Genomic DNA, 1,079,203 nt, shown 5'->3' with positions numbered 1-1,079,203 from the left:
GCTTGTTCTTCACCTCTTTTTCTGTTTGTATCTATTTTGAATTTGCTTGCATCGGTACCAAAATTACTTCTATTGTATTTTCTCCTGCATTTCAGTTACTAGCGTGCTTACTTACATCTCTTCACAGTATAGACTGCTTAAGGACAGAAACTACTTGACTCATTACCATCCCTTGGGGCATCTAGCAGTGGCTTCCTGTGCGTGATTTAACAATTCATATTTGTTGAGGTCTACACATCAAAACTCAAAGACTTTCCATATTATTCCCATTTTTTTCCACAAAAAGTATCTCACAATTAACCCAGTGGGGCAATTTTATTTCCCAGAATGCTCTTGGCAATGTCAAGAGACATTTTTGGTTGTCACGGCTTGAGGGTGGTGGGTGCCACTGAATCAAGTGCGCAGGTGCAAGGGAAGCACCTTCACAACAGAGAATCATCCGGCACAAAGTGTCAACAGTGCTGAGGCTGGGGATTGTTGTTGCACAACTTTTTAATGTGGCTAAGATTGCCTGTTACTTAAACTTGAATAGTGAGTCCTTGAGCAATTTGTGGCAATGACATTAGGATTCTAATCCCTGCTGAATGTGTGTGAATATTGCCTCCCAAAACAAATGCAACTTTGTGCAGATAATCTCCTTTCTCTCACTTTGCTTTTAAGATTTGCATCCTCCAGCCCTGGCTTGTTGACTCAGTGGTAGAGCGTCAGCCTGGCATGTACAAGTTCTGGGTTCGATTCCCAGTTAGGGCATACAGGAGATGCGCCCATCTGCTTCTCCACCATTCCCCCTCTCCTTCCTCTCTTTCTCTTCCCCTCCTGCAGCCAAAGTTGCATGGGAGCATAGTTGGCCCAGGCGCTGAGAATGGCTCCGTGGCCTCTGCCTCAGGTGCTAGGATGGCTCCAGCTGCAACAGAGCAACATCCCAGATGGGCAGAGCATCGCCCCCGGTGGGCATGCCAGGTGGATCCGGTCGGGTGCACACAGGAGTCTGTCTGACTGCCTCTCCGCTTCTAACTTCAGAAAAATACCCCCCCCCCAAAAAAAGAAAAGATTTGCATTCTCTAAAAGACTATATATACATATATTTAAATATATAACACAACATATATAATCAGCCATAAGAAATGATGACATAGTATCATTTACAACAACATGGATGGACCTTGATAACATTATACTGAGTGAAATAAGTAAATCAGAAAAAGCTAAGAATGGTATGATACCATACATAGGTGGGACACAAAATTGAGACTTATGGACATAGATAAAAGAGAGGTGGTTACCAGGGGGAGGGGAAAAGAGGAGAGGGAGGGGAAGGGGGAAGGGGAGGGGCTTAAAGAGAAACAAAATATAGGGTGACAGAAGATGATTTGACTTTGGGTGATGGGTATACAGCATAATCGACTGTCCAAATGATGTGGAGATGTTTTCTTTAAATCTACTCTGGTTGACTAATATCACTGTTAAATTTGTTCAAATTAAAAACATATATATATATATATATCACATACCTATATATAGCACATACATTCTAAAAGAAAAACAGATCAATTAATTGATAGACAAAGGCAGACAGAAAAACTGCTTCAATCAATGAGCACACAGGTGGAATGGCAAACATTTAATCTAATGAATTCTTTGCTTCATTTCCTTTAGGACACTTATACTTAGGCATAAAGCCAGATTCCTAAGTCTTTATCAATCAATATATAAAACACAAACAAATTTAGCTTTCTTTTGTCAGATAGTAGAATCACACTATGTTCTCTTACTCAATTAGCAATCACATCCGTCTCCTCGGTAGACCTGCATTCCTTGGAATGATAATACATTTTCAAACTGCCTTGAGAAAGCTGCACAATTTGGCTTATTTCTTTCCTTTGAAAATGTAATCACAATTCAGTCATCCATTTTTATTTTCAGAAAAGCTACTTTGAAATTTTTACAGCATCAAATTTGCTTCCTAAAAATTAATGTTCTGTTATGGGGGATGGGAGGGAGGAAGGTTTTGTCCTGTCACTTTATTTTTTTTTCAACAATTTTTTTAAAGACTTTATTTATTTATTCATTTTAGAGAGGAGAGAGAGAGAAAGAGAGAGAGAGAGAGAGAGAGAGAGAGAGAGAGAGAAGGGAGCAGGAAGCATCAACTCCCATATGTGCCTTGACCAGGCAAGCCCAGGGTTTTGAACCAGCGACCTCAGCATTTCCAGGTCGATGCTTTACCCACTGCGCCACCACAGGTCAGGCTGTCCTGTCACTTTAATGAAGGCTGGCATTCATTTAGCTCATCTGAGTGATAAGAAAGAAACATTCTTTGACAGTTTGGTTCTTTGGTCATGTGTATATCACATAAAGTCAAAAGATGACATCTATATCTAAACCATATGATCTCTGATATATTAGCTTCATTTTTTCTTGTTCTCAACAAGATAACCAGATTCTTCTTTAAACATTTAAGAATGACAGTTGGTAAAGTGCAAACATCTTTTGGCACACTTGAGAAACCCCTTCTAGAAAACAGTCATTTTTCATGTTAAAGATAAATACATAAATGCTTCAAAAACAGAAATATAAATTTTGATAAATTCTGATAAAATACAGCAGGAAGCCATACTAAAACTTTCTGCTAACTAGTTATATTAGTAAAATCATTATAATGAACCAACTCATATTCCTGTTACTTAGACATCTCTCTGCCTGACTCCTCGTTTGCATTGACCTAGAAAGCTTTTTGAAAATAACTTGGTACCTATTACAATTGCTCACATTTTCAACATGGAGGGCCTCTCTACTGGGGTAGATTTAACAATGCAAAAAAAAAATTAAAATATGACTATTGCATTTCCCCTTAATTGATGTTAAACTTGTAAATGTTTTAAGTTAGGCCACTATTAGAGACTAGCAATGATACACTTTGCTGAGGAAAACTGTTCTTATTCTTTCACATAGGCAATTAGGAACGGGGAATGAGAGTAAGTAACGTGCATGCAAGTATGAGCATCTCCCACCCTCACTTCCCACACTGGTTTCAGAACCGGTATAAGCAGCAGAAAAAGGAATGGTTATGTCTTTTTTGCCATCAGTAAAGAAACTAAAAAGTGGCTCTGAATTAACTAAAAACTGAATCATGTCTCTGCAGAATTTATTAAAAAATTTAATTTCTTTCAAGTAAACAAAGTCTCTAGTAATTTATTGATATTGACTTACAAGGTATACATACATGGCTTATTACTTTTAAATGTAAATGGCCAGAGGTGGTACACCTCTTTCTTTTGTCAAACTTTGATGAAAATGACAAAAAAAATCCTGAAACCAGTTCATCACATTAAACTTTAACTTCCTTCTCTCTGGCAGAGTCAAATCATGAATATTAATATCCTGGGTCAGAAATTACAATCTGCTTGAGTAATTTAGATTTTATCATCTAAATAAGGAAATCTAAAAATCTTGATTAGCAATTCTAATTTGTAGAGTTTCAAAAACTGGGAGAAGCCTGACCAGGCAGGCGGTGGCGCAGTGGATAGAGCGTTGGACTGGGATGCAGAGGACCCAGGTTCAAGACCCTGAGATCACCAGCTTGAGCGTGGGCTCATCTGGTTTGAGCAAAAGCCCACCAGCTTGAACCCAAGGTCACTGGGTCGAGCAAGGGGTTACTTGGTCTGCTGAAGGCCCGCGGTCAAGGCACATATGAGAAAGTAATCAATGAACAACTAAGGTGTTGCAACGCGCAATGAAAAACTAATGATTGATACTTCTCATCTCTCTCCATTCCTGTTTGTCTGTTCCTGTCTATCCCTCTCTCTGACTCACTGTCTCTGTAAAAAAATAAAAATAAAAAAAACAAAACAAAAAAAAACGGGAAAAAAGATTCAGCTTAAATTTAGAATTTTAAAAAAATTTTTTGTCTGGTGTGTGGATGTTCCAGGTTTGATTCCCAGTGAGGAGGACACACAGGAGAAGCAACCATCTGCTACTCCATCCCCCTTCTCCTTCTCTCTCTCTTCTTCTCCCACAGCCATGGCTTGATTGGTTCAAGCACATTGGTCACAGACACTGAGGATAGCCACATGAAGCCACCAGCTCAGGCACTACAAATAGCTTGGTTGTGAGCATGGCCCCAGATGGGTAGAGAATTGGCCCCAGACAGGGGGTGCCGGGTGGATCCTGGTCAAGGCGCATGTGGGAGTTAATCTGCTTATCTCCCCTCCTCTCACTTGGAAAATAAAAAAAAATTTTTTCAAGTTATAAACTAATTAACTTTGTCATCCTGTTTTATAATCTTAATTTAAACAGTGCTATGATTTGATTTAACTGTTAAAATAATAAGTGTATTTAACCAACAAGTCAATGTCACCACTATTCCAATTAACAAACAATTTCATGGTGCAGCATAAAATGTTCTTCATGATTAGACTGTTGCTCAGCCTATGGCTTCGTTCTCTAACATATATCTCTCTAACTCATTCCTGATTACTTTGAAGTCCCCAGAATGTATGTGGCTTTTGGACCCATGTCGTCTGCCTTGAAAACCTTCCCTGCTTATATGTCTTGAAGAATCAGTTCAAATGAAATCTATGTCAAGTCTTCCAGTGTTTCTAGAGTGCTTTGTATATGCCTACATAAGATGTATCAAAATACTGCAACTGTTTGTTAACATGTATCCTTCCAGCTACCCATACACACACACACACACTCCTTCATTTCTATATTCTCACATTTAGGTACATGTTTTTAAAATTATAAACATTTTTGAGGGTACATTTTTTCATAAAGGCCATCTGTTAAAAGATTTTTTAAACATGTGAGAGATTAATGTCTATATTCTATAATGTCTATAACATTCAAGGAGTATCTTATACCTTACACCTCTAATATTGAAATAATTACTCAATTAGCTCAAGAAGACCGTTTACGAGGTCTAAGGACAAATGGCATTAAGGTTACACAAGCCTAAGATTGTTAAAAATCAAAAATACATGGAATTTACTTTGAAGGAGAAAAGAGCAAAAAAAATTATCTGCCCTACAAAGGAATGATTGTATGTTTATGAAATACTCAGCTTTATTTAGGCATTTAATTAAGCCATTTATTGCTTCAAGTGTGTCTCCATGAACATTGTAATATAAACTCAACAGGATTAAGGCCTCTATTTTCACCACCTATAAATTTTGAACCCACATTTGTATCTTTTTGTGACACCAATTGTTACACGAGTTTTGTACAGCAAAGATTTTGAATGTGTATATTATAATACCAGAAATGCGCATTATACCGCCTGGTGTAAATGTCAGAAATAATATGAATAGTTGGCCATATATTTTTTTGATGAGGTAGTTCCATGTCTGGCTATATGAGATATTAATAGCTTCCACCCATGATTAAATAATTGCACAAAGTTTTGGTTTACTTCGTTATACACACTTCATATAATATGCACTGTGTGCATTTAAGATTTATCAGATGTTTTCCGAGTGATGTGGTGAGCGGTGGAATTAACACAGTGACAAAGGCTGCCGCAGCTGGAAACAGGGATGTTCCTAACTCTGACAAGGGACTTTTGCTTAAAATAAGACTGTGCATAGGTTTTCCTTTGACCAATTCCTACGATATAAATAAGTTTGGAAAAATCACTATATGTAATTAGAACATTAAACAATATCACTAAGCATCTCCAGTCAACATGCTGATAAGCTAACTGAATACTTTATATATTATTTCTTAACGGTTTATAAAATCTCCATGAAAATACCGAGTGCCACTAATCATGGTACAGTGAAACCATGAGTACCTGAATGAACCTAGCTTAGCTTCATGGGCTGTCCAGTTATAAAATCAGACTGTGGCAGCTCAGGATCCTGGCGAAGCTGGAAGCAACCTCTGAAATCCCCTATCCAACCCACCTCCTTTGGGTAGCCCTGCAAAGTTTTCTGAGTAAGTTCTAAGAGGCTCATAATGGTTTTCATTAAAGCAAACATCTGATGGACCCAGTAAGTGTTCATATAAAAAAATATGACATAAGTATTTTAAAAGCTTCAAGGATTTTTCTACAGAGCAGATTCGATAGAATGCAAAATTTATACTTTAGACAGCTCCTATAGAATATAACCTCAGAAGTGCCTTAGAAACTTCCATAGTGGGCATCACCCTAGCTTAATAAGGCCCAGAGTGATTCAAAATCTGAATTAACTGTCATTCCAGTATGTAGTAAAATAAAAAATAGAAATGAATTTTAAGCTCCAATCCAAGGGGTCACTTTACTCAAACTGGTCACACTGCCTCAAATCAAAACATCTATAACCATTATTTTTACTTTATGTGCTGTCGTTAGACTTCTTTTATGTCCCTCCAACTGAAGGAAGAGCCAGAGAGATGCTCTAGAAAAATACATTTCAAATTTATATTAAAAATGTCTTCCCCTTCTTCTCACATCACAAACGCCAAGCATTAGTAAAGAGAACACCGCTTTCTGTGTCCTGGGCCACTGTCCTTCTTAGAATATGAAAATTGGAGTAGAATTAGAATTAAGAAATTTCCATTATTAAGTGTATCAAGTATAAATACAAGGAATTTTTTTAAAACTTTATTTTAACACCTAATACAATTCCAATTTTAAGGATTACTTGCACAAAAAAATAAACACATTTGGTATAAAAATGTATCACTTTAATACCCTTTCCCCTCCGGCCCCTCCCCGCCCCTGTCGTGAACGGCACTCGGTCTGGATGCAGAAACATAGAGAGGCTAATGGCACAGATCAGTGTTCCCTACAGGTGCTTCTGTTCATGTACCCAGGTACTCGAGAGGGCACCAGCTTACTTGATCACATGAACCATTTCCTTCAGCCTGCTGAATGTAGTTCCACAAAGAAACAACTCTTATTATAAAGGCATTTAAAAAACCATTATCTTCAATCCTTTTTAGAAGCACTAACTGTTTTTTTGCAACCATTTATATACAGTGTTTACATAACAGCTCTGGAGTACAGTACATGCAGCAGAACATACCTGTTGAATATAAAATTCTTTCCTTAAAATCTTCATCGTTGGAATTCTCTGAAGTCTAAATGACAGAATATCCATTGCTTTGAGAAAATGGCTGAGGAATACAAAGGTCTGCATATGTTGGCCACTCAATCCAAGGCTAACTGGAATAATATTCATAGCACACCAGGAGTGCATAAATAATTTACTTACATTATTAAAATACAACCCATAAAATTCAAGTTCAAGATCTTACAGGATTGTCTATGTAAATCCTTTAAGTGGTTGCCTGGAAATGCATCGTTTTTCGTTCCTCTTTGCTTCTGTTTCAGAGTCTGATATAAAATGTATAGTTGGCATTCTTTCTTCTGCAAGGCCACAGCTACCTTTATTTGTGCCGACTGCCCCTCCGCTTCATGGCGGCCGTGCACTGTGGACAGTACCACTTGCCCTTCGGGGCTTCCGTCAGCCCCACGCAGCCGTAATGGAACCATTCGATCGGGCACTGGAAGCAGAAGGGCAAAGAAATTACTTCTAGTGCCTCTACAGATGGCAGGGCCAGAGGAGATGAAGGAATCCACCCAAATCAAATAGAGGGGTCCTAGGGTTAAGACACAGTTTCCTTCCTATGACAGTGACAACCCGAATTTCGGTGTAAATCGAAACACACCTTAGGTTAAGTCACTTACCTGGCCTAACACAGTTGTAAAATCATAATCTAGAACACAGAAACACAACACAACCAAGCCACAGAAGAAGGAAAAAGACACAAATATACCGAACTGTACACTCTACTGCGTATTATTCCGCCACGCACAACCAAATTACAATAGTTCACCCACGTAGAAACTATGATGCTAACGGTGTAAGCCAAAACACTCGTCTCAATTTTTTTAAGTTTTTATGGGAGTGAGCACCGTAATCTTGAAACATCCTATGTTGACACTGTCCTAACCCGAGGCCCCCCATAGATGTAACATGCATATAGAGACAACAGGGTAGTAGCAGCCAGAGGGAAAGGGAAGTGAGGTGGGTGGGGTGGGGGGAGAAGAGGGAGGAATGGGGGTGGAGAGAGACTCTGCTTGGGACATGGGGGGCATGATGTGCTGTGTAGGGGGTTCTATCTAGTGGAACACTTGAAATCATGTCAACACAATACATTAAAAACAAAAATTAAGAAAATAATTAAGATATTTTAAAAATTAAATACGCCCATAGCCTGAATTTTAGTTAGATAAATGGAAATAGTGTCAAGCTCTAGAAGCTGATTTACAAGTCAGATGGTCCAACTGATAAGCTTCAGAGAAGAGGAAATGGAAGCACAGAAAAATCATGCATCTTTGCTAACGCTGAGATTACTCTGATCTACTCACATAACCCAAAATAAGGAACTAAAAGTCATTAGTTTTAGTTATCTTGCAAAGTGAGCTGGTACCAACTTTCAAAGACAAGAAGTGGGATGGGTCTCTTGTACATTTTAAAGATTTTATCAGTGTTCAGCCTTACTTGCTCCCACACAGAGTGGAATAAGCGACTTGCAATTACAGACATGAAGGAGTGCCCTGTCTTTGCTTTCCGGATGTACCCACTCCTAGTCCTGTAGAAGACAGGACTAGTCTGCAGCCTATGAGGCAGTCCTACACTTCCACAGAACACCCTAGCGTTCAGAAGAGTGTAGCTGTGAATGAGAGATCAGAGGGTGACGGCATTCAGAGCTCCACTCGTCATTCCCACTAGGTGCCCAGGAGACACTTCCCAGTGGTGTGTTGAAGTGTCCCGGCAGCACGCACAGCGGCCACAGTGGTGCTCGAGAGAGGGGGTCTCTCTCCCTGTGTGAACAAGTGCTGGCACCCTGTCAGGGCAGCAAGAGTCCAGTTTAAAGCACCAAGCCTGTTCTGCTCAATCTTCACACCGTTTAAGAATGTAGATCTCTTATTATTAACCTTAAGATCCTGAGGTTACTGAGAAGGATTTCTGTGGATTCAGTTGTTACCCCTCTGGAGTGAAATGTGAAAAAAGAGCTATATGAAAATGAGGAGGGAGTAAAAATGACTGAACAAACATACTCTCAGCATTCAATAAAAGCGTATCTCTGACCAAAATTAAGCTCCCAACCGAAAGAGCAATGCCAAACCTCCATTACTTTTTTTTATACTGGAAGTGGCTCTTATGAGCCGACAGCTGCAGAGAACAGCAGGAAATACTACACTAATGGGGGAACATAATCACACATTAGATCCTCAGCATCCACCCTTCGCCTGAGCATCATGCTTCTTGAAAGAACGTATTGTTTCCGAACTTCAATTCTTCACTGTGATAAGTGAATTGGATTCTAGTAAACACAATATTCTTTAGCAAAGGGGGAGGGGTGCTTATAATTTTCATACAACCTAATACCTTTTTGAGAAATATAATTTGCATCAAAACATAAAATTAGCTTTAAAAGTTAAAATAGGGACTACAATAAGGGACACTACTCTATTTTGGAGAGCACCATTCTAGCATTAATATGACATAATTAACATAACTGCAAACTGTTTTCTTAGACTGAATGACAGAGTAAATAAAAACAGTCAAATAATAACAGGGGATTTTTTTCATTCCCAAGTAGAAAAATTTAACACTTACATCTTGGTTATCACAGCCCACCATCTCACCATAGGATACCTAGTTAAAAAAAAATCAAATATTCTTATGACTACATAACAAACATCTTAATTCAAATTGTTTAGGATACTGTTAGAAAATAGAGAGAAATCCAGTGAATATACAATTGCATTAAGGAACAGGGTATATACCTTCATACCGTTTACAGATTTTTTTCTAAAAGACTTTACAGGGACACAGGGAAGAGAGGCAGAAACCCTGTGCTATTTGAAAGTCTGGAAGAGCGTGCTCTGGAAATCACTTCGACATGGGAGTCACCTTTGTGGTGGCTTTTGGTAAAGATGTCAAGTTTCTTTTTTGGTTACTTATCTACTTAGGTTTTTATTTTTTCTCAGGTCAAGTTAGGTCATTTCTATTCCAGCAGTCAACAGTCTGTTTCATTGAAACTTCTAAACTTCTTACCTTTTGTATGTCCTTTCTCATTTCTGTTTTTGCTGGTCATTACTAGCACTTTTTAAGGATAACCTCCTAATTACTGAGTTCTTTGAAATTCCCTTTAGACTGAATACTTTTCCACAAAGAGGTAACTAGATAGCAAACTTTCTGATTCGAGGCATTTGAACAATCACTTCACTGGGTAAACAATTTTGGGGGGATACTCAGATTTCTCCCTCAAAGCTCTGCAGACATATTTCACCAACTTCTAGTTTTAAGTGTCATGGAGGAGAAATCATGGGTGAATCTGATTTTGTTTTGCAGATAACCTATACTTTTTTTTTTTTTAAGAGAGAGAGACAAACAGGAAAGGAGAAAGATGAGATGCATCAACTGGTAGTGGCAGCACCTTAGTTGCTCATTGACTTGCTTCTCATATGTGCATTGACTGGGGGGCTCCAGCAGAGCCAGTGACCCCTTGCTCAAGCTAGGGACCTTGGGCTCAAGCCAGTAACCATGGAGTCATGTCTATGATCCAACGCTCAAGCTGTTGACTCCATGCTCAAGCCAGCGACCTTGGGGTTTTGAACCTAGGCCCTCAGCATTCAAGGTTGACACTCTATCCACTTCACCACCACCAGGTTAGGCAGTAACCTATACTTCTATTACCAAGACATTTACAAGATTCACTTCTCTTAACCCAGGAATGGAATCTGTCAGCATCTTAATCTTAGACTACCCAGTCTCCAGAATTGTGAAAAAAATATGTTCTTTAACCCACCCAGTCTGTGGTATAGTCACATGGTAACATGAGCAGACTAGGACAATACACACGGGGTATACAGCGGTGATACATCCAAATGTGTAATTACAGGTTATATCTGAAAGCTGAGATCATGGATGGCTTACATGTTTCCTTATACTCCTCGTATTTACAACAAATATGTCATTTTTATAAGAAGCAAGAGAAAATTGTACAAAAAAAAAAGCAAGGATATTTTACCTGGAATAAACATAGCACTTGAAAAAAAATGAAATCATTCTTTTTCCTAGTTTATTCAGATTATGCTTTTATAGGCACATGCCAGACTTTTACCTGATTACAAATGCAATATCGTGGTTCATTGGGGTCGTAAGTCCAATCAACTTGACTGTTGGATTCCGATTCTGGAACCACTGTTGTTTGTTGAGCGATTTCTTGCACAACGGCTGATGAGGAGGAACATGACGACAAGGAAGAGGAAGAGGAGGAAGAGGAGGACTGCTGGCTTGAAGACTTGTTGTTGTTTCTGAAAAAAACAGTATTGGTTTTACTTGCTCAGCATCCAGAAATTACCTGAGAATAACTCCTAAATAAAAGTGCTATGCAATAAATTTAAATGTATAAATTAATGCTTAAGACCAAATTAAAGTAACCTGAAAATCAGATTTAAAAGCACAATTTTTAGAACAACAAAGAGCAACATTTTTCATAATGGTTTACTTTTGTTTGAGGGGTTTTTTTTTTGTTATCTGGAAAATAAAGGTATTCAAAAGGAAAGTTTTTCAAAATATTTCAAAGTTTTCAAATAATTTTTTAACCAGTTACTATTTAAACTTAAATTGCAGGTAATAACCTTTAAGAATTAGTATTAGTTATGACGACCTTACAGATACTCTTTGAATTTTTAAGCAAACTCTTCACCCGAATCTAAAATACAAATATGTATACAGAAGCATATGGGGAAAATGATCATGACCATCAGCAGATGTGTGACTTACCTGTGCAGGACAGGAATCCAAGAGTTTTAAAATTTAGAAGTATTTTACCATTATCTTGATGCTAATTAAGTTTTAAAAATATAGAAATTTATCACCAGCAGTTATAGTACATTTGGGTCAATAAGATGAATTAATTTTTAAAATACTCAGCACTTTATGGTAATTCTACATTGATCATTCTTTTAGGGATTTACTCACAAAAACAGAATACATTAAAAATATTATAATATAAATATTAGATAACTATTTCTTTTGGCCTAGCAGTTGAACTTCCATTATGCACGAACACCTAGCATATACAGGTAGCATACAGACATTGTCAAATACCATTAAGTTATCATATTTAAAGTTCATATAATCATCCTCAAGTATCATATACAAAATCTAGGGATATTTTCATAATTTCAAGTTTGGGGACATAAGACCAAGAATTAAAACACTGTGTTCTTTTTTATTCTTATTTTTTTGTGACAGAGACAGAGAGAGAGAGAGAGAGAGAGACAGATAGGGACAGACAGGAAGGGGAGAGATGAGAAGCATCAATTCTTCGTTGCAGCTCCTTAGTCTTCTTAGTTATTTACTGATTGCTTTCTCATATGTGCCCTGGCTGGTTGGCTTAGCAGTAGAGTTTTGGCCTGGCATGTGGAAGTCCCAGGTTCGATTCCTGGCCAGGGCACACAGGAGAAGCGCCCACCTGCTTCTCCACCCCTCCCCCTCTCCTTTCTCTCTGTCTCTCTCTTCCCCTCCCACAGCCAAGGTTCCATTGGAGCAAAGTTGGCCCAGGCACTGAGGATGGCTCCATGGCCTCCACCTCAGGTGCTAAAATAGCTCCAACTGCAACAGAGCAATGCCCCAGATGGGCAGAGCATTGCCCCCTGGTGGGCATGCCGGGTGGGTCCGGGTCGGGCACATGCTGGAGTCTGTCTCTGCCTCCCTGATTCTCACTTAAGAATCATACCAAAAAAAAAAAGTTTTCATATTTAAAGTTCATATAATCATCCTCAGAATATCATATACAAAACCCAGGGATATTTTCATAATTTCAAGTTTGGGGACACAAGACCAAAAATTAAGACACTGTGTTCTTTTTTATTTTATTTTTTTAGTGACAAAGACAGGGGGGAGGGACACATAGGAACAGACAGATAGGAAGGGAGAGAGATGAGAAGCATCAATTCTTTGTTGCGGCTCCTTAGTCTCCTTACTTGTTTACTGATTGCTTTCTCATATGTGTCTTGACTGGGGGGCTACAGCAGAGTGAGTGACCGTTTGCTCAAGCCAGCAACCTTTGGGTTCAAGCCAGCGACCATGAGGTCATATCTATGATCCCACACTGAACCCAGCGATCCTGTGCTCAAGCTGGTGAGCCCACCCTCAAGCCAGATGAGCCCAAGCTAAAGCCGGTGACCTCGAGGTTTCAAATCTGGGTCCTCTGTGTCCTAGTCTGACTCTCTATCCACTGTGCTACCACCTGCTCAGGCAAGACACTGTGTTCTTAATCAAAATGAAGTATCTTATTTAAAAACAAAAAACTCCCAGGATAAATTTGTATTTTATGTATTAAATAACCTAAAACCCATGACAAAATAAGAAGTTATAAAGGAAGGAAGTTTCATAAAACTGTTCATCTTAATGAACAAAAGAAAGTAAACATAAGTCATTCTTTAACAAACCCAATGAAAAACTCGTAACACTTTTTAAAGACTTTACCCCATCAAAGTATGGCAGTGTGAATGACAAGGTCACGTCTCTCCAAGGTTCAGCCGATCCCTTATATTCTGCCTCGGTTTCCACATGAAGGCCCAGCAGATGCCACCCGACTGCACACCCGGGAGGTAACGTACGGGGCTCCTGTGACGCTAAGACTTACTTGCTCTTTCTCCCGCTGCGCGAGTCCGCTGCTGAGGAACTCGCGTTCTGCGTTAACGTCGTCATGAGTGCCGAGGATGAAGAATAGCTTGCCGCTTCCCTGGGCATCGAAAATTCTTTTCCCAGCTGAAAGTCATTATTTTTAAATGCTTCATAGCTGGCTTTTAAACTTGACGTCCTTCGCCCCTCTTTCATCTTGAATAGACATTTGTTGACAGTGTTAATATACATAAACATGTAGATTTTCTTTTTTTAGTGCTACTAGTTACTGCAATATACTGGTTTAAACCAATTCTACTTTATTCTGTTTAAATCATTATCTCTATCATTTAAGCTATTTTATGTAAAGAATTTAAAATCAGCTTTTACACAGTTATGAAGTAACTATGGTAACTTAATTTGAATAGAGACAAACTGTAGAGAAGTGAGTCGCCTCAAGGCAACCCACGTTCTCAGAAAGCCTGGAACTGGAAGAGCGACCAAGGTACTGTGGGTTCCAGTCAAGAACACGGACATCCTGAGCAATTATGAAGACGCCACATGAAATTGTATGAATCTATTTTTTTTAACTTTTCATTATCAACCAAGTAATTTCTGCAAATTCATTTTATTAAATGTCAGATTTAAAAATGAAACTATGCAATTAAGGAAACTCCTTTTGTTCACACCCGGTTGTTTCTATTGGAGTTTGCCAGAAATTCAGACAAAACAGCGCGCCCTGCTTCCCGGCCTTTGCCTCTACCTGTGCGGTGGCTTGGACGGCCTGAGCGGCGGCCATGGTGATGGCCCCGGCACCGGTCCCTGAGGACAGCGAGCCGATGTTATAGGACGCCAGAGGCTGGGAGGAGTTCACATTGTAAGCATTGTTGGAAGAGGCTGTAGAATTATTGTTTCGACAACCTATGTAGAATTAAAGAAGAAATAAAGTGGTCAGAGAGAACACGTTAGTGCACTTAAAATACATTATTTCTCATCACAGACATAATCATTAGTTTAAAAATTTTAAATCATATTTTTCCTTTTTCTTCTTTCTCATAGGTGGACTTTAACCAGGTAGAGAATTTGTATGCTTCATTAATCCTGAACTCCCCCTTATTTTAACATGAACAAACCAAAGCAACCAATCCTATTTAAGAAATGAGCTTACCGCCCTGGCCGGTTGGCTCAACGGTAGAGCGTCAGCCTGGCGTGCGGGGGACCCAGGTTCGATTCCCGGCCAGGGCACATAGGAGAAGCGCCCATTTGCTTCTCCACCCCCCCCCCCTCCTTACTCTCTGTCTCTCTCTTCCCCTCCCGCAGCCAAGGCTCCATTGGAGCAAAGATGGCCCAGACGCTGGGGATGGCTCCTTGGCCTCTGCCCCAGGCACTAGAGTGGCTCTGGTCGCGACAGAGCGACGCCCCGGAGAGGAAGAGCATCGCCCCCTGGTGGGCAGAGCGTCGCCCCTGGTGGGCGTGCTGGGTGGATCCCGGTCGGGCGCATGCGGGAGTCTGTCTGACTGTCTCTCCCGTTTCCAGCTTCAGAAAAATACAAAAAAAAAAAAAAAAAAGAAATGAGCTTACCTAGTGTATTTTCCTTAGAGGCATCTGATGTTAGGGTAGATAGAAGCGCTTCAGATTTAAACTTCTTTTCAGGAATATGATCTGTGGTCGTATGGTGAGACGTTGGATTATATTTCCTTTCTGCATGTAAATAAAGAATCCATGTTTTTAAACTTTAAAGAACTATAGACAAGGTATAATACTTCCATCTGAGTTCCTAATGAAATACAGAACGTTATATTTTCTTAGAACACAGGACAAAGAGAACTCTCTGTGTTGCATGTTTTATCAAGACTGCTCATTTAAAAAAACTTCAGTAGCTAAGTATGAAGATATCCCATGATGCATGATTGTACATGTAGTATGAGGAAAACTCTGTTTTAAAAACATAATCTATAATTTAGATATTTAGATAAGTTTTTATTTTATTTTTTTAATTGATTTTAGAGAAAGAGGAAGGTAGGAGAGAGAAACATTGATTTGTTGCTCCATTTATTCATGCGTTTGTTGATTATATCTTGTGTGTGCCCTGACCAGAGATTGAACTGGCCACTTCGGTGTATCGGGACAATGCTCTAACCAACTAAGCTACTTGGCAAGGCCTAGATAAGTTTTCAATCAACCTTTCTATTGTGTCAAATTGATCTGTCAAAAAATGCACAGATAAACTAATTTAGTCAAATGACTAACCATTTGTTTAGCCACTAAGTGAAACTTTTATTATATGCCAAACAGCAGGCCCAGCACTGGAGGAGCAAGAATGAAAAGGACAGACTGACTAGGCGGTGGTGCAGTGGACAGAGCATCAGACTGGGACGCGGAGGACCCAGGTTTGAGACCCCAAGGTCGTCAGCTTGAGCGTGGGCTCATCTGGTTTGAGCAAGGTTCACCAGCTTGAGCCCAAGGTCGCTGGCTTGAGCAAGGGGTCACTCAGTCTGCTGTAGCCCCACGGTCAAGGCACATATGAGAAAGCAATCAATGAACAACTAAGGTGCCGCAACAAAGAGTTGATGCTTCTCTATCTCTCTCCTTTCCTGTATGCCTGTCCCTAACTGTTCCTCTCTCTGTCTCTCTCCCTGTCACACACACACACACACAAAAAGGAATGAAAAGAACAGAGTCTGCCATCAAGTCGTTTATTTCCTGGCTCAGCTGTAACGCTCCGCAGAGAGACTCAGGTATCTGTATGTGGAAAGTACATGCTACTATTAGTACCAGACATTCTTCCCATATGGGTTCCTGGGAAAAACAGATTCCCTGTTCCCAAGTCAAAAATGCTTTTGCCAAGTGCAGAAGAGAAGTCGGCCAACAACTGCAAAGAAAAGTACACATCTAACAAAATAAAAGGAAGGAAAAGATACTTATTTCTCAATCAGCTGTGTAGATCTAATAAAAGAGAATATACAGGTAATATGTGTTTTTAAATTTTATTTAAAATTTTATTTGCACTAAACCAAACTTACTTTCCACTGGAGTATGTGAATGAGCGTGGTGATTGTTCACTGGCTGTGAAGGAGTATCCAATTCCAAAGATCCTAAAAAAAAAGAGGCACAGACATTCACTGCCATTACCTGTCACCAAAGAACTTCTCATGTCAATCAACTACAGGTACTGTGTACCCTTACCCAGCAGAGGACTAGCTCACTTTGATGCATTTCCCTGTATCATTTTAATCAGACATATTAGGGCACCACTGCCCATTCCACCCTGAGCCAATTTCATACATTCTGTAGACAGTAAGTAATGCATGTCTCAATATTCACCTGAAGAACAAAATAGGGTAAGGCATGTTAATGTCTAACAAGGGAATTCACGATAGTAGGTAGCACATAAGAGGATAAATGGGTATTATAACTCCAGTATTGGTAAGAGTTAAAAAAGTCAACCTAGTTTTACTGAGTTGAAGACTCTTCTATGGAAGATCCTGAAGTATTTGGCAATGGGACATTACTATATGAAAGAAAATTCTTTGATCATTAAAAAGACATAAAATAGTAAAAACTTCCTAAAAGAAGGTGGGGTTTTGCTTGTGGAAAGTGAAGCACAGACTCTTTAGCACCAAGCTTCAAAATATTGTACTTCTAAAGAAATATTCTGGGTTTGTTTTGATGCCCTGAGATTTAAACTGTGGCAGGGCAGAGGGTGGAGGAGTTTTTATATCTTGGTCTGGTTTAAATGTCTGCGTCCTTATGAGGCTGGTTCATGCACCTTCCTGTAGTACTGAATAGACAGGAATTACTGTTACTACAACTATTAGCAGCATTTCAAAAAAAAAAAATCAATGCAGCTACAGGATATTTTATTTTGTTTCAAAATACTTAACTATCCTCAGGGTTCCTCCAGAATAAAAGTATCACAAATAAATTGGACCATTGCAAGTGATGGATCTACTTTTGAATATAAAATACAACTAACTATAATGAATTCATGTCTGGCTGTTCTCTCGCTGACTTTTAGAGAGTATATAAACAGGTAAATAACCTAACACTGTAAGGAAACCTTTTATCTGTGTGTTGAAATATGTTTGTTCTCTTTTTTGAAATGAACCAAAAAAAAATGATATTTAAATCCCTTAACTAAATTCTACTAGAAGTCAGCCATAATACAGCTAGTGAATACTTTTATTCACTAGCATTTAGCTAGAGCCTACTCTGGATTGAGCATCTAACTGTAGCTTTCATGGTCATTATCTATATAGGTCGGAAGAAATGCTAAATTAGTTAAAGAAACAAAGCTCATGTCTCCATTTTAGGGACCTCCTTAGTTAAACCCAGGGAGTGATAAGGGTAAACCACAGCAAGAGATCTAGGCGGGCCTTGCTTAGGAATATTAAAATGGTTTCTTGCTGATACGAGAAAGTTCAGGAAGACTTATTTGAGAAAAGAGAGACAGTATTATGGAAACCAATCAAATCTTTCTAGTAATGCAATTGAGGAAAAAGATTTAAGAGAGTTCTTAAAAACAAATAATAACCTTCCTCAAAACTTACAGTTTATACAAAACGTAAACAGGCAGGGCAAAGTCAGTACTCTTACTGACAGATGGCTGACTTGTTTCTAGATGGTTTTCGTTAAATCTTTGCTCTTCCCACTCACCTGACTAGCATATGTACATATTTAAAAATGGAATGATATTTAATATGTTATTTTCAGTGAGTGAATGAACATCCTGTGTTATCTCTGTCAGTTTCCCAACTGCCCAGGTCCAAGCTCTCCGACCCAGCTGCCTCCATCCGCCAAAGCGCTGGAGCTGAGAAGTCAGGTGGGTCAAGTGTCCTCAAGTGATTTGCACACATACTGTCTGAAATCGATGGAACACTGTGCATTCTACTTACGCCTCTCTAGTATTTCTGTAATCCCCGCGTTATCAGCTTCCAGCTCCATTTTAAACTTAGCCAGCTCCTGGTCCAGCTTTCTCAGGTGTCGGTCTACCTGTTTCAAAGAAGATCAACGATAACCAACAAAATCTGGGGCACCATTAATGTGTTCATTTAATGAGGAAAGCTCCATCTTTGTTTCTATTCGTGAATCTGTTTCGTATCCTTGAGCAGATCAATTAATTTAAACCTCAGGTTTTTTAATCTGTAAAATGAGGATGCTGGCTAAATAATCTCCAAAGGCCCCTTTAATAAAGTTTAAGTTTTAAGAAAACAGAATCACAACTTGTTAGTCCTAGTATGACCTGGAATAGTTCTGGCCCAACTCGTCCTGCTTATGACAAGGCCATGCACATTGCCATACCATAATCAGTTACTCAGAGTGAGTAATGAAAGATCCTCAGTCCACAAACAAAGAAGCCACTATATTCTACACATACAACTCTCTACGGCGCGAAAGTGGACCATTATGTTTATGAACGTTTATGTAAAGGGTTGAATGAAACAAAAGGGGTTTTTAGCCAGAAAACTCCATTCCCCAAAGAGCTTGGTTAAAATGGTTTTATTGTAAAACTACTGCCCTTATAAAGGGAGCGAGTTTTATTTTCTCATTCACCTACAGGTCTTTTGGCAGATTTCAGAAATCTATTGAAATAACACCTCAAATTAGCAACAAGTCTTAATTTATATATTTTTAAGCTTAATATTAAATAACTTTTCAAATTTACTACTTTGAAGTGAAACAAAGTCATGAAATCTTTGAGAAACATTCATGTTCCTTCAGCATCTTTTTTTCAAACTCTAATTTCCCACAGGATCACTGTTATAATTAAGAATAACTTTCTTAAAAATATCAAAGTGTCTATGAATATAATACAAGAGCAAAAGTTTAAGAATTTCAATTAAATAATGTTTATACAAAATAAGGGGGAAAGGGATAAAAGTAGCAAAAGATAATTTGTGTCTAACCCCTCTAATCTTCCGAGATAGTTACTGTTTTCCATCACATAAGAAGAAACCAACGCGCACAGGGGCTAAGTAAGCAACCTGCCCAAAGTCAGTAACTAATGCATTACAGAAATGACATTTCACTCTGATCTGTTTATAATAAATTGTGCTTCACCATTTATACCTAACGTCGCCCTTGGAACTTGTACACATAAAAGCCAATTTTTTTTTTTAACTCAGAGTAATTCAAGTTAAAAAAAGTAAGAATATTTTCTTATTATTTGTATTTTGTATATTAACAGCAACCGCTGGGGTGTTGGGTTTGTGATTTCTCAATAATTTAAAGCCCAATTTTCCCTCCATCTCACACACAGTTATTTTTCAGAGCTTAGGAGAAGCTATAATTACAATATTTAAAATCCTACAGGGTCATGGACACTTGCTCCTATTCAAAGAACCTGCAGGTAACTGAGCATCCTTAAAAGCAACTCCCTTCCAAAAAGAAAGTGTGAACACTGACCTCAGTTATTCAAGAACATATTTTATATTGTCAAAATCAAATCTCATGGGAAATCAGAAAAAATACTCATGTTTAAATTTCAAGACACCTTAATGCAATGAAAATACTCCACCGCCTTCCTTACCTACAATTATGCTACTAATATATATTGAGTTATTATTATGCTTGGTGCAGGGTTACTCGAAGGACACATGATGACAGAATCCCTGTCTTCAGAGTAATTAGAATTTAGCTAACAAATCAAGATTTATGTAAGATTTTTAATATAAAAGTTTTAAGTATATTTATATCCTAGATATAACAAACAACAGTTGGAAAAGGGTCAGAAGTACCACTTAAAGAATGATATCCACATTTTCACGTGTAACTGGTGGACTCAAATTAAACGGAACACATTTGGCTTTCTAAGTTTCTACATGACTTATAGCTCCTAATACAGTCAAATTCTAACATTTAGATGTCTAGCTTACCCTTTCAGAATGAGCCCTCAGTCTAGATGGTGCTAAGTTGAAATCTAGGCAGTAAGAGATAAATTTCTATCCACGAAACGATCAGGTTATAGCGGATAAGGAGAGGAAGGAAAAGGAGCCGTGATGGCAAATCGTTTCTCCGATTAAGTCATGAAAGCGATTCTTTCCATCTCTGAACTCTATTTGAACTAGATGAAAATTTGATCCACCTTTAGGCTGAATCAAGTACTTGAGGCGTTAGCACATAAACTACATCTAATCATCTTCCTAAAAGACGGTAAGGACAGGAGACAGATCAAAAGGTCAAACTTACATATTTCCTTAATTAGAGGATTAGATGAAGAACTCTCCAAATTTACATGTAAAATGTGGGCCTGAAATATAATCATCTCTCAGGAATAGGCCAGGATATAAAAAAAGAAGCCAGTTAGAGGGTACTGGACACTGTAACAGACTGCTAAAATCATGTGAGCATTAGCTGAAAGCTCAAATTTTATCAGAGTATCCATAAATTAACTTTACTAGGCATTGTAATCTCATGCAGCCTTATGACACTGACATCTGGTGAGGAACACCGATAAGTATATAATGATTGTGAGTTATTGGGATTCTAGAAAAAAATTATTATACTAGCGATAGATATTTTTGTTGGTAAAATTTCACTAAAATGCTACTGAAATAAATTTTTAGTTTGTTCTATTGAACCCAAATTCCACAAAGTTCTACATTTGTTGATATTTACAGTCTGGTTTCTTTTATTAATATATGAGTCCACCTGCACAGTTCAGGTCATAGGAATAAAAAGTTTAGAACTGATTTAAAAACTAAACAAAATGTCTCAATAAAAAATCACTGAGGGCAAAATCAAACACAATTATATACTCAACTGTTATATCTTAAAATCTGTCAAAATAATATTTATACATGCTTACTTAACTCTTTGAGTAGTGAGGTGTTTTTTTTTTTCATTCTTGCTGACCCCCGGGAGTGAGGTGTTTTTTTTTTTTTTTTTCAAAAAATGAAATTAGCGACAGTTTTATTAATTTAAAATCATGTTTGTTTGATAACCAATTTATGGAAACAAGAAGAACATACATTTGTTTTTATGTTGCCTTACACATTTTTAAAATAAAAATTTTTGTACAATCATCCTCTAGAATGAGGCACGAGGACGTACATGAACATTCATAAGGGTTAAAGTAACCATAAAAAATGTTTAAGCAAAGGCATATAGCATCTCTTCTAAGGTGTACTTCACTCCTGTCTTTAGAATCCTGCATTGGCCTCCCATCGCTTTTAAAGATTTTGAAATTTATTGATTGATTTTAGAGAGGAGAGAGAGAAGGGGGAGCAGGAAGCATCAAGTTGTAGTTGCTTCCTATAGGTGCCTTAACCGGGCAAGCCCAGGGTTCCGAACTGGCGACCTCAGCCTTCCAGGTCAAGGCTTTGTCCACTGCGCCACCACAGGACAGGCCCGTTGCTTTTAGAATAAAACTCGCACTCTCCACTGACGTGCAGACCCTGCACATGCTGGCCCTTCCCACCCCCTCGCACCCCACTCCTCCTTCCTCACTCTACTTCAACCACAGTGGCCCTTTCCCTGGCTCAATCACTCAAGCCTTTCCCCCCTTCTGACTTTGCACTTGGTACATCATCTGCCTGAAATGTTCTTCCTTAAGCTTTTCATGGGCCATTCCTTTCTCATTTTCTAAGCAGCCCTCCACCGTTATCTCCTGAGAGATGACATTCATCCTGACTACACTCTCCACAGCCTCTCCCAGTTACTCATTCTTTCCCCTCTCTCCACATGTTTATATCCTTCATGGCACTTGGCAAAATCTAAAATAATCTTTATTTACAAGTTTGCTTACATTCATTGCTTTTCTGTGTCATTACCGCCCACCTAGCACCAGTAACTGCTCCGAGCTGGAGCTCTGAACGCAAGCTACTCTCGGCCCTCTACAGCTGAACCGTGGAAGCACCACTGGCTACTGCACGAGTGATCTATGGGTAAGAAGTACTGCAGTTTCACACTGCCACTGTGTCCCAGCTACTCACTTCTCATGTATATAGCATTCGAAGCTCTCAAATGTTAAATGTTACTGGAATTTAATTTCACTTTAATATCTATAAAAACATTCACTTGTTTACTGTTGATATTTTGGGGAGTACAATTAATTTGAGATGGTAAATCCATTGAGTGACCTCCCAACTAAACAAGTCAACAATTCCCTGATGTTTGATTACAATTACCTGCAAGGCTAATACAGTACATTTCTTGGCCTCAAGCATAAAGTGTACAAATACCGCAAGCCACCCTGGGAACATGGTGAGGAGGAGGTGTGATTGGTGTGCACATTTTAATAATTATTTATTTGTGACAAGTAATGCTGGTTTTCATTTATGAAAGTAATACCAAATTTTTAAGTAAGTTTATCTCTTAAATAAATACTAACTTGCAGATGCTGTGGAAATACTATAAAACCCTTAAAGGATTAATATGCATTAATCATGGAATGCATATGATTAAGGTTTGGAAAATACTGGATTAGATCCTCAAAAACACTGCTTTTGTCCTTTTGTGTATCATCCAACTAAACTATTGCACCAGGCTCTGAAGGTACAGAATGATCAAGAACCTCAGAGGCCCTGGTTGCAGCTAATGTTTTTTATTATATGAAAATAATAAAATAAGAGTTTATTGGGAATGAAACTAAATGTCCAATATCTATGTTATTAGACTTACTTTGTACAGTAAAGTCTAATAACATTTAATAAATGTTTTGTGCCTGACCAGGCGGTGGCGCAGTAGATAGAGCGTCGGACTGGGATGTGGAGGACCCAGGTTTGAGACCCTGAGGTAGCCAGCCTGAGCGCAGGCTCATCAGCTTGAGTGTGGGGTAAATGGCTTTAGCGTGGGGTCATAGACATGACCCCAAGGTCGCTGGCTTGAGCAAGGGGTCACTCACTCTGCTGTAGCCAGCCCAGATCAAGGCACATATGAGAAAGCAATCAATAAACAACTAAGGAGCTGCAACGAAGAATTGATGCTTCTCATCTCTCTCCCTTCCTATCTGTCCCTCTATCTCTCTCTGTGCCTCTGTCTCACACACACACACACACACAAATCCAAGGAATTGAAAAGAGCAAAAAATTTAGATACAATGCATAATTATTTATTGGAAGATATTTTTTACTTTAAACACCAAAATATATATATCGCAGTAAGTTTTAATATTTTTTAAAAAGCCCCTTCTGCCAAAGGCACATCTATAAATCTGTTTTAGAAGAAATTTCAAAATGAGCTTATATGATCAGAGAAGGAAATCTGTTCCAATTGATGAAGCTAATAAAATTGATAGGAATTTAAAAAGAGGGATACCAAAAAAGGTTTGGGCAAAGACCTGGATCATAAGATTGTATGGTCTCCAAAATGACTCCATAAAGGAAACCAAATTTATCTGAACTATTTTATTTTCGCTTTTTCTGTTTTAAAGTCATACTGTGAAAAGAAGTGGCTATTTGCACTGCAGTATAGTAAGCGAAGCTCAGCATATAAAATGTAACTGTATTACCTTTTGAGAAACTGTTACCAACTAAAATATATCTGACACGAACAATGGCACCATTAAACTCTATCTATCCTTAAGACTCATGTCTCAGAGTCATGTTACTGTTCTTTTTCCTCCATCAACTTATTCAGGGGATTTTGTTCAACAAATAAACTGCTCACAAAAGTTAGGAGATATTTCAAAATGAATATGAAGCAATAAAATATTCTCTAATTTTTGTGAGCAGTTATTTATTGAGGAATACCTATGCTAGACCCTGAGACACACACACACACAGCATAGTTTTAGCAGGAAAAAGACAAACATACCAGCAAAAGGTAAATAAAAAATTACATGATTTTGTAGCCCCATGTTCATTGCAGCACTGTTCACAGTGGCCAAGACATGGAAACAACCAAAAAGCCCTTCAATAGAAGACTGGATAAAGAAGATGTGGCACATATACACTATGGAATACTACTCAGCCATAAGAAATGATGACATCAGATCATTTACAGCAAAATGGTGGGATCTTGATAACATTATAAGGAGTGAAATAAGTAAATCAGAAAAAAACAAGAACTACATGATTCCATACATTGGTGGAACATAAAAATGAGACTAAGAGACATGGACAAGTGTGTGGTGGTTACCAGGGGTGGGGGGAGGGAGGACAGGGGGAGAGTTAGGGGGAGGGGGAGGGGCACAGAGAACTAGATAGAGGGTGGCGAAGGACAATCTGACTTTGGGCGAGGGGTATGCAACATAATTTAATGACAAGGTAACCTAGACATGTTTTCTTTGAATATATGTACCCTGATTTATTAATGTCATCCCATTACCATTAATAAAAATTTATTTAAAAAAAAAAAAAATTACATGATTTGAGTAATAATAAATTCACATAATTAACAGTGATTGCGAGGCAGGCATGATTATGTCGAGGGGCAGGGCAACGCACAAACTGCTAATTACCTACTCAATATGCATTCTCGCCTTTCTCCTTGCTGACAGAACCCCACACACCTGGGCTGGCAGTGTGCCACGTTAAACATGGTTCACCACCCCAGCCCCCCTGCAGCTGGAAGTCAGTAGGAAGTAGACTTCCACAAAGGCTCTTTAAAGAAGCTGACTGACTACGATATGCCCTTTCCAGTAATCCCGCCCTGCAATTCTTCCAATTGTCCAGAAGGGGGACCAGATGGGAAGCAGCCTGGGATGCTGAGGTCGGAGTTGCCACCCAAGCCCTGGCCTGTCTCCTCCAACAGCTATTTTACAAGAGAGGAAAATAAATCTCTTGTTTAATCACTCTTGCGTGGCTTTTCTGTTGTAAGTTGTCAAGTCTCTTCTAGATATAAATGACACAAATATCAAGGTTACTGAGATGACTTTAATAAAGAAGCAATGCCTGTGCAGGATTCTGGGAGATGGATGACGTTTACCAAGCAAAGATGGAAAGGAAAGGCATCCTAGTCCATTTTTCCTTTTCAAAGTACTTGAACTGTGGCAGGCTGGGTGGAGAGGAAGGGATAGAGAGCTACACAGCTAGAAGGTAGGATGAACAAGACCTGGTGATGCTCAATGCGGAAGTGAGGGCAAGGAGGAGTATAGGACAACATCCATATTCCAATGCGAAGGCCAGGAGGTCAGTGATTCTCCTGAGAGTATGAAAGAAAATGTGGTGGTGGGGGGGCACAGAGAGGGAGTGAGAAAGAAAAAGGAAAGGCTAAGAGGGTTTTTAAAATTGATTTGAGAGAGAGAGGAAGGGAGACAGATAGGAACATTGATCTGTTCCTGTATGTGCCCTGACTAGAGATCAAATCACCAACCTCTGCGCTTTGGGATGACGCTCTAACCAACTGAGCCACTCAGCCAGGGTAGGAGTTAAGTTTTAATATACTGAGTTCCAGGGCCTGGGAACTCTCAGATAAGATGAACAGACTCGAAGAGAAGTCTGAGCTTGAGTGATGTATAATTGTCAAAACTAAGAGAACACATGGAAAAGTAATGGAGGAATATTTGTCAAGTTGGGTGGTGGGTATGGGGACAAAGGAGGCCAAACTGGCCCTTGATAAAACAAGTCTTCACCATGTGGCTTTTGGTCTTCCTGGTCTTGGGTAGGAGATGGGAAGAGAGTTACCTCTATATAACAGAGTAAGGAAAAATGTAGGTCAAGGACCGAACTCTGAAAAACAGCAACCATTATGAACGATATCCGAGAAGGAAGAAAAAGGACATAAAGGTGAGAGGGTAATACTGATCCTTAAGTCTCAAAGAAAAATGGATTTTTATATTACTAATATGATGGTCAATTGAAATAGCAATGGAGGATTAAAAAAGGAAGGGAAAGAGAGAATGGGAAAAAAATAAAAAGGGAGCAAAGGAAGGAGGAGGAAAGGGAAGGAGAGGAGGGAGGAAAAGAACAAAGACGAAGACAGCGCCAGGAATACTGGGGAGTCGGAATGAGAGGCTCAGCTCAGCAGAGCGAGAAGACGGGGATGGCGAGGAAGCAGAGAGCGGAGTCACAGCAGGGAGATCGGTGAGGATTTAAAGCAGGAGTGCGCATCCACTATCTGCCACACTACGAGCATTACATATACATGTGATAAATACTCCTGTGGGCACAAATTAATACTAAGAAGACTGAGGTCCCAGGACTAAACAACTTTTCCAAAGTCCTGCTATAAGTGAAACAGCCGAACTCATGCCTATATGCATCTGTTATGGATACTTGCCTCTCATTACATTTTACTAAATTTATTACGTCACCATTTATTATTACCCTACTCTCTAGTCTCAGTAATCTATCCCCCCTCAAAGAATTTAGTTTTAATTTTCATTCTTTGTTTACCTATTATTTCAGAGTAAAATATTTTCCCCTCAGAACAATAACAAATGCAGACCCCTGAGCCTCTGAATAAATTCTTTTCAAAACTCATCTCATACTCTCCAAGAAATCAACAATAACTCCCTGTGACTTAGTTCAGTCTTTTACCAGATACTCCTTTTTTTTTTTTTTTGTATTTTTCTGAAGCTAGAAACCGGGAGAGACAGTCAGACAGACTCCCGCATGCGCCCGACTGGGATCCACCCGGCACGCCCACCAGGGGGCGACGCTCTGCCCACCAGGGGGCGATGCTCTGCCCCTCCAGGGCGTCGCTCTGCCGCGACCAGAGCCACTCTAGCGCCTGGGGCAGAGGCCAAGGAGCCATCCCCAGCGCCCGGGCCATCTTTGCTCCAATGGAGCCTCAGCTGCGGGAGGGGAAGAGAGAGACAGAAAGGAAGGAGAAGGGGAGGGGTGGAGAAGCAAATGGGCGCTTCTCCTGTGTGCCCTGGCCGGGAATCGAACCCGGGACTTCTACACGCCAGGCTGACGCTCTACCACTGAGCCAACCGGCCAGGGCCCCAGATACTCCTTAATACTCAATGGCATTAATCTTTATTTCTTACATGGTTCTATTCAGGCTCTTCACTTCACTCTGTGAACATGTCTTCTCAACCAGTTTACCTTGAGGACAGAAGCCATTTCTACTTTACTCCTCCATTATACCCGGGTAAGCTCCACTATACTAAGCACAGAGTGGATGAACACTGTGGTCCATAAGCAACAGATGGATACATACACAAACACACACACATTTGAAAAGCATATATTTGTGTCCTACATTTTTTTGTAAATGTATGAGTTATTTTTAATAAGGGTATAAAAAGAAGCAAAATTATTAAAGTATAAACAAAACAGAGTAGAAGCAAAGAGCTATATGATTTAAAGAGCAGGTAGTTTCTAAATAAAGATTGACACATACAGTGTTTAAATATGAGGATGTTACTAAGACAACTAGTCTTTGGTTCAAATAAAAATGTGTTTTTCTATGTTTACAAACATAAATCAAGACCAAAACAACTAAGAACTTTCTTTCATTCCACAGTAAATCAAGCTATGGTCCCCTCAACCTTTCTTTAGGTAGTATCTTTTATGAAATTGTTTTCAAAATAACTAAAAACAAACAAGCCTAGGTTATTATAGATATAAAATATTTCCACTTAGGAAAAAAAGTGACCATTTCTATGGCTTTAAATGACAAACGTTTTCTAGTTTAATAGAAGTATTTACAATGTACACCACATGTGGGATGCATTTTTCTTGTATCTTGCTCACCAATGGTATTTATATTTACATGCATTCGTTCAGTGATAAGATTGTGTCCAGACAAGACTACAAGATATAAAACTTGTATGCTCAAGTTCACCAAATGTGTACATGTTTTCAGCTTCAACTTACTCTGCGGCAAAACCAGAAATGAGTATTAATTACCTAAAGTGTTTATTGTAGGAGAAGATGCTTTAGATAAAAAAGAGCATAATATTTATTCCTGTTGGAGAAATAATGCATATACTCATCTTCTTAGTGATTTCAATTTTTTACAAGCACTGCTGCAAAAAAAACCCTTTTCTTCAAGTTTATTTAGTCTACTGTTTCCCATTTCCACCATCTAAGCTGTCTGTGTACTATCTACTGACATCACTGAATAGACAGCTGAGTTCGATCTATTCACACTGATTCAAACGATTCTCCTCTTCATTTAATCAGACTACCAAGAACTTTTGTCAACACAATAACCTTAAGTGTATTTTACCAGAGAAACAATCTCAATAGAATTTATTAAGAAAGTAAACACACTACCTTAGGAAGATAAGGATTACTAAAATAAACTAAACACATCTTATTTCTAAAAAAAAAAAAAATTTAAGTCTATCGTCATATACAATTTAAAAGCAATGTAGATTTGGCTAAAATGTAAAGATCTTTACTGTTAACTAACACTGTGGACACTCCAAGGACCTTTTTCCAGAAAAAAAACAAATAGACACTGAACTCTCTGTTCTTCCAATGACAAGCCGATAAAATTTAGAAGAACCACAATTCAAGCATTGCTGGCGTAGCATGCACAATGATTTTACTTACCAAATCATAGATCTGGTTTGCCAACTGTACCTTCTCATCTGCATCTTCCAAAGCCTTATAGTAATCCTAAGTAGAAACATGTTCATTTCAAGAATAAATTAATAATCTTAAAATGTGTGTATCTAAGACAAATAACCGCATTTTCATTATCATACCTTATTATCACTGTCAGTCATCCTAAATTAGCAATAAAAACCTAGTTAAGAAAAGGTAGAGATGAGGTGGGATCAGAAATTATGCACAATGGCCAAAAAAGAAAGAAAGATGTTCAAAATTCCTAGAAAATATATAAATAAAAATAAATACTATTTCAAGTCTAGCCTCTATGATAACAAAAGTTATATAAACTAATAATGAATAGATCTTTTCCTTAAAAAAATTGTTTTAAGATTTATCTAATTTGTAAAGAACATTTAAGTTCCCCATGTTTAAAACTATTTTTAAATAAGAGTACAACCACTAAAAAAGCTCTGACCTGCCTATCCCTATTTTCCAATTGCTCTATAACTCTCATTTTAAGTGATAATTCAACCTACACTTTGCATTTCTCCTCAGTATAAAGCAAATTATTGTTCAAAAAAAGAAGGATTCTATGAATTTCCATGGAGTACCAAACTTTTCAGAGTATATCCAACCTGCATTACACCAAATACTTGACAGGTTAAAGTGATGGTGAATGACTTCAGGATCTATATAATGTGGTGTCTATATTCAAGCACAACTAAGCTGCAAGGTGGGCTCTAAGCCAGGGCCAATTCTGTCATAAAATCGAAAATTTTTTTCCCCTGACAGAAATAATATTCCCCCAATTGGTAAAATAAATGACACGACTACTCCAAATTTGTAGTTTTCAAATTTATTAGTTGATCCTTGAATAATTCTATGAAGGTTGGGGTTGGGGGAGCCATTATTACTCAGATATATTAAAAGATCTATATTCAATGTCATAGAGCTAAATGGCAGTCATGAACAAAGCCAGGTGTCTTAAGCCATTCTTCCAATGTATCTAAGATAGACTAGATCATACCTTTAAAGCAAACCTTTGAGGGAGAGTTGATGTCCACTCTAATCTAAAAGAGAGCTATAAGTACTATACAACTAATTAAGACTCAAAGAAGTCTTTATTTTAGGCTTAATTCATGTATAAATTTAGTTTTAAATGAAAAGACTTTTTAAGGATCCTTTCAACTCTTAAGATTCTGGAACTTAGGTTCCTAGTGATAAAAAAGATATGCTTCAGGGTCTGCCAATTAAAAATGTACTTTGTAATGGTTCTGTGCCTCTCTAATAAAGTCACTTATTACTGCACAATTTTTAAATTACCAAAATGCTTCAATGATTAAAAATTCTTACACCTAAAGCTCTGAAACACTGATAACAAATTATTTAAAATCTAAGGAGCCACTGGTAACTTTCCCTCATTTTGACAGCCAGAAAACTATTTAATTTTAAAATATCGTTCTCAGAGGATCCCAGTTGTAACTGACATATCACCCAGAGTGTTAAACATACTTTTTTGATGGATGCCATTTGTTCTTCTCTCCACTCTGGTTTATTTTTCTTTGCATTCATAAAGAATTCACTGACTCTTTGTTCTAGTTGATCCATTGCATCTATGACATAATAAAAACATTTCATGTTTAGACGACTAAAGTCATACACTTTGTACATGCTTTGACCTGGGGAAAGAAATAGGTATCTGCCAGCATCCTCTCACCTGGTCACTAACTTTAATACTTTAATTCTGTACACATGTAATGCCTTAATTACCTTAGTAAAAAAGAAAGTTACAATATCCTTACTGACAAGTTATTTTTGTTATTTCAATACTTTTTCCAGTAGTCAGAGTAGTTGACAACACAGATAGCTCTATAATGTACAGTAGTTTCTGAACAGCCTTGGGGGCAAAAGCTAATGGTATCAAATCAGCCAAATGTGCTGAAATATGATTTACTCTAAGCACCACTAGATGACTGACTGTCACATTTCTTTTAATAAGAAAAAGTGATGAGCGCTAGCTGGATAGCTCTGTTGGTTGGAACATTGTCGCGATATACAAAGGTTGTGGGTTTGATCCCCAGTCAGGGCACATACAGGAACAGATTGAAGTTTCTGTCTCTCTCCTTCCCTCTCTCTAAAATTAATTTTAAAAAATTTTGAAAAAGTGATGAAAAGATTGTCCCTCTTGCTATATGGCCTTAAACACACAATCATCTCATCTTATATCACTATTAAAAGCAGTAACTATAATCATTTATTCATTTAATACACTGTATTATTTATTCTAGATAAATTTCTTCCTAAAAGTGTGCCAAGAATAGTCATTTCATGCCATGACTGCTAAAAAAGAAAAAATAAATAAAAGGGATTTTGTTACCATGTAAATTGAGGAAAACCTTTTTACTTTATCCCTTTTTTGTAGATTTTTTCAGTGAACAGAGATTCTGAGAAGTCTTATGGTTAATTTTTCAAAGGAATTTTTCTTTAAATAAACATTTACAAATTTATTTGCTAAACAGGTCTGTCTCTTTTGTTAACCCATACCTATTAACTTTAGAAAATTCTGTTATAAAAAATACAAGTTTAAAAACCCTAATTTATATAATCTAAGTCCAAATTACAAGAGAATTTAAAATTTGTAATCATTTTAAAAAGCATAAAATAAATTTCTCCTTATTTAATGCCTACTTGTGTCAGGTACTATATGTTCTAATTTATCTGTATTTTCTTAATCTTCAAGATGATTCTGATTTTACAGATGATGAAAACCAATCAGAAGTGGTAATGAGGCCCTGGCCGGTTGGCTCAGTGGTAGAGCGTCGGCCTGGTGTGCGGGGGACCCGGTTTCGATTCCCGGCCAGAGCACATAGGAGAAGCGCCCATTTGCTTCTCCACCGCCCCCCCCCTCCTTCCTCTCTGTCTCTCTCTTCCCCTCCCGCAGCCAAGGCTCCATTGGAGCAAAGATGGCCCGGGCGCTGGGGATGGCTCCTTGGCCTCTGCCCCAGGCGCTAGAGTGGCTCTGGTCGCGGCAGAGCGACACCCCGGAGGGGCAGAGCATCGCCCCTGGTGGGCGTGCCGGGTGGATCCCAGTCGGGCGCATGCGGGAGTCTGTCTGACTGTCTCTCCCCGTTTCCAGCTTCAGAAAAAAAAAAATACAAAAAAAACAAAGAAGTGGTAATGAAGTCAAGGTCAATGAGTAAGTCAGTCAAGCCTTCAAATGAAGACAAACTTGACATCAAAAACCTGTGCTCAAACCTATAAATAACACAATTACTTTAGCAAATCCTTAGCATTTCAACCATATTAAAGTTAAAATGGACTTTGTGAACAAGCTGGACAAACACACAATTCAGACTTTCACAACACAACACATTAAATAAAGGAAGGTGGCTTGTATAGCACATCACCTTGTATTATGTGCCACACAAAACTGAGAACAGGCTGAAAAAGTGTATTTCTGAACAATGGTAGGGGTGTGGTGGTGATGGGGCAGAGGCAAGGGGGCGGGGGGAAGAACGGGTTCTCAGCTACCTCAAGACTCCCACACTCTGGAGTGTTTGGTTCTCTGATCTCTTTCCATGGTCTCCTTTCCTCCTATCACACCCCAAATCCCAGAACTTCCTCCACCCCTAATTTTCTAAGAATACCTGGCAGCAGGAGAAACACTGTAGGTAGAACCTACCCACAGATGGAGTAAATGCGATCAAGAAACATATCTTATGCAGATTATACCCCATGAAAACCAGCCATTAATATCATTTAAGTAATTTAATAAAAGAGTATCTACAGCTAGACCAGGTGGTGGCATAATAGATGGAGCATCAACCTGGGACACTGAAGACCCAGGTTGAAACCCCAAGATCACCGGCTTGAACGCAGGCTCATCTGGCTTGAGCACGGGGTCACCAGCTTGAGTATGGGATCATAGACACGACCCTATGGTCACTGGCTTGAGCCCAAAGGTCACTGATTTGAGCCCAAGGTCACTGGCTTAAGCAAGGGGTCCCTGGCTCAGCTGGAGAGCCCCCCCTTAAGGCACGTATGAGAAGTAAGCAATGAACAAGAGTGCAGCACCTACGATTTGATGCTTCACATCTCTCTCCCTTCCTGTTTGTCTGTCTTTGTTGTCTGTCTTTCGCTAAAAAAAAGAAAAAAAAAAAAAAAAGAAGTACCTACATTTCTCTTAAGAAAGGGAGTGACACATGGCCAATCAGTACACTTGATTATACTCTTTCATTATGTAGTATATAATTTATTTCATTCTTAATTTTTATTCTAGTACCTATGCCACACAGTAAACAGCTATATTATAAACATTTCACAAAGAGGGAAGGTTTGTGGGGTTCTTTCAAAACATGCTGAACATATATTTGGTACTCATCACTGTTTTCTGTTTTAGGTGTAATTTTGCTCTAAGTATTTTACCTTCTTATCTGTAGAGGCTCCGATTCTCTACCTTCTCTGTCATAAACGCTTTTAAGAAACTTCACAGAAAAAAAAAAAAATGATCATATAAACCAAATACTGCTCAATGGAAGAGCAAGGTTAATTTTGGGGAAAATCAACAAAATTACCAAGCTGTCACGGACAGAAGAAGAGCCAAAACTTTTATTACAGCATACAAGAAAGTTTACGGTAAAATCTATTCCCCTCACTCATTTTGACTAACAAAATACCCTGCTGTTGACAGCTGAGATGTACTCTATACTGTGTAATTTTTGAAATTTGACATTCCAAGGGTCTCTTAAAAACTCGTGCGTGCAATGTGTTTTCTACTCTTGAAAAATGTTGACTAGGATGAAGTTTAACAAAAGTAAAAATGCTAAAATCTACGTTCACTGCATAAAGGCTCAAAGTCAAAATTTCAACATTTATGCCGACGTTCATTAAAACATACATCTACATTTTAATGAAGGTATAGGAACTTTTATTGCACAGTCCCAAATTCGAGAAACGAACACACACGTGCTCTAATGTCTCCTTCCCCTTGTCAAAGCCAGGAGAGAGGTAGCAAGATTTGGTACTGGGAGTTCTTTTTTGACAATTCCTGTGTACTAGTCAGTGAGCCGGAGAAGAATCAAATGGCAGAGGCGCTGGAGTCGATGGCCAGTGAGTCTGGCACTGAACGTGCACAGCAAACAAGGGCAAACGCGCCGACTTACTCTGCACCTGCAGGTCCATCTCGCGCATCTCGGTGAAGCGGTCTCGCAGGTCCATAGGCAGCTGCTCAATCACTGTCAAACGGAGAGTCCGTCAGCGGGGTGGGGCCAACAGCGAAAGTACGCGCCGACGTCACTGCGTGCGTGCGTGCGTCGGGGGGTGGAGGGAGCCGGCAGCCCAGAACGAGGCTGCCAGTTACCGTGAGAAAGAAACATCCCCCGCCTCCCCCTCCCTCCCGCCATCCCGCTCGCCCGTCCACTCGCGCTCCCGTCCGCCCGCGGGTCCCACAGACCGCCCCGGCCAGCGCCGCCCACTCACTTTCCAGATAGTCCTCTAGGTACAACATCGCGGCCTTTAGCGCTTGGGGGACGAGGGGGTCCAGGGGTTTATTTGTGTCACTCGCTGTCGCCGGAGTTTTGTCCCTTCCAATATGGCGCCTCCGCTAGCAGCGCCCGCTCGGCTTCGGCGGAAAAAAAAAAAAGAAAAGAAAAAAAAAAAAAAACCACTTTGGCGCCTGACGGCGCTTGCCTCACTGCCGGCCAGAGCTGCTATTGGCTGGCTGGGGCGGTGACGTAGGCCGCCCGAAGCCCTTCCGCGCGCCTTTGTGGGAAGTGTAGTTTCACCGCCTTCGCAGCAGGCGTGGACGTGCGGACAGTTTTCACTTGGAAACTACAAGTACCAGGCGCCGCGGCGAAGGCTGCGCCACAGAGTCTGAAATGCGGTGCCTCTGTTTATTTGTTGGGGTTTTTTTACAGGGGACGACGGGAGTTGTATGCGCCTGTAGAAAGCGAGTAGGAACAACTTTTCACCTGTTCTCTCTGCTGTGATTACAAGCTCCGCGTTAGTGAGTCATGGGTTTCAACTAGTGCTGGAGAAAGGGCGAAGGTTCTGACGCTGGAATACCCAGCAAAGTTCGGGCAGTTTGAACTCTTTCAAAAGAACTCGCTGCTGGAATTGATCTTTGGTATCCATTCCTAAAAATGTAAATGGGACGTCTGATTGGCTTACCTGTAACTAAAATAGTTCATATTAAATACGGAGTGAATATTTCCCGTATTAAAAAAATACACAAATAGTTCTCAATAGTCTCGTATACGCTCTTTTGCGTCCGTCTTGTCATTGTAATGAAATTGATCACCCGCAAAAAATAAATAAATAAATAAATAAAATAACGAATAGACCCTCAATATCTAATGATCTGTGCTAGGAATAACTTCAGATTGTGGTGAGTAAAGAGCCAGTAAAAGACGTCTGTAGACCTGTGCGATGTCTTTTTCTACCTTTTGACTCCATCTCGCAAATGTTTACCCTTGATAGTCCTTCACTGTTCATTGTTTCTGTTTTTTAAAAACGTTTGCATTCAATAAAGGTTGGCTGTTATTTTCCACCTGTCTTAATTTGTCTTTAGTTAATAATTTAATGTTAACGTATTTTTTCAGTGAAGTTGAGACAGTATGCATTTGTGTTTCTTGATTTCCCTCTCCTTGACATTTTCTTGTAGTCCAGACTTTTTCACCTCAATCAGCATACTTGCCTGTCATATGCATGAACCCCAAAGAAAATTTACCTCAATCCTGATAACAATTACTTATTTTCTGTACTTTTATCTAAAATTCGGTCTTCCTTCCTCCCTCCTTTTCTTTCTTCTGGCTGCTTTTAAAATCTCTGATACTTTCTCAGTTTCAAAGCGATGAATATAGGTATGATTTATTTATTCCTTCCTTCTTTCCTTCCCTTCCTTAAAACCATGTTTTAACCATGCTCAGGATTTGAGAGGGTTTCTGAACTTCAGAATTAATGTCCTGCAACAATTGTAGAAAATTCTCAACAATTTTATCTTCAGTGGTGCATGTTTCCTATTTACTTTATTGTCTCAGACAATCTATTGCAGTGTTTTTCAACCTTTTTATGTTTGGGGATGAGTGGAAATAGAAGAATTACCGGTATTTCGGGGACTGCTAAGGTAGAAATCACCCTGAGCATAAGCAAATACTACTAGATCACTGGGTCTATAATCTTCATACAACATTGGGATGGTTAACTCTTGCCGCCCAAAGGTTGAAAAATATCAATCTGTAGGAAGGACATCTCTGAGGCAGATGTCGCATTTTATCCTCCATTTCTCTTACTTTTTATTGCATATAGTCCATCTCAAAATTTTTGATTACTTTTCATTTCTAGAAGTTTAGTTTGTTTTTTTATTTTCTAGCCAAATTAAGCATAGTCTATATTCTGGGTCTTTTAAGTCCAATATTGAAAATTGTGTGGGTCTTCTGTGCTGTCTGTTGTTTCTTCTTGTTTTTGCACATGGAGCCTGTTTTCATGTGGCTTTTGATTTTGGACTCTGCACTCATGTTTTTGGTGTTGTAACTATGGGAATTCTTTGAGACGTGAGTTAAAAGCAAGTTTTCCTAGAGATTATTAGAATTTGCTTCTGCCAGTTGCTTGAAGTCACCGAAAACCCTAGGACCAGATTAAATTCTTCACTTGAGAATTAATGGATTGCCCAGGTTAAATTAAATTTGGGCCTTAAGTCCAAATAGCTTTTTTTACGTCCTCAGGGAAGACTTTTTCTTGTTAAGAAATAATAGATGATTCCCAATTCTCTTATTTTTGGACAATATATCAGCTGCAGAAAATCGAGATAGCTTCTTGCACCATTAGGTCACAAAGTAGACTCCACTTGGAGTAGCAGCCACTTACAGCCTGTACTGCATTTCTAGACTGTACCCCTTGTATATGGGGTTGACCATAATCTGTATTACATTATGATGTTCCCTAATCATTGCCCACTAATTTAACAGGACCAGGCCAAAGCTTTGCATATTAAATACACTCTCTTGGGATTTGAAACTGGGAGTGAAGAAAGTAGGAGACTGAAGGAATTTTGGCAGATTTGCATTAACCACAGCACAATAGATATATTGTCTATCAGTTTCTCCTGCTGAGATGTCCCAGAGCATCTCTAGTTTTATCCTTGGCTTTTTTTCCTTTCTATGTTACTTTCTTCATTGCATCACCTTGAGAAAGATACTTTAACACTTGGTGCCTCTGTTTCCTTATCTGTAAACTGGAAAGAACAGTAGCAGCTAAATCACAGGGGTGTTAGATTATGTAAGGCACTAGGTTAATTCCTGTTAAATATCATGATACAATAAATGTCAGCTTCTGTCACCATCTTCATTAAACCATTAAATCCCCTCCTAAATTATCCATATTGCATATGCTACTTGAGGCCTCTTTAGCTTTACTCTCTGCCCCTGTTTATTTTGAGGCTTTGAGGCTGGCCACCACCTAGAATACACTCAAGATCATCTTATCTCCAACTGTTGTACTGCTACTGTTATTAAATTCAAAGGGGAAGTGATGCAGGGAAGACTATGGAAAAGTTGTGCACTGAAGGCACTGACTGGCTAAGTAGAAAGAGTTAGGATGTAGGGAAACAGTTTAAAAGTAAATGCAAAATGTGACTTACCAGGAGTCCAAGAGAAAGGAAATTTTCAATGCTTCATATATGCCCTTAAGGCAGGGGTCTCAAACTCGCAGCCCGCGGGCCGCATACGGCCCGCCGAACAATTTTGTGTGGCCCGCAGACTAATCCATGAAGTTCAAAATATTTTGGATAAAATTAAGTAAGCCTAGGGGCCTACTTGTATTTTTCATTTCTCTAGCATCCTAGCTAGATATTAGCTTAGTTAACAGCAGTTGCGATGCGAACTACAGTTTCTGGTCGTTTTGTGACACTGAGTAAACTGCATGTACGATTGTGCTTGTTGTACTGATTTTTTTTTGTTTTCAACTGCAGTGAGAAAAGTGTTGCGTAACAGTTGCCTTTTGTAGACCTAGTGCGGCCCGCCGAATGGCTGTGATCTTGCTCTGCGGCCCACATGCTGAGTTGAGTTTGAGACCCCTGCCTTAAGGGGACCTTTGACCTTCTGTTTTAAGGTTCTACCACTTTCTATATTGCAAAGAAAACTACCATCTTGAAACCTTGGTTGTAAAACTTTGAAATGAAATATTTTCTTAACTTTGTGCCAAGCAGTGTATCCCTCCTGACAGACCTCTAAATCAGGAGATGAAAACAATAAAATGCTGTTACATCTTTAAAGTCCATCCAGGCACTCACTAGGTCAGCTACAAGCAACAGGATAATAGCTTTCACTTTAAAATCTATGAGTGTTCCTAATCTTTTCCCCTCCCAGCGCCTTTCCCACTTAAAAGAACCCTCTAAGGAAGGCTGTATTTTCCTGACCTGGTTCTGAGTGATTGTCATGAATAATCTGGAGGACAGAGAAGGGAGGAAAACAAGTGTCTAAAGAGGAGAGAGTTCAAGAGATTTTTGCAGAGGGGATTATTGTTTGGGGGTTCTGTGGATGTGAGAGGAAAAATACTAAGGAAGGTGGGTCACTGGATGTAAAGCTATTCCAAAACCCTTCTCTCAAAGCAAATGGAAATTCTGGATAAAGCATAAGAAAAAGCTTGAAACTAAGAGGATAAAATCACCAGATTCCAGAAATAAAGACTGTGCACAAACTCCTGGTGGGAACAGAGTCAGAGCTGCAAGAGCTGGAGGGCTAGTGCGCCTTCACTGTGGGGTCTTGGGAATCTGTGCTAGAATGAAAGGATTACAAATGTTGAAATGTATTTCTAGGCCCAAGTTGGAGCTGCTCCTACCTGGGACGCCACATCAGCAACCAAAATTTGTCTTAATTTTCATATTCTTGTAAATATTCCACTTGAGCAGAAATGCAGTCTGTGCGGTCAGCCAATCCCCAAACTCAAGTCCAAATCTGGGCTCTATACTTCTGTCCTTGTTCTTATTCACCCCAAACAAGCTTGACCATGTGATGCCAGCTGCCAGTAGGTGTGGAGTCCAAATTCAGACTTCTCATGAGAGGAGTGCAGGAACACTTGGCTGAATTTGCTCTGGCTCAGAGAAACATGAGGAGCCCATACAGAGACAAATACACTGCTACCCACGAGAGTGGCTGCTGGGGCTAACAAAAACAAGAGCAACTTCTGTTGGAAATGAGCTCGTGTTCAAATATTACAAATCACTTTCAAAAATAAAAATTCTGAGACTGTTAGCAGCTAGAATAAATGAGAATTCTAAAAAAATGGAAGTATTTGAAGTCACAATTGATAAAATTAACCCAGAAAGTAGAACAAGCAAGAAAAAAGGTAGGTAGAAAATGAGATATAAAAGTTGGAGGGTCAAACTTGAAGCTGATAGCTGATTAACAGGAGTTCCAGGATGAGAGGACAGAAAAAAGTGGAGAAACTGAAGAGTGCATACTAGTCCACAGTATCACTGAGATGAGGTTTCTAAAAAGGTAAAACAAATTTGTGTAATAGATATAGGAGCGTGGCCACCAAGAGGATGCTCGACTAATCTCAACTAATCTTAGAAGCCTTTTCTGACAGGGACTGGGATTTTTGGTTTGTTTTTTAGAAAGAGAGAGAGAGGGAGGGAGAGACAGGAAGGGAGAGAGATGAGAAGCATCAACTCATAGTTGCGGCACTTTAGTTGTTCATTGCTTGCTCTTCAAACGTGCCTTGACCCGGGGATTCAAGCATAGCCAATGACTCCCTTGCTCAAGCCAGTGACCTTGGACTTCAAGCCAGTGATCTTTGGGCTCAAGCCAGCGACCATGGCATCATGTCCTATGACTCCACGCTCAAGCCGGCAACCTCAGGGTTTTGAACCTGAGACCTCAGCATCCCAGGTCGATGCTCGATCCACCGCACCACCATTGATCAGGCTGTCAGAGACTGTTTCTTAGATACTGCTCTATTACTGCATACAGAAGGCACTCAGTTCCTATTCATTGCATAAATAAATGGAAAAAGTACTGGGTAGATTAGGGCTTTTGAGCCAGGCAGACCTGAGTCTGAGCGCCGCCTGTGTTTTTTGTCATATGACCTGAACCAAATTACTCAGTGGCCCAACGATTGTTTCTCCTTTCATGAAATGAGAATAAGGAAGAGTGCTTGCACTGTTAAATTGCAGTGAGGCTCAAAAGAGGTAATGTATTAAGAGTCCCTGGTACAGTGTTCGGCATAGAAACGTAATCATGAGACATTATTACTTGTAGACTTGACAGTACCTGTAGGTAAATGGTACAGTAAGTGCCATTCCAGGAGCATCACCACAGGCCTGGAGACTTCACAGCAGGCGAATAAGGGGAGCTTTGTCTTCAGAGTATTTAGAAACAGTAATAAAACTGATTTTTACTGTCAGGTTTTTATTATTACTAACTGCCAGCAATTTTAAACTATGTCAGTGATAAAATATTTCTCCCTGAAAAAATATTTTGCTGGTCTTAAGTTCTAAACAATCTCTAAAGTTATGGTTCAGTTTTAGTAACTGATACTGCATATTTTTTGTTAAATCTTGGCTTGAAATAAACATGGAAAGCACAATGATTATAAAGACAAAGACTCAGGACTTGAATTATTTTGATCATATAACTCCGTAGGATCATTTGAAGTTTTCCTTTGGATTTAAAATTTAAAATAGTGACTGTAACTATGAGCTCTTAGGTGTATTATTTTTACTTAACAAAGCAAATTTTAGTTCATACATGAAAGATATTACTAAATATGAGTAATACCTTGAAAATTAAAATGTATTCTTTTAAAATTGTTATTTTTGTTGAATTGGTATTTAATTTTCATTTATTCATTAGTGCAACAAATTAATGTTTTTCCTCAAATATAGTTTAAAAAGATTAATCCATTACTTTTTTCTTTCCTGTTCATTTAAAATTAATAATTCATTACAAGCTTGATTATATCATAAAGTTTAATAAAATAAAATATATAGTGAGTTTCTTTGCTGACCATTATCATTATTTCATTTGGTGATTATTTTTGAAAATAATTTTCATGTAAGGAGAAAGCATATATTCGGGAAATGATCTGCTCTAGGTACCAAATACTGTAGGCATGCTATTTAAAGGCTTCTCACAGAAGAAAAGTGTAACTTTATTAATACACAATGGAATCACTGTTAAAAACTATTTCTTGTGTTTGCTTTTGAAAGCCTATGGCTGTCTAACATCCATTTTCCTGAGACTGGAATGGAAAGATAAATTATCAGTTACTTGTTACCAATGAGAAGTCTTTGTGATGCAATATGAAAACACTTTAGTGACTGAGAATGGTTAGTATTGCTGGAAAATCTTTAAAAATACTACTTTTCTTTTTCTTCTCTCCTTTATCACTCAGATTCTCTGATAGTCACAGAAAGTGGTGCTTAGAAAACTTTTTCTTATTTTTATTTAAAACTTGCTTTATCATCAATACAAATCATTAAAGGCTTAGGAAGCCTTATTTTGCTAGGAGAGGTAAAATATTTTTCTAAACTTGGTTAAGGTATTTCTACCACTGAGGAAATAGAGTATTAAAACTTGACAAAATACAGTAGTGCTTTTTTACACTCTGTACATAAATATCTTATGAGACTTACTAAATTATAGTGCAGAGCCTCCTCCCCTACTAATCTGGAATTTCTCAAGGGCAGAGACAATGTTTTATTCATCTGTTGACCCACAGATCTGGCAGGTAATATGAGTTCAATAAAGAAGTAGAGAAGTGGCCCTGGCCGGTTGGCTCAGCGCTAGAGCGTCGGCCTGGCATGCGGGGGACCCGGGTTCGATTCCTGGCCAGAGCACACAGGAGAAGCACCCATTTGCTTCTCCACCCCCCCTCCTTCCTCTCTGTCTCTCTCTTCCCCTCCCACAGCCAAGGCTCCATTGGAGCAAAGATGGCCCGGGCGCTGGGGATGGCTCCTTGGCCTCTGCCCCAGGCGCTAGAGTGGCTCTGGTCGCGACAGAGTGACGCCCCAGAGGGGCAGAGCATCGCCCCCTGGTGGGCGTGCCGGGTGGATACCGGTCGGGAGCATGCGGGAGTCTGTCTGACTGTCTCTCCCCGTTTCCAGCTTCAGAAAAAAAAAAAAGAAGTAGAGAAGTAGTGAATTATTGAATGAATGAATGAATGCACGAGCATCAAGCATAAGTGCATAAATTTCCAAGTTCAGACCTCAGAGGGCAAGAGGAAATTATCATGATTGCTAACTATTAAACTGTGAAGAAAATAGGATTCCAGTGGTCATTCAAGTAACTGGACTGGAATCCTAAGAAGAATTTTCTAAACAGAATGCTTTGAAAAATTCCCAGATATAGCAGTAAATTGACTTCCAAAGCGCTTCTTAATTAAGCTAGCCTAGAAGAGTTAGGCAGAGGCAGTAATTCATGATAGTGTATATTTTTGTAAAATCTTATATTTTGAAATTCTAAATCTTAATTTATATGAATAAATATGCATGACTTCTAGGGAACAACAGAAAGAATATTACTATAGTTAGGTTTAGTAAATATTTATTGAACAGCAAATACCACCAATGCAAAACACTACTAAGACGCAGTCTCTGTTCTTGCAGGATGCACAGCTTGATAAGAGGGGCAGAGGTTTTGGAGATCATTTCAATATAATATGGTAGGTGCTATAATATGGTAACATTCTGAGGAAGGGACTAAGAAATTTACCTAAACTATCAGAAAGTGATAGTTTCTTTGATGAATAATGAACATATAAATTCAACAAAAGGATCAAGTGCTGGAACCAATGTAAAGATACAATGGATAAAATATCCACAAATTCAAGTACTTTGAAGCAATTAAATATTATGCTTTTTATTACTATTTAAGTAGATATTGAAATACAATGTATTAGGAATGCTAATCAGAGAAAATTAAAGATACAACCATAACCAGTTGTTAAAAATTTGAGATATTTGACATCATATGTCATCAGGGAATTGCAAATTAAAAGGAAATAACACTATACCTCTGTTAGAATGGCCAAAATCTGAAACAATGACAAATATTGATTGGGAGGTAGAGTGAAGCAATGGGAATTCTCATTAATTGTTAATGGAAATGCAAAATGGTACAAACATTCTAGAAGACAGTTTGGCCATTTCTTACAAAACTTAACATATTCTTCCCAGATGATCCAGTAATTACACTCCTTGGCGGTTTTAGGACTGAACTGATGGAGTAAACAAGTCTATACTGTATGTCATCCAGACATAGATTATAAGTGTATCCTTAGGAACAGATAACATGCTCAATGCCTAGGGCCTTGACTACATTACAGATATGATTGTTAACCTCTAGACCAGTGGTTCTCAAGCAGAGTTGATTTTGCCTGCGCAAGGGCATATCTGGAGACATTTTCAGTTGTTACAACTAGCATCTAGTGCAGAGGCCACGGCCACTGCTGCTAAACATCGTGCACTCCACAGACAGCCCTGCAAAAATTGTTATCCTGTCCAAATGTCAACAATGCCAAGACTGAGACAACCTGTTGCAGAAAGAGGTTGTAGTGGAAAAGTACCCAGCGTTCTTGGGTCAATGTTTCCTGCTTCTCAATAACATTGTCATTTCCTTAACCAAACAGTGCTGGTTTGAGAAAATCATACTGCAGAAGGCAGTGGTAAATTACTTTTTATGTTATATTATCACTTCACTTGTCTTTTAGAGTTTTCTTTCTTTTTCTATTTCTCTAATCCCTAAAACAAAAACAACAGAAGCAGAGCAATTAAACTAAAAAAGGTCATTTTGTATTTTGGGGGAAAATATCCACCACATTTTATACAAAAGTATAGATTAAAGATTTTAGAACTTACACAAATACTGTATAGGAACTGTGACATTTTTGTCTTCTTAGTGTTTACTTTGAGCATTGACCTGTGCAACTTTACTCATAAAACACCCAACTACCATGATGTCTAAGTATTAAGAAAATAAAATACATCACCTAATACTAATGTATAATTTATGATACCTTTTTAGATAGACTATTCTAGTATTTAATAACTTCTTTCTAGGAACTTCTGCACCCAACACTGTACTAAAATTATATATTCCTTTGTACATGATTTAATACATTTCAGAGACATTTATTCTTACATTAGATTCAACATCCCCAAAAAACTTTTAAAATATCTTGTTCTTTTACCAAATTAAATTGTCATAAAAATACCAAAAAGTCAAAGAGAACTTGAGATAGGCTGTTTTTAATATTGCCCCCCTTTTTTTGTAAAAGCAATAATAATACTTATTGTTCATAATAAGAAAAATTATGAAAAAATGAAAGACTAGAGAGCTGCCCAATCTGAATCAAATCTATATAATGTTTTCATAATTTTATGCCAGGTTACAATAAAAAACCTTTACTATTTTAAGTGCTCACTCCATTTTTTTCTAGCATTTTAGGGTTTCTTTCTTTTATTAATATTTTTAAACAATTTGAAATTAGGCTTTGACTTATTATATGAGATTTGGTTTTTTCCCCCCCATTTGTTTCCTTTGCTTAAGGAGCTTTATCAGAAAAAAATGTTACTAAGAGTCATGTCAGAGAGTTTACTGCCTATGTTTTTTTCTAGGAATTCTATGGTTTCAAGTCTTACACTGAAGTCTTTTTTTCCATTTTGGGCTTATTCTTGTACATGGTGTAAGATGGTGATCTAGTTGTTTTTCCTCCTCCTCCTCCTCCTCTTCTTCTTCCTCCTCCTCCTTCTTCTTCTTGCATGTGTCTGTTCCATTTTCCCAACACTATTGAATAGTCTGTCTTTGCCCTGTTGTATATTCTTGCCTCCTTTGTCAAATATTAATTGACCATGTAGTCATGGGTTTATTTCTGGGTTCCCTGTTCTGTTCCATTGATCTCTGTGCTTGTTTTTATGTCAGTACCATAGTGTTTTGATTACTATGGCTTTGTCATATAGTTTGCCATCAGGCAGCATGATACTTCCAACTCCGTTCTTCTTTCTCTAGGCTGAAACGGCTGTTTGGGGTCTTTTGTGGTCTCATATAAACTTTAAGTTCTGTGAAGAATGCCATCGGTATTTTGATAGGAATTGCAATTGCATTGAATCTATAGATTTCTTTGGGTAGTACAAACGTTATAATTCTGTCAATTTTTTCTAGCCATGAGCACAGTATATGCTTTCATTTATTTATCTGTATCTTCAATTTAATTTTTCATGACTTATAATTTCTGAGTTATGAGTTTTTTTACCTAGGTTTTTATTTTGATGCAATTGTAAATGGGATTGTTTCCTTAATTTATTTTCATGGTATTCTGTTATTGGTTTATAAATATGCAATGGATTTCTGAATATTAATTTTGTATCCCACTACTTTACTGAATTCATTGATCAATTTTAATGATTGATGAAATCTTTAGGGTTCTCTCTCTATAGTGTCATGCCTATCTGCAAATAAGGAGAGTTCTTCTTCATCCTTTCCAATTTGAATGCCTTTTATTTCTATTTCTGATCTGATTGGTGTGGCTTGGACTTCCAGTACTAATTGAATAAAAGTGATGACAGTGGACATTCTTGTTATGTTCCTGATATTGGGGAAAATACATTTAGCTTTTCAACATTGATTATGATGTTAGCTGTAGAGTTGTCATATATGGCCTTTATTATGTTCAGTTATGTTCCCTCTACTCTCACTTTTTAAAGGGTTTTTTATTATAAATGGATGCTGAGTTAAGTAAAATACTTTTTCTGCGTCTTTTGGTATGATTGTGTGATTTTTATCCTTTGTTTTGTTTATGTAGTATATCTTTTTATTGATTTGTGGATATTAAACCAACATTGCATTCTGGGTAAAACCTCACTTGATTGTGATATATGATCTTTTAATGTATTGCTGAAATCAGTTGGCTAATATTTTTCAATAATTTTTTGCATTTGTGTTCATTAGTATTATAATATAGGCTTATAATTTTTCTTTTTTTGAAATATCTTGGTCAAGTTTTAGAATTAGGGTAATGCTCACCTTGTAAAATAGGTTTGGGAGCCTTTCCTACTCTTCAAATTTTTGAAATAGTTTGAGAAGGATAGGTGTAGGCGTTAATTCATTTTTAAATTTTTGGTAAAATTTACCTGTGAAACCATATGGTTCAGGACTTCTGTTTCATGGGAGTTTATTTTATTTTATTACTGATTTGATTTTCTTAGTAGTTGTCAGTCTGTTTAGATATTTTTTTTCTTCATGATTCAGTCTTGGAAAAGTGCATGGTTTGAGGAATTTATCCATTTCTTTCGAACTGTCCAATGTGTTGGCATATAATTTTTTATAGCATTTTCTTATAATCCTTTGTATTTCTTCGTGTCAGTTGGCACTTCTCTTTCTTCTCTGAGTTTATTTATTTGAGTCCTCTCTCTTTTTTTCTTAATGAATTTTATTAAAGGTTTATCAATTTTGTTTATCTTTCCAAAGAACCAGTTCTTGGTGTTATTGATCTTTTGTATTTTTGTTTGTTTGTTTTTAATTTGAATGGTATACATTTTTCCATCTTTTCACTTTTGGTTTGAATGTGTCTTTCTGTGAAGTGGGTCTATTATAAACAGCATATGTATGGGTTCTGTCTTCTTATTCATTCAGTTACCCTATACTTTTTAATTAATTATTTTTTCTTTTTTTTTTTTTTTTTTTTTTTTTTTTTTTTTGGTGGGCCATTAGCTTTAATCCTAGCTTGCACCCAGCGGGTAAGTAAAAACACACACTGGGCTCCAAAACCCACTCATTCATTGCTCACAAAGCTACTGACTTATCTGAGTTTTCTTAGGATCAAAAGTTTGTACCTCACCAGCCTTGTTTACCTCTGTTTCCCATCTCCTTCTCTCTGCACAAACTCTACACAAACTGGCTTCTCCTACAGCACTCCACCATTTTGGCTGCTTCTCCTGGGCCTCCTCCATGTGGCCTTACTCTGCTCTCCTCTCTAATACTAATCTCAGGAACCAAGAGCCCTTTTTTATTTTTAAAAGTATATGTATTGATATTTTTTGAGACAGAGTAAGAGGGAGAGAGAGAAAAGGGTTAAGAGAGGGAGGGAGCATGAGAGAGGATACATCAATTTGTTGTTCTACTAATTTATGAATTCATTGGTTGATTCTGGTATGTGCCCTGACCAGAGTTTGAACCAGCAACCTTGATTTATCAAGATCATATTCTAAATAATTGAGCTACCTGGCCAGGGCCTTACTCTGTTTTTTTAATTGGAGCATTCAATCCATTTACATGTAAAGTGATTATTGATAAGTATATATTTATTGCTATTTTTTCTTTTCTTCTTTGAGAAGTCCCTTTAACCTTTTTTTTTTTTTTTTTTTTTTTTTGTATTACTGGTTTGGTGGTGACAAACTCCTTTAGCTTTTTTGTTTGGGAAGCTCTTTATCTCTTTTTCAGTTTTCAGAGTTAGCCCTGGTGGGTAGAGTAATCTTGGTTATAGGTCCTTTCTTTTCATCATTTAAAATATTTCATGCCAATCCCTGCTGGTCCACATAGTTTCTGTTGAGAAATCTGCTGACAGTCTTATGGGAGCTGCCTTGTAGGTAACCAACTGCCTTTCTCTTGCTGCACTTAAAATTTTTTCTTTATCTTTAATCTTTGTCATTTCAATTATAGTGTTTCTTGATATGGACCTCTGTGGGTTCATCTTGTTTGGGACTCTGTGCTTCTTGGAATTGGATGTCTATTTACTTCACCAGATGATGGAAAGTTTTTAGTCATTATTTCTTCAAATAAGTTCTCGACCCCTTGTTTTCTCTTTTCTCCTAGTACCCCTAGATGTGAAATTGTTATGTTTGATATTGTGCCAGAGGTCTGTTAAAGTATTTTCATTAAAACAATTTTGTTTACTGTTCTAATTTTTTTCTGCTCCCTTTTTTTAAAAATTAGTTTTATCCTCTATTTCTTCTAATCTGCTGTCATTTTTTCTATTTTTTTTATTTCAGTTATTGTATTCTTAATTTCTGGCTCATTATTTTTTATGGTTTCTATGCCCTTTTGTATGCTTCCTATCTCTTTGTTGAAGTTCTCACTGAGTTTATCTGTTCTTTCCCTAAGTTTATTGAACATTGTTATAATCAGTGTTTTGAACTCTGTATCTGGTAGACTGCTTGCCACCATTTTTCAAAGTTATTTTTCTGAAGTTTTGTTCTGTTCTTTCATTTGAAACATGTTCTTTGTCTCCTCATTTTTACTGTGTTTGTTCTATATATTAGGTAGATCCACTATGGCTCCCAGTCTTGGCAGGGTGACCTTCTGTAGTAGATGTCCTGGTGGCCCCAGAAGCACAGTCTGCTTGATCACCATAGCTCGATGCTCAGGAGAGTTTCCTGTGCAGGTGAGTGTGACCTGCTGTTTTTGCTGAGCCTGACTGCTTTTGTATGTTAGTGGATAAGTTTGACCCTCAGGCTGCCTGGCTGTGAAGATTGACCATGACCATGGCATACATGTTTCTGTGCAAGGACCGACTTCACTGAGCAGGAATTGCCTCAGTGGATCTCTGGTGCCTGCTGAGACCACCTTTTAGGTGTGCTGCTTTTGGGGGCTAATTGGGTGATTCTCTGTTGTGGTCCAAAGCCAACCACCAGGTATGTTGTTTCTAGGGCCTTTGGAAGGGGCTCCCGTACAACCCGAGATCTGCTGCCTGTGATCAGCCTGGGACCACCTGTTAGGACCTAAAGAACAATTCACATTTGGTATCTACTCGTGCTGGACCTAGATAGTGCTGGGCCTAGGGTCACTCAGCCAAAGGCACTGGGCATCCCAAGTCCAGCCACCACCCACTGGCTGCTTCCGAAGTCACAGCTACTGAAAATACCTTGGGTAGTAGGTGAGTTGGATGGGGCTGTGTTTCAGAGTCGTGGGGTGGGGTGAGTGGTGGCACAGCCTAGCCTGAGGCCACTCAGTAAGAGACACAGAGCACACCAGGCTAGCTGCTGCCTGCCTGGGCCTGACGGCCTCTGAGAGTTGTTTTAGAAAGATTGCAGTGCTGGATCAGGTTGGCTGCTTGCCTTGCAAAAGCCTCTAGCAATGGTGAGGTTCTAGCTGGCTGCCGGCTGCTACAAGTGTCCCTGGAAGTTCAGGGGCCGAGGTCAGCTGCCTGCCATTGAAAGAGCCTCTGGGGAGACATGTTAGAGGGAGTGGAGTCTCAGGGAGTCATGCAATCCAGCCCTTGTCCTGAAGCCTTATAATTCAGTCTTTTCCTGTATGTGAACTGCGGTCCCAGCCCTGGAGCTCAGGGTATAATGACTGTGAGCCAGTGAGTCTGTGTTTAGACACCTGAGGGGGGGGAGGGTTCCAGCAGCTTTTTATCTCACCTGGATTGATGGCATCTTCACTGATTTTTGCTGCCAGCTATACTGGGGTTCCTCTTCCCGGCACTGGTGCTCTGGGTTGGGTAGCCTGGTGTGGGGCTGGGACCCTTCACTTCTCAGTGGGGTCCTCTGCACCTAAGATACCCCTCTCGATTCTCAATTGCCACACAGGTATTGGATCAGCCAGTTTTGCATCTCTGCCCCTCCAACCAGTTTTGTCATGGCTTTTTTTTTTTAAATATCCTTATTTATAGAATTTCTGTTCAGATGAAACTCCAGGTTGATTTTTCTATCATTTATTTGCAATTTTGATGTAGTCCTGGGAGAAGACAAGCACACTATTTACCTATTTAACCATTTTGACCTAAGTGTATTATCTTTGTTTTTAATTTTTCTACCAGTTGCCTTCAGCACTTACAATGTAGGTTTATAAAGTTCTTAAATTATTAATTTTGAATAAGACCTATTGCTTCTTCAATACAAAAGATGAAAATATAGATCAATTACACTACCTGCTTGCTTCCAGGGTTTGATATATAATTGTTCTTCCATTGATCAACTCTGTAATATTAATTATATGCATATAAAATGTGTTACTCTTTCTCTCACACTAACCCTAAGTCCATCAACATGAGACAGCATCTCTTGACTTCTCCCTTGGAAGATGAAGTTACTAGAGTGCCTACCTTGTTTTCTAACTCACCTCCTCCCCTTCAGTTTCTACCTCCTGTAGCTATGCTTTCACACTGTCAAGCATTTGGCTGACCTTACTAATGCGCAACCAGGCGGGTGCCTTGCATCCTCTCATACAATGTGCTTCTTCCCCTTGGCATATTTCATGAAATTCTTACCTTCAGCCCACAATGCATGCCTCTTATTTCCTGCCTCTGTTCTGTGGTATGCCTACGCATGCATAGCTGGAATTTCAGAGCATTTAACACACTATAGGGCAAAACTCTGACCACTGGAGAATGCTAGCCAATGAATATTTCCACACTTCCACTCACCAAGTGATTACCTGGAAACTCACTTTGTACATTTCTTGAAAATAAGCAGCAGTGCTAAGCAGTGGCCAGGTCAAAACTCACCCTACTGTTCACGCTCCCTCCTTCCCTCATATACTTTTCCCCTCACCTCTGCTGTCTTGAACTTTTTCCCCTAATAGTATAATTCCATCTAAGCCAGCAAGTTTCGATCTTTTTTATCTCTTGGCTCACATAAAGTAATTACTAAAATTCTGCAATGCACCAAAAAGTATATTATGTTTTTTGCTGATCTGACAAAAAAAAAGATATAATTTTGATTGACTTGCACAAAATAATAATAACAGTAATTATCTACTTTTTTTGCTCCAAAGTGACTTTTTAAAAAATACTTGTATATAAGGTTTTCTGGTACCAAGGATTAACCAATCAGATGCAACTGTGTTATTATATGACCTATGTATTTATGGTTCAAGACAGAGCATTTACACTAGGCGGTTATTATTGTGTTGGCTGTTGTCATTTTTTTTAAAATTTGACAATCTAAGGAAAAGAGGTCAGTTACCCCTGACAAAATAGTCATATATAGCATGTTTTTAAAATCCTTGCATCACACTGGTTGAAAGTCACTGATCTAGGCCATAAGCTATGTTTTCTGGGAAACTCAGGCTAAGATAGTTGAGACCAGAAAAACCCTAAATAGCATGTTCCTAGTAGCTTTTAGAGTTTGTTATTACCTGGGCAGAGGGTGATAAGTGGGATGGTGAAATCACCAGCCATAGAGTGCATCATACTTACTGAGACTTACTCCTGTGATAAAGGCCAATGAAAGGTAAACCGTGAGGCTGGATTGTGGCTGGGGATACTGAACAGCAGGGAAGCAATGCTCATTGTAAGAACTGTGGAGAGGGATGACTCGAGTCAAGCACCTAGATATACTGATTTGTGGATATATATAGTTAATGGTTTGACCAAATGATCTGAAAGTAGTAAAAAGCCAGACTGGAAGATAGATATTAGGCACTTGGGGTAATAGATCCAAGTGTGAGAATATCTGTGTCTCATAAATGTTCACAAAAACAGACCTCCTTAGAAAAATAAGCTCTATAAACAGGTGAGCAAAATGCCTAATTCTGTGGATGTCAGTCAGTTACTTTTCATATTCAATCCCAAGGCTTGCTCAATGGCCATTGTGGCAAAAAGAAAAGTTTTTCTTGGTTTCACTAATAAGAATCTTTCCTCATAAAGATTGACTTGGTACTGCCACTACTATGGTCCAAGTTACATAGAAGCAACATCCAGCTCTTAGGCTGTGAGGCCCAGTTAGCTTTATAGAGCATATACGTTGGAAATATTTCAAATTAGAAGGGAAGATGATTTTTTTTCCTTAGGGAATATAGTCAATTTTGAATTGCCATGCTTCTGCTAACACCACTATCTATGGATTGACTGTATACTTAATTATAGTCATTGCACCTGCTTCAGTAATTTATTTTACAATGAAATAAGTCAAGTAATGAGATAATGTTTATAGAATTCACAAGTCTTACCATATAAGAGTCCTAATAGAATATGTCCCTATAGTAGAATGGTCAATTGAAGATTTGAATTTAGTGTGCTGCTTCTGTATGCTCTAAACCAGGGACTACTACGTAGAGCAATATATGAGTCCTGGAATGTAAGGGTTTAAGTGGGAGTGAACCACCTCCCAAATATTTGATTTCCAACCTCCTGACTCTGCTGGTTTAGATGTAGTAATTTATAAGACTTCAGGTCATCTCTATTTAAGTAGAGGGCAACCTTGTTTTCATTCATGATGGGATAATGAAATTACACTAATTATGTTAGGTTGTTTTGATTGATGTCACTTTTAGAAGTTTGGCTTTGGAAAAAAGAGGGTGTATAATGTTGAGCAGCTGATGCCGTGGGCTGTGATTGTATTTGTCATATTTTTGAGCTATCATTGAATACACAGCCCATATTTGGGGAACTCTGTATTTTATGGGAATAAAAGCCAGATGGATGATTGCTTTCCTAGATTTCCTTACAACATGTGACCTCAGTTCCATGAATCAGATAGAGCCACAGCAAATAGGATGAGAAATCAGAAACTAGTGATAAATCTGACTGCATGAAAAATTCATTCTGATAAAGGCAGCGGTATCTACATGCAGTGCCTGGGATGTGCACAGCTGATGGTACAATCACCATTCTCCACACCTAACAATGGTGATGGTGTGTTCAATTCAGTGCTGTGATTTTTTAAAATATTGCTCTTAGCTGTGGAGCTTGTAAGCCTGGCTTGTGGGTCCTGCCAGAGTGTCAGCTGCTTAAATCTCCTCTGATACATTTATTAACTTCCTGAATTTATCAAACCTAGTAGTTATTGGTTTCCATCAAAAAACCTTTCTGAAATAATGCCTTCTTTTTCATTTTTTTGATTGTTGTTTTTCAAATTCTCAAGTTTACTACTTATTTTAATTCATTCTCAAATAGTGATATATGTGCACAAGGTTAACATTTCCTTTAGACATTGTTTTATTTTTTATTGTCATTACTATGCATTACAAATATTGTATAATTTTGATTTTGATATTCTTTCATTCCTCTCACCCCCCCCCCCCAAGCTTCTTAACCAAAATATTTTGACTTTCTAGGTGGCTGTGAGGATATTATGTTGTTGTTTTCTATTTTTGTTGACTTATTTTTTTCTTCTTTTCCAAGTGAGAAGAGAGGAGATAGCAGGACAGACTCCCACATGCGCCCTGACTGGTATCCACCCGGCGACCCGTCTGGGGCTGGTGCTCTGCCTGTCGAGGGCCATGCTCGTAACTGAGATATTTTTAGTGCCTAAGGTGGAGGCTCCACGGAGCCATCCTCTGCACCAGGGGCCAACACGCTGGAACCAATTGAGCCATGGCTGCGGGAGAGGAAGAGAGAGAAAGAGAGAGAGAAAGGAGAGGGGAAGAAGGAGGGGTGGAGAAGCAGATGGTTGCTTTTCTGTGGGCCCTGACTGGGAGTTGAACCTGGGACATCCACACACCAGGCTGATGCTCTACCACTGAGCCAACCAGCCAGGGCCTTTTTGTAGACTTCCAATTTTACTGTATTGTGATCAGACAATATGTTCAGTGTTGTTTCTATATTTTAGAATTTATTGACTTTTTGTGGCTTCACATATAGCAAATTTTTACAAATGCTTAAAGGTATCTTTATAAAATTATTGCTTTATTTTGGGGATATTAAATTTAATATCTACCTCTAAGTTTTACAGTATTGTTACGGTATTGTTATTTAAGGTCTTTATATGCTTACTTATTTTTCTATCTACTTCATTGATCATTAGTGAGGTAGGTATTGTTTTTCTGTGTCAACTTGTGTTTTCTACAGAATTGCTTTCTTCAATTTGGAGCTATTGTTTTGGTGCATAAAGATCCTTGAGAAATATTTATTGTAGGTTGCATTTTCTTATTATTTTAAAGGATTCATTTTTTAAAATACCTTTTTCTTTGACTTAATAATTGCCGATACTAATATTAGAAACCTCCTTTCTCCTATATGATTAGTATTTGTGTACACCTTTACTTTCAAACTTTTAAAAGTCATTTTATTGTAAATATGTTTTTTGTATCTTGGTGATTATTTTACTGCCAATCTAATAAATTAGTGCATTCTCTTTCCCTTATTATATGACAGATATACTGCGATTTAGTTCTGATCACATATTCTTTTCTGTTTTTAGTGTTTCCATTCTTCTATAATTTGCCAAGAGAGAGAGATTTAGGGTATAATTTAAAGAAGCATAAAAATACTGAAAAATTGTTTTCTGTCTAGCCATTAGTTGCACCAATTACTACTTAACTCTGACTTTCTCTTTTCCATTAAGGAGCACACCGAGCCTTTCCTAGTGTCACATCCCCAGAGTCGTGTATAATCTCTGACTTCCTAGCTCCAGCTTTTGATTTAGCATTTTGGACACATTTCTGCTGACATACCATATATAAGACATTATTTTTCCTATGGGTGCTCCCAACTAACCTCACTGTGCGGAAGGAACAGCTTTCTTTCTCTTTTCCTTTCACAGAACTTTCTCCTTTAAAACCATGTAATATAATCTGGTAGGAAAGTAATTCACGATGACCTATGTATGTTCACAACTCTCAGAGTCTCTATCTTTCCCTAGTTAATTATATATAGATAGTCTTTTTTTATTGATTTTTAGAGAGAGGAAGGGAGAGAGACAAGGGCATTCAGAGAAAGAGAGAAACACCGATTTTGTTGTTTCACTTATTCATGCCATCATTGGTTGATTCTTGTATGTGGCCTGGTCAGGGATCAAACCGAAAACCTAGGCATGTCAGGATGATGATCTAACCAACTGAGCTACCCAGTCAGAGCCCCCCTAGTTTTGTTTTTTGGGGTTTATTTTTATTTTTATTTTTATTTTTTTCTTTTTCTGAAGCTGGAAACGGGGAGAGACAGTCAGACAGACTCCCGCATGCGCCCGACCGGGATCCACCCGGCACGCCCACCAGGGGCGAACGCTCTGCCCACCAGGGGGCGATGCTCTGCCCCTCCGGGGCATCGCTCTGCCGCAACCAGAGCCACTCTAGCGCCTAGGGCAGAGACCAAAGAGCCATCCCCAGCGCCCGGGCCATCTTTGCTCGGGAGCCTTGGCTGCGGGAGGGGAAGAGAGAGACAGAGAGGAAGGAGGGGGGGTGGAGAAGCAAATGGGCACTTCTCCTATATGCCCTGGCCGGGAATCGAACCCAGGTCCCCCGCACGCCAGGCCGATGCTCTACTGCTGAGCCAACTGGCCAGGGCCTGTTTTTGTTTTTTTTGAGTTATTTGTTCAGATGAGTACTCTCTCTCATTCCTAAAAACCTTAATTTCTCTCAAAATCTTAGGACTGACATAAACTTCTAATAGAAACTGTATCTCTCTTTTCTCCTCCTACCTTCCTTTCCCAGTCTACATATGAATACACTCTAATTTATGGCTTGCTTTTTTTTTCTTTTCTTTTTTCTTTTTCTTTTTATTTTTTGTATTTTTCTGAAGTTAGACGCTGGGAGGCAGTCAGACAAACTCCCGCATGCATCCGACTGGGATCCACCCGGCATGCCCACCAGGGGGGATGCTCTGTCATTCTAGGGCGGGGCGTTGCTGCATTACAACCGGAGCCATTCTAGTGCTTGAGGCGGAAGCCATGGAGCCATCGCCAGTGCCGGGGCCAACTTTACTCCATTGGAGCCTCGGCTGCAGGAGGGGAAGAGAGAGACAGAGAGGAAGGAGGGGGGGTGGGGGGGGAGAAGCAGATGGGCGCCTCTCCTGTGTGCCCTAACTGGGGATGGAACCCAGGAGTTCCACACCGGGTGGACACTCTACCCCTGAGCCAATTGGCCAGGGCCTGGCTTTTAAAATCATGAAATCACACGTTCTTTTCTCAGTAGTAAGTTTGAGTGTAAATGCCTAGACATAGCTATGTCAATAAATGCAGTTTGATGATAAATATTGAATAAACAGTGCTTTACCATGAACATGTCACTATTATTAAAATATTTACTTTAAACTATGCTTATTTTTTCAACTGAATGAATACATTTTCAGTGGAAACTTATCTATTTTAAGGTTAAGATCATTAGTTACTCGGTTCATCAACAGGAAAATGGAATTTCCGTATATCTTCAAACTTGACTTTTAGTCCAGATGTGGACAAATATGCACCTTCTCTGTAAGTTCATTTCATTTACAGACGAATTAGTCAGAGTTTCCTTTTTGTTTCCTTACACTCTGAAAAAGAAATCATCAGCTATTAACCACTTAATTTCCAGTTTCTCAAAAATCTGTTTGAATTGATTTACATTCTCATCTACTCCTGTTAGCACACAAACCTTTAAAAAGGAGTAATACTTAAACAAATGAAATTTTAATGATCAATGTTAACATTGTGTGTGCAGTAAAAACTATAAGTTTTGAAAGCCCATCTTTGTATTGGTTTAAAATGAATTAAAATATAATGTAACTTTGAAAGGTTGCTTTTGGATCATTAAAATATGAAAATGTCTCCAAAATCTGATTCTTATTCAAAGTTGTTGATTAGATATAGTTCATTGTTTTTAATGCTATGTCAATATTAAATATACATTTTGACTTTAATTTTTCTTACAACTTTTTATAGTGCAATATCTTCAAAATACATGTGCTTTAAAAAAACTTTTACTGGTATATTGATTAGTAGTGTGTGCTTATTAATTGGACAATAGGGGATCAAATGCCTTCTTTATAGTTTCTGCAAACCTCTTCTTGCCTTAGTTTACTTATCTGTATAATAAGGATAACAGTAGTCTTTAACTCATAGGGCTGTTGTGAAGATTAATAGAGCAGACATACATAAAGTTCTCAGAAAAGAAGGTCTGACATTTGTAAGCACTGCATTAGAGGAAAGGCTTAGCGTAATACCTAACATGGGGTAAACTCAATTGCATTCAGAAATTTCAAATAGATTTTAGAAAGACTTTTCTTTTTTTTTTGTATTTTTCTGAAGCTGGAAACAGGGAGAGACAGTCAGACAGACTCCCGCATGCACCCGACCGGGATCCACCCGGCACGCCCACCAGGGGGCGTCGCTCTGTCACAACCAGAGCCACTCTAGCGCCTGGGGCAGAGGCCAAGGAGCCATCCCCAGCGCCCGGGCCATCTTTGCTCCAATGGAGCCTTGGCTGCGGGAGGGGAAGAGAGAGACAGAGAGGAAGGAGAGGGGGAGGGGTGGAGAAGCAGATGGACGCTTCTCCTGTGTGCCCTGGCCGGGAATCGAACCCAGGACTTCGGTACGCCAGGCCGATGCTCTACCACTGAGCCAGCTGGCCAGGGCTACTTTTCATTTTTTTTTGACAGAAATCAAATAACAAATTTTTTATTAAGGTGAAGAGAGGCAAAAGTAATAGATAAAGATACTTAGATGGAAGGAAGGAAGGAAGGAAGGAAGGAAGGAAGGAAGGAAGGAAGGAAGGAAGGAAGGAAGGAAGGAAGGAAGGAAACAGGGAGATTGGTAGGAAGTAAATAACTTAGTCGATATTTCACGGTTTTTTTGAAAAAATATCACTCCCTTAAGCATCTGTCTATGGACGTAGACAGGATGAACATCCCTGGCTCTTGAAAGAACACGACTCTGTACCCCTCTTTTCTTACTCCAAAGCCCAATTAGTCTAAGCGTCCTCACTGACCTGCATGCTAATCCCATGCTGATGGCCATGCCCGGGATGAGTTCCTGCAGGGCTGGCAAATGTCCATGAGAAAAAAATTTTCCTAAAGGAGTTTCTTCACAAACAAGGCACTGTTAATAGCATTACTTTTTATACAATGCCTACTTCTTGGAATTGTCAAAAATGAGTTTATTTTTTCTTTTTAACAGCTAAGTGAGGAGTAGGGCACCACAGAATGAGTTTGAGTCCAGAACAGCATAAGGAGTATTTTTATAATCTGCTTGATTTTCTGGAGGGTGCAAGCAGTTGAGCGGGTCCTGGGAAGCTCAGAAAGGAATAACCTTTGAAGAATGCTCGGGGGAATTTTCTTTACATTTCAAATACAAAATAAAATGATTTCACAAATACTCATAGTTTATAAATGCAGCAGAAAGAAAAATCAGTAAACACAATTTTAGAATTATTGTAAATTAAAAAAATTATAGATCAAGAAATCATAACTTTAAAATAGTTCCTGTTTTACCCTGGCTAAAAATAACCTCTTGGAAAAAAAGTACAAATTCAGGACTAGAGGTCAGTACAAATAGGAGAATGACTCACATAAGACACATTAAAGTTGCATCTGAAATAGCAAGAGGAAGAATTTGCATTCACAGTTATTCTATATACATATTAGAAACGTTCTTACAGTCACAATGCTGAGCCTTAGATTTCTTCCTCACTATGAATTGGACTATTAATCCCTCATCTGTATTCTCCCTCCCCTTTTAGAACCTAGATTGAAATATATTTTCCATAAGATGTGTTTTGTGCCTTTCTTTTCCTTGAAAGCTCTCACTGATCATGTAACTCTGACCCTGTGCCACAGATCTGCATCCCCATCATAGGAATGCTGTGCTTTGAATATTGAATGTCCCTTATTTACCCTGTTGTTCTGCTTGCCTCTTTACTGTCTTAATGATGGCAATATGCAGTGTTTATCTATTTCTTCAAAACAAATGAAAAGTTAGGGACTTAACACACCAAAAACATTTATTATCTCTTATCATTTCTGTGGCAGGGTTTCAGAAGCTTGTTGGTTGAGCAGATATTTTGGCTCAGGGTCTTGCATGAGATTGTAGTCAAGATGTCTGGCCAGGCAACAGTCACCTGAAGGCTTGACTGGGATTAAAAAGATCTGTTTCCCCCCTGATGATGGATAGAACATGATCCTGGGATGTTGAGGACCCAGGTTCAAACCCTGGGGTTGCTGGCTTGAGCATGGGCTCACCAGCTTGAGCTCAGGGTCACAGGCTTGAGTGTTGGATCATAGACGTGACCCCATGGTCGCTGGCTTGAGTCCAAGGCTGCTGGTTTGAGCAAGGGATCACTGGCTTAGCTGGTCAAGGCACATATGAGAAAGCAATCAATGAACAACTAAGGTGCTACAACTGTGAGTTGATGCTTCTCATCTCTCTCCCTTCCTCTCTCTTTCTCTCTCTTTCTAAAAACAGGAAGGCTCTTTCACGTGGATGGTAAATTGGTGTCAACTTTTGACAGCAAGCCTGTTTCTCTCCACATGGATCTTTCCATGGAATGGCTGAGTGTCCCTACTGCATGGTGGCTGGCTCCCTTTAGCACAAGCAATTCAACAGAACAAAGCAGAGGCCACAGGGCTCTTGATAAACTTAGGTCAGAAATCACACACTCTCATCCTTGCCTATCTCTGTTGTAGCACAGAGCCCCCCTGATTCAGTGCAGGAGGAGAATATACAAATGTGTGAATACCAGGAGGGGAGTGAGGATCATTAGGAGCCCTCTTGAAAGCAGCCTACCACACAATATAAGAGTATGATCTGTTGTCCAATATTAAATGCTCTTTTTGTCTCCTGAACTAAGGTTTTCTATTTTCTAATAACTGTAGGCGAACCTGTGCTTGACTTGTTGACCTAAGTGATTTATTATAAATTTAAGTTGTGGTCACTCTTAGTCTTCACGACTCATCTAGTGAGTCCAACTAGAAATATACTTCTAGAAATATACTTCTAGAAATATGCTTCTCAATTTAATCATCCAACTAGAATATATACTTCTCAATTTAATAATCCAGGAAGTCGTAACCAGTTTTGACTCTCAGTGAGTCATTAATTTGTAAACTTAGAGTATCCTTTTTCTTTCAAGCTTAATAACACTATACGTACTATGTAGTTAGTATGAACCTTTTCAGAGTCAGTAGGAGTTTTATCCAATTAATTTCTTTTTGATAAAATATGTAAAGACATAAGAGAGAGAATATTAACTTCATTTAAATGCGCATTGTCTTTTTAACCATAATAATGAAACTTTCTGTGACTCCCTACTCTGAATTTACCCTTGAAGACAAGCCTTACCTAAGAAGGGTATTGCTTGCTTTTGCTAAAAGTTTTTTGGAATTCTTATTGATTCAAGTATGAGTTTTCTTCCATAATAAGAAATTTTACTTAAAAGTGGTATGATTAATGGCACATAGCTCTATAACCAAGGTAGTTATAAAAGAATGTGATAAATTGTATAACTGATTTCACCAAGGAGTGTCATGATTAATGAGAGAATTCTATAAGCAGAAGTATTTATACAAATAACATGGAAATTTATACAGTAATTTTAGAACAGAAGATTTTTTTAATGCAAAACAAAATATTAGCAAACAAGATCCAGCAATACATTAAAAAGATCATACTCCATGATCAAGTGAGATTTATTCTGGGGATGCAAGGTTGGTACAACATCTACAAATCAATAAATAAACATGGGGGGATAAATTGTGGTAGAAGAAGACTTGACTTGAGGTGAACACACAACATAGTGTAGATAGAGGTGATGTGTTATGGAATTGTGTACCTGAAACCTACATAATTTGTTAAGTAGTTTCACCCCAATAAATTCAATAAAAAAGGAAATAAAAAGGAATATCTCTGCCTTAAAGTTGAAATCCTTAGAAGATATTATTACACTATATATCAGTGACTCAGTACAATTCACAGGAGATATGATTTCCCATTAAAACTTCTTGAAACAGTTCATTGGGCAAGCTATATGAATTTACTTTCTTGTAATACCTATAAAGTACTCTTGAAGCCCATAGAATTAGAATCGAAAATGCTGGGACAAAGGAAATAAAGTATTTCCCCCTTTCCTTCCACTAGTCCTAAATTCAGTCTGTACCCTGCTGGCCTTTACTCATTCACCAGGGAGACTTAGGAAGGGATAAACAAAAGATCATATGAAAATGCTGGAAACAAGAAAATCAAGGAAAATGAAGGCAAGAGGTTCACTTTGAGCAATGAGAAGCTGCTTAGTTCTGCCGTAGACGGAATGTTTGTGTCCCCTTAAATTTCCTATGTTGAAGCCCTAATCCTAAATGTAATGTACTTTGGAGGTATGGTTTGGGGGAGGCAATTATTAGATAAATTCATGAGGGTGGAGCCCCATGATGAGATTAGCGCCCTTATCAGAAGAGGAGGAAACGAGAATCCCCTCTCTCTCCACGTGAGGACACAGCAAGAAGCTGACTGCCAGCTTACTGGATAGAGAGCTCTCACCAGACACCCAGTCTGTTGACATGTGATCTTGGACTTCCCAGCCTCTAGAACTGTGAGAAATAAATGTCTATTGTTCGAGTACCCAGTCTATGGTATTTTGTTATAGCAACTCTAGGTAGGCAGAAACCTCTGGGAAGAATATTCTACGTTGAAAAAAAAGACAGTAAAAAGTCCTGAGGGGAAAGCATGCCAGGAGTGTTATATAAGAACAGCAAGGAGCCTACTGTAGAACAGTGTGGAAAGAGTACATCAACCAATATAATATCCTTAAACTTGATAAGCCAAAGTGGCATTTTTTAATCTTCTCTAACCCATTAGCCTCAATGGTGGGATTCAGCTGGTTTGCACCGGTTTGGGAGAACCGATATCTAATTTTTTGCTGAGTTTGGCGGGCCAGTTGTTTAAATGGCACTTGTAATCAGGGTTCTCTCTGAGGTGGGTGCCTGGGCAGCCGCCCAATGTGAAAATCACAAATTTACACTCCTTACTCTTTTTAAATGTTCATCTGTGTAACAATATATTTTAACAGCCCATAGTAATATTCATTCCCTCCCTAGGTGAAAAAATTGCAAGTGAAGACACCAATCAAGAAGCAATATGAAAATATCTTAGATAACAATTTTATTTTTTGTCAGGTATTATTTAATCTTTTCTTATTAATATTTTAAAATCCTTTCTTATAACATAATCTAGTTTTGTGTACTTTTTTTATTGTTCTTATTTAAGTATTAAATGCATGAAATAATAAACTACCTTTTGGTATATTGTTTTTTTATACTTAAAACAGTCATTAGGGCAGAGAACCGGTTGTTAAGTTATTTGTATCCCACTACTGATTGGGCTTATTATAAATCTATAACCCAAACAAGGGTGTGCCTATCACTTTGGGAGAAGGAGATTTGGGGATTATCAGGGAAACTGTCCACATCATTCTGGGACACTTTTCCTAGAGGCCATTATGTCTCAATAACAACCACAGTAATTTTATTTATTTATTTATTTGGTTTTTCGTTTATTTATTTATTTTATTTTTCTGAAGTTAGAAGCTGGGAGGCAATCAGATAGACTCTCGCATGCACCCATCCAGGCTCCTCCCCGGCATGCCCACCAAGGGGCGATACTCTGCCCATCTGGGGCATTGCTCTGTTGCAGCCAGAGCCATTCTAGTGCCTGAAGCAGAGGCCAGGAGGCCACGAAGCCGTCCTCAGCACCTGGGCAAACTTTTGCTCCAATGGAGCTTTCGCTGCAGGAGGAAGGAGAAGGGGAAGGGTGGAGAAGCAGATGGCTGCTTCACCTGTGTGCTCTAATCAGGAATCAAACTCAGGACTTGCACATGCCATGCTGACATTCTACTGCTGAGCCAACCGGCCAGGGCCAGTAATTTTATTCTTAGCAGCTCTGTTTCATATAATGCCTTGTTCATTCCAAAACAACCTCTCCTCTTTTCTCTTGAAGGAAAACATTCAGTCTACATTCTAGTACGGACTACATAGTTATATGGTAGTTATGTACTGTATTTTCCCATGTATAAGATGCACCTTTTTTTCAAAAAATTTGGGGTCTAAAAACTGGGTGTGTTTTATACAGCGGCTGTAGAAGTGTGGCATTTCAAATGCCATAGATGGAACTGAGGACGAGGCAATATATGAAGACAGTGATTCGTCATCAGACATAGATAAGAACAAGCTAATGGATGGGAGTTTTGACAGTGATGAGGAGTTGTATGAATTTTATGGTGAATAAAACTTGAGTTCGATAACTTTATGTAATATATTTTTTTTTTCAAACTTTGGGCCTCAAAATTAAGGTGTGTCTTATACATGGGAGTGTCTTATACATAGGGAAATACAGTATGTGGCTATTAGCTCAGCAAGCTGGTAAAATCTGTGTGCTTTACTTTCCCTGGACAAACACACTGTGGCTGCTTTTAAAGTGTACTGTCAGCAATCTTTTAAATAACTCTAACTTTGCTAACCTCTCATAAATTAGCATAAATGCCATGGTCAGTTTGCTTTATGAATTAATATATGCAAAGAAAATACTTTGAATTTTTATTTTAGAATATAAATTTTGTACCTAAAGAACATACTTTGACTCTCTGTCTCTTTCTCTTTTTCTTTAAATATAAATTCCACCTCTAACAAGTCCAGTTAAGGAGCAATGTTTATTTTGCTTAACAGTCACATTGAACTTGTGTGTGTGCCTTTCATTTTTGCATCCTTGTAACTGATGAAGTCCAGCTGTAAGATTTGAGTCTGTCATCTAATTTTCCACCACAATTTGGTGAAGACTGGGAGGATCAGTGGATCCTGAGAACAGCAGGGGGAACATCAGGATCAGGATTAGGTGTGAAAGATAAAACTCCCTACTGTCTTCCTTTTGTTTCTTTCTCCTAGCTTCCCCTTTACTGAAGAGGGTTGTTGAGGTCATTTTCATTCTAGATCTGGTTTTCATTCAAAGTTTTTGCTGCTGTAGCAAAAGATTATAAACTAATTCTGTGTGTCCAGCTCCTGGGAGACCCAGTCATCACAACTCTGAGGTCTCTCTGACACCAAGCAATTCCACAATTCTCTGACACCAGCTGAGATTCTTACAATTCAACTCTATTCTGACACTGACTAGCCAAATTCATGTCTGACTCCAAAGATTTAAGGGCTCAGTCCCACAAGACTCACCTCAGTTCAGATTCTGTCACATCCTGATCCCCACGCTAACCGCACTTCTGTCTGACTTGGTTACAAACTGTGGGACTCATACTATTCCACACCCCCACTCCACAAGGCTCAGTAATTTATTAGAATGACTGGCAGAACTCAGGAAACCAGTTTATTTATATTTACATGTAAGGGATACAAGTCAAGAACATCCATATGGAAGAGATCCACAGGGCAAGATAGAATTGGAAGTGGCAGGAGCTTCTGTGTATCTCAGGGCACATCAGCCTCTTAGGACCATTTTTTCTTTTTTCTTTTCTAAGTGACAGGAGCGGAGAAAGAGAGACTGACTCCCAAATGTGCCACAATTGGGATCCACTGGCAACCCCCATCGGGGGCCATGCTCTCAACTGAGCTATTTTTAGCACCTGAGGTGGAGGCTCCATGGAGCCATCCTTAGTGCTCCCCAGGGCCAATGCACTCAATCTAATTGAGCCATGGCCGCAGGAGGGGAGATGAGAAAAGGGGGAGGGGTGGAGAAGCAGATGGTTGCTTCTCCTGTGTGCCCTGACCTGGAATTGAACCCAGGACAACTACACTCCAGGCCAATACTCTACCACTGAGCCAACTAGCCAGGGCCACCCTCCCAGCACCTTAATGCGTTCACTGACCTGGAAGATCTTCAAATTGTGTTTTAAGTTTATTTTTAATTGAAATTTAATTACATAGACATGACATTAAATCATTGGCCATTGTTACTGAACTCAATCTGAAACCCTCCTCTGCTTCCCAGAGTTTGAGGAGAAAAATTTCAACCCTCTAACTACCCGGTTGGTTTTTCTAGTGATCAGCTGTATCCTGAAGCTCTCTGGGGACCCACTACATCGTCTTATTAGCAAAAGTCAGAGATAGTTGAAAGGGTTTTTTTTTTTTTTTAATGAATAACAAAAGACATCCGTACCACTTAAAAAACCCAAGAATTTCAGGACTTCTGTGTCAGAAACCGTAACATATTTTTATAATATCACACCTCCTTATCTCGTGTCTTTCTTCTTGGATACCATAAAAAAATTAAGATGTCCTTATAAATCAGTTTAAAGTGGATCCCATTAGCCAGATCTGGGAAAGATAAATGACAGAGGAGGAAAAATACTTTAGTAGAATCTCAACTATTAAATGTTGGAGGAACAATGGTGTTTGAAAGTAACACTTTGGCAAGAATCAGTTCAGGCAACAATCATCAAAGAATGCTAGAATAAATACAAGTGTGATGAGAAATAAGATATTTAAGTCTTAAAGAATCTCCTCTCAAATACTTACTGGTTAAAAAAGAAATATAGTAATTTTACAATGAGGAAATCTGGCAGAAGCTACCTAAACACAAGTGAGTATTATCAACAAAAATGGGACAAATCAGTATCATGTGCTTTCTGACACGACGCTCTGGAAGAATCCAACATTATTTGAATCGATCATGGGGGATCATCAGACAAGCCCAAATTGAAGATATTCTTCAAAATAACTAACAGTTAGTCTTAGAAACCTGTCAAACACATGGAAGACCAAAAAATATTTAAAATGCCAGAGGAACTGTTTCATATTAAAGGGGACTAAGACTTGACAACTAATAAGATCACATGTACAACATGTGATCTTTGGTTACACTAGAATGGGTTTTTATTTTTTCTTTAAAGACATTATTGAGCCTGACCAGGCAGTGACACAGTGGATAGAGCATTAGCCTGGGATGCTGAGCACCCAAATTTGAAACCCCAAGGTTGCCAGCTTGAGCACAGGCTCATCCGGCTTGAGCATGAGATTATAGACATGACCCCATGGTCTTTGGCTTGAGCCCAAGGTCACTGGCTTGAGCAAAGGATCACTGTCTCAGCTGTAGCCCCTGGTCAAGGCATGTATAAGAAAGCAATCAATGAACAACTAAGATGCCACAACCGTAAGTTGATGCTTTTCATCCCTCTCCCTTCCTGTCTGTCTGTCCCTATCTGTCCCCACCCCACTAAAAATAAATAAATAAATAAATACATTATTGGAACAATGAAAAAATTAAAAAAGATTTTTAGATAGTAGTATTGAATCACTATTACTTTTCTGATTTTCAAAACTCTAGTATAGACAAATAAGTGATCCTTTTTCCTTAAAAAGTAAATGCATGCTGCATGCTACATGCTGAGGTATTTGGGGCAAAACCTGGTTTCATATCTGTAACTATTCCTAAATTGACATATGTATGTATTAAAATTGAATTGTAGCAATTGAGGGGTCTGAGTGAAAGATACATTTACAGTTATTTCAAAATGTAAAGTTAGGCACAGAACTCTGGTTGTCCTGCTTTTATTTGAAGCAGAGGAAATCTATTGTCTTACCTGAACCTCTTGTAAGGCCCTGGAACAAGCTCTAGTGATGCCATAATAAGAACTAAGTCCCTTAAAATCAGAGAACCTTACTGTCTCATATTTATGGAGGCCGGAAGTGGGAAATCAAGGTGTGGGCAAGGCTGTGCTTTTTCTGGAGCTTTTGGGGTCTGTGGGATCTGTTTATGGTTGCACCCAACCTCCAGTCTCTGCCTCTGTCTTCACATGGTCTCCTCCTCTGTGTTTGTGTCTTTCTTTCTCTTATAAAAATGCTTGTCATTTGATCTAGCCTCTCCCGGAATAATCCAGACTGATCTCAAGATCCTTAACTACATCTGCAAAGACTCTTCCCAAATAAGGCCATAGTCACAAGTTTGGGGGTCAAGATATTGCGATATTGTTTGGAGACCACCATTCAATCAACTACTACTTATGGTAATATTATTTTAATTTGCATATAAAGATGTTTTTAAATGCACTTGAATAAGACATATTTCTTTACATTTCAATGTTTTGTCATATTTTTCCTTGTTTTAGGGGCTTTAGGGTTGTAAGGAATTTGATGTGAACATACATTTACTGTGAATTTAGAAGGATATATGTATGGATTTGTAGTCACCTGTAAGTACAGTTAAGTTATAGCTAAGAGCAGGTGTAGGGTGGCCCCCAGGAATACTTCTGTACCCACTATACTGACACACAGTTCCATGATACCAAGGTGCGGGGTCATACCTACATCATCAGACGAGTGTGTCCCTCAGCATCCAGCACTGGAAGTATGTAGGCCTAAAAGGGGAGAGGGGGCCTTAAATGTATAAACAAGAAGTTAATATGTGAAAACTTTTGTCAATCATATAGTGTATAAAACTGTGAGCAAAAGATTCAGTTCTTATTAATGCTTTTTCCAAAAAAGACGTCTCTCTGATCAGGAATATACTTGGCGATACAACATATAGAATTAGAAATAATGTATATTTTTTCAGTATGGAAATTGAGCAAAATTGTGTGTATCAGTACTGATGTTCTCAGGGTGTCAAATTTTAGTAGCACTATAAGCAATTAGTGTCACACATTTTATGCTTTCCAACGCACTAGACTGTATCTTAGCATATCTGCTGTATCGTGAACTGAAGAAGTCTGGCTGTTACAACCTAAGCAGGAAGCAAATGCCTACTGATGCGGTGAAATGATCTGAAGTGATAGTAGTTCCAGGGACCAAAGTTTATATACATCCAGAAGTCAATGTGGGTATAATATAGTGATTTAATTATACAATAATATAGCTCAATATAATGTAATGGATATTTTAAAATTAGACTTTTCCCTAACTTTTGGATTAATTGTGTTTCTTTTTTCAGAATTCTTGATCCAACCAAAATTCAAATATAATTTTTGGGAAGTTTCCTAGTTGAGGTAAAATAGGAATGTAACCTGAAACAATGAAGAATAGAAGAAAATACTTTAAAATGCCAGATATTATCTCACAGTAGAAATCTGATTATCTTAATCACAAAGAGAAGGCAAAGAATCAGGATATCAAAAGAAATATGGAGAAGGAATATGAAACAACATTAAAAAAAAAAGAAAATTATGAGAACCACTAAGGTTTTAAATGGGAACTTTAAAGATTGATTTGGGAAATAATGATGAAAAACAATTTGTATGAATAACAGTGACAAACTGGTTAATGAGTATTATCAATATGAGGAGCATTTACGACGAGTAACTACGTAAGATATGACCTTTCTTGAAATTGTACAGCTCATTTATAAAATTGTAAGCTTGAGAGAGGTTTTCTCAAATTTTATAAAAAGCCAAAATATTTACATGACATTAACAATAAAGTACTGTGAAGCTTCAAGATTTCTATCTACAGTACTAATTTTAAAAACAAATTTTGACCAACCATTTGAGAAGAGAGTAAATTATATCATTCTATCTTTTCTATGGAAAAAATATTATCAAATTATCATCATATGAAAAGTCAATCAAAAGCATAAATACCCTTTTTATATTAAAAAAAAAGTGTAATTCTAAGTTGGATCAGACTAATCAATAGAAAATATTTACCCATCTTTTTGGTTTTTATAATATTTGTAGGTTTTGACACTTTAAAATACTGTAAACTTGTGGTCTTTTTCATTCTAAATAAATATTGATTTTTTTACTCACTAATAATAATTTTTATTATCAAAGGGGGTCTCAAAACACTACATACCTTGTTGTCACTCCCCCAGGCTAAGATTTCAGTAAATAGACACTGAAATTTGAATATGTAAAAATGTTGTTGATTCTATTTTAATACATGAAATTATCGTTATAGATGCAGGATTTATTGTTGCAAAAGAGCCTTCTAACACTATGATGCATAATGACCTAGTTTGTAAAATTAAAATGATATTCAGAAATCTCAAGTTCTTAAATCAACCAATTAGAAAGTACTTAATTTTAAAAAATTAAACACCTGATGGTAGAAATACAAAAATTTGGAGTTTGAATTTTTTTTTCTGAATGACCATATATATATATATATATATTGGCATGTAGTTAAGATACATATAATTTATATATAATTTACTATATATATTAATTAAATAGTTTTGATCTAAAACTATATCTTCTAGTATAGTTTTAAGCTCAAAAATAAATTTAATATTTAGTTTTATAAAAACAGGCCACAGGTCAAATAATAAATAAGTGGCTTATTTATTACAAATATTTTTTTAAGATGACAGTGTTAAATATTGCCTAATAGCAAAGGGCCTGTTTGTAAAACAATAAAAATTACAAGCAGGAGATTATTCAAACCAGCCTTATCCACTATCCACCTCTGTCCTGATCTTGTTTTAGTTCGTACAACATTTTGAATGCATTTAATGCTACAGATTGTACACTTAAAAATGATTGAAATAGTAAACTTTAGTTTTATACATAATTTAGCACAAAACTTCACAAGTAGAATGTAAATATTTCATTTTAGAAAGCTTTATTATTTGGAAAAAAACATTTCTTAAGTTCACATTACAGATGTTGCTTTACTCACTGTGCTTTGTGACACAGTATCTATCTTCTTTTTGGTGGGTACAAAACATAATCACTAAGAAGTCCAGGCAGGGAACCTCAGCTTATAGTTGCCTCTTTATCTCTTTCTACCTGAAGACTTAGTAAATGACAAAGTCTTTATTTAAACTTTGACTGTGAATCCCAACTCCCAAATGCTTTGTTGTTATTACTTCTGTTGCACACATGTCTGATTCTATTGTTGCAGCCTCTTCGTAGCATTCATGGTCTCAAAAAAAGGAGTCATGTTAAAACATGACACTAGTACAAAAACAGACACATGGATCATGGAACAGAACAGAGAGCCCAGAAATAAACCCTTGCTTATGTAGTCAACTAATCTATGACAAAGGAGGTAAGAAGATACATTGAGAAATAACAGTCTCTTCAATCAGTGGTGTTGGGTAAACTGGACAGATAAAAGAAAGAAAGAAGGAAAGAAAGAGGAAAGAAAGGAAAGAAAGAAGGAAGGAAAGAAAGAAGGAAAGAGAAAGAAAGAAAGAAAGAAAGAAAGAAAGAAAGAAAGAAAGAAAGAAAGAAAGAAAGAAAGAAAGAAAAGAAAAGAAAAGAAAAGAAAAGAAAAAAAGAAAAGAAAAGAAAAGAAAAGGAAGGGAGAGGAGAGGAGAGGAGAGGAAAGGAACATTTTTACACCACATAGAAAAATTCAAAATGAATAAAAGACTTAAATGTAAGGCCTGAAACTATAAAACTCCTAGAAGAAAACATAGGTTGTAAACTATACTGCCAACAAAAATTAGGGGATATTTTATAGCTTCATATTCATTTTGAAATATCCCCTAATTTGGGGGGGACAGACAGAGACAGAGAGAAGCTGCAGTACATTTGCCATCAGTCTGAGCATTATCTTTTGAATATGTCCCCTTGAGCAAGGGATACAAAAGAAACAATAATCAAGTAGGACTTCTTCATCAAACTAAAAAGCTTTTGTACAGCAAAGGAAACCACCAACAAAACAAAAAGAAAGCCCACTGAATGAGAGAACATATTCACAAATGATATATCTGTAAGGAGTTGATAGCCAAAATATGTAAGAAACTCACACAACTCAAAACAAAAAAAATAAGCAACCTGATCAAAAAGATCAGTGGAGCACATGAAAAGAAATCTCCAAAGAAGACAAAACAGATAGTTGCCAGAAGGAAGGGTGTGTGTGTGAAAGAATGTGTAAAAAGGAGAGGTAATATAGTCAATAAATTTGTGATAAGTTCACATGGTGACAGAAGATTACTAGAATTAGAGAGGTGATCTCCTTGTAAGGTATAAAAATATCAAACAACTATGTTGTATACCTAAAACTAATGTAACTAATGTGATATTGTATCCCAATTATACTTAAATTTTTAAAAATGTGAGTCACATGATCATGGTTACTATCTATCAAAACTACAGTTTTTGTAACTGGTAGAATTCTTAGAAGTTGCTGGGCCATGTATTCTTGGCTCAGCATTGATCTGTGCACATTTCAATGCGTTTTGATCAAGTTTTTAGCGTCATGTGACCTAAAGCACGACAATAACTATACAAAGAGTAGTTCAGGCTATTTTAGCACTAAACAACAACTTTAAAGGGTTAATGTAGCACGCATTGGATACAGGGACACATTTCATGCATTGATCACCTGTATCAGCTAAATTGGAATTGAGGCTCTTATTACTACATACATGCCTAGGCAGAACACATTGTGAAATTGGGCACTAACTGAAACAGTCGATTAAAATCGGCTGGGCTGGGAGGCAGAGTAGTCTAGGATATGGGCTTCAGATTCCTAACTAAAATACAGGTTTAAAGAACAGTGGCAGGTTATGGCCTGCTGCATATTTGTGAGATCTCATCCATCATAATTATAATATCTTATTCTCAGTATACTTCATCACCATCAATTGAAGACATATTTTATCTAAAACGACCAGATAATATCACCACTCCCAAGATCCTGGACCACTGCCAGTCTTCTGGAATTTCAGCGATCCTTAATGCAACCCAACACCACTGTGAACAGGATGTTGAAGCAGCTGTTGCAGTAAGCCGAAAGGGGCATTTGCAACTATTGAGCAGGAGACACACATAGCACATTGTACAAGCCAAGTTCAAGTAATGCAGTAAGACCTTGAACAACACATGTTCTTGGTGAAGAGTTTACATGTATAAACTAAAGCAGACCTGGAAATATCACGGTATTTTCCTGACAGAAAGTTCTCCTCTGGTAAAATATGAGAATTCGTTAAATTACTTACGTATACATTTGTGTCAGTTACCCAACTTGGGATTTTATAGTATGCAATTTTTCAAATCGCTCTTGTTGACAGTTAAAGAGGAAAGAACTAGGGTTAGGAACAGAAAAAGGAAGGAAATGAATTAGTAGCAAAAGAGTGCTGTCTTTTGCAGTTAAGGCTTGGAAAAGGTAAAGAATGTTAAAAGGAAGAAAACTTAGTCCTTAGGAGAACATGCATGAGCTGGGTCGTGTACAGAAAAGAGCTGATGGAGATGAACTAACTAGGGCTGTGGGAACAGGGAAGCAGGGAGAAAGGGATTGGAATGCAGATGTCAGCATCTCTAAGCCATCAAATCAGAAAGGCATTAGCATGTGGATAAAGAAGCAAAAAGTCTTCTCCATGTCACATGGCGAACATAGTAAACAATAAGTAATACTGACCTTTCTCCTCCCCCTTATCTGTTAAAATAAATTTTGGTCTCATCCTTCTGATGTCCAAAAAAGGTCCTGTTTTCTTCCACTTATCTTTGCAGTTTTCATGATGAACTTTTCAAAGAAGGAACGTGGGCTGAAAGAGAACAATCTGAGTACTAGAATGAGTTGAGGATTAAAACTTCATGCAAGTTTTCCAGAAGAATTTTGGTTGGAATGTATGGAAGTGAGAAGCTGATGAATGAGGGAAGGAGAAATATAAGCACTAAAATAAAAACATGCTTCTTTTATGGACTTTGAAAAATACATATCAAGAGTTTAAATTATTTAAATTATTTTCTTTGTTGTGTTCAACTGCACTATAGAACTCAGCCCGGACCTCATGGATTATGATTTTATAAAATTACATTCGTTTAGCTTGACCAGTGGTGGTGCACTGGATAGAGTATTGTCCTGGGACTCTGAGGTCCCAGGTTTGAAACCCTGAGGTAACTGGCTTGAATGCATACTCATCAGCTTGAACGCAGGGTTGTGGGCTTGAGCATGGGATCATCAACATGATTCCATGGTCACTGTCTTGAGCCCAATGTCTCTGGCTTGAGCCCAAGGTTGCTAACTTGAGCAAGGGGTCACTGGCTCAGCTGGAGCACCCTGGGCAAAGCACATATGAAAAGCAATCAATGAACAACTAAGGTGATACAACTATGAGTTGATGCTTCTCATCTCTCTCCCTTCCTCTCTTTCTCTCTCTTTTGCTAAAAAACAAACAAATAAAAAATGTTACATAATCCTCACTTCAATCCAACAGCTGTGCATATATCATGTTAAAGCTGCAGTGGAGAGAAGGAGCTTTGATAGTGACTTAGATGGTAAACAAAAAATAATAATACAGGACAAATTATTACTTGCTCTCATTAATCATCATGGGTCTTATCCTAAGTGATAACAGTCTCTTTTCTGTGTTATATAGTGAACATAAAAAGCTTTAATTAATTAATTTCTGAGTTTAGTTTTTATTTTATTTTTTTCCACCATAAATTCCTTCAGGAAATTTCCAAGGCCTGACCTCTATGGTTAGAAGGCTGCTATTATAGTTTGGAAATTTTTATTTTTTATAAATGTTATTGTTCAGCTCAACCATGCATTTTCTTTTTTCTTTTTTTGTTACAGACAGAGAGACAGACAGAGGACAGATAGGGAAAGACAGACAGGAAAGGAGAAAGATGAGAAACATCAATTTTTCATTGTGACACCTTAGTTGCTCATTGATTGCTTTCTCATATATGCCTTGACCAGGGGACTACAGCAGACCGAGTAACCCCTTGTTCAAGCCAGCGACATTGGGCTCAAGCTGTTGAGCCTTGCTCAAACCAGATGAGTCCACACTCAAGACAGAGACCTTGAGGTTTCGAACCTGGGTCTTCTGCATCCCAGTCCAACGTTCCATCCACTGCACCATCACCTGGTCAAGCTCAACCATACATTTTTCTCTCACCTTGCACAGAGATTTCAGATGTACAAATGCAACAACATACAAATAAGCAGACATGTATACAGATATACTTGCCTGGACCTCTCTCTTTCTCCTTCTCCCTCCTCTATCTCTGTTTTTCTCTCTCTCTTACACACATGTGTGTGTGCACACACACTATTGGGACAACTAAAAAGATGGCAATAAGAAAGGTTAATAACACATTACCCTTGGCCTAAACCAAAGAGCTGATGGCAGGGTTTCCTTAAGCCACATAGTTTTAGCCACTAAGGAAAGGATCCTGTGGTTTAAAATACAATTAGTGAAGGCCTTGATGTCCTGTCAAAATGCAAATTGAACATTGCTGTAGTCTGAGCTGATTAAGTTTATAAGAGACCTAGCTTTAGCTAAAAAGCCTAGCTTCCAATGGCTATATTTATGATTACTTGGATAGAAAACATACTATTCACAAAATTTAGGGGATATTTCAAAGTGAACATGAAGCTATAAAATATTCCCTAATTTTTGTGAGCAATGTATATAACAAACATGCCATAAAATTCTACAGAGGAACCACAGCAGTGGATTATCATGAACTGAGCCCTGTTGGAGTGCAAACTTCCTTTGGGCTTTTGATAACAAGTACAAAAGTTTTTCTAAATTCTGTCTCAAATATATGTTATGAACATATAATTTATTATTGGAAATTTCTTCTCCCTTCAATTGTCTTATGCAGTGAACCTTCTTGGAGATGGTGAGACCAAGTGATCTGCACTATGAGAAATAGTGAAGAATGCTAGTCTCCCAAGTGTTTTTTTCTACAAGAGTAATCAGCCAGGTTGAACTGCTCTCTGACATATCAGCCTTTTTTTAAGAGAGAGACAGAGGGACAGACAGAGACAGACAGACAGACAGAAGGGAGACAGATGAGAAGCATCAACTTGTGTTGCGACAATTTAGTTGTTCATTGATTATTTTCTCATATGTGCCTTGACCGGGGGCTAAAGCTGAGCCAATGACCTCTTGCTCAAGCCAGCAACTTTGGGCTTCAAGTCAGTAGTAACCTTTGGGCTCAAGTCAGCGACCATGGGGTCATGTCTATGATTACACACTTAAGCTGGCAACCCTGTGCTCAACCTGGTGAGCTTGTGCTCAAGTCAGCTACCTCGGGGTTTTGAACCTTGGTCCTCAGCATTCCAGGTGACACTCTATCCATTGCACTGCCACTTGGTCAGGCAACATCAGCCTTTCTCTATACTCAAACTCCTCACTCTCTTTGGAAAGCCCCTTTGCAGCCTCTATTACAAAGTTGCAGAGCACACAAAAGGTGTGCTCTATAGACTCAGTTCTATTTTATTCACCATATATGCTCACATATACAATCTTTTGCCTCAGCCTTAATTGTAATTCAGATTTTCTACCTTGAGTATTAAGAATTAGTGAAATAGCTTTAGATAGCATTCTAGTTCTGTTCTCAGATGTGGGCAGGGGCAGAGAACTGACTCTGGTCCTGTGATTAGTGTATCACAACAGCAGCATCACAGCTGTTAGCATATTTGGTGATAGAGAGATATAGATCACAAATGATACTCTTCCCTCCTGAAAAGTACAGAGTTCAAACTTCTGAGAACCCTTCCCCCAACAAAACCGTTGGTGGGTTGGGCCACCTTTGTCCAGCTAAGGTAGAAACATGATCTCCTATTCTTTGGTCATTTCTCTAATGGAAGTGGGCTTGTTTACCTTTGCTTCCCAAGGCAACTTCACCTGTCCATTGGCCTTCCCATTTCCCCCCATCTCCAAGTTCCTTCTGTATATGATATTTTTGGGAAGAAAAGTAAATTGTCACCATGACATTGAATTATGATTTTCACACCTCTATCTAACAGAGAGCCACGCCACTCAGAAGTTCGTGTTTTCTTACACTGAATTGGGCTGCCCCATGTTATCACTTTTCACTTCTTGCAAGGGTTTAAGACCATGGCATTCCACTTATGTTGAGTGGGATTTGAGTATGAGCACTTAATCTGCTGGATGGCATCTTCCCCTCACCTTCTGTGTTGAGGTCAAAGTCTTCAGACTTTTTCGGTTGTGTTAGGTCTTGCAAGCCTTGAGAGACTTTAGACATTCTGCAGATTCCACTTACATGTGCACCACGAGTTACTCAGGTCTAAATTATAGTCACCACAGAATAAAAGACTAACCCTCCTCTCTGTGATTAACATGGCATTGGGAAGTCTCTGACAATAATCCTATTTTTACTATGTTGTTAAACTTAAAACCGTTACACAAGACAGAACATCCATATCAGCACATTCTCCATCATCTCCCTAAGTATCATTCCCTAATATTTTACATACCATGCTCTTTATTGCCAATGAAAAGATTGTTGCTTTACACAGAAACCTAAATGTAGGCTTAAAAAGCCATAAAATAAGAATTAAAATTCTATATATTTATTTTTAGAGAAATTTAAAACTTCATGAATTAATTCAATTTATATTCATTTTATCCCATAGTCTAGGTTTGGGTGCAATTCCCTTAACAATCAGCTTGTTAATGGAGAAACAGATTCATGCTAATTTAACTTGACCTATACTCATTTGAAATAGATTGTATAATTTTTGAAAGTCACAACTGGAAATAAATAAAAAATAAATCTACATGCTAGCAATATTCTAGTTTATTTCACTTTAATCCATTGATATATTGCTTAAAAACATGCTCAAATAATAGTAATGCATGTGTAGGTATTATTTTTAATAATATCAATGTGATAAATCATGAAAGTATAGATGTTTAGGGGGGGTTTGTGTGTGTGTGAGGTTGCATTTTTCCGAAGTGGGAAGTGAGGGAAGCAGAAAGACAGATTCCTGCATGCATCCAACTGGGATCCACTCGGCAAGCCCACCAGGGGACGATGCTCTGTCCATCCTGGGCGTTGCTCCTCTGCAACTGGAGCCATTCTGGCACCTGAGGCGGAGGCCATGGAGCCATCCTCAGCGCCCAGGCCAACTTTGTACCCATGGAGATTTGGCTGTGGGAGGAGAAGAGAGAGATAGAGAGAAATAAGAGGGGGATAGGTGGAGAAGCAGATGGGCTCTTCTGTGTGCACTGGCCAGGAATCGAACCCGGGACTTCCATACACCGGGTCGACGCTCTACCACTGAACCAATTGGCCAGGGTGAAAGTATTTTTTAAAGGTGTTTTGATAGCAAGAAATTATGCTGGATAGGCTCTGGCCAGCTGCTTAGTCTCTCTGCCACCCCTCATCTCACTTTGGAAAAATACAAAAAAGAAAAAAATTATACTGGATAGAATTTGATATTATCTGCTCTATGTTTGTTTGAATTCAACCCTAGCTGACAATGGATCTCATATCAGTTTAAGAAAAGAGTAAAAAATTCCAGAAATTTAATAAATGTCTATTCTTGATGGCCTTATGTCATGTTATTTCTTTCTAAAGTGATACTTCTATTTTCCTAACAGATTTAAAGAACAAAATGCTTTTTTAAATATATATCTTTTGTATTTTACAATTGTTTTATTATTTTATTTCTTCTAAATGTTTGAATTTTATGTCATTAAAATTGTCATGTGTGCTATATTTAAATACAATTTTAATTTAATTTCTTTATTTTAAAAACCATGACACAAGTCTGTTTGCTCTTTCCAATTTGAAAAATATGACTTAAACTTATTTTGTAATAAAAAACCGAAACCTTTTCGCTACTTCTTTTTTTTTTTTTTGTATTTTTCTGAAGCTGGAAACAGGGAGAGACAGTCAGACAGACTCCCGCATGCGCCCCACCGGGATCCACCCGGCACGCCCACCAGGGGCGAAGCTCCGCCCACCAGGGGGCGTCGCTCTGCCGTGACCAGAGCCACTCCAGCGCCTGGGGCAGAGGCCAACGGGCCATCCCCAGCGCCCAGGCCATCTCCGCTCCAATGGGGCCCCGGCTGCGGCTGCGGGAGGGGGAGAGACAGAGAGGAAGGAGGGGGAAGGGTGGAGAAGCAAATGGGCGCTTCTCCTATGTGCCCTGTCCGGGAATCGAAACTGGGTCCCCCGCACGCCAGGCCGACGCTCCACCGCTGAGCCAACCGGCCAGGGCCCCTTTTCGCTACTTCTGACAAAAGAATAGAATTATTTCTCATGTACATCAAATAATGAAAACTGAACAAATGCTAACGGCTGCCAACGCATCAACGTTCTGCTTATGTTGTATAAAAAAATACATTTTTAAGGGGCAGACATATGGGCTATAGATCATGTTCATGTAAGTATTCGTGAATTAAATGCCAAAATAATGTTCTGTCCCAAACCATAGATGCATCTTTCATCTTGAGGAAATCCACAAAAGTTAATATATACATCAGATTTTGGTAGAATTAACATACTCTACTTAACCACAGTATGTTTTATAATTCATAAGAAAATATTTTACATTTTGTTGTTGGTGGTGTTTTTTTTCAATTGAGGTATAATTTGCATAGAATGTAAGCCATTCGTTTTGTATTTTGAAAAAGGTACCACAATGAAGATAGAGTGGAGTTTCACTATCCTTCCAATTTCACTTATGTTCCTTTTGTCATTATCCTCTCTCCCCACATTCAGTCCCTGGCATACAAACACCCTCACTGATTTGTATTTTGTTCCTATAGTTTTGCCATTTTCAGAATGTCCTATAAATAGAGTCAGACATTATGTAACTTTCTGTCAGATTCTTTTTAGTTAGTATAATGCATTTGAGATTAATCAATGTTTTTATGTGTATCAGAAGTATATTCTTTGAATAGCTGAGTACAATTACATTGATGGATGTATTGTATTTGTTAATCCATTTATCAGCTAAAAGTCATGTTGCTTGTTTCCAATATTTGGTAGTTATATAAAACTGCTATAAAAATTTTGTTTTAGTGGGGTTTTTTTTTACTCTATTCTTAAATCTTCATTTGAAGTGAGATGTTTTCATAGAAATGGGAATAATGTAACAATTCACTTCTATCAAAGCATCACAATATACTTTTTGAAGACATTTTCCTGACAAAGCAATATGTTACCCATGATCAAGATACAGGTACTTCTTGTCTTGTATTTTTATTATCTAGGAATTCTTTACCACTGTGGCTTAGGCCTATAGGATGATCCTATATTCGTTTGTGATTCAGTTGTCCTCAGATTATGTAAGTGATGATAGGTGCATGAAATAAAATAAAGATAGCATATTTTTTTTCTAAGTGGAGCTGACCAAGACTAAAATAAATCAGTGTTATGTAAGACAATGGAAGAGACATTTAACTATATATGTGTAACCCAAATATGGCACTGAGTCTGTGTCTTCTATGCTACATAATATCCTATATAATCTAACATAGAACTTTGTGCAAATGCTTCAGTAAATGGTTTTCTAAAAAATAATGTCAAATGCCTATATATATATATGTGTGTGTGTGTGTGTGTGTGTATATATATATATATATATACACACACACACACACACACAATCACACACACACATATTGACATACACACAAGGCCCCAAGGAAGAAACATCAGTGTACCTATTATATTTCATTCTACTTCATTTCCCATATTAATAAGTCATACCTTTGACTTACTATTTTTTTTTTTTTTGTATTTTTCTTAAGCTGGAAACGGGGAGAGACAGTCACACAGACTCCCCCGCATGCGCCCGACCAGGATCCACCCGGCACGCCCACCAGGGGCGACGCTCTGCCCACCAGGGGGCGATGCTCTGCCCCTCCGGGGCATCGCTCTGCCGCGACCAGAGCCACTCTAGCGCCTGGGGCAGAGGCCAAGGAGCCATCCCCAGCGCCCGGGCCATCTTTGCTCCAATGGAGCCTTGGCTGCGGGAGGGGAATAGAGAGAAAGAGAGGAAGGGGGGGGTGGGGGGGGGGAAGCAAATGGGCGCTTCTCCTATGTGCCCTGGCCGGGAATTGTACCCGGGTCCCCGCACGCCAGGCCAACCGGCCAGGGCCTTACTATTTTTTTATCTTCTTCCTATTATTTATGCTCTAATTCTTCAGACACACAATATATCCAGGAACAAGTGATTCATTTTATTATTTAAACTTAAAACCTTTAAAATCCTTCCTGAAAAGTTAATTATATTGGGAAATTCTTTCACAATAAAAGAAAAATACAATTACAAGAATATTTGGAAAGAAACATAGAAATGTGTTTTTCCCACGAATACTTAAAGATGGACAGCAAGTGATGAGCTTACATGATATACCATGTGCTTCAACCTGACCATATTGTAAAAAAATTGATCATTGAGGAAAATACTTATAGGCAAACTAGCTATAGGGGAATTACTTAGAACCATGAGTTCCACAAAACTAAGATAAATAGTGGGAGTATTTATTACAAAAGTATTTATTAGGCTGAAATCACCTCAAGGAATATATTATATAGAAATAAATCAATATAAAGATAATTAGTTTGTAAATATTTGCACGTAAAAATATTTACTGAGACATTTTTAATGGTAAAAATCTATAAAAATAATTTAGTGTTATTCGGAAGAATGAGTAAATAAACCTTATACTTCCACATAATGAAGCTATTCAAAAGTTTAAATTCTATTTATATTATTGACTTAGAATAATGCATATGATGTATTTTTAAAGAAAAAAATTGTCTATTAATGTATTCAATGGTTCTCCAACTTTGTAAAACGAAAAAAACCTATAAGAAAGAGAGTCAGAGAAAGAGAGAGAGTCAGAGAGAGACAGAGAAATAGGAGGCAGAGAGAGAGAATGTATGTATGCATTGTTTGTATGACCATGTGAAAATGCAGGTTATCTCTGTTAGGTGGACAGAAGTGTATTCAAAACATAGGGTAGTGTGTTATCTTTTACCTTTCGACTACTTTTGCATGGTTCAATTGCTATAATGAGCATGTTATAATTAGCACTGTTATAATTTAGGGTCATTTAGCAAGATTAAAATTTAAAATTTCTGTCTGAGGAAAGCTCAGTGTATCTCCACTCCATCTCTAGCTCTTCTCCTTGTAGCAATTTATATCTAATCAAACAAAAGTTTGCAATAACTATCCACATTTGATCATTTAAGAACCTCCCACTCTCATCTCAAATTCTTTCTGTCTCTACATGTATACGTACATTCATATGAACATGTATTCATTCATATTAAATTAAATAAAACTCTATGGAACATTTTAGCCTTTTTATTTTATTTTTATTTTATTGATTTTAGTGAAGGGGAGGGAGAAAGAGACAGACAGACAGACAGGAACATTGATCTGTTCCTGTATGTGCCCTGACCAGGGATCGAACCAGCAGTTTCTGTGCTTCGGGCAATGCTCTAACCAACTGAGCTATTGCCCAGGGCCCTTATGGCATATTTTAAGCCTATATATTTTTTCTTCCATATAAGTCTGTATGTATCTAGAATTACAGAGTTACAGAATGGGTCAAAAGTAGGTTTACAGTCATTCATATGGAAAATAATACAATAATAAATAAATACCATATTTCCCTATGTATAAGACGCTCCTATGTATAAGATGCATCTTAATTTTGGGGCCCGAAATTTGAAAAAAATGCACTACATAAAATTATTGAACTCAAATTTTATTCATCATAAAATTCACTCCTCATTACTGTCAAAACTCCCATCTATTAGCTTGTCTTCATCTGTGTGTGATGATGAATCACTGTCTTCATATATTGCCTTGTCCTCAGTTCCATCTATGACATTTGAAATGCCACACTTTCTACAACCACTGTATAAGATGCACCCAGTTTTTAGACCCAAAATATTTTGGAAAAGGGTGTGTCTTATACATGGGGAAAAACAGTAATAATACACATATTAATACCAGAATAAACTCTTGTGTTTTGCATACTAACAATCGTAAACCTACTTTTGCCCCAGCCTTTATATACTGGATTTTTTCCTTCTCTTTTTTCCTCTAATCTTGTGCATTAAAAAAAAGAGTCTGACCAGGTGGTAGCACAGTGGATAGAGCATCAAATTGAGATGCGAAGGACCCAGGTTCAAAACTTCAAGGTCGCCAGCTCGAGCATGGGCTAATCTGGGTTGAGCAAGGCTCACCAGCTTGAGCCCAAGGTCGCTGACTTGAGCAAGAGGTCGCTCGGTCTGTTGTAGCCCCACGGTCAAGGCACACATGGGAAAGCAATCAATGAACAACTAAGGTGCCACAATAAAGAATTGATGCTTCTCATCTCTCTCCCTTCCTGTTGTCTGTTCCTATCTGTCCTTCTCTCTGTCTCTGTCTCTCTCTCTCTCTCTGTTACAAAATAAGTCTGCTCTTATAAGCTTACATCAGTATAAAGTCCATATAGTGTCCCCTATACCCCTTCCGTCCTCTTCTATTTCCTTTGTACCTATCCTGCCTCTTTCCCTGGGCCATGGCAACCAGCTATGCTAGGGAGACATAAAAATGTATTTTATAACCGTTTCCTCACCCCTCACAATGGTGGTCGTCAGAAGAAGAATTTAAAGATTGGTTAAAATCACCTGGAATTGCCATCCCCCGCCTCTCTCAGGAGCTACAAGGACAGCCTTCCCTGGGATACCTTCCTTTGGTGCCGTCAGCTTTGACTGTTTTCCAGGAACTGTGGCAGTTCTGAAGAGTATCTCCCAAGCTGGTTACATTGGGGTCACAATTTCCCTCAGTCTCATTGGTTGGGGAATTAGCTAGATTTCTGTTTAACTTGCTTTGGTTTTAAATTGGTTTTCTTAAATTCACTGAAAGACCTCGAAAATGGAAACAAACAGAAATGGAACAAAACAATATTTCTAGTTCAGCAGATGCAAGAAATGTCCCTGAACATGCTTAATATCATTAATGGCTAATACATACAGGGTGGGGAAAAGATAGGGTTCAGTTGTCAGTATGGGCAATAGCGTAATCATTAATAAATGATAATACAAAAATAAACTTTGTGTTTCACATACTTACAACTGAAAACCTACTGTTACCCCTCCCCCCCCCCACCCTGCATTAATCAATTAATATGTTCTAAGTGCTCAGCTAGGGGCTTTATTTTTACTATTTCACTTAATCCTTTCATTAATTCTTCAAGAATATTCAGTCAGAGTAAGGTAGGTTACCCTGGGATAATAACTCCCAGTGGCTTAAAACAGCAAGATGTAAGATCCAAGTAATTCTCAAAGACAGCTCTTCTTCATGTGGGGACTCAGGCTTCCATTCCCCTCTTGTTTCAACATACGCTTCCAAGACTGCCCCAGAAAAAGAAGATAATTCTGTAAGGTTTCATAGCGGCAATGAATGCTACTTCCCAGAAATGTCATGTTACTTCCACTCACATTTCATTGGTCAGAATAAGTTACAGCATTACAAGCATTGCCCATTATAATCTTAATGGGCAAGAGAATGCAATTTCTTTATGTGTTCCAAAGCATGGAAGCTAGAAATTCTGGTGAGCAGCACTGATACCTATCCCAAAGGGGAACTTTTTAGTTTGAAGATGTGGAATTTGAGATTCAGAGACATTAACAACTTAGATAAAATCACCGTTTCTCCTGTATAGTGTACTGGAATGTAAAACTCCAAAATCTAGACTCTTTCCATTGTATCATTTTGCTTCCCATACACACAGAATATTTCCCACTTAGATCAATGTTGTTGTTTTTATTTTCTTTTAGCAAGAGAGAGAGACAGACAGGAAGAAAGAGAGATGAAAAGCATCAACTCACAGTTGTGGCACCTTAGTTGTTCATTGATTGCTTTCTCATATGTGCCTTGACTGGGGTGCTCCAGCTGAGCCAGTGACCCCTTGCTCAAGCCAACAACCTTGGGTTTCAAGCCAGTGGCCCTTGGGCTCAAGCCAGCAACTATGGGGTCATGTCTATAATCTCACACTTAAATCAGTGACCCTGCATTCAAATTGGTATGCCCACGCTCAAGCTGGGGACCTCAGGTTTTCCAATATGCACCCCCAGTGTCCCAGGCCAACACTCTATCCATTGTGCTACTGCTGGTCAGGCTCACTTAGATCAATATTGAAGTGAGCCTTATAAGCCATTCCATAGTTAGATAAACACAGATAAGTGGGTCAATTATTATAAAAAACAAACAAACAAAAAAAACTAATACCGTGATCATGTTCTTCAGGATGAGTTTTTCTTATCTGTTGATATTGAGATGAAATAGTTTCACCTTTGAGGAGTTGGTGTAGTTTTTATTTGCTGGCTTTTGCTTCCTAAGGGACTTTAGCATTCATGTGTCCTGAAGAGACCTCTGCTGTGCCCTTGCCCTTCTAGCACAGTAAAACCCATGGCATGCAGTTCAAAGAAAGTACACCAATTAGGCTCAAGACATTTTCCAGATTGAAGGAAGCCTTCTCCCTGTTTAAGCATTGCCTACGATCAGCGAAGAGAGTAGTTCAAAGGGACTAGTCAGTTTAGTAAAATAATACCATATTTACCCATTTAATTTGCCTTTGTAAATAAAGTATGTCCAGTTTCCCTTTGATCTCGTGAAGCCCGTTCAGCATGCTATGCATAGCACAGAGATGAAAGTCGATGAGGCTGCTTAAAATGAAATATGCCACGGAGTGATAGAAAGATTTCAAGTGCTTCTGAGGAGAAGCAGAAGTAATCTGGTAAGTCATGTTTTGCTTTGCAGTATTTTCACAGGGCATTTGGCATTAATTTCAGGTTATTTTTGACTAATACAATAAACAATAGGCACTACAGGGAAAACGTTATAAAACACTAGGCATAAATATGATTGATGATTATAGGCTACACGTATTTGTTTCCATTTCCTGAAAAATTACATCTAGCTTTCACATTATTTCATCAAGGATTCCTTGTCACTCTCCTCCTTGGCCAGGCCATCAAATTTTAAACATGTATTCAAAATGCCTCTAGGTCTTTACATTTTTATCATCTTCTAGCTGGTTGCCATGACTTGTCTTATTATTGGTAGAGAATGGTGCATTAAAAGTAGAAAACAGGAAAAGTTAGATTGCTGTAGTTTCCATTTTAATGACACACTTTATTGCTTCCAGTAGATTTCTCCTGGTGAGCTCCCTTCCTCAAATGTCAAGTTTTATTCTAGTTTTTGAGAAACTCAGGCCACAGTTTTTTCTAGTATTCTGAGAACCAGCATTTTAATAGAGGTTTTGAACCCAGAAGAATGAATCCCCGTTGGAGGGATCTCTGACACAGGTAACAGATGGGGTGTAAGAAGTGGCCGGAATAGTGTGTATCAAGGGCTTCCACCGGCATTATTGTCGCCTGTTTGGAAAGCTGACCCTGGTGGAGCAACTGTCATACTCTGGACAATAATTCCTACTCCTGCTTAGTGGCAGTCTGGTTTCCTTGTCTATTCAAAAGTCTGTTGAAGAAACCTTATTTTTTCAAGTCCCTACATTACCTACAAAGTTTAGGCTTCCAGTATTCACATGTCTGCATTTTTCTTTAACAATTAAAAAGAGTACCTAGTTTTCAACTGGGTCATTGTCCTAACCCTTCTTCCCCTGATTTATTTCTTCCCAGAGAGGAGAAATGTCTTATTTACCACGTGTAATTTGGAAAAGAGATATCCCTCTGTGCCACCTTCTCTGCCTTTGTTTCTGCCTCATCCTCCCTTTAGTAAACCAATCTTTCTATGGGATGCTATGTTTTGGTCCGTCCACTGCCCTGTCATCAGAAGCCTGGCTGTGGGGGTCACAGGGATCAAGTATCTGTACCAGTGACAATGTCAGTTGGTCTAATCCAGTGGAGAAATATTATCAAGTGCTTTTAGTAGCTAGCTGTGTCTCTAATCTGGCCTTTGTCAGTGACAGAGGTGGCATTTTAAGCTCCATCTGTTTGACTCCACATTGGCCTTATAGTTAGCATCAAACTTCTGGGTAGGAAGGGACCTTACCTGGGAGGCTCTTCCGAATCAGATCATCTCATGCTGGAGTCATTCACTAGCTAAATCATTTATTTAACTGCCCCTGTTCTGATTCCACACTCACCGAGCAGCCTTCAGATGATAACTCACCATTATATAAAACTTCTTTGTATGAAAATAATGTGTGCACCAGAAGATTGTAAGGGCCTGGATTCTTCACCAGTTATAGTTCCTTTCTGTGAACTAAAATACTGAAATTTTAGCTCAGGTAGTTTGGCTCAGTGGATAGAGCATTGGCCCGGCATGCGGATGTGCCAGTCAGGGCACACATGAGAAGAGACCTTCTGCTTCTCTTCCTCTCCCTCTCCCCCTTCTGTCCTTCTTGCCCTCCCACAGCCAGTGACTCCATTGGTCCAAGCGTCAGCCTCAGCTACTGAGGATAACTCGATTGATTCAAACATCAGCGGGTGGATCCCGGTTGGGGCACATGCAAGAGTCTTTTTCTCTATCTCCCCTCCTCTCATTTAAAAAAAAAATTCTGAAATTTTGTTTTGATACTTTACTTTTGTAAGCTAGTTTGTTAATGTTCATTTGCCCTTAAGAAAAGAGTCTGTCAATAAAATTACTTCGGAAGTTGTGAGCCAAATAGACAAAGCTCCAAGACATTTCAGAATTCAATCCAATGTGGTTCTAATGCTAGGAAGAGTTAGGCCCTTTCATTAATATGCAAAAATGCATATTGCCTTACACTAAAATGTCTTTACACCTAGATGTGACTACATTAAGGGTCTTAAGAATGAAGAAAGCAAAACTAAGGAAAGAAAATCCAATTAAGAGGTATGGCTACCTGGGTGAATGTTAGAGATTCTAACCTGACTTGAATATAAGATAATGATGTGATTCACTTCCAATGGATGTGAACCACAGGGAATTCTCTTCTTTCACTTTTGGCGTGCTTATTACAGTCTGCTATAATTTGCAGGGTTTGATGTGTCCCACCTTGGTCGCAGACAGGACCCAGTCTTATTCTAGGAGTAGCTTCAGGTCATTGAGAAGCTGAGAAGGCAGCTTTGAAAATTACATGAAGATAGAACCCTTAAAACTTTGTGAGATGGTATATTTTCTTTTTGGAAAAGAATTGCTCATACCTGGGAAGATTAAAATTAATTATAGAAATTTTTAAGAGGGACAAAATGTAATGATATTTTACATTAATTATGTATACATACATGCTATATTAAGTATCTATAATGTATAAGAGACATGAACTTGCTAGAACAAATCAACCTTGTAACACCATTTTAAAATGTGTTATTGAGAACTGATCTGAAATTGTGTGTCTAGACTGGACATAGTTAATTTTATGTATAATACCTGAAGATTTAAGAAAACTTAAACCATTTTTTTGTTTCATTTATTAATTTTATAAGTATTGCTCAAATACTTGAGAAAGTTTCTTAGATAATTTTTTTATGTGTAAAAAAAATTGAGTATGTTAATGTGTTAATGCAATTTAAAATGTGAAAAAAGTTTAATTAACAAGGTTTATAACTGGTTCCAGATAGTAATTAAAGGCCACCTTTAAAATAACTGAAAACTTGCTAGCTTTATAATGGGATCATGAGGTTTATAATATGAACTGAAAATAAAAAAGAACAATTTTTTTTAATTTTTAACTGTAATAAATCAAATATTTTAAAACTAACAATCTATTAATAATTTTTTCACATAAAAACGAAACTGGAGGAACCAAATCTCTTACTTAATAGAAATCACTTTTAATATTAGGCACAAATCAAGCTTCTGATATCAAAGAGTTGAGGGCCATGTCTAGATTAGGCCTTGGTGAACTGGAGAACTCAATGTAGGATGGCCCCTTGGGAGATAGGCAACTGATCTTTAACATACTCCTTTCTTTTTTTTTTTTTTTGTATTTTTCTGAAGCTGGAAACGGGGAGAGACAGTCAGACAGACTCCCGTATGCGCCCGACCGGGATCCACCCGGCACGATGCTCTACCCCTCCGGGGCGTCACTCTGTTGCGACCAGAGCCACTCTACCACCTGGGGCAGAGGCCAAGGAGCCATCCCCAGCGCCCGGGCCATCTTTGCTCCAATGGGCTGCGGGAGGGGAAGAGAGAGACAGAGAGGAAGGAGGAGGGGGGGTGGAGAAGCAAATGGGCGCTTCTCCTATGTGCCTTGGCCGGGAATCGAACCCGGGTCCCCCGCACGCCAGGCTGACGCTCTACCGCTGAGCCAACCGGCCAGGGCCAACATACTGCATTCTGACCACATTATTGGTCATTCCTTTCTTTTTTTGGAACTTCTACTACTTTTTAGTGCTTTATTAAAATGTTATTTCCCTAAAGTACTGAATATTTAAAATATAACTCATCAAAATTAAAGAACACACTTTAAGTAATTATAGGTTTTTATGGTTCTCAAGCAAGTCAGATCTGGTAATAATGAAGACAGGCTTGTAACTTTAACAATAAAATTTTCCTCAATTCCTTTTTTTTTTTTTTTTAAGTAAGAGGAGGGGAGAGAGAGAGACAGACTCAAGCACACGCCCTGACTGGGATCCACTCAGCAACACTGTCTGAAGTCGATGCTCAGACCAACTGAGCTATCCTCAGTGTCTGAGGCTGATGCTCAGACCAATCAAGCCACTGGCTGTGAGAAGGGAAGAGAGAGAGAGAAGCAGATGGTCACTTCTTCTGTGTGCCCTGACTGGGAATTGAACCCTGGATGGCCACATGGCTGGCGGACGCTTTATCAACTAGAGCTAATTGTACTTCGATTCTTTTTTTTTTTTTTTTTTTTTTTAATTTTTTTCTGAAGCTGGAAACAGGGAGAGACAGTCAGACAGACTCCCGCATGCGCCGGACCGGGATCCACCCGGCACTCCCACCAGGGGCGATGCTCTGCCCACCAGGGGGCGATGCTCTGCCCATCCTGGGCGTCGCCATGTTGCGACCAGAGCCACTCTAGCGCCTGAGGCAAAGGCCACAGAGCCATCCCCAGCGCCTGGGCCATCTTTGCTCCAATGGAGCCTTGGCTGCGGGAGGGGAAGAGAGAGACAGAGAGGAAAACGCGGCGGAGGGGTGGAGAAGCAAATGGGCACTTCTCCTGTGTGCCCTGGCCGGGAATCGAACCCGGGTCCTCCGCACGCTAGGCCGACGCTCTACCGCTGAGCCAACCGGCCAGGGCTATACTTCAATTCTTAATGAGTTTGTGTTTCAAAATAGCTTTTGCCCTTCTCTAGGCCCTACTTTGGTGCATAACCAGAGCACTAGTTATCAATGGCAGGAGAGTTTAGGAAGCAGACAGAGCTTTGTTTGAATTATAGTTCTGGCTTGCACTAGTCTGAGTCCTTGAGCAAGATGCTCAACCTCTTAGTTTCCTCATCTGTAAATTGGGGATCATAACACCTATCATATAAGGTTGCTGTAAAGCTTAGAGATACTATATACAGAGAGAGTTGGCACACAACTGGTCCTCAATGAATCAGATATGTTTCTTATGGGTAGTGTGAAAAGAAGACTGTGTGCATTTGGGACGTGAGAACGGGTTAACTTCTGCAGCGGGTGAGTATGTGTGTATGTGGATGTGTGGGTGAAGGAGCAGCTGCCTGAACAGTATGTGGCTGCAGTCAATCATGGCTGACTGCCAGATGGAAGCTCCAAAGACTCTTGTGCTGAGTTAGGCGATGATGTATAGAGCGTAAATGATACCATACAAGAATGTTAACTTCAGACTTTATGAAGTTGAAGACCTAACCTTATACAAACTGTAAAATGGTTGCCTTCTACACTCTGTTGTGGTTGATAAAATTCTGAAAATGGCATTTTATATCAAGCTCCAAGTCTAACCAATTTTAAAGGAATCAAGTAGGATGATCTAGGAGAGAGAGAGAGAGAGAGAGAGAGAGAATGAGATCAAAGGTGCTGACAATAATTAAAGGTCAAAAAGTGAGGATTTATTTTTAGAGAGCTATATAAAAGGAAAGGGATCTCTTCCATTGACAACTTTACTGAATTTCACTATTTTTCAATGACTTTTTTGTACATCTAAAGACACCTTTTATTTTTATTTTAATTTTATTTTTATTTATTTATTTAGTATTTTTCTGAAGCTGGAAACGGGGAGAGACAGTCACACAGACTCCCGCATGCGCCCCACTGGGATCCACCCGGCACGCCCACCAGGGGCGACGCTCTGCCCACCAGGGGGCAATGCTCTGCCCCTCCGGGGCATCACTCTGCCGCGACCAGAGCCACTCTAGCGCCTGGGGCAGAGGCCAAGGAGCCATCCCCAGCGCCCGGGCCATCTTTGCTCCAATGGAGCCTTGGCTGCGGGAGGGGAAGAGAGAGACAGAGAGGAAGGGGGGGGGGAGATGGAGAAGCAAATGGGCGCTTCTCCTATGTGCCATGGCCAGGAATCGAACCCGGATACCCCGCACGCCAGGCCGACGCTCTACCGCTGAGCCAACCGGCCAGGGCCAAGACACCTTTTAAACGAAATAACAGAGATGGGATCTAATGAATAACAGAAGAAAACTGATGGACAATTTCATGAAGTAAAGAACATTGAAATCAAATATTTTGCTATCATCCAAATACGCATTGTTAATACCTTCTGTTTGGTATGCCAAAAGTCAAAATTGTGTGGTTGACAAATTGTTCAATGGAACTTTTCCCAATCTAGCCTAGAGGAAACTGAATTATTTAGGCATTAAAATTTATGTCAATTGATTAACTTTTAATTGCCTTCTAGAATTAGTTACACTTCTTATCATGATGTAGACTTTAATTGGGTAAAACAATAACTTTTTATTTACTATTTTAGAGATGTTACCTTTTTAATTTGAAAAATATAGTTACAAAATACATATAGAATGTTCTTAGACACTGAGGAGATGAACAATGGAGACTGCTTTTAAGAAGGGTACTGTCTGCCCTGGCCGGTTGGCTCAGTGGTAGAGCGTTGGCCTAGCGTGCGGAGGACCCGGGTTCGATTCCCGGCCAGGGCACACAGGAGAAGCGCCCATTTGCTTCTCCACCCCTCCGCCGCGCTTTCCTCTCTGTCTCTCTCTTCCCCTCCCGCAGCCGAGGCTCCATTGGAGCAAAGATGGCCCGGGCGCTGGGGATGGCTCCTTGGCCGCTGCCTCAGGTGCTAGAGTGGCTCTGGTCGCAACATGGCAACGCCCAGGATGGGCAGAGCATCGCCCCCTGGTGGGCAGAGCATCACCCCATGGTGGGCGTGCCGGGTGGATCCCGGTCGGGCGCATGCGGGAGTCTGTCTGACTGTCTCTCCCTGTTTCCAGCTTCAGAAAAATGAAAACAAACAAACAAACAAAAAAAACAAAAAAAAAGAAGGGTACTGTCTAACAGAGAATATATACAGTAGAGAATAGACTAACAAATAATTATGATACACAATTTACATGTTAAAGGGGGTTACTCAAGGTGTTATGGGAGCATCAATGAGGGGCACTTAATTCAGCTTGGGTCTGTCAGAGTTCAGCTTAAGCCCTATCATATGGAAATGGGAATGAGCTGTCTATGGAAGCTGGGTGTATAGTAGCACTATACATTTTGGAGCACATAACAGCTCCAATGAAGCTCTAGAATTATTTGCAATTGTGAAAAAAATCAAATGTCTCTGAGAAACATTTGTCACTCATGTTTAAATGCTATGTCATGCCTTGTGATTAATTCCAAGTGTACATGAAAATATAGTCTTTAAATGTAAATATTATTTCGGAGGCTTAGAATTAAGAAAAAGCGACATTTGATGATAGATTTGGTCAGGAAAATATAGAGAAAGCATAGTCTCGGAAGAGTATAATTTCTAAGTTGCAAAGAACCTTTTATTCTTTCTTGTTCAAAAAATTTATGATTTATTTTTTAAAAGAATATTTTGATTAATTCCTATAAAATTAATGTATACAATTAATAAAAATCAATTAAGTTATACAAATTTTTAAGGTCATGCTAATTTGGTCTTTAAATTAACATAAAGGGATAAAATTGAGAGACTGCCATTTTGTTGACTAGGATGGGTTTGATGTGCATTTTGCAGTAGAGTCATTAGAACTTCCTACAGGAGTGAATACAGAGTAGAGGTAAGAGAAAAATACTAATCAAGAATAAAATGTAGGTTTTATAAAATCAGGTTTAAAATTAATGAGTGGTGATTCTACTCCCTAATCGATTTCACTTACTAATGGAGTGCTGCTCCTTTGGTGGGTGTTCCATTTTGCACACATGAAGCTTGAGATATCTTGTAGGTTGGATACTAGAATCTGGAGTTCCCCGTAGAGAGAGTTTGGGCTAAGGATGTACTTATGAACGTCAAGATATAATGTAATTTAAAGCCTGAGAACTAATTAAGATTGTATAAGGGAAGGGGAGAGGTTGTTGGAGGGAAAGAAAAGGAAGAAAAATAACTAAAAGGGACAGAATGGCTCAGAAAATGCATGCAGCTGCTTCCCACTCCATCATTTCTCAGTGCCCTGCAGGCAGAAAGAGCTCTTGAAATTAATCCTGCTGTCTGTTTCTTGGGTTAACTTGGAGCAGAGAGGGGACAGTGGGGACATATATGAATGTCTTAAATAGAAGCAGCTGCTGACTCCTCTGGGTAGTAATTTGATGACTATTTATTTAGCTTCAGTGGAATAATTTTGTTGAGTAGATGAAATAGTTTAAAATATTCTTATGCTGATTGTATATAACTTTATGTCTTACAATTTAAAAAAAATTACATGGGTAGATTTACAGAAGGGCATTTACAGGCACAATTGAAATGTTGTTAAGGTACAAAGGACTTGGCCATGCCCTATGTTCAGTTTGAGTTAGTCCAGGAGTAAATATTAGTGTTAAAATTCCAAAGCACTATATACCTGTCAATGAGGAAGGACCATTTCATTTGTATTTTCATGTTGTTATTAAATAAGCTAAAATTATATTGCCAATTTAAATATATCTTTCTGTAATAGTGATTTGTAGGTTGTTAGTAAATGGAAAGTAATAATTTAATAAATGAATGAGAGTTTAAAAATTGTTATTTTATGTACTAAGAAACTTTTCTTCATTCTCTTTATTTAGCTTGTAAGCATGGGTACTGTTTTCTCCTTTCTTTTTTTCCTTAGGAATGAAAGAGATGAAAATCTAAAACATCTCTATTATGGTCTGCACTGAAGTTACTAAGTTAAAAAACAAGTTCAGCAAGTTTTAAAGAAAAGACCTGTTAGTTAAGTAGAAGCCAAATATTGTCATTAGTGCTGAGTGGAAAAGGGAAAGTTTCATGTGACACATCAATGTTCTATCACTTCTCCTTTGAACCCCTTTTAACTCAGAGGAGAGGGAGAAAACAAAACGATGAATTTGCAATGAGGAAAGTTTACATCAGCAAAATATTTTTTTTTTCTCCCAGCTTGCAGAAAGAAGAGATGGTGTTATTTTATTCAACACCTCTGTACATTTTCACATGAAACAGAAATTCATACAATTATTTTGGATATGTTGTTGACTCAGATGGAACAATTAAAGATAAAAACTAAAAAGAAAATGCTAAATGTAGGAAGAAAGATTGGGAAAGGAGACAGGTTCTTGTAGCCCACCCCATTGTGGGCGTGGGGGGATCACACGGATTTCATCTCCTGAGATCATCTCACATCTAGATGGTGCTCAAAGGCTTTATTTACCTCCTGGAGGAAATGTGATTTCTGAGACAAGATCTCTGGAGCAGAGAGGAATTTCTTCCAACAGTGGTCTTAGTCCCAGGAATTCAACTTGAAAAGGGGAGAGTATAGGTGTTCTATTTTAGACCTCTGAATGTCATTTTTATTTTCACACCTGAAACATATATAATTTTATTACCTAATGCTACCCCAATAAATTCAATAAATAAATTTAAAATACAGTAGGACCAAAAATAATCATTACTTCTAAAATCATTATCTCTCAGATTAGTAGGAAATTTTAAGCTATCTGCTCAAAGCAGAAGTAATCAAACCCTCTGGTCTGTAAATTAAAATCTGTCATATTAATCCAAAGTCTAGTTCACCTTTGTATTCTTCATGTACCCCAATTTCTTCTTTTTGATCCTTTAATGAAACAATAACCATTATCTTATGCCTCTTACAACTCTACTTAACATGGTCATGAACCTTGATCTTGTCCATTGGGACCCATCTCACTATCTCCAGCTTTCAGCTTGGAATAAGCAATTTGGTTTTTTTCTCCATGTCATTGTCCTAAAGTCTTAAGTCTTCATCTTTAAAAGTATAGGTCTTAAAAGTCTTAAGTCTTGGGTTTTAAAGTCTTAATTTCAGAAACTCTGGCCACAAACTGAGGTCGCCGGTTCGAAACCCTGGGCTTGCCTGGTCAAGGCACATATGGGAGTTGATGCTTCCAGCTCCTCCCCCCTTCTCTCTCTCTGTCTCTCCCCTCTCTCTCTCTCTCTCTCTCTCTCTCTCTATGTCTCTCCGTCTCCTCTCTAAAATGAATAAATTAAAAAAAAAAAAAGAAACTCTGGCCACAAAGCTAACAGTTCAGACATGATAGCTGCAGATAACTGGGCTGTGTGTGACTGCGAGCCCGCTGTGGAACAACATGTGATCTCTGACCATTTCTTCATTAGCTCTCATCATTTGCCAGTCTTTTTTTTTTAATTGATTTTAATTTATTGTGTTTACGTAGATTCTAGTGAACATAATTATTAATGAAGAGAGTTGATTTCTGTTAGTTGTGGTGCCTTCTATCCAACTCCAAAGGAAGTTTGCTCCAGGATGTTCATCAAGAACTCACATGAAAAATTTGTACAGGAAAGAGTGGGATGCCAAAGCACTTTGATCATGAACCTTTTGAAAGAACTGTTTTATACCAGCTGGAAAAGGACCAGCTCACTCCTCCACATACACATCCTTCCTCTTCAACCAAAAGAGGAGTGGAAAAAAACCATGGAAAGAAAGGAGGCAATTCAGTCATGCCATGGTTTGCTTACATCACCAGGAGCAACAGTAGACCTGAAATGGATGTCAACAGTGACAACGGAAGTAGAGTCAATTTATTGGCACCTGAGTCTGAGTCTGTAGAATACATTTCTAATGATATTCAGAAATTGGATATAGACATTGTTGAAGGGAAGAAGAGTCTAAAAGCTTGCAGTTGAAAAACAAGCAGACAAAACATAATGGTTATTATACCACCCATCTCCCTGCAAATGTATTTTCTCATGTTGGTGAAAACAGGGGGCACATGCGTCAGTCAGATGTTATACTTAAAATATTTGATACCATTATAGTCCAGGCACCAACAATAGCACATGTTCCAATGTCTTGGCATGAATCCTGGGGATTATTGTTTCTATTCAATTGAGAATCTCAAATACTTGCACTGAGCTGTTATTGATTATTGCTGTACTAATTATTTTGTGAAGACTGTCAAGTCATAAAATCATAAAACATTATCATTTTTATCTTGTAAATGAAAGAATAATAAGATAAGTGTATCATGATATATGGTTTTGCTTTTGAATTAAAATACAAAATTAGAATAAATTAATAAAACCAATTATGTCAATACTGTGAAAGTCCAATATATGAAAAATTACAGGACTGAGTATAACTATGGATGCATAATGCAACTGTATGTTTTAATCATGGCCATATTCAGAGTTGAAAGACAAAAGAATAATAAGAAGGAAAGCAATTTTAACATCTCTAATGCTTAGGTACACCTAAGACATGATTATTTAATTATAAAATACAAGGACCATATCTAAAGCTGTCTTAGAAACAAATTTTTTTTAGCCAAAGATAATATGTAAACTAATGCTGTAAACCTAACTTTGAACCTTAACAATTGATATGTAACTTGCCATAATAATATCAAAACCCTGAAGTATTGTCAATAGAATTGAAGCACATTCCACATATTGATATTTAGTCTTTAAATGGAAGAGAAGAATGTTAGGTCATGAATACTTTACCTCTAAAAATATTACTATGGGTAGTAATTTTTGTCCTAACTAAAAAATATAGAATTGTAAATATGTAGTCAAATTGCTCAAAGTTAGAATTATAATATTAAAATTATAATATTACAATATTTAAAAGTTATAGAATGTTAGAGATTAAAATCTCTTTCTTATCACTCCAGATAGAGAGCTAGATTAGAGCCCCAGTCTTCTGCTTCTCAGTCACTGTCCATTTCACTTACTATACAGGCTTAAGCAAGCTCAGATATAAAATCAAACTTGATCTGCTAAAAGTAAAATTCTTTTCAAACACTTTTTCAGTATCCTTCTTTTTCAAAAGGTTAGTTCAATAATACTTTCATGACCAGAGGTCACTGATCTCAGAACTTTAACTACACAGAACATAGACAAGTAAAAAACCACATACACACACACACACACACAGTCCTCACATTAAATCCTTACGCAAGAACAGAGAGTACAAAGTCCTTACACTAAAGCTCATGGATTTTTCTAGACTCTCATCAGAGTATATTTCCTCTGACTTTGAGTTCTTGTTCTATCATCTTGATTTTCCTGAATTTATGCCCAGAATAGAATACAAAGTTTGTTGCCTTGCCTCTGACAGAAAAGAGAACAGAAAGCAGGCAAGAGGCAAGCTGGTAGCTTGATGCAAGCACACTAAGACCAGCAAAAATAACAGACAGACCAGCAAAGCCCAGCTAGACAGTGAGGAGACAGATGTTACATCACAGACTCAGTAGAGAAGCTAATAACCTGCTTGCCTCCCTAAGTTGTGAGATCAAGCCTGAAAAGAGATTTTAATGTATTTGCCCTTAAAATTCAAGCATGTCTAGGCAGAACAAAAAGAAATATACAAATAACATACAAATCCCTACAGGTCAATATAGGAAAGGGCTGGGGACAGTGTCTCGGGCTTGAGGTACATGTCTGAAGAGTCAGGTTAGACCCAGACTTGCTTTCTGCAGGTTTTAGTATCCAAGGAGTTCCAGCACTGTGTGTTGGAAGTGTGTGTGCGTGTGATGGAGGGTGATCATGGTGTGTGTATTAGGAAAGTGGTACTGATAGCTCACAACATCACGGAGATTCCAAGTTAAGCACATTGTATCTTGTGGTGGTTTAAAGCTCTAGTCCTAACAGGTCCCAGAAAAGTAAGAAAGCAAGTCAACTATAGGGAGCAAGGTCTACCCTGTGAAGGGGAAGCTTAGGAATAATATTAAGGCATAGCCAGAAAATGGGACTTGGGGAAAGACTTCTGATTCTAAATGGGATTTTAAAGTTGAATGTGAGACAAGGAAAGCAGAGGAGGAACCCAAGAGTAGTACTGGATGAATAGTGTCGGGCCAATAGGAGGCTGTGGAGGAGGGCAGAGGGATTCTCGGAAGCTCTGGCAACCAATAGGCTTGCCTCTGCTGTTATACCATCTGCACTGCAACATCAGGATTGTTTCAGCACCAGAGTGGGGTTGAGCATGCAGGAGAAGGGCATTGGGAATTCAGTAAGTAACTGCTAAGGAAGACAGGGGCTAGTATCCTCTTTGATGAGGAAGGCTTGTGACATCTTCCTCTCCTCCCTTCCCTTCTGCCTTCCTTCCTTCCTTCCTTCCTTCCTTCCTTCCTTCCTTCCTTCCTTCCTTCCTTCCTTCCTTCCTTCCTTCCTCCCTTCCTTCCTGTGGGTGGAGCACAGAGCACATTCCTAGCAGCTGTGGCTGACACAATGCTGTGAGAATACTCCAGCTCCCAGAAGCCTCCTGGGCATGCCCAGGAAGGAAGTTCACCCGCTATAAGGAAGTGACTGAGTGCCCGCCACGCAGGTCCCTGATCTTTTCAGCCATTGGCTTTGAGGAACATGTTGTAACACCCTATAAGCTGACCCCATGTATATAAGCTAGTTTACTTGCTAAATAAAGTGGATCTGTATCACTGAACCTGGTCCCTAGAGTCGGGTCTTTGCGTCTCTGTCGTCCTCACCCCCGGCAGGACTTGTCCACAACTGGCGCCCAATGTCAGGCAGGGATCTAACCGGCATCCAAGGGATGGGTGAGTGACCTTCTGCAATGGGAAATCTTCTCTCCCACGTTTGAGCCCCGCAGGCTCGAGCCCAAATGCCCTATTGCAGAGTAGGCGAGTTAAAGTTAGTGAAAAGGATCTCTGTACTTACTGGGAGATCCTCTCTTGTCTCAATCCCTGGATTGAGGATGCGCCCCTCTGGGACCCAGACACTTGGGCCCGAGCTCTCTGACGCATCCGTTTGGCCGAGGTACATGAGGGACAGGCCTTCCTTCTTGGCCTCACTCCTGCCTTATTGGCAATACGCGGTTGCTTGACCGGTGCTCCTGCTGGGGACCCTCCGCCGGTCCCTAAGGTCCTACACGCTACTCCTCTTTTGGAGGAGCCCCTACCTCCCTATTCACCCCCCTCCACTGAGGAGGAAAGTAGTTTGGCCTCCGAGTTTGACAAAATCACGGCTGAGTGTGCAGAAACGAAACCAACAGAATTGCTAACTTCGCCATCAGCTCTGCCACTGGGAAAAGTGGAAGTCACTACTTCCACATTCCCTGCCGGGGCTCAGTGCCCCACCCACCCCAGCCTCTCAGACGCCATTTTCTCCAACATGTGTTCCTGCTGCAGACCCATGGGCCAGCCTATACGCCCCCATGTGTCTTTTTTCTTTTTGTCTTTCTGCCTGTCTTGTATCTCTTGCTCTCTCTCTCACCCGCCCCTCTCTCTGAAATGACGCTGGAAGGACCCAGCCATGGCACAGTGGTGGGCATCACACCCTCTTCTAATGCAAGGGAGAGGTTATGCTTGTGTTTTTCAGCCAATTTGGATCCCAGGAACCACCCAACCTGCTTGACAGGCTTTCTTGGGCACCCACTAAGTGGTTCAGTCTTCACCCGTCCAAAGCCACAGCCCTGGACTTCTCCACACTGACTACGCCTGAGGTGAGGAGGTCCTCAGCGTTCCAGAAAAAGACCTCGTGGCTGGCATGCGCACCCCATCACGTGGGGGGATGTGGAGGTTTTGGCAGGGCAGGCCCAGAGAATTGCCCCTCACGGGCCCCCATGCCCTGCTGCTCTGTTCTTGCTTGTGTGCGCTATAGTAACCGCTGATCCCATACTCAGGTGGTGGCAGCCCAGGGCTCGGGCCCTGCAGCACGAGCTGGTGTTTTCAGTTCATCTTTGGAGGATGAGAATTGGGCTGGAGTTGCGATTTGGGCGGCAGCTGCGGCAGGAGGATGAATGGAAGCCAGGCTTGCATCAACGAGTGACCGCTGGAATGGCAGGGAGTGCCGGCTAAGCCACTGGTGGATTTGCTGACATTTTGGGACATAGAGGTTGATGCCATCATGCTCTCCAGAGCAGAGATGGAAATGCTGACTGCCATTGCCACGTGCTCCTCTTTGGGACAGTGTAAGACCTGCCAGGACTGCAGGGATGAGGGGGGTGGCTGAGGCCCCATGTGCGTGGACTGATTCCTGGACTATGACCAGAGTGAGCATTGACTCCTTTGTTGGATGGACTTACAGATTTTGAATAGTGTGAAATACCCTGATGGGGGTGGGGGGCGGCTTTGCTGGAGGCCCTTCCCCTGCCCTGGGAAGCTTTTCCCTTGGCTAGAAAGAAGGCCGAGGACATTTTGTGCTTTTGGCAAAGTGCTCAGAGACTGGTGAAATGTACCTTTGTAATTGTTGAAATTGTATGATTTGTCATGTTGTAATTTGTGTACTGTGCCTTGCAACCATATGCAGTACGCAGCCTTCTGCAAGCCATTTGTTTCGTGTTTGGATGCTGGGACCTTTGTGGGAAGGGGCATGCATGGACCTACGTCCATTTTTTACAATCAAAATGGAACTGTGTTTAACGGCATCTAGAAGGTCTCTGTAACACAGTAGGAGGGAAATGACATCCTGACCCCTAGGAGGAATCCCCTGTTTAAGACCCCTATTCTATTTCCTAACTAGTCAAACATTGCAGAAGCTTGCTTCATCGTTTAATCCAGCTAATCTATTAGCATATAGTATAATAGGTATTGTAGTTGTTTTAGTTCTACTAGGGTTCTGTTGCATAATGCTTAGCATTCAGAAGCTGCAACAGCAAGCTGTCATTCATCAAGTCCAATTGGCCTTAATTAAAAGAGAAGAGAGAGATATCGGTGGAGTGCAGAGCACATTCCTAGCAGCTGTGGCTGATGCAATGCTGTGAGAATACTCCAGCTCCCAGAAGCCTCCTGGGCATACCCAGGAAGGAAGCTCGCCCACTATAAGGAAGTGACTTAGCGCCAACCACGCAGCTCCCCGATCTTTTCAGCCATTGGCTTTGAGGAACATGCTGTAACACCTTATAGGCTGAACCTGTGTATATAAGCTAGCTTACTTCCTGAATAAAGTGGATCTGTGTCACTGAACCTGGTCCCCGAAGTCAGGTCTTTGCGTCTCCGTCATCCTCAGCCCCGACAGGACTTGTCCACCCTTCCTTCCTTCCTTCCTTCCTTCCTTCCTTCCTTCCTTCCTTCCTTCCATCCTTCCTTCCTTCCTTCCTTCCTTCCTTCCTTCCTTCCTTCCTTCCTTCCTTCCTTCCTTCCTTCCTTCCTTCTCCTCTCTCCCTCCATCCCTTCCTTCCTTTCATACAATTATTACTTGATCACCTACAGTCATTTTCTTAGCCCATTACAGCCTTGCTCCGACCCACTCCTTTGTGTTATTATTAGCAAATATACTACATTTCTATATGTTATAAGTGCACCATACATTATATACAATGTATATCATATATGTATATATATATCATTATTATGTTTAGAGTATTCATATATTAATATAAACATAAAATGTATTATTGGGTCTGGAACACATAGAAACATTTGGTTCTCATTTATACATACCTTTTTATTGATATTATCTATGTGATGCAACATTGCCAGCACATCTTCCTTTCGGCCTTTAGTCATGCTGTCCTTTGTGCTGTGAAAATATTTGGTCCTGGCCGGTTGGCTCAGTGGTAGAGTGTCGGCCTGGCGTGCAGGAGTCCCAGGTTCGATTCCTGGCCAGGGCACACAGGAGAAGTGCTCATCTGCTTCTCCACCCCTCCCCCTCTCCTTCCTCTCTGTCTCTCTCTTCCCCTCCTGCAGCCAAGGCTCCGTTGGAGCAAAGTTGGCCCAGACTCTGAGGATGGCTCCATGGTCTCTGCCTCAGGTGCTAGAATGGATCTGGATGCAGCAGAACAGCACCCCAGATGGGCAGAGCATCGCCCCCTGGTGGGCGTGCCGGGTGGATCCTGGTCGGGCACATGCGGGAGTCTGTCTGACTTCCTTCCTGTTTCCAACTTCAGAAAAATACAAAAAAGAAAAAAAAAGAAAATATTTATAATGGCTACTCTGAAATAGCATTCTGTTAGATTGCACATCGGGTCATTGTCACAGGCAGTTTCTGCTGTTGGCTGTGTGTGTGTGTGTGTGTGTGTGTGTGTGTGTGTGTATGAGTCATACCTTTCTATTTCTTTTCAGGCCTCAACATTTTTTTGTTGTTGTTGGATATAAGACATTTTAGATAATATATTGCAACAATGCTAGGTACTGGTCACCCCCTCCTCCTTTAGGACTTGTTTTTGTTATTTGCTTCTTTAGTGATCAGAAGGGTTATTTTAATGGTCTCTTTCTCCCAGGGTGTTAAGTTTCTGATGCTGTTCCTCAGGAAGGCACAGCTGTGGCGATGCCACTGCCACCATGCGATGACAGTGACAGTCTGCTCTAGGATGTCTCTTCTCTCCTCTTTCCTTGGCTGCAGGCAGCTGATGAACTCCAGCAATTGCCTGCTGATTCTTGTATTGTTTTCAACAACACCCCTGGGCACATATTCCTCTACAAACAAATCCAATCAAAGCGTAGCTTAAAAACAAAATGAGAAGTTTCTGAGGTGAGTGTTTGATATTTGTTCAGGTCCCAGAAGGGCTCCTCCCAGCTTTCTGAATCTCAGGTTGTTGTCCTCTGACTCACCATCTACACACTAGGGCTGTGTCTGCCTTAGACCCATGAATCTCGTCCCCACTGCCTGTCTCTTAGGGACAACACTGTGCGAAAGCCGAAACCTTTGGGGCATAGTTTGAGAGAAGCCTATAAAGGAGAAAGGATAGCCGTGTCATCTACATGAGAAATTACCAGGAATTTGGGATTGGAGTGTACGGGAGTGTGAGAGAGAAAAGGGGTGTGTGAGTCGGGTTGAGGGGAGTACAGTCAATGTGGAAACCACAGGGAAGGAGAACCAAGAAGACGGGAGCAGTCCTAGAGCAGCCAGAGGATTTCTAATGTTTGCTTTTTAGTTAAATGTGGTGCTGGTACGGAAATCCCTTCGGATGCTCTGAGACTTCAGCCAAAGGCAGCTGCAAGTGTTGGCTTGATCCTTTGAGAGGGAAGGACTCTTTTCCTAAGGTGGTCATCCTTCAGAGAAGAGAATAGCATGCAGGAGATGACAAGATGGTCTGTACATTGCTTCAGGACTCCAGAAGAATTGTTTCCCCTCTCTTGCCATCCCAACAATCCCCGGAGTGAATACAAGGGGACAGCAAGCTTACCCGCTGCTTTCAGAACAGAGGTGCTGGCTATGCTATTTAAACCTCAAAGGAGTGAGACTCCAGCTAAATTTAGGCCACTCACATGTTCTACAATCACCATGAATGCTTGAGAAGGCTGGTATGCAGATAAGGAAACTGAGGCTTACAGAGGTGAGGAGGTGCAATCGTTTGCTCATTATCACATAGCCAGCAAGTGGCAAGGATGGCGCTCAAATCTAGGTCTGACTTTGTAATCCCTGCTGTTTGTCGTGTCATTCTTCTGCTCCTGTCAAAACCCACCCGTGGCTGCCGTTGCTTCTGCATAAAGTGCAAACTCTGCCCAGCATTTAGATCCTCCTTAATCTGGAAGCCACAAACTGTTCTAATCTTAACAGTATGACTCCTAAAACTCGTGACTAAAGGCATTTCTCTGGGACTGTGACTCTTGTTCTAGAATCTCTTTTCATTTCCCTGGACCAGCCTGGCCAACTAAGTCTTGGACAGTGGTTAGATCACCTTGACATGGAGGGAGTCTTGTCTCCCTTTTCTTTCTTCTACTTTTTCTGTCGCCTACAGTGACATGGAGTTCTGTCTGTCTGCCAGGGCACCTGCCTGTCATCCTTTACCGGGCCCCTCTGATGCTGCCATCTGTCTTCCTGCTGAGACTCCCACCTCATACTTGCCAACACATTCCCCTCATACCTGGTTCCGCTCAACTGCCTGAATTTACTTAGCCTTTTGATGGGTCTTCACTCAAATTACAGTCACGCCCTAATTGATTGGTCTAGTTTTTAGGTTCTGGCCATCCCTGTCTGCTCCCAGAACTGAATGAGGAGTGTTTGTGAAACTTTGGATGGATAGCAAACATGGTAAGTTCACCGGGATTATTGGCAATACTGGCCTGAATCAGAAAGCTTGTAGAATGGAGAGAAGACAGGACATGATTTTCAATATTCTTAGTAGAGTGCAAGTTGGAGACAGTAAAAAAAAAAAAAAAAAAAAAAATTCAAGAGAGTAAACTTAAGTAACATAACTTTTTGATTGCTATATTTTCTGTTTTTGCATTTGATGTAAGGAGTGGCTGCAGGGACCTATTTAATTAATTTAACATATGTTCAGCCTTATACTTGCAGTCAAACTGGCTGTTGCCACATTTGAGGCCACTATCACTGAAATGAGAAGCAACTCATCTCCACTTGACAGACTTGGAAAAGTTCTTCTCTGTGACCCAGGGCTAAGGTGACAATGACTCACAAAACACCATTAGTGTAAAACTGCCACCAAAAAACACATAATTTAATTTCATTGGTCATTTTGGAAAATATGCGTAAATTTCCTAAGCCAAACGCATCACATCCCAAGTATTTTTTTTCTAGTCATTTACAGTGAATAATTTTACTGTTAAAGCTAAGAAATGTATTAAAATAACACAAATGCTTGTAAATTGTTAAAATCGACTCATGAGTTACATAGAGATGTCTTATGCTCTTGACATGATATCTCTTCCTTTATTTCTGTGAATAGTAATCATTAGTACTGTTTCCTAAAGAAGAATAATGACAATACAGAGATTGTAAAACATAATGGCAATTGTTAGTTCTTTGCAATGAAAAAATGGAAACATCATCGCTGACAGAAAGCAGGAACACTAGCTTTATTTTCTCATTCATCAGTCAATCACTGATGCATTCATAACATGAAATAAGAAATGAAAAGTTCACTACAGCTCTAGTTCGCCTTACACACGAATGGCTAATCCACGCACACACACACACACACACACACTGATAATGTCATAGGAAAAGAAAGTCTAAGTTGCAATGACAAAACTTTTTTAAAGGCTAAATTGTCACCACAGAGTTGCCATGTTTTTGTTCATAAAAAGATTGGTTTATATGTGGTAGAATGAAGACACTTGTGAGCTTGAATTAGCTACACAAGCTATTATATATATATATCTAATATATATATTATATATTGAAATTATATATTATACATATAACACAACATTATAGATAGTAGAAAAGCAAATCCTGGAGGGAAGGGGGGAGGGCGCTGTGGAGAGGGGGGCAAGAGGGATGTTGAGGGGAACACGGTGGGGGGGACACTAGAATCTATGTAAACACAATACATTAAAATAAAAAAAAAAGTAGTTACTCTTTTTCTGGTGTAAATAAATAAATGTGTAGTTAATGTGCCTGGGAATAAGTTTTAAAGCACAGCAAGTGAATTGAAGGGGCAGCCAGTAAAGATGAATGACTAATATTCATGATAACTATTTGTTTATCTTTTTCCTACTGTTGTACTGTGGGCAGGACAAGAAGCTAATGTTGTAGTATCATGGGATCGTTCCTGAGGGATCCTTCTAAGAGAAGCAGAGTTTGACAGCTGTTTGTAAATGAAGCCTGTATTTCTTTGTTTCCTTTAGTTTGTTTAAAGAACTGTAAGTTAAGACTTTTTGCTAAGACCGGGTTCTCCCTTTCTGAAGAGTATGTGTGCTAATAAAGTTATAAATTCTATAAAAGTTAAAATTATTTTAGAACGTTCGGCATCTCCTAGTAAATAACAATCCAATAAATATTTATTGAACAGGACTGGATTATTTGTATCAATATCAGCTGGCGAAATGAGTGCAAATCTCTGAATTTTGTACAGAGGCTGGGTTTGGGTAAACTTGAACAAGAAAGTGTTCTGGGAATTTCTAGAGGATGCTGCTCTGGGCAAGCCTTTACTCAATAGTATGGTGTACAAACGCAAATGTAGTGCAGGATCAAGTTTACGGGAGGGATGAAAATAATGCGAGCTGAGTTTTCCCAGGGTCCTTTGCTGTTGCCAGTCAGTTCTAGCTCCACTGGTTCTCTGAGTAACTTCGGGGCACTTGCTGACCAGCGCCACTGAGCAGCAGTTGGCTGAGAGCTGGGTTGTAGAAGAGAGAGGATGGTAGCATCCATTCCTTTACACCCCAAAACTCAAGCGCAATTCTGTGTTCAGTTATCTACCCTCCTCTGTTTGGCCATGTGCTTCAGAGGAGGTTTGCTCTAGGTACAGGGGATGAGTCTTGATTGTTTTAAACCAGTCACGGCAGACCCATACTCCTTGCCAGTAACTGCTGCATATATCCACACATTAGTGCCAGCTAATGAATCACAAGGAATAACCTGCTGTAATACTTCTGAGAGAGGTTTCCTTGATCTTAAAGGAGATCCACAGAAAGGGTTAGTTTCTTTTAGAAAAAGTAGTAATTGGATGCAGTAACCAGATTCGCACAGCCATCTTGTGATCATGAGAACAGGTAGCCCAAGGACATTAGCAGACACATTGTGCATGTCGGAAGGGTAAAGGAGAAAAAGACCGATTCCTTGATGTCATTGTTGAATGGATGAATTGTTATTTGGGGACTATTGTCACATAAATAATGCATTTACTTCTATCCTTACTGTTGTGGCACTTTGATTTGAATTTTCTAGTTTTTATAAGGTTGCCTCAATTAGCAAATAAAAATGTAGAACGTGCAGTTAAATTTGAATTTCCAATAAACAATGAATAATTTTTTAGTACATGTGTGTCCAATGTGATATCCGTCTCATGCAATATTTGGGATATCCTAATACCAAAAAATTATTTGCTGTTTATCTGAATTTCTAATCTAAATGGAAGTCCTGTATTTTATTTGCCAACCTTAAACCTGTTGTAGAGGGAAGTTTACCTAATTCAGTGATGAAAGGATTTTTTCAGGTCCTACTGGGTGTAGTCTTTTACAAATAAAAGGTAAAAATAGATTAACCAGGCATAGTTTGAGTACACGTATTTGAAATTTAATCTCATGTTTGGAAGGATTAATAAAAAAATGTTGAGAATATTTTTCTTCTTGAGGCTTGTCAATGATTTCCTACCCAGATTTGAAATACTATTTTAATGCAGATTAACATTGCAAAGAATCAGAGACATCTTAGAATCTTAGTTTCTTTTTTTTTTTCTTTACAGGGACAGAGAGAGAGAGTCAGAGAGAGGGATAGATAGGGACAGACAGAAAGGAACGGAGAGAGATGAGAAGCATCAATCATCAGTTTTTCGTTGCAACACCTTAGTTGTTCATTGACTGCTTTCTCATACGTGCCTTGACCGTGGGCCTTCAGCCGACTGAGTAACCCCTTGCTTGAGCCAGCGACTTTGGGTCTAAGCTGGTGAGCATTTTTTATTTTGCTCAAGCCAGATGAGCCCGTGCTCAAGCTGGCGACCTCGGGGTCTTGAACCTGGGTCCTCGGCATCCCAGTCCAACGCTCTATCTACTGCGCCACTGCCTGGTCAGGCTAGAATCTTAGTTTCTAATCTTACTTCTTACTATCTGATGACCATGGAGAAATCAGCTGAGTCTCAGTATCTCACTGTGTAGTTATATGAATTATAAGATACATTATGAGAAGAATCTAACATGTCGGATACATTTTATGTCTCTTTCTTGCACTGATTGCGAAGAAGTGTCTTAAGTGTACTATATACTAAGAAACAGTAGAAACTCATTCATTCTACCAAATACCTCTGCTGCTTCTTCCCACTGTACAACTTGAACAGAATCAGAGGAATAAATATGGACAAATGGGTCGCTTTTGTGGAGTGAGGAACTTATAGTACCTTACTGCATAGCTGAGTTTTAGTTCTGATTCTACGACTGACACAAATGAGATTTGTTCATAAATAGCAGCTATTATCATCTAAACTGAAAAGAATAGTTTCATCTTTTCTTGGAAGATAGGAACCTGTCTTATTCTTAGTATTTTCAGCATGTGGCACAGTAGGTACCACACATTCAAACGGTATGTAATGATACGGAATTGGGTGTCTGCTTCATGGGCAATGAATAGACCGTATTCTACATTCAAATTTTCATGCCCATTTTGGGATTTTTCTAGCTTCATTTTTTTTTTTTTTTTTTTTTTAGAGCGAGAGAGAGATGAGAAGCATCAACCCGAAGCATCAACTTGTGGCATTTTAGTTGTTCATTGATTGCTTCTCTGACATGGCTTGACTGGGGTCAGAGAGCTCCAGACAGGCCAGTGACCCCTTCTTGCTCAAGCTAGCGACCTTTTGGCTCAAGCCAATGACCATGGGATGATGTTGATTATCCCATGCTCAAGCCTGTGACCATGTGCTCAAGCTGGTAAGACCCTGCTGGGACCTCAGCGTACCAGGCTGACCTTTTATCTACTGCACCACCATTGGTAATAACCTTATTTCTTTATGCACAGAAAAAAAATGTTATTCCCACAGAGAAAAATGTAGAGCCCCTGAAATGACAGCTGTGTGGTATCAAGTCTTACTGTACTGCTGTAATTCTAGCGAAACAAGAATTGGAGAGGGAGGGAATAGCACTGCCCTCAACGAGCTGAACTGCTGCAGGTAGGAGGAGGGTTGCTCAACTGTGGACTCCTAAAGGCAGTGGAAGGGTAGAAGGTAAAGGGAGGGGTGGCCAGGCCAAAACAATCAAGACTGCCCAGTCCCGCAATGTCTTATATGTGGTGAGAGTTCCTCTACTGAAATTTTGATTTACATACTCCGATGATGGTTTATCAGGAATATTATAGCACTGACTACAGCTCTGTTTTCTTCTTAACTTGTAAAATGAGGATATTAATTTTAATTTATCAACTCACAAGTGTGGGATTTGATCCAGCTAAACCTAAAGGGATCCTTGTGCTAGTTTTCTGGCATCGGAAAGGCGTTAGTTGCAGTGATTTTCAAACTTTAGCTGCAGATTAGAATTAATTTGGGAACTTTGCAAAATCTGGATGTCTAGACCACGTCTGTAGAGACTCTGGTTTAATTGGTGTGGAATATGGCTTGAACATTAGAATTTTTTTCAAAACTTTTACAGTGATTCTAATATACAGCAATTTTGAGAATCACTGAACTAGTATAGTAGTTTGAGAACATGATTCTGGAGTTTAGTTTAGAGTCTGATTGAACTAGAGGTATAGTGTGGAGTAACTCCTTTAACTTCTATGGTTCCATATCAGTTGCTGAAAAGGGGGGGTCATATATGCTTCCAAAGCATTCTAAGATTGTATTATTCTAGGGCCCTTAAAAGTTTGTGAATTATGGAAAGGCATTAACTGAGTTCCAGAAACAGAAGAGGATCTCTGTTCAGTGACAGGGAAAGTATTTGCACTCTTTTTGTCAGTTTTGATGGTAGTCACACTCTGACAGAGTGGGGACATTTCTATCTCTTTGAGGAATATATGGTGCCAACTGCATTCAGGTGGTAGGTTGTCTCAGCAATTCTCTAATTTGAGGAGAAACTGATAGGGGATAAAAGTCTGTTTCTTTGCTTTTCTCCATGTTTCTATAAGATACTTTGCTGCCAGAGTTAGTCATCTAACAAACGCCTGACTGGACATTCTTGTTGGTGTTTGAGTGAATGGCTATCTCTGTGCTTGTTGGATGCTGCCGTGCATTCAGCTTAGTGACTTACTTACCCAGAATGGACCTGACTCTAACTCAAAACACTGGTTCTCTTGCTATCTTGATTTTGGTTCTACCCAAATGAGTGTATGGCTCATTATCATTTTGGTTATGCAGCAACTGACCCTAGACTGACAATGATAGACACAAAACTCTATTTTTTTTCCCTTATAAAGATGTAAGAAAGACTACCATTTTTAGGTTTTCTCAAAGATGTTGCTTGAAAAATGAAAAGACAACCTATTGAATGATAGAACATATTTATCAATGATACTTGCGATAAGGGGTCAATTTCCAAAATTTATAAAGAACACAACACCAAAAAAAACAAAACAAAACAAAACACAATTCAGTTAAAAAAAGGCCAGAGGACCTGAATAGATACTTCTCCAAAGAGGACATACAGATGACCAATAGGCATATGAAAAGATGTTCAACATCACTAATCATCAGAGAAAAGCAAATTATAACTTCAGTGAGATAACACCTCACACCTGTTACAATGGTTATCATCAATAAATCAACAAACAAGTGTTGGTAAAGGAGTGGAGGGGAGGGAACCCTTGTGCACTATTGATAGAAATATAGATTGGTGCAGCCACTGTGAAAAACAGTATGAAAGGCCTCAAAAATTAAAACTGGAAGTGTCTTACAACCCAACAATTTCAATTCTGAGTATATATCCAAAGAAACCCAAAACACAAATTGGAAAGAATATACGCACCCCTATGTTCTCTGCAGTATTATTTACAATAGCCAAGATATGGAAGCAAACCAAATGCTCATCAATGAACAAATGGATAAAAAAATGATTACATATGTACAATGAAATATTACTCAGCCATAAAAAAGAATGAAATCTTACTATATGTGACAACATTGATGGCCCTAGAGGGTATTGTGCTAAGTGAAATAAGTCAGTGAGAGAAGGACAAATACCATATGATTTTACTTATAAGTGGAATCTAAAGAACAAATAAATGAATAAACAAAATAAAAACGACTTATAGATACAAACAACAGCTGATGGTTGCAGAGGGGAGGGGATTAAGGGACTGAGTGAAGAAGGTGATGGAGTCAAGAAGTACACACTGGTTGTTACAAAGCAGTCTCAGAGAGGTAAAGTATAGCAGAAGGAATATAGTCAGCAATATTGCAGTTACTATGTGCAATGCCAGGTAAGTATTGGAAATATATGGGGGAGCATTTTGTGAAGGGTGATTGACCAGTGTAATGTACACCTGAAACTACTACAAAATAACATTATATATAAACTATGCTGCTCACAAAAATTAGGGTATATTTTAAAATGAACATTAAGCGATAAAAAAAGCATTTGATTTTATTAAACAAGAACGTCAGAAAAGCAAATGACAAGTCAAAGAAAACTATTTGATTATGCAAATGAGATGCAAAAGAAACTTTTCTTTCATTGGTGAAAATGCACTATACAAAAGGCTGAAAGTGCTGGAGTATCTGCACATTCACTGATCCCCTATTTTTTGTGAACAGTTTATAATAAAATAAAATGAAATAAGCTGCGAAACTGCATTATACAGAGCATTTTCTCAAATCACTGAGATTTTGCTTCCTGGTAATTGTGGTCAGTTTGTCTGAAATAAACTCATAAAAATTCTCTTAAAAACTGTTGCTTTTATTTCATGGATTTCAGATTTGGTAGTGTAGATCTATTTGCCACACAATGTGCACAAAAATAATTATAGAAATGTGAGCTATCATGAGTCATAAACATCAAAATTTTTATGAAGATATATATTTTTTAGCAAAATGGGATTTTTAAAAAATTTTTTACTTATTGATTTTTAGCCAGAGAGGAAGGAGTGAAAGACAGTAACATCAGTCCACTCCTGCGTATGCCCTGACCGGGATCCAACCCGCAACTCCTGCGCTTGGGCCCATGCTCCAACCAACGCAGCTATCTGGCTGAGGGAGTGATTTTTAAGCGTGAAACTTCTTACTTCCAAAGAGACTTATTTATTTATTTTTGGAGGAACAGTCTCCCATTATTATTTTAATACTTCCTGAATCCTTAGTTTAAAAAAAATTTTATTCTTATTACTATATACACATTTTAAGGTAAATCACCTAATTACAATTCACTTTTACTGGGAGAAAATTTTGGAGACTCTGGATTGCTTGTGAAAGAGTTAAAAATAATTTCTTCCTATTCTGGATGCCAGAGGGGACACGTTTACTCTTGTGTTCACGGACATGCTAGTAATGCATTTTGGAAGTAGGAAAAAACTGCTTTTGTTTGTTTTAAATCAGGCAGGGCAACAAAGCAATAAAAAGGATCACAGCGCACCAAGTTAGTGACAAATCACAGGAGGTGGTTCCCTAAAGGTTGTGAAAAACGGGTTTCTCGTTGCAGGAATCGGGTTGGTCCACTCCTTCGCCCCCCTTCCCAAACACAAATATTTTCATATAATAAAAGCCCGTTTCCCTAAGGTTATAACCAGTCTCCCCTCCTCGGGCACCACCATTTTAAAGGATTTTCTGTGCGGACTCCCCCAAAGTCCTTAGGCTTTATCTCTTCCCGGAGGGTCTCGTAGAGGTGAGGTGTCCCTCTAGGGGCTCCCGCCGGGTGACGGGACAAGAAACACCCACTAGGATCCGAGCCGGCAGCTGCGGCCCGAGCATGCGCTAAGAGTTAATGCTGCGAGCCCTGGCTGCCGCCGCTGCCTCGTCCGGACTTCGCGAGGACTTGGGAGGGACAGCGGCGCTGGGAGGTGGCTTAGCTGAGACTTTCCAGCAACTGCTGCCCAGGACTCTTTTTTTTTTTTTTTTTTTTTCTTTTTCCCAGGAGGCGGCGACGGCGGCGGCGCGGGGAGAGGAAGAGAAGGAAGCGTCTCCAGCTTGAACCAATGCAGCCGTCCGGCTGTGCGGGAGCAGCGCCCCTGCCTCGATGAGCCCCCTTCGTGCGTCCCCGACGGCTCTCGGGCGGGAGCGGGGCTCGGGGCCCGGCGCGGACGGTGAGTGGCCGCGCGCCCCTGTCTTTCCTGCCGGCTGTCCGCCCACCCGCCCGCCCGCCGCGGCTGCCCCGGGAGCGGTGTGCCGAACTACTAGAGGTCGCCCGAGCTTCCCCTCGCGCCCTGTCGGGGGCGCGCGGACGCGGTGGCGGGCGAGGGACCGCGCTCGGCTTTGTGCTCCGCGGGCGGCTGGGAGCGCGGGGTCGCGGCGGCGGCCGGGCCGGGGGAGGGGACGTGAATGACTAACCCGGTGTCTGCACAGCTGCACCGGCCCTAATTCCCCTGCGCCCCTCCCCGCCCCGCCCCCGGCTAATCCATCATTCCGGGGCCGAAACATCATTTCTCACGTTCTCCCAAAGAAACTCAAGTCGCCGGCGGAATCCCAGCTCGGTGCTGCGCCCCCTTCGTGCGGCGCGTTCACACTGAGAGCTGCGGGACGGGGTGGGGGGTGCGGAGTTGGGGGGCCCGGGAACTAGGTAACTGTCCTGATGACAGGGTCACTCGAACCCGCGCCCTCGCGGGCGGCGCCAGTGTTGTCTCTAGGGGTAGTGAGGCTTAGAGCGGGGCTGTCCCCGGGGAGGGGCGTGGACTGGGGAAGGTTTTAAAGAACGTCTCATCAGAATGCAGAGGACACCTCGGCGAGTCCCCTGAGCACGGAGTTTGCAGTGCGCATTCATTCATCCGGACAGTCAGCTTTACTCGTCTCAGCAGGTGCTAGCTGAAGCCAGTTTGAAACTTTGGGGATTTAGGTTAAGATTATAACTTTAACAAATGATTTTCGGTGAAGTGGTGTCTCTAATGAACGAGGTTTCGAACCAGACTCCGGACCCAGCCGAGGGCTGGCAGGGAGGGATGGGTAGGGTGCGGAGCTCGTTGGTAAATCCCCTGTGCTTCCCCGTCCCTTTCAGATCGCTGCTGCCTTGCCCCTGGGGGTAGGATGTGGTAAAAGAATGGGGTTTCACCCTCTCGGGGTTCACCATGGCCAGAGAAGATTCCGTCAAGTGCTTGCGCTGCCTACTCTACGCCCTCAATCTGCTCTTTTGGGTAAGTCCAACAGTTCCACCGCACCAACAGGTGGGGACGGCTGGCTGGACCGGCTTTCTACAGCCGCCACAGAATGCGCCAAAAGGGCACAGCTAAGCCTTAATTAATGACGGGGTGATCACACCCTCTATTTTTCAGAGAAGTAGATTTTGTCCTTAAAATGTCTTTGATCTAGCTCAAGGTCCATTTGGAAAAAAGGAATCCACCCCTGGATACTGGTGGCAGTAAAATTAGACTTGAAGTTAATCCTGGGATATAAATAAATGCACGTGCTTGTGCTTGTAGATAAGAAAATTATGACATACTACTTAGGGAACTGCTTGATTTCTGAAATTTCAGATAACTGTACAAGCCATGAATTGTTTCCCTATGTCATCCTTGTCTATGAATTTTGGTTGTGATAAGCAGTCTATGTTTTCGTGGGAATTCATAAGACATCTTCTCAAAAGACTTCGTAGATTTTTCTAGAAGATGCCAATTGGTCTGAAAAGGTGGTTTACATGTTACTAAGTTGGCAAAGTTTTAAGGAATTTTGTGTATGCTTCTGGAAAATCCCATAACCATTTAAGGAAAGCAAATGACATTAAATTTAACAAACACATGGAAATCTTTATGTCCGATGAACCTAGTGACTTTTTATGCTTTGCACCTAGGCATAAATTTTCATTAAATGTTATTAATAATCACATTATTTATAAAACTTCTAAGGAGAAGTTTTATAAAAATTAAAACTGTTGCTTTAGGAAGCTGTCATGCTTAAGCAGGCATTTCTTTGACAATTTTATATTCTATTATTAACATTCAAAATTTTCTGTCAGAAATTATAATGTGTACTTTTTTTATTTGGTTGACTGGCAGGCTTGACTATCCTTTTCTTTGTAAGGCTATTTTGTAGCGGATGACATTTTGAACTACTCCCCATAGATGGCTTCATGTTAAGGTGACAAATTTAGCCTTACTTCAGTGAGGAGTCTGAAATACAGCTAAACTGGCAACTTTTTTTCCCCTCCACATGAAAATGAAAGGGTTGAGTACTTAAATTCACCACTTGAAACTGTGAAATCACTAGTTGAAATTACTGCAGTTTTTAGTTCTAAAAATGTACAGTTTTAAATGGGTTGTTAAATGACCTGCTTAGCTATAAAGCAGTGGTTCTCAAAGCATGCACCAGGGCGCACTGGTGCACCCTAGAATATTTCCAGGTGTGCCCTATGGTATTTCAGCGAAATATGTGCCTGTTGGGGACCAACAAACCAACAGGGATTTTAGAGTTTAGATTTTTGGGGGACAGAGGTGTGGGGAATTGGCTGTAAGCTGACAGTCTGCCCAACCCCTCACCTCACTTGCCTGATTAGGTTGCAAAAGGCTGTTAAGCTGTGGTGCTGGATTGTTTACCCCCCATGTTCCCCGGAAAGACTGGAGGCAAGTTTCTTCTATCCTTTGTTTGGTGTAAAGTTAAGATGATATGTATGGTGGGGGTTTTCTGCACTCAACACAATTAAGAGTAAAAGGAGAGGAATTCTTCAATGTATTGACGAGGAAATGAAAGTTTTTCTTTCAAATACATGTCCAAACATTGAAGAAATCACCAGGACGTATCAGGCTCATGTTTCTCATAAACACGAGAATGAAAAAACTTAACACATTCGTGCTGGGACCTGCCGAATTTACTAAATCTTACTAAGAATGTATCTCTATATATTAAAAAGATAACTATTTTGTCATCTTTTTATTTTTTAACCCCTCTTTTTTACAAATTCTAAAAAGCATAACTCAAAAAATGTAACATAAAAATGTTTTTAATATCAGAATAAATTTAATTTTGTCATATTTTCTTTGTTTAATTACCATAAAAGCATACTTGGACTTTATGTTTTTTTCTTTAATATTTGACTTAATTATTATAACATATTTCTCAGAAATTTGTATATAATGTGCCTACAATTATTTATAGGATTTTAAATGCACACTGACTTCAAATCGTTTGAGAACCACTGCTATCAGGGATTAAGTTTTTGAACATTTTTTTCCCTTAAAATGTTAATAATTTTCACTCCTTCTTGCTAGTTTTTCCCTTTTCTACTTTATGCTTTTTAATTATAGAATCATCACCCTTTTATAACTAAAAAGGTATTTGAAGATCACCTAGTTGAACTCTCTTAATTTGTGGCTGAGAAAACTAAGTGTAGAGTATTGACTAGCCAAAGGTCAGATAGCCCAAAGATAGTGCAGGAGCAGACCCAGCTTTCCTGACTTTAGACAGTGCCTTTACATGGATGATCACGGGATCCCAGTCTTGGAATTACTGGATTTTTTTTTTTGTTGTTGAACAAAGAATAATGTTTTGGAAATTTTCTTAATAATTTATATTACATGGGGGAAAAAGCAAAATCATTTAACAAAAATATTGCTTTTCTGAGTAAAGAAGTTTGCTTGGAAACACCTATTTTCTTTTTTTTCAAAGATCTTGTCTCCAGCTCTGATGGTCTTAGTTTATTTATTTTTTATTTTTTTATTTTTTTAGGTGGGGAGGCAGAGACAGACTCTTTTTTATTTTTTATTTTATTTTTTACAGAGACAGTGAGTCAGAGAAAGGGATAGAGAGGGACAGACAGACAGGAGCGGAGAGAGATGAGAAGCATCAATCATTAGTTTTTTGTTGAGCATTGCAACACCTTAGTTGTTCATTGATTGCTTTCTCATATGTGCCTTGACCGCGGGCCTTCAGTAGACCAAGTAACCCCTTGCTGGGGCCAGTGACCTTGGGCTCAAGGTGGTGGGCTTTTGCTCAAACCAGATGAGCCCGCGCTCAAACTGGGGACCTCGGGGTCTCGAACCTGGGTCTTCCGCATCCCAGTCCGACGTTCTATCCACTGCGCCACCGCCTGGTCAGGCGAAAACACCTATTTCTCAAACTCCTCTTTGTGTCCCCACAGACTGTGAAATGTTGTTCTTGTTTTTTTTCCTGAACTTCAGCTTTCTTGTTCTGTGTGTGTTCTGATCATTCCGATTGCTGCCCCTTCTACATCCCTCTTCTTCTCTCAACATCACCTTCTCTCCAACAAAATAATCCATGTGGACAGGCTAGTGTGGGTCCTTTTGCATTTTTCTTTATTTCATACGAACATATGTTTACTCTGACCTGTCCAAATGTTCCCATTTGTGTTCAGATGTACATACTCGATATTTGTTTATTGAATTGTTTATTTTTATTTGGGTTAGATGGCAGGAGTGGAATTGCTGTCAGAAGATATATAACAACAGCAGCAAGATAACTTTTATTTAAGTTCTAATGTTTACTAGGCACATTTATACCTCAGTTTCTTAGTCTGTAAAATGGGAATAATAGTTTCTACTTTTTAGAGTTGTTATGAGGATTAGAGTTAATATGTATATGTAAAGTGCTTGAACAGTGGCATTTAAATACAATCTATGTAGTGCTTGCTTCGGCAGCACGTATAATAAAATTGGAATGATACAGAGAAGATTAGCATGGCCCCTGCACAAGGATGACATGCAAATACACAAAGTGTTTCATATTAAAAAAAAAAAATACAATCTATGTAGCAATAGTAGTAATATATACTTATAGGAGTTTACTTACAGATACTTATAGGAGATCATTATTAATAATGAGGAGGTGATTATTAATCATTATTAATAATCAGGAGTCCTCTGCTTGCCAAGGTAATGTTGATAATTGTTATTGTTGTGATGAATACTGCTGCTATTGTTACCACTGTTACATTCCTTTGACTCTGCGATGCTGTCCTGGGAATCTGGCCCCTAGAAATAAGAGCACCACTACACCCCATTATATGTACACACGTATTTGTTGTCATCATGTTGGTATTATGGCACTTATTACTTTTTGCCAGTCTGAAAGGTTTAAAGCAGAGATTTTCAACCTTTTTCATCTCATGGCACACATAAACTAATTACTCAAATTCTGTGGCACACCAAAATATCTATTTTATGCCAATCTGACAAAAAAAAGAGGTATAAGTTTGGTTCTTTCACACCAGACTGCTGTTGTTGTGTTGGCTGTTGTCTTTTATAAAATTTTTTTTTACACTATAAGGGGAAAGAAGTCAGTGCCCCTGACTAAATAATCAGGTATTGTATGCTTTTTGTTTTGTTTTGTTTTAAGTGAGAGGAAGGGAGATAGACAGACTCTTGCATGCACCCCGACCGGGATCCACCCATCAACCCCCATCTGGGGCCAATGTCGAATCAACCAAACTGTTTTTTAGCATCTGAGACTGATGCTTGGAGCAATCAAGCCACCGCTGTGGGAAGGGGGGGAGAGAGAGAAGGAGTAGAAGAAGGCCAGAGAAGCAGATGGTCGCTTCTCATGTGTACCCTGACTGGGGATCGAACCTGGGGTGTCTGTACGCTGGGTTGACACTATCCACTGAGCAAACCAGCCAGGGCCCAGGTATTGCATGTTTTAAAAATTCTTGTAGCACACCTGATGAAAATCACTGATATAAAGTGTTGTCTCACTGTTACTTTATTTTTTACTTCCTCCACTACCAGTGAGCATAGCATCATCATCATACATCATTTCATAATTCATATTTATTAAATATTTGATATTTAAATTTAAGTTTGTGCTATTTGTTGATTTAGTTTATGCTAGCTGTTACTGCATAAGAATTTGCTTTAGTAGAATTTTTATCAAGAATTTTATGCATTCTCTTATAGTCTTCTGTTCTTTTAAAGCGGTAGTTTTTAACCTTTTTACACTTGGGGATGGGTGAAAATAGGAAAATTATTTTGGAAACTGCTAAGGCAGAAATCACCATGAGCATAAGCAAATTCCACCAAGATCTTAGGTCTATACTCTTCATAACATCAGGGTGGTTAACTCTTTCCTCCACCGGCACCAGTCTGCTGATGGATGGTTGAAAAACACAGTTCTAAAGCACTTGTCTTGGTTAAAATTTCTTTTTCCATAATGACTTTAAGATTGTTGTATACAATTAAAATATTTATGGGAGTTTTGTTGGAATTGTGTGAAATGTATGTGCTAGCTTTGGGGAAACTGGCATTATTCTCTCAATGTTAAAGCAGTGTTTGCTGACCCATTATTTCCTTCCGCTCCTGAATCAGAAGCTGTTTTCTGCCTTCTGCCGAACACGTGCCTGGCCATCCTTATACTCTTCTTTAATCTAATTCTCCTAACAGCTCTGGAAGAGCTGTAGTTTGTGTGTGTTTGTTTTCACCCAAAGAGAATTACTCAGAGAAGCCCAGTAACTTGCTAGTAAGTAACAGGGATACAAACAGAACAGGGATACAAACCCATTTTCTTTTTTTTCCTCCAGGTGTGGGCAAAGTCACACTTCTGTCTTTGCAGCAAAGAAGTAACATCCTCAGTAGAAAGGGATTAGTTGTGCACTGTTCACTGCAAGTCCTCTAGCAGTGCTTCTCACTCCCACCCCCCTGTGTGGACAAGTCACCCTGGACTCGGATGTGTTAAGATGCAGGTGCTGACTCAGAATGTGTGGGGTTGGGCCCCAGAGCCTGCATTTCCCAAGAGCTCCTCTGCGGTGCTGATGCCGCTGGTCTGAGTGCCACATCTGGAGGAGCTAGGCTTTTGTCTTTGCTTTTCGTTCTCATTAGAATTAGAAGCAGAACCAACCCGTGTGCCCTAGGAATCCCACTCTTTAAACCAGACTTCACATCCTGGGTATGGACTGGGGCTGGGCGATTGTTCCTGCCTCTAGTTTTTGCAAAATTGAGAAAACTATCTTCATTTTCTCGGAGATCAACAGCTGTGGTCTTTGACTCTTCGTTCTATTTTAAATAGACTTTTCCTGACTTATGTCTGCTACACCAGTACCCTCTCCCCTTCTCTACCCCACAGGGATATTAGAGAAAAAATAAATACATCTAAATCGGGAAAACACTGAGACCCCATTCAATTTTGTGTTGCTGTTACTGAGTTAATTTTTTTTTTTAGTAAAAACGTCTGTCTTGAATATTAATGTTTGAGGTAGGAGGCATAGACATGTCTGCGAGGAAGTGATGCATACAGTTCAGAACCACAGGCACAAGTGTTCCCCTCCTGGTCCTGTGTCCGGGCTCCTCTACTTGCCATCTGCTCAGTGGCTTTTCTTATTAGAAAAAGTGTGATCCCTGAACGGCTCTACTGGGTTTGACAGACAGACGCTGGCCCTTCTAGGTTTGTTATAGTGCGTGGTGTGTTTGTAGGGACGTGTTGCACATGAACAAACTGCCCCTGGAAGTCTTTTTTTTTTTTTTCATTTTTCCGAAGCTGGAAACAGGGAGGCAGTCAGACAGACTCCTGCATGCACTCGACCGGGATCCACTGGCATGCCCACCAGGGGGCGATGCTCTGCTCATCTGGGGCGTTGCTCTGTTGTGACCAGAGCCATTCTAGCGCCTGAGGCAGAGGCCATGGAGCCATCCTCAGCACCCGGGCCAACTTTGCTCCAATGGAGCCTCGGCTGTGGGAAAGGAAGAGAGAGAAAGAGAGGAAGGAGAGGGGGAGGGGTGGAGAAGCAGATGGGCGCTTCTCCTGTGTGCCCTGGCCGGGAATCAAACCCAGGACTCCTGCATGCCAGGCTGATGCTCTACCACTGAGCCAACCGGCCAGGGCCTTGGAAATCTTTTGAGACTGTGATTCACATTCTGGCCAAGATGGAGCAAGAAACAGGGTTATCTTTAAACTTATCACAATATTACTATTTAGATGGCATTGTATTTCAATAAATGAAAGCTCCCTTCCATTTTAAAGACTACTTCTGTGGATTTATGATATGGGGCTGATGATAATTTTCTGCTATTACTAATCTGGATAAATATGGTTCTCTTGGAAAATCCAGAAACTGGTGAACACTTAACATTCATAAAATATGTTTATTATTTTCTTTCTTTTTTTGTGACAGAGACAGAGAGAGGGACAGATAAGGACAGACAGACAGGAAGGGAGAGAGATGAGAAGCATCAATTCTTCATTGCAGCATCTTACTTTCTCATTGATTGCTTTCTCATATGTACCTTGATCGGGTGGGGGCTACAGCAGACCGAGTGACCCTTTTCCCAAGCCAGAGACCTTGGGTCCAAGCTGGTGAGCCTTGCTCAAACCATATGAGCCTGTGCTCAGCTGGCAACCTCGGGGTCTTGAACCTGGGTCCTCTGCATCCCAGTTCGACGCTTTATCCACTGTGCCACCACCTAATCAGGCTGTTCATTATTTTCTAAAAGTATATCACATTTGTAGTTTTAAGCTCTCATTAGTAGATAAGAACTGTTGTTTTTCCAGTTACCATTACTAAAGATAGAAGCAAGTGAGGGGAACTATTCTGATGAAAAATGAAAAGAAACAGAAAAGAAAGCCTAGAAAGTAGACAGGAAATCTAGTCCTCCCTTTCTGGAATATAAAAAAGTAGAAGAAACAAACAGAAACAATGTTCTGTTTCTTTTTCACTGCCATCTGTAGCAAGCCTCGGGTGTGTGACTCATGCAGACCCCCAAAGGCCTTCTTGGTGAGGGGGTGTTTGCAGTCCCATAGCTTTTATATAGTCCCATTTAAGTGCTACTTTTTAAATTGATGTCCCCCAGCTTGACACTATGACAGGCTTCCAGTTTTCTTTAACTCTTCCTAAGGACTAGTTAATGTTAGTACTTTTTAAAAATAAACTTTAAATAAACTTTAGTCTCAGGGGTAGTCCTGATATTTTTTTTTTATAGGGTGGGTCAGCAGGGCAAAGATGGGCAAACTGCATGCGGAGTGCCTTTGAGAAGCTGAGGGAGGATTCTTGGGACACATCTCCCTGCAGACTAGTGCAGTGGCCCCTCCCTCATTTGTCCCCTCTGAGAAGACTCACAAAGCCGGGCTGTGGGGGGAGTAAGTCGGAGTTTATTTTCACTGGTCTACACAGAAACTCAATGCAGAGTGAGGCCTTACCCTTCTTTTCCTTGCAGTTCCTGTAGGGTGACCACCAGATCACTTGTCAGGGAACCAGGACAATTTTGAGAGCGAAGAGAAGGGGGTGTTGCTACTAATAATTACGTCGGCAACAGAGATTTCCAGTGTGGTCAGAGCAGGATGTGTGGTCACCCTGTCTACAGGGCAGCATGAAGATCTATAAAAATCGTTAGTTGGAGCAGCTCCAGGGTGCTATTGATTTATTCAGCTCTAATTAATAGATATTGATGATGAAATGACCCCCACAGGTAATCTCTGGAGCTCGTTTCAGCCATCGTTTACAAGTGCCTGTTTTCCGCAGCACTCAGAAAGCATTACCTGTTTGCCCTTCCCGCTGCCCATCCTCTGGTAGAAGGGAAGCAGTTAGGTGCCCACTGACTAAAACGCAGAGGGGCGCAGGCTTGAGGCAGGCAGGTTACTGGGAAGTACTGGCATGGGGTGCCAGCCTCCAAGTAATCGAGAATTGACTTACCTTTACATTTCAATAAAGCACAATTTGATTTTTTTAAGAAAACAAGGGAATTTAAAATGCACCCAGATCATTTTCTCCATTTCTAAGATAAGCAAACAGAAATTTGGAACGCTTGTATTGCTTCTCTGTGGAGGTAGGACTGTAACTAAGTCCCATGGCTCTCTCTCTCTCTCTATTGCATTTTGTTCTTTGCTGACAATTTGACATAAAAAAGTTCTAATAGGTGGTTTCAGATGTCCATTAGCCTTGAACAGAAGTGATTGGTGTCATTGTCACCTTATATGAGACTATATATTCTGTATGGCAGACAGTAGAAGGATTTAAAAATGTTTTTTGACTGTGACCTTGCTGTTTGGTGGACATTGGAGATATACATTTCATAATAAGCTTAGGGAATGTGAATATATGTAAAATTCAGATTTAGAAAACAACTCAATTTAACACTTGTTTCTACAGAATTAGATTCAAGCAGAACCAGAATATATCTCCTACACAGAAATTTTTATACTTATATCTATTTGGTGAGACCTGACATTTTCTAAATGTTTTGTAAGACAGAATGTGGCAAATGTCTTGCCAAGTAGTATAGTAAATATATCTCTCTAAAGTAATATTTGTGTTATTTGCTAAATATTTCCTTGACCTATAAATAATATTTTACAATATAGGAGAAAATGAAAGGAGTTAAAACCTAGTTACATATGATAACTATAATGTTCCTAATAATTTAATCATTGTGAATGAGAGTTGAAAATTTTATTTTATTTTCATTTGGAAAATTAATAGTAAATACCATGATTAGTAAGGAGTCCTGAATTACTTGCATAGTTTGTTCTTCTAGATCTAATACATCAGGATTAGTCATCAAGGTGACCTTGTCTCGTTTGAGCTTAGTTACTTGCCAAAGCTTACACTGTATTTGTTGTTACTATTATTATTTTCTCAACCTTAGTGAATAAAATCACTCTTTGAGAGCGAAACTGTTCTCAGACATTTAATGGGTATGGACATAATGTCATAATAAAAAGTAGTTTATTCTCAGAGTTGCTTGTTTACTATAAGATAAGGCTTTGGGTTGATACCATTTATTTTGACTAATGTTCTGTACACAGCAACAGTGCTTGCATAACTGCTGTGAAAAATACGTTAGGGCCAAGTAGGGCACAAAGTTTGGAGTTTAAAGGATTTTGAGGACACTGAAACCAGCTTCTGACCCAATATATAAATCATTGATCTTGTAATTCAGCAAGCATCTCTCTGCTGGCAAACTTCCAGTGATAGCAAGCTTCATTTTTCTTAAAGCATCTCCTAACTTTGCTAAAGCTTTCTAATAGTTAGCTCATCCAGCAAGTTGAAATCATCTCCCTTTACTTTTTTCTCATTCATTCCTTTATTCATCTAATCTCTATTAGGTCTCACTGTGTGGCCTGGTACTCTTTGATGGGGCAGTATGCAGTGGGCTGGGTCCTCTAGAGAAGGAGGCAGGTGGGTAAAGATAGGAAACAGTAGATAACTGCTGTGTGAAGTCTGTATACCAGCCCTGACTGGGAAAGGAGGGAGGAGGGAGAACAGAACATCTTCACCTTCTAGCTGATATTAGAGCTGGTCTTTCAGCATAAGGTTGCTTTGTCCGTGGGGCTGGCAAGGACAGGACAAGGTAGCATTTCAGGCAGAAGGAACTGCCTGGGCAAGACATGGAGACTGTAGGAGATGTGTGTGGTGCACGTTGGACACGTGCAAGCAGGTTTTTTGTCATTAAGTACAGAATGGATGAAAGGAGCTGGCAGGGAACAGGTTGAAGAGGTAAGTCAAAGGGTGACTGCAGAGGTCCTGTGTGCCCTGCTAGCGATTGAACTTCATTCTCTAGGAGAGAGTTGGGAGAGTGAAAATGAGAGTTGGGGAAGAACCGCAAGGGGCAGCTGTTCAGACTTTCCAAGCAGAAGAACTTGATCTTTGTTTTGTAAGGCTACCAGAAGGGTGATTTTGAGGTGCAGTCTGTGAGCTGGAGAGTTCTATTATAAGATGACTGTAATTGCCTGGCAAGAGACTGAGGGCCTGAACTAGCCAGAAATGGCAGGAAAGGGGGAGGGATCCACGAGACACGCTGCAGGGAAAATCTGTAGGACTTGAAAGCAATTAGTTGTAGGATTGAGAAATAGAGAGAGGGTCAGGCTTCCTGCCAAGTGGCCAGTTTATGTGATTGAAGCATTGATGACACCATTTCCTGAGATGGGAAGAATGGTAGGAAGGACACATTGGTTTCCAAAGGAATGGACATAAGTTCAGTTTCAAGGATATGGGAATTGAGAATGGCCCTAGAGGGCCAATATGTAGTTATGTAGTTACTCTGCTTCTGCTCTTAGCCATCTGGTAGACCTCCAACTACATGAAGATTTGTTTTCTGGAGTGATTTTGCAATTGACTTGTCTCTTAAGCTGACTGAGGAAGATGAAGAGAAGGCCCTGAGGTCAAAAGTGACTTGAGATAATAACAGTTAATATATGTAAGAATCCTACTCTGTTTTTCATCATATAAATCCTCCTATAAAGTTAGACTCATTGTTATACCATTTTTATATGAGGAAACTGAGGCTTAGGAAAGATTAAATGATGATCCAAAGTCGTAAAGCTGAAAAGGAGCAGAGTTGGAATTCAAACCAAGGCTTTTTTTTTTAAAAAACTCAATGGCTTTGTCCTTATGGTCAAGTTTATATGCCTTAAAATGAAGCCTAGGACTTTGTGATCTGGCTCCTGTTCTTGTACCATGTGCCCGTCTCCCTTCTTTAATCTCATTCACGATGCCTTCCACCCTGGGACCTTCACTGTTCTTTCTCACTGGAATGTTCTTTTTAACTTTCCTCTTCCTAATGAACTTGATAATTATCCTTCGGATCTCAGCTCTTTCAGAGAAGTCCCTATGGCCCCATGAACTGGACTAGGTCAATCACCCCAAAAGGAGTTCTTACAGCAACTTGTATTATTCCTTCCCCAGTACTTATTATAGTTTATAGTTAACGCAGTAATATCTCTGATGAGTTGATTATGTGTGTGTGTTCTTGAGTCAGTAAATTTCACCATAGAATAGATTGGTGTCTGTTATTGCCCATGAGTGCGTCTCCATCACATCGTACAGTGCCGGGCAAAGAGCAAGCAGCTCCTCAATACCTATATTCTGGATGGAAGAATGACTTCAAAATCCATGTGCTTAGCCACTCTATCATCCTAGAAATATTTGGGACTATGCCATTTATAATAAATAGATTTTTTGTTATAAATGGAAAGACTGTATATAATGATAACCACTGACAATGTATTACACAAAATGAAGACTCTAGTAATTTTTTGATACCTCAGAGCTGTGATCTTGAAAATTGGCTAAACAGCCTTTAAAAAATGAGAGGATGGAAAAACCAAGGTCAGTTATTACTTTGAAGAATGATAAAGAGAGGAGAGAATTATTTATAACTGCAAGAGAATGAGGTATTTAAATAAAAGAGTACATTCATTGACTTTCTTGTCACTATGAAACTTAAAGGTGTTTAAAGGCCCATGTATATCCAGGTAGAGAGAGAAGACATAGCCTCAGATTTAATTAAGTGGCCCATGGTCCCCTGCTAGCCCTGTGTGTTTCAATAGGTTCTATTATTATCTACATGTAGTAAGGCCAACACATCAGGAGATGACTGACATTGAAAAGATAGTTTATTATACTCACAGATCCTAAGAGAGTACCATCTCATCACAGTGGTCCAAGAGGGGCCAACTGAGATCCGTCACAAGGCAGAGAGGTGGTGGGACCAGGCAGGTACTTTTATTGTGGCTTCTTTGAGAAGGAATAGGCAAGGCAGGGTAAATAGGTTTTGGATTGGCTAGTTCAAATAGTTTCAGCAGCTTCTGGAGTATAGGGACTGTCTCTGGTTGTTTGACTCTGGACCTTGGAGTGATTAGGGCAGGTGTAGGTGGTCAGGAGTGAGAGAACTCAGTTAAGGAGATGGTTGAGGGTGTGTGTTCTGGGTCGGTTGGTTTGTATTTGAAAATGAAAGGCTCATTCTTGGAGAAGGACTTCTCCCAAGTGCCGGAGGAGGAAGGGAGGAGGTGGCCAAGGCAAGGTAACTCAGGTGTATTACTGGTTTGTCTATTCCAGAGTGTGCCCAGCATAAGCATATAGAACAGATGTTAAAGCATCAAATGTACAGAAGTTAGACTCATAGTTAATACACTGTGGCTGACCCACTGGGTATCTTTTATTAGGTTTGCAGTCTGTTCTTCATTCCCAACAGAAATGAGGATAGTGATAACTGGCCTGACTCTCTGAACTGTGGTCCCAGGGCTCCTAACCTGTACTCCCCCGAACCCCCATTCACCAGTGACTATAGTTCAGACATTCAGTCTGATGTGCAGGTGCCACTCTCAACAATTGGTCCCGGGTAGATCTGGGCTCAGTAAACTTTTTTAGAGCCCTAGATGATTTTGATGTACAGACAGTATTCAGAACCACTAACCTAATAACTTCGACAGCCATTGAGGATCTTGACCTAGAAATTCATTATTCAGAAAGTGTTGTTCAATAGGGATATTTTATCATGCTTTCTTCACATAGGAGCAGAAGTTCATCTATACAATTGTTCATTAAGTCTTTGGTTCTTCTGTTGTTATAGTAAAAGTAGGATAAATACTGGATCTTATCAGTTCCCTGAATAATGAGTATTGAGCATTCTACAGAGGTGACCAGTGAATATTAAGTGTGATTATAAATTCATAGATTCTTAGCATATTTGATGTTTCAACCTCCTATGTTCATTATTATCATTGCTATTATTTTGATGCTCACATTATTCAAACTTCAGGTAATGAAAGCTCTCCTAAGTTAGCTCCTGGGACTTTTTGTGACAATATCAGTAATATTCGATTGCTTCCTTGCTTTTACATATGGCATATTTTAGGCTCATCTCGTACACTTGATAATTTAGTTGTTCTGTGGCCTCTTCATCTTGGGCAGTTTCTGCCTGGACCTGGAATCAGTCATTGAATAGTTTAGCTATGCGTCTCCTGGTCAGTGACATTCTATTTAGTGTCTGCGTCATGATTACAACATGAGATGGCAGATATTTAAAGTAAAAGTAAATTTCAACAGGTAGTCGATAGTAATTAAGAAAAAGCATAATGATTATGTAATGAAATCCTTACTATTATTTTTTTTACTGTTAATCTGGTAGAGAGTGTTGCATAAATTCGTGGTAACCAATTTGTATTTTTTCTTTTCCAGTTAATGTCCATCAGTGTGTTGGCAGTTTCCGCTTGGATGAGGGACTACCTAAATAATGTTCTGACTCTGACTGCGGAAACAAGGTAGGCTTCCCAAGTAATGATTGATTTCTTCCCTCAGCTTTCCTCCAGTGCTAGTTTCTAGGTAACTTTGCCCTCAGCTGTTTAGAAGACATTCTTCTCCAGTTCATTTGGAAAGTTTTTCCTGCCCCTGGTGACCTTTGTTATAGCTGCTTGCATTTTCCAGCCTTCTCATTAAGTTGTGCCACCATCCTTAGAGAACATTCCTGTCCTCCGGACAGGGTGTCAGCTATGTCATATTTGCATATAAAGGACAGTGGAGCTACTTTTCTCTATTTGGATCACTGCCGACCTTGCTACTTTCATACTCCTGAGCTAATGAAAACCAAACCCAGCAATGCCATTTTCTGTTAAAATTTCAAAGGTTTGGTCCACTAACCTCGGAAAGAGCATATTACTCAACTTCTCCTAGCCTGATTTTTTTCATCGCTGAATGGGGAATGCAATATATTCCACTTTGCAATGTCCTCGGGATTAACGGAGATATATTCTTGTAAAGTCTTTAACACTGTGTAGTGCAGTAAGGGTGATTTTTTGTTATTCTCACGACTCTTTGTATAATGGTGGTAGTTAATGATTTTTTTCCCTTGTTTTCTAGGAAAAAATCATCTCTCCCCTTCCTTTTTCTTTTAATGTGAACCAACTTGCCTTTGCCATTTGGGATAGAGGAGCTATTGGGGAGCAGGTGCTATGAACAGAGCTGAGGGTCAGGGACGAAGAGGAGGGCATTCCTCTCAGCTAGGAAATAGTGAAGAGTCCGAAGGGTCTGTGTGGTTTCCTCGGCCTAAGGCTTCAGAGCCAATAGTAGATTGACTTCTTATTAAACACTCCTATCTTGTATTTTAAATGAGTTGAGGTTAGAATGTACCACTTGTATAAAAACCTAAACAGAACAAAACAAATATAAAATAAGCAAGCACATTAGTGATAGCACAGTAGTTTTGAAACCAACAGTACAGCTCTGGCTGGGTGGGTCAGTGGATAGAGTGTCAACCTGGCACACTGAGATCACAGGTTCGATCCCCAGTCAGGGCACATAGGAGAAGCCATCAATGAGTACAAAACTAAAGGGAACAAGAAAGCAGAACAATGAGTTGATGCTTCTCTCTCTCTCTCTGTGTGTGTGTCTGTCTTAAATCAATGGAAAACTTTTTTAAAAAATTCTCTAAAAAAAGAAAATAGCAATATAGCCGTTAGCTTTGGAGGCATGATGATTTTAAGATTAATAAAGCAGCCTGACTAGGCAGTAACACAGTGGATGGAGTGTTGGACTGAGTCACAGAGGACCCAGATTCCAAACCCCAAGGTCTCCGGCTTGAGCGCAGGCTTGTCTGGTTTGAGCAAGGCTCACCAGCTTGAGCCCAAGGTCACTGGCTTGAGCAAGGGGTCACTCAGTCTGCTGTAGCCCCTCGGTCAAGGCACATATGAGAAAGCAATCAATTAACAGCTAAGATGCTGTAACAAAGAATTGATGCTTCTTATCTCTCTCCCTTCCTGTCTGTCCCTATCTGTCCCTCTCTCTGTCTCTCTTTCTCTGTCTCTGTCACACACACACAAAAGATTAGTAAAGCAATCACAATGTGTCTTATACCATGTCTCAGGTGCCTGGGGTTGTATTTTCTTTGTAATGTGACATCATTGTTCTTTCAGAGTGGAGGAGGCTGTCATCTTGACTTACTTCCCTGTGGTCCATCCGGTTATGATTGCTGTCTGCTGTTTCCTCATCATAGTGGGGATGTTAGGATACTGCGGGACCGTGAAGAGAAACCTGTTGCTTCTTGCATGGGTATGATGTTTCTGTCCTCTCTTTATCATGGTTACAAAGGCCAGCCAGTAATGTGTTATTTTTTCATCAGTGCCCAAGATTCCATGCTTAGGGAGCTGTGACAGCCGTTCTGTAATCTGTGGTCATGGTTCAACATCCTGTGGGGAGGGGGTCTTTTTTCCGGTAGAAAAGATTTTAATACTAGTACACTGCTCACAAAAATTAGGGGATCAGGGAACGTGCTGATACTCCAGTACTTTCAGCCTTTTGTACAGTGCCTTTTCACCAATGAAATAAAAGTTGGTTTAGCATCTCATTTGCATAATCAAACAACTTTCTTTGACTTGTCATTTGCTTTTCTGATGTTCTTGTTTAATAAAAAAAAATAAAAAATCAAATGCTTCTTTTTTTATCACTTCATTTTCATTTTGAAATACCCCTAATTTTTGTGAGCGGTATATAGGTATGTGCTTTACTCTTAACGAGGAGGTCTGGAAATATATGCTCTCCTTAATTATTTCACTTAGGCTGTGTGTTGACATTTTCATTGAAATGTATGAATTTTTTCTAGTGTCTTGTACCTCTTTACTACTCTTAGCAGCTCGCTCGGAATTAGAACGGAGAAGTCATAATGGAACTCTCTTTCTTTTTCTCTTCTTTTAAAAAACAAACCCGCCCCATGAACTCATGTAGAAGTTCAGGTGTTCAGACAGCAGACTTTACAATCCTGTCACTGCCTTTCCATGGGTTAGTCTCGGTTTCTGTGCTTGAGTTCTTTTTTCATGTTTTATTTCTGAGAGTTGGGCTAGATTCCTTCTTAAATTCCCATCAGCATTCAAAACTATGACAAAATCTGTGCTTAAACTTTTAATTAAAAAATTAGCAGGCTCTCTTAACATTAAAAACCCAAGTCAATTAATACAGCTCATACAGAGATGTTCCGAAGCGCATTAAAGGTGGAGAGTTTCATTACCTTAGTGGCACCAGGTATTGAAGCTGCCAGTGTAATTATAGACATTTCACATGCCTCCTGAATTGACTCACTGAGCATATTCCTTTCTGTGCAGGAGTTCTCAAGGCTAGTTATGCGTTAATTCCTTGTAGGGAACATATGTATTTCTGTGTGCCGATGTGTGGGTTTCCGGGCAGAGAAGAAGCCTCGATTTGTAGCATTTGCAGGCTTCTGTTAGATAAATACTCCCAGCATGGTGGAATTTAGCTGGTATGTGGTATCATGAATGCAGAATTGGGGAGAGATGAGCACAAATTAGCTCTCAGGGGCTGTGTCGAGCGCCAGGGCTGGCCTGGCTCCCATCCCAAGCCAATTAAAACAGAACCTTAGTGTGAAGCTCAACTAAACCTCGAATTTCTCAGGGACAACCTGCGCTAATGTATTCCTTGGCTTCTTGGAGGATAACTGTAGGCTCATGAATAGAAAGCAGAATAAGCTGCAGAAAGTAAACCGCATCCGAGAAGAGACAATCTCTCTGCTTTGCTCAGAAGAACGGCAGAAGGGTTTGGAACCTCATTTTGCTGTTTAAGATATTTGGGCACTACTTTAAACATAAACTAAAAGACTTACTTTATGTGATAGGTATTTTAAACTTAAAATAACTCAGGATCCTTTTCTAAAAGCACAATCTCACAATGATATTTTATTTATATACAACCAATACGACTGTTAATTTCCCCTTCCCCCCAACTTGTGTGACTGGCTGGTCCCTGAACTGTGGGGTGGGCTGGGGTGGGGTAGTATATTTCATGGACCCCAAAGGCTTCCAGGAACACTTGTTGAAAACCATTTATGCATCCATTAGTCTCTTTGAATGCTGGCGAAACAAGTGGGCAAAGAACAAAGTAATTTGTTTTCTGCTTGAGGCAGAGATTTTTGTACATGAGAGTCTGGTGTGTGAAGCTGGAAAGAAGAGACTTTTGGTGCCAAAGTGACATGGTGGACTGAGGTCCTAAAGGCCATTAACTTGTATACTCATTTAGTCCTCAAATGTTTATTGAGAATATAAGCACTACTAGTTGCTGCTGTGAGACCAGTGTGCGTGATGGACAATTCCACTACTCGTGATAAGACCTCAAATAGGGTTTGTCCCAGGTGCTCCGAGGCAGAAAAGGGCACACTGAGCTCAGCCCCAAGGGCTCTGCACCTCCTCCAGGAGGGTGACGGGCATAGACTGATCCGGCTCTGTCCCATCCCCCTTCACTTGTTGGCGGTGCTCCTATCCACAAAGCAGCTTCTGGTGCATTGCCGTTCAGTGTATGTATTTGGTTGCTCCTTCCCATTGACTGCCCGTGGTGTCTCACTGCCCACTCCCATGGGGCTGCTTCTGTTGTCCCAGCTAGTTGCCAGGCTTTACCTTGTCTGGACCCTCCACAGCTTTTTCCTTGCTAAAAAGTGATCTGTGGTCTCAACTCCCAGTTAGCTGTCATCATAACCAGTCTGCCTCTGACCAGTTGCTCAGACAGCATCTTCTTTGCTTTCCTATGTGGAGCTGACTCTAAACACTTGCCAAGTCGTGTAAGTTCTGGACCTACAAGCTCAGGAAACTGTCTCCTCTTTTCTACTCTTGTTCGGAATGCCCAGACCAGGCACTACTGATTTCTTACAGACATAGTGCAGAGCCCCTAACAAAACTTCCTGCCTCTTTTTCCATCTGATTTCCCCCAAACCAATGCACCAGGTTAATAGAATGCAATGGAACCTTACTCCTCTGTCCCGAAACCTTGAATGACTCTTGGCTGGATAATGAAGTGCTTAGTGATGCCTCCATCTTGCATCAGTCTCTTCTGCAATCAAGCTTTTGTCTTCCATTTTTAGCTTTCTTACCTACTTCATGATTCTCTGGTCAAACTGTATATTCTGAGACAGGAACAAACTTGTTTTTGCTCCATTCATCCTTGCTGTTACTCTTGTTATCCTCTTAGCTGGGAATTTCTTCTTAATACTTTTGTTTCAATACTTCCAGCCCATTCAGAAAGGGGAAGGGATTACCATATTTCCCCATGTATAAGACGTGCCTTAATTTTGGGGCCTGACATTTGAAAAAAAAAATGTATTACATAAAGTTATTGAATTTAAGTTTTATTCAACATAAAATTCATACAACTCATCACTATCACAACTTGCATCCATTAGCTTGTCCTCATCTGTGTCTGATGATGAATCACTGTCTTCAACAGTGAGTACAAAAACAAGTGTGAAAAAGTGGGAAATGCAAGTAAAAAAAAATATCTACTACCACTATATAAGAAGTACCCGGTTTTTAGACCTCAAATTTTTTGAAAATAGGTGCATCTTACATATGGGGAAATTCGATAATCAAAAACAAAACAAAACAAAACAAAAAACTCCCCCAAAACCTATAGACGCACAACAGTATGACAATTATCAGGGAAAGGGGAGTGGTAAAAGTAGGAGACAGTAACAGGGATATTGAAGGAGAGTTGACGTGAGGTAGTGAACACACAATACAATACACAGGTAATGTACATGTTATAGAAGTGTATCCCTGAAACCGAGGTAATTTTACTAACCAATGTCACCCTAGAAAATTCAATAAAAAGTAAATAAATAAAAGAAAAAAAAGAAAGAATAAAATACCCAACAAGCAAATGTAAAAAAAAAGAAAAGACTTGTTCAAAATATTACCTCCTAAAATCATAATAATGACAAAGATGATGATAATGAAAGTTGTGAATATTTCTCAGGTGCTTACAGATACTGCAGAAGTTTACATGAAATATTTTTTTTTTCTGAAGTGAGAAGCGGGGAGGCAGAGAGACAGACACCCGCATGCACCTGACCGAGATCCACCCGGCATGCCTACTAGGGGGCAATGCTCTGCCCATCTGGGGCGTTGCTCCATTGCAGCTGGGGGCATTCCAGCACCTGAGGTGGAGGCCATGAAGCCATCCTCAGTGCCTGGCCAACTTTGTTCCAATGGAACCTTGGCTGCGGGAGGGGAAGAGAGAGAGAGAAAGAAAAGAGAGGGGCACAGGATGTAGAAGCAGATGGCTGCTTCTCCTGTGTGCCTGGCCAGGAATCAAACCGGGAACTTCCACACACTGGGCCAACACTCTACCACTGAGCCAACCGGCCAGGGCCTACATGAAATTTTTTATATGAGGAATTTTCCATGAACTGATCAATTTGGTCTTCTGCATAGATCTAATGAGATAGATGAGGAAATGAGGCCCAGGATGACTAAGTATCTGTCTTAAGTATGCACAGCAAGTAAGTGGAGATTCTGGTAAGCAGATCATGGCTTTGCAGTTACAACGATGTATTTGCAACCACATTTGCAACCATATCACTCCTTTGCTCTATAATTGCTGCCTTTTCCTAAGTGCTTAAATATGTACCTCAAAGTATATAAAACATTTTCCCTTTGATCTTTCATTTTAAACATGACAGCAATAATCTAATAAAGAAATGCTGTTCAGAGAGGTTCAGTAATATGTCCAAGGTCACTCAGTAATAACGGTTAGAGCTTTGATTCAGACCTTAGTGTTTCTGACTGCCACGCCCGTTCCCTTTGGGCTTTTACTGACATTTCTAATAGATGCTTCTCAACCTTTGTAGTCTGGTGCATTTCCCTTATTATGCATTGCGTTTTCTGTAACCAGATCAAACTACCAGACTACAAATAACTTGATAATATGGACCATTCGCCTTGCCTTTTAGTTTCATAAGTATTTACAAAATGGAACAGTGGACAGAAAATGAGGCCAGTGTGAGTAGCAGTGACCAGCGAATCGGGTGGAGGATGGTGCTTGGAAAGCAGTGAGGAGGGTGAGATTTCTAAGGGAGGAGCCTGGCTGTTCCATGAGTTTGGACTATGAAGGGAACTGCTGGTTGAAGGGAGACAAACTGAAACATGACATGATGTTATATAAGGTCTTTGGCAAATATATATTTGCGAGGCAACTCTTATGGTTTCTTTCTTTGTGCCCTGTCGCTTTTTATCCTTAGTTAAAAAGAGAAAACCAATTGAAGAAGTTTCTTGCTTTTGTTTACTTATTTCCAATACAAGCAGAAGTTTATTTAGAAAGTAACAGAGGTAGAAGAAGTGAGCCAGCTGAGCTGCGTGGGCTCAGTGAACAAAGACAGTGACAGAAGGGCCCTTGCAGCTTAGGGGAGGGGAGGAGAGGCAAGGACGGGTGCCTGGGGGAGGGGAGTGGGAAGGGTGGGGGTGCCATAAAGAGAGCTGCCTCTTTTATTTTGGATATAAATATTTAAACAAGCAGAACGCATTCAATACAACTTGTCCATTTTCCTGTGATCAAAGTCGTGTTTCATGTATGAAACCTGTGAACCAGATTCTCTGGAAAAAAATTTTTTAAGACAACCAATATCTCTGAGAATCACTATATCTCTGGAATGATTACTGAACAAGAGCCAGCACTGGGCTGTGGTGCTTTGCAGTGGAAATCAGGATGCCATTATTCAGCAGACTGATCAAGAAAAAGTGAGGAAGCTTCCAAACAGAACTTTATAACCCACCTGTCCTCCCATCCCCTTCAGTCCCCAAAAAGCAACTCTTCAGAATTGGTCTTGAATTTGACCATCATAGATGCAAGTTGTTAAAACACGTAAATTTAAGGTTTCCAAGTAACATGTAAGACATCCAGTTAAATTTGAATTCCAGGTAAACAATGAATAATATTTTAGTATAAATATGTCTCATGTAATAAATAGTAAGAGATAATGTACTAGAACATTCTTAATTGTTTATCTGAAACTCAAATTTAAATGAGCATCCTGTATTTCTTATTTGCTGAATTTGACAACCCGACTCTGACTAGATTTGTCCTTAATAAATGTGAAATTGTCATAGAGAGAAATTTTTATATATTTATATGAGGAGATGAGGAATAATTAAATTCTAATTATATTGGGAAAACGAGACAACAATGACGAGGAAAAGAAACTTGATTATGCCGTGACTTTCAGTAATTTCAGTAGCAGAAATTCTTCTCTCTTTAAAAGAGAAATTGAAGCTAAATGGAAATTGGTTTTAAGCCTTAGATGGGTGCTTCTCAAGGCTTTTATCTATAGAGCAAATGAAATTCACTTGTTATTGCAGTTCTACCTTGCTATTAACACAGGCATTAGGAAAGCAGTGACAGCTCAGGGGGAGTGTAAACAGATTGAACAGACATGGTTACAATATTGACAGCAACTGAATGTCACCATCAAGAGGCTGGCATTTGTCAGAGCAGGATGCTAATAATCTGTGTTAAATTGCCAGCAAATCACAAATAGTCAAGTACTGGTCAGAAATTAAGGTGGATGCATGTCACGTGTTTAAGAGCAGTATCTGTGTTTAAAGGGGAAGGTTTCTTTTAAGTTTTTGATTTTATCTTCAGGAGAATTTTCATAAGGCTATTGACTGTGTGGAAGCTTTTCGAGAGCTGTCTTAAAATAGAGATTGAACCAGATTTGAAATGATTCTCTTAATGGGAATCAAATACATTTTTAATGGTCATGGAGAAATTAACTGGAGTATCTTTAAATAGTAATTTTCTACAGACTGTTTAAGGCCTTCTCTTAAGTCGTTATAAGTTTTATAATTAGCCCTGGTCAGATAGCTTGGTTGGTTAGAGAATTGTCCCAAAGCACAGAGGTTGCTGGTGTGATCCCCAGTTGCAGCACACACAGGAACAGATCTATGCTCCTGTCTCTCTCTCTCCGCCTTCCTCTCTTTAAAATCAATAAATAAAAATTAAAAATATTTTATAATTATTTAGCTAGTTCATTAAGTTAAAATTACACTATTACATTATTACCTTTATTATTTCCTGTTCATAATTTTGGTTGATGGCTTAGCACCTTTATTTCTAAATCAGGGTTCATTGCATCATTGACTGCTTGTTGAGCACATGCCCCGTGTTTTACGCTTGTTTTCTAACAAAGGGTAAACAGGAACTACATGTGGTCAGACTTATTTCACAGATGAGGGAAAGGAGGGTGCTCAGAGATACGCAGCCACAAGCTGCTCCAGTTGCTGTCAGCAGCATGCAGACACGCTTTTATGCTCAAAGCCCACACATGCCTCACCCCTATACAGGGGTCCTCGGGTTACGACAGCCTCAACATACGACGTTTCGAGTTTATGACGCTCACTCCCATAAAAACTTTAAAAAATTGAGACATGTTTCGGTTTACGCCATTAGTATTGTACTTACGGACTATGTGGGCGAACTAGTTTGGTTGCATGTGGTGAAAGAATACTCAGTAATGTGACATATGAGTGAGGGAGTGGCATCCCCAGTACGCTTACCTATGCCGTTTCAGACTTTTAGAAGTACAAGTGTTCCGTTTGGGTTAGGTTAGGGTGTGTTTCAACTTACACCAAAATTTGGGTTACTTCACTGTTGTAGGAACGGAACTGTGTCCTAACCTGAGGAACCATTGTACTGCTATTATAATATGTTTAATTAATTGCTGTCATTATTTCTGTGAGACTTACCTGTGTTTCATTTATAATGCCAAGGCATTCAGTAGTCATGTAAGTTTTTAAAATATAATCTTTTAATGTCCTTATTATAAAAGGAACTTCCAATTTCTGCCATGGTTCTCTCTCTTCCTGTCAAAGAGGGAAGCCATTTCTCTTTTCCATTCTGTTTTTCCCTCCCATTCCCTCTTTCTTTACTCTCCCCTTTTCTCCTCACCCTTTAAATGTATAGTGAGTACTCAGTCTGTGAGGGACAAAATGAGAGGGGAGAATACAAAGAAAATGCCAAAGAAAACTGAAATTAGAGTTCTGAATGAGTCGCTGTGGGAACACAGAAGAAGGAGCAAGTGTAGACTTCTGGCAGGTTTTACAGGAGAGTCTATGTGAGCTGGAGAGGAGAGTGTGTAAGCGCTTCCTGGTGGAGAAGGGGAGGGGAGGGCTGTAGAGCAATGAGAAGATTGTGTTCAAAGACTTAGAGGTGTAAATAACATGTCAAGTCAGGCAAAACTCAGAAATTCAGCGTGGCCATATGGTCCGGTGCACAGTGAGGAACAGGTGACATGGTCCAATTGGGAAGGTTGTTCTAGGGAAGGCTGATGTTCTGCTTGGGTTATAGAGAGCCAGTGGGTGTTACCAGCATCAGATGAAATGATAATGTTTAGGACAGGAGGCACTGGGAAGTCCCATTAGTAGTCACACTATCTTTTTCAGAAGCCATGGGTAGAATTAAGACTTTGTGAAGTTGAGGAAGGCAGTTGCATTTGGTAGACCTTGCTGAAATAAAATTGTGGATAACGAATTGCACATGATAGGAATTTTGGAAGTCACAAAAATAGTACCAGGTGTTATACCACTGGCGTCAGGCCAGACTTTGGTTCAGCAATGTCAGTACTTGAGAGTTCTGGCTAAGAGAGAATTCAGAGCCAAGACTCAAACTATAAGAGAAAGTTTATTTAGAAAGCCACAGAGGGAGAAGAAGTGAGCTATAGAAGAAATGGGCTCAGGAAACAAGTCACAGAGGCAAAAGAAGGACCCTTATAGCTCAGGAGAAAGAGAGAGGCAAGGTAAACTCACCTAAGGGAAGGTGGTGGGAAAGGCATGGGCATGGTCCATAGGGAGCACTGCACTGGGCCCTCCGTCTGAGCGTGTTCATCTGGAGGTCAGGAGAGTCGTGGTCTTTACTGAATGGTGGCTGCCAGGGCAAGGGGTCATCAGTCAGTGCAGCTGGTCCTGACGTCAGCCATGGCATCGCTTGCCTGGTTTTGCTGCTTTTCTGATCCCGGAGCTGAAACACAACTCAGGCCTAGATGTTATCTCTAGAAGGTAATGCTTAAAGTGGCGGTCACAAGGGCTGCATGGGAGTCGCATGAGGCCACTTTTGGTCTCCTTGTTTCTCCTCCAAGGGGGTCTGACTAGCATGAACAGAACCATGCCAGGGGAAGAAAGGTGAGGGAAAGGTCTGAGTTGCATAACCAGTGATATGAAAGGTGGCGGGGGGGGGGGGAGGGGGGAGGTCTAACCTATGTGACTAGCAAATGCCAGGGGAAGAAAGGTCACCCTGGGGGTGAGGTCCATGTTTTCCTAGTTTTGCCTATTGTTAGGCACCGGAACTTTCCTCCCTGGTGGCCTTCTATACCTGGCCTATCATTCTTGCTCTGCTCGTGTCTAACTGCTGCCACAGTAATGTTTATATTACTTGACGTTAGGCAATAAAGTATTCAATATTTATGCATTTTTCATATAACAGAAACATACCTTCTCAATGTATGCATTTTATTTTGCATCTTAATTCACATTTTTTTTAAAAAAAAATCATACCTGTTAAACTCACAAAATTCTTAAGCAGAGGAAATGGAAGATGGTTTAGGCATTTCTGGATGTAGAGGCTCAGTTTGTGTATTCATGAGAACCTAAACCCAACTCCATGACCACTCCTGTTTCTTTTTTTTTTTTTTTTGCATTTTTCTGAAGCTGGAAACAGGGAGAGACAGTCAGACAGACTCCCGCATGCGCCCGACTGGGATCCACCTGGCACGCCCACCAGGGGGGCGATGCTCTGCCCATCCTGGGCGTCGCCATGTTGCGACCAGAGCCACTCTAGCGCCTGAGGCAGAGGCCACAGAGCCATCCCCAGCGCCCGGGCCATCCCTGCTCCAATGGAGCCCTGGCTGCGGGAGGGGAAGAGAGAGACAGAGAGGAAGGAGGGGGGGGGGGGTGGAGAAGCAAATGGGCGCTTCTCCTATGTGCCCTGGCCAGGAATCAAACCCGGGTCCTCCACACACTAGGCCAACGCTCTACCGCTGAGCCAACCGGCCAGGGCCCACTCCTGTTTTTTAAGTCATATTGGTATGTCTGCTTCTAATTATGCTCCAGAAAAGCAGGTGAGCAGATATCTTTAACAATAAATGTTGTGCCAGGGACTGTGACCCAAGACAGTTGTGTTAAATTTCCAGCCTCAGTGTTTGGGTCTTTGTGACAGGGTTTTGAGTGCTCATTGGAGTTTTTTTCCTACTTCAGAATTTGTAGTCTGAATGGTCAAGCCGTTTGTATTTCTGTGGTTTGCATAATTTAGTGTACTCTGTCATGGTAAGTATTTTAAGCTTTATTATATACTTTTCTTAATATACACCTTTGAGATAGCTTTGATTAAATGTAAGCCGTATACATCTATATCCATTCATTTGGTGACTGTCCGTCTGTGCAGAGTTCAAAGCCAGGGATTTCTTTGTCAGCTGTTGAAAGGCTTGGCCAGATGTAAATGCTGGCCATGAGTTCAGGAGCTACCCTGAGGCAAATTCAGCAGTTGTGCAGTGGTTGTGCACTTACCTGCCTCCACATTGTTGGTCTGTTGACTTTCTTGGGCAGACATGGAACCTAGACATTAATTTCAAATCATGTAGTTGTCTAGATGACTCAGGACAGAGTGTCCCTACATGTACGAGAGTTTAAAATAAGAGAGCAATAACACATGTAGAAGATGACAAAATTAAGTCATTTAAGCCGGTAAGGAACATCGCTTTCAGATAAATGTTTTAGAAAAATGATGTTTAATATTTACTTTTGGTGCAGTGTCTAATGAAGTTGATGATGAAACAATAACTTATGAATTAAAGTTAAGCTTTTTTCCTGAAATTGTATAAATCTACATTTTCAGAATTGTCATCTATATACCTTTCTTCTTTTTCAGATAAAGGGAGATAACAGGCCCTGATTATGTGCTCAGATTAAGATGAATCTTTTTTTTTTTTCCAAGCTCAGAGGATAGAAACACTCATTTAAATTTTATTTAAAATGTGTAACCATTTTAAATAAATGTTTATCACTTAGTATTCCTGTTAAGCAATACATTTGAATTAGTCTAAAATAAGTGTTTATCTCTGAATTTTCTTTAGGTTGCCATTATTTTAGTTTTAAACTTTAAAATTTGAAAACTACAAATTTCCTCAAAATGATTACAAGTAGGAAGACATTTTAGAAACACTGCCTTTATGACACAGGAATTTTATTAGGTGATAATTGCCAATGAAAGAACTTTTCTTAATAATATGAATTTTTTGGTGTTTAGTCTATGAAACAAGAATTTAAATATTTTAAAATCCCAAGTTCTGGGCAGGGTTGGCTTAGCTAGCTGAAGACATGGACTGGTAACTTTTAAATGAGACAAAGGAGGCTTGCCTTTTATAATTAAAATATCTTAATTTTAAAGATTTTCTTTATGTTATTGAAATTATCTTGAAAAAATAGGCTTGTTCGATTGAGAACATTTAATGAAAGGACATGGGGAAGTGTTTGAGCTGAGATCCGAGGGGGAATCTGATGAGGGTGGGGTAGGGGTGGGGGGGGTAAAGTGTGGACGGTTGGTGAATTGTGGTCAGTCAAGAATAAGGCAGCAGTTTACAGCAGGGCCCTTGCTGGAGGACCAAAGTTTTTTGAAAGAATTGAAAGGCTAGTGGAGAAAAATTAGTAATAAGACTGGGAAGCTCAGGGTGTGTTTGGCCAAAGGCATGTGGAGGTCATGGGTGGATCTGTGCTAAGTGGGCGGGGCTGAGAGTTGGCTCTGTGACCAAGGACCAAATAACGAAGAATCTTAATGCTATGCGTAAGTCCTCTGCAGTTTGAAGCTTTGTGAGCTGAAGAGTGATGTGCACTAATCTATCTTTGCTGCATCACCCTAGTAGCAGTGTCTGTTCTTGCTTGCTTCTGGGCCTTTTGCTTGTTTATCTGGGAGAAAATAGCTACCTGGTCTTGCTACTTTGGGCTAAGGGGGCTTGACATTTAAGAACCATTATTTTGTTTGTTTGTTTTGTTTTTTGATAATAGGAGAGAGAATAGAAGATATACTTTTATTCTAACAATGTGCCTTTTCTGATGAAGGAATATAGGTAGTCAGGGAAGTCTATGTAATGTTTTAAAATTTTTTCAGATCTACATTATGAACAAACTTCCATTGATCTGGGTGTGTTTAGGTTTCATGGCAGAAGTATAATTATCAAGCTGAAGTGGTCACCAGGAAGCTGTGTGCTGGACTAAGATGCCCTTAGGGAAACATGCCAACAGCCAAGGCCTCCTGTGCGCGAGTCAGAACAGTAGTCTTTGGAACGCTACCGCAGTTGTCCAGGCTGGGGGAATGTTCCGTAAACAATCCAGTAGTATCAGAGCATGGTCACAGCACTGCTTAACTTGTTTGAGAACAAACTTTCCCAGCATGTTGAAGCATTTACCTGCAGAGAATAGATATGATCCCTTCAGGTCATCATTGACCTGTTTATAAAAGCAGGTCTTCAAAGATATCTACTTTTCAACATTGTTATAATTCAAACATTTGTCGTAACAAAAGTACATTTCTTTAAAAATCATTGTAATCCATTCTATTTAATTCAAGCTGTTTCTTTTATCAGGTAACCCCAATTACTGATGCTTGGGAAACTTTGGTGAGAATTTAATGCTTTCATCATTATTCACACAAGGTGTCCTTTGCCTGACATTAAGTGTGACTGTGAATTGGGTTGTGTTCTTATTCTTTCTTCTTTTAAGGAAGAAAATAGATTTTTGGTTCAAGAAAAAAGTGTTTCTGCTTGAATAGATTTATCAAACAACATCAACAACAAAAACAAAAGAACAAACCTCTCCACTTGTAATAAATATTTGTATACATGGATTTTTCAAATTTAAAGGAAGCATTTTTTAAAATACTTTCAACAAATAGGTCTTTGGTTATGCAAATATAAGTTCAAATGTATATCTTGTCTGGAAATAAAGGCAAAATAATTAAAAGAATATGATTTAGAAGAAGATGCTTTCACAGGCATAGAGCTATAGATAGATGCAGAAGTTACTGGCAGATAGTAAAGTATGAGTTCCCTTTCTACGTAATAAAACATCTTTTAAAACATTGTCCGTTTCCTCACCTTTTGTCTCGTAAAAGGTGTCATAAAGCTACCTGCAGTAATGAAGCCATGCCCCCTTCTGTTTGGGAGGGATCTGGCCACATTTGGCCAGTTGGGTCTGAGTGAGAGGTGTGTTCTGGATCAAAATTAAGTCTGGTGTTAACTTTGGCTTTGTTTCTGAGGGTATTTCTATTGGCACTTTCCTGTCCAGGTTCTGGTGATGGGGACCCCTGCCTTGCATTCTGAGGAATGGCCCAATAATAGGGAGAGACAGCCTCTTCTGAGACCAGCAACACCAGTGGTGGGATTCAAACAACTTAACTGCTGGTCTCTGCCCTAATGACCGTCTTAAGTATAAAAAACTGATATTCTGAAATATAGTTTATTATTTCATCCTTTTAATACTTAAATAAGAACAATGAAAGAGGTATACAAAACTAGATTACCCATATTCCCCATGTATAGGACACACCCTTTTTCAAAAAATTTAGGGTCTAAAAACTGGGTGTGTCTTATACAGTGGTTGTGGCATTGCAAATGCCATAGATGGAACTGAGGACGAGGCAGTATATGAAGACAGTGATTTGTCAGCAGACACAGATGAGGACAAGCTATTAGATGGGAGTTTTGACAGTGATGAGGAGGTGAGGAGTGTATGAATTTTATAATGAATAAAACTTGAGTTCAATAACTTTATGTAATACATTTTTTTTTGAAAATTTTGGGCCCCAAAATTAAGGTGCAGCTTATATACATGGGTGCATCTTATACATGGGGAAATATGGTAAGTTATCAAAAAGGGTTTTAAAATATTAACAAAATATATTACATAATACCTGACAAAAAAATAAAACTGTTATTTAAAATATTTCCATATTACTTCTTGATTGGCGCCCTCACTTGCAATTTTTTTCACCTATGGATGAAATGAACATTACTACGGGCACTTAGATGAACATTAAAAAAGAGTAAGGAATGTAAATGTGTGATTTCCAATTTGTGCGGCTGCCCAGGCGCCTACTTTAGAGAGAACCCTGATTACAAGTGCCGTTTTAACAACTGGTTCACTAAACTCAACAAAAAATTAGGTATTGGATTTGCCGAACTGGTGCAAACTGGCTAAATCCCACCACTGAGCAACACCTTGTAAATCTTTTGAGATGGAGCTGAGAATACAGACCTGGCTTACAGAGAAAGCAACAGAAACCACATACGTGGAGACCAGTCTAGCATGGTCAGCTACTTTATTGCCTCAGGCTTAATGCTGTATTTCTCATGATAAAGGTCTTAGACCCTGGCACTTCGGAGCCCTTGACTAAGTCCTTAGATCTTGGTATAATACAGTTCTCAGTCACCCATATCTTTGATGAAGATATTAGCTGAGCAATAACCAGTGTAAATTAAAAAAAAAAAAGGAGAGTGAATTAAGATGCATTATTAGAAATCCTCTCCTATATTTATTTAAATATAAGCAGGAACAAAGGACGACAGCATACTGATACTTTCTCACTCGGTTTTGGCAAGGGCTCAGGAGTTACAAGATGTTTCTTCAAAAGCTGTTTTATAGTTCTAGCTTTTTCTACATTTTAATTTCAAGAAGAAGTATATTTAATGCTGCTTTTTCTTTAAGAAATGTGTAGAGACATAGAACATGGTGAATTCTTAGCCTTCAGAAAGTACCGAGCCTGGCACTGGCCAGGTAGCTCAGCTGTTTAGAGTATCATCCAATAGGCTAAGGTTGCAAGTTTGATTCCCAGTCAGGATGCATACAAGAGTCAACCAAAGAATGTATAAATAAATGGACCAACAAATTGATGTTTCTCTCTCTTTCTCTTTCTCTCTCTCTGTCTCAAATCAATCAATAAGTAACAATTAAAGAAAAGAAAGTAACAAGCCTGTGTCTGCTATGACATTTTGAGACAAGGCTTAAACAGAGGCTCTGGGTGTATGTATGTTATAAGCAGCAAGGGTGCTTGGACTGTTAGTTTAGTCCTAGGGGACCCTTAACAGACTGTCGGCTGTTCCATTATCTTGTACAAATATTTGGCACTGGAATTCTCTTATTTACTAACTCTAAGTAATATAATATTTTTAAACCTCCAATCACCGGGAAAGGCAAAATAAACAACTGACAAAGACATACTTAGCATTGAAAGCTTGCAGAGTTTAGCATTTGACAGGAGAGCGACTGGAGTTTATCATTTATCATTCAGTGAGTGCAGGCCTTTAATCAAACTTCTTGTTTATTAAAAGTCTTGGTTACCGAGCATGTAGATAGGAGTAAAAAGGCACTGTGTTTTAAAGTATTAAAATACTCAGTAAAGAATGTTTTATTTTGAAATAGTTTTTATTTGGGTGAGGTGAATCCCTGGTTGAATTAATTTTCCAGGATAAGCAAATCTGACTTTTGTGTTTTTAAAATATGTTGAATGTTAGTTATGGAAAAAAGTATCTGAGTTCTTAGTCATAAATTCAGAGAGTACCAGGTTAAAACAAGCTTTTAGTGTTTACGATTTTTACTTTTCTCTCGGTGAAATATATTCTGTGACATTGGATTGATTTTCTACTTGCTTGCACAGGGAAACTTACATAAAAGTATTCAAGAAAGATATTGCAACTTTGTTTTAATGTAAAAATTCTCTTCTAGTTGACATTTATATAGAAAAAGTTTGAAACATAACTTTTGTCTGTTGGTGGTAGGTTGGATATAGAATTTTTTGTTTCCTTTAGGAAGTATATATCTCAGAGTCTTCTCCCAATGAAACTGGCTAGAATCAGGCTGTTTTATATTAAAAGAATGTATTTTTGGTAGAAATATTCTTACTAATCAAATGTATCTTCTTATATTTCTCTGTAGCTTATTAAGTTTAATATTCTCAGCTAAACATAAGCTCTCAATAAAGTAAGTGGCTTTTAAAGGGTAGATTGCTTTTTTTGTATTCATTAGATTGAAAAGTTAGAAACGAATATTTAAAAATTATCCTTCTAAAAGTGGAAATTATTTGAAATATTTTATGCAAAATCAAATTTAATAACTTTCTTAGAAGTGTTATTAATATTGTTATATAGTGAAGATATAAAAAGAAAATAAATCACTTTAACTTGTTAGTGCTTTTATGAATGTTCAACTTAATGATCTGTTAAAGCACTCATTGGCTACATAATACTATATAATTCATGATAAAGCTGTAAAATATGAATAAGAACTAACATTAATTTTATAGTCATTTTTAAAAGAAGCTGATCTGACTGACAATATAAGTTCAAAACCAAAGAACAGAAGATGGAATTTTGGATACAGTTTGTCAAGGATTTTGACAGAGTGATTAAAGTAGCATTTGTGCCCTTAACTACTCACATTAGTGGAAGGAAAAAGAAAGGAATTTTTTTTTAGCTATTCTTAAATTTTTGATATTATTAGTCATCTTTTTTTTTTCCTTGCTAGAAAAGGCCAAAGAGGCCTCCTTTGTTCAAAGACAAGAGAGGTTTTGTATATATACACATGTGAGCATGTACTTGTGTGCAAGTGTGACAAGAAGATGGAGGTCTGGTCATCCCTCGCCTTATGGCAGTTCACTTTTTGCGATCTCACTGTATTGCAGATTTTGTATCTAATTTTGTATCGCCGATTTTTTGCTATATTGCAGGATTTTGCAGTATATAGGGATTTTTATATATTTATTATTTTAATTATTTTTGTGGTAAAATAAGCAAAATAAGTGTGGGAAAGGTTAACAGTGTGGGAAAGGTTTATAAGAGCATGGGGAGGGGTTTATATAGTCTTAAAATATATATAAATAATAAAAGAAATATAAGGTCACTACTTCACGGATTTTCGCCTGTCACAGGGGATTTGGGATCCTAACCCCCATGATAGATGAGGGACCACTGTATATACAATGAATTGTGAGGTATTGCTAACATCACCACCAACATCCTTAATATAATACCTACTCTGTGCCAGCCAATATTGTGTGTGTTCTAATGTAGTGGTTCATCGAGTTCTACCCACTTTGCTATCAGGTGGTACTGCTGTTATTCCCGTTTCAGAGATGAGAGGCAGAGAGGTGGAGTGGTCTGCCCAGCTGTTCAGTGGTAGAGCTGGAGTCTGAATCCATGGTGCTTGGCTCCAAAACCTGTTCTCTGAAAAACTTAGTATTCTCTTGTCCTAGATCCGTTTTCTCTTTTTCAAAAATGGAGTTGATGATATTTTTGTAATATGCATATTTTGAGGAGTAAATTATGTAATATATGTAAATCTCTGGAACAATAGATGATTTGTGCATTCATACCTGTGTGTATATTCATTCATGCATATGATTGCACATGCATTTATATAAGTATATTGATATTTTATATATTTCTTACATACTTTTTATATAGCCATAATACTTGATTATATACTGGGTAGAGCAAAAGTTGTTAGTATACCAAACAACTTACTCTTTTTTTGTCTGTTATTATTTTTAAAAAATGATTTATTTATTGATTTTTAGACAGAGAGAAGAAGGGAGAGGGAGAGAGAAATAGAGAGAAACACCAATTTCTTGTTCTTATTTGTGCACTGGTTGTGCATGGGTTGATTCTTGTATGTGTCCTGACCAGGGATCAAACCGTACACCTTGACATACCAGGATGATGCTCTAACCAACTGAACTAACTGGCCATATTATTATTTATTAATTATCATATTATTTTCCATACCAACAACTGTAAACCTACTTTTTCTCAACCCTTGTATACACACATATAGCTCTTTTCTGCAGAAAAATAAAATTTAGGCCTTCATTCTTCATTGAATGCAATTGCCCATAGCATAGAATTCTAAGCTTCATAATTTAGTGGTTTAAAAGGACTATCCTGGAAAATAATTCATTCCACAGTGATTTGAGCAGCTGTATGTGTGGTTTTAATGAGCAGTATTGCAGGGGAGATCGAAATTTCTGAACAGAGTCCAGTGAAAGAGCCCTCTGGGTGGGGTCTATAATTACGTTTCAGTGTACACTGCTTTATTGTTACAGCACACCTACTTTGAGCTATTGAAGGAGCATTTAACATAAGGATGACGGTTTCTGAGTAACCAGTTTCCAGTAATCACTCACCCACTTTAATCCTAATAACCAGAAAGTGAAATTGGGCTACTTACAATTTTCAGCAATTTTGAATAACTTTTTCTACTTAAAACATATGTAAAGTCCTTTGGCTACCAACCTTGCTCTTGGGTGTGAAGGCTTCAGGGAGACTGTTATTTGTTTTAATTTTGTTTTACCTTTATCAGTGTGGTTTATACACATAATTTACTCTTAATTTCATCCTAAAAGGGTTAAGAGAAAGAGTGGTCCTTCACCCCTACCATTTCTACTCTTAAGAGATAACAACTTTCAATTTTTGTTTTAGAGTCCCTCTAAACTCTAAATCACATATTTAGGTAACTCTTCTTATTAATTTAGTTTTCATTTTTAAGCACTATGTTTTGACTTCTTTTCTTTTTATTGATTTTAATTTATTGTGTTTACATAGATTCTAGTGTTGCCCCAAATGCATCCCCCCTCCCCCGTATTCCCCTCAACATCTCCCTTGCCCCCGTCCCCATAGTGCCCCCACACCTTCCCTTCAGGTTTATCCCATCCTATCATCCCCTTTCCCTCTGTCCTCTTTTCCTCTGTTCTCTTTGATCTCTCCTCTGTCTCAATTCAGTTCCTCAGTTCACATTGTTTGTTGGATTCCTTAAATGAGTGAAGTCATATGATATTTTTCTTTTCTACCTGGCTTATTTCACTTAACATAATAGTTTCCAGGTCCTCCATGTTGTTGCAAAAGGTAAGATTTCCTTCGTTTCCATAGCCCCATAGTATTCCACTGTATATATGTACCACAGCTTTTTAATCCACTCATCCACTGATAAACACTTGGGCTGTTTCCAGATCTTTGCTATTGTGAACAATGCTGCCATAAACATGGGGGTGCATTTCTCCTTTTGAAAGAGTGCCTTGGTGTTCTTGGGGTATATTCCTAAAAGTGGGATAGCTGGATCAAAAGCAGTTCGATTTTTAATTTTTTGAGGAATCTCCATATTGTTTTCCACAGCAGCTGCACCAGCCTGCATTCACATCAGCAGTGCAGGAGGGTTCCCTTTTCTCCACATCCCTCGCAGCACTTATTCTGTGTTGTTTTGTTGATGAGCGCCATTCTGACTGTTGTGAGGTGATATCTCATTTCATTGGTTTTAATTTGCATTTCTCTAATGATTAGTGATGTTGAGCATTTTTTCATATGCCTATTGGCCCTTTGTATGTTCTCTTTGGGGAAGTGTCTATCCATTTCTTTTTCCCATTTTTTGATTGGATTGTTTATCTTCCTGGTGTTGAGTTTTACAAGTTCTGTATAAATTTTGGTTATTAATCCCATATCACATGTATTGTCGAATATGTTCTCCCATTGTGTGGTTTGTCTTTTTATTCTGTTCTTATTGTATTTAGCTGTGCAAAAGCTTTTTAGCATATAGTCCCATTTGTTTATCCTGTCTTTTATTTCCCTTGCCTGTGGAGATAAATCAGCAAATATATTGCTGCAAGAGATGTCAGAGAACTTACTGCCTATGTTTTCTTCTAAGATGCTTATGGTTTCACGGCTTACATTTAAATCTTTTATCCATTTTGAGTTTATTTTTGAGAATGGTGTAAGTTGGTAGTTTCATTTTTTTGCAGGTAGCTGTCCAATTTTTCCAACACCATTTGTTGAAGAGGCTGTTTTTAACTCCATTGTATGTTCTTACCTCTTTTGTCAAATATCAGTTGTCTGTAAAGGTGTGGGTTTATTTCTGGGTTCTCTGTTCTGTTCCATTGATCTATATACCTGTTCTTATGCCAGTACCAAGCTGTTTTGAGTACAATGGCCTTGTAGTATATAACTTGATATCAGGAAGTGTGATACCTCCCAGTTTATTCTTCCTTTTCAATATTGCTGAGGCTATTTATGTTATTTTTTGGTTCCATACACATTTTTGGAATATGTGTTCTATATCTTTAAAGTATGTCATTGGTATTTTAATTGGTATTGCATTGAATTTATAAATTGCTTTGGGTAATATAGACATTTAATGATGTTTATTCTTCCTAACCATGAGCACGGAATGTGCTTCCACTTGTTTGTATTTTCCTTGATTTCTTTGGTCAATGTTTTATAATTTTCCAAGTAAAGTCTTTAATCTCCTTAATTTAAATTTACTCCTAGGTACTTTATTTTTTTGGTTGCAATAGTGAAGGGGATTGTTTCCTTAATTTCTCTTTCTGATGGTTTATTGTTGGTGTATAAAAATGCCTCTGATTTCTGAGTATTAATTTTATATCCTGCCACCTTGCTGAATTTATTTATCAGGTCCAGTGCTTCGTTGACTGAGACTTTACAGTTTTCTGTATACATTATCATATCATTTGCAAATAATGATAGTTTTACTTCTTCTTTTCCAATTTGGGTGCCTTTTATTTCTTCTTCTTGTCTGATTGCTGTGGCTAGGACTTCCAAGACTATGTTGAATAGGGGTGGTGAAAGGGGGCACCCCTGCCTTGTTCCTGATCTTAAGGGGATTGCTTTTAATTTTTGCCCATTGAGTATGATGTTGGCTGTGGGTTTGTCATAGATGGCCTTTATCATGTTAAGGTATGTTCCCTGTATTCCCACCTTGCTGAGAGTTTTGATCAAGAATGGGTGCTGGATTTTATCAAATACTTTTTCTGCATCTATTTCAATTATCATGTGGTTTTACTCCTTCCTTTTGTTTATGTGATGAATCACATTGTTTCATTTGTGAATATTGTACCAGCCTTTCCTCCCCAGAATAAATCCCACTTGATCATGGTGTGTGCTTTTTTTCATATAATGCTGGATCCAGTTGGCTAATATTTTTTGAGGATTTTAGCATCTAGAGTCATCAAGGATATTGGACTATAATTTTCTTTTTTGTGTTTTCATTACCTGATTTTGGAATCAGAATTATGCTCCCATCATAAAAGGAGTTTGGAAGTCTTCCTTCCTCTTGAATTTTTTGAAATAGCTTGAGAAGGATAGGAGTTAGTTCGTCTTTGAATATTTGATAGAATTCACTTGTGAAGCCTTTGGGCCCCAGGCTTTTGTTTGTTGGGAGATTTTTGATACCTGTTTCAATCTCATTTGTTGTAATTGGTCTGTTTAGGTTTTCTGATTCTTCCAGATTGATTTTTAAAGTATTGTATGTTTCAAGGAATTTGTCCATTTCATGTAGCTTATCTAATTTTTTGGCATACAGTTCTTCATAGTATTTTCTTACAACTCTTTTTATTTCTGTTGTGTCAGCTGTTATTTCTCTACTCTCATTTCTAATTTTATTTATTTGCATCCTCTCTTTTTCTTGGTGAGTCTGGTTAAAGGTTCATCAATCTTGTTTACCTTTTCAAAGAACCAGTTCCTGGTTTCACTGATCCTCTGTATTGTTTCTTTAGCCTCTATGTCATTTATTTCCATTCTGGTCTTTATTATTTCCTTCCTTCTACTACCTCTGGGCTTTACTTGCTGTTCTTTTTCTAGTTCTTTTAGATGCAGGGTTAAGTTGTTTATTTGAGCTTTTCTAGCTTCTAAGCCATGCCTGTAATGCTATGAACATCCCTCTCAGTACTGCTTTTGCTGTGTCCCATAAATTTTGAGTTGTTGTATGATCATTATCATTCATTTCTAGGAATTCTTTATTTCTTCTTTGATCTCGTTGTTAACCCATTTGTTATTCAATAACATGCTATTTAGTTTCCAATTGTTTGAGTATTTTTCAGGTTTTCTGTTGTGGTTTATTTCTAGTTTCATGCTATTGTGATCAGAGAAAACGCTTGATATGATTTCAATCTTCTTAAATTTGTTGAGACTGCTTTTGTGCCCTAACATTTGGTCTATCCTAGAGAATGTACCATGAGCACTTGAAAAAAATGTATATTCTGCTGCTTTAGGGTAAAAGGTTCTGAAGATATCTATTAAATCAAGTTGATCTAGTGGTCCTTTAAGTCTGCTGTTTCTTTGTTAATTTTCTTTCTTGAGGATCTACCCAGTGATGTTAGTGGGGTATTGAAATCACCTACTATTATAGTTTTGCTGTTGATCTCACCCTTTATATCTATCAAAGGCTGCTTTATATATTTAGGTCCGCCTATATTAGGTGTGTAGATATTTATAATGGGTATATTTTCCTGTTGGATTGCTCTGTCATTATGTAGTGACCTTATTTATCTCTTACTATAGCCTTTGTTTTAAAGTCCATTTTGTCTAATATAAGTATTGCTAAACCAGCTTTTTATTCATTTCTATTTTCTTGAAATATTTTTTCCATCCTTTTACCTTCAGTCTATGTGCATCTTTTGACAGTCTATGTACTGTCTCTTGTAGACAGCATATGTATGGGTCCTGTTTTCTTATCCACGCAGCTACCCTATATCTTTTGATTGGATCATTTAATCCATTTACATTTAAGGTTATTATTGATATATAGTTGTTTCTTGCCATTTTGTTCTTTAAAGCTGTATTCCTCTTTTGCTATATTCTTTTCCTCCTTTGATCTATTTACAACAGGCCCCTTAACATTTCCTGCAGCATTGGTTTGGTTGTAATGAATTCCTTGATTTTTTATTTAGTTTGGGAAGCTTTTTATTTCTCTTTCAATTTTAAACGATAGCATTGCTGGATAAAGTAGTCTTGGTTGTAGGCTCTTGTTCTGCATTACTTTGAATATTTCTTGCCATTTCCTTCTGGCCTCAAGTGTTTCTGTTGAGAAGTCAGATGTCATCCTTATGGGGGCTCCTTTGTAGGTGATAGCCTTTTTTTCTCTAGCAGCTTTTAATATTTTCTCTTTATCACTTAGCTTTGGTATTTATAATTATGATGTGTCTTGGTGTTGATTTCTTTGGGTTTCTCTTTAATGGAATTTTCTGTGCTTCTTGAACTTGTGTTACTTTTTCCTGCATCAATTTAGGGAAGTTTTCAGCTATGATTTGAATGAACAAAGTTTCTATCCCTTGTTCTTTCTTTTCTTCTTCAGGGACCCCTATGATGCAGATGTTATTTCTCTTCATGCTGTCACAGAGCTCTCTGAGAGTTTCCTCAGTGTTTTTGAGTCTCTTTTCTTTTTGCTGCTCTACCTTTGTTATCTTTGTTTATCTCATCCTCTAATTTGCTGATTCAATCTACAGCTTCAACCATCCTGCTTTTAATTCCTTCCATTGTGTTCTTCATTTCTGATATTGTATTTGTCATTTCTGACTGATTCTTTTATTATTATAATGTCCTTTTTTATACTTGCTATCTCTTTATTTAGTTGTTTGTTATGACTATCTATTGTTCTAAGATCTTGAGCATCCTAACAATCATTATTTTAAACTCTGCATCTGGTAATTTGGTTATATCTGACTCATTCAAGTCCTTTTCTGGGAATTTCTCTTGATTCAATTGGGTTGCATTTCTCTACCTTCCCATTTTGTCTGTATATAAGAAGGGTGTGGCCACTGGAGTCCAGTGGATGTGGCCTCTGTGTTTGCTAGGTGTGGTCTGTCTGCAGGCCCATCACCCCCTCTGCTGCTACCTCTGGAATTCAGGTATGGGCATTGCTGCTGTTTCTGCCACTCCTCCACAGAAGGGGCTGTTAGACCCCTGCCGGGGTCTATAAGCCTTGGCTTTTGCCCCACCCCATGGGTGGGGCTGTGTGCCATGCCCAGGGCCACAAGCCTCAGCACTACTGCTCAGCTGCAGGTTTCTGCCTGTTCCCGGGCTTTAGCCCCGTCCCTGTGTGCAGAGCTGTGCTCACACGTTGGACCTTTGACTGCAAGCCTTTGCCTGGGAAGGGGGGGCAGAGATGAGCACGTTTGCTCAGCCGCGGGTCTCTGCCTATTCCTGAGCTTTCCCCTGCCCCCCCCCCCCCCAGGCAGAGCTGCATTTGTGCATCAGGCAGTAAGCCCTGGCTCTGTGGGCTGGGCTGGCTACATGCTGGTGCTCAGCTGTGGGTCTTTGCTTTTCCCAGGCTTTCGCCTTTCCCCTGCGGGTGGGATTGCAGGCGGGCCCACAGACAGTGGGACTGCTTTTTTGCACCACTTCCACCCCGCCAGCTGAGACTGAGCTTACGCCCAGTCTCCGTCTGGCCTATCCAGCTTCTGCCCCCGTTGACCGGACTGCGCTTCCATGTCACGGTGCCGCCAACCCTCTGGCAAACCCGCAGTAGTGTGGTTGGGGGCACTGCAGCTCAGACCCTAACACTCAATACTGTAGTCCTGAAAGCTTCCTCCTTCTAAGTGATTCTGCTCTGAGTACCCAGGGAGAGCTTGTTTTGCTGGTTTCCTGCTTCCTTTGCTGGTATTGCTGGTTCCAAGGGAAATATTCACTTCAGTTTTGGGGAGTGACTCAGCCCAGGGGTTAGGGTGGCTGTCCCTCAAAGTGTTTCTCCCTGTGCCTCCTAGATTACACTATCTTCCTGCTACTGTGGTCCTCTCCTGTCTCCCCACCCCCTGGAGTCCCGGGTGAGTGGTTGTGAAGAGGTCTTCTGTGCAGTCCCTTTAAGAAGAATCCTGGGTCTGAGAAATCTGTCTCTTTCTCACAAACAGTATCCTTACTTGTTTTGTAGCTAAATACTGTCCATACGCTTCTTCTAGGCTCTGGGTCTTCAGGCTGGGGCTTTGTTCCTGGGACTCAGGACCCTCCCCTCTCTGCTAAACTCAATTCCCAGCTCACAAGTCTCTCCCGGCTGCTGTTTGCTACCAGGAGCTGAGCAGCCCTCTCTGCATTTCAGCTTTTCCTACCAGTCTCTGTGGCTTCTTCAGTGTTCCTTGGTTAAAGAGTCCTCTTAGTTTAGTCCAAAGTTGGCTTTTCCAGATGATGGTTCTTAAAATTAAGTTGTAATCCACTTTTGTTCTGGGAGGTGGAAGTTGGTATGTCCACCTATTCCATCACCATTTTGCCGCCCCCTTGCTTTGACTTCTTATAAAATATGAAGAACTGGCCCCCTTTTTTTGCCTTCATTCCCTTTCCCCTCCCCCTGATACTTCCTATATCACATCATCATGGACATATAAAAATTTTGATTAGATCAGTGTTTACATGATCATTACTATATAAATGCTGTTCACAGTTGGACCAGGTAAAGGACTGGATATATTTTTTCTTTGTGGAAGAATTTTATTTTTCTTGGAATTAATAACACTCTTGTTTTCTGTGTATTTCTCTTTAATTCAGCTCTCCTGGTGTAATTTTTCTTCATATATTTTTAAATATTTGGCGAATTTTATTGATGATTTTTAAAAAAGATATCTCTCTCAGAACATTCTAGACCTGCTCCAATGTGGACCTGCTGAAGCTGTTGCTGTTATGGGCTTGTCCTTGACTACTGTTGGTGGCAAAATGGCACCAGAATGTTACCACTGCTCCTATCTCAGTTCTGCAACCTTGGTGCATGAGTTCTGGATAAGAAAGAATTCAGAGGCAAGACTCAAAAGTATAAGAAAAAATTTATTTAGAAAGTCACAGAGGTAGAAAAGTGAGTTGTAGGAGAAATGTGCTCCAGAAACAAGTTTTAGAGACAAAAGAAGGGCCCTTGAAGCTTAGGAGAAAGAGAGAGGGAGGGAAAACTCCCCTGGGGGAGGGGTGGGAAAAGGGAAAGGTGCCGGGTACAGGCGTGCTCCATAGAAAGAACCGTCTGTGTCCTGTGTCCTATGGGCTTTTATCTGGGGTCTTGGGAGGATAGAGTATTCAATAGAATTCTCATCAGCTTTCTAGCTGTGTTCTTTTAGGGTCATGGTCTCCACTGATTGGTGAGTGCCAGGGCAGGATAGTCATAGTGAATGTAGCTGGTCCTAAGGTCAGCCATGGCATCACTTGTCTGGTTCTGCCGCTGGGCCTGGAGCTGAAACACAACTGAGGTGTAGATGTTACCTAAGGGTTAATGCTTAAGGGAGTGGCCGAGCAGAGGCTGCATGGTAGTTGCATGAGGCCACTCTTTGGTCCTTTGTTCCTCTTCCAAGGAAGCCTACCACATGACCGGTGATACAAAAGGTCAGGAGTATTTGAACCACATGACCAGTGAAGTGCTAGGGGAGAGAGGGTCACCTGGGGACTAGGTCCTTGTTTTCCTGGTTTTTCCCGTTGCTAGGCACCCAGGGCTTTTTGCTCTGTTGACCTGCTGTACCTGGCCCATCGTCCTTGTTCTGTTCATGTCTGTCTGACTGCTACCTTAGTACCATTCTGGGATTTCCTTTTCCTCCCTCCTGTTTTAAGTCCCGTGTTTCCTGGAATCCAGTCATTATTATCCTTCACTGTTTTAACCTCTCATTTTAGGGAGACACCTTCCAGTAGTTTCCTGAGAAAGCAAATAGAAAAAGTAGATTTAAAAAAAAATCTGAATGCCTAAAAATGGCTTTAAATACTCTTATTTGTTAATATTGATGGCTATAGAATTATAGGTGAAAAATCACTTTTTCCTCAGACTTTTGAAGAACCTCTTTCACTGTCCTCTAGCTTCCAGTACTCTGTTGAGGAATCTGATGCTATTCTAGTTTGATTTGAGTTCTGAGGATTTGGGGAAAAATTATGTAAATTTGAAGTTCAGTTCTGTTTCCAGTACTGTGCTTTATCCTCTCCTGTATCTTCTGTCCCAGTCCTGACACTGTTTTACTGTTTCCAAAGAACAACGACCCCTCCAACTTCCGTGTTGCTGGGGGTGGGTGCTCACTCAACTATATATATAGCTTGGGAATGGACCTGAGGGTCCATAGTTCTTTGTGAACAGGTTTCAGCAAGTCACCGTCTTTTAGCCCTACCTTTGTGCTGATCATCCGGGGGCTCTGCAGTGTGAATGAGGTTGTTCCAGAATTCCCCCACTGCTGGTTAAACATTCTGCACTTGAAGACTGCTGAACACTCTTCCGTCTTCTTTGCACTTTCTCAAATATACTTACTGCTGTCTTCTTTTCCTTTATCTCTGGGTTTATACCTTTTTAAAATATCCCTTTATTCTCCTTCTTGTGAAGTTTCAAGAGGGAGGAGGGAGAGGGGCACGTGCTTAATCTGCTCTCTTTATTAGGATATCCTGGGGCTGGGGGGTGTCAGGGAACCCAATTATATAAACAAATGTTGCTGTCAGGAAAGACTTCCTTGAGATTTTACTACACTGCTCACAAAAATTAGGGGATCAGGAATGAGCAGATACTCCAGTGCTTTTAGTCATTTGTATAAGGCATTTTCACCAATGAAATAAAAGTTGGTTTTGCATAATCAAACAGCTTTCTTTGACTTGTTGTTTGCTTTTTTGATGTTCTTGTTTAATTAAAAAAAAAGCAAATGCTTTTTTTTATTGCTTCATATTCATTTTGAAATATCTTTCAATTTTTGTGAGCAGTATATTTTGTCTGTATACATATAATGAGATGAAACATTTAATAGAGGGGATGAGTTTCCTTTATTTCTACTGGCAGATAAATTGACACATGAGTCACCAGGGGCTTATGTGGGAAAGGGGGATGTTATGCCCCTTCCTTCCTCCTCAGACACTTCCCAGTGACAAAAGGACCACTAACTTTGCTGTCCTGGCTGTTCTGTGGTCAGCCTTAGTTTAAAATAACAGACACATTGATTTCAGTATTTTAATAAAAGAAGTTGGATTCCCCACCCTCCACACCCTTCCTGCTTTAGTTTCCTAATAAAGATGTTTTGAAAAATACCAAGTATATTTGTACTGGACAGAGATTTTATTTGAGGGGTTTATATCCTTTGTGGGAGTGACACTAATAGTCTGAGGAGGAGATAAAGAGTTTTACTCCCCACCTCCAATCATGGTTATATCTATGCAGGTAATGTACATTGGGTATGTGCTCTAGGTCAGGCAGTATGCTGAGTGCCTAAAAAGTTCTGATGCCTCTTGTCCTCATGGAGTCCATATTCTAACAGACTAGCATCTTGTTAAGAATGGCTACAATTTAGGTAGTGCATACTACAAAACAGCGCTTCACCTGATCATGGCCTTGGCACAACACTGCAAGGCAATTCTGGCATTCTTGTTTTACATTGGAGGAAACAGAGACTTAGTGATGCTCAAGGTCGTCCAGTGTAGTGAAGGAGCCAGCATCTGAAGCCAGGTCTGTGTTAGTTCACACAGCATGTTTTCCCATTTGCATAGTTAAAGAAAAATCAACAAAGCAATTTCACAGTGTTTTATCCAATCTTCTGATCTCTAACCCAATGAGGACACCTTTTTTAAAAAGTAATTTCAGTTATTCTCAACTTGAGAGATTTGGTTAAAAAAAAATCAGGCCTGACCTGTGGTGGCGCAGTGGATAAAGCGTCAACCTGGAAATTCTGAGGTCGCCGGTTCAAAACCCTGGGCTTGCCTGGTCAAGGCACATATGGGAGTTGATGCTTCCAGCTCCTCCCTCCTTCTCTCTCTCTGTCTCTCTCTCCCCTCTCTTCCTCTCTGTCTCTCTCTCCTCTCTAAAAATGAATAAATAAAATAAATTTCTTTTTTAAAAAAATCATTAATGAATTACATCATTTTGGTGGAGCTATGTTCTATTATCAGCTTGCCTTACTTGAATTTTTTTTTTTTATGTTTAGGGATAAAACTTATTTGTAGAACACCAACTTTAGTTTAATTACAGTAGAACTTAGCTCTTTTAAGGAACTCTGTATTGAATCATATTTAAAGCAAATAAAATAGTTTGTAATGCATATAATTGCCTTCTAATTTCCTTGTATAAACACACACTTTCCCAGTCTTCATTTGTTGAAGATGTTTAGTTAATAGTAACCTGGAGAAGGTGGGGAGTGTCTGCTTATTGTTTTTTTTCTTTAGTTATGTAAGTTGTCTTAAATACTTAAAGGTACACTAAATTATCATAGCATATTCCACATAAACCACAGAAGCAATACTTAGAATAGAAGTGTATAAGCAGAAGTCAAGGGGGTCAGATGTTAACAAGGAACTCTGGCTTTAGAGAAATTCCAGGAAGTCTGAAGCTGTTTTTTCCCATTGGTGAGCTGATCATTATTTCCATCGACGTTGATTGGATACCTGCAGTGTGACATATACTATTTAGGCGCCAGGGATGAAATAATGTTTAATGGCAAGGTCTCTGCCATCAGAACTGATGGTCTAGTGGGTCGTGCGCACAGTGACTTAGGGAGGCCACCACCGGGTCACACAGCACAGCGTCTGAGGATGGCTGTGCAGCAGCCAGAGAAACCCTGACACACTGAGGGAGGGAGGGAAACATGTAAAATAGTCCAGAACAAGAAGTGAAATGCTGGAAATGAGGAGGAAGACCCTGTGGCTCAGGGCAGGGAGTGAAGCCTGCACCTGGGAGGAACGGAGCCATCGGTACAGGATTGTATTTCACAAACTAGTTCAGAATAGCATTTGTACAGTGCTTTGCAAATTTGAAATAAAAAATGTTTCAGACTACTTTCTCATATAGCAAACCAACCTTGGTGACAGTAAAGAAGGCCTTACTTTTATCTTCATGATACAGATGAGCAAGCTGATGCCAACGCAGTTTGATGAATTTGCCAAAAGCTTGCACAGAGCATGTTTTAGGGCTGTATTTGAACTTCAGCCTTCTGACTCCAGATTCAGGGCTCTCTCCATCATTCTAGAAGGATAGCACTCAAGGACAGGAGAGAAGAGAATAGCTTTGCACACTAGGTCAGTATAGATTTGTTGTGAACCCACGTGCATTAAGAAAGTGCAAAGCATGAGTGACACATGCTGACACCATTACAGGAGATACAGATACGTGTCCCTGATACTGTTGAGGGCAGCAGATGGTTTTGTAGTGGAATGCAATGTATATGTGCACTTTTGACCATAACAAAGCTCATTGGGAGCCGTTGCTTAATTCTTCACTAGTTTTGTTTCATTGAAACTATGAGTTAACACCATGCTTTATAGATGTCTCACCCAGATCAGTTCTTAAACTGAATAATGGCAGAGTGATTTTTTGTGCAAGAATTAACATGAGGATGACTTTATCTAGGACTCAGAGCTCAGTGAAAAAGAAAATGTAAGTGTAAAAGCAGTTGATGTAGGTATATTATATTAAGGATGGATTTGACATTTAAAGTTCTCCTTGGAATTAATTAGGAGGCTGGATGTTTGTAGCTAATGCAGTGACAGCAAAGCAGAGACAGCTGACCATGAAACTACAGCATTATTTGCAAAACTTCCTGTATTTCAGGGGTCAGAAACCTATGGCTCGCGAGCCAGATGTGGCTCTTTTGATGGCTGCATCTGGCTCTCAGACAAATCTTTGATAAAAAAAATAATAATGTTAAAAATGTAAAACATTCTTATGTATTACAATTCATTCATTTCCTACCGCTCATGTTCATGGCTGTGGGTGGCTGGAGCCAATCACAGCTGGCTGGAGCCAATCACAGCTGTCCTCCGGGACAACACCAAATTTTTATTGGATAATGCTTAACGTACATGGGTCATGGTGAGGTCAGGAACTAAACTTCCCTCCTTTTAATCAAGTAGTCAGCTAGCTAATTGCAGAAACCCTTTTGACGAAGAAGACGGCTAAAAGAAAAAAAATGAAGAGTATTGTACTTTTCAGAAGGAATGGACAGAGGAATTCGCCTTTGTGGAGAGAGCAGGTTCTGCAGTGTGTCTAATATGCAATGATAAAATTGCATCGATGAAACAGTCAAATATAAAGCGGCACTCAACACACACCATACTACATTTGCATAGAAATATCCAATGGGGCACAGCAAGAAGAAAGCATGTCAAGAGCTACTGTGCAGAGTGCAAGCTAGTCAGCAGCAATTCCGTGTTTGGACCCAACAAGGTGACTGGAATTTGGCTAGCTTTGCTGGTGCTTTAGCAATTGTGAGAAACAGAAAGCCATTCACAGATGGGGAGTATGCCAAAACACTCATGCTTGATGTTGCCAATGAACTTTTTGATGACGTTTTGGATAAAGACAAGATAATCAAATGAATAAAAGACATGCTTCTGTTGGCAAGAATTGTTCATGATCGTACCATCATGATGGCAAATCAAATTGAGGCAACACAAGTGAAGGACATAAATGCAGTCCATTCTTTTCTCTCGCTTTGGATGAGTCAACAGATGTAAGCCATTTATCCCAGTTCAGTGTGATTGCAAGGTGTGCTGTGGTGACACACTACGTGAGGAAAATCTCGCTGTTTTGCCTATGAAAGAGACAAGAGGGGAAGATTTATTCAAGTCTTTCACTGAGTTCGCTAAAGAAAAAAATCTACCGACAGATAAACTTATTTCGGTGTCTACTGATGGTGCTCCGTGCATGGTGGGGAGAAACAGGATTTGTAGCGCTTCTTCATGAACATGAAAAGAGACCCATCCTAAGTTTTCACTGCATCCTACATCAGGAGGCGCTTTGTGCTCAGATGTGTGGTGAGCAGCTTGGTGAGGTGATGTCGCTGGTCATTTGGGTGGTCAACTTTATTGTTGCCCGAGCTTTAAATGATTGCTAGTTTAAAACACTGCTGGATGACATTGGGAATAATTATCCTGGTCTGCTTCTGCATAGCAACGTGCATTGGTTGTCAAGAGGGAAGGTGCTCAGCCATTTTGCTGCTTGTCTGAGTGAAATCGGACTTTTCTTGAAATGAAAAATGTCGAGCATCCTGAGTTAGCTAACACTGAGTGGCTCCTGAAGTTCTATCTCGTGGACATGACTGAACATCTGAACCAGCTCAATGTAAAAATGCAAGGCATTGGAAATACAGTCTTATCCCTTCAACAAGCAGTGTTTGCATTTGAAACAAGCTGGAACTCTTCATTGCCAATATTGAAACAGGTCATTTACTACACTTTGAAAAACTGGGAGAGTTTAAAGATGCATGTACAGCAAGTGACCCTGCTCAACATCTTGATCTCCAGCAGCTATTGGGCTTCACATCTAATCTCCTGCGGTCATTCAAAGCGTGCTTTGGAGAATTTCATGAGCACACTCATCTTTTTAAGTTCATCACCCATCCACACGAGTGTGCAGTGGACAGCGCCGACCTGAGTTACATCCCCGGTGTCTCTGTCAGAGAGAGACCTCAGAAATGTGGGTGAGTAAGTTCAAGTCACTGAATAAAGATTTGGAAAGACTTGCACGACAGCAAGCAGAGTTGGTGAGCAAACACAAGTGGGGAGAAATGAAAAAACTTTAACCCACGAACCAGCTGATTGTCAAAACTTGGAACTCGCTTCCCATCACATACCACACACTGCAGTGTGTGAGTATTGCTGTACTGACAATGTTTGGCTCTATGTATGCATGTGAGCAGTCTTTCCCACATCTAAAGAACTTTAAGACCAACCTACAATCACGTTTAATGGATGGAAGTCTCAACGCCTGCATGAAGCTTAACCTTACCACATATCAACCAGACTACAAAGCCATCAGCAAAACCATGCAGCACCAGAAGTTAATGGTAAGAAGTACTTTATTCATCATTAGTTAGCAACAGCATAACAACATTATTAAAAAGAATTCAGAGACTTATTGTACTTTAAAAGTTTTGGTCTTACATAAAATGTACACATTTACTTGTATTTAGTGTTAGACATATTGTATGGCTCTCACAGAATTATATTTTAAAATATGTGGTGTTCAGGGCTCTCTCAGCCAAAAAGGTTCCTGACCCCTGCTGTATTTGAATTAAATTTTAGGTTTAATTTGTTTTCAAGGTCAAATAAATCTGTGCAAGTGGAATAAAAACAGAGGAATTGTTTAATATGGGGGAAACTACATCAAGTGAGAACACTGGAAATCAGAAAGATACAGTCACTTTAGAGTTTTCCCAGAGTTAAGACTTTACCCTCTACCTCCCATGATTGGCAATTTTGGTTTTGAGTTTGTAAAGAGATTGTTTTAGATATTACATGCTGTATACATGCAACCCTGGGGATGCTTAAACTATGGTTTTAATAATGTATTGTAAAGCTCACTTTAAGAAGTCAAAGGTGGCCCTGGCCGGTTGGCTCAGTGGTAGAGCGTCGGCCTGGCATGCGGAAGTCCTGGGTTCGATTCCCAGCCAGGGCACACAGGAGAAGTGCCCATCTGCTTCTCCACCCCTCCCCCTCTCCTTCCTCTCTTCCCCTCCTGCAGCCGAGGCTCCACTGGAGCAAAGATGGCCCGGGCGCTGGGGATGGCTCCTCGGCCTCTGCCCCAGGCACTAGAGTGGCTCTGGTCGTGACGCCCCGAAGGGGCAGAGCATCGCCCCCTGGTGGGCATGCCAGGTGGATCCCGGTCGGGCGCATGCGGGAGTCTGTCTGACTGTCTCTCCCCATTTCCAGCTTCAGAAAAATACAGAAAAAAATTTTAAAAAAAAGAAGTCAAAAGTGGTTACTAATTGCTACTGGTTTTATGCATGTCATGCCTATGGTTATTACAATGTTGTTTGGATCCATAAGCCTGACATACTCCAATATTGCATGTATTGCATACTTCTGGGTGTTATCTTTTGCTCTGGTGCAGCACTGATGTCCTACGTTGGTCAATAACTCCAGGAGGCAAGAAATGTGATAACTCAAATAGGATGTAAAAGGACATGAACTTAATCCAAAAATCTGCATGGTCATCTCCAAGTCTAAGTCTGGGCATATACAATTCTCTGTCTACCAACAGCACCTGTAATTCTCGTCCGTGTCCATTTATTTGTCTTCAGAAACTTCTTGGTTTTTCAAGGCTGCTTTGGTTTTCATTGTAACTATCAACTTTGAAAAGAGTCTAGATCAGGGATCTATGGAAGCGAAAGTGGAGTAGTCCCCCTTATCCGTGGATAAGTCCCCTCCCTCAGAGGATGCCTGAAATTACAGACAGTACTGAACCCCATATATCATGTTTTCTCCTATACATACATACACCCCAGTGATGAAGTTTAATTTATAAATTAAGCACAGTAAGTGATTGTTGGGCAGATAAAATATATTATGCTCACTTTGTTAAAGATGGCGCTGCCCACATGGAAGCCTGTCACCCAGGGGATAGTATTAATTGCCCTTCTTGCTTGGGATGGGCATGATTGTATTAATGTGTGTTGGGGGAGGGCTTTCTCCCTAAAAGGTTTTAAAAAGGGGAGATGACGTTGTTCGGGAGAAGAGTTAAGTTCTAGGAGGAGAGCAGAGAGAAGGAGATGGGAAACAGAGGTGAATAAAGCTGGTGAGCTAGAAACCTTTTGATTCTAGGAAACTCGGATGAGTCTCTGGATATGGGAGCCCTGAATGGAAAGGGAAGTGTTTTCCCACTGTGTGTATTTCTTGCCCGTCGGGTGTAAGGTAGGATTAAAGCTAATGGCCCACCAGTTCTTGGCTCCATTGTTTCGTTACTGTCTGTCCGAATCTAATGAGAACCTGCATGGGCTAGGTGGCTGTGATGGTGGCCGTGGCTACTGGCTTTACTGTGATTCATGACAATAATGAAATAGAGCAATTAAGTCGAGAACTTCCAGCTTTTCACTGGAGGAAGCTCTTTACAGCTTCTCTTTGGCATATCCAAAGTGCCAGCATCACTGTTCTTACATTTGGGGGCCATTATTAAAGGTAAAATAAGGGTGACTTGAACACAAGCACTGCGACGTGACAACAATTGATCTGATAACTGAGATGACTACTGTGTGACTAACAGATAGGGATATGCTGGACAAAGGGATGAGTCTCGTGTCAGCTGAGCTGAGCGGGACAACATGGAATTTCACCACGCTTCTCAGAATGGTGCACAATTTCAAACTTAGGAATTTTTTGTTTCTGGAATTTTCCAGTTAACATTTTCAGACCATAGTTGATTACTGAAACCATAAAAAATGAAACCAGGGAGAATGGGGGCTACTGTATCCTTGAGTGTAATTTTTCTCTGTAGTCGTCTCACTATTTCCTAGGGTTTTAGCAAAGATAAGAAATGACCTAGCATATATGTCGTTATTGAACTTTGGGTCTCAGTCTTGTTCATGCCTGGAAATCTTTTTAATTAAAGCTTTAAAGAGAGTTTGGTGCAAACTAAATTGGAATACTATGTTCACCAAATTTTGTCTAATCGTCATTTCAGGGCTAAAATCTATAAATAAGGCAACACGTGGAATGAGACCAGAGTAGTTTGAAACTGACTATGAGTACGATCTATGCTGAAAACAACAGTGCTTGCAAAATGGGATCCCTAAAGGAAATGTTACTTTATCTTTTGAACTAATAGTTTTTAATCTACATTATTGAATAAGAGGTTATGTGGCTATTATCTTAATTTTTTTATATGAAAGAAGCAAATTAAAACTAATTGCAGTGATTTATATTTTTAAGTCATAAGCGATATATCATGGCAGTAGTAGACAGCTTAATTTTAAATTTTTTTCACGCTCCCCTTCTGTGGCAAAAACTATGAAGAAAGAAATTCAAAGTTCACATCGTGGTTGCTCACCATCCTTAGTCCACTCTTTTTTATTTTCCTGTTACCCTTTTAGTTCATCAATCTCTTCTTCAGTTGCTATGTTCACTCTCGTTTCTACAAGTTCTTTTTTGCAAAATAGCCAGATTTATGTTTTTATAATGTACATCAGATCATCTCACCTGCTAATGTCTCGTGATTACACTTAGAATAAAATGCAGAATTCCCTCCATAGCCCACAAGGATCTGAGTCTTTGTACTTCTCAGCATCATCTGCTTGCACCCCTGGCCGGTTTCTGCTGCTCTGGGTATTGCTGAGTTCTTCACCAACTAGCTCACTGGTTCAACTAGCCTTGCTTCTGATATTTCCTCTTCCTGAATTGCTTTGCAAATCTTCACAGCATCACCTGCTTCTTGTCATTGCTGACTCGTCTTAAAGACTCCCTTTGTAGAGAGGCCTTTTCTGATCACTCAGCTCCAGGAAGTCTCTACCTCTCACTGTCACAGCACACTCCTTTGTTGTCATTTATGCTCTACGTAACACAAACTTACTGAACACCTACTTTGTGATGAGGACCCCTATAAAGTTCCTGCCCTTAATGGAGTTGTCACTGCATTGATAGGACATAATCACAAACCATCCCTACCCAGCACCCCCATAAACAGAGTAGGGGATTCGAGAGCATCTCGAGCCATCCTCTTTCTGCTGGGATCAGGGAAGAGAGCTTTTGGAGAGCCCGTTCTTCCTCACACTTTTACTATTTAACCTCTGTCAAGTTCCCTCCACACCTGGCGAGGTGACAAGTTGAAGCGTGGAGAACATGGCTGCAGTGGTCCAGCCCTCCAGGATTGACTGTGCACATTCTGGAGCAACTCACATAACCTACTTTAAGCATTAATTTTAGTATTTGGAAAATGAGGTAGTTTTTGAATGAATGAATTATGAAAGTACTTGATAAGTAGAACACTGTCCAAATGGCCCATTGAGGCGAGTATTCAGTATTGTCTGCAGATGTCTCTAAATTTTCTGAAAATTTCTCCATTTGTCCTTGGCTGAGGGGGGGGGGAGAGGGGCTTCCTGAATTCATGCCAGTTTCCTTGTTCATTGGATAAACAATGCTGAGTACTAGCATGTCTCAGATGACGATATGTTACTTTGATTTAATTCTAACAGCATTAATTTTTTGTTTTTCTACAGTACTTTGGAAGTTTACTTGTCATTTTCTGTGTGGAACTGGCTTGTGGTGTTTGGACATATGAGCAGGAAATTATGGTGAGTTCACAACGGAATGCAGTGACAATCTGAAGCGATGCCCAGTCCAGCTTCATAAATTTGAGTGCTTATACTATGTGAGAACGTATTGTCCCAGCACTTCTGAAAAATAACATTTTCTTTTGTATCTAAAGCATAGTTGTAATATTTTATTTGGTGTAGGATAATATGTGTCTTTAATTCCACATATTGCTTTAACACAGATACAATAGACTGAAAAGAATGTATGTCGTAAAATAATTTTACCAAGTTCTGAGTATATAATACGAGAGATTCACATTTTCCAAAAAGAGTTGAGAAAGTTTGAAAATATGCCTGAGAGCCTTAGAAAAAGCTATCCACCAATGACTAGGAAGTGTGTATCTCAAGTGTGTGACACGCTGAACCGTCTTCCGCCTTACGAAGCGTATTTGCAGAGTTGCTGTGTGTCCACCCCAGTCTAGAAACACTCTCACAGTTTGGCAGCCGGCTGCAGGAAAACAGGTCTTCCCCTTTTCTTCTCTTCTTTTTGCAGTTGAAACCATGGGACCAACTTTTATAGTTAAGTTAGAATGGATGAGAATAAGTTTCTTACTCTGAAGATTTCAGCAGGTGTGTCTGACTTACCATTTGTGCTTTACCTTTCCGTGCTCATCACGTTGGGCATTGTTAGTTATTTAATGTGTGTTCATTTCATTGGTGAGAATTGGTGGGTTTTTCGGCATGAGACTGAGCGCCTCAGCATGTCCGTGATTGCTGTCATGGTGTCCAGTTAGATTTTCCTGCTGAAAGTGTCATAGGATAATTTTTTCAGTAAGAAGATGCTTTCTGCATGTAGTCCTTGGACTTTCTAGCAGCTGTCACCCAAGGTGATTCTCCAAAATATGCATTGTAAGGGCCCTGGCCAGATAGATGAGTTGGTTAGAGTGTTGTTCCTATAGCCAGGTTGAGGGTTTGATCCCCAGTCAGGCCTCGTACAAGAATCAACTAATGAATGTATAAATAAGTGGAACAACAAATCGTTTCTCTTTCTTTCTCTTTCTCTCTCACTATCTCCAAAAAAAATCAATCAATAAAAAAAATTAAATGCATTGATTATAGGACTCTAGGCCAGATGTGTTAAGTCTGAATGGAGGAAAAGGCAAGAGGGAGAAAGGGCAGGGGGCGTGGGCATGTGCATTTGTGACAGTTTCCCCTGGGAAGTCTTCGAGTCTTTAGAATTTAAGAGTGCTTTAGCAGAGACAGAGATTTTTTTGTATTTGTTTCAGAGAGGCATTTCGGCAGCTGTGTAAGGAAATTGAAGTTGTTTACGGTACTGATGCAGTTATTAAAAATTTGATGGTGAATCTGCCACTGTACTGTGCCACTCTTTTGAATAGTAAGTGGTAATTGCAGACCAGTGGGTACTCTGCATACTGCAATTTATATGTAAATGATGCGTTGGCACTGCCACAGGTCTGAGCCCCTCTGAACAGCCTCTGAAACCTACCCCCACCAGTAGGCTGCCAATATGTGACCACTCTCAGGAAGGAGAGGGTTTGTAATTATTTGTTTCTCTATTAAAAATGGAAAAATCAAGGATGGTTCTAAGAAATTTAATTTAAACTTAAGAACACTCTTCAAAATTAAATCTCCTATTCAGTAGAAACACTCTTGTTGTCGGAGAATCATCTTTTCCCTTCATGCCCTACACACATTGTATGTGTAGGGAGGTGAGACATTGACTGTGTCCAGGGGCTCAGTTTCTGAGTTTTAGTGATAAAGAGATGGTCTCTGAATTTTTTTTCTGATTTAAAAAAATACGTGTATCTCCTTGACATTCAAGCAAACGATAGTAAATTGTATAATTCATTCTTGATCCCCTTGCCTCAGCTTTTGATTGTCTTCCTTTTGCTAATGTAAAGGTTTTTTTTTTTTAGAAATGTGTTTACCTTCTGTGGATCTTTAAAATGGTTTCTGTGGTGTTTGTGTCCTAGTAATAATATTCAGTAAATCTTTGAAATTAAAACAAGTTTGAAATGAATGAATTTAAGGTGCTTGACTGGAAATATTTTGATTCTAATATAATCTAAGCAACTTGAGGTAATTGAAAGGAATTTATACCTGTTTCGATGCTGTCTCCTGTCCTGTTGAGGGGCCATCTGCAAACATGTAAGTATCACGGTGGCACTGGATGGGTGCACGCTGTCATCTAGGTTGCTGGCATTCATCACTGTTTGGCTTGTGGAAATCGTCCCCATTAAATTATCAGGATAGAGCAAGCCCTGTTTTTTTTTTTTGTTGTTGTTGTTGTTTTAAAAAAAGATATGGAAAGCAGGCCCTGGCCGGTTGGCTCAGTGGTAGAGCGTCGGCCTGGCGTGCGGGGGACCCGGGTTTGATTCCCGGCTAGGGCACACAGGAGAAGCGCCCATTTGCTTCTCCACCCCCCCCTCCTTCCTCTCTGTCTCTCTCTTCCCCTCCCGCAGCCAAGGCTCCATTGGAGCAAAGATGGCCCGGGCGCTGGGGATGGCTCCTTGGCCTCTGCCCCAGGCGCTAGAGTGGCTCTGGTCGCGGCAGAGCGATGCCCTGGAGGGGCAGAGCATCGCCCCCTGGTGGGCGTGCCGGGTGGATCCTGGTCGGGCGCATGCGGGAGTCTGTCTGACTGTCTCTCCCCGTTTCCAGCTATAGAAAAATACAAAAAAAAAAAAAAAAAAAAAAAAAGATATGGAAAGCAGTTTGTTAGAAAAAAGTTTAGTGGGTTTTTTTTTTATTGCTTTTGCGCTAACAGTGGTGTGAGTGAAAAGTGCCATTAAAGTTTATTAGCTGCCAAATTGTGCAGAACCCAGCCTTCCCATAGAATGGGCTTTGTGCGCTTAGCTGTTTCATGCAGGGAGCCAGGACATGTGTGTTCCCTTTACGGCCAGATCACAGTGTTTCGTGCCAGAACCTCAGTGATCTCTGTTCTCGCCACATTTGGTCTCAGATTGATTGTGGTCAGAGGGGAGAAACAACTTGTATTTCTTTTGGAAAATACTGTTAAAAATAAAACCGTTATATTAACCAAATCAAAAGACTTGACATCAGACAGTCTGTTACCCCTTTACTTCTGTTGTTTATACACAGTCATCTCTTATTCATTATTTCTTCTCTCCAAAAAAAAAAAATCTGTCAATGATATTGTAATAGATTATAAATTTCTAGAAAGTTTATGTCACTTTCCTGTATTTTACGCTCAAAAAGAGGAGATAATAATAATTCATAGTGAGTAGTTTGAACTTCGGTTAGTTCCCTGGGCTTTGTTGAAACCACATGGACACTGAGTCAGCCCCTTATGTAGGGAACAAAGTTGTGTGCCCAAGCACTGGGGTGATTTTTTTTTTTTTTTTTTTTTGGTATTGTGCATTTCCAAGTAATAAAAAATAAAACTAAGAAAGGGGAAAAAGGGAAGAATTTCTGTGGTCAGGAATCTTTAAACTGCTCCATCAATTACTATTTAAAAAAAAAAAGATTTCTAAATAATCCAATTCTTGAGTTAGTGTCGAGCTTGATTGTCTAAGGCTGGTCTGTATTTCTCCATAGCTCTCGTCTCCCGGGAGTCACTGTAATACTGCGCTTGTCGCGCGGCTAGGGTTTGTGTGCCTCGTGTTCCCTCGTGCCGCTGTCAGTAAGACGGGCAGTGTTGTACTGACTGGATGTCTGCCCAGCTGCTGTGTTCTGTACCCGAAGCTCTGTCATGATTAAGCGTTCTGTTAGGGGACGTGGTGCTAGGTGACTTGAGAATAGAAACACAGCAGTACTGTAATTTGGGAACTAATCTTTCTAGAATCTCTAGCGTGCTTCTAGAAAAAAGTGTTTATAAACTTATTCCAGTGTGAGGCTTGAGTTGAGCTCTTTTTTTTTTCTTTCTTAATTCTTCTCCCTTTATTTTAGTACCATAATCTGAAGTAACTTCAAAAACAACCACTTTCTGAAATGAAATCAAAGAACATTTCTCTGCAGGGGTCGTTTGCTACTAGGAGATCTGCAGGTGTATATGTAGAATACATAGTTTACTTGTCTGGTGATGTCCTCGAGCTTGATATTGGCATTGAATGAGTTTGCATTACTTTGCTTAATAGGACATACCTCATCATTTAGTACAAAAATCTACATGTAGAGATTATTCAATAAGTATTTAGTAACTCTGAGTTAACTTAGGCCACAAACAAATTTAAAGTATTTGTCAGTTAAGACACCGTCTAAGTATATATCTGTAAATGGGATGAGTGATTGAGTTTGTGAATATGTGAATGTATGTGCATCTGAGCATGTGTGTGTCTGTGTCTTTGTGTGTTACTGTTGTTGATATTTTGTTTTTTATCTTCAGGTTCCGGTACAGTGGTCAGACATGGTCACTTTGAAAGGCAGAATGACAAATTATGGCTTACCTAGATACCGGTGGCTTACTCACGCTTGGAATTTTTTTCAGAGAGAGGTAAATGCTACAATTTCTGAGGTAAAGAGCATGGAATAAATGGTACATGTCCAAAACAAATGTTGGGAGCTTTGGCTTTGGCCATGTTCTCTGTGCTGAAAAGTGAAGCCTGGGGTTCAGTTACCACTGGAGTAACTCTTTACTGAGAAATACTTTAAGGGGCCTCAGGTCCGCATTCTTCCCTTGTGTACCATTTTTGCTACATTTCATGTGTGTGCTTTACATATAGTTTAGGCTTTTTTAAAAAGCCTTTTTTCTAAGCTACTATGAAGTTTCCTTTTAATGAGAGTTAATAAATACCCAAATTCTATTTGAATAGATATTTTTTCATAACTTTTAGAGCTATTTGCATTTTAAGCATTTAACATTTTTAGATGATCTTCTCATTTGAGAGTTAGGAGCCAGTATGTCATAACAGGCATGAGCTTTCTCGTCAAAAATTTCTGGCTCTGCTGCTTCCTGTTGCATGAACTTCTATAATTTATTTAACTTTCTTAAGCCTCAGTCTCACCTGTAAAATGGGGATGATAAAATACTTCCTTGAGTTCTTGAGATTAAATAATTTTGATTTGATTTAACATCCAGTTATTAACATTACAAAGTAAAGGTACTTGTAGCTTCTCTTAGGTAACTTCTATATAGCACTGTACCTATGTATTATCTTTTTAAATGAAGACTATATTTAAAGTCTAAAATCCGGTAACTTGAAGTTAATCATTGATCTTGCTTCTAACCAGGCTTCTCTCCCAAGCAGTTTCCTTGTGGTTGGAGTGACATTTCCAGATGACCAACAATATCCATTTCCTTGAATTTTATTTAGAGCTGGGCCACAAAGCATTTGAGAGCCAGTGTCTTCCAGGATAGATAACTAGCTCTCTGTGCAGTTGCTCTGGCTTGGGTATGGGCAGAGGTTCAAGTCCAAGATAATCTCCAGATCTGGCCCTTCGTGTTCCAGTTGTTGAGATGGTGAAAATCATCATTGTAACACAGATTTCCTGTTTACTTCAGTGCTTCCTGACTTTGTTTGTTTACTGTTCATTTGTACTAGAAACAACACGCAAGGAAAATAAGTAAAGCATCAAGGAATTTACTGGAAGTTGTTGTGTTTAGCTTCTGCCTTAGGTAGAAGATGCTGGGGTTCTTTATTTTCTGGGGTTTGTGATGTAGACCATGATAATCCAGATTAAAAAAAGGAAAAAAAAGTTTTGTGGGTTTTTTTTCTGTGTGTCTTTTTTTTTTTTTTTTTTTTTAAATAATGGTAGGAAGAGGAGCTCCACCTAGATAGAGCCTGTACAAGCATTACAAAGGATAGCACCCATATTTTTAGATTTGTTGCATGCTGGATTTCCTCCTCCATATCACAGGCCTATTTCACCCCTGAGGAGGTGGGGAAGACCTCTGGATATGCTGAAAGAGTTTGTAAGACCTCCTTGGACAAGTTTTCTAGGGCTGTGGCTATAACAAAGGACCCCAGGCTGAGGGCTTATCAGAAGTGTGTCGTCTCACAGTTCTGGAAGCTCAGAGTCTGAAATCAGTAGTACAGGGTTGGTTTCTTCGGATGCCACTCTCCTGGGCTAATAGATGGTTGTCTTCTCCTTGGGTCTTCCTGTCGGCTTCCCTCTGTATGTGTTTGTGTTTAAGTCCCGTCCGCTGATAAGGACATCAGTCATATGGGAGTAGGGCCCACCCCAGTGACCTTAATTTAATTACCTCTGTAAAAACTGTCTTCAAACCTAGTCACATTTTTGGGATGATAACTTCAACAAGAACTTAGGGTGGCACACAGGTCAGCCCATGCTGCTTCTCTTACAAAATAAATGGTAGTGCTGAGAGCGACCTCGCTGGGCCCACTGGTCCTGACTTCTCATTCAGTGATGTTCTGTGCCTGGCCCTCAACTTAGTGAACTCCCACTTTTGCCCTAGTGATGTTTGTTTAATACCTTAAAAGAAACATGCCTCTTAAAAATGTGTTTATTTTTTTTCACACAATGGTTAGAGAAGAATCTTTGGAGTACAGAGACTCTGCCGGCAAGTAGCCTGTGGTCTTGGGAAGTTACTTGACCCATCAGAGCCTCCTTTTCATTTGATTTTTTTTCTTCTTCTTTTCCAAGTGAGAGGAGGGGAGATAGACAGATTCCTACATGCACCCTGACCAGGATTCACCAAGCAACCCCCCTCTGGGGCTGATGCTCTGCCCATCTGCAGCCATGCTTGCAACCGAGCTATTTTTAGCACCTGAGGTGGAGGCTCCACAGAGCCATCCTCAGCACCTGGGGCTGATGTGCTCAAACCAACTGAACCATGGCTGTGGGAGGTGAAGAGAGAGAGAGAAAAGGGGGAGGGGAAGGGATGTAGAGACAGATGGTTGCTTCTGCTGTGTGCCCTGACCAGTAATTGAACCCTGGACATCCACACACTGGGCTGATGCTCTACCACTGAACCAACTGGCCTGGGCCCCTTCCTCTTCTTTATATATAAAATGATGATGGTATTTTCTTGAATATGTTATCATGTTAGCGGGAGTGGTCCTATCTCACCATGTGAACTTAAAGGAGACAGGAAGCCTATAAGGAGATGTAGACAACAGTCATCTGTGGCACAAAATAGGTTTACTTTAAGGTAGTTATCAGAAAAAGTTTCAAAATGTTCAGTATCTTTTGTTAACAAAGAAATATAGCTATGAAAAAGGAAAAAAAGTATCTCATGATTACTTATGAAACTGAAAAAAAAAATGCTTGGCACTGAACGTGACATGCTTAAGTTATTTGGAAAGAGTCATTTCTGTGGAGCTTCTTGTTTCCTGATGGGGCCAGACGAATGGGCTGTTCTATTGTGGATGGGGTTAGAATGTTCCAAGAACTATTCTTCTGTCATCAACCCAGGAAAACACAGGTCATTAGGAAGTGAGCGAGGTGCATTTTCTCTGAGTGCAAGGATTTTGAAAACTGACTTTGAAATGTAGTCGTGTATGATGTTTAGAAAGTAAAATATTTTCACTATTTAGGATTTTTGTGGAATCTCAAGGACATGAAATATGAGATGTCAAATAATGTTTGACTTAATTTGTGATGCCTAAGCTATATTTGTGGCTTTTAGAACAAGTTTATAAAAGGAAATTACTAAAAATATTTTTCAAGTTTCTTGGAAGAGTTTAGCATTACTCATAGTATTTGGTAATTCATCATTTGTAATACTCTTAAGGTGATTTTTGCTTTCTTAAAATTAGATATTTAGGCAATCGAGAAATATAAAATTATTTTTAGTGTTTTCCTTGTTTCATTTTATGTGGGAAGGTCAGAATTCTTCAGAGTGGATTTTAGTTGTATTTTGAAACGGTGGATTGTGGTATTTTAGAATTCAGTGTTAATTCTGGGCATAGACTGCTTTGTTGGGTTACACAAATGGCAGAGACCGTCACTCTTGGCAGAGTTCTTCTCAGGGACTGCCCACAGTCTTTGCTTGTCACTGTATGTAGAGTAAACCTCGCTGTACCCAAGGGCAGAAAATCACCATAGTTAATTAATCTGCACTTTTATCTACATACATCCTTAAGCAGTGTATCTAAACCTTGGTCAAAGAAACTTTTTACCAATCCTTGGTGAAATGAGACAAAAAGAATAGAAAACAAAATAGTTTTTCTTAAAATAGAACTTTATGCAAGCTAAAGGACCATTATATCTTCTGAGATTAAGGTGATAGGATATGGTAATTTATTTCACGAATCTTATTTGGTTGGATAAAAATTTATTGGCCCTATTTATGTTTACATCTCAAAAAGTTTAGGAAATTTTTCTGGTTAATTAATCCAAGTCTGGTATTCTTTCTGATGGGAGCTTTGGTCAAAAATCTTTCTATTGAGATTATAGAAATTTGTAATATAATGTTCTAATTTATTAAGCAGTTAAACTGGGAGCTACACATACACATATAGATTGATCAACTGTTCTTTAGTGCCTAGAGGGTTGATGATAAATTTAAGATCTGAGCTATTTGTTTTGCTACTTGTGTAATGAACTCTGTTGCTGTATATGACCGCTTGCGGAGTCTCTTCAAGTGGGGAGCGAGTCAGTCCTGCCTGATCTGTTTCCCTGTGTTATGGGCATTCTTCAGAATTGTTCCATCCTGGACTCCCTCACTACATTTCTGTCATCAACATAAAATGTACACATATCATTAGGTGATGACAGAAATAGGGCGAGCGCTGGCTAGAAAAATTTAAGAAATCTCATGTTTAATCTCCTATAAATTAAGAAAATATTTTTGTAGTTTCTGAGCCTGACCAGTCGTTCTTTTGCAGTTCAAGTGCTGCGGAGTGATGTATTTCACCGACTGGTTGGAAATGACAGAGATGGACTGGCCCCCAGACTCCTGCTGCGTTCGGGAATTCCCCGGATGCTCCAAACAGGCTGACCGGCACGATCTCAGTGACCTTTATCAAGAGGTAAGGCCGTGTGTGTTTAACTTTTTGTGAGGAAATGTGTCCTTTGACACGTGAACGATGAACAGCATGCCAATGACAGTTTTCTCTTCTATCCAAAGAGAAAGACCCTTAAACTTTTCTCAGCTATATAGAGTAATGAGACAAAGCTAAAAGTCAATATAAAAATCTGAACACTTATCACACATTATCCAAGGAAGTCAGGAAAGCCTAGGTTTTAGAATTAATTGGATTTTAAAATGTGTTGTTTAAGAATCCAGTTGTTCTGCTTCCTCCTGGGGCCCTGTGAAAAAAGACACATTCAGAGTGTGTAGCTGACTCCCATGGTCAGGAAAACACAGTGTGGAGTCCTGTGCAGATTGTGGTGTGGAGCCTCTATGTGGATTAGGACATGCAGGGAAAATCCCACTGCCAGAGATAATACTGGCCTCTGCTCTTCAGTTCCCCCTGCTGGAGAATAACCAGCAATGTGAGTGTTCGTGAGCTGTTTTTATGAAGTTGACTGTCTCTGGAGTTAAGATTACTTGTCCCATGCTCAAAAAACATGCATTATTTGTGTTTTCTTGAAGAGCTGATCAGAATCATCAATTATTTTTTTGTTAGCAGATGTGTTCCTATCTCTTCATTTTTAGCGGTGATTTTCAGATTTTTTTTTTTTTGGAACAAAATTTTATTTTTTAATTAAAATTTAGAACTGGATTATCATGGTCTACATCACAAACCCCAGAAAATAGCTACATATGATTATTTACCTTAAAATGAAACAAAAGTGTCATTTTATTAGTTGCACTAGCCACATTTCAAATACTCAACCGTGTCTGGGGATTAGCTGCTCCTGTATCTTACAAGAAAGGTGTAGGATATCTCATCATCATGGAAGGTTGTACTGCAGGCTTGATGTGGAAGAGAAGCTCAGAGTGGAAGGGAGGCTGCTCGGGCTGAGGTGCTGGAGTCACTTCCCAGATGCGTCTCTAGTCGAGGACCGGGTGCTACAAAGCCCTATGGAAAACATCTGGCTTAGCAGATTCATGATACACACACACATGCACGCACGCATGCACGTGCAGTATGGCTATAAAGAATGAGACTGTGAAAAACAAATCAGTATTTATAAAACATGCCTTTTTATATATTTCAAGATGGTGACCTTTTCCTAGGAATACTAATATCATTCAAAACATCTTTTAGGCTGTCTGCCAAAGTCAGATGGGGAGATGCACAGGAATCCGCTTTATTAATTTATTGTGTGAATTAACTAATTTGAAGAAGGTGCTACATTACTTACACAAATGATCTGTTACATTTATGTCTTAGATATGAGTCACTTCGGGCTGTTAAAAATGTCATCCTGGAGGACAAGTGTCCGCCACATGTAAGGGTACCCAAAGTCAGGTGCTCTGGTCTCGGAAGGCACACACCAGGAAGGGTGCCAAGTGTGTTTTCAGAGAATTGGGTTGGTTTCCTAGGGCTTCCATAACAAAGTGGCACAAAGAAGTGGCTTAAACAAAAAATACTGATAGTCTCTCAGTTCTGAAGATTGTAAATTTGAGAAAAGGCGTCAACAAGGTTGATCCTCCTGACAGGTGTGAGGAAGCACCTGTTTCCTGCCTCTCCCTCAGCTCAGTGGTTGACTGGCCATCACTGGTGTTCCTTGGCTTGTAGAAGCATCACCCCGATCACTGCCTTCATCTTCACATGGTCTTCTTGTTTGTGTCTGTCTCCAAATTTCCCTTTTTATAAGGACACTTACTTTTCTCCGGCATGACCTCATCTGCAACAACTTTATTTCTAAATAAGATCAGACTCTGAGTTAGTGGGGATGAGGACCTCAGCATACGCATTTAGAGGGGACACAGTTCAACTTTATAACAAGAAGTGTTGAAACAGCTGAGTAACTCAGGTCGTTTATTTTAAAAGGTAATCAAAATACTTTGTCATGCTTCAGATACTGAGAAGCATTGTGTTTGGATGTTACCACTTTAAACACATTATGTTTAGTAGCATTTTGGCTTTGAATAAAAAAGGAAATACAAGGTATTATATATCAAACAAAGGATGGCTGGGCCAGTGTCTGTGGGTGCCCCGGTGATTAAGTAGGGGTGACCAGCTAACAAGTGCAGCAGTTACAGTCCTGTTCATGCCACAACGCAGAGACAGTGTTTAATGTTTCTAAGATAATAATAAATTCAGGCACAGTTGTGGATATTCAAACACATTGTAACTCACCAGTAAGTTTTTAAAAAACCCAGATGATTACAGTATAGCTACAAGTATAAACATGCAAATTGAAACCTATTAACTTTACTAGTGTAAACTTAATTCAGTTCTTAGTTTTTAGGAGTGGCAAGCTGGTATGGAAAGTTCTTGGACAACAACTGCATATGCAATAATTTCTACTTTCTTTAGTGATCCATACTGATAATGTGATTACAATCAATATTAATCATGAGAACGGAAAAACATGAACTGGTTTTCCAGATATTCCCACAAAATCTTCACTTCAGTGTTGCTTCATTTGGTTGAAATGGATGCACTTAAATATTTAGTAAAATTTTCTTATAAATTTATAGTTCTGTTTCTATTAACTTATCTTAATCGTTTCCACTAGTAATATTTATAATGGGATGCTTTACTTCCAGGATGTCTATAATTGCTTGCTCCATGAACTTTAGGAAGGAAAGAGGCCACACTGTTGTGCATAGGCAAGTCTGATGGCCCGGATTATGTTAAAAGTTTTTGTTTTTATTTTCATCAAAAGACTTTCAATGACGTTATCAGTTACAAGGTATTTCTTTAGACAGAATTTCAACAGAGAAGGAGGCTCATTGTATCAGTGTAATCTGCTTTTGTATTTTACAATTAATAATAGATGATGATATTTGTAATGAGATAATGCATAGTTATATGCATAATTGACTTACAAAAGTGGATCACTTAGTAACTTTATGGCACAAGTACAGTTAAATCCATCGTTAAAAATAAGACTTAATTTCACTTTGCCCTGGAGAACGTATGTTTCCTAATTTGCAACATGCCCATAGATCATTCCCCTGGAAGCTGAGGGGTCTAGAATGAGGATCAAGGGAAGGATAGCTGGAGATATTGAGGATGTTTATTCTGAAGTTGCAAGTACTAAGGGGAGATAGTTCAGATGTCTTCAAATATATCCAAGTTCATCATTCAGAACAGGAACTGCACTTACCCACTGTTGCTCCAACGGTCAGCGTCACAGGAAGGAAATTTTTACTCAATAGAAGGAAGACCCTTGCTCGTCAAAATCCGTCCAATTGTGATAGAAGTTCTCTTGCAAAATAATGAGTGTGAGTGTCTCATCTCTAAAAATATTAAAGTCAAGGGCAGATAGCCATGTCATTGTTGAGCAGAATGGGTTTTTAAATTAAGAGTAAATCTGGACTAGATGTAATTTAAGGTCCCTTTTATCTTTCATAATCTGGAAGCTCAGAGGTAAGATCTGGCTTTCTTCCTGCAGTTTTTCTTCAGTGGTCTGAAATCAGGGAAATAAATCATTCTCAACCATCTGGTGACCCGCTTGGTCCATGACCCAATAATATTTTATGACATATTTGAAACTGGTGAAAAATGACAGAGCAGAAATATCACAACAATTGCACATTTTACAAACATTCCCATCAGGGTTATTGTTGGGTCTAGCATACAGCTCCTCAGATATCCACGTTAAGCTATACACATCCATAAAAAGTATGCATTTTAAAAAATCAAAGTTGAAAATACCTCTGACTGTCAATTTGGTTCCATCACATTCATTCATTCAAAATGTTTTGTGAGTACCTACTGGGTTCCAGGTGGTGTTGTAAGCACTGAGGATGCAGTAGAGAATGTCGCATAAAGAAATCTCTCTTCTTATATAACTCACTTATATTCTAGTTAGGGATATAAACAATTAACAAGAAAAAAACCCCAGCAATACAAAATAATTTCAGGTGGTGGCAAGCTCTTTGAAAACTCCAAACAGGGTCATATGCTGGAGAATTGCTTTATTGGTGATGGAGCTACTTCAGATGGAACAGGTGGGATCAGGCTCTCTGAGGTGACATTTGAACTGCAGCCAGTTGATGAGAAAGGCCCAGCCATGCCAAGATCTGCTGAAGAGTCTTTTTTTTTTTTTTTTGCCTAAGGAACTGCAAGCACAAAAGCCTACCCTGGGATGGCTGGGGCCAGGAGTACTGACTGCTTACTACCCTGTTCTTGGGATTGTTTGTGCAGCCACACTTTCCAAATACCAGGTGTGAGACTTGGCGTCTGCAAAACATCAGACTCGGAGGTTAAGTTGGTGAAATGCAGGGCTAGGACACCTGTCTTCCCTCTCTCACTTGCTGAGTGTTCCATCATCTGAGTTACTAGATTTCTGTGTCTGTCCTTGGTATGGAGAAGGAGAAAAGAGAGAAAGAAGAATGAAAAAGGCTGGTAGAGCAAAGAACCATTTATATGTGTAACCCATAGACACAGACAACCGTGTGGTGACAGACGGAGGGAAAGGGCGCGGGGGGTGAGTGGAGGTGGGCAAGGGGGGCAGAAATGGGGGCGGAAAGAGACTTTGCCTGGGTGATGGGCGCATGATGCAGTATGCAGGTGTTTTATTTGGTTGGACACTCGAAACCTGTACCCCAATAAATTCAATAAATAAGTAACTTTGTTAAAGGCTGGTAGAGGAAAAGTCTCTGTAGAGCAAGGACTCCCAACCTCTTGTCCATGGACCCGTGCTCTCTTTGGGTGGTTCTCAAGGCGAAAGCGATGCGCTGAAATTGTGATATTTTTATGCATATGTTTCAGTGACTAGGATCTGTAGCTTTTGTTAACTTCCCTTAGTGTCCTAAAACTGTGAAGTGCCACAGATGTGGAGGACAGTGGCAGTGTCTGCTGTCTCAGATAGTAAGTGCAGCATGGACATCTCTTCCAAGGGGCAGAGGTGGCATTTTCTTCCCCGGTGTGCCATCTCAAAAAACAAGTAAATGGAAGTCAACAGGCTCACACAGGCCCTACTTCAAATGGACTGACTCAAAGTGTTAAACAAATAGGGACAGAGAGTCAAGTAAGAAGTAGCCTCAGAGACATGTTACTTGTGTTCTGTAATTAGGAGAAGGACCACTGTGAGAGATAGTGACTGCTTTGAGGAAAATAGTCCTCACAGAAGTTTGCATAAGGGCTGGGCTGGACAGAGAGATGTTCTTCACATGTCGTATGCCTTTGAGACACTTTCCTTTAGACCAGGGGTAGTCAACCTTTTTATACCTACCGCCCACTTTTGTATCTCTGTTAGTAGTAAAATTTTCTAACCTCCCACTGGTTCCACAGTAATGGTGATTTATAAAGTAGGGAAGTAACTTTACTTTATAAAATTTATAAAGCAGAGTTACAGCAAGTTAAAGCATATAATAATAATTACCAAGTACTTTATGTCGGATTTTGCTAAGTTTGGCAGAATAAATCTTTATAAAACAACTTACTATATCGTTAAATCTATCTTTTTATTTATACTTTGGTTGCTCCGCTACCGCCCACCATGAAAGCTGGAACGCCCACTAGTGGGCGGTAGGGACCAGGTTGATTACCACTGATATAAACTCTCCGTCTTTGTACGTTTCATGAGGTTTTAGGTTTGAAGATCAAATACTTTTAATAATTTCTTTTGTGACAAGTCATTTGAACCAAACCATTTCTGCCTCTTTAGATGGTTGTTTCTTCTGTGAATAACAGGAAACATTGACAAACGGGGAGCCAGAGAAGGGAAGGGCATGTGGATGTGAAGAGGTGTGGTATTTCTCTCTGGCTCGTGGGACCAAGAACCCAGACAGGACAAGTAGTATGGATTCCCAGTCCTCACAGTGGTAAATGGATATGTAGGGGTGTTCTCTCACTTTAAAAGGTAGGGGCAGCTCATGGTGAACCACCGGGGGTGGGTTGGTTGAGGCTTTTATTCTTTCAGTTAAGTGTGACCTGCTCTGTGAGCTAAGAGTCATGATTCATGCTCTCAGCCCTGGCCCCGACTGGAGGTCCTGTCTTCTTCCCCCCTCCCATCTTCTTTGTACTCAGCTGTCCTTGACAAGTAGTTTCTATTTTATAATCTATGTCTTTTCCTTTTCTTTTTTTTTTTTTTTTTCTTTCTGGGAAGTATCTAAGCCCTTGGCAGTTTTTGTTAATACTCTTCTCTTACTAACATTTTTAACCAGTTAGAAAAGTGAGTCAAACTCTATATCTGTTTTGACTAATAGAAACCACTTTTATTTCTTAATTTTCACATGCAACATCTTAAACGCATAAATATTTTCTCAGCACTTCTGAGCCAGAGGTAGAGACTTGACAGAGGGCTGCGGATGCAAAAGGAGATGGTGTGGGGGCGGGGGGATTGTTACCGGCAAAGCAATGAGACCTCGATTCTTGTCTTCTTGAAGGAAAGAATACAGTGAAGAGACAAAGTTGTAGCAAGCAAAGCAAGGGTTAATTGACCATGCAGGGACACACCTAGGAGGGACTGAGCAGGTGGGCACTTGTGAGAATGAGTTACTCTGATCAGTTACAGAGCTTAGGGATTTATGAGCTTTTACTTCCTGGACTTTACTGTTCCCGTTTTTCCAGCTTCTCCCTCTGGTGTATCTGTCTTCTCTGTGCTGCTGTGTGGCAGAGACTGTATCAGGGAACTGGAGACGAGTCTGGGTGTGGTGAGGCCTGTTCCGGCTTAAAGATTCATCTAGACCCTGCGGACGTGCAGGAATGCACAGGGGCAAACATTTCTCCCTTCCCCACCTTTGCCTGTCCCGGCTTATTTCTAACTAGCTCCTTAACCTGACAGAGTGGGAGTGTCTCTCTCTGGCAAGCTCACATAGTTACAGGATCGATCATTTTTCTCCCAGGTAAACCTGCTCTTAAGTTATTAGAGGGATTCTTTTTAGAACCAAGTAAATGGTCACAAGTGGGAACAAACACGGGTCAGTGTTGAACGAGAAGTCCAGGGTAGGAAGTCAGAGGGAGCAGCTTAGGGTCCTGGCAAGGTATGGCCATTGCACTCACCTAGAGTCAGTCAAGTCGGCATAGAAATGATTCTCATGCCAGTGGCTAGAGTAAGAGGTAGGAATGACAGGATCTTGAATTGGAGCACAAAGAGAGCTTTGACCTAGGGTGCACAGTCCTTACTTGCCATTGTGTTTATGTGTGAGATATGCTGGGAAAGCACATACAGGGGGTAGAAATTCACTGGGCTTCCAATCTTAATAGATAAGCAGGCGTTAGCCAGGTGCAGAGATATTTGGGTGGCGAGGGGCTGGAAATGGTGCAGAGTTAGAGCCTGAAGCCAGGCAGACAGTGGGATTAGGGGGTGTGAGGACAGCAGTACAGACAGGGCTGGTCAGGACACGCTCTGGATCGGGAAGAGCCCTGGCTGACCCGACAGCACGGGCCATTTTCCGCAGGAGTCTGCATGTAGCTGCAAAGCTGCAAAGTGAAAAAGGCGAATGTGTTTACAAAATTGAGGTATTATTGTGAAAGGACGGCTTAGGCCAGAGTCATGGCGGGATTCTGATTTATTCATAAGGAAGCTCCCTTCTCAGATAAACACTTAGAATCTCCTGCCCAGATAATACACGATAGGCAGCTTTCAGGCTCAGTGGTTATTTAGATGGAATATTCCCAAGAAGTTCCGTTCTCAGGGTTCTTTTCTGTGAAGTCAAAGACACTCCCTCCTGCCTCTCTGCTGAATTCATTATCTCCACAGCGGCTGCTGGCAGGGATGGCTGGACCTGATGTGGGAGAGGTCTGTTTTATCACCCCAGCCCTGCAGGGCCTGTGTGGGCTCCATGGGGGGAGAATCCTTTTATCACCAGGCTTTGCTTGATCTAATCAGGCCTTGAACTATCCTGCCAGTTTTGCTCCAGGTATGCAAATGCATCCTTTTTTCTTCATCCTTTCTCTCAACGCAGTTCAGTTGTGGGTTTCCTGTTACCTATTCACTACTCAGACAGCGTGTCCCCTTGTGCTTTATTGGAAGAGACTGGCACATTTTGCCTTTAGAATTTATTAATACGAAATCCATTAAAATATTTTGACCTGAAATCGTACCTCACAAAGTAACAATTTTAGACCAGTGCTTAAAAACTGTTTTATGAGTATTGCAGAGAATGAGTTGAGGTGAGGATGGGGTCTTGTTTGAGGCAGGGACATCTGGAGAAAGCTTGCGGGTCAGTCGTTGTGTGATCGTAAGGGCTGGGAGTCCGTTGTGCCATTCAGGACGGAGGGGGGATGAAATGAAGGATAAGAAAGAGGGAGGATGAACAGGACCAGGTGATGAACTGCCTGTGGGGAGTGAGTGACAGGGAAGCTGCAAGGATGCAACTTGGACTTGCACCCTGATGGCTGAAGAAGCCATTTTTGGAGGAAAGAGGCTGGCTTTGACTATTCCACTTTGGAAATTCTGGGTGTAAGGTCCTTTCAGGTACTCCATATGGTTCTTAGTGGGAAATAAGATGCTTAGGGGACAGAACTTAGCCAGAGATATGCATTTTGTGTGTATAAATTCAGGCAAGAGCTAAATCAAACTACAATAGCTTGAAAAAGGTAGGAGTCTGTTTCTCTCTCACAGGCTGGTCAGCTGGTCCAATCTCTCAGCTAGGTCTGCTGCATGAGTTCTTTCAGGGGCCCTGGATGGTGAGACAGCTTCACTCTTTTTTAATACCCACCTTCCAAAGTTGCTGTTCTTCTCCAGTTCCATTTTGTGGGGAAAGGAGGAAGTGGGAAGGAGCACATCCCATGTATTAAGCTCTGCACTCATCACCTCTGCTCACAGGCCACTGGAGAGGGCTCACATGGCTGTGCTTCGCTGCAAGGGAGGCTAGGAAATGTGGTCTCTGGTTAGTAGTCACATCATTATGAAGAGATGGGGAACAGACTAGGGTGAGTTGGTGGACTAACATGTTACAGGTGTTGTCCGAGGCAATGAATACATGGGTGAAAAGAAGACCTCACAAAGAGATGATGTGATGTTTGCAGCCAAGGACAGAAATTTGAGAATGGTAGCAACACTTAAGGGCAGAGGAGGAGTCACCAGCTATAAGCAGAGAATAAATGGAAAGCAGTGTCCTAGAAGTCAAAGGATGAAGTTTTTAGGAATGAGTTTTCCTAAGTGAGGAAGCATTATTCAGTAGTTAGGACTAGGCTCCGAGGCTGGACTGCTTGGGTTAAATATTTGATCTGCTCCTTACTAATGGTGTACCCTTGGGCAAGTTTTAAACTTTTCTGTGCTTCATTTTCTTCACCTCTTTTGGTGAAGTCCAACCTATAAAATAAGGATTACTGGAGTACTTACCTCATTGGCATATTTGGAGAGTTAGGTAATTAACCTATTTAAAACCCTTCAAACAGTGCCTGCTTGTATTATACCATATACTACCAGTAATAGCTGAGAGTTAAATCAAATGGAAAAGTACACATTGCATTTTTCAAATAGGATACATATTTAGATAGATCTTTGAGCAAATATTTTACATGTTGTTTCCTTTAAGCCCTAACACAAGGCTAAAGTATGATTATCTCCATTTTACAGATGAGAAAAATGAAGTCCAATGAGAGTAAGTAAGTGACTTAGCTAGTTGTAAAGCTAGACCGTGATGGAGCTCAGATCTATGGACTCCAAAGCCCACACTTTTAGACACTAAAATTTTGAGATGTGGAATACATGCTGAGGAGCAAACTGGGTGATTATAGGTTTTTTTTTTTTCACTTTTAAACCTCACTTTCCTTATCTATTAAATGAAATCATAATAACCCCTACCTCATCGTCTTATGAAGATAAATCGAGCTGCTTAATGAGAATCCCTTAGTAAACCACTTGGCATAATAAATAGAAATCTTCAGTGTGTGGTGGTGGCTGATAACAATAACAGTCCTTTATTAACATATTTATTGAAGTAAACAGAAAAATTTGCAACCTATGCTTAGAGTTTTCACTAACCAAATTGCTCCTAGTTTTGTCTGTAAGGACCGGAAAGTATGAGTTTTCTGGTTTCATATATTTGTGCTGGTGGAAGGAAGGTTAGTTGGTCAAGGTTTTGGGGACTTCATGCGGTATCCCGCGTTGCTTGTTTTAACACCTTCCCGCTTCTTACAAAGGAGCATTTCGGTGGACAAAAGGGCCCAATGAAAGGCAGCGCTTGAAGGAGCAGTTTGTGAAAGGGTTCTGCTCAGTCAGGTGGGGACCCCCTGCTGCTGGAACTGGCCCCTCACCAGGGAGGAGAGCACCTCTGGGTTTTCTGACTCTAGTCTCTTTATAACCACATTTTTTTTTTCATAAAAATGAGAAATATATAGTCAGTACAGTCTTTTCAGTTTGATGGTTCTGCCAATCTAATGGCGATATACTGTGAAAGTTAAATGAGATGTGAGGGATTATTATTATTAAGAAATAAGACATTTTCTACTGCATTTCCTGTGCATGGGTTTGGTTAACCTTGCTCTTCAGAGAACAAAAAGCCCTGCAGTGAATTTTATTACTTGCTGTGTAATATTTTCTTGAAGGACGCATTTATTTCCCTGCGGAGCTCACGATTCTCAGTGGAGAACTTGTGGTCCAACCTGTTTAAAGCTCATGAACTGCTATCATTCTTTTTTTTTTTTTTTAATTTTAGAAAATATAGAGCAGAAGATGATATATTTGTACCTGATAATGAACACAGTCATTTCAAACTTGACAGTCATATTTATTATCAAAAATCAATTATAAAAATACCATACCGACATTTAGATTTTATTTATACTTCTTAATTTCATAAGCACATAAGATCAGTCTCATTCTCTGATGGGGCGGTGAAAGCCACGGGTGCTTTGCTAATTTTAGAAACTCATTTTGGAGATAGATGAGAGAAGAATTTCCAGTGTATAATTTCCTCAAGTGAAATGAAGCATTCTGACACGCCTTCAAATGGATTCCAGGAAATGGAAGGATTAGTAATTTTTTATCTGATAAAAAGGTGATGTTGTTATTTACAGCTGATAGTTGATCAGAATTTTAATGTTGCAGCAAGTCAAGTGGGTTAGCCAATGTGTCTTATTTGTAGCTTTGAATCATCTGAGGTTATTAATGTAGGGGTGGCATGGCTTTATTTAGCAAGAAAACAGATTCAAGGTACATCAACTCAAGAGTATTTTATTTTGAGAAAAACCAATAAGTGCAATTTAGTTCTTTCCTAGTCTGAACAAAACACCCTTTGTGAAATGGAATGCAAATTTGAACTCTTAATGTTTTTATTTCCTTTTTTCACTCGCTTAACAGGAATGTTCATTTATTGCAACTAAATATCTATGAATAGATTATATAGAGACATATCTATGTTTTTTTCTATAGACTTAGTGTTTTGCTTTTCAATGAAAGTGTCCACGTTTGCATTGAAAAGTGTAAACATCATGCATGATTATTTGATTGGCTTAAAATAAGTTCACAACTAGTGTTCAGACTGAATGACTTCAACGGGGATAATGCAGAAAGCACCATAAACGTGCAGCTGTTTCTATGAAGGATTTAGAGAATGGCTGAGGAGGACAGTTATTTTATGCAAAGAAATCTGATAAAATACTTTCTTGTCAAGAAGAGGAATATTCTGTTGGAAAGTTAGTTCTTAACATTAAGTGATTGTGTAAGTGAGTCACTAATCTTGAGCATGATGCTGCAAGTTTCTACAATGCCTTCTAAATCATCAAATATTAAATTGTGTCTGTAAAGATTTGTGCTTTTATTTGTATATTTACAACCTATCTCTTTTTATTAAAAAAAACAATTTAATGTACACAACAAGAAAGATACAGTGAATTAATAATAAAATATAAATAACATTGAAAAGTTGGGGTTAAGAACTTCTCATGAGGACTAATGAGGTTGTAGAGTTTCTTATTTGTCTCTGAGCTTTCTGAAAGCCCAGATGAAAAGGGGACACAGTCATTTACATGATTTTATGTTAGAATCAAATTGTCCACATTTTCAAAGGGAGCAAAATTATAAAGTATTTTTTTCAAGTGAGGTGTTTTTTTTTTTTTTTTTTACTACTCTAAGTTACCTAGGAAAATATCTTCAATATGATTTTTTACTAATTTTATTGAACAATTTTTTATGTTGTGCTTCAGTACACCTTAGTGGAGATTAATTTGCAAGGGCACAGGCTAATATATCCCTATGTAGCAGATTTTGGTTATCTGATTTGATACTTGGACATAATTTAAAATGCACAAAGATGTCAATTGATTTTATCTTTTAAGTAATTTGTAAATAGCGCCTTTTTCTGAGGGGTTCTTAATAGAGAAACATAAATTATAATTGATGAATTCTGATGACAAACTTAAGTACCTAAATTTTGTCTTATTTTGAGGGGTTATGTATGTATTTTATAAACTTAGTGAAGGAGGATTTGAACTAGGATCTTTGCTTTGAATAGACAATTCTTGCTTGCCTTGGTGTAGACATAATCTTCAGGGCCTAGTGACCAGGTCCTGACTGTGAGTCTTGTGATACAATCCCATGTCTACTCTTCTGGGGTACCTGAAAAGCTTTGTTCATAGGATCCAAACCCATTCACAACTTCTTTGGTAGTCTTAATACTTTATTGCATTTTCTAGGTTTTTGTTTTGTTTTGTTTTGTCTTTTTTTAAGGTGAGAGGATGGGAGATGGTAAGGCAGACTCCCACATGTGCCCCAATCAAGATCCACCTGGCAACCCCATCTAGGTCTTATGTTCAAGTACCAAGCTATTTTTAGTGCCTGAGGCTGACATGCTCGGACCAGTTAAGCAATACTCAGCACCTGGGGCCATGCTCAGACCAATGGAGCCACTGATGCAGGAGGAGAAGAGGAAGAGAAGGGGGTGGGGGAGAGAAGCAGATGGTTGCTTCTCCTGTGTGTCCTGACCCGACTGGAATTGAACCCTGGATATCCATATATTGGGCTTATGCTGTATATCCACTGATCTATGGCAAGTTCTTTTAAAGTTAAAAATCAGTGTTATTTTCCAAGAAACATTGATAAAATCAGCACAATTCAGAAAGAGATCAACAGGATGGTGAAGTGTGTATTTTCCAAATGTCTGAAGTTAACCTTTTCATTTGAACTATTTGTGTGTGTGTGTGTGTGTGTGACAGAGACAGAGAGAGACAGAGAGAGGGACAGATCGTGACAGACAGACAGAAAGGGAGAGTGATGAGAAACATCTATTCTTCCTTGTAGCACCTTAGTTGTTTATTGATTGCTTTCTTATATGTGCCTCGATGGGGGGGTGGCCTACAGCAGACCGAATGACCCCTTGCTCAAGCCAGCAACCTTGGGCTCAAGCTGGTAAGCCTTGCTCAAACCAGATGAGCCCCTGCTCAAGCTGGCAACCTCAGGGTTTCGAACCTGGGTCCTCCACGTCCCAGTTCCACGCTCTGTCCACTGCACCACCTCCTGGTCAGGCCATTTGAACTATTTTTTTTTTTTCATTTTTCTGAAGCTGGAAACAGGGAGAGACAGTCAGACAGACTCCCGCATGCGCCCGATCGGGATCCACCCGGCACGCCCACCAGGGGCGACGCTCTGCCCACCAGGGGGCGATGCTCTGCCCATCCTGGGCATCGCCATGTTGCGACCAGAGCCACTCGAGCACCTGAGGCAGAGGCCACAGAGCCATCCCCAGCGCCTGGGCCCTCTTTGCTCCAATGGAGCCTTGGCTGCGGGAGGGGAAGAGAGAGACAGAGAGGAAAGCGCGGCGGAGGGGTGGAGAAGCAAATGGGAGCTTCTCCTGTGTGCCCTGGCCGGGAATCGAACCCGGGTCCTCCGCACGCTAGGCCGACGCTCTACCGCTGAGCCAACAGGCCAGGGCTTGAACTGTTTTTAATATGACTCTTTCCAAACTATATGAACTACTTCTCTGCTTAATGAGAGAGCTAGTGATCTAATATTTTATTGGCAGATAATCATTTTGGATCATTTCTTCACTATCCTGAAAAACAATAACAGTCACCTTGGGCAAGGGCTGTTGTGTCAGTACTCAGATGGTGGCACAGTGCTTGGTTTGGGTAATTTCCTATGTTTTAAGTGTTGAACCTCATATTTGTTCATTAATACCTGTTTTCCATAGATTTTCTATCTATTTTAATTTGAATTTTCTAATCTTCTATAATTAACACTTACTGAAATCTTACCATGTACCAAACTCCATTCTAAATGTTTCAATGTGTTTATTCATTTACTTCTCCCAAAATCTCAAACAGGTAGGCACTATTATTATATACTGCTCACAAAAATTAGGGGATGTTTCAAAATGAATATGAAGTAATAAAAAATAAACTTTTGATTTTTTTTATTAAACAAGAACATCAGAAAAGCATATGACATATCAAAGAAAGTTGTTTGATTATGCAAATGAGGCACAAAACCAACTTTTATTTCATTGGTGAAAATGTACTATATACAAAAGGCTGAAAGTACTGGTGTATCTGCATGTTCCCTGATCCCCTAATTTTTGTGAACGTATGTTTTCAGATGAAAAAAATGAAGCATTGAAGATTGAGTAACTTGCCCAAAGTCACATAGCTTATAAGTAACAGAGTAGGGATTTAAAATTCAAAATTTAGGCTCTGCAGTTCATGATCTTAACCGTTATTCTATACTGTGTCACATAAGGATGCTTGTTAGAATTATATGTAAGCATAAGTGTGAATAGATTCTGATACACTAGCTGAGTGGAACTCTTTGAAAAATATTTGAACATTGCTGAATTGTCTTTGTGACATCTATTTTGGTTTTCCACAAGAGCGTGTATGTGTACACTCATATATGTGTGCACAGGCGTATTTGTATGTATTAAATAGATAAGATGGCCAGAGAAGTGACCTTATTAAACTAATGTCAAGTCATATTCAATGATAAATATTTAAATTCCACTTTTGGTTAAATTGATGAAACTTTAGTAATTTTTTGCTGTTACTTTGCATTACATTGTATACCGGAATAAAAGGTAGTTAATAAAATGTGTCTATGACTAGTTTTACATGACTTTTTAGTTCTGAAGAACAAAGACAAAAAAATTAATAAAAAGTAAAAAGAATAATGACTTATTGGAATATAATTACTGATTACTATCTTTAGAAATCTAAGAGTTATGTATTATTTAATCCTTTCCTTCCTCCAATGTAAAACACAAGTTAACTGATTCTTGCTTTTCTTTATTTAACTATTTTTTTGTGTGTAACCTAGAGAAGAAAAAACAAGGAGGCAGTTATTTAAATACTAATTTCTTTTTGTTCAAGTAGCTACTCAATAGGATAAGTGCCAACTCACTTTTACCCCAAACTCAGACTAAAAGCTTTGAAAAGTCAAGTTCTTGCTGTTGGGAGATAGTTTTCCATGTGTCTCTTGTACTTTTCTGCATGTCATGTGAGCAGAGTCACCAGCTGCTTCAGTCTGGGCTATCTTTTTTAGGGTTTTTGCATAGAAAACAGCCTTAAAGATGAAGGAAATGTGTCTGTCCACAGAAAATGGCAGGTTTATTTACCGTCCAGTAGAATGAAGATAACATTTCCCCCCAGTGTAAAAGACAAGTATTCTTCCTACCCATTATAAAATACTTGGGTTCTGCTCCAATAATGCAACCCACTGTGTATGCTGGGGTCATCTCGTGTTCTTCATATTGCCCTGGGACTCGGGGAGCTGGCACGAATGTACTCTGGCTATTGCTATTGCTATTAGAGATAAAGATTTTGTCTCTGTACTGTGCCAGCATCCATGAAAACTTAGCAAGGTATTTGTTAGCTTCCAAGTAGAGTGACATCTTAGAATCTTCAAAGGTTTTTTTTTCCTCTTCTTTCTGAATTCTTTTCTATAGTTACCATAGTATTCTTTAGCCTTCTGAATTAAAACTAAACACAAACAAAAACCTTGCTAATCCTTTTTAAGTCAGCTGACCAATTCTTACCTGGCATAACTAGAACTCGGTGTCATGGAAGAAAGTCCCTTACATGTCTTTTTGCTGAAAGTAGTGGTTAGAGGTGTGTATGCATGTGGAGGGTAGGGATAAAGGAAGACATTTATTTTCCATCCATCAGAATGTTCAGCAGCAGACTAGAGACATATCCCTAATTCTTGGAGGAAAGTTTCTCACCCAATGAACAATAATAAAATAGTGAATACAAATAATAATGATGAAACATGATTTTTAAAAATTTTGAATCAGTCTGTATCAGGAGTTGACATTCCAAGGCCTGTGTTGCCTCTGTTGTTCATGAAATTTCATTAGAACACAGCGACAGTCATTTATTTATATACAGTATTGTGTATGGCTGCTATGGTATCAATCACAGTGGCAGAGTTGGGTAGTTGGAAGAGAGACCATGTGGCCTGTAAAACCTAAGACATTTACTATTTGGTCCTTTACCCCTGCTCTTGATGTGTTTTATATCAGTGGTTCTCAATTTCTGGTTGTAAGACAAATTAAGGAGTAAATTCCTCAGCATTGCCTGGGCAAGCTTTTCAAAAAGTTTCCTTCTCCATCTCTTCTCTGGTGTCTCACAGGCATCCCCTGTTGAGAATCATTGTCTTAAATTTCATGGTTCAGTCGTCTGGTTCCATTACCTGAGACAGGTTCTTTGTTCTCAGCATTTTGACTCTCTGTAATACATTCAAAGTAATGTTGACTGTGATATTTCTTTTACAGGGATGTGGGAAAAAAATGTATTCCTTTTTGAGAGGAACCAAACAACTGCAGGTGCTAAGGTTTCTGGGGATCTCCATTGGAGTGACACAAATCCTGGCCATGATTCTCACCATTACTCTCCTCTGGGCTCTCTATTATGATCGACGAGAGCCTGGGACAGACCAAATGATGTCCCTGAAGAATGACACAACTCAGCATCTGTCGTGTCACTCAGTGGAACTGTTGAAACCAAGCCTGACGAGGATCTTTGAACACACATCCATGGCCAACAGCTTTAATACACACTTTGAGATGGAGGAATTATAGAGGACATCAAAGAAGGAAGCCACAAATTTATTTTATTGGACTTGTGAATTTTTGAGCATTCACTTAGATGTTTCAGAAATGTGTAGAAATAAAAATGCTGCCATAAAACGGTGCCTAAGCATATCATGTTGTACCCATTAAAATGAAGTGAGAAAAGTTTCATATGTTGTCAGTCACCACCTAGACAATAGTTGATGCCCTTTATAATGCTGAGGACAGGTCTGATACCCACTTTTGAGCTTTTGTAAGATTTTTACTAATCACAGTGTTGTTTTGAGGTTTAGTTTGTAGAGACTGTCCAACATTCTGCACTCATGTAAATGAGTCACGCATAGTGGGATTGGAGCTCCTGTAAAGTTCCATTTACTTCAGCAAGCTTGCTAGTATATAAAGTGCCAATTAACTGCTAACATAGGAAGTTAGTACTAATCATTGTTATTACTTGGTGATATATTCTTATGACGGTAAAAAAGACTAGATTTAAGAAAACAGAAGATTGGTGACTACCTAAATGTGATTTTTGCTAGTTACTAAAATATCGATACTGCTTACAAGAAAGAGCAAACTAACACTGATCAGGGAACTATATGTATATGAGAGTCTGTGTTAAGTCTGTGTCATTCAGTAGATTTCAGTTCTTATAATGTTAATAACAATCATGAAAAGGATAAATTTGTCCTGTATAACACCATTATTTTAACCTTTCCTGTTAATAGAGTTTTAAAATTCTGTCTTGGGTATATATTACATACATAACTGTTAATTTAAATACTTAACCACTAATTTTGAAAAATTGCTAGTGTGATTCAAAGGAGTCATAATTCAGAATGTAGTCTAGTCTGGGGAGTGTTAATCAGAAAGTTTACACATAACTTAGTTCATTCAGCAAAGAGTTGGATTCTATCTTTCTCCCAAACTAGGATTCTTTTTGACACTAAACACTTTTTAATGAAGCTTATCTTTGCCTTCTCCGAACAAGAAGTAACAGTGTCCAAATCTGAATATAACTCTACAGAGACTAGCATTCTTTTTCTCCAACAAAATGCTGTGAGAATCATAAAAATAGGTGACAACTTAACTAGGGAATTTCTTTGCTTTATTTCATTGGTTAAGCTATTATGGTGAGTTACACAGATTATTAAATTTTTTACAAGAGTAAAATTATTTATTTGCAATGGGAAAAGTGCATTTTACTGTATTTTGTGTATTATGTTTATTTTCTCAGAAAATGGAGAGAATAGTAAAACTTGTCAATAAATATTTTCTGGAGAGTAATGATTTGTCTAATTTTTATATAGTGTAAGCACTTTTACCACCCAGGAAGATTAACAAAAGGAGAAAAACATGAGAAGAAATGATGGATTACAGTAATAACCATGATTTCCAAACCCGAGCCTAGCACTGAAAAAAGAGAAAAAGATGCCCATTTCTTTTTCAAGTTTGATTTTGAGCTAAATGAACAAAATATAATTGATATAATATAAAAATGTGCCCATTTATGTTCATTTATCTCCTCAATAATTTCATATCTCAGTTTTTAAAAGTAATTGTAAGAGAAAATGATCCTAAGGAATACAGTATTTGAAATCAACAGCTAGATTTTATCTTTCCCTTAGATTTAGATTAGGGGTCCCCAAACTTTTTACACAGGGGGCCAGTTCACTGTCCCTCAGACCATTGGAGGGCCAGACTATAAAAAAACTATGAACAAATCCTTATGCACACTGCACATATCTTATTTTAAAGTAAAAACAAAACAAAACAGGTACAAATACAATACTTAAAATAAAGAACAAGTAAATTTAAATCAACAAACTGACCAGTATTTCAATGGGAACTATGGGCCTGCTTTTGGCTAATGAGATGGTCAATGGGCTCCTCTCACTGACCACCAATGAAAGAGGTGCCCCTTCTGGAAGTGCAGCAGGGGCCGGATAAATGGCCTCAGGGGGCCGCATGTGGCCCGCGGGCCGTAGTTTGGGGACCCCTGATTTAGATGAAAGCTGAGTAAATAACTTGCTTAATCAGAACCCAAAGCAACCCTTTCTATAATTTCCTTAACACCCCAGTTTTCCATAATTTCACCTCCAATGCTCAAGTAATTGAAACAGCTATGAGTGTTCCTTGAATTATTTGGGTGATGGTCGGATTTGGCTGCTTCTCTTGATGTCCCAGAACAAACATACATATATTGTGTTGAACTCGGCAAAACATTTTTTCCAATTTATAAAATAAAAGTCAATCTCTAGATTTTTAGACTTCAAATATTTTGATATATTACCTGATTTAATAGTCTCTAGGATAGTCGACATAAATCTAGACTATTATCTTCTATACTTACGCTCATGCTTAATGGGAATAAATGACATTTATAGCAGAGGTCTACAAAGGCCTCACGGTGGCAGTGCATCTGGAAGAATAAACTACAATGTGTATTTACAATGTGTATTTAATGTGGCGGAGCTGAGGGAGTTCACTGTTTGGGTACGTGCAAACACAAGCGCTAACTGCTTCTCTGGGAATTTTTAAAAGCTTTCTGTTGTGAAAAGCCCCGTTTTTGAAAAGTAACATTTAAGAAGATTATTTTTAGACTGGATAATAGTTCAAAGTGCTCTGGGGAGTCAGAGAGAACAATAAGGAATTGTGTGCATCTTCTAGTACAGTAAAATACAAACTTAATACACACAGGAATACGCAGTCAGTGGGGCCGTGCTCAGCAATAGGAGGTGGAAGAGAGTAGAATGAAGGCAACTCCACAGAGGAGATGCCTTCAGGCTGAGTCAGGAAGGAACTGGAGAACATGCTATGAGCTGCTGTGCTGAGGTAAAAAAAAAAGTATATGTTGTTTTGGGGCAGGACCCATTTCTAAATGTAATTAGAGCCTAGAACTCTTGAAGAGATGCTATGGGGAAGGAAATGGGTGGAATTTGGGTTTTTGAACTTCATTCCAAATTGAAGTCGTTTCAGAAAGAGAAGTGATTGGTGTTTTAGAAATTTAATTGGATTAGTCAAGTGAGGAACCAGGGGCAGGGAGATAGGTGTACCTATGACAGGATGCCCAGGGTGGGCCGTTCTTCTGCTAGTCTACGTATGGTGCACTTTAGGCTGTAGATGCCGGAGACCCCAGAGTGGGCTGGCTGTTATGGTCCTCGGGGGAGAGAAGAACCCCCACGGCACAGTGGGAGTCAGAAACATGGTGCCTAAAACAGGTTTCTGCAGGGAAAATCAACACAGTGGGCAGCAGATGGATCTTGGAGCATATGGGATGAGAAGTGAATAAAGTGAACTCTCTAGATTGTGTACCTGTTGGTTGGCAGTGGCTTTAACCTTGATAGAAGACTTCAGGGGGACCGGGTGTGCGGGAGGGTGATTTCATTTAGTTTGGACACACAGAGTTGGATATGCCTGCAGGACACACAGATGGAGATGTCTGCTGGCAGCTGTGGCTTCAGGTCTGGAGAGCCCAGGAGAGCTCCCTGTCCAGCCTGAGATCCAAGCCTTGCTTTTTGATCTTGGGAAGCTTGACAGAAAATGGGCTGAGAACCAGATTTTCGATGAGAATCTTGAGCAGGGTGCTGCAAGAGCTTCCCTTTGAACTCCCACTCCTGCAAATGAGTCAAAGGAGGTGAAAAAAAAAAAAAACACCACCAATACACCACAGAAACTTCTGTGACACAAGGAGCCGACCCTCTTTAAAACAATGCTGCCAACTGCTGTGTGACTTCACCCAGCCCCACTTCCTGTTACCATATTGTAACTTATTATAAGTGGATTTGTCTTTCCTATTAACTGAATTCTTATTTCCTCATATCCAAGCACCTCCTAGAAACATGTATGGGAGAGTTTTTGATATCATCCTGAAAGTGCATTTATTTTCTATTCTAACGTGCTATTAGGGTCATTCTTTATCTCATGCATTTATGGGTGCCTACGAGGTGCCAGGCCATAGGATGCTAGATATATTACAAAGATGTTTTTTCTGCTCTTTACAACTGTTTTGCAACCTATAGGCATCATTAACCCCACTTTGCAAATGAACAAAAAGGACTTGGTGAGACTGGGGAATTAATTTAACTAGCAAGTGGCAGTATCTGTGTCCTTCCCCCACCATTTTGAGGTGTGACATTTTCATCAGCCTGTGAGGCAACTCAGCGTTGCCTTCCCTAGAAAAGCCAGTTCCTTCTACACGCAAATCAACATCTCTATGTTTGATTTGTCTCCAAGTCTGTTACTTTTCTCCTCAACAGGATTCTTTTCTCTCTAATTTCATTCTTCTTATGTTCCACAAACAGGTCCTAATTATCTAAAACTTTGATGGGAACCATAAATTGCTCTTCCCCTGACTCACCTCTTGTCTCCTCCCATTGATCTATCTTTCATATAAACACAGTCAAATTAATTCCTTTAATCAATTCTATTGATTAAAAGGGGTAGAAGAGTCTTTGTTCCAACACCCATGTATCCAGTTACATCAGTAAATTCTGTGACCACAGAAAAAGGGGAAAATGGATATTTGTGCTAAGTAACAGTCTCTGCCACTTTTCCTCCATACCTGCAGAATAAAATCTACTTGAACTTATTTTTCCAAGCCCAAACCCTCATACTTTCCTACATGTCACTCCAAACCAGCTGGGAGGGCCAACCTTGGTCTACTCATTGCCTCTAGCTTCCCACATAGCCCAGGCCTTCTTGATTTTGCTCACATTGTGGTGTCTGTCTGGAATACCTTCATTTCACAGGTTCACTTTGCACTCAACCTTCAAGTTTCAGCTCAGTGGCCACTTCCTACAGGAAGCTCTCCCTGACTATTCCATTCACAGTGTTTCTTCTTATTCTGAGTTCAGCATTGATTTGTTGCTAGTTCAGTTCCTGTATTTTCTGTTTCATAATATTATATAGTTTTAGCCTTATATTTATTACTTTATAATATTATTTTTACTCATATTATTTTTATTTTCTCTTTATTTGTATGCCTGGTCTTTCATCAGAACAAATACACTGGGTTTTTGGTGTTTGGGGTTTTTTTTTGTATCCCAGTCAACATTTTGCATAAGGCTAGGTAATGTTTCTTATCTATTAGTTGCATATTTATTCACCATATGTATGAATTAATAAAATGCATGAATTATGAGTGGTGTTTAATGAATCAAAAGCCATTATCCAAAATTACTCCAATAAGGAGACACTGTGCTTAAAGAAGGTCATTTATTCTTGACTAGGGTAGAGGACACTGGGTCATCATAGGCTTAATACTCCTTTAGCTACAAATGGATGTAGATTGGATCTGCAGACCATGTTTAAAGCTCAGTCAAGTCTTATAAATGTCTGAGTGAACTATTAAATTATATTTGTGGTCTAATAATATAACAGTGTCTTAGAGTTATAAAATGCTTTTATGCCTGACTCCAAATCCTTTGACTTTTCAATCTACATTTGTTGACCTGGTAGAATGCTGAGTAAAAGCTGAGCTCACATTGCTGAAGAACTCATTTCTCAACATTTTCATCTTGGATGGCTTTAGGGTTCATTATTCCAATGAGAGCCACTTTTCAAATTTTCAGAAGACTCCATTCTCACTTTTTCCTGCAGCAGCTGTGGACTGACTTCTCACTGATGATCTCCTGCCTGTGAGCAATCACTTCTGGATTTCTGGCCACCTTCTGGACTAACTTTTGCTTCTGCCAGCCCTAAAGTGCTATATGATTCTAATCCCCTGTATTAAACCATTTTCTATGCAAAATTCCTAGAATGGAGTCCTCTTTCCTCATGGATCCTGACACAAAAACATATTCCATGATGGTGATGAGCAGTGACTGAGACTAAGCTACATTCTTGTGTGTGTGCGTGTGTGTGTGTGTGTGTGTGTGTGTGCTGGAGAAGAAATACAACCAATGAAAGACAAAAGGCATAGTCAGGACAAATTTTAACAATGGCATATCATATAAGGGAAGCCATTTAAGGGGAAATCGTGAGGAAAGACTATTTTTATCAGCAACAGTGACAAAACCAAGAAAAGGAGATGCACGCTGGGAAAAGGTGCAGTATCTGCCGGGGGAAGGATGGCTTGCTGGAATTCAGTTTCAGTGTAAGAATAATCCCACACACGTGATTTCAGGGTCAATTAGAATGATGCTCCCAAAATAGTGGTTCAGCATAATGTCTGGCCGGATGGTAAGATAAGACTTCAAAGTCCTGAGTCAATACAAGGACTCTCTCGTACTGTCCCTGCTACAGAAGACGAACTGCTTCCTGGTCTTTTACTAAGTAGTCTAGAAAAAAAAAAGTCATTTGCCAGATTTAACAGTGGCATACTGTTAACCACATCTTGAACAACTGTGCAAGTGGCAATGCTACCTGATTATATTTATGGTAATCATATATACTTTGGCATAGACTTTATAGGTGAATTAAATGGGAGAATTGATAGAAATCTTTACTCCTTACCTTTCAAATTTGAGAGTGGCACTAATCTCTGAAATATTTTTGGTGATTTTCTGTTTTTGAAGGGAGGGGCTATTCCAGCCACTTTCATTTGATCTTTCCTGTGCCATTGATCAAAGAACTAAAGTGAGTATACTTCCTGTTGCTTAATGTATGATTTGCTTTCAGATTCTGCATAGTTAAGCACAGGTAAGTTCACAGGCCCATTCAGTTCATTTAATGTAAGTAATTGACTTTTGTAAGCTCCTGCTCTGATTACCAGAATACACTAACATATAGGATTTCCCTGGGTTACCCAGGAGCCATTTCGATAATCTCTGAAAAGTCTGAGTATGTCTCTTTTCCCTGGGGCACAGCCACAGTAAATGACTGCAGATGCTTTGGGAAACTGAAGGAAGATTTACACAACCTTCTCATGGTAGTGTGGCAGGAGTTAGTCTTAGGGAATCTGGTCTTTCTTTCATTTAACGGGCTCCTGTTTATGAACTGGCTCATCTGGGCATTGACTGAGAAGTTTTGACTCTATCATATCAATTCAAGACAAGACTGTTCACAATATATAAAGACTTAAAATTATTTTTATATTATAGATTATTCAATATTTTTTCTAGGAACACCATCATCAATTAGCTACTGCCCAAGATCTCTGTGGGCTACCCAATTTTTATTACTGCTCTAGTCCCGGTGCACATTTTTATGATCACCTCCAGCTGTCCCTTAGGATGGCAGAGCAAGGAGCCCATATCAAAGGGAGCAGTTCTCAACATCATCACTGGCTTGAAGCACCCAGAGCCTTTTAGGATATTGGTCCATTCCTTACTGTGTGTTTCTCAATGTATTGGTGCAGGTAGTGTTTTCTGAGTATTTCCTTTGGACAGGTTATAGGTCAGATGAGTGGGTCACACATTATAAATTCACTCCAAATTTCTATGCCCTTAAGCCTTTGAATCCTTTTGTCAACAATATGCCAAAGCCACTCTGTCACCTCAACTTTAATTGGCATACAAACATACATAGTACAGTTATTGAAACATAAATGAACAATATAAGTACCAATCTCAAGGTAACTTTTATGTATGGGAAGGGAAGAAAAAAATCAAAATCTGGAAAACTGTACCTGTAATTTTAATCTTTTATTTCTTTAAAATAACAAATATCTGAAACAGACAAAATATGAACATGTGTTGGCTCTTGGTGAGGACACAAATGCTTGTTTGTTCCTCCTACTTTTCAGTGTTTTTAAAGTATTTTATATTGAAAATATTTTAAAATCTCAAACAATTGAGGTGAATCTCAAACAATATTTTTAAATCTCAACAGTTACAATTGCACATGTTTATAGTACAGCTCATATTGGGAAATGTTTGCTAAAGTTTGGAAATAAGAACTCTTAAAAAGAATTATTTACAAAAAAATTAACTTCTAAGAAGACAAGGACAGAAATGGGTAAAATTTATGCTCTAATTTAACTTTTTTTATGGAGAGGTACTAATTCTCTGTGTTTCTTTGATTAGTTAGGTGGCTCGATCTTGACATTATAATGTTCTTATGCATTTATTTCTAGAGACCAGCAGCTTCTCCTTGGAATGCTATTCTTTATGAGAGGATGAGAGAAGAGGAAGCTAAAAAAGATATTTAAGTCTGAAGCCACAGTTATCTCGATAACCCTTCATGAGCACGTATATTTCATTTATACACATTTCATCTGTAAGACATTTCTCAACATGTGGGCTTTACGAGTCAGTGATTTTTAAAATGATTGTGTGCTTACAAGTGACTGCTGTGAGTAATATGGTTCATTCAGTGGTTTCAACAGAGAGAAATGAGAGTAGAGACTGAAGCTGAGAGGGCTAGCTAACTTGACTTGGGCTCTACAGCTCCTCCCTGACACCTTCTGTCTTTAATTCAGATTAAACAGCTCATACCAGGAATTGCCAAAGAGCAGAAGGAACAAGTTCTTAATCATCACATGTAACTGTCAAGTAGAAGAATAGCTGAATCAGGTGTGCGGGGATATTTGGGGACATAGGTAGGAAGGTGTGCTTTGGGGTGAAATGTGCTGAGCTCACAAAAAATATGAACAATGTGCCGGAGGAACACTCAGGGTCACCTGAATAAATGTATTCTATCCTCTGCTGAGCCATTGACCTCTATCCTGCTTTTCCCATCAACATATTAATAGCAGACAGAGTAGAAGGCGATGGCCTCTGTGATCATCCTAAGCCTGGTCACATAAAAGAGCTTCTCACACGCTTTATTTTATTTAACCCTTCCATCCATTTGTGAGCTGGGCAGACCTTCATTGGAGAGATGCGGACATTGTGGCACAAAAGGTTGGAAAATTTTCCAAGTGTCGCAGCTGGGAGGTGGCAGAGGCTGGGTGTTTGTGCCTGTCTTTGCCATCTTACTGTGTCCTCACTCTCCTCACCCCTCTGTATGTTCTTTTGGTCTTGACCCTCCAATTTGAGGGGGATTGGAGAGGGTTTAAAGTAATTCCTTTGGGAAACTCTTTGTGAAGTCCACAGCGCATTGACACTGGCCTCTAGGGGCTGGGTTTCATCACCAGAACCACCGATTGAGGCAGGCAGTGCTCTGACCAAACGCTGGAGGTTGAAGTTGTTAAACACAGGGTTCCTGCCACAAGATGACATTTCTTCTGGTCTCCCTAATACACTGAGCAGATTTGATTTCTTTTTCCAGGAGCAAAGCAATAAGAAAATTTGAAGGGAAGGCTATTACACATAGTTACATAGCATTTTCTGCCTTCATTGTTGTGATAAATTAATTTCTCTCTTGCTTCCTAACATGTTACTCCCAAATTTAGTGGCTTAAAACAGCAAACATTATTTCACAGCTTCTGAGAGAAACAACTTGGCTGGTGGTTCTGGTTTCAGGTCTCTGATGATGATATTGGATGAGGATGAAGCCGTCCGGAGGTTTGGCTGGGCATGAAGGATTCACTTCTGAGTCAGTGCGTTCACGGGGCTGGCAAGCTGAGGCCAGCTTGACTGGCACTCCTAGTACCATGCCATATGGGTCACCTTACTGCACAGTGGCCAGCAGGCCTCAGAGCAAGTGACCCCAGATAGTGGGAAGGAGCGCCCAAGATAAAAGTGACAGCCTTTTTATAATCTAATCTTGAAGGGTTAGTCCATTGCTATTGCAGATTCAACTAACTAGGAGTGATTCATTAAATGAGGCCCATGGTGGAGAGGGGTTTGGATGTAAACAGAGGGACATTTCGCTCCACTCCTTGGAGGGAGGAGTAGCAAAGAATTTGGAGTAGCTACTCCACCACGATGACTTGTCCAAATTCTTAGCTTTTGCAAGAGGAAGCACATAAAGTGAATTTATTCCTTTTCAGCTGTTTCCCATACTGGTAGAACTGATAAAAACTGATTTTAAAAGAAAAAATGGTCTCTCTTGCTATATCTCATCCTTCACTGAAAGTATCTTCTATTTTCTTTGTTGCCCCTCCTCCTCTGTTTGCCTTAAAAATTGGAGGGTCCCTAGCTGCCCAGGGTTCCTTATTTATGTGCACGCTCACCTTGCTAACCCCTCCAGGACCATCCCTTATCCACCATCTTTATTCTCACAATGCTTACATTTCTGGTCAGCCCTGACCTTCCCCTGTAACCCCGCTCTTCTCCATTCAGTTGCTCTGCTCTTTGACATCTCCACTCAGGTTATGTGAATTTAAATGCACCGTCGTGCACAGAACTCTGGATCCCCCTGCTCCTCCATAACCTTCTGTTTCCTAGTAAGTCCACCCGGTCATTTAAGCACCTCTTTGTCTCAAGTCTGCCAGCACTTCCTTCAATATCCTTCTGGGATCCACCAAACTTTCTCTGTCTCCACTGCCGCCACTCTGGTTCAAGCTACCTCTTCTCATGTGGACCATGGAAGCTACCTCCTAAGGGGCTCTCTAACTTCTCAGGTCATTGTAAGTATTCTCTAACATACAGCTATGGTGGCATTTTGCAAATGAAATCAGTTCTTGTCAGTCCTCTGTTTAAAACTCTTTATGGTTTTCTACTTTACTAAGAATGATAACCTAAACTCTTTGCTCTAACTTAGAATGTTTTTACATATTCTTATTCCTGCCTACTTGCCAGCCGCATGGTCTCTCTCTCTCTCTCTCTCTCTCTCTCTCATACACACACACACACACACACACACACACACACACACACACACACACACACAATAATCGGAATGTAAACCTTATTTCAAGTGTAATTAAAAAATCAGAACACATAGCTCTTTGCCTCAACTACAGGGAGGATGAAGGCCATTCTCAGCAGTTAGAAAATGCGGACAGACATCACTCCGAAGGGATGCACAGTTTTTGTAAAGGGCCCCAGAGGCACCCTGCAGAGAGACTTCAATCACATCAGTGTGGGTCTCAGTCTCCTGGGAAAGAAAAAGAAGAGGCTCTGGGCTGACAAATGGTGGGGAAGCAGAATGGAACTGGCCACCGTTCCCACTGTCTGCAGTCCTGTACAGAACATGATCAAGGGTATTACAGCGAGCTTCCATCACAAGATGAGGTCTGTGCATGCTCACTTCCCCACCAACATTATTTATTCAAGAGAAAGGTTCTCTTGTTGAAATCAGAAACTTCCTGGGCAAAAAAACATATCCGCAGGGTTTGGATGAAGTGAGGCGTTGCTTGTTCAGCATCTCAAGCCCAGAAAGACCAGAAAGATGAATTAGTTCTTGAAGGAAACGACACTGAGGTTATTAAATTCAGCTGCTTTGATTAAGCAAGCTACAACAGTTAAAAACAAGAATATCCGAAAAATCGTGATGGTATCTATGTTTCTGAATAAGGGACCAGTTCAGCCATCTGGTGAATAAGATTTAAGTTGTTTGGCTACAGAAACAGCAAGATGCCAGATGATTCCCCAGACTTATTGGTGATATTTTAAAGATGCAATAAAAGCTGTGTATTGATTTGGGGGAAAAAATTAGAACACGTAGTTTGAGTAGTGATTATGGCCAGAATAACTGAAGTCAAAAGTATCCCATAAAAGCGAAAGTGATTATCCATTGTGCACGCTGTGTGAAATTAAAACAAACACTACAATTGGGATCAGTAAGTGAGGCACTCCACTGATGTTCTGATTTAGTGAATGATGGGTAGGCTGAAAAATTCAGTGTACAAAGAGCTGATATATAAAGATGGCATTATAAGTGTTATTTGAAAAGATAGACTTGATATAAAAAATACACTGTAGTTAGGTATATTAGCACAAACTGTGTACACATGTGTTTGTGTTCTGTGTGTTTGCATGCATATGTGTGTTTACGTGCATGCTGTGTGGGTGTGTATAACTTATGTGTGTCTGAGTGTGTTAGTATATGTCTGAGTATATGCACGCGTGTGTGTGTGTGTGTGTGTGTGTGTGTGTGTGTGTCCCTCTGTGTATAGAGGGCCATCCTGATTGATAGGCAGAGTGGGCAGAATAGACAGCTCCCCCAAGGATACTCAGGGACCACAGATATCTTCTCTCTCAATATTAATATTTCTCTAATGATTCATTAACTTTAATTTGTCTATTTTCAAGTGCAAATATCCTGGGAGTTACATCCCTCATCTATGTCTTCTGTGAGTTACAATAATTAGATTGTGTGGTCCCAGCTCTTGCTGACACCAATCATAGATCCAAACCAATGCAAGGGTCTCAGGGAAAGGTCTAGGGACACTTAGGTGGTGGGCAGTGGCTTGCTGGCTGAGGAGACATCTCCTGAATTGTCTCCCTGGATCACAGGGATTCCTTCTCATTCATAGGATTGGCCAAGCCAGGGGAATGAGAAGAGAGTACATAAGGAATTCAGAGGAAACCTATGAAAGAGTTAGTTGTTTCCACATTTTGCTGGGTGCTACATGCACCGGGTACAGTTCTGTGCTTCGGGTTTCCAGCTGCTCTTTAGAGTCAGGATCATTCCTTCTTTATTCAGAACCATGGCAGGGCATATGTGTTCCAGCAAACTCAGTCACCCCTTCGTGAGCACAAGCGGAGGACACTGCTCGGTTGCACAAAGCCACACAGGGCACCTTTCAGAGAGGGGCTCGGGGCCCGCATCCTGGGCCTCTTCCTCCTCCCACTCTTAAATCCCATGCCTCCCTTTCCTTCACTCTTTCTGTTCTCTTCTTTTCTGAAACTTCAACTTTTCCTCTTCTATCCACCAGATCCTTTTTACCCACATGGGAACATGCCCTATTACCTCCTATCAAGTCATGAGAATAAAAACCCACTGCCTTTCACCCATAAGCCCTTAGAAATCTCATCTAGAGGCTGTACTTCAGGGCAGGCAGCTTGAGAATGTTTTCTACCCTGAGTCTCTAATCCAACCTAGGTTTTCTGCTCACCACATGGTATCATGTGCTTTTGCTCAGTTGAATAGTGACCACTCTGGTGCCCGATGGCCCCAACACTTTCAGTTTGTATTACCAGGCATTTCAGCAGCACTCACAGAGTTGAGCCTTCCCTTTTCTGATATACTGACACGTGTCAGAAATATATGCCGCAGTCTCACACCGCCCCAGTCTCCTGGCTCCCACCCACCTATCTGACATCTCTGGCTACTCTTTCTCCAACTTCTTTTTAGCCCTTCCTGAACTGTTCCAGAAATCCTTCTCTTATTCTACACTCTATTCCATTCCCTTGGATGTAAGACCTCTTAAATGATGTTGATTCCCAAAAAGAGTAACTCTCAAATCCTCTCCTGTGCTGTGTATTCCGATTGTTAAGTGTTTACTTAACGACCACAGAGAGAGATCTCTGGGATGGGCCAGTTTTTAGGTTTCAGAGTTGGAGTCAGAAACATGGGGCTCAACCACCCTCTTGTGTGACTATAGGTAAGTTATGTGACATTATATTTATAGATTAAATGTCTCTGTCTATAAACCAGAAAAGCTAGTAATATATATTTTATAGGGCAGTGGTCCTCAACATTTTTTGGGCCATGGACCGGTTTAATGTCAGAAAATATTTTCACGGACTGGCCTTGAGGGTGGGACGGATAAATGTATCACGTGACCGAGACAAGCATCAAGAGTGAGTCTTAGATTAATGTAACAGAGGGAATCTGGTCATTTTTTAAAAATAAAACATCGTTCAGACTTAAATATAAGTAAAATAGAAATAATGTAAGTTATTTATTCTTTCTCTGTGGACCGGTACCAAATGGCCCATGGACCGGTACCGGTCTGTGGCCTGGGGGTTGGGGACCACTGTTATAGGGTATTTCTGATAATAAATGAGTTAATACATGTTAGGTCTTTAAAACTGTGGCCTCCTGAATGGTGGCTCAGTGGATAGAGATTTGGCCTGGCATATAGATATCCAGGTCAGGATACCCAGGAGAAGCAACCAGCTGTTCCTCTACCCCTACATCTCCCCTTTCTCTCTCTCTTCTTTTCCCACAGCCAGTGGCTGAATTGGTTTGAGGTTGGTCCCAGGCAATGAGGATAGTTCTGTTGGAGTGCATCAGCCTCAGGCACTAAAAATAGCTTGATACTTGAACATCGGTCCAAAATGGGGTTGCCTGGGATTGCCGGGTGGATCCTGGTTGGGGCACATGTGGGAGTCTGCCTCACTATCTTCCCTCCTTTCACCTTAAAAAATCAGAGAACAAACAAACAAAAAAATATGGCTGGCTGTTACATATTTAATGAATTTTAATAGTAAGCATTGAATAAATATTTACTAACCCTATTATTATTTCTTTATTTTCCCCCCTTCTCTCAGATGATTCATGACATGTTCAAAACAGAACTCCTGATCTCAGCAAATGACTTTTCCATTCAGCTACTTAAATCAGAAATCAACAACATTTCTAGAATTTTCTCATGCTCGCACCAATTACCACCAAGTCTCCTTTACTTTAACTTCAAAGTGTCCCTAAAATTGTCCAGGTCTCTCAGGCACCACTCTAAATCAGCCATCTCTCGTCTTTCACTTGAGTTACTGAAATGGTGACCTAATTGATCTCCCTGCTTCCTCTTGTGTCCTTTTTCCTAACTTGTTTTTCAGCCCAACAACTGGAGTGATTTAAAAGCATAAACTGAACCATGTTACTTCTTGGCCCAAAATTCTTCATGGTTTCCTACTGGACTGAGGAAAAAGTCACAAATTCTTAAGTGAAAGGGTCTATAATAAGTTCATATGTGTCCTTAGCCTTGTCCACACTCACTGTGGCTCAATGGCACAGGCTGTATAATGGGTTTGCAAATGTTTCCAAGGGCTTTCCTGTCTTGTGAATTATCATTTTTATCTAGAGTCTGCTGTCTTAAGTGTTTTTCTCCAATTTTAGATAATTCCAGCTTCTCATTTAAGACCTAATAAATGTCAATTCCTCAAAGAGAAGTTCTTTGGACCCTAAATCTTAATGTGAACTCCTCTGTTATTTCTTTTGTAGTACCCTAGCATTTTTCATTATGGCACTGACCACAATTTGTAATTATGTATTATTTATATGTTTATTCGCTTAATGATAGCCTTTTCAATAATGCAAACATTACAACGATGGGGGATCATATAATTTTTCCATTGTCTTATTTCAAATGTCTAGTAAACCAGTGCCTAATCAGTATTTGTTGAATAATAAAGTGAATGACTATTTCAAATGAATTTTATAAAAATACTTAGTAGTCATTTTAGTGATAAAAACATAACAATGCCGATGTAAGAAAGTCACAAGATGTTCTTAAACTTTCGGTCTTTAACTGGTGAAATTTAGAATTATGTGTTGTATGCAGGTTTAATATTATCTAATTTTATTGTTAAGAAAATGAGAGACTCTTTAGGAGAGGAAAGTGCTTGGACTTTGCAGGGAAGTAAATGGCTGCTGTTAGTTGCTTAATAAATAAATGTTAGCTGTCATTTTCACTGGAAGGCTTTTATTTTGGCACTTAACTATGAAAGGAAAGGAAATAGGAATCAAGAATGATAAACTATCTATTTTTTAAAAATATCTGGAAAAATTTTGCCCCCAAATCACATTAAAGCCTGAAATAGCAGGCAACAGAAGGAAAAAAATTAAAATCCAGGAATTTTACTGAAATTGGATAGATTGGTCCTTTACAATCCAAGAGAAAACCTGTGTGTGCTTCTTGGGACGCTCTCTGCATGGCTGGCTCTTCCTTGCGCAGGTCTCACCTGTCTCTACCTAGAGGCCTTTCCTTCAGCACCATATTAAGTACCTCTCACTCTCTATGCACACCATATCATTGGTAGTCCGAATACTGCATTTTCCCCGGAATGTATCTCACTCTAAAGTTAGGTTCCTTAGTTGTGTTTCTACCTGTTTGGGATCTGAGTCAACAAGTAGACTATAACTACTGAAGGGTAGCAGACCACGCCATCCCAAAAGATTCCTCTTTGGTGTGTTGAATATTTTGAGCTGTAGGCACTTGAAAAATAGCAAATCAGGGAGACCTACATCCTGCAAAAGGAACTCAATTGTAATAAATCCCCTCCCAAGAATGTTCATCAACTCTTATTACAGGAGAGGAGACAGGCAGCACCACACTAGACAAACTTTGCCATAAACTATCAAAACTTCCATCTATTCCTCTACGGGTCCATCCACCTTCCCTAAAAATCATTTGCACTCTCTTAAGAGACCTAAATTTCCCTACCCTTTCCTTATTAAGGCGCTATCTAATCCTGAATTCTAGACTACCTTGGAGGGTTAGTTTTCCTGGGTATCTCCCTGTGTACATGAGGTATATGCATTAATAGATTTGTTTTCCTCTTGCTAAAATCTATGCTTTGTATAGAGGGTCTCAGCTGAGAACTCAGAAGAGTACAGGGAAATTCACTGTTCTTCTACTACAGCACCGACCGGGCAGGATCTTATTACCATTTTATCCCAGCACCTAGCACAGTGCCTGGAACAACAATGTGCTCACAATGGAAACGAATGACTAGAATGGCTCCCTCTTCAGCACGAGGGTCCTTTGTTCCTCTGCAATGCTGTTTTAGTCATATCTGATGTGTATATAGTGCAAGAGCCATTCCTTTAAAAGAAATCCCTTTCTTATTAGGAATCTCTTCAAATTTACATAATTTGAAGCTACAGGCAATATACTAGCCAACAACTTTTTTGAGTTGCATCTCACACTGTTTCATATCCAGGAAGCACTGGACATTCTGTTTGAGTGAGGAGGCTTCGCTTCCTTCCCCTGGTGTGTCCCCAGTTCTCCACATGGTGTCACATCCAGTGATCACACCTTTATAAATTACAAAGCCCAAAGAAAGTGGTTTAGCCACTTGAAAAGTAGAAAATAGAATGGGACATAAGCTCAAAGATACATTTTGAAAATGAAATTTTAAAGAAGTGCTTGGTGTCTTTTTTTACTTTTCTAGTAATAAAATAGACAGTTTGCTTTTCACAATCCCACTATCAGATATGATTACTATAAAGTTTAGAACAAATTTAGTTAAGAAATGGATTTAAGAAACAAAACAAAACAAACAAAGAAAAAAGCCTCTGGTCATTTTGTCTTTCTCTCTCTCTCTCACCCCCCCAAAACAAACAAACAAAAAACAAACAACAACAACAAAAGCCCTCTGGGTTGCTTTACTTAAAAGGAACTAAAAAGGCACTAATTCTCAATACATTTGCAAGTTAATAAGCAATGTGTTTTCTTTTCATGTGTGCACTCTTATTCCTTGTATCAGCTAAAGCGGGGATTTTGGCACTCTGTGCATTTAAGCTATAGAAAAAAAAGACAATGCTGTTTGGTAATCCTAAGAATGCTATTTTCAATAGTTCTTTTCAGGGAGATTCATTTAAAAAGCCTATCCATAGCTACATTATAATTTTGTATAATCAGCAAAGAAAAAACTACCAGAAGATACGCTGTCAAGAAAGGGTTTCCTTCCATATTTCATTAAGATCCATCAGGTAGTAACGCGAATGGGACTCCAAGTCCTGTCTGTCTCGCGTGTGCGCGTCCACTCCCTCCCTTTCTCCAACATTTCTCCCCTCTTATCTGAATCATGAAAGTGATTTCATATGAAAACCACTGGATAAATCATATGGTAAACTGTGATTTAAAAATACAAATGTATGTACAAGAACTTTCCTAAAAACTTGTATTTTTATAGCAATATTTTATATTATTTTATATGTGTTGGTAAAATAAGTTTGTAAATATAATATATATGTTTGCTCACTTATAGTTTGCATTGAGTGTGGGGGACAGGCTGTAAGCAGGCAGGGTCCTTATAGCCTAAGGCTTAGTTTTAAGACTAAGCTTTTCCCCACACCCTTGACTGTTGCATGATGTGGGGTGGTGCACTCTCATGAGGAATCGCATTACGCCTCAGATAAGTGACTTTGTATCAGAGACGTCCGTGTTTGTATATTGGATTAAAGGTTTTGATTTCTACACCACGGGTAGTCAACCTTTTTATACCTACTGCCCACTTTTGTATCTCTGTTAGTAGTAAAATTTTCTAACCGCCCACCGGTTCCATAGTAATGGTGATTTATAAAGTAGGGAAGTAACTTTACTTTATAAAATTTATAAAGCAGAGTTAGAGCAAATTAAAGCATATAATAATAATTACTTACTAAGTAAGTACTTTATGTCGAATTTTTGCTAAGTTTCGCAGAATAAATCTTTATAAAACAACTTATTATAGTTAAATCTATCTTTTTATTTATACTTTGGTTGCTCTGCTACCACCCACCATGAAAGCTGAAATGCCCACTAGTAGGTAGTAAGGACTAGGTTGACTACCACTAGTCTACACCATAAAATGGGGCAGAGGAGCCCATGCTGGAAGAGAGCAGAGAAAGGCCACATGGAGGAGAGGAGAAGCAGCCAAGATGGCGGAGTGCTGAAGGAGAAGCCAGTTTGTGCAGAGAGAAGGAGATGGGGAGCAGAGATGAATAAGGCTGGTGAAGTAGAACTCTTTGATTTTAGGAAACTTGGATAAGTCAGTGGCTTTGGGAGTCCTGAATGGAAAGGGAAGTGTTTTCCCACTGTGTGTATTTCTTGCCCACTGGATGCAAGCTAGGATTAAAGATAATGGCCTACCAGTTCTTGGCTCCATTGTTTCATTACCGTCTGTCCGAATCAAATGAGAACCTTCATGGGCCAGGTGGCTGTGATGGTTGCCGGTGGCTACTGGCTTTACAACATGCTTTTAGTATGAGAAGTACACTAGAAGCTTAAGTTAATTTGTTTGGCTTTCTCTTGTAGTATGTAAACCATTTGTTGAGGCTGTGCTCTTAAAATACACATAGGGCATCAAATATATTTTTCTCTATTATAAGAAAAAATGAAGAAGGGAAGAATAAATATTTAAAAATATGCAATAGTCATTCCAAAGTTCATTTGTATTTAAATTTTGAGTATGGTCGGGGATTATTGTAGAAATACACTTATCAGAATCAGAGATATACAGACACATAAAGTGAGGTATTTACACCCTCACTTCTTGATTTATGGATCTACTTCTATTCTCTTAACTTGAATTGAGTATAATAATTTTACCTTTAATCTAAATTTAGGTTTATGTACTTATAATTTGAAGCTAGAGGTGATGGGGGGAAATGTCTTGGAATAATTTCAAATAATCCTCCAAAGTTTATCATCTATATTAACTACAGCGTAATCAAACTAAGTTTTCAGAATCTTTGCCAATGAACTGAATTCTAGATAAACTATCAAAGAAACTGCGGTGATGTTGACTTCTTCCAGCCTTCCAAACTCTTTATCTTTCAAAGGATTTTTGTTTCCAAGTTCTTCCAGTCACTCATGGCTACATTTCTCTCTTAGTCTCTCATTAGTGGCCTTGAGCATTTTGTTTTACATACTGGTGGAGTTGTTGGGTATTATATATGCTTCCTTTGAAATATACAGTGTGATATTTATATTGGAGTTACCTACTTTGGATAAAAAGTAGAAATGAGAATTTTTATCCTCTATAAGACAATTTGAAGAAGCTTTATTTCATTGAGGTAAATATTTATAAGTTATCTTTATGTTCAATAGGATTCAACAATGATAAACCATATACAGGGTATATATACTAAATTTTATGCATTTCTTTTAAATCATAATTATACCTTAATTTTTCACATGAAAGAAGTTTTAGAAACAACATTAATACTTATGGTGAATAACACATTTACATTAGAAGTAAGAAAAAAAAATTAAGTTGGAAGATAAAAGGATATTATTAAGAGGCCAATGCTATCTTGGAACATAAAACAAGCAAATGATGAAACCCAAGGAAAAAGTTGTATGACAAGTAGTTATATCCCAAGTACCATTTTAAAAGGTACATTAAATTTTCTATAGGTCTGTATAAATCAAATGTCTGTTTGTACCTTTCTTGAAGCTTTCTATTTTGTAAGGAACAAATAAAAAATATCAACAGCCTAAAGAAAAAAAAACTGGAATTCTTTGTGAGGATGAAAAAAATCCAAGAATTTCTCAAATTGCATCCTATTAATTTAGGAGACTGAATTATGCACTTATGTTGCCCATTTGAGTCTCCCTGCACTTTATTTGGCATGTGTTATTAACTGCCAATAGGCACTTCATTGTTGTGCTCTGGAATTTTTGCTTGTAATAATTTGAGGAAGATACAAAAGATAATTAAGGGTGGGAATTGTGGTTTTGACCTTAATTCCAAAATATTTCTTTTCTGTTACTATGAGCCTCCAGGACTTGGTCTATGGGCCAACTAAGGGCTGCAAGCTAAACCTGTAGCCCTGATCAACTACCTATACATTTCAGCAGGTCCTGTTCAAACAGAGGAGTGAGTGAGAGAGGAAAATCGGAAGAAAAATTGATCATCCTTGATAATGATGTTGCAGCCAACAGAGCACAAATATAACCTGGCTTTCTCCTGTCCCCACTTTCTTTCATCAATATGTCTACAAAGTAGAACAATACAGAAATATGTGATTCAATTGAAAAATGTATATTATCTGAATTGGGAAAAATTTAGACCCTTCATTCATTTTACATGTTAGAGTGTTCTCAACAGAAACATGGCAAATGGACTGATTACATATATTTATAAGATTAGCATAGTTCCTGAGCGTCTGTTTAAGACCCAGTAAATGTTACCAGGCACTGTTATTGTTATTGTTGAAACAGTACGCTGGTTCTTCTTCCTTAAAGCACATTGGTGGTTAATGGAATCCTTCTTTAAAGAGACAGCACTGCACATCTGCTGACCTTGCTGTGCATTTGCTGACCTTGTCCACTGGTTGACCCAGGGACCTAGACTATCAGAATATAGCATTTGAGAAAGAGAAGTGTGGCACCCAGAGCCCTGTGTGAAGAGAAAGTTCCTTCAATGAGGGAGATCCCATGCTAGACAAAAAAAAAAAAAAAAAAAAAAGAAAAGAAAAGAAAAGAAAAGGACAAATATAGAACTGACCAATCAAAAACCCTGCTGGATTGGAATTCCTTTGTGCTTTCTCTTATCATTCCACTCTATACCATAACTGGCCAAGTTCTGAAACCCTCCAATAAAACTTGCTCTGCCAAGCTATTCTCCTTAACCCTTAAAACTTGTCCAGACCCCAGTTCAGGAAGAAAGATTTAGTGGTGCCTTATGTCTCTGGTGTGGAGTCTCTTCTCAAAAGCCAAGGTCACCGTTCTGGCTCCTACATGAGTGAGGCAGCAGGTCCTCACTCAGTACATTGTTACTTTTTCATGGTTGCAACAATCACTGTTACTTTGTGTTCACTGTGAATCTGAGAAAAAAGAAGTTGTGTATTGAAAGGCTGCATTAGGATATTACTTTTGTGGTTTGGACATTGGGTTTTTTTTTTACCAGGTTTTCTGGGAATAAAATAATGCTGATTGAATCCAGAGTCAGTCCTGTGTAACATTGGGATGTGCATGACATTTTTTACTTTTGAAATTTTTATATCCAGTGCCTTTTATGGAAATTTAATAGATTCATCTATCCTGGGTCAAGGTCTATGCTTTGGTTGTTTCAATTCTCTTTTCCATTTCTCAGTACTTGTTCCTTATTCTGCTATTTCAGAGTTTTGTCCTCCGTTGTACAAGGAGCCTGGGAGATCTCAGAGCAATTATCAGTGCTTGCCTATTGAAACTGAATAAGTTAAGATAAGTAACTTTTGGTGTTACAATTTTTAGCTCTAATAAAAGAATGAACTTGATTGAACAAAAACTGCTTTTGTCAATTATAATATAAGCTCAAGGATGCCTCTCATTCGCCTTAGCCCTGGTCAACCTCCTAACCTTGTCCTCTAGGATTCCTCCAAACCTCCCTCCGTGTCTTTGACACTCACCCTTCAGTACCCTTCTCCAGCCAGCCCCAGACTGGGAAACACACATAGACCACTAAGGCCCCCATTTTGGTGAGTGCTCTGATGATGAACACACTTTTTTTTTTATTCTAGACTTCCTGCTCTGTTGTCCCATTCCTTCACACAGCTCAGTGGGATTAATCAGGTGAAATAATTTGAGGTGTGTTATTAGGATTCACAGCAGCATTGCGTGCTACTCCTACCACAGAACTACTTTAATAGCTTTCTTCCTGTCCTCTGAGACATGGTGGGAAGGACAGAGTGGATGCTTAGAAAAAAATTTTTTTTCTTTTTATCATGCTCCAATCATGATTGTGAAGTTCTACCTCCTTTTCTGCTTTGCTTTGTGTTGGATTGCTTTCTAGTCCTTCCTCATGCAGGTAGGTCAAGATCTGTGCTCTTTTCTGCAGCCTCTCCCCCAGTGGAAAGAGGAGTATGGCCTACAGAAAGAGAATTTCAATGATGTGATGGGAAGATTTTAGAAAATACTTTAAAGAACACTATTTTTTCTTTCTTTTTATTTTATTTTCTTTCTTTTTATTTTATTTATTTTTATTCTTTTGAAAGAGAGAGAGAAGGGAAGATGAGGAGCATCAATTCATAGTTGTGTCACTTTAGTTGTTCATTGATTGCTTCTTATATGGGCCTTGAATAGGGGAGGGAGGCTCCAGCCAAGCCAGTGACCTTGGGCTTCAGGCCAGCAACCCTTGGGCTCAAGCCAGTGACCTTGAGTTCATGTTGATGATCCCACACTCAAGCTGGTGACCCCTTGCTCAAGCCTGCAAACTTGGATTTGAAACTTGGGACCTTAGTGTTCCAGGTTTATGCTCTATCCACTGCGCCACCACCGGTCAAGCTGAAGAACACTATGTTGATGCAGCCTTTTTTGAAGAGATGTCTTCAGGAGATTGAAGTGTTAAAATGACTGTCAATATGGCAGAAGGGAAAATACTTGTAGTATAAAATTAAGAGTGCGAAGCAGAGAATACTCCAAGCTATTTCCTATATAACTGCTTGAGGTGGACTTGGTCTGGAATCTTAATCTCTATTTCTCTAGCACCTATTACAGTGTCTGGTCTCTACTATACACTCAAAAATTTGAGTTACATGTAGAATAAAGAGTAGTTATTTAGTGAATTTCCATAGAAAAACCAGAGGAAAAATGATTAGATTAAAAAGGAGAATAATCTAATAAAAGAATTATTAGTCTTTTAATGAAAAAAAGGAAAAGGTAAGGCTGACAGTAGAGAGAAAAGTATTATAAGTTGTAAGATAGATCTAATATTATTTGTTTTTTTTTCTTTTACAGAGAGAGAGAGAGAGTCAGAGAGAGGGATAGATAGAGACAGATAGACAGGAATGGAGAGAGATGAGAAGCATCAATCATCAGTTTTTCGTTGTGGCACTTTAGTTGTTCATTGATTGCTTTCTCATATGTGCCTTTACCATGGGGCTACGGCAGACCAAATAACCCCTTGCTTAAGCCAATGACCTTGGGTCCAAGCTGGTGAGCTTTGCTCAAACCAGATGAGCCCGCGCTCAAGCTGGTGAGCTCGGGTCTCCACCTGTGTCTTCTGCAACTCAGTCTAACACTCTATCCACTGCGCCACTGCCTGGCTAGGCAGATCTAATATTATTTACACTAAAAACTTTTTGCAATAAATATATTTTATAATTATCTTAAACAAATGTGCTATCCAAAAGTAATAATTACAAAAATGTAATAACTCCTTATAAGTAAAGAAATATTTTCTTTTGAGTTATAAAAATCTTTCTCTTTAGAGAAAATTTTACTATCCTGAATACAACTAGCTCAAGTAGATAGACATTTAAACTAATTTTTCAAATACATAGTGTCTGTACCATTGTGTTGAAAATTCAGATGAAGTTTACACAGTACAGAGCAATAATCCTTTTTGTACTTGTGGGTTATTAAAATAAACACCTAATAATACCCTAGGAAGATGAGAGCCCTTTCTTATGAAGCTCTGAGGAATCATTTATTTGATATCAAGAACCATTTTTTATTCTTTTGAGCAATGTTGCTGGCAGACATTGATATAACTCTCTGGAGGTTATTTCCAAGCGCACATTGTAACTAAGTTGACAGAATAAGGAGGTGTATTGAACCTTTTTAATGCAAGATTGACATCTCAATAAATCAAGTCCTGTAAAGAAGAAGAATGAATAAGAAAGAATATAGAGACTATCTTCCAAGAGGATCACTAGTCATCACTAGTTAAAATTGCTCTCTGTACTAAATGATTTACTCTGTTCTATTCTTCTAAGAATCTCTTAACATTTTCTTGCTTTTTGTCCCTTATTGAACAGAAACTGTCATAAATAAAAATCTATGAATAAATGTAAGAATAAATATATATATATAAATATATACATAGACACATACATATAACTAGACAAATAAATCACCCTGCCTATTTTCATAGGTAGAAAAGAATCTTTGACTAAGAATCTATTGAGTTCTGACCAAAGTTATTACTTCCAAATGTCTGTTTGTTTAGCTTAAGTAGCAGTGGTCAAGAAGTTTGTAAGGCTCAGGTAGCAGCCTCCACACTGTGCAAAAAGCGAGAGGCATATAGGGTACAGGCTAATAAACTGTGGGTCACGCACTGCAGAGAGCACTCTATTTGAAAGTATCACATACAATAAACTGATTTTAACCATACTACATCTTTTTAAGACCACTAAAAGCTTGCAATATAGTTAAATTATCATAATTAGCAGCTATGCAGTTGGAGGTGCCAAGATATTTCCAAAAATGACCATTTATCTTTTATCTTTAAATGATATGAACTTTTCTCTTAAAGCCTCTACCTAGTTTCCCATTGTTGGCAGAACTACTATCTCTGCTGGTTTGCACTAGATGTGTTACAATTGATGGGTTCTTTGAGTCTTCCAGATTTGTATTAGGAGTTGAGCACATGCTTGATTTGGGAAAAGAAGAAAGTCTAAGAATAAAGGACAATAGCCAACCATGTTATCCTGCTCAAGCATGCACAGGTTTTATTTAAGTATTCTCCAAAGGTCTATTTTTTTTCCAGCATAATGCAGATATTATGCTATCCTTTAAAATAAGATACATGGATTTCAAACAAAATTGTCAAAAACAATGACCTTGGTTACTACATATGGTACACAGAAATAATTACATTTCACTTACAATACAGATGCACTTGACAGAGTCATCAATAGTCATTCACCACCAACACAGTATATTTTAAATCACCTAAAACACCAAAAAGGTTTTTGTTTCCCAAAAGTTTAAACAAAGTAATAGTTTCAGATAAATGATAAGTTGGAAAGAGGCAGAACTTATATAATCTAATTGAACTGCATTTTTTAAATGTTATATTCAGAACTTGAAAATAGGACTTCTCATTGGGAGGATTCAAAAATCTAAGTATTCCTGATTGTGGATTCTTTAGTCTACTTTTAAAAAAGTTTTTCAACAAATGCCATCAAAGAAGTTTCACTATATATCTGCCATAGAAGCATAAAGTGATATGAGGCAGGTGTTAATATAATTGTTAATATTCACACTTCAGGAAGGTTAGTACCTTTTTAAAAGACATACTAGAAATAAAGCCAGTTCTTCCCAAGAGAGAGAAAAGTTTATCTTACTTTCACTCAGCAAATGTTTATTAAAATCTACTGTGTACACAGCATTGATCTAAAAGCTATTCTGTAAATGGGAAGCAAGATTTTCTGGCTTTACTTAAAAATAGTTGGATTAATTCTTTTTTATGATAAATTATGATAAGCATTTTAAAATCTCTACAGGAGAGGGATCATTATTAACTCTTTCCATGTATGGACGCTAAACTTATTTCTTACACTGGTGGCTTAGAATGAACAAAACTTTTCATTTGACAGAAAACTTTTTTACACTGTCTCGTGCAGACATGTCTGCTGATATATTTTAAAGGTGAAAAGTTATCGAGACTTTTCACTTGAATGTACATAGAGATCAACTTTGCATCATCAAACTCCTATCCTCCTGATTTAGTGGAGAGGATTGCTCCTTATAACATATGGGAACCTTTCCAAGATAAATTTGTGCCGCCTTCTCCAATGGCATAGAAAGCATCCTTTCATCAAATAGTGTTCCATAGAGCACTTCAGTTTATCTCTGCATTTCAAGTCACATTAGTTATTCTCAAAATCTACTTGAGATCAAGAGCAAAATAAATAATACTTCAAGTGAGATTCTGGGAGGACTGATCCTGTGACAGTAGTCCCAGCCAATCCCAGCCAACTCCTTTTATGAAACACCCGGTACTATGTCCAGGATCTGGGCTTCTCCACGACAGCAAAGAGGCTAGCGATAATTTATGGATGTCGACTCCTTTTCCTTTACTAATTCTTTGACAAGGGGATTGAGGATGATAATCTACTTACAAGATGCTTTGGTGGGGAATACAAAAGTAGGAAAGTCATTTGAACTACAAAACGTTAGTCCAGTTGGTGACAATAAATAGAAACGTGCTACAGAAGCACGGGGGACAGGACACATACTGTTGCGGGAACACAGTGGACCAACAAATATTCCTGAAAACAGTTATGACACAAGAGTTTTGGATTAAAAAGTTATCTAAAACTGGCCACACTAGAATGTCTATGAATGTGGCTCGTACTGTATTTCTGAAGAGCTGGAAAGTAAAACAACGAAAATCCTGATTCCTGGTACAACAGGTGTACAATGAATTATTGCAGTTGTAACAGTATCTAGGTGCAAGGTCAAATGATAATTAACACTGAACTATCTGAACACTTGAGATTGACTAGTGAGCATCCTCAGAAAAAATGCTGTAGTTCTAGAAGGAGTTTATTTGCACAGCCCACCATGGAACATGAACAATCAGCTTGTTGTAAGCACACAGAAGTTTCCCCTTTCTACAAGTATAGTTTATCATGCCTATTCTGAAGACAACATAAGGAAACTGAGATCACTGCTCCAAAGAATTCTAGCATGCATTATGATGGTTTCCTTCAGTCAATACAAATGTTGCATGAGTTTTTTTGTAATATGCAATAATCTTCATCATAGCCAATGTTCATGATTTTAACAGGAAAAATTTTTATCAAAATGTTTTCCATATTTTTTTTTGTTTTGTTTTGCATTCAACTGGAACATTAGGTCAAAGATTTATTTTATTTTATTAAAAAAGAGTTCTGGTCATAAGAAGCATCATTAGGCGGCATTCCATTGTGCTCATTCACAAAGCTGAAGGTCCACAGGCTCTTCCTCTGTCCAACAAACAGGTCAAACGCTAAAGAAATGCCATATGGTGGTTGGATTTCCATCTTCTGGTTTGGGAGCTTGGTTTTTGTTTCACTACCAACCTTCTTGCTCTGCCGTTTTCATCTGTGAAAGGTTTATGTATTTTTCTTTCTTCCACATGGGTATTCTTTCCACAGCCAGGGATCAGGTTCTCCAAGACCTGATTCCAATTGTCTTACAGAGCCGACACTCTGACAATGTTTCCCCCTGAGTACTCGGGAGACTCTGGCCTGTCATCTCCTTCAGGCGTGGTTACTGGAGGTGTTGGGATGCTTATTATTGCTGTAGTCACATAAGGTTGTTCACAGTTTAGTTTAACACACTCTTCCATTTTGGCGTTTAAACTGGATCGGCTGATGAGGAAAAAAATAGATTTAACAAGGTAAGTTGTTGACTTAAATTTTCTTTTCTTTTTTTTCATTCAGTGAAAGGAGGGGAAGCAGAGAGACAGATTCTCCCTCATGCGCTTGGACCAAGATCCACCCGGCAAGACACTAGGGGGCGATGCTTTGCCCATTTGGAGCATTGCTCCATTGCTTAGCAACTGAGCCCTTCTTAGCACCTGAGGCAGGCCATGGAACCATCCTCAGGGCCTGAGGCCAACTTGGTTTAATCGAGCCATGGCTGCAAGAGGGGAAGAGAGAGAGAGGGAGAGGGAGAGAGAAGCGAGATGGGGTGGGGTGGAGAAGCATGGGTGCTTCTCCTGTGTGCCCTGTCTGGGAATCAAACCTGGGACATCTACGTATCGGGCTGATACTCTACCATTGAGCCAATAGGCCAGGGCAATGTCTTCTCCCTTAGAATTGACATATACATATACATATACACAATATGTATATATTATGAGTAATATATTAAATGTTATATATTATGAGTATATATAATATATATAAATATAATATATAAGGTCTACAGGAAAGTTCTGTCCGTTTCTATCACAACAAGTTCCGACATGTAAGCAAAGCACATGTTTATTTGGCGCATGTGTGCCTCTCTATTTTTATCATTTAATGTATACATACTGATGTAGCAAATTAACTAAAACAAAGTTGATTCACGTTAGTCTTATGTGTGAAATGATAGTGTACCTATGGATACTAATAAAGTTCATTTATGCCACTGTAATTTTTACGAATTTCAACAAGGAAGAAATGCTACAGAAGCATGTCTGTTGCATCCACCATATTCCCCGGACTTAGGACCCTCTGACTATCACTTGGTTTTGTCCGTACAAAATTTTTTGAAGAGCAAAAAATTCAAAAATGAAGAAGATATCAAACAAGCACTGGTTCAACTTTTCGTATCAAAAGATAAACATTTTTCAAAATGGGATATACAAATTGTTCTCACGCTGGCAAGAAATTATTAATAATAATGGCAATTATATTATTTAATAAAGTTTATTGACGGTAAGAAAAATTTGTATTTTGTTTTATTCCAAAAGCGGACAGAACTTTCCGGTAGACCTTATGAGTAATATATTAAATGTCTAAGAACAATCACCAGAATTATAAATAATGAAGCACCAAACCTTAATGGTCAGGTAAAAATAGGTTTACAGTTATTCATATGGAAAATAATATAATAATGACACAAGAATAAACTCTGTTTCACATACTCACAACTGTAAATCTACATTTGTCCCACTCTGTTAAGTGAACATTAGTGAATAAATGTGTAAAAACCAGCTCAATTTGGTTCTATCAGCATTTTTCAGAGTTTTCTATAAAAATGTAAGGAAGAGGATCAGGTAAGTTTTTGAAACACTGGGTTGAGCAAAGTGAAGTAGTTTTCTCTATGACAGAACTTGTGAGGGGTTAGAGAATCCATTATGAAAGGGATATATCCTGTAGATATGCTTCAATTCTTTGAACACAGAATCATTTAGCTATCTTGCCTGTTTGGGCTATATAGGGTGCCCTCAAAGCTCTCAATTTAGTGACACTCAACTATTAATCCCAAAGAAATTGGAGTAGTATTAATTTTTTTTTTATTTTTTAGCAAGAGAGAGACAGGGACAAATGGACAGAAAGGGAGAGAGATGACAGGCATCGATTCTTTGCTGCAGCACCCTAGTTGTTCAGATTGCTTTCTCTTATGTGCCTTGATTGGGGGGGGCAGCTACAGCCAAGCCAGTAACCCCTTGCTCAAGCCAGCGACCTTAGGCTTCAAGCCAGCAACCATGGGTTAATGTCTATGAATTCATGCTCAAGCCAGGGACCCCGTGCTCAAGCTGGTAAGCCCGCACTCAAGCCTGATGAGCCCACATTCGAGCCTGTGACCTGGGGATTTCAAACCTGGGTCCTCTGTGTCCCAGGCTGAGACTCTATCCATTGTACCACCACCTGGTCAGGCCTGAGTGGTATTTTTTTTTAATGATTTTAATTTGTGTTTACATAGATTCAAGTGTCCCACTGAATATCTCTCCCCCACCCCCTTATTCCCCTTGGCCTCCCCATATGCCCCCTCTCCCCAATGCCTTCCCCCCTTCCTTTCAGGATTTGCTGGTCCCTTTGATCCCGCCTCTGCCTCTGTTCCTTTGCTTAGTTCACATTGTTCCCGAGTGGTATTCTTGCATGAGTTTTATACTCTATCTAAGTGGGAGGGGGAAGAGGGAAAAGAGAAAGAGGGTATACATAGCAACTTCAAACTATCTTCTTTTCATGGAAAGCTTAACTTAAATGCTTATGTCCTAAGATTTTTCTTCCTAAAAACTTCTCCATTTTCTACTTTGGAGTGGTAGAATGTCTTTGAGACAGAAATTTGTCATTGCTCCAACATTTAATATTCTGGTCCCAGAGATCTCTGATTTATACAAATCAACAGAGCTTGAATTCAAAATCTCATCCAGGTTTTCCTCAAAGACTGTTAGATCCCAGGAAAGAAGCAGCACTGAATTCATGGTTGTTAATCTAAAAATATAAGTGATTTCATTTGAAGAGCAAAGTAAAATTATTTGGGCAAAATTGATCTCTAATGACTTGTGGAAACAGGCAGATAAAGAGAAGCAAAGGGAAAACACCAATAGAAAAACTTTATATACAATGTCTATTAACTCACTAGAGGTAAACCATTTTAGTATTTCACTTATCTTTCTTGGAATTGGGTTGATTTTTGTATTCAATGTGGCCAAAATACATTTTTTTGGTCAAAATTCTATATTGATTCAGAAGATCTGTGTAGGCATAATTTTATTTTTCACTGTCACATTGACCGTGTTGATTCATTTATAGGTGCTGTTGAATACTTTTTAATCATATCAATATCAATTTAATTTGTCTCTTTCAGCAGTGTTGACTATTATTTCAGGCTATTTGTGTTTACCTGGGTGCACAGGTGTCTGTTCAAATAAGAAACAGCTGCGGAATTGAAGAGGCAGAAATACATTTGTGGTTGCCTGACTGTTTTATCTTCTCTCTGCTCTTCTAATATTGCTACAACTACACTTTGACTCTTTTTTTTTTTTTTTTTTTACTTTTCTGAAGCTGGAAACGGGGAGGCAGTCAGGCAGTCAGACAGACTCCCGCATGTGCCCAACCGGGATCCACCTGGCATGCCCACCAGGGGGCGATGCTCTGCCCATCTTGGGGCATCGCTCTGCAGCAATCAGAGCCATTCTAGCGCCTGAGGCAGAGGCCACAGAGCCATCCTCAGTGCCCGGGCAAACTTTGCTCCAATGGAGCCTTGGCAGCAGGAGGGGAAGAAAGAGACAGAGAGGAAGGAGAGGGGGAGGGGTGGAGAAGCAGATGGGCGCTTCTCCTGTGTGTCCTGGCCGGGAATCGAACCTGGGACTCCTGCATGCCAGTCTGACGCTCTACCACTGAGCCAACTGGCCAGGGCTACACTTTGACTCTTAATGAATATCACAGTAGATTTATTTCCCTATTTGTTGTAATCTAAGTTTTGCTTCATTCTAAACTCCAGAGAATAGGATTTAGATGCCACAAATGTAGCAACAAGCTGGTGGAGATAGGCTCTGGGAACCAGCACAGGTGTGGGTCCACACAGCTTAATCTACCTGTTAGATAGCGGGTTTCTCTCCACACATCTGATCTGAATTGTACTGAGTTCTTGCACACTGCCTCGGTGGCTTCCCGACACATTGGCATTCGGGATACGGAAAGTTTTTTTGTGTCGTCGTGAACAGCAAGTGCTGGTGACTCCTTGTTGAGAAGAGAGGGAGGGACTGTGACTTGAAGGACGATTAACAGTCGAAACCTCCATGCAGCTTTCTTCAAAGACTTGTTCATCCACAAACTCATGGTTCTGTTCCAAGGCGTAAGAAAATGTGGAGAAAGATAGAAACACACTTTAACTTTGGAAAAGAGAATGAATAGCTTTATTTTTAAAACTCAGAAATGTCCACATATACTTAGACTGTCCAGTGGGTAACTAATACCATTTTGTTAAGATTAGAATATCAAAGCCAACTCATCCTGGCATTTGTAGGAAAATAAAATCTCTCTAGTTAGACCTTGAGATTGGCACTTGCAAGCTGATTTAGTATTTATTTGTAGGTTTAGTTTATCTTGAAATGCCATTTTATTAATTTAAATATTAAACTTGGAAGTTCTAAGCTAAATTTTAAAAAAAACCTTGAAAATTAGTATAGATAATACCCACTAAGTTGTGGAAATTCACATTGACTTTTATTTTTAAAAAGCTTGGAATTATAGGAAAGAGATGATTTTTAATCCAAATTAGATCATCTAGTATATAATAGGAAATATTTTCATGTGGAATTGAAAATATTTTTGAATTAGTGACGTATTTAAGACATTTCCCATTTCTATGGATGTTCCTAAAAATTCTCAGTAGAGAGAAAAATAGAACTTGTTAGTTAAATAAGTACAATACATTTATCTGCAAAATGTGTCACTTTCTGTTCGAACCAAAAGGGGTTAGGGCTAAAACTTCTCAGGTTTTCCTTCTCATCTTTGTGACACGTCACTGGCCTTGTTGAGAATCTCTACCTGTGTTAAGAGTTCTAACCAAGAAGCAAACAGTGACGGACATCCTTTTCTATACTTCATCTCTGAGAAACAAGGCGTTAAATTTACTTTTAAAATAGTTAAAAAATTATCTCCTGAAATGCCTATGAAAGACTTTTACTTCAATAACATAAGGAAAAACATTTTCGGTCTCAGCTACTAAAAATGACTTCAATTACTATTTTATTTTCTTTGTGTCGGTAGGAACAGTCTTATAAAGGAGGCTTTGCACATGCAGAATTCCATTTTAACTATCCCTCATCCTAAACATTAGCAAAACAACTGAAGCAGTTCACTGGCTAATAGGAAATAGATTGTTTTAGTTACTCATTTTGTCATTTCTTTGCTGAGATGAGCATTTTGAAGTCAATGAAATTTAACATTCTATAGTTGAAAGTCTGGAGAAAAATATGTTTAGATAAGATGGAATGTTAGATTAAATATTAAATGTTATAGAAAAAATATAGTTCACTAAGGATTCACATTCTGTTTTCTTTTCTTGCAATGCACATTTCACACTCATAATACAAGTTATGACGCATGAGGTTCTAATTTATCTTCTTGGTGACTGAAAGTGAGGAAGGCTCTTTGCTGCTGGTTACCATATCTTTTTGTCAGTAGCTCAGTTTAAACTGTATCAATCGATATGAAGTAATTTTTGATTAAGGAGAGCCCTTAATGGTAAAACAGTGAAAAAGTAAAAATAAAATGAAAGAAAAAGATAGGCCTAAATGCATTCTATTATTAATGTTATTATTTAAATCTCAAAGTTATCCTAGTAAGTTATAGACCTGTCCCTATTTTTATTTAAAATGCAGCTACAATCTTGTATCTTTCCTGTTTACAGGCCTCAAATAATTCTCCATTTGAGATAAAGATAAAAATTTATCACATGCCTCAAAAACCTAGCATAAGCTAGCAGTGGTGGGCAGTTAGACAGACATGAGCAGAGCAAGGACTATGGGCCAGGTCTGGAAGTGGTGGCAAGCTCTGGGTGCCTAGCAACAAGCAAAACTGGAAAAAGCACCTCACCTTCAGGGTAATCTTTCCTTCTTTAGTATATCACTGGTCACACTGTTTAGAACCCCTGGCTTTTCATATCGATGGTCATGTGGTTCAGACCTCCCTGGCCTGTCCTTCCCTGGCATGTTGGAAGCCTTGTGGATTAAACCCCCATAGAGGGGGAACAAACAAGGGATGGAAGAGTGGTCTCACGGGACTCCCATGTGGGCCCTTGCACAACCATTCCCTTAAGTGTTAACCTCCAGGGATAACATCTAGTCCTCAGTTGCATTTCAGCCCCAGGACCAGAAAAGCAGCAAAACCAGACAAGTGATGCCACGGCTGATGTCATGAACAGCAGCACTGACTGATGACCCCTTGGCACAGACCTTTCAGTAGAAACCATGACCATGAAAGAACGTACCTTAGAAAGCTGATGAATATTCTATTGGGAGCCTCCCCTGAGATCTCCAGATAAATACCCGCAACCCCAGGACCCAGCATGGCGTTCTCTATGGAGCACACCTGTGCCTTCCTGCAGGTGCATTTTCCTTGCCTCTCTCTTCCTCCTAACCTCCAAGGACCCTTATTTTGCTTTTGTATCTTATTTCCTGAGCCCATTTCTTCTATGGAATACTTCTACCTCTGTGACTTTCTAAATAAACTTTCTCTTATAGTTTGGCTCTTGACTCTGAATTATTTCTTAGAACTCAAGTGTAGAGGTTGCTGAATGGAAGGCTGGTCTACTCTGATAGTCTAACAGCTGGCACCAGTTTGGCTGCTGCATACATAGCCAGTGCCTTTTGCTCTGTCTCCTCTTGTGCTCTGCTTGTACATTCTCCCCCTTCTGACCAACCTCCAATTCCCTCAAGTACTCTTAGACCAAGTTCTAGCCTCCCTCAGGTTTTATCACCTTTTAGCACCTTCATTTCTTTGTCTACCTAGCTCTTAGTCATCCTATGGGTCTCAACTAAGGTTCCTCCAGAAAGCCTTGCCTGCTCTTGTACCCTCTGGCTCCACCCTCTTTGCCAATCCACTGGGGACCTAATTGTTGCTTCACTGCTCATTGACCTTCCCAAGTAATATCTGCTGCATTTTGTCCCCCACAAAGAGGTTGCTGGGGACAGAGACCTCACCTGACTGACCTCCTGGCATATCTAGAGTCTTGACTCACTATCTGACACGTAGTAAGTACATACTTGTTGAAAGACTATATAGGTAAATGAAAGTAAATGAATAAACGAATGGGCAATATGCTGGAATTGAGAATACAAATAAGCATCTCTGGTGAGTGAGTGAGAAGAGTGGATCCGGATATGGTGAAAGTTCTGTTTTGCTCTGAGGTTGCAGACTGTGATGTCTTTTGACAAACTAGCTAGACTTTGCTAAAGGGGAGGTCCACTTGGGAGCGTAGAAATGGAGAAATGCACATTCAGTCCTCAGCCAAAGGGTCATGACACTTGAGTAAATGCCATTTTCTCTTATAAAAAAAGATAATTTTATTATCTCTGTTCATTATAACTGTGAATTAGAAAAAATGCTTATATTCAGTCATTCTCTACTTTTTATTATCTTTATTGATATGCCCTTGATCCAGATTACAGGAACATGTGAACTTCATTATTTCTTTTTCTGTTTAATCAGCATTTTAAGAATCAGGGTAAAATGATATTTTCTAGAACTTGCAATCAGCTATTGGAAAACAACTTCCAATTTGCACTAAACTGGTTTTAGAGAGGGAGGATAGTAATTATAGATAAAAACATTTTAAATAGTAAGTCTCTAAAATACTTTCCAAATTGAAACGTCACAATGCTCTTTCAAAGTACAGGGGGTCCTCAGGTTATGACAGTCTTAACATACAACGTTTTGAGTTTACAACGCTCACTCTCATAAAAACTTAAAAAAAATTGAGACACAAGTGTTTTGGCTTGCGCTGTTAGCGTTGTCCTTACTGACTATGTGGGTGAACTAGTTTGGCTTCATGCACAGAACACTACGCAGCACAGCATACAGCACAGTATATTGATGTCCTTTTCCTTTTTCTGTGGTTCAGTTGTGTTTTTCTGTCTGAGATTATGACTTTAAAACTGTGCTGGGATAGGTAAGTGACTTAAGCTAGGGTGTGTTTTGACTTACACCCAAATTTGGGTTATGTCACTATTGTAGGAACAGAACTGTGTTCCTACAAGGAACCCGAGGAACCCTTGTAATTTCAAATACTGTGGCTTTATTTTGCGTGCTAGTATATTTCCCAGGGCTGCAGACAGCAAAATCCTGCCTGGAAGGACCAAGCAGTCACAAAAGGGGACAGGATCACGGTTAGTAGGGCGGCGGTCAGGCGGTCCTTACCGTGGTCTTTTCCAGGCAGTGAAGCAGGTGGTGATGCTGGGTTTCAAAGCTGGAGCCTGATTTGCTGAGAAAGGCCTGCTCCTCCTCAGGGGACTGTGAACACAGAAAAGACAGAAGTGCTTTCTGTTTTATTTACAAACCATGAGAACCTCAGCTACACACTTCCATGGAGAGATCTGGCCTATTTCCTGAGATTAAGCGGCAATATTTTAGTTTATTTTTGTTTAGCTAGAAAGAGACAACCAAGCAGTTGCTTTTAAGTTTAATAATCAGTATTTGCATTTTTATCAAATTAGCAGTCTGGTCTTTTAAACTTGCTTCCCTGAACAGAAAATTTAAATCTCTTTTACTAATTCAACTACCAAACTGCCTTTGAAAGCCTGATAGTCATTCTTTTTGGATAATAAAATTTAATCTAATACTTAGATAATATTAAAATGATATTATGCTCACCCAAATAAAAGCTAATTTGTAAGTAAAGGAGGTTGGAATCCTACATATTAAAGGAAAGTTTTGAGCTAAAAGTGGTTTCTCAAATTGTATTTCATACAGTGTGACTTTTATAACACTAAATGATGTTCCCTTTTCATTAAAATTTAAAGGTGACATCATGTCACCTTCCTACTCCCACTCAAATCAACTTTAAGTAACAAATAATTTTGAAATAAGATATAAGTAGGTATTTGAGTTGTTGAGCATTTTTGACATTTTCCATGTAAAAAGGTTCTCAACCCAACTGCAATGTGGCAGGGGTTCTCTTCTCCTACACCCTCCATCAAGCAATGCAATCTTCTGGACACTAGCAGGCATCCTACAATTCAACTCAGTTTGAGCACCATCTACCTGGAGACAGCATCAAATTACACAGGTTGAGGGCACAGTCCTGCAAGACTGCGCTTCCCACACTTTGGATTTCAGTTGCAATCTTCAGTTATCAGCTGTGCTTCTGGCCATTTAGCTATACATTGGAGGTTTCAGTGACCCCCTCCTTGGACTTTACATGCCAGCTGCAAGTGGCACATTTACCTGTGCTTCTGACCAACTGGCTAGAAATCAGATTCCAATCAGCTCCTCCTGGTGTTTGATTAATGTGCTAGAGTGGCTCACCAAACCCAGAGAAACATTTTACTTACTAGATTAACAACTTTTTACAAAAGGGTATAATATAACTCAGAAACAGCTAAATTGGAGAGATGCTTAGGGCAAGGTTTGTGGAAAGGGGTGAGGGTTTTCGTGCTGAGTTTGCCAATCTCTCAAATCTCCACCTGTTCACTAATCAGGAGGCTCTCCAAAGTCGCTTCTTTTGAGTCTTGATGGAGGTTTCATTACCTAGGCATGACTGACTACATCATTGGTCATTGGTGATTGAACTTCAATTTCTAACCTCTCTCCCTTCCCAAGATGTTGGGGCGGGGACTGAAAGTTCCAACCTTCCAATTAGTTGGTTCCCCTGGCAACCAGTCCCCAACCTTAGGCACCATCCAAAAGTCACTACATTAACATAACAAAACACATCTTTTTAACTCTCCTCCCCTAGGAAATTCTAGGGACCTAGGAGCTCAGTGCCAGAAACAGGAATAAGACCAAATATATGTTTCTTATTAGAAATCACAATATCACACCGTGTTTACATGATAGTGTGTAAATTCTTGCCCAATCACAAATGAGAGCCGTGCTTCACTGGCAATATTTCATAGCGCAGTTTCTAACCTGTTACCGCCAATAGGACTGCATTGCGTAACGTAATAAAAAAGTGACACTTGTTTTTTCAGTAGTCATTTTCATAATTACCCTCAATAAAATGGTATGGTTTAAGTAGAAATAAATCATCATTACACAAATAAATAGAGCATAAAATAAAAGAGAGGTGCTCGACTGTACCTGCAGTTGATTGCTGAGTAAACCGTTCCGTTTGCTTTGCATGTAAGCGTTTGCACTGCCACTTTTGGCCGCCCGGATCCTGGCGAGTCTGGCTTTCTATAGAAGAAAAATAAATGTCATGTTAACACTTACAATTTTTTTTTTTTTAAATGAAAGGACTCATGTTTCTACATAGCAACAAACTGTGGGCTACTCAGGCCACCATGTCCCACTCGATCCATTTTTTCCCATTCCCCCAGTGATCCAAGTCTGCCCCTACAGGTCGGGGTGAAGAGTAGACACTTCTCGAAACGGGGCATACCCTTTTGTATAATCCCAATGTCAGCATACACATGTTTAGTAATGTGCCAGTTTTTGTAACTGTGGAAAATTATATTTTCATCCTGTGGAGGCAGGTTAGTAAGAAACTGGAAAAATTCCCTGGAAGTGGAAGGAAGAAATTGAGACAAATGGTTGACCAGGCAGACAAATGATTGAACAAATGTCAAGAATGGCTGAGCAATGGACAGCCAGCTAATATAAAGTATAAGACCCCATTCTCCCTCACTGAAGATGCCTAAGAGCAGATGGTTTAAATCACCATAATCAGGGAGGTAGGTAACAAAAACCAGTTATATCCAGCTTAATCCAAGATAAAGGTAAAACTAACTGGAAAATGATCTTGGAAACTATAATACGCTTATTTTATTTTTTTAATTTTTATTTTATTTTAATTTTTTTTTTTTTTACAGAGAAAGAGAGAGAGTCAGAGAAAGGGATAGATAGGGACAGACAGAAACGAAGAGAGATGAGAAGCATCAATCTTTAGTTTTTCATTGCAACACCTTAGTTGTTCATTGATTGCTTTCTCATATGTGCCTTGACCATGGGGCTACAGCAGACTGAGTAACCCCTTGCTCGAGCCAGCAACCTTGGGTCCAAGCTGGTGAATTTTTGCTCAAACCAGATGAGCCGGCGCTCAAGCTGGCGACCTTGGGGTCTCGAACCTGGGTCCTCCGCTTCCCAGTCCTACTCTCTATTCTCTGCGCCACCGCCTGGTCAGGCTAATACGCTTATTTTAATGCATCAACATACTAAATAGCACACCTGGAAACCTACTGAGTATTCTGTTGAGATCCTCCCCTGGGATCTCCCTTAAAATTCTTGCCTATAGAAAACAGAGAAAACCCTCAGGACAAAGGACGCCCTCAGCCCCCTTTCCTGAGATTGATACTTTGCTGTCTCATGTTTTAATAAACTTACTCTCACTTTCACCTAGACTCATGTCTTGAAATTTTTCCCCAAAGGAATAAAAAATCTGGAGGTCACTTGACATGTGAAAGGTCCCAGACTGTGCTAGGGCAGGGCCAGCCCCCGTTGTAGAAGCAGGCCAGTAATAATATTAGTGTTTTATTTTAGTTAACATGTCCATAACATCAATTAACTACTTTGGGGATGGATTATGCACTTCAGAATTGTAATGAAGTCTTTACAGTAATATCAAGTTATTATATTATTGTTTCTGTCAATTGCGATAGGAGAAAAATAGTATTATTACTTTACTTATACTGTATTTTCCCTTTCTCCAATCTGAGTAACTTAATGAAATAAAAACCCAGCAAACCAGCTGCCAATTCATCTTCATTTAAATTAATGTCTTTTTAAAAATTAGTGATTAATTTCCAGAAACCAATTACCTGTCTTTCTTCTTCCCTCCAACCCTTAAAAAACAAACAAACAAACAAACAAACAAAAAACAAGCAAGCTATTCAGTTGCATCTGTGCCCTCAAATATAAACTTTTGTTTTTGCAATCAATTTGCTAAATTGGCCAATGTGGAACCCATGACGAGCTATAGGGGATCCTAAAAAAACCCCTAAATTTATCCACTTCAAATTGGCACAGGCCCACGCAAAGACACACTTGTCTGATTTTTACTTCACTCTTACATTTGTTGAAATGAAAATAGTGCTCCACTCTGGAGAGATTCATAACATTTTTCATTTTTAAAGCATTTATTCATAGAGAGTGTTCTTCAGTTTAGAGGGTTTATAGTGGTCAGTTATATTGTTCACATTAAAAGAGGTCACTAACGTGGTATTACTGAGTGAGCTGACTATTCCACCAGATTTCCGGTTTCCATTTGACTTCAGAACTGCTGTTGCACATCTGCTCCAGACTGTCCTGGAATGAGTCTGGTTTTCACTTCCTGCTGAGCGCTGTTTTGGTGACCATTCTATTTATATCACGTGTATCTAGCATGTGTGTGTAAGAAAACAACTGGGATATCTTGAATAAGAACTTTTTTTGTAAAATTATGCTATAAAGACTCCCCTTCCCTTTCTACACGTTCCCAAAATACCATCTATTTAGTTTCTAGGCCTGGAATATTCTTTTTAATAACAATTAAAAATTATCTAAATTTTAAAAATGAAAAATGAATCTACACATGTGACAAAAATTTAAATACCACAAATTGGCGTGAAAAACAAGCCAGTCTCTTTGGTCCCTGGAACAGCCCTACTGCTATGCTCCCAAGTCAACCACCAACAATAATTTTAGAGAATCTTGCCAGGAGGTTTCTAGGTATCTAAAAGCTAGTATGTGTACATTCATATGTATATGCACATATATTTCACTCAGTTGGAAGAATACGCTTCACGCTTCACATGTTGACACTCAAATGTTTTCATTTAATACAGCTTGAGAATCATTGCATAGTGACACATATAGATCCACCTCATTTGTTTATGGATATGTAATATACCACTGTATGAATGAAGCATCATTTATTTAGCCAGACAACTACAATTTATTTTTTTAAGTGACTTTTGCTACTCCAAGCAATGTTGATTATTTTGAGTGTCATAAGGAGTTTATCTGCAAGACAAATTTCTAAGAGCAGAATGATTCCTGGACCAAAATGTGTGTGTGTGTATGTATTTTGTTTGATAAGTTTTACCCAACTTCCTTCAAAGTTGTTGTACCAAGATGCCCTTTCACCCACAGCTTTTAAGAGTAATGAGCTGTGAGAAGCTCTCAAAATACCACTAAGATACTGTTTGGTTTCAACATCATTCCTTCTCTTTTCCTTCATGAAATTATTCTCATGTGCTGATTCCAGGTTACAATAATTCATTGTAAAAAGATCACACTTAGAAGGGTTGGCAAAAATAGACAAATTTTACTCTTTGTTGACAGTATAATGTTCACATCACTCAAAATACTGAGTCAATATGACGCAATGAAGTTGGAAGTTAGAAAATGTTTAACTTCAAAGCTGTGCTGCTCAGCCAAGATTTCAGGCTAGCTCAATAAAACAATGGCAAGTGACAAGCACATTTGGAAATGACTTAGAACAGTGGTTTTCAACCTTTTTACACTTGGGAACTAGTGAAAATAGGAGAATTATTTTGGGGACCGCTAAGGCAGAAATTACCCTGAGCATAAGTGAATTTGACTAAGATCATTGGGTTTATAAACTTCATACAACATCAGGGTGGTTAACTCTTTTGTGACCATGAAATTTCTGGTGGATTGGCAATTGGATAACACTGACTTAGAAATGATGGTAGAAATTCAGAAATAAGTAAGTTAAAAACTCATTTAATTTCCCAAAAGGTGTATTGTTGAAATTTCAGTCCTTAGGTCTCATTGGTCTCCTGAAACATTTAATGCCTTTTTTGATTCCCTTCATCTCCCTTCCTCTTTCTTTTTCCCTTCCCCCCTCTTTCTGCAACTATTGAGTTTAATTCTATATCATAATTACATATATCATAGTTACTAGTTACTATTTCATAGTTACTAGTCTCATCCATGTCATTCTCTTAGCATTTAGCAGCAGTATTAGCACACACTATATCTATCATAAAGGAGACAAATAAATTAGCCAACAGTACTGCCCAGCAAAGGAAAATGATATATCTTTTTCATGGAAAGCCAACATACAGTGTCAACCACTACCATAGAAGTAGTTCTAAAGCTTAGGGGAAAAAAAAGGAGTTGTTAGAGACAGAATACTCATTTTGTACTGTGTTATTGAAAATAAAAAACCCTCCTATCTCAATTTCAATCATAAATTATCTTTCATTTTGGGTTAATTGGTGTAACTGGTCTTGTGGAGCACCACACCAAGTGGCTATTGAATGTTAGCCTTTTTATGATCTGTGATTACATCTTTGTATCCAGTAGGTAATTGAGAGAAATTCTTTTACAAAGATATTTTAGAAAATCACTTTACTTCTGATCCACTTATAATGACAACCTTGGCAACTCTGGCTGTGTAATTGGGAGGTTAAAAGAATACCATAGTGAGAGGTAATATAGCCCTTCCAACCCACCATCCCCAGCCCTATAAGAAAAAGAACTTTGAATGGTCAAGTACTAATAAATATTATGGAAGTTATAGTAAGGTTTCAATAAATATTTAGCCTATATGAAAAAACAGGAGGCTTCCAAAATTTAATTTAAAATAAGGTGTACACATTTCAGCATAAAAAATAGCTTTGTACTTATTTTCAAATTCTTTATCTGCCTTGAGAAATATTGATGGGGTTGGGGAAAAAATGTCTTATGAAAATAATTTTTCTAAGCATCCAAATTCTTCTTCTTCTTCTTCTTCTTCTTATTATTATTATTATTATTATTATCATTATTAACTGAGAGGCAGGAAGGCAGAGAAAGACTGCCTGCTCTGCCCATCTGGGGCCATTGCTCCATTGCTCTACAACTGAGCTATTTTAGTGCCTGAGGCGAGGCCACAGTGCCATCCTCAGCCCCCAGGGCCAACTTGCAGAAATTAGCCATGGCTGTGGAAGGGGGGAGGGGGAGAGAGAGAGAGAGAGAGAGAGAGAGAGAGAGAGAGAAGGGGGAGGGGCAGAGAAGCAGATGGTCACTCCTCCTGTGTGGCTCTGACTGGGAACTGAACCTGGCTGGGACCTCCATACATCAGGCCAACACTCAACTGCAGAGCCTACTGGCCAGGGTCCAAATTCTTCTTAAATTCCATGTTTTATGTAATTCTCTAAACTTGGCAGATTTCTCAAAATTAGTTTCATAAAACTAGTAAGTGTTATAGGTGAAATCCAAACTAGCTGAATGAAGCAGACTGGTTCTATGGTCAAGGAAAGTTTAGGAGATGCTGAAAGGTTAAGTGGGTTTCTTTGAGGTTGGATTCCTCACAAAGATCATACTGTGGATGCTCGTCTTGAAGATGAAAGGGGGAATCATATGCAAGTTTTATCAAACTAATTTGACATGGAACCCTTTTATTGTGAAGCATTCAGAGAGGCTAGTGTGCAGTGGGTTTCAGCAAGTTGATTGTTTTTCTATTGCACCAAATTGCATTACATAGACTTTACAATGTATTCTCAGAAACAGAGACTGGAATGCCAATCAGAGAAAGATGTATAAGGCCCAAACTATTGAGATAGCAACTTCCTTAAGTGGGTTCCATCTTCTCAATGAGGCAGATTGTTGACTGAGAACATTGTATTAGATCATCTTCTTACCAAATCATTATCTGTACTTTTAAAGAACAAAGGTATTGTAGGTATAGAGGCATTCTCCTTTGTATTGAGGCATTTCCTTAGTTTTCAAATATCACACCACCTACTTTCCGTACCATTTATTAAGAAATTTTACTTACACTTGAAAACCTTAAACTTTCATTTAAGGTTTTAGTAAAGTGCCTTATGTGGAGGTACCCTATTAAACTTCATCAACTTTTAAAAATTTAAGAAATTAATTAAAATCTTCCCTTTTGTTAAGGACAATTACTCCCCTAGAAATGAGACAAGTTAGTACCAAATAATAATAAACAGAGAGAAAGAGGAAGGAAGTCGGTGGGACACAGAGTATGATTCCAAGCTCTAGAGTTTGGTTAATCCTGGAGGCGGCAGGGCTGGGCAGAAGCAATGCTGGGATTTAGGTCAGTGCAAGTTAATTTTGAAATTATAAATAACAGATATGAAGCACCTGGGACATACTAGAAACTCTAGAGAGGGTTGTTGTCATTGCTATTAGCATTATTGAATTATAATTACTATTACTATTGTACATGATAATTGCTCACCAGTTAGCCTTCTAAGTATGCAGACGATTAAGTGGTGTGATTTGTATTTTAAAACAGGGTAAACTCTTTGCTTCAAAATCACAACCCTGCCACCTGTCATTGCATCATCTCAGCTTCACTTTGGCTAATATATTCTATTCAATAGATGCTTATAGAATGACTGAGTAAATAAATAAATCTATTAAAATATAATTAAAATGATGGGGGTGGGGAAGAGATGTTACAGTTTTAGTCTGTATTCATTCACATATCAGTGTTCTTTTTGTTTGTTTGTTTATATTTTTCAGTGAGGAGCGGGTGGGGGGAGGCAGAGACAGACTCCTACATGTGTCCTGACTAGGATCCACCAGCAAGCTCACTAGGGGGCAAAGCCCATCTGGGCCCTTGCTTTACTGCAACCAGAGTCATTTTTTAGTGCCTGAGGCGGAGGCCATGGAGCCATCCTCAGCGCCTGGGTCAACTCACTCCAATGGAGCCTTGGCTGCGGGAGGGGAAGAGAAGAGAGATAGAAGCAAGAGGGGGAAGGGTGGAGAAGCAGAAGGGACCTTCTCCTGTGTGCCCTGACTGGGAATCAATTCAGGACATCCACATGCAGGGCTGATGCTCTACCACTGAGCCAACTAGCCAGGGCTGTTTCTTTAAGAATTTACGAAAGGCTGATAGAAATGTGGTAAATGACCCATTCTCTTTGAAGAGTGGGCACAGGGTGTGAGAGCTAGCAGAGTACTTGCTGTTGGGAAGAACCTAGAAGAGGGGCAGTATCCCTGAGTGATGACGGGGATGCTCTCAAGTGCATATTGTGTATATGTCATGCCTTTGCTTGAGCTTGCTGTTGGCAATAGAACTAACACCACAAATCTGATCTGAAAAATCCATTCTGTAATATTGCTTATAATTTCTCTTAACGGATGTTTTTTAATGAGTGAACTCCTTACTTGGTTGAGGCTGGTTATTTTAGCATAACTTTGGTATTTGTCAAATCACCCAATTCCAGATAAATCTAAACTATTTTAGCCTAATGAATATTTATTCTGTTTCTTTTATTATTTTTAATTTCTTTGGGTAGAAAATAAGAAGTATCCCTTGATAACTTATTTAGTTTCATATCCACTGCACTTTCTTAGAAGACGATGTTCAGTTTACTGGTCACCGAGGATTTAGGGGACATATCACACCAGGTGATTACACTTGGCTTTATAAAGCCAACTTTTCCAGTAGTCATGAAACACAAAATACATTGTTTTATAAGAGACACTTAGAATAGAGGAGACATTTTAAAGATCTCAAAAAACATTCATAAAGCATACTTTTCAATTTGGTGTACTTGTTTACATCACAGTAATACATTTTGCATTCTAAATTTCTATAGGCAAAAAGGCTTCTAAAATATTCTAAGATTTGTTTGCTGATTTAATTGTAATTGATGCCAATGTTTGAAAAAAAGTACATCTGTTTTGGAGATTGATGTATTTGAAAATCAGATTTGTAGTTCTTACAGATTTCCTATAGGTAACTTTTTTAGGCATTGGAAAAATTGTTTATAGCTAGTTCTTATATTAAAGGAGGAATTTCTAGGCCAGAGATTGATGGGTACTGGGGAGCTAGGGTTTTCATGAGATTTCTGTAATTGTCAACGATGCACCAGTAGAGGGATTTTAAAGTGTAGCCCGAGTCATGATTGGGGAGCATGAACGTCCCTGATGGAAATTCCTCCATGTCCTGTGGCCAAAATTGTGTCCAGAATGAGACTACAATTGCCCAGAGGGTGCCTTTTTCTAACCTTCCCTGTGTATTGGATTATATAATCATGGTAACTGGACTATATATTACTATTCTCCACAATAATTAGTTAAAGGTTAGATACTTGTCAAAAATGGAAGCAAGAAACTATAAAGCTTAAAGAGTAATTCTTTTGTAGAGGAAAGTGATCTCTGACAATGGACATGAATAATTTTTCTGAACAACATTCTAGGTGACTATACTTATTAACTTAAACTTTCCAAAGAGTTACTTTATAGGATTTTATACTTTACTGAAGAGACAGACCTTGTTCAAAAGCATATTTAAAATCCTATTCTGGAATTACCTTTGTGTCAGTTATGAACTGCATGAAAAGATATTTTACAGTTAGCCCTGACCGGGCAGTGGCGCAGTGAATAGAGTTTCGGACTGGGGAGCGGAAGACCCAAGTTTGAGACCTCAGGGTTGCCATCTTGAGCGCGAGTTCATCTGGTTTGAGCAAAGCTCACCAGCTTGAGCCCAAGGTCGCTGGCTTGAGCAAGGAGTCATTTGGTCTGCTATAGCCCCACGGTCAAGGCACATATGAGAAATCAATCAATGAACAACTAAGGTGCCGCAACAAAAAATTGATGCTTCTCATCTCTCTCCCTTCTTGTCTGTCTATCCCTATCTGTCCCTCTCTCTGACTCTATCTCTCTGTATCTGTCAAAAAAAAATTTTACAGTTAGACTAGGTTGTGCATATCCTTTGGTCATGGTTATGAATGGTACTTGGTTATTAAAAATAGTGAATCTATCCTTAGAGGACCAAGATATATTGTCTGTGAAGAATGCTGGAAATCTAGCATTATAGTCCTGAGGAAATAGTAAGGGACTTTCCAAAATTACTTCTAAGCAACCAGGGTCTTGGTTCTCAAGGCGATTATTTTGACAAAGAACGGGGAAGGGAAGTACGCTAACTCTTAGTCCCTCTGAGAGGCAGTCTATCGTTGTGTGTGAGTGTATGACTTGGAGTCTGAATTGGCTTGGATTGAACTGAATGATGATTCTCCGATTTACTATATTTGTGACCTTAGAATTTCTTATTGTTTGAATACCTTAGGATTCTTATCCATCAAATAGGAATAATGTTGGTAGTTAACTCCTATACTTGTGAGATTTTATGAATTATTTTTTTTGAAAAATGTTAAGCCAACATCTGGCATAATGAGCTATTAGTAAAAGTTTAAATTGTTAATATTATGAAATGCTTATATACATTTGCATATAATCTCAGTCTTATTGTGAGGTAGGTATTGTTTTCCCCATTTTGTAGATGAGGATGCATGTTGCTTACTCTTAGAGGGATTAATTAACTGGTGTGAAGCTCAGAGAAACAGTAAACTGCTGAGCCCGGAATAGAACGTAGCTGTAGGTGATCAGATTTTATTTTAACTTCCTGTGTCTACTTTATAAAATAATGAAGGTTCATTCTGGTGTCTTTTAATAGCTCTTGTCTGCTGGAATCAGCTTGACCCCTGATGGAGATAGACTAAATGAATCAGACTTGGAAATCTGATTCTAATAAAACTTGCTAAGAATCTATCTTTGATTTTGCAACTGTCAGTAGTGTTGTTCACTACTTAGTTTTTTTTTTCTGCCTCTGGTTGCATAGTGGGATTGTATTTCCCTGCCCACTTAGAAATTACACGTGGCTATGTGACTTGCTTTGGTGAATGCAATAGAGATGGAAGTAACTTAACCCACTTCCAGCAGGAGGTTTTAGGAGTCAGTGTGTGATTCATCATGTCCTTTTATTTCCTCTTAAATGATTGCAGAAGCACATTGTTAATATGGAGTTTCCATCACTGGACCAGTAATTGACTTGTAGCATGACTGAGAAATATTCCTTATTGTGTTAAGTCACTAAGATATTAAGAGGTTTTTTTTGTTGTTGTTGTAGTTTAACCTAGCTCATGCTGACTGATGCAACTATCAACCAAATCTGGAACGCTGAATGACCAGTAAGGGATTTTAAAGCTCACTCTGAAAAGTGAAAGATGCTAAATCATGATTACATAGAGCTGAATACACACCTTTTGTGCTCTCCGTTTGTCTGCTCGCTGGTTTTGGTGGTAGATCCGACTGAAGTTGGATACAATCACTGGGACAGGTAGAGCAATGACCAAGACCCCACTCAAAGAACAGATGGATCCAAAAATCTTCCCTGCTATGGTTTTTGGCACCATGTCACCATACCTGAGTTAGAAAAAAATATATAAATATATGTTGTGTTAAGTCACAGAAAGTTATTTCCACCTGCTACAAATAGCTTTTTTACTTTAATCCAAATGATTTTTTTTTTGGAGTAACCAATCTCTACTTCATGACTACAGTATACATGGCTTAAGGCTTTATAAAACCAGAAATTACAAATACGTGGATATAAAAACACATCTTTTAACTTTGCAGAAATTAAGTCTAACATTTAGAAATCTCTATGATTGGAAAATATTTTGTCAGATGATTTAATGATAGTTTTTTTTTAATTTGTCCTTTCTATAATATGGCATAATTCTTTATATTGATTTAATCATAAATATTTCTATGCTGAAGTTTAGAATCTAGATAATACCCTCTTCCACTTAATTTTTTTCAACATTGAATCAGTTAATAAAATTTAGGTATTAAAAGTGGTATATCACATTCCTTTCATCAGGTATTATTACTTAAAAATAAACTTTCCAAGTTCCCATTAACCTTATGGAATCCAATGACCATTTCTACATGATAATCTTACTCTCTCATTTGTACTAGTTAGTTGACTTCTCTCTTCAGTATTAGAACATTCTCTTCACTAGTGTTTTTACCTCATTGGCTGCTTTCTATCTTCTTTCTGACTCCTTTTCCCTTAACTGATTTCTACATCTTGGGGTAATTTAGGTCTCAAGCTGAGTCATCTGATTTTCTCCACATAAACCTTTTTTTCAATGTAATTTTATCCAATCTCATGGTTTATTATCTACATCCCCTAATTTACATTGATAGCCCTGATGTACATCTTGAAAATCAGACTCACATCTTCAATGATCTTGTCTGAAAAATTTTTACCTCCGCACGTTTAAGAGCCAATTAAGACTTAAATTAACCAAAAAGGAACTTTCATCTCCGTAGCTTCCTCTGCTCTCCTCAAATCTGTCCCTCCCACACAGTTTGTCGCCTCTAATTAAACGGAACTGCAAACCACTCAACTGCCTCTATCAACATTGAAACAGCCACCCAGTGTTAAGTCCTCTCATCTCATTTCTCAGCTAGCCTTGTTGTCTCTGGCTAAGCGCAGTATGTTCTATTTGGGTTTCTTTCCTCAACCTCCACTTCCCCACCAGCATTGAAGCCATCATCTGTCGCCAGAACCATGGATACAGCTTCTTACCCAAACTCTCTCTTCCACATTCAGCACGTTACAACTCATGCCAACAGAGCCACCAGATTGAACGGCTTTAAAAATGAGATCAGACTGAAAATGAGGTGAGGTTACTTTGCCTCACCTTCTAATAGACTTGAAAGTAAATCAGGACTTCTTGCTTTTGTCTCTGAGGGCCTATGTTGTTTAGTTCTTGCCTGTATTTCACACTAGCCTTCACCAAGCTTGCTGCCCTCTGGCCACGCTTGCCATCTGGCTTTCTGTCACGTGTGCTGCCCCCAGACCATCATTACTCAGGTTGAGCCTCAGAGGTCTCCATTCGAGAATTTCTTTTCCGGTTGCCTTATCCATAATGGTCTTACTCTTTCCCCATCATGTTCCCACTTGATGACCTCCACAGCATTTAACACATGCTATTTCTTAATTTCTGACTCCCCACCTGCTCTACCAATATACCCAGGAGCTCTTGTTTTGTGTTTTACTAGCCCAAAGCAGGCTTTTAGCAAATATTAGCTGAATGAATACATTTTCCCTGCTTTACTGACACAGGGTTCTCCTAAGAGTTCATTCCTAGGGGTGGGGCAGGGAGGAGGTCCTTAGATTCTATTATTGCAGAAGTTACCCTCCCCCCTCACCCATGTACCTCCACGCACCCTCTGTTCACCCCGAGGCTCTGAGATTCTCAGCTTTCTCAGGGTTTAGTCCTTAGAAACAGGGCTCAAGGAGCGCGGGTATTGGAATCCAGACTCAAGGGGGCTTTAGGAGTATTTGGGGAGGCATTATATCCTGAAGAGCGATCTAGGAAATCATTGTTTTTGTGGGAAAACTTCTGTGTGTCAGTATGAAGATGGAGGCGACTGAGGAGTCGGCCTGAAAAGGCTACAGAGTGACGGCAGGCTCTGTGACTATCCTGCCTTTGGTGACCCCTGGAAGGCTCTGGTCTTCCGCTTTGAAGGCTTAGTTACTCATTCTTGTCAGCATTTATGGGTGACCAGCAGCTGGGCTAATTCACCCTAACTAAAATCCCCACAAGTTTTGGCATCAGAATGCCAGTATTAATTTACAGTATAAAAGAATAATAACTCAAGAAGTGAAATGCTGTGTTTATATGAAACATTGCAACTTTTTGTGGTCCACGGGGGAAGTGAAACTCTAATCTGATTATGTTAGGGAGGAAATGGTGGTCAAAAGTAAAGGAATTTACAAGGTGAGAAAAAAAAAAGACTTGAAAAATTTCTTACTATAGAGATATGTCAGTAGAATTTGGAAGAGAAGATCAATTTTTTATATACCGCTGTGTGGTCATGAGCCAATTTCTGTTTTACCACAGTTCACACTGAGTGCCCAGCCCTATTTTATAAACAACTTTCAGTTTGCTCTGATTATGCAGTAGGCTCTGGAGAAATCTAAAACACACATAAACCCCTGTATGCACACACTAAAAGCAGCTTTTCAGAAGCTTTTCCCTTTTATTTTAAAGTTTATCAATTAGGATATAGAAAGTGTTTCTCAAAAGGGAAAGCGAATAAAACTCAACTATTTGTGATGGCCACAGAAGACAAGCATTGAGTCCATGCAATTAAAATAAGCCTGTTAAAACACAAATACAGCCCTGGCAGGCTGGCTCAGTGGTAGAACATTGACATTGGAGTGTGGATGTCCTGGGTATGATTCCTGGCCAGGGCACACAGGAGAGGCGACCATCTGCTTCTCTACTCTCTCCATCCCCCTTCTCTCTCTTCCTCTTCCCCTTCCGCGGCCATGGCTTGATTGGTTCAAGCACATTGGCCTTGGGTGCTTGGAGCCTCTGCCTCAGACACTAAAAATAGCCTGCTTGCTAGCATGGCCCCAGATGGACAAGACATCAGCCTCAGATGGGGGTTGCTGGGTGGATCCTGGTAAGGGTGCATGTGGGAGTCTGTCTTCCTATCTCCCCTCATCTCACTTAAAAAAAACCACAAATACATAAAATAAAATAGCTAAATGAATCCATCATATATAGTCTTCCTGCCTCTAAGATAATTTAAAAATTAATATTTATTAACTACTTTTTTTGTATTCTAGGTTTACTATGTCAAAAAGTAGGCAAGGCCAGCATACTTGTAATCATTAAAATTAAGAGCTTGATTGTATGCTATGAACTCAAAGCTCTAAGAGATTTGAAGAAGACAGAAGACTGGTAAGTCCAGGTAGCAGGCGGTGGTGAGAATAGAGAAGGGAGTTTCATGCACTCAGAATGGCTGTACTTAAACTAAGGGAGAAAATCGAGTCTGAGGGCTTTTCCCAAAGGGATTCTGGGCCAGCTGATAAAGCAAGCTTCCCAGGGAAAGTAATTTTTGATGCGGTACCCAGGATTCAACTAGAGAAAAAAATCACTGTAGATCCTTTTTGAATGTAAACAAAGATGATGATATAAATAAATAAAGCATAAAGTGCACTTATTCAGGGAGGAAAAAATGGGTAGAGTCAGTTCTCTTGTTTGTTCTGTGATGAAATGGTAGAAAGTAAGGATATGAACCAGGCAGCACATTCATAGCCCAGAAGGATCTGTAAGGAAAAAGCAGTAACAGATATCAATACTTAAGGGTGGTTTGATGTTGTAAAGCCATGCTAATCTGCATCAAATGCAATTACAGTTATTTTTTTATATTTTTTTATATTTTTTTGAGGTTAGAAGTGGGGAGGCAGTCAGACAGACTCCCTCATGCTCCCGACTGGGATCCACCGGCATGCCCACCAGGGGGCAATGCTCTGCTCATCTGGGGTGTTGCTCCATTGCAACCGAGGCCATTCTAGCATCTGAGGTGGAGGCCAGGGAGCCGTCTTCAGCACCTGCCTGGGGCCAACTTTGCTCCAATGGAGCCTTGGCTGTGGGAGGGGAAGAGAGATACAGAAAGGAAGGAGAGGGAGAAGGGTGGAGAAGCAGATGGCTGCTTCTCCTGTGTGCCCTGACCTGGAATTGAACTGGGACTTCCACATGCCGGGTCGACACTCCACCGCTGAGCCAACCGGCCAGGACCTACAGTTATAATTTACCTCTACCATATTTGCTTGGTAATCCAAAATTCCTTCTCAATCAAGAAATCAAAGAGGAGCGCTGGAGGTGATTGGTCAATGCCACAATGATGATGGGGGGATGAGGAAAAGAGAAGAAATTGCTCATTGGTTGGGACATCCTCTCTTATATTTCTACTCTAGGGCAGAAAGCCAGAGCTTTCTCAAGTTATAGCAAAATAGGATAGTCTCTAAGGCTCAGCCAATAAAAGGTTAAGGCAGATGGACAGGGCACAAGGGAGGAGAATGGGCAGGGTGTTTATGGGCATGCAGGCTGTCCTGTGGTTATTAGTAGAGCCAACCTGAGCCCTGCTGATCCCTAAGGAGCACCTGGCTCTTCTTTCTACCCCTTGATTATGGATATATCACCCCTTTGGTTTTTCTCTGTGCTCTCCTCCCCTTTTTAAAATAGGATGCTGTTGATACTTGTAATGCTTTAAGTATATTTTACTGGGTTGAATATGTTGGAGAATCATGAGAAATACACAGTGTGACTTGTCTGTTCTTACAGTGTCTGTTTTGTTTCTCTTTGTCCTTGGGAAATGGAAGCAGGTCATTTTTATCTGTGTAGATGTACCTGGGCACAGACCCTGCTTGGGAAGGGGAGTATCTACCTCTCTGGTAAAACTGGCTGCTTTCTTTTCTTTAACAAAGCACCTTTTAACTAGTATTCAAAATCTTAGTAAGAAGCAAAATAGCATTATAGTCCTCAAGTGCCATATCTTTTCGAAACTCAGTGGAGGAAAGACTTTAAATAGGAAGCTATAATGAGAAGTGATACTTATTTTGGCTAAAAGATTATTTAATAAAACATTGCCTACTATACTGTCATCTTTTAATGATTATTTCTATCTTAGGCAACTTATGTACCAGTTGGTATTTTATTCCTCATATTCCATATGAAGACACACTGTATTTTACCTGGCTCCTTATTCTTAAATTTATGCTAAGCCCAGCAGTATTATATATTCGGTTCTTTTCCATAGTTTTCAGGGTTTAATATGTCTCCAGTCTTCAAAAATCCATTTCCCAAAGAGTTACAATAAAACATTATATAGATGAGGTCTTTTCTTTCATAAAAAACATTTAAAATATTTAAATACAATGGATTCAAAGGCTATAGAGTTTTCTAAGGTCAAATAAGATGAATATTGAGCCCTGGCCTGGTTGAAGAGAGTATTACCCCTATATGTCAAAGGTGCAGGTTTGATCCCTGGTCAGGGCACATGCAAAAATCAGCCTATAAATACATAAATAAGTGAAACAGCAAATCGATGTTTCTCTCTCACCTTTCATCTCTCTCTGAAAAATCAATAGAAAAACAATAAATATCAAATTCTTAAAAGATAGGAGAGAACAGGAGAGAAGATAGCATATTATAAAAGAATAACTACCAGTAAGTTGTACATAATAAGAAATGAGCAGGCTTGAACTTTGTTTATTGGAGGGAAGCCTTCCTCATACTTCTATTTTCGTCTGCTTTTTCTAAGTTTTCCCTCCTGCTCTTACATCACCATGTGGAGCAACTCCAGCTTCTTTCTGATCCTTCCCTATCCTGGACTGACTGCTCCCTTCCCTCCAAACATCTGTGAAAAGGTACAGCACGGAGGTATCATTCCCATAAAAAAGTTACGTTTGTATTTGTACACATTACCCCCCAAACACTTCGTTATAATTACAATCTTTTACCACAAATTAAAGACCATAGTGAGTGGAGGGCCAGGTCTTCAGAAAGATTCAATTGCTGGTTTTGAAGACTATAATCTCAACTATTATCCAAAAATTTCATGCAAAGTACTTAAATTTTGGCATGCACTCAGTGCCACAAAAGTGACTAAATTTGATTATTTCAGACAAATAAGTAGAATCCATCTATCTATCTATCATCTATCTATCCTCTATTTATCTTTTTATCCATTCATCTTCCCAATTGATCAAGTAATATTGAAATAGCTTGAAAGGTGTGCATGATATTTATTTATTTATTTATTTATTTATTTATTTATTTATTTATTACAGAGACAGAGAGTGAGTCAGAGAGAGGGATAGGCAGGGACAGACAGACAGGAATGGAGAGAGATGAGAAGCATCAATCATTAGTTTTTTATTGTGCGTTGCGACACGTTAGTTGTTCACTGATTGCTTTCTCATATGTGCCTTGACCGTGGGCCTCCAGCGGATCGAGTAACCCCTTGCTGGAGCCAGTGACCTTGGGTTCCAGCTGGTGGGCTTTTTGCTCAAACCAGATGAGCCCACGCTCAAGCTGGCGACCTCGGGGTCTGGACCCTGGGTCTTCCGCATCCCAGTCTTATGCTCTATCCAGACCCTGGGTCTTCCGCATCCCAGTTCAACGCTCTATCCACTGCGCCACCGCCTGGTCAGGCAGGTGTGCATGATTTTTAGAAATAATACATTATAAGCAAATTTTATCACTATTCACTCAGTTTTCCCCTTTTTGTCATTTCTCCAGAAATTATATGGCTAGAGTGTGGTTATCTCTAGATCTCAAATGAAAAACTATTTCCATGAAGTTTCTTACATAGTGTTTGAACACAATACAGCTAAATTCTTGGACCTCTTCATATAGTTTCAATTTATTCTTCAAAGAATAAAAATATAGGCTAATTTGATAAGTAGAAACATTCTATAAGGCAAACCTCCCCAGCTAAAGCATGACTGTCTAGTTATGCAACTATTTCCCACTGATACTGACAGAGAAAACAAAAACTACATCTTTTATTATATTTACAATGATGAAAGTAGAAAAGATCTTCATTTAATTAGAAGGAAATGTTGATTTGAAAATAAACCTCAGTGCTCACTTAATCTTAATCTCTCTCCCTTTTTCTTTTTTACAATAATAAGTCTTAAATTTCTAGGTGTAAGAAACAGAAATACTAGACCCTGCGCAGCTTCGCAGAAGTCTGGGAGCATCCTGTACATTATACACGGCAGGTGCTGGCTCAGTAAGAGCTGTATATATTTCAACGAATACATTAGTTAAAGAAAAACTCAACAACTTCTCATGGAGCATAAACTAGCATTTAGAGGTGTATTTGAAATATAAACATCTGCTATGGTATGTCTGAATGTATCTCCCGCAAATGTAGATGTTGAAATCCTAATGCTCAGTGTGATACTATTAGGAGGCGGGGCCTTTGGAAGATGATTAGCTCATGAGAGGTGGGTTCTCATAAATGGAATTAGTTGGCTTATAAAAAGAGAACCTACAGAGCTCCTCAACCCCTTCCATCATCTGAGGACAGAGTGAAAAACGTAGTCTATGAACTAGGGAATGGGCACTTAACCAGCCACCATACCAAGTTTATGGTGTTTTGTCGTAGCAGCCCAAACAGACTAAGAGAGTATCCTTAAAAAAATAGGATGAAAGTGATACGTACAATAATAGCCTGGTGAAAGCTATTAGCTAGCTGATTGTGGGTGGGTGTTGTAATTACTGATGTTATGTTTGCTTTTTTTCTCCTAGACCTGACTGCTAGTCAGAGAGCTCTGAGAAATGATTTTTTCTTACCCGTAAACTGGATCACTTCTCAATTAATTTTATGCCTTAAGGTCTCACTGGCTATGTTATTCATGGATTTTCTGCCATCAACTTGGTATTCTAGAAAGATCATAGTTTGATGAGTAATTTTTATAGTAGCTGCAATGTTTGCGAATAGCAAATTACCTTTTCTTAGGGTGTTGCTATGTAACACCTGCTTGTGATACAAATCTTGTTGGCCAGAGGGGCTCTGGTATTTGATTTCTACTTTACATTTTATTTTATTTTATTTTTATTGATTAAGTTTAGAGAAACAGAGAAAGGGGGAGAAAGAAAGAAAGCGAGAGAAAGAAGCATTCATTTTTTGTTCCACTTATCTGTCCATTCATTGGTCACTTCTGGTATGTGCCCTGGCTGGGGCTCGAAACTGCAACCTTGGTGTTTCCAGATGACGCTCTGACTGAGCTAACTGGCCAGGGCCTCTGTTTCACATTTTAAAATTAATGTTTGCCTTAAAAGCTGCCTTGATTTTGTTTTCATATCTCTTGCCTGTGGAATCAATCACTAACCTATTTTACCTGTATTAAAAGCTTGAGATTATTTTTTTGTGGTATGCTGAGTATATAATTATTTGAAATATTCTGTGTTTTCATTTCTTTAAACCTAAGCCAAAATCTGAGCTACAGTTTAAAATTATATTTTTTCTTTATGTTTTCCCATTTGTTCACAAAATTAGTAACCTTAGCATTTATGAAATGAAGCGGGCAGCTATAGGATCTCTCATCTTAATTAGTAGTTCTTAGCCTGTAGTCCATGGCCTCTTAAGGAATTCATGAATAAAATTCAGGTGGGTCAGGGAACTCTATTAATAATTATAATTTCTTAGGCACTTTCCTGAAAGTTTTGAAAGCTTTTATTAAGTTATCAAATGTTTTGTGGCCCAGATAATGTTAAACCACTATGGTTTGAATATTTAGGGGGTATATTGATGTCATATATTGTTGAAATTAACAGTTGAACACACGAAAATGAAAAAAATGTCAGCTGCAGAAGTACCAAATATCCACTAGGGGGCATAAAAACCTAAATGTAAGTTTGAAAACAAACCTGGATCCTTCCTGGTTTTCACAAGCTCAGAGAGGATTTCCAGTAAATTACCTGCACTGATTCCTTATCTTTGCCTTCACACATTTAATATCTAGGATATATTTCAGGCATTTTATTCCTCTAAAAATAGTTGAATAAGACCAAACCTCACCATTTAATAGAGTGTCTATTTTCACGGTGTTTCCAAAAAGATGCAAAATAATTCTGAAAGCATTTCAGATTTCTTTTGGAATGGTAAGTAAATTTTTATAATGTGAGCTATAACTAAAGCACAATTTTAAACATAGAGCCTTTTAACTAAGACTCTTAGGGTGAAAATCAGGGGAAATTAAAGGACTTGGTTTGTGTATAGAAAAGGGGGAAATCAAGGGAAGGATTAATTAAGATGCTTCTGGTACATCTACTCACATTTATACTTTAAGATCAACATTAGATTTCAGCAGGGCTTACTGTCATCCTCTAGCTTGTGTCTTTTCAAAAAAACTAACTTTTTTGTTTTCTATTTTTTTCTCTTGCTTTTTAAAAGCTTATTATTATATGACTAAATGAAGCTTTAAAGATTATACATGAAAAAAAAAAGATTATACATAAAAACATATGATTATAACCTGATAACCTAAGAAAATGTTTTTACCTAAATCAGTAAAAGTCTTTATCATGTCTTCTAAAGATGTTTTCAAAGTATGTTTTTCAGAGCTTACATCTGTAACACTTTATTCTTCATTAAAAAATGTTACAAATATCTACATACAATTGATTATTGTGAGACACACATTAAAAAAAAAAACATGAGGGGCTGACTTTGCCAGCTGTGGAACCACCGGAAGTATTTTCTCTTGCTTTGGGTTCCTGGTTTCTGTCGCCTGGGGCTGTCCTTTCACCCTCACATATCTTAGAGTCTGATCATGTCAGTCTCCTCTATAAAAGCCTCCATTGTCTCTCCATCACCTGCAGAATAAAGCTCCTGCTTCTTAGCATGACACACACAGCCCTTTAGGACTTGGCTGTCCTCCACTGCTCACCCCCACACACTCCAGGTTCTAATTGGAACTTTCTATTACTGGAAGGTGCTATACTCTTCCATTCCTTGATGCCTTTGTATATATTGTTCTTAATAGAATATTCCCCTTTGTGTAAGTCCTTTGGGTGAACTCATTTATGTTGATAAAGCTCAAGCATCGATTCCTCTCTGAAGAACTTCTGGACTCTTTTATTTCTATCCAAGAAAAGTAATACCCTCCCTCTGCAATGCCACCAATGCTGCTTGCGACTAATAGAGTACAATTAGTTTTTTACAGATCTATTTTCTCCCATTCAACTGTGAGGTCCCCGAGGTCAAGGACCATGTCATCATTGCAAACCCAAAGCTAGCACAGACCTTGCCCACTGCTGAGCAAATAGCTGAGACTCAATAAATGTTTATTGCTTAAATAAATCCTCTGGGCAGGGAGAGGTTGATGGTAAACAATAAATGTGGGAGAAGGAAGGGGAATATACACGGCTCTTCTCTTCCTCCGCTTTCCCTTTCTCCCTGGCCAGCACCATCTCATCTGCACCACAATTTGTCCAAATTCCTCTCCGTATCTCTAGATAATATGCCCAGAATAACCTAGTTCTCCAGTCAATTAATCTTACTTTTTATACCCAGAGAAACCATTTTTAACTTACACGGTTTTAAATGGACAGAGAAGCTGAGAGACGGGGCAATTTTCCAGTTTCTACCTGCCCTTCATTGTCACATGCTTAAGCAACATGTATCCAGACAGAGTTTCAAAATACAAATCCCCTAAATTTGATGGATTTGGCAATCCTTTAACGCCAGGCAATTTGGATGAATATGACTTCCGGTTCTCTGACTCTTACATCTTATCCTGGGTCTTGCCATAGCTCTCCTATCTTCTTGCAGATGCTGCTAATCTTCCATAGTGAGCACCAGCAATTCTCTGAAAATTTCATTGTTTGGTACCCACGGTTCTTCACCAGGCCCTTACTAGTTATGCCCCAAGGGTATATTGGAGGAGGTACCCTTGTCTTCCACCAGAAGAATTTTTTTTTCTTTTTTTAAAGAAAGAGAGACAGGGACAGACAGACAGGAAAAGAGAAAGGAGAGCAATGGTGAGAAGCATTGATTCTTCATTGTGACACCTTAGTTGTTCATTCATTGCTTTCTCATATGTGCCTTGACTGGGAGATTCCAGCCAAGCCAGTGACCCCTTGCTCAAGCCAGTTACCTTGGGCCCAAACCAGTGACTTTGGGCTTTAAGCCAGGGACTTTCAGGGTCACGTCTATGAGTCCATGCTCAAGTCAGCGACTCCGCTCTCAAGGTGGTGAGCCCACACTCAAGCCAGATGAGCCTGCACTCAAGCCAGTGACGTCGGGGTTTTGAACCTGGGTCCTCTGTGTCCAAGGCCTACGCTCTATCTACTGCACCACTGCCCGGTCAGGCATCCATGAGAAGAATGTTAATCCATCAACACATCGAAGTCCCAGGAAATGCCTGGTCACTGGCTGTGAACTGATGGCACCAGCTGCACAGGGTGTATGTTTTGGTTTTGCATCCAAGGGGTTTCATCTCCAATGCTGCTGGCTGCTCTCACACTGCTAGCTTTCCAGTTACTGCTGCTGTTGCTTCTGTCACTTGTGGTCCTTTGAAAAGTCACTCTGTTGGTGGAAACTCCTTGCTATGCATGTTTCCAAATCATCACTGCTGTCATCCAAGGGACCAAATAAATCCCAGTACCATTTGGACAGTCCTGTACCAGTCGGATTTCCTATAACCAGCCATGTGTTGCACTTGCCAGCACCACCAACATTCTCCACTGTTTACAATCCATTCATAGGTGCCGAGGGGCCTTTGCCAGAAGGAAAGAGGAGTTGGGCCCCAGGGTTGTGCCTGCAGAGCCAGTCTTAGAAGAGGATTCATAAAGGCACTGTAAAAGCGAAATGGAGATGCTTATCCTAAAAGTTCCCATTTTTTTCCACCTGAGTTTACACAGCCCCAAACCTATTAGCTATCACAGGCCTCATGAAATCTTTAAAATGCCTTAAGAACTTATGTATTTTATTTTGAACGGTGCTTTTAAACTTGCTATGGAACATCCAGTAATGACCTAACATAGCTCTCATATCTAATTCTGCCCAGGGAGGCCTGGTAACTTCACTCCACCCGTTACCTACACCTTAAGTTTTATTGAAAAGAAGGCACAACATTCTCATTGTTCGGGAGATAAGATGATGCTCAAACAAGACAGGGCTGCCCTGGCCAGTTGGCTCAGCGGTAGAGCATCGGCCTAGCGTGCGGAGGACCCGGGTTCGATTCCCGGCCAGGGCACACAGGAGAAGCGCCCACTTGCTTCTCCACCCCTCCGCCGCGCTTTCCTCTCTGTCTCTCTCTTCCCCTCCCGCAGCCAAGGCTCCATTGGAGCAAAGATGGCCCGGGCGCTGGGGATGGCTCTGTGGCCTCTGCCTCAGGCACTAGAGTGGCTCTGGTCGCAACATGGCGACGCCCAGGATGTGCAGAGCATCGCCCCCTGGTGGGCAGAGCATCGCCCCTCGTGGGCGTGCCGGGTGGATCCCGGTCGGGCGCATGCGGGAGTCTGTCTGACTGTCTCTCCCTGTTTCCAGCTTCAGAAAAATGAAAAAACAAAACAAAACAAAACAAAAAAAACAAGACAGGGCTTAGGTCCCGTTTTGGTGGCAGCAGGGTCTGGTTGAGAAGGCTGAAATGCAAGTTGTATTCCTCCTGCAGATCTGGAGGCTGGCAGTCCAAGGTCAAGGTGCTGACAGGTTCCATATCTGGTGAGGGCCCACTTCCAGGTTCAGAGCTCGCTGTCTTCTCACTTTGTCCGCACATGGTTGCAGAAGGGAGGGAGCTCTCTGGGGCACTAATGCCATTCATGAGGGCTCCACCCTCATGACCTAGTCACCTCCCAAAGGCCCCACCTCTGAATACCATCACATGGAGGGGTAGTAAGATTTAACATATTAAATTTTTTTGGAAGGCGGAAGACACAAACATTTGGTGTATAGCATGGTCTAATAGCAGTCTCATTGATGGACTGACACTCTCTCACTCAGCTGCCCACCGCTGCAGGGCCTGGTCAACTCCTGCTCTGTGGTGGAAGTGATCTCCTGTATGGAATTGCCGTCACAGAGCAGTTTCCTCAACCACACAGCCAGGACTGAGGCCTGCCTTGTCCCGCCCTCAGGCCCCGCGCCTGCCTTGTCCCGCCCTCACCTATGCAACATCTGCCCAATCACAGAACAGGGATGGTTTTCCTGCTAAACATTCCAAAATTCTTTAAGCATAAATCATTTAATATAATTTTGCTTCATGTAAAATTCACAGTTGTTTAAATAAAAAATGGAGTTTAGAGGAGCTGTGATTTAACTTCCCAAAGTCAGCCAGGCATTTCTACTAAAATTCTAGTCTTCAATTAACCTGGAAAGTTCCGATATCCTTAAACAAACGTTGTTTTTGATGAAAATCCAAGGGCCGGTGTTTACATTAGAGATGCTTTTGGAGAACAATTCTATTGCAATCAATGTGACACAGAGTTATTTCCTTAAATTAAATGAAAGCAATATATACATTTTGTGTTTAGATTCATTTACTTCTTCTTAGGAGATTAAAGCATTGATTGAATGGTCATTCCTTCTATTAACTATGTAAATTAGAGTACATCTTGAATAAACACAAATGAAGAAAGTCTTAAATGAATTCATGTTTTTATAGTTTTAACTGGTCAGATTTCTACATGAAAATGCTACTCTGGTGCATTCTGATTGTATCTAGTTAGAATAACAATAACACAAAACACAACAATAAAAATGAAAGAAAAAAAGTACTTCTGCTTAAACATAACCCAACTGAAAGAACCTTCTATAAAAAACCCAAAAACTATTTTCCTGAAGTTTTATTGTAAGGAATAAAGGTAAACAAATTATGGAAAAACAAGTGAAACTAGAAATAAAAAATTTAAACAAAAATCTACAATATACTCCACATTCTATGGACACTGAAGTTTTCTGGAAATGAGATTAGATTATGAAATTACTTTACAAATAGTATTGCTGGTATTCAGAGTCTAAGCAGGCAAAGAGAGACCGCCTCAAGTACTTAGCACAGAACAGACTTAATGAACAGAATGCAGGGGGTGGACTATGGAGTTGTTGAGGCCCAAACACACGACAAGACCGGAAATGACCCAGGAGACAGCCGTGGAAGCTACCACTAAAGTGAGGATGGAGGTGCAGACAAGGAGAAAGTTTGCTGAGTCTGAGGATCCTTGCCGGGCCTTTAAAGACTAAACCAGAAGCACCAAAGAGGGTCAGCTGCTGTCTTAGAAGGTGCAAAGAAGGGGGACAAATACACTGACTTCTTTGCCATCCCTTTCTAATCTTCTGCCAGTGATCTTATTGGCCAAACAGGAAGCCAATCAGATGACAAACTAGACTTGGAACGAAGCACTTGGTAGCTAGCAAGAGGCGTAACCAAACCAGAATCCAGGGCTTTCCCCCCAAAGCCGTGCTCTGCTCACCCTACCATGGCTCATGGTTAAGGTTGATTGTGGTTCCAAGATGTTATGACCCAGCTGCAGAGCTGTTGTTTTTTTGATTGACTCCAGCCCTCCCGCCTAAAAGCAGAGAATTGCACTTACCAGAATTAGAATTGTGGCAGTGAGACCCAAAGGACCTTTCTGGGTAGCAGTGCCATGCGTCATGTTATTCTGATTTTTGAAACATCACAAGCATATCTGCCTTCCTAAACTTAAGTATTAAGGGAAAGTTGGGTCTTCTTCTAGGGGTAGGCTCTAGGTTTTTCAGTTTTTGTCAAAGATGTATCCATTAATCCATTATAAATTGAGACTAAGCTAAAAAATCAAAATATCTGTTTTGACAGAATGAGGGGGAAAAATGCCAAACATGAAGCGACATTATCAAGATGTCTAATTAGATTTGAGGTTGTAAAATGTTCTATTTGTATGAAATGGGCACAATGTGTCATAAGTGCAGCCCCTGGGGCTTCCAAGCCCTGTGGTAACTCAGTGCTGGCAAGAAGCTCTTAATTAGATGAATCATTTCCGAGTTGTATTCTTCAACAGATCATCAAGGATGCCATAGTAATAAATTAAACATATTTTAAGGGCAGCTGAATATATGTAAAACCAAGTTGCCTTTAAAAATGAATATAATTCCACAGTTAGTTGAGTAGCTTATGAGCCTTTTTGTTGATGGAGTTCTTGTTTTGTTGTTGCTGTTTTTTTTTTTATTATCCTAATAATGAAAGTTGATAGTTAAACATGTCAAAACCTGGCTGTTACTTATAAATTGAAATAAAGAAAAAATATTCGTATGTATAAAAGAGAATAGGATTGTGGATGAAGGATTGGCAATAAAAAGAAAATATATGACGTGTGTTTTAAATTAAAAACAAGAATGAACGTAGTGGTTCCATTATAGATGTCATTACCATAGATAGCTAGAATACTTTTTAAAGATTTGTTTGACAACTTGATGTTTCTACCACTAATGAGGGTTTATGATAACAGCTTATTTACACTTGTAGAGTAAAGCCTTCATGACACAATGCTTTAACCTCTAAAGAGCAGTCGCTATGTGAGCAAGGATGATGGATTTTCATTATCAGAAAACGAGGGCTGAACTTCAAATAGTAGAAGTTAACATTCCTTGAGATATTTCTTGATACACTTGCTAGTGGTTTTAAAAATACAAATAAAATCACTTAGATAAAAGCACTTAAAATAGAAAACATCTACCCTGTGCAAAGAAGAAAAAAAGCTAAACAAATGATAACACTAAAAGCAAATGTTTCTGCTAAATGTATTTTCCTTCTTTGACCTCTTCCTTTCTTCTTTCCTCAAATATTTACCCGTTTCTTACAGTAAGTGGGGTACTTTGATACTTCCAATAAGTTTATCGGTATTCCCTTCCCCACAAAAGAGCTCACATTTAAGGAAGGAAGTTGGAGTAATAAACAAATAATCAAAACCTCATTATGTCAGGAATATATATATATATATATATATATATATATATATATTCTCTTATATCCAAGATATCTCAGGTTATTATCTGCAGTCATGACTTACCTGTTCTAACTTCTACTAGAAATACCTCTGCTATTCACACAAGGGAGGAATGCCTAGTGGCTAATTCTCCTCATACCTAAGCTAAGAGCCTTTCCTCATTCTCAGTTGTTTCTCAATTATTTTTAAAAAGAGATGTAAAAAAATGAAATAAAATAAAAAGAGATGTAAATAAGGTCATTAGGTTGTCTCAGTGGTTCCTACCGTACTCAATTAGAATCCCCCTTTAAGGGCTACATGGCAAGTATTTTAGGCTTTGCAGGACATAGGGCTTCTTTTTCAACTACTCGACTTTGTTGTCATAGTGCAAAAACAGCCCTAGATAATCCATTAATGAACAAGGGTGACTATCAGCCAATAAAAATATCAATGTTCATAAATAAATAAACATTTTTTATGGACACTGAAATCTGAATTTTATATAATTTGATATGTCAAGAACTATTTCCTTCTTTTGATTGTTTTCTAACCACTTAAACACATAGATCATAGGCCCAACACAAACAGGGAATTGGGTAGTATTTAATCCACAGGTAGTGGTTCGCCAACCTCTGATTTAGAGAGAACCTCTTTGCATAACAGTTTACCGGGAAAGATTAAGTGCTTTCCTGCAGAAGAGTTAGAAATCATTCAACAAAACATTACCTCAATACTGCTAAACATGTCTTTTCAAACATTTTTTTTATGACAGAGACAGAGAGACAGAGAGAGGGACATATAGGGACAGACAGACAGGAAGGGAGAGAGATGAGAAGCATCAACTCTTCATTGACCTTAGTTTTTCATTGATTGCTTTTTCATGTTCTTTGATGTGGGGGGGGGGGCTACAGCAGACTGAGTGACTCCTTGCTCAAGCCAGCAACCATGGGCTCAAGCCAGTGACCTTGGGTTTTAAGCCAGTGACCTTTGCGCTCAAGCCAGCAACCATGGAGTCATATCTATGATCCTATGCTCAAGCCAGTGAGCCCACACTTAAGCTGGTGATCTCACGTTCAAGCCGGATGAGCCTGCGCTCAAGCCGGCGACGTTGGGGTTTCAAACCTGGGTTCTCTGCATCCCAATAGACTCTCTATCCACTGGGCTGCTGCCTGGTCAGGCATTTCAAACATTTTGTAATTCTCGACTTTAAGAAATGTAACTTCTAGGGGATGAGAGTCAAGGAGCCTCACTCCCACTCCTTGACTTATTTGCTTCTTTCCCACTACTGCCTCTGTATGGCCAGTGGTGAGCAGAGAGAATGCAGAGTGCTGAAGAAGAAGCCAGTTTGTGCAGAGAGAGAAATGTGCAGATGAGGAACCAGAGCTGAGGGGCTTTGGGAGCCCTACTAAGGGTTGTGGGGGCCTTTGATTCCAAGAGGAATCAGAGAAGATTATTTGGGTTGTGAAACTAAAGAATGCGTGAGGGCTTTGGGAGCTCTGAATGAGAGGGAAGCCATCTCCCCTGCCTGTTTGCTCGTCCGCCAGTGCGAGACTTTAATAAATGGAACAACCCACCATTTTTTGGCTCCACTGTTTCTTTATCGTGTGAACCTGCATGTGAATAGCTATGTCAGGGGCAGCCACTGGTTATATAGCCTCCTATTGGACACCTGGTGTTGCTGGCTGTGCAGTAGGTGAAGAGGAGAATGAGCTGATTGCACGGCTGCTGTTTACTGTTTACAGAATATTGGTACAAGGGTCTGGGGAGGATGTATTAAGTCCCAAACATTGTCAAGTGTGGGAAGGCAGAAATTAAAAACAGCAGTCCTTGCTCTTAGTGACCTCTGGTAGGTAGAGAGGCAACATAGGGATAAGTTACGTGTAGTAACTGCCATAATAGAAATGATGGTGGGATTCCTTGAGAGTTGAGTGTTATTGGAAACACTTCCACAAGGAGGCAAGACTTAAACTGAATCTAGAAGCATAGAAAGGAGTTAGCGAAGCAGTAAAGAGAAGGGATATGTGGTTATGAGACTGCCAGCCCACTCCTAGCAGCAAGGATGGTTTTATGAGCAGGTGGAGTAAGTTTCCGTAATGATACTGAGATGACTTTCTGCTCCATTTTTCTCTCGCACTCTTTGAATTACTAAATTCCACAATTAGAGACTTATCTGCCCAAGAATTCTTGTCTTTGCTAAAATACAACTTTTCTGAGAGTAGTAACATATTAAGCCTTAGGACTCATGTATATTTCTTTGGGATTGAATGTGTATATCAGATTGTTCCTTGAAGGCAGGTTTTAATGGGGGAAAGTTGGAGAGGAATCAACGTTCAAAGGGAGAAAGACCCAGGCAGAAAGACTGCAGCACTGAAATTCAAACTTGGACTGTTGAAAAATTTTACCCAGTGCTGGTTTTGCCTAGAAAAAAACTTTCTTTATGAACTGACTTTTAAAAGGGTGTTTGTTTGCCTAGTAAGAGTGAATGGAGCCAGCCTTTATGTCTTAGAGACCCTGTATTGATCTTTGCAGTCAAACCTCTAAATAGAACTTGACTGCTACACAATGGAGGATTAATTCTCCTTCCGCATAAGCCTGTAGTGAGCATGTCAATCTGCATTTATAAAACCGCCCTTTGTTTGAGAAGAGAGCAGAGAACCCAATAAACAAATTAATGTAAGTAAGTCCAAAGGGGAATGTGGCCAACATGTTCTGTTTTTTAAAAAGTCTATTACACAGAATCAGAGATAAAGCAAGTATTTGTCACTTCCTAACTATGTTTTTTTTTTTTTTGATCTACTGTTTCTATATAGTGTAATGTAAACTATTTTATATTTTAAGAGAAATAAATATGAGTAAATGTTTTGCTTTGCTTTTTCTCTTAGTGAGGCTTTCTTGTTGAAACATCTCAGGAGTTTATAGAAAATCTGAAGTCAAAACAGCTCTAGGTAATTATGAGCTCTTGCTAGCATAGACATATAGTGATTTTGAATGGAATTTTACTCAAGCTTACTAAGTGAATGGAGAAGTAAGCAAGTTCTCTTAGTCAGCAAATTATTTGTGAGTGAATTCAAACTTCATGTTAAAAAGAAGTAGTTTTTCTGTAAACTAGACTGATAACGTGTGTATAGCAATTTAACTCCCTAATAAGTAAGTAAGGGCAAAAGTAAAATGAGTCTTCAACTTATTTTCATAAAAGATTGCAAGTGGAAGTCCTGGCAGGCTGGCTCAGTGGATAGAGTGTTGGCCCATCATATGGACGTCCCTGGTTCAATTCCTGGTCAAGGCACACAGAGAAGTAAGTGACCATCTGCTTCTCTTCCCCTCCCTCTCCCCCTTCTCTCCCTCTTTTCTCCTGCAGCCAGTGGCCCAATTTGTTTGAGCATTGGCCCCAGGCACTGAGGACAGCTCGATTGGTTCCAGCACATCATCCTCATGTGCTAAAAATAGCTCGGCTGATTTGAGCATCAGCATCGGCCTCAGATGGGGATGCAGGGTGGATTCCATTTGGAGTGCTTATGGGAGTCTGTCTTTCTATTTCCCCTCCTGTCACTTAAAAACAAAAAAGATTGCCAGTAGAGAACTTACACAGATAATTATATGTTGGATTTAATAAAGTCAGAGAAAAGTTTGACTTCTATAAAAAGTTATTATTGTATACTCACTGAAATATGTCACCATTTAAAAAAAGAAGGTGTGGGACTGTTTTGGTGTTAATATTAAATTCTATCATCTTCCTTACTGTATGTGTGATGTGTTGTTTTAACCTCCTTTCAATTTTTTTACTAAAAAAAAAATTCCAGCAGTAATTATAATTCTAAAATGCTAAAATAAGTCACTTTGAAAATAATTTTAATGAGTGGGGGTCTTTTTAAATCTGTTTTTATGGTGTATATGTCTTCATTTCAAGAGCTATTTAGTATTTCCCAAAAGTTTCTTTTGTGATTTAATTTATACTTAATTCCATTGCAAAGTATATATGGCATTCTGATCTTTAATAAAAAAAAAATGGGTGCATGTTATAAAGTCAAAACAAGACAGAAAGGGCATCTTAATTCCCACAGGCTAGGAATGGCTACTGAAATGAGATTTTCCATGCTTTATGTTTTATTTTGTTATACAATACTGCCTCCCTCCCTGCGAAGGTAAATGCCATAGATATTAAATATGAGCAAAAAAGGATGATACAGAAAGAATAGACAACATGTATTTGAATATTGTTAAATTTTTATGACTGCTAATTAATATACCATTCTGGGAACAAGAGTTCAAAGATAGGAAATAATAACTGATAACCTACATCAATGTGATTAGTTGTTTCTGTGGATAGTTATTTGCAAGCACAATGCTGGCTCATCCTGTGTTGTGATACAAGAAGATTTATTAATTATAGCTGAACACTTATTAAAATTTTTCTATTGATTTGAGAGAGAGGAAGGAAAAGAGAGAAAAACATCAACTCGTTTCACTTAGTTGTTCCATGTAGTTGTGCTCTCGTGTGCTTCTCCTACGTGCCCTGATTGGGGATTGAACCAGCGACCTCAGTGCTCTGGGACAAGGTTCCACCCACTGAGCCACCTGGCCAAGGCTTTGCTGAGCACTCTTTATCTGTGAATTGCATTGTGTTCTGTAACCAATACATTTCTACTTACATTATCAGATAAAAACAATAATTTATTTTCTTTGTCAGAACTTCCTTATCAAGTAAAGGAAGTGTGGTCTGATTAACTTTCTATGCTAAATTAAAATTCAAAATGATTGAACATATTAATACCATTCCCAGTAAAGCATGTAGGAAGGAAATGACTACTTTTTTAGGATGAAAAGAAGTAAACTTGTTTTTGAGAAACTGAAAGATTGCAGGACTGAGAATTATATATCAAAAGTTTGATTTTTTATATTAATTGTATGCCTATTAGCACTAGAGATTAAATAACAATCGATGTGCTCAAGAAAGCACTGTAAAAAATGTGCTACCCTCCAGGTATGAGCAAAAACCTTTTTTAAAATGTTGCATTTCTCGTGGGATGTGCTATGGCACCGAAGAAGATGCTTGCTATCAAGTCAATATTATCACTGGGCTTTAAATATTTGTTATTTCTGGATTAGCTTCTGATATTCCAGAAAATTAAAAGCAAACGAAAGCAAGAATAGTTTGTCACTGCAAACCAGAACTTCTGAAGTCTTTACCCTCACATGTAAGATTGCGCAGCTCAATAACAACATTATAACAAAACCTCCTGAGGACAATGAAGTTGGCAAGCTCAGTTGGAACTTTAGTTTATTTCAGGAAAAATCTGATGCAACTGAATTCATATTCTCAAAAGGTGACAGGATCATTTGAATGAATGAGACTTTTACTGGAAAGCACTGTCACTATCCATATCACCCTTGGTTGGCACATTTACCCAGATTTGTGACTTGAATGGGTTTTTCTAAAAAACAAAATAGCTTAGATTATCAAACACTAGTGTACTATGCCCCTTGTTACTGTTTCCCAGTTGATGGCTTTTAATTTGAAACAACACGATTGTGAATTATTTCATTTGAATCCTTGCAAGACGTGGAGTCAGAAGGTCTGTGGTCCAGTTCAGCTCTGTTTGGTAACGGCCCTCTGACGTTGAGTAAATAACTTCTCTGAGACTGTTTCCTAATCTTTAAAATGTGGGAAGAATGTATTCACTCTTTCTGTTCCCGTTTATGATGGAGATTATTACTCCAAACTGTCACATCCAAGTGGACTCTTTGCTATTGGGGATGGTTTGGTGCATGGAGCCAGTATCAGCTTCCCAGGAGCTTCCCTGATGAAAGGCTGAGTTCCTGCAATTCTGGGAAGCCTTAGTCTCCCTTGGCTCAAACATAAATAACATTTATTGGGCACTATGTTAAGCATCTTTTATGGAAAATGCATTTGTAATAGGTTCATAGCCCCACAGTGAGGTTGGTACTGTTATTACCCTGCTTTACAGATAAGGGAAGGGAGACTTTGAGGGGTGAACTGCCTAAAAAGACAATCACAGGAGAGGTGAGAGGGCTAGGTGGGCCTGACCATGCAGTCAGTCTTTGGACCTTATTTGCCAATGATGCTACGCAGACAGATTGCATAATTCTTTATGGCAGAGCTGAAATCAACCAGGCATCCTAGCCCATGCAGATGAAATATGTCTTTCAGGAAGCAAGTCTTTCTTTTTGGGAAATTTTGGTTCAGTGATACCTTCAGGAACCTGGAGCTAGTTTCTGAACTTCCAAGTTCAGATTAGGCTTTCTTTTAGTTTCCTTCTGCTTCAAAATACAATAAAATTCATACTCTTAGCTGGAACTGTTTTATGCTATTCATTATGAGTTTCTGTTTGCCCTCTCTATCTAATATTCTTTTGTTCATTTACATTCTTCCTAGCCTATAAAGCCAAGTTAAAAAAAATGTAGTTCAAACATCCAAAATTCAAAGGAAAACCACAAAATGGGAGGTTTAATAGGCTCCACAGATACAAGTAGACATTTGTCCGACCATATCAACAAAGAAATAGCTTTCTGGTCTCAGTCCTTTTAGGGTCCGTGATGACAGAGAGTAGATGAAGAAGCATCAGCTAAGCTTGATCACAGCAATTATTCATCTTTTCAATTGAGAGAAAGCACCTGAGACATCAGCTACGGTGCACAGCATAAATATTCTATCTTTTAAATTTTTCTTAACATTATTTAGAGTTTTTTACACAATAAGCTCTTTTACTGTCTACTTAAATTGTGTATTTTGATTTCTTCACTTATTGAGATACTTGACTATAACCTGGTTCTTAAATAAAAGTGATGACCCTAACTATGAATACACATTTTAGCAAATTTTCATATTCAAATGAATCAAGATAAAAAATTAAACTCACTCCTATAAATCTGTTACAAATTACTTTTGTCCAGGAACCAAAGTCTCAAGGAATATAACCAGAATGTACTCTGAACTAAATATGAACAGAATTTATATAAATGATAAGACCCATTTAAAGTTTTTTGCTTATTTCTAAAGAAATACAAGAATTCATGTCAAATTTTCAGTGACTTGAATGGCTCTTTCATTATGTGGCCTACCTCAGGGAATCCTGGTGAGTGTCATTCTTCACACGACCCTCTCTGTAGCCTGTCTGATTATAGTTGTTTTCCTAAGAGAACACTGTTTCTTTTTTTCTTTTTTACGGAGACAGAGTGTCAGAGAGAGGGATAGATAGGGACAGACAGACAGGAATGGAGAGAGATGAGAAGCATCAATCATCAGTTTTTCATTGTGACATCTTAGTTGTTCATTGATTTGCTTTCTTATATGTGCCTTGACTGTGGGCCTTCAGCAGACCCAGTAACCCCTTGCTCAAGCCAGCAACCTTGGGTACAAGCTGGTAGATTTGCTCAAACCAAATGAGCCCGCTCTCAAGCTGGTGACCTCGAGGACTCAAACCTGGGTCTTCTGCATCCCAGTTCAATGCTCTATCCACTGCATCACTGCCTGGTCAGCCTGTTTCTTTCTTTTTTAAAAAATTTTATTTTCCTGGCCAGTTGGCTTAGCGGTAGTGCATTGGCCCGGTGTGTGGATGTCCCAAGTTCAATTCCCAATCAGGGCACACAGGAGAAGCGGCCATTTGCTTCTCTACTCCTTACCCTTCTCTCTCACTTTCCTCTCCTCCCACAGCCATGGCTCAAATGGTTTGAGCAAGCTGGCCCCATGCAATGAGGATGTTGTTGCCAAACAACAGAGCAGTGGCCCCAGATGGAGAGAGCATCGCCCTTTAGGGGGCTTGCCAGGTGGATCCTGGTTGGGACACATGAAAGTCTGTCTCTCTGCCTCCCTACCTCTCAGTTAATTTTAAAAACATTTAGAAAATTAAATTTAATACGGTGAAATTGACCAATAAGAGTACATAGGTTTTTATGGCTTAGTAGTAGTAGTATTCCACTGTATATATGTACCATATCTTTTTTATCCAATCCTCTAGTGAGGGACACATTGGTTGTGTTTATGTCTTGGCCACTGTGAATAATGCTGAGATGAAAGTGTTGACATTATGACAAGATGAATGGACCTTGAGAACATTATATTGAGTGAAATAGCAAATCCGAGAAAGCTTAGAACTCTATGATTTCACACATAGGTGGGATATAAAACTGAGACTCATGGACACAGATAAAAGTAAAGTGTTTAGCAGGGGGAGGGGAGTGGTGAGAAGGGAGTAAAGAGAGACAAATACATGGTGATGGAAAACGATTTGACTTTGGATGCTGAGCACACAACATAATCAACAGTTCAAATGCTATAGAAAAGTTTATCTGGAACCCATGTACTCTTATTGATCAATGTCACCTTGTTAAATTTAATTTTCTAAATAAAATCACCAGAAAAAGAAGTATACAGCTTTTAGGTAAACATTTAACACTGTTTCTTTTGATGTGGGCCTTTGGTACCTTTATATGAAGTTTGGAAATGAACATCTATGAGATGTTGAACTGTTTTAGGCATCCTGGTAAAGTAAATGCAAGTCCTTCAAATACAATATTGAATCAATGCTTTGCAAATGCCAACCTTCGGTTTTACTGAGTAAATAAGAAATGTGGTACAGGATGTGGAACATAAACTTAGAGATATAAATGCATATAGCCAGTATCATGAGGAAGCAGTGTCTTTGAATTTTTGATCAAAAGATAAAATCAGCATACATGGTATGAGAATATGACATCCTTCAGACAGTGTATAACTCTACTTTGTCATGTTTATTTTATCATTTGTAAATTATATATAAATATAAGTGTCTATAAAATGTGGTATATAATATACATTTTATACTTTTGTTTCTATATATATGAATGACTAAGGAAAAGTTTAGTGCAAACATATCTAACTATAGTCTAGTTCAAGGAAATGTCCTGTATTATTGATGACAGAGCTAAAATCTGAGCCAGGCATTCTGGACCTTGTGAATGAAATCAGTCTCTCAAGAAGCAAACTGGGATAGAGCCTAAACCTGTTTGGGAAATTGATGTTTAGCCATCACTACAGAGACCAGTAGCTGGGTTTAAACTGAATCGTGGCAGAGGAGAAAAAAACAAAAAACAAAAACCCTAAAAAAATGTGAGAAACAGTGGAGGAAGACTAAAAACAAAAAATGTACACCCTAGTGCATAAGAATATAAGAGAGTTGTCTGACCAGGCAGTGGCGCAGTGGATGGAGTGTTGGCCTGGGACTCAGAGGACCCAGCATGGAAACCCCAAGGTCACTGACTTGTGTGCGGGCTCATCCTGCTTGAGTCCAAGGTCGCTGGCTTGAGAAAGGGGTCACTCACTCTGCTGAAGCCCTCCTGCCAACGCACATATGAGAAAGGAATCCATGAACAACTAAGGTGCTGCAACGAAGAATTGATGCTTCTCATGTCTCTCCATTGCTGTCTGTCCCTATCTGTCCCTCTCGCTTTCTCCCATAAAAAAATAAAAAAGGAATATAACAAAGCCAACTGACCGATGTAATTGTAAAAATCAGAGTAGAGATAGGAATGTAATCAATCTAGTTTTGTAAAAGTGAACAGATATTTTCATAACCACATCTCTGAATTTAGTGAGCTTATTGTGCACGAACTCTGTAAGAACACGTAGTCTGCCAACCCTGTCTGGATGTTCTAATTTTGCTATTCACCAGTTGTGTGAGTTACTTATCCTTCATGAGACTAAGTTTTCTTATCTGTTAAACAGACTAGAAAACCTCAGATTCATGGCTCCTTAAGCCAAGGCAGTTCTAAGTTGTGATGGCAACAAAGAAAACTGGTTTTTGGTATAGTTGCTAGATCAGACGCCCTGAGAACTGGAGTTCATGTCAAGAGAGACTGCAGGGGGAAAAACACAAAATCAACCCAGAGCCAAAGAACTTCAAAGATGGTTGATCTTGTTTATTTATGTCTCTCCCTTCAAAAGAGGCTGAAAAGGACACTATCCTCCCGGCGAAAATATTTGCAGTTGCATTACTGTATAATTTAACTTTTACTCCATTTTAATAATAAAGCAGAGGAGAAAATATTGCTTCACTAAATTACCTGCTCCCTGCTCAGATTTGAATATTTAACAGCTCAGTCAATGGCAAAGCAACTATAAATGCCTGCAAATAAAAACAATTCCTTAGTCCTGGTGTGCAAACGTATGTATCTGCCTCCTGAGCCAGTTACGACAGAAGTTTGAAAAAGCCCTTGGGCCAAATTTGTCATCCTTCATTGTCCTCACCATGCACTGAAATCAGGTGTCTTTATGAGAAAGTGATTCACTCCTGTGTGTTTGTAGTTTGGATATAGCGCCATCAGGTACAAAGCAGCAGCACAGAGGACACAGGGCTGGCTTCAGGGGTGTGTGACCCGTGTAGTCACACAGAATCACGTGCTCACAAAGACCTTTGCTTGGTTTAATGCTCTGCTATTGAAATTCTTTTAAAAAATTCCATTGATGAGAGAAAGAGAAGAAGAAAGAAGAGAGAGAGAGAGTTAGAGAGAGAGAAGCATCAACTAGTTGTTACACTTACTTTAGTTGTGTATTCATTGATTGCTTCTTATATGTGCTGTGCCTGGAGATCGAACCCGCAACCATGGTGCATGAGGCTTTATCCACTGAGCTACTCAGCCAGGGCCACTGCTATTGAAATTCTTAATAATTGTAACTTTGATTTCATGTTTTGTAAGTGAAATCCTGTGGGACAATGACACATGTGCTTGATCAGAGGAGACACACATAGCGTGTAGGTCAGCTGTTACTTGCTGCTCGATTTGCAGGTAGGACTCAGTGTCACATTAGCACAAGAATTCGGGTACACTGACCACATGTGGGTGTTCAGCTAGACTCAAAGCAAGTGTAAGGCAAGTATGAGTAAGTAGGGGTGCTGACAGTCCTAAATAGCCACGCTGTCCTCTAGAACCAGAATTTGCTTCAGCAAAATAAGGAATAGCATTCAAACAAACAGGAACAACCAAAGAACCTATACCACATCCTTTCTTAGTCCTGCTAATTTCCTCTATTAGCCATCCACTTAATGCTGAAAGTGATGACCTAGAAATAAGGGAGGGGGATCAGGCAACCCATAGCTCCTTTGTCTGTGAGTTCTTCCTTGCTCATCAGCAAGCTGAAGGTAGACCCTGTTGGCAAAATGTGTTTATGATCACCAAGTGACATGAATACAATTGCATTAGTTTTGTGTAGTGTTGCCACGGTTCTTATCAGACCAAAATCCATATGCATGTTCGAGTTACAAAATATGAATTGTATAATTTTGGTGATTCTGCATTCAAGGTGAGTATTCCTATTTGCATTTAAAAGTGGTACTGCACAATAAAAAGATGAATGGTGAAATTCATGATAGTAATTTAAAGTGTTAAGTTTTCTTTACTCAGAACCACATTAAGTAGTAAATTAAAAATAGGACAAGTGAAGGGAAATTCTGAAAGAAACAATAAAGCTTTATATTTGAATACCTTTAATGATACTTTTCTCCTTTTTTTTTAGGGGCTCTTATTTTTATTTTAAATGAGTCCTGAAAATTATGCAGCTTTGCTGGCATTGATAGGGTAATATGTTACCCTAACCACTGTGGGGGTCCATTCTAAGGCTTTGAAGTTGCCCAGAGCTTGATTTAACTCATGTTCTGCCATTTAGCCATGACCTCACTTCACTTTACTAAGCCTCAGTTTTCTCACTATTTGGTTATTTCATCAACCTATATTTATTGAGCCTACTGACTGTGCTATGAAGAACACAATAGACTTTCTCTACCCTGTGGAACTTACACGGTAGACCAGAAGACAGAAATTAAACTGATAACAAAAAATAAATGCATAATTACACATGATGATACATGTTATGGAGACAGATAGGGATGTTCTAAAAAAGAAAACTTGGAAGGGTGTTGAGACTTCCTTTATTTCAGGTAGTGAAATATTTAACTACAGACATAGAAGATGAGCAGGAGATAACTGAGGAAGAGTTAGGAAAGGGAAGAAATGGCAATATCTGTCTCCCAAGGTATCATAGATTAGATGATTAAAGGAGACATAAAGAAAACGTTAGCACAGTCCTGGCCATAGTAAATAATGAACCCGTGAGTAGCTTTTATCATTATCAAAAGATTGACAGAAGTGATTTTTAGTGTTATCCTCACCACCCATTCATATTCGGCAATGAGCATGTAAATCCTTATGTAGAATGTTCGTTATCGACATAGTCACTCATTTAATAAAATTTAGCTGACGTTTGACTATGGAATACAATTCCATTCTGTTCATTCTCTCTCCTTGGAATAGCTCTTTCTTTTATACCCGTATCAGTTTCTGATACATTTACCTGGGATGCCTATAGTCCATAATCTGAATCTCTGCTTTCTGACTCAGTTGTGTTTCATTGTGTTGGGATAGCACACTTCTCCGTGGGCACAAAAGCATTTCAATTACAGAAAGCTGGTGAAAGCCTTTCCTTCCTGTCTTTAGTTTTCTTTTACTTGTCACTGATTTTAACAACTGTTATAAAAATGAAAAAAAAAGTGTCTCTTCAAGTTGTCACTGTTCCCTGTCCCTTTCTGCCAATCATGGAATTAGTGTCTCCCATTTGCCTCTTTTATCTGAAAATGGCCTTGTATATCAACTTGCCTAATGAGATCTCAGGTCTGAGGTCAAGGTAGCTAGGTTTTTTGTTGTTTTTTTTTTTTTGCTAAAGCAAAGACATCAGGGAGGAGCTAGTAAATGCAGAGTTATCCCTGAGCACAATATTGGAATAGGTAAAGCTGGTCTTGGCTGTCACTTTGTTTTTCTTATCAGTAATTTCTCTCACAGTTTTTTCTCCTTGATCACCCAGAACCTGCAGGTAAACTCCTTAGGAAAAATGTCCTTGTAGGCCAGCCTGGGTTGTTATCCCTCAGCAACATACTGAGTACTTGACAGTCCCTGATTGCCCCAACGGGAGGCAATTAACAAAGCATAAACTTCAGGGGTCTGAAAGGGGGTCTGCCAAGGTGTTTAGTGTCACATATATATTTGTTTTATTCTCCAGAAGAACACATTATAACCACTCTAGGTTAGTGCTACTGTCACCTGCCATGCATCTTTTCCTCCTTCCTGTTAGCCCTGTGGTCAGAGAACGGTGGAACATGTTGGGATCTGGCGGAAGGGGTAAGCGAGGCATATATTTAGTTCAAATTTATGGACTACATTTATGTGATTACAGTTACTTTCATGAATAGTTATCATTATACTTGTACTGGTGTAGAAAGAATTTCTAGGAATACACCTACCACCCTCTGCCACCTCCATATACCTGACCCAAAGTAGCAAAGCAAAACCTGTACCAATATATAAATGTGTTCACATCACCTGGCTCTGGGAACAGGTGGGTTTCTCCCAGACTAACCTGAAGCTAGTCTGAGAAATCTTCTAATCATCACATGTATAAACGGGCAAGCAAAATGTTCCATTCATATTAACACCAATACAAAAGACAAGTTCTCTCCTATCAGGAAGAGAATTGGTAATGCAGGGTACGCTGCATCCTACACTTTCAATGAAAATTTTAAAGTAGAATTGTATTGTGTTACATTCAGAAGACAAAATTTTTGTCTTGTTTGGAAACAAACCTGCAATAGCACTACAAACAACAAATATGTCCTTCTTATGCATTTCAAGTATCAATTAGATAAAAATTTTTATCTGAATTCTGTTTCTATTCTCTCTATAGAAAATATTTCAAATATTATTATTATGCAAAAAAATGAATAACAAGTATGCAACCTTAAAAGGTAGGAAAAATGTGTTATGAATGTGTGGTAAGCAATTAGTCTGTAGAAATATTTTCTGAATTTTGTGACATTTATGTTACTATTCAACATTCTTAAAATATATAATTTGTGTTTTCTTTTCTGTTTCTAGATAAATACTTTTCAATGGAATTTTATATTAATAACTTACTTTTTGTCTTAAAGAAGGGCCTCAAAATTATATAAGGTCAGGCTCCACAGAAGCTGTATTTCAACTCCAACTCTCTATGTGCTCCATCAGAAAATTAATTCTGGTTCTGATTTGTTGGCTCAGTGGTAGAGCATTGGTCTGGCATGTGGATGTTCCAGGTTTGAGTCCTGGTCAGGGCACACAAGATAAGCGGCCATCTGCTTCTCCATCCCTCCCTTCCTCTCTTATTTTTTCTTTCTGTAGCCATGGCTCAATTGGTTCGAGTGCATCACCCCAGGAACTGAGGAAGCTTCCTGGACCCTCCACCTCAGGTGCTAAAAAATGCTTGGTTATGAGCATGGCCCCAGATGAGCAAAGCAGCGTCCCCAGATGAGAATTTCCAGGTAGATTCCAGTTGGGGAGTGTGCACGAGTCTGTCTCTCTATTTCTACTCCTTTCACTTAGAAAACAAAGAAAAATATTTCATGTTAAAGTGGTAGCAAGCTTTCATGTTACCCTTTCTATGAATTTTATGTTGGGATACTAGCTTTTGATATGAGCCCATTCCAACTGTCTTCTTATAGTCTAAGTCTGTGAAATGGACAGTGGATTGCATGACCCCATATCTGCTTGGACTTCTGTTCCATAGCTGTCAGTCAAAAAAGTTAGTAAGGAAGGGATCGTCTATGGGGATAAGAGAGACCATAGGGGTCCAGGAACTGTGTATATTAAAGCTGGAATGAGAAAAAAAGGGGAGAAAATAGAGCAGATGCTCTGATAGAAGAACACATCACAGGAGCTGAGAAAGACCTTCCCTCCTTTTCAGTTCCCAGTTCTAGATCCTCGGTCTTGCAACCCATGGCATTTATATCTATGACATTATGGATATGTCTGCGTCACACATCTCATTTATTGGAATTGGCATGGCTCTCTTTTCTAGCAATCAAAAATGACCTGAAAAACCCTCCCTCCCAGTGAATTTGCATTTTACTCTGGAGAACAACAGCTATAATTAATTGAATGCCAGAAAATTATTGAATACCTATACCATCTCTAATCTTTGCAACTTCCTAGGCAGGTGGCTATCTTCAATATGTTATAAGTGAAAAAAACTGATAGCCTCAGAGAAGGTGAGAAAGTTGCTGAAGGTCGTGTGATGGGAAAGCAAAGCTGGATTGGAACTCAGGTCTGTCTGACTCTAACGCATGTGCTCCTTCTGCTATACCACATTGCACACCAATATCTAAATCCAAAGGAACTAGTTTCAGCTGATGGAACTTAGTACGTGACTTTGAACTCATGATTACTGGATATCGGAGGCCATGCATTATCTAATTCTGTCCTTCATTTTTGCATGAAGGTCATTGAGGTCTTAACAGGTGATGTGCTCAAGGTTCCAGAAAATATGTGTGAACACCGCTAAGAGCTTCGTTGTTTGGTTTTTTTTCCATTATATTTTTTCTATTCTGAGAGTGTACAAGGATCCTAGACATACCTAACACTGTTTCTATTGAATGAAAACTATTTGCCTCTGGTAAATTCAAATCAAAGTATTCACATTTTCTAATTCCAAAAGAGAACATTAATAGGCGATATTAAAGAAATTAAAATATTAATTCCTTTAAAAAAGGGTTTAAAATTTATTTCACATGTTCATTCCTTTTAAACGATTTACTCTTTATGTCATTTAGTATATTTTAAAACTAGAAAATGATGATAATATTTGCTACCAATAGCACCTGCTGTGCTTTACATATATTATTTCTAATCCATATACAATGTTGTATAATATATGTAAGGACAATAAAACTTAGATAAATTATGCAATTTACATAAGGTCACCTTAGTGTTAGGGGCAAACAGGATTTAACCAAGGCCTTGGTAAACTAAAGATAGCATATATTTTACCAATTTTCTTGACATTTAGGATATATAAGGTTCAAAATGTAGGTATTTAGATATAGTTTATATTATGACCTTCTTATATTGTGTTTCTTTTCTAACTGTCTATGAAATGATTATGGCTTGCCATTGAAGTAAACGATCTGGCCAATAGCTGCTAAATATTCCTTCAACAGAAAACTAGGTACATAAATCCTCAGGGCTGTGAATTTTCTCATTGAACAGGCATAAATACACTACAAGAAAAACAACATACCTGAGTAGGGCTTTAAGATTTAAGAACCATTTCTGCATTTTAAAATGAAGTTCAAGGATTTAAAAGATTTACTGAAGCCCCTAGAAAAAAAGATCTTGGGAATTCTACCATCCTGAATAATGCATCATCCAAAAATAAAACAGAATTTATTCTGAAACTCTGATATTTTAGAAATGTCTCTTTCTAAAAATTGCTTCTTGGCTATGGTATGGTTGATTACTCCATTATTGATTTTTTTCTTGAATAAACAGAGAGAGGTTATAAAAGGTAATATTCTTTATCTAGACTTTTTCAATCAGGATTCTATTAGAAGTAAAGTAGACAAAACTGGATAGTATTTGGCCAATGGCCATCATTATGTGAGATGAAATGAATATAAATTTAGCGCAGTGCCTGCATACAGTAAAAGCTCAATCAGCGTTAGCGATCGCTGTTTTTGTTATTGGTGAGAAAAAGATGCGCCAGGCCACTATCATGATGTGGATGGCTTCCTAAAATGAACGAAGCATTGTGTCAAATGTTTCACGAGACATCTGAGTATGTCAGGCTAGTGGGAAATAAAGCAGCTTTATGTAGCTGCAAGATGGGATTTGGTTCGCACCTGGCACGGCGCCAGCTGTGTCAGCCCCAGTCGATTGCTGTGGAAGTCTGATCTGACCTGCTGACGTGACACTGCTGACACCACAGGGCGGCCGGGGCCACTGGCAATGTGTCAGCACTTTCCTCCTTCAAGTGCCACATACCCCTAATAAATATCCAATTTCTCACTCTGGGGATGCACTTTCTTCCCTTGAACTTAGGGCAGTGCTGTAGTTTCACATGCTACATGATAACTGTTCCGGATGTTACAGCAGATGAGTAGGCTCTTGTCACTTTCCACTTGCACTTCTCTGAAAGGACAGATTGGCAGCCAAACACTTTCTCAAAGTAGCCGCATTACCCCCTCTTATTTTAACTATAAAGGGTGAAAAAAAAATCTGTTCAATATCAGGTAATTATTCTGCACTAGAGTTCACAGCTTTTGAAAGGCAGCGTGCCAACATCACGAACATTACCATCTGGAAGGTGATGTCTAAATGCTGACCCTTGTCATGAAGGATAAGAATGGAAGAACAGTGACCTTGGAGAATTTCTGGAGGAAGTTGCTGGTGAAGGGTAGGAGCTGTCTGATTTTGTTGTTAATTTAATAGTTAGTAGCCATGATGGTCGTATCCAGCTCCTGGGTCAGTGGAAATCCGCATGTGTGAAACTGACTCATGCTCAGATGCTTTCTCTGGTTGGCAGCAGTCATTCAAGAGTTTCTCAATGAGGCCAATTTAACCCTCCAATAACTGGACCAACTAGGACACCTAGATTACAGATTCTACACTTGAGGCTAAGTCTTCTATTTTTTTCATGGACATGTTAGAATTTTAGAAGTGGAGCTAAGACAGTGATCAATCATAAAGTGAACTAACCATTTCCTAGGCAACTGATTTAGAAAAATGAGCACTCCTTCGGATTATGACCAATCAGGCATGCTAAATTCTATCCAAAATTTGCCCAATGCCTACTTCTTGTCCCATTCCCTACAGGGCACGGAGGGAGTTTCGTAAGCTTTAAATCTTCTTTGTGAATGGAACCATGTAGCAGAAAGTGCTGCCATGTAGCAGAAATTGTTATTATAGCTAATATATACATGCGTAAGTGTTGGAAGCAATGTTTGGGAACTTTCCTTAAAAAGGAAAGAGAACATCTTTATTTTTCTAACATCTTGTGCCTGGAACATGAATATGTAGATGAAATTCTAGCAACTTTCTTTGGCCATGAGGACAAGAGCCACATATTAAGAATGGGGGAGCAGTGGTCTGGAAGGAATTTGGGTCCTTTCAGACTCTGAGAAGTCTTCATATCAGCCTTCTACTTCCTACCTTTCTTCTTCTTTTTTGTGAAGGTAAAATATATATTTAAGTGATATGGTCCAACTAATGTTGATACAGATCTTAATGAACTTTATAGAATTTTTTAACATTACATTTATTAACTACTGTCTTTATTAGCTATTGTGACTGTGAAGAAACCAATGATCTTTTTGTATTTATAAATATTTAATGAGCAAATGAACCTTAACCATATTAAGATAGTTTTGTGCTACATCTATAGAACTGAAAAAAATTGATTTCAAAATTTGTTTGCTTCATTAACAACCTTGCCAAATTGATTAAAATTGCCATCTTAACTGTTCAGAAATCAATTTTTTGCACTTTGTAAGTGCTCAAGTTTGCATGTTGATAGGGGCACTAATTTATTAATTATGACTTATGTCATAGTTGTAAGATCATATCTAAATGGAATATTCACTTCAAACAATAAAAAAAACAAGAAATAGCTAATTTATTATGTCATAGTTTTATATAATGAACACAAATAAAACTGTGGCCTTGAAAATTGAACAGGCTATCACTCAATTTGGTATAATACTTCATACAGCTTAAATAAGACACAGGATTACTTAGGGAAAAATAGGTAGCATGAATACAGATTACTTTGCAAGCTGTTCTTTTCAGAAAGAGTAATTACCTTATATGAATTTGCCATATGAGACAATTATTTCTACTGGTTTATTATTTGCATAAATACATGTGATAACAATATTTCCATTTGTGAAGTGGTTACCAGGGGGAAGGGATTGGGGGAGGAGAGTAAAGAGGGACAAACATACAGTGACAGAAAGTGACTTGACTTTGGGTGATGGGCACACAACACAATCAACAGTTCAAATGCTATAGAGATGCTCACCTGAAACCTATGTACCCTTTCTTTTTTTGTGTGTGTGACAGAGACAGAGAAAGAAAGAGAGAGGGACAGGTAGGGACAGACAGACAGGAAGGGAGAGAGATGAGAAACATTAATTCTTTGTTGAGGCACTTTAGTTTTCCATTGATTGCTTTCTCATATGTTCCTTGACTGGGGGGCTACAGCAGGAGTAACCCCTTGCTCAAGCCAGTGACCTTGGGCTCAAGCTAATGAGCCTTGCTCAAACCAGATGAGCCCATCCTCAAACCAGCGCTCTCTGGGTTTTGAAGCTGTGTCCTCTGCATCCCAGTCAGACATTCTATCCACTGCACCACCTCCTGGTCAGGCTGACACCTATATACTCTTGTTGATCAATGTCACCCCACTACATTTAATTTCTAAATTAAAAAAAAAATTTCCACTTAAAAAAACCTCTTCTCATTACCCAATGTACATCTTCTTTATTGTGCTATTTATCACCTTTTCTTTAGAGATAAACTTCATCAAGGATTAATCTAAACTCACTCTACACCTTCACTTTCATGAGGCTTCTCTAATCTAATTTTTCATTGCCAACCTTTGGCATTCACCACTGTCTCTAACATTATCCTTGAAGCTTTCTTAACTCCTAACTTCCATGAGAGTTTTTGTCATGGTTCTCCCAATTTAGCAGCCACCCCACATTCTCATTCGCTTGTGTCTTTTCTGCCACCATGCCTAACTATTGTTTTTCTTAGGATTCTATCTTGAATTCTTTCCTTTCTCATTTCATATACCTCCTATTTTCTGATGACTCATAATTGTACATTCTGTTTCCTGAAGTGTAGAATTGTATTTTTGTAGTTGTTAAAAAAAATCCACAAATATAAGTCTAAGCTCATCCACCTCCAATGTCAAGCTGTCGCCTCCACAGTAGTCTCTCCTTTGGGTGACAGCAGCATTGTTTTCCTTGTCTATCTCTCTTTGCCTTGGAAAACTCATTCATCTTTTAAGATTAATTTCAATTTTCACCTCTGCTTGGAAATACTCCTGAACTTAATGGTGTCTTTTCTCTTCTGTACTCTAGCTCTTTGACCTCATAACAACATTATTTTATTACTATTTAATATAATAACCCTATGTTGTCATTTTTAATTTACTTTAAGTTATCCACACTTAGTGTTAGTTGCTTTTGAGCCTGTATATTTCTGCATCTTTTTGATTTACCATAGTGATTTATACAAATTAGGAGTTCAAGAAATGCTTTTGAATGAATAATGAATATTCTCTCTACCTTTGCAAATAGAGCCATAGTTTAGATATATTATTCATTGATGTCATCCCATTTTATCACTTGCTAATCTTTAATCATCTCCCATCTAAACTAGTCTTTTTTCATAAGATAATTCTTATTTTAGAGACATTTTAATTTTATTTATTTATTATTAATTTATTTATTTCCTTACTTAAAGCTTTTATTTTTTTATTTTACAGGGTGTGAGAAATATCAGCTCATAGTTGCTTGACTTTAGTTGTTCATTGCTTGCTTGTTGTATGTGCCTTGACGTGGCAAACCCAGGATTTTGAACTGGTGACCTCAGTGTTCCAGGTCAGTGCTCTCACCACTATGCCTCTACAGGCCAGGCATAGTTTTTAATTATTGATTCTAGTGAGAGAGGAAGGGAGAGAGATAGAGAGACAGAAATATTGATTTATTCCTGTATGTGCCCTGACCAAGGATTGAACCAGCAATCTCTGCACTTCTGAAAGATGCTCTAACCAACCAAGCTATCAGGCCAGGGCAAGACATTTAAATTAAAAAAAAATTAAAAGAGATGATATTCTTTTATACATAACATAAAATTTACAATTTTATACTAGTGCCTTGCTGTTTTGAATACTGCGGCCTTGTAGAATAGTTTAATATCAGGTAGCATGATTCCTCCAACTTTGTTCATCTTTCTCAAGACTGCTGTTGCTATTTGGAGTCTTTTGTGGTTCCATTAAAATTTTAGAATATTTGTTCTAGTTCTATGAAATATACCATTGTTATCTTGATAGAAATTGTGTTGGATCTATAGTGTAGATTGTTGTGGGTAATATAAACATTTTAATTATGTTACTTCTTCTTATCCATGAACATGGCATATGCTTTCATATTTGTATCTTCTTCAATGTCTTTCTTCAGTGTCTTGCAATTTTCCCAGTACAGGTCTTTTACATCATTGGTTAAATTTATCTTTAGGTATTTTATTCTTATTGAGGCAATTGTGAATGGTATTGTTTTCTTAGTTTCCCTTTCTAATAGTTCATTATCGGTGTATAAAAATGCAACTGACTTATGGATATGTATTTGTATCCTACTTACTGAATTCATATATAAGTTCTAGTAGTTTTTTGGAGAAATCTTTAGAGTTCTTTATATACAGTGTCATGTCACCTTTATATAATGAGGTGCCTTTTATTTCTTTTTCTTGTCTGATTGCTGTGGCTAAGACTTCCAATAGTCATGAAAGCAGACATCCTTGTCTTGTTTCCAATCTTACAAGAAATGCTTGTAGTTTTTTCCCATTGAGTATGATGTTGACTGTGGGTTTGTCATATATGGCTTTTACTATGTTGGGCTATGTTCCCCCTATTTCTACTTTGCTGAGAGTTTTTATCATAAATGGGTGTGGATTTTATAAAATGCATTTTTCTGCATCTATTTATGTGATTATGTTTTACTGTTTTTTTGAGAGAGACAGTGAAAGAGTCAGAGAGAGGGAGGGACAACTAAGGACAGACAGACAGGAAGGAAGACAGATGAGAAGCATCAATTCTTTGTTGTGGCACCTTAGTTGTTCAATGATTGCTTTCTCATATGTGCTTTGGTGGGGGGCTACAGCAGAATGAGTGACCCCTTGCTCAAGCCAGTGACCCTGGGTTCAAACCAGTGATCTTGGGCTACAAGCCAGTGATCTTGGGCTACAAGCCAGTGATCTGGGCTCAAGCCAGCAACCATGGGGTCATGTCTATGGTCCCACACTCAAGCCAGTGACCCCATGCTCAAGCTGGTGAGCCTGTGCTCTAGGTGGCAACCTCAGGGTTTCGAACCTGGGTCCTCTGTGACCCTGTCCGATGCTTTATCTACTGCATCACCACCTGGTCAGGTGTGATCATGTTTATTTTTATCATGTGGTTTTTATCTTTCATTGTGTTTATGTGGTATATCACATGTACTGATTGTGGATATTGTACCAACCTTACATCCCCAGAATAAACTCCCCCTCATACACTGTTGGTAGAAATGCACACTGGTGCAGTCACTGTAGAAAGCAGAATAGAGTTACCTCCAAAAATTAAAAATAAAACTGCTTTAAGACCCAGTAATTCCACTTCTTGGAATTTATCTAAAGAAACTCAAAAGACTAATTTAAAAGAATATATGTATACCTATGTTGATTGCAATATTGTTTACAGTAGCCAGGATTAGAAGGTGCCCAAGTGTCTATCAGTAGATGAGTGGATAGATAAACTGTGGTATATTTACACAGTGGAAAATGACTTAGTTGTAAAAAGAAGGAGGTCTTATCCTTTGTGACAGCAAAATGGACCTGGAGAACATTATGCTGAAAGAAATAAGCCAGTGAGAAAGACAAGCACCATATAATTCCACTCATGTATGGAATCTAACGAACAAATGGACTAACAATTGAAATCAAAAAAGAAAAATAAAAGAGAAAGAAAATATGCATGAACACAGACAACAGTGTGGTGATTGCTAGGGGGAGAGTTGGTGGGAGAGGTGGAGGAGGTATGGGAGATAAGTGGTGATGAAGGAGAACTGACTTGGGGAGATGAACACAAAACACAATGTGTGAAGATAATGTATTGTAGAATTGTCCATGTGAAACATAATTTTGTTAACAAGCATAACCCCCAATAAATTCAATTCAATAAAATTTTAATATTTTTTTATAATTTTAATCATTTTAATTGTACATTCAGTGTCATTAAGAGCAACCTCAATGGCACGTAACCATCACCATTATTTAAGAACTTTTTCTCATCTCAAACAGAAACTCTGTGTCTTTAAGTTGTAACTCCTCAGTTCCTCCACCCCCTCCCTCCCAGCTCCTGAAAGTCTGTTACATATTCTGCCCATGAATTTGCCTATTCTAGAGAACTCCTATCATTGGGATCATACAATATTTGTCCTTTTGTGTCTGGCTTATTTCACCTAGCATAATGTTTTTAAAGTTCATTTCTCTTTAATGCTGAAAAATATTCCTTTGTGTGTGTATACTTCATTTTGTTTATTTAACATGCTTTTGTTTTTAATTCAACATTTTTTTCAATTACAGTTAGTAGTCAATATTATATTAGTTTCAGGTGCACAGCATTGTGGTTAGACATTTATGCAACTTACAAAGTGATCTGTCCCCAGATGATTCTAGTACCCAGCTGGCACTATACATAGCTATTATAATATTAGAGACTATATCCTCTATTCTGTACTTTAGATCCTGTGATTGCGCAAGCGCGCGCGCGTGTGTGTATGTGTGTGTGTGTGTGTGTATCCCACCTCTTCTGTATCTTGTTAACTATCTATGGACTCTCTCATTGCTTTCATCCGAAATTAACATATTTAGAGACATATTAACATATCTGATATATATATATATATATGTGTGTATATTTACATAAAGGAAATACCTCACACACTCTACCTCTTGGGATCATGCCTGCACACTTCCCTTCCCTGTATTCTCCCCATCCACGTGTGTTTCCCTTTCTTAAGCTCCAAGGGCCCTTCCTATGCCTCTATAATTTGTTTCTTGAGCCTACATAGCCCAACTGGTTCCCTACCTCTGTAACTTTCTAAATAAACTTTCTCTTATAATTTGAAAAAAAAAAATAAAAGCAATACCTAAGTGTATAAGAAAGAATTATTGAAGAATCATTGTAGTATTTTCTTGTTTCTCCATTTTTAAACCCAAAGAACACAATTGTGTTTTTGGTAATGAGAGAGAAATACACATCAGATTCCAATACCAAATTCCTGCTATAAGGTAATTGTGATTAGAAACCTAGTCCACTTACTGATGCAACATTAAGATTTACTCTACCGTCTAACCAATTAATCTATAATCTGGTACCAGTAGAGATGCAGTTAGTATTTGTTAAATGAATTTATGCAAGCATGACTTCATCGATTATTTCAAATTGACGTTGGATGTGTATTAGCTCATAACTCATGGCAATCATTTATAGCCGACATATACTGAGGGCATTATATGGGCCAGGGTTGTTTCTCACTGCTTAACATATAATATCTCATTTAATTCTCATAACAACCTTATACAGGAGATTTATTATAATAATAATTATTATTATCTTCATCATCATTTAATAAATTGGGAATAATGAGCCACAGAAGGATTTAATAATTGTCTAGAATCTCACCACTAACAAGCAGTAGAACTGAAAATTGAAGCCCAGCAGTCCAGCTCTGGCCTGCTTGCTCTTACGTAGTCTATAATAGCTGCTCTGTTATGGACAAGTGGCTCCAAATACATTTTTTAAGTAAATTATGTAAGCAAATATTCTTCCCTAAATTATGAGGGCTATGAGAAATCTAAGTAATTATTCATTGACATTTTTTTCAGGGTATAAATTTAGTGATATTTAAAAACTCAAAACCACGATTGAGTGAACAATAAATAAAACCTTTTTATTTTTTTCTAAAATGTTTGGTAATCTTATTTGAAAGTAGTTGATACATGACGGTAACAATATTTCTTCAATCTCAGGCAGTGCTGACGATATTTTATTATTTAATGGCCGGCCACTTCCACTTAACTATTTTTCACAGCTTTGTTGATTGTTGTTCTTACCATTTTCCTGTCATTAGCCTCTCAGCGTCTCCTGTTTATTCTCTTGCAGTTGGTCCGCCAGGTTAAATCTACTGCTTCCTTCCTTGCTTGCATTTTACAAGCTGTCACATTGTTACGAAATCTCTCTAAAGAATAATTGGCATATTTGTGCAAGCAGGACATACACACTAGAACAGAGGTCAGGAACCTATGGCTCGCGAGCCAGATGCGGCTCTTTTGATGGCTGCATCTGGCTCGCAGACAAATCTTTAATAAAAAAAATAATAATGTTAAAAATATAAAACATTCTCATGTATTACAATCCATTCATTTCCTACTGCTCATGTTCATGGTTGCGGGTGGCTGGAGCCAATCACAGCTGTCCTCTGGGACAACACCAAATTTTTATTAGATAATGTGTAATGTACATGGGTTGTTGTATGACTCTCATGGAATTACACTTTAAAATATGTGGTGTTCATGGCTCTCTCAGCCAAAAAGGTTCCCAACCCCTGCACTAGAGTATACAGCAAAAGTTCATACTCCAAACGCTATTGAAACCTGGTAGTGTATCAGACTAGGGACTCTTTGTTATGAGGTATCTTGGTGTTCTTTTTAAATATCCTTGAGCTCTTCATTAGGTTCTAAAACAATCATAATGAAAAAATTTCTCTCACACCTAGATAAGTATAAAAGGAAATTATTTTACCCATTCAAATAAAAACAATATCAACTTTTATTTCTTATTAACTTTTTAAAATTTGTTGATTTTTAAAGGGAGAGGAAGGGAAAGAGAGACAGATAGAGAGGTATAGGGATATCGAATTATTCCTATATGTCCTCTGACCGGGGATCAAATCGGCAACCTGTGCACTTTAGGATGATGCTCTAACCAACCAAGCTATCTGGCCAGGTTGAAACAATATCGAGCCCTGGCTGGTTGGCTCAGCGGTAGAGTGTCGGCCTAGCGTGCGGAGGACCCGGGTTCGATTCCCGGCCAGGGCACACAGGAGAAGCGCCCATTTGCTTCTCCACCCCTCCGCTGCGCTTTCCCTCTCTGTCTCTCTCTTCCCCTCCCGCAGCCAAGGCTCCATTGGAGCAAAGATGGCCCGGGCGCTGGGGATGGCTCTGTGGCCTCTGCCCCAGGCGCTAGAGTGGCTCTGGTCGCACCATGGCGACGCCCAGGATGGGCAGAGCATCGCCCCCTGGAGGGCAGAGCGTCGCCCCCGGTGGGCGTGCCGGGTGGATCCCGGTCGGGCGCATGCGGGAGTCTGTCTGACTGTCTCTCCCTGTTTCCAGCTTCAGAAAAATGAAACAAACAAACAAACAAACAAACAAAAAAACAATATCAACTTTTAGAGGTTGGTATTCTAAAAACCAACACTGCAAATAACTAGTTAAGTAATGCAAAAATGATCAGTTATAAGATAAAAAGTTGTCTTCTGATTACTTTTCCTCACAGTAATCTCATGGAAAGGAGAAAACACATAAACTGTATCAGTAATTAGAATGCAAACTCACTCATTTATCAGTGCTTAGTGAAGATTGATCCCCTCAACTCTCTCCACATAGGTGAAAAATGAGAGCACCAGCATGGCTTCAGCTGGTCAAAAGCTGTATAAATAGACTATTCTCAAGATTAAAAAAGAATATTGCCATTATTTACAAATGTATATTCCTCTAGGTTTTTCAAATACGTAAGCAGTTACACTTGCTTGATAATCTACAAGCATTTTACTTCCTCATAAAGCAAGACAATTTAGGCTTTAGGTTCAGTCCACACAGTTTTGTAACTTGGCCAACTCTAATACGGAAAAATGACTCAACAAGGTCATGATATGCTTCCATCAAAGGAATACATTTTGGGGTCTTTGCAGGCAATAGGAATGGCTAAATTAAACTTGACCTTGGAACTCAGCAAAATGCTAATTTAGCTTTTAGCTCAGCCAAATTTTTTTTTCTGTTGAGAAGAAAAAATATGTTGTAAAATGTTTTTCTTTTACCTGTTCAATACCAACAAAGAATGTCTATAAGCTATGTGGAAAATAACATTATACTGGATCGTCTATAAAAAATATAACCATATTTAAAAAAAAAACTGAATTACAGTGTGAGTTAGGTAGCTTCTTTATGCAATAGAAATTTTGCTTGGGATAATGACATTTCTGGCTGGTTGCCCTGTTTGATGCTCCCAGAATTGGTTTCCTTTGAGACTATTAAAGAAAAGGATTGATGTGATATGGAACTTGAGTCACTGGTGACCTTTGTATGAGGATTAGTTGACTCTTTGATTAATTTTGGCATTTCATTTTACACCTCTTTTTGAAATCAACTCATGGCAGTGTGGTCAATCAATTCCCATCTGTAAAACTACTCAGTGTACCTTGAGCTATTTTATATGTAGCCTGATTAGTGTTACATCATCCTAAACTTTATTAAAAATAAATGAATCGAGGCCATTAAATACAGGTGGAAGAAAGTGATGCATTCTGTGGATAAGTAGAAGAAAATGAAATTTCCATTTCCACTGCTGTCCATCATCATCATCATCATCATCATCATCATCATCAATGAATGTATTGATTAAGTTCACATACCTATTTGCCCTTTTCTTCCTTTTTTCCATTATAAGTCTCACTTGAAGGCATATACATTTTAGAATTATTAAAACCTTGCTAATTAAAACCTAGCCTAATTCCTCTCCTTAAAAATCAGCAGGTAGTATAGTAGAATACACTAGCACTCTATCACAAAATAAATCACATTGTCTTATCAACAGAGAAAAATATAAAACTTTAAACTCATCATACTTTCTAGTCCCAAATATCCCTGTCTGTAATAGGGTGAAGCACACTTTTTGTGTATACCATGATTGTTTCTTAAAATAAAAGTGGATCAATAAGGCTGAAAACTTCTGGGACATGATCTTTTTATTTTATTTTGATTGTTATAAAACAAAATGATGCTTTATTGTGCATTCAACACACTTGTACTCAATAATAGGCTAAGAACCAAACCCCTGAAGAATTTGCAAACATTGAGAGGCAAGAATCAGTCATCAGCACAGTTTACAAGTACTAAAAGGTGATGGGGAGATCAGAGGAAAAAGATAGGATTTAAACTAGATCTTAAAAGTTAGGTAGGGTTTGCCTGACTATGTGGTGGTGCAGTGGATAGAGCAGTCAATGAATAACTAAGGTGCTGTAATGAATAATTGATGCTTCTCATTTCTCTCCTTTCCTGTTTGTCTGTCCCTTTCTCTGTCTCTGTCTCTTTCATTAAAAAAAATAGTTAGGTAGGGTGTGAGTGAGATGACAGGGTTATTAAATGCTATTTCAGCGTGAGGCTGAAACAAAGGGAAAGAAACATAATAGAACATGAGCAGATTGGTACAATTGTACAGGCAGGTGGTTTGTGGAGCAGTGGAAGTTTAGATCTCATATTAAAACTGTATCTTACAGGGAGTTTCTTACATGGAACACTAAGTCATGTGTCTTCTGAGCATGTGCAGTGCTGAAGATTAGACTCAATTAGCTAGGGCAAATATCTCAGAGCATTGCAGGCATCAAGGTAGATAGTAACATGAGCATAAAGTAGAATTGCAAGGAGCCTTTTACCTCTTTTTGGATGTAGTCATTTCCATCACTGGAGGCAGTACAACATTATTGAGGGAAAGTAGCTATAGTTCCACTGACATATAGGGTAGCAGAGTTTGGACTTGTCATTATCTGCAGCCTAGCTGACATTAGAAGAAATAGGTTTTTTTCCACTTTGGTCTGTATCTGTCCCTTTCTGATAAAAGAATTTGAAAGTCATAATTATTTATTTATAAATTGTGCCTAACTTAATTAATTCTAGGCACCAACTGTACAGTCCATAGACACAAGACAATATTTTGTAAAGACCACACCTAGGAATAAGTGTTCCATATAAAGGACTGTTCCTTAAAGTATCAAGCTGGGAGGGACCTGCCCCACTAATAGGGAAAGATAAAAAACAGACAAAGTTTTAAAGTTGGAGAATATGTAGGTGATAATTTCAACAAGCTGAAGACTGGCACAGTGGGCTTAAGAAAGGAGGCATCAGAAGTAGTTGTCAAGGGTCGATTCTAAGCCTCATTTTTAGAAAGTAGCCAGAAAAGATCATTCTTGTTTATTTTTTTAAGTGTTTACACTTTTCATATCCTTTCTGGTCTTTCTCTGCCATATTGCAATCCCTGTTGTCCCAGCATAGTAGAAAAGAAGGAGACAGATGTCCCAGAGAGTTAGACGGGACTATGTTTTAGCTGCCATTTTCCAGTTGTGTGAACTTACCCACTCTAAGCCTCAGTTTTCTCTTCTGTAAAATAGAAATGTGAATATTTACATTTTTGTGAAGATTAAATTAAGGTAGCTTATATAAAACAGCCAACACGGAGCTACAAATGCAATAGCCCCACGTTGGGAGCTGTTTGACGTCCTACTTCCTTCTATTCTTCCCTCTTTCTCCATTTTACCTCTCCTCCCCTTTTCTCTGTTCTTTACCTCCTTCCTCTGATTCTTTATTCATTATCTATTGAAAAATACTTTTAAACCAATTCTCATTTGCAGAGTACTGAGGGTAAAGTGGTGTCTTGATGAGAAAGCTGTCCTTGCCCTCATCAGCTTACCATCTAATGAAAGACAATGAAAGAGAAACACTAATCAGAGTAGGACATAAATGAATGTAAAAATCACAACTGTTGCACTTAAAGCAGAAGAACATGGTGCTATGAGAGTGAATAATAAGGTTATTCATACCTTTTCCTTTTCCCATTCCTTAAGAATAAACAGAAGAATAAATTATCCTAGATTAGAATCTGGAAGATGACTAGAAAATGTGAATGTTCATATGTTCTTGGGTGGATTTCAAAAACACATAAAAATTGGTACTCCTGTATTTTGAAATTCTGAAATCAGGAAGATGAATAACAGACATTACAGCCTAACATGTTTACATTTTATGCTTGTTTTTTATGCTCCTTTTGCTCATTTGTTTTTGGATAGTAGTTGTTTTGGGAGATTTCATCAGTTTACTCTTCTTTTGATTAAATGAATAGAAATCCCTTTGTTCCTCTGGGGGGAAAATGTACTTTGAAGTTCAAGACAGTAGTTTACCCAGAAACTCTATGTTCAATCACATTACAATCACTCAATAGGAAATAAAGCTTAACCCCTTGCAGGAGTTTCACCGTAATGAATAGAATTGAGGCAACTTCCCAGTGTGGGATGCCCTGTAGGGCTGAGGCGTCTGCCAGGCTCTGTAACTTGGACAGAACAGAGAACTCAAAGTCCCCATCAACATAAGGATGCTTGGCACCAAGTGAAAAAAGTCAGTGGTCCCAAATAGCAAGATACTCTCTTATTGGCTAATAATTCTATTCTTGTTAATTCTAAAAGGGATGGGTCCTTTCAGGGGGCCTTGGAATCTGGGATAAAGATAACATTCTATTACAAGACTGTTCCTGGGAAAGCTCTTTCCCTCACTCACCCTGTCTGCCAAGGCTGAGGAATTTGGATCTTGTCAGTGTGTGTATGTCACCGAAACATAATCTAGTACAATATTTCCCCTCGTTATAGGAAGTGACATTTTTAGGGATAAAACTTGAAGACAGAAATAAAAGACGGCTACCAAAAATCTGTAGTAGAGAACTTGGAGTTAACTGATTCACAGAGTCACAGGCAAGACTTTCATTTAAGAAGTGGCCCTTGGTGCAGGGTATTCAGTGATGGTGATCTTTGTGGCACTGGGATTGACCTTTATCTAATATACCCTCCCCTCCCACAATATCTCTCCTCCCACTACCCATCACCTGACTCTATTTCCTTCTCTGGCTACCCCTTTATTTCTCTCCTTCCTTCCTTCCTTTTTTTTTTTTTTTTTTTTTTACCAAATATTCTTGAGAGGATTGCCACTGTATGCCAATCTCCTTGTATTCATTCTTTCCTTGTTGTATTCCAATAGTCTTTCTTTCCCACCACCTCACCAAAACTGCTTCTTTGATGATGCTCTTTGTTGTTAAATCTAAAGATTAATTCTTTGTTCTAAGATTAAAGTGTTGACCTTGCCTTGGTTTATTCACTGAATACAACACAGCTGACTGCAAGCTTTCTTTGAATACATTTTCCTCAGTTGGCCTCAGGGCCCTGCATTCTCCTGGTTTTCCTTCACACTGGAGTGACCCGGCTCTCTGCTCCTGCACCATTTCTTTTTTCTATTCTCTTGAAGATTCTATCTAGGACCAGCTTTCTAATAAAGATATGCGAATGAAGCCCAAATGCATATTCCTAGGCTAGATGTCTTCTTTGGATTTCAGGCTGACACATCCAATTGCCTCTGTGTCACGCCTACTTGCTGATGTCTAGTAAGCATCTCAACATTGACATACTCAAATCTCCACTTGTAATACTCCACTCTGGTCCTCATGCCCTCTGTCTACCCCAGTTAAGTTAAAGGTAGCATCATTACTCACGTTGCTCAGGCCAAAAACTTTAGAGCCATCCTAGCCTTCTTTCTCTTTTACTCACTGCCCAATATGTCAACTAAAAACATTTGAAATATACTTACTATCCAATCCTTTCTCTACATTTCCTGTGCCAGCACCCTGGGTCAAGTCACCATCTTCTCCTCCCTTAGATTATAGTATTTTCATTAATCCTGCTTCTGCCTTGCCCTATCACAGTCCAGTTTAGTCTAGTAACCAGAGATCCAGTTAAAGCAGATATTAGAAATGTCAGAGCTGTTACCTCTCTGCTTAAAACTTTGCCTTGGCCTCTAATCTCATTCTGGATAGCGCCAAAATCATTGGAATGGTCTACAAGTCCATAAACTATCTGACCCTTGCACTCACTCTGTGCCGATGCTGCTCACTGGCCTCCTTGCTGTTCCTCCTAGACCCACCAGATGTGCTCCTGCCTCAGGGTTTTGCACATGCCTGGAATTCTCTTAATGCTGTTAGTTCTTTTTTTATTTTATTTTATTTTTTTATTTTTTGTATTTTTCTGAAGCTGGAAACGGGGAGAGACAGTCAGACAGACTCCCGTATGCGCCCGAACAGGATCCACCCGGCACGCCCACCAGGGGCGACGCTCTGCCCACCATGGGGCGATGCTCTGCCCCTCCAGGGGGTCGCTCTGCCGCGACCAGAGCCACTCTAGCGCCTGGTGCAGAGGCCAAGGAGCCATCCCCAGCGCCCGGGCCATCTTTACTCCAATAGAGCCTTGGCTGCGGGAGGGGAAGAGAGAGACAGAGAGGAAGGAGGTGGGGGGTGGAGAAGCAAATGGGCGCTTCTCCTATGTGCCCTGGCCGGGAATTGAACCTGGGTCCCCCACACGCCAGGCCGACGCTCTACCGCTGAGCCAACCGGCCAGGGCCAATGCTGTTAGTTCTTAAATGTCATCTCAGTGTGTATTTTCTGGACTAAACTATTTAAAATTCTAACATTTATACCTCTACCTAACGGATTAAACTCATTCTTGTTTTCTTTTCCTCTGTATCTTGTATCAATCACCCTCAAACATATATATGTATTTTACTTATTTATTTGGACTCTCTGTTTCCCAGCCTTCCTTCCACTAAAATGCAAGCTCCTGGAAGGCCAAGGTCTTTGTCCCTTTTACCCACTGCTGCATTCCCATGACTTAGAGGCAGTCAGTAAATATTTCTTCATTGAATAAATATAATTGTCAAAAGTAGAACTTGTTATTTGTGACATGAAAATGCATCCTCACCCTGCCTGGTGTATTTGTAATTTACTTCCGACTCCCACCTGCCTCTTGTGCACTAGTTGGTGCAGGGTCCTACACTCACCGGTTGGGTGGTAGGCCAAGGATGACGGTGTGGGTGACGCCCCCAGAATGGTCACTAGGGCGGGGCTGGTGCTCTGGCGCCTCTGCCTGTCTGTGCAAGCACATGGTTCCCTCTGCACTGAGGACGCTCATTCAGTGACACTTGCAAATAACCAAATGTTGAGTGTCAGGACCTCTGTGTGTGTTTCTCTCCTTTCTAAGAATTATTACATTAAATGTTAAAATGATCTTTGAATGTATGAATGTTTTTATTTTAAAAAGAATAAAGCAAATTTAGGTCATTCTGAAGAAGGTATTATTTTTCTGCATGCCTTACACTTGCAGACTACATTAACTCTTCATGGACAAGTTCCAGGGCCCATACTTGTTTATTGAATGCTTGTCACTGAAAACAAATAATCTTTTCATTTCTTTGATAATAAAATCATGGTTGAAAAAAAGGAAACACTTTTTAATGGCAGAATCACGTCGAAAGCTTTGTGCTGTGATTGACAAGGTGCCAAGGAGAAAATCGGGAAGTATCTAGAAGTGCTGCTGATTTGACTAACTTCTACATGCCAATCAGCAGATTCTAAACAAGGTTTAAGAGATGGGCACTGGTAAAAGCTCTAATCTCTTTGTCTCTACAACACTGGTACAAAAGGCCAAGAGCCCTGCTGCTTAGCTGAAGGAGGCTCTGGGAACCTTCTTAATGGAGAATATTCCCAAGATAAATGTTTGTTTAGTTTCCTCCCGTGGTTTCATTTATTTCCTCTAAGGAGAAAAAAGACAGGGCTGCAAAATGAAGTTGACCTACACAAAATCCACGTTACAAAGAAGCACGTTATTGGAATCTGCACGTACATTAGCCAAGGAGTTTTAAAGAGAACGATCACGATGATTTACGACCAACATTTCATATAAATCATAATTACTAAACCAGAATATTGATCTCAAAATAAAATGAGGGGCAACCTGAATCATAAATTTTCCAATTTAGAGTTTATTATATATTTCAAGTAAATATTAGGTCTAAATTATACAGATGTGACTTGAGACTCAAACTCTTTATAAACAAAAATACAGCAAACTATGAAATCAGATTATTGAGCTGGAAATATTTTGGCTCAAAAACAAAATTCAACATCTATTTCAATGGATTTATCTAAGGGATAACATTTAAAAATGATCAAATTTTTATTGCAGTATTATTCACTGTGATGAAATTAGTGACAAGCAAAAAGAAAACAATGCCAGCATTGCCTGGTATTCTGTATTGCACTTGTTGAATACTTTTATTTTGTGTCCTGTGTTGCATTTTTCTTGTCCAGAGACAAAATTGCAAAGTGATATTGCAAGTGAATATCTGAGTAAGGCCCACTCCTATGCTTTTTTTAGATCATAGTCCCCTCATACCTGAGATAAGACTGTAATAATAATAACGTGGTATGTGTATTATAACTGTGATATGGTTCTCCAAAGCTTCTGGAAGAATGGGAAAGCAGAGGAAGTACCAATGGGAAGAGCAGATTGACTATGTGGAGTTTGACTCCATTGCTGAGTTATATCATCTGCAAAAAACATTTTTCTTTTCATATTCGGAATCTGGCTATTGGCACACAGAAACTTAGATTTCCCTTCCTTGTGCTCAGTCTTATAAGATGTTTTTTGAGAACATTAACACCAGGAAATATAGACAAAGGTATCTGCAGAGTAGTACAGGTAGCTATATTTTTAAAATCATAAACAGGCTTGAGTCTTATTAAAAAAATTATTTTTTTGCCTGACCAGGCGGTGGCACAGTGAATAGAGCATCGGACTGGGATGCGGAGGACCCAGGTTCAAGACCCCAAGGTTGCCAGCTTGAGCACCGGCTCATCTGGCTTGAGCAAAAAAAAAAAAAAAAAAAGCTTACCAGCTTGGACCCAAGGTTGCTGGCTCAAGCAAGGGGTTACTCTGTCTGCTAAAGGCCCGTGGTCAAGGCACATATGAGAAAGCAGTCAATGAACAACTAAGGTGTCACAACAAAAAACTGAGGATCAATGCTTCTCATCTCTCTCCGTTCCTGTCTGTCTGTCCCTATCTATCCCTCTCTCTGACTCTCTCTCTGTCCCTGTTAAAAAAATTTTTTTTTTCTTTGATGGTTAGGTTGTAGAACCAAGATGGAGTCTTGAAATAAACACTGAGGATGACAGATATGATTTTCCGAGGCTCAGAGATGAAGACAATGAATTATTCATTGCTATCCATAGGGTCTGCATGGCCTGTGAAGACCCTATCATAGCAAAGACCTACGGAGCAAGGTCTGTCAAAGTACAGATCATGGGTAATTCATTCATCCTAATGTTCTTGTATAGCCTGAAAGCTAAGGATGGCTCTTAAATTCTTAAGTGGTTAAAAAAAATTCAAAAAGAAATTCATGACAACTGAAAATAGTATGAAATCCAAATTTCAGTGCCCATAAAGTTTTATTTGAGTTACATGTATATACTTTGTCTGTTTTCTATGACTGCTGAGTCATTCTGACAGAAATCTGACAGCTTGTTTTTTTTGAGAAAGACAAGTACCATAAGATTTCACTCATATGTGGAATCTAATGAACAAAATGAACCAACAAGGAAATAGAGACAGTCTCATAGATAGACAACAGGCTGACAGCTACAGGGGCCGGTGCTTACCAAGGAGGGTAGAGAGGATGAACAAAAAAGGACAAAAAAAAAACAGATTTCATGGACACAGATAACAACAGTGTGGTGATTGATGCAATGGGTGGGGGGGGGGAGGTTGTAGGGAATTAATGGTGATGGACAAAGACTTGACCTGGGTGTGAACACATAATATGGTACACCAAGAAGTGTTGTAGAATTGGGCACCTGAAACCTGTAAGATAATCTTAACTAGTGTCACCTTAATAAATTCAATACAAACAACAACAACAAAAACCCAAGAAATCTTATGGCCTGCGAAGCTGAAATTAATTACTATCTTCTGCTTTATAAAAAATGTTTGTGGTCTCCTGGTATAAATTATATAACTTTTCTCTAAAATTGAGGGGTAAGTCATTTGCAATTTTTTACATGAGTTATAAACTCAGGGATCAATATGTCTGTTCCTCAGACAAGCTTTAGCTTTCGCAGCCCCAGCTGTTAGGAAGGCGCACTCCCCCATGCCCAGCTGAACTGACAGTCAGAAACGTGTTCTCCAAGTTGCAGTCAAGATTCAGCCTCGTGGTCCAGACACAATGCTTTCTGTATTTCCATATTGGAACTGGGGTCTGCATACTCTTATTTTACTGTTAAAATTGACTTAATGTTATAATTATTACTTATTATAGTAAATAATATAATTAAATAGCTGAACTTTAATCCCAACTTCACTAACTGTAAGGGTTATGCATTTATGTGCCCTTCATCTTGTGAAAACATCGTGATTCTGATTTAATTTTAATTTAGAATCCTGACGTTCTTATGTGTGACTCCAGAGGTGCACAGTTTGATGTAACGACTCTCTATCTATCTCCCTCATGGACTAATGTCTTGACCTTTGTTAGAGAGAAAGTCTTCTAACTGCTTTCTGCTCACTGTGCAGGAGTGAGTGCAGGGAGGAGAGGAACAGTTACTCTTCTCAGTCTCTGGAATATGCTCTTTGAAGTCTAGAAATTCTTGCTCCCTTCCCTTATAAGGGACTCAGAGGAAAGGCAGAAAGAGGTTCTGATAGGATGACTCTTGACCACGAAGGGAGAAAGGAAGAAAGAGGTATTCCCATCAGAATGGGTATCACTTTTTACTTTTTCTTAGTAGGGGAAGAATTTTTTTTTTTTTAACAGAGACAGAGAGAGAGTCAGAGAGAGGGATAGATAGGGACAAACAGACAGGAACGGAGAGAGATGAGAAGCATCAATCATTAGTTTTTTGCTGTGACACCTTAGTTGTTCATTGATTGCTTTCTCATATGTGCCTTGATGGGGGGGGGGGGGGAAGGGCTACAGCAGACTGAGTAACCCCTTGCTCGAGCCAGTGACCTTGGGTCCAAGCTGGTGAGCTTTGCTCAAATGAGATGAGCCTGCGCTCAAGCTGGTGATCTCAAGGTCTCAAACCTGGGTCCTCCGCATCCCAGTCCAAAGCTCTATCTACTGTGCCACCGCCTGGTCAGCAGTAAGGGAAGAATTCTTTAAAACAATTTGCTTGGTCAGAATGTCCCATAGAAATTGCTTCTTCAAAAAGCTTCCCCCCATATGTAGAACAAAATATATTTTATCAGGATCAAATAGAGCTGCAGATAAAAAATTGAACTGCTTTTGTGACAGCAGATAGGGCGTCAACACGGTGATGCTAAATGAAACCAGGTTCTGCGGTGACAAATAGCTCACCGAGCAGGGGTTGGCTACACTTGAATTTGGATATTCTTGCCTAGGTGATCATGCATTTATCTCAGACTTCCAAATTCTTCCAACTGACATGGTGGCATCTGATACCATCATATCAACTTTCAAGTGTTACAAACATATTGTCAAATGATTGTCCCTATACATGCAATCTGAAAAGAAGCATTTGTGAGAGCCTGGACAGGCTGCTGCAGTAGTATATATAATATATTGGACCACGACATGTCTAATGATGTTGAAGAAGAGCTTATGTGATCTTAGTGCTTAGGTGACTGCTCAATTTTTCACAGCCAAATCTGTATGGGTGATCTCCCTATTGTGGAGGGAGGGACTTTATCTGTCTCCTAGTTTTGCTTGGGATGTACACAGTGACTTTACCTTTATCAGCACTCATCTATATTGCTGTCTCTGCACCTTACTATATACTGCTTCTGAGCCTTAAGGTTTCCCAGCATCTACCCAGCCTAACTACCAACATATACATAATGTCCACCAGAATATGTAACTTCCTGTGTAGCTAAAATTCGGCTATATTGCAAAATCTCTGATTTCTTAAATCGAAAGCTGGTGGGAAGAGGTTAAGCTGTATTAACCAATCTGCTACAATTCTCATTATTTCAGAGGGAAATTCACATACCCACTTATTCCAAGAGAGCTTCTTATAATTTTTTTTATTAATCTTTACCTCCTTAAAAATAACTCTACTTGCATGAAGTTGCTTAAGCATTAAAATGAGTGTGCTAACTTGAACTTAATGAACTATATTTTAGCATAGACGAACGTGCTATATTTGAAGGCCCCAGGGGCAAAGCAATGCCATGCACACAAAGATTTCTATCCTCTGTGCAAAACGAGGCTTTGTCTTGACAGAGGCTTTCTAGTTAAGGAGCAGCAGCCCCATTGCTTCTAGGTGACAGTGAAGTACTCCGTTTTATTATTACAACTATTAGATAACGGCTCTGTTTGGAGATGGTCTCTTTTATCTCAATGGCTCAAGTAAGAAGCCAGAAAAACATAAAGGAAAATAAAAAGAGGAAGAACAAGGTTACTTTATATGAGCTGTAATGGGATCATCTGTGTTCATTCCCCCATTCCCACCATTACCCCACCTACATTTAAGCTCTCAGAACTCAAGTCTGTTGAATCCCTGAAAAGTTATTTCCACTTCCAATTTATTTGTCTCCTTGAAGAAATATCACAAGGAAATAAAATTTTGATTAGGCAGCGTTCTCATCCTCTCCCTTATTAAGTTTCCGTATTAGAACTTGCTTTTATCATAATTGTGCGTGTCTGATCTGGTCATCGACTAAAATGCTATCCTCAAATTTTTTATGCTCCTTAATCATCTTTTCTGTCTGAGTGTGGAACGTCCTAATTGTGTTATACACATTCAATTTGCACATATTATTTTCCAGTTATAATACTTATATACTTTAAATAATTATTCCTTTTGCTAAGTATCTTATAAAAGAGAACTTTTCACATTCGTTTTGAGTGTTTGCTACCACCAGCATCTTTCCAATTAGTTGTTCTGCTGTGCTTCATTTTCACAGAGGATAAAGTACTTCTGAGTTTCCCTGACATCTTTCAACACTGTACTCTACAGAGGCTCTGGGAAACTCATTATTACCAGTTTGTCCTCTTGCTGACTTGCTTAAGAAATGCCAACGAGTCATCTCCATTTGCAATGTCATCATCAGAGAAGGTAAATCAACAATTGAAGGCCTTTTTCCTTTATTCGTCAAACAGGCACTGAGTGACAGGTACTGTGCTTGGTGCTTGTTATGAAACTCACCTCCAATTGCTAGGAGGAAGGAGTCATTTCCTCAGTTAGCTTCTCTGCTTCCAGAATTGGTTAGAAGTCAGAATTTTAACAGATGTTTAAGATGAAAAATTGCACTCAAACTTAGTTTTTATGGCAAATATAGAGGATTTCTTTCTCCATAGTCACATCCCTTTTCTTAAAGAAAGACACGTTTTCTCAGGTGTGGGATAGTATTTTTTCTCTGAAAAAAGTGCACCCGATCAATGTTTTAAGAATTAAAACAAGAAATTCTTTATGTCAGTCATGTCTTTGCTGATAACTGGTTTGTTAATTGAATAAGTAGCTAAACCCGTTTTGGCCAACAGGATAGCTGAAGTCTGCTAAAAGTCTCTGACACATTAGAAAATGGACTTATTTATTCATTTGAAAGTTGTTTTTATGAAGATACGGTACTCACGGCTGCTATGGTCACCTTAATACCTTGATCAGGGATATCACCAACATCTCAAATGATGGCAGAGCAGAGGAGAGAAACAGACATTATTAAGCTACTAAATCAACCACAGGACTGCCTCATTGGAGTTCTTGTTAAAAGAGACAATAAATGACTATTTCCTAAATTACTTTTACCTGGGCATTGTGTTACATATAGCTAACAAATCTTAAATTATATATGTTGTAGCCACATACTCCAATCAAATAATCTAAGTCATTGCTATATTTCTGAAATTGCTTTCTTAACTTTAGCTGTATAACAAAAGCTTGCTGTGTCTTTCCATAACCATTGAAATGGCTGGTCAGCAGGACTGGTTTTTATACCGTTAGTGGAGAGCTGGGTAATTTTTGGCTGGTGCCATGGAATCTTTGTACTTCTTGTACATACTGGTGTCTAATAGAAAGAAGAGCACACCACAGGAATCCTAACCTATATATTTCACATTCTATTTCAACTTACAGCCTTAGATTTTAATTTACTCTGTATTTTATCAATGAGAAAAAGTGACCATTATTGAAAATGTCTCTGAAAGATTGCTAATTTTTAAATGTCCTGATAATATGTCTCTGTGTGTATGTGTGTGTAGCAACAGATGTATTATTACTTTCATACTTGTTGATATTATCTTTTATTCTTCCATATACCTTTGAGGAAACAATTAATATCATAAAAAGAAGCTTCACTTTGAGAAGACATAGAAAATTGTGAACTTATGTTTATATTTCTTACCTTGGAAAAAGAAAGATGAAGGAAGGTTACTATTGCATTGAGAAAGTGAATTATTTTAAGTTGTAACTTACGTTCTAGCAGAGTTATAGATTATATTTGTGAAAATGAGACAATAAACTGCAATTAAAGCTAATTTACATTCTATACACCATGTTGGATTTTATCATTTTCTTTTAAACGGTATCTTTTCTAATCCTTATATGCCCTCTTATATCCTTAGATCTCCATCAAGCGAGGAGGAAACTGAGACACAGAGATCCAAATCTCCTTAATTATTTAGTAGCAGTAGAGATCCTGGAACTTCTAATTTCAGTCCAGTTCTCAGAAATGAGTAGTCCTGAGGAGTCTCAACTTTTTAGGGCCATGTGTCCTATCCAAACTCCACTTTGACATAAGTCCCCTTTGGAAAATTACATATTTATATAACCTGAGATGCTCTGCAGGTGAATAAGTTGTTCAAAGAGTGAAACTAGTCTCAGTCCTTAGATGTGAACAATGGAATTTCACCTTAAGGCTCTAAGCAGCTACACCAACTGGTAGTATCATGTGAGCATATCTGTCAGGCACCTCAGAACCAGAGGGCACTTGCCTCTTTTGATCCAGTGTTTGGGTATCTCAATCTGGATAACTTGTCAGTGCCTGGAATCCATTTAATCTCAAATTAAACTCACCATTGTTCCCTATAACCTTAATTCCTCATTCAACAAATATTGAACTACTTCTTTGTGTCAGGCAGAGCTCTAAAATAAAGGGAATTTTAGGACAGTGGATAAAACAGACAAACTCCCTTTTCCCAAAGAGCTTACAAAGTATTGGGATAGACTAAAAATAAATTTATGCTTTATATAACAAAAGAATGCAATAAAGGCTTTGCAAATGAAGCAAAGTTAGCAGTGAGAGGGGTGGAGGGCTGGAAAATAATATGGACTGGGTGGCCAGAAAAGATCTCTCTAATATGACATTTCATCCAAGATCCCATGTATGTGACACTGTGTGTTATTGTGCCTTGTAAGTTGTTTTATTCATTCATTAAATATTTGTTATGTGCCCTCTGCTTTGGGGCATGCTACGTGGAATTATACTTGGATGAAACAGTCTCAAGTTGTTGCCCTGATAGGCTCACAGTCTAGTACAGGGGTCCCCACACTTTTTACACAGGGGGCCAGTTCACTGTCCCTCAGACCGTTGGAGGGCCGGACTATAAAAAAAAAAACTATGAACAAATCCCTATGCACACGGCACATATCTTATTTTAAAGTAAAAATACAAAATGAGAACAAATACAATATTTAAAATAAAGAACAAGTAAATTTAAATCAACAAACTGACCAGTATTTTAATGGGAACTATGCTCCTCTCACTGACCACCAATGAAAGAGGTGCCCCTTCCGGAAGTGCGGTGGGGGTCAGATAAATGGCGTCAGGGGGCCGCATGCGGCCTGCAGGCTGTAGTTTGGGGACCCTTGGTCTAGTATCAGAGATGTAAGGTGAATCTGTAGTGATGACTCAGACTGGCAGGTGGTGGGAAATGTAGAAGAGCAAAACTGGTAACGTGCAAGGGAACCCAGGAGACGGAAAGAGAATGAAGAGAATGCTTGTTTGGATTCATCTTGTCTTGCCGGCCACATTATGTATTAAGAAAGCAGCAATGATACATTTTTCTTCTTTGTATCTCAACTTCCTAGCACAGTACTCTTTCCTTGTTTGCCTGTTGTTTGGATTATGGAAGTTTGTATTGTTCTCTAAATAGCGTTTCTCAGTGACTGCTCTGCTTTAAATTGTTCTGTAGGAGATAAGTATTCATTCACACGTGAATGAATCCTATTTGAAATAAAATGCATCTTACTTTTTTAAATTCTTGTATCTATATTTATCCAAATTTAAATCATATTAGATTTCTTTTTCTATCTTAAGCTATCAGTTTCCACACTATGAAGAAATGACTGTGTGGCCAGCTCAATCTAAATAGGTATTAGGGATGGATGAGCAATACATGTTTAAGTGAGCAAGTGAATAAATGATAAACCCCTTTCTGGGTATTGAATTTGGCATTGTTTGAATCATTATTTAGATGAACTTTTCATGACTAACAAGGGAAGAAAAATGGAGATAATTTTAAGTTTAAAAAGAAGCTTTCAAAAGGCGTGTATAATAACTTGAACTTGGTGGTTATTCATATTAGAGCAGTCAAACCTCTGTTTCTAGAGCTTGGTTAGATAGCCATTTTCTTAAAGCAGGTAAAATATAATTAAAAGAACTAAAGTAATTATGTGCAGTAAATATTCTGTCTACAAATTGAAATACCTGCAGGATTGTCTTCTTTTGTGATCCCTTCCTGTCCCAAGTGTCTCGTTTTAGAAAGGAATCGTTTCAGTTTCTCTTTCAGTCAAAAGATTAAAACCACTTTAATGTTCTGAGGAAAGAAGCCCCCAAAGCCACATAGAAGTTTTTAATCCTACCCAAATATAAGCTGAATTCTCCAAAATGCCTGCCTCTAAGGTAAACAGAATCCATTAAAAAGTAGTTATTAAGCCCTGTGAACAGAAAACAATATTAGAAGCTTAAAAATGATAGCTTTGGGGCAATGAAACTCATTGGAAGTAGAGTACAGAGCAGGAACAGAAAAAAGAGGGAGATGTTTTAGTACCAAAAAAAGATGAGGATAAAAAATATAACTAATTAGCATTTTCATTGTTTCTTTCAATAAAAGAATCTCAAGACACTTTATGGGACAAGGAGAGTGATAACATGAAGCCTCAGGGTAGGCTACCAGATGGGATAATATATATAGGATGGAAATATACACAAATATGGGAGCTTCATTGTTTATGTAAGCCATGTAACTGCCTAATCCTGGTGTCTGTATATATGTATTTCCCAGCATATTTAATACTTTGGAAGGGCTTTATGTTAAACAGTAATATAAAATTTTTAGAACGTATTGCTACCTTACAAGTGTAACTCTAAATTCAAGTACAACAGGGTCAAGTTTCCAAAGTTTTATGTTGTGATCTAAAACACACACATACACACAAACACATACATACACCCCCAAAACTGAACTTTGCATTTTTGCATTCATAATATGAACTTGTTGACAAAGAATAATATATATATGTCAATATATATATATATACCTATATATATCTATATATATACTATAGATGCATACATACACACATACTCTATGTATACTCTCTATGTATACATAGAGAGCTATAAATGTAAAAGTAGACATACATGTATATGCATATTTGTATACACACATGTATATGTTATATATATGGTATAAGAATTCTAGGAAATAAAAAACACGCGTATTTTTGTAGTTCTAAATTCTGTGCAATCATATGCAACAGGGGTTTGTAAATGCATGATACTTAACTTTATTGGTATAAATGTGAGTGATGTTCTGGCTAAGGTCAGATTCCCCTACCCATCTTAGAGTTAATGTTCAAGACTCATAATGAGTTTAATGTAATCCATGTTAATAACACAGGGCATGTGTTCTGTTCAGATAAGGCTTATTTTCAATAAACAAAGTGAAGGATCAGCCTTGGTCTCAATTCATGAAAGCCACCTATTGCACTGACAATTCACCAAATTGCTCACAGAGTGATGATACTATTTTCAATAAAATATATAGATAGAACACTGATTAAACTATATGGACTACTGATTAATTTTATGAACCTTAAAATAACACTGTTGTACATATTCTTACTGACCTAGAGATAAGCTTAACTCTCCTTTTAAAGCATAAGCCTACATTAGTCAACTTAGGAATTTTTTTTTTTTTTTTACAGAGACAGAGAGAGAGAGTCAGAGAGAGGGATAGATAGGGACAGACAGACAGGAATGGAGAGAGATAAGAAGCATCAATTATTAGTTTTTTGTTGCGACACCTTAGTTGTTCATTGATTGCTTTCTCATATGTGTCTTAACCGTGGGGCTACAGCAGACCAAGTAACCCCTTGCTCAAGCCAGCGACTTTGGGTCCAAGCTGGTGAGCTTTTTCTTTTTGCTCAAACCAGATGAGCCTGCACTCAAGCTGGTGACCTCGGGGTCTCGAACCTGGGTCCTCCGCATCCCATTCCGACGCTCTACCCACTGTGCCACCGCCTGGTCAGGCAACTTAGGAATTATGGAGCTCATTCATATTGCAATTTTCTCCTATAGAAGTTAGTTTTGAGGGTATTTTAGTATTTTGAAAGCAAAGATTTAAGTACTAACACCACTTAGAAGCACTGGAGGGGATGTCCATATACTGACAGACCTCATCTAATTTATGCTTCTGACGTCTCTGGAAGTCGAGTTCCTATGCTTTATCTTTTGGGTATTCAAATTTCTGTTATTTAAAGTTTCATTTAGATTAGTACTGGATATTTTACAAGTTCTCACCACCAATTATAGATGGTCATAAAAACCTATCTACACACCACCTTCTGCCTTTATTCAATTTACAAAGACTGGCTGGATAAGGAGTCTTTGGAACTCAACAGTGATAAAAATGTCAATTTACTATATTGTACTCCTGAAACTAATATCACTAATATAATATTGTATACCAACTATACTGAAATTTGTGAAAAATAAAAGTGGCTTGTCACACCTTACTGTCATTAATCTTTCCTGGGTCTTATCTGTTTTTTGACTTACTCTTCCCTGGAACTGTTACTTTCTGAGTGACTGGCTACTCACAGATCCTCTGATGTCTGTCATGTAAAAATTCCCATTTGTTCACGGATGTCCTCTTTGCAATACTGTCTTTATTGCCAGTAAATATTGATTCTTTAAAAAAAAATTCTACAAGACCCTATACCTGTGATTTCTGCCTTTATACCTTTCCAAATACTTTGTGACAGTCACCTTCTGCTCATAGGTCCTGGCAGCCTGATCACCACTGCCTGAATCTCTTGAATAAGAAGAGAATAGAAGTTTTTAACTCACTGTGATCTTGAACTTCCTTGATTTCTCCATAATGATGGCTCATTGGATTAATGAAATGTTTATTTAATCAAGACTCAACTTTAGTAGTTACGATTTTAGGATCTCAGGTTTCTCTTCTTCCATAAAACAGCACATTTGATTACTTCAGATAAGCCCTTTATTTTATTTATTTGTTTATTATTTTGTATTTTTCTTAAGTAAGAAGTGGGGAAGCAGAGAGACAGACTCACACATATCCCTGATAGGGATCCACCCGGCAAGCCCACTAGGGGCTATGCTCTGCCCATCTGGGGCCACTGCTCCATTGCAACCAGAGCCATTTTAGTGCCTGAGGCAGAGGCCATAGAGCCATCCTCAGCACCTGGCTCAACTTGCTCCAGTAGAGCCTTGGCTGCAGGAGGGGAAGAGAGAGATAGATAGAAAGGAGAGGGGGAAGGGTGGAGAAGCAGATGGGTGCTTCTTCTGTGTGCCCTGACCAGGAATCAAACCCAGGGCATGCACACCATAGGCTGATGTTCTACCACTGAGCCAACTGGCCAGAGCCCAGAGCAAGGGCCCAGATAAGCCCTTTAAAAGAAGGTACCATTCTTAGTTCTTACATAGATTGCAGCACCCAGACTTCTCCTTTCTCTTTTCTATTCTGCCTCATCAACTAGTGGGATTTGTGAGCATGTTAGAGTCACCTATTTTAAAACAACTAGATGCCCTAGCCAGATAGCTTGGTTGGAGCATCATCCCAAAGCACAAAGGTTGTAGGTTCAGTCCACAGTCTAGGCACATACAGGAACAGACTGGTGTTCCTGTCTCTCTTCCCTTCCTCTTGCACTGAAGTCAATAAATAAATGTAAAAAAATAATAAAATAAAACAGCTAGAGACACAAGGGAAGAAAATACTATAAGAAAACTAGACAGATAAGACTGGTTACCATGGCAAATATATGTGTAGTTTTTCCCAAGAGAAATATAAATCAATGATCAGATTTCTGCTCACTTCTTAACTCATCTTTGATTTTTGTTAAGTACACCTATCTTCAAGTGAATCAGATTATAATAGTCAATATATTATTAAAGAAATATGAAATTTTAGCAAGTGTAAAATTCCTATAATATAAAATGAATAAATGTGGTTGTAAGCCAGAAACAGAAGCTACTATAAGTAACTCTACAACCTGAAAGGACAAGGACCCATACTAGTTAAAGACATCTAGAAACTAAAGTTGGTGTAGTTAAATTAATGATGCAATGCTGAGCACAGAGAGACAAAGTGATGCTAAACTTCAATCAAACAAAGTGAAATACATCCAAAATGTGTTTTCAGTTAATGACAAAATTCCATTTAATTGCAGAAAAAGAAAGAAAAATCATTCAAAAACAAGACTTCACACACACACACACACACACACACACACACACAAAGAAATCTTTTATCTTGGCAAAAGAAAAGTAACTAGAAAATACAATTTGGCCCTGGCTGGTTTGCTCAGTGGTAGAGCGTCAGCCTAGCATGTGGATGTCCTAGGTTCGATTTCTATTCAGGGCTGACTGGTGAGGCACTCATCTGCTTTTTCACTCCTCTGCCTCGCACTTTATTCTCTCTCTCTTATCCTCCTTCAGCCATAGCTCTATTGGAGAGAGTTGGCCCCAGGCACTGAGGATGACTCCATGGCCTCTGCCTCAGGCGCTAAGAAGAGTTCAGTTGCCGATCAATGGAACAACACCCCAGATGGGTAGAGCATCGCCCTCTTGTGGGCTTTCCAGGTGGATTCTGGTTGGGGCACATGCAGGAGTCTGTCTCTGCCTCCCTTCCTCTCACTGAATTAAAAACACACACACACAATTCAATAAAGCAATCATGATTGAACATGTCTAAATGCTAGGTTGTTTTGGTGCTGAGAATAGAAAAATAGTTAAGTGGATGGAACACTTCAAAAAGTTATCTAAGTTATCAAATTAGTCAAGAAACAACAGATATATGATTCATTATAATACTATGATAAATAAGTTCATTGAGGAATAAAGTAAAATGTGATGAGAGCATAATAACCTTTGAGATTGTTCTCATTCCTGGCATCTGCAGGTCTAGCTGCATGCACATTGGCTTGAGATGAAAATAGGTATGAGCAGATGGGAAAGGCTCCCAATTCATTCTTATACGTTTCCCAGAGACTCAGACATATGCTGCACATAAGCATGCATCCACCATAGGGAAACAATCAAAACTCAATAATGAACCGACAGTTAAAAGCCACGGGGTTAGCAAGTTCAGTTGTTGAAACAAAGTTGAACAATTTGTATTGATTCTAAATTACTATATAGATGAAAAATTGTGATTTGATGAGACACTAGTAAAAAGAGAGATAGGGAAAAAATTCATATTTTAAAAAGTGTTGTAGGTAGGAAAATATTTTTTTAACTTGTAATCAAGGCTGGGAAAACATTGTTTTAGGAAGTATCATAAAACTTCTGTAAAAATTAAAGAATTGCTTTCTAAAGTAATGTATATTGAAGGCATTGTTTATTTTAAATCAGCTTTATTATCAAGGCAGACTTTATTATTATTATTATTATTATTATTATTATTTTACAGAGACAGAGACAGAGGGAGAGTCTGAGAGAGGGATAGACAGGGACAGACAGGAACGGAGAGATGAGAAGCATCAATCATTAGTTTTTCATTGCGACACCTTAGTTGTTCATTGATTGCTTTCTCATATGTGCCTTGACCATGGGCCTTCAGCAGACTAAGTAACCCCTTGCTCGAGCCAGTGACCTTGGGTCCAAGCTGGTGAGTTTTGCTCAAACCAGATGAGCCCACGCTCAAGTTGGTGACCTCAGGGTCTCGAATCTGGGTCCTTGGCATCCCAGTCCGACGCTCTATCTACTGCACCACCGCCTGGTCAGGCCTATTATTTTACTTTTTTAAGAAAAGAAAAACTCTCCCATCACATAGACAACCCTGGTGGGATATAATTAAAATATAGTAATATTAAATTTGAGGATCTTCTGCCTTATGGGCACATGGTGGTTAACCATGAAGCTAGAAGTTTATGAAAATATAGAACTAGAAAGATATACCAATATGTCACCTTTTGGATGTTGTATTTTTTTAATCGAAGTAAAAAGAATTTAATAACTTGAGGTATTAGGTTGTTTATTTGAATATATTTATCTTAAAAAACTCTCAGACACATAGAATATAACTGGGTCTATTAATCTCTTTCCCTGAGGAAATTTTTAAGAAAATTTAACATGTCTAAACTTGCACTCATGTCCTCATTCCTTAATTTATTTTTCCATCAACTTATATTGATTGAACACATGAGAGATCCTTAGGATACAAAGACAGAATTTTTCAAAGACTTAAATGTAAGATCTATTATGGTAATAAAATACATAAACTATACTAATATACATAAAATGCTTTTGGATTTCATTAGAAGGGCACTTTTTAGATTAGGCTGGCCTGTGGCAGATCATGTAGGTGAGGCTCTTTCCTCTGATGAGAAAAGACAAATCAGTGAGGAGGCTGATGAAACATTTAAGAGAGACATAAAGATATGGAGAAGGAGGATAGGTTTTCGATCTGTGAAATGACATTATTTGGTAACCAAATGGAAATAATGGCTGCGGAAACTGAATGTATCATTGACAATTCCCAGATTTCTGGTTGGGCAATTGGCTAGATATAGATGCCTATCATTAGTATAGGAATAAAAGAGGAGAAGCCAATTTTGAGTAAAATAAAGTTAAAATTTAGTTTTTAACATGTTATGTTTGGGGAAGTTATGAAACATTTGATTTGAGATAACTAGAACGCTATTGTATTTATGATGGGGAGCTGAAGACAAGGATCTTGTATTAGTTTGCTAGGGCTGCCCTAACAAAGTAACAGAGATTGGGTGACATAAACAACCCAAATTGTTTCTCATTGTTCTGGAGGCAAGGAGTCCAAGATCAAGTTGTTGAGAAATTTGGTGTCTTCTGCGGTCTTTTTCCTTAGCTAGCAGATGGCCAGCTGCGCCCTGTTTCTTCCATGCACTCTTGTCTTTACTATCTCTCTGTGTGTTCAAATTTCCTGTTCTTTTAAGGACACCAGATTGGATTAAGCTTGGACAAATGTTTTAACTACATCACAGCTTTAAAGGTAATCTCTAATCTCTAAATATGTTACATTCTGAGGTATTGGGGTTAGGGCTTCGGCATGTCAATTTTGGAGGGACAAAATGCAGCCCATCACTGATCTGATCTGTAGATAGATTCTGGACTCACTGACTATACATGCTAATTGAAGAAGCACAGCAACAGATGGGATCACTGCGGAGAATGTAAACATTGTTTTCGTTTCTCCAGATTGACTTGGAAGATGAAGTCCAGAGGGCTATGTGTGAGTATGAAAAATGATGCACTAATCTGGATGGAGCAGCAAATTAAAAACATTTTAAGTCAAAATGCAATATTACCTGTGATTGTCTAAGCCTGGGAGGACTATGACTCCACAGAAATCCTTAAAGATTATTATGTGCATAGACAGTAGCCTCATCTTTTAAAACAGATTCCATTCAGAGCAGACGTGAACTTTTATCTTCACCTTTTATTATTGTTCTGCTGTTCCAGGTGTCTATGTGTCCTACTCTGGTTACTGTGGGGAAGGAAAATTCATGGGGGTTTACCAATGCAGCAGGCTTCACAGTTCATGGAGCCACTAGTGAAAAGACCTGGCCTTTGGTAGATGCTATTTCTATAGTCTACAACTAGAGCATCTCAGAGTTTGGGAAATCACTCAAGTTCTCCTTCTTTTCAACTTGGAGAAAGCAATCCTAGATGGCCTTCTACTGGGGTATCTCTTTGTACCTCCTCACCCAGAGAGAAGCCTAATAAGTGAGATGCATAGTCAAAGAGCTTCTGGGGTTTTTGTTGTTGTTGTTGTTGCCAGAGAACTAAGTCAGCAAATGGTGGAAACAATGTTTCTCTATATTCATTATTTTCTCTTCTAGTTCTATGAAATTATCTAAACCCACTGATGATAATATGCTAGCACCTTAGAAAATTCATGGGGTTACTTCAGAAGCCAAATAATTGTAAGTTTTATATTTCTGTTTGCAAGATAATTTGAATAACCTTGGAGAAAGACATGAATGAAACTCAAGAGATTTATTTATACCGTATACAGGATTCTACTCTTGGACAATTTATTATTATTTGGGCCTCCGTTTTACAAATATAAGAAAATGAGGTTAGATAACCATTATTATTTTCTTCTAGGCAAAAAAGAAAGATGAGTAAGTCCATTTATTAAATCCTATTTACTTGGTTCTGCTGAGATATATTTTGAATGTCTTAATATTTTACAATTATTATGGTTTCTCTAAAAGGCAAGAGCTTTACTAATCCTTTTATACACTGAACTAGAAAGAATGCCTGCTAAATTTCTTCTCTGAGAAGAAACGTTTAGAAACAAGATCATCTATAAAACACTTTTAAAAGGAACTGATCAAATTTTTGCAACTGATCTTAGATAACCAAGAAAAATGCCCATGTCCTGAAAAATAAAAATGAAGTGATTTGCTAGCTCTATCATCATAAATATCAACAAACACTGTAATTTTAATGTTGCTGAAATTGGCACTAGGACATTATTGATTTTCTGTATCATCTAATGGTTTCCTGCAAATATCTTTTATAAAAGTGCATTATATGTCTTCTTAATAATCTTTCTTCGAGTCGTATACTATCAAATTCTGGAGGGTACTTTTCATTCAGCAGTAAGTTAAAGCCCTCAAACATATTTCTATTAAAATTTCATTAGACTTGAACTAATATCCTGAAACTGATGCAATGTAATTTTACTACTCTTCCCAACCCACCACCTTGATTGTTTTATGTTAAACATTTTAAAAATCAGAAATGATTTCTTAGACAGACTATTAGAGTAGATTAGAGTTTTACTTTCTGGCATTTTTTGTGTAGGAATAATTATTTTAAAAGTCTATTGTTATAATAACTTTTTGTTCTGATGCAAGCCCTAATCCCCTACTCCACCCCAGGGTAAAATAGATATTCTTAGACATGACCTTTGTTAAATGTGTGTTAATTTTGTTTAATTCCCATATGCTTTACATCTTAGAATAGAAGAATTACTGCCTCATACAGTGTTAGAAAGATGGAAACCAAAAGATAATTACTAAACTTTTTGTTACCATTGGTGTGTGAAATTTTTCAAGGAAGAAAATCCATTCATTTTGAGAACATAAGCACACTGTTAAATGCACAACTTTGTCCCATAAAAATTTATTCTTAACACATTATTTTACCTCTAGTAAGCCATTATTTGAGAGTGCTTCAGTGAATCTTGATTTTATTTTGAGGAGATGAGATACATTTTAATGTCTACATTCTTCCTCTGGGTCAGTCAGGCATAGTAGTAAACTTTTTAGTTACTGATATATTTAAAGAATTTTTTGCTTTTATGGGGGCTGTCAGTATACAGCATGTTCACATAGGTATTGCATTTCACCTTCCCCTTCTCACTCCTGGGAAAAGGATTTGTGTTTTTGTGAGGGAGAGAGACTGAGGCCAAAGTGCAGTGACCTGTCTAGACCAAATGACTCCTTGGCCCTTTTTCATTTTGTTTCTTTTTTCTGAAGTTCAATAAAAAACCAAGTTTGGGCCCTGGCCTGTTGGCTCAGTTGTAGAGCATCAGCCTGGCATGCAGGAGTTCCAGGTTCAATTCCCAGCCAGGAGAAGCGCCCATCTGCTTCTCCACCCCTCCCCCCTCTCCTTCCTCTCTGCCTCTCTCTTCCCCTCCCGCAGCCAAGGCTCCATTGGAGCAAAGTTGGCCCGGGGTGCTGAGGATGGCTCTATGGCCTCTGCCTCAGGTGCTAGAATGGCTCTGGTTGCAACAGCAACAGCCCAGATGGGCGGAACATCGCCCCCTGGTGGGCATGCCGGGTAGATCCTGGTGGGGCACATGCAGGAGTCTATCTGACTGCCTCCCCGTTTCCAACTTCAGAAAAATACAAAAAAAAACAAACAAACCCAAAAACAAAAAACAAAAAACAAACCAAAAAAAACCTAACCAAGTTTGGACATATTCGTATCTGCGGAATAGAGATAGAAATTGGATTACTAAAAGAAGGTTAGATATATTTAGTTGAAGAACTCTAATCTAATATCTAATCTTTATTAATAACTCTAATAAAATATCTAATATTTTTAGATAATATAAGAATCATTAGGTATTTCTTATGCTCTAAAATTTTTCTTTTTGTTTTTATCATCTTTACTTTTTATTCATTTACTTTTTCAATTTATTAAGTTGATGTGGTTTGCCAAACTATACAAGATTTCAAATATACAACTTGATATAACATGTTCAACAAAAACTGCTTTTAGAGTGTGAATATGGGGATGGAAATCCATTGACATCACCCAGGATGGTGTTTCTTAGATTTTTATTACAATACATGCATTAATCTGATTCAGTATGCTGCTTCTTAGATTTTTATATAGGTGCACTACTGAGTTCCTGTTTTTCTTCTTTCTCATTACTGTAATTAACTGGAAATGCAATTAAGAGAGAAATACATTAACTCAAACCTGGATCCATGCATGACTGCATGGATTCTGAGACCAGCTTAAAGCTATATCAAATGACTTTGTCTGTTTGTGCTTTTCTGGGGAGATCCAAAGATTTTACTAGAATCTTAAATATCTCCCCAAATTAAGAATTTTGTAAATGGAATATATCACTCTAGGTTCTCTTTATTAAATTTAAAATGAGAAATCAAACCTATGCTTCTTGCATTGTTTTACTAGGGAAAAGAGAGACTAAGCTTAGAATTAGAGTGTTATTCTATGCCTGAGTAGTAGATTGTTGATCGAAGTCAGCTTGTAATGTATTATTTAATAGTCTTCTTTCTCTTTCTCTATTTATTTGTCTTTTCCTCCCTGTCCTTCTTCTTCTTCTTCTTCAAATCTTTGTTTTTCCCCCTGTGTAGCTAAACAAATAATTTATAAAACTGAGACCTGTTGGTTTGAGTCCAGATGTTTCTGCAGGAGCTTACACATATTTCACAATTGGACAATGAACAAGGAAATGGGAACATTCTTACTTGAATGTATGCTAATTTATCCTTGAGTAAAGAGGGAAGTAAAACTCCAAGCTGAAGTTACTAAGGGTATCTTTCCTTAGGTATCTCTTACATGTTGTGACCTTGTTTTTATCAGAATTGCACTATTCTAGTCCATACTAGACTGTATATTAAGTAAAATAACCACATCTGTTACCTTAGTATTTTTAGATAGTAGTTGAGCACCTGATACATAGTAGATATTCAAAACGGACCAACTGCATGCCTCAACCTTATGTGATAGTCATTCACTTTTTCTCTTTGTTGCTCTGATTGTGATCTTTTGGTTCATTCCTGATTTTCAATGCCATGGATCACAATGCTTTTTATGTCTTAAATGCATTGTGTCTTAAATGCACCCCCTTAAATGCATTTTATGTCTTAAATGCACCCCCAAACCCCAAATGACATTCTTATAATTTTGTCTAACAATTTACCAGATTGATCTAATATTAAAAATATTTCATAATATAATGGGGATTGGTATTATGCACCCTCATGTGAATAATTGTGAAACTGGCTAGACTTTTTAAATGAAAAAATTTTCAAATTTCTGAGACTTGTGTCCAACAATAGTTTTCTTAATAATTCTATCTTCTCTTCTCGGTTTATTATCTGGTTAATACAAAATTTTATTTGCTTAAACAAAAGCTTAATTTTTAATATATTCAGTTATGCAAAATAGTGTGGACCATATATGAAACACTTTCTATAAATACTAATGGAGCAATTGCAAATTTATATATATTTTTTTCTTCTTTTCCAACTGAGAGGAGGAGAGATAGAGAGATAGACACCCACATGTGTCCCAACTGGGATCCACTGGGCAATCCCCATCTAGAGCTGATGCTCTGCTCATCTGGGACCATGCTCACAACCAAACTTTTTTTAATGCCTGAGGCAGAGGCTCCATGGAGCCATCCTCAGCTCCTGGGCCCAGTGTACTCCAACCAATTGAACCTAGCTGCGGGAAGGGAAGAGAGAGAGAGAAAGGGGAGGGGGAGGGGTGGAGAAGCAGATGGTCACTTCCACTGTGTGCTTTGAAAGGGAATTGAACCCAGAACATCAACATGCTGGGTTGACATTCTACCACTAAGCCAACCTGCCAGGGCCTCAGATTTATATTTGATTGGGAGTACATGCTTACGGATGATTTTCCTATTTGTTATTTGAATAACTGTGGTTATACAATAAAAGACACAACCACAGAAAGATCCAATCTAGTTTGATTATTGCAGAACTATTTGAAGAAAAAGAGATTGGTTGTGTTAGTCAATTATCATAAAGAGAATGGAAAGTAAATGACTCCAGTAATTTCTTTTAGGTTAGTAAAAGCAGTATGAAAAACCTCCCAATTCCCCATCTTTCCTCCTTAACTAATTTTATGCTGGTCTTATTGCTAGCAAGTTCACCAGCATTTACAACACCTTTTCTCCACACCTTAAAGAAAGAAAGGTTATTGACTATTTGGAAGAAAATAGAAAACTTGAATCTGTTTTTTATCCTATACAGGCATTTTGGGTCTCTGGGTTTTAAAAATTGTCTAGTTAAAACATGACTTCATGGATCTTGAATTTTTTTTTCTTATTTCTTTTTTGTGACAGAGACAGAGAGAAACAGAAAGAGGGACCAATAGAGACAGGCAAACAGGAAGGGAGAGAGATGAGAAACATCAATTCTTTGTTGCGGCACCTTAGTTGTTTATTGATTGCTTTCTTATATGTGCTTTAACTGAGGGGCTTCAGCTGACCAAGTGACCTCTTGCTCAAGCTGGTGAGCCTTGCTCAAACCAGATGAGCCCGCACTTAAGCTGGTGACCTCAGGGTTTCGAACTTGGGTCCTCTGTGATCCAGTCCGATGCACTATCCACTGCGCCACTGGCTGGTCAGGCGATCTTGTAAAATTAAAAAAGTAATCCAGGACAAATTTTAATTAAATGTGATATTCAATATCTCTGAAGATAGATATCCTTATATATTTTCATGGGACAAGGCATGGGACTCTAAGATGCTAAAACTGGTAAATATTCCATTACTGTCTGGTGTGAGAGTTAGGGCCAACTTTATGAACCTCCAAATATCTCTCCTACAGAGTTCCTTGGCCTAGAATAGTCACTGGATCACTAATATGACACCAATGCATCTGGAAAGTCATAGGAGGAACTCAGAACCAAAGTTTTAGGGCTAGAAGAAAACCAGGAGTCTTCTCACTGATGCAATTGTCCTTGGCCCATGGTGATTGCACTTTTACTTGAAAACCTACAATGACCAGAAACTAGTATCTCAAATCATGGACTGTTCTATTCCTGGCCAGTGTTCATTAGATAATGATTATCTTTTAAATGTTGATGCTAAAATCATTTCTTTCAGCCTGACCTGTGGTGGCGCAGTGGATAAAGCGTCAACCCTGGAAACGCTGAGGTTGCCGGTTCAAAACCTTGGGCTTGCCTGGTCAGGGCACATATGGGAGTTGATGCTTCTTGCTCCTCCCCCTACACACTCTCCCTCTCTCTCTCTCTCTCTCTCTCTCTCTCTCTCCCCCCCCCTCTATAATGAATAAATAAAATCTTAAAAAAAATTTAAAATCTTATTTATATTTCTTTCTCATTTTCTTTTTTTTCCTCTTCCACTCTTTCTTTTCTCCATGCCCTCCTTCTCTCCTTCCTTTCTTTCTGTCAGTAAGTTACAGAAACTCTAGCATAAGCTTGACATATTAAATTCAAAACACAAAGATACACATTTGGGTCAGTCTGCTAAAGATTTAAAACGTTGGTATAATGACTATATTCCAGGGAGTTGACGGTTTGTTTATACAATATTGTGATCAAGGGGGGAGAATATGCCAGATAAGCAAAAGTAGCTATTTTTAAAGCAAAGCCATTTAATAAAGTAAGAAGGCTGAAAAATCAATCAACACTAACAATAAAAAATTAAAACACCAATGCAAACAATACAAATTGTCTAGAATTATTTCCCTAGGATCCAAAGTATGTGAGTGTGCATGTGAACACAAGCGTGCATGTGTGTGCTTGGACACAGGTGCCTACATTGGAAAGAACTTTAGCACTGAAACCACACTAGATCGGCAAAGGTCATGGAGACATTAACTCACACTCCTAGACTTCTGTTCTCCTATGCAAATACTCCACAACTCTAATTGGATCAGTGAACACAAATGCTCTAAAGTGCTCTGCAAGTGTTAATTGTAGTAGATAATGGCGAGAAACTAATTGCTGACTTTTCAAAGTTAGAAGAGCTGCATCTGAAGGTTAAGGGATGCTGCAAAGTTTGTGTTTTCACCACATCCTTCTTCATGGCCACATTGGTTTGGGATTTTGTTCACAATGTAGTAACAAGAAACACAGGTTCATCATGGAGAAACAGCACATACTTTGCAGCCTATGTACATACGTAAGCACATTCTTATGAGCAGAGAGAAAAGGGAAAAAATATAAATATGGATAAGTTAGTATTGGTTAAGTCAGGGAGATGAAACTGGAGAACGGTGGGGAGAATGATTACATTTTTCTCTATACATTATGTTTTTATTATTGTATCCAGTGTTTTGCTCTTATAATTTAAAAATTTGGTACATTTATAAAGTCAAAGTTTAAAAAATTTGCAGTCATTCTTAAAGTTTTATTTATCTGAGATAGGCAAAATCATTACCAAATTTGAAGACTGTGATGGGATTGTCATTTTTTAAATATTTTCTCATTATTTTGTAAAACTAAAAAGAAATTTAAAGATCAAAAAAATAGGCCCTGGCTAGTTGGCTCAGTGGTAGAGCATCTGCTGAGCATGTGAAAGTCCTGGGTTCAATGCCCAGTCAGGGTACACAGGAGAAGCGACCATCTGCTTCTTCATTTCTCCCCCTCCCTTTCTCTCGCTTTCCCTCTCTTCAACACCCGCAGCCATGGATTGATTAATTCAAGCACATTGGTCCTTGGTGCTGAGGATGGCTCCCTTGAGCCTTCATCTCAGGTGCTAAAAATAGCTCCGTTGGAAGCATGGCCTCAAATGGGCATCAGCCCCAGATGGGGTTGCCAGGTGGATCCTGGTCAGGGTGCACATGGAAGTCTGTCTCTGTGTCTCCCCTAATCTCTCTTAAAAAACAATTAAGCAAATAAAGATGACATAAAATCACTTTATGAAAAATCACATTCATCTCTTTTTATTTTAATTTTTTTAATTTTTATTTTTTTATATTATTCTGAAGTGAGAAACAGGGAGACAGAGAGACAAATTCCCACATGCACTGGTCCAGGACTGACCCATCATGCCCACTAAGAGGAGATGTTCTGCCCATCTGAGGCATTGCTCCATTGCATCCATAGCCATTCTAGTGCCTGAGATGGAGGCCAGGAAGCCATCCTCAGCGCCTGGGCCAACTTTGCTCCAATGGAGCCTTGGCTGCAGGAGGGGAAGAGAGAGAGTGAGAGAAAGGAGAGAGGAAGGGTAGAGAAGCAGATGGGTGCTTCTACTGTGTGCCCAGGCCAGGAATTGAACCTGGGAGTTCCACATGCTGGGCCAACGCTCTACTATTTTTATTTTTGATTAATAAAATTTGGTCATGCATTGATCTTACTTGCGACCTCTACTTTTGGTTAACTGACATGGACTGAAGGTATTATAGATTGCAGTAGTGAGACAAGTCATATATAATAATTTCTCTAAAACAAGTATTTGAAAAATGGTTCATGAAATTAGAAGAGGAAGAAATTAAATTACTTTCGATGTATCTTTTCAAATCATATTACATGTCAGTTACCTGTCCAGACAGATGGTTTAGAGAACTTCAAAAAATTCTTGATTATCAGTAAAATAGTGGTAGTTATCAACCTAGTTAGTCACCACTATAAACAAAGTTTGGCCATCTGTTAACACTTCTTTCTAGCTTGAAAGCATTCAGATGATTAGATCAATGTGTGGGCAGTCACTGCAAGTTAAAAGCCCTTGAAATCCATTGAAGAAAATGATGGGTGTCAGAAGTCATGATGAAGTTCAGATATTTCTAACCTTCGGGTTTTAAGTCTAAGTAGGTTCTTTTGTTTCAGTGAGTGATTTGGCGCATAGGTGAATTTTACTTAGGTAGCTGAACGATTTGTACTAGAAAGGGTAAAGTCTTTGAAGGATAATTTTATCTTCATTGTAGGAACAGCAACAACAGCAAAAGAGAAAATCTTCCTATTTTGTATGTAAGTTCAGTTTGCATCACCTCAGATGTTATAAATTACAGACTTTTTATTTATCTTTGCAAAGCATGGCTATTACAGGGACAAGCAATAGAAACAGCCATTGTGTAGAATTGTGTTGTTAGGAAAGAAATACAATCAGATCATTGAAGGATTGTTATTTGGAGAAAAGTGCTGGGATATAGATATGGCTTAGTTATTCAGAATTTTCTGATATCAAAATGGTACTTGTTTTAACTAAAAGTGACACTATTCTAAATTCTTGGAGGCATTTAGTAGAAGACTATAATGCTTATTCAATTAAATTTTGCAAAAGAAAAAAAGAAAAGAAATACAGGGAGTATTGACCAGTTCTCTGCATTTTACCAAACACTGTGTGGTAAGACAAGGATGATCACTCCACAGGCACCAGCAGATCGACAGGTAAGGGTTAAAGTCCAACCATAATAGGTTGTCATTAACAGATTCTTCATAATATTTCATTTTCTTAGTTATCGTCCAGTGTAGTGATTTGAAGTGCCATCATCAAAAGCAAGGGTGGACCTCCTTGATCTGCTGTCCTTTCTTCTTTCATAGTTTTGTGTTTCTCATTCTAAACTTCAAGAAGCTATGCCCATGTATGTTATTACCAATAGCACCTTAATAATTTCTCTACAAAATACTATAGTGAAATTGCTTCTTGATTGCAAATCTTTAGAGAAGTATAGGTTTTTGTTTCAGCTTTTTTTTTTTTTTGTATTTTTTTGAAGCTAGAAACGGGGAGAGACAGTCAGACAGACTCCCACATGCGCCCGACCGGGATCCACCTGGCACGCCCACCAGGGGGCGACGCTCTGCCCACCAGGGGGCAATGCTCTGCCCCTCCGGGGCGTTGCTCTGCCATGACCAGAGCCACTCTAGCGCCTGGGGCAGAGGCCAAGGAGCCATCCCCAGCGCCCAGGCCATCTTTTGCTCCAAAGGAGCCTCGGCTGCGGGAGGGGAAGAGAGAGACAGAGAGGAAGGAGAGGGGGAGGGGTGGAGAAGCAGATGGGCGCTTCTCCTGTGTGCCCTGGTCAGGAATCGAACCTGGGACTTCTGCACGCCTGGCCGACGCTCTACCACTGAGCCAACCGGCCAGGGCTGTTTCAGCTTTTAGGAATGCAATGACCCATTTTGAGCATCAGGAGAGTCACTGCTCTTTCTTTCCCCCTCCCCCCAAAATTATTTTGGGTTCATATATACTGCTCATAAAAATGAATGGATATTTCAAAATGAATATGAAGCAATAAAAGAGGAAGCATTTGATTCTTTTTATTAAACAAGAACAACAAAAAAAGCAAATGACGAGTCAAAGAAAGTTGTTCAATTATGCAAATGAGATGCAAAACCAACTTTGATTTCATTGTTGAAAATGCAGTGTACAAAAGGCTGAAAATACTGGAGTATCTGCATGTTCCCTGATTCCCTAATTTTTGTGAGCAGTATATTTTGAGCCCACTTGCCTTAATATACTATATTAAAGTTAAAAGGCTCATCTCATTTGAGAAAGTTTCCCATGTTATTAGGAGTTTAAAAAGTGATAGTTAAGACTCTTCTTACTCCTTCAAGTGTCTAAGAAAAAGGCTTATTGATGGTTTCTTTTTAATTCTAGGAGGAAAAAAGCTGTAATCTACAAATGCATATTTTATATAATAAATACATTATTAAATCATATCTAAGAACACTGTATTCCTTGACTGAAACTATGGAACTTATTACAACACATTTTTTCCTAAAAATATCTAATGAGTATGCTAATATTATTAATACATTTGTATGCAAGCAAGCCTCAGTTCATATTATAATGGTCTGGGTTTGCACATCTGCATATAATGGTTTTTCAAGGCCATACTGGAATCTTATCTTAGTCAATAATAATGGCATGGCTTATGTTTTATAGCATATTAAGGCTAAACAAACTTAATATGAAAGTTATTCCTATTGAAATCCAACCAACTGCAAAGAATAAGAGGTTATGATACATAAGGAAAAGAAATGATCCACACTTAATTAAAGATTCTTTTTTAAATTTACTTTTGGTTTATTTTAGGAAAAGACATTTTTCTTGATTAGGAAGCTTTCTTCACATGACTGGTCATTGTTTCTCTTTTAAAAATTTAAAAGAAAACCAAATGCACAATGATCACTGCCTTAAATTGGAAGAAAGACTTTAGAACTGCTGAGAATCAGAATTTGTTCTTGTCTTGGATACCAGTCACCAAATTAAGAAAAATTAGTAGAATCTAAATAATACAATTAAAGGTACCAGTATAGCAGCTTGTATGTTGTAGCAGGTGGAATTTATAACAAGTTATGTTCCTCATAACATGGAAACCATGACCCCTAAAATATCTTACCCTCATGAAACCTACAGAATCTCTCTCTGGGGAGGGATGATAATTTTTCCCACTGATCTCTGAAGCAACTAAAAAATTCAAAAGTAATCTTTCTTGCTAATTTTGCCTTGTGAAGTTAGTTTTTTCTTTAAATATAAATGACTCACTGGATTGATATGTAAGGACAGTTGCAAATTTACTTACTATTTTCTCCTTATGGTAAGCAATCAACACTACATCTTAATCAAGGAAGAGTTTCACAATTGCAATTTAAATGTATGAGGTAAGTATGCACTGGCCCATCATTTTCCACCATTATATATATATAATTTAAATGTAACAATTCTATACACAACTACTTTGCAGGCGGTGTTTTTGATATTATTGCTGTGTTTGTTGGGTTAAGAACTAGAATGAAGGAGACCACAGGGTGTGTCAATGACAGACAGTGGTAGTTGTGACTCAGAGTCAAGGTTAATAAAGAGTTTTAAAGAGGGAGCCAGCCCCTATCAGTTCTTTTATATGATATGTATTAGGTCAGATCCACCCATCTTTGAGGTATAGACCAAAGACAGACCGTCTATATATGTTTGCACAGATGAAGACATGTGTGGTCAGAGAACAGCTGTCAAGTCTCTCAAGTTTGAATGATCTTTCTCTGCTCCCTGCCCTCCATTTACTATTTTTTCCTTTCTGTCATTTACCTCTGAGTTTTAGGCACCCAGAGCTTTCCTGTTTAATAAATACCCAATCCTGGTAAAAATTACTGCTGTAGATAGAATGTTTATGTCCCCTCAAAATTCATAGGGTCAAGCTTCATAGGCAGTATGATGATATTTGGAAGTGGATCCTTGAGGAGGGGATTAGGTCACAGGACAGAACGCTCGTAGCATTAGTGACATTATAAAAGAGACCTCGGGGGGCTTCCTGGTCCTTCAGCCATGTTTGGACATAAAGAAAAGATGATCAATCTATGAACCAAGAAGAAGTTCTACCAAATGCCAAATCTGCTGGTACCTTGACCTTGGACTTCTTAGCCTCCAGAAATTTGAGAAATGCATTGCTGTTGTTTATAAGTCACTCTGTATTTTTTTTATTTTATGTTAGCAGCCTGAACAAAGACATCACTTCTTCCATTAGCCATATACTAAGGATGATTTCATCCAAAGTCAGGAGGGTTCCAACCTCTCTATACACTTTACCTCTCTTACTGGTGTTAAGTTTGAAGTCAGGGTTCAGTATTGTTCACCTTTGTATTTTTCCAGTGTTCAGCACATTCCTGCTGCTATAGATCCATCCCAAATGCCTATTATGTGTTCCACACTGTGCAATGAATGTGTGCATAAAGAGCACACCTTCAGTTAAGCATGTTAATGACTTGTAACGTAATATTTAATGCAAGGCAGTAAGAGGACTATAATAGTGGCATGAGGGGTCACTAGTCTTCAGTGTGTTGAGGCTGGGACCCTGCCTGTTTGCAGGTAAAGAATCAAGATCTCTATGTTTTACAGATTGAATATTGAAGTGTGTGATGGTGCTGCTGATATAGATAGTTACTTAATTTTTATATAATATCAGGAAAACCAGACAAGCTTGAAAATAGCCCTGTCCCTAAAGTGGTCAAATGAAGGGAGAATAAAAAACTAACAAATCTTAATTTGGTTATTTAAAATAATGCTAGTTATTCACATATGTGATGAATTACTTATCATTTATGCTTAACCCCATGTCACCCAGTAGACACTACACATATCATAAGTGTTTGCCAGATTAAGTCTGTTTGAGTAAAACAATAAAATCAGTCATCTGGTTTCATGGTTTGGAAATCCTTCAACATAGTGGTCTGCTTCTAAACCATGAAAGGCAACAGCTGCAGAAAATGTTCTTGGTGTTGTGGATATAGCAGGAACAAGGCAGACGCAAGTTTTCACTTGCTCAGTGCTAACAGTGATCACTAAGGATACCTCTTCTTTTTGAAAATAATTTGCCTCTTGTCTGAAATATCAAGAACCCATGTGCAGTTTTCTTCATTTGAGGTTGATTAGGTGTGCTGGTGAAATTCTAAACGAAAATATGGAATTGGTGTTAGGTTGGCCAATGTCCGGGCCAGTTAACTTCTCTTAGTTCCATATCATGTTTAAAGCACAGATACTAGCAAAGTCCACCAGTATCTGATTTACTGGTCATGAGTAAACCCAGGTAATATAAAGCTACATAAATCTATCCATTATTTTAAATCAGCCGCATGCCTAAAGAACGTAAATTAAGAGTAAAATCTTCCTACTTTCTTGGAGCCCGCTGTAGACTCAAATAAGCGTCAATCCTATAACAGCAGAGAAAATTCGATATATGTGTTTATCAAGGCCTGTTTGCACAGCTGTTCTCAGAAAAAATAACCTGTTTTTAATAACATGTTCAAATTATTCTTTACTGTTTTTGACAGTAGCCTATCCAGTTTTTATAAAACAGCCATTGTGTGTCAGAGATGAACAACCATTCCAGAATCAGCAGTGAGAATGCATGGAAGTGAATTCCATTTCTATGCATATCTGGTCCAGTAAAAATATCTCCTCTTGTCACATGGCTGCAGCTGTTTATTTCTCCTTCATGACAAAGTCCCAGAAAACGGAATGTTTTTTTCTCTCTCTCTTCTGTATAAGTTCTGTTAAAGAGCTATTTCTCGCTGACTTTTTGGCAGAAAGTGTTCTTGGAATGTGAGTTTGCTGCACTTGCATGTATGGCCCAGAGACCTCATGCAGTCTCAGCTGGATAGGTCCCTTAGAAAGGGAAATTGCTAACATATCATGTTTTATGATGAGGTTGCCAGATTGTTGTCCCCCTGTCTACACCTTCTCATTGTTCTGCACCAGGGGCTCCCTAGGGTGTATGGGAGAGATAAATGAAGTGTTAAGGGGAACAATAATTCTGTACGAGATGAAAGGATAAAAGGAAAGTGGAAAACATTCCTGCTTAGCCACAGGATCAGTCATATTAATTAATTAGTCCGCGTATGACACGACACCACAAGTGGAAATGAAATTTATGAAAGGAGAACCATAAAATGGATACACCTCATAGATAAATATCACTTGAATGCCACACTTCACAGCTTTTTCACATTGTATAAAATTACTTCATTATTCATGACCTTATTAAAACAAGTTAGAGATGCACTTGGATGCGAATTCTAAACACTTTATCTCAGTGCGCTCTGTGTATTTAAAAATTTCACGAGAGATTCATTTCTACCATTTCAGATTTAGACATTTGCCTTACAGTGACAAATTATGAAAGAAAATAGTTTTCTATGGTTCATTTGGTTAAATACCTATGACTCAAGTCTAGTCCACAGTAATGTGAAGAGACAATGAAGTGCATAATCTAAAAAGCACGAACCACAATTGCCTCTAAATATATCCTTAAGTGTTTTCTGCAAGTCATCTTCTGAATGTTTGGCTTAGAATACTAATAAAATTTGTATTTATAAGTATACTCCAGCTGATGGCCAGGATAGCCAGACTAGCCATGAAAAGAGATATGTATTAGTTTGGATCTACATTTAGTACTACATACACTTTATAGATAATCTACAAGAAATGACAGAATATTAAAAGAAACCCCCTTTGTTAAAATACTACAAAAGCATGAACTAAATATAATTTTTTTTTGTATTTTTCCAAAGTTAGAAGTGGAGAGGCAGCACACTGACTTCTACATGCGCCTGACTGGTATCCACCCAGCATACCCACCAGGGGGTGATGCTCTGCCCATCTGGGGCATTACTCCGTTATGGCCAGAGCCATTCTAGCACCTGAGGCAGAGGCCATGGAGCCATCCTCAGCAGCCAGGCCAACTTTGCTCCAATGAAGCCTTGGCTGTGGGAGGGGAAGAGAGAGACAGAGAGGAAGGAGATGGGGAAGAGTGGAGAAACAGATGGATTCTTCTCCTGTGTGCCCTGGCCAGGAATCGAACCTGGGACTTCTACATGCCAGGCTGATGCTCTACCACTGAGTCAACTGGCTAGGGCCTAAATATAATTTTAAATAAATGGAAAGCCAGGAATGTTTGTGGTTTGAGTATGTGCAATGAAAGCATAACGTCTCTTCTTTGATCTTGCTCTACATGATTATTAGATTGATAAAAAATATATAGACATAGATATAATCTTTATTATGATTGTAGGCAAATGATAATGGTTATGTTTTAGTCTTTTTATAACTAAAATGTAGATAATTATTCACACCAGAAAGGCACTGTTTTCTCCCCACTTTCTTGCTTCCAAATCTCCAATAATTTTTTTTTAATATTGTGGTTTAAAAACATAAAATTTACCATCTTAATTATATAGTTCAGTAGTATTCTTTTAATTAGTGGTTAAAGGTGCTTATTAATATCAGTGAGAAAGCTAGTATATTAAAAACAGTCTAGAACCTAGTATTAAATTGACTTTGTTTATCAACATTTTCCTAAGAATAGTTGAGCACACGAGTTGACTGAAAACCTCAATGTTCCTTTAAAAAATGCATTTTTGCTATTAAAACATTTCCTTTAAAATATTGTATGTAAATAATTTTTCAACAGACTAGAATTACATTTCTTTAAGATGTGCCTATATCAGCGTTCCCTTGTATGATGAAAGGAGCAATCACTACAGTGTAATAATTATCTCTTCTTCCTAAGGAGTAATTAGGAATGCAACCCTGAATAACTAATGGTGTGTAAATTACTGCTGGTGTCCCAAGGATCCAGTATCTCACACATTCTTCTTTTCAAAAGGTTTTTTTCTTTGATCACGATGCCTCATTTATGCCATCAAATATAGGATTCACCCCTTCTTTTACAGCTGATGCTGCTTGTTTGGAATAAAGTAACGGAAGTTTATTGACTTCTGGGGAAAGATCTAATTTAAAGAATTAAAAAAATATTCTCCCTCTAAAAAAATGTAAACTCTCCCCTACATGAATATAAAAATGAATTAATATATATAGCTCTTATGAATTTACATAAATACTTTCCACCATGACAATTATCATAAATATATTCTAGTTAGGAAGACATTTTGTGTTTTAGGTATTTTTTTAATTTATTTAATGTATTTTTGAATAAGTAATATATACAGATATTATGTTCAAAGAATATAATAAAATAAATGAATATTTCTATTTTCCCTTGTCCTATAACCACCATGACTATTTCTTGTATATTTTGCTGGTATAGTTATTCATATTCAAGGTGACATGGCTGTTTGTGTATATATCCACATCCATAGCTACAGCTACATTTATATCCATATATTTCTACACTGATGACTTTATGCTGTATGCACAATTGTGCACTTTGCTGTGTTACTTGACATTATATGAGTACACATTTTACCCCTGTCCATTTTTAACCATTGCATAGTATTCTAGTGCATGTAACTGTTGAATATACATTACATACAATATCTGAGATTTATTTAACAATTCAGTAGCCCAGTGCCTTACTGTGCTGAACACTTATGTTCTTTTTAATCTTTTGCTACTATAATCACTACAAGAGGTATTTTTATACAAATGTTACTTCACAAAATACCAATGTATCTGCAAGATGCATTCCTGAAATTAGTATTGTTGAGTCAAAGGTTCTGTGAATTATAAATTATGATGGATGTTTCCAAATCGCTCTCCACATAAATTATAACATTTAGCATGACAAACAGTAATTAATATATGTGTCTATTACTCTTCACATTCACAAACAGTATGTTTTATGTTAAAAGTACTGTATCTTTAGTCAAGTGCCTGCTTAATTAAGTATGATTATGATGTTTTGTATCTGTAAAAAATATTGCTTTTCTCATTAAAAATATCAACTGCCCTGCATTCTTGGAGTCATATTAGAATTTGAAGAAACAATTAAGCACAATTTGCTGTTAAATCTGGTGAAGAACTACATTAGAGATTTCAACTCTCTGACTTCTCTGGAATACAACAATACAATCATATGGAAAAGGGCATTAAAATAATTGCTAATTATAAACATTTGTTGAGCACTAACTATAAGAAACACTGTAAAAAAAACCCTCAGAATTGGACATGGTCTAAATACACTTAAGCCACAATTTAAAGCAGAGTAGAGAGAACATATATAAAAACACACCTATTAAATAATGCTTGTTAACTTTTTCTAAACAAAGTTAATGATTCCCTTTTCCATAGTGCTCTACTTATACAGGGTCAGACAAAAGTAGGTTTACAGTTGTTTGCCTGAAAAATAATACAATAATTAATGAATAATACAAGAATAAACTGTTTCATGTACCCACAACTATAAACCTACTTTTGCTCACCCTGTATTGCCCCCCTTCTCACTGTGTACTGTTTCTCTCTACTGACCTCTCAGAAACCCTTCTGGACTGTGCACCCTTGAGGTCAGGCCTTGAGTTTTCATGTATCCTCAACTTTACCATAAGAAATACTACCCAGTAAGGTGTAACTACTGCTTGCTTTATGAATAAATGCATACTGAGCAATGTCTCTTTTTAAACTCACAATAATTCTATAATGTAAATAATATAATTGCTTTAGATGAGTTCATTGACCTCTGTAATGAACAACTTATTCTAGGGCACTTAGTTAGTTGCAGAGGCAGAATTTATGTCTTAAGTTTTTCTGAGCACGATCAGGCGGTGGCACCGTGGATAGAGTATCGGATTGAGACACAGAGGACCCAGGTTCAAAACCCCGAGGTTGCCAGCTTGAGTGCTGGCTAATCTGGTTTGAGCAAGGCTCACCAGCTTGAGTCCAAGGTCGCTGGCTTGAGCAGGGGGGTCTCTCGATTTGCTGCAGCCTCCCAGTCAAGGCATATATGAGAAAGCAATCAATGAACAACTAAGGAGACTAAGGAGCCAAAAGAAAAAAATTGATGCTTCTCATTTCTCTCTCTTCCTGTCTGTCGGTCCCTATCTGTCCCTCTCTATCTCTCTCTCTGTCTCTGTCAAAAAAAAAAAAAAAATGTTTCTGGCACCAAACTCAAGCTTTGGATGAAAGGGGAGATACTAGTTGGTAGGGGACAAATGAACTAATGAAGACAGCTCTCAGGCCCAATTTCAATCACTGAGTGGCCCTTTTTCCAAGTTCTGCCAAGTCACTGAGATTTGGTCTTAAATCTTTCCCTTACTGAGCTTCGACTATTCCACTGTCCCTGGGGGTTTCTTCTCCATGAGAAAGGATTATAGAGATGGTGAGTTTCTTTAGCCATTTCTGTTTGCTGTTACCAAAAATACACCCTCTATATATGCTAATCACTAAGAGAAAGAAGATGGTATAAAAATTATAAGAAGGTGAGGAAATTACAAAGGATCTGGAAATCTTAAATGTTGTTTTTCTTTTGTGGTATATCTCTGTTTCTTCTGCTCTCTAAATTCAGCCCATGTCTAGTTCCTCCCTCCAAAAGAAAGAACTGAAATTATAATTAAAATGGACAATTGTTTTGAAGTGGTGAGTGTTTCCAAACACCAAACTTAAAAAACCACATAGGGTTCATCTCCATTTGCCTCAAACATAATCCAGTTACTATAATTTTCAGAAATGTCTTCAGGTTCTCAAGATCCAGTCTCCCAGACCACACAAGAAAAACTAGGTTTCTTTTTTTTTTTTTAAATATTTTATTTATTGATTTTTTTTTTTTTTTAGAGAGAGAGGAGTGAGAGAGAGAGAGAGAGAGAGAGAGAGAGAGAGAGAAGGGGGAGGAGCAGGAAGCATCAACTCCCATATGTGCCTTGACCAGGCAAGCCCAAGGTTTCGAACCGGCAACCTCAGTGTTCCAGGTCGACGCTTTCTCCCACTGCGCCACCACAGGTCAGGCCAAACTAGGTTTCTGATTAGCTATCTCCATTATCACAGTCTCTACATTGTGAATTAATAAGGAGTCTATCTCTCCATTTAAAAAAAATAATTTTAATCACTGAGGATTATAAACAGCTGATTCAAGAAGCATGGAGCTAGATCAGTGGTCAAGAAACTTTTTGGCTGAGAGAGCCATGAGTACCACATATTTTAAAATGTAATTTGGCCCTGGCCGGTTGGCTCAGCGGTAGAGCGTCGGCCTAGCGTGCGGAGGACCTGGGTTCAATTCCCGGCCAGGGCACACAGGAGAAGCGCCCATTTGCTTCTCCACCCCTCCCTCTCTCCTTTCTCTCTGTCTCTCTCTTCCCTTCCCGCAGCCAAGGCTCCATTGGAGCAAAGATGGCCCGGGCACTGGGGATGGCTCTGTGGCCTCTGCCTCAGGTGCTAGAGTGGCTCTGGTCGCAACATGGCGATGCCCAGGATGGGCAGAGCATCGCCTCCTGGTGGGCAGAGCGTCATCCCATGGTGGGCGTGCCAGGTGGATCTGGTCGGGCGCATGCGGGAGTCTGTCTGACTGTCTCTCCCTGTTTCCAGCTTCAGAAAATGCAAAAAAAAATTAAAAAAAATTAAAATGTAATTCTATGAGAGCCATATAACAACCCGTGTACGTTATGCATTATTCAATAAAAATTTGGTGTTGTCCCGGAGGACAGCTGTGATTGGCTGTAGCTACCCGCAACCATGAACATGAGCGGTAGGAAATGAATGGATTATAATACATGAGAATGTTTTATATTTTTGTTATTTTTTTAATTAAAATTTGTCTGCGAGCCAGATGCAGCCACCAAAAGAGCCACATCTGGCTCACGAGCCATAGGTTCCCAACCCCTGAGCTAGATGAACTCAACCAGAATATCAAAGTTAGAAGAAATCTTGAATAATTTCTACAAACAAAGAAATTTTACAAAATATTTTTGGCTCCCAAGTTCTTTCATTACTCTTATTATAATTTGCATTCAATATATAAAACTTTAAGTTGAGTTCTGACAATCCATTTGTCTTTATTTAATTTTTATGTACTCATAAACATGAAACCTAATTGAATCTAAACACAATGTCGATTAATATCCTTTATTTCTTAATGAAATATCTTTTCCTTTTGGAGAAAAGTTAGTTTCCTGTTCTGTCACTCTCTCGTTCTTTATCTTCTTCTCCCTCTCCTCCTCCTCCTCTTACTCCTTTTCTTCTTCCTCTTCCTTCTTCCTTTTCTCCTTTCTCTTTCCTGTCTCTCTCCCTCGCTGTGCCTCCTTCTTTCTCCATCTATTTACTTAAAATAGGCATTCATTGTCCTACTTATCTTAAAGAAATTTTCTTCTCTGTAATTAATTTCACTTTTTAGTATCTATTTATTACAAAAAATGCTATATGATTTAAAAAACAATCCTACTAGTTCTAACATGCAACTAATAATGAATTTCTTAGATAATAACCTAGGTCTATATTTTAAAAAAATCACAAGCCTACATATTTTGATTATATCTGAGAAAGAAAGTCTTCTTTAGACTTGTAATCCATAATTCTGCCCCTAATTAATTATAAGTGAATGAGAGAGTCCTTGAACATTTGTAAACTCATTTTCCTCAACATTTAAATAACATTAATATAACCTAATAATTTCTAAAAAATTAAAATACAATTCATAGTGACTTTGTAGTATTACTAAGAGATTTTTTTTTTTTTTTGTATTTTTCTGAAGCTGGAAATGAGGAGAGACAGTCAGACAGACTCCCGCATGCGCCCGACCGGGATCCACCTGGCACGCCCACCAGGGGCGACACTCTGCCCACCAGGGAGCGATGCTCTGCCCCTCCAGGGGGTTGCTCTGCCGTGACCAGAGCCACTCTAGCGCCTGGGGCAGAGGCCAAGGAGCCATCCCCAGCGCCCGGGCCATCTTTGCTCCAATGGAGCCTTGGCTGCGGGAGGGGAAGAGAGAGACAGAGAGGAAGGGAGGGGTGGAGAAGCAAATGGGCGCTTCTCCTATGTGCCCTGGCCGGGAATCGAACCTGGGTCCCCCGCACGCCAGGCCAACGCTCTACCGCTGAGCCAACCAGCCAGGGCTAGTATTACTAAGAGATTAAAAGTTAAATTATAAAAACACAGTAGTGACTTGTAAGAAACGCCATTCCAGTTGGAACACATGGACTTTTGTTCTGGAGCTGCTGTAATAGACTGTACGTACAAAGTTCATGAGAGTTTAATCCTTCCAGGTTTCAGGTCTTCTAATCTACATGGATTTCTGTTATTTTAAAAACCTTAGGGAAATATCAAAATTCAAATTCAAAACCAGCCAAAATTCATTAGTGTATACGGGAGGCACAGAGCGAACACAGTGGCCCAGGTCCTCTCCTCCTGCATCGGGCAACCTTTCCATATCCACACAGTCGCAGGTCCTCTCCACTGTGCCCACCAGGCTGCTGGGACTTGTCTGCCCCTCTCGGGATCCCTTCCTCTTCTCCATCGTGCAGTGACTGTGCTCTGGCTTTCCCCCCTCGTCTATCTGATCACATGCTTCTTCGCTATTTGGATGTGTTTCTATGAACTTACTATACATTCCTCCATCTTCTTCTTTCCCCTCACTTGCAGCTCTGCATTTAGTGTTCACTTCTATCTCTCCATAATTCAGCTCCCATTTCTCTTCATCTTTTAAATTTCTCTCCTGTCTTCTTTTTTTTAATTTTATCTGTACGATCCAAACTCATTTATCCTAATCTGTGCTTATTACCTTGGCTTATTCATTCTTTTAATTCTAAATGTTTATTGGGATTCTGCTATGGGCCATCAGGCTTTTATGTCTTCATGGGTACAAAATACTAGAGAAAAAACTATGCCAGAGAAAACAAAAGAGATTTTTAAATTATATCCTTTGCTAGAAATATAAAATTATTCATCCACTTATTCTTTCAATAAAAAATAAAAAACAACTAACAGCCATTGGTAATAATACAACTGAATATTAAAGAAACATGGACATGACTGCATAAGTAAGGCAAAATTCTTGTTATAACCCAGGGGTTGGGAACCTATGGCTCGTGAGCCAGATGTGGCTCTTTTGATGGCTGCATCTGGCTCACAGACAAATCTTTAATAAAAATAATAATAATGTTAAAAATATAAAACATTCTCGTGTATTACAATCCATTCATTTCCTACTGCTCATGTTCATGGTTGTGGGTGGCTGGAGCCAATCACAGCTGTCCTGTGGGACAACACCAAATTTTTATTGGATAATGCGTAATGTACACGGGTCGTTGTATGGCTCTCACGGAATTACATTTTAAAATATGTGGCATTCATGGCTCTCTCAGCCAAAAAGTTTCCTGACCCCTGTTATAACCTATATATATATATAAAAGAACCATATTCATATTTATGTGCATTCCTAAGTATCCCCATATATCATATACATGAGAATAAAATATATATGTTCTGGTCAATGTTGCCACTAAATTCATTAAAAGATGAGTATATTTCCATGTTAAGTGAGCATAGAACTATAAACATCATATAGAATACACACACAGAGGTGAGTGTTAAAACTAATGAAAATTTACAGGGAAATTAATCTGTAAAAGTGCATGACCAATATTGTGCTGAACAGCAATTAGACATGAAAAGAAACCCATTCCTGTAAATAAAAATAATTAGCATTTTTTTTTTTACCACATGCACATCTGTCGACAAATCCTTGCCTTATTAACTTGACTAGGAACAAAAAAAGCCTTAGTTTCAGTATGGTAATAAACTAATTAATTGCTTTTCTAACAAAACATAAACGTGTTTGTAAAAAGAGAGGTAAAGAGGAGAAGACTCGAGGAGGGCAGGCTGCACAGAAAACACTTTCTTTCAGCAGGAAAATAAGAATGATGGCTGTGATCCGTGGGTCACTGTGGAACGGTAGTACAGACAATGATTGTGATGATATATCCTCCACCTTCCGAAAGCCACAGCAGCTGTGATTTAACTCTTTGAGGGTACTGTCCTCACACCTCCAGCCAGTCACCGAGTGCTGTTTCAGGGCAGTGAGAGCTGTCAGGCATTCTGGGGCTAGCACAGTGACAGCAAACACTGAGTTCTGAATAGTGCTATGATGTTCACTTAAGGCAAATTATAATCACAGACTTCAAATTCAGATAGAGTGGTACCTTGACACACAAGCACTTTAAATCACGAGCATTTGAGAGATGAGCAGTCACTTGCAGGATTTTTTGCTTTAAGTCACGAGCAGATATTTGAATCATGAGTGTTGGGCAAATGAGTTTGTAAAATTTGGGTTTTTTTATTTTGCTCACTTTTACTGTTAAAAATGGCGCTGGGCAGCCACGTGTGTGTGTGTGTGTGTGTGTGTGTGTGTGTGTGTGTGTGTGCGCGCGCGCCGCGCGCACCCTTGCCCTCAGAGCAGGGCAGTTGATTGCAAATTGTGGATTACCTTCCTGCTTGGGGAAGACCATTCTTATGCTAATGTTTGCTGGAGAAGAGGTTTTGGCACCAGAAAAGTTTTAAAAAGGAGAGAAGAATAAGGAGGAAGAGAAGAAGCCATGATGGCAGAGGGAGAGCAGGGAGGATACAGAGTGCTGAAGGAGGAACCAAGATGGCAGGGAAAGAGAGAGAAGCCAAGATGGCAGGGTGCTGAAGGGGAAGCCAGTTTGTACAGAGAGGAGAAGGGAGAGGGTGTGCAGATGGGGAATCAGAAGTGGCTGAGACTGGTGGGGGCCTTTGATTCTAGGAAAAAATGAGAGAAGATTCTCCTGGTTGTGAAATCAGAGAATGTGTCAGTGGCTTTGGGACGCCTATGTATATTTGCTCGTTGGCCAGTACAAGTCTTGATTAAAGGAATGGCCCACCATTTTTTGGCCCACTGTTTCTTTACCATCTGCCTAAATCTAATAGGAACCTGCATGTGTACGGCCATGACGGCCGTGACTACTGGCCATACATTTGGCATAGTTTGTGGCAGGATTCAGATCAGATCAGTATGGAGTCATCACCACCCTTGAGGGGTGGGTTAGAGGACTGGTTGTTGTTATGGTTCCCCATGGCTGTCCTTTTGAGGACCATGGGCTGGCTGATTTTTACAGCCCTGCGGAGAAAACTGGGAGCTCTGTGCAAGAGCTTGCCTGAGGCCTGCTAACTGAGGAGTGAAAGGAGTTGGAATGGCCATGGGAGAAAGAGATGCAGATCCTGGAACTGGAACAAACGCTGGGGAAGGAGGCCTACTGGGTTTGCGAGTTACACCTAGAAATGGAGTAGTCTCTGGAGAAGAAATTACAGGTTTGTGATTTGCAGTTTGCCCTGGAAGTTGTGGAGAGCTGGCAGCCGCAGGAAACTAAGCTGGAGCCATTCTGGTGGAGTGGCTCTGAGTCAGCGGGAGCAGGCATTTCCAGCTCATCTTCTGAGGATGAGGAGATTGGGGCTAAAATTGCCATCTGAAAACTCCAGAAGGTAAAAGCCCAGTGACAAAGAGTATCTACTAAGCCCTGGTAGGTTTGCTATGATTATGGGACACAGGGGTGGATGGCAGCATGCTCTCTGGAGCAGAGGTGGAAATGTTGGCCACCATTGCCATGTGCTCCCCACTAGGATAGCAACTTAAGAGCTGCCAGGATGGCAGGGTTGAGGGGAAAGGCTTGAGGCCCCATATGTGTGAACTGACTCTTGGGCTGCAACCAGAGGGGGGCACCAGCTCTCTTGTTGGATAGACATGTGGCTTTTGGACAATATGAGAGACCCTGATGGAGGGGGGAGCAGGTCTGGTTAAAATGGTATGACTTATGCTGTTGCTGTAATTATTTTTGTGTGATGTACCTAATTCTTTGCACAAGAATACCTGTGGTGTGAACTGCAAAGTGAGTAAAAGGGTTGGAATGTTGGGCAAATGAGTTTGTAAAATTTGTGTTTTTTGAGTTTGCTCACTTTTATTGTTAAAAATGGTGCTGAGCAGCTGTGTTTGAAATTGCTTATTAGCTTCCTGCTTAGGAAGGGCCATTGTTATGCTAATGTCTTCTCCCCCTCTGCCAGCGTCTTCACCTGACCTTGAAGGTAAATACACTTCATAAACCAGTTTATTTCTTTATATTCTCTCTTATTATGTATATCTATATGTATTTGTTATTTATAAAGTACATTTTCTTATTTAAAAGCATGTAAAACAAAAAATTTGTGTGGTTTTGGGTCTGGAACAAATTAATTGCATTCCCAATAATTTAAATGGGGAAATTCAATTTGACACAAAAACAAATTGAGTCACGAACTCAGTCATGAAACAAATTAAACTTGTGTGTCAAGGTACCACTGTCTAGTTCATCAGTGGGGATAGTCACTATGTATAGAGTCACTGTGTATAAGAGTAGCGCTAACAGAAAAAAACTCAAAGCATACTAGAAGTCAAGTTCAATACGTAGTAGTATAGAGATTAAGACTTCATGATGCTTCAGATGAAATAAATATTCTCAGCTTAACATCATTTTCAGTGAACACTATCATTTAGGCCATTTCTTAAAACTCTGTGTATCAGAGAAAAAGCCCTGAAAGTTTAAGGAAAAAAACGGCTCTTCGAGTTTTCTTTCTGTAAGATCAAATACACTTTTAGAAATAACCTTAAGAGGGAAGGATAAAAAACCAAAGTGAGCCTTTATTTTTGTTAGCGGAAAATGCACTTTTCTTATGATTTATAGTCATTCTGTACTGAATCTCTTTGCTGAGACAAAAACAAAATTCCTCTTTTCTGCACAGGTAGGATTGCTGTAAACTGCCTTGAATTTGGTTCAAAATAGCTTCTTCATTTAGAAACTGAGCACTCTAGGTTCCTGCTCCCCATAAAATGGAAGCTGTGTGACAATTTATATATCTTGGAGTGGGGAAGGTCTTTCACTACATGTAAGTAGGGAAAGAAATCAGAAAGAAGGTTGATGAGAAATTTGACTTCATACAAAACAAATGTAAAGAGAGTCGACACAAATCACAATAAATAAAACTGAAGGAGGCCTGGCCGGTTGGCTCAGCGGTAGAGCGTCGGCCTGGCGTGAGGGGGACCCGGGTTCGATTCCCGGCCAGGGCACATAGGAGAAGCGCCCATTTGCTTCTCCACCCCCCCCCCTTCCTCTCTGTTTCTCTCTTCCCCTCCCGCAGCCAAGGCTTCATTGGAGCAGGGATGGCCCGGGCGCTGGGGATGGCTCCTTGGCCTCTGCCCCAGGCGCTGGAGTGGCTCTGGTCATGGCAGAGCATCGCCCCCTGGTGGGCAGAGCGTCACTCCTGGTGGGCCTGCCGGGTGGATCCTGGTCGGGCGCATGCGGGAGTTTGTCTGACTGTCTCTCCCAGTTTCCAGCTTCAGAAAAATACAAAAAAACAAACAAACAAACAAACAAAAAACTGAAGGACAGATATTTCATATTAAGTGTCATAATTGACAAAATCTCCAATAGAGAGATTATTTTTAAGTAAGATGTCTTCAGTCATGATTGCATCTCAGAGTGAAACAAGTCTGAGCTATTGGGAAAAGGGGGAAAGGAGCTATTGTGGAAGAAGAGGAACGAGTTAGGAGTCAGGCTATGGAGATCAAAGATGCTGAGCCCATAGTGTGGCTGTTGTGTGGCGAATGCTTTTCAAGTTTTTTTTCATTGTTCACTTAGAAAGAGAGAATCACGGTACTGGGTTGTATTAAATGTACCACATATGGTTGCAGGAAAATCTTAGGTCAGATAACCATAGGGAAAGGTTTGGACTGCAAAATAATTTCAGCAGATCTGCTAAAATTCCTAGTGCTATATTTTCATCTCTCTGAGGTGAAACGATTTCCTAGTCCAGATCTTCATAAAAATCTACAAGACTACAGATCCTGCTGGTGGGTGCTGACAACACAGATCTGTTTTCTCACCTCCGATCCTTCCTAAAGGAGAGGAAAACTGGAACATGCTATGTGTCTACTATACAAATAAACACTAAGATATCTGGCCACTGAAAATGAAACCCAACTTTAACGTGCCATTTATTGCATGACCAGCCTATAAGAAAACTTTTATAGCAGTGGGCACAGGGCTACAGTTCTGTTTAATCTCTTCAGTCAGTTAGGATGTCTGGAACTATTTCTAAATTTGTACCTGTTTTTACTAAACCAATTTCCAGAGCCATTTAACAGCATATAACAAACTCCCTTCTCAAAGCAGATCACTGCAGGAGGAAGAGAGAGATTCAGGGAAGTCATAGGACATAGACAATGTCTACAGAGAGGCAGAACAACTTCGTAGGAGAAAAACAAACTAGCAACCCAGAGAACAGAATAACTATTCCTTTTCTCTCCCTTTTCAGATAATGTTAATGACTGGTTATACCAATGTGACCAAAATAAGTCTGATTTTAACTTAGACATTTAGACAAGACCAAATCTCAGACAGCAAACACAACTGTTAGCATTTAGAAGAATTATTGACAAGTTATTTTTAGTTTAGGATGTATTAGGAGAAGGGGTATATATTAGACACACAAAACATTTCTGTAGAAGGCCTTGATTTTAAGCAAAAGTGTTCTAAATTAACTTCCAAATATAGGAGCTGGCTTCTGACAGAAATGAGTGTTTTCCAGTAAACAGAACTTACAGCCGTCATAAAATTAAGTTATTTGCTGTGATATGCATATCCCTCTCATTGTGGAAAGACAAACATTTTCTGACCATAAGAGACATTTAGTTTAGTTGAGACAAATCTGGATGCTGTCATCTAGACCAGAAATAAAATCTTTGCTAATAATTTCTTTGCTTTGATATATTTTATACAAACATAAAGTATTATAGAAATTAAAAATGGCCATTTCTAAATAAATAAATAAAAATAATTAAAATTTAGCCTGACCTGTGGTGGCGCAGTGGATAAAGCGTTGACCTGAAATGCTGAGGTTGCCAGTTCAAAACCCTGGGCTTGCCCGGTCAAGGCACATATGGGAGTTGAAGCTTCCTGCTCCTCCCCCCCTTCTCTCTCTCTCTCTCTCTCTCTCTCCTCTAAAATAAATAAATAAATAAAAATAATTAAAAATGGCCATTTCTGGTATTTTGTTCTTTTCTAGAAGTTTGGAAATTGATTTTTAAATCATTTATATTAACAGTTTTCTTGGTAAAGTTAACAGTTATATTATTTATAGTATCTACCCTTCTAGAATGGTCAAATTTGGTTTGACCATTAATATCTGGGCCTCAGAAATGAACTAAATTCTAGTATCTGACTAATACTATCCCAGTAGTGCTAAAACAGGATGTCCCTGATACAGATAGCTTTCTCACATACTGTATAGTGGTCATCTGATATTCTCATCATACTCTCTTTATATATACTATTCTGAAATTCTATCCTAACCTTTAACTATTACCCTACATTCTCAAACACCCTTATGAATTTTTCATTCTGTTTCTTACGAACTAGGACATAAGTTAGTTAATCTTTGAATGTATCTCACTTTAAAAACATATATATGTTCATTGAAGTTCACTTTGAGATGACTTTTAGTGGGATAGTATCAGAAAATAAACCTAGATGACATATGTTTTTCCTAGACTATGCCCTGAAAATAGCTAATAAAATAATAACATATAAAAATAATAAGATTATACAATAAAGTATTTTATTTTAAATATTTCTTGCATTCATATCATTAAAAATAAATATACCATGGAAACATTCTCTATTTTTGAAAGTAGGTAGTAATTATTTTTGTTTCACTCACAGTTAATGTATGTAAAGATTCTTGCATAATTAATAATTTTGTAGTGTGCTGTGTGTGTATAATATAGATTAAGAAGTATATTTAAAATCAATTTTTGAAAGAAGTTATTGTTCATATTTATCAGGTTATAAGCATGATTGGTCTTTAAAGGGACTTTGGCTTCTAATGTGATAGAATGATTCCCCCAAATTCTGAAATAGTGTGAGCCATTTATTTTCCTAAAGACCCCCCAAAGATATATTTAAAATGAAACACTATATAGTTTAAGATATAGCTTTCTATTACTTTGATCAAATCATGCACACCCGTGGCAACAGAGATTGCTTTTACAGTTGAGTATTATATACTTCTAAGTTAATAATTTTGAGAAAAATATGGAAACATAAACCGTATAATGAAGTTAACTCCTCAAATTAAAATATTTCTTATTCTATGTTGAGGGATAGAAAGTGCAACCTATATACAGAGCCCACTTTTACATTTTATTCTTATTATAATAATGTCAGTCACTTACAAGGCGAAAATTAATATTCTCAGTTCCTTGCTTAGGGACAAAAATATTGGTATGTGTAATAACAGACTGGCTTTATAAGGTCTCACCTTGTTTGGTGAAAGATTCCAATATTTGTTGCTCTAATTTTGTCATTCCTTTAATTAGTGAACTTTTCACCCCACACCTACTACATGCAGAACTTGGTCCCATTGCACCTGGAACGATTTTGTGACATATCTTATGAAATGACACGCTCTTGAACCTGAAGAGCACCATATATTAGATGTTATTGTTGTAGAGTAGAAAAATACATTAAAAAATTTCTGACACTTATTGTGGAAAAAAGCATGTGATCTGGTATTCAAAAGATATGATTAAATTCTTAGTTGTTTTGTTTTACAGAGGTGTAATCTTGGCAAATTCCTTAACCTCTTGGAAATACAGTTGTTTCATCTACAATTGACTACTTCATAGAGAAATAGTTAGATTTAAATAGATAATCATGTGAAAATGTTATTTAAATTTTGCAGTAGTTTCTAAAGTTTCACTGTTATAATAAATTATTATTCCTGCTTAAAGAGGTAGACTATCTAACAGAAGAGAAAATTAATCCCTTCAACTGCACTGACACATCTTTATTTCTCTTTAAAGTATTTCACAAAAGCCATGTAATGTATTTCATATCATTAAACATTTATATAAGGGAATGTTTTATAAAACTAAAAAATTGTATATATAAAATATTATAAATTATATGTTATATAATAAATTTTTTTTTGTATTTTTCTGAAGTTGGAAACAGGGAGGCAGCCAGACAGACTTTTGCATGTGCCCGACTGGGATCCACTGGGCATGCCCACCAGTGGGCAATGTTCTGCCCATCTGGGGCGTTGCTCTGTTGTAACCAGAGCCATTCTAGCACCTGAGGCAGAGGCCATGGACCCATCCTCAGCGCCCAGGCCAACTTTGCTCCAATGGAGCCTTGGCTGCGGGAGGGGAAGAGAAAGACAGAGAGGAAGGAGAGGAGGAGGGGTGGAGAAGCAGATGGGCGCTTCTCCTGTGTGTTCTGGCCGGGAATCGAACCCGGGACTCCTGCACACCAGGCCAACGCTCTACCACTGAGCCAACCAGCCAGGGCCTATAATAAAATTTTTATACAATGAAGTTTATGTTTTAAATATATAGAAAGTTCTGGATACAGAATTCTCTTTGAGGGCAATATCAATATCTTTGATCCTGGGATGTATTTGTGATATAATAGGGAAAAGATTAAAAAGAAAAAAGAAAAAAGGGTAAGAGCAGCTCTCATAAGAATATAGAGAAAATAAAGCACTTTAGAAAGAGGCTTCTAGGCCCTGGTCGATTGGCTCAGTGGTAGAGCGTCAGCCTGGCATTCAGGAGTCTCGGGTTCGATTTCCAGCCAGGGCACACAGGAGAAGCGCCCATCTGCTTCTCCACCCCTCCCCCTCTCCTTCCTCTCTGTCTCTCTCTACCCCTCCTGCAGCCAAGGCCCCATTGGAGCAAAGTTGGCCCAGGCGCTGAGGATGGCTCTGGTTGCAACAGAGTGATGCCCCAGATAGGCAGAGCATCGCCCCCTGGTGGGCATGCTGGGTGGATCCTGGTCAGGCAGATGCGGGAGTCTGTCTGACTGCCTCCCCGTTTCCAACTTCAGAAAAATACAAAAAAAAAAAAAAAAAAGAGGCTTCCACAGCAAAACTCCAGAATTATTTTAATTAGATTCTGAAGATAATATTTTTGTATAAACTTAAACTAAGCATCAAACCCCAGCACCCACGAGAACAAGGAAGTTCTAAGAGCTCATCTTACAAGGAGTGACAATGGCTGGTTTTCAGGACACGTGTGAGCAGGTAGGTATGACAGTGCGTGTTATTCTTTTCTTTCATTTTCTTTATCTTTTACCTTTATGCTTTATAACACAGAACACTGGCTATTCTTTCCAGAAAATTTTTTATACTAATTAGATTTTTAAGTATGAAATGTGCTGAAAAAAGAAAAAGAAAAATTCTCAGAAAAGTTTTAAAAAGATCCTCACATTAAAACAAGCATCTAGTTCAGTGATATAACAATGACATGAATAGTGTCTTATTACATTTCATGTCATTGCATGGGTATTATGCAATGACACTTTGAAGTTTTATCTATCAGTCCATTGCATCTGGGGGGCATTTCTCCCGGGGTGACCATGCAGAAGTCCAATTAAAGTCAGTAGGACTCAGGTGCCCAGAGGAAAAGAGAGGCAGATATTGGGAGAAACTGTCTATTATCCATGTGATTTGCACAAGGTCACAGATTATTTTGGTCTCTAAAAGCATGCCAGTGGAGGGAAAGCTTGGATGGAAAGCTTGTCTGCTCGTCTCTAGGGAATCTGGAGAGCACCGGGGCCTTTCGGAGCAGCCAAAGAGACAATCTCATTTCATTTCCCCCCTGTGTTCTCCTCGAGTTCAGCATTATGGGATTAACTGGGGACTGCCAAGAGACAGCCCCGGAATGAGCTGATGCCAAATCTACAGAGTGTAGGTAATTGGATCTGCTGGGTTAACGAAGCAGCTGGCCCACAGGACACCCTGAGGACTTCAATCGGATTCCATTGTAACTCTCTGGGTAATTGCCCGACACTGTTTGTAGAAAATATCATTCCTCCACTACCTCTTTCCCTTGTCTTCACTCCGCAGTCTTCCTAGGAGACGTGTAGCCCATGTAGCAAAAAATGAAAATCATATCATCAACCTGGTCCCCAGCTGATCTCTCCAATGTCTGGACGATATTTGTCAGAACAAGGAGCCAAAAGAAAGGTTTACACCGGGAGCTATCATATTAATAATAACCAAATTTCCCAAAACAACTAGCGTAGAACTTTTCCTCTTAGGACACATTTCTGAAGAATTTGCCTTAGAACTTTAGCCTGTTCTCCATGGAAATATACATTTATATAAATATAAATCATTTAAAAATGTGGAGCGATATAATGTTGATAAATAAGATTTATACAAGACCTCTTACGTTTATGAGGCATTTTTATTCAACACAACTATTTAATGAAACAGTTCCAGAAGCCTATAGACATTTACTTTTCTTCTTACCATATATATATTAAGTCCAAATATAACATTCACATTAACATCAAACACACATAAAATATGAAATTTCTGAAGAGGAATGATGACATTTTTTAGTACTTCGATGGTGGTGCCAACATTTCATTTAGGGTATTTATATGTGTCACCTAAAAAGGACAATAAATTTCAGTGAAGGCTCAATATATCACAGGACTTTTCATCAACATACTTCGCAGGGTAGGCTAAAACCACAGAGGGAAAGAAGAAATATTGCTGAATAATCAATCTTTGAAAGCATTCAATGTTATTAAAAAAGCTACATTTAAAATATCCATAAGTCTAAAATATGAATGTGTCGGAAGTAGTGTGATGCAGATGTGTGGCTGAGAGTTCTATGCAACCTCTATCTTTCTTTCTGTAATAATAATCACTATTCAGATTATTAGGTAAAATATATTTGTAATGATATAAAATGGGATATTAGTGATCCTAAGGCTTCAACAGGGACCTCAGTCCTGGGGGTAGTTAAACCTCTTTGTGGAAGCATTTGTTCCCAGAGGCGGCACAGGCTAGTTCAGGCAAAATAATTTCCTTCACAGCCAAACACACAATCAAACAAGGCACACAAAATTGTCAGTTTTAAGGATAGATGAGGTGGATTAGAAACATTCATTACTCTTATCTGCTACTGAAGACTGGAATAAAATTTGCTTATATTTCCTGTATCTTGAGTTGGATTGGACCTTGTCTAATAATTCAGCACGTTAGGCAAGTATTGACATGAATCTATAAAGAAACCACTGTGCTCATGGTGTTTTAAATGACCAGCAGTGTTGGGAAGAATGAGGTGGATACAGATTTTTTTCCTTGGTGCAGATTTGCACCAATCTCTGTTAGAGCTGGAAGTATCATATTTTAAAGTGAAAGGCCAGACACTGGAGTTGTGCCCCTTGTATCTTTTGTAAGGAATCTATTCACTCCAAAGGACCAACTTAACTCTTCGTTCTTAAGCTTTGCTGTCTGTTACTTAGAATATATTATATGGAAAGGAGTAGTTCCCTAAGATCCCACTATAAAAGAAGGTTTCCTGAGTCTGCTGCCTTTGAGATTATTCTTTTTCATTTCCTCTGTAAAAAAAAAAAAAAAAAAAAAAAAGGTAAATGTTTGATCTTCTACTGCCAAGTAGGAGATCTCTTCCCAAGATAAACACCATCAAAGCTATTGTGGTAGCTCTCTCTCCAGGCTTCAGTCAGTAATACCAAGGTGTGTATGCATGTGCATGCTAGCATCTGGAGTGCTCTCAGGTATAAATGAGGCACCAAAGGAAAACTGTTCTATGAAGTTCATTCTGGGAAAATGAGCTTAAAAACACTCTCAGTGGACTATCACTAAAGAGAAATTGGGCAAAGCGACAATGTCTATATTTTTGTTTTTGCTTTTATAAGTCACTCTCCACAAATACACACACACACACACACACACAGACTCTCTCTCACACACACTGTCAGCCCTCTCTCCCAACAGTAGGTATGACTTTAAATAATCTACACATCTTTAACACTCTTAATGGTCTCTTTCATTTCTATACAAGCCTAAAACATGTAGGAGGCACCTGCTGGGTGCAAGTAGTCTTTTGATTTCCAGAGAGAACTTTCTATTTTTAAGTAGAGGGAGGTATATAAGTGTCCTCAGTAGGAACACACTGTTTACAAATGGGACCTATTATTCTCAAAATCTTAGGGAGGAAATTATTTATCATCACACTGACATCTATACACATATCATCTTTACTCCTTTCCTATGGGGTAATATAATTCCATCCAAAGGATTCTTTTAGGATCTAGATGAAATCTAACCTCGAGAGAATAAGCTTAAAAATTGGTAAAGTGAATAGCTACTCAACAGGTAGAAAATCAAAATCCTTCCCTGAATGTCAGGAAAATGTCTCCTTTTTGCAAATTAGTTTTCTCTTGCATCTATAATGGAACTGGTCCCATCCCTAGAGACGCATGTAGGGGTTATCTCAAAGTTATGATACAAATGCATCTGCCCCTCAGTTGGCTTTTTGTTCTGTGTGTCCTGCAGATCACACTACCTGGAAGCTCAGAGTGTTAACCACAGACAGTCCACATTGGAGAGGTGTTTTAACACTTCATACCCCTTTTCAGACTTAAACAGTAAAATGTAAATGATGAAAACATTTAGAACATGTAAAAAAGGTCTTTTTCCAGTCTGGGTCTAAGGAATGCTGAGGGAAGACCTTCATGCTAAATTTACCTGTCAGACCTTTGGCTCTGACCTTGACTTTACTCCAGTCACTTTATTTCTTCTCTACCATTTAAGGCAATATAATCTAACATTTCAATTTTAATGTGTATTTTGTCCTGGTTTCTCGTTACTGTTTCCCATGCAAGTGGTGCTTGTGTTCTTCGAAAATGGTTACCACCCAGTGCCTGGTTTTTATACCTTCTTTTTGCTTTGATACATGTTTCCCACTGGGTTGTCATTTTCAAACTCTCAGCAAAAGCCATCCAGGAACCAATCTCTTCACATTAGATCCTAGAACTCTGGGATTGTTATCATAACTCAGGACCAACCACTTCAATCATCCCAACTCTGACTCAGTAGAAATGCACCATACATGGGTTCCTTTTTCACCTACACAGCAATAAACTCAAGTTAACCTACTTGTCCACATACAAAATAGGCACTGTATTTGCTAGAGAAATTGTGGCCTAGGTTAATGCTTTTATCAGAAATAGACAGGGTCACACTGAGCTGTGAGTGGCGTCAGAGGCATTGTGTCAGCAACGTGTCAGCAAAGTGGCAGAAGACATTAAGACCAAAATCAAGAAAAACCAGACAGACCCTTTTGACAGCCCAACCAGAACCAGTCCAAGAACTGTTGGCAGAGCTACTGGAACTCCAACACTAAGAGAAGGCAACAAATGCTAATGGGGGTGATATTTACATGTGTGAATAGTACCAGGGTGTATATAAGTCCCTTGGACTCATTTCCTGGGTGTCAGTCTGGGACAACCTCAGGGCAGAAGGCATGTTTCCTGGAAATATCTGGACTGGCTGCACCCCATCTGTCCTCTGTCCTCCATCCTTCTCCCAAGGAAGTGAATGTGGACCTGGGTACCTCCCACCCTGGGATCCAGAATCATGGCTTCACCAATAATAAATACTTGTTAGAAAGTGAAAAATAAAAGGAAAGAAGTGAACAAGAAAAGAAGCCTTTTCTGAGTTCATACAGTATTGTGATTTAACAATGAATCAAACTGAGTTATCCCTCAGTCTAGACTGTGTATTCCTCCAGGACAGACCCCATGTCTTACTTCCGGAACAGAAAATAAAGCCAAGTGCTGGCACAGGATGGGTCCTCAATGAATGCATGTTGAGTGACATTCCGTGGTGGATCTGGAGTCTGGATGAACTGTCTTCTCTCTACAGTGGGTTTCCATATGGAGTCACAAAGGTGAAATTTGTAAGTGTCAGTTTTATTGCTCATAGTTCTGCAAGTCCCTGACTGTAGAGGATTGTCAGTTGGCCCAAGGAATCACAGGCACCGTGTCAAAGAGTTGAGAAGTGGTGCTATTACCTGGTGGATGGTAGAGGAGTAATCTACCGATGAAATACCCTGCAAAATGCTTCTTCCTCCATGTATTTTTTTTTTGGTTTTGTATTTTTCTGAAGTGAGAAGTGGGAAGACAGAGAGACATAGTCCTGCATGCAACTGACTGGGATCCACCCAGCATGCCCAGTAGGGGGTGATGATCTGCCCATCTGGGGTGTCACTCTGTTGTAACCAGAGCCATTCTAGCACCTGAGGCGGAGGCCATGGAGGCATCCTTAGTTCCCGGGCCAACTTTTGCTCCAATGGAGCCTTGGTTGTGGGAGGAGAAGAGAGAGATAGAGAGAAAGGAGAGGGGAAAGGGTAGAGAAGAGGATGGGTGCTTCTCCTGTGTGTCCTGGCCAAGATTTTGAACCCAGGACTCCTGCACGCCAGGCCGATGCTATACCACTGAGCCAATCGGCCAGGGTCCATGTGTGTTTTTAACCTAAATGATGTTCTTAGTAGTTTACTTCACAGATTTTTCACAAACAGCTCTTCTATGCATGCCTTCATGCCATCAAGACATTTCACTGAGACTCATTTAGTTATATTATTATGCAGGTAAAGCTTCAAATATGTGGGAACTCAGTCTCTTCAGAGTGAAAAAAAAAGTGCAGCTTCATTTGGCAAGAAGCAGAATATTGGCAAAGAGAGTAAAAACTCTAGTTAATCACAATTTTAACCACTATCTAGTTGACATGTGCCTGCTGTGCTAATTGCTTCATTACTTAATTATGCAAAAAATAACAGCATTCACAGCAAATATAGCCCATGAAGCATTATTAAAATACAAAGAAACATGCTCTAGACTCTCTCATGCAAACATAAATATTTCATTATAAAGAAGAGTGCTTATTACATAATAGCAAAATGGATTTTGCAGCTAGTTTGAGTTCTTCCTTTAACTAAACTTCGATAATGCCCTTATGCACCATAACTTCTGCTGTCTGTGGTTACAATCTTAGACCTTGCCCTGACTCCCACCTCACAAGCCAAGATTTATTTAGGGCATTCTTATAGATGTCTTCTCTAACAGATAATTTATGACCACTAAGTATTTGTTAAATAAGAGAAAAATATGAATAAGTGAATAAATCAGCAAATAAATAAAGTCATAAATCAAGAGAACAACTGGAGAATTAGAAGTGAGGCTCAAGGACTACTTACTCAGACTTAAAATAGTAGATCCCAGAATGAAGCAAATATGTTTTGGAGCTTAGCAGTAGTGTACTCAGTCCAGAGATTGATTTTTAAATAAATATACCTATCCCTTGGCGAGAAAATTAATAGTGCCATTTGAAGTCTTCCTATTCCATTGCTTTAAAAGTTTTTTGAAAGTCTTTAAAGATTGTTCTTGGAGAGTATAAGACTCATCTGAGAAATTATTTCATTATTTTTCTTTTTTCCCCCCTCAAGCTCAAAAACAAGATTTCACCCATGCAATTATCTTCACCATGTGTAGCTCTTAAATTTGGATGGCTTAAAAACATCAAAGGTACACATGAAGGTCAAATATTTGTCATTGCTGAAAACAGTTTAGATAAAGTTTTTGTCACCATGAATATCATTTTTACAAAGGATCTTTGGGTATCTTAAAAGTTGGAGGCATCCTTGGAATAACTATTGGTGCTCCAAGTGTATTCTCTGAAGCAGGCAACAAACCGTCATCTGATTACATTATCTGTGTTTTATTTGAAATCTTTTACAGTTTAGCAAACAGTCTCACCCCTTCCCTTATATCTACCAACATCTGTGTAGTTCTTAACATGTTTTCAGTATATTCTAGGGTCTCAGGATAGAGGCAAGGAAATAAGGTCCTGTTCTCAAACTTTATCTGAAACACAAATATACTAGACACATTAGAGTAGCAACCAAAGCAAATGTTTAGTTCTCTCAGTGGGTTTCAAGATAAAATATATTGATTTCTGTTCTAGTCAACTGAATGATTAATATTATTTTATTTATTTGTTTCTCTGTTACATATAACAGTTCACTTTTGACTGTCCAGGTATTTATGTATGACCTGCTCTAAACTCTAGAGTTACAACTGTGAACAAGACAGACAAACCTCCAAAAAAAAATAAATAACAAAACACAAACAACAACTTACATGTCATGACTATTTTCAGAAGGAAATGAAAAGGTATTAGACTAGATTTTCACTAGCAGATGGGTCTAACCTCGTTCAAGGGGTTGAAAAAGCCTCCCTAAAAATGTCAACAAGTAGATTTTGAGGATCCATAGAAATCATTCAAGTGAAAAAGAAATAAGAAAATTCCAGAAAAAGAAATCAACACGACGTGTCTAAGACATGAGGAGAGGTGGTATGGGGTAGTTCTGCAGCCATTCCAAAATTGTTGACATCTGGACCTTATTTGAGGAGCAGCCTGAAGTGTAGATGGACTGAGAGGGATGGAGGATGGTGGTCAGGCAGAGTCATGGATTTGATTATTACCCTAAGGTCAGTGGGAAACTACGATAGGGTTTTAGACATGGAGGGGAGTTGGTTACTTTTGTAATTTTAAAATTTCACTTTGGCTGCAAAGTAGAGAACAAAGTGGAGGTGGGCAAGAGAAAACATGAGGGCTCCAGGAGTTACTGCAAGTGTCAAGTCAGAAATGAGGGAAGAAGTAGTTATGGTGGGAAATGGATGGCTTTGAGAGTTACCGGGTACATTTAAGAGACTTTGTGATGGATAAGATATGACAAGTAACTTAAGGGTGGTCACAAGGATAAAGCTCAGGGTTCTAGACTGTGTACAGAGTACTTGGTTGCACCAATTTCTGTGATGCGGAACATGGTGAATGGATCAGTTTGATGTTGGTCTTATTAAATATAAAATGCGTTTGAGACATTTTAGTAGAGAAGGCAGGAAGCAGTCTCTGAAATTGACAAATAATACTATCCAATTCTTGGATATAATTTTGTGTTTTTACAGCATGTTTTCTCTCTTAGAACTCTAAAGAAAATTCTGATATAAGAAGACATTATAATAAGTATTATTATTCACTTAATATAGTGGCTGCTGAATATTCCCATTTTATGAACAAAGCATCCAAGGCTGAAAGAGTTGAAAAATGTTTCTAACCCCGGGTTAGAATTTGTAGTTCTAAGTTTTATAGTTTATCTATTAGATCAATGTTACAGTATCTAAAATGAAAAGATTCTACAAATGTAAAGGATCATGGTGATATTAGATGGTATTTGGGGGAAGTTACCTTTGCTTCATAACCATATATAGTTCATGCATTTAATAAAATGTTTTCTTTATACTCAAATAGTTGCAAAATACTTGTCAGATGTTCAGATTTGAAAGTCTTGGTATACTACCCAATTTAAAACCATGCATTCTCTAAACAATATAATGTCAACATAAGTTGTGACTTATAAATTTAGTTAGCCATAATGCAAAACTTGCCATTTTGTAGGAAGAGATTACTAAGCCTTATCACTTGTATACCATGTGGTGAATCCAGAGTAGCAAAATGATTGAGAAGATGGACTATGAAATTAAATTCTTTCGATTCCCATCTTGGGCCCATAACTTGCAAATAATTTTTTGATAAAGCACCTAAATTTTCTTAACTCCACTTTCCTTATCTGTAAAATAAGAACTAATAATTCTCATGAGTTTTTCAAAGAGAATAAAATAAGTTCCCAAAACATAAGCTTACTTAAACCTGGCTCTTATTAATAGATGATGAGCTAACATTGTCTAGAAAACAACATGACTTTTTCTTCCAAATGTTTGTTCTTTCTTGACCTGCATTAAATGCTACCAATAGACCTGATTTCTCTCTGTATAAATCCATTGTAGATTCAGGTTGTGCCTCAATATTCTGGTCCTTGATTGAAAAGAGATTTTCTCTGCATCAATGAATAGCTTCCCCAAATAAAACAAGCTTTTTGCACCTACCTGCCAATTTGCTCAAATGGAAACTTTATAACTAGTAGCATTCTTCTTGTTTTAAACAGCTCTAGTCAGAGAGCAACCAGTAATAAGGGCAACAGTGAAGAAATTGGCAATTAATTTAAAAAGAAAGACAGATATCCTAATCCTACCTTCACTCAATTTCTTTTTCCTCTGAGAAGGAGAAAAGACTTTTCTTTCAATACTTGAAATGGCAAAAAGTGGATGTTTAATTTGAATGATTTACAATGGATAAGCTTGTGGGTAACTGTTTTGTTACCAACGGAACTATTTTTCTCCTAGCTTGGTGAACAGTGTAGCAATTGGAGATTGAGTGAGAGAAAGCAAGTAATGGTTAGTCATGGGACGTTCTGGGTGTGTCGACTCTAGGCAGCTAATCAGATAGCTGTCGACATGTGTGACATGGAGCCCCTCTAGGTTCAAAGGCTACCTCGAAAGGTAACAAAGCACGATATTAACCCAGGTCTTCCCTCTGTGATCTGTGGCAAGCTACCTAACCTCTCCATTCCCATTTCCTCATCTGTGAGATGGTAAAGAACACCTCCTGATGTTGTAAGATTTAGTGGGTTAATTTACATAGCCTGTATGTTATGTAAAGGGTAATGAATAAATCAGGCTTACTATTACTTAATACAATCAAATGAATAAAAATAAACAAACATAGGAAGTTTTGGTCAAACAATCTTTTTCTTATCTTATAATGAAAAGCAAAGACCTCCCTGTAGTGGTAGTAAAAAATACATTCAGAATGCTCCTCTCTCTTTGAATAATTACAGAGAGCCACTTTCTTATTCTGTAGATTGCATACTTCACCTCTTTAACAAAAAAGTATAGCTGTAATTTACAGGTTGCTGTCTCTGGCTTTAAAAATTCATTTCTTTTAACTACTTTCAATTTCTTAGAGGCAAGGCATATACATGAATGCAAGACATATGATTTTCTAGAATATGCCCTTGTTTCTCACTGTTTAGTGTATGTGCATATATACTGCCAAAATTATATCCTAATGATAGAAAATTGCAGAATTAGGAGATATTCTGTACCATTTCTTTTTAGAAATAGAAAATTGGAAGACTTTAATAGCAAATGCTGCATTATGAATATAATTTATGGGAATTGGGCTCCTCTAATCATATAGAAACCATGTTATGTCTCGGAGAGGTTATAAAAATATAGAGAAATCCACTTATCCTCTAAGAAAATTGAGGTCTTAAGAGTACTGACAAGAAGCTGAATTTGAGCGGGGAGGCCTCACATCATAGATTGAGACAGTGTCCTAATGATTTCATTTTGTGAGGCCACAACATACGGGGTACATGAATAAAATAGAGACAATGCTTAGCACATGAGATAGCTGCTATTTTAATCTTTCTCTGTTATTCCTAGTAAGAATTTTCAAAACAGAATTTGTACATTTGTATAATGAAAAGTTTAAAATCCCCATTTCTGGGTTAACTTGAAAATAATGAACTCTTTGCACTTGATGCTTTTATTATAAGCTGATAAATGAATTATGCATATAAAATTCTTTTCCATATTTTCTATTCATAGATATAAATGCCAGTCTAGGCAATGCAATATGTAAACCAAACAATAGTCATTTTTTTATTATATCACCCAGAATTTTAACTCCAGAAAACAGTTAAATATGCTGTTTGAGAAAGCACTGTGTCAAATAGGCTATGCAATTTTATTTCTTGCCAAAGCAAAAATCTAATGTTGATTATTTTGTGTATCCTCCTAAAAAGTAAAAAATACTCATATAAAAGCTTAAATTTTTAATGAGGTCTTTCACATTTGCATTATTTTAAGACTTTGCAAAGTAATGAGTTTCAGTAACTTCAGATACTAGTTTTGATTTTAAAAACTTCAGGGCCTCAAATGGAATTGTGACTATATAAGTGCTGGGTGACTTCATATAGTAGATTCATTTTTTAAATTCTAGACAAATCCAGTAGCATATCAGAAAAAAAGAGTTGGATAAATAATGACTCAATAGATAAATATTGTAGAATACTATTTAAACTTGAATAAGCAGTATTTTATAATATCTTACATTTGATTTAGGGCCATCTGAAAAGAAAGGATCAAAATATTACCTTGATAAAATGTTCAGTTGTTTCTCAAGATAATAGATATTTCTTCTTCTATGAACAGCTTTGGAAGCAATTGATAGAAATACATCTAGTTTCTCTTAAAAAGCAGATCCTTAAAGTGGATGTGATTGCTAAAGCCAAGATTTTCTAATTTATAGGTTTAGTTAGCACTATTCTCATAACATTAGCAGGCACATACACCTAACTTTAATTTTTTCCATAAAATATTGTTCTAGTCTGCTTATGGATAGAATAATTTTCTTATTAACAAAACAACAAATGAAAATGCAAAACTCTAACTTAGATATTTTAAAATTATGTGATTTATCTTAGAAAGCCATATTGTGAGCAGCATACATGACTTAACAGCTTTTGAGACACCACAGTTCTCATTCATTCAGTAGTTAGGGAATTTCCTAATGATATAAACAATAAAAAGACATTTTGTTAGTAATATGTGGATATTGGTATTGACTATGTTTTATCAATTGCTCCTTTATGAAAAAATATTTATAACAAGTTGTTATGAAATAAAAAGATCTAAGCTTTTGGTATAACAGTTTATCTACTATTCAGTCTGAAGACAGACTTGGTTGAATCATATCTAGATATTTCTATAGAGCAATGGAAATTGATATTTCTATAGAGCAATTGTTTTTTTTTAAAAAAACAAAACTATTTGCATACTAAAGAAATGCAACAGCAACTTTGTTTCTTTAACTCATTGTCTATGCACTAAGATTCTGTCCTAGACATTTTTTTTTTAAGATACTATAGTGCCTTGATCATTCCAAAATGTTAATGAATTTTTACAGGCCAAAGAGCAACTGCCTCAGTGTACTGGGTTTAATGATGCATGGGTCTACCACATCATTACGACGGTGACTTGTTAATTGTTTATCTACACGTGGGTCAATGTTAAGCATAGCAAAACCCTTGGTTTATTGTCTTTTCAGAACTTTCCCTTAATGAGTGCAATGCCAAGACTGTATGCTCATCTTATCTTTCTTAAATGTCAGCACTGGGACTTCTTTCCTTTGTTGTACTCACTCCACGGTCTTTAATTCTCATATCCATACTGATTCCTCCCAAATGTATAACTCCAGTCTCAACTTCTCCCCTAAACTTCAACAGCCTATTTAACATTGCTCCATAACATCTCAAAACTCATATATTTAAAGCCAAACTTAATTTCTAACCCCATGTTCCAACACAGCACCAATATTCCAGTTGTTCAGACTAGAAACTTTAGAATCATCCTTATTTCTCCTCTCTTCTACATGACACAGTCCATCCAGCAGGATCCAAATATAGCCCGAATCTTGTCTAGTCTGACCATATCAACTACCCACCTGATATAAGACCACAGGGTGCTCACCTGTGCTATTACAACAGCCTTCTAACCTACTTGCAGCTTCCATGTTGACCCTTTTACACTTTGTTCATAATTCAGCAGGCAGAAAAATTAATTAAAACCTAAGTCTGATTAGTTAAATTCCACCTCACTCAAAGTCAAATACAAAGTTCTACTCAAAGTTTACCACGTCAACATCATTTACTTTGTGTCCTCCCTCCCAACTTTGATTCGTCTTATTCTTGCTTACCCTAGACCAACTGCCGGAGCCTTCTTTCTGATACTCAAACAGGCTGAGCTGTTTCTTCCCTCAGGACACTGAACTTATTTCTACCTCTTTGAAGATTCTTATTGAAGGTAAGTGCATGATGCTTTCTTGTTGCTTATTTCAATCATTCCTGACTGATACCTTATCAGACAGCTCATCCATGAGCACCTGTATCATTCACTCCCTTACCCAGCCCATCTTTCTTAATAGCTTCATTACATTTTTATCACGTACTTACTATCTTCACCTTCTGACTAGAATATGAGTCCCTGAGTTCTGGGAATTTGTTTTTTAACTGTAATTTCATCAGCACATAAGTACAGAGCCTGGCACAAACTAGAAACACAGTAAGAATTTATTGAATTAATTCAGAAAGGCTGCATGAAGTAATGGTGTAAAGAATGTGGTAAGTATGGATTTAATTATAGCAGTTTCCAAGGATGCTATCCGTTTATGTAGTGACTAGAACTGGGCAGCTGGGCTTAAAAAATATCCTTCTTATATAACCACTAGAATTCCTAGGCACATAAGGGAAATACTTTTTTGCTTTTAGGGACATGGTTGATTGCGATTTTTATTAATATATTGTTTTTATTTTTAGTGAAAGGAGGAGCGATAGTGAGACAGACTCTCACATGTGCCCTGACCAAGATCTACCCTGCAACCCCGTCTGGGGCCAATGCTCAGGTACCAAGCTATTTTTAGCATCTGGGGCTGACATACTAAGACCAAACAAACTATCTTTAGTGCCCAGGGCTGCTGCTTGAACCAACTGAGCCACTGGCTGCAGGAGGGGAAGAGGGAGAGAAGGTGGGAGGGAGGAGGAGAGGAGCAGTTGGTCGCTTCTCCTGTGTGCCCTGACCGGTAATTGAACCTGGGAAGTCCATATGCTGGGCCAATGTTCTATCCACTGAGCCACTGGCCAAGACCTAATATATTCTTATTTAAGACAGTTATATGCTAAGGGAAATAGCATTCTTAGTCTTGTCAATTATAGATCTGAAGGTATACCTCTTCTCAAATCCTGACTTACTCACCTGGACATTAAAGAAATAAAATAATCTCAAAGGAGATTTCCTCTGAGGATAGTCACATTTGGGTGGTAGTATCATAGCCAACATTGCTTCCGTGTCTGATGTACATATTCCCTTGGTCCTTGCTGTGAAATGTCTACACTGGTTTTCCCACTGTGTCTGATGCAGAGACTATAAGAGTTCCTGAGCTCCACCTATAAGATGACTCGAAGGTGTTCAGAAATAGCATGTATATTTGTTTTTCCAATTTGTTTGATTTATACCTTTAACTTTATTGTAATTGTTCTCAACTCATAAAAGCAGACATTTAAAATCACTGTCTTAATTATTTGGGGACTTTTTTTACTTTTTTTTTGTTTGTTTGTATTTTTGTATTTTTCTGAAGTTGGCAACAGGGAGGCAGTCAGACAGACTCCCGCATGCACCTGACCGGGATCCACCCGGCATGCCCACCAGGGGGCAATGCTCTGCCCATCTGGGGCATTTCTCTGTTGCAACCAGAGCCATTCTAGTGCCTGAGGCAGAGACCATGGAGCCATCCTCAGTGCCCGGGCCAACTTTTTGCTCTGATGGAGCCTTGGCTGTGGGAGGGGAAGAGAGAGACAGAGAGAAAGGAGAGGGGGAGGGGTGGAGAAGCAGATGGGCGCTTCTCCTGTGTGCCCTGGCCGGGAATTGAACCCAGACTCCTGCACGCCAGGCCGATGCTCTACCACTGAGCCAACTAGCCAGGACCTTTTTTTTACTTTTTAATAACGCACTGATATTTTATAATCTGGTTTTTCTCCTTTCCATATTCTGGTACACATGCCACCATCAGTATCTCTTAGATTGATGCATATTTATAATTGTTTGTATATTTCCTCAGCGCCAATGAGCGCGGGAACCAGCAAGTATATTTCTTATATCAAACTTTGTTACTTCACAATTTTTTCTTTAATTTTTCAACTTACTATTTATTGTAGGTTAATTGAAGCCTTAACTTTGGATTCCTTAATGTCTTTCCAGCAGAGGCTCTGGAAATAACAATTATTATGTTTATGCAAATAAATGATGGTCTCTTCACTGACTATAATACATTAATAGATGGGTTTTATATTATTTATATGTATTTTAAATGCATTTGCACAGTGACTATATACAATTCTATAAGCATGAAAATCTTTGATCAAACAATTTGGGCCGTTTTCATAATCTTTCTACCTTAAATTGTGGTATAGACCAAAGCATATCACTTCAATAGATACAAAACTCATTGAGAGGCTTATAAATTTGACTGCTAGAAGGACATTTACAAGTGAATCAAAATAAGAAATTTGAGAGCTGAAATAAAATCTAATGGATAACCTTTAATAGCAATTTTTCTCTTCAAAATAGCATTTATTTGAAAAACTGACATAAACCAACATTTTGAATCATACTGCAAACTTTTAAATCACATACATTTCTGCTACAATAATAAACATTTCTCATACGTTCATTTTTAAATAATCATATTGAAAGTTGGATGTTATTATATGTTCATTTGCCTTTTGCTCCAACTAGGTGAAAAGTCATGAAAAGTAGGAACTGACTTTCTTCTCTGTGTTCCCAGGACAAGTACTATGCTGGACACACTGCAGATGTTTCATAAGGGTTTGTGGAAACAGTGAATTCAATTTCCAGTTTCACCGAGGTTCCTGCTATATAAAGTGCTCACTTGAAGCTATATTGAAGTATAATAGCTTTGTGGTACATGATGAAAATTGTACTGTACACAAACAGGAGTCGATGTTGACCAATTCTAGATAAAATATTAGACAAACTCAAGGAGACTGAGACTGTGTAGTACAAATCACTGGAAGGGAATTTAGGGCTCACGAGAAAGCAAGCATGAGGTTTTCTTTAGGATTCTTTTCTGAGCAATATATGTCTTTAGTGCATTGCACTTTTCAAACTTAATTTCATCTTCAAAACAACATTATGAGTTGCATGGGTCAGAGAATATAAACTCCCTTTTAAAATAGAAAGAAAATAATGATTTGCCTGACGTCACCCAGCAAATTAGCTTTCTTATCTCAAATACAATCACATCTGAATGTGCAGGGTAGGCTGTTGTTATATTCATTTTCAAATAAATTCCAGTATTACAGAAGACATTGGTGCTATTAATTATGGACTGATTTAGAGATATGCTATTTCTTTTGTTATTATTGGTGGATCAAATAGTGTCAACTGATAAAAGCATTTCTACAACAGCTATGTGTACTATGAAAAACTCATTAACCTTGGGAATTACCTGATATTAACTCAGGTTAGTATCACCATGATTACTCTTTATCTCATACTTCATTAAAATACATAAACTAATGCACACAGTGATAACTGGCGATTATTTCTTTGAATCTTGTTACATCTCAAAAGGATTATATGATATTTGAAAAAAAGAGGGCATGTCTATTTTTATGTATTCTGCACTGTAGTGCTTAATGGCAAAATAGGTTGTCAATAAATTTTTTATTATATCTAAAACAGTAACTTAATCTCCTTAGAGACCAGTTTTCTATGTAGAAACAAAATGGATCAGGCAGGTTTGCAAACTATTTTTATGAAGCAGTAAAACGGAAAATGCAAGAAAAATAAATGATTAAGTAATCATACAGACCACACACTGATAACAGTGATATTAAGTTTAAAACAAAAGCTAAAAGAAGTAAAAACATTATTAGACATTTAAAAATAAGTTCTTGTTTTCGAATGCAAACGTCCCAAAATTCGGAGTGTACCACTGCCTTTTCATAGGTCCTTGCCTATGAAATTTCTTACAGGTAGTTTAAAACTTCTCTGTTTCAATTTGCAAAGTTAAGACAAAATATTGAAGACTTATCATGATTAATGATAGTAAACTATAAAACTGAAATTAGCAATGAATCCCAAAATTTTCAAACTTCTTATATTTGTACTTTTTTTTCGGACACAGTCATGATTCCCTCAACTTCCTCATAAGAAAATTATTCTCGTAAATTTTTTGGCCAGATTTCACAGTATAAAAGCTTAGATATGCTTCTGAATATGACTATTTCCAAAAACCTTAAAATTTCTATATTGAGTTTTTCACAAAATATAATTTTCCCTCATATATAGTATAAATTAATGAACACAACTTGGAATTTTCTACTTAAATTAAGTGAATTACTTTATCTCAGATTAGAAAAGGAGAGAACACAAAATCATTTGAAATGTTGATATTGTATATGGAACACTGCAACATAAGTATGAAAGGTATAATAAAATTCTAAAATACAGTTTTATTTTACATGTGAAGTCAAGTTAAAATTATGTGATAGTAGATACTATATTTTTTAATTTATTTTATTTTATTTATTCATTTTTAGAGAAGAGAAAGAGACAGAGAGTGAGAGAGAGGAGAGAGAGATAGAAAGAGAGAAGGGGGGAGGAGCTGGAAGCATCAGCTCCCATATGTGCCTTGACCAGGCAAGCCCAGGGTTTCGAACCGGCGACCTCAGCATTCCAGGTCGACGCTTTATCCACTGTGCCACCACATGTCAGGCCAGTAGATGCTATTTTTGCAAAGCTTTGAGGAAAATCCAGAGACGTAAGAATTGGAATGAAGACTGCCCACAAAGTCTTTAATGAGGTCATTACATTTTTCTGTTTATAGGGATTGCCTTGCTTTGCTATCTTTTTACTGTTTTTAATTTTTCTGCCAATTACTTGCTGTGCTTCATTGGTCCTAAGTGATGCAATGCCCTAAATCACTTGATCTTAGACACCTGTGAGGGCTACTCTTCAGTTAATTTTATGGCAGTCATATACTATAGTTAGATGTTAATACCATCCAATATGGTACAAGTCTCATTCTATTTCCTGCCTGGAATTAAATCATCTAAAAGGCCAAACCGCAATTAGATGCTTTGAGGTGTATATTGGTGAGTAATTTTCTCAGCTGTGAACTTTATGCATTTGATCAAAATTTGTTGATTTTTTATAAGATATTATAAGAGCTGCTTTTCAAAAATATGACTATTTGTTTCTTTTATCATTAAATATACTGAAAATGCCATATTTTAGTTTTGCATTTTAATTTTTTGGGGGGATATCTGATTGGCTTACTTCCCTATGGGTTATTAATAATTTTATGTATAACTGTTTAATTGCAATATTACGTAATGAGAGAAAATAATGACAATGTGTGCTAAATATGACTATCTCCAAAAAAATGCAATAAATTATTTTTGTCGTTTTTCTTTCTGGTGGTAAAGTTGCTTAAGATGCTCAAATTCAGGAGAGTTGTGCCATAATTAATGTGTTCTGTTAGTAGAAGAATCCATGAAACAAATTTATCTTGACACTAAATTGTACTACTGTCTACTTGTTTTCAGGCTTAATTATAATGTGATTTAATATAAAAGGGAACAATATGTAAGCATGTCTTATATTTGATGTCAGTTTAGGTCCTGGATGCTTAACTGAATATATAGTTAGAAGCTAAATCTATGAGCTTATTGAACATCCCGTCTTCCATTTTTTCTTCACCATCAATCTTTTACACACCACCACCCAATATAACTTTTTTTAAAACATAGTAATCACTTCATGAACTTCTCAAAATTCTACATTTGCTTTTTGATTGTTAAACAAACAATTGTTTCAATCAATATTTTTCAACATCTGTTTAACTTACCTAAACCTTATGCTTTGGGCTCGATGGCTATACCAGCCCTTGAACATTCCTGTGCTTTTGCTCCCTCCACACTTTGGCTTATGCTTTTCTACAGATTTAGATTTGACTGCCCTCCACTCTAACCACTCACATTTGTAATTCTTGAGGATCTGGGTAAATTCTCACCTACTCCGTGAAGGTTTCTATAGATCTTTTCTCTGAATATCTTTAAAAATGATTGGTTTGTGTAATTAATTTGGCAATGTAAATCGTGGATTTTGTGTTATCTTCTTAATCAAGAAATATCATTGAATATCTTCCATATGCAAGGCAGAGTGCAGGTGCTACAGGTAGTTAAAGTGTGGTCTTAGGACCAGAAGCACTATCACTGATATAATGTTAAATTACTTTTGCAGGCCCTGGCGGGTTGGCTCAGTGGTAGAGCGTCATCCTGGCCTGTGGAAGTCCCAGGTTCGACTCCTGGCAAGGGCACACAAGAGAAGCGCCCATCTGCTTCTCCCCCCTCCCCCCTCTCCTTTCTCTCTATCTCTCTCTTCCCCTCCTGCAGCCAAGGCTCCAAGACTCCATGGAAGCAAAGTTGGCCCTGGTGCTGAGGATGGCTCCATGGCCTCCAGCCTCAGGTGCTAGAATGACCCCGATTGCAGCAGAGCAACGCCCCAGATGGGCAGAACATCACCTTCTGGTGGGCTTGCCAGGTGGACCCTGGTTGGGCGCTGTGGGAGTCTGCCACACCCCCGCTTCTCACTTTGGGGGTAAAAAATACTTTTGCAGCTGTTCTGTATTTTAGAAACACATTTAATATTCAGGGTTTATTATTATATAATGATTTTGATTACAATACCGAAATAAAAGAAAATCTATTTCTCAGTGAAAAGAAAAATGCAGACTCTCAGAGCCCAGCCTAAACCTACTGAGCCAGATTAATCTTAATGGTAACAAGATCCTTAGGTGAGTAATGGAAAAGCACCACTGCTCTGAAGAAAACAAACTTGAGAAAATCACGATACTTGACCTTATACAGTTACTACTATCAGATCATTTAATCTTGAAGGCAGAGGGAAAGTTAGGGTCATGAGAGAAGTGCAAAGTTTCTAGCAGGGAGATATTCAAGACAGAAAAGATAAAAACCAAATACAGTTATAACTATTATTGCCATGAAGAATCACTAATAAAAATAAATATTATTTGAAGATTCTAGTGAATGTACTTGGTCCAATACTAAGCTTTTTTTTTTTTGTACTTTTTCTGAAGTGAGAAGTGGGGAGAGGCACACAGACAGACTCCTGCATGTGCAGGAGATCCACCCGGCATGCCCACCAGGGGGAGTTGCTCTGCTGCAATCGGGGTATTCTAGCGCCTGAGGCTGGATGGAGGCCATAGAGCCATCCTCAGTGCCCGGAACCAACCTTGCTCCAATGGAGCCTTGGTCGTGGGAGGAGAAGAGAGATATAGAGAGAAAGGAGAGGGAGAAGGGTGGAGAAGCAGATGGGCGCTTCTCTCGTGTGCCCTGGCCAGGAATTGAACCTGGGACTTCCACACGTGGGGCCGATGGTCCAGTGCTGAGCCAACCGGCCAGGGCCCAATGCTAGACTTTAACAGGACCCACTTCACTTCTCCACAGTGATCATGTTATGGAGCTATTATTATCCATATTTCACATATTAAAAAAAAGTTTCAGGACCTGGCCGGTTGGCTCAGTGGTAGAGCGTCAGCCTGGCGTGCGGGAGTCCCTGGTTCGATTCCCAGCCAGGGCACACAGGAGAAGCCCTCATCTGCTTCTCCACCCCTCCCCCTCTCCTTCCTCTCTGTCTCTCTCTTCCCCTCCCGCAACCGAGGCTCCATTGGAGCAAAGTTGGCCCGGGCGCTGAGGATGGCTCTGTGGCCTCTGCCTCAGGCGCTAGAATGGCTCTGGTTGCGGCAGAGCGATGCCCCAGATGGGCAGAGCATCGCCCTTGGTGGGCATGCCGGGTGGATCCCGGTCGGGCGCATGCGGGAGTCTGTCTGACTGCCTCCCCGTTTCCAGCTTGGGAAAATACAAAAAAAAAAAAAAAAAAAAAAAGGAAAATACATAAATAAATAAAAAGTTTCAAAAGGTTATATATTAGCCAAATATTGTCCTGGTCAGAATTTAAATTTATGTCCATTTTCTCTGTTTTTCCAATTTTTGACACTCTTTTGCCTAAACTTATGATTTATAGTATTACTCATCTATTACTTTATACCTCAAATATGTATTTCTTTCATACTTGATTGCAAAGATTTTTAAATCTTCAACTTTATGCTTTTTTAACTTTCCTATATACTAATTGAACATCCTAAATAAATATTCCACTGATACCAGAAAATTAACATTTCTTCAAAAATGTTCTACTTCTGTCAAATTATTAAAGAAAATAGGTCCAGAGAATTTATTCCACATGTAAATTAACAACAACAAACACTTGACATTTACTGAGAATTTTTTATATTCCAGACAGCGTGTTAATTACTTTCTTGAACTATCCCTTTCATTTTACCCTAACAGTGGTTAAATACATTACATTGTATTCTTATCAATTTCTTTAAAGAAAAAAAAATTTACAGCTGTAAAATAATTTGTTCAAAATCATATCTATATAGTCACTATAGTTATTAAATAGTTTTTAAGTAGGCTGGAACAAAATTTCTGACAGATTTTTATAGAATAAAGTGTAAATAATTTAATACATAGTCAAATTAAAATGTTAAAGGGAAAAAAGCCAAATGTTTCACAGATACACTTACACACTAAATAGAAATGCATGGATGTTTGCTATAAACACTTTAGAAAATAATGTAGCATTATTTTTTAAAGGTGAATAGTCATATAAACTATGATTCAACAAATCCACTTGTAGGTATGTCCCTAGAGAAATTACATTTGTGCATGAAAATATGTACTTAATGTTCATAGCAGTACTTGGCATAGTAAAAGAAAATCATTAAAAATATCTCAAATTTCCACCAAAAACATGGAAAAATTAACTGAGGTACAGTTCTACAATGAAATGTTCATAGAAGGATAATATAATCTATCTACATGCATTCACAGGGAGTTTGATACATACAGTTGAGAGGAAATAATAAATCCAAGAAGAGGAATAAATTATAACATTTTAAGTATCCCACAAGCAGTTATGTACCATTCTGTATATGATACACTAAGTAAATGGGATGGTAAAAAAATACTGTAAATGCAAATATATTAGTTTTTATCTGTTTGTAAACTTTGATGTTGATGTCTTCAAAATTAAACCATTCTTCTAAAAAAAGTTTTACATATGTTGATTACATTAAAATGAACTCAGACAAATCAGTTTCTGGTTGTTTAAAATAAAATATAACATGGTAATCAAATAATTGCTTAAGTACAATATTACTTATTTTGGAAAAGGTTGCATTTTCTTTTTGCTTATACTCTAGCATAGTATGTATACATATATATATGTGTGTATATATATATGTATATATATATATAGTATTATAAAAGACTTTCTCTCAGAATTTAGTCTGGTTATAATGAATTGATTTAAAAAAACAGTCTTTGAGAAAAAGGCTAGTTTCATTCTATAAAAGAAAAAGAAAAAAGTAGACTCCCTGCAGTTTTTCTATCACTGAATGCCATACTTCACAGAGGTATCAGAGGTAGCTGGAGTCTTTCAGAAATAATCAACAAAGGAGGAAGAAACTTGATTGCAGCCCTTCCAGACTTTGCACCTTCAGCTCAGCAGTCAATGGCAATTGTAAAGGGAGCCAGTGAAATCTACACTTTGTTTTCTTGTTTTTCTTCTTGCGTTAAGCCATGCAAATTTTTTTTTTTTTTACTGAATCAAATGATTTTTTATTACCAACCATCTACACGTTTTGAATTATTTGTACTTGCAAGAACAAAGTTTTCCAAGTTTATTTTTTTATTAGGAAAATAACCCCTAACATTTAATATCAACATTATTTTTAAAAAGAAATTACATTTTTTAAATAAACTATTTTTTTTCTTCACGGAAAAATAAAATATTTTGAAGAAAAAAATATTTTAATGAAAAGCTCTGTTTACTGTCTATATTGATTATTTTTACTCCCATAGTAACTTAAATATATATTTAATGTAGACTTCAGAGTATTTCAACCTGTATTTTGGGAGCCTATGGGTTAAGACTGCAGTCTACATGCCCGGTCTTCAGAGGCACTGTCAAAATTGTCACCACATCCTGCAGGGTGTTTAATTTGACTTTGGGTGAGGGGTATGCAGCATAACCAAATGTCAAAATAATCTGGAGATGTTTTCTCTCAACATATGTACCCTGATTTATCAATGTCACTGCATTAAATTTAATAATAATAATAATAATAATAATAAAATAGTTTTGGCAATTTAATGTTATATCACAGGAAAAAAAATAAAAAAAAGAAAGGATAAGCAGTGACAAGATACCTTAGGGGTATGTTAAAAATCACTTTTTAAAATTTTACCCAAGATGAGTCTGAGTTTACTCAGCATCCCAACCTTTGTATATCAGGGTATTTACTGGCCCAAGATCACCCAATTCACTTGGATTAAGAAATTATGAATTGGCATATTGATTTTTGTTTTTATTCCAATCAGTAAAGTAGCCTAAGTCTTAAAGTCATGAGTTTTTACAAATTTGTACAATAAATGGATAAAATTTTCTTAGTTCTCCTAAGAAATTCAAAATCTTTTGTACTAGGAGAAATTTAAAGTCTTTTGTACCAGGACACTTCCAGAAAAAAGGAGAACCTGGTAGGAATTTTCGATCCTCCATATTAAAACCACAGATGATTTTGTCATGTTTCATTTTCCTGGATTTAGTTTTGTTTCTTCATTTCAAAATACATAAACAAAGTAGAGGAACTGAGCACCTACTACTAAACACGAGCTAAAGACACACAGTGATGAAGACCGTGTGGTCCCTTTTCTTCACTCCCACTCTGAACTCCAGATTACGTTCTTTCGTGAACTAAACATTATGGATTGTAAATGAGTGAAAATGATGGAGTGGCTTTCTTTAAGAGCAAGAGAGTTTTTTGCAGTTAGAATTCTGCCAGCTTCTCATATGAGAGAATGAATGACAGCATTTAAATGAAACCTTCACGAATGCCAATTTTTAAATATTACTTTATTGGGATTATTTACTTTTCATAATGAACAGACCTATTTCTGTTTAGAAAATTATTCTCTAGAATCTCATTTGAAGTAATATATAATAATTATTTTGTAATTAGAAAATTTTCATCTTAAGACATTAGAAGAGGTACCCTCATATTGCCTAAATATTAACTTTATAAATAAGTCCACCACTTGAATACTTATTTGCAAATCAAAATCGTTTTCAGCCTCCTCTTTCCCACATATCTGCCTGTAATATATAGGGCAGATATGAACCTTGCCTTTGTATTTCTGTTTCACAAATTTATAATTTGATATTTAGTTTCCGAAAAATCTCAATAAAGCCAAGAATAGTCATGACAATAAGGAAAATAAAATTAAGGCTTCCTGGCTGTGGGTTAATGCTCTTTAAGGAACCAGATTTTGTGACTATATCCTGGTTGTTTAGCTTCTGTTGCCATTGTTACAAATTCTATTTCATGCCCGTAAATTTTATTTTCTATGTTTGCATGCACAAAATACTATTTATTATGCCTGAGATTTGTTTTCCAGCTTCTTAAATACATGCATGAATAGCTAGCTACTTCATGCCTACTATTCACACAGTATATCTAAAATAACACATCTTGAATGTTTATGTTTTGAAGCTTATTGAAGATGTTTACATGAAACATTCATATATCCTTAGTCAATAGGCCAAGTAATGTTAGAAGAAAAAGTTTAGCTGTGTTTTAATTTCCTATTATGATAACCACTTTATGTTTTAGTCATACAACATCCAGGGTAAGAGAAAGTAAGTAAGTAAGGATTTTCAACTTCTGGGAGTCCTTTGGGGAAGCCTCTCAAAATTTCTAAAGTGAGAAGAGAGGACATCAGAAAGGAATACTTTGTTTATATGTTTAAGTGAGGCATCTAGTCTAAAATATAGCTAAATGTTGCACCCAGTAAACTGAAACTGAAATGGCCTTTCCTAGTTCAATGTAAATCAATGACTAATGTAATTATTAGATAAAATACATGCTTGGTGGGAGACAATACAAGCTTGCGTTTTTTTCTGAAATGAAGATATGTCTTTTTCTTGTGAAACAATGGCAGTCTTAAAAATACTAAACATTGTATTACTAATTGATAAACTATAATAAAAATGCATTTTATTTTGGGACCATAAGGTTAATATAGCTGTAATTCAGTTTAGACTCAATGAGAAATTACTTTTTAAGAGGCATTATTTTAGGAAGAAGACAATAATATTAATAATCTCTGAGACATATAGTTTAGATGATGCCTATATCATCTGCTGACTTTAGGCTATGGTCAACACAAGCTTTGGTATCTAAAATTCAATTAGAAAATGATGTAAATGTAGGTATGAAATTATGTTTTATAGAAGAGTCACTTCACTCTCACTTTGATTCTGGTTCTAAGGTAAGAAAGTAGATAAATTAGCTTAAAGCAGTTTCATTAAAAAAAGTCTGAAACCCATATGAATGCAACTTCAACACAGAGCATCATGTTATAGTGCAAAGTGTGGCAGAGAATCAGTACGTTGAACATTATTCTAAGGAATATAATTTCTAGCAGCGTTTTGCTATATCTGCTTTAATGTATAACATGCCCAGGTCAGAGCTGAAGGGCAGTATAACAGTGAAACTGAAACGTGAGTCATCCAAGTGTCACGCCTGCAATTTAGATGCATACAACATGTCTTCTGAACATGATATTTATGTTCCTGGTAGGAATAATAGGCAATGATTAATGTAATCACTGGAGTTAGTTCATTTTTTTTAAATTTATTTATTAAATTTAATGCAGTGACATTGATAAATCAGGGTACATATGTTCAGAGAAAACATCTCCAGATTATTTTGACATTTGGTTGTGCTGAATACCCCTCCCCCAAAGTCAAATTGTCTTTTGTCACCTTCTATCTGGTTTTCTTTGTGCCCTTCCTCTCCCCCTACCCCTCTCTCCTTCCTCGCCCCCTCCCCCCTCCCCCCACCCCCCACCCCCCGTTGCCATCACATTCTTGTTCATGTCTCTGAGTCTCATTTTTATGTCCCATCTATGTATGGATTCATATAGTTCTTAGTTTTTTTCTGATGTTTTTTTAAATTTTTAACCCTATGGTTAGTTGCTTGTTCAAATGGTGCCGTTGGGCTCAGGTGTTTGGAAAATCAAGTGGACAAGGTGGAACCAAAACAGAAAAGGCTAAGAATCAAGGAAACTGGATAGAACTAAGAACAGGAAGGGCTAAGAAGATGGTTAGACCTTAAGGTCTAAAGAACGCTCAAGTGTGATGCACCTTGTGAAATGCAAATTACAATATAACCACACACATACACATACACACACACACACACACACATACACACACCCCAAAATAAAGTTTCACTAAACTTTTGCCACTATTTACCTTAATTAAATGAGATGCAAGATGCATTTATTTTTTATTTTATTCTATTTTCTATCATTAAAAATATTACTGATTCCTACAAAGTAAGTAGATTTCACTTCACTAATGAGTCCTGACGTGTAGCTGGGGAAAGAAGTCTTTGATTTTAATAAATGGTTCCTAATATGGAGTACATGGGTAGGTTTAAAGAGCTTATTAAATTTATGAAATTATTTGAGGAGATAGTCCGTTTCCATCAGATTCTCACATGGATTTATGACATCCCTTCAAGATAATAAAAGACCCCTGATGGGCAGAGCATCGCCCCCTGGTGGGCGTGCCGGGTGGATCCCGGTCTGGAGCATGCAGGAGTCTGTCTGACTGCCTCCCCGTTTCCAGCTTCAGAAAAATACAAAAAAAAAAAAATATATATATATATATATATATATATATATATATATATATATATAATAAAAGACAAAATATATAGAATTGTTTACAGTTAGAACAGCACATGGTACACATGCACTACACTAATACATTTATATGCGTTGCCTCATTTAATCCTTACAACAATGCCTTTTTAGATTAGTACAAATTGCAACCCAATTTTTTAGTTGTGAAAATTAATGCTCAGTGGGAGAAAATAATTTTTCCTTAGATTAATTAATTAGTAAGTGGCAAATAAGATTTTTGTTAGGCAGGTTGACTTCAGACCATTTATTTTTTAATTTGTGAAATCCAGTGAAGTTAACTTTCTCCCTCCCTCCCTCCCTCCCTCCCTCCCTCCCTCCCTCCCTCCCTTCCTTCCTTCCTTCCTTCCTTCCTTCCTTCCTTCCTTCCTTCCTTCCTTCCTTCCTCCTTCTTGCCTTCCTTCCTTTCTTCTTTCCTTCGTTCCCTCCAAAGAAATTATTCATGACCTGCTCTATGCCAAACACGAGAACATACAAGCAGTTAAGTCTGCCTGGATAAACAGAGGTCAAGTCTGAGGGACATTTCAAAGCCACAGTAAGAGTCAACAAAACAGAAACAAACACAAGTTGAACATGAACCTAAGGCAACTTCTTTAGATTCTGTAAGTATTTTGTAAGTTTCATGATAAAGAAAATAAACACACAAACAAAAAACAATGTTAATTTTGGCAGATTCAAAATATGCACTCTAAGACAATGCTACTTCTTGTATATCCTGATATTTTTAATATTAGATGGGTACACCTCACACTGGGTCACTTTGGTGAGTCCTTGGTTAGGAATAAGATGTATTCCTTTGTATGTTCACATGTTAACTCTAGGGTTAAAGTTACAGTAATGAGATTAATTGCTGGTTGTTGTAACCCATCCAGAAATTTGTATAGTCACCGGTAGTGTCATGGTTGGGCAGAATGGGCTCAGGTGGTATGGAGCTGCAATTCTTTACCATGAAACTAATTTTAGCAAAGGTCAAATTCTCCAGGTCTGTGTGTAATGCCTGGAATTCACAACGTGCTCATCAGCTTCTCTGATAATATGTATAATGAAGATTTAGAACTAGAGCAAAGCAGGACCAAGTTGCTCATTACAATGGACAACAGAATTCAACCTAATAGCTAAGTGCTTACTTTCTCCATTTCACATAAACTGAACTAGAAACATCTTTGCAGTAAGTGGGGAGGTCTAACACTGGTTATAGTTGTTAGGAACATATGGAATGTAGGAGAAGACTCTCAGTAAGTGATTCCAGTTTGGGTTAAATGTTGAAATGTTTGCAATGATTTTAAAGTGTTAAGGTTTTAAGAAAATGTCAAACAATCTGTAGAAATCAAGAGTCAGTATTGAAAACTATAACTAGTTTCAATTATTCTGTAATTATTTAGGAACTGCCTTTTCATCCAGTTATGAACCATATGGGAAAATATGTCTACTTGATTTATAGTCTCTTTATCATCTTTGTGTAATTTTGATCCTCAATTTATATACCATACTTTGCTAATTGAGAATTTGGTTGTTTCTGAAAATTAATTAATCTTGAAGAAGAAAACATCATCATTTAAAATTATCCTCTAAGCGGAAATGCAAATTAAAACCACGAGATATCACCTCACACTTGTCAGAGTGGCTCTCATCAATAAATCCACAAATGACAAGTGCTGGCGAGGATGTGGAGAAAACAGAACCCTCGTGCACTGTTGGTGGGAATGCAGGTTGGTGCACCCATGGTGTAAAACAGTATTGATTTTTCTCAAAAAATTTAAAATAGAACTGCCTTTCAACCCAGCAATACCACTTCTGAAAATATATCATAAGAATCCCGAGACACTACTTTGAAAGACTATATGCACCTCCATGTTATTGCACCATTATTTATAATAGCCAAGAGCTGAAAATAGCCCGAGTGCCCTTCAGTAGATGAGTGAATAAAAAAAAAATCTATGGCACATTTACAAAATGGCACACTAATTGACTGCAGAGAAAGGAGGAAACCTTACCTTTTGCAATAGCATAGATAGACCTGGAGAGTATTATGCTAAGTGAAATAAGCCTGTCAGAAAAAGACAAATATTATATGATTTTATGGATACGTGGATTTTAATGAACACAATAAACTAACACATAAAATAGAAACAGACTCATAAACACTGAGAACAGACCGACAGTTGTCAGAGGGGTAGGGGGTTGAGGGGATGGGTGAAAAAGGTGAAAAGATTAAGCAAAATAAAAGGACATTGCCAACAGTTTGGTGATAGCCAGAGGGGAAGGGGGGTGGAGTAGGTGGAAGAGAGTAAAGGGGGGATAAAGAGCGGCCCAAGGAGACTCAACTGTGGGTGGTGAACACACGACACAGTGCACAGACGATGTGTTATACAGCTGTACACTTTAAACCAGTATGGTTTATTAACCAATGTCACCTTAATAAATTCAATTAAAATGTTCTATAAGCTCTGAAGGCAATTCTATAGCAAGCTGCCAAAAACATTGTGAACAAAGCTAGCATTTTCTGAGAAAATATGTAGCTTCCAAAAGAGGTTGCTTTGAAGGGAAAGCACTTATTTAGATGTGTAAGTTTTGATAATGCTGATAAAATTTTTGCTATAAAATTTCTGACATCACATGGTCAAAAAGTGAGCAATGATCAAAGAAAAGAAAAATACTTTACATTCATTGTGGTATATATATTTTTTGTTTTTGTTTTTTGGGTTTTTTTTTTTTTTCATTTTTCCGAAGCTGGAAACGGGGAGGCAGTCAGACAGACTCCCGCATGCGCCCGACTGGGATCCACCCGGCATGCCCACCAGGGGGCGATGCTTTGCCCATCTGGGGCTTTGCTCTGCTGCAACCAGAGCCATTCTAGCGCCTGAGGCAGAGGCCACAGAGCCATCCCCAGCGCCCGGGCCATCTTTGCTCCAATGGAACCTCTCTGCGGGAGGGGAAGAGAGAGAGAGGAAGGAGAGGGGGAGGGGTGGAGAAGCAGATGGGCGCCTCTCCTGTGTGCCCTGGCCGGGAATCGAACCGGGTACTCCCGCACGCCAGGCTTACGCTCTACCACTGAGCCAACTGGCCAGGGCCAGTATATTCTTTTTTTTTTTTTTTTTTTTTTTTTTTCATTTTTCTGAAGCTGGAAACAGGGAGAGACACAGTCAGACAGACTCCCGCATGCGCCCGACCGGGATCCACCCGGCACGCCCACCATGGGGCGGCGCTCTGCCCACCAGGGGGCGATGCTCTGCCCATCCTGGGCGTCGCCATATTGCGACCAGAGCCACTCTAGCGCCTGGGGCAGAGGCCGAGGAGCCATCCCCAGCGCCCGGGCTATCTTTGCTCCAATGGAGCCTTGGCTGCGGGAGGGGAAGAGAGAGACAGAGAGGAAAGCGCGGCGGAGAGGTGGAGAAGCAAATGGGCGCTTCTCCTGTGTGCCCTGGCCGGGAATCGAACCCGGGTCCTCCGCACGCTACAGTATATTCTTAATTATTCTGTAATGTTCATTTTAGTATAGTTTATTATGTCTTTAAAAATAGTATCCTTTTGGCTGGATAGCTCAGTTGGCTAGAGCATTGTTCTGAAGTGCAGAGGTTGCTGGTTCGATCCCTGGTCAGGACACATCTAGAACAGATCAATGTTCTTGTCTCTCTTCTCTTTCTCTCCCTACCTCTCTCCTAAAATCAATAAAATAAATAATAAGTAGTTTCTATCTATGCTTTCAATAAAGGTAATATTTCCTCCTTTTTATGGTTGCATAGTATTCTGTGGTATAAATGTACCACTCATCTATTGATGGGCACTTGGGATATTTGCAGCTATTGGCTATTGTAAATAATGTTGTAATGAACATAGGGGTGCATATATTCTTTTGAATTAATGTTTTTGGATTCTTAGGATATATTTCTGGAAGTGGGATCATTAGGTCAAAAAAGCAGTTCATTTTTAATTTTTGAGGTATCTCCATACTGCTTACATTATGCTATGTGGAAAACAGAGAAAGACAAGTACAATATGATTTCACTTGTATGTAGAATCTAATGAACAAAATGAACTAACAAGCAATATAGAGACAGACTCATAGAGAACAGGCTGACAGCTATAGGGAGAAGCACTGGATGTGGGGGTGTGTGGAGGTATTGAGCAAAAAAGAACAAAAAGAAAAAGAAAAACTAATGGTTCCATAAACTGTTCTTTATGCAATAACAAAGTTATCCTCCTAACAGGTAAATCTAAGCATGGGGCTCCTTGTAACAACTATGTCAACCGCAGTTTATTTCACTTCGAATTAAATCTAAAGTCTTTGCCATGCCCTGTGTGGCCTTGAATGGCTTTCCCCTCCTTGTTTTTCTCTCCAAAATCCTGTGAACTCTGACTGCACTGGTCCTTTCTGTTCTCTGAACAAGCAAAGCCTTTTTGTGTACTTTTGAAATATTTTCTTCTCATCGGTTGTGTTGAGATTCCCACTGTTTATGTTAACGAAAACATTAGCTGCTTAAAGAGTCCATTCCTCATCATCGTATTTATATTCCCTTAAGTTACCCTCTACTCTGTTTTTCTTCCCCAAATTTATTAGATTTTCTTTTTGTTTGTCCCTCAATATTAGAAAGTGAACTTTATAAGAACAAAAGTTATATCATCATATAACCAAAACACAGAATTTGGCACATGTTAAATACTAAAACAGTGGTGAATAAATATTGATTTTTTGTTTGTTTGTTTGTTGTTTTTTACAGAGACAGAGAGAGAGAGTCAGAGAGATAGATAGATAGGGACAGACAGGAATGGAGAGAAATGAGAAGTATCAATCATTAGTTTTTCCTTGCAACACCTTAGTTGTTCATTGATTGATTTCTCATATGTGCCTTGATGGGGGGGGGGGGGCGACAGCAGATCGAGTAACCCCTTGCTTGATCCAGCGACCTTGGGTCCAAGCTGGTGAGCTTTGCTCAAACCAGATGAGCCTGCGCTCAAGCTGGCGACCTCGGGGCCTCGAATCTGGATCCTCTGCATCCCAGTCCAACGCTCTATCCACTGCGCCACCACCTGGTCAGGCTAAATATTAATGTTTTACATATATTATTGTGAAGGCAAAACGCCCTCTTATTCTATGGTGTTGTTACCTCTCCACTCTTTTCTTTGTCACCAGGGTCATCTTAATTAAACCAACTACAGCAAATTATCATTTTGTTTTTTCCAAACTATGTAAGTTTCCCTAACCTGTAGAATGAAGTCAGAGGTACTTAGATGACAGTGACATTCAAGACCATTTAAAATTACCCAGAATCCTCTCTGTTATGCTATACCTCTTCGACACTAATGCACCTCACGTTCCAGCCGTACTGGCCTCCCGAACGGACTTGTGACCTAATATCACATTCCCAGATATCTCTCACCTTTGGAACAGAAATTGAGCTTCACCTCATTTCAGAGCAAAATTCAACCTACCTGATTGATTGAGAGCCAAAAGTCCAAAAAGTAATAACTCACTAAACTTCTAGTCAATGCAATTCCAGTCATTTTAACACATCATTCAGTCACTTCAAAGCAAAGGACTGAAGCTTGAGCGAGAGACACGGCTCCTTTCGAGAAGCTGCCCATTGAGTTTGGTGAAGTTTCCGATCCTGCCACAAAATTATAACACTTGGAAACCCAAGCCCTGGAGAAGCAATCATTTGCTGCATGTCCTCTCTCCCATTTTCTAGTACAATGCCAGGGCAGTTACAAGGGTGATTTATATAGAGCTAAATTCTAGAAACCACAGGCTGGATTTATAGGAGCGATGCCCAAGGAAACAGCGAGAAGCAGCATGATGAAAATCTTGGCTATTGGGAAGAAACTGCAGCAGTTTAACATCTTGTCACTTGAGATGGGGTTTCCCCTTGTCAGTGAAGAAAAGCTACAGGTGTCAGCTCCCGGAGGACAATGGGTTTTGAAAGAGTCAGTGTTTCTCGCTATTTATTTGTCTCTAAAAAGAATAATACATTGGACTTCTTTACTAATATTATCCTCCCAGGCGAGGTTGTTTGCAAACACTTTCTACATAACAGTATCTTATAATGAGACCATTTGGCCTTCAGAATCTAAGTCATGTTTAGTGGGGTTTTGCAAACTATCTATTTGTCCTTGGGGCCAGGTCCCAGTGGGGGACTCTCAATGGCAATGCCACTTTCCCTGGTGATTCTGTGAAGTCTTTCTGTTTACAAATTTCTAAAAAAAAAGCAAGGAATAACATATTCATGAGGCATTATGGTATAGTTGGAAGAATAGGAATTAGAGTCAGGGTTAGAAGGCCTCACATGGTTACCACAGCTATCTAGGTGTGTGAATTTGATTTTAAAAGTATGACTCAAAAGCCTCTGTTTCCTCTCCTGTGTCAGAAGGCTCATCTAGATGACCTTATGTGTCCCTGCTTCCTTTGAATTCCTTGACTCTATGATGCATGCACTTAAATTGTTAATGTAAAAAAATAAAAAATAAAAACGGTCATATTGTAACACGGTCAGCCTCGTAACTAATTAAACTTTCCTACTACGTTTTCTCCTAGGCAGATAAAAAGCTCCTCTTGAAATTTTTTTTGGAAGCCTCTTGTTTTATCTTGAAAATTATGCAAATGTGTTTTACGCCATAAGGTATCCTTGTTCATTTCAACACAAAATAATGAATATAATTACTTTACATTAAGAAAAATATCAACACATAAACATTTGTACCATACTTATCCTGTGATATTGACTATCTCCTGGCACACATCAGGTTAGTAATGAGGTTTCAATCCAATGCTCATCACATTTTAATTGGGTTTAGCTGCAAAACATAAAAATATAAATGGAAAGGAAGATGCGGTCGTGGAAAGATGATGTCGGGAAGGGGAATCTGGAAGATTATTAACAAAGGTATTGAATGAAGTAGCAGAGTTCTGCCATGGCAAATAAAACTCGACCTGGTGAATTTTTAATTATATAGACTTTATTACTAATGAAAAGGTACTGAGATTCAGATTAAGCAAACCTCAGATGATTCTTCATTGGAGCACTTTGTGTAGATTGTTGAAGGCAATGAGCTTTGAGTATAATCTTTTAAAATTATTATTCCAGCAAAGGTTAAATGATGTATTAGAGATTTGCTTATCTAGAAGACATTTTATATACAAAAATTTTAGAGTTTAACAATAATAAAAGTATAAGTTTCATTACATACAGGGATATGAAAGGTCGAATTTGACCTTGGTTAGTGTCTTCACCAGGAAGTAAAAGCAGCCTTTTAGGAATTTTAACAATCAAGAAAATATAGAGGACTGTAATTCTACTTTTAAAAATGACAAAAGACCTCATATGGAAAGTGAAGGACAGCCCTCGGCCAGAATTTCTTCCCTACATCAGGGATAAATTACACCATGATATAATTCAAGGACCAATTCAAGGCATAAAAATTCATTCATTCTAGAGGATAAAAAGGAAACAAATGCTGAGTCATAAGTGTCTTTAATTCGTAAATGGTTGCAATTTTCTTTCTTGAGGTTTTAGTTATCTATCTGCAGGCAGAGAGTTAGAACAAGTGACCATTTTTGTGAATTTCAGCAGTATACCATTTTTCTAAGTCACTGTATATTAGCTGGTAAATGTTCCCTAAAACTAGTCATTCAAAAAAGAAAAAAAGGAATTGAAAAGTAAGCTAAACATCTGGTTTTCTACTATACAAACTACTGAATACCTCTCCCAACTTCTGTGCTATTCTTCATGCTTTTTTTAGATTCATATGCATACATTTCTGTAATGAGCAGTTTACTTAAAATGTATTTGATTTTATAATTTAATATTTATTTTTAAATTTTATTAAAAAATGTTAATTTATTGTGTTGACATCGTTTCAAGTGTCCCACTCAATGTAACACCCTCTCCTTCCCACATCGTGCTCTCCACGCTCCATGCAGTCTCTTTCCCTTCCCATTTCATCCCTTCTGCCACCCCACTTCCATCTTCTTTTCTCCTCCGTGACTTGCTACCCTGTTATCTGTATCTATGTGGTGTTTCTATATAATTTGGCTAATCCCTTCCCCTTCTTTGATCCTATCCTCTCATTCCCTTCACTCTGAGGGCAGTCCTTCTGTTCCTTGTGACCCTGACTCTGTTTCTATTTTGTTCCTCTGTTTATTGTGTTCATTAGCTTCCACATAAAAGTGAGATAATATGGTATTTGTCTTTCTCTACCTGGATTACTTCACTTAGCATAATAATCTCCAGGTTCATTCATGCCATTGAAAAAGGTAAAATTTTCCTTCTTTTTCATGGATGCATAGTATTCCACTGTGTAAATATACTATAGCTTTTTTATCCACATGTGCACTGATGGATACCTGAGTTGTTTCCAGATCTTGGCTTATTTTATAATTTAAATTTATAAAATAATTTGTAAAACAACATCTACGAATAACCTGCAACCCTCTTCCAAACAATTAATGGAAATTCAATTATTTAAATATTTTTCATCAAATGCTTACAAAAGTAACTGAATGAGACCCATGGAACCCTAACACTCAGACTTTATTAAATTTATTGTAGATTAAAATTTATAAGGTTAGTAATCAGAGTTCCTTAAGCATACAATAAGAAGGGGCTCATTCTTTTAGGAGCTAACCTCTACAAATAGAATGCATATATTTCTTAAGACTTATGGTTTGCCAGTGAATTATGAAAGCCTGGGATCTTACTGTGTGCACCAATAAATTCTCTGAGCAGTCTATATAACATTATAAAAGGGATAAAAATTAATTATTTAAGAAATAATGTGAAAAAGTTTGTAAAAACAAATTGTATGTCTCACATGAAATGCAATATAATAAACATGGTTGTTTAATCTTTGAACATATTTTTTCATAATTTATTTTGCATATTAGCAGCACACCTTAAGTGTTATTTCCTTCACTGCTGAATGATTCTTAATTACTTTATTTAATGGGAAACACTACTTTACACAAAATGAGTGTTGTGAGGAGACATAGTTATGGAACCGAAGTACAACATTAGCTCTTTCTTTCGTGAAGTATAAGTTTAAGTGTTTGGGCATAGGGGATTTGAAACACAAATCACGGTGTTTTTTTCAGATATAGTTGCTTGTTCAAATTCAACCCGAGTTGTTTATAAACACTTCATATACAAATTCAGAGACAAATTAGCAATGGTGTAATAGCCCTCTATTTGCTCATTAGTAGTAAGTAATTCACAAAGGCCACATCTTGGGTGGAGAGAGTTATTGGCTTAACATTCTCTGGGGGTGGGCTGGGAAAGCAACAAGGATTGAGTCTTCAACCATCCTGGATGAGGCACATTTCAGAGTTTGGAGCGTTAGATTGGTTGTGCCAAAATGCATGTTTTCTGGTAAGAAAACACTCAGAGCTGTGATTGCAGAGGGCTACCCATGGAGCCTAAGGTATTTAAAAAATATATTCTTATTTATTGACTTCTTTTAGAGAGAAAGGAAGAAGGGGGAGGAATAAAGCATTCATTTGTTGTTCCACTTAGTTGTGTATGTGTTGACCGCTTCCTGTATGTGCCCTGACTGGGGATCAAACCTATAATCTTGGTGTATTGGGATGACGCTCTCTAACCCCTGAGTTTCCCAGCCAGGGCTCAAAGATTTATTTCTCTGACACATCTTTTTCTTGTCTAATCTCTGTTAGTGCTTTTCTCCAAGGAAGCACAGGCAAGAGCCTGTGATGACTCCAGGGTTCTATAACCTTTGATGATATTTTCAATATCATTAGAAGGAAGACTTGAAAGGTCATTTTGTCAGGAGACTCACACTGCAACAAAGTCTGTGTTTCTCTTTACTGTGGACAACAGAATATGACATTTTTTTATATTGGTATCTCTCAGGTTTTCTTCTCTGTATCCTTATCCATCTGTTCCTTTCAAATCTCAACAATTCCATCATGGCTCTTTGGACATAGATTAGAGTGTTAAGAACAATCCTTCCCACTGCCCCTCTTATCTTGTTCAACTCTAACTCTAACCAAAAAATATAACAAAGCCCACTCATATCCTTTCAACAAAAGTTCAATTTACCCCCTCCTCGGAAAATACAGGGCAGCAAATCACAGATCTTCCATGGATGGGTCAGAGGTATCTACAGACTGCTGAAAACTATCTTGAAAGGTCACATTCGATTATTTCAACTTTCTTTAAGACTCTTCTTCTTAAAATTTTTAGTTTATAACAAAACTGTGTGCAAGTTCACATTTTAGAAAAACACAAAAAGTACTATGACAGATGATGTGTACAATTGTTAACCACGATCTGCAAACTATTTGGAGTTTATCAAATGACAAAGCACATGGAGTGTAGAGGGAGCTTGAGATGAGTCATCAGGACAGTCCTATCTGTCACCAACTTTCATTTAATGGTTCAGTACTTTGAGAGGGCTGCTGTGGGCTGTAGGATATGGTGTTTAGTAAGCAATTATCCTCCCTTAATAATAGAAGTAGAACTTAGATCATTTGGGATTTCTTTGAGATTGCAAGATGGGCGTTTTTGGAACTAATGTGAGAATGGCTTTGGAAAGATGTGAAGTTGAAGTTGTTCTAAGAATGGCAGAGTGGGTGAAGAGAATAAAAGCACAGGCTGGCTCCTAGTCCTGGGAATACATGTTTATTGACATCACCAAGCAATAAGAACAAGGTGAACGGATGAGAAGCATGGTGTGAATGTCCCCTTTAGTGGAAACATATGCATTTCTTTTTTAACAAGAGAGAATGCCACTTCTTTAAGAATGATATAACTGTGGGATGACTACATAAAGCTTGGAAAGTCATTAGTGTCCTCACGAACAATAACACCTAGTCCATCTATTCTGTTCATGTTTTGGGGCAAGTGGTTTTATTCCTATGGGCCTGGCCTTTCATACAGTCTGCAGACCAATGATAGAGGCATCTCTTGAAACCTTGTTGGAAACTTAAACTCTCAGCCCCAATCCAGAGTGGAATCAGACTGCACTACATTGAGATTCTCTGTGATTTGTGTACATATGAGTGGGAGAAACGTGACTCCGGGAGATTCTTTATTTCTTCTTCACTTTGGGAGGGAGGTGGTTAAAACCAGCTTCTCTGCCTAAAATATCCAGTCCCAGCACTGTGAAATTTCCCATTATTAAAAAGGGATTCAGTTTCTTATGCTTAAAATGTTCCAGAGATGGTTCTGAACTCTTCAGAGATTCCAAGATAGCAGGTGGTTCACCTAACAGCTGCCATAGACACTTGGCGTGCCAACCTTCATCATCCTTTCTGTAGCTTCAGGGCAACAAAGTCAGATATTTCCTGCAGTGTGGTCACATGTACCACTGAGTCGTTGGATTTTGTAAGGAGAAAATATGATAGCACACCTGAAAGCACTCAGCACATCGTAGGCACTCAGACAGACATGTAGTGGGATGATTACTGTTAGTTTCAAACTATTGCAAAATGGCAGTTTATGTTTAAACACACAGTATTTCTGTGTATTTGTGCAGGATGTGGACTTAAAAGCCCAAGATGGATGATTTTCACTTTGTTTTTCATTTGCAGTTAAAGGGTACATGACTGAGGGGGCTTTAAATAGCCCCATGCTGGTTCAAAGCTCATCTATGACTGTCCTAAAATTTGAAAATAATTTTTCTAAGAGACCCTGAATTATCATTTTGAAAAGTACGTAGCTGGATCTGTGTGGAAGAGCTCTAGTGGTGAGCAGGGGCCGCTTCTCAAACTCCAGCCAGGCAACATGTCCTGAAGTTCCCTTTACTGCAAACACCTCAGATGGGAGCATTTTTCAGAAATGGCTTCGTACTGTAAAATCTGCATTGTTTTCAAGTTTTCCAAATCTACAAAACTCAAACACAAAAGTGTTTTTGCAGTTGTAGAGAAGAATGGCTAATGTCAAAATATACATATAATATGCATTAGCCTTCCCCAAAGCTGTGTGACTGCATCTGTGGATCAGTTTCTGGCAAAGTGTCAGGGGCTATGCCTAGCAATATTCAGTAAATTCCCATGGCTACTCCAAACCAGTGTGAACAGTTATGTGAGGGTGACAGAGCGCTGGGCAGCCCTCTTCTTCTTGTCAGTGTAATGAAAAATGTTGGCTAGCAATTTCAGTCAATCTCTACTCTAAGATATCACAGGGGAAATGGAAGCTTTTTTTTATTATAAGATCTTAGTCTCTCTCAACTTAATGGGCTATGAACATGATCAAAGTCCTCAAGAGAGTGATTCAGTAGCTGTTGTAGTATTGCAGTTTATCTGTGCAAGGAAAAATACCCAGAATATTATGAACTGCTTTGTACCAGCAGCGTGGTATTTTAAAAAGTAATTAACCAGCCGAAAATCAAGGTCATTTCCCACCTTAAGTAGGAAAAGAAATAGCACAACAAGCCTGATTTTCTCTGTCGGACAGATGAGTGAGTGGTAGGTATAAACCCAACTCCATTAAGGGCACATCATTGATCTAATCAGCCACTTTTTTTTTTCTTAATAAAGTGTACTTAATCATGAAAGCCAGTGTGGCCTTTGGAAGTGTGACAGACTGACTGTGGCTACCTCCACCACTAGTCCAAACTGTGAAGAAATTTTTCAACTTTAGGTGTTTTGATAAATGGGTGGCCATATTTAACTTTAACCAGCAAAGATGACTAGTCTTCCTGATGCTCTGGTTGAGTGAATAAGATACTGAAAATCTTGTAACTATCTAAGGCTGGGAGGAAACAACAGGAGATTGAGGGAAGCCCAAACAACTGAAGTAAAATAACAGAAGACTATGACAGTTAAACTGAAGTTGAAGTTAAGCCTTGGACTTCTGGAAATAAAAGAGGAGAGACATGTTAACCCACTGTGCTGGAATCAGAGGTACCATAGGTTAGACTAGAAAAACCAGAGGAAAGTACCTTAGCCAAGGCCTCTGGGAATAGAAAATGGAGCAACACCATTAAAACACTTTCTATATTCTTACAAATGGATCAAATACCTGGATAATTTATCTCAGCTCAGATTCCTTTTGCCTGGGACTTTCAGTTGGGTTAATACAATGTAATATAAGATAGTTGGTTGTAAGAACCTTTGAATAACACGTGTATCTAAAATAAGTTGTAAAATATTCAGGAGGCCGGACCTCCATCCCTTCTTCATCCTGCATTCTAGGCTAGTGTGTATGTTAATTTATAATTTTCCACCTTTTTACACTGCTATCTCTTATCTTGATGTTTGATTACATTTGATCACAGTATACACTTCAGTTAGATTTCTCAAATATTTAAGACATATAAAGATTATTTTTTCTAAATTACAGGTCTAGTCATGTAATCTTCAACAATTCTATGCTTCCTCTAGAAACACACACACAAATATACACAAACACACACATACATATTCTTTATACTGGCATTAAAGTTACTACTTGGTCTAGGCTTAATCTTTTTAACCTTATCTGTTGCTACTCTCTTTCAGTCAAATAGACCTACTTCTCTTTTCCTGGTAGTTCTCATGTTTTCTGAATGTCTACGTTGCCATTCCTACTGTTTCCTCGTCTATAATGTGCTTCCTCCACTGAACATGTTCCAAGTCACCTCACACCATGGTCAAAACAGCCACCACGGCCTCTGTGCGCCTTTTCTACTTACTCTCCAAGGACACAGCAATATTCCTTCACCTTTGTTTGAAATCCCATTATTGGTATCCCCCCCCTTTTTGGAACTTATCGTGTTTACTTATGTATTAGTTACACACATTTTATTTATCACATTGGGAATAATATGTATTTATTAATTTTGTGTCCATTAAAAGCCTATCACAATGCCTTAAGAATAGAAATCACTGAATAAGCATTTGAAGGAATAAATGTAATGGATAAATATTCACCTGGGGTAAACAGATAAACAGAGATAAATAATAACAAAGAGCAGATAGAACCGAAATATAAAATTGAGAATTTGGTGTTTTCTTACCTTATAAATGTTTTTGAACGGACTATTCAGAAATATTCCATACTATCCTTACGACTGAATTAATGAAAGGATTTCATTTGGAATAGCACACTTGGACCTCTGAAAACCTCACCTCTATGAAAGCAAAGACAACAGTGACAAAAATGGTCAAAGTATACTTTTTCAGAATCTGGAAATTAATAAGAGGCTTGTAACAACCTGGGGGTCCTTTATTATGAAATTCATGAAAAAAAGTAAGTGTTGTCATGTTGTAGCTTTCCCTGCTCCCGTTCTGTCCTCACAGCACCACTGGGGTATTTAAGATCAGCAGCCCTGTCACCACAGAGAAAGCCTGACTGGAAGGCAGGGCTGGTTTAACACACGACAGTCAATCACTGTAATGCACAGTATCAATGAATAAGGAAGAAGAATGCGTGATATCTCAATGGATGCAAAAAATTTGATGAAACCTAACATTCTTCCATCATAAAAACACCTATCAAACTAGGAATAAAAGGGAACTTGCTCAACCAAATTAAGAAAATTTATGAAAAACATTGTCCTTAATGGTGAAATACTGAAAGCTTCCCCCTCAGATCAAGAAAAGGATATTTTACTACAGTTTATAATCAGGACAATTAGGGGGAAAAAAGAAATATAAGTTATCTAGATTGGAAAGGAAGGAGTAAATATTTATAAATGACACAACCCTGTATAAAGAAAATTCCAAGGGAACATACACACACACACTGTTAGAACCAATATATATTATATCAAGTAAACAAACTCCATATGATTGCAGGAAACAATATAAATATGCAAAAATCTGTTGTATGTCTACACACTAGCAACAAACCAAAAACAAAACAAAACAAAATCCATTTACCATAGCCTCAAAAAGAATTAAATACTTAGGAATAAATTTAATAAAATAAGTGCAAGGTGCAAGGCTTATACACTAACTCTAAAGCATCACAGAGAGAAATTAAACAGCAAAGTGAATGGAAAGTTATCCTATATTGTTAAAATGGCAATATTCCCCAAATTAATCTATAGATTCAGCACAATTACTCTCCAAATCCCAGCTGGCTGAATTGCAGAAATTGACAAACTGTTGTAAACTTTATATGGAAATTCAAGGGACCTAGGATAGTCAAAACAATCCTGAAAATTAAGAACAAAGTTGTAGGACTCATGCTTTCTGAATTAAAACTTTACTATAGATCTACCATAATGAAGACAGTGGGTTACTGACATACAGATAGACATATGTAGAATAATGGAATATAATTATGATTCCAGGAATAAACATTCATATTTATAGTCAATTAATTTTCACATGACAATTATACCAGACTAGAATGATCTTTTAAGTGAGCAGTGGGACATCTGAGCATCAATATGTAGAAGAAGAATAAAGTTGAATCCCTCTGCATTCGGTATACAAAAATTTACTCAGTGTGGATCAAAATTTAAATGAAAGAATTAAAATATTTAAATGCACAGAAAAAAATGTAGGTGTGAAAATGTTTATGATCTTAGATTAAGTAATGGTTTCTTAGAATATCAAAAGAATAGACAACAACAAAAAAATTGAATTTTAATAAAATTAAACATATTTTGGCTTCAAAGAAGAGAAAAAACAGCTCATGGAATGGGAGGATATATTTGTAAATTATTTACTGGCTAAAAACCTTGTATCTAGAATAGGTAAAGAAGCCTTACAGTGCAATAATATAAACACAAATAACTCATAAATGGGCAAAGGATTTAAGTAGACATTTTTCAAAGAAAGGTATACTAATGACCAATAGTTACGTGAATAAATGCTCAACATCATTAACCAAAGAGAAATGAAAATCAATACCTCTTTTTTTTTTTTTTAATATTTTTTTCCTCATTTTCTTTTTTTTAAATATTTTATTTATTGATTTTTAGAGAGATAGGAGAGAGAGAGAGAGAGAGAGAGAGAGAAGGGGAGTAGCAGGAAGCATCAACTCCCATATGTGCCTTGACCAGGCAAGCCCAAGGTTTCAAACCGGCGACCTCAGTGTTCCAGGTCGATGCTTTATCCACTGCGCCACCACAGGTCAGGCAATACCTCTTTATACTTACTAGGCAGGTGTGGGCTTGTGGACCCTAAATCCTTAGACATTGCGAGAAGAAATGTAAAATGTTGTAGGCAGTTGAAAAAACTATTTGTCAGTCTCTCAAAATGTTTAACATTGAGTTAACATGTGACATGTCTGTTACACTCCTAATTCTATCTCCAAGAAAACTGAATTGATATGTTTATGTAAAACCAGTACCCAAGTTTTAATAGCAGAATTAATAACAAAGGCCACAAAGTAGAAGCAAGCCAAATGTTTGTCAATTGATAAATAAAATGTTATCTCTATATATGATGGGATATTATTGGTCTTAAAACTGAATGATGTGCTAATCAATTTATGCTATAACATGGGTGAACCTTGAAAACATTTTGCTTGGTGAAAGATGCTAAAGACAAAAGACACATATGGTATGACTCATTTACATGAAATGTACAAAAGAGGCTAAATCATAGAGACAGAAAGTAAGTAGTAGTTGCCAGGGTGTTGGGGAGAGGAGACTGTGGTATGCTTCTGTGGACCTCTATTACTGATAAAGAAAGATCTCAAAGATATTTTTCCAAAAAATTATAATCTTGGCCCTGGCCAGTTGGCTCAGTGGTGGAGCATTGGCCTGGCGTGCAGAAGTCCCGGGTTCGATTCCTGGCCAGGGCACACAGGAGAGGCGCCCACCTGCTTCTCCACCCTCCCCCTCTCCTTCCTCTCTGTCCCTCTCTTCCCCTCCCGCAGCTTGCAAGGCTCCATTGGAGCAAAAGATGACCCAGGAGCTGGGAATGGCTCCATGACCTCTGCCCCAGGCGCTAGAGTGGCTCTGGTCACGACAGAGCGATGCCCCAGATGGGCAGAGTATCGCCCCCCTGGTGGGCATGCCGGTTGGATCCCGGTCGGGTGCATGCGGGAGTCTGTCTGACTGCCTCCCCATTTCCAGCTTCAGAAAAATACAAAAAAACAAAACAAAACAAAAACAGACAAAAAATTTATAATATTAAAATTATAGAACAATAAAAATTTCATTATTGTCATTGCAAAATTGCTTGCAGTTTAGGAAAGAAGCAAATTTCAAATGCATAAGGTAAGAATAATCAGCCAGATAATTTTCTTATGTGATAAATAGGCGTTAATATTCTATCTACATCAAAGTTATGCTAGAATGATTAAGAAGTTACATTTATAAATGTCTTTTTTATAATTGCTAGATGAAGGAGAATCCACTATAAGAAGGTATTTTTCCTGTTATACTATGCACTTACTACAATACTGAAAAATATTGCTTTCCACAAAGATTAATAAAAATATAAATTATATAAATAAAAATAATTCAACTTCTCCACCTTCGAGACAAGAGACTGTAAGGGGCCGTTGTTTCTATTTTGATTGCCAAGCGAAACACTGAATTTAAACAGGGTTCTCTAAAAGAGAAGAGACTCCACCTTAGTTTAAAAGTACTAATGATAAAGGAAAGAAAAGGTAATGTATCCTTACCAAGACCGACTTAACAAGAAGAGCAGTAGAGAATTACAGTACTCACTGTAATTACTCACAGAGCAATAGTACCTACAGAAAGCTTACAGAGTAATAGTCATCTTTTGCATTTTAGAATTCGTTAAATGTCAGGCCTTTGATTCCTCTTTTAAATTATATTTAATTACATTATCTTATTAGATGTGGCTTAAGGAATTACTCCAATAGCTAATTAGGTAAGAAAATTGAGGTTTAATAAGATTCAGGGCATATAGGCAACAAGTGATAAGACTGGGTCTCAGAATTAGGTATAATTATTAAGCCCTTACATTGTTATACCAACTTTTCACAAAATTTAAAAAAATCTTTAAATCTTAAGAGTCCATGTAAGACAAAGGTTATGACTTATACTGCATTTCTTATTGTACAGAGCAGAATTTTCAAAGCTACCTTTGCCAGTAGAGATAAAAATCACTACAGTGAGCATCTAGCAGATCACGTCTTCACGTGACTGGTATACTACCGATATGAGAATTTGTGATAGGTCTGGAGAAAGCCAAGATGTGATAGCTGACTCTCCCCTAAATGTCAGGGCAGGGGGTTCAAAGTTAGAGATGCTTAACAGGTCTGGGGCCAAGATTTGACTCATACCAAACACAGAGCTTGACACCAACCCCAAACTCCAACAGTGTCCACAGAAGATGGGTATAGAACTCAGGACCACCTCTGCCCACTCACTGCTCAGGGAGCTGAGAGCCTGGCTCCTGAAAATGGTCTGGTCAGGGACTCTGACACACTTCAGTCTCTTTTTACTTTTAGTGAGAGAGGGGGAGAGAGAGGGACAGACAGGGACTGAGATGAGAATTATCAACTCATAGCTGTGGCATCTTAGTTCATCTATTGCTTTCTCATATGTGCCTTGACTGGGAGGCTTCAGCTGAGCCAGTGACCCCTTGCTCAAGCCAGCGACCTTGGGCTTCAGGCCAGCAACTGTGTGGTCATGTCTATAATCCCATACTCAAGCCGGTGACCCTGTGCTCAAACTGGATGAAAACTCATTCAAAGCAGCAACTTTGGGGTTTCGAACCTCGGTCCTCAGCTCTCCAGGCTGATACTCTGTTCACTGCACCACTATTTGGTCAGGCCAGTCTCCTTGGGATAGTGGAGAACTTGTGCTGTAGAAGAAGCACCCATCCTAGATTCCATCTGGGTGGAGAATCCATTAAAAGTGCTCCCACATTTAGTATTATACTTGAACTTCATAGAAACCCATTAAGTAGTAATCCGGATTCCATTATGATTTAATTTTATAAATGAAGAGATGGAGAGTCAGAGAATTGGAGTAACTTTTAGTAGGTCACATGTCAATAAGTGGAAAAACTCAAGCAGGTCTTTGAATCCCTTAAGTAGTGCTCTTTCTATTATACTTGCCTCCACATGCGGACTTCATACATTTTTTTCCAGGAAATTTTTTTTCCTTTAATAAAATATTTCAGTGCAGGTTAACAACAATGAAATCCTTCACATAATTCATATTGAGTTCCTTCTCTTCTTTCTCTCAGGAACAGAAAGGAACATTTCAGTAGTTTTTTAAGGGTAATATTTGCTCTCACAAACTGCCTCTGAATCGGAGTCTTTTATTTTTACCTGCTTGCTATACTTTATTTCAAGAATTCCTTTAAAATGTTTCCATAGAAACAAGTGGAGAAGGAAATGGTGAACTACGTAACATTGGCAGCGGATGTCTTTCTGAATTTTGGACATTCATTCCTAAAAAGATTGGATATGGTTGGTTTTTTTGAGGCAGGATATATTCTATACTCTGAAAGGAGAGTCTCTTTTTGTGGCTCCTGAATGTTTTGGGTTATAAACTCATACTCTGTAATGTTAAAGAAATATTCCAAAGTCTGTGAAATAGTCAAGTTTAATTAGTGTCGCTTTAAGAGGGGGGTGCCCTCAGCTCTTCTACCTGCACTAAGCTTTCTGTGCTAAGCATCTCCACAATCTTAATGCTGAGTTTCGGTTGTGGAATACTGGAAACCACATAGCTCTGCCCAGGCAGAGTCGATAGGTGATTGCAGCCAGAGTGAGATGACAAAGAGGAAAAGGAACAAGAAAAATGCACACTAAAGTTCCGTGGTGTACTTGTAGGGAAAAAAAAAAGTGACAGAGATTAATCCCAACGTTGGAAATTCTTCCCTGTTTAGATGATCACTGAGCTCCAACATTTTTCTATAACAACTCTTTTAACCACCCATGAATTCTCTCAAATGAGGAAATGTGATCAATGTAGAAGATGTTGAAATTTCCTCTTATTGAGGTTTACATGACTTTATTATTTACATCTGTACCACAAAAGGCTCAGTGGAGGCTATGTTTCTGTCAGTAAGTAAGGGCTCTGCAGCTTTTGTTCAGGGCATAGGGAAGACCAATAACTAACGCCGTCTGTGCCTCGTGTCCTAAATCATGTGCTCTTATCTACACCGGACAGTTTTATATTTGAAGAGTTCCCTTACCTATCTCTTCAAGCTGACCAAATTGCACAACTCACTCAATGGAATTCTATATTGGCCTCACACGTGAGCAGGCAGACCTATAAATTAGCTAAGTGAGAAGAGATTATGTATTCTAAGGGTTACTTACTATATTTCGTTGTTGGTGAGAAATTTTAATTCTTTCAGTAACGAACTATTGCAGGGACTTTTTGTGAGGAAAGGCTGTTTTACAGTACTAAAGGACTGTTGTAATGTACAATTATTGAATCATGTTATTATGCTAATGTACCATATGCTATACAACATAATGTAAAGTTAGATTTTTTTAGCTGCATTTTTCACGGAAAAGTGTATGTTAAGCAAGATGGCCCAATCTCCATTCTCTGATTACAAATTAGCACTTGTTACACCAGCTTCTGCAACCACTGCTCTACATGGTAGAGTCAACTGTGTCTTAGCAGCCACTTTACCTAGCACCAAAACGCCTATGCTTATGCCTTCCTATGGATGTCCTTCCTACGGGATTCAGTTCAAATGTCATTTTCTTTAAACAGACTTCGCTAGAAAGAATTAATTGGTCATTGGTCCTCTGTGTCTCTTCCACAATTTTTAAGTTTCAGTTCTGCAGTACTAGACATTCTATTCACTCAATAAAATACCATATAAACACAAAGAAGGTAGACACTTTGATTCACTTGTCTTTGTATTCTCAGCACCTAGCATAAAAACTTGAAGAGAAAAACCAAACTGCTTCAAGTGCTTATTAAATATTACAGTACTGAAAGCATATATCTGACTTATCCGATAAAAGGTGAATTTTAATGAAAATATAAAAAAGCAAAATTTAAATAAAACTGGACTAAAATTAAGGAATTCTATATAATATAATATTTACATTTTCAGTAAAAATGATACATGACATTGATGCAGTTGTTCAATCACCAAAAATTTATTGAAATAACATGCAATCCCTGTTAAGATATTTTCCCATTTCTACAAATTATACTAAATTTTAAAAATTACATGAAGTTATTTAGAACTAAGAACAAAGAAAATTTACAATCAATTTTCCAAATTTCTACTAAATAATGGCAACTGATACCTTATTATAAACAACTATGCTCACCTGATAATTATACACATTATTGCTTGTCCCTCTATTTTGAAAAATTAATTCACCATTTAATTTCACAGTGTACTTGATTTCTTTGAATGACTATTTCTTAGATTATCTGAAGTTAAAGGCTGATAAACTTTGAAGTCCATCTAAAAATGTCATTCTTAAATACCTAATACTCTGTCAATAAAAGTTAGATTTCAGTAGAACTTATTCTAATGAGCTGTATTTGAATACTTTATACATCCAGTAAAACTTGAGGAGGTAATGGGACTATATTTAAATTTAGTATTATAAATTTTGAGATTGAAAGAGTGGAACTAAATTATTAAAAATAATATTTAAGTAATGTCTTTAGGATTTACCAAGATTAAGAAGGCTTTTAAGTATCTGTTTTAAGTCTAATTTCATCCCATAAATGTGCAGTGTATAAACTTCCAGGAAGAAGGTCTGTCCTCTAACATGAAGCTTTCATGTTGTGATTATCCAAAATGAACTCTTACAAAGTTTTTAAGTGCAGAAATACAGTCTCAATAAACTAAAGAAGAAAAATAAAAACCTTATGATGATCTTAATATATATAGGAAAATAAATTGACAAAATTCATATCCACTCATAATAACAACTCTCCTCTCACAAGGTAAGAATAGGAGGTAATTTCCTTAGTCTAGGCAGGGTCATCTACTGAAAACCTAGATGTAACATCATGCTTAATTGTGAAAGGCTAAATTCTTTTCCATTATAATCAGAACCAAGCAAGTATGTATGCTCCTACCATTCCTATTTATTATTTTACAAACCAATGCAATGAGGCAAGAAAAATACATAAGCATGTAGATCAGATATAAAAAAAATTGACTCTGGTCACAATATGATTGCCTACACAATGTCAATGAATCTACACAAATGCTATTAGAACTGACACATGAGTTTAGTAAGATGGCAAGATGCAAAATCAATATACAAAAATAAAATTTATTTATATAGATTAGCAATTGGATATTTAAAAATATTATTATTTAATGTAGCACCAAAATCATGAAATATGTAAGTATAAATCTAGCAGAATGTGTAAGATTGGTATGCTAATTAATATAACACAATGATGAAAGAAATCAAAGAAGACCTAAATAAATGGAGAAATATTCTGAAGAAGACCCAATATTGTTAAAATGTTAATTGTCCCCAATACTTATCTAGAGATTCAGAGTAGTCTTAGTAAAAATATCAACAGATTCTTTTTGTAGAAAGGAATAAGTTCATTTAAAATTTATTTGGATATGCAAAGAATCCAGAATTTCCAAAAATAATTTTGAAGAAGAAGAGCAAAGTTAGAGGACTCATTGTCTGCTTTTGAGATCTAGTATAAAGCTACAGTTATCAAGATAGTGTCATTTTGGCAAAAGAGAGACAGATATATCAATATAACCAAAGAGAAAGTTTAGAAATAGACACACACATATATGGTCAATTGGTTTTCCATAAAAACATATAGACAGCTCTGTGGAAAATTATAACTTTAGAACAAATGGTGCTAGAACAAGTGGACATTAACATTTTAAAAAATGATCAACAAAACATATGTAACATCACATGCAAAAATAAACTAAGTCAAATGAGTTAGAGACTTAGATGTAAAACAATAAAACTTGTAAAATATAGAAAAAAATTTCATAATATCTACTTCATGCAGAGTGAAATATTTCATAAATATAACACTAACAGCATGACCATTAATGGAATAAAAGCTTATCTAAATTGATGTCTATAAAAATTAAAAATCATGGCACTTTGGAAGACTGTTAAGAAAATGAAAATGTGCCTGACCAGGCAGTGGCACAGTGGATAGAATGTTGGCCTGGGACTCAGAGGACTCAGGTTTGAAACCCCAGGGTCGCTGGCTGAAGCATGGGCTCATTCAGCTTGAGCACGGGGTCGCTGGCTTGAGCATGGATCATAGACATGACTCCATGGTCTCTGGCTTGAGCCCAAAGGCCTCTGGCTTGATGCCAAAGGTAGCTGGCTTGAGCAAGGCATCACTGGGTCTGCTGTAGCCTCCCAATCAAGGCACACACGAGAAAGCAATCAATGAACAACTAAGATGATGCAACGAAGAACTGATGCTTCTCATCTCTCTCCATTCCTGCCTATCTGTTCCTATCTGTCCTTCTGTCTGTCTCACTTTCTTTTGAAAAAAGAAAATGAAAACACAAGCAACAGCCTGGGAGAAAAATATTTGCAATAAAATATATTATAAAGGAATATATTCAGCATATACAAAGAACCATCAGTTCTCAGTATAAAAATATACAACTCAATAAAAAAAAAAACAAGCAAAAGGTCTCAATAACTATTTGACTAAAGTGAAAAAAAATTAAAATGAAATTACAATATCAAATACTGAGAAACATTGTAACAATTGAAACATTCATCCCTGGCTTTTGAGCATGCCACATATAAATATATAAAACTCTTTGGAGAACCGTTTGTATGTTTCTTAGCTTGAACAGACCACTATTAAATGGCACAGCAATCCCACATAAAGAACTACTGAAAACATTCTTCCTTGTATGAGATGATAACTTAACAATGAATCTGCCAAATAAGAGCATTAACTCATTGAGCAGTAAGATATTTACTTATTCAAAAGTAAGAGTAACTATCTTTTGGGGCTGGAGCTAAGATTCCCACAAATGTTACTGATTTTTTTTTTTTCAGAAAAATAAATAAAATTAAACTTTAGCTCATAAAGGACACATCAACTTACTTCAGTAAACTAACTTACTTTAGATGGTTCATGGGAAAAAATGTAAATAAATAAATAGTGCCTTTCCTGCAGAACTATTAGGTGTCGACGGTTTGGAGTAGGTGCACTCTCTCTGGAGGAAAATTCACATGTTTTTCAGGGGAGGCTAAATACTTCTGTGGAGGCAGTTTTTAGTGTCTGCAAACAAATCTTCCGTACCAAGCCCAGAATGCTCTCCTGACTTAAAGAAGCATGCCCTCGGGACGGGGGCTGATGCCTCCTCACTGAAATCACGGGGGCTGGCGACTGCACACAGGCCGTCCTCGAAGGAAACAAGGCAACTCGTGGACAAAACCAGACCGATGGGGCTTCAACGCATAAAACATAAAAACCTTTACAGTTCTCAAATAACCTTCTTTATCATGAAAATTTAAAGCAAAAAGAATAGTTAGATTTGGGAATACTTTCCCAGTACCTTTAGGGATGGAAAATTTTATTTATTTATGTATCAGATTTGATGGGGTGACACTGATTAATAGGATCATATAGGTTTTAGGTGTCCATCTCTATGATATGTGATCTGTATATTTCATTGTGTGCCCATTGCCCAAAGTCAAACCACCTTTTATCAACATATATTTGTCCTCTTTAACCTCTGCCGCCTCCTCTTCCCTTCCCCCTGACGCCCAGCATCCTATTATCTATGTCTATGAGTCACAGTTCTGTATGCCACACAGGAGTGAAGTCATATGGAAATGTTTTAGGTTGTCTCAGTTTCCTAAAGGGTGGCTCCTAGGTCTTTGTCCATCATATTAGAATGAGAATTGCAGGGTAAGGTCCAGGAAGTGCTGCCCACCTCGTGGTGGCACCCACTCTAAGTGGTGACAGCGTTTCATTAAAGGGAAACTTAACAACATATGCATCCTTCCATACTTGATATATAGCATTTTTATCAGCTGACTTCCGGCCCAGTCTTATTCCTGAGTGTTAACTGATTAGAAATCATATGGCATCTAGGAAATCTTTTATTTAAACATGTCTAAAGTTAAACTTATTTCTTCTCCCCACAAATCTCTCTTGATTCTATATTTTCTATTTTTGTTGAGGATATACCATTCTGGTCTTCATTTGGACTAGAATCCTTGATCTTTGACTCTTCCTTGTCTCTTATCAACACCCTTTCCTTCCTCCCCCACATCAAATCAGGGGTCAAGTGCTCTCATTTTCCCTCTCCAGTATCTCTTCTCTAATTCCTTTTCAATTCCACTGCCACCATGCTAGGTCAGGCCCTTCTCATCTTTCATGTGGATTATTTCAGCAGCCTGACTGATCTCCCTTATTCCACTCTCGCCTTCACTTTCTAACCTGGGAAGAAATACAGAATAGTAATTAATGTAGGAGTGCCAGAAATAGACTACCTGAGTTTGAACTTGAGTCTTGGATAAGTTACTTAGTGTCTCTAAGTCTCAGTTTCCTGTCGAATGACATAGAAGCCTTCATACAGTGCCTGGCACATAAAATTCTAGACACGTGTTAAATATGATTATTTACCTCCCTCTCAGTGTTAGCATGATGTAGTACAATCATATGAGCATTGTTTGGTCCTTCCAAGTAGAACATAGGCTTCTTAAGAATAGCACTGGATCTTACTGGGTTCTGGTTATGCAGTAAATACAGAGGAACTAACACATAGTAAACATAGTAGGCAATTGTAAGGCCTACATTAACAACTCATTCATTCACTTATTCTCTCAGAGTCCTTCCTCCTCCTCCCTCCCTCCCTCCCTCCCTCCCTCCCTCCCTCCCTCCCTCCCTTCCTTCCTCCCTTCTTTCCTTCCTTACTTCCTTTCTTCCTTTCTTGTTTCCTTCCTTCCTTCTTTCCCTCCTTTCTTTCCTTCTTTATCATAATCTTTCAGTGCCTTCTACATGCTGGTTGCTTTACCTTTTTAGGAAACTATCATGTCCTCTTAAGGGAAACTCAATTACTTTTAAAGTTCAGTTCGTTTTACACTCTGTCCTTTCAAAAAATGTGATAAAAATATAACTGAGATAGTTTTGACTTAACTATGTCTAAGACACAATGTATTCTTCGAGGTGTTGGCAATGCCACAATTTCTTTAAGAGGGATTTTTTAAGAGTACCAATTTTCATTATAAATTTTAGTGAAGACTGAAGTAGGACTGCTACGCTTGGGATGCAGGATACTTAGGTAACACCTTCCCTACAGGTGTGCTGTGGACCTCTGTCACTCAACCTCCAGCTTGTTGTTTAAATGTTTAAAGACTTCTTTAACTGTCTTTGTATATTTGGTGCAATCAAGTAGATATTCATGAAGAAGAGGGCTGTGGTGTAAACTGAGCTTTGCAAATGCTGATCTGTGCACTGGGGTTGTACTTTTTTGTACTTTCTGCCTAGGAATTAATTCAACAACTGCTTTTGTACCCTTGCAATATCCTTTTTTCTGGAATACTTTTTCAAAATACTTATTTCATGAGACCTACTAGTAGAGTGTTATATTAAGTTGGTTGAAGGGGAGATCCTCAAATTTATTTTTAAAAGGGTTTACTAGATGATCCTGATGTTCAATGGGGGCCCTGCGGAACATATGCTTATATAATAGAGTGCCAACAGCTCTGTCCTTTGAATTATCTGGTTGTGAGAAGGAGTTCCCATGACTCACAGAGAAGAGTGCCAAGACTGGCAGTTTGGTGGAGGCTGTCACCTGTGTGGGCAGCTATCCAGAGGCAGTAGCTAATCGTGGTCAATGGAGCATTCAAGTAGAGAAACTACTGTTCTGCAAAACTATAGGCAAAATGCTTAATTTCCTTCTAATGAAGTGGGCAAGAGATCTAAGAATCAACATTAGGTTTCTATGTGTTACATTTGTACTTTGGGAGTGGGTAATAGTCTGGTTTGCTTACTTACATCTGGTCATTTATATATATATATATATATATATATATAAATCAATGTCTTTTCACTTTGGGAATCAATAAATCTGTTGCTACAGAACATCATTAATAAGGCTTGTGGTAACAAGATCTCCTGCTGTCAACATTATTTGGATAAGTTTTTCTTACCTAGATATTGACAAGAATATTTGTGGCTAAGAAGTAGCTTTCTTATCACAATCACTTGGCCTGGTTTTAATAACAGTGGAAAGTAACAGAGAGTTTATATTTGAAAGGATTCTGTGACATTCTCATCCAATATATAGAAAGACAATGCCTCTGGACCTCATCTGGTAGAGCAATTTACTTAGCTCCTTGCTTGTGCATTTTAAAGTTAATTCTGTTTGGGGAATCAATCAGGCAGTTTTTCTACCCCAAATCAAGTATTCTTTAGGAACAACGAAGAGATAAATTAGTCTGTGATTGGATCTGCTGTCACATACTGCTTATTTGGGCTCCAATGCCAGCTCTGGGAGGGAATATCTGATGGGGAGGAGCTCTGCTCTCATTCCATCTTATTGCTTAGCTAAACCAAACAAAGTTTTCACAGAATAAATGTGAAACAATTTTATATTTGTCCTTATAGAGTCAAACTGTTTTTTTTTTCTGGGGTATAAGATGACCATATTTCATGAACACTGTAGCAAAACCTGTTTGCTTGTTGTAGTTGATGTTTCTCAGTGTGTTTTGACTATAGATAACTCTCTATTCTCCCAGGATATATGAGTATCAAGAATGTTCTTTAGGATCATGTTCTAATCCCACTGGACATTCCCTTCTCTTTTTAAAGTTCATAACTATCTCCAGAAAATACATTTATAAGAAATGAACACTGGGAGTGGGGCGAAGGGAGTAACGAGGGACAAATATATGGGTATAGAAAGTGATTTGACTTTGGGTGATGAGTACACAACATAATCAACAGTTCAAATGCTATAGAAATGTTTACTAGAAATTATGTGCTCTTTTTTTTTCAGAGACAGAGAGAGAGTCAGAGAGAGGGATAAATAGGGACAGATAGACAGGAATGGAGAGATATGAGAAGCATCAATCATCGTTTTTTCATTGTGGCACTTTAGTTGTTCATTGATTGCTTTCTCATATGTGCCTTGACCGTGGGGCTACAGCAGACCGAGTAACCCCTTGCTCAAGCCAGCGACCTTGGGTCCAAGATGATGAGCCTTGCTCAAATCAGATGAGCCCACACTCAAGCTGAGGACCTCGGGGTCTTGAACCTGGGTCCTCCACATCCCAGTCCGACACTCTATCCACAACACCACCACCTGGCCAGGCAAAGTATATGCTCTTATTCATCAATATCACCCCTTTAAATGTATTTTTTAAAATAAAATTAAAAACAAAAGAGAAATAAATACTAGTAAAATTTAGAGTGCCGGCCCTGGCCGGTTGGCTCAGTGGTGGTAGAGCATCGGCCTGGCGTGCAGAAGTCCTGGGTTCGATTCCCGGCCAGGGCACACAGGAGAAGCACCCATCTGCTTCTCCACCCCTCCCCCTCTCCTTCCTCTCTGTCTCTCTCTTCCCCTCCTGCAGCCGAGGCTCCATTGGAGCAAAAATGGCCCGGGCGCTGGGGATGGCTCCTTGGCCTCTGCCCAGGCGCTAGAGTGGCTCTGGTCACAACAGAGCGACGCCCCGGAGGGGCAGAGCATCGCCCCCTGGTGGGCAGAGCGTCGCCCCCTGGTGGGCGTGCCGGGTGGATCCCCGACAGGCGCATGCGGGAGTCTGTCTGTCTGTCTCTCCCCATTTCTATAGTAGCTTCAGAAAAATACAAAAAAAAAAAAAAATTGGAGTGCCACTACCAGTATCTGAGGACTGCATCTTAATTTTCTTCAAACCAAATGAAGCTGTTTTTGTTAGACTCAGATGTGCTAATACTTTCTAGCCTTTCAATTTGTGAATTGTTTCCAACTAGATGAAATGTGCAATGCAGGCAGTGTGAACCAAGGCTGTGGAGACCATACTAAAGCCAGAGGCTGGCAACATGTCTTTTGGATTTTACAGGAAACTTAGTTTACTTTTTGTAAAGTTGTGCACGTAATTAAAAGTATAATCAAGCATTCCACTCCATTTGCTTCTTTGCGTAAGAAGGGGACATGTTGCAGGATCACACTGTCAGAATTGTGTGTACAGCCAGATTGTGTATTGGAGACTGAACACACCCAACAACACTAGCATGTTAGCAAATGCCTTATTAAAGCCCTTCAACGGTATCCACTGTTTTCAACTAAAATTGGATGACTAGGATACTTTGAACAGCACTTTTTAAATTAAAACTTTTTCATTAAATTTTAATCAGTGCCTCAAATCTTGTTTAATGATTGTTTATAAAATTGTGTCAGCTACCAGCTGCTATTATATGAAACCACTTACACTTAGTGTATATATTTTAGAGTAATAAGAAAGTTTCATTTTGTAATGCCTATTAACTTTCAGGACAAGGCAAAGAAATTACATGGTAGTGACAAATGTTAAAATTTATTAAACTTCACACACAGTGGCAAATATTGAGTGGAGGGTTTTACTGGCTTTATCTCATTTATTTCTCTCCACAGCCTATGAGGAGACTGAGGGACAGGTGGGCTCAGAAACTTGCCCCATATCATATAACTAATAAATGGTGAATGCCAACCAAATAACAGAGTACATTTATTTATGTTGCTTGAGAGCTCTTAAAGCGCAGGTTAAAAGTATAAGGTTGAGCCCAGTGATAATTCTGTAGTAAGCAAGGAAGTTGGGTAAATACTTCTTCAAATTATGGTTTGTGCCAATACTTTGTATTTCTATAGTGTTTTCCCCAGCACTTTCCAATGTGTTGTTTTATATATCTTATCATAATCATCTGAGGTGTATAGGTGTAGTGTGTTGTCTTCTACTCCTGATGAGGATAAATTTCTGTCTGAAGCTGCAGAATCCGGAATCCAATCTAAGTCCACGAGAGGCAATTTCCATTGAACCTGACTGTCTCCCTTAGCAGGCCAGTTTGTTCTTTTATCACCTATGATATTCAGTGGACAATAACTCAGAATAAAGCAAGCTATAAAAGAGTATACTCTAATATTGTTTTATGATTTTAACCTAAAATTCCCAAATATCTCACAAGATTTCACTAAATTTTTAAAGAAGTGTTTAATTTGTAATCATAGCTACATGGTAGAAAGCTGAGGCATCACTTTACTGAAAGGCACTGAACATGGGTGATGGTGTATACCATGAAAAAGCCTATTCCTTTTCCAATTTTTCAAAGAAAATGTGTGAGTAATCACGTGATGCAGTATGATGCTAGGAAAGTAATCAATCCTTAATAAATTTAACATGGATATGTGAATTGCAGTATAGATTTTTCTGAAAGCCCAACCAAAACGTATTTACTTGTCTTTAAGATAAACACACACAACTTTCCAGAACACTTCACGACACCGAGGCATAAGTAAAATTTACCTTATCAAGTCCTCATAATAAGCCTTGTAAAAGGTTATTGTAAAAGTTATTCCAGACAATGATCTATACAAGAAATGCTACTTCAACCAGGTGACAGTGGCATAATGCCAACATTTAATTCAGTAAAAAAAACTCTCTAAAAGACCACTATAGTTTCCATATACGATTTCCTGAGGGTCTGGATTAATCTAAGAGTAAAATTAGAATATACAAAACATCTCACAGAAATGTAGCTTTGAGGCTGTAATATCCTTTTAAAAATCAGATGACAGCTGTGATGGTAACTTCTCCCTCTAAAATCACAGACATAAAATTATATCTGTAATGTATTTAATTTAAAACTTTGATGTAGAACTGAACAGCTGGACACATTCTTTAGTCCCAGAAGCCTGTTCATCACATCCAGAATCCCTTTAATAAATGCATGAAGAGTGTTAATCCCATTAATATTTGCCACAACCAGGCTTTTGGTAAGGGTTAATATGAAGGATTTGAAGGTTGGGACCTCCGACATGAATCTATGTTTTGTTTGCTGGCTGATAAATCTGCGAAGTAAGTGAAGTTAAGAGCCTTTATGAAAATTCAGGAGTACAACCAACCCCAGAACTTGAGAAGCCTTTCTGACTAGAAGTGTACAAAATGGCAAAAATAGTAATAAGTTAACAAAACAGTTTATTGAGCACTTGGACGTTCCCACACAGGTCTCCACTCAATTCTATGAAGTTAGTGCTATCATTATCTTCATTTAGGTACAAAGCAGCAGAGGAACAATGAAGGTAGGTGACTTGCTCAGGGTCTGACTCCAAATATGACACCTGGATTAATAGCATTCATTTAGAAAGATTTTAGTTCTTCAGTTAAAAAAAAATGTGGCACTTGTTTTCCCTATAAATAAAAAAAATTGAACTCAAAAAAGGCAAAATTTTGTATTAACATAGATGTTAAAATAGAAAAGTAACAATCATAAAAGTTATTTCTCTGCATGCTGCTTGTTGAGGATTTTAGACTCACTGAGCTGGAAAGCTCTTCAATAGTGACTCTCTCCTTGTCAATGCTTTCATCTGTAGTCTGTGGCTGTCAGATGTTATCGGTCTTTCAGTTTTAAAAATTCTACAGTTTTATCACCCTAAACAGTCTACCAAATTATTCAATATATTGGTGTATATTACATTATATATTAAATGTATATTTGGTGAGATTGGTAATAATTAAATTTTAAAGTCTAATGCAGCGGTTCTCAACCTGTGGGTCGCGACCCACAGGTTGAGAACCGCTGGTCTAATGTCTGTTTATTCTTGTGCTCTGCCTAGTCATCATTCACATCAGCTAATTACTTCACACAGTAAATGTTTTTTTCTTTTTTTTTTTCTTTTTCTTTTTAGCCTGGGTCACATAGAAAATTTATCATCTTAGTACACAGTTAGTTTAGTGCACACTTATAACCTATTATCCATTATTTATGTTAACTTGAATTCTAACCTTAGACAGAAGATTATCAGCTTTGCATGACTGAATTCAGCTATATGAAAATAAGCATTGTCCACACATGTGAGCTGGCTCCTCATTTTAGGGTTAACTTAATATCTGTCAGCTGTGACCTGTGACTTCAGAAGGGTGCTTCTGGGCAGGCTTCTGAGAATATGTTTTCTGAAGAATATGTTACTGTGTTGCTTAATGACACCACCCATACATATTATTTTTGGTTTTTCAAAATCAGTGCAAGAGGTAATGCTCTGAAACCCCAAGACATTATTATATGAACCATTTTTGAAAAAGATACTACCAGGTGAATAATTACATTTCAAACCTAAAGAAATGAGATAAGGAAAATTTAAAAATATACTTTAGGTGATGGGATAAAATAAACTCAGCCACTTTTGCCATCCACACCCATTTAAAGCTCTTATTGTAATTGAGGAGTGAATGTAGTTTTTCTTCACAGGCTGGTGCTCCCTCAGCCCACAGATGTCAGCAACTGGTGGGAGTGAACGCAGCTGGGAAACAGCATCCAGTTCCGGCCTCCTCAGTAAATCGTGGGTGAATGTTGCTCTGCTCTGCCTTTTATAAGCAGCTTCCTATTAAATTCCATTTCAAGATGATGGATCCAAAGTAAGTGGTCTTTAAGGTTCTCATCCTAGATTCTATGCTGAGGGACCTGTTGAGGAAAAACATGCTCATCACAGTTTCCACAAGGGCCCAGGGTAGAAGCTGGAGACATCTGAGAACTAAACAAACCCCTGAGTGCTTTTACTTGTAGGCATAGCATTCAGTCTCTTGCCATGTTGGGTTTCGTCTGGACCACTTCTGTTTTAACAGAGTGGTTGAGATCAGGAATCCTGTTTGTACTTTTTAAAATATATTATTTATTTATTTTGGAGAGAAGAAAGAGAGAGAGAATGGGGGGAGGGACAAGAAGCATCAACTCTCATATGTGCCTTGACCAGGCAAGCTCGAGGTTTTGAACTGGTGACCTCAGCATTCCAGATCAATACTTTATCCACTGTGTCACCACAGATCAGGCAATGTTTGTATTATAGAGTTATCTTCCTCTATTATTATTCTTTTTTTTTTAAACTTTTTATTTATTTATTTATTTTATTTATTCATTTTTAGAGAGGAGAGAGAGACAGAGAGGGAGAGAGAGGAAAGAGAGACAGAGAGAGAGAGAGAAGGGGGGAGGAGCTGGAAGCATCAACTCCCATATGTGCCTTGACCAGGCAAGCCCAGGGTTTCGAACCGGCGACCTCAGCATTTCCAGGTCGACGCTTTATCCACTGCGCCACCACAGGTGAGGCTTATTATTCTTTACTGTAGTAAAAATCAATGACCACTGGATATGCACTCACTTTACCTGGGTAAAAGTCTCATCAAATTTAATTTAAATTTTTATTGTAAAGGGGTCATAGAATCATGTCCTACAAATTATAACTATATAAACATTCAGCTGAGGAGAAGGGAATGTGTGCAAAATAAAACAGTTTTATTTAAACAACAAAATAATAAGTTTTGTTATTTACTGGGAAAAGAAAGGTCTTTTGACTTTATATTTTAGTACTAACAGATGTACATATACACAAACATATGACATATTTTAAAATTATATGCCAAATAACCGTGGCTTATAGACACAGGTTTCAGACTTTAGGGGATCTTAGAGTCTACCACAAAATCTATAACAGGTGTCTGTAGATCAGCATTTGTGCATACTGATGAATTATTTTGTCTATTATTTGAAACAATAAAACAATAAAGTGACAAGAATAAATACAATAGCACCCAGTAGAAGCATAATGGACCACTTGCATTATTATGAAGGAGGTGTAATGCTTCATGAAAATGGGACCTTGTGAAGATAAGAGCTTTTATAAAAGTGAAAATAATTGTTTTGCATCATTATATGGAGAGCACATGGTGACTGATGTACAAAAGATGGTGAAAGAGAAAGGTTATCTCATCTCTGATCCACTTAATTTTTTTTCCTCTAAAAGATAGATTTATCTGTTAGGAAATGAATTCACCCGGAAAAAAAATTCTGTAAGTCATTAAGATATGCATTCTCCTGTCACTGATAACCACACAAATATACTATTGTTACCCATCACGAAACACATCAGGAAGAATAGTATATTGCTGCCTGGAGGCTAAAATTTCAAAAAATTATGATATCGTTCGAGAAGTTAGTATGCTGGTTACTAATTGTCTAGAAATGAAATTTGGGAAAGATTTTTATTTCTAGTTTTTGAGCCTCTGACCTAATATATTTCTCTGCTAGATTTGGTGCCTCTAAAAAAGTATTCATGGTCTGAATTAAACATCTTAGTAGCTTTTGAAAAAACATACCATACTTATTACTAGTGTTTTACAAAATGTTTGACTAAAATTGCAAAACAAGATTATCAGCACCCTCTTTGCCTTTGTATAAAATGTCGAAGTGACAGAGCATCAGCCTGGCATGTGGATGTCCTGGGTTTGACTCCTGGTCAGTGCACACAGGAGAAGTGAATATGTGCTTCTCCATCCCTCCCCCTCTCTCTTCTCTTTCTCTCTCTTCCTCTTCCATAGCCGTGGCCCAATTTATTCAAGCAAGCTGGCCCCAGGTGCTGAGGATGGATCTTTGGAACCTCTCCTCAGGTGCTAAATATAACTCTGTTGCTGAGCAACATTCATGTATGAGCAGAGCATCGCTACGCAGCTGGGGGCTTGCCCTATCATGGCATATGTGGTAGTCTGTCTCTCCTTCTCACATGTATAAAAAAATGTTTACAGCACCCAGACATCTATAAATACAAATGTTGAATTTAAAGAGCTAAAGTAGTAGATGTATTAAAATATAGATATTCAAAGAGTGTCCCCTTTCCTCCTTAAAAAAACAAACGAAAGCCCAAAAAATCCATGTTTGGATTTGAAGTATAAATTTAAAGTTAATTTAGTAATAATGTATAGTATTGAAACTACTCCAAAATCAAAGAAACTGTCTATATTTAGGTACTATGAGGGCTTTTTAGGAAATTGTGCTTGATTCTTTAATGGAAAACAAAGTGTGATTTCACCAGAAAAAAGATCTTGAAGAGACTTGAAAAATAAGGGTAGTCCTTGTCTAAATGAAACCATTCAAGCAAGGTTATGAATGGGCTATTGGCAGAGATTTATAACATCTACTTAAAATGCTATCCTGGTAGGAAATGAGAAGAAAAAGAAAAAAGAAAAGTCCTCAGAAAGTCAGGAAACTATTGAGAAAGCAATGACAATTTTAAAAATAAAATACTGCAAATCACTAATAATATATCTTTGGTTATTCAACAGTCTACAAAATACAACACTTGTACTGACTTATACAGTAAAGAATATCAGAAAATAATTTCATAAAAATCTTAGAACATTTGTGCCTGACAATTTCTGATACAGGTTCAATTCATAGTAATATATATAACACCACCATATCTTACAAGTTTAATTGTAAATAAAGAATTTGAGAGTGTTAAGTATAAACAAGGATCTCTTTTGTCTTTTGATAAGAAATAAAGACAAAAAGAACAATCATGATGAGAATTTTGGTATTTAAATAGAGAAAATAAACATAAAAAGAATAAATGCAGGTCAACATCACTACTTTAACTTTAGAATATATGTGTGATTTTCACAGAAAGAAGGTACAATGTGATTATTTTATAATTACCTGGCTTTTATGCGTGCATATACATTGTGTATGTCTATAACCACTGTATATTTTATATGGTATGACACCTAAAGTATTTAGGAATCTGATCATATAACACTGTATTTGGAGAAAAACACACAGAGACATCAAGGAGGGTAGCCTTTAGCACTTTTCTTGAAAAAGAATCATGAGACTGAACTCAGGATTTATAGATTGAACTGGACTGAGTCATATGACTGTTAAAGAATCAATTTTTAAAAGTTGCCAATTCAGCCCAGTGAAACTTGGGGAATTTTCTTATTAATGTGGACTAAATGAATAGACAGTGATGGCTCATAGACACCAGGAAAGATCATCTACTTTACTAGAGATGAACAGTGAAGGCATTAAGATTCATTACCATGGCTATCAAGCATCACCTTGAGGACAGGTCCCTGGTTCAGACAGCTGAGCACAGTCCTGTTTCCCTGATTGCGTTTGTCTCTTCTCCCATGACCCCACTTCTTGGCACCTGCTCTGCTGCCTGGAATTCATTTTTAACCCACTTACAAAAATGGCATCTAACCTCTGCTTGCCTCCCACTGTCCTTTCTCCCCTCGGTGCCTAGTGTATGTGATCTATTACCTCCTTAACATCAGGTGCAAATTAATCCTCTTCTTGTCTACTTGAATTTCAAACCCTGGCCTCATCTACAATGTCCTGGCACAATATATATCTTTACATTTTGCATCCTCTCCTATCTTTATTCTGTCTGCCAAGAGAGCAAAATCACAAACCTCCCTTTTCCATCTATTTTAGAAATTTCAGATTGGACCACATGAAACTCCTCCTGCTTATGTTCTTCCATCCATGTTTCCTTGGAAGGGACAGATGTGGCTTCACCGAGAGTTTATGCTACTCTACTATTTCTCAGCATGTTTTCTGTTGTATTTCCCAATACTTTATGTGCAAGTATTAGTAAAGTCAGTATTGTATGTGGTCATTCCCAAGAAGAGAAGGATGCGTTTTTAGGAATTCCAGAGAGAGAGATAGAGAGAGAGAGAGAGAGAGAGAGAGAGAGTATACACACACACACACACACACACACACACACACACACACACACTTTGGTTATTCAACAGTCTACAAAATACACAACGCTTGTACTGACTTATACAGTAACGAATATCAGGAAATAATTGTGTAAAAGTCATAGAACATTTGTGCTTGACAATTTCTGATAAAGATTCAATTCATAGTAATATTTATAACACCACCTTATTTTAGAAGTTTAATTGTAAATAAAGAGTTTGTGAGTGTTAAGTATAAACAAAGGTCTCTTTTGTCCTTTGATAAGAAATAAAGACAAAAAATAATAATAATGAGAATTTTGTTTTTACAAAATATACATATGTATATACATACAAAATATATATATGTATATTTTAAGCTAGGCTTAATCAAAATCTCTCATTTGCTGCCATCCAAAAGAGGGTATACTCTCTTCAGGATTAGAAAAAGACACTGATTTTTTTTTAAAGATTTTGTTTTTTTAAAGATATTATTTATTTATTTTAGAGACAAGAGAGAGAAAGAGTGTGTGTGTGTGTGTGTGTGAGAGAGAGAGAGAGAGAGAGAGAGAGTGTGTGTGTGTGTGAGAGAGAGAGAGAGAGAGAGGAGGGAGGAGGAGCAGGAACATCAACTCCCATATTAAGGCACTGGTTTAATTCATACAAATACACCGAAAAATCTTGTCATTCTATGTACAGTTTTCTTCCTTTTCTACCACTGAGTTTTTTTTTTCTTTCATTTCAATGCTGATGATGAGAATTAAGATACTCTTTTTTAAAAAGCCAGATATAATTACACATTTTCATCTTTTTTTTTTCTTCTAGCTAATAGTTTATCTTTTACCCAAAGTGTGCATGTGTGTATCTGTGTGAGTATATGTGTTCATTCGCAGTCTGCCACATGTCATGTGAGGAGACATAAAGAAAGCTGGCCCACGTGTATAAAGCTCCCAGTACGGATTAGGATTATTGAGTCACACTATGCTTTTGTGAGAGTAAGGGGTGGGGGTGGGGCATTTAGGTGAGTCTTTCCGACCGGAGAGTGTCTGCAGGCAGCTAATTCCTAAACGTCCCCAGCTCCTTTATATTGCCCCCAGCGGTTTTGTTGAAAGTACTAACGTGTCCACTTTCTTTCACTGATAGTTTAGAATGGCACTGAACACAAGTCCATTTTAGCTGAGGGAATGCTATGCTCCTCACTGTTAATAGATTCGGTTTGCAAAATTACATGAGCCACTTAAGAGAAAGCAGCAAGGAGTACCAGCAAGAAAACTTTAAAATGTGCTGAAGAACCACCCAAGTATGAGACTTAAAATGATCAGAAAAAGCCATAACTGGACACAATCAATAAAAGAAAACACCTCAGGTCTAAGGACTAAGGAGTTTTGGGAAATGGATCTGCAGGAAAGGCTAAGCTATTGATACAAAAGAGTGGCATAGGTCTGTGATGTGATTCCAGAGCAACTTATGCTCCGAAGAGGACAGAAGCTTATTCATATTATTGAAACATGTGCTCCATATGTCTCTGCCGAGTGTGCATTCCAGATATTTACTGCAGTTTTGCGAGAATTTCTCAAGGGAATGAAAATTGATATGATTAACACACTGAAATTCTGCTGAAAGTGCTAGCTACTTTTCCCTTTACTGAGACGAGTGTGATGAACCGTATGACCTCCCTGATATCCAGAGGTTGACGTTTCCCCAGCTGAATTCTATGGACGCTAGGCTGGATGGCTGAGTCAGTTTTTCTATGGTTTTTTCTTTGTCCTCAAAGCTTAATACCTTTCTTAATATCTTTCTTGTTTTCAGAAAATTGTTTTTATTTGAATTTATATATATATATTTATTGTAAATATATATATAAATATATATTTATTTTTATATATATTTGAATTTATATATATATATATGAGAGAGAGAATAGGCTAATTTTTTTCCCAAAAAATTCATGTTAAAATTCTAATCTATAGTACTTTTGGCTGTTTGAAATAGCTTGAGAAGGATAGGAGTTAGTTCTTCTTTGAATATTATGTAGAATGTGCCTATGAAGCCATCTGGCCCAGGTCTTTTTTTTTTGTTAAAGTTTTTTGATAATTATTTCAATCTCATTTGTTGTAATCAGTCTGTTTAGGTTTTCTGATTCTTCCAGATTGATTTGTGAAAGATTATATGTTTCAAGAAATTTGTCCATTTCACCTAGGTTGTTTAATTTTTTGGCATACAGTTCTTCATAGTTTTTCTTACAATCTTTTTTATTTCTGCATTGTCAGTTGTTACTTCTCCACTCTCATTTCTAATTTTATTTATTTGAGTCCTCTCTCTTTTTTTCTTGGTGAGTCTGGTTAATGGTTCATCAATTTTGTTTACCTTTTCAAAGAACCAGCTCTTGGTTTCATTGATCCTCTGTATTGTTTTTTTAGCCTCTATGTCATTTATTCCCTCTTCAATCTTTATTATTTCTTCCTTCTACTTCCTCTGGGCTTTATTTGCTGTTCTTTTTCTAGTTCTTTTAGTTGCAGGGTTAAGTTGTTTATTTGAGCTTTTTCTAGCTTCTTAAGGTATGCCTGTAATGCTATGAACTTCCCTCTCAGGACTGCTTTTGTTGTGTCCCATAAATTTTAGGTTGTTGTATGATCATTTTCACTTGTTTCAAGAAAATTTTTTATTTCTTTCTTGATCTCATTGTTAACCCATTTGTTATTCAATAACATGCTATTTAGTCTCCAAGTGTTGAATCTTTTTCAGTTTATCTATTGTAGTTGATTTCTAGTTTCATGCCATTGTGATCCAAGAAGATGCTTGATATAATTTCAATCTTAAATTTGTTGAGATTCGTTTTATGCCCTAACATGTGGTTTATCCTAGAGAATGTACCATGAGCACTTGAAAAGAATGTGTATTCTGCTGCTTTAAGGTGAAAGGTTCTGGAGATATCTATTAAATCCAATTTATCTAGTATGTCCCTTAAGTCTGCTGTTTCTTTATTCATTTTCTTTCTTGAAGATCTATCCAGTGATGTTAGTAGAGTATTAAAATTCCCTAATATTATAGTATTGCTGTTGATCTTGCACTTTATGTCCATCAAAGTCTGCTTTATATATTTAGGTGCTCCAATATTAGGTGCATAAATATTTATAATGGTTATCTTTTCCTGTTGGATTGCTCCCTTTATCATTATGTAGTAACCTTCTTTATCCCTTACTATTGTCTTTGTTTTAACATCTATTTTGTCAGATATAAGTATTGCTAACCCAGTTTTTTTTTTAATTTCCACTTGCATGAAATATCTATTTTCATCCTTTTACTTTCAGTGTATGTGTATCTTTTGTTTTGAGGTGGGTCTTTTGTAGATAGCATATGTACGGGTCCTGTTTTCTTATCCATGTAGCTACTCTATGTTTTTTGATTGGATCATTTAGTCCATTTGCATTTAAGGTTATTATTGATATGTAGTTGTTTATTGCCATTTTATTATTTAAATCTCCATTCTTTTTTAAGTAGATTTTTTTCCAGCTTTGTTCTGTTTATAAGAGGCCTCTTTTTTTTTTTTTTAAATTATTTATTTATTCATTTTTTTAGAGAGGAGAGGGAGAGACAGAGAGAGAGAAGGGGGGGAGGAGCTGGAAGCATCAACTCCCATATGTGCCTTGACCAGGCAAGCCCAGGGTTTCGAACTGGTGACCTCAGCATTTCCAGGTCGACGCTTTATCCACTGCGCCACCACAGGTCAGGCTATAAGAGGCCTCTTAACATTTCTTGCAGCATTGGTTTGGTTTTCCTTGAGGAGGTTTTTTTTTTTTTTTGGTCTGGGAAGCTTTTTAATTCTTCTTCAATTTTAAATGATAGCCTTGCTGGATAAAGAAGTCTTGGTTGTAGGTTCTTGTTCTGTATTACTTTGAATATTTCTTGCCATTCCTTTCTAGCCTCAAGTGTTTCTGTTAAAAAGTTGGATGTCATCATATGGGGCTCCTTTGTAGGTGATTTACTGCTTTTCTCTTACAGATTTTAGAATTTTTTCTTTATATCTTAGCTTTGATATTTTGATTATGATATGTCTTGGTGTGGGTCTCTTTGGGTTCTTTTTTAATGGGGTTCTCTGTGCTTCTTGAACCTGTGTGACTTTCCTGCATCAATTTAGGGAAATATTCGGCTATGATTTCTTCAATCAGGTTCTCTATTCCTTGTTCTTTCCTCCTTCAGGAACCCCTAATATGTGGATATTATTTCCCTTCATGTTGTCATAGAGCTCTCTTAGAGTTTCCTCAGACTTTCTAATCCTCTTTTTTTTTTTTTTTGCTGTTTTGCTTCTGTGCTTTCACTTATCTTGTCTTCTAAGTTGCTGATTCAATCCTCTGCTTCATCCAGCCTGCTTTTAATTCCTTCTAGTGTAGTCTTCATTTCTGATATTGTGTTTGTCATTTCTGTTTGGTTCTTTTTTATGATTTCAGTGTCCTTTTTGATGCTTACATTTTCTTTATTTAGGTGCTCATTAAGTCCATCCATTGTAGCTTTAAGATCCTTAAGCATCCTAACAATCATTATTTTAAACTCTGCATCCAGTCATTTGATAACTTCTATTTCATCAAGTTCTTTTCCTGGGGATTTTTCTTGTTAATTCATGTATCTTACATTCCTCTGTCTTCCCATTGTTTCAGTGTGTGGTTTTCAGGCTTGTTTGAGTTGTGGTCTCTAACTAGTAGAGCCTCTTTAAAGTCTTGATTTGTCTGCTGTTTGCTCAACTCAGCAGGGATCTTGTTTGCTTCTCAAGCTATTTCAAAAAATTCAAGAGGAGGGAAGACTTTCAACTCCTTTTATGAGGTGACCATAATTCTGATTCCAAAACCAGGCAAAGACAATACAAAGAAAGAAAACTATAGGCCAATATCTCTAATGAATTTAGATGCTAAAATTCTCAACAAAATATTAGCAAACTGGATCCAGCAATACATGAAAAAAATCATACATCATGATCAAGTGGGATTTATTCTGAGGAGGCAAGGCTGGTACAATATTTGTAAAACAATCAATGTGATTCATCACATAAAGAAAAGGAAGAAGAAAAAATACATGATAATATCAATAGATGCAGAAAAAGCATTTGTTAAAATCCAGCACCCATTTATGATCAAAACTCTCCGCAAAGTGGTAATACAGAGAACATACCTCAACATAATAAAGGCCATTTATGGCAAACCCACAGCCAACATATATTGAATGGGCAAAAGTTAAAAGCACTCCTCTTAAGATCAGGAACAAGGCCAGTGTGCCCCCTTTCACCGCTCTTATTCAACATAGTTCTGGAAGTCCTAATCACAGCATCAGACAAGAAGACATAAAAAAGCATCCAAATTAGAAAAGAAGAAGTAAAACTATCATTATTTGCTGATGATATGATACTGTATATAGAAAACCCTAAAGTCTCAGTCAACAAACTACTGGACCTGATAAATGAATTCAGCAAGGTGGCAGGATATAAAATTAATACTCAGAAATCAGAGGCATTTTTTTTACACCAACAATGAACTGTCAGAAAGATAAATTAAGAAAATAATCCCCTTCACTATTGCAACAACAACAAAAAAATTAAGTACCTAGGAGTAAATTTAACCAAGGAGGTTAAAAACTTGTACTCAAAAAATTATAAAACACTGTTAAAAGAAATTAAGAAAGATACAGACAAGTGGAAGCATATACTATGTTCATGGATTGGAAAAATAAACATCATTAAAATGTCTATATTATCCAAAGCAATTTATAAATTCAGTGCAATTCCTATTAAAATACCAATGACATACTTCAAAGATATAGAACAGATATTCCAAAAATTCATATGGAACCGAAAAGAACATGAATAGCTTCAGCAATCTTGAAAAAGAAGAATAAAGTAGGTGGTATCACACTTCCTGATATCAAGTTATACTACAAGGCCATTGTACTCAAAACAGCTTGGTACTCACATAAGAACAGGCATATAGATTAATGGAACAGAACAGAGAATCCAAAAATAATCATGCACTTTTATGAACAATTGATATATGACAAAGGAGTTAAGAGCATACAATGGAGTAAAGACAGTCTCTTTAACAAATAGTGTTGGGAAAATTGGACAGCTACCTCCAAAAAAATGAAACTAGACTACCAACTTACATCACTTACAAAAATAATCTCAAAATGGATAAAAGACTTACGTAAAGGTTGTGAAACTATAAGCACCTTAGGAGAAAACATAGGCAGTAAGCTCTCCGACATCACTAGCAGCAATATATTTGCTGATTTATCTCCACGGGTCAGTGAAATAAAGGACAGGATAAACAAATGGGACTATATCAAATTAAAAAGCTTTTGCACAGCTAAAGATGATATGAACAAAATAAAAAGACAAACCACACACTGGGAGCACATATTCAACAATACGTCTGATAAGGGGTTAAAACTAAATAAAGAACTTGTAAAACTCAACACCAAGAAGATAAACAATCCAATAAACAAATGTGCAAAAGAAACGAATAGACACTTCTTTAAATAGGACATACAAAGGGCCAATAGGCATATGAAAAAATGTTCAACATCACTAATCATTAGAAAAATGCAAATTAAAATCACAATGAGGTATCACCTCACACCAGTCAGAATGGCGCTCATTAACAAAACAACACATAATAAGTGCTGGCAAGGATGTGGAGAAAAGAGAACCCTCCTGCATTGCTGGTGGGAATGCAGACTGGTGCAGCCACTGTGGAAAACAGTATGGAGATTCCTCAAAAAAAAAAAAAAATTTAAAATGAAACTGCCTTTTGACCCAGCCATCCCACTTTTAGGATATATCCCAAGAACACCAAGTCAATGATTCAAAATGAGAAATGCACGCCCATGTTTATTGCAGCATTGTTTACAATAGCCAAGATCTGGAAACAGCCCAAGTGTTTGTCAGTGGACAGGTGGATCAAAAAGCGGTGGTACATATACACAAAGGAATACTATGAGGCATTGAAAAAATTAAAATCTTACCTTTTGAGACAACATGGATAGACCTGGAAACTATTATATTAAGTGAAATAACCTAAGCAGAGAAAGAAAAAATATCATATGACCTCACTCATTTGAGGAATCCAATGAACAATATGAACTGAGGCATGGAATAGGGACAGAATCAGGATCAAAGGGACCAGAGGGAAAGCGGACAAAGGGAAAGGGGATGAGAGGATAGAATCGGAGAAGGGAAAGAGATTGGTGGAAATTATATACACATAACACAGCATTATAGAGAGCAGAAAACCAAATCCTGTAGGGATGGTGGGAGGGTGAGGGGAACACGGGGAAAGGAGAATGCATTCAGCAGGACACTGGAATCTACGTAAACAAATAAATAAATAAATAAAAGAATATGGCTGTTTGAAGACAGGGTCTTTAAGGAGGTAATAAGCTAAAATAAAAAAGTGAGGTCATTTTGATGGCCTTATTCCAAAATGATGTCCTAGTAAGAAGAATAGATTTGTACACAGGGAGGTTCAGAGGAAAGACCACGTGAATATACAGGGGGAAGATGGTCACCTACAAGCCAAAAAGAGAATCTTTACAAGAAAGTGAAGCTGCCAATACCTTAATCTCAGATCTCTAGTCTCAAGGACAGTGAGAAAGTAAACTGCTGGTGTGGAAGGCACTTGTGCTGGGCGACTAGAGCAGCATTGGAAGAGGCCAGCAGGAGAGGCCAAGAAGGACCCACAAGTGGTTACAGACTGATCAAGACTGATGTGCACACTGCAGACGGCTTACTATTTTAAAAAGATAAAAAGGGGCCTGACTGGCCCTGGCCGGTTGGCTCAGCGGTAGACCATTGGCCTGGTGTGTGGGGGACCCGGGTTCGATTCCTCGCCAGGGCACATAGGAGAAGCGCCCATTTGCTTCTCCACCCCCCCTCCTTCCTCTCTGTCTCTCTCTTCCCCTCCCGCAGCCAAGGCTCCATTGGAGCAAAGATGGCCCAGGCGCTGAGGATGGCTCCTTGGCCTCTGCCCCAGGCGCTAGAGTGGCTCTGGTCGCGGCAGAGCGATGATGCCCCGGAGGGGCAGAGCATCGCCCCTTGGTGGGCAGAGCCTCGCCCCTGGTGGGCGTGCCGGGTGGATCCCAGTCGGGCGCATGCGGGAGTCTGACTGTCTCTCCCCGTTTCCAGCTTCAGAAAAATACAAAAAAATAAAGGGGCCTGATCTGTGGTGGCGCAGTGGATAAAGCATCGACCTGGAATGCTGAGGTCGCTGGTTCAAACAAAACCCTGGGCTTGCCTGGTCAAGGCACATATGGGAGTTGATGCTTCCTGCTCCTCCCTCCCCCTTCTCTCTCTCTCTCTCTCTCTCTCTCTCTCTCTCTCTCTCTCCCTCTCTCTCTCTCTCTCTCCTCTCTAAAAGTTAATAAAAAAAGTAAAAAGAAAAAAAAGATAAAAAGGATCTCAGTCCCAATATTCTTATAAAGAATAGATAAAAATGCAATAATGATTTTTCATTTTAACATTGGGAGGTTTTAAGTGAACAGTTCCATACTTTAAAAATAGCTAAATGACAAACCTAGGAAGATAGAAGAGAATAGTAAAAGTATAGCTGGAAGGTCATTTTGCTTTTTTCCTTTTGATTGATACAAGTTTTTTTTTTTTTGTAATTTATTATGTATATGCCAATTGTGAAATACATCTTTCCTGGGACACACGTTATTTCTATTTCCACTGTTCTGTTAAGCGACGTCCTCATGACTGAAGGGATAAGAAAAAAGACCTACTTTCTTGCCTTTCAGTCTATTTTAAGTTACACTAAGTTAACTATGTCTTCCTGGACCTTTAAAAAAAACTTAATATTTTTAAGAAAAAAATTCATTTAAGTCTTTATTAAAAAAACATCGTCTTGTAAATCAATGAAACACCAACTTAAAATTCAACTCTATTACCGCAAAAACGCTAATGGAGCACACAGCTCTTATCACTTAGGGTTGCCCCACGAGCCAACTGGCTCCCAGTAATTGCTCTGTAATTAGTTTCTACCTTCAACAGGTGAATAAAAAGATATACCACTTAAGACATTAAGTTTATTAAATTTACATCTGTTCTTCTTATAAAATAAAAACTACCCTACAATGAAATTAAATGAAAACTATCTGCTCCAAAATAAATACTTTAATAAAGATTTTTTCCCCCAAAGATATACAGTGCATAGATTTCTTTAGACAATTGAATTTAACAGGTGATATTGGTCAATCAGAGTACATAGATTTAGAAAAAATATCTCCATATCCTTTGGACAGTCGATTATGTTGTATGTCCATCATACAAAGTCAAATCATCTTCTGTTACTCTATACTTTGTTTCTCTTTAAGCCTCTCCTGTTTCCCCTATTCCCCTCCCTCTCCATCTTTCTGTTCCCCCTGGTAACCACTGCACCCCTGTCTATGTCCATGAGTCTCAATTTTGTGTCCCACCTATGTATGGTATCATACAATTCTTAGCTTTCTTTGATTTACTTATTTTACTCAGTATAATGTTATCAAGGTCTATCCATGTTGTCATAAATGATACTATGTCATCATTTCTTATGGCTGAGTAGTATTCTATTGTATTATATATATATATATATATATATATATATATATATATATATATATATATATATATCACATCTTCTTTATCCAATCCTCTATTAAAGGGCATTTTGGCTGTTTCCATGTCTTGGCCACCGTAAACAATGCTGCCAAAACAGGTGATAACAAGTGCTGGAGAGGCTGTGGAGAAAAAGGAATCCTCATTCACCGTTGGTGGTAATGTAAATTAGTGCAGCCATTATGGAAGAAAGTATAGTGGTTCCTCAAAAAATTAAGAATAGAACTACCATATGACCTAGCAATTTCTCTACTGGGTATCTACCCACAAAACTTGAAAACATGGGTATGTAAAGACACATGCAGCCCCAGTGCATATATTTCTAATTACACTTCAAGTTAAATGAAGAGCTTTCATTTTAATCATAACAATCCAGAAATAAGCTACAGAAATAGTATAGTATAAAACTGGGCAATTTTCCTCTGTTCTAAGTATTCTAGAGCCAAAATAAAGTTAAACATGGAGAGTATAGTGGAGGGGACGTAGATTAGTGTCATGCCCGCAAATATGGAAAATCCTTGGTGGCCTAACACTGAACAACTGGCTTTCTCTTTGTTCTGAGAAGTATATGGTTGGAGACTGCGTCTTAGATACCCTAACTGTTCCCTGGATTATACATCTCTGGCCATAAATAGCATTTTTTTTTTGTATTTTTCTGAAGCTGGAAACGGGGAGGCAGTCAGATAGACTTCTGCATGCGCCCGACCGGGATCCACCCAGCATGCCCACCAGGGGGCGATGCTCTGCCCATCTGGGGCGTCGCTCTGTGGCAACCAGAGCCATTCTAGGGCCTGAGGCAGAGGCCACAAAGCCATCCTCAGCACCTGGGCCAACTTTGCTCCAATGGAGCCTTGGCTGTGAAAGGGGAAGAGAGAGACAGAGAGGAAGGAGAGGGGGAGGGGTGGAGAAGCAGATGGGCGCTTCTCCTGTGTGCCCTGGCTGGGAATCGAACCCAGAACTCCTGCATGCCAGGCTGATGCTCTACCACTGAGCCAACTGGCCAGGGCCATGGATAGCATTTTATATAAATATCTCACTGTCTCCATACCTTTGCTCACACACAATAATAATTTGTACTATTTGATCAGGGTTTATGTATTGATAGAGCATGGCCATTCTCAGTAGAGCAAGGCAAACAGCAATAGAGTGAATAAGAGGGGGTGAGATGAGATAGAAAACAAGTGGACTCCTCTTCCTCCGCTTCCCACTTCTCTTCCCTCCTTCTTCCTGTTGCTCTTCCCCATCCTGCTCCAGCAGAACTCCAAAGGGATAATTATTCAGACAGTCTTGTGTTGTTTACAAACACCTGCCGCTGTTCCAACTGTCTAATGTTTGTTTTTCTTTGCTTCTTGAACATATTTATAGTTTACCTTTTCTCAGAACTTGTGTTCTATTAATAAAGACAATCACGGCTGTCCTTTACATTATAAAAAGACATTTTTATGTCTGACAAACTACTTCAATACTTTATGTTCTTTATTTTGCAATATGCAGTCAGAATCTGAAAAATACCTTTTATAACTTCATTGTATGGGCTTGCTTTTTAAGACACAATGATCAACCCATAAAGGTAGTAAGCTCCCCAGTTCTAGAAGCACTCAAAGAAAAGACAAATGATCTTGTGTAAGGACAAGGGAGCCAGGTTCCTAAATTTGGTAGAAAACTGGACTAAATCAATTCTATTTCAACTTCCAGAATTTATATATGACACCTATTTCCAAAGTGATTTACAGTAAAATCTATACTCTAAGTCTGCTAAAATGAAATTTGAAACTAAAACTTCTTAGAACTCAATATTAGATGATCTCTAATGTAAAGTGTTACTAGAAAAGGTAACGACCTGGGATACTCACAAGGTAGAGTTTTCGAAGCTTACTCTGCAGTTCTGAACAAATTTGCTAAGTGTGACCAGTGTCCATAGTCTGTAGTTTTTAGAGCCAGTTTAATGTTTCTCTTTTTAATAGCAAGTTGATAGTTTGTTTCTCACTTGTCTATATACACTGTCTAGAAAATACTTAGTTTTTGAGTCTGTCAGAGTTTATGTTACAGGCAGTCCCACACACAGTACTACATAAAAGTGTATGACTTGAATTAAAGGGCTTTGGACAGAAAGACCTTATCCAATCCTGCCTTAAAATATCTGAACTCTCGCTAAAGAATGAAATATATATCCTGCTGGAGATCAAATTAGATTATAAAAGAGGAATAAAATAGAACAATAAGGAGCAGAAATAGCAACAATTCAGTCCCTCTGTGGGGAGAAAGGCAATCCTCTGCCTGCAGTTTTTCATCACAAAAGAAAAATGTAGCTTGCAGCTTTAGTAATCTGCTCAAATGGAGAGTAGGCAAGATACACTGGCAAGAGGCTATTTCCCTGCAATCTAAACTGATAGATTTTTAACAATTTATCAAAGTGTTACAGAAAAAGAAAAGCCCTTGATCCTCTTAATATTTAAGGATGATATAGATCACCCTTCATCTTTAAACTTCTCTCCACCTTTTCTCACTGGTTTTTTCAGAAGGTTGATCCATGACCTCCTCTGACCCCAGCACCACAGCGATGATCCTTCCTGCTCATTGAGCCTCGGATCCAAACTCCTCTTCGACCTGATTTTTTTTTTTTTTAAAGTCTGACTCATCTCCTAATAGCTCCTCTTTATTTTTTTATGATTTCTAGCAAATCTAAACTTTCCAAGGAAGGTGAGGTTTTTTGACATTGTGTTTACCCTCCTCATTCTAACCTTCTTCGGGTTAACCTCCATCCTCATCCTGTGCTGATACCATTTGAAAGACACAAATGATTGTCTGTTCATTAAGTTCATGTGTGTTCAGCTTCACTTTTCTGCTGTATTTCCTATTATTAAACCTTCCCTGCTTCTCCCACACCTTAGATTCCTCCCACTGCAAGGTCTGGAGTCTCCTTCTAAGCCCTCTGGCTTCTCCGCCTGGTTTGCTGTTCCTTTTCTACCCACCCCCTCCATAAAGTGTGCAGTCCCCTCACGGTGTGACCTTTGCCCTCATTTTTTTTCTTTTCACCTTCATCCTCAGAGAGCTTATCCATTCCCAAACTCCTAAGAATTAAAGTCATTGTACCAGAAAATCCTTAACAATATAAATACATATAATTAAATAAGTAATTTCCTCCTGAAAACATCTCTTCATCTTTTGGTCAACTGTTGTCTTATCTTTGGCTCTAATCCTACCCCAGCCACTATTTTATTCTTTCTATCTTTCATTTTCTTTACTTTTTTTCCCCCAGGCTTACTTTTAACTGTTATATAACCCAAGAATCTTTCAAAACAGCCTCCTGCGGTGCCTTCAGCTTTTACTCTATTTTCTCATCTCCTGTGGGTCTCAGGGCTCCCTCGCTCTGGACCTGTGCCCGTATCTTCTTTCTCAACTGCACTGTAAACTTGTGGAAAGAAGAAAGCATATTATATATTTGTACTATAACCTATGGACCTTGCGGAGGGTCTTCCCCATGGTTCATATGGAATACATATTTGTAATCACAATGATCACTATTAAGCACTCAGTCATTTTTAAGAGTATGGATAAAGAATTTAGTGCTCCCCTCCCTCCTCCACTCAGATGCCTATTCTGAGCAATACACCCACCACAGGGCATAGTCCATGGTCATCACCATTTTCACTGATTCTTCTTGACAACTAGTTTCATTTATTCCCGAGGTTGGTATTCAAAAACATAATTTTTGATGCATTTATATTATTGACGTTTATTTTTAAATATATAAATGTTTAACACAAGGTAAGTGCTAACTAAATACATACAACTGTGTAATGAAACATTATACAGTATTTAAAATATATTTTAAATTGTATGATGTTGAAAAATATTTTGAACATAATATGAAAGAAGAAAGAAATCCTCCAAATATCGATTCATTCTATTTCTTTTCTTTATCCAGCTCTATCACCATGAATATTATTACTGATATTTCTATGGCTCCTTAGTTCTCATTTCAAACTATTTTATTAGATTGCTTGTATAGGTGATGTCGACACTGTCCCAAGCTGCCGAACTGTGACAAACTATCATCCCATGTCCTACTGAGAGAGGCAGTGTATCGCCTGAGGAATGCGTAAGGCAAACAGTGCTGACAGAAACCACACTCCTCTGCACTGTTTTTCAAACAGTGACCATAGAAATGCATCGCCTTTGCAATCTCTTTCTAGTCCAACACCACAACCTACACACCTAGACATTGAACACTTTCATATTAACGTACAAAAATCTTTTTGAACAGATTGCCTTTAAACATTGTTTATGCAAGGTACTGTACTGTATTTTAATTTACTTAAAAAAAAAGCAGGAATTGTTTTGATGGGAAAAGTCAAGGAATACCTCCATCCTTAGCTTCTGTCTAAGCCTATAGATTAAGAATCGAAAATCACTCTTTTCATTTGACCAATCAAGCACAGAGAACGGTAAGGCTCATAAGCACCACCAATGAGATTTAGTCAGGAAACAAAGCTGGAGACGGTTAGCATTTCTGCTCACTGCTATTCTTCTGTCACCATTCCCTGGTTTCAACACTCTATTCAGATTCCAAGAGTAGAGATTAAGAGTGAAAATAAAAATAAAAAAGAGGAAAACCACTCTATGTAAAATATGAAACCTGCAAATCCACACAACTGTTTCTGAAATACAAATATTTGACTTTGAGGGAGACTGGGCTCGGGGAACATATTGCAGCAAATACTGGTTTATTTTTAATAGTTTAATTGGTTTTATTTAGCCAGATGTTTAGGAGATGTATATTACGGAAGATGGTTCATTGAAAAAGAGTTATGTAGCTTTTAAAGGGAAGACAGATGTTGAACAGGGAAAGGAACCCGAAGGAGAGGATTTTTTTGCCACGAAGCTTTATGTAAAATACAAACCTAAACCTAAATTGTTTCCTGCCCGTTTTTCTAGGAGAGCGTGAGAGAGGTATGAAAAGCTCTCTATTCTCAGGCCAGGAATTGTTCCCAACAAGATGGAGGCTGCTGTACCTTTTGCCTTTCTCTTTTTCTCCTTTACCTGCTCCCTCCTCCCCTCCCTCCCCCTCTCACCCTTCCCTATCCCTCTCTTTCATAAAATCATATTGAATGACGGCTCCATGCAAGGCACAAAGCTTACAAGACTGTGTACAAATAGAGCCAAGATTCCCTCCGTATTTCTTTTTCTGATTTCAATTTTAATTCATTTATTAAACCTAATACTGTTCTCTTTCAAAAGCCTTTTATCTCTCATATTCATATTTCAGCTCTTTCTTTAATTCTAAGTTGTAAAGATAGGTAGATTTATTGATCACAAATAAAGGGAAAAATATAGCAAATGCTGAGCTAAGAGAAGGTGTTTGGGACACAGCAGCCATATATCATATCAGCCATATCATAAATACCTGCATGTGAGGGGTGACACAGAGGAACTTACAAGCTTTATTTCGGTGAAACTGTTAGGTGGGGTGCAGGTGTGGGTGCTGGAGACATAGGAATGGCTATAGTCACAGGGATGGAAAGGAGGCAGAGAAATGAGCAGTGTGGTGTTGTCAGAACCCATGAAGTGGCTATAGTATTATTTGTAACACAGAGGCACTTCTATTTTTCCAAACTTTTCAACAATCCTAACACAGACATATTTAAGAAATACCAACTGTTCCTACAACTTTGAGTATTAGCCAAGAAAAGAAAACTTACACTTAGTTTCAAGAACCGGAGGACTGGTGGTGTTATATTTGTGAAGGAAATACTGCTTTGTAATTGGAATTTTAAGAAATCTGAAGATGAAAATAACACTGTGAAGAAACTATAGAAGAAATAAAATGATAACAAATAAAAGATTGACCAGATCCCTAACTGAGAAACATCTTTAGTGATAATGGTAATATGTAATTTTATACATAGATACCTAAGAAGATATCATGAGATTTAGTATAAGTTTAACTATTTTTGAGACAGCAAAGAGAATAAAAGCTAGGATCACAGGAAGATTATCTGAAATAAAATTATTAAAGGGGGACACTAAATATCACTAGAATTCAACCTCTAATTTAGAAACATCTAATTTCCTTATATTATGCAGCTATTCTGAAACTTTGTTCTCAAAACAAATTATTTACAAAATGTTAAGTAGTAGGAGGAACATCAATTAAAAGGGGTATTTACACAAAGAGGGTGTCTGAAACTTCTCTAAATGTCCTTCCTGTATTACCTAACAGAGGTGGTGTTGGACTGTTTCAGTTACCTTATTTCAACCATCATTAGTATTTGTCAAATAAAAATCAATCCTCATCGGAACGGTCCCCTGTCTCCATTGCAGCTCAATCAACCTGTCACTCTTGCGGTCTTGTGTAGACTGAGGTCCAATTACAAATCAACCTCTCTGTACTCTCTCTTAGAATATCAATTTATAAGCAGGAGTTTACAAAATCACCTTACAGCGATATTGTACTGTACTTTAATATAATATAAAGGTAATGTAAGCTAAAAGTGTTTATTTTTGTGATCTCAAACTATATTTTTGTTAGTAATATCTGCTGGGTATATACTTGGCAAACACAGAAATTTTCCCTCATGACAGTGTTTTGCGTTTATTGATGCAAAGTCAGTATTTATTTATTTATTTTTTTTAGGTGAGAGGCGGGGAGATAGTAAGGCAGACTCCCACATGTGCTCCAACAGGGATCAATCCGGCAACCCCTGACTGGGGCAGATGCTGGAGTACCAAGTTACACCTGAGGCTGATGTGCCCCAATGGAGTCAGCATACAAGGCCAACACTGACACCAATCAAGCCATTGGCTGCAAGAGGGGAAGAGGGAGAGAAGGGGGAGAGGGAGGGTGGGAGAAGTAGATGTTTGCTTTTCCTGTGTGCTCTGACCAGTAATTGAATTTGAGACATCTACATGTCGGGCTAACAGTTTATCTGCTGAACCAACTGGCCAGGGCCAGATTTTTTTTTTTTTTTTTTTTTTTTTATATACAAGGATATTTATTTCTTTTAATGTCAAAATTGAGAAAATATAAATGTATACTTAGAGGTTATATGTATACAATGTAATATAACAAACATTTAAAATTATTGTTTAATATATATATATATATATTTTTTTTTTATATATAATTTTATTTTTTTAATGGGGTGACATCAATAAATCAGGATACATATATTCAAAGATAACAAGTCCAGGTTATCTTGTCGTTCAATTATGTTGCATACCCACCACCCAAAGTCAGATTGTCCTCTGTCACCTTCTATCTTGTTTTCTTTGTGCCCCTCCCCACCCCCTATCCCTCTCCCATTCCCCCCTCCCCCCCATAACCACCACACTCTTATCAATGTCTCTTAGTTTCACTATTATGTCCCACCTACATATGGAATAATACAGTTCCTGGTTTTTTCTGATTTACTTATTTCGCTTCGTATCATGTTATCAAGATCCCACCATTTTGCTGTAAATGTTCCGATGTCATCATTTCTTATGGCTGAGTAGTATTCCATAGTGTATATGTGCCACATCTTCTTTATCCAGTCATCTATTGATGGGCTTTTTGGTTGTTTCCATGTCCTGGCCACTGTGAACAATGCTGCAATAAACATGGGGCTGCATGTGTCTTTACGTATCAATGTTTCTGAGTTTTTGGGATATATACCCAGTAGAGGGATTGCTGGGTCATAAGGTAGTTCTATTTTCAGTTTTTTGAGGAACCACCATACTTTCTTCCATAATGGTTGTACTACTTTACATTCCCACCAACAGTGTATGAGGGTTCCTTTTTCTCCACAGCCTCTCCAACATTTGCTGTTACCTGACTTGCTAATAACAGCTAATCGAACAGGTGTGAGGTGGTATCTCATTGCCGTTTTGATTTGCATTTCTCTAATAACTAATGAAGCTGAGCATCTTTTCATATATCTGTTGGCCATTTGTATTTCTTCCTGGGAGAAGTGTCTATTCATATCCTCTTCCCATTTTTTTATTGGATTGTTTGTTTGTTTGTTGTTGAGTTTTATGAGTTCTTTGTATATTTTGGATATTAGGCCCTTATCTGAGCTGTCGTTTGAAAAAATCATTTCCCATTTAGTTGGCTTTCTGTTTATTTTGTTATCAGTTTCTCTTGCTGAGCAAAAACTTCTTAGTCTGATGTAGTCCCATTCATTAATTTTTGCCTTCACTTCTCTTGCCATTGGAGTCAAATTCATAAAATGCTCTTTAAAACCCAGGTCCCTGAGTTGAGTACCTATGTCTTCTTCTATGTACTTAATTGTTTCAGGTCTTATGTTTAGATCTTTGATCCATTTTGAGTTAATTTTAGTACAGGGGGACAGACTGTAGTCCAGTTTCATTCTTTTGCATGTGGCTTTCCAGTTTTCCCAGCACCATTTATTGAAGAGGCTTTCTTTTCTCCATTGTGTGTTGTTGGCCCCTTTATCAAAAATTATTTGACTATATATATGTGGTTTTATTTCTGGACTTTCTATTCTGTTCCATTGGTCTGAGTGTCTATTTTTCTGCCAATACCATGCTGTTTTGATTGTCGTGGCCCTATAATAGAGTTTGAAGTCAGGTATTGAAATGCCCCCAGCTTCATTCTTTTTCTTTAGGATTGCTTTGGCTATTCGGGGTTTTTTATAGTTCCATATAAATCTGATGATTTTTTTTTTAATGTTGACTATATTTCTTTCTGGTGAGGGGGTGGGAGGGGGCAGATAGACTTGTAAACAAACAGAAAACTAAGGGCTTCTGTAGCCCAGAGTTCTTAATTTTGTTTTGTACTAATAATAACATTCCCCAAAGTGAAATAAGCAATTAAGGATATTGAGTTTTATTTATGAATAAGGGGATACAATCAGGAAATAATTAAATAATCATTTTTGGAGACAACAATTAACAATTAGCAATTATATTATTAGGAATACAGTCCTGGAGGTTATTTTGCTTTTCTTATCATTAACTGAGGACCTAGATTAATCAAGGAATCAAGTTTGGAATTAGAGCATCCACTTCTTTGTATACATTGTTTAGTAAATCCGTGGTTAAGGAAGATGCCACCTGGACCATACACGGTGGTGCCCTCAGAAATACCTTTTTGTATAAGGAATGCTCACAGCATGAGTAACTATAAAAAGAAATGTACTATTTAATACCAACTTCCTCCTGACTGAACTTGACGTCAAAACTGTGCCCAATGTCAACATTTTAAATTTTATCCGATCCCATTTGCTTACTTTCCGCATGCTGGTGCTGCTGGTGAGAAACAGAGTGGAGGACTCATTCACTCATTCACTCACATGCCCATCATTGAACATTTACCTAGGAAGTGCTAGGAAACAAACATTTAACAAAACAGACACCTTTTTCCTTTATGGACTAGATAAGAAATTTTACAATACCAAATAATTCATGATAATCATCATCTTCACTACAACAAACACTTATATAGCACTTACTAAATTAACCTGTTTTATACTCATAATAACCCTGAGAGGTAGTTCCTTTTATTACCTCAGTTTTATTGATAGGGGTATTGAAAATACAGAGAGCTTTAATAACTTGCTGAAGGTAACAAGACAAAGGCTGGGAGAGACTCTAAATCTTGGTGTTCTAATTGTGACTGCCAATTGTACATTAAAGCAGGATTTCCACAATGGAACATGGGCCACGCAGCTTCAGTCATTCTTTTGGAAATCCTGCACTTTGATTTTAATGAAACCTTTGCTCTCAAGTAAGATACAAATGCATTTTGAAAGGAACTGAAATCCCTTAATTTCTCATTCATTTATGGTCATTTTAATGAGTTGAAGTTCAGTAAGACTTTTTTTTTTCTGATTAGTTTATTATCCTAATAATGGGAACACACATTTTGCCAAGGATAAAGAAGGTGCTCATCATTCTCATTAAAAACTCAGTAGTTTTAAGAGTCAAATGATTTTTTTCATTCATGACAAAATACTTAGGGAGCTTTAGGCCTGAAATTTTTACTTTGCATATACAGCATGCAACCTCACTGAATTTTCTACAACATTAATCTTCAGAGTTAGAAAGGGGTTTCTTTGCTGCCTGCATCAGAAACATTAAATTTAGTTCACCCACTTATGTTGAGTTAAAGCTTATGTAAATACATGGTCTCGGATATTGTTGCAATGCTTTAAGTTAGAAAATGATGTATGTCAACCATTTTCCTTGTTGGTCTATTACCAGCAATCTACATAAAGAAGTGCTAATCCTTTATGGGTGTGTTGGTTAAACTCAAGAGCACTCCATACATCATTGATGCAATGTATCTGTAACCAGCAAGATGAGAGAAATTAGTACTTACCTGGTTTGATGCTCAAACTGTGATCTGATCTACAGATATCTCATTTCGTTCCCTAAGCTTTAGTGTTCTTTACTGGCATAATGCACCCACGAGGTCAGCGTGCCGGGTCTAAATCCGCCACCAGCGTTGCAGACAGATATATACTACTTCATGAGAACATTACACTGCATCCTTATCATGTCAGGAAGCAATTACAAGTGATGCTCTAGACTGGGAAGAGAAAAGCATGTACTCATTTTAGATATCTGTGTTTCTCCGAGAATATTTGCACAGGAAGACAAATGATGGCAGAACTTATGGGATGCCCTCACCTTGGCCGCTGAAATTTTATAAGTTCTCTACTATATTGCCCTTGGAAATCAGACCTGTAGCTCCACTTTGTAGTTATACCTGAAGGAAAATTAACGTCTAAGTGTTAAGTGGTGGTAAATTTATTTTCTTCTTAGATCCTGGGCCATTTTCAGATAGCAGGTACATGGATTTCAAAACAATGAATATACCTAGGCTGTCTTTTGTATCAAGTGGAGGGAATGATATAACAAATCGGAATTGAATACCACTTCTGTTGAAGTTTTGAATTGCTAGGGAATTATGTGCACTGCATACAGTTATACAGGGCTGGACAAAAGTGGGTGTGCAGTTGTGAGCACGTGAAACACAGCGTTTATTCTTGTTTTATTACTTATTAGTCATTGTATTCTTTTCCATATGAACTACTATAAACTTACTTTCCTTTTTCCTGTATATATATGGCTGTTCACAGATTGAAGAGCATAGTATGATTACATCTATTGTAGAATTTTTTTTTAATAAAGGAGGGCATTCATATTCTGGGTAAAAGCATAGCAATCACTGTGACTGCTGAAAGATACTAAGAGGGTCGGTTCCAGTGGTCTTTGGACATAGGTAAGCTCAACAGGAGCAAGACATGGCAGTTCTTTTACATGATTTTTTTTTCTCATTCAGAAAAATAAGCCTGACAATTGATGTTTTGATAAAAAATAATTTCCTATTTCTAAAAATGCAAAACAAAGATGTTTATATGCAAACAGAATGTTTGGAGTTTTTCATTGCACTCATTAGTAAAGTATAATCATGTACCTCATAAATGAGCTAACAATTTAGCCCATTGCTAGAGGTATAGTATGAATACAAATAGATTTACATTTATTTGTATAAAGTACTCTATGAAAATTATGTGTGCAAAATGTGAATAATTTAAACAGTAAGAAGAAGCAACATCTTAACAAAATATAAACAAAAAAAATATAAGAATGATATCTGGAAATCACTATATACGTTCCGTTCAGTTATGCTGACACAAAATTTAGAACAATAAAGAAGCTCTGATCAGTTGGCTCAGTGGATCGAGTGTTTGCCTGGTGTGCAGACATCCCGAGTTTAATCCCCAGTCAGGGCACAGAAGAGAAGCAACCATCTGCTTCTCTTCCTCTCCCTCTTCTCTCCCTCTTCCCCTCCCACAGCCAGTGGCTTGGTAAGCATTGGCCTCAGGCACTGATGATAGCTTGGTTGATTAGGGCGTTTGCCTCAGACGGGAGTTGCCAAGGTGCATGCGGGAATCTGTCTCTCTATCTCCCCTCTTCTCACTTAAAAAAAAAGAACAACAAAGCAATGACTCTTTTCCCAATTAATTTTTCCGCTTCCCTCTAATTCATGCATTGCTCTGCTATTTCAGAGTGCAGAGTAGAGAATACAAATGACAAAGAGGCACCTTCCACATATACATGTCAGTAAAAGAAAGACAAATGACAAGTCCCTGAAGCTTTTCAGTATGGGAAGTTTCCAGGGACACTTTCTATGCAGGACAATCGTCAGCTATCCCTTTTGGACAGGGGTTATGGTCTGCAAGCCTTCAACATTAAGTCCCTTAAGTTTGATTTAATGAATAGGATGGCTTGCACACTCAGGAACAAGAGAATAATTGTGTAATCCCTGTGTTAGATCACTGGAAAAGTGACTGATTATTCTTACAATGATGAAATTTCTGAAAGTTAAAATAGTTATAAGCAATTCAGTCTTTGGAACAGAAGCAGAGACTTGTAAATTCTTTCTCAGATATTCTGCAAGGTTACACAGTTTTATTTTCTATCACTCAAAGAAGGAACAGCTTAGAAAGAGAATTCTAAGTCTCTTTTTTTTCTGACTTAACAGACATACATTTCACTTGAAAATCATGGAATCTCAGGAAGCCTCAATCTTGGGCAGAGACTGATCTGTGAGTTCACACTCATGCAGAACGACTCTCACAAACAGAATTTCCTAAACAACTGTGTTAGGATTTTGGATCCTAAACAAGTTTTTTTCACAGAAAAGCTGTCAATACAACTATAGTATAAACTAATCATTTAGCCATTGACTGACTACCCAGTATGGTCTCACTATGACTCCCTCCACTGGAGAAGTAACCTTTGGGGCAGTCATAGTCCTAGAATTGTTTTCACTGAGTTTTAGTCCCTCTCTCATTTGTGACAGATAAACTGTAAGTAATGTATAAGGTATATACTATTTTATATAATGATGTGGCTGAAAATATCCATATTTCCTCCTTAAATTTAAATTAGCAACTATTGTCAGATTTTAAAAAATCAGTTTTTTGTATTCCTTTAAGACATTTTTAATACTATTTTAAAAAGTATTGATTGATTTTAGAGAGAAAGGAAGGGAGAGAGAGAGAGAGAGAGAGAGAGAGAGAGAGAGAAGCATCAATCTATTTCTGTATGTGCCCTGACTGGGGATCGAAACCACAACCTTTGTTTATGGGGATGACACGCTAACCAACCAACCTATCTGGCCAGGGCAAAAATGAGTTCTTGTCGATTAAAATTATTTAACATGCATGAGATTGTCATAGCCTTCAATCTGGAAAGCACTGTAAAGAGTAGTTCGTACAGTCTCCTTGCCCCAGATATGGACCTTGAAGTCCATAGCCAAACGGTACCTTGTCCAAGGTCACAGAGGGAGTGGCAAAGCCTGTCCTCATGTCCAATTTAGGACTTTCCATTCCACATTAAAAATATAATGCCAGTAATAAGTGAATAGTCACAAGAAAACACTATTATATTTGTCTATTCCGTGGGTACTTAGTCATAACAGATAGAGTCTTACTTAAAATGTAAGATAAATACATTATTTATATCATTGAAGGTTCAGTTGAGTATGAGTGAGTACAAGATTTGAAAACGAAAACTGTACTTCTGTTACAAGCATTTAAATCACTGGCTGGTTGGCTTAATTGATAGGGCTTCAGCCTGGCATAAGGATGTCCTGGGTTCGATTCCCAGTCAGGGCACACAAGAGAAGTGACCATCTGATTCTCTCCCTCTTCCTCTTCTCTCTCTCTTCCCCTCTCAAAGCTAGAGGCTCAGTTGGTACAAATGTGTCAGTCTGAAAATAGCTCAGTTTATTCGAGCAGCAGCCCCAGATGCGGGTTGCTGGGTAGATCCCAGTCGGGGTGCATGTGGAAGTCTGTCTCACTATCTCTTCTCTTCTCACTTAAAAATAAGTTACTCTACACAAATAAGTATGTTTGGCACTACATTAAGTATGATTTTAAAATACACTATTTTTTTGTAAGAAAATAAAAATGAAGATAGGCGTATTTCTTAGAGTGGATTTTAAAGGGTGAACTGTTTAAAATCCATATCAAAATCATTTGAGGTTCTCATTAAAATGCAAATTCCTCAGCCTTACACCAGAACACTGAATCAGAATTTCTAGCAGTGGGAACATTAATTATATATTTTAGTATAAATCTTAGGTAATAATTAGGCACAGAAAAATTGAGAATCACATGTTCAAGGCTTATACAACGACAGAAGGATTATTAGAGTTTCTTGACAGTTCTCATGTTTTATGAAACCTCTTAGGTTAAAGCCTCCAATCCACAAGAAATTCCATGGAGAGAACTCCAAAGAGTTAAATTAATTCTGATGTTTTTGAGGTTAAGTTTAATCCATTACACACTATCTGTTAAGAACTGTAGTGCTGATGTATATGTTTTTATATCCTTGTTGGGTAACATCTTTATTCCTCAAACAGCTCTAATTTATTGAAGCAAACTCTTAATAAACAGTCATTACTTCATGGGCTACTATTGTGGTTGTCTCCAAGGAATCCTTTGACTGATGGGCTGTCATAATGTGGATGGGAGAGCCCAGATCCGCAATGTGGAAGTCTGCACAAGAAGAAAATAGCGCACCATTTCAAGATGCTCGTAAAATAGCTGCATTCATGGCATCAATTTCATGGCCATTAACAAGAACAAAAATTGCAATGCAGCATGCATTATATATTTGCCCTTTATTATTAATGAGCACTAGGTTAATTATCCCTTCTGATATTTTCAGTAACACTGTATATTCATAGATGAGGAACAGAGACTTGCAAAGAGAAAGTTATTTGTCCAAATATCTTTGAATATTACATATATATTTATGTGTATGTATATATATGTGTGTGTGTGTATATACATACATACATATATGATGTCTTTTCTCATTCATTTATTTTTTCTGCTAAAAATAAAAAAGACACACTCTTTATTCCTAAGTAGCTTCAAGTAGAAACATAGATGAATAAGCAGTCAACTTCAACAGTTTTATGAATACCCCGGGGTAAGTAGTGGGTGCAATGGGAACATATAAGAGAGTCCTACCTCAGTTTTGGGCATTTTGAAAGAATTCCTGAAGGGGGAGACACTTTTGTGGACAAATTAACAAGTAAGAGTTAGCTAGGTAAAGAAGTGGGAAAGATGGAATTAAAGTATGATAGGCAGAGCGAACACTGTTTGCAAAGGCTTGGACATAAGAATTGTCTGCAGAATTTGAAGCTGCAGGAGGTTCAGTTTGGCCTGAATGTTGGCATGGAAGAAAACGTGAGTCAGATCGTTAAGGCTCTTGTTCAACATGTTGAGGTATTCAAACTTCAATCTGTTAGTAATTGCAAGACACTGAAAATATTTACATTTTAAAATAACCCTATGTGTGTGCAAAATAAATTGGGAAAGAATAGAACTGAAGACAGTGTGAGCAGTTTCAAGGCTTAAAAAATGATAACTCAAATCCGGGCAGGGACGATGCAACCCCAGATGATAGGTAGGCATAGCACGCAGGAAGGGTGAAGTGGAAGGGCTCAGTGACTGGTGTGAGTGATGGGGAAGTAGAGTACAGAATCGCATCTCATAAGTCAGGCACCTGGGGAAACAGTGGTGTCATCTGAGACAGAAATACAGGAGGAAGTCTTTGCTTCTAAGAGAAGAGGCCTTTACTACTGCAGTACTTTTCTTCTAAGTTAATCGAGAACTTATGGCATGATGGCATGAATATTCTTCCTAATAGTGAAAAGGGGGCAAGTTTAATTATGTTCTTAAGGGTAATCTGGCTGTAACTCTCATTATCACGTCATGTATGTCCTGACAGCATTTTCAGCTTTTAAGAGACAGCATTTTCATATAAAGAAAAGTGGTGTAACATACTCTTTGATTACTAGGGAAAATCATAATATTCAGCTTATTCTAGCAGATATGCCAGGATTCTATTTTAGAAGAAACACTGGTAACATTAGAACTTCTAATTATGATACAATAAATGGCTTGATTGGGGTCTAAGATAAACCAAAAATATAAAAACTTTGTATTGCTTGGTATTTCAAATTCAAATTTGTTTCTGTTGCAGATAGGCTGAAGGTTTTTCCTGAACATAATTATAGCTTTCTAACACTTTTTCACAAAGATACTTTATCTTGTGGAATCTACTAATGGCCTATAGTATTTTTCATTATCTTCTAGTATTTGACCTATTTACTTTTTTCAGCAAATCATTTTCTTACTGAATTTATTAGGGTGACACTAGTTAACATAATTATAGAGCTTTCAGGTGCCCAATTCCACAACACATCCCCATACACCATACTGTCTTCACACTTCCCCCAAAGTAAGTCCCGTCCACCAATATTTATTCCCCCAGGCCCTCCCCCACCATCCCCCCTCTTGGCAATCACTATACCATTGTGCGTGTCCATAAGTTTTTTGGGGGTCCATTTTTGCTCTATTCCTCCACATCCCACACTATCCGCCCTCCCATGACAGCTGCCAAATCATTTATTGATTGTGTCCATATTTGTTCATTATTGACCTTTGGAGCCAAGTGCAGTACCTGTTATTACATACATTTACTAAAATGCATCTGAGTTTTTATTTTATGGAATTAATCTTAGAGCTTGAAAATCATTTCTAAATGTCTCAAATGATGCCAGAAATTGTTCTTTAAGAGACTATTCCTTGGCCCTGGCCAGTTGGCTCAGCGGTAGAGCATCAGCCCAGTGTATGGAAGTCCTGGGTTTGATTTCCGGTCAGGGCACACAGTAGAAGCTACCATCTGCTACACTACCCTTCCCCCTCCCTTTTCTCTCTGTCTCTCTCTCCTCTTCCCACAGCCATGGCTCAAATGGTTTGAGCAAGTTGTCCCTGGGTGCTGAAGATGGCTCCATGGCCTGCCTTAGGTGCTAAAATAACTCAGTTGCTAAGCAACAGAGCAGTGCCCCAATGGGTAGAGCATCCCCCAGTAGGGGGATTGCCAGGTGGATCCCAGTTGGGGCACAGGCAGAGTCTGTCTCTCTGCCTCCCCGCTTCTCACTTAATTAAAAAAATAAAAAAGAAAGACTTCTTAAAAAATAAAATTAAAAAAATGTAAAACATTTAATAAGAGATTATATTATTTTTGAATGCAATTAAGAGCCTGTGATTTTAGAGTGGGAGATCAAATTAACTCTTTTTTATGTAAAAAACGATGTGATATCCAGGAAAACTCCTTTTTGCTTCCTCTAACCTGGACTTTTGCTCCACTTCACAATGAAGTTTCTACCACGAGGAATCCATCTCATCACTAATCTCTGACCAGCCCATATTCACAGTTCAACATACCACGCAATGGTTTCGGACTCTATCGTTTGAACAATCTCCTTGTTATCCATTCCAGTGGACATTTTCAGTCCTTTAACTCTTTGACTTTGAAGCTGACACTGTGGAACATGCTGCTGTCCTTACTGATGTTTGCGTGTCTTATTCCTTTTTCTTTCTTTTTCATCTCAATCAATGTTTTTGTTTATTTTCCAAAATATTTTCCTGAATATGGGTATTTGTACTTCAGAAAAACCTCACTTACCACTCAGTGTACTCTATGAGCAAATTTGGCCACACCTGTGTTTTCAGCTGCTCCTTTTGTGCTAATAACTCCCAAACAGATGTCTGCTGCCCGGACCATTGTAGATGAATGCTCAACTCTGTGAGAGATCCCTGAATCTGTACAAATAAAGAACTGGACTATCTTTCCCCCTTCCTTAGAAACCTTTTTTGTACTTCTTCACACCCAATTTACTTTAGGAATACTTCCATCTGCTTAGCCACTCAAGTCATCAAACTATTCTATAAAAGCTAGATAGCTTTGTTTTTAAGAATGTGTAATCTATGAATGAGCTGCCTGGGTTCATATCCCAGCTCTGTGGCTTTGGGAAAGAAGTGCAGCTTTTTCTAGGTGTCAGTTTCCTCATCTGTTACATAAAGGTGAGAACAGTTACACTTTATAGTGTTGGTTTGAGGAGTAGTGTTTATAAATGCTTTGAAAAATACCTGATACGGTATATGTATGTTTTTGTATTATTATTATTTTTTTTACAGAGACAGAGAGAGAGTCTGAGAGAAGGATAGATAGGGACAGACAGACAGGAATGGAGAGAGATGAGAAGCATCAATCATCAGTTTTTTCATTGCAACACCTTAGTTGTTTATTGATTGCTTTCTCAGATGTGCCTTGACTTGTGGGCCACAGCAGACTGAGTGACCCCTTGCTGGAGCCAGCGGTGAGTCCAAGCTGGTGAGCTTTGCTCAAACCAGATGAGCCCGCACTCAAGCTGGCGAACTCGGGGTCTCGAACCTGGGTCCTCTGCATCCCGCTCTATCCACTGCGCCACCACCTGGTCAGGCGGCATATGTATGTTGTTAATTTTTACCTCTGCACCTTCTCTTACATACCTTGACTCCAATGAATCTTCCAATTTTATTAGTTGAGTTTCCTACTCACTTTTCCTTTTGTCCATCTTGATTTCTACTGCCATCCTCAAGAACGAGGACATAGTGGCATTTACCTTTTATTTGCAGTGTCTGATGCACAGTAGGGTCTCAGTCATAGTAGGGTCTAAGTAATCACTAACCTAATGTATCTATATGCAAAGTCTGGCTCTGCCCATCGCCTCCAACACCCCTTTGGCAATACATAGAGGGATATTTGTATATTCTCTTAAGGTCATGTTTGGAAAGATTGATCATTTAGACACAAACATATTGGTGTGATATGACTCAGTCTTGCTGTTTGGGAAGCTGCTAGAACATGACAGTGCTAATGGCTGCCTTGCAGGGGAAGCAACATTTAGTGGGACAGTTGAACATGCACTCTCTGCTATTTATGCAACATTCGCATGTCACATATAGCTTCTCTGAGTCCTATTTTCTTCTTCTCTAATCTAAAATTAGTAAATTGGACTAGAATTATTTCAGTGATCCTTTAACATTTATGATTTCAACAGATTTGAGTGATTATTCAGCACTTGATATATGAGATACTGGGAGAAACACATCATGTAGCAAATTTCAGGCAGGGGGGTATTAAGCTAATGACCTTGATTGCAAGCCTGTTGCCTAGTTCAATGAGACAGGCTGGTAGATAACATTTTCTAAAAGATATCTTTTTGAATTTAATTCTGCAAGGTTTCCCCTGTCTTAGCACTCATTTGCATTTCTTTCAAACACCAAATCTCAAAAAAGTGCAAAAGATTTTAGCTTAAGCTGCTTACCATATTAAAGTTTTGACCTTCAGCCCAGAAAGGGCTCAATAGAAAATGAATCTCCATCATTTGAGAAGATATTGGCTTTTACAAATTACTAGTTCCGATATTTTATTGTCATGTTTCCCCTGATTACTTGATTGAAGGTTTTTAAAAAGGCATAATATTTTAAATCAAATTTCATTCATCATCCTGCTTCAAGCAGCAAGTCTTTTAAATGTAGCCTTTTAAAACTACTGAAGACCTAAAACTTCTTCTGCTGATTAATTTATGGCAAGCTTTTTGTGTAATAAAAATGAACTGCAAAAATGATTTCTGGAACCTGAGGAAAAAAGATTTTCCTGTGGAAACCAGAAGTGTTTATATCAATGTTGAATTATGTATGAGCCAGCCATATTATTAATGCTAAATTTTAATAGAGAATGACCCAATAATTTTGGCCCACATGTACTGTTTGCTTCAAATTATTTTGTAAAAGACAGTCACATTGTGATTTCAGTAGAGGCATAGGAAAGTTGTTCCAGTTCCATCCCAATCCATAGAGAGTTGTTTTGAATACAACATGAAATTTTTAATTTGGGGTTTGCGCTGTCCTTCATCTGAGAACTTTCTGCTCTAAAGGACTGTGGGTACCTCCTCATATGTCCTTAAGAGATCAGAGATAGTATTTATTAAGGCCTTGATTAATCTATGATAGATATCATTAGAAATTTAATTCATAAACTCATATTTTGATGTGGAAGATTAATATCTCCTCGAATGTCATAAATATCCAAAGGCAAATGCGACTCTAGGAGAATACCTATGTGCGGCACTGAGTGCGTCATAGACCGGATGGCATGGCCTGAGCCAGAGCACACACTCTCTCACAGTCATAACTGTGTAAGAGAATCTCAATTTCAAATACGTTGTTCCACTTTCTCCGGCATATGCTTTTTTTGTTCCATCAGACCATTTCCTTGTTTCTCTTTTTCATTTGGAAAATAGAGCTGTCACTAGATACAAAAATCATAAAATGGTAGCCTCTAGAGTAAACCTTTAAGAGTGATGGCTAATATTTAGTCCTGAGTCCTTGGCCTTCCACTTTCTACCTATGATCTCGAAGAGATTCATTAATTAGCCTAAGCCTTTGTGTTCTCATCTGTACAATGGGATAATTCCATGACTCCTCAGGACTACTGCTGGTCAGGTGGAACTGTTTGTCAGATCAAGGGCGAGATGCTGTGTGTTCAATGCCCGAAGAAGAGAAAGTGCTCAGCTAATTCTAGTTATTATCACCAGGAGTAGTAATATGGTTATCAGAATAAAACTGGATTTAAAATAATTAGAAAATACATAAATTTGCTAATGGTAGCATTATGACTATGGCTTTATCAAGGAATGGACTTTATAACATGTGTTCACAATTGGTGACAACTTCTAAGGGATGAATTAATACAGATTTTTTTTAAAAAATAAGTATTTAGGCCTACATGTCAGAATGCAAGAAAACAGTATTTACTCTGTGAACTCTGGCTTTATCACCTATCAATAATTTATCAATTCAGATAATTTATATACCAAAGGGTCTTGGCATCATGTTTTGGACTACCTACCTCCTTTTATACTTATATGGCCTTCTGGATTTAATGATTTCCTAGGTTTTGTATTTGCTTCTCACAAAGGGAGTAGATATTTTGAAAGAACAGACATTATAAAAAATAGAAATTTAAGGCCCAAATTATCCCACAAATAAAGAGCAAATGCATCAGCTCATCACTTGAAAAGCTCAGGGAACAGCTGACTCAATCTGTTTCACCATGGGATGTAGACCATTATTTTCAATGAAAGAATTATTCAAGCGAAGATATTATAAGAAACAGAGTGGCTAATTAATTGTTCACATATATCATACAGATCCCATTTCGTTCTTCCTAGAATCCTAAGTTATGCATGGATAGATAAAATTAATTTAATTTTGAGCTGAAAATAAGGTCTGAGTGTCACCCCATTTCTGGGGGTACACAGTAAGGCTAGGGATGTGTCTGTCTTTGTGTAGGAGGAATAGGTTTTTAGAGCTGCTAATGTCACCAAGCATGCTATAATTTGAGGATGTGATGGTTATCTTTCTCTGACTGTCTTAACTTTTAGTGATTCATCAGGGCCATTTATATTCCTTCTCTTGCACAGTTTTCTAGTTATTTTTATTATTTAAACTTGGAATAAAATCTTACCTTGTAAAAATCAGATCATAGAGTTTTAGAGTACCCTTTTGTTATGTTCCACACTATATGCAAACATAATCAAACATGCTATGAAAATTGTCTATATAATAATTTGCTAAAGGCCTTTCAATTTTTGTAGAGCTATGAAAATATATTAATAATGACTTCAGGGGAAAGCATTAGTAAAAATTTAAAAGGTCTATATTGTTAATTTTCTCAGCCAGGTTGCAAAATGTTATCTAATTATGGTAATTGTGAATATTCCAATCTTATATTTCTTTAGTAGTTTAATACTTAAAAACCACAGAACAAGAATTATTCTTTCTTAATTGCTCATTACTTTTTAGGTGCCTTGACACCCATCACCTAAACTAGGATTAGGCATGAATTAGGATTATAAAGATTGCTGACATGAAATTTAATGCAAAGGATTTTTTACAGATCATAGAAGAGAATTTGAGATATGACTTATGGAAATTATTTTATACCATCATTTTATACATGATTTTAGAGATATTGCTACATAATTATTTTAAGAAAGTGACACAAAATATTCTGATGAGTATTTCTCACCGATAAGAGTGTATACACAGAAAAAAATTAATTCTAGTGGCCAGCCTGTGAAATTCAGAAATAAAAGCCTGGATTAAAAGTCTCAAGAACTGGAAATATTATTAGATTAACACAGTGTTGATTTTACAATCTGTATAGTAACACTTGTAAAATGTCAGTGAGTAGCACTGCAAAAGCTCCAACTGGGATTAAGGTAACAGACGGCACTCCACCCAAGGTAACTGCTGTATGCAACGTTAATATGTCACCCATTCCTTAGAGAGATTTATATTTCATGTCTATTATACAGGTAAATCTGTTTTATTAATATTATGAGTCTGGTTTGTTTGCCTGCATGTATTTTTATTTCGTGTAATGCTATTTCTCTATGCATGTGTGCAATAAATCCTCTCTTCCAAATCAGTGCTTCAGTAGCAAGCCCTCATTCTGCATCTCAATAAAGTGAAATGTCATAGTGCATAAAACACTATAGCTACCTATCTGATGAGATCCTAAAAAAACCCTGCCAAAACAAGCTTTGAAATAGTGATTAAAAAAAAAAAGGAGCAAGTTCCTGGCTAGCGATGTGTCTATTCCAAAGGAGTCTATTCCTTAGATGTTGAACTCGTGTCCACACAGCCAGACCTCCCTGTCTCCATGAGCAGACATCCCCTGTGCTTCTGAAGGAGGGGGTCTTCAGTGGGTGTTGCTCATAGCACCTCTCCAATGATACATATAGAGTAGCTGGGCGCCCTGAATCGGTATGAACTTGGACACTCCCTGTGTGTGCACTCTGGGGCAATCAGGCCAGTACTTGATTTAAATTAAAACTATATATATTTTTAAATTTATTGATTTTAGAGAGAACAAGGGAGAGATAGAAACAGACAGAATCATTGTTCTGTTCCTGTGTGTGCCTTGACCAAGGATTGAACTTGCAACCTTCACGTGTCAGGACGATGCTCTGACCAACTGAGCTATCCGGCCAGGGCAAGCTAGCACTTGATTTAAAGATGGTTCTTTGTGAACAAGATTCCTTGTCTGGCTCACCAGGAGAAGTGAATCATTTCAGTGTTCTTTATATGCTTCTCTTCAGAGGCTTGAGAGAGCAAAAAATAGTGTTAAGGGCTTTTTTGTTATTGTTGCTATTTTTCCTTTAGTATCAATCTCCTTGAAACCATATACATACAAAATGATGGTACAAAAGAGTTTATATAAACAGTACTCCACTGTACTCATCGATTCAAGTTTGTCTTTGATTCAAGAACTGTTGAAGTGTCAGTAATTTCTAATACTGTTCTTCTCAGTTTTAAAATCCCCTTTGTTTAAAAACAAAAAATTATGATTCAGTTGGATTAACACACAGTTGGATTTTGTAGAGTTCACTGTCTTGAATTTGAAAGAAGTTGACCTGATAGATTTCATTTTCATAGAGTAGAAGACTTTGCCAATCATTTTTACTTTCTGCTAAGAAAACACAGGGCAGAAAAGAAATATTTGATATGTTCACAGTAATCCCTCTGTAATGCCAGTGACTGAGGCCAGGCAGCTTCACACTGGATTCGGGCAGACAGTAGAGAAACTGTGGAATCAGAAAACATTGGGTCAATCCCGTTTAATGGAGTCTCGCAACAGCAGACAAGCAATCAGGTAGGGGAAACCGCTTCTCATCACAGCAGGTGAACGAACAGCAAAACAGCCCTTCAGAGTGGTGGGCAGGCAATCTGCGATCCGCCCTGAGGGCAAGTACTCATAGCCTTACATAGGCTATGCACAAGTAGCCACACCACGTACTCATACACTAATCATGCAAAGTACAAGTGAGCAAGCCTAATACAGCTGTTTGCCCAACACCCTCAAGCTGAAATTGATGGTTAACATCCTAAGTTATTCACTATTATCACTTCCTCCAACCAAAATTCTCCCCTAGTTTACAGTTGGCAAAAAACAATAGAAGAGTAGGAGATGGCATCATGAACCACTAGGGATAAGGAGACACGAGGAACGTGTGGCTCAGTGTCCTTTTGCGGGACTCAGAAGGTCAAGCACCTGCAGCTCTGCTGGTGAGTGCACAGCAGTGCTATTCCCTGGCGCACACTAAAATTATATTCAGAGTGTAATGAAAGTAGCTAACAAAGAATATAGCTAAACGTGGGATCAATCAGGACCTTATAGATTTGCAATGTTTTATTGAATGTGTAAATGGATAGATAGAGGAGGGGCGATTCAGAGAGGCTTAGAAAGCCAGGAAGCTGAAAAAAGAAAAGAAAGGGAAGGGGGAGCCTTTGATGTAAGGAGTAGCAGCTAGCTAGGTTTGCTCTGTGGCTATCTAACTGCAAAGATCCAGGAGCTTCTGTACAGGGTCCCAAGGTGGGAAGCACCAGCCTCTTCTGGAAATACTAGAAATGTAAGTTCTTGGCATCTCTTCAAAATCACCAAGCTAAAACCTCTGGGGTAGATGCCAGCAGTGTAAGGCTTCCAGGTGATTCCGGTGCCAGGTTATGTTTGAGAGCCGTGACTCAGTTAGGAGAGGTGACGTGAAACTGGCCGAGAGCAGCAGGAAGGGCACACTGTATTTACTCTAAAACATCTAATTGAGTTAATTCTATGAACTGCTATGTGAGTGACGGCCTCTTGGGTCCTAAGCTACTTTTTATAACTAATGTGTACTTGTGGCCAAGTCCGATCTTTGAATCCATTTCCAACTCAGCAGGAAAGTAGGCTAACCCTGCTGGGAGTAATATCAGAACCCTAGTAATTCCCATGTGCAGCCCATTAACTGTGAAGGCCCATGAGGGTGTGAGCTGCTTATCGAGGCCAAAAACACAGGATGAGGTGATCCCATAAGACCTCCAGCATTTCCCAAGCAATCTGCATACTAAACTTTTCCTGGAGGGAGAGGAAGAAAATGAGCATTGGCCAGAATGGGCAACTCACACCGGGATCGGAGCCCCATGCCGCATGTGTAAACAAGTGCAGGCCTAGTCTTCTCTTCTGTACTTAATTGAAGCCCATCTCTTTAAAACCTCACTGAAGTCAATAAATGTTATGAGAGGCAGATTCCTTGGCCAAAGTGATCTAATCTTCGTGCTAAAAGGACGGCGTGAAATCATCCCCAACTCACGGCCTGTCTCTCTGTTTAGAAAGAGACCGAGATGACAATCTATCAGCCTCATCAGCAGCTATGACAGGAAACAACATATTGCGTTCCCAGGGTACAGACTGGATTGCAATAGGTGTGGGAGCCACAGAGTCAAGGGAACCGTGACCTAGTTGTTAAAATAAAATAGTCCTTTAAAGAAATGACAGACAAAAAGTTAAGGTGTTCAGAGAATTAAATGGCAGGTATATTCTAAATGTGTGGGCTTTCGAAATCTCTCAGAACGAGTTATTCCTTCCCGCTCAGGAAACACACTGCCCACCCTCTTTATGCAGTAGAAACTAGCTTCCGTGGATTCTTTTAGGGCAGTCATTGAAATTTTTTTTTCTTTAACTTTTGAATATAAATTATATTATTATTTTTATAATTAAGTTTATTGGGGTGACATTGGTTAGTAAAGTACATAAGTTTCAAGTGTACAATCCCATAATACATCATCTGTATACTGATTCATGTGTTCACCACACATTTTAATACACTTGGATCTCATATTGTTCACATATAAGGGATTATAAGAAAACATCCTTTGTGAGGATTTGCATATCTTTATGGGAAACTTTTATTTTCCTTCTGCAAGGATATTTATTGCAGTCTATTTTCTTAGAGTTTATTTCCCATTTGGTGTGCTGTATCCTGTGTCAAACAGTGCTGCTAGAATCCCTTAAGAAGTGGAAGAGAAGTGCATTATAACCAGTAGTAAGATTCTGACTCTGGTTGTCTAATATCCTCAGGAAGTGATGTAGCTGCACTACTTGCAGGCAAGATTTTTGTGACATTCATCTTCAGTTCTTCAACACCTGAGCACAACAGGTGCCTGGCCCATAATAAGCACTCAGTGGCTATTACATGAATAAAGGACTGGATACCTAGATTACAGGCTGTGGCTGTCACATACTGCTCCATTTTTGGAGTAGATGTAGTTTGATAGGAAGGAAAGTAAGAGTGCCTTTAAAAAGTCTGGGCCTCTCATGGTTTAGCTAATGAGGAATCATGTGGTTTTTACAATAGTATTCTGTGGCAATTTTTTAAAGTATGAAAGCCAGCTTATAATGTAGCTAATGGGACAGTATGTCTTCCTGTGCAGAGAGAAACTTTGGTGAGTTCTAGCTCATGAAAAACCTCGACTCACAGGTACCACATTAGCATAAGATAAAAATGCAATTTCCTATTTTCTCCACATCCATTGTGTGATTCCACTTTATATCTCTAATACCGAGGACAGTACCTGGCTCAATAATGAATGATCAATAAGTGCATAAATATATATGAATAAATCAAGGAAACTTGGGAGATATGTAGCCATAGGTTGAGTTTTTTATCACTAGAGGTTCTGCTTTTAATAGATAAAAAAATATTTTGTAATTATATAGTAATTTATTTAATAGAATTTTAAAATATGCTTACAGATTGTGGAAATCGTTTTTTTCTTAAATTGTTTACATATTTCCAAGTAACTATTCGGTTCCCTTTTTCTCCTGGATTCCTTCTTTTGAATAGTATAAAGAGGACATTCAAGTTTATTAAAAATCTTGAATGAACAGAGAAAGAAATTGATGAGCTTTTATTGTACTTGAAGGTTGACTGGCATCTTTTCAATCTTCAGCTCTCTACAATAAATAATTCCAAATTCTTTTTTTACTTCTCTCTCCTTTTTTTGTTGGTTTCTAACACCTCAGAGCTGGTTCACTGCTGATCGTAAAACATCAATTAATCATTTTAAAATGAGGTGTTTCTATTCAAGAAGTGTTGTTTCCAGGTTGCTTTTCCAACTGCATTCATGTGTTTATTTGACTGGGAAAGTCCATATGAAAGTAACTTAATAATTTGCCTCTTTCCTCAGAATCTGTTCTCTTTCAAACTGATAGGAAGATTCCAGAAACCACTGCTCACAAAAATTAGGGGATCAGGGAAAGTGCAGATACTCTAGTACTTTCAGCCTTTTGTATAGTGCATTTTCACCAATGAAATAAAAGTTGGTTTTGCATCTCATTTGCATAATCCAACAACTTTCTTTGACTTGTCATTTGCTTTTCTGATGTTCTTGTTTAATAAAAAAAAAATCAAATGCTTCTTTTTTTTATTGCTTCATAGTCATTTTGAAATATCCCCTAATTTTTGTGAGCAGTATATACAAAGTCAAATAGTTCTTCCTCTAGAGGCAGGAGTTATGAAGGCATGTTTTATCATGACACGGATCCCTGGGCACCCTGAAGAACACCGTGAACACAAACAGGGTGAGCTTCCTGTGCTTGACTACCAACTGCTTGGTTGCAAAACCATTTCCTGTTTCTTATCATAAAATGTTAATTACAGTCTAGAGCTACAGTAACCCACAATGGGATGTGACTTATTAAATATGATTAATTCTGTACTTTTAGTTTGACCACATCTTGTGGATCTCCCTGTGTTAAACAAAATATGAAATGGAGTGTCAGGGCGATTCTCACCATCTGATTCTGATCACGGGGCTGAGAGATGAACACCTCCAATCGATCCTGAGATGTCGTTCACTCTGATGCTACCTCACATTATTTGCATTTGTAACATGGGAATAATCTATCTACTGCATGCCTCACTACACCATCTTGCTCTTGGCATATTTTAACTTTAAAATAAGAAGAGAAAATGAACTCCGGTTTTACTCTCCCCCCTCAAAAGGCAAGAGAACCAGCAGAAGCAGCGAGAGCTAGTTCTGGGGTAAGAGAACGGGTGCTGGGGAAATGTGCACTCCCTCTGCAGGGACAGCTTCCAGCTTCGCTCTGTGTGAGACTGTGCGCTCGGGGGAGGTGGCTAAATTACCCGTGCTCTGATCTATGCCTCCCAACTCTCCTTTATTGTCTGCATGCCCTTTATTATGATCATATTTGATATGGCAATCTCTACCTTGTTTTGCCAATATTATAGAAATAAAAAAGAAAAAAAACAAGACCGACAGGATAAGAATGATGTGACACTTATGAGAGCTGAGGTTGGAGAAAAAAAAATCTCTCTAAAAGAAAGCATTTCCCCATAAAGCACCCTGAGACGATGATATTTTCACTCCTTCACGGAGTACTTGTTCAGGCATCTCCCATTAATGATAATGGGAGCTAATCGGTGAGAGAATAAACACCTTAGAACACATTACATTTAAAACTCAGCATGAACCGAAAAACAGCTATTTTACTCCGTTAGCAGGATGGATGCTTTTAGAGTAAAGAGAAAACCTGCTGCTGTGTTCCCAATTCCTGGAGGTATAAAGGAAAGAAATTATTTTAAATGGTATTTGCATCTGTAACCCACGACAGTGCTCCAGCTATAATTTGCAGCAACACGTCAGTTAAGTAATAACAGATACTCTGCAACAGTGTTAATCAACACACAGACACCTCGCGTGCAAAGAAGGCGGCCTCAGCGGGAGTGTGCTATTATGCTGAGCGAAACTGACTCTTCCCCATCTCTATGCTTTCTCATACTTTTTCTTCCCATTTCACTTGGCTACCTGTATCCTCAAATGAAAACGGGCACTTTCTATAAATCATGACTGATCTATGGAACAGAAAGGAATGTTTAATAAATCAGGCTAGAAGTTCCCTTTAAAATGGCATGCTTTTTAATTCCCACCATTGCTCAATTATAATGTAGTTTGAATGTGCCTTCCTTTCAGAATCTCTGTGTCTACAGCTAATGCATTATTTCTGCACTCACTTCAAAAGGGTCAGCCCTTGTTTCTCTGCCTTTTGACGTCTTAATGGATGTGGGGTCAGTCTTCCCTGAGATACCAACCTTGTTAAAATTCAATTCCTGCAATGAGTGCTTCTCTTGAATCCAAAGTCTAGTACAAGGATGACATCTAAATGCTACAACCAAACAGACCTGTTCATTGAAACAAAATGTTGCCATAGGGTCCATGAGCTAGACTTCTGTCAGTCCTCCGAGGTGTGTCCCTCCCTTGTTCCCCTGTCCCGAGTCTGTACCTCCCATGTCAGCCTTTCTAGGCCAGCCGTCTTTACAGTCGTTGTCAACAACCTGTTGCCATGGAACTTGCACAGGTAGCAGTGCCTCTTCCCTCCCCGACTCATTAAATCATAACTTTTAAATCAACTCTCCTTCATCAGCTCTGGGACAATGAGCCTCATACTTCTCGAGGGCAAGTGACAAGAGCCACATTTTTTTTATTAACCAACCCAAATAAAATAAATTTAATAAAAATAAAAAGGATGAGCCCTCTTTCTTTTCTTTCTTTTTCTCTTCCTTCTTTTTTTAAGTGAGAGGAGGGAAGAACAGATTCCTGCATGCCCCTTAGCCAGGATCCACCCAGCAACCCTCGTTTATGGCCGATGCTCAAATGAATCAAGCTATCCTTAGTGCTCAGGGCTGATGCTTGAAACAATTGGGCCACTGGCTGTGGGGGAGGAAGAGAAAAAGAAAGGAGAGAGGGAGAGGAGAGAAGCAGTTTGTTGTTTCTCATGTGTGTCCTGACCAGGAATCAAACTCAGGACTACTGCACACTGGGCTAGTGCTCTATCCACTGTGCCTACTGGCCAGGGCCACTTTTATTTATTTTTGATTAATTTATTTAACAACTACTTAATAAGCACATAAAGTCTCTGCTGATTATGTTGCCAGAGCAAAAAGGGGAAGTAAAGATTCCTCTGCAGTAAGAACTAAAATAAAAATAAATAAATAAATAAATAAATAAATAAATAAATACTTCAGGACAACATGACCCACTTTCGTAGAAAGTGAAATCGGAGGCAGAACTTGTTCAGATAACATTAGAGCAGAATGGAGAATGATTTCAGTCATTGTGCTCTCATTGTAGTTCATAATGCAAGGCCAGGGATTTTGGCCAAGTATTTCCAAGGCTGGCTAAATTTGATTAATTCACAAATGGCCTCTCTTTAACAGAATGAAGATTTAAATATGAGTGACTACCGAGCACATGAGGGATTTCTTGTAACTTTATGTATAGTATATACTATAGTTTCAATGAATTGTTTTGCTTCTAATGCCAGTGTTTATAGTCTATAGTCACCAAAGCACATTGGCTATAACTGTTGTCACTTCTGATTTTGATAACAGTATCTAGATTTCATAGTAAGAATAAGATGGAGGATAATAATAAAAAATGCATATTATTTTACATGACAGTATAAACAATTTTTAAAGACATAATATTTGTATTTAAGATTACATTGTAGAAAGCATTCAATACATATTAGACCAGACACTAATGTATAGAATGGATAATTATTCTTATGTGCTCATTTGAACTTAAAATATGTATTGTGTATTGACACGTAACAATTATTTTTCAAGTACTCAATGAACTATTCATTGTCCAAATTTTATCAAACCAACTATCTAGCTCACAATTTGGGTCCTGTCAGGGTGAACAGGACCCTGTGAGAGAAACTTGTGAGAGATGTTTTTCTGGAAGCAGAAGAATTTAAAAATAAGAGAAACTTATTGTCAGAAGGACCTGGTGACTTCTACTTTTGCATCCATAACAAATCATGTGATTTGGGGAAATCAAGTAAATGAATCTGGGACTTCTAATTCTAAAAATAAATAATAGTTAGACCTTCTATGTGTAAATTCACAAGGTTATTAAGAGATTCATGCAAAATAATCAACGTGACTCACTTTGCACGTTGCATATAGCTACCACTTCTCTATACAGCCCATGAAAATATGTTTGATTTTCAAAAGAGAGATCACTACTTTCCTAAATTGTTGGGCCCCACTGGGAGGCAACATGTATATGTTCCCAACTGGGTGGTAAACATGTATATGTAGCATGAATATGTTATTTTATATTTTAGTTTTGAATGTTTTTATTTAAATTTCTTAAGAGAACTCTTTTTGTACACTGTACAAGATCTTTCTCATATATAAGCATATTTCTTGGTATGTGGTCAACTTAGAGTCAAGAAGCTAATCATAGATTCTGAAATCAATAATCTTTGAGCTCTAAGGACTCATTAGTCTAAGGAAGATTTATTTCAAAAGATTTTCTTTTTGGTAACAACTCTGAGTATTTTTTAAAACTGCTTTAAACCAATACCTTTTGTCTTGTTTTCAAAGTCATGCTTGCTAAATGATACATTTCAGTCCTTTGTGTGTCAGTCCTATATTGGCTGACCTGTTATCCACAAACCAGAAGTGCAAGAGACTCTACACAGATTGTGCTTGAAACTTAAATTTCACCAATGAGAAAAAAATAAAACAATTTATCACAGGAATATTTCTGATTCTTTCCCCTTACTTTTCACTGCTGACTTGATAAATAGTGTAATATAAAGAGTAAAACTTTGCAGAATCAGAAAAAAAGGAAGTTTTGCTCATGTAATTTACCTAATGAAGATCTTTCTTTAGGTATTTATCCCTCATTTTATTATTTATGTAACACCTATAAAACATAATTTAGTCTCAAATGTTCAAATAATCGTATATGAGCTGGGACTCTCCAATCCTTTCCAGATCTGGCTTACACTCACTGCGAGTCGATCAGGAAGATGGATGTCTGGCTTGTTTGATGGGACTGTCTTCTTCTCATTGCCTGACTTCGGCAGTGGTGGGCATGTGAAATGCAGATATAGATGGGTGGGAATTAGAAGTAATTTCTGCACAGAGCGATGGCACGAATCAAGTTATTTCTTCAAGATATTGTTCCTTTCAGAGACATGCCTAGGATTAGAATCTAAATATGTAGTTTCCACCTATGGCAATATTTATTTGGATATACATGGAAGGAAAAGAGGGATGGAGGTTATGGAAATACTGAAAGATCTCTAAAGTCATTTTCAGAACCAGGAAGGTACTGTTTAGTACTGAATATTCTCGGAGGCCTTATCTAAGTAGGAGTTATCGCCATCTATTTTATATTTGGATTTGCTCTTATTTCCAAGGTGACAGTGAATTCTCAGCAGACTTAGACCCAGCAGCTCTATTCATCTCTTATCACTTGAATTCCCAAGAAAACCAGGTGATTTTAAACTCTAACTTTGTTTAATAAATTAGATTTTCAGTCACTGAGGATTTAGAAATGAACGAACATCATAGAGAATGAGTTAGGGGAACACACGTAGTTATTATCAAGGACAAAAATGCAGGAGAGCTAAATGTGTCCTGAGAATTTGATCTTGGCATTGTTGAACTGATGCTGCAGGTAGAACCATGATTCATAGTTATTTTTGTTTGTTTGTTTTAAAGGAACAACCAGTTGCAAAGCCAAGCTTAAGAGATCACTGTTAACTTTAAGTTGATTCTAATCCTCTATGAAAATATTACCAGAATCCTGTGGTTACACATTGATTAACTTGTGAATGGTTATGTGTTATGCAGGAGTCTGTCTGACTGCCTCCCGTTTCCAGCTTCAGAAAAATACAAAATAAATAAATAAATAAAAAATATTTTCTTAAATAAATTTCAATTTAGAATAAAACAAATAAGATATTTTAATAATGATACTGCTTTTTATAATTTCATTGGTGGAAAAAGATATTAAAACATACATCTACATTAAATGACATCTTTGCTCACACATGTGTATAAAGTTGAGTCTATTACACAGTAGAATCCAAGCATGAACCATTCCTTAGAATTTCTGCTAACCCTCTCAACTGTAGGTTTCATGCCTAACTACTGCTCAGAATCCAATATAATTTGCCTTCACATAAAATATTATGTTTTTAGAAATTTGTTTCACAACATGTCCCTACTTCAACCAAAACTTACTTTGTGAAGGTAGATAGTTCAGAGAAGAATAAACATTTTTATACAAATTATAATGTTTTTACTTCTCAAAACCACAATTCAAATTGGCCATGTAGTAGAAATAATCACTAATATTTGCTTTCTCGGGAATCATGTAGTCATCAATTCCTTGTTCATTCTCTGTAAATTTTACAGATAAGTTGGTTAGTGTGGTGGTCTATCTAAACCATACTAGCCAAAAAGCTCATGCAAAGTAAAACTTTTTTAGGAGATCATAACTGTGTAAAATACAGGTTCTTATCAGAAATGGATGAGTCAGTTGTGTTCACTAATATCTATTATTCAGAAGGCAGATTGGCTAAGAAAAACTTTCAGCTTTCTTTGATAATCAGATGTTTATTTAGATGGCAATGCAACCTTGGCTTAAAAAAGGAAAATAAAATAAAAGAGACAGATATTTTTTTTAAATCAATAAGGATTTAAAATAAAGGTTGTCCCATATACAAGGTAACAATCTTTGGTTTTTAAAGCTCATAGATTTAGATAGAATTTCTACCTCAGTAAGATAGTGTTACTAAGTGGAGCAAATATAAAAATTTCCAGTTGAAACCCCTTATTTGAATTATTGTTAAAAAGGTAGGGTTTTAACAACTTAAAAGCAGCTAAACAAGCTACTTTACCTATCAAACCTCCTTTTTAACCTCATTTTTCTTATCTGTGAAATGAAAACGTGGCCAAGAATTCTAAAATACAAAGATTTGCGTGTCCTCCTTCATCTCTTATCTCTTAGAGCAGATAGTTGCTAGTCCTTTGTTGATTTGGAAAAAGACACATAATAAGAGGACAGCTGGAGAAGACAAAGAAAGATTCTCTGTACTGAAGAAAAAAGGGGAAGTCCAGGAGCGTATGAAACTGCACTGAGAGCGAGACAGGAGAAGTGGCCAGAGAGTGGAGCGGATAGAACAGAACAGGCCAGAGGAACTAATGTTGGGAGAACAAAGGAAGAGGTTGGGAGTTGGGAAGACAACATTGCTTAAAATTTTTTAGAAGAATTTCTTTAACACATGCAATGGGACCGCCTATGCCCTGCAAGAAAACATTAGTGGATATTTATAATATTTTTCTTTTTTTTTTTTCTTTTTTTTCTTTTTTTTATTTATTTATTTTTTTTAATGAATTTTTATTAATGGTAATGGGATGACATTAATAAATCAGGGTACATATATTCAAAGAAAACATGTCTAGGTTATTTTGTCATTAGATTATGTTGCATACCCCTCGCCCAAAGTCAGATTGTCCTTCGCCATCCTCTATCTAGTTCTCTGTGCCCCTCCCCCTCCCCCTAACTCTCCCCCTGTCCTCCCTCCCCCCACCCCTGGTAACCACCACACTCTTGTCCATGTCTCTTAGTCTCATATAATATTTTTCAATACTTTGAGAGACTAGCATAAGTGTTGTGTGTGCAAGAAAGAGAGAGGAAAAATATCAAAATTTTCTTTGCCAAAAGCAAGTTCGGTCAAATAACCTGGTTAACAAGGATAATTCCTGTCTTGTGGGACTGTTATAACAGTTAGAATTATTTATTACATTGCCTGACACATGGCAAGTGAGCAAAAAATAGTAGCCATTTGCCGCATCCTAATGCAATTAGTTGTTAACAGCAGCCATGATTTTAATATTGGCTGTGTTTCCCAAGCCATGTGCTCAGGCTTCCAAATTGTGTCAGATGCTCATTAGTTGACTGCAATGGAGGACTTGACTTGTGGTCATCAACACACAATACAAAATACAGATGATGTATTGTAGAATTGTACACATAAAACTTATATAATTTTATTAATCAGTGTCACCCCAATAAATTAAATTAAAAAGTGAAACAAAAGCAAAACCAAATTGAATCTGATGTTATCAATAGATTGCTGAAAAAGTTAAAGATATCTCTACTATTATTTAGGCACAAAAGTACCCACTGGCTTTTGGAGGTATCAGAAATGGACAGGGAACATTTCATTAACAAAAATAAAAGAGAAATGTGTTAAAGGGAACTGAATAGATGATGGAGGCATGAATAGGGCATTTCAATTAGGACTGTATAAGCATCAAGTCTCTTTCATTTAATGCTGTCTCTATGCTAGCAGTTGGGACACTTATCATGGTAATTTCATTATCTTTCTCACAGTGATGCAGAATCAATACATTAGAAATCGTGTGATACTGGAGAGGAATAAAATGAGTCAATTAAAAAAACTGCCTTATGCTAATCGTACAACATGATAATGAGCCAAGTAAACAGTGTCAAGTGTTGTGACTGTTTTTCCCAAATTCAGTAGTAAAACTGATTTTAAAACATTTAAAAGGTGTTGATATTTCAAAATGAAATAATTTATTTTCAGAGAGTGACATCAGAGAAATGGAGGCATGAGAGATACTCCTCATCTAGCCCCTTGAAATTTCAACAAATTCTACAACTATATGCAGAGAAAAAAAACCCAAACGAACCTGAAATATATACACACTGGATAGACAAAGGTATCATCGCACGAGAAGGCAGGCCAAGCCACAGAAGAAGAAAAAATACCAGAGGACTGAGTATTTCTCCTTCCTCACAGACCTGAGGGAGGGAGGCACTGTTCCCGCAGGCTTTGTCTCAGACCAGGAGGAGCTGGAGGAGTCGGGAGGAGAATCTGGGGGAAGGAGCTGTGATAGGGCGACAACCAAGAATGGGGAGCTGGGCCATTTCCCAGTGTCTGATGCACCTATGATTGCAGGGCCGGGCGATTATAGGCACTGGGCACACACAAAGCCAGTGGCATGCTCCCAAGAACTGCAGGCAAACAGCTTGTGGAGATCAGCCCACAGGTCAGCGGGGCACACTTGACCTAACTGCCCAACTGACACAATTTAGCCCTGTGGAGCCAGATGCGCTTGATCTGGGATCTGTGCACCACCAGCTCTGAAGCTCAGGCACCAGCTTACTAGAGGGAGTTTAACGTGTGTTGGTGGGAAATCCCTGATCTGCGATCCTTGCCACAGCTGCTTCCGAAGCTTGGGGACACTGGCTTGTGGCGTGCAGCCCCTGCCCTGCCCAATGCTGTGCATGGAGTAATCAGAGGAGGGACAGGATTGTGTCATCCCAGCCTCCCGGTTCCTCACTGCTTCCCTACTGCTTCCCTATCTTTGAGAATAGTGGTGGTAGCAGACCCCCCTCCACTAGGTCTCCAGGCTGCTCTCTTTTGTGAGAGGTGGGGGCACCCAGATAGGAGATCCTGGCAGTGATGGGATGTAGGGGAGGGCCCTGGAGGACTTCTGGTTGGCCTACTAACATGACGACTCTACCTGCATCATTACAAAGGCAGTAGCTAAGCCTTAGCAGAACACCCAAGAATCTCGCACAGGCAAATCTTGTAATGAAGCACCCCCTGCCAGAAAAAGGAATAATTATCCCTTATTGGGGTTATTAACAATACCACCCACAAATGCCATCAAAGAAAAATAAATCAAATATAGATATGCAGGACAGAGACATAGCTTAGATAGATGATGAAAAATCTTCAGAAAAAAAAACTCAATTACAATGAAAACCTTGGAGCTTAATGACAGAGAATTCAAAATTGAAGCTGTAAAGTAGTCAATAAGATACAAGAAAAAACTGAAAGGCAATTTAGTGAACTCAAAAAACAACTTAATGAACAAAAGGAGTGCTTCACCAAGGAAATTGAAACTATAAAATAAGAAACAAACAGAGACGAAAAGCTCAATACACGAACTGAAAAATGAGGTAACAAGGTAAGCCAATAGAAAGAGCAAGATAGAGGAAAGAATCAGTGACATTGAAGACAGGCAACTAGAGAGACTACAGAGAGAAGAAGAGAGAGACTCACGAATTTAAAAAAAATGAGAAAGCCTTTCAAGAATTGTCTGACTCTATCAGGAAGAGCAATGTAAGAATAATGGGTATATTAGAAGAAGAAGAGAGGGAAAATAGAACAAATATATTGAAACAAATAATCAATGAGAACTTCTCAGAACTGTGGAAAGAGTTAGAGCCTCAAATCCAAGAAGCAAACAGAATGCCATGTTACCTCAACCCAAACAGACCTACTCCAAGGCACATTATAATGAAATGATCACAAATCAATGACAAAGAAAGAATTCTCAAGGCAGCTAGGGAGAAGAATAATATAACATATAAAGGAAGGCCCCTTAAATTATCAGATTTCTCAGCAGAATCTCTACAAGCCAGAAAAGAGTGGACTCCAATATTTAATATACTAAAAGAGAGGAACTACCAACCAAGAATACTATATCCATCAAACCTATCCTCAAATATGAAGGGAAAATGAAAACATTTGCAGACATACAGAAGCTGAGGGAATTTATCACTACAAAACCCCCATTACAGGAAATACTAAAAAGGGTTATCCAACCAGATACAAAGAACAAAACAAGACAAAATTACAAGTAAAAAAATTTAACTAAACCACAATATGAACAAGGATAATCTGTGACAACAATAACATAAAAGGGAAGAGGATAAAGATCAGTAGTAATAAAGTAGAATGTAGTACACATGCACTCATGAGATAACGGACTCTAATAAATATGATAATTTTTCTTCTAATAATCTAATGGTAACCACCCCTGAAAATGCCACTACTGAAACATACCGCTTAAAAAAAGAAGAAACAGAAGATAGAAGTATGAAATACCACCAACCAAAACGTATGATAAAAAAATAAAAAATAAGAACCAACTTTTAGGAATATATCCCAAGAACACCATATCACTGATTCAAAAAGAGAAATGCACCCCCATGTTTATGGTAGCATTGTTCACAATAGCAAAGATCTGGAAACAGCCCAAGTGTCCGTCAGTGGACAAGTGGATTAAAAAGCTTTGTGTGTGTGTGTGTGTGTGTGTGTGTGTGTGTGTATATATATATATACACAATGGAATACTATGAGGCCATGAAAAAGAAGGAAATATTACCTTTTGCAACAACATGGAAACTATTATGTTAAGTGAAATAAGCCAGGCAGAGAAAGAAAAATATCATATGATCCCACTCATTTGAGGAATCCAAGGAACAATGTGAACTTAGGAATAAAATTAAACCTGAAGGGAGCTGTGGGGAGGGGGCAAGGGAGATGTTGAGGAAAACATGCGGGATGGGGGATGTGTTTGGGGAGACACTAGAATCTGTGGAAACAATAAAAAAAAGAACCAAAGAAGGCACAAATCTATCAGAAAGCAGTGTATAAAATGGCAATAGGAGATCCTCAAGTGTCAATAATTACACTAAATGTAAATGGATTGAACTCACCAATAAAGAGGCACAGAGTAACAGATTGAATCAAGAAGCAAAACCCAAAAGTATGCTGCCTTCAAGAGACACAACTAAGCTACAAGTATAGAAATAGATTCAAAGTGAAAGGTTGGAAAACAATTCTCCAAGCAAATAATATCCAAAGAAGCAGGAGTAGCTATACTCATATCTGACAATGCTGACTACAAGACAACAAAGGTAGCCAGAAACAAGGATGAACATTTTATAATAAGAAAAGGTATGTCATATCAAGAAGATATAACACTCCTTAATATATATGCACCAAACAAAGGGGCACCAAAATATGTAAGACAACTACTAACTGATCTAAAAGTGCAAACTGAAAAAGAATATCATACTTGGAAACATCAATACATCACTGATGGCTTTAGATTGTTCATCCAAACAGAAAATCAATAAAGAAATATCAGCCTTAAATGACACACTAGAACAAATGGACATAATAGACATCTACAGGACATTTCATCCCAAAACATCAGAGTGTACATTTTTCTCCAGTGTACATGGGACATTCTCAAGAATACACCATCTGCTAGGCAGCAAAACTAACACAAACAAATTCAGAAAGATTGAAATTATACCAAGCATATTCTCTGACCATCAGGCTTTGAAACTAGAATTCAACAGCAAAAAAGAAGTAAACACACCCACAAAAATGTGGAAATTTAACAACAAACTTCTAAGAAATGAATGGGTCAAAGAAGAAATAAAAGCAGATCTCAAAAGATACATACAGACAAACAAAAATGACAATACAACATAGCAGAATCTCTGGGATGCAGTAAAAGCAGTAATAAGAGGGAAGTTCATATCATTACATGCTTATATGAAAAAGCAAGAGAGAGCCCAAGTAAACAACCTAACATCACATCTTTTTTTTTTTTTTTTTTTTTGTATTTTTTTTTTCTGAAGCTGGAAACGGGGAGAGACAGTCAGACAGACTCCCGCATGCGCCGACCGGGATCCACCTGGCACGCCCACCAGGGGCGATGCTCTGCCCACCAGGGGGCGATGCTCTGCCCCTCCAGGGCGTCACTCCATTGCGACCAAAGCCACTCCAGCACCCAGGGCAGAGGCCAAGGAGCCATCCCCAGCGCCCGGACCATCCCTGCTCCAATGGAGCCTCGGCTGCGGGAGGGGAAGAGAGAGACAGAGAGGAAGGAGAGGGGGAGGGGTGGAGAAGCAGATGGGCGCCTCTCCTGTGTGCCCTGGCCGGGAATCAAACCTGGGTCCTCCACACGCCAGGCCGACGCTCTACCACTGAGCCAACCGGCCAGGGCCACATCACATCTTAAGGAATTAGAAAAAGAAGAGCAAAGGCAAACCAAAACCAACAGAAGAAAGGGAATAATAAAAATTAGAGCAGCCCTGGCCAGTTGGCTCAGTAGTAGAGTGTCGGCCTGGCATGCAGGAGTCCTGGGTTCGATTCCCGGCCAGGGCACACAAGAGAAGCGCCCATCTGCTTCTCCACCCCTCCCCCTCTCCTTCCTCTCTGTCTCTCTCTTCCCCTCCCACAGCCGAGGCTCCATTGGAGCAAAGTTGCCTGGGTGCTGAGGATGGCTCCATGGCAACAGAGCAATGCCCCAGATGGGCAGAGCATCGCCCCCTGGTGGGCATGCTGGGTGGATCCTGGTTGGGAGCATGCAAGAGTCTGTCTGACTGCCTCCCCATTTCCAACTTCAGAAAATACAAAAAAAAAAAAAAAACTAGAGCAGAAATAAATGAAATAGAAAACAGAAAAACTATAGAAAAAATTAATACAACAAAGAGCTGGTTCTTTGAAAAGATCAATAAAATTGAAAAACCCCTGGCAAGATTCACTGAGGAAAAAAGAGAAAAGACTCATAAACAAACTCCAAAATGAAAGAGGAGAAATTACCACAGATATCATAGATATACGAAGGATTACCGCAAAATAATATAAAAAATTATATGCCATTAAATTCAACAATCTAGAAGAAATGGATAAACTCCTAAAGAACAATACAATCTTCCTAGACTGAACCACGAAGAATTAGAAAGCCTAAATAAACCAATAAGCAGGTAGGAAATAAAAACAACTGTCAAAAACCTCTCCAAAAATAAAAGTCCAGGGCCAGATTTATATACTAGTGAATTCTACCAAACATTCAAAAAATAATTGGTTCCTATCCTTCTCAAAATCTTCCAAAAAATTGAAGAAGCAATATTTCCAAACACATTTTATGAGACCAACATATCCCTGATACCAAAACCTGGTAAGGACAACACAAAAAAAGGAAACTACAGACCAATATCTCTAATGAATACAGATGCAAAAATTCTAAATAAAATACTAGCAAATCAAATACAACAACACATCAAAAAAATAATTCATCATGATCAAGTGGGATTCATCCCAGAAACAGTGTAGACACAACTGTACTCCTAGGAGACAGCTATCTTTAGTACAGCTTCCATTGAGGTTGATTTGTATTAAGCCTGTGAATTTGAGCATTACTCTCTATATAAATATTATTTAATACCTTACACATCATCCAAATATCTGAGATTCTAATTAAGAAAAAATGTAAGGTCATTCTTGAATTTTTACATGTTTTAAAAACAGTCAGAGCTGGTATGACAAAAAGTTACTATATGCAGGTCTTCCCAAACCAAGTAAGTGATTTACCCTTATCTGCCTAGTTTCTTCTTGGAAGACTGAAAATTTTTGTAGCAAGTGAACTCTATCATTCCCTCCAGCTCCAAAATAAAATTTATTAGGAATAAACATAAGCTCATCTAAATACTGCACAAAACATTTATTAAACAAGGGTTTGAAGATAGTATACCAATAGTTATTTTTTCAAAGAAACTAGAAACTGTAACAAAACAGTAGAGAGAAAAATATAATATTAAACCATTTCTAACTAAAAGTATGCAGATCAGCTGAAGTGAACCTGTGTCATTGACCTATGCATGTTAGAGGAGAAAAGCACACAGGACACGTTCATGTTATTTGTGGAAGGAAATAATGCAGAAGTAAGTCATGCTTTGGCTACAGCAGAATGAAAACGTCCAAAGGATATAGAACAGCCCGTAATTCTCCAGAAGATTACTATAATAGTAAGGTTTTACTGGGACTCGTCCACTTTCCCTCTTATTTATTGAGACATGTATTTCAACTGTATTTGTAGCAGTCACAACTCTCTAAAATGAAAGACTTTACATAAAACAATATTGCTGGAGTGATAGGATAACGCTCTGGAATACCTTCTTCTTTAAACAGCACATTTTTCATTTACAGAATATTATATATAATAGATTAAAAAATATTTATCATCTACTTGATGTGTTATGTGAGGGATTTTCTATAAACATTAAATCTTATTTATTGTGGACACTATAAAAGACATTCTAAAATTTAAATAAGCTTTTTATTTTAGAATAGATTTAGATTTACAGAGGAGGTACAAAGATAGTAAAGACAGTTTCTATATACCCTACACACATTTTCAATTATTGTTAACACCTTAGGTTATATAGCACATTGTCACAATTAAGAAAATCAACATTTGTGCATTGCTGTTAACTAAAGTTCATACTTTATTCACCTTTAATTTTTACCTAATGTCTATTTTCTGATCCAGGATCCATCCAGGATACCACATTACACTTAGTTGTCATGTATCCATAGTCTCTTCTAGACAGATGAAGTTTCCAGATTTTATTTGTTTAGATGACCTTCACACTTTTGAAGAATATTAATTGTGTATTTTGTAAAGTACCCCTCAATTTGGCGTTTTCTGCTGCTATTTTTCTTAGGGTTAGACTGAAATTAGAGTTTTTGGGAGGACGACCACAGAGGTAAAATGCCATTTTTATTACATCATATAACGGTACATACTGCCAATGGGACTTACATTGATGACATTGACCTTGATCACAGGGCTGAAGTACTGTTAGTCCAATGAAAATTATCCCTTGATCCTTCCATACTCTGTGTTTAGGAAACAATTTACCAGACAATCTATACTCAAGGGGTGAGAGTTAAACTTCACTTCCTTGGATGGATAGTGTCTAGATAAATTATTTGAACATTTATGTATAAAAAATTTACAGAACAGACATTTCTAAAATCTATTTTCTAGACTTTTAGGTCATATTGTCAAATAAAACAAAGATTTTCTTAAAAATCTGTAAACTATAAATGACCCAGTGTAACCAGAAGTTGAAAAATTTTTCTTACCCTTACCATTCTATTTTTATGAATGGAATAATTGTCAGTTTTTCTTTAAATGGTCACTTTCAAAAGGAGACCATTATTTATTCTGCACTAGTTGTTATTTAATCAGGGTCCTATTATGTAATTGATATTCAAGATGCTAACTCCTCTTATGTACAGTGGCTAAAATAATACAAAGAGAGGGTTATGGAGACATTTATATGCCAAGATGGAGAAGAGGGACCACAGAAGATCTATACAAGAAATAAGGGAAGGATATGTAGATCCAGTTATCCAACTAATGTGACCTATGTTATTTTCCATACAACCAGCGTATTTCGCACTTATCTGAAATTAAACACACTTGTATCTTGATTTAATAGAAATTATTTTTAAATGTTATTAATGAATTTATCTTAGTTCACATATGTGACATCATTATTAAGAGCAATACCAAAGTCTGTTAAAAGGTCTGTGAGTAAAGCTCTGAAGTAGGTGCAGGGTATTTACTGTTTCTTTAATCATATTTCTTAGAGATAATTACTGAAATAAAAACTATGCCAGAAATCTCTTGTCAAGTCTAGATGAACAGTACAGAAAATGATACAAGAATCTATAAAGAGGACAGTCTCAGAAGGTTATGATGGTCTCAATGCCCTCATGGAGGAAAAGGTGTAAACTCGACCATCAGGGATCACAAGTTTGGCTACAGGTGAAAATGAGCACAGTGCCTACAGGTGCGAAGGTAGTCTTCCATGTTGGAAGCAGCATTCACATAATAAGGAGGTCAGTAAACTTATGAAGAGTTTGTAAGTGGACTTTGAAAGTCTTTGAAGTCAAAGAATTTGTAAATGGATTGAGACTACAGTTTTAAAAATAGGCAGTGATTGATTTAAATCAGTATTCTTCACTTGGGGACCAGTGAAAACAGGAGAATTATTTTGGAAATTGCTAAGGCAGAAACCACCCTGAGGATAAGCAAATTCAACCAAGATCATTGGGTTTATAGTCTTCATACAACATCAGGGTGGTTAACTCTTTCACAGACCAACACGAAATTTCTGGTGGACCAGTCTATAAACAGGAGGTTGAAAAAACACAGGTAAATGATGTACTGATATTAACTTTTGCTGATCTTAAAATAAGGAACACTTACCCCCCACCCAAAAATGCAGAGACATGTAAAAGAGAGAGAGAGAGAGAGACAGTGTGTGTGCATGTGTTTGCACTCACATATGCATCTATTCTTAATATATCATCATATCTACATAGTAGCTTATTCTCTCTCTTCATTTTATATTGCCCTATGAGCATTTTTCTGTCATTACTATTCATAATTATTTTAGTTATTTTGCCTGAGCTATGACTCATGTAAAAAGCATATATATTGCTTTTAATTGAGTATTTTATTGTATTTTATTATCATAACTGGCATATTTCAGTGTACTTTATGACTTTTTTATTTCAGCTACTGGGTATTTTCACTTTTTGTTGTCAATACTTAATCCTGACTTTCTCAAACTGTACATGTCACAACTGACTTTGTGAGACATGGCTGATTTTTTTATTAGAAGAACAGGCTTTCAAAACCAAGATAGCATAACAATTTTAATGTGATATCTTCAGTTTTATTAGGATGTTAAAAGTAACATTCTGCTTACATTGAAATGATTTTTAGTTGTCTTGTCTATATTTTAAACTAAAACTTTCTGAAATATGAGCTTATTTGCTTGATTTCTCAGTTTGAAAGAAATAATGCATTGAAAGCATAAAAAATATCAGAATATAACTGACATTGATACAGTCACTGCACAGCTTTAGAAGAATCTACTTTTAAAATCAAAGCATTTGCTTTGAATTGTTTCTGGTTTAAAATTAAATTAAAAAAATATGTCAATCTCAACATCACACACCAAGAGTTCTGTTTAGTTTGTACATTGAACTGCCAAGCAGAACTCAGAGAATTTGAAGCCTAAGGCCTGAGAGTCTGTGCAGTATTTCAAGCCCTGAGACCAGATAAGACTGCGCGGAGAATGAATGGAGATTAAAGAAGGACGTGCAGTATCAAATAACTGCAGAAACCCAGCATTTCTTGAGAAACAAGGGAAGAACTAAGAAATACAATGCAAAAAGGAGCCAGTCAAATAGGACAATAGGAAGAAAAGTACCGATTGTGTCAGGTAAGCAAAGCCTGCAGTCTTGTGTAAAGGAGGTAATAATTAACTGTGTCAGAAGGAACTCATAAATAAAATGGAGCCTGAGAACTGACCACTGGAAGAAACAATATTGATGCTTCTTGGGACACAGGAGAGAGAGCTTTCAGGAGAGCGTGCTTGAAAGGCTGGTTGTAAAAATATCAAGAAGTAATACAAAATATATATCCTGATGAGTTTTTCTACAAAATATAGCAATTGAAGAGGAATATTTCATCAAGATTTTTTTTTCCTACAATGGAGTTATTCCAGAAAGCTTGCATGCTGATGAGAATGATCAATCGGTACAGGAGAAAGCTGGAATTGATTACAAGAACAAGGGCTTTGAACGCATGCAGAGGAGTGGATGTCGTTTCAGTGGCTAGATCTCAACAGTGTCAAGCACACTTCCGCCATTGAACAGAGAAGTAGAGAGAATCGTACAGGTAAAGAGGAAGGCAGGATGGGAAATTTGACGGTGGAATAATTAGTTATCAACTGATTGCTGTATTTTTTTTTAAAAAAGAGAGATATAAAAATCAAGGTAAATAGCTAAGAGAGTCAGAATAGGTGAAGAGACACTAGAGGTTTGAGGAGAAAAGGTATCAAACAGGTATTTCAGAGTGTGGGAATGTGAACTGACATGGAAATACGGTAAGAATTCTTGACGGTGCTGAGCCGTGAGTCTGCCACCATACATTAAACATCAGACTGTACAACTGTTGGTTTTCTCCAACCATGTTCAGCAGCTCAGATATAGGTTGGGAGGTAGAGCTAGAGTTTATATATATATATATATATATGGCCAATTACTTGCAGGTGGGACTAGATAATAGTTAAAATTGAGCTAATTGGTGGAGAGGTGGTGGTCAGACAGTATACTATTTGAAATTGAGATTTTAGAAATATTGCCTATAATAATTAGTACTGACTAGGTCTGGGGAAGCCCTGGGAATAGGTGCATAAGGTGTGATGGAAGGCACAATCATTAGAAGACATGACCATAGAGGACCTTCAGAGTCTCACCAGTAGGTTTAAGTTTTCAGTCCACAATGTCTTTGGGAGTAAAAGACAATGTTACTCAGCTACTACACAGAAGGCTGGTGGATGCAATAATTGGAAACCATGCTTTGAATTATGTTTCAGAAGAGAAAGGAATTGGTTTCTAAGACAGGCTGAAGTAATTGATCAAGTATGCCATGTGGATGCTATCCTGGTCAGTTCTTTAGGGTGAATAGCCTCCATCTTGAGCTTGTCTCCATACTGTATGGTGGTGAGTACAGTAGTGTTGGCTGTGCTGGAAGCTGCGTGAACTGTGTGCAATCCAAGGAGACAAGTAGCTAATTTAAACTGAGTTCCAACTTGACTTAAACCATTGAAAGCCTCTGCATAAGAAAATGGCTGCATTTATTAAAAACGACTATAACCTAATCCTGTTGGTAGGATGTCTCTTCTCATATTTGGGGGTCAGCAGTCTATTTACTTAGGAATGGTACTTATGCTGCTAGTTGGATTTGCGCTTTGGGATTTTACTGACATAGTTGAAATTTAGCCAAGCTAATAGAGCATTTCAAATGCAACTGGAACGGAGGCAGCTGGAGGGCTGCCATGAAAAGCTTTCTTCTATAAGGGAGGAACAGGGTGAAGGTGAAATGTACCAACTGCATCTGAAATCCTGGCATCTTTTACATTCCAATAATTCAGATGGTTTCATTGCTGAATAAGCCACTAGGAGAACATCTTTCTCATTCAAACTCAAACTTAGACACATCTCATCCCCAACCTTAATATGACTGGCATTTTGGGAACCTAACAGGGGCAGGCAAGGAAGAAGACATGCTTCCATGCACTCCTAGATAGAGTCATGGCACACATTCGCTGTGCACTACCCTCTCTACCCTACCTGGTTCTGTAAGCTACTAATAGCAAAGCAAGGATAGTATTAAGTAGAAAAGTTGTCCAAATATTGCTTTAAGGAGACATCAACTACATTGAATCCAATTTTAGTTGTTGGTAGATAAAAATTGTAGGAAGTAATTAGTTACATGGATGTATAAACCTATTAGTCAATTTCAAGCTCCCCCAAATCCTATAGATTTACTTTCCTATGTGCCTCATAAGTCAATATGTTGAAGTTAAGGAACAGTGAAACTGAGAACAGTAGTCCAATTGGAAGAGGGAGTACATTACTAGGAAAGAGTTGACTTCATTTTGGAGTTGAAAATGTTGTAATACTGTAGCCAAGGCTGCAAAGAAAAGTATAATCATTAGCAGGAACTTTTTAAAAAGAATCTCTTTTGGGTCTCATTTATTTATCGTGTATTATCTCTATAAGGTTAGTCGATATCTGTCCCATGTTATAGAAGGTGCTGGCTAATCTGAGTTTATTATGATGGAGAGATAAAGAAAAAGGAGGAGAAAGAGGAAGAAAAGAGGAAATTGAGTCAATCAGTTTAGTTTACTTTCAGATGACATATGACCATGATTTAACATTTTGCTAAAATGGTATATATGATTAGATTGATTAAAGAACCTCAAACTAGAAATAGCTCATTGTTAACTAACCTGCTAAAATGTCAATATTTTAAATAATGAATCATTTTAAAACCTCTTCTACATGTGTAACAAATTCTCTTTTCCCATCTAACTTCTAAATTATTCCCCACAGCTAGGAAACACTGAAAATTTACTTTTATATTGCAATTGAGAGTCTAAAGTCTATGACTGCTGTCATTTTAAAGGAAGCTTTTCTGATCCAATTTAAAGAGCAGTGTTTGTATAAACTACTGTGAAAACCATTCCTCCTTCCCTGAGGGTCTGAGAGTACTGAAACAATGTTTGTCTCTGTAGCAGAAACATAATAAAATCACAGAGAAAATGTAAGTCTATCTGAATTGTTGTAATACATTATTGTGTAGTACAATAGCAAAAACCACAGCTTACATTTAAAAAAAATATGTTATTGTCTCACTTTCCACAATTAGGTCACAGTGACTCTTTGTGATAAAAATGGATGGAATAAATATCACAGCTCTACATAGTTATCTGCTCCTTACTGTCCATTACTTACCCTACTTCACACAAATAAACATACATTCATCCATTTATTTTACAATAAATATTTCCTGTATTTCTTTGAGTGTGGCTTATAATACTGTATAAAGATGAATTAGTCACTGTCTTCACTTGATCTTTAATTAACCTAGGGTCCAGCATAGAAGGAAGCATACACATGTACAATTATAGAACAATACAGAGTGCAATAACTGCTACAGTAGAAGTTAAGTAAAGAACCACGGGACCACAAAGAATTAAGTAAATTTGACCAGGGGGAAGATCAATGAATGCTTTAGGGGCAGGTGGCTCTCTAAACTGTGTCCTGACAGATGCATCGAGCCTTTTAAAGTTTTTTATAGCTTATATTGATTCCAAAGGCAATACAAGCTACTAAAGATGCCTGACTGAATATCTTTCCTCTCAAAATTTCCCACATATTAGAAGAAATATAAAAATAATTCTATAGAGGATTGGTGCAGTCTATCATTATTGCATTAATCAATGTCTTCCTAATTTCTATTAGAATGATGAGCATATGCCTTCAACAAACAGACCGAGAGGGGTTTCTAGAAGACATCACACAGGTGGGAACAAACGGAGTGCTAAGTCCATCAGAGTTATGGAATCTGCACCTCCACACAGGGAAATGCATGACTCCCAACATTATTGAGTTCCCTTCAAGAAATATCAATAACTGAAGTTCACAGACTGGACGAAGGTGGGGGAGAAAATTAGCATAAAAGGACTTTGTTTAAGTTAGTATTTAAAATGAGTTGGAATAATAAACTAGACTAATACATCAAAATGTTTGATTATTTAAAAATGTAAAAAATTAAAGAATATTATAAAAGTATACCAAGGAATTATAGAGAAATTAGGTATAATCTTTGATAAAAAAATAATAAAATCACTCACCAAAAACAGTGGTTAAATAAATGATGGTATATGCATTCTAGGCAATAAAATAAAAATTTTATCAGGATATGGTATATATTATTAAGTAAAAAATACATCAGATTAGTATGTATAATATGATCCTAGATATGTAGGCTGTATATGTGGTAGCATAGAATATGCATATATTCTCTCAATGTATATATATTTTAATATACATTTCTAGAATACATAATAAACTGTAAATAGCAATGGCCTGAAAGTCAATACAATTGCAGAGAGGATGGAAGGAGGAAAGAAACAGAGAAAAATAAAACTTCTGTTTTTGCTTTGTTTACAAAAGCATGGACAGGTTTATTTAGTTATAGCAATTAAAATATATAGTTATTGAGAAAAGTTGAAAAGATGCATCAGTGTTTAAAGTGACAATAGAAATCATCCACACTCCTACATTATAATGAAGAATGGAATCTTCATAGGTTAAAGGCATGAACCACGATTTTGGTCAAGAAAATGTTGAGGATTTAAGGGAAAGAATTTCCCAAGTTCCCCCTTTCTTCATGCATTTCTTAGCAGTGATGTATTAAATCCACATGTCTCTTGCTGCAACGTTTTCTCAGCCAAGTTCCGTATTTAAGACTAATGCATGCCTAGTAATCTCATTAGAGACGTGTCCCGAAAGTGAGGCATCCTCGGGTGTCTGGTAGTTTTAGGGGTGCCCTTGAGCTGAGTCCAACTACCATGTGAGAAGTTATAAAAATATGACCCTTGAAATGTTTTATTGATTTCGAGGAATGAGGCCCCTAATGACTACTATATGTCGCTTGCAACATGTTTTATAGATGTTTTTATTAAAGTTGATTTAATTTCCCTCAGTTCACGTGTTCTCACTAATTGAATCATTTCTCTCTCAGTTCCCAGAAGGCCATAAAATAGAGAATTTATGATATACTGTGTAACAATATACATTAGGGTAAATATATTGGTGACTCCTCAGCCAGGACATTGTGCACATCTGATAAAGTGCCATCATAATCACTCAATGAATCTGATCTCTTTCATTACATTATCATGAGCTGTATTGGTTACAAACATTAAGTTAAAGCGATCCATTCTTGTTTTTATTGAATTAAAGTCAAATATTTTATGTACTTTCAGGTATAAAGAAGGCACATTACCTCTTCTCAAAGTTGATTCTAGATGATTATTTGGGGGTTCAGTTTATTGTCCTTCTGACAAAGATAGAAATATCAGTATAAATTGAAAGACTAAAAAGCAAAAACAAAAAGCCAAAGCTTCCATATATTGAAAAAAAAAAGTGTGTCCAGCATGAATATCATGGCATTTAAAAAAATGAGTGGAACAATTATAAATTTAGATAAACATTGTTCTACAATGGATAACTATCAAAACTTGATATTTAAGGATTAAAACTCACCCCATCCCCTATAATAGTTCAATTTCTGAGCCAGTTATTTTATTGGTTTATTCAACAAATGGTATTTAAAAAATAAAAACAAATCAATGAAATATTAGACTCTTTTTTCAAGTTTCCCAAACTAATTCATTCTTTTTTTCTTTGAAGTTTCATGGGGTACTGAACTCTACATTTAGAGTCTTTTGTTAGGTACAACCAGAACAAAAGAAGATAAGACACTTAATAATTTTATTGTAAGGTAAAGTTTACATCCTTATATTTTTACCTTCAAGTAAAATCTTCCTTTTGTATATGAGGAGACAACCTCAGAAGAGTTGAATGGTATTATTTTTCCCCAAAGCCCATACAAATTTAAAAGCTCGGGTTCATCCAAAACCTTTAAATTAAGCCCATTTCTCCTTCTCCAATACTCTGCCATTTCTCTGAAATGTACAATCAATATTGATTAGTTGAATTTTGATTTGAACCAGGATCAGAAAGTAACACCTGGTGAATTGTACATAAAAATTCATAAAAGAGAATGCAAAATCACACTCCTGCCAGCATGGCAAGAAGCATGACCTGGTGAGAATATTGGGTCAAGATAAAAAGCAAGGACTTCTGTTCTCCTGTGAGGAAGATGCTAGAGACTGAGGGAAATCCCAGGATTATACAGGGAATAGCAATTGTTAAGGCAGGAAAAATAAAGAGGAAGCAAGCATGCTTGGCCAGACTGAGTATGAGAATAAACAGTAAACACAATGAAGTTACAATGAAGCTATTTACTCTGTAAAGTAGAAACTTTTCTAAAGGAGAGTTCATACAGGATTTTGTGCACAGAAAAAAATAGAAGAATTCTCACTGTGGTCTTGACAGGTAGTAGGGGTCAACTGGTCATTTATGATAGATTTTCTTCTTCCACTCATTATTTAGCATATGATTACTGAATGAATAAATGCCATTTCACAAGTACATGGTATATGCTTTCATTAGTAGTAAAAGATTGCATAATGGTAATGCTGGAATACTATATGAAGGGTGTAGAGAAGATTATGGGTAAATTCAGCATGCATGTGGCCACCTGGGAAAGACTGGGATTTCCTGCCAGATGCGTCTTGCACCCTCAGAATTTAAGCAGGGCTTTTGAATTTATTTCACCTTCGCCAACTTCTCTTATGCTGATTTAAGTCACATCATTCTAAATACCAGTTAATGCTCAGAAATAAAAATCAGAGCCTTCCCAGAAAGGAATATAACACATCGAACACTAATTAAAATGCTGAGACCCAGAGGAGGTAAGAGTCATGTCTTGGTATATTTTATGACAAGCTCAGAATCTAAATATCTCAGTTTCCAATCTGGAGCTCTAAACTTTAAAACTTCTTTCCCAAATCATAGTTTATAGATATAATTTCAAAGTTCTTTCCAAATGGTTGACAACTTGAATTTGTACAGAATAGCAAACAAACATTCAGGAGACGAATTATAGGCATCACAGACCCTGGAAATTTATTTTGTCCTATCCAAAATTAAAAGTGATACCAATAGTAACTAACATAAGCAAGAAGCAGTTTAGCCTAAAACACAATTTAGATACATTGCAATAATAGCTCACTAATTCAGAATGACTAATGAAGGAATCAGAAATAAGTAAAAAATTTTAAGTATTTTGCAAGAAATACAAGTTCTATGTCACACATAGCATGAGGTCCTCAGAGACAGGTATAGTGTATACTAATTTTGTTATACTAACCCTAAATTTAACCCCAAGAAGGTGGGAATCTATAAAGAGTGGGAAAATACAAATCTTATCCCTGAAGATAATTCAGTATCCTAAGTTAACTAACCCAAGCAATTTGTTGGCAAGAAAGCATTTCTTGTATTTGAAGTTTCAAAGAACATGCATTAGCATATTCTCTAGTCCTAATATTAACAGAATAATTAAGGACAAAACTAAAATTGTCACAGTAAGTGAATAATGTACATCTGAGATGAAATATCTATGACTTTTATTATATTTGTGCACATATTTAGTAATTTGAAAAACTCAGCAAGTGTCTCCCTGTCATTAGTAGGAATGAGCAAAGCTCTATCGTAATAGCATTTAGGATGGTAATTACAGAAAATGAAGTTACATTTTTAAACAAATGAAGGTTATTTTCATATTTAGTAGTGCCTGAAGACTAAGTGCCAAATAAATAGCATTTAAGAATGTATTTTAAAAGCTAGCATGGACTCAAGCAAAAAAAAATTTTTTTTTTTTGTATTTTTCTGAAGCTGGAAACGGGGAGAGACAGTCAGACAGACTCCCGCATGCGCCAGACCGGGATCCACCCAGCACGGGCGATGCTCTGCCCCTCCAGGGGGTCGCTGTGCCGCAACCAGAGCCTCTCTAGCGCCAGGGGCAGAGGCCAAGGAGCCATCCCCAGCGCCCGGGCCATCTTTGCTCCAATGGAGCCTTGGCTGCGGGAGGGGAAGAGAGAGACAGAAAGGAAGGAGGGGGGATGTGGAGAAGCAAATGGGCACTTCTCCTATGTGCCCTGGCCGGGAATCGCACCCGGGTCCCCCGCACGGCAGGCCGACGCTCTACCGCTGAGCCAACCGGCCAGGGCCTCAAGCAAAAACTTTTAAAAGCTATGTACTGGTTGCAGATTTAATTTTCCAGTCAGGCTTTGTTCCTAGTTCTCAGTTCCCACTACCTTATTATTCTTAGTACATTTCATTAGCTCTCTTTGACTTAAGACATCTTAGGACATTAGTTTACTCTCTAATTTTTTTTCAGCGAGAGAGATAGAGAGAGGGGCAGATAGGGACAGACAGGAAGAGAAGAGATGAGAAGCATCAATGCAGAACTGCGGCATTTTAGTTGTTCATTGATTGCTTTCTAGGATGTCCCTTGACTGGGGGCTCAGCTGAGCGAGTAACCCCTTGCTCAAGCCAGCAACACTGGGCTCAAGCCAGAGACCTTGAGCTTCAAGCCAGTGACTTTTGGGCTAAAGCCAGCGACCATGGGGTTTTGTCTATAATCCCACGATCAAGCCAGTGACTCCACGCTCAATCTGGCGACCTCAAGGTTTCAAATCTGGGTCCTCTGTATCCCAGGACCACTCTCTATCCACTGCACCATCGCCTGGTCAGGCTCAAACTTTTGAAATTAAAAAAAGGAGAAAACTGATTTTTAAAATTTTTCTCATGAATTATCTATATATTTTATATTTCACTTTTCTGATCCAATAAAAAAATTTTTTTTGGATTACCAAGAATAAAAATATTTCTACTTCTCATTGAGACATTTCAAAGTGTTTCATTAGTATACTATGCTTATGATTATTTGTATGTAAAAATCATGTTAGCTTTAACAAACACTACATAAATCCTCAGTTGCTTGTACGTGTAAAGAGACACAAACACACACAGAGTAGGACATACTCAAACTTTAGTTGATAAATGACCATTTGTTCTGAGAAGTCTGTAAATTGATTTCATTATTAAAATGTTGTCTCTGTGGATTTTTGCACAACACCCCTTCATGGCAGAAAACCAAGCACACTTAGAATAAAGTGGTAATATTAAAAACATAGCGCTCAGCCCCGGCCGGGTAACTCAGTGGTTTAGAGAGTTTGTCTTGATACGCCAAGCTTGCAGATTCATTCCCTGGTCAGGACATGCATATGAATCAACCAAGAATGCAAAAAGTGGGACAAGAAATGTATTTCATTGCTTATCTTTGAAAAATTATTAAACGTTATTGGTGAGTTTAAAACATAAAAGCCAAGGAACATTCACTTTTGAGATACAAAATTTAAAGCCAGGTTTGATGTCATGTCATTTTATTTCCTAGGTGCATGTTCACACTGGAATGTAACTTTGGGGACTAGTTTGGATTGTAATTATTATTATTATTTTTAATTTTACTAAACACAGCAGCAACTAATTATGTACCTACAATAAGACAAAATCTCTTCAGGGAGGGGGAATAAGGAGAATCAGAGCCTGCACACAGCCCTGTGGGGCTGGTGGTCCAGCAGAGCCGATGATGTTTATAGAAACACACTAAGAACCATGGTTGATAGCAGAACCTCACTTTGCTCTGAGAGCCGGAGCAAGGATTACCGAGAACAGTCACTCCAGTGGAGTCTTCTGCAGGGGGAGAAACAAAAGAGAGCATCTCGCCTCCCGGGCGCTGCAAATAAGTTAACGTGGCTACAGCTCAGAGTAGGTAGGAGAGGGTCATGGAGAATGGGCTGGGCACTGAGGTGATGGTCAATCGCGAGGTGTCCCGTGTCAGTGCAGTGACCACACAGCCCCGCTTGTCCAAGACTGTATTGCTTATTTTCACAGAATTAAGTGGTAACAGTGTCTCTTTTCACTTACAAAGGTGAGATAATGCTAGTGGAAGAGATCAAACATGTACACAATAGTTGTTACAGAAGATGGGAAGCAGTTTGTTTCAGAGAATCGTGGAAGTTCTGCCCTCTGAGATGAACTTGAAGGAGAGCTAGGGTCTGGATCTACATTCCTCTTGCACTCAGTGGTCCAGATGGCTCAAATTTACATATGGGGATAATTTACTAACCTGCTTGTTCCTATTATATATGCTAAAAAAATGTCTGACATGAGAAAACACACAATGAATTGGTACATTTAAAGATTTAAGAGCTGAAAATGAAGGTTCAAAGAGACTCAAAAACTATAGTTTATACCACTGTATTCTTGATTAGATAGTCAGATTTATGAAATTTATAGATACTCAAATCACTTTCTGTCTTAAGACTGAGACATTGCCCTGGCAGGAGAGCTTGGTTGGTTGGAGTATTTTCTTGATATGAAAAGGTATCCAGCTTGATTTCCCAGTGAGGGCACATACAGGCACAGATCAATGTTTGTGTGTCTCTGTTTCTCTCTCCTTTCCTCTCTCTTTCAGATCAATTAAAAGAAAAATAAAAACAAACTTAGACATCTACAGGAGATGTAAATTAGCAGGAGAAATAAATTAGTGTAAATGACTAGGTTTATGATCCTACTAACCTAGCTGATGAAGAGGGAATAAATAGAGGACAGCAAACCTTCTGAACTGTGGATCTGTTACAAGCTTTACAAGTGTTCTTGTCATCCCCAAGGCAATCAGGGGTTGTCCCTACCAATTAAGTTATCCCTGCCAATAAATTATTTTTCCATAATCCAGTCTGAAACAGTCATTTGAGAAAATGTTCCAGAGTTATCTGTGGTATGTATCACCATAACTCTAAACCTTGGAAGGTTAGGGTAGGGGCTATGTGGCTTCCCTCAGCTTTGTGACTACCTTTATTTTTAAGTCTACTCATGCATGTAGCCTGCATTAAAAAGACATTTTCTGGCATTGCAGAATTTGATGGATTAGAAACTTTTATCCCCCTCATCTGTATATTTGAACTATACAGGCTCTGTGTTTTCTATGTCTGGTTGCTTTAATTAAGACACAATCTAGTGAATAATACTATGAATTAAGAATAAGAATTTAAAAAGATAGGTATGTCTCAGTAACGAAGGCGAGAAGCATTAATGAAAATTGGCAGAACACAAAAACTCCCTTTATATTTTGGGTTTCCATAAAACAAGCACTTTATAGAGATTTGCTGTATTATTCATGAAGCCAGCACTAATGCCACCCGATTTGAGAGACAAAGAACCTAAGACTTGCCGTGATGTGAGCCGACTGATGTCATAAAGCAGCTTTATCAGATTGGGGACTTAAAACATCAAGAACCTGAATATTCATGACTTTTATTTACCCTTTCTGGTCTATCAGAGATGATTTGTAGTATAACATGCTGAATAATCACCTTTTCTAGGTGCATTTTTTGAAAGTGAATAATGCACATAGCAATCATAAGAGCACACGAGGGAGACTTATTTCTAAAAGCAAGGAGACGGTGCAAAGGGAAGTCTTGTTTACCCCACCATTTCCTTCCAAAGACCACTCTACATTTATTATCCCATTGATCTTTCTGTATCTTTATCTTGGAGTTACTAAGGTAATTCCCTTAGCTAAAGTCTGACAAGGTTAAGTGATTCACTCATGGCCCCATCAAGTCCTTGACTCAGTCTGTCTTTGTGCCCTGTGTCCAGCTGAGTAGATTCACAGGGAGTTTTGCATGGTGCACACTTGAGACCTTTTCTAAAAAGGCCAAATAAAAGTGAACACAGAGGACCACAGCAGAGGATAATTTCACTTCCTAACAATGGCTAGAGGACAAGACAGGCCAATAGAGCTGCAGAAGAAAGTGATTAGAAAGAGTGGAAAGGTATGTCATTGGTATTTTAATTGGTATTGCATTGAATTTGTGAATTGCTTTGGGTAATATAAACATTTTTATGATGTTTATTCTTCCTAACCATGAACATGGTATATGCTTCCACTTGTTTGTGTCTTCCTTGATTTCTTTTATCAATGTTTTATAATTTTCCAAGTACAAGTCTTTAACTTCCTTGGTTAAATTTACTCCTAGGTACTTTATTTTTTTTTGTTGCAATAGTGAAGGTGATTGTTTCCTTAATTTCTCTTTCTGACATTTCATTGTTGATGCATAAAAATGCCTCTGCTTTCTGAGTATTAATTTTATATCCTGCCACCTTGCTAAATTCATTTATCAGGTCCAGCAGGGTTTTTTTGTGTTTTTTTTTTCTGAAGTTGGAAATGGGGAGGCAGTCAGACAGACTCCCGCATGCGCCCGACAGGGATCCACCCGGCATGAACACCAGGGGGTGATGCTCTGCCCATCTGGGGAGTTGCTCTGCCGCAATCAGAGCCATTCCAGTGCCTGAGGCAGAGGCTATAGAGCCATCCTCAGTGCCCGGGAAAACTTTGCTCCAATGGAGCCTTGGCTGCGGGAGGGGAAGAGAGAGACAGAGAGGCAGGAGAGGGGGAGGGGTGGAGAAGCAGATGGGCACTTCTCCTGTGTGCCCTTGCCGGGAATCGAACCCGGGACTCCCGCATGCCAGGCCGATGCTCTACCACTGAGCTAACTGGCCAGGGCCAGGTCCAGTAGTTTTTTGACTGAGACTTTAGGGTTTTCTATGTACAGTATCATATCATCTGCAAATAATGATAGTTTTATTTTTTCTTTTCCAATTTGGATGCCTTTTATATCTTTTTCTTATCTGATTGCTGTAGCTAGGACTTCCAGGACTATGTTGAATAAGAGTGGTGAAAGGGGGTACACCGGCCTTGTTCCTGATCTTAAGGAGATTGCTTTTAATTTTTGTCCATTAGTTATGAATAGTTTTAAAAGTTCAGTTATATGTATTTCTTTGCTGAATGTGACTCAATATCTATATTTAGGTATTTTCAATATTTAATTGACAATAATATATTAGAATTTTTAAAATTCAGAGTATAAGTGTGTTCAATGAAATTCCTATTAAAATACCAATGACATACTACAAAGATATAAAACATATGTTTCAAAAATTTATATGGAACCAAAAAAGAACACAAATAGCCTCAGCAATATTGAAAAAGAAGAATAAAGTGGGAGGTATCACACTTCCTGATATCAAGTTATACTACAAGGCCATTGTACTCAAAATAGCTTGGTACTGGCATAAAAACAAGCATATAGATCAATGGAACAGAAGAGAGAGCATAGAAATAAACCCACACCATTATGGACAATTGATATTTGACAAAGAAGGTAAGAGTATACAATGGAATAAAGACAGTCTCTTCAACAAATGGTGTTGGGAAAACTGGACAGCTACCTGCAAAAAAAATGAAACTAAACCATCAATTTACACCATTCACAAAAATAAACTCAAAATGGACAAAGGACTTAAATGTAAGTCATGAAACCATAAGCATCTTAGAAGAGAACATAGGCAGTAAGCTCACTGACATCTATCACAGCAATGTATTTGCTGATTAGGCTCCATAGGCAAGTGAAATAAAAGACAGGATAAACAAATGGGAGTATATCAAACTAAAAAGATTTGCACAGCTAAAGACAATATGAACAGAATAAAAAGACAAACCATACAATGGGAAAACATATTTGACAATATATCTGATAAGTGGTTAATAAACAAATTTATGAAGAACTTGTAAAACTCAACATCAGGAAGACAAACAATCTAATCAAAAAATGAGCAAAAGAAATGAATAGACACTTCTTCAAAGAGGACATACAGATGGCCAATAGACAGATAAAAAATGTTCAACATCACTAATCATTAGAGAAATGCAAATTAAAACCACAATGAGATACTACCTCACACCTATCAGAATGGCACGCATTAACAAAACAACACATAATAAGTGATGGTGATGATGTAGAGAAAGGGGAACCCCCCTCCTGCACTGCTAGTGGGAATGCAGACTTTTGCAACCACTGTGGAAAACAATATGGAAATTCCTCAAAAAATTAAAATGGAACTGCCCTTTGACCCAGCCATCCCACTTATAGGAATATATACCAAGGACACCATATCACTGACTCAAAAAAAGAAATGCACCCTCACGTTTATGGTAGCATTGTTCACAATAGTGAAGATCTGGAAACAGCCCAAGTGTCCGTCAGTGGACGAGTGATTAAAAGCAGTAGTACATATATACAATGGAATACTATGGGGCCATGAAAAAGAAGGAAATACTACCTTTTGAAAAAACATGGAAGGACCTAGAAACTATTATGTTGAGTGAAATAAGCCAGACAGAGAAAGAAAAATATCATATGACCTCACTTATTTGAGGAATCCAAGAAACAATGTGAACTGAGGAATGGAATTGTTCCATTCCTGAAGGGAATGGGGGGAGGGAGCTTTCAGGAGGGAGCTAAGGGAGATATTGAGGGGAATATGGAGGAGGGGTGATGCGTTTGGGGAGACACTAGAATCTATGTAAACATGAAATAAGAAAGAAAGAAAGAAAGAAAGAAAGAAAGAAAGAAAGAAAGAAAGAAAGAAAGAAAGAAAGAAAGAAAGAAAGAAGGAAGGAAGGAAGGAAGGAAGGAAGGAAGGAAGGAAAGAAAGAAAGAAAGAAAGAAAGAAAGAAAGAAAGAAAGAAAGAAAGAAAGAAAGAAAGAAAGAAAGAAAGAAAGAAAGAAAGAAAGAAAAAAGAAGGAAGGAAGGAAGGAAGGAAGGAAGGAAGGAAGGAAGGAAGGAAGGAAGGAAGGAAAAAGAAGAGTAGCAGGAGACATGTAGGTGGCTTCCATTCCTTGACTACTGTAAATAATGATACAGTGAACACAAGGGTGGATGTATCTTTTCCAACTAGTGGCAGGAGTGGCAGGGAATGCCATAAATGGAAGCCCAGAACCAATGTTGAAAAAGTGGAATTTGAGACTAGAAAAGGGGAATTGCAACTCTGTGAAATACAATTCCATGGCATCATAATTGTACTTTTTCATAGTAGAATAGAGGTGGATGGTGCCCTGAGAAATCACTGGATGCACTACTGGCCTTTAGACAACTGAGCAGCTGGTAATATAGGAGAGAGGAGGTCAAGACTCTCATTTATTTTTAACTTGGCCCTTTTTTCCAAATTAGCTAATAGATTACTCTGAGATGTACTGCTACAATACTACAAGTGCACTTCAGGAATGCCTGTGTGTCTGTGTATAGATTGGTATAAACTACACACACACATGCATGCACACACACACAGATAGATGACAGACAGATCTATCTATAAAGTTCTTTTAATGTTCTAATAACTTTCATATCTTTTTCTTCATTTCAATCTTGAAAAAACTTTTGAGATAAGTGAGGCATTATATTATTGTGCTCAATTTAGAGATTAAGAAGTAGATGCCTGAGGCCCTGGCCAGTTGGCTCAGTGGTAGAGCATTGGCCTGGCTTGCAGGAGTCCCGGTTCGATTCCCGGCCAGGGCACACAGGAGAAGCATCCATCTGCTTCTCCACCCCTCCCCCTCTCCTTCCTCTCTGTCTCTCTCTTCCCCTCCTGCAGCCGAGGCTCCATTGGAGCAAAGTTTGCCCGGGCTCTGAGGATGGCTCTGTGGCCTCTGTCTCAGGCACTAGAATGGCTCTGGTTGCAACAAAGCAATGCCCCAGATGGGCAGAGCATCGCCTCCTGGTGGGCATGCCGGTGGATCCTGGTCAGGCGCATGAGGGAGTCTGTCTGACTGCCTCCCCGTTTCCAACTTCAGAAAAAAAAAAAAGAAAGAAATAAATGCCTGAAATGTTAACTGAATAGTTTTAATCATTCAATTATATGTATTTCTTTGCCAAATGTGACTCAATACCTATATTTAGGTATTTTCAATATTTAATTGACAATAATATATACTATTAGAATTTTGAAAATTCAGAGTATAAGTATGTCCTATAAATTTAGGATAGTCTGATTATGCTCTTATAGGAAATCTGATGCAGGTAAAAAGAGGCATACTTCTTTGATTTAATAACCATATTCCTGATTTTGTGATTCAGAGTTACAAGTGAAAACCAAACATTTGGAATATAAGCCTAGAAATTATTTTTTTTTTAGATTAGCCATGTTATATTGTATTCTGTGGGTAAAGCTGTTAGGTTTCATGCTTTTTAGAAACTGAAAATTGTACATTTAAGTTGAACTTATTTTAAATTAGAATATATTTGTTTTATCCTCACTACGTTTATAGCATTCTTGAAGTTAAGATGAGAAGACTGTAGGATTTACTTTCATGTGCATCAATGTGATTTTACAGAGCTTAACTGGTAGAAAAATAATTATATAATAACCCTCTCTCTAAAGTGTCATCGATATACTACATTTCCTAGTCAGCCTACCTTGGCCTCGTGATTGGTTTTTGTCAATGAACTATGCACAGGTTATTTACTGTTAAGTGTATCTTCTACATTTTCTGCTTTCTCCTTAGGTACCTAAATGTAGAACAGGATGGTGGAGCTGCAAGATGGGACCTGGGTTCCTGAATCACTACATGGAAGAAAGCCACCCACCTTGACACATGAGGGCCAATTAACTTTGATAGTATTCATTCATTTAAAATGTAGGGATGCCTGGCCAGGCGGTGGCACACTGGATAGAGCGTCGGACTGGGATGTGGAGGACCTAGGTTTGAGACCCCGAGGTCACCAGCTTGAGCGTGGGCTCATCTGGTTTGAGCAAGGCTCACCAGCTTGAGCCCAAGGTAGCTGGCTCGAGCAAGGAGTCACTCAGTCTGCTGTAGCCCCCGGTCAAAGCACATATGAGAAAGCAATCAATAAACAACTAAGGAGCTGCAATGAAGAATTGATGTTTCTCATTTCTCTCCTTTTCTGTCTGTCTGTCCCTCTCTCTGACTCTGTCTCTGCCACAAAAAACAAACAAACAAAAATGTAGGGATTATTTGTAATAGTATGTAGTGTTACCTTAACTAAATACACATTCAAACTCTCACTCTCTTTTTCTTGCTTGTTTTTAAAAGTTGTTCTGAATTCTACATTTCTATCTTTTTCCTCATTAGAAACATATTGCCAAAAAATTAAACATCATTGCTTTAGCTGATTATTTGACTAATAAGATATTTTTAGCTTCATGTCTATCACATAATGTAGTTACTATCACATTTCTCCATTCAGATCTATCCATCTGTCTTTATTATGTATCTCTGCTTATTTTTGGTAGCATCCTTGAGTGCATACACAGTGTGCTTTTTTAAATTGCTTTTTCTTTTCATTTATTTCACTGATTCATATATAAGCCCTCTAAAATTCTCAAGGTCAAGAATTATCTTTATCTCTCCATCCCATTCAGAAACATCGGCTTGGTATGCTGAAGACCCAGGTTCAAAACGCCAAGGTCACTAGCTTGAGCCCAAGGGCACTGGCTTGAGCAAGGGGTTACATGCTCAGCTGGAGGGACCCCTGCCCACCCTGTCAAGGCACATATGAGAAAGTATTCAATGAACAAAAGGTGCTGCAGCTATGAGTTGATGCTTCTTATCGCTCTTCCTTCTTGTCTGTCTGTCCTTGTCTGTCCATCTCTATCTAAAAAAATAAATAAACAAAAAGGCAATGTTTTCACCATTCAAATATTAAGATTTTAAATAATTATGATAATTTGTAATTTGTATTCATGGTTTACCTGATAAAATCATTATATGTCTTAACATTAACTTTAATTGCATAAATATTCATTACTTTAATCCTATAAGAATTTTAGAAAACCTGAACTTGTGGCTTAGTAGATAAAGCATTGACCTCGCCCACCAAGGTCATGGGTTTGATCCCCGGTCAGAATAGATTTTATTTTTTCCTAAAGTTTTATTTTGTCTGATGTCTTTGTTAATGAAATAACACTTTCATATGAAAGGGAGTTGAGGAAAATATGTGCATTAGTTTTCTGTTGCTGCCATAACAAATTACCACAAATTTAGCAACTTAAAACAACATAAATTCCTTATTTTAACTTCTGCAGGTCAGAAGTCCAAGCAGGATCTGCTGGTCTCTCTGCTCCTGGTCTCACAAAGCTGAAATCTAGGTGTTGGCCAACATGCTAATGAAAAATTAGGAAGTATATTTACATCAGATTATTGACATATTGACTACTGTTCAGTCCTTTGTTATAGAGCTGTAGGTCTCCTCTTTATTTACTGACTGTCAGCCAAAAGTCCTCTCAGCTCCTTAAATCCACCTTCATTCCTGTCACTTTGACCCTCTCTTTTCAAATTAGCATGTCCAGCCTTTCTCCTCTTCACGTTACTCAGACTCTCTCCTGTGCAGCATCTCGTCTTATAGTCAGAAACAATTCTGTTTTTTAAAATCTCATGGGATTAAATTGGACCTAGCTGGATAATTCAAGATAATATCCCTAATCTTAAAACATCAGCAAATCCCCTTGGTCATCTAAAGAAACACACCCACAAAATCCAGGGATTAGAGAATGAACATCTTTGGGAGCGATTATCCAGCTGATGGCAAAGTGCCATCATATTGAAACACATTCTTACAATTCTTCAATCTTCCTTATTAATTTAGCTCAGATTCCACATATTTTACCTATATAACCAATATAATAACATTTAATTCACTCTAACAATATTTTTCCATTTTATTTCCACATATTTATAAGTAAATGAATATAATTTGTACATATAACTTCATTCTTGAACTTTATCCTAGTACCATGATGGAGAACCTTCTTATAAAAACCAACCACTTTTGCAGTGCTGGTCAACCTGGTCCCTCACGCCCACTAGTGGGCGTTCCAGCTTTCATGGTGGGCCAATGCGGTGCCATTTGGTTGCTCCGCTACCGCCCACCATGAAAGCTGAAATGCCCACTAGTGGGCGGGAGGAACCAGGTTGACCAGCACTGCAAAAGTGGATGTTTTTTATAAAAAGGTTCGCCATCATGGTCCTAGTAGATGATTAAGTGTACGGTGAATTTTAGAAAAAATCTACTGAACTCAAATGAAGTTAAGAACTGTGATAATTTCCTAAATGATTCAGATGTAAAAAGTGTAAGAACTTGTTAATTTAACATTTATCCTTTGTTTGATACTTAAGCTATTTGCTTCACTTGGTTTTCAGGTTATTTTATTTTTAAGTAGTGAACATTTACCTCAATGTCTATACTGAAAGTTTTAAAAATGTTTTTATAATGAAAATTATTGCCCTGGCTGGTTGGCTCAGCGGTAGAGCATCGGCCTAGCGTGCGGAGGACCCGGGTTCGATTCCCGGCCAGGGCACACAGGAGAAGCGCCCATTTGCTTCTCCACCCCTCCGCCGCGCTTTCCTCTCTGTCTCTCTCTTCCCCTCCCGCAGCCAAGGCTCCATTGGAGCAAAGATGGCCCGGGCGCTGGGGATGGCTCTGTGGCCTCTGCCTCAGGCGCTAGAGTGGCTCTGGTTGCAACATGGCGACGCCCAGGATGGGCAGAGCATCGCCCCCTGGTGGGCAGAGCGTCGCCCCTGGTGGGCGTGCCGGGTGGATCCCGGTCGGGCGCATGCGGGAGTCTGTCTGACTGTCTCTCCCTGTTTCCAGCTTCAGAAAAATGAAAAAATGGAAAAAAAAAAGAAAAAAAAAAAGAAAATTATTGTGACTTGACACTAGGCTGTCAGTCAAATTCCTTTTTCTAAGGAAGAATCCTCTGATGGAGAGGAGAATATAGATTTGCCTTAGAAAAATGTTACAGCACAATAATAAATTTGGATCATGAGATAACACACATAAAGGGTCTGGTATAAGGATGCGTAAGTGCAATTTCCGGTCCAATATTTAAGTCCCAGGATCTGATGTTCATCTTTTTTAGAGACAGGGCCATAGCTGCCCACTTAACAAGCAGATGACTATACTTTCTCTCACCAGGCAGAGCCCCTAGGACATGCTACTAATAAAAGGCTGAACATACCATTCCTGAAGAAAAATGCGTATGCAATGCAAAGAGTAAAATGCGTGCTTGAATCTTTTATGAAGACCTATAGCTCATTCTAATGTAAAATTTAAAAAAGAAATGTGTAATTTGACCAGCATATTGAGGTTTCAGTTAAAAAGTATGGTATTAAAAACTGGTTATGAAATGAAAGAGGATTTATATTTATGTGCACTCCTGAAATGAATATCTTATAAGTTATTAATATAATAAAGACATAAAAAATAGTTAAACGTGACAATAGCACTATATTCATAATACCTCCCCTTTATTGAAATTATGTTATAAGAACCTGGCATCCCAGTTTTAAAAATCTGTGTAATCAATTGCAGAGATGAATATTGGTCTCTTTATTTTGTACATTGAGAGGTTCAGGTAAAATAAATAATTTGTCTATGGTCACATAGTTAGTAAAAGAAGAGATTATATTTTAATCTAAACCCTGTTCTTTGTTACTGTTAAATTACACAGCTTCTTTAGAAGTCTGATACTAAACAATGATTTTGCTGACACTTCACTGCTTACTGATATTAATTATAATTTGAACTTCAGCTATGGATAGTATTTGTGAACAACAGTCACAGAAATAGTTACATAAGATGCCATTCTGACTCAACAACTATACTAAGAATAACTTTTTCTTTATTTTCTTCAAAAAGGATATTGAATGCATGATTAACAAAGTCAGATTCTCATCAGTTTTAACTATGATGGTGCCTCATGCAGTATAGATCAATTCACAAAAAGTCATTACCTGTAAAATTGTGTGCAAATTCAATTTTGATAAATGAAATTGCTTTTTAAATATGCAGTAGGGTTACTTTAATAAAAGCAATTGTGTGGCCAATAATTTCTAAAGTGAATAAGCAATATCTAGTTTACCTTTGTTTTGTAAAGCCTCACATGCCATACGTAAATTATTTCACTAGAAAAAAATGGTTTCCTTTGGAGCGAATGAAAATTTGACAAGTTATAATGTTATTTTATACTTCTCAGAATGACCTAAGAGCCTCTAGGGTTTTATGTAGAATTTTATCCCATACTTTTTTAGGGCCTTCCAAATTTTGTTATAGAAAGACCTTATTGTAAAACCATTTTATCCATTAAAAGTCTTCCTGAAGTACTGAAGTGTACCAGCTAAAGGCCCACACATGTTTCTATGTATGTATACTTAGTGTATGTAGTTATATATTTGTGGGTCAACAGCAGAGTTTCCATCTTTTGTCACATTAAATACAAACTATGCTGATGGACTTCAGCCAACTCACCCTCATGAGCTCAATGTATAGCACTTGAGAGTCAGACTGTGTATCCATAGACATGTACCCATAAATCATTTCTGGATGTAAGCAGAATAAAGATTTTTCATCTTGTTTAGTATATTAGTTTCAGGTACACAACACAGTGATTAGGCAGTTATATACCTTATGAAGTGATCACTTGGATGATTCTAGTGTCCATTTGACATCCTGCATAGTTATTATAATATTATTGACTATATTCCCTATGCTTTACATTCCTGAGACTATTTTTATAACTGGCAATCAGCCTTCTTTTTTTTTTGACAGAGACAGAGAAAGACAGATAGATAGGAAGAGAGAAAGATGAGAAGCATCATTTCTTCATTGTGGCACCTTAGTTTTTCATTGAGTGCTTTCTCATATGTGCCTTGACCAGGAGGTTAGGGCAGAGTGAGTGACCCCTTGCTCAAGCCAGCGACTTTGGACTCAGGCTGGTAAGCCTTGCTCAAACCAGATGAGTTCATGCTCAAGCCAGCGAGCTCAGGGTTTCAAACCTGGGTCCTCCACGTCCCATTCCGACACTGTATCCACTGCGCCCCTGCCTGGTCAGGCACAATCGGCACTTCTTAATTTTGAACCTCGGTTTCTTGCTTAGCTTTCTGATGCCCTAGCTTACACAGCCTCCTTTAGGGGCTTGGTTTTGGGACACCCCCAAGTCTCTATCTGGGATTCTGCCCTCACTTCCCCTTAGGACAGTACAGACAGCAGGGTAAGGTTAAACAAGAAGCAACAAATTCTTTCAGAAATTGAAGCCATATTCTCATAATCATACAGACTACTACAAGATTAGTTTTCAAAAGGATACTCTCTTGTCTATTTGTTTGGATACATGTATTATCATAAGCATACTCAATAAAATACTAGAAAAGTTAATTGCAGTGTCAAGTAAAAGAAAAACTAATTTTATAATAATCTCCTTTTATACTAAAATATTCAGCACTTATAATTGAAAAAGAAAAACCTTTGATTTTGAGGAATTCATATATTCATTTATTCAACAATATTAATTAAAATTTGGAAGATCAAAATATGATCCCTATTCAGATATTATTCTCAAGGATCTTAAAGACTGATAGAAAATAAGGTACTACAAAACATGGCATTAGAAGGAAGAAAATGTGAAATATATGAAAGAGGTATAATTAAAATGCAAGGTTCTGGTTATTAAGTTTTCTCTCAGTATCAAACCCACCCTTCTGAGCTGTTTCATGATGCTGGAGCCAGCTTCTCCTTCGCCAGCTGGCTGCCTGTTTGTTTGTTGTAATCCAGAGAGAAGAGGGTTGAAAACCAGAGGACAGTTTTGCTTCCTGCCTCTATCAATATTGCCGCAGCCATGGACTCGTCACCTTCCCAGTACCACTTAGTGCTGTATTCCTTTTTCCTTTCAGTCCCTGAAGCAGGTAGAAGCCCAGCCTACTCGGGTGCCTCATTCTCAGAATCCCATGCCCTAAGTCTGTGGGGGGAACTCCTCTGAATTCCTGAAGCCCTCCAGCAGCAGAACATCCCCTCCTAAAGGTGTAGGTCTCAGCCCCATAGGGACCTGCTCTCAAGACCCCAGGCTCTCAAGACCCAGCCTCTCCCTGCTGTTCTCTTGGCTCCAGGAATGCTATCTCTTTTCTGCAGTTACTGTCTTTTGATCACTGAAGAGTTCCCCTCACCTTCTTGCCCTCCAATACTTGCTTAAAAAATTGTTAATTAAATTATCTCAGGTAAAACTACTGGTGTGGATTGCTTTTGAGTGCTTCACAATTGATACAGTAATAAAAGCTCAGAGAAAGAAACATCCAATTGTAGATGTGGAGATCAGAGAACAACTCACAGAATGCCCGCATTTCCACTAAGCCATTGAATGGTAACTTCAATGTGAGGTGAAATTGAAGGTCAGGAAATAGAAGAGGAAGTGGCAGAGGCGGCAGCGAGGAGGGGAGGGAGCATAAGGGGGAGATGAGCAGGTCAGCTCTACTGGACGGGTGTTGGTGAACAGGCAGGGCCACAACCACTCACAACAATTTCTCTTTTTGGTGTGCAAAAACACAAAATTTATGTTGGAGGCTTCTTCATTTTATGAAATAATATAACCACAGGTAATACATTCAGAAATTAGAACAAAATATAAATTCACTTTATATAGGAGGGAATTTCCTGACTTAATTAACTCATATAAAGTACACAATTACTATGTAATTTGTTGTAGTCAAAAATTATTTTATAATAAGTAAAAAGACCCCCAGACCTTTACATGATAGGTACTGAAATGTCTTATTTAAGTATACTTTATAAATATTTATATTAGATAGGAAGATAAATTAAAATGAACTAAATGTAATGTTTGATTTAAACTATAGGAACAGGTATTAGTCTCCAGGGTGTATGTAATGTGACATGTATTTCCAGGGTGCTCATAACTGGGCGTTGCAATATATATATTGTCTTCGAGAAAAAACAAACCATGGTTTCTGCTTCACAACAGACTTCATGTTCTTTTGACAGTTTGTTTTCTTCATATTTTGACAGTTATAAAGCACTCTTTGCCTCTGGGCTTTTGATATAGAATGATAAGAATCAGTCATGGGCAAAACCTTCACTTATACTGTTTTTTTAATTGTGAAAATCAGATTTAATTTGTATTATTTATATTTAAAACATATTTTCCAGGAACCTCTGAGTACACTACAGATACAAAACAATCATTATATAGGTTGGCAAGTCCTTCCAGCACATGTCCCGCTGACCTCAAGGAAAGCAACATGTGTGCTTCCAAGGGCAGAGTCGGGCAATTACTAGTAATGAGGTCGCATTTAAATGCTCATTAGTGGGTTTAAATTGTTAGTATGTGAGTCCGTGTGTTTGGACAGAGTAGTGGCATGGTTTAAATAAAATTTTAATCAAAATTCTTGAAGTATACAGTGCTTTTATTTTATGAGGACTTTAGATGAATATTTTAAATCACATTACTGGTTTCTTTAAAAATTTCACATTAAATGTGAATTTTATCTTAATAACACATTTTCTTCTATATTTACATGCAAACAGATAAACTATTGGCAATTAGGAAAAAATAACATCCAGGTGTTACTACTATTTAAAATAGAACAAGGATTCTTCAGATCTTTATAGTCATCTACTTAATTTGTAGTCATCACCAAAGCAACTGGTGAATTCTATTAACTTAATGAAACTGTATGGTTTCTTCAGGGAAATTAATCGGACCAATAATTTGTTTTAAAATAGAGTACCTGAGACTATAAAAATGTTACATTCTTTTACTTCATATAAATACAAACTAAATTAGTATCATATGTGGCAAAAAATGGAATAGGTAAATGAATCAAGATAATAGTGCAAGACAAATTGCGTGTGTGTATGTGTGTGTGTGTGTGTGAAGAAAAATAGTAATATAATATCACTATTGAATGCCTTTACTGATTGGCTTCAGAGTCTTGTGTGGTTGAAAACTTCTGAATGTGAATTTCTCAAAACATGTGTCAGAATGTGTGTGCGCAGTCATTAGAATTTTGTGAACCACTCAGGATAATAGATTATGATGTAAAAATTGAGTTTCACTAGAAAATTGCTTCATTCATCCACTTTAAGGGAACTTCAAAGACATCAGAAAACTGTAATTCTTGGTTTAGACAGTTTCTTTTTTTCTGCCTTTTAAAAAAGGAGAAAAAAGAAACCCTTAGTAATTTGTTACAATAGATCTTAAAATGCATGTATCATCTACAAATGACCTCATCAACATTCAGAAAGGATTACCTAAATGAACCTGTCTACATATTGCCCCTTATAATGAGTCCCCATGAGACTAATGACTTATTAGTGCCGGACAATAAATGATTAATTAGTTGATTCTAAAGCAAATTGTTAAGAGAATAATTGCTACCTTTTCCTAATTTCTGCAGGTTAGAAGTTAATGTGATGCTAATGTAGACAGATAGATTCAATAAAATTTTTTGTTTATTAACAAATTTCAAAAAATGATTTGAAAAAACTGACCATAATATACTATTTTAATATTTAATTAAGGTTTAATATCTAATATTTATAAGACAACTACATATATTTATTCACAAATATTTTTTGCTTACTAGTCTATCAGTTTCTTATTTTAATCTATATTTTTCATTAATATCATTACCAATTACAATGTAGGTAAAATTTTTGAGCTTGCATTGTGTTTATTGAAAAGCATTTCTTCTTCTTTACTTACTCTTTTGAAGGTTGGTGAGTCTTCTGCTTTGAAATGTGGACTGAACCATAGGAATGTTGATCTTCCTAAACAAAATCAACTCTCCATTATTCAATGTCAATGAAGGAGGTATTGGTATGAATAAATAATACTAATTGATAATTCACACATCTGGTTTAGGGCAAAGGTAATTTATCTCAGGTGGCTCTAATCATCTGAATAAAAAGGAAGGATAACTTGAGAACTTTCAATTGTGCCAGGTTTGGGAAGTGGTAGGGAGGTAGAACTTTTATCATATAATACAAATGAGTGTCTGGGATCATATTGTTAGGGACATAAACACACTCAATGATAAACAATTTTATATTAGCCTGACATTTTCATATCACACTCATTTCATATCATCAATGTATTATGTACTTACTGAAATTTTCAAGATGGTTGCTATTTTCCCTGCTTTACAACCTCAAAGAGGTCCAAAAAATTCACACATAGTCAAACCAATAAAAAATAACACTATCAAAATTTAAAGCCAAAGGTCTCTGCTGTGCATAAAATGAGATAGTAATAATTTACTGTATTCAAATCATGTAAAAATAATTCATGGGATATATAAATTACCAAGCAAGAAAAGAAATATCATTAGTAAGGAAATCCACTACACATTGCATAAGTTATATAACACATTTTAGATTCATTTATTCATGCACTCATTCATTCATTCATTCATCACTATCTATTGAACATTCTAATCGAGCTAAGTGCTGGTGATAACCAGTAAACAAAACTTGTCTTGGCTCCCAAGATCACATACTTGTGGACATGTACAATAATTTTAGACCATGATGAGTCTTTTGGAGATAAACAAAGCATAGTAACCAGGGTTTGTGTGCACAAGTGGAAAAAGATTTGGGCGAAAGAAAGTCTCTTTGATAAAGTGAATTTTTGAGAAGTAATATGAATAAAGTAGAATGAGTCATGGAGTTCTTCAAGTGAAAAAAATCTCCAGAGAAAGAAACTACAGTATAATGTCCTCAGTTAGTGTCCTTGACATGTTCAAGAAATAGTAAAGATGCTAGTCAGTAAGGAATGCACTAGGAAGTTAGTAGCTAGAAAGAAGTCTGAGGGTGTGTGTGTGTGTGTGTGTGTGTGTGTGTGTGTGTGTGATGGTGGTGAGTGTTGAATCATGAGAGGCCTTAAAGAGCACTTTAGAATTTGAGATTTTCTCTAAGAATGGGAAGCTATTTTAAAGACGTGGTTGGAGGAGTGATTTAGGTTTTCAAAGACTCGCTGACTGCTATGTAAAGAACTGATAGGGGAGACAGAGGCTGAAGTAGGGAAATCTGGTTAGAAACTTATAATTTGTGAAAGGTCAGCCCAGCCTCTTAAAATGTTCGAGAAATCAATATATTCAAAGCCACAGTTGTCAAGTAATTTTGAATGTTGAAGAATTTAGAGCTCATTAAGTAGAGAATTTTTGAAATATATGAAGGGTTATTAAAAGATATGGTGTCAAATAGTCCACTCACCATAAGCAGTCTTTGGAAACTGGCATCTAATTAAATGGTATATATTTATCAGTGAATACTTTGAGGTGAAGTGCTTTAAGAACTTTTAGCTAAGATTGGGATTGAATTTAAATCTTACAAAATCTCCAAACAATGCTTTTCTGGATATTTTCATGTACTGACAAGATTCTGTGAGGCAGTGTTTAATGAGAATTTGGATCCAGGCTACCTGGGTTCAAAATTTGGTTCCAATACTCAATAGTTGGTAATCTTGAGCAAGTGAATTGAAAGTTCTGGCTTCGGGTTTCTTTTCTCTAAAATTAATAATAGTGCCAACTACAATATGTTTGTTAAATATGAACTTTAATAAACGCAGAGTACTTAAAAGATCACTTGATTTAATATGTGCACAATACTTAGAAGATCATTTTATTTAACATATGCGGAGTACTTACAAGATCACCTGATTTAAAACGTGCAGAGTAGTCAGGATATTTCATGGCTATCTCTGAAGCTCAAAATCCTGCTTTGTGCCTCATAGGCCACCATCAACCTATGTCACTGACATGGGAATTTTTTATGTTAGGAAACATTCAAGGCCTCTTAACCTGAATATTAGCGCTAGTGATGCAAGTACTAGGGGATTTTTGTCACATAGGAAAACATAAATATTGAATTTCAAATACCAAAGCCCAAAAGTGATAGGGAAAGGAACTGGCTTCCCACAGGTCTGTATGACAAGATGGTCCAATGTAGGAGACAGGATATTTTCACCGTAAAAGTTATCCCACGGCTGCTGCTATCTGTCAAGTGTTTGGCAAGAAGTGAGAACCAAAGCATATTCTAGATCAGGGGTAGTCAACCTTTTTATAACTACTGCCCACTTTTGTATCTCTGTTAGTAGTAATATTTTCTAATCGCCCACTGGTTTCACAGTAATGGTAATTTATAAAGTAGGGAAGTACCTTTACTTTATAAAATTTATCAAGCAGAGTTACAGCAAGTTAAAGCATATAATAATAATTACTTACCAAGTACTTTATGTTGGATTTTCACTAAGTTTGGAAGAATAAATCTTTATAAAACAACTTACTATAGTTAAATCTATCTTTTTATTTATACTTTGGTTGCTCCACTACTGCATACCATGAAAGCTTGAACGCCCATTAGTGGGCGGTAGGGACCAAGTTGACTACCATTGTCCTAGATGATGTGAAATATTGAGCCCTAGGTATTGTATACCTTACTGAAATAACTGTGGGAATTATTTTCTTAATTAGAGGTTAAATATACTCTAAGTTCATGACCATAGTTGGCAAATATTTTTTCAACTGTGTTGTTTTATGTCACATTGAAATCAAAAACAAAACTAATGCCATTTGCAGGAACTTAATAACATGTTAAAACACACTTGCCATTCCATGCACAAATATAATAAATATCAGTAGACAACAAAAAACAAGTCATTCAACTCCTCCAATGTGTCTCAAAGGAGGTAAAAGATTTGATATTTGTGACATTTGTAAGTTGAAGTGACAATTCCAACATTAGATAAGAGATTATTTTTGAATACTTATCTCTATGAACATAATATTTTGATGTATATTTTAAAATGCACTTTTCACTTTAGATCTGTTTTTGGTTTACAAAAAGATTGCAGAGTATAAAGATTTTCCTTATACCCTATGCTCAATTTGTCATTATTAACATCTCAAATCAATGTGGAAAGTTTGTTAAGATAAATAAAATATCCAACTAAAGCCTATATCTTCTTCAGATTTCCATAGTTTTTACCTAATATATCTTTCTGTTCCAGTATCCTATTTAGGATACAGCATTATATTTAGTCATCATTTTCCTTAGACTGCCATTGACTATGATAATTTCTATAATATTTTCATATTATATAGTTAAAAGTAAAATGAAAATTTTAAGAAATACATTCTTTACGCTGCTTTATAAACTTGTTGGTAGAAACATCATTTTCATGTTTTGACAGGTTGTATAACATTCATATTCACAAATGTTTTGTTTCTAATATTTTATCAGTATCCAGTGTTTTATTGAATATTTTTCAGCACCAGTCTCTGAAAACAGTGGGGCTGGGGACAAAACACAGCCTGTTCATTCCTTTCTTTAAAAGGGATTATTGAAAAAAAAACGTTAACCTACATCTAGAAAAGGATGCATTTGGAATAGGATCAAAGTGGATTTCTATATTTTGCTTGGTGATAATATTGGTAGATGCCACAACATTGACTGAAAAGGTAATATAATTCCTGTGGAAGATAGGCTTTCTATAGTTTGAAATAATGATTTTGCATATTGCTGGGATTAATTGCCAAAGTAATTTATAGGATTTAGAGAATAATTAAAATAAGCATTGTGAAACTTGAGACATTTGTGGTTTTTCAGATTAATTTGTACTTTGATCTCCATTATTTAATTAATTAGTTTTTCTTCTTTTCCAAGTGAGAAAAGAGGAGATGGAGAGGCAGATTCCCTATGTGCCCAGATGAAGATCCACCCAGCAACCCCCATCTAGGACCGATGCTCTGCCCATCTTGGGCCATGATTGCAACTGAGCTATTTTTAGCATCTGAGGTGGAGGCTACACAGAGCCATCCTCAGCGCCCAGGGTGGATGCACTGGAACCAATTGTTCCATGGCTGCTGGAGGTAGGAGAAAGATAGAGAGAGAGAAGGAGGCGGAAGGGTGGAGAAGCAGATGGTCGCTTTTCCTTTGTGCTCTGACCAGGTATTAAACCTGGGACATTCAAATGCCATGCCGAGTCTCTACCACTGAGCCAACTTACCAGGGCCTCCTTTTATTTATATTTAAATTTATTCTTAATTTATTTTTATTAAGGTATAAGGGACATATCATATTGTATTAATTTCAGGTATACAGCATAATGATTCAATATTTGTACGATCACTACCATAAATCTAATTAACATCTGTCACCTTGGCTTCCTTATAGACCATTAATGAAAGACCATTAGAAGAAAATTGCTAGGGCAACCATTTCAGAAGGTATATTTTAATTTTTAGCATATCACTTTTCTTTCTTTCCACCTCACTGTCAGTAAGTAGCCTGTTGAAGCCAGAGGGCAGAATGAATGGGAGAATTATACACACAGCTACTTCCGTAAAACATCTTTCTAACAACCTCCTTTAAGTATGAAAACCTTTAAAATCTGAGTTTATTTTTGAATGATATAAAAAATAAGTTATTATTTAGAGACTTAAATAATATTAAGTAAGTATTTCTTTTTTTAAAATTGAATAGGTGACACTGCTTAATATAATTACATAGGTTTCCAGAGCTTAATTCTACAACAAATGCCTATATGCTGTATTGTGTGTTCATTCCCCTCCCAAGTTACATCTTTGTCCATCAGCATCTATCCCTCCTTGAAAAATCTCTGATCCTCAGGTAATAGATATATACTAGAATTGATTTTTAGAAAACAGCTTTCTAATAAAAATGTAAAACTGTGTATAGCAACAGAAAACATGATATTTAAAATAAAAGCGCCATCTTTTTAGTTATAAAAATAATTTTTATGAGTTCTACAAAATTAAGAAATAAAATTTTAAAAAGAGGAAAATAACTGATTTTTATTTGAGTCAGTTTTTGATTTTTAATAGAAGACTAATGAAAAGCTTGCAAATGTACTTTTGTTTGCATGATGGCTAGCAGGCAAACAAAACTCTGAATTTCATGAAAATGATCAAAGTAACAATATAGACTTAATACTGCTTATAAGATAATGATAAGAATAAGCTTATCATTAAATCAGGAAAATATAGTTTAAAAATAAACTTTCAAATATCTGACCTCTACCTCCCAATGAGCTTCTGTTTATGAAATGTTGCTCTGAAAATCAGCTTAAACATATTGTATAATACACTTCCTTCCATGTTATGTTAAAAATGCTGCTTTATATGTTGTTTGAGTATAATTAGTTTGAAGTACAAGTAAAGAAATCTAAAAAAATACAGGACCTTAGGGAAGATAAGAATATATTTCTGGGGAAGGGTGTTGAGGGGGTAGGCAAAATGAGTAAAGAGGGTCGAGAGGTACTAACTTCCAGTTATAAAATGAACAGGGCATGGAGATGTAATGTACAAACAATAAGTACTAAGGGTCTAATATACAACCTGATGACTATGGCTACACTGCTGTGTGATAAGCAGGAAAGTTGTTGGGAAAACAGATCCTAAGAGTTTTCATCACAAAGAGACTTTTTTTTTTCTTTTCTTTTTATGAAGTAATGGAGGTTAAGTAAACCTACTATGACAATCATATGACAATATATGTAAATTAAACCACTCTGCTTAAACAATAATGTATTTCAATTATTTCTTAATAAACTTAAAAAAAAGAATGTATTTCTTTTCACCAGGAAGTCCACAATTAAGAGATTTAGGCTTATAGGAGTCCCATGAGATAATGAAATCAGACTCATTCTGTCTTGATATTCTATAAGGCGTAGGCTCTCCTTCTAAAAGGTCACTTCATATTCAAGAAAACTGACTGCTGAAATGTTACTTATCACATACACATTCCCACCAACAGAAAGGAGAAAGAATAACGGACATACCCCTACCCATAGGGAAATTTCTTATAAACTGCACACTTAAGACTTCTGCTTACATTTCATTGGCCAGAACTTTATGTCCTGGTCATGGCTGATGGCAGGAAAATGGACAGATGTAGCTGTTATTGTATGTGGTCATGTGCCCAGCTGAAATTAATGCAGTATTAGTAATACAGAAGGAGAGGACAGATATTGAGCATAACAGAGGTTTCTGCTATATATGTTAGTACAGAAAACTCAACACATATTGCTTATTCTCCATAGATTTAGTAAGTATAAATCCTATACATAAAATAATATAGATCTAACATCTCCATCCTGTTATCCTTGTCAAGTCCTTGCTCTAGAAGAACTCAGACAAACTATTTTGTAAAATGTTTAATATAATTTATTAAAAGATCAAGAATAATATCCATGATCATGTATGTTCTTCTTAAATTATGTCAACCAGTTGGAATAAATATTTAACTGAATCCATTAAGTCAACTGGTTAATTCATTATTATAAAACAATGTATATATAAATATAATATGTGATGTGTATATCAATGCTTTGATACAGCTTCTGGATTTAGTCAGAAATTTCATCCTTAGTTTATTTTGGGGGGGGGTTCTTCAGAAAATGGGTAAGTAAAATTATGATTATTATGATTCCAACAGTAACTAACCACATAAAATAATGTAGATAAAATTAAAAAGGACTTAACTGCTAATTCTATTGTGGAAAATTTGTCTATAGATCAGTTATCTAGGACTAAGGAAATCTCTCAATTCTACAAATTATTACCTTTGTGTATTTGTATCTGTTATCCTCAATCTAGATTCTATATTTGAGGCTTGGATTCTAATAAAGAATTAGAAAATTGTTTTATTTCTTTTACTCCATTAAAATCATTTTACAGTTTAAAATATTTTCTAGATTACTGAATGAATCAGTACATTTGGTTTCTATGTGTTTCATAGGCTAAAATAGAAATAAATTTTGTACACTTGAATCGTTGTATGAAATATGGTCTCTAAAAACTTTTTTTATTATCTTTCACTGAGTTTATGTATAATATTTGCTCTATGCTCTTTTAAAATCTCTTTGGCAAGAGATAGAGCAGAAATGCACATACCCATGAAAGTATCTAATCTGTATGCAATCTATGGCCATAGGACAAAGACAAGCTAATTGGTCCATAAGTGGAATCTATGATCTTGGCATCATTTAGTATGCTGCTCTAATCCAATTAACCAGCCACTGCCCTTGTCTATATGCTGCTGAAGGGCATGAATCATAAATTTTTGTGTATCCAGCATCTAGCACATTTCTTGGCATGTGAATAGAACTCAATATTTATTAAATAAAATGATAATGCCATACTATTCATTAGAAAGAATATCTTGTATTTTTATGTATTTCATTATATGTCTAGAGTTTAGAAAATAAACCATTTTAAAGGAGAGGATTTTCTTTTAAAGAAGGAAAATCACCATGTTTCTTTCTGAGAGTTTCAAATCAACAATTAGTTTAAATTGTTAAAAACCAATTATAGGAATGACTTTTAAAATTCTTATATTAATATTGAATGAGTATAATAGTTTTTAAGTTATTTAGTTTTCTTGATAAGATTATTGATTTTAATGTCAAATGTGCTTTTTTCATAGAAGGTCAAAGGAAGAGGTGTTATAAGGACAAGTAGCACCCAGACACTGGATGGTGGATAAAATTAGGGAGTAAGCAGGTGCATGCTTATGAACTCCTCTCCATCAGTGTTTGTTCCTCATTTATCTGCTGTATTGACACTGAGTCCAGAAGTCTTATAACTATGCTGGCTATCTATATAACCTTCTAATATCTCTCTGGGTGTAGGTGGGGCCAGAAAGGTCCTGAAGCTGAGGGAGACCCAGGAGTAAAAGATTTTATTAAATTATATTTTTGATTGGCTGATCAATTTGATTTTAGGGAAAGAATTTTTTGTTGTTTTATTAAAATATGCAGTCTCTTATATTTTCTTAAGTTTTACTGTACATGAATATTGCTTGGGCATAGCACTAAAATAAAAAACAGATTGAGGTTTTTAGAGTTGTATTTGCAGTGGAATGTTTTACTTCAGCAAGCTCAAGTCCTGTTTCTCTGTCTTGTTTTGTTTTGCTCTATGCCCTGAGATTTATTTTTGAAGATCTCTAAGATAGATGTCAAGGAGGAGAACAAGAGAAAAGATATGTGTTTTATTTCAAAAGTGTGCATAGTGTTTTTACCTTCAGCAAGTTCGTGCTAGTCTTTGACACATTTTTACCGAGTTTCATAAACAAAACAGTAATGATAGTAAAAAAATGTTTAATGTTGTTACTCAATGGTGTCTAGCAGAGCAATTGTTTTATACTCTGTGGGAATGAAATTATGGCTTTAATATGCCTGAGCATTGTTACTGTTTTATTAAAATGGTTAAAATCTTCTCCTGAACTGAAGAAAATATTAACCAGAATTTGGGCCCTTTAGTTGTAAAAAGCTAAAGTGCTCAATATTTCATAAAGGGACAATACTTCTTAGTATGTTATCCAATATCATGATGCTAAAAATATTTACCTATCTAGTTACCTGTTAAAAAAGAGTATGTCAATATTCATGAGTGAGCCAGGGTTCTACCAGCAGAAGCAGCATCTATCAACATCTTGCCACAGGTACAAGCAATGCATCCATGTACAAAAATGATATTTAGAAATCAGGCCTTTGGCTGAACTCAGATCTTAGTTATACTTTGCAGAGGTTTCCATAATTTATAGAACTACCACCTGATACTTAATTCCAACATGTATACCAATATTTTTCTAATTTTAGTGACAATTGTACCACATGGTCTTTAGTATGGCAGGCTGCCTAGAAACTGTTTCAGTAAATTACACACCAAAATGATCTATTTTTGGATTGTCTCCAGAACAAAGACTATGATGTATAATTAAAACCAACTAACAATTAACTGCCATCAAATATAACGCGAGGGACAAGTGTTGTAAATTTAGTTATTTACAAGAAGAAGCAACATCGACTTTTTTTTTCAATGCGTAATAAAAATAGACCCATATTTGTGAGGTTATAACATTAAGGTTTATATAAAATAATAATGAAACAATAGAGGGATAATGTGTTCCCCATTTCATTGTGTTGAAATAATTTTATTAGTACAATAATGAACTAAGAACTCAAAATTGTTCTATTTATTGCATGTTTTGAACTAAATAATTATTTTAAGAGACATAGTAATATTACTTTGGCATCATAATTAGTTATGTAACTTTGAGGGTTGACTGTGCCCAAATTATGTTTTTATGCACTATCATATATTTGTGCATAACAAAAAGTTACTTAATTACTGTGATGTAGCTTTTATACCTAACACCCACTTAAGAATCGTACTTTGAAGATCTGAACTAACAAGTTTCTTTCATTACTTATTCTTATATAACCTAAGGTAAAGACAGAGGGAAGCGAATATCTAATTATGACTGTTTTTAGAAGATGGAAGAAAGGAGCAAAAGATTTTTTAAGACTTTCTATATACAAAGGCAGTGGCGAATTTGCTGAGGAGCTAACGAAGCTTCAGTGTTCCTCACTTGCCAGGGTCTTGTCCAAGGTCCTGAACTTAATTTCCTATTAATTATTTTGTATTCTATTTCTACTGTATAATGTGTCTTCTTCTGCAACTGTTTAAGGCTACAGGCTTTATACAAAGTGAACATCTTCTCAGTTGAGTTGGGAACCTCAGAATGAGGGAAAAACTAAATATAGAGAATCCTGAGGAATAATGAGCTGAACCGTGGGCAAATGTTCATCATCTTTAAAAGTGAATAAAATGACGAGAAACAAAGGACAAAATGCAGAGAGGTGAAGGAAAGAGGGGGAGGAAAGGTGGTGAAATGGAAGAACATATGAGAAGGTAGGTGGAAGAGATATCAGCACGTTGGAAAACCCTGTGTGAAAAAGGTTTTGTCTTAGTCCCTGAAATGAGTAGACCCAAGTATCACATGCTTTCTTGGTCACAGCTTCCTACTCTATCTCTCACTTTAGAAATAAATTTGTCATTTCAAATTAAAACATAAACTTTGCAATATTAGCATGAATTATTGTTATTTTTATCCTGGATATGCCATTTAATTTTTTATTTCATAAATAAAATATGATTTGGAGAGTGATTACTCAATATGCATTCAACATATGAACCTCTTCCTCCTCCTCTCTCTCCCTTTGAATTTGATACATTTTAGGATGCTTGCAAAACAACTGCTAAGTGCTTGAAGTGCAGTAAGTTACATATACTTTAACAAAAGATTAAAATGGATGTCAGGTTAGACTTTAAGGTCTTCTCACCTTCATACCTGGCAAAAAATTCTATACAGATAAATAAAACACTGAAAAACCAGTTCTGCCTTCCATATTCAAGCATGTATCATGTTGGAAAAGCAGATATGAAATGTGAGGGTGGCAACCTGACCAGGCGGTGGAGCAGTGGACTGAGATGCAGAGGACCCAGGTTTGAAACCCTAAGGTCGCTGGCTTGAGCTCAGGCTCATCTGGTTTGAGTACAGCTCATAAGCTTGAACCCAAGGTCGCTCTCTTGAGCCCAAGGTCACTGGCTTGAGAAGGGGTCACTCAATCTGCTACTGCCCACCGGTCAAGGCACATATGAGAAAGCAATCAATGAACAACTAAGGTGCACAACGAAGAATTGGTGCTTCTCATCTCTCTCCCTTCCTGTCTGTCTGTTCCTATCTGTCCCTCTCTCTGTATCTGTCACAAAAAAAGGGAAAAAATAGAAATGTGAGGGTGACAGAGCAGATATCCTGGGGGCAGTTGTGCCTTCCTGTTTCCACCAAGGAGCAAGAGAGGGGTGCACACACCAACTTCCAGGAGAGACAGAACCTAATGAGACCACTTGGAAAAATTTTATATATTCCCCAGTAGTTGGGCAACAGAAGGATCTAGACTCCAACTTTTACCCAAGAAACCTAATAGGAGAGAAGCTCACTGACTGCTGGCTGCTGGACTGTAGGACAGTTTCTGCTGTGTTGGGATTAGCTGCATTCTTACATTTTTTTTTCAGGAGAAAGAACAAGTCTTGTATAGACACTCAGCTGACCAAAGCTGGAAGTGCATTGGTGAATTCCTACTTGCTGTTGAAGCAGTGAGAAAATAGTTAAAACAAAGATGCTTTCATCTAGACAGAAGAAATTTTAGAGGATAGACCCATCAAGTAACCCATGAGATGGCTTAAATCTGTTAGGCTCAGGGTGGCAGAACCATGGTACAGTCAAGAGTTCTCCCACCTCTGCCTCCCTTGCCCCTCTCCATCCTTCTGCAACTCTCCTGAGATCCAAACTCCTAGTTCACAACATGGAGAAAGAGTGAGAGACAGCTTGGGATAGAGGAAAGAGATAAAAAAAAAAAGGGTAATATCCTAAATTCTCTAAGCCAGTAACCAGCCTTTAAGTGCCTCTCCATGTGGAAGGTAAAAAAATTTACCCTGAACTCAGAGTTTTGATTGTTATATAGAACAGAATGTTACGTGGGACTGAGCTTGCTATTGAAACAAGGTAGCTGTTATGGGCTGTATACATCTTCAACCCTTGGCTGCAGAACTTCCCTCACTGAGTAAATTTTGAAGGGGCAGCAGGGACAAAAATAATGATGATTTTTTTTTTCTGAAGTTGGAAATGGGGAGGCAGTCAGACAGACTCCCGCATGCACTCGACCGGGATCCACCTGGCATGCCCACCAGGGGGCGATGCTCTGCCCATTTGGTGCATCGCTCTGTTGCAACCAGAGCCATTCTAGGGCCTGAGGCAGAGGCCATGGAACCATCCTCAGCACCCGGGCGAACTTTTTGCTCGAATGGAGCCTTGGCTGTGGGAGGGGAAGAGAGACAGAGAGGAAGGAGAGGGGGAGGGATCTAGAAGCAGATGGGCGCTTCTCTTGTGTGCCCTGGCCGGGAATCGAACCCGGGACTCCTGCACACCAGGCCGATGCTCTACCACTGAGCCAACTAGCCAGGGCTAACTATTTTTGATCACATGATATTTGCCAGGCTTAGTCAAAGCATTGTTTACAAACATACAGTTTTCACATATTGTTTTTCTGTAAATATGCTTCTGTTTAATCAAACATTTTAAAAGATTATGTTCCTGAACTTTAACTTTGTCAAACTATTTTCTTCCAGTCACTGAAGTGAATACTTTATTAAAAGTTTTAAAACTGAAGACTTTTAAAGATCTGAACTACTCAGGGAGATACAAAAATTCACAGAAGAAAACAGAAATATATGATCTCATGGAACAAGAGTTGGAATATCATAAACAAGGAAGAATTGTCAGCCTCAGCTCAGTGAGCTTTTTTTGTTTGTGTGTCTATGTATGTCTGCAACGCCCAAACTAGAAATGTATCAGAGAATGTATTTCATTTAGGAGCTTAATAATTAAAGTAGGGTTTGATTTTAAATATATCCTTCACTTTTTCAAATGATTTAAGGTTTTCTTTTTTCAAAATCATAAGGCAAGGCTCTGAAAGGGCAGAGAACATTTATTTAAGTGCCACTTGTTTCTACTGCACTGGAAAATGTTTAATTTTTAGATGGGGAAAGGAAGAAATACGATAATTAAGTGCATCGCTCAAGAACCTGAATCACGATTCATTTTTCCTCCACCATGTAGTTATTCTCTTTTACAATGGACGAAACCTTAAGGGACCTGTCATATAAATATTTCTAAAGATCAGTCAATACCTGCAGCATTGCCATCCATCATTGCTGAACAAGTCCTGTTTTACACAGTAATCACATAAATCGAGTTACAAGAGATTATAATTCTTTAAAACACACCTCTTGGTCCTTAGCAAGGTCATTACTGTGCTGTAATGTCTGTTCCCCAAGATGACATATGCTGAAGTATAAAGCCTGCTGCAATGAAGACACAAAGAACATGGACTAACAGATTCTGAAATAACTAATCTGACTTTAAAAAATGCTCAAGACGTCGCTTTAACATTTAAGCTAATTTACATATTGATGAGTTCTTACGAATCCTTGTTAATTTAGCATTGCATTTTTTCTTTCCACAAAAAGGGAAAATTCTAGCCAGAAGTCAAATACAAGATTTAGCCATTATTTTGGTATGGTAGAATAAAATGTGAACCAAGTCATATTATTTATTTACATGTTCTGGCATTGTAAGTATAATAACCACAGTAATGATACTTAGACACATATTTATTATAACTAAAGATGTATCTGCTTTAGAAAAGCAAAATGTACTTATGGCATGAGACAAAATTTCAAGTTATGTAACTCAAACTGCTTTTGTTTGGAAAGTTGCATATGTTAGAGTTTTGGTTTTATTTTGCTGCTCTTATTGTTTGCTGGTGTCTTTGTTTTATTTGGCTTCTTTTTTATCTTGAATTACCCCAGGATATTTAAAGTTTTTTCCCTTAAATGTCTTGTCCATAAAATGTTTCTCTGGAAGAATTTCAAGGCTGCAGCAAGAACCTGGGAACTTCTAACACTGGAAATTGTGATGCAGCTCATCAATTTTACAAGAATGCTTCAATAGAGAGGGCTTAGCATCAAGTGCAATGGTCCCAGGAAACACAATGTGCTTTATTACCTGATAGAGGGAATTATTAAAATAGTTGTGTAAATACAAAGTGCTAGTGGTACCAGAACACTGACTTAGTTTAAGATGATTATTAGTGAAGATACTGTGTTAAATAGAGGCAGTACCTAGGTCAGCTCTTCCTCGCTAACTGGTGAGCCTCAGGATAATCAATCAATTCCCATCTCTAGACTCTGGACTGTACTGTGAGTCCAAACAAACCTCTTTAATTCACACCAAAATTTGCCAAAACTGCAGTTTAGAGATCATCTCTGACTGCAGTTTTTGATCTCTGAAAGCAGTATCTAACTTGGTAAAATAATTATAAAGGGAACACTCAGCAAAATAACTCCTTTAAACTAAAAAAGCCCATGTACAAAAAAGTAATTTAAAAAATGCCAACATAATCCAGTCTAGGCTTGTTACTTCCTTTTGTATCCAGAGCTACTGCATTATTGGAGCATTCGTTATGTACTGGGTACCCTGGGCTACTTGGAGCTGTAGTGCTACCAAATTAGTCAGCTAGTGAGTGATTCAGTGCTCAAGAAATGACTCACCTACTAAGAGTGATAACATGAAGTATAGCACTATAACAAAATAAGCATGTGCTGTATGACGGATCAGATAAGCACGCCTGGAGGGCAGAAAGGTCGGCATGCTTCCAGGTGGGAGCAGCATGAAACATTTCCATGATAGCATGTAAGCTGGGTCTTGAAACTAAGTAGGTTTTGCTTTAAGAGAAAGATGTTTAATGAAGACAGGACGTGAACAAATGGGATTGGAGCAAATTGAACAAGGACATTCTCTATATAGAAAACACATGATTAAAAGTTCCACACTGCTTATAAGAATTTCTGAGATGAAAATTATTACTTGAAAACCATCTTAAGTTTTTGAAAAATAAGGCTGTACTTCTATTAATGTACTTTGTCCAGATCCCCAAGTACAGCATACCGAATTGGAAATAAAATGTCTTTTTGCTATTGGTGATAAAAATAAGAAAATGAGGTTTTCTCTTTTATTTTGGAACTTTAAATACAAAGTAAAATTATTAGAATAATACAACTTATTTATTATTTGTTTTTTAAAAATTGAGTTATGATTTATTTACAATAAAATACAGAAATACACTTTGAACACTCATTAATTACCATAAGTCTGTCGGAGCTGGCTTTGTAAAATTTCCCTTATCAGACAATCCATTTAAATACAGCTCAGCATATAATGAGGTTTTCTCCCTTTGCTTCTGCTGAATATTTAGCAGTATAGAAACTTGACAGGTTAGGCAATTAGAATATAATTTATGATACAAACTTCATGCGGGTGAACTGCTTCTTGCCCATAATTTTGAATGCAAGTCAAATCACAGATTTCTTTTGCTAGTCCCAAATAATTTTTTTTCTATGATCTCAATGGGATATTAATAGTTTTACTTATTTCTTCAGGTAGCCAAGCTGGAAAACAATCCTTTGTACAATTCATTTGGCCTCTTTAAAAGTAATCTAAAAAACACAAACACTGTATACACTGGTCAGCTTAAGTCCATGGACAGAATGCTTACTTCCAGTGGGTAGACACTAGTGGGCTTGGGTTTCCACAGTGCTCCTCAATATATACAGATTGCTCTCACTGGGTTGATTAAATGCTCTTCTAACAGCCCCAGAGACCTACTGTGCCTTATAATGTGCTTATTCTATGAAAGTGGCATCTGTTGCTTTCAAAACGTTAGTAAATGAATATCTCTTTGAAGTTATATTAAACAAGGACTAGTATGGCAAGTTGAAAAAAATTAAGACCTTTTGCTTCCTCTACTCTTATTCCATTAACTTATTTCTCTAAATACCTTCTTTTTAATCGGCACTGTTTTGTGACAGAGGCTGTTAGGTGTTCTTTAATATCCATTATTCTTTTTCCAGGACAGTAAACCCTCTGTCTTGCCTCTAAAAAGGGCAAGATTACCTTAAAATACACATCACATAAAAGTGAGTTTGTGTGCTTGCTGGCAATTAAAAATAATGCAATTGAAGAGCTCTTGATAGATTCTTGCCAGGTGGCTCATTAGATGGAACTTCGTCCCTGGCTCACTGAGGTCGTGAGTTCAATCCCCAGTCAGGGCATTTATGTGAAGCAATCAATGAGTACACAACTAAATGGAACTATTAAGTAGAACAAGAAGTTGATGCTTCTCTCTCTCTCCTCCTCCCTTCCTCTCTCTCTCAAATCTATAAAAAATGGAACAAAAAGAGATCTTAATAGAATTGAATGCTCTTTATGTGCTTATTTTTATCTTTAAATATTTGCAGTAACCTTTATTTTCACTTCATATTTCAGTCTAGTTAAGAAAAAGAATGATTAATCAGTATTTTCACAACTACACATAACATTTAGCAGAGAAAGGATATTATAGTCTGAGATATATGACAGTTCTTGTAAATTACCCTTACCTTAAAAAGACAAACCCAAATGCCATCATCATCATCATTAAACCAAATTAATATCTTTTCACTGGGTTGGGTAATGAATTTTATTCAGCTCAACAAGTGATTGTACTAGGTAGTACAAAGAATGCATACAAATTACGTATGATTCTAGCTCTTGGGAAGGTTAACATCTTATAAGAAAAGAAGAAGTACCTGACCAGGCAGTGGCGCAGTGGATAGATTATTGGACTGGGATGAGGAAGGACCCAGGTTTGAGACCCCAAGGTTGCCAGCTTGAGCGCGGGCTCATCTGGTTTGAGCAAAAGCTCCCCAGCTTGGACCCAAGGTCGTTCGCTCGAGCAAGGGGTTACTTAGTCTGCTGAAGGCCCACCGTCAAGACACATATGGGAAAGCAATCAATGAACAACTAAGGTGTTGCCACGAAAAACTAATGATTGATGCTTCTCATCTCTCTCCGTTCCTGTCTGTCTGTCCCTACCTATCCCTCTCTCTGACTCTCTGTCTGTCTCTGTTAAAAAAAAAGAAGTAATTATAACACAAACCAGAGTACAATAGCTGCACAAATTACAACAGAGATCTGTAGAAGAGAATGGTCACAGCCAGTGAGCAGCGATGAGGAAAAGTTCCAAGAAGCAGGTGGCAGTAACACCTTGTGCAATAGTGAGTCAGTTTAGAATATGTGGCTTCTTCCGACCTCAACGTGGACCAAGAGGGACACAAACAGGGTAGAGAGAAAGGTTAGAATCTATCAATGAAGTCTGAGATTCAAGATGCAAATTCTACAGCATCAGGGTCTATCAGGGCAACTTGTTCAGGGAGAGTGATACAGATTTACAGGACAGCTTTTGCTGAAGGAGATTGTGAGTCAGAGGGTCCCTTGCCCTCTAATTATACCACTGCTTCTAACGGCCATTAGTCTTGCCTCTTTTATTTCTGCACCTTTGAAAATACTCCCCTTAGTTATATTTGTTCTGCAGCTATCTGCCCATATGGACCTTTTCAGTATTTAACTTTGCCTCTTCCTGGTGTTAATTTAACCTCCTTTTAGTGTTTTTTTGGCTGTGTCCGTTGCATCCCTGGTAAGCTGTTAAACAACAAAATGGTAGGTGGATATATTACCTTGTCAAAGCCTATAAAATTCTTATTATTTCTGCTGCCTTAAATAAAAGTAATTTACTGTTTTGAGACCTTGTTTTTTGCAAACTTGGTAGACACCACCCCTAATGTGGATGGAGCAGAGCATAGGTCAAATGTTTTGAGTTGTGCTTTTTACCCTTCTTTCTGTTAAGGTACCTCTGAATATTGACGTTGGCCAGAGTAAGTGAATAGAGCCTCTATGAATGATTTTAGTTTATGAAGTTCAGGAAAAGAGAATTTCAACTGAAGTCTAAAGAAAAATCTAAAATTGTAACTTTCTACATTTTCCTTTACTTCCTGGGGATAGAGAAAAGTTAATGGCATTAAAATGCATTAGGTTGATCTGCCACCATGCTAATGAACAATCTGCATAGTTCTGTGTCAGTGCATCACAGCCCCGACTTTCCTGATTGAAAGGGACACAGTGACCTATGCAAACTAGATCGATAGGCTTATTTCTTATCTCACTGTAATAAACTATCAATAGGTCTTATTTCTGCACTAGATCATATTGAATTGGACTTAAAAAAATTTTTTTTGTCATTGTATCCTATTTTAAACTACCCAAGAATGGGCTGCTAATATCTTAGGGTGTTTTTTTCTTTTAATGGACCGTTTAGTCTCATTAATTTTCAAAACAACATTGTGCGTGTAACAGTCTACATGATCCACAGTTTGTTAGAGTAGGCTTAAATGTTAGCTTTTGTAAAAGGTAAACACAAAGGGTTTCCAGGTTAGTGTGCTAGGAAGAAAAATAAATAAAACTAACATGTTTCAAAGATGTGGTTATATTTCTAAAGCATCTATTTATTTGAGCTTTATTATTACCAATGCACTTGATTCTCAGGAAGTAGAGAGAAGTTGATTTGAAATGAGTACCTGTGACCACATAGTACCAGTTGTGTACTCCATGGCTACTGATGTCCTCTGGTGTTCAACTAGCAGCTGGAAGTAAAATGGACAACACACTTTCCACAGTCACAAGTATGGGTCAAGCTTCAATCAGCTTGTTTTAATGGTTCCATTGGATCCTACTGGACATACTGATTTGCATATCTTTTGACGATTTTCAAACACGTTATCCACTCTAACGTGCAGTGATATAATCATTTCCTATAAAGATGCATTATTCTCAGCAGGGGTCCCCAAACTTTTTACACAGGGGGCCAGTTCACTGTCCCTCAGACCATTGGAGGGCCGCCACATACAGTGCTCTTCTCACTGACCACCAATGAAAGAGGTGCCCTTTCCAGAAGTGCGGTGGGGGGGGGGGATAAATGGCCTCAGGGGGCTATAGTTTGGGGATGCCTGGAGCCTAGAGCACTGTAAAATAACATGGCATGCCATGCACACAGATTTCTGTTGAATTTAAAGTGCAATAGCATATACCCCCAACTATATTTTAGCAGATTAAAATATCATTTGGATTCCACAGAAGGGCTATTAAATAAAGAATGGGAATATTTTTAGAATTGTCTAAATGGGCTTTTTTTTTTTTCTTCTGGGAACACTGATTATTTTTTAAAGGTAAATAAAAACTGTCTATAAGGCACGAAACGCTGTCCTATACAGACTGATCACTTATCTAATTTTCTTTATCTGTTATGTTAGTCTGATCTAAATATAGCTTTTTCTGGTGATTCCTCTCTTTTCCACAACTGCGACTCTTCTGCAATGCCTACTGAATATTGTTCTTTTAGAGACATTTTCATGTAACTTAAACATACTGTTTAAACCATTTTCTTAAAAACATGTAATGCATGCTAAACTACCCAGCACAATGACAAAATGCACACCTGAAAACTCATCAGTTAATGCAGTATTACACATCCCTCTTTTTTGAAGTCACTTGATTGTTCTTCCTGAATGCCATCTTCATCTTCCCCACTGTCAGAAACAGCTATGTGGAGCTTTGTATTTCGAATAATTTTACTACTTTAAAATATAGTTTTTACCCCATATATATGTTTCTCTTCACAGCATATACTTCAGCTTTACTGATTTTTAAGCTTTCTAGAATAATACTGTACTATATATGTAGTCAAATGACACTCTTTGCTTGTTTATATTCTTACTATTTTCTAATTCATTAATGTTGAATATTCCAATGGATAATTATGTTATGATTTATTTCTCATGTGGATATTTGAAACGTTTCCAGTCCAATGCTATTGTGGACTGTGCTCCTATGAGAACCCTGAGTCATATCTCCTGATGCAAAAGTATTTGTGTCAATTTCTACTCCCATGTGCCACATATGAGTTTGAATTGTTTCATATCTAATCAACACTAAGCCTCGTTAAAATTCTTAATTTTTGCAAATACAGTGGGTGTCAAATGCTATTTTGTTATGGCTTTAATTTGTATCTTCTTATTATTGATAATATATATTGAGTCTTTTTAGAGGTTTCTGGTGTTTTGTGTAAACAGAAATGCCTATTGATGTTCTTTGTCAATTTTTTTAATGTGGTTATTTGCTTTTATTCTTTTTTTTATTTTTGACAAAGACAGAGAAAGAATCAGAGAGTGACAGATAGGGACAGACAGACAGGAAGGGAGAGAGATGAGAAGCATTAGTTCTTTGTTGGGGCACCTTAGTTGTTCTTTGAATCCTTTCTCATATGTGCCTTGACTGGGGTGCTACAGCAGACCGAGTGACCCCTTGCTCAAGCCAGCGACCTTGGCTGTGCTCAAATGAGATGAGCCCGCACTCAAGCTGGCAAGCTTGAAGTTTCAAATCTGGGTCCTCCACATCCCAGTCTGATGCTCTATCTACTGCGCCACCGCCTGGTCAGGCTGCTTTTATCTTTAGTATATGGTCTACCAGAAAGTTCTGTCCATTTTTGGAATAAAACAAAATACAAATTTTTCTTACCATCAATAAACTTTATTAAATAATATAATTGCCATTATTATTAATGATTTCTTGCCAGCGTGAGGGCAATTTGTATATCCCATTTTTGAAAAACGTTTTATCTTTTGATGTGAAAATTGAACCAGTGCTTGTTTGATATCGTCTTCATTTTTGAATTTTTTGCCCTTCAAAAAATTTTGTAAGGACAAAAACAAGTGATAGTCAGAGGGTGCTAAGTCCGGGGAATATTGTGGATGCGACAGACATGCTTCTGTAGCATTTCTTCCTTGTTGAAATTCGTAAAAATTACAGTGGCGTAATGAACTTTATCAGTAGCCATGAGTACACTATCATCTCACACATAAGACTAACGTGAATCAACTTTGTTTTAGTTAGTTTGCTACGTCAGTATGTATACATTAAGTGATAAAAATAGAGAGGCACACATGCGCCAAATAAACATGTGCTTACGTGTTAAAACATGTTGTGATAGAAACAGATTATATTTGCAAGATTTCTTTATAAAATTATCTATTGTTTCTTCAAATGTATGCCTCCAATATTACTAAATTTTAAAATCCTTGAAGGGACAGCACCTCTTTTTTATTGTTATATTCTCAATGATCAGCACTGTGATTCAATTATATAGTTCTCTCTTTTGTAGATGGTAGCATGATTCTTTGCTTAAGTTTCTTCTTGAATCATTTAAAAAAATAAAAATGTTAATCATTGTTCTGTAAGATGCTTATGGAATGATGGAATAGGAAAGGGTTGTGGGAAGGAATCAGAAGCTTTAGGATATGTATATATTTGTGCATGTTCATATGGTTCAGTAGAAATATTACATCAAATTTTAATGTTGTTCATGCTAACCTGCCTATAATGAAGTGACTTCTAGAAATACACTTACCCTAAGACTTTCTTTCTAAATCACACATTATGTTATAATTTTATGTTACTACAGAGCCTACACAATTTTCTTAGTTTATGTGTGTTGCACTTTATAGTAGATTATCATTTCATAAGAATGAATAAAGATGGGAATTAAACTCTTCTAAAATCTAGAGAAATAAATTACTTCCTATTTGATTGATGGCCTTGAAATAATGTAGCCAGGAAAATACTGATGTCTGCAATCAACTTATATAAGGCATAAAAAAGACTTTTTTTACATTTAAAAATGTGAAATTGTAACTGCTACTTTACACAGCACTCTTAATGAGAAGGTAGATTAACCATGATTTATTTTGAATAGCCAAAGGTTTAAATTAAAATTCTATTGTTACGTGAAACCTCTTAGAATTATAGATATTTTATTCAAACATAAACTAAAATTCCTAGGTTGCAATTATTTGTATTAACTATATAATAGCACTTTTCACATATATCGGTAGAAGTGTTTTCAAACATTACTTAAATGCTTCTAAAATTTTAAATACATGAAATGAGAATTAAAATGAAGAGACGGCAGAATTCTGAGAGTTTGTTTAAAAATGATAAGTTACCGTGCTTAAAGCATTTAAAGTAAATTCACACATATCTTGCTAAGATTTGGTATTATTCCTATGCTTATAACACTTGACAACACGACTATTTGTTGTGAATCTCTGCACAGAACTCCCTCTGGTATGTACCAGGAACCCAGACTACTATTCCGACATGCCTTGAAAGAGTCTTTTTATCATAGTTCCATGAAATATAAAGAAAATTTCCCTTTAATTATGAGTGATAGGCTACTAACCTACCATAACCAAGTATGTTATCTCTTTAAAAGGTAGGGAAACCTTTCTTTATGACACTAGAATGTCTGGAATAATACATCTGTACTGTTGCTGTAGAAATGACACACTAGTGGCTTGTCCATAGTGGACACCCAGTAACTACTTGTCACTTCTTTATTTGGTACATTTACATTTTAGAAAATATAGTTTTACCCCAAAAAAGAAATTTTCTTGCTCCTCTGTGGTACCGTCAACCTAGTGAACTCAACACTTGGTATGTGATAAGTGTTCTTGTTTCTTAAATATGATTCAGAATCTAATTGAGATAAACACGTGATACAAATTCTCTGCTTATTTATGAGGGTTCAGAAGTACTTCATTACTCCTATGTCAGAAACATAAGAGGCAGATGTCTGCATTAATGTGAACGCCCAGTAAAATTTCTCCAGCTGTTAAGTCTTTAGCATTCACTAAACCCTTTGTTTTGGTTTGTAGGTGTGGCCTATTGGGTACTACTTTGTCCAGTCATTCTCTGCACTGTAGCATCACTCCAGCAATGAGATGACAGATTTATTTGCTCTAGTAAGAATTTTTTGCCAGATGGTGATGAGTAATGTTGAACATGGAGAAAAATATTATTTCCTAAGCTACTTGGATTTTTTTGGGGTGCGAGGGTAAACAATACCTTCGTCCAGTCACTCCAAGTCCTACGGTGGCCATTTAACACATTTGCAGTTTGCAATCTCCTGCGGAGTGCTTACAGTACATACTAGAGACACATGGATACAGTTTAAAATCACTCTACACCCGAGATTTGATGATGTGACTTTGTTGCTTAAGTTGTGGGCTACATACTGAGCATCTCCACTTTCTATGTGCCATGAACTTTGTGAAATATATGGACTCTTTTTCTGAAAAGGGTTCTATGAGGCAAAAAAACCCCATACAGGATTAAAACAAAACCAGTAATACTGAAGTTCAGGTATAAATGTATTTAAAATTAAAATCATGAAGTTTTGTTATCAACAGGTACTATAAAGTGATATCTAGGATTGGGTCTAATAACTACCTAGATCAAAAAATAATAGTGAGTTTAACACTATGCAACTATGATAATATATAATACAGCGACTTAGTAGTGTGGTGATACTACTGTGTTTGTAGCTTATATTCATAATTGAGATAAATTCTAAATTCTATAAAGATTTGGGGAAAATAAAATTGTAATTGTAATTTCACTCAAATTTACAGACACTAGAGTATTACAGAAATTTCTGATTCTTGTGAATGATATGCTCATGGCCATACTGCCCTCTGTCCAGGGTAGAAATGACATAAAACACTATGGTGACCCTCCCAGGGTTAGGCTTTCAGGTCGCCCTGACAAAGCCAAGGTTTTACGCATAGTTTAATGAGGGTGTTTTTTTTTACAGTGACCAGGTGACTTGTCTGGTTCTCCATGTTCTTTCTGCACATCTGGCTGGCTCACTCAGGGTTGAATTCTAGACTGAGTTACCTTCTAACAAATTTTATGACATTCTGAGTATTTATTGTCAAAAGTATCCTAGAACACACATAATAGAAATGTAGGTATTCTTTACTAATTTCTTAAATGTACAGGATCCACAGTATTTGCTATTTTAAATCATATACTCCTTCTATGTCCTTTTGGGATGAGACATGAGACCAGCTCTTTCTTTAACAATAAAGTAACACAACTTCAAGGTTAACATGACTTCTAATAAGGGTGTGATTGGGCAAATAATAACAACTGGTAAGAAAGTGTTCTCATCTCAATGGGAGTAACTATAAATGCAACATGGAAAAATAACTTTACAGAATATGCCCCTGTCAGCAAGATGAGCAATTCTTTAGGGAGAGAGGGAAAAGATTTTAATGGATGTGGAATTTTGATTTATTTTATTTATTTAGAGCATACTATGATGACTGTTTTTATTTCAGTTGGAGGTTTGTAGCTTAACTTGCATAATTACATCAATTGTATGAATGTCTATCTTTTAGAAGGAAAAAATCACTAATCAAATAATAGCAATAGTATTGTACTACAGTTATTAATCTTTAAATTGTATACTGTATGTGTATAATATATAATGTAAATTAGCATATATATAATTTATACCTATATCTGACTAACTCATCTATCAATTAAAGAGAACTAACTTATAATAGAGCTTTAATGATAGAAGAATGATCTATAAATACATAGGTCATTTGTATTATGTATGAATGAATTTATATCTATCCTAAATATTTCAGATATGATATAGTAGTTACACAAATATAAATTATTCTAGATGGAAATATAGAATTACTTAGGCTTATATGTAAAATATATAATATTAATATATATGCAGTAAGAAATTTATTTCTAACAAAGTGGTAATTTTAATCAGGATATTTGTTACCATTTAACTGTAATTGTTAATTTAGCCCAATAATCTAACTTTCCAATAGTAGGGGAAAATTGGACAGATTATTTAAAGTAAGTAATTAAATATGTACTAATTTTTTAAAAGACTGGAAAATATAATTTGGATTTAATTAGCATGCTAGATACTTAAAATAAGTCATAATATTATGTTGGTTTTCTCATATATATTAATTCTATTTAAAGGACTAAAAGGTTTTTAAAGTGTGCTTATGTTTTGCAAATGACTCAAAAAGACAATTCATAAAAGAGGAGACAAAATTAGTAAATAAACATAAAATAAGTAAAAAGAATGATAGCAACAATTTTATATCAACAAAACATTTCATTTTAGTTCTAAATATTGTAAACTTTTACAAATATGTAAATAATAAAATATCGATTTTTTCTTTTTTTTTATTGAATTTATTGGGTTGACATTGGTTCACAATAACACAAAGGTTTCAAGTGTACAACTCAACAAGACATCATCTGCACACTGCCATGTGCCCCTCGCCCCGAGCAGACTCTTTCTGTCCCCATTTCCTCCCCTTCGCCCACCTCCACCGACCCCTCGTTCCCTCTGGCTCTCACCACACTATTGTCTGTGTGTGTTATGTGTGTGTGTGTGTGTGTGTGTGTGTGTATATATATATATATATGTTTTTAGTTAATCCCTCACCTTCTTTCATCCAGACCCCCAACCACCCTTCTTTCTGACACATGTCAGTCTGTTCCATATGTTCATGCCTCTGTTTCTATTTTGTTCGTTAGTTCATTTAGTTCATTAGATTCTACATCTGAGTGAAATCGTATAGTACTCATCTTTTTCTGACTGGCTTATTTCACTTAGCATAATAATCTACAGGTCCATCCATGGTATCACAAAGAATAAGAGTCCTGCCCCCTTTTATTTGATTTTTTTTTACAGCCGAATAGTGTTTCACTCTATAAATGTACCACAGCTTTTTTCCCACTCATACATTGATGGGCACACAGATATCTGTAAATCCTTGGTTATAATATTTCAGTTCAGCTAGACTTCAGGTGGATTGCTCTACAATTTAGTTTTAAATCTGATTTGGGGCCTGAAGCAAGTGAATGTGGCTTTCACTTACTCCGCAGCCAATTTAGAATCTCTAAAATATAGTCTTTATCTTTATATAAAAGTGAAGCTACTGGTACTATTTTTTGGCACCCTTTTTAAAATTGTACATCTTTCACATGTGTTTCTCCATAATAAATAACTATTTTTATAGCTATTTTTAACTTATATAAAATCTCCATATCAACCATATCTGGTTCCAAATTATCTAAAAGGATTCTAGGCTGAAAGAATCTAGGCAGTTGAAGTGGGGTGTGGTTTCAGTATTTCATTACCTTGCCCTTCCAAGAATATCTGGCAGAGAGAAATGGTGATACTGTTCAACCACAGGGTCCTTCCACATGATCCCATGGAAGGGGAGGGTTTGGAAGACCCTAGACCAGTGGTTCTCAAACTTTTTGAAGTTGGGGCACATTTAAAATCCTACAAATAATTGTAGGTGCACTATATATAAATTTATGAGAAATATGTTATAATAATTAAGTCAAATATTAAAGAAAAATCTAAAGTCCAAGTGTGCTTTTATGGTAATTAAATTAAATAAATATGGCAAAATTAAATTTATTCTGACATTAAAAAACATTTTTGTTACATTTCTTGAGTTATGCTTTTTAGAATTCATAGAAAAGGGGTTAAAAATTAAGAAAATGACAATGTTATCTTTTTATATATATAGATACATTCTTAGTAAGATTTAGTAAATTTGGCAGGTCCAAGTACGAGGCACAAATGTGTTAAGTTTTTTCTTTCTTGTGTTTATGAGAAACATGAGCCTGATGTGTCCTAGCGATTTCTTCAATGTTTGGGCATATATTTGAAAGGCAAACTCTCATTTCTTTGTCAATACATTGAAAATTTCTCTCTTTACTCTTAATTGTTTTGAGTGCAGAAAACCCCCACCATACATATCATCTTATCTTTACACCAAACAAAGGATAGAAGAAACTTGCCTCCAGTCTTTCCGGGGAACATGGGGGGTAGTGTAAACAATCCAGCACCACAGTTTAGCAGCCTTTTGCAACCTAAGCAGGAAGTGAGGTGGGGGGTTGGGCAGACTGTCAGTTTACAGCCAATTCCCCACACCTCTGTCCCCCAAAAATCTAAATTCCAAAAAACCCTGTTGGTTTTTTGATCTTCAACAGGCACATATTTCTCTAATACCATAGGGCGCTCCTGGAAACCTTCTAGGGTACACACTTTGAGAACTACTGCCTTAGACAGCCATCACAGTTGGATTTCTTGTCTGGGTTCTGTGAAATTGAGTGAAATTGGAGATAGCTGATGACACACAATTCTCCCTTTTTCTTACTCTACTTTATATCTTCCACATCCTTCATTTTTCCTGATATTCTAGTTTTTTTAAATAGTTGTTCATCTTTACCTATCTTGGACTTTGGTGCTTAGTGATTTAGCTCAGTTTTTTTTTAATTAATTAATTTATTTATTTATTTTAGAGGGAGGAGAGAGAGAGAGAGAGAGAGAGAGAGAGAGAGAAGGGGGGGAAGAGCAGGAAGCATCAACTCCTATATGTGCCTTGACCGGGCAAGGCCAGGGTTTTGAACCGGCAACCTCAGCATTCCAGGTCGACGCTTTATCCACTGCGCCACCACAGGTCAGGCTAGCTCAGTTTTTGATATCATGATCAATATTTCTGATATTGCTTGTTCTAACATTAAAGGTATCTTTCTATTTTCTCCTTTACTTAATGAACACTTCTTATTTCTATTAAGAGCTACATGACTATTTGGCGAGAAAGCCAAACCTGTTGAAGTCTAATTTATAGAATGCAGGTGCCAGGTGTTGGTGGGAGCCAGACTGGATCATGGCAGTGCTTGTGGACTGTGCTTTTCACATTGGCTTCCAGGAGCTCAGCATATTGATTTTACAATTTATGGCTTTCAAAGCTATTTGCAGCCTTGATTCTTCTCATAGTTCCAATTCGCTTATGTCAGTCAAGAACACTGAAATTGTCCCACAGCAGCATGTTTCCTTTGTAGCTCTGATTTTTTAATAGCACATTCATTTAAATTTGTATTGAAAGTCAGCATTGATTTTTCTTTTTAATGTCTGGCATTTATCAAGCTCTAGTCCTATGTATTTGGGGCTTATTATGTATATATGTTTAAAAGGACAGCCTAGGTATGGTATTAGTACTTTATTTATTCTCCTTGCATTGCCTGAATTACTATAACTGATTGATAATATGGTGAGTTATCCAATCTAAGGGGGAAAAAAAGAAAGAAAGAAAAGAAGAAGGCAGTAACTAAGTGAGCCAGACATAGGAAGAAGCCTGAAATTTCTCAATGGTCAGCATGAAATGTTTACACTTTCTTTTTTCCACCCCTTTTGATGTTCTACCTGCCTCTGAGTCCATGAATCTACATGCTTTTTAATTCAACTTTTGTGTCAAGGAAACCTCTGGACCTTCCCTTGTACCCTGGTTGACTGGCTAACACTTCCCTACCTGAACTTTCAATCTGTCTGACCTGCCCCTCCACCTTCCAAAGAATCTGGTGCCTGTAATTCCTGAGTGTGCCCAGAGATCCGCAGCATTAGTCCCCGTCTGTCCTCTTGGCTTTCACCTCCTGCGGGGTCAGGCTGCATGTGTTTCTAGTCTTCTAAGTCAACTACCGCTCCTCTGTTCCTTCTTGAGCTACAAAATTCCTTTGAAATTTCTCTTTCATCATTTTTCTTCCCATTCTCTTTGACGTTCTGAGGTTTAGGCCTTCAGAATAGAGTAGACCTGAACATATATCTACACTTATACCAAACATATCTGGTGCTAACCTGCAAAAGTTTTGTTCCCCAGAAATATCTATATCTCAGAGCTTGTGTTTCTAGAATGCAAATATAATAGATATAGTTTTCTTCATCATACACCTTATATTTAAAGTCAGCTTGTCAAAAACTATTATGTTATGTATACGTGAAATATACATTAACTCTTGAATCAATAATTCTAATCGTTTAGATCTGTTTATTTTTTCATTTATATATTTTAAAATATTTACTTGACACATTATATATGTTAGGTGCTGGTAATAAAGAAGTGAATACCAAAAGGGTCTTTCCCTCAATGTAACTTACTTTTTTTTTTTTTTTTTTTGTATTTTTCTGAAGCTAGAAATGGGGAGGCAGTCAGACAGACTCCCACATGCGCTCGACCGGGATCCACCCGCCATGCCTACTAGGGGGTGATACTCTGCCCATCTGGGACCTCACTCTGCTGCAACCAGAGCCATTCTAGCACCTGAGGCAGAGGCCACAGAGCCATTCTCAGCGCCCAGGCCAACTTTGCTCCAATGGAGCCTTGGCTGTGAGAGGGGAAGAGAGAGACAGAGAGGAAGGAGAGGGGGAGGGGTGGAGAAGCAGATGGGCGCTTCTCCTGTGTGCCCTGGCCGGGAATCGAACCCGGGACTCCTACACGCCAGGCCGACGCTCTACCACTGAGCCAACCGGCCAGGGCCCAGGTAGCTTTTTTGATGAGGTGCTAATTGTTTTATATGTATATATTTTTATATTCCTTATTTGATTAAAAAAAAAAAAAAAAAGCTCTAGTGTCTTCCGCATATACAGTGCATCTTTTTTGTCCATGAGGTCTTCTGTGAAACACCTGGAGGTAACTCTTTTGCTGATAAAATCAAAAGCTACTGTTCTCTTCCATTGCATTTTTGTGAAAAGCTATGGTCATATGTCATTGTCTAAGTACCTGGGCAGGAACAATGTTCTCATTCCTACACTTTGACATTTCATGTTGCCATGGAGTCAATTCCTTCTTGCCATTATTTGAGGAAACAATGGGGATTTTCTTACTCTATGATAATTAACTCTGGGTATTTTAAGATTTGGTATTTAGAGAAGTTTTATACATTGAAGAAACAATGGGCCCTGGCCGGTTGGCTCAGCGGTAGAGCGTCGGCCTGGCATGCGGGGGACCAGGGTTCGATTCCCGGCCAGGGCACATAGGAGAAGCGCCCATTTGCTTCTCCACCCCCCATCCTTCCTCTCTGTCTCTCCCTTCCCCTCCCACAGCCAAGGCTCCATTGGAGCAAAGATGGCCCAGGCGCTGGGGATGGCTCCTTGGCCTCTGCCCCAGGCGCTAGAGTGGCTCTGGTCACGACAGAGCGACGCCCCGGAGGGGCAGAGCATCGCCCCCTGGTGGGCAGAGCATCACCCCGGGTGCCGGGTGGATCCCGGTCGGGCGCATGCAGGAGTCTGTCTGACTGTCTCTCCCCATTTCCAGCTTCAGAAAAAAAAAAAAAAGAAACAATGTCCTGAATAAAATTTCAGTAATTTTATCATTAATATAATACTAAACACTGTAGTTATCATAACAAAATGTCAATGGTTGAAATTGCTACATTAAATGAATTACTATGTTGTAGTTTATCCCCAATTAAATATAAAAACATCAACATTAAAAGTATTCACAATATTGATTAAAATGCTGCTAAAACATTTTAATTTGATTATATATGTATATATATATGTGTGTGTGTTTGAATATGCAAATTATAAAAGCCTGTATCTGAGAATATAATTTATTTTATGCTGAAATAAGAAAAAAATCAACTAAAGATTTCTCACTTTGGTAGCTTTGTTATAAAGCAGAAAAAAACTTGAAAAGCCTTTAAAATAAAATGAGAGATTACATAAATGGTAAATTCTATCTCTTAATTGGATGTTCTGCAAGATATATATATATATATATATATATATATATATATATATTTTAAATTTAACTTAATAAAAAGAACTTAGAAAAAATGAAAGCACTTAGAGAAGAAAAAGTATTAAAAGGTATAATCAGTAAATTTATCTGGTAATGTGTAAAAGGACCATTTCAATCTTAGAAAAACTGTTTGTTAAAATGTTTTTCGATATATTAGAATTTTGTTGTTTTTTGAAGATGAGTAATTCTTCTCCTATATCATAAAATTGACTTCAAATCTGCATGAACGCAGATGTAAAGCTTTCATAGAATTGTGGGAAATAACCCCATCATGGGTGGCATCGAGGGATGAGAGACACTTGTCCATCTCCCTGAAATCTTAAGATAGCTACAAGCCCTTTCTGAATCAAGAAATGGAAATGAAGGAGTAAATGATAAGCCCTTAGAAGGAGACATCTCTGTAACAGTCACAGCATGTCCCCTCTCTGCACCTGCCTTTCCCACGGTTCCCGTCTCTAAAGCAGAATGCCTCCCCGTTTCTACAGTTCACCTCTCTCTCTGTTTACTGAGGTTTCCTGTGTTTTCTGAGACCTTGCTCCTCATAAGTTTCTCTTTTGTTCCTTTTTCATCTTCACATTCTTTTTTTTATTAGGTTTTTTCTTCATTTATTATATATTCAAATTACTTATTGCTAAAATAAATTTAAAAAAACATAGCTAAACAATAACAACAGAATAATCTCTGGATTCTTCACTCTCAGGGACCTGCTTATATCCATTCTTCCCTCTCTTGTCAAACTTAGAAACAATATTCTATACTTGATGTGTCTGATTTTTTATCTTGTATATATTTATGAATCCAACACAACCAACTCTCATTTTACTCATCGACTAAAATTGCTTTCTTCAAGGTTATCAGTAACTTTCTAATTTCCAGTTTCTAAATACCTGCTCTATGGACTGTGTCTATAACACTTGGCTACAATTTCTTTCTTCCACTGTTTCTACCCTGGGTTACTCTGACACTGCTTGCTCCTAACTTCCCTCTTCTTACTAGGATAAATCATCTCTGTTACGCTACATTCTTTATTTTATTTTATTTATTTATTTATTTATTTTTTTTTTTTTACAGAGTCAGAGAGAGGGACAGATAGGGACAGACAGACAGGAACAGGGTACATTCTTTATTTTTTTTTCCCTTCTCTAAATGAACATGGTTTTAAGAGTCCTTCACTAATACTGTTTTTCAGATTCTTATGTCTCTTTTCAGATAATCTCAAATATTTCTACTGTTTTATTTATTATTTTCAAGCCAATAACAAATTGATCACAAGACTACTTCTGACCTTTTAATTACTGGAAGATCCAGATTCATATTTCTGTTGCCTGTTGAATATTTCCTCTTGTTTGTCATCTGACATCTTAAACTCAACATGCATAAATTTGAAGTCATCATGTTTTGTTTTCTTGCATTTCTTTCCTCAACATTCCCTTGTTGAAAGCCACACACCTTTCAAGTTATGGTACAAACACTACATTTTTCTTAAAGCATCTGATAGTGTCAGTAGAAAGGCTAATTAAAATTTTCTTTTAATTTAATCTTTAAGTCAAATATAAAGGTTTTATGTCAAAAAGCTCTGTGGCTTGGTCATTAAGAACCTATGCATTCAAGTCAGGCAGTCTGTGTTTGAATCTCAGGTATTCCTCTTTGCAATGTGAACTTTCTTAATCATACCATGCCTTGTTTTTATTAGTTGTTAAATAAAGAAAATAACAGAACCTATTTTATTTTATTTAAAAATTTTCTATTAACTTGAGAGAGAGAGAGAGAGAAGCATGAACTTGTTTCATTTAGTTGTTCCATTTAGTTGTGTACTTATTGATTCTTTTACATGCCTTGATTGTAGTTCAATCTTGCAACTTTTAGTAGTTCAGGTTAATGCTCTATCCACTGATCCATCTGGCAAAGTCCAGAACCTATTTTACAGGATCATGAGTATTAAGTGAGACAGTTAATTGCAAGCAACCTCTCTCTGTTCATATGCTCAATATATGTTAGAAATAATTAATATTAAAATAAAATAAAATTCTTAAGAGTCATAGTGCATGATTCCAAATGCCAATTTGAGCTTGTCATGTTGCCTACCTTTAGAGTAGCAATAACAAAAAAATCAAGAGAAAGGTACCCTTTTACTCTTTAAAAAGACTTCCTGGAAGTTGCCTAACTTGTTTTCAAAATATAGCTACAAGGAAGTCTGTGAAATGTGTCCTTTAGCTGGGTGCAAGGCCATTGTGAATAAAGTCAGGAGAAAGAATAATGGGTTTTCTAGGAGACAATTAAGATTTCCTGATCCAAAAACTATGGTAGTTTCAGGTTTAGCAAGATTAAACAATTAGACTTAATTATATCAGCTGTATAGCATAACTAACACAATTAATCTGCCTAGTGATTACTTCTAGGAAAAAGAATTTATAAGTAAGTTTTTACATAAATTTACAAAATATGATGAGAGTTTGATTTCAAGGTTCTCTAGATTTATATTTAGAACTAATTTGAATAGTGTTTGGACTGCAATTTCTAATGCTATGTAGAACAGGAAATGTATGTAAAGGTTGTAAACAAATCAATTTGGCTTTTGAAAGTGACAAAAAATTTTTTTTGGCTTACAAATTTCTAGATTTATAGACACAATATTTTAGAAATTCATAAAGTGTCACAAAAATTTTGTTTTAATGACCAAAAAGAACTCAGATATATTTGCCTCATATAATCTCAAAGTTTTGTAAAGTTAGTACAGAGATAAGAAAATTAAATATAATTTCATGTATGACAAATGCCTGCATCTGATCAACCTATGAATAGTAATGGTCAATTTAAAACATATCTTTTTTAACAAAACATTATTAGAAAAAAAATTTAAACATAAATATGTGAAAAGAAAAATGAACCAAATCCTCATAAAATCATTAAATTCAATTGTTGTTTTGATTTTGCCCATTTGTTTTAACTACTTTCTCTCCAATTTCTTTGAAGTATTTTAAAACAAATACTTATATTATGTCATTTTACCCCCAAAAAATATTTCAAAAAATAGTATTTAATCATTCACTGATAATGTGTTTCTATCTGTATGTCCTAGATGTTTGGAAATATGTGTTAAAATTTCTCAAATGATTCCTTCATCATAAAGGAAGAACACTTTGCATTTATAAATGCTTTGTAATCTCTATTGTGCAGCTTTTTCTATATTTCAGTTATCCACAGATTTTAGTGTTAAAATGCCTTCTTTCTGTTTGATGGAAGAAAAAATTTAGCATATGAACGATCTAATTGCAGTCAATATTCAGTCTATTCATCTAATTGCCACACAAAAGCTGAGATATAAGGTCAAAGAATTGTCTACTGTTAGACAATATAATCTTATCAGTTTAAAACATAACCTTTTTTATGAAAAAAGTTCTTGCTAATTCAACACAGAAGTTTATGCTTTGGATAAGTATCAGTTTTCATCATCATCCATCTCCACTTTGGAATAGTGGTTTATAAACCCCTTCTATATCCAAATAGTCTGATTCTTTCTCCTTTTAGAGGGATATTTATACAAATCAGAGAAAAAAAAAAGTTCTGAGAATGACTAGAATAAACACTTTAGAAATCTCTGAAAAAAACCCACAATATAGTTTAAAAATATTTCTTGAAATTTCTTTCCCATTAAAGTAAGTACTGTTGACAATAATGATACATATTTTGAAATTCATTACAGATTTGTTTCAAAGAGTAAACACATTCTTTGTGGTTAAATATATTTCTGTTAGTTTGTTTTTTCTTTTTAAAATCTTTATTTAAAAAATTAAATGTAAAGGGGTGACATTGAGAGTATAAGTTTCAGGTAAACATTTCTATAGCATTTGAACTGTTGATGATGTTGTGTATCCATCACCCAAAGTCAAATCATTTTCTATTACTGTATGTTTTTCCCTGTTTACTCCCTTCTCTCCACCTCCTCCCCCTCTCCCCCCTTTCCCTGATAACCACTTCACTTTCATCTATGTTCATAAGTCTTAATTTTATAGCTAAGAACTATATGTTTTCACACATAGGTGGAATATAAAACTGAGACTTTTACTCCTTTTATATTCTAAATGTTCATACTTCTTTCTTGCCTTTCCAGTTCACAAACTTATTAAAAGTACAGAGTATTTCAAAATCAAGCTAAACATTATATATGCTACTTTATTTCTCTGTGTTCATGAAACAAAAATAGGATGTTTGATAATATACCTCTTATTAAACTATTAGGATAATTTCATTAAAAGAGAAAGATGAAATTTTATAAACACCCACAAGAATTTTCACCTTAACTTTATTGTCATACACATTTGCATGGTCAATATTCTAATCTAATAAATACATTAGTGAGATTTGAGTAAATATTTATATAACAATGCTACTAAACCTGAAATTAAAATTGAAATATTATTTTACCTTTGAGTAGGTTCTGTATTGGAAATGAAAACAAATAGAAATCTGTAACAAATTTTTTCTAATAAACAAACACCTACCTATACAGCCGTGTTTTAAAAAGATGTATTTTATGCTACTTGGAAAAAATGCTATGAGATTTTGCTTTTCTTTTGTTTCTTGTTGATGAAATTTTATGCACGAAGCATCATAACACATCTGCAACACTACAACCTTGAATTTTAAGTTGATATTGCCGGTAGTCAAGTGTGAGCCATGAATTTCAATACATTTGTTCAAATTGCTCCCTACAGCAAGATGCAGAAAATACTTATTTCCCTGGTTAGTATCAAATTCAAATGGATTTTATCATTTGAACCAAGGAGAAGACTCAAAGGTACGGTCCTTCCTATAAAAATGCATAATGAGAGGAAAATATTAATGGTTTAATGCATTATTAAATTAAAGAAGATCAAGTTTCCTTCTATTTTACTTGGATATAATTATAAAATCTTCAGGATGGTTATTTTCTTGGCTTGTCTAAGGAAGAGACACAAATCTGATCTTTCTAGTCTGATAGAAAACATTATGGCCAGAGGCCAGTACCAGAAATTGTTACAGAGTCAGGCATATTAATTGTTAGTAGGGATTTTTTTCTAACTCAGTTTTTTTCTTGCAGCTATAATTATATTATTCAAAATGTTTATGTGAATCTTCACCCAGATCATCTGAGATTTAAAATAAAAAAAATCAAGTTCTTTATTTTTCAAACGGATAAGAGAAGAAATTTTTTTTTCATGATTTGTTATCTAAGTTGAGGTTAAATCAATTCTCACTTTTTCCATGGGCCTCAGGAATAAAAAAAAAAAGTAGCAGGACTTGGTTTCAGTTACTTCCCTACAGTACAGTGAAAACACTATTTCATTGACAAGTTTTTCTACATGAAAATCAGTAGAAATTATTATTGATATCAGTAGGGTAGCTACTATGACTAAGTGATAATGTATGGATGAGGTAAGATTAATTTCATTGTGTGACATAAGTGAGAATGTACAGGTGGTACAAGCACAATTTAAAAGTGTCATATATGGCATGACGATGCTCTTTCATATTTGGAGTATGCTTTACCTAACGCAAAGGTCTTAGGATATGTTCCTCATTTAGACTGCTCTTAGAAACAATTTTAAAAGTTTGCAGAGAGAGTATAAATATAATTGACTTTATAAAGACTATGTCTTGTTTACTTTTGTTCCAAATTGTTGATGAATTAATGTGTAATAAGTGATGAATTAACGCTTATTGTAATTGTTGTAATTTTGTTAGCATTCATATAAAAATGATAGACTCTACTCTGAGCATTTCATAGTGAATGGCTATTGATCAGAGGTAAACTGAGAGGTCTGAGAGCAGAATTTTGAAAAAAAAAAGAGAGAACTCATAAGCTCTGACTTCAATTTGTGTGTCTTATAATAATTATAGATTCCCATGCTGCTCTCCCCTTACAAGTACAGAGTTTAAACAGGGAACATCAGCTGTTGCTGAATGAGTCAGCTGGCCCCAAATTACTCTAGCTTTTTTTTTTAATCTGGATAACTGAATCACCAATCTGTCCAACATGTTCAACTGTAGCATCTTACCTAGACCAACTGCCTTAGTAGAGAGTTCTGTATAATTCTCTCTCTCTCTTCTGCCCCTTAAAATTAAAGTCTAGTGCTTCATTGCTTTGAATGCTTCTATAACCCTCCTAGGACATAGTAAGATAGGATATATAGAGTAAGTTAGATAGCTTATAGGAAGGTAGTAGTAGGTAGTGTAAGAGCTTCTAAAGAAACTCAAGCAGTTGTTGCTCTCCTCTTACATGTCTGCATTTTAACATTTGTAAGTTGATGCTAGGACAAGGGAGAAATGCTGGTGTTATGCAGCAAACTAACCACTTCTCACAAATGTGCTGCAGTGATGGCTGCCTAATTTACCATTATATACATATACCATAGATATGAGATAAGGCCAGCCATGGTAGTTGGCATTTGAAAAAATTAAGGGTTGTGCAAAAGTTTAGAATCTACTGTGATTTCCAAAAGCAGCAACTATTCTTATGGCTTAGATACTTCTTTCTTTACCTCTTCACAAACCTTATTTCCTATTTCTGTTTTATTTGGTCGTGTTGCCCATAAATGTAAGTCAGCATAAACCTCTTTTGAAAAGAAAGAGAGCATAATGAACACGTGTTTTGAAAGGAAGAAGAATGAAATTAGTTAGGTTATATATAAAAGCACGATTCCCTCCCTCCCTCCGTCTTCCCACATGGACACATAGGCATACACACCATACAGCACGAAAACAACAATTTAATATGAATAAAGCCAGGTCAACTTTAAAGTATTAGCTGACTTAGAAGTTTCCTGATATGAATAGAATGAAATGGGCTGGTTAACTCCACAATGTCTAATTTGTTTATTTGATTACATAATAAGTATTTAATAATTGACTTTTATTTGAAAGTATCTTTCTAGGCCAATACTTGTTATAAACATCAGAACTGCAGTAGTAAAAAAAAAAAAATAGAAAGAAAAGGATTTCTGCTTTTAAGCATTTAGATTCTAGTGAAAGCTAAAAATACCTTGCTCTGCACCAAACACTGTTTAAAGTGGTTTATGTGTTTTAAAGCCTCACAACATCTCCATCAGACAGAAACAATTAACACTGATGAGAAAACTGAGGTATGGAAAGGTTAAGTGACTTTCTTGTAGTCATGCAACTAGGGTGGGGCGGTGCTGGGCTTTGAAGGAGGTTAATTTATCTCCAGGTTCTGTGCACTCAGCCACTTCCATAGCTGGGTGCTCATGGAAGCTTAAAAATGTTAACATTTGTAAAGCAACTGTTTTCTAAAAACGGATGCATATTCTGTCCTCCCATAACCGTTTTCTGGCAATTGTCAGTTAATTATTTGAGGCGCTGGGATTTGATTCAGTGGGAAGTTTACCATATTTTGGCTCTTCTGTTTTTAATTTTAAGAAAATTTAACCAAATTGGTCAGATTTGTGCTAAGATTAACATTCAGTAGTTTTCTATTGCCACAGCATTGCATGATGCATATATGAGCACACTAAATGTTCTGTTTCTTACTGCAGTGTTATATGACCACATGGTGACTGTCAATATGAGGCCAGAAGAGGAGAGGAAGAACACTCCTTCCCTGTGTCCTAGTTCGCGCTCCATTTTGACCTGTTACTTCACACTGTGGCCATCACTTAAGCTCGGTGACCTTTCTGCCTCTGAAACAGAAATCCTAACAAGCCTCTTCAGCAGCAGCAGGACTGGTACGAGGATCAGACGTGAAAATGTAAATAAAAGGGCTTGGCATTTTAAAGGATGCCACCAGGATCACAAGGTCCACACTTAGCTTTCCCATGTAACCATGGTTTCCTCCTCCCTTGGTGACAGCACTGCCCTCCAAATTATTTTAAAGACAGGGATAGAGCTTTTAGCTTAATGTGTAGCAAGCATTATAGATATCATTATCAAGATCCTTCAAGAAAGAAGGAAATGAAATGATAAAGAGAATCCCCCCCGTGCATAGTCGTCACTCAACAAATGTTAGTTACCTTTCTTTCTCCTTTCCCCTGTAACATGCACTTTAGAATATGTTCCTATATATTTATGTGCAACCTTAAGGATGCAATTAAAGAAAATAGAAATGTATTTTGTTTCTTAAAAGCATAATACTTAAAGAGTTTTAATCCCTCTTTTTTCTCTTTGCTTTCCTGAACATGACATGTTTCTGAATAACAATGTCTGATAGGAATGACCATTTCTTATACAGCAATAATTGTCATAGAGTGAAATGTACAATGCTCAGTTTTGGTATCTAAAATCAGGTCCTTAAAGGTCAAAAGTGAAGACGTTGAAGGGAGCATGTGACTGCAGTCATGCTTGGCGCAGACAAGAGTGAGGCAACGTAAAGAAGTAAATGACCTTGACATTATCTACCCTCCTTCTTTGGAGACACCAGATGATCGTGGGCGTTGGGATGGGGAGACAGTTATCAGATGTTGGGGATCTGAGGGAGCAGCAGGGCTGAGATGCTCTTGTTTCTGCTGTTCAGTAAGGACTCTGAAAGGCAGACACTAACCAGTGACCCCACATGCACTTGGCAGAGCAGAATGTCCGGCACTTGGAGACCTGTGTTTTCATTTGATCGACATCCATAACACCCACCCAAAAGCTATGGCTAAGGAACTTGTGGGAGGACGTCACGAAAAATAGTGGGGATGGGTGACTTTGTAGAAAGGCTTGTGCATCTCTCAAGCTAGGGGCGACAGGAAAATGCAGCAAAGCCACAGGGAAGTGACAACTGAGATGAGTGGAACACAGGCAATATGCACCTTTGGGCCACATCTACAGAGTTCAATCAAGAATGACAATTGGACAAGCAGCAAATGGTTGGATAAGAACCTATCCTGAAGTCCCTAGAGCCTGAAGACTCCTCCCAGGGCCCTGCATCTTCCCTCTCTGGACATGGTCACAAAGTGACTTCTGTCCAAGTATACCCAGTGAGGAACTGAGCAAGAGAAGCAAGGTGATGGGGAACCGCTAAGAGACTGAGCACTTTCATCCATGAAAAGTGGATATACCTTCACACTGTTACAACCACTGAATCCAAAACTCCTTCTGATTGAAATACACGTTCTGTTTTTCTTTTTCTTGCAAGCCAGTGCACAGAGTACATTTAAAGAAGACCAAGTTAATTGTTGACATGATGAGGAAATTATGTCACCTCTAGGTGTGAGTTGGTGCTTGAGTGATATTTGCTCTCCTGATATGGGAATAGTGGGTGTTGGAGAAAAAAGAAGTATTGGGTGAGCTGATCAGAGAAAGCCGTTTGGAGAAGATGTCCCTGAGAAGCCTTCTGAAAAGTTAGAAGGTCCCAGCTAACGGTCATGGGGAGAGTCAGTCAGAGAAAGTGCAGAGCTCCTGAGCCACGAAGGTGGACCTAGATGCCTTCCTATACTGATGCAACAAGAATTGTTGGCTGTCACCAGACACATTATTCCCTGTTAGAGTGACCATGAGTGACAACTGTAAGTCTTTTAAATGAAGCCTACCCCACTGCTGTTCTAGGTCACACTCTGTCAACCACCAACAGATCCTAAGCTCCATGCTTACCTCTCACATGAACCTTAGAACCTCGGTTTCCTCCATTTCTGAGGTCTGCTGAGCTTGGCGTGATCTCCGCTGTCTACATTTTCATGGATGAACTAAATTTTGCGTTTGGTTTTGAGTCCCTGTGTATTAACTGTTCACAATTCTTTGTCATCCTTTACCCTCTTTGTCTAGTTACTTGAGCTTCATATGAATTTCCAACCCCATGGCCAGAGCTCTTTCTGAATGTCTTTCCGTCTATCTTCACAGACTCACAGTCACTGCCTGTTTCGGATTTCCTGTTGTGCACAGCATTCTTTAGTCTCAAGGGTCAAGTTCACTGATGTCTTTTTGTCTGTTCCCAAAGCTTGAACTTTTCAAAGGACTCCAGGTTTCCTCCATAAAGTTGAAAAACCAACCAACCAACCAACCACAACTAGACAACCTATGTATGTGTGAAGAGTGCATGTGTATTCCAAGACTCACAAAAATCTTATGAGAAAAATTATATTAATATCTCTGTTTCAAAAGAACTCAAGGCTTGATAAAGTAAGTGGCCTATAATCACAAGCCAATGACAAGGATCATCAGCTTTAGTTATTCTAAAACACAGGAACGTTCTACTGTGGCATGTGGACTTTCGCTCCAGCTATTCTCACCTGGCATTTTTCTTGCCCTGTTGTTCACTTATTCCTGAGCTCACACTTGCTTTTAGCAGGACTGCCAGCCCCTAGCTAGCTGCTAGCAATATAATCTCAGGTAAATTACATCAACTTCCTGAATCTTGCTTTCCTTATTCCTAAAATAGGAAAATAATAATAGTAATAGTTATAGTGAGGGTCAACTGAGATAATACTTGACGAACAATATATGTTTACTCCTTTGGCCAAGTTGTCAATTATTGGCCACATGTGCCTTGAGGATTTCACCATGCATGATCCTTTCCTTACATTTTGCTTTACTAAATGTTACCATATTGTTACAACTCGCTCCAACACTGTACATAACTCAAAAAGTGCTGCAAAAATATTTGATGTTCACTCCAATATTTTGTAATCGGGGGCAGAATTCCAAATTCTGTTAATAGGGTTAATTTTCAAAGGAATAATGTTATCTTGCCATTTCCAGTCTCCCCATGACAGAGACCCTGAGGACAGTGATCGTGAAGGGATAGTAAATTAAAGTCTTAGAAAATTAAAGAGTTTGGCTATGAGTGATGTGAGAAGATAATGACAGTAAAGAGCTCAAATTTCTGGATACTCATCACTAAAATGCTACTTAAGTCAAAAAAGATATAGCTTGCAGTATCAAATGTGATTCTAGTTCTGTGTCAATATTTCATGTGTGTATTTTCTATTTAGAGATTATTGGGAGATCATACTTTAAATAATCTTTTCCCCCAATTACACATTTAGAGGAGGCTATAATTCCAATCCAGATAAACATAAATTGAAATTATTTGTACAACTGCCACAATGGCTTATTTTTGTTTGGAGGATATATAATGTGAAGAAATTACTATCTTCAATTTGGTACATGTAGGCAATAAAGATAATGACTTCATAGTTGATGCTCAAAAAGAAGTTCTAATAAAGAAGAAATGTGGCCTTTCCTATCATAATAAAACATAACGGCTCACTCAAAAATGTCCTTATTACATGTTATAAAATAATTAAATTTGATTCGCCTGTAATTTTCTGTGACAGCTGATTACATGGAATTTCCATCAGCATATTAACCAAGTCCAGTGTCCTCCAAATCTATTAATTAATGGTTCACTTATAATTTGTAATTATTTTAAAAACATGTTATTATGGTTTTAGATCTAAGACATAAAACATTTGAATCTGCGTAGGAGAGAGGTTGATGTTAGCTCACCTGGACATAGAGAGACACAGGCAGGCACAGACAACACGTATGTGTTAAAGTGCTGGATAGTGCAGGGACAATAAAGTGGGAGCCTTCAGGGCTTAATGCCCCAGACTGGTGAATGTCACTTGTCAGAAAATATCTGACTGTGCACAACTAATTTTTCCAAGTAAAAACATGTTATTCCGGCCTGACCTGTGGTGGCGCAGTGGATAAAGTGTCGACCTGGAAATGCTGAGGTTGCCGGTTCAAAACCTTGGGTTTACCTGGTCAAGGCACATATGGGAGTTGATGCTTCCAGCTCCTCCTCCCTTCTCTCTCTCTGTCTCTCTCTCCTCTCTCTCCCTTTCTGTCTCTCTCTCTCTCCTCTCTAAAAATGAATAAAATAAAATAAAAAAACCTTTAAAAAAACATGTTATTCCTTTGTTTTGAGGTCAATATCGCTGGATAGGGGCAGTGATGAGATAGCGCTAATCAAGGTTTGAGCGGTATTCATTTGTTATAGCATGAGTCTGCTTAGGAAGAGAGGCCTTATGTGTACTAACTTTATACACAAGTTTGGAAAAAATATTAATCTCATTATTAAAGAAAAATAATTTTATATATCATGTCACTCTAGGAATCTATGTTCACTACTAAGTCAGAAAATAAAATAAAATTAACCACTACCATTAGAGATAAAATAAAATTGTACTACCCCCCTCCATTAGCGATAAGTTATTAGCCATAATCTCAAATCTCAGAGGAATGCTCAACCAATATTTCTAACCCGCATAATGAACCAGCACACCAAGTGTGACATTTTTACACTATTAATAGGACTTGAAAGTTCAGGGTTCCTATTTTTTTTTCTTTATGAACCAGAAAATAGATTTTTAGCCTCTGATTTAAGTAATACTGACACTAGGATCATGCAGTTTGTTTGATAATTTTCAATTTAGCAGACTCATATCAGAATTATAATGATTTCCATCAGAAAAGCACTCTCCATTGCTCTAACAGAGAAGTGGGAAGGAACTTGAGCTGATCTCTATTTCACCCCAGCACATGGCCACATTTCAGGGCTGCTAATTTGGTCTTTGACTCTGTCATATTTCGTTCAACCTTTCCAGGGAAATATCCGCTGTGCCTGGCAAACACAAAAGACAGAAATGGAACTGGGACCTGAGCTCCCAATGCTCTGCTCCTGAAATAGAGCCCTGACTAATGATGATTTCTCTAACAATATTAGTGTCGTTAGACTCTCTCACATCCTTTTGTTGAAGTTATCTGGCACCGGGGAGCTAAGAATGAACACACAAGACATATTTATTGCTAAAAAGCTATGCATCCACTACAGACATTTAAAATTCCAAAATGAAATTATATGTAGCACTTCACTGTGAACGGAATTTAAATACACCACTCATGGATGAAATCATGAATTCTATTTTACTTTCAAATACACATCTTTATAAAATTATATGCAGCTAATAACTAAACCTATTCCGTTACAGAGGTATGACAGAGATGGAGTGCGGAGCTTCACAAATGAGGGGATCCAATCCATCTATGTTTTGTGAATTACTCATGCTTGACATTTGGGAAATTCATATCAATAAAATGCACAATGGATCAAAAGTTAGTGCATTTTCAATTTAATTCTCAAATATGGGGACATGAGAGGCAGTGTGTGTGTGTGTGTGTGTGTGTGTGTGTGTGTGTGTGTCTATACACATCATATCCCTAAAGATCTTTCCAGAAACTACTATTATCATTTGGGAGTCATGTTTCCTAAGTAAGTTCTAATATGGAAACAAGTGAGAAATGGGACTTCATGGTCAGCAGTATCCCTGTTTTCTGTTGGGGATCAATGAAGAAAAAGCTTGAGACTTGGCCTCTGTCCTATGCAATCTCATTATGACAGGTTTCTGGGAAATCAATCTGTCGGCTGTTTACTACACATATTTCTCAGATAGATCAGGATGAGATTTAGCCCTGAAGTTCAACTCTCATTCCATAGAAAACAGCAACAGCAGGGCCAATTCAATGTTAAAGAATACAGAAATATGTAAATAAAATCATCGCTTACAGATAGACTCGTTGTCACTATGGCCGTTTAAATATCCATAAAAGAATATGATTTGCTAAAAATATCCTGTAGAAAATTAAGTTTCTAAATCACATTCATTTGAATTTTCCCCCAAAAAAGGAGTATTTATTACAAGTATAAATTAGGGGGTTAGCATACAAATTATCAGTAGAAAAAAACCATTACTACAATTCTGTCCAGGTTATGCCACAGACTCAGATCATGGCCCAGGTAATGACATTAAGAAGGACACTTCTTATGACAGTGTTCAGACAAAACCATTCTCATTTCCCTTTCTGCTTTACCGAAAATTATATTGCAGCACAGGGACTCCATTGGTTATTTACTCTAAAGCAGCAAATAAAGTACTAATTCTCTTTCTCTTATTCATCTATCTGTGAAATGAGAATGTAAGAGAGAATTAAGTATTTAGTTAATAGTTGCAAGGGATTCAAATGGGAAAACAAAGAGAATTCTCCTAATAGACGAATGCTGTTTTCTGCACTTACATGAAATTAAAATTACTCGCATCCCAGTCACTAAACCAGCTGCACGCATTCTCCCAGAGACGAGATTACAGATCATTTTTTTTAAACAGGAGCCTGAAGCTCCCAAAGCCTATCTCAATGAATGCAAGTTTGTATATATATGCATAAAGGTCATCTATCAACACTAATGTTAACAGTGAACTTCGTAAGTGGCCATTAAAAATTCTCAGTAAGGCCTGATTTTTCATTGCGAAAATCCTACAGAAGTACCTTTATAAATTTATGTTCCAGATGGTGGTACCATCTGGGAGCTCACTTTCATTGTTTAATGATTTCTAGCTACATTTACATGTATTAGGCATCAACACCCACTTCTGTCTCTGGTCATTTCCTTTGCTGAGTCCATGCTCAATAGGATGTGTTGTGTATAGCTTATTATGAAACTGACCTCACATGACAAATAGATGTAAACAGACTGGAAATTTCATACAGCTAATTATAGAATGCAGAGCAATACAGCGACCTCCATTGTCTGTATTCAGACAAGAGCGCAGAAGCACGTGCGCCTCACACGTCTGCGCGGAGTGTGTACCCTGAGCAGGTTGGGTCTGCCATTCGGCTCCCCTGAGAATGAAGACTTGCCAGATGGTTCTGAGCGAACTTTATTTTCTTGAGAGGCTGCATTTAAAGAACACCTGATGGCCTCCAAATGTCCCCGAAATTAAACTGCTAGATTTTCTAGTTTGATAAAAAAGAGAATAAAATGGAGCAAGCAGCAACCAGTATGGCTCCTGACCCTTCTCTTAAAAGTCACTGATCCTGTTCTCATTCAGTCATGGGAATGAAAGAGCTGGCTGACAAGCCGGTCACTTTTATCCACATATCATGATCCAGGTGGCCATATCTCCAGTCAGAATGTCTTCCAGATGCCAGCCTTCTTCCTCAATCTTACGTATCTAGCTCACATCCTTCTTACCATATTGTCACACTTTTTTGTTGACTGTACAGCATTAGGCTTAATAACAGTCTCCCAAAGGTGTGCATATCCTATTCTTTGAAACGTTATCTTACATTACTTATCTTACATTAATGTAAGATACATTAATATGTTATCTTACATGGCAAAAAAGAGTTTGTAATGTGATAAAGTTAAAGATCTTGAGATGGGAAGATTACCTTAAATTATTCATGGGGGCTCACTGAAATCACAGTTGTTTTTTGTTTGTTTGTTTGTTTTTTTAGGTGAGAGGAAGGGAGATAGTGAGGCAGACTGCCACAAGAACCTCAATAGGGATCCACCTGGCAACCCCATCTGGAGCTGATTCTTGAATATTGAGCTATTTTTTGTGCCTGAGGCTGATGTGCTCCAACAGAGCTATCCTCAGCACCTGCGGCCAATGCTGGAACCAATAAAGCCACTGGATGTGGGAGAGGAAGAGGGAGAGAAGGGGAAGAGGGACAGGGGGAGAAGCAGATGGTTGCTTCTCCTGTGTGCCATGACCATGAATCAAATCCAGGACATCCATATGCTGGGCTGATTCTTTACCAACTGGGCCACCCACCATTCAGGGCCTAAAAAGGTCCTTCTAAGAAGGAGTCCAAGTTCTAAGAGAAGAAGGGATCATGAAAGGCAGCAGTTGGAATGATGTGAAGATATACCAGTGACCATAAGCCAGGGGAAGCAGGCAGACTCTAGAAGCTGGGAAAGACACGAGAGCAAATTCTCACCTGGAGCTTCTAGAAGAATCACAGCATAACCAGGTTCTTTGATTTTAGCCCCTTAAGAATCATTTTAAACTTCTGGCCACTGGGACTATGAGGAAATAAAATTGTGCTGTTGTAAGCACTAAGTCTGGGGTAATTTCCTATAGCAGCATAGGAAACTGCTGCACATATTCTTACTGTCTCTGGGCTCAAGCACTGTGTTATAGACATTTGAATTTTTTTACTCTAGAAATAATGTACAGAGAGGGACAATTTGATACCGAGAGAGAGAGTAAAGGCAGCTTTGCTGGAGTGATGATCCTGAGAAGGTGAGAATGGCTGGAATCTAGGACACAAGCAGGCAGATTGTCATCAGCTAGGAGCAGATATAACTGGCTTCATGGTGTAACCTCCCATGAGAAGAATAACATAGGCTATGATATTATTGGCTGAAGGTCTCTCTTAATTTTCTTCCAAACCCCATGAACAGTATTACTCAACATCTTTCCTAGGTTTATTTTCTTCCATCTTCAAATATATCTATTCCCAATGATGCCATTAACACTGTTTCTCCTTCCCCATTGGGTCTCTAAATATTTGATTATACCCACATCTAATTGGACTTATCTTTAGTGACTGTTTGATTAAAATGAACACCTTCTGGAGCAGTGGTTCTCATCTGGGGATGATTTTTTCCACTGGAAGGATCTGGCAATCTTTGGAGACATTCTGGCTATCACAATTTACAGGGGATGAAAGAGGTATGCTTCTGAAACCCAGTGGGTAGAGCTCAGAGTTGGTTGCAGAATATATTCCAATGCACAAGAAAGCTCCCATAGCAAACAATTATTCATCCCCAAATGTCAATAGTGCCACCATTAGCTATTGAAAAACCCTTTTATAAGGTTTATCATTAAAGAATGATAAGGGACACATCATTCTTTAATGTTATAGCACTCATTTTTCTCTAAGCCAAGGTTCTTGAAAGAGTAGGCTCCACCCATATTTTCTATTTTTTTTTCTCATTTCTATTTTACTATAGCAAGCTCATTTGAATTCTTATATCCTTTCTGCTCTCCTTTGGGATGACTCTTTAAAACTCATGACATTAAATATTAACAATACATAAATGATGCTTACATCTTCATTTTAACCAATTCTACCTCCATGCCTCAGACAATCAGGTCTAAATGACTGCCAGACACCTCCACTTCTTTGTTCAAACTCTCCGCTCTGAACATAAACACACTGAGCTCACACGTTGTCACCGGACCTTACTCTTACTCTGGCATTGGCCACTTCCTTCCCTCTAAAGTCTTGGATATTTTGTTTTTCTTTTTGTGGTCCACTCATTGCAAACACCTACTTATAGGGAAATAGGGAAAATATGCCTATTCTTTTTTTTTTTTTTTTAAGTGAGAGAAGGGGAGCTAGAGAGATAGACTCTCTGGCATGTACCCTGACCAGTATCCACCTGACAATCCCTGTTTGGGGTAAATGCTTGGATCAACCAACTTATCCTCAGTGCTTAGGGCTGACACTTGAACCAACTGAACTACTGGCTGCAGAAGTGGAAGATATAGAGAAGGGGGAGAGGAAAGGGAAGAGAAGCAGATGGTCACTCCTCTTGTGTACCCTGACCAGGGATCGAATCTGGGACATCCACATGCTAGGCTGATGCTCTATCCACTGAGTAAACTGGCCAGGGCCATATTCTTTAAATTCAATTCAAGTTTCTTCATATAAACTTGTGTGCACTCGACTGACGAGAGCTGAATCAGATGCCCTTTCTCGGTGCTCATTCCTTCTGGTCCTAGAGCATCCTCCTCAGATACATTAATTACACAATTTGCCATGTAGTATTTATTACCTTTTAGTTACCTAAAATTTAAAACCCATGAAACTGTAGAGTAATTCCCCATAAGAACCCAAGAGGAACATCACTAGCTTATTTTGATATTACTATACTGGACTTTCCCAATTTCCTTCTGAATATGACCTAAGCTTTAGCACACCATTGTGTACTAAGGGTTCAGCCTTAGCTCTGTAAAAGAGACTTCCCTAAGTGTAGTGTACAGAATTCTAGAAAGGCCCCCATGATCCTTGCCCCATAGTTTTACTCCTGTAATTTTGTTACCTTAAATAGCAAAAGGAAGTTTGCAGTTGCAATTAAGATTACTAATCAGTAATTTTGAAATAGAGATTTCATAAGTAGGCTTAATCTAATTACATGAGTCCTTAAAAACAATAAGTTTTCTATGGCTGGTAGCAGGAAAAAAAGTCTGAGGCATTTGACACATGAGGACTTCGAGGGCCATTGCTGACCTGGAAGATGAAAGGGACCCCATGAGAGAGAAGACAGGTGGCCTCTAGAATTGTACAGTGTCCCCCAGCCAGGAAGGAAACCAGGACCTCACACCGATAGCCACAGTAAACTGGATTCTACCAACAACCCCAATGAGCTAGGAAGCAAAACCTTCCCCACAGCCTGCAGGTAAGAGCTGAACTTAGCCTACATTTTTACAACCTAGAATATCACATTCAGTCAAACTTACTCAGACTTCTGAAACACAGAACTGTGGATAATAAATTGCTGATGTATTTTCAGTCAAAATGTCTACCAGAGGTAATTCTTCCTCCTCAATCCCAAGTGTTTAGCTTACATCATTCTCATCAGAGTGTCACAGTTTCCTTTTACCATAAAATGGTAGTTTTCATTACAAGCCCTCAAAGATGTCCACATCCTCCATGGCAAAAAGAAGTCCCTCCTCCACCTCAGTGAACAAATCATGCCTTTTCTATACTATATTCCGAACAGCTATTCTGATTTCTGTGTGTATCTGCTTCCCCAGCCAACTGCTTGTAAGGCCCCTAAAACTAAGCGTTGTGTGTTATTCACATTATAACTAAGGAATAAACAAATGAAAAAGAAAAAGTTCATGTGACAAATAATTAGTCATACCATTGGTCTGGCTTTATGAAAATGAACCTGCTATAACCTTGACCAGTCAAATCAACCTATCCAATTATGTGGCAAGAATGGACTCAGCCAGAAGCAGGACCCCGGCAACCCAGTTAAATCTGGCAAATAGTCTAACTGACAGAGAGGGGAAAACAAAACAGTTCTGTGATATGTTGTGGGGTGGTCTGGCAAGTGCTCTTCTTGAAAGAAAAAGACTCATGTGCAAGAGAAAGAAGTAAGCAATTGCATGAACTATCCTGTGCATTCAGACAGGGTGTTCTACAACAAAACATACACCTCAATTATTATCCTTCAATAACAGACTGGCACTGTTTTCTGTGTGCAGAGACTTCACTTGTGTGGTAAAAGGTACAACCCATGACCAGCAGTTGTTTATTTGTTTTTTCAGGACAAAATACAGTATAATCAGCGATGTCACCTTCAATTTTGGTAAACCAAGATATAAGTGGTGAATATATGGCAATCAAAGATGCTTATATTGTTTCTTTTGCAAATCAAATATTCCATATGCTGGTAAACTCAACATTTACCGCTCACAAAAATTAGGAGATTTTTCAAAATGAATATGAAGTGATAAAATATCCTCTAATTTTTGTGAGGAGTATATAATTTTCAACCCAAGAGCAAAGAGAGAAGCTGGCAGCTGAAAGATTCTGTTAACTATATAGAATAGCCACTTTTGAGAATGTGTTCCTTGTTTAGACTAGGTCAGATCAAAATGTGAAAGACCCAGATAAAGTGACCTAAATATAGAGGAGAATTGTGCTTAACCCAGTGTGTAACTTGTAATGTTTTGCAATACAAAGTAACTTGCAAAATAAAAATAAAAACTTAATGCTCACTTACATGCCCATGTATCTGACTTTATAGGTTACAAATGTGAAAAATAAAAGTTAAAATGACTTTAGAAAGCACTTTATGTTAAGAATAGTACTAGTAGTTCTATTTAGTTTGAGAGATTCAATTATTATGTTCTTCCAGATTACATTATTAAAATTGAAAAGACATAATTCCTTCGTCTCGATGGATACATGTGCCAAAGTTTAAAATTAAGTCATGATTTAATTATCTCAGCCTGTATGGGAGAAAAATGACATTAAAAGGTGGATAGCAGAATGAACCAGCGAGTTAAACACTACCTTCCCCAGTCTCCACGGGACTTTACAAGAGAACAACAGTTTATGTCATCATAAATTTTGAGATTTTGTAATCTGTTACTGGTAGCAACTTTGCCCATTTCAGCTTGACTTGCAGACAGATGGTAAGAAGGTAAGAATGGGTAAGTGGATAATGCAGAACAGGATTAAAGCACAGCAACAGACCCTAGGTTTCTAGAATAACCAGTGTTCTCAGATTTTTGTTTTTATATTCAGTATTTGTACCCTTCATTGAAAAGACCAAATCAGTTACAATGTTAGGGTGCTGCTTATGGTTCTTATTTGAATGGTCCTTTTTTTCATCTCTTGTGCCTTTGTAGTTTTTATATTCTTGTTTTCTTTTTCATAGTAAGGGGCTGCACAATGTATGATCAAATAGGGATTTTTATTCTTTATTGCAGGATAAAGTAATAAAGTAGATGATTATTTAAACCAAAAAGAGAGATGGTTCAGAGCAAAGAATATATATTATTCTACTTTCTATAATGGCATATTTCCCAAGCCATTTCAGAAAGTTATATGCTGATAAGTATTATTCCATTAAAAGAGCATTGTTAGAAATAGTAATATTTCTTCCTGATCAGAGACCCATTTATAGCTATGATGCTCACTGTCTGCTCTTTCAAGTGCTGAGTTATCCTCACGTTTATCTCAACAAGTCAAAGCTGAATGGATCTCAGAACCTAGGATTTACATAAAGAGTAGAATGAAAAGATTTGTGTTGGACTTTCTTCCTTTAAACAGATAATACTCTTTGTATTAATCTTCTCAGATTTCATAACTTGTTTATAGGATTTCAGTATAGCTATCAAATTGCAAATATCCATTGAAGGCCTTAAGACCAATGCATACAAAAATAAAACAAAGACAAATAAAGCAAAACAAACAGAAAACACCTTCTTTTTTCCTGATATTTTTTGGACAGTACATTTTGAAGTGTGTTAAGGAAAGAATATTAATGAAATTATTTGTAGAGAGAGTAATCCATACTAAAAATCTGTCAGCATCTTCTAACATATCTTATAGTATTTTGAGAAGAATTTTATCTTATAATTTTACTTATGTGCTTTTTTTTAAGTGAGAAGAGCAGACACAGAAAGACAGACTCCTGTATGTGCCCCAACCAGGATCTATCGAGTAACCCCTGTCTGTGGCCGATGCTCAAATCAACCTAGCTATCCTTAGCACCTGGGGCTGACTCTAGGACCAACTGAGCCACTAGCTATGGGAGAGGAAGAGAGAAAGAAGAGGGAAAGGGTGGGGAAGAGAAACAGATGGTTGCTTCTCATGTGTGCCCTGACCGGGAATCAAATCTGTGATGCCCACATGCCAGGTTGATGCTCTATCCACTGAGCAAACTGACCAGAGTCATAATTTTACTTTTGACATTTCTAATATCCTAAGTGACTTACTCTTCATTCATATTGGCAAAAATAATTGGTTTTGGTCATTTTTAAAGATGAACACATGTAAGGATCCAATTGTCTTGAGTATATTATACATTTTTTGAATTGGCCAACTATCCTCACTGATTTGTTAGATCAGCAATGAAAAATTACAAGTGCAGGAATTGGAACATCATGATCTTAGACAGGTGACAAAAGCAAAATTCAATTAGGGAAAAAATACGTTTTTATTTTTAACAGAAATAGCATTCCTTATTGTAAACATAACAATTTCTAGTAATCTACAGAAATATTTAGTCTTCTTTGAAAAAGCATCTTATACCTCTTAGTAAACTCTTGACAGTTATTAGGAGTATCTGTCAATTATATAATTTCAAACAGCAGCTCCAATATTTAGCAACCTCTCCAAATATCTAAAAACCATATCCATTGTGAAAATAATAATATAAATCAAAAGGAAAACAGAGGCAAGTAGATTTGAATGGTTGCACTGATGTAAGAATCTGTGCCTTCAAAATGAAACAGAAAAGGGGGGAAAATATCTAAAATATCAGTTGTATCTGGCTGCTTGAAGACACAGCAATGGTGGAGGAAATGTGTGTGTGTCTGTTTTTAAACCTGAGAAAAAAATGTAATTATAATTTGCTCTCAAATGCTAGTGAAATGTGCCTTCTCCCGTGGATATTTTCCACAAATAGTATAAAAGCAGGGTGACCTGCTGGCAGCTGACAAGCCACCAAGACTAATTAGCTGGTATCCTGTCAATAGGGACAAATCATTGTAGGAGCTGGGGGCTACAATAGAAAGTTCTTGAAGCTCAGGTGCCTGGGGAACAAGGTGCTAATGGCCCCAGAACCACAACCAAGGAGGCCTTCAGATAGCACATGTTTTCTGTAAATTTTGGCATCTGGAAACACAGAAGGCTCTGGGTAACAATGGGATAAAATTCACACATTAATATAAAACATAGGAATTACATTTAAAAAAAAACTTATGTAGACTCAAATAAAGGCAAAGCAATCATCCCAGAAGAGAAAAAAAAATTACAAAATTCTCAATTATTTTCAAATTAATTTTTAAATTAGTTTACAGTTAATTCATAAAAACTATCCCTTTGATAAACTTCGTTGGTTAAATATTTCCTTACACAAAGATCAATTTTGCTCAACTATAATTAGAAGTATTTTGTTTTGTTTTGTGGGCATATAACAGTTTAATTTCATATTACTTTTGTATTTTTCTATGGTGTTATTAAGATTATTACTTTATTTCTTTTAACTGTGTATTGCTAGTGTAAAGTCTTTTGATTTTGTTTTTAGGTGTAGGTTTCATTTCAGTCATGGTATTAAGCAATCTTGCAATTTTTGAAGAGAATAAAAAGTTACACATTAGATTTAACAATAAAGCGTGAAGTAGAAACAAGGGATACATTTTCTCTTTTTTCCCCAAGTAGCAGATCAAAGCAGAAAGAAAGCGGGCTGCTTTAACCATCTGGGAAGGTATTAATTTTTTCTAATAGTCTATAAGGAAAAGAATTACGAGTCTTGGTTAAATCTGTAAAGAAGGTATCAAGCCTCTGAAATCTTGTTCCCTTCTTTGTGCTCCTTTTTGTTTGGTTTGAAAGAACATGGTCAGTGGCAGGCAGAAACCTCCAGTTAGGGTGACAACCTTCTGGTTTGTCTTTAGCGTGTAAGATACAGTCAGCATCAGTATGTAAATTTCCTGATGACTCCCCAGCTGTTTTTAGTTGTTTTGTAACTTATCTCCCTACAGGTGTTCCAAATGAAAAGTTGTTTCTACAGTTTATATTTTAGATTCTAATTTCAAATGTTCAAATCAGCAATATTTCAACTGGTGTGCCTCAAGACTTTTTAAAACATGCTATACCTGACTATTTAGTCAGGGACATTGACCTCTTTTCTTAAGATTGTCAAATAAAAAAAAACAACAACAACTACAACAGCCAACATAACTGTAGCCATATGGTGTGAATGAATCAAATGATACCCATTTATTTTTAGTCTGATCAGGAAAAAATATAATATAGTTTTTGGTATACTACAGAATTTTAGTAATTAGTTTATGTGTGCCATGAGATGAAAAAGGTTGCAAAACACTGGTGAAAAAAAATTAAACGTTCTGGGTGACCAAACAAATTCTTTGAAGTTTTTAAGTGAACATAAGGATTCCTTTTGGGGCTGAGAATGAGCCTGGAGTGAGGAGAGAAAGGACATGACTCCTGAAGAGATATTTGCAACTGGGGTGAAGAAAAGTGAAAAAGAAACCATTTTTGAAGTCAGAGTGATAGGACTTTGGATGTAAGGTCCTCACTAAACAGCTGACTTTGGGCACATTGCCTATTTTTGCCCAACTTCAGTTTTCTAAACAGTAATATTAGATAATAACTTAGAGCTCTAATAATGTTGTTTGAATACAATTACATTACAGCTTTGAAAGAGTGTCTTGTCTAGAGTACTCATTTAATAAAATTCGCTAAGGGGAGGTCCACAAAGTCCGCACAGAGGAAGCACTGTAATCTGAGCTATAGAAGAAGTCGGTGGCCTAGGACATACTCCAGGAAAGAATTTCCTTCTTCCTTCTCCACAGGTTTGAACAAGGGAAACATTCCCTTCTAATTGGAAGCCTTTATGTTTCTGCTCAAATTAAATTCTATGATGAGACGACCGTCACTAGCAGAGAGGAGCAAAAGGAAGGATACATTGGAAAGAACAAGGAGCGGATGCAGCCTGTTTATTAATTACACTATTTCCTTGTACTTTTTATTTTATTTTATTTATTTTAGAGACAGAAAGACAGAGACAGACAGACAGGAAGGGAGAGAGATGAGAAGCATCAATTCTTTATTGTGGCACCTTAGCTCTTCAATGATTGCTCTCATACATGCCTTGACCTGGGGGGCTTTAGCCAAGCCAGTGGCACCTTGGCTCAAGCTACAGACCTAGGGCTCAAGCCAACAACTTTGGGCTTCAAGCCAGCGACCATGGAGTCATGTCTGTGATCTCATGCTCAAGCCAACGACCCTGTGCTCAAGCCAACAAGCCTGTGTTCAAGCCAGATGACCACATGCTCAAGCTGGTCACCTCGGTGTTTTGAACTTTGGTCTTCAGCATCTCAGGTTGACGCTCTACCCACTACACTACCACCTGGTCAGGCTCCTTGTTCTTTCTTTCTCTTTGAAGGATAAGAGGAGTTTGTGTACATGGGCATGAATTGGGAGGAGAAGGAGGATGCCTCGACTGTGGGTGCACATGAGTGAGAATGAAAATATGATGTTCACATAATAAATTCTGAAATTAAACTATAAGGAAAATAAATTCTGATGCAGAAGGAGAACAACTAAGGCAGGAAAAAAATCTCTACCTGTGTTTGTTTACCTTTCAGTTGGGGTTTCTACTCGATCATTTATTTGATCAAAATTTATTTGGTTTTTGCTGTGTTTGGGGCACGGCAAAAAAGTGCTACCCAGATAAAGAACAATTTTTGCTCATTGGAGCTCATATTCTAGGGAAGGAAGGAAACCGACAATACATAAAACAAATAAACAAATGATATGAAACAATGGACAGTGATAACTGTTATGGAAACATGTAAAGCAAGGAAGTGGGGCAGGGGTGCCACACTGGAGGTACAAGCAGCCACTGAAATTTTAAATAGGGTGTTCAGAGAAGGGCTCACTAATGAGGTATAATTGAGTAGAGACTAAAGCAGGTGAGGAAATGTGCTATGCAAACTATTTCAAGACAAGCATTCTAGGCAGAAGGAACAGGAAACAAAGATCAAACACCTTGGATAACATCAGACTTCCTACGCTGCCAGTACGGCCAGGGTACAAATATGATCAGGTGCAGGGGATGAGGGAGGAAGTGGCCAGAACAGTGACGGTGAAGGTGACAGACCAATACTTGTAGACCTTCAGAGCCATTCTAAGAACTTGGGCTTTCATTCTGAGAAACATTGGGTTCCACTGGAAGGTTCAAAGGGACATGCTCTGATTTCCATTTTAATTGGTTCCATTTAATTGGTTTTCTATTACTGCTAGTAAAAATAAAAGTACTATTCTGGATGCAAACTGAAGGAAGAGTCAACAGGATTTGTTTGTTGATCAGATATAAGGTGTAAAAGAGAACAGTCAAAGACAAAAATCCAGGGATTTTTTATGCAGAAAGAATATTTAATTTACTAACTGGACAGCTCTAAATAATTCTGGTACATATTTTCATCCTTTCAGTCTGGGGTGTATGTTTTATGTTCCCATATCTCCTATTACATTAGACTCAAATTTTCCATTGAGCTATCACCCTAACTAGACTCTGTTCCTCTTGAAAACAAGAAATGTGAGTTACTAATTTTCATTTTCTCAGGACCTGACTATGTGGTTATAGTGTATGTAGAGGCATAAACACTTTTATTCATTTTGGCCATCTAGCATCTGAATCTTTTTGTAGGTTTTGGGGATTGTCTCATCTAATGAGTCTTGGTTGGTATCAAAGAATGTCTGATGTACAGAAGGTAAAATTGTTAAATATTTTGCTTCCCCAACATCCTTTGTGCCTTGGGCCCAGACTTATGATCTGAAGTCCTCCTTGCGAAGTCATCAAGAAGAACACAGCCTGGAGAGTTACTACACAAATGTGGGAACCAGTTAACATTTTCTACTCTTAGCTGCCCTTTTGTTATCAGGTTAGTACTGAGGTATGATTCTTGATTGCTTAGCTTGGTTCTCTTAACTTCTCAACTCTCCCATGAATTGCTTCATATCCTTTCATAACCTTCCTTTCTTCTTCAATAAGCTACACTTAGCTTTGTTATTTGGAATAAAGGACCTTCAACAAGGTAGTGCTCAATAATTACTTAATGAAAGAACGAGTATCACACCCTAATTTAGAAAATGCATAGACATTAACTTGAGATGGAATAATAGATTAGGGGCTTGTGAATCAACTTTGATCTTCTTCTTTCTCACTGTATACCATCGAGGAACATGTGAAGGGGAAGAACAGTGCAGTGGGGATTTGACAGGAAGCAGATAAAAAGTAACAGGAACAGTTTCTGATTTGGGTATCACTGAAAATTCAATAACTTGATGAACAGTAGGGTTTTTTTCCATATGAAATCTCACTTAAGAAAAAGCACAATTTTTTTTCTTTAGTGAGAGAGACAGAGATAAAGAGACAGAGAGAGAAACAGATAGGGACAGACAGATAGGAAGGGAGAGAAATGAGAAGCATCAGTTCTTCATTGTGGAACCTTAGTTGTTCATTAATTGCTTTCTCATATGTGCCTTGACCAGGAGGCTACTGCAGATCAAGTGACCCCTTGCTCAAGCCAGCAACCTCTGGGCTTAAGCCAGTGACCATGGAGTCATATCTATGATCTCACGCTCAAGCCAGTGACCCTGTGCTCAAGCTGGTGAGCCTGCACTCAAGCTGGATGAGCCTGCCCTCAAGCCAGTTACCTCAGGGTTTCGAACCTGGGCCCTCTGCTTCCCAGGCCAAGGCTCTATCCACTGCAACACTGCCTCATCAGGCTAAAAGCATAAACTTTTTAAAATAAAATTTTAATGAGATGAAATGCTTTGGCATCTTCTCTCCTTGATAAAATTTTATAGAGTTTTCAATAACACATTCTAAAAGGTAAAAGACTAGACTATATTGATTCTTACTGTGCTGCTTTACACGTGTTAATAACATAGCTATAATTTCAAATTTGTAACTAATGCAGTAACCAGTTTTATAGTAATAAAATTGAGTTTATTTATTGTAATATTCATAGAGAGAAGGTAAATGAGGAATAACAGAAATAAACAGTTGAATTTCTCTAGGTATTATATTGATATAAAGATATTAATATTGTAAGAACCCAAAGATGAGCTCAAATGAATTAAAGTTTGAAGTGCTAAATCAATGCAAAATAATTAATAGCAATGCAAGAATAGATTTTGAAAATTATTCAGGTTATTATAGATCATCCAGAGAAGCTAGGTAAATTGCCCCATGTCAAGTATGTAGTCATTACTTACAGAAGAATATCCTTTCATTAGACCAGTCATTTTAAAACAGAAAGCATCATATTACTCATATAACTCTTTATTCAAAAGAAATTTTATAGCTAAAGCCATGCATGTAAATTAGACAAAATAGAGTTGAATGAGATATTGAGACACCTGACAATTTTCTCTATGAGGGGCATGGTTTGAAGCTTCTCCACTCAATCACCTCTGCCTTTGAGTATTAATCTGCAATAACAGAGAAAGAGCATTGCCTATAGGTGTGCAGCCCCACACTAAGTGCTTTCAGATACTGTCTCTCACTCACTCTCTCTATTAAGCCCATGCAATGAATACTACTAATGCCATTTTACAAATGAAGAAATCAAAGAGTAGAGCTGTTAATTAACTTGTACAAGCAAACCAAGAGCCAGAGCCAGAACTTGAACTCAGGGCTATTTATACTAGTCTATGCCCTAAATCACTAAGCTCAAGAGTCTTTCAATTTAAAACTATTATGCAGTTTAGTAGACTCTATTGGCCTGTTCAATATTCACAGTTTTCTCACCTCTTAGTCCGCAAACTGAGCTCTTAAAGAGGAAAAAAATGATCAAATTAAAAAGTATTTTATCATTAAAAAATCTTTTGTTTTCTGTTATAGTTTGGATAACTACAGACATGAATACCATTCAAACAGTTCATACAACAGGAAGAGTACTAAAGAGGACTCTCTTCATTTGTCAGCTTAGCCTGAGACTTGATATTTGGAAAATTCTTCTAAGCAATTGAAATATCTAAAATTTTAAGTGATGTGTAAGCATAGCAAATCAATAGTTTAGACCCTTCTGAACTTAGAATAGAATCAGGATGGAGAAAACAGTTTATATCTCTGGGTCAGTGCAGACTGATTATTAGCGACTGTGTTGGGATTGACTAGCAAAATCCAAAGTGGGCATGGAAGGGGAGGTGACATCACTACAGTCATATGTTTAGCTATTTTTTTTTTGTATTTTTCTGAAGTTGGAAACGAGGAGGCAGTCAGACAGACTCCTGCATGCACCCGACCAGAATTCACCTGGCATGCCCACCAGGGAGCGATGCTCTGCCCACCTGAGGCATCGCTCTGTTGCAACCAGGGCCATTCTAGCACCTGAGGCAGAGGCCACAGAGCCATCCTCAGCGCCCGGGCCAACTTTGCTCCAATGGAGCCTTGGCTGCGGGAGGGGAAGAGAGAGACAGAGAGGAAGGAGAGGGGGAGGGGTGGAGAAGCAGATGGGTGCTTCTCCTGTGTGCCCTGGCCAGGAATCGAACCCAGGACTCCTGCATGCCAGGCCGATGCTCTACCACTGAGCCAACCGGCCAGGGCCTGTTTAGCTATTATGTGTAAACCTTCTTACATCACTCATTTGGCTCTACTAGTCCATAACAAAACTGTAGCCATTACTTAGTATTAGAAGTTTGATAGTTTGTAGTTTGAAGGTGTTTGGAATAAATGATACAATAAATGTATATAGCCCATAGTACAGAATCTGGCCTATAATCATATGACATATTATAATGTCGATAATATAATAATAAAATCAGTGATACCTTTTTTTATTTTTATTATTTTAACTTTATAAGAAACATCTAAATAAGCTACCAAGCTCTACTGATTTCTCACTGCAGCGTAGAATTATATAACAAAAGTGTCTGTCATTCAAGTTTCCCACTATCCACGCAGTTCCTCTAAACATATTCTTTTTCTTGAGACCTGATGTTCCCTAAGATTTAGTGATTTATTAGACATTAATGTGAGCCAAGCTGTCAACCGTCTTCCTCCTGTAGATTCTAACCTACTACTGGCTGACACAGAGCCACATAACCATCTAGATACAGTACTGGCTTTGCAGCCTGGGAGCAAAGGGGAAGAGTAATTTGTGCTTGAGGAAGAGGCAAGAGACAGAAGAAAAAAACGGAGTGAAAGAAGGAGAGAGGAAAGAAGAGCGAAGACGAGAGTCAGAATTCCAGAGGACTGCTCTCTCCTTCGAGTCAAAGGACACTCATGGATGGTGGGTCCTTTTAATCTCACCAAAAGGTAGTAAATCACTCCTGTCCTCTTTAGGGAAAGCTGCATAGGAGAGGTACCAGAAACACTCACTTTAATATCATTCTCTCCCTGGTAGTGGATCAGAAGCCTCAGTCCTTTTATAAAAATGTGACATGAAGGAAATGTGCTATATCTCGAGACACACAGACTACCACTTACGACGTTTTTCTGGTTACTTGGAGCAAAATCTTACTTCCTTTGTTTCTTTTCCTAATACACCTAAATCAGATCATGTGGCACGGACTTCAGGATGCACCCTGCGCTGGAGCAGAGCTCCAGTCTGGGCACCGCAGAGCTGGTTGGTGCCTGCCCAGCTAGTCCACAGAGAGCCTTTCTCCATTGCCCAGAGGCACCAGCCCGCGCTGCTGCTGCCTTCCCCTCTCGCTCCCCATCCCCATAGTACAGCCCCTCATCCCACACCCCAATGCTACTCCCTACCTCCAACAGACATTTATTGAACCTCCTATGTACTTAGGTGAGAGTGTTATTTTTTTTTAATTTGAATCAAGCACAGGTACTGAAATTATATATATATATATATATCTCACAAAAGTCAGGGGATATTTTATCACTTCATATTTATTTTGAAATATCCTCTAATTCTGCACACAAAAATTAAGGGATGTTTTATGGCTTCATATTCACTTTGAAGTATCCCTTAATTTTTGTGAGCAATATAGAATCTTCAGAGGACATTATACAATGTCTCAATGTGGAGATGACTACCGATTTGCGTTTTTCAAAATTTCATACTAAAGCCTGACCAGGCAGTGGTGCAGTGGATAGAGCATCACACTGGGATGCAGAGGACCCAGGTTCGAAATCCTGAGGTAGCTAGCTTGTTATATTTATGACAAGATGTAAGAGTTGAAAAAATCTTAGAAAGTTACATTTTCATCTGTTGGAGGTTTGAACTTGAAGGTAACAACATCCAATAAAAAGTATCTAAGTAATAAAGATTCTCTTTATAGTATAAGACATGCATAAGAAAGGAGGTATACAAGGGATGGCTCAGAAACTTAAAAATATTCAGCCCCTGACTCATTTCTCCTATAATTCTCTTGCCCTCCTTTTTACCTGTAAGATGGTTATTCATCTCCAAGCATTGACTCCTCATGTGTCAATAACTAAAATTAGGGAAAAAATGGCCTCTTTGTAAATACATCTCTTTATTTTTGTGCCAGAGTAGAAAAATTAAAATCTCAAAACACACACATTTTTTAAAAAATTCTATTGGCCAGAACCAAGTTCTCTGACCATCTTTGCCTCAGAGAGACCAGGAAAACACTGTCACGCAGATGGGCTCTCAGAAAGGAAGCGGGTGGCGAACACACATGTGGCATCTGCCAGTGGTATCATATGGTCCTTTTTACTGTGGCCTTTGAGGACAAACTTTTTAGGTTTGAATCCTGGCTCAACCATTTCTAACCTATGTGATCTTGAGTAATTACTCAACCTTTTGGAATTTTAATATCCTCATCTATATAGTATTTGAATAAAATAGTGTCTCTTTCAATTAAAGTAAGCTACTATTTATTATAAAATATTTGGTTACAACTTATATAATGAAACATTGCATTGTTTGACTACCTCTGCACTAAAACATTGAATCTCTAAGTGCTTCTTCTGAGATACAGAAGCAACTTTTTATTTTTTATTTATTTATTTATTTTTTCATTTTTCCGAAGCTGAAAACGGGGAGGCAGTCAGACAGACTCCTGCATGCGCCTGACTGGGATCCACCCGGCATGCCCACCAGGGGGTGATGTTCTGCCCCTCTGGGGCTTCACTCTGTTGCATCCAGAGCCATTCTAGTGCCTGAGGCAGAGGCCACAGAGCCATCCCCAGAGCCCGGGCCATCTTTGCTCCAGTGGAGCCTCGGCTGTGGGAGGGGAAGAGAGAGACAGAGAGGAAGGAGAGGGGGAGGGGTGGAGAAGCAGATGGGCGCTTCTCCTGTGTGCCCTGGCCGGGAATTGAACCCGGGACTCCTGCACGCCAGGCCGACGCTCTACCGCTGAGCCAACCGGCCAGGGCCCAGAAGCAACTTTTTAGAAATACAAAATATGTTAGAATGGCCAGGAAAATATTAATTCAATATTTAATATATATATATATTTATTTACTTATTATTATTATTATTTTAGAGAGAGGCAGGGAGAGAGACAGAGAAACAGGAACAGCTGGCTGTTTCTGTATGTGTCCTGACCGGGGATCGGAATGGCAACTTCAGCACTTTGGGACAACACTCCAACCAACTGAACTATATGGCCTGGGCTTGTTTGATGTTTGATATTTAGAGAGACAGAGAGAGGAAAGAAGAGAGAGAAGAAGGGAGAAAGAGAGGAAGGGGAAATGAAGCATTCATTTGCTGTTCCACTCAGTCGTGCATTTTTTGGTTGCTTCCCATGTGTGCCCTGCCTTGGGATGAAATATGCAACCATGTTTTGGGATAATACTCTAACCCACTAAGCTAACTGGCCAGGGACGTATTTCAATCTTAATAGTCTCTATAACTAATTAATAGCTGTATTAGATTCTGCGTATTTTCTCTGCCACCTCCCACTCACCATAACAATAGACTGTCTCTAGTTAACCTCTGAGTATAAAAAAAATTGGCACTCAGTATCTATGAAATAGAAGCTAGAATCCTGCTTCCAACCTCACATGAGTATATATGTATGTTTTACATATACATTAATATACTCACATACATATGCATATATTGCATGACATACAACATGCAATATTTCAGATTCTCCTTCAACATAACAACAATATATTCCAACACTGGAACAAAAAGAGAGTAATTCAAGTAGACCTAGAAAGCTGAACTCGGCGCATAAGGAGAAATCTTAATGTGGGTGTTGGTAGTTATTAATAGTCATTTTATTCTAAGATAGCTGCAGAGTAGATGAATGCTTCACTCACCTGCTCCTGGCCCCAAACCAAATTTATAGCTAAATTATAGGCAACCAACTTAAATAACCAACTGAAGGCTAGCTGAGCTGAAATATTATAACCAAGGACTTATAGAAGAAGCCACATAGAGACTGGTAAGAAGGGTAGAGATGCAGAAAAGGATGGCCTCATGCCCAGGTGCAGCTGTTGTGGCAGTGGAGGCTCTCAAAACAAAGCAGGGATGCCTGGCCCAGGGCAGCAAAGGCTGGAAGAGGTGTTCACAAAGCAGTTGTTGGTGAAAACCAGAGGAGACTGAATCATCCTGGGTCACCCAGAGGCCACCTACACAGGGCCAACCCTCCCACTGTTATAGTACCAGCATGGGAGATCACTCCCTCCCACACACACCTTACTCTTTGCATGGCCACTCTGTAGTGCTGTCATGCAGAGGGGTCTACAGGTGGTGACTTTTGGGATTCTCTCTCTCTTTCTCTCTCTCTCTGGTAAGGATTGTGGAGAAGATACAGACAGTGACTGGGCAGGAACGGTTTGGAGAAAAGACCCATCTTCCCTATCTTGAGTGCATAGCTGGCACCCTTCCAGCCTCCCCAGCCCCTCCAACTTGGTGGGACACTGCGCTGAATTTACTTTGGGCAAGGAGACAGAAAAGTGGTGCAGAGCTGGAACTTTTTGTAATTTTGTAAGGAGAACCGCTCTTCACCACCTCAAGTGCACAATCAGTGCCCTCCCTGCCCTGACCTGTTGGGATGCTGGGCCCACAGAGCTGAATTCCCTGTGTGCAAGGAGACAAGAGAATGGTGCAAAGCTGGGACTTTCTGAGGTTTTGGAAGAGAATTACTTGATTAGATGTGTGTGGGAGACTCTGGGGTTTGTGACCCTGTGGAAAGACTGGGGAGGATGACGGCCACTAAGATTCCTGTGCTGAATTGTTCTCCAGTGTCACAGTCATCTTTCTTGGGTAGAGCACTATAAAAAAGAACCAATCAGAAATGAAGAATATACTGTTAAACATCAAGAAAACATTGGAGGGAATAAACATAGGTGGGATGAAGGCAAGAATTAAATCAATGATTGGGAAGACAAGGTAGAAAAAATACTCCCAATCAGAGCAGCATAAAGAAAAAAAAAATTTTTTTTAAATGAAGATCATTTAATGGACCTTCAGGACAACATGGAGCACAATAACATCCATATCATAGGGGTACCAGGAAGAGAGCAGAGAGAAAGGAATCAAGAACCTATTTGAAAAAATAATGACAGAAAACTTCCCCAAACTGGTAAAGAAAAAAGACACACAGCTTCAGGAAGTGCAAAGAGTCCTAAACAAGATGAACCCAAAGAAGCCCACACCAAGACCCTACATAATGAAAATGCTAAAGGTTAAAGACAAAGAGAAATTCTTAAAAGTAGCAAGAGAAATGCAGTTAGTTACTTACAAGGGAGATTTTATTAGACTGCCAGTTGATTTATCAACAGAAACATTTCAGGCCAAAGATGCAAACAGACTAAAAGTAAAGGGATGGAAAAAGATATTTCAGGTAAGTGGAAATGAAAAAAAAAAAGCTGTGGTAGTAATACTTATATCTGACAAAATAGACTTTATAACAAATGCTATAGTAACAGATAAAAAAGGATAAAATAATAAAGGGAGCAATCCAACAACAGGATATAATCCTTGGAAGCATGAAATATTCAAAGTAATCAAAAGCAAGGACCTATATCCAAGACTACCTAGCAAGACTGTCATTTAAAATTGAAGAAGAAATAAAAAGTTTACAAACAAGAAAAAGCTAAAGGAGTTTGTTACCTCAAAACCAGAAATACAACTAGTGTTAAAGGGCCTTCTTTAAGAAAAAGAAGTAAAACAAAACAAAATAGAGGAACATAGTTAAAAGAAAAAAGGGTAATAAACACAGATCTATCAATAATCACTTGAAATGTAAATAGCTTAAACACGCCAACCAAAAGACATAAGGTAGCTGAATAGATCAGTATACAAGACCCATATATATGCTGTCTACAAGAGACCCACTTCAGAATGAGATACAAACAGACTAAAAGTAAAGGGATAGAAAAAGATATTTCAGGCAAGTGGGAATGAAATAAAAGCTGTGGTAGTAATACTTATATCTGACAAAATAGACTTTAAAGCAAACGCTATAGTAACAGATAAAAAAGGACCTAATAATAAAGGGAGCAATCCAACAACAGGATATAATCCTTGGAATCATTTATGTGCCCAATGTAGGAGCACCTAAATATGTAAAACCACTCTTGATGGACATAAAGGGTGAGCTTGAAAGCAATACAGTTATAGTAGGGAATATTAACACCACATTGACATAAGTGGATAGATCTTCCAGAAAGAAAATTATTAAGGAAATGGTGGCCTTAAATAACACATTAGATCAGCTGGATTTAATTGATACCTTCAGAACATTTCACTCCAAAGCAGCAAAATACATATACATTCTTTTTAAGTACAAATGGAACATTTTCTAAGAGAACACATGTTAGGACATAAAACAAGTCTCAGTAAATGTAAGGAGATTAAAATCATATCAAGCATTTTTTTTACCATAATGGTATAAAACTAAAAATCAATCATAAGAAAAAAAACTAAAAACACACAAACACATGGGAGGTAAACATGTTACTCAACAATGACTGGGTTAACAATGAGATCAAGGAACAAATCAAAAGATACTTTGTAAGAAAGCACAACAATCTAAAATCTCTGGGATAAGAAAAGCAGTCGCCCTGGCCGGTTGGCTCAGCGGTAGAGCGTCGGCCTGGCGTGCGGGGGACCCGGGATCGATTCCCGGCCAGGGCACATAGGAGAAGCGCCCATTTGCTTCTCCACCCAGCCCCCCTCCTTCCTCGCTGTCTCTCTCTTCCCCTCCCGCAGCCAGGGCTCCATTGGAGCAAAAGATGGCCCGGGCGCTGGGGATGGCTCCTTGGCCTCTGCCCCAGGCGCTCGAGTGGCTCTGGTCGCGGCAGACCGACGCCCCGGAGGGGCAGAGCATCGCCCCCTGGTGGGCAGAGTGTCGCCCCTGGTGGGCATGCCGGATGGATCCCGGTCGGGCGCATGCGGGAGTCTGTCTGACTGTCTCTCCCCATTTACAGCTTCAGAAAAGTAAAAAAAAAAAAAAAAAAAAAAAAAAGGGAAAGCAGTCCTAAGAGGAAAATTTACAGCATTATAGGCCAACTCAAGAAACAAGAAAAAAATCTCAAACAGTCTAAATGTACACTTAAAGGAACTTGACCAAGAACAACAAAGCCCAAAGTGAGTAGAAAAAAAGGAAATAATAAAAACAAAACAGAATAAACAAAATAGAGAGCAAAAGAACAATACAGAAGGTCAAAGAAATCAAGAGCTGGAGGAGGGTATGGGGTATAAATGGTGATGGACAAAGATTTGACTTGGGTGAGGTGGTGAACCCACAATGCAGTATACAGAGAGGTGCTGTAGAATTGGGCACCTGAAATCTATATAACTGTTAACTAGAGATACCCTAATAAATTCAATTAAAACTAATTATTTGTTGAGAGTCACATATACAATGTTACAAAAGAAGTATCAAATTTATCTCTATCCTTAAGATGCATATGCTCTAGTTCTGTGATGGTGAGCCTTTTTATAAAAGGCGCTAGCGGAGTAACCAAATGGCCCCACGATTGGCCCACCATGAAAGCTGGAACGCCCACGAGTGGGCAAGAGGGACCAGGTTGACCAGCACTGCTAAAGTGGGCGGTTTTTATAAAAAGGTTCGCCATCACGGATCTAGTTGAAGAGTCAAAATCAACATGCCATTAAATCAATACAGTGCTAAATTCTATTGCACCGAATCTGGTTGTGAGAGATTGGAGATGGCAGAGATTAGGGTACACTAGAAGTACTGTATAGAAATCAAGAGGTAATGAAGCTCAAACTGTTCCTCAGATAGAAACAAAGATCAAAGACCCCAGAGCATGGCTCAGGATGATTGCGTGCATTGCCTAGATCAGTGGTAGTCAACCTGGTCCCTCTTACCCACTAGTAGGTGTTCCACTTCTCATGGTGGGCGGTAGCAGAGCAACCAAAGTATAAATAAAAAGATAGATTTAACTATAGTAAGTTGTTTTAAAAAGATTTATTCTGCCAAACTTAGCGAAAATCCGACATAAAGTACTTGGTAAGTAATTATTATTATATGCTTTAACTTGTTGTAACTCTGCTTTATAAATTTTATAAAGTAAAGTTACTTCCCTACTTTATAAATCACCATTACTGTGAAACTGGTGGGTGGTTAGAAAATTTTACTATTAACAGAGATACAGAAGTGGGCGGTAGGTATAAAAAGGTTGACTACCCCTGGCCTAGATGAAGAAAAGGAACAGTATTTTTCTGAGACAATTTAATGGATTAAACACATATGTACTGAGTGCCATAATATTGTTCTTCAGTAATGGCTTTTCTTATTTGTTTACTAAAATTTATTTTTTAAATTTCATATTTTTACTAAGATGTTATATAATGAGGACTAATTTGTATCTAAATTTTTTTTTATTTATAAAGAATATCGCAGCTTTTGCCTTTATTTGGTGGTATCAAGGATAACAAAATCAATACAATGTGTGAAGAAACAGGTTTGACATTAATGCTCTAGTCATTCAGCCTGACATTTCTTTGTGAACTTGTCAGAGAATTAAATTGCTTCAAAGAAGAAAAAAATCTTGCAACTCATGAAATGTAACATGTTACGATCATGCTTCCACTGAGGTATGTGTGGATTTTACCACGGGAGTTTCACTGTTGGTAGTGGGAATTGTGAAATTGCCCTTCTTAATGTGCTCTGACTCTTACCCCCTAACATTTTCATAATATTAAACTTTCCCTGGCATTTTACATTGGTTTTATAGTGTGACATTTTTGTTATGAGTTTGAGTACTTGAATAACTTCATTAATTTCTTTAGTTTTCATTTTTAAGCTGTTCTAACATAACTATCCCCACCGTCAACCATATTCTCATATTCTAGGTCTTAACTCCTTAAGAGTTTAAAGTAAACACTTCAACTGGAACACGTTCATCATTTTTTCAGCACCCAGATTTTTTTTAACAGCGAATATTTTTGAGGCCATCCCAGTGCACTCAACTGGGCTCCTTAAGAAATAAGATAAATCAGATGTTTTGACTGTAAAGAACAACCAGTCAGGGACAGAAGGAAAGTAATGAAAATGGCAAATCAAGGCAATCACTAAGTCAAAGTATTGCCTGTATGAAAATTAGTAAGAAGTGCTTTGTAGCAAAGATAGAGGCTGCACAATCCAGGTCTAATGAGATTAGAGAGTTTAGATTTCACCTCTAACTTGCTCTCTGGTGGGAGGAAGATTATAGATGTAGGGAGAGAGTTTCAATAGCACTTATGATGAGCAAGAAAGCACAATGTTAAGTGGAAATCATGCATATAAAGCAAGTAACAAGACTGCCTGGCATGTGGCAGACACTTCATGAATATGAATTGCTTTGGGAATTCAGGCAGAAGGAGAGATCGCTTTGAACTAGGGATCAAGCTAATTTCATTAGGGCATCATAAATTAGAATATGAAGACATGAGGGAGGGACTTTCAGGCCTAAAAAGCAGCAGGATCAAGAAATCAAGGCAGGAATGATGAGTGAAGTTCAAGAACAGATCTCCAAAACGAGAAAAGCACTCCCATTTGGAGGTTGAGAAAGGTGGGGGAATTTTCAGTTGTCACAGTGATGGAGGCTGCTGTTGGCATCGACTGCACTAAAGTCAATCAGGCTAATGATTCTGGAATCAGTACCACAGAACAAAATACTGTCCTTCTAAAGTGCCAGAAGCACTCTAGCAGGGGAAAATCTAGAGGATAGGATTCATGAAAAAAAGCAGTGAGAAATGAAGTTGGAAACTGGGTTGCAGTATCCACACTGGATGTCAAATCCCATGCAGATGGGTGTCTCGATTGGTAGGCGATGGGGGTCTTGGAAAATTTGGAATGATATGATCAGTCTTTGAAAGTATTTAGGATAAGGAATATTAATGATTCAACCAGATGAATGTGGCGTTCATTGACAAGGTGGGGAAAACCGGCAGCAGTGACCAGTCAGGAGGAGTTTATAGGCAGGGAGAAGGACCAGGACCAGATGATGGCAACATCAGTTGCTCCACGAAGAGGCTGAGACCACAGTATGTTACTCACATTCTTTCTTTAAAAGGACAACTCCTTCTTTTTCTTTTCTTTTCTTTTCTTTTTTTTTTTTTTTTTTTTTTTTTGAGATCATTAAGCAGCAAAACTTTCAAGTTTTTCTGAGGGCTTAGATCTGAGAAAAGGAAGAAAATCCCATCTAATCTTTCAAAGCCAGAATTTCTTCTTCCCCTCTCTTTGGTCTGTCAGGATCGCATTGCCAGTGTCAGAAAAGCAATTTCAGCAGCACGGCCCGCCCATGAGCTGTAAGAGAGAGCACGGGGCTGCCCGCCCGAGGCCATCACACTCGACACTGCTCTCCGTTCTTTATGACTGATAGCCACTCGCCCAGACACACTTGGAAGTGACAAAGGCAGTCACACACACATACAGCTGATGCACACACCTGTACGTACACTCTTGTATACTTTTTCTCTCACAGAACAAAATAAAGCAACATGGCCAATGGATGATTTCTTTTTAACTAAAAATTCAAAGAGCTTAAGACTGTTTGTTCCGAAGCTTATTTTAAAAATAAATAGCTGGCAATAATGGCCACACATGGCCACACTGGCCAGCTCTGACTCAAGGGCACTGATGGCTATACAGACCCCCTGTGGGAGCCAGTCACAAAGTCCTTTTGTGTTCTATGTTCCTGTGTGACTTCGTTGATGGCAGTCTATAAATATCATTTTATGTGTGCCACATTAAACACACCCAGCCATAAATAGCTCTCCAGCATGTAAATCATGTTCAATAGGTTAATTATATATTGCTTTAAAAGGGATCGCTATTTTCTTTCTTCATTCTGTAGACTTTTAGGGTCCCACTTATGTTTACATGTCATTTTGTATTCTGTGAAAATCTGAAAAGTCTCCACTTATTCTTTTTCTTCTCACTTAAGGAAAGGTTGTTTTACATCAAAGGTTGCAAACTCAAATCCACAAACAGAAGACAGCAGGTGGCAGAGGGACTGTGACTAAAGGGAGAGCACACCTGACTGAAGGCATCCCCACTTACTGTTCACACGGCCACCACACTGGACACCCGCAGCGTAGGCGCTGGCGGCCTTGGCCCCACGGAGTGCAGGCTCGGGATCTCAGACCATATTGCTTCCTTCCTTTAGTTCTTCAATTGTTAATGGGAGGTGAAGGGTTCCCCACAGCACAATCCATGGGGGAATCTCGTGTTGGTTATAAGTGGCCCCTGATGCTGACACTTCCGAACTTTCTTTTTAGAGTCTAGAAAAGAGTCGTGGTGATGCAGTCTCTGTTTCAATAGAAAAAGTGTATGTTAATGCCTGTGGCATTTTTTCCCCCCAAACTGGGTCTTATTCTAGATTATTGATGGGTCTCCCTGGCTGTCAGTTAAACAAAGGGAAAAGAGAAGGGGTGGAGACCACAGAGACCTATCTTGGGTATCAGCTGGCTGCCACTTGCTGGTGGTTTGTACAAACATACAACAATGGCCAAGATGCCAGAAAGATATTTACAGCGATGGGCTGAGTAGAGTAACCATAAATCTTGAGCACATTCATTGTCTTCTGATAAGCTTATCCCTGAAGCACATATTTCCCCTAATTAATTTTAGTTCCATACCTAGCCATTTGTTAAACTCACTCAGAAATTAGGTGTTGTTTAACGAGGTATAGAAACATCTTCTACAGGTTAATTACATGTTACATAAAGGAGAATTTTCTATGGCCCATTTTATCTGGGTTGCCTGTTAGCTACTCACTTATTTTGAAAAGTCATTTATTATTTTATAGACTATTATAAAGCTTATATTCATTCTTTAGATAAAGAACAAGTAAACAAAGCCCAACCTGTCATTCTTTCTCAGTATTAAAAGGAATCTCTGACTTGGATAAATAAACTCCAAAATCAAAAAGCTATTTCCAAAAGAATAAAATAAATAGGATTTTTTCCACTTGTTACTGTATCAAATAAAAGAAATACGTATTAAAGCCTATGTCTGCCACATGCTCATTTATTTCTCACAAATTCCATACGAATCTAGTTCCCCCTACAGCTTCCAGGTGTACTTTATTAACACAGGAGAACATATGTAACAGAGAATTACATGACTTGGACAATTTCACAGCATTAGAAAAAAAGAAGAGTCAAGATTAAAACGCAAGTTCCTCTGGTCCTAGAGAACATAGTTCAATTTCAAAATATTTGTAGAATTCTCTACTTCCTAATAAACCATTTTCCCCCCAAAGCCAGGCAATTAGTTTGATTTACTTTGTCTTCCATGAAATTGCCAGTTGTGATGTGCGGGGTTCTTGTAGCACAGCAGGTCCTTGGATAACATTGTTTCGTTCAATATTGATTCTATATTACGTGGATGAGAAAAGAAATGAATTCGCAACTGGGGCCACTGTCTGTGTGGAGTTTCACATTCTGCCTACAGCTGCGGGGGTCTTCTTCAGGTACTGAGTTTTTCTCCCACATCCCACAGACATGCACGTGGGGTGAACTAGTGTGTCTTCATGTCTCAGCCAGTGTGTGTGTGTGTGTGTGTGTGTGTGTGAGTGACCCTGTGATGGGAGGGGGTCCTGCCCGGGCTGGACCTGCCTTGTGCTTTGAACTGCTGGGACAGGACCCTGCACTGGCATAAGCAGATCGGAAACTAATTCCCTCCCTTGTTTTTCAAATACTTGTTAAATGTATGTATAGCTCACATTTATCTTTAAATGTTTAATATTAAATGTGTTTTGTGTCTTTATTTAGAAGTTTGTTTAATTTTTGTTTTGACCAGAAATATGCTTATATGCACTTAACCTTTGTTTATATTAATTAGCCAATGGTAAACTTGGTTTTGTTATACATTTCGCTTAGTCACAGTTTCCAAGAACTTATCAACCTGGTTAAAGGAGAACTTATGCTTTATTTTCATCAGTGTGATGCTGTAAGCTAAATCAACAGCAAGAAGGTTCTGACTACGTTCAAGTGTGGGATAACTAGACATCCAAAGAACCTCTTGTATCCTCGATGTTGAAGGGATTTTTTATTTTTTGCAAGAATAGGATAATCAGAGGTTTCTTCAGAAAAGAAAAATTCTGTAAAGATAAGAACTAGGAAGATATAAAAGCTTACCAGGATCATTAAGACCCTGGGAATCAGCAAATATTTATGGGCTCATTTCAGGAGGAGGACTCAGTAAGCACAATTTTGTGTATCAGAGGTTCACATAGGGAGCTGCTTAGACAAAGGAGCTCTAGGTGGAGTATGAATGAAAATAAATGGGATACAGATGTTCTAAGTACACATTTGGGTCAACTACTCTCCTTTTAAAACAATATGTTAATATCTCATCACTTGCCTTCACTTCCTCAGATAATATCTATGCAACAATGTGAATTCAAAAACATACAAATATCTACAGAAAACTGTGCTTTCTATCTAGATGAAGAAAATAAATTCTCATGTTTTTCAAAATTGTTCAGCATCCCTCATCTGAAAATAACTAGCCATGTTTTAATTTCAGAAATGGCCCAATTTAAAAGCCAAATATTAAATTGTATTTCATTTTTGTTACTCTTCTTTCCCTAGAATATGAATATAAAATACAGTATTTGTTTTCACCAATTAGGAGGACTGAGATCATAAAGTTAGCTTAAGAATTTCTTTTTCTATACTAAGTCCCGATTAACACAACCCTAAACTAAAAGTAAACACCTTCAAGGAATCCAGGAATTTAATTATAATTCAGTATGGCTTATTTGAAAGTATATCAAATGAAACTCATTATCAAACACTCAGCACATCTACAGGTGTTTGAAAAATGTTTCATAATGAGGAAGGCATCAGTATAATATCCTCTGTGCCTTCTGAACCTTCAAAGATTAAATTATACTTAAAATAGCTTGCATTGTGAATATCATCTATGCCCTTCTGCCTACTGGTTTGTGTAGAGATTCTAAGAGATAAATAAAAGTACCCCGATGTGTACACATACATACTCCTTATTGGCCAGGTGGCTTGCAAAAGAGAACATGGAAGAGGCTACTTAGAAACAATGTACATTCAAATACGAATTCCTTCTAGAAATCTACAGTATAGGATATAACTGATAAAACAATGATGAAGGTAAACTTTTATGGTGTATTTTGAAGAGAGTGATTGTGAGTAACCCAGGTGCATGCATAAGACAAGATCATAAATTCTGAAGAGGAGACCTTGTCAGTTCTGTTCACTGCTGTACCCAGGTGCACCACCAGGGCTGACACAGGGGAAGGACTCAGATAATAGGTAGTATTCATGATGATGAATAAATAATTGCATTGAAGCTGAGGAATGGGAATTCAAGCATTTCTCAGAGTTTTGTATTAATGAATCTACTGTTGTAGTGCGAACACACTTCTGTATTTGAAACTCAATACACTCTTCCTAACACTACTATTTGAATAAATATTATAAAACACTGGGTGAATATTGTTTAACTGAAAACCAATTTAATTCCTACTCTAAAAATAAATAAGTAAATAAATAAGCAAATAAATAAATCTTACTCTAACTGGTAGGCTCTAGATCCTGAAAAGAAACAGTCCAATTATTTCCTTAAATAGGGCATGCATAACACATATTTGAAGCACAGTGTATACTAATTTTCTTTGAAAGGTAACTCCAAGTAAGTTCTTTCAAAATATAACGTCTAGTTTCTTAATAAAATAGATGCTTGACTCACTCAACCAATATTGCACATGTGGAGCAAAGAAGCATCAGGCATGGTAATTCCACTGTTGACCTTATAGAACTAAGACCCAGCCATGCTGAACAAAATTTAAATTCCTAGAACATGGTTATGACATGAACAAGAAGGTTAATAAATACTATGAATTATATAGTATATATATATATATATATATATATATATATATATGTTATGGACAAGCTGATTGAAACAATATAATGTAATTTTTAACAATTCTAATTAATTGAAAATAAACATGAGCAAGCTATAGGTCAGGCTGGATGTGCACAATAAAATCTGCTTTTTAATGCCACAAGAATTGAACACCAGTACCTGCGTCCGCCCACACCACATCAAATTCACAACTAAAACGCAGAACAACCATCATTCAAAACTTCCTAAAATCTGACTGAATGGAAGTCCTACAACCAAGGAATTATGAAGAAGCTACATCATAACTGGAAGGAAGGGCAGAGAAATGGGATGGGCTGACCCCACACTCATGTGTGGTGGATAAAAACCTGGAGAGGTATCTTGGCTGTAGAGTTCCCCTCTGAAGAACAAAGGGTCACAGCTGCTACATTAAGTTCACTATACTGGGGTTCTAGTGCTGAGAAGAGAGGTTTCCATAACTTCTGGCTGTAAAAACCAGCAGGAATTGAGACTGAGAGATATAGATAGAGGACTGCTGTAGTTCCAGGCAGTTCCTCTTAAAGGGCTCATGCACATCCTTACTCAGACTCACTGGCTCTGAGCTTCAGCACTGGGGCAGCAGCTCAAAAGTCACCAGGGACATACAGGGGGGAACTGAACTGTCTGGCATCAGAGTGAGAACTTGAAGGCAGCTTTCGACCAACAGAAGTGCTGGCAGAGGTAGTTACTCCCTTTTCCTCATTTTGGCAGCTTCCCTGTGACTCTTTCTATGTACTAGGTAAAGCTACTACATTTTCTGGGCTTGGTAGAGTGGCCTGATGCACGTGTTCTGTAGGGTACAGTGGCACAGCCTCCCTGATCAACCAAGCTGAGCATTCCAGTCGTTCCTCCCACTGCCATGGGCTGTGCATACCCTCCTGTTTTAGTTAAGTCTTGATTGCTGTAGGCATGTCAGTGGGAAGGAATTAACTCCCAGGCTGAACCTCTGCAAAGATTTCCTAGAACCATCAATCACCATAGACAATCAGCTGCACAGAGGACCGCCCCACATATCAGAACTTCCTTTAGCAGCTCTCTGGTGCCTGCTCAGTCTACTCCTTGATTGTGTCACTTGTAGAGTTAGTAGGGATGTAATCCAGTGTGATATGAAGCTGTCCACTGGCTTCACGGGCTCTCGGACCTCCTGGGAGGTACAGACAACGACCAGCCACTGCCTCTGTTCTGCCCAGAACCATCTGGCATGAGCCATAAAGCTTGTGCAGATGGCTGCCACTTTTGCTGGGCTTGGATGTGCCCAGGAGACCCAACTGTATGCCCTGGCCTACTGCTGCTAGTGCCAGGCCTGGGGCCACTTAGCAAGAGGTGTGGAGCATGTAGAGGCCATATGCTGTTTATTTGAGAGATGTTATAAAATTCTGACATATGATCCAAGAGAGGTCATTCTGTGGAAAAGGCAATGAAAATTGCTTCACTAGGCTCACAAGTTTGATGGGTCAAGGACTCAGAGAATCACCAGGGTGGGACAGACAGTTTAACCAGGTTGATGGAGACTCAGATATGGCATCCACCTTCTGACTCGCATCAAAATTCCATTGGTTAGGAGAAAATAATGAAAGGCAAAAAAGAGGAGTCTAGATCAGGGGTAGTCAACCTTTTTATACCTACCGCCCACTTTTGTATCTCTGTGAGTAGTAAAATTTTCTAACTGCCCACCAGTTCCACAGTAATGGTGATTTATAAAGTAGGAAAGTAACTTTACTTTATAAAATTTATAAAGCAGATTTACAGCAAGTTAAAGCTTATAATAATAATTACTTAACAAGTTCTTTATGTCGGATTTTTGCTAAGCTTGGCAGAATAAATCTTTATAAAACAATTTACTATAGTTAGAGCTATCTTTTCATTTATACTTTGGTTGCTCTGCTACTGCCCAGCATGAAAGCTGGAATGCCCACTAGTGGGCAGTAGGGACCAAGTTGACTACCACTGGTCTAGATGTATGTGACATCACTTAGAAGGGGTGTTTGCTTTACTGATGTCCACAGAACAAGCTCCAGTGTTCGGAAAAAACAGGGATTTCTGACGAATGGGAGTTCTCTAAAAGCAAGATTTAACCAGGCCTACAGGCTGGGGCTGCTCAGGGTTTTCCTTAGCCTAGAGCAATGCAGAAGAAACAAATTTCTCCAGCAGAAAAATGCACAGAGAACCGGCAGGCTTAATGTGTCCTTGGAATGAGGACGCGAAGGCTGCAGTGGCCACCTGCAAGGACCGATGACCATGGACCAGACTGAAAGGAGAGAGTCTCAGTGGGTGCCAGCTGGGATAGCTGAGGACATGGAGGGCCAGATGGCCCCCCACCTGGCATTTTGTAGACACAGTTCTGAAGGAGAGTCGGTTAGGGCTAATTGAGATTGAGTTTCTGTCACTTGGTAGAACTGGGGCCCAGAATACAAATTAAGTTCAGCAAGAGAAAAATACAAAAAACCCCCACAAAACAAAAACCAACTCTGTTTTTTTGTGTACTGGAATACCTACGCATAAATACTGAGATTTCTCTCTGATACAGATCTGTGAATGACATATAGGACAACTCCTGTTAATCAAGTCTTACATTCTAATTATTGTATTTACATAATACACCTAATTATTTTATCTACCTACAACTCTTTATTTCCTAATTAAATTATTATATCATAATTGTTTAACTATTACCCTTCATTCTTAAATCATGGAATAGATTAAAACCTACTATGAGAACATTTGTCTACTCTGTCCTCGGTATCTTTTCTTCTTTTTGTTTTCCTTGTACTCCTCTTGAGCTTGTCAACAATGATGATGGTTAATTTTTACTAAAAATAATATATATTTTTTTATGTATGAGAGCAACAACAGGTTATCAACCTCGAAAACATAATAAAGTTTTATGGTCTTTCCTTCTCTTACTATTTCTGTACTCTTTAGCTTGTTTCTGGGCACTGTCATTCTCTAGTCTATACTCACATTGTAACTGATTATGGTCAACATTTTAGCTTCCAACTCTTGTCTTAGATCAGTTTCCTCATATTTTCATCTGACTTGACCAGGTATCTCATGGCTGTAGATACTAATTTCTGGGCTTGAATTTTCCTTAATACTGTATACAGTGCCTTAATCACAGTAAGAAAACCCATCCATTACCCAAATATTCAAACAAATACTGGAAAGGGAAAACGGAAAAAGGCAGAAAGGATGGGCTCCATTGAGGTTAGTTGTATTTGTTCACAATAGTTATATATGCCAGAATGAACTTTAGGTCACTTTAGTGGTTTAAAGGTCTTTTGAACTGTTATTATTTTTATTATTAGCCCAATTTATATTTTGATTGGTTTAAATCATAAGAATGCACAATTTATTTTCAATTAGTTTCCTCATTTGTTGTAACCATAATTATGTGTATTTTATACTATTTCCTGTAACAAGTAGACGGCCTCCTTATTGTGTATCTGGTTACTTTTAAATTTTAAGAAACACTGGCTTTTTAAAACATGATGTAAACTAGAAGAAATGGGAGGGTAGACTAAAATTTATTTGTTTACAATCTTCATATGAATTTTAATATTTGCAAGATAAATTATTCATGTTTTCCCACTACTGTGTAGATGTGAATATTTTTCTACCATGCAAATATATTACATTCTTTTAAAAAGTAAGAAGTTTGCCAGTCCTGTGGGTCCTGACTAGAAGACAATGTGTCCTCTGACATCTACTAATGGAGAGCGGTCACAGGTGGTGAACGCTATTTCAGGAGAATAGCTCACACCTGGAAAGGTCTATTATTTCTCTGAGATATTTTTACACAGCCATGAAAATAGAATAATTAGGTCAAAGCATCATGTTGGGACCCATGAGCTTTGACAGTCTCTGTTGGTTTTGTCCCCACAAGAGGTCACTATCCAAAGACAAACAAACCATAAACTACAAACAGAGTAAGAACTGTGGTTCTTACTTCTTCTAGTTTAGCTAGAAGAAGGGCCATTTCTTCTTCTAGTTTAGCTGCCACTACTTTTCACTGCACTTGAATTCATGTGCTGATCACAGGAGAGACCCCCCTGTCACAGGTATGGATGGCGGGGGACTATCCAAGAAAGGGAAGAGAAGCAAGAGAAAAACGGCATTTTCTAGACCCATAGCCTCTGCTAAGACTCAAGAATAAAGAGGCCCTGTTAGGAGAGACGGTGTGCACAAGCCGGGTCAGGAACTGGGTTCTTCAAGCTGCCCTGGGTGTCTATGAGAACATGCAGCACCCAAAGGGTTGGACATTCCAGGCATGGACACCCTTGCTTCTGTTTCTTTGATAAATTCTTCACAGTAAAAAAGGGTAAAAATGAGTTAAAAAGTAAAATCAATGAGAACTGACCATTTTCCCCCAGATAGAGCCCTCCTGTGGTTCTAGTTCAACTATTCCAGGAAACTGACCTCACAATTGCCCTTAAGATAAGAATCCGGTCTGACCAGTGGTGGTGCAATGGATGGGGCATTGACCTGGAACACTGAGGTCACAGGTTCAAAAAAACCCTGGGCTTGCCTCCTCAAGGTACATGTGGGAGTTGAAGTGTCCTGTTCCTTCCCCTTTCTCTCTCTCTCTCTCTCTTATTCTCTCTCTCTCTCAATCTCTCTCTCTCTCTCTCTCCTCCTAAAATGAATAAATAAATTTTTAAAAAAGATAAGAATTCTTTGCCTGACCTGGATGGGCTGAGTGGATAAAGCGTCCACTGGAATGGAGAGGTTGCTGAATGGTATTTGCCTCATCAAGGAACACAGGAGAAGCAGCTACGAGTTGATCCTTCCCTGTCCTCCCCTTCCTCCCTCCTCTCCATCTCCTCTCTCTAAAATCAATCCATAAAAAAATATTTAAACAAAAGAAGAATTCTGAAGGAGGGTTTAGGTTTAATATAGCACACAGGTAGGGGGAGCAGAACTGTTTCATCTTTGATCTATTTTAATGCAACTAGGGGACATGACACCTTCCCAGGGTGAACAATGACTCAGTGCACCACTGCTGGAGTCTGGCACACCTCTGAGAAGGGGGAGAGGGACACGTATAATTTGAAAAGCCACCAGATAATATGACCATTATCCCTGCCTCACCCTCCCCACATGCCCTGCCTGCTCTCTCTGAAACGTCAGAGCTAGAGGTGTGAGAGCCAGGAGGCTGTGAGGTTGCAGCTGGGGAGAGGGGGAGGGGACGGAAGAAACACAGGCAGGATCCAGACTGTGAAAGGCCATGGAAGTCAGATCAGAGGATGTGGCCTTGAAGTTGGTGGAGAACCATGAAAGGTTGTAAGTAGAACAGAAATGATTAAATTTAGACTTAGAATAACAAGTCCGAGAGCAAGGCAGTGAGCAGATTGACAAAGAAGGGACCGCAGAGGAGACGATGTAATTGCAAGCTCAGTATGCCACTCCAGGCAATCGTTACAGAGGCCTCGAGACACCAGGACACGTCCTGAGAGGAGCTATCAGGAGGGATGATGTAATGAAAATCGCCTCATCTGAGAAGCACTTGAAAGAATCAGTGATATTTACACTGAGGGACAAAATACTCAAGGAATGAGTAATGACTGTCTTCAAATATTTGAAGGTCTGTCACAGTGAAAATATTAATACTTTGGATGATTCGGAAAACACATCTAATATGAATGAGCTTACAGTTAGTAGAGTTAAATGTTGGTTCGTCCTGAGACCATGTATTTAGGAATGAAAACTGATTAACAGTTATTTATGCTGCTATTTCAAGTAGTAACCTTCTTACCTCTCAAGAAGAGTATCACAGCTCTCTAGATTGGTACCAAAGACTCTATTCAGTGTGTATGTGTGCATTTGTGTGTGTTTGTATGAGAAAAAAAAGATAAAGAAAGAGAGGGAGATGGGTAAATTGAGCAATCTTTGATGTCTGTCAACAGACATATTCAAGCACAGCACCAAATAATGCCAAAGTACAAGTTCCACTTATTTATGGTGAATATGAAACTTAGGGTGATGGGCAACAAAAATAATGAGAAGACTCAGACACCCATAGCCTGTTTCTTCCCCCAAAGGCTCTGGACAACTCTCATTTCTCATCTGAGACAAGAACTAGGACATGATCCACCGCCTGAATGCTGAAAAGGCAGAGAGGAAAGTCAAAGGAAGCTGTTGAAATGTGGGAAGAAATTTAAGAATAATGTGTAAGAGAGCTAGCAGTTGAATGATTGAGAAGTTCAATTTGTTCACCCACATCCGCTCGGTGGAAACATGACCTAGCATGGCAACAGGGCTGGGATTAATGTGCTGCCTGTACATCCACGAAAAGAATAATGCTACTTCAGTGAAAGGTACCATCTAGAATCTGAGAATGGGACTCTGTAGCACACTCAAAGTGCAGTGATGGAACTCTGAGTAATGATGGGAGGGTAGGAGGCAAGCTGAGACACAGAGAAAACACTGCGACAGAGGTCCGAAGAGATGATTCCCACAGTATAAGAGGGGCCCAGATGTACATGAGTGGTAGCCACACATTAAATAGGTGATGTTAGCACTGGGTCATCATGAAGGCAGAATTCCTGTGTTTGTTTCAACTGTTTTTATCATTGTATGCCACACTTCTGAGCACATCAATTCTTCAAAAATAGCTGTTGATTGAACAAATGCTGAGAAACATTGTCTCAAGAAAGCATCATACATCAGTAGCCGTGGCAATGCTCTACAGTTCTGGCGTGTGTGTGTGTGTGTGTGTGTGTGTGTGTGTGTGTGTGTGTGTGTGTGTGTGTGTGATATCCTGTGTATGATTTCAAGATCCCTTCACTAAGTAGCAAAATGTTCTGTGCAAGGGGAATGGGTAGGGTAAGATGCATTTCTAGTGACCTCGATGGAGGGGGTGAGCCAAGAAATTACTGTTTATTACTGTGTTTTCCACTTCATTATATGCTCAGTTTGTACCTGCTATATAAACATAAACATAGCAGAGGAGAGCACAAGAAAAAGGAAAAACAATACACAAATATGCAATACAAAAAAATACCCTAATTATGTCCACCTTTGAAAAAGAACAGGGAGACAGAAATGATTCTGAAGTTTCACTATAAAATAGAATCAATTTGTTCCCCCTTTTAGTAAACTGTGCCTTGAAATATATATATATATTTATATATTTTTCAGCCCACATCTCTGATAGCAGCAGGTATTAACTGTGGGAATAAACTGGCAAACTGAATGTCATGCTAAGGCACAAATATAGTTAGCTCTGTCTCAAAGCTATGGAGAAAAAAAAATGTCCTTCACTAATTTGCCTTTCGATTAAGGGGTAGATAAAACTTGACTTCACATCTACTGTCAAGTAAGCTGGATATTTCTTTTAATTCCATTTAATTTTATGTCTTCTATTATTTTTCACTCATAGCTAAGTTCATATTTCTTACACAGGGCTGATTTGTAGACTCTGCTTGTGGAGTAGATGATGAAGTCAAATCAATCTGCAGGAAGGCATTGTTTATTAAACAGGGAATCTATTTCAGGAGACATTTCAAGAAACTGCATAGCTCCAGATCAAATATATCTTTCCTCCTACGGATTCTGTTCTTGGATCCCAGTGCTAGGCTTATGACCATTAATAGAAGTGAACGCAACAAAATATCCCACCACTTCAATTTGTTGTGATTGATTTGCATGGTAGTGTTGATATCACCATCTTCATTAGTTGCTGCATATTGTAGCTGCCAAACCATAAGGTAACATATTCACTCTTTCCATGGAGGTCTTGTGCTGAATCAGAGTCTTTATATACTTCATCTCATGGAGTCTCCATTCAGTTCTGTCAAGCGGTAATATTATCTGCACTTTGCAGATGATAGATAACCTTAGAGGCATTATAAATGTGCACAGGATCCCAAACCCAATAGTGGCGGAGCAGGGACTGGATTCTTGAGGTTTGGGTGCTGAAGCTCCTTTCTGTAGTCACTAAGCTCCCCTAACTTGATAGTCAAGCTTATATTGAAATAAATATTGGCCCTGGCCGGTTGGCTCAGTGGTAGAGCATTGGCCTGGCGTGCAGAAGTCCCGGGTTCGATTCCCGGCCAGGGCACACAGGAGAGGCGCCCATCTGCTTCTCCACCCCTTCCCCTCTCCTTCCTCTCTGTCTCTCTCTTCCCCTCCCTCAGCGAGGCTCCATTGGAGCAAAGATGGCCCAGGCACTGGGGATGGCTCCCTGGCCTCTGCCCCAGGTGCTGGAGTGGCTCTGGTCACGACAGAGTGACGCCCCGGAGGGGCAGAGCATCGCCCCCTGGTGGGCAGAGCATTGCCCCCTGGTGGGCGTGCCGGGTGGATCCCTGTCGGGCGCATGCGGGAGTCTGTCTGACTGTCTATCCCCTTTTCCAGCTTCAGAAAAATACAAAAAAAAAAAAAGAAATAAGTATCAACTTTGTCATCAATATTAACACAAACTATAACATATATCATCAATCTCAATGGCACAGTTATAGCCAGTATCTAGAAGAAATAAAGAGTAATTACCCATTCAGGGGTTTTTCTTTGAGAGAAGGGGAGATAGGTAGAAAGACTCCTGCATGCACCCCAACCAGGATTCACCTGGCAACCTTCATTTTGGGTTGATGTTCAAATCAGCCAAGCTATCCTCAGTGCCTAGGGCCAGTACTTGGAATAACTAAGCTATCCTCAGCACGGGGGCCAATGCTCAAATCAGTCGAGCCACTGGCTGGGAAGGGGGAGAAATAGGAAAGGGGGAGAGGGAGGAGAAGTGAAGCAGATGATCACTTCTCATGTGTGCCCTAAGTGGGGACCAAACCCAGGACATCTGCATGGTGGTGGGCTGATGCTCTATCCACTGGGGCAACCGGCCAAGGTTCCATGTGCTTTTTAATACTTTTATTAAGTGAGAAGAATTAGGAAAAGTGCCTTATAGTTAATCCTAATATAAATCAAGCAAGTTTGTCTAAAATAGTTAAAAGAATGTAAATATTCAAAGTGATTATATCCTCTTTCATTCAACTCAGGTTGAAATGCTCAGATGGAAAATAAAGAGTAAAACTAGTCTTTGACAGAAAGACAATTTTAAAATGCCAGCAATGTATACCAGAATAGGAAGGGTTAGTAAACTGGGCAACAAAATATATCATTTTGTTATAAGAGCCAGTAAAGCGGTATGAGTGGAATGGGTTCTTCCAGAGAGAGAAATACTTCTTGCCTGTCATTGTGGGTAAAGGAAGACAAGTTAGTCAGGTTTCGATTGTGCCCCATCTTACATAGGGTGGATTCTAGTGTCCAGAACATATGAAGAAGACTCTATAGGCAGCTTTATGGTAGAAAAAACAAAACAAAACAAAGACACTCAAACATTATTAAGAGGGCAGTATGCTCTTACTTTTGAAGTTAAGTGAAGCTTTTTGATCTGAGGGTTTGTTTTTGAAATCTCCAAAGAATTGCATCCCCCCAGATTCTTGCATGAACTCTATGTGGATGAAAAACCTTTGTGATCCTATTGAGCTGATGCAATTCCACGGCACACTCTGTTTCTGGAGGGGTAAGTTCATGATACAGAAAGGTAAATGAAAGAATGATCTTCTGGTCTAGGGGAGGTAGTTCAGGTTAGAGAAGAAGTCACGTCAGAGGTCAGACACCAAAACAATAAGGTGGTGAAAATGACTAGATGAGTTTAGTAAGTTCTTCTCCAGGTGTAACCCACAATGATTTTCCAGCTGTGGGGAGAAGGCCCACACTCAGCAGGTCACTGACCCCCTGCAGCAGTTCAGAATGTCAGAGGGACGATTGGTGTAGACAGGGTTGGACACATTGCCTTGTGGTCAATGTGGATCATCTTTAGCAGATGGAAGATGGCAGTGAGGTATATTTAATCTGAAATTCTATCTTAACTCTGGGGGTAGAAGAAATTTCCTAAATCTTGCAAGACCCATTGGGTCCAGGGAAAAGGGCTGTTTGAGGGCCCAAGGGCTGCCATGGGGCTACTTTCACAGCCAGTGAAGTATCCAAACACCTGCAGCTACGGGCTAAGCAGCCCAAACCAGGGGACCAGATGGAAGAATAGCCTGACTCTTCGCTTTTGCCATATCTGTGAAAAAAGAGGGAGAGTCTAGAGAACTCGGTGGGAAGGATGGGAACATCGTGATCATCCCCTGTGGGCAGTGTCAGCATTAGGAACTGCTAACACAACACAGAGAACCAAAGTGGGGTCAAACATGCCTCCACAGTCACCAGTGTCAGTTGCCCGTCGAAAGGGCACCCCTTCCCATGTGACCCACTATACCACATGAAGGCCGGACCAGTGTAAACCCAAAGACAGCCCAAGGGCAGTGGATCCTTCTCCAGTCGCATAAAAATAACTGCATGGATGAAGGAGGGAAAAAAATGGAAAACCAGTTCTGAGTGAGACTTAAAATTTGAATTGATTGCATATTTTCTTGAGGCTGTTTTGAAACATTTGGTAGAACAACAGCAAAGCTTTTAAATAAGAAAAGTTTGAGAACTTCACATTCGTTTTTTACCAACCAGCATGGTAGACTCGTGAACATAATCAGATCACTTACAGATTGCAAAGAAAGTACTGATGTTGGCAAATCTGTATTAGAGTATGCAAAAGTTTCAACCATGCTACATATGTCAAGCCCAGATGAGAGGATCTACCCCCTTCATCTTTTTCCATAATTAGCATTTCATGAACTTAGCACTTTTCCTAAAGATTGTAAGGAAGGCGTAGTGAACAGCCTCTGCCATTCTGCCATCCTGTGGGTGTATTCACTGAGTGTGCCAGCACCCAGGCTTCTGATGTGTGGTGCCCCATGGTGCACAGCTCCCTGAGGAATAACCAGCTCCCACGACTTATCTGTGAGGAACAGGTGTGTTGAAGTAGCCGCTACTGAGACTGTGGATGGTGGGGTTCTATCTTGCTATCTAGGCTGTGATTAGAATAGACTAGCAATTCAAGGCTTGGTACCTTGATACAGAGAGAGCAGCCTGCAATGATGATAGGCGTTTGCAGAGCCACAACTAAAAACGGGAATGTTGTGTAAATAGAGACCCTGGAGTAAGTGAGCTTCAGGGATTCATGCCAGATTCTCAACAAATAGCGGTAAGCCCTCAACCAGGCTAAACATTAGCAATCACCAATGATCCTAGAAAAAGATGCCAAGTGTCATCATGGACAGTCTGATCCAATAACGTGGTAAAATGTCTAAAACATGTTCACATTGCTTTTCTTACAATGCAGCATTGTGATAAATGTGTCCGGGTCTCCATTACTCAAAGTAAATACCTGAGTTTCAGCAAGGTTGCCATGTGCTCAGGTCACTTGACTGGAAATGAAGTGCCCTGGCCACAAACCAGGGCTTTGTCTTGTACTTTAAGCTCCAGGTAAATTGTCTCACCTTGCTAAGCCTGAGTTTCATCACCTCTTGAATAGAGGTTTATCAGCAGTTAAAATTACCATGACAATAGTGTTACTAGTGATCAATTCACACAGAAAAGACAGTGACATTTCTGTTGTTGATGGTTAAGCATCACCTCTCAGCCATAGCTGACATTATTAACTGGCAGGTATCTGAACTGCATTCTCTGTAATTAGAAAGTCTAACAATGTCAAGTATAAGCTCATAACTTAAAATGTATTTCAGTGACGCCCTGGCAAGATAGCTTGGTTGGTTAGCATCATCCTGAAGTGAGGTTGCCAGGGCACATCCAGAAACAGAATGATGTTCCTGTCTCTCTTCCTCATTCTCTAAAATCAACAAAATATACTTTAAAAAAAAATTGTATGTTAGCAGCTTGTTCATTATTGATGTTTTATTTTTTAATTTTTTAATTATTATTTATTGATTTTTAGAGAGAGAAGAAGAGAGAAACATTAATCTTTAGGAACAAGTCTGTGCCCTGACCGGGGATCGAACCTGCAATCTTTGTACATCAGGACGCTGCTCTAAACCAACTGATATGTTGGTTATATATCCAACAAGGGCGATGTGTTTTATTTTTGATAAGATTGACTACCTGTCACATTATTGATAATAATTACTATAATTGCTATCGTAACAATTACAATACACTGTCATTATTAGAGCACTATCACTCCACCCTCCAATTTTTTCTGTTGTAAATTTCTGCTGTTTCACATAGCTCATGATTTCACGTATACCAAGCGATGTAGTAAATGCTTGATTGCAATGTTAATAGCTTTCAGAGACATATATTTGCCTGCAATCATCTTAAAGATGCTGTTTTCTTCCTTTGATCTTTATAGTTTTTTAAAACTTGAATTCATTTTCCCCCCTCTTACCTCTACTCACACAATAAAAATTTATCCTTCCTCCTTAGTCATCAAGAGGCAAGATGACAAGATTACGGGTTTTGTCTCACTGTCTCCTTGCAGGTTGATCGGATGCTTTTTTTAGTCATCTCTCCCTCTCTCTTTTTCTCCCTCTCCACTCTAGAAGGATATGCACCTCTTCTACTAGAGTTGTCCTTGACTATATTAAGCATGCAATGTCTTCCGACTAGCTGTCTGAAGATGAGCCTTGAAGCACCTGGGGAACTTTCAGGAGGCACCACCACCCAGCTCTTCCTTTCCCTTTCCCCTCTTATCAACACCTGTTTTCATTCATTCTGCAAGTAATTCTTGAACACCTTCGACCTACCCGGTAAAGGTATATTGAATCTCTTCTCTTGACCCACTGGCCACAGGAGGCAGTGGGTTCCTATGTATAAATTCTTTGTTTGTCTTTGTGTTCTGTAATTTAAATCTCTGAATACATGTAAACATAAAATGGATACATTTTCTACTTATAAAAATATTAGCCTGCAGTGCAGTTTTAATCATTGCTAATTATAGAGCATTTATTCTTTTTTAAAAAAATTTTATTGCCCTGGCCGGTTGGCTCAGCGGTAGAGTGTCGGCCTAGCGTGCGGAGGACCCGGGTTCGATTCCCGGCCAGGGCACACAGGAGAAGCACCCATCTGCTTCTCCACCCCTCCTCTTCTCCTTCCTCTCTGTCTCTCTCTTCCCCTCCCGCAGCCGAGGCTCCATTGGAGCAAAGATGGCCCGGGCGCTGGGGATGGCTCTGTGGCCTCTGCCTCAGGCGCTAGAGTAGCTCTGGTCGCAACATGGCGACGCCCAGGATGGGCAGAGCATCGCCCCCTGGTGGGCAGAGCGTCGCCCCATGGTGGGCATGCCGGGTGGATCCCAGTCGGGCGCATGCGGGAGTCTGTCTGACTGTCTCTCCCTGTTTCCAGCTTCAGAAAAATGAAAAAAATTTTTTTATTAATTTTTAATTTATTACATTTACATGGATTCAAGTGTCTCACTGAATATAAGTCCCTTACCCCCCACCCCTGTGTAACTTTTTATACCCTCTTGGTCCCCCTACCCCTAACTCCCTCCCCCCTTCTCTCAAGGATTTGCTGTCCTGTTATCTGTATCTCTGTGTTATGCATATAGTTTCACTAATCCCTTTACCTTCTCTGATCTTATCCCCTCATCCCCCTTCCCTTGACTGCTGTCCCTCTGGTCCCTGTGATCCCGACTCTGCCTCTATTCCATTCCTCAGTTCATTTTGTTCGTTAGATTCCACATATATGTGAGATCATATAATATTTTTCTCTCTCTGCCTGGCTAATTTCACTTAGCATAACAATCTCCAGGGCCATCTATGCTGTCACAAAAGGAAATATTTCCTTCTTTTTCATGGCCCCATAGTATTCTGTTGTATATATGTACCACTGCTTTTGTTTTGTTTTGTTTTGTTTTTTCAGCGACAGAGAGAGAGAGAGTCAGAGAGAGGAATAGATAGGGACAGACAGGAACGGAGAGAGATAAGAAGCATCAATCATTAGTTTTTCGTTAAGACACCTTAGTTATTCATTGATTGCTTTCTCATATGTGCCTTGACCGTAGGGCTATAGGAGACCAAGTAACCCATGCTCAAACCAGCGACCTTGGGTCCAAGCTGATGAGCTTTGCTCAAACCAGATGAGCCCGTGCTCAAGCTCGGTCCTCCGCATCCCAGTACGATGCTCTATCCACTGTGCCACTGACTGGTCAGGCTGTACCACTGCTTTTTAATCCACTTGTCCAGTGCCAGACACTTGGGCTGTTTCCAGATCTTGGCTATTATAAACAATACTGCCATAAAAATGGGGTGCATATCTTCTTTTGAACAGTGATTTGGTATTCTTAGAATGTATTCCTAAAAGTGGGATAGCTGGGTCAAAAGGCAGTTCCATTTTAAATTTTTTGAGCAAACCCCATACAGTTCTCCACAGTGGCTGCATAAGTCTGCATTCCCACCAGCAGTGCAGGAGGGATCCCTTTTCTCCACACTCTCGCCAGCACTTTTTGTACCTTGTTTTGTTAAAGGGTACCATTCTGACAGATGTGAGGTGATATCTCATTGTGGTTTTAATTTGAATTTCTCTGATGATTAGTGATGTTGAACATTTTTTCATATGCCTATTGGGCATCTGTATGTCCTCTTTGGAGAAGTGTCTATTCATTTCTTTTGCCCATTTTTTAATTGATTTTTACCTCCTGGTGTTGGGTTTTAAAAGTTCTTTATAAATTTTGGTTATTAACCTCTTATCAGACATATTGGTGAATACATTCTCCCATTGTATAGGTTGTCTTTATATTGATATTTTGTTAATGGTGTCTTTAGCTGTGCAAAATCTTTTTAGTTTGATATAGCCCCATTTGTTCATCTTGTTCTTTATTTCACTTGCCTGTGAAAACAAATCAGCAAGAATATTGCTATGAGAGATATCAGAGTTTACTGCCTATGTTTTCTTCCAAGATGTTTATGGTTTCACGACTTACATTTAAGTCTTTTACCCATTTTGCCGTTTGTTTTTTTGTTTTTGTTTTTTTTTTTTGTGTGTGTGTGTGTGAATGGTATAAGTTGGTGGTCTAATTTCATTTTTTTTTTTTGCATGTACCTATCCAATTTTCCCAACACCATTTATTAAAGAGACTGTCTTTACTCCACTGTATGCTCTTACCTCCTTTGTCAAATGTCAGTTGACTATAAAGGCATGGGTTTATTTCTGGGTTCTCTGTTCTCTTCCATTTATCTATATGCCTGTTCTTATGCCAGTACCAGGCTGTTTTGAGTGCAATGGCCTTGTAGTATAACTTGATATCAGGGAGTGTGATACCTCCCATTTTATTCTTCATTTTCAAGATTGCTGAGGCTATTCATGTTATTTTCTGGCCCCACATAAATTTTTAGAATTCTTGGTCTATATCTTTCAAGTATACCATTGATATTTTAATAGGAATTGCATTGAATTTATAGGTTGGTTTGGGTAATATAGACATTTTAGTGATGTTTATTTTTCCTATCCATGAACACAGTATATGCTTCCACTTGTTTGTATCAATGTTTTATACTTTTCTTATTACAAGTCTTTTACCTCCTTGGTTAAATTTACTCCTAGGTACTTTATATTTTTGTTGTTGTTGTTGCAATAGTGAAGGGAATTGTTTTCTTAATTTCTCTTTCAGACAGTCATTATTGGTGTATAAAAATGCCACTGATTTCTGAATATTAATTTTATATCCTGCCACCTTGCCGAATTCATCTACCAGGTCTAGTAGTTTTTTGACTGAGACTTTACAGTTTTCTATGTACAGTATCATCTATGTACAGTCATCAGCAAACAATGATAGTTTTACTTCTTCTTTTCCAATTTAGATGCCTTTTATTTCTTCTTCTTGTCTGATTGCTGTGGCTAGGACTTCTAGAACTATGTTGAATAAGAGTGGTGAAAGGGGGCACACTGGCCTTGTTCCTGATCTTAAAGGGAATGTTTTTAACTTTTTCCCATTGACATAGATGGCCCTTATCATGTTGAAGTATGTTCCCTGTATTCCCACTTTGCTGGGAGTTTTGATCATAAATTGGTGTTAGAACAATTATTCTATGCTAGGCTCTAAGAAAAGGCTCTATCTGGATGAATAATATAGAGTTCTCATACCAACACTAATGTAGATCTCTTCTGTTATAATTTTTAGAAAATACTCTGATTTACAGAGTATAGGAAATTCCTTAAGGTCAAACTACAGGAACCTGGCAAGCCAACACTCAAATTCAGAAAAATGGACTTTAAACTAATCATTTTGCAAAACTAATGTCTCTTTAGTTTTTGATTCTTTGACCAGAGTCCAGTGAGTTGGGCTCAGGATACGAGGTGGGGGCTGGAGAGCTTGGGTTGGTGGTATCTTTCTACATATTTTTAAGGCAGTGAGGACCACTGGCAGTGAAGTTTATTTAAGCCAGCCATGTTTGTTTTTCCTAATCTGGTTCCAAAAGCCTGATGATTAGTAGAATTAATTCTCAGATTTCTAACTATAGGTTGTGACCATCAGCTTTTGATGGTGTTTTGGGTTTTAATTTTTTTCTGTGTCTTTTCGGGAGAGGACATATAGAGCTGCTAGCCTGACAGATTTTATTGTATATATAAAAGTACACACACACACATCACATGTATGAACGTACACATGCTTATACTGTATATATATTTGGAGCTGCTTTACAAGAGGCTTCATATTAGATCCTGCCATTTAGTCAATTGAATTAAATGGAAATCCCTTTCTATGCACTAGTGCCTGTAACATGTTGCCAGGACAAATGGGCTTCGTCGGTATTCTAAATACGTGTTCTAAATATACTGAAGTTTAATAGAAATCACTTCTAGATAAACAGCTTCCTTTTCTTTGACCAATCATTTTAACGTTGTTTGCAAAGAACTGTGGAAGCCCGGGGAAATTCCCGGAAGCCTCTCCAGCGATGAACAGCAATGGGACTCTGAAGCTGTAGGAGAGGCAGGAGATGGAGTTGCCTGTCTTTCAAAGTAGACCTTTTATTTTAGGACAGACAATGATGCAGGTTCAAAAATGACTTGGGGCTGATATCTATGTAGGAAGTACAATATGTTTTGATTTGACAACAGGAACAGTACTTCTTTAGAGGAAAATATAACGCAGGGATTCACTCACTCAATTGTATGTTTTTTTAAAGAGCAGAGGGACTCAGTCATCAGTGATTCGCAAGCCCAGCTGAATATAAGTACCACCTAGAACTAACAAAACATACCCATGCCAGAGCCCAATCCCAGATGAATTTCATTAGAATCTCGGTGTATAGGCATCTGGGGATTGGGTATTTCTAAAAGTCATCCCTTTTCCTGTCCAGGGTGATTCTAATAAGCAAGTTGGGTTGAAATCCATGGGTATATTGAAGATTAAGCTAGTTCAAGGTAAATTTTGGCTGCTAAACTTAATCTATTATTTTTTTATCCTAAGTGAGAGAGAAAGAGAAAGAAGAGAGAGAGATAAGATGGTTGAGAGATGAGAAACATCAATTCATAGTTGCGGCACATTTAGTTGTTCATTGATTGTTTTCTCATATGTGCTTTGATGGGGGGGGTGGGGCTCCAGCCAAGCCAGTGACACCTTGCTCAAGCTAGCGACCTTAGGGCTCCAGCCAGTGACAATGAGGTCATGTCTATGATGCCACACTCAAGCTGGCGACCTCGCACTCAAGCTGGTGAGCCTGTGCTGAAGCCAGGTGAGCCCACAGTGGACCTCGGGTTTTGACCCTTAGCCCTCAGCGTCCCAAGCCAACGCTCTATCCAACTGTGCCACTGCCTAGTCAGACCGTTTATTCTTGAGCAACTGTTTCTTTTTCTTTTCTTTTTTTTTTTTATTTTTTATCACAAGATCATTTTTCCTTAATATTTTTTGCTTATCAGGTTTGGAAACTAATAAAATGTGCTATAAATCTTACCAAACACTCCAGCTTGTGAAATCAAGGTAATTAATATGAGTCCCTTTCTTCATTATTACAATGAGGACATAACCTTCTGAAAGGCGTCCTTGTTTATATCTAGATAAATGCTTGCTGAGATCTTGGCATTAAGATGATAAAGTTAAACTTCTACTCTCTCTTAATAGGATTTAGAAGGAAATGAAGAGATTAATATCACAACTGAGGTAGAAAATAGAAATGACCTTTGCGTTAAAGGAAGGACAATCTAAAAAAGTTTTTACATCTTAAAACAAGTAAAATACTTCAAAATCCAACTGAAATCTTCCTTAGATCAGCTTTTACCAAGTCGCTATTTAGTGCTTTCTTTTAAGTGAATATTTTATAATATTTCTGAAACTTACAAAGGGGCATTAAACGAAGTCTAGAATACCCAGTGTTAAATCCACACAGCAGGGCCTAGTTGCCCGGTTCAAAGAAATTAAGTTTATATCCACCATAAGCCAGATCTTTTTCTCTCTTTGAACTTTGAATTCTGTGTTGTGCTGTTCCCACCGGCACTGTAAATTAAAGGATAAAATGGTGACTTTCCACTCTGCTTCCCATAATGATGTATTCTTAGCTGAGCTTAGGTGAGAAATTTGAATGTTTCAGAAAACCAGATTGCTTTCTCTCCTGCCTCCAGGACTAACTGGCATAACACAGGCTCGTATATCATTCCAAAAAATTTATACTTGCTTACAGTATTAGATTTTGTTTTAGCCCTTTATTTCTTCTCAACAGATTTTTCACAGCCACAATACTGGAGGCTGTTTCTGAAAACTGCTAATTTTTAAAAATAGACCAGTCAACCAAATTAGCAGGATGACTGAGGGAGAACTTTATTAAGGAGTGAACAGCCATAAGGTCTCAATAAATCTTTTCAGTCATCTGAAAAAAAATGAGAAGCTTGGAGGGATAAGGGGGGATGGGGCATGGTTAGCTCAGATTTATTCTAACAACCAAGCAAAACGAATGTATGATTTTGGATAAGTCCCTTTGAAATTTCATTTCCATAGACTAAACTTTTTCTTGCCTGAGGGGTTCAATCACTTTCTGTGATAACAGGGATTTAGAAACTATGTATCCTATTAGGGTGGTATATATTTTAAAATACTCATCAGGCTCACCCTAATGTTTTTCTCACCAGTAAGCTTTCTCATTACCTGCATTACATATAGCTCATTATAGAAGAAAACCTTTTCCTTGTTAGTCTGAATCCCTCCAGTTCAGGATGTATGTCTTTGTTTGTGCCTAACATATATGCTAAGTACTTGAAAAACAATCAAAATAGAGGTTGTATTTTTTCTTGAAAGTATAATTTTACTTATTTTTTTTTTAAATGTGAATGCTTTCTCTAATAGATGATGGGATTTTTGAGAGCGTGGATTGGGCCTGGCATGTAGTAGGCACTCACTGAAGGTTAGTTGAATTGAATGAACTGTTTCACATGAAATTGTATTATTGTTCCAATTCATACTTAGTAGGTAAACAAGCATTTATGGAAAAACAGTTATAGGTTACTTTGAAAGTCAAATGCAAAACACTAATCTTATCTGGAGTGTCAAGGTAAATGTCTATGGAGAAGGGACATTTGAACAAGATCAGAAAAATGAGTAGGCATGGGTGGTGGCAAGGGAGGTATGCATAAGAGGATGGCAGACAGGGAGGCGGTGTACTTGAAACAGAGGCAAAAGTATGTGCGAAGGCCCTGAGGTAGATAGGGCATTGGCACATTAAAGGAATTAACAAAAGCCAGTGTTTCTGGATTATAAAGTAGAACAGAATGATCTTAAGCAAATAATAATAATAATAATAATAATAATAATAATAATAATAATAATTGCTTTTATTTGCCTTTCAAGTCCTTTCTGGCTGTAAAAAAAAATTAACCCTAAGAGAAAATATAAAAAAAGCAAGATAGGACATTAATGAAGCAGTCAAGGTAAGAGAAGTTGGTGGCTTGTCCGTGTGTGTTAATAGTGATGATATTGAGAAATGGTATGACTCAAACACATTTGGAGGCTAAACCAGTGAAGCTCACTAATGGATTGGGTAAAGGGTAAAAGAGAGGAAGAAGTTTAGAACGATTCCAAGTGTCCGCTTTTGTAAAGCGGTGAGTGTTGTCCCTTCCATTGAGAAATGCAATGTAAAGGAAGGCAGGAGTACAATATGGGGTAACTTTGGACATATTGATTTTGATGTGTTTCTGAACATCTAAGTGGTGATATCAATAACACAACCGATACACTCCTCAAGGGGCAGGAGAGGACTAGACTGCAAACATAATTGGTCATTGACATAAACGAATGATTTTGAACTGAAGCCACTTACTGGGTTAATTGGCCTGGGATCAAATATAGAATGAAAAGAAAAAGTGAGACCTCAGACTGAGCCTACAAATCCCAGGATTAAACAAAAAAAGTAGAAGAAAATGGGTAAACGACATTGAGAAGGTGAATGCAGAGAGGCAGGAGGAAGGGAAAAGAAAAATGTGTTGGTAGAAAAACAACAGGTGTTCCAAAAAGGAAGGTGTGGTCAGCTAAGCAGAAGCTCCAATATGTTTGATTTCATTCAGTAACATGATGGGATGAGGAGTGAACGGTGCAGATGCAGGCGAGGTACTCCAGTAAAGCTCTGAGAAAGTTGCCATCAGAAAGCTTCTTTCCGTTGACTTCTCTGTCTCCCATAGCCTATGATAAACCAGTGAAGATGAACAAATAGACACTAATTATGGTGGCACTAGTTTGATATGCATTGTTCTTGGATCTAACTGAGTCCAGTTGCAAAATGCAAACCAGACAAACTAAATAGATGAGTTCTCAGGAGTTGATGATTTTCATGATCAGAAGGTCAGAGTGAGTAAGGCAAGGGAATTTTGGGTGTTGATGTGACTTACGGACATGTTCACATACTTTAAGCTGATTAAGAAGGAAAATGAAGACAACAGCTAATGAAGAAAGGCCTAAGAAAGTCTTACTTATGTACATGCCAGATGTTATGATGGGATGGAAGGATGACCATACAGCAGTACCTTAACAATCAAGCTGATGGATGAGGAAAGGTTCGTGATAGTGACATCAAGAAAATGGAGGTGACAGTAAAGTGAAAAACAATAATATGGGTGGTACTTCAACAATCAAGGTTTTACTCCCAAAGTAGGATGCTTATATTAGTGGAGGCAATATGGTTTCAGGGGAGAAATAGAGCAGTGACTGTAAGACTGATTGCTTGAAATGTAGCACAAAAGTTTATAGATGATGAAGAGATCAAAATGAGACATGCAGGTCTAGTAATAAGGGAATCATTAGGGTCATAATATCAGCATGCACCAACAATCTTGGTAGGAATTGGGTTGCAAAATAAAACTTAAATAAGTACACTTAAACTTTAATTAAATGACTGACAATGGTAATACAGTCAAATGGGAGGTAATGGTAATTGAAAAATTGTTAATTATCCTGTGACCATTGGCTGGAAATTTTTGGAATAATCCCAAATAGCTTTTGATCTAAGTAAAAGTAGAGTAATCCATTTAACTATTTAAAAATATAATATCTTAAGTTTTCTGCCTCTGGAATCTTATTCTTTACATAAATTAGCTATTAGAGTGGGTCTTTGTTATTAAAGTGTGGCACAAATACAACATTCTCAATATAAAATAAAAAAATATCAATAATGATGAAGAATGAAGTTTTCCAAATAGAGATTTCTGTTCTGTATTGTCTATTTCTTCTCTAGCAGGAGAGAATTATAGCTTCATAATCAGATTTAGCACAAGAGGAAAAAATTGAACTTCAGTCTAATAGATTAACTTAATGTACATGTCCTGGAAAAAAGTTGCCTAAAAGATATCTCAAACATAATAAATCAGTTTAAGGAATAAAACAGAGTACACTATATCCTAATGCCAAAAAAAAAAAAAAAAAAAAAAATCCTGGAAACATTGATTTATCTTAGTCTTCAACAGGTTAAAAAAACACACACACAAAACCCTTGCTAGCCAATGTTAATTACCTAAGCTTTTATTTAAAATATTCAGCTACAAAGTGACAAAGTGTCAACTAACAGGCAGTAACATGAATTTCTCTTTTCTTATCAACTTGAAGAACTTGTTTTGGTACAATGTTGCTTAATTTCAAGAAATATATAAGAAGGGATTAAATTGCTACTAAAATGTAAATTAGATGTATTTTACTAAATAGTCTGAGATTATTCTTTTTCCAGATATACGTATGTGTGTGTATATACATATATTTTGGATAATTGAACAATTATTGATATTATATGTCAAGCAAATGTCAAAAGTGAACCATACATTTTCTTAATAAATAAGGTACACATATCTGGACAAACTGACCCTGAAGGAATTATGTTTTACTTAGTACTTGATAACTCTCTAATTATTAGTTATTTTCCTGGTGAAAAATAATTTATCTAAATGAAATATTAATATGTGATATTACAGATTGCTTTTAACCATAGACCTCAGTAATGCTTGAATAATTTATTCTGCTCAAAAAATACTTTATAATGTCATTGAATTGTTCATAGATTTTTTAGTGGATTTCCATTAATTATCATTATTAATTACAGCAGTTTTGTGAATATTGAATCTTCCTTTAAATATACTCCTTAAATAAATGTTCTTCAGAATTGCAGTATTAAAAAGATGATGCTAGTAGTCACAATATCTACTCTACCCATGTCATATTAAATGCCTACTGCAGGCACTCTTCCTGCTTTTTCATTGGTTAGGATTTCAACAGAATTAACACAAAGCAGGGAATTCCTATTTAACTTGAATGCAGAACACATGATGGTATAAAGGAGACCAGGAGTGGTGCAGTGCATATACTATATGTAATTTTTAAAAAAGGAGTAAGAAGAGAGGAAAGAATCAAGGTGATCCAAATTTAAAAAGTAGCGCTTTGGTTACTGACAGGAAATATTATTTTTATGTTCTGATGGGGTAAATGAATAAGACTGCTCCAAGTGCTGGTGACAGGCAGTGGGTTGCAGACACTCCAGTCCCTGCATGGATTAGCCCGAAAGCCTGGGAGTGCCTCTCTCAGCATACCTGCACTTGTGCCTCCCGCACTCTGGTGGGACACTAATTGTTTGACATGAAATATCGCAGGTTGTTTTAGGTTCTTTACCTATCTCGTTTAGTCATCCTAATTATCTCATTAGGGAGCTACATTTTGTAAGAGATTTCAAATAAAGAAACAGAGATTCAGATAACTTAAAGATCTCGTCTGAAATTCCTTACCAAGAATGGGGTCATGCTAAAAACCCAACTCAGACCTAACTCCATGTCCTTATTTGACAGTGTCACTCTCCCTCCCAATGGCTCGCTATCTTCGAAATTGGAGTAAGTCATGTACATTGCCTTGGTATTGATTAGATTATGTAGTAATGGGACTCAGACACACACACACATGCATACACCGAGCATATATATGTATGTGCTCTTAGTATGGTCTGCCAGTCTTTCTCCCTCTTGGAAACATGTCAAGTAGTTCTGACATAACATTGTCTCTTTTTTTTTTCTAAAACTTTCTGTCTTGTGTTTCTGTGCTCAGGTCATGTGCTCAGGTGATTTAAAGAATTGACAGATTGTACATAAAAGGCATTGTGTTTGGTGGACAATTGTTTTCAAATATGTTCTGTGGAACTATCTAAGAAAACAAATCAGTGGGATTATATCAAGAAGGAGAAAGAAAGTAATGTGTGTCTATCCTGCTCCCCAGTGAATAGGAACCCAAAGTTTGTGTGTGTGTCTATATTTGAGTAGGTAGGAGATCACTGGTCACAACAATCTCATGAAGAAATGAGGTAGTCCAATTTTGAGTTGGACAGTAATAGGGCAGACAATTCTAATATAGCATTTCATTTGGATAATGCTAGTCTTAATCCCTTTTTGTTGTATAATTTTCATTTTCTCAAATTATGTCCTTGATGATCCTATATCTGGTTTGTGTAAGGGTTCTCATCATATCCCATGTCTTTACAGTAATGTTATGACATGCAGTGACTGGCAAGCCTTCCACCTCTAGAACAAATCTCCCTTGTGGCTTCCCTCTGTATGTACCACTGAGACTTCAAATCCAAAACCACTGTGGCTTGAGCTTACTATTTGTCTTCCTGCACATTTATACCCTTTGCTCCATTCTGTAATTGTCGTGGTCCCTAAATTGATTAGTGAGATTGCTTTCACGAAGTCTCTGGAGCTACAAACTCAACTTTCATTCTCAACTTCCTCTTCTTCATATCCCTTTACTTATCAAGAGTTTAGAATTATAGCCCTTGAATATTTCTGAGCTAAACTATTTTTTGTCCATATCTGCTGCTACTGCCTTTGTTCATGTCCCCTTTTTTAAAATGAGTAATTATAAGAGCCTCATGACTTGTCACCAGCATGGCATTTCAAAATTATATATCTGAATGTAATAATCTTTTTATAAACTTTTCTTGACTATCACCTAAATCAAGAACCTTCAAATCAGGTGAAAACTCTTCAGAATGATATTCCAGCCTCCTCTTTCACTTCTTAAGTCCTTATATATAGTACCCTCAATCATATAAAATTATTTATAATTTCTAGAATACACAATGTTTCACATACCCATGCTTATTTCTGAAATGCCATAGCTCCAGCTCCTACGTTCCTGGTTTACCCTTCAATCATGAACTTCTATCCCTCTTCCTAAAGGTAGCTTGTATGCTAATTGCTCTGCTCTGCTTTTATATTTATACAGTGCTCATTATGCACCAAGAACTGTTAAAATGCTTTATGTGCATTATCATTTTATCCTCATAGTAACTATCTGAAGTTGGGATTATTTTCTCCATTTACAGATGAAAATATTGAGCCAATGAAAGGGCAAGTACTTCTTCCAAGTACACAGCTGCTTAGTATTGGAACCAGAATTCCAAGCCTAAAGGGTTCAATCCAAAGTCTGTGTGCATGAACACTGCAGTATGCCTCTTTCCCTTTGCATTGTCCTATTATTGCATTCAATGAGTGATGTTACACTTTTGTTTTTGTTTTATGAATATACTTTAAGCTCTTTGAACATAATGTCCACTTGTAACTTATCTTTACAGTTTACTACCTATTATAGTGTAGGCACACAGGAAAGTTGAATAAACTTTGAATTAATCAAACATTTTTGACTTCTTATTCAACTCTGATCAACACTGGTGTTTCCTAGATTTTGCCTCATGCACCTAAATGCTGGGAATGCTCCATAAAAAAGAATCTCACAGTCAAACATATCTGAGGATTCAGTTGCCTTGTACATCTTCTTGCAGGTTCACAATACACATTAATGCATTTATTAAGGGTTCTATGAAGAACTCCTATAAGGAGACATGTTTTCTTTTTTAGATCAATAATTTCCCAAAATATACCAAACTTCTAAATATCACTCCTGTCTTTATATCATCCCAAAGAGTACTTGTATCACATCTTGTAGAACTTTTGGAAATTTCAAAGACTATGCTCTGGGAAATATTGATTTAAATGATAAAGTCAACAACACTTGGCCAGACATTTAAAAACCATTATATGCTGATTCTAAGCTAATTTTCTAATCTTTCTTCTCTGTACAGATACCCTTCATATATCCATACTGATTCTTATCCAAAAAATAATAATTTTACTTTCTTATCTCTCTGCCTTGTCTCTGGGCACTTCTGGAGAACAGAATGACTTTCTGGTTCTGCCTCCACCCTTCAAGACTTGGCTTAATTCCTACCTCTGGATTAATGTGTCACTACCTTCTTTAGTGAAAACCTTTCTCTATAAACTCTTCAGCAATTATTACCTAAGGCATTAATTTTGCTATTATTCATGTACAACTTTGTCACATATTTCTATTGTTGGCTAGAAAGGTTATTTAAATTTTTAGTGTGCATATGTTTTGCTTTTCAAAACTGTCTTTCAACTCTTTGACCCACACATGACTCCTCTCCCCACTCACCAAGTGCAGATAATACAGCTGGCACACCATCAAGACTCATCTTTTGTTACTGCTTCAAAACCAGCAGAAGAGATTTGCTGAAAATTGTAAGCTTTTATATTGATGCAGTAAAGGAGAATTTCAAATGATGGAAAATTTGCATATTTTACGTTGTACAAACTAGGCCGATTTTGAGATTCCTAGAAGAAATAATGCACATTTTAAAGATATCACTTTGAATTTTATTTGAAGTAATTACTCTTTGACAGTGAAAAAAAAAAACTATATACAAGAAGTGAAAGCAAATTAGATCCATTTTGATTAAGTACTGATGCACCATAGTTACTTCACCAGATATATATACTTCTCTGGTTCCGTTGGGGAAAAGCAAATTACATGAAATTATTTTGTCTGTGATGAGAATTGAATTCTAAAGTAGCACCTTTCTACCTCCTCCACAAGACAAATGTACCTACCAGAAGGCACATAAATGATAAATGAATGCTACAAACAACTGCATTTTCTTTCATTTTTATCACTAACCAATACCTACCATACCATGACAGGAACCAATAAACACTCAATGCAATTTATAGTCTCACTAACATATGGTATTTCCCCAGGAGCTTTCCTGATGGCTAACCCACTACCTTGAAACGAATTGAATACTCCTACCTCCATCCTACTTTTAATATCTGTCATAATTCTGCCTTTAGAAAGACAAGTTAGTTATCTGGTGACAAGGTGTTCAGTAACTACCTGACAAATCAGATGGGTTTTTAAAAAATATCTGTTCTCTTAATTTGATTTTGAGGTGACATTTATTGTTATGAATCTGACAGATATAACCTTATAGTGATGTACATGTGAATGATATGTTTTAGTGCTTATTTACTCATTTTTACTTGAAATATTTATGTATATATACATGAAAATGTGTTATTTATTTAATCTCACATAAAAAGGGTGCTGTATTTTTGGCAAGTCATCAGAATAAGATGCCATCTTTCAGTAAGATGTATTTTCCATCACTCTTGCGTGATTTTAAGCCTTGGTTGTATCGGTATCAATTCTCACCACTCAGTGCCCCCGTACCTGCCCAACTATCAGTCACTCTTGAGAAAATGTCAACAGAAGGCATTAGAGACTCACAGGGATTCACCACGCTAGATATCAGCAGTGACAGGCTTTGTAAAGTTGGCTTGAAGAAGCACATGGTAAATGTTAACTTTAAAATTGAAAATAACAAGTGATATACTGGAACACTCTTTATTACTTGCTTTGGCCTTTAAAATACTACAGCTATTTTATTTTAATAAAAGAGAATCATCTGCTTTCTCAAGGCTACTTATGGAATTTAGATGGAGGTATTTTTTTTTTCAAGATTTTATTTATTGATTTTAGAGAGAGGAGAGAAAGAGAGAAAGAAGTGGGGGGGGAGGCGAGAAGCAGTTGCTTCTCATATGCGCCTTGACCAGGCAAGCCCGGGGCTTTGAACTAGCAACCTTAGCGTTCCAGGTCAACGCTTGATCCACTGCGCCACCACAGGTCAGGGTAGATGGAAGTATTTAAATCACAAATTCAGCAGGTTCTCTCTATCAACTTGATAACTGAAAATAAACAGCATCCCGGTTTTGTTAAATTCCTCTCCAAAGGGTTCTCTATACAGTCAAATACGAATCCACTTGCATATAATTATAATATTATCACACCTTTACATTAACAGAGTGAAATCCCTGATTTTATCTGCAGTGCCTATCACTATGCCTGGAATTTGTTATTTGCTCCATAAATGTTTGGGAAAGAGAAGGAAGGGAGAGAAAGAGGAAGGAAAGAAGCAAAAGGGCAATACAAAAGAAGAATAATTCCTAAGCTCTACAAAAAAAATTTGCTGATCAAAAAGGATCATAGAATTCATTTCCCATATAACACATCAGTGGTTTTCAAACTTTTTGAAGTCGAGGTGCATTTAAAATCCTACAAATAATTGTAGGCACACTATAAACAAATTTCTGTAAAAAATATGTTATAATAATTAAGTCAAATATTAAAGAAAAAAGGCCCTGGCCGGTTGGCTCAGTGGTAGAGCGTCAGCCTGGCATGCAGAAGTCCCGGGTTCGATTCCCGGCCAGGGCACACAGGAGAAGCGCCCATCTGCTTCTCCACCCCTCCCCCTCTCCTTCCTCTCTGTCTCTCTCTCCCCTCCTGCAGCCAAGGCTCCATTGGAGCAAAGATGGCCCGGGCGCTGGGGATGGCTCCTTGGCCTCTGCCCCAGGCACTAGAGTGGCTCTGGTCGCAAAAGAGCCATGCCCCAGAGGGGCAGAGCATCGCCCCCTGGTGGGCAGAGCATAGCCCCCTGGTGGGCGTGCCGGGTGGATCCCGGTCGGGCGCATGCGGGAGTCTGTCTGACTGTCTCTCCCCGTTTCCAGCTTCATAAAAATACAAAAAAAAAAAATATTAAAGAAAAAAATATTAAAGAAAAAAATATAAAGTTCAAGCATGCTTTTATGGTAATTAAATGAAATAAATATGACAAAATTAAATTTATTCTGACATTAAAAAACATTTTTATGTTACATTTTTGGAGATGCTTTTTAGAATTCATAAAAAAGAAGGGCTAAAAAATAATAAAATGACAAAAAAGTTACCTTTTTTATATAAAGATACATTCTTAGTAAGATTTAGTAAATTCAGCAGGTCCTGGTGTGGCTGTGTTAAGTTTTTTTATTCTTGTGTTTATAAGAGACATGAGCCTGATGTGTCCTAGCAATTTCTTCAGTGTTTGAGCATATATTTGAAAAGCAAACTCTCATTTCCTCGTCAATACATTGAAGAATTCCTGTCTTTTTACTCTTAATTGTGTTGAGGGTAGAAAGTCCTAATTCACATAAATAGGATGTTGAAAATTGTAGTAAAATGTTCAAAGCTTTTTTAGATATTGCTACATATTCTTTTTTTATAGAAATTCAAAAGGCTTCAAGAGACAATTCCTTATGTTTAATCATCAATCCGTAATCCCCACCATACATATCATGTTAACTTTACACCAAACAAAAGATAGAAGAAACTTGCTTCCAGTCTTTCTGGGGAACATGGGGGGTAGTGTAAACAATTCAGTACCACAGCTTAACAGCCTTTTGCAACCTAATCAGGCAAGTGACGTGGGGGTTGGGCAGACTGTCAGCTTACAGCCAATTCCCTACACCTCTGTCTCCCAAAAATCTAAACTCCAAAAACCCTGTTTGTTTTTTGGTCCCCAACAGGCACATATTTCTATGGAATAGCATAGGACGCACCTGGAAATCTTCTAGGGTGCACCAGTGAGCCCTGGCACACACTTTGAGAACCAGTGTAACACATCAATAATGAATCCAAGAAAGGTTAGGAGTAACAGTTGTTACTGGCAGAACTGAGTTTAGAAGCCAAGCCTGAACCACAGGCTCCCATCCCTACAGGAAGCTGGAGACAGGGAACAATCGCTTCTTTCCATTCAATACATTAACAAACTTTTTCCTTTCTTTGCCCACAAAGTTTATGAATATTTCTGATTTTTCTTGCTTTACATTATTTTCTCATCTTTGAAAAATGTTTAGAAAATTCAGCTAGCTATAAGCAATTTTTTAAAATTAAGACATGGGGATATTAAGAGATGTCACAAATGTAGAGCTATCAGTGTTTGGTGTATTCTTCTAGCAATACTGTAATGGTTAGAAAAAATGACATGTTCTCATAAGACCCACAGCACTAATGAGAGGGTCTCTTGCCATGTAGCAGCTTCAGATTCTCCCCAGGGTTCATTACTATGCCCTGTGGATCACGTCATTTTTAGTAAATTCATGAGTGACTCATTCCTGGCTGACAGGTAAATGCAGATATTACTACTTTACCCTTTAAACTCTGTCAGTGAACTTGTCAGAAAATAAAACAGGGCATCCTTATTAGGAGACAATAAAGGTCCACACTTTCACACTTTCCATTTTTTATTTTAGTATTTTTAAATTTCTTGTATGTTTTTTTTTGCTTTAGTTTCAATAATGTACAAAAAAACCCCTTAGAGATGCTTTTAAAAGATCTTGATATTTTATTCATATTCAGAAGACAAATTAAATTTCTATTTTCCTATCTGTTTCTGGAAAAAAACTCTTCAATAATGTCTCTGATAAATAAAGTTTGCAATATGAGTGTTGATACATAATTATATAATGTGTCTTTTTCCCAAAGATGGTATGTTCTTATTTTACATTGCTTTCATAAAATTACAATTTATATAGATTTGTTTTCAATTGTAAATCTTACACTTTAAAAAAATGGAGAATTGTATTTTGTGTGGGCACACGGGTAATTTGAGCAAATTTCTGAAGCAATCTGTGGCTGTCATTTCTTGGAGCATCTTCATACTTGGCAGGAAGAAATGTTTTCCACACACCCATGGTTACAGATTCTCTCTTCGAGGAACTTGGAATTGGAATTAAGATATTATAGTTTATTTAGGGTTATCTCTGGAGAAGACAGCTTGTAAAATTTTGGGAGCTTTTATGTGGCTATCTCGCCAGGTAGCTAGTGCACAAGAGACAGCCAATCAGCAGAAATAAAGACTTGCTTGACCAGGCAGTGGTGCAGTGGATAGAGAGTTGGCCTGGGACTCAAGAGGATCCAGGTTTCAAATCCCAATGTCACCAGCTTGAGCACAGGGTTGCTGGCTTAAGTGTGGGATCTCAGACATGACCCCATGGTCATTGTTTTGAGCCCAAAGGTCACTGACTTGAAGGCCACGGGTGCTGGCTTGAGCAAGGGGTCACTGGCTCAGCTGGCATCCCCGGTCAAGGCACATATGAGAAAGCAGTCACTGAAGAACTAAGGTGCTGCAACGAAGAATTGATGCTTCTCATCTCTTTCCCTCATGTCTGTCTCTGTCTATCTTGCTTTAAAAAAAGGGAGGGAAATAAAAAGAAAAAAAGACTCATGAAAATTTGGAGAAGACAGACGTGAAAGAAAGATGCACACCATTTCCTGAGGTCCAGACCTCTTTCCAATGTCCACATGCAAACCCAAGGCCATTCTGCATGCTTTAATTTTCTAAGACAATTTTTATTTTATCAAAGTGGCCATTTTTTGTCTTGTATGGATTTACATTGTTTTTCTACATAAGCTTTCTTAAGTTCATCTCTGTTATTTGTAAATAGGGTCTTATTGGATATGTACATCTCAATGGCTGTTGTGGGCTGTAGTGATATTTGTGTATCTGTGTGCAAATAAGAATGTGTATTAATTAAATTATTTTTTAAAAATAAATTTACTGTCCAAAATGAGGCTTTAATAGAATGGGACCAAACCACAGATGAACAAGATAAGAAAGCTACCCATCACGGTGTATCCATCAGGGAAGATATCTCAGAAGTCAATGGATAAAACCTAGCAGAGTAGAATATTTTATCAGAGACCCTACTCATGATGACTGAAATCTAGGGAAAAGACAGTGTTTAAATATGTGTTTTTTTGGCAGGGCCTGTAAAGACAGAACCCAGCTACTAAAAGTAGACTATAGCTAGAGTCTCAGCTGAAGAAAGTAAGTTAAGTGCTCAAGTCCCATAACCAGTGGTTCTTTGGCAGAGGTGATTTTGCTCCCCTGGTAACATTTGCAATACTTGGAAACCTTATTGGCTGTTACACCTGGAGTAGGGGTTTGTTAGGGACACCTGATGGAGAGAGGCCATGGGTACTTCTAAACATCCTGAGCGGCAAGGGACAGTCCCCTACAATAAAGAATTAGCAGGCTCAAATGTCAATATTGCTAAGGTTAACATGCCCCGTATAACCAGTAAATAAACTCACAATGGAGTCATTAGACGCATCATAGTGAATCTCCACACTCCAAATGGTTCTCATTTATGGAGTTAAATTAATTACAGGGTGAAGAGCTTATTCTTGATTGAGTCATGGTCCACTTTCCAACTGGCATAGTCGGTCACTTTAGGTATTTTTGTGGACTATTTTTTTAGCATATATCTAGCCTGAGTATGTGGTATGCAACATAACTGAACCTCAGGAACTCAGGACTTGTCAGTACCATGGTTCTTGAAGGCTTTAAGCAATGCCATCATGACACCATGAGCCAAAATACAGAATAGACCCATGTTTTGATTCAATAGAGCTGAATCACAGAAATGATTCACCTACCTGTGTCTCATTAGACTCAGCCAGCGTAGCTGTTTATATTGTCCAAGGATTCTGAATGATGCAAAGTTTCAGAGAAACATCGTTCCACACATTCATCCAAATGTGGGAATTCAGCAATATTGTTCCTTTGACTCCCTATGAAACATCATAAGAACGCTCCTATTTGACTCCAGTAAGCATTGCTTTAGTCTTCTATTGCTGCAGCACTGGGAATGTCTGACATTGCTGGAGGTCAGAAATCTGATATGTGTCTTGTGGAGCTGCCATCCTTCCCAGGGCTCTAGGGGTGAGAAACTGTGTTCTTTCCTTTTCCAGTTTCTAGATGCTTGTCTTATTCATTGGGAAACGACCCTCTGCTGTCATCAAAACCAGCACTGACCAATGAGCTTTTCTCAGTGTCTGACTCCTCTGCCTTTCTCTTCATTATGTAAAAAGCCTTGATCCAATGGGTGACAGAGAGTCTCCTGATCTAAGGTCAGCCCTTGGCCATGTGACCTAATATATTCATCAATTCTGGGGATTAGGATGTTGCCATTTATGGGGGGACAATTATTCTTTTTACCATACTCATTAGAAAGCCATTTCACAAATAAGTAGATAAGGCTTACAAAACTGTATTAGTCACAAAACTGAGTTTGGGCATTTGAAAGGGAGTAATTACATTAGACATTTAAACAAAGATAGTTAAGTACAACCTTGAAGCTTTAGAAGGGTATGATGAATCTTGTAGGAAATTCATTTCTTAATGCAGCCCACCTCCTGGAATCTTCACAAAACAAATGAAATTATAATTTAGAAATAAAGAAATTTCAGGAGAACATTACATTATTAAATAGCTGTTAATTTTGTTGTTACTGTAAGATTAAGTATGTGATTTCTAATTTTATTAATCTTTCAAGATGTCACAAAATTATTCCCCGCATACCAGCACTCCATTGTTAAAAATGCCATTTTCTATCAAAAACTCCAGAAGGTAAAAGTAACCTTCCTTTTTTTTTATTTTTTTTTATAATTTTATTTTTTTAATGGGGTGACATCAATAAATCAGGATACATATATTCAAAGATAACATGTCCAGGTTATCTTGTCATTCAATTATGTTGCATACCCATCACCCAAAGTCATATTGTCCTCCGTCACCTTCTATCTAGTTTTCTTTGTGCCCCTCCCCCTTTCCCTCTCCCTCTCCCCCCCTCCCCCTGTAACCACCACACTCTTATCAATGTCTCTTAGTCTCACTTTTATGTCCCACCTATGTATGGAATAATGCAGTTCCTGTTTTTTTTCTGATTTACTTATTTCACTTCGTATAATGTTATCAAGATCCCACCATTTTGCTGTAAATGATCCGATGTCATCATTTCTTATGGCTGAGTAGTATTCCATAGTGTATATGTGCCACATCTTCTTTATCCAGTCATCTATTGATGGGCTTTTTGGTTGTTTCCATGTCCTGGCCACTGTGAACAATGCTGCAATGAACATGGGACTGCATGTGTCTTTACGTACCAATGTTTTCAAGTTTTGTGTGTATATACCCAGTAGAGGGATTGCTGGGTTCTATTCTTAACTTTTTGAGGAACCACCATACTTTCTTCCATAATGCTTGTACTTCTTTACATTCCCACCAACAGTGGATGAGGATTCCTTTTTCTCTGCAGCCTCTCCAGCACTTGTTATTACCTGTCTTGTTGATAATAGCTAATCTAACAGGTGTGAGGTGGTATCTCATTGCAGTTTTGATTTGCATTTCTCTAATAACTAAAGAAGATGAGCATCTTTTCATATATCTGTTGGCCATTTGTATTTCTTCCTGGGGCAGTGTCTGTTCATGTCCTCTTTCCATTTTTTTTATTGGATTGTTTGTTTGTTTGTTGAGATGGCCATATTACCCAAAGCAATATACAAATTTAATGCAATTCCCATCAAAATTCCAATGACATTTTTTAAAGAAATGGAGCAAAAAATCATCAGATTTATATGGAACTATAAAAAACCCCGAATAGCCAAAGCAATCCTAAAGAAAAAGAATGAAGCTGGGGGCATTACAATACCTGACTTCAAACTATATTATAGGGCCACAACAATCAAAACAGCATGGTATTGGCAGAAAAATAGACACTCAGACCAAAGAACAAAATAGAAAACCCAGAAATAAAACCACATATATATAGTCAAATAATTTTGATAAAGGGGCCAACAACACACAATGGAGAAAAGAAAGCCTCTTCAATAAATGGTGTTGGGAAAACTGGAAAGCCACATGCAAAAGAATGAAACTGGACTACAGTCTGTCCCCCTGTACTAAAATTAACTCAAAATGGATCAAAGATCTAAACATAAGACCTGAAACGATTAAGTACATAGAAGAAGACATAGGTACTAAACTCATGGACCTGGGTTTTAAAGAGCATTTTATGAATTTGACTCCAAAGGCAAGAGAAGTGAAGGCAAAAATTAATGAATGGGACTATATCAGACTAAGAAGTTTTTGCTCAGCAAGAGAAACTGATAACAAAATAAACAGACAGCCAACTAAATGGGAAATGATATTTTCAAACAACTGCTCAGATAAGGGCCTAATATCTAAAATATACAAAGAACTCATAAAACTCAACAACTTTCATTTCTTTATTGGGAAAAAAATCAAAGCCAAGCAAGTAGGGGAGAGGAAGAACATTGCAACGCTGTAGGTGATCATTCATATTGACGATGAGATAATATTTCAGAGATATTGTCAAACTCAGGACCACTGATATTAATAATAAAGTGGATAGTTTTCTATATCTTAAACTTATGCCTGGAAGAAGTATGCTTTAGCCTTTGATCCACTTATTAATTTAGTAGAAATTTATTAAAAACGGGACAGAAAATCACCTAATTGCTTTACACATTTTTAGGAGAAAAAGTAAAAATAACATAAAAGTAGATCAATAATGCATTTTTTTTTCTCCAGGAAGCCAAAGGATTTCCATCATATTCATTCAATATTGATTATTTCATTTGGAGACTATCACAGGCATACAATGATGCCTCTAAACAGATAAAAACAGACTCTGCTTATTCTTTTTAATCAGTAAGAAAATAATTCTAAATAATTCTAAATAATCACTATATTTAGAAACGTTTACATCCTAAAAGAATAAAGCAATAATTAGGACTAAAATGAACACGTTAAACAGTTAAAAGGGTTGTTGTTTATCCACAATACCTAATTAATTCTAAAAACAAACATTGGAAAACAAGCAACAAGATATCTCAAGTACAAAAAGTTCTTAAATTTTAATAATAGTTTAAAGATATAGGAGATGTTACATGATATCAATAATTGTTAAATGAATGGTATAAAAATAAGGGGTATAAGATGTGTACTATCGAAAATAAATGCCATATATCTTAGCTATCCTTTTATTTATATCGGCATCTACACCTACCCCTACACCTATGCCTAAAACCACATTCACACCAACGCCTACAGCTACATCTACCCTGACCTGACCAAATGCATTTCGAGGTCCTGGAAGGCTGAGAACACACCTACATCACCCACATCCCATACAGTGCTCAACAGTTACCGGAGCTCAGTAAGCATATCGTGGGTTGTTCACCTCATTCTGTGCGGTACTGAATAGAGACATTATCATAAAATGACTAAAGGACAAAGAAGTCCAACAAAGATTTTTCATATTCCAAATCCACTGTCATCTAAATCAGGTACAGTCTGTATTTCAAGTTATGCTTCCCAAATTTCCATGCCACACTGGTCCAATTTAGCATCCATAGCCCAGAGGAACGAGTAGTGGTTCCATAACTCCAAAATAATACTATAAGGTTTTACAGAGTACTTCAGTAAGGTTATAACTTCATCCACTGCAAGCCCATTAATATGAAAAATTAAAATATATAGATTATATAAGTAAACTAACCCAAAAAGATAATCCATATAATTTTTTTTTAAGTTGCAGGTGCATTTTAAGTTCACAGGAACATTAAAAAAATGTGCTGGAATTATTTATCAAAGTTTCCCCTTTTAAGTAACAAAATAAATCATTTAGATGGTAATAAAAACTTCCCCTCTCAGGTATAGTACCATGTGACTAATAGCCTTAAAATAGCAACCAGCTTTGCAATAACCAAAGAAACTACTGCGGCAATAATTCACATAATAAAACTAATTTGACATTGCCTTTTCCAGTTTCTCTCCAATTTTAAGATAAAATCCACCCTACCCCATTTCAATGGACAGGACAAGATTTTTTTTTTTTTAATCTTAGTCCATAGAAGATAAACACGTTTGGTTTCCAGAGCTGGACTATGATAGGTGGCAACGGTCATCACACTGTGCTTGCTGTTTCTTGCTTTCTCTGGTCAGCATCCATTTTATGAAAAAGGGATGCGCAGGGAAGCTTCCTTAATTGAGTTCCTTTCATCTGAAAATTTCAAAAGCTTTGCTGATGGCTATTATTTACAGTCGCTGAATAAATGGGAGCAGGGAGCCAATGGGAGGCAGTAACCATTCTATAAATAAATTACAAAGCAGTGGAATCTTGTTAAAACAAGTCAGGATATAAAATGTCTTAGGTGTCCTACTCCATTCTGAACCCATCCTCCATTTTTTTTCTCTTCTTTGCAACCTTTTTCATACATCCTGAGATTAGTAATGACCTTGCTTACTTGTTAAGACACCCAGAGTCTTTGGACCCTAATTTTTTCCAACATGTAGGCCAGCTGACATGCTACGTATGGGGTGAGTCGGGAGTGTATGACATATGACCTATAATTTGAATGTGCTTTAGGGTATAAATTGTGCAGAGAATTAAAAACAAGTCTTTATACTGAAAATTGATGGAACAGGGAACAGAGGAAATTGCGATTATGGTTAGAGGGTTAGAATTTCTAGAAAGCATGTCTATGATGAAGTAATTTGGGATAGAAGCTACTATGAGACAGAAAAGAGAAGCTGAGAGCAAGAGGCAGAAACATATGGCTAACAGTGGGGAGGGAATATAACTCCTTATAGATACAATAAATTTTTTTTCACTAATAAAGTATCTGTGAAGGCTTTTCAAAGTCATGGCTCCCACATCTGACCTGATTTAGGTGAATCTTCTGAATCACTCGAAGACTGTACATAAATTGATTCCCACAGTGTGTTCCCTGGAGACACTGATTTATTAAATCTGCTTTAGAGTCCAAGAATCTGAGTAATATTTTTAACCGATTCTGTGGTGAATCTGAAGGTAAAAATGCTGTAGAAGATCAAACCCTCTACCATGGCTGGTACCTAAAAATCATATATAGCTAGGAGCAGCACATTCTCTGCTAGCTCAATCTACCAACATTGAGGATGGAATTGAAAATAAGAACTGAGTAAGGATAGTTCTGTCGAGGCATCAAAAGTGACACTCAGACTGTTTTCAGGGGTCAATATGCCGGCACAGTCTGCACCTTAAGATTCAGATCTGTTATCTTGCCTAGATTTTGCTCCTACTTTTTTCTTGTCTTGTTCCATTCGATAATGACCCCAATGCAGCCCAGCTAGAACACAGACTTTATCTGGAACTGTAGGTTTTCCTATAGTCTGTGCACATTGCCAAGTTTGCCCTTAGTTTTACCTTCTATTCATACTGGCCTCACAAATCTAACAGGCCCAGAGTGGGAGAAAGTTCCAGCCAGGTTCATCACCAGCGTGTCCCCGAGTCGGCATAGGCCTCTCCCACTGTATAGTCAGTGCCCAATGATTGTGCTGAATTTTACCTGAGTCGAGGTTTCCTTAATCACAGTAATGATATTCTATCAATGTTTTGAAAGAGTGATCTTTGCTCCTGAAACAGAAACACTGGTGTCCTCATAAGATGCACATTCCCAGGCTGCATAACCTACTGAATTAGAATCTATGTATCCAGGAGTTAGGAGTCTGCATCTTAAAACTAAATTCTGAAGGTAATTGCCATGCACCTTCCAGTCTGCAAAACCTTTGGAAAAAAACAGTGATTGGTTCATTAAGAAAATAATTATTTACTTCATTAATTGATTCTATAAATAATAATTAAATGCCTTTCATGTGCAGGTGTTTCATAGGCTCTGGGAATACAAGATAGTTTGTAAAGAGTGTACTGCATTGCAGGGAGAAGACAGTCAAATCAATAACAGATGATTGAAATCGAGCATGATAGCTGCTGTGATAAATAAAGCGTTTATTGATGAAGGGTGGCTCCATTTAGTTCTGGTGATTCTGGGGAGTCGTTGATTGACAGCCATCTCTGCGATAACACTGTTTGCCTTATTGGACACTCAGTCATTTGCTGTTTACTTTGTATACTAGAAAACTCCTAAAATGTTTCTTTTAAATTTTCCCATAAGACTCAGTGTTCCTTATTGTACAACCTTTTCGTAATTATGTATATATGGCATGATTGGTCATACAGAAAATTGTTCTGTTCTAAGGTACCTTTAAAAGAAAATGAAAACAAACAGCCATGATAAGACAACTAAAATACTTTGACTTTTGTTTCTGATACTGCTCAGTGAGGTGCTATATAATGTATTGAGATAATAAAATAGAGTTGCTGCATTTTTCTTAGACACATCCTTATTGAAATTTTAATTTATATATTTAGCTAAGAATAAATTACCTCTTGGTAAAACCTGTGAAAATTATGTAAAAAATAACATTATAAAAACCAAATCTTTCAACTCTCTATATTTGTTGCTAAGGTTTTCCAGATGTTTGAGTTACATGAGATTTTTGCAAATATGGACTATTTAGAAACAATATTTATAATACTATAAAAGGTTTTTTAAGTTTTGCTATTTATCACATAAATGACATCTTATATTTATTTTTTTAAAGAAAAAAAGTAAAACTCAAGTTTTTCCAGTTCAGAGCCCATGGTCAATCATTCAATACTACACTTTTTTTTATTTTTTTTTTTATTTATTCATTTTCGAGAGGAGGGAGAGAGAGAAAGAGAGAGAGGAGGAGCAGGAAGCATCAACTCCCATATGTGCCTTGACCAGGCAAGCTCAGGGTTTCGAACCAGCGACCTCAGCGTTTCCAGGTCGACGCTTTATCCACTGCGCCACCACAGGTCAGGCCACTCTTTTTTTTTAATGTAATGTAAGCTCCATGAATACACTATACAACTTACAGAATCCACTATGTTGTCAGGAAGACAACATGATGTAACAAAAGAAATGATAGTTACCATTGAACCAAATAAGCTATTAAAATAGCAAATGTTATTTTAAATATTAGGTTAAATGTAAAATATTTAAAATATCATTCTTTTACTTTTTAGCAGGTAAAATAGCCAACACTAAAGAGAATATGAGATGAATAAAACCCTTATATACAAGAAGCTGGGTGAGACAGTGACATACTGACATACATATTATAATTTAAATTAAAGTAAGGTATATATCAAGAGGAAGTCCAAACAAAGAGCTCATAGGAGGGTGAGATTGACTTCAGATGGAGGAATGAATAATGGCTTCACAGAGTGGGGGACTGAGGCAAACATTGGAACCACCTTTTATTAAAGGTCATGAACAACAATGTTCAGTATTTCTGTCAGTTACTGAGTGCCTTCTATTGAACAGCTATTCTAGTCAGTGCTTGGCGTATTTCATATCACCGTTTGAGCTAGATGTTCCTATCCGTGTTTTATAAGTAAAAACATTGCAGGTAAGAGAGGTTAAGCCATTTTGCCAGGGGCACACAGAGCCAGGAAGCCAAACTGGTTCACTCACACTTATGCCCACGTATTTTGTCACACCACCCTCTGCCCTGCCCTGAAGACTAGACCAAATACAGACAACCTGTGAAAATAGAAAAATATTAGGATAATCAGTGGTCTTGGGCTATTTGGTATTAAAATCTATTTAAAGAATCTCATGTAAAGCATGGCATTGCTCTCTAGAAAATTGCCCATAAGCATACCAGCTTGCGATGTTTTAGCTTATCCATGAATCAAGGATACAATATGATGAAGAGCACAGATCCTATCTCTCCTAATTAATGTCTCAATTCCCAACCTCAGGTCCCTAGGATGCCTATACCTCAGGACTAGAGACCCAGCAGAGGATGGGATGCAGGGGATGCGACACAGGGAGTAAGCTGGGGACGGCGCTCATTCTGCAATAAGGTTTCTTTGCAACCTCTCCTTCAATCAGCATGTCCCAGGGACACCATAATCGAGCTTCTTTATCTCCACTGCTGCTACCACTGAGACTTGGACTTTATCATGTGGCCATTTCCAGAAGTTTCTTCTTCGTTTTCTTGCCACCTTTATTTTCCATTCTGATCCATTCTCTTCAGTGCCTTAAGAGTATTTATCTTTCATAAACAATGCGCCACCCCCTTATTTAAACACCTCCTTTGCTCACTTTTTATACTCTTTGTTGAACTTCTTAGCATAGTATGAGCCACCCAACCTCCCACAAGCTGGGCCTGAGCCATACAGTTTTTTCATTAAAACAAAACAAAATAAACATCCACTCATTATCTGTATACAAATGCATTGTATACATTTGCATTTGTTTCTTTTTCTTATTTTTTCCTTTACTTTTTTATAAACTACTATTCATTCTTCCAGAGCTAGTTCAGATACTGTCTCCCAACTTTCCACTCATTCCCTTGCCCAACCCTTTGCTCGGGTATCTCTTGCAGCCACACTTCACATGTTGTGTGCAAGCATGCTTTACAGAGGTGCTGGGCCGGAGTTATTGCTCATTGACCCTGATGTCACAGCCATCTAAATTAGTTTCTGGAACACAGTAGGTGTGCAGGAAATAATTATTTTGTAAAGTGAATGAATGAATGCATGATCATAGTAGTTCCATATTATTTCCAGAATAGTATATTTTTCTTTTAGTTTCTTTTTAAAAATTTTACTAGTCTTCATTTTCAGTGGTCACTTTCTACCAGGTAATGTAATTGTTTTTCTGTTAAAGGAAATATACCTATATTATATATGATATAAGATAATAATATATCTACACATATATAGTGTATTCGTAAAGTCATGGTGCATTTTTGACCGGTCACAGGAAAGCAACAAAAGACGATAGAAATGTGAAATCTGCACCAAATAAAAGGAAAACTCTCCCAGTTTCATACCTATTCAGTGAAGTTCAATGTGGGCTCATGCACAGATTTTTTAGGGCTCCTTAGGTAGCTATCCCGTATAGCCTCTACAGACTCGTCACTGACTGATGGCCTACCAGAACGGGTTTTCTCCACCAAACTGCCGGTTTCCTTCAACTGCTTATCCCACCGAGTAATGTTATTCCTATGTGGTGGCGCTTTGTTATAAACGCGCCGATATTCATATTGCACTTTGGTCACGGATTCAAATTTAGTGAGCCACAGAACACACTGAACTTTCCTCTGTACCGTCCACATCTCGACTGGCATGGCCGTGGGCTGCTCTGCTGTATACATGGTGTTAAGTCATCATCTGTGCATGCGCACATGCTGCCACATCATCCTACAGAAACTGGGAGGGTTTTCCTTTTATTTGGTGCAGATTTCACATTTTCATTGTCTTTTGTTGCTTTCCTGTGACCAATCAAAAGTGCATTATGACTTTACAAACACACTGTACATCTTCCCAGTACTGGTATGCATTCAGAAAAAAGAACAACTTTACAACCAACTGTTTGAGATATAATAACTTAAAACATATTTGATAGGTAAAAAAGCAAAATGTATACATATATATATATCAAAATGATTCAAAACTGTTTAAACTCTTAGAAGCAGCAATAAGCATTTTAGAAATTTGTGTATGGTAAATAATTTTATATAACTATTAACTTTAATTGTGTTTACTATAATTAGAATTACTCCAATATTTTTAAATAGGTAAAGACATGCTATCTAAAATTTCTACCTAGCATAATAATATACAACAATATTTAATCATATGGGGAAATGTTAATTATATGTTAAGTAAACAATGAGTTACAAAACAGTATAGACTTTAGGAATGACAGACACTTGACTAATACATACGTTGTAAAAGCCCAGGAATACATTTAAAAGAAGATAATATGGGAAAAGAAATGATAAAAATAAAAAGAAAGAAAAACTTAAGAAATTAAAATATGCTAAATAATTTTAAATGATAAGGGTTAGCTATCATTCATATATTTGATAATAAAATCAATTTATGATTTTGTGAAGCAGATGTTGTGTTGCAAGGACCCACAGAAGCAAAGCAACTAAAATTTCTAGTATATAAAAAGCTGTTAAAAATCAGGTCATGCTTCACATTTTCCCTGAATTCAGATGAATAATTCAATAAAAGGGAAAAAAATGAAGTGTAAAAGAACAATTTTATTCCCTCCTATACGTCATATTTTAAGGTCAAAATATACCCAACGCTTTATAAATGGAGGCACTCTGGGCGAACATTTAAGAATCATCACAAGCGTAATAAGCACTGGGAAGATGTGAAAGTGGCCCCTGTGTTTGCCTAAATATGTGTCTTTACATTTTTCAAAGTAAATCACATCTTCTAATAGAAGACATTTCTTTAAATGAACATGTGTTAAAGATTTATTTTACTCACTAATCACTGAGGAGACCAGACAGATGTTATATTCAAAAAAGAAACCATTCAGGAATTTTGAAATATATGTACAAATGGAAGTCAATGTTGTTGTGGTTTTTTTTTTTAAGGTTTGGGGGAAATTGGTTTTTATTTTTGCAAGCACTGGGAGAGACGTGTGTGTGTGTGTGTGTGTGTGTGTGTGTATAAAACTTGAATGAAAATATGTCCTATGTGCTATAAAATGACTATAAATGTAGGATAAATGTTGATTTTATGACAGGCTCATAGCTAGGTTTAAATTATTAATATAAATATAATCATGCCATTTTATTCATTTATTCTTTCATTCCTTTCATTCATAAGGAGGCCTCTGAATAAGGGCCTCACATGTATCAGTACGGTACCTTTACTGCCCTCCTGGATCTTGAACTCTAGCTGGCAAGCAGTAGCTAACACTATAAACGCATCTATTTGCAAGGTATTATGCTCATTTATGGAGGTAGGATGGATGAGTGTTAGAGAATTGAAATGACTTGGACTTTAAAGTTTGAATTAGGCTGAGTTAATGGAGAAGAATACCAGAATCCAAAAGGAGTAGCGATCACAGAAACACTGGGGATACAAAGGGGGTTTTGGATAGTAAGAGTGAGGAGTCCTTTGACTCTTGTTGTGTGTTGACTATAATAATGACAGGAGATAATGCTAAAAAATAATGTGCAAAAGTGAACAGAGTACACATGAATGAACTGTTATTCCATCTCATATAATGAAAAGCAATAAAATGTTTTTGTTAGTTTGTTGTTTGTCACAGAATGTTTTTACTTGCTTACTTATGTGGTAAGTAGTTACGTAGGTAGTCAGGCTGGCTGGCTGGCAGGCTGATTGATTGACATAAAGCAATAAAATATTTTAGAAGGAAAACCAAGAGCAATGAAGATGAACTGCCTGAAATCACCAGGAAGATCACAATGAACATCAAATACTTAAGGTTTTTAGTTTGTTTGTTTTTGCCTGCTTAGAATGTAGTGAAAAGTTTGGAGGTAATATCAATTGGAATAATTATCTCAGAAGGCTATTTAAGATGTTCTCTATATGATGTTGTTTTTCTAACAATAAGTTTTGCTTTTGTAAAAAAAAAAAAAAAAGGTTTCCAAACTCAGTTTAGTAATAATGTGACTGCCTCAAAAACTGAAATTGGTTCTCATTTTATCCTTAATCTCCAATTTAAAAGCATTTTAAAATGGTCAAATCTACATGTCTTTTATTTACATTTTTATATTTCTATTTTTCTACAAACCACTTTGCATTACTCAGTTTGTTTTTATCAAATAAATATCAACCAAAGCAGAAGCAATAGCTATAAAGTACTTTATACTTACTGAATACCCTTAAGAATAAAAATTACCAGGATGTTATGATTAAATGACTCCATCTAACAGGAATACTAAAACTACAATAGGAATTTGTACATTTAATTGTCATTCATTGGACTCTTGGCCCCAGTCTCCAAGTAAACAGAGCAACACAAGTGGTAATTGAGATGTTAATTAACACACATTAAAGAACCTGAGGAGCACCGTTAAACTTAGCAAAATGTAGACTTCATTTAACATACAATTTTAAGTTGAGAGCTTTAATGTTTACAACTTTATGTTCATAATACAAGAGAAAAAATCATATCTTTTATCATTTCTAACTTTTTACCTTATATTATTATTTATTTATTTATTTTTAATTTATTTTTTTTTCCTTAGGAGTGGAGATAGAGAGACAGACTTCCACATGTACCCTGATCAGGACCTACCCAGCCACCCTCATCTGGGGCCTATACTCTGTCCATCTGAGAGCATGCTTGTAACCAAGACATTTTTAGCACCTGAGGCAGAGGCTTCACGGAACCACTGACAGCACCAGGGCTGATGTGCTTGAACCAATCAAGACATGGCTGTGGGAGGTGAAGAGGGGTGGGAGGAAGGGTAGAGAAGGAGATGGTCACTTCTGTGTGCCCTGACCGGGAATCAAACCTGCTATGTCCACATGTCAGGCTGATGCTCTACCACTGAGCTAACAGGCCAGGGCCTATCTTGATTTTGTAGTTGTGGTCAAAGACCTTAATTTTTTTTTTTTTTTTTTTTTTTTTTTTTTTTTTTTTTTAAAAACCAATCATCTGTTTTTTTTAACATTTTTATTTTTATTTTATTTTTATTTTTATTTATTTATTGATTTTTGAGAGGAGAGGGAGAGACAGAAAGAGAGAAGGGGGGGGAGGAGCTGGAAGCATCAACTCCCATATGTGCCTTGACCAGGCAAGCCCAGGGTTTCGATCCGGCTACCTCAGCATTTCTAGGTCGACGCTTTATCCACTTGCGCCACCACAGGTCAGGCCAAAGACCTTAATTTATATCAGTGGGAGGAGGGAAAGAAATACCAACTCCTTATCAGATAAGCAAAGAATCAGTTTAAAATATGTAGTCATACCTACCAGAGACTTTAATAATATCTTTAGATATGTTTTGCACTTTATTAAAATGACATTTCAGATGACGTCAGAGTAATGGCGGGGTAGGAAGCGATACCGATAAATCTCCCCCAAAACTCAACAAGATCTTCAACCAGAAACAGAAAAACCTATACTTGGAGCTTCCAGATGCTTCGCAATACACCCAAAGGTATGATTGAGTGAAAAATTGGCTAAATATATAACCAAACCCCGAAGGAAATAGGGAGTAAGAAATGCTCCGCCTTCCTCACTAACCTAAACAGGGCGGCTTTCTCTGGTAACTGTGAATATAGAAACTGAGGCGGGCAAAAGGGGTGAATACAAACGGCCGAACCAGGCTGTGGCACGGAGATCCAAGCCGAGGAAAATCTGATCCTGTGGCAACCCGGGCAATACAAGCTAATACTCGCGCCAAACCCAAACAAAGAAAGACAAGCGGCGCGGCCATTTTACCTGGTCTCCTGGCTGGTGCGCAGTTAGTGGGCGAGAGATTTCTTCCTAGGCCCCGGGAGTCAGTGCCCGTGTTGCCCCACGGAGAGGCAGGGTCAGAGGCCTTTCTGTGGGCCGAGGGCAGAGTCTCTGGGCAGCCCCAGCGCCCTGGGAAAGCCACGCACGGGAGGGAGTGAGAACTAATTCCAACGGTGGAGATTTTCCGTGCTGGAGGGGGTTTCACTCAGACGGAATCGCGGCCGGCCTCATATCCTGGTTTGCGCGCGCAGATAAGGAGTGAGCGATTCCTCCGAGTGCCTCGGCAGTGCGCACCCGTGTCATCGCACAGAGGAGCAGAGTCAGGGGCCTTTGTGTGGGCCAAAGCGGAATCTCGGGCCGCCCCAGCGCCTTGCAAAAGCCGCGCACGGGGGGGGGAGCGAGACTCAATTCCAACGCTGCAACTTTTCCCTGCGGTTGGGGGTTTCACTCAGAGTGTGAGACTGCTGGCCGGATATCCTGGTCTGCGCGCGCAGCCAGTGAGTGAGTTTCCTCCAAGAGCCCCGGAAGTGGGCACCCGCTTGTGTTACCGGACAGAGTGGCAGAGCCAGAGGTCTTTGAATGGCCGGAAAGCCCGCCTGATTATGCTAGCAGCTCTGACTGACTGAGCCTTACCCAGAGCCCTGTGCTGAGTGGAAATAGAGCGGGGAGTTGCCAGCTCTTTGAGCCTCTTACTATCCAGGCAGAGGCAGCAGCAACCCCATAGCTGGATTATCAGGCTACTAATTGAGGAAGGAAAGACTAGGAGAAAGGCTCTAGGAACACGGACTCTCTCACTGTCGGAGCCTATAAATGCTAATAGCCTAGACTGCCAACGAGACTAAAGCACAATACATGACATTGCCATAGAGACTTATCAACTGCAAACCTCCACCTGAGCGTGGCAAAGGGGCAAAACCCAGGGTACAGAGTCACCGACCAGGAAGAGGGAGAGAAAAGAAAAAGCAAGAAGATAACCTCTCAAAATCAAGAATAATCTGCAGACTTTATAACCTATCCCATTTTATTATATTTGTTCGTTTGTTTCTCTTATCTTCATTCTTGATACTTTTTTTTTCCTCCTCCAATTTGGCCGATTAACTCTCTACCGGTCTTACTCTCTCTTCTCCTTGAACTACACTACCCATAAGTGTTACATCTCCCATTATCTTTTCTCTTCTCTTCCTTTCTCTCTATGAGGGTTGCACTCCAAAACCCTTAACTCTCTCTCTCTCTCTCCTTTCTTTTTTCTTCTTTTAGTGGTTCCCTCTTTTTTTTCTCTCTCTCTCTCTTTCTTTTCTCCCTCTATATTAGTTTCTTCCTTTCTCCTTTACATCTCCTCTCACTCAAACCTCAATAACAAACAAATTATCTTATCTGGGACTCAAACTTATGTTTGTGGCATTCTGGGGGGTTTTTACTTCACCTTTTTAACTCACTAGCAGTGCTCCCATCCCTGGCTCTCCATATTATCTAGTTCTTGTTCCACTAAATAAAATAGTAATTTTTTAATTTGTCCCCCCATTTTTCCGTTTTCCTCTTAATCCTCTCATCATAACTCTTAGACAACCAACACCTAAAAGCAAATCATATTATTCTTGACCCAAATTTTTTTCTTATTTGCTTTTTGTGGGTCCATACGCTCTTTTTTTTTCTTCTTTTTTCTTTTTTTTTTTTTTTTTTTTTTTTTTTTTTTTTTTTTTTGCCCCTTTATTACTTTTCCACAATTCAGGCCCTCCATCACAGGCATTGTTTGTTATAATTCACAGTCCACCACAAGATTTTATCAAGAAAGAGGGGAGAGGAGAGGAGAGGAAAAAAGGAGGGGGGGAATAATTTCCTTTTTTTTTTTTTTTTTTTTTTTTTTAATTTTTATTTTATTTTATTTTTCTTTATTTCATTATTAATTTTTTTTTTTTAAAAAAAACAACTTTTTTTCGATTTTTTTTTATTTTTTATTTTTTTAAACTTTTTATTCTTTATTAAATCTCATTAATACTATCAACAAAACCACCCTCAGATGCCATTAAGGAAGAGAAAATCGAATATCATGGATACAAAAGAAAGAGAGGTAACACAGCTAGATGAGGAAAAATCTATGGAGAAAAAATTTAATATATTGGAAACCTTGGAGCTAAATGACAGAGAATTCAAGATAGAAATCCTAAAAATCCTCCGAGATATACAAGAAAACACAGAAAGGCAATTTAGGGAGCTCAGAAAACAACTCAATGAACACAAAGAATATATGTCCAAGGAAATTGAAACTATAAAAACAAATCAAACAGAGATGAAAAACTCAATTCACGAGCTGAAAAACGAAGTAACAAGCTTAGCTAATAGAACAGGTCAGATAGAAGAGAGGATTAGTGAAATAGAAGACAAGCAACTTGAGGCACAACAGAGAGAAGAAGAAAGAGACTCAAAAATTAAAAAAAATGAGATAGCCCTACAAGAATTATCTGACTCCATCAAAAAGAATAACATAAGAATAATAGGTATATCAGAGGGAGAAGAGAGAGAAAATGGAATGGAGAACATACTCAAACAAATAATAGATGAGAACTTCCCAAGCCTGTGGAAAGAACTAAAGCCTCAAGTTCAAGAAGCAAACAGAACTCCAAGTTTTCTTAACCCCAACAAACCTACTCCAAGGCATATCATAATGAAATTGACACAAACCAACAGCAAAGAAAAAATTCTCAAGGCAGCCAGGGAAAAGAAGAATACAACATATAAAGGAAGGCCCATTAGATTATCATCAGATTTCTCAGCAGAAACTCTACAAGCTAGAAGAGAGTGGACCCCAATATTTAAAGTCCTGAAAGAGAGGAACTTTCAGCCACGAATACTATACCCATCAAAGCTATCCTTCAAATATGAAGGAGAAATAAAAACATTCACAGATACAGAAAAGATGAGGGAATTTATCATCAGAAAACCCCCACTCCAGGAATTACTAAAGGGGGTTCTCCAATCAGATACAAAGAACAAAAAAAAACAGAGCCACAAGTAAAAGCTCCAAGAAGAACACAATAAAACCAAATTTAAACTGTGACAACAACAAAAAGAAAGAGGGGGAGAAGATGGAGATTAACAGTAGCAAAGGACGATGGAGTGCAAAAGTACTCACAAAATAGTTCGCTACAATGAACAGGGTAGGGACCCTTTTCATTATTCAAAGGTAACCACCATTGAAAAAACCACCACAGAAGCACATGAGATAAAAAAGATAGCAACAGTGGAAAGATGTATGGAATACAACCAAATAAAAACAAAAGATAGAAAAACAAAAGAGAAGGATCAAACAAGACACAAAACTAACAGAAAGCAAGATATAAAATGGCAATAGGGAACCCACAAGTATCAATAATTACACTAAATGTAAACGGATTAAACTCACCAATAAAAAGGCACAGAGTAGCAGAATGGATTAAAAAAGAAAATCCAACTGTATGCTGCCTACAGGAAACTCATCTAAGTAACAAGGATAAAAACAAATTCAAGGTGAAAGGTTGGAAAACAATACTCCAAGCAAATAACATCCAAAAAAAAGCAGGTGTAGCAATACTCATATCGGATAATGCTGACTACAAGACAGGAAAAGTACTCAGAGACAAAAATGGCCATTTCATAATGGCTAAGGGGACACTGAATCAAGAAGACATAACAATTCTTAATATATATGCACCAAACCAAGGAGCACCAAAATATATAAGACAGCTACTTATTGATCTTAAAACAAAAACTGACAAAAACACAATCATACTTGGAGACCTCAATACACCGCTGACGGCTCTAGATCGGTCATCCAAACAGAGAATCAACAAAGACATAGTGGCCTTAAACAAAACACTAGAGCACCTGGATATGATAGACATCTACAGGACATTTCATCCCAAAGTGACTGAGTATACATTTTTCTCCAGTGTACATGGATCATTCTCAAGAATTGACCATATGTTGGGCCACAAAAACAACATCAGCAAATTCAGAAAAATTGAAGTTGTACCAAGCATATTTTCTGATCATAAAGCCTTGAAACTAGAATTCAACTGCAAAAAAGAGGAAAAAAATCCCACAAAAATGTGGAAACTAAACAACATACTTTTAAAAAATGAATGGGTCAAAGAAGAAATAAGTGCAGAGATCAAAAGATATATACAGACTAATGAAAATGACAATACGACATATCAGAATCTATGGGATGCAGCAAAAGCAGTGATAAAAGGGAAGTTCATATCACTTCAGGCATATATGAACAAACAAGAGAGAGCCCAAGTGAACCACTTAACTTCCCACCTCAAGGAACTAGAAAAAGAAGAACAAAGACAACCCAAAACCAGCCGAAGAAAGGAGATAATAAAAATCAGAGCAGAAATAAATGAATTAGAGAACAGAAAAACTATAGAAAAAATTAATAGAACAAGGAGCTGGTTCTTTGAAAAGATCAACAAAATTGACAAACCCTTGGCAAGACTTACCAAGGAAAAAAGAGAAAGAACTCATATAAACAAAATCCAAAATGAAAGAGGAGAAATCACCACGGACACCGTAGATATACAAAGAATTATTGTAGAATACTATGAAAAACTTTATGCCACTAAATTCAACAACCTAGAAGAAATGGATAAATTCCTAGAAAAATACAACCTTCCTAGACTGAGTCAAGAAGAAGCAGAAAGCCTAAACAGACCTATCAGTAGAGAAGAAATAGAAAAAACCATTAAAAACCTCCCCAAAAATAAAAGTCCAGGCCCTGACGGCTATACCAGCGAATTTTATCAAACATTCAAAGAAGACTTGGTTCCTATTCTACTCAAAGTCTTCCAAAAAATTGAAGAAGAAGCAATACTTCCAAACACATTTTACGAAGCCAACATAACCCTCATACCAAAACCAGGCAAGGATGGCACAAAAAAAGAAAACTACAGACCAATATCTCTAATGAATACAGATGCTAAAATACTAAACAAAATACTAGCAAATCGAATACAACAACATATTAAAAAAATAATACATCATGATCAAGTGGGATTCATCCCAGAATCTCAAGGATGGTTCAACATACGTAAAACGGTTAATGTAATACACCATATCAACAAAACAAAGAACAAAAACCACATGATCTTATCAATAGACGCAGAAAAGGCTTTCGATAAAATACAACACAATTTTATGTTTAAGACTCTCAACAAAATGGGGGTAGAAGGAAAATATCTCAACATGATAAAGGCCATATATGATAAACCATCAGCTAACATCATATTAAATGGCACTAAACTGAAGGCTTTCCCCCTTAAATCAGGAACAAGACAGGGTTGTCCACTCTCTCCACTCTTATTTAATGTGGTACTAGAAGTTCTAGCCAGAGCAATCAGACAAGACAAAGAAATAAAAGGCATCCATATCGGAAAAGAAGAAGTAAAGGTATCACTTTTTGCAGATGATATGATACTATACATCGAAAACCCCAAAGAATCCACAAAAAGACTACTAGAAACAATAAGCCAATACAGTAAGGTCGCAGGATACAAAATTAACATACAGAAGTCAATAGCCTTTCTATATGCCAACAATGAAACAACTGAGAAGGAACTCAAAAGAACAATCCCCTTCACGATTGCAACAAAAAAAATAAAATACTTAGGAATAAACATAACAAAGAATGTAAAGGACTTATATAATGAAAACTATAAACCATTGTTAAGGGAAATCGAAAAAGATATAATGAGATGGAAGAATATACCTTGTTCTTGGCTAGGAAGAATAAATATAATCAAGATGGCTATATTACCCAAAGCAATATACAAATTTAATGCAATTCCCATCAAACTTCCAATGACATTTTTTAAAGAAATAGAGCAAAAAATCATCAGATTTATATGGAACTATAAAAAACCCCGAATAGCCAAAGCAATCCTAAAGAAAAAGAATGAAGCTGGGGGCATTTCAATACCTGACTTCAAACTCTATTATAGGGCCACGACAATCAAAACAGCATGGTATTGGCAGAAAAATAGACACTCAGACCAATGGAACAGAATAGAAAGTCCAGAAATAAAACCACATATATATAGTCAAATAATTTTTGATAAAGGGGCCAACAACACACAATGGAGAAAAGAAAGCCTCTTCAATAAATGGTGCTGGGAAAACTGGAAAGCCACATGCAAAAGAATGAAACTGGACTACAGTCTCTCCCCCTGTACAAAAATTAACTCAAAATGGATCAAAGATCTAAACATAAGACCTGAAACAATTAAGTACATAGAAGAAGACATAGGTACTCAACTCAGGGACCTGGGTTTTAAAGAGCATTTTATGAATTTGACTCCAATGGCAAGAGAAGTGAAGGCAAAAATTAATGAATGGGACTACATCAGACTAAGAAGTTTTTGCTCAGCAAGAGAAACTGATAACAAAATAAACAGAAAGCCAACTAAATGGGAAATGATTTTTTCAAACAACAGCTCAGATAAGGGCCTAATATCCAAAATATACAAAGAACTCATAAAACTCAACAACAAACAAACAAACAATCCAATAAAAAAATGGGAAGAGGATATGAATAGACACTTCTCCCAGGAAGAAATACAAATGGCCAACAGATATATGAAAAGATGCTCATCTTCTTTAGCTATTAGAGAAATGCAAATCAAAACGGCAATGAGATACCACCTCACACCTGTTCGATTAGCTGTTATTAGCAAGTCAGGTAACAGCAAATGTTGGAGAGGCTGTGGAGAAAAAGGAACCCTCATACACTGTTGGTGGGAATGTAAAGTAGTACAACCATTATGGAAGAAAGTATGGTGGTTCCTCAAAAAACTGAAAATAGAACTACCTTATGACCCAGCAATCCCTCTACTGGGTATATTTCCCCAAAACTCAGAAACATTGATACGTAAAGACACATGCAGCCCCATGTTTATTGCAGCATTGTTCACAGTGGCCAGGACATGGAAACAACCAAAAAGCCCATCAATAGATGACTGGATAAAGAAGATGTGGCACATATACACTATGGAACACTACTCAGCCATAAGAAATGATGACATCGGAACATTTACAGCAAAATGGTGGGATCTTGATAACATGATACGAAGCGAAATAAGTAAATCAGAAAAAAACAGGAACTGTATTATTCCATACGTAGGTGGGACATAATAGTGAAACTAAGAGACATTTATAAGAGTGTGGTGGTTACGGGGGGGGGGGGGGGGGGGAGGGGGGAATGGGAGAGGGATAGGGAAAGGGGGAGGGGCACAAAGAAAACAGGATAGAAGGTGACAGAGGACAATCTGACTTTGGGTGGTGGGTATGCAACATAATTGAACGACAAGATAACCTGGAATTGTTATCTTTGAATATATGTATCCTGATTTATTGATGTCACCCCATTAAAAAAATAAAATTATATATATAATAAAAAAAAAAAAAAAAAAAAAAAAAAAAAAAAAAAAATAAAATGACATTTCTACTTTGATGAATGAGTTTAATGAGAAGACTTCAAACTGAACTTGGATTTTGCTAATATTAGCAGTTAAAATGGGCACTCTTCTATTAGCGATCAATCTTTCTCGTCATAGTGTAGAATTAAGGTGATACTTCATTATTGATTCTATGGGGAATGAAATGTGTATATATATATATTAGGCCTTCATTCCTTGGAACATGTAGATACACTAGAAAAAAATGTTAGATAAGTAATGCAGAAACAACTCAGGAAGATTAACTCAAAGAACATTGGTAATATTTAAATGGGGGTAAGTAGGCTTTTCAAAGCCTAAAAGGACATGTTAAATATTGATGAAACAAGACATTCTGTAAAATAACAATGAAGCCCACAAGTGTCTGGTCTGTTGTATGATATGGTCATGTTGTCCTGTGGCATGTCAGACATGAAGTTGGAGGGTTCTTGATTTTGCCAGTGAGTGTTCCTATGACCTATGACTCACACTTATTACACACACAGGAATCACATAGGGTGTTATATAAGAACACTCACTCACACACACACACACATAAGCTAAATTAAACTCAGGAGTACTGAGCACTGCTCTTCTAATTAACTGAGTTGGTTCTAAGTCACACTGTTTTCTTGTGTTAGCCAAAACTCACAAGTAATAATCAATCTGCCCTGTTAGAAATACAAATCCAGTTAAAAATATAAATCCAGGTCAGTTGAAACCACACAGAATAAAGTCATATTATCGATGTTAAAATATAACTATTACACCCAGTCTAAAAGAGTAATTCATCTGGAATTATTCCAGGCTAAGTCAGCAGGGTACCATGATCATTTAGCATAAAATATGCTTCTTGACCCCGAGGATATAAATCAGAAAACTATTAGCTGAGCCATACCAGTTGATCCTGTAAAGCTCTACACAGTCTCACATCATGTCCTTAACAATTGGGAGAAAAACCAGTTGATCTTATGATTAATTCTTACCAACAGAGAACGTACATTGGGGTCAAAGAGCGAATACTGGGTTGAACAATGACCAATTTATGGTAATTATCTACTTGGATCAAAGTCAACATGTAATTGCCAGCACGTGGCCAGATCAGCCTGTGGATTTGTACCTATTAATTTGACTTTTTATGGAAGTTCAGCTATTGAATTTTTAGAATTCATTTACTTTAATATATGGCTGAACTTCTGGGATTTGCTCTGTTGGAAGTTCTAAGTGAATATAAAAGGTTGCCCCAAGTAAACTAGGCAGATTACTTACACAGAGGAAAAAATGTGGTTTCTATGTCATTGGAAAAATTACTTAAGTATTTTTCTAAGCCAATGTTAATGTTTCTACCATTAAAATAAAATAAATTAATACCATCTACCACGTAACAATTGTTTTCACTTAGTTATATTGAGTTTGAAATTAAATATCAGAAGAGTTACTAAAAACTATTCCAAATGTGTTTAACATGTATGATGTAAGACTATAACTAAAGAATGTAGGCCCTGGCTGGCTGGCTCAGTGGTAGAGCATCAGCCCAGCATGTAGATATCCCAGGTTTGATTCCTGGTCAGGGCACACAGGAGAAGTGTCCATCTGCTTCTCCACTTTTCCCCTTCTCACTTCTTTCTCTCTCTGCTCCTTCTGCAGCCATGGCTAAATTAGAGTGAGTTGGCCCCAGGAACTGAGGATGGCTCCATGGCCTCCACCTAAGGTGGTAAAAAGAGCTTAATTGCTAAGCAATGAAATAACGCCCAAGGGGGGCAGATCATCACCCTCTAGTGGGCTTGCTGCCCAGTTGGGGCGCACGTGGGAGTCTGTCTTTGCTTCCCCTCCTCTCACTGAATAAACAACAAAGAAAACAACAACACTGTAAACTAATCTTTGGGAGTTTACTATACCTTGAAGATATTTTAAAGATACAAGCAATGCAATACTTTTGGAAAAATAAAATTACTCACCTCCATAGATATATGAAACTAGAAGTCTTCAGGATTAAATTTCTGCATAGCTAAACATTCGACATGCAAAAAGGTTTGGAGAGTTTTCATAGTAAGAGAGTTTCAGTAACGGGGATCTAAAGTCAGCATCGTTAATCAGAATGGCATAGAGTAACATGTTTCCTAAAACCAAGTATCCAAAGAAAAATTCATCTGCTTCCAGCAAAGTTAGAAAAAATTTCTTTTCTTCTCACATAGCCTAAGGCAGGTAAAAGCAACATTAATCTTAAAACATAAATGAACATGTATTTGATTTAGATGGTGACTTTACAGCAGAAGATCAAACAGATGGTCACTACATGTCCCTTCCATTTCTGATTCTTTCTCCTAATATAAATCCATTGGAGCATATACTTAATCTTATTACTTAGATCCTAAGAATACAATATAGTACCTGCCTATATTATTTATGACTTTTTTCTCTATGTAGTCATATATGTTTTTTTGGAAACAGTTTAAAACATTGCTTTTCTTCCAAATATCTTTGTATTTTTTTGTCTATGGTGATAAGAGTATTTTATCTCTTTGAATTACTAGAAAGAAGAGTATTGCAGGAAATTTCTCAGAATAAATTTCAAAAGTTAAAAATATAAAGTAATGGGCCTTCTTCCTTATGTTACTTGATGGTTTTATCTGGAGATGTTTCAATGAAACAGAGAAAAAGATCACATGGAACAATTCATAAGTAACCTTGCATCTGAAACAAAATAAACATCAGGAAATTCCTAAATCTTACATTTTACATATATCTCTAATCAAATATCATTTATGGTGTTTAAATAAACTGGTTTACCAAGGATACACTGATATATGATAAAGAGAAACAAAAGTACATGAAACATTGTATAAATGACAAAAAAACTTTTGAACAGTACGTATGTCCATTTCACTTCCTAAAGAGAAATGAGAAGTGAATGCATTCCTAGAAGATACTAAAAAATTCTCCTTTCAAAAAAGGTCTCTGAGATTAAGAGTTGAAGGAAAATATTTTCAATAATTTTTTAGTGCTAATTAGTAGAAAAAAATCATGTTTAATTGTACTATCTCTGAGCCTGGTATTGTGCTAGGTATAGAATATATTGGTATCTGATTTATTTCTTCCAACAAGTATAATAGTTATATACTACTCTATATACAATATATTTAATATAATATATGTTGAATAAAGCTCACACATATGAACTATTTTGCAAGGTCACATAGTTAGTGTCAAACTCAAGTCCATTAATTAAAAGCATCTGAGTATTTTGGTCAGTCCAGAAAAACAAAAGAAAAATTGAGACTACCAAACTATACCTTATTAACTTTCATTTTTCATACTGAGTGTCAAACATGCCCACTGCAGTATTTGGAGAAACAAATGAAAGTAATATACTATGAAAAGAAACATGTTACTTTACATAATAAATTATATCTTTTAAAAATAAATTTCTTACCTCTGAACTCTATCTAGCACGAGGAAGTCTAGTAAATAGCTTAGGAGTAATGCCATATCCCTAAGTTCTATGATATTGATATTTGTCAATTTTAACATCCTAAATACAGTAGTTATGTTAAATGAAAACAATGAGCTCTGTGCCTATAAATTAACTGCTTGTAATACAAATAATTCAGGAGCAAGAATGGTGCTTATGACACTTCTGGTGGAACAATTTCAAACAGTAAAAGAATCACTTCTTTAAGGAAACCATTGTGGAAGTGAATAACACTTTTACATAAAACGGCAAAGAGGACAAGTAAGTAAATAGAAAAAGAAAATTACTCATAATATTCAAATAATACATCTGGAAACTATTACTAGGTCTGGATTTGAAAGAATATTCAGGTTTTTATTCCTAGAAGAAGAGAATAACCACTTAAAGATTTCTTCTTTTTAAACACTGTATTTGTTGTAACCAGTTTTTGATATTTGGTATATTGAATATAGGATATTTGTCCATTTGGATGAATATGGAAGAAAGCTTACCCACATAAATTTTAAATTTAAATTATCCAAATTTTAGCCTGACCTGTGGTGGCGCAGTGGGTAAAGCGTCAACCTGGAAATGCTGAGGTCGCCGGTTCAAAACCCTGGGCTTGCCTGGTCAAGGCACATATGGGAGTTGATGCTTCCAGCTCCTCCCCCCTGTCTCTCTCCTCTCTCTCTCCCTCTCTCTCTCCTCTCTAAAATGAATAAATAAAATAAAAATTTAAAAAAATTATCCAAATTTTAAATATGAATGATATATAGGTTTTATACATACCTATTATTAAATAAGTAAAAAAAAACCCAAAAATATACTTATTTCTTGATAAAGAAAATGGAGAACACTAAAAGTCTGAATTATCTCTGGGATATGTTATTTAATAGTGTATCTTAAATGTAAATACATAATATTTGAGGGAAAGTATGTAGCATAGGAATAACACTGAATCCCTCACAATTCCACTTTGTAAGAATTGAGTGAAATTACCTCAATTCCCTGAGCTTTTGAAGACTCAGTATACTTATCTGAAAAGGGGGAATAATGTCTATATCTACCTCACAGAACAATTGAGAGGATTAAATTATACAAAATATCCAAGTGCTGAGCACATAACACATACAATACCACTGGCACTTGGTAAATTCTCTTAAGTGATAGAAATCAATCTCATGATCAGAAATATCAGCACAAATGTATCCTTGTAAACAGAGAGTATGCCTTTTTTTTTTTCCCGAAGTTAGAAGCGGGAGACAGTCAGACAAACTCCCGCGTGCGCCCGACCGGGATTCACCTGGTTCTACCCATCTGAGATGTTGCTCTGCTGCGACCAGAGCCAGTCTAGCGCCTGAGGCAGGGGCCATGCAGCCATCTTCAGCACCTGAGCCAACTTTTCTCCAGTAGAGCCTTGGCTATTGGAAGGGAAGAGAGAGACAGAAAGGAAGGAGACGGGGAAGGGCAGAGAAGCAGATGGGTGCTTTTCCTGTGTGCCCTGGCTGGGAATCGAACCCAGAACCTCCACACTCCGGGCTGATGCTATACCGCTGAGCCAACTGGCCAGGGCTGGGAGTATGTCATTTTTAATCTCTTATTGTGTCTTATATATTTTCATATTTCCATTAGTAACTAGTGCAATATCTTATATCAATGAAACCAAGTTTAGAAAGTAAAAAAAAAAAAAAAAAAAAGTATTTGGTTGGAAAAATTAGTAACCTGTGCTTGTTTTTTTCTTCATTTGTGAAAAATTCTAATAGGAAACATCATTTTCATCCAGTGATCCAATAAGGATCTCATATGAGAATATAAAAAGTTCAAGCCACCTCTCTCTAATAGTTGACCAAGGGAATTTCTCATGGTTCCACTTCTTGAATAAAACTTGGGAAATGCCCAGGGCTCTATTTAAAGGCTTTGCTAGGGTTCTATATAAATGATCCAACAACCAGGCTAGGCTTGAGATGTTTCTGTACTGCATAAATATATTTAAACATAAATATACGTTAAGTACTCCCTATGTTGTTTGTTATAAACCTAAAATAATAAAAATATCACAATTTAAATACAACAGAACTACAAAACCAATAAAAATCAGATTGACATTCTGTATTAAATTAACAAGTTAAATTAATATAAAGCATTGTAAAGTGAAATTATGTTTAGCAACTTGAAATGTAAGTAACTACACAATAATGGACGTCCTGTTTACAGCAAACTCATCCTATTGAACATGCAAATGTAAAGGTCAGTCTCCATCGCTTTCCCTGTTGGATCATGTAAAATCTTATTTCTGCTGTATGAATTAAAGTCATTTGGGCTCTGTTTAATAAAAATGCATTGTTTATGTATTGTCTACTTCTATTCTTTTCTCAGTAGCCATAGACAATTAAACAAAACAACAGGGTACCAAAATATTTGTATGATACATACAAATTCTAAAACATGAAGTAAATCTAGCAGAATACTAGATTTATGTATATGTGCAACAAGAGGCTGACTTTCATTTATTTTCTATGATCAGCAAAAAGATATCACTTTTTCCAAACAAAACGCACACATCTCTGAGAATACAGCCATGGGAGCCCATGTGAGTAGCTTGATTGTAATTAGTTTGGACTGGTTTCTATGGCAGAACTTTCACTGGGGTGTAATTCTTGCTCTTATTTAACTCCCATGGGTTTAAATCTTTCCAAATGTCCTTTTATTTCAAAACTTCCTTACTTGGGACTATAAATCTGGTTCCCTTCTGCTTCCTCCGTAAAACTACAAACAGTTTCCCCACACCCTTGCTACATCCCTCCTGTACTACAGCCTGGCTTGCGGAGAAGAGGATTTGTGCACACATTCATTCGCTCTGTAGTACTAACAGGGCATCTACTTGGTATAATAGCCCATGTTGACACTGCAGAGAGGTATGTGGGTATTGTTGGGCCAGACCCCTCCTACTAAACTCTCATTTGCACCAATAGGTACATTTCATTAATTATAGAGAACTCCACACAATTGAATTTAAAAATTGACTTTATGATTGTCTAATCACTATGATGTACACCTGCAAGTACAGTAATACAAGATAATATTGAATATAAACTATAATCAAAAAAATTAAATTAAATTAAAATTAGGCTTTCATTCAGTTACATAAAAATCCTTTCCTAGGGGAAGGAATTAATTTCTATATCACCAAAACATTTTTTATATCACCAATATTTTAAACTAGCTATCAGATACTTTAAGTTTCCATTTCCCCCCAGAAATAATTAGTAAACATTCAGACTATAACACCCTCAATAAAAACATTATATTAGTACTTTAAAAATATAAACACATTTATAATAATCATCTATGGAAAACAGGAAATAGCCTGTCCACACCTGCATATCAGAATTTTAGCCTAAAATTCTTTTTTTTATTTTTTGTTTTATTGATTTTAATTTATTGTGTTTACATAGATTCTAGTGTTGCCCTGAATGCATCCGCTAGCCTAAAATTCTTGTATAATTTCTTTGAATATATAAATATAGAATGATGACTGATAGTCATTTATAACGCTGACCAAGAAACCATCATATTTTCATTAATGGTAACAATATTTGTAAAAATAATAATCTATTGTCACCTGCATCCTACTAAGAATGGATAGGACACAGATTCAGAAGAAGTTTATTTTTGAACCATAAAATGAAAACAATTAGAAGTTTTATTGCTTACTGAGAAAGTAAATCCACAACTGGTAGGAAAAAAGAAAGAAAGAAAGAAAAAAAGTTAACAGACAATATCAATTTAGTCCAAACTTCTGGTGATCAAGGTTTCCCTGATGTTCACAAAAGGACATTTTGAAGAATTATTGTCCTAATCAATTTATAAATGACAATTTGGATTTCATGCTGCTTTCTTAATAGCTTCCGTAATGAGAAGACACAGGGGTATAACTATGTGAAATAACATGTGCTTAGAATTTTGTGCAAAAGTCCCTGTTTGGTTTATGCGATGACATCGAGGCAAAAATGTAAGTCACTCACATGTGAAAGTAATTAGAAAATAAATACTCTTCATTAAATTATTTATTAGAAAGAAAATAATTATAATTTCTGCCATTTTTAGCTAGTCATCATTTTTACTTCCTTCAGTAGACAAAATAGAGTTACATAAATTTTTGACTTTTGTCAACAAAGTTTGACAACTTGGAATATCTCATAAATAACATGCCATTTTTAATGAATGTCACATGTATACTCATTCGGTATGTCATTAAATTATTGGTATAGCAAATATTTAGTGAGCCTGCTACATGGCAGACCTTGTTATAGCTGCTGGAAATTTTAGCAGTAATCAAAACATACTAAAGGACTCTATACTTAAGGAGCTTATATTCTCTTGGAGGAAGAAAGAAAACAAACATACTAACAAAAATATACAGTATGTTAGACAGAGGTAAGTGCCCAGAAGAATAAAGCAAGTGGTGGTGGGCATGGTGATTTAAATAGAATGCCTCAATGAAAAATTACATTAAAGAACTGAAGTTGGTGAGAACCAAAACGTCCTTAATTATTATCCTAGTTCGATTTAAGATATTTAGTAAAATAATGTTATGCAGATTATAATTCTTCAATATATTCTCCACCATTCCCTTCAAGGAAATGTCTGGAAAGTAGCTTTAATGCAAAGAATGTTAAGACAATAAAGAGGGATACAGAATGATAAAATGTTTCACATATTGGAATTTGTTAAACTGTCTGTTTTTTTAATCAATAAAATATAAAGATAAATGATTTTTATTTCTTAGGTTAAAGAAAATAAGAATGGTTGATAGGACTCGTATCCAGTGCCCGCCTGCTGGCTCTGTGGAGGAAGAGCTCAGCAGAGGAGAAAGGACCTCTGCCGGCACTTCTGACTGGGAGAAAGCTGTCCCTCCAGAACTCAACCTGATGCCATTCATTGCCTACATGTAGGTCCCCGGTGCTTCTCATGCTGCTGCCCAGTGCTGGAGCTCAGAGTGAACTTGAGACTGAGAGCTTTGAGGGAACAGGAAGTTGGTGAGATGGAGTCTTGCCATCATTGTCTGTGGCTGACATGTAAATGACATTGAACAGCAAATGAAAAACAGCGTGACAGGTTGAGAAAGAGAGTGCCAATGATAGGCCTCTCCTGCCTGGGAGAACCTTCCTGCTTCATAAACAAGCAGTTTGGGAAAATCTCATTTCCAGTGGGCATGTTAACTGTGATTCTTTAGTTGGAGAAAACATTCAATTCCAGAAATATTGTTACCATCAATAAATTTGCTTTATGGGGGGGGGGGGACAGACAAAAAAGGAATGTAAGTTTTTTAAAGATTTCTGAATCCCTAAATATAGAAGAAAGGGATGTCTTAGTTCTAACTCTTGGCTTTGTAAGAAGTATTGTTAACTGATAAACCAAAGATAATTTGCAACTGTATTTAGTCTTTGTATTCAGAACCTTTGCATAAGTTTGGGCTTATGGGCCTCAATCCTGTGGGCCTTAATCAGTCCTGAAATACTTACTGACTTCCAAGGTAACCCTGTGCTCTGGAAAGCCACTGAGAAGAGAAAGGCAAGGAGGAGGCAAACAGCCAACGAGAAAGGTTTCGGTAATAGAAACTATTAACCTTGTGATGCATCAGTTACCCAAGATCATACAACAGTTCTCATCCACAGATATAAACATGACTTCTATTCTTCAGCAACGCTTCCATATTCTGAAATATTCTGGTGTCTTGTTTAAAGCTGAAATCCGAGTGCAATGACTCCTGAGGTAAACAAGGTACAAACGCTTCTGACATTGTGTGTCCTCCCATCAAACCTACATTTGAATGGCTGTGTCACCTGACAGACTCCGAGGCTAGACAGAAAAGATGAGCCTTGCACTGAATTCTTAGGATCAATACAAAGAAGTGTCAAACTAAAAATAATGTGTGCTCGATCTTGGAATACAAAGAAGGCTGATGGAGTCAGTATCATCAGATGGCCACTGTACTCATTTCCAGTGGAGACTGAAAATAACTAGGCTGAAATGAAAATAGCTCAACACGGACACTGGAAACCAGAGCAGAAGGCGACTGAACTATAATTGTAAAGAAAGGAGAAACATGAAAATGCTCGTATGTGACAGAGGAAACTACGTATATCAAGAACATTTTTCTTTCCTCAAAAGCCTTAATGTTGTCTTTGGCTAGAAATGGTTCACAGTTCAGCTATTTCTAGAATCTTAATGAAAACACCATATCCTTTAGGGCTGTATTTGATTTTGTTGCATAAGTTATTGCCTTGGATGACTGTTTTTTATTGACTTAAGAATTTGGAAGAATTGAGTCATCTTTTTTCTATGCCAAATTAAAAGTTAAATTTGCTGCTTTTCAGTATTCATCTATTTGCTAATCCTCCTTATGTTGGGGGTAAATATAATCGGTGATGACTTTAATGTTTAAAAGTTGGAAAATTCATTCCACCAACAGTTACTAATTACCTCCTTAAAACTTTTTTAAAATGTATTTTATATTCTTTTGTTTTTCTTTTTCATTTTTTGCCAGGTACTGAGCTAAGCATGTATTCAGAAACACATAGGGGATTCCTATACTGAGAAAACTCATTGTTAAAATATAACAGGACCCCAAGCATTAAATAAAGTTCTGTGTAATTGACTTTGTTGACACAAAGAAAAGAGTGACAAGGGTGTGGAAAACTGCCAGTTTTCCCTAAACACTCATCCTTTCTTTGGTATATAAGATGGAGTTGGGGCTAGGCTTAAGGCCCCTTGCTTAAGATTCATTACCAGCCTCTTTTTGCAGTTAGGTATGGCCATGTGAGTACGTTCTAACCAGCTGACTAAATGTGAGTGGCAGTGATATGAGTCAGATCTAAATTTTGTTCTTAAAATGCATGGAAGTGTTATTTTCAAGCAAAGGTTCACTTATCCTGTTACTTATCTCCTAATATTTTTTCAACTATGAAAATCAACGTTCTGAAAAGATTATGTACGATTGTGTAAAAGAGATTTAGATCAAAGTCATCCAGTGGATATAGATTGTAAAGGCACAATGGTTTAGTGGTGTGTAGAATGCTACACAATAACAGTTGGCCCACAAATATTCATTTTAAAATTATAGAACATATTTTTCAGACAGAGGAGTTCCGAATGTATGCTGAAAAGATGTGTCATGGATGAAGGGAGAGAGAGGAATTTGTGCTGATGGTCCTAGAAGTAACTAATACTGTAAAACAATTTAAATAGTCACTTTGTTGACAGGCTTTTGGTTTCTGTTTGTCTTTTCTTCCTGTTTAAATTTCTTTTAAAAAGTTATAACAGATATATGAAAAGATGCTCATCTTCATTAGTTATTAGAGAAATGCAAATCAAAATTACAATGAGATACTACCTCACACTTGTTAGATTAGCTATTATTAACAAGACAGGTAATAGCAAGTGTTGGAGAGGCTGTGGAGAAAAAGGAACTCTCATTGACTGTTGGTGGGAATGTAAAGCAGTACAACCATTATGGAGGAAAGTATGGTGGTTCCTCAAAAAAATGAAAATAGAACTTACCTTATGACCCAGCAATCCCTCTACTGGATATATACCCCAAAACCTCAGAAACATTGATACGTAAAGACACACGTAGTCCCATGTTCATTGCAGCATTGTTCACAGTGGCCAAGACATGGAAACGACCAAAAAGCCCTTCAACAGAAGACTGGATGAAGAAGATGTGGCACATATATACTATGGAATACTACTCAGCCATAAGAAATGATGACATCGGATCATTTACAACAAAATGGTGGGATCTTGATAACATTATACGGAGTGAAATAAGTAAATCAGAAAAAAACAAGAACTACATGATTTCATACATTGGTGGGACATAAAAACGAGACTAAGAGACATGGACAAGAGTGTGGTGGTTACCAGGGGTGGGGGGAGGAGGATGCTGGAGGGATGGAGGGAGAGGGGAAGGGAGAAGGGCAGGGGCATAAAGAAAACTAGATAGAAGGTGACGAAGGACAATCTGACTCTGGGTGATGGGTATGCAACATAATTGAATGACAAGATAACCTGGACATGTTTTCTTTGAATATATGTACCCTGATTTATTAATGTCACCCCATTAACATTAATAAAAATTTATTAATAAAAAAAGAAAAAAGTTATAACAAAAAAGACACTATAAAAGCAGTATATATAAATTTTGTTACATTTCACCTCATATATTTTAATCAGATTGGTAATGTTGGTAGATCTCGTCTCACTAATATAGCCTTACTTGCATCCAAACAAGCATATGACAAAGATGATTTGAAGTATAAGATGAAGGATGAAGTGCACATTGCCTTAATAATGAAATATTATTTAATTTGCCAGAGACTGTCCTATATTTTAAGTTTTTGCATTCTAATTTTTTTTTCTAAGTAGAGATATACAGGGATAATAGGATAACATCTGTGAGCTTGTGTGCATGTGTACACATGCATATATTTGCATATGTATATAGCACACTGTAGTACACACATCAACACATCAAATATAGGGGCAAATGTTGCTTGTTTATTTTTGTCCAGTCACCATTTTACTAAAGTCTTGTCACTTGTTCTGCCATCATGTACCACCAGATGGGCGATTTTGACTAAACTTTAGAATATATTATTGCTACACTTGATGAGTCACTATGTGGTTTCTCATACTTTTAACAACCTCTGTCAGTTTAAATAATTAGTATTTGCTAACCAAAAAAGAAAAGTTTAGTATTCATATCATTCACAGATAGTGCTTATTCTCCTTAATCAAGTAAAACTTTAAATAAATGGATGACCATAATATGCTAAAAGACAAAAAGACCATGAAGAATAAGTGTAAGCAACGAAGCAGTTTTTGAAGCCTGGATTCTTTTGGCTGCTACAGAAACGGACAAGACAGAAGGAAAATCTGGCCAGAAAACAAGGGGGGAAAGGAAAGAACAAGAAGTAGTACCTTAAATAATGTATTAAGAATCCAAGGGGAAATAATTATTTTTGAAAGGAGAATTCTACTCTATCATTTAAAATTAATTCCAGAAAAATTTTACAACATCTAAGCCTTTGAATTCACTTACAAGTATTTTCTTCAAGAGAAACAGTACCATCCCATGTATGCCTTAGAATCTTACAGGTCACAGGTCAGAATCACAAACTTAGACATGACTAATAGTCTAATAGGTAATGTCATTTAAGATGATGGGAATGGTGTGACCAGCAAACACATCTATTGAGTAACACTGAATGCTAATTTTCAAACGTTGAATAGGAGAAAAGAACAAAGATTATGGGTAACATACATAGTTTATCGAAATTAAAATATGTTTTTTAGCAAACACCCCAAAGTCAATATAATTCAATTGACTAATATCTGCTAAAGCTACTTTTAGCTATATGAAAATTAAGAGAGAAAAATACACACTTGGAAATACACCTAAATTAATCTTTGCATGTGAATGCTGATCATTAACTCAGCAGCAAAAGATGAGATACTAATAGGGATTACATAGCAGATGTCCCCTTCCAAAGTGTAATTTTAGCGACATGTGGTAGTAGGACTTTTTTTGTATGTGACAGAGAGAGAGAGAAACAGAGATAGAATCAGATAGGGGCAGAGAGACAGGAAAGGAGAAAGATGTGAATTGTCAACTCTTTGTTGTGGCACCTTAGTTATTTATTGATTTCTTTCTCATATGTGCCTTGATGGGGGGGGGTATAGCACAGCTAGTGACCCCTTGCTCAAGCCAGTGACCTTGGGCTGCAAGCCAGAGACCTTTGGGCTCAACCAGCGACCATGGGGTTTTGAACCTGGGTCCTCTGTGTCCCAGTCCAACGCACTATCCACTGTGCCACCGCTTGGTCAGGCTGTGGTAGTGGGACTTTTAAAAAAATCACCAAGTCATTATACTTGTACATGAATTCTAATAATAAAATTATTAGTTCATTTGGGACAGAAAATGTATTATAATTATTCTAAGATGAACTGAACGCTTTCCTATGCTTGCAATCTCTCAGTAGCTTAATGAAATTTCCTGAATTCTGTTCTCGGCATGGAAATATTCTTTTTTTTTTTTTTTTGCTTTTAAATGCCTAAATAGTATTTGACTTATTAAGATCTTGGTTCATATTCAGTCTTTAGGCAATGAGAAGAGTATGTGGATGAAATAAAAGAAAAATGTTTATTTTTATATCCCAAAGGCATTTTCTTACTTTCTTAAGTTAAAAAAAAAAGAAAAAAAATATTTTTTTCTAGTTGGTAATGCTTCCTAATCAGCCATATATTTTTTTGAAACTCCTAAAAGAAAAATGAAAACATGCTCTGCATGACAGTTGATTGGATTCTACACAAAACTATAAAGTCAAGTAAATAAATCATAAAAAACTACTGACTATGCTACACTTATCTCTTTAACATACAAAAATTATGCATTTGACTCTTGAATTTTATCATTGTTTGAAAAGCTTTCTCTTAAACCCAGTGAGAAAGTACTAGTTACATCCTTTATCTCTCTCTTAACATTGAATGTCATAGCCATATTTAAATATAAATTGTGTTTATATACTTAAAAATATTTTCTACCAGAAATGTAATTTCAATCTAATTAAACCTTATAATTGTACATCATAGAAATCATTTACACATAATTTGGGCATAATTTGTTTCTTCACTATTTTTTTTTTAAATAATTTTCTTTTATTAATTTTTTTTTTTTTTTTTAGAGAGGAGAGAGAGAGAGAGAGAGAAGGGGGAAGGAGGAGCAGGAAGCATCAACTCCCATATGTGCCTTGACCAGGCAAGCCCAGGGTTTTGAACTGGCAACCTCAGCGTTCCAGGTCGACGCTTTATCCACTGCGCCACCACAGGTCAGGCTCTTCACTATTTTTACCTACATTTTGGGCTATTATTTGGTAGTTATCTCCAAGAAAAATCTAATCATTCTCAGCTTTATCTATAATTTAAAATAGTATTTCTAGTATTCTATTATATTCCATTAACTTACTACTTATTTTTCCATACAGCAGTTAAAAAGGCTTTCTTTAACCTCTCCTATTATTCCTAATTTAAAATAATTTGGCATAATATAGCCACAAATAAATCTTCCATGTCCTATCTTTACTCTGTATCATATTATTGTCAATAAAACTCAAAATCACTTCCCTTGAGCAAAAAACAATTCCAATATATAATTACATTTTGTGGATTTTATTTTGTGTAATATTTTGTTACCTAATTTTTTTAAGAATGTTGAGATTTTCTGTATCTTTAATTTTTTTGTCATACCTTTAAATCTTTGGTGTTTGTAACACCTTAAAAAATCATTTTGCAGATCAAAAATAATTTATTTATTTAATTTATTGTAGCTAAGTTATCAGTGCTGAGGTAAATATCTCTAAAACAATTTTTAATAATATATAAATATGTATTCTTAATGTCTGCAAACATGATTGTATGCATAGGGCTGAATTCTGTCCCAGTTTTGGTCTAGAGAAAGGAATAAGAGCTATATTCCTTTGTCAGTTTTCTCTGTATTATGGCCATGATCTGTCGCTAAAGTATCAATGCTTAAAGAACAACTGGATATTTTCCTGACAAAACTAATTAATGTGATGTCATCAATAAATCTGTAGCTCTACAATTTGCTCATAGCAAAAGTACAGAAAGAAATAAAACATTAAAGTTTATCCATCAAATGATTTGTTAGATGGGAAAACCTATTAATTAACTCTTCAATCCCTATGTATTATCTTTGCTTTTTTTTTTTTCCCAAAGTCTTACTATGTAGGAATTTATGCTGCATCAGAGCTACTACAGGTCTCAAGTTGCCAGGTTCTAATTCATTACGTGCAGATTCCCTGACTGAAGGGCCCTGCACACTTTAGAACAGATACAGGGCTTTATCAACAGGAAGAGGAAAGACAAGATGAATGGGCAGAGACAGCGTCGTCCTACAACACACAAACAATCACATATACTCAGTCTTTATTTGTTCTTTTTCTGGTGCTATCAACAGTACTTTGGTAAAGCAGTCCTGGCAAGTTTTTATAATACTACCATTTAAATATTTATGACCAGCAATGTTCTTTTCTTTGTGCAGTAGGCATTTCTGAGAATTATCTACAATTCAAACTGGTATTTTGATGCTTGCTATACTTTTATTTTCTTATAAATTCATATTTTCACATATTAGATCATTTATTTATGGCAGTTATTGTATAAGTAAGATTTCCTTCAGGAAAAAAAAAAAGATGTATGTCAGGATAGTGTACATTATGTTGTGGCAACAAACCCCAAACAAAGCTCAGTGTCATATCATAATATCACAATTACTACCCATGAGAAATTTACATGTCATTGACATAAGGGATGTTTAGTATCTGCAACACTCCAGGGAAGCTACTGTACACATGACCTCAGTGTTCCAAGTCAAGCCAATTGTGTGCCTCTGCTCTCTAATCTGGAATGTTGAGCTTTGCCCAGCAGGAGGGGAAGAAAGGCACTTTCCAGCTCCGGCCCAGACGTCACAACATTTCCCCCAATCACATTTCATTGGGCAGAACATATTTTCTCTAACAAAAGCATTGGAATGTCTACTTTCATCTTTACTTAAATAAGAGAAATAAGAAACAAACTGTTTAGAAAGATTTCTAGGCCACCAAGAAAAGTGGGTGGTGTGTGAGGAAGATTTAAAACTAAATTCAAGCAAGGCAAATTTGAAATTCCCCTGGAAGTCACTCAAAGACATTGATTTATATCTTATTTTATTGAAATAAACAACATTTAACATATCATTTTTCAAAGCAGTATAATCAACTGGCCAGGAAGCTAGGTTCATGAAATGTAAGCTGAAATTGATCAGCTGTGACCTTAAAGCATGACACATTTTTTAACTTTTCTGTGCTACCCTTCCATCAACTAAATAACAGTAATAATAATAATTCCATAATCATTACTATTTTCATGACATATGTTATTACATATGGATGAGGGACTTTGTCCATGGCTATATGCCAATAACCAAAATATTATCAGTAGAATTTTCAGTTTCAGCCACCTTACCAAGTCAGGAAATTCTATGCTTCATAAATAATGCACTGTTACACTTTTGTGGGCTGTGATATATCAGAATCATTTTATTCCATTCTTAAGAAAGAGTTAGCTTTGAAGAAAAATCACATTAAACATTTCTTATATTAAACACATGTGCGGGTAAAGATGTCTCCGTTTTCAAATAACTATTAAAATTTTTGGGCCACTTATTTCAGTTTTATTGTATTTTCAGTTACAAATGAGTTCTCTTCTTATACATGCATATAAATTTGCAGAATAGATTAAAGTAGAAGACATGAGCCATTTGCTATTGAGAAAAGTAATATTACAACCAAGATTTTATCACCCTCTCAGAGCCTAGAATAGTTTCAGTATATAAGATCCTCTATTTTTTTTAAAAAAGTCTTAGACAAAAAAAGCAAATTATTCAAGGAAACTTTCTATATTTCTCGCCACATTTTTGAGATGTTGGCATTTTTCAGCTTTTTTTTTTTTTTTTTTTTTGTATTTTTCTGAAGTTGGAAACGGGGAGGCAGTCAGACAGACTCCCGCATGCACCCGACCGGGATCCACCCAGCACGTCCACCAGGGAGCGATGCTCCAACCATCCGGGGCATTACTCTGTTGCAACCAGAGCCTTTCTAGTGCCTGAGGCAGAGGCCATGGAGCCATTCTCAGTGCCCAAGCCAACTTTGCTCCAATGGAGCCTCGGCTGTGGAAGGGGAAGAGAGAGACAGAGAGGAAGGAGAGGGAGAGGGGTGGAGAAGCAGATGGGCACTTCTCCTGTGTGCCCTGGCCGGGAATTGAACCCGGGACTCCTACACGCCAGGCCAACACTCTACCACTGAGCCAACTGGCCAGGGCTTCAGCTATTAATTAACAGTGACCTTTTAGATTTATGTTAAAAATAGAAATTACCTCTAAAAATTTATATAGCTATGTAATCTAGTAAAAAATAGATCATAGTTTTTGAACCTGCTTTGCATGTAGTTTTGTTCTAATAATATCTATTATTTTAAATATAGAATTAACAAAAGACTTTTACATAATTATTGTATTATATTGTACTCAGTTAAATTATTGTATTTACTTAAAATCCTATGTAGTATGTATTACTAGAAGGGGTTCTGTGACTTATTCTTAATTCCCACAAAATATCCCATGAAAAAGAAAAAAAAAACACAACAAACAAAAACCCTCCACTTAGTTGGTGTGAGTTTAATTAAAGGAGATCTGAAAACTGATTGTTAGTCTAAAGTTTACATTACAAATGTCTTTTTCAAAATTTGTACCTATTAAAAGAAAGCAATATAACAATTAGTTTTTTATGTATCTCTGCATTTTTATGTCATCTTTTTATCCTTCAAAATGTTAAAGATGGCATAAGGTAATCATAAGTTAAAATTTTAAATACTGCATACCTAAATACTTTTAAAATCATATTTTAAAATTAAAATTACATAAGTACATGTATATGCCATATATTTTTTCTTTTTTTTAATATAAGGTGGGGAACAGTAAACTAATTCTGCTGATTGCTCTAAAGTAAGGTTAGGTGCTTCCTATGTTCATTTATTCACTAAGGAGTTATTTAGTACTTCCTATGCAACATTATTTTTCCTCCAAAATTATACAGTTTAGTAAAGAAAGGATAAACATACAAAAAGCTATGAAACAATAGTTTAATTGCTTTGTTGGGGGTCACATTACCTGTGCAGTGTGAGCACATGAACAGGGCCACCTATGCTGGCTGACTGTGTTATGGCTGGCTATGCATTGGATGGAGAACATACCTTTTGAGATAAAATTGAAAGAATGTACAGAGGTTTTCTAGGTATATGGATTGCATACGAGCATTACAGGCAGAAAGAACAGCATATGCAAAGCCATGAAAGTATGGTAGACTATGCTAAATTCCTAGTAAATAAGCCATTTAAAATGATACCATAAAATAAATATACTGGCTCCCAATCTTACAAATAAAGACTTATTAGAGCATTTAAAAATCTAAGTTGTGTCCCTAAATATAAACTTTTGTCTGTCTAACTCTTTAAACTGTTTCCTGGACATTAGATATTCTTTTTTATTGGGTAGGGAATGACACATATACAAAATCAGCATCTTTAAAAATTCTGTAATATCTAGGAAAACTACTAACACACTATTGACTGATTTCAGAAAATGGAATTGAATTATGTGTTAGTAAACAAGTCAAAGGATGAGATACTCAAATTTTCATAATTCTAGTTTGAATCCTTTCTGGCTGTGATACATTGAGTCCACTACACTTCTAGTTGTTGTTTGCTTTCTCTAGATGTGTTTTCCGTGCATCAAATTAATAAATAAACTATAATATTCTGAGACAGATGTTTCCCCTACATATCATAATTTTATTTAAAAATGAAATCTAAACCCTATATATCACAGATCCTTCTAAAAATTCTCAGAAGACAAAATTAAGTCTTTATACCTTTATGAAGTGAAGTGATCTGTCTAAAATCATACAACTGATATGACTGACCAAAAATTTGAACCCAAGTTTGCAGAGTTCAATTCCAGCACTTTCTTCAATACCACATCTAATGCTAAACAAAATAAATAATTCTATTTGAAAAACATCTTAACTTCAGATGTAGTCAAAACAGTAAAAGACATTGTGTGAACAGAAGACATACACTAAAAAGCCCATTTCTGACATGAGAGAAGACACCTGAGCTATATAGACTTTGCCAATGCAATACCAGAACAGCTGAGCAAAGACAAAAACTTCAGTGAGTCCTCTAAATGCTTTAAGAGGTAATAACCATGCAGAAATTAGGAGAAAATGCAGTAAGAATGAATTTTTAATGCTGTCATTTTAGCATCCAGTTGATTTAAAACTTGTAGAGCTTAAAGTTTTTCATAATTCTTGTAAGGCAAATTAACTAGTGAATTAAAATGAAAAGAGTCAATAGGTGCTTGTTGGAAGAAAGCCAAAACACCCAGTGACTTTCTGTTCCCATCCTGAGGAAGTGAAGGTCGAGATCAAGCATACATGACTGAAGGCAGTTGCGCGTCTAGGGACGGCCTCAAGGACGTGACCTTGGCTCTACTGGAGCTTTCTGCAGGTCAGGAATCAGACAGTAGATGGTGTGGTGCTATGTCTCGGAAAGGGCAAGAGCAATCTAATCAGTTTTGCAAAACTAAATAATAAAATTGTATACTGTATTCTGTTTGTTAGTTTCTTATGCATGATGTCATGTTTCTGCTTAATAAATTGGATAGCTGATCTCTCCAAGACACCTCAGTCCAGGTGAGATTGGGGTCCTCCACTTGCAGTATTGTTGCTGCCTCATTCCTTTGCGGCTCCTCTTCATGAAACCCTGAATACTAACAACAAATGGCGCCTGAACAGGGGACGTGAGGAGGAAATAAGTCTTAGAGACTGCTTTTGGTTTTCAGCCCAAGGGAACCAGAGGGATTCATGTGAACGAGTGAGTCCCTACTCTAGGATAGTGGAGCAATGAGGAATTCCCTGTCAAGTGACTATTAAGCCAATGCCTATTCACAGTTGTTTAAGAGATTGTTACATAGTTCCAAGTCAAAGTTAAGAAAGAATCTTTAGACAGACTATAGTATTTAGTTAGAAGGCATTGCTATTAGTTTACCCTCACAGGAAAAAATTTACTTAATTTAGGACAGTGGAGATTAGTAATGAAGTCTCTCCAGAGAGCTCATCAGGGTGGAGAAATCATTCCTTTAAAAGGCTAGTCTGATGGTAGTGGGTTATCAGAATTTATTAACTTAGTTTGCCACTCAGCTGGAATAGAGGTGGAGGAGAGGTCTCAGCATGGTCAACCTGAACTGCCAGTTGCAGCAACTATAGAATTTCAGAATGGATAGGAAAGTTATAGCTTTTCTGATTTTCTTTCATGTTTTAGCTACAATCCTCTGAACTATCCTTTTGTTTCTTTCTTATTGTTTTCCTGGAAATTTAGACAGAGAAAGAAAAAAGTGATGTCTTTCCAATGAACAGGTCTATTTAAAGGAGGATTAGGAATATAAATCCAGTAGGAATAGTTAGTTCTGCTTATTGATACAGACACAACAACCAACATTGCCAGAAACAGAGTCAAGGATGTTTTTGGAGTGTTATTTCCAATTAAAACATTTTCTGCCTCCTGGGTAAATTTCTTCAGTTGCCCCCAAGTAGGTGGTTCAACTTTTTGAGTTGGTTATATATTATACAAATTGGGTCACATCACTTTATTCTATATATATTACAAGGGTGGACCTTTCAGACTTTTATGTACGTCTACCTTATATGTTCATGATTGGCTGGTCCTGTGTTCATCAACAGGTGGTGACTAAAATTCAGTATTATCATTCAGTTCAATACTTCAGAGGGTGAGAATTTCAGGTCTAAGAATTTCAATAGTATGCAAATATATATATATGTTTTTGTATATACATACAGAATATATCTTATTTTCTAGTTATGTTTATATTCTAGATTACTTTATACTTATATTTTACTTTTAAATATGTTCATATTTTATTTTTATATAAAAAGATAATTATTTAAAAAATATAAAGTAAAAATAACACTAGAAGTATATCAATTGCTATCAACTGAACATATTTGAGATTTTCAATAGGTTACACTTCTAATAAGTCAAAGAAAATCTGAAATTTTTCCTTTAAAGTTGCTAAAAGATTCTTGCAAAGATTTCCTTTTTGTAACTGGGTTTGGCTCACAGTTTAAGTGGGATCTCCTCTCACTTAATAATCGGTCTCATGATAACTGGAATGTATCTAAAATTCAATGAAATTTCAAGAAGAAAGAGAAGAATACAGATAAAAAGTCATTGGGAATTTCTGTTTGATACATTAAAAAAATACTTTGTTGTTTGAGAGACAAGGGAGAAATGTTGAATGTGATGTATTATTTATAGTAAAAATATACCACAGGCATGGTAATTAATGTGCTTGGTTGGGATTGAATGATTAAAAGCAATCTCTGTTTTAAGCCAAATACATAACTTTACTTCAATAAGAAATGTTTGCTATGACAACTAATTTTCCTTACAGAATTATTTTTCCCTTAATGCCCTACATATCTTATTTTGATTACACGAATATGACTTGTTCCTCTTTGTAAGTCAGGCTAGGCTTAATTGGGGGCAAAAGGGGTTATTTTATAATATTGAGAAATAATTGCATGATCATTACAACACCCACACCAACAGACCTTATTCATTTATAAACTTGAGCTTGGTCAGGAAAATTCTATGTTAACTGGCTTTTCAAATGCCAGAGAATGGTTCAATAGCTTTAAGTATAATATTATGATGACAATTCATGTAATAAAATGAAGAACCATAACTTTCTCTCTATATAAAAATAATGCAGTCTCTGATGAATTTAGGTTTTCTGACAGTTCAGTTATCAAGCCCTGGTATAAATTCTTATAGGATATTGAAAAGGCATATCTCCATTGTTATGGTACATCTCAAATGACAAGGAATGGAGCTGAACAGTGTGTCTTTGATCTGAAAAGACTTTGTATGATATGCAATAAACACTATGCCAAACAGTGTTTATAGATAGGTGATTTTAAAAAAATCTAAATTTCCAACTATATTCTGATTAAGATGTCCTCAGATTATAACTTCTTAACAAGCTATTATTTCTTAACTGTTTTATGAAGAAAATAAAACTATTTTACTGATTTCTTTTAAAATGTATGTTCCAAGGGAAACAATATCAACACAAATCATAAATACCTCAGTCTAGAGACTTTAGAGATTTTAATTCAGAGTCTGTGGAATACTCATTAAACAACATAAAAAAATAAAAAAACAAAAGCAAGACCAGGTATTTCTGTGCACATATATATATGTTCCTGGCACTATGTTAACTTCTGGGTATGGAGCAAGTGACATGTTTCAAAAGAAACTCGGGTTCCAATGTGGGAGATGATTGCAAGGCAGAGATTGGATAAATTCCTTTATCGGGAAGGGCCAAGGGCTGCATAAACTATGAGAAGAGTGATTATATTGGCCTGAATAGATGAGAATTGGGGAAGCTCTTCAGAATATTATCCAACTTATATCATCTTAATGGACTATTAAAATATAGTAGGAGGGGTAAAAAGGGAGACACACACTCAAGCAGAAGAAATACAGTGTGTAAAGGTACAGAAATGTCAGAGGGCATACTGTGTTGGGAGAAGTGCTTTAAAACATGTCATACAGTCTTTGAGGCTTAACCCCACTCCCCCCAGAAAAAAAACAAACCATAGGGCCTTGTGACAAGTAAAAACTTGAGTTCCCCATGAAAGATTCTGCATTCTATCTGACAAGCAATGTATAATCTCTAAAGAAAGTCTCTTCATTAAGACCAAAGTATATAGTAAAAAGCTTAACTTGTTGGAGATTTTGAAGATGAAATTGATATAGGGCAAGGCAGAGAGAGAACTATATGGAAGAACTGCAGTAATATAACAAAGAAGTATTTGAAAATAGTCATAGAAAATATAATTAATTAAGCTGTTAGCTCAAGTTTCCCTCTTCCCCCACAAAAAATAATGGGGTGTGGAAAGAAGTCAACCAAGTAGGAAAAACTGTAAAATGCTCATTTAAAATACAACGCCTTTAACTGGTCACAAATAGATACCTTTTAGTTCCATTTAAAATTTTGTTTAAACATTTGCTATTTGAATATCTACTAAGAAGTAACATTGTATTAAGAATTAAAAAATATAAAATTTAAACAATTGTGTAATAATTATGCCAAATGTTATATTCAATCAAATGATAAGTAATATAATTCCAGGCTAAAATAGGTATGCCTCTCTTTTGGATAGATGAAATAAGTTAAAACCTATTGAGAAATGGCAATTTTAGACAACTTTTTAAAATACTTTTAACAAATTATGCTAGTTATGATACCAACATTTAAAAATACAAATAAGTAGCAGAATAAAATATTTCAATAGTTTATATACCTGGGTTTATTAATTAGCTAGAAAATATAAAATTATAGAGTACAAAATTACTATCTATATTTAATTTTCAGGTAATTTCAAATGCTTCTGAAAAAAATTATAGTAGAGACAGAAAAACTTACGTCTTTTACTTTGACACTGTCTCAATTCTTTAATAGTGGATAGGAAAACTTGTCAGCAAATTGCCTGTGGTATTTTTCAGAGCTCAAACTTGATTCTGAAGGGAAGAAAAATTTTACCCCAACATAGTGTCATTGGCATAAGGAGGATCTTGAGCTGGTTATTAAAAACAACAGTCATTGAAGAAGCTCTGAAAATGGAGTTGAAGTCACACTCTACATTTATAAGATAAATCTACATTTGTAAGGGTGTCTTCTTTATACCAGAAAGAGGAAAACCACTAAAAAATGCTCAAAATTCTTATCAGTAGAGTAGACAAGGACTTAAACCTGAATAACAACCATACCATTGTTTACTTTGCTTAGCCTGAAAAACTCCCATTAGTGGCTCCTCCTCACTGACAACATCGTTTTATATTTTATTTTTCAATTACAGTTGACACTCAATATAATTTTATATTAGTTTCAGTGTACAGCATAATGGTTAGACAATTATATAATTACAAAGTGATCCTCCTGATAATTCAAGTACCCACCTGGCACCATACATAGTTATTACACTATTATTGACTATATTCTCTATCCTGAATTTTACATCCCATGACAATTTTGTTAAGTACCAAGTTGCACCTTTTAATCCCTTCATGTTTTTCACTCAGCCCTCCAACCTCCCTTTCCTCTGGCAACCAACCATTAGTTTGTTCTGTGCATCTATGACTTTCTTTATGTTTTTGTTTGTTTGTTTTGTTCTCTATGTTTTAAATATGATAAAGAAGGCAAAAACATACAATGTAGTAAAGATATTCTATTCAATAAATGGTGTTGAGTCAGGTTGCTCAGTGGATAAAGTGCTGTTCTGGATTGCCAAGGTTGTAGGTTTGATCCTTGGTCAGGGCACATATAAGAGGATATCAATGGGTATACAACTAAATGGAACAACTAAGTGAAACAACAAGTTGATGTTTCTCTCTCTCCCTCTCTCTCTCTCTCCCTCCCTTTCTCTCAATCAATGGTAAAATTTATTTAAAATAAAAAATAAATGGCATTGGGAAAATTGAACAGATACATAAAAATGAAACAAGACCATACTCTTATCTTTATTATATGCGGCTTAAGTGTCTGTTTGTCACCGATAGCTTATTGGTTGCTTGCGTAACTGTACTAGCCAATGGGGTGAAGTTGCCACAGCTGAACGCAAATTGAGCGGGTCAGGGGGAAGGTGAACATTTGTTTGCATTGGCAATCGTCTGTTTTACATAAAAACTACGTCTTAACGTAATTTCTTTTAAGAATGCCTCCTAGAAAATACAGCACTGAAGAGGAGAGAAAAGGAGCTAAAGCTGCACAAAAACAGCTTTCTTGACAAAAAGAAACCACTGAGCAGAGAAAGACAAGGCTTGCTTCAGTTGCAGAGCAAATGCTTCTTTCTCGGAAAATTGAGGCTGATGAGCATAGAGAAACAAGGCTTGCCTCAGATGCAAGACAAAAAAGCCTGTCTCGACAAAATGAGTCCCTTGAACAGGCAGGAGAGAAATGCAAACAGGGTTGCCATTTCAATTGAGACATAGACAATTTCCTGTAAAACTTGCCTTTGCTATGACCATCAATAAGTCTCAGGGCCAAACGCTTAAGCGTGTTGGCATTTTTTTACCTGAGCCTGCATTTGGACACAATCAACTTTATGTTGCCTGTTCAAGAGTTCGTGAAAGAATGGACATAAAATTAAAAATAATTGATGGTCCTCTGCAAGGCGAGCTTAAAAATGATGGAAAAATCTACACAAGAATGTTGTGTACAAAGAGATCTTTGACATGTGAATTAACATTTTATTATTTAAATCACCTTTATTTATTGAGCTAGTGGTGGCTCTTAAGAAATGTACCACCAGTGGTTTCCTTCATTTCACTCTACTTTAAGCAATTAAGCAAGTAGAAGGGGGAAACCCCATGGGGCACTAAGCAAAGGGGCGTCCTCGCTGCCTGCCCTGGGTAATTCAGTTTGAATTAGCAGACACCTTTGCACAAATCATTTTAATTACAATTTATAATATCTAGAACAGCGGTCATTTGATATGACTGCCAGGCTTTCTAGTACTATATACAAGAATATACTCAAAATGGATTAAAGACTTAAATGTAAGGCTCAAAACCACAAAACTTCTAGAAGAAAACAGTTAGTAAAATCTCTGATATTTCTCTTAGCCATATTTTTTTTGTTATATCACTTTGGGCAAGAAATACAAAAGAAAAAATATACAAATTGGACTACATCAAACTAAAAATATTTGAATAGCATCAAAGAGACAACCTATTGAATGGAAGAAGATATTCAGCAATGATATATCAAATAAGAGATTACTTTTCAAAATTTATAGAGAACTCATACAACTCAATATCAAAACAACAACAAAATAAACCCAAACAATCCAATTTACAAAATGAGCAGAGGACCTGAATAGACACTTTTCTAAAGAGGACATAGAGATGACCCATGGATATATGAAAAGATACTTTAAGTCACTATTTATCAGAGAAATATACATTAAAACTATAATAAAATATCATCTCACATATATCAGAGTGGTATCATCAATAAATCAACAAACAACAAATGGTGGCAGAGATGTAGACAAAAGGGAATCCTCATGCTATGTTGATAGGAATACAGATTAGAGCAGCCACTATGGAAAAAAATATGGAGGTTCCTAATAAAACTAAAAATATACATCTGCCTTGTCACCCAATGATTCCTTTTCTGCATATATATCCAAAACAACTCAATATACTAATGTAAAAAAATATGTGTGCCTCTATATTCAGTGTAGCATTATTCACAATAGCCAAGGTATGGAAATAACCAAAGTGCCAACAGACAAGCAAATAAAGAAGGTTGCTACATATATACAATTAAATATTAGTTGGCCATAAAAGGAGTGAAATTTTATAATTTGTGACAACATGGAGGTGCCGAGAGTTTATTATGCTAAGTGAAATAAGTCTGAGAAAGACAATAGCTTCTGTCTTTAGCTGCAGAAGTAGCTAAGGTGATGACTCAGATCATTTGGGGGAGTTATTCAGTTTTTATGGATCTCTCCCATCTATAGAGGATAATGAAACATGTTATTAAATTTCTGGGATTTTTTTTTCTGTTAATCTGATTTTTATCACAGGGGGGGGGTCTCAGTCAAGAACCTAGAAGGATAGAGGTAAAATTATTTTGCTCCTCCTACAATACCCACACAAATAAAAAAAAAAAAAAACATTTAAGAGAAAAGCCAGTTAAACAGGTTTGTTTAACATACAGACTTTAAAATTTTTTCTACTATATAATCTACCTATAGGTCGACATGTTTAAATTTTGAAGGTATTAGATATTTGCAACTTGAAGTGATCATATTCATGACCACTTTCTTCCTGGTATGAAGATAGCTCTTGACCAAACCCTGAAACTATGAAAGGTCACTCCTTATAGTAGCTGAGATATGCCTGAAGGACAATTAAGTTCATTATTACCACTTTCCAAAATAAAGAGCAACTCAAAGCTAAGTCCATTTTAAGAAGGAGATAAAGAGATTTTTATATTTGCATACAAATTGCTTCTTATAAAAGAGTTTTCTGGGCCCTGGCCGGTTGGCTCAGCGGTAGAGCGTCGGCCTAGCGTGCGGAGGACCCGGGTTCGATTCCCGGCCAGGGCACACAAGAGAAGCGCCCATTTGCTTCTCCACCCCTCCGCCGCGCTTTCCTCTCTGTCTCTCTCTTCCCCTTCCGCAGCCAAGGCTCCATTGGAGCAAAGATGGCCCGGGCGCTGGGGATGGCTCTGTGGCCTCTGCCTCAGGCGCTAGAGTGGCTCTGGTCGCAACATGGCGACACCCAGGATGGGCAGAGCATCCCCTCCTGGTGGGCAGAGCGTCGCCCCATGGTGGGCGTGCCGGGTGGATCCCGGTCGGGCGCATGCGGGAGTCTGTCTGACTGTCTCTCCCTGTTTCCAGCTTCAGAAAAATGAAAAAAAAAAAAAAAAGAGTTTTCTGCTTTTTAAAGGGAGATGATCTATGTAGCCTGGTGATTCTGGATTGAAATGTGTTAGTTAGAAATGAGAGCAGAGCCACGGGCAGGTTCTGCTCTCTAAATAGCAAAAGGATCAGGTTTTTGTACTTCTCTGCCTTCTTTATAAAAGCAAAAAGAAGCAAATTAATCTTATATTCAAAAATCTAGTACTAGATTAAAGGAAAGCAAAAATAAGATGAAAAACTGCCAGTATAGAAATAATCTATGTAAAAAAAAAAATCAAGTAAATTACATTCCCAATTTAATAATTAATTAGACATGGAAGGAAGAAAGTGTTAGACATTGGCAGGTACTAGGAAAATTCCGATAGGACTCAGGCACAAGTCACTGAAAGGTATCATTTTCCAAAGAATATTCTAGTCAAGTTAAAGGATCCCCGAGGGGAAATGAAGCTAAGGTCACCAATCTGAAGTAAAACTTTATAAAGAGAATTCAATTGACAGACTTCTAACTTCAGTCCTAAAAGTCCAGGTTCATAAAGACTTGCAGTTGAAAGGCTGGTGGCAGCTATTTCATTTTGGAGACTAAGCAAAGAGCTTTGAACCCAGGGCATTTGACAGTGTTAAATTTAGCGGTTCTGTTCCTCTACGGAAAAAGGACACCTCTTAGGGAAGAAGTTTATCAGTAAAACAGAGAGACAAATTTCTATTCATAGCTTTGACTATTTAAGTCAAAGTTCTAGAATTATAATTTCAAAAAGGGAAAAGAAATGAGTTGTTATAAAATAGGTCTACAGTTTAATAAGTTGAAAATCATTTGGATCCATTTATGTTTTCTTTTTCTAGATCTTCAAGCTAAAAGGATGTTCTTATCTTAAAAAACAAAACAGAATGAAACAAAACAAAAAAGTTTACATATATATTGAAATAAATTCTTTTGCAAAAACAAATTAAATTTAAATTAAAAAAAATTTAACCTGGCCCTGGCCAATGGCTTAGTGGATAGAGCGTTGGCCCAGCATAATGACCTTCCAAGTTTGATTACCAGTCGAGGCACACAGGAGAAGTAATCATCTGCTTCACCTCCTCTCTTCCTCTCCCTCCTCTCTCTTTTCCCCTACCACAGCTGGTGGCTCATTCAGTGACCCTGGGCACTGAGAATAGGTCGCTTGATTTGAGCATCTGCCCTAAATGGGGTTGCTGGGTGGATCCAGGTCAGGGCAAATGTGAGAGTCTGTCTCACTATCTCCCCTCCTCTCCCTTAAAAATGAAAAACTTTTATTCCTGGCCAGGTATCTCAGTTGGTTAGAGCATCATTCTGGCCAGACAGCTCGGTTGGTTAGACTGAGCATCATCCCCATATGCCAAGGCTGCAGGTTTGATTTTCTGGTCAGGGCATATGTGAGAATCAACCAATGAATGCATAAATAAGTGGAACAATAAATCTCTCTCTCTCTCTCTCTCTCTCTCTCTCTCTCCTTTCTACTCTCTCTAAAAGTTAATGAATAAATTAAAATTTTGTTTTCATTGTATAATACAAGAATAATATTAAGAAACTGTTCATGAGAAAATTCAACATTTTCCATTTTCCAATAAATATATTTAATTTATGGCCATTGTAGAAATGTAAGATAAGGGAGAAGGTGTGGATGCAAAAAAGAGTAAAGAGAACTGATTAGATTGAATACTTTGGACACTGAAGAATCTTTAGCAAAACAAGTTCTTTAAAAAACAAACAGGGTAAATTACTCTTATAACATTATCCTAAATCTCAAGAAAATTTATACCACACAGCTTTTACCTCATATCTAAAAAACAGCAGTTGTTCTGAGTAGAGAAGAAACCAACAAACCAAACAAACAAATAAACAAAAAAGCATATTCTCTGGCATATGAAAGACTTCTCTTTTATTTCATGCAAGAGTGGCCACTTCCCTGAACGGCCTATTCCCCTGGAAGGCCTTCGAACACACATTCCTACTTTATGATGAAAATCAATTTTGTTGAACCATTCATGATGATTTTTATGGAACAAAGCAAAAATAGAAAAAATTAAACTATTAGAATTATTGGCATACCACACTTGCTTTTAGGACAACCTTGATTAAATAAAGTAACCTGGCTTCAACTTAGACATTCATTCATCACTCACGTATTCATTTTGTGAATTGAGACTATTTTCTATTTGCCAAGCACTAGGTGGTAAACAGAGAAAGCTTAGAGTACACAGACCTTGTTTTCAAGGAGCTCACACTCTATGGGAGAAATATGCAAACTGATAGCTCATATATCTTGTAATAAAAGCAGAAAGAGACATTACCGAAATAATAGTTTTGTTGTTGTCATGTTACTTAGGTCCTACTAATTCTCTCCCTTCATGAGCCAAATAGAGCCAACTGAAGGTCAGATTACCCATGGACATTTTAGGGTATGATATATAACTTTCCTTCAAAAGAAATGGGTTTCATGGACTCTTATAGCCCATTTTCTAAGAAAAATATGGAGGAAAACTCTTCCCTTTCATCTCTTCACTGAGCCCCAATCAAGAAACCAGTCAACTGAAATTATTCACAGGGATTTTCTGCCTAGGCACTAGTTTAGACCAGCTAAGCAGTATCTCAATCCAAGGAACTGTGTGTTGTGTATTGCTTTATTTGTAAACTGATCCAGCCCTGAAAAATGCCAGCTGATTAGCAGCTGCAAAGTATGTAAGTATGATTAAAATTAAGGCAGTGGCGCTGTGGTAGATTAAATCCCACTCATAAACTCATGTCCCTCTCTATGGGGCCTGTCCCCGTGTGTGTAGAACACCACTCTGTTGAACTCAGAAGTGGTTAATGACTTGCTTTGACTGGTGCAAGGTGGGCAAAGGCCATGTGTGTTTCTAATAGACAGAATACTTAAGAGGCAGCCTATGGTTTGACATTCTCATTGCGATCATTTCTGACATAGACATGCCCCAGATAAGGGCTGCTTCATCACAGTGAGTCCCAGAATGAAGACAGAAAGAAGTGAAACTGCAGCAGGCTTTTGAGAGACGTGTAACAGCAGGGAAAAATAAACCTTTGTTGAGAACTTGTGGTTGTTCAGACAGCATAAACATAAGACATTGCTATCTGCAGTAATATAATCACTCCCTTTCAGTACTGTCCACACTTTCCAGTGTTGTTATCTTTTCCTCATAAAGAAGCAAAAGAAAACTCATTCTAAAATAAGAGGTATTTTTTTACCTTATCTATTTGGGGTTTTTCCTATAAACAATCTTTGCTTCAATTTATAAACACTTAAATATAGGAGCACACACTCTATAATGCTCAGATTTGAATTTAGCTCTGTCCCTTTATATCTGAATGATCTTGGGCAAGAGACTTAATTTTCTGTGCTTTACATTCCTCTTCTGTAAAATGGGAATAATAATAGTTTACCCCATGAAAGGCTGTTGAGAAGATTCACTGAGCACACATGAAACTGAAATAGCAGGATTCTAGTTAAGATAGTGGCATAGGTAACCATGATACTCAGAACCCCCTAAAACAATGGGAAAATTACAACTAAATTACAGAATAACCATCATTCAGAATTGCATAAAATGTAGCTTAACAGAAGTATTATAACTAAGGGATATAAAAAAGAAGCCACAAAGAAACTGGTAGGAGAGGTGGAAACCCAGGTGGATCACTCCCATAAACACATGTGACCTTTAAAAATCCAGACTGATGTGTTTGCTGAAGGGTTCCCCCCTGAAGAGGCAGGGTTCCTAGCCCTACAACAGGCCCCCAGCCCAGGACTTCAGGGCAGGGAAGAGAAGTGCCCATAACATCTAGCTGTAAAAACCGGAAGGGATTGTGTGTGAAGGAGACAGAGAGCTGTTGGAGTTCCAGGCATTCCTTTTAAAAGGCCCACTAATGTACTTACTTGGACTCACTCGCTCTGAGCTCCATTGCTTGGACAGAAGCTCTAAAGGCACCAGAGACATAAAAGAAGGAATTGAATTGTTTGGCATCAGCTTTAGAGCTGGAGAGATAGTTTTCTCCAAGCCATAGTGCCAGCAGATGTCAACGTTCCTCCTCTGAGCCCTCCCCCCATGGAGCTGACATGCAGCTGCCATATCCCATATCTGAGTCTCTATCAATCTGGCTATTACTGTTCACTTTTTCTGGTGATTCTCTAAGACCTCACCCCACATAACTTTTAGACCTACCCAAGTCCTTTTCAGTGGCTTTTCCACACAAATATTCTGTCTAGGCTCACGCTGTGGACTTCCCTAAAATCTCTCAAATAAGCAACATCTGACCTTGATACCCCCTCCCCCCTAACTTTTGTTAATTGACTGAGGCCCAGCACTAGTAGCAGTGGGCCTTGATTTGTACCTTGGCCTCTCCCAAGCACCTCAAACTCCAGCACAAGTAGTAGCCATTTACAGATTGCTTTGTAGTTCATGCTGGGCGACCCGGGCAGGGCAGTGGTAGCAGCTGACCTAGCCCTGAACATCCCAAAAATCCCCAGAGCCAGGATACCCAGTAAAAAGTTTCAGAATAGACTGAAGCACTACTCAAACACCACCAAAATACTCAAGGGGTGAACCTGATGGGTAACTAAGCCCCACTGGAGTAAGTTCTGCTCCATGGGGTCAGCCTCTGCACAGAAGATCTCCCAAGTGGTCATTGCCAGTCCTCCCAGCTGACTGGCCTTTATGTAAATTTCTCCCATTGATGTGTCAGTAGCAATCAAGGCTCAACTACTGCAACAAGGTGTACACAAGCCACATTGGGGTGGAGGGGGGAGGGCACACTTAGAGTACCCAGCTCAGTAATCAGGAAGACTGCACCACTGAACCTTACAGGATACCTATTACATAAGGCCACTCTACCAAGACTGGAAGACCTTGTAGCTCTACTTAATATGTAGAAACAAACACAAGGAGGCAGACAAAATGAAGAGACAAAGAAATATGTCCCAAATAATAAAAAAAAAAAAAACAGAATGAAACTCCAGGAAAAAAAAAACCCAATAATAGAAAAAAAATCAAGTCTATCTACTAGATGCAGAGTCCAAACCACTGGTGAAAATGAGGTTCAATGAACTTAGGGGAAGAGTAGTTGAACTTGGAGAGAACTTCAACAGAATAAAAAAGGGCATTAAAACCATAAAAAAGAACCAGTTAGAAAGGAGAAATGCACTACCTGAAATGAAAGATAATGTACAGGGAATCAACAGTAGATTAGATGAAGCTGAGAATCCAATCAGCAATTTGGAATATATGAAAGCAAAAAGCATTTAATCAGAACAGCAAAAAGAAAAAAAAATCCAAAAAGTGAAGACAGTGTAAGGAGTCTCTGTGACAACTTTGAGTGTAACAACATTCTCATCATGGGGGTGCCTAAAAGAGGAGAAAGAGAGCAAGAAATTGAAAGCCTATTTGAGAAAATGATGACAGAAATCTTTCCTAGCTTGATGAAGGAAATAAACATACAAGTCCAGGAACTCAAAGAGTCCTAAACAAAATGAACCCAAAGAGGCTCACACCAAGACACATAATGATTAAAATACCAAAAGTTAAAGACAAAGAGAGAATTTTAAAATCAGCATGATAAAAGCAGTTAATTACAAAGAAACACCCATAAAACTGTCAGCTGATTTCTAAGCAGCAACTTTGCAGGCCATAAAGGAGTGGCAAAAAATATTTATAATGATGAATAGCAAGGGCCTTCAACCAAGATTATTCTATCCAGCAAAGCTATCATTTAGAAGTGAAAGACAGATAAAGAGCATCACAGCCAAGAAAAAGCTAAAGGAGTCATCACCACCAAAAGAGTATTACAAAAAATGTTAAAGGGTCTTATTTAACAGGAAGGAATAAAGGATAAAAATATCAATAACAAAATGGCCATAAATACATAGTTATCAAATATAACTTTAAAAGGAAATAGATTAAGTGCTAGAATCAAAAGATATATGGTGGCTGAATGGATAGCAAAACAAAGCCCTTACATGTGCTCTCTACAAGAGACTCACTTCAGATCGAAAGATAAACAGAGTGAAAGGGAATGGAAAAAATATTTTTTAAGTATGATAACTGAAAAGACAAAAGTGGGGAAGCAATACCCATACCAGACAAAATAGACTTTAAAACAAAGGTTATAACAAGAGGCAAAGAAGGACTCAGCATTTCAATTTCAGGTTATTTATCAAAAGAAATCCCAAAGAGTAAATTGAAAAGATGTATACACCCATATGTTCACTACAGCATTATTTAGAATAACCAAGATATGGAAGCAACCTAAGTGTTCATCAAGATGAATAGATAGCATATCAATCAATGCAATTCAACACATAAACAAAAGAAAGGATAAAAATTACATGATAATATCAATAGATACAGAAAAAGTATTAAATCCAGCCCCGATTTATGATCAAAACTCTCAGCAAAGTGGGAATACAGGGAACATACCTCAACATGATAAAGGCCATCTATGACAAACCCAAAGCCAACATCATAATCAATGGGCAAAAATGAAAAGAAATCCCCTTAAAATCAGGAACAAGGCAGGGGTGTCCCCTTTCACCACTCTTATTCAACATAATTCTGGAAGTCCTAGCCACAGCAATCAGACAAGAAGAAGAGATAAAAGGCATCTAAATTGGAAAAGAAGAAGTAAAACTATCATTATTTGCTAATGATATGATACTGTACATAAAAAACCCTAAAGTCTCAATCAAAAAACAACTGGACCTGATAAATGAATTGGGCAAGGTGGCAGGATATAAAATTAATACTCAGAAATCAGTGGCATTTTTATACACCAACAATGAACTGTCTGAAAGAGAAATTAAGAAAACAATCCCCTTCATTATTGCAACAACAACAAAAAAGTACCTAGCAGTAAATTTAACCAAAGAGGTTAAAGACTTGTACTCGGAAAATTATAAAACATTGATAAAGGAAATCAAGGGATATACAAACAAGTGGAAGCATATACTGTGTACAGGGATAGGAAGAATAAACATCATTAAAATGTCTGTATTATCCAAAACAATCTATAAATTCAATGCAATACCAATTAAAATACCAATGACATACTTCAAAAATATAGAATATTTCAAAAATTTATATGGTACCAAAAAAGAACATGAATGGCCTCAGCAATCCTGAAAAAAACAAACAAACAATAAAGTGGAAGATATCACACTTCCTGATATCAAATTATACTACAAGGTCATCGTACTCAAAACAGCTTGGTACTAGCATAAGAACAGGCATACAGATCAATGGAACAGAACAGAGAACTGAGAAATAAACCCACATCTATATGGACAATTGATATTTGATAAAGGTGGTAAGAAGGATACAATGGAGTAAAGACAGTCTCTTTGACAAATGGTGTTGGCAAAATTGGACAGGTACTTGTGAAAAAATAAAACTGGATCACCAACTTACACCATTCACAAAAGTAAGCTTAAAATGGATAAAAGACTTAAATGTAAGTCGTGAAACCAAAAACATCCTGGAAGAAAACATAGGCAGTAAACTCTTCGATATCTCTCGCGGCAATATTTTTGCTGATTTATCTCCATGGGCAAGTGAAATAAAGGACAGGATAAACAAATGAAACTATATGAAATAAAAAGCTTTTGCACAGCAAAAGACACCATGAACAAAATAAAGACAACCCACACAATGGGAAAATATATTTGCCAATACATCTGATATGGGGTTAATAACCAAAATTTATAAAGAACTTTTAAAACTCAACACCAGGAAAGTAAACAATCCAATCAAAAATGGGCAAAAGAAATAAATAGACATTTCTCCAAAGAGGACATACAGATGGCCAATAGGCAGATGAAAAAATGTTCAACATCAAATCAGCAGAGAAATGCAAATTAAAACCATAATGAGATACCACCTCACACCTGTCAGAATAGCACTTATTAACCAAACAATATGTAGTAAGTGCTGGAGAGGGTGCGGAGAAAAGGGAACCCTCCTGCACTGCTGATGGGAATGCAGACAGGTGCAGCTACTGTGGAAAACAGTATGGAGATTTCTCAAAAAATTAAAAATGCAACTTCCCCTTGATCCAGCTATCCCACTTTTAGGAATATATCCTTTGAATACCAAATTACTGATTCAAAAGAAGAAATGTACTCCCATGTTTATTGCAGCATTGTTTACAATAGCCAAGATATGGAAACAGTCCAAGTGTCCATCAGTGGATGAGTGGATTAAAAAACTGTGGTACATATACATAATGGAATACTACATGGCCATAAGGAAGAAGGAAATCTTTACCTGTCGCAACAACATAGATGAACCTGGAAACTATCATGCTAAGTGAAATAAGCCAGGCAGAGAAAGAAAAATATCATGTGACCTCACTCACTTGAGGAATCCAATGAACAATGTGAACTGAACAACGGAACAGAGGCAGAGGCAGGATCAAAGGGACCAGAGGGAAAGCAGTTAGAGGGAAAGTAGAAGAGAAGATGGGATCAGAGAAGGGAAAGAGATTGATGAAATTATATATACATAACACAGCATTATAGAGAACAGGACAGCAAATCCTGGAGGGTAGGGGGGAAGGCACTGTGGGAGGGAGCATAAGGGGGCAAGGAGACAAAAGGGGGGGAGATATATTTGTCAGGACACTTGAATCTATGTAACACAAATTAATATCATAAATTAAAAATTTAAAAAGAGAGACAGGGAAAGTAAAAATACATATCAACTATATTTTAAAAAAATAAAAAATATTATGTACTATTAATGTTAAAAAAGATGAATGGATGAAGAAGTGGAGTATGAATATATATATTATACAATGGAGTATGATTCAGCCATAATAAAGAATGAAATCTTATCCTCAACAACTGGACAGACATAGAGGATACCGTGGTGAATGAAACAGTCAGACAGAGAAAGAAATGGCAGATGGTTTCACTTATACATGAACTTTAAAAAAGAAAATAAATGAACAAGTGGAATAGAAACAGACTCACAATGAGAACATTTTGACAGTTGCCAGATAGGGGGACTTGGATGCTTGGGTGAAAATGTGAAGGGATTGAAAGTACAGGTTGGTAGTTATAGAATATGTGAAGATCTAGAGTACAGCATAGAGAATATAGTCAACGATACTCTAATAACTATGTATGATGTCGGATGAGTACTGGATTTATTGGGGTGATCACTTCATAAGTTATAGAAATGTTTAATCATGGGATTGAACACCTGAAACTAATATAATACTGTAATGTCAACTGTAAATTAACAATAAAAAAGTATTTGGCATACAGTAATGCTTTTGATATTAATATTTTCTATAACTATTATTATTCTTATGTGCTATATCATTTACCAAGGTATCTATGGTTTCCACAGGTAATACATATAATTTTGCATCTATCTTAACTCAATTCTATTTAGTCCATTAGAAACTCCTGTTGATTCAACATTCATAATGTATCCAGAATCCAGATAAATCATATATATCATACTGCTCAAACTTTGCAGTAGCTTCCCATTGTTCTCAGAGTAACCAGTGGGCTCCACAATAGCCAAGGATGCTCTCCATGACCTGCATAGGGCCTCACCCTATTAGCTCATTTCTGCTGCTAATTTCTCATCCCCTTGCTAACTCTACTCCAGGCAAATTCTCTTGTGCTCCTGCTTAAACATTCCTGGGAATGGTTTGTTTTTGAGAGTTTGCTCCGGCTCCTCCCTCTCTCCAGAATGTTCTTCCTGGTGGTATGCCAGTGTGCTAACTTCCTTACCTCCTTCACCTCTTTGTCTAAATGTCACCTTATGAATAAGGTAAACAGAACATCTTTATTCAAACTGCAACTCTCCTGCCCAACTGTTCCCCACACACTTAGCTTTCAAGACTTTTTTTCCCTCGTCTGCATTTTCTTTTTTAATTTTGCCACAGGAATTGTCACCTTTTAACAGACTATGTGATTGGCTTATAATACATATTTATTATTATCTTCTAACTTTAAAAATGTAAGCTTCATGAGGGTTGGAGTCAATTGTTTGGTTCACTGATTCCAATTTGTTTTTCTATAAAACAAATTGCTGGTGTGAGTAGTGCTTGGGATATGATAGACAGGGGGCAAATAAATATTGTTAGCTGAGTGAACCAATACCCAACTAAGCATAATTTGAAACTCTCTTATTAATAAACCTTCATTTAGTAGTTAACTATGCCACAATGAAAATGAACTTCTTTTAAAAGAGATAAAACTAACAGTAAATAAAGCCCAAATGATGAGGTAGAAAGACAGAATGAGGGATTTCCTACTCATGCAAGATTCTACAGTTGCAGAAAGCAAGGTCAATTACTTTAAGCTGATAAGGAAATCATGCTCTCAGAAGCCCTGAGATGGTAGCACTGTTTAGATCTATACTTTAATATTTAATTTCATATATTTCCTGAAGGACACTGATTAATAATTGCAACCAGTGAAGCATATACTTTCAAAGATTGACCCCTGCAAGCTGTTGTTTTTTTGAAGATTAAAATAGTGCCTTTTTTTCTATAAAACAAATTGCTGGTGTGACATCTTTGTAAATTCACTGAGCTGAAAATAAATTCAGGCAAAATATGAAAGATAACTAATTAGCCACATGCTTTGCAGTTTTCTTTTTCTTTTGAGACAACACGAAGTGGTTTGGTGCACATTTGAATAATTTGACTTGAACTTAATAAAATGTTAATTTGAAATTATTATGCTTTTCAAAAATTTTTTTCTATTTTAATTATTTATTTCACCTTCTAAAACATAGTCCAGTCTCAAAGTCTAGCTAATATACATTTTTCAGAAAGGAAAAACCAAACCAGAACCAACACCAAATACCATCTCTACTGGAGCAGTCCTCAACATACTCTTGTGTGTCCAATCAGCAGCTGTAGTTTAATTTGGGAAATGAGCAGCCATAAATTAACCACAGAAAGTATAATCTTTTAAGAACAATGACTAACTGAAATCTGATGAAGTAGAAATATTTGAGGAAAAACACAATGGTTCAATTTCTCCTCAATGCATGTTTTTCCTTTTGATTGAATTTATTGGGGTGACACTGCTTAGCAAACTTATCAGGTTTCAGTTGCACAATTCTACAACACATCATCTGTACACTGTATTGTGTGTTCACCACCCCCCAAAGTCAAGTCCCCGTCCATCACCAATTAGACCCAATGCATTCTTTAAGGTAATTCTGTCCTTCATCTTCCATAAAAAACTTCTGTGTCTCCATTATCATCTTCTTGCCTTTTCAATCTTTAAATTCTTAATGTAAACCAATAATTATTTCAAAGAAATTTGACTTATAGTCAAATTGCTATAAACACATTCATATTATTAACAAAACTGAAAGTGATCAAGGAACACTAGAAAAATGGCTGCTACTAAAAATTTAATGTATGGAGTTATATACTTTGGATAAGACTAAATTTGTAAATTTTATTAATAAACAAACATAGTGTCAAATATTCTTACACTTACAATCAGATTTCCACTGGCAGAGAAAATTAACTTTTAGAATAAAAAAAGACAAATTGGTCTTTTCCATGTTTGCTAAAAAGCACTTTAAATAGATCTAAAAATGTCAGTCAAGGATACATGAATTGGTTTCTTTAAGTATAGTAGTTTGGCTTCTATATAAAAATACTTAAACTGTCCAAAAATACCTTGAAACTCAAGGAACTTACACTAAAAATAAAGCTCTCTACAGTTTTCTCCACTAGCAATTAGCAGTTTCACTTTTAACAAGAAAACTTATCTCTGGATATTTAAGAACTTATCTCTGGATAAAATTATTAAAGGTTAAGGAAACCTCGACCTTTATGTTCTGGAAATTTCTTCCACTGAAGCTAGTGAGAGGAAAAAGCCAAAGCTGAAAGGCTTTGGATCAAATGAACCTTGACATGGCACTATAATCTGAGACCAATCACAGTGGAAGATGAGCAGTGTGTTCAGACATTTAGATGTGACATTCCTGGTTATGGCTTGCCCGGCTGAATTAGTATCAAATAAAACAACTATCGCAGGCCTTTTTACACTCTGCCAACAAAGATCCCACAGGAACTTAAGCCTTTAGAGCAGGTATTTGTCAAGATTGATGCAGTCCTTCCCTGGTCACCTTGATGGGACAGTGAAATTGAGAGATTTAGCTATTAACAGCTGTGTCCTCGTTGCTACTTGTTCCTTTTGAAAATGATTATGAAATTAACTGGCCACTATTTTCTGAAACTAAATGTAACTGCAAGTTGAGTTTCCAGGCTTTCTTCTGAGCATCAAACCCACAGCTATTTAGTTACTAGAATGGCACTTCTAAAATATGGCAAGGAAACTCCTTCACTTTTTAACTGAGTTTAACTATAGAAATTCTCATTGGTAGGCAGGCCTGTTTAAATCATCTGGGAGGGGTTTTTTTTTTTTTGTTGTTGTTGTTTTTTATTATGTGTGTCTTATGTATAAGGGAAACCTACATAATTTAATTAACCAATGTCATCATAATAAATTCAAAACAAAAAGAAAAAAAAAAACAGGAAAAAAAGAAATTTATTTTATCCAAAACCTACTTCATTCTTTATATACCTCTTATGTTATCAACTGAATTCCCTTCTAAATTCATTGATTCATGGACATACTCTTAGATTCTATGTCCTTGAGAAGCAAATGAACTCTCAACATCATGTCTCCAAAGTCATGTACACTCATCCAAAAATAAAAATTAAAATAAAATTATGCCTAAAATTCTTCATTTAGTCACCACCTCCTCAACACCTACTTTAGAATAATTATTAAAACTTCAGGATTCTAGTGATGAGACATTGCAATGATGCAAATATATGAGAAAAGAAACACCAGTTTTAAAAATATTTCTCTGCTCTACCCCATAGAAGTAGCAATTCAGACACCCTTTGTCTCTTTTCAAAGGAAACAGAAGAAGAGTAGCCATTATATTCAACCTGAACAGCATAGGAAAATGCCAGCTGCCTTGGTCCTTTTGGTTCACTTCTCTTAAAGCCACAGGTAATAAGCTTGGCAGAGTGGCAGGAGGCACACCTGAGTTTGAATCCCAAATTCTTTTTATTGATGTTTAACCTTAAAAATATTCCTTTAGGCCCTGACCAGTTTGCTAAGTGGATAGAGCTTCATTCCAGCTCACTGAGGTTGAGGTTTTGATCAGGGAACATGCAAAAAGCAACCAATAAGTGCACAACTAAATGGAACAATTAAGTGGAGCAATAGGTTGATGCTTCTCTCTCTGAAATCAATGGAAAAAAAAATATATGTCCTTTTGCTCTTATGAACCCCAGGTTTCTCATCTGCAGCAAATATGTAATAACCACCTTATAGATGTACTAAGTAGGTATGAGAATATTTATTATAAACACATAGCACTGTGTTTATAACACACATTCAGTAAAGTTTGATCTCTATTCCCTTAAAAATTGTAATAATGCCTTGAGTTATATAAGATATTTTAAATTTTTAAAATACTTTCATATATACTACTTCACATACTCCTTAGAAGAAAGAAAGAAAAGAGGCAAGGAGGGAGGGAGAGATGGATGAGGTTAGAAACTATTATCCCATAATTTAATTTAACAGATGACAAAGCATGGCCAAGATGTTGGTTGCTACCTAAGGTCACAAGGTAATGACAAAGATTAGATTTTGGAAATAATTTGGCATAATTTGTTCTTTTAACAAGTGAATAAACAAAAGTTCAGAGAACTTCAACTTAGAACCAAACCGATTTGCTTTTTTCTAGGACAGCTCTCTTCTAACTAGAGTCCGCTGTCTTCTCAGGAGTCGGTTCCCAGCTGGGAGCAAGGGCAGCTGCTGAGAGTGCATTTGTTCCATGAAGAGCTTGGGAAAGCTTTACTTACATATCCTGGAGAAGTCCAGAATTTCTCCCAAAATACCAAACCCCGCTTGCTTTCCACATCCACATCAAGGCTGTACTACAGGCCCTAAGAACTGAAAAAGTGACTATATAAATAATCCCTTCCCCAGAGTCCTTTTTACAACATGGTAATAAGTTGGTAGGTGAACACAGTATTTGAAACCTCCCACTACCACATGAAAATTACAACTAAACTACAGAAAAACTATCATTTAGAATGCTGGAAATCTAGCTGAACATAAGTTTGATAGCTAAGGCTATGAAGAAAGTTCATCAAGACTGGTAGGAGGGGTGAAGACACAGACTGGCTGGTGCCACACCTTTGTGGATTTCTCCCCTATGGAGCGATGAATCCCAACCCCACAGCAGAACTCCCAGCCCGGGGTTCCTGTGCTGGTAAGAGTAGTCTCTGTAACTTCTGGCTGTAAAAACCAGCGAGGATCTTGATTGAGATGGAGGGCAGCTGAAACCCCAGGCATTCCTCTTAAAGGATCATAAATGGATTTACTTGAATTCTCTCCCTCTGAGCTCTAGCACTGGGGCCCCAGAACACACAGAGAGGAACTGAATTGTTTGGCAAAAAGACCAGCACTGGAGCGGCAGCTTTCTCATAAACAGAGGTGCTGGCAGAGACCACTGTTCTTTTCTGAATTCTCCCCCTACAGAGTAGAGAGGCAGACAGGCACCATATCTCAGTCTCTGTCAACCTGGCTTACACTATTTTATCCACCTTGGTGATTTTCTGAGACCCCACTCCACCCAATTTTCAGACTCACCCAAAGCCTTTCAAGTGGATTTTTCATACAAACTGGTTGTCTTGGCTCATGCTGAGGACTTTCCTAAAATCTCTCAAGCAAGCAGCATCTGGCCTCCTACCTCTTGCTAAGTGGCTCTGGGCCTGGTACTGGTAGCAGCAAGCTTGGCTTCACAGCTTGGCCTCTTCTGGCACCCACAAGCCCAGCACAAGTAGAAGCCATCTGCAGATGGTTCTGTAGCCTATGCTGAGTGGCCCAGGCAGGGTAAAGGAAGTGGCTTCCCAGGAGCTCCCAGAACCAGCACACCTGATAAACAACCCTACTATCTCCATGAGCGACACACTCAAAGGGTGGACTTGGTGAGCACCAAAGCTCCAGTAAAGAGAGTCCTACACAATGGGGTTAGCTCATGCACAACAGTACCTCCACGGTCACAACAGACCCTCTCCACCTATTAGCTTGGGAATCAATCTCTTCCAGTGACTTGCCCAACAACAATAAAGGCTCACCTTCCAGAAGGGCAGTGCCCACAGCAAACACAGGAGGGTACACTTGGTGTGCACAGTTGGAGTGACAGAAAGGCTCACCAGTGGGCCCTATAAGGCACCTACTACACAAGGCCAGTCTACCAAGGACGTCCCAGAGCCAGCAAGTTTACCAAGTCTGGGAAATGTAGCAGCTCTACCTAATAAATAGAAACAAATATAAGGAAGGAGCCAAAATGAGGAGATAAATAAATAGGTTCCAAATAAAAGAATAGGAGAAATCTTCAAAAAAAGAACTAAATAAAATGAAGGCAAGAAAACTACCAGATAAGAGTTCAAAACAATAATTATAAGAATGTTCAAAGAACTTAGAACTTTAACAGTATAAAAAGACATAAAAACTGTAAAAAAGTAAAAAATTAAGACTACACTAACTGAATCAAAGAATATATTAGAGAGTATTAAGAGTAGAGTAGATGAAGTAGAGCAGCGGTTCTCAACCTGTGGGTCACGACCCCGGCGGGGGTCGAACGACCAAAACACAGGGGTCGCCTAAAGCCATCGGAAATACATATTTTATTTAAAAATGTATTGTATAATAAATAAGTATTTTCCGATGGCTTTAGGCGACCCCTGTGTTTTGGTCGTTCGACCCCCGCCGGGGTTGTGACCCACAGGTTGAGAACCGCTGAAGCAGAGAATCAAATGAGTAATTTGGAATACAAAGAAGCAAAAAACATCCAATCAGAACAGCAAAAAGAAAAAAGAATCTAAAAAAAATGAGGATACTATAGAGAGCTCTGGGACAACTTCAAGTGTGCCAACATTCACATGCTGGGGGTACCAGATTGAGAAGAGAGAGAACAAGAAATTGAAAAGTTATTTGAAAAAATGACAGAAAATTTACCTAACCTGGTGAAGAAAATAGATATACAACTAGAACCTAAAAAAGCCTACAAAGACATATTATAATTAAAATGCCAAAGGTTAAAGACAAAGAGAGAATCTTAAAAGAAGCAAGGAAAAGCAGTTTGTTATCTACAAAGGAGCTCCCATAAGGCTTTCAGCTGATTTCTCAACAGAAACTTTGCAGGCCAGAAAGAATTGATAAGAAATAGTCAAAGTGATGAAAAACAAGACCCTACAACCAAGATTACTCTACACAGCAAAGCTATCACTTAGAATTGAAGGGAAGATGAAGAGCTTCCCAGCTAAGAAAAAGCTAATGGAGTTCATCACCACCAAACCAGTATTATAAGAAACGGTAAAGGTTTTTTTTGTTTGTTTTTTTTTTAAGAGGAAGAGAAAGAAAATAAAATGATTAACTATATCATTAATATAATGACAATAAATATGTATCTATCAATAATTATTTAATTGCAAATGAATTAAATGCTACAATCAAAAGATTTTTGGTGACTGAATGGATAACAAAACATGACCTTTAGATATGCTGTTTACCTGTCTACAAGATACTTACTTCATATAGAAAGTCACCCACAGACTGAAATGAAAGGGATGGAAAAAAGATACCCCATGAAAATGGAAACCAAACCAAATCAAACAAAAAGTTAGGGTAGCAATATCTGACAAAATAAGCTTTAAAACAAAGTCGATAACAAGAGACAAAAAAGAACCCAGAGATGGAGTTTTTATCTGAAGTATTTTAAATGGAGTATTTATCTGAAGAAACCCAAAATACTTAACAAAAAGACATATGCATCCATATACTGATTGCAACATTATTTACATTAGCCAACATATGTAGTAACCAATGTTTTTATCAATAAATGAATGGATAGAAAGAAGTGATGCATATATACAATAGAATATGATTCAGTCATAAAAAAAAAAATGAAATCTCGCCATCTGCAACAACATGGATGGACCCAGAGGGGTATTATCCTTAGTGAAATCAGTCAGACAGAGAAAGACAAATGCCAGAGAATTTCACTAAAATCTAAAAAATAAACAATGAAGCAGAACAGAAACAGATTTACAGATACAGAGAACATTTTGAGGGTTGCCAGATGGGAGTGGAGTTGGGGGATGAGTAAAAAAAATGAAGGGATTAAAAAGTACAAAATAGTAGTTAGAGAATAGTTATAGAGATGTAGAACACAGCATAGGGAATAGAGTCACAACTCTTATAATAATTATATATGGTGTGAGATGGGTACTAGGTTTATCAGGGTATTCGCCGCATAAATTATATAAATGTCTAATCATGGGGTTGTAAACTTGAAAGTAATATAATATTACATGTCAACTGTAATTTAAAAAGAAAAAAATGGTAATAAGTGCTAAAATAAGGTTAAGATCACTAATACAGTTATAACTTTATCCAAGATGAATTTTTTACACTAACTTTGAAATTTTAAATACAATGAAAAGAAAAAGAGTATCTGCTCTACTGGCACACTATGCATATACCCACTTGGCCAACTGGATAACCCAACAGACCAACCCTAACATCTGTCTTCACTTCCAGAACACCCCTACTGCACAGTGGGAACTGGGGCTCGTTAATAATCCCGTTCCTTTCCTTAGTCCTTCTATGTGTTCCATTTACATTTTCTGCCTCCAATTCCATAAAGATAAGGACTCCTGCCTTTCCCATTCCAGGGCCATATTGAGATTGATAAACTCTGTGCTCCACTGAAAGAGGATGTTAAAGGATAATATCTTAAAGACATACAGAGCTCTGTGGTGCATGGAAATACTGTGTCTGGTTGTAGTGATTGCATTGTAAATTCTCAGTAGCAGGAAGGCAAGTAACCTCAGGGATTTGGAAGTTTGGATTCAGTGCAGAAAAATTACATGAGAAAGGAATATAAAAGTCAGTTAGATGGAGATGCACTTCACAAGTCATCATCCCATTGCTTGCTTCCCTCAAAAATTGTAAAGGAATCTAAATAAAAACTTCCTGAACTCCTAGCCAAATGTTCTTTATGCACAATGCCCTGCTTATAAACACAACTCAAGGAATTCTTATTTTCTGTGGAATTTATGTGATTCACCAAAGCTGTTTGCTACCTAAAATCACCTAGATGCTAGTTCAAAGTTGTCTAAAGTCACTTACGAGGAAGAGCACAGTTCTACTTTTTTTTTCAATTTAAAAGTTATTTTTAACACATACCTTATATATATATATATATGTTTCTCACACAGAAATTTTCTTTAATACTATCCATGAAGCTTCTATTTAGAACTGGTTTGAAAAATCACATTTATCTTTTTTTTGTAGGTGCGTTTTACATTTCCTTCTTTTTTATACCCTTAACCATGCACATCAAAAAGTATTAAGTAATTGTACAATTGAATGCTGGTATTATGCTCATGTCTGCATTCATTCCCTACCGGCCCCCACCTCTGCCCTTAGCTTAATCAGAAGGTAAGATTGTTTAGAGCATCGACTAAACCTTTGACTGCAATAAATGCAGTCACACATCTTCACCTTCTGTTGTCTCTGAGTAGAGACGGAGAAGAGGCATAGGAGCTCCAGTTGATTCACTGACCTTTGTCCTGTGTTGTGACTGGCCTTTCAATCTTCTTAGTCCCTCAGGTCCTGACACAGTCTGAAAACTGCTGGATCGCTACTGTCTGATATAGGGACCAGTCTGGATGACTCCATCTGGCCCTGTACTCTTGATGCTCACTCACATCCAGGAAGTACTGAGTGGCTCAAGACACATCCCAAAGCAGGCTTTGCCAATTAGTACTCTTGAATTAACTCCTCCCTCCCTCCCTCCCTCCCTCCCTCCTTCTCTCCCTCCCTCCTTTTTTTTCTTTCCTCTTTCCTTCCTTCCTCACTTCCTATCCTAAAGCAAAATATAAAGAGATAACTAACAACAGCTATAAACTTAGCTTTGCTATAATATCACCATCTTGTTATATGTTTAAATGCCTCTTTTAATACCTTTGTCTACAGTGTCAATCATGTACATATACCAGTATATTCTTTGTGTCATGTATACCTAATCTAGTTGCTTCTTACAACCCCTGTCCTCCTCCTGGCATAGTCTTAGCTCATCCCATCAGTAAGGAGTGCCTCCTAGTCTGCAGATGATTTTGCTTTAAAAGTTGACCAATTCCACATTTCACTGTTTTTCACCTGAGAAATCAGGGTATTAAAAATGCCTCCATTTAATAAACCAGGCTTTCTTCTGGAGAACACGGCACAGAGTGATTGACGGCACATAGAACAATGGTGAGGTCTTCCCAAGAAAACTTAGCCAAACAAAATACCAAGCCATTGTTGACTTTATGAACTAGACAATACTTTGGATGAATTAGCAATTGGGAAAGTAAAACAAATCCCAGTGATGGCAATATAACTTCTAAGATGAATACAGTCAACAAATATTTACTCAGTAGCTACTATGTATGAGGCACTGAGGAGGTGATACAGTTAACCAAGTGTGTTTCCAGAGAAAAGTGACCCAGACAAAGGAAACAGTGAATGCAAAGCTCCCTTATGTGCTCTGGGAATAAGAAAAGCAGTAAGAAGTCCAGTGAGGCTCGGCAGAGTGAGCAAGAAGAGCAGCCGGAGGTGTCATATCAGCAGAAAGAAAGGTAAGGAAATGTCACAGAAGAGTGCCAGAATGGGACAAGGCCATGTAGGACAATGTTGATAATTATAAAGACTTTCGATTTCATTTTGCCTAAAACTGGATGATATTGTGCAGCTCTGAGTGCAGAAGTCACGTAGGAAAACCCAGGTTTTGACAGGATAACTCTAGCCACCATAACAGAGTAAGGGTTGAGCAGGGACTCTGGTCAAGTGTTTGGTGAAATGATGCAGGTGAGCCATGGCTTTGACCTGTGTGGTAGCAAAGTGAGTGCTCTATGAATACATACATGTATTTTGAACATAAAATCATGGATTTCATGTGATGTGTGCAAGGACCTTTGAGTCAGGATAACTCTAAGATGCTTCCCCTGGAAATGGGAGGGAAGGAGTTTCCATCACCTGGGATCACTTAAATGTAGTTAGAGGAGATTTTGTGGGGAAGATTAGTCTAATTTGAGGCATAATTTGAGAAATTTATTAGACACCCAAGAATGTATACCGGAGTCTACCTAAAAGGCAAATCTCTTTTTTTTCCCCTTTCCTTCCTCCTTTTCTCAGTTATTCTCCTTCCTCATCTCCAATTAACAATTTCCAAAGGAAAATATTCTGGTTGGACCTCCTGGTTCTGTTCACCCATGGTACGACCTATAGTAGTTAGTGTTCAACAGAAAAGCAGAAAACATATTGTGTAATTCCCAAAGATAAAATCTATTTCGCTGCTGAACTGATTCTGATAGGAAGCCATAATATATAGCCTGTCATAGAATTACAGACTTTTAGGAACCTTAGGCAGAATCTATAGCAACCTTTTATTTTATACTTGAGGAAGCTGAAGCCCAGGGAGGATAAATGACTTTTGAAAGGTCAGTCATCTCATTATTACAGAGATGGGACTGGGACCCAGGATCCTGCCAGTTATCGGAGCACGTGGCCTCTCTGCTGACTTCCTGCTTCTGCTATATTCTTACATGCTGCTGCAATCCTATTCTATTTACACATTTTTATGTGAATATAATTCAATACCAGACTTCTGGCATAGGGTCACCACTTTCCTGGCATTGAAAACAAATTTTTTTCTTTCTCTCCTTTTTCTATAATTAAATGTCTTTTGAGACTTTCAGTTAACCTTAAAATCAGACCATGCATCGTAAAACATCAAGCAGATACATATTTGCACCAATAAGGTGGTCTAGGATTTAAACCAGAGAAAATATACCTTTTAATTTTTAAAGATATTTAAATGAGTAGAGTGAGGCTGTATAAATACCAGGACATTACACTAGTTCCAAAAAATTATTTATAGAGAGAGTACAAGATTATCACAATTTAGAAAAAAGGTTTTTAATATTTTACAGCACCCCCCCTTTTTTTTACAACAAGTTTAATTATAATTTTATACTAGAAAGTTCAAGATCAAATGAAACAAGTGATCAAGTCCCACCCAGATAGGCAATAGTGAATCTCTTCAATCATACCCTTTTATAGATATATAAAATGGAAGACTATTGGTTTGGTTACCATTTTTAGCTGTACTTTTTATATCTTCTTTCGGAAGTCCTCACACAGCCATGATGTTTATTGGATTCACAAAACGGCACTAGATTTATCAGCAAACGTGAATCCTTTTATTTGGTTCTGGCAGTATAGAAATAGCCTGGACTTCTTTAAGGTAATTAAATAGTCAGCTACCCAATAATCTTTCAATAGAATTAGAACTTCCTTTCAACCAGGTTCTCTCATTACATTAATGATCCAAATAGGAATCAATGGAGATGATACCAAACTGGTATGTGATAGATACACTGTGTGGAAGCTGCTTTTAAGCACCTTCTGCTTTGCAGGCTTTACTCGTGGCTTCCCCCTTTTCACGCACCATCCTTAACATGCAACTCACTCACCATGTGGCGGTGGTGCTTATTCTTCTCACCTGCCCTGAATGCCTCAAATCCCAGTTCTCCAGCCTCAAATCAATGGCTTTTAAAAATTGTCTTTTTAAGTACAGGGAAGTGATTTATTGAAAATTTAATGTAGACAGATAATCTACTGAGAAATTAATTTATGTTTTATTGCTAAGCTGTATTCATTAGGAAAAAAAGAGAGTAAATGGTTCCATCTCCAAGAATGTGGAAAAAAATTATTCTTGAAGACTGAGCTCTGCTTAGATCAAAGAATGGGAAACACATTTTTTTGTGTGTGTTTTAGAGCTAGAAAAGAGAATTTATAGGCTAGGATGGGCTAAAAGCAATTCATTAAGCAGCCCTTGGAGACAAGGTTTAGCTCACACATTATACCACTTGGGTTACATAGTAATTTTCAACTTGCAGGAATAAAGGCTAATGGGAGAGTCAAAACGGAGGGACCTCTTTGGAATTGTGTAAGCACCACCATACGTGTGTGTAGTCACACAGACAAGCATAGGTTCTTTTGCCACTACAAATGATCAATATTAAAAGTCCTACCATATGTGTGTCTACTGGAAAAGGGTGGGTATTTGAGCTACACTTAATCTGAATTAAAGAAAGACATAGGATATTTATTGCCTGAACAAATGTCTGAGAAGAATTTCCCCTACTACTTACAATAATATGTCCATAAAAAACAGCTAGAGGAGAGAAAAAAAAGATCACATCATTTTAAGTCTTTGATAAAGTAACATACATAGGTATAAAATCATTTCCATTCTTTAAAAGCTGTCAATTTATGTGCTCCATTCGTTGTTTTCCTATATCTAAAATTTGCTTTGTTTAAATTGAAATGTATGGAATAATAGCATCATTTCTTTTAATGAAGAGAGGGTATAAAAAAAAGTTAATGAGCAGGGGAAAGAAATCAAATTTCATGGGGTCCCAGATGATATAAACCAGAAATAAAATTATTTAGAGCCACTAAGGCTATTTTCAAAGTGAATATCATATGGAGCCAGATTATATTGGCACAAAGGCATCATCTTTGCACAGAGTTTAGGTAGATTCTGTTATATTTTTGCAACCTTTATATCTGATAGTTTTCCAAAGCTTCCAGATCAAAGCTACAAGTTAATATGATGTGCTAGGAGCAGGGCACATGCAATAAGAGAAAGGGTAAGAGGAGATGGCTTTGACAAACACTAGGATCAAAGAATGCTTCCTATGGCTTGGGAGGGTCTCTCCTCTTTTTATTTATTTTTTTGACAGAGACAGAGAGAGAGTCAAAGAGAGGAACAGATAGGGACAGACAGACAGGAAGGGAGAAAGATGAGAAGCATCAATTTTTTTTTGCGGCACATTAGTCATTTATTGATTGCTTTCTCCTATGTGCCTTGATGATGATGTGGGGGATTACAGCAGAGTAAGTCACTTCTTGCTCAAGCCAGCAACCTTGGGCTCAAGCCAGCAACCATGGGGTCATGTCTATGATTCCATGCTCAAGCCAGTGACCTCTTGCTCAAGCTGGTGAGCCCATGCTCAAGCTGGCCACCTAGGGGTTTCAAACCTGGGTCCTCTGCTTCCCAGGTCAATGCTCTATTCATTGTGTCACAACCTGGTCAGGCTCTCCTTCTCTTTTTATTTTATTTATTTTTTGTATTTTTCTGAAGCTGGAAATGGGGAGGCTGTCAGACAGACTCCCGCATGTGCCTGACTGGGATCCACCCGGCACGCCCACCAGGGGGCTATGCTCTGCCCATCTAGGGTGTCACTCTGTTGCAACCAGAGCCATTCTAGCACCTGAGGCAGAAGCCACAGAGCCATCCTCAGCGCCCGGGCCAACTTTGCTCCAATGGAGCCTTGGTTGCGAGAGGGAAAGAGAGAGACAGAGAGGAAGGAGAGGGGGAGGGGTGGAGAAGCAGATGGGCACTTCTCCTGTGTGCCCTGGCCAGGAATCAAACCCGGGACTCCTGCACGCCAGGCCGATGCTCTACCACTGAGCCAACCTGCCAGGGCCTCTCCTTCTCTTTTTAAATGTCTGACCTATCCTACACTATAGCCCTTGCTTTTGTAGTCAATGAAAGTTTACAATGTACTGTATCTATTGTATGCACAAGGCAATGTAGGAGGTAGCAAATGAAATCCTTTGCACTTAATTGTGAAGACAAGATTTACCTGCATAGAATAGCCAGAGATCTATGCAAGATAGCATATTATCAAATACTTTGCTTAATGCAGTCAAGGGTTCATTGATTACAAGCCACAGGCAAGGCTCAAGCCTGTAGAAGCTGAACTTGAAGATAGCCATTACAAAACAAATTAATGAGGAGGAATTGGATAGAGCACTTCAGGCAAGATAAATTCAAAAGCATAGGGTAGATTTAGAATACAGGGTCTACACAGTAAGGATAGGATTGATACTGTGCTACTATAAAACTCAGGGTCAAAATGAAAAGTTTAAACTCAATACAACAGAAAATGGTAATTGTTTACCTCACCTACCACCAACTGACCATTTTAGCTTTGAATTCATCCAATTTAGATTTAGGTGTTAAAATTAAAAAATAATACAAAAGCATGAGTCTAGATGTTGTCATGGGTGAAGATGAAGGGATAAAGACATCTCCCATTTCAAGGACTATCCCAATGCAAACTTTGAGAGGACTTTTCAAAGCTGTTACCACCTGGAATCACACATGTTCCTATCCTGTTATACACATCTTGATAATTCCTATATAAGTATCTAATCTTATGATTATTTCATCTTAAGAAATATTCTGTCACCTGTGTCACATTTTTTATATTATACCATCCATCCAGTCCTAGCTTATATCTCCTTTTCTGTAGCATATGTGTCACAATCACCTTCATCTATACTATACTTAACTCTCAATTTCCTAAATGCTCGCAATATTTTTAAAAACTTTCAATAACCAAATATGATAATTGAAAACAATTATAATTTTTATACTCAGTTCATGGTATTTTGCTATGAGAGCCCTATAAAACTAAAATATAACCTGTCTCTACTGAATACTGGTTTTTATCTATCTAATTTGACTCTGATTCTCTGGAAGGCAGAAAAATCAAAGTATCTAATTTTAAAAAATTGGTTATAATGCTTGGGATATTTTTTTTTGTTGCTATAATATTAGATGATTAAATGTTTGCATACATGAATGAGTTAATTGGAGATTCTTATAGAGGAAGGTATTCTTAGGAAGACTTAAACACCTGCTAGGATACAAGAGTGAGAAATCACTTATGATTCTAGGTATAAAACATGAAGAGCACAATGTGATGGATATGATTCTGTCTTGGGATTCATTAAAACCTGACTTTGAATCCTGACTCATCCATCTAAACTGTAGGCTGGTTTTCAGTTTCATCATCTTTAAAATTGGATAATAATAACACTTAACTTTCAGTATTATTAGGGTTAAAAAAAGCTGCTAGGTGCTGATTCTAATTTCTAGTAATGCTAAATAAATGTTGGCCTTTTTAACAATTTTACATAGTACAATTAGAAAAAGAAAAAGTCAGGGGTAGAATAAACCTGCAAAAAAAAAAAAAAAAAAAGAGTGAATTATGAGAGGTCTGAAAGAAGCAGGTGGAGTACAAACCATAGAAAATAAAGCACTAACTAGGGGCAAAGCAGTCCTGAAAAACACAGGATGGTCTGGAACCTTAACGCTTTAAAGCTATCTACACACAGAGTCATGTAGATTTTCTGGCAATGCTAACTAGCCCAGAAATAACAACAAACGAGAAAAAATGGCTTCCCATGAAGCTTCAGAATAGTCTGAAGAGTTGGCCCAAAAGGAATGTATGTAGGGAATCAGAGTTCTGTGATGTGTTATATCCTTAGCCATGCTGGATAAAACATGGTGAGCCAAGATGGAGTAGATACAAGTGAGGACAGAGAACTCAAGCTATGATTCTTTCTTCTGCTGCCATGTTAGGAATTTATTGACCTGACCAATATTGCGGCTTTCACAATTCCACACTTGGTTTTACCCCGTGAGCCAAACTGGGGTCCTCTACTCTTATCAACTATGCTCAAATAAGTCATGGCAACAGATTTCGATTTTATGATCATCTCATTTCTTAACTATTGTCATGATACACTATTGTAGGACCTGCAGTCACTCAAAGCACTCATCTGTGACTTAGAATTCCCATTACAGTGTTGTTAGATTTGTTATTAGAATTTGTATTTATTTTTATAATAGAGTCTAATACTTGTTGTTATCCCTCAAGTAGCTATACTATGACCAGTGTAATTATAGTTTATATGATATTAAAGGTGTACCTAGGAGAAAATACATTATTTCACGACTTTGTAAAGAAAAAGTTATAATTACATAATCACCAGGTATGGCATCCCATCTGTTCAGGGAGTTATAACATTTCAGTAGTTTTTCATGAAAACATTACTGATATAGGGTTGGCAAAAGGAATTAGGTGCCCTCCCTCAGTTCTAGGTTAACACATAGGAATCACAGAATTCATAATCCCATTGAGACTGGTTTGTCCTTTCTAGTAATTTTTCCTCATCAAAATGAGTTAACTGATATCCTAGGGGGCTCTAATACATAAGACTTTAAGTACTTCTAACCATAAGAATTTAGGAAAAACAAAAATACAATCTATATTCTCTAAGTGCGTAGGTACAAATTAATTGTAAATTTGCTCTATTGATAGCACTATTCTAATTTATAAGAAAATTTCATGGAAAATATAGAAATATTATCAAGAAGAAGTTCCTCAGAAATGATAATGATAAAAATTGAAGATGTTGGCCCTGGCCAGTTGGTTCAGTGGTAGAGCGTCGGCCTGGCGTGCAGAGGTCCCGGGTTCGATTCCCCGCCAGGGCACACAGAAGAGGCGCCCATCTGCCTCTCCACCCCTCCCCCTCTCCTTCCTCTCTGTCTCTCTCTTCCCCTCCCACAGCGAGGCTCCATTAGAGCAAAGATGGCCCCGGTGCTGGGGATGGCTCCTTGGCCTCTGCCCTAGGCGCTAGAGTGGCTCTGGTCACGGCAGAACGACGCCTTGGAGTGGCAGAGCATCGCCCCCTGGTGGGCAGAGCATCTCCCCATGGTGGGTGTGCTGGGTGGATCCCGGTCGGGCACATGCAGGAGTCTGTCTGACTGTCTCTCCCCATTTCCAGCTTCAGAAAAATACAAAAAAAAAAAAAAATTGAAGATGTTGTTTCTACTGCATGAATTTCCCCCTAAAAAATACTTGTATGTTAATGAGTTTCAATAAAAGAACAAGCAAGGGAGAGTCAGCATCACTTGGGAGGGAAGTGGAGGAGGGTATGAGGGAGATAAATGGTGATGCATGGACTTGGACTTGACTTGGTTGGTGAACACACAATACAGTGTACAGAGGATGTGTTGTGGAATTGTGCACCTGATACCTATATAATTTTGTTAACCAGTTTCACCCCAATAAATTCAGTGAAAAAGAAAAGAAAAAAGAATGATTAAGTTTACAAGGATATTGACTTGATGATTTCACCATTCTTTCCAAAAATATGTATCTTAATATTTGAACATATTTTTGGATACTTATCAAAGCTAAAGATTATCATAGTTTACAAAATGTATATCTCATATAAAATATTCTGAGTTTTCTTTAGAAACTTTTAAATTTATGAAAGTAAAATAAAATGTCCCTTAAGACATATTTACCTATTTTAAGCAAGAGTCTCCTTAATCACATATTCTTTTCATGTATGCATACACATCTATACGGTGAACTTCTAGTACAGAGGGCCACAGATTGTCTAATATCATCCTCAGCGAATGGGAATGGCTGAGCTCCATTTTTCTCTTTAAAATGAGGTTGAAGTCACTTCCAATGTAATCTCATTTGTTAATTTAAACATTTTTATATTTTTTCAAAAGTCAATAATAAACTCATTACATTCTCATAAATAATATTTATCCTAAAATAGTTATATTAATAACTATATTTTCTAAAGTAAATTAAGAGAGTGGCATTTTATGAATTTTTGCAAATCTAATGACTAGTTTAATAGGAGAGAGCTAGATTTTGTATTCAATCTGCTGAGATATGGTCTTTAAATTTTTAGTTATTGATTGATTTTTAGAGAGAGAGAAAGGGAGGGAGAGAAAGATACATCAATTTGCTGTTCCACTTGCTTATTCATTCATTGGTTGATTCTGAGATACGTCTATTGGCTGAAATATATAAAGACAATTCTGCCTCTCAAAGATAAATGTTTGAGAAAGGTGGTAGATGATAACAGCATTTTCAGATAACTGTGAATATTATTCTCTGATGCTACACCAAATCTTCACAAGTGGCAATTTTTAAAAGAGCAGTTACAAGGTCAAATCTGAAACCATATCAACGAACTTTTCATATTCTCTTATACTGAAATTCATTTTTTTTTCATCTTGGACTCTGAATGGATCTCTTAGCCATGCATAACTTTATAACATCCTGCATTGGACATTTGTAAAATATCAGCTCCCCCAGTTACACTCATTTTTCAAATGTTGACACATTTCATTATAAAATGCTTATACAAATCATCACATTTTCAACATTACCACCAACCTTATCAGAAAAGTCTTTAAGTATTAGGAAGCTATGAAAATCACGGTCATTGTTATGAAAGGCTTACTTCATTCATTTTTGAGAAACTGTCTGTAAGATACACACATCTGAATAACCATAGTTGGCATGCCATTTTTTTAAATGGCACTGCGTGAAATAAAGCGGCTATGTGAATATTTGTTATTATATCACACAAAATATTTAAATATTAAAATCTCACAGGGTGCAATTCAATAAAATTAATAGATTTTTACTGCTTCCACATTCTTAAGTAAAATTGGCTTCTGTGGTGGTGATGAATATGAAAATTTGGGGCCGCTGCCTTCATTTGTGCTAAGATACCTTTACACATTATCGCTTTTGCAGTATCACTGCAAATATCAATACAGTGAAAAAGGCAAATGATATCTTAGAACATTATTTAGCTGGCTTGACCCTGTAGATTCCCTAAGATTATTTTAGAGACCCCCAGGTGTCTGTAGAGCACAATTTGAGAATCCTTGCAAAAGCTCAAAACTTTCTTAAGCCGAATAGATATCTTATAGGCATCTTAATTGATTATTGGTCATATTTCTTCTATTTCTCCCAGGCTGTTCTTGTTTCATTTTCTATACCAGGAATAATCATTATATGAGTCATTCAAGTTAAATCATACAATGAAGGCAACTGCCTACCAGGTGTATTTTTATCTGAACTTTAAAAAATAAATCATATGAACTCTACAGTCCTGAACCCAATTGCCTGACCTCTGAACAAGAGCCAATAAATAAGACTATTAAATCTCTGTGCCAATTTTACTACATGCTTTTTCACAGTGCCTCTTATTGATACCAGTGATGCTGACAACCTTGAGAGAGCTTGTGTGATTGTAATTTAGGATTTTGTTTGCACGTGTGCATGCGTTCCTCTGGATTTTTTGGTGATCAAATTTAAACTGAATAAATTTGTGAAAGCATATATATGATATAAAATATATGCTCTGTACTATGAATATACATTATAAAACAAAATATGTAATATAAAATGTAAATTATAATATGAAACATAAAATTTATAGTAGATATATATAACACCTAATACATAACAATGTTTTCTAAAAATTTATGGCTTTTCTACAGTAATACACTAATTCACATACTATATTTAATATAGATAATTCTATAAAAATTTTATAAGAAATACGCTTTAAGTCACTACTCTATCAATGATTAAAATCCATTTACATTTCAATAACTACACATCATTATCTTTACAACACAACACTTAATAGGGACATACCATTTTAAGGCAAATTTTTCTTTGAGCTCATTTTTGTGTTGCTTCAGTTTGTAAGTGATTTATAGTCTGAATACATATAACGGACATAGGTGTATACTGCTTAAATCATTATTTGTCAAAATAGACCTATGATGGAACCACAATAGGATGTGGCAATTGATTGTACTTTCAGTATATGTTAAAAAGAGTTCAGTTATATGCTTTTATATGAATAGAAATCCTTCCTTAAGTTGAAATGTTCTAAGTGGATGTAGAAGTAACATGGACAAGTTAGAAGCATTCTGAAACCCATTACACTGATTAAATATTCAAAAGGTTGCTTCTATATATATTTGCTAGTGAAATAGTCATCACACTGAAATAATTATTATCAAATTTTCTACCTTTATTATCTATTCTTGCCGGGTTCATAAAATTTAGAAAATTAAATGCAAAATCTTTCCATTAGGTAACTGTTAAGTTGTAAATTTAAAAACATATCAGGGACTATGAAAGCTCAGATCCTCTTAGTAACATTAACTTGTCAAACATTGATTATATATAATTTCTGAATTGCTGGTTGGTGTTCTAAATGTACACTTTACTCTAAGACACAGGAAATGTAAGGCTGTTATAAAATAAAACTTTTCATTTTATTGAGTTATGAAGGTTAAATTTTCAATCCTAATATTATATTAGCATGAGATTCTGTAATTTAGTAAAAGAATCTGGTTAAGAAAATGAACTATGCTCACTCAACAAAAATGATAGTTTACTTGAATGAAGCACTTATAGCAACTGCATTTAAAGCAGCAGAAGAAAACTTTGATAATGTAGTAGTTTTTATAAATACTAATAAACTCCTTCATAAAATACTATTATCTATGCTGGAAAATTCTATAAAATCTTATTTATGTAGTATTATATCAACTTATCAAAATTCTTATCCATTATATAATATAGACAAATTCATGTACTATATAGAATATATACATATCACATATATAATAACTGTCCAATGCATTTGTAAAAAAACTAATGAAGTATTAGATAGAAGGATAATAAATGACATTATTTTATTGCTCATATGATATGTGTAATGGACTTAAGACTAATAGGAGTAAAAGATAGAAGAACAATGACAAATTATAAATAATAGTAAAATTAGAGCCCCAAGAGTGCCAGAATCATTGTACATTTTGAGTAGCAGTACATAAAAGTATCTAGAAAAGTATATGGGCTATAATATCTGCTCAAAAACATCTAGTAAATAAATGAACTTGCCTGTTATTGTCAATTGCTAGTAAAGTGCCCTAAAAAAGTTTATCACCAGGACAAATCTAAATAACCAGAAGAATAGCTATGTACTCCAGGGAAAAGAAGAAGAAAAAAAAATCAAGTGGGTTTGAAATGATAATCCATTGGAGGATATTATCTAAGACTAGTGGCTGCATTTCTGACCATTTTGCTCATATTTACTTTACTAAGTTAAACAGATGCTTTCATTCCCAAAAGACATTAAGATGCCCACATTCCCTGAGAAAGTGTGTGTGTGGGTGTCTGTGTGGGTATGTGGTAGTTTAGACGTGGTAATGGTAGAAATGGTGATGGTCTTAAGCTTGTCCCACTACTTCTGATGTCCATCTAAATAATCACATAAAAGGCATCAGGAAAGCACAATGAGAATTCCTTAGGTAGATGGAGAAGAACAACAGTAAATTTCTTCAGAAGATTTATGGCCAGCAGTATAAGTGTCTTTTAAATAGAGCACATGATGAGGTGTTAACGGAGTAGAATGATACCCGTTTCAGAGTAGATCGGTTAAAATGATTCTTTGAAACCTATTGCACAAATATATATGTCAACATGTTCATTCAAATATTCAACAAATATTTATTGAGTATATGCTACATCACTGTGGGCTCTTTTGATATTCAAATCGTGCTCAGCTGTCAGTGATGTGCTGATGAGCAAGGCACAACACCTGCCTCCTGAGGCCATTATAATAAACTACAGGAATAAAATAGCCATGGTAAAACAATATATATAAACTTAGAAATTTATGTTCTTATTTCTAAAAATCAGATAAATAAATAATTCTTACATATATCTTTGCTAATGGCTATAGCAGCCTCTCTTAAGTGCAGCAGGACAAGAAGACCCTTTCCTGTTAGTCTTTCATGTCATTTGTCAGAGAGAATGCTGGACTGAGGACAATGCATTTGCCCACAATGAGGCTGGAAGGTATGTTTCAATCCAGTCTCGTGGAGTACAGAGCAACCTGGCCAATCTAGTCTCATATCAGAGGCACTATTTTTTAGCTACATTTCAAGTACTAAGTAGTTAGTGCTAAACTCCTGACTCAGATAGGAAGACTCAGCCTTTATCAAGGTACATATTACCTTCGTCAAAACATGTGCCCGTCTTGTTTGGTTCTAAATTGATAGCTTTCCCAAAATTTTTCATATCATTTAAACAACAAAATAATCATGACCGGCTCTAGCAAAATAATCAAAATGGCTTCTGAAAGGTCTACCAGAGAAAGACTTCCAAGGGATGTCAGTGTCCGCAGAAGCCATGTGTCTGTTAGCCTTCTTAAGGAGTTGTTTTATTCAATTCTGCTGCTATTACAAAATACCATAGACTAAGTGGCTTATAAAGAAAGACATTTATTTCTCACAATTCTGAGACCAAGACACAAGAATCTTTGGAGTCTGATCAGAGGCTGCTTTTTGGTTCAGATATGGCACCTTCACATGGTGGAAGGGTAAACCAGCTTTCTGCTGTCTCTTTCTGTAAGAGCGCTAACCTCAACCATGAGAACAGGGAATACCAAAGGCCCCACCTTCTAATATTATCCCTTTGGGAGTTAGAATTTCAACACAGGAATTGGAAGGATGGGGGATAACAAACATTCAGTTCATAGCAGGAGGAAAACTGTGGTCAGACTCATCTATAACAATAATTTCATTCTGTTAAATGATGGTTTGGGATGTTACAAGAAATTTTTGCTTTATAGGAAATTAAAAGGGCAGCAGTAGACTGTTCAGTAACTCCCTATTCATCTTCATCTGGGAAATGTACCTTTTAGTGTCAAACATGAACTTTCTTCTTGAGGTTACTCAGCTCATCAATACAGTTGTCACTGTATTAAGTTTGTTTATCAAAATAAATGGAGGGCCCAGATGGACATGTTAAAGAGCAGGGGGAGAAGGAGGCCCGTTTTTAGTATAATGGTATTTAAACAGCTTAGAACATGTTCTGACTACTTGAGTATTTGAAGAATAGAGACCTTGTTTATGGATGTAATAACTATTAATTGGGAAAAAAAATCACCAAGTAACAGATGAAACAAATCAACAAATGTAAGTCAACATGTTTTAACTTAAACCCTCTTAGAAACTACTTAATCAAAACAGTGTAAAAAATTGGACTTGTCTATTATGATAAATGTCACTCATATACTATGCACAATACAATGTACAGATGGTGTATTATAGAATTGAACACCTTAAACATATATAATTTTATTAGCCAATGTCACCTCAATAAATTCTATAAACTTTAAAAAATAGCTATCAGCCATTAGAGGCCAGTAAACATATTTCATCCAATATTTTGCCTCATGTTCCTCTATTGGATTATAAGCCTTTAAAAGGAAAAAGCAATGTGGGAAGTAACTTGTCATTTCTCGCCTCTTTCCAGAGCAGAGCACAAAATAGCACTTACCACGTACTACAAAAATGACCACTATTATTAATGTCTTTTCATGTCTGTCAGCGGAATATCTAAAAGAAGATTCTCTCACATTTCCATCAACACAGTGTGGTAGAATACATATCAGAGAGACCAAGGCACTAGTTTAGCAGGGATGGTATAAAGGAATTTAGAGAGAGTGAGAAATAAATAAATAAATAAATAAATAAATAAATAAATAAATATAAAGAAACTGCTTAATTTCAACATAAATATACAATTTTCCTCATATCTGTAAGAGTTAAAATTTTACAGTTTATTTGAATTGCCTTTTTAATTTTTATTAAATATGACATGGAGCACCATCATCTATCTGTTCTAGGGTTATGGACTTAAAGACCATAACTTAATTCTTATCACGATGAGCACTAATAACTAATACTTTAGTATATAAATAGAAATAATTAGTAGTCACACTCATTTTCTTCCAAGAAAAAGGTTTTTCTTCCCTAGTTCATGAATCTCAACTATTATGTTTCCTTTGAGCTGATTCAGAATAAAACATTTTGAGATATAGAATCAAGAGAGTGAAAAGGTAACCTAAGGAATAGGGGGAAATAGCCTGACCTGTGGTGACGCAGTGGATAAAGCGTCAACCTGGAAACACTGAGGTCACCGGTTCAAAGCCCTGCATTTGTCTGGTCAAGGCACATATGGCAGTTGATGCTTCCTGCTCCTCACCCATTTCTCTCTCTCTCTCTCACTCACTCTTTTCTCTATAAAATGAATAATAATAAAAAAAAGAATAGGGGGAAATATGTGCAAATCGTATATCTGATAAGGTGTTAACATCTAGAATATATAGAGAACTAAAACTCAACAACAAACAGCCAAATAACCTAATCAAGCAATGGGCAAAGAACTTTAATAAATCTTTCTTCAGAGAAGGCCACATGGCCAAGAAGCATAAGAAGAGATGCTCTACATCACCAATTATTAGTAGAATGCAAATCAAGACCATAATGAGATGTCATTCATACCTATCATGATGGTTACTATCAGAAAAACCATAAAATAATCAGTGTTGGTGAGGATGTGGAGAAATTGAACTCTGCACTGTTGGTAGAAATGTACAATGGTGCAAGTGCAATAGGGAACAGTATAGTAATCCCTTGAAAAATGAAAAACAGAACTACCATATGATCAGCAATTGCACTTCCAGGTATAGATCCAAAAGAATTAAAAGCAGAGTCGGTCTTGAAGAGATTTAGTACATACATGTTCACAACAGCATTATTCACAATAGTTAAAAGGTGAAAATGTCCATCGAAAGATGATTGTTTAAAGAAATTATGGCATATACATACAAAAGAATATTATTCAACCTTTTCAAGGAAGAAACCTGACACATGATACAGCATGGATGAACCCTAGAGGACATGCTAAGTGAAGTAAGCCAAAATCACAGAAAGAAAAATACTGTATGACTACACTTATAGGAGTGATCAAGATGGTGACAATCTCAGAAGCAGGAAATAGAAGAGTGGCTACCCAGGTGGGGCAGGGGAAATGTTTTGTTCTTTTTTTTTTAATGAGTATAGCATTTCAATTTGGTAGATAAAAAAATTCTGGAGATTGGTTGCACAACAATGTAAATATATTCAATAATACTGAATTGTACACTTAAAATGGTCGAGGATGAATTTAATGTATGTATTTTATCACAACTAAAAATAACACAGACTTTAGTAACAAAAAATAAATTGAGCTGTCTCAATTCTATTTCTGTGGTAGGAAAGCAGACCACAGAATGAAAAATGTTTGATCTATATGTTTCCATAGAGTCAAAGGGACCAACCAACCTCTCAATCTTCAAATGTTAAGTACTTTTTAATTTATTTTTTATTTTTTTTACAGAGACAGAGAGAGAATCAGAGAGAGGAATAGATAGGGAAAGACAGACAGGAACGGAGAGAGATGAGAAGCATCAATCATTAGTTTTTCATTGCATGTTGCAACACCTTAGTTGTTCATTGATTGCTTTCTCATGTGTCTTGTCCGCGGGCCTTCAGCAGACCGAATAACCCCTTGCTCGAGCCAGCAACCTTGGGCTCAAGCTGGTGAGCTTTTGCTCAAACCAGATGAGCCCACATTCAAGCTGGCGACCTCAGGGTCTCGAACTTGGGTCTTCCACATCCCAGTCCGACGCTCTGCGCCACTGCCTGGTCAGGCAAATGTTAAGTACTTTTTATCCAATCAGTTCTTCTACATTTTAGACATCCAAACTATATTAAATTCCCCAAAGGAAGTCTCTCACAAATATTTGCATATACTATTGTGCACTTTTTAAGATAAGAGAAAGTTCTATTCATGTCTCTTCTAATCCTTGATCTATTCAGATTTCAAGGTCAATTCAATATTTCTTCCCTTTTGAGGTCTTCTCTCTTTGACTGTGCTGACCACTCTTCCCTTTGGGTTACAGTTATATCTTGCATAGAACTCATTTATTCCATTTACTGCCCAATTAGATTTATACTAGCTGTGAGCTCCTTAAGGGTAAGAATGCTTCAAATTCATCTATGTGTCCCAAGAATTCAGCAGAGAACCAGTCAAGAAACAAAAGTCAGAATTTGTTTATAGAGTGACGTTCAAGCCATCTCTTATAAACTGCCTTATTAAATAACTGCAAATTAAGTTCCTCTTAGAAATCAAAACTATGGGAGAAGGGAAACTTACTTACACTTTCTTTTTGCTAAATAACGTATTATTCTACCAAGTAACAAACTTTTATTTTTCTTTTTTTGACTTAAGTACTAAGCAGCTAAATGCCAAGTCTGTCCTAGATAAAAGTTTACCCCTAATGTTAGTCGTCACCCTGTCTTATCCTGTGTCTGTGCTATTGTCACATTAGCTTGTTATAAACAGCCTCAAGTCTGTTTTGGAAGCAAGTGAGATATAATTAAAATATGTAAAATATGCAATATAAGGCTAAATCTGAAGGTGCTCTTTTAAAGCTGTCCTCTTTAGTTTCCTTTCATTGTCCCTGAAATGTTCCCTACATTTCAATAGAATCCTAAACAGCTGTGCTTTCATTACTGCAATATCTGTTCTTACACACTTCATCTTGTCTAGTTCGGTTCCGGAGAGGCAGTATAATCTGTTCTTCATAATTTGTTTTCTAATGTATATCCACTGTGTGTCATTTTAGTTATTATGTTTTTTCTTAAACTGTGGCTAAATTAAGTTATTTTTCAAAGTAGTAAGAAAATCCAGTCAAGACCCTTTCTGTGTTAGATATTCACACTTTAGTTACTACAATTAAGACAATAGAAAATATTATTTTCTTCATAAGAATCTTCAACTGAAGAATTTTAGGAGGGCTCTTTCTAGATGTAGCTTAACTTTGACTATGATTTCCTGTAAAAGTAATTTAACTACTTAAGACTAGATTATCTCAAAATTTCTTCCCAATTACAAAAACCTTATGTATCCAACACTACTGTCTAGGATGATAGTTGAAAAGCTAAACCCTTGCATGACTAATAAACATAAATACTCATTTTTCATGTGTACATACACATATTTACATAGTGTTCTCTATAGAAAGAATGTCACATAAACACAATTCTACATTCAGATTTGTATGAAATAAAAAATTCAAACCTTTGAATGCGGGATTACACTTGTATTTGCTATAAATCCCTTAATTATATTGTCAACATTGTATTCCTTATGGTTTAAAATAACAGAGCTGCAACAATAATTTCCAAATTATCACACACAGTTGCTCATCCTGGCATCCAATGCGGACCTTGGTCTGGTCCAATTAATCTATGTATGAGGATTTTTGTATGCCTTAGTAATTAAAGCCAATTTCCCCCTCAGACTAATTTTACTGTTGAAATATATCACAAGTTCATCTCTCTTCCCATTATTTGCTCCTAGAAAAATATACCTGACCCTTCTGTGACAAACCAAATTTCCTATGTCCTGCAAAATGTGTTTCAATGGTCAATCTTTTCTGTGAAACATTGGCTGGCTATCTAGAACCCAACCAGCTTAAAATGATCTATACCTTTTCTATATTTTTTAGTGCCACAGAGTTCATGCCTAAGATTACACCTAATAATGCATCAACTCTGAAATAGACTAGCCAATTTATCAGAAGCACAAATTTTCCTCTGTGGCATACGTTTAGGCTGTTTCCCAGCCCCGACCATATGACTAGTTCTGGCCAGTGGAATGTTAGCACACATGATGTTCAACTCTTTCAGGTCTGACCTTGAAATATTTTTAAGTCCTTCATGCAATCTCCTTATCAGTACTTTTTTTTTCTTTTTACTGGTCACATGTAAAGGATTGAACAGAACGGCAAGATTCTACCTAGGGGATGGCAGAGGTCCTAACTGCTTCAATAACTATATGGAATAAACTCTCACCTTTGGCTCAATATATCACTTTATACAGAATAGGAAAAAACAAGTTTACAGTTGTGAGTACACAAAACACAGAGTTTATTTTTATGTTGTTATTTATTCATTTCCATACTAACAACTCTAAACCTACCTTTGCCACACCCCATATGGTATGCTTGTTTTTCTTGGATCATTTTCTAACTTCCTTCGTTGCTCATGGAAACTGTGAAATATTCCAATGCTTTTAACAAATTATTTATATAATCAAGTGCGTTTTTAATAACATTTATTCAACATGAACAAAATTTAATAGAAAATTCATTAGTCATTAAACTTGTCATATTATCATTCAGTTATATGAATTCCATTAATCACAAAATAATATAAATATTTCATTATTTTTATACTTATGTGCTATTTGATGATTGTGCTAATTATATATCCACAAAATTTTAAAAAGACAAAAAAATCATACTTGCTTTAATAATCCCTATAAAAGAGAATCATAATGCCCAGATTTTTTCTTCTGATTGTTGTTCCTAGTAGGTGTTGTAATAAGTAATATAAAGCCAGGAATTGAAAAAAGGAACTCTCTGAGTCCACAAACACATTCTCAAGTCACTGAAGTACCACACGGTGTATGAATGAGTTCATAAAACATTGATCGGCCCCGGCCGGTTGGCTCAGTGGTAGAGCATTGGCCTGGCATGCAGGAGTCCTGGGTTCGATTCCCGGCCAGGGAACACAGGAGAGGCACCCGTCTGCTTCTCCACCCCTCCCTCTCTCCTTCCTCTCTGTCTCTCTCTTCCCCTCCCGCAGCCAAGGCTCCATTGGAGCAAAGTTGGCCTGGGCGCTGGGGATGGCTCTGTGGCCTCTGCCTCAGGCACTAGAATGGCTCTGGTTGCAACAGAGCAACACCCCAGATGGGCAGAGCATCGCCCCCTGGTGGGCATGCCAGGTGGATCCCAGTCGGGCGCATGCAAGAGTCTGTCTGACTGCCTTCCTTTTTCCAGCTTCAGAAAAATACAAAAAAAGGAAAAAAACAAAACAAAAAAACCCCCCAAAAACATAAAACATTTATCGGTGGTAATACACGTAGAAATTATTTACCTTCAAAGTCTCTCCATTACAGTACTCTGTAATATGTTTGATATTTGAATCTCTGCATTAAAGGAAGAAACTAACATTAATCCAATGCTTACTCTGTGACAGTGCTTTACAAAAATCATTGTAGTTATCACTCACAATGACTCTAGACGGTAGTTATTTTTATTCCCATTGAAGAGACAAAACACCTTCATGAAGAAGTCAACTCAAAAAATCCAGGCAGGACTGGAACCCACACCCACCATATTCATTCATACTTATTCTAACACACAATTCTAGCATCTCTCAACTATGCATTTTTCATGACACTTTGTGTTTGAAGTACTTTAGTTCTCTATTCTAAATATCAACACACAAGTCAAGGTTATCATTATTTAATGGGTTACCACATTATGCTAGACATAATAAAATTTTAAAAACCACATAAGAGATTGCCTTTTATCAAAGAAGTCACATTGAAAAATGGCCACTGCCATTGCTATTTTTTCTATACCTTTTCCTTCCCTCCTCCCTGTAAATCCTCGTTGTTTGTTGTTTGTTTTTAAGATTTTACTTATTGATTTAAAAGAGAGACAGAGAGAAAGGCAGGAGGAGGAGTGGGAAGCATCAACTTGTAGGTGCTTCTCATATGTGCCTTAACTGGGCAAGCCTGGGGTTTTGAACCAGCAACCTCAGCATTTTGGGTTGATGCTTTATCAACTGCACCACCACAGGTCAGGCTGTAAATCCTAGTTTTTAATCTCCTGTCATCAGATTATGCTGCTCTTCACCTCCACTGTAGCAGTCATTTAATGACCTACAATTAAATCCTCCATGTTTCTTAACTATTTTTTAGCTCCTGACTCACTCCTCCCAATGTGACTTCTGATTTAATTATTGATGATTTCAATACATACATATAGCATCCTACCTGAAATTTGGCCTTTTGATTGCTTGATCTTCTTATCTCTAAATAGCTTGTTTCCATGTTATCTCAGCCAATCAACAACCTGGTTATTTCTAAACTTACTCTCTACCAAGTAATGCTTATACTTCCATTATCTTTTTCATGGCTCCAGTTCTCTGACCTTTAATCATTTCCTGTTTTTCCAACTCATTTACTCTAGTGCCTCAGCTCTAACGATCATTTGATCCTTCTTGGACCTTCAGTCAATTAACTACTGATATCTGAAAGTTCCCCATTCCTTTACTAGGCAAAATGACAACCCTGCTTAAATCTAACTCCCCGCCCACTGAACATCTGCACTCATGCAGCTGAGTATGTATGTAGATATGCACAACTCCGAATGCTCTGTTTAAATTCGATTTGCAAACACTGTTGGAGGACCCCTAAGGTTGCTCACAATTATACTGTTTCACTAGTCATGCAGTTTTCACTATCTTAGAGGACTATTTTATACCTTCTTTCTACTTAAATTTCCAACCTTCCATCCTAATACTCACTACTAGTTGATGACTGTGCTCTGTTTCTCCACTGAGAATATTGAAACTAAAAAGAATCTCCAGAAATTCTCACAGCCACAGACAGTAGACTCTGCTCTCTCTCAAGTTTCTGTAGATGAATGATATTTCCTCCTCCTAAAACCTTCCCTTGTGCATTAAATATAATTTACTATCATGTATCTGAAAACCACATGAGGAAATTTATTCTCCTTTCCCGGGATTATTATTTTTTTATATACTAGAAGTGATCACCATCAGCAACAGTATCATTTACCCCTTTTTAAATCATGAATTACCTTCAAACTGTTAAACCAACATCCACTCTTCAGCTCTTATTATACTTATTAATATTAAGTGCATTGCCCTGGATATATGTTCTTCACTTGGCTTCCAAGACACCATACTCTTGGTTCTCCCCTAACAACGTTGTTGTTCATCTCAATCTTCTTTCTTGGTTTTTCCTCCTCTTCCAGATCTCTTAATGTTGAAGTTCCCTAAATCTCAGTCCCTTAATCTCTCCTCTTCTCTGTACATCCACTACACTGTGACCTCAATTAGCATATAACAATAACACCGATTTGTCTATATCACTCAAATTTAGATTTCTTGTTCAGACATGTTCTCTGAACTTCAAATTAATACATACAATTGCCTAACTCACAGGTCTATTGAAATGTCAAACAGATACCTCCAAAGAGACATGTCCAAAAGCGAACTTCTCATTCCCCCATCCATGCATATCTTGTCAACTAAAAGTCTTTTTTATTTCTCATTTTAATGCATGATTTAGCCTTTCATTTGCTGAGACAAAAACATTGGCTTCATTTCAAATTTTTTCCCTTCTCTCACATCCATATTTAATTTTTTGGAAATCCTGTTGTGATATCTTAAAATATATCTGGAACCCAATCACTTTTCAAAAATTCCATTGCTACCACCTTGATTTCAAGCTATCATTATTACTCTCATGATTACTGTAATTAACTGGTTTTCCTTCTTGCATTTATGTGCAAACTATTTCAGCACAACAGCCAAAGTGATCTTTGAAAAACCTCAATCTGATCAAGTCTGTCCTTTGCTTCAAATCCTCTGCTGGTTCTTCTCCGCAGAGAAAAACTTAAAACATCATAAACACCGACAAGACGTCACTATGACTACAGGTCAGGCTCCACTTCCTTTCTTTCACCTCTGGCCAGCCAACCTCCTTAGCATGTAATGAACACATCAGGGATACTTAGGCTTCAAAAGCTTGCACTAGTATATCGCATTCTTGGAATACTACTCTTCAGGTATCGGCTTGATCATTCCCCTAAACTACATGAAGTCATTCTTTTGTTTATATTTTTATTTATTTATTTTTTTGCGAGAGAGATACAGAGATGACAGAGACAGACAGGCAGGAAGGGAGAGAGATGTTCTTCATTGTGACACCTTAGTTGTTCACATTCACTGCTTTCTCATATGGGCCTTGACCGGGGAGTTACAGCAGAGTGAGTGACCCCTTTCTCAAGCCAGCAACTCTGGACTCAAGCCAGAGACTTTGGGCTTCAAAGTAGTGACCATGGGGTCATGTTTATGTTCCTATGCTTAAGCCAACAACCCTGCAGTCATGCTGGTGAGCCCACGTTTAAGTTGGATAAGCCTGCGCTCAAGCCATTGAGCCCACACTCAAGCCAGCAACCTTGGGGTTTTGAACCTGAGCCTTTGTATTCCAGTTCGATGCTCTATCCACTGTGCCACCACCTGGTCAGACTAAGTCTTTGTTCACTAGTTACCTTTTCAAATGAGGCCAATTCAGAAAATCTTATTAAAAAATGCAACCTGACCCCTGGCCCCTTTCCTTTGCTTTATGTTTTCAACATAACTTTCTGCTATTTAAAGAATTTATGTGTCTGTATGTGTTCCCCAAATGTAATTCTATTGCAAAGAACTGTGCTGGACATATGGTGGATGCTTAATAAATGTATAAAACAATAAATATTTACAACAATGAATGTATACAACAATGAAATATAAGCTTAGTTAAACCTATACACACACACACAATCACACTGTAAACAGAATTAGAAATTTCCCTCTATAATTGAAATATGATGATGAGCTACAACTTATAGAATAATTAATAATTTTTTATATATATAGAACAATACACTCCCAAAATTGTGAAGAACTTAAAGGTTATCTAACCCAATCATGTATGTAATGTTTATATTTCTTCTATAGGTTTTCCCATTTTAATTTTCTAGTCTATTCTTGAACACAGCTGTAATGGGGAATCTTTATACAGTTTGCAATGAGAAAATTGAAAATCAATGCTATTTAATGTTGTCTAAGATTACAAAGCAATTAAAGAAAATAGCAATGTTAGAATCAGAAACCAGGTTCTTGCCTTCTAGAAGAGTGCCCTGTATCATATTGAACTCTGTATAGAAAAACTTTAGTGCACATGTCTACTGAATAAGCCAAATAACTACTTCAATAGTTGACAATTAAAATAATATGTACACAAAGCAAGTCAATTTAAAAACATTATCAAAAGCCAGTATATGTAAAACTTGAGAAACATTCATTGAATTTATTTTGTAAGTATTGAAAAACATTTATTTTGTAAAATAAAAAGAATTTATTTTTTAAATTGAAATTATTTTTTCAGTATTCTAATTATAAAGCATTTAGGTTGATAGAACAATATCATTAAGAATGCTAAACCTAGAGAAGGAGAATTCACAAAAAGTCTGAGGTAGAAAATTCCACAGGGAACTTCAAAATATTGTGTATTATATTCTAAGAAATCTACCTTTACATTAGAAAGATAAAGAAAGGAATAAAAGCAAGAAAAGACCTACTTTTTATTTTTTTAAATACCTTAAAAGTTTCTTTCCCAAATAATTCAGGCAAAGACTTAAAGAAAAGTCACCATACTGTCTACAATTAGGTGAGTAGAAAGAGATACCAAAAAAAAAAAAAAAGAGAGAGAGAAAGACTAAACACTAAGTTAAATTGTAACAGGTGTTTCATATTTTAACTATGCTTTGGACTTTAGCTCAGTGTAGCACACTATGATACAAATGAATAAAAAGGTAATACAATTATAAGAGACAATGAAATATTCACAATTGGTATGTCTAAAGACGACACAGCAATCATGAATAACAAACTCCTAAGTTCTCAGTGGTATCATAAACTCTTCAAATTTCTAAAGCTCTTCCTATCAGAGTTCTTCTGTGTAAACATGTTATATTTAATGAATAAAAGAAAAATTCTTATTACTGTGGGACCCGGAAATGTTAAACAGCTTGATATTTCAGATTTACCATGCTGGCATATTATTTCAAATAGACTTTATTTTGTGCAGCTCAATAAAAACTTCACAGACATGAGATCAGTGATAGCTGGGGGGAGGGGCTCTAGGGGAGATAGAAGAGGGTAAAGACGGGATAAATGGTGATAGATGAAGAACTGACTTTGGGTGGTGAACACACTATATAGTGTACAGATGATGGATTATAGAATTGTGTACCTAGAACCTGTATAATTGTGCTAACCAATGTCACCCCAATAAATTCAGTAAAAAGAACTTCAAAATAACACAGTGGCTTAGAATCATTTTTCAGCAAGAGCAAGTTCTTGATATTATGTCAGAAAATACAAAAATTTAGTTTTCAAAACAATAAAGACATCTCATTAAAATTTTTGTAAACTGATTCTCCCTGAGTGCTTTTCCTCCGTGGTCTTTCTACATTTGTGCTTCTGTCCTGCCATTACCAACATACTTTCTATATATGTGTTTGCTTACATGTACTTTTATATATACATACATATTGGGGGGGTCTGGAAATTAAAGCTATGTAAATACAACTCTAGAATAGAAAGGGAATTTACTGGTAATCTATTCTTATGATTTCACTGATGGAAAAAAAGAAGTGAATTAAGAACCAGCTCATCACGAGAACCAGGTCTCCTCTAAGAGACACTCTGACTACAGTGCTCTTCTAGGACTCCACACTATTTCACTGTGCAAACCAACGTCAGAAAGCCTCATTAAACAGATTCTTTAAAATATCCTAATGTTGTACGTCACATTCATACCAGTTCTTTATGATCTTTGCTTGAATAAGTGACTAAAAATGACATCAACTTCAATTGCAAAAATTTACTACCTGCAGGGAAATTCATTCAGAATATCTTACATATCTTTTCTTTTCTTTTTCCTTTTTCTTAAAAAATATTGAATTCATTGGGGTGACATTGGTTAATAAAATGATATAGGTTTCAGTTATACAATTTTATAACACACCATTTTACACTGTATTGTATGTTCACCACACAAAGTCAAGTATTCTTTCATCATCACTTACCCCACCCGCATTACCTTCTTCTACCTCCCCTCCTCCCCTCTACCTGTGGTAACCATATTATTGTCTGTGTCTATGAGATTTAATTTTGTCCTTTTGCCTAATCCTTTCACTTTTTTTAACCCAACCACCCAACCACCTTGTCAGTCTGTTCTCTATATCTGTGATTCTGTTGCTATTTTGTTTCTTAGCTTATTTTATTTATTAGATTCCACATATAAGTACAATCCTATGGTACTTCTCTTTCTTTGACTGACTTATTTCACTTAGCATAATACTCTCCAGGTCCATCCATGCTGTCACAAAACATAAGATTTCCTACTTTTTTATGGACAAGTAGTATTCCATTTTCTAAATGTATCCTCGCTTTTTAATCCACTCATCTACTGATGGGTACTTGGGCTGCTTCCATATCTTGGATATAGTAAATAATGCTGGATAAGGGTGCATATAGTTTTTCAAATTAGTTTTTAAGCTTTTTTAAAGATAAATTCTGCAAAAGTAGAATCATTAGCGCATAAGCAGTTCTATTTTTAATTTTTGAGGTAACTCCACACTGCTTTTCATAGTAGCTGAACCAATCTGTTTTCCCACCAACTGTGCACGAGGGTTTCCTTTTCTCCACATCTTCACCAACATTTGTTGTTTGTTAATTTATTAATGATACTCATTCTGATGATATGAGATGATATCTCATGACAGTTTTAATTTGTATTTTTCTGATAATAAGTGACATTGAGCACCTTTTCATATGTCTATTTTCCATCTGTATGTCCCTTTAAAAATGTCTATTCAGGTCCTTTGCCCATTTTTTAATTGAATTGTATTTTTTTTTTTTTTTACTTTTTTGGTGTTGAGGTTTATAAGTTCTTTATAAATTCTAGATATTAAGTCCTATCAGATGTATCGTTAGCAAATATGTACTTCCATTCAGTGGGTTATGTTTTCATTTTGTTGATGGTTTCCTTTACTGTGCAAAACTTTTTAGTTTGATGTAGTCCCACTTGTTTATTTTATTTTCTTTTGTTTCCTTGCCTGAGGCAACATATCAGAAAAAATATTGCTATGAGAAATGTCTGAGATTTTATGGCCTGTGCTTTCTTCTAAGATTTGTATGGTTTGAAATCTAATATTTAAGTTTTTAAACCATTTTGAGTTTACTTTTGTGAATGGTGTAAGAAAGTGGTCTAGTTTTATAATTTTTCTAACACTATTTATTGAATAAACTTCCTTTACCCCACTGTATTTTTTGTCTCCTTTGTCAAATATTAATTGACCATATAAGCATGGGTTGATTTAATGGGTTATTATGTTCTACTGATCTATATGTCTGTTTTTGTGACAGTACTATGCTGATTTAATTACAAGTACCTTGTCATATAGTTTAATATCAGGTAGCATGATTTTTCCAACACTGTTCTTCTTTCTCAAGGTTGGAGTCTATTGTGGTTTCATATACATTTTTTGGAACATTTGTTCTAGTTCTGTGAAATATGTCACTGGTCTTGATAGTAATTATGTCAAATCTATAGATTGCTGTAGGTAATATAAACATTTTTTTGTGTGTGTGACAAAGACAGAGAGAGACAGAGAAAGGGACAGATAGGGACAGACAGACAAGAAGGGAGATGAGAAGCATCAATTCTTCGTTGTGACACCTTAGTTGTTTATTGATTGCTTTCTCATATGTGCCTTGACAGGGGGGCTACAGCAGACTGAGTGACCCTTTGCTCAAGACAGCGACCTTGGGCTCAAGCTGGTGAGCCTTGCTCAAATCAGATGAGCCCGCACTCCAGCTGGTGAACTTGGAGTTTTGAACCTGGGTTCTCTTTGTCCCAGTCCAACGCCTTATCCACTGTGCCACTGCCTGGCCAGGCTGTAATATAGACATTTTAATGATGTTAATTCTTTTTATCCATAAACATGGCATGTTCTTCCACATACTTGTACACATCTTCAATTTCTTTCATCATTGTCTTAAAATTTTCCAAGTACAAGTTTTTTACATCTTTGGTTAAATTACTCCTATGTACTTTTGATTCAATCTTAATGGGATTGTTTTCTTAGTTTCACTTTCTGATATTTCATTATGGTGTATAAAAATGTAATTGATTTCTGAATATTTATTTTATATCCTGTTACATTACTGAAATAATTTATGAGTTCTAGTAGTTTTTGGTGAAATTTTTAGGGTTCTCTATATACAGTATCATGTCATCTTAAAATAATGACAGTTTTATATATTTCTTTTCAATATGGATGCCTTTTACTTCTTCTTATATGACTGTTGTGGCTAAGACTTCTAGTACTATATTGAATAGGAATGGTACTTCTTCCTGGCTCTGGTGCTCTTGGCTGAGGTGCCTGGCTTGGGGTTGAGACCTCATGCTTCTCATCAGAACACACATAGCTGAGATATCCCTCTAGAATCTCATCCCCTTCTCCCCTGTAAGACTGAAACCAGTCTTTTTATATCGTTGCCTTTGTTACCAGTTTCCATGTGGTTTCTTTTGTAAATCCTTGGTATAAGACTTCTCTTCCACTAGTCTTCAAGTTGTTATTAAGGTTGATTGCTCTATATTTTAATTTTAATTCCAGTTTGGTCCTAGGAGGAGATGAGTATAACATCTACCTACTCTGCCACTATCTTGGATCTCCCTATCCTGCATGTTTTAAATTAACTATTTGCAAAGTTTAAATAAATAAAAAACTTCAATTGAATTACTAGTTGAAGTACAATACTACAATATTATATGGTTGCTCTTGTTTCAAAGGTAAATAATTTCTACTTTAGACATATCAGTTACACCCTGCAGTGTGATATTATGCATATGCATAGGGACATCTATTATTTTTCTATTTTCCTTATATAAGTTCCACAAAAAATAAAAACAGGTCAAACCAAATGCTAACTAAAATATTTGCAATGCATAATCAATCTTCCAACTTCACAAGGGATAAGAGTTTAGGGTTGTACAGAAATCTTTGCTGTATAGAAAATAATTTCTTGAACCAATGTTTATTTGTTTTAATTTTAATATTCATGAAAATTACCTAGTGATCCTCTAAAAGTACAGATCTGTGATCCCTCGTCAATCACGCCCTGCTTTCACTGACTTAGAGATTTTAACAAGCTTCTTAGCTGATATTTGCACTGGGTGTATCTCTACACTTCAGGAAATTTTTTTCTCATTATATCTGCCCTCTACCATTAGCATAACTGATTGATTCAGACAAGTACTCAACTTGAAAACTGGAATAGCTCTAACTCCCTATGTACAGAAGGATTCTATTGGCTTGATCAACACTTAGAATTTGAATGATCTGTGTAATTATTTATCCACTTATAGCATGAATAATATTGCTGTTAACTATCTCCTTATGCTAATAAACTACAGGAAATAGAAATATATATATTTTAACATATATGGGACTTGCATTCAAAGAATAATGTCTTCCTAGGAAAAATAATACAGATACAAGCACAAAACAGAATGTGTCAAGGGACCTGAAAGAAACTCAATTTAACATATAAAACTGAAAAAAAGTGGCATTTTTATGTAGGTTGACAATATGGACAATCTAGGAGAAATCCTAGACAGAGGACTGGAGTAGGAAAGCACGGTGACAGAATCATAGACTTTCAGATTTGTACACGTCTATAACCGTTATTCAACTCATACATCTTATCTTTAAATAAATTATATTTTCTTGGCAAGTGGTTTGATGGCTTCTAGTTGATACTTTCTGTAATAGATAAATAAAAAAAAATTAATGTAATTACATTTATCCCACCAAAACAATCAAGTAAAGCAAAAAATAACTAGGTTGCATTATTTTGAATTTTTACTCTAGGGTGAGTTTTTAGTTCATAGAATATTAGTGGTGCCATTACTTCTTTGTTCTTCTCTAAGATTGAGTAAGTATAGAAGTCAAATAGAAGGGGGAAACATGATTAAAATGAATGTAGTAATTAAACTGTGCTCTAATGTAGTACCTGTGGATAAGTTTTGCTATTTAATGGCAACACCCGTCCTACTGCTGTCAGTGAAGAAAAGGAAGAAGTAAATGAAAGAAAATAAAACAAAAACATAGACAATTTTTTTTTTTGTCATTTGCTGCTAAGTATTGTATCTGGATTGTTTTTTGAAACTCAATGTACTCTCCCAGCTTTTACCTTCACAGTTGGGGAGGTGTGTGGTTGACAGGGACTTTGCACAGCAGTCAGATTGTAGTCTTCAAGAAGTCATCTCCACATCTGGTGCTTGTCACATTTATCTTGGAGGATAAATTCCTGAACCATAACATTATCCTACTCTGAGTGAAAGAGGAAAAGAGGAAAGCTAGTTTTCCTTTATTTACTGCAGCACAGATTGATATCTTATTCCTAAAGAATTTACATATGATTAAGACACACAATATTTTACCATGATGGGTCCTGGGGGTGATGCAAAGAAATTATCCTGCCAACCCCAGTGACTATTAATAAAGTGAGATGTGTACTCTCTTGTCCTTATTGGAGAGCAAATGGTCATAGTGGAACTTTTGCAAACCTTTATACACTAGGTTTAGTGCTTAAACTCTTATGAAAAACACTAGTTAGTATATGGAAAGTATAGTTTTGCTAAGAGTCATCAATTGGTTTGTTTTAGGCTCTTAGGAGGTAATTTTTATGCCTGACTTTGATTAAAACGTGAACCCTCAGGTCAGGAATAATTACCATTTCTCTGGTAAGGATATATAAGTTATTATAGAAATATAGTGGAACTATGCTTAACAGATGAGAGTGATCAGGAAAATAAGGCAAATAATTCTATAAATACATGATTAAAATTATTAGAAAATCCAACATTTTGGAACAAAATAAAAATTAGTGATCTATAACAACCACTAAGTGATAGTAGTTCTAACATTTCTAACACATAACATAGGTACAGTCACTCTTCAAAGCAACATTGATTCAAATATTCCAAAATTTCATTTTTAATGCTTAAAAATTTGATTTGACTTAGCATGCCATTGCTATTTTACTCATTTTGATTCTCATGTAATATAGATTCAAGACTCCCAATTTCTTTTAAATTTAGTCAGGTTTTCTTATGTTCTTTTTAAAGTGCTCTCTATTGTAACAGAAAACCAAATAAAATGATTTAAAATGTTAAACCAACATATTATCTCAAGAGCCAAGCTCTTTTCTACCCTTACACTAGAGCAGACAAAATTCTTATTATAATTAGTTTACATAAAATAAAAATGATTATATTTACACAAGATTTTAAAAACAAAAAGTTTTAAATTCCTGACAAAACGTTAAGATCTAAAGTGCTAAAAAAACATTTTGTAGAGTATTTCAGAAGATGGCTCTCAAAGATTGCCTACAGGCCCTGGCCGGTTGGCTCAGCGGTAGAGCGTCGGCCTGGCGTGCGGGGGACCCGGGTTCGATTCCCGGCCAGGGCACATAGGAGAAGCGCCCATTTGCTTCTCCACCCCTCCCCCTCTCCTTCCTCTCTGTCTCTCTCTTCCCCTCCCGCAGCGAGGCTCCTTTGGAGCAAGGATGGCCTTGGCGCTGGGGTTGGCTCCTTGGCCTCTGCCCCAGGCGCTAGAGTGGCTCTGGTCGCGGCAGAGCGACGCCCCAGAGGGGCAGAGCATCGCCCCCTGGTGGGCAGAGCTTCGCCCCCTGGTAGGCGTGCCGGGTGGATCCCGGTCGGGCGCATGCAGGAGTCTGTCTGACTGTCTCTCCCCGTTTCCAGCTTTGGAAGGGTGCAAAAAAAAAAAAAAAAAAGATTGCCTACAAATGAAGTAGAATTTTGGCAACAATAATTTTTATTAACTCTAACAGCTTATTCTACCAAACCTAGCTCCAAAATTTTATTTTAGATGGGATTGCTAGTTGAAATACCTTGGCTGATCATAATAAACTAACTATAAAATTATCAGTTAAATTTCAAAAAGTCAAAATTTATGCAATCATTATATTGTATTCTGAAAAAAAAATCAATTATTTCTATAAAGTTTGTTTTATATTTTTTTTACCTTTCAAACAGTGCAGTTATGAGAAAGGTCCTTAAGCGCTGTATTATACACTATGTTTGCAGGTTTAATTAAGGTTTTGGTTGCTTATCAACAAATGGGGTTAAATTTCTAAGAATCTGTCCATGTTTTATCTATTTCTTCTAGTAATTGACAGCACCCATCTGCCAGGTGGCTGATCTGAGTATGAAAAGAAGCTCACCTTCATGGTACAGTGAAGACTCACTGGAACACTCTTACATAAATTAATCTGTAGTTATAACAACCTTTGATTATGAGAAATGCTTTACAATTTGAAAACAAACAGGATTTAATTTAATCCTTGTAACAAACCTATGGAGAAGTCAAGGAATGACTGATTAACCCCTTTTACAGATAACATAATTCTGCTGAGCCTCAATTTTTTATAACACATAAAAAACATGATAAGCAAGTGACTGCAATGAAATCAGAGCCTGGTCTCTATTCTTCCAGCCCCATGCTCTTCCAATCCAGAGACAATACTACATGAAATGCCCGGGATGAAGGTCAAGTTTTAAAGATACCCAAAAGACTGAAGGCTGTTCACAACAATGCAGGATGGCTGTATTGATTTGCATAATTTAAAATAATGTGTGAGGTGAAATGATTTTGGATGTGTTAAGTAAATTGTCTTTATTATATTCTCTAAATTTCTGTTCTTCTAATTTCAAAAGACTGTCTCGTTCTCTTTTCATGTACAAAATGATTTTAGGTGACCATTTATATAAAATTGTCAACTATTTAGGCTCTATAAACTAAAGTAGGTCAGTGATTAATCTCAATTTCTTTCCAAAAAGAAAAAGAAAAAGAAAAAGGGAGAAAATTTAAACAACCAAGTAACACTGAGCTTTTATAATTTGTTTCTCTTTTGTATAACACTCTATGTGGTCTTCGAGAGCCAGTTTCTGTCCCAAGTTTTATGAAAGAGTCCTTTAAAAGAAGCTTCAAACTGGGATGCCAGGGTATTAAACATTCAGTGAAGTACGGGATAGAAAGGCTTCAATAGCTATTCAGTTATACTGGAAGCACTACTTGATTAAATTAAAAAAAAAAAAAAAAAACTAACTGCATTTGGGTTTCTTACATTTAATAAAGAACCTTCCAAGAAATGCCAGGACATTTACCTACTTTTTCTTACTTGACATAATTAGTCTCCTCAACCCTGTTTCTAAATGTATCATTGATTTTAAGCATGAATAAAATATATGTGGTGTATTGCCTTATGTCTCACATTTGGCAATGCTGAAAAATCAGCTTTGTTAGGCTGCAATGGGAGTAGATCACTGGCTTCAAGTTTAGAACATTTTAAAGATAATTCCACAGGCGGTAATTATTTTATTGTTGTTTTCATCTGGTGGAAGATAAAGATCTGTTTCTTTTTCTTTCTTTTTTATTTCATTTTATTAGGTGAGAGGCGGGGAGGCAGAGAGACAGCCACCCACATGCACTGAACTGAACTGGGATTCACCCCACAAGCCCCCTACCAGGCGACGCTCTGCCTATCTGGGGCTGCTTCTCCATTGCTCAGCACCCAAGCTATTTTAGATCCTGAGGAGATGTCGTGGAGCCATCCTCAGTGCCTGGGGCCAACTTGTTAGGACCAATAGAGTCATGGCTACAGGAGAAGAAGAGAGAGAGATAAAGAGAAGGGGGAGGGGTGGAGAAGCAGATGGTTGCCTCTCCTGTGTGCCGTGACCTGGAATCAAACCCAGAACTTCCACACGTGGAGCTGATGCTCTACTGAGTCAACCTGTCAGGACTGAAGAGCTGTTTCTGAGGTTAACTTGCTCACTTTACATTCTACTAATACCACTGCAGTAGGTATTGGAGGAAATAGTAAAAACTTAAATTGACCAGGGCCTGCAGGTAGAGGGGGCACTGATGTTAAAAGTGTCATAGGCAACAAAAGGTCAGGTAAGGAGGAGATCCAGAATGCCTTCACAACATCCCTGCCCCCTAAGATGAGGTGATAATGGGGTGAAAAAATTTAAAGTAGAGCAGGAGCATGAGAAGTTTTAAGAAGTAATGAAAAGCAAAAGGGGAGCTATTGCTAGAAAAAATTGGGTAAAGTCAAGGTATTTTTAAATCTTAGAATATGGTACTTCAATGAGTGACCCAAACATCAGTGTGATATATTTTATTTCACTTTTTAATTAAATTTATTGGGACAATATTATTTAATAGCATTATGTAAGTTTCGAGTGTACAGTTTCATAATAAGTCATCTATTTATTGTGCATGTGCTCACCACCCAAAGTCTAGTCTCTTTCTGTCAACATATATTTGATGCCCTTTACTGTCTTTGATGGGTGATTGGATAAAGAAGATGTGTATATTGTCCATCTACAGTGGAATACTATTCGGCCACAAGAAAGGATGAAATAGCACTATTTGAGGCAAAATTGATGGATCTTGAGACTATTACTCATGCTAAGTGAAGTGAGTCAGGGTGATTTTTGAAAGTCCTTTGAATTCTTTTACTTATTTCAGGGGAGCCAAAAGATAATTTATTATGACAGCATTTTTTTAATATTACAAATTATTACATGTTCTTTCAGAAGATAAATTATAAGTTTAGTTTCTACTTTATAAAGATTGTTAATTTCTTCAGTTACTTGTGGTGTTATGAAAGCTAAAACAAAGCAAAAAACACATATCTGACTATTTCTGTAAATATGGTAAATGCCAGTGAAATCTACATTTCTAGTTCCTTTCTAAACTACACGCATGTGTTCCTCACTCCCTCTTTCCTTATTTTGTTGTTGTTGTAATGAGAAAGCACTCCTGGGATCTTAGGACAAGAGCAAAATAATGTTTGAAACTATCAAGATAAAAGTATAGAACCACTAAAAACAATAATTTTTATGGAAAAAAGAAAACAAAAGATCTATTCTTTGATCCTTTACATTATAAATTATACCCACAAATGACAAAATTATAACATATTAAAGGAAATTAATATGTTAATTAAGTTAAGAAATTAATTTGCTTAAATATTACTATCCATTTTCTATATTAAAAGTGAGGATGTTTAATAAGACATTTGATTAAAATCTAAATTGGCAAAAAAATGTCATTTTCTTAAATGTTCCATGTTATTATGGCTGTTAAACTCTAATATAATGTCAAAAGCTAAAATACAGGCAAATTATATTGTTTTAGAATGTTAAAGAAATGATTAAGAACAAAAAAGTCATACAGTGCAATTCGTTTTTTTTTTGTTTTTTTTTTTAAGCAAGAGGAGGGGAGATGGATAGACAGACTACTTCATGCTCCTCAACTGAGATTCACCCAGCAACACCTGTGTGGGGCCGATGCTTGAACCAACAGAGCCATTGGCTGTGGGAGGAGTAGAGAGAGAGAAGGAGAGAGGGAGAGATAAGCAGATGGTCGCTTCTCTTGTGTTCCCTAACTGGGAATCAAACTCTGGATATCCATATTCTAGGCCATACTTTATTCACTGAGCAAACAGGCCAAGGCCTATGCAGTGCAATTTTTTTAAAAGCTTTTTTTCTGCTTAATTTTCTTTTTATTTTCAGATCAGTTTGAAATCCATTCACCCCTCATTTCAATTTTGGTTAAGTTTGTATGTGGATCCGGCATAGCTAAAAACATTGATGCTTTATAATCTATTTTTTAAATCTTTTCTGAGATGTTGAAAACATCATACTGTAGTTAGAAACAGTAGCACAAAAAGTAATGACATAGCCAAATATTTACATATATTAATTTCTTTGCACCTGTATGATTGTTCTACAATTTTTCACACTCTAAAATAGAACTCATCTATTATTTTTTATTTGAATCATGACCACAGTTTCTTATGCCTTTTATTTTTTATTATTTCAGCTGCTTTTCTGTTTAAGTTTGACCAAAAAAAGTCAATATTGAGAATAGTAATGTTCACTAACACTGATTTTTAAAAAAGGTGTCAGGCACTTTTCTGCGTATTTAAAATAGATGGACTCATTTTGTTCTGATGACATCTCTCTGCAGTAGGTATTTTATGATCCTCATTTTACAGAGGAAGACAGTAACACATAGAAAATTTAAGCAACTTGCCTAAACTTTACATATCTCATGAATGGGGAGATGAGGTTTCAACCAGAGCTGTTTAGTTCTAAACATTGGATCTATATACTCTTTCTATAGATCTTGTTTTATTTATAGCAAAACAAGACTCATTAAAAAATGGAAAACACTTATCAGTGCTGAATATTAATGAAGCATTGCATTCTATTTAATAATCTAAAGATGTAAAACTAATTGTAATATAGCCAATTTGAAAGTCATGAATAATTAAACAACATGAGTCTTCGACAAATTTGCAGCACAGTCAGGAAGTCTTTTTCACATATTTGTAAATTCAGAAATTCACTGGACTTTAAGAAAAAACTTAATTGTGTAGATTATAGCAGAAAGAACTTCCTTCATGGCCTTACAGGGATCCCCAAACTTTTTACACAGGGGTCCAGTTCACTGTCCCTCAGACCGTTGGAGGGCCACCACATACAGTGCTCCTCTCACTGACCACCAATGAAAGAGGTACTCCTTCTGGAAGTGCTGCAGGGGGCCGGATAAATGGCCTCAGCTGGCTACATGCGGCCAGAGGGCCGTAGTTTGGGGATGCCTGGTACTTGGAGTCTAGAATTGGCAGTTTCAGGATAATTTGAAAAATTTTTATCAAATTATTTCAAATTTAGGAACTCAAAAACATTTATTTTCAAAAATGTCTTGAGAAAGTAGGATTGTTATTTTGAAAGAGACAAAATGAACAGAAAGTAATGTATATTCTCATTTTATTAAAAAAAAATCCTCCATTTCCTACTAGGAAAAGCAAGAATTTTTTTTCCTGTAAAATTCAATAAATTTTGAGTGTTCTTAAAAACAGTGTCAGAATAGTCTTGGGAAATTTAACTTAAATTTTAAATAGCAAGAAAAATTCACATTAAAGTTCTGAATCAGAAAGTATGCATGGGTATAAATATGTACTAAGCTAGTTATATTTTGATTATCTAACAGTTTCTTCTGTAACTATTTTTTTTCTATCCCTGACAGTAATTGCAATAGCTGACCATTAAAAGATTAAGGGGGTTCAAAATTGAATTAAGACAGAACAAATAAATAACCAACTGAAAAATTTCTAATGAGATATTTTTATGGCATTTCCCAAATGACTTTAGTGAGGTAAAAACACAAAGTAATAATAGCTGGGGTTTACAAATATTAAATACATATTAAATGAAGTATCACCTACTAACTCCATAATTTATCTCTATAAGAAATATATAACTAAAACACATTTGAATGAATAGTTAAATTCTTCCTACCTGAGAGAAACACTGTAGATGCCCAGTCTTCTAATATGTAAACTCAGATAATTATTTTGCTATTTTAAAGCTAAGCACCAAAATGTAAAAATGAATGATAAAAAACTATAGATTAGATATTTATCACATTTCTTGATAATATTTTCTGACCTTTCTCTAGTGTTAAGATAAATTTTATGTACTAATTTTCTTCATCACTCATTCTTTCATGCATGCATATATTCATTATTTAAATTAAACTATGTCCTCTTGTGGCTAGAATTCAACATATCTATCTATTATCCATAATACAATCCTTAAGTATGCTTTCTTTGGAAACAGACAATGCTGGTTCGATTCCCCGCTTTACTATTTACAGATCTAGCTACATGGTTGTTGTCAAATTACATTATCTCTATAAGCACCTGGTTCCTTACCTACAAAATGAGAATAATATATAGTATCTACTCAATAGGGCATCTCTGAAAATTAAATGAGATAATGCACAGAGTCTAGCATAAAGTTAATATTCAATAGGTATTGCCAAATACTGAGTAAAAGCTTAATAATGAATTACATCCTAAGCACTTAGCAAATCCTCATAAGAGCAGTCTTATATTCTTTGGAACTAAGCAATGGAAAGTCTATCAGGGATGACTGCTATGCTCGAGTCCAGTTGTGAAGGCCCTGATATTATATCATGAAATACAAATAAAATATAAAGACTATTGTAAACAGAGTAATTGCAGATAGTAACTGAGTGAAATTAAGATATTGTGTCTTCTTTTTTTTATTTTAAGTGAAAGAAGAGTAGAGAGAGAAACAAACTCCTTCATGTGCCCCAACTGGGATCCACTCAGTTACCCCTATCTGGGACCAATGCTCTGCCCATCTGGGGCCATGTTTGCAACAAAGCTATTTTTAGCACCTGAAGTGGAGGGTCCACAGAGCCATCCTCAGCACTCAAGGCCAATAAGTCAAATAAATCCAGCCATGGCTGCAGGAGGGGAAGAGAGAAAAAGAGAGAAGGAGAGGGAGAGGTGAAGAGAAGCAGAAGGTCAATTCTCCTGTGTGCCTTGTCTGGGAATCCAACTTGGGACTTCCACACACCAGGTCAACACTCTACCTACCACTAATATTAAGTCTTGATATTATGTCTTGGTAAGCATTTAGTTTTTGAAGTTCTTGCTAGGTGTTCAATGAGATCTGGGGCAATCCAAATCTGTAGATTTAGTGACATAGTTGCTATGGCGTGCTCTCAAACTCAACCAAAGAAGAAAGGACCCACTAGAAAGTTGGTCATGTAATGTAATAAATATGTTCACAAAGTTGCATGTATCAATCAATTAAAAAATAAATTCCAAACATTTTTCAATGATCAGAAACAGTTTACTTTTTAAAAGGTTAAGCTTAAAACTTTTTAAAAGGAAGCACTTTCTGTACTGAAAGTGATTGTCTCAGTATTTCTTTCACAAATATGAGTTTGCATATTTTCTATTCCTTCATGATTAAAGCAGGGTTGACTATTTACAAGAAAGGCTCTAAAGGTGTCCAACAGCATATTATGTGCCTCATATTAGAGTGAATTATTTCCTATACTTTTATTAATTCATAAATTTCTTCAGTTGCTGCAATTTGTGCTTGATTTCAGTAAACAAAACTTCATCTATAATCTTAAGAATCCTCCTATTTAACATTTTGGGAGAGTAACTCTTGATACAAGAGAGAAAGATGGAATGCTAAATGTTAACTACTTGATATAGGAAATATTTTAGATAAATGCAAAGATGAAAACATTTAAGAACATTCTGAATTTAGTGATAATTAAGGTTTGTTCTTAGAGTTATGTGTTAAAACTCACATTGAAACATCAACATCTTAAAGGTTTGATGTAACTTCTCTATAATACCATCTGTAATCTTTATAAAGATCCTCCATGCAAATACGTCACTATAGGTAACCATGTTCAAATTCACACCCTTATTTCTGGAGTAAAGCCTTCCAGAAAAGTCATTGATTATATTATCGTTCTTCCTTTTGAGTCTAAACTTAAGCAATTTAGTGCACTTTGTAGATTGAATATTTTATGGCAATGTGGAAGACAGATTTATTATCTAGAGTAACATGATCAAATTTGAAAAATATGTCATTTTTTTTCTTCCTATCAGTTAACTCAGTTGTCACTAAATACATATTGGTGTATTTAGTGTTTGAATTTTTTACACTACACTCACCCTCTGAGCCAGACATTAAAGCAGCTGACTTGCTTATTATGGTTCCCAGTATATACCTATTTTATAGTTCAGTGCCTGACATTCATTCACTCATCAGTTTTTATTGAATGCCTATTTCTGTGTAGGCATGGTCAGTGGTGCGGTGTATAAAACAGCAATCAAGATAGACCATATTGCCTGACTAGTGGTGGCACCGGGAATAGAATGTCAAATCAGGGCACCAAGTGCTCCTTTGGATACTCTGAGGTGGCTGGTAAGAGTTTAGGCTCCTCAGCTTGAGCATGGGATCACTGACATGATCCCAAGGTCACTGACTTCGAGCCTAATGTCACTGACTTGAGCAAGGGGTCACTAGCTCAGCTTGAGTCCTCCCCATCCTTGTCAAGGCACATGTGAAAAACAATCAATAAACAAGTAAAACAAAGCAACTAGAAGTTGGTGCTTCTCATCTCTCCTCTTCTCTCTCTTTTCATGTCTCTATCTCCAAAAAAAAGAAGTATTACTTTGAGGTATTATTTTATATCTCTATTCTAGTTGAATATAATTATAATTACCTACTATGTTCTTGAAAAGTTCTGCTAATTCTCCATTTAAAAGAAAAAATACACTCAAGGCACATATGAGAAAGTAATCAATGAACAACTACGGTGTCGCAACAAAAAACTGATGATTGATGCTTCTCATCTCTCTCTGTTCCTGCCTGTCTGTCCCTATCTATCCCTCTCTCTGACTCTCTCTCTGTCTCTGTTAAAAAAAAAAAAAAGACAAAATAGAACATACTTTCCCTACAGTGGTAGTAGACTACCAATTATTGATTTTACTCCTATAACTATAAAGACGCATGGATGTTTATGCATAAATATATGCATATTGTTGTAATTCAATGCATCATTTAAAGAAAAAAGATTAATGTGACTATTACAAGTAATCACCTTTTTTTCTGAATTTTTTTGGAATTAAGTCAGAAATTTGTGCTTTTTTTGACCAGAGGCTTATGTTCAAATATAAAATGTGTCATTTTTCTATCTTTCTGTCATAAAGTAATAAAACATTTATTAATGAACTATACTAAAAAGGCTACATTCATTTGTCAGAGTGTTCTAATCCAGCAGCTCAAAGAAGAGAAGGTAACATGTGTGCACAGATGGATTCTGTATCAGTTTTTCCTAATTAAGGAAGTGCATATTTAATACATGAATAGACACGCATATATTTATTCAATATAAATATTTAAATTTATATACAACTAATATTTTAATAATATATCAACTTAAACTGTGACCAAAGAGGCTTTCATATTTATGCTTTTGTGTGAGTCCAACCACATGTCATTTATCAAACCTGTGTCTTTAAAGAAATCAGTTTGTACAATTAAGAAAAACTTTGAAACAAGATTTCTTAATTTCACTGGTAATTGAACTACTTACTGTTCTCTTCCTTTCTCTTTGATGTCAGCTTTGCTTTCCTGCTATAAGAAGTAGGCTCCTTTGACCAAAGGTCTACCCCATATCACAACACGTATTAATGCCATTACATCAATATTAATCACCAATGATCTCATTCCAAGTTGACCCTGTTTATTTACTTTCAAATGACTGATTCTATTTTTAAATGGTAACAGTTTTTCTCAAGTCATAGGAAATGTTAACTAAGTAGCTGACAAAGAGAGAAGTATCATTTTTCATTCTTACAATGAATGACCTAACACCCAGAGAACAGGACACAAAAATCTCAGTGTTAGACGAAGGAAGAGACAAAATTAAAATAAATATTGTCTTCCTTAAATGGAAAAAAGAATGTCTGAAGTGTACACAAAATCTTATTTAAACTATGCAAGATGAGAATAACAATCTCAAGACAAATTACATTATAATAACCAGAAATCACGTTGTTTGCTTTATGAACTATTTCTTTTAAAATACTCTAATCTTAACATACGACATAGAAGTCACTGATGTGTGGGAAGAAGGGCCCTGCACAAGGGAAAGAAGTTGGCCTGTGTCCAAATCTTGTCACTGACCATATGTGTTAGTGCATGTGACGCATTTAATGTCACTCGTTCTCAGTTTCTTCACCTACAACGGAAGAAACCTAAAACAATTGAGTGCTAATAGACTTATATTTCTAAAACCTATTAAACAAAGGTAGCTTATATTTGACATAAAGTGTTATGAGTTAGATTATTTTATGTGCCAATAATTTCAGTTATGCTTTTAAAAAAGATTTTCCTCATTGAAATATGGATTTATTTCACCTAAAATTGGGTTTTCTTTACTTAGTAACAAAAATTAATTAATGGAAAAATAGAGATTTAAAACTGTACCATAAAAACTGGAATTGGTTCTCAGAGAAGTAATGATTCTTTGCCAAGTTATTATGTTGAAAAATTTAGAATGACTAAATAAATAAGGACAATTAATATGACCCAAACCCATTATCATTAACTTCCACCTATATTTTCTAGTTTCTTTTTCCAATAAATCATTATTTTGATTATATTCCAGATGTTTTATGATAGCTTTTCTTCAGGATCTTATAGAAACTATAAAATATATATGTCCCAAAACTTGATCGTGTGGGTTAAACTATTCTATCAGCCTCTTCTTTCTTTTTACTATACAAATTGCCTTTCTTTACACTTCTTAATATCTTCCATTTTGGCATCTTCTGTCAGCTCCAAATATATTATTAAAATGTTTCTTAAACTCATTCAATCTCACCTTGTCATTTATAGGTTTAAAAATATATATCTCACTAAAAGCATATTTGGCATGTCCAGGATGAAAACCTAGACCTGCAGAATTGTTTGTGTTGCTTGACAAATATGTGTTCTTTGCTTTGTTTTTATTGCAAGCATTAATTTTACCATGTATAGCATGCACTTCGTTAATCCTGGTATGTTTTCCATTTTTAACACACACATTTCCCTACGTGAACTCATCTTGCACATTCTTTTCTTTGTTACTAATTAGCTTTTGGAAAAACTGACAAGAAAGATTTTTTTTTCAAAAGCATGGTTGTTAGAATGGATATACTGACTTTTGGAGGAGAAAAATGACTCTAATCTTCCCATTCCTGCTCAGCAGGTGCTCTGCTCTTAATTCCCAATAATCAGTTTTCATCAACATAAATAAGAACTGACCTGTCTGATTTCAGTATATTTTCTATAAGAGTTCTGCATCTTTTCCAGACACCCTCTATATCTCCTCACAAAATGTAAACACTCAACATGTATATTTTAGCATCACATACAACACATGCACATACACACAGCATGCACATGAATAAATCAGATTTTAATAACTCTATTTAGTACTAAAATAAGCATGCAATAATATGTTCCACATCTTTCCTCTTTAGTACATCATTTCTTATATAAAAAGAATCAAATTGTGTGTCCATATTATTCTCATGATTAAAATGATTGGCATGTCTCAATGCATAACAAAAAATGAAATTGTGTGTCCATATTATTCTTATAATTAAAATGATTGGTATGTTTCAATGCATAACAAAAAAATTAAAAACATTCAAAAAAACACCCCAAAATGATGAAGTTTCTTACTAAAGCACAAGAAGCCCTTCACAATCCGGATAGTTTACTGACACAAAACTTTCTTCTCTGTGTGCAGTTCTCCAGCCACACAGAACCATGCATTGCCTCCAATATACTTACCATATTAATCATTTAATGCTCATAAATCTTTGAATTTATTCTTCTCCAGTGAAGTATCAAGTATGGAAAAAGAACAAATGTGTTGGTAAAACTAGAACATTAGACAGTTTTATATAATGAAAGAGTCTAGAGAGAAAACTCAAAAAAATGAAAGAAGAAAAGTGTTGATGTATGTATCCTCTGTTAGGCTCAACGCAATATACTTTCACACAGTAAGCTCCATCTCAGAGATATTTTTATTCAAAATGTAAACCCATGCTATCAAAACAGAATTAAACCAAATAATATTAAAAGATAAAAAGCGACCAATAACATTTTCAATAAACAAAGCATATTAATGTCACAAAAACAAAAACCTTAGACAAATTATGTTTAAAATAATTAATTTTCTAACAAAAAATGGACCAAAGATGTACACCAAATAATCATATATAGAAATACATGTAATAATTAAATATTTGTCTTAATAATCATATAACTGTACATTAAACATTAAACTACCATTTTCTCATTCAGTAAATCTGTACTTACCATACTGTACTGTGATTATTAGTTTACTTCGTAGTATTCCTTGCTAAATTAAAATAGTGGAAGGTTGGATTATGGTCTTTAATGGTACACTCATGTGTCCACATAACAAAATATATAGACACCTCTTGAGTAAACTAACTAATAAATGCATAATACATGAATGGAAATGATAGCAGTTAAGGCTACGAAGGTGTGGAAGGGTGGGCATTCTCACACATTGCACTTTGGAGATGGACTCTGAGCACAGCTCACAGATCCAGTGAACAATCCTTCATTTATAAGGTCTTTAATTTAGGTATCAAACTTTTCCACAGATCATTTAGCCTTAATATATCCAACAATGACCTTCTGTTCTTCACAAACCTGCCTTTCTTACATTTTTTGTCTTCTTCTAGCCACGAGTATATCAAACCGGTGAGAGACAGAGCAAGAGTGTTCCTCCAACACCCATTTTCTGTTAGTCAATCCATCCCTTTGTTTCTACTTTCTAAATACATCTCTCTTCTTTACTACATCTTCACTCCTATCTTCTTTTGTTCAAGCCATTGCAATAAACTCTTAATTTGCTCTTCTGCTTCAATTTCAAGCCATTCCACTTCAATCAATTTTCCAAAGTGCAGTCACATTGTTACTTCTTATATTGAAATTCCTTGGTGAGTCCCTTTCTTGGACAGAAAAATGTAAAGGGCCTTTTGTAGATTAGAGAGGTACTTTACTTATTTGCTGCCTATTTGGCTTTGCCTTGGCTATGCTATAAGCTTCACAACACACCGAACCATGTGCGTAGGCATACCGCATTCACACACTTCTAGGTTTTGCATCTGCTAGTCTTTTCACACTTTTGTCCATCTTGAACACATGGCAGTATCACATTCATTCTACCAGGCCAAGCTAACATGACATTTCTTTGTGAATCTTCTTCCTGCAGTATGCTCCCTCTTTCCTTTATAACACTCCTATACTGTCACATAAACCATTGTTATCCTTAAACTTACTATGTTACATGTGTGTCAACTCCTCAATACTTGAGCTTATGTAGTGCCTGGCACATACCTACCATGCTAAAATTATGCCCATGGTACCAGCTGACAAAAAAGCTTGAAGGGGGTTAATTGACTCAATGAATTTCAATTTCTATATTTCTTGTTAAAACAAACAAACAAAAAAAATGTCTTCCTTTTGTATTTGCATAGCCTAGAGTACTTAAATATTTAATATTGCAATATTGTAACTTATAAGAAAAAAGAATCTATTGTTCAGATGACCAAAATATATTTCCCCTACATATTCGGTGTTCATCATGTTTCCTGGTTCACAACTCCCAGAACCCTTGGAATTTCCTAAGTCAGCGATTTTTAACCACTGTGCAATGACATACTGCTGTGCTGCCAGAAGTTTTTTCCTTTTCTTTTTTATTGATTTTAGAGAGAAGGAGGGAAAGAGAGAAAGAAAGAGAGAGAAACATCAGTTTGTTGCTCCACTCACCCATGCATCCACTGGTTGACTTCGCTATGGGCCCTGACCCAGGAGCAAACGCACAACCCTGGCGCATTGGGACGATGCCGCTACCCCACCAGTGCCTGCAAGAATTTCTAAACTATGCAGTTCTTATTTAAGCAGGGGCACAGACCTCTTTTCCCTTAGATTGTTAAATAAAAAATGACAACAGCCAAGACAACATTAGCTATCAGTGTGAAGAAATCAAAATTATGCCTATTTTTTATCTGATCGCCAAAAAAAAAAAAATAATAATAATATATTTTTGGTGTGCCACAGAATTTTAGTAATTGGTTTATATATGCCCCGAAATGAAAGAGGTTGAAAATCACTGTTCTGTGTTGAGAGTGATAAAAATGTTTTTGTTATTTTGATGAGGTGACTTTTGAAAAACACCAAAGGATGAGCCAAGTGACCAGTGGAGCCAATACAACTGGAGGTTGAGTTCAATCACAAACGGTCAGTTATTTAATCAATCCTACCTCTGCAGTGAAGCTTCCATGAAAACTCAAAGGATGGGGTTTGGAGGGCTTCCCAGTTGGTGAACACGGGGGCGTTGGAGGAGAGCAGCAGAGTCTGGACAGGGTCTGGAAGCTCTGCACCTGGCTCCCCATCCCATCCGTCGCCTCACACATCCCTTCCATTTACCTGTGCCTGAGCTATACCCCTTCATAATAAACCAGTGATCTAGGAAGCAAGTGTTTTTCTGAGCTCTGTGAACTCCTCTAGCAAATTCCCCTAACCCAAGGGAATGGTCATGGAAACTTCTGATTTCTAGTCAGTCAGTCGGTCAGTCAGTCTGTCAGTCAGTCAGAAATACAGGTACCAGAGCTTGCTACTGACATCTGATGTGGGGGAAAGGGTACAGTCCTGAAGGACCGAGCCCTTAGTCTGTGTCATCTGGTGCTATCTCAGGGCAGACAGTGTCCGAGTTCAGTTGGATTGTATGTGTGACACTCGGCTGGCACCTGAAGCATGGCTTGTTGAACGTGTTGGGAACCCCGCCTTCTATACACTGGAATTGGGGTCAGGACCTTTTAAGTGCTAACCAACTGAAATGTGGAAGTTAAAAAAATACACTTCATGGTAAAAGACATATTATGAAACTAATTAGCATATGCATATATAGATAGAAACATGAAGTATAGTATTGATTATATGACTTCTACTACTTTAAATGAAGGGCAAAAGTGTTTACATATAAGTCTTCAGGGAATAAAGGTATAATAATTTTTAGTTTAGAGAAAAATTTAATGTTATGACTCGACAATATAGTTATTGAGAGGATGTTTTTAAATGATTCCAAGAAGACTTTGTTGTTTCAAAGGCTTAAATCAGGAAGAAGATATAAAACATGGTATATTACAGGTAAACTAACTATAGTGTTATTTATTGTGACCCACCTTTATTTGTTTTTATTTTCAATTAATTTATTTTTTATTTTTTCAATTAGAGTTAACTTTCAGTATTATTTTGTATTGGTTTCGGGTGTACAGCATAAGGATTAGACAATCATATACTTTACAAAGAGTTCCCCCTGATGTATTATGACCTACTTTTAGAACCAGAAAATTTGCTTCTATATTCCATTCCCCTTCTATTTCATATCCAATATTTTGAAAAGCTTATCTACCTTATGAAGAAATTTAAATGCCTAGAACCTGTGTCTGATGTTAATAAGAAAGTCTTGTAATATAAGAAATATATGGAATAGAATAGTGAATATAAGGTCTATGTCCTATTTTTAGCTTAGATTTTTAACAAAAGTATAATTTGGTGCACTGTATTACTATTCCAGAGTTTATCATTTAAATACAAAACATAGCTTTATGCCTAGTCCCTTATTACTCCACGGTGATTTTCGTGGGATGCCTGAGATTATATTTAGAGCCATGTAAGAAATATGAAAAAAGACAGGTCAGTAAATTTAAGGTTCATTCAGGAACAAAGGTATTTGAATTCTCCCATTAACTAGGTTAATGGAAGGGAATTACGGTTCACACATTATAAAACTAAATGCTCTAATGCTTCCATGTAGTCATGCCATGGAAAGAGAAGGCTGAAAAATAGTAGCTGAAAGAAAAATTAACATAATCTACTAAACAGCGAGGATAACAACAGCATAAAGTAGTCTCTAAATTATTGGTGAATAATTTAAAATACAAATAATTGACAAAATATGAAGTCTACCATCTGTTGACAGAAGGTTAATTTTTTTAAAAAATTTTAGACTTCCATGAGCTATAGCAATGATAATCTGTTTATTTTTAAACATTTAAGGCATTGTCTCAGAAAGCAATACAAATTTGTTGAAAGCCATCTTTTGAATCTGATAGGCTCACATTGACCATGAACGTTATTTGTTTATATTGATAAAAAATGTTTGCTGCTCTTCATGAAGTAGGGCTTAAAAGAATTATGAGGCACTGTAAAGCCAGTAGCCGTGGCCACCATCACAGTCGCCTGGCCCATGCAGATTCGCATTAGATTGGGACAGATGGTATTGAAACAACGGAGCCAAGAACTGGTGGGCCATTACCTTTTAATCTTAGCTTGCATCCAGCGGGCAAGAAATACACACAGTTGGAAAACACTTCCCTTTCCATTCAGGGCTCCCAAAGCCACTGACTAATCTGAGTTTCCTAGAATCAAAGGTTCCTAAATCTCCAGCCTTATTCACCTCTGTACCCCATCTCCTTCTCTCTGCACAAACTCTACAGAAACTGGCTTCTCCTTCAGCACTCTGCCATCTTGGCTGCTTCTCCTCTCCTCCACATAGTCTTTCTCTGCTCTCCTCTCTAATGCTAATCTCAGGAACCGAGAGAACAAGCTCCCGGTCTGCCCCATTTTATAATGTAGAAATCAAAATCTTTAATCTAATATACAAAGAAGTCTCTGATACAAAGTCACTTATCTGAGGCATAATGGGAATCCTCATGAGAGTGCACCACCCCCTATCATGCAACAGTGAAGGGTGTGGGCAAAAGCTTAGTTTTAAAACTAAGCCTTAGGCTATAATAACTTAGCCAGTTTACAGCCTGTCTCCCACACCCAAAGCGAACTATCATATAAGCAAGCAAATATATATATATATATCATATTTACAAACTTATTTGACCAATAGGCACTAAAGGTGTTACATATACCATTGAAGGAAGAATTTTCTTATCAACATTTGTGTGGTTTCCAACTTTTAGTTTTAGACCACCAGGAAGTTATTCCAAGGTACTTTCAAAGCCAATGAGTGTAAGCATTGCCATTAGAGCGAACAGACATGCTGCATAAACATAGGAGTTGTGTTTATGGTCTGACTAAATTGAAAATATTATAAAAGAATAAATTAATTCAATACATTATTTGGTTACTATGAATGATCTTAATCATATAAAAAAATTGTCATTTTTTATATGAAACAATGTGAAAGGAACTGATATTCCTGAAAAGATGAAAATTATGCTCTATACATAATAATAACATAACATTTTATATTTAATCATTACCTGACCTTCTTTATTTTGTCATCACTATATAATTTGTACAGTTACACTTTATTAACTATAGTCAACTAAACATCCACTCTGAGCTCTCAGGTTTACTCATTTTAACTGTATTTTCTCTTATGCATTTTAATTCTAGTGCTGACACTAATTTTAGATGCGAGAACTTAAGTCACTCATACTTTCTAGATCTCAAACATAAAGTAGAAAAACTGGGCAAGATTTTCTCTAAAATTCTGCCCAATCTAGCATTCCATAACTGTCTAACATCACTACCCTGACACCTGCATGTACATATAAATAGGTACACAGCAGGTGGTTAATGAATGCTTGTTTAATCAGTATGGTACAACTTTTACTATTTTATTCATCTAGGCCAGGGGTCGGGAACCTATGTCTCGCGAGCCAGATGTGGCTCTTTTGATGACTCCATCTGGCTCACAGACAAATCTTTAATAAAAAAATAACGAGCCCTGGCCGGTTGGCTCAGTGGTAGAATGTCGGCCTGGCGTGCAGAAGTCCCGGGTTCAATTCCCGGCCAGGGCACACAGGAGAAGCGCCCATCTGCTTCTCCACCCCTCCCCCTCTCCTTCCTCTCTGTCTCTCTCTTCCTCTCCCGCAGCGAGGCTCCATTGGAGCAAAGATGGCCCGGGCGCTGGGGATGGCTCCTTGGCCTCTGCCCCAGGTGCTGGAGTGGCTCTGGTCACAACAGAGCGATGCCCCAGAGGGGCAGAGCATCACCCCTTGGTGGGCAGAGCGTTGCGTGCCAGGTGGATCCCGGTTGGGCGCATGCGGGAGTCTGTCTGACTGTCTCTCCCCATTTCCAGCTTCAGAAAAATACAAAAAAAAAAAAAAAAAGAGAGAAAAAAATAACGATAAAAATATAAAACATTCTTATGTACTACAATCCATTCATTTCCTACTGTTCATGTTCATGATTGCAGGTGGCTGGAGCCAATCACAGCTGTCCTCTGGGACAACACCAAAATTTTAATGAATAATGTGTAACATACACGGAATTACATTTTAAAATATGTGGCATTCATGGCTTTCTTGGCCAAAATGGTTCCTGACCCCTGATCTAGGCTGACTGCAGGAAGACTGTGTTCCTTGAAGTTTTTCACAAAACTATTGGTTGGAGCATCTCAAAACTCTCTTCAAATGACTGATTTGAAATCTTTGGCTTTATTTTCTTTCTATAAAAGTGTGGGTTTTTACAGTTTTATAGACAATAATAAGTACCCTTAATTACACAGACACAGTAGCAATAATCTCGGAAGACAATTTTATTTCTAAAGCTATGTACTATAATCTCAGCCAAATCATAAATTCACACAGTCAAATTGGGGTGAAGTTTAAGGATGAAAACCAATCTGTCTTACTTTGCTAGTACTCTAAACCTATCTTTATATCTTTGGTAGCTTGAGCTTCCATGTTATATTGGGACCAAATATTGCAACGGTATTTTTAATTAGAGTGAAATGTTCTCACTGAAAGATACATAATTCACACTATGCACAGTTGAATGTAGACGGAAAGAAAAATCCATTCCTATAATGAAGAATAATTCATGTAAGAACACAAACTTGCTATGTGTTAGATAGTTTGGACATATATACATTGTGGTTTAAGTGTCTAAATGTTAATAAAAATATGCAAATAATCTAATTCAGAATTAATACATCATTTAAAAGATTTGATGCCAGGCCCTGGCCGGTTGGCTCAGTGGTAGAGCGTCGGTCTCGCATGCAGAAGTCCTGGGTTCGATTCCCGGCCAGGGCACACAGGAGAAGCGCCCATTTGCTTCTCCACCCCTCCCCCTCTCCTTCCTCTCTGTCTCTCTCTTCCCCTCCCGCAGCCGAGGCTCCATTGGAGCAAGGATGGCCTGGGCGCTGGGGATGGTTCCTTGGCCTCTGCCCCAGGTGCTAGAGTGGCTCTGGTCGCAACAGAGCGATGCCCCGGAGGGGCAGAGCATCGCCCCCTGGTGGGCAGAGCATCGCCCCTGGTGGGTGTGCCAGGTGGATCCCGGTCGGGCGCATGTGGGAGTCTTTCTGACTGTCTCTCCCCGTTTCCAGCTTCAGAAAAATACAAAAAAAAAAAAAAAGATTTGATGCCATGTTTTGATTGTTTTATTTTGTTCTCAGATCATTTACCATTCATCATAAAGGAGACTGATATAAAATATTCCTGATAGTTTATTGCAGAACTTTGATATATATAATATTTATATACTTTATAAACATTAAATATATAAATGATTCACAAAAGTGCTTTGCAATTAGTATGTAATGATCTGAATTTTTAAAATCCTGGATATCAAGCACCATAATTCAGTACAAACAAAAGCTATACCATTTCTTTGCCAAATGAAAAGCTTTATTTGCAACTTTTTGTTCTGATAAGAACACAATGTGCGATTTACTCTCAACAAATTTTTAAGTGTACAAGACAGTATTATTAACTATAGGCACCATGTTTTAAGGCAGATTTGTAAGACTTAATGCAACTGAAACGTTACCATTTTAAGGTTTAGTTAGTCTTTCTTCATAGTAACTCGAATAAGCAGCTAACATAGTAACATGACTTGAAAATATCCTGTTGGCCTTGCCCAGGTGCCTCAGTGGCTAAATCAATGTCTCGGTTACCCAAGGTCTCAGGTTCAATCCCCGGTCAGGGCACGTAGGAGAAGCAACCAATGAGTGCACAACTACATGGACCAACTATGTGGAACAATAAATTGATGTTTTTCTCTCTCTCTTCTTTCTTCTCTCACTCTTTCCTTCTCTCCCCCCCTCTCTCAATCAATGGAAAAGTTATTTTAAAAAAGAAAAAAAGAAAATACCCTGTTAAATGTAAACCTGAAATGTAATGTTTTTGTTATAGCTAAATAAACTCATTGGAGGAAAAAGAAAATCCTTAAATCTTCATACCAAACTTCACATCTAGAAATGGAGACTTCATACAAATGTGATGCTGAATGCTTCAAAAGTCTAGGAGATATAAGCTATTTCAAAAAATGAGTTTTGATTTAAATGTAAGCTCAAGGTAGTTATGAAAAAACATTAAGGAAAATTGGAAAGGTCTTGTTAAAATAATTGAGCTTACAGAGCAGCGATAATAATGTAAATCTGGAAATTGCCTCTGCATCACATAACTAGCTAAATAATCCTAGAAGTGGAATCATTTTTATTTCTCAATGCAAAATTGGAATTTTAGTATCTGCAAAGAAAAGTGCTGTGGGAACTGGAAGCACCTGGAGCTCTGAGACACGTTAAAGCAGATGAAAATGATGGCTTTTGCTTTTCCATTTCTAAAACTGGAGACACTTAGTTTTCTTCAATAATGCATTATGAGTTTTTCAACCAATGATATATTTAAATTGTTGGAATCGAAAAATAATACTTCCAAATTTCATCCCTTTGAGCTTAACTGATTGCTGATGTTTTATGGATTTTTAAAAATACTTCTCTTCCATGTGTTGCAAGGTGTGTCTACTCCTTCCAGATGTCTGGAATTTTGATGTGTCTACAAAAACTCTGCTTTGGCAATGTTACCTAATGATTTATTCATCCTCAATTTTCAGCATTTTGCAAGGGACAAATTCCCTTAGTCTGATGCTGAACAATTGATAGAACAGCCAGGTTTACCAGCTATAATAACTGTAATGACAATGAGTGTGACACAAACATATGAGCAAGACTGCATGATATCTGCTAGGTTCTTCAGGTTTAAGAAAGCTAATACAAACATGAAGCATTGTATGTAGGAGCTCAGTGAAAAGTGCTTAAGGAAGAGAGATGCAGACAGTAGTTGATAGGAAAACTTGAATAGGCTCATGTTATTAAGCAGGCATGTATCATGCATTGGAGGAGTAAAAGAATGATAGTCTCAGAGGGTTCAAGTAGAGACTAGAATTCTAGACAGTTCTAGAAAATAGTATGTAGCTATTATTTCTCCCAAATGATTCCAGGGTGTGATATTAGCAGATTCTGTTTCAGATAACTAGTCTACCCCACTTCTGATAATGAACTTGTCTGGAACTGGGTGAAGTCCACACCTTATCCCCTGATTAGTAGTTTGCAGAGAAGTCTTACTGATGTTGAGGTCTGTTCACATTCTATGGCACCTTCCAACTCTTTGATTATCTAGTAGCCTAATGACTTCTCTAGCTGGCTTTCTTCATCTCATATACTATTGATTTGGCAATGCTAAATCTTGTTAATTTTCCAGGCTTTGTTGTATCCACCTAATTCCTAATATCTTGACAAAAGTTTCAGAAATCCATACCAGGGGTTAATATCCAAAATATATAAAGAAATCACAAAGCTCAGAAACAAACAAGCAAATAATCTAATTTAAAAATTAGTAGAAGGCCCTGGCTGGTTGGCTCAGTGGTAGAGCGTCGGCCTGGCGTGCAGGGGTCCCAGTTTTGATTCCCGGCCAGGGCACACAGGAGCAGTGCCCATCTGCTTCTCCACCCCTCCCCCTCTCCTTCCTCTTTGTCTCTCTCTTCCCCTCCCGCAGCCAAGGCTCCACTGGAGCAAAGTTGGCCCGGGCGCTGAGGATGGCTCTGTGGCCTCTGCCTCAGGCGCTAGAATGGCTCTGGTTGCAACAGAGCGATGCCCCAGATGGGCAGAGCATCGCCCCCTGGTGGGCATGCTGGTGGATCCTGGTCGGGGGCATGCGGGAGTCCATCTGACTGCTTCCCCGTTTGTAACTTCAGAAAAATACAAAAAAAAAATTAGGAGGAAACCTAAACAGACACTTCTCCCAAGAAGACATACAAATGGCCAACAGATATATGAAAAGAGGCTCATCTTTGCTAGCTGTTAGAGAAACGCAAATCAAAACTGCCATGAAACACCTACCACCCCACATCTTTATTCACTGTTGGTGGGAATGTAAACTGGAACAGCCATTATGGAAGAAAGTATGGTGGTTCCTCAAAAAATTAAAAATAAAATTACCATATGATCCAGCAATTCCTCTACTGGGTATCTATCCAAAAAAACTTGAAAACATTGGTATGCAAAGACACATGCACTTCCATGTTTACTGCAGCATTAGTCACAGTGGCCAAGACATGGAAAGAACCAAAGTGTCCTTTGATAGAAGAATGGATAAAGAAGATGTGGTACATCTATATACTGAAATACTATTCAGGCATAAGAAATGATGACGTATTGCCATTTATGACAACATGGATGGATTTTGAGAACCTTATACTAAGTGAAATAAGTAAATCAGTAAAAGCTAAGAACTATATGATTTCACACATAGGTAGGATATAAAAATGAGAGTCATAAACATAGACAAAAAGGAAGAGGTTACCAGGAGGAGGGGGCTTCAAGAGGGACAAATATGTATATATGGTGACAGAAAGCCTATAGAATAAAATACTAGTTTTGATTGTTGAATCCATTTGTTTTTCAGCTGAGTAGTACATCACATAGATAATAACTGTAAAATTGTTGTTATACCTTCTAAATTATGTAGTGTTAATATAACCCACATTACTTATGATAAGAAAACCTAAGAACTATTATTTGGATGAATATTAAGGTTTTATTCATTCATTCTTATAATCACTAAAGAATTGTGATTTTTAAGCAATCACTGATGAGATCATTTAGCCTTAAAAATTCACCTAGAAGATTTTAGTTTAAGTTTATTTGCCTAAAATATCTAATAAGGTAATAATTATCTATTTTTAAGGAGAATATATGTATAATTTAAATTTTTTTATAATAATTGACCTAGCAAGGCAATTTATGTAAACATGTAAAAGGAATGATAAATATTATGCTAAATATAGTTCTTTCCATTGAAAATATCACTAGAATTATATCTTATTACTGGATATTCATGTCTAGAATACTTCAAGTGTTAAACATGATATATTATAATATACAACAAACGTACAAAGAACTAATTGCTTCAATAGAAATTAAACAGCTATGAGATGCCAAAGACTCACAGTTTATTATATTCACTTTCCTTTGCTTTAAAGATCTGTGTTCACTAAAATGTATACAGTCATTGAATCTAAGTGATCTGTTTATTCCAAAGCTGAAGCTAGTCACTAAGTCTAAAAATATTAGGTATTAAAAACTACGTATTAGAAACAAAAAATTGCTCTCATAGAAAAACCACAAGGTATCTGATGTCTCATTGTTTGACTCTCTTCACATTTGTAACAAATGCTTAGGACCATGTACTTTACAGCCTGGTGATCTAGGGGACATTATCAGAGTCAGAGTGGCTGTCACATATCTCGGAACTTCAGGGGTTATTCCATAAAAGTGGCACCAAAACATGCCAAATATGATATTTCATAGAAAATAAATTCATTATTATTTGTGTTTAGCAAAGTAAATAATACTGAGATTTGGTGTAGCAGTAAATAGTTTAAGGCTGGAGTCCCCAAACTTTTTACACAGGGGGCCAGATCCCTGTCCCTCAGACTGTTGGAGGGCTGCCACATACACTGACCACCAATGAAAGAAGTGCCCCTTCTGGAAGTGCGGTGGGGCTGGATAAATGGCCTCAGGGGGCTGCATGCAGCCTGTGGGCAGTAGTTTGGGGAAGTCTGGTAAGGTATCATTCTGCTTCTGTCTTCCACTTTGGTTTGGAAAATTTAAGTATCACAGGTTTCTGTTGTTTTGGTTTTGCCGTGTCACACTAAAATAACCTGTAAAGTTTAAGCTCCTAGAGACCCTCAGAAGCATCTTGTGCCATGTTTAAGCAGCATTTTTCACATGAAAGTATGATAATGGCTAACTCATATACTGTTTCCTATGAATGCACCAATTTCCACCGAAAAGACGGGGTCTGTTCAAACTCTGCACTTGTGAATGGGAGTCAAGCTTGTTTGTATGGTTGGGGGAGGGCTGGAAACAGCAGAAAGCCCTAATAAAATGCTGAGTGAAGTTCAGTTGTTTCAAGTTTGCATGGATCTGAAATAAATCATATCAATAGATGTTCTTTCCCCTTTACCCCCTTTACAAAGCCACTTACACTGGACTCTGCTTTAATCAATTGGTAAAGTGATGATTTACTGCTATGTATCTCTCAATAATTGTATTTTTCATATTTTCCACCTGTCGTGTGTGTGTGTGTGTGTGTGTGTGTGTGTGTGTGTGTTTCCTTAAAGGTCTCAAATGTAGGCCCTGGCCAAGTGGCTTAGTGAATAAAGCACCGACCCAGCACACTGGAACCGTGGGTTCGATCCTGGTCAGAGCACATATGTACATGAAGCAATCAGTGAGTACACAACTAAGTGAAATAACAACTTGATGCCTCTCTCTCTCTTCTGCTCCCTCTCCCCTTTCTTTCTCTCTTCTCTTTCTCACTCTTTCTCAATCAATGGAAAAGTGTTTTTTTTTTTAAGTCTCAAATGTATATATTTTGGCAAATAAAGAGCTCTATGATTTAAACATTTAATGTAGCTAATCAACAGACATAATTTCTACACAAAACTTTTTATAATATTTTACTATTTTTTCATAGTTAATGTAGATTTTTATGCTTGTATTCTATGCAGAGATTATTGTAAATCTAAAGCCACATAACATATATCTTGATGACTAGCTATAATTATGTACTGATTTGCCTGGTAATGTATACAGGCAACAAATCTGTAATTATTCCGACATTCTTTATGCTGTCTATAGATCCATTGCTTTCCTCAGCCCTGACACATGTTGGCGGGATGAATGACTAGTCCAACCTCCAATGTCTGCTTCCCTGTACATAAAATGGATTTATAATTTCTTCTTTATTGCACTGTGGGATAATCAGAATAAAATATATGAAATGACAAAGAATTACTAAGTACTAATTGGATTATGCATTTATTGTCCCTAACGGTCTATAAATTATCCATTTTACCAATCAGCCTTAACCCTTAACCAAGAGTTAGAGAAAGAGAGGAGGTCTCTATGGTCTTTGCTCTCATTTGACCTTAAACAACCATATAACAAAAAATGTGTTAGAAAAACAAATAAATATGTGTCCCATATTATCCATAATCTGCTTTTACAAAGTACTTAAAAGATAAGAAATAAATTTACTCGATTTGAATAGTTCATATTTTATCTGCATTTGTTTATTTATTTATTTTTACCCTATCAGTATTGTTTTGGAAGTGAGAGAAAGATCAGGATATGCCTTTTTGTATTTACACAGAAAAAAATCAAAGTGTCCTTATGGAGGCTTAAAATAAAGGTTTAAATTCCTAGGAATACTTATAATTCAACTTCCCGGACACAGATGTGTAAACTTTTGGCTTGTGTCTTACAGAATATTATCACAAGAGTCTAAAAATACTGCATGTTTCCAAAGAAGAACACTGTTCTTTAAATTTACAAAAAAATCCCCTGTAGACATTTTGAGCAGAGTTTTCTAAAGAATAACAAAGCATAAGCCCTCCACCAGCAAGGACAGACCTAGAAGCAATTTAGAAGCTGCCCAACAAGGCAGCCTATGGCATTCAACAAAAGACCCAGCTGCTCCCGCTTCCAGAGGTCTTCCTATCTTTGCCATCCACATCTTGTAATTACTACTGAAAAGCAAAACAAGGGGGACAGAAAATGTAGTTTGAATCAAATCACCGACAGCTATGCTTTCTGTAGTATTTCATATCATTACAATGTAGTTTAAAACTTTCAGTAGTATTTCTTTACAACAAGAAAACATTTTAACAACAAATGCTTTCCCTCTCAAAAAGACTTTACCTTAGTACTGAAACAGACTGTCTACGATCAATTTTTTCATGTTATAGATTAGATATGTGTATATATATCTATATCTATCTATGTATGTGTGCCACAGCAATATTGTAGCTGCCAGGATAATAGAATAAACAACAATTTATTTGTTTAAGATAATTATCCTAATAAGCAGTACAAGCTACATTTCTATCCCACAAGCATCTCTATTTATGTATGCTTCAATCCAACACTCTGCCAAGCCAGATAAAGAATATTCCCTGTGAAATTTTCATGTGATCACAAAGAGAAATAGAAGTGTATATGTAAGCAGACTGTTTTTGTCCCCATGGGTGAAGAGTTGGTTGGTTAATAAAGTTCCAAATGGATCAACAATCTGCCAAAAATAAATTCGCTTTTTCAAATTTCTGCATTGTAAAAGCCTTCAGCGTAATGTCTTTAACTGCCCTGTGTCACCTTAGATGCTTTTAGACTAGGGAATGTTGTCAGAGCTGAAACCCTGAGATTTGTGAAAAATGTTTGAAAAGATCCCATCAGATTATAAAAATATACCAAAATACATCTCCTCTTATCTTCTTAAAATACTTGGTGGAAGATATCCACCTATCTATTTATCTACTCATATTTATTCACTCAACCTTTTTCTGTGGTAATTATTCTATTATCAATCTCTATACAGTTTAGAAGTTTTTTTTTCTGTGATTCCAATGATAATAATGCTTTTTAATGTTCATCCACTCATGACTAACCTAGAACTATGAATAAATGAGTTAAGCAGTAAATAACACCTGGAAAAATTAGTTAAGAGTTTAATTCTTTGAGGCTACATGTATTGAAGTTTTTTTATCATGGCCCTGAATGTCAATTTTTAAATACCCTCAACCAGTGGTGGGAGTCAAATAATTTAACAACTGGTTCTCTGCCCTAATGACCATTTTAAGTATAAAAAGGTAGTTTATTATTTCATGCATTTAATACTTAAATAAGAAAAATAAAAGAGGTATACAAAACTAGATTGTTATAAGAAAGTTTTAAAATATTAATGAAAAATATCAAATAATACCTGACAAAAAACAATAAAACTGTTATTTAAGGTATTTCCACATTGCTTTTTGATTGGCGTCCTCATTGACAATTTTTATCACCTATGGATGGAGTAAAGATTACTACTGGTGCTTTGAATACGCTGTTGCACAGATGAATGTTAAACAAGAGTAAGAAATGTAAATGTGTAATTTCCACATTGGGTGCCTGCCCAGGCGCCCACCTTGGAGAGAACCCTAATTACAAGTGCCATTTTAACAACCGGTTTGCCAAACTCAACAAAAAAATAGGTATTGGGTTCTGACAAAACGATGTAAACCAGCTGAATCCCACCACTGTCCTCAACTGAATCAAATATTCCTTCCAAATATCTTCTACACAATCACTTTCTAGCTGCATGAACTTAGCAGGTACTTTAAACTCTGTAAGTTATATTATCTAAAAAAATGTAAATAATATCACTTAATACACTAACAATATAAGGAGACAATCCATTCAGGATAGTTACTGTTTTATAGTAAGTGCACAATATATATATATTGGTCATTGCTATTGAAATTTAGACTCATTCCCTGCTGTTTTTCAAATTAAAATATTCTAATCAGTACCAACTGATTCTACAATTAATTAAAATTCCTACTGTAATTATGGTGGAAAATTCTGGCAAATATTTATATTGTTCTCTCTGGGTTCTTTTTTTCTTGCTTATAATAAAGGCCTTGCAATACCATTCAAAAAATCTTTAAAATATTCATTCTCATCAACAGGCCACTCAGCCCTTAGAGACCTCTATCAAGAAGTATGGATATGTCAGCAAAAATTCCCCAAAGCACAATTCTGCTAACAGGAGGATGTTGCATGTGTCTATGCTCTATTTATCAGGAACCTAAATAAAAAAGAGGAAAAAAATATACATGTTATGAAAGTGACAACACAATGAGACTACAGTACCCACCAATCAAACAAAATATAAACTGCAAAATATATTGTAACTTTCTATAACATACATTCATTTATCTTTAATCACATTATTCAAACAATTATATTTACTAGTAATTTTATAGTGGAAAATAATGACACGGAAACAAACTCAAGTCTCTAACTGTGTCATTCTGCATCTTTTAAGCCAGATATTGATGTGAGCTTTATGCATATAGCAGTCGACAAGTGTCAATTATTTATTATAAGCATTCTTTTTTTCTTTTAAGGAAAAACATAATGGAAAAATAATCATTCTTCATTGTCCATATAAATAATATATAATGTGTTACTAACTGAATTTTATGAATTTACTTACAGCATTTTGATATCACAGAAGATTTGGAATTTTTAAAATTTTACATTAATGCAAATGTTATTCTCTTTCAATTTTTCTCCCTCCCCCTCTCCCTATGCTGTAACAGAAATGTTCCAGAGAAGAGGTAACAGTTGAAATAAGATTTGAAGAAACAGTAGAAATCCTTCAAGTACACAGTGTTTAAGGAGTGAAAGGCAGAAGGGACAGCATGTGTAAAGGCAAATAAGTAGGAGAGAATTTAGCAAAGAAATCACATGATTGTAGGCAATGGGGAGTCTTTCTTACTTGCCAAATTAAATAGTTTGGACTTCTGAACATAGAGAGCTGCTACTGAACAATTTTAAGCTGTAGAGTGACAACCTCAGAGGTTTAATGTGAGGGGCTAGGTGAAGCTGAAGTTAGGAGATCATCTTCAAGAACACTATCTCCTAGGGCTGCACTGGGAATTATATGAGCTAATATACCGTTCACAAAAATTGGGGGATATTTCAAAATGAATATAAAGCTATAAAATATCCCCTAATTTTTGTGAGCAGTATATTTGTGAAGTACTGAGAACAGCTTGGCACAGTGTAAGCTGTGTAAGAATTTAATTAATTAATTAGACAAAAAATACTTCATAGTATATTGTAAGGACTCACTAAGGAAATGTTTTTATTCCTACTAACATTGTTTTTCTTCTAGGAGTGTATCCAGTTACATATAAAAAAATGTCAGCCTTCTATAAATACTTTCATTTTTAATGTGGTGCCTCCCCTCTATTCTCTGTTGCAGCAAGTTCTCTCTCTACAAAGGTTTTCTGGTAGAATACTCATGAAGAAATATGGTTGAATATCCATGAAGAAAATATATCTTTAGCAAGGGACAAGGAAAAGTAGTTGCTTAGATTCACAGAGTGAAACACTAAGATGGAGCGTTAGCTCTACCTTAAGGCCTTTAATTGATTCCCTGCCCACGTCTTCCAGAATACCAAGTCCTTCCGCCTTTTGAGTCATTACAGTTTCCTGTAGCGCACATTGGCTTGTCTTCTGTTGGTGTTCCCTTGGGAAGTCTTACCTTACCCCATCTACTGAGTCATTTACCACTGTCCACATATTTCCCCTCCCTTAAAAACCTGTGAAACCATTCAGTTGTTAATTACCTCCTCTCTTATTCTCCTTTTCTTTGTAGGCTTATAGAATTCAAAATTCATTTGCTTGGTGTAATTATGTCTCAGAAAGGAGTAGAAATAAATGTGTTCAAATGAATTTATAAACAAGAAACCTTTATTTGTTTTATTTATGTAAGGAGGCTGAGTCTCAGAGAAGTTAGGTAATTTGTCATTTACACAGCTGATAAAAGGATAAAATTAATTCTAAATGTACTTGCTTCTAAAGCCATTATCTCTTACCCCACACTTCTTTGTACAAAACAAATATGACTTCTTGATAAGAAAACCAACATGATCATATCTATGACATGTTTCTGTAATCAACAACAACTAAAAATACAACTGAATAAACAAATTATATGGACCAAAATAATTTGAAGTCATTGTTTGTGATAATAAAATTTTTAAAAATGCCTCTTCTCCTGGAAACCTTAATTCTATTATTTTATCTGTACTTGGCCTTTTGTTCATCTGTTAAAAAATAATTGTAAAATCTTGCTAAACCCTCAAAGGACAAGCCCAGAGAGCTCCCATGCTGATGGCTGTAAGAATAATAATGTATCATCTCGGCATGGTCCTGCTTGGAACTATTTCAGTAAACAGGACAAAGCTGTGTTAAACTAGAGGAGCTGATGCCCTCCTACCACCTTTATAGGAGCCATACAGTGATTATGAGGAGCACGGATTTAAAACTACCCTTATAATCATCAAAGATTTTTATATCATTTGAAGCTGGATTATAGGTAAGATGAAGAGAGAGGTTATTTTTCCCCTCTGTAGAAAACCCCTTCAGCAAGTGGTATTCCAGGCAAAATCAGAAGTTCTGGGTTTCACGTAGTCACGTTTCAGCAGCTGCAATGTTCAATTGGTAATTGTTCACATAAACAACTCAGATATATCTATTTACTTTACATGTACTAATGGGGGGAAAAAGGCTAGTCTCGTAAAATTCTAAAACCTACACTTTTTAGCTCTTGTTCACATCTCAGTGATTTTAATATCCTTCTGCTATATTATTTATGATTTCACAAAGAAAGTAGTTATTTCCTATTATCTGTTCAATAAATAAGTAGAGAAATGCTGGTGCAGAGATGCAATTTGTTAATGAAATAGCCTAGGAAATCTTCACGGTGTCTAGTCTCAGTGGCTTGCGCAGCATCTATTAAATGCTGGCTCCAATTCTTAACAGTAACTCTAATTTGTACACACTGATGTGTCCCACTTAGATGGATGAGGCATGCGTCCCGAGTAGATTACGCCACATGAGTTACCCATGTGGTGATGCAACATGCATCTGACATAAACACAGGCATGGTTAAACACATTTCTCAAGTTGTTCAACCTTATTCTATTACTGAAATGAGAATGATGAAGAATTTCCAGTTCTTGGTAATATTCTCAAGAAGAGAAAGACACCTTGCTTGTAGTTCTTAGCCAAATATCAGGGTACTATGAATGTACTATATTCAAGTGATGATACAACTTTCGTACAAGTTATAATGACTAGGTAGGTATATCACTATTCTCAAATGTGTATTCTGTTACCACTTGGTAAATCAATAACAATAAAAATTCGCACATGCTATCTTTTAAAAACATTCACCCTCGCTGATAATTCCCCTTGTTGAAAGAATAAACAATACTGTAATAGGAAAATGCTAGTTACAATAATGTCAACTCCCTTATTTTCTGTGAAACATTTATTTCTCCTATAATAATGAAGCTGAAGGGAGAGACATGCATATTTACGTGATAACATCAGATTCTTAAAATATTCAGAAGTTTAAAGAAACAAATCACATAAGACAGAAAAACTTATATGGATTTTAAAAGCTAATCTAGGAAAAGACTGACTTTAATCAAAACCTGCAAGTGACCAAATGCTGTTTCGGTCTGAATATTCTTTCTCTTTAACTAATGAAAGTGCAGTTTGATTTCCCCTCAGAATAAATACTTTTTTCAACATTAGGGTAGAGTAGTTTCTTAGATTCAAAATTTGTATGAGAGACTCCAGTGCAAGATTGCAGGGATATTCAATAAATACATATTTACTAATTTTGATACTAAATATTATTTATAAATTAATAATATTCTCTTGATTTAAAAAAATTCAGTTGTATTAATATGTAGTGAGATAATGTTCAACCTCAAATACTTTTTAGTCAATTTTATAAGAAATAAGTATTTACCACATTTATTTAAATAGTGACTCAGTAATTGTGAAAATATATATTTTTTACCAGCCATTAACATTAAATATTTTAACTAAAACTTTCATCAATGGTGGTAATTAATATTTCTGTAGAGTTTCTGTCATGGAAATGATTAGTAACAGTTTACCTAACTCATTTTGAAATTCAGCTAGTGATAATACTTAATGACTTTGTAGAATGGCTTTTATATTATAACATGCTATTTTATACTCTTCAGAGAGTTCACAATTTAATTGAGATTATTGAAGACATGGTTCACTTCCCTTCATTTACGTAAAAAAGTATTTTTGAAATTGTTGTCTTGCAAAATTCTTTTCTGGGTACCATATCTCAGATATCTAGAAATATCAGAAGCCATAAGTTATTCTATCAGGAGCCATCATGTATTTCAAGCCCAAGAAACACAGAACTACTACAGTATATACTTCTGAACTTGGGGGAAGATTTGTGCTTTATATTGTGAGAGGGAGGCCTTCCCTAGTGACTGGAGTTATTACTAATTTGATGGGAAAAATTAACTTTTAATACAGGTGATTGTTTCAAATGTGTATTTCTCTAATTTTAAGAGTTACTACTCATATATGACTTGTGATTCAATATTTTTCATCAAATTGTGTAATTTTCACTTTCTAGTCACTTTTATTTACCTATTGATTGATTGATTGATTTATCTATCTATCTATTTATTTTCTTTCTTTTACCAAGTGAGAGGAGGGGTGATAGAAATACACACTCCCGCATGAGTCCCAACTGGGATCCCCCCGGCAAGCCCCGCCTGGGGCCGATGCTCTGCCCACCTAGGGCCATGCTTGCAACTGAGCTATTTTTAGCACCTGAGATGGAAGCTGCACGGAATTATCTTCAGCTCCCAGGACCAACTCATTTGAACCAATTGAGCCATAGCTGCAGGAGGGGAAGAGAGAGAGAGAAAGGAAGAGAGAGAAAAGGGAAAGTGAAGGGTAGAAAATCAGATGGTCACTTTTCCTGTGTGCCCTGATGGGGAATTGAACCCGGAATATTCACTGAGACATTCTACCACTGAGCCAACCCACCAGAGCTCTAGTCACTTTTATTAATCTGAAGTTTACTCTATGACAATACAATGTTCTGAAGTGTTAAACAATCAATCTAAAAAGTGGTATATATATTCTTCATTTCACTGCCTTCTCCTATTCCTAGATTTATCTTTTCTCTTCTTTTCCTTGTTTCTAGCTAACCCAGGTGATTTCTCATGCCTCACTATATTTTTCAAGTTACTGGGAACAGATACTGTTTGGGTTAAAAGAGAGAGAAAATATGTAGAAGATGTAAAAGTCAACATGTAAAAAGTTAGTTACACACAAACAGCCCCTCTACACATCCACATATAGACATAAATATGGAGTTTTATAGAGAAGTTTCTTGAGGAATTTGGTAATTATTAGTTGATAAAGAATGTGCTTCATAAAGTGAAGGATATGTTTTGCAAATATATCTGTTTCTTACAGTGGTAGGCAAAAGCATAACTAATAAACTTATCTTAAATATTATTTATACAATAGTGTGACAAGAATTTTTTTGTAATATTTCAACTTATTTTGTTTCACTATCTTCTAAACTTGGCTATTTTATCTTCAATTTTTTTTTAATTTAAACCTCAGTCCATCAAATATAAAAATAAGGCACCATAAAGAGATAAAGACAATGACGAAACAAATGTTTAAAATAATAATTGTTAATAAAAATAATAATGGTTGGGTTTCAGAAAAGAACATAGTTAACTACCAATAAATAGAGTGGAGTTTGGTCAAAAGGATCTGAAAATGTTGTAAGGCAAAGTCTAAATGGTATTTTATGGAAGAGGAGGCATTGAAAACAGATCATAAAGGCCTGACCTGTGGTGGTGCAGAGGATAAAGCATCGACCTGGAAATGCTGAGGTCGTCGGTTCGAAACCCTGGGCTTGCCTGGTCAAGGCACATATAGGAGTTGATGCATTCAGCTCCTCCCCACCTTCTCTCTCTCTCTCTCCCTCTCTGTCTCTCTCTCTCTCCCTTTCTCTCTCCTCTCTAAAATGAATAAATAAAAAAATTTTTAAAAAAAGAAAACAGACCATAAATCATCATAGGTTTCCAATGCTAAGGGACGACCACCAAACTCTTGGCAGAGGATTGACGTGGACCTAGTATGTGCTAGCTGCTTTAGATATGTCATTTCAACAAATCTTCAACAACTCTACCTTAAAGCATTTTGTCCACATATCAAGATTAGTACCCTTTTTAGAGATGCTAAGAATCCTGCTGAAGGTGAAAGCCAGTTATGTCTGAATTGTCTCACAAACTAGATTGCCACCAGTGGCCCGGCCCTTACAAACCATTATAATTCAAAATGTAAGCCTGCTCACAAAATCAAAATTAAGTTAGCCATAACAAGTTTATTACTAAGAGCCTATAATTCTTTTAGTTGTATAGGATGCCTCCAGGGAAACCCAGGCTATACCTGTGACAGGCAGGTGTGGAATCTAGACACAGAAATCTAGAAAGAAATTATTTTGGAAGTGTGAGGATAGAGTAATGAATACCTAAATGCTGCAAAGTCACTGAGGATTTTAAGAAGGAATATGTAGGAACTGTGTTTTGAGAAAAATGACATATTTTCTGAGTGCCAAGGAGACTGAAGTGAGAAACAGAGAAACACGTAAGAGTTTATCACTGTGTCATCAAGATTTAAGAAAAAAAATTCCTTATTATCTCTGGGTTGAAGGTATGCCATCTACTTCATTTCCCTTAATTCAGGTTGTCTACATTTTTCACTTTACCTTATATCTAGCCATCCCCTCATGGAGCCTTTAGGGTGAGATAAAATGTCATAGCAACATAGTAAAATCCACAAGAAAAACAGAAGGTGGGAAGAATATGAATTTATGTCTGGCTTCACTTGGATGCATTTTCACCTGAATGGTTGGAATCGACAGCCTCATAATTTTCATGCTCTTGAAAAAGACACTTGTAAAATTATTTTCTTGCTACTTTTCAAAGCTCCGGTTCAGAAAATTACTACCCTTTTGATGTGAAGGCTGATGTAACTAATTATAGCTAGGAAGACACAATTCCTCCTTTATTAATAAAGAAATAGCAATCTTTCACCTAGAATGTAACGCAATGTCTGAATTTCAAGCATGAAAGATTAAATCGGTAAGCATTGAAATTCTATTATAGTCAGAGAGACAATGTTTCCAAGGGCAGTGGCAATAGGAGGTTTCTGCAAGAACATTTCTACCTCCTAGCAGGCTACAGGGCAGTGGGGAGAGTCGGGCTCAAGGCAAGAGATGTGCATATAACTCCTATCGAGGCTCTGAATAATCAGCTGGGTATGTAGATCAAGTTAGTCAACCTCTCCAGTTTAACGCAACGACTAGTTTCAACCACCAAATTGCTGTTGAGAGATGAAAGGAGAAACAGAAAGGAAAAGATAGCAAGACAAAGGGGGATTTGGAAGGAGAAAAGGAAGAAAGGATGGCGGGAAAGAGAGATGTGTAAGGAAGAGAGTGAGATCAGCCAATTTACATATTAGTGGTTCTTAACTTGAGGTGTCTATGGTGGGACATGTGACAGCATTTCTAACAAGGCGATGCCAGTGCTGCTAGTCTGGGAGACCACACTTGAGAACACTGTTATAGGTCTTCATCCATATGGAGACTTACCAAGGGCGGCTGGGGGCAGGTGTAATTCACTTTGTTCTTCACAAAAACCATTATCCTTTCTACCTGCTATATTATTTTGTTTTAAAATATTGAACTTCTCCTGCTTATGCATATGTTAGAGTCATTATTACTTCTATTTCTCTTATGATTAAATGGACTTACTTTGTATTTTACCACATAGCAGAGGTTAAAAAACAAACAAACAAAAAAAGCCTGAGGAAGCAGTGAACATTTATGCTGATGGGGTAGCGACAGATGAAATGGGATTCTCACTTAATGCTAGTGCAAGCATAATTTGGCATAGTTGTTTCAGAATATCTTTAGGTGCCACATGAGAAAAGCCTTATTAGCCAAATAGCTAAAGGTACCATTGCAACCACAATTAATAACAGTAATTGAGCACTTACTCAGTGACAGGCATTTGGGTAGGCGCTTTGCATGTATTATGATATTTAATTCTTTCAACATCCCTGAGAGAAAAAAGGATCTTACTGTGCTTTTCTTGATCAGAACAATGTTTTACAGCTCTTCGCTTGTGCAGGTATTACTTTAAAAGAAACACTGACACAGAAGAGACATATACATGTGCGTGTGTGTTCAGAATGAGAGTAGAAAGGTATCATCTCTATTACGCTCACCTAAAGATGCCTAAGAAGACAGACACTAAACTTATTTTCTCCTGTTTGATATGAATTTTCATGTAAATAGTTCTAAATCTTGGAATGTCCAAAGTGATGTTATAGTTTAAAAGGAATTTCCCCTAATTCTGCCCAAATCAAAACTCTGTACTTAGCAAACTACTGAGAATTAATCAGAAAACTGTTTTTAGGAGGTTATACTTTGTATGCTAAATATAACTTAAAATAATACATTTAGGAGAAAACACATATGCTATATAATGTCTTTTCTGAGTTTTCAAGAACAGGTATTTAATGATCTTATTGTCAACCTCTTAAACCCCTAATTACAAACAAAGGAAATAACTCTGTTTAGAAACGCAATTCTCCACATCTGTGATAAACACCACTGATTTTGTTGTTTAATAACTTATAGAGGTAAAACTAATTGTGTTTATCACAATTACAGGTGCATTTGATCACAGATCTCTGGGCATAAACCTCATCATCCATTCTTTCCTGCAAACTGCAGTATCTCCGCCTTCGTCATGTATTTATAATTGTCTTTTCTCTCCCTGCTGTAATCTAGGGAAATTGTATGGCCAAAAGACAAATTTCAAGTCATTTTGACTTACCCATTTCCCACATTTTCTTTATAACAAGTGTCAACAAACAAAGTAAAATATGTTAGGAATCGAACTTTGAATTGTATGACAGGGAGCATTGGTAACTGAATGTATTAGAAAGGATGCGATTGAGGAGACAGAGGTCCCAAGACCTTGGTTTTGCTTGTCCTCTGTCTCTGCCTCCAAATAGCTGTGAGGCCATATAAAGATCACTTCACCTTTATACATCTCATTTTTCTCATATTATAAAATGAGAGCATTAGACTAGGTAACCTCTAAAATGCACTGAAACTCTCCAAATTTCTGATTCATTTCAGTAAACTGGCTGTTCTCCTGAGATAGTTACAGATGACATTCCCGATAAAATCACAGATAAAGTTTTTACTCCAGAAATATGCTTTAAAATACAGTTTGTGCATAGGTTCTAACAAGAAGAGATATTCTTGTTAAAAAAGCTGTTTTTATAACACTCTTAGGTTCAAACATTTCAATCGCATAAAAGACATGTTTAAAGATGCTTTGTTAATCGTATGTTTAGTGCATTAATATTACTTAAAATGAATAGTATAAGCAGGAATTTACTTACTATATTACAGTACTAATGCTAGATAAATTGTTAGAGAACTGGTTTATACTTTTAAGGAATCTTCACTAGTGATATTATTGTGAAGGAATTAACTAGGTAAATAGTTCTTTGTATTATATATTCATAGAAATGTATGAGAGACATAATGCTATTGCAACATATCAAAATGTTAACTTCTGTAGCTTGTTGCTCTAACTTCTATAAGTAATATAGAGCTATATTTAGAATTGAAATACATAATTCAGAGACACTGAAATTATACAGATGATTTTAGCAAACATAATTTTGGTAAAAAGAGTCATCTGGAGACCTAGTTTAGTTTTCCATGGTCCCCTATTCAGGTATGTCTTTTGGGGGTTATGCCAAATATGGAGGCAGCACATAGTTTGGTCATTTTAGTGAATTAGTTAAAGATACATTTCACTTATTCTTTATTTGAAGTTTAGCTCATATAGATGCTACCTTTATTTGCATAACTAGAGCAAATTTTTATTGATTGACTTTAGAGAGAGAGAAAGGGGGAGAGAGAGTGAGCCTGAGAAACATTGATTTGTTGGTCCACTTATTTATACACTCATTGATTGATTCTTTTATGTGACGTGACTGGGGATTGAACCCTTAATCTTAGCATATCGGGATGATGCTCTGTCCAACAGAGCTTCCCGACCAGAGCCAAAATTTTTAAGTTAAAAAAAACTCAAATACTGTATCCAGCAAAAGATACTAGAGCAATAGTAACATTTCAGAGGCTGCAATATTTTATCCCCCTGAAGAAACTGCACTGCCACCGAATTGGAACCACCATGGTGGCAATTATCATAGTACTTATGTACAAAGTTAGCAATGCCAAAATTTAATAGGTTGGCAGAAGGAATTCTAACATTCCATTAAAATTAAAAACAACAAATACCCTTTAACGCCCTTTAAAGCTTTTGGATGATAACTCAACATTCACCTGAAGACTAATTCTGCTTCAAGGCCTTGCTCAGGAGATAATATTGCAGCATTTCAGGTTTGCTGCTCAGAGCAGATGTTTCCATGGGATGGCCTACATACAAGTGAAAGAGTGACTTCAGCCACATAACGTGGGCATGATTATAATACTAACAGTTGCCTCAGGGGCTGGTTGCAAGGATTAAAGTAGTCAATCTATGCCAAACACAAAACACACAAAAAAGCATTAGATCCATAGTTAATATTAAAGTATTTTAATTTAATATTTGTTATATGTTTTTGTTTGATTGTTATATGCAATTCGTCATGCAGAATGGAGGTATTTCTTCAGATTCTTATTTGGCTACCCTGGGGTACGATGTATGATAACTTTCACGTGAGGCCCTAAGGACTTTTGTCTTTGTGGGTCCTTCTCCCTTAAAAACCCTAAAAATCTATTTTTTTTACAACTGTGTAGGTATAGATATAAACATGTTAATTTTACATATTAAATTTTTTTTTACCCAGAAGTTCATTTTTTCTTATTTTGAAAGTAATGAAACCATTTTTATGAGCCCCATAAAGTAATGTGCACTGTATGGTCTGTATCTATTGTGCTTAATGCAGAGCTGGTCTATGATATCTGAATTTCAGTGAAGTTGGACTACACAGAGAAGAATAGCTGTTAGTTAAGTTTCTAGATGATAATAAAGACTTTCACTATAACCATAATTAGTTCACATTTTAAAAATTTATGACAATATTTTACAATGCATCAGGTACTATAAAAAATACCCAAGATATATCATTTCAGCATATGTTCATCACTCTGGGTTTTCTTCTGAGTAATATCTATGTTCATTATTTATTTTGAACATAAACACAATAGCTTCAGATAATACTAAACTGAAAACAACGTATACCGGTATTGTTAAATAACAAGTCAATGTTCTTAGTGTATTCTCTAGGTCTTTCTGCAAGTCAGCAAATCCAGCACTCAAGGCTTTCTGTGATTCATTCTTATGAAAATACCACTTAGTTCTCTCAACTATTTGTTGTAAGGAGTTTATTGTGAGCTTTGAATTTTCTTTATCACCAGCCTCGTATTTTCTGGATAAAACAAAATGAAATTATAAAATTATAAACATCACCTGATATGAATTAGTCCATTCTAAGTCAATCTTGCAAAGAAAATGTTTTCCAAACTGTCCTTAAAGAATTTGTCTCATCACTTACATTTGTATTAAGGCATCACTGTTCCAATCAAAGGGATCAATTCCTTTCTCAATGGCTCTTTCTTAATGCTGACTTTGCTACCCCAGGGTACATATCCTTGGCCACTGATATATTTTTATTTGCAGAGTTTTGATTATATCAGATAGTTCTAATATGTGCCAAAATAATAGTCTATTTCTATAACAAGTCTGGCAAAGTCAAACTGGTTCAAGATTAATCTTCAAAAGGAAATCTTAACACATACTTCCTCTCTTCTTACAAAAACCCCTGGATCAGCGACTTTACAAGTATGCCTGGCCTTACGCAGGCTTGTTAACAAAATTCTCACCTGGAAACTACCAAGAAATTTCTTCAAAGACACCTAGCATCAGGAATCTCCTTCTTTTTTGCCTTTTCTGCTTCTTGTCTGGAGTACAGATGTGATACCTAGAGTTCATTTAATCATCATGACCCCAATATAAAAGCTGTGTGTTGAATTAGGTGGAGAACTTGATGAAACAAGTCTGTCTCTCTCTGATGAAGAAATAGCCAAAACTGATCTGGAATACTGACTTTATTTATTTGAGAATTAAAGAAAATTTTCTTTGTTTAAGTAATTTATATTTCAGGTTTACTTTTACTTGTAGCTGAACCAAAGATTAAATTACATAGATGTGGTGTTTTAAACATATGAATATTATAAAAAAAGATAGTGAAAACCTTGGATATTGAGGAGAATATTCACATGCAAACGTTTTATCCTAGGCAGACAGACAGACAAACACACACACACACACACACACACACACACACTGTTGAGAGTGTGATAGCTCTGGCAGTCTTTATCAAGCTTTTAATGATCGATCGTGACTCATTTATTTATGTTTTTAAATGGTATTTGCATGACTCTTTCTTCCTTTTATGGTACAAAGTATTACCAAGAAAACAAGATGAAACAGAAACAAACAATAACAAATAAGAATAAATGATATATCTTGCATTGAACTGTGAATCTGTCCTCAACACTTTCAATTGCATTAGTGATTCATCAAGAGCCAGCAGTCATATCAGATATATCTGAAGAGATACATTTTCTAATAATAGTGCTCAATTATTATTATCTTACATGAGCAGGATAAAAGTGGATCTTAATTCTCTGTGTGATTTTTTTAAGATTAGGCTTTAAGCAAAACATTTCCTAATTTTTCCTAACAAATATTGGTTTGAATTCATTATAACACAAATTTTAAAACAAAAAAAGCTTAAAGTCTTCATCTTGGCGACATCTTTTCGTGACTGGTACTCCACACTTATTTTCAGAAATTATTAGCAGGAACACTGAAACATGTATAGCTGTAGAAGGAAGTGCTCCCAATTGTCCATCATCCAAATCACACTGAATATTACATTTACAATCATGAACTCATCAATCACTAAATAGCTGGACCGAGAAGTATAAGTGGCCAGAAAACTAGTCAATAGGTGGGTATATTTCAAATTTCTGGTTATTCTCAATGTTAAAATTTATTATTTTTGTTTTCAAAACTACCATAACACAGTGGCATATTTGGGATGTGCTAATTAAGTTCCCTTTTTGGTGATTAATCCACTTTTTAATTAAATTAGGCAAAAAGTTGAACTATGGTAACTAGAAATTTTTAATATGAATATTAAATAATGTTAAAAATTCAATTCCTCATTTACTCTAGCCACATTGCAAGTGCTCAGTGGACACATGACTACTACATTAAATACAATAGATATAGAGTATTTCAATCATCATGGAAACTTTTATTAGACTATGCTGAACTACATTTTCTTGTAGAAACACACTTTGAAAAACTATAAGTTTAAAAATAAAAAGATAATGTTGGTTACAATGATTTGTATTCAACAGAACTTATAAAATATAAAAAAGTTCCCAAAGTATTGCAATTAAAAGACAGGATGTTTGAAACTACATGAAAAAGGATAACTAATGATACTACAGCCATAAGTAGAAATGTATAAAAAAGATATACATTTCTGAAAAATAACATTGATATAGAGAAAAATTTTTAAAATTATCTGATTTTTTAAGGGCATTATGGACATATCAATGCCAAGTCAGAGCTTTCAACTAATGAAAAGATCAATGGAATCATGTCTTCTTGTCATTGGAATTGCAATTCTTGAAAACCAATAGCTTATCCTATTCTTAGAAAATAACTGCTAACTGAATGCAGGTTTAGTGTTTCGGTGTTCTAATTGTTCATTCTTGGCTTCTTTTATTGATGTCTCATTTCCAGGTCTGGCTCTGATTTCTTTCACTCTAGCCAACATTTCCCAAGATATCTCAAATATTTGACTCTTCATTTCTCTAAGTATTCAAAATCATCTTCTCTCAGTGACAATGTAGGATACAGTATTGCATTTAAAGTATTCTTCCAAATTTATGCAATGAGCACATCCAGATAATTGAAATGACTCTAAAGAATTCATTCTTAAACTATTTTACTGTGGACTAAAAGAGGTTTTTTCAAATAAACAATTAGTATTCCCATGTAATTGTACTATAGGCACACATTTAGTTCTGCTTTTGTAAAAATGAAGGATAATATGAAGCTAATTATTAGCATTAAGTCTTTTTTAAAAGAATTACTTGAAATCAGAAATTCACATTGAAGAGATTAAATTGCAGTAGAGATTACCTCTTTCCAAGGTTCTATGCATTAAACTTAATGAGATCCAGCACGTTGAATCTTTTTGATAATTTGCAGAACAAAAGTCACAATTAGAAGTATGATATCAAACACTTCAGTTGGAAGAACATGGTATGTATAGTACAGCTTCCTAGACTTGAAAAAATGTCAACCTCACATTTAACACATAGCTTTCTGATACACTGAACATGAATGCCATCCTGATCCTGCCAAAAGGACACGGAATGACTATTATAACTACTCAGTATGAGGAGGAGATATGTCAACCTTTCCAATGTATGAAAAACTTTTAGATCTTTAGTACTGTACATTAGAAAAAGTCAAATTGTTTTAGGTTATACTTGAGTATTCAACGTTTACCTCAAAAACTCTTAGGAAACTGTGCTGTGTGGCTACAACCCAAGAGTCTCTCAGTCCTTCCCTGAGGAATAGTTTATATCAGCTCTGAATTATTGGGAGTATCCCCATCCAAAGCACAAGATTGTATAGGGGTGATTAAGAGCTAGAACTCTGGCCCTGGCTGGTTGGCTCAGTGGTAGAGCATTAGCCCAGCATGTGGAAGTCTTGGGTTTGACTCCTGGCCAGGGCACACAGGAGAAGCACCCATCTACTTCTCCACACTTCCTCCTTTTCTTTCTCTTTATTTTTCTCTTCCCCTCCCACAGCCAAGGCCCCATGGGAGCAAAGTTGGCCAGAGCACTGAGGATAGCTCCATGGCCTCCACCTCAGGTGCTAGAATGGTTCCAGTTGCAATGGAGCAATGCCCCAGATGGGCCGAGCATGACTCCCTGGTGGGCATGCCGGGTGAATCCTGGTTGGGTGCATGCAGGAGTCTATCTGTCTGCTGCCTCTCACTTCTCATTTTGGAAAAAAAAAAAAAAGAGCAAGAATTCTGGAGTGAGACTGCCTGCACTTGAATCACAGCTTCCTTACATTTGGACTTTAATTTTGCATTAGCCATGTTAAAAATTATGATAAAAACTGCATTTAATCTCAAAAAGTTATTTTAATGCATTAAACTAGAGAATTCATATAAAATACTTAGGACAGTTAGTAGTACATAATAACTGTTAAAGACAATACCTAATAATTGTATTACTGCTGAAATAATGCTCTGCTTATTCCTTTATTTCTGTTACTCCCTCCATCTAGAATCACCTTTCTACTCTCCATCTCCATTTCTTTGATAGCCTATACTCATTCTTAAATACTTCATTCAAGACTCTCTCTCCAACTAGCCTCCCATAAGACTCCTAGCTAGATTAGATGTCCCTCCCCAGGGCTCCACAATTCCCTGGCATAAATTTATGACTGTCTCTTAGCACTGTAATGTAGAATAATCTTCCGTGTGTGTGATTACACATGTATACATGTGGGTGTATGTGTGTGTGAGACTATACTATGACATATGTTTCATTAATTTTTGTTTCCTTAACACATAGCAAGAGCATGCTCAGAGTAGACATTCAAATATTTGCTGAATAAATTAAATAATATCAGTTTGATATTTTCTAATAGCTACTGAAACAGAACATTCTAATATTCTTGCAGCTAAAGCTGAACTAAACTGATGTTTTATTGAGTTTGCCTCCTTGGCATTGACATGAATTCTTAGTGCTACATATTGAAAATCATTATCTTCAAGCCAAGATAACGTCCCTTTATAAATAGAATACTGAATTTTTTTCAAAACCAACATAAAAGGCAGCAGAAGAATGTATTCAGTGTCTAGAGTATTAGATCTAATTCAGTTAGATATATGTCCTGACCTCCAAAAGTTTATAATATAGGAGACAGAGAGAACAAGATAGACATAGATACCTTATTATATTTTATGCATACCTAATATATTTTATGCATGTGTGTGTACATATCTATGTATGTATCTAAGATATATATACATATTGTATAGATGTGTATATATATAAATACGAAATGTAGAGAAGTTAAAAATACATTAGCAGGTCAAAGTGTTTACCTAACAATCATATTTCTATGCAAATTGTCACCACATTAATGATTTTTAAAATTATTTTATTATAAGAATGTCTTTTAATCAAGTTCTAAATAATTTTTATTAACTCTAAAACCACCCTAAGATGCTTGTTATAACCAATGTTTGTTCTCTCTAAATTTTAAATTTAGATGAAAATGTCTTTGTAAATAAGTATTTTGTGATCACATATTTATATTTTATACTATAATCAGGTCTGGTGAGTTTATAAATAAGAGAAAATGAAATAAGTAAAATTACTTTCAGAAAAAATAGGTAATGATTGTTTAAAATATTGCTTGTCCATTTATCAAAGGTAAGTGCACCTCATTTTCAGACTTAATATATGTTCATTACTGCTGACATGACATACCAATTAGCTAGGCAGATTAGAGTCTACCACTGACTTCTTCTTGTATTTAATATAAACTCTATTTCTAGTGACACAATCAATCCTCTTTGCTATAATAAACGTGTATTGTATTGTCATGCATTATTTCAAATATGCTTGGATGAAAAATTCAAACAGAAGGTGTTAGTAAACATCCTACAGGATTTTTTTTTCCTTCTGCAATAAAATAAATAAAGAAAGCTTCATGACCTACCCACCTTTTCACTAAACTATTTTAGAACTGCCATGTTGAGGACTGTTTCATCTTGAGTCACCTCAATTAGGAAGCCTGAAAATCACAAAGCAACACATTCCTAGACTACTCTATTGCAATAGTCTTTATAAATAATACTTCAAGAGTAGAGAATTTAGTTTCTCATTGCAGTTCCTCATACACTTTGAAAGCTTTTCTATAACATTTCGGCCTCTAGAAAAACAGTCTATATCCCTACTACTATTATTTGACAAACAGAAATAATTTATTTGCCTACACGTCTTGGTGGATAGTATACATGTATTGGAGACAGACAAGATCAATATCAATTCTTTCTATAATAAGTCACATTTTGACTACTTGTGACATATATAATGAGAAATCACATGTAATGAGAAAGGATGCATGTAAAGCACAGTTGAGTATAGCACCTGACCCAGGATAATGACTCATTAAATGAGAGCTTTTGTCATGATGACAATAATCATTGCCATTTCATCCCTTGGAATGAATTTGATCAAATAAAGAGGAACAGGAAAGCTGCAGGAGCCTGACTCTTTTTCTCTATGCATCCCAGTTGTCTTAATAGGCACGGTATTGATGATTCTCCCAGGGACTAAGGAAAATCATCAGAAACCTGAATGAACCCCAGCTTCTGGTCAAACAGAGACAGAACTGTCGTGGGTGTTGGAACAATTCCATTAGGATTGCTAATATACTCTTTCTTTCTCTTCTCCTTCCCCTACTGAATTTTAAATGTCTGGTTGCACTGGATAAACGCTTTCCGGTACAATGATCTGGATAAACACTTCCATTGATAAGAAGGATTCCTTTATAGCTTCTTCCAGAAGAACATTATCTATTTTGTGTTCTGCTTCATTCTTATAATACAATTAAACAGACGCATGGAGAAGTTTGAACCATGTAGCTAGGTAACATTCAAACAATGCATTTTAATTGAGTCCTAGAACAAAATTTTTAAAGGATTTTTAAAATCAGGTAAAATTTCTCCTCAAGTTGTAAATAGCATAAGAAAAAAAGAAGAAAGAAGGGGTTTCACAGCCATCCAAGTAAAAATACAAGACTTGTTATTTTACCATAAGATTAATATAAGTCATTATAGTGAGAAATACATAGTGTAGTGTCATGGTGGGTTATGATCCCAATGTACTGCCTTCCAGTTAGCTCAGCTTCAGAGAATTTTAGATCAAGACAATGGGTGGGGGAAGGGATCCAGAAATCACATCATATGGCAAAGTTTGAATGACCTGAAGTTCAACCCAGCAGAGGAAAGCCTAAGGAAAGACATGGTGACTCTCTTTAAGTTTAGCTCTGAAAAAGAAGTGAAAAGAAAAAATATTCTGTTCCTTCTCTAATACATAATTTAGATAAATGGGTAATAGAGGCAGATGTACATGTCAGCTCCATTTAAAAAAAAACGGTAAAAATTTAAGTTGAGCTACAAAGAAATGGGCTGCCTTAAACTCTTAATTACACAGAATAGTAAAAAATCTCATAGAAGGCCATGTACTTGAAAGAGAGAATTTCAATTGGTAGACATTTGGACGAGGTGACCTACAAGAAAATTTTATTTCAAAATTTTATGATTCCAAGAATATGAACTACTATTTGAAATATCTCTCTAAATGTCACTATCAATAAACATATCACTGAATTTATATAAGCACCATGGAATATGGTGACATAAACAAAGAAGATGAAATCAAAAGGGATATAGATACCATTGCAAACAAGTGAAAATTAATGAGGACAAAGGGAGCTGAATCACTAAGAAAATCGAGAAATATTGACATGAACTGCTTTCTTATAGAAATGTGCCTTTTGAAATATAACTAGAACATTTACAGTGAAAACTCATTTAATATATTTCAATGTAATTATCTCTGAAACAACATATTTATAATCCAAGCATATATTATAGTATTCTCAATAGCAATAATGCATTATTTATCAATTTATGTTGTGCATCAATTAAAACTACAATGTATAAATGTGATTTTAAACTCTGGAAAAGAGCACATAGAGACTATGCTTTACTAACAAAAAAACGAAAAGGAAAACTACAGATAGAGAAATCAGCTCACAAGTTGGCTTGCATGCATCCTAGCCATTTTCCCCTAATTACTAGCACAGGCATACGAGGAGGGAAGGAGGCACTTATGTGAGAAAAACTATGTTCAAATACCCTTGCAATGTCATATGCTCCATGGACTGTGACTTGACTACAAGAATTGATGGGCGACTTTTGTTCTTTCCAACACAGGCAAACAGTCGCTCATTTCAGAGCATAAAAAGTTCCTCACACATTTTATATCATACAAACACAAATATATTTTTAAACTACATCCCGGCTCTGAAAAGTCAGCCAGTGAGAAGAGCCAGGATTTAAAATCCCAGCTCTGCACAGAAGGTATTCTCTCATACTCATATCTTATCTTCATAGTGCCAAGCATACTGCCTGGCACATAGGAAGAGTCCACAAATTGAGTTAAATGAAATCTGGATTCTGTATTTACTCGCTAGGTTTTGTATGACTGCGCATTTGTTTCTCTGTGTTTCTGGGCATCATATTTGTTTCTGTTACACAATAGTGCTCCAGTATGTTCAACTATATGCAACACATAATGTGCACCAATTTAACAGATTCTTATCAAATACCAATCTCAAAGTGATGATGAGAAATAGTCAGAGCATAGTATTACAGAGCAGTCAAGGAACATGTCATGCATGGCAAATTATTGGGGGGGCTCAAGTGTTAATACCATAAATCAAGATTCAAATGTCATCAAATTCAATCTCCTGTCCATCCTCCTGATAAAATTGTGTCTCCACTTTCACATGGGAGTGGAATTTTTATGCACTCAGAAAGATATTTTTAATGTACTCTTTCATTAATTCTGTATATATTTATTGATCACTTAAGAGGGTCAAAGCACATTTTAAAATGTCAAAATACAAATACAGTGTAAGTGAGGGGATCCTTAGTGTTACTATAATTACTTTAAAATCCATTTACAGCAGAATTTATTAAGATACAAAAAGTGGCAAGAGATTCTAGATTTTTGTTTAGTCAACCTTCAACAGATATCTGAATGCCAAAGGAACCTACTCATGGTGCCCAGAATATGCTTGGCATTTTTCTGCCACTGAAACTTACTTATGTCATGTTAAAAAGAAGCTTTCTATCACCCACTATGGCTGGCATCACTAATTAGTCATGGCACCCATTACTGGTGTCCCTGGACATGCATGAGAATTCTTTTCATCAGTCATAGAGGAAACATCCAAATGTGAACAGAGTTAGCATACAAGAAAACACTATATATAGCCTGACCTGTGGTAGTGCAGTGGGTAAAACATTGACTTGGAATGCTGAGGTCACCGATTCAAAACCCCGGGCCTGTCAGGTCAAGGTACATACAACAAGCAACTATGAATTGACGCTTCCTGCTCTCCCCCCTCTTCTCTCTCTGTCTCTCTAAAAAAAAGTCAATAAATTAAATCTTAAAGTATATATTTCCATAGCTCATATTATATGGGGTAGTGAGTAATGGGCTCACTGTACAATATTCTGTGTCTAATGATTTTTCATTTGATTTGAAAATATTCTATATTGTTTATGTTGATTGTCTATAAAAACCAATGACAACCTAACCAGGTGGTGGCAAAGTGGGTAGAGTGTTGGACTGGGACACAGAGGACCCAGGTTTGAAACCCCGAAGTGGCCAGCTTGAGCATCTGCTCACCAGCTTGAGCATGGGGTCACTGGCTTGAGCATGGGATCATAAACATGACCCATGGTCACTGGCTTGAGCACAAAGGTTACTGGCTTGAGCCCAAAGGTTGCTGGCTTGAAGATTAAGGTCTCTGGCTTGAGCCCAAGGACATTGGCTTGAGCATGGGGTCACTCACTCTGCTCTAGCAGATGAGAAAGCAATCAATGAATAACTAAGGTGCCGCAACGAAGAACTGATCCTTCTCATCTCCCTTCCTGTCTGTCTGTCCCTCTACCTCTCTCTGTCTCTCTGTCTCTCTCTCTGTCTCTCTCTCTCTCTCTCTCACGTGCGCACGCACACATGCGCGCACGCACACACGCGCACACACACACACACACACACACACACACACACACACAGAAACCCAGTGACATATTTCCTGATGCCCTAAATCTGGAAACTATTATTTAAAGCTCAGAAGAGTGGCCAAAGATAGTTTTGTATATTTATGACCCAACAGCATAGAGGTGAGAGAAATAGCAGAAAAAAGTATGGGGTTTCTTTAAAAGGTTAAGAAAAATGAAGAAAGATTTGGAAAACCATTTTATAAAGAAATCAGTCAGCATACTAAAAAAGTGTCAAAACTCTAGAAGTTACTTTTATGTTTTTTTTTTAAATATAAGTGAAGCTGCAGTCTTTGTATTTTATTTCTCTATGTAGATATCTGTGTGTCAGAGGATATACCGATGACAGAGAAGTATCTAGAAAGTACTGTATTGCGAGTGATACAAGTTTCTAAAATTGGTTGGATTTTAATTCTACAGTAAAAAAAAAAATCTTTATTTAGCAGCCATGATCAGCAAAGCAATGTTGCAGGCATTGTTACTAAACATAAAGGTAGAGGAGATTTCAACTAAAGTCTGACGTTCTCTGAAGAGATAACTTTTGTCAGCAGGCATACTGCACTGAGGCACCTTAAACACCACAGGGCATGATAGGTCCATGGGTTTTTTTCTTATTTGGTTCTAAGGGATAACACAAATAAGCAAACAATGTATGCTTAGAAACAAATTATCTTTTAAATGTATGTCTAGCTCTTCAATAAAACAGATTCTTCTAAATCAACTAAAGTAGAGATGAACAAAAATTATAGACATAATTAAAATATATGTTGCATTATCTGACCAGATGGTGGCACAGTGGATAGAGTGTTGGACTGGAATGTGGAGAAACCCAGGTTTGAAACCCTGAGGTCACCGGCTTGAGCTAGGGTCCCATCTGGCTTGAGCATGGGCTCACCAGCTTGAGCACAGGGTCACTGGCTTAAGTGTGGAATCATAAACATGACACCATGCTAGCTAGCTTGAGCCCAAAAGTTGCTGGCTTGAAGCCCAAAGTCGCTGGCTTGAGCCCAAGGTCACTGGCTTGAACAAGGGGTCACTCACTTTGCTGTGGCCCCAGGTCAAGGTGAATATGAGAAAGCAATCAATGAACAACCAAGGTGCCACAACAAAAAACTGATGCTTCTCATCTCTCTCCCTTCCTGTCTGTCCCTCTCTTTCTGACTCTCATTAGATCACTGTCCAAAATAAATAAATATATGTATATATAGATATATAATATAGATCTATCTATCTATCTATCTATATATATATATATATAGAGAGAGAGAGAGAGAGAGAGAGAGAGAGCTCACAAAAATTAGGGGATATTTCAAAATGAATATGAAGTGATAAAATATACCCTGATTTCTATGAGCAGTGTATATATATCTTGCATTAAAAGTTACAAAAATTAATTTTCATCTTGGTTATTAAATCATATTTGGAGCTGGTTTTGCAGAAAATTGCAGCATTTAAACATTTTGTTACGAATAATTATTTACCATGTATAATGTTGCACTTTAGCAATATCTTTTTTTTTTTTTTTTTTTTTTTTTTTTTTCCAGAGACAGAGAGAGAGAGAGTCAGATAGGGGCAGACAGACAGGAATGGAGAGAGATGAGAAGCATCAATCATTAGTTTTTCGTTGTGATACCTTAATTGTTCATTGATTGCTTTCTCATATATGCCCCGACCGTGGGCCTTCAGCAGACCGAGTAACCCCTTGCGTGAGCCAGCGGCCTTGTGTCTAAGCCGGTAAGCTTTCTTCAAACCAGATGAGCCTGCGCTCAAGCTGGGAACCCTGGGGTCTCGAACCTGGGTCCTCTGCATCCCAGTCCGACACTCTATCTACTGCGCCACCGCCTGGTCAGACAGCAATATCTTGGTTTTAAAGAAATTCTTCTTCACTTAGGAAAAGTAATATCCACTTTTAATTTTACCTCCCTTAAACCTAAATGCCTGGACCTGGACATTGTAATTCTTTTAAATAAATTCATTTTGAATGTTTTTTTTTTTCTTGAGCCTTATAGCAAACCCAAGACAAAAACCAAAGAAAGTTAAAAAAACAATTTTGTTTTTAATATTCCAGATTTCTGTAGCAGGTCAGAACTTGGAGGCATGGTGTGTGTGTTAATTGGTGATGTTTATGTCTGGCCTAAGGTGCAAGGAACAACAGCTGCTATTCTTGGCCAAACTGCTGACGTTTCTTCAGGAAGATAAGAGGACTTACTTATTTTGTGGCTCAAGGCTCAAGTCTCTGATAGAAGAATAATTTTTTTTTAAACTGGCATACCTAATCAAATACATGAATTTTTTGTTGAATTTTCTCTGATATTCTCCTAGAACTTATTAAAATTCTAACATGCTTCCACTATAACTGATCATCAGAGAAATGCAAATTAAAACCACAATGAGATACCACTTCAGACCTGACTGAATAACTATCATCAATAGATCAACAAACAACAAGCATTGGCCAGTATGTGGACAAAAGGGAACCCTCATGCACTGTTGGGTGGAATGCAGATTGGTGCAGCCACCATGGTAAACAGTATGGAGTTATCTCGAACAGTTAAGAATGGTACTGCCTATGGCCCACAGATCCCACTTCTGGGACTATATCCAAAGAAACCCAAACCACTAATTCAAAAGAATATATGCACCCCTGTGTTTATTGCAGCATTATTTACAACAGCTAAGAAATGGAAGCAACCCAAGTGCCTACCAATTGACAAGTGGATAAAGAAGAGTGTTACATTTACACAACAGGATATTATTTGGCCATAAAAGGAATGAAATCTTACCATTTGCAAGAACATGGATGGACCTAGAGGGTATTATGTTAAATAAAAAAAGTCAGGCAGAGAAAGACAAATACTGTATGATTTCATTTATATGTGAAATCTAAAGGACAAAATGAACAAACAAACAAGATAGAAACACGCATAGGTACAGAGAACAGACTGATGTTTGCCAAAGGAGAGGGGGCTGGGGCAGAGGTGAAAAGGGTGAAGGGGCAGAGAATACAAATTGGTAGTTACAACAGAGTCACAGGGATGTAAAGTACAGCATAGGGAAAATAGTCTATAATATTGTAATAACCATGTACGGTGCCAGGTGGTACTCGAAATATTGGGAGACACATTTTGTAAAGTATATGATTGTCTAACCACTATGCTGTACTACTGAAACTAACACAAAATAGTGTTGAATGTTAATGGTGATTAAAAAGAAAAGAAAGGACATTATCAAGTAAACTTATAAAACTGGAATACCAACAATAGTTTAAGAAAAATATTATGTATCAATGTTCAATTACTAAAAAGTATTTGTCTTATGGTATATAATGCAAAATCCTTAATTTTAAGTAATATTCAGTGAAGTATTTGAAGGTAAAAGCCTATCATGTATGTAACTTACCCTCAAACAGTATAGAAAATGCAATATGCATGTATATAAAGAAAGCAAATGACAATGAAAATGGGGGGAAATAGTAACAGTACTTGATTTTAAATCAAGGAGTTATTAAGACATTCTTGCAATAAAAAAAAAAAAGAAAAGGAAAAGAAAGAAAATATGGGCATGCTTCTTAGAACATGCTCTATTGTTTTGGGTTTCCACTTTTTATTTTGGCAAAAAAAAAGTTTGCCTGATTTTTAATGTTAGGTCACTGGAGTGTTCTTAATTTGGTTGTGTCTCTTCCATTTCATTACTTATTTAGCTTATTTTAATTTCTCTCTCTGGCCAATGAGAATTGAAATGTGACAAAGCAAGGTGGGTAACTGATGCGCTGTATGACAAAGTAACACTGTCTGTGTCTACGGGTGGTGCCTGCCTCCCAGCAGGGGTCCAGCAAATGTGGACTCTCCTGCTCCACTAAAAGGGTCAGATTGCATCCTTTCTCTTTCTCTCTGTCTCTCTGCATATGTATTCTGTTCAGGAAGAATGGCATTACAGGGGTTTATAAGACCCGTTCCTATTTATCTGACTTGGGATAAACCTGCATCATCTAACTAATCTAACTTTAAACCAAGATTTCAAGATGCCGTGTCAGTCCTCCTGATCCTAACATGAAAGAACACTTGCATTTTCATGAGAGTATATTAATTAGCACTTTTATGATAGAATCATAACTTCTGACTATTGGTTTCCTTTTTTACAAAAAGTTGATGACCGGAAATCCCGTAACCAGAGATAATAAGATAGCATCCTCCAAGGCAGGAAATGAATTGCAATTCCTGGTCATATTAATTATCTCTCAGGCTTTCATAAAACAGATCTCTTTCCCCTCAGACCTTGTGGGAGAGGGTTTGTGGCATACTTCATGTTGGATAGACTAATGGCCATGAAAAGCCAATTAAAAAGCTGAAAATCAAATCAGCTATTCAGTGAATTTTTGCATGTAAATTCCCTTCTGCTCAATTACAATTTAAGAAGCCACCAATAATCTGCTTTTTATCTTTAGTCCTCCACAGTTGCAATCCCTAACATGTGATAAAAAATTATCCTCTTTGGAAAGTAAGTCCTCTTCAAACCAACTTTCTGCTTATATAGAAGAAAATAAAATAGAAAAAGGAGAAAAAAATTTACCCAAGGAAATTCTCATTTCCATAATACTTAGATCGTGTTCATACATGGTGCTGTTTTGTTTCTCATAAACTCTTTCCTTCTTCCAAGGCTCTGATCTACGACTTTATATTTGTCATTTTCACTATGATCAGCTGGTCAGCTAAATTGTGCTGGCATTAGAAAAACTCAACTCACAATCCCTGACAGTGTTAGGAAATCAGTAACATGTCTTTTCTTCTTTTTCATGTGAGAGGAGGGGAGGTAAAGAAACAAATTCCCGCATGTGCCCTGACTAGGATCTACCCAGCAACACCCATCTGGGGCTGATGCTCTACCCACCTGGGGCCATGGTTGCAACCAAGCTAGTTTTAGAGCCTGAGGCAGAGGTTCCAAGGAACCATCCTCAGTGCCTGGGGCTGATGTGCTTGAACCAATCAAGCCATGGCTGCAGGAGGGGAAGAAAAAGAGAAAGAGAAAAGAGGGAGGGGAAAGGTGGAGAAGCAGACAGTCATTTCTTCTGTGTGCACCGACTGGAAGTCAAACCCAGGACATCCACACACCAGGCTAATGGTCTCCCACTAAACCAACTGGCCAGGGCCGGAAATCAGTAACTTTAAAAGCTCAAAATCCTAAATTTCAAAAGGAAGCTGTTGTGTCTTCTTTATTTTAGTTGCTCTCTAGAACACTAGTCCATTATAATGGTTACCACCCACGAAACCTTGTTCCTTAGCACTCCATAGGATAGGGCTTTTGCAATAAAGAATCAGTTTATCACTTAGATTCAAGATTATTCAATTTTTGTCTATATCTATATATTCATTAAGTAAGGTTAAAAACTCACACTTTAGCTACTTTGTCTATTTATTTTAATTGGTTTGTTGTTACCTTCATTCAAAATTCAAGCTCAAGGTCAATAATACTCCAGGATGATAACGGTAGGGATAGACTCAACATCCATTCTTCCAGATGCATGGTTTTTAAAATTCGATGTGAGAAGTAAAAATGCAGTTGTCATGGTTCCCATCTCCAGACACTATTTAAATTGTTTTAGGAGAGTGCTAAGAATCTGGATTTTTAATCAATATCCCAAGTGATTCTAATTCTCGTGCTTCTCAGTCCACACTAAGAATTTGCTAAACACTGTATATGAATTTTGTAGTGAACTGGAAGTTATATATTTTAATCAAGCCATTTATATCTCCAATGAAAACACCTTTGTATGCTTACAAAGTTATGTACTTTGCATTATAAAAGGTATCATATTATATGGCCAAAATAAAAAATAGTTCTAAATATTTGTCAAATTATTGGTTTACTACATTGGTGAAATAACTGCTTTACTCTTCTAAAAAACTCTCCCGGAAGTGAGATACTTTCCTCTGCTGGATAAATAGAGCTGTAAACACATTCACTTTCCTTCTTTCCTTTAGCTGCCAGAAAATTCAGAACTAATTTTATGCTCAGTAGTGCTTTATTTAACCCAACTTTTACTCTCCATCATTTCTCCTTCATATTTAATACTTGGCACTTGTTTTATTTAATCTTTTTGGTTCATTTGACAGTAAATTGTTTCAGATCCTCTTTCAAATTGGCAGAGTAAGTAATAATACAGAAATGAATAAGTATTTCATTTCAAAACCAGTTTGCCAGAGACATGAAATTTTTATAATTTGGTAACCCAACTATATTAATTGTTGAATTTTAAACAACAAAAATTTGATGTGGTGACTCAAAATTCTCCTTGCTAAATAAGAAATACCTTTTGGTTTAAGATGTGTTTTCAGTAACTCTTCCAATATTATTTTCAAATATCTTTATCTTCAACAATCATCTCCTGCCTAATTGTATACTGAATGACTGACGCTAGAGACTTTTTCTTTTCTTTGTATATATTTGTAGTTATAGAGAGCCTCCTGTCTCACTTCCTTTTCTCTCTTTCTCTTTCTCATTAAAACTGTACATATCGAGTGGCTACAACTTGATGAGTTAAAAGGATAGTATTCACCCATGAAAAATATCATCACCATCAAGGACGTGGACATATCCATCACCACCCAAAGTTTCCCTCCTGTTCTTTTACTGCATTTTCTTATGCAAGAAAAATATGTATTACATTTAATATTATTTTAATATCATATATTTGATACTATTGGCAATTCCTCATATAGCACCTACATACAAAGAAATGTTCTAAGAACCTCACATATTTACATCTAATTTCCATACAAGTGCTAGGAAGTAGGTATTGCTCACTTATTTTTACACATGAGGAATCTCAGGCAAACTGAGTTTAGGTTCTTGATCAACATCAGACAGCTGTTATATATTTAGGATCTCTTTGAGTGACTCATCAGAGGATTATTGTAGGAGAAGGGTTCTAATTTTAAATAACATCTGATAAAGATTTTGTATAGAAAAATAAAAATACAGAAGTCCCCAAATGTCACCAAAGGGCTTTCTTTTAACAGAAGTTCTATAGGCTGATGGAAAGAAAAGACCTTTTGTAATATAAAAAGGTAGAAAATGAAATATAAAATGATCCTTCCAATATCCTACATATCCAGACTGCTTAAAAGTATTATCATCAATAGCTCATTTTGTGACCTCTCAGAAAAATAAAAGGGGAGGGTATTTGTATAATGACATATGCACATGTATAATTCTTACCTATCTATATGTTTTGCATTGATGTGTTTGTGTTTGTATTTCTTAAATGTATGTTTGAGTATACCTTATACATTCATGCATAATTTAGTAATATTTAAAACAATAGATGTAGATCCAGAAACTGGGCACTGACTAATGTGGGATATAATGAGGAGACAGAAGTAAAAGAGATTTCTTAATTAACTCAAAGTTTGGCATAAAAGATATGTATTAGAACATATTGCCAAAATATGCTACTTGATGAAAAAGGAAGCCTTCCTTTAATTGTTTTTGAAATAAAGTAGCCTTACTTTACATTTTGGTGATTATTAAGGTAGCTGGACATTTTACATAAAAATAATAAAGTTCTCTGCAAAATCAATAAGAAATTTACTCTAGCACCATGCCAGTCCCAAATAAAGAAAGTGCTTTATTTTCATAAAGGAGAGTTTATAACCATTTTCTAAATTACATTCTTTTTCTTTTTATTGGAATATTTACTGTTATCTTCTGACATTTTGCATTAAATCCACGTAATTATTAAAGCTGAAAGCACAAATGCTATATTAAAAAAAGACAGATCAATATATATATATATATATATATTCTAAGTTAATTATGCTTTTTAAAACAATTGCCCTTTATTGCAATCATGAAAAATTGCAAGACTGAGAATAATATTCATTTTAATTTTTGCAATTAAAATTTTTCTAAAATGAAAGAAATTTCTTCTTGACACTTATTTGTATACCTATTTCGCTGTGATGTATCCTCCTCCTGAATGCCTGTGAGATGTCTTGACATTAACATCATTTTTCTAACTACAGTAATATTCTGATAAACTATACCATATGAATGCAGAATGTGAATGTTTCTTGGTTGTAGATGTTTGGAAAATGTTATACATAACACTTTATTAAATAATATAAAGTATCAGAAAACCTATTGAATATCAACTTCAATCCTCATTCTTACTTTCACAGAAATGAATAAACCAAAGCCTTATGAGGTATTTTCAGATTTGATTTTTTTTGTATTATTTGCTCAAATATAATTGGCCTTACTTTGAAACATATAGTTGAAGTTAATTATTTCCATATATTTAACTGCAATTTCTGTAACAAGATGAAAGAAAACCAGTCTCCATTCAAAATTAACAAAGAATACTGACTCTGAGAGTGTAATTGTTATTAACAACTTCATCACATGCAAAGGACAAGAAATGTCCAGACATTTCCTCATGATGGCCCTGGTAAATCCTAGCTTGTTCCATCAGAAATTAAGCTTCTGTACTTGCAGGACAGATGTTTTCATGGAAACAATAATAAAGTGAGATGCCACAATGAATTCCCTTACATTCAAGAACTATTTTTACAAGGTGCTCATCTAAGAAGCACTCATTGGTTTTAGTTTATTTTTATTTTTTTATATTTATATGCTGTTAATCCAATTCTTGTTCCTATGACCTAAGCTCTCTGCAATCATCCATTCATGATTTTGTTTTGCTGTGCAGTAGTAGGGTGATTTGTACCAAAGCTCTGCCTCTCCAAGTTTTCATTATACACAGGCTTCACACATGGTCCCAATTTAATTTGAGTTTAAAAATACATAACCTCTGACAATTTTCACAGATTTCAATGCATATAAAACATTTTTTTTTCTCTCAAACTCAAAAAAATCACAAAACACCTGAGGAGGATATCTATGGACCTATTGCAATGTGAGAAAAAAATAGAATCTATAGCATATGTGATATTCTTGAACACTGACATTAGAATCAACAACTGTAAGTTTGCCAATCCATATCCAAAATAAATAATAATCTCTAGTTATTTCCCAAATATCTCCATCTCTATTGAGAACTACTTTTGTCTTTTCAGCTAAAATTCATTTTTCATTTGAGGTAGTTTTATTTTTTGTAACACAGGAATAATTTAATCAATGCATTCTTATGAAAAACTCTATTTTTTGGAAAAATCTCATGAATAACTGATATAAATCTTAAGTATAACAGAGCTAACAGAAGATGAAGGTATATATGTAGTGAAAAAAGTAATGTTAAATGGCCACTGAAAGAAAGTTTAAATGTTTTTGAGTTTGTGCTCATTTTAACACAGAAATCACATCTCGTCTCAACCATGCTGATAACTCTCTAATATCTGCCCATATGTCTTGAATGAACCCAGAAGTCTTTATTATGGCCTACAATATTCTATACCATCTTGTCCCAACTAACTTTCAGACAACATTTGCTACAAAGCTGGTCCCTCCCTTCACTTTCATTACAGTGGCCTTAGTGGCACATCAAACCTTCTCCCTCCTTGAAATCCTTGTACTTCTCTTCTCTTTTCCCCTTAAGCTCTTTATGGGATACTCCCTGACCTCAGCTTACTCCCTTCAGTTAACCATCAGCTTAAACATTCCCAATGGGGAAGCCTGTCTGTCCCTTATTCAAAATAATACACTTCTTAAAAATTTTATTTTTAATGGGGCGACATTAATAAATCAGGATACCTGACTCCATCAAAAAGAATAACATAAGAATAATAGGTATATCAGAGGGAGAAGAGAGAGAAAATGGAATGGAGAACATACTCAAACAAATAATACACTTCTTAATCTGGTTTATTTTGCTTGTAGCAACCACCATGACTTAGAGTTATATATTTATGTGATTATTCTCTCCCACTAGAATACACGGTTCCTCAGGTCAGAAAGTTGGCAGTTACGTTTACTACTGTGGCCAATGATATGTATCAAGTGATAAACAAAATATTTTGAATTGAACTCTATGATTCAGATTTTGATTTATTGAAAACTACGTGTAAAACTTTGGGTTTCTAAAAGCACTATTCCTGTTACTCTTAAAAGTGGAGGAAATGAGGAAGATGGAAGAGTCAAGCCCACATAAGAGCAAAGAAGACAAGACCTTTCACTTTTAGAAAAATCCTTCCAGTTCTGTTTGACATTTTTTTTCAACTGTCATCCTACTCTTTCAATGTTATTTTTTGCTCATTGTTAACTTCTGATAACTCATTCCATATTCTCCCCACATGTTTTATGATTTGAATCTTCTTTACATAACAGACGTCAAAATTTCCACTGAAAACAAGACAGCACCATGCCAGATAGGTTGCTACATGTATTTTTGCATACTTGCCTTTTAATTATTTAGAATGAAAACGTCTTCCTGAGAGAGACTACATTTATTTTATGTTATTTATAGATAATAGTTCACTATTTTTAAACAATTTCATTTTACTCATCAATGAGTGACCTGGATAAAGAAAAAATTACTACCTTGTGTTTACTGGGTAAGAGAACACTTTTCTCATCATATGGTGTCATCAAAGTATCCTTTTGACCTGTGGGCTCCTTGCCTGCTCCTATGTAGGTAGGAAGCTGAGCTTGAAAAAGAAGGCAGGGTGTTCTCGTGCTGATTCTCTTGCATTATAAGATATCTCCATATGCTTCCCAGAGGCACCTGCACTTTACTCAGCCTTCACCAGAAAGCAAACTGATTAAGGAAAGGGGCACCAACAACCATTAATCCTAATCTTTGCAGAAGCATTAGTTACAGGTCAAAGATGGAGAAGTCTCATAGCCTGCCTTAGTCCAAAGAGAAAAATAAAAAAGGAAGATTGTGGTACATTCCAAGAAAAAATGTTCAAATCATAAATTTCAAATTTTTTAACATTGCTCAAAGTGAAAAGTTAGATTGGTAGATTACTGCTAATGTTGAGGTGGCTCTGCTCCCTGGCTAAGGAGCTCTCCATGGTGTGTGGGTATCATCCCACACCAGGATCAGCAACACATTAATACAGATTTTTCTACATTTGAGTTCTGAACATGTAGGTAATAAGTCCCAAATGGTATAAACCCAAACCTCAAAAGCCTTTCAATCTAGTTAGAAAGACAAGAAGTAAAACCATACATTATATATAAAATAGCACTTACTAATGTCAAGAGTAACTTCAGCTACAGATATTGTAATCTTGGGAGCTTGAGAAGGCTTCATGGAGAAGGTCAATGTTAAAGGCTAGTTCTCAAAGGAGAAAACTAAAGAGCAAAAAGTTCTGACAGAATCTACTGAAGCAAGGAGCAGCATAACTGTGCACAGAAATGTAGATGGTGTTTTTTTCCGTGGGTTTCCTTTCAATATCAGACCATAGCCTACACTGTCAAATCTAGCTGCTAGAGCCAGTAGGCCAGCGGGCTCCAAACACAATGTAAGACAAACAGAGTTCATTATTATCACAGAAGGAAAAATAATGCTCCTTTTTCTGTGAATGTTCTTTCCACCATTCTCGTTCTTTCAATGAAAGAGAAGTTAAATTAAAGAGTTTTAATGACCACAGGCGTAACAGTTCACCAGATGAGAACACATGGTTGTTATATCAACTGGATACCATCATGGCAAATCTCAGTATGTGGGAATGAACGCAGAGTGAGCAGCGATGCTGAGCAATGAGGAGTGAGTCATGAAGATTAGAACTAGGAGAGACATATATATTAACAGAAGAAGGAGAAAATGTATTTCTTTTCTTATCCCTGTGGCACCAGAACTAACCCCCAGTAGTTATTAGTACACACTCCTAGATAATGTCTTAAGGTCTTAGAAAAAAAAAGTAAAAAAATTAAATTTCAAAAAATCCTGCTGCTATTTGATTGTGTAACTATGAGCTGTCAACACAAAAGGTCTTGCATGCGTAAAATGATGAATTATAAATAAGTAACGGCTAAGTTTCCTTTCATCAGGAGTGCATAAATTAGAAAGTAAGAATTTGAACTTCATTAACTCATTTTCAAAAATGAGTATAATTGAGAGAAAAGTTTACACAAATACAAAACATATGACATCAGAATTAAATGAAGTAACTATATAAATAAAATTAGTGTAAGATTAAGTCAATCAATCTGTGATCTAAAAAAAATTCTGAAAAGAAAAAGACATAGACCCACTGAAAATTAGAAAATGGCCCATTCTCTAGGGAATTGTGTTGAGAAAACACATTATCTCTTTCCGACATACCTCTATCTGTCAAAAAAGTAAATGCTTATAAAAGAAATTGAGATACACATAATTTTTAAAATGTGTAAATATACACATTTGAAAATATGTATGTCATGCCAAATACTGTCTCTAATTCAAATGACTAAAGCCAAACAGAGACACAATTCGGTTACCTGCATTGGTAAAAGAGGAATATATACCATATTTCTCTACATTTCTTTAAAGGTTCATTTTCAACTACTATCAATTAACATGCCCTATAAAGTACTCAATAAAAATGTGTTATAGTATTCCAAAATAAAAATGGATGTTACTCATATCAAGGCTCTTTAATAGAAAGATAAATTTTGGTACTTTCCACCTTGTGAAGATGTATTTGATTAACACGTTAGCAATATTTATGTAAGATGCTGGCCAGGGGAAAATAATTCCATCCATTTTCAGTAACAGCTGGGTAAAGTAAAAGTCTCTACATAAATGATTCTGCAAGATATACTCCCAACATTCCCCCAGGCTATGCAGTCAGAATAGTAATGAATAGCAAGAAGATATTTACAAGTTTATTCTTCCTTTAAATAATATGTATTTTATAATATATGTTATGTAGCAATCTACTCATAGATTATAAAATATATAACAAATACTTAATATACTTATTTATCATATATGATATTTATAGCATACTTGTATATGACACACAACACAGAGAACATATTATATACATAAATATGTAATATATATATATAAAATCTTGCTCTGATTATGCCATTTTATAAAAAGGACTTTCCATGTTACATTGTTAGAAAAATTGGAAAAAAAATAATTTTTCTGTTTTTTAAAATAGAAATTTACCAAACCTATTAAAATTGAAATATTATAGAGCAAATGTTTGAGATTCTTATGAACAGACAAATACACTAGGTTTTTTCTGGCAGCACAGATGTAACTCTACCATAAATTTTCTGAGTAATGTACACTAAATGAACATTTTGTTCTCTTAGATTTGTTTAGAAATCAGAATATGATTTATGTAGTTAAATCATAAAGTTTATGCTAAACATGAACTTTACAGAAATCGCACATAGTAACATTCTTTCCCATATTGAACACTTGATGAAAATATCTGTTTTAAAATGAAAGAATTGCTAATGTTCTCAGAAGTGACACTTCTCAAGTTCTTACATTTTATGTCATGAGTAATACGATCTCTGTTTTTCACAAAAGTTTCTAAATGATTAGTAATCATGACCAAGAAGGTAGATCCTGCTGAACATCTCTGCAAACTATGTCATGGGACTCCTGGCACCACTTCTCCCTCACACGTCACACACATGAGGCACAATGGAAAACTGAAGCTGGACCTTGGTAAATGTATTTTCACCTCATTGGTTTTGATTACCGGTGGTCATTTGGAAATTTCTTACATTTGGCAACATTTAAGAACGACCATGTAAATAAAAAACAAGGCCTGGGTGCTACCTCCCAAAGATCATCGGGACAAAGGAGGAGCTTCAGGTTCTTACTCCCAACGCAGGTTAAAGCAGTAGAGCTCACATTATAGAAAGAAGGGAGGCCTGGGAATAAAACAATAATGGGGCCTAATGCAGGTCAATGCGTAGGCACAGAAAGGAAGGATACAATAGAGGAACACATACGCATGGCCTCTCAATCTAAAAACTTTTTAAAAACCTGACATTCTTTTACTGAGTTTTTAAAACTGTGCTCTTGATGTTTTCTACTCTAATTAATCAGAGATGGGTAGGATTAAAATTATATTTTAAAGCAAATGTTTTACTGACACATTACTTATACAACAAGCATGGCTAAGTTATAATATAATGATATATTTGCTATTTCAGGGAGCCCAAAAATGATTAGATGACTACAAAATAAAACTAAGAAAGACCCAAGCATTTCTTCAGACCAAAAAACCAACTGAATATTATCTAAAATGACCTGAGAGGGAGATAATTCTGTCAGTTCTGAATTACAAAGCTGGTGGCTATTCCCTCTTTTGTAGATAATGTTTGTATGAGCTGAGACTTCTGATAACCACCCTTTATGATCCCATTTTCATTTCTATTATTATTAATTGATGAACATTAACTCCATTAAAAATAATAGCCATGTAAAAGGAGCTCAGAAAGTGTAATGAGAAATTGTTGGCCATCTATCAGACACAGCTTGATATTACCTTCAACCACCGTATGTTTTCCAGCAAGTTTATACATTATACTTCAGCTCATAAGTATCAAACTACAGAGTAAAGAATAAGTTCAGGCAATGGCTTTTGTTAAATATTTTCTGTTCTTAAATAAAGTTTTTGAGTCATGATACAAGCAAAGATGAGACGCAAAAAGGCAGTATTTTAAAATCTATTTCTTCAGAGAAACAGATATATTGTAAATATATTTGATGAGAAACTAAAGGCATTTTCCTAAGAAACTGTACTATGTTATAAAGCATATGTTTTATTAAATGTTCATGTATTTTTCCAATAAATGGATTGTATTTTGAATGTATCAACATTTCTAAATCTTAAAAGTATGAGTACTATATTCCTTCAGGATTATTAATTAGACTAATTTCCTGAAAATGAAACTTTTCAGTCTTTGATTATGGGGATAATAAGAGGTAAGTAACAAACTTTTCAACTTCAATGAAACTTAAGTCTTAAAAGTAACTCCCATTTTGCTTCCAAGTTCTGAGAAAGTGTATATTTAATACTTCTAATTCACTCACATCCAGAATATGTGAATTAAGTCCATTTCACAGATTTTACTCAGGTACCATGATTCAGTTTCTTAAATTATTTCAAAGAACTAGGTGCTTATAAGCATTTTAATATATAATAAAATGTCATTAATGGTTAAGAGTTCCTCATTTTCTGCTGAAAACAAATATACACTTTAAAATAAAATAAAATTTGGAAGTTATTTCAGGAAACAAAATTTAAACTAATACTAATGTTGCATGTCCAGAATAGAATTTCTAGCTGGATAAAATTAACATCTCTTTAACATTCATTATAATAATGCCTATATGAATCTTACAGACATTATAGAGCATGAAAGTGACTTGCTGATACTTCATGAAAAACACTGACATTGACACCACATTTTTAAAGATATATAATAATTTCTTTTGCCCTGACCGGATAGCTCAGTCGGTTAGAGCATCGCTCTGAAGCACAAAGGTTGCCAATTCAATACCTAGTCAGAGCACATAGAGCAACAGACCAATGTTGTTGTCTCCCTCTCTCCCTTCCTATCCTTATAATTCATAAGTAAAATTAAAATTTTTTAAACATACATATTTCTTCTTAATATTTCTTCCTTTATTTTCTCTTAACACAGTCCATTTTTTATTCATATGTACTTCTAATTTGAAGTCCTGATATTGATTTGCACTATTCAATTGTCCTTTAAGATTTTTAAATGACAAAATGACATGACCAAATCTATATATACCAATAATCTTATTTGATAAGAAATAAGCACCTTTATTATTCTGAATCTTCTTTAAACTTTTAAACAAAATTATCAACAGGATAAAAAAGAAATATAAGCAAGAGAATATGGATTTTCACTAATTCATTTTTGAACATGCATCAGTAGGACTTCAAAAAATATGCGAGACTAAATCGAAACCATAAATGATTGTATTTTACTGCGCTACAATTTCCTACTTAACTTAGCTTAAACTTCTTCACCTCTAACATGTTCAATTAGTTGGCTACATGACAACATGAGAAATTCTGTTCAACACTTTATGTCTAAAAAGAATTAGGTTGATTTTAACCACATTATCCTTTAAAGAAGGCAATTAAATTAACCAGAAACACAAAACTGAAACAGCAACCTTGGGAATAACTTTTTTTTCTTAAAGCCATTAACAAACCCCTGGTGGACTAATGAACTATGCCAGAAAAGGAGCAGAAAGCTGAAGAAAGGGTACTATGCCTACTTGGCTTGTCTAAGAACTCATGAAAGGTTCCGTCTTATTCTCTTAGATGCTCTCATATGAAATTGCTGCTACTTTCTGCACTTTGATTAACATTATTAATCATTTCATACTTTTTTTCTCAATCTAAAAAATTCTTAATTCCAGTTTAAAATTAAGAAAAAGAAAACACATTAATTCAGAATATGACTCTTTGCTAGCAAAACACCATTACCCCCAAATAAAAGAATTCACAAATGACTTCTAGAAGAAACAGAATGCACAAAATTTCATAACACAACCAGCCCTTGGTGACAATCAGTCTCACCAGATAATGCTCTACCTTCTTTATGCCATTTATTTCAGTCATGAAACCATTGCCTGATGGGACCTGTAGTTTCTCAAAAAAATGATGGATGAGAGTCTCTTGTTTCTTGTTTTGAAACTGTGAACCTAAAGTCTTAAATTTGGTGCAAATATCATTCCACTGCATTTTATAGAGTTGATTAGTTTCAACTTTGACATTGTAAAACTGCATAATTTATCAGCCACAATGAAACTGCAGGCATATGAATATGCACATATGTATTAAAAAATTCTTTTGTATTGATATCTATAATCTATATTTTATAATGTAAAAAAAGAATTATAGTTCTGAAGGAGAAAATGCATGCCAAAAGTATATTTCCTTTGAAAACAATATTTCAACTATACATGCAAACTTTTCATTTGAATACACAGGAGCATTTTCTAGGCATTTCAAGAACTACGGTGCATATTCATACATTTAATGGGCACAATTTCTGTGTTTTTTATTTTTATTATATTTTTATGTATTCATACATATACTATTGATGATCCTCCCTTACATACAGGAATTCTAACATTTCTTTGGTATATTTATCACTTTCAGACATCAATATTCAACATCAGTAGTATTTCAATCTCTATATCATACTCATTTCATAGGTCAAAAGAGTTCCTCTAAGTCTAAACTATTTAATAATGCTTTCCTAAACCTGCATAAAAAAGAAAAAAAAATACTTCCTCTCATTTACTGTGCAACATTAGTGGGTCCACAATCACCTCACACATACCCAACCTCCATTCCCATTTCCCTTGATGGCACCTACCCTAGAGTTGTCATGGTGACAATGGTATACCAGAAAGCGGCAGGGATGCTGGTGAACTTGCTTGCAGAAGACCCCTTCTCTGCGTAGAACATGACTGTAGCGAAAATGATGATAGCCATGGTGAGCGAGAAGAGCAAGAAGCCCAATTCGGATGCACAACTCTTCAGAGTGTACCCCAGGATGCGCAGGCCTTGAGAGTGGCGGGAAAACTTAAAGATCCGGAAGACACGGAAGACTCGGAGGGTGACAAAAGCCCCACTAACATCCTCATTGTCTGTCATCACTAGCCCAATGTAATAAGGCAGGATGGCCACCACATCTATGATGCTCATCACGCTACGCACAAAGCGGTAGCGACTGGGCGCCGCGGCCAGGCGAAGCAAGTACTCAACAGTGAAGATCATGACGCAGGCGGTATCCAAGCAAAAGAAGGCCACTGCATAGCGCTCTCCACAGGGCAGCTCCTTAATGTGGCCTGGGCTGGACCCACATGGCACTGTTTCCACCACATTGGCGATGACTGAGACGGCAATGAAGAACCCCGTAACATAGTAGAACACCAGGGCCATGGTGCTGGTGTGGGGGTTCTCAAAGGCCCGCCAGACCCTCTGCCGAGCAGTCATGGTGGGCAGCGAGTTCTCCCCTGTGTTGTCAGTATCAGCATCGTCCTGCAGGCGCTCGGCGTTCTCTCGCCTGCGATCCTTGTACTCCTCATAGCAGCAGTCGCCAATAATTTCTGGGATAAGGCCAAAGAAGGCCAATTCTTCATCATAAGCAGAGATGCACTCATGGCGAGGATAGTGGAGCTTCCCAGTGCGGTAGAAATTCAGGATGTGGCGGAAGATGTCTGGGTCACGGTCAAAAAAATACTGCTGAGTCTCCGGATGGTAGAAAAAGTCCCTCTCCGAACTGCCCAGCAAGGTGTCTGGATACCGTTCCAGGGTGTCCTGCCATGTTTGGAAACGGGTGCCACTCACATTCAGCACAATGAGAGCATCTTGAGTCCTCTTTCTCTCCTGTCTTGGGGGAGCTGGCATGGGCGCGGAGGCCACGGGCATCCACCCGATGGCCGCTGCCCTTGCAAAGGGCAGCCACGCTGCCACCCCCGCCGCCATGGCGCCTTGAAGTGGAGGCAAGCAGAACAATCAGGCCTCTACAGTGGGTCAAAGTAGCCACACCACTCACTTTCTCCTGTCAAACAGATGGTACAGAAAAAGGTGGTCCACAGGTATCACTGTTATTCCAAGGTAGGGTTTCTAGTGAAGTCACAGTTCTCAGGAAGGCAAGTTTCCCTCAAACACAGGTGTTTGGAAAATACAATGTCCTAACAATCACGTCCAACAAACCTAACCAAACCTCTTCCAGCAGGTGGACCAGGCCACTCCTGGTACACAGGTACTTTAGATGCAACAATTTTTTCCAAACAGGTGTCCTTGATTTCTCTCCTGACACGTGGATAACGTGGGACCAGTATGCTTTGTGTAGGATAGAGAACACGAAGGACAACCACCCAATGGTATTCCTTTGACCAATTAGGGAACACTTGCACCTTCCCTTTCGGTTCTTGCAAACCTTTCTTTTTCAAGTGGCCCTTCCCGCCAAAGGAGTCTCAGAAGGCGACCTGTTGTAGCTTCCCAGAGGCGATTACAGCCACTGCCCCCACGTCTCTTTGGAAGTCCGGTGGTCGCCTATACCCCTCGGGCTGTATTGGTAGAGATAGAGGTGCTGCACGGTGGGGGCCGTTAGGATAGATCCTCCTCCCCCTCGTGTACAAGCATCCCTGGCGTCTGCCCAAAGCGTTCGTCCAATCGCCCCTTCACTCTCTTTTCAAGTTCAGCTCAGGTGCAGTGTGACAGTTAAGGAGCCCGGGAGCTGGCAGCCGCCACCGCCTCGGCGGCAGCAGCATCTGCCTGCGCACGGAACGCGCCTCGCCTGCGGTACATACCTGGCCAAGTGTGCACCGGGACTGAGTTGCATAGACTTTCTCCTCGCCGTGCACCCGAGAAGGGATAAGCAGAGGGAGCAGCTCGCAGCCGTTGAATCTGGGCGCCGAGGGAGCATCAATAAAGCTCAAGCGAGCTCCGCTCCCCCTTCCCCCATCCCTGCGCGCTTCCCTCCTTCTATTCACCTTCCAAAAGCCGAGCGCAGGAGAGCCAAGCAACAGCAACAAGTTCAAAAGGTGCGGGGGAGGCGAACCGAGGGAACTCGCACCTGCCAACTTACTGCGCCGCCACTGTGGCCCGTGCCGAAGCTGCGCGGTGCGGGGCTGCGGAGCGCCGGAGCTGCGGGGCTGCCGGGGCTGCGGTGCTGCGGGGCCCGGCCCGGGGCCGGTGCCGGCGCGGGCAGTCGCAGGAGAGTGGAGGCTGGAGGCGCTCGGCTGCGCGGGGGCGCGGAAGGGCGGCTCGCTGCTTCCCCGCCAGTAGGTGGTCCTGCATGTCCCCGGGCTCCCCGCGCCGCTCTGCTCGTGCGATCAATAAATAAGGAGGAAATAAATAAATAACCGATCGCCAGCCCAGACACGCAGGTTATGAACGGCGCCTCCCGCCTTTCCCTCGGCTTGACCTTTCTCCGCCCCCACCCCCTCGAGCTCCTCTTGCTCCACCCCAGCCACCCACCAGCCCCGGCGCAAAATGTCACCGAGGGAGAGCATCCAGGTGGATCTGCCGGGGTAGGAGAGTGAGCGTCGGGGAACAAAGGGAAGCTGCACGCGCCGGGCTGCGGTGGCTGGTGGAGGAGAGCAGGAAGGGGACCTGTGTCTTGCTTCTGCCTCCCTGGTCCCGGTGCAAGGCGAGCGTGGGAAAAAGGGAAACCGGGGGGGAGGGAGAGAGGGAGGGAGAGAGAGAGAGAGAGAGAGAGAGAGGGAGGGAGAGAGAGAGGCTGGGAGGGCGGGTGAGCGGAGCGGAACGCGCAGGAATTGGTTGTCTTCTGGGGGCGACTGGGGGGCAAGCCCTGCAAAGCCTCGCGGCGGAATTGCTAAGTGCTTTTTCCTCTTTCTCTTTCTTTTTATTTGTTCAAACCAGATGTTAACGTTGCAGAGGTTAATACGTCAGCTATCCAACTTGTCGAAAAGTCTGGCAGTCTCCTGGGGCTGTCTTGCCACAATTCCTTTTCCCGTCCTTTGCGAATTACAGGAAGGATTCAGAACCCTTTTCTACGAGTCAGCGTGACGGGGCGGGAGTCGTGAGTGTGCGTCCTCATCCTTCTCTCTGCGCATCTCTGTGCAGATCTCAAGAGGCTAAAGTAGTTAAAGGTGTCCTTGTGAGGAGTCAGTGATGTGGGGAAAGATTAGGAAATTGTCGAGGCCAACCGTTTTGTTTTTTGTGTACCCCGCCCCCCCAGTCATTAGGAACCTTCTTTAAATCCAAACATGCATCATTTATAACCACTAGATGGCGTGAAGGGAGAGAAGTTAAATCTATCCCTAAGGTTTGGATGCTTTAGAAAGGTGAAAGATCAACATGAACTGAGCCCGCAGAAGATCAGATCACATACATATCCTCACATCCCCCACTCCATCCACCTTTTTAGCATTTAGATACATTACTCAGGCTTGAGTCTGCATTTTGATGGATAGGGAATGAAATGTGGAGAGTTTCCTGTTGAAATGCTTTGAAAATTACATGTGGAGGATTGGATAATAATAATAATAATAATAATAATAACAATAATAAAGACCTTTGGACACAGTGAAGTTTCATCTATGTTGATTAAAGATAGATGTCTAATTTCTACCTGAATACTACCCGTTCAAGACTTGGTTTTTAAATTAAGTGGACTATGATGTATAGAATTGAATTGACTTTCAAACTCTAGAAATAATAGGAATGATGTGTTAACCTTAAAAATCTGAAATGGAATACCTCAAAGGCAAATATGAACCAAGAAGCAATACATTGTATAAATCATCACCAGAGGGGGAAAACAAACCTTATAATATACAGGAATTTTTGTAGAAATAGAAAAATATTTTTTGTTTACTGGTATAAAGGTTCAGGAAATCCCATGTTAGTAGTTAATGAAGTTGAAGCTAATTCACTACATAAGTTTGGAAATACAGAGCTGAAGACTCCTGCTGTTAATTTGTTTCTATTAGTTAATTGAAGATGATTGTTATCAAACATGTATAGCCTGCCTTGCTTAAAAATGTTAACTGGAAAATAAAAATGAGTGACAACAATTACTATAAAAATAAAATAAACCCCTTCTTAATCCAGATAATAATGGACCACCCTGACAGGTGTCTGCAGAGAATGGGCACCATGAATATTCAACTGCGGTCAAATTGTCATGCCATCCTGTAGAGAGGGGGCAAGCCACCTAAATACAGGCTTTAAATCTTCCCTGTAGGAGGCTGAACACTTACAGATATAAACGTGGTTGTTGAACTCTACAAAAATTCTAAAAAGCAGGAATATAAGTGTACTATTTTTAAGGTTTTACGGTCTGCTCTCCCCCACTCTCCACAAGCTTCTTGATATAGTGGAAAGGGTGTGGGCTTAGACATTAAACACATCTAGATTCAAATTCTAGCCGAGAAATTCCTCATAGGCTTTGTTTCATTTGGCAAATTACTCAACTTCTGTTCAGAAATTGTAGATAATAAAAATTAACTTTTTCGGCCTATTGTGAGGATTAAACAGGATAATACTTCTGAACATGAGTGTAGAACTTGGCACACACAGAAGGTACTCAGTGTCAATTTCTCTTTATTTTAATGTGTAATGGAAATGCAAATTCTTCTCTCCAGCCCATATTTGAAACTCCTACAGATTTTTTTTTTATGTTTACATTTGAGTATAAGTTCAAAAATTCTTTTGCTGTGATATGCTGGTGACTCTGATATTTTAACATTTATTCATGCATTGAAATGTTATATGAAGGTTATGTATACAGAATCCAGCACAACACCCTATATGCTCCCCTTACCCAGGGATTCCTGTTCTTCCTTCTGGAATTCTCATTGTGTAGACTCTGCTTGGTTGATGGAACATGAACTCAGCAAGATCAAAACTGAAATCAATTGCCCCCTCCTCTCCAGTTGTCTACTTTTTTCTCTCCTAGTAAATAAAACCCAAGGAAGAAGCCTGGTGGCCAGTCAACCTAGATGTGTCTTGTCCTTCATTGCTCCCCCCAACACAACCACACACATCCAGTGACCCCATAAGTTTTGTATATCCCACACTTGTTACCAGTCTATCCTCATACTGCAACGAGTGATTTTTTAAAAAAACTGATTTAATTATAGATTCACATGCAGTTGTGAGAAAAATAGAGTCACCTTATATCTATCACCTAGTTTCCCTCAAAGGCACATCTTGCATTTTATAGTACAAATATCACAACCAAGAAACTGACTTTGACACAACCTACCAACATTATTCATAATTCACCCATTATACATGTACTAATTTTTGTGTGCTATACTCAGTCTTGTCTAATTTTATCAGACCTGTAGATTTGTGTGACCACTGTCATAATAAACATATAGAAGATTTCCATCTCAGGAAAACTTTTTCATAGCCCCACTGTCTCTCTCTCTCTCTCTCTCTCTCTCTCTCTCTTTCCTTTCCTTTTTCCTTGTCACCCATTAATATGATCTCTTCTATAACTTATCAATTTAAGAATATTATATGAAATGAATGTAACCTTTCAAGATTGCCTTTTTTTGCTTAGAATTACACTAACATCCATCTAGTTGTTGCGTGTATCAATAGTTCATTATACTTTTATTGTTGACTAGTACTACACTTTAAGCATTTACCCATTGAATGACATTCAGATTAGTTCTAGTTTTTGGCTACTGTGAATTAAACTGTTATGATGCATAGGTTATTGTATTAACATAAGTTTTCATTTCTTTTTTTTTTTATTCATTTTAGAGAGGAGAGGGAGAGACAGAGAGAGAGAGAGAGAGAGAGAGAGAGAGAGAAAGAGAGAGGAGAAGCTAGAAACATCAACTCCCATATGTGCCTTGATCAGGCAAGCCCAGGGTTTTGAACCGGTGACCTCAGCATTTCCAGGTCGATGCTTTATCCACTGCGCCACCATGGGTCAGGCTAAGTTTTCATTTCTTTAGGATAAATACCCAATAGTGAAATTACTGGATTGTGTTCGTATGTTTGTAGTTTTTTGAGAAGCTGTCATAATCTTTTCCACACTGGCTGTACCATTTTATATCCCACCATTGAAGTGTAAGTTATCTGGGTTCTCAGCATCTTTCATCAACATTTGCCGTTATCACTACTTTTAGTTTTAGACATTCTGATAAAGTACAGTGGCGTCTCACTATGATTTCAATTTTTCTTTCTCTATAGCTAATTTTGCTGAATATATTTAAGTGTGCATTTTTGCCATCTGTATATATTCTCCAGCAAAATTTGTAGTCCTATCTTTTGCCCATTTTTGCAATTGGATTGTTTGTTTTTTCGCTGTTGACTTTGGAGAGTTCTTTATATATATTCTTTTCCCTAGTCTGTAGCTTGTCATTTCATCCTCTTCACAGGATTTTTTTGCAAAGCAAAAGTTTTTAATTCTGATAACATCCAATTTATGACTCTTGTGCCTTCATGGACCATGCTTTTGGCATCAAGTCCAACAACTCCGCCTAGCCCTCTGTCTCAAATGTTTTCGCTATTTTTCTCTAACGATTTAAGTTTATGATCAATTTTGAGTTAATTTTTGTATATATTGTTTAAGTTTAGGTCAAGATATTTTATTTTGTTAGTTTATTTTGCCGAGAGTTGTCCAGTTTCTTCACCACCATTTGTTGAACAGTCTATTCTTATATTGAATTGTTTTTGTATCCTTGTCAAAAATCAGTAGGGTATATTTTTGTGATTCATTCTTAGGTTCTCTATTTTGTTCTATTTAAGTGTGTCTATCGTTTCACTAAAACCAGACTTTCTTAAGAGTAGCTGCGAAGTAATTCTTAAGGTGGAGTAAAATTATTCCTTACAGTTTATTATTCTTTTTCAAAATTGATTTAGCTATTCTAGGTCCTTAATTTCCTATGTAAAGTTTAGAATAATATGGCTATGTGTACAAAATGCCTTGCTGGGATTTCAATAGCACTGCATTACACCTATAAATCAGTTTGGGGGTGCTGGGATTTCAATAAGCACTGCATTATATCTATAAATCAATGTGGGAAAGTGGACATGGTTGCTATGCTAAGTCTTTCACTCTATGAGCATGGTATGTCTTTCTATTTATGTAGCTTTTGTTATATTTTTTTCATCAGTATTTTGAAAATTTCAGGATACAGATCCTATATGTTTTATTAAAATTATATTTAAATTTTTCATTTTATTTGGAATAATTGTGAAAAGTATTGTGTGGGGTTTTTTTTTTAATTTTGGTTTTATATGTTCGTTTTTAGTATATAGAAATGCAATTGATTTTTGTGTATTGATTTTACACCTGAAATTTTTGATTCATTCTTGGGTTTACTATGTAGAAAACCATGTTACCTAGAGATAGGGTCAGTTTTATTTTTTCCTTTGCAATCTGCATGCCTTTTATTTAGAGTGTTTTCTTTGTTTGTTTGTTTTTAATGCACTTATAATTATGTCACTATATTTTGAAATAATTTTCCAACATTTTCAGACATCAGTCATTAACAGGAAATTTAGAACCCTTCAGGATCTCAATTTTCTCTACTCCTAAGCCTCTTCTCATGCTATCTGAACATTAGTTTAGTTCACTGTTTTCCTTGACTATTTTCTGTTTGCAGAACTTGGAGTGTTTTATCATGATTCTGGGTTGTGGTTTGCGCTTTCCTTCTTTACTGTCCTCTACTACTCAGCTTGAGTCATATCCTTGAAAACCCATTGCCTCTCCTTTTCAAAATAATGTCCACTCTAACCGTGGTATTTTATTTCTGTATTCTCAGTATCTGCCATTGTCCTTGGCACATAGTAGAAATAAAGTGAATGTTTGTTGAATGATTGAATGGATCCTTTTAGGTCTCTAAACACACAAATATCTGCAGTAGTAAAGCCTCTGCCAGTTTGTTGTTGTTGTTAGTACTGGTGATTAATTTACACAGACAAGTGCTTACTACTTTACTCATCCACAATGGCACAATGGCACGTCTCCATGAGGTCCCTGCCAGGGCAAGAAGTCTGTGGTCATGGAGAAGAGAAACATTGCATTTGTTCATCCCAGATTTTAACCAGCTATGCTAACTGACCAGAATGATGAACAAATTTTAATCACTACATTATATATTTTACATAAGAGACCTTTAGTATATCTGATTACATTCTTAGAACCTCTTCCCAGACAACCACTCCTTAGAGTCTGTATTTGATTATTTTATTTCATGTATATATTTATATTGGGCTATAATTGACATATAACATTGTGTTAATTGTGGATATATAACAATAATTTAATATATGTATATATGCCTGCCTTTTAAAATGTTATGGAAATGTGACAAACAAGTGTCATTAAAAAGTGCTGAAGCACGACCAGTTGAAACTTTCCCTGGGTATTTCTTTTCAATGAAACTTGAAAGTTTCTCCCACATTGCCAGCATGTATTTAAATTCACTTGTAGAAATCACTTCCTCCGACTCTACCTCCTCCTCACTTCTAATCTCTTGTAGAAGCTCCGTATGTTGCATCATCTGTAGCTCCTTCAACTCCTCAGTTGAGAGTTCCTCCTCATATTCCTTGATGAGCTCGTTTACGTCACCCTTATCTACCTCCAGACCCATTGACTTTCCGAGGGACACAATCTCCTCCAACGCTTCTACCTTGGTCTTGATCTCTGGTAAAGCTTTTTAAAGTTAGAAAAGACCTGCTGACCCATAGGTTGCAAGATTGAAGTCGTGTTGGGTGGGAGGTAGAGGACTTTCACGAATTTGAACTCATCGAGAATGTTATTTTCAAGACCAGGTTGGTAGGCTGAATCATTATCAAAGATTAGTAATGCTTTCATCGGGAGTTTATTTTCTTGAAGATATTTCTTCACTGCAGGACCAAAGATGAGATTTACCCATTTAATAAAAAACTGCTGCGTAACCCATGCCTTAGCATTGGCAAGCCACAAGACCAGCAGTTTTTCTTTAAGAATCTTGTGAGTCTTAAAGGCTCGAGGATTTTTGGAATGATACACTAGCAGTGGCTTTACTTTACAGTCACCGCTAGCATTTGCACACAATGCAAGGGTCAGATGGTCCTTCATGGGTTTTTGGCCTGGCAGCTTCTTCTTCTCTGTGGTGATGAAAGTCCTCCGGGGCATTTTTTTCCAGAACAATCCCGTTTCTTCACAGTTGAACACTTGTTGGGGGATGTAGCCTTCCTCTGCAGTAAGCGCAGCAAAATGTGCACTCTACTCCTCAGCTGCCTTAACGTCAGACTCGTAGCTTCACCATACTTCACCGCTGAGTGGATGCCTGATCTCTTCTTGAAATTTTCAAACCAGCCGTCACTTGCCTTAAACATATCTTCTGCTGCCTCTTTTGAGGTTTATGGTTCTTTCTTCTTCAAGTCACTGTGCTTTTTTGCATATTACAGTGTCTGTCTCTGTATCTCCTGCCAGCTCTTTCTCTTTCACCCACACCAGCAGAAGCTTCTCCATTTCTTCATGGATATTTGTCTTTAATTGGGACAGAATTGTAGTTCCTTTCTCTGGATTTGCACTTTTGATGGCATCTTTTGTTTAAGGATGGTACACATTGTAGATATATTATGGTCGTATAGCCTTGCTAGTTAAATCACTCCTACACCACACTAATGTTTTTCTATTATTTCTTGCTTTACTTCTATCAACATTATCCTCTTCTTCTCACCACTGTCCTTTATACTCACTTACTTCAGCCCCATGATGGCACACAAAAAAAGTTAGTAAAAAAATGCAAAAATGATGAAAGAACAATTACAGCGCATGAGATTTGAATTGATTCTGTGGGTAACATATGAGAAGGAATGCGATGCTGGTGTGTGCTTCTGATACTGGACCCATGTGCGAATGCGCCAACTAGCAGCAGCTTCCCAAATCATGACTCGTATCTCGGAATTTTGCTCAGATCTCAAACAAAAATATGGAGCAAGTTGCAGCTCACATCTTAAATAAAAAATTTGTATGTTTGTCTGCTCTTATCTCAAGGTACCCCTGTATATTAATTTTTTCATAAAACAACATATTTGTTCTTACTTTTAAAAATCAAGAAAACAATTCAAAATTTTTACCCTGCAATAGTTGATCATAAATTGCACACATTTCACAAAAACTATGAGTCTTTAGAAAAATACATATTTTTATTCAGTTTCTAGGTTCTATATTATTTTAAGATTGACAAATATATCTTATACAAAGGTAAAAACTTTGTTTGAGTTATTTATACAGCTCTCTCTCTCTCTCTCTCTCTTTCCCTCTCTCTTTCCCCCTTTGTTTCTCAGGAAAATAAAGCCTGACATACTCGTAGGACACAGGAGGCAGCAGACAGTCACAGTATAAGAAAGGCTATTTAAATGTTTAAAATATACTTGAGATTTCATATACCTCACAGTATTCTTAAAATACGGTCATCTTGGAAAGGGGGATGTCCCTGTGGGTTTGTTTTTTTTATGTAGGGGGACAGTTTGGACCTCTATTAAAAAGATAAGTTGGCAATGTGAATGTAACATATTTTTCCCCCTTTCTTAAAACTATCAAAGTTCTCTTCAAAGGGATCTTCCCCTTTTAAGTTTTTAGACTGAACCTCTATTAAAAATAACCCATTTTCAGGAATTTTACTTTTTGTGTACAGAACTTAAATATATTTTATATAATAAAATAGACTTGACTTGTAAAGTTCCCATCATGTTTCTGTAAGACCCTGTCACATTCTAGGATTAGAACTCTGTAAGGTTAAAAAAAGTTTTGTAAGTAGCTTTACAAAACCTAACCATAATGTTACAATGTCCATGGGATGGCTGTGATTATGAAGGAATACATTGATTGTTTTTTGGGGTTTTGTTTGTTTGTTTGTTTGTTTTTTGTATTTTTCTGAAGTTGGAAACGGGGAGGCAGTCAGACAGACTCCTGTATGCACCCAACTGGGATCCACCAGCATGCCCACCAGGGGGCAATGCTCTGCCCATCTGGGGCGTTGCTCTATTGCAACCAGGGCCATTCTAGTCCCTGAGGCAGAGGCCATGGAGCCATCCTCAGAGCCCGGGCCAACTTTGCTCCAATGGAGCCTTGGCTGCGGGAGGGGAAGAGAGAGATAGAGAGGAAGGAGAGGGGGAGGGGTACAGAAGCAGATGGGCGCTTCTCCTGTGTGCCCTGACCGGGAATTGAACCTGGGACTCATGCACGCCAGGATGACGCTGTACCACTGAGCCAACTGGCCAGGGCCTGATTGTTTTAATATATAAAAAAAATTTATTGTTAAAGTATATATAATATCATGAATGGTGATCACATGTTGTTCCTGTGATATAAGAAAGCAGGGGACATATGAGAGGCAAAAATCAGTTTTAGCACATTGTTATTATTAATCACTTCAAATGCAAGGCAAAAGTTATACATTAGCGTGACCCAAGGTATTTGAGATTAACCTGTCCTCAGGTGCTTTACATCTGAAATTTTAAAAATAAGATAGCATGCCTAACCAGGTGGTGGTGCAGTGGATAGAATACCGGCCTGGGACTCTGAAGACCCAGTATCAAAACCCCAAGGTCACCAGCTTGAATGAGGACTGATTTGGCTTGAGCAAAGGCTCATCAGCTTGAGCGCAGGGTCACCGGCTTGAGCATGGGATCATAGACATGACCCCATGGTCACTGGCTTGAGTCCAAGGTCACTGGCTTGGCTGGAGCCCCCAGTCAAAGCACATATAAAAAAGCAATCAATGAACAACTAAGATGTTACAACTAGAGTTGATGCTTCTCATCACTCTCCCTTCCTGTCCATCCCTGTCTATTCCTTTCTCTCTCTGCCTCTCTCATTAAAAAAAAAAAGAGAGAGAGAGAGAAAGAGAGAGCATAGAAATCTTTTTTTTTTAATAATTTTATTTTTTAATGGGGCGACATCAATAAAGCATACAAATCTTTTTTCACCCAAAAGTAACCTTGCTTTTAAGTTTCATTTAAGAATGTTTTCTCTATGTTCTTCATTGTGAGAAACTGTTTATTTGTTAGAGATGATAAAAGAGGAGAGATAAGAAAATATAAAATTGCTCCTTGGACTTATTATCATATTTATAATTTTGGGATTAATTGCTATGAAATAATTCAAGTGCCATAAACTGAAATTTTTTACTACAAATGAGAAAGAAGCAGTGAGATTTCTAAAGTAACAGAAGTCTTATTTTTCAAAAAGTGAAGAAAAGTTGATCCTTGCATATGTCACAAACATTGGCTAAGAAGATAAATTACTTCCAAATATTTTATGGTCATTGAAAATCTTAAAGAAGTTTTATAAGGTTTCCATCATTTAAGAGGCTACATTTTGTGAGAAAACTGGCAATTAATTTGTTGTTTACTTTCTTTAAACCTACTTGATATGCATTAGCAAACCACTTTGATACACAAAGTATATTTATTTGCCTTGTTATTTCTATACAGAATTATGTAGTTGGCTTTAATAAATCACTAAAATTGGTAGAGTATAAAGAAAAGCAGAATAATACAATACTTAAAAATATTCGATTAATAGACAATCCTCGTATTACCCACTTTTAGATATTGACATTCTGTTAATCTTATTTGTTTACAAGTTAGCTTGCATTGGATTTTAATTTAAACGAAGAAAATTCTTTAATAGAGGGTTATTAAACAGATTTTTACATTGCTGCTGCTCCAGTCCCTCAGGTAAATACTTACAGAGAGAGCTTATTAAAGTTTGTTCTACTTATTCATGTTTAATTTTTTTTTCTTTTTCCCTTGTGTGAAACTTTTGTGGGAGCAGAACTCTTACTGGCTATAAATACAATTCTGTGCATATAGATTTGAGGAGAGCACATGCTTGGAATGCTTATTAAAAAATTGCTTTTGATATTTTGGTCTTTATGTGTCTGATTTTCAATACCCTCTTTTCTGAGACATGAATTGTGCTCTGATGAAAGAAGTTAGAAAAGCTCAGCTTTTTGGCCCTAGCAAAAAAAAATACATAGTAAGAAGGTGGCATAAGTAATTGTATAAGTATTTTAAACATGTTTAAAATACTATATAGCACACAAACATATAAAACATCTAAAATATGAAAAGTTGAGGCAATGTGCGATATGAGGTTAAGGTAATACAGGGGGAGGGGAAAAGGGGTTTCTTGCATAAAGAAAGGAATTGCCAAGTTAGAAAAGAAAGGTTTTAAAAAGGGTATTCTAATGCTGATCCTACTCTCTGAGACTGCTTTCATTTCATAACTGATTTGAAGAGAAAATAACAGGTATGTTCGATTTTATTATAGCCATGTGTGGGAGAAAGGTAAAAGAAAACAGAATGACCAAATTTTTTAAAAAAGGGCTACTCAAATAAAGGTTTGAACAAAAATGTAAATAAAAGATGGAAATATGACAAATTAGGAGAGCCTGACCAGGCAGTGGTGTAGTGAATAGAGTGTCAGCCTGGGACATCGAGGACCCAGGTTCAAAACTGCAAGGTTGCTGGCTTGAGCGCGGGCTCATAGACATGATCCTATGGTTGCTGGCATGAGACCAAAGTTGTTGGCTTGAAACCCAGGGTCGCTGGCTTGATTAGGGGTTCATTGGTTTGGCTGGAGCCCCCAGTCAAGGCACATATGAGAAAGCAATCAATGAACAACTAAGGTGCCGCAACTATAAGTTGATGTTTCTCATCTCTCTCCCTTCCTGTCTGTCTGTCTCAGTTTTCCCCCCCACCTCTCCCTCTTGCTAAACAAACAAACAAAAAAGACAAGTTAAAGAAAAAAATGTACTTTGTGAGATTATTTGAGTGTTGGACGTGGAAGATTAAGGAGAACGAGATAGGTGACAATGACTCTGAGCCCAGCGACTGAGGATAAGAATGAGAAAGAGGAGACTATAAGAAAACCTGACTTAGGGAATGAGGATGCTACCTTTCACACTGGCGTGTTAAGACAGAGGTTTCAGTAAGTTTTACATTTATGAAAGAGTGAATGGAAGACTTGAGGTTACTGTTCCAGAGCCTCTAAAAATGTATTTTTTGATATTAAACATTTGAACATTAGTATCCTGTTCTAGATCCTCAATTTCACTTCTAGCTCTCTTACATGAAGTAAGTTGATCTTGGAAAGGGGAAAATAAAAACTTTTAAAAACCTTTTAGAGATCAAGAGCAGTAATACATTTCACTGACACTCATATCCAATTTACTTAGTGACTTCTCTCTCCCTAACAAAGGATTATATTGTCATCAAAATAACCAGTGAACTATTTGGTTAAATGATATAAAATATTTTAAATTATCTTGTACAAATATAATAGGACCATAAAGAATAGCAACATATATGTAGCCTACTAAATTATAACTGTGATTTAAATATCTATGTAAATATCTAGCTCTATCTTTCTGTCTTCTCTCTCTTTCTGTCTGTCTGCCTCTCTCCATCTTAGAAACCATAAATTCATCCTGATATTCTTAATCTAATCTGTTCTTCTTTCTTACAGTTGTAGTGCCTTTCTCTAATAGTGAGAGCCCTGCTTCTCATTATCTTACATATGTTCACTTACTTTATTGATCCTCTTTTACACTACTAATCACCCATTGCTGCCAGTCATCCCTGTGCATAACTTCCAATACTATTATTCACACACTGCTGCCACTGTTCAATTCTGTGTTATCACCCTTTGTCCATACCCTAGGATGCCAAATTATGCTTTGGGCCATGCCCAACATGGCTTCCCCCTTACCTGTCTAGGCTCTGACAACATCCTGGATTGCCTCCCCATGGGAAGCCTTCTTCACCATGGTTGGTCTTCAACACCCCGTGCTGGCTCAATCCTCCCTGTGGAATCCTCCTTACCCTATTCAGCTCTAACACCAGCTTTGGACCATTCCAGAATCCCAGATTAAAGTTCTCGTTAACTCAACAGTTCCTTGCATTAAACTATGGTATATTTTTATTCCATTCATAAAATCTGACAAATACTAGAAGAGGCAATGCAGTTGGCATTCTTTACTCAGTGGTATTAGTATTTCATTTTATATGTTTACTTATCAGTTTAAAATTTACCTCATAAGTTTTAAAACATAATGCATCTACAAAAGGAAATTTATCACTTATGTTGTATGCAATAAGAAATTCTGTGTCAACAACTTAGAATACAGGGTCTGTAAAATACAGAGTTTTTGTGGGTGAGGCTATTAGATGCTTACCTTACAAAACAAGGCTGTCCATCTTCACTCGCTGCTAGACTACAGTGGGAAAAAAATGTCAAGAGCAATAGGTTAGAGCTGAATCCATTCATGTTGTCTTTTCGATGTTGCTATTTTATTTATTTATTTATTTTTAATTTCAAGAACTTAGATCATTTCAAAGTTAAAGATTACTAACTCTCCAATTTAACATTAACTACAGACTATTTCTAGTTTTAAAAACACAATCTTGCCTTTTTACAAAAGTTAATGTAGGAATGATATCTAGATACTTATTTGAATAAAATAAAATACAAAATACTATTTTAAAGTATAGAATTCCCTCAGAATTTACTGAGACCAATGAGTATTAATGACAATCAATAAATAGTTTTGCGGCCCTGAACGGTTGGCTCAGCGGTAGAGCGTCAGCCTGGCATGCGGGGGACCCGGGTTGGATTCCTGGCCAGGGCACATAGGAGAAGCGCCCATTTGCTTCTCCACCCCCCCCCCTCTTCCTCTCTGTCTCTCTCTTCCCCTCCCGCAGCCAAGGCTCCATTGGAGCAAAGATGGCCCGGGCGTTGGGGATGGCTCCTTGGCCTCTGCCCCAGGCTCTAGAGTGGCTCTGGTCGTGGCAAAGTGACCCCCCCCCCCGAGGGGCAGAGCATCGCCCCCTGGTGGGCAGAGCGTCGCCCCCTGGTGGGCGTGCCGGGTGGATCCCGGTCGGGCGCATGCAGGAGTCTGACTGTCTCTCCCCGTTTCCAGCTTCAGAAAAATACAAAAAAAAAAACAACAACAACAAAAAAATAGTTTTGCTATTTTTTTAGAACACATTTGAATATTTTTGTGGGGGAGTTTTGGAAATTCACCGCAGATAAATTACTATTATAGAAATATAAAATGGCTAATAATATACTTGGTGACTTTTTACTCAGTAATTTTTCTCACTTATTTTTATGTGCTTCTTTCCATTTAGTTAATGTCCCTCCTTGTCAATCACAGTTGGATTGACTTCTTCAACACAATGCAGAGTAAATAAGAAAATATTTTTCATAGTTACATGTTTTCTGCCCAAACCTATGTGTTGCTTAGAAAAAATATGCTTTTTTACCTTCAGTAAAATGAAAAACACATAGATGAATTTGAGTCTTTTAACTAATAATGTCTGAAGGGATCATTTCATCTAGGAGAAGACATTAAGAAAGACACACATAGCTTGCAATCTGTATTATAAATGAAGAAATCAGACAAATAGTTGCTTTGGGAAAGATAACAGCACGTTTGGAATCAAAATGACAAGTATTACATGATTTTTAAAAGAACACATGAAAATACATTTTTGAGATATTTAAATCAATTTCTATATCTCAAGTACTAATAAATTATTAAATGAACAAGTACAGAAAACTAAATTAATAATTGACATATAAATATAATCAACACTGTTGAGAGTCAGCATAACGTATATTGAAATGAAACAAGAAAAAGTGTGACCTTAAAGTATGTGTCATGCCTGGCCTGTGGTGGCGCAGTGGAGCGAGTGTCGTCCCGGAGTGCTGAGGTCATCGGTTCAAAACCCTGGGCTTGCCCGGTCAAGGCACATATGACAAGCAACCAATGAACAATGAAAGTGAAGCAACTATGAGTTGGGATTTCTCATTCCCACCCCTCCTCCTTTCTCTGTAAAAATCAATAAATAAAATCTTAAAAAAAAAAAGTATGTGTTATATTTTGAGACTCTCATAGCTTTAGTTATACAAAAATATATATTTTTAATTCTTAGGTATACTGATATTTTCATAAATTTGGGTAACATTCTGACAAATTTCACTGTGCAAATATTTTTGATTACATGTTTTTTCAAAATCCTTTATTATTCTTGATTTATATGTCATTATAAATTTATTGTTATTTTATGTACTGAATAATATGGGCCAAACCCTGTTCTAAACACTAGGAATACACAAGCCAACCAAACAGGACGGGCACAGACTCACTACAAGGAAATGTTCCATAATGGCAGCTGCACCTCTTAGGAGTGCTTACTCCTTCTATTCAGGTTCTCCTACTTTCAGCAGACCTCCTCGTTGCTCCTAAGTACAAGATGTGATTAGGGATTGGTGAGGGAGCCTAGTCTCTAAGTGACAAACCCATGTGGCTGATGGTGCTAGTGGCTGGGAGCTCAGACAGAACTGAAGGTCTATGGTCTCAGTTCATTTCCATATAGATCTGTGAGTCCAGATCTTCCTCGCAGTATGATGGATGAACTCACAGAGCAAGAGCAAGAAAGAAGCTGTATTGCTTCAATAATGAAAGCCATCACAGGGTGTCACTTTCACTGTCTTATTGCCTCAAGAGGTACATCTATGCTCCATAACAGGGGACAGAGGCTCCACCCTTTGATGGAGGAATGACAAGATTCTAGATCATTTGGGACTAGAAATACTGTTGCAGTTATTTTTGAAAAGTACAATTTTCACAACTATAATGTATGGGAAAATATTACTCTATTTATGAGATATAAACTATCATAGTATTAAAAAATAATAAAAATCAACTTCTGTATAAAAATAGCCTTTATAAGGGAAGTAAAGTTACAGTAACTTGTAAGGGTTCATTGCCTTGTTAATAAACTATGGTACAATTAGGTACCATGAATTGCCTTTGTAGTGTTCTAATATAATCCTCAAAATGACAGTGTTTTTACATATAATAAAACTATATTACCTATAGTTTGCTAATAGTAGCAATGTCAACTTGAAGAAAATCAATCTGGAAGTTAGATATTATAATAAAATTCTTAATGGTAAAAACTATAGTAAGATAACTACTAAATATATTTAAGAAAAAAGTTAACTCACTTTAATAGATGGGATGTAAAACTATGTTTATTCTTTGTATACAGACACTAGTAAAGATGAATGCATGCATAAAAATCAGACTGGTGAATCTGTGTTATATTATAACCCAGATATCTCTTGGCACCTTCTTATCACTGGGAGATAACACTATGAAATTAAGGTTGAATTTGAATCAATTGTTTTTCTTTCTAACATATATTTATTGATTTTTTATGATAAAAAAACATCTGTCACAGATTGTTGAACATGGCAGGGTCTTTACCCTCAAGGATCCTTTGAGATAGTGAAGGTGGCAAAGAAAATAAAAGCTATTACAGAAGATATAAGCAATGTAACATGAGAGCAAGGAGGAAGGAGGAATGCATTCTGACCTTGGCAGAAAGATGAAGAGGAGCATAATGATTTATTAGGACGTGAGTGATCCTCACAAGATGAGTCATTTTTAGAGACAGAGGTGGAAAGTTTGAATGAGAAAAAAAATGGTATTTCTTCCCAAAGAAATAGTGTTGCTGTTTGCTTTATGAGAAAGTTTAATTGAATAGGATAGAAGAAGAAATTGAATTGAAATACTTGTAATGTCTTCTGTGTTGAATCAATGAAAAGTTTACTAGCTACTTTTGTAAGTAAAGGTAAAGTGCTTGGACAAGGTAAAAAGTTGCTCTCAAATCTGTTCTTTCCTTTTCACTCCTTCTATAAATTTTCTTCTTCCATGAGGCCTGTGATCATAGTTTCCTTTTTTTTTCTGTGGCAGTTTCTTTTCCTACCCAGGCAAGGTCTACAGTACACAGCATATACTGGAAATGAATAATTAAAGAAACAATCAGGTTGGATTCACTCCTCTGCTGACATTCTTGAAGAGCTCATCAGTGTCTGGAGCCTAAAGTTGCAATGCTCTCTGAAATGGTTCTATTTCATTTCCTGCAACCTGCACATCACCCTTCCCTCCTCATTAACTATAAATCATTACCAACACACACACACACACACACACACACACACACACACACACACACACACACACAATCCTATAGTCATATCAGAATACTTGCAAATTCCCCAATTTTCTTTGTATGTCTTTGAACATGTTGTAACTGTATCTTCTGATTTAAGTGGTATTTCTCTCTTCTCTGTCAACTTCATACTCAAATATATTTTACTCTAAAGTTATTCATCAAAACTGTAAGTTACTTACTTCCTCCTCTTTACTCCCATAGAACCTTAACCAGTAAAATAATATGTATCGTGTTTTAAACTCTATAAGAACTGAATGATATTCAATTTATCTTTGCATCTCACTTGATAGAGCCTTAATAGGTGCCATCTTCTAACCCTAAATACAGTGTGGTTTTGTTTTTGTTTTTTAACTCATTTTCATGTTACTTCTTGAGAAAAATGTAAAAAAGCATTGAACAAGTAAACATCATTTAAAACAAACTAAATTATGATAAAGTAACAAAACACCATCTTAAAAGAAATTTTACTCCATCTATCATGTTGAAGGCATGCTTTTAGGCACAGATATTAATGAGAGAGAGCGGAATTGGTGGAAAGGTCTAAATGACACTATAAAAATAGTTTATCAGCCTGACCTGTGGTGGTGCAGTGGATAAAGTGTCGACCTGGAAATGCTGAGGTCACCGTTTCAAAACCCTGGGCTTGCCTGGTCAAGGCACATATGGGAGTTGATGCTTCTAGCTCCTCCTCCCTTCTCTCTCTCTCTGTCTCTCCTCTCTCTCTCTGTCTCTCTCTCTGTGTCTCTCCCTCTCCTCTCTAAAATAAATAAATAATAAAAAAAATTTAAAAATGTTTAAAAAAATAGTTTACCATTATAAACTTAGGGATAACATTGCTTGTATATGGATTTCTGTTTTATAATTAGCCATATTACCTTGAATTGAAATGAAGGATGGTAAATGGTGATCCCATGCTCTTCTAAATTCATTAACTGGATGCAGTTCTTTTTCCTCAACACTTCAGTGGTGCTATTATTACCTATGAATAGAATACTCTTAGTGGGTTGCCACTTACAGTAAAAAAAACGTGTTTTATGAAATAAACATATAATTTCACTTTAAGTCACAAGCTGCAATGTGTCTTGATTTCACATAAATCTATTCTCTCATCAATTTCAGTTTATAAAACATGCTTCTTATTGAAGTTTTATCTGTTACAATCTTTAGAAGGATTACATTAAATCCTGTTGAGCCTGTTCATATGTACAGTCAATAAGGATATCCCCAGCTATACAAAATTTTATGCTGATTTAAGCAAAATAAAAATCCTACAATTTACATCACCCAAAACGGCAAAGTTGAAGCTTAAATAATTGAACAAATGGATATTATACTGACTCACAAATGTAGATTTAAAATATTTGCGTTGGCCCTGGCTGGTTGGCTCAGCGGTAGAGCGGCAGCCCGGCATGTAGAGGTCCTGGGTTTGGTTCCCTGTCAGGGCAAACAGAAGAAGAGCTCATCTACTTCTCCACTCTTCCCCCTCTCCTTTCTCTCAGTCTTTCTCTTCCCCTCAGGCAGCCAAGGCTCCACTGGAGCAAAATTAGCCCCTGTGCTAAGGATAGCTCCATGGCGTCTGCTAGAATGGCTCAGGTTATAGCGGAGCAATGCCCCAGATGGGCTGAGCATAGCCCCCTGGTGGGCGTGCTGGGTGGATCCCACCTCCAGTACATGCTGGAGTTGCCGCCCCCCTCTCACTTGGGAAAAATACAAAAAAAAATTGTGACAACAATGTCACAATTAATGCTCAGTTTACCAAAGGTTTTTAAATTGGATCTGTAAACAAATACAGCAGATTGTAAGCCTGTAGTCCAGGGGTCTCAAACTCAACTCAGCATGTGGGCCGCAAAGCAAGATCACAGCCGTTCGGTGGGCCACAGTAGGTCTACAAAAGGCAACTGTTATGCAACACTTTTCTCACTGCAGTTGAAAACAAAAAAAAAATCAGTACAACAAGCACAATTGTACATGCAGTTTACTCAGTGTCACAAAACGACCAGAAACTGTAGTTCGCATCACAACTGTTGTTAACTAAGCTAATATCTAGCTAGGATGCTAGAGAAATGAAAAATACAAGTAGGCCCCTAGGCTTACTTAATTTTATCCAAAATATTTTGAACTTCGTGGATTAGTCTGCGGGCCGCACAAAATTGTTCGGCGGGCCGCATGCGGCCTGCGGGCCGCGAGTTTGAGACCCCTGCTATAGTCCAACAAGGTCACTTTACTGTGTGTATTAAGTTGGCCATTGCAAATAAGTTGTCAGGGTGACATATTGAGGAGTAGAGGCAGCCAGCAACATGTAACATATGGTTCTCACTTGTATGGGACAAAAAGCTGGGTATCTCTGCTTTAGTCCTTAAGTCATTTTCTGATGTATCAGTAAAACTTGTCTGAGTTTTGACTTTTACAATAATGTAAAACACTTCCAACATACTATGATGTCTTTACCTTGACGAAAATAAATTAAAAATTAGTTTTTATATGGGGAAATGATTAATGGTTATATGGCTTACCTAGTCTGTACTATAGTGCCATAGTTACTGCCTCATGATTAATTCCATGCTTATGGACTCTGCAAAAGAGGTAATTGTTAAGAACAGAAAGAATAAGGGGTGAACATTTGGAAGTAATTCAAATTTAAACATATTTCTTTTCTTTTTTTAGAGAGAAAATGAGATAGAGAGAGAGAAATGTCGGGAGCCGATCCACTAATGTTGGCTAACTAGGTCACAGCAGGAGAAGATCCACAACTGCTGGTTGACAAAGTCACAGCAAAAGAAGATAGAGTCACCGCAGTAAAGACCAACAGCTGCGGGTTGACAAAGTCACCGCAAGGAAAGGCACAACGATACTTCCCCCTTTAATCTTTTGAATTAATCTGGCCTTATATTCCCCCCTTTTCTGGGTGTGTGCTATTATTTATGGCACAGGGATAATAGTACTGTGCTTTCCCTGTAGATTTGTAGTAATTTCTTTGGAAATGAGACAGAAGGTGTAAGTTCCACAGAAAAGCCTGTAAGCCCCTTGAACTGGGCTCATAAACATAAGAGGCTGGCCATGATATCCCTCATAAAGGGTTAAGTTTGTAGGAGAATTTCTTCTTATTAATCATGTTAGAAAGAATAAAGTTAGAACTTAACTAGTGTATGAATATAGTAAATGAATAAAGTTTAACTAGACATTAGAATCTTAGGTAAGGTGTAGTGGAGTGGCCCGTTGCGTGGCCTTGGATAGGAGTGCAGCTGGCAAGTAAAGAATGTTTTGTTAAAAGACTTGTTTTGTCACTAAAGGCAGTTACTGGGCTTTCTCAGTGAGACATTCTCATGAGATTTATATACTTTCCCAAGGTTTTTCGTTCAGATAATGAAGAGGAATATGGAAGAATCCATAGAAGCAATAGCAATTAATGCCTTCTGATATTATGTTGCTACTAAGCTATCTTGCAGGTGCACTCTATATATCTTTAAGCAAAAGTTACTCTTGATGTTATGACAATTTCTTAATAAGCAAGCCTTTTGAAGTCTTGTGAGAAAAATTAGGATACTGCATGAACTCAAGGCCATTTGCCTAAGCAAGCGGTGGTCCTTTGCTAGTCCTTAATGATTTCGTCTGCTAATCTCTCTCTGCGCCCTTGACTCACAACAACAGTAGAGTTATTAATTAGTACTAATCTTTTAGAAGTTTGTACCAATATTGTTATTGCTATTGTATAACTGTACTTTGAATAACTTACCACCTGATTTATAGTTTATAGATATAAATTAACTGTTATCTGGAAACATGTAACCATAGTGAAACAAAATACCATGTGATTGTAACTTAGTGTGTGTGCATAAAAAGAAAGCTAAACCAGCATTTGGTAGAGATGCCTGGCAGTAAATGCTAACTAGAGAATAAAGAGAAAGAAAAGAATTCAGCTCTCTCACTCGATTTTCGCCGACGCCGTCTCCTCCTGTGGGACCCCTGGCAGAGAAAGACAAGGCAGACAAGAAAGTAGAGAGATTAGAAATATCAATACTTTGTTGCTGCACCTTAGTTGTTCATTGATTGCTTTCTCATATGTGCCCTAACTGGGGAGGCTTCAGCCCAGCCAGTGACCTCTTGCTCAACCAGTGACCTCTTGCTTAACCAGTGACCTTGGCTTCAAGCCAGTGACCTTTGGGTTCAAGCTAGTGACCATGGGGTCATGTCTATGATCCTATGCTCAAGCAGGCGATCTTGCGCTCAATCTGATGACCGCGCGCTCAAGCTGGTGACCCTGGGGTTTTGACCTGGATCCTCAGCATCCTAGGTCAATGTTCTATCCACGCCCTGGTCAGGCTAAACTTATATTTCTGATATGATGTCTTTATAAATCTCTATAGATTCCCTTGAAAATATATCTCAAGTGGGATAGAATATTATCATAGGTCATTTATAAAATTCTAAGCATTTCTATTTCTAAAAAAATAGTCATATAATTATTACTTGAAATAGTCAAGTGAATGGATAGCTTAACCAAAATATATCTTTTAAATATAAACTTAAATATCAGTAAGTTTATTTCCAGAGCCAATACGACAGCAAGGGTGCTGACACATTTGAGGACACAGATTTTTATCCTTCACTAACTTTGAGGCTTCCATTATGAGGCATCCTAAATTTGAGGTAAGGGATATAATGCTTGAGAATGGGGCTAAGAGCAGCCCAGCTCAGGGCTAGCCCAGGTCAAGCTCACACCACAAAATATGAGAGGATGTGTTGTAAAGTTGGAGATGATTAGTTGACTTCATTTGAGATCACAGGCAAAAAAGAAAATTCCCCAAAATATTTTTGAAATCAAATTAATTCACTTTTATTTATGTACAATAAAATATTCCCTTTTAAGTGTATATTTTGACTAGTAACCATAACCAAACTATGGAAAACTTTCGTCACTCAAAAAATATTCTCCATTTCCCTTACCAGTCAATTCAACACCTTAGAATCAACTCTTTCTTTCTTTATTTTTTTAATCTGATGAAATACCTTGGTAACTTTTAAAGATTAATTGACCATAATAAATATGCAAGTCTGGCTCTGAATTTTGTCTTCCATTCCACTCATATGTAGCTGAATCCTTACATCTGTACCACTCATTTTTAACTACAGCAATACTTTTTTTGCTTCATAAGTCTCAAAAGCAACAAGTCTAACTCCTCCTACTGTGTTCATATTTTCAAAATTGTTTTTGCCTAAAACAGGTCTGCTGTATACCCATATGAATTGTAGAATCATCTTGTTAATTTCTTCATCTTGTTAAATGCTAAATAAAAAGCCTGAGGCAGCTATGTTGGAAAATGGTCTATAAATTTATAGACCACTTAGGAATAATAGTTTATGATGAATGAACAATGTATAGCTCTTCATTTATTAAGTTCTTTATTTTTTCTCAGCAGTTCTTTGTGGTGTCATTTTGTGAATTCATATGTAACATTTTGAATGATATTATAAAGTGTTTTATAAAAATTTTCATTTCCAACTGTTTCTTAATAGTCCTAATCCAATTTGTCTTGACTTTGTGTCATGCAACCTTGCTACACCGAGTAGTAAATCTTTTGTAGCTTCTTTCCTTTGTTTATTTATTTATTTTTGAATAGAAGTATTGCTGCACTATACATACAAGATTACTTTAACTCTTTTTCAATTTGTAAGATTTCTATTTATTTTTCTTACCTTACTGCAGTGGTTTGTGTCTCTAACTCAATGTTTAGTTGAAGTGATAAAAATGGATGTTTTTGCCATGTTTGCTGATCTTAGAGGAAAATCATAGTCTTTTATGTATGATGTTAGCAATATATATTTTGTAGATTACCATTACCAGTTTGAGGAAATTCCCTTTTATTCATACTATACTGAGTATTTTTTATTATATATGAATATGTAACCTGTGAAAAACATTTTCTGTATCATAGAAAATAATATATTTTTTCTTCTTTACATTGATAATATGGCAAATACATCATTTAATTTTTGAATATTAAACCAACATGCCATATCAAAATAAAGTTGTTTACGGTTTTCCTGTACACAATGCTGGATTTTATTTGCTAATGTTTAAATAAAAATTTATGCATACACGAGCATAAAAACATTGGTTTTTCGTATTCTTTTGCTATAGTAACTGGGTCTAGTTTTGCTGTTTGGGTAATGCTGGCCTCATAAAATGAGGTTTCTCTTCCTCTGTTTTATACAAGAGTTGTGAAAATAGATGAGAAAACCTATAAACAAAGAGTTTAAAATAAGATTTTCAAGATTATAAAGCTAGTAAGAAAGTGGCAAAGCTATATCCCAAACCAGGCAGTCTGGCTCCAGGACCTATACTCTAAATTTTATTCCACATCTAACCTTAAGAGAGCTAAAACTACATGATTCCATGGGCGTTCAGAAAAGAGACAAGTTGGTTTCTGCATTGACCTGAAGAACAAAGGTCATACTTTGCCAGACACAGTTATAAAGGAATAGAAGCAGGAGAAGTTGTCCATTTGTCATTTCACTGACATGTAACTTAAGAGATGAAAAGAAACGTAGTCCTTATCTCTTGCAAGTCATTCTTTTATATTAAGAACATGGGACATAGAAATGATAATTGATTCTAAAAAGGTCACATAGCTATTTGGAAGGAAGTCTGGGAGTAGAACCTAGGTTTCCTGACTTCTAGATTAGAGTTCTTTCTACAAAACCTTCCACTTTGCAACATAGTGTGTAAATTGTTCTGTTATGTGCTGTTAGCATGAGTCCCAGTCTTTTAAACAGAACCCTTAAGCATTCTGAGGTTGGGGACTGCAGCATATAGAGAATAGTTATAAAAACAAAGATAAATGATAACTATAAAAAAAACCAAGCATATCAACCTGTATGGTTTTTTTTTCCTTTTAAACTAGCATGTATGGTGCATGTACTTAATTAATGAATGGAATGAATTTTAATGGTATTTTAACAAGTATTAATAGTATGAGCTATGATCTATCCCAAGTGATAGAAATACAAAGATGAATTGTGAAAAGGTAATTAAATACACAGCCAAAACATATCATCTTATCTCATAATTTGATACCTTTACTTCAAATGTTTCCCATACTTATTTCAAGTGTTTTTTCCCCGAATAGAATTTTTTAAAGACTTTATTTATTTAATTTAGAGAGAAGAGAGACAGGGGAGAGAGAGAGAGACATGTGGAGGAGCAGGAAGCATCAATATGTGCTTCCATATGTCATGTGTACCTTGACCAGCCAAGCCCAGGGCCTCAAACCACTGACCTCAGCATTCCAGGTGGATGCTTTATTCACTGTGCCATTGCAGGCCAGATGTTGAATAGAATTTAAAATGACACTCTGTTTCTCTTCAATCTGTCTTGTCCCTACCTCTATTATAGCACTAAGCACACCATATTGCATCCTGTTACGTAAAAAGTTTGTTATTTCTATGAGACTTTGGAAAATTGAGGGTCACATTCTAATTTTCTTATTTAAATTTGTGTCCTCTCCAGGCATAGTACAACCAAACATTAACACCATAATTGACACGTATTAGTAACCAATGTTGAATAAGCAGCAATATGCCTTCACCATTTTAATAGATACGTGGGTTTAACAATTAATTTCAGGGCAGTATTTTTCAAAGTCCTTATGAATTAAATCAGTGATATACTAATAACAAAATACTCACTATTTGTTCACTTGGTTCATGTTTCTTCTCCTTCCACTTTTAGATATCAATAAATTGTGATGCATAGATTATGTTAATTGAAGCAGATTTTACCTTAATTTGAGGTTGAAACATTTTCAACCTTCATTCCTGAATAGGTCATTGAGTGTGTGAAATCTATCATTTGGATAACATAGTACAAATTTGTTGAATGGCTTCATGTTTACTGAGCTGGAATTTCAGTGGCACGCAGATGAACCAGAGTAGAAATACCAAGAAAGCATAGAAAGTGAAAATCCTGAGGGGTTATTCAAGGGAAGAAAAAGTAAGATTGAGTTGCATAGTAGTTGAAGCTGTAGATTGGAGACAGAAAATAGTATATTGTCTAACCTCAACAACCAGAAGAATGTCTCTCAAAGAAATATTGAGGAGTAGGGAAAAGATAAATGTCCTGGGCAGTAAGGAGAATTTATATATAAACATGTCTATAGCACCTGATCATTCATATGGCAATACCACATAGGCCTTTGAATATAAAACTGAATGGTCAGTGAGAGAGCAGGGATGTAAATGGAATGATGTCATCAGAAAACTTAATACTACCCAAAGAAATACCAATCTGATATTTTTGATTTCCCAAAGGAATGGTTTAACTAAGTACAAGCAGAACCACTCACAGGTTCATGGCATCAAAGTCAAGTTATAGTCCCTACAGGGACATATGAATAAGCAAAAGGATCACTGGATATAAAAGGAAGCTTCTTATCTAAAAATGACAGAACCATCATTAACAACAAGAAAAGAAAAACTCAATTAAGAAGAAAGAAAGACTGTTCTGTGTGTGTGTGTGTGTGGGGGGGGACTATTATCCTCATTAGCCTTAGAGTCAAGAGATGTATGATTGTAACCATAAAACAAGAACAAGACTATACAATGTGCAGAAAGCTCATTCCATAACACGACATAGCTCTTAGAAATTAAAAATATGTGCTGACCTGTGTTGGCACAGTGCATAAAGCGTTGACCTGGAATGCTCAGGTCACCGTTAAAAACCCTTGGCTTGCCCAGCCAAGGCATATACGAGAAGCAGCAACTATGAATTGACGCTTTCTGCTCCTTCCCCTGCCTTTCTCTCTCTCTAATAAAAATAATTAATAAATAAAATCTTTTTTTAAAGGAATACTTAAAAAAAGAAATTAAAAATATATCAGCAATTCTAATTGAAATATAGAAAGTAAAGTTAAAAGAGATTTCTAAAAAAGCACAAAAAATACAATGAGCTAGATAATATGAACTTATTAAAAAATTGAAGACCAGTCCATGAGACCTACTGAACAAAAAACATAGGAAAAAATGGTCACTGAAATATTTCTTTAAAGAGTCCTATAACTAAAGAACATGAGTTTCTAATCCAGAAAGATTGTGCTTGCGCATGCCTAACAAAAAGATGAAACAAACTCAGAAAGACCACCTAACTACAAAATTTAAAAAGACAAGGAATTAAGAAAAAAAAATCATACCAGTTTCCAGAGAGAAAGATGAAAAGACATAACATATACACACCATGTCTCAGTGAAGCCTGGCTTTAGACTTCCCAATAGCAACATTAGAAATGAGGATGCTAGAAAATAAATACCATCAAAATTCAGAAGGATCATTCTTTCAACTAGAATTATAGTTTAGCCATGTGTGAGCATAGGTTACGTGAAGGTAGGATGAGGGAAGTTTTACAAATTAAAGATCTCAAAAATATTACATTTTACAGTGTTATTCTAAAGAGGCTACTGGAGAAGGTGCTTCACCAAAACCAGGGGCACAAGAACTAGCACAAGAAATGAGATACAGGACCTAAGGGATCCAAATAAAAAGAGCCAAGAGGTCTACTCACAAGATTGGTAAAAGTAGATTCCAGGTCACGAGAAACAGGGTCCACAGGCTTGGAGCTGATGAGAAAGCCCAGAGGAGGCTTCCCCAGGAAGATACAATTTATGAAATTCATAGGTTTCTGAATGTATTGATAAGATTTTTTTTTTTTTCATTTTTCTGAAGCTGGAAACGGGGAGAGACAGTCAGACAGACTCCCGCATGCGCCCGGCCGGGATCCACCCAGCACGCCCACCATGGGGCGACGCTCTGCCCACCAGGGGGTGATGCTCTGCCCATCCTGGGCGTCGCCATGTTGCTACCAGAGCCACTCCAGCGCCTGAGGCAGAGACCACAGAGCCATCCCCAGCGCCGGGGCCATCTTTGCTCCAATGGAGCCCTGGCTGCGGGAGGGGAAGAGAGAGTCAGAGAGGAAAGCGTGGCGGAGGGGTGGAGAAGCAAATGGGCGCTTCTCCTGTGTGCCCTGGCCGGGAATCGAACCCGGGTCCTCCGCACACTAGGCCGACGCTCTACCGCTGAGCCAACCGGCCAGGGCTTTGATAAGATATTTTAAAATTAGCAGGTTTTTGAATTAAAATAATATAATTGCTCACTACTAACTCCAGGTTCCTGGGCTCTCCTTGGTTCCCCTACTCTCCTTCGTAAACAACCTCCTATGAACAGTCTTCAAAGTGTATCCCGCTTTCAGAGTGCTAATGGATTTCGGTTGCATAGCTAACTGGAATGGTAAAATTCCATTAAATATGTTAGACATTAAAAAAAACACTTTTTTTGCCTTTGGATTTAATGGCTTATTTTAATATAGTAGTAACTTCAGGTCATTTTGAACTTTAATGCAGTTATTCAGCTAACAGGAAGTATTTATTAGCATATCAGAATTTGTCCACTATGCAGATGAGCAAAGTAACTACACTAATTATCTGCATGTAAGGGATGAGAGAAACAGGCAGTGATTGGGACCTTTGATATAGCTACATAAAAGTATCATCATATAAAAAGAAGATGCATGTAAGGATTATGCATTATATCCACTTATCATTTATTTATGCCAATTGTGCTAAAATTTAAGGAAGTAGCTTTGTCTTTGATGTAGCTCTATCACTTGGGGTAGAATACAAAATGAAAAGTATAAACCAAAGGGACTTTCTAAGTGAGAAATCACCTGTCCTAAGTCCATACTTCTTTCTTTCTTTTTTGTGTGTGACAGAGACTGAGATAGAGAGAGGGACAGATAGGAAGGGAGAGAGATGAGAAGCATCAATTCTTTGTTGCTGCACCTTAGTTTCTCATTGATTGCTTTTTCCTATGTGCCTTGACTGGGGGGCAACAGTAGACTGAGTTACCCTTGATCAAGACTGTGACCTTGGGCTCAAGCTGGTGAGCCTTGCTGAAACCAGATGAGCCCACGCTGAAGCTGGCAACCTCAGGGTTTTGATACTGGGTTCTCCGCAACCCAGTCCGATGCTCTATCTACTGCACCACCGCCTGGTCAGGAAGTCCATACTTATTTCTTATTGTATATTATGGTGGAACTCTAACTTCTTGTTAATTGTGAAAGAGAGTTACAAGTATTCATTTTCACTTCATTAGTACACTAACACAGAAGAACTGTGGGAAGTGAAATGGAAGGAGGCAGTATCAGGCCTCAGAAGCAATTTCTGTTTACATTTGACCTAGTGTACTGTCTTCTGTGCTTTTTGTAAATCCTAATGGGCCCTGCTCTCTACTTCAAGAAAATTTGGTTCCCTGGAGAGCTACTTTGCTAGCCTTCATTTAGGAGAAATGTTATTTACTCCAATTCACTTAGAGATTATAGAATAATGTTCAACGAAGCAACACCATTTCCAAAAAGTCTCTAAAAGTTTTCAAATCAGGTACACAAGAGATCTTGACTAGGGCTTTCTATTATTTAACATGTTTTCTTGTTTCTGCTCTTTCCCTCTTGCTTATTTTTATTTATTTTTAAATATAGCTCTTATTTTAAACTAGAAAATTGTAAAATTATTTGAAAAATAATTTTAGAAGAAGGAAATAAACTATACATAAAAATATTATCATATTATGGTGATTATCTAGTATTTATAGGTTTATAAATGATACCATGCTACACATTTTATGTTTAGTCATATTTTCTATATATTATTATATAATGATTATTATGTCATACAATTATGTACTTTAGAAAACAAGATGAAAATTAAATTAGTATTTAAAAATAGCAGAGATGAAATTTGTTTGTGAATTATATGCACATATAGCAACTACTCATCAGAATTTGATTACATTTTTCAAACTAAAATACTTAATTTGGAAGGGTATGTCATAGATCAAGGATAGACGATTGCTCCATACTAGTGTGTGATGTCCAATGGTATAAAGACCAATCCAGAACTATCTGGTAGAGAGATTATTGGGTCAGACATCAAACAACCATGTTCTAACATAGGTGCTATTACTTACCAACTACAACTTGGGTAAGTCAATCAATGAAAATAATTTTTAAATGGCTACTTGCTCATGCATCCTATATGTGCACATACCATATTTTACTTAACTAATTCCCTAATGATGGATACTGAGGTTGATTCCGGTTTGTCAATATTAAAACAAATGTGAACTTTGTTGTATATAAATGAGGCACTAAGTGTGATCTTGGTCACCTATTCCTGAGAGATTATCTGCTTCTGTTGTCCTCCTTCCCATTTGTTTAGCTCTTTGCTCTAAGAGCAAACTCGGAGAGGCAGGGATTCATGGTGGAAGAAAATCAGTAAAGCCAGAGAAACCAAGGATGAAATATTTGCTCTTCTGTTGATGTGTTTCAACACTGTAAATTTACCTAATTTTTCTTAAAATAATGATGAGATGATATATAGGATTTTCACTCCTACAATGCATATACCCCTGAGGACACAGCAAATCAAGAGCTGCTCCGAGGTGTGGTATCAGACCAAATGATCCCGTGGCCATATGCCTTCTATTACACCCCTTTGCTAGAAATTGGTGCCTTTTGTCAAAGACAGTGTCATGCTGGGTTTTTCGGTGGATTTAATGCTTGTAAAGTTTTTAAATAGTGATTCAGAAAAGGCAAAACTATACTCTAGATATGTATTCTTTCTGTTTAGAATTAAATTGCAGTTTATTTAAGGTGGAAGGAGTCAAATGTAATCAATGTACCACCAAATGGCTTTATTTCCTTTATATAGGGTGCCATTTAGGACTTAGTGTTGGTCTTTGTGGCTGGCAAGTTGGATGTTTAGCAATAGCCAGAGCTAAATTAGCTTTGTTGAGTGAAAATTTATGCAGTTGGTTCCATGCATATCTTCCATCCTTATTACCCTGAGTCTTTTGTGAATCTATTGTGACTGCTATGCAGTAGACAATGACAGAGGCCAGCTGACTGTGTCAGAATTAGTGGTCAAGTAATTGTGCCTTCCTGTTTGTTTAATGATGTGGAGCCTCTTTGGTGGGGATTAATAAGAAATACAAAGAATCTCATCTGGTGTGCCCACTTCGATAATGCCATCAACACGCCTCTTCCTGTACCACCTTGTTCCTAAACCTCAGATTTTTTTTAAATTTATTTTATTCATTCTTTTTAGAGAGGAGAGAGAGAGAGGAGAGAGAGACAGAGAGAGAGAGAGAGAAGGGGGCAGAAGCTGGAAGCATCAACTCCCATATGTGCCTTGGCCAGGCAAGCCCAGGGTTTTGAACCGGCCACCTCAGCATTTCCAGGTCGACACTTTATCCACTGCGCCCCTAAACCTCAGATTTTTATCTTTCCAGATCTGGACCAATCAGCCAGACCATTTGTCACTTCATATGTCCTTAAATATTCTCACCTTGGGCCACTTCTCTTTCTAGACAAAGCAATGACTAAGCATATGACTTGAAGCTATGCTCAGTGAAAAAATGCTCCTTATTTTTTCTTTAGTGGGACGATCAGTATAGCAGCAAACCATTTTAGCTGGCATTCATATGTGAGGCCAATTTGTCTCTGAACAAAGCTTGCTCTTTTTCCTCCTCTGGGGATGAGACTGACCTCCATGTGGCTATGGGTGAAAGTCAGAAGTGTCAGTGCAACAGTGGAACTGCCATGGGGCATAGGCCACATACTTTTTTTTTTTTTCCGAAGCTGGACACGAGGAGGCAGTCAGACAGACTCCGCATGAGCCCCACCGGGATCCACCCAGCATGCCCACCAGGGGGCAATGCTCTGCCCATCTTGGGGTGTCGTTCTGCCACAATCAGAGCTATTCTAGCGCCTGAGGCAGAGGCCATGGAGCCATCCTCAGTGCCCGGGCCAACTTTGCTCCAATGGAGCCTTGGCTGTGGGAGGGGAAGAGAGAGACAGAGAGGAAGGAGAGGGGGAGGGGTGGAGAAGCAGATGGGTGCTTCTCCTGTGTGCCCTGGCCGGGAATCGAACCCTGCACACCAGGCTGACACTTTACCACTGAGCCAACCGGCCAGGGCTGGCCACATACTTTTTTTTTTTTTTTTTTTTTGGTATTTTTCTGAAGCTAGAAACGGGGAGAGACAGTCAGACAGACTCCCGCATGCGCCCGACCGGGATCCACCCTGCACACCCACCAGGGGCGACGTTCTGTGCACCAGGGGGTGATGCTCTGCCCCTCCGGGGCGTTGCTCTGCCCCTCCGGGGCATCGCTCTGCCACTCTAGTGCCTGGGGCAGAGGCCAAGGAGCCATCCCCAGCGCCCAGGCCATCTTTGCTCCAATGGAGCCTTGGCTGCGGGAGGGGAAGAGAGAGACAGAGAGGAAGGAGTGGGGGGGCAGAGAAGCAAATGGGCGCCTCTCCTTTGTGCCCTGGACAGGAATCGAACCCGGGTCCCCTGCACGCCAGGCCGACGCTCTACCGCTGAGCCAACCGGCCAGGGCCGCCACATACTTTTGATGTGGTGTTGTTGCCAGGTTCTTCCTTCAAAGGCCTTGGCATCTCTTTGTCAATGGGATCAGGGTCTGGAATTAAGCTCAGGTCCATAAACTTTGCAAATTGATCCCTTCCTCTCCCTCTCTCTCCTCCCCTCCCCTTTGATTGTAAAAATTGAGCAATGACCTCATTGGCTGTCCAACTTTCTTGACCCTTGAGGCTTTGAGTTCTAGTGAACATGTCCTTACATCCTTGCCATGGGGCTTTATTGGCTTTTGCTACAACCTGGTCTTTTATTAGGATATTAACTCTACTTCCTTCTGATGGTTAAATGATTCTACCTGGTGTCTCTTATGAGGGTAGGGGTAGGGGTAGGGGAGGGGGTATATACAATCTCTATTGTTGTCAGTGAGAATCTATGACCATCAGCCCTGTTACAGGTGACAGCAAACATTGAGGTTTAGACTGATGTTAGTGTTTCTCTTACTAGTGCATTTATACCATTTTGGTCAATGAGGTGCCCTTCATGTCCTGGAGAACAGAAGGAATTTTTCTGCCCTACACAGTATGTTCACTCTAACACGCCTACTTCCCTGAGCTTTTAGAGCCTTTCTTTTGGAGTTAGCCATGGGCAGTTCTACTAATGTAGTATAGAACATTACTTTCCCCATGTTTCAAGAGCAGTATGTTAATGTTGTTTCCTGAGATACTTGCCAAAGTGCTATATCCTGTATTGCAGGAGAATGCCCAGAAGTTCCTGGAGTTATGTTATGACTTGTCTTAGTAATTGCGAGTTGGCAAAGAGGGGAGGTATACGTTGATTCTAAAGGGTATATATGTTGTCTTGAAAGGCAGAAGTTCCCACTATATCTTTCAGAAGGGAGCTGTACCTTCTAACATAAGAAGTGGGCCCCTTCTGCAGATCCAGAGAGAGTTTAATGGAGTGTAAAATCTCAAGGCTTTCAAGTGAAAAATAGACATCTTCCAGCCTGGCATCAATATCCCACTCTTCCTCAACCACGCTTGGCACAGCCAACGTGGGGCATATATAGAAGACTAATAATTAACCTTCCCTGAACTTTGCTACTTATATAATTAGGTCCTGGTCCAATTCATTAGATTTCTCTTCTCTGGAACTCTGCTATTCTTTATAATTAACTCATGAACTACTCCCCAAGGTTTTCAGCCCTCTGGCTATAAAAGATGAGTCTCTTTTTGTACTGCCAAAGAGGACTTCTGCCTTGGACATTTACTTTTATCCAGTGATTAACCACCTTGTACATTTTAAAATCCTCCTCTAGTACATACACGGTACCTAGCAAAAAATATTGAGATACAATTGTTCTTATAATTTGCACTTCCAAAGAACTTAAAAAAAATATTATACCAGGCCCTGGATGGTTGGCTCAGCGGTAGAGCGTCGGCCTGGCATGTGGGGGACCCAGGTTCGATTCCCGGCCAGGGCACATAAGAGAAGCACCCATTTGCTTCCCCACCCCCCCTCCTTCCTCTCTGTCTTTTCTCTTCCCCTCCCGCAGCAAGGCTCCATTGGAGCAAAGATGGCCCGGGTGCTGGGGATGGCTCCTTGGCCTCTGCCCCAGGCGCTAGAGTGGCTCTGGTCACGGCAGAGCGAAGCCCGGGAGGGGCAGAGCATCGCCCCCTGGTGGGCAGAGCGTCGCCCCTGGTGGGCGTGCCGGGTGGATCCCGGTCGGGCGCATGTGGGAGTCTGTCTGACTGTCTCTCCCTGTTTCCAGCTTCAGAAAAATACAAAAAATATATATATATTATACCTGCCAGTGCATTTTTATCTTATCTCAAAGATAAGGTGTTAACTATTGGCAGAACGTAGTAATTGCATGCAACAACCTCAAACCAATAGGGTCTTCTTTTGTGCTTTGGTGACAGGTGGTCCAGGTCAAAAATCCTAATTTAGAGTCTGCTTCCTTGGACTGCTGGTGGTACCAACATTCTTATGGAAGTTTGCCTGGGAAATAGATTGTGACGCTGGGGATTTTTATTCTGAAAATGTTTAAGGGACTCCCTTCAGGGTTAACATCTGTGGAAGAATGAAAGAAGCAAGGTCAAACAGAGGGAAGAAGTGAACTGTGATGCAGGTGCACCAGGGGTCTTTGTGCATCCAATGGATGCTCTGTAGAGATGGGACAAAGCTTCAGAATTTTTCTAACTTGAGGCAAGGGCACCATGTGTTTATATTCCAATATCAACCAGTCGTTGGATGCATGCTGACCTCCAGGAGGGAGATGTGACCTTGAACAAAAATATTCTTTTCAGTTGAGAACAATTTTCTGAGAGTGAAGCAGCTAGAAGCTGTCAGCAGTAAACATTCCTAGAAGCTGGGAGAAAGGTGTGCCTCAGTCTGGAAGGGGAATCTAGGTGGCCCACGCCTCCATTCCAGTAAACAGACATATATTTTAAATAACATTAACATAAAATATATTTTATTTACTTTGTCAATGATTTCTAGAATACACTTCTAGCATTAGTATACAATGTCACTAATAACCTGTGAATATATTATTCTATATAAATTTATATACATACAGATATATCCTTCATAAATTAGGTGGGTCTTATATGTTTATATTTTTCAAACAGCTTGAAACTATTATATAAATAATTATACAATTTTACTATAAGTCATCAGTGTTATTTCATAAAAACATGATTATAATTATATTCTTTATTATAATAAAAGCTGATATTAAAAAGAGAATAAATGTGAAGAAAAAACAACAAAGTAATGCTACATTATATGTTATTTTCAGTACTTGAAAAAAAAAAGGCAGAAATAATTCATGGTAGCCAAAGGGTTTGAAGAGAATATTTTACAAATACTTTGGAGAAAAGGGAGCCAAAGATGTAAGGAAGAAACATTAATAAATAAAGACTAGTAAGTTAATGATGATTCTGAAGGGTCTGAGCCATTGAGCTCTTTTTAAAAATTCATATTGGAAAGAAATAACAGAATGGAAAGCTTTGGATTATTTAGCAATAATCAGTCAGACCTTGGAAAATTACTTATTCAATGAAAAGAAAATATGGTGAATATCTCTTACTAAAGAAATGGGGATTAACTTTAAAATATTAACAACTGGTTTTAGATCTCTTTCTGTGTGTGTGCGTGTCTGTGTGTATGTGTTTAAATATGTTGTAAATTGATGCCCTCTACTTCTTGTCTCATTGTTTGGCTCTTGGTTTTGATCCTTAGGCTGTTTCTTTTCAAAAGAAATTTCCAGGCCTCTGAATTGGAGTATACCATGTGCTCCCCAGACAAGTGACTTCTTTCTCTGATAGGCAGCACAGCAGCTGACTTTCCCAATAAAAAAATAGCAGGATCCTTTCTTTCTGATGAGCTGTGCTTGTCCAGACCCAGCACTGCCTGCAGGCACCAGTTACAGGCAGCTGTAATGCTGGAACTAGAACATGATAGAGATGCAAACAAAATCATCTTGATATGGTAATTTTCTTTCCAGTAATCTTACTTGTTGACAAGAGCTTTACATTTTATAAAGCAAATACCATCTCTGTAAGTGTTCAGTCCATGTTCCATTCTGGATTCAGAATTAAAATAAAACCAAACTTAGCCTGAGGGAAGGGAAAATAATCCTACCATCCTCACCTAATATTCTCAGGTTCACATAAGAAGCTGTTTCATCTTTTGCTCGCTTTCCTGGTGAGATGCCAACTTTAACATGTATGACAACTACCAATGTTGAATCTCAATGAGATGCTTTGCTATAAGATCTATTTTAAATTACTTTTATTATAAAATGTGATAGAAAAAAAAGTTTAATTCATGATCTTTCATATTTACTCACTCTAATTTGCTGAAGAAGTACCCCAAAGAGTTCATCCTTTATCTGAGTGAATCCTAGGTCATTGTTATACACATCATAATAAAGAGTAATAAACAAAAGTGAAGTCAGAAAGGCCAATAGAACTTGTACTGGAAAAAACAGAGCCTCTGAAAAGAAGAGAGAATGTCCGGTAATGTATTAATAGCTACAGGACAAGTGTAGGCGTTTGGCGCTGACATGTGTCCCCCCAAAATCCAGATGTTAAAGCCCTAATCCTTAGTACTTCAGAATGTTACCATTTTTTGGAGATATGACTTTTAAGGAGGTGATTAAATTAAAATAAGATTATTAGGGTGGCCCCTAATCCAACATGACTGTGTCTTTATAAGAAGTGGGGATTAGGACACAGACACACGTAGAGGGATGAGCAAGTGAGGAAACACAGAAGATGGCCATCTACACATTGAGAAGCCTCAGAAAAAACCAACCCTGCCACAGCCTTGACTGATACCACACTTACAGCCCCCAGAACTGTGAGAAGAGAGATTTCTGTTGTTTAAGCCACCTAGTTTGCTTTACTTTGTTATGGTGAGTCTAGCACAGGGGTCCCCAAACTTTTTACACAGGGGGCCAGTTCACTGTCCCTCAGACCATTGGAGGGCTGGACTATAAAAAAAAAAAAACTACGAACACTGCACATATCTTATTTTAAAGTAAAAAACCAAAACGGGAACAAATACAATATTTAAAATAAAGAACAAGTAAATTTAAATCAACAAACTGACCAGTATTTCCATGGGAACTAGGCTCCTCTCACTGACCACCAATGAAAGAGGTGCCCCTTCCGGAAGTGCGGTGGGGGCCGGATAAATGGTCTCAGGGGGCCACATGTGGCCCGTGGGCCGTAGTTTGTGGACCCCTGGTCTAGCAGACTAAAACAGAAAGAAAAATTCATGATGGTCTGATAAAGGAGGATAGCTTGGCATTGTCTGCAAAGAGGAAGGCCTGAAAGTTTAGGGACAGCTGCTTTGTGGTTTGGATTTTAAGACAAAGTTTAAAAATAAAGTGTGACATATATAAATATTAGGTATATAATCCCTTTTGGGCTTCCCCTCCTTACTCCCTCACTCCCTCGCTCGCTCTCTCTTTCTTCCTTTCTTGGATGAAAAAGGAGCCACAGGCTGAACCTGACAAACTCTTTTTTGCATCTATAATAATGTACCTGGTAACAACAAGCCTTTGAAATGACAGGGTCATCTTTTCCTACCCAGCTCAGGCACAACCACCTCACCAGAGCAGAAACCACAAATCCCTTCATTGTTATTATTATCATGTTAATTGTTTACTGTTAACTTTCTCATGCCTGCCTATGTAAAAGAAGTTTAAGTCCATATATTTTTACATTTTATTCAGTCCCCTTAAGTCTTCCCCTTTGATTCTGATGTATAACATAAGTGGTGAACTTATTTACTTCACCATTTTTCCATAGCATTTTTCTCAATCCATTGAGACTTTGCTTCCTGGCAATTGTCGACATTTTGGCTCAAATAAACTTATAAAAATCTTGCAGTTTTGGACATTCCTTATGTTGACACTTTCTTTTGAGAGAGGTTGCATCAAAAACTTTATTTTAAAATTATTTTTGTATATTGAATGCATGTTCTTTGACTTTGTACAGAAATTAGAAAAAACACCCAGTGCTTGATATTCCATGTATTATTAATGCTTATCAGCTATCCAGTGCTTACTCTGTGACAAAAGATTTAAATCCCTCTAATCACCATAAAGAAATGTTCTAGGCCAAAAAAAAAAAAAAAAAAAGAGAAATGTTCTAGGCTAACAGATGTGAAATAACCTAAAAATTAAATTCTAGACCTGGAATGTAACCGAGATTAAGATAATTGTAACAGTCAAGTCCCTTCTAGATTATACCTGCAGTTTGTCAGAACTCTACCTTTGGAGCAGTTGGTGGTTTTGGTAGACTTGTTGCCTTGCCAAGAGCCCATTTACCAACCTTGGATTACCCATCTCCCAGCTTCGGAGTGTTGGCTGCTAACAGGTGAATTAAATTCTTTCCTTAGATGGCCTTGAGGAGGACTTGTCCTTGCTGGAACCCCCAAGGTTTTAGACTGAGGTTTCACTCGATCTGCACGCGGTGTTCGTGGGCTTCTCCCTTCTAATTTTCTCACTGCCTTATCTGTTTCATCTGAGAATAAATAGTTAGTTCCCGCTTATCTGAGGTTTTTCTTGCCAGCTTTTTCAGTTATCTGCCATCAATTGCGGTCCAAAAAATATTAAGTGAAAGATTCCAGAAATAAGCAATTCACAAGTTTTAAATTGTGTGCCACTCTGAAAAGTGGGACGGAATCTCACACAGGTTCACCCCATCCCGGCCAAAGCTCAAATCACGCCTTTGTCCAGCATCTCCCAACTGTGGACCCGCCTTCCCATTAATTACCTCATAGCGGACTCGGTTTATCAGGTGGACTGTTGCTGTGCCGCAGTGCTCGTGCTCAAGTAACCCTTACTTTACTTCACAGTGTCTCATTCCCCTCCTTCATCTCATCACATAGGAATAAGCACGAGCTCATTTTATCATCTCACACCCCAGGAATAAGCATGAGCAGAGTACAATAAGATACTTTGAAACAGAGAATCTCTTATCCGAAAGGGGACCAGGCCTTTTAGATCTGCCTAGATCCGGACATTAGGGTGTGAGCTTTTTACTTTGTGCAGGAAAAATTTCACAACCTGAATTCAAGTGTTTTGAGAGTATACTTTTTAAAAGCGGAGGACAGTGAAATAAGGAAGGGCTGAGGATAGAAGAAGCTACAAGAGAGCCGGGGTGGGGCTGCTCTGGATCTCTAGAAATCTTATGGGAAAGAAATGCGCCTACACCGGGAAGTCAGAGAAAAGGGGGCCTTGGATACAGGTGATTAGCCAGGATGATCTTCTGCTACCCACTGCTCCTCTGGTTGCAAGTCTTGTGGGGGCCCTCAATGTTTAGGAGATACACACCTGTGGGGGAAGAATAGGTGGAAAGAAAAGGTGCAGGAGTGTTCCTGGGAGGGAGAGCTTGGTCCTTCGTTTTCAAGGTTTTTAAAGGATGGGAGTTTAAGGGAGATCTCAGTAGAAGAGTTGGCTTTTTCAGGTGTGCCCGTTTAGGATTGTGGTCTCTACCAATTGGTCAGAGCTATAAGGGGGGTTCTAAATTGTCATTATAACTTGTCCTGGCATCATCCACCTGGTTTTGCTGCTTTTCTGTGGCTGGACCTAAAATACAACTGTAAGCTAGATGTTAGCTGTAAGGAGGTGATCTTCTGTTACTAGCTGTAAATTGCTTGGCCAGTTTATTCAGCTTTCTTCTCAGTCTCCCCATTTATTTGCCAAGGCATTTTCCTAGCTTTTTAGTATTCTGTCTCAAGACCACACTTTTATTACAGTATTTGTTATCATTGTTCTATTTTATTAGATATTGTTGTTCATCTCTTACTGTACCTAATTTATAAATTAACAGGATTATGAGGATTCAAGAAAATGTATTACAAATGCTTGGCTTTATAAAAGTGAGCTAGCATCAATGTGGAGAACCTTAAATGATTCCCAACAGCATTACATTATTTTCTTAAAATGAGTTGAGTACAGGTTGCACTGATTTGGGGTAACAAGAAAGAAAAGAGCCAGAGATGTGGAAGAGAGTTGAGAGGATATAGTAATAAATTGTGAATTGATGGGTAGCTGTGCCAAGGGAACATAAGATGATAATCTACAATTATTAAAAAAAAACCCATAAAAATGATTACATGATTTTCAGGATAACCCAATTCAGCATTTTTTCCATGGGAATTTTATTTTTCTAATAGTCTATTTAATTGAATAATGATGGGTGAAAAGATATGCAAGGTGCCCTTATTTTCCCCATGTCACTAAAATAATATACTGTAAAATATAATAAATTAAAAAGTTTAATCACCAGCAGTGAAATCTTTCTTTATATACAACTATTCACTTTGTACAATTCACATTTCTGCTAATAAAGTATAATGTAAAACATGGATTGCTTCCCATAGTGATCAATTAAGAATAGTCCTATTTTAGGGTATGTACTTAGATAAAATGACACATGCAATAATGACAATATTTGAGACAATATTGTAAAAATCAGTAAATAGTTTATTTTCAAATATTTTAGCAAAGAAATAACTGTGCAAAAACTAAAGATTTCTCAAATGTAGAAATGCATTTCTAGGATTGGCAGTAGAAATTAAGAAAAGATAAATTAAATTTAATATCTGAAAAACATTGTTATTGATTTATTTTATAGACTTTACAGAGATATAAGTTTACCTGTAATTTGGAGTATATGTGTTTGTTCTAAAATTACAGTAAAAAAATTAAGAACATTCTTATAGTTTTTAATGGACTTATGATTTACTCTATAATATAATAGTAATTAAGTATTTTTCTTAAGCTGAAAAAAAAATCTCTGAATTATAGAACACAACTGTTTCCACAAGTAGTTTTTTAAATACTACTCTCTTAGGCAAGGTATTTTTGGTTGCAAAAGAGAGCAAAAACAAAAGCGTGAGGTAACACACACAAAGAAAGGATGTCAAGGAATTAAAGGAAACACTGAAACACAAAGGCTTGTGAAATCACGACTGTACAGTGTGTGAGGCTGTGCTATTATGGGAGTCAGCTTTTGGCTTTAACGTGCTGTCCCTACGTGATTCGATATGTGGAAGGTAATGAAACTGGCCCAGCAGAGGTTAAATGTCAACCTCAATCCAATCATCTGTGGCAGAGTCGGGGGCCTGTCATAGAGGATCTACTGTCCTTCTTATAGACCCCCAATAGATGACTAGGATGTTTGTTAAATCAAATAAATTAAAGCAACTAACACTTGATCTTTAAACAAAGTAACAAAGGTATATATTTGTTAGCCTGAAAAATATCTTAATCTTACAGTTTCCCTGTTTATCTGGGAATCCTAGAGCTGCCCAGGTCCTGATGCAGCCAGTAGCATGTCTGTCTCACATTCTGAAAGTCCTCTGTTCTAGGCAAGCCTGAAAGATGAACTTTTGAACCAGAAATCACATTAGGTGGCCTCCATCTGGTAAAAGAAGCAAGATGTAGTACAAATGTTTTGTACTGAAAACCTGCTGTTTGTGTGCTTTAGTTACTGGAAGTATTTTTTTTTTTAAATTTCAAATGTAATCTTGACATCAAATCCCAGTTTAAACAACCAACTGAAATGGGGTTACTTTGACTGAAGGAGGGGATGATGCTATGGTGACTGCCAAAGTCCCTTTGCGGAGACCCATGTCACTGCAAAAGACAATCTGAAAATCACTAGTGTAGTGGGGGAAAAAAAGTATAGGATTTTGAATCAAAGTATTAAAGTTTTATAAAATGCTGACTCTGGAACATACTAACTTGATGACCGGATAAATCCCTTAAATTTCTCATCTTTGTTTTCTTCAGCTGAAAATCGTCACTAATACCTCTGGCATCTACCTCCTAGCATTGGTGTATTAAATACAGAAGTCACTCACAGGAAACTGTCTGATGTTGCACACTGTGCATTGATATTTAATTGACATCTATCTCCCCACTTTAGAAGGAAAACAGCCAGACCGCTAGTTCCTTTAAGGACCTCTCCACAGTCCCCACTGACCGTTTTGCTCAATAATTTCAACAGTTTCTTATTGTGTTCACATAATTATGTTGGCCTCCAAGGCTATATCAGGCAGTGACAACCTATTTCCTAATAAAACATCAGCTATTCGAATATTCTGACATCACATAGTTCACTCCAAAAGATCTAGGGGTTATTCATCTTCTTCTGTGGTCCTACAAGAGGGGGCAGGATTAGCCTGTGCAGAGAGAAAGACTGCTAGTCACCAATACTACCGTATCCCGGGAGCTCTCAGGAGCTGAGCGATCCAAATGTGAGCAACAGACTCAGTCTCCCTCCAAGTTCCGGCTGAGGATTGCTCATGGAGACAGAGAAGAGTCCCCAGGGGGCGAGTGGGATGCAGACTGGGAGAAGGAAGTACTTTCTTGATAATATTCACTTGAGAAGGATGATAAACCGTGAAATGAGTGACGGATAAAAACTGCTGAAGTTGAGGCATATATTTTCACTCTATTTTCAAGGCTGGTACTCTGACGATGTATTTTAAGCTTGGCATTTGCTTTCTTTATTTTTTAATTTACATTCAATTGTGTGAAAGCCACTCTTCTCAAGACTGAAGCTTTTCCATAGTAATGTCTGTTGAGATTGGAAGCCACTGGGGCCCTGGCACATATGGCTGGAATACTCTATTTTTAAGGCTATATTTTGTCTGTTAATACAAAGGTCAGGATGCAGATTTTTGCACTTAGAATCAGCATGAGAATGTAGGACTGTTCTAGCAAATCTTGGCTCCATCGGCAAATAAATTAAAATAAACTGGAAGCTTGAAATAGAAATATCTCCTTCCAAGTGTTTCATTTAGAGAATGACATCCTGTTTTCTTCAGAATATCGTGGGTAATTCTGCATATGAATGAATTTGGGAATAGAAAAGGTCCCCGCAAATGAAATATACAAAATAACTTCTAGAATTTCAGGCTTTAGTAATAAAAATAAGTGATGATATATGTTCCCTTCAAAGTGAAGGGAAAAAGGAAACCTGAAACTTAGTTACATCAAGTCTTAGAATTTTAAACAATTTGTGAGGTAGTATGGTAAGCTAAATTCTCCCTATAAGAGAATATAGTATATTTTCAGGACAACTTGCCATTTATCTTAAAAGGAAACTTTTGAGACTGTTTGGCTTTAGCTACAGAAATCAGATCAGTTTCCTGATTATAGTCAAACCTATGTTTAAAAATAACTGGGCCTGCCTGACCAGGCGATGGCGCACTGGATGTACCGTTGGCCCGGGACGCAGAAGACCCATATTCGAGAGAGCTTGAGCATGGGCTCATCTGGTTTGAGCAGGGCTCACCAGCTTGAGTCCAAGGTCGCTGGCTTGATCAAGGGATTGCTGTGCCTGCTGTAGCCACCCGGTTAAGGCACATATGGGAAAGCAATCAATGAACAACTAAGGAGACACAAGAAAGAATTGATGCTTCTCATCTCTCTCCCTTCTTGTCTATCTGTTCCTATCTATCCCTCTCTCTGACTCTCTCTCTGTTTCTGTCAAAAAAAAAAAAAAAAAAAGGCTGGGCCCAATCATCATTCACCAAACAGTACTTTAATCAGATACCCATCAGAGTCTGGAAAGGCTTTAACCAAAGTCCAAAGTAACTATTGTCAAAGTTGTAGAAAAACTAGTTGTCGATTAAGCCCCATTGCTATTTAAAATAAAGAGTACATGACATAATACATTAAATTAAAAACGAAATTCCAGCCTGATTGGGCGGTGGTGCAGTGGATAGAGTGTCGGACTGGATGCAGAGAACCCAGGTTCGAGACCCCAAGGTTGCCAGCTTGAGCGTGGGCTCATCTTTTTTGAGCAAGGCTAACCAGCTTGAGCACAAGGTCACTGGCTCAAGCAAGGGGTCACTCAGTCTGCTGTAGTCCCCGGTCAAGGCACATATGAGAAAGCAATCGATGAACAACTAAAGGGCCACAACAAAGAATTGATGCTTCTCACCTCTCTCCCTTCTTATCTGTCTGTCTCTATCTGTCCCTCTCTGTCTCTGTCATAAAAATAACAAAAACAAAAACAACAAAATTCCAACTCATAATCTTGACTGTATACAGGTTAGCCCAAAAGTAGGTTTATAGTTGTTTGTATGGAAAATAATACAATAATTAATAAATAGTAATACAAGAATAAGCTGTTTTGCATACTAACAACTGTAAGCCTACTTTTGCTCAATCTATCGTCTTCCAATATGTCATTGCTAAGACTGACCCAGCAGTGGCAGCAATCTGGACCCATGTTCATTCTTAGTGTCTTTATGTTGGATTTTACTAGTATTCTCCACTGAAAAGGAATTGAGAATTTATCTAAACCCCTGTCTTTAGTAAAGAGAAGATTAGGAGGAATCTTTTATATTGTTTCATTGTCTGAAATAAAAAAATATTTTTTCAGACATCTTTTCAGGAAGTAGTGTGAAAGCTTATTCTGGTAAAATCATAACAATTTTTATATCAAGATGAGAATGATAATGAAAAAAATTATATGGAACAAGTTGAGCTTGTAAAGATCATAAGTTTATGTGAAATTTGTGCTAACTACTGGCTAAAATTCTCCCTTTTCTTTTTTTTTTTAAATATTATGCATTGCTTGTGGATTTGTTTATTCTTTTTTTAAAATATTTTATTTATTGATTTTTTAGAGAGAGAAGAGTGAGAGAGAGAGAGACAGAGAGAGAGAGAAGGGGGAGGAGCAGGAAGCATCAAATCCCATATGTGCCTTGACCAGGCAAGCCCAAGGTTTCGAACCGGTGACCTCAGTGTTCCAGGTCGACGCTTTATCCCACTGCACCACCACAGGTCAGGCCAATCCTCCCTTTTCTTGACACACTTAAACTATATTTTCTAGTCTTTGGAGTCATGTGAGTGGTTGACACCACTGACATGTGAGCAGAAGCAATGTGTCACTTTTGATGTAAGGTGAATCAGAGCTGATCCACAATCTCTTCCTTTCACTCTTAAGTTGATCAGATGTGGATTTGGAGCCCTGTGTTTCAGATGGCCACGTCCAGTTACACTGGTTCTCTTAATTTCTCCACAAATCTGAATCTTTTCTTCCCACTTCTGGGGACCATGTGTTACTTCCACATGGGTGAACAATAAATCTTTATATTGTTCATCCTCTGAGGTTTGTTTGTTACACAGCAAACATTACTTATCCTGATAAATACATGCTAAAAATAGCATAGAAAGGGATAATAAACAGTAATCAAAAATACTTGTGATACAAATGCAGTGTATAAAAATATATAAAATGTAAGCAGGAACTGATTATAACACTGAGTATTTCAGAAGCGATCATACCTGATCCAGGAGAAGGAAGAACTTGATGAGTAATGGCATTATCAGTTAAATGAAACAGAGTATTCTGGAGTCCAACAGTTATTCACAAGCAATTGTCACACGCAATGAATAAATAGAAAAAAAAAAGTTAAATGCTGTAAGCAGTGTTTCCTTGAATCAAAAAAGAAATCATATGGAACACACAAATCCTTATCTCCTAGAAGATAAATTTTCTAAATGACGCTAATACTTATTGTAAAATACTAATGAGTCACTCAAACATTTTTAATATTGCTGGCAGAATATGTAAACATACCATAATATTTGGGCAATGGATTTTATAAATAATACTGGTAAAACAAAATTTCAAATAAATAGTTCATGGTATTTTGAGACTTAAACTAGACTTCAAATTATAAAACATATGAATGACTAAGCAAAAAAAAAGTAATTATCAAATTAATAAATTCAACAAAGATTTGTTTCTTGAACATTCTCTAATTTTCAGACTCTGTTACATGTTTGGGATATGGGTGCCTGCATTATAGATTTTAATAAGTTTAACTATTAATAAGAATTTCAGCCTCATGGCAAGTGTTTTGGGTGTGAGTTTCCAAAGGAGAATAATCTTAATACTGTATTTTGAGCAAAATTTAATAAATGGATATTTAAGATCCTTAGTTAGTTAGATTTGGTACACTTTTACCTTCATTTCTTATAAGAATATTACAACCCTTATAAGGTATCAAATCAGAACCATAAAATGTATCAAAACAACTAAAGCTATAGACAAAATTATGAACAAAATATCAGCTATAGTTAAGACATATACTTCCCATGATGGTTTATGCAAGTGATAAAATATTTTAAATGTTTTTGTATTAATTGTTATTGCAATATGTTTTTTCTGCTCTTTAGTATGTTTGAAATGTTCAAAGGCACCAATAATAAACATTTTGTATTCAATTTTAATGGTTTAGGAATTTTTAATCAGTGAAATCTGTAGATAGTGCTTACATATTTAAGAAAACTTGGTTTTGAACTCCCGGGAGATCTTTCAATATGACTCTGGATTTGCTTTCTGCAATTCTGCCATCTGAAAAGTACTGAGTTAAGATAAATGTAGACTGTTGATTGGTTCATGCTGTATTAAGCAGATTGTATAAAAAGTGTTCATTTTTATTTTTCTTCTTTTCCAAGTGAGAGGACGAGAGATAGACAGAATCCTGCATGTACCTTGACCCGGGATCCACCTGACAACCCCTGTCTGGAGCTTATGCTCTTCCTATCAGGGGCCATGATCACAGTCAAGCTATTTTAGGTGCCACAGAGTCATCCTCAGTGCCCGGGGCTAATGCACTGGAAGGGTGAGAGAGAGAGAGAGAGAGAGAGAGAGAGAGAGAGAGAGAGAGAGAGAGAGATTGTTAACCCTCAGATTGGTAGGATTTATCAATGCTTAGTTGGCATGTTCTAAAGGAGGGTGACTTGGAATTGTAAAAAGCTGGGTGAGGAAGGATAGGGCTCTCTATTGCTAGACAGAAGTGGTCCACACATGCTTCCATTCCATCTCTTTCAATGACTGTTCCTTCTGAGGCAGAGGGCCAAGAATTTGCATCAAGTTGTTGTGAGAACAAATGTAATTTCTGTCTAGCTGAATAATATACTATTTTGTTTGTGTACCTTGAATTTAGGTAAAATGGGTAAATTTTGTTTTCTTCAAATCTTATATCTAATTCCTAACCCAGGACAAATTAAAATTGAGTAAACACACAGGTTTATAGTTACATATTTAAAAAACAAACAAACAAAAAACATTTTTGTGAGTATTTTTTTTCAAATGGGAAGCAATCATTAGCCATTTTCAATTTTATGTATAACTATAAATATCCCATGAGTTCTACTATTCCTGAGAAGGTTAGAAATGAGATAGAAAGTTTATTTATTCCCATTAAACCCTAGGCCATGATTGACTAGAAGCTGTAATCTATGATGTTTGCACTCGTTAACATCTCTCTTCCTCTCCCTTCCTCTTTCTCTCTCTTCCTTCTTTATCCCCTCTCTCTTTCTCTTCCCTCTCAAGTGTCATCCTCAATATGTCTTTTCTTTTCTTTTTTTTTTTTTTTGGTCTCTCTGATGAGGTCACCAGAAAAGAGAATTTAGCTGGGAATTTTATTATATGCAAACTGTATAGTTATTGAACCCTACTCTTTATATAATTTACCAATAAATACTAATTGACTGCATTTCACATTGCAAAGAAATAATTGTATGGAATGAGAAAGTCTACCTCCATAGTTGTTTACACATAGCCCTCTAAATTACTTCTATAATTTAAATACTACCCACTGTAAAAGTTAGATTTAAGTTAACTTCAGCTTCTATAATTGTAATAATAAAATATAAATATTTGAAGAAGGGAAAGATTATTCTAGAAGAACTCACCTACTATGGTTTTAATTGATCAATATAGTTTTGTTTCCTATACATCTATCTGAAAAAAGGATATAATCTAATTGAATGTTTAACAGGAAGTATATATCCTTTTGTTAAGAGAGAAAACATAATATTGTTGCTATTTAACTTTATTTATTTTTGTTTGTTTGTTTTTAATTTTTATTAATTTTTAAGTTATTGTGTTTACATAGATTCAAGTGTCCCACTACATATAACTTTCTCACCCCCACCCCCGTGTCCCTTTTTATACCCCTTTTACCCCCCTCCCCCTAACTCTCCTCCCCTTCCCTCTAGGATCTGCTGTCCTGTTATCTGTATCTATGTGTTATGTATATAGTTTCACTAATTCCTTTCCTTTTTTGATCCCATCCTCTAATTCCCCTTCCCTCTGACAGTTGTCCCTCTGGTCACTGTGATCCCGCCTCTGCTTCTATTCGTTCCTCAGTTCACTTTGTTCATTAGATTCCACATATATGTGAGATCATATGATATTTGTCTTTTTCTGCCTGGCTTATTTCACTTAGCATAACAATCCCCAAGTCCATCCATGTTGTCACAAAAGGTAAGATTTCTTTCTTTTCCACCACCATGTAGTATTCCATTGTGTATATATGTAGCACTGCTTTTTAATCCACTCGTCCACTGATGGACACTTGGGCTGTTTCCAGACCTTGGCTATTGTAAACAATGCTGCAATAAACATGGAAGTGCATATCTTCTTTTGAATCAGTGATTTCTTATTCTTGGGATATGTTCCTAAAAGTGGATAGCTGGGTCAAAAGGCAGTTCCATTTTAAATTTTTTGAGGAAACCACATATAGTTCTCCACAGTGGCTGTACCAGTCTGCATTCCCACAGCAGCGCAGGAGGGTTCCCTTTTCTCCACACCCTCACCAGCATTTGTTTGTTGTTTTGTTAATGAGCGCCATTCTGAAAAGTGCGAGGTGGTATCTCACTGTGGTTTTAATTTGCATTTCTCTGATAATTAGTGACATTAAACATTTTTCCATATGCCTATTGGTGATTTGTATGTCTTCTTAGGAGGAGTGTCTATTCAGTTCTTTTGCCCATTTTTTAATTGGATTGTTTACCTTCCTGGTGTTGAGTTCTAAGTGTTTTGTTTTGTTTTTTTTATAAATTTTGGTTATTAACCTCTTATCAGACATATTGGTGAATATGTTCTTCCATTGTGTGGGTTGTCCTTTTATTTTCTTAATGGTGCCTTTACTATGCAAAAGCTTTTTAGTTTGATATAGTCCCATTTGTTTATTCTGTCCTTTATTTCACTTGCCAGTGGAGATAAATCAGCAAAAATATTGCTACGAGAGATATCAGAGAGTTTACTGCCTATGTTTTCTTCCAAGATGTTTACAGTTTCACAGCTTACATTTAAGTCTTTTATCCATTTTGAATTGATTTCTGTGAATGGTGTAAGTTGGTGATCCAGTTTCTTTTCTTTTTTTTTTTGCATGTACCTGTCCAATTTTTGCAACACTATTTGTTAAAGAGACTGTCTTTACTCTGTTGCATGCTCTTACCTCCTTTGTCAAATATCAATTGGCCAAAGGCATTGGTTTATTTCTGGGTTCTCTGTTCTGTTCCATTGATCTGTATGCCTGTTCTTATATGAGTACCAAGCTGTTTTGAGTACTATGGCCTTGTAGTATAACTTGATATCAGGAAGTGTGATACCACCCACTTTATTCTTCATTTTCAAGATTGCTGAGGCTATTTGTGTTCTTTTTTGGTTCCATATAAATTTTTGGAATATTTGTTCTATATCTTTGAAATATACCATTGGTTTTGAATTTATAGATTGCTTTGGGTAATATAGACATTTTAATGATGTTTATTCTTCCTATCCATGAACATGGTATATGCTTCCACTTTTTTGTATCTTCTTTGATTTTTTTTATCAATGTTTTATAATTTTCTGCATACAAGTCCTTTACTTCCTTGGTTAAATTTACTCCTAGGTATTATTTTTGGTATTACAATAGTGAAGGGGATTGTTTCCTTAATTTTGTTTTCTGTTTATTGTTGGTGTATAAAAATACCACTGATTTCTGAATATTAATTTTATGTCCTGCCACCTTGCCAAATTCATTTATCAGGTCTAGTAGTTTTTAGACTGAGACTTTAGGGTTTTCTATGTACAGTATCATGTCATCAGCAAACAATGATAGTTTTACTTCTTCTTTTCTAATTTGGATGCCTTTTATATCTTCTTCTTGTCTAATTGCTGTGGCTAGGACTTCCAGAACTATGTTGAATAGGAGTGATGTATGGGGGCACCCTGCCTTGTTTCTGATCTTAAGGGAAATGCTTTTAATTTTTGCCCATTAAGTATGATGTTGGCCGTGGGTTTGTCATAAGTGGCCTTTATCATGTTGAGGTATGTTTCCTGTATTCACACTTTTCTGAGAGTTTTGATCATAAATAGGTGCTGGATTTTATCAAATGCTTTTTCTGCATCTATTGATATTATTATGTCATTTTTATCCTTCCTTTTGTTTACGTGATGAATCACATTTATTGATTTTTGAATAATGTACCAGCTTGCCTCCCCAAAATAAATTCCACTTGATCACAATGTATGTTTTTTGTTTTTTTTTTTCATGTATTGCTGGATCCAGTTTGCTAATATTTTGTCAAAAATTTTAGCATCTAAGTTCATCAGGGATATTAGCCTATAGTTTTCTTTCTTTCTAATGTCTTTACCTGGTTTTGGAATGAGGATTATGCTTGCCTCATGAAAGGAGCTTGGAAGTCTTCACTCCTCTTGAGTTTTTTGAAGTAGCTTGAGAAGGATAGTGTTTGTTCTTCTTTGACTATTTGGTAAATATTGCCTGTGATGGCATATAGTCTAAAACTTTTGTTTTTTGGGAGTTTTTTGATAACTGTTTCAATTTCATTTGTTGTAATCAGTCTGCTTAGGTTTTCTGATTCTTCCAGAATAAGTTTTGGAAGATTATATTTTTCTAGAAATTTATCCATTTCACCTAGGTCAGTGGTTGGCAAACTACAGCTTGTGAGCCACATGTGGCTCTTTGGCACCTTGACTTTTTAGCAAAGGTCAGCTTAGGACTACCCTAATTGAGTTAATAACAATGTACCTACCTATACAGTTTAAGTTTAAAAAATTTGGCTCTCAAAAGAAATTTTAATCATTATACTGTTGATATTTGGCTCTGCTGACTAATTAGTTTGCCAATCACTGACCTAGGTTGTCCAATTTTTTGGCATACAGATCTTCATAGTATTTTCTTACAACCCTTTGTATTTCTGCTGTGTCAGTTGTTACTTCTCCACTTTCATTTCTAATTTTATTTATTTGAGTCTTCTCTCTTTTTTTCTTGGTGAGTCTTGTTAGAGGTTCATCGATCTTGTTTACCTTTTCAAAGAACCAGCCCTTGGTTTCATTGATCTTCTATATTTTTTTTTTAGCCTCTATGTCATTTATTTCTGCTCTGATTTTCTTCTTTCTACTTCCTCTGGGCTTTATTTGTTTTTCTTTTTCTAGTTCTTTTAGATGCAGGGTTAAGTTTATTTGAGCTTTTTCTTGCTTCTTAAGGTATGTCTGTAATGCTATGAACTTCCTTCTCAGTACTGCTTTTGCTGTATCCCATAAATTTTGAGTATTGTATGGTTATTTTCATTTGTTTCAAGGAAATTTTTGATTTCTTCCTTGATCTCATTGTTAACCCATTCATTATTTAGTAACATGCTATTTAGCCTCCAAGTGTTTGTATGTTTTTCAGTTTTTCTATTGTAGTTAATTTCTAGTTTCATGTCATTGTAATCAGAGAAGATGCTTGATATTATTTCAATCTTTTTAAATTTATTGAGAGTCATTTTGTGTCTAACATGTGGTTCATCCTAGAGAATGTACCATGAGCACTTGAAAAGAATGTATACTCTGCTTCTTTGGGGTGAAAAGTTCTGAAGATATCATCTATTAAATCCAGTTGATCTAGTGTGTCATTTAAGGCTGCTGTTTCTTTGTTAATTTTCTGTCTGAAAAATATATTTATTGATGTTAGTGGGGTATTAAAATCCCCTACTACTATAGTATTTCTGTTGATCTCACCCTATATACCCATCAAAATCTGCTTTATATATTTAGGTGCCCCTATATTAGGTGCATAAATATTTAACAATGGTTATATCCTCCTGTTGGATTGCTCCCTTTATCATTATGTAGTGACCTTCTTTATCCCTTACTATATAGCCTTTGTTGTAAATTCAATTTTGTCAGATATAAGTACTGCTACCCCAGCTTTTTTTTCATTCCATTTGTGTGAAATACTTTTTTCCATCCCTTTACTTTCAGTGTATGTGTATCTTTTGTTCTAAGGTTGGTCTCTTGTAGAGAGCATATGTCTGGGTCCTATTTTCTTATCCATGCAGCTACCCTATGTCTTTTGATTGGAGCATTTAATCTATTTACATTTAAGGTTATTATTGATATATTGTTTATTGTCATTTTATTCTTTAAATGTACAATCCTTTTTCTCAAAAAAAATTTTTTTTTGCTCTTTTTACAGCAGGCCCCTTAACATTTCTTGAAGTACTGGTTTGGTTGTAATGAATTCCTTAAGTTTTTTGTTGTCTGGAAACTTTTTATTCCTTCTTAAATTTTAAATGATTGCCTTGCTGGATATAGAATTCTTGGTTTTAGGATCTTGCTTTGTATCACTTTGAATATTTTTTGACAATCTCTTCTGGCCTCAAGTGTTTCTGCTAAGAAGTCAGATGCCATCCTTATGGGGGCTCCTTTGTAGGTAATTAACTATTTTTCTCTTTTAGTATCCTTTCTTTGTCTCTTAACATTGACACTTTAATTATGATGTGTCTTTGTGTAGGCCTCTTTGGATTCCTCTTTAATGGGACTTTCTGTGTTTCTTGAACTTGTGTGACTTTTCCCTTCATTTATTTAGGGAACTTTTCAGCTATGATTTCTTCAAAGAGGTTCTCTATCCCTTATTCATTCTCTTCTCCTTCAGGAACCCCTATGATGTTGTTTCTCTTCATGTTTTCACAGAGCTCTCTTTGAGTTTCCTCAGACTTTTTGAGCCTCTTTTCTTTTTGTTGCTCTGCTTTTGTGCTTTCATTTATCTTGTCCTCTAAATTGCTGATTTGATCGTCTGCTTCTTCTAGCCTGCTTTTAATTCCTTCTAGTGTAGTCTTCATTTTTGATATTGTATTTGTCATATCTGACTCATTCTCTTTTTATGATTTCAATGTCCTTTTTGATGTTTGCTATCTCTTTATTGAGGTGTTCAGTATATCCATCTATTGTTGCTCTAAGATCCTTGAGCATCCTGAAAATCATTGTTTTAAACTCTGTATCTGGTATTTTGGTTATTTCCACCTTATACAGTTCTTTTTCTGGGGATTTCTCTTGTTGATTCATTTGGGTGGCATTTTTCTGTCTTTCCCATTTGTCTGTGTATTATTAGGTAGCACTTTGTGACTTTGAAATTTTTGTGTGGTCTTTATGAAGAAGATGGGCTTGGTGGTACTGTTTTCCAGGCCACTTATTTTTCTTGTTCTAGGAATGCTTCTTGAGGGTACTATTTTCCCTCTTGATGTATGTATTAGATGCAGTTGGTCTTTTTGTGGGTACCTCTATCCCTTTAGGCTGGCTGGCTTTAAGGGTCAACCTTGATTATGTGTATTACGTTGGGTGCCTGCTAGACTCCATCTTTGGGTGTGCTGCTTGTGTAGGTAGTTGAGTCTAGGGTTGGTGCTGTTTGCCACCCCCTACCAGTAGTGTTGGCTCTAGCTCTTATTGGGTTTGCATCAGCTGTTGTTTTAACCTGCTGTGGGCTACTAGTCTGCAGCTACTGCACTTTTCACTCTTTGTGTCTGTGTTTTCTGTGTCTGGGTACTCTGGGAGGGGCCAACCTTTGTATAAGAATCAGCTTTCTCCTGCTTAGAGATGACAACAACTCCATAAAAGCTCCAAGCTCTGTGACATTTGTTTTCACTTTTCAGCTGCTCCTCCTCTTGCAGCTGCCTGGTATTCCCACAGAGTCTTCTGTAGTAAGACTGCAGTGTGGGCTCAGATTGGCCTCACCCAACCAACCTCTCTACAGGTTGCTTGCTTGGTGGGTTAGGGCCACTGAGGTTATGAATACAATGTTTGTGGGACCCCCTACTTCAGGAATCTCTTAGTCAGGAGCTCAGTACGAGGAATGTGGCCCCTGCTCCAGAGCTTGATTCCTCAGCCACTGCTAACTAAATACTCAAATTTTATTTCTCCTCAACAAGGTGAGTAGCAGGTTCAGACCGAGAGTGGCCAACAGTCCCCTCTGCAGGAATTCTTTCAGATGTTGAAACCCTGGTCTCAGGGAGGTCTCAGAGTCCTCTCCTGGGGCTGACTGTGCCCTGCCCAAAGGTGGCTAAGACCCCAGACCAGATCCAACAATAGACTCACAGAGACCCACACATTAAATGTTCATGCTCCAAACCTCTCTCCCTTCCCCCTGTGGAAGCTACAGAATATCTAGCACCCAGGGCTGGCTAACTGTGATGCTCCACCCTAATCAATGCACATGATCTGCTGTACTGGTGCTGATCAGTGAGAGTGGAGCTCACCTCAGCTGGGCCAGTTGTGTGGAGCTTTTCCTTAGGATACCACTCTAGCATGGGTCGTTAGGTTCTGAACAAATGCTTTCCACAGCAGGCCCCTGGATGTGCCAGCCCTGGGCCTACCAAGCATGAACCCAGCACAAACCAGTGGGAGACTGCCCATGTCTGGCCCTAAGCAACCTTCTTGGAGCTATAAGCAATTCAGTGATTATAGCTGCCTCTACTGGGCCCAGGTGTACATGGAAATACCTAGCTGCATTCCTATCCTGACTTTTACCCACTCTGGTCCTGGGGGGGAAACTCTGCTCAAATGTCCCAGTTTCCCTGAGTCTCACCTCCTGTAGCCTGTTTGCTGGCTGCTTGTTGGGCTCAGTTGCTGGAAAAAACTCTGCTAGAGTCTAGAGCTTGCAGCAATTCAAGAATTAGGGAGGGTGGTGGGTTCTGCTCCACCCCTTAGCCCCAGGTGTCAGTCTCCAGACTTTCTTCACAGACCTTAGTATGGTGGGTGTGGCCTCTGAGAGGCCGTAGTCTGCCCACCCACGGTTTTGGCTGAGTCTCTTGTGAGGTAGAAGCACCAGTCTGGACTCAGAAGAGTGTTGTCAAGATCTTGATCTCAACACCAGCATACTGAGTCACCGAGGCATCCCCTGCTTCCTGGCCTCTTGGGAACAACCCATCACCATGTCTGGCGTAGGAGAGACTTCCACTTCTGTGGGCGGAGCAGCTGCTTTTTCCCAGGCTGATGCCACTCAGAGGGGATTGCTCCTCCCAGGAAAGATGGAGACTGCAGTACTGGAGTATGACTCAGCACAGGGGTTCTGGTTTCAGTTTCCCACACTGTTTCTCTTTGGGCCTCCAACTTTACACTCTCCTCCCGTAACTCCAGTCCTCTCAGCTCTCCCCCAGCAGAGCCCAGGTAAATGGCTGTGAACAAGGTTTTCTTGCATGCCCTTTAAAATAGAGTCTGCATCTGAGTGAACAAGGTTTTCTTGCATGCCCTTTAAAATAGAGTCTGCATCTGAGGCTCTGTCTCTTTCTCACGGACAGAAACCCGGCTCTTTTCACAGTTAAATGCTGTCCTGGTGCCTCTTCTGGGCTTTGGGGCTCTAGGCTGTGGTCCAGGCCTGGGGCTGAGGACCCACACCTCTCAGGGCAACCCACCCTACTGTGAGAGTTCCTCCGGGCTGCCGCTCACTCCTGGAAGCAGGGCAGCCCTTTCTGCATCTCTGCCCTTTCTACCAGTCTTGGTGTGGCTTCTTCAGTGATCCTTGGTTATAAATTCTTCTTAGTTTAGTCCAAAGTTGGTCTTTTTAGATAATTGTTATTCAGGGGTCCCCAAACTGCGGCCCCCTGAGGCCATTTATCTGACCCCGCCGCACTTCCGGAAGGGGCACCTCTTTCATTGGTGGTCAGTGAGAGGAGCACATTGACCATCTCATTAGCCAAAAGCAGGCCCATAGTTCCCATTGAAATACTGGTCAGTTTGTTGATTTAAATTTACTTGTTCTTTATTTTAAATATTGTATTTGTTCCCATTTTGTTTTTTTATTTTAAAATAAGATATGTGCAGTGTGCATAGGGATTTTTTAATCTTATTTTTATTCATTTTAATGCAGTGACATTGATAAATCAGGGTACATATGTTCCGAGAAAACATCTCCAGATTATTTTGACCTTTGATTATGCTGCATACCCCTCACTCAAAGTCAAATCGTCCTCCATCACCTTCTATCTGGTTTTCTTTGTGCCCCTCCCCTCCAGCCACTCCCTCCCTCTCCTTCCTCGCCCCTCCCCACCCCTCCACTCCACTCCCTGTTACCATCACATTCTTGTCCATGTCTCTGAGTCTCATTTTTATGTCCCATCTATGCATGGGTTCATATAGTTCTTATTTTTTTCTGATTTACTTATTTCACTCCGTATAATGTTATCAAGGTCCATCCATGTTATTGTAAATGATCTGATGTCATCATTTCTTATGGCTGAGTAGTATTCCATAGTATATATGTACCAAAGCTTTTTAATCCACTCATCCTCTGACGGACACTTGGGCTGTTTCTAGATCTTCGCTATTGTGAACAATGCTGCTATAAACATGGGGATGCATTTCTCCTTCTGGAACCATTCTATGGTGTCCTTGGGTTATATTCCTAAAAGTGGGATGGCTGGGTCAAAAGGCAGTTCGATTTTCAATTTTTTGAGGAATCTCCATACTGTTTTCCACAGGGGCTGCACCAGTCTGCATTCCCACCAGCAGTATAGGAGGGAAATAAAAGACAGGATAAACAAATGGGATTATATCAAACTAAAAAGCTTTTTGCACAGCCAAAGACAATAAGAACAGAATAAAAAAGACAAACTACACAATGGGAGAACATATTTGACAGTACGTCTGATAAGGGGTTAATAACCAAAATTTATAAAGAACTTGTAAATCTCAACACCAGAAAGACAAACAATCCAATCAAAAAATGGGCAAAAGAAATGAATAGACACTTCTCCAAAGAGGATATACAGATGGCCAATAGGCATATGAAAAAATGCTCAACATCACTAATCATTAGAGAAATGCATAGGAATTTGTTCATAGTCTTTTTTATAGTCCGGCCCTCCAATGGTCTGAGGGACAGTGAACTGGCCCCCTGTGTAAAAAGTTTGGAGTCCCCTGTTCTTGATAATCTTTCAAATAACACTCATATAGATTTTAAAGGTTCTATACATTAATATTTAAGATTTAATAAAATTTGGTTTATATTAAGTAAAAATAAATTTCATATGTGTATTTTATTGCTTAGGGCTACAAAATTTTCATTAGATGCTTTGAGTAAAACACTTTAGAAAAATATTTTAGATTATTCAACCCAGGGATATTTCCATCAATAGATAATCTTGCTCTCTAAAATCCTTTCTTTAAATATATTGTTAATTATACCTATTGTTCTATTAATTATATTTCAATGGTTTGATTCTATTGCATTTCAGTGGTTTCAGTTATATCAATTATATTATATTTGTATTAAAGCAAATATACTGTTACAAGTATGTTCTTTTAATTATACATTAATATTAAATATAAAATTAATATACAACTAGTATCCCAGCCAATATCTATTTTATGAAATCCAATTTTTTCTTTCTAAATTACACATAAGATATTTAACATTAATAAAGTATCTTTTGACTTTGGGTCTACTTGCTGATATTTTCTGGTTTTTAATAAATGGTCTATAAATACTTTATAAAGAAATGAGAGGTACTATTAGTCATCTTAAGGGAAAAAAGTGTAAAGATTCCAGATGCTTAGCTAGCTAAGAGGTAAGAAAGCTGAGTTCAGACTGTCTTAATCCCATTTCTGTGGTTCGTTTGGAAGCCTTTCTTAAAGATTCTCTTAGAGCAGAGTGGTTGTTATATTGTGTGCTGCATATGTGCTTGCTTTTTTTGCCCTCTTAATTTAATTTAATGGTCTTAATTTACTATAACTGGACATATGGATATACCCAGTTATATATATTGACACTCAAGAATTTTTTTTGATAATTAAAATAATATCAGGGTAAAGTTTTCACTTTTAATAAAATTAAAGCAACTTTTTCATTATTAACCTATAAAATGACTGATGTTTAGGTAATCAATAAACTGATCTCATTACTAATAATTAGAAATTAAATAATTTTTTAAATGCTCTCACAATATGGATGTATTAATGTAACAACATTTAAGATTTGAAAAAGAAAAACAAGGAAGTTTTGGAAAAAATGTTAGGATCTTCATGACAATGTTTGCAGAGACCATCTGAAGGCATAAGACTGAAGAAGTTGAGATGACAGCACATAGTATAGTCAGATATTATTTTGCACCAAATTTATATATAATGTTTTCTTTGTCAGTGCATCTTGTGGGGGAAGGAGCTTAATATATTATATATTATTATTACCCTATCTTTTTCATTTCTCTACTTTATACCAATGTACCAGAGAACTTAAAATGCTCCTGCCCTCAAAGAGGAGAATACCACTTTGAGTCTTTATATAGGGTCCATGGAGGTTATAGTTTGTAGTGAGAATCTTAGATAATATTGTTACTTTAGTGGCATTATAAGAGAACTTCTTTTTTTTTCCAAGAAGAAAAATAAATTAAACATTTATTGTAGAAATAAAATTTTACTACCACACGTGCTATATGATGTTTTCTATAGTTTCCCAAATGTACTTTTAATTACTTAAATTTAGATTGAAGATGACTAAATCTAGATTTGATCATCACTATTAGAATATCTTTAACTTATATAAAACACATTAAAAATTAGATATATAATAGGTGAAAAATTCAGTTTCTAGAGTGATTTAAGATATACAGAAAAAAAAAAACCTTTGTTATTTTGAACTACAAAAAGGTGGGATAAATGTGCCATCTCTTTTTTTTCCCTTGGTATTTTAAGACCTGAGTAATTGGTCCAATATCAAGTCTAACAAGAATGGTTTTATAGATTGTGAAATTGAGGTCCAACAGTGTCAAGACAGGAGGTCATAGAACAAATCAATGGATCAGAAAGAACAGTGACTTGGAAATTTCTGTTACATTTACTATCTCACTATTACTCAATGAAAATGTGTTGAAAAATGAGGTTAAAAGCTGAAAGTTGTCTGGTGATTTCAAATTGTGTGAATGGTCAATACATAAAATTTTGGAAATGTATTTCTTCTATGTCTTTCTTTTTTAATCTGGCAGTTTCTCCTGATGATGTATTTATATTTAGTTTCAATTTGACAATTTTTTATTTTCCCTGATTGTTTAAAATAGCCTTGGACTCATAGATATCTTAAAATTGGATTTATGATAAGAAGGAAATAAACTATAGGAAGAATCAAGTACCATGTAACTCAAAGTACTGAGAATAGAACAAAAACAAATAGATTCAACAGTTTAATACCAGCTGTTGTTTATAAGATATTAAAGAAAGAATGCTTTCTTCCTCTGAAAAGACTTTTTCAATAGCTTCATGATATAATAAAAAATGTCTGTTGAGGCATGAAAAATAGAGCTTATAACCCCAGTGCACTTAGTACAGGGCGGAACAAAAGTAGGTTTACAGTTGATCATATGGAAAATAATACAATAACTAATAATAATAAAAGAATAAACTCTGTGTTTTCTGTACTCACAAGTATAAAACTACTTTTGCCCACCACTATATATTATGACATTATATGTAAGCATGCTGTTTTGGAGGGACAAGTGAGCCAATCTGTGGTCCTACCTAGAATGAAATATTGGATGAAAAATTAGATAAGGTCAAAATGATGGTGGGGATGCAGACTAGTGCAGCCACTGTGAAAAATAGTATAGAGTCTCCTCAAAAAATTAAAAATGGAACTGACTTTTGACCGAGCAATTCTACTTCTGGAAATAGTTTGAAGAAATACAAAACACTACTTTGAAAGACTATATGCAGTAGTCAAGATCTGGAAACAGCCTGTGTGCCCACCACTAAAGGAGTGGATAAAAAAAAAGCTGTGACACATTTACATAATAGAATACTACTCAGTCTTTAAATAAATAAATAAATAAATAAATAAATAGTCAGAAAAAGACAAATACCGCATGATCTCACTTATATTTGGAATCTAATAAACCAAATACACTGATACACAAAATGAAGTAGAGGCATGAATAGATGGTAAAGACTGACAGCTGTTGGAGCAGAGGAGATTGGTGGCTGGATGAAAGAAGGTGAAGGGATTAATCAAAGAAGGTGAAGGGATTGAGTTATATATGTATAATAAATAGACACAGATAACAGTACAGTGATAGCCAGAGGGAAAGAAGGGAGAGATAAATGGAAGTGGACAAAAGGAGGTAAAATGGGGACAGAAAAAGACTTTGCTTAGGGCCTGCCCAAGTGTGGCACAGTGGCTAGAGCATCAGCCTGGGACACTGAGGATCCAAGTTTGAAACCCCCAGGTTGGCGGCTTGAGTGCAGGCTCATCTGGATTGAGTGCAAACTCACCAGCTTGAATGTGGGGTTGCTGGCTTGAGCATGGGATAATAGACATGACCCAATGGTTGCTGGCTTGAGTATGGCATAATCGACATGACCCCATGGTCACTGGCTTGAGCATGGCATAATAGACATGACCCCATGGTCACTGGCTTGAGCCCAAAGGTCACTGGCTTGAAGCCTAAGGTCACAGATTTGAAGAAAAGGTCACTGGTTCAGATGGAACCCCCTGGTCAAGGCACATATGAGAAAGCAATCAAAGAACAACTAAGGTGCCACAACTATGAGTTGATGTTTCTCATATTTCTCCCTTCCTTTCTGTTCTGTCCCTCTCCATCTCTCTCTCCCTCTGTTTTTTTCTGTCTCTCAAAATAAAAAGACTTTGTTTAGGACAATAGGCATATGATATAGTGTGCAAATGCTATATTGTTCTATGCTGGAAACTTGTATGGTTTTGTGAATCAATGTCACCCCAATAAATTAAAAATAAAGCTGGAGCATGAATGAATATTTGTATAGGTAAATACTAGCTTGTGCATTGCAGAACTTCTGGGTACTATAAACCTCTTGTTTCTTTCACTGGTATGGAGGCTGGAAGCTTATATTTTTCAGAGTTAGATTCACATTGTTATGTCTGCTCCCTATGTGTATTCCTGCAAGGACACGATGTATGTTGGAAGGTATTTGAGTTCATACGTTAGGGCGGGTGTGCTTGTAATTTGCGTCAAGACTGTACCAATAAACAACATGCCGTTAACTGTGGCCTCTGAGAAGGAAGACCATCTAGTGAGGGTGAAGATTGCTATCTATTGTTGGCAAAATGTATTCAACTGAGTGGATGCAATATAACATTTTTAAACATGCAAGAAATGAAAAAGACACTATGTTTCGTATAATCTAGCTTTTTTAGAAGAGACTGGAGAATATGCAAGGACGAAACAAACAAAAGAGATGACATCCATGAAACAAGAGATTACCAAAGATGAATATTGTAAGGAACTCCCAATATTTACAGCTGGTACAGTGGCAATTAGAGTAGCAAGACAGCTATGGAAAGTTGGTGTTCTAGGTAGAAGAGCCTGGGTATTTGGAACAATTATTACACTTTGACAGCTCTAGAGCATATTAAAAATTAGCTACGAAGACACTCAACCAAGAAAACTTAACTCTAGTAATTACAAATTCAATAGTAATATAATCATCCAACAATTTCAATATTGATAGCATGGGCAAAGTAAGGAGTTTCAGATACAAGGTTGAGCAGAAGATTCAAAACTAAATCACTTATATGAAAATATCAATAAATATACTAGGTATTTATAAAAAGAAATCATTGTATAAGCTTATTATTTAGAAATATGAAGATTAATGGCAGAAGAAGTACTCAAGAAGATTGAAAGTTATGGAAGTGAGATTAGGGGATGAAGAAGGGTAGAGAAGGAGATTATTATTTTTGACACATCTTTTAATGTATTAAATTTTAAAAATATGTATATGCTTTATTTTTAAAAAACAAAATGATATTTAAAGGCAAAACAGTAATAATCTACCTGTTTTAAGGAAGCATTTATTTCATATTACTTTCTTATGTATCCAATTCAATTCTAATAACACAGTTATTAGTCCATAAAGTATTAGTAGGGCATATCTTCAAATCCATAATTTTCAGAGAGGAATTTGAGCCTCAAAGAGATTAAACAAATTACATAAGCTTACATTTTCATAAATATAGCCTTGTCTTTTATTTATATATATTGCTATTAATTAAAAATTTGGTTGCTAGTTTAATATGCTTTCTATACAAAGGAATATTTTGCTGGAAATGTCTACCTACAATATTTTATCTTCATTTTGGAAGTACTATCCAACATGATATGTCAAAGCAGATGAAAAAATTTACCCACTAAGTAATTTTTATTTAAATTGTCAAAAACACTGGGACTTGAGTGGATCTAATCAAGTTCAATACGTTTTTTAAGTAGAATTTATCTCAATTTTCAACTGCGGACAAATTAATCTTGTGTTTTTAAACAATTAGTTGCAGGAATAATTATTTTTATGTCAAGTTAGAAAATAAAGGAAAGAGCAGTCCCCATGGAGCTCTGCGCCGTGTACAAGATAGATGCCTCTTGTCCTGTAGTGTTCACATCAGGGCGCTCTGGACACCTGTGAGACATGATATCACCCATGTTCAGCATTCCAAGCACCCACCTTCTAGGATTCTGAGAAGCTACAGAAACAGTTGGGCTCAAATAAGAAACAATATAGTTCCTTGTATCATCTGTCTAATTGTGTTGCAGCCCTTTGGCTCCAGCTTGACTGAAAGTGACAAATTGAGAGGTCCTGTCCAGAGCTGATGGCTACTGCATGTGTTCAGTATATGAATAGAAGACTTTTCTACAGAAGAGCAGAATCAAGGAAATATGGAGCCTAAAGAGTATTTTTAGCTGTTTTCTCTTTATGTTTTGGCAATTGTGAGTTTTATTTCCTCTTGCCTATTGAGAAAAGAGTTTTACCCACCACAGAAAAGATGTGTCTTGAAAGACACACTGTTTCAATAGCTGACTTAAACATAAAGATAAAAGACACCCCCACAAATAGCATATAGATATATCCAAAAGTGTGGTTGTAAAATTAATTACTAAGCTAATTGTGTTGGTTATCTCTTCCATTTTGGTCCTGTCTAGAGCTCCTTTTTTCTTTATATTGGAAGTTTGCTAGTTATCTTCTAATCAGGCAGCTCCAAATCCATTCATATTTTTCCCCAAACATTTGAACATTTGTTTTTCTTTTTCTTGTTTTTCCAAGTGAGAGGAAGTGAAATAGAGAGACAGATTCCTGCATATACCCCAACCAGGATCCACCAGCAACTCCTATCTGGGGCTGATGCTCTGCCCATCTGGGACCATGCTGGAAACCGAGTTATTTTTAGCACCTAAGACAGAGGTTCCATGGAGCCATCCTTAGCACATGGGGCTGATGCGCTCAAACTAATAGAATCATGGCTGCAAAAGGTAAAGAGAGAGAGAGAGAGAGAGAGAGAGAGAAGGAAGAGGGGGAGGGGTGGAGGAGCAGATGGTCACTTCTCCTGGGTACCCTGGCTGGAAATAGAACCTGGGACTTCCACAAGCCATGCCAACACTCTACCACTGAGCCAACTGACCAGGGCCATCCCAGTATATTTGGATAAGAGTAAAATCAGAATCACAAAGAATTCAGTCTTTGCAATTGTTTAAAGTTCAGATATTAAAATACAGAAAGTTTAACGACTTGCATTGGCATAGCTAGTTTTCCAGTTTTTATTTTTTTTGAGATTTTGAAGGCCCTGGAGACATGACTCCTCCTCTGTGTACATATATTTCTGGTAATATCTTCTTTTACTGACATAGGACAATCTCAGAGTTACTTCCTCAAAACATATATTCCATTCCCCCTTTGTTGTTTTGGAAAGTATTCTTTCAAGTGGCACTAGTTGTGAGTAAAAATAATAGAGTTTAGTTTCTTAACCATATCATATTTATGATTTTTATATGCATAAAAGTAAAAGTCAGTGACAAAGTTTCCATGTTTGCTTGGAATGATTAGCCAAAATTTTTATTAAAACTATCATCTAGTCATGTCTTCAACAAATATTTGAGCAAAGATAATATGCTGGCTCGAGTATTTGGGTTTGGCAATATGGGGGTAACAAGGTAGTCAAATGAGGCAATAAACAATAATAATAAGAAAAGTTCGATAGGTGATTAAGGATTTTAATTATGGTTTTGAGGAAACACAAGATTCTAAAGTGTCTTCTAATTATTAAAGGACACATATTTCTATTAGCACTGTGACAAGCAAATTGTAACTTTTTTGTTAATTGACCTTGGTATAATTTTCCAGAACAGCTTTTAAAATACAAGCTGGGTGGTTTAAAATAATTGAAATGTATTCTTTTGTCCTGGAGGTTAGTAGTCTGCACTCAGTTGGCAGGGCCGTGTTTTCTCTGAAAGCATCTTTGTAATTTCTGATGGTTGTTGGCCATCCTTGGCATGCTTTGATTTGTAGCTGTATCACTGCAATTTTTGCTTGCAAGTCCTTTTTCAGTGTGTGTGTATGTGTGTGTGTGTGTGTGTGTGCACGTGTCTTTCCATGACCATCTTATAAAGACATTAATTTGGATTAAAGTTACCTTTAATGTATTAATGACCTCATCTTAACTCCATATTATAACTGCAATAATCCTATTTCTAATTAAGCTCACATTCTGAATTTCTCGATATATGTGGATTTTTGTGGGATACTATTTAATTCAGTACAACATTATTTATAGCTTAGAGTACTAAATAGACACTTTATTTTAGTAGAAATTATAATTAATTGGGAAAAATAGCTTTGAAATCAAGGAGACCTAGGTTGAAACTCCTTCATTCCCTTTTGAACTTGGGCCAGTTAATGTTCCATTGTCCTTTGTAAAATTCAGATTATTGGTATCTCAGGTAATGTCAGATAGACTGATTTACTTAAAGCCAAGTCATGTCAAATAGATGTTAATTCCTTTCTCTCAATACTGATTTTTTTTAAAAATTAAATTTATTAAGAAGACATTGGCTAATAAAATTATAAGATTTTTAAGTGTATAATTTTATAATAAATTATATGTAGATTGCATTATCTGTTTAATGCCCTAAGTCACATCTCCTTCAACCACCATATGTTTTGACCACTTTTGTTCTTTACTACCTCCCCCACCCCCTTCCTGCTGGTAACCACCATACTGTTTCTGTGTCTATGAGTTTTTGTTTGTCTTGTTTGTTCATTTGTTGCTTTCAGTTTTATATCCCACATATAAGTAAAATTGAATCAAAACATCCTGGTATTGGCAGGAAAACAGACATACAGACCAATGGAACATAATTGAGAGCCTAGAGATAAATTCACATGCATATGATCAAATAATTCTTGACAACAGAGCAGAAAACAACAATGAGAAAAGAATGCCTCTTTAATAAATGATACTGAGAAAATTGGAAAGCTTCATGCAAAAGAATGAAACAACTGTTTGTCACAATACACAAAAATTCATTCAGAATGGATCAAAGACATAAATATAAGACCTGACACAATGAACTACATGGAAGAAAACATAGGTGCTAAATTTATGGACCTTGGTCTTAGAAAAAATTTGATGTCTATGGCAAGAGAAGTAAAAGCAAAAGTAAATGAATGGGACTGAATTAAACCTAAAAGTTTCTGCACAGCAAAATAAACCAACAACAAAACAAAAATGTAACCAAACAAATGGGAGAAAATAATTACAAACAACACCTCCAATAAAGGGTTAAATATCTAAAATATATAAAGAACTCATACAACTGAACAATGGAAAAACCAAACAATCCACTTACAAAATGGACAGAGAACCTGAACAGAGCCTTCTCTTGCTATCTGTATTTTTAAAGGAAGATAGACTATCACAAATTTATGTAAAGATAAAGTGATTCTTGTGTCAAGCTGGAGAAGGTCATGCAAGATTATAGAGGTATTTGGACTGAGTTCATATGCTAATAAAACTTGAAATCATATTTAGGGAAATCCTTTGCCTTCAGAGAGGGAGTTCTCATAGCGCTATCCTGTGACTTGACATTGTCAGGACCCCACCAAAATCTGCATTGCTGAGACTTTCACCTAATCCTCTGGAGATGAATCAAACATCAAGAATGCAGCTAATATTCATTCTTTATTCATCTGCAAGAAAGACATGGTATGATGTGGAAGGGGAATTTTAGAGACTTCAAGCTGATGGATGACTCACCATTACTTAAAGGTCTTGCAGTAATGTCCTGCTGGACCAAACTATACATTGCCTCTGACTTGGCCCAGTGGTTACCCCATCTACTTTCTTCCTCTAATTTTTAATGATCACTTCCTAAGACCAAAATGATCTTGTCAATCTAGCCAGCTCCCATCATACTGCACTGATGAGGATTCTCTCCCTACATATCTCCCTCTCACCAGACTATGTTGTTGAATTTTACACCTTTGATTCTGACCATGTTGTCGTCTTCCCAGCCCTGGTAATACAGTATCAAGACTCAGCAAGGAATTACTTTTCTCTGTATTATATATTTAAAAATTACAACAGCTGAATTTTCAAATTAATTTATACTTTTATTTCTCTGTGTGATTTTTTTTGAATAGCGGCGTTTCACTTAACAAAATAACTTTCTTTAATATTATTATCTTTTAAAATTTCTGTAAACTTGACTTTATTCCCTAAGATTTGTCTGTTTTTAAAAAATCTGCTAAAATACAAATATGGTTATTGTCAGGGCAACGTAAAGAGGGCATAAAGAAGCAAGAGTTATGACTATAACTTTTCAATTCCTAAACTCCTTCACTGTGGTAAGAGTGGGTTATAATACATGACAAAAAAATAAAGACTTTTTAATCAAATTTTGGTCTTTTTGCAAATGTTTTTGTACATAAAAAATAGAGAAACTATTAGCAGGATATTCTGTTTACCAAAATATGTGATCAAATAAACTGTTGATACAAAGAAGTTAAATTTTTATAGGAAATTAAAAGTAAAAGTTATGGTTTATATATTCATAGTCTTAATATTTTTTGAGAGATTCTATTTTTATATTTTGCTATTTGTGTTCTTCAGACTTAATTTATGATATTGTTATCTGCAAGCAGATTAAAGACAACCCTTTGTACAAAAAGTCATGCCTCAGTAATGTTATAAGTACAACAACAATTCCATCTGGTGCTTTCAGCAATAAAAGCTTTGGAAACCATCAAAATATTACAGCCTTTGTTTTTTATGCCAAAATTAGTTTGGCTGTGGTGAGGTCCCAGTACATGTATCATGAATATAAAATATTATCTTCTAGAAATATTAAAAATGTATTCTAGTAAGTAGCACTTAAATATAAAATGATCAAGTTAAGAAGAGTTGCACATGTAGAAAAACCATATCATCTTATTTTTGTCATAAATCATTTTTTGTGGCCTGTATGTTATTTTTTAAATAGCTTTTTCTACTCATACATGAAAGATGATTAATTGAATAACAGCAACAGATCATCTACTATAATTTAGTGTCAGTTTATGGTTGGACTACCATTGTTTTTGATGAAAAAATATTAAATAAAAAGGTGTAATTTATATAACATTATAAAACCACTCCTATGTGTTTTTCTATGATAATATATATATCATATTGTACACAATGAAAAAATATGTTATCTTTCCTTTCCTTAGATTATGCTGATTGAATATAATGTATTTAGGTACATTAATTCCTTCACTGAGCCTTTAAATAGTAATGTTTATCATTTTTAACTACTTGGTGTAAAAAAATATTTATGAAGGAAAATGTTTTTTTAATTTGATTAAAACTTCTAATAAGATAGTACTCTGGAAGTTATTTCTGTCATTTCTATGATAGTATATACAAACATAATTTCTTTTATATAAGCATAATGTTTAATATTGAGAAGAGTTTAGTAGAAATAAAACATTTCAACTGATCTTTTTTTTTTCATTAGACAGTTAATATTATGTTATCTTTTTCATTGTTTATTTTGCTTTGGTTGTCAAAAATAATGTCAATGATTAATTACAGAAATATCTTGGCTTTACTAAAATTATTGCATTTGTTTTTCTAAAATTTAAAATATCTTTTGATTATCCAGGCAGTACCTGTACATAATATTATTTTAGTTTTTGAAAAATTATAGAGAAAAGTGGATTATCCTTAAAGCTTATATTAGTCCTAACTGGTGACCAAAATTCTCTCTTTATTTATATCTTTCCGGAATTTACCTCCTGGTTCACTTATACTAGTATTTCTTTAGTTAAGATTTTGAGATATTGAATTAAATATTTTAAATGTCCAATAATGCTTCCAAATTTGAATATATATAATATATATGATATATATATTATATATATCCATGACTAATACATTGGTTATAACAAGTTTATGTTTTCTCAGATACGTTATATCTTCCTTTGTGCCCCCTTTTCTGCCACAGAGAATCATCTATTTAACTATATGAATGGCTTCTTCACCCTCGGCTTCCAACTGTGTTCAACCTCCAGACCTCACGAAAAAGCAGAAGAAGGAAAGAAAGGAAAGTTGAGGATCCCTTTCTATTTCATTTTATTGGCATGACTATGTCCCTTGTAGAGAGGACACAGCTCTTCTCTTCTTCCAGTTTCCAGTAATCACTTTATTCCCCTTGACCCTTTGGATTTCAGGGTAAGAAGAGCTCCTGTTGCTTGACCTAAAATATCCTTTAAGATTCTGCTACCTGATCATACCTATTAAGTTTGCCCTTCATTATACATTTTTTGAATTGTCTCAGAGTAAGCCATTCATTTTCTGCTGGGATCCTAACTGATGCAAAAGCATTTTAATTGAAAAACTCTGCTTAAACTGCTGGGAATACAGCAGGAGAAACCAAAACAATAAAAAGTAACTGCTCCTTCGAAGAAGAGCCCTGACCCAGATTGCATCCATCACTTGGTGAATTCTCGCAAATTTTCAAATAAGAAAACACAAATAATATAAATAGACTTCTAAAAAATATAGAGACAGTTTATAAAAAAATGAATGTTTAAAAGAAAAAATTAGTTTATGACTGAGTAAACCATTGTCACTGGGTTCTAATGAGATTTTAGTCTTGGCAGAGCTCCTACACGCATTCACAGTCAGCTGCAGGTCGGCAGAAGTTAGGCTGGTATATGATGGCCTTAACATGGAAGAGATCATTTCTTCTCCATATGCTCTTTCAATCCTCAACAGGCTAGCCTGGGAGTGTCTGCGTGGCAATGAGGCAGAATTACATGAGAGAAGAAACATGCAAGTTTCCATGATATATGAGCTTGGAATTGCCACATCATAATTATGCTGCATTCTAACGGCCAACAGAAGTTTTATAGTCATAATGCAACAGTTGGCTTTCTATTTCCTCTGGGTATAGTACTATATTGGGATCTCAGAGTTGGTTGCTTATGTCAACATATTTGATACTTAGTAGTGGTGGTATACTGTCCAAACTTGTTGAGAATTCCATGTCAAAGTATAACTATAAATGATAACTCTGTTACCATAGCTATTTATTCAATTACTTATTAATAAACACTGGAGTACTTGAAGAAATTGGCTGAATGACATAAAATTAATCACTTTGTCCATGCAGTTTTTGAGAGACTCTTATTCAGAAAATAATTTGGTGAGTTTTAAATGAAGCACATTTCTGGTAATGTGGGTATATTCATGGATGATATACTTTCCCCATATGCTCTGGTCATGTTCAATCTCTGAATGTCTGACCAAACTCTTAACTGTTATCCATGAAATCATGCTTTTCTTTTTCTAGATGAAGTAGATTATGAGATACAAAGTTCAATAAGTTCAATTTATAACTTCTGGCAAGATTTTTATTCTGTCTTAATCTCAAATAAGTTTGCATAATTACAGTACTACAAATCCAGCCAATCTAAGCTTATTACAGGAACCATTTGTTAAATAACACCTTTTTTTTCAACTCCTTGGTAGCATAAATGGTATAATAAGCAATATCTATGAGGCTATAAATGGGCTTTGAGAAAGTTGTGACAGTATAGCACAAATAGGTTGACAAGAAGTGTAACCATATGAAAATAGAATTTGGTAGCTTGGATGAGACTCTGTATATTACCCTGATTTATTTCAGAAATACTGAGCAACATAATGTTTTGAGAAATAAGGGCCAATAGAGCAGCTTCAATTGTAGTGTAGACTAGCAAGAGATGCTTTCTTTTTTCTTTTTTAAATTTACTTCACTAAAAGGGTATAAAAAAGCACCCAAATGTGTTATATATTTTCTCTAACAGCTAACAGACCCACTAAACACTGTATCCCCTTCTTAGCAGAAAGGAGTATAATGGGTTTAAGTATGTCTTTCAGTTTTGGATGGTTTGAATGACACTTCCCATAATCCTAGGTATCCTAGGAAAACCACTGAGATGGCAGAAATCTATGATTTCATGAACTTCTTTCCCATAACTTGCATCCATATGGTTTTCTAAGATATTAGGGTATCTACTGTGTCTTACTCCTGAGAACATATCAGCATATGTGTCATCAATATAGTTTATCATTTTGATGTTCAGTGGTTATGCTAGTTATCCCTAATAGATCCCTAATGTCTATGAACTGATATATAATAAAGATGAGGAAAGTTTATGCAAATCTGAGACAAGAAAGTGAGGCTTACTGTTGACCCTGTTTGGTTGAAGTTAACTATTGTTAGAGTTCTCTCTGAATAGGGATAAAAATAGTTTGCGAGATTAATGGATACATACAGTGGTGCAGAGGTTATGTAATTTACTCAAGTTAAAAGACCACATGTACATCAATAGCTTCTTTCAGTACAGGCCAAACAGGCATGTTAAAGGGGAACTCAGAAGTATTGTCCTAGAACTTCCCACTGGGATGAAGTGTTCTTCTCTTTTCTTTATTTATGATTTTAAGTGAAAGGAGGGAAGATAGAGAGACAGACTCCTGCATGCATCCTGACCAAGATCCACCTGGCAAACTGCATCTATGGCCAACGCTTGGACCACCAAGCTATCCTTAGTGCCTGGGACCAACACTTGAACCAATCAAGCCACTGGCTGTGAGAGAAGAAGAGAAAGAGAAGGGGGGAGGAAGAAGCAGGTGGTCGTTTTTCATGTGTGCCCTGAGATGGATGGAACCCAGTACATCCACATACTGGGTCAATGCTTTATCTACTGAGCCAGCTGGCCAGGGCCTGAAGTGTTCTTTAGATTAATTATTTTGAGCAGCAGTGAAAGAGCCAAAACTTCCCTTGGGCTCTTCATACAAACATAGCTCTTGATATTCAGGAGTTGATGTTACCTGATTTAAACACAAACTCAAAAATTGGTTAAACAATCATGGGACTAAGGGTAGACTAATCTTTGTATTAGCAAAAATATAATCAAAATTCAGGTTATCATTGACTACACTTTATCCCCTGCCATGGTTTGGGGATGGATGAGAATTTTATATGTGATGGATCAACTCCAAATGTCCTAGCTGTCTATTTATTGGAATTCCTTTGGATTCTCTTATTTATTTGAATTCTCTATACTTCAGCAATTTTCAACCGGTATGCCACAGGAATTTTAGAGGCACTGACCTATTTTCCCTTAGATTTTCAAATAAAAAGATGACAATAGTCAACACAACAATAGCCATCTGCTGTGAATGAATCAAAAATATAAATATTATTTTTTCAGTTTGGTTAGAAACATATTCTTTGGTTGTGCTACAGAATTTTAGTAGATTATTTGTGCCATGAGAATAAAAAGTTGAAATTATTGCTATGTTTGTACCAAGTAGGGTATAACTTGGGGAAAGTGGAAAGTATACTTGTTATAATATTTAAGGGAAGAAATTTAATACACGGAATTTGGTAAACAAATGATGAAATATCTCAGAATCCAAATAATAAATGAAGAAAGACAGTTGCTTGAAGTTGCTGTTATCATCCAACAGCTTGGTTTGATGAAGAAAGGAGCCAGTTTTACTAGATCCCAAGGAACAAAGATTCAACCAGAAGGACCTCAAACCACAGAACATCTGCCTGGTGATAGTTGGAGCCATAGACAAGATCACAGTCATGAAGGGTCCTCCTCACAAGGCAGACAATGGTCAAGTTAAATATCCTGGATTTTCCCTTCCTCTCACCTTCCAAACTGCTCCCAATTCTTATGTTTACTAAACCAAACAAGCACAAAACCAACTTGCAGGAGCCAACTTGCTGCAATGCAGAGCTGAGCAGGGAGAAAGTGAAGAATAGGTCTCAGGTCAAATAGGCAAAGAATAGCACATTACACAAAATGTTCTGGTTATTTATTGCTAAGCAATAAAGTACCCTAAAACTCAGGGGCTTAAAACGATAATACTTTTCTCATGAGTGGGAATTTGTGCATGGCTCTGCTATACTCAGTGTCTGCTGTGGTCATTTGGAATCTTACATTTCTCTTTCTCCCCTGTCTCTTGCCAAAACTGGTTTTCAACTAGAATCTCAGCTGAGTCTGTAGCTGAACCAACTTTCTCTGGCCATTCCATGTGGCTGTTTGGTGTACTCACAGTATAGCAGTTCGGTTCCAATGGTGAGTATTCCATAATAATTATACACAAGTGCCTGACCTGTGGTGGCACAGTGGATAAAGCATTGACCTGGAACACTGAGGTCACTGGTTTGAAACCCTGGGCTTGTCCAGTCAAGGCACATACAGGAAGCAACTACTATGAGTTGATGCATTCTGTTCCTTCCCACCTCTTTTATTCTCTCTAAATATCAATAAATAAATTTTTTTAAAAAAAAGAAAAATAATTATATGCAAACTTTTCCTTCTGATATAGTTGTGACTATAGCAGAAGGAAATCAGCTTGGATTTCAAGGAAAGAGACCATATACATATTTACCTCCTTCAATGGAGGAGTGTCAAATCATAGACTAGAATGTGAGAGACAGAATGTATTGGTTTGGATATATTTAGAAGCTATATCTGACTAAGAAGCTCTGGGAATTCATTTTTGTTCAGACCATCAACACCCATTTAACAAAACCAATAATTTTGTCACCCAGTTTTTTGGATTTAGAATCCCTGGCCCATGTATCCAAATTGATAAATTTAGCCTTCTGGTCTATTATCTTAGGCTCCATCTCCAAATATTTCTAGGTTTTTGTTAATATTAATAAGCAAACCTTGAAATTTGAGTTTGTACTTTTATGGAAGCTTAAAACTATATTGTTCCTTTGGGGAATGCTGGACAATAACTGTAGAGGTTTGAAGGGAAGTTGAAAATAAGTAATGAAAAATAATGCACTTCCTTCCCCAATAAAGTACCTTAAAATATCATCACAAGATATTCAAGGAAGCTATCAAGACGATCATAAAAAGAAGTCTTTTTTTTCTGTTTCTAAGGAAGTTCTGATTCCTCTGTTATGTCTTCCCTTCCTGTCACATATGAGTCTGGTGAAGACTGTGAATTCAGCTGATGTTGTAATTTGGTAAGCTGTAAATTTGGGTTGTCATTGGTTTTTTAAAAAGGAAGATCAGAAAAATCTTGTTTAGGATTTTAGTTGAGAATTTTGAACTTTAAGTTTATAGATTATTTTCTTTAAAAATATCAGTGTGATTAGGGGTAGCCAGCCCAACAACACTTTCTTGAATTTCTTGCTCTCATATATTTTTCTGACACTGGCTTATTGGTTCTACAAAGATTTGCCTTCAACAATCTCTTTATTCCAGATGACCAAAGGTTATTACCTATAATACAGAGATATAATGGAGGTCAGACCTTCACTGGTAAAAAAAAAAGAAAAATAATAATAATTTTTATTATAATGTATTATTATTATTTTATTATAAGACAGAAAAGAATATATTCATAGGTTTTGAGCACAAGAACAAATGATCTGATTTAATTTTTAGTAGGCTCATTTTGGAAGCTCTGCTAGGAGTAAGTTGTAAGAATAAAGATAAAAGCAGGGAAGCCTGTAACAAGTCCATTGACAAATAATAGTGGATTGCACAAGCTACAGTGGAGATGAATATATCTTGAAGGTAAGAGTGAACAGGATTTGATGAATACTTGCAGATGCACTATGAGAGAGTAAAGTCAATAAGAAGGATGCTGCTGCCAGTTTCTAATATGGGGAAGACTGGATGAGCAGCAGGATGAGACATGAGTGTGTGTGTGTGTGTGTGTGTGTGTGTGTGTGTGCGCTCATGTGTGCATGTGCGCATGCACATGCATGCATGTGTGTGGTGGAGGTGGTGTGAGCAGGACATGTTCTATGTTTGGCATGTTAAAGTTCACAACAGAGGTTTAAATTTGTGTAAAAAATTATTGAATATTTGAGTCTAAAATTCAGGATGAAGTTTAGGTTGAATATAATTTTTTAAAAATTGACAGTATATAGATACTGTCAATCAGTTCACGCATTGATGAAACTATATGTAATCCCCAAATAAATTGGTATGGATAGAGAAAAGTTTCAAGTATTAAATCCAGGAGCACTGCAACCTTTATAGCTGCTATTATGAAAAAGATTAATTTAAATGTCAAGAAGTTGCAGGTCATGAGGACAATGAAAAATTGGGAGACATTCTATGAAAGGACAGTCTTGTTAGAAGAAGGGTAATCCAAGTTCAAATGCTGCAAATAAAGTCCACCAAATGCAGGCAGAGATGTGACTTTTGGGTATGACAACAGGGAATTCAGTGGTGATGTTTAACAAAGCCATTTCTGTGGAGTAGTAAGGTGAAGTCGGATTAGGAGAGAAATGCAGATGATAAGTACAGACAGACATATTAAGAGTTTGCTTTAATGGGTATCAGAGATCAGAGATAATTTACTTTTTTTTGAAAACTATTTCTATTTTTATATTAATGTACAAATATTTGCATTTTATAACAATACTTGAATAAAAGTCAGACTAAATATAATTTTTTTTGGTAACAGAATTTTCTTAGTACTTTCAATATTTTGCCATGCTTTTGCTGGTTTCATGAAATAGTCATGCATCCTCCCAAATTTTTGTTTTACAGGTGAACAAAGTATACTTTTAAAATATGTGAACTTTATAAAATTCAGTATCTAATTCAATGTTAATTTATATGTTTTAACTCATTTTTGGAAAATTTGCATATTTTAATCTAATGCAATTTTTAGTACAGTGAAATATATTTTTCAGGTTTCAGTCTCCATTTAGGAATCCCACAGGTCACTTTTACTGCAGACTTTAAAGGTATAAGGATGACTTGACCTGTGGTGGTGCAGTAGATAAAGCATCCACCTGGAACGCTGAGGTCACCGGTTCGAAACCCTGGGTTTGCCTGGTCAAAGCACATATGGAAATTGATGCTTCCTGCTCCTCCCCCCTTTCTCTCTCTCTCTCTCTCTCTCTCCATCTCTCTCTCTCTCAATCACTCTAAAGAAAAGGAATGAATAATAATAAATAAATAAAATTTAAAGGTCTAAGGGTAAATCTGGCTTCTGGTTCTTAAGTCTGGAGGAACAAAGGAAGAAAGAGCTCATGCCTGCTCTGTATTACTGAAAATTTTATTTATTTTTTTTATTTATTCATTTTAGAGTGGAGAGGGAGAGACAGAGAGAGAGAGAGAGGAGAGACAGAGAGAGAGAAGTGGGGGAGGAGCTGGAAGCATCAACTCCCATATGTGCCTTGACCAGGCAAGCCCAGGGTTTCGAACCGGCGACCTCAGCATTTCCAGGTCGACACTTTATCCACTGCGCCACCACAGGTCAGGCTGTATTACTGAAAATTTATGTGTACTTAAGATGTTATCATGCTGCTTAAAATATCAAAAAGACCCTCTTTAATAACCATCCTGGCTCTTATCTAAACTGCTAAAAATAAAGTCATACAAGTTAAAATCATGCTCAGTTTTGCCTGTCCCTAGAATTCTGCAGGGTCTCCACTAGAATCAATAAAGGCAAAATTACTGACTTTCTGGAGCTTACATTCTAGTTGGAAGGGAGAAAAGAAACCACAGACACATGTAAATGATCTGCTTGGTTAGGCAGCAACAACCTGCTATGAAGAATATAGCTGTCTGTGCAGTATGGAGGTTGTGGGGAGAGAAGAGGATTTTCAGATCAAACAGTAGATGGAATCTGCCCACTGGGGATCTTCCCTGTGAGTCAGAGACAGAGCAAGGCTGGTTTCCTGAGAGAGGGGCCCTTACTGATGTGAGGTGCTTCTGATCTCCAGCGTTTCTGCAGGTGGAAGTTGAAGTAGGGCCGCCTAGGGTCCAGAGCGTGTTGAGGAAACAGGGAAAATTGATATTGGGATACAAGTGACTTATCCACAGTCACACAGTGATTTCTGGTCAAACTGGGGTTGGAATGCAACTGTCCTGATCACGCCTCACTGCCTCTCTGCTTTGCCTCCTCCAGAAGCCAACCTCGTGGTTCACTTGCTGTATTTGGAAAGGTCTCTAGGGTCTGCACATTTCAGTGGCTTAATTTTGGGTTGACTTGTTTAGTACCTGAAATAAAGGCATTTGGGATGTGAGGTTAGGTAGGGAGAAAGGGACTAGAGGAGGCCGCAGAGCCAAGGGGTCACGCTTGGAAAGGCAGAAGGCCTTGAAGTCTGGGGGAAAGAGGAATGAAGAGGGAAGGAAAAGAGGCCCAGGAAGTAGGGCTGTGGACTTTGCCACCCTCCTGCACACCGCTCTGTCTCCAGAGGGGCCACGCTGGGACTCTGAGACATGACTCCAGCCTGTGGAGACCTCAAGAGAGAGTAGGGGTCAAGTCAGGTCTCGGTGGGGCTTCCTAGAGCACTCCGCTCCTTCCATGTCCCCTTCTAGATGGGAGGTTTTGTAAACAAGATGCTCAGAGCCAATGAGGGGTTGAGGGAGAAGCTGCAAACCCAGGGAGAGCTCTCAAAACTGAGTCATCTTCCCTGCAGAAGTGGGAGGGGTGGGGGGAGGCGTGGATCGGAACAATAGGGAGTAACAGTCCTTTACATGTTACCACTTCCCCCACATCCTATATCCATCTGCCCATCTGCCCGTATGTCCATCTATGGTCTTGGGCACATTTGAAAAAGAGTAAGAGTCCAGAAGGACCAATGCCTGTTAATTTTAAAATCTACAGACCTGTAGGACAATGCCAGATTACAGAAACAGGTACACTGTTCTAAGCATTGCTATGACACACTGATTCATTGCATATAAAATATACCATACATAAACAAGCCACCCCTCACCCCTGCACCGGCCAATTCTTTTGTGTGTGTGTGTATTTATTTTTTATTTCATTTTTAAATTACAGTTTACATTAAATATTATATTAGTTTCGGATGTACAGCATGGTATTAAACAATGATATAGTTTATAAAGTTCTTCCCGATATTTCCAATACCCACCTGACACCATACATAGTTACTACAGCATTAATGACTATATTCCCTATGCTGTAGTTTATACCCCTATGACTACTTTGTGACTACAATTTTTTTTACTTCTTAATGCATTCAACCTTTTTACCAGCCCCCAACCTCCCTTTCCTCTGGCCATCATCAGTCTGATCTCTGTATCTATGAGTTTGTTTCTATTTTGTTTATTTATTTGCTCTTTTATACTACATATAAGTAAAATTATATGACATTTGTCTTTCTTTGTCTCACTTATTTCAGTAGTGTAATACTCTCTAGGTCTACCCATGCTGTCACAAATGATACATTTTATCATTTTTTTTGCAGCCAACGAATATTCCATTGTATATATGTGCTACTCTTTTTTATCCACCGGTCTACTGATGAACACTGGAGTCATTTCTATATCTTGGCTATTGTAAACAATGCTACAATGAACATATGAGTGCATAAATTCTTTCAAATTAGTGGTTTGAGTTTCTTCAGATCCATACCTAGCTTACAACCACAAATCATTCCCCATTGAATCTCAGTTTCATAAAATAAGCACAGCCAAGTGAAGTGTAGGGTCTGTTGATTAAGAGCAGGCTTGAATTGCGCCTATGTTATCTGCACTCTCGGGACAAGAGGAATATAAAACAGTGATTTGTTTTAGGCTGTCTGAGTAAATGTCTAACTACAGATTAAATCTTTTTATACATGGGTCTCAAATCCTGATTTTAGAAAAGTGACAGAAACCCATATTTTTTGCAGCTTTTTATCTTATGTAATTTTCCCACCAACCAAATTGCTATTTTAATGCTAATCTGATCTTGTGTCTGTACTTCAAATCTTTAAGAACCTGTAGTAATAGGGGGTAATTTTACTCCCCAAATAACCCAAACATACCCTCTCATTGGGAAGAATTTAGGGGTATTTAAGAGAAGAAATGATACACACGGTACTTAGAAAGTTCATTTTGGTAACTGTTTCTCAATATTGAGGTACTTAGATTTTAATGGAGAAATATTGAGAATGTATATTTCTCAATTCAAGCCACAGAAGTCCAGATAAAATAGTTATGGGGTAGAATCTAGTAGGTGTATCTTTAATAATAACTACAAAATATCCTGATTCAAATGTCCATGAAGCTTACTTAAGAGACACTGTTATTAATTCAGGAGCTAAATATCATATCAATCAATATTTTGTTAAATATTATCTATGGATAATTTTAGTCGAAAACTTTATCTGAAAAATAAACCTCAATCAAACAAAACAATGTTGAGTATCTCTTGTTTTATAAAACCTGGTTTCAGTGAGAAATGATCTGTGGCAAGAAGCTAGCCTAAAAGTAAGAAGGGAAAACAACATAGAAACAGTCATCTTCACCACCTCAACCCTTAATAATAGCGGAAGGAGTAGCAAGGGCTGTGAGATTCTTGTCATTCTACCAATCAGATAAATCACTCCTCTTGGGAAGCAGTAGCTATGAGGGTGAAAGGAGAGGCAGAAATAGCTTTCACATTAATCCCCAAAGGGAAGAAGTTTCCATTATAATACTCCAAAGAATTTGAGAAGAAAATTATCCACAACCCAACCCTCCAAGGTGTCTACCTGGATGATATACTTTTAGAAGAAGACCCATGGGGAAAAATACATTCTGTCCTTATGCCAGAAATAGTTATATTTCTTCTATACAGCCTCAAGCTCTATTTGTCCAAAATGTACTCACTTCTTTTTCCTCAAATCACATTCCTCTTCCTTTTTCTTAATCTTAGAGAGTGGTACAATTAACCAAAGATGTGGTGCTATTCTTTCTTGCTTCCTCCAATTTCTTCATGTTTCATATACAAGCATTCACTAAGTTTTGTAAATTCTACCTCTTTAATATCTCTCTTTATTCCCACTACAATTACTTTAACTTTTCTTGATTACTCCAACAGCATTCCTATGTAGGTCATTGTTTCTTATCCTATATTATACCAGGCCACACATTTCGATCAATTTATCATAAAATTTAAGCAGTGGATTGAAATTGCGTATTTATGTATTGATCTCATAGATTGGACTATAATTACTGAGAAGGTACATGCTATGTGGTGGACATTATCTTTAACATAGTTACTCTTCCTTCTTATGTTAGACATCTGTGAACTCATCCTAATTTATAGATCAATTCTGAAAATGACGTAGGACCTGATGAATTATTTTAAGAAGTAATATCTTCATGGATGTAATATATTTTGCCTACTTTTGGGTCTTTGCTAATTTACTCAATTATTCCTCTTGCAAGAATTTTAAATCTGAGTCATTTTGATAATTTGGCAGGGTATAAATAAATTAAATAATATAAATATTAATTCAGCAGAGACACCAGGGCTGCCAACAGACAATGTCTTTGGGGAAAATCAAATTTCTGTAACTAACTCTTGGAGAACTATTAATCTTGTTCAGTACCTGTCTGTGAGGTTCTATGTGTTTTTATACCTGTAGTTTCAGTGATAACATGCTTCAATCTAATTATGCTCTTAACTCCATAGTATTAATACATCTACCCATAGAATGCTATTTTATTTCAAACTCTATGGTTTTGACCTTTTAAGCATTATTAATAAGTGCCAAACTCTTTTTGACCTCATCTTTAAGAGGCACTTCTGAAAGCACTGCTGAGAATTATAATATTAAAAAAAAAAAAAAACCGATTTGAAAAATTGCTGCAGATATCCTTATAGAATGGTGGAAATAAACTGAATAATAGATTTTTAATTCTGTTACCGAGAATCTTCAGGTTATTCAGAGATATTTCTGGGGTACTGCAAGGGAAAAGAGTGGCTAGAAGGATACTCTTATCTTCCTTCAGTTTCAGCTTCAGTCATAGTATTCCACTCTCTGGAGGTTTGTAGTGGGGACTTTAAAACAATATGTTAAAGAGTACTACATAATTTCAGATCTATATACTGGTAATTGTTGATATAAGGAACATTCAAAACTGTAGAGCATTTTCATAAAATATTATTTGAGCCAAACAGAGAATTATATGCCAAGTGGCAAGATCTCAAGTGCTCCAGAAAATAACAGGTTTATTGTTTCTTTTATGCATTTGGAATTAAGGAGGGGATATAAAGATTACATGGAGGTGGCAAACATGACACAGGGATTGAATGACAAGATAGTTAACGAAATTATGTGATCTCATGAGGGTTAATGTCCACCTTAAGGAGTATTACTTCTGCTGTTTCAAAGGTGTGTTAATCTAGATGCACAAGAACAATGGGCAGGACTGGCTTGAAACCTTTCACTAAGGAAATTATAGGCCTGGGGCATGACTACCACCATGACCTGCCCAGTTAGGATCTTATGATTAGGTCATCCTGTGATGTTACTCTCCATAGAATCCCCTTTTCATCCACAAAATTGTTAGAAGCTTTTTCATTTAATCTAGGATTACTCCCAGTTCATTTTCCTTAGAAATCTTATCTGCATATACCCAATTCTCTAACTATTCTCTTTATTTTCTTCTCCTACCCAAAGCCTTCATTCAAAGTATACTGATGCTTTAGTTAATCATGAATGGGATTCATTCTTTTATCTGGAGTTTAGTAGACTTAATCACTCCATTTGAAAATGTATTATTTATCTGTCTACAGAAGGGCCTGAATCTTTATACATAATACAACCTTCTTTTATTGTATTTATTGCTGCTTTATTATTCATGGTTTTTATCTTTTATTTTTTTCTTCTTCTTAAAGAAGACTATATAACATTTTTTGTAATAATAGTTTGGTGGTGACAAACTCCTTTAGTTTTGTTTGCCTGGAAAGATCTTTATCTATCCTTGGATTCTAAGTGATAGCTTTATGGGTAGAGTAATCTTAATTGTAGGTCCTTGCTTTTCATCACTGAGTATTTCTTGCCAATTCGTTTTGGCATGCAAAATTTCTGTTGATAAATCAGCTGACAATCTTATGGGAGCTCCCCTGTAGGTAACTAATTGCTTTTCTCTCGCTGCATTTAATATTCTCTTTTTGCCTTTTAACCTTTGGTATTTTATGGTGTGTCATGTCATGCGCTCTTTGAGTTCATCTTGTTTGGGACTCTTAGATTCCTGGACTTGTAAGTCTATTTTCTTCACCAGGTTAAGGAAGTGTTCATTCATTATTTTTGCAAATAGGTTTTAAAGTTCTTGCTCTCTCTCTTCTCCTTTCAGTATCCCCATGATGTTAATGTTGGCACACTCAATGTTGTACCAGAGACTTTTTAAACTATCCTCATTCTTTCTATTCTTTTTTCTGTCTGCTCTTCTGAATGGGTGTTTTCTGCTTTCTTTTCTTCCAAATTTCTAGTTTGATCTACTGTTTTATCTACTCTACTGTTGACTTTCTATAATGTTATTTTCATTTCAGTTAGTGTATCCTTCATTTATGAATGATTCTTTGATTATGATTTCTACTTCCATTTTTGTGTTTTCTCTCTTTCTCACTGAGGTCACTGAGCATTCTTATAACCAGTGTTTTGAACTCTGAATCTGTTAGCTTGATTACCTCCATTTTGTTGAGTTGTTTTTCTAAAAATTTGTCCTGTTCATTCATTGGAACACAATTCTTTGTCTCTTCATTGTGGCTGGCTGCCTGTGTTTGTTTTTATGTATTAGGTAGAGCTGTTAAATCTTCTGATCTGGTAGAGTGGCCTTGTATAGTAAGTGTCTTGTGGGCCCAGTGTCATAGCCTCCCTGTTCACCTAAGATAGGCACCCTAAGCTGGGGGGCCTGGTGTGGGGCTGGGACCCATATCTTCAGGGAGGACCTCCATAGTCGAGATATCCCTCTTGATTTTTATCTGCCACATGTAGGTATAGGACCAGCCGATTCCATATTTCTGCCCTTCTTACCAGTCTCGATGTAGCTTCTTCTTTATATCCTTAGTTGTAGAACTCTGTTCAGCCAGATTTCAGGTGGTTTTCAATCATAATTTTTCTGTATTTTAGTTGTAGTTCTGATGTGGTTGTGGGAGGTTCCAAGTACCACTTTGTCTATGCCACCACCATGACCAGAATGCAAATACAACTTTAAAAAAATTATGGATTACTCTGTCCAGGTAACTCAGGTGGTTAGAACATTGTTCTGACGTGCCAAGGTTGTGGGTTCAATTCCCAGTCAGGACACATACAAGAATCAACCAATGAATGCATAAATAAGTGGAATGGAACAACAAATCGATGGTTTACTCTTTCTCTCTCTTTCTCTCAAACCAATCAGTAAACTTTTAAAAAGTTACAGATTATTCTTATGTCACCAGTTTTATATATGCTGATTAGGACTGCATTAGAATAAAACCAAATTACAGAGCAGAAATATTAAGTACATACAAAAATTTGAAAAATATATCATAAAAAATTAAAACTTTGTGGTAGCTCTAATTTAATCTGTGCTGCGATCAGTCTGGAACTGCAAGGAGTATAAATTGCATTCTAAGTACTTGTGATTCGCTTAATCAGGAAAACTTCAAGAAGCAAATATTTCAGGATAAATTGTACTAGGGAACAGTTGTTACCAAGCATCTGGTAAAATAACTAAAGAGGATTATTCTCATTAACAAGATTTTAACAATCTACATTTTAAAACCATTAAATGAACTTAATCTCAATCTACATGAGGATGACTATTTCATTATCTATTTAAGAAGATAAAATACAAGAACCAGTGTTTCCTAGATGAACCAGAATGTTACCAGAATGTTAAAATGTATTCCAGCCACTGAGTATAAAATTAGATTGCCGAATGACTGTGGCTGGCTCTGTTTCTGAGGTCATGATGACTCTTCCTTATGCTAAGCAGATGAAATGTCAGAATAAAATCATAGCCTGGCTTTAGTTATGAATCTTAAATTAGGTGAGATAGAAAACCTTTTGAAGTGTCATGTACTATGATTTAAGTTTTAGCTCCTTATTCTTACCCAGGGTACTAGAAATCTTATTATATACCATCAAGACAACTTGCTAACAAAGCTGACTTTAAATGAGCTTGTACTATCCCTGTGGGACCAGGGAAGCATCTTCTCAGTGCGGTTAGTTTACAACCATGACCATGCTACTGGTTCACATCTTGTTTTACATTTATTGTTAATATTGTAATTGTCAGGCAGCAAACCCTACAAAGCCCACTGTATTGCTTTGTGCATAAGTAACCCCAGAATTTATTTTCTATCTTTTATCTCCCCTAATGGAAAAATTCATTAAAGTTTATTGTGCTAATTTTAGGCTTTCTGTCTGGGGCAAAAGTTTCTAAATCTTCTAGTCAAGGCAACCACTATTATATCCTCAACATATTTAAATATAAGAAACTATTTCTCCTGTGGATTCTCTTGTTTTGCTAAGATTTTTTTGTAGATTGTGGCTCAGTGACATCATCTGTTGCTCAGGCTTCTTTAACATTGAATATTAATATTTTAGTAGTGCAAAACTTTGATTTAAAATTTTCCCTTATCTGTGTTAAGTTTTGGGATAAATAATATTATCTGTGGTACTATGGATGTCCGATCTCAAAGCTGGAAAAGCAAGCACCTTCCAGGATTATCCCTTCATCAAGCTTTACAAGGAAGAAAATAAAAACCTGGGATTTTCACATGTGTTGCTTTCCAGTTTCCTTTCCTTTATCCCTCTCATTTTTTCTGTCCCCTAAAATACTGTGTCCCTTTAATATGATGGAAAAATATGTATGTCAACACATAAATACACAGACACATCCACGTATTGCTTATAACAACAAACAGTATTTGCATCAAAATTTTGAGGTTCAGTTTTCAATAATAAATTTATTTAATTAAACAGTCCAGGCTTTTACTTATATGTCAAACTTTGCATTATATAAGACAGCCCATTAAATTTTATATTAATAGAATATTAAGTGTGATCCCCAAACTTCATTTTACATATCAAATTTCCCACACTCTGGGAAATTTTCTTAATGAATTTTAACCATTTTATGCTATAGTATACTTTTCCGTGGGAAAATACTATATTTATGTACATAAGAAAAACAGCTACAAGCCTTCAGAGAGGACACCCCACCTCCAATAAAAACCTTAGCAGTGCCTGGCCTGTGGTGGAGCAGTGGATAAAGCGTTGACCTGGAAATGCTGAGGTCGCCGGTTTGAAACCCTGGGCTTGCCTGGTCAAGGCACATATAGGAGTTGATGCTTCCAGCTCCTCCCCCTCTTCTCTCTCTCTCTCTCTCTCTCTCTCTTTCTCTCCATCTCCTCTCTAAAATGAATAAATAAATAAATAAATAAATAAATAAATAAATAAAAGTTTAAAAAAATTAAAAAAAAAAAAACCTTAGCAGCAAATTCCTTTCTCCCTCTGCACTGTCAGTGCAGGCCAAGCTGGAAGGTGGGGCTTCCTATCTCTGGGCACCATTATACCCTTTCTACTGTAGAATTCCAAATAAATCAGGATAAAAGGAACTACTGCCAGAACCAAGGTCCACACACACACATGGAGCGCACATGGGCTGTGCATTTTCCTTGGGCTTGGTGCCTTCGTCCACTGTCCTGTCCCTGACAGCAGCCTAAGACTGGGCACCTACGTCTTTTTCTGTGGCTATGGATCTGGACATTGTGTGGTTTTCCAAAAGATTAGTTGTGCTTCAGCAATGTGGCAAAGGTGACAGGTGTCCCAAAGAGGTAGACGGATAATTGGAGGAGTTTCAATCTGTTGGCCATATATTTTTTTCTTTTTTACAATAAGAGGCTGGATGTAACTATGATGACTCAAGGGTGACATGGTTCCAATCCTGTGATTACCCTGAAAGAAGTCCACTTGCTGACCTCCCAGACACAAGGTTAGGTCGCCTTGCTCACCTTTCACATACCAAGGCATCAGCAAAGAGGCCATTCTCTCAGCCGTAATCCTGACTCCTACCTGCCTTCTTAAAGGGGCCTCACTATCTCTCCCACACCAACAGATGTCACATTTCCAGGGTTCCCCTCAGACCTTGGCTAGAAATCCCAAGGCATTGGGTAGGCCACAGCCCATCAGGGTGTCCAAAGGACCAAAGTGCAGTAGTTGGATTTAGAGGTTGAGTTGATGAGGATCTCTGAGCTCCTTTCACCTGCATAGACATTTTCCGATGACAGCCACGAGTGCAATGCACACAGGACTTTGACCAGACGTCAGGTTAGCACCAGGGGAAATGGGAACTGGAGAACCAGCAGCCCAGCAGGTGAAAGAAATGAACAGTGACAGCGACATGCAAGCACTGCTGCCCTCGCCAGATGAAGCAAACTCAGGGCGCAGAGAGGGCATTGAGGATGAAGGACAAGCGTGAAGAGCGGGACTAGAGGATGGAAAAGCCCAGGTCACAGTGTCGAACTAGCCGGTCCACTGGTGCCAGCCTCCTGTCTAGAGTGCATAGTCGTCTGTCTGTATGAGGACAATCTGTGATAGGATCAGCAGCAGGTACTACATGAGCTGTGGAACTGACACAACCCAGGCCTGAGACAGCACCGCTGCCCCAAGGGCTCTGGGTCACCCAGTCACTGGGGACCAGCTTGAGGATGGAAGAGCCACCAATGGCCCTGGAAACAGTCCTGACAGATGGGTCCATGGAGGAGAAGTCCCACCAGACTACAGAGGAGAAGCTCCAGGGATCTAGGCTGCGGTAGTGGTTTGTTGGAAGTCAGCCTATGGAATTTTAATATGTCCTTTGGGTGTTTCTGTCCTGCCAATGAATTGAATGGACTGCTTTTATCATTTTAAGGAAACTAATAGTTCCATGTATCATCTTTTGAATGTCTTTCTATAATGTTAATAAATAAAGTGGTACCTTGAGATACAAGCAAACCAACATACAAAATTTTTTTTAAGATATGAGCTGCGACTCAGTCCGTATTTATGTTAGAGATCCGAGCAAAATTCCAAAATATGAGTTGTGATTCGGGAAGCTACCTCTAGTTGGCGCATTGGCGCATGGGTCCAGTATTGGCAGCGCACACCAGCATCTTGTTCTTTCTCATGTGTTACCCACAGAATCAAATTGAATCTTGTGCACTGTACTCATTCTTGCATCATTTTTGCATTTTTTACTAACATATTTTTGTGTGCTATAATGGGGTTAAAGAAAGTGAGTGTAAAGGACAGTGGTGAGAAGAAGAAGAGAATGATGTCAATAGAAGTAAAAAAAGAAATACTAGAAAAACATGAGCGTGGTATACGAGTGATTGAACTGGCAAGATTGTATGACTACAAATACATCTATAATTTGTACCATCCTTAAATGAAAGGATGCCATCAAAAGTGCAAATCCAGTGAAAGGAACTACAATTCTGTCCCAATTAAGGACAAATATCCATGAAGAAATGGAGAAGCTTCTGCTGGTATGGGTGAAAAAGAAAGAGCTGGCAGGAGATACAGTGACGGAGACTGTAATATGCGAAAAGGCACGTATTATTTACAGCAACTTGACGAGGAAAAAAACCATAAACCTCAAAAGAGGCAGCAGAAGATACATTTAAGGCAAGTCATGGCTGGTTTGAGAATTTCTAGAAGAGATCTGGCATCCACTCGGTGGTGAGGCATGGTGAAGCTGCGAGTGCTGATGTTAAGGCAGCTGAGGAGTACATCACATGTTTTGCTGTGCTTATTGCAAAGGAAGAGTACATTTCCCAACAAGTGTTAAGCCGTGATGAAACAGGATTGTTTTGGAAAAAAAAAATGCCCCCGAGTACTTTCATCACCACAGAAGAGAAGAAACTGTCAGGCCATAAACCCATGAAGGACCATCTGACCCTTGCACTATGTGCAAATGCTAGCGGTGACTGTAAAGTAAAGCCACTGCTAGTGTATCATTCTGAAAATCCTCAAGCCTTTAAGACTCACAAGATTCTTAAAGAAAAACTGCAGGTTATGTGGTGCGCCAAGTCTAGGGCATGAGTTACGTGGCAGTTTTTTATTGAATGGGTAAATCTCATCTTTGGTCTTGTGGTGAAGAACTATCTTCAAAAAAAATAAACTTCCGATGAAAGCATTACTAATCCTTGATAATGCTCCAGCCCACCTATGTATTCTTGAAGGTGACATTCTTGATGAGTACAAATTTGTGAAAGTCCTCTACCTTCCACCCAACACGACTTCAATCTTGCAACCTATGGATCAGCAGCAGGTCATTTCCAATTTTAAAATGCTTTACACAAAGCACTTGTTCCACTGCTGCTTTGAGGTAACTGAGAAGACAATTCTAACCCTTCAAGAGTTTTAGAAAGATCACTACAACATCGTGATATGCTTATGCATTATTGACATGTCAAGGTAAGAGGTTACAAGAACCTTGAACTCGGCATGGAAAAAGTTATGGCCTGATGTTGTTGCAGACAGAGACTTTGAAGGATTTGAACCAGAGACCGAGACCAAAGTAGAAGTGTTGGAGGAGATTTTGTCCCTCGGAAAGTCGATGAGTCTGGAGGTAGATGAGGGTGACGTGAGGGTGACGTAAGGTAAACGAGCTCATCGAGGAACATGAGAAGGAACTCTCAACTGAAGAATTGAAGGAGCTACAGATGATGCAACACACGGAGCTTCTGCAAGAGATTAGTAGTGAGGAGGAGGTAGAGTTGGAGGAACTGATTTTACAAGTGAAATTAAAGACATGCTGACAATGTGGGAGAAGCTTTCAAGTTTCATTAAAAAAAAACACCCAGAAAAAGTTTCAACTGGTCCTGCTTCAGCACTTTTTAATGAGACTTATCACATTTCCACAACATTTTAAAAGGCAGGCAAAAACAAACCTCTTTGGATAGATTTTTATTCAAAAGTCCTGCAAGTGAAAGTGCCGAAAGTGCAGCCAAAAAGGCAAAAACAGGTGATGATTAAATGAGAAATATGTAATGTTGAGCTTAGGTTAAGTTTAAAGTTAAGAAAGTATATTTTTCATTTTTTTTTTTTTTTGTATTTTTCTGAAGCTGGAAACGGGGAGAGACAGTCAGACAGACTCCCGCATGCGCCTGACCGGGATCCACCCAGCACGCCCACCAGGGGGCGACGCTCTGCCCACCAGGGGATCACTCTATTGCGACCAGAGCCACTCTAGCACCTGGGGCAGTGGCCAAGGAGCCATCCCCAGCGCCGGGGCCATCTTTGCTCCAATGTAGCCTCAGCTGAGGGAGGGGAAGAGAGAGACAGAAAGGAAGGAGAGGGGGAGGGGTGGAGAAGCAGATGGGCGCTTCTCCTGTGTGCCCTGGCCGGGAATCGAACCCGGGAAAGAAATTGTATTTTTTTACAATTAAGTTTTGTGGTTTCATGTTAAGTAAAGAAAGTGCAATTTTAGTTTTGTTTAAAGTAAAGAAAATGCAGTTTTAGTTTATAGTTAGTGTTAAGAAAGTGCAGTTTTAGTTTACATGTCTACAGTGCCTGCATCCCTTCCTCCCTCCCCCCTCCTCCACCATTCACTTCCATTAGCTGCACTCATCTGTCTCCAAGGAAAGAATACAGTACTAAATAACACTTTTTTCTTTTCTTTTATATATTTTGTTATGCATTGGTAAAGTATACATGTGTGTTTCTTAATTAAAAACATGTATTTTTTTATAATTTAGAATGGTTGAGGGATGTTTTACAGGACTGGAATGGATTAAACTTATTTCAGTTATTATAAATGGGAGAGATTTCTTTGATATATGAGTTGTCTGGCTTACGAGCTTGGTTACAGAAGAAATTAAAATCATATCTCAAAGTACCACTGTACCTGATTCAATGTGATCCAATATGCTGTCTTAGGTCTGAGACAGATTGATGATAACCAAACTTTTGATTATAATATTGTATGGGATAAAGTTCTTGGAGAAATATGGAAAAGAGATTATTTAAGGTCATTATAATGATTTTAAAATGAGTTGATCTGTATGTTAGACATTAAAACAGGTGTAAATGAGAAAAATGAGTTGATCATTCTAGCCAAAATAGTCTTTATAGTTTAGGAGATTAGTTTCTACCAGGCTGTACAAAACCATCACCACACTGGTTTTTGTGTCACAACATTTCTGAAAGAGAATTTCTAGGGATTTGTTTTTCTCAGAAGTTTTCTGATACTGTTTATACAGCCACTCTCATTAAAAAAAAAAGACTAGGCAAAACACTTGGGAACCCCTAGTTAAGAATATCATGCCTAAAAGCACTCAACTACACTTTGAGTTTCATTTCTTATATGTAAAAGAGTTTGGAAATCATCATAGCACCCTTACAACAAGAAAATGTTGAAAATACTAGAAATCAATTATATCTGGGACACTTCAGAGGTCTGAGAGTGTAGAGCCCCAAAACTGGAGAAACAGGTGCATCCTATGAGCTCTTGCAACCAAGATCTGCTTCTCTGGAGCAAAAGGCACTAGAACGCTTGCAGGGGTGATTCGGAAGGCTGATTGTGGACAAGTATGAGAGTGAGAAGGTCCTCAGGACCAGTCTTGGGAGACTCCAATACTTTTGCCTATGGGAATTCTACATGTTCCTCACAGTAAAGGTCCAAGAAAGATGCCTCATGGCTCTGGTAGAGAGAAGAGGGAGCAATTGTTGCCCAACATATCCAGAGTCTTCGCCATAACAAGGCATGCTCTCCAGGGGAAAAGGACTTTAGCTGAGCTCTGTTCAGATCCAAACTTAACCCCATATAGCTTTTCAGTTTTAACTAAGAAGGGAGAAAACTAGAGGCAATAGGGTTTTGAAACACCATAGCTAAAGAAGGGGAAAAGCTATTGCTTGGGAGAGAGGTGTGTGAAGGTCACAGCTATAAGAAACAGACCATTAAAATAATGAAATTTAATTGGAAAGTTAGAGAATAGTACCTCTCCACACAACTTGCTAACATGCCAAAGTGAAATACAAAGAGAAAAAAGAATGAGAAACAGTCAAATAAAGTATTAAAGAACTTTGGAACAATTTCAAAAGTGTAAAATACATATAATGAATCCCAGAAGAGAAAAAAGATCAGAAGAAATATTTGAAGTAATAATAACTGAGCTTCCCTTTGTATGAACAAATGTAAAATTATAGTGACTTTCACCAGAACCCACGGAAGAAAGGCTAGACTGGAATGAAATATTTAAGTATAGTTAGTTACAGATATTTAAAGTTTTGAAAAATATCTATATGTATTGGAACCATCTTTCAAAAGAGAAGACAGTTTTAAAAAATATTCTCATACCAACAAAAAAACAGAAGGAATCATTGTTAACCAGACTTTCCCTGAAAATCTTAGGTGCTCTAAAGGCAGAAAGAAAAAATTATAGGTCAAAAACTTAGATCAATGTAAAGAGAAAGACAGTGAAGTAATAAAGATAAAATAAAATATTTTATTTTTTATTATTAGTTTATCTTAAAGGTAACCACTCCCAAAGAGATGAATAAAAATATATTATACTTATATTGATCAAAGTAAATCTGAATTGGTTATATTAATTTCAGACAAAGCAGACTTAGGGACAAGAAATATTATTAGGGATAAAGATATACATTAAATAATGATAAAGGGTTCAATTTTCCAGGAAAATAAAAATCCAAAATGTATATGCATCCAACCAAAATCTGTCAAAATGCATGAAGAAAAATGTTTTTTCATGCATTTTGCAGAACTATAAAGAAAACAGACAAGTCCACTTTTTTGGTTGGAGACATCAGTACCTTTCGTTCAGTAACTGATAGGTCAAACAGAAAGAAAATCAGTAGGATACAGAGATCTGAATAGCGCTATAAATATACCTGTTCTAAGTGACATTTATACAATGACATTCAACAACAACAGAATATACAATATTTATTTTATTCTCAGATTCACATGGAACATTCACCAATATTTCCAACCTTTAAGCCCATAAAACATACTTTAACAAACTTAACAAGAGACATATTACAGATTATGTTCTCAAAACAAAATGGAGTTAAACTAGTGCCTAAAAACAGAAAGATAACTGGAAAATCTCTAAATTATGGGGAATTAGCCAGCATACTACTACCAATGTATTAGTCAAATAAAAAGTCATAGTATAAATGAAAATACTTTGAAGTGAATGTGAAAATAAAATGCATTAAAAATCTGTGGGATACAGCAAGAGCAGGGGTTAAAAGAAAATTTATAGTATGAAATAAATAAATTGGAAACAAAGGTTGATCTAAAATTGATAATTAGAACTTTCATCCTGGGAAACTAGAGAAATAACAATAATTTAAGCCTAAAGCTATTAGAAGCAAAGAAACAACAAAAGAGTAGAAATCAGTGAAATTTAAAACAAGAAAATGTTAAAAATTAACATATTCTGAATGCTAATTCTTTGAAAATTTCAATAAAATTGGTTAAACTACCTGGGCTAACAATTTTTTTTTAATTTAGAAAAACTTTTTTAGAATGTATTTAAAAGTAGTGAAGACAGTACAATATACATAGACTTTATGCTTACCAAGATTTCTCTATCATTAACATTTTATATTAGTAATGTACATTTATCACAATGAATAAAACAATATAGAACCATTATTTTTAACTTAAGTTCTTACATATATGAACTTAATTTATATATATTTATATTACTATTAACCTCGGTTCTTTTTTGTTGTTGTAATTCTTCTAAAATTCAATGTCAAGTTCAATTTTATTACAAACTTATACTTTCTTAATTACTCTGAATATTAGCCTTGATGTCTTCTGTATACTATTTATTTAAAGATCTGTTTTAGTTTGAGAAACCATTGGTAAATTTAGACATTTTAAGCACCCACAGCCTGACCAAGTGGTGGCGCAGTGGACAGAGAAACGGCCTGGGACACTGAGGACCCAGGTTTGAAACTCCGAGGTTGCCAGCTTGAACATGGGCTCACCAGCTTGAGCGCAGGATCGCTGGCTTGAGTGTGGGATCACAGACATGACCCCATGGTCACTGGCTTGAGCCCAAAGGTTGCTAGCTTGAGCCCAAGGTTGCTGGCTTGAGTAAGGGGTCATTGGCTCAGCTGCAGCCCCAGGTTAAGGCACATATGAGAAAGCAATCAATGAACAACTAAGGTGCCACAACAAAGAAGTGATGCTTCTCCTCTCCCTCCCTTCCTGCCTGTCTGTCCCCCTCTCTGTCTCTCAATTAAAAAAAAAAAAATTAAAAAAGCATCCCCACATATGTCTTGTTTTATTAGAAATTGCATTTGAATTTGAAATATAATTTCTTGTGAAAATATGGTACTTACAATTGTGAACTTAATTTAGTCTAGAGACCGTCCTTAGAAATTACACTCAGCTCATTTTTTTTGAAGATAATAAGACTGAAGACGGGAAAGAAAATGCTATGCCAGGATTACAGAGCTAGTTAGGGCAGAGCTCAAATCTCTGACACCCAGTCTGTGCTTTTCCCTCTTCAAAACATGCTAATTTTCCATCTTTATCGCTGGTCTTGTTTCTACAGCCTTAGGTATCATTTAGGATCATTTCTCTAGTCTTGTTCTTGCATAAGTGGGAAAAAATTAGAATAGCATTTGAATAATCTATAAATATAGAACTTTCTAAAAAATTTACAGCTGCAGAATAATTTTTGAAATATAATGCTTTTATAAAGGTTTAGAAATGAAATACTTTTAAAACATTTTACAAGTGTTATTTTTTTTGTAAAATGTATGCATTTTATTTTTGTTACATTTTTATTGTAAGTCATTAAAATACAGGCATTATATTTTTATATTTGAAATACTATAAATCATTTAAACCAAGAGATGGCCCATACATAGCACCTGTATTGACCTAATAGACAGTAATGGCTCGTTTGTAAGTTTTATAACCTAAGAGTTTAATATTTCACTGCAAATTCTCTAATAGGCTTTGGCATGAGAAAAATCTATGGATGAGTCAGATGACTTTTTATAGATTATTAAATAAATAACCCTTGTGCAGAACACTATATTTTTCAGTACCAGAAGATTATATAAATTTTAGAGTTCTTTTTCCAACTAACTTCTTGAAATCTTATCACATTAAGAGTTTCTACCACAGTTCTCATTTATAAGTTGGTATGTACATATATTGTACTAGTTGTGAGAAACATTTGTTTAAGAGAAAGAATACTGAGATCATTTAAGCTCCATTACTTCATCAGGTCTCTATTTCTTTAAAATCACACTCATTAATAAAATTTTCGTATAAAACATCCAATGGGTTATATAAAATATTATTTTTATAATTAGCATGTTATAAGAAAGTGTTTACTTAAATATGAATGATTTTCCTAATTATTTATTCTGGAATTTTGATAGCATACTCAGAGTGAGTGGGTTGATAGGAGGCACTGTTACACTTTGATGTTTTGGAATTAAACTGTAATACAATTAGACATATTTATCAAAATTAAGATTTTACATACCCTCTGACATAGCAGAAGTATTATTTGATTTGTATTATGATATTTGACAATGTCTAACTATGATAAAGCTATACACATATGTGTGGGAGGGTGTGAGTCCATATATATATATATATATATATATATATATATATATATATTCCTACCTTTTCTGTTAAAAAGAACACAGGAGCTGCTCAGCTATTTATGCAAATAAAGCAATGAGGCTTTATTTTGTTTTTCTCTTCATAAATGCAAAATATTTCTAAGGCTGCTTTTACATTTTGTAGTCTAGGAAAAGTACATCTCTAAACTACCTTTGCCCTAATTGTTCTTATTTCTATGTTAGCAGATTTATATTTCACATTATGTAGCTCTGAGTTTATATGGCCTATTTTTGTTCTTTTCACTTTTCACTCTAAGCATTTAGAAAGTACAGCTGGAATTATCTCCAAAAGTGGCATTGTCATTTCCTAGACTCATTTACTATTTAACTTGCTTTTCTGAGAACATTCCTTTTTATTAGTAGTAGTAAAAATAGACTTCTTGAAGCTGATTTCTTCAACAAAGTAATTTTCCATTTTTCCCTTTGTTTACATTTAGGAAATCCTTACTGCCACTTGCCTCTCTCTTTACCATTGAATAATGCCTTAGGTGTCTGATTATTCCCTTGTTCTCTATATACAACTTCTCTATACTTAATGTTTTTATTCTTATTATATTCAGTGGGAAAGGTATCAGTACCTTTTTTTTTTTAAGTGAGAAGGGGGGAGACCGTGAGAGAGCCTTGTCTCTATCAAGACCCACCCAGCCATCCCTGTTTGGGTCTGATGATCAAACCAACCCAGCCACTGGCTACAAGATGGGAGGAGGGAGAAAAGGGGGAGAAACACTGGGGGAGAGAAGCTGATGGTCTCTTCTCCTGTGTGCCCTGGCTGGAAATCAAACCCAGGATGTCCATACGCCAGGCCAACACTCTGCCTAATGAGCCAAACAGCGCCACAGTGTAGTAGCCATTTCTAAAAAAAAAAAAATTAGTTACTTATTCATATAAAGTCAGGATTGTATGAAGATGTTGGCTCAGAAGTAAGGAAACAACTCCTTTATTTTATAGAAAGGCTCTTTTTTTTAAAATCTATTTCCTTGATATCTGGAGGAAGATTTAGTTATGTAAGCATAATTCCTAACTCACAATTTTTAAAAGTACAATGGCAGAGTTTTCAAAAGGATTATTGATCTTCTAATTCTTTTTCTTTATTTCTTTATGGGACTTCACTTTCATTATATTTCATTGTCATTATTTCTCAAGCTGCCTTTCATATTTTGCATTACCTATATACTATCAAATAATTTGTTACTTAAATATTTTCTTTACATCATTGAAATATTAGGATGGAGGTTATTTGAGAAATAGTTTTTTATTTTATTATTAAATATAATACTTATACAGAGAAAGCTAGTTAGTACCCTAACTAATATAATAAAGGGATTTTTTTGAAGTAGGATTCTGCCTTAGCAAAAACCAAAAATATGTGATGTTGACTTAGAATTTGGATGGCAGAACATTAAAACAAAACAAACAAAAAAAAAAAAACAAGAAAAAACTAAAAATGATGATTCTAAAAATGATAGTCCAAATTTGTAACAACAAAGATTTACTACATCATTGATGGCAATAATAGAGAAAGAACGTTATTTTCTGGGTCAGACATTCCACAGGAGGAGGCCAAAGGGTAGAACTTAGAATAGAAAACTTTGTTAGGGTGTGTTGACTTCTTTGGGCCCTATTTAAATCATGTTGTAAGAGATAGTTTAACACCTGAACAAAGAGGCCAATTTGCAGTCAGAGATGAAGAGATAAAGAGTCTTCCAGGTTGAAAAGCCACTGGTTTTAACTCCAAGTAATGAGATATAAAAATCAAAGTTTTGGTAAAATATCTCAGTTAAACAATGTGTTAAGAAAGAAAGCAGGCCTGACCTGTGGTGGCGCAGTGGATAAAGCGTTGACCTGGAAATGCTGAGGTCGCCAATTCGAAACCCTGGGTTTGCCTGGTCAAGGCACATAAGGGAGTTGATGCTTCCAGCTCCTCCCCCCTTCTCTCTCTCTGTCTCTCTCTCACCCTCTCTCTCTCCTCTCTAAAAAAAAAAAAAAAAAAAAAAAAGAAAGCAAAAGAAGAGAGAGAGCTTAAGACTGAGGATTGAATTGATGTGTGTCCCATGGGAGCAAAATGGCAGAAAAATAATGGGATTGGAGACCTATGACTGGGAACAAACTCTGGGTGTGGGTTAGTGGTGAATATAATACCTAGCAGAATTTTTAATGTATCTTTAAGTAAAGAAACCATATGACTGAACAGAAAACCTTTGATTTTTGGGATCATTTAGAATGCTAGTATTCCAGGAGAAGTAAGCTTCAAAGGCAATATGATCTCAAGAATGGCATACTCCAAATTTTCACTTTTATATGGCCATGGAGAATAGTGGATAAGGAGGAGTTTTTCAATAGAGCCAGGGTTCATGGCAAACAGTGGGCAAGAGAGTTTCTGCCAATAAAACAATTCAGGTCCTTATAAATGTTGTGTTCATTTTTAGTGCCGCAGTCTTCAAAATGGTCTTTTGTTAAGAACGTGCGTTTTGGCCCCAGATGGGCAGAATATCGGTCCCAGACGGGGGTTGCTGGGTAGATCCCCATCAGGGCACATGCAGGAGTCTGTCTATCTCCCCTCCTCTCACTTAAATAATAAGATAAAAATAAAAAAAGAACCTATTTTTTAATTATGGTCAAAATAAAAAAAATATTTATTTACATTTGAGAATGACAGTCATTTCAAAAATGAATATATATTATTGTTTCTTTAGCATTTGTACTCCATAGTGCCTGAATTATCTATTAAAAAGCATGCCCTCTTTTTCTTTTCACAATAATATGAATATGTTTATACTTAGACACACACACATGCATATTCATATACATTCCTCTAAGTATACAGCTGTTTGTACACATGTTGAAGGTTTTTGTACATTTATATGTGTACAAATACATGTTGGTTTCATTTGTTTAAAGTAGCAACAGAATATTTTGTCTATTCCAATAGATAGTGCTAAGTCTGAAGAGAAAATTATTACTAATAAATAAGACTTCTGGAAACAATATTGGTGATCACATATGGATAAGATGGGAATTTACCAGTGAAATAGAAATGCACAAACATATGAACTTACTCTATACTCGATTTTTTGCTTTGCATTAAGTAATTTTACTCACAATAACTAAATAAATGGGATTCATCTTTAAATTAAGGAATGCAGACAAAATAAATTTCACTTTTGCACCACTAATAAGTAATGGAGTGAGATGTAAATCTAAAATCCTGTCAGTGAAAGAGGTACTGAATGGACCCAATATAAAGATCACAGGGGAAAAAAACTACCTTCAGAAAACCAGGTTACTCAAATTACATATAGAAGTTATTTAACAATCACTTTACAAGAAAGAGTTTAAATTATTATATTTTCATTTCTCAGTATCAACCTTTTTTTTTTTTCTTTTTTTAAAGAGAGACTGATGAGAAGCATCAACCTGTATCTACATCAATGTCGTTGTTCATTGATTGATTCTCATCCGTGCCTTGACCAGGGGGGATCCAGCCAATCCAGTGAACCCTTACTCAAGCCAGCCACCTTGGGCTTCAAACCAGGGACCTTAGGGCTTAAGCCAGCAACCATAGGGTCATGTCTATGATCCCACACTCAAAATGGCAACCTTGCGCTCAAGCTGGTGAGCCCATGCACAAGCCGGCAACCTCTGGGTTTTGAACCAGGTCCTCAGTGCCCCAGGTTGATGCTCTATCCACTGTGCACCACCAGTCAGGTCTACCAACCTTTTTTTGTAGGCTGAAATTTAGATAAGAATACTGCATATTAGCTCCTATGACAGTCATTTTTTAAATAAACTTACCTTTTTAAGCACCACAGAAAGTGTGATTTAGTATATAGTATTTTATTTTGTTTGGAAAGATACTGAAGTATATGGCTGATTGTGGTAGCATTTAAAACCCTGTAATTACTAATCTAAAATCAGGACATTAGGCAAATTAATAAAGAAATTCTTTATAGATGATGACTAATCTTGTGAATGATTTTGTAATTCATCAGTCTAAATTCTTTTAATCACTGCCTATAAAACATCATCTCTAGGTAAATTATTGATGTGTGCCTTTAATGATAATATTACAGCATGTGCAATTCAAACACCAGCTAATTTAGCAGAAATTATTTTTAAAAGTTGGCTCAACCACTGATTGAAACCAAAAACTGATCTCTCCTTTTATGAATCTAAAGTGATATTCCAGACACATACATCTATTAGTTGTAACAGTATTTTTGAACAAGATTTACTTATCTGTATCAAGGCTCCCTAAAATATAGGGCAGCAACACAAATAGAAAATTTTTTTTATAAATTTATTTTTTATTTATTCATTTTAGAGAGGAGAGGGAGAGACAGAGACAGAGAGAGAGAGAGAGAGCGAGAGAGGAGGGAGGGAGGAGCTGGAAATATCAACTCCCATATGTGCCTTGACCAGGCAAGCCCAGGGTTTTGAACCGGCGACCTCAGCATTTCCAGGTCAACGCTTTATCCACTGCGCCACCACAAGTCAGGCACAAATAGAAAATTTTTAAAGAATAAGTATTAGGATGGATTATATATACACTAATTATATTAATAGTTAAAAATATTATACAAAAATAAAAATATACAACCTTTTAAAAAATATTTTAATGACATAATACATTCCAGTAGTAAAAGTAAAAATTTAATTATCTGATTATATCTGCCATGCCATCCTTATAAAATAAAATTTTCTATATGGTGGAGAGTTTACAGTTGAAAGTCAACCTCAGTTTTTCACCAGATTTGCACGTTCTACTAGGGCCCAAGTCTGCATGAGGCTAACTCATGTAGGAGCTCTCTTCTCTTATTAACAACATATATTACAATGTATTGCTCGTGGCCAAAAATAGCAGTTTTAAAAATTTCCGATCTAAATGGTAAAGAAATAATTGTTTTCTGAATGAAAAAAACAAAAAAAAAGCTGTTATCTTATATATAAATTACCTTTTTGATTTTTCATGTAAGTTGCTAATTGCACACAATTTATTAAAATTATCTATTGTTCTACCATATCAAATTAAGTTTAGGAAAAATATCTGTATTATAATATGTCTCTCAGCTCTTCTAGTGTACTATTTAATTTTCTGTTTATAATGACCTTGTTTAAAAAGTTCAGGTTTCTAAATTTGAGAAGGTAACTGGAAAGATTTAGAATTTAAATTTATCCATTAAATCACGTAAAAGTTTAAACACACAAGACTACCTAATAAAGTTAAAGATCAATTGAGAATATGCCTTTACATATATTTTAGTCTCAACCAAGAAATATTAAAGAAATATAATGGAGCTGTATTAAGCAAACTCATCCTATTTGCAAATACTTCTATTTTTATTAAAAAAAAAACATTGACCATAAAAAATTATTTGGAATTATTTTTTAATAAGAGAAACATTGGGAAATAATGTACTTTTTAAGAAAAATGGTCAAAATAAAGAAAAAGTGATGACTATGCTGATAATTGTGTAACAGTAGCTAGGGAGGATGTCTGAATAGAATTCACAAGGTATTGCAATGATAGTGGTACCTAATAAATTATCTTGAAACCCAGTGGGTTTTACAACTAACATTTGATAATTGCTCATAAGTCTATGCATTTTGGTTGCTTCTCTACTTATCTGTACTATGATTTGTTAAGATGATCTCTTCTGGTTTCAGCTGGGATAGGCCACAAGCTGAGTATTAGGATTAAGTCTGTCTGACCTGTCTCCTCACTGTGGGACACGAACTGAAGGAGCATCTGTCATCTGGGTCATGGGGTTTTCACGAAAGAGGAAAAGAATGCAAGGTGAGAAAAGGAAACATGCAGTGAATCACTGTTTCTACTCAAAACTAGCATATATCACTTCAGAACAAGGGACCTCTGTGCCCTCATTCAGGAATTCATTAGGAACCTTAATACCCCAATTTATTACAGGGTACAGTATTATCAAAGTTTATTACAATATTATACATGGGTTGAAATTTTTTCTTATAATAATAGCCTAGTGGCTGACTCCCATATATCTCCAATGTCGAAGTCACATACTTTAGGTTTGTTCCACATCTAGTATTAGTGTCTGAATTAGTCTGGTATTGTCATAATTATGCATAACATTCAACTGACAACTTTGATATTTATAATACCTTGTATTGATTCTATGTCTAAGAGTTTATTGTGACTCTTCAGAGCTCTACCGGGCTTCTCTCTCTGCTAGACTCTGCTGGCTCTGCTGGCCTTGGATTTGGGTTGCAAGTTGGGTAAAACTTTGCTCCACACGTTCCCTTATTTTGGGACCTAGGATGACAGAGCTAATCTTACGTGAGACAAGTTTTCATGATATAAGACAGAACAGCTGGAGGAGTGAATGAAAACACACAATGTCTCCAAAAACCTCTGCTTGGTACTAGAAAACTGTTCTGTCTGCATTCCACAAGTCACAAAAAATTATTTGACCGAGGCAAAAGTTAGTGGAAAACTAGATTTTTACACTGTGTTAAATCATGGTGAGAGGGAGAATGAAAGGAAGAATCAGGAATAAATAATATACTGAGTAAACTAGAGAAATGCCATTGCATTCTTTTTTGATGCTGTTATTCTCCTTTATTTAAAACAATAAGTATGACTGTAAAATTATTCAATTAAACTAAACAAAACCATTATCAAGTTGATTCATCTTGGCTTTCTGTTTTGTGAAGTTAGTGCTATAGTTTTGTACACAGATCATACATTTTAAATATATCGCTTAATATCAACATAACAGAACAATGCAAAAAAGCTTGGTGTTTCTGAAACTAAAAGCAGAGACAATCATTATTAAGTAATAATTATAATTATAGTAATATATATTAAACTATGACAACACAAAGTTCAGATAAATGTTTAAAGCAATGTTTTTTGATTGATCAATTTCTCCCACTATATGTTATAATGTGTTGAAAGATAAAATTACTGATATTTTTAGCACTTTAACGGGTGGTAATAGGAGAGGATTTGGGATCTTTATTTATTATGTTATTAATGTACACACAAATTCACTGAAAAATGAAGCCATTTGTTGCCCACATATATTGTGCCATTAATTTTATCACCGGGGAAGAATGTGTTCAGTAATTGCACTTCCTATACTTAATCTTTTGCAAAAATCTAGGTATATAATAAGTCAGAATGATTCTGAATAATTTTGAAATGAATCTATGCTCAAGCAGTTAGTCCTACATAAAATGTTTTTCAAACTTCTTTGAATGTTACAGGTAACTAATTGCTTTACATTGATTTTTTAAAAGTATGCCATACATTAGATTTTATTTATATGGTAGAAACTACATAAAATCCTTGTTCATTAAAGCTAATCAATGATAATTATTAAGCAAATAATATGTGGATGAATACTATACTCACTGTCTTCTAAATTTATACCAATGTTAAGAATTCTAAAATTACATAAATATTTTTATACTAATTAGTGACTAACCCCAACCATTTACTTAGAGAAGAGTAGTGAGTGGTCTTCCAAAATGTGTCTTTTCTCCTTTCCAGTAAATACGGATAGACTGTTCCACATTTCCTCTGCAGTGAGCTGTGTCCTTATGACTAAATGATTGTCGATGGGAGGTGAGCAGAAGTGATATTTTCCACTTCTGTGTTTCGTTCTCAAGACAGAGGTCTTATCCTTTTCACTGACAGAATTGTTACAGCTACAGTGATTCAGCTTTAATACATGACATTGCTTTATGGGATGTAGCTACAACATGACAGATGATCTCTGCATCTCTGAATGCTCACGTAGAATAGAGTTGGCTTGCAAATATAGACTATTAACTTAGAGCTAATATAACATAAAAGTGAACTATTCTTGTCTGTTTTTTTTCAAACACTGTAGTATGGGTTTTACATTAACACAAGTGAACTCATTTGGTCATTTAATTTAGCAGTATAATATGGTAACTTTAATACTACCATTTTATAATAAAACATATATAGAGAAATGCTAAGATATAAACTTCTCATTACATTTAGAACCTCTCTGTTCACTTTTTTGTCACATGGGTTAGCTAATAATATGTTTTTGATAATAAAAAAGATGGATCTTCACATTATTTTGCAAAATCACCCAACATAAATATACCAAACATCAAAAAGTATAACTGCTAAATTATATTTGTGCAAAAATGTATATTGGTTTTAATATTATTCATTTAAAGTTAAAATGAGTTATTTCAAAATTTTTCACCTCAATTTTAAAGTTTATCTTTTCAAGAAGAGATGTTTCAAAAATAGAATGTAGTTGAAAATTCAGTGCAATACTAATAATATTTCAAGTGATATCTTGAAGGTTTATATACAAAGTGTAAAAATTTTTGTTGATAAAAAATATACATGAGTGTGGGGGTTACAGGGTGGGGGGCAGGAGAAGGAGGGGGTTGGGGAGGGGAGGGGCACGAAGAAAATCAGTTAGAAGGTGACGGAAGACAATTGGACTTTGGTTGATGGGAATGCAGCATAATCAAATGTCAAAATAACCTAGAGATGTTTTCTCTGAACATATGTACCCTGATTTACCAATGTCACCCCATTAAAATTAATAAAAAATATACATGGTTATTTATGTTTCTATGTTTTAACTATGTTTGAAATGACTTATTTAAACTCTGGGAAAGCTAATTTTTAATTGTGAGACAATATAATCTATGTTTTGCACAAAATGTTTTTTTCTCTACAATTTAAGTCCAGAAGGGCACTTAGGATTAGCAGTGTGCTAGGTACTGACATAAAGCATAGAGATTAATACACATTTTTGCACAAAACATTTGAAATCTATTGGTACTTTATGTTTAATATTGATCTACTGAGTTTAATGTATAGTTTTCATAACTCTCGATATTTCCCCCTAATCCAGATATATAACAAAATAAGGAAGTATATTCTTATGCACTTGTCCATTAATTTCAACTTGATAAAGTAAGCATTGCCCTGAGGAAATATCACTGATGACCTAAGTGTCCATAGTTTGGGTTCTTCCAAGTGCAGTTGTGAGAAGAACAGGTAAAGAACTGGGACAGTGGGGCAGAGAAAAGCCATTAAGGAATGTATTAATGAGTTAGTTGCAGCTAAGGGTAACAAATAAGGCATAATCCTGCTAGGGTGTGGTGGCCTACTGAGGAACGCTGTGAAATAAACTCTAGGACTGTCTTATCAGAGGGCAGGTAGAAGCTAACTTTATCACTTGACATCCTGCCTTGGTATAGCATTGTTACTAAGGGTGATGACTCCACCATAGGACAGAATGGCACCTGCGGATGGGGAATCCGCTCCTTTGGTGCTGGAGGAAGCCCTGAGGCCAAGAAGGGGAGCAGATGCAGGTCCTCAAGTTAAGAAGCAGTCAATGTGTTGGAAACAGACTGTAGCTACAGGTGAACTGAGATGGCCCAAGGCAAATGTGCTGGTTCCTCAGTACCATCTGCCACACTCTACTTTATATCTATTATACTGTATTTATGTATCCATTCATCCAGTATTCACGGAACTCCTTTTATTGGGAAAGATCTATTCTAAATGCCTGGAAAACATCTGTCAACAGAACAAAATCCTTACCCTTGTGAAAATTTTATTCCAGTGGGGAAGACAGAAAAAAAAAAGCAAATGAATGTGTAATTGAGTAATATATATAGTAAAATTGTTAGAATCCATGCAAAATTGTCAACTCCTCTCACCCTATACATACCTTTCTGTACACTTGAGAGTAACAAACAAGAAGTTTGGGTTTAGTATGTCAGAATTTTGCTCTGTAGTTATCTGAAAACGATAAGAAGGACAGCCTCTTGAATTAAACAGCTGAATTTTTACTGTATATGTCAAGGATATTGCAGAATGGCTAGTGGGTTATCTGAGTTTTGATTAAATAATTAAACTCCTATTTGACTTTAGAGAAGTAGTAATGTTATTTTAAAATTTGTTTTGTTCTTGATTTAACCTGCAAAACTTCTTAGCATTTTTGGAATTAAATAATAATATTTGAAATATGTTATGTCACCCGAGTATACTTTGATCTGCAATATATCTTTTCTTTTAGGAAACCTCACAAACTGTGTACAAAGCATATAGGATTATTATTACATCTCCAGCCCCTAGCATAACACTTAACACAAAAGATGTACCACTTTATCTGTTAAAGTATATATGTGTGGATTTCTTTTAACCATTAACTTAATATTTTGAAATTATTATTTGAGCATAATTTTTATATTAGCAGCCAAACCGTCTCTTCATATGTTGTTGTACCCCATCTACTGAAAATTTGAAAGTAAGTTAGCTATAGAGTCAAAGAGGAAAAAAAAAATCTTTTAATTATTTTAAAATTTTTGCAATGTTTTGCAATAGAGCTGTTTAAGAAAAACTTTGAATACGGTGATATTTCTTTTAAAATTGGTGCTTGGTAGTGGTAAGCAGGTATACAGTTTCTAAAATTTTCTATAGAAAGTGTAATTCTTATATACATATGCTAGAGAATTTAGATTAAGTTATGAAAGGTAGTGTAATAAGTTCAAGGCATTGCTGTCTTCTTTTGATTGTTTTTCTCTGAACCAGAAAAGAATAATGGAAGAATCATAAGCTTCTAAATAAATAGTGAAGTAGAGACCTTTGCCTCTAGGAATAGCTTTAATAAAATATCAGTGCTATATAAAAATCATCTTATTTCTTCTTCCCTGAAGTGATTGCTCTGAACATTTTAAACCACTGATAAATACATGATCTTTTTTGGGGGGGGGAGTACCAGTGCATATAAAAGTCATATTTACACTATACTGTAGTTAATTAAATGGCAATAGTATTATGTCTAAAAGTAATCAATGTTCATAGCTTAATTTAAAAATACTTGATTGCTAAAAATGCTAACCATCTCAGCCTTAAACAAATAATACATTTTTTGCTAGTGGAGCGTCTTGCCTTGATGTTGATGGCTGCTCACTGATCAGAGTGGCGTTTGCTGAAGGTTGCGGTGGTTGTTTGATAGTATTTTATCACAGAACTTCCTTCAGAACTGGAGTCAGTCCTCTCAAGCTCTGTTGCTGCTTCATCAAATAAGTTTATGTAAGAAGCTCATCCTTTTGTTGTTACTTCAACAATCTTCAAGGGTCTTTACCAGTAGTAGAGCGCAACTCAAAAATCAGCATTCCTCACACATCCATTAGAAGTGACTTTAATTCAGTTACATCTTCAGGTTCCATTTCCAATTCCAGATCTCTTGCTATTTCCACCGTATCTGTAGTTACTTCCTCCACTGAAGTCCTGAATTGCTCAAGGTCATCCGTGAGGGTGGGAAGCAACTTCTTCCATATTCCTGTTAATGTCAATATTTTTACTTTCTTTATGAATCACAAATTCTCTTAATGACATGTAGAATGGTGAATCCTTTGCAGAAAGTTTTCAATTTATTTTGCCCAGATCCATCACAAGAATCACTATCTTATGACAGCTGTAGCATTATGAAATGTATTTATTAAAAAATAAGACCATGAAAGTTGAAACTGCTGTATGATCTATGGGGCTGCGGAATGGATGCTGTGTTAGCAGGCATAAACACACTAATCTCACTGTACATCTCCATCAGATCTCAGGGTGACCAGATGCATTGTCAATGACCAGTAATATTTTGAAAGAAATTGTTTTTGGATGAGTAGATCTCAATAGTGGGCTTAAAATATCCAGGTCCTGGCTGGTTGTCTCAGTGGTAGAGTGTTGGCCTGGCATGTGGATGTTCCATGTTTGATTTCCAGTCAGGGCATACAGGAGAAGTGACCATCTGTTTATTCACCCCTCCCCCTCGCCCTTCTCCCTCTCTCTCTCTTCCCCTCACAGCAGCCATGGCTTGATTGGATAGAGCTCATCCAGCCCCAGGTGCTAAGGATGCTATGTGGAACCTCTGCCTCAGGTGCTAAAAATAGCTTTGTTTCTAGCATGGCCCCAGATGGGCAGAACATTGGCTACAGATGGGGGTTGCCGGGTGGATCCCAGTTGGGGCACATGTGGGAGTCAATCCACTTGGCAAAGAAAAAAAAAATCAGTAAACTGCACTGTAACAGATGTGCTGTTATCCAGACTTATTTTCAATCTAACAGAGCACAGCCAGAGTAAATTTAGCTAATTCTTCAGGGCCCTAGGATTTTTTGAATGGTAAATAAGAATTGGTATAGACTTAAAGTCACCTGTTATATTAGCTCCTAACAAGAGAGGCAACCTATCCTTTGAAGCTTCAAAGCCAGGCATCAACTTCTGTCTAGCTATAACAGTCCTAGCTAGCATATGGGGCTGTTTCTTCTACACTAAAAATCTGTTTAGTGTGTGGCCACCTTTATTTATTATCTTAGGACTTTCAGATTCATCTTGCACTTTTCTATTATGGAGATGACTTGTTTTCTTAAACCTCATAAGAAAACCTCTGCTACCTTCAAACTTTCTTTTGCAGCTTTCTTACCTCTCTCAGCCTTCATAGAATTAAAGAGAATCAGGGTCTTTATCTGAATTAAGCTTTGGTTTAGAGAATGCTGTGACTTGTTTAATAATTTTAAAGATCACTAAAACTTTATATGAGCAATAAGGTTGTTTTGCATTCTTACATTCATGTGTTCACTGAATATCACCTTCCGTTCAAGAACTTCTCCTTTGCATTTACAACTTGGCTACTGTTTGGCCCAAAAGAACTAGCTTTCTGGCTTACCTCAGATTTCAACATGCCTTCCTCACTAAGTTTGTTTATTTATGGCTTTTGAATTAAAGTGAGAGATATGCAACTCTTCCTTTCACTTGAACTTTTAGAAGCCATGGTAGAGTTATTAATTGTCTTAATTTTTGTATTTTTCCAAAGTGAGAAGTAGGGGCAGGCAGACAGGCAGAATCCTGCATGCACATGACCAGGATCTACCCGGCATGTCCACCAGGGGGCGATGCTCGGCCCATCTGGGACGTTGCTCCGCGAAAATTGGAACCATTCTAGCGCCTGAGGTGGAGGCCATGGAGCTGTCCTCAGTGCCTAGGCCAACTTTGCTCCAATGGAGCCTTGGCTGCTGGAGGATAAGAGAGAGATAGAGAGACAAGAGAGGAGGAAGGATGTAAAAGCAGATGGTCGCTTCTCCTGTGTGCCCTGGCCAGGAATTCAACCCGGGATTTCCATATGCCAGGTCGATGCTCTACCACTGAGTCAGCTGGCCAGGGCCTAATTATCCTAATTTTAATATTGTCGTATCTCAGGAAACAGAGTGGCCCAAATAGAGGGAGAAAGATGGGTGAACGCCCATGGCCAATCAGTAGAATAGTCTGACTACCAGAGGGAAAGGGGGTCCAAAAGAGATAGAAAAGGGTAAAAGGGTGGGTAAATGATGACAGAATGGAGGCTTGATTTGGGGTGATAATTACAATACAATATATAGAGATGAATTATAGAATTGTACACATGAAACATATAATTTTATTAATCAATGTCACCCCAATAAATTCAGTTTTAAAAAAAGGTTTAAAAAATGAATATACACATTTATTGTGTATATTCACATTGTGTATATTCATATTGTGTAAGTTCACAGTCTTATATGGTCATGGTTCATGGGGCCCTAAAGCAATTACAGCAGTAACATTAAAGATCACAAATCACCATTACAGTGCAATTTTAATGAAAAAGTTTGAAATGTGTTATTGCCAGAATTATCAAAACGTGACAGAGACATGAAGTGAGCAGATGTGCTCAGAAAGTGGCAATGATAGACTTGCTCAAAGCAAGGTTGCTGAAAACCTTCAATTTATAAAAAAATCATAAAACCTCCCAAGTAAAGTAAAGTGAATGCAATACAATGAGGTATGCCTGCAGGTAATAAAGTTTGAATAAAGTCATTCATTATCATTTGATAATTTCAAATGTGAGTTATTTAAAATATTAATATGCTATTATAATTCATTCCAGAAAATGACAACAAAAGTGCAAAATTACGGTCATGCAAACATGATAACTACTCTTCAAAACTCATGTCTATTAGCTACATAATTTTCCAATAATGATTGTTAAACTTCATTTTCAGATTTACATAAAATTTTGATGTTTAAGTTTCTGAGTTATATCTATACATATTTACATTAGATGATACATTATGAAAAAAATAGTGAATGATTAGAGACAGTGTATTTCTTAAGCTAAACTCACAAGGCATTCTTCATGTACATTTGAGGAGGCCTTTACATCATCGATACAGATTTGCATAGATTTGTCTTAACGACCAGAATTCGGAGAACAGCCTTCCTTATAATAAATACCATTCCCACTCTAGATTACAAAAATAGAGGCCTAAAAGCAAGTCACACTTTTACTAGGGAAATGGGCAGTGTTATCTTACATGGCATTGGTGGCTTCATTTATTTCATAAGCACTGTGATGAATATAAGAAAGTATAATGTGAAAAAATGACTAATTATTAATGTTAGTGTGCTATCTGTTAGATATACTTAATTCTTACCTTCCTATTTTAGACATATCCTCAACCAAGTTTGCAATCAATTATCAAAAATGCAAAAAAAAAACCTTATGCCCATTCCCAAATATTTGAACATTTTAATATCATTTTCATTTTTTTCCTTAGGTGATATTTACAAAGGTGATGTAAAATGGTACAATTAATGTAACAATAAAGTTAATATGAGTGATTCATTCATTAGATCACAATCTGGTCAAAAGTTTAGGTTACACTATTTTTTCCTTCACGTAATATATACATATGTATATAGTTCCTAACATTGTGTCAAGTACTGCAAAGGCCATGGAATGGACAAAACAGATTATTCCCTTTTAGTATTTAATTACAGATTAAAATTATATACCTGGTGACAGCCATCATGGCAATCAAACTCATTTTGTGTTAATGGATATGTGGTAGGAAACAAACTATTTGTGTCTGAGATGCAGAAAGTAACTAGAAGTGTTTCCTGTCTCTGCCTCGTCTTTATTTTTATTTTTTAGTGTGTTTTCTCTTCCATTTTCCCCCACGCTCCTCCAGCTTTCTTATTTCTCCTTCTTATCTCCTGGCTCACCCCTTCCTGCCTTCTTATCCTTGAATAAATCTATTCCATTATAAGGTAAACAAATAAGACTACCCTAGTATCTTTACAATGAGCTACCACTTTCTGAGTCACTAGCTCTTGTTGTTCTGTTTTTTCTTTGCATGTCTTCTGCTAAGTGTAAAGCAGATACTGGGTTCAGAGAGGTTATGGCCTAGTTCATTATCAACTGGCAATTTTTTTAAGTTTGAAAATAACACTTGGTTAACCCACTGCTGCTTATAAGGTGCTTATGTCACATTGTTTCCTAGAGAGAAATTATCTTTAACTCTTACCATGTACCACTTTAAAATGCTCCGGAATTCAAGCTAGTGCCTCAAATTCACTCATTAACAGATAATATGGAGAGGGGGCGGGTGAAGGGAAGGACATGCTTGACAGCTTGCACACATAGATCGGAATGACATGACGACTATTTAACATGTGAATTTCTGTCTGTCAAGTGCAGCATGGCAATAATAACGGACATATATGGAACTAAATTAAAGGGCATTAAATAATCCATAAATTGTTATTAAGCACTGAACATACGTGATGTCTAAAAGAATAGATAAAGGAACGGCATACATTCTTCAATTCTTGATTGAGAGTGACTATATTCTTATTTTCTTGAAACTGCACAGGCTCAACACCTTTTTGACCAATAATTGTGACACTGTGCTTAAGCTCAGAGGCATCTAGCAACTTCTATCTCAGCCTTTTGTTGTTGTTGTTGTTTAGGTTTTTGTTTTGTTTTGTTTTGTTTTTTTACAGAGACAGAGAGTCAGAGAGAGAGGGATAGACAGACAGGAACGGAGAGATGAGAAGCGTCAATCATTAGTTTTTCGTTGCATGTTGCGACACCTTAGTTGTTCATTGATTGCTTTCTCATATGTGCCTTGACTGTGGGCCTTCAGCAGACCGAGTGACCCCTTGCTTGAGCCAGTGACCTTGGGTCCAAGCTGGTGAGCTTTGCTCAAACCAGATGAGCCTGCACTCAAGCTGGCAACCTTGGGGTCTAGAACGTAAGTCCTCTGCATCTCAGTCCGATGCTCTATCCACTGTGCCACCGCCTGGTCAGGCTATCTCAGCCTCTTGAAACTCTGAGTTACCATGAAAGATCTCTAATTATGCAGCTGGGGAGACAACTGAAAGAGTGCTAAAAGTACATTGAAGGGGGATTCAGCTAAGCTTAGACTTCAGCCTTTCCTTCCCAAGGTCCCTGGCAGATGAGTGAAGCCATCTAGAACCATCTAGATCAGTTGGACTGCCTGCAAAATACTATTACTGAGGAGTTGATGCCATATGCAACAGAACAATCAAACCTGGAACAATGTTCGTATTTAAGAGTCACAAAATAGTGAGATATATTCAAGTGTTTTTTTGTTTGAACACCTATGTATTCAGTAGTCTGTTGCGTATCAGTAGATTAAAAAAAGATCATGCACTATTCATATGAAAAAAAAGTATATAGTCTTCTAATTGTTTATATGACTACTGAGTAGTTTCTAAATTATTAATAACATTCCATATCTATCTATTGTTATTGTGACTTGGAGCAGGTATGAGTTGAGGAGAAGGAAGGTGTGGGTAGAGTGCAGAACACATTCCTAGCAGCTGTGGCTGACACAATGCTGTGAGAATACTCCAGCTCCCAGAAGCCTCCTGGGCATACCTGAAAGGGAGCTCACCAGCTATAAGGAAGTGACTGAGTGCCAACCACGCAGCTCCCTGATCTTTTCAGCCATTGGCTATAAAGGACATACTATAACACACTATAGGCTGAACACATGTATATAAGCTAGTTTACTTCCTGAATAAAGTGCATCTGCGTCACTGAACCTGGTCTCCGGAGTCAGGTCTTTGGGTCTCCATCATCCTCACTCCCAGCAGGACTTGTCCACAACTTGCACCCAATGTCGGGCAAGGACCTAACCGGCATCCAAGGGACGGGTGAGTGACCCTCTGCAATAGGAAACCTTCTCCCCCACTTGAGCCCCGCAGGCTCAAGCCCTGCACACCCTATTGCAGAGTAGGTGAGTTAAAGTTAGTGAAAAGGATCTCTGTATTTACTGGGAGATCCTCTCTGGTTTCAATCCTTGGCTCCGGGACATGCCTCCCTGGGACCCGAATACTTGGGCACGAGCTTTCTGGCACATTCATTCGGCTGAAGTACATGGGGGATAAACCTTCCCTCTTGGCCTCATTCCTGCCCTGTTAGCGATACATGCCTGCTTGACCAGTGCTCCTGCTGAGGACCCTCCAACAGTGCCAAAGATATTGCAGGCTGCCTCTCTCTCCAGGGAGCCCCTACCTCCCTATTTGCCCCCCTCCACAGAAGAGGAAAGTAGTTTAGCCTCCGAGTTTGACAAAATTGCAGCTGAGCGCGCAGAAATGAAACCAACCAAATTGTTAACTGCACCATCAGCTCTGCCACCAGAAAAGGTGGAAGTTGCTACATTCCCTGCCAGGGCTCAGTGCCCCACCCCAGCCTCTCAGACACCATTTTCTCCAACATGTGTTCATGTTCCTGCTGCAGACCCATGGGCCAGCCTATACGCCCCCATGTGTCTTTTTTCTTTCTGTCTGTCTTGTCTATTTTTCTGTATCCCTTGCTCTCTCTCTCCCCCACCCCTCTCTCTGAAATGATGTTGGAAGGACCCAGCCACGGCACAGTGGCAGGGATCACAGCCTCTTCTAACACAAGGGAGAGGTTATGCTTGTGTTTTTCAGCCAATTTGGATCCCAGGAACCCCCAACCTGCTCGACAGGGTTTCTTGGGCATCCACTAAGTGGTTCAGTCTTCACCCATCCAAAGCCACAGCCCTGGCCTTCTCCACACTGACTACGCCTGAGGGGAGGAGGTCCTCAGTGCTCCAGAAGAAGACTTCGCAGCCAGCATGTGCACTCCATCACCTGGGGGGATGTGGAAGCTTTGGCGGACAGGCCCAGAGAATTGCCGTGACGGGCCCCCAGGCCCTGGTGCCCTGTTCTTGCTTATGTGTGCTATAGTAACAGCTGACTCCCAGACACAGGTGGCAGCAGCCCAGGGCTCGAGCCCAGCAGCGTGAGCTGGTGTTTTTAGTTTATCTTTGGAGGATGATGAGAATGGGGCCGGAGTTGCGATTTATAGACTCCAGAAGGTAAACAGTGGCAGCTGCGATGGAAGGATAAGTGGAAGCCAGGCTTGCATCGCCGAGTGGCTACTGGAATGGCAGGGAGTGCCTGCTAAGCCACTGGTGGGTTCACTGACATTTTGGGACACAGGGGTGAATGCCATCATGCTCTCCAGAGCAGAGATGGAAATGCTGACTGTCATTGCCACATGCTCCTCTTTGGGACAGTGTAAGACCTACCAGGACAGCAAGAATGAGGGGGGTGGCTGACACCCTATGTGCATGGACTGATTTCCTGAACTATGATGGGAGTGAGCATTGGTTTCTTTGTTGGATGGACTTAGGATTTTGGACAATGTGAAATACCCTGATGGGAGTAGGGGACAGCTTTGCTGGAGGCCCTTCCCCTGCCCTGGGAAGCTTTTCCCATGGCTAGAAAGAAGGCTGAGGACATTTTGTGCTTTTGGCAAAGTACTCAGAGACTGGTGAAATGTACCTCTGTAATTGTTGAAATTGTATGATTTGTCATGTTGTTGTAATTTGTGTAATGTGCCTTGCAACCATATGCAGTACACAGCCCACGGCAAGCCATCCGTTCTGTGTTTGGATGCTGAGACCTTTGTGGGAAGGGGGTGTGCATGGACCTAAGTCCATTTTTTACAATCAAAATGAAACTGTGTTTAACAGCACCTAGAAATTCTCTGTAACACAATGGGCGGGAAATGACCTCTCGACCCCTAGGAGGAATCCCCTGTGTTAAGGCCCCTGTTCTATTTCCTAACTAGTCAAACATTACAGAAGCTTGCCTCATTGTTTAATCCAGCTAATCTATTAGCATATAGTATAATAGGTATTATAGTTGTTTTAGTTCTACTAGGGTCCCGTTGCATTATGCATAGCATTCAGAAGCTACAACAACAGCAAGCTGTCATTCATCGAGTCCAATTGGCCTTAATTAAAAGAGAAGGGAGAGGTGTGGGTGGAGGACAGAGCACATTTCTAGCAGCTGTGGCTGATGCAATGCCGTGAGAATACTCCAGCTCCCAGAAGCCTCCTGGGCATACCCAGGCAGGAAGCTCACCAGCTATAAGGAAGTGACTCAGTGCCAACCACGCAGCTCCCTGATCTTTTCAGCCATCGGCTATGAAGGACACGCTATAACATCCTATTGGCTGAACCCATGTATATAAGCAAGCTTACTTCTGAATAAACAGGATCTGCATCACTGAACCTGGTCCCCGGAGTCAGGTCTTTGTATTTCCATTGTCCTCACCTCCAGCAAGACTTGTCCACAGGAATAGGGTAACACTGACTGGGTTTAACCATCAAAAATCTTGATATGTTTCTTTTTCCCTTTCCTTTCTTTGTAATTTTAGAAAGAAGAACAGGATTAAGAAAAGAGTACAAGGTGGCCCTGGCCAGTTGGCTCAGTGCTGCAGCATCTGCCTGGCATGTGGATGTTCTGGGTTCAATTCTTAGTCAGGGAACACAGGAGAAGTGACCATCTGCTTTTCTACCCTGTCCCCCTTCCCTACCCTCCTTCTTTTTCTCTTTCTTCTGCTCCTGCAGCCATGGCTCAACTGTTTCAAGTGAATTTGTCCCAGGCATTGAGGATGGCTCTGTGGCCTTTGCCTCAGCCTCTAAAAGTAGCTCAGTTGTCAAATAACAGAGGAACGCCCCAGATGAGCATAGCATTGCCTCGTAGGGGGCTTGCCAGAAGGATGCCCATTGGGGTACATTTGGAAATCTGTCTCTTTGTCTCCCTTCCTCTCACTTAATAATAAATAAAATTTAAATAAAAGAAAGGAGTATAAGTATGTGAATGAGATGTATATTAGTGGAAAGGGTCAAAAGGTCACAATGTGCTGTCTAATACCTGTAGCACTATGCAAAGCAAAGGTACTTCTTTGACTAGGGTTTGAGGCACTGCAGCTTATTACTCTCCAAAGCAGTTGTTGGGGAAGTTGTGCTCCATTCAGGCAGGTCTTCATAAGTCTGAGAACATTTTCTGTGTTTCAGCAGCTCCCAGTTTTGTGACATAGTTTCAAATTTGCTTCAGTTTTTCTTTGAAGCATTTTTTTTTGCCCAGTCTGCTTCTTTTAAGGGCCCTCCTTGAGCTTTAAAAAAGATGAAAGGATGCATGAAAGGCAATTATTTTCAAAAGAATAGGATGGAAAAACAATAATAGGAACTGAAAAGTTGGGTGAGACATACTTTTGTGACTTACTTAAAATAGGTCAAAACATTTGAGACTTCTTGATGTCAACAGTTCAAAATGAGTTTAATAACATGTAGTCTTCTAGTCTTCAGACATACGGAATTCTATTATGTGGTTGCATTGCAATGGGAAAACATCACCTGAATAAGACACAGTCTGAATATTCACATCATTATCTTTAAAGTTGTGTTGGTTTATTACTGACACACAATGATAAAAGACTTCTCACCTTAAAAGTGTGACTGAATACAACAGTACTTCAAAAATATCTTCTCTATATGAGAAAATAATTTGAAAATAAATGAGACAATTAGTTGGCTTATTTAATGATCCTGAAAAATGAAAACAAATAATCAGAATTTAAGATGTCACCGGATGTTGCATTAGCCAGTTTTTGAAAAATATTTCAAACGCTTGTGTAAGTGCAAACCAGTACTAAAAATTTCAGCCTCACAAGAAAGTCCAACGGTCAATCTATTGCCAAAATCTTAGATGGTTTTTAACTACCTATTAGTTTGATGAGATGTATAGCAAAAGTAAAGAAATGCTACTGCAGTTTGAAATAATGACTGCTACTAAGTTTGTATAGAAATACCCATGAAAACACAGAAAGTGATAAAGTCATAAAACAACTCAGAACTGACTGACAACACTGGTCTAGCTTTTCTAGGTCCCTGAGGAAACTGTGACCAAGAGCAGAGACAGAACCCTAATGCAAAACACTGAATGTGTTCAGAATATAATTACTGATTTCCATCTAATTACAGAGAAAACAGATCTTTCCAGACTTGGAAGAGAAAATAGCTATTATTTTCTCTACTCAAAACATACATGCATTTACCTTATAGAAATAGCTCTTTTCTTTTTTTCTTTAAGGTATAAATACTTGGATGCCCTAGTTCTCATTCATTTTCATTTCAAGGATGACTCAGATATCTAGTGATCTGTTATACCCTAAGACAGTGGTTCTCAAAGTGTGCGCCCTAGAAGATTTCCAGGTATGCCCTATGATATTCCAGAGAAAAATGTGCCTGTTGGTGACCAAAAAACCAACAAGGTTTTTGGAGTTTAGATTTTTGGGGGACAGAGATATGGGGAATTGGTTGTAAACTAACAGTCTGCCCAACTCCCCACCTCACTTGCCTGATTATGTTGCAAAAGGCTTGTTAAGCTTTGGTGCTGAATTGTTTACACTACCCCCCATGTTCTCCCGACAGACTAGAGGCAAGTTTCTTCTATCCTTTGTTTGGTGTAAGGTTAAGATGAGATGTATCTTATGGTGCTTTTGGATTGATGATTAAACATAAAGAATTGTCTCTTAAAGCCTTTGAATATCTATAAAGGAAGAATATGTGTCAATATTTAAAAATGCTTTGAACATTTTACTACAATTTTCAACATCCTATTTATGTGAATTAGGATTTTCTACCCTCAACACAATTAAGAGTAAAAAGAGAAAAATTTTTCAATGTATTTATGAGGAAATGAGAGTTTGCCTTTCAAATATATGCCCAAACATTGAAGAAATCTCTAGGACACATCAGGCTCATGTTTCTCATAAACACAAGAATGAATTAACTTACCACATCTGCACCAAGACCTGCTGAATTTTCTAAATCTTACTAAGAATGCATTTATATATATAAAAAGAAAACCTTTTTGTTGTTTCTTTATTTTTTAAGCCCTCTTTTTTACAAATTCTAAAACGCATACCTCAAACACTGTAACATAAAAACGTTTTTTAAATGTCAGAATAAATTTAATTTTGTCATATTTATTTTGTTTAATTATCATAAAAGCATGCTTGGACTTTCTACTTTTTTTCTTTGATATATGACTTAATAATTATAACATATTTCTCAGAAATTTGTATATAGTATACCTACAATTATTTGTAGGATTTTAAATGCATCCCAATTTCAAAAAGTTTGAGAACCACTCCCCTAAATATGAAGTCCATCATAGTGAAGGGCATAGACAGAAAAAGCTAGAATGTTAGTATGTTAAAGGTACTGTGGCTATGTACTGTTTCTAATAGAACTGCAGCGGGCTTCATATATTCTAGTAATAAATTCCTGTTATTGAAAAGAAGAACTGGGGGACGCATATTTTACAATCCAGTTTAAATGTTGACAAAATATTAAAAAGACAGAAATATTTTATCATTCTGTTTATGTCAAATCCTAAACTAAGCTGGAAATTTTTTATTTAATGGTTACAAAAGAAAGAAGATCTAAATTTTTTAATAAAACTACTAAAAAACAGTCAATATAAAAAGTAATATACTTTAAAGACAAATATAAAAATATAATTGTGTAGTCTTCAAAATTAAAAAAAAAATGTTGACCATAAAAATAGAAAATGAGATGATAACACAGTAAATTCTAATAAAAAATGCATGTGGTAAAAACAGGGAGGGAGAGAGAGAGAGATAGATAGAGAGAGAGAGAGAGAGAGAGAGAGAGAGAAGGGAGGAAAGGAAAAAGAGAGAACCTCATTAGGATATAAAAATATAAGAAAAACTTTTAAAGTTTCTAAATATTGATCTCTCTGAGCAAAAGCTGTACAAATTAGAATCAGTGATGTATGTAGACAAAAGCTGTAGGAATGTCTCTTTAATTCAGAGAACAAAGGCATATAGTTAGAATGAGAAAACATTACTAAATATAAAATATTGACATGACAATAATAACTTACAGGTATGGAAGACAGAGAACAAAATGCTACAAAAGAATAACATGTGTCCTTGAAAATGAAAGAAAAGTTGATTAAAGTTATAGGAACATGGATATAAAAGTACAAGAAAGAAGAAAACTAATTCTTGAAAGAGCATAAGCATAATAAATGTAATAATAGTATTGTTATAAAAGTGATTATTTTTATGAATAGCACCTGAAAGTACTATTGAATATACACTTTTTAAAGTATTTATTATACAATTTTCAATGGTAATTTAAGTTTGACACAGTAAGGAAGAATAAATGAATAAGAATATCCAAGAACATATTGTAAAAGAATGAGGGCAGATTTCATTCCAGATTTACATGTACAGTAACAATATAATAAATAAGATCTGATTTTGGTGAATAAAATAATATAGTAGCATAATAAGAATAGTCAGAATTTATAACTTCATACATGCTAGGTACTGTTTTTAGTATTATACACAAATGAACTCATTTAATAAGCACAAGAATCCTGTCATGGAAGCATTTGTATTAGTTTTTTATTACTGCATGACAAATTACCTCAAATTTAGTGGCTTAAAGCAACACACATTTACTTCTCACAGTATCTGTAGTTCAATATACCCAACAAGATTTTTTGTCACCTAAAAATCAAAGTGCCTCTGAGCTGTTTTCCTTATTAGATCTTCTGAGGAAGAATTCCCCTTTAGGCCCATTTAGTTTGTTAGCTTAACTCACTCCCTTGTGTTTGCAAGAAGAAGGTTGCCATGTCCTTGCTGGCCCTCAGCCAGGTGTCAGTTTTAGCTTCTTGAGCCTGCCCACAGTACGTGACATTTGTGTGGACCCTTCCTCCATCTTCAGAGCCAGCAGCTGTGGAATGAGTCCTTTTCACACATGGCATTTCTCTTCTACTTTCTTTCAGCCAAGTCTCTCTGCCTGTCTTCCCTTTCCTGCCATACTATTATTCTTATCTCAATTTTACAGATGAATTAAGTAGTCACTAAGTGGTTAAATATCCATCCAAGAGTCAGAAACAAAGTTAGGGAAGCTAGAATCTGAACCTGAGTATTCTAATGCTAGAGTCCATGATACTAATCATTATATCATAAAGGACTGTGCCAGGAAATAAACCTTAGTCTAACTGTCAGTGTAGGAAGTTAGATATTGATAAAAGACTGAGGAACTGAATTGGACAATAACCCTGCTTGCTTCACTAGGAAGTTACAGCTTTACACACTCCCTAGTGCACCCTCTACCCTCAGGACCTAATCCCTGAAGTAGGCAGGGAGGAATAAAAACCAGCAGGAGAAATTCCTCGACTGGGCACATGCTCAGTAGAAGTCAGGATGGCATAGGAAGAGGTGCTTTTACCATGAAACATATGCAGTAAGAACCAAGATGGCTCCATAGAAGCCTGTCACTCTAGTCTGGGAAGAGGATCAGATTGGATAAAAATACAGAATCTAATCAGATCTAGGAAATGCTGTGGTTAAGAGAATGAATCAGCAAAAGCCTGAAAAAAATTGGAGAATTGATTTGCTAGTTTGAAGAAGCACCTGGTCCTTCCCAAGCCTGAGATAATATAACTCAAATTTAACAAAGAATTAGCATTCACACCTCCCCACCCCATAACACATACTTGCCTCTATGCTCGTATGTTCTTGCTCCATGGCAGCCACAGGGCCATAGAAGGTGCACAGACCCTGAACATGGGCCTGGGTACAACACCAGCCAAGGTGCAGTGGGAACAGAGAAGCTAGGCTAACTGAATGGGGACACAGACATAGACTGAACCATGCATAGACTGTGTGGACACTGGTCTTTCTCTTGGGCCTGATGAAGACAAAGTTAGACTTTTTTTTTATAGTAGGATGGATGGAGATGAGGCATTGGGAACCTGGGTGCAGCCTTCTATCTCTATCCAAATAAACCTTACCACCAAACCCAAACCTTCACTGCATTAGTTTCCTGTAATGTTTTTCTTGTTACTCTGAAAGAATCCCATTTCCGTCGGCATCAACACCACTTGTTATAGTCATCAAAATTGGGGAAATTACTAGAGCCCTATGACAGAACACGATAACATTAATTCCAGCTCACTAAATATTTAAGTATAGATAACATTTAAAAAGTTTTAGAAAGATGTGTCAGTGAATTTCTCTGTCACCCTAGAATAAAAATGCACAAATAGCTAAAAGAAAAACATAGGGAAAAATATTGCTTTCACTATGTTAAAGAAGTACAGTAAGTCCTCATTTAATGTCATCAATTGGTTCTGTGACTTTAAGTAAAACAACATGAAATGAAACCAATTTTACCATAGGCTAATTGATATAAGTAAGAGTTAAGTTCCTATAGCATTTCATCACTATTATACTGAAACAATGTTGAACAAAACAATGTTATTTGGGGACCTATTGTATTATATTTCGAAACCTATGATAATGGGATAAAAACCCTTTGTAAAATTCAATGCTTAGGTAAAAGCTCTTAATATAATAAAAATGTAAAGGTATTGCCATTTTTAGTAGAATCTACCAAAACCTTCCAATAGATTTTGTACATAAAGGTAAAAGTTCTTTTCAAAGTGAAGTAGAAAAAAAAACCTGCCTTCTATCACTACATATATAGAATATTAGAAAGAAGGCCCTCGTGTACACAGAGGTTAAAAAGGTCAAGAGAAAAAGAGATAAAGATTAATTAGAAGGAAACAAAACTCAAAATTGCTGGCAGAATAAAACCTGACTTTATAATAAATTTTTATAATAAAAACCTTCATAAGTTTACTGAAATAATAAAAAAGTCAATATACAGAAAAATCAATAGCATTTCTAACATGAACATAAATAATTAGAAACAATTACAGATAAAAAGGGGGGCTTTCCTTGTTGTCTTAAATTTTAAGGCATAAGATAGAACAGTGATGTGTACCCAGTGATCAAGATGACCTTAACCTTCCCCTGAGTGTAAGTCAACTTTAGACAGACTTCTTCTGACTTCCCTTTACTTAGAGCATTTGCTTAGAAAATTTGTACTTGTAAGATTTTCTCTGCCCCGTTGACATATAAACCTTATTAAAAGCCTCTTTCCAGCCTTACAGCCCAAAACGTCCTTCTCAAGGACCTGGGAGGTTTCCTTTGAAATGTAATCAAGGATGATACAGCACCTACCTCTCCCTTTCTGCTCCAAAGGTAGGAGTCTAATTTTGATGGGAGTTTTTCTCCAAGTTGTAAAGCTACTTCCTGTTATAAACATAAGAGAAAGTTTACTTTTTTGGGGTAAAACCAATTTGTAAACACAGGTGACCTAAGACAGCCTTACTCCAGTTCTTAAAAACTCCCCAACTTTTTCTTTCAGCAGTGTTGAGCTCATACTGCGTTTTGGCCTCTCTCCCTTGTTGCCACAGTCTTGAATAAATCTTCCTTGCCTGTTTAACTTTGTGCAGAGAAATCATTGCTTTGACATCACACTTGCTTTGAAAAAGGAAGGGAAACCCAGAAGTTGCTGAGAAGTTGGTTGGGAAAGTACTGAGCAAGAAAGGAACAGTGAAAGAATCTTGTATGGCAGGTCTCTAAGTCATAAATCAGACTCGGCTAGGAAATGGCTGAAATATATGAACTGGAAGTGACATGTAAATTTTAAATTGCACTTTACTGGAACCACCTTTTTAATACCTAAAAGTGAATTACAATTGCTGAGATAAAATTATTTTCTGTATCTGAAAGTATTCTGAAAGTTGTGGCTTCTGTCTAAGGAGTCATTCATGGAATGAAAGAAAGAGTAAATGGTTTATTTAAGGGCAATTGTTGGATAAAAATGTAGATATTTCTTGATGTACTCTTCCAACTTCAGTACTTTAATCAGATGCTTAAATTACACTTAAAGAATATAACATACACAATGTAAACACAGATAAATAAATACCTGAAATAACTAACAAAATATGTGTAGAACTTTATTTTAAAAAAGTAAACCCAAACAATGAAAGGTATAATTCATTATTCATAGACAGTATTAGCATATTAATTATCTCTAAATACATCTTTAATTTTTAAAATTCAAGTTAGGCTACTACTATTTTGCTTTTATAGTTTTTACTCTGAAAATGCAATTTAGGTAGATTAAGTAATTGAATGCAAACTTTGGGAATAAAACATAGGTACACACTTTAATCACTTCAAGTCAGAGAAAACTTTTTGGTGAAAGATATAAAAACTGCAAAGCCTATAGAAAAAGGTTAGTGAAATGGACTACATCAAAAACTAGAACATTTAATCAAGAAAACTATGAACAAGGTAAAATGAGGATCAGAAACTGTGAGAATACAGTTTCTATCGATTCCCATTACCACCTGTACATACTTATGGCATTTACACCTGACTCCATCCTCAGAGATGAGTTGTTCTTGCTCTGATGCAATACCAAGCTCTGTATTGGGGCACTAAATTTTATCTCCTCTGTTCCACTCAAGAATTTTGCTCTAGTAATTATTTTCTTTTTTTTTTTTTCTGTAGTAATTCTTACCTTTTTTAACTATGCATTCAAATGTTTGTTCTCTACTAAATAATTCTCATCAGTTATAAATAAGTAAGCTGTATTTTTTATTCTAAGTAGAAAATAAAATATGAAGTTTCTCTTGAACCCAATTTTCCTGCCTGCTATTTACACATTGTTTTGCTCCCATTTGTAGCAACAATTCTTGAGTGACTTTTCTATCCTCATAATTTCTCTTTTACTTCTGTCTTAAACTCAGTTCAGTTTGTGTGTGTGTGTGTGTGTGTGTGTGTGTGTGTGTGTGTGTGTGTAGGCAAACCATGTCATGACTTACCCTGCAGACACTGCACTCATGACTTCCATGTTGTTAACTCATCACATTTGACCTAGCAATGGCATTTATCATAGCTGATCATGCTCTTCTCTTTCATCTCTATTCTTCTACTTCTCCTGAATTCCACTGTTTCTCTCTTCTCACCTATTCTAGCCTCCTTTGCTGGCTTCTCTGCTTCTTTCTCATCGCTCAGTGTCGAAGCAGCCCAGTGCTCAGTGCCTGTACTGCTGGTTTTCTCTTTGAGATCGCATTCATTCCAAACACTTTAAGTACTATTTCTGAGCCAGCAATTTGCATCTCCAGTTCAGATTTGTCTCCTGAAACCTAGATTTGTATATTTGCCAACTTATACAAGCATAACCTCAGCACATTACTATCTTTTAGTAATATCTTAAAAATATTTCCAGCATCTGACCTTTCTTCACCATCTTCACTGCTTTTCTCTTATCCCAAAGGCAACATCATCTCTCTTTTGATTTCTGTAATAGTTGTAACTCGTCTCTCTGCTTTTATTTTGCCTCCTTTACAGTCTATTCTTATGAGAGTAGCCAGGGTCGTCATCCTTTTAAAAACTAAGTGATATCACTCCTTGAAATTCTGCAACAGCTCCCTACTAACTTCAGGTTAATGCTAATGATCTTACATTATCTTAGAAGGCTCACATGCTCAACTCCTGACCTTAGACATCATCATTTAATACTACCTGCTTCATTTGTTCCCACTCAAGTGTCCAATTTTCTCTCCCTCCAATGTTCTGAGCATGTTCCTACCCAAGGCCATTTGTTCCAAATGAAGAGATATATGACAAAGAAATAATTAATGTTTTATTATATAAAAACATTATATATTATATAAAATGTTTTATTGTGTAAGAAGCTTGTTCTATTTTTACATATAATTTATTTTAAACCAAATAAAAACTATCAAACATAACACTAAAAAATGGGCAAAGAAATGAACACACCTATCACGAAATATGAAATATAAATGAGCAATAAGCATATATACAAGGGAACTGAGGTTGGCATTGAAATTCTTACAATATTGAGGGCTTTTGCAAATTTTGTATCAAGAGATTAAATTATTTTTTACTTTTTACCTTTGATCCCCTTCACCTATTTTCCCATCCCCTTCCCCCCTCTGGAAACCTTCAGTCTATTTTCTGTAAATATAAGCTAGTTTTTCTCATTTGTTTGTTTTTAGATTCTATACATAAACTGCAACATATGGTATTTGTCTTTCTCTGACTTATAATGCCTTTGAGGTTCATCTATGCTGTTACAAATAACAAGATTTCATTCTTTTTATGATTAATATTTTAATATATATATATGGTAATTTTTCTTTATCCAGTCTTCCATTAATGAACACTTAGTTTGTTTCTATATCTTGGCTATTGTAATCCATGCCACAATGAACATGGGGGCACATAGACCTTTCCGAATTACTGTTTTTATTTTCTTCAGATACGTATCCATAAGTGGAATTACAGGATCATTTGGTTGTCCTATTACTAATTTTTGAGGGACTTTTGTCCTGTTTCTGTAATGGCTTCAGCAATTTACATTTCCATCAACAACACGTTTCCCTTTCTCCACATCCTCACCAACACTTGTTATTTCTTGTCTTTTTGATAATAGCCATTCTTTTTTTTTTTTTTTTTTGTATTTTTCTGAAGCTGGAAACGGGGAGAGACAGTCAGACAGACTCCCGCATGCGCCCGACCGGGATCGACCTGGCACGCCCACCAGGGGGCGATGCTCTGCCCACCAGGGGGCGATGCTCTGCCTCTCCCGGGCGTCGCTCTGTTGCAACCAGAGCCACTCTAGTGCCTGGGGCAGAGGCCAAGGAGCCATCCCCAGCGCCCGGGCCATCTTTGCTCCAATGGAGCCTTAGCTGCGGGAAGGGAAGAGAGAGACAGAGAGGAAGGAGATGGGGAGGGGTGGAGAAGCAGATGGGCACCTCTCCTGTGTGCCCTGGCCGGGAATCGAACCTGGGACTTCTGCACGCCAGGCCAATGCTCTACCACTGAGCCAACCGGCCAGGGCCAATAATAGCCATTCTAACAGGTGTGAGTTGATACTCGTGGTTTTAATTTCTGTTTCTCTAATGATTAATGATGTTCAGCATCTTTTCATGTACCTATTGACCATCTTTGGAGAAATGTCTATTTAGTAGATCTTCTGCCCATTTTTAATTGGTTTGTTACATTTTTTGTTTTGTTTTTGTTATTGAGTTGTATGAGTTCTTTATATATTTTGAATGTTAGCCCCTTATCAAATACATTATTTTTAGATGTTTTTCCCATTCAGTAAGTTGCCTTGAGGGTTTTTATTGCTGAGCAAAATAATAAAATTATGATTAATGCTGTATAAACAATAATTCATCATCCTGAGATTTTTGTTAAGAAAATAAAAGTTATAGCTGCAAAGTTTTACATATATGCATTTTCTTACACTATTACATATTTTAATTAAACATAGGAGAGATAAAGGTAGTTATTACTTTTTAAATAAATATTAATATACTATATTTAGCAGCCACTCAAAATAATATTTTGAGAAATATGTAATGATTAAGAATATGAAATGAAAGTGCAGCCCGCATGTATTTATACATTTACATATATGTGTATCAGTGTGTGTGTGTGTGTGAGTAAAATAAATGTTAAAAATGCCAGTGATTGATAGGTGACGTCAGAGAAATGTCACCATGTGGGGTGCTCCTGATATCTCCCCCTGAAATTTCAACAAATTCAACAACTAGAGACAGAAAAACAATCTCAGGAGCATCTGACATATACACACACCAGACAAAGGTACGATTGGGTGAAAAGGTAGCTGAAATTATAATCCACTCTGAAGGAAATAAGATGGAGAATGAAGTATTCCACTTTCCTCACTGACCTGAGGAAGGGCCGTTTTCACTTGAAACTTCAAAAAAAAAAAAAAAAAAGAAGGCTAGGGGCGAGGGAAGAAGCTGGACTAGGGCAGATGATCAAGCCGAGAGAGCGCGCTGGCGACTCAGCCTGAGATTGTGGACACAGAGCTATGGTGAGTGGCAGACTCTGGCAGAAGTAGTGGGAAAGTGTTGCCTACAGAGGCCAGCACCAGAGCCTTTTGGTCTTTGTTCACTCTTGGTCTGCGGTCGGGGGTGGTGTGCAAGAGGCTCCACTTGGTGCCTCTGGCAGGACGCTTGCATTCAAAGGTGGAGGGGCTAGGCTGGAGACTGTCAGCAGTGGACTTGTGCATGGGCTATAGCCAGAGTTCCTTTGTGGTCCGGGCTCCCTGACAACAGCACAAGAAGTGCACCCATCCAGGTGGGGCACCTCCACCAGCTGATACAGGTTACAAAGCACATTTCCACAGAGCAGACCTCAGAGAGCACTGCAGAAGTTGTGTGTGCTGGGCTGCAGGCTTCCAAACAGAGCACAAGAGAGAAAAGCCTGTGGAGATTAGACCCACAGAATGCTGAGGCAAGCTAGACAAGCCTGGGGGCCCTTAGAAAGGCTCCTAACCAGCAATCAGCTACCTGTCCTGCCTGCTTATACTGGTTACTCTAGTTGGCAAAGCCTTACCCAGAACTATGCTTTGAGTGGGGCTGGAGGAAGGACTTGGAAGCTCTTAGGGCCTCTTACTCTGCAAGCAGTGACTGGGGCAACTTCCCGCCAGCCGATACAGGTTACAAAGAACATTCCATGGAGCAGACTTCAGAGAGCACTGCGGAAGTTTTGGGGGCTGGGCTTCCAAACAGGGAACAAGGGAAAAAAGCCTGTGGAAATTAGACCCCTGGAATGCTGAGGCAAACTAGACATGTCTGGAGGCCCTTAGAAAGGAGCCTGACCAGCAATTGGCTACCTGCCCTGCCTGCTTATACTGGTGGCTCTAGTTGGCAAAGCTTTACCCAGAACTGTGCTTTGAGCAGGGCTGGAGGGGGGACTTGACAGCTCTTAGAGCCTCTTGTTTTGCAAGCTGTGGCTGGGGCAACTTCACAGCTGAGTCCACAGGCTGCTAGCTCAGGAAGGAGAGAAATGGGGAGAGGCACACGGAAAACTGACTCTCCCATAGTTGGAGCCTGCAAACCCTAACAAGCCCCACCTACCAATGGGACTGAGGCCTAGCTTATGTCATTGCCATAGGGACACATCAACTCCAAATCTCTACTCAAGAGTGCCAGTAGGGCAAAACCTGTGGTACAGCGCTACCTGACAAAAAGAAAAAGAAAAAAAAAAAAAAAGATACCTCTCAAAACTGGGAATAAATTACATTTTTTATAACTTTCTTCCATTTTTTTGTATTTATCATCTTTTTTTTCACTTTGATCATTTTATCTTCTTTCCATCTTATTCTTTCCTTTTCATTTTGAACTTTATGACCTATTGGTATTACATTTTCTATTCTTTTTTTAATGAGGGTTACATTCCACAAACCTTAATTTTTTTTTCTTTTTTATTCTTTTCTCTTTCACTTTTTCTCTCATTTGATCATTTACAAACAAAATATTTTATTCTGAATTCAAATTTTTTGTGGCATTTTGTGTGTTTTTTTTACTTCGTTTTTTATCTCTTTGTCATTTCCTTCTAACTCTGGCTCTTTGTTCTATCTAGTTTTTGTTCCATTTAGCACAATAGAATTTTCATTTTTTCACTGTATTTTTTCAAATTTTTTATCATCTCTTATTAGTGTTATTAACAATACCACTCTCAAATGCCATTAAGGATAAAGAAACAAAAATGGATACAAAAGACAAAGATGTAGCTTAAATAAAGAAAAATCTCTAAAAAAATCTCCATTGTTTTGAAACCTTGGAGTTAAATGACAGAGAATTAAAAATTGAAGTTCTAAAAATACTCAGGAATACACAAGAAATCAATTTAGAGAGCTCAAAAAACAATTCAATGAACAAAAAGAATACCTCACCAAGAAAATTGAAACTATGAAAAGAAATCAAACAAAAATAAAAAATTCAATACATAAATGGAAAAATGAGATAACAAGCTTAGCTAATAGAACAGGCTAGATAGTGGTGAGAATTAGTGACATAGAATACAGGCATCTAGAGACACTACAGAGAGAAGAGGAGAGAGAATCATGAATTCAAAAAAATGAGAAAGCCCTAAAGGAACTGTCTGATTTCCACCAGAAATAACAACATAAAAATAATGAGTATATCAAAAGAAGAAGAGAGAGAAAATGGAATGGAGAACATATTCAAACAAATAATAGACAAGAATTTCCCAAGCCTGTGGAATTCGAATTATACAAGAAGCATACAGAACACTGAGTTGTCTTCACCCTAACATACCTACTCCAAGGCACATCATAATGAAATTATCACAAACCAATGACAAAGAAAACATCCTCAAGGCAGCCAGGGAAAAGAAGAATACACCATATAAAGGATAGCCCATTAAGTTATTATCAGATTTCTCAGCAGAAACTCTACAAGCCAGAAGAGAGTAGACCACAATATTTAAATTTCTGAAAGAGAGGAACTTCCTGCCAAGAATAATATATCCATCAAAGCTATCCTTCAAATACAAAGGAGAAATAAAAACATTCATAGATATAGAAAAGATGAGGGAATTTATCACCAGAAAAGCCCCACTTTAGGTAATACTAAAAGGGGTTATTTGACCAGATACAAAGAACAAAACAAAACAAAATTACAATTAAAGGCTCCTTCAAGATCACAATAAAAACAAGATTAATCTGTGACAACTAAAACAAAAAAGAGGAGATGACAAAGATTTACAGTAGCAAAGGAGAAGAGAGTGCAGAAGCACTCATGAGCTAATGTACTACAATGAATATCATATGTATCATTTTTATAACTCAATGGTAACCACCCATAAAAAACACTACAGAAACACATGGCCTAAAAAAAGAAGAAACAGAGGAAAAAAGTATAGAATACAACCAAATGAAAACAAATGACAGAAAAACAAAAGAGAAGAACCAAACAAGATACAGAGCTATCAGAAAGAAATACATAAAATGACATTTGGAAACCCTCAAGTGTCAATAATTACACTAAATGTAAATGTATTGAACTCACCAATAAAAAGACACAGAGTAGCAGAATGGATTAAAAAAGAAAATTCAACTGTATGCTGCCTTCAATAAACACTTCTAAACTACAAGGATAAAAACAAATTCAAAGTGAAAGGTTGGAAAACAATTCTCCAAGCAAATAACATCCAAAGAAAAGCAGGTGTAGCCATACTCATATCTAACAATGCTGACTAAAAGACAGGAAAGGTAATCTGAGAAAAAGATGGTCAATTCATAATAATAAAGGGGACATTGAATCAAGAAGACATAACACTTCTTAATATATATGCACCAAATCAAGGAGCACCAAAGTATATAAGACATCTACAAAGTGACCAAAAAATAATGCTGACAAAAATACGATCATACTTGGAGAATTCAGTGCACCGCTGATGGCTCTAGATCATTCATCCAAACAGAAAATCAATAAAGAAATATTAGCCTTAAACAAAACACTAGAACAGTTGGATATGATAGACATCTACAGAAAATTTCATTTCAAAATGCCAGAGTATACATTTTTCTTTAGTGTACCTGGAACATTCTCACGAATTAACCATATGTTGAGCCACAAAAGTAATATCAACAAATTCAGAAAGATTGAAACTATACCAAGCATATTTTCTGACCATGAAGCTTTGAAACTAGAATTCAACTGCAAAAAAAAGAGGTAAAAAACCCCACAAAAATATGGAAATTAAACAACATACCTTTAAAAAATGAGTGGGTCAAAGAAGAAATAAAAGCAGAGATCAAAAGATACATACAGAGAAATGAAAATGACAATACAATATATCAGAATCTCTGGGATGCAGCAAAAGCAGTAATAAGAAGGAAGTTCATATCATTACAGGCCTATATGAACAAACAAAAGAGATCCCAAGTAAACAACTTAACTTTACATCTTAAGGAACTAGAAAAAGAAAAACGCAACCCAAAATCAGCAGACAAAAGGAAATAATAAAAATCAGAGCAGAAATAAATAAAATAGAAAAGAGAAAAACTATAGAAAAAATCAATAAAACAAGGAGTTGGTTCTTTGAAAACATCAACAAAATTGATAAACCCTTGGCAAGACTCACTAAGGAAAAAAAGAAAAAGGACTCATATAAACAAAATTCAAAATGAAACAGGAGAAGTCACCACAGATAACATAGATATACAAAGGATTATTGTAGAATACTATGAAAAACTATATGCCATCAAATTTAACAATCTAGAAGAAATGGATAAATTCCTAGAACAATACAATCTTCCTAGACTGAGTCATGAAGAAGCAGAAAGCCTAAACAGACCCATAAGCAGGGAGGAAATAGAAAGAACTATCAAAAACCTCCCCAAAAATAAAAGTCCAGGGCCAGACGACTATACTAGTGAATTTTATCAAACATTCAAAGAAGACTTGACTTCTATCTTACTCAAAGTCTTCCATAAAATTGAAGAAGTAGCAATACTTCCAAACACATTTTATGAGGCCAACATAGCCCTCATACCAAAACCTGGCAAGGACAACACAAAAAAAGAAAACTACAGACCAATATCTCTAATGAATACAAATGCTAAAATACTAAATAAAATACTAGCAAATTGAACATGACAATACGTTTTTAAAAAATTCATCATGATCAAGTGGGATTCATCCCAGAATCACAAGAATGGTTCAACCTACATAAAACAGTTAAGGTAATACACCATATCAACAAAACAAAGAACAAAAGCCATGTGATCCTATCAATAGATGCAGAAAAGACATTTGATAAAATACACCATTTTATGTTTAAAACACTCAATAAAATAGGTATAGAAGGAAAATATCTCAACATAATAAAGGCCACTTATGACAAACCATCAGCTAACATCATATTAAGTGGCATAAAACTGAGGACTTATCCTCTAAAATCAGGAACAAGACAAAGTTATCCACTCTTTCCATTCTTATTCAACGTAGTGCTGGAAGTTCTAGCGAGAGCAATCAGACAAGAGAAAGAAATAAAAGGTGTTCATATTGGGAAAAAAGTAAAGGTTTCACTTTTTGCAGATGATATGATCCTATACATCGAAAACCCCAAAAACTACACAAAAAGACCACTAGAAACAATAAACCAATATAGTAAGGTTTTAGAATACAAAATTAATATACAGAAATATATTACCTTCCTATATACCAACAATGAAAGAACAGAATACAAACTCAAAAATAATAATCCCTTTTATGATTGCAACAACAAAAAATACCTAGGAATAAACATAACAAAGAATGTAAAGGACCTATATAATGAAAATTATAATGTATTGTTAAGGAAAATTGAAAAAGATACCATGAAATGGAAAAATATTGCTTGTTCTTGGATAGGAAGAATAAATATAGTCAAAAATGACCATATTACCCAAAGCAATATATAAATTTAATGCAATTCCAATCTAAATTCCAATGTCATTTTTTAAAGAAATGGAACAAAAAATCATCAGGTTTATATGGAACTATAAAAAACCCTGAATAGCCAAAGTAATCCCAAAGAAAAAGTACAAAGCTGGGGGCATTACAGTACCTGACTTTAAACTATATTATAGAGCCAAGATAATCAAAACAGCATAGTATTGACAGAAAAATAGACACTCTGACCAATGGAACAGAATAGAGAGCCCAGAAATAAAACCACATATATATGGTCAAATTATCTTTGATAAAGGAGTAAAAAATCACATAATGGAGAAAAGAAAGTCTCTTCAATAAATGGTGCTGGGAAAACTGGAAAGCCACATGCAAAAAAATAGAACTCGACTACAGTTTGTCCTCTTGTACTAAAATTAATTCAGAATGGATCAAATACCTAAATATAAGACCTGAAACAGTAAATTAAATTAAAAAAAAAAACATAGGTACTAAACTCATGGACTTTGGTCATAAAGAACATTTTAATAATTTGACTCCAAAGGCAAGGGAAATGAAGGCAAAGATAAATGAATGGGACTACATCAGACTAAGAAGCTTTTGCACAGCAAAAGAAACTGAGAACAAAAGAAACAGACAGCCAACTAAATGGGAGATGAAATTTTCGAACAACAGCTCAGATAAGGGCCTAATATCCAAAATATACAAAGAACCCACAAAACTCAATAACAAACAAGCAAACAGTCCAATAAAAAAATGGGAAGAGGATATGAACAGACACTTCTCCCAGGAAGATATACGAATGGCCAACAGATATATGAAAAGATGCTCATCTTCACTAGCTATTAGAGAAATGCAAATCAGAACTACAATGAGATACCATCTCACACCTGTTAGATTAGCTATTGTTAACAAGACAGGTAATAAAAAGTGTTGGAGAGGCTGTGGAAAAAAGAAAACACTCATTCACTGTTAGTGGGAATGTAAAGTAGTACAACCATTATGGAAGAAAGTATGGTGATTCCTCAAAAAATTGAGAACAGAACTACCATATGACCCAGCAATCCCTAGAGTCTATTGGATATATATCCCCAAAACTCAGAAACATTGATACGTAAAGACACATCTAGCCTCATGTTCATTGCAGCATTGTTCACAGTGGCAAAGACATGGAAACAACCAAAAAGCCCTTCAATAGATGATTGGATAAAAAGATGTGCTAAATATATACTACAGAATACTACTCAGCCATAAGAAATGATGACATAGGAACATTTATGACAATATGGATGGACCTTGATAACATTATACTGAGTGTAGTAAGTAAATCAGAATAAAACTAAGAATTGTATGATTCCATACATAGGTGGGACACAATTGAGACTCAGCGACATGGACAAGAGTGTGGTGGTTACCAGGGGGAGGGGAAGGGAGGAGAGGAAGATAGTGGGGGAGAGGAGGGGCACAAAGAAGACAAGATGGAAAGTGACGGAAGACAGTTTGACTTTGGGTGATAGGTATGCAACTTAATCAAATGTCAAAATGACCTGGAGATGCTTTCTCTGAATCTATGTACCCTGATTGATCAATGTCACCTCGTTAAAATTGTCTAATTAAAAAAATAAAATGCCAGTGATTATTATGTCCAATAGCGAGGTTAAAGTTTATTTTATTTAAAAATGTATCCTTTATCTTTTACTGTCTTTTACATCTTATAATGTAGCTTTAGTGGGTTTCATAATTTTGTAATCAACATTTTATCAATTATACAATGTTTTTTTATTTTCGGTTTTGATAGAAATATGGTATGAATGGTCTGGACTTGAGTTAAAACTAAAAGGAGAAAATTGAGACTAAAGAGAGCAAATGACCAGCATTCTTATCTATGTTAGTAGATTAGTTTATTGTTCATCTTATGGAGATGTTATATAAAAATATTTTAGAACAATAGAATGTTTTATTAATATTGATGACATTCCTGCAAAGCATTTAGCATTTACATCCATCAACTAACTTGATTTTCATAACACTTTTAAGTAAATGTTACCATTAGTACATATTTTGCTCAGAGTCATGCACTTACCTGTTCATGTACAAATAGTTGTTGAACCCCAGTATGTGCCTAGTGTGTTTTATGTACCAGGAATATAGCAGTGAACAAAACAGATCCAGTCATGTGTCATGGAACTTCAGCATTAATGGATCCTGGATTTGAGCCTATCTTCTTTAATTTCAAGTTCATCATCTTTCTCTGCACTGAAGTAAGCATTTTGGGGTAAATCTAATTTTAATCTTTTTTTTTTCTTATAGGTTCTTATTTGTCCTTTTGTAAAGTATTTCACCTAAATCTCCAGTTAGGAAATTAGCAAAAGAAATCCAGACATTTGTAAATAAATCAATTAAAATCTAAATGGCATGGGTGAAATATTTCTCTTCTATGTATCCGTTTACCGGTAGCCTCCTGCTTAGACTGTACTTAGGAAGCTGGCAAACAAATGCATTCTTCTACTTGCTAATAGGATACAATTTCCAGGCCATCACCCTCCACTTTATGTTCCATCCTCACATTAATTTTAATGAAATAATAATGTACCTGGCACCAGAATATCATTAACCACCCAAGGATCTCCAAGCATGTAACAAACATTAATTAAGTAGCACAATAGCACTGTAACGGAAAGCATCACTACCTCAATCCTGGAATTGAATAGATTGTTGAACAGGGAAAATAATAATGGAAAACCCATTTTAAACTAATCAGAAGGGAGTGTGTTGCCAACCTGAGTACTTTCAGTTCATTACCTTACTCAAAAAACAGAAAAAGTGTCGGGGTGAAGGGGCAGTGCTCTAAGGAGAAAGAAACCAAATCCTGTGATTGTGGTAAAACCTCTAACTTTTCACTTAGTATTCCTGTGATAATTAATCTAAAAAGATGTTGGCTTGACAATTTAAGAAACCTAAAAGTACTGTGTTTAAATCATAAGAAAGCCCCTAACTCAAATATAGTTCATAAAAGAAGCATGACTGTAACGGAAGTAACTTGTTGAAAGTCAGGCATACACAAATCAATTAGTGTATAATCATGGCCACTGAAAATCGCTCAAAATTTAGAGTCTTTTGAAATGAATAAATATATATTTGCTTATAAGACACAATTTATTTTTAAATCTAATATAAAATGAAACGTTAACTTTCTCATCAAAGAAGGTCACATATATAAATGAACAACATGAAATTGAGGTATTTCTTTTCTAATAAAAATGTTCAGTGTTAGATGAAGCTTTTAAGAAATTACTTTGATCATTTTCCATTTGTCAAGGTAATGCTTCTGTATCCCAAGGCCAAAGACAATCTTTATTCTAAATAGTAATGGTCAAAAAAGGAATTTCAATAATATACTATGTGGACCCACTAAATGGATCTACAAGAAGAATGTGTCATTTTGTTTATTATGAGGCTTTGTTGTATTAAACTTTAACTTCAGTAACTGCTGGACTTTGTGCACTTCGTCTATAAAAAGATTTCACACATTTTGCTGAATTGCAATTGGCAGTATCTTTCAAAGGTAAAGGTGTAAAGAAATATCAGCAGTGAAAGGCTAATATTTTGCTCAGGTAATACATTATATTTGCATCTCCTATACCTCTTGTAATTTGTAGAGAGAGATTATGTTGGTATGAAAGATGATTTTAGAATTATTCCTATCCTTTTTAGCACAAGTAGTAGAAAAAATGCTGAATAAAGATAATATGATCACTAAGCTCTGAAATATGCAGAGGATGTTCTAATGCATTTCTGAATTTGGATTAGGTCATCGATAAAAAAATAATTTTTCTGTTATTTTGATTGTCTCTTCAAAAAAATACTTGACAGCTGCATTCTCTGTAATTCAGTGTGTGAGTTCTGGGGAGGGTGCCTGCTTGCTTAGTTGTCATGTAATAAAGTTTGGATCACCCTTTTAAATACCAATTAAACACTTTCCCAGAGATTCTAAACTGTTGGTGTGAGTTCATCTAATCTTCTAAAATAGTAACTGTAAATATTTTAAGTTATTGCACTTAAAATTAAAAGGAGTAAGTCAATTTTTGCTAAAAATTTAAATTACTTAAATTGTATCTATAAACTGCTTTCTTTTAAAAATCTTTTACCTGAAATTTTATTTAGCCTATATTCATTCTTATTTCCTTATCCTTAATTTGCCACACATACACATATAATTTTATGAGACTATTTAACGGCTCAGGAGTATGTGTTTTGTGGAAAGAATACTAGTAAAAACAAATTAATAATTTTTTCTAGTTTAAATTTGAATAATAGTATTTATTAAGTAATACACTTTTATTAGAAATGTAATAAATATCTTAAAGTATTTGTTCATTTAATCTTCATAGAATTTTGTGAGATAGGCACTGTACCATAATTAACATAATTATATGTATGTATTCAAGGATTAAGCATAAAGTAAAAATGTAATTTGCCCAAAGACACAGCAAGCAAGTGGCTGATCTGAGCTTTGAGTACAGTAGTGGGTTGTGTCTTGCTAAGTAAATGGAGTTTCTGAGGCATTTCAGTCACATGGGGAATAGAGTAAGGTGCATAGTTAGTTCTACTTTATTGCTGTAGAAAAATTTGAAGCTGTGAATATAACTTTGGTTTTCCATATTTGATAAGAAAATCTTATGTTGGGACTTTAAGACACAGGTGGTATTACCTATGTCTAAAAGGGGCTAATAAAATTTGAAACAAAATAGAATGTTGATTTTTTTCTTAGTAATTATACTTTCCAGTGTTATTTACACAGTACTAGTCAGTACCTCTTTAATTTTCTATGGTCCCAGGACTTAGAGTGTAAAATTTCTCTCTTTCTCTCTTTCTTCCTCTTTCTCATAAATAATCATATATTTTTTTCCATAAGCAGAAATGGATAAATTGATTGCTATCATTGTGTGCTCTGGAATACCTATAACTGGTTATCTAGACTATACAATATAGTCAGAATGACATTCTGTACAGTGTGAATTAAAACCAACCAAACAAACAAACAAAAAAAAAACACTAGGCTACTGATGCTAACTTTAAAGTATATCACAACTGATTTTTAAGTTATATTTACAATAGCCAAATTCTATACAAATCTTCAGAAAAATTCTGGAGCATTCAAAATAGTATTAAATGCTTCCACAAATTGTGCCATAAGGGCAATACCGTAAATACTGTGGCAACTGGAATAAATTCTATAACCTGCCTGTGAGTCAGTATAAAGGACACAGTAGTGTAGAGCCACTCTACTCTGACTGGTGCCCAAGGCGAGCTCATCCTGGTTGAAACACAGTCTTTTAATAGTTGCACATATCATTTCACATATGATGTTGCCTGGTTACTGTGAAAGTGGCCCCACATGTGTGCTGCCTATTTTGTTTCTTTAAATATTTTCAAGTTTTTTTAAATATTGTGTTTTGCAAGCAGAATCTACAGGTTTGATGCAAGTTGAGCAGATAAGCATTTATTAGGAAAAACTTAAATTATACTAAGCAAATATTGCTTGGGAGTGCAATTTTCTTAATTTCATTGATATAATAAAGCTATTATTAGATATAATTAGCAGTTTCAACATTGCTCCCTTTGAGAGTAAGAATGTATAGTCTTGGTAAAATATTGGGTCCTAAATATTACTTTCTATTGTTCATGTGCCCAGCAGATAGGAAATCTTTTAAAAAATATATAATCATGATAATGGTTTAAGCATTACAAATTACTCAAGTGTACTACAATACAATAATATTGAATTAACACATCAGTAGAGCTCTTATTTCATTGGCCAGTTAATTTCATAATTTCAGAAACTGTGTTCTATGCTTTCCTCCAAATAAATAATAATAATTATCTACATTTCCCAAAAATAACAAAAAGATAAAAGAGGAGGAAGAAGAGTTGGAAGAGAAGGAACATATATATAAAAATAACAGCTTCTCTGAGAGCTATTATTTTCATATAATTTTATCACCAGTGAGGTACCAGGTGCACGGAGAGGCTACATAACTCCCCTGAAGTCACACAGGTCATGGTACTGAGATCTGAACCCCCATGATTTGGCTCCAGAATCTATATTCTTTATGACCATGATACACCACCTTTCTGTGATTTTGGTAAATGCTACCTTACTAACTATGGTGCTTTTGTGAACATTTTGGAATAATGATTTTGAATTAATTGTTTGGGTATAGTGATGAAATTGCACAGTCCATTCATATGCTACTAATCAGATATGGTAAAATCATAGACAGTGGTTTTCCATTAAACATGGTTTCATTTTTCAATTTCAGTTACCCACGGTCAACCACAATCCAAAAGTATTAAATGGAAAGCTCCAAAGAAAATCAATTTATAAGTTTTAAATTGCACAGTTCTGAAAGTGAGATAAAATCTTTCACTGTTCCACTCTGGCCTGGCTAGACATGAGTCATTCTTTTGTCCAGCATATCCACACTGTCAATGCTACCCTCCATTTATCACTTATAACCACCTCAGTTATCAAATCCATTATTAGAGAGAGAGGGAGAGAGGCTACATTCACAGAGCTTTTATTATAGTATGCTGTTATAATTATTCTATTTTATTATCAGTTTGCCTCTTACTGTGCTTAATTTATAAATTAAACTTTATCAGAGGTATGCATTATAGAAAAAGACACAGACGATTCTGTACTACCCAGAGTTTTAGGCATCCCCTAGGAGTCTTGGAATGTATAACCTTGAGTTCTCATTTATATTGTGCTTGGCCAATTCACATAAATAGGTTAGGTAATACTTGATTTTAAAATGAATCAAAATGTCTGCAATTCTGAGCCCTGAAGATTTTCTGAAGTTAATTTAGAGACTTTAAAGTAAAAAAAAAAAAAAATGCTTCAGATACGTTAATGAGCTACAGTTTCACTGTTAGATAGCATATGCTACATGTTGGAAGATAATAATATATTTTTTGTATCCAAAACTATTTTCTGGAACCCCCTGTTGCCAAGGGCTGTGCTCTGTTGTGGGAAAAAGACTGTACTTACTCCAGTTGTTGTCCTCAGGGAGTTTAAAATTTATAGGGGAGTCAGGTACTTAACTGACCCAGGTGAGTGCAGTGACTTGTCTCAAAGGTATAGTACAGATTACTAAGAGAAGTCCTTACTGGGGAGAGAAAATTCAGTCTAGGATGTTGAAAATCAGTAATATTGAGATCTAAAGCATTTGATTATCAGCTGAAATTATTTGAAAGGTGGTGGGGATACAAAAAAGGAGAACGTTCCAAGCAAGTGGCATAATAGTTTCAAAAAGTGCAAAACAGAACAAAGAAAAGGGAAGGTTCTTCAAAGTGTATGAGGATTCTTGAACTATAATCCAGAATGTGATGGCTGTTTCAGGGAATCTCACTGTAATTGTCTGAAATCATTGTGCTTTATTTACACTTGTGCAGAGGATGAAGTTTTCAGAGCAGGTCTGAGGGAGATGGTGGCTTTAAGATGGTGGAAGTTCTCTTGCCTGCTTCTACTCTAATTTCCCAGGTGAGTTTTGTTGTCTTACTGTCTGGCCTTTGAAAGCAGTGCCTTTTTTAATAAGAAGGCAAAGCTGTCTGAGTTGTGACTGCTCCTTAACAGCCTGAATGATTGGGTGCTGCGCACTTCGTTCTGTTGCCACACCCCCAGCCTCTCCCACTTAGCCATCCCTGCCTCCATGTATTTTCTTGGAATGATGCAACCCAACTTCCTTGTTCAGGAGAAAATCAAACTAGTGCCCTGGGATTGGAAAGCTTAGCTTTCAATTTTTTATTTTGCTTCTTCCAAGTACAGAATTGAAGTGTGTGTGTGTGTGTGTGTGTGTGCGCGCGCGCGTGTAAAAGAGCAAAATGCCTGCTCTCTGCTTAAATCACGTTGTATACTAAAAAAATAGAACTGATCTTGTTTATGAGAAAAGAAAATATTTAGGGTACTTGGGCATAAAGAAAACAAACTTGAATACAGAATTAGTAATGCACATTGGTTTAAATGACAGGAGTTACCATCTACCAAAATCTTTTCTTCTGTTTCTCACCTGCGCACTCCACAAGGATTATTATCCCACCTTTACTGTCACTGGATGAAGTGATAAAACTAACTTATACTTTTTGGACTCTATATCCTACCTAATATTTATTATATCCTTTCTTTTCACTTTGGACTATATTGTTGTTGAGTTCCTGTAGGTGTAGGGTTAGACTGTTTATTTGAGATTTTTCTTGCTTGTTGAGGTAGGTGTGTCTTTCTACGAATTTTCCTCTTAGGACTGATTCACTGTTCCATCGTATTTTGTGTTGCTGGGTTCTCATTTTCACTTGTCTCATTTGTTATTTCCTCCTTGATCCATAGTTAACCCATTCATTGTTTAGTAACATGTTACTAAGCCTCCGTGTGTTTAATGTGCTTTTGAGGTGTTGTTTTTTTTTTGTAATTGAATTGTAGCTTCATTCCATTGTGATGAGAGAAGATGCTGATAATTTTAAATGTAAACTGTAATTGAAATATAAAAAAATAATAGTAAAACACAAATATTTTTGGAGAACCGATCCCAATAAAAGTGATACAACTTATTCTTGTTCACAATTTTTAAATACAAAAGGGGGAAAATAAGTTATAATTAAAGTACAGTGATATGAAAAACATTAATGGGGAAAAAGGAACCCTCATATACTGTTGGTGGGAATGTAAAGTAGTATAACCATTATGGAAGAAAGTATGGTGGTTCCTCAAAAAACTGAAAATAGAACTACCTTATGACTCAGCAATCCCTCTACTGGGTGGGTATATACCCTCAAAACTCAGAAACATTGATACATAAAAACACATGTAGCCCCATGTTCATTGCAGCATTGTTTACAGTGGCCAAGACATGAAAACAACCAAAAGCCTTTCAATAGATGACTGGATAAAAAAGATGTGGCACATTTACATGATGAAATACTACTCAGCCATAAGAAATGATGACATTGGATCATTTACAAAAACTGGTGGGATCTTGATAACATTATATGGAGTGAAATAAGTAAATCAGAAAAAAAAAAAGAACTACATGATTCCATACATTGGTGGGACATAAAAACAAGACTAAGAGACATGGACAAGAGTGTGGTGGTTACCGGGATGGGGAGGGAGGGAAGGAGGGAGAGGGGAAGTGGGGAGGGGCACAAAGAAAACTAGATAGGTGATGGAGGACAATCTGACTTTGGGTGATGGGTATGCAACATAATTGAATGACAAGATGACCTGGACATGTTTTCTTTGAATATATGTACCCTGATTTATTGATGTCACCCCATTAACATCAATAAAAATTTATATATAAAAAACAGTAATGATATATGTTATTTAGGACAGACCCTTAAAATTTTCTGTGTGCACTCTTCCATGTTCTTTCCCTTTTTGTTGTCTACAGTGAAAAAGCCATTAACTGAAGATGCATGGTATCTTACTAGTCTGGGCCTCCAAATGAATGCTTGAGCAAGACCCGCCCCCCAACCCCAGCCCACAGCCACAATCTCCACATATACACACATCATTTATCACTGACCTGCAATATTAGCCTTAGACTATTAAGTAAGAGAGAAATAAACTGTTTTCTTTTTTGCTTGAGTCTTTAACATTTGTGTATATTTATCACTGCAGCGTAGCATACCTAACTGACACAGACTCTCTGAAATCTCATTCTACATTTAGGAAACATAGTATATCATACATAAATAAAATTTGTAACCTGTTAGCATCATTCACTTACCTCTTGATCCATTAAATTCCCTTAGTAAGGTAAAAAATTAACCCATTTTATATTTATTTTTGTTTTATAGCTCATAATATTTTCAACTGGTACAAGGAAAACCAAAAGTATCAGTAATATCATTGTTAACCAAAGAACAATGTTTTATTTTAATGGAGAACTCTTCTAAAGTACCACTTTTTAGTTAAAGTACCCTACAACTCTTAATCATGTATTTCAAATACATGAAATCAAGTTCTTATAATACTTCTTTATAACTCAAAACACCAATTCAAAATAGATACATCCCTAACTTAAGCCTGAAATTTTACCTTTTATATTTCGACACATTATATAAGTATGCTGGACTTGAGTATGTTCTTTTGAAGCACAGTTATCAAAGTTTTTCACATAAAATTTTAAACATTTTAAAAATGTAAAACCTATTAATAAGCCATAGTGCTGTATATTATTAAAATATCTTTGAACCTAATTGAAAAATTATTAATACCGGTCATGATTCTAAAGTTACTAAAATTTCCCAAGATGTTCTGGGAGAGCTCTGATTTATCAGGCTGTATATATTATGCCATGAACATTCAAGGTCAAAGACTCCAGCAGTCTGTGATCTAGAGTTATGTGAATGAAGGAGTCCTGTGGGAATCTACTATATAAGATAAGACCAAATTTTCCCATTTTATTATCTTACTTTTTATATAGATAGGCAAAAAACAAAACAAAATTTAAAAAACAAACAAAAATCCAACCTCACAAAAATTCTTTCTCTGTTTAGCCATGATCAAAATACTAAAATACCCAGAGAAATCTTCTATCAGAGGATCCTCATTAAGGTTCATTTTCTTGAGAAGAGTTTTTATATCGTTGAGCTTTAAAAAAATGTCAAATGTAAAAGTTAGAAATAGGCCTTCATATGAATAAAGTCCATTATTTTTCTCTTAAGCCAGTGATTTCTTATTTGTTTAGTGCAACTTGTTACAACTCATCTAAATCAACTTCAATGTCACCCAAACAAGTGTCAATTTCCTCTTCTCATCTTAAACTGAGTTTAGGAGCAGAAATATATTGTTGCCTTTCAAGTCCTTTCTGAGACTGTATAATCAACTTTTTAAAAAATTTTATTCAAAAATTGGTAGTCACAGGAATTTCAGAAGAGCGAAGAAGGCACTGCGTTTTTAATCATCTGTTTATGGAATCAAATGTTCATGATCAATTCTTCATAAATAACTCTATTTCAAAGACAATCTCAATCTTAAACTATCCCTAAACAAATATATATCTATGCATGCATTCATGAATATACACTTACAAACAGCCAAAAATATTTTGCTACAAAGAGTAACATATATTAGCAAATAGTATAAATCAAATGATGTTGAGAATTTTTTTATACATTTGCCTCATTTTTTTGTTTGTTTTAAAGATAAAGAATAGCAAACAGCATAGCATGTATAATGATTGATTATTTGCTTCAGGAAGAGAATAAAACTGTGAAGAGATAGTGCAAAGAAGCTACATTTTTTAAGATAAATGAGGCTCACCACTTTCTTTTTATCAATGAATTTGTCTCATTCTACCTTAGTCTCTCTTGTGTTATCTAATCTGGAACAGAAATACTTACAGGGACCTTAACTAAAACAGAGAATGTTGGGTTTTAGATGCTGCTTTCAGATACACCATTCTGAATCCCATATCAAGACTGAAAATGGAAGTGAAAAATGTCTGCTGACCATCTCTGAAGCATTCCTCGGCAACACCACACTCACAGTACATTTGAATATGAGGCATCTCTGAGGACCTATTTGCAGAGTTCTGGTTGATTGTTGAGTCTTCTTCCCAGAAGAAACAGTCCTCCATCCCTGGGACCAGTTAATAACAAGGGGATATACAGACAAGTTCTGATGTTTAATGGCCAACTCTAAATCTTTTCTACAAGGGATAGGGCTTATTTTAATTATTAAGCCAGAACGAGCCCTATTTTTGCCTGTTCTCTAGCCAGATCCATGTGTGTGTATAACCACAACTGGAGGCCTGAACTCACAGGGATAAGATCATCTTACCATGTCAAAGCCAAATTCAGATAAGCTGATTATCATGGAGGGTTTAGAACAAGAGAAACTGGATACAGAACTCAAAACATTTATTTTCAGCAAATGTGCATAGCAGCTGCTGGTAATCACCAATCAAAACAAGCAGATAAACAGAAAAGGGGAAAATACTATGGCTGCACCCAAATTTCAAATCTTGGCACCTAACTGAATTTAGTACAAAGCATCAGCATAAATTCAAATATGTGTGAATCACAGTAATTATGTGAAGTGTTAAATCACACATTTCATGATTTATCCAAGCGACCACAAGTTCTATTAAATTTTTCAAGGTCAAAACTCTAGAGTTACATCATGCACACACATACAACCTTCCCCAAACTATCCTTTGTGACAGAATTATATACCAATTATTTTTTTAAATAAACACCAAGTATTTGAATGTGTGACTCAAAGATACTAACAAGAACTTTCTTTAAAACTAATGCAACAAAACACCTATTGAAGGAACTGTATATGTGTGTTTGTGTTAAAAAAAAATATATATATCCACTTATACACATGCAGACAATATGCATATATATAATCAGAATATTTAATATTCAATATTTATTTAATGTTTCAAGAGGCTAATCTCATGAAATTTAGTTTGCAATTAAGATCATTTAAAACACAGGGAATGTTAAACACAGTAAAGATCGACCTGAAGATTTCTTTCAGTAATAGTACCACTGTGTATTTTGATTATCATAGTGATACACAAACTTATACTTCTCTTAAAATTGGATAGAACTAAGCACATACCCACAAGTGCAAGTAAACCTGAGTAGATCTGAGTAAGACTGGTGGATCTTGTCGATATTCTGGTTGGGACACTGTGCTATGCAAGATGTTACCATCAGGGAAAAGTAGATAAAGGATGCATGGAATCTGTCTGTGTTATTTCTTACCACTGCAAGTGACTCTATAATAACCTCAAACTAAAATGGATCATTGAAAAATAAAACTGAAGTGTGATGTGATAAATGTTAAAAGGAAGCAAAAGCTGTTATGGAGTCACATTTTAGTGTTACATAATCTAGATTGGTAGGGTAAGGAGATTGAATTGAAAAAAATTAGCCAACTAGCAAGTAAAGTTAAAAGAATCCAAGCATACCCATTAATTTATGCAGTGTATTTAGTCCAAAACATGCATTTCTGAGTCTTGTTAAGTAATTTTAAATATTCTCTAGGCAAGAAAAAATTTTATTGGACAGAGTTTAAGTGGTCAGTTCTTTAGGGAATATGTGATTAAATTAATAGCCATAAATCCAAGCCTTATATGGTATCTGAAGCCTTTTAAACTTTGTATCTGGACACACCAAAATCATCTAATGGCATATGTAGTGAATATCATGGGTGAGGCTAAGATGGAGTTTAAAGCAACATAAATAGTTGCAAAATCCAGGTGAAATTCAAGATAGAGTGCCTGCCGCAAATTGGGAACTGGACAAATATTTGGTCCATGTAAAGAAGGTTGGACTTCTTGGAATAAATTCAGGAAGAGATGACGCTAGGGTTACAGTATGGGTATTACATGTTCAATTGTACCATTATCTCCATATAAACACAAATATGTATTAGGTTGCAGCTCAACTTTTTCTTTCTCCTTTATCTAATAAAATATTGCAATCTACCTTGTGTTGGAAATCAAGTGGTTATCAAAGATTACCAGGGGACAAGAAAAGTAATCCCAAATCTTTTTGTTTACAATGTCTCCAACCATGTTAAGTGCTCTAACAACAGTAGACAGTATTATATTTTTAATTTCACTTTGGAAATATGTATACACTACATGTTTTGTTCCAAATATCCAAATAATGTGTTCCTACTGGAAATCAGAAGTATAATAGTCACCTGGACCAAATACGCAGTGACCCTCAATAATTTGCAGTGCTTTGAGGGCTGCCAAATAGGTGACAAAACACTAATTTTAACTTTGTGATCACATATTGTATTTCTTTTTTGATATCCCTGCAGTGGTGAAAATGGAAATGATTGACTCTGGGAACTTGGCCTACAGTGCCGTTAATCACTCTATCGCTGTTAATTGATTTTCTTAGGAGTGAGTGAGCCGACCCAGGACAGTACTTATTAGTCTCTCCACTCATAACACCGTGATTTTGACACTGCTTTCAGTTTTTAGAGTGAAATGTATGATTTTTGGAGCAGAGATACCTTTTTATGCACAAATAAAACTAATCAGTTTAAACTATACAACGCTGAATTCACTCTTCAAATGAGACAGATTCAGATTGTCCATCTCTCCTTGTCTGCATTATCATAAGTAAATAATGTGGAAGTCTGCATTCAAATATTCAGTTCAGTTCCCTTGTGCTGTGTGCAGAATTCTCAAGACCTTTCATTATTTTAAAATAATGTCTTGCTAATTTGTCTAATACACCTAGAGAAATCATTACATTTTGTTTTTTAAAAATCCAAATTTTTAATTTCTATAAGCTAGAAGCTAAAAACTACAACTTTATTTTTGTCAAACACATAACTGACAAAGGAAAGCCCAAGATTAGATACTAAATAAAACTATACTCCAGAAGAAAAATTTATAATAATATATTCAAAATAATAGAATGCCTATTCTGACATGAATATATTTATGGATGTATTTCAACAATGAACGTACGTCTATCTTAAACAGGAAATATTAGAGGACTCTTATCCAACACATTAGAAAATCTGATTGATTGATCATTTTGCCCTTTTATTTAATAGACTATTATAGTAGTAGACAAAGGAAGAAATAAAGTGTTCAGCTAATCGATCTGAATCACATTGGAAAGGTCAAAATAGAATTATCCATTACTACTGTCAGAAATACATAAAACATTAACATTTCTATACCAAAGCCTTATCACAGAAATTGTAACGAGGACTAAAAAAGACACAGTATTCGTTCATTTTTATGATCAAAATAGCGATTAAGTTGGACATGGAATGGCAAAAATCTAATCTCAGGAGAAATACTGATGATCAGAAAATACTATGGATGCCCTCTTTTCTTTTGCAGAATATTGAGTCCTCACCCTAGTCATCCTACATATACTTGGATATTTTTTCACAAGAAACATTCAAATTGACATATGTGTAGTCATGACTTATAAAATAACATCTGTTAGAAAACAGACCATGCATTAAAGAATACCAAATAATTATATATAATAAATGATATATAATAAGATAATACATATAATAATTAAGATCAATTTAGACATACAGTTTGCACTTTGTTGCAGTATAGGAACTTGATGCATTACAAAAGTTGATATATTATAAGAACTTGACAAAAATTATGCATACATGTAAATAAACTATGAATAGTTTCAAATGTAATACATTATATCTTTAACCATTCTTTGTAAGCTATGTAATTGTGTTAATCACAAAGAATTGTAAAAAACAGTGTTTGTTATTAAACTTTGTGTTAATACAATATAGCCTTTGTATTTTATTTTGTGGGATTAAAAAAACTGTAGTGTGGGCATGAATTGTGCATACATGTGCATATAACCATGAATTGCATTAAATATTCAGTATGCCTAAGGGGATAAAACTAGTGGTTTAACAGAGCATATTTTTTAAAGGTATGCATTCTAAGAAGAATTGAAAATTTAAGACCCTTCTTAGGTTTGAAGACAACTTGTGTTCTTTTTCTGTCCCCTGGCAGTTCAGCTTAAGTTGAAATTTATGTAGTAAAAGTCTTATCATAATTCCTGCCTCTGAAGAAACTTAGTAATGATACTTGCACTGGAGATTTCATTGTTATTTCAAAATAGCCTTACTTTGAAAAAAAAGTAGATATTAAACTCAGTGTAATTGTTGAAGTAACAATATTTATGAAAATAAAAACGTCCAATGAAGCTTTACTTTTGAAAGAAAAGATTATATTATTAACTTGGCATTATCAATAAGTACTTGAATGCCTTTTAAATACAGCACAGTTTGAAATGCACTATGCAGAGAATAGGTAATGGGAATACTCCTAAGGAGTTTATAATCTAGTATAGACATAATAAAAGGATACCATAAATATTACAAAAGACATTAAAATATGCAGTAGAGAGACTGAGAGAAAAAGGAGATAATATTGGATAAAACTGTTAGAAAATGCTTCATGGAGGAAGTATATAAGGTTTAACAGGAAGAAATGTCAGAGGAGAAAACTTGGGATAAATACCCAAAATGAGAAAGTAAAAAAGAAAGTATGCAAAAAAGGGAGGTAGAGTGTGAAGAAATTGTGAGCAATGCAGGTACATTAGAAAGTAGTTTAAGCACCTAAGGTGATGCAGGAATCAAAAGCTGAAAAGTATGATTGAGTCATGCTGCCAATAGTCTGAATGTCAAGCTGAATATGTTACATTTTGCTTAATAGCCAATGAAGAAGCTACAACTTTTTGAGAAAGAATATAAATAAGAAAGACTCATTTAGTAATTATATATAGACTGACTTGTGTGAGATGCTTTTCCAACTCACTTATTTTTCAAAGGTTTTTATGGAGATTAAAGAGCAATCCTAACCATGTAAGAGGACTGACTCCTACATTTGAGATCATTACTTAATACAAACACCTCATACAACACCTCTGATTCACTAATTTACAGAGTTTGGTATAGTGTTCGACACCTAAAAGGGAAGCAAAGAAATGTTTCCTGAATAATTGAAAGAAAAAAATGTACAAGTGATTCAACTAGTGTTGGTCAAATAAGTTTGTAAACTATAAGTTTTATGCTCACTCTGTTAAAGATGGCCGCTGCTCTCATGTGATACAGCTAATTGCCTTTCATGCTTGGGAAGGAGCTTGGTTATGCTAATGTGTGCTGAAGGAGGGATTTTCACATCCAAAAGTTTTAAAAGGAGGAGCTAGGAGGCCATTTTGGGGAGAGAGAGACCACGGTCTTGCTGAGAGGAGTGGAGACCATGTTGTAGCAGGGCAGAGAGAGGCTACATGGTAGGTGGAGAGGCAGTCAAGATGGCCAGTTGCTGAAGGCAAAGCCAATTTGTGCAGAGAGGAGAAGAAAGATGAGGAACCAGAGGGGATAAAACCGGTGAGGCCTTTGATTCTAGCAAAAGCCAAAGAAAGTCAGTGGCTTTGGGAGCCCTAAATGGAAAGGGAAGTGTTTTCCTGCTGTGTGTATTTTCTCAACCCCTGGTTGTGAGCAGGAATAAAGGAAAATGGCCCACCAGTTCTTGGCTCTGTTAATTCCTTACTGTCTGTCCAGATTAAATACAAACCTGTGTTGAACAGGCAGCTGTCATGGTGGCCGCGACCACTGGCTTTACAACTAGTTTAATTATAAAACTATTATAATTATAAAATCAAGTAGAAATTAAGGCAATGAAATAGAACTGGGCAGTGAGAATAAATACTAGGAACAAAATTTAAGAAAAAGGAGAAATCAAAGTTAATTTTAAGGTTTTCATATAGAAGTATGGAGAACAAGCCATTGACATACAAATGTTAAGAGAAAGCAATTTAAGAATGGTAGGGACACAGGTGTTGGGAGCTATATTAGATTTCAACTGCAGATAAAAGAATCAGGTAGGTAGAATGAAGTCATAATTATGGGACAGGATTTCTAAAATGAGGACATTTCTGGAGGTGAAGTGTTTTCAATAATCTATAATATAGAAATGATTAAAACATAAGCAGATATCTCCTGAGGCATAGAGACCATAAAAGAGAAATTGAAGGATATTACCATTTAAAAAGCCTACATTAAAATAATAGGGTAAATAAAATAAGTCAGGGTGAAGAACAAAGAAATTTAAACTGATGATAAAAAATAATTCAGATGATAATGCTGATGATGAAAATGAAAATAATAATTGAACATTTAGCTTCTTCTATATGCTACTATAATATATATATGTATGTATATATAGTATATTATAATATATATATTTCCAATTACTTTTAATGCTTTTTAGATTTAAGTCCTAGAACACATCTACAATGTGTATATTATTGTTTTTCCATTAAGAATATATGCATATGGGTATAGTGATGTCCAGAGAGTTTTAAGGAAGGCGCACCTCAAGATTGAAAACAGGTGTTTCTGAACTTAAGGGTCCTAGATCTTAACCTTAAAAATATTTCCTTAGTAATAAGGAAAGAAAAAAATAAAAATTCAAGACGATACAGACACAAAATCCATCTTTAATGAAAGTAGAATAAATCTGAAAACATGGACCACAGTATTTGAATATATGAGACAGAAGAATAAATGATGAATGACTTAGCAAAGAAGAAGAAATCATACCAATTTGCTTTCAAGTTGAGGTGGAGGTGAAGGTGCGCCAATCAAAAACCCAGCATACCCTTTGGAAAGCTTTAGGAACTGACACATGGTGTGTGAGTAGTGATGCAAAAATGAGGTATACAAAACAAGCAAATAGGAAAAAAGGAACTTGCAGCAATGATGGAAAAAATACACTAGTAATATCCTCAGAGAGATTGGAGAAGGTACAACTTTTCAACAATACTTCAAAATCATTCAGAGAAAATAATGTCTTGGAAATTGTAAATATATTATTTATAAAAATAGTATTATAATTGGAAGAAAAGTCAACTCTTATTTCTCAGGGAAAAGTAAAAGAAGACAAGACGATAAGAGGAAATATATAAGAAAATTAGAGAAGTTGAACTAATCCAAAATGTGGCTGATAGAACTTCAACTAAAGTGAAGCAAAAGAAAAGAAAATCTGAAAGCAATCATTAAAAAAAAGAAGAAGAAGAAAGGAAGAAAACAAAGAAAACTCACAAACAGGGGTATGAATTTCCAGCATGATAGGGCCCCCAAAATACTTACTTGGTATTAAACTCTCATTTAAATGTAATACCACAAAATCTTATAACATAGAAATTAAGGGGAAGTTCCTGAATGGGGTATAAGTCCCAAAATTAATATGATCTCCTGCCTTGACATTTGGTAAAATCAGAAGTGCTTTAAATGGCCTAATGCGAATCCCTCCCTAGCCCACTTTGCTCCTGCAGATGAAGTCTCCTAACCAAACACTGCTCCCCCTATATCAAGGAGACTAGGGACAGCTCCTGCTAATCCTTGAGGTTTCAGGTCCATCAGCCCACACAATTATTCAAACAAGACAATCACTTTTTTCTATGTTAAAGAAGCATGCCTCACACTTTGGAACTACAAAGCTTGCTTCCCATAGCCCCTGTTGTTTATTCCATTCCCAAATGTATCTCCCTTCTCCCACCCAAGACCCTGCAATATCCTCCTACACTGGACTGTGAATGAATGTGACTAATAAATGCTGTTTACGGCCTCTGCTCAGTGTCAGGTGTCCTAAATTCAGACATCCATAGAGTGCGAGTCCCTCATTCACTAATGGGGTAAATAAGACACAGTTAAAATACTAAAATATTTCACAAAACAGCTATGGCAAATACAAAGGATGATGAATCAGAACATCAAGTTCTCAAATGCAGCAGAAGAAATAAGCATTCTGAATCATGTTTTCAAGATCCTGAGGAAAAATCTGTAAGTTCAAATTCTTTATCCATTCAGATTATCTAAAATATAGAGAGGAATAAAAATCTATTGTTAGACTTTGAAAGAAGGAATATTTGACTCTCTTATCCCTTTTTCTCAGGAAGATAGATGAGGATGGTTTCTGTCAAAACAAAGAAGTAAACTAACATAGAACTGTGATCCAGGAAACAGGAGACCCAACAGAGTAGAGAGATAAAAATTCTCAAGAGCCATGACAAAGAGCAAGTATCCACGTGATAATTGAATCATAGCCCTAGTGCACGAAGGTCATATTTTAGTAAGAGGTCAGATGTCTCCACTAGCATGTGTTTGGAGAAACAAAATAGGTTTGAAAATGAGATGCAAGCTGTGACCATATGGAAATTTTATACTGAGGCATTTTACAGAACTTCTGCAGTGCGGGGGTGACTTATTCATAAGTTCAAAAAACAATCAGAGCACAGGGGAGGGTAGCACTTTTTAACTCCAGTAAAATAATAAATGTAAAAGGAAGGCATTGCAATCAAAGTACATTTCTTGGCTCAGCAGTGATAGAAAAACAGAGGTTATAAGAGCCAAAACTATAAATTCTCACAATAAGAAGTCATGTAGTATTTAAATTGACTATTTATAAAATATAGTGGTATATTTATTTTCTTTAGATCTGTGGAGATAATAACCAAAGAAAATAGTTAAATATTAAATGTGTTTGCCTTAATGGATAGGACAGATCATAAAGTATCAAGAAATAATTAATTCAGAAATAATGTCATTTAAAAGTAATTTTATCTAATACAATCATTAAAATAAATGTTAATTTTAAGTGGTCTGTCTTTATATTTCTATCAAAAATGTATCCTGTAGTCTAAGAAGTCACTTGGCTTTTATTTGAGGTTTTTTGGGGGTTTTTTTCACTATTTTTATGGTGAAATTTTAAGTTTAATTGCTTTCACTATGACAATTTTTGCTACACTAATTCTACATTTTTTTTGGCTTTATTTTAGCACTTTAATTTATTCCCCTGCAGCTCACATGGTACACTAGTTCGAATCTTCTTAGGAATCATTATGATGTTCTCATTAAGTAATCATTAAGATTACTAACTCTGACCTTAGCTGGGTGACTCAGTGGGTAAAGCGTGGACCCAGTGCACCAGAGGTTGTAGGCTCAACCTTCAGTCAGGGCACGTAGGACAAGCAATCAATGAGTACACAACTAAATGGAATAACTAAATGAAACAAGTTGATGCTTTTCTTTCTCTCTCTCCTTCTCCCCCCTCTCCTTTCTTCTCTTTTTCTCTCTCAAATAAATAGAAAAACTAAATAAATAAATAAAAAGTACTGACCTTTTGAGATCAAACTATGTTAAAAGTAAAATAAGTCTTGAGTACTAATTTATCTCTAGTTTATGGAAATTGGTGACCTAATGTAAATATGATGACCATCCTGAATCACTAGGCTATAGGTAGTGATGGGTGCTTCTTCATTTGCTGGAATATAATATAAAAATTCAACTTATAACTTGAAATACAAACACCAAGCTGATGACTCATTAAAAATCAACAAAATTAAATTTAAAAGCTACTCTTATTGAAAGTCTTTTGAATGGAAACATCTGTGTCTAAGTGATATGATGACATAATGGACAGTCATATTAGAATTGAGTTTGTATTTATAGATTTGGAAATTAAATACTACTTAGACAAGATCTTGAATCCTAAATTACATCCAATGTGATAGTAAATCTGTTCTTTTTTCAGCTATTAAAATATACTCCTCGAATCAAATATACATTTAGTTACCAAAAGAAATCAGCCTTACATTTGTAAGAACACATGAATTATTGTGTAATTCTAAAGTTAGAATCACACAAATTTATAAATACAGATTAGTTTAATATCGTAGTTAAATCTAATAACTACAAAAGTAGGTTTACAACTGTTTATATGGAGAATTATTCAATAATTAATAAATAATAATAGAAAAATAAATTCTGTGTTTTGTGTACTCACAACTGTAAACTTATTTTTGCCCCACCCTGTGTAAATCTGGTGTTTGACACTCTTTAAAAAATGAGGCAATCTACATATAACAGGATCCTACAGAAATTACTGTTGGTGGGAATATAAATTATGAAAAACCAGAGAGCAGTGCCCACCTGAGAACATAATAGAGAAAGGACAGGTGGAAGGTAACCTGGTAAACCAGTCATATAAAGTAGAAGTGCATGTTCGAAGTCACCTCACAGTAATAAACATGTTAAAAAATTAACCTTGAACCAACATCTGATTTCATGAGGAATTCTCTTTCCTGATTTTTAAAATGGTTCTTATTTTAAATAAATTGAAAACATTTATAAATTAGAAAAACTAACAATTTAGTAGTGAACACTTAGACTTGAAGTACAGAGCAATTCTCATTGATTTTCAGACTAATATTTGCTCAGCTAAATGGATTGAGTTTTCCTTCAATACTGACCGAATAAGCTGTAGACAAGGCAAAATTGTTCAACAGTAAAGGAAACTCTAGTCAGAAAATTAGATGAAGTAAATGAATACCTTAATCAGTATTTGTTTCTGATTCATTTTACCCTTGATACAAGACAAATATCGAAAAGAACAATTCTGTGTAGTATAGAAGTTGGCGGAACAAACCCACTTACAGCAAAATTTCAAAATGTCATATAGATACATCAATAACACATAAAAATTAAGGCATAAAAATATTTATCTGATATAATTGAATTATAAGGTGGTTAAATATTATTAAAAGAAATATAATACCGTACTCATAATCAGGTATCAATAGAATGTAAGTTTTAAAAAGCCAGTTGTAAACGAACACACTGAGAAGCACAAGTATAGCAAATAACAATAACATAGCGTGTGAACTTTATATTCCGAGATCCGCAGGACCGAATGAACTAATTTCTGAGGCTCCTATAATCTGTGGTAATTCTCATCACTTCAAATAAGATATTTAGGGATATCTAGTTTAACTTTATAAATGTCCAGGTGTATTTTTCTTAAAACTTAGTCATAAGTTATATGAATCTATTTTTCTGATTTTTCATAGTTTGATTTCATTTCTACTTAAGGTAACTGAACATTTTTTTTTTTTTGTATTTTTCTTAAGCTGGAAACGGGGAGGCAGTCAGACAGACTCCCGCATGCGCCTAACCGGGGTCCACCCGGCATGCCCACCAGGGGGCAATGCTCCACCCATCTGGGGCATTGCTCTGCCGCAATCAGAGCCATTCTAGCACCTGAGGCCACAGAGCCACCCTCAGCGCCCGGGCAAACCTTGCTCCAATGGAGCCTTGGTTGCGGGAGGGGAAGAGAGAGACAGAAAGGAAGGAGAGGGGGAGGGGTGGAGAAGCAGATGGGCACTTCTCCTGTGTGCCCTGGCCGGGAATCGAACCCGGGACTCCTACACGCCAGGCCGATGCTCTACCACTGAGCCAACCGGCCAGGGCCAAGGTAACTGAACTCTTAACAAGCCATAGTATAAAATAATTGGCCCTCTGCCATAATAGATGAGACTGTTCTGCATAGAGAAAAGCGGTGATACAACATTGACAACTGATATCTGAAGTCAGCACAAGGCTCATTATGAAACATAGTGACTCTAAACTCAAGGAAACTGATAGAGGTAATATCCTCTTTATGTTACTACACATATTTCTGCAATTTGTGAGTTTAATAAGGGCATTTGTCATATTCTTTTTTAAAATTTGTATTAATTTTAATTTTTTGTGTTAACATGGATTCAAGTGTTCCTCTCAATATAACACCCTCACCCCCGTGTCCCCCACTACACCCCTTTTGCCCCCTCCCCAATTCCCTCCTCTAAGTGTGATGAAGACTAGAAGAAAGTCTCCTTGACAAAGAAAAAAATCAATCGAAACCCCTTTTCTTTCTTTACAAAGCATATGCTGCTATATTTAATGAGAAAAAAAAGAAAGAATTGAGGCCATTATTCAGATAACTTATTCTACTTCTTATTATTGGAAATGAATAAAAACACATATAGCATTCATGCTCTTCTCTTGGTCTTCTGCATTTTGTTTGGAGTATGATGAGACTTTAGAAAGTGAATTTGCACCTGAACATGTATATGACTTTGACTAACAGATAATTTGTTCTTTCCTTGAAAAATCTAAGCTCACTCTTTATTTCTAAATTTGTAGAACTAACTAACTCAGCTCTTTGCTAGGGCTCATGCCCACCCTGGCTGTCATCTCACTGCAGGAAGATGCCAGTTTAGCTGTCTGAAGGGTCAAGGGAGAACCTTGCTTTGTACTTCTGATGCATCAATTATTATCACTCAGAAAATGGGGGATATAAAAATGACAGACAACACAATAGCAATCTGACATATACTGGCATTATTACACCAAACCTTTTCCTGTGAAATTAAATATTCATTTCCTGTAGATGGGAAATGGTCTGCAAATAAAAATGTCTCAAATTATCATTTCATGAAGAGGGATGTGGCTTATTCATATTTTCAACTGATGTGGTCTATGGAGGTTCTGTAAACAGAATAGAAGGGGGGAAGGTAGTAAGCAATAGGAAATCTGAGCATGTGATATTGCAGAGTTACCTTGTTCATTTCAGACAAGAGCCTGTACAAGTGGAGTTGTGGAGACAGAGATGGCAGGGCCCTAAAGGGAAGTCTGACTGTCTCTAGACAGGTAAGGTCTTGAGATTAATGACATCCTCATGCTGAATATAATCTACTGCTACTAAGCAAACTTTGACACTTCTTAGAGAACAAAACTGGGGAGATGCTGAGAAAAAGAGAGGAGGAAAACTTATATTACAGATTAATGCAAGAGGGAGAAAAAAAAATCAGACTTGAAATTTACCTGAAAATCTTACCATGTTCTTAAAATGTGTATAAACAAAAATTTATTTTTCTTAGAGTATGTTACAAAATCCCTTTGTACAACTGCTACAAGCAAAATGACTTTGTATTGTGTATTGCTATTTTAATAAGCCCTTCAAGAGTAAAAATCTATCTTGGTAATGGATGGCGTTGAACTAGTAGAGCTAAAGATGTGATCTAGTCTTTCCTCACTGATCCATGCCATCATTTTGTTGGGGAAAGCGGGAAATTTTACTTTATTGCTCAGAAATGTGTAAATGCTCAGATCCAAAGGGTTCTTAAATATATTTACTTGAAATTTTAAAATTTTTTTTCAAGGTAATCATAGCCCATATGGACAGTGCTCATGCCCAGTAGCATAGAATAAACCAGTCATATCAGTTCCCCTTCTCTTACCTGTCACTCTGTTCTATCACACGTCCATGCATGTGTGAAGCCAAGAATGTAGGTAATATGGCCTGACCTGTGGTTGTGCAGTGGATAAAGTGTCAACCTGGAAATGCTGAGGTCGCTGGGCTTGCCTGGTCAAGGCACATATGGGAGTTGATGCTTCCAGCTCCTCCCCACCTTCTCTCTCTGTCTCTCTCTCCTCTCTCTCTCCCTCTCTGTCTCTCTCTCTCTCCCTTTCTCTTTCCTCTCTAAAATGAATAAATAAAATTTTAAGAAAAAAAAAAAGAATGTAGCTAATATGATGTCATGTGACCTGAAATATTGGGAATTATTATTTTTAAATGTTGGGAAAATCCCATATATATTTTTTTATCTTACTATCTGAGGCCAGATATCTTTAAGTTTTTCCAAAGTACACAGACCTCAGTTTCTTCATCAAATATGATATTCCTATTCTCATCCTAGTGATTTTGCTTACATAAAATATTTGGGTAAAGAAGATAAAACGGCCACCATTTCAAAACAGTACAGGAGGGAATTGTGGTGATAAATAGCTTTTCAAAGACAAGATGACAGATGCCATTAAAAGCCACAAGCTGTTAAATCTCGAGTCTCACATGTGCTTTGTTCTTGATTTCTAAATTTATCCCAGGTTGTTTTTAGAACTTAAAACAGTTATGGGAGGTTGGTGATTAGAGAAACTATTTGAAGTTTCAAAATCAGAACAGCTGGTCCAGAGATGACAGAAGATGATGCTGAGTTTTATGAAGCGAATGCAAAATAGTAACCAAGGAATGTTTTGGCAAGTAGTAAGAGAAACCATTAGAGACATATTGCAGGTGTCAAATTTCATCTAGGGTAGGTATGTTTTTCAGACCCAGAGTTTCGATTGGCTCTCTTACCTCTAAAGGCTAAAGATGTCTGAGTCCTTGAGAACAAGCATCAAGTAATAATAGGGAATGAGTACCAAAGGACAGGTTACAAGATGTAATGGCAGGTGATCATCAGCACCTCTTAGCTAACCTACTGTAATCATGCCCTAATTGGTCTTCCTGAGAAAAGTTTCCTCCCTTTGAGTGTATTCTTTATAGAGAATACATCATGACCATTTTTTGAGTCAGGTGATCTCTTTATTCTACTCCAAATCCACCACTGCTTTTCATTACATTTAGAAAAAAAAAAAAGTAAAGCCTTGCCAATTGCCCAAATTCCCGCTGTTATGATTTGGCTCCTGACTCATTCTCTGTCAGCCCTGTTTCTGTTCTATGCTTAGAACATGGTGGAATCATTGCTGTTTATCAAATACACCAGTTATCGATCCATTTCAAGGTCTTAGTTCTTGATGTTTCTTTCATCTGGAATATTCTTCCCCCAGAGATTTGCCTGGCTGGCTCTCAAACTTCATTCAAGTTTATGCTCAAATGTCACCTTCATGACATTCCATCAGAAACAGCACTTACAGTGCTCTAGTTACCCTACCTTATTTTTCTTCATATGTCTCATATAGCATTACCTATGTTTTGATATGCATCTCTTTGTTTTCTTTACTCATTACTTGTCTTGTGCACTTGAGTGTAAACTCTATTAGGTCAGATTCTTGTTTGTCTTGTTTATTTTGTATCCTCAATGCTTAAAACAGTTCCTCACACATAATACTAAAAAAAGATACCATTATGTAAAAACACATAAAAGTACCTTTATATTATATAACTTATTGTAAAATTACTCCAGATAATTTTAAAGTAGTTAGAGTAATTAGATCTTAGCTTACCCAGATATACAGGCTCTTTAAGGGACATGGGGATGTCCTGTTTTATCTTTCATACTTCCATGACAAAATATACTTATGGTTCATGGGTTTTTTTCTTAACTTAAATATGGCTCTGATCCATTAATTTTAATGTCTGATATTAATTCCTTCTCTTGGACTATAACTTGAATATCTTGGTATCCTATTTTAATTACAGTCATTTCCCAGTATTGTGGAAAATAATAGACTTCCAGCTGGGTCTTAAATTTCATTTCGACAGGTAAAATGTCCACCATACCAGTCCTCTTTTCCCCCAGAGCTTTCTCCTAACTTTTGTCCAAAACACATGCCACACCTGCCCCATGCCTTGATTCAGATAAAATCTTCAACTCTGTCCAGCAGAGCAGAACAACTCCCACCTGGATTACATCTCTAATTAAATCAGAAGCAAAGCTTCATTCCCATTGGTTTATGCTACTTTAACATACACTCCAAGAAGCAGGAAATAATATTATTATTGCAATAATGCTTAATTTATTTAGAGTGACAAAATCTATTAATACTTCCTTAAGCCAATTTGTACAATGCTCAAATTCATTGCATATTCTAAGCATCATACTCAAATAGAAACTGATGAAGTCTATGTGACACTTCTGTTTAAAAAGTAGGCATGCTGCAACCATTCTGACAGATACAGTGGTTCCTGCAGCTGCAGAGGAGGAGGCTAGCCTAAGGCACATGGAATACACAATTGCTTCTCCATAAGCATAAGTGCTGTGAGAGCTTGATTGGAGGTTATACATTTGTCTTCACATTATGTTTCTTGAAGGTCTCCTCTTGGGTAAATAGAAAGGCATCCTTAAATTTCCTTATTCAGTTGTGAATCTATTTCATTAAGAGCTTAAGCTATTTCTCAGGATGACTTACTAAGAGGGCTGAATACAATGCAAGTCCTTGAAATTTTATCTCTTGTTTAATATCAACAATATCTTTACTACCTTTTCTTCTTGCTGAGATGCTCTCACAAAGATGAAAAAAATTATGATATAGGTCTTCTAGGTCAGAGGCTTAGTATTGATGCAAATACCATTTTCTACCGTTTCCTATGTTTACTATCTTACTATCTTACTTTCATAGTATCTGTGCCTGGTTTATTTTGATTGCCCCTCCTGTTACATGTTCACCCTTCTGTACCCTGCTTTATAACCTGGGAGGCAAACCTCTATAGATTTCACCCATTGGATCTTTTGTGTTTCAGTTAAGACTACAGAATAAAGGGAACTAGTAGAAGCACCAGAAGAGGGCAGAGAATAAGGTAAGTCCTGATTCTCTTCTGTGGGATCTTCTCAGCAGGCTATGTCTCATGACACCTCTGTCTCTCTTTGCTCAGCAGTTGGGCCTCCGTGTGTTACTCAGTATGTTGAGCTCTTGCTAACACTAGTACTACCTGTGTTTTCCTTATTAGGTTTTCTGCCCACACTTTTGTAAAGTCGTCCATTTATTAAACTCTCCTCCAATTATTCAAATTGAGGGTCATGTTGAAAACCTGACACACCATCCAAGGTTAGAAAAATCATGGATAAAAGTAAAATACAAGTCCTCTATTTGCCACAAAGCTTTAAGGGACCATTTTCAATAATAGCTTTCCCTTAAAAGACTACAATTGACTGTGAAGCAGGAATGTTTCACGTATATTGTATATAACAAATATAAACCAAGTTAAGGAAGTACAGATGAGTAACAAAGAAAAAGATTAGAATATTATTTGGGGAGATGTATACTTTGACAAACCTTAGTCAGTTTAATTTTTGATCTTTTGATATTCTGTTGCCTGGCTAATTCCGAGCAACTTTGGGAAAATGACCTTAAAAGTAGTAACTTTAAGGTATGCCATTCCTCCTCTCACTCTTTTTTTAGGACACCAAGTTTAAGATAAATTGTTATGTGAAATGTCTGGAATGAATATTAATATTAATTCAGAATATTAATGATGCATCGGTTAATCTGGAAATTATAGAGTTGGTTCTTTTTAAATAATATTATTCAAATACATTTTGCTCAGCCATGAGAAAATCATATTTATTTTTCAAAAGTATTTTTTTCTATTTAAGAAAATTATTTTATTTAAAATTTTTTTGATTAGTAAGTTTAATTTTAAACTTTTGTTTTTCATTTCTAGAATTATTTTGTTTTAGTCAGAGAGTATTGATTCTTATGTTGGGGATTTCTATGAGGTTATATTTGTCATTAAAATAACACCAACTGTGGCTTATTTTCCAAGAAGGCAAAACACACATGCTTATACTTCACAGAATATTTGGAAGGGGCCTACACTTTTCTTTGTTCAAAGCTGTGACAAACAGTAAGCAGATTAAGAAAAAGTACTAATTTTAGTAATAGAGACTAGATTGGAAGACATGTTATTATAAAACCAATCATTCACTTGTTAATTTTTTCCCTGCAGTATAGATTGTGGAGTTTGAGTTTGTAGAGCAAATAAACTCACTTATGCCCCTGTCTTCCACAGGCTTAAGTCTACAGTAAAAGTATCTAAGTTGGCATTGTACACAGAAACATAACACATTTTATAGTAAGTCCCCAAATTACAAACATCGAACTTATGTACAACTCATACTTACAAATGGAGTACATAAGGGCTATTGGTAATCAATTGCAGTTGGAGAACAGTGAAAATGATATAGAGTTACTTGACTCCCATGGCAAAGAACTAACCAATGAAGACCTTATGGAACTAGAGCAGCAGATGAGAGCATTTAGAAAAGAAAATAAAAACCTAGAAACTCTAGAACCTAAAAAATTTACTATGAAATAGTTAGCTGATACTTTTGTCTCATTGAAGCAGTAATGGCAAAGTTAGAGAAGCAAGATCCTGATACAGAGATGTTCACCATGGTTAACTGTACAGTCGCTGAAGGGCTGAGATGCTACAGGGCCATTTATGATGAGAAGAAGAAAATCTCTGTACAAACCTCCCCTGATGCCTACTTCCAGAAACTGACTCCAGCAGCAGAACCAAACCCTGACCCTCTAACACCAGCCCCATCCTCTCCAACGAGATCACCATCTTCTTCATCATCCAAGGTTGTTTAATGTTGTATTTGAAAATGTTTAAGTATTTATATGCACAGAAAGGTAAAATAAATACTATGTTGAGACACATATCTGTCTAAGTAGCATTTAATAGATAAATGTACCTGCCCAACCTACACACAAATTCAACCTCAGAACAAACCTACAGAACCTATCTCATTCATACCCTGGGGACTGCCTGTATTTAGCTCCTCAAAGGGTAAGAATACTTCAAGGCTCAAATCTACAGTTAAAAAATTAGATAAAATCTTAAACTTGATAGATTATGCTTTTTCCCCCCTTGTACTGTATCTATCAACTTATTTATCTATCTTTTAATACACTTCTTAAAATAACATTTGAGCCTGACCAGGTGGTGGCACATTTAGAGCATCAGACTGGGTCGCGGAGAACCCTGGTTCAAAGCCCCGAGGTTGCCAGCTTGAGTGCAGGCTCATCTGATTTGAGCAAGGCTCACCAACTTGAGCCCAAGGTCACTGGCTTGAGCAAGAGGTCACTCGGTCTGCAGGAGCCCCCGATCAAGGCACATATGAGAAAGCAATCAATGAACAACTAAGGAGGAGCAACAAAAAATTGGTGCTTTTCATTTCTCTTTCTGTCTGTCTGTCCCTATCAGTCCCTCTCCCTGTCTCTGTCACAAAAAAATAATAATTATAAAACCTATCATTAAAAACTCGCAAAACAAATAAATTAATATCTTTCCATGTCAAATACACAAACTCACTGTCCCACCTTAGGAGGTAAACATGGTGAATTTAATATCTAAACTCCCAGAACTTTTTGTGTGTATTCATGTATTCATACTGACATGCATGCATAGAAATACATAGTTTTGCTTTTTATTTCTTATAAATTTATCTGCAACTTGCTTCTTAATTAACACTTTGAGGGATTTAGCAGTTCATTGGAAAGACGACATACAATTTCTTCTGTGTTGTCCTTTTGTAATACAGTAGAGAACCCTTAGGCATAGAAGAAATTATATAAGTGGGCCCGGCAGGACTGTTTTCTACCCAGTCCAAAAAAGAATAGTTATGGAATCATAACTTATAGCTGTGGGTTGTGTTTCCTCCTAGAAACATGAACTCGCTGATAAACCTGTGGAGATAAGCATTAATGACCTTTGCCCTTGGAATTTGCTGTCCACAGGCCTGCAGCTAATGGCCAGGGTAGTCATTTTTGTATAACTATTACTTTTTTCTTTAAGTCAACTCATTTTTAATTCCTTTCTCTAGTACTAAGCATAATTGCTTTCTTTCTCCAGTTACATTTCTATTATTTTCTTTTATAGTTATATAGTTATCACTCTTTCCCAGTGTAGTCCTCTGAGATTTCAGCAAATAAAACCAGAAAGGAAGAGTCAAGACGTTTTAAATTTCAATCTCTTGCTTTTCCATTGTGTGCTGTTTTTCATTTTGTTCTCAGCTATTTATTTGGCTCCACTGAGCAGGACTGAGGGGAAATATCCAGCCTTTCTCTTCTCCATCAGAAATGAGAGGTGTATTATTGTATATAGTGGGAAGGAAAAGGTATATGAAGTTCTCAATATAAGGGAGAAACAACTACAACAAAATATTGTGAGAAAAAATAGCATGCGTGGTAAAAACTTGAAACAGCTACTAAATTGATATAAAATAAAATTTGAAATTTTCTGATAAAAGCTAAAGGAGAAGAAGGGTATATACTTTCAATTTTAAAATAAAATAATATCATAAAACTTTGAGCAGTGAAAGATGGTTACTAGATTTATCATGGTGATAACTTTGTAAGCTATATAAGATTGGATAATAATGTTGTACATCTGAAATTCACATAATATTGTACATCAATATACTTTAATTACAAATTTAAGAAAATAATAAAAAATGAGATAAAATAAAATATTCTGCTCCTTCAGGCTCACCTTTTAAATTCCTGTGAGTAGCCACTTTTTATATTTTCTTGTATATTTCCAAAAATATTCTGAACATAAGTGTATGTAGGTGTATATTTACATACACACATTTTTATATAAATCATAATTGTACACACACATGCATATATATATGTATGTATATACATACACACACACACACACACATACATACTGGCACACTAATCAGTAATTTACCTGTTTTACTATTTTATCTTAGATTTTTTTCCCATAACTATTAATCTAGATCTGTGGACAAGTCCTGCTGGGGATGAGGACAACAAAGATGCAAAGACCCTACTCCAGAGACCAGGTTCAGTGACATAAATCCTATTTATTCAGGAAGTAAGCTAGCTTATATACATGGGTTCAGCCTATAAGGTGTTATGGTAGGGCAAATGGCCAAAAAAGGTCAGAGGGCTGCCAGGCTGGCACTGAGTCATTTCTGTGCAGCGGGAGAGCTCCCTTCCTGGGTGTTCCCAGGAGGGTTCCAGGAGCTGCAGTATTCTCACAGCATTGCGTCAGCCACAACGCTAGGTAAATGCTCTGCACTCTACCTACATCTCCCCATTCTCTTTTAATTAAGGCCAGTTGAACTTGCTTGATGACTGCTTGTTGCTGTTGTAGCTTCTGAAAGCTATGCATTATGCAATGGAACCCTAGTAGAACAAAAACAACTATAAAACCTATTATACTATATGCAAATATTATAGATTAGCTGGATTAAACAATGAGGCAAGCTTCTGTAATGTTTGACTAGTTAGGAAATTAGAATGGGGTCTTAAACAGGGGATTCCTCTTAGGGGTCAGAATGTCATTTCCCTCCCATTGTGTTACAGAGATCTCCCAGGTGCTGTTAAACACAGTTCCATTTTGATTGCAAAAAATGGATGTAGGTCCATGCATGCCCCCTTCCCACAAAGGTCCCAGCATCCAAACATGGAACAAATAACTTGCCGCGGGCTGCATACTGCATATGGTTTGGTTGCATTCCATCTCTCAGCTTCTGATGCCAAACTCCGGGGCTGATGGTCTGCGCATTGGGGCCAGAGGTAATGTGGCAGTCTCTCCAGGGAATGCCTTCTCTCAGGAGTGTTCTTAGATGTTTTTAATACATGAACAGGCAAGGAGGCGATCCTGGGAAGGCAAGGTTAGCGGGGCGGGCCCAGCTGCTGGTAGCTAGGGGGAGGAGGGCTTGTAGGCCAAGTACTGAGCCTTGGTTGGTAGTACCATTTTCAGCAAAGTCCCCCGTAGTATGATTTTGAAGGAGGACCCACCCCTCGGAGGGGATGGTGTTATTATTCAGAGTAAACTTAAGTAGCATTGGGTCAATGAGGTTACTCCATATAATGCTGTTCTACTGTTGGGATTCCTGGCCAGTATTGTCACAAGGGAGACTAAGGGAGCAGTTACTGGAATATACTGCTGGAAACTGTGGGCTATTAACTTAAACAGGCATAATTATGCCAGGGTGGGGAACAGCTTCCCAGACATGAGGATCTCTTCGTGCCTTGGAGTTTGCTGTGATAATGGCACACATGAGGAGGAACAGAGTGCCTGGACCTGGGGGTCCGTCAGGGGCTAATCTTTGAGCCTGTTTGGCTAGCACCTTCATATCTCCCCAGATTATGTTATGAGCACGTTGTTTACGAGGTCTCCTCCTGGAGCACTGAGGACCTCCTCCAGGTGGCTCTTCATCAAGACTGAGGCTGGCCATCTCCTGAACCAGAAGGTTAGCAGGTGTTGGAGGCATTGTTGGTGGGGTCATCTTGGGACACCAGGTATGGCCGTATGTTTCTTCCTGGGATCCAAATTGGATGCAGGCTATTTTCTGGAAAAACACAAACATAATCTCTACCGTGTGTTAGAAGAGGGTGTGGTCCCCGCCACTAAGCTGTGGCTGGGTCCTTCCAGCGTACCAACGGTAAAGGGGTTGGGTGGCTAGGAAGACCTCTGCAATGTTTGTAGGCTGGGGTTATACCATCAGAATCAAAAGTTAAATAATTAAGGGTGAAGACAACACTGGTAAGCACTTCTCTGGGTGAAGCCCAGGGCATATCTCCGCTTTCTTTTTGAATTTGAAGCTTAATGTCTCTGTGTCACCATTCTACAATGGTTTGTCCTTGGAGATTATAAGGAATGCCAAAGTGGTGTGTGATTTGCCATTGGGAACAAAAGGCTTTAAATTGGCTGCTGGTATAACAGGGCCAATTGTCAGTTTTAATTTCCCAAGGTACACCAAGGCAAAGCATGGCCTGTCGAAGGGCATGAATTGCATGTGTAGTTTTTTCTCCTTCTAGGGCTGTGGCCGAGATGGCTCTGGAGAAGGTGTCTATGCTATGTGTATGTAGCGAGTTTGCCAAATTGGGGGACATGAGTGATGTCTATTTGTCACATAGCATTAGGCTGTAAGCCTCGAGGGTTGACACCCTGTGGTTGTAGAGGGCCTAAGGGTAGTAAGGGCCTGCACTGTTTACATACACAAACAAGGTGTATGTTGCAAGAGTGAGATGGGGAAAGAGAGATTTGAGAGAATGGGCAGACATATGAAACCAGGCATGAAGTTGTCTGGCTTGCTCAATAGGGGAGACTGTTAAAACTAGACAATGAACGTGTGTGTTGCCTGCCGCTAGGGGGCCAGGCAAGCCAGAATGGAAGCAAAGATGCTGAATATACGAAGGGTGTTGACGCTCCTCTAACAGTTCTTTAAGCTGGCTGAGAGCCCTATCTAGTAATGTTTGCTTGGGCCAGAAGGTGGAATGGGCAAGGCCTTTGACTGTACTGCATAAGCACTATCTGAAAAAATGTTAAGGGGGCCATGTTGCCAAAGGCGTAGCACATAGTAAATGGCTAGTAGTTCACCTACTTGTACGGATCCCTCATAGCTAAATTTGTGGAATTTAGTGCCTTCCATTTGTGCTTTGAACACTATTCCACAATAGGACTGGCTGGAATCTGTAAACGCAAGCATGCTGTGTGGAAGAGGGGTAGATGCTGGATACGAATGAGGGGTGGTTTGTAGGGGGATTCTTTGTAGGGTCTGTGAGAGTCGATCATTGGGGAGGTGATTGTCTACTTGTCCAGTATAGTTAGCTAAGAGTGTTTGCATTTCTAAATCATTGGCTAAGAGAAATTGTATATGGTTGAGAGGAATTGGGAGAATAAGTACATCAGGCTCTCGGTTATACAAGGTGACACAAGCTCACCGCAATTTCCGGCCAAGAGTGCAGATTGCAGTCTTGCTGGGGGTGATTTTAGGTAGCTGACTATATGCTAAATGTACCCAATAAAGGGGTTTGATTTGAAACAAGACACCAGTAGGAGTGCCTTTTGTGGCTAGGACAATAGCTGAGATTGGCTGATCAGGTTCTAATCTAGCTGTCGACACAGAGCCAACAGCAGTGTTGATATTTGCTATAACCTGTTTTGCTGCTGTAGATAGAGGGCTGATGCTAGTAGGCTCTATGTCGCCCTGAAGGAGAGAGAATAGGGGATCTAATTCGGCAGTAGAAATAGATAGGTATCCACGTGTCCAGTTTATTTGGCCACATAGCTCTTGTAATTCATGTAAAGAGCATTGTTGAAGGATTGTGAGCATAGGGGAAATAGGAGTTATTTCTTCCCCTATGCAGTACCCTTAGAAAGTAAAAGGCAGAAAGGTCTGTACTTTCTCTGGTGTTACAGAAAGCCCAATGGCATTCAGATTAGTTAAGAGCTGCTGGTAACATTCTTCTAAGATCGTAGGATTGACATGAGCTATTAATATGTCATCCATATAATGGCAGATGAAGCACTGTTCCTGTAATGGTTGCATTGCCGTGCTTACATAGTACTGGCAAATGGTGGAGCTATTTTTCATGCCTTGTGGTAAGACTGTCCATTGATACCTTTGAGCTGGAAGGGCATGATTAATAGAAGGCACAGTAAAAGCAAAATAAGGCTTGTCCTTCGGATGGAGGGGGATTGAGAAAAAACAATCTTTGATGTCTAGAATTTTAATATGGGCAGCCTGTAGCACCGCAGAGGGATATGGCAAGCCTGGTTGTAAAGTGCCTATCTTTGCCATGTGCTTGTTAATAACCCTTAAATCATGAAGGAATCTCCATTTTCTGGATGCCTTTTTCTGAATTACAAAAACAGGCGAATTATGAGGACTAGTGGAAGGCTCAATATGTTTGGCTTCTAATTGTTGCTGAACTAGTTTGTGTAATTCTTTTAATTTAGAGGCTGTTAAAGGCCACTGCTCAACCCAAATTGGTTGGTCGGTATCCCATGTAAGTTTGATGGGTTCCGGAGTTTTTAATTGAGCAATGGCCTTTAGAATTGGGGGGGGGGGGCTCTAGTCCTAATGCTGCACAGGAAATGTCTCTTTGCTGACACATGGGGGTGTATAGGCTAGCCCATGGGTCTGCAGCAGGAACACGTGTTGGAGTTAAGCTGGGGTAGAAAATAAATTCTGAGAGGCTGGGGTGGAGCATTGAGCCTGGCAGGGAATGTGGAAGTATCAACTTCCATTTCTTTGGGTGGCAGAGCTGATGATGTGGTTTCTAATGTATCTAGTTTCATTTCTGCATGCTTGGCTTCAAGTTCATCCTACTCGGTGGCCCAACCCGTTTCTTCCTCTACAGGGGGAGGCGAATATGGAGGTAGGGGCTCCTCAGAAAGAGGAGTAGCCTGTAGGACCTTAGGGACCGGCGGAGGGTCCCCAGCAGGAGCACCGGTCAAGCAGGCATGTATTGCCAATAAGGCAGGAGTGAGGCCCAGAGGGTAGGTTTGACCCCAATGCACCTCAACCGAATGAATGCGTTGGAGAGCTGGGACCCAAGTATCTGGGTCCCAGAGGGGTGCGTCCTCAATCCAGGGATTGAGACCAGAGAGAGTCTCCCAGTAAGTACAGAGATCCTCTTCACAAACTTCAACTCGCCTACTTTGCAATAGGGCGTGCAGGGCTCGAGCCTGCGGGGCTCGAGAGTGAGAGAGAAGGTTTCCCATTGTAGAGGATCACTCACCCATCCCTTGGATGCCGGTTAGGTCCCTATTTGAGGCACCAGCTGTGGACAAGTCCTACCGGGGATGAGGACAACAAAGACACAAAGACCCTACTCCAGAGACCAGGTTCAATGACACAGATCCGCTTTATTTAGGAAGTAAGCAAGCTTATATAGATGGGTTCAGCCAATGGGATGTTATAGTAGGGCAAATGACCAAAAAAGGTCAGAGGGCTGCCCAGCTATCCAAAATGGCACTGAGTCATTTCCGCGCAGCGGGCGAGTTTCCTTCCTGGGTGTGCCCAGGAGGGTTCCGGGAGCTGCAGTATTCTCACAGCATTGCGTCAGCCACAGCCGCTAGGTAAATGCTCTGTGCTCTACCTACATAGATCTTATTCTTTCTATTTAGTAAATAATATTTTCTTGCATAAAGTTATCATAATTCAACCAAGTATTGATTTCACATTGATTCTAGTTTTGCTATTAAAAACAATGCAACAACAAGCATATATGTGTAAATGTTATGCACTTGGGTCTGTATCAACTTTGAAAGAATTAGTAGTAATTCACTCTTCATAAATTTATAGAACTCCTGTATATATAATTTTTTTAAAATTTAGTGAGAGGAGGGGAAACAGAGACAGATTTTCACGTGTGCCCCAACAGGGATTCAAAGGCAAGCCCACTAGGGGGCCATGCTCTGCCCATCTGGGACCCTTGCTCCATTGCCACTGGAGCCATTTTTTAGTGCCTTAGGCAGAGGCCATGGAGCCATCCTCAGCACCAGGGGCCAACTGCTTCCAATAGAACCATGGCTGCAGGAAGGGAGGAGAGAGAAGTGAGAAGAGGAGGGGTGGAGAAGCAGATGGGTGCTTCCCTGTGTGCCCTGACTGGGAATTGAACCAGGGACATCCACATACCCAGCTGATGCTCTACCACTGAGCCAATTGGCCAGGGCTATATAATGTTTTAAATCTACTTTTATAAAAATATATGGCAATTCTTATTGTTTTTTAGGAGTTAACTTTGCTTGATTACTTTCAGCTTATGAAAGAGAAGGCATTAAGCTCCTGATTAATAGTCATAGTTACCCCTGCACTGAAACAAGAGGAGGTTTTAGATAGAAATGCCATGTCTGTGTCATGGTTATTTCTTACAGCTATAACAAGGCTCTTCATATGAGCTTATAATGATCTGTTTCCAATAAAAAACTTATTTCTGCAAATTAAATCCCAGATTTCAGTGTAAATATTTTTATAAAGAAAATGAAAAATATATAGTTAGTAAGTTTTACAAATAGTTCCAAAGAATGGTCACCCTAACTCCCCTGAGCCATTTCAAAATAATGCTGAATTTAAAAATAGAAGAAATTATTTAAATTTTAGCATCTGTTTCTAGATTGTTTTTTTCTATCGTTATTACATGAATGAGGAATGGGGTCCTTAATCTTTCATTGCAGGGCTCTTGTTTTCAACTGCTGCATTCCCCAGGGGATTTCTCCTCAGGATCCCCTCAGAAGCTTATTACAAGCACTAGAATTCTGAACCCCAATTTGCATAGGGGGAAATTTAAACTTAGTAAAGTGAATAACTTTGTCCAGTACCCACACAGCCTCTCTTTTAACCACAAATCCTGACCCTCAAATTAGCAATTGCCCGTGCTTTAGGTGAGTAAGGACCAAGACTGAGTTCAATTCTAGAGCTTCTCAGAAGCAAACCTCTCACTTGACTCCTCCCTGGAACTGGTGCATAAAAAACTATGGCATCTCATAGAATCTGTTTCTGTTTGGGGTACAGGAAACTGCCTATAGGTTTCAATCTCAGATGGCCACAGTCAATTACCTCTGAATCAGAGAAAAGTAAACAGTCCCTTACACAGACCTACATCAGGAGCAAGATGAGCTCGGCAAGTTAGTCTCCGTTGGTTTCATAAGCTCTTTTTTGAGAAACTGCAATTTATGGACTATATATGTTCTTTGAAATAAAATAACTGTGTGTGTTTATGCATGGTATGCAAATCAACCATACACATATCCACATATATATATATATATACTATGTATGTATAGAAAAATCTGTAGGTAAACATAAGAATAAATATAGACATAGAGTCATGATACCTGGTTTTCAATCTTGGCGCTGTGACAGTTTTCTTCATTTTAAAATTGATTTGATATCTGAAGTGCAGTCAGAAGATAGAAATAAGCATAACACAACATCAAAACATCACAAAAAGGAAAAAGAAGATGCAAACTTTGATGGTTAATAGCTTGGATTTAAATGATACCCCGCTACTTATTGAAAATATGACCTAAGGTAAGTTATTTCACTTCCTTGTTCCTTACTTTCCTAATTTGTAAAATAAAAATGAAAAATTCCAAAACTTCATATAGTTTTGATGAATAAATGAGTGTAATTTAGAATCTTATGTGGTACATTATATGAACTATAGAAGTGTTAGCTCTTACCTACCATTCAGTCAACTCAGGAACCAGGAGACAGAAAAGGCTACTATTCATTGAGGGCTTCTCATACACTCCTCAAAGTATGAATGAACACACAAAGGCATAAAGTTTTCTAAAGTTCTAATAGTGAATGACACAACTACTTATAAAACAGAAAGTAAAGAGGAAAGTAAATTTTAATAAATAAAGACACAAGAATAGTAAACTGCAGAAACACGTTACATGACTAAGTAAAACACTGTTCCTATGAGTAGAGGATCAAAATATATATTAAAGACAGATGAAGGTTTATGTCCATATCCTGTATCAGTTAAGTTGCCTTTGAAATTTATGGTTAGCTCAAGATCATTGGTAGTCTGTTCTCTGAAATATGATATCCTATGGAAGCAGTAACTTGGAAAGTTAATGTAAAAAAATAAATGTTATCCAATAAGAATGGGATTATCAGAAATGACTGATGCATATATCTGTTTTGACTAAGTAATCACTTTAGGGCCTTAGCCAACTACCACTGGTAATAATTCATAGTAAACTCTATTAACTTTTCATGATTTCCCCCAAAGTAATCAAGTCAAGATAAGCTGTAAAATTTTTCATAATCACAGCATGAAAATAGTAAGGACATAATATAATTTTACAAAGAAATGGCATATCTAATAACAGTAATTCAATATATTTATTTCCCCATCACTGAAAATTTGAAAATTATAACTATTAAAATCTTCATTCCAGGTAAAATTGTTCTTCTGAAATAAATGTGAATGGTGGAATAGCTCAGTTGGTTAAAGCGACGTCCTGATACACCAAGCTTGTGGATTCAGTCCCCAGTCAGGGTACATACAAGATCAACCAATGAATGTATAAGAAGTATGACAACAAATTGAAGCTTCTCCCTCGCTCCCTTGCTCTCTCTCCCTCTCTCAAATCAATCAATAAATAAAGTAAAATTTGGAATAAGTTTTATGTGAATCTTTTAATATGTTATCTGTTTCAAAACTAAAGCAATGTAAGCAAACCAGCAGTGCACAAATTATTATTTTAAAAGAATATTTAAGTTGCCTGGCCTGTGGTGGCACAGTGGGTAAAGCATCGACTGGAATGCTGAGGTCACCAGTTCGAAACCCTGGCTTCCCTGGTCAAGGCACATATGGGAGTTGATGCTTCTTGCTCCTCCCCCTTCTCTCTGTCCCTCTCTCTCTCTCTCTCTCTCTCTCTTCTCTAAAATAAACAAAATCTTAAAAAAAAGAATGTATGCATTAAAAAAAAACTAATGCAGCATACATGAAAAAAAGTGAAATCTATATTTTAATTGTCCAATCTCTCAACAACTCATAGATGACAATCATGAAAAATTTGATATAAATATGCAGAATATTTTTGTGCATTTTTGTATGTAGATACAGGCATATCTATTTGTTTTTAACACACATAGGATTAAATACATTTTCTTATGCTTAATTTTTCAAAGTGCTGTTTTGCTCTTTTTCTAATATATAATTTTAGATCTTTTGGCTCATGAAAATAATATTTAATGATTTCATAACTTTTTATATAAATGAGCCACAGTGTAGTTAACCATTCCCTAATAAGTAGATATTTGTGTTATATATGACCATTGTGAAAAAATGTTGAAGTAAACATTCATATGTATTTAAAAAATATTGAATATGTATTTAAAAATATATTGAATATTTCTGTAGAAATGAACATTTTAATATTATATATTAATCACATATGTTCAAAGAATTTAATAGATGAATAATTTTAATGATTATTTTAATTTTTAGTAAAATTTGTTGGTTTTATAGAACATCATTTCCTTTGTTAAATTATATTTTTAAAAATAATTTGCTGCCTGACCTGTGGTGGTGCTGTGGATAAAGCGTCAGCCTGGAAACACTGAGGTTGCCGGTTCAAAACCCTGGCTTGCCTGGTCAAGGCACATATGGGAGTTGATGCTTCCTGCTCCTCCCCCTTCTCTCTCTCTCTCTCTCTCTCTCTCTCTCTCTCTATCTCTCCCCTCCTCTCTAAAATAAATAAATAAAAATTAAAAAAAAATAATTTGCTTGTATCTCTGTCTATTATTGTGATTAATTTTTATACTGTACTTACTTTAGAAAATATTTATGTATAAATATTTTCCCTTTTATATTTGTTGTACTTCCCCCTCAAATGTTGCTTGCTTATTAACTTTATTTATATTTTTAATACAGGAGAGTTTCATTTTTATGTAAGCATATCTATTGGCTTCTTTTTAAAATTTTATTGAATTTATTGGGGTGATATTAGTTAATAAAATTATATAGGTTTCAAATGTACAACTGTATAACACATCATCTGTGTATGGTATTGTGTGTTCACAACCCAAAGTCAAGTTTCCTTCCATCACCATTTATACTCCTTTACCCTCTTCTATCTGCCCTCAAGTCCCTTTCTTCTGGTAATCACTATACTGTTGTCTGTGTACATTACTTTTCTTTTTACTTAATTCCTTCACCTTTCTACCCAGCTCCCCTACCCCTCTTACCTCTGACAGCTATCAGTCTGTTCTCTGAATCTGAGTCTGTATTATTTTATTTTGTTCATTAGATTCTACATACAAGTGAAATCAAATGGTATTTGTCTTTTCCTGACTGGCTTATTTTATTTAGCTTAATAATCTCCAGGTCCATCCATGCTGTCACAAAAGGTAAAATTTCCTTCTCTTTTATGGCCACGTAGTATTCCACTGTGTTAATGCACCACAGCTTTTTTATCCATTCATTTACTGATAGGTACTTGAGCTGCTTCTCAACATTGGCTATTGCAAATAACACTGCAATGAACATCGGCTGTATATATTCTTTCAAATTAGTGTTTGAAGTTTCTTTGGATATCCTGTATTCCTAGAAGTGGAGTTCCTTGGTCATAAAGAAGTTTTTTTTTGGTTGTTGTTGTTGTTTTTGGTAAATACTGTACTGTACATACTACTTTCCACAGTGGCTGCACCTATCAGCATTTCTACTGACAGTGCATGAGGGTAGGAGGGTTCCCATTTCTCCATCTCCTAGCCAACAGTTGTTTGTTGATTTATTGCTAATAGACATTCTGACATGTGTGAGGTGATATCTCACTGTGGCTTAATTTGCACTTCTCTAGTGACTAGTGACCTTGAACATATTTTTACATGTCTATAGACCATCAGTATGGTTTTTTTTGGAGTGTCTAGTCAGGTCGTTTGCCCATTCCTTAATTAGATTGTTTGTTTTTTGGTGTTGTGTAAGTTCTTTATAATTTTGCATATTGACCCTTTATCAGATGCCTCATTGGTGAATATGTTCTCCTACTCAGTGGGTTGCCTTTTCATTTTGTGGATGGTTTTCTTTGCTGTGCAAAACCTTTCAGTTTGATCTAGTCCTATTTGTTTAGTTTTTGTTGTTGAAGCTGTTTCCCTTGCCTAAGGAGGCATTAGAAAAAAAACTATAAGAAATATCTGAGATTTTACTGCCTATGTTTCTTTCTAGGGTTTTTATGGTTTCTAGTTTTATGTTTAAGTCTTAAATTCATTTTGAGTGTTTTCTTGAGTAAGAAGGCAGTCTAGTTTCAATTCTTTTGCATGTATCTGTTCAATTTTCCAACAAAATTGATTAAATAGTCTGTCTTTACCTATTTTATATTTTTGCCTCCTTTGCCAAATATTAATTTACCATAGTGGTGTGGGTTTATTTTTGTGCTTTCTATTCTATTCCATTGACCCATATGCCTATTTTTATGCCAGTACCATGCTGTTTTAATTACTATAGTCCTTTTTGATGTTATCAAGCATGATTCCTCCAAATTTGTTCTTTTTTTCTCAAGATTGCTGTGATTATACCAGGTCTTTGTGGTTCCATGTAAGTTTTAAGAATATTTATCTAGTTCCGTGAAATACATTATTGCTATCTTGATAGAAACTACATTAAATTTACACATTTCTTGGTAGTATGGACTTTTTAATGATGCAAATTTTTCTTATTCATGAACATAGTATATGCATTCACTTATTTGCATCTTCTTTAATTTCTTTCTTGAGTATCTTATAATTTCCTAAGTACAAGTCTTTTACATCCTTGGTTAATAAATTTTATTTTATTTTGATGCAACTATAAATGGAATTGTTTTTTTAGTTTCCCTTTCTGATAGTTCATTAGGGATGTATAAAAAATGAAACTAATTTCTGAATATATATATATATATATATATATATATATATATATATATATATTATATTTTTCTGAAGTTGGAAACAGGGAGGCAAGTCAGACAGACTCCCCCATGCACCTGACTGGGATCCACCTGGCACACCCACCGGGGGGGTGATGCTCTGCCCATGGGGGGCGTCACTCTGTTGCAACCAGAGCCATTCTAGCGCCTGAGGCAGAGGCCACAGAGCCATCCTTAGCGCCCGGGCCAACTTTGCTCCAATGGAGACTTGGCTGCAGGAGGGGAAGAGAGAGACAGAGAGGAAGGAAAGGGGGAGGGGTGGAGAAGCAGATGGGTGCCTCTCCTGTGTGCCCTGACCAGGAATCGAACCAGGGACTCCTGCATGCCAGGCCGACGCTCTACCACTGAGCCAACCAGCCAGGGCCTGAATATTTATTTTATATCTTGCTACTTTACTAAAATTATTTATCCATTCTAGTAGTTTTTTGGTGGAATCTTTAAGGCTTTCTATATGTAGTATCATGTCATCCACTGTTGGCCTCTTTCTTGATAGCTTCTGATGTTCTTTTATTGGCTTTCTTAACCAAAGTCAAGTTGAGTGGCAGAATTCTAGAGGAAAGAACTCAGAATACTTTTACAAAGCAAGTAGAAATTAGTGAATGGGATCAAAATTTTTGAAACAATATATTAAAGCTATCACACAGCTGGAAAGAATATGTAGATGGAAGGTGTGTTGTCAGGTGTGTTATCATTGTTGATTAGACATTGCTATTGAAGCTATGTTATGAAATCTCATTCTGACTCTGCTTTACAATTTTGGGATAATGTTAAGGACAGGCTTTTGGCATAAATCTTATTGTATTCTTTCTCATTTTATGATCTGTTAATATTTGTCAGTGCTGCAATCAAATTATATTAAGTAAATATCTTAGTTTATTTAGGTTTCTTTTTTTCCAAGTGAGAGGAGAGGAGATAGAGAGACAGACTTACATCTGTGCCCTGACTGGGCTCCACCTGGCAACCCCCATCTGGAGCTAATGATCTCTCTGTTCATCTATGGCTATGCTCATAACTGAACTATTTTTAGTACCTGAGGCAAAGCTCCAAGAGCCATCCTTGGCACCTGGGGCCGATGCACTAGAACCAATCGAGTCATGACTGTGGGAGAGGAAGAGAGAGAGAGAAAGAGACAAGGGGGAGGAGGAAGGGTAGAGAATTAAATGGTTGTTTCTCCTGTTTGCCCTGACCAGAAATCAAACTTGGACATCCACATGCCAGGCCAATGCTTTACCACTGAGCCAACAGGCCAGGGCCTCTTAGTGTGTTTTTTAGAGGTATCTATTTACAAAATATAGGAAAGTAATTTTTAGACCAAATTTATTCATTCTGTTGGTTACTTATTCATATACTGTGCTAGAACTCTGCCAACACTAAATCTGTCCTTTAGAAAAAAACAATAATAAAAGTTTTAATGGTAAGTAAGTATAAGGTATTATCTTAGTCTGGTTGCACTGCTATAATAAAAATTCCATTGGCTAAGTGGTTTATAAACCACAGAAGTTTATTTGTCACACTTCTGGAGGATAGGAAATCCAAGATGAAGGTACCAGGAGATTTAGTACCTGATGAGAACTCACTCACTGGTTCATAGACGGCTATTTTTTGTGCCCCCATGGAGAAAGCATGGGAGAAGAAATGAGATAGCTTTATGAGGTTTCTATAGTAAGGGCATTGTTGGTCAAATAAGTTTTTAAATATGATATATATGTTTGCTCGCTTATAGTTTGCATTGGGTGTGGGGGACAGGTTGTAAGCCGGCAAAGTCATTACAACCTAAGGCAGGCATGACCAACATACAGCCCACGGTCAGGATCTCACCTGCATAATGAGTTTATGCGGCCCGTGATTAAATGTTTAATATTCTCTGCACAACATACTGTGGAAATGAAATAAGTGGTACTTTTAAATCATTATACATAAACTACGATATCTAACCATTGTACAACAATAAAAGTTAAAATCTCAGCTACTCAGAAGTGGAAGCATCTTTGATTATTGGAAATCGAGATATTTAAGAAGATAGTGATATACGGAAAAAAATTCCACGTGTGACTAATCTATGGTTAACTTCCAATAATTGGTCGAATGGATTCACGATACTTCTTTATTTTTTAAAAAAATTCAATTATAAAGATTTACATCTTTTGTACTTGTCTGTGCAATTTTTATAAACAATTGAATAATAGAAAATATGGAAACTAAAAAAAAAAAACTTGCCAAGGAATATTTAGAAATCTTCAGCTCAACTTCTATTTGTGAACAAACTATTTTTTTTTTTTTTTGTATTTTTCTGAAGCTGGAAACAGGGACAGTCAGACAGACTCCCGCATGCGCCCGACCGGGATCCACCTGGCACGCCCACCAGGGGTGACGCTCTGCCCACCAGGGGGCGATGCTCTGCCCCTCTGGGGCGTCGCTCTGTTGCGACCAGAGCCACTCTAGCGCCTGGGGCAGAGGCCAAGGAGCCATCCCTAGCACCCGGGCCATCTTTGCTCCAATGGAGCCTTGGCTGCGGGAGGGGAAAAGAGAGACAGAGAGGAAGGAGGGGGGGGTGGAGAAGCAAATGGGCGCTTCTCCTATGTGCCCTGGCCGGGAATCGAACCCGGGTCCCCCGCACGCCAGGCCGACACTCTACTGCTGAGCCAACCGACCAGGGCAACAAACTATTTTTTAATGAATCTAAATAAAAGTACCACAAGATCAAGATTGAATGATTTACATTTGGAGGCAGTGTTAAGAATAGCTACTATAAGTATAGAACCAGATACTAAAAAAATTATAGACGATGTAAAGCCCCTCAACACGTCACATTAGTTTTTTTGTTAATTTGTTGTACTAAATTATTTACATTTATTCATAAACAAATTGCATAATAAAAATTTGTTTACTTAAATGAATCATTTTTGTATTTAACATTTTTTAGTTTTAATATTTCATCTGGCCCATGAAGAAAAGTTTTCTTTCTAATCTGGCCTGGGGGCAAAAACTTTTGGCATGCCTGGCATAAGGTTTAGTTTTAAGACTAAGCCATTCCCGTCCTTTTAATACTAAGATCTTTTCAAAACTAAGCTTTTCCCCACACCCTTGACTGTTGCCTGATGTGGTGCACTCTTATGAGAAATCCCATTTATGCCTCAGATAAGTAACTTTGTATCAGAGACTTATTATTTGTATATTGGCTTAAAAGTTTTTATTTCTACACTATAAAATGGGGCAGATCGGGGGCTTGCTCTCTCTGGGTTCCTGAAATTAGCATTGCAAGGAGAGGCAGCCAAGATAGCAGTAGCAGAGTGCTGAAGGAGAAGCCAGTCTATGCAGAGTTTGTGCGGAGAGAAGGAGATAGGGAACAGAAGTGAATAGGCCTGGTGAGGTAGAAAGAAACCTTTGATTCTAGGAATTCTTGGATAAGTCAGTGGCTTTGGAAGCCCTGAATGGAAAGGGAAGTGTTTTCCCACTCTGTGTATTTCTCGCCCACCAGGTGCAAGCTAGGATTAAAGCTAATGGCGCACCAGTTCTTGGCTCCATTGTTTCATTACTGTGTATCTGAATCAAATGCGAAACTGTATTGGCCAGGTGGCTGTGATGGTGGCCATGGCTACTGGCTTTACAGGCATTAGTATCATTCATAAAAATTCCACCTTCATGTCCTACTCACCTCCCAAAGGTCCCATCCCCAAAGATCATCACATTGGGGATTAGATTTCAATATATGAATTTGGGGGGCATACAAAGCAGTCTATTGCAAGTGCTAGTAAAATATTGTATTCCTTCTTTACTAATGTCGCTAATGTTTTTGAATGATACCCTTTAATAATTTGCAAATAGGGTAATTGAACTCAAATCCAGACTATTTTATATAAGATCAGATTTTTTAGTTACTTTGTTTTGTTTTCTCACTAAATAATAAAATTAGCTCAGTTACATTCCCTTTATAAATTAGAAAGGCTAGAACTAAATCTAAACTCAGTAAAGGAGAGTGTGGTAGGGTTTCTTAGGGCTGGAATGAGTAGTAACAATTTATTGGAGAATGTTATAAGTCAGAGGTCATTTGTGTTTGCTAACTCACTTATCAAAGGAAAAGCATGCTTGTTATTTCTTTCTGACAGAAGATAATTTTACAATTATAAGCGAAGCACCTGAGGAAATTATGTTCCTATTTTGCCATAGAAACTAAGAGATAAGAGTACCATCACCTTTGATGATTATATTTCAAATAAGTGGTTCTCACTTTCCTGAGAAAAACAGTTCTGAGTTTTAATACATATAAGATGCTTTTAATAAAATTTACATCTCAAAAGAGCAAAGAAAGAGTTTACAATTATAAGTTTTCTAAAGTAAATGCTCTAAGTAAAGGAAGGCCAAAGCCTTACATTCAGGAAGAAGTTGTCTAAAATTTAGTGAAGCTGAGGGGAAACATTAAAGTGCTCCTGATCAATACAAATGCAAAATCTCAGACTTAGAGTAGATCTTTGAAATGATGCCACTTGTAACCTCAGCATGAGACACAAACCCATCTGAAGAATGTTTAAGTATCACCTACATTCAGCATATTGAATTTAAAAAAATAAGAAGAGTTCTGAGTGATGTATTTTATTATAATTTATCCTTCCCAGAGGGTGAATTTATATATATATATATAGTCACAATTTATCTTGCACTGAGCATTAAATAAGAGTAAATATATAATGTATTCTTCTAAATTAATGATTAAAATAATTTATCATAAATTATTTTATCCTTTATCAAAATTAAACAATACAAATATAATTTATCCCTCACTAAGATTTTGGATTATTAAAATGATTTAAGCTCTGTTATTCATATTTACTTGAAAACATGAGGTGACTGTGAATTTGTACTTTTAGTAATCTCAGCCTATTTTTCTTTAAAATTATTTTTCAGCCAAATAAAATTCTTTGGTTTTATTTGAAGCTATTTTATTGCCACAGATACTGAGACAGGGTATGGGACAAATTGATTGTAACTGATAAGGGCTACAAGGACTGTCAAGGAGATAGTAAGACCAACCTCCAAAGAATCTAAGGTTTAGAACTGGCAGAGATCAGCTTGATACAACAGGGCCACTATTTTCACATTGTAATAACCTGTAGTCTCTTTATGCACTCATTATAATATATTAGCATGCTCAACAACACACCCAGGTGCCATGATTGGAAATGTGAAGCCCAACAAAGGTCACAAAATGGCCAACTGAGCTCTTCTGAGAAGTCTCCACCCCTTTCCCAGAAAAATCCTGATAATTCCTCTCCCTAATTGAATATCCTACCCCTCTAATAAATGAATCTCAATAAAAGAAGTTAATCCCATTAGGGAAGGACTGCTCAGCCTGTGGAAAAGATTTCTCTTAGTCCCATTTCTTCCTTTGTAAACTCTTCAACTTTAAACTCGATGCTGGCTGGTCTTCAAATTATTTCCTGGGGGAATCAAGAACACACAGTGGGTCATGAGCCTTAGGGTCCCTGGATACCCGGAACACCTGCAATCAATACTAAAATCTATTTCTCCATCTTTTTTTTACTAGATTGTAAATTTGATCTGTGTGTTGGAATGATATTTTTTTGTTGTTGAATATAGATGACTTAATAAATAATAACTGTAGAAATACAAAGTCAATAATAAATTTGGCATTCACTGTCAAATATCTAAGAGGTGCCATATCAAAAATAATGTTGTAGAGGACAATGCTTAACAACATACTAAAGTTCACAGTGTTCATTGCAGCAATTACCATAATAATTGTGCCTTTAAATAAGTTTTTTTTGTTGTAAAGTTTTGTGCAATACCTTTAACAATGCCAACATGTTTTTACCTATCAAACACATCCATATTTTTCTAAGTTATTATAAAATCCAAGTGTCTTACAGTGAACAACTATATTATATATTAAATGAGAAAGAACAATAAGTGAATATATTCATGTTTTATAATGTGAAAAAGGTAGAAATAGTTAAAGGGACAAAAACAGTAATAACTAATAAAAGATAAGAAAGCCAAGAATACTAAAAAAAAAAGAAAAAAAAGAAAAGGACAGACTTTTCAATAATTGGTGCTGGAGAAACTGATATTCATATACAAAAGAACAAAATTAGACCCCTATCTTACATTACTCAAAAAAATTAACTCACAGTGGATTAAAGATTTAGTATAAGACCTGAAAGCATAGGACCTAGAAGAAAATATAGAAAAAAAGTCTTGTCACTGAAGTTTTGGATATAAGACTTGGAGAGGTGCTCAAAATCACTCATAATTATGCAAATGAAAACCAAAAGCACAATATCACCTGTATCTGTTAGAATGGCTATTATAAAAAAGATAAGAAATAACAAATACTGGTGGAGATGTAAATTCTTATTATACAGAAGTTCTGAGATTACTCTCTGATATCCAAAATATAACCCACCATCTAGTGGGTTTCTTACAGATCCTAACAGAACATGGCAAATTCTGTATGTGGGAAACACTATATTATTAAATGTGTTTAAGTTTAAGGGCACATTAAAAAAGAAGATTTAATAGCTTTTTAAAAATAGTTTACTAGATGAAGAAGTAAATGTAAACTTTTAAATTGGCTAATTTGAGCAGGTATCTTCATTCTTGAACTTTTATAAAAGTACAAAATTTTAAAAAGAAGCATTATGCCATCTTAAACTTCTAGAACGTATCATATATTAAACATGTGAAAGTATGCATTGGATAAAATGATCTTACACATAAGATGGTAATGTTGACAGATGATAGCATAAAAGAAGACCAGAGTACTTACTATTGCTTTTATAAATGTTGGCTAAAACTTGAACCTGAACAGATGATGTAATAAGGTAAAATTGAACTATATCACAGTCTCTTTTAAAAAATAATATGTGAACATTAAAAAAATATTTTAAAAAATGACTGCTAAACAAAGTAACACATGCTTCTAGAAACTGTAATAGCTTTCAAGTGTACTAACAGTCAAAATTGAAGCTTATAAATCCAAGGAGGGGCAGGGCACATGACATAGACTAACAGAGAACAGACAATTCTTAATATTTGTCTCTTATATGAAGAATATAAATCTGCTTCTGTGTCCTTATATACATTTACTGGGATTGGTGGTTTCCAAAAAGGGCTGCCTACATGACAGGGGTAAAACAACTTAAAGTGTGACGTATTTTTGTTTCTGAATATTTCTTCCCTTTGCTCAATGAGAAGTACATACCTCTTTGCAAAGAGGGCCTCCACAAGAATGGCAGATACATTTCTTAGCCAGTACAGTATCAGGCCCTTTCAGGTGCCCTGCTTGAGCTACTAAATTATGAGTGAATACAACCACATGTCAACTTCAGCTTTACATAGCACTGTATGGGTCTGCTAATTCTAATGGAAGTGTGAATTTATAATTATACAATATGTAAGGAAAACAATCTGTAGCACAAGAGTAATAACTATCCAATTACATGATAAATGTTCTCTTCTAAGATATTTATTTCTCTTTTTACTCAATAATCTTTCAGTGAGCATCTATGATGTGCTAAGTTCTATGGCAGGTATTGACAACACAGAGTGTGGGCATTTAACATCATTACAGAAATCAAAGCAGAGTTTGGATTTTCTAACAAATATTGCACACTGCCTCACTCAAGCCTTTATCTGCCCTGTTCTCAGGCTGCAGAAAGGTGCTTAAAACAATAACAACAAAAAATAACTTGGTATTAAACAGTAACATAGCAGGGAAAGCTAGCAATATAGATAGGGTGAGAACATGATCCAGACATATAAAAAAGCAAAAATGAAAAGAAATGGTAACAATGCAAATGAATATATATGTAAATTAAAAGCTAGGATCATATCAGCCACAATGCAGACTAGTTTATATAAGCTATAACAGAAGAAAATTTTCCACAAATTATTTGAAAACTGAAAATAGCATAACAATTTATTTTCAATGTAATAAAACAGAACCTCTAAGACAATATAAAGGGGAAAAATGAAATGAAAATTTAGCTTATAAACTTAAATCATATGATCATGTACAGAAATAGCATTTGAGAAAAAGGAAATTAATTCAAAATAGATAGAATGAAAAAGGCAGAAATAAAATTATAGAGACTATAATCCTTTATATTATAGAGAGACATTTGAAAGATTCAAGTTTGAGGAAATAATTATTTTAGTAATCAAATTGGGGGAAAGCTTGGTAAAAGGGGAAATTATTTAGCATATCCTCAAACTTTTCTCTCACACAGGAACATGTTTGAGAACATCACCACTCTGACAACAGAAATCTCTGAATGATGGAAAATTACCTAAGAATATTATACTCAACTTAGAGCTTTTCCAAGTATTAGATATCAACTAACAGGCAGTGTCAGTTGTGGAAAGACTCAAGGATGACAATGCATATAAGCTTCTTTCTCCTTTGTAAGTCAATCTGAAGACAAAAATCTGACCCATTAAGAAATGGCTTTGGAAAAGAACTCAAGAAGAGAAAAGCTCATCATCTGAGTCCATTTAAAATAAAATTAATATATATGTTTACCTTACATATTAAACAGTTTTAAAGATGTTATAATACTATATATAATAATATCACTAACAAAAATTTTCAAATAAGGACAAAATAATTTAGATGACATTTAAGAGTCCTAATGTTTTACTCAGGTGATGATTTCTAAAATTAAAACAGAAATTACTTAAGGATTCCAATTCTAACATGTACCATAATTGCTTTTCTTATCTTTAGAATGATCTTTTTCTAGATAAACATGTTTTGCAGTGAACATTTTTTAATTAGAACACCTACAATCTTTTTATTTTTACTTTACTTTATTTCCAATGTTAGATTAAAGATTAATTAGTTCAAATAAAGCATAGGGATTTTGACATAGTTTAATAATAATTTGTATAGATCAATCTATCCTTTAATCCATACATATTCATAAAATATAATAGGGATGATTTTTTTAAAAATAAGTTAATGATGAAATTCTATTAAAATAATTTTTATCAATATATAAAAATTATACATTACAAAAAGGTGGGATTTACTAAAGATGGACAATGCTGGTTCAACATTAGAAAACCAGACAATGTAATCCATTCTGCAAACAAGATAAAGAATAAAATATGATTGCCTGACCAGGCAGTGGCACAGTGGATAGAACATCAGACTGGGAAACAGAGGACCCAGGTTCAAAACCCCAAAATTGCCAGCTTGAGTGCAGGTTTGCTGGCTTGAGCATGGAATCACAGACATGACCCCATGGTCACTGGCTTGAGCCCAAAGGTTGCTGGCTTGAAGCCCAAGGTCGCTGCCTTCAGCAAGGGGTTGCTCTGCCGTAGCCTCTCAGTCAAGGCACATATGAGAAAGCAATCAATGAACAACTAAGGAAATTCAACAAAGAATTGATGCTTCTCATCTCTTACCCTTCCTGCCTGCCTGTTCCTATCTGTCCCTCTCTCTGTCTCTCTCTGTCTCTGTCACAAAAAAAGAGAATACAATATGATTTATATCAATTAAAGCGGAAACAGTATTTGCCAAAATTAGTATCCATGAGTGTATATTAACATAAATAAATGATTGAATTTAAGAAATGGGGAAGACAAGAAAAATGTCCTGTGTAGAGAAATTCTAAGTAATTAATGTCTATACTACACACTCAGGTAGCATAACTCTCCAGTTAAATTTGGGCCACCGAGAGTGACTTCTCTTCCAAAGACTATTGTGTGAAAGGAAGGACCAAGAGCAACACAACATTGGAAAAACCTGAGAATACAGTTCCACAGCAAGGTGATCAAGGTCAGTGTTAACGGTGATAATTAATGTTGATAATAAGTACTGATAATTAATTAATGTTGATAATAAGTACCTGTAATATAACATAATGATAATGGCACTTTATCCTGTGACCTCTCTCCCAAAAAAACATTACCACAGTCTAATCATGAGAAAAACATTCAACAGATCTTAATAAAAAGATGTTCTAAAAAATATCTGACTAGTAATACTTAAACCTGTCAAGATCATCAAAAGCATAGAGAATCCAAGAAATTGTCACGGCCAAGAGAAACCTAAGGAGACGTGATATCTGACAAGAGATCCTGGAAAAGAAACGGGACATTAAGTAATAACTGAGGATTCCTGAATGAAGTATAGACTTTAGTTCATAATGTGTCAAAATTAATCATTTAATGTAATGAATTTATCATATTGGTAAGAGGGGAAACTGAATATGAGATTTATGAAAAATCCTTATTATATCTTCTCAATTTTCCTGTAAATCTAAAACCATCCTAAACAAAAAAGTCTATTTAAAAGATAATAAAGATGGATAGAGCTGGGTGATAGATTTGGGAAAATGTTTTCCTTTAATGTTTTGCTTAGAACATCTAACATATAAAAATAATGAACTATTTTAAATAACAAAGACCCAACCCTAGAAATTGTAGATAATTCCATGACATTGTGTGTAGCTGTTGTCCTGATTTTGCCTTCATTGTTCTAATTTATATTTTTCTTCATTTTATTTTATAAAATATATGAATGTATTTTGTAATGCTGTATTTTATCAATCATGACAAACTAACAAATCTTTTTTTTAAAAAAGGCATGATACACAAACACAAATAAGTGCATTATTATCTTTCTTTCTTTCATGAAGTACCTATTAAATACTTTCATATATATATGATATTTATATATATATATGACAGACACATATATATACATGAAAAAGATAGCTGACACTTAAACAATGCTTCTTTAACAAGTTAATGAAAGCAAGACCGTATGACGTCAACTGATTAACAAGGTATCTCTGTAAAAGGGGTCTTACCTCAGGTATTTTTCAGTCTGTTAATCATGCAGCCTGCTTGTGATGTTACAGGGTTTATCTGTTTTTTGTTTGTTTGTTTATAGAAAAAAATTGGACTCAAGCTTCATAAGTCTTGAACTGATGATATTTAAAAATTAGATAAAATAAATATATGCATTAGCAAGGTGACACCTGCTGAAAGAGATTTAGCCAAGAAACCAAAATTTTTGTTAAATATTTATTTTTTATTTTTTTCTTCTTTTATATTCTTCTCCATTTTCTTCTTTTATATTTTTTCTAAACATGAACACACAAAACTTACAAGTTAGTCTCTTTCTTTCCTTCTCTGTCTTTCACACACATCTCTATCAAACTTTTACATTTTCTTGTATTCTTGAAATATATAGTTATTGAATCTTGTGGATTAAAACAGTATTTGAGAGCAACCCCCAGTATAATATCTTCCAAAGCTCCACTAAAATATCTATAAATACACACATAATGAAAGAAATCCCAAATTATAAAAATTAGAATAAGCAGAATGCTAGAAGTTTATACTATGCTCCCATATCCAAGGCTTAGCAATTTTATTGTGAAGAATTTACCAAGCTTCTTTTCCTTACATAGTAGGTTTCTTTCTTTTGTTTCTTTTCACTTCTTTCTCTCCCCTCTTGTCCTCTCTTCTTCCTTCTCCTTCTCCCTACCTCTCATTATACTGAGGCTGCCTAGAAAATGGTAGAAAATGCTTAAAATTTTTCTTACTTCAGATCCTCAGAGCCAGTGAATCAGTCTTGTGTGACATGAAAACTGAGCAACCAAACCTGTTTGGGCTGTTTGCTGATTCTTTTCTTCCAGACACAGTATTGATATTTCAGTTACCTACCATTTTTTTACAAGCATTCAAAGGTAGCAATTCTCAGGAGAGAGAAACAATCGTGGAAGAAAAGAGAAATGTATATATACCTTTGTGTAACTGTGTGTGTATTAAAGGGGATGATAATAATCGTGTTTTAAATTCTCAACTGTACAGTCCTCACAAAAAAAGCACGAGAAAGAACTGGAAGAGGAGAAAAAAATAACTGTTCACACTTGTTTTGAAAAGTCTTCTTCTTGTCAGAGGTACAGATAATCAAATAATAGTAGGGTCACAAGAGGATGCTGCCTCATGGGAGGAGAGATGTACATCCGAGGTAAGAATCTGAGGGAAATTGTGGACTGTCCTTGGAGCTCTCTCTGGATGGTAAGTTGTTCTTTATATATGAACCAAAAAAGGAGATGTACAGGTGTACAAAAAGCAAAGTAGACTAATAGTAATTATTTTAATCATATACAGTAATTATATTTATACAAGTATATTTTTACATAATATGTAGATATAAAAATATTACTCATTATATCATGTAATAACAATTAGAATAGCAACACCAAGAAAGCAACCACTAAAATTACTAAATATTTCTCAAGTCTCAAGTACCGTTTTAAGGACTCCGCACATATTATATTATTTAATTCTCAGAAAACTCCAAGAAGCAGTTACCATTACTAATCTCATTCAGTAGATCAGGAAGCAGATGTACAGTGTTAAATTAATTCACCAGAATTGCACAACTAGTAAACAGTATTTGAAGTGTTACACAGTATACAGATCTGAAGTTTGTTACTGAAAGTTCATACTGCAACTGATCCCGGATTTCATGGGAGATGTGATTTTGATTTAAAAATCGAAACCACTGTATAAATTTAAATAGATATTTTGATTAAGAATTGTACTACATAACACATAGATACAGATAACAGGACAGGAAATCCCAGAGGGAAGGGGGAGGGACTTAGGAGGAGGGGTGCAAAGGGATGGTAAAATGGGGGACATGGGGGTAGGGTGTGAGGGTGTTATATGGAGTGGGACACTTGAATTCATGTTAACACAATAAACTAAAATTAATAAAAAATTTTAAAAATTGTATTACAAAGTCATGTACTGTTTAGATATGAATTATATTCTAACAGTGAATACTGAAGAAATTTGTTTTATACCCTCATTTTGGGGGAAAAGATAAGATTCTGTATTTCTTTTCTTAATATTTTTTAAAAAATATTCTGGTCATGGCTGGTTTGCTTAGTCGGTTAAGAGTGTGGTCCCAAAAAGACAAGGCGGCAGGTTCGATCCCCTGTGAGGGCACACATGGGAAGCAACCAAAGAAGGCACGACTGAGTAAAACAGAACATGAATGCTTGCCTTACTGCTCCCTCTTTCTCCCTTCCTCTCTCTATCTCTCTAAAAATCAATAAAAAAATAAGCCCTGGCTTGGTTGGTTGGAATTGAAGCACGGAGGTTGCTGGTTCAATTCCCCGATCAGGGCACATACAGGAGCAGCTCAATGTTCCTTTCTCTCTTTCTCCCTACCTCTCTCAAAATAAATAAATAAATAAATTAATTAATTAATTAAATGCTCTAAGAAGTTTTCAAAATCTTTACAGTCTTAGGTCCTAATTTATTTCATCTTTAAATAGGGAACTGTTATGAGCCTTCTCTCCCCTGAGAGTTTTCTAACCTCAAACCCAAGTATGCCATAACCTTTCTGAAAGTGTTTCTAAATGATTAACAATTACACATAATTCAATTAAATGAGCTCATTTTTATTTTTAATGAAGTTGTTACTGTAACAATTATTTTCTGAGCCTGTACTTCAAGCCTGGAAGCATACTTCTCTGACTCTCCAAAAGCCTTTTTCTTGAAAATGAAAATGATGCCTCTTTTAATCCTTAATCTTTCCCTCACCACAGAGATGTCAATAAATAACTAATTTTCGTAACTTTGCAACATTCAGACACTGCCACAGTATTTTCAGGTAAAAACAATCATTACGGAGTGTTATTATTATTATTTTTATTTTTTCATTTTTCTGAAGCTGGAAACAGGGAGAGACAGTCAGACAGACTCCCGCATGTGCTCGACCGGGATCCACCCGGCACGCCCACCATGGGGCGAAGCTCTGCCCACCAGGGGGTGATGCTCTGCCCATCCTGGGCGTCGCCATGTTGCGACCAGAGCCACTCTAGCACCTGAGGCAGAGGCCACAGAGCCATCCCCAGCGCCCGGGCCATCTTTGCTCCAATGGAGCCTTGGCTGCGGGAGGGGAAGAGAGAGACAGAGAGGAAAGCGCGGCAGAGGGGTGGAGAAGCAAATGGGCGCTTCTCCTGTGTGCCCTGGCCGGGAATCGAACCCGGGTCCTCCGCACGCTAGGCCGACGCTCTACCACTGAGCCAACCGGCCAGGGCCGAGTGTTATTATTTTAAGTAAAATTAAGATAGTTTAACACGAATGCAGATGTGTGTGTGTGTGTGTGTATGTATATATATATATATGTATGTTTAGTAGCAGCACAAAACTTGCCACCCCAAAATGTGTCTCCTTGGCATGAAGGTTAATGTAGGCTGATTATTTTTTGGAAACAGAAGACTCAGAAAGTTTTTCATGTTAACTGTCTAAAAGAATTTAGAGAAAGGGCCTGTTCCCAGAACAGCACTATCTCTGGAGATTCCTACAAAGAATCTGGACCAGGTGTGATGTGGAGGGGGACGCAGCAGGGTCTAGAGATCAGGGCCTGCTTGGTGTCCCACTGGCTCTGCAGAACCTAGCTAACATTTGTGTACCAAACGTTTGCTTCTCTATCTCCACGTCAAGTGCATTCCTCCACTTTGAAGTCCTAACCCCTTCTCCTTAGCTCAAGATGGCACATAAGCCTCAAATGCCTGACCTGTCATTGGACCCCATATTCTTTTTTTAAATTTTATTTATTCATTTTAGAGAGGAGAGAGAAAGGGAGAGAGAGAGGAGAGAGAGAGAGAGACAGAGAGAGAAGGTGGGGAGGAGCTAGAAGCATCAACTCCCATATGTGCCTTGACCAGGCAAGCCCAGGGTTTTGAACCAGAGACCTCAGCATTTCCAGGTCGACGCTTTATCCACTGTGCCACCACAGGTCAGGCCTGGACCCCATATTCTTATGGGACTCCCATGCCTACACACATAATTATATTTGTTAGATTTGCTTACTTTCTCCTGTTAATCTGTTTTATGTCAATCTAATTCTTAGGCCAGTCAGACTAACCTAGAAAGCAGAGGAAAATTCCTTCCCATCAGCTGCTATTATTTTTTCCAATACAGTCATACTCCACTTAATCACGGAGGTATGTTCTGACAAATGCATTGTTAGATGATGTTGTCATTGTGTGAACATCATAGTATGTACTTACTCAGACCTAGATAGCTTCTACTGCAACTGTACTAAATTTCTATATGGCTGGCAACATGCTTTTTACACCAGCATTGCCACAAACAAGTGAGCAATGCCTGGCATTGTGATGCTAAATGGCTATGATATCACTAATTGATAGGAATTTTCAGCTCCTTTATAATCTTATGAATTACTTCATTTGGATGCAGTTTATCTTTAACCAAAACATTATTATGTGGCACACAAATGAATTGAAGGATTATCTGTAATGATTTATCTCTACCCACACACACACACACACACACACACAAACTCTGGAAAGTAGAAATGTTAATTAGTATTCTTGTTCCCTGTATAAATGTTGTGAAGGACTGAACAAGAAAGAAAAGCGTGTCTTGAATAATAATAATTTAAAAAATTAACAACAGGAAGAGGTAAGAAAAAAATAGAAGAGTATGGTAGAAAATTTTAAGATTCATATTTCATAGTTGAAAATGTATAGTTAATGATTTTACTTGCATGGTGAAAGGGGATGATTATTAAGGAAAAGAAATTAAGGAAATCAGTTAGAATAGCGATTGGGAGTTTCAGGATATGTACAGTATTTCCTATATGTCTTTATCTTTCAAATATATAATCATATGGAACACTAATGTAGCCAGCAATGCTTGCTAATACATAGAGAGAGAGATTCAGCTGAAGAGAATCAAGAAGCTACCATAAGAAATAAGAGAAGCAAGTGAAACAATCTGCGTCAGCCTTATCCTTGACCAAAGAAAAGTCTTATAAAAAGCTGTAGATATTTCCAAGGGATGTAAGATGAATTGGTGATTCAGGTGATTGAAACAAGGCCAATTTCCTCCATTTGTTGAACCAAGCAGACATGACATAGTGATTAATGGACTAACTTTTGCAGACAAAGGAAGCTGAGAAATGGTGTTGACAATGGGACTAGGGTTGGGGAGGTGATTTAACTCAGTTTCCTCAGCTTACTTTTTAGAGGATGAGGACAGGGAAGTTATCTTTAAAGAAAGGGCACTAAAAATCTGGAAAAAAGTTTCTTGGCCATTTAACTCATTCAGAAGAAATTAATTTCCTACTACTTTTTGGGCAAAAAGAAACAGTTAAGCAGATTTCACATTATTAGAGAAATGTATCCAGTACATTGGATGTGTTTGATGATGTAAGAATGGATCACAGCAAAGATGCAATATCATATTCTCTGAATATTTTTCTAAAATATGAATGCCAAAATAACAACTCCTGTCAAAAGGGAAGTATTTATTATTAAATATTAGAATAAAGACATATTGCATCTTGAAAACAAGAAAGAAAAATCTTTATGGAATATAATAAAAAAGCTCTCCAAAAAAATTATGTAAAAAATTAAAGAGAATAAAATATATATTTATAACCTTCATGGATTAGATTATCTACAAGGAATGACAGTTTGCCATTCATTAGGAAAATAAGTATATTTTGATTTTTCTAAGAGTACATAAACATTCAAGGGATGAATATATTCCAGAAGGGAAACCAGGAAGTAATCACAGAATTAAAGAAATGAGCTACATAGAGAAAGGTAAGAAATAAATTAGTAAAGTTATATTGGTAATCCATGTAACTATATTTTTAAGCATTGTAATTAGAATAGTGTAATTTACTATAGTAAAAAGCAAACCAGAATTAAAATTTAGATATAGATAATAAAGATTTTGGCAAAGAGAAAGTTGAAAGAAAATTAAATCAATCTTTTTTATTTACTGAAAATATGTATGTAATGTTTTGCGTTGTTAAAACTTAAGGAAAAATAACTAGCTGTATGTAGATATGCAAATCATTTAAATCAATAGAGTAAGAAAAATGGAAGTCAAGAAAATTTAATTAGTGTAGGAGAAGTCAAGGAAGGTTAATGAGGGAAGCACAAAAGAAGAACCTTATATACAAAACACAGAATGGTATGTTTCAAATAAATCAGCAATTATAATGAATGTGAATAAATTAAAAACTCCCTTAAAAAGCAGAGACTCCTTTGGCATTAAGGACGATATGAAGCCTATCAAGCCATTCCAAATAAGTCAGTAATCATAAAAAATATAAAGCTATTATAGATCTTTTAATAAAGATAGTCTTCTTTGATTTAAAAAGAAACACCTTAAGTATATCAAATGTTTCGTAATGAATATGATAAATTGAATGAAAGAAGAGAAATTGAAGACAGGTATTATTCTCTACAAAGAAATTTTGTTGCAGAGTAGAGGAAAGAAGTAACATAGTGACTTGTGGGGAAAGGATTGTGTGTGGTATAAATGATTCAGCAAAAAGTAAACTGAAGATGGAGGAAAAAAATGTGGCTAATTTCTGGAGCAGTGTTTTACTTAAGCAACAGGGGCTGGTTATAGTTTACACATCAAATAATAACATTTTAACATTATGGTTAAATCATGAAGGTAAGTCTTGTAAGAGGCAATTATAAATATTCCTAATGATATGTATGACCAGGGTAAGGAATAATAGTTAAGATATAAGTGTTCAAATTCTTTTTTTTCCCCTTTCTTTTTCTCTTTACTTATTGTGTTGACATGGTTGCAAGTATCCCACTCAGTATAACACCCTCTGCCTCTCTCATGGTACCTCCCGTGCCTGGTACAGAGCCTCTTTTCATTCTTGAAGGCACAACAATGGATACTATTAAAAAATAATAAATTAGTGGATAAGCTTAAGATAGATATAAATATTTTATGTATATATATAAATATATGATAAATATAAATATTAGAAGAGTTAGAAACAGAAACTTTTAGACTGGATGCCTTTGTGAGTGAGAAAGAGGAAAGCTTTTATTTTGATTTCTATATTCCTCTGGGCCATTTGAAAATTAGGACCATGTGTATATACATCATTAGTATATTAGAAAAAATAAATTTTTTATGGTAAAGAATTATAGTACATTTTATCAATGGAATATAAAGTTGCAATTATATAGAACAAGATAAATCTATACATATTGACAAAGAAAGTGTTTCAATATACTAATTTGTGAAAACTTCCAGTTGCAGAAGAACATGTATTTAGTTCTAAATACAGACATTTGGGATAGGATTGAATTGGGGAGGGGTAAAATCTATTTTCAAGTTTACTCTTTAAAAATTATAACTATGAATTTCTCATGTAATTATATTTTTAAGTATATTAAGCTTAATATAACTAATCAAAAGTCTAGAAGTTAAAGGTTTCTGAGAAATATTTGAATCACTGTATAAGGATATATGCGGTTTTAGAAGATAAAAAGTTTTTTTTCTTCTGATGTTGAATAAGGTCATGGAGCCCCATTAACATATCAATTTGAAGACTTGCAGTGACATCAATTACTGACCATTGAGGAATGAGAACCTACCTTTCATTCAGAATTTCTAAAGAGATGAGGAAGTAGGTCAGATCTTACCTTTCAGAACTGGTTCCCTGTGCAGTATTTGCTATATTGTATTCCCTAAATCCTTCATGTGAATTATGAGAACAGCTTTGATCATTTGATGGGGCCAACACATATATTTAAATTCCTTTAGTCTGTAAATTAGATATAAATTGACAATTTTTATTTTAAAAGATAGATGTTCATACATTCTAAATTTAAATTATATTGATTTTTGCAATTGATAAATCTGCCCCATCTATGTTTTGAAGCTAAGTCTAGTTGTATAGCACAAAATTTAAATCCAGACTCAAGAAGCAGAGGGTACCTAAAATAAAATGTTCCTTGTTCTAATATTTATCATCTGTGTGATTTATAAATAATAATAACACATGTGTGTGCTTAAGTTTTCTCACCTATAAGCAGGAATAAAATAGTACCTAATTGTAAAGCCAGTAGCCACGGCCACTATCACAGCCGCCTGGCCCATGCAGGTTCACATTAGATTTGGACAGTCGGTAAAAAAAACAACGGAGCCAAGAACTGGTGTGCCATCATCTTTAATCCTAGCTTGCATCAGGCGGGCAAGTAAAAACACACTGGACTCCAAAATCCACTCATTCAGTGCTCACAAAGCTACTGACTTAATCTGAGTTTCCTAGAATCAAAGGTTTCTAGCTCACCAGACTAATTTACCTCTGTTCCCCATCTCCTTCCTTCTCCCTGCATAAACTCTACTCAAACTGGCTTTTCCTTCAGCACTCTGCCATCTTGGCTGTTTCTCCTGGCCTCCGCCACATGGCTCTCCTCTCTAATGTTAATTTCACGAACCAAGAGAGAGCAAGCTCCTGGTCTGCCCCACTTTATAGTGCAGAAATCAAAAGCTTTAATCCAATATACAAAATAGGAAAGTCTCTGATACAAAGTCCACCCCACATCAAAAAGGGTGGGCAAGGCTTAGTCCTAAATCCAAGCCCCAGGCTACAAGAATCCTGCCCACCCATAGCCTGCCCCCAACACACATTAATATAATTACGCCCATTCCAAGCATTAAGGGCAACTAATATCACCTGGGAGACGGACGGGCTCCCACATGGGCAGCACCATCTTTAACAAAGTGAGCATAATATATTTATTTTATCTGCCCAACATTAATTTAGAGGGTTATTTTGAAAATCAAATTAGTCAATATTTATAAAGTGTTAAGAGCTTGGTCAGACAGTAAATGTTACATAAAGTGTTAACTCAGTCAATTCAAATATGAATTAATAAGAAATGTAGCCCTGGCCGGTTGGCTCAGTGGTAGAGCGTCGGCCTGGCGTGCGGGGGACCTGGGTTCGATTCCCGGCCAGGGCACATAGGAGAGGCGCCCATTTGCTTCTCCACCCCCCCTCCTTCCTCTCTGTCTCTCTCTTCCCCTCCCGCAGCCAAGGCTCCATTGGAGCAAGGATGGCTCGGGCGCTGGGGATGGTTCCTTGGCCTCTGCCCCAGGCGCTGGAGTGGCTCTGGTGGCGGCAGAGCCACGCCCCGGAGGGGCGGAGTGTTGCCCCTAGTGGGCGTGCCCGGTGGATCCCGGTGGGGCGCATGCGGGAGACTGTCTGACTGTCTCTCCCCGTTTCCAGCTTCAGAAAAATACAAAAAAAAAAAGAAATGTAAAAGTTAATGTTTGGCAATATATATTACATTAGACATGGTTCAAAATTTTAGTCTCCCAGTCGGGCGTATGCGGGAGTCTGACTGCCTCCCCATTTCCAACTACAGAAAAATACAAAAAATTAAATTATATTAAAAATATAAAAAAAATTTAGTCTATTTTCAGTCACAAATTTCAATTTTTTAAGAAGTCAAATGAATTTTATGGAAGCAGATATTGATTGAAAACACATACACATGTATTTATTTCCTTGTGCCTTCATAAAGCTGCACATTCATCCTCCCATCTTATGTTTTAACAATGCTTGTAAACTCACACCATAGGCAATTTCTGTCAAATGAGAAAGGAAATCTAGCATGTTCTAAATATCAAATGCATCACGTAACTGATTACAATTTAGTTTTAAAATACAATTCTAAACCAAGTCACAAGGGTCATATCAGGAGCTTTATAAGCATACCTATTCAGATTCTACCACAAAAAAACGATCCAAAATCTCTATATCTCTAGGGGTCGGACTGTAAAATCACTTTTCTTAAAAATAAAAAAATAATAATAAATAAAAATAAAAAAATAAAGCAAAACAAAAACAAATGAAGCAAATCCTCTGAAAACATTGTGATTATAAGCACATACAGGAACCTGACTAAAGGATATTTTAAGGGCACTTTCAAATGCTTACTTCATATCATTATTTATGTGGGAGTGTGAATCTCTGTGTAAACTAAACACCAAGTATTATTTTAGAACCTCCTCCCAGAAGTTACTGCATTCCCTGTTTCATGTATGAGCCCATTCCATCCTTAATGATCCAAGAGCTCAAATCCTTGTCTCAGTTGCCATCCGTTAACCATGTGCTCAGTTTGTATGTTATGAGCAATATGACTCATATAGATAAAATGGGCTTCTGAGGATAGAAGAAACAATTTTCACTGCTGTAACAAACTAAAAGTATAGCTGCTACCAAAATAGTATCTTGCTTTCAAAAATCAACATCAAATGACTAGGTCATTGCCTAGTGATTTGTTGCATTTGAATATAGCAACTAAGCTAGAGAAGATTGAATTTTTTTAAAGGAGGTGGGTAGGGGATTGCCATTGTAGTTCAGAGCGGACCAGCTGACAAAGCTCCAATGTATCTGGGGGAAATGCAGTGAGAGGAAGAAAGAATGTACACTTTTACATGATCTCACAAATCATGGTTTCATTGTGCTGTACTGTTTATTTTCTAGGTTAAAAAAAAAACACAGCGATATCGTTAATAAAAAAAGGCATGCAAGTCTTGAGAGGTGATTTGTTTAAGAAATATTAGATGCAATATCTCAGTAAGCTGGTCATATAAATCCTCTCGCTTGCTGCACGGATCCAGTACAAGTTGTTGGTAATGCAATTCAAGTAAATTACATGCAGATGGTTTATTGGGTGGAGTTCACACTGAAGTGTTGACAGACATTTCAGAAAGGCTGTCAGGGATTCCATTTCATAGTCCAATCAACTATAAACGCCTTCATTAGCCAGTAATAGGGCCTAATTGGTTTTAGATTATTATGTCTTTTATCTCGTTTTTTTGTAAAAGTTCTGGAAATTTCCTGGGAAGGAACCTGTAGTTCTTCTGTCTTCATTCACAGAGTGATATTTGAAAGTAACTACAGGTTTCTATGGGAATAACATTGTTTACACACAAAAGAACGTAGAGACTTCAACATTTTCATCTCTGTTCTAAGATGTTTGTTAAGAAAAAGGAATTATTGTTTGTACTTACATGCTATTTTACCAGTGCTTTCTTCTATGGCTCAGTAATTTCCCCTCATTGGGGTTCACAAAGTCTTATTTTTGTTCAACTATACACTTTCCTTGCCTCTCGTTCACTTCACGTTTCTGTTCAGAAAATATACTTTTAAGCCAAAGTACTGCTCCTTTTAAGTTGTATTTTCCAAAATCAAGTTAATTCAATAAGAAAATCGAAAGGATGAACCTTGTTTCCTCTCATGTATCAAAACAGTGATGTGATTAGATTGCTCACACTTTGCCTGGATATATATATGCATGACCAAGGCAAAATTGACATGGGCACTTTATTTTATCATAGTATCTAATCTCCTTGTTTTGATACTGAGTTTTGATACCACCTTTTACATAAAGCAGCATAGAAAACAGTGGTTTTTTGTTGTTGTTGTTGTTGTTTTAAGAGAGAGGTAGTAGATGCAGAGAGAGAGACAGAGACAGGAACATGGAACTGTTCCTGTATGTGCCTTAACCAGGAATTGAACCAGCAACAGTGCTATTCTAATCTTCAAATGAACATCCTGCTGAGATGATTCAAACTTCCTGTGAAAGCTAAATAAAAGTCTGGTGACCTCAGTTAGACAGTTAAGGATTTGGTGCCAACAGGCTCTCAAAAATCACTTTTATAAAATTTTATTTTTCATTAACTAAATGCGGAAACAGTATAATTTTAGAAGACAATTAAGAGCCACTTATGATTGTCACATGTCTTTCGTAGCAGAACAATGTATCTATTCCACCTCAGGTATGCTGTGACTATGGACACACTCCTTACAAAATCAGAAAATGTGATCATTTTATTCATGAGCAGGCACTCTTGACATGATTTTATACCTGTTATAATGAGCAAATAAGCCATGCAGACAAATCCTAGGCAATACATTGCTTTTAAATATCTCATTGTTTGAGCACTGGATAAAAATTAGAGTTCAAAAGAAAAAAAATTAGAGTTCATTAAATCTGTTTCCTATATGGTATTTGCAGAAAATCTGTTTCAAAATGTTTTTATTTTGAATTAATTAATAGCTTCAGTAAATAAAATGGTCAATAATGTATCTAGGACTTGAGTAATCTTAAAAGGATTTTATATAATTATATATTTTGGTTATGATCAAACATAAGTCATTAATGTAATACTCTTTTAGATTTTCTTTTACCTGCATTAAAAATAGTGCAATAGACCTTCCATTCATTATTTACTTACTTATTTTGAGGTCTTTAATGATTTACCAGAAGTGGATTAGTCAGTGTGTGATAATTGTATAATTGCTTGTAGTGGTATGGTTGGTTCGTGCTGATACTTTTTAAAATTTATGTGATTATTAAGTATCCTGGTAAGTACTTTCTCTACTGTACACATACAAAGAGAAATGACACTGCAGAACACTGAGACTTATACTGGCTGAGCTTTAAACACTATACAAATGCAGCCTATGAGTAGGCTGGACCCCCACTGCTGTGGAACACAATACTAGATATGAAAACTCTTCTGGAATTCTAAAGACAAACAAGCATGGAAAAAATATAGAACAGCAGCCAAAAAAGATCTGCAGAAAGCACATCTCCTTTTTTCCCAAAATAGCTTAAATGCAATCATTCAAGGGTACCTATGACTGTTAATACATAAGTATTTGAGTAAGAATTAAGTAGAATAATAAAAATTAAATTAATTATATGTCTATAACTAAATACATGTTTTTGTTGTAAAAATATCTAAATTCATAAAAATCTCACAAGTATATCAGTTGAAATCTAATTTAATACTTCTTGACATTTACTATAATTTCAAATGTCCTGCAGAAATAGTTTGAGCACACAAGAGAAGTGAAAGGTATATTCTAAAGTAAGACATACATATTTAAAAGAGTAAATAAACATGCTAAGAACAGGCAGTAAATGGAATATTATATAAAATTTATATTTTATAATCAGTAGCATTGGTACTTCTCAATAAGTGTTTAAAAATAGAGGTTTTATTTCAATAAAGGAAATCACATAGTATAAGGTATCTAGAATATGAGAGGAATGGGCGGTAATGGAATATGGTGTATATTTTGATGCTATGGATAAAAAGAAATGTGAAAGTTGAGAAGACAGATCTATATCATCTTCATCTTGTTCCAAATCCCTAAGAACTGAAGAATGTAAAATAATAACAATAATGATAATAATAAGGGATGTTTATGTGAAAAGTCACATAGATTTGAATGAAAAGGGAAACCACAGCCCCAAATGAGCAAGAACAGACTAATGGAAAAGATACTAAATACGATTTGCTAGAGTTACCTCTGAGTCAACATTTGTATCAACGTTTGGAGTATTGCCTAAATTCATGAAGCAAATCCACATTAAAAATGTCAAGCAAGGTACCTGACACTCAGAGGTACCTCAAGACTAGTGAGGGTGAGACCCAGGGAAGGAGAGGCAGAGCTGATTGAGTGGCTGACAAGTCTAGGCCTGTGAGGAAGCCTTCGGAGCCTGAAAATAATTACTGTTGGTTGTAGGGGGGCTAGAAATATGAGTTAGATAACAAAATGAGAAAAAATAAAGAGAAAAATTAGTGAGCCCAAGATTTGGTTTCAATTACTGCTCATTCTGTGACTTTTTATTGTTTTGTTTTGTTTGTTTCAAACCAACACTCATACCCTCCATTGCTTTGGATAACGGGTTAATTTTTTTTTTTAATCCTCTTCTGCTTTACTCTCAGTTCCTGTGTCCCAAGATCTAGAGCTACTGCTGCTGCCCTCTTGAGACCAAAACGAGAAATATTTTCTGAGATGGAAGACACTCAGAAAAGCTTAGCTAAGAGACATTAAAAAATAAGTTCTGGGACTTTGAAAGTGTAGCAGGACCACTGACTGGTCAGCATTACTCTTGACTTTCCATTTAGATGAGTTTATCAATTCATTTTTGAATTGAGGTAGTCTGAGTAAATTATTTGCCACTTGCAACAGACAAATTCTAACTAATATACAGTATAAAGTCAATAGATAATAATAAGGAAGAAGAGTTCAAGGAATGTGGGGAATTGGTATGAAGAAATGAAGATTCTAATGTCTTATCTAATAAAAACTCCAGGAAATTAAAAAAAAACAGAATAGAGAAAATCAACATTGGTGAAATGCAAAAATAAAAAAGAAATCAGGGTCAACTAGGTGCTAAGCAAGGTAAATAAATGAAGACACAACATCTAGATGTTTCATGATACATTTGAAACTGGTTAGGACTAAAATATTCCAAATTCCAAACATGGAGATTTGCTTTTTCTGTCTGACTTGATTTTTCAAACACATTATACTCTGAAAGATACTTGTGTTGGACTTCTAATCCCAATAATGCAATGATTGTCCTAGTCCTCTCCAAAATTCTTTCAAGTTTTTCTGTTGACTGTCCTGGACTTCTATAAATCTCTCTGCCTCAAATATTTGTGAAGTTAGGATTCAAGCTCTAAATATCTTCCACATTCCAGTCTGATCCACTTGTTTGGATAATCCTTCATTCTCTGATTTCAATTTTTATTTTTCACATCCTTTTAATTTCGGCCATTCACAGCTTTGGGTAACGTCCACATTCCATTCAAGTTTCTCAGACCATACCATAGGATTTATTTTATGGTTAGCACATTCTCTTGATGTGGATAATTTAGTTTTCTAAGACATTCAATTTATTGTCTGATTTAGTCATTTTGAGCTACTGAAGCCTATAACAACTGGCTTCTGAATATCAGAATAATGAGGAGCTATTACTGTTTTCTAGTTTACTGGCAATCTATGCATTAAATATAATTATGAATATTTTAAGAAATTATAAAGTTATATTCTATATGAAAACTCTCAGAATTCTGGCAAATATTTCATGATTTGATTGATACTCAAGAAGAAATTTATGGGGTATAGTTTCATTACCCCATTCTACATGATATTGATTTATCTCTGAACCTGATTAAAGTCCATCATTCCATAACTCAAATTAATGGGTAGAGAGATTAGAAATTTCCTTTCTACAGCAGCATCTCCCTCAATATTTTTATTTATCAATTTTTGAACGCTAAAAATCTGTCAATGTATGAACATTTAAAAGAATAATAAAAGATGATACTAAAATGTGTACATCAAGGTAAACCTAGTAGGAAATAAACTATCAAAAGAATTTCCCACAGAATATAAGAAGCCAAAAATTTTTTTTAAATCTTGCTTATCTAGAGAGCAATATTTTTAAATTACCTAAGATAATATTTTGTTCAAAAAGTTCAATACTTTAAAAATGCAATCATGATAGACTATATGTGGCTGAATGCCTTAAATTTCATATTCATATATATTTGGTTATAATTTTGACTGTTTTATGATGCAACTATTTTTCAATTAACTACTTGAAAGAAATACATGTAGCAGCAACAACAAAGAATTAATCCTGCATAGCTGAGCAACGCTGATAATAATTAAGAGCTTTAAAATGATTCTTCTCCCTCAAATATCCATTTTTTTTAAGTTGAGCTACTAATCAAAGCAGTGTTCTGAGAATGAACTGAATTACCTAAGACAGTCACAGCTGATATCCCAAGGGATCGGCAGAATCCACTACAACCCAACTAATCAACCTCTAGATAATGTGGTTAAGGTCTATATGTGCTATAAGAAATCTAAATTGCATTTTTTTTAAACTGTGCACTACATTACATTTTAGCTGACAGAAGTTGAGAGAGGAGAAAGAGGAAAAAGAGGAGATGAATTTTCATAACTAAACATACCCATGTAATCATACCTTACATTAATAAACAGAACATTTCTGTCACTCAAAAATACCCTGGAGGGCCACATTTCTTCTCTAACACCCCAAAAGATAACTACTATGCTGACTTCTAACAGCATAGATTAGTTTTACCTCTTTTTGCCCTTCATATAAATGAAACCATAAGGTATTGAACTGTGCCCAGATTCTTTTACTAAACATTATATATATTTAAGAGATTCGACTTTATTGCCATACATAGTGGGTCTTTCATTCTATTTGTTATCTATCATTCTATTATGTGGATATAATTTTCCATTCCATTGCTGATAGCCTTTTTGATTATTATAAATAGTGAGATTCTGATATTTTACCAGATTATTCTATTTTTATGTTGGCATTCACTTTGAGTATACACCTTGAGCGGAATTTTTAGGCTATAGCGTCTGCATGTATCCCACTCTTACCAATTACTGACCCACAGTTATACAAAGTGTTTCATACTCCCACAGCAGTGGAAGAGAATTTGGATTGTTCTCTGTCATCAGTAACATTTGTACTTTACTGACTAATTTTAAATTTCGTCATCTTGGTGGGTGTATTGTGATATCACCATAAAGTTTTAATTTGCATTTCTTTATGACTATATTAAGTGGAATGACTTTGCATGTTATTTATTCACTTGATAGTCTTTAGTGTAAAAAGCTATTAAAGGATCAAGTCCTTTGCCCGTATTTCTAGTGGGTCTTTTCTCAGATCAATAAATTTTTAGACATTTTAACCCTTTAAGTAGTAAACTTTTTCATGCACTCTGAACCCTAGGAGTTAGTTGTTTGTTTTTTTTAATGAAATTAGCTACAGTTTCATTAACTTAAAATCATGTTTGTTTGACAACCAATTTATGGAAACAAGAAGAACATACATTTGCCTTTTTTTTAATGTTGCCTTACACAGTTTTAAAATGAAAATTTTTGTTATGATTGTACTCTGGATGGTCAGGAGGCATAAGGATATAAATTAACATTTGTACTACTCAAAGGGTTAAAAAATATATTCTGGATACTAGCTATATATTATTAAAACTTCTCCTCTCACATTTTTGCTTGTAATTTCACTATCAATGTTATTGTTTAATGAAAAATAGTTCTCAATTTGTTCCAACACAATCTTTTTCTCTTATGGTTAACACTATTTGTATCATGTTTAAGAAATATACTATCGCCCTGGCCGGTTGGCTCAGCGGTAGAGGCGTTGGCCTGGCGTGCGGGGGACCCTGGTTCGATTCCCCGCCAGGACACATAGGAGAAGCGCCCATTTGCTTCTCCACCCCCACCCCTTCCTTCCTCTCTGTCTCTCTCTTCCCCTCCTGCAGCCAAGGCTCCATTGGAGCAAAGATGGCCCGGGTGCTGGGGATGGCTCCTTGGCCTCTGCCCCAGGCGCTAGAGTGGCTCTGGTCGCGGCAGAGCGACGCCCCGGAGGGGCAGAGCATCGCCCCCTGGTGGGCAGAGCATCGCCCCTGGTGGGCGTGCCGGGTGGATCCCGGTTGGGCGCATGCGGGAGTCTGTCTGTCTCTCCCCGTTTCCAGCTTCAGAAAAATACAAAAAAAATAAATAAATAAATAAAAAAGAAATATACTATCTTAGGTTATGAATGTATATTCATTGCTTTTTCTGAAAATAAAATTTTGTTTATATTTAATATTTAGATATTAAATCAATTTCAAATTTATTTTTACAAAGTCTGACACTGATATACTTGGATTAAAATCTACCAGTTTAGTAATTGCTTTATATTTTTTCTATTTGTTCTTTTTTCTATTGTTTCCTTTTGATTAATTGATTATTTGTATCACTCCATTTTATGTTTTTATTAACCTATTACCCCTATAACTTTGTTCTAATTTTTTAGTTATTATTTTAGGGTTTACAGTATAAGTGTTATCATATTCAATGTTCAAATAATATTATGTCGTTTTACATATACTGTAAGAACAGCATAGCAAATTTTATTTTTCTCTAACATGATGTTGTCATTGTTGTACATTTTACTTTTACATATTTTATTACTCCACAATATTGTTAAAATAACTTTTGCCTTAAACTATAAGACTTTTAAAGAACTTCTTAAACAAACATATATTTTATATTTACTGTATATCCATCATTTGCAGTAATCACCATTCTTTTTGTAGATCTAGATTTACATCTAGTATTATTTTCCTTCTACTTAAAGGACTTTCTGACTGTAAAGTTTCATTAAGAATTATACAGCCTGACCTGTGGTGGAGCAGTGGGATAAAGCCTCGACCTGGAACACTGAGGTTGCCAGTTCAAAACCCTGTGCTTGCCTGGTCAAGGCACATATAGGAGTTGATGCTTCCTGCTCCTCCCCCTTCTCTCTCTCTCTCTCCCACTCTCCCTCTCTCTCTCTTTTCTGAATATTAAATAAAGTCTTTAAAAAAAAGAATTATACAAATGTTGCCTCACAACATCATGGCCTACCTCATTTCTGAAAATAATTCTATCATCATCCTTTGTGCTTCTAGACATGTCTCCTCTGAATAAAGTGTCCTTCCCTGCTACTTTTAAGATTTTCCTTCATCACTAGCATTAAATAGTTTTAGCATAATGCTCCTTGGTGCAGTTTTCACGTTTCTTGTGCATGATGTTTACTGAAATTCTTGGTTCTGTGAGTTGAGAGCTTTTATAACTTTTTGAAAATTATGTGCAATTAGTTCTTTTTTTTTTTTTTTTTTTGTATTTTTCTGAAGCTGGAAACGGGGAGAGACAGTCAGACAGATTCCCGCATGCGCCCGACCGGGATCCACCCGGCATGCCCACCAGGGGCGATGCTCTGCCCCTCCGGGGGGTTGCTCTGCTGCGACCAGAGCCACTCTAGCGCCTGGGGCAGAGGCCAAGGAGTCATCCCCAGCGCCCAGGACATCTTTGCTCCAATGGAGCCTTAGCTGCGGGAGGGGAAGAGAGAGACAGAGAGGAAGGAGGGGGGGTGGAGAAGCAAATGGGCGCTTCTCCTATGTGCCCTGGCTGGGAATCGAACCCGGGTCCCCCGCACGCCAGGCCGACGCTCTACCGCTGAGCCAACCGGCCAGGACAGTGCAATTAGTTCTTATATTTTCTGCAGCCTTCAGCCCCAAACTTCTCATTCTGGAACTGGATGCAAATATTAAGGTGCTTAACATTGACCTCTTTCCAGCTCATTGATGATACACTGTTCAGTTTGTTTTTCTTTAGTGTGGATAGTTTGTTTGGATCCAATATCTAAATGTGTTTTTATTTTGTTAATATCATTTTGTGCAATTTTAAAATTTCATTCAATGTTGCTTTTTAATTTTCTAACATATTTTCATCCCTCTATTTGAGATGTATCTTTTTTTCATACTCGTTGATGTTTCTTTAAAATTCTTGTTTCTCAACCTTTAACTTTGAAGTCTTTTTAGTAGCTGTTATAATTGCTTTGTCTAGTCACTGTAACTGTCTCATTTCCAAATCTAGAATTATTTACTAACCTACCTAATTATGAATTAATTTTTCTGCTTCTTGGCATGTTTGATAATTGAATAATATCATACATTTTGAACTTTATATAATTGTGTGCTAGAGTTCTAGAGAAAAGTAATATTCTTCAAAACAATTTTAGAATTATCTCTTTATAAAATTTTATTTCTTTATTAGTTTTAGAGAGAGAGAAAAGGAGAGAGAGAAAAAGAAACATTGATTTGTTGTTGCACTTATTTATGCACTCTGGTTGATTCTTGTATGTGCCCTGACCAGGGATCTAACCCACAACCTTGGTGTATATGGGAACAGCATTCTAACCAACTGAGCTACTTGGACAGGGCTTAGAATTTTTTTGTGATTCAGTTATATTACTTGTAAACAAACAGTTGATCCTTTCAATATGTGTTATTAACTTTCGCTATGTGTAAAATCCCAGGGATTAGTGTAACCTTTATACAAGCTTTAAATTGGCTCCACCACTAAGGCAAAAAAAACCACTTACATGTAATTCCATGATTTGCAGTACATTAATAAGTTTTCTATACTGGCTATACCCAATCCTACTGACTTCTGGGAATTCTGTCCTGCTATTGGTGAAAGTGTTTGCCTTGGCTTTAGGTTGTGTCTTAAGAAGTGTACACTCTTTGGTATCCAGCAAAAGACTCAGAGTTCTATGTGTAGATTTCTTCCTTAAGTACTGTTTTTGTAAATTCTTGCTGCCTTAGTCTCCTCAAAATCTGAACCATTTACCACCTTGGCAAACTTTCTTTGCTGTGGCCTAGACATATCTCCAGGCAATGTGCTGGATGTGGTGCACGATTACCCTCACACCCTCTTTACCTTTCCTGTTCTAAGGGATTATTTTCTTTGCTACCTGTTTTCCAGCATCTGAACATGTGTTGCATACTTTTTCCTCACTTTTTAGTTGTTTAAGATTACTGAGTAAATCTGTTGCTTTATCATTACCAGAAGTTTAAGTCATCAATATATTAACTATATATATATTTGTATTTTTCTTAAGTTGGAAACGGGGAGGCAGTCAGACAGACTCCCGCATGCACCCGACCAGGATCCACCCGGCATGCCCACCAGGGCGTGATGCTCTGCCCATCTGGGGCATCGCTCTGCCACAATCAGAGCCACTCTAGCACCTGAGGCAGAGGCCACAGAGCCATCCTCAGCACCCGGGCCAACTTTGCTCCAATGGAGCCTCGGTTGCAGGAGGGGAAGAGAGAGACAGAGAGGAAGGAGAGGGGGAGGGGTGGAGAAGCAGATGGGCACTTCTCCTGTGTGCCCTGGCCGGGAATCAAACCCGGGACTCCCGCACGCCAGGCCGATGCTTTACCACTGAGCCAACCGGCCAGGGCAATATATTAACAATATTTTAAAAATAAATATAAATTTTAAGAATTATCACTTTAAAAATTTTTGATCAGCCAAGTAGAATGAAAATGGAATAAGCTTTCTATATTCCCTATAATAAAAAATAAGAGTATTGTTATTTGTAAGATGAGCATAGAAAAACAGAAAAATGTAGAAAAAATTAATGAGTAGTAACATATTAATATATTTTTTTATTTTACTGTTTTTGTTATATCTCAACTTTTTGAAATTTACAATTTGTTCTTATCTATTTTCTCTACCTATATAAATATCCTTTACCATATATAAATTTAAAAAAATAATGCTTTATTTTTTTTTAACCTAAAGCTGTCTCCCAAATTGACCAAGTTTAAGCTCCCACAAAACTTGGATTCACAATTGCCATTTTTATATATTTTATATATTGCCACATAAAAATAAACACTGAAAGAAAATTTTATCTGTGTCATCATGTTAAAGTTTTCTGTGTGTTTAGTATCTTATCTGACTTATAATTATATCATGCTTGACTCAGATTCCCTTCTTCCCTTAACTCTTTCAAATCTCAGGAAAATTTTCAGGTATCTTCTCTTATTTATGTCTTTCTCTGTGACCTTATGCCTGAGAAAGAGGTGGCTCAGTGGATGGAGTGTTGGCCTGGGATGCAGAGGACCCAGGTTCATAATCCTGAGGTTGTTAGCTGGAGTGCAGGGTCACTGGCTTAAATGTGAGATTATAGACTTGAGCCCAAGGTCACTGGTTTGAGCAAGGGGTCACTGGCTCAGCTGGAGTCCCCGGTCAAGGCAGGTATCAATGAACAACTAAGGTGCCACAACTATAAGTTGAGTTTTCTCATCTCCCTTCCTGTCTGTCCCCCTCTCTCTCTCTGCTCTCTGTCTCTCTCACTAAAGACAAAAACAAAAATAACTAACAGATGCTCTTTCACCTTGACCAAGTTAACTTTCTGTTTTAAAATATTTTCTTTGAAATAATGAAAGATAAAATGTTTTTTATAACTATTGAATAACCAAATATGTTTGACATGGTTTATTAAAAGAAAATCCTCAGATGTAGAATATTAAATAATGTAAGGATTTCCTCAAGCCCTTTTTGAAATTCTCTCATGATTTGTACAGAAACATCCTTATCAACCCATCATTCATGTCATTTTAAAATAATAATAATGACATGCTCTAAACAGAAAACCAATCCCATCCTCTATCTAGGCCACTTCACGCATCATAAGAACCTACTGCATAAGAATTTAGTGTATCTCGTGACAGATGTTTTCAATGACTCTTTATGACTTTTATAAATGTTGAAGCTTATTTTCCTATGTATCAAAGTCACCAGACATTTCTCTTGTTCTATTTAAAAGCTTCACTATTATTATATAAGATTCTGTATTATTTGCTTCAGGTAGTTGAGCTTTGTAAATGAACAGCCACTAGCTTTCTAGAATCTCATAAATAATATTGTTTGCTGTATTGCTAGTCTTTTCACGCCCTCTGCTAAACTGTGTTTCTTCAATACATCTCAAAATACATCGCAGTGAGTCTGTAAACATAACTCCTCTTCATTACAAATTATCACACTTAGGTGGCTTATGTCCTCAACTTTACTCCTCCTTTATTTTTTTCTTTCTTTTCCAACCAGCAATCTGAAAGATATGTATGACCCCAAATGGTTCAAGCTCCCATGAAATTGTTCTGTGGTTCTGACACCATCAGACACAGAATCTGATATAGTAAATAATTTGAAGACACTGACCAAACTACCTTAATCAAAGTAGGTTGAGCAATACTAGGAACTAATTAATAGATACAAAAATGCTCAACATTATATTAGTTGTACCTGAGCACGTTAAACTTAAGAGTTGAAATAATGGAACAAACCTATGTTAGTTGTGTATAAATTATATTGTAGCGTAGGAAAGTAAAGAAAGCCATTGTTAATGCTTAAATTAACTATTTTTTTATTCTTCTCACTTATCTACTTTATTACATAGCTTTATCAATTATATACCCCCAAATCTTTTGATTACTTTGCATCTATACTGTCACTATTCCAATAAAAAACAACCATATGTAAACACAAATTATTGCAATCGCCTTGCAAAAATTTGAAATAATACAAAAGGATAATCACAAGAGTCTTGGCAAGTGAAAGTTATAATAATTTAAGCATGATGGAACACAAAGCAACTTTTAAGAGCCAGTTAGTATTCCCACTTTAAATGTTTGCCTTAGAGTATATTTTATTTTGAGACTATGGCAGATTAAAAAACAAATTTTTGCAACTCTCATTTTCAATGGAAAATAGATGGCTAAAAGATTCAAAATATTATAAGGCAACAGAATAGAAAGGAAGGAGAATATCTAAAGTAGAACTGGTGATAGAAGCAAAAAGAGAATAAAATAAATGACCACTTTTAGTCATCTTCGACACATTATGTTTTAGTCTTATAAATTAGTATTTAGCTACTTATAGAAATGGACTAAAACTTTGTCAGAGCAACCATTAAAAACAAAGTGATACATTAAATATACATTTTAAAATAGATTTATAATAGCTTCTTTTGCTGTGCAAAAGCTTTTTAGTTTGATGCAGTCCCATTTGTTTATTTTCTTTCCGTTTCCCTTGCCCAAGGACACATACTAGCAAAACTATTGTTATGAGAGATGTTTGAGATTTTACTGCCTATTTTTTCTTCTAGGATTTTTATGGTTTTGCAACTTATATTTAAGTTTTTCATCCATTTTGAGTTTATTCTTGTGTATGCTGCAAGTTGGTGATCTAGTTTCACTTTTTTTTTTTTTTTTTTGCATGAATCTAACTTTTCTAATACCATTTATTGAATAAACTGTCTTTGTTCCATTTTATACTCTTGGCTTTGTCAAATGTTAATTGACTGTGAAGGTGTGGGATTATTTCTGAGTTCTCTGTTCTGTTCCATTGATCTATATGCTTGTTCTTATGCCAGTAACAGGCTGTTTTGATTACAATGGCCTTGTTGTACAGTTTGATGTGAGGTAGTATAATACCTCCAACTTTGTTTTTATTTCTCACAATTGCTGAGGTTAGTCAAAGTCTTTTTCTTGGTTCCATATTAATTTTTGGAATACTTGTTCTAGATCTATGAAATAGGCTATTAGCATTTTAATATGAATTACATAGTAGTATGAACATTTTAATGATGTGAATTTTCCAACCCATGAACATAGCTAGAAAACTTTTGCACAGCAGAAGAAAGCAACAACAATTAAAAAGACAACCCACTGAATGGGAGAACATATTCACTAATATATCTGATAAGGGGTTAACATCCAAAATTATTAAGTAATTTATAAAACTCAACAACAAGAAGACAAACAATCCAATTAAAAGTGGGCAAAGGACCCGAAGAGACACTTCTCCAATGAGGATATACTGATGGCTAGTAGGCATATGAAAAAATGCTCAACATCTCTAATCATCAGAGGCATAAATTAAAACCACCATGAGAGGTCACCTCACACCTACCAAAATAGCTATCATCAATAAATCAACAAACAGAAAGTGCTAGTGAGGAAATGGAGGAAAGGGAACCCTCCTGCACTGCTGGTGGGAATGTAGACTGGGGCAGCCACAGTATGAATTTTCCTCAAAGAATTAAAAATGGATTCACCCTTTGACCCAGTTATACCACTTCTGAGAATATATTCTAAGAATCCCAAAACACTAATTTTAAAGAATAATGCACTCCCATGTTCATTGTTGCTTGACAATAGATAAGATCTGGAAACAGCCCAAGTAACCATCAGCAGATGAGTTGATAATAAGTCGCGGTACATTTAACAAAATGGAATGCTACACGGCCATAAAAAAGAAAGAAGTTTTACCTTTTGTGACAGCATGAATGAACCTAGAAGGAATTATGCTAAGTGAAATAAGCCTGTCAGAAAAAGACAAATACCATAGGATCTCAATTATATGTAGAATCTAATGAATATGATACACTAATGAACAAAATAGAAACAGAGGCATGGACACATTGAATAGACTGAGAGCTCTGAGGAGGGGGGGGTGGAAGGATTGGATGAAAGAAGGTGATGGTATTATCCAAAAACATATGTAATGATTGATGCATAGACACAGATAATAATGTGGCAATAGCCAGAGGAAAAGGGGGGTGGAGATAAGATGCATGTGGGCAAAGGGGGAGGTGGCTAGGGACCGAAAGAGACTTTACCTGGGGAGAAGGGTTCATGATACACTGTACAGATGGTGATCTATTGAGTTGTACAATTGAAACTTGTATGGTTTTGTGATCCTCTGTTATCCTAAAAAATTCAGTGAATAAAAAACTAATAAACAAACTCTTAATAAAGTAATGATTAAAATATAGTAAACTATATAGTAAAAAAGACAAAATGAATCTTCTAGAAGACAATGTAGAGGCCAAGAAGGAGACAGTGATCCAAACAGAAACCATAACCTGAATCTTAATAGGATAAACAGAACACAGAAGCATGTTGCTTAGAGATAGAAATTTCTAGACAGAAAATTGGGTCCAAAGAGCATAATTTGGCAAGAGCACCAGCACTGCTTAATAGACTTTGGATTCCAATCAAAATAGACTAAGCTGATAAAAAAATTATTTTTGAGTTGTATTTTTGACTAAAGTTTAAGGAAAGTATATTCTGTAACCTGTTTTACATATTATCTTTGCTAGCAAAGCATTTAGGATACTCTCTGCCTGCCCTTCCAAACACCATGCTTATAAGACAGGCACCACTAAAAATTACACCTTGCAAAATGGAAGGCCACCTGCATGCTTATCTCAGATATGTTCAAGGTGGGTAAGTATAAATAAGGTATACAGATACGAAACACAGTAGCAACAAATAACAACAACAAGATTTTGTTCATTGCCAGTTTAGGGATTCCTTTCTTTTCTATATTTAAGGATATATATATATATATATATATATATATATATATATATATATATATATACTATGTGTTAATTAAGAACAAATATTTGATGTTGATTACACTTTGTGTCTCAATAAATATGAAATTTAACTATAAGTTATCAGATATAGATGACTTACATCTAAGTTTAACACCACCCCAAAATCCTGGATTTGAATCTGGATATTATAACTAAATAAGCTATTATCAGTCCTTTTGGAACCAAATATACAGTATACAGGGGTTGGCAAAAGTCAGTTTACAGTTGTGCATATGTGAAACACAAGAGTTTGTTCTTGTATTATTATTTATTTTGTATGACATTTTTTTCATACAAATCACTGTAAACTTACTTTTGCCTACCCCTGTATATGATATATACACTTATACATATACATAATAGATGTGAATTTGGTCAGTCAAAAAGTGTGAACTCTATGCCGCTCTTCGTTTTTGTTGTTAAAGCGCCCTTCAGTTTCAGTGGCTGCATGGAGTAGTATAAAATGGAGGTTGTCTTGAAGAATCTGAGAGTAAAGCCAGTTGAACAGAAGTGTCAAAGGATCTGGAAAACTGTCAAGTATTGTTTGCACAGAAAGCTCAGCTATCCTTGAACAAGTATTACCCCTAAATTTCTTAGGTAAGCATGATAATAAAGTCTATTATTGATCTAGCTGGTTTGAACTGAATGTCCTAGTATTAGCAACTAGAGGGATTTAACTAATAAAAAAATAAAATACCAAGATAAATAATTTGGTACGTTAAGTATACTTGCATTCTAGGTGATTAATCTCTTTAGTCACTGGGACTTACAAGGAGCAGTATATTACAATTAGCTAGAATTACCCTCCATTTCCTGTGGTCTCATGTATCACTTCAGCAGTAAACGACCAGATACTGTGGTTCTTCAAAACATTTAATTAACATATTAATTTTCAACATCACTGTAAAAGTCACAACAATGTTTTGCTTTCCTTATGTTATGTAGAATATATACTCAATAAGAGCAAACTGCATTTTTTCTTTAACTTTCACTGAGGATTTAGGATGATAATGTGCTTATTTAAATGTTTAGTATAGTCAAATGATTAACTTTTACACCAGAACAGAGGGCTCTGTTGAATAGATGCAGTTGAATGCCAAAAAATAAAATAAATAAAAATCAAAAATCCACTATTTCAGATACATTCATTATAACTGTGTCCACTCCAGCCAGCTGATAACCACAGCTAAGACTCCACCACTCACGTTCAAACCCATTGAATTTCAGTTTGCTTCACAGTGAATGGTGTTTCAATATCTTCATGTTTACAATACACAAATTGCAGTACAGTCTACACTTTGGAAACTATCCTAGGTCCAAGAGCCAGAAATCCTATATTTTGGAAGTTTTCTTGCCCCTGGGACTTTAGTTCAACAATAATGGTTTAAAAGAATAGAGAATATATTTTAGGGCAACTGCAACCCTATCAAGGGCGACAAAGCCCAAGAATTTAAATGACTTGTTCATTTCAGATGCCGTCTCAGGGAGAGGTGGAAGAACACAAATTCGATTGTTGTTTATTGAGCATTTCCACTGCATTTACTATCACACACATACACAGATGTAGTTTTATAACAGTTTACCACTTTAACAGTTACCCATTTCTCTAAAACTAGTTTCCTCGTTATGCATTGTGAGGACCTTATTTTATTTGACTGAACTTTAAACATCACACGGTTTATGAGCCCAAGTCATGGTTGCTGTTGTCACTTGGGAAATCTGGTAGGGCAGTGAGTGCTAAACATGGGGGAAGTAATAGCTTTACTCTGGCAATTAGCTCAGGAACTCATCAGGCATGAGATCAAGATTATTGACTATCATCTAGTATTTGAGGATATTTGTTCTAAAGCATAAGGAACACATACAGACATCTAATTAATGGACACACATCTGTATGCTATTTGATTGTATCTGTTTTTTAACTTTAAGGGAAATTGACACACAGATTGTCAGAGTAAACAGAATATATTTGATTTTTTTTTCTTTACCACAAAACACACATCTTTCTATGATTAACTTATCCAATATCTAATGGATATTATAGTTTGTGGTAAAATTAGCTATGTGCAGACAGTAAAATAAAACTTCATGTTGAGAAATATCTACAAAAGGTGTTGTTATGCACATTCCAGGTAATATTAATTAGAAATAAAAAATAAGTGACTTTTGCTTTGCTTTAAATAATTTTTCAATGATCTGAGAATTTAAAAAATATAGTATAATTTCTATTTGTAACATCAACTTCGTAAATATATCTGTGATTCCCTTAAATATAATTAAATGGAATGGGATCTGTGCAACCATAAGAACTGGGTTTTAGTCTTTAAATGACAGATTGATTTTTTTAAAAATCATTGAAATGACAGAATTTTTAAATTAATATAAAATAAATATTTCCAAATAATAAGGAATGAAAAAACAAACTAGTATTTTTTCCTATTGCTGGTATATTGGCAACCTATCACATCCCTGACAAGGTGAGGGACAAAACACTGAGGTGGGTATATGATTAGAGTGATGGTTTAGACTGCAATAAACTCAATCACTTCAATTACAAGTGAGTCTTAGTAAGGGAATATTGTTTTTATTAGTGAACATACATAGATAAGAACAGCTGTAGAATAATTCCAAAATGTCAACAATAGAAAATCGATAGTCAAAGAAGCTTCTTTGAAGTGGCAAAATGTTAAACTATAAAGCTCAAAGTATCGATCATACTGGTATAATGGTTACTTGCATGTATTTCATTTTCTATCATCACCTTATTTTCTTATTTTGCTTTGCTTTTTCAAAGTCCAGAATTTTTTTTTCCAGTTTGACTTCTGTTTTATCCACAATTTTCCACTTACTTCTTATTTAAAAAATTTGGATAGCCTGACCTATGTTGGCTCAGGATGGAGCCTCGACTTGGAATGCTGGGGTCTCTGTTCTGGGCCCCACGCCTTCCCCTATCAAGGCATATGTGAGAAGTGACTCCTCTGAGTAGATGTTTCCCACTCCTCCTTCCTCCTCCCCCTTTCTCTCTCTCTCTCTCCTTTCTCTGAAATCAATAAATAAAATCTTAAAAAAATAATTTCTTAAAAAGCATTAGATAATTTCAAACCATAAATCTATCATCTCATTTATCTTCATTTTTGTTACTGATCACACCTTAAGTTTCTTTTTTTTTTTTTCATTTTAATTTTGTACTTTGTTTTACAATCTTACTTTTTTAATTGCTTCTGAGGATTTTAAGAGTGATCTAAATTTTAGGTATATCTCAATTTATTTAACAGTATTTTGTTAAGTTCTTGTGTTTTTTATAATTTGTTTTATAAAACCTCATTACAAGAATAATGTTGATGGCCCATTTTAACTCTTCCAGATGCTTTATAAACAGAAATCTACAAAATAAATAAACACATACACATAAGTCATTTTTGCTGGGGCAGATAAAAGTAAAAAATGCCATATTTTGTCACATACATTAATTTATAGAATTATTGTAATGTTAATGTATTCTAGGCCATTGTCCAGGATGATGGAAAAACCAACTGAAGGGTAAAAATAGGAAATTTAAATTAGTTAGAATAAAAGAAGTGGGTAAACAATGATTATGTTCCATTTGATTATCTATAAAATTCAATTATGTTTGCAAGGTTGTTATATTTGTTAAGTTATATAAAAAGTCATAAAGTGTATTAGCGCTAAAATAATTTTATCAAATGCTCAATCACAGCCATTATTTCCATACTATATGTTGATCAATTTTCACTGGTGATTTTTCTAGTGAATTAATATATGTTTTTCAGTTTGTTACTATACAATAAATATTTTTCGATTTGTTGCTGACAACAAATATTTATATTAAAATTATAAATTGTATTAATAGATATCAATAAAGTAATACCCATTTTTTAGTACTCATAACATAGAAAACTCTTTTTCTTTTTTAATTTTTATTTATTTATTCATTTTAGAGGGGGCAGAGAGAGAGAGAAAGGGGGGAGGAGCAGGAAGCATCAACTCCCATATGTGCCTTGACCAGGCAAGCCCAGGGTTTTGAACCGGCGACCTTAGCATTCCAGGTGGACGCTTTATCCACTGCGCCACCACAGGTCAAAAACTCTTTTCCTTACTTATGGAAAACCACTATAAAATCTAGCATTTGTCACCAATGAAGTTAAATATATAGTATATTAATAATACATGTCAAATAATGTATTTGATAAAATACTTATAATTTGAAACATAATGTACTTTCCAGTTTAATAATATAAAAATCAGTATGTTGTAAATGCAAAAAAATCCAGAAAGTTCACATTATTTTAAAAAGTTATAGGTAAAGAGAAATGTTATATTTGAAAAATCCTGTTTTAGGTAAAATTTGTAAGGTGGAAAAAGAGTAAAGTTATATATGTTAACATCTAAAAATACCTCAAGAGAAAAAATTAAAATAATGCTGTTTAAATAAAGCCAGAAACACAACTTATTGATCAAAAGTTATATCACATTAAATGTCTTGCTTGCCTTCCAAAATGTTTCCTTCTTCCATGTGTTCCTGCTATATTTTATGGTAGTATTTGAAGAAGTGTTAAAAAGGGATATTATTAATATATAAATATGAAAATAATCATTATATTAAATAAATAATTTATTTATTTATTTATTTTATTTTTTTACAGAGACAGAGAGTGAGTCAGAGAGAGGGATAGACAGGGACAGACAGGAACAGAGAGAGACGGAGAGAGATGAGAAGCATCAATCATTAGTTTTTCATTGCGCGTTGCAACACCTTAGTTGTTCATTGATTGCTTTCTCATATGTGCCTTTACCGCGGGCCTTCAGCAGACTGAGTAAACCCTTGCTGGAGCCAGAGACCTTGGGTCCAAGCTGGTGTGCCTTGCTCAAACCAGATGAGCCCGCTCTCAAGCTGGCGATCTTGGGGTCTCGAACTGGGTCCTCTGCATCCCAGTCCGACAATCTATCCACTGCGCCACTGCCTGGTCAGGCTAAATAAATTATTTTAAATATGTTGAAGAGTTTAAAAAATTAAATGAGCATTAGAAAATAAAGCCTCCTTGCCTGACCAGGCGGTGGCACAGTGGATAGAGCGTCAGACTGGGATGCAGAGGACCAAGGTTCGAGACCCCGAGGTTGCCAGTTTGAGCGCGGACTCATCTGGTTTGAGCAAGGCTCATCAGCTTGGACCCAAGGTCGCTGGCTCAAGCAAGGGGTTGCTTGGTCTGCTGAAGGTACACGGCCAGGGCACATATGAGAAAGCAATCAATGAACAACTAAGGTGTCACAACAAAAAACTGATGATTGATGCTTCTCATCTCTCTCCGTTCTTGTCTGTCTGTCCCCATCTATCCCTCTCTCTGACTCTCTGTCTCTGTAAAGAAAAAAAAATAAAACTAAAAAGAAATAAAGCCTCCTTTACAAAACACTTTTTAAAAATTATAGAATACTGTATATACTTTTAAAAAATGATAGTTATATTCAAAAGGTTTAAAAATCCTGTAGTATTGATTTTTAAATTAATAATGATACATCCCTTCTTCTTTACTCTGTTATTAGACAAACTTGAAGTTATATAAAGAGATATCTGGAAGGTTGAAATTTTTCTAAGTGTCTGAATATATTTTTCTTTATAACAATCTTAGCAAAGGAAACAGGAAAATATATACATGCAAAACTAAGACCCTTGTCTCTATCTTTACTTTTTATTTATGCTCCTGAGAACCAGTAAAGGGGATTTAATGACAGAATCATATATAACAGCATTATAAATCATCAAAAATCTGGGGAAAGTCTACAGAGCATTTCAGGAAAACATTTGGTTTTCCAATTAAATTAGTCTCCATATTCTGTCCAGCACTGATAAATGAGTGTGGCGAGAAAACAGGGTTGCTGCTGCTGTATTTCAGGGAGACACTATGGTCCTTTACAGTGGATATTTGGACCTTCATAGCTCTGAATCCAAATATAAAGAATTAACTAAAGGTAATAAAATCAAGATATTTTTCTAATATTCAGAAGTTTATTGTTGTTTACAGGAAAAGAGAATCAAAGGTTATGTGGCTGTTGACCATCTGAATGTAGTGTTTGTATCTTTGAGAGAGAGAGGGAAAAAGAAAACAAAAACAAGAGTCCTTATGAGAATCCAGATGCTAATCAGTTAACTTCTAGGCACATTACTCTGAATGCTGGATGCCTGGCACACAACAGGTGCTGTGTAAAAGTTGAATTACTGAACAAACCAATTCTGAGGTCACCACTCTTTTGTCCTTCTTACAACCTCTAATTTCCATTTCTTGCTTAGTAATTGAGCAAGCCGAGAAAAAACTTCACATGTTTTTTCATTCCCAGAATTCAGTTCATTCACTATTTATTTACCATTTAAAGAGTGCCAGCTTGTCAATAATGGTTTAAAGTCCACATACCCAGCCTGCAGAGGAAGCTGTAGACTTGAACCTTAAAAATATGAAACCATGTGGCAATACCAGAGATGATAAAGTCGTTGTCTGGTTCCACTAAACCTGATCTAATTTCTTAAAATTTGAAAATATCTTATGATTTTGAAATTCACATTCATAAGGATAAATATGAATTTGGAAAGTGGCTTAGTAAAAAGTTATTTCAACAAAGATTCCATATCCAGAGGGTTTCTACAAATGGTATTCTAGTCTCAATGTTTAATTCCTTTAGGTTTCAAATGTTCTCTCTACACTTACATGACATGGATGAATAAATCCATTTGTACTATAAATATTTTCTTTATAATTATGTCATCTGAAATAATTTTATTTTAGATTGATTAGTTCTAATTATTTAAAAAGAATGAACTATTTCTCTATGGCAATTTGCCTGCAAATAATCATAAGTTTTTTAACATCTTTATAAATATGCTTGAAAGGACAATTTCAGGTCATATTTGTTTATTCCAAAAGAGAATAATTCCTAGATTTTTTCCCTTTTTTTACTATTGGGTTGATAAACAAAAAAACGTAGCAAATGGTAAGAATATATTTCAGCAAAGCTTTTTAAATCTTGTCTAAAAGAATAGTAAGTGCAATCTAATAATTTAAGAACTGTTGAAGTATTTAAACAAGAAGATCCAGAGACCTGAAGATGGCAGCGGAGTAGGCAGACGCACAGACTCCCAGCTCACACCTCCGAACTGGATTATAAACTAATTTATGAACAATCAGCGTGAAAAACCAAATCTGGACTACAAGAACAGCTTTCAAAAATCAAGGAGCAAAGAAGAAGCCACAACAAACCTGGTAGGGAGCTCCTGAATCTCCCCTGCTTACAGGAACAGGGGAAGGGTGGTGAGGCTGGGCTCTCAATTCCAAAGATAAAGAGCAGTAAATATTGCTCACAGCCACTTACCTGGTGACCAGGGAACAAGGAATGTTGAAAGGGCCTGCTTGTCTTCCAAAAAGAAAGGAGAAAGAGAGAGACGGATGGTGAGAGGGAGATGAATGTAGGTGATGACATAAAAAGCTGACTCATTCAGTGCTGGAGGCGGCCATAACTGGGGGAGGGGCTGATCCTTCCACAAAGCAAAATACAAAAGTACTTCCAGGTCACAGAGATAACAGACATCTCTCCAGCTCCAATCAGTGCAACAAGACACAGCTGAAAACAAGAAGTGGGGAGGAGGGGCAGTAACTCAGGTCTCCTTGAGATCTGAGATACACCTCCCCCTACTGAAGCTGAGAAAGCAACCCGCCCTCAGAGAGATTAACTGGCAGAAAAGGATTTCAAAGCCTCAGGTCACACCCACCGCATTCCTGGATACAGTTTCAAATAAGCCCCCTGCTGAGATCAGCAAACAAGACAATCACCTGTTAAGAAAACAAACAAATCAAGACTTCAAATCAGCCCAAATCCTAAAGTGGATTACAAATAATAGCTGAAGCCAACTCAAGAAGACTTAGAAACAACACAAGTAAAAACTAGAGACAGACAACACCAAGCCTAGACTCAATCAGCTCTACAAAAAAAAACACCCAGATACCCAGGCACAATGAGAAGACAAAGAAGTGCAATCCAAATGAAACCACAAGCGAGACCTTCAGGAGATGAACTGAGTGATATGGAAATAATCAAACTTCCGGATGCGGAGTTTAAAATAATGATTGTAAGGATGCTTAGGGATCTTAGAACAACAATGGATGGTCATCACGAACACCTAAATAAAGAAATAGCAAATATAAAAAAGGATATTGAAATATTAAAAAAGAATCAGTTGGAGATGACAAATACAATATCAGAAATGAAGACCACAATGGAAGGAATTAAAAACAGGATGGATACAGCTGAGGATCGCATCAGCGAGTTGGAGGACAACTGGAATGAAGGCATGAAAGCAGAGAAGAAAAGAGAAAAGAGACTCAAAAAGTCAGAGGAAACTCTTAGAGAGCTCTGTGACAACATGAAGAGAAATAACATCTGCATCATAGAGGTTCCTGAAGAAGAAGAAAAAGAACAAGGGATAGAGACTTTGTTCAATCATATCATAGCTGAAAACTTCCCTAAGTTAATGCAAGAGAAACTCTCACAAGTCCAAGAAGCACAGAGGACTCCATAAAGAGAAACCCAAAGAAACCTACACCAAGACACATCATAATTAAAATACCAAAGCTAAGCTATAAAGAGAAAATACTAAAAGGTACAAGAGAAAAAAAAGTTATCACCTACAAAGGAGCCCCCATAAGGATGACATCTGACTTCTCAACAGAAACACTTGAGGCCAGAGGGAATGGCAAGAAATATTCAAAGTAATGCAGTACAAGAACCTACAACCAAGACTACTTTATCCAACAAGGCTATCATTTAAAATTGAAGGAGAGATAAAAAGTTTCCCAGACAAAAAAAAAACTCAAGGAATTCATTACAACCAAACCAATGCTACAGGAAATGTTAAGGGGCATGGTGTAAACAGACCAAAGTGGGAAACGAATATAGCAAAAGAGAAATACAGCTTTAAAGAATAAAATGGCAATAAACAATTACATGTCAATAATAACCCTAAATGTAAATGGATTAAATGATCCAATCTAAAGACATAGGGTAGCTGCATGGATAAGAAAACAGGACCTGTACATATGGTGTCTACAAGAGACACATCTTAAAACAAAAGATGCACATAGGTTGAAGGTAAAAGGATGGAAAAAAACATTTCATGCAAATGGAAATGAAAAAACAGCTGGGGTAGCAATACTTATATTAAACAAGAAGATCCATAAGACCGAGGTGACCTTAATGTCTTGGTGGCCCATGCAAATAAACCAAATGTAACAGAGTCAATGGACTGAATCCAAGAAAATGAGACTTTAGAGCAACCAATCACAAAAAACCTACTAGAATTTCCCAAATAAGGCAACTGTTTACACTATAACCAAATGATATCCTTGCGTTTCTTCTGTATCTCCTCTATAAATACTTCTTCTCTAGTTCCTCCTCTCTGCCGAGTACCCTAACTACTTTTCATCTGGTGCCGCTAGACTAAAATGAACACATGTGCAAATAATGCTCGGAAAATTTTAATGTGATTGAGGATTAGCAGAATTTACCTCCTAAATTTATATACCTTTTGGGGATACTGATTATTTTAAGTTGGTTATTTTCAAGAAACAAAAACTCAAAATAAAAGCCTTTGATCTTCCCCTAATAGCCCCAATAAATTTAAATAGATGACCAGATCCAGAAAGGGATATAACTGTAATTTAATATGAACTCTATGTGACAGATGTGAGGAAACTAGCAAGGTCCATTTGATCAAAGATCTCTGTGTCCCACAGTTCAAATGGCCCAGTGAACACATATTTACCAAACATTTGTTTTTCTATCTCCACGTGAATTGCCTCCTTGCCCATTGAATTTCCAAACCAGAAGCCCACCCCTTTCTCCTTAGCCCAGGAGGCATATAAGCCTTAACTGCACATGTCTTCAGGTCTGACTTTTATGGAAAACCCATGTGTATATATCTAATAAAATTAGTCATTTTCTCCTGTTCATCTGTCTCATTAATTTGATAATTAATCTAGCTAGAAGAACCTAGGAGGAAAACTATTCTTCCTACTCCACATGCCTCAGTTTACCTTTTATCAGGGCACATGAATTTCTCTGCTTGAGTTTTAATCAAATACATATGGTTTTTAAGCATCTCCTTGGTGTTATGTTTAGAACCACTTTTCTTCCAAAAAATAAAATATTGTTAAAGTGTATGTATACGTGTCTTTCAAAAAAGTTATGGCAACATGTGTACAAATATCTAAATATTATAAATATATTTATTTCAAAAAATTTCATTAAAGAAATTTAATATTGCCATATTTTCTAGAAATATTGATTAACTCAACCTGTAATATAGTCATATTAATGTAATTAATATAGACAGTTTTTCAAGTACAAAATACATTTATATTACACAAAGCTGTAGTATCTTCTGTGTCTGTATTTAATGTCATGTTCATGAGATATATATTGAAAATTATGACATTTTAGTATTCCTTTTTATTGAAAAAATAATGTTCTTATCAAGTGGCATTTTACCAAGATTTCTATTCATTTTTTTATTTCTAATCATTTGAATTTTTATCTATAAAAATTATGGATTACATTAAAATGTTATTTTGAACTAAAATAATAATAATGAGCATTAGTAAAGGGAATATCACCCACCTGAAAACAAATAATTTTGGTCTTACCATATCGGCATTGGCTCTTATTCAAATCTATTATGCTTTTTTCTCCTATTTAAAACTGATTACTTTGAAATTGAGCATTTGAAGACATAAAAAGAAAGGTTAACAATATTCTTGATTGTGTTTCAGGGTCAGGTGTTCAATTCTGGAGGAAAATCCTGAGGTTTCTCTACAGGTTAATGTTTCTTAGTGAAAAGTAAAAGCACTTGAACTTTCGGAACTAGATGTAGAGATACACAAAACATTTGGCAAAGACACAGCAGAGCTTATTACAGGGTTCAGTTCATTGATAGTACTCCCATTAATTCCTGCAGCAGAAATAAAAGTGTCCTGAGAGCAAGGGTAAATTGCCACATAAGGAGTTTTCCTTTTATTGTGTGAAAACTGCTTCAATACTTACAGCTTACGGGCATTTTACCCTGGCATCATCTAGTAATGCTTCCTTCTGCTTCAGTTACCAGAGGAAGCCTTGGCAGATCTTAGAAGTGTTTACAGACATTGTTCTTATGTTCGCAATCTACCAAATGCTTTTGGTGCATTATTGCAGGTCTGGGTACTCGCTTAGTGCAAAAGACCAGGAAACTTCTTTCTCAAACTAAATGTTCATTATTTTTATACAATATTTATGTAACAAAAACCCTAAAATAAATAATAATGTAATATAATTGATTATTTGAATTAATATGTGAGAGCTTACAGATTCAAATGGAGATTGTAATTTTGCCAGTAACTTAAGAAAAAGTTTTGAAGTGATCTTTATATCAGGTTGAAGATCATTTTACCTATCTTCAACAGAGATAAATACCTTTGTTTTTGTTTGTTTCTTTGCACAGTTGAGCTTAATTTGGATTCAAACTGTTGAATAAAGGGACAGTTAAACTAAATAATCATGTTTTCATAATAAAATGAAATAGACCAGCAGTTTTCAATCCTTTTTTATCTCATGGCATACATAAATTAATCATTAAAATTCTATGGCATGCCAAAAAATATATATTTTGCCAGTCTGACAAAGTAATAGATATAATTTTGATTCACACCAGATGGCTATTGTTTTGTTGGCTATTGTCATTTTTTAATTTGACAGTCTACAGGAAAAGAGGTCAGTGTCCCTGAGTAGTCAGGAACACATGTTTTTAAATTTTTGCAACATACTGGTTGGCAATTGATTAAATAAGCTAAAACTTGTTTCTCTCCATTATTCGTATATCTATATATTATAGCTAGAGAGTTGGAAAATTTAAATGATTCTGGTGAAATAAACAATTCAACTGTGTCAAAATAAAAATACATTTTCCGGAACTTGACAGTCCAAATCACAATGCAAATGCAACTTGGCTCCATCAAAAGCCAAAGAAAATCAGACAGTAGCCACTGTCCCATATTTATTTGTCAAATAATGTGTAAAACTTACATACAATAAACTCAGTAAGAAGTGGTTGTACTAAAATAAATTGGACTGAGACAAAATAGAGAGTTTTCTCTTCAGAAAGAATATTTAGTTAGTAATTGATTAAATTTCTCCTTGAATTATTTCCCATTAAGTCATTTATAGGCAAATAAGATAAACTATCTGTTCTGCTCTGAAATATTGCATTATAACTCTCCACCTAGATGAATACTAAGGAGATATTTAATAAGATAAGATAAGGTCAATTTTCCTCTCTAGGTTTCCAGGATACTTACTCACTTGAGTGTATTTATTTATCTCATTAGAGGACAATTTTGTTTTCACTGAATGTGTATACAATAAATGACTCTGAGAGTTCAATGAAGAATACCACAAGATGGCAGTATTTCAGAAATTGATCCGTGGAGAGAGCAATGATTTCTATAGAGTACCTAAAATAATGTAAAACATTCGGCTATATTTTTTAGTGAATGGAAAATAAAGTCATTGCTACAAGTGATTAAAAATTAACGACACAACTACGTCTGTTTAGTAATAAACAAGTTGTTTCCTTCAAGTAATACAACTGTCAGTGTGATTGTTCCAAAACATTAGCAAGCTTCAACATATAAATGAGTTGATGACAAAGGATTGTCAGGAGATTCATAAATCTCATAATTGCTTACATATTGGTCTATAACCATATTTCAAAAGTGGTGTGATAAAAAGAACTCATTCTAATAAAGCATCAATTATATTGTATTTCTGCAGGATTGTTTAATAACCAATTGTAGAATAAGAAATAGAAATTAACAATTACACATATGAAATATATCACTTATACTTTTCAAACTGCTCTAAATTGAGAATCAGCAAGCATTTTTATTATAAATACTCTCATAATATTCTAAATTATGTCATGAAAAACAGAATATGATCATCCCTCCTTCCCAAATAGCTGTCTAGAAATTTATCTGGAATAATTTTTCATAGAAATTATATCTTCCACTGTTACCTGCTTGTACAGATTCTGGCTGTCATCAGTCCAGGAAGCACATACCGTTTTGTCCTTTCATTCATAATTTTTTTATATATAGTGGACCTAATTCTCCTACATTTTTAGCTAAAGTTACTACAGTAGGATTTGGGAAATTGGTATCAATTTTAAGAGAAGATAAATTTATCCTTTTTATATTTTCTTAACCTATTGAAATCTGGCAGTACTTATATCAATTTACAGTTTTTAAAACATTAATCTTTATATCTGTTTTTAATAGTCCATTCGACTTCTCAATTATTTGCTTTGGATAGAGAGTAGGCACAAGTTCCACATGACCATGAAACACAGTCTAACAATGAAACCAGAACCTAAGAATCTTTTTTTTCTCCTAGTTTTTGTTTTGTGTTTTTGTCTTTTAGGAACTATGACAGTCAGGCTTCCCTATCACGCTCCTGAGACCACCAGACCCAGCCAGATAAGACTGGGCCCAGAGGCTTATGCAGGCACAGAAAAACAGCAAAGGAACTCCAACTAACCCTAGGCTGGCGGAAACGAAAATTCTCCTTTAGCAGAAACTTTTGTACGCAGACCCGATCCTTAAAGACAGTATTCAGAGGCAAGAGGTGCCCTGTAACTGGCACTCAGCTGGGCACCCAAGATCTCTCCCAATCAGTCCCTGCCAACTTGAAATTTCATTATACTTCCCTCCTCTTTCCCATTCCTTAGGTTAGATGATTTATGTATATATAACATATAATAGAATATATATTATATAATATATAGTTATATATATATTTATATATATGTTATATATAGATATAGTTTCTCCTTAACTTTGCTCCTTAATTTACTCTGTCTTTTATTTGAGGAGATTCACCTGAGCCTTGATATCTGGTCTCCTTATTTGTAACTGAACAAGGAAATTTTTTCTCTGTGAAAACTTGTTATCCCAGACTTTGGCTTCTTTGAACGTGGCAGACATCTAACTCACTGACAGTATTTGCCTATATCTTTGTTTTAACCCTGTAAGGCCAGTGGCCGTGGCCATGCAGGTTCCCATTGGATTCAGGCAGACGGTAAAGGAACTGTGGAGCTGGAGAATAGTGGGCCATTCCGTTTATTAGAGTCTCACAACGGCAGATGAGCAAGGAGGCAGGGAAAACCGCTTCTCTCTCTCAGGGAAGATGAGCAAACAGGCTGGGGGGGGGGGGGGACCTTCCCTGGCAACCAATAGCAAAAATTGACCCTTCCTAATGGTGGCAGGCAATCTGCAATCTAAAATCTGTGCACTGAGGGCAAGCACCTGTAGCCTTGCCTAGACTATACACACGTGGTGCTGCCTTGTGCTCGTGCACCAATCAGGCGACGTACAAGCAAGCAAGCCTAACACAGCTGTTTGCCCAACAAACCCCTTTGGTGGAACACTAAAAACTAAGTCATACATCTTTCTACTACAAAGTCTGTAACACAGGCAACAACAGAGGACAAAGGGTTTTCTCTGCTTCATACAAGGGAGACAGTTGCTTTCCAGGCTCCTCTTAGAAAGAGAAAAACCTCTGCTCCTTGGAGTCGGGATGGACAGGATCCTCCCTCCAATCTTAAAGAATATCAGTAAAAACAACAAGGACAGGATGAACCTGCCATATCCAGTCTTAAGACTTAAGGATTAATGTCGTGCAGGTCCTGCCTTCATTGTCTGTTGAAATGGAAACACATACATCCACAATTAAGTACCATGTTTCCCCATGTATAATATGCACACTTTTTTGAAAAATTTGGGATCTAAAAACTAGGTGTGTCTTATACAGTGGTGGTGGCATTTCAAATGCCATAGATGGAACTGAGGACAAGGCAATAATACGAAGACAGTGATTCGTCATCAGACACTGATGAGGACAAGCTAATGGATGAGAGTTTTGACAGTGAGGAGGAGTTGTATAAATTTTATGATAAATAAAACTTGAGTTCAATAACTTTATGTAATACATTTATTTTTTTTTTCAAATTACAGCCCCCAAATTAAGGTGTGTCTTATACATGGGAGCATCTTATACATGAGGAAATACGATAACTCTCTCAAATTGTGCATCTATGCAGTTGTAAATTAACTTGCTAAGGCTTGATGTTCACAATTAAGTCAATTTTGTAACAATTTCACTTATATTTGTAATATACATTATCTTCTATTTTGTAGCCAGGCTATTATTATTTCATATTTATTTATTAACCATTACTTACTTTCCTCCCTTGATCATGATATTATCAATAAAGTATATATTTTGCTATTAGTCGTTTGGAGGGCATCAGGATTCTGTACCCCAAATGTGTGTCTTTGGCATTGGAATCATTTTAGGCTGATTATTTTTAAGTAGTAGAAGACATAGGGAAATCTCTGAAAATCAGGTAGAAGTTACCTTTTGGTAAAAGAAATTTACATTTATAAGGGAAACCTCCATTTGTAAGGGGGTCTCCCTCCTTGCACTAGGAAGAGAAGGATGGCTAAATCTCTAGAAACCATTATCAACCGAGATGGCAAGGACCAAATTCTGAGTAACGGCCATTCCATTGTTTCTTGTGGTTTTCTGACATCCTCCCATAACTGGCTCCCCACCCTCTAACACCCTTTTTTGTCTTTAGTTGGAGATGGTATTTAAGGTGGTGGCAGGGGCCATTTTAAGAGTTACTGAGTTTTCTTTTCTTTTTTTTTTTTTTTTTTGTATTTTTCCGAAGCTGGAAACCGGGAGATAGTCAGACTCCAGCATGCGCCCGACGGGGATCCACCCGGCACGCCCACCAGGGGGTGACGCGCTGCCCACCAGGGGGTGATGCTCTGCCCCTCCGGGGGCCTCGCTCTGCCGCGACCAGAGCCATTCTAGCAGCTGAGGCAGAGGCCACAGAGCCATCCCCAGCGCCCGAGCCATCTTTACTCCAATGGAGCCTCGGCTGCGGGAGGAGAAGAGAGAGACAGAGAGGAAGGAGAGGGGGAGGGGTGGAGAAGCAGATGGGCGCCTCTCCTGTGTGCCCTGGCCACTGGCCGGGAATCGAACCCAGGACTTCTGCACGCCAGGCGGACGCTCTACCACTGAGCCAACCGGCCAGGGCCAAGAGTTACTGAGTTTTCCTGGGTTTCTCCCATGCATACAGAAGTTGTGCATGTTATTAAACTGCTGTTTGTTTTCTTTTTCCCTATAAAGGTGGCTTTTTATTGCAAGTGTTTGTCAGCCAAAAATATAGAAAAGTAAAGGAAAAATTATTTTTCCTCCTTCACATCTTCTTTTAAATTCTGTCTATATAGATTCTTTGAAGACAATTTATATGATACATTCTTATGTTGATCTAGTAACAGTGTGTAATGTTTTCTTCTCTGTAAAGGCCAAATGGACATGATTTTCCTTTGTAATAGTATTGCAAAAATCTATATTGTCCAAATGTATGATTGACATGCATTTTTAGGACTGTTTGAAATCTTATCTAATAATTATCTTTTGTTGTGAAGTGAGTCTGCTATTTCAATGCCATGTTGTATTTAAGTCAACAGAAATCTTCTTCTCTCCATTCTCTCTAAATGAACCATAATATTTCCAGTATTTTTCTGAGATTTTTTGCCTTTATGTTTGTTTTGGTCATAAAGGAAACCCTTCTATTTCCTAAAGGCTTTATTTACTGTAACAGAGTGAAACGCTCAGCCTCTCTGATTCTGCCTTGTTCCAGCCTGCTCTGTTCTCATGGCTGTCAGGCTAATAGCTCCTGCTTAGTCTTACATATAGATGCGCTAATCACTAGAGGAGTTCTGTGTATGGCTCACATTTTGTAAAAACAGCCACTTATCAGGAGATAAGAAAAATATGTATAAAAATAATGATTACTTATCAAAGATTTGCAGTAACCTCCTGATGGGACTCATATCAACTAACACAGTCTTTCTCACACACTAGTGGTGCCCAGATGTCTGGGGAAATCATTCACTTCTTGTTTCTCCAATTTCCTTTTTCCTTGACATAAAAGAAGCCTGAACTATGGATGTTGGTAAGATGGATTGAGGAACCACTAGGTCTCCCATCTCCTTGGTTGGTACTTTCTCCACTGATAAACATTTCTTTACTCCAAACTCTACTGTTTTTGGCCTTAAAAACATTGGGGGAAAAAAACCAAAAACCAAAACATTGGGCACATGGACTTTGTTTCAGTAACATTACTAACCACATATTATTTGTTTAATCAAAAATTTTTCTAAAAGATGTTGTAATATTTTAGAACTTCCAAACCTACTCTAATATTATGTTAATGGTATTTGCAGTTTGGTCTGATGTTAGGTATATCAAGATTGCATTTAGTTTTATCTATTTTATGTACCATTCAATATTATTTATTATCAAATGTATCTGAGTTATTTGTCCCAAACAGTATCTACCATTATTATCTATCCATAAATTGGTGCTTTTATAACTTTCTTTTATTTTATTTTGTGACAGAGATAGAGAGAGGGACAGATTAAGACAGACTGACAGGAAGGGAGAGAGATGAGATGCATCTATTCTTTGTTGCAGCACCTTAGCTATTCATTGACTGCTTTCTCATATGTGCCTTGACTGGGGGGCTACAGCAGACTGAGTGACCCCTTGCTTGAGCGAGCGACCTTGGGCCCAAGCTGGTGAGCCTTGCTTAAACCAGATGAGCTCATGTTCAAGCTGGTGACCTCTGGGTCTCGAACCTGGGTTTTTCGCATCCCAGTCCAACACTCTATCCACTGTGCCACCGCCTGGTCAGGCCATAACTTTATATATTTAATGGCCATTCAGAAAACTGTCCTCATTGTTCCACTTCTTGTATTTGAGATATCGCTCTTCTGAAAACCTTATTTTTTCTTCTTCTTTTTCCTCCCAATGACTAACTTATTCTGAGTTATAGTTACTTGTGAGTCTATATCAATATAATGATTTTCCTCTTTATCATTTTGAGACTTACATGTAAGTTGTTGTATAGAAGCATTGTCATCCAACTTGACCAAAATCAGGACCACCACACTACATACAGGTCATATATTTCCTAACCTGGGGGTTTATATGACCTCTAGTCATCCTAATTAGATGAGTGCTAGTGTACTTTAGAGTACATTTTACTCTCCCACCCCTTTTTAAATCAATTTCCTCATTGCAATGCAATAGTTGATTTTTCTATATGAGCTTTCAAAGTTTTTTTTCTAATTATCTGCATTACACCAGGGTTTATGTTACTAGCATAAAATGTTTTCATATAAGGGTATTTCCTTGTTTTATTAACCTTATTTTTCACTGAATTATCATTTTTTATTATATCCAAGCATTCTTTAAAGCTATCTATACATAATTCACAAATTTTGTCTTTAAAGATATTCTTATTTATTATCAATATCATATTTTTTTCCTATATTTCTTCATAGACAATGGCTGCACACACACATGCACACACATAATGTGCATATGGAGTATTTTCTTTTTACATTTAATTTTTACATAACATTCATATTATGCGTTTTCTCCGTCATCCTCAGGGCATATATCCTTTTTCTTTTCTTTTTGCCTATAGCAGCTATAATGTGACATAATTTAGCTTTGTTTTGTTGGTGGTACAGATATCATTACTATCTATTTTACTTGTTCTATTCCTTCTCCATACAGAGGTTAATCCTCTATATCTTTCTGGTTGTGATTAGTATATTCATGTAATTCTTGCAATAATATTACTAATTCAACGGTGACTATTAGGGTTTTTGTTGGTTTTATTAAGCTCAGTTTATCAATGTTACATTCTCTGTACACCTACCTCAGTAGAGACTTAGTAATATCTTTATGTATAACTATTGCTTTTAATTTTTAATTATATCTGTCATCTCTAGCTTTACTTCTTGATCTGTCAGAAAACCAATGTCTTCTTTCTTTAAATAAGTAGGAGCCATTGAGCTTCTAATTTTCCTGACTCACAGCAGAATCCTTTCTTCATATTTTGTAGGTCTGCCTAACGTATGCTCTGGTTTCTATGACTTCTATTTCTGGTATTCTTTCTGCTTTAGATCTTTTATTTAAAATCATTGCTCTAGTTGCCAGAGATTCCTCATTATCATTCTTTATTCCAGGGAGACAATCTACAGAACTAGACCATATGGGTCATCACCTTTGGACAGTTAAGATTTTGTAAGTTAGTCACATTTTCTTTCTTATCTTTCCATCTCTCAAAACTGCATGGCATCTATCAGCTTAAGTTTAGGACACAAAACAGCAGATGATAAGGAGAGATGTCACTCTTGACAAGTGCACTCCTTTTTAGTGTAGCATTTACAATTATTTTTGTTCAACTAGCTGAGTTAGTGAACGAAGGAGGAGGAAAAAGGACATTAGGATCACACTACTTTATCAGAAATAGTCAGTCTCTCATTGTCTTTAAGTAATAGTCACTTTCAAATCATAACTCGACTAGCAAGATTTTCATTTGTTTTCCTGAAAAGGACATTAGAATTGTTTCATAGCACATCATCATCTGCAGACTATCTAGTTCTCATGAGAGGCTAAAGTAGATGAATGCTTGGTTCTCAAAGCTCAATGGCAGTGTGGCTAGGCAGGCCATAATGATAAAACTTTTATTAAGGGACTGATGAGTTACAAGAGCCAGGCACCATAGCTTAGATTACAGTGGTTCTCAAAGTGTGCACCCTAGAAGATTTCCAGGTATGCCCTATTACATTTCAGAGAAATATGTGCCTGTTGGGGACCAAAAAACCAACAGAGTTTTTGGAGTTTAGATTTCTGGGGGACAGAGGTGTGGGGAATTGGCTGTAAGCTGACAGTCTGCCCAACCCCCCACCTCAATTGCCTGATTAGGTTGCAAAAGGCTGTTAAGCTCTGGTACTGGATTGTTTCTACTACCCCCATGTTCCCTGGAAAGACTGGAGGCAAGTTTCTTATATCCTTTGTTTGGTGTAAAGTTAAGGTGATATGTATGGTGGGGGTTTTCTCCACAATTAAGAGTAAAAAGAGAGAAATTCTTCAATGTATTGACAAGAAAATGAAAGTTTGCCTTTCAAATATATGTCTGAACATTGAAGAAATTGCTAGGACATGTCAGGCTCATGTTTCTCATAAACACAAGAATGAAAAAACTTAACACATTCACATTGAGACCTGCTGAATTTAATAAATCTTACTAAGAATGTATCTATATACAGTTGTACCTAGAGATATGAATTTAATTCGTTCTCTAACCGAGCTCGAAAGTCAGTCAACTCGTATATCAAACTGCCAATACTGGACCCATGCACCAACACACCAACTAGCGGCAGCTTCCCAAATCACAACTCATATCTCAGAATTTTGCTTGGATCTCTAATAAAAATGCGGACCAAATCATAGCTTGTATCTTAAAAAATTCGTATGTTGATCTGTTCATATCAGAAGGTACCATTGTACATAAAAAGATAACATTTTCGTCTTTTTTTATTTTTTAACCCCTCTTTTTTAATGAATTCTAAAAAGCATAACTCAAAAAATGTAACATAAAAATGTTTTTTAATGTCAGAATAAATTTAATTTTGTTGTATTTTTTTCATTTAATTACCATAAAAGCACGTTTGGACTTTATATTTTTCCTTTAATATTTGACTTAATTATTATAACATATTTCTCAGAAATTTGTATATAATGCACCTACCATTATTTGTAGGATTTTAAATGCGCCCCCACTTCAAAAAGTTTGAGAACTACTGGCTTAGAACCTTATTACTGGTTCCCTATGCTTTCTTTTCAATGTAAATATCTTCTTTACGCTATAGGCATTTCAGGTAAAAACATTTTCGCTTTATAACTTTTACAAAAAAACAATATGTTCAAAACAAGCTTTAAATAAACTATTTATCATATTTTCTAAGAAGAATGTGTTTTCACTTTGCAAAGTAATGTGGAGACACTATCAAAACTAACTCACATTTTATGGGACAGGAGATGAACCATCATTTACTGATTTTCATGCAAATCATATGCAATTATGTTTGCATATGTTAGCTATGCTAAATAAGGAGTTTAAAGATTAATTTTTAAAATTAGTGGAGTGTATCTTAGAACTTTGTAGAGTCTAAAGAAAACAGGTGGGTTTTTTTTTTAAGAAATCTGACACGTAAAAGTATTTATCAGCATAATAGAAGTCATGGTCTCTGCTCTTAGTCTCTACTTGAGTATTAGCAATTTTCCAACACAGAAATTCAGCTTAAATGATCATTGTTATTACCTCTTAGTTTAAGATTTTGGAACACAGAATATAGCCCAACTAGAAATATTCATATTACTATTTAAACTCCCAATCATTAATTTTTCTGGTTATCTTAATTCATTTCAAATAATTTACATTGTTCTGTGCTGTACTATGTTAATTTAAGTTATGTTAGCTTATTTAAAATAGTCCATATCAAAAAGTTAGATAATGTTATATATTTATTTTTATGGTAACTATTTTCTCAGTAGTAGTATTTTTTCCTATTTTAAAAGCATTTATTCTAAAATGATTATAGACTCTCAGAATGTTTAAAAAATAGTACAGTGAAATCCTGTGTTTGTTCCCTGTTTTTATTTTTTATTGCAGCAATTTGTAGAAATCTGAGACTTATAGAAACTGTTCTCAAAATTATGCATGACTTTTTACTAAGATCTGCTCCAACAAAGGTGATTAGCTCCTGGAGGAAACCTGAGATGTCTTCACATTTAGCAATGAGCTACGTTTGTCAACAGCGTGCCCAACAGACTTTTCAAGCTCAGTGTTCATATTTCAAGGGCAAGACCCAAAAAATATGTTTTTGAATCATTAGCAGCAGCCACAGGCAAATTAAAATACAATCCAAATAATGTATTTCAAAATAGAGTGCATGTTAAGTGGTTTATGCTTCCCAAATAGCTCTTCATTGACACTGATAATCAGGCACAGGTAAGCAAGCCCTATTTACAAAGAACCAAGGAGTGAGCAGCCTGCAATGACAGAGAAGAACTTGGCATTAAGCTTCTTCTTGGTAGCATTATGATAGGTAAATTTAGTTTAATCTCAAAGAGAAAGCTGATTTAATTTATTTTGGGCATTAGTATTTGAATGGTTGTCCTTTCTCTATGACCAATATATGCTGTATTTATACCTATGAATTATTTAATTCATTAGAAAAATTTCAGTTAAGGACTAAACACATTTAAGCTTTATCTTTAATTCAAATTCCATTTTCCTCACTAATTAGAGGCAAGTTACATAACCCTGAATGCCTTTGTTTTTCATCTTGACAATAAAGGTAGTAATATATATTGCTTTGTTTTTTCCTGAGGAAGCAATAAGGAAGTATGTCATAAAAATATACCAAAAAAAAATGTCATTTTTGTCATTTTCAAATGTGAAACGAAGACTCAGAGAATTTAAGTACTTTCCCAAGGATATCTGAGTTAAAAAAAAATTGTTTTGTATATTGATGACTTTACAGACATAATAGCTATCTGGTTATAATTGTAAAACAGAAAACGTGATTTTATTGGTAAATATTTGGATAAAACAAATGATTTTTACTTCTCTACTTGTTAGGAAATATAAAAAAGCATATTTTTGTTTATTCATATTTGGCTAAAAGATTGTTAACATGACTAGAAAACTTTTGTGTAAAGAGATATTAAATATAAAAAACTGACTTATTACTAAATTTTTTCTAATATATCGCTAGGTGCTATGTTATATAAATTATTTTGGCAATATACTAGTATAATTTCTATTTAAAAATGATGGCTTACTTAGGTAAAGCACAGTAAAAATAAGTGTATAATACATGTTATAAATAATGACATCTAAAGACAATATGGAAACTCAGAAAACAGCACAGGATGTATTGAGGAGTGAACATTAGGAATGTAAATGATAGCAATTTAAATAAGAGAAAAATCTTTATACTTTGGTTCTCTGAACTTAGTAAACAGTTGAAAGGGCTCATTTATTAGACTCACACCAGTTCCTATCCAGATTTAATTTATCATATTAACTTCAAATTTCCCCTTTGGTAATTTTTTGTATGTTTCCAAGAAAAATATTAAATGTACTGTCTTGGATTTCAACTTTGATCATGTACTTACTGTACAATCGCTGCAGTACATATTTTGAACATATGCTACATCAATATCCATTCTCTTTTCTCTCAGAACATATCACGACTTGAATGCCATTGATTGGCTGGACTGCGTGTGCTATCTTATTTATTAAGAATTATGCGGATTTGCTTCATAACATTCTTTGATTCTTGTATAAGATAGGATTTGATAAATGGTATTCAACTAATACACTGTTAACAAATTGTCAGAAAGAGTAATGAAAAAAATAATCCCACTTACTATTTCATCAAAAATACAAATACAAATAAATAAATAAAACATCTAGAAATAAATTTAACCAATAAGGGGAAAGACCTGTATACTGAGAACTGTAAGATATTGATGAAAGAAATCGAAGAAGACATAAATAAGTGGAAAGATATTTTGTGCTCATGGAATGGAAGAATTAATATTGTTAAAATGTCAATATTATGAAAAAGCCATCTACAGATTCAATGCAATTCCTATCAAAATTTCAATGGTATTTTTTTCAGAAATAGAACAAATAATTCTAAATTTGTTTGGATCCAGAAAAAAACCCAAATAACTAAAGCAATTTGGAGGAAAAAAAACAACAAAGCTAGATGCATAATGCTTAGTGATTTCAAATTATATTACAAAGCTGTGGTAATTAAAGCAGTGTGGTATTAGCATAAAAACAAGCACCAAAGAATGGAAAAATATAGAGTCCAGAAATAAACCTATGCATTTACAAACAATTCACCTATGGCAAAGGAGCCAAGAATATACCATGAGAAAAAGATAGTCTCTTAAATAAAAGGTGTTGAAAAAATGACAGCCACTATTTTATACCATACCCAAATATTAACTCAAAATGGATTGAAAACTTTAATACAAGACCTAAAACCATAAAACTCCTAGAGGAAAATATTGATGATAAACCCCTTGTTATTGGCAATGATTTTGTGGCTCTGACTATAAAGGCAAAGCCAACAAAAGCAAAAAAAGTGTGATTACATCAAACTAAAAATAAAAAGCTTTGCATAGCATAAAAAGTCATCAGAAAAAGGAAAAGGTAACCTATCAAATGGGAGCAAATACTTGCAAATCATATATCCCTTAAAGGGCTAATACTCAATATATATATATTGAGTATTATTTTATTATTTTTTATTATTTTATTATTATTTTATTATTATATATATAATAAAACACATACAATTCAATAGCAAATCCCTCAAACAAGCCAATTAAAAAATGGCACAGCATCCGAATAGGCATTTTTCCAAAGAAGACACACAGAATTTAACAGGTAATTTCTACATTGGGCAGCTGTCCAGGTGCCTACCTTTTCTAGGAAGAAGGAAATACATATGCCTACTATGTATTTTATTTTCTTTAAAGCTGCATTTTTTTTGCAGAAGGTCAAAAAATTCAGTTTCACTATTTTCTCTAATAATTATTTGTACAGAGTTAGTTTATTAAAAATATAATACTACCTTTGGTCTGGGCATTGGATAGAGCATCAGCCGGGCATGCAGACATCCAGGGTTTGGTCCCAAGTGAGGGCACACTTGAGAAGGGACCATCTGCTTCTCCTCCTCTCCCCCTCCCCCTTCTCTCCCTTTTCCCTTACCACAGCCATTGGCTCAATTGGTTTGAGCATCAGTCCCCGGCACTGAGGACAGCTCTGTTGATTTGAGCATCATCAGCCCCAGAAGGGGGTTGCCTGGTGGATCCTGGTCAGGGCACTTGTGAGCGTCTCTCCTCATTTCTCACTTTAAAAAAAAAAAATAATACCGTTTATATTCCTTTTTAGTTGAAGACTGACAATTAGGGTTTACATTCTTTTTAATTTGTTAAGTGTGTGACAAAATCTTGAAATATTTGTCTCCTAATATCTTTTCTTCCTTCTTCTACAGTTATAGAGCCTTTAAATTTACCAATTCTTACATTCACTCAGAATAAAGACTACATTTGCCACCTTTTAGACAGCTGTGGACATTGACAAGTTCATGTGTAGTAAGGTGTGTAGATTGCCATATTTCAACTTCTAGGGCATGCTCTTCCATTCAATTTTTTCTAACATGGAAATAATGGCTGATATTTGTGTCTTGCAGAAAATGAGGAGAAACACCATAGTCTAAAAATCATGAAGAGAAAGTCTGAACTCACTGGACTGTGGCCAATGCAAAAACAATATTCCATTTCTGCAATGCTTACATGTGGATTTGTTCAAGATGGAAAATAATTTTAGCCACTACTAATTTGAGCTTACTATGTTATACAGCCATACTTAATCCTTACTGATGTATGTAGTGTATAGATGTTTTATGTGGAGGTGTCACTGCTTCATGAAAACTGTTCTACTAAAGGATCAATATATTCACATATAATATAGCATAATGATTCAAAGGCTTAACATTTTGATTTAGTCTGCATGAGTTCAAATCCTGATTCCAATAGCTACTAGTATTCTGGCTTCAAATAAGTTACTAAGACCTTCAAAGTCCCACATTCTCAGTTTGTATGTTGGTGCTAGCAATGGTGCTTGCCCTGCAGGTGTGTTGGGGGCATTTAAAACTGAATGCTACACAGAGTTCATACAAAAGCTCATAATGTTTGTTATTGATTTTCTCATGATATATTTACATAACAATAAGTTATGCTCAAAATAAATAATGGCCTATGTTTGATATAAGCAAAGAATAAAAAAGAAATAAGCATATCTATTGAAAGGTATAACCATATGGTTATTTAGTACCAATATATTTAAATCATGTGGGAACAAATAATTTAAATGCCTAAAATCAGATTATACAGCTCACGATTTTTTAAAATCTCTCTTCTTTCTAGTCATGATTGATCTCTCTAGCCATGATTGATTTTTTTAACTATGTATATTCACAGAGGTAGCATATCTTCTTTAGCACTCATAGAAACAGGCCCTTCCTTATGGGCAAGAAAAAATGAGTTGGTTCCACTGGGAACACAAAGGCCTTTAAAGATTTCCTACTAGAACTTTGTACTTATTTTAATATCCATAAATATATACCACCAGGATTCAATTCTCTCTATAATTTCAGTGTGACTAAACTTGAAGTAATCGATTCTGTTCTCTGAATGCTTTGCCTCTTGCCTGTTCTGGGAGGAGAAATCATTAGAGTGTTCACATTCTCTGTTGGTAACAATAGAAATTTTTTCACCAATTTTTGCCAATTTCCTTTAGAGATAGTACTCCTTCTTCACACTAGACCACATATGACATACATCCTCTATAGTTTTGATTTAAATTTTGTGTATTTTTTGTTTAACATATTTTTACTAGACATTATCTTTTTGAAATGTTTAATTCTTTTAAGACTCTAGATTACTACAGGTTAAACTTTCTCTTTGCAAATCAGGAGTGAATTCACAGTATGAGTTTGGATGAATTACTCTCATTATTAAGTGTCAAATTTCTAATAGTAAAATGAGAGAGGGATCTTTTACAAAGGAGATTCAGATTTATTATTTTATTTATTACATAATGAATGGATATGTACATCAATCAAATATAGATCATCTACATTTTTTCCTGAATATAATTCGTATAGTAAATGCTAAGTAAGACAATGTTAATTTTAGCATAATAAAAATAAATGTTTAATAATTACATAACTGCAGGAGTCTAAGGGTAAGATTTCTATCAATTTGAGGAGTGTAAACACAGCATTTTTATACACTAAACTAGTCTTAGGCCTGACCTGTGGTGGCACAGTGGATAAAGCATTGACCTGGAAATGCTGAGGTCGCTGGTTCGAAACCCTGGGCTTGCCTGGCCAAGGCACATATGGGAGTTGATGCTTCCAGCTCCTCCCCACCTTCTCTCTTTCTCTCTCCCTCTCTGTCTCTCTATCTCTCCCTTTCTCTCTCCTCTCTAAAATGAATAAATAAAATTAAAAAAAAAAACTAGTCTTAGTATGTAAAGAGGACAGACAAGGTAATTAAAATTTGACTCCAGTTTCAACGTTTTTTGCATGGTTGAGCATCATTTCTTAAGTTTGATTCATGTAGTTACATGAAAATAAAACACATTCATAGAATTATGTATTTCCCACATTATCCAGACTTTGGTTACATATCAGAAATATGTGCAATTTATGGTCCCAGAATCAAAACAAAATGGGTTTGTTTACTTAAAGATTTATAATACACTCTAGGTCAATCAGTTCCTCTTGATAATGAATCAACATTGTGAAACTTTGTGATATATGCAAAAATACCCTATAGGCACTCAAAAATTAAAAATGATTCATACTGATAAAAATCTATAAATCAATGAAATTATATTTTCTTTGAATAGTTCAGCAGTTTTAGAAAAGTTGTGGTTACTATAACACCAAGTAGCTCACCTCAGAATAAATGAGTTCATTCTTTCATTACCCCCTGCTGTGACTTTGTGTCTAGTTGAGAATTCATATTTGCATACCATTTAACATTTCAGCTCCTTGACATTTGTCTTGGCAATGACTTCCTTTTTGTATTAGACTCCAAAAGCAAAAACAATCAAGTGAGACTACATCAAACTAAACAGCATCTGCACAGCAAAAAAAGCCACCAGAAAAATGCAAAGGCAAACTAAAAATGGGAATGGGTGAAAACATCTGCAAATCATATTTTTGATAAGGGGCTAATATCCAGAATATATAAAGAAATCCTACAACTCAATAGCAAAAACGAAACAAAACAAAAAAACCACAAGCAATCAAATTTTAAAAAAAAGGCATGAGAGATGAATAGACACTTTCCCAAGGATTACATATGAATGGCTAACATATACATGAAAAGGTCCTCATTGTCACTAGTTATCAGAATAATGCAAATCAAATCCACCATAAAATATTACCTTACACCTGTCTGATGACTATTATAAAAAAGACAATAAATAACAAGTGTTGGTGACGATGTGGAGAAAAAAGAACCTTTGTGTATTTTTGGAGGAAAATAGTATCGAGGTTCCCTGAAAACTTAAAACGAGAACCACCATATGACCTAGCAGTTATACTTCTGGATATTTATATAAAGGAAATAAAAACACTAAGCAAAAAAGATATTTGTACCCCTACATTCATTGCATCATTATTTACAATAGACAAGACATGGATGAAACCTAAGTGTCATCAGTAGATAAATAAAACAGTGTGGTATAAATGTATAATGGTATATTACTCAGCCACAAAACAGAAAGAAACTCCGCCATTTGCTAGCACATGGTTGAAACTGGAGGATATAACGTGAAGTGAAACAAGCCAGACACAGAAAACAAATAACATATAATCTCATTTGTATGTGGAATATAAAACAGTCAAGCTCATAAAAACAGTGAAAAGAATGATAATTATATACTAAGGTCTGTAAATGGAAAATGTTGGTCAAAGAATACAAGATATCAGATCAATAAATTCTGGGGATCTAACGGACAGCATGATGACTATAGTTAATAATACTGTATAATAATAATACCATACAACATCAGGTTGGTGGTTAACTCTTTGGTGGAACTGCATTGGTTGAAAACCAATGCTATATGATATGCTTGAAATTGGCTGAGAAAGATCTTAAATTTCTCACCACAAAAATAAAATAATAGGTAAATATGTGACGCGATGTGCATGTAAAATAATCTTATTGTGGGGATAATTTAAAAACATTCATATATTAAATGGTCACAATACACACCTTAGATATAAACAATTTTTATTTGTCCATTATGCCCAATAAAGCTGAGAAAAATCAGTTAAACAATGAAGAAGAAAAGAAAGGAGAGCATTTATATAAATTATTTTTAAAAAGAGTAACTGATGATAAACACCTAAATTTCTCATATGTGTCATAACTCTAGAATATATCCTGGAACTCTATTTATTCTTTCTGCCCCCTAGATAGGACAATACTGCTTAGGAACATGAGGCAAAAAGCAAAAATATGTGATATTATTTATAATATAGTTGACTGTGGGCATTTTACATGAATTCCCAAATCAGTCTTAGCTTTTAATAACTTTCAGCTAGGAGAAAATCTTTTGTGTGTGTGTGTGTGTATGTGTGTGTGTGTGTATTTTTCTGAAGTTAGAAGCGGAGAGGCAGATAGATTCCTGCATGTGCCCAACCGGGATCTACCCAGCATGCCTATCAGATGACAATGCTCTGCCCATCTAGGACATTGCTTCGTTGTGGCCAGAGCCATTCTAGTGCCTGAGGCAGAGGCTATGGAGCCATCCTCAGTGCTCTCTCAGTGCCCAGGCCAACTTTGCTCCAGTGGAGCCTTGACTGCAGGAGGGGAAGAAAGAGATAGAGAGGAAGGAGAAGAGGAAAGGTGGAGAAGCAGATGGGTGCTTCTTCTGTGTGCCCTGACTGAGAACAGAACCCAGGACCTCCACATGCCTGGCTCCATTGGAGCAAAGTTGGCCCGGGCACTGGGGATGGCTCCATGGCCTCTGCCTCAGGCGCTAGACTGGCTCTGGTCGCAACAGAGCGATGCCCAGATGGGCAGAGCATCACCCTCTGGTGGGCGCGCCAGGTGGATCCCAGTCAGGTGCATGCGGGAGTCTGTCTGACTGTCTCCCCGTTTCCAGCTTCAGGTTGCTATGCACCAACACCCTCTTTTGGGCTTGCATGCAAATGAATCATGAACTCTTCTCATAATACTAGACATTTCCTTAGCACCCCAGCAGGTACTGCTAATTAATTGTGATTTAATCTAATTTCCTCTCTCTGAGCAAACAATTGGGAGAATCATGGGAACAAACTAAGTTCTTAGAGAAACCATGTCCTTATCAGGATTCTTTTTTTCTTTTTTTTTTCTTTTTTTGTGTGACAGAGACAGAAAGAGGGACAGATAGGGACAGACAGACAGGAAGGGAGAGAGATGAGAAGCATCAATTCTTCGCTGTGGCACCTTAGTTGTGCATTGATTGCTTTCTCATATGTGCCTTGACTGTGGGGCTACAGCAGACCAAGTGACCCCTTGCTCAAGCCAGTGACTTTGGGCTCAAGCTGGTGAGCCTTGCTCAAAACAGATGAGCCCATGCTCAAGCCGGCAACCTCGGGGATTCAAACCTGGGTCCTCCGTGTCCCAGTCCGATGCTCTATCCACTGAGCCACCACCTGGTCAGGCTTACCAGAATTCTTAAAAATCTTTCTTATTTCACTGTAAGTCCTTTTGTTTTGCAGCATAGAATTGATAATAACAGTAACAATTATTAGCACACATATAATCATTAATTAATTAAAAATGTTTATTTATGCCAATGGTATTATTGCTGAAAATAGTAATAATTAATTTGCTAGGTCAAAAATAAGGATAAAAGATAAATAAGAATTCTGCTTTAAATTAGAGAAAAGAACTGTTCTATGCAGTATAAATAGCTATAATACTGTTCAAATTTATGAGAGTTTTAAAAATGGACAATAGGCAAGTGGTACTGTGATGTCTGAAAGAAGAGACACTAATGATATGAACCCACAATCACAATTCCATGACTTGAGACAATTTTGTAATGAAGCACAGAAGCAAAATCTAAACAGAGAACAGTTGTCCTACTGAGTTGAAGACGCAATAATCAGAATTTCATGTCATAATAAACATGTATTTTTAAATCTTATTAACATTTCATAACAACCTTAGCAGTAATCACCATACCTCAGACCTGCCTTAACAAGCTCTGACTAAGCCCTGGCAAAGGTCACAGGAGAGTTGAGTTCAGTGAAGGTACAAGAACTCAGAACACTAAAATCAGGAGCACAAGTTGAAAGTGACCATCCACTATTTCAATTGCCTGCTACACTAAAAATCAAAATCCTTCAGAGGAAAATAATAAAATTCAGAGATTCTGCAGTATATTATCCAAAATGACCAATGGTTCATCAAAAATTAATAGACATATGAAGAAACAATACTATGATTTATAATCAAGAAAATAAAAAACAGTCACTGAATCTAAGAACCAGATGATAGTGGATATAGCGGGTAAAGATTTTAAAATATATTTTAAGAATATTCTAATTTATGTTAAAATAGACCAAAATAGATTCTTAATGAGTAAATAAAGAATTTCTGCAAAGTAATAAAACTTGTAAAAAGAATCAACAGGAGTTTTAGAAATGATAGATATAATATCAGAAATAAAAGTAATTCATTGAACTAGTTTACCATCAGATTGGAAATAGTAAAATAAAATAATAAATCCTAGGGTATGTATCAATTATCAAAACTGAAGAAATGAGAAAAAAAATAGAAATGTTAAAAGTGTCTTTGTAAACCATTGGACAAATCAAATTGTCTCTCCTGCATATAATTGGTGTGCTGGGGCAGGGACAAGGCAGAAAACCATTTTAAAATATAATGACCTATAACTTCCAGAATTTTATGGCTATTGCTGATTTAAATACCCAAGCAGGATAAATTATAAACAGAATCATATGTAGGCTCATAGGAGTCATACAGCAAGATACCAATTTTTTTTTTTCTGTATTTTTCTGAAGCCAGAAACAGGGAGAGACAGTCAGACAGAATCCCACATGCGCCCGACCGGGATCCACCCGGCACTCCCACCAGGGGGCGACGCTCTGCCCACCAGGGGGCGATGCACTGCCCCTCCGGGGCATCGCTCTGTTGCGACCAGAGCCACTCTAGCGCCTGGGACAGAGGCCGAGGAGCCATCCCCAGCGCCCAGGCCATCTTTGCTCCAGTGGAGCCTCGGCTGTGGGAGGGGAAGAGAGAGACAAAGAGGAAGGAGAGGGGGAGGGGTGGAGAAGCAAATGGGCGCTTCTCCTGCGTGCCCTGGCCAGAAATCGAACCCAGGACTTCTGCACGCCAGGCCAACTCTCTACCACTGAGACAACCGGCCAGGGCTAGCAAGATACCAAATTTAAAGGAAAAAAACAAAAGCAGTCCGAGATAAAAGATACAAGGTCTACCAGGCAACAAAGTTAATGACATTGACTTCTCATGAGAAAACAACAGAACAAAAATTTGTATGTAAGCAGGTGAAAGAAACATAATTATAATTATAATATTATGTATCAATATTAAACCTTTTAAAAGTAATACTGTAAGCAGATATCCAAATAACATGAGACTACGCATTGCAAGCACAAACAATACACTATAATCAAACCTAAAGAGTGCCTTTCTGGTTAAAAGTAAATGATACCATATTGAAAATCTCATCTGTGCAAACGAATGAACAACATCAGAAATAATAAATATATGGACAACTACAAAAAATATATATAATTTCTTCTTCTATATTTCTTGAAAGTAAGTCAACTATTTGAAGCAAAATAAATAGTTGACTTACTTTCAAGAAATATAGAAGAACATGTGGTATTAAAAATATATGTTGAAGCTTTAAAAAATACATAATAGTCATACAAAGAATGTGGGATATGTAAGTAGAAATACTGAGTTTAAAGGTTATTACATTTGTAATGTGGTAAATAAAAGCTGGAAATGGAAACTGGAAGTGGAATATAGACAGAGTCTATTGTCAGTTAAGAAGGTTGAAGTGTCAGATGTAAAGTACAAGGTTTGAAGACTTGATCAAAACTAGACTCCAAGAAGGTAAGGATATATATTTTTAGGTCTAGAGCAACTAAAAATAACAAAAAGAAGTATAGCTAAGGAGAGTGTAAGGGAAACAAAATGGAAATCTAAAAACTTCCAATGAACCCCAAAGAAGGCAGGAAAATATAGAAAACAGGAGGAAAGGAAACAGAATGGAAAATTGTAAAGCAATTAGCAAGATGGTAAGAGTTAAATCTAAATATCAAATTAACAATTAACTATATAGACTGAACATCCAAATTACAGAGTCTGTGAACTCAATTTAAAAAAAAAACATAACTACAAGCTGTTTATAAAATCTGAATTTTAAATAAAAAGACACAGACATGCTGCAAATAACTGAATGGAATAAAAAACAACTGGCACCATGCAAGCAGAAAAGAACTGGCCTGGCTATTTGAAACAGGAATGGTAGGCTTCAAAACAAAATGTATTATAAGACATAAGAGGAACATTATATAAAATAGAAGGTGCAATTTACTAGGAAGATGCAATATGTATTAAAATATCATAACTCATGAAGTATAAATTGACAGGACTACAGAGAGAAAGAAAAAATACAATATTGGAGATTTAAATATCCTTTCTTAATAACTAATAAACAAATAATTAGTAATTATATAGACAATCTAAAAAAAAGTATCAATTCCATAAACTAACATTTACAAATCATACATTCAACACCTGTTAAATACATGTTATTTTAAAATACACTTAGAATGTTCATCAAAACTGACTGTTATCAGGGGGTTAAAAATTTCAATAAATTTTAAAGGAGTTTCTCACAAGGACACAGTTAGTATTAAATTACCAAATAAAAATTAAATCGTGTAAAATTCCTATGCATGTGGGATCCCTACACATGTGGCAGATTGAAAGAAACAAGGGTCAAGGAAAAATTACAAATAAAATTTTGAAGTAATTTTCAATAAATTATTTCAGAAGAAAACAATTTATAAGTACAACTAAAAGCAGTGAATAAAGAAAGACTTAAAGAATTAAATATCAGTATTGCAAAAGAACTAAGTCTTTAAATTATTTGTCTAAATGTCCACCCTAGGAAAGGAAGAGAAAACTAACCCTAAATTAAAGATAAAAACTGAATTGTAAGGGTTAGGAAATAGTCAATTAGTACATTTGCGGTCCTTCTCTCTGAAATGCAGCCAAGAGGTTATCTTTCATGCAGCCCCTGGGAGGCATCCAGAAGAAACCCAGAGATTAAGAAAAGAGACAGACAATAGACATAGTCCTAAAATAAAAAGTTTACACTCAATAATGTAGAATTGTCTGAGTGTTGTTGTTTTTTTTCAGGCATAGGAGTTCCAGTTGCTCTGCTTCCCTAACCCTGATATCAGGCCTTGAAAACCCCATGAACTTCAGGACTCTACAGCCCTGACTGTGGAGCACGTGGACATGATCCAAGTCCTTGAGAACAGTAACAAGGCCAGAGACCTTATCTCTAAGGTTAGGGAACATGCCAAGGCCTAATAAAGAATAGGATCTGGACCTGAAAAAGGACATGTAGCCACAATGCATTCCCATCTCTAACTAGTCCTGATCACCCTATAAAAAAGACCTGCCAACTGAGGATGTTAAGGTAGACTTTGGATCTGAAGTCCCCTGCTTTCTTGGCTTGCTGGCAATTTGATTAAAGATGCTTCTAGCCTGACCAGGCGGTGGCGCAGTGGATAGAGCATCAGACTGGGATGCAGAAGACCCAGGTTCAAGACCCCGAGATCTCCAGCTTGAGCTCAGGCTCATCTGGTTTGAGCAAAAAGTCCACTAGCTTGAGCCCAGGGTTGCTGGCTCCAGCAGGGGGTTACTCAGTCTGCTGAAGGCCCACGGTCAAGGCACATATGAGAAGGCAATCAATGAACAACTAAGGTGTTGCAACATGCAATGAAAAACTAATGATTGATGCTTCTCATCTCTCTCCATTCCTGTCTGTCTGTCCCTGTCTATCCCTCTCTCTGACTCACTCTCTGTCTCTGTAAAAAATAAATAAAATAAAAATAAAAATAAAAAAAAGATGCTTCTATGCACTTCAGCCCAAGTCTCTGTGTATTGGCTTCATAGAGATGGTCAGCATGAGCTCTGGCTTGTTCCAATACCATTATGAGAGTAGAATTCAAAGTAGTAGTACCAAAGTGACAGAAAATAGAAAAAGGCAAGGCTAAAACTATTTTTTTTAATTTTATTAAAGTTAATTAAACCCCTGAAATAATAATCAAAAAAAGAACTGTGTTACTCTTCTTGAACTTCCATGACAAAATACCAGTGGCATAAACAACAGACATTTATTTTTCATATTTCTGGAGGCTGGAAGTCTGAGATCAGGGTGCCAGGATGCTTGGGTGCTGGTAAGAGCCCCCTTTCTGGCTTGCAGAAGGCTTCCTTCTCACTAAGTCCTCACATGACTGAGAAAAAAATGCTCTGGTGTTTCTCCTTTTTCTCAATAAGGCACTAATCACAGTGTAGGGGTTCCATCCTCATATCCCAATCTAAACCTAATTATGATACCTCTTAAAGGCCCCACTTCCTAACACTCATCCATTGAGGACTGGAACTTTACCTATACATTTTTGGGACATATATTCAATCAGTTTATAACAAAATAAAATACAAATTAGCAATTTTGGAAGTTAAAGTAGGGCTATCACTGCAAATCTTACATACAGCCATTTAAAGAATAAGAACAAAATATTCGGATATTTTATGTCAAGAAATTCAATGAGTACATGATATAAAAAATTTCCTGAAAAGATATAACTTTCTGAAACTGACCCAAAATGAATTAAAATTTGAGTGGTATTATATACATTGAAGTTAAAAGTTTTCCCTGGCTGGCTGGCTCAGTTGCTTAGAGCATCTGTCCCAAAGCACAGAGGTTACGGGTTCAGTCGTGGTCAAGGAACATACAGTAACAGATTGATGGTCCTGTATCTTTCTCTTTCTTCATTCATCTCTCACTAAAATCAATCAATAATTTTTTTAATTAAAATTTGAATAAAAGAAACTTTATGTTAAGAAAACTCCAGGGCTGGACTTTTTTAGTAGTAAAAATCTTAATAATAATTAAAAGAATTATTGCCTGTCCAATGCGATTTTTAAAAAATTATAGATAAAAAGGAAACATACACTAACTCACTTTAATTCAATACAACTGTGATTTAAAACTTAACAAAGGTATTACAAAACAAAATAATGCTAAGAAACTTATAAAAAGCCTCAACAAAACTGTCACATCAGACCCTAAAATATAAAAAACATAATGCATCTAGATCAAGTGAGGTATATCTTAGGATGTAAAGTTTGTTCAACACCACAAATTTATTAGTGTATTTTTGCACATCAAAAATAAAAAAAAAATTATTAGATTCAGTAAACTGATATGCTAATAGTCTTTGACAAAATTTGACATACTTATTCAAATAAAAAATTTTTAGTTACTGCATTTAGACAGTGTGACAGTCAACCCAAAAGGTGGCCCCCAATAAGTCCTGTGTCCTGGTATTGTGCTGATAGAAGTTGTGACTTGTGTCTAACCGAAAGAATATGGCAATGATGATGGAATGCCACTCCCATGGTTACATATATTCTACAAGACTCCAATTTGTTAGCTACTGGATAGAAATTCTAATTGCTAGTTTAATGAAGTAAGATACAACGCTAGGTAAGTAGATATATGCAAGGAATCCACATGGCTCCAGAACAGCCAGCAAGAGTCTCCGCCCTAGGTCTCACCGCCAGAAAAATAAAAATCTACCAACAAACTGAGTGTGCTTGGAAGTGGATTCTTACCCAGCAAAATCTCCAAATGCAAACCCAACCCCAACTGAGACCTTGGTTTCATCCTTATGAGACGTGTGAGGACTCAGCTAAGTGGAGCATGGACAGACCTGACTCAGAATCAGCAAGAGCGTATATTGTTGTAAAGCACTCTGCTGGCGGGAATTTATTAGGCAGTAATAGAAAACTAGTGAAAATTTTAATACCAGGAAGTGGGGTTGCTACTTTGACAAATATCTAAAAGGTGGAAATGGCTTTGGAACCATGAGTAGGGAAGAGGATAAAAGATAGAATGATAGAAAAGACCTAAATTTCCTGAAGAGGTTGTTTGAAGAAATTTGGATATGAAGAATACTGCTAGTGACAGTTAAAAAGGAAGTGAAGAAATTTTTTATGGGAAAATGGAGAAAGAGGAAATCTTCTTATATAGTAAAATTTTTTTTCTGATTGTTAGGTAATATAAAACTACCTTGTATTCCTGTTATCAATCTTACAGACTCATGATATATTAAATTAAGTATAACTTTATTTTGCTTGGACCTTTTTTTGCATCAATATTTCATGAGGAAAATAAATTTGTCATTATAATTTCCTGTAATATTTTGTTTGAATTTTGTTTTCCAATTAGGCCTTTCTAGTAAAATAAAATATCTGTTCCTTCTCTTTGTAATAATTGAAAAACTTTGGGTAGAATTACAATTATCTGTTTCTTGTGAGATCATTTTTCCAAGCCAGTGATCATGTGTTTCTCATCTTTAATTCTTGTGGCTTTTAGCATAAAATTTAACAGAACTAGGTAGTCAATAAATGGCTATTAAACTGACTTGATATAAGACTCTTTTAGTTGTTCAGTTCATTAGGGAAATGTACTAGACTTCACTTAATTGAAAAATAGTGCATAATGTTGGGAACACATATAACTGCCATAGATATTTAATTTTAGAAAAGAGATCTGTGATAAAATATGAACACTTCCATAAAATAAAATTAGAAATAATCAATGGGAATTATAAAAATAGTTTGAAATATTAAGTAAAATATATACAAGGGTATCAGAGTTTTCATAAGATGTAGTATCCACCAAAAGCTTTGCAAAAAAATAAAGATTCATCTTAAATTGACAGAGAAGCAAATTATTTTTGGTAACCATGGATTAATTTAAAAATAAAGGAACCTGGAATCATGAAACATAAGCCTCAATTGTTGTTCTTAAGAGCTATGCAATTTTGGGTAAGAATTAAGTTCTCTGAATCACTGATATTCTTTACCTAAAAAAGGCACAATTATTTATGAAACAAGGGTTGAAATAGGTTGTATATTTTAAGCACCTGTGAAGTATAAAGCAATACACAAATATAGAGTGTTGTTAGAGCTGATTAGTATAAACTAAAACATGGTAGGCGGGGAAAAAAGACTTGTATCACATGAGATTCTAAAATCACTAGAGAAAGAATTTATCATATATAAAGAAGTAAGCTAAGTAATTATTGAAGCTGAATTCACAAATACACTGCTCAGAAATTAAGAAGGGGAGACAAGCTAAATGAATATTTTAAAGCTATGGGAAGAATTTGAATAAATTTTTTATATGCAATTATATATGCTTGATGGATACAATGTATGCATACTGGGCAATATTCAGAATAATCAAGTAGCCTTAAAGGAGGATATTGAAAGATATTATTGATGAAATTGGAGCGACATTTGTCTAAATGGGCTTCTTAAATCTTTTTTAAAAGCTTTTATTTAGTCAATTTAGAGAGGAGAGAGAAAGAGAGAGAGAAGTGGGGAGGAGCAGGAAGCATCAACTCCCAATGTACCTTGACCAGGCAAGCCCAGGTTTTCAAACCAGTGACCTCAGAGTTCCAGGTTGACGTTTTATCCACTGTGCCACTACAGGTCAAGCTGGATAGCCTAAAATTGTTTCCTGAGACCTGAGAATGTTATGTTGCAATGCCAAAGGAAATTTGGAGGTATATTTAACAATACAAACCTTAAAATAGGGAGACTATCCTGGATTTTCCAGGTGGACCCAATTTAATGCATAATCTTGAAAAGCAGAGAACTGTCTCTAGCCAGTAGCAGAAGAGATCTGAAGAAGTCAGAAAGTTTAAACCTGAGAAGGATTTGTTGCAAGATTGCTGCTCTGAGATTCAGGTTCCTAGGTTAAATGACCAAAAACCAGGCCTTGAGGGACAAATGCAGTACTCAGCTATTAGCTAACAGGAGAATGAGGATCTGAGTCCTAAGATCCTCAAAGAACCGTCCTTTATAGACCCTGAATGAGCTTGGGAACTAAGTCTTCTCAGTCCTGCCAATATTAGCCAAGCTGGCCAACATCATGAAATTGGCTCTCTGAAATCCAGAGAAGAGAAACCAGTTAGCCAATCTGGAGCCTGCAGAACTTTGAGATGTGAAACTTAGATTATATTAACCCTGGCTGGTTGGGTTAGCAGTAGCATCAGTGGGCATGTGGAAGTCCCAGGTTCAATTTCCAGTCAGGAAAAGTGACCATCTGCTTTTCCATCCCTCCCCCTTCTTTCTCTGTCTCTTTCTTCCCCTCCTGCATCATGGCTCAAATGGTTTGAGGAAGTTGGCCCTGGACACTGAGGATGGTTCCATGGTCTCTCTCAGATGCTGAAATAACTTGATTGCCAAGCAATGGAGCAGTGGCCTCAGATGGGCGTAACATAGCCCTGTAAGGGGCTTGCTTGTCTGGTGGATTCTGTTCAGAGCGGTTGCAGGTGTTGGTCTTTCTGCTTCCCTGCCTCTCACTTAAAAAAAAAAAAAAGTAGAAGAAGAAAGTTAGGCTATGTTAAAGTGCTAATTTTTGGAAATTAATTATGGTGGTAATAGAGAACTAATAAAAACTGTAAGAAAATATACAGATACAATAAACTACAAGAACAGTAGACTGAGTGATTAAATGCATCCCTGGGTCTTAGACTGGTCCAAGTGACTCATGAAATAAAGCATCCACAACATTCACCTTTATCATGGAAAACACTTTTCTGCTTAATGATTATTACAAACAATAAGAAATTGTCACATTGATTATTTAGTTTTTGAAAGGGAGGTAAGGCATTTATTTAGGCATTTAGAAATACATTTAGAAAGGTCCTAAATGACTATTATCAATTACAGTTTAAATTGCTGTGTTTCTGGGTTTCCTTTTTTTTTAAATCATAATGCACACATATATTAAACTCTCCACATATATTTCTCTGAATTAAAAAAGATAACAAAGCCTGACCTATGGTGGTGCAGTGGATAAAGCATCAACCTGGAATGCTGATGTCACTGGTTCGAAACCCTTGGCTTGCCTGGTCAGGCACATCTGGGAGTTGATGCTTCATGCTCTTCCCCCCTTCTCTTTCTTTCTCTCCCTCTCTTTCTCTCTCTCCCCTCTCTAAAAATGAATAAATAAAATCTTAAAGAAACAAAGAGAGCTAAGAAAATGACAAGTAAGTCACAACTATAAGAATACCATGAAATTGAATCTATAAATATATGCATGCAGTAAAATAAATAAACAAAACCAAAAGAATTGGGATGAGACAGCATAGAATACAACAGATGGTTATCAGGGACAAGTGGCCACAAACAGATAAAAATCACTCCTGTGTGAGACAGTTGTATTCCGAGTAGAGAAACACTAAGAAAAACTCAAAATCCTGGTGAATAGGAGCATTAATTTCAGGGAATAAAAATTGAAGGCCAGAATCAGCATCTAAAGAAGACAACAATATGAAGACACAGATTTCTTTAAAGAGAGAGGTGCTGAAAGAGAAAGTGATAAGGAGCACCTAAAGTTCTGTACGAACAAAGGAAGATCTCAGAATTAGAAAACAGAATATTTTCTTTCTCCGAAAAGTATGCCATCCATTATGAAAATTGCTATTACTTGTACCAACAGAAAACCATAACGTTGATTTAAAAAACTGTCCATATTCTTCAATACTGCTTGCACAGAAATACTTTTCATTGATATTTCAAGAAAATATTAGAAATCTCAATGTAAGAAAAAATAATAGGCAATATTATAAAATGCTAGACTCTAGATCAGTGGTAGTCAACCTTTTTATACCTATCGCCCACTTTTGTATCTCTATTAGTAGTAAAATTTTCTAACCGCCCACTGGTTCCACAGAAATGGTGATTTATAAAGTAGGGAAGTAACTTTACTTTATAAAATTTATAAAGCAGAGTTGCAGCAAGTTAAAGCATATAATAATAATTACTTACCAAGTACTTTATGTGAATTTTCGCTAAGTTTGGCAGAATAAATCTTTATAAAACAACTTACTATAGTTAAATCTATCTTTTTATTTATACTTTGGTTGCTCTACTACCACCCACCATGAAAGCCGGAATGCCCACTAGTGGGCAGTATGGACCAGGTTGACTACCACTGCTCTAGAGGAATAAAATAGAAAATAATAAAACATTAGAGGTGATAAAAAAAATTCCCTCCAATCACAAATACAGTAGAGAAAACTGTAACAGTAAACCTAATTAAGTATTATAAAACATAATGAAATATCTTAAACAAGTGTTGAATAACATTAAGAAAGCTCACAACAGAAATTTTACTCAGGGTATAAATAAATACTAAATAAGAAAATAAATATGAAAGGGGCTACTGAACCAAGTTAAGAACACAAAAACATCAGAAAGACTCATGTCAGAAGTTAAGATTAAATGACAAGGTGTGGCAGGGAGATTACATTCTACTCAAATAATAAGGAATAGTGAGAAGAGTCATAAAACTGTACAGAGAAAGAAATGAAAGAAATCAAATCATAGAAGAAAAAAGCAGTAAAGAACATATAATAGGTAAAATGCGTAATCATAATAGGTGCTAGACAAATATACAAAATATAGGATCCTGAGGAATAGTGGTGAATTCTGTTGGTTCCTGTTGACTTCTAAATCCCAAACTTTCTAGCGTGAGTGACCCAGAACCTCCCCCACGTGGGTTGTATTTTTTTTAATTCATAGCAGGAATCTCCCCTCCCAAATGTGTGCTCTCTCTAGCCAAAGCAGCATTAAAAGACAAAATCAGCAAGAGAAAAAACTTTTAGAGAGTAACTACTCTACACAGCCCAACCGCCACGGAAAAAAAGTCCCCCATCCTGCCATCCCAGTAAAGGCAGGAAGACTGAATCAGTCACTGTTCTCCAAAGAAACGTAACAAGATGCACAGTTAAAGGAAGGGTTTGTAAATGAAGATTTGAGGAATTGGCTCATGTAATTATGGAAGCATGGCACATCTGAAATCAGGTGGAGAAGGCTGACTGGCTGGAAATGGGGGTGGGGGAAGAATTTCATCTTTGCTGGGTGAGGTCAGTCTTTGTTCCAACCACTACACTACACTGTGGGGAGCAGCTTGTTGTACTCAAAGTCCACAACCGTTCATGTAAACCTCATAAAACAAAAACAAAACAAAGAAACAAAGAGCACCTTCATAGAAACTTCCAGGATAATGTTTAACCAATATCTATGTATGGTTGCCCAGCCAAGCTGACATAAAATTAAGCAACACCAATGCTTAGATTTCTGCTCCCACCACGCTGTAATGAGGGGCACCAATCGAGGCTGAGCAGGGAGCTAGGACTGTAACCCTACCAGATGGTAGGTAGATGCAGATTTTACTGAAGTATGGCAAATGCGTATACCTCGTTTTAGTGGGCTTTGCTTTATTGTGCTTCACAGATGTTGCTTTTTTTTTTACAAATTGAAGGCAAAATAACCAAAAACCCACAAGCCAAAAGATTATGATTGGTTTTCTCATGATCCTTACTTTATTGCAGTGGTTTGGAACTGAATTCACAATTATCTCAGAAGTATTCCTGTATATGCAGAGCAGTTCACAAATCAGGTGTCAACATGTAAATGTATTCAGCAAAGTGTCAATGGAGACTGCAAGGAGAGACTCCACTTCTGCCCCCCCAACCAGTAAGAAAGCACCCCTCCTCCTCCACATTGCTGTGGGTGCCCATAATGCCAGTGGGCCAGGCCAAGCAAGCTCACTTTTGATTTTGGCAGATGGTAGAGGAACTGCAAGTCAGAAAGTGTTGGGCCATTCCCGTTAATTAGATTCTTCCAACAGTGGGTGAGCAAACAGGCAGGGGAAAACCACTTCTCACAGTGGTGGGCAAGCAATCCACACTTAAGAGAAATTACCCATAGCCTTATGTAGGCTACACACATGTGGCTCTGCCACATGCTCAACTCACTAATCATACAAAGTACAAGTGAGCAAGCCTAACACAGCTGTATTCCCAACAGTGCCTGAGGCAGCCTTGTGGAGAGCTAGGATTGTCCCCACCTCGCTACAGTAACAACACGACCTCCCCAGTGGTATCAGGGAAGCCCTAAGAGAATCTGGGCTATCCCCTGCCACTTAGGAGTAATGAGCTTTTCCTCTCCTGTGTCAACAGAAGCTGTTGGGGATCCTGGATTTCCACCCCTCTCAAGAGTAAAGACACCACATTCCTCCCTCTTCCCTGCAAGTGTGGTGTCAAAACAACCAATGAAACAATGTTCAAATAAGATCATGCATCTCATAGCATAACATCCATATTTCAATTGAAAATCAGTCATTATACCAAGAACCAGGAAAATATCAAATGGCAATGAAAATATTAAGCTACTGAACTTAGCTAATAATTAGGGAAATTTACAGTAAAACAAGAATGAGATGCAATTTCACACTAATCAGATAGAGGCTCATATTAATATCAAATCTGTAACATCATACCCACCTGCCATTAATTAAAGTCAAGTCAATGTGCTGAAAATAAAAAGTAAACTGCCCAATAACAATTCACTGAAGACCCCTTCAGTCTATTTCACTGAACACAAATTTATCATAGAGCAAGCTTGGCTTTCTCTTAATTTGTCAAATAATAAATTCACTAAATTGATCAAAGTCTTGTTTTTCTTAATGTCTTAAGTGACTATTCAAAATGTTCTGTGTATTTCTGAGAATTATAATTTTTATGCAATTAGAATTAAGTGCCAAGCATATCATGATTACTTTTTAAAAAGTAGGTTGGGGTTTATGTTTTCCAACACATTTTCAATCTGTTTTACAGCCTTTCTCAATGCTACTTGGATTTTTGAATGCTTCAAATTTGCATTCTTGGATGGGAGAAGGAGGGGAGATATTATCAATACAGTAATTTGAAGAATTTTGGTAGCAATTTGCATCATCTTGATATATAGTTTACAACCTAGAACAAAATAAAAATGTGTTTTACATTGCAGAATTTCTTCCAGAAATTGAGACACATCTCCACACTTTCTACTAACCCCTTAAATCAGTGGGACTTAGGTGCCTTTATCTGGTGAAAACATCTTTTCCTGAACATACGCCACATCTATTTTACACTTCCGGATTCCTCTCTCCTAAGAACTGGGTAGTGTGAGTTTCTCAATTATGTTCTTTGTCTTCAATATTGTGTTAGTCTAGGTCTTTTGCCTTTTCATATGAATTTAGAATCAGTTTGTTAATGTCTATAAAATAGCTTTTTAAGGTTTTGATTGATTTCATTTAATCTATAGATCAACTGTAAAGAATTGATATCTTAATAATACTAAGTATCCCAATCCAAAAACATAGAATATCTCTTCATTTATTTAAATCTTAATTTATTCCTTACAGTGTTTTATAGTTTTCTACATATATATTTGTTAGAAGTTTTTAGATTTACAACTGTGCATTTCAGTGTTACTTTTACAATAAATGATTTTTATTTTATTAATTTCAAATTTGAAATTTTATTGATGGTATGTTAGAAAGCAATGATATTTTTATATTAACCTTGTATCCTGTAATATTGTTAAAATTGCCTATTAGTTTCAAGTTTTTTATTGGTATTTTGAGATTTTATACATAGACAATTATGTCATCTCTGATATAATCATATTTTTCTTTTATATACATGTACCTTTTAAGTATGATGCTAAGTGTAGTTTTTTTTTTTTGTAACCAGTCTGTCATTTTGGGGAAGTTTCCTTCTATGTCTAGTTTATAAATTTTTTTTTAATAAATTTTTATTAATGGTAATGGGATGACATTAATAAATCAGGGTACATATATTCAAAGAAAACATGTCTAGGTTATTTTGTCATTAAATTATGTTGCATACCCCTCGCCCAAAGTCAGATTGTCCTCCGTCACCCTCTATCTAGTTCTCTGTGCCCCTTCCCCTCCCCCTAATTCTAGTTTATAAATTTTTAACATCATTGTCAAATTATTTTTCTACATCTATTTATGTATCACAATTGATTTTTTTTAATGTTTACCAACTTTGCATATTTGAGAGAAATCCCACTTGGACATGGTATATAATTCTTTTTACATATTGTCATATCTATATTCATGAGAGATATTGGTTTATAGTTTTCTCTTTTGTCATGTCTTTGTCTGTTTCTGGTATTATAATAAAGCTGGACTCATAGAATAAATTAGAAAGTATTTTCTCTGCTTCTATCCTCTAAAATTGACTGTTGAAAATTGGTATAATATTTTCTTCAGATGTTTCAGCCATTATTATTTTATGTAGTCCCGCTTCATTCTCTTAGTCTTCTTCTGTTGGTATTTAAATTACACATGTTGAATCTTTTGAATTTGTCTGATAGTTCTTGGTTATTCTGTTCTATTTTTTATTCTTTTTTCTCTCTGCATTTCTATATATACTATTCCTATTGACAATATTGTCAAGCTTTCTCCTTGGTTTCCGTGGCCATGTCCAGTGGACTAGTGAGCTTATCAATGGCATTCTTCATTTGATAATGGCGGCTTTTTTTATTTCTACTATTTCCTTTTGATTTTTTATCCCCCCTGGATTTCTGTATCTATGCCTGCATTACTCATCTGTTTCTGCATGTTGTTCATGTTTTCCATTAGAGCCCTTAACATATTAATCATTCTTTAAAATTTCAATATCTATTTGATATCTGATAAATCAAACATCTATGTGATATCTAAGTCTTATTTTGATGCTTATCTTTAAAAAATTTGTCTTTTCTTGGCCTTTGGTGTGCCACATCATTTTCTGTTGAAAGTCTAACATGTTTATTTTTGAGTGATAGTATTTGAAGCAAATAAGCCACTACTATGAGGATTGATATTAATCTATCTAGGGTTTCAATATTATTCAATATTTGTGGTACATATTTAGAGACTTTACATTCCTCTGATAGTCTTGTCTCATCAACTTTCTTGGTGTTGAACTTCCTAAGTACTCCTCCTAAGAGAGAGTCTGGGTTTTGCAGCTCTTTATTCCATAACCCACTGTAATATTGGAGCACTGTTGGTGTGGAACATGGGAGAGAAGCATTCCATAGACTTCCAATTAAATCTTTCTTTTGACTATTATCTCTGGCCTATGACATTTACATTTATTCTTTTGCAATCTCTCAGGCAGATCAGGAAAAAGAGCATGGGTAAGAGTGAGAAGAATGCCTTTCTTTCACTGCTCTGTAGGCTCTGATAAACATACCCCAGCCCGAAAACTATTTCACAATAGTTACTGTTCTCCTAATAGAGCTACCAGGTTTCATAAATCCTTACCAGGAGAACGTGGTTGGATTTCTGTGATAAAGCCCAGGAAAGTATCAGAGCACTTTCTCACTCTCATGGAAGCAATTAGTTCTCCAGCAATTCATTGAATCATCATTTATGTGTATATACTCCTTTGTGGTTCTAGCTCCAGCAAATTTTACTCCAGGGAAACACTGTGACTTTCTGTATTTGCCTATGGAAACTTCATTCTCTGACTGGTCCAAAAGAGTTCCTTTAGCTTTTTCTTGTTGTAACAAGAGGAGTAATAACTTCCAAGTTCTTTACATATAAGAGCTGAAAATGGAAAAACCCAAATAGATTTAAAACTTTGGTAATAATATTTTAAGGGAAAAAAGGTGATATAAAAGAAAAAATGTTTATGTTACTTTTGTCTAATTTCCATTTTAGATCTGCTTAATTTTAAATTCCTGAATCTATGTGTCAACAGTGTGGTTAGTTGTACTTTCATGCTGATTTAATAAAACTTTTAAAGTAAAAAAAAATTATTCAAATAACATTGCAATTGAAATTCTGCAATTAGTAATCTATATTCTCTTTGTCAAAGATAGTCAAAGAACTAAATCACGGATTCATCTTGTTGCCAGTTACTTTATAAAGAATATTTTAAAAACCATATGGCTGAAACTTCACAAATATATACTTTTTTTTAATTTTTCTCATTTTTAACATTCTACTTCACTAGTTTATTTATTCAGTATATTCACATTTACAAGCAGATATTAGTATCATTTCTATCTTTGGCTTATTTATTTGAAATTAAGATAATGAAGGACAACTGGTAACTCAGATTTTTAAAATTGTCTTTTGAACTCTAGAATAATAATCTTCTAGGAACACTGTGCTAGTCTTTTAAAGCAAATGATCAGGCCAGCAGCAGACTTTGTCCTCATTTGCTGTCTTCCCTATGTTGCCTTTGGCATTCTGGGCTGTGTCTATAGCCTGTGATCCCTGTCATTAAAGGGTTGCAACTGATGTAAAGCCAGTTCCACCCACTGTACAGATATGGGAACTGATGGGGAAAATGAGGCTGAAAATAAGTACCTGCAATTTCAAAGGCAACATAGTCGTTTTTAAAGACAAACTATCAAGGCATCATGAAAACAAAATGTGATACAAGCAAGCTCTGCCAGAACGCCACATAACCTAATTGGCTGTATATCACAACCAAAAGAAAAATGACTATTAACAATACAGTATCCATTTAAAGAATATTTCCTTACTGTTCAAATGTTTTTTATTTGAAAAATGCGTTTCTGTTCATCGAAGTCCATATTTTAAAATCAAAAGAGGGCGGTAGTGCTGGATTTTGAACATTTTCCAAATGAAGTTGTCTTGGGAAATTCACTTGTGTTGTTTTCCTGCTTCCTTTGTTTAAAATAGATATTAACTGGGACTGTGAAAAGCTTTGGGGATTGGGGATATAAAATGATTTGACTGCATTTAGGAGTAAGTGTTTTCATCTAGCCTTTTGACTTCACAAAAAGTCTCTTCTATTAAACCTTAAAATCAATCTATAGCAAAGATTCACTAAAACAATTTCAAAAGCTTCTCTTTTTTTTTTTCCTTAAGAATAAACATCTCTGCATGAAAGTTCTCAGTACTCTGCATGAAAGTTCTCTACCATGTGTTACTGTTCCCAGAAACAAATTAATAAAGAAAAATTGCACCATGGGCCACTGCCCCAACCACCCAAGGTTAGCATCTTCAATGGTTTCTCTAGAGCATGGTTATTTTTAGTATCTCAGTGAAGGCTGAACGACACTGGAACCTCAGCACAATGAAGGCATTTGCTCTATTATGAGGAAGCAAAGCATCATCCCAAAGTGGCTATCAAGTTGCTTGACAAAGAGATCTATTTTCATGGAAAAGATTAATGAAGTTCAAATAGAAGGAATGAGTTCATATTTTCTCAGTAAAATGTTGTGAAGTTTTTTCTTCCTTCAGAGACAAAAGCACTCAGCTCCCTCTTGTCATCTCTCCCCTTTTAAGTTTCAATAGCCACTTCGTTAGATGAAACAATGCTGCCACCATCCATCACCTGCCAGGCCTTCATTCCCGATACAGCCTGGTTCTCAGCAATCCTGGCAGGCAGGTCACAGTTTCCATCTGGGTTTGCATTTTTATCAATGAGTTCAAAATATCCATAAATTTTCTAAGAATATTAAAAATAAAAGTCAAAAGGAATAAGTACATGTTTTGGTTTTCTATTCAGGTTCTAACTGTGCTTAATTATTTTTATATTTATTTTTTTGGAAATAGATATTTATCATTTTTAACTAATGTATTCAATTTCGAACAATATTTTCTAAAATACATAGTAGGTGCCCAATATGTATCAGATAGGATAGAAAAAAATTTTATACTTGATAAACACAGATATATATATATAAATTACCTGAATAATTCTATTAAATAATGAGATCATTGACTATATAAAGCATAAAAAATAAATTTAAATGAATCAAAAATAAAAATACTCAAAATAATTACAAAAACAAAAAAAAATTACAAAAACAATAAAAGCATTTCATGAACTACAGATAATCATATACAACCTGCTGGCTGATATATTAGCAGTCTTTCCCTCTGCTTTCTGCTTTGTTTGCTCTAAGAGACAATTCTGCTATTTCAGGTTTAAATTCTATAAATATTCTCAAGTACTTTGTTCCTTATGATTAGACTTGTGATCAGTTGTTTCCCTGGGACATTTTAAATTAAGAAAATAAAAGCTCTGTGAACTTTACAATAAATTTGCATTGAGAATATTTCTTCATAACCTGTTTCAGATGTTTGGGGCTGGAATGCAGGCTTCTAAATGTCCAATCAATCCACAAAAACTTGTGATATGATGATTTTACTCAAGATTTAAATTTTTTCAAGAAGGAAAAATGATTAAAGAAAAAGTGGGGTTTCTTACCTAAACTTACAAACCACCTCTCCCAACCTCAATCCCTTTTCAAATCCTATCTTAGTGAAGTCTATGATGATGTTTCTAAAATGCAAATGTGATTCTGCGACTTCTCTATGAAATTCTTTGGAGTCCCCTCATAGCCGGTTGATAATGTTTGAAGCCTATGGCATTTAAGGTCATTTAATATCTGTGCTCATTTGTTAAAAACATTGTCCTTTGGCTCAGTGGTAGAGCATCGGGCTGGCGTGCAGAAGTCCCGGGTTCGATTCCCAGCCAGGGCACACAGGAGAAGCGCCCATCGGATTCTTCCCCCCTTCCCCCCTCCTTCCTCCCTGTCTCTCTCTTCCCCTCCCGCAGCCGAGGCTCCATTGGAGCAAAGATGGCCCGGGTGCTGGGGATGGCTCCTTGGCCTCTGTCCCAGGCGCTAGAGTGGCTCTGGTCGCAACAGAGCGAGGCCCCGGAAGGGCAGAGCATCGCCCCCTGGTGGGCAGAGTGTCACCCCCTGGTGGGCGTGCCGGGTGGATCCCGGTCGGGCGCATGCTGGAGTCTGTCTGACTGTCTCTCCCCGTTTCCAGCTTCAGAAAAATACAAAAAAAAAAAAAAAAAAAAATTGTCCTTTCATTTTACAGTATAGCCATCTCAAATGTGTAGAAAGATACTGAATGATTCACCCCCCCCCCTCCCCATTTATCTTTCTGTGTGCTGATTACTCTGCCTGGGCTAAATTGTCATCATATTTTTAAAAAAAATTCTACCCCAGCCAGTTTAAACTGCTTGGTGAAGTTAAACAATTCCAACAGAGAGATAGTGTTGTGCACTCCTGAACTTGGCTGAGAAAATAAAAGGCTGTAAATGTATTTTTCATAATTTGAGTTATCACATATCTATAATTGATTTCAACAAATTTTCTGATATCTGAAAAAGTTAATGTTGTTACTCTGTTCCTTAAAAGTTTACCCAAAATTAAAATCAAGTTAATTTCTACTACAAACTTGATAAATTTGCTAAAACTATAACAAGTTAATTCTTAGTTTATTAGAAGTTTATATATTCTCACTGGTGTTTATTAGAATTTTTGTTTCAGTTATGATATACTATACAGTCTTTAAATTATTATTAATTAAACCATGGTTATGAGAAATAAGTGTATTTTTACTAAGGCCAAGCTAACCTTATTTATATAATCCCAAGAAAAAAAAATTATATATGTATAAAATATATATTACAGTTGAAATGTTTTAGCTTTCCTTTATATCAATCTACATAATAATGTACTAAATAAAAGTATTTATTTTTATCAATGTAAACCCAACCAGACCTCCACTTAGCTTTATCTAGTTAGTAATTTATTACTATGTTAAGTGAAAAATAATATATCTTCCTTAAATAATAATTCATAACTGTCATTAATTCAAATACATTTTCTCTCTCCTTTACCTCACATACATATAGAAGAAAAATATAATATTTTTTTCTAAGCACAATGATATGCCAAGCATTTGGGAAAGTAGCAATTGATTCATGAATTTTCAGGAAGACAGATCTAGTTGTGTGGTTGAATATATAAAAGTTTTCTGGTTGCCACATGTAGTTGAAATTGAAGACATTTCAATACCTTATTGCATTCCTTATGAGGGGACGTAGGGTACTAAAGTGCTGAAACTGTAAGAAATAATCCCCAAGAGACAGACTGTCATGAATTAACATCAGTATTAGTAATCAAGGCATGAGTATTGAACTGTCCTGGGAACATTCATGTTCAAAATGCTTCTCTTTGGCATGTCTCCTGATTCAGATCATGGTTTTATTATTTTACATAGTATTATGGTATTTGATAGATTTATTTAATATGGTAGTTTGTCATTTTTAGTGATACATTTAAAATCCAAGTTTACTGACACAGATGCAAGACAGTAATAACCGAAAATAAACAAATATGAAAATGCAAAGTGCTGGTATGATTCAAAGTTAAATGATATAAATATAAATTAAGTTTTGTTTTTTTTTTCTGAGAGAGGAAGAGAAAGACAAGAAGGGAGAGAGAGGGTAAGAAGCATCAACTTGTCGTTGATTTGGTTTTTTTTAGAGAGAGAGAGAGGACAGATGGTGACAGACCGAGAGAGAGATGAAAAGCATCAATACATAGTTGCAGTACCTTAGTTGATCATTGCTTGCTTTCTCATATATGCTTTGATTAGGGGGCTACAACCAAACCAGCTACCTTGAGCTCAAAACAAAGACCATGGGTTCATGTCTATGATCCCATGCTCAAGCTAGTGACCCCAAGCTCAAGCCAGATGAACTTGCACTCAAGCTGGTGACCTAAGGGTTTAAAACCTGGGTTCTCAGCATCCCAGGCCAATGCTCTATTCCCTGTGTCACTGCCTGGTCAGGCTTGTATTTGCTTTCACTTTAGTTGTTCATTGATTGTTTCTTGTAAGTGTCTTGAACAGGGCTGAGCCAGTGTCCCCCTGTTCAAGCCAGCAACCTTGAGCTTGTCATGCCAGCAACCTCTGACAACCTTTGGGATAATGTGGAAGAGTCCCCCCTTTTAAGCCAGTGACCCCACACTGATGAACCGACACTCAGAACCAGCTACTTCGGGGCTTCAAGACAAGAACCCCAGCATCCTAGGCAATGCTCTATCCACTATGCCACTACCAGGCAGGTTATAAATAAGTTTTAATTATACTGAACAATAGTCTTATACCATATAGAACATAACTCTAAGTGGTTTAGCAAATATAACTCTAGCACTGGCATAGAAAATACTCATTTTTACTCATGTTATTTTGTGTGTGATATTTTGTATGTATGTCAGTGATATTAGTTCTATACCTGAATTGGTGTAGGAAGACCATTTGGTGTTGTTTCCATTTGTTGTGGTTAATTTAGTAGAAAATAAAACCCATAGGGGGTGTCATAAATGATACCTGTTTGCTATTGTCCAGTGTTTGAAGGAATGCACCAGGCAAAAACAATTTAGAAACTGACAACAGTGCCCAGATACTCTCTCTGTAATAGTGTCAACCTAATTCATAATTCTCTATGCTCTAAATTTCAGCTTTTCCTGAGTAGAGAAATCTATGTATTTTTTTTTCCTTAAACATACAGAAGTTTTTAGGACTGGCTATTTAAAAATGCAATTGTTCATTGAGAATCATTCATTTTGTATTCCATTTTCCCATGAGGAAAGGAGGAAAGAAATAAAGCACTTTTCATCAGCATTGGGTGTTCAGGATGGTCGAAGAGCACTGAGAGAGACGGACACTTTGATTTTGGAGTCAATACTCCACAGTCTGACACTTACAGAGGAAGGTGAGGCCATTCTGTAATGAGGCCCCAAGGGTTTGAGAGGCCCTGGTTCTGTGATGACAATTGTGGACTCTGGGGTCCTTTAATACAATGACAGAGTCTCATAATGAATTCAAAATGTGAGTTTTATCTGATTAAAAAATAAAATAAAATAAAAACAAAACAATGGGACATAAGGAAACTGTGAGGTTGGATATTTTTTATAGTGGTGGTGATAATATCATGGGTATTTGCCTATATCAAAAATCCTCAATTGTACACATTAATATATGTATATAACATAATATGATATAATAAAATATAATATAAGCCTTTCTTTATATATTATTATACATGAATAAAGGTGTTAAAAAGAGTTAACACAGGAAGTAAAAACAGGAACTATAAATGCAAAGGAAAAGTTGTATGACAGTTTAACTTCCTGCTTCTTAGTTCTTCAGAGTTCAGTGAGTCAGTTATTTAGGGATGACTTTTTCAGTCAGGATTATTCAGATTGGACATACAGGGAATAATGGCTAGAGTGATAAAAAGAGGGAGACCCTTGGACAGTGATTATGAAAATCTGTCAGCAGGACAGAGCAAGCTATTAATACTCATATTAGTTTCCTAAGACTTCTGTAACAAAACTTCACATAATGGGTGGGTGAAAACCACAGAAATTTCTTTTCTCACAGTGTTGGAGGCTATGTCCTGAATCAAAAGAGTTGGCAGAGCCATGCGCCCTTTAACTTCTCTGGGGACAACTCCTCCTTGCATCCCCTGCCTCCTCTGGTTTCTGGCCACCCTGGGATTCCTTGGCTGTGTCTGCCCAATTTAAGCTTCTGTCTTCTCACAGTTGTCTCTCTCCTGTGAGCATTTGTGTGCCTTCATATCACTTTTCCTTAACAAAGCACCTGTCATTGGGTTCATGGCCCACCAAATCTAGTATGACATTTTAACTTGATTATGTCTTCTAAGAGTCTATTTCAAAATAAAGTCACATTTGCAAATGATTGGGGTTAGTACTTCAACACAGCTTTCAAGGGGGGGCAGGCACATAATTCAACACACTGCAGTCACTATATAACAAGTCAGGAAAGCAAAGTAAACAGTTATTTTGGAAAAGTAATTTGGCAGCAGGAAGAGTAGTATGAAATAAGAGGCAATGTTCCATGATGTGCATTTATGAAAATGAAAAAAAAAATGTTTTTAAACATAGAAATTATTCAAGTAATAATTATGGCTACATTAATCTAATGAAAGATAATTTACAGTAAAAACTTCTGTTTACATATAATTATGTGTCACATATACCTCTGTAGCATAGATTTCCAGAAGTGGAATTGTTGGGTGAAAACAAAGCTATTTCTCCATTTTAAATAAAGATTTCTCTCCTTATTAGGAAAAATAAATATATATATATATTTTATTTCCCAATCCCAACAAAAATGCCTTGTTTTAGAAAGTTGAATAAAATGTATTCTAATGTATTTACAAAAATTTAATTGACCATGGACGATGTTTAATAGACTACTTACCAAAAAGACTGCTATCTCCCTGATTTAGCCCTGTGAATTTCATTTTTCTAGTTGATTGCAAAGCATAAAGAAAAGGTAGAAAGACAAACTGAGTTGAGCACACTGCACTTCAGATGCCCCCTCTCCAAGGCTGCATGGTGTCACCCGTCTCAGCACTCAATTATTCTACAACCACTACCTTTCTGAAATGAACCCACAACTCATAGTTTAAGTTTTTATTTTAGTTAAAAACAACCTGACCTAAAATCTTAGATTTTAATTCTTTCTGGCAATATACAAACTTCTCTCCATTAGTAGCCAGGTAGAGTGAGAGTTAGGTTTTTAAATTGTAAAATAAGAAAAATATGGGGGTCCTGGCCGGTTGGCTCAGCGGTAGAGCGTCGGCCTGGCGTGTGGGGGACCCGGGTTCGATTCCTGGCCAGGGAACATAGGAGAAGCGCCCATTCGCAGCCGAGGCTCCATTGGAGCAAAGATGGCCCGGGCGCTGGGGATGGCTCTGTGGCCTCTGCCTCAGGCACTAGAGTGGCTCTGGTCATGGCAGAGCGATGCCCCGGAGGGGCAGAGCATCGCCCCCTGGTGGGCAAAGCGTTGCCCCTGGTGGGCGTGCTGGGTGGATCCCGGTCGGGTGCATGCGGGAGTCTGTCTGACTGTCTCTGCCCGTTTCCAGCTTCAGAAAAATACAACAACAACAACAAAAATATGAGAATGTTGTAAAGATTAAATGACAAAAACAGAGTTGAAACATTAGTATCAGCTTGGCATCCTGGTAAGTATGAATACGAATGTCTATTGAATGTAAATGTGCAAAATAAAAGTGGATTATGCAATTGTCCAGATAATTGAATTTAAAGCAGAAAATTAAAAACTCTTGCATCAAATTAAGGTATCTTGAAATGTCAGTTGAAAGTTATTTTCATGCCAAACTATTTAGATGTAAACTAGAATGTTATATTTTTCTTGACATATATTTTTATCATCAGGCTTGTGTTGAGTTACTTATGAAACATAAAAGAGAATAATATCACAAATTCATACAACAACCTGTTTCAATTATTTTCAATGTACTTTATTTTTAACATTCAATATATCTGGCCTTTTTACTAATCACTTCTTTCTAATCATTCTTATTAATATTATCTTTATGATTATGTATATATAATATAATTTTGTAATAAAAGAGGATATTTTGGCTTGACCAGACGGTGGTGCAGTGGCTAGAGCATCAGACTGGGATGCAGAGGACACAAGTTTGAAACCCTGAGGTTGCCTGCTTGAGTGCGGGCTCACCATCTTGAGCGCAGGCAGAGGCTGCCTTTACCACTGGCTCCAGCGTGGGATCGTAGACATGACCCCATGGTCACTAGTTTGAGCCCAAAGTCTCTGGCTTGAGCAAGGGGTCATTCACTCTGCTGTATCCCTTGGTTAAGGCACATATAAGAAAGCAATAAATGAATAACTAAGATGCTACAACAAAGACTTGATGCTTCTTACCTCTCTCCCTTCCTATCTGTCTGTCCCTATATGTCCGTTTCTTTGACTCTCTCTATTTCTGTCAAAAAATTTAAAAAATTTAAAAAGAGGATATTTTGTAAAAAAAAAGAGAGAAGAAATAAACCAGGAATAAACTTGATTACCTATAAAAGGTAGGTGGAAATAGGGAATGGACAATAAAGGGTGAAATTTCTTTGAATATGCCTTTTTATATATTTTTACCTTCTGAGTTATATTATTTTTTCCATATTTCAAAAGGAAAATTAAATGCAAAGGATAAAAAAACTAAAATGAAATATAAATTCAAACAATAAATATAGCCTAATACAAAATTGATAACCACTAAGAAGGAGGAAGAAATAATATATCCCAGTGTCTTTGAATATGACACATTGGGAAGTCTCAGCCAAATATATTCTAAAACAAGAACTGAAAGAAAATCTTGAAGTTAGTTACTAGCTTTGTTGTTTTCAGTAAAATTGGATTAAAAATAACAAACTATTTTTGAATAATTTACAACTGAGCACATAAGTTAAGAAATTGGTGCTTTTGTAATTAGAATTCTCACTATGGTAAAATATACATATATGACACAGTATCACTTATGTAGAAAGCCTGCCCAAAATATTTAACCTGAATATAGTAATGAAGAAACAATCATGTATACCCTAATTTAGATATTAGATTCATTCTACAAAACAACTGGCATTGATTCTTCAAATATATCAATGCCATGAAATAAAAAACTACAAAATAAACAAAAATGGGGAACTTCCTTTAATAAAGGAAACTGAAGCGTCATGACAAATAAATGAAAAGAATGATCCTTGTTTGTATCTGGATTAATTTCTAAAAATTTAATTTATGCTATACATTAAGTAATAATATTGATATAGTCCAATTTCCAGAGATGATACTTATATTATGATTATAAAGGAGACTGTATTTTATCTTTGGATAAATACACTACATATTTAAAAGTAATATGCCCTGATGTCTGTAAATAGTTTGTATTTGCATGTAGTGTGTGTGTGTGTGTGTGTGTGTGTGTGTGTGTGTGTGTGTGTGTGTAAAAGAGGAGTAAGTTGAGAAGGGAGAAGAAGGAGGGAAGGACAAAAGACAGAAAAAGTGGGAAGAAGGTCGAAGGAAGAGGATGAGGGAGAGACAGAATAATACACAATTGGTGAATCTAGGTGCAGGTTATATTTGACTTTTTAAAATAAAAACTTTGGGTACAATTTTTCATTTTGGACTTATTCATAATCAGTTTTATTCCAGTTTCATTCATCTTGGAAGAATATTCCTACAAAAAAAAGAACCGGGCCTGACCTGTGGTGGCTCAGTGGATAACGTGTCGACCTGGAAATGCTGAGGTTGCCGGTTTGAAACCCTGGGCTTGCCTGGTCAAGGCACATATGGGAGTTGATGCTTTCAGCTCCTCCCCCCTTCTCTCTCTCTCTGTCTCTCTCTCTCTCCCTCTCTCTCTCCTCTCTAAAAATGAATAAAGAAAAAAAGAAAGAAAAAAAAAGAGCCGGGATAGTCATTACTGAACAAAGAACTATGAAGAAACATGAAATGTGTCTGGGTATTCTAATGTAAATGACAGAGAAAAATATAAAAAAATGAAATAATGAAAATAGTGGCCTCCCTTCTTTTGGAATCTGAATTTAATTATAAATAAAATTATTCCTCTGAATTATCTGTCATAGTATAATTAAACAACTGAAATATCATCTGAGATTTATGTTAAAAGAGGTTTAATATGTTTATTTTTCCAGAAAATGACATGCCGTATTGTTTTTAACATGATGGGAGGAAAACAAAGAAGGATCTTGAATGGTACATTTCAAACTTAATAATTTTTTTTCTTTAAATTGTCACAAAAAAGAGATTAAAGTATACTTCGAGAAGAAAACCCCATTTTTCTAAGGAGGTAAAATTAAAACCAATCTTTAATTCCTTTTCCATGTTTTTCCTGATTATTCACAATTCAAGCAAGAACCAAAAAACAAACAAAAAACCCCCCATAAAATCAGTATCTGATAACACATTTTAAAACATATCAACCTAACAGTTACAATAGTGGAAATCTTGAGATGAGGCAGTATGAAAATTGATAGAAATGGCAAAGAACATTGATTTGTGTCGTATTAAAAAAAGTATTTCCACTCAGTTTCAACTAAAGTTTTCTTAAAGACTGTTGGACAGATTCTAGTAAACCTGGTTGGTGTATGTCTAGTCTGCCTAAGCTGTTACAGTCTTCAGAAACGTGCTGGAATCTTGGAGAGAGAATGTTTGGTTCAAGACACTTTTCCTAGATAGAATGAGGCACATGAGTTCACAAGCAAGAGAAAATGTCTTCAACATATTAACTTATATCAGAATAACTAAACTGTTCTGAATAACAGGTTAGAAAGGTCTTCATAAGATTTCACTTTAGAAGTGTGAACTAAATGTTTTTATTATTTTTTTGAATTTTAAGTCAATGTTTTTTTGTTGTTGTTGTTTGGGTTTTTTTTTTTTTTGTATTTTTTTGTATTTTTTTTTTTTTTTTGTATTTTTCCGAAGCTGGAAACAGGGAGAGACAGTCAGACAGACTCTGGCATGCGCCCGACCGGGATCCACCCGGCACGCCCACCAGGGGGCTACGCTCTTCCCACCAGGGGGCGATGCTCTGCCCCTCTGGGGCGTCACTCTGTCGTGACCAGAGCCACTCCAGCGCCTGGGACAGAGGCCAAGGAGCCATCCCCAGCGCCAGAGCCATCCTTGCTCCAATGGAGCCTCGCTGCGGGAGGGGAAGAGAGAGACAGAGAGGAAGGAGAGGGGGAGGGGTGGAGAAGCAGATGGGCGCTTCTCCTGTGTGCCCTGGCCGGGAACCGAACCCGGGACCCCCTGCACTCCAGGCCGACGCTTTACCACTGAGCCAACTGGCCAGGGCCCAATGTTTTTTTTTATGAAAAGAATTAGTCTAATTCAAATGACTGTTTATATTCCAACAAAAATTTTTATGTGAATGAACAGAATATGCATTATACATAATTGAGTATAATCCCATCATTTAAGCTTTGTCTATAAGCATGAAACTAAATAACAATACCTAACAATAAGTTACATTTTATCTGTATAAAGTCACCAGGTTTGCCTGGTCTGTTACAGTTATGCCTCCCAATGTCCCATTCAATTAATAAGCTCTTTCACTCTTGTAAGTTTGGACATTGTTCAGTTTGGACAATGATCTGCATGATAACCTTACTTACAAGTTATGTACACAATGCTCCCACAAGTTGAGTTAAGCACATAGAAAGCATGTTATCTTCTTCATGCCAAACTGTTTATGCTAGTAGTTTTTATTACTGTAATCATGTACTTTAATTAAAGAACATATATATATACTGATAAATATGAATAGACAGAGTTCTTATTTAATAAAAATTAGGTTGAATAATTTTTTTTAAGTTCTTTTTTTTTTTTTACTTTTATTTATTCATTTTAGAGAGGACAGAGAGAGACAGAGAGGAGAGAGAGACAGGGGGGAGGAGCTGGAAGCATCAACTCCCATATGTGCCTTGACCAGGCAAGCCCAGGGTTTCGAACCGGCGACCTCAGCATTTCCAGGTCGACGCTTTATCCACTGCGCCACCACAGGTCAGGCGAAAGTAAACATTTTTTTTTAATTTTTTATTTTATTTATTCATTTTTAGAGAGGAAAGAGAGAGAGACAGAAAGGGAGAGAGAGGAGAGAGAAGGGGGGAGGAGCTGGAAGCATCAACTCCCATATGTGCCTTGACCAGGCAAGCCCAGGTTTTGAACCGGCGACCTCAGCATTTCCAGGTCAACGCTTTATCCACTGCGCCACCACAGGTCAGGCTAGGTTGAATAATTTGTAGATTGATAATTTGCTATTATTGCTATCTAGTAATTATGCCAAACTGTAAAATACGTTTTAAATTTTGAAAATTGATATTCATGCTTACATCAGATAAGGATACCTATATTTTTAATGTTTTATATTCAAAAGATTTAATGTATCAGTATTTATTAGACACTATAGGTATATAATTTATAAGCTAACTGACCAATTTCTAGTTACTGCATAATCAGAGTCCTACTCTGTTCAACATTTATTAACAGTTGCATATTTAGAACAATATTAAATATAATTCTGCTTTAAATTAATACAAATAGCATGATAAAACTTAGCGCCTTTACACTATTTTCATTCCTTGATAACAATGTAATCTTTCTCTTTTTTTCCTTCTTCTCCTCCTTCTATCCAAATAAAATTTTAAAATCTTACTTTGTATAAGTCTATAGTATTGAAAATCCTTAGGCTTTTAGCATTTAGCACACTTTCTTCTGCTAAGGTTTTATGTGGGAATCTTTTGATAGCACAGCATTTTTATTCTGTTTGAATGTGCTCAGCTCTGGATATCCCGTCTCAAATCTGAGCAGAGGAAGAAAAATTAACTTCTAGTTTCAAGTATCTTGGTTCATAGGGAAAGAGAAAAATATCACCAGCCATATTGTAATTGCACCTCCTGCATTGTTCAATAAGTGTCATATTCCAAAAAGAAAAAAATTCTGTCCCCCCATTAAATATATCAGATTATAACACCTTTAGTTTATTTTTGGAAATTCACATATTTTTGACCCAAATTATTTCTAATGCATTTAAAACATAAAATGTGATTTTCGTCGATATACTGTAAAATACCTTAGAAAACAAAATTGTTTCTAATGAAATGAGTTAGTGATTTCTCCTCAGTTGTGCAACACTGTATGAAATAGTTTAAAAGAACAAATAAATAGGCTATACACAATTGTATTATGAATAAATCAGGAATGTACTCAGCTGCAAGTAAAAGAAACCCTAACCTGCTTGAGTTAACTGAATTAGATTTTATTTTCTTCACTCACGGGAGGTCTGAAAGAGGCGACAGCTGATGCAGAGCCAGCTGTTCAATAATGTTATTATACATGGACGTTCTTTACAGTTTTTGGTTCTATCTGATGACTGTGACCTCACTGTCCCTAGATGCTCTCGCACCTCCAATCATATTGTCTCATTGTAAGGCAATAGGAATGAACAGTTAAAATGATAACCTCCACTGGATCTCTATGTTTGGCCTGGGAAAGACAACTTTCCCCAGATTGTATCATAGAAGTCATCTGTTTATATCTCATTGCTAAAACTGTGCCGCACATCTACCCTTAAACGTAGAGGGAAGTTGAGATGTTGTGTACTTAACTATCAGTTTCCAAGTAGGGCAAAAAAAAAAAAGAGAGAGTGAGAGAGAAACTTGCAGAAGTATGATATGGCACAAACGATGCACAGGGGCTGACACAAGCACACACAAGAAAGCTAACAACTCGTTAGTACCATGGCCATGAAGAAAGAATCTCTTAGCTCAATGACACACTTTAAGAGGCAGCACTGAACTGCTTTCATTGAACCAGGAAGAATTCACGGTATCAACATGGTACTGTGAATGTTTGCATTATTCTTTATTGTTTTAACCACTACTGTCCCAGAGAGGGCACGTATTGGGCACTGGGTACATATTTCACAAATGAAAGAATAAATATCACTATAAAATAGATATAAAATATGTAACAAGATGAAACTATTAACTGTTATAGATGTTAAACTGATATACCATTCTTAAATGTAGGTTTATTTATTAATTTGAGAAAGGTTTTCAGCAGTTAGTATGTAAAAACTATTTTGATAGATGTTATGGGAGAAAAATACAGTAGCTGAACCTAGTTTCTGTCCTAAACATGTGTATTTTTCAACCAAATTAAAAATAAAATGACTTCACTGGCCAGCTGGCTCAGTGGTAGAATGCCAGCCCAGTATGTGGATGTCCCGGGTTCGATTCCTGGTCAGGGCACACAGGAGAAGCAACCATCTGCTTCTCCATTCCTCTTCCTTTCCCTTTTCTCTCTCTTTCTCTTCCCCTCTCATAGCCATGGCACAGTTGGTTCGAGTGCATTGGCCCCCAGCACTGAGGATGGCTCTGTAGAGCTTCTGCCTCATGTGCTAAAAATAGCTAGGTTGCAACATGGCCCCAGATGGGCAAAGCGTTGACCCCACATGGGCAGAGCGTCAGCCCCAGATAGGAGTTGCCAATTGGATCCTGGTCGAGGTGTATCCAGGAGTCTGTCTTTCTACCACTCCTCCTCTTACTTGGAAAATAAAAAAATAAAAATATATATATATATAATATATATATAAAGTGACTTCTACTTAGTTAAAATCATCAAAAAGCAGTTATAATTAAAAAAAAAAAACAAAGAGAACACCAAAATAAGTTTTACTCAAGACAGAAATAAAAATGAAGACGAGAATTTGAAGGGATATATTACTTATGATTTAGAGGAGTCAGTAAAAACTTTATGGAAATTGTGACCCTCAGATCATTTCATAGATATTCTACTCTCTGAGATCTGGAAAAAATTGGTAACTCCCTGGTCATTCTTGCCAGTGGTTGGTTGTGATTTTACATTACTGTTAGATCCAAAGACATCAAAGGAGACTGAGATTATAGAAAGTAAGTAACTGAATCTTCACTAAATAAATTACCTCTATCAAAAGAGCTTGCAGTGCTGTTTTTTTAAGCTAGAGAGACAGAAAGAGAGAAAGAGAGTGAGAAAGAAGGGGGGAGAGACAGACAGAAGAATAAATTCATACTTCCAACACCTTAGTTGTTCACGGATTGCTTTCTCATAAGTGCCTAGATCCAAGGAGGTTACAGCCAAGCCAATGACCCCTTGCTCAAGCCAGTGACCTTGGGCTCAAGTCAACAACTTTGGGGTCATGTTTATGATGCCACACTGAAGCCAGCAACCCTGTGCTCAAGCCAGAGGCCTGGAGTTTCAAACCTGGGTCCTCAGTGTCCCAAGGTAATGTTCTATCTACTGTACCACCACCTAGTCAAGCTTGCTAACCATTTCAACAATAAAAATAATGCATTGTCATCAGAATTAAAAGCCATTTGTAGTTATAATGGTTTGCTAATTAGAACATGGAAGGTAAGAAGATTTAGTATTTGGCACAGGATTATCAAAGCTTTAGAAGTTGTGTCAGGAAACCATCTTCCTAGTTTAAGAAGAACACTCTCATTTCAAACAAAGAGAATGAACAATTGAATAGTTAATATATGTGAGGGAACTATATCAATCGCTATGTGAAAATGAATGCTTAGGAAGCAATTAACTATTATAATGAGCAATGAGATGAAAATATAATGTGTCAATGGGTCCTTGTTTCAAACTGTTTTATAAAAAAGGTTATTTGTAATTATGGTGACTCTAAAATATTGTATGCACATAAAATTTGTAGAAACTAGAAAATTCTTCCATTGATTTACAACCTCTTTGAGTTCCCAAGTCAGTGATTCTGATACTGAGCTTTCTAAAGTGTTATTATTGTACATTCTTCTTAAGTCTAATTTTCCACAACATTGCTTTTTCCCTTTTATTCATTCACCAGATATTTATTCAACACCCATTCTGAGCCAGGCATAGTTCTAAGCATTGACTTCATGCTTATTTGCCATTATATCCATTTTATTTATAGTCAGTGAATATTTGGATAACATTATAATAGCATATACCTAAGGTAGTAAAAGTCATAAATGAAGACTATTGAAATGGAGATGATACGGAGAGGGTTTAGCAGTTCATAAGACTGCAGGATAATGGAAGTGAATAAGTGAGACGGAGAAACTAAAGATTTTCTCAGTGGGGAGAGGTATGTATCAGAATATTAGTCCAGTAATCTTTGTATCTTCCTACGCCTTATCTTACTTATAATTCATTCCATTTATACTTCAGAGATTTTTTTTTCCTCTAGTCTATACCACAGCAGGGAGAACATATTCAAAAACCATTTCTTTTTCAAAGTATCTAATCCATCATTCAGCTACATATGATGTTCTTGGCTAATGGAAACAAAATATTCACAGTTTTTCTACATATACAAGAAAATATAGAGTCAGAAAGCAGTGAAATTGGTTTAGAGGAATGACCATTTGATCTAAATGAAAAATAATGCTTCACAGAGTGATATATAATTGAACCTTCTGCAACTGCATGTATTAAACTATCTCTTTAAAATGAATACTAACTTATAAAGTAAATCTTTTTAGGAAGATTTGTGACACCTGGTTTTCATGAATAAATGGTACCATGTATGCCCATATAGAATGGTGAATATAAATAAGTACAAGTTACACGTCGACCACCTAATTTCCTGAGTATTTGGACCTGGTATTTACATCTACATTTCACATGACTTTCCTGTGATTAAGGTAATTGCTATGAATAGGTATCATTGCAAAATAAAATTGTTTCCAAATACTAACATAAATAAACAGCAGACTTACTCTACATAAAACTACAAAATTATTATAGCAAGAACATTCATACAACTCTCAAATTATTCCCTGTAATTATTTCACATATATCTAACATATAATTTACCGTGTTTCCTACTGACAATGCCAAATGGCTACATTGAAGCTTTAGTTGGTAAATCATGATGTGAAACAAGTGACTGGTACTCCAGGTGGTTGGTAGTTCAAAGGACTAGCCAAGAAATCAATATGACACTGCTGTTCTGCCACCACCTAGCACTGGACATAGCTTCTGCTAGCCATTTGGATCCAAGATAATTTATTTCCAGCATGTGCTCTGCATGTTGAACTTGAAAAGTAATTATCAATAACTGTGCTTAAAAAGAATTCAAAAAAAGAAATAGGTATTTGCTGGCCTTCTTTCAGATTTGAACATGTTAATGTAAGAATTATTTTATTTCTTAGAACTTCACTAAGTAATGGACCATAGCAGAGGAGAGAAATGCATTTTAATGTAGTATGACTAAAGATAATAAAATCTTAACAAATGCTAAGTTGAGACAGTAGTTCAAAACTATTGTTTAAATCTACATATATGTTCACCCTAATTATACCTGGTTAAAGATTGTTAAATCTTCCCTTTACTTATCTTTATTACTCTTTTTTTCTGGATGGGTAGCCTCTCAGCTAACACAGATTTAATATTTTTTCTTAAGGAGTTAGGTGAAAGGCACATGTATATCCTTGAAAAGCAAAGAATAAAGTTAAATTATGAGGTTAGAATAAACAAAATTAAAATATCTTTATTAGGTAGTGATAATTAACAGCTACACTTCAGGCTCCCAGAATTACATAAAGGATCATTATATCATTATAGGTACTGACGAGTCAGGGTGTAGCTTGCAGAAAGCACAGTGGAGCAGGCATCTGAGCTGTTCAGAGAGCCTGCTTTCAGCTTCTCTGAGGACTGTGTTTTCTTTACCCATACCAGTGCCTGACAGTATGCCCCTACATAAATATTTTCAAATGTAATTGAACTGAATTTAAAAAAGGAGTGTATGATTTTAGTCATGTGTGCTTGCAACAGTCACAGATTGTGCAGGAAAATACAGTGTGTTCGTAAAGTCATGGTGCACTTTTGACAGGTCACAGGAAAGCAACAAAAGATGATAGAAATGTGAAATCTACACCAAAGAAAAGGAAAACCCTCCCAATTTCTGTAGGATGATGTGGCAGCATGTGTGCATGTGCAGATGATAGCGTAACACTGTGTATACAGCGGAGCAGCCCACGGCCATGCCAGTCGAGATGTGGACGGTACAGAGAAAAGTTCAGTGTGTTCTGTGGCTCACTAAATTTGAATCCAATGACCAAAGTGCAACGTGAATATCGGCGCATTTATAATGAAGCGCCACCACATAGGAATAACATTACTTGGTGGGTTAAGCAGTTGAAGGAAACCGGCAGTTTAGTGGAGAAACCCTGTTCTAATAGGCCATCAGTCAGTGACAAGTCTGTAGAGGCTATACGGGATAGCTACCTAAGGAGCCCTAAAAAATCTGTGAGTGAGCCCACATCGAACTGCACTGAATAGGTATGGAACACACTGTAGAAGCCACACTAAGAATTCAATGGAGGAGATTTAGTATAGGAAATTGGGTACTAAGATGTTGGAGGGCAAATAAGATCCTAGGGCAGTCCCAGATGTAGTACCTCCAGGAGGAAGCCAGCCATCCCAGGGCCAGGGAGAATCAGCGAAATGGTGAGGTTTTGCAGAACATTGAGTGTAGAAGAAGGACCCCACAAAGCTTGGTGACACTGGTTCTCCCTAATCTCCATGATCATTGTTAGTGTTATATGATAGACTAACAACCTAAAGGTGCTTAAATGCCTCCTAGTGCCTGGTTTGATTATGTGCTTCTTTGTTGCTATTCTTCTATCACTATTATTATTGCCATGAAAAGCACAGAACACAATGTGCAGTGCTCGGTAGGCGTAAAATCTCACTCAATATTACTACTTTAACCTTCCTGGAATATGGTATAGAATGTGAAAATACAGTGTAAAACAACAGGCAGATACTGCTACTATTACTGTATTATAAATCTTCTTTACATTAATGAAAGATGATGGCTCAGGTCTTAGAAGAGAATTTAAAATTAAATGCTATTTTTATCTTTAGTTATTAGATTATGTCATCTTTAACTTTCCTAATCTGAAGACTGTTTTGATGTGATCCCCCAGAACGCATAACCTAAGACTGAAATTTCTGGTGAACGTAAATACTGTTCACTCCTTTGAGCCTCCGAACATAGTTACTGGCCCATGCTGTGTTTCTGCTTTTTACAAGGATTATCAATCTTAGGTTTTTCAATGTGTCTATTTCCCGTGTTACGGACTTCTGCAGCAGTAAACTCACACTTCATATCAAAATAAAATTCACTTACACTGTAAAAGAGAGATTGTTGAGAAGAAAATCATACAAACAGGCATATGACTTCTCTGCACAGATGGTGTTTTTACTTCATTTCGTCATCTCTCTCAGCACGACAAATGTGCAATGTCAGTTACAGGTATATGAGAAAGTTGCTCACTTCATCAGAGTAGAACATCACATTTTGCTATCCTTTCATTAATGATTTAAAAACATACTATTACAATCTAACTGCTATGAGGTGAACCCCTGAATTTATCAATGTTAATTCAGGAAAATATGCTGCTCACAAAAATGAGAGGATATTTTAATATTAATATGAAGAGATTAAAAAAAAGCATTTGATTTTTTTTATTAAACAAGAACATCAGAAAAGCAAACGACAAGTCAAAGAAATTTGTTCAATTATGCAAATGAGATGCAAAATCAACTTTTATTTCATTGGTGAAAATGCACTATCCAAAAGGCTGAAAGTTCTGGAGTATCTGCACATCCCCTGGTCCCCTAATATTTGTGAGCAATATATTTTCATGGATAATCATCATACATTATATAGCAAAACCATTTCTGTGTTGTCAACCAATAATGAATCTAAACTAAAAAGAAAATTTATTCTGATGTCAATTCAGTAGTTATAAACACACTTTGAAGTTCTGTCCTGTTGTGTTCATCCTTCATCCATGGACTTTTTTTCAGGCCAATCATCTAGAAAGCTCAGATTTTGTTAAATATTTAAAACAGGAAGCCTACAATACTAGGGTGTTTTCTGTTTGAGTAAGTGAATAGCCACTAAAATACATTTTAAAAGTTTTTTTAAAATGTAATGATAGCTGCCCTGGCCGGTTGGCTCAGCGGTAGAGGGTCGGCCTGGTGTGCGGGGGACCGGGGTTCAATCCCCGGCCAGGGCACATAGGAGAAGCGCCCATTTGCTTCTCCACCCCCACCCCCTCCTTCCTCTCTGTCTCTCTCTTCCCCTCCCGCAGCCAAGGCTCCATTGGAGCAAAGATGGCCCGGGCGCCGGGGATGGCTCCTTGGCCTCTGCCCCAGGCGCTAGAGTTGCTCTGGTCACAGTAGAGCGACGCCAGGAGGGGCAGAGCATCGCCCCCTGGTGGGCGTGCCGGGTGGATCCCTATCGGGCGCATGCGGGAGTCTGTCTGACTGTCTCTCCCCGTTTCCAGCTTCAGAAAAATAAAGAGAAAAAAAAATGTAATGATAGCTAACCCATATATTTCTTTTATCTTTGTAAAATATTTGTTTAATAATTGTCTTAAATACATGAATTATTTTAATTCTCAAATTAAACCTGTGGGGTAGATACTAAAATTAGCTTTATAAATCATAATTGCAATCAAGGGCTATATCTACCATTCTACAACAACTGTCCATTAGCTCAGCAATTCATTGGACAGGATCGCATTAGTCCACATAGAATTGTGCTCCTGGCTGAGATTTATCACGGGGAATAAAGTGCAGACACAGCCAAGCAAACATATACATACACATAGGCTATGGTGAAAGGGGTCAAAAGGGAGCTTTCATGTATTCCTCTGTGGGGATTTCATGGACACATCTTGCTCTCTAGCTGTCAACTACAGGGAAATGCATGAGATGTTTTTGTCCAGGAAAGTTCATGTGAGTTGGAAAGTCAAAGGCCAGCCATGGTGCAAACCTGCATACCAGACAGCAGGTGTGTGAAATGAATTTTGATGTTTCAGTTTTCACATGCTAGCAACCTGCTTCATCTTGATCCACTGCTCTGAGCATATAAAAAACCATCATTAGAATGGAATTATGAGATCATTCTAGGGGTTTAGTTTTTAGTGGTTTATCAAGGGCCACCACAGTGGTGACATAGATGAGCAAAGCCTGAGGGAAACAGACTTGCTGTGCTATTTTTTCTCAACAGCACAGAACAGTTCAGTAATTTACCTACAGTTACACAGCTAGCAATGTCAAAACCATGTTCCAGACTCAAATGATGTCAGTGCCAGTGCTCGTAATCACTGAATAATAGTTCCATTCTAACAGCACATACCAAAAATTGGAAAGTTTTATGTTCAAAGTTTGTTTGGAGGCTCAGTGATATTATCAATACCCAGGCAGTTCCCCTTTTCTGTCCTGCCACTCACAGTGTGCTAGTGACTCTCTGGCCATGGTCACAGGAGGTCATAGTTGCACAATGCCATGTCCTCACTCAGTAACACCAAATAGCTGCAATGAAAGGATATTACCATCCTGTGCATCGGCCCACTTTATATCAGAGTTCAAAAAAAGAAAGAAGAGTTTATTTAAAAAACTCAGCAACAGGCCCCACCCAGTTGACTCAGTGGTAGAGCATTGGCCTGGTGTGCAGGAGTCCTGGGTTCAATTCCCATCCAGGGCACACAGGAGAAGCACCCATCTGCTTCTCCACCCCTCCCCCTCTCCTTCTTCTCTGTCTCTCTCTTCCCCTCCCACAGCCGAGGCTCCATTGGAGCAAAGTTGGCCCGGGCGCTGAGGATGGCTCCATGACCTCTGCCTCAGGTGCTAGAATGGCCCTGGATGCAACAGAGCAACACCCTAGATGGGCAGAGCATCGCCCCCTGCTGGACATGCCAGGTAGATCCCAGTTGGGTGTATGCGGGAGTCTGTCTGACTGCCTCCCCGTTTCCAACTTCAGAAAAATACAAAAAAACAAACAAACAAAAAAACTCAGCAACAGGTTTTCCCTTAAAAAACTTGATCAGTTTAATCATTGATAACAAGGATTAGTTCATAGCAAACACAGTGGACCTTGTGGCTGTGTTCACTTTTCATGAGCTGGTGCTTGAGTGGGTGTGTGGAGAAGGAGCTGTCATTGAGGAATCATTGTGACTGAATCATACCTTTATCTGATTATCTTCACAGAATCAACCATATTTATAATGAATCTTCAGCTACTTTAAGAAACTAAACTTGATCTCAAGTATTAAGTAGCCATCAAAAAACAAAAACATAATTTTCAAAATATGGCCTCATTGCAGGTTACTGTCTTCATTTTCTACTGCTCTCTTCCTTAATTTTACATTTTACTGACTTTACCTTTACCAAAAACATCATGCTCTTTCCCATTTTCATGTCTTTGCACAGCTATTTTGCTTTCCTGAAACAAAGAGTACCTCAGGGAATGTGAAATTTAGGTGTCAATGATGTATACATTGTCCTATTACAGTGTTTCCCTTTATGTTAACCCCTATACTTGTACCTCCTTTAAAATGCCATCTATACACAATAGAATACTACTCAGCTGTAAAAGAGAAGAAAATCTTACCTTCATGATAACATAGATCAGGGGTCGGGAAACTTTTTGGCTGAGAGAGCCATGAACGCTACATATTTTAAAAATGTAATTCCATGAGAGCCATACAACGACCCGTGTACATTATACATTATCCAATAAAAATTTGGTGTTGTCCCAGAGGACAGCTGTGATTGGCTCCAGCCACCCGCAACCATGAACATGAGTGGTAGGAAATGAATGGATTGTAATACATGAGAATGTTTTATATTTTTAAAGTTATTATTTTTTTATTAAAGTTTTGTCTGAGAGCCAGATGTATCCATCAAAAGAGCCACATCTGGCTCATGAGCCATAGGTTCCTGACCCCTGACATAGATGAACCTGGACAGTATCATGCTAAGTGAAATAAGCCAGTCAGAGAAAGACAAGTACCATATGATTTCACTTCATGTGCAATCTAATGAACAAAATCAACTAACAAACAAAATAGAAGCAGACGCTTAGATATGCAGAACAGACTGATGGTTGTCTGAGCAGAAGGGGGTTTGGGGCTGCTTGGGAAAGGGTAAGGTGAAAAGGTCACAGGCACAGACAACAATGTGGTGATTACTGGAGGGAAAAGGGTGGGGGAGGTGGGGGAGGGTAAAAGGGATAAATAGTGATGGAAGGAGCCTTGACTTGGGGTGGTGAATATGTGGTGCAGTGTACAGCTTGCTATACTATATTATGCAATGGTACATCTGAAATCTACATCATTTTATCAACCAATGCTACCCCAACAAATTCAATTTAAAAAAAGATAAAGAAATTGTATAAGATTAAAAAAGACTGAGGAGACATGACAAACATAGTGTGTATCCCTGGGTGGGATTCTGGTCCATAAAAGGACCAGAAGTGACAAAACTTAAATAAGGTCTTAAGGTTAGAAAATAAAAATATATTGATATTAAAAAAAAGTAAAATGTTATCTAAATGTCATTTCCTGTTATATAAATTTATACTTTCTATTGTACATTGTTACATTTTAATTCATTTTTTAAAAACTCTACTATAAGTATCCTTTTGATAAGAACCTGAATAGCCTGACCAGGCAGGGGCACAGAGGATAAAGCATCAGACTGGGATGCCGAGGACCCAGGTTCGAGACCCCGAGGTCACCAGCTTGAGTATGGGCTCATCTGGTTTGAACAAAGCTCACCAGCTTGAACCCAAGACTGCTGGCTCGAGCAAGGGGTTACTCAGTCTGCTGAAGGCCCGCGGTCAAGGTACATATGAGAAAGCAATCAATGAACAACTAAGGTGTTGCAATGCGCAACGAAAAACTAATGATTGATGCTTCTCATCTCTCTGTTTCTGTCTGCTTGTCCCTGTCTATCCCTCTCTCTGACTAAATTGTAGTATTTTGAAGTGCCCAAGGAAATTAGAACACTCCTTAAAAATAGAACTAAAAACCTGACCTGTGGTAGTGCAGTGGATAAAACATTGACCTGGAATTCTGAAATCGCTGGTTCAAATCCCCGGGCTTGCCCAATTAATGCACATATGAGAAGCAATTAATACTATTACGAGTTGATGCTTCTGGGACTTCCCCTACTCTCTCTCTCTCTCTATCTCTCTCACTCTAAAAATTAGTTTAAAAAAACCTTAGAAAAAAACTCTTGCCTGAATAGCTCAGTTGGTTAGAGTGTCATCTGGGAGTACAGAAGTTGATGGTTCGATCTTCAGTCAGGACACATACAAGAACAGATGTGTGTTCCTCTCTCTTTCTCTTGATCTCTCTTTTTCCCTTCTTCGCTCTCAACAATAAATAAATTAAAAAATATAGCTAAAGAGTTCAGTACATGTTTCCATCATTTCAACACCAAGGATATCTTTTATTGTTCTCTCCTTCCCACCTATGCTATTAAACAAACGTTGTAAAATATTTCAGTCTTATTAATTCAACTTTATTTACATAGATTAGAATTAACCACTCAGCAAAAGTAATAAAACAAATATATACTACCATTTACACTAATCTATCATTTACTTATGTTGTGCATATTTAGAAACCCAAAATATTCAAGTTGGCACCCGTTTTCTCCTTTAAGCCCCTTCTGCTTACTAGATACACTTAGCAGGTCACAGCATTTGTGGGGATTTTTATTACATGGTATAAAAAACATGAGCAAAAATATTTTCCCACCTAAAAGATTTCATACAGAAAAATAAAAGAGATCTGTTGATTATAATTATGAATCTACTAAACTCAAATTTAATTTTAAAGCACATTATTTAAGTATTGATCTGATGGGATTCATTCCAGTGGCATTTTGTTGAGTTTCAATACCTCTTTTTTTTTATTTTTTTTATTGCATTTTTCAGAAGCTGGAAACAGGGAGAGACAGTCAGACAGACTCCCGCATGCGCCCGACCGGGATCCACCCGGCACGCCCACCATGGGGCGATGCTCTGCCCACCAGGGGGCGATGCTCTGCCCATCCTGGGCGTCGCCATGTTGCGACCAGAGCCACTCTAGTGCCTGAGGCGGAGGCCACAGAGCCATCCCCAGCGCCCGGGCCATTTTTGCTCCAATGGAGCCTTGGCTGCAGGAGGGGAAGAGAGAGACAGAGAGGAAGGCGCGGCGGAGGGGTGGAGAAGCAAATGGACGCTTCTCCTGTGTGCCCTGGCCGGGAATCGAACCCGGGTCCTCCGCACGCTAGGCCGACGGAGTTTCAATACCGCTTTAAAACATTTTTTGCAGTCACCTATATATAATATAAGACTCTATATGGTGATATCTATCTATCTATCATCTATCTATCTATCTATCATCTATCCATCCATTCATCTATTCACCCATCCATGCATCCATCTATACACACACACATGCCTTTATATAATATACATATATCTTCACATAATATATACCTTTATTTATCTTTACATAATATATATTCTTTAATTACATATTTTAAAAACAAGCCAATGGTTTCCAATTTTATGCATTAAGAGAAATATATATCAAGCTATCTACTTGAACTTCTTACTAAAATATCTAACAAACACCTCAAATTTCACATGTTCAAAGCATCACTTCTGCTGGATCTTCCTCCTTAAAATGGCTCTTCTTCAGGACTTCTACTTCTCAATGAATGTGATCGAATGCAACTATTTTCATAAATCAGAATTCTAAAAGTTATTTTTGAAACTTCCACATAGATCCAATTATTAAATCAGTCAAATCAGTTTTACTTTCTAAACATTTTATGCATCTGTTCACCTCTGATCATTTATACTGTAACAACAACTTATTTCTGTATAGACCATAATCTTTTCCAATTGGTCCAATGCTGTATCAAAGTATATACCATTACTTACACTGTCATGCATATACAATTTGCCCACTATTCCAATTCTCACTTTCTATACTATGTTCCAGCCATGCTGACCTCTGATACTTTTCATTGAGTAATCCATCCTAATCCTCTGTGTCTCTATTCTTTTTGGCCTAGAATGTTCTTCTTCCATGATTTCTCTATATAATTAACTCTAAATATCATTTTTTTGAATTTCAGCATAATTGACTATATCATGTTACCCTATTTGCTTATGTCATAGCATTTATTATGGATTTTAATGATATATTTGTGTGGTAATTCAAATAATGTCTTTCTACCACAGATGATTATGTGCTTCATTAGGTCAGAGATTGTGTCTATGTTGGTTACAGTCCAATTAAAAAGAACTATCATACGTATCAATGTTTCTGAGTTTTGGGGGTATATAACCAGTAGAGGGATTGCTGGGTCATAAGGTAGTTCTATTTTCAGTTTTTTGAGGAACCACCATACTTTCTTCCATAATGGTTGTACTACTTTACATTCACACCAACAGTGAATGAGGGTTCCTTTTTCTCCACAGCCTCTCCAACACTTGCTATTACCTGTCTTGTTGATAATAGCTAATCTAACAGGTGTGAGGTAAAGACACATGTAGCCCCATGTTCACTGCAGCATTGTTCACAGTGGCCAAGACATGGAAAAAACCAAAAAGCCCTTCAATAGAGGACTGGATAAAGAAGATGTGGCACATATACACTATGGAATATTACTCAGCCATAAGAAATGATGACATCGGATCATTTACAACAAAATGGTGGGATCTTGATAACATTATACAGAGTGAAATAAGTAAATCAGAAAAAAACAAGAACTACATGATTCCGTACATTGATGGGACATAAAAACGAGACTAAGAGACATGGACAAGAGTGTAGTTGTTACCGGGGGCGAGGGGAGGGAGGGCGCAGGAGGGAAGGAGGGAGAGGGGAAGGGGAGGGGGAGGGGCACAAAGAAAACTAGATAGAGGGTGACGGAGGACAATCTGACTCTGGATGATAGGTATGCAACATAATTGAATGACAAGATAACATGGACATGTATTCCTTGATTATATGTACCCTGATTTATTGATGTCACCCCATTAACATTAATAAAAATTTTACTAAAAAACAAACAAACAAAAAAAGAACTATCATAAAAAGAAAAAGCTATCTTAATTGTATAGAAACAATGTTTCAGTATAAGGAAGCTACTGGGGAAATTTTTGGAGATGTTATATGCATAGAATTGAAGAAGGTAAATATTTTCTAATTTCATTAATAGAAAAAAAAGAGGTTGTGGTGAAACATGATGTAAGAAGAATCTTGTAAAGACTATCACTGCCTAATAATGAATTTGTCAGATAGCAAGCAAATTAATTGCTACATGAAGTTCTAGAAAAATAAATTAACCTTTTATGTAAAAGAAGGAGAATTGTGTAAAATCCAGAATCCTTTTTACCACTATATGGGCTGAATTGTACCCCTCCTAATTTATATGTTGAAACCCTAACTCCCAGGAACTTGGAATATGACTGCATTCAGAGAAAGAATCTTCAATTATTTGAATGAGTGAAAACAAGGCCATTAGACTGTGACTTAATCCAATCTGACTGGTATTTTTATAAGAAGAGGAAGTTTGGCCACACAGAGAGGCACCAGGGAAACCCTGTGTGAGAACACAGAGAGAATGTAGTCACCTGCAAGCTAAGGAGAGAGACTTCAGAAGAAACCAAGGTTGCTGACACCTTGATCTTGGATATTTAGCCTCCAGAATTATGAGCAAATAAATTTCTTGGTTTAAGTACCATCTGTTGTAATATTTGTTATGGCAGCCCCAGTATATTAATACAACTAGAATATCCCAGACCATTTTGAGAGTTACTTCTGCCTATTCTCAGATTTCTTATTAAAATGAAAAGCCAAAGCAATGAGGTTTATCAGTCAAGACCAATACTCTGTTTATCTCAACCCAACTATATTTCATATAACTGGAATTAAAACAGGTGTTTTGCAATGAGATTTTCAGTGCAATGATAATTCTTCAGTAAAATATTCCATAAAACTTAAATTTTTTTTCAAAATGTCAGTAAACTGACTTGGTGATATATATTTGCATTTCTGCAGAAAAGCCTTTAGATTAAAAACATATATTCTCAAGAGAAATACTGTTAGTTAAAAATTCAGTGGAATTAAGAAAAAATACATTTTAAAGCATTTTTATTACCTTACTTTATGAGTTTTACCAAAATAATTGTTTTATCTAAAGCCACTTCAACGAGCTATATTTTGTTACTATATAAATAAATATTTGCCACATCTTAACAGTGTCTTGGGAAGACATGAAAGTTAGGTGTCAAGAGTTTATACATTGACTAATATAATAAATTCTATTATATGTTATTTAATTATTTCATTTCTAATCTAACTCCAATATTAACTAAAAAGTTAAGTGGCTTTTAATAAGTTTTATAATGTTATCGTTTAGAAATAGCATTTCATTACAATTAATAATTGATATGGTTTAGACAAAAAATATGATCATTTCCTAAGTAGAGAAACAAGTCTATAAAGAGGAGGAAATAATTAGACTTTTACAAGTCATGAAAGTATCCCTGAGGACTCCAGATGTCTGACTTTCATTTAATTTCTTCAATTGCCTTTCTCTTTCAACAAAGTTCCTTGCAAACATTGCTATAGCAGGGTCACACAGTTCATATTTCTAAATAAGACAGTTTCAACAAATCAAATCTTACATGGTGAAAACTGAAAAGAGAAAAAAATAAATAAAAATATCATGATGTGCTATTTTAGATATGGACTAAGATATACTCTGGATTACTAAAATAAGATAAATAGGTCATTATCAAAACAAGGCAAGATGCAAATAATTGGAATTTATTATGTTAATGAGATAGTTAAGTCATTGCTTACTATATTAATTTGTGTGGCTGCCATTAGCAGAGTACCAGAGAATGGCTGGCTTAAACAACAGGGATTACCATGTCTCAGTTCTGGGGGCCAGAAGCTAGAGATCAAGATGGCGGCAAAGTTGGTTCCTTCTGAGGAATGTGAGGGAAGGATCTATTTCAGGCTTCTATCTTTGGCTTATTGGTGGCTTTCTTTTTCTGCTTCTTTTCACATCATCTTTCCCTCTATCTTGTCTGTGTCCAAATTTCCCTTTTCCATAAGGACACCAGTTTTATTGGATCTGCTTAAGTTATAGATGGTTATCTTCTTCCTGTGTCTCCTCACACTGTCTTCCCTCTATCCATATCTGTCCATTCAAATTTCCCTTTTTTATATAGACACCAGTCTGATTGGATTAGGGTCCACTCTAATTACCTCATTTTAACTTGATTTCCTCTATAAAGACCCTGTCTCCAAATGAGGTCACATTCTGAGACACTGGGAGTTAGAACTTCAACATATAAATACTGGGGGGGGGGGGGGGGGGAGTTGTGGAGAAGACATAATTCAACCCATAAAATTATGACATTAACATTTTGAAGGGACTTCCTTAGAAAAATTAACCACTTCTGTGCTAGAAATTATAAATTGGAAGTTTTTCTTATGTTTAGTCACATTCTAGGAAATATAAAAATGTAGAATTAGGTTAGAAACTGCCGCATCCTGGCAATGAGTCTCTTTCAGAGTCTCGAGTGGGAAATGGTACAAAATTGAATGAAAGATAGACAGAGACTTAAAGATATATACAGGATGGGTTTGGGAGGATGCTATGGCTCCTTGCCAACAGTCACTACCGTTCGAGCCACCAAAACATGGCCGCCCCCCCGGAAAGACATCCATCTTTTATTACTAGATGATGTGGGCTATTAGCAAATCAATCAAGTTTCCAAGGCAACTCAAAGACAACCCCCACCATACTAGTCAATCTAACTTTCCACCAAGAATAAACATGCTTCCAGTCTCTTCCGGGGATCATGGTTGGACAGAACGAGCAGAGAAGCACAGCCCTTTGTTAACTTAATTAGGCAGGTGAGGTAGGGGGTTAGGCCCACCACCTCTGTCCCCTAGATATCCAAACAGAAAACTACTCTACTTATTTTTTGGTCCCCAACAAGAAACACACTAAATCATGAAGTTCATAAATGCTTTTAAAAACAAAGCAAAGCAACTTAGAACATCATTTTAAAATAGTATATAAAGATAAATACTAAATTAATAATATAGGCATTTGACTCTCATCTACACATCCTAATGTTTCATTATATGTGTTTCATTAATGTTTTCATTATAGTCTACTTGTATTTATTTTTTTATCCTTCTTTACCAAGTGAGGGGAGCGGAGGCAAAGAGACAGACTCCTGCATGTGCTTTGATCGGGATCCATCCGGCAACCCCCATCTGGAGCTGATGCTCTATCCAAGGCCATGCTCGCAACCAAGCTACTTTTAGCACCTGAGGTGGAGGCTCCACGGAGCCTAGGGTGGATGCACTGGAAACAATCTAGCCATGGCTGCTAGAGGGGAAGAGAGAGAGAGAGAGAGAAAGAGACAGAAAGGAGAGGGGTGAAGAAGTAGATGGTCACATCTCCTGTGTACCCTGACCAGTAACTGAACCCAGGATATCCTCACACTGGGCAGATGCTCTACTAGTGAGCCAACAGGTCAGGGCTAAAATCTATATCTATGGATCATTTCTTTCAAAGTGCTATGTTACCTACTTGTTGTGGTTGTTTTAATTTAGGTTTCATGTTATTTACCTTGTTTTCTGGTTGCCCACTGACTCATTCACACAATTATTCACAACTGACTGAACATCCACTATGTTCTAGTGGTTGTGCTGGGCTTGGAATGCGTTGATGAATAACAAAACAGAGAACTCTTTACTCTTAAGTACAAGTTTAATGGATGAGAAAGATATGCTGACGAGTGATGATATTTACCTTACGAACTGAATAGAAAGTGTAGTCTCAGAGAGTGAAAAAACAGCTGCTTAAGACCTTTAAAAAAATGGTTTCACTTAAACTGAATCTAAAAGGGGATAGAATTTTCACTTTGCAGAGATGAACATGAATGTGAGAGGACAGCACGTGTGGGGTTGAAGGGGATGAGAGGAGCTCAAATGGAACAGAGAAATAAGAGGGTATCCAAGGTACAGCAGGGCATAAGAATGATTGCTTGGTGTGTCTAGGGAAAAGAAAGGCATTAGGCCTGGAAAAAGAATAAGACACAGTTGGAAAATTTTGAGAAATGAGACTGAGGAGAGAGCGAGTAGCCAGACATTTGTGGCTTTGTGAGTTCTTTGGCTTCAAATCTTAGCTTCACCCAGTTGCAAAAGGTATGGTCTACACAATGTTTTGTATCAGAATTCCTTTTAGGTTTTTTTAGGAGTCTATTGAATTTAAAATGTGAGACAAGAGAGAGATAAAAAATAATTTTTCTCAAATATCCTTATTTTATTTCTGGTTTATCTTGGGATTTTAATCAATGTACTAACTGAAATTGTCATTCTGTTCCTACATTTATGTTCTTAAAAGCAGAAAGTGTTGTATCTAATTTATGAAAACTAACAAATTAAATGCAACACAAAACATTTCTAAACTCATATTAAAAGCTAAGTCAAAATTTATATTATGGTATTTTTTTTTATTCTTGTATTATTAATCTGGAATTATTGAGCAATTGATTTTATTTTAGAATTCCAAATACCTGATCTTAATATATTTTTGGTAGGCTATGTGTCAAGTCTGTTTGACTTAATAGAGTATTCACTGTAATCACTTGTTGCCTTAAAAATGATTCCCAAAAGGTTTATATTAAGTAAGGTGAATCTGTTTAACAAATGTTTATTGAAAGATTTGAATGTAGCCAACATTATTAGTCACTGAACTCACAAACACTATTCAGATAAGGGCACTGCCTCCTAGGAGCTTTTTAAATCTCCAAGGGAACATAGGTACATAAATATATTATTACAAAACAATAAATTAAGTCCATCATGAATCCATTGTATTATTTCAATATTATTTTATAATTTTTTTTTATTATTTTTCTCCACCATATAGCCTTCTGTCATGTCCTTTGTATTTATATTCTTGTTTCTCTCCTGTTTTCTTGAAGCATAACTGTGGAAAGTACTGCAGTGTATGTAAAACCTCGGAAAACATCGTCCTGTGTAATGAAAATGAAATTAAAACATACTGGACAGGACAATTACAGCAAATAATTCCTTTTTTTTTTTCTACTGTTAAAAGTGAGAGGAGGGGAGATAGAGAGATAGACTCCCACATGCACCACCACTGGGATGCACCTGGAAACCCCCATCTGGGGCTGATACTCTGCCCACCTGGGGCCAGTACTCTGCCCATCTGGGGCCATGGTCACTCTTGAGCTATTTTTAGTGCCTGAGGAAGAGATCCCACAGAGCCATCCTCAGCACCTGGGCCAATGTCCTTGAACCAATTGGGCAATGGCTGTAGGACAGGAAGAGAGAGAGAGAAGGAGGAGTGGAAGAGGTAGAGAAGCAGACGGTCTCTTTTCCTGTGTGCCCTGACCAGGAATCGGACCTGGGACTTCCACATGCTGGGCTGATGCTCTACCACTGAGACAACCAGCCAGGGCCAGCAAATAATTCTTTAAAGTTGAAACATACTAGAGATAATAGGGAGGAAGCATCCCAGATTGATACACATGCACTGCTTTTTGTTATCACCTTCCCTTGTGATAATGGCAGGACATGAGGGGTCATTTAGGATTTTGAGGTTCAGATAGATGCTCGGCCCATCTGGGTGTTGCTCCATTGCAACTGCCTGAGGCGGATGCCATAGAGTTATCCTCAGTGCCCAGGCCAATTTTGCTCCAATGGAGCCTTGGCTCTGGGAGGGAAGAGAGAAACAGAGAGAAAGGAGGGGGGGAAGGGTGGAGAAGCAGATGGGTGCTTCTCCTGTGTGCCCTGACTGGGAATCAAACCTGGGACTTCCACAGCCGGGCGATTGTTCTTCCACTGAGTCAATCTGCCAGGGCCGGTATCCACCTTTTTTGGTAATTTTTATCAGTCTATTGACCCTTATGGATAAATCACATTGAACAGGAGGCAACTTTGGATAAATTCTTGTTAAACAGGTTTCTTCTTGTCCAAGTTTTAAGTTCCTCCAGCTATAGGGTTTGTTGTCTCCAATACCTTCTCTGTTAAAAAGTTGTTCTTTCTTCTCTCCTTTTCCTCTTTTAAGTTTTTTTTATCCCCAGAATATTATTAAATAACAAAATAAAACCAAAAGGGTACATTAAAGTATCAAAAATAGAAACAGATAAGATGTTATTTCATTAATATCACTTTAGTATCCAAACTTAAAGAAAATCACCATCTCCCTCAGACACAGGATATATCCCTTCTATACTGGACAAACATAAACAACCATTTATATGAACACATAATAAATTAAACATTTATAAATCAGACATCAGGCTACACAATGTTCTATACTCTTCTAAATATGGACACACACTCGGGAGTTCTTATATCAACTTACATTAATATCTTATTCATTTTAAGTTTGTTGGTGTTCCATTGTTTGGCTGTAACACTGTTTTTTGTTTTTGCTTTTGTTTTTTTTTAATCAGTCCCCTTTTGATGGACAGTTAGAACATATATTCACTTAGTACTTTTGCATGCAACTTGGTTGTCATATTCTCAACTGGCTTGTATTGATGAAAAACTCACAAAATCACATATCTGATAAAGCCAATCCCCTTCTAAAACTAATTACAATATTTAATAAGAGTTTATTCCATATTTTAAAAGCATTTTTAATTTTAATAGAAAGTGATTAAAAATAAATACGTTTTTCTGAATCAAAATAACAGTAAGCTAGAAAATTTAAACACATTGCTTTTTATCTGTGCCTATGTCTACCTAGTGTATAAAGATGCTTTTAAGTTTCTCTGACTCTTTTACTGATATTACTTTGAATAGATTTCAGCCTTTCTTCCAATCAGTCATTTATCACTGAATTTGAACTCAAACCCAAAAATAGGATTAAAAATTCTTAAAGAAAATATAAAGATGATACATCTTTCAGATGTTTGTATTTTTCACATAATCCATACATACATCATACATTCATTAACTGTTACTACATCACATATTTTAGTACTTGTTTCAAATTGCAAATACCAATGAAAGTATATTTACCTCTACATCAACCAGTACCAGGCAGGACCTACCATATATGGTTCCACATTAAGAGGGTATTGATAAATTGAAGTACAATAAAAAAAAATAAAGCTCCTGGATCATTAATAAATTTTAAAACATGGTAAAGAAAACAAAACAAATATAAGTAATTGTGCTTTTTAGATTTTAGAAAAAAAATTAATAATTTATAAGTGGTTAAAAATATTTCAAGTTTTTTAATATAGTTTGGTCCTACATTTTTGTATATAATCTTCCAGGATATACCCAACAACCCTCATCTTGGGCTGATGCTGAAATCAACTTAGCTATTTTTAATTCCTGGGGGTTAGGGCCAACTGAGCTATCCTCAGCACTCAGGGCCACGCTGGAACCAATTGAGCCACTGGCTGTGGGAGGGAAAGAAGAAGAGAAGCAGGAGAGGGAGGGAAAGAGACACACAGATGGACCCTTCTCATGTGTGCCCTGACCCGGGATTGAACCCAGGCTGTCCATATGCCGGGCTGATGCACTATCCACTTAGCCACTGGCCAGGGCCCATTTCCCACATTTTTAATGTGATTTTTCATTCTTAACAGAATATGAGGTCTACTTTATATCCTTCATTACCTCTCTCAAGTTTAGTTAGGTGCCTCACATAGCACTTAGTCTATTGTATTTTAAAGACTGATGTCTGTCCCCCAATTTAAACTATTTAGAATATGGATTATATCAGTTATATTTGTAAAAACTAGCATTTGATAAATGTTTAAAAACTAAATTAAACAGAAAAAAATTTAAATTTGTTCTTTGCAAACTAAGACAGTTAAACTGACATTAGATAGAAACAATTAGTATTATTTTGATTTAATAAAAGGCAGCACCTCTAACAGTTGTAGCAAATAATAGACCACTTTGGAGAATGAACTCCAAATTGCCATAAATAGCCCATATATGAATAAGTATAAATGAGGAGTGGAGAGGATTTATTCATCAGACAGAAGTTTGAAATGGATGCTCTCAATACTTTTTCATCTTCAAAATTACTAACACAATTATATAATTATGTTAAGCTTTCCAATAAATAACCATATAGCACAAATTGTCAGTTTAATCAAAAGTGAATTAGCTCCATTTTCTGGACAAAGCAGCAGAGGCATTAGCTGGGTTAATGACATATGTAAGTTTAAAACACTATCGGAGCACAATGCTACAGGAACGATCATTCGATGCAAAGGACAGTTTCTTTTCTGTGAAGCCACAGTCAACCAACTGAAAGGTTATAGAGGGAAACTCTATTCAGGGCTGGTAGGTCATTCAAAGTCCTTGCAACACAGGGCAGCTCTCTGGGCATTAGAATGAACATGCTGAGTCCTCATGAGTCCTCACAGGGACAGATGGATTTGATGACAGCCATACTACAGAAAGGCTTTTATTAATAGCCTTTATTTTTAGCCTAGCATATGCTATTCTTGTATAAATGTTTAATCATTTTGGAAACTTACTAAGTATTTTATCTCTTATAATATCCTGTTGGAAAAAGTTTCAGTTTAATTATATATTGTTCTATAAATGATTACAATGGTATAGTGACCTCTGAGTGTCCCAGATAAAAAGTATGCTAGCTTTTATGTCAGTCTGAGTCTTCCTAATCCTATTATGGAGATCACGGCTTATAATAGAGGTTGAGGCAATCAAATGGAAGTTAAATTATCAACAGAATAAACTTAAATTAGATTACATGTAACTAATATACACATTAAAAATGTACTTTCAACACAAGATACAGTTCACAACAAACCTAATAAATTAATAAAGTAAATTAGAATATTACTGACTTTTAGAATATTATTTATAACCATGACATTGATGACAACGTTATATGGTTACCCTTCATAACTGTTTACAATACTTTGTGACAGCCCATGAAATAAAATTCACAGATTATACAGAATACAGTATTTCTGAAATATAAATTAAAATAAGGTTTAAACAACTACAGAGAACCAATTATTTCAAATTTTTATCTTATTGAAGCTTTTATTTATTTATTGTCTTTGAAATGCCCATTTGTGGTTTTCTCAAGCAAGTTAAATTTCAGAATGACCCAGATATTATTTTTAAATACATCAAAAAAATATTATTATCCAGTGAGCCAGTTTCTAATTCTAGTTCTCCCACTAATTAATGCTATAATTTTACATAAGTTCCCTTTGCTCTTTTATATAATTTGGGGGTTGAAATAAATGATCCTAGTGCTTTCTATCTTTAAAAATTCTGTAGACATGTGAATCTAAATATAATTGCCTCTATTAATATCCAGAAATAATTTACATTTTAAACATCATTAACAATACTATGTATAAACTTCAAAATATATAAAAGTAAAGGCTTTATTGTGTAAATTACAGATCAACTCAAAAAATTTTTAAATTTTTAATGAAGTATTACCAATATGAACAAAATGTAAAGATTTTTTTTTTTTTTGTATTTTTCTGCATCCCAGTCCGACACTCTATCCACTGTGCCACCGTCTGGTCAGGCTTTTTTGTATTTTTCTGAAGCTGGAAATGGGGAGGCAGTCAGACAGACTCCTGCATGCGCCTGACCAGAATCCACCTGGCACGCCCACCAGGGGGCAATGCTCTGTCCATCGGGAGCGTCGCTCTGTTGCGACCAGAGCCACTCTAGCGCCTGAGGCAGAGGCCATGGAGCTGTCCCCAGTGCCCGGGCCATCTTTGCTCCAATGGAGCCTTGGCTGAGGGAGGGGAAGAGAGAGACAGAGAGGAAGGAGAGGGGGAGGGGTGGAGAAGCAGATGGGCGCTTCTCCTGTGTGCCCTGGCTGGGAATCAAACCCGGGACTTCCGCACGCCAGGCCGACGCTCTACCACTGAGCCAACCGGCCAGGGCCAAAATGTAAAGATCTTAATTATACAAATGAATATTTACAAATAATAAAGAAAAACCCCTTACATAATAGTCATTTAAATAAAAAAATAGAACATTACCACTGCCAGAGATTCCCCTCTTGTGCTGAATTATATTCATTTCCCCCATAATAACACAGTGAAAAATAAACTTTCTTTAAATAGTTTTGAAAACGTAGAAAGAGAAAGGACAATATGAAATTTATTTGTACTATGATACTACATGTTCAAATAAACTAATAATCACATTTAAAAGGTGAAACATTAAGTTAGATATGCATGGTTTGTATTAACGTCATGAAATCAGTTCAGTTGCTGATATTATTGTATCTTTATATTAGCAATATTTATATCAAGTACAACAGAAATAAATTAACAAAATATGCAAAAAAGAAGATAGAGAAGAAGAAATAATATTTGGAATATAATAGAAATCTAAAAGTAAAAACGAAACATTAGGCTCATGAGGATTTAATCAAGGAAAAATGATTGTGCATTGAAGCTAAATATAGAGAAAGGTTTCACTGGACATATATTATAACAAAATACCACAAATTGTGTGACTTACAAACAGCAGAAATTTCTCACAGTTCTGAAGACTAGAATTCCAAGACCAGGAGGCTATCATGGTCAGATGAAGGCCCTTAGAGTTGTAACTTCTTGAACCTCATCTGGTGGCGGGAAGCAGGGGGCTTTTAGGAATCTTTTTTATAAGAGCACTAATCGCACTTGTGAGGGTCCCACCCTCATAATCTAGTCACCTTCCAATAGCCCCTACCTCCTAATAACTCCACACTGGGGATCAGGACTTCAACTTTTAAATTTTTGGAGGAAAAAAATATTTTTATTAATAGATAGAGATTAATTTTTGTATAGAAGCAAATATAATACCTAAATTTATAATTTATATGTAAACATAACAATGAAAACATTTTAATATACATTCAGATTCATATAGATAAAGAAATAGTACACATCCATATATATGAATTTTAATGAGCTGCTGACATTAAGTGGAATATAAATACATTCACCCATTTAAATGTAAACATTAAAAAAGAGGACCACAAATCACATTGGCTGAGCAATAACAGAATGATACAAAAGGAAAAAGGAAATAAAGAAAAGTAATAGTGAGTCTTTGATATTAAAAAAAGGGTACAATATTCTGTTGTAATCAGGCATAATATTTCTATATACTGGAGGAACTCAATTCTTAAAAAAGGCTGTCAATTCAAAGCTTTAATAGCGGGAGTAATTACAATGGTATGTTTACATTTCTACATACTTATCATTGTATAATCATTACTTTAAAAATCTTTAGTTGATGCGTATGCACCTTAGCTGCAGAAATATTTTACATACAGAATTCATCATTGACATCAGTGACGTGAGACCATATGATGGAGTAGAAATAAGACTAGTTCTGATCACAGAAGACTAAAGTGGAAATCTAGACTACAGTGCTTATTAACTGACTGAGATTACTAAATTCCCTAACCTTTTAGAGTTTTAATTTTGCCATCTAGAAATGAGAATTTAACACTAGGGAACAAAATTTTTGTTGCATCCACAAAAACACTTGTTCTTACCTAATTCGAGTGTGCTGATCTCAAATCTGACATTAGTTTTTCTCTGTAAGCTAAAGTTTTGCAATTCAAGATTTTAGGTTTTTATCTTATTGTAAAATTTTCAACATTTAGTTTAACATAATGAAGTATAATGTCTTCTTGGGCACCATCTTTGTGAAAATATAATAATTTACATATGCAGTAAATATACTAATACACTAAAAGATTGCATCAGAATTTGTCTACAATTTTGAAATTGAACATATTAAAACACTTATTTTAATCATAAAACTTGCACAAAACTTATTTAAATTCTATTCAGACAAAAATTTGCGTTTGTATACTTGTTGAGGACAATCTCGTTCGATCGATACTCCAGCAGTAGTCTGCTCATCACTAACAGCTCCAAGATTTTCGGGAAACTTATCAAGGTGACTGTTCAGGAAGTGAATCTTAACGCTCATGTTGCATCCAATGTCGCAGAAAGCCAACAGCATCCTTTGAACCAGAAATTCATAGTTTTCTGCTTTTTTGTTGCCAAGGAAGTTTTTTGTAACTGCCACAAAAGACTGCCATGCTGCTTTCTCCTCCTTATTCATCTTCCTGGCAAATTCTTCGTCACATATAAGGGTTCGAATTTGAGGTCCATTAATACACCTGCTTTTATCTTCTTAAAAAACAAGGCAAGAAAAGCAGAAATAATATGTTGAAAGCATTCACTTTCTCTATTCAAAGCCTAAAGAAACTGCTTCATTAAGCCAAGTTTGATGTGAAGTGGGGGAAAAATGATACTGTCTTGATTAACTACAGGTTCATTCACAATATTTTGCATCCTTACTTCCAGAGCTTCACGTTTCAGCCACTCCTTCTGTGTCCAGTGTTTCTCCCGAGCTCAGCCATCCCACCAACACAGAAAGCAAGGATACTTCATGAAACCTCTCTGTTGTCCTAGCAGAAAATTTACCATTTTAAGATCCACAGAAATGATCCAGTTATGCTCCTCATACTTCAGAAAGTCAAGGACAATTTTTATGTCATTATAATCTTCTCGCAGATGAGTTGAATAACCAATTGGAACAACTGCATATACATTACCATTGTATAGAAGAACACATTTCAGACTCCGTTTAGAGCTGTCAAGAAATAGCTGCCATTCTGTTGGACTATAAGTGGTAACACTTAGCTGACTGAGAAGACTACTGATATCATGACAGGAAACAAAGTGTTTGTCTTTGGAAAAAAGTCCACAAAAATTTGTTCACATTCCTGAAATGGGATACTAGCTGACCAGTGAAGTACATTCTTTTCTTGAAGCCTGGAGGCTAATAACTCAGCTGCTTTCTTTGATAGGCCCAAATCTCTTACTAAGTCATTCAATTCAGGTTGGCTAAACTGCTGAGGGGTTAATGACTGCTTGGCATCAGAAGAGGACCCTTCAGATTCTATAACCATTTTCTCATGCATCTTATCAAAATACACTTGATCACCATGTTCACTTTCTTCGTCCTTAGAAGAAATAAAACCATTGAAAATGGAACCGGGAGTGTCTCAGAGTGTGGGATAGGTCGTATTGCTGAAGGAATATTAGGATATGCGATCTTATGCCGTTTTTTCTTGCCAATGCCCTTTGTATGGATTAGACAGAAATAACAGTCACTGCTGTAGTCCTTAGGTTTACGTCAAACCATGGGAATACCAAAAGGCATTCCTTTGCATTTTCCTTCTGTCCAGTCATAAAGCATTTCCTCACAATTATGACACACAATATGAGGAGCCCAATTCTTGTCTTGATCACCAAGGGGAACTTGAAAATAGGCAATATATGCATGTGTCACAAATGATAAAATAGGTATTGCACCTTTGACGTTAAAGTGTGTAACAGCCACATATATAACAGAAGGTGTCAGGACTATTCTTATATTTACGTCTACTCAAAGAAGCCATGATTCACTCTTAAAACAAACTAAGAGGGTGTTTTTATCAATTAATAATTTTTTACATTTTAGAACTACTACAATTATATAAAAGTGATGTTTGTAAAACATTAATTGCCTTGTGGTTATGTTCAATCCAAGAGTCATTGCCCTTTAACTCCAATTTAAAAACCAACACATGCCATTAACTGTAACAAAAAGAAATTAAAATTGTATAAAAATTAGAGCATACACAAAAAAATGGATTTCAGATTTGAAATCAGTGATGCAGAAATATCGAGAAACAGTTCTAAAACCTCATGCAACATAAAATGAAAAAAAAAATTGTTCCCCAGTGTAATATATCTCCCTTAATCACAGTGATTATTAAAATAAAATGAAGTATTTGTACATGGAATACCACATTACCAAAATACTATCAATAGAAAGTTTTTGCTAATAGTTTAGAAAACATATTTCTTGTATTCACACACATACATACATGCACACATATCTGAAACAAGTCACTGTAGTTCTTTAAGTTTGCTCTGAGTACCAGGCTTAGAGACAATCTCTGATAATTAATTTTCAATGACTCCAGCCATATCATTTCCCAGATAAACACTCTGTGGTCCTCATGTATTACCGCCTTACATTCTTTTTTTAAATTTATTTATTTATTTATTTGAGAGAGGGAGAGAGAGAAGGGAGGAGCAGGATGCATGAACTCCCATATGTGCCTTGATCAGGCAAGCCCGGGATTTCAAACAAACGAACTCAGTGTTTCAGGTCTACAATTTTTCCACTGTGCCACCACAGGTCAAGTATCTCTTACATCTTTAGGTCTTTCTTCAAATATCACCTTTTCTGTGAAGTCATTAAGCACTCTTCTCCTTAAAGTCAGAAAATGTATATTCTTTCCAACAGTTTTTCTCTCTTAATATTTCATTTATTACCATTTAACATATTGTTTTATTCATTTTTACATTTATTTTCTGTTCCTTTTCTCTTTTTATATGTAAGCTTTACTTTAGCAGTGATTTCTATTGGATATTTTCTTCTGCCTTTATCCAGCACTGATAGCAGCATGTGATACAGGATAAGCATTCAATAAATATATATCAAATGAATAAATAATAAATTATTCTTTATATACTGAGCCATGAAGAAAACTGGCAATTCAAAAGACATTCTAAAGATTAATAACTCATTTCATTAAAATAGAAAAAAATATATGACTGATAAAGTGTTTCAGACACTTACATTCATTGATAGATAGAGTGTAGAGATGTATACAAGTATTCTGACCTTTGCTTCTGAACATGATGGATTTAAGGAATTGGATTTACTCTCCTGCCTGAAACAACCTTAAAAACAGACAAAATAGCCCTGGCCGGTTGGCTCAGCGGTAGAGCGTCGGCCTGGCGTGCGGGGGACCCAGGTTCGATTCCTGGCCAGGACACATAGGAGAAGCGCCCATTTGCTTCTCCACCCCCACCCCCTCCTTCCTCTCTGTCTCTCTCTTCCCCTCCCGCAGGCTCCATTAGAGCAAAGATGGCCCGGGCGCTGGGGATGGCTCCTTGGCCTCTGCCCCAGGCGCTAGAGTGGCTCTGGTCTCGGCAGAGCGACACCCCGGAGGGGCAGAGCATCGCCCCCTGGTTGGCAGAGCGTCGCCCCTGGTGGGGCGCATGCGGGAGTCTGTCTGACTGTCTCTCCCGGTTTCCAGCTTCAGAAAAATACCAAAAAAAGAACAAAAACAAAAACAAAAAAAAACCCAGACAAAATAAGTGGAACTACGGTGCAAGGCACAGGAAATCAGGCAATGGAGACAGTGATCCTTGAGAGATAGGGACAGAATGGGGAAATTCTCCAATTGCCTTATCCTAGCGAGATTTTTTAGGTTTATCACAGAGGAGCCCAGCAGAGCCCAGCAGACAACTGGACTCAAAGGGGCAGAACAGAGAGTCCAGGGTGCAAAGGCAGCTAGAGCTAGAATACACGGTGAGGAAAACAAACAGATTTGCATGGGGAAACTGTAGCAGGAGGTTTTAATTTATTTTCTTTTCAATAAAAATGAACTAGATAAGGAAAATCAAGTAAGAAATCCTAAAGTCAACCAATTTGTCCTAATTGATATTTATATAGCACATTGCCCAATGTAATACACACTTTTTCAACAAAAGTTATAAACCTCTAGACCTATTGATTAGAAAAAAAATTATATGATGATGAGAATACAAATGTTGAGAGGGATAAAGTATACCATGTGATATTCTTATATATAGAATGATATAATTTTACTTAAAGATAGACTGTAATACATTAGAGATGTATACTCTTAACCCTTAAGCAACAAAATGGCAGAAAGAAACATTTGGGTTTATTTTTCCTGATTATGAGGATGGCTTCTAATGTGTATACTTATGTCAAATGTATCAAATTGTTTAATTCAATATGTGCGGTACTGTGTGATGGCATACCTCAGGAAATTACTTTAAAACTATGCACCTCTAGAAACAAACTTACCCAGTGGTATAATAAAGTTTAGCCAAAGATTCTTCTTCTGTATGAGATTGAAGTAAAATTGTTAGACTTAAAATCATTCCAATTGACTAGATTCTGGTTATTTTCATTTCTGATAAGAGAATTTCCTGCACTTATTCCCAAAAACTTTAGAAAAAAGATAAGACTCTCTCAATGAACTTGGAATGTACAAACTCTCAGGCATTAAAGTAGAAGAAAATAAAAAGCAAAAGGTCAACCTTCCTTTCTGTATAATAGAAATATAAATTTAGAAGTTTGTATTACAGAATCACCTTTAACAAATGAGACTACACTTGCTGAAGAGAGGTATTTAACCTTAATTATTTTTTTCAAAGAGAAACATGTTTCAGTTTGTTACTACCACTTAATAGTATACATACATAAGCACATATATATGTATACAAAATACTAAGGCACCAGTGTGTATATGTATGTTATTATATATCATATATTTTTGTTATTTTTATACCATTACATTTGCATATACATGCATGTATATATTTTTAATTAAGAGACCAGTGTCTCTCCTTCCTTGTCAGGAATACCTGAGAAGCTGAAGGCAGTGGCAACAGTGGCGGCTGATAGGGCACAACCATTTCTCCAGGTGCCGGGAGGGCTGTTCACTGATGGTTTACAGCTGAGTCCCTCATCAAGAACTACTCTCAGCCTTCCCCAAGGTTATCTGACCTGGGGTAGCCCATATAAAACGACCTATATGAATCCATACATAGATGGGACATAGAAATGAGACTCAGCGACATGAACAAGAATGTGATGGCAATGGGGGTGGGGGGCTGGGGGGAGGGGTGATGGGACGAGGAAGGAGAGAGGGGGTAGGGGAGGGGAGGGGCACAAAGAAAACCAGAAAGAAGGATACAGAAGACAATTTGACTTTGGGTGAGGGCTATACAGCATAATGAAATGTCAAAATAATCTGGAGATGTTTTCTCTCAACATATGTACCCTGATTTATCAATGTCGCTGCATAAATTTAATTAAAAAAATACAAAAAGAAAAAGAAAAAAATGACCTGTGAATGTGCTCATGCTGGACTTCTTGACCCAATTAGGCACTCCGTTGTGGGTCACCTCAGCCTCAGAGCTCATGAGATTCTGTGAGGCTGCTCTTCCAACTGCATTGCAGCTAAACCTCTTCCTCTAATCTGCTATGCTCCCCTCCCCCCGAGAGGTGTTAACTCTGAGATTACAAACTTCCAGTAGGCAAATTTTCATCTCCCTATATGTTTGCCTGGACCAACTAAGGAAACTACTTTATTTGTAATTTTTTACAGTTATGTCTAATATGCTTTATTTTTTAAGTAAGAGGAGGAGAGATAGACTCCCACATGCTTGCTGACAGGGCCCTACCCAACAACATGTCTGGTGTCAATGCTCACAACCAAGCTATTTTTAGCATCTGAAGCTGACAGGTCCAACCAAGCTATCCTTAGCTCCAGGCCAACACTTGAAATAATTGAGCCACTGGCTGCTAGACAGGAAGAGAGAGAGAGAGGAAGAGAAGCAGATGGTTGCTTCTCATGTGTGCCCTGATTGGGGATGGAACCTGGGAAGTCCACATGTGGGCGATATTCTAACCCCCACCAGCCAGGGCCTAAAACGCTTTAAATTTTGATAATTACGCCTGACCAGGCGGTGGTGCAGTGGATAGAGCGTAAGACTGGGATGTGGAGGACCTGTGTTCGAGACCCGAAGGTCGCCAGCTTGAGCGCGGGCTCATCTGGTTTGAGCAAAGCTCACCAGTTTGGACCCAAGGTCATTGGCTGGAGCAAGAGGTTACTCGGTCTGCTGTAGCCCCACAGTCAAGGCACATATGGAAAGCAATCAATGAACAAGTAGGGTGTCACAGCAAAAAACTAATGATTGATGCTTCTCATCACTCTAAAAAATTAAATAATTACAATATTAATTTAAAATAGATATTTTAAATCTAGCTTATCATATTTTGGCCATCACTCATTTCTTCTTAGGTTTTCCATTTCTACATGTGTTTGACAACATTCAGAATTTTGGGGACATGGAAACACATATAATTAAACCAAAAAATAGGCTCATGCCACTCTGAAGATTTAGACTTTTTTTTCCAGAAAAAAAAAAAGTTATTTGTACCTCCAACTCATCCTAATGTTATTTTTATTCTTTCAGAGTTCTGGTTTTATGTGATAGTCTCATTGACAGCATCCCTAATGTGCTGCGACAAGGCCGATCTTGGCCGTTTCAGATAGGATTTGATGTCCCTATTTCCTGATGCTTCAGGCAAAGCAGTGGCTTGGGAGATTGATGGCCATCGGCCTTTCTCTCTCCTGACCCCACCCTCACCCTCCAAGTGTCCATAGTTTCTTTCAACTATAGCTGAACGTGCAAAGTAAATATTTACTGTACTCAACATTTTCTGGTTTTGGCTACAAAGGGTTTTGAGCATATGTGTTCTAAGATATTGCAAAAAAAAAAAAAAAAATCTTTACAACATCTTTAACAGAGCCTAACAATTTTTAAGATATATGTGGGGAAATCATGTTTTACTGCCATGGGCTAAAGAAATGGATCACAACACATTTTTACCTATTCTTATATCATATATTTAGATTAACAGAGCTACTTTTATAAAATGTATCTCCTTCAATAAAATAATATATGCACAAATTTTTTTAGTGTCATATTTTTAAAATGAATTTTTTCAAAATGTGACTCTTTTTTTTGTACTGTAATATTTTAAAATACTCTTTAGTTTTAAAAATAATTAAATGATGGCATTGTTTTAATCATATTTGATTCAGCTGTTTCAATATCTTCTATTACTTCCTTTGGTTATATTATCAGAATTGTAATGACTGGGTCAAAGTGCATGAAATTGATTGATAAACTAGACTAATGCAGTGTTCTCTGTCTCTATTGTTTGACTGATCAGGGTTTAAATTCCAACTTTATTAATAGTTGTATGAACTTAAACTTTTCTGAATTTCAGTTTGTTAATCTATGTAACATGGATAATAACAGAGAAAGTCCATGAAATAAAATTGTTGAGATTTTATGAAATAATGAAAGTAAATATTTAGCAGGGTAAGAATGTGATGCATGTTATTACCTTTTGATGGATTAATGTACAAGTGACAGTAGTCAGGTTAGACTATGACTTTTATTGTGATAATTTTCAAGATGTCCATTTAACAAACTTATTTAGAGGAGCTTAGTTATTTCTATATAGGTGTAAAAACTATACTCTCAGAGTTCTATCATTTAATTTTTAAGATTTTAACTTCATATATCTTCAATTATTAAAGATAAATACTTCATCAGTTCTTCTCTGTGTTTATGGAGGTCACCATTATTCAGTGTTCTCTCTTTTCTCCTGCGTTCATCAATTACAAAGTGGCATAGAAAATACTCTGAATATTTGTTAATAGTCACTTTTCACTTCTATGCTAATAGTTACGGAAGATCAAAGTTAATTCTAATGTGAATTAGTGGCTGAAAACTCTCCTTAGACCGGCAGCTAGAAGAAGTACAGACCTTTTATCAAGTCACATACTATCCTCAGAGTAATCAGTCTAAGTGATTCCTGTAAAACATTTGTGAGTTATTTGTTACTTCATACATTTATATGACAGATTTATTTTCATAATATTCTCTGTTGAAAAACAATTAGGTTGTGTATATAAATATTAACACAGCACTTTTGAATAATGCCAAGGAGGTAAAACATAACAAACAATTCATCAGGAAGCTTTCTGAGTGATGGGAGTAATATGTTACTAATGATACTGGTGGCACAGGGGAATGAAATTAGCTAAGCTTAGCCAAAGTAGCTGATTAATAGACATGAATTAATAGACATGAGTAATGCCTTTAGTACCCATGAGGTATAATGGATATCATTATATAAATGATTGACTTGTTATCAGCCACAAGCATTAATGTTCCCTAAATTGTGAAAAAGGTCAAAAAGCACCACCATTTAGTTTCACTCATTTTATGAACCAAAAGGCTTTGTGTTTTATGAAGGTATCCCCATCTGCTATTCTTTTGAAACTTGATACAAATATAATATTTGAAAATTAAGAGTGCTTCAAGCACATAATCTTTCAGTTACTGGCCTTGCTGCATGTTTCTTACATAAGAAATAGGTTTATTTTCCCACCTTGAAACTATCTAAGAATTATAAAATTATACAAAAAGGACAATAATAAAATACTATGCTAAAGGTCCTAACAACAAAGAGTTATAATTTGAGATATTCTTTCCCTTCATAGTCTGAGGATTTTTCAAATATAGATAAAATGCTATGGTCAAAAGTGTTAATTAACTTTGTTATTATAAATATATTTCAAACCTAAAGGAATTCATAGAACTAAAACAAATATTTATACAATTAAGGAGTGTCATACATGTAAAAAAAATGAACATCTGCAATTGTGTAGTAGACAAAAGGCCGACTTTATCAGTAAGTTCCCTCCTTGTTCATAGCAGTAGACTCCCAGAAGACATGCTTATAATGAGAAAATCAACTGATTTTGTAAGGAGTAGCTTTACACTGGAAAAGGTTATCTGAAAATGTGTAAAGAGGACTAGAGGCAATCAGTCACAGCAGGTTGGTTTTTGGAGAACACATTAGAAACAGTATGGCTGCTGATTCCTTCCTTCTCCACCTCCCCCTCTGCTGTTCTCCTTCCCTGCCTCTTTCTCACTCTCTTCCTCCTCCTCCTTCTTGCTTTTCCTTCACTCCATTGTACTTCCTTCTTCCTGTCTTCCCTTCTCTCTTCCATCCTCCCTCCTTTTCTTCCTTCATTTTTTCCTTCTTTCCTTCTTTATGTTTATGTGAGTTGCTTACTATAACTCACAAAAAAAATAGTCTTTGACAAAAACCACCCGGCTAATATGTGTGTGTGTGTGTGTGTGTGTATGTGTTTTGTTTTCACACCGAGTAACTTGCAAACATGGAGCAGATAAATGACAATATAATCACCAACAGTAATTAGAAATATATTTTTTTTATGCTTTGCATCAAAATACTATGTTATGAAATCTGTTTATATTCAAAATAAACTGGCATAATTTATAATCTAGTAACAAACAAGAATACTATAGATATTTTAGGAAAAGATATAGGAATCGATAATTCATTGAATAATGCTCTGTGTCAGACACTATGGTAGACACATCATTGACCTTAATTTGTTAAAACTCCACACTGGCACTATTATCATTAATTCCATTTTTAAACAAGTAAATGAGATTAACTACATTAAAATAGGAATTTCAGTTCATCAAAAATGTCAACTCAAAGAAACTAAAAAGATGAACTTCAAATATGGAGAAAATGTTTGCAAATATTATTAAGATAAAGACTTATGGGGAACTGCTACATATGAACACAAGGAGGAAATCAGAGCTTGAGAATATATTTTTAGATTTACTTATTCATATTATGAAAATGTATATTAAGAAAAAAGCAAGGGGCTCTGGTCAGTTGGCTCAGTGGTAGGGCATCCACCTGGTGTAGGAAAGTGTGGGTTTGATTCTGGGTCAGGGCACACAGAGAAACAACCATCAGCTTTTCTTCCCCTCCCCTCCCCTTTCTCTCTCTCTTCCCCTCCATCAGCCACAGCTTGATTGATTTGAGAGTGTTAGCACCGGTATTGAGGATGGCTCCTGGAGCCTCCACCTCAGGCACTAAAAATATCTCAGTTGCAAGCATTGGCCCCTGATGGGCAAAGCATCAGCCCTAGACAGGGGTTGCTAGATGGATCTTAATCAGGCTACATGCAGGAGTCTGTCTCTCTATCTTCCCTCATCTCATTGAAATTTAAAAAGAAAAAAGCAAGGGCAAAATCAACACAAAACCCAGAATTGTGCCATATTTAAGAGGCAGCAAGAAACAAGCATGAGAGATGGAGAGTTCAGAGGTAGGTGTGAGTTACTAGTCATGTTTTTATTTTTGTTTTTGGCAGTAAATTATTTAATTGTTTAATTAAAAAGTAAATAATAGTGTGACTAAGTGAGCAATAAATACATACAAATAAGTAAAAATCCATAGCAATAAAAAGTCCCCCATCAACAGAAAACAAGAGCTTAATCTTATGTGTCTTACTAGACAGAGGTCACACAACAGGCAAATGGTACAGTCCCACTAGAGACATATTTTTCTCCCTTAGATCAACACATTGTCTTTACAAAGAAACTACTTCAAAATAATAGTGAGCACAAAACTCACCAGAAAGCAACCTACCAAAAAAACAGCTTACCAAATGGGAGAAAATATTTGCAAATCATATATCTGATAAGAGGTTAATATCCTAAATACATAAGGTACTCAGACAACCCAACAGAAAAAAAAGTAATTAAAAATATGCAGAGGATCTGAACAGAAATTTTTCTAAAGTGGACAGACAGATGGCTAGCATGCACATGAAAACGTACTCAGCATCACTAACAATCAATGCAAACCAAAACCAAAATGAGATATCACTTCACATTTGTTAGAATGATTATGATAAAAAAGACAAGAATGCCCTGGCCGGTTGGCTCAGTGGTAGAGCATCGGCCTGGCGTGCGGGGGACCCGGGTTCGATTCCCGGCCAGGGCACATAGGAGAAGCGCCCATTTGCTTCTCCACCCCCCCTCCTTCCTCTCTGTCTCTCTCTTCTCCTCCCGCAGCCAAGGCTCCATTGGAGCAAAGATGGCCCGGGCGCTGGGGATGGCTCCTTGGCCTCTGCCCCAGGCGCTAGAGTGGCTCTGGTCGTGGCAGAGCGACGCCCCGGAGGGGCAGAGCATCGCCCCCTGGTGGGCAGATCATCGCCCCTGGTGGGCGTGCCGGGTGGATCCCGGTCAGGCGCATGCGAGAGTCTGTCTGACTGTCTCTCCCCGTTTCCAGCTTCAGAAAAATACAAAAAAAATAAAATAAAATAAAAAATAAAAAAGACAAGAAGTAAGTATTGATGAGGATTTGGAGAAAAGAAAACCCTCGTGTACTGTTGGTGGGAATGTAAATTGGTTTTTCACTATGGAAAACAGCATGGACATTTCTCAGAAAAATTAAAATAGAACTACTATATGATTCAGCAATTCCACTTCTGAATTTACCCAAAGTAAATGAAAACACTAAATCAAAGAGATACCTGGACCCCCATGTTTATTTCAGCATTATTTAAAATAACTAAGATAGTGAAGCTACTAAGTACACAATGATGAATAAATGCATAAAGAAATGTGAGATATATATGCATCTATCTGAACATTATGCAGCCATTAGAAAGAAGGAAATTGTACTGTTTATGACCACATGGATGGACCTCAAGGGCATTATGCTAAGTGAAGTAAATCTGACAGAGAAAGACAAATACCACATGATTCTATTGACTTACTATGGAATCTAGAAGCAGAACAAACAAAAAGTCTAAGATCAGGGCACAAGCATGGTTGCATCTGGCCAAGGCCCTCTTCCTGTTGAGTAGCCAGCTGTGAAGCCCCTGCTCTATCCTCAAATAATGGAAAGGAAGGAATCCTATTAATGAAGGCTCCACCCTCCTGCCCTGGGCACCTCTCCAAAGCCACACCACTTAATACTATCCTAATTGGGGTTAAAATTTTAATATGTGAATTTGGAGGAGGTACATTCAGACACATCAATCACCAACGCTCAAGCTGGATGGGTCCACATTCAAGCCAGCGATCCAGGTTTCCAAGCAGGGTCCTCAGCGCCCCAGGTTGATGCTCTGTTTTTTTCAGTCTGACCTATTTTGCTCTTTTTTACCTGTATATTTTCAAGTTAATTTCTGAATGGTTTTTTAGTGTTTTCAAGTTGCATTTTAACTTAAAAGCATCTAGTTTGGATAAATAGTAATTTTATTTCAATAGCACAGAAAACTTTTCTTTAATAGACTATCAACACAGCTTTATTGTCACTGCTTGATACAGGGTATCGTTTTCCCAGCACTGCTGTAACAAATGACCACACACTAGGCTGCTTTAGAGAAGAGAAATTTATTCTATCACAGTCATGAATGCTAGTAGTACATGTCAAGGTATCGGCAAAACCACATTCCCTCTGAAGTCTCCTTTCCTGCCAGTCCTATCTGGTGGCTCAGAAATCCTGGTGCGCTTTATGACTTGCAGCTGCATCATCCCAATCTTCCTCCACCTGCTTGTGAATATGCTGGACTGACTGCATGGGCCTCTATCAACTGGACCGGGGTCCCCTGGTGCAGTAGCAAGCAGCCCAGCACACAGGTCCTCACTGGCATCAAGCCACTTTGAGTATGCTCTGCCTTGTCAGCACTCGGAGACAATTAAGACAGAAACCAGTCCCCAGGCAGCTCCTCAAAATGTCTTCACAATGGACCTGTGATTCAGTCCTCTCTCTCCTTTCTCAGGAAGAAGTTGGGAGCCGGGAAAGTTCTCCCTACCTATCCTGCAGCATTTAGCCAAGGGGAGGGACTATAGCAAGTAAATGCCATAGATTCTCCTATCAGATCCAATATGGCTGGTTTTGTACTCACCTGGAATGTGGAAGCCTCTGAACTATTTTACAGATTTGCAAAAGGAATTGGTCGTTAATTGTCATTGAGTCAATGTCTCATTGACGGGGTGGGAAGTGAGGCTAGGAGAACCTGAGGCTTACCATTCTACTATCTTGCTGATGTCTCTGAAAATAATCTTAAAAACTCCATATTGTTTACACATAACAGAAAATTAATTTTTTTTTTTGTATTTTTCTGAAGTTGGAAACGGGGAGGCAGTCAGACAAACTCCTGCATGCGCCAGACCGGGATCCACCTGGCACGCCAACCAGGGGGCGATGCTCTGCTCATCTGGGGCGTTGCTCTGTTGCAACCAGAGCCATTCTAGCGCCTGAGGCAGAGGCCACGGAGCCATCCTCGGTGCAAGGGCCAACTTTGCTCCAATGGAGCCTTGGCTGAGGGAGGGGAAGAGAGAGACAGAGAAGAAGGAGAGGGGGAGGGGTGGAGAAGCAGATGGGCACTTCTCCTGTGTGCCCTGGCCGGGAATCGAACCCGGGACTCCTGCACGCCAGGCCAACGCTCTACCACTGAGCCAACCGGCCAGGGAGAAAATTAATTTTTAAAGATACTTAATATTTTCCTGTGTGACATTTGCTTATCTGAGACTCGAAACTTTAGAGAAGCAACAGCTGACCCTCAAAGTGATAGGGAGCTCAAAAGTTAGAAATTTGGCTTCAGTAATAGTAACTTTTCAGTTGTAATGAATAAGAGATAGTTTTGGATTAGGAAATGGTTAATCTACAGTGTGTCCGTAAAGTCATGGTGCACTTTTGACCGGTCACAGGAAAGCAACAAAATACAATAGAAATGTGAAATCTGCACCAAATAAAAGGAAAACTCTCCCAGTTTCATATCCATTCGGTGCAGTTTGATGTGGGCTCATGCACAGATTTTTTTATGGCTCCTTAGGTAGCTATCCCGTATAGCCTCTACAGACTCGTCACTGACTGATGGCCTACCAGAACGGGGTTTCTCCACCAAACTGCCGGTTTCCTTCAACTGCTTATCCCACTGAATAATGTTATTCCTATGTGGTGGCGCTTCGTTATAAACGTGCCAATATTCATGTTTCACTTTGGTCACGGATTCGAATTTAGCGAGCCACAGAACACCCTGAACTTTCCTTTGTACCATCCACATCTCGACTGGCATGCCCGTGGACTGCTCCGCTGTATACACGGTATTATGTCATATCTGTGCATGCACACATGCTGCCACATCATCCTACAGAAACTGGGAGGGTTTTCCTTTTCTTTGGTGCAAATTTCACATTTCTATCGTCTTTTGTTGCTTTCCTATGACTGGTCAAAAGTGCACCATGACTTTATGGACACACTGTACTTGCTATTCTCTCTCTTAATGGTTCCCTGGCCATTTGATATATAGCAAAAAGTTTACCTTTACTGGAATATCAGGAAAAGCTTACATTGGGGAGGGATCTAACAATTAAGGGAGTTTAAATCACAACAGTTGTTTTTAAAAGCCTAGCCAAAGGATTTACTGTGAAGAGTCAAGGCCTATAAATTAATTAGAAACTTAGTTTACCAACCTTAAATCTTTACTTTGTATCCTAAGAAAGGGAGTATTTTCACAGAAAATTCCCAGAGGCAAATGGTCCCTGTGGCTCCAGGCACCAGCTGTTACTGGGAGACACTGACACCGGCTGTCTTGAAGATTTACCAAGGACTCCAGATAGGACCATGCTGATTGGGCCTGTGCTACATCAGAGGAACTTGTAGAGGAGGTGTTTCTGCAGCTGAACCCCCACCTCCTCAACATTGTTAAGTGACTAATTGCATGGACTTTTTACTTTTTTTCTTTTTACCTGAATCCTATAAAAACCAGCAGCACCAGGAGAGTGCTAAGGCAGCTTTGTGGACAGGACTCCCCTGTCTTCTCAGGGTACCAGTATTTCTGATGAAATGACACACCTTATTCCTACTCAGTCCTCGTCTCTCTTTATTGGCAAAAGGGTTGACAGGTAATCCTGATTTTGGTTTTGTTTCCAGTTACAAAAGCTCCCTAGCAGAAGATTATAGTGCTTTAAAAATAAAGTTTGCTTTGTGTATCAGACAAGTAGAGACTGAAGCTTAATTGTTTTCGTACACTCCTAGGCTAGATGAAGTTTCTTTGGTTAAATAAAAATGAAAGGAAAATTCATCTATGATCTGATTTCTCTGTGCTCTCACTGTTCATCTGCAAAAGTTCCAATGGTTAATTTTAAAAGGAAAAAAAAAGTAGAAAGAAAAAGCTAATAAATGATAATGGTAATCTTTAGAAACTATGAAAGTACAGTGTAGATCAGGGGTCCCCAAACTTTTTGCACAGGGGGCCAGTTCACTGTCCCTCAGACCGTTGGAGGGCCGGACTATAAAAAAAAAACCAACTATGAACAAATCCCTATGCACTGCACATATCTTATTGTAAAAAAACAAAACGGGAACAAATACAATATTTAAAATAAAGAACAAGTAAATTTAAATCAACAAACTGACCAGTATTTCAATGGGAACTATGCTCCTCTCACTGACCACCAATGAAAGAGGTGTCCCTTCCGGAAATGTGGTGGGGGCCGGATAAATGGCCTCAGGGGGCTGCATGCGGCCCGCGGGCCGTAGTTTGGGGACCCCTGGTGTAGATCAACTTTTTGAAGGCCACAGATATCTTCTGAAGAGTGACAGGTGGTGGAATGGGGTTGCCTATATGCACCATTTAAGTACGGTAATAAAGGGCTGATCCCTATTTTGTTTAAGAAGTTTTCTAACTAGCTTCTTTATTTTACCTTCGCTTTCACACAGAAGTTAACTGTGGATTTGGCCTTACTAGTTTGAACTTCCTGTATTTGATAACAAACTATAGAAATGATCCCTGAAAGTATAGGCTTCCTGTAGTTGATAAAAATATACTAAGCTGGGAATGGATTTGACATCATTGTAGTGCTAAGACAATATCTGAATTATATATACACACACACACCCAATATGTTTTAGGATAAATAGAACAAAATGACACTTTTGTGTTGGATCTATTTCTAAGTATATAATTGGTTAGCTGCGTACTACTACAAATAAAGACCCTTCTTATCATTTTTTGTTCTCATATGAAGAGTAAAGGTTGAATGAAGTTGGTAGATTTTGTCATCCCAAGAAATATACTGTATGTTATATATCTGCTGTATTTTTTTTTTTGTGGCAGAGACAGAGAGAGTCAGAGAGAGGGACAGATAGGGACAGACAGACAGGAAGGGAGAGAGATAAGAAACATCAATTCTTCATTGCTGTTTCTTAGTTGTTCATTGATTGATTTCTCATATGTGCCTTGACCATAGGCCTTCAGCAGACAGAGTGACCACTTGCTCGAGTCAACGACCTTGGGCTCAAGTTGGTGAGCCTTGCTCAAACCAGATGAGCCCACGCTCAAGCTGGCGACCTCGGGGTCTTGAACCTGGGTCCTCCATATCCCAGTCCGATGCTCTATCCACTGTGTCACCACCTGGTCAGGCTATATCTGCTATATTTTGAAATATTTATCAACCAGCCCTTACTTGATTCTTAAGAAACTAATTTTTAATTAAAGATGCTTTAAGGAAATGAAGCAGATATTGGACCACCAAAAATAGAGAATATATAGCAAAGTAGAAATTATTAGAATCTCAAATTTCACTCTGAGGTGAGAATAACAGATAATTCACAGCAAAAAAATGTATCAGCAGATATCTCCTACCTCTGTGTGCTTCTGAGTAGACTGCACAAGTAACAAGGCTTTCTGCTCATTCTATTGATTTTAAAAAACAGGTTTGTGTATCTTAAAAATAATGATTAAATTTATAAATAATGTGTTAATTTGTTCACTACTTAAGATATAGTAACTGGTTTTTATAACCTATAAAATATATGAATGCTTAAATTAACCTGTGCATTTTATTAGCATTTAGTTTTTCACCCTGAGAACTCATTAACAGGCTATCTGCATGCAATATCATTACTTTCCTTTCTGGAAAAAAGAAAAAGGAAGAAAATCCTTATTAATATTCAATTAGTCAATAAATAATTTAAATTTCACCTTAATACATTAAATTATGTGGATAAGAAGTTAAATCAATAGCAGTTGCAGCTTTTTCTCCCTCCTTCTTTGAACAAACTTGTTCTATATTAAATGTATTGCCCTAAAAATATATTTATTGCTCTATTTTCCTAGTTTAGTAAAATTTTTTAGATTAAAAAATACTCACATGAAATTCTAAATATGAGTGCACACTGGTATCAAATCTCCTAGATTGTGCTCTATTTTTATGTTCTTTACACAGAGTTATAATAGAACATTCTATAGATTGAATCCAAACCAGCATTAATCTAAGCACAGCTGGTGGTTGTTTCCTTATATCAAGAACTGGATAGCTACATAACTGCCAACTGCTTTCTTCTGTTCTGAAATTGAGTAGTAAAAATACTTTAGTCATTGTTGACATGTTTCCTCCATTCCAGAGCTATTGCCTTCAATACATTCCAAGTCACACAGTGCAAACTCTTAAAAAATAGTGAAAGCTTAAAGAATTTTAAGAATGAACATATTGCCTAAACTATGGTTTTCAATTCTGAGATCTCTTTAGAACATTAGTAATCAGTTGTAAAGGTCTGTGCATTTCATTCATGATATATTTCAGATGCAGTCCTTTAAATGATTGTTTCCTCTTTAAAGAGGTTCTGATTCCAAAACCAGGCAAAGACAACACAAAAAAAGAAAATTATAGGCCAATATCCCTGATGAACTTAGATGCAAAAATCCTCAACAAAATATTAGCAAACCGGATCCAGCAATATATGAAAAAAAATCATACACCATGATCAAGTGGGATTTATTCTTGGGAGGCAAGGCTGGTACAATATTCACAAATCAATAAATGTGATTCATCACATAAACAAAAGAAAGGAGAAAAACTACATGATAATTTCAATGGATGCAGAAAAAGCATTTGATAAAATCCAGCACCCATTCATGATCAAAACTCTCAGCAAAGTGGGAATACAGGGAACATACCTCAACATGATAAAAGCCATCTATGACAAACCCACAGCCAACATCATACTCAATGGGCAAAAATTAAAAGCAATCCCCTTAAGATCAGGAACAAGGCAGGGGTGCCCCCTTTCACCACTCTTATTCAACATAGTTCTGGAAATCCTAGCCACAGCAATATGACAAAAAGAAGAGATAAAAGGCATCCAAATTGGAAAAGAAGAAGTAAAACTATCATTATTTGCAGATGATATGATATTGTATATAGAAAACCCTAAAGTCTCAGTCAAAAAACTACTAGACCTGATAAATGAATTCGGCAAGGTGGCAGGATATAAAATCAATACTCAGAAATCAGAGGCATTTTTATACACTAATAATGAACTGTCAGAAAGAGAAATCAAGGAATCAATCCCCTTTACCATTGCAACAAAAAAAAAAAAATAAAGTACCTAGGAATAAATCTAACCAAGGAGATTAAAGACTTGTACTCGGAAAATTATAAAACATTGCTAAAAGAAATCAGAGAAGATACGAATAAGTGGAGGCATATACCGTGCTCATGGTTAGGAAGAATAAACATCATTAAAATGTCTATATTACCCAAAGCAATTTATAAATTCAATGCAATACCGATTAAAATACCAATGACTTACTTCAAAGATATAGAACACATATTCCAAAAATTTATATGGAACCAAAAGAGAACACGAATAGCCTCAGCAATCTTGAAAAGAAAGAATAAAGCGGGAGGTATCACACTTCCAGATATCAAGCTATATTATAAGGCCATTGTACTCAAAACAGCATGGTACTGGCATAAGAACAGGCACATAGATCAATGGAACAGAACAGAGAACCCAGAAATAAACCCACAGCTCTATGGACAACTGATATTTGACAAAGGAGGTAAGGAAATACAATGGAGTAAAGACAGCCTCTTCAACAAATGGTGTTGGGAAAATTGGACAGCTACCTGCAAAAAAATGAAACTAGACCACCAACTTACACCACTCACAAAAATAAACTCAAAATGGATAAAAGACTTAAATTTAAGCCGTGAAACCATAAGCATCTTAGAAGAAAACATAGGCATTAAGTTCTCTGGCATCTCTCGCAGTGATATATTTGCTGATTTGTCTCCACAGGCAAGTGAAATAAAAGACAGGATAAACAAATGGGACTTTATCAAACTAAAAAGCTTCTGCACAGCTAAAGACAATAAGAACAGAATAAAAAGACAAACTACACAATGGGAGAATATATTTGACATTGCATCTGATATGGGGTTAATAACCAAAATTTATGAAGAACTTGTAAAACTTAATACCAGGAAGACAAACAATCCAATCCAAAAATGGGCAAAAGAAATGAATAGACACTTCTCCAAAGAGGACACACAGATGGCCAATAGGCATATGAAAAAATGTTCAACATCACTAATGATTAGAGAAATGCAAATTAAAACCACAATGAGATATCACCTCACACCAGTCAGAATGGCGCTCATCAATAAAACAACACAGAATAAGTGCTGGCAAGGATGTGGAGAAAAGGGAACCCTCCTGCACTGCTGGTGGGAATGCAGACTGGTGCAGCCACTGTGGAAAACAGTATGGAGATTCCTCAAGAAAATAAAAATTGAACTGCCTTTTGACCCAGCTATCCCACTTTTAGGAATATACCCCAAGAACACCATAGCACTGGTTGAAAAGAAGAAATGCACCCCCATGTTTATGGCAGCATTGTTCACAATAACAAATATCTGGAAACAGCCGAATTGTCCATCAGAGGACGAGTGGATTAAAAAGCTTTGGTATATTTATACTATGGAATACTACTCAGCCATAAGAAATGATGACATAGGATCTTTTACAACAACATGGATGGGCCTTGATAACATTATACTGAGCGAAAGAAGTAAATCAGAAAAAACTAAGAACTATATGATTCCATATATAGGTGAGATATAAAGATGAGACTCAAAGACATGGACAACAGTGTTGGGGTTACAGGGTGGAGGGAGGAGAAGGAGGAGGTTGGGGGAGGGGAGGGGCACAAAGATCATGGCTTTTCAGCATTTGCCATATTCCCTCTTTAATGTATAGACAGACAGCAAATATTTACTTATGGTGTTTCCACTATAAAGTCTGCTGTCTTAGGGACAAATGCTGATGAACTACCTCAGCAGTTCCTTCTTCTTCAAAGACTTATATGTCAACATAGAGCTCCATGTTTCATAGGACATACTGAAGCTCACTCCATGCTCCCTGGAGCTTTAACACAAGGGAATTCCCCCCCCCCCTTTTTTTTTCTTTTCTTTCCTTTTTTTTTGTCGTATTTTTTCTTCTATTTATTTATTTTTTGTATTTTTCTGAAGATGGAAATGGGGAGACAGTCAGACAGACTCCCTCATGCGCCTGACCGGGATCCACTTGGCATGCCTACCAGGGGGGAATGCTCTGCCCATCTGGGGTGTTGCTCTGTTGCAACCAGAGCCATTCTAGTGACTGAGGCAGAGGCCATGGGGCCATCCTTAGTGCCCGGGGTGGCTTTGCTCTGGTGGAGCCTTGGCTGCGGGAGGGGAAGAGAGAGACAGAGAGGAGGGAGAGGGAGAGAGGTGGAGAGGTAGATGGGCACTTCTTCTGTGTGCTCTGACTGGGAATCAAACTTGGGAATCCTGCACACCCGGCCAATGCTCAACCACTGAGCCAACTGGCCAGGGCCTAGGAATGCCCTTGTTGATCAAGCTACCCAAAAGAAAATTATATGGAGCAACCATGATAGACCGATCAAGTCAGTCTCATACTATTCATCACCAGAACGCTGCAGCCCGGTGTAAACAGTTTCAACTTTCTCGGGAAGCAGCACAGCAGATTGGGAAATCCTGTCCAAGGGGTCCTATACTGCCCCTTTATTTGGAGTTAACCCTCAAGGACCCCTACCAGGACAACTTTGGCAGATGGATGTTACTCATATACCTTCATTTGGCAAACAGTTGTATGTCCACATTACAGTGGATACATATTCCGGATCTATAGTAACCTCTGTCAGAACAGGAGAGGCTGCTAAACATGTTATAGCTCATTGTCTGTATGCATTGTTCTATTATTGGATTTCCTAAACTGGCTAAACTGAAAATGCTCCTGCATATGGAGCAAAAGCATTTACTGTATTTTGTCATGCTTACAATCTTTAAAGTTAAGGTATTATTAAAGTATACTCAGCAAACATTTTAAGGTCAATTTAAAAAAAAAATTAAAAGGGGGTAATCATATCCTGGAACTCCTATGGGTCTACCATATCATGCTTTTTACTTAAAAAAAAAAAAATTACATTTCTTTTGAATGCTTATGAACAGGAGACACCAAATCTTTTTCGCCTGCAAACTACTACCTTCTTTATTAGATCCAGCTAATAACACTGTTTTGTCTTTTTCCAAATAGCTCCAGATATATGGAAAAGATTTATATAGGCAGATGGGGATCCTCAAACCCCTCAGCGAGATCTTCTGAGCATGGCTTTTAAGATACCTAGAGGCAGAGAAAGCCCAATAGAGATCAGGGGAACTACCAGCTTTTAGGATACACCCTTAAAGGCTCCAACACCCCAAAGGGGTCTCATAGGATGCCATCTGGGTCCTGCTTCAATAGTGGAAAGGAAGGTCATTGAGCTAAAGCCTGCCATGCTTACATGCCTCTGCTGTGAGGAAACAGGGACACTGGAAGGTAGGCTTCCCCCTCGCTCCTCTAAGGGAGAGTTCAGTCTCTTCCAGCCCTGCTCTAGCCACCTATGACCTAACCTTGCCCAGAAAGCTGGGGTTTGCCACTGAAGGCTGAAGGTACCCAGGGCTGTCGGCCCCATCTACGACACTGTGGATGAGCCTAGGGTATTTCTTCCAAGAAGCAGGTTAAACTGATCTCATTTGCACAAGGGCCACTTAACTATGTATTGCCTGAATAGTCAGGTTTTTTATTCTTCCCTCAAAGATCTCTGTTGTGGGTGTTGATAGTCCTATCTTCTGCGGCTTTGGTTAATATATAGTGTTTTAATCCTCCTATCTCAATTCCCCACTCATATTTCAGGCTGGGACCTACTCCTAATTTAGAGCTCTCTTTCCCCCTGTCACCAACTTCTATTATGAATCTACCTTTGCCACCCAGCTTAGGGTATCCCAAGGTTCGCTTTACCATGCCACAGTCACAGAGCTCTAGGGAAAAGCACCCTGGTTTCATCTCTCCAGGCAGAGGAGAACAGAAGCTCCATATCCATGCATGCTGCAAATGGCTTTTCCAGTCTACCTGAATCATTACCAGCTAGAAGCAGCAATTATTGGGACTTGGACATGAGCTGCAAAGTATAGAATGGGGACAACAATTCCAGTGCCATGTGGACTTTTCCTGGATGTGGACTTTTCCTGGACTTCTGCTCCTTGTGACAGCTCCTAACAGACTGAACTGTGGTTGGGTTGCATTTTTCAGGGATTTGGCATGGTGATGGGGCCAACTTGGACTTGGTGAACATGTTAAGGACACTACTCTTTTATGGATTCTTGCTGTATTGGCCAAGAGTTTGCTTAAAGGCTTTTAATCACTGTTAAAAAAAAATAGAAGACTGGATAAAGAAGATGGGGCACATATACACCATGATATACTATTCAGCTAGAAGAAATGATGACATCAGATCACTTCCAGCAGAATGGTGGAATCTTGATAACATTATGTGGAGTGAAATAAGTGAATCAGAAAAAAAAACAAGAACTGCAGGATTCCATACATTGGTGGGACATAAAAGCGAGACTAAGAGACATGGACAGGAGTGTGGTGGTTATGGGGGGGGGAGGGAAGGAGGGAGAGGGGGAGGGGGAAGGGGAGGGGTACAAAGAAAACTGGATAGAGGGTGACGAAGGACGATCTCTCTTTGGGTGATAGGTATGCAACAGAACTAAATGACAAGATAACCTGGAAATGTTTTCTTTGATTATATGTACCCTGATTTATTGATGTCACCCCATTAAAATAAAGTTTATTAAAAAAAAAGAGGTTCTTTAAAGTCTCCTCCATCTGTGAAATTTTGCATTTAGGAGAATTAGTTATACATCTGAATCCTAACCTACCATGTCACTGTAATTGTGTAAAGTACACAATGTCTTTAAATGCACATTTTCTCATTTAATATAGTAGAAACTCAGTAAGAAGAATCATCTTCACTCTAGAGGCACAATAATGTCAATGGCGAGTTTGTAAAGGACACATAAAGAAAACCAATACCACAAATGACTATCACTCATAGCATGAACATAAAATTCCGTTAAAAGTTAGCACATAAAGAAATAAATAGAAAAAATAGCCTGACCTGTGGTGGTGCAGTGGATAAAGCGTCGACCTGGAAATGCTGAGGTCGCTGGTTCGAAACCCTGGGCTTGCCTGGTCAAGGCACATATGGGAGTTGATGCTTCCAGCTCCTCCCCCTTCTCTCTCTCTTTCTCTCCTCTCTCTCTCTCTCTCTCTCTGTGTCTTTCCCTCTCCTCTCTAAAAATGAATAAATAAAAAAAAAATTAAAAAAAAAATTAAAAAAATAAACCATGTTAGTTGTAGAAAAAATAATGAACTAATGAATTTATTTCAGGAAAGCTAGGAATAGCACTGAAGTACACTACAGAAGAATAGATAAACAACTTGATACATTTGCTTGTTGAAATAGTACTTTGTAATGTTAAAGAACAAATACTGTTACAAAGTTTTAATAAATTGTGAAATATGGTGATGAGCAAAAATTCAGATATTACAGATAATATTCTGTTCATAGGATTCAAGAACTGGTGAAACTAAAAACTCAGTGCAGTGTTTGAGTACGGGGTGGAGACAATGACTGCAAAGGTCAAAAAAGCACTTTATCCAGAGAAATATTCTATAGCGTGATAAAAATACTGGTTGCATGGCTATATATTTGCCAAAATATTAACTTAAACATTTAATATCTGTCCATTTATCACATATAAATTTTATATTAGTTAAATGTTAATAATTAAAAATCACAAGACTTTGTATTTGATATAGATTCTTAAAAACTTGCCCTTCACATGCACAGTGTCTTGGAAGGCCTTACTGATTCTGATATGTCATGTAACACAGTGATTTTCCAAGGACAACATCATATTGACTGTATTAGTTTGCGAAGGGTGATAAAAATAATACCATAGCCTGGATGGCTTAAAAAACAGAAATATATTTTCTCAGAGTCCTGAAGTTGGAAATCCAATGTCAAGGTGATGGTAGGATTGGTTTCCCTTGAAGCGTCTTCATTGTCTTGCAGATGGCCATCTTCTTGCTTTGTCCTCATAGGCCTATTCTTTATGCACACAGACCTGATGTCTTTCCTTAGTCTTATAAGAATATGAGTCATACTGGACTAGGGTCTCATCTTTATGACCAGCTATAACCTTTAAATGTACTATCTTTAAATGTACTATCTTCAACTAGAATCACATTGAAGGTTAGGACTGAGGATGGCTCTGTGGAACCTCTACCTCAGGCACTAAAAATAGCTCTGTTGCAAGCATGGCCCCAGATAGGCAGAACAGCAGCTCAAAATGGGGTTTGCCAGTGGATCCCAGTTGTGGTGCATGTGGGAGTCTGTCTATCTCTCCTCCTCTCAATTTAGAAAAGAAGAAAAAAAGAATGAAATGAAAGAATTGACTAAGAGTAAGTAGCTTGATACACATTATTTTGGCTACCCTGTGCACATAGGCTGTCTTCTGGAAGAATTATTTATTCTTTTATTGAGTGCTGTTCTATGCAAACAATAAACTACACCTGAGTTTCTGTTGTCAAGATACTCATTGTAACAGAAATGGTAGAGTGAATTTCTTTATACATTAATTTATAGAAGAATTTTAGACTTTAATGAAGAATTCTGTACTACAGTTTGTAATTTTAATTTTAAGTTTATTTTTTTATTTTCCTAAGTATAGCACAATGGGATAGAATTTATATTCATTTTCAAGTATCTACATAAAAATGTTTAAAGTATTCTAATATTTTTATTTATTTTTGTTGCATGAACTCTAATGAGAACAAAATGTAGCATTTGATATAAGGTATATTATGGCTTTTTGGAGGGTAAAGTCTACATTGATCACAAATGGTACATGGAAATTCCATAAGGGAATAGTGATTGGTTTTATGTATTACCATAAAGGGAGAGCATAGGCTTCAGGCTAAATTCCATTTTTTTGTTTTGTTTTTTTAAATATCAGAGACCTGGGAGATATTCAAGACAATGCTTACTTAGCATCCCCTTCTATTTATATGATATCATTGGATTCTCTTGATAACCTGCCCTTATGTTCATAGACATCTACTGGAAATAAAATGTTGTAAAGACAGGTAGTATATATCTTTTTTCCATTCTTCATCTTGATCTGGATTTAGGCAACAATCTGGGTAGGAGTAGCTTGCTCTGGAGATCCAAACTGTCCCTGAGGTGAGATAATCTTAGACTCTTGATGGGATTTAAGGATGAGGATTATCAGATCCATTTGGCTCTTACATTAAATTAAGATTTCCTGTGTCAGCATCCAGAAATAACCTAAACACTTTATGACTGTTTTAGGTTTTATATTGGAAATAAATAAAGAAACTTTGTTCATTAAGCTCCTGAGGGGGGGAAAAAAAAAAGTAATGTCAGTTTTGAGTGTCTATCTTAAAGGAATGTAAAAACACTCTTAAGTGTATATCAGTACAGCATTGTTATGGCTTCTATTTTATTATCTGTTCTTTTCCAGTCAAGTGTTTAAAACTTTCTCTCCCCTATTAGGATAACAATTTTTGAGGGCAGGACTAAACCTTTGTCTTGTTTATTATTATCTTTTTAACACCTGGCACAATCATATATATGTATTGTAGAAAATCAATAAATGTGTTTGATTAGAAGTATACAATTTGATTTGACTTGAGCTAATAAATTACAATAATCAGAAAAATTATCAGTTTCTTTCAGAATTTAGTTTAAATACATTGTTTTTTAAACTGAGCATTTTGTTAAAGTGTGTTTTTAGTCACGAAGTATTTATGTTTTTCTTTAAAAACAAGATTTAAGCAGTTTTTCCCATTGATTTTTAAGATATAGAAAGGGAGACAAACAGAAAGAGAGAAAAGAGAGAAAGAGAGGAAGAGAGAGGCATCAACTCATTGTTCCATTTAGTTGTGCATGCATTGACTGGTTCTCATACCTGCCCTGACAGAGGCTACAACCAGTGACCTCAAGGTCAAGCTGGCACCCTCAGGCTCAAACTGGCAGATTTGGTGCTCTGGGATGACACTCTATCCATTGCACTACTGGTCAGAGCTAAACATTTTTTTAAAGGCAATAAGCACGTATAAAAGCAGGGGTAGTCAACCTTTTTATACCTACCGCCCACTTTTGTATCTCTGTTAGTAGTAAAATTTTCTAACCACCCACCAGTTCCACAGTAATGGTGATTTATAAAGTAAGGAAGTAACTTTACTTTATAAAATTTATAAAGCAGAGTTACAGCAAGTTAAAGCATATAATAATAATTACTAACCAAGTACTTTATGTCGGATTTTCACTAAGTTTGGCAGAATAAATCTTTATAAAACAACTTACTATAGTTAAATCTATCTTTTTATTTATACTTTGGTTGCTCCGCTACCGCCCACCATGAAAACTGGAATGCCCACTAGTGGACAGTAGGAACCAGGTTGACTACCACTGTATTAAAGGGTCATATTATTTTTTTTTCTTTTTTTTAATGGAATTAGACACATGATAAATAAAAGAAAAAAGAAGAATTTTTATATTGTTCATATCAGTTTATTTGTATGCATAAATGAAGCTGAGGAGTGATCTTTACACACTCATGTGCTATATCCATAACTTTATAATCTATATAATGATTGGGCTATGACATTTCCCCCATTTATTTATAAAAGAATTAAAGGATATTTGAAGTTGCAGAGCATATTCTAAATATTTTTATGAGGTTTTCTTTTCTATTTTATTTCAATTAAGCAATTTCAGGGCTCAGAAACTATGGTTAATATTCTGTTTGGCTTGTTTTATATAAAAGATTGATGTATGAACAAAGAGGCAGAAACACTCTCTCCTCATCTCCCTTCCCTCCATATAATGTCTATTTAGGACACCAATACCTTTTATGAATATTAATGAACCAATTAAAATGGAAGACATTCTGAAGTCCAAGTCAAACCAGTTAGGTAGATGCCTAGTACATAGGTCCTGAATGTAACAGAAAAACAATCCAGCTTCTGTTCTGTGCATTTTGTACTCCTCTCTATAACTACACTTTGTGAGTTTACACTTCAAATAAAAAACAAGCAGACTGAAAAGTGTAACTGTGCCTTTTCAGCTTACTTCCAATGTGAGTCGAATACTAATATTTCACTCCTTTCAAACAGTGTGAAAAATTGGTCATTGAAAACCCTAAGTATGTTGGTGGTGCACTTGCTGGGTTCAATGCTTCATTCATTCTACCTTGCTTTAAATTGAATTTCCACTCACAGAGAGGAAAAAAATGAGAAAGGAAAAAAAAAAGACTCAGTGAAAGCAATAAAAAGTGTAGAGAACATAAACATAAATCTGCCTCCTCTCATTCTGCTACAAGATATTAGAAATCACCTTGATTTTTTTCTTGCAGTTAACTATTTACAGGAAGTTCAAATATCAGTTTGTGTTTTTATTTTTTTTGTTGTTTTTTACAACCTGATTTGTATCTTAATTAAAAAAAATATGTGCCTGTAAGAATGTGTCCATTTCCCAGATTTATGTTAAGGGCATTTTGAAAATACTGCGAAAGTATCTTATATCAATGCTTAAAATAGTTTTATTTTCTCGAAAAGTATAAATTAATGTTTTTATGTTTTGTGACCAGAAGACCACTTGGCTGTACACTTTTGTCTGTTGCCATTCTCTCAAGCTGTCCTCTCTGGTCTCCCATACTCGTACACTGGCTCATCCTTACGCTTCACTGGCTTCTACTTCTGAATGAATCTTGAATGCTTCCTGTGGAGTATACAGTATTAGATGTTGCTGTTTCTTGCAGTTCTACTTTATGTCTTCAATATTCTCACTTTTATATACTCTCTAGGGATCTCAACTGCTTCACTTACTGACTTCACTTTCTATATGTATCTAATAATATCCAAATTTATTTCTACCAACTAAGCATGTCTTTTATATATCCAACTGCTATTGGACATCTCCTTTCAAATGTATCACATCAACTTTATCCAAACTTTATCCATATTTATCAGCTTGCTTTTTCTGGATGTCTTTTCAGTCAAGTACTGAATGCCCATGCTAGAGTCCTGACTACCATCCCGTACTCCCCCGTGTCCTCTCCCTCTTCCTCATTCCTCAGTCAATAAGCAGCTACTACTGATTCTATTTCTAGTTTTAATTTTTGTTTTCAAGTCTCTACTTTTCACAGAACCTACCTTCATCAGCATCATTGATGATTTTATTTCTCGGAATCTCCTAGCTAGGCTTTGTACATAGAGTGGAATCTCGACAGTGCTAACCTCAAGTCATTTTAAGATTCCCTACTGTCCTCCCATTATCACTAAGTTCCAAATGATCATATACAGCCCTCTCCAGTACTCAGGCTTTTCATAGTGCACTTAGGGTTGATTCCATACTTGTTTGCTTGCTTCTTTCTTTTTTCTTGAAACTTTATCTTTATATGTAACAATATAATGAACTCTTACTCATTTTCTATGCACCCTTTATATCCAAAATTAAACATTGCCACCTCCAAAATGTTTGCTGTGATCTCTCCCATCTGAACGGATTGGTTACTTCTGACAGACAAATCTAATTCTTTTTCTTGTGTGTGTGGGAGAGACAGAGAGAGTCAGAGAGAGGGACAGATAGGGACAGACAGACAGGAAGGGAGATGAGAAACATCAATTCTTCATTGCGGTTCCTTAGTTGTTCATTGATTGATTTCTCATATGTGCCTTGACCTGTGGGGCTACAGCAGATGGAGTGACCCCTTGCTCCAGCCAACGACCTTGGGCTCAAGCCAGTGACTGTGGGTCCAAGCTGGTAAGCTTTTTGCTCAAACCAGATGAGCCTTCGCTCAAGCTGGCAACTTTGGGGTCTCGAACCTGGGTCTTCCACATTCCAGTCTAACACTCTATCCACTGAGTCACCGCCTGGTCAGGCTATAATTCTTTATCACATCACTTATCACATTTATAGCAAATAATTATCTGTTTATTTTCCCTGTGTAAGTAGAATTTTCATTGCATAAAAAACTGGTCTATCTCATTATTGTTGTGCCTATATTAAAAAAAAAAAGAATGATTTTTTTAAACATATGATATCCCAGGAAGAAAGTGATAAGTATAGTTGTCCTTCATCATACCACGGTTCACTTTTCATGTTCTCACTGTATCACGGATTTTTAAATTATATATATCTAATTCTGTATCTGGTATTTTTCACTATATTGTGTGATTTTGTGGTGTATAGGTATTTTGATATGTTTATTATTTTAACTATTTTTGTGGTTTAAGAGTGTAGAAAATGGGCCCTGGACAGTTGGCTCAGTGGTAGACCATAGGCCTGGCGTGCGGAAGTCCCAGGTTCGATTCCCGGCCAGGGCACACAGGAGAAGCACCCATCTGCTTCTCCACCCCTCCCCCTCTCCTTCCTCTCTGTCTCTCTCTTCCCCTCCCGCAGCCGAGGCTCCATTGGAGCAAAAGATGGCCCGAGCGCTGGGGATGGCTCCTTGGCCTCTGCCCCAGGCGCTAGAGTGGCTCTGGTTGCGACAGAGTGACGCCCTGATGGGCAGAGCATCGCCCCCTGGTGGGCGTGCCAGGTGGATCCTGGTCGGGCGCATGCGGGAGTCTGTCTGACTGCCTCCCGGTTTCCAACTTCAGAAAAAATACAAAAAAAAAAAAAAAGAGTGTAGAAAATGTTTAAGAGTATAGGAAGTGTTTATAAGAGTGTGGGAAAGTTAATAACAGTGTGAGGAGAATTTATAAAGCCATATATATATATATATATATTATTTATAAAGCCATATATATATGGCTATGATTTTGTTTATATATATATAAACAAAATCAATTTAAGGTCGCTACTTCACAGATTTTCACCTATGGTGGGGGGTTTTGGAACCTAACCCCCGTGATAGACAAGAGGCCATTGTATAGGCACATTTTCCCCTTACATCTTTTAATCTTGATAGTATGGTGCAGAAAACACTTGGAATCTCTCATAGACACAGAGAGAAGAGGCAAGAGCTGAGATAAACTGGCTGTATGATCCCTAGTCTTGCGGAAGAACACCATAGTAAAAATGTACACAACCTCAGGGTCCAGAGGCACCACGTGGCCCAGACTTGAGAGTTTTGTTGGTAATCAGCCAGGTATTATAAAGTGAAAGTTTGTCTCAATGTTTGGATATTAGTTACACGTCTCAGTGTCTGAGGTTGAAAGATAAGCACTCTGTTATATTATTGAGGGCAAGGGGGAACACACTTGAAATTTATGGACTGTGATTCAAAACTGCAAAATGTCTAAAAGAAGAGAATCCGTGATGTTAACAGCATAGTAGCATAAGAGGACCTCCAGGTTTCTGCCTTTGAAGTTACAAGTTAGACAGCAATAATTCAAAAAAGAATTTCCCACTTACCACACAAACACATCTCAGACACTCCACACTGAGAATTCTGAAGGTTGGGGTTCCTGAGCAGACAGCAAAGTGAGGGGATGGGGCGGAAACCAGAGCAGCGAAGCTGAGTGCAACGAAGCTGAGTGAAGCTCTGTCCTCGCCAGGACCCCAGTGGATGTGCTAGCAGTGAAGGGCTGGGTGCAGCTCCCACTGGCAGACCAGACTGAAGGGCAAAGATAGCATCTGGTCTGGTGGCAGGTCCCAGGGTCAGAAACAGAAAAAATTATAACAAGGAATGAATATGCTGTATGATCGACATTAGTCTGCCTACTCATAGAATAGAATTAAAATAAGGATATATTAATAAAGTAAAACCTATAAAAGAATTTATATAAAGCCACCCATGTTAATCTTAGTAAATATTAAACCCAGCTTGTCACTCTAACTGTAATCAGGATTTAATATTACCAATCTAGTTATCAAAGTTATGTATTCTGTAACAAATCTGAAATATATAATCAATTTTATTTTTTCACCTCTGGCTGAGTTCTCATTACAGTTCTGCAGCCTGTTGCACTCCTGGAATAAAGAACACTAACACTGGTGATGAATCACAGACCTCTGGTTTATGCACATGAAGAGTTAATTAACATGAGCTTGACCAGGCTGTGATGCAGTGGATAGAGTGTCGGACTGGGATGCGGAGGACCCAGGTTCAAAACCCCAAGGTTGTAAGCTTGAGCGCGGGCTCATCTGGTTTGAGCAAGGCTCACAATCTTGAGCCCAAGGTCGCTGGCTTGAGCAAGGGGTCACTCAGTCTGCTGTAGCCCTTCGGTCAAGGTACATATGAAAAAGCAATCAATGAACAACTAAGGTGCCACAACAAAGAAGTGATGATTTTCATCTCTCTCTCTTCCTGTCTGTCTGTCTTTATCTGTCCCTCTCTCTGTCTTTGTCACACACACAAAAAAGGTTAATTAACATCAGAGCAAGAAGAATGAACTCTTGAGACCCCTGCTCTCTCTCCCACTAAGGCTAAGAGGACCACAGAACTCAGCTAGCCATAAAGGTAAGAACTTCCCTCCCTCAAGAGAAACTGCACATCCCTCCCTCCCCTCAGGAATCCTTCCCCTCCTGAATTGTCCTGATACCCTATATAATCAGGTAAAGGCATCTAAGCTGTTAAGATGAATTTTTGAGGACAGGAGTCCCCCCTTCTTCTCAGGTGGCTGGCACTTAACTAAACATCTTTCCTTTTCACCATCACCTGCATCACAAGTATAAATATTATTGTTTTGTGCCATGAAATGCAGCAGAACCCGTGGATTACTTTACCTGGTGAGCCAGAATCAGGAACAAGGGGAAGACCCCTGGGTAAGTCCCCAGATTTTGGAAGTGGTACTCTTATATTGCTTGTGGCTGACCAAGCCCACGAATTTTCTAACAGCTGCTGAGTGATTTTACTCAGAGACTGTCCTTCACTCTTTCTCAGTGTTGATCTTGTACTACACCCAGCTGGGAGAAGGATGATGAGCCTCACTCTGGATAAGTCCCTGGTGTGTATGACCAGAAGCCCTTTGCCCCACCATATGAATTCTTTTTGAACTATCTGAGATTCTGTAGGAGTTCATTGGTGCCATTCAGTGGGTGGCAAGGCTTTGTGATGCAAAGTCCAAACCTCCTGCACAGAGATCTGTAAGAGCACTCATTATTCTGGACATCTGAGTTTGGTTCTAATTGGCTTCTGAACATCTGATTTTAGTTTTGATGGTTTCCGGACTTCTAGAAGGCTTTGGACTTCTGGACATCTAGATTCTGACTGACTTCTGAACTCCAGGTTGTGGATACTGTTCTAATTGTATATATTCTGTAAAGTATACCATCCTGCTCTGATTATATATTCTCTATAAGTACTGACTTGTGAGAATTGTGTCTCCCTTATTTTATTGGATTTATCCTTGGCTAGAAACCATAGGACCAACACCATCCATACTGAAAGGCAACCCTTCAGCTGCATTTTAGCCAATTGGTATATCTATGGGTATGAGCCAATGACAAAGAAGAAAATGGTATTTTATTGCAATACTGCCTGGTCTATGTATATACTTGATTTGGGGAGAAAATGGCCCCTGAATGACTCTTTGAATTATTATATCACATTACAGATTGAAGTGTTCCATCAAGGTCTGGAAAATGGGATGAAATCCCATACATACAGGCCTTTATGCTATATTAGTACAACTATCGATAATACTATGGATATTTTTTATATACACTAAAATGTAAAATAATTCCAAATATATTTTATGATCAGGTGGTCTTGCAAAGCATTTTATATTACTACAGGTTAAAGTTTAAGCCAAGGGGACCCAGAGGATGTGAATGGGAGCTATCCTCTACAACTATTTCTTCTAGAGACTGTTGGTCATCTTGCCCTGACAGGAACTTCAACTCCCCTTTATATGATGAGGGAACAGATTCCCCTTCGAAGATCCATCAGGGCACCAAGTTCAGTCAAGGAGCAGCCCAAGTTGGGGCAGGGGAAGATCCATTTCGACTAGTTGGACTATTAAACCAGCAAAGTCAGCCTGTCAACTATTACTATTACTCTCTTTCCACCTTAAATTTTCTCAATTGGAAAAATTCTAATACCTCTTATCGAGAGGACCCTCAAAAGATGACTGATCAAGGCACCTGCATTTTTGCCACTCATCATTCAAAAGGAAATTTTACTGACAGCTAACAAGAGAAGATTAGTCATAGATAAAGATAATGAGGAAGCCCAAAGGCTTCACTGAGAAAATCCAACTGGAATTCCCGACTCAGCTGGTGCGATTCCCATCTTAGAGCCAGACAAGAATCTAAACAATGGGGGTATGGCAGATCTAGAGCTCTATGAAAGGTGCAATTTAGAAGGACTCAAGAAAGTGGTGCCAAAGCAGAAAAGTTTAACTATGGTCCACACTGTACAACAGAAACTTGATGAGGATCCCTCTGCATTCCAGAAAAGAATCTATCGGGTGTACCAAAACTATACAGATATAGACTCCCAGGAGAGATGGGAATATATGAATGATGAACATGACCTTCATTAGCCAGAGTGCCCACATATTAGGAGAAAACTCCAACAACTTGATGGGGCCTAAGGAATGGATCTTTCACAGTTAGTAGATATAGGTTTCAAAGTATTTCATGAAAGAAAAAAAGAAAAACCAAAAACAAGTGACGGTCTTCCTAGAAAAAGTATAGGATAATTAGAAAAGGAGTCAAGGGCCTGGAGGAAAAGGGAAGAAAAAAAAGAAGAAGAAAAGCAAACAAAGGTACTAGGTGCCACTAGTGCACTTACTGCAAGGAAGAAGGGCACTGGAATGATAAATGCCCCCAAAGGGTCAACAGAAATGCCCCAAGGAGAGGGAAAAGAAGCAAAACTCAAAATACAACAGTTAAATGGGATAGAGACTTAGATGAGGAGTGAAGGGGCCCCAGGACTCCCTTAGGTATAGCCCAGCCCATCGTTATTTCCTCACAGTACCCTGGGCACTGGAAAATAAATCCATAGACTTTTTATAGACACTGGAGCCACATTCTCAGTGTTGAGTACGAAACTAACGCAGTGGCACTCTGCTTTGATGGCGGTGACTGAGTTTCAAGAAAATCACCACAGCAAGCCTTTCTCAAGCCATTAGAGTGTCAGCTAAGAGGCCTTACAGAGACACATAGCTTCCTTTCTATGCCAGACTGTCCAATTCTACTGTATTAAGTCGAGACTTGCTCTGTAAGTTATATGCTCGGGTAACTTGTTCCCCAGAAAAGCAGCAGCTCATGCGCTAAGGCTCCAGATGTCTCTTCCTGGAAATGGGAGGCCTGCAGAAGAACTCTTTCCCCAGGAGATCTACATGCAAGTAAACAAGGCTGTATGGGTTGCTGGGACCCTGGGAAAGGCAATTAACATTTCTCCAGTATCCAATCAGCTGAAGGAAAGGCGATTGTGCCTAGAAAGAAGCCAAAAAAATAAAGAGACAGAGAAAAAAAAAAGAAAAGAAAAAGCTTTAACAAGAATACAACTAATCCTGAAATTTTTCTAAGATCTGGATTAATTAAGCATTATAGATCACCATGTAACATACCAATCGTATATGTTAAGAAGCCAAATCTAGATGAGTACTTTTTTGTTTAGGACCTGTGGGCTATTAATGAGATCACTCAGGACATTCATGTAACTGTCCCTAACCCATACACTTACTAACAGCCATACCAGAATACAGCACTTGATTTTCTGTTTTGAATTTAAAAGATGCTTTCTTGTAAAACTCAACAACAAACAAACAAACAATCCAATAAAAAAATGAGAAGAGGACATGAACAGACACTTCTCCCAAGAAGAAAGACAAATGGCCAACAGATATATGAAGAGATGCTCATCTTCATTAGTTATTAGAGAAATGCAAATCAAAACTACAATGAGATACCACCTCACACCTGTTAAATTAGCTATTATCAACAAGACAGGTAATAGCAAGTGTTGGAGAGTGTGGAGAAAAAGGAACCCTCATTCACTGTTGGTGGGACTGTAAAGTAATATAACCATTATGGAAGAAAGTATGGTGATACCTCAAAAAACTAAAAATAGAACTACCTTATGACCCAGCAATCCCTCTACTGGGTATATCCCCAAAACTCAGAAACATTGATACATAAAGACACAGGCAGCCCCACATTCATTGCAGCATTGTTCACAGTGGCCAAGACATGAAAACAACCAAAAAGCCCTTCAATAGATAACTGGATAAAGAAGATGTGGCACGTATACACTATGGCACTGATTTTCAACCTTTTTTTGAGCCACAGCACATTTTTTACATTTACAAAATCCTGGGGCACACCACCTACCAAAATGACACAAAATGACACTCTAACACAGTACATATTATACATATAGTTAATAATATAGTTTCTAAATATATCTATACTCACTTAGTGTGAAACCTGGGCCTGTTTCGATGAACACAAAAGGGATATCCTGGCAGGAATGGTAGAAAGACACACACGAAGCTCTTCCTCAACAGTTCTCAGTCTCTCTCTGTTTTTAGTTTTTATTGCAGTCAAGTTTGAGAAGCTCAGCTCACATAGATATGTGGTTGAAAACAGGAGCAATGTCAAAATAGCTTTATTGGCCAGAATGGGGAACTCCTTGGCAACAGATAACCAAAAACTGTCCAAAGGAAGATCATCAAATTTAGCTTTAAACCACGATCTTGTTTCAGTTCAATGAGTTCCTCTTGCTCCTTTAAAGTCATGTCCTTTCCAGCAACGGATACTGAGCTGTATGGGTTCCTAACCCAGTCAAGGCATTCTGTGAAGGCTGAAGAGAAATAAAATGACAACGTCTTCTCAAGAGTTTTCAAATGTCTGCCAATCACCTCGCACATTGCAGCAGTGTTGCCATCATGCTGTTTCTCGGTGAATGGGAATATCTCAAGGTTGCCACGCTGCACATGTTGTTGCCAGAGCTGCACCTTTAAACGGAATCCATTCATTTTATCAGTGCTTGTAAGCAGGTTTTCATTTTGGCCTTGCATCCGTGTGTTCAGTTCATTCAGATAATGAAATATATCAGCCAGGTAAGCCAGCTTTGCACACCACTCATCACTTGCAAGCAGCTTTGAGTAATTGGACCTCTCGTTTGTCAGAAATACTTTAAGTTCCTCTCACAACTCATACACACGGGCCAGCACTTTGCCGCGCAACAGCCACTGGACCTCCATGTGGAGCAATAAGATTTTATGTCCCGCTCCCATTTCTTTACACAAAGACGCAAATAAGCGACGTCTCAAAGGTTGCATCTTCACAAAGTTAACTATGCTCACAACATCATCCAACACAGGAGCTAGATCTGCTGGTAAGGTCTTTCCAACGAAGGCCTCACAGTGCAAAAAACAGTGCGTAACAATAACATCTAGGTTTCTTTCTTTGACCCTACTTACAAAGCCTTTGATGCGCCCAACCATGGCTGCGGCTCCATCAGTGCAGACACCTGTGCAATTTTCCCATGTAAGCCCGCTTTTATCAAGATATTCTGACGTGACCCGAAATATTTCCTCTCCTGTTGATTTTTCTGGCAGTGCCTTGCAAAATAGGAAGTTTTCTCTAT

General features: G+C 37.1%; 3 protein-coding genes, 4 non-coding genes and 2 pseudogenes across 10 annotated transcripts; 6 read left to right on the top strand and 3 right to left on the bottom strand.

The window, feature by feature from the left end:
• Positions 1 to 5,125: 5,125 nt before the first annotated feature.
• ING3 (inhibitor of growth family member 3) lies at positions 5,126 to 34,618 on the bottom strand. The gene is made up of 12 exons (XM_066362557.1): positions 34,502 to 34,618; positions 34,186 to 34,257; positions 30,536 to 30,636; positions 29,024 to 29,089; positions 18,527 to 18,623; positions 16,655 to 16,726; positions 15,213 to 15,332; positions 14,395 to 14,552; positions 13,654 to 13,847; positions 11,119 to 11,311; positions 9,609 to 9,647; positions 5,126 to 7,485 (listed from the first exon to the last, which is right to left on the bottom strand). Exons 1-12 carry the CDS (start codon positions 34,527 to 34,529, stop codon positions 7,369 to 7,371), a joined length of 1,257 nt encoding a protein of 418 aa, XP_066218654.1. The 5' UTR covers positions 34,530 to 34,618; the 3' UTR covers positions 5,126 to 7,368.
• Positions 34,619 to 110,698: 76,080 nt separating this feature from the next.
• Positions 110,699 to 191,483, top strand: TSPAN12 (tetraspanin 12). 4 transcript variants are annotated; one of them, XM_066362556.1, is made up of 9 exons: positions 110,699 to 110,806; positions 111,056 to 111,224; positions 112,130 to 112,265; positions 125,960 to 126,042; positions 127,690 to 127,825; positions 164,261 to 164,335; positions 168,660 to 168,767; positions 173,065 to 173,208; positions 189,903 to 191,483. In XM_066362556.1, exons 3-9 carry the CDS (start codon positions 112,200 to 112,202, stop codon positions 190,206 to 190,208), a joined length of 918 nt encoding a protein of 305 aa, XP_066218653.1. In that variant the 5' UTR covers positions 110,699 to 110,806; positions 111,056 to 111,224; positions 112,130 to 112,199; the 3' UTR covers positions 190,209 to 191,483. The 4 variants fall into 4 exon arrangements, with proteins under 4 accessions (XP_066218653.1, XP_066218649.1, XP_066218651.1 ...); XM_066362552.1 differs by having other exon boundaries at positions 112,130 to 112,295; XM_066362554.1 differs by lacking the exon at positions 110,699 to 110,806 and having other exon boundaries at positions 110,920 to 111,224; positions 112,130 to 112,295.
• LOC136396458 (U6 spliceosomal RNA) lies at positions 115,703 to 115,809 on the top strand. Its single transcript, XR_010749745.1, has one exon. It is a non-coding gene; the product is annotated as a U6 spliceosomal RNA (small nuclear RNA).
• TRNAA-GGC (transfer RNA alanine (anticodon GGC)) lies at positions 160,653 to 160,728 on the top strand. Its single transcript has one exon. It is a non-coding gene; the product is annotated as a tRNA-Ala (tRNA).
• A 9,477-nt stretch (positions 191,484 to 200,960) lies between the features above and the next one.
• LOC136392136 (large ribosomal subunit protein uL6 pseudogene) lies at positions 200,961 to 201,505 on the top strand (annotated as a pseudogene).
• A 13,470-nt stretch (positions 201,506 to 214,975) lies between these two features.
• KCND2 (potassium voltage-gated channel subfamily D member 2) lies at positions 214,976 to 747,761 on the bottom strand. Its single transcript, XM_066362551.1, has 6 exons — positions 746,040 to 747,761; positions 237,368 to 237,530; positions 227,502 to 227,597; positions 225,621 to 225,713; positions 221,294 to 221,541; positions 214,976 to 217,628 (listed from the first exon to the last, which is right to left on the bottom strand). Exons 1-6 carry the CDS (start codon positions 747,152 to 747,154, stop codon positions 217,451 to 217,453), a joined length of 1,893 nt encoding a protein of 630 aa, XP_066218648.1. The 5' UTR covers positions 747,155 to 747,761; the 3' UTR covers positions 214,976 to 217,450.
• Positions 333,824 to 338,246, top strand: LOC136394003 (cytochrome c oxidase subunit 6B1-like; annotated as a pseudogene).
• Positions 698,931 to 699,006, top strand: TRNAA-CGC (transfer RNA alanine (anticodon CGC)). Its single transcript has one exon. It is a non-coding gene; the product is annotated as a tRNA-Ala (tRNA).
• A 27,446-nt stretch (positions 747,762 to 775,207) lies between the features above and the next one.
• Positions 775,208 to 775,283, bottom strand: TRNAT-AGU (transfer RNA threonine (anticodon AGU)). The gene has a single exon. It is a non-coding gene; the product is annotated as a tRNA-Thr (tRNA).
• Positions 775,284 to 1,079,203: the final 303,920 nt, after the last annotated feature.

The sequence above is a fragment of the Saccopteryx leptura genome, chromosome 2, assembly GCF_036850995.1.
Source record: "Saccopteryx leptura isolate mSacLep1 chromosome 2, mSacLep1_pri_phased_curated, whole genome shotgun sequence".
Taxonomy (NCBI): domain Eukaryota; kingdom Metazoa; phylum Chordata; class Mammalia; order Chiroptera; family Emballonuridae; genus Saccopteryx; species Saccopteryx leptura.
Note: the sequence above shows the minus strand (reverse complement) of the source record. Positions and strands in the feature narration are given on the sequence as shown.

Bases quoted from the DNA above. Each gene is read 5' to 3' on its own strand.
- TSPAN12 (XM_066362552.1), top strand. From the start codon at position 112,200: ATGGCCAGAGAAGATTCCGTCAAGTGCTTGCGCTGCCTACTCTACGCC. The intron at 126,043-127,689 runs GTAGGCTTCCCA...TTGTTCTTTCAG, and splicing joins ACTCTGACTGCGGAAACAAG to AGTGGAGGAGGCTGTCATCT. The intron at 127,826-164,260 runs GTATGATGTTTC...GTTTTTCTACAG, and splicing joins ACCTGTTGCTTCTTGCATGG to TACTTTGGAAGTTTACTTGT.
- KCND2 (XM_066362551.1), bottom strand. From the start codon at position 747,154: ATGGCGGCGGGGGTGGCAGCGTGGCTGCCCTTTGCAAGGGCAGCGGCC. The intron at 225,714-227,501 runs GTACAGTCGAGC...CTGTGTTCACAG, and splicing joins TACTCAGCAATCAACTGCAG to TCCCCTGAGGAGGAGCAGGC. The intron at 221,542-225,620 runs GTAAGGACCGCC...GCCTTGGAACAG, and splicing joins ACTGCCTGGAAAAGACCACG to AACCATGAGTTTGTGGATGA.
- ING3 (XM_066362557.1), bottom strand. From the start codon at position 34,529: ATGTTGTACCTAGAGGACTATCTGGAAA. The intron at 13,848-14,394 runs GTAGAGGCAAAG...TGTCTATTCAAG, and splicing joins CCGTCCAAGCCACCGCACAG to ATGAAAGAGGGGCGAAGGAC. The intron at 9,648-11,118 runs GTAAAAGTCTGG...TTTTTTAACTAG, and splicing joins GATATTGCATTTGTAATCAG to GTATCCTATGGTGAGATGGT.